General features: G+C 50.6%; 381 protein-coding genes and 2 non-coding genes across 394 annotated transcripts; 201 read left to right on the forward strand and 182 right to left on the reverse strand.

Moving 5' to 3' along the window:
- Nucleotides 1-4,604: 4,604 nt before the first annotated feature.
- LDX57_002049 (Mis12-Mtw1 family protein) lies at nt 4,605-6,693 on the reverse strand (the record flags this gene model as incomplete). The annotated part of the gene is made up of 5 exons (XM_046083691.1): nt 4,605-5,220; nt 5,282-5,450; nt 5,501-5,668; nt 5,721-6,353; nt 6,480-6,693. 5 exons carry the CDS (start codon nt 6,691-6,693, stop codon nt 4,605-4,607), a joined length of 1,800 nt encoding a protein of 599 aa, XP_045939654.1.
- A 736-nt stretch (nt 6,694-7,429) lies between these two features.
- On the reverse strand, nt 7,430-11,926 carry PSD2. Of its 2 annotated transcripts, XM_046083692.1 has the most exons (7): nt 11,164-11,926; nt 11,030-11,074; nt 10,743-10,958; nt 10,266-10,680; nt 8,699-10,192; nt 7,882-8,633; nt 7,430-7,812 (listed from the first exon to the last, which is right to left on the reverse strand). In XM_046083692.1, the coding sequence occupies exons 1-7, from the start codon at nt 11,308-11,310 to the stop codon at nt 7,651-7,653; spliced, it is 3,231 nt and encodes a 1,076-aa protein (XP_045939655.1). In that variant the 5' UTR covers nt 11,311-11,926; the 3' UTR covers nt 7,430-7,650. The 2 variants fall into 2 exon arrangements, with proteins under 2 accessions (XP_045939655.1, XP_045939656.1); XM_046083693.1 differs by having other exon boundaries at nt 11,030-11,926.
- A 3,355-nt stretch (nt 11,927-15,281) lies between these two features.
- On the forward strand, nt 15,282-16,820 carry ssn3 (cyclin-dependent serine/threonine protein kinase SSN3; the record flags this gene model as incomplete). Its single annotated transcript, XM_046083694.1, has 3 exons — nt 15,282-15,336; nt 15,536-15,689; nt 15,749-16,820. The coding sequence occupies 3 exons, from the start codon at nt 15,282-15,284 to the stop codon at nt 16,818-16,820; spliced, it is 1,281 nt and encodes a 426-aa protein (XP_045939657.1).
- Nucleotides 16,821-17,199: 379 nt separating this feature from the next.
- Nucleotides 17,200-19,009, reverse strand: LDX57_002052 (putative metaphase-anaphase transition protein (Mlo2); the record flags this gene model as incomplete). Its single annotated transcript, XM_046083695.1, has 4 exons — nt 17,200-17,207; nt 17,265-18,684; nt 18,745-18,799; nt 18,891-19,009. The coding sequence occupies 4 exons, from the start codon at nt 19,007-19,009 to the stop codon at nt 17,200-17,202; spliced, it is 1,602 nt and encodes a 533-aa protein (XP_045939658.1).
- A 711-nt stretch (nt 19,010-19,720) lies between these two features.
- MCM2 (MCM DNA helicase complex subunit MCM2) lies at nt 19,721-22,674 on the forward strand (the record flags this gene model as incomplete). The annotated part of the gene is made up of 5 exons (XM_046083696.1): nt 19,721-19,725; nt 19,815-19,930; nt 19,985-22,281; nt 22,333-22,502; nt 22,578-22,674. The coding sequence occupies 5 exons, from the start codon at nt 19,721-19,723 to the stop codon at nt 22,672-22,674; spliced, it is 2,685 nt and encodes an 894-aa protein (XP_045939659.1).
- Nucleotides 22,675-24,188: 1,514 nt separating this feature from the next.
- On the reverse strand, nt 24,189-26,001 carry LDX57_002054 (Pal1 family protein; the record flags this gene model as incomplete). Its single annotated transcript, XM_046083697.1, has 4 exons — nt 24,189-24,940; nt 25,001-25,439; nt 25,513-25,754; nt 25,932-26,001. The coding sequence occupies 4 exons, from the start codon at nt 25,999-26,001 to the stop codon at nt 24,189-24,191; spliced, it is 1,503 nt and encodes a 500-aa protein (XP_045939660.1).
- A 2,140-nt stretch (nt 26,002-28,141) lies between these two features.
- On the reverse strand, nt 28,142-29,833 carry LDX57_002055 (alkaline phosphatase; the record flags this gene model as incomplete). The annotated part of the gene is made up of 1 exon (XM_046083698.1): nt 28,142-29,833. One exon carries the CDS (start codon nt 29,831-29,833, stop codon nt 28,142-28,144), a length of 1,692 nt encoding a protein of 563 aa, XP_045939661.1.
- A 2,562-nt stretch (nt 29,834-32,395) lies between these two features.
- On the forward strand, nt 32,396-34,000 carry LDX57_002056 (MFS transporter; the record flags this gene model as incomplete). Its single annotated transcript, XM_046083699.1, has 4 exons — nt 32,396-32,444; nt 32,504-32,642; nt 32,717-33,838; nt 33,913-34,000. The coding sequence occupies 4 exons, from the start codon at nt 32,396-32,398 to the stop codon at nt 33,998-34,000; spliced, it is 1,398 nt and encodes a 465-aa protein (XP_045939662.1).
- Nucleotides 34,001-34,663: 663 nt separating this feature from the next.
- Nucleotides 34,664-35,305, forward strand: LDX57_002057 (uncharacterized protein; the record flags this gene model as incomplete). The annotated part of the gene is made up of 1 exon (XM_046083700.1): nt 34,664-35,305. One exon carries the CDS (start codon nt 34,664-34,666, stop codon nt 35,303-35,305), a length of 642 nt encoding a protein of 213 aa, XP_045939663.1.
- Nucleotides 35,306-36,924: 1,619 nt separating this feature from the next.
- LDX57_002058 (uncharacterized protein) lies at nt 36,925-37,392 on the forward strand (the record flags this gene model as incomplete). Its single annotated transcript, XM_046083701.1, has 1 exon — nt 36,925-37,392. The coding sequence occupies one exon, from the start codon at nt 36,925-36,927 to the stop codon at nt 37,390-37,392; it is 468 nt and encodes a 155-aa protein (XP_045939664.1).
- Nucleotides 37,393-37,911: 519 nt separating this feature from the next.
- LDX57_002059 (uncharacterized protein) lies at nt 37,912-38,773 on the forward strand (the record flags this gene model as incomplete). Its single annotated transcript, XM_046083702.1, has 2 exons — nt 37,912-38,359; nt 38,415-38,773. 2 exons carry the CDS (start codon nt 37,912-37,914, stop codon nt 38,771-38,773), a joined length of 807 nt encoding a protein of 268 aa, XP_045939665.1.
- Nucleotides 38,774-39,814: 1,041 nt separating this feature from the next.
- Nucleotides 39,815-41,014, reverse strand: LDX57_002060 (uncharacterized protein). 2 transcript variants are annotated; one of them, XM_046083704.1, is made up of 3 exons: nt 40,877-41,014; nt 40,093-40,733; nt 39,815-40,042 (listed from the first exon to the last, which is right to left on the reverse strand). In XM_046083704.1, the coding sequence occupies exon 2, from the start codon at nt 40,579-40,581 to the stop codon at nt 40,123-40,125; it is 459 nt and encodes a 152-aa protein (XP_045939667.1). In that variant the 5' UTR covers nt 40,582-40,733; nt 40,877-41,014; the 3' UTR covers nt 39,815-40,042; nt 40,093-40,122. The 2 variants fall into 2 exon arrangements, with proteins under 2 accessions (XP_045939667.1, XP_045939666.1); XM_046083703.1 differs by having other exon boundaries at nt 40,093-41,014.
- A 3,272-nt stretch (nt 41,015-44,286) lies between these two features.
- Nucleotides 44,287-45,705, reverse strand: fpaI (putative methionine aminopeptidase, type I; the record flags this gene model as incomplete). Its single annotated transcript, XM_046083705.1, has 4 exons — nt 44,287-44,399; nt 44,452-44,998; nt 45,080-45,493; nt 45,553-45,705. The coding sequence occupies 4 exons, from the start codon at nt 45,703-45,705 to the stop codon at nt 44,287-44,289; spliced, it is 1,227 nt and encodes a 408-aa protein (XP_045939668.1).
- Nucleotides 45,706-49,605: 3,900 nt separating this feature from the next.
- Nucleotides 49,606-50,103, forward strand: soh1 (mediator of RNA polymerase II transcription subunit 31; the record flags this gene model as incomplete). Its single annotated transcript, XM_046083706.1, has 1 exon — nt 49,606-50,103. One exon carries the CDS (start codon nt 49,606-49,608, stop codon nt 50,101-50,103), a length of 498 nt encoding a protein of 165 aa, XP_045939669.1.
- A 1,235-nt stretch (nt 50,104-51,338) lies between these two features.
- EFR3 (uncharacterized protein) lies at nt 51,339-54,954 on the forward strand (the record flags this gene model as incomplete). Its single annotated transcript, XM_046083707.1, has 2 exons — nt 51,339-51,553; nt 51,651-54,954. 2 exons carry the CDS (start codon nt 51,339-51,341, stop codon nt 54,952-54,954), a joined length of 3,519 nt encoding a protein of 1,172 aa, XP_045939670.1.
- A 547-nt stretch (nt 54,955-55,501) lies between these two features.
- Nucleotides 55,502-56,449, reverse strand: LDX57_002064 (palmitoyl-protein thioesterase family protein; the record flags this gene model as incomplete). The annotated part of the gene is made up of 1 exon (XM_046083708.1): nt 55,502-56,449. The coding sequence occupies one exon, from the start codon at nt 56,447-56,449 to the stop codon at nt 55,502-55,504; it is 948 nt and encodes a 315-aa protein (XP_045939671.1).
- Nucleotides 56,450-57,169: 720 nt separating this feature from the next.
- On the reverse strand, nt 57,170-59,422 carry LDX57_002065 (uncharacterized protein). The gene is made up of 2 exons (XM_046083709.1): nt 58,781-59,422; nt 57,170-58,728 (listed from the first exon to the last, which is right to left on the reverse strand). The coding sequence occupies exons 1-2, from the start codon at nt 58,991-58,993 to the stop codon at nt 57,187-57,189; spliced, it is 1,755 nt and encodes a 584-aa protein (XP_045939672.1). The 5' UTR covers nt 58,994-59,422; the 3' UTR covers nt 57,170-57,186.
- A 3,431-nt stretch (nt 59,423-62,853) lies between these two features.
- On the forward strand, nt 62,854-64,618 carry LDX57_002066 (putative C2H2 finger domain protein; the record flags this gene model as incomplete). The annotated part of the gene is made up of 3 exons (XM_046083710.1): nt 62,854-63,587; nt 63,651-63,920; nt 63,982-64,618. The coding sequence occupies 3 exons, from the start codon at nt 62,854-62,856 to the stop codon at nt 64,616-64,618; spliced, it is 1,641 nt and encodes a 546-aa protein (XP_045939673.1).
- Nucleotides 64,619-66,316: 1,698 nt separating this feature from the next.
- On the reverse strand, nt 66,317-66,916 carry KTI12_1 (putative RNA polymerase II Elongator complex associated protein Kti12; the record flags this gene model as incomplete). Its single annotated transcript, XM_046083711.1, has 2 exons — nt 66,317-66,820; nt 66,902-66,916. 2 exons carry the CDS (start codon nt 66,914-66,916, stop codon nt 66,317-66,319), a joined length of 519 nt encoding a protein of 172 aa, XP_045939674.1.
- Nucleotides 66,917-68,306: 1,390 nt separating this feature from the next.
- On the forward strand, nt 68,307-68,804 carry LDX57_002068 (uncharacterized protein; the record flags this gene model as incomplete). The annotated part of the gene is made up of 1 exon (XM_046083712.1): nt 68,307-68,804. The coding sequence occupies one exon, from the start codon at nt 68,307-68,309 to the stop codon at nt 68,802-68,804; it is 498 nt and encodes a 165-aa protein (XP_045939675.1).
- Nucleotides 68,805-71,413: 2,609 nt separating this feature from the next.
- On the reverse strand, nt 71,414-72,016 carry LDX57_002069 (uncharacterized protein; the record flags this gene model as incomplete). Its single annotated transcript, XM_046083713.1, has 1 exon — nt 71,414-72,016. One exon carries the CDS (start codon nt 72,014-72,016, stop codon nt 71,414-71,416), a length of 603 nt encoding a protein of 200 aa, XP_045939676.1.
- Nucleotides 72,017-72,482: 466 nt separating this feature from the next.
- Nucleotides 72,483-72,791, forward strand: LDX57_002070 (uncharacterized protein; the record flags this gene model as incomplete). Its single annotated transcript, XM_046083714.1, has 1 exon — nt 72,483-72,791. The coding sequence occupies one exon, from the start codon at nt 72,483-72,485 to the stop codon at nt 72,789-72,791; it is 309 nt and encodes a 102-aa protein (XP_045939677.1).
- Nucleotides 72,792-77,351: 4,560 nt separating this feature from the next.
- MCA1_2 (caspase family protein) lies at nt 77,352-78,983 on the reverse strand (the record flags this gene model as incomplete). The annotated part of the gene is made up of 8 exons (XM_046083715.1): nt 77,352-77,377; nt 77,431-77,600; nt 77,650-77,967; nt 78,017-78,092; nt 78,140-78,184; nt 78,237-78,596; nt 78,669-78,826; nt 78,883-78,983. 8 exons carry the CDS (start codon nt 78,981-78,983, stop codon nt 77,352-77,354), a joined length of 1,254 nt encoding a protein of 417 aa, XP_045939678.1.
- A 63-nt stretch (nt 78,984-79,046) lies between these two features.
- LDX57_002072 (uncharacterized protein) lies at nt 79,047-79,352 on the reverse strand (the record flags this gene model as incomplete). Its single annotated transcript, XM_046083716.1, has 1 exon — nt 79,047-79,352. One exon carries the CDS (start codon nt 79,350-79,352, stop codon nt 79,047-79,049), a length of 306 nt encoding a protein of 101 aa, XP_045939679.1.
- A 3,368-nt stretch (nt 79,353-82,720) lies between these two features.
- On the forward strand, nt 82,721-84,810 carry fbx15 (F-box domain protein; the record flags this gene model as incomplete). The annotated part of the gene is made up of 2 exons (XM_046083717.1): nt 82,721-82,879; nt 82,984-84,810. 2 exons carry the CDS (start codon nt 82,721-82,723, stop codon nt 84,808-84,810), a joined length of 1,986 nt encoding a protein of 661 aa, XP_045939680.1.
- Nucleotides 84,811-88,097: 3,287 nt separating this feature from the next.
- On the reverse strand, nt 88,098-88,895 carry LDX57_002074 (uncharacterized protein; the record flags this gene model as incomplete). The annotated part of the gene is made up of 1 exon (XM_046083718.1): nt 88,098-88,895. One exon carries the CDS (start codon nt 88,893-88,895, stop codon nt 88,098-88,100), a length of 798 nt encoding a protein of 265 aa, XP_045939681.1.
- A 2,451-nt stretch (nt 88,896-91,346) lies between these two features.
- On the forward strand, nt 91,347-91,717 carry CSH1 (CSG1/SUR1-like protein; the record flags this gene model as incomplete). Its single annotated transcript, XM_046083719.1, has 2 exons — nt 91,347-91,451; nt 91,505-91,717. 2 exons carry the CDS (start codon nt 91,347-91,349, stop codon nt 91,715-91,717), a joined length of 318 nt encoding a protein of 105 aa, XP_045939682.1.
- A 338-nt stretch (nt 91,718-92,055) lies between these two features.
- Nucleotides 92,056-93,140, reverse strand: LDX57_002076 (NAD(P)-dependent alcohol dehydrogenase; the record flags this gene model as incomplete). Its single annotated transcript, XM_046083720.1, has 2 exons — nt 92,056-92,830; nt 92,923-93,140. The coding sequence occupies 2 exons, from the start codon at nt 93,138-93,140 to the stop codon at nt 92,056-92,058; spliced, it is 993 nt and encodes a 330-aa protein (XP_045939683.1).
- A 500-nt stretch (nt 93,141-93,640) lies between these two features.
- LDX57_002077 (ester cyclase) lies at nt 93,641-94,206 on the forward strand (the record flags this gene model as incomplete). Its single annotated transcript, XM_046083721.1, has 2 exons — nt 93,641-93,823; nt 93,889-94,206. 2 exons carry the CDS (start codon nt 93,641-93,643, stop codon nt 94,204-94,206), a joined length of 501 nt encoding a protein of 166 aa, XP_045939684.1.
- Nucleotides 94,207-94,640: 434 nt separating this feature from the next.
- Nucleotides 94,641-96,096, forward strand: LDX57_002078 (uncharacterized protein). The gene is made up of 4 exons (XM_046083722.1): nt 94,641-94,925; nt 94,988-95,322; nt 95,392-95,937; nt 96,006-96,096. The coding sequence occupies exons 1-3, from the start codon at nt 94,681-94,683 to the stop codon at nt 95,706-95,708; spliced, it is 897 nt and encodes a 298-aa protein (XP_045939685.1). The 5' UTR covers nt 94,641-94,680; the 3' UTR covers nt 95,709-95,937; nt 96,006-96,096.
- Nucleotides 96,097-98,155: 2,059 nt separating this feature from the next.
- On the forward strand, nt 98,156-99,505 carry LDX57_002079 (tellurite-resistance/dicarboxylate transporter family protein; the record flags this gene model as incomplete). Its single annotated transcript, XM_046083723.1, has 1 exon — nt 98,156-99,505. The coding sequence occupies one exon, from the start codon at nt 98,156-98,158 to the stop codon at nt 99,329-99,331; it is 1,176 nt and encodes a 391-aa protein (XP_045939686.1). The 3' UTR covers nt 99,332-99,505.
- A 4,230-nt stretch (nt 99,506-103,735) lies between these two features.
- On the reverse strand, nt 103,736-105,286 carry LDX57_002080 (DUF3712 domain-containing protein; the record flags this gene model as incomplete). Its single annotated transcript, XM_046083724.1, has 4 exons — nt 103,736-104,341; nt 104,396-104,520; nt 104,573-104,994; nt 105,045-105,286. 4 exons carry the CDS (start codon nt 105,284-105,286, stop codon nt 103,793-103,795), a joined length of 1,338 nt encoding a protein of 445 aa, XP_045939687.1. The 3' UTR covers nt 103,736-103,792.
- A 918-nt stretch (nt 105,287-106,204) lies between these two features.
- On the forward strand, nt 106,205-107,110 carry LDX57_002081 (oxygenase MpaB family protein; the record flags this gene model as incomplete). Its single annotated transcript, XM_046083725.1, has 1 exon — nt 106,205-107,110. One exon carries the CDS (start codon nt 106,205-106,207, stop codon nt 107,093-107,095), a length of 891 nt encoding a protein of 296 aa, XP_045939688.1. The 3' UTR covers nt 107,096-107,110.
- Nucleotides 107,111-107,327: 217 nt separating this feature from the next.
- LDX57_002082 (uncharacterized protein) lies at nt 107,328-107,726 on the reverse strand (the record flags this gene model as incomplete). Its single annotated transcript, XM_046083726.1, has 1 exon — nt 107,328-107,726. The coding sequence occupies one exon, from the start codon at nt 107,724-107,726 to the stop codon at nt 107,328-107,330; it is 399 nt and encodes a 132-aa protein (XP_045939689.1).
- Nucleotides 107,727-109,190: 1,464 nt separating this feature from the next.
- On the reverse strand, nt 109,191-109,844 carry LDX57_002083 (uncharacterized protein; the record flags this gene model as incomplete). Its single annotated transcript, XM_046083727.1, has 2 exons — nt 109,191-109,640; nt 109,711-109,844. 2 exons carry the CDS (start codon nt 109,842-109,844, stop codon nt 109,199-109,201), a joined length of 576 nt encoding a protein of 191 aa, XP_045939690.1. The 3' UTR covers nt 109,191-109,198.
- Nucleotides 109,845-112,147: 2,303 nt separating this feature from the next.
- On the reverse strand, nt 112,148-112,756 carry BNA2_1 (tryptophan 2,3- dioxygenase; the record flags this gene model as incomplete). The annotated part of the gene is made up of 2 exons (XM_046083728.1): nt 112,148-112,576; nt 112,655-112,756. The coding sequence occupies 2 exons, from the start codon at nt 112,754-112,756 to the stop codon at nt 112,148-112,150; spliced, it is 531 nt and encodes a 176-aa protein (XP_045939691.1).
- A 463-nt stretch (nt 112,757-113,219) lies between these two features.
- On the reverse strand, nt 113,220-114,742 carry BNA2_2 (indoleamine 2,3-dioxygenase; the record flags this gene model as incomplete). The annotated part of the gene is made up of 2 exons (XM_046083729.1): nt 113,220-114,395; nt 114,452-114,742. The coding sequence occupies 2 exons, from the start codon at nt 114,740-114,742 to the stop codon at nt 113,220-113,222; spliced, it is 1,467 nt and encodes a 488-aa protein (XP_045939692.1).
- Nucleotides 114,743-116,149: 1,407 nt separating this feature from the next.
- NFS1 (IscS subfamily cysteine desulfurase) lies at nt 116,150-118,366 on the reverse strand. Its single transcript, XM_046083730.1, has 2 exons — nt 117,110-118,366; nt 116,150-116,880 (listed from the first exon to the last, which is right to left on the reverse strand). Exons 1-2 carry the CDS (start codon nt 118,223-118,225, stop codon nt 116,458-116,460), a joined length of 1,539 nt encoding a protein of 512 aa, XP_045939693.1. The 5' UTR covers nt 118,226-118,366; the 3' UTR covers nt 116,150-116,457.
- Nucleotides 118,367-119,446: 1,080 nt separating this feature from the next.
- Nucleotides 119,447-120,807, forward strand: hob1 (amphiphysin; the record flags this gene model as incomplete). Its single annotated transcript, XM_046083731.1, has 3 exons — nt 119,447-119,630; nt 119,706-120,731; nt 120,785-120,807. 3 exons carry the CDS (start codon nt 119,447-119,449, stop codon nt 120,805-120,807), a joined length of 1,233 nt encoding a protein of 410 aa, XP_045939694.1.
- Nucleotides 120,808-121,520: 713 nt separating this feature from the next.
- Nucleotides 121,521-123,458, reverse strand: LDX57_002088 (ATP-binding protein; the record flags this gene model as incomplete). The annotated part of the gene is made up of 2 exons (XM_046083732.1): nt 121,521-123,322; nt 123,374-123,458. The coding sequence occupies 2 exons, from the start codon at nt 123,456-123,458 to the stop codon at nt 121,521-121,523; spliced, it is 1,887 nt and encodes a 628-aa protein (XP_045939695.1).
- Nucleotides 123,459-125,014: 1,556 nt separating this feature from the next.
- Nucleotides 125,015-126,109, reverse strand: LDX57_002089 (uncharacterized protein; the record flags this gene model as incomplete). Its single annotated transcript, XM_046083733.1, has 2 exons — nt 125,015-125,463; nt 125,521-126,109. The coding sequence occupies 2 exons, from the start codon at nt 126,107-126,109 to the stop codon at nt 125,015-125,017; spliced, it is 1,038 nt and encodes a 345-aa protein (XP_045939696.1).
- A 1,247-nt stretch (nt 126,110-127,356) lies between these two features.
- On the forward strand, nt 127,357-128,190 carry LDX57_002090 (aldo/keto reductase family protein; the record flags this gene model as incomplete). Its single annotated transcript, XM_046083734.1, has 3 exons — nt 127,357-127,523; nt 127,609-127,978; nt 128,038-128,190. 3 exons carry the CDS (start codon nt 127,357-127,359, stop codon nt 128,188-128,190), a joined length of 690 nt encoding a protein of 229 aa, XP_045939697.1.
- Nucleotides 128,191-128,467: 277 nt separating this feature from the next.
- On the forward strand, nt 128,468-129,505 carry LDX57_002091 (putative gamma-cysteine synthetase regulatory subunit; the record flags this gene model as incomplete). Its single annotated transcript, XM_046083735.1, has 2 exons — nt 128,468-128,490; nt 128,584-129,505. 2 exons carry the CDS (start codon nt 128,468-128,470, stop codon nt 129,503-129,505), a joined length of 945 nt encoding a protein of 314 aa, XP_045939698.1.
- A 202-nt stretch (nt 129,506-129,707) lies between these two features.
- Nucleotides 129,708-130,541, reverse strand: bud32 (serine/threonine protein kinase BUD32; the record flags this gene model as incomplete). The annotated part of the gene is made up of 1 exon (XM_046083736.1): nt 129,708-130,541. One exon carries the CDS (start codon nt 130,539-130,541, stop codon nt 129,708-129,710), a length of 834 nt encoding a protein of 277 aa, XP_045939699.1.
- Nucleotides 130,542-131,874: 1,333 nt separating this feature from the next.
- On the reverse strand, nt 131,875-134,429 carry LDX57_002093 (putative HET domain protein; the record flags this gene model as incomplete). Its single annotated transcript, XM_046083737.1, has 2 exons — nt 131,875-134,068; nt 134,135-134,429. 2 exons carry the CDS (start codon nt 134,427-134,429, stop codon nt 132,423-132,425), a joined length of 1,941 nt encoding a protein of 646 aa, XP_045939700.1. The 3' UTR covers nt 131,875-132,422.
- A 704-nt stretch (nt 134,430-135,133) lies between these two features.
- LDX57_002094 (ankyrin repeat domain-containing protein) lies at nt 135,134-137,607 on the forward strand (the record flags this gene model as incomplete). Its single annotated transcript, XM_046083738.1, has 1 exon — nt 135,134-137,607. Exon 1 carries the CDS (start codon nt 135,436-135,438, stop codon nt 137,605-137,607), a length of 2,172 nt encoding a protein of 723 aa, XP_045939701.1. The 5' UTR covers nt 135,134-135,435.
- A 145-nt stretch (nt 137,608-137,752) lies between these two features.
- On the forward strand, nt 137,753-138,067 carry LDX57_002095 (uncharacterized protein; the record flags this gene model as incomplete). The annotated part of the gene is made up of 2 exons (XM_046083739.1): nt 137,753-137,833; nt 137,882-138,067. The coding sequence occupies 2 exons, from the start codon at nt 137,753-137,755 to the stop codon at nt 138,065-138,067; spliced, it is 267 nt and encodes an 88-aa protein (XP_045939702.1).
- Nucleotides 138,068-138,185: 118 nt separating this feature from the next.
- Nucleotides 138,186-139,387, forward strand: LDX57_002096 (uncharacterized protein; the record flags this gene model as incomplete). Its single annotated transcript, XM_046083740.1, has 4 exons — nt 138,186-138,229; nt 138,285-138,526; nt 138,583-138,863; nt 138,911-139,387. 4 exons carry the CDS (start codon nt 138,186-138,188, stop codon nt 139,385-139,387), a joined length of 1,044 nt encoding a protein of 347 aa, XP_045939703.1.
- Nucleotides 139,388-139,685: 298 nt separating this feature from the next.
- On the forward strand, nt 139,686-140,072 carry LDX57_002097 (uncharacterized protein; the record flags this gene model as incomplete). Its single annotated transcript, XM_046083741.1, has 2 exons — nt 139,686-139,692; nt 139,771-140,072. The coding sequence occupies 2 exons, from the start codon at nt 139,686-139,688 to the stop codon at nt 140,070-140,072; spliced, it is 309 nt and encodes a 102-aa protein (XP_045939704.1).
- Nucleotides 140,073-140,475: 403 nt separating this feature from the next.
- RPO31 (DNA-directed RNA polymerase III core subunit RPO31) lies at nt 140,476-144,912 on the reverse strand (the record flags this gene model as incomplete). The annotated part of the gene is made up of 2 exons (XM_046083742.1): nt 140,476-144,724; nt 144,818-144,912. 2 exons carry the CDS (start codon nt 144,910-144,912, stop codon nt 140,476-140,478), a joined length of 4,344 nt encoding a protein of 1,447 aa, XP_045939705.1.
- A 124-nt stretch (nt 144,913-145,036) lies between these two features.
- On the reverse strand, nt 145,037-147,484 carry GUF1 (GTPase GUF1). The gene is made up of 2 exons (XM_046083743.1): nt 146,671-147,484; nt 145,037-146,617 (listed from the first exon to the last, which is right to left on the reverse strand). Exons 1-2 carry the CDS (start codon nt 147,405-147,407, stop codon nt 145,354-145,356), a joined length of 2,001 nt encoding a protein of 666 aa, XP_045939706.1. The 5' UTR covers nt 147,408-147,484; the 3' UTR covers nt 145,037-145,353.
- A 187-nt stretch (nt 147,485-147,671) lies between these two features.
- MAD2 (spindle checkpoint protein MAD2) lies at nt 147,672-148,731 on the forward strand (the record flags this gene model as incomplete). Its single annotated transcript, XM_046083744.1, has 8 exons — nt 147,672-147,720; nt 147,773-147,798; nt 147,856-147,881; nt 147,938-147,976; nt 148,032-148,060; nt 148,113-148,258; nt 148,309-148,382; nt 148,440-148,731. The coding sequence occupies 8 exons, from the start codon at nt 147,672-147,674 to the stop codon at nt 148,729-148,731; spliced, it is 681 nt and encodes a 226-aa protein (XP_045939707.1).
- Nucleotides 148,732-148,928: 197 nt separating this feature from the next.
- LDX57_002101 (DUF218 domain protein) lies at nt 148,929-150,074 on the reverse strand (the record flags this gene model as incomplete). The annotated part of the gene is made up of 4 exons (XM_046083745.1): nt 148,929-149,516; nt 149,606-149,657; nt 149,744-149,851; nt 149,968-150,074. The coding sequence occupies 4 exons, from the start codon at nt 150,072-150,074 to the stop codon at nt 148,929-148,931; spliced, it is 855 nt and encodes a 284-aa protein (XP_045939708.1).
- Nucleotides 150,075-151,011: 937 nt separating this feature from the next.
- On the reverse strand, nt 151,012-155,324 carry LDX57_002102 (uncharacterized protein; the record flags this gene model as incomplete). The annotated part of the gene is made up of 10 exons (XM_046083746.1): nt 151,012-151,104; nt 151,159-151,788; nt 151,855-152,096; nt 152,148-152,542; nt 152,593-153,116; nt 153,171-153,273; nt 153,708-154,215; nt 154,272-154,384; nt 154,446-154,615; nt 154,674-155,324. The coding sequence occupies 10 exons, from the start codon at nt 155,322-155,324 to the stop codon at nt 151,012-151,014; spliced, it is 3,429 nt and encodes a 1,142-aa protein (XP_045939709.1).
- A 1,231-nt stretch (nt 155,325-156,555) lies between these two features.
- On the forward strand, nt 156,556-158,863 carry sly1 (syntaxin-binding protein; the record flags this gene model as incomplete). The annotated part of the gene is made up of 4 exons (XM_046083747.1): nt 156,556-156,595; nt 156,659-156,881; nt 156,938-157,320; nt 157,380-158,863. The coding sequence occupies 4 exons, from the start codon at nt 156,556-156,558 to the stop codon at nt 158,861-158,863; spliced, it is 2,130 nt and encodes a 709-aa protein (XP_045939710.1).
- Nucleotides 158,864-159,725: 862 nt separating this feature from the next.
- preB (alpha-factor pheromone receptor STE2) lies at nt 159,726-160,953 on the reverse strand (the record flags this gene model as incomplete). The annotated part of the gene is made up of 2 exons (XM_046083748.1): nt 159,726-160,111; nt 160,197-160,953. The coding sequence occupies 2 exons, from the start codon at nt 160,951-160,953 to the stop codon at nt 159,726-159,728; spliced, it is 1,143 nt and encodes a 380-aa protein (XP_045939711.1).
- Nucleotides 160,954-163,133: 2,180 nt separating this feature from the next.
- STP22 (putative endosomal sorting complex protein TSG101) lies at nt 163,134-164,579 on the forward strand (the record flags this gene model as incomplete). Its single annotated transcript, XM_046083749.1, has 1 exon — nt 163,134-164,579. The coding sequence occupies one exon, from the start codon at nt 163,134-163,136 to the stop codon at nt 164,577-164,579; it is 1,446 nt and encodes a 481-aa protein (XP_045939712.1).
- A 932-nt stretch (nt 164,580-165,511) lies between these two features.
- On the reverse strand, nt 165,512-166,893 carry OPY2 (uncharacterized protein; the record flags this gene model as incomplete). Its single annotated transcript, XM_046083750.1, has 2 exons — nt 165,512-166,794; nt 166,854-166,893. The coding sequence occupies 2 exons, from the start codon at nt 166,891-166,893 to the stop codon at nt 165,512-165,514; spliced, it is 1,323 nt and encodes a 440-aa protein (XP_045939713.1).
- A 5,843-nt stretch (nt 166,894-172,736) lies between these two features.
- Nucleotides 172,737-175,829, forward strand: chsG (chitin synthase class III; the record flags this gene model as incomplete). Its single annotated transcript, XM_046083751.1, has 5 exons — nt 172,737-172,829; nt 172,936-173,437; nt 173,522-173,883; nt 173,937-175,613; nt 175,692-175,829. The coding sequence occupies 5 exons, from the start codon at nt 172,737-172,739 to the stop codon at nt 175,827-175,829; spliced, it is 2,772 nt and encodes a 923-aa protein (XP_045939714.1).
- Nucleotides 175,830-177,134: 1,305 nt separating this feature from the next.
- UBC12 (NEDD8-conjugating protein UBC12) lies at nt 177,135-177,476 on the forward strand (the record flags this gene model as incomplete). Its single annotated transcript, XM_046083752.1, has 1 exon — nt 177,135-177,476. The coding sequence occupies one exon, from the start codon at nt 177,135-177,137 to the stop codon at nt 177,474-177,476; it is 342 nt and encodes a 113-aa protein (XP_045939715.1).
- Nucleotides 177,477-180,005: 2,529 nt separating this feature from the next.
- On the forward strand, nt 180,006-181,123 carry LDX57_002109 (TBP-associated factor 8 family protein; the record flags this gene model as incomplete). Its single annotated transcript, XM_046083753.1, has 2 exons — nt 180,006-180,276; nt 180,342-181,123. 2 exons carry the CDS (start codon nt 180,006-180,008, stop codon nt 181,121-181,123), a joined length of 1,053 nt encoding a protein of 350 aa, XP_045939716.1.
- Nucleotides 181,124-181,340: 217 nt separating this feature from the next.
- LDX57_002110 (uncharacterized protein) lies at nt 181,341-181,772 on the reverse strand (the record flags this gene model as incomplete). Its single annotated transcript, XM_046083754.1, has 2 exons — nt 181,341-181,449; nt 181,555-181,772. The coding sequence occupies 2 exons, from the start codon at nt 181,770-181,772 to the stop codon at nt 181,341-181,343; spliced, it is 327 nt and encodes a 108-aa protein (XP_045939717.1).
- A 294-nt stretch (nt 181,773-182,066) lies between these two features.
- LDX57_002111 (putative Rad51 family DNA repair protein) lies at nt 182,067-183,598 on the forward strand (the record flags this gene model as incomplete). Its single annotated transcript, XM_046083755.1, has 2 exons — nt 182,067-182,126; nt 182,231-183,598. The coding sequence occupies 2 exons, from the start codon at nt 182,067-182,069 to the stop codon at nt 183,596-183,598; spliced, it is 1,428 nt and encodes a 475-aa protein (XP_045939718.1).
- A 161-nt stretch (nt 183,599-183,759) lies between these two features.
- Nucleotides 183,760-184,500, reverse strand: LDX57_002112 (uncharacterized protein; the record flags this gene model as incomplete). Its single annotated transcript, XM_046083756.1, has 1 exon — nt 183,760-184,500. One exon carries the CDS (start codon nt 184,498-184,500, stop codon nt 183,760-183,762), a length of 741 nt encoding a protein of 246 aa, XP_045939719.1.
- A 93-nt stretch (nt 184,501-184,593) lies between these two features.
- LDX57_002113 (uncharacterized protein) lies at nt 184,594-185,001 on the reverse strand (the record flags this gene model as incomplete). The annotated part of the gene is made up of 1 exon (XM_046083757.1): nt 184,594-185,001. The coding sequence occupies one exon, from the start codon at nt 184,999-185,001 to the stop codon at nt 184,594-184,596; it is 408 nt and encodes a 135-aa protein (XP_045939720.1).
- A 152-nt stretch (nt 185,002-185,153) lies between these two features.
- ILV5 (Ketol-acid reductoisomerase) lies at nt 185,154-186,703 on the reverse strand. The gene is made up of 2 exons (XM_046083758.1): nt 185,384-186,703; nt 185,154-185,328 (listed from the first exon to the last, which is right to left on the reverse strand). The coding sequence occupies exons 1-2, from the start codon at nt 186,556-186,558 to the stop codon at nt 185,301-185,303; spliced, it is 1,203 nt and encodes a 400-aa protein (XP_045939721.1). The 5' UTR covers nt 186,559-186,703; the 3' UTR covers nt 185,154-185,300.
- A 1,016-nt stretch (nt 186,704-187,719) lies between these two features.
- On the reverse strand, nt 187,720-189,196 carry LDX57_002115 (TauD/TfdA dioxygenase family protein; the record flags this gene model as incomplete). The annotated part of the gene is made up of 6 exons (XM_046083759.1): nt 187,720-187,933; nt 187,996-188,261; nt 188,316-188,400; nt 188,449-188,586; nt 188,643-188,724; nt 188,788-189,196. 6 exons carry the CDS (start codon nt 189,194-189,196, stop codon nt 187,720-187,722), a joined length of 1,194 nt encoding a protein of 397 aa, XP_045939722.1.
- Nucleotides 189,197-189,718: 522 nt separating this feature from the next.
- LDX57_002116 (uncharacterized protein) lies at nt 189,719-191,368 on the forward strand (the record flags this gene model as incomplete). The annotated part of the gene is made up of 6 exons (XM_046083760.1): nt 189,719-190,143; nt 190,200-190,258; nt 190,308-190,409; nt 190,459-191,032; nt 191,081-191,254; nt 191,305-191,368. The coding sequence occupies 6 exons, from the start codon at nt 189,719-189,721 to the stop codon at nt 191,366-191,368; spliced, it is 1,398 nt and encodes a 465-aa protein (XP_045939723.1).
- Nucleotides 191,369-191,766: 398 nt separating this feature from the next.
- Nucleotides 191,767-192,309, reverse strand: LDX57_002117 (uncharacterized protein; the record flags this gene model as incomplete). The annotated part of the gene is made up of 2 exons (XM_046083761.1): nt 191,767-192,078; nt 192,304-192,309. The coding sequence occupies 2 exons, from the start codon at nt 192,307-192,309 to the stop codon at nt 191,767-191,769; spliced, it is 318 nt and encodes a 105-aa protein (XP_045939724.1).
- Nucleotides 192,310-193,997: 1,688 nt separating this feature from the next.
- On the forward strand, nt 193,998-194,366 carry LDX57_002118 (uncharacterized protein; the record flags this gene model as incomplete). The annotated part of the gene is made up of 1 exon (XM_046083762.1): nt 193,998-194,366. The coding sequence occupies one exon, from the start codon at nt 193,998-194,000 to the stop codon at nt 194,364-194,366; it is 369 nt and encodes a 122-aa protein (XP_045939725.1).
- A 365-nt stretch (nt 194,367-194,731) lies between these two features.
- LDX57_002119 (uncharacterized protein) lies at nt 194,732-195,244 on the forward strand (the record flags this gene model as incomplete). The annotated part of the gene is made up of 1 exon (XM_046083763.1): nt 194,732-195,244. The coding sequence occupies one exon, from the start codon at nt 194,732-194,734 to the stop codon at nt 195,242-195,244; it is 513 nt and encodes a 170-aa protein (XP_045939726.1).
- A 423-nt stretch (nt 195,245-195,667) lies between these two features.
- Nucleotides 195,668-196,883, reverse strand: LDX57_002120 (putative integral membrane protein; the record flags this gene model as incomplete). The annotated part of the gene is made up of 3 exons (XM_046083764.1): nt 195,668-196,106; nt 196,163-196,662; nt 196,719-196,883. The coding sequence occupies 3 exons, from the start codon at nt 196,881-196,883 to the stop codon at nt 195,668-195,670; spliced, it is 1,104 nt and encodes a 367-aa protein (XP_045939727.1).
- A 625-nt stretch (nt 196,884-197,508) lies between these two features.
- LDX57_002121 (cytochrome P450) lies at nt 197,509-199,140 on the forward strand (the record flags this gene model as incomplete). Its single annotated transcript, XM_046083765.1, has 1 exon — nt 197,509-199,140. The coding sequence occupies one exon, from the start codon at nt 197,509-197,511 to the stop codon at nt 199,138-199,140; it is 1,632 nt and encodes a 543-aa protein (XP_045939728.1).
- A 953-nt stretch (nt 199,141-200,093) lies between these two features.
- On the forward strand, nt 200,094-202,217 carry LDX57_002122 (dynamin family protein; the record flags this gene model as incomplete). The annotated part of the gene is made up of 1 exon (XM_046083766.1): nt 200,094-202,217. The coding sequence occupies one exon, from the start codon at nt 200,094-200,096 to the stop codon at nt 202,215-202,217; it is 2,124 nt and encodes a 707-aa protein (XP_045939729.1).
- An 805-nt stretch (nt 202,218-203,022) lies between these two features.
- Nucleotides 203,023-204,060, forward strand: LDX57_002123 (uncharacterized protein; the record flags this gene model as incomplete). Its single annotated transcript, XM_046083767.1, has 1 exon — nt 203,023-204,060. The coding sequence occupies one exon, from the start codon at nt 203,023-203,025 to the stop codon at nt 204,058-204,060; it is 1,038 nt and encodes a 345-aa protein (XP_045939730.1).
- Nucleotides 204,061-204,285: 225 nt separating this feature from the next.
- On the forward strand, nt 204,286-205,278 carry LDX57_002124 (uncharacterized protein). Its single transcript, XM_046083768.1, has one exon. The coding sequence runs from the start codon at nt 204,362-204,364 to the stop codon at nt 205,226-205,228; it is 867 nt and encodes a 288-aa protein (XP_045939731.1). The 5' UTR covers nt 204,286-204,361; the 3' UTR covers nt 205,229-205,278.
- Nucleotides 205,279-205,575: 297 nt separating this feature from the next.
- LDX57_002125 (isochorismatase family protein family) lies at nt 205,576-208,095 on the forward strand (the record flags this gene model as incomplete). The annotated part of the gene is made up of 1 exon (XM_046083769.1): nt 205,576-208,095. The coding sequence occupies one exon, from the start codon at nt 205,576-205,578 to the stop codon at nt 208,093-208,095; it is 2,520 nt and encodes an 839-aa protein (XP_045939732.1).
- Nucleotides 208,096-208,441: 346 nt separating this feature from the next.
- LDX57_002126 (rhamnogalacturonan acetylesterase RgaE) lies at nt 208,442-209,285 on the reverse strand (the record flags this gene model as incomplete). The annotated part of the gene is made up of 2 exons (XM_046083770.1): nt 208,442-209,079; nt 209,177-209,285. The coding sequence occupies 2 exons, from the start codon at nt 209,283-209,285 to the stop codon at nt 208,442-208,444; spliced, it is 747 nt and encodes a 248-aa protein (XP_045939733.1).
- A 1,389-nt stretch (nt 209,286-210,674) lies between these two features.
- Nucleotides 210,675-211,616, forward strand: LDX57_002127 (uncharacterized protein; the record flags this gene model as incomplete). The annotated part of the gene is made up of 1 exon (XM_046083771.1): nt 210,675-211,616. The coding sequence occupies one exon, from the start codon at nt 210,675-210,677 to the stop codon at nt 211,614-211,616; it is 942 nt and encodes a 313-aa protein (XP_045939734.1).
- A 2,424-nt stretch (nt 211,617-214,040) lies between these two features.
- On the reverse strand, nt 214,041-215,022 carry LDX57_002128 (enoyl-CoA hydratase/isomerase family protein; the record flags this gene model as incomplete). The annotated part of the gene is made up of 3 exons (XM_046083772.1): nt 214,041-214,150; nt 214,208-214,836; nt 214,910-215,022. 3 exons carry the CDS (start codon nt 215,020-215,022, stop codon nt 214,041-214,043), a joined length of 852 nt encoding a protein of 283 aa, XP_045939735.1.
- A 625-nt stretch (nt 215,023-215,647) lies between these two features.
- Nucleotides 215,648-216,362, reverse strand: HSP30 (Hsp20/alpha crystallin family protein). The gene has a single exon (XM_046083773.1). The coding sequence runs from the start codon at nt 216,343-216,345 to the stop codon at nt 215,821-215,823; it is 525 nt and encodes a 174-aa protein (XP_045939736.1). The 5' UTR covers nt 216,346-216,362; the 3' UTR covers nt 215,648-215,820.
- Nucleotides 216,363-217,615: 1,253 nt separating this feature from the next.
- Nucleotides 217,616-217,989, reverse strand: tfb5 (TFIIH complex subunit TFB5; the record flags this gene model as incomplete). The annotated part of the gene is made up of 3 exons (XM_046083774.1): nt 217,616-217,663; nt 217,756-217,907; nt 217,971-217,989. 3 exons carry the CDS (start codon nt 217,987-217,989, stop codon nt 217,616-217,618), a joined length of 219 nt encoding a protein of 72 aa, XP_045939737.1.
- Nucleotides 217,990-218,344: 355 nt separating this feature from the next.
- On the reverse strand, nt 218,345-220,272 carry LDX57_002131 (putative MFS multidrug transporter; the record flags this gene model as incomplete). The annotated part of the gene is made up of 6 exons (XM_046083775.1): nt 218,345-218,894; nt 218,957-219,318; nt 219,365-219,523; nt 219,572-219,895; nt 219,962-220,056; nt 220,116-220,272. The coding sequence occupies 6 exons, from the start codon at nt 220,270-220,272 to the stop codon at nt 218,345-218,347; spliced, it is 1,647 nt and encodes a 548-aa protein (XP_045939738.1).
- A 337-nt stretch (nt 220,273-220,609) lies between these two features.
- On the reverse strand, nt 220,610-222,073 carry LDX57_002132 (uncharacterized protein; the record flags this gene model as incomplete). Its single annotated transcript, XM_046083776.1, has 1 exon — nt 220,610-222,073. The coding sequence occupies one exon, from the start codon at nt 222,071-222,073 to the stop codon at nt 220,610-220,612; it is 1,464 nt and encodes a 487-aa protein (XP_045939739.1).
- Nucleotides 222,074-222,651: 578 nt separating this feature from the next.
- On the forward strand, nt 222,652-224,138 carry LDX57_002133 (class-II fumarase/aspartase family protein; the record flags this gene model as incomplete). The annotated part of the gene is made up of 3 exons (XM_046083777.1): nt 222,652-222,854; nt 222,916-223,155; nt 223,208-224,138. 3 exons carry the CDS (start codon nt 222,652-222,654, stop codon nt 224,136-224,138), a joined length of 1,374 nt encoding a protein of 457 aa, XP_045939740.1.
- A 486-nt stretch (nt 224,139-224,624) lies between these two features.
- LDX57_002134 (uncharacterized protein) lies at nt 224,625-225,902 on the forward strand (the record flags this gene model as incomplete). Its single annotated transcript, XM_046083778.1, has 1 exon — nt 224,625-225,902. The coding sequence occupies one exon, from the start codon at nt 224,625-224,627 to the stop codon at nt 225,900-225,902; it is 1,278 nt and encodes a 425-aa protein (XP_045939741.1).
- A 219-nt stretch (nt 225,903-226,121) lies between these two features.
- On the forward strand, nt 226,122-226,274 carry LDX57_002135 (uncharacterized protein; the record flags this gene model as incomplete). The annotated part of the gene is made up of 1 exon (XM_046083779.1): nt 226,122-226,274. One exon carries the CDS (start codon nt 226,122-226,124, stop codon nt 226,272-226,274), a length of 153 nt encoding a protein of 50 aa, XP_045939742.1.
- Nucleotides 226,275-226,647: 373 nt separating this feature from the next.
- Nucleotides 226,648-229,163, forward strand: LDX57_002136 (Zn(II)2Cys6 transcription factor; the record flags this gene model as incomplete). Its single annotated transcript, XM_046083780.1, has 6 exons — nt 226,648-226,686; nt 226,752-226,759; nt 226,818-226,851; nt 226,909-226,982; nt 227,035-228,033; nt 228,092-229,163. 6 exons carry the CDS (start codon nt 226,648-226,650, stop codon nt 229,161-229,163), a joined length of 2,226 nt encoding a protein of 741 aa, XP_045939743.1.
- A 312-nt stretch (nt 229,164-229,475) lies between these two features.
- LDX57_002137 (uncharacterized protein) lies at nt 229,476-230,483 on the forward strand (the record flags this gene model as incomplete). The annotated part of the gene is made up of 1 exon (XM_046083781.1): nt 229,476-230,483. One exon carries the CDS (start codon nt 229,476-229,478, stop codon nt 230,481-230,483), a length of 1,008 nt encoding a protein of 335 aa, XP_045939744.1.
- Nucleotides 230,484-230,733: 250 nt separating this feature from the next.
- On the forward strand, nt 230,734-231,358 carry LDX57_002138 (uncharacterized protein; the record flags this gene model as incomplete). Its single annotated transcript, XM_046083782.1, has 3 exons — nt 230,734-231,060; nt 231,115-231,238; nt 231,303-231,358. 3 exons carry the CDS (start codon nt 230,734-230,736, stop codon nt 231,356-231,358), a joined length of 507 nt encoding a protein of 168 aa, XP_045939745.1.
- Nucleotides 231,359-232,704: 1,346 nt separating this feature from the next.
- On the reverse strand, nt 232,705-232,935 carry LDX57_002139 (uncharacterized protein; the record flags this gene model as incomplete). Its single annotated transcript, XM_046083783.1, has 1 exon — nt 232,705-232,935. The coding sequence occupies one exon, from the start codon at nt 232,933-232,935 to the stop codon at nt 232,705-232,707; it is 231 nt and encodes a 76-aa protein (XP_045939746.1).
- Nucleotides 232,936-233,236: 301 nt separating this feature from the next.
- On the forward strand, nt 233,237-234,385 carry LDX57_002140 (MDR/zinc-dependent alcohol dehydrogenase-like family protein; the record flags this gene model as incomplete). The annotated part of the gene is made up of 2 exons (XM_046083784.1): nt 233,237-234,031; nt 234,092-234,385. The coding sequence occupies 2 exons, from the start codon at nt 233,237-233,239 to the stop codon at nt 234,383-234,385; spliced, it is 1,089 nt and encodes a 362-aa protein (XP_045939747.1).
- Nucleotides 234,386-234,962: 577 nt separating this feature from the next.
- On the forward strand, nt 234,963-235,391 carry LDX57_002141 (uncharacterized protein; the record flags this gene model as incomplete). Its single annotated transcript, XM_046083785.1, has 3 exons — nt 234,963-234,999; nt 235,121-235,321; nt 235,387-235,391. The coding sequence occupies 3 exons, from the start codon at nt 234,963-234,965 to the stop codon at nt 235,389-235,391; spliced, it is 243 nt and encodes an 80-aa protein (XP_045939748.1).
- A 1,182-nt stretch (nt 235,392-236,573) lies between these two features.
- On the reverse strand, nt 236,574-237,791 carry LDX57_002142 (class II aldolase/adducin domain protein; the record flags this gene model as incomplete). The annotated part of the gene is made up of 5 exons (XM_046083786.1): nt 236,574-236,648; nt 236,697-236,865; nt 236,938-237,070; nt 237,156-237,416; nt 237,527-237,791. 5 exons carry the CDS (start codon nt 237,789-237,791, stop codon nt 236,574-236,576), a joined length of 903 nt encoding a protein of 300 aa, XP_045939749.1.
- A 446-nt stretch (nt 237,792-238,237) lies between these two features.
- On the reverse strand, nt 238,238-240,932 carry LDX57_002143 (uncharacterized protein; the record flags this gene model as incomplete). Its single annotated transcript, XM_046083787.1, has 4 exons — nt 238,238-239,078; nt 239,127-240,242; nt 240,309-240,761; nt 240,820-240,932. 4 exons carry the CDS (start codon nt 240,930-240,932, stop codon nt 238,238-238,240), a joined length of 2,523 nt encoding a protein of 840 aa, XP_045939750.1.
- Nucleotides 240,933-241,310: 378 nt separating this feature from the next.
- LDX57_002144 (uncharacterized protein) lies at nt 241,311-242,286 on the reverse strand (the record flags this gene model as incomplete). The annotated part of the gene is made up of 4 exons (XM_046083788.1): nt 241,311-241,506; nt 241,564-241,641; nt 241,700-242,008; nt 242,060-242,286. The coding sequence occupies 4 exons, from the start codon at nt 242,284-242,286 to the stop codon at nt 241,311-241,313; spliced, it is 810 nt and encodes a 269-aa protein (XP_045939751.1).
- A 4,162-nt stretch (nt 242,287-246,448) lies between these two features.
- LDX57_002145 (type I polyketide synthase) lies at nt 246,449-252,748 on the forward strand. Its single transcript, XM_046083789.1, has 2 exons — nt 246,449-246,828; nt 246,885-252,748. The coding sequence occupies exons 1-2, from the start codon at nt 246,754-246,756 to the stop codon at nt 252,108-252,110; spliced, it is 5,301 nt and encodes a 1,766-aa protein (XP_045939752.1). The 5' UTR covers nt 246,449-246,753; the 3' UTR covers nt 252,111-252,748.
- An 862-nt stretch (nt 252,749-253,610) lies between these two features.
- On the forward strand, nt 253,611-254,193 carry LDX57_002146 (SDR family NAD(P)-dependent oxidoreductase; the record flags this gene model as incomplete). The annotated part of the gene is made up of 2 exons (XM_046083790.1): nt 253,611-253,860; nt 253,922-254,193. The coding sequence occupies 2 exons, from the start codon at nt 253,611-253,613 to the stop codon at nt 254,191-254,193; spliced, it is 522 nt and encodes a 173-aa protein (XP_045939753.1).
- Nucleotides 254,194-254,722: 529 nt separating this feature from the next.
- Nucleotides 254,723-256,093, reverse strand: LDX57_002147 (uncharacterized protein; the record flags this gene model as incomplete). The annotated part of the gene is made up of 4 exons (XM_046083791.1): nt 254,723-254,967; nt 255,019-255,607; nt 255,661-255,786; nt 255,848-256,093. 4 exons carry the CDS (start codon nt 256,091-256,093, stop codon nt 254,723-254,725), a joined length of 1,206 nt encoding a protein of 401 aa, XP_045939754.1.
- Nucleotides 256,094-256,535: 442 nt separating this feature from the next.
- Nucleotides 256,536-257,015, forward strand: LDX57_002148 (RidA family protein; the record flags this gene model as incomplete). The annotated part of the gene is made up of 3 exons (XM_046083792.1): nt 256,536-256,587; nt 256,654-256,727; nt 256,791-257,015. The coding sequence occupies 3 exons, from the start codon at nt 256,536-256,538 to the stop codon at nt 257,013-257,015; spliced, it is 351 nt and encodes a 116-aa protein (XP_045939755.1).
- Nucleotides 257,016-257,454: 439 nt separating this feature from the next.
- On the reverse strand, nt 257,455-258,270 carry LDX57_002149 (HpcH/HpaI aldolase family protein; the record flags this gene model as incomplete). The annotated part of the gene is made up of 1 exon (XM_046083793.1): nt 257,455-258,270. The coding sequence occupies one exon, from the start codon at nt 258,268-258,270 to the stop codon at nt 257,455-257,457; it is 816 nt and encodes a 271-aa protein (XP_045939756.1).
- Nucleotides 258,271-258,698: 428 nt separating this feature from the next.
- Nucleotides 258,699-260,213, forward strand: LDX57_002150 (uncharacterized protein; the record flags this gene model as incomplete). The annotated part of the gene is made up of 1 exon (XM_046083794.1): nt 258,699-260,213. One exon carries the CDS (start codon nt 258,699-258,701, stop codon nt 260,211-260,213), a length of 1,515 nt encoding a protein of 504 aa, XP_045939757.1.
- Nucleotides 260,214-260,222: 9 nt separating this feature from the next.
- On the reverse strand, nt 260,223-262,166 carry LDX57_002151 (uncharacterized protein). Its single transcript, XM_046083795.1, has one exon. It carries the CDS (start codon nt 262,106-262,108, stop codon nt 260,312-260,314), a length of 1,797 nt encoding a protein of 598 aa, XP_045939758.1. The 5' UTR covers nt 262,109-262,166; the 3' UTR covers nt 260,223-260,311.
- A 615-nt stretch (nt 262,167-262,781) lies between these two features.
- LDX57_002152 (histidine phosphatase family protein) lies at nt 262,782-263,656 on the reverse strand (the record flags this gene model as incomplete). Its single annotated transcript, XM_046083796.1, has 4 exons — nt 262,782-262,848; nt 262,901-263,110; nt 263,174-263,552; nt 263,608-263,656. 4 exons carry the CDS (start codon nt 263,654-263,656, stop codon nt 262,782-262,784), a joined length of 705 nt encoding a protein of 234 aa, XP_045939759.1.
- A 465-nt stretch (nt 263,657-264,121) lies between these two features.
- Nucleotides 264,122-265,427, reverse strand: LDX57_002153 (uncharacterized protein; the record flags this gene model as incomplete). The annotated part of the gene is made up of 2 exons (XM_046083797.1): nt 264,122-265,210; nt 265,266-265,427. The coding sequence occupies 2 exons, from the start codon at nt 265,425-265,427 to the stop codon at nt 264,122-264,124; spliced, it is 1,251 nt and encodes a 416-aa protein (XP_045939760.1).
- Nucleotides 265,428-265,950: 523 nt separating this feature from the next.
- LDX57_002154 (RraA family protein) lies at nt 265,951-267,356 on the forward strand (the record flags this gene model as incomplete). The annotated part of the gene is made up of 1 exon (XM_046083798.1): nt 265,951-267,356. The coding sequence occupies exon 1, from the start codon at nt 265,989-265,991 to the stop codon at nt 267,354-267,356; it is 1,368 nt and encodes a 455-aa protein (XP_045939761.1). The 5' UTR covers nt 265,951-265,988.
- Nucleotides 267,357-267,672: 316 nt separating this feature from the next.
- LDX57_002155 (HpcH/HpaI aldolase family protein) lies at nt 267,673-268,613 on the reverse strand (the record flags this gene model as incomplete). The annotated part of the gene is made up of 4 exons (XM_046083799.1): nt 267,673-267,935; nt 267,990-268,225; nt 268,278-268,429; nt 268,482-268,613. 4 exons carry the CDS (start codon nt 268,611-268,613, stop codon nt 267,673-267,675), a joined length of 783 nt encoding a protein of 260 aa, XP_045939762.1.
- A 534-nt stretch (nt 268,614-269,147) lies between these two features.
- LDX57_002156 (alpha/beta fold hydrolase) lies at nt 269,148-270,249 on the reverse strand. Its single transcript, XM_046083800.1, has one exon. The coding sequence runs from the start codon at nt 270,057-270,059 to the stop codon at nt 269,256-269,258; it is 804 nt and encodes a 267-aa protein (XP_045939763.1). The 5' UTR covers nt 270,060-270,249; the 3' UTR covers nt 269,148-269,255.
- A 3,130-nt stretch (nt 270,250-273,379) lies between these two features.
- Nucleotides 273,380-274,724, reverse strand: LDX57_002157 (fungal specific transcription factor domain-containing protein; the record flags this gene model as incomplete). The annotated part of the gene is made up of 3 exons (XM_046083801.1): nt 273,380-273,633; nt 273,707-274,200; nt 274,261-274,724. 3 exons carry the CDS (start codon nt 274,722-274,724, stop codon nt 273,380-273,382), a joined length of 1,212 nt encoding a protein of 403 aa, XP_045939764.1.
- A 2,201-nt stretch (nt 274,725-276,925) lies between these two features.
- On the forward strand, nt 276,926-278,188 carry LDX57_002158 (uncharacterized protein; the record flags this gene model as incomplete). Its single annotated transcript, XM_046083802.1, has 2 exons — nt 276,926-277,073; nt 277,281-278,188. 2 exons carry the CDS (start codon nt 276,926-276,928, stop codon nt 278,186-278,188), a joined length of 1,056 nt encoding a protein of 351 aa, XP_045939765.1.
- Nucleotides 278,189-278,425: 237 nt separating this feature from the next.
- LDX57_002159 (uncharacterized protein) lies at nt 278,426-279,222 on the forward strand (the record flags this gene model as incomplete). Its single annotated transcript, XM_046083803.1, has 3 exons — nt 278,426-278,941; nt 279,002-279,062; nt 279,115-279,222. The coding sequence occupies exons 1-3, from the start codon at nt 278,817-278,819 to the stop codon at nt 279,220-279,222; spliced, it is 294 nt and encodes a 97-aa protein (XP_045939766.1). The 5' UTR covers nt 278,426-278,816.
- Nucleotides 279,223-280,689: 1,467 nt separating this feature from the next.
- Nucleotides 280,690-281,745, forward strand: LDX57_002160 (uncharacterized protein; the record flags this gene model as incomplete). Its single annotated transcript, XM_046083804.1, has 2 exons — nt 280,690-281,027; nt 281,085-281,745. 2 exons carry the CDS (start codon nt 280,690-280,692, stop codon nt 281,743-281,745), a joined length of 999 nt encoding a protein of 332 aa, XP_045939767.1.
- Nucleotides 281,746-282,341: 596 nt separating this feature from the next.
- LDX57_002161 (sterol desaturase family protein) lies at nt 282,342-283,391 on the reverse strand (the record flags this gene model as incomplete). Its single annotated transcript, XM_046083805.1, has 3 exons — nt 282,342-282,541; nt 282,607-283,112; nt 283,168-283,391. 3 exons carry the CDS (start codon nt 283,389-283,391, stop codon nt 282,342-282,344), a joined length of 930 nt encoding a protein of 309 aa, XP_045939768.1.
- A 531-nt stretch (nt 283,392-283,922) lies between these two features.
- Nucleotides 283,923-284,522, reverse strand: LDX57_002162 (uncharacterized protein; the record flags this gene model as incomplete). The annotated part of the gene is made up of 1 exon (XM_046083806.1): nt 283,923-284,522. One exon carries the CDS (start codon nt 284,520-284,522, stop codon nt 283,923-283,925), a length of 600 nt encoding a protein of 199 aa, XP_045939769.1.
- A 460-nt stretch (nt 284,523-284,982) lies between these two features.
- LDX57_002163 (uncharacterized protein) lies at nt 284,983-285,576 on the reverse strand (the record flags this gene model as incomplete). Its single annotated transcript, XM_046083807.1, has 1 exon — nt 284,983-285,576. The coding sequence occupies one exon, from the start codon at nt 285,574-285,576 to the stop codon at nt 284,983-284,985; it is 594 nt and encodes a 197-aa protein (XP_045939770.1).
- A 530-nt stretch (nt 285,577-286,106) lies between these two features.
- LDX57_002164 (uncharacterized protein) lies at nt 286,107-287,644 on the reverse strand (the record flags this gene model as incomplete). Its single annotated transcript, XM_046083808.1, has 8 exons — nt 286,107-286,451; nt 286,508-286,764; nt 286,817-286,967; nt 287,018-287,117; nt 287,176-287,293; nt 287,345-287,350; nt 287,431-287,498; nt 287,553-287,644. 8 exons carry the CDS (start codon nt 287,642-287,644, stop codon nt 286,107-286,109), a joined length of 1,137 nt encoding a protein of 378 aa, XP_045939771.1.
- Nucleotides 287,645-289,292: 1,648 nt separating this feature from the next.
- LDX57_002165 (uncharacterized protein) lies at nt 289,293-290,749 on the reverse strand (the record flags this gene model as incomplete). Its single annotated transcript, XM_046083809.1, has 2 exons — nt 289,293-289,652; nt 289,706-290,749. The coding sequence occupies 2 exons, from the start codon at nt 290,747-290,749 to the stop codon at nt 289,293-289,295; spliced, it is 1,404 nt and encodes a 467-aa protein (XP_045939772.1).
- Nucleotides 290,750-292,481: 1,732 nt separating this feature from the next.
- On the reverse strand, nt 292,482-293,390 carry LDX57_002166 (flavin reductase family protein; the record flags this gene model as incomplete). The annotated part of the gene is made up of 1 exon (XM_046083810.1): nt 292,482-293,390. The coding sequence occupies one exon, from the start codon at nt 293,388-293,390 to the stop codon at nt 292,482-292,484; it is 909 nt and encodes a 302-aa protein (XP_045939773.1).
- A 734-nt stretch (nt 293,391-294,124) lies between these two features.
- LDX57_002167 (RidA family protein) lies at nt 294,125-294,432 on the forward strand (the record flags this gene model as incomplete). Its single annotated transcript, XM_046083811.1, has 2 exons — nt 294,125-294,214; nt 294,271-294,432. 2 exons carry the CDS (start codon nt 294,125-294,127, stop codon nt 294,430-294,432), a joined length of 252 nt encoding a protein of 83 aa, XP_045939774.1.
- Nucleotides 294,433-294,749: 317 nt separating this feature from the next.
- LDX57_002168 (YciI family protein) lies at nt 294,750-295,244 on the reverse strand (the record flags this gene model as incomplete). The annotated part of the gene is made up of 4 exons (XM_046083812.1): nt 294,750-294,782; nt 294,834-294,997; nt 295,054-295,109; nt 295,162-295,244. The coding sequence occupies 4 exons, from the start codon at nt 295,242-295,244 to the stop codon at nt 294,750-294,752; spliced, it is 336 nt and encodes a 111-aa protein (XP_045939775.1).
- A 907-nt stretch (nt 295,245-296,151) lies between these two features.
- On the forward strand, nt 296,152-297,149 carry LDX57_002169 (uncharacterized protein; the record flags this gene model as incomplete). The annotated part of the gene is made up of 2 exons (XM_046083813.1): nt 296,152-296,173; nt 296,224-297,149. 2 exons carry the CDS (start codon nt 296,152-296,154, stop codon nt 297,147-297,149), a joined length of 948 nt encoding a protein of 315 aa, XP_045939776.1.
- Nucleotides 297,150-297,239: 90 nt separating this feature from the next.
- Nucleotides 297,240-297,593, forward strand: LDX57_002170 (uncharacterized protein; the record flags this gene model as incomplete). Its single annotated transcript, XM_046083814.1, has 1 exon — nt 297,240-297,593. One exon carries the CDS (start codon nt 297,240-297,242, stop codon nt 297,591-297,593), a length of 354 nt encoding a protein of 117 aa, XP_045939777.1.
- Nucleotides 297,594-297,635: 42 nt separating this feature from the next.
- LDX57_002171 (uncharacterized protein) lies at nt 297,636-297,866 on the forward strand (the record flags this gene model as incomplete). The annotated part of the gene is made up of 1 exon (XM_046083815.1): nt 297,636-297,866. The coding sequence occupies one exon, from the start codon at nt 297,636-297,638 to the stop codon at nt 297,864-297,866; it is 231 nt and encodes a 76-aa protein (XP_045939778.1).
- Nucleotides 297,867-298,119: 253 nt separating this feature from the next.
- Nucleotides 298,120-299,638, forward strand: LDX57_002172 (histidine phosphatase family protein; the record flags this gene model as incomplete). Its single annotated transcript, XM_046083816.1, has 3 exons — nt 298,120-298,476; nt 298,529-299,424; nt 299,482-299,638. The coding sequence occupies 3 exons, from the start codon at nt 298,120-298,122 to the stop codon at nt 299,636-299,638; spliced, it is 1,410 nt and encodes a 469-aa protein (XP_045939779.1).
- Nucleotides 299,639-299,664: 26 nt separating this feature from the next.
- LDX57_002173 (uncharacterized protein) lies at nt 299,665-300,091 on the reverse strand (the record flags this gene model as incomplete). The annotated part of the gene is made up of 2 exons (XM_046083817.1): nt 299,665-299,945; nt 300,016-300,091. The coding sequence occupies 2 exons, from the start codon at nt 300,089-300,091 to the stop codon at nt 299,665-299,667; spliced, it is 357 nt and encodes a 118-aa protein (XP_045939780.1).
- A 1,967-nt stretch (nt 300,092-302,058) lies between these two features.
- On the forward strand, nt 302,059-305,741 carry LDX57_002174 (putative copper amine oxidase). The gene is made up of 4 exons (XM_046083818.1): nt 302,059-302,525; nt 302,579-303,155; nt 303,202-304,172; nt 304,234-305,741. Exons 1-4 carry the CDS (start codon nt 302,194-302,196, stop codon nt 304,367-304,369), a joined length of 2,016 nt encoding a protein of 671 aa, XP_045939781.1. The 5' UTR covers nt 302,059-302,193; the 3' UTR covers nt 304,370-305,741.
- Nucleotides 305,094-307,080, forward strand: LDX57_002175 (transcription factor domain-containing protein; the record flags this gene model as incomplete). Its single annotated transcript, XM_046083819.1, has 2 exons — nt 305,094-305,741; nt 305,797-307,080. The coding sequence occupies 2 exons, from the start codon at nt 305,094-305,096 to the stop codon at nt 307,078-307,080; spliced, it is 1,932 nt and encodes a 643-aa protein (XP_045939782.1).
- Nucleotides 307,081-307,227: 147 nt separating this feature from the next.
- Nucleotides 307,228-308,404, reverse strand: LDX57_002176 (arabinan endo-1,5-alpha-L-arabinosidase; the record flags this gene model as incomplete). The annotated part of the gene is made up of 4 exons (XM_046083820.1): nt 307,228-307,363; nt 307,422-307,507; nt 307,590-308,066; nt 308,141-308,404. The coding sequence occupies 4 exons, from the start codon at nt 308,402-308,404 to the stop codon at nt 307,228-307,230; spliced, it is 963 nt and encodes a 320-aa protein (XP_045939783.1).
- Nucleotides 308,405-309,318: 914 nt separating this feature from the next.
- Nucleotides 309,319-311,476, forward strand: LDX57_002177 (glycoside hydrolase family 43 protein). The gene is made up of 4 exons (XM_046083821.1): nt 309,319-310,449; nt 310,500-310,567; nt 310,620-311,049; nt 311,121-311,476. Exons 1-4 carry the CDS (start codon nt 310,157-310,159, stop codon nt 311,305-311,307), a joined length of 978 nt encoding a protein of 325 aa, XP_045939784.1. The 5' UTR covers nt 309,319-310,156; the 3' UTR covers nt 311,308-311,476.
- A 978-nt stretch (nt 311,477-312,454) lies between these two features.
- On the forward strand, nt 312,455-314,723 carry LDX57_002178 (uncharacterized protein). The gene is made up of 4 exons (XM_046083822.1): nt 312,455-312,574; nt 312,656-312,692; nt 312,768-314,394; nt 314,453-314,723. Exons 1-4 carry the CDS (start codon nt 312,489-312,491, stop codon nt 314,611-314,613), a joined length of 1,911 nt encoding a protein of 636 aa, XP_045939785.1. The 5' UTR covers nt 312,455-312,488; the 3' UTR covers nt 314,614-314,723.
- Nucleotides 314,724-315,216: 493 nt separating this feature from the next.
- On the forward strand, nt 315,217-316,232 carry LDX57_002179 (uncharacterized protein; the record flags this gene model as incomplete). The annotated part of the gene is made up of 4 exons (XM_046083823.1): nt 315,217-315,657; nt 315,710-315,820; nt 315,870-315,909; nt 315,964-316,232. The coding sequence occupies 4 exons, from the start codon at nt 315,217-315,219 to the stop codon at nt 316,230-316,232; spliced, it is 861 nt and encodes a 286-aa protein (XP_045939786.1).
- Nucleotides 316,233-316,381: 149 nt separating this feature from the next.
- Nucleotides 316,382-317,786, forward strand: LDX57_002180 (TDT family transporter; the record flags this gene model as incomplete). Its single annotated transcript, XM_046083824.1, has 5 exons — nt 316,382-316,479; nt 316,535-316,903; nt 316,954-317,250; nt 317,309-317,594; nt 317,640-317,786. 5 exons carry the CDS (start codon nt 316,382-316,384, stop codon nt 317,784-317,786), a joined length of 1,197 nt encoding a protein of 398 aa, XP_045939787.1.
- A 363-nt stretch (nt 317,787-318,149) lies between these two features.
- On the reverse strand, nt 318,150-318,364 carry LDX57_002181 (uncharacterized protein; the record flags this gene model as incomplete). Its single annotated transcript, XM_046083825.1, has 2 exons — nt 318,150-318,239; nt 318,293-318,364. 2 exons carry the CDS (start codon nt 318,362-318,364, stop codon nt 318,150-318,152), a joined length of 162 nt encoding a protein of 53 aa, XP_045939788.1.
- A 1,141-nt stretch (nt 318,365-319,505) lies between these two features.
- On the forward strand, nt 319,506-321,948 carry LDX57_002182 (LipA and NB-ARC domain protein; the record flags this gene model as incomplete). Its single annotated transcript, XM_046083826.1, has 6 exons — nt 319,506-319,508; nt 319,556-319,623; nt 319,670-319,913; nt 319,962-320,024; nt 320,075-320,386; nt 320,443-321,948. The coding sequence occupies 6 exons, from the start codon at nt 319,506-319,508 to the stop codon at nt 321,946-321,948; spliced, it is 2,196 nt and encodes a 731-aa protein (XP_045939789.1).
- Nucleotides 321,949-322,038: 90 nt separating this feature from the next.
- On the reverse strand, nt 322,039-322,413 carry LDX57_002183 (uncharacterized protein; the record flags this gene model as incomplete). Its single annotated transcript, XM_046083827.1, has 3 exons — nt 322,039-322,069; nt 322,128-322,242; nt 322,296-322,413. The coding sequence occupies 3 exons, from the start codon at nt 322,411-322,413 to the stop codon at nt 322,039-322,041; spliced, it is 264 nt and encodes an 87-aa protein (XP_045939790.1).
- Nucleotides 322,414-324,587: 2,174 nt separating this feature from the next.
- Nucleotides 324,588-327,158, forward strand: PLB1_1 (lysophospholipase family protein). The gene has a single exon (XM_046083828.1). It carries the CDS (start codon nt 324,700-324,702, stop codon nt 326,578-326,580), a length of 1,881 nt encoding a protein of 626 aa, XP_045939791.1. The 5' UTR covers nt 324,588-324,699; the 3' UTR covers nt 326,581-327,158.
- A 1,078-nt stretch (nt 327,159-328,236) lies between these two features.
- LDX57_002185 (cytochrome P450) lies at nt 328,237-329,921 on the forward strand (the record flags this gene model as incomplete). The annotated part of the gene is made up of 4 exons (XM_046083829.1): nt 328,237-328,314; nt 328,369-329,475; nt 329,528-329,694; nt 329,753-329,921. The coding sequence occupies 4 exons, from the start codon at nt 328,237-328,239 to the stop codon at nt 329,919-329,921; spliced, it is 1,521 nt and encodes a 506-aa protein (XP_045939792.1).
- A 413-nt stretch (nt 329,922-330,334) lies between these two features.
- On the reverse strand, nt 330,335-331,012 carry LDX57_002186 (cupin domain-containing protein; the record flags this gene model as incomplete). Its single annotated transcript, XM_046083830.1, has 1 exon — nt 330,335-331,012. One exon carries the CDS (start codon nt 331,010-331,012, stop codon nt 330,335-330,337), a length of 678 nt encoding a protein of 225 aa, XP_045939793.1.
- A 1,395-nt stretch (nt 331,013-332,407) lies between these two features.
- On the forward strand, nt 332,408-333,661 carry LDX57_002187 (uncharacterized protein; the record flags this gene model as incomplete). The annotated part of the gene is made up of 1 exon (XM_046083831.1): nt 332,408-333,661. The coding sequence occupies one exon, from the start codon at nt 332,408-332,410 to the stop codon at nt 333,659-333,661; it is 1,254 nt and encodes a 417-aa protein (XP_045939794.1).
- A 453-nt stretch (nt 333,662-334,114) lies between these two features.
- LDX57_002188 (isopenicillin N synthase family dioxygenase) lies at nt 334,115-335,342 on the forward strand (the record flags this gene model as incomplete). The annotated part of the gene is made up of 3 exons (XM_046083832.1): nt 334,115-334,429; nt 334,495-334,563; nt 334,620-335,342. The coding sequence occupies 3 exons, from the start codon at nt 334,115-334,117 to the stop codon at nt 335,340-335,342; spliced, it is 1,107 nt and encodes a 368-aa protein (XP_045939795.1).
- A 424-nt stretch (nt 335,343-335,766) lies between these two features.
- LDX57_002189 (putative pectate lyase) lies at nt 335,767-337,237 on the forward strand (the record flags this gene model as incomplete). The annotated part of the gene is made up of 5 exons (XM_046083833.1): nt 335,767-336,056; nt 336,127-336,308; nt 336,357-336,540; nt 336,611-336,670; nt 336,775-337,237. 5 exons carry the CDS (start codon nt 335,767-335,769, stop codon nt 337,235-337,237), a joined length of 1,179 nt encoding a protein of 392 aa, XP_045939796.1.
- A 776-nt stretch (nt 337,238-338,013) lies between these two features.
- On the forward strand, nt 338,014-338,693 carry LDX57_002190 (uncharacterized protein; the record flags this gene model as incomplete). The annotated part of the gene is made up of 1 exon (XM_046083834.1): nt 338,014-338,693. The coding sequence occupies one exon, from the start codon at nt 338,014-338,016 to the stop codon at nt 338,599-338,601; it is 588 nt and encodes a 195-aa protein (XP_045939797.1). The 3' UTR covers nt 338,602-338,693.
- Nucleotides 338,694-341,762: 3,069 nt separating this feature from the next.
- Nucleotides 341,763-342,866, forward strand: LDX57_002191 (uncharacterized protein; the record flags this gene model as incomplete). Its single annotated transcript, XM_046083835.1, has 3 exons — nt 341,763-342,007; nt 342,071-342,509; nt 342,579-342,866. The coding sequence occupies 3 exons, from the start codon at nt 341,763-341,765 to the stop codon at nt 342,864-342,866; spliced, it is 972 nt and encodes a 323-aa protein (XP_045939798.1).
- A 289-nt stretch (nt 342,867-343,155) lies between these two features.
- LDX57_002192 (cytochrome P450) lies at nt 343,156-344,646 on the reverse strand (the record flags this gene model as incomplete). The annotated part of the gene is made up of 4 exons (XM_046083836.1): nt 343,156-343,330; nt 343,376-343,542; nt 343,593-343,703; nt 343,768-344,646. 4 exons carry the CDS (start codon nt 344,644-344,646, stop codon nt 343,156-343,158), a joined length of 1,332 nt encoding a protein of 443 aa, XP_045939799.1.
- Nucleotides 344,647-346,689: 2,043 nt separating this feature from the next.
- LDX57_002193 (Zn(II)2Cys6 transcription factor) lies at nt 346,690-348,643 on the reverse strand (the record flags this gene model as incomplete). The annotated part of the gene is made up of 4 exons (XM_046083837.1): nt 346,690-347,368; nt 347,428-347,561; nt 347,626-347,939; nt 348,001-348,643. 4 exons carry the CDS (start codon nt 348,641-348,643, stop codon nt 346,690-346,692), a joined length of 1,770 nt encoding a protein of 589 aa, XP_045939800.1.
- Nucleotides 348,644-349,438: 795 nt separating this feature from the next.
- LDX57_002194 (uncharacterized protein) lies at nt 349,439-350,308 on the reverse strand (the record flags this gene model as incomplete). The annotated part of the gene is made up of 1 exon (XM_046083838.1): nt 349,439-350,308. One exon carries the CDS (start codon nt 350,306-350,308, stop codon nt 349,439-349,441), a length of 870 nt encoding a protein of 289 aa, XP_045939801.1.
- Nucleotides 350,309-351,708: 1,400 nt separating this feature from the next.
- On the forward strand, nt 351,709-352,266 carry LDX57_002195 (uncharacterized protein; the record flags this gene model as incomplete). The annotated part of the gene is made up of 1 exon (XM_046083839.1): nt 351,709-352,266. The coding sequence occupies one exon, from the start codon at nt 351,709-351,711 to the stop codon at nt 352,264-352,266; it is 558 nt and encodes a 185-aa protein (XP_045939802.1).
- A 578-nt stretch (nt 352,267-352,844) lies between these two features.
- Nucleotides 352,845-355,842, reverse strand: LDX57_002196 (uncharacterized protein; the record flags this gene model as incomplete). Its single annotated transcript, XM_046083840.1, has 2 exons — nt 352,845-354,044; nt 354,133-355,842. The coding sequence occupies 2 exons, from the start codon at nt 355,840-355,842 to the stop codon at nt 352,845-352,847; spliced, it is 2,910 nt and encodes a 969-aa protein (XP_045939803.1).
- Nucleotides 355,843-356,572: 730 nt separating this feature from the next.
- LDX57_002197 (uncharacterized protein) lies at nt 356,573-357,579 on the forward strand (the record flags this gene model as incomplete). The annotated part of the gene is made up of 2 exons (XM_046083841.1): nt 356,573-356,713; nt 356,779-357,579. 2 exons carry the CDS (start codon nt 356,573-356,575, stop codon nt 357,577-357,579), a joined length of 942 nt encoding a protein of 313 aa, XP_045939804.1.
- Nucleotides 357,580-358,913: 1,334 nt separating this feature from the next.
- Nucleotides 358,914-359,261, forward strand: LDX57_002198 (uncharacterized protein; the record flags this gene model as incomplete). The annotated part of the gene is made up of 2 exons (XM_046083842.1): nt 358,914-359,054; nt 359,121-359,261. 2 exons carry the CDS (start codon nt 358,914-358,916, stop codon nt 359,259-359,261), a joined length of 282 nt encoding a protein of 93 aa, XP_045939805.1.
- Nucleotides 359,262-359,480: 219 nt separating this feature from the next.
- LDX57_002199 (uncharacterized protein) lies at nt 359,481-359,822 on the forward strand (the record flags this gene model as incomplete). Its single annotated transcript, XM_046083843.1, has 1 exon — nt 359,481-359,822. One exon carries the CDS (start codon nt 359,481-359,483, stop codon nt 359,820-359,822), a length of 342 nt encoding a protein of 113 aa, XP_045939806.1.
- Nucleotides 359,823-360,907: 1,085 nt separating this feature from the next.
- LDX57_002200 (uncharacterized protein) lies at nt 360,908-361,135 on the reverse strand (the record flags this gene model as incomplete). The annotated part of the gene is made up of 1 exon (XM_046083844.1): nt 360,908-361,135. One exon carries the CDS (start codon nt 361,133-361,135, stop codon nt 360,908-360,910), a length of 228 nt encoding a protein of 75 aa, XP_045939807.1.
- Nucleotides 361,136-362,787: 1,652 nt separating this feature from the next.
- On the forward strand, nt 362,788-363,475 carry LDX57_002201 (uncharacterized protein; the record flags this gene model as incomplete). The annotated part of the gene is made up of 3 exons (XM_046083845.1): nt 362,788-362,807; nt 362,895-363,330; nt 363,392-363,475. 3 exons carry the CDS (start codon nt 362,788-362,790, stop codon nt 363,473-363,475), a joined length of 540 nt encoding a protein of 179 aa, XP_045939808.1.
- A 251-nt stretch (nt 363,476-363,726) lies between these two features.
- LDX57_002202 (uncharacterized protein) lies at nt 363,727-364,008 on the reverse strand (the record flags this gene model as incomplete). Its single annotated transcript, XM_046083846.1, has 1 exon — nt 363,727-364,008. One exon carries the CDS (start codon nt 364,006-364,008, stop codon nt 363,727-363,729), a length of 282 nt encoding a protein of 93 aa, XP_045939809.1.
- A 443-nt stretch (nt 364,009-364,451) lies between these two features.
- On the forward strand, nt 364,452-365,321 carry LDX57_002203 (SDR family NAD(P)-dependent oxidoreductase; the record flags this gene model as incomplete). Its single annotated transcript, XM_046083847.1, has 1 exon — nt 364,452-365,321. The coding sequence occupies one exon, from the start codon at nt 364,452-364,454 to the stop codon at nt 365,319-365,321; it is 870 nt and encodes a 289-aa protein (XP_045939810.1).
- A 125-nt stretch (nt 365,322-365,446) lies between these two features.
- On the reverse strand, nt 365,447-365,857 carry LDX57_002204 (uncharacterized protein; the record flags this gene model as incomplete). Its single annotated transcript, XM_046083848.1, has 1 exon — nt 365,447-365,857. One exon carries the CDS (start codon nt 365,855-365,857, stop codon nt 365,447-365,449), a length of 411 nt encoding a protein of 136 aa, XP_045939811.1.
- A 38-nt stretch (nt 365,858-365,895) lies between these two features.
- Nucleotides 365,896-366,375, reverse strand: LDX57_002205 (uncharacterized protein; the record flags this gene model as incomplete). The annotated part of the gene is made up of 1 exon (XM_046083849.1): nt 365,896-366,375. One exon carries the CDS (start codon nt 366,373-366,375, stop codon nt 365,896-365,898), a length of 480 nt encoding a protein of 159 aa, XP_045939812.1.
- A 60-nt stretch (nt 366,376-366,435) lies between these two features.
- Nucleotides 366,436-367,789, reverse strand: LDX57_002206 (uncharacterized protein; the record flags this gene model as incomplete). Its single annotated transcript, XM_046083850.1, has 7 exons — nt 366,436-366,599; nt 366,649-366,681; nt 366,734-366,810; nt 366,864-366,947; nt 366,993-367,491; nt 367,544-367,559; nt 367,613-367,789. 7 exons carry the CDS (start codon nt 367,787-367,789, stop codon nt 366,436-366,438), a joined length of 1,050 nt encoding a protein of 349 aa, XP_045939813.1.
- A 985-nt stretch (nt 367,790-368,774) lies between these two features.
- LDX57_002207 (uncharacterized protein) lies at nt 368,775-370,114 on the forward strand (the record flags this gene model as incomplete). Its single annotated transcript, XM_046083851.1, has 3 exons — nt 368,775-369,060; nt 369,131-369,532; nt 369,600-370,114. The coding sequence occupies 3 exons, from the start codon at nt 368,775-368,777 to the stop codon at nt 370,112-370,114; spliced, it is 1,203 nt and encodes a 400-aa protein (XP_045939814.1).
- A 578-nt stretch (nt 370,115-370,692) lies between these two features.
- On the forward strand, nt 370,693-372,655 carry LDX57_002208 (flavin-containing monooxygenase; the record flags this gene model as incomplete). The annotated part of the gene is made up of 3 exons (XM_046083852.1): nt 370,693-370,974; nt 371,031-371,291; nt 371,351-372,655. 3 exons carry the CDS (start codon nt 370,693-370,695, stop codon nt 372,653-372,655), a joined length of 1,848 nt encoding a protein of 615 aa, XP_045939815.1.
- An 86-nt stretch (nt 372,656-372,741) lies between these two features.
- On the reverse strand, nt 372,742-374,190 carry LDX57_002209 (LLM class flavin-dependent oxidoreductase; the record flags this gene model as incomplete). The annotated part of the gene is made up of 1 exon (XM_046083853.1): nt 372,742-374,190. One exon carries the CDS (start codon nt 374,188-374,190, stop codon nt 372,742-372,744), a length of 1,449 nt encoding a protein of 482 aa, XP_045939816.1.
- Nucleotides 374,191-374,851: 661 nt separating this feature from the next.
- LDX57_002210 (zinc-binding alcohol dehydrogenase family protein) lies at nt 374,852-376,307 on the reverse strand (the record flags this gene model as incomplete). The annotated part of the gene is made up of 4 exons (XM_046083854.1): nt 374,852-375,393; nt 375,447-375,889; nt 375,950-375,990; nt 376,041-376,307. The coding sequence occupies 4 exons, from the start codon at nt 376,305-376,307 to the stop codon at nt 374,852-374,854; spliced, it is 1,293 nt and encodes a 430-aa protein (XP_045939817.1).
- A 953-nt stretch (nt 376,308-377,260) lies between these two features.
- MUP3_1 (putative methionine permease) lies at nt 377,261-379,034 on the forward strand (the record flags this gene model as incomplete). The annotated part of the gene is made up of 4 exons (XM_046083855.1): nt 377,261-377,611; nt 377,677-378,402; nt 378,452-378,852; nt 378,899-379,034. 4 exons carry the CDS (start codon nt 377,261-377,263, stop codon nt 379,032-379,034), a joined length of 1,614 nt encoding a protein of 537 aa, XP_045939818.1.
- A 402-nt stretch (nt 379,035-379,436) lies between these two features.
- LDX57_002212 (uncharacterized protein) lies at nt 379,437-380,391 on the forward strand (the record flags this gene model as incomplete). The annotated part of the gene is made up of 2 exons (XM_046083856.1): nt 379,437-379,801; nt 379,854-380,391. The coding sequence occupies 2 exons, from the start codon at nt 379,437-379,439 to the stop codon at nt 380,389-380,391; spliced, it is 903 nt and encodes a 300-aa protein (XP_045939819.1).
- A 669-nt stretch (nt 380,392-381,060) lies between these two features.
- On the forward strand, nt 381,061-382,602 carry LDX57_002213 (DUF895 domain membrane protein; the record flags this gene model as incomplete). The annotated part of the gene is made up of 4 exons (XM_046083857.1): nt 381,061-381,139; nt 381,189-382,230; nt 382,284-382,380; nt 382,435-382,602. The coding sequence occupies 4 exons, from the start codon at nt 381,061-381,063 to the stop codon at nt 382,600-382,602; spliced, it is 1,386 nt and encodes a 461-aa protein (XP_045939820.1).
- A 1,969-nt stretch (nt 382,603-384,571) lies between these two features.
- On the forward strand, nt 384,572-384,766 carry LDX57_002214 (uncharacterized protein; the record flags this gene model as incomplete). The annotated part of the gene is made up of 1 exon (XM_046083858.1): nt 384,572-384,766. One exon carries the CDS (start codon nt 384,572-384,574, stop codon nt 384,764-384,766), a length of 195 nt encoding a protein of 64 aa, XP_045939821.1.
- Nucleotides 384,767-384,952: 186 nt separating this feature from the next.
- LDX57_002215 (aromatic ring-hydroxylating oxygenase subunit alpha) lies at nt 384,953-386,477 on the forward strand (the record flags this gene model as incomplete). Its single annotated transcript, XM_046083859.1, has 2 exons — nt 384,953-385,788; nt 385,862-386,477. 2 exons carry the CDS (start codon nt 384,953-384,955, stop codon nt 386,349-386,351), a joined length of 1,326 nt encoding a protein of 441 aa, XP_045939822.1. The 3' UTR covers nt 386,352-386,477.
- A 796-nt stretch (nt 386,478-387,273) lies between these two features.
- LDX57_002216 (putative C6 transcription factor) lies at nt 387,274-389,133 on the forward strand (the record flags this gene model as incomplete). Its single annotated transcript, XM_046083860.1, has 5 exons — nt 387,274-387,332; nt 387,397-387,508; nt 387,573-387,628; nt 387,686-388,113; nt 388,178-389,133. 5 exons carry the CDS (start codon nt 387,274-387,276, stop codon nt 389,131-389,133), a joined length of 1,611 nt encoding a protein of 536 aa, XP_045939823.1.
- A 93-nt stretch (nt 389,134-389,226) lies between these two features.
- Nucleotides 389,227-389,640, forward strand: LDX57_002217 (uncharacterized protein; the record flags this gene model as incomplete). Its single annotated transcript, XM_046083861.1, has 1 exon — nt 389,227-389,640. The coding sequence occupies one exon, from the start codon at nt 389,227-389,229 to the stop codon at nt 389,638-389,640; it is 414 nt and encodes a 137-aa protein (XP_045939824.1).
- An 887-nt stretch (nt 389,641-390,527) lies between these two features.
- Nucleotides 390,528-393,133, forward strand: LDX57_002218 (GcvT family protein; the record flags this gene model as incomplete). The annotated part of the gene is made up of 1 exon (XM_046083862.1): nt 390,528-393,133. The coding sequence occupies one exon, from the start codon at nt 390,528-390,530 to the stop codon at nt 393,048-393,050; it is 2,523 nt and encodes an 840-aa protein (XP_045939825.1). The 3' UTR covers nt 393,051-393,133.
- Nucleotides 393,134-393,761: 628 nt separating this feature from the next.
- LDX57_002219 (EGFR-like transmembrane domain-containing protein) lies at nt 393,762-394,562 on the reverse strand (the record flags this gene model as incomplete). Its single annotated transcript, XM_046083863.1, has 1 exon — nt 393,762-394,562. One exon carries the CDS (start codon nt 394,560-394,562, stop codon nt 393,762-393,764), a length of 801 nt encoding a protein of 266 aa, XP_045939826.1.
- Nucleotides 394,563-395,235: 673 nt separating this feature from the next.
- Nucleotides 395,236-397,260, reverse strand: LDX57_002220 (threonine/serine exporter family protein; the record flags this gene model as incomplete). The annotated part of the gene is made up of 1 exon (XM_046083864.1): nt 395,236-397,260. The coding sequence occupies one exon, from the start codon at nt 397,258-397,260 to the stop codon at nt 395,236-395,238; it is 2,025 nt and encodes a 674-aa protein (XP_045939827.1).
- Nucleotides 397,261-398,051: 791 nt separating this feature from the next.
- Nucleotides 398,052-399,763, reverse strand: LDX57_002221 (uncharacterized protein; the record flags this gene model as incomplete). Its single annotated transcript, XM_046083865.1, has 4 exons — nt 398,052-398,967; nt 399,016-399,419; nt 399,469-399,490; nt 399,552-399,763. The coding sequence occupies 4 exons, from the start codon at nt 399,761-399,763 to the stop codon at nt 398,052-398,054; spliced, it is 1,554 nt and encodes a 517-aa protein (XP_045939828.1).
- Nucleotides 399,764-401,797: 2,034 nt separating this feature from the next.
- On the forward strand, nt 401,798-403,930 carry SCT1_1 (Glycerol-3-phosphate/dihydroxyacetone phosphate acyltransferase; the record flags this gene model as incomplete). Its single annotated transcript, XM_046083866.1, has 1 exon — nt 401,798-403,930. The coding sequence occupies one exon, from the start codon at nt 401,798-401,800 to the stop codon at nt 403,928-403,930; it is 2,133 nt and encodes a 710-aa protein (XP_045939829.1).
- A 343-nt stretch (nt 403,931-404,273) lies between these two features.
- On the forward strand, nt 404,274-405,290 carry LDX57_002223 (uncharacterized protein; the record flags this gene model as incomplete). Its single annotated transcript, XM_046083867.1, has 2 exons — nt 404,274-404,314; nt 404,366-405,290. The coding sequence occupies 2 exons, from the start codon at nt 404,274-404,276 to the stop codon at nt 405,288-405,290; spliced, it is 966 nt and encodes a 321-aa protein (XP_045939830.1).
- A 468-nt stretch (nt 405,291-405,758) lies between these two features.
- On the reverse strand, nt 405,759-406,067 carry LDX57_002224 (uncharacterized protein; the record flags this gene model as incomplete). Its single annotated transcript, XM_046083868.1, has 1 exon — nt 405,759-406,067. One exon carries the CDS (start codon nt 406,065-406,067, stop codon nt 405,759-405,761), a length of 309 nt encoding a protein of 102 aa, XP_045939831.1.
- Nucleotides 406,068-406,148: 81 nt separating this feature from the next.
- On the reverse strand, nt 406,149-406,508 carry LDX57_002225 (uncharacterized protein; the record flags this gene model as incomplete). Its single annotated transcript, XM_046083869.1, has 2 exons — nt 406,149-406,175; nt 406,224-406,508. 2 exons carry the CDS (start codon nt 406,506-406,508, stop codon nt 406,149-406,151), a joined length of 312 nt encoding a protein of 103 aa, XP_045939832.1.
- Nucleotides 406,509-406,591: 83 nt separating this feature from the next.
- Nucleotides 406,592-407,569, reverse strand: LDX57_002226 (uncharacterized protein; the record flags this gene model as incomplete). The annotated part of the gene is made up of 1 exon (XM_046083870.1): nt 406,592-407,569. The coding sequence occupies one exon, from the start codon at nt 407,567-407,569 to the stop codon at nt 406,592-406,594; it is 978 nt and encodes a 325-aa protein (XP_045939833.1).
- Nucleotides 407,570-407,863: 294 nt separating this feature from the next.
- Nucleotides 407,864-409,041, reverse strand: LDX57_002227 (uncharacterized protein; the record flags this gene model as incomplete). Its single annotated transcript, XM_046083871.1, has 3 exons — nt 407,864-408,022; nt 408,072-408,498; nt 408,557-409,041. 3 exons carry the CDS (start codon nt 409,039-409,041, stop codon nt 407,864-407,866), a joined length of 1,071 nt encoding a protein of 356 aa, XP_045939834.1.
- Nucleotides 409,042-414,805: 5,764 nt separating this feature from the next.
- On the forward strand, nt 414,806-417,198 carry LDX57_002228 (Zn(II)2Cys6 transcription factor; the record flags this gene model as incomplete). The annotated part of the gene is made up of 8 exons (XM_046083872.1): nt 414,806-414,874; nt 414,947-414,970; nt 415,044-415,156; nt 415,205-415,569; nt 415,640-415,935; nt 415,994-416,428; nt 416,486-416,721; nt 416,775-417,198. The coding sequence occupies 8 exons, from the start codon at nt 414,806-414,808 to the stop codon at nt 417,196-417,198; spliced, it is 1,962 nt and encodes a 653-aa protein (XP_045939835.1).
- A 739-nt stretch (nt 417,199-417,937) lies between these two features.
- On the forward strand, nt 417,938-418,210 carry LDX57_002229 (uncharacterized protein; the record flags this gene model as incomplete). The annotated part of the gene is made up of 1 exon (XM_046083873.1): nt 417,938-418,210. The coding sequence occupies one exon, from the start codon at nt 417,938-417,940 to the stop codon at nt 418,208-418,210; it is 273 nt and encodes a 90-aa protein (XP_045939836.1).
- Nucleotides 418,211-418,338: 128 nt separating this feature from the next.
- Nucleotides 418,339-418,500, forward strand: LDX57_002230 (uncharacterized protein; the record flags this gene model as incomplete). The annotated part of the gene is made up of 1 exon (XM_046083874.1): nt 418,339-418,500. One exon carries the CDS (start codon nt 418,339-418,341, stop codon nt 418,498-418,500), a length of 162 nt encoding a protein of 53 aa, XP_045939837.1.
- Nucleotides 418,501-418,619: 119 nt separating this feature from the next.
- Nucleotides 418,620-420,132, reverse strand: LDX57_002231 (uncharacterized protein; the record flags this gene model as incomplete). Its single annotated transcript, XM_046083875.1, has 3 exons — nt 418,620-419,465; nt 419,524-419,831; nt 419,907-420,132. The coding sequence occupies 3 exons, from the start codon at nt 420,130-420,132 to the stop codon at nt 418,620-418,622; spliced, it is 1,380 nt and encodes a 459-aa protein (XP_045939838.1).
- Nucleotides 420,133-424,703: 4,571 nt separating this feature from the next.
- On the forward strand, nt 424,704-425,246 carry LDX57_002232 (2,4'-dihydroxyacetophenone dioxygenase family protein; the record flags this gene model as incomplete). The annotated part of the gene is made up of 1 exon (XM_046083876.1): nt 424,704-425,246. The coding sequence occupies one exon, from the start codon at nt 424,704-424,706 to the stop codon at nt 425,244-425,246; it is 543 nt and encodes a 180-aa protein (XP_045939839.1).
- Nucleotides 425,247-429,968: 4,722 nt separating this feature from the next.
- On the forward strand, nt 429,969-430,975 carry LDX57_002233 (uncharacterized protein; the record flags this gene model as incomplete). Its single annotated transcript, XM_046083877.1, has 2 exons — nt 429,969-430,232; nt 430,298-430,975. The coding sequence occupies 2 exons, from the start codon at nt 429,969-429,971 to the stop codon at nt 430,973-430,975; spliced, it is 942 nt and encodes a 313-aa protein (XP_045939840.1).
- Nucleotides 430,976-431,845: 870 nt separating this feature from the next.
- Nucleotides 431,846-433,412, reverse strand: OYE32_1 (NADH:flavin oxidoreductase/NADH oxidase; the record flags this gene model as incomplete). The annotated part of the gene is made up of 6 exons (XM_046083878.1): nt 431,846-432,430; nt 432,484-432,636; nt 432,688-432,720; nt 432,778-433,095; nt 433,151-433,282; nt 433,341-433,412. The coding sequence occupies 6 exons, from the start codon at nt 433,410-433,412 to the stop codon at nt 431,846-431,848; spliced, it is 1,293 nt and encodes a 430-aa protein (XP_045939841.1).
- A 2,236-nt stretch (nt 433,413-435,648) lies between these two features.
- On the forward strand, nt 435,649-436,438 carry LDX57_002235 (uncharacterized protein; the record flags this gene model as incomplete). The annotated part of the gene is made up of 2 exons (XM_046083879.1): nt 435,649-436,098; nt 436,172-436,438. 2 exons carry the CDS (start codon nt 435,649-435,651, stop codon nt 436,436-436,438), a joined length of 717 nt encoding a protein of 238 aa, XP_045939842.1.
- Nucleotides 436,439-436,599: 161 nt separating this feature from the next.
- On the forward strand, nt 436,600-436,983 carry LDX57_002236 (uncharacterized protein; the record flags this gene model as incomplete). The annotated part of the gene is made up of 1 exon (XM_046083880.1): nt 436,600-436,983. One exon carries the CDS (start codon nt 436,600-436,602, stop codon nt 436,981-436,983), a length of 384 nt encoding a protein of 127 aa, XP_045939843.1.
- A 171-nt stretch (nt 436,984-437,154) lies between these two features.
- Nucleotides 437,155-438,432, reverse strand: LDX57_002237 (Gfo/Idh/MocA family oxidoreductase; the record flags this gene model as incomplete). The annotated part of the gene is made up of 1 exon (XM_046083881.1): nt 437,155-438,432. One exon carries the CDS (start codon nt 438,430-438,432, stop codon nt 437,155-437,157), a length of 1,278 nt encoding a protein of 425 aa, XP_045939844.1.
- Nucleotides 438,433-438,833: 401 nt separating this feature from the next.
- On the forward strand, nt 438,834-440,714 carry LDX57_002238 (putative MFS transporter; the record flags this gene model as incomplete). The annotated part of the gene is made up of 7 exons (XM_046083882.1): nt 438,834-439,314; nt 439,360-439,457; nt 439,506-439,813; nt 439,860-440,121; nt 440,167-440,286; nt 440,340-440,440; nt 440,492-440,714. The coding sequence occupies 7 exons, from the start codon at nt 438,834-438,836 to the stop codon at nt 440,712-440,714; spliced, it is 1,593 nt and encodes a 530-aa protein (XP_045939845.1).
- Nucleotides 440,715-441,100: 386 nt separating this feature from the next.
- LDX57_002239 (uncharacterized protein) lies at nt 441,101-442,024 on the reverse strand (the record flags this gene model as incomplete). The annotated part of the gene is made up of 1 exon (XM_046083883.1): nt 441,101-442,024. One exon carries the CDS (start codon nt 442,022-442,024, stop codon nt 441,101-441,103), a length of 924 nt encoding a protein of 307 aa, XP_045939846.1.
- A 556-nt stretch (nt 442,025-442,580) lies between these two features.
- On the reverse strand, nt 442,581-443,435 carry LDX57_002240 (uncharacterized protein; the record flags this gene model as incomplete). The annotated part of the gene is made up of 1 exon (XM_046083884.1): nt 442,581-443,435. The coding sequence occupies one exon, from the start codon at nt 443,433-443,435 to the stop codon at nt 442,581-442,583; it is 855 nt and encodes a 284-aa protein (XP_045939847.1).
- A 324-nt stretch (nt 443,436-443,759) lies between these two features.
- LDX57_002241 (putative urea hydro-lyase/cyanamide hydratase) lies at nt 443,760-444,554 on the reverse strand (the record flags this gene model as incomplete). The annotated part of the gene is made up of 2 exons (XM_046083885.1): nt 443,760-443,968; nt 444,023-444,554. 2 exons carry the CDS (start codon nt 444,552-444,554, stop codon nt 443,760-443,762), a joined length of 741 nt encoding a protein of 246 aa, XP_045939848.1.
- Nucleotides 444,555-445,330: 776 nt separating this feature from the next.
- On the forward strand, nt 445,331-446,259 carry LDX57_002242 (glutathione S-transferase family protein; the record flags this gene model as incomplete). Its single annotated transcript, XM_046083886.1, has 3 exons — nt 445,331-445,696; nt 445,775-446,100; nt 446,157-446,259. 3 exons carry the CDS (start codon nt 445,331-445,333, stop codon nt 446,257-446,259), a joined length of 795 nt encoding a protein of 264 aa, XP_045939849.1.
- Nucleotides 446,260-446,671: 412 nt separating this feature from the next.
- On the reverse strand, nt 446,672-450,706 carry LDX57_002243 (putative flavin-containing amine oxidasedehydrogenase; the record flags this gene model as incomplete). Its single annotated transcript, XM_046083887.1, has 7 exons — nt 446,672-446,839; nt 446,888-448,237; nt 448,797-449,069; nt 449,134-449,171; nt 449,224-449,832; nt 449,895-450,195; nt 450,251-450,706. The coding sequence occupies 7 exons, from the start codon at nt 450,704-450,706 to the stop codon at nt 446,672-446,674; spliced, it is 3,195 nt and encodes a 1,064-aa protein (XP_045939850.1).
- A 758-nt stretch (nt 450,707-451,464) lies between these two features.
- On the reverse strand, nt 451,465-452,781 carry LDX57_002244 (uncharacterized protein; the record flags this gene model as incomplete). Its single annotated transcript, XM_046083888.1, has 1 exon — nt 451,465-452,781. One exon carries the CDS (start codon nt 452,779-452,781, stop codon nt 451,465-451,467), a length of 1,317 nt encoding a protein of 438 aa, XP_045939851.1.
- Nucleotides 452,782-455,185: 2,404 nt separating this feature from the next.
- On the reverse strand, nt 455,186-456,226 carry LDX57_002245 (uncharacterized protein; the record flags this gene model as incomplete). The annotated part of the gene is made up of 1 exon (XM_046083889.1): nt 455,186-456,226. One exon carries the CDS (start codon nt 456,224-456,226, stop codon nt 455,186-455,188), a length of 1,041 nt encoding a protein of 346 aa, XP_045939852.1.
- Nucleotides 456,227-456,643: 417 nt separating this feature from the next.
- On the forward strand, nt 456,644-457,826 carry LDX57_002246 (DUF3425 domain-containing protein; the record flags this gene model as incomplete). Its single annotated transcript, XM_046083890.1, has 2 exons — nt 456,644-456,755; nt 456,814-457,826. 2 exons carry the CDS (start codon nt 456,644-456,646, stop codon nt 457,824-457,826), a joined length of 1,125 nt encoding a protein of 374 aa, XP_045939853.1.
- Nucleotides 457,827-461,088: 3,262 nt separating this feature from the next.
- On the forward strand, nt 461,089-461,946 carry LDX57_002247 (uncharacterized protein; the record flags this gene model as incomplete). The annotated part of the gene is made up of 2 exons (XM_046083891.1): nt 461,089-461,111; nt 461,169-461,946. The coding sequence occupies 2 exons, from the start codon at nt 461,089-461,091 to the stop codon at nt 461,944-461,946; spliced, it is 801 nt and encodes a 266-aa protein (XP_045939854.1).
- A 284-nt stretch (nt 461,947-462,230) lies between these two features.
- On the reverse strand, nt 462,231-463,472 carry OYE32_2 (NADH:flavin oxidoreductase/NADH oxidase; the record flags this gene model as incomplete). The annotated part of the gene is made up of 1 exon (XM_046083892.1): nt 462,231-463,472. The coding sequence occupies one exon, from the start codon at nt 463,470-463,472 to the stop codon at nt 462,231-462,233; it is 1,242 nt and encodes a 413-aa protein (XP_045939855.1).
- A 1,153-nt stretch (nt 463,473-464,625) lies between these two features.
- On the reverse strand, nt 464,626-465,115 carry LDX57_002249 (uncharacterized protein; the record flags this gene model as incomplete). The annotated part of the gene is made up of 2 exons (XM_046083893.1): nt 464,626-464,885; nt 464,956-465,115. 2 exons carry the CDS (start codon nt 465,113-465,115, stop codon nt 464,626-464,628), a joined length of 420 nt encoding a protein of 139 aa, XP_045939856.1.
- Nucleotides 465,116-482,021: 16,906 nt separating this feature from the next.
- On the forward strand, nt 482,022-482,584 carry LDX57_002250 (uncharacterized protein; the record flags this gene model as incomplete). The annotated part of the gene is made up of 3 exons (XM_046083894.1): nt 482,022-482,105; nt 482,167-482,311; nt 482,400-482,584. 3 exons carry the CDS (start codon nt 482,022-482,024, stop codon nt 482,582-482,584), a joined length of 414 nt encoding a protein of 137 aa, XP_045939857.1.
- A 555-nt stretch (nt 482,585-483,139) lies between these two features.
- LDX57_002251 (uncharacterized protein) lies at nt 483,140-483,517 on the forward strand (the record flags this gene model as incomplete). Its single annotated transcript, XM_046083895.1, has 2 exons — nt 483,140-483,360; nt 483,421-483,517. The coding sequence occupies 2 exons, from the start codon at nt 483,140-483,142 to the stop codon at nt 483,515-483,517; spliced, it is 318 nt and encodes a 105-aa protein (XP_045939858.1).
- Nucleotides 483,518-499,254: 15,737 nt separating this feature from the next.
- Nucleotides 499,255-501,837, forward strand: LDX57_002252 (uncharacterized protein; the record flags this gene model as incomplete). The annotated part of the gene is made up of 2 exons (XM_046083896.1): nt 499,255-500,611; nt 500,672-501,837. The coding sequence occupies 2 exons, from the start codon at nt 499,255-499,257 to the stop codon at nt 501,835-501,837; spliced, it is 2,523 nt and encodes an 840-aa protein (XP_045939859.1).
- A 564-nt stretch (nt 501,838-502,401) lies between these two features.
- On the reverse strand, nt 502,402-503,517 carry GAR1_1 (putative glycerol dehydrogenase; the record flags this gene model as incomplete). The annotated part of the gene is made up of 4 exons (XM_046083897.1): nt 502,402-502,598; nt 502,657-503,037; nt 503,088-503,384; nt 503,451-503,517. The coding sequence occupies 4 exons, from the start codon at nt 503,515-503,517 to the stop codon at nt 502,402-502,404; spliced, it is 942 nt and encodes a 313-aa protein (XP_045939860.1).
- Nucleotides 503,518-504,773: 1,256 nt separating this feature from the next.
- Nucleotides 504,774-505,788, forward strand: LDX57_002254 (inositol oxygenase; the record flags this gene model as incomplete). Its single annotated transcript, XM_046083898.1, has 2 exons — nt 504,774-505,667; nt 505,732-505,788. 2 exons carry the CDS (start codon nt 504,774-504,776, stop codon nt 505,786-505,788), a joined length of 951 nt encoding a protein of 316 aa, XP_045939861.1.
- An 831-nt stretch (nt 505,789-506,619) lies between these two features.
- LDX57_002255 (putative NAD binding Rossmann fold oxidoreductase) lies at nt 506,620-507,751 on the reverse strand (the record flags this gene model as incomplete). The annotated part of the gene is made up of 2 exons (XM_046083899.1): nt 506,620-507,360; nt 507,425-507,751. The coding sequence occupies 2 exons, from the start codon at nt 507,749-507,751 to the stop codon at nt 506,620-506,622; spliced, it is 1,068 nt and encodes a 355-aa protein (XP_045939862.1).
- A 764-nt stretch (nt 507,752-508,515) lies between these two features.
- LDX57_002256 (uncharacterized protein) lies at nt 508,516-510,333 on the reverse strand (the record flags this gene model as incomplete). Its single annotated transcript, XM_046083900.1, has 4 exons — nt 508,516-509,251; nt 509,325-509,461; nt 509,533-509,968; nt 510,032-510,333. 4 exons carry the CDS (start codon nt 510,331-510,333, stop codon nt 508,516-508,518), a joined length of 1,611 nt encoding a protein of 536 aa, XP_045939863.1.
- A 262-nt stretch (nt 510,334-510,595) lies between these two features.
- On the reverse strand, nt 510,596-518,333 carry tor (putative TOR pathway phosphatidylinositol 3-kinase TorA). Its single transcript, XM_046083901.1, has 4 exons — nt 518,106-518,333; nt 517,094-518,045; nt 511,358-517,043; nt 510,596-511,301 (listed from the first exon to the last, which is right to left on the reverse strand). The coding sequence occupies exons 1-4, from the start codon at nt 518,230-518,232 to the stop codon at nt 510,912-510,914; spliced, it is 7,155 nt and encodes a 2,384-aa protein (XP_045939864.1). The 5' UTR covers nt 518,233-518,333; the 3' UTR covers nt 510,596-510,911.
- A 901-nt stretch (nt 518,334-519,234) lies between these two features.
- On the forward strand, nt 519,235-520,762 carry GRE2 (SDR family oxidoreductase). Its single transcript, XM_046083902.1, has 5 exons — nt 519,235-519,376; nt 519,433-519,484; nt 519,548-519,680; nt 519,737-520,027; nt 520,080-520,762. The coding sequence occupies exons 1-5, from the start codon at nt 519,355-519,357 to the stop codon at nt 520,584-520,586; spliced, it is 1,005 nt and encodes a 334-aa protein (XP_045939865.1). The 5' UTR covers nt 519,235-519,354; the 3' UTR covers nt 520,587-520,762.
- Nucleotides 520,763-520,917: 155 nt separating this feature from the next.
- On the forward strand, nt 520,918-522,306 carry LDX57_002259 (mitochondrial 37S ribosomal protein bS1m; the record flags this gene model as incomplete). The annotated part of the gene is made up of 1 exon (XM_046083903.1): nt 520,918-522,306. One exon carries the CDS (start codon nt 520,918-520,920, stop codon nt 522,304-522,306), a length of 1,389 nt encoding a protein of 462 aa, XP_045939866.1.
- A 471-nt stretch (nt 522,307-522,777) lies between these two features.
- LDX57_002260 (Rtr1/RPAP2 family protein phosphatase) lies at nt 522,778-523,758 on the reverse strand (the record flags this gene model as incomplete). Its single annotated transcript, XM_046083904.1, has 1 exon — nt 522,778-523,758. One exon carries the CDS (start codon nt 523,756-523,758, stop codon nt 522,778-522,780), a length of 981 nt encoding a protein of 326 aa, XP_045939867.1.
- Nucleotides 523,759-524,671: 913 nt separating this feature from the next.
- Nucleotides 524,672-528,542, forward strand: BBC1 (SH3 domain protein; the record flags this gene model as incomplete). The annotated part of the gene is made up of 3 exons (XM_046083905.1): nt 524,672-526,475; nt 526,551-526,649; nt 526,708-528,542. 3 exons carry the CDS (start codon nt 524,672-524,674, stop codon nt 528,540-528,542), a joined length of 3,738 nt encoding a protein of 1,245 aa, XP_045939868.1.
- A 697-nt stretch (nt 528,543-529,239) lies between these two features.
- On the forward strand, nt 529,240-530,629 carry cwc25 (U2-type spliceosomal complex subunit CWC25; the record flags this gene model as incomplete). Its single annotated transcript, XM_046083906.1, has 2 exons — nt 529,240-529,265; nt 529,336-530,629. The coding sequence occupies 2 exons, from the start codon at nt 529,240-529,242 to the stop codon at nt 530,627-530,629; spliced, it is 1,320 nt and encodes a 439-aa protein (XP_045939869.1).
- A 454-nt stretch (nt 530,630-531,083) lies between these two features.
- Nucleotides 531,084-533,819, reverse strand: LDX57_002263 (putative AP-2 adaptor complex subunit beta; the record flags this gene model as incomplete). The annotated part of the gene is made up of 6 exons (XM_046083907.1): nt 531,084-532,161; nt 532,212-532,640; nt 532,690-533,054; nt 533,110-533,185; nt 533,266-533,450; nt 533,781-533,819. 6 exons carry the CDS (start codon nt 533,817-533,819, stop codon nt 531,084-531,086), a joined length of 2,172 nt encoding a protein of 723 aa, XP_045939870.1.
- A 587-nt stretch (nt 533,820-534,406) lies between these two features.
- LDX57_002264 (ER membrane protein complex subunit 4) lies at nt 534,407-535,133 on the forward strand (the record flags this gene model as incomplete). The annotated part of the gene is made up of 3 exons (XM_046083908.1): nt 534,407-534,547; nt 534,631-534,983; nt 535,058-535,133. The coding sequence occupies 3 exons, from the start codon at nt 534,407-534,409 to the stop codon at nt 535,131-535,133; spliced, it is 570 nt and encodes a 189-aa protein (XP_045939871.1).
- Nucleotides 535,134-535,465: 332 nt separating this feature from the next.
- On the reverse strand, nt 535,466-537,116 carry bna5-1 (kynureninase; the record flags this gene model as incomplete). The annotated part of the gene is made up of 4 exons (XM_046083909.1): nt 535,466-535,908; nt 535,973-536,456; nt 536,520-536,866; nt 536,933-537,116. 4 exons carry the CDS (start codon nt 537,114-537,116, stop codon nt 535,466-535,468), a joined length of 1,458 nt encoding a protein of 485 aa, XP_045939872.1.
- Nucleotides 537,117-537,982: 866 nt separating this feature from the next.
- Nucleotides 537,983-539,156, forward strand: ISA2 (HesB/IscA family protein; the record flags this gene model as incomplete). The annotated part of the gene is made up of 2 exons (XM_046083910.1): nt 537,983-538,324; nt 538,785-539,156. 2 exons carry the CDS (start codon nt 537,983-537,985, stop codon nt 539,154-539,156), a joined length of 714 nt encoding a protein of 237 aa, XP_045939873.1.
- Nucleotides 539,157-540,008: 852 nt separating this feature from the next.
- Nucleotides 540,009-541,587, reverse strand: LDX57_002267 (putative eukaryotic translation initiation factor 3 subunit EifCl; the record flags this gene model as incomplete). The annotated part of the gene is made up of 2 exons (XM_046083911.1): nt 540,009-541,130; nt 541,279-541,587. The coding sequence occupies 2 exons, from the start codon at nt 541,585-541,587 to the stop codon at nt 540,009-540,011; spliced, it is 1,431 nt and encodes a 476-aa protein (XP_045939874.1).
- Nucleotides 541,588-543,145: 1,558 nt separating this feature from the next.
- LDX57_002268 (putative C6 transcription factor) lies at nt 543,146-545,276 on the reverse strand (the record flags this gene model as incomplete). Its single annotated transcript, XM_046083912.1, has 6 exons — nt 543,146-543,566; nt 543,623-543,976; nt 544,035-544,214; nt 544,264-544,415; nt 544,472-545,058; nt 545,246-545,276. 6 exons carry the CDS (start codon nt 545,274-545,276, stop codon nt 543,146-543,148), a joined length of 1,725 nt encoding a protein of 574 aa, XP_045939875.1.
- A 3,965-nt stretch (nt 545,277-549,241) lies between these two features.
- LDX57_002269 (branched-chain amino acid aminotransferase, cytosolic) lies at nt 549,242-550,574 on the forward strand (the record flags this gene model as incomplete). Its single annotated transcript, XM_046083913.1, has 3 exons — nt 549,242-549,653; nt 549,719-550,320; nt 550,389-550,574. 3 exons carry the CDS (start codon nt 549,242-549,244, stop codon nt 550,572-550,574), a joined length of 1,200 nt encoding a protein of 399 aa, XP_045939876.1.
- A 322-nt stretch (nt 550,575-550,896) lies between these two features.
- On the reverse strand, nt 550,897-552,654 carry LDX57_002270 (AAR2 splicing factor family protein). Its single transcript, XM_046083914.1, has 2 exons — nt 552,613-552,654; nt 550,897-552,520 (listed from the first exon to the last, which is right to left on the reverse strand). The coding sequence occupies exon 2, from the start codon at nt 552,380-552,382 to the stop codon at nt 550,958-550,960; it is 1,425 nt and encodes a 474-aa protein (XP_045939877.1). The 5' UTR covers nt 552,383-552,520; nt 552,613-552,654; the 3' UTR covers nt 550,897-550,957.
- A 178-nt stretch (nt 552,655-552,832) lies between these two features.
- Nucleotides 552,833-554,014, reverse strand: RPS14B (40S ribosomal protein uS11). The gene is made up of 4 exons (XM_046083915.1): nt 553,789-554,014; nt 553,650-553,722; nt 553,338-553,498; nt 552,833-553,275 (listed from the first exon to the last, which is right to left on the reverse strand). Exons 1-4 carry the CDS (start codon nt 553,853-553,855, stop codon nt 553,124-553,126), a joined length of 453 nt encoding a protein of 150 aa, XP_045939878.1. The 5' UTR covers nt 553,856-554,014; the 3' UTR covers nt 552,833-553,123.
- A 270-nt stretch (nt 554,015-554,284) lies between these two features.
- TYR1 (prephenate dehydrogenase (NADP(+))) lies at nt 554,285-556,324 on the forward strand (the record flags this gene model as incomplete). The annotated part of the gene is made up of 7 exons (XM_046083916.1): nt 554,285-554,379; nt 554,783-554,843; nt 554,896-555,007; nt 555,082-555,230; nt 555,297-555,896; nt 555,956-556,087; nt 556,166-556,324. The coding sequence occupies 7 exons, from the start codon at nt 554,285-554,287 to the stop codon at nt 556,322-556,324; spliced, it is 1,308 nt and encodes a 435-aa protein (XP_045939879.1).
- A 992-nt stretch (nt 556,325-557,316) lies between these two features.
- LDX57_002273 (uncharacterized protein) lies at nt 557,317-558,456 on the reverse strand (the record flags this gene model as incomplete). The annotated part of the gene is made up of 4 exons (XM_046083917.1): nt 557,317-557,736; nt 557,791-557,911; nt 557,967-558,300; nt 558,381-558,456. 4 exons carry the CDS (start codon nt 558,454-558,456, stop codon nt 557,317-557,319), a joined length of 951 nt encoding a protein of 316 aa, XP_045939880.1.
- Nucleotides 558,457-560,715: 2,259 nt separating this feature from the next.
- LDX57_002274 (putative cytosolic regulator Pianissimo) lies at nt 560,716-564,827 on the forward strand (the record flags this gene model as incomplete). The annotated part of the gene is made up of 4 exons (XM_046083918.1): nt 560,716-562,452; nt 562,500-564,341; nt 564,396-564,562; nt 564,626-564,827. 4 exons carry the CDS (start codon nt 560,716-560,718, stop codon nt 564,825-564,827), a joined length of 3,948 nt encoding a protein of 1,315 aa, XP_045939881.1.
- Nucleotides 564,828-565,509: 682 nt separating this feature from the next.
- Nucleotides 565,510-567,159, forward strand: LDX57_002275 (putative ATP-dependent protease (CrgA); the record flags this gene model as incomplete). The annotated part of the gene is made up of 1 exon (XM_046083919.1): nt 565,510-567,159. One exon carries the CDS (start codon nt 565,510-565,512, stop codon nt 567,157-567,159), a length of 1,650 nt encoding a protein of 549 aa, XP_045939882.1.
- Nucleotides 567,160-567,339: 180 nt separating this feature from the next.
- LDX57_002276 (uncharacterized protein) lies at nt 567,340-567,651 on the forward strand (the record flags this gene model as incomplete). Its single annotated transcript, XM_046083920.1, has 1 exon — nt 567,340-567,651. One exon carries the CDS (start codon nt 567,340-567,342, stop codon nt 567,649-567,651), a length of 312 nt encoding a protein of 103 aa, XP_045939883.1.
- Nucleotides 567,652-569,682: 2,031 nt separating this feature from the next.
- LDX57_002277 (RNA-binding protein) lies at nt 569,683-570,520 on the forward strand (the record flags this gene model as incomplete). Its single annotated transcript, XM_046083921.1, has 2 exons — nt 569,683-569,964; nt 570,023-570,520. The coding sequence occupies 2 exons, from the start codon at nt 569,683-569,685 to the stop codon at nt 570,518-570,520; spliced, it is 780 nt and encodes a 259-aa protein (XP_045939884.1).
- A 945-nt stretch (nt 570,521-571,465) lies between these two features.
- Nucleotides 571,466-572,462, reverse strand: RPS16 (40S ribosomal protein uS9; the record flags this gene model as incomplete). The annotated part of the gene is made up of 4 exons (XM_046083922.1): nt 571,466-571,756; nt 571,858-571,929; nt 572,272-572,294; nt 572,417-572,462. The coding sequence occupies 4 exons, from the start codon at nt 572,460-572,462 to the stop codon at nt 571,466-571,468; spliced, it is 432 nt and encodes a 143-aa protein (XP_045939885.1).
- A 126-nt stretch (nt 572,463-572,588) lies between these two features.
- On the forward strand, nt 572,589-573,817 carry LDX57_002279 (mitochondrial 54S ribosomal protein uL13m). The gene is made up of 3 exons (XM_046083923.1): nt 572,589-572,880; nt 572,949-573,309; nt 573,382-573,817. The coding sequence occupies exons 1-3, from the start codon at nt 572,860-572,862 to the stop codon at nt 573,498-573,500; spliced, it is 501 nt and encodes a 166-aa protein (XP_045939886.1). The 5' UTR covers nt 572,589-572,859; the 3' UTR covers nt 573,501-573,817.
- A 135-nt stretch (nt 573,818-573,952) lies between these two features.
- LDX57_002280 (urate oxidase) lies at nt 573,953-575,074 on the reverse strand (the record flags this gene model as incomplete). The annotated part of the gene is made up of 3 exons (XM_046083924.1): nt 573,953-574,077; nt 574,157-574,803; nt 574,938-575,074. 3 exons carry the CDS (start codon nt 575,072-575,074, stop codon nt 573,953-573,955), a joined length of 909 nt encoding a protein of 302 aa, XP_045939887.1.
- A 798-nt stretch (nt 575,075-575,872) lies between these two features.
- On the forward strand, nt 575,873-577,640 carry LDX57_002281 (uncharacterized protein; the record flags this gene model as incomplete). The annotated part of the gene is made up of 6 exons (XM_046083925.1): nt 575,873-575,977; nt 576,076-576,096; nt 576,161-576,218; nt 576,278-576,945; nt 577,005-577,107; nt 577,174-577,640. 6 exons carry the CDS (start codon nt 575,873-575,875, stop codon nt 577,638-577,640), a joined length of 1,422 nt encoding a protein of 473 aa, XP_045939888.1.
- Nucleotides 577,641-577,867: 227 nt separating this feature from the next.
- Nucleotides 577,868-579,439, forward strand: LDX57_002282 (agmatine deiminase family protein; the record flags this gene model as incomplete). Its single annotated transcript, XM_046083926.1, has 1 exon — nt 577,868-579,439. One exon carries the CDS (start codon nt 577,868-577,870, stop codon nt 579,437-579,439), a length of 1,572 nt encoding a protein of 523 aa, XP_045939889.1.
- Nucleotides 579,440-580,107: 668 nt separating this feature from the next.
- LDX57_002283 (uncharacterized protein) lies at nt 580,108-580,695 on the reverse strand (the record flags this gene model as incomplete). The annotated part of the gene is made up of 1 exon (XM_046083927.1): nt 580,108-580,695. One exon carries the CDS (start codon nt 580,693-580,695, stop codon nt 580,108-580,110), a length of 588 nt encoding a protein of 195 aa, XP_045939890.1.
- A 2,215-nt stretch (nt 580,696-582,910) lies between these two features.
- On the reverse strand, nt 582,911-584,646 carry LDX57_002284 (uncharacterized protein; the record flags this gene model as incomplete). The annotated part of the gene is made up of 3 exons (XM_046083928.1): nt 582,911-582,936; nt 582,995-583,759; nt 583,860-584,646. The coding sequence occupies 3 exons, from the start codon at nt 584,644-584,646 to the stop codon at nt 582,911-582,913; spliced, it is 1,578 nt and encodes a 525-aa protein (XP_045939891.1).
- A 12,312-nt stretch (nt 584,647-596,958) lies between these two features.
- LDX57_002285 (NUDIX hydrolase) lies at nt 596,959-597,456 on the forward strand (the record flags this gene model as incomplete). The annotated part of the gene is made up of 1 exon (XM_046083929.1): nt 596,959-597,456. One exon carries the CDS (start codon nt 596,959-596,961, stop codon nt 597,454-597,456), a length of 498 nt encoding a protein of 165 aa, XP_045939892.1.
- A 532-nt stretch (nt 597,457-597,988) lies between these two features.
- Nucleotides 597,989-599,265, forward strand: LDX57_002286 (uncharacterized protein; the record flags this gene model as incomplete). Its single annotated transcript, XM_046083930.1, has 2 exons — nt 597,989-598,549; nt 598,615-599,265. The coding sequence occupies 2 exons, from the start codon at nt 597,989-597,991 to the stop codon at nt 599,263-599,265; spliced, it is 1,212 nt and encodes a 403-aa protein (XP_045939893.1).
- A 297-nt stretch (nt 599,266-599,562) lies between these two features.
- Nucleotides 599,563-600,058, reverse strand: LDX57_002287 (GFA family protein; the record flags this gene model as incomplete). The annotated part of the gene is made up of 2 exons (XM_046083931.1): nt 599,563-599,907; nt 599,987-600,058. 2 exons carry the CDS (start codon nt 600,056-600,058, stop codon nt 599,563-599,565), a joined length of 417 nt encoding a protein of 138 aa, XP_045939894.1.
- Nucleotides 600,059-600,396: 338 nt separating this feature from the next.
- On the forward strand, nt 600,397-601,365 carry LDX57_002288 (uncharacterized protein; the record flags this gene model as incomplete). The annotated part of the gene is made up of 1 exon (XM_046083932.1): nt 600,397-601,365. The coding sequence occupies one exon, from the start codon at nt 600,397-600,399 to the stop codon at nt 601,363-601,365; it is 969 nt and encodes a 322-aa protein (XP_045939895.1).
- Nucleotides 601,366-601,572: 207 nt separating this feature from the next.
- On the reverse strand, nt 601,573-603,423 carry GPT1 (amino acid permease; the record flags this gene model as incomplete). The annotated part of the gene is made up of 3 exons (XM_046083933.1): nt 601,573-602,929; nt 603,000-603,111; nt 603,165-603,423. 3 exons carry the CDS (start codon nt 603,421-603,423, stop codon nt 601,573-601,575), a joined length of 1,728 nt encoding a protein of 575 aa, XP_045939896.1.
- A 689-nt stretch (nt 603,424-604,112) lies between these two features.
- On the reverse strand, nt 604,113-605,352 carry LDX57_002290 (cytochrome b-c1 complex subunit 10). Its single transcript, XM_046083934.1, has 5 exons — nt 605,216-605,352; nt 604,956-605,026; nt 604,636-604,689; nt 604,412-604,559; nt 604,113-604,351 (listed from the first exon to the last, which is right to left on the reverse strand). Exons 1-5 carry the CDS (start codon nt 605,216-605,218, stop codon nt 604,343-604,345), a joined length of 285 nt encoding a protein of 94 aa, XP_045939897.1. The 5' UTR covers nt 605,219-605,352; the 3' UTR covers nt 604,113-604,342.
- LDX57_002291 (putative disulfide isomerase) lies at nt 605,353-608,638 on the reverse strand. The gene is made up of 4 exons (XM_046083935.1): nt 607,966-608,638; nt 607,823-607,904; nt 606,227-607,759; nt 605,353-606,168 (listed from the first exon to the last, which is right to left on the reverse strand). Exons 1-4 carry the CDS (start codon nt 608,154-608,156, stop codon nt 605,815-605,817), a joined length of 2,160 nt encoding a protein of 719 aa, XP_045939898.1. The 5' UTR covers nt 608,157-608,638; the 3' UTR covers nt 605,353-605,814.
- Nucleotides 608,639-608,755: 117 nt separating this feature from the next.
- LDX57_002292 (complex I NDUFA5 subunit family protein) lies at nt 608,756-609,614 on the forward strand (the record flags this gene model as incomplete). The annotated part of the gene is made up of 3 exons (XM_046083936.1): nt 608,756-609,300; nt 609,377-609,481; nt 609,539-609,614. 3 exons carry the CDS (start codon nt 608,756-608,758, stop codon nt 609,612-609,614), a joined length of 726 nt encoding a protein of 241 aa, XP_045939899.1.
- A 684-nt stretch (nt 609,615-610,298) lies between these two features.
- SEC27 (coatomer subunit beta') lies at nt 610,299-613,220 on the forward strand (the record flags this gene model as incomplete). Its single annotated transcript, XM_046083937.1, has 6 exons — nt 610,299-610,316; nt 610,411-610,473; nt 610,524-610,545; nt 610,611-610,642; nt 610,707-611,975; nt 612,030-613,220. 6 exons carry the CDS (start codon nt 610,299-610,301, stop codon nt 613,218-613,220), a joined length of 2,595 nt encoding a protein of 864 aa, XP_045939900.1.
- Nucleotides 613,221-614,894: 1,674 nt separating this feature from the next.
- Nucleotides 614,895-616,789, reverse strand: YPK2 (serine/threonine-protein kinase; the record flags this gene model as incomplete). The annotated part of the gene is made up of 3 exons (XM_046083938.1): nt 614,895-615,092; nt 615,165-615,529; nt 615,601-616,789. The coding sequence occupies 3 exons, from the start codon at nt 616,787-616,789 to the stop codon at nt 614,895-614,897; spliced, it is 1,752 nt and encodes a 583-aa protein (XP_045939901.1).
- A 1,059-nt stretch (nt 616,790-617,848) lies between these two features.
- Nucleotides 617,849-620,306, forward strand: adaB. 3 transcript variants are annotated; one of them, XM_046083939.1, is made up of 3 exons: nt 617,849-618,290; nt 618,400-619,791; nt 619,862-620,306. In XM_046083939.1, exons 1-3 carry the CDS (start codon nt 618,198-618,200, stop codon nt 619,928-619,930), a joined length of 1,554 nt encoding a protein of 517 aa, XP_045939902.1. In that variant the 5' UTR covers nt 617,849-618,197; the 3' UTR covers nt 619,931-620,306. The 3 variants fall into 3 exon arrangements, with proteins under 3 accessions (XP_045939902.1, XP_045939904.1, XP_045939903.1); XM_046083940.1 differs by having other exon boundaries at nt 617,849-619,791; XM_046083941.1 differs by having other exon boundaries at nt 618,400-620,306.
- Nucleotides 620,307-621,469, forward strand: LDX57_002296 (enoyl-CoA hydratase/isomerase family protein). Its single transcript, XM_046083942.1, has 2 exons — nt 620,307-620,648; nt 620,793-621,469. The coding sequence occupies exons 1-2, from the start codon at nt 620,420-620,422 to the stop codon at nt 621,410-621,412; spliced, it is 849 nt and encodes a 282-aa protein (XP_045939905.1). The 5' UTR covers nt 620,307-620,419; the 3' UTR covers nt 621,413-621,469.
- A 220-nt stretch (nt 621,470-621,689) lies between these two features.
- LDX57_002297 (mannitol-1-phosphate 5-dehydrogenase) lies at nt 621,690-622,856 on the reverse strand (the record flags this gene model as incomplete). The annotated part of the gene is made up of 1 exon (XM_046083943.1): nt 621,690-622,856. The coding sequence occupies one exon, from the start codon at nt 622,854-622,856 to the stop codon at nt 621,690-621,692; it is 1,167 nt and encodes a 388-aa protein (XP_045939906.1).
- Nucleotides 622,857-624,069: 1,213 nt separating this feature from the next.
- On the reverse strand, nt 624,070-624,997 carry LDX57_002298 (SUR7/PalI family protein; the record flags this gene model as incomplete). Its single annotated transcript, XM_046083944.1, has 3 exons — nt 624,070-624,366; nt 624,445-624,819; nt 624,878-624,997. 3 exons carry the CDS (start codon nt 624,995-624,997, stop codon nt 624,070-624,072), a joined length of 792 nt encoding a protein of 263 aa, XP_045939907.1.
- Nucleotides 624,998-630,554: 5,557 nt separating this feature from the next.
- LDX57_002299 (putative MFS phosphate transporter) lies at nt 630,555-632,778 on the forward strand (the record flags this gene model as incomplete). Its single annotated transcript, XM_046083945.1, has 4 exons — nt 630,555-630,871; nt 630,959-631,126; nt 631,205-631,347; nt 631,409-632,778. The coding sequence occupies 4 exons, from the start codon at nt 630,555-630,557 to the stop codon at nt 632,776-632,778; spliced, it is 1,998 nt and encodes a 665-aa protein (XP_045939908.1).
- Nucleotides 632,779-633,484: 706 nt separating this feature from the next.
- ATS1 (RCC1 domain-containing protein) lies at nt 633,485-634,648 on the forward strand (the record flags this gene model as incomplete). The annotated part of the gene is made up of 1 exon (XM_046083946.1): nt 633,485-634,648. The coding sequence occupies one exon, from the start codon at nt 633,485-633,487 to the stop codon at nt 634,646-634,648; it is 1,164 nt and encodes a 387-aa protein (XP_045939909.1).
- A 91-nt stretch (nt 634,649-634,739) lies between these two features.
- Nucleotides 634,740-636,422, reverse strand: LDX57_002301 (putative DNA repair protein rad9; the record flags this gene model as incomplete). Its single annotated transcript, XM_046083947.1, has 7 exons — nt 634,740-634,766; nt 634,816-634,932; nt 634,985-635,571; nt 635,620-635,835; nt 635,892-636,027; nt 636,087-636,245; nt 636,309-636,422. 7 exons carry the CDS (start codon nt 636,420-636,422, stop codon nt 634,740-634,742), a joined length of 1,356 nt encoding a protein of 451 aa, XP_045939910.1.
- A 358-nt stretch (nt 636,423-636,780) lies between these two features.
- On the forward strand, nt 636,781-638,808 carry LDX57_002302 (uncharacterized protein; the record flags this gene model as incomplete). The annotated part of the gene is made up of 7 exons (XM_046083948.1): nt 636,781-636,917; nt 636,987-637,244; nt 637,301-637,425; nt 637,491-637,535; nt 637,589-637,736; nt 637,786-638,708; nt 638,765-638,808. 7 exons carry the CDS (start codon nt 636,781-636,783, stop codon nt 638,806-638,808), a joined length of 1,680 nt encoding a protein of 559 aa, XP_045939911.1.
- Nucleotides 638,809-639,123: 315 nt separating this feature from the next.
- POL1 (DNA-directed DNA polymerase alpha catalytic subunit POL1) lies at nt 639,124-644,072 on the forward strand. Its single transcript, XM_046083949.1, has 5 exons — nt 639,124-639,665; nt 639,738-641,474; nt 641,525-642,082; nt 642,153-642,893; nt 642,943-644,072. The coding sequence occupies exons 1-5, from the start codon at nt 639,273-639,275 to the stop codon at nt 643,927-643,929; spliced, it is 4,416 nt and encodes a 1,471-aa protein (XP_045939912.1). The 5' UTR covers nt 639,124-639,272; the 3' UTR covers nt 643,930-644,072.
- A 232-nt stretch (nt 644,073-644,304) lies between these two features.
- THI20 (putative thiamine biosynthesis protein (Thi-4)) lies at nt 644,305-646,328 on the forward strand (the record flags this gene model as incomplete). The annotated part of the gene is made up of 9 exons (XM_046083950.1): nt 644,305-644,357; nt 644,450-644,631; nt 644,686-644,768; nt 644,824-645,368; nt 645,424-645,574; nt 645,639-645,704; nt 645,765-645,873; nt 645,926-646,141; nt 646,201-646,328. The coding sequence occupies 9 exons, from the start codon at nt 644,305-644,307 to the stop codon at nt 646,326-646,328; spliced, it is 1,533 nt and encodes a 510-aa protein (XP_045939913.1).
- Nucleotides 646,329-646,825: 497 nt separating this feature from the next.
- DBP2 (DEAD-box ATP-dependent RNA helicase DBP2) lies at nt 646,826-649,448 on the forward strand (the record flags this gene model as incomplete). Its single annotated transcript, XM_046083951.1, has 6 exons — nt 646,826-646,863; nt 647,119-647,333; nt 647,394-648,362; nt 648,419-648,526; nt 649,046-649,174; nt 649,246-649,448. 6 exons carry the CDS (start codon nt 646,826-646,828, stop codon nt 649,446-649,448), a joined length of 1,662 nt encoding a protein of 553 aa, XP_045939914.1.
- A 1,429-nt stretch (nt 649,449-650,877) lies between these two features.
- On the reverse strand, nt 650,878-652,111 carry LDX57_002306 (SGNH/GDSL hydrolase family protein; the record flags this gene model as incomplete). The annotated part of the gene is made up of 4 exons (XM_046083952.1): nt 650,878-651,520; nt 651,585-651,724; nt 651,787-651,919; nt 651,993-652,111. 4 exons carry the CDS (start codon nt 652,109-652,111, stop codon nt 650,878-650,880), a joined length of 1,035 nt encoding a protein of 344 aa, XP_045939915.1.
- An 8,407-nt stretch (nt 652,112-660,518) lies between these two features.
- Nucleotides 660,519-663,882, forward strand: LDX57_002307. 3 transcript variants are annotated; one of them, XM_046083953.1, is made up of 5 exons: nt 660,519-661,353; nt 661,444-661,688; nt 661,909-662,089; nt 662,450-662,794; nt 662,995-663,882. In XM_046083953.1, the coding sequence occupies exons 1-5, from the start codon at nt 661,002-661,004 to the stop codon at nt 663,021-663,023; spliced, it is 1,152 nt and encodes a 383-aa protein (XP_045939916.1). In that variant the 5' UTR covers nt 660,519-661,001; the 3' UTR covers nt 663,024-663,882. The 3 variants fall into 3 exon arrangements, with proteins under 3 accessions (XP_045939916.1, XP_045939917.1, XP_045939918.1); XM_046083954.1 differs by having other exon boundaries at nt 662,450-663,882; XM_046083955.1 differs by lacking the exons at nt 661,909-662,089; nt 662,450-662,794; nt 662,995-663,882 and having other exon boundaries at nt 660,519-661,836.
- Nucleotides 663,883-664,898: 1,016 nt separating this feature from the next.
- Nucleotides 664,899-667,403, forward strand: LDX57_002308 (pentatricopeptide repeat-containing protein; the record flags this gene model as incomplete). Its single annotated transcript, XM_046083956.1, has 2 exons — nt 664,899-665,483; nt 665,571-667,403. 2 exons carry the CDS (start codon nt 664,899-664,901, stop codon nt 667,401-667,403), a joined length of 2,418 nt encoding a protein of 805 aa, XP_045939919.1.
- A 571-nt stretch (nt 667,404-667,974) lies between these two features.
- Nucleotides 667,975-669,112, forward strand: LDX57_002309 (Yip1 domain protein; the record flags this gene model as incomplete). The annotated part of the gene is made up of 4 exons (XM_046083957.1): nt 667,975-668,062; nt 668,169-668,577; nt 668,651-668,803; nt 668,863-669,112. 4 exons carry the CDS (start codon nt 667,975-667,977, stop codon nt 669,110-669,112), a joined length of 900 nt encoding a protein of 299 aa, XP_045939920.1.
- A 1,215-nt stretch (nt 669,113-670,327) lies between these two features.
- HRQ1_1 (ATP-dependent 3'-5' DNA helicase) lies at nt 670,328-671,158 on the forward strand (the record flags this gene model as incomplete). Its single annotated transcript, XM_046083958.1, has 1 exon — nt 670,328-671,158. One exon carries the CDS (start codon nt 670,328-670,330, stop codon nt 671,156-671,158), a length of 831 nt encoding a protein of 276 aa, XP_045939921.1.
- A 373-nt stretch (nt 671,159-671,531) lies between these two features.
- On the forward strand, nt 671,532-671,882 carry HRQ1_2 (ATP-dependent 3'-5' DNA helicase; the record flags this gene model as incomplete). The annotated part of the gene is made up of 1 exon (XM_046083959.1): nt 671,532-671,882. One exon carries the CDS (start codon nt 671,532-671,534, stop codon nt 671,880-671,882), a length of 351 nt encoding a protein of 116 aa, XP_045939922.1.
- A 1,207-nt stretch (nt 671,883-673,089) lies between these two features.
- On the forward strand, nt 673,090-676,722 carry HRQ1_3 (ATP-dependent 3'-5' DNA helicase; the record flags this gene model as incomplete). The annotated part of the gene is made up of 1 exon (XM_046083960.1): nt 673,090-676,722. One exon carries the CDS (start codon nt 673,090-673,092, stop codon nt 676,720-676,722), a length of 3,633 nt encoding a protein of 1,210 aa, XP_045939923.1.
- An 859-nt stretch (nt 676,723-677,581) lies between these two features.
- LDX57_002313 (uncharacterized protein) lies at nt 677,582-679,898 on the reverse strand (the record flags this gene model as incomplete). Its single annotated transcript, XM_046083961.1, has 3 exons — nt 677,582-677,843; nt 677,900-678,696; nt 678,771-679,898. 3 exons carry the CDS (start codon nt 679,896-679,898, stop codon nt 677,582-677,584), a joined length of 2,187 nt encoding a protein of 728 aa, XP_045939924.1.
- A 4,865-nt stretch (nt 679,899-684,763) lies between these two features.
- On the reverse strand, nt 684,764-686,149 carry ade5 (phosphoribosylglycinamide formyltransferase). Its single transcript, XM_046083962.1, has 3 exons — nt 685,507-686,149; nt 684,930-685,307; nt 684,764-684,849 (listed from the first exon to the last, which is right to left on the reverse strand). Exons 1-2 carry the CDS (start codon nt 685,915-685,917, stop codon nt 685,071-685,073), a joined length of 648 nt encoding a protein of 215 aa, XP_045939925.1. The 5' UTR covers nt 685,918-686,149; the 3' UTR covers nt 684,764-684,849; nt 684,930-685,070.
- Nucleotides 686,150-690,171, reverse strand: LDX57_002315 (RING-H2 finger protein). The gene is made up of 4 exons (XM_046083963.1): nt 689,701-690,171; nt 687,185-689,421; nt 686,849-687,124; nt 686,150-686,782 (listed from the first exon to the last, which is right to left on the reverse strand). Exons 2-4 carry the CDS (start codon nt 689,345-689,347, stop codon nt 686,675-686,677), a joined length of 2,547 nt encoding a protein of 848 aa, XP_045939926.1. The 5' UTR covers nt 689,348-689,421; nt 689,701-690,171; the 3' UTR covers nt 686,150-686,674.
- A 469-nt stretch (nt 690,172-690,640) lies between these two features.
- Nucleotides 690,641-692,365, forward strand: LDX57_002316 (uncharacterized protein). Its single transcript, XM_046083964.1, has one exon. It carries the CDS (start codon nt 690,860-690,862, stop codon nt 692,171-692,173), a length of 1,314 nt encoding a protein of 437 aa, XP_045939927.1. The 5' UTR covers nt 690,641-690,859; the 3' UTR covers nt 692,174-692,365.
- A 275-nt stretch (nt 692,366-692,640) lies between these two features.
- Nucleotides 692,641-694,140, forward strand: LDX57_002317 (uncharacterized protein; the record flags this gene model as incomplete). Its single annotated transcript, XM_046083965.1, has 1 exon — nt 692,641-694,140. The coding sequence occupies one exon, from the start codon at nt 692,641-692,643 to the stop codon at nt 694,138-694,140; it is 1,500 nt and encodes a 499-aa protein (XP_045939928.1).
- A 535-nt stretch (nt 694,141-694,675) lies between these two features.
- On the reverse strand, nt 694,676-696,857 carry LDX57_002318 (VPS9 domain-containing protein; the record flags this gene model as incomplete). Its single annotated transcript, XM_046083966.1, has 2 exons — nt 694,676-696,512; nt 696,586-696,857. The coding sequence occupies 2 exons, from the start codon at nt 696,855-696,857 to the stop codon at nt 694,676-694,678; spliced, it is 2,109 nt and encodes a 702-aa protein (XP_045939929.1).
- A 527-nt stretch (nt 696,858-697,384) lies between these two features.
- On the forward strand, nt 697,385-699,398 carry atg15 (triglyceride lipase ATG15; the record flags this gene model as incomplete). Its single annotated transcript, XM_046083967.1, has 2 exons — nt 697,385-697,588; nt 697,653-699,398. 2 exons carry the CDS (start codon nt 697,385-697,387, stop codon nt 699,396-699,398), a joined length of 1,950 nt encoding a protein of 649 aa, XP_045939930.1.
- A 615-nt stretch (nt 699,399-700,013) lies between these two features.
- Nucleotides 700,014-701,577, reverse strand: fgaCat (catalase easC; the record flags this gene model as incomplete). The annotated part of the gene is made up of 2 exons (XM_046083968.1): nt 700,014-701,497; nt 701,556-701,577. 2 exons carry the CDS (start codon nt 701,575-701,577, stop codon nt 700,014-700,016), a joined length of 1,506 nt encoding a protein of 501 aa, XP_045939931.1.
- Nucleotides 701,578-703,038: 1,461 nt separating this feature from the next.
- On the reverse strand, nt 703,039-703,367 carry LDX57_002321 (uncharacterized protein; the record flags this gene model as incomplete). The annotated part of the gene is made up of 2 exons (XM_046083969.1): nt 703,039-703,259; nt 703,343-703,367. 2 exons carry the CDS (start codon nt 703,365-703,367, stop codon nt 703,039-703,041), a joined length of 246 nt encoding a protein of 81 aa, XP_045939932.1.
- A 605-nt stretch (nt 703,368-703,972) lies between these two features.
- On the reverse strand, nt 703,973-705,153 carry HOM6_1 (Homoserine dehydrogenase; the record flags this gene model as incomplete). The annotated part of the gene is made up of 2 exons (XM_046083970.1): nt 703,973-705,042; nt 705,117-705,153. 2 exons carry the CDS (start codon nt 705,151-705,153, stop codon nt 703,973-703,975), a joined length of 1,107 nt encoding a protein of 368 aa, XP_045939933.1.
- A 405-nt stretch (nt 705,154-705,558) lies between these two features.
- LDX57_002323 (NAD-dependent succinate-semialdehyde dehydrogenase) lies at nt 705,559-707,223 on the forward strand (the record flags this gene model as incomplete). Its single annotated transcript, XM_046083971.1, has 4 exons — nt 705,559-705,579; nt 705,632-705,719; nt 705,786-707,030; nt 707,090-707,223. The coding sequence occupies 4 exons, from the start codon at nt 705,559-705,561 to the stop codon at nt 707,221-707,223; spliced, it is 1,488 nt and encodes a 495-aa protein (XP_045939934.1).
- A 2,139-nt stretch (nt 707,224-709,362) lies between these two features.
- On the forward strand, nt 709,363-710,981 carry LDX57_002324 (uncharacterized protein; the record flags this gene model as incomplete). Its single annotated transcript, XM_046083972.1, has 3 exons — nt 709,363-709,415; nt 709,466-710,170; nt 710,225-710,981. The coding sequence occupies 3 exons, from the start codon at nt 709,363-709,365 to the stop codon at nt 710,979-710,981; spliced, it is 1,515 nt and encodes a 504-aa protein (XP_045939935.1).
- Nucleotides 710,982-711,371: 390 nt separating this feature from the next.
- On the reverse strand, nt 711,372-712,361 carry LDX57_002325 (uncharacterized protein; the record flags this gene model as incomplete). Its single annotated transcript, XM_046083973.1, has 1 exon — nt 711,372-712,361. One exon carries the CDS (start codon nt 712,359-712,361, stop codon nt 711,372-711,374), a length of 990 nt encoding a protein of 329 aa, XP_045939936.1.
- A 2,264-nt stretch (nt 712,362-714,625) lies between these two features.
- On the forward strand, nt 714,626-715,543 carry LDX57_002326 (uncharacterized protein; the record flags this gene model as incomplete). Its single annotated transcript, XM_046083974.1, has 1 exon — nt 714,626-715,543. The coding sequence occupies one exon, from the start codon at nt 714,626-714,628 to the stop codon at nt 715,541-715,543; it is 918 nt and encodes a 305-aa protein (XP_045939937.1).
- A 679-nt stretch (nt 715,544-716,222) lies between these two features.
- LDX57_002327 (putative MFS alpha-glucoside transporter) lies at nt 716,223-718,003 on the forward strand (the record flags this gene model as incomplete). The annotated part of the gene is made up of 2 exons (XM_046083975.1): nt 716,223-716,531; nt 716,624-718,003. The coding sequence occupies 2 exons, from the start codon at nt 716,223-716,225 to the stop codon at nt 718,001-718,003; spliced, it is 1,689 nt and encodes a 562-aa protein (XP_045939938.1).
- A 231-nt stretch (nt 718,004-718,234) lies between these two features.
- echA (enoyl-CoA hydratase echA) lies at nt 718,235-719,379 on the reverse strand (the record flags this gene model as incomplete). Its single annotated transcript, XM_046083976.1, has 4 exons — nt 718,235-718,284; nt 718,351-718,896; nt 719,020-719,157; nt 719,232-719,379. The coding sequence occupies 4 exons, from the start codon at nt 719,377-719,379 to the stop codon at nt 718,235-718,237; spliced, it is 882 nt and encodes a 293-aa protein (XP_045939939.1).
- A 478-nt stretch (nt 719,380-719,857) lies between these two features.
- LDX57_002329 (Rer1 family protein) lies at nt 719,858-720,748 on the forward strand (the record flags this gene model as incomplete). Its single annotated transcript, XM_046083977.1, has 4 exons — nt 719,858-719,926; nt 720,019-720,136; nt 720,259-720,558; nt 720,669-720,748. The coding sequence occupies 4 exons, from the start codon at nt 719,858-719,860 to the stop codon at nt 720,746-720,748; spliced, it is 567 nt and encodes a 188-aa protein (XP_045939940.1).
- An 823-nt stretch (nt 720,749-721,571) lies between these two features.
- LDX57_002330 (class I SAM-dependent methyltransferase) lies at nt 721,572-723,975 on the reverse strand (the record flags this gene model as incomplete). The annotated part of the gene is made up of 6 exons (XM_046083978.1): nt 721,572-721,716; nt 721,787-721,989; nt 722,064-722,202; nt 722,260-723,541; nt 723,599-723,673; nt 723,726-723,975. The coding sequence occupies 6 exons, from the start codon at nt 723,973-723,975 to the stop codon at nt 721,572-721,574; spliced, it is 2,094 nt and encodes a 697-aa protein (XP_045939941.1).
- A 327-nt stretch (nt 723,976-724,302) lies between these two features.
- On the reverse strand, nt 724,303-724,569 carry LDX57_002331 (uncharacterized protein; the record flags this gene model as incomplete). The annotated part of the gene is made up of 1 exon (XM_046083979.1): nt 724,303-724,569. The coding sequence occupies one exon, from the start codon at nt 724,567-724,569 to the stop codon at nt 724,303-724,305; it is 267 nt and encodes an 88-aa protein (XP_045939942.1).
- Nucleotides 724,570-725,279: 710 nt separating this feature from the next.
- On the reverse strand, nt 725,280-726,798 carry LDX57_002332 (zinc-dependent alcohol dehydrogenase; the record flags this gene model as incomplete). The annotated part of the gene is made up of 9 exons (XM_046083980.1): nt 725,280-725,461; nt 725,522-725,778; nt 725,829-725,879; nt 725,929-726,022; nt 726,084-726,164; nt 726,218-726,239; nt 726,311-726,392; nt 726,454-726,505; nt 726,567-726,798. The coding sequence occupies 9 exons, from the start codon at nt 726,796-726,798 to the stop codon at nt 725,280-725,282; spliced, it is 1,053 nt and encodes a 350-aa protein (XP_045939943.1).
- Nucleotides 726,799-727,354: 556 nt separating this feature from the next.
- Nucleotides 727,355-728,208, reverse strand: ARL1 (ADP-ribosylation factor family protein; the record flags this gene model as incomplete). Its single annotated transcript, XM_046083981.1, has 5 exons — nt 727,355-727,381; nt 727,444-727,767; nt 727,847-727,930; nt 728,018-728,056; nt 728,134-728,208. 5 exons carry the CDS (start codon nt 728,206-728,208, stop codon nt 727,355-727,357), a joined length of 549 nt encoding a protein of 182 aa, XP_045939944.1.
- A 248-nt stretch (nt 728,209-728,456) lies between these two features.
- Nucleotides 728,457-731,333, forward strand: ARP8. Of its 2 annotated transcripts, XM_046083982.1 has the most exons (4): nt 728,457-728,818; nt 728,890-728,968; nt 729,070-729,478; nt 729,554-731,333. In XM_046083982.1, exons 1-4 carry the CDS (start codon nt 728,776-728,778, stop codon nt 731,183-731,185), a joined length of 2,163 nt encoding a protein of 720 aa, XP_045939945.1. In that variant the 5' UTR covers nt 728,457-728,775; the 3' UTR covers nt 731,186-731,333. The 2 variants fall into 2 exon arrangements, with proteins under 2 accessions (XP_045939945.1, XP_045939946.1); XM_046083983.1 differs by having other exon boundaries at nt 728,457-728,968.
- Nucleotides 731,334-731,872: 539 nt separating this feature from the next.
- Nucleotides 731,873-733,447, forward strand: LDX57_002335 (uncharacterized protein; the record flags this gene model as incomplete). Its single annotated transcript, XM_046083984.1, has 2 exons — nt 731,873-732,137; nt 732,204-733,447. 2 exons carry the CDS (start codon nt 731,873-731,875, stop codon nt 733,445-733,447), a joined length of 1,509 nt encoding a protein of 502 aa, XP_045939947.1.
- A 1,113-nt stretch (nt 733,448-734,560) lies between these two features.
- Nucleotides 734,561-736,260, forward strand: URA9 (dihydroorotate dehydrogenase 2; the record flags this gene model as incomplete). Its single annotated transcript, XM_046083985.1, has 2 exons — nt 734,561-735,040; nt 735,115-736,260. The coding sequence occupies 2 exons, from the start codon at nt 734,561-734,563 to the stop codon at nt 736,258-736,260; spliced, it is 1,626 nt and encodes a 541-aa protein (XP_045939948.1).
- A 580-nt stretch (nt 736,261-736,840) lies between these two features.
- Nucleotides 736,841-737,689, reverse strand: LDX57_002337 (triose-phosphate isomerase; the record flags this gene model as incomplete). The annotated part of the gene is made up of 1 exon (XM_046083986.1): nt 736,841-737,689. One exon carries the CDS (start codon nt 737,687-737,689, stop codon nt 736,841-736,843), a length of 849 nt encoding a protein of 282 aa, XP_045939949.1.
- Nucleotides 737,690-739,700: 2,011 nt separating this feature from the next.
- Nucleotides 739,701-740,189, forward strand: LDX57_002338 (RpiB/LacA/LacB family sugar-phosphate isomerase; the record flags this gene model as incomplete). Its single annotated transcript, XM_046083987.1, has 1 exon — nt 739,701-740,189. One exon carries the CDS (start codon nt 739,701-739,703, stop codon nt 740,187-740,189), a length of 489 nt encoding a protein of 162 aa, XP_045939950.1.
- Nucleotides 740,190-740,603: 414 nt separating this feature from the next.
- On the forward strand, nt 740,604-740,903 carry LDX57_002339 (uncharacterized protein; the record flags this gene model as incomplete). Its single annotated transcript, XM_046083988.1, has 1 exon — nt 740,604-740,903. The coding sequence occupies one exon, from the start codon at nt 740,604-740,606 to the stop codon at nt 740,901-740,903; it is 300 nt and encodes a 99-aa protein (XP_045939951.1).
- Nucleotides 740,904-741,220: 317 nt separating this feature from the next.
- Nucleotides 741,221-742,311, forward strand: LDX57_002340 (putative U-box domain protein; the record flags this gene model as incomplete). The annotated part of the gene is made up of 3 exons (XM_046083989.1): nt 741,221-741,303; nt 741,470-742,007; nt 742,078-742,311. 3 exons carry the CDS (start codon nt 741,221-741,223, stop codon nt 742,309-742,311), a joined length of 855 nt encoding a protein of 284 aa, XP_045939952.1.
- A 427-nt stretch (nt 742,312-742,738) lies between these two features.
- On the forward strand, nt 742,739-743,377 carry ACB1 (acyl-CoA-binding domain-containing protein; the record flags this gene model as incomplete). Its single annotated transcript, XM_046083990.1, has 3 exons — nt 742,739-742,990; nt 743,094-743,159; nt 743,258-743,377. 3 exons carry the CDS (start codon nt 742,739-742,741, stop codon nt 743,375-743,377), a joined length of 438 nt encoding a protein of 145 aa, XP_045939953.1.
- A 221-nt stretch (nt 743,378-743,598) lies between these two features.
- LDX57_002342 (tyrosyl-DNA phosphodiesterase 1) lies at nt 743,599-745,661 on the reverse strand (the record flags this gene model as incomplete). Its single annotated transcript, XM_046083991.1, has 4 exons — nt 743,599-744,333; nt 744,457-744,865; nt 744,968-745,080; nt 745,194-745,661. 4 exons carry the CDS (start codon nt 745,659-745,661, stop codon nt 743,599-743,601), a joined length of 1,725 nt encoding a protein of 574 aa, XP_045939954.1.
- A 360-nt stretch (nt 745,662-746,021) lies between these two features.
- alg10 (dolichyl-P-Glc:Glc(2)Man(9)GlcNAc(2)-PP-dolichol alpha-1,2- glucosyltransferase) lies at nt 746,022-747,942 on the reverse strand (the record flags this gene model as incomplete). The annotated part of the gene is made up of 3 exons (XM_046083992.1): nt 746,022-746,962; nt 747,021-747,158; nt 747,210-747,942. The coding sequence occupies 3 exons, from the start codon at nt 747,940-747,942 to the stop codon at nt 746,022-746,024; spliced, it is 1,812 nt and encodes a 603-aa protein (XP_045939955.1).
- Nucleotides 747,943-748,259: 317 nt separating this feature from the next.
- psf2 (DNA replication protein PSF2) lies at nt 748,260-749,199 on the forward strand (the record flags this gene model as incomplete). Its single annotated transcript, XM_046083993.1, has 3 exons — nt 748,260-748,373; nt 748,445-749,034; nt 749,091-749,199. 3 exons carry the CDS (start codon nt 748,260-748,262, stop codon nt 749,197-749,199), a joined length of 813 nt encoding a protein of 270 aa, XP_045939956.1.
- Nucleotides 749,200-749,677: 478 nt separating this feature from the next.
- Nucleotides 749,678-750,342, reverse strand: LDX57_002345 (CUE domain-containing protein; the record flags this gene model as incomplete). Its single annotated transcript, XM_046083994.1, has 2 exons — nt 749,678-749,959; nt 750,067-750,342. 2 exons carry the CDS (start codon nt 750,340-750,342, stop codon nt 749,678-749,680), a joined length of 558 nt encoding a protein of 185 aa, XP_045939957.1.
- On the reverse strand, nt 750,067-755,165 carry SMC2 (condensin subunit SMC2). Its single transcript, XM_046083995.1, has 5 exons — nt 754,906-755,165; nt 752,613-754,770; nt 752,181-752,555; nt 751,450-752,123; nt 750,067-751,393 (listed from the first exon to the last, which is right to left on the reverse strand). Exons 2-5 carry the CDS (start codon nt 754,677-754,679, stop codon nt 751,129-751,131), a joined length of 3,381 nt encoding a protein of 1,126 aa, XP_045939958.1. The 5' UTR covers nt 754,680-754,770; nt 754,906-755,165; the 3' UTR covers nt 750,067-751,128.
- Nucleotides 755,166-755,740: 575 nt separating this feature from the next.
- Nucleotides 755,741-756,801, reverse strand: gtmA (gliotoxin thiomethyltransferase; the record flags this gene model as incomplete). The annotated part of the gene is made up of 4 exons (XM_046083996.1): nt 755,741-756,138; nt 756,201-756,257; nt 756,318-756,356; nt 756,420-756,801. 4 exons carry the CDS (start codon nt 756,799-756,801, stop codon nt 755,741-755,743), a joined length of 876 nt encoding a protein of 291 aa, XP_045939959.1.
- Nucleotides 756,802-757,394: 593 nt separating this feature from the next.
- CDC36 (transcriptional regulator) lies at nt 757,395-759,983 on the reverse strand. 3 transcript variants are annotated; one of them, XM_046083997.1, is made up of 7 exons: nt 759,849-759,983; nt 759,413-759,520; nt 759,201-759,342; nt 758,566-759,089; nt 758,447-758,511; nt 758,138-758,391; nt 757,395-758,074 (listed from the first exon to the last, which is right to left on the reverse strand). In XM_046083997.1, exons 1-7 carry the CDS (start codon nt 759,859-759,861, stop codon nt 757,570-757,572), a joined length of 1,611 nt encoding a protein of 536 aa, XP_045939960.1. In that variant the 5' UTR covers nt 759,862-759,983; the 3' UTR covers nt 757,395-757,569. The 3 variants fall into 3 exon arrangements, with proteins under 3 accessions (XP_045939960.1, XP_045939961.1, XP_045939962.1); XM_046083999.1 differs by having other exon boundaries at nt 757,395-757,662; nt 757,720-758,074; nt 759,413-759,983; XM_046083998.1 differs by having other exon boundaries at nt 757,395-757,662; nt 757,720-758,074; nt 758,566-759,983.
- A 556-nt stretch (nt 759,984-760,539) lies between these two features.
- On the forward strand, nt 760,540-761,446 carry mrpl4 (mitochondrial 54S ribosomal protein uL29m; the record flags this gene model as incomplete). Its single annotated transcript, XM_046084000.1, has 3 exons — nt 760,540-760,900; nt 760,975-761,141; nt 761,336-761,446. 3 exons carry the CDS (start codon nt 760,540-760,542, stop codon nt 761,444-761,446), a joined length of 639 nt encoding a protein of 212 aa, XP_045939963.1.
- Nucleotides 761,447-761,972: 526 nt separating this feature from the next.
- On the forward strand, nt 761,973-764,371 carry GDI1 (secretory pathway gdp dissociation inhibitor). Its single transcript, XM_046084001.1, has 7 exons — nt 761,973-762,226; nt 762,299-762,323; nt 762,380-762,439; nt 762,516-762,543; nt 762,623-762,968; nt 763,034-763,588; nt 763,645-764,371. Exons 1-7 carry the CDS (start codon nt 762,181-762,183, stop codon nt 763,929-763,931), a joined length of 1,347 nt encoding a protein of 448 aa, XP_045939964.1. The 5' UTR covers nt 761,973-762,180; the 3' UTR covers nt 763,932-764,371.
- Nucleotides 764,372-764,433: 62 nt separating this feature from the next.
- LDX57_002351 (PaaI family thioesterase) lies at nt 764,434-765,007 on the reverse strand (the record flags this gene model as incomplete). Its single annotated transcript, XM_046084002.1, has 2 exons — nt 764,434-764,844; nt 764,906-765,007. 2 exons carry the CDS (start codon nt 765,005-765,007, stop codon nt 764,434-764,436), a joined length of 513 nt encoding a protein of 170 aa, XP_045939965.1.
- Nucleotides 765,008-765,938: 931 nt separating this feature from the next.
- On the forward strand, nt 765,939-768,219 carry CDC73 (CDC73 C-terminal domain-containing protein). Its single transcript, XM_046084003.1, has 2 exons — nt 765,939-766,724; nt 766,796-768,219. The coding sequence occupies exons 1-2, from the start codon at nt 766,044-766,046 to the stop codon at nt 767,525-767,527; spliced, it is 1,413 nt and encodes a 470-aa protein (XP_045939966.1). The 5' UTR covers nt 765,939-766,043; the 3' UTR covers nt 767,528-768,219.
- A 217-nt stretch (nt 768,220-768,436) lies between these two features.
- Nucleotides 768,437-768,790, forward strand: LDX57_002353 (uncharacterized protein; the record flags this gene model as incomplete). The annotated part of the gene is made up of 1 exon (XM_046084004.1): nt 768,437-768,790. One exon carries the CDS (start codon nt 768,437-768,439, stop codon nt 768,788-768,790), a length of 354 nt encoding a protein of 117 aa, XP_045939967.1.
- A 167-nt stretch (nt 768,791-768,957) lies between these two features.
- Nucleotides 768,958-771,261, forward strand: ORC4 (origin recognition complex subunit 4; the record flags this gene model as incomplete). Its single annotated transcript, XM_046084005.1, has 2 exons — nt 768,958-770,583; nt 770,635-771,261. The coding sequence occupies 2 exons, from the start codon at nt 768,958-768,960 to the stop codon at nt 771,259-771,261; spliced, it is 2,253 nt and encodes a 750-aa protein (XP_045939968.1).
- A 12,767-nt stretch (nt 771,262-784,028) lies between these two features.
- flbA (developmental regulator FlbA) lies at nt 784,029-786,415 on the forward strand (the record flags this gene model as incomplete). The annotated part of the gene is made up of 4 exons (XM_046084006.1): nt 784,029-784,724; nt 784,843-785,971; nt 786,029-786,216; nt 786,269-786,415. 4 exons carry the CDS (start codon nt 784,029-784,031, stop codon nt 786,413-786,415), a joined length of 2,160 nt encoding a protein of 719 aa, XP_045939969.1.
- A 2,115-nt stretch (nt 786,416-788,530) lies between these two features.
- LDX57_002356 (uncharacterized protein) lies at nt 788,531-789,463 on the reverse strand (the record flags this gene model as incomplete). The annotated part of the gene is made up of 1 exon (XM_046084007.1): nt 788,531-789,463. One exon carries the CDS (start codon nt 789,461-789,463, stop codon nt 788,531-788,533), a length of 933 nt encoding a protein of 310 aa, XP_045939970.1.
- Nucleotides 789,464-790,576: 1,113 nt separating this feature from the next.
- LDX57_002357 (uncharacterized protein) lies at nt 790,577-790,921 on the forward strand (the record flags this gene model as incomplete). Its single annotated transcript, XM_046084008.1, has 1 exon — nt 790,577-790,921. The coding sequence occupies one exon, from the start codon at nt 790,577-790,579 to the stop codon at nt 790,919-790,921; it is 345 nt and encodes a 114-aa protein (XP_045939971.1).
- A 364-nt stretch (nt 790,922-791,285) lies between these two features.
- On the forward strand, nt 791,286-792,098 carry LDX57_002358 (lytic polysaccharide monooxygenase auxiliary activity family 9 protein; the record flags this gene model as incomplete). Its single annotated transcript, XM_046084009.1, has 1 exon — nt 791,286-792,098. One exon carries the CDS (start codon nt 791,286-791,288, stop codon nt 792,096-792,098), a length of 813 nt encoding a protein of 270 aa, XP_045939972.1.
- A 698-nt stretch (nt 792,099-792,796) lies between these two features.
- Nucleotides 792,797-795,565, reverse strand: LDX57_002359 (putative PHD finger and SET domain protein; the record flags this gene model as incomplete). Its single annotated transcript, XM_046084010.1, has 1 exon — nt 792,797-795,565. The coding sequence occupies one exon, from the start codon at nt 795,563-795,565 to the stop codon at nt 792,797-792,799; it is 2,769 nt and encodes a 922-aa protein (XP_045939973.1).
- Nucleotides 795,566-798,499: 2,934 nt separating this feature from the next.
- LDX57_002360 (putative proline permease) lies at nt 798,500-799,951 on the reverse strand (the record flags this gene model as incomplete). Its single annotated transcript, XM_046084011.1, has 1 exon — nt 798,500-799,951. One exon carries the CDS (start codon nt 799,949-799,951, stop codon nt 798,500-798,502), a length of 1,452 nt encoding a protein of 483 aa, XP_045939974.1.
- A 542-nt stretch (nt 799,952-800,493) lies between these two features.
- Nucleotides 800,494-801,770, reverse strand: LDX57_002361 (putative nuclear pore protein (SEH1); the record flags this gene model as incomplete). The annotated part of the gene is made up of 3 exons (XM_046084012.1): nt 800,494-800,600; nt 800,677-801,514; nt 801,588-801,770. 3 exons carry the CDS (start codon nt 801,768-801,770, stop codon nt 800,494-800,496), a joined length of 1,128 nt encoding a protein of 375 aa, XP_045939975.1.
- On the forward strand, nt 801,492-803,840 carry ALG7 (UDP-N-acetylglucosamine--dolichyl-phosphate N-acetylglucosaminephosphotransferase). The gene is made up of 3 exons (XM_046084013.1): nt 801,492-802,421; nt 802,514-802,694; nt 802,766-803,840. The coding sequence occupies exons 1-3, from the start codon at nt 802,174-802,176 to the stop codon at nt 803,744-803,746; spliced, it is 1,410 nt and encodes a 469-aa protein (XP_045939976.1). The 5' UTR covers nt 801,492-802,173; the 3' UTR covers nt 803,747-803,840.
- A 1,986-nt stretch (nt 803,841-805,826) lies between these two features.
- Nucleotides 805,827-807,183, forward strand: LDX57_002363 (uncharacterized protein; the record flags this gene model as incomplete). Its single annotated transcript, XM_046084014.1, has 3 exons — nt 805,827-806,075; nt 806,527-807,075; nt 807,160-807,183. 3 exons carry the CDS (start codon nt 805,827-805,829, stop codon nt 807,181-807,183), a joined length of 822 nt encoding a protein of 273 aa, XP_045939977.1.
- Nucleotides 807,184-807,893: 710 nt separating this feature from the next.
- On the forward strand, nt 807,894-809,281 carry AAD14_1 (aldo/keto reductase). Its single transcript, XM_046084015.1, has one exon. The coding sequence runs from the start codon at nt 808,025-808,027 to the stop codon at nt 809,147-809,149; it is 1,125 nt and encodes a 374-aa protein (XP_045939978.1). The 5' UTR covers nt 807,894-808,024; the 3' UTR covers nt 809,150-809,281.
- Nucleotides 809,282-809,856: 575 nt separating this feature from the next.
- luA (3-isopropylmalate dehydratase LEU1) lies at nt 809,857-812,379 on the forward strand (the record flags this gene model as incomplete). The annotated part of the gene is made up of 4 exons (XM_046084016.1): nt 809,857-809,956; nt 810,019-810,050; nt 810,137-810,211; nt 810,274-812,379. 4 exons carry the CDS (start codon nt 809,857-809,859, stop codon nt 812,377-812,379), a joined length of 2,313 nt encoding a protein of 770 aa, XP_045939979.1.
- A 1,027-nt stretch (nt 812,380-813,406) lies between these two features.
- Nucleotides 813,407-820,972, reverse strand: ags2 (alpha-1,3-glucan synthase Ags2; the record flags this gene model as incomplete). Its single annotated transcript, XM_046084017.1, has 6 exons — nt 813,407-813,455; nt 813,518-814,031; nt 814,099-814,304; nt 814,364-820,327; nt 820,394-820,569; nt 820,619-820,972. The coding sequence occupies 6 exons, from the start codon at nt 820,970-820,972 to the stop codon at nt 813,407-813,409; spliced, it is 7,263 nt and encodes a 2,420-aa protein (XP_045939980.1).
- An 8,362-nt stretch (nt 820,973-829,334) lies between these two features.
- MET13 (methylenetetrahydrofolate reductase (NAD(P)H) MET13) lies at nt 829,335-831,309 on the forward strand (the record flags this gene model as incomplete). The annotated part of the gene is made up of 3 exons (XM_046084018.1): nt 829,335-830,158; nt 830,224-831,095; nt 831,158-831,309. 3 exons carry the CDS (start codon nt 829,335-829,337, stop codon nt 831,307-831,309), a joined length of 1,848 nt encoding a protein of 615 aa, XP_045939981.1.
- A 1,201-nt stretch (nt 831,310-832,510) lies between these two features.
- On the reverse strand, nt 832,511-835,279 carry LDX57_002368 (putative NTP binding protein; the record flags this gene model as incomplete). Its single annotated transcript, XM_046084019.1, has 1 exon — nt 832,511-835,279. The coding sequence occupies one exon, from the start codon at nt 835,277-835,279 to the stop codon at nt 832,511-832,513; it is 2,769 nt and encodes a 922-aa protein (XP_045939982.1).
- A 625-nt stretch (nt 835,280-835,904) lies between these two features.
- Nucleotides 835,905-837,692, reverse strand: LDX57_002369 (Nur1/Mug154 family protein). Its single transcript, XM_046084020.1, has 3 exons — nt 837,681-837,692; nt 837,314-837,610; nt 835,905-837,239 (listed from the first exon to the last, which is right to left on the reverse strand). The coding sequence occupies exons 2-3, from the start codon at nt 837,569-837,571 to the stop codon at nt 836,142-836,144; spliced, it is 1,356 nt and encodes a 451-aa protein (XP_045939983.1). The 5' UTR covers nt 837,572-837,610; nt 837,681-837,692; the 3' UTR covers nt 835,905-836,141.
- A 212-nt stretch (nt 837,693-837,904) lies between these two features.
- VMA7 (H(+)-transporting V1 sector ATPase subunit F) lies at nt 837,905-838,589 on the forward strand (the record flags this gene model as incomplete). The annotated part of the gene is made up of 5 exons (XM_046084021.1): nt 837,905-837,931; nt 838,021-838,055; nt 838,111-838,144; nt 838,211-838,348; nt 838,449-838,589. 5 exons carry the CDS (start codon nt 837,905-837,907, stop codon nt 838,587-838,589), a joined length of 375 nt encoding a protein of 124 aa, XP_045939984.1.
- Nucleotides 838,590-839,255: 666 nt separating this feature from the next.
- On the reverse strand, nt 839,256-839,906 carry NPC2 (ML domain-containing protein; the record flags this gene model as incomplete). The annotated part of the gene is made up of 3 exons (XM_046084022.1): nt 839,256-839,351; nt 839,420-839,636; nt 839,689-839,906. 3 exons carry the CDS (start codon nt 839,904-839,906, stop codon nt 839,256-839,258), a joined length of 531 nt encoding a protein of 176 aa, XP_045939985.1.
- A 539-nt stretch (nt 839,907-840,445) lies between these two features.
- Nucleotides 840,446-842,002, reverse strand: LDX57_002372 (putative peroxisomal 3-ketoacyl-coA thiolase (Kat1); the record flags this gene model as incomplete). The annotated part of the gene is made up of 6 exons (XM_046084023.1): nt 840,446-840,484; nt 840,542-840,653; nt 840,707-840,771; nt 840,838-841,686; nt 841,741-841,836; nt 841,904-842,002. The coding sequence occupies 6 exons, from the start codon at nt 842,000-842,002 to the stop codon at nt 840,446-840,448; spliced, it is 1,260 nt and encodes a 419-aa protein (XP_045939986.1).
- Nucleotides 842,003-843,280: 1,278 nt separating this feature from the next.
- Nucleotides 843,281-845,467, forward strand: LDX57_002373 (putative bifunctional fatty acid transporter/acyl-CoA synthetase (FAT1); the record flags this gene model as incomplete). Its single annotated transcript, XM_046084024.1, has 5 exons — nt 843,281-843,566; nt 843,635-843,790; nt 843,838-844,984; nt 845,063-845,206; nt 845,296-845,467. The coding sequence occupies 5 exons, from the start codon at nt 843,281-843,283 to the stop codon at nt 845,465-845,467; spliced, it is 1,905 nt and encodes a 634-aa protein (XP_045939987.1).
- A 253-nt stretch (nt 845,468-845,720) lies between these two features.
- On the reverse strand, nt 845,721-847,553 carry LDX57_002374 (MFS transporter; the record flags this gene model as incomplete). The annotated part of the gene is made up of 6 exons (XM_046084025.1): nt 845,721-846,056; nt 846,112-846,273; nt 846,326-846,450; nt 846,509-847,264; nt 847,321-847,355; nt 847,405-847,553. 6 exons carry the CDS (start codon nt 847,551-847,553, stop codon nt 845,721-845,723), a joined length of 1,563 nt encoding a protein of 520 aa, XP_045939988.1.
- Nucleotides 847,554-848,239: 686 nt separating this feature from the next.
- On the reverse strand, nt 848,240-849,461 carry KRR1 (KRR1 small subunit processome component; the record flags this gene model as incomplete). Its single annotated transcript, XM_046084026.1, has 3 exons — nt 848,240-848,986; nt 849,067-849,339; nt 849,402-849,461. The coding sequence occupies 3 exons, from the start codon at nt 849,459-849,461 to the stop codon at nt 848,240-848,242; spliced, it is 1,080 nt and encodes a 359-aa protein (XP_045939989.1).
- A 2,301-nt stretch (nt 849,462-851,762) lies between these two features.
- On the forward strand, nt 851,763-851,900 carry LDX57_002376. Its single transcript has one exon. It is a non-coding gene; the product is annotated as a tRNA-Cys (tRNA).
- Nucleotides 851,901-855,114: 3,214 nt separating this feature from the next.
- Nucleotides 855,115-856,219, reverse strand: LDX57_002377 (uncharacterized protein; the record flags this gene model as incomplete). The annotated part of the gene is made up of 4 exons (XM_046084027.1): nt 855,115-855,174; nt 855,228-855,422; nt 855,524-855,626; nt 856,182-856,219. 4 exons carry the CDS (start codon nt 856,217-856,219, stop codon nt 855,115-855,117), a joined length of 396 nt encoding a protein of 131 aa, XP_045939990.1.
- A 789-nt stretch (nt 856,220-857,008) lies between these two features.
- LDX57_002378 lies at nt 857,009-857,146 on the forward strand. Its single transcript has one exon. It is a non-coding gene; the product is annotated as a tRNA-Val (tRNA).
- Nucleotides 857,147-857,544: 398 nt separating this feature from the next.
- LDX57_002379 (uncharacterized protein) lies at nt 857,545-862,826 on the reverse strand. Its single transcript, XM_046084028.1, has one exon. The coding sequence runs from the start codon at nt 860,435-860,437 to the stop codon at nt 860,045-860,047; it is 393 nt and encodes a 130-aa protein (XP_045939991.1). The 5' UTR covers nt 860,438-862,826; the 3' UTR covers nt 857,545-860,044.
- LDX57_002380 (uncharacterized protein) lies at nt 862,827-864,232 on the reverse strand. Its single transcript, XM_046084029.1, has 3 exons — nt 863,613-864,232; nt 863,289-863,496; nt 862,827-863,188 (listed from the first exon to the last, which is right to left on the reverse strand). Exons 1-3 carry the CDS (start codon nt 864,018-864,020, stop codon nt 862,983-862,985), a joined length of 822 nt encoding a protein of 273 aa, XP_045939992.1. The 5' UTR covers nt 864,021-864,232; the 3' UTR covers nt 862,827-862,982.
- A 531-nt stretch (nt 864,233-864,763) lies between these two features.
- Nucleotides 864,764-867,611, reverse strand: alp4 (gamma-tubulin-complex subunit SPC97; the record flags this gene model as incomplete). The annotated part of the gene is made up of 4 exons (XM_046084030.1): nt 864,764-864,854; nt 864,912-865,126; nt 865,181-867,156; nt 867,230-867,611. 4 exons carry the CDS (start codon nt 867,609-867,611, stop codon nt 864,764-864,766), a joined length of 2,664 nt encoding a protein of 887 aa, XP_045939993.1.
- A 386-nt stretch (nt 867,612-867,997) lies between these two features.
- Nucleotides 867,998-869,110, forward strand: pup2 (proteasome core particle subunit alpha 5; the record flags this gene model as incomplete). Its single annotated transcript, XM_046084031.1, has 5 exons — nt 867,998-868,022; nt 868,088-868,100; nt 868,179-868,257; nt 868,374-868,717; nt 868,831-869,110. 5 exons carry the CDS (start codon nt 867,998-868,000, stop codon nt 869,108-869,110), a joined length of 741 nt encoding a protein of 246 aa, XP_045939994.1.
- Nucleotides 869,111-869,362: 252 nt separating this feature from the next.
- Nucleotides 869,363-870,880, reverse strand: RRP8 (25S rRNA (adenine645-N1)-methyltransferase; the record flags this gene model as incomplete). Its single annotated transcript, XM_046084032.1, has 1 exon — nt 869,363-870,880. The coding sequence occupies one exon, from the start codon at nt 870,878-870,880 to the stop codon at nt 869,363-869,365; it is 1,518 nt and encodes a 505-aa protein (XP_045939995.1).
- Nucleotides 870,881-871,813: 933 nt separating this feature from the next.
- On the forward strand, nt 871,814-875,154 carry LDX57_002384 (putative C6 finger domain protein; the record flags this gene model as incomplete). Its single annotated transcript, XM_046084033.1, has 4 exons — nt 871,814-871,976; nt 872,042-872,691; nt 872,755-873,851; nt 873,915-875,154. The coding sequence occupies 4 exons, from the start codon at nt 871,814-871,816 to the stop codon at nt 875,152-875,154; spliced, it is 3,150 nt and encodes a 1,049-aa protein (XP_045939996.1).
- A 1,451-nt stretch (nt 875,155-876,605) lies between these two features.
- On the forward strand, nt 876,606-877,426 carry LDX57_002385 (uncharacterized protein; the record flags this gene model as incomplete). Its single annotated transcript, XM_046084034.1, has 2 exons — nt 876,606-877,265; nt 877,328-877,426. The coding sequence occupies 2 exons, from the start codon at nt 876,606-876,608 to the stop codon at nt 877,424-877,426; spliced, it is 759 nt and encodes a 252-aa protein (XP_045939997.1).
- A 123-nt stretch (nt 877,427-877,549) lies between these two features.
- On the forward strand, nt 877,550-878,055 carry LDX57_002386 (uncharacterized protein; the record flags this gene model as incomplete). Its single annotated transcript, XM_046084035.1, has 2 exons — nt 877,550-877,952; nt 878,009-878,055. 2 exons carry the CDS (start codon nt 877,550-877,552, stop codon nt 878,053-878,055), a joined length of 450 nt encoding a protein of 149 aa, XP_045939998.1.
- A 644-nt stretch (nt 878,056-878,699) lies between these two features.
- GVP36 (BAR domain-containing protein) lies at nt 878,700-879,989 on the forward strand (the record flags this gene model as incomplete). Its single annotated transcript, XM_046084036.1, has 5 exons — nt 878,700-878,734; nt 878,890-879,045; nt 879,147-879,711; nt 879,771-879,902; nt 879,957-879,989. The coding sequence occupies 5 exons, from the start codon at nt 878,700-878,702 to the stop codon at nt 879,987-879,989; spliced, it is 921 nt and encodes a 306-aa protein (XP_045939999.1).
- Nucleotides 879,990-881,878: 1,889 nt separating this feature from the next.
- On the reverse strand, nt 881,879-883,307 carry LDX57_002388 (sterol homeostasis protein ARV1; the record flags this gene model as incomplete). The annotated part of the gene is made up of 3 exons (XM_046084037.1): nt 881,879-882,943; nt 883,005-883,058; nt 883,119-883,307. The coding sequence occupies 3 exons, from the start codon at nt 883,305-883,307 to the stop codon at nt 881,879-881,881; spliced, it is 1,308 nt and encodes a 435-aa protein (XP_045940000.1).
- A 242-nt stretch (nt 883,308-883,549) lies between these two features.
- arg2 (acetyl-CoA:L-glutamate N-acetyltransferase) lies at nt 883,550-885,800 on the reverse strand (the record flags this gene model as incomplete). Its single annotated transcript, XM_046084038.1, has 3 exons — nt 883,550-885,418; nt 885,499-885,684; nt 885,750-885,800. 3 exons carry the CDS (start codon nt 885,798-885,800, stop codon nt 883,550-883,552), a joined length of 2,106 nt encoding a protein of 701 aa, XP_045940001.1.
- An 11-nt stretch (nt 885,801-885,811) lies between these two features.
- ARV1 (NAD(P)/FAD-dependent oxidoreductase) lies at nt 885,812-888,046 on the reverse strand. 3 transcript variants are annotated; one of them, XM_046084039.1, is made up of 4 exons: nt 887,487-888,046; nt 887,127-887,416; nt 886,486-887,059; nt 885,812-886,412 (listed from the first exon to the last, which is right to left on the reverse strand). In XM_046084039.1, exons 1-4 carry the CDS (start codon nt 887,884-887,886, stop codon nt 886,168-886,170), a joined length of 1,509 nt encoding a protein of 502 aa, XP_045940002.1. In that variant the 5' UTR covers nt 887,887-888,046; the 3' UTR covers nt 885,812-886,167. The 3 variants fall into 3 exon arrangements, with proteins under 3 accessions (XP_045940002.1, XP_045940004.1, XP_045940003.1); XM_046084040.1 differs by having other exon boundaries at nt 885,812-887,059; XM_046084041.1 differs by having other exon boundaries at nt 887,127-888,046.
- A 553-nt stretch (nt 888,047-888,599) lies between these two features.
- On the forward strand, nt 888,600-890,192 carry LDX57_002391 (polyamine acetyltransferase). Its single transcript, XM_046084042.1, has 3 exons — nt 888,600-889,233; nt 889,296-889,748; nt 889,825-890,192. Exons 1-3 carry the CDS (start codon nt 888,853-888,855, stop codon nt 889,849-889,851), a joined length of 861 nt encoding a protein of 286 aa, XP_045940005.1. The 5' UTR covers nt 888,600-888,852; the 3' UTR covers nt 889,852-890,192.
- Nucleotides 890,193-890,349: 157 nt separating this feature from the next.
- Nucleotides 890,350-893,040, forward strand: NOG1 (putative GTPase NOG1). Its single transcript, XM_046084043.1, has 5 exons — nt 890,350-890,476; nt 890,560-890,668; nt 890,784-890,885; nt 890,945-892,635; nt 892,687-893,040. Exons 1-5 carry the CDS (start codon nt 890,456-890,458, stop codon nt 892,726-892,728), a joined length of 1,965 nt encoding a protein of 654 aa, XP_045940006.1. The 5' UTR covers nt 890,350-890,455; the 3' UTR covers nt 892,729-893,040.
- Nucleotides 893,041-893,086: 46 nt separating this feature from the next.
- LDX57_002393 (uncharacterized protein) lies at nt 893,087-894,034 on the reverse strand (the record flags this gene model as incomplete). Its single annotated transcript, XM_046084044.1, has 2 exons — nt 893,087-893,646; nt 893,821-894,034. 2 exons carry the CDS (start codon nt 894,032-894,034, stop codon nt 893,087-893,089), a joined length of 774 nt encoding a protein of 257 aa, XP_045940007.1.
- Nucleotides 894,035-894,933: 899 nt separating this feature from the next.
- Nucleotides 894,934-895,326, forward strand: LDX57_002394 (uncharacterized protein; the record flags this gene model as incomplete). Its single annotated transcript, XM_046084045.1, has 1 exon — nt 894,934-895,326. One exon carries the CDS (start codon nt 894,934-894,936, stop codon nt 895,324-895,326), a length of 393 nt encoding a protein of 130 aa, XP_045940008.1.
- Nucleotides 895,327-895,816: 490 nt separating this feature from the next.
- On the reverse strand, nt 895,817-897,181 carry LDX57_002395 (uncharacterized protein; the record flags this gene model as incomplete). Its single annotated transcript, XM_046084046.1, has 1 exon — nt 895,817-897,181. One exon carries the CDS (start codon nt 897,179-897,181, stop codon nt 895,916-895,918), a length of 1,266 nt encoding a protein of 421 aa, XP_045940009.1. The 3' UTR covers nt 895,817-895,915.
- Nucleotides 897,182-900,141: 2,960 nt separating this feature from the next.
- LDX57_002396 (FMN-binding negative transcriptional regulator) lies at nt 900,142-900,936 on the forward strand (the record flags this gene model as incomplete). Its single annotated transcript, XM_046084047.1, has 1 exon — nt 900,142-900,936. One exon carries the CDS (start codon nt 900,142-900,144, stop codon nt 900,934-900,936), a length of 795 nt encoding a protein of 264 aa, XP_045940010.1.
- Nucleotides 900,937-901,458: 522 nt separating this feature from the next.
- Nucleotides 901,459-901,767, forward strand: LDX57_002397 (uncharacterized protein; the record flags this gene model as incomplete). The annotated part of the gene is made up of 3 exons (XM_046084048.1): nt 901,459-901,550; nt 901,610-901,674; nt 901,736-901,767. The coding sequence occupies 3 exons, from the start codon at nt 901,459-901,461 to the stop codon at nt 901,765-901,767; spliced, it is 189 nt and encodes a 62-aa protein (XP_045940011.1).
- Nucleotides 901,768-901,993: 226 nt separating this feature from the next.
- Nucleotides 901,994-903,121, reverse strand: LDX57_002398 (fungal specific transcription factor domain-containing protein; the record flags this gene model as incomplete). Its single annotated transcript, XM_046084049.1, has 5 exons — nt 901,994-902,029; nt 902,077-902,191; nt 902,251-902,496; nt 902,620-903,041; nt 903,089-903,121. 5 exons carry the CDS (start codon nt 903,119-903,121, stop codon nt 901,994-901,996), a joined length of 852 nt encoding a protein of 283 aa, XP_045940012.1.
- A 1,191-nt stretch (nt 903,122-904,312) lies between these two features.
- LDX57_002399 (MFS transporter) lies at nt 904,313-906,096 on the forward strand (the record flags this gene model as incomplete). Its single annotated transcript, XM_046084050.1, has 4 exons — nt 904,313-904,428; nt 904,481-904,749; nt 904,835-905,709; nt 905,764-906,096. 4 exons carry the CDS (start codon nt 904,313-904,315, stop codon nt 906,094-906,096), a joined length of 1,593 nt encoding a protein of 530 aa, XP_045940013.1.
- Nucleotides 906,097-907,022: 926 nt separating this feature from the next.
- Nucleotides 907,023-908,962, reverse strand: HXT5_1 (sugar porter family MFS transporter; the record flags this gene model as incomplete). The annotated part of the gene is made up of 4 exons (XM_046084051.1): nt 907,023-907,425; nt 907,568-908,520; nt 908,586-908,698; nt 908,755-908,962. The coding sequence occupies 4 exons, from the start codon at nt 908,960-908,962 to the stop codon at nt 907,023-907,025; spliced, it is 1,677 nt and encodes a 558-aa protein (XP_045940014.1).
- Nucleotides 908,963-912,291: 3,329 nt separating this feature from the next.
- LDX57_002401 (ketoreductase) lies at nt 912,292-913,393 on the reverse strand (the record flags this gene model as incomplete). Its single annotated transcript, XM_046084052.1, has 2 exons — nt 912,292-913,155; nt 913,217-913,393. The coding sequence occupies 2 exons, from the start codon at nt 913,391-913,393 to the stop codon at nt 912,292-912,294; spliced, it is 1,041 nt and encodes a 346-aa protein (XP_045940015.1).
- Nucleotides 913,394-913,648: 255 nt separating this feature from the next.
- On the forward strand, nt 913,649-914,169 carry ERG28 (Erg28 family protein; the record flags this gene model as incomplete). Its single annotated transcript, XM_046084053.1, has 2 exons — nt 913,649-913,732; nt 913,807-914,169. The coding sequence occupies 2 exons, from the start codon at nt 913,649-913,651 to the stop codon at nt 914,167-914,169; spliced, it is 447 nt and encodes a 148-aa protein (XP_045940016.1).
- Nucleotides 914,170-914,348: 179 nt separating this feature from the next.
- GAL7 (UDP-glucose:hexose-1-phosphate uridylyltransferase) lies at nt 914,349-915,690 on the reverse strand (the record flags this gene model as incomplete). The annotated part of the gene is made up of 4 exons (XM_046084054.1): nt 914,349-914,454; nt 914,514-915,279; nt 915,339-915,523; nt 915,590-915,690. The coding sequence occupies 4 exons, from the start codon at nt 915,688-915,690 to the stop codon at nt 914,349-914,351; spliced, it is 1,158 nt and encodes a 385-aa protein (XP_045940017.1).
- Nucleotides 915,691-916,403: 713 nt separating this feature from the next.
- Nucleotides 916,404-917,664, forward strand: LDX57_002404 (F-box protein; the record flags this gene model as incomplete). Its single annotated transcript, XM_046084055.1, has 4 exons — nt 916,404-916,466; nt 916,540-916,903; nt 917,055-917,501; nt 917,561-917,664. 4 exons carry the CDS (start codon nt 916,404-916,406, stop codon nt 917,662-917,664), a joined length of 978 nt encoding a protein of 325 aa, XP_045940018.1.
- Nucleotides 917,665-917,810: 146 nt separating this feature from the next.
- Nucleotides 917,811-918,826, reverse strand: LDX57_002405 (NAD(P)-dependent oxidoreductase; the record flags this gene model as incomplete). The annotated part of the gene is made up of 2 exons (XM_046084056.1): nt 917,811-918,692; nt 918,779-918,826. 2 exons carry the CDS (start codon nt 918,824-918,826, stop codon nt 917,811-917,813), a joined length of 930 nt encoding a protein of 309 aa, XP_045940019.1.
- Nucleotides 918,827-920,710: 1,884 nt separating this feature from the next.
- LDX57_002406 (glycosyltransferase family 1 protein) lies at nt 920,711-922,335 on the reverse strand (the record flags this gene model as incomplete). The annotated part of the gene is made up of 3 exons (XM_046084057.1): nt 920,711-920,996; nt 921,078-921,701; nt 921,791-922,335. 3 exons carry the CDS (start codon nt 922,333-922,335, stop codon nt 920,711-920,713), a joined length of 1,455 nt encoding a protein of 484 aa, XP_045940020.1.
- Nucleotides 922,336-922,667: 332 nt separating this feature from the next.
- On the reverse strand, nt 922,668-925,041 carry LDX57_002407 (MFS transporter). Its single transcript, XM_046084058.1, has 2 exons — nt 924,766-925,041; nt 922,668-924,648 (listed from the first exon to the last, which is right to left on the reverse strand). The coding sequence occupies exon 2, from the start codon at nt 924,614-924,616 to the stop codon at nt 922,763-922,765; it is 1,854 nt and encodes a 617-aa protein (XP_045940021.1). The 5' UTR covers nt 924,617-924,648; nt 924,766-925,041; the 3' UTR covers nt 922,668-922,762.
- Nucleotides 925,042-927,479: 2,438 nt separating this feature from the next.
- Nucleotides 927,480-928,376, reverse strand: LDX57_002408 (uncharacterized protein; the record flags this gene model as incomplete). Its single annotated transcript, XM_046084059.1, has 2 exons — nt 927,480-927,964; nt 928,040-928,376. The coding sequence occupies 2 exons, from the start codon at nt 928,374-928,376 to the stop codon at nt 927,480-927,482; spliced, it is 822 nt and encodes a 273-aa protein (XP_045940022.1).
- Nucleotides 928,377-929,307: 931 nt separating this feature from the next.
- On the forward strand, nt 929,308-931,146 carry LDX57_002409 (uncharacterized protein; the record flags this gene model as incomplete). The annotated part of the gene is made up of 3 exons (XM_046084060.1): nt 929,308-930,132; nt 930,189-930,724; nt 930,780-931,146. 3 exons carry the CDS (start codon nt 929,308-929,310, stop codon nt 931,144-931,146), a joined length of 1,728 nt encoding a protein of 575 aa, XP_045940023.1.
- A 3,051-nt stretch (nt 931,147-934,197) lies between these two features.
- LDX57_002410 (MFS transporter) lies at nt 934,198-935,923 on the forward strand (the record flags this gene model as incomplete). The annotated part of the gene is made up of 4 exons (XM_046084061.1): nt 934,198-934,460; nt 934,525-934,910; nt 934,969-935,039; nt 935,096-935,923. The coding sequence occupies 4 exons, from the start codon at nt 934,198-934,200 to the stop codon at nt 935,921-935,923; spliced, it is 1,548 nt and encodes a 515-aa protein (XP_045940024.1).
- A 2,842-nt stretch (nt 935,924-938,765) lies between these two features.
- LDX57_002411 (uncharacterized protein) lies at nt 938,766-939,102 on the forward strand (the record flags this gene model as incomplete). The annotated part of the gene is made up of 2 exons (XM_046084062.1): nt 938,766-938,828; nt 938,950-939,102. 2 exons carry the CDS (start codon nt 938,766-938,768, stop codon nt 939,100-939,102), a joined length of 216 nt encoding a protein of 71 aa, XP_045940025.1.
- Nucleotides 939,103-939,620: 518 nt separating this feature from the next.
- LDX57_002412 (uncharacterized protein) lies at nt 939,621-940,712 on the reverse strand (the record flags this gene model as incomplete). Its single annotated transcript, XM_046084063.1, has 1 exon — nt 939,621-940,712. The coding sequence occupies one exon, from the start codon at nt 940,710-940,712 to the stop codon at nt 939,621-939,623; it is 1,092 nt and encodes a 363-aa protein (XP_045940026.1).
- A 674-nt stretch (nt 940,713-941,386) lies between these two features.
- On the reverse strand, nt 941,387-941,910 carry LDX57_002413 (CoA-binding protein; the record flags this gene model as incomplete). The annotated part of the gene is made up of 2 exons (XM_046084064.1): nt 941,387-941,766; nt 941,826-941,910. The coding sequence occupies 2 exons, from the start codon at nt 941,908-941,910 to the stop codon at nt 941,387-941,389; spliced, it is 465 nt and encodes a 154-aa protein (XP_045940027.1).
- Nucleotides 941,911-942,055: 145 nt separating this feature from the next.
- On the forward strand, nt 942,056-945,372 carry LDX57_002414 (Rad4 family protein). The gene has a single exon (XM_046084065.1). It carries the CDS (start codon nt 942,193-942,195, stop codon nt 945,046-945,048), a length of 2,856 nt encoding a protein of 951 aa, XP_045940028.1. The 5' UTR covers nt 942,056-942,192; the 3' UTR covers nt 945,049-945,372.
- On the reverse strand, nt 945,357-947,605 carry LDX57_002415 (uncharacterized protein). Its single transcript, XM_046084066.1, has 3 exons — nt 947,422-947,605; nt 947,110-947,366; nt 945,357-947,045 (listed from the first exon to the last, which is right to left on the reverse strand). Exons 2-3 carry the CDS (start codon nt 947,347-947,349, stop codon nt 945,459-945,461), a joined length of 1,827 nt encoding a protein of 608 aa, XP_045940029.1. The 5' UTR covers nt 947,350-947,366; nt 947,422-947,605; the 3' UTR covers nt 945,357-945,458.
- Nucleotides 947,606-947,659: 54 nt separating this feature from the next.
- Nucleotides 947,660-948,787, forward strand: LDX57_002416 (HD domain-containing protein). Its single transcript, XM_046084067.1, has 2 exons — nt 947,660-947,821; nt 947,896-948,787. The coding sequence occupies exons 1-2, from the start codon at nt 947,776-947,778 to the stop codon at nt 948,531-948,533; spliced, it is 684 nt and encodes a 227-aa protein (XP_045940030.1). The 5' UTR covers nt 947,660-947,775; the 3' UTR covers nt 948,534-948,787.
- Nucleotides 948,788-948,896: 109 nt separating this feature from the next.
- On the reverse strand, nt 948,897-949,528 carry HNT2 (HIT family protein; the record flags this gene model as incomplete). The annotated part of the gene is made up of 2 exons (XM_046084068.1): nt 948,897-949,403; nt 949,469-949,528. The coding sequence occupies 2 exons, from the start codon at nt 949,526-949,528 to the stop codon at nt 948,897-948,899; spliced, it is 567 nt and encodes a 188-aa protein (XP_045940031.1).
- A 222-nt stretch (nt 949,529-949,750) lies between these two features.
- On the reverse strand, nt 949,751-951,683 carry LDX57_002418 (Mob1 family protein). Its single transcript, XM_046084069.1, has 2 exons — nt 951,331-951,683; nt 949,751-951,252 (listed from the first exon to the last, which is right to left on the reverse strand). Exons 1-2 carry the CDS (start codon nt 951,562-951,564, stop codon nt 949,996-949,998), a joined length of 1,491 nt encoding a protein of 496 aa, XP_045940032.1. The 5' UTR covers nt 951,565-951,683; the 3' UTR covers nt 949,751-949,995.
- A 153-nt stretch (nt 951,684-951,836) lies between these two features.
- ATF1_1 (Alcohol acetyltransferase) lies at nt 951,837-953,225 on the reverse strand (the record flags this gene model as incomplete). Its single annotated transcript, XM_046084070.1, has 2 exons — nt 951,837-953,137; nt 953,186-953,225. The coding sequence occupies 2 exons, from the start codon at nt 953,223-953,225 to the stop codon at nt 951,837-951,839; spliced, it is 1,341 nt and encodes a 446-aa protein (XP_045940033.1).
- A 454-nt stretch (nt 953,226-953,679) lies between these two features.
- On the forward strand, nt 953,680-953,859 carry LDX57_002420 (uncharacterized protein; the record flags this gene model as incomplete). The annotated part of the gene is made up of 1 exon (XM_046084071.1): nt 953,680-953,859. The coding sequence occupies one exon, from the start codon at nt 953,680-953,682 to the stop codon at nt 953,857-953,859; it is 180 nt and encodes a 59-aa protein (XP_045940034.1).
- A 582-nt stretch (nt 953,860-954,441) lies between these two features.
- Nucleotides 954,442-955,431, forward strand: LDX57_002421 (uncharacterized protein; the record flags this gene model as incomplete). The annotated part of the gene is made up of 2 exons (XM_046084072.1): nt 954,442-954,975; nt 955,060-955,431. 2 exons carry the CDS (start codon nt 954,442-954,444, stop codon nt 955,429-955,431), a joined length of 906 nt encoding a protein of 301 aa, XP_045940035.1.
- Nucleotides 955,432-958,238: 2,807 nt separating this feature from the next.
- Nucleotides 958,239-960,968, reverse strand: LDX57_002422 (uncharacterized protein; the record flags this gene model as incomplete). Its single annotated transcript, XM_046084073.1, has 1 exon — nt 958,239-960,968. One exon carries the CDS (start codon nt 960,966-960,968, stop codon nt 958,239-958,241), a length of 2,730 nt encoding a protein of 909 aa, XP_045940036.1.
- Nucleotides 960,969-964,194: 3,226 nt separating this feature from the next.
- PIM1 (endopeptidase La) lies at nt 964,195-967,697 on the reverse strand (the record flags this gene model as incomplete). Its single annotated transcript, XM_046084074.1, has 3 exons — nt 964,195-964,362; nt 964,420-964,637; nt 964,730-967,697. The coding sequence occupies 3 exons, from the start codon at nt 967,695-967,697 to the stop codon at nt 964,195-964,197; spliced, it is 3,354 nt and encodes a 1,117-aa protein (XP_045940037.1).
- A 439-nt stretch (nt 967,698-968,136) lies between these two features.
- On the forward strand, nt 968,137-969,923 carry MDJ1 (putative mitochondrial DnaJ chaperone (Mdj1); the record flags this gene model as incomplete). Its single annotated transcript, XM_046084075.1, has 3 exons — nt 968,137-968,331; nt 968,435-969,684; nt 969,761-969,923. The coding sequence occupies 3 exons, from the start codon at nt 968,137-968,139 to the stop codon at nt 969,921-969,923; spliced, it is 1,608 nt and encodes a 535-aa protein (XP_045940038.1).
- A 767-nt stretch (nt 969,924-970,690) lies between these two features.
- On the forward strand, nt 970,691-973,833 carry bro1 (putative signal transduction protein BroA; the record flags this gene model as incomplete). The annotated part of the gene is made up of 3 exons (XM_046084076.1): nt 970,691-970,968; nt 971,046-972,639; nt 972,694-973,833. 3 exons carry the CDS (start codon nt 970,691-970,693, stop codon nt 973,831-973,833), a joined length of 3,012 nt encoding a protein of 1,003 aa, XP_045940039.1.
- A 1,605-nt stretch (nt 973,834-975,438) lies between these two features.
- Nucleotides 975,439-976,218, reverse strand: LDX57_002426 (histone deacetylase complex subunit SAP30 Sin3-binding domain-containing protein; the record flags this gene model as incomplete). The annotated part of the gene is made up of 2 exons (XM_046084077.1): nt 975,439-975,903; nt 976,006-976,218. 2 exons carry the CDS (start codon nt 976,216-976,218, stop codon nt 975,439-975,441), a joined length of 678 nt encoding a protein of 225 aa, XP_045940040.1.
- Nucleotides 976,219-988,865: 12,647 nt separating this feature from the next.
- On the forward strand, nt 988,866-990,149 carry LDX57_002427 (uncharacterized protein; the record flags this gene model as incomplete). Its single annotated transcript, XM_046084078.1, has 1 exon — nt 988,866-990,149. The coding sequence occupies one exon, from the start codon at nt 988,866-988,868 to the stop codon at nt 990,147-990,149; it is 1,284 nt and encodes a 427-aa protein (XP_045940041.1).
- A 1,642-nt stretch (nt 990,150-991,791) lies between these two features.
- LDX57_002428 (uncharacterized protein) lies at nt 991,792-992,433 on the forward strand (the record flags this gene model as incomplete). Its single annotated transcript, XM_046084079.1, has 1 exon — nt 991,792-992,433. The coding sequence occupies one exon, from the start codon at nt 991,792-991,794 to the stop codon at nt 992,431-992,433; it is 642 nt and encodes a 213-aa protein (XP_045940042.1).
- Nucleotides 992,434-993,512: 1,079 nt separating this feature from the next.
- On the forward strand, nt 993,513-994,300 carry LDX57_002429 (U6 snRNA-associated Sm-like protein LSm1; the record flags this gene model as incomplete). Its single annotated transcript, XM_046084080.1, has 4 exons — nt 993,513-993,705; nt 993,809-993,877; nt 993,936-994,051; nt 994,127-994,300. The coding sequence occupies 4 exons, from the start codon at nt 993,513-993,515 to the stop codon at nt 994,298-994,300; spliced, it is 552 nt and encodes a 183-aa protein (XP_045940043.1).
- An 853-nt stretch (nt 994,301-995,153) lies between these two features.
- On the forward strand, nt 995,154-999,246 carry RRP12 (mRNA-binding protein RRP12; the record flags this gene model as incomplete). Its single annotated transcript, XM_046084081.1, has 3 exons — nt 995,154-995,216; nt 995,313-997,223; nt 997,285-999,246. The coding sequence occupies 3 exons, from the start codon at nt 995,154-995,156 to the stop codon at nt 999,244-999,246; spliced, it is 3,936 nt and encodes a 1,311-aa protein (XP_045940044.1).
- Nucleotides 999,247-1,001,438: 2,192 nt separating this feature from the next.
- On the reverse strand, nt 1,001,439-1,002,604 carry LDX57_002431 (uncharacterized protein; the record flags this gene model as incomplete). Its single annotated transcript, XM_046084082.1, has 2 exons — nt 1,001,439-1,001,942; nt 1,002,023-1,002,604. 2 exons carry the CDS (start codon nt 1,002,602-1,002,604, stop codon nt 1,001,439-1,001,441), a joined length of 1,086 nt encoding a protein of 361 aa, XP_045940045.1.
- Between the last annotated feature and the right edge of the window lie 550 nt (nt 1,002,605-1,003,154).

A 1,003,154-nucleotide genomic window follows, 5' to 3' on the forward strand; every position in this document is an offset into this window, starting at 1 on the left:
GCTGATAGCTGCTAGCAGGGTCAGCGAAATGCATTACGAAGCTTCTGGCGGGCTCTGGAATCCCGGGATCGTCGTCACATGAGACGAATAAGTCATGCATGGACCAGAGAGGAGGAAAGTATTAGCCAGGCAGAACAATACATAGATAGAACAATGACAGATAAAGAAACAGAGGGAAGTGGGGAGCGGAAGAAAGGGAGGAGGGGCAAAAAGCGAAGAAAAAGAGGTGAAGGTGATGTTGGCAGTTGGTCTTGGACTGCTGCAACTGCAAGTCACGCCTACAGATTACGAATCCCTCCCTTTGGCTAGTCGCCCCTGGGTGCAGCGCGATGGTCCCTGATGATCAGCGCCAAATGACTGACTATAGCCTAAACTGTGAGGGATTGACCGTTGATCCGGTGGACTCCATGCAAGACGCACTGGGCACCCGAAGGTCTGTCCGTTTTGTTTTTCTCTTCTTTTTTTCGAGAACTGCATGTCCCCCCTTTAATTGGGCTGCATGGCAATTTTTGATATGAGCTCTGATAGCTGCCCAACTGTACACTAGCCTAGTATATTAATTCAATCAATTGTCTAGGCAACCTGTTTCATACTATCGACAAGTCCGTAGGTCCGCAGGTAGTCCGTAGTGAAACGGCCTGCCTCGTGGCTGGACTTTGTTTCAGAGCTCGGGATTATCAAGACATAACTGATAGGTATGAGAGCTTGGAATGCTTCTGGGGGTTTCAGGCAACAACTCCTTACATTTGTTTAGCATTGCTGTCGGTCATGTCAGATCCACTTTTACACAGCCCTGGGTCACTGATCCATACTCATTCCGTATTGTCCGGCTACCGGGAAATGACTAGAAAGACTATTGTGTGTGTATATGATTTTCATGATTGACACGAATAGTGCGACCGATCCACCGAGAAATATTCTTAGAAACCGACAGAACATCAACCGTCTTCTGAGCTTGATCTTCCACATACTCCATGATCCTCCTGGCTCAGTCACTGCGAAAGGTCATTTCGTCTCAAACATGTGCAATTTCCACCTCGTCGCCTGTACTCCGTATGTCTGACACCCTTCTCTCCATGATGTCAGTGCTCACTTGCTCCCAGATTTCCCAGATATCGCAAGCGGGGTGTTACACAGGCGCTTTTCTCGCCCCGTCATATCTCCCAGCCCATCTGCTGGGCTCGATCTGGATGCAATAGGGAAGGGGAGGTTCGAATTGAAACCCGGGGGGGTTCTGTACGATGCGAGCCAGTCAGACCTGGGACTCCGTCTCATATCCGGTGAGCGGAAGGGTCAATAATCACACACGCGGTCAACCCAGCCCTGTGTCATCATTCATCATCCCCATCATAACCCAATTTGCTAGCCGGGGTCCGTGTCACCCAACGGGATCCGATTCATTTCCCTGCGCGACTTCGAGAGGATGCTGGTACGACACCCAATGGTGCAGGGACCAATACCTAATTATCGATCCGAGAGCTGAGGCAGAGGCGCCTGCAAAGAACCTCCCGTCACACCGGGGAGAATGGCATGCCGAGCCGGGACGCGGATGTATGTGCCCTTCTCGGGTGTGATGGTCAGGAAGCGGATGAGAGATTCTGTCATGTTTTGACTGTGGGGTCTGGGGGATCACGGAGTATCTTGTGCCCCATTTCCTTTGTTGGTGAGGATGACTACGCCATCCTATAGTAGCTGTCAGGGTCAGATATTCAGCGTCCAGAGCCATGGAAAGAAGGAGCCTTAGTCATCGGCCGATCCGAGCTTCTGCTATTTCGGGAACGAGTGGGTCCGAGCTTATTTTCCTCGCCGGACGGCCTGAGGCAGGAGGGATGGCCGGTTGCGATCTTAGCAACGGGCGTTGAGCGAGGGCAGTCTGCCATACAACTTGCTATGCACACAAACTAAAGTAGAGTAGAACCAACCTTCTGGTCAAGTTTTGATTGGGGTAACATCGTCTCAACCCACCAACAACCCCAAAAGATGTTTCCTTCTTCATTCACATTTCGCGCATCATCAGTCAGAATCAGAGAAGCTGGCTCAATGACTCAATTGAAGCCAGCCAATCGTACTAATGGCCTTATCAGCACCCCGGCATCCGAAAGTAGGTCTTTCCTTTTTTTTTTTTTTTTTCTTTTAGAATAGTACTCCGTAGACTAGGCGCCATAAGGCCAAATTCTCGTTTAAACCACAGGTCAACCGGGCGCGGAACCCAGTTCCTCAAGGGGTCGATCCACTCTAACCGCACAACGACGCTGAATCCTTCGGAACTAGATAACCGTAGCCTCTGGCTCCCAAGCTTCTAGATCTGTTCTGCCCCAGTTATATTGTCGGTCATGTGGCTGGCAAAAGATATCTAGTTTTTTTTTTTTTTTTTTTTTTTTTTTTCTGTCTCTCTGGATTTTGCCCCTCCCCCCTCTTTCTAATTCTGGTTTCTCAACGGATTGCTCACTACGTTGATTAAAATTTGATAATGAGAATCAGGAGTGAAGCTCACTAGTTCTTAGCGCTGGCCAGCCACTCACTGATTTTTCTAGTCCAATATCAAGTGGTCCATGCAGCAGGTAGGTACGGACACCACATGCTCCGTATCTCAGCAATCACATGGCCTTGCAGGTTCTTCGACATGAATGATTGGGCGTGGCTCACTCATTCTCGATCCGGCCGGTCTGTCCAACCCTCCTTCTTCGTGCTTTTATGGTCTGTGTCCCCCTTGTTTGTGCTGATAACGCTAGCTGGTCCTGAGTCTCGTTCCCCAGTAGTTAGTTACAGTTCTAGGTGTTAGAAATCATGGAAAGAAATCAATCAGCTTCTGAAACCGGGGCTATCTTGCAGAGATTGCACCGACTGATCTTGGCCTATAGTACTTCTGACTATCGCTTGTTTTCTCCCTCTGGACTCTAAGTCGGTGGAACTTTTGGGTTGGAAAAAGAAATCCCCCGATCCACCACCCATCACCTACGGAGATTAATTTGAAAATAATGTATCCACGGGCAAATAAGACAGCAAAAAATGAAGAGCTGCAGCATGCAAAACTGCAGACTGAAGATCCGTGCACTGAACAATTCATGCAAGTCTATCGTGCTCCATCGTTAGGTGCCCAAGTCCGAGATACCTACTTACTACTGTAGTTACCCACCACCTAGGGACGTATGCTGCATGCTGGTATCCAATCCAATCGGGACAGGCGATACGCTTGAAATCATCCTGAACAAGCACCGACCTATCGTGCCCCTTATCCAGCAAGAAGCATTTCTTCTTTCCTTCACCGAACCGGCCATTTTATTCCCACGTGGTGCAGATGAACAGACTAGATGGTGCAATCTGCCAAAAACAGGTTTCTCCCCAATCGCCCAGCTAACAACTGCGAACCAATTCCCTTTGCAATGTACAATCATGGAATGAAGTCATGATCATCGCCGTTGATGCAATATCCAATTCAAATATTCCTACCCAATTGAGCTTGGTTGATACTGACGCTGACAAGTAATTACTACCTTGTTCGCGCCTTTCTTCGTATATTCATCCCGCGAGTTAAACACCACATCATATCAGTTCCGTTGCATCGCATCACATCGCATTATCGCATTGGATAGGATAAGCCTCGTCTTATCAGCCCTGAACACGCGGGACTTTCCGTTCCCTGTGGATCGATAAGCGTGCATGTCGACTAAACTGGTAGTAGATACATAGGTAGATACGACAATGTCTACCTCAGGTTAGGTACTGATTGGCACTGGAGTAGTCGAGAGTCGAGAGCCATAGCGCTTACATATTCCATTCGTTTGTCTGTCTGTCTCTTCCTATCTCCCGTCCTAGTTGCATATCTACCTACCTTCTAGCTACTTACCCTACATGCCTAAAGCAGTCGATCTCATGGATGGCCACTTCATCGGACAATTAGCAACGGAGTGGCTATTCATTGCATATCCTGGTTTACTTCTCTTGTCTCATGCCTCATGCCCGCCTATCTGTCCGTACGGAGTACTCCTCAGAACGGACATGCATGGCAGATGGCGGTCAAGATCCCATTCGCCACTGATGGTGATAGGCTGGGTTTACTATACCCTCAGAAATCGATCCACATATTTGTGACGTGGAAAGGTCACTTGGTTTTGGTTACGTTATAGTTATATATTATAGTGTGGAAAACTAAATTGCTGTAGTAGGAACAATCCTCTCAAAGAGCAGGCGGATCAATCCGAAGAGAGGGAAACAGTGCTTATGTCTGATAGACAAGTAGTCTGGGTGAAAGAAAGAAACAAGATCTACTAAAGAATGTCTGTCTGTCTAGCTGCTTTATCTGCCGCTGTAAAATTGAATTTGGAATCGGAATCAATCCCTAGCTATTGCATCGCAGTCCATAATACCGGTGGTGGTAGCGCAACAACAAACTGATCCAAGTCCCAGCCAGGAGAAACACCCCAACTCCATTGCTTGCATGCTGCCTGAATTGAACGAACAAACAAACCCAAAGCATTCCCGGGCCGACAACGAAAGGTCAGGCCCGAGAAAGTCGGAAATCAAAGACAAAAAAAAAAGTACATGATCAGTGAACGAGGTATTTACATGTTTCCCTTGTTCAACATATAAGCTCATAGCGTATCTTATCCTCGTCGTTCGACTCGGCTGAGGGCCCCGAGGATCACGCCGATGTCCTCTCGAGCGCGTGGCCGAAGGCTGAGGTCTTTTTGCTCTCCTTGCTCTTCCAAGGCAAGTCTTCCTAGTGATTTTCTGGCTTCGCGCTCGTCTAATCGCTCGGCGCATATGCGCAGGATCCGCGACGATACATTGTCGGACATAGCCCGATATAGCTCGATATCATGGATGCCAGCCGCGAACGAATCCAAGGTCGGTGCAAGACCAGACGTAATACGGGACAAACGCGTAGAGATGGTTGAGGGGTTGGTTGGAGGTAGAGTAGTGGCGTTCGAAGGTGACTCTGCTTCTTCGGACTGCGCGGTTGAATGTCGCTTTGTGGCATCGGGGTCTATCAAGGCATAGAGTTTGAGTTGAGAAGGCTCAAGGAGTGAAATATCGATCGAGTCGGGCTGAGGCGACTGCTTCTGGTGCCCAGGTTTATTGGAGTCAGATTCTGTTTGCGACGACGGCTGCTCGGTGTGCCCATTTGTTGCAGTATCCGGTTGGCTTGGGGGTTGCTTAATCGGTGGGATAGGCGACGGTCGAAGGAGTGCACTCAGAGAATGCTTCTGCTTTTGTAGCCTTTGATTATTGTTAGCAACCTAGCTTCACTATCATCAGTAATCAGCTCATCAATTCTTACTTCGAGATTTGCTCCTCCAATTCCTTGATCTTCTCTGTGTTCTGCACATTCTTTGGGTTCGGCTTCTTGACCACGACCGATGGAGGGTTGATGTCTTCCCGCGAGAACCAGTTCGATAGCTCGGAATTAGTGGAAAATTCCTTCAGAATCTCCTCCTGAATCACACGCGCTGCTAATTGTCAGTCACAGGAACCATCAAGTTTTATTGATGTAGCCTACCCGCCAAATGCACGCTAGCATCCTCAGCGCCCGACCCAGTAAGCTTCTCTCCCAACGCGCGAGTTGCACACCAAGTCAAAAGTTGACGCATCCTCCTCGGCTCTGGTAGACCATCACTGGCAATGTGCTTGTAGAAGTCTGCTGTGCCAACTTCCTTGTGCGGTAAAGCTATAAGCCGTTAGCATCGCGCGTTGAAATGCTTGATCCGGAAATTTCTCACCATTCGAAACCCCAGAATCGATAAGCGAACTAGCTCGTCGCCCTCTCATCCCTAAACTGCTTCGCCTGTTTCCTTTCCCTGCCTTTGTCTGCCCCCTCATTTCCTTATTCCGTTGAATAACCGGCGTGTCGGCCGCAGGGAGTGCAATTGTTGCCGTCCCAGCCTTCGGAGGCTCCGGGGACACGAATCCGTTTCGCCGCTCGGCCTCCTCATTCGATTTGCTCGGTCGTCCTCTCCGTTTCTTTTTCTCCTTCTCCTTGGGTGCTGGCTCAGTACGATCACGATTGCGCGTTGAGCGCGTATCATTTGCCGGCTGAGGCTGCTGTAGTGGTTGTGGTTGCGGTTGTGCGTGGGTTTGCGTTTGCGTTTGAGATTGAACTTCAGGCTCAGGCGCCGGGGCTTTCGCCTTCCCTCTCGTCGACCGCTTCGCTCGAGGTTCCGTCGTGTGATTCGTGTCGGCAGGAGCTTCAGGCTTCTCTGCAGGTCGCTTTTTCGGCGGGCGACCTCTCTTCGGTGACGGCTGCGGTGCAGATTCTTCAGTGACATGCTCTGGAATGGCGGCCACCGTGGGTTTTGATTTCTTGGGCGGTAGACGTGTGAATTGAAAATCATCGTCGTCCTCGCTGAAAGAATCTGCAGTAGCGACCGAATATAACCATTAGCGAGTACTCTTGACAGCGCATTCAAGGCGCAAGCCGAAGATTTCGAGTTCTAAACTCGTAGTACGGTTTAAAAATGGTAAAATCCCGGGAAACTCACTCTTTCTTTTCCCGCGCGTTGACGTTTCCTCGGCCTTCTCCTGACTGTTCAAACTCAGTCGCGCACTCGACCTCGTGCCTTTCCGACCCGCTTTGCCAGACGTGGCGGATGACGCAGGACGCGCCTGCGCCTGGGAAGTTGCCATGTCGATGGTTCTTAGGGGGTCGCGATATTTCGTTCTCGCTGTAGGGGTGGCCACAACAGTGACGGTCATGTCAAGACCAAGAGAAGGTGGGGCGAGGAGGGGCGTATATGGAAGTGAAAACGCGGACGAAGCTCGAGCAGATGCTTAAGCTGACTTAACAGCGCCTTATCACAGCGATGACCCTTTTGCTGGTCGAGAATAATGGCGGTGCTGCAGAGGGCGGTCTGTTGCGAACGATCCGGCTGGCTTTATCTTCTCGAGCTCTCTTCCCTCAGCAAGTCCACATTCGCGGCACGCTCAGCAATCGAGATATCCCAATATAATCAATCAATCCGCGCCGTTGCGAATTTTCTCAAATGTGCTTCTCATCCGACTGGCGCGGGTGGATGGATGTCGCGCGGTCGCAGTTGACTAGGGAAGCTCGGTTCCGCGAATTCGGTCAACGGAGATTGGGGGGGATTTTCAGGACGTGTAGTCGGTCTTCGGGGAGGCGCGTCCAACAACCAGACACAATTGGGAATTGAGGCGTGTGATAATTAGAATAGACACATAGGTCTTTGGCGGGATTAAGTGGACGCTCCTTGCGCAGCAGGGCTCTCAGACCGGCGTTGTCGGGGTCGATGGGGGGTTTACTCTTGCAAGTCGCCGCAGCACGCGGTTGTTTTGGTCGTGGCGCGTGGGGGGATGGCGCGCTAAGCCCTTTTGGGGGTGACACTCCTCCGCCTTCATCCTCGCGACGTATTGTCGGTATGGGATTATCACGATTAAGATATCAAGCATAAGGATGTGTGGTAGGTTATCATGTGTCAAAATTACATTTGGCCTTTGATTTGCCTCAATATGTCCAATGGCTATCTAACATGCACCTCTCCGCCCGCTGGCGCTCATGGTCCAGATTTATCACAAAAGTTACAACAATGATAGCTCAATCGCTAAGGATGAAAGGCTCCTGGCCTTCTTCAAATCAAATCAAATCACGAAACGCCCTAAAAATGACAAGTCACCCCGACCGGGAGCGAACTGTGTTTATGGAAACCCGTCGCCTTCGAATGGTGGAGCCAGACTACCTTCGATTCTGCGTTTAGCGGCTTGAATCTCTTCAGCGGTGAGATTCTCGCGCTTCTTAGGCATGTCAGGCTCGAACTGAGGGATGTCTGGACTGTGGCCCACAGACATACCCACTCGGATCTAGAAAACAAAGAAGCTTCTGTTAGCGAACCTTGTGCGTCTCGTTCAGCAAGGGGGTGCGGTGCTTACCAAAGTTTCCAAAGGTCCTTTCGAGTTGTCCACAAGGTCAGTATCGAATCTCATTGCCCCTTCCTCGAAAAGGACAAGGAGAGTACTTCCACCAAATTTGAAGTATCCAAGCTCTTCACCGCGAGAAACCTTGTCTCCAGCCTGTCGGGTAATCACAGTGCTACCAACCATCATGGCCCCAACGCAGACCACCATCACACGGCCATGTGCGACCGAATCAATCGGCACTAAGATCCGCACATTCTCGCCGTACACATCCAGTGCAGAACGGATGGCCATAGGGTTGACGGTGTAGTATTCACCTTCAATGGTCTTCGGTGTTCCCATGACACCATCAACTGGAATGTGGAAACGATGGTAGTCCTGAGGTGCAAGACGGAAAACGCCCAATGCTCCGTTCTTGTACCGATGGGCATCCTCGGGATAGGCATTTCCGAGGAGGCGCTCGATAGAGAACTCCCGCCCCTTGACCCAGATGCTAGTTGCATCACTCATGCGGTCAAAAACGACCGATCGGCAATCAGCCGGAGAGACCACAACCCTAGGCTCGTTGGGGGCCGAACAAGGGCGAGCCTCTGGCTTGAGTTGACGGTAGAAGAACTCGTTGAAATTCTTGAACTGATCTAAGGGTAGCAGAACCTCGGACAAATCCAGTTGATGGAAGTTGATGAAGTCTTGAATCTGGCTTGCCGAATCCGGGTCGTCGTATTTTTTGCCTTGCTTGATACTGAGAGACTTCAAGATCTTACGAACTGTTGTAAGTTGTTAGCTTTTTCTCTTCCTTTTTCAGCCGATTCGCATATCCAGAGGGCCATACTTCGCTTCTTCTCCATATCTCGGCTCTTCAGCCCCTTATACAGCAGACGAATACCAAGACGAACGTAGACACTCATCCGCTCCTCGTTGATCTGTCCTGTGATCCGATCTTGAACGAGAATATTTGCGGAATTGGCTCCTAGCTTATAACCTCCGTAGGAAATCTTTGTGATAACCTTGGTGTACCACTTGCGCTGTGCTTGACTTGAGGTCACAAAGCCGCCCATCACCAGGTTGTCGACCTGACGCCAGTCTCGACTCGCACAAGTGGCAATGTGGGTAATGATATCCGCGTCGGAGCGTTTCGAGAGTCGCGGCTGGTGGCACAGCGGACATTCGCGGATTTCAATCACATGCTCCTCACCTCGTTCATCGCCTAGATCATCTGGGTGAAGATCCTCTTCATTCAAGGCGAGCTGGTCTTCACTAGACAAGGTAGGTACGGACGTCGATTGAGGATCAGTGTTGGCAGGTAAGGCAGAAGCGGTTTCCAAATCATCGTCACCACTCGACGGGTCCTCGCTTTCCTGGCTGCCCGTGGAGGAGGTCGGCACGAGCTTCTTAATGTTAAGGCCTGAACGAGAGTTCTGCAGGGCCTGGAGGGTGTCCTCCAGACATATCACCACTTGATCAAACGTTAGGTCCATGGTCTCGGAACTCTCATTTTCCTCGCTGAAACGTTCGAAGAAGCTGTCAATGGTAGACTCTTTCAACGTTGAGCCGAGAGTGTCGAGCATTGTCGTAAGCTCGACTTTGTCGATGCGACCACTATCATCGGCGTCATACTGCCGAAGCATCAACCTCCAAAATTGTTGACGCAGAGCGCGATAAGGCATGTATTTAGCCTTCACAATGAGCTCCGGGGAATGTTTGTCCTCCCATCGCTCTTTGTTTTTCAGCGTCAGTGGGATGCGATACAATTGAAGCCCTTCTGACTCAAGGGGCGCGATTGCGCTATTATTTGTCGCGGTCGGGGCAGAGGAAATATTACTTCCCGAGCCCTCCTCGACGGCCAACGTAGGAAGAGACGTCGACAGCTCTTGGCTCGAGTGCACTGACTGACCCGACAGAGACGCAGTGCTACTCCGAGACCTCCCTTTATTGGACAGCTTCGACAAGCTATTAGTTGATGGGGACGGACTAATATCAATCTTAATTCCAGCCGTGTTTTCAGTTTCAGAGGTCTCAGACCCTGTTGGGTCAAGAGTAGGGTCCAAAAATTTGTAAAGACCCGTTTCCAAATCGGCCTCGGGGGCCGACTGGATCAACGTTTGAAGTGGAAAGCCAGCGGAAGCGACAAAGTCGTTGCCGGAGAACTTGTCCCTGTCCATCACAGTAAAGCTGATTGTATAAGACTGTTCGTGTTTCATGACTTGGAACACCATTTTCTCGTGGTATACTGGGTTTAGGTTGTGACGTATGACGGGTGTCCGGAGGGTCTTTCTTCCCAACGAGGTCACAACGAACGGGTCCATATCAAAGGAAGTACGGGTCACTGGTAGACATAATTCATAAGCTTGACTCTTGGGGATTGGGGTGATGAAGAAGCGGGGGCTGTAAACTCATACCATTTCGTTCCGGTGGAAGATCCGTTACTCTGACAATCTCCATGAATACAATTCCCTGGACCCCGTTTCCAGCGCCAGAAAACTGGTACGCTCGAGCTGCTAATGATTTGCGTTTGAGTCGTGCCAGCCGCAATCTTCTCCGCCGTTTCTCCACGACCTCGGGTTTCGCGGGATCGTCGGTCTCATCCGATGTTTCTTCATCTCTGTCGGCGTCGTCCAACACGATGGAAGGAATCTGCGGATAGTCTTCGTCGTCCTCGCTGGTACACACCACACTCTTGAATTTCTGGTAGATCTCATCGGGGGATGCGGAGGGGTTCGAGGGGTCGATAAGCGAGAATTGCAGAAGAATCTCTCCAGACACGGTGCTGTCCTTCTTCTTGACCCTTTTAGATTTCAGGGTATACCATTTCGGCTTCAGAGAAATGTCAGTCTGCGCAAGTCCCGTAATCTTCCAACCATGCAGTCAGGACCTACCAGCTGTTGTACCTCCCCGGGAGAAAAGATCTCTTCCAGGGGAATGTCAAACTCGCCCATGTAGTCCTTCCCAAATCTGTCATGATCCCAACAAATACATTCTAGCAGCGGCACCCCGACAACGGGCATTTCGAATACAACGTTCCATTCTGGGTTCAAGGTCTTTGGTATCGTGGGGGTTGATTGTCGCGCATCTCCGAGGGTAACGATGAGGTACTAAGCGGATAACGCCGGAAGTCAGTCACAGTTGTTGGAGGACGAGTTGAGGGGGTGCAGGTGTAACTCACCGGATCGCTAGTACCGTTTCTATCTTTTGCCGCGAGATTGCGCCCCTGTTGCAACGAGACGATTCGGGTCAGTTACAGGGAACAACCGGCAAAGCTTGACGTAATCTCGGCCGCAGAGGCAAAACATCACTCACCCGTAACACGTTAACCTTGAGAACGAGAGGGGGTTTTGAATCCGGGAACCTCATCGGACTTGTGCTCCGACTCTGACCGGGGGTCGAGGCATTGCTCCGAGTGCTCAGGTGAGAGGTCAGGCGTTGAGGAATCGGTAGCCGCACCATAATGGCCGTTCGGGAGGTGCGGGGGCTCAAACAGTGAGGCCGAAGACGGGACACGTCGCGTCAACACCGACGATTCGAGGCTCGAAAGGATAGAAAGGACAGAAGGATCGACAAGCGAGGGTTCGGCGGGTTAATTGGGCGGTTTGGATGGTATAAAGGACGGGGGAGGGCGTTGGGGATGCAGCTCTCCAACGACAGAGGTGTCGCGGTGAGGTTGTCGGTTTCCAGTGCCGGGTTGATCTACAATCCGCCCGGGTCGATCGAATTACGACACTCGGAGCCACAACAACGTACCGGACACGCTGCTCAGGATTTGAAACCCAGTGGCAACTGATGCGATCGGGACTGGGAGCGGAGAGGATGGAGAAGGAGAAATAACCACAAGGTGCAGGGTAAGAGAAAACAAGTACAGAATGGGAGGAAAACAAGTCGGGGGGGAAAAGGAGAGGCGACACGAACAACCGGGCGAGCGAAAGAAGAAAGGAAATAACAAGCTCACAATCCCGGGCGACGGACTGATGGGGCGGAGGGGGGAAGATTGGACCGATTACTAGTTTACGAGGTTCTTAACTCTCAAGAAGGTCAGCAATAATGGCAGCAAGAAGACTACTGTACTAATTTGGGGGGGGGAGGATTTAAATTAAATCCAGCCGGGAGGCTCCGCTATCACTATATTTATATCCTGGCATGTACAGTAAGTACCAAGATGCATGATGTGATTCTGATGACCCTCGTTCTTGATCCACGATCAATCCAAGTACATTAAATGAATACATAAACCTCCTAACGGCAATAAAATCCACGGAACCCTTCGGCTACGGGCCTTGGCGGTCATGGCCATGGCATTTCCCCAACAAGACGACGTCAGGCTAGAACTTGACAGAAAGGTGGTCTTGTCTTTGATCCACTGGCGACTCCACCGACTGACTTCTGGAGAGGGAAAAGTGGCTGCCTAGGCACTACTTGCCGATTTCTTTTCTCTTCTGGCCGTTTTGTACCACAGTCCCCGATGTGGCTCAGCAATGACCTTTGAGGATGAAGAAGAGGGGGAATTCCATTGACCATCATTGGTGCTCGGATGGATATCATCTGAACCACCCATGCATCCATGGATACAATGTCTCCGGTAGGGGATGGCATGGATGGAAGTATGGAGTAACTTCAATGGACTTTCACCGCCTCCCCCCTGACTGAACCAGAGCTTTTCTGAATTAAATCCCGCATTCCTCCTCAATAATCCGTGTTCCTGACTTCTTCTCTCATTTCTCAGTTGTTTGTTTCTTTTTTTTTTGTTTCTTTTTTATTCTCCGCGTTTCTGAAACCTGCCACTGTGGCACGGAGGAAGGGGGGCCATCTGCTTCTAATTCCATCATCCCTGGTGCTGCACTGCGAACTGCACCGTGCATATCATCCAAGTGGGCATTTAGCCTGCAGGAGTGCTGCATTGCTCCCAAACCAGTCACTCCCGCTAATTCAAACCATTAAATTCCAGGATGCTCCGTCGCGGTGGCTCCGAGCTAAATCGGAAATTTTGCCTTCTTATTGATGGACGATGTCTCAGCCTCCTCCGGTCTGCTTTCGTCCGCCGGGGGAATCAATTGACTGCTTACCACTAGACAGTAGTAGCAGGGAGTACCGAGGAGATACCACAAGATTCCTAGAGATTATCCCAACGTTTCCTGCTAGTATGCCGGTCTAGCTAAGTCTGCTAGTCATGCATACACCGTAGACTCGGGGTTATCATGCACGTTGGTTTTTAACTCCATGAATTGCGGCCGGTCGTGCCCCGCCATGAGCTTTGGGTGTTGGAAATCGGTTGGGAAGTTGACGCTATATTTTCGGTCCGAGACTTTCTCGCCCCTCCTCATCTTTCGCGTTCTTTTCGTCGGCGATGGTGGCAAGTGCAACGTCTCCAGAGTAGATGAGGGGAATTTAGGCCGAGATCAGGATTATTTACCCCGCCCTCGCCAGATGAATCCGCCATCCTGTTCCCATGGGCTTATGCCTATGGTAGTATCCATTCTACGGAGTAAGATTGGATCAATCAACCTCGGCCTTGTGCTCGTTGGCTATCGTTCCATTGCCTTCATTGGTCTACATATACGGTATCGGGCTATTCTGACGCAAAATTTATTCTGTTCTAACAGTCTTGAGGACTTGACGTTTGCCTTCTTCTCAATGAATGGTTTGCCGCAGAGCCCGCTCGATCTGGCGCTTTGAATGCCCCGTGTCAGATGTCTGTAAGCTAGTGACAGATGGATCATCTAGCTAAGATTAGTGGCTTGGTACCCTGGCTTTTCTAATCTCTGCTTATCGGAGGAGATGATCGATATTAATTAATTAGAACGGCCAACGCTCAGTCCTCGGTCCGCTTGGAGCCGGGATACAAGCGCTGCCAAGTTATCTATCCATTGCTGCGAGACCTTGCGTGGGGTGCACATAGTAGAGGGGATATGGTAAACAGGCCTGGGATCATTGAAACGGAATAATCGTCATTTTGTGTTAAGCAATAGATCTCCTACATTACAGAGGCTCTAAAGTTGACTTCATGTGTTGCTATTCTAGCTTGTTTATCCTTCTCCTTGTTTTTGTCCCTCACGCCAAGGTTCGTGAAATATATCTACGTGAGCGGGCGTTGATAGACACATGTACTCGGCCTGCTGAGACGGTGTAATACCGAAGAAGCTAGAGATATCAGGGCTCTTCGGAGGGAATCTAGGGCCCTTATTGACCACGCCCTGAAATAGTTTTCTTGCGTTGCTTTTGGTTATTCGTACTATGGTAGTGTCCCGTTCGTGTTTACGGAGCAGTAGAGATGCTATAAGGCGGTGAGTAATCGGAGTGCTACCCAGTACTGCCGTACTAAACCACACCGCCTCCTAGAGTTTGCTGTTAGAATCACGTGATATTAGTGATAGGAGTAAACGAGATGTGTCCCTCTCAACTCCATTGTGAGCTTCGGTCGGATTGCAGACTACTTAGTACACTGACACCTAATAGCTGAAGGCCGACAATCTAGTCGCAAGTTTCTTCTTAAATCTTCCGTCCCATGTTCAACTTATCACCTTCTCTCTTTTCTCACGTATACCCGTGTGGAGTATGGGGGACGACTAGCACACCTATCACCCTTTAACTCGGAGCGTTGCTTCAAACCCACCCCTTCGTAGACATGAAGAATCTCCTCACCTTCGAGTCACTACACCGTAGAAAACCCAGTCCCTACTCCGTACTTGACCCTTATTGTCGATCATCAGACCTAACCATACAGAGCCCGGCGGCAAGTCATGCCACCTGCTGACTAAACTGCCAATATTGGGGGGTTGCAGCAATCAGCTTGTAAAGTTCCTGATTGTCGCATCTCGTCGTGATCATTTGTCTCTTCAAACCATCCCCTCCCGCATTTTCACCTTGCCTTACTATTTGATTATTATTCCTGCTGCTGCGGGCTCGCTGTTCCAGTGGAGACCAGCCTTTCCGTGCATTGTCCACACCACCGCTGGTTCCATGGGCCCGATTGCTGCCTCTCTTTCCGATTGTTAAATATTAGATGAACTAGTAGCCCACCTCCACTCTTCGCCTCCTTCGCCGCGCTCTCCATGAGTCTGACAAACCCGCCATCGTCCGGTCCATTCACTGCATCGTCCAGGCCCGCAGCGGCCACCGTCAGCCAGAGTCTGTCTTTGAAAAAGAGCCTACAGACCGCTGTCGATGGTAATACCGATTAATATCATCATTATTCCCCCCACCCCATCACCTACCCAGTGACTGTCACTGTCTCTTTGCCACTTAAATTGATCTCTTACATTCTTTTCTTATTTTGTTAAACATTTTTGCCCTGTCTAGACCCGTCACTATGTGTTCTGGTGGATAAGGGGGTTTTATCCGCAGTCTATCTCAAATAATTCCGGAGGACACTTCCACGGTGACCGCCGGGTACTACGACGGCCCTTTCTATCTGTTTTTCTTTCATCATGTTTGGAAGGAATTTCCCGTTCTTTAATTCCATCGGCGGGTTTTATCCACGTGGTAATGGCTTTTCCCTCTGAATTGGCCGTGGGTCATTGGCTTGAATGGTTGTCATATTCGTTCTGTCTTCCTTCGGCTTTTCTTTCCCCTTCGTGCCTCTTCATTCCCCCTCTCCTATCACGGATGCGTTCTTACACTCAAATGCTTGGTCGGAAGAACGAGAATGGATCCGGTGGCTAACGTTATTCCGGTCTTGAAGACAATATAGATCCGAGAAAGTCGACCGGCTATACTAGCAAAGTCCGTGTGCGCGATAAATACCATATTGTGGGATTTATCAGTAGCGGTACCTATGGCCGTGTTTACAAGGCCGTTGGGAAAAATGGACAGAAAGGCGAATTTGCAATTAAAAAGTTGGTTGACATGGATTCTCACACTATCTCATTGGCTTCCGATGGCTGACCACTCATAGGTTCAAACCGGATAAAGAGGGCGAAATTATCCAGTACACGGGCCTCTCTCAGTCGGCAATCCGGGAGATGTCCCTGTGCTCTGAACTAGACCACCCTAATGTCGTGCAGCTAGAAGAGATCATCTTGGAAGACAAGTGCATCTTCATGGTCTTCGAATACACAGAACATGATCTGCTTCAGATTATCCATCACCACACCCAGCCTCAAAGGCATGCTATTCCGGCGCCGATGGTCAGGTCCATCCTGTTCCAATTGCTCAATGGCTTACTTTACCTTCATACGAATTGGGTCCTGCACCGAGACCTGAAACCAGCAAATATCTTGGTCACGTCAAAGGGTGCCATTCGTGTCGGAGATCTCGGACTTGCACGTCTGTTCTACAAACCCCTAAACTCTCTATTCTCCGGCGACAAAGTCGTTGTTACAATTTGGTATCGTGCTCCCGAACTGCTAATGGGCAGCCGACATTACACCCCTGCCGTCGACCTATGGGCTGTGGGATGCATATTTGCCGAGCTGCTCTCCCTCCGCCCTATTTTCAAGGGCGAGGAAGCAAAAATGGACAGCAAAAAGACGGTACCGTTTCAGCGGAACCAGATGATGAAGATCATCGAAATCATGGGCTTGCCCACAAAAGACGCCTGGCCGGGTATCGTATCGATGCCTGAATACTCCCAGCTGCAGTCCCTCGCAATGTCCCGCGCACCAGGCCATCTGCCTCGCTCGTCGAACTTGGAGGGCTGGTATCAGAACTGTTTGAAGAATGGCGGATACTCTTCCGCCTCGAATGCCGGGACCCCTGGCGCGGATGGATACGACCTGCTGTCGCGCCTGCTGGAGTATGATCCCACCAAGAGAATCACGGCCCGTGAGGCCCTTGAACATCCGTTTTTCCAGAACGGTGGGCCTATCCCGGCTAATTGCTTCGAGGGATTCGAGGGTAAATATCCCCACCGTCGTGTTACGCAGGACGACAATGATATCCGATCGGGCAGCTTGCCCGGTACGAAACGGAGTGGGCTACCGGATGATAGTCTGATGGGGAGAGCTGCGAAGCGGCTCAAAGAGTAGTAGGGGATTGTTCGCGTTGCATATTGTCCTTGTGTTACTTTTTTTCGGCAAGTATATATGTTTTGGGTGTTGATAGAGCTTAGCATTGCTTTTGCATTGGGTGATGGCGTTTCGAATCTACTCGAATCGGTGATGGTACCTCTTGTTATAAATAATCATTCAAAGAAATACACATATTGCAAGGCCATTGAGTTGATATACCTAACATGACCTTTGGTTCATAGATAAAGTAGTATGGCATGTGTGAAATATATCAATTTATATTAGTGCATATTGGAAGCCCGTGTCCTGATTCCCACCATACGCGCCCAGGTTAAAGCAGATTCCGTCCTTGTCGTGTTCCCTAATTCCCAACCCTTATCCAATGTACAAAAAAAAATCAATAGCCTAGGTAAAAGTTAGGCCAAACGATAGTTGGAAAGATTGGAGACTTCGTATACGTACCACTTTGCTCCCGTCTGTTGCCGTCATCTTCGTTATCGTTATTATCGTCCCCCTTGGACATAGAAGCCTGTCCAGCTGCATCCCGCATTGGCTGCTCATCCCCACGGAGCTTTTCGAAATAGGACTTGATATCGTCCGCGCCAACTGCAGTTCCTGACTCCGCGAACGGCTTCAGGAACTCCTTCACCTTGTCTCGCAGATGGTTGTAGACCATGGCGCCCTCGATGGCTCGAACACGATCGATGTTGTTGAGAGCAGCTTCGCCGCGATCATAAATGCTGCCGGTGCCGGTGCTGCCCCCGCCGTTGGCTTCGTCACCTATCTCCGAGAGAGGTGGCTCGTAGGTCTCTTCCTCCTCTCGGAGTTGAGGATGGTGGGCGAGGTTAGGGTAGCATTCGGGGCAGCGGCAGAAGTGGTCGCGGAAATCTTCCTTGAGAAAAAGGGAGAAGACGCCGGATGGGGTAGAGGATGGGAGGAGCTCGTGCTTGTGCTTGTCCTTTGCAGGTTCGGGTTGTGCAGGTTCGGCCTCTGGTTGTGGCTCTGCCTCTGGCTTTTCCTCCTGCTTTGGCTCGTCCTTCGTTTCTGCGGGTGTCTCATGGATGTCTTCTTTAGTGCGCTTTGACGTAGGCTCGCTTTCAACTACCTCGTCCTCCGCTTTCCGCTTCTTCGAGTTCGCAGATTGTTCCTCTTGATTTTCAGACGTGGTCGACGTCTCCGGAGCTGGCTCAGTATCTGCTTCTGCCTTGGTCAAACCACCCTCCTTGTAGACAGGCGGCAAGAACCCAGTTGTACTGGCATACTTCTTCAACCACGGATTCGACTCAACGCACTTGAAGCAAATAAACGTCTCAAAGTCATCCTCCAAAGGAAATCCCGGAGGCAACGGAATCTCATCCTCCTCGTTCTCCTCATCCGCCTGTTCACTGCCATCGCCTTTCTTCTTCAACTCCTCATACCATGTCCGCGGTAACCCGATCATACATTCTGGATGCCACCAGTCCTCACCACATCCGCCCGTCTCGGCGCTGCCGAGACCCAGGCACTGGAACATCGTGCCGCGCTCCTGATCCGCATTGTAGTCTTCGCCGCACCCGCAGAACTTGTTCTGGAAGTTATGGTTGTATTTGTTATCTGGATGCGCATTTTCCGAGTGAACGCCTTTCTTGCCGGTTTGGGGGTCTTCGCGCAACGTGCAGGGCGAGGTCGACGGGACGCGCGTGGTTCCGCAATCGCAGACGAAGTTTCGTTTGTTGAACAGCTCGACGAGCGTGTGTTCGCCGTGGCAGGAGATGGAGCAGGAATAGCAGACGCCTGCGGCGGTGTGTGGTGCGGAGGGGTCCGAGGGGGGAGGGTTGCAGGTGAGGCAGGCGAAGAGACTCTGTCGGAGGGGTCCTAGGGCTTGTGTGCAGGTGTCGAACGACTTGGAGAGTAGGTTGTGTTAGCTTTGGGGCTTGTGACTGATTGGCGTGTGGTTGCTCACATAAGGGAGGACCTCGCGGGCGTCGGCTTCTAGGCGCATTTGACTCTCGAGAAACCTGGGGGTAGAAACGGATTAGCTGACTGTAATGACATTTGCAAAGGTCGCTGTAGATGCGCCTTTCTATCGAATATGATTTCAATGCTCACTCTCGTGCGGTCTGCGAATTCTGCGAACCGAAGCTTTCGCGCCTTTGGCCGGCATCTTGTCCGTTCAGCGCCTGCGCGGCATTGGTGGGAGGACCGACGGAATCAGGGTTGGTCGTCATTGTAAATGATTTGTTAAGAGAGCGATTCTTTTACCAGGCGTTTATGAAAAGAAGATGAAATGGAAGCCTGGTCAATGGACGAATCCCCTGGCGACGTCAGGTAACGTTGCGCTCAGTTCCCCAGAGCTAACGCGGCGCGACGCACCTTAAGTGTTTGCTCTGTTTGCATCGAATAACCACGAACTGAAAGTTTAAGATGTTTCGTTCATGGCGAACAACACTGCGAGCGATCAAGGGAGAGGCTTAATTATTTTCCATCGTGAAATAAGGGGTCTTGTAGCGATGTCATTTTGGAGTGCCCTGAATCCCACATGATTCCCAACAGGAATTGTGGTGACTACGCGGAATGACGGGTCGACATGCTGAAGATGATTGCACATGTACTCCATACCACAGGAATGACTAGTAGTATATGAGGAAAATAGAGCTGAAGCCCTCGAAATCTAGTCATCTCTAGCACTCTGTGACTCTGAGCATGGAGCGTGGGTAAATTGACGCTTTCGCTAAACCACCTTTCCCAATCGGGGTTTAATTGAACCTCAACGCGTCGAACCGCGCGACGCGTATTTTACGCGCCTCAGCCCTTCGCCAAGAATCGAAGTCTCCCTCTCTCCCAGGAAACGAAAAAGACGCCCACACAGCAACACCCGTGGGATCAGTTTGGCCTGTCTATTCTCCCACCCCAGCTAATCACATTGAACCCTGCACACCATGAGGTATGTGCAAATATCTCGATGGCCTGGAATGCCTTTCAAGGCGTTTCTCTTGTCCTTTTTTCGCCTTCATACTAATTCTTTTTGCGCAGTTCACCACTCCGCCCCAGCAATTCCGCCGCAAACCGCGGGCTTGGAAGCCTGAATCGACGAAAGAGATCCAGAGAACCCGATGATGATGCTTCTTCAGTCGCTCCTCCCTCCAGTCGTAAGTTCATTGACCTGCGTTAGAAGATTGCTGGCTTTTGACTGACTCCTGTAGCTCCCCCTTCCTCCCCTCCTATGCTCCCCTTTGATGATGATGACGACCGAGACGAAGAAGCCGAGATGTTGGGAGACATTGACGACATTGAAGAGATGGCGGAAGACGAGGGAGGAATTGATCTGTTCGATGACAACTTCGAAAGAGATTACAGGAGTACTGCCGACGACCGCTACCGAGGACAGTACATCGATGACGATGATGTCGAACATGAAGAGCTTGACCTGGGTGCCCGTCGCGAGCTGGAATCTCGTATGAACCGCAGAGATCGCGAATTCGAGCGCCGCCGCCGTATGCCTGCAGCGTTCCTGCAGGACGATGATGGTGATATTGACCTCGCTCGCCAACCTCGTCGACGGAGGCACCAGTACGACGAGGACCGAGACGACATTGAGATGGGCGACACTGCCATGGAGGAACTCTCTCTGGACGAGATGATGGACGTCAAGGCCACTAATGTCACCGACTGGGTTCTTCAGCCTCAAGTGCTTCGCTCCATCTACACACAGTTCAAGGCTTTCCTGACCGAATACACCGATGCCACTGGTGGTTCCGTGTACGGAAACAAGATCAAGACTCTTGGTGAGGTTAACTCTGCATCTCTCGAGGTGTCATACACCCACCTGAGTACTTCCAAGGCGGCACTTTCATATTTCCTGGCGAACGAACCTACTGAGGTGCTCAAGGTTTTCGACCAAGTCGCTCTTGACGTTACCTTGTTCCACTACCCGCAGTACCACGATATTCATAACGAGATCCACGTCCGCATCACAGATCTTCCGGTCACTTACACGCTACGCCAACTGCGCCAGCAGCATCTTAACTGCCTCATTCGGGTCACCGGAGTCGTCACACGTCGCACCGGTGTGTTTCCTCAGCTGAAATATGTCATGTTCACCTGTGCCAAGTGTAACATGACACTGGGTCCCTTCCAGCAAGAAGCTAGCCAGGAAGTGAAGATCTCCTACTGCCAGAACTGTCAATCTAAGGGCCCGTTCTCTGTCAACTCGGAGAAGACCGTCTACCGTAACTACCAGAAGTTGACCTTGCAGGAGTCTCCTGGCTCTGTTCCTGCCGGTCGTCTGCCTCGTCAACGAGAAGTCGTACTCCTGGCTGATCTGATCGACTCGGCCAAGCCTGGAGACGAAGTTGAGGTGACGGGTATCTACCGCAACAGCTACGACGCCCAACTGAACAACAAGAACGGATTCCCTGTCTTTGCAACGATCATTGAGGCGAACCATGTTGTCAAGTCTCACGACCAGCTGGCTGGTTTCCACTTGACCGAGGAGGATGAGCGCGAGATCCGAGCCTTGTCAAGGGACCCTGAGATCGTCGACAAGATCGTGCGATCCATCGCCCCTAGTATCTATGGTCACTTGGATGTGAAGACTGCAGTCGCCCTGTCCCTCTTTGGTGGTGTTAGCAAGCAGGCGCAAGGCAAGATGAACATTCGTGGTGATATCAACGTCCTTTTGCTCGGTGACCCTGGTACGGCCAAGTCACAGGTCCTGAAGTACGTTGAGAAGACCGCCCACCGAGCTGTCTTCGCCACTGGTCAAGGTGCCAGTGCCGTCGGTCTCACAGCCAGCGTGCGTCGTGATCCTTTGACCAGCGAATGGACTCTCGAAGGCGGTGCTCTCGTGCTGGCGGACCGCGGTACCTGCCTCATTGATGAATTCGACAAAATGAACGACCAGGACCGTACCTCTATCCACGAAGCTATGGAACAGCAGACAATCTCCATCTCCAAGGCTGGTATCGTTACCACCCTGCAAGCCCGCTGCGCCGTTGTCGCCGCCGCAAACCCGATCGGTGGCCGCTACAACAGTACGGCGCCCTTCTCCGCTAACGTCGAGCTTACCGAGCCCATCTTGTCTCGTTTTGATATCCTCTGCGTTGTCCGCGACTTGGTCGAGCCCACCGAAGACGAACGCTTGGCCAACTTCGTCGTGGAATCCCACCACCGCGCAAACCCTGCTCGCCCTACCCGAGATGAGAAGGGCAACCTCATCAACGCCAAAGGACAGATGGTCGACGAAGAAGGCTACCGCATCAACGATAAGGGTGAACGCCTTCCTCCGACCCAAGAGGAAATCCAGGAGCGCGAAAACGTCAAGAGGAAGGAGGCAGAGGAGAAGGAGGGCGAGATTCCTCAGGAACTTCTTCGGAAATACATCCTCTATGCTCGCGAGCACTGCCACCCCAAGCTTTACCAAATCGACCAGGATAAGATTGCGCGTCTGTTCGCAGACATGAGGCGCGAGTCTTTGGCAACGGGTGCCTACCCTATCACCGTACGTTCTATACCGTCCCTTGCTCATGCGTTTGACTAATGAATAAACTAGGTCCGTCACCTGGAAGCCATCATGCGTATCGCCGAATCTTTCTGCAAGATGCGTCTATCGGAGTACTGTTCTTCGCAGGACATCGACCGCGCCATCGCCGTCACGGTGGACTCGTTCATCGGCAGCCAGAAAGTCAGCTGCAAGAAGGCTCTATCTCGGGCATTCGCCAAGTACGTTCCATTCCATTCCTTCTCCGCTCTATCAACACCTGTTGAAATGTGTACTAATAACTTCCCGAAAAATAGATACACACTCTCCCGCCCTAAACCCCAATCGCACCGCAAAGCCGGCATTGCCGCCCCCGATCCATTCAACTTTCGGACCACCTCTAGAGTGCGGTAGAAACGTTCTGCCGATCTTTGTTTTCTAGAGAGATGGCTATTCTTGTTTCTTTTTCTTTTCTTATCATGACATGATTTGTTTCGAAGTTATTCAAAGCAAAACAGGAATGAATCAACTTCAGTTCAGTTCTTGAACTCGAAAGTTGTTCGTTCAAGATTAATATCGTCGGGCTTTTATCTCATGGGGGTTTACGGGGTTCGGGGGCGTCGCATGAGTTTATTGAATTGTTTGTTCTGGATATACTCCGTCCGTCTGGATATGATACTGATACCTACCTACCTACCTTACCTTATCTATGGACATGATTGATTTGATTGATCGGTGTGTGGTGTGCCCTGCTTCGCTTTCGGTTCTTCTTCCTTGATTCAAGGTCTTTTTTTTTAATGAATAAGACGTGCAAAGATACATACATAAATACATTAACACATATCTCTATTTACCTATCTACCTAGCTAATTACTGCACCTGCTTCGTGTCCATATACCTTGTTATCTATATGTTTCCGTCTCTGCTAGATGCCCCACTAGAGACAACCGCAACCTGCGAATTGTCGTTGATTAGGTACTAAGCAGAAACACGGAATCTGAATGATGGGAGTAGAGAGGAGTGAACAGAACCTACCTTATATGCGTATGTATGCACGGCAATTGGGGACGTGCCTTCTACAAGTAGGCAGGTAGGTGTGCATATACTTAGGTGTAGTCTCCATATCCAGGATGCAGAGAAAGTTCAAGACCAAGACCACTGAATGTCAAGTAAGGTTAGGTGGGAATGTATCAATGTATCAAGGATAGTTAGTGTCCACCTGTGGAGAAGTTACAGGAAACCGATGAGCTAGATAGGTAACTAACCATTAGGTAGGTATGATCTGCTGCAGGTACAGGGGTACAAAGAGGGCAATCTCTGCGGAGTAAATACTAACCCACCCAAGTGATGACGAGGATTGTTACGGTATAATAAGATGTCAAAAGTACAAACAAGGCAATAATATGGATATTTCACTTAATATCTCGATAAGACTTGAACGACTAAGTAGAAACAGTAAAAGTCATGCATGCCCGACTAACTCTCATGTCCGATTCCCAGCCTCAAATGTAAAAGATAAAAAGACCATGGAACGCCTGCCTTTTTGCATCCTGCACTGCCTGCATGTAGGAGAAATCAAATCAAATAAAAGAGTCAAGGGAATCAAAGGCAAGAGGAGGGGAGAGAAAACAGTGTCGGCCAGTTGAGACCATAGGGCGGGTTTGTCTTCGACCGGCAATTATCTATCAATGCCAGTGAATGTAGTCAGCCATGCCAACCATCGAAGACGTAGACGGTATGGTGCTCCGCGTGTCATCCTGGAGATCATTAAAATAGCCTTGCCAGGATCTGGTTCAGATAACGTGCCCTCCGAGGACAAGTAAAGATTGTCTTGTTTTTCTCTCGTGTACGTATTCTTCTCTCCAGGAGTCGATTGTAAAGAGCCAAGAGTTGCAAGTTACAACAAACGCGACAAGAAATTGAATCATTCAATCGTCGCTGACCCGTCTCTCCGGGCGAGGCTTTCTCAAGCTCTTCATGCGATTGAGAAACCCACCGCCGTTGTTCTGCCGGTCATCGAAGCTGCCGTTATTCCGTTCATTGGTGTTCCACCGCTCGAGACCAGGGCTCTGCTTCGGGCTGCTGGATGAACGAGTGCGGCCGACCTCACGCGATTCCTCAATCCGAACACCCTTCTTGTCCCATGCGTCATCATAGTCCTGGAAAAACGGGTTCTTCTCATTGGCGCGGATCGTTCCCGAGTTGCCGGCCGGGGCAGTGTAGGTATCTTCGGGAGTTACGACGCGGCCGCTCGGAGCTCGGTTCATTCCACGAAGTCGCTGAGCCAGACTCTTCTTGCGCTGCAGTCCGCCACCGCCGCCCTGGTTCTCATTCTCGCTAGCTCGGCGTTGCATGGCGGACCGACTGGCGGGAGCTCCGTCGAGGAAAGTGCTGGTTCCTAGGCCCATGGATTGGGCTCCGTGGACCGGCTCGATGCGTGACTTGGGGTCAAAGCTGACACCTTCGGTTCTGCGGTCAGCACCGCTGGTGGCGAAATCATTGTACCCTTCTTCAGTCCGACCGTGGAAAAGGTTCAGATCGATGTTCTGGTTCAGGGGTCCGGCGCCTCCCAAGGCCATGTTCGTGGAGTCCTTCGGGAAAGCTTGCATGGGAGCGGTGCGCAGTCCCTTGCGGTTGCGGTTCGGGTTGCAAGCATCGAACGGCCCGTCATGATGGAACACTGCGAAAGGAGAATTACATTAGTGATGGTTCCAATCTACCGATTTCGGGACAAACTCACTTCCGGTGCCGTAGATGCTTGTCACATCCAGCTTGTCGATAATATCAAGCTGGTAGTTGTTCTTCTTGGAGCGAGACTTGGGATCCTTCTTGGAGTCGCCTCTCTCACTCCTTTCCTTTTCCCGTCGTCGTCGCTCCCGCCGTCTCTTTTCATCATCGACATCGATGAGTTTCGGTGTGCGATCCATCACGGACGATTCCGAGTTACGACGCGGGCGTCTCTCACGGTCGCGCGGCCTTGAGCTGGAGGAGCCAGAAGGCTTCGAAGGACGGACCGGGTCGGCAAAGATGTCCAAAGGATCCTTTTGACGGCGGTCGGGGCGTTCTCTCGAAGCTGGGGGAGGGCGAACACTGGCACCGTTCACCTGGGGCTTGGTCGGAGGGGGCGGAGCAGGTCGGTAACCAGTCGGCTGAGGAGCAGAGCCCAAGGAGAGGTTTTCCTGTAGCAATGAATCGCCATGGTTAGAGATTCCGATTCAATAAAATGTCAACTTGTAACAGAGCTAAACATACGAAGAGATCGCGAGTGTTTCCTGTGATGTCCTGTCTTTCGTTCGGGAACGTCATGCTACCCACGGGCGCAGACTGAGGCGACGAGGGATCAACGTCGTCCAAGAAAGGATTGGTCGAGGTCGGTCGCTCCGGACGGCCTCCTGATGTGATGGAGCTGGATGGCGACAACGCACGGTTGCGAAACGGATTATTGGAGCCCAAGTTGACTGGTAATTGCGGCGACACTTGACGGACCGGGGACACTATTCGAAATGACAGGCCAAATGTTAGAGATATTTGAGAAAGAAAAAACGACAGCTGGGGACGGCTGGCGAAGCACGGCCTCAAATACACGATGATAAGAGCATCATGCTCAAACCAAGGGGGCAAGAGGCCCCGCCGGACGTGAAACGCGCACGAGATAAGGGAAGGTGACGCACCTGGCGGGCCCAGCGACACGCCGGGTGGGTAAGGATATGAAAGAACTGGCGGACGTTGCGAAGTATTCATCTTGGAAGTCCACGCAATGCGGCAGGGAAGAGGATGAGAAGGAGGGCGATGATAGGGAGTTAGAAGAAGAGCATAAAACCGGGGCGGAGGCAGAATAGGAGCACGGAGATCCAAGAGCCAGTGCGAAACTCCTTAGCAGCGAGGGCCTAGGCTACCGCTGAAACAGCGATGGCGCGGAAACCGGTCAGGGGAGTGACGATTGGAGGGGTGGAATTGCAGGAGCTTGGAAATGGAGTATGCAGGATGGCTCGGGAGGTGCTGGTTGGCCGTTGGAACGGTTGATGCGACGATGTTTCGAGTTTATCTTTTGATCCTGGAGGTTAAAGAGAAAGCCAACGGGAGGATCAAAGAGGACAAAAGAAATGAGGAGGGGGAGAGAGAGAGAAAGCGGAAGGGAGAAAGAAGGAAGAATGGATTGATTGACAGGAAAGAGAGGGAAAGCGGAAGAGAAAGCGGCCCCTTGGAGGCGAGAGAGAGAAAGGATCGTCGGGGGGGAAAAGTAAAAGGGGGGGAAAGGAAAAGGAAAGAAGTGGGTGAGTCGGGTTCTTCTGATTGAACCGTTTAATTAGAGGGAGTGGAGATAGACAAGATGGCAAATATGGATGCTGGAGGATAATTAAACCACCGACTGGTCCGCGAGAATATTAATGCAGAGAGGAGAAGAAAGAGAAGAAAGGATGAACGGGATGAAAGAAAGAAGATGCAGGGAATTGATAATCAGGGGACGGAAGATAACTAAGTTGACTACGGAGTAAAAGGCGCAGGATCGGACATCCACGAGAGAGAGAAAGAAGAAAGCAAAGAAAGGGGCAGGTGTTAATAATCCCCCAATAATTAAAAATAACCAGTTAAGTTACATTAACTCAACCCGTTGCTTACGGAGACCAACCGTCGTGCATCCAAATGGATCATTTCCTTCCTCGGGGGTTTTCACTCGCGATCGACGTGCATCCACGCAAGATAGGGAGTGTATTGATCCTGATCTGGATAGGATAGGAATCGATCAATTATTGACTCGACTCGAAAGAACCTAGGTACTCCTAGGTATGCCGGTAGGGCACATGCAAGCAGGAACCATGACAGCCCGACCCAACTCCACCTCGACCGGTCCCTGCGACACTTTACCCCGGAATGGCCAACTCAAGCTTGTGCAGAATCTACCTGATTCTCCGTATGAGGAACATCGTGAGCAATGAGCACACACAAACCCTCGAACTAATACTCCGTACGTCATCTCACATCTACATAACTCCGGAAGAATCCCCAAGGTACTCTACTGCCACCCCGTGCCCTCCAGAGGTACTCAAATCTAGCCCGTGCTATTTAAGGAGACACGCCCTACCGAACTTGCCTTGCCTCCCCGGAAAATGTCTAGAGCACGAAGCACACAAGAAAAAGCAAAGAAAAAAAGAAAAATCCCCCCCAACGACGTCAGCTGCACATTCCACCTGTCGTGTACGTTGGATTTACCACCGTCAGGAATGCCGACCGGGCCTGTTAGCAACTTCACATCTTTTTGTCATCTCTAGAGTGCGGTGCATGTGCCGAGTATCCCGACCGCCCTGATCGACACTCTCCTTTTATCTCTGCTTCCCTTTCCTCAATGTCAATCCCAACGCAACCCCGTCGATCCCCCTCCAATGATCCCTCAGTTTGGTGTGGTCCCTGACCCTACGGAGTGCTACTCCGGTGTACTTGGTTCGGTCCCCTTCTTGGCAACTGGAGTTCCAAATGGACCCAAATCCGAAGCAAACCAACCCCTCGGTCCTTGCTTACGTACCTCGATGGCTCCTACCGGGGAATGTCGCACGCTGCGTGGCAGATACCTGCTTTGAGCGAGCCATTGATGTCCTTGCGTGCCGGCGTTGGTGATTTTGATCGCTTATCAGGGCTGCCTTGCCGGTGACATCATGTCTAACATTCCTGAGATCAGGGAATCGACGCCATTCACAAAGTGAGGAGGAAAGATAGGAAAGGAAACAGGTTCGATTGATTGATTTCGTCGTCATCCATTTCAACTATTAATAATACACAGCAGGTTATTCTTTTCGCATCACGCTCCCAACCACCCTGATAATGCAAGATTTTAAAGAGAGAAAAAAAAGAAGAAAATTTGTAATGGAACTGGAGATGCAGTTGATTAGTTTCCATGTCCCTTCTTACCATGTCCGCGCTTGGTTTCGGCCAGACCCAAGCACTCGGCCATGTTGAAGAAAATGTCAATCGAGTTGTACACGCCTCCAAACAATTCTTGGCATGGGCCCTGGGCAAACACGGGCACGTCGGTCAGCGAGTGCACCCCTTGGTTCGCGTCCACGGGCAACGTGCCGTTGACCAGGTATCCGGTCACCGCATCCTTATAGTTGGCAAAGTTGCCCTTGCTTCCGGGCTGCTCAACGGCGGGGAGTCGGGGCCCGTCCTTGTGCACCTCGTAGTTCTCCCGGTGATCGGGGAACGCGACCACTCCCGAATGCAAGGTGTATCGCGGATCCCACCGTGCCGGGAAATGCACTCCCTCCGAGTACCGCAGCGCGTTGGGTCCGCCCACCGTGTACTGCGACAGACCCGAGCTCTCGTAGTAGCCGATGGCTCTGCGCTTGGCCCGGTCGTCCTCCTGCGCGTTCATGTACTTGGTGTCCACGGCGCCCGTGACGTCGAATCCGTGTCCATGGTCGGCGGTCACGACGATCAAAGTGTCCTCGAGCTCGCCCAGAGCCTCGAGCTTCTGAATGGTGGCCTTGACGGTGTCATCCAGCTCCAGCAGTTCTCCCAGCGACCGGTCGTAGTCGAGAGTGTGCATCTGCTTGTCGATACTGGCGGCCTCGGACATGAGGAACCAGCCGTCATCCGAATGCCGGGCATTCAGCACGTCGATCGCCTTGAGGGTCATGTCCTTGAGGCCGGGAAGATCCTCCGCATCGCGGCTAGACCCGTCGGGGTAGTTGCTCTGGTTCTGGAGGTTGGACTGGTAGACGTTGCGGTCCAGCCAGGTGGGCAGGTTGTTGGTCGCGAAAACGCCCAGTGCCCGGGTGTCGTTGGGGGCTTTGTGCAGAGCCGTGTTGTTCCAGCTGACGCTGTATCCCTTCTCGGCGAACAAGTCGTAGTAGTCGCGAGCGGCTTCTTCGCTCTTCAGGAAAGCCTCTGCACCGGCGCCGAAGAGGACGTCAGGGCCGTTCCACTCCTCCCAGTCGAAATCGGTCAGTCCCTCGTAGAAGGAGCTGATAACGTGCTCATACTCTCCACGGTCGCTGGTGTGAGCGGATAGAGCGGCCGGCGTGGCATCGGCAAGGAAGGCAGTTGAGACGATACCAACGCCAGCATTGGGGTGTCGGCGACGGAAGATCTCGGTGATGATCTCAAACTTGGGGTCATCAAAGGGGTCCTCGGAAGAGTCCACATAGACGTTCAGGGCGTTGACAGTGGTCTTGTGACCAGAGTACAAGGCCGTTGCCGAGTTGGCGGAGTCGGTGATGAACGAATCCATGGAGTGAGTCATTTGGTGACCCAGCACGGGGAACTTGTCCAGCGCCATCTTGGTCATATACTTGCCGTTGATGCTCTTATGAGCGATCAGACGAGCGGCGGTGATCATGTTGGTGGTCATGCCGTCCCCAACGAAGAGAACGACGTTCTTGGCACGACGCTTCTTGGAGACGTCACGAACATGCCAGTTCGCGACGGTCTGCTCCTTGCCATAGTAGGTCAGAGTGGCCTCGTACTCGCCGGGCTCATACAGCGCAACTCTTCTGTAGGCCTTGGAGGTCACGTTGACGAGAGAGGCCTTGCCGGCATCCTCAGCGAAGAGGTCTATACGGGTCAGCGCGAACTGCATTGCAATGAACCTGACTTAATTCTCCGTGACTTACCCTCGTACCAGGTAAAGTTCCATCTCTCAAGCTTTGCCTCGTCGATGTCGAAGTATTCGTCCACTGGCACGGCCTTGTGGCCCTTCTTCGCGATGGTGAACTTGAAGTTGGGGTCGGGCTCACCCTTGCGGGCTTCGGAGCCATTGACGGGCGAGTGGACCTCCAGACGAATATCAAAGTGCTGTCCGGGAAGGAAGTCGGCCCTTTGAGAGAGTTGAATTGTTAGCCTTGTCCAATAGTCACATGCATCATGCTAACAAAGTAATGGACAAAACTCACTGATCAGGAGGGAAGACACATCCCAGAGAAGGACAACCACCCAGACGCTGATAGGTCTGCGCAACAGCGTAAGACGCGAACAGCGCCAAACCAGAGATCTTAAAAGACCTCATCTTGAACGAGCTCTGAGGTGTTCCAAAAGACCGGTACGGACTCCTAGGAAGGTATGAAACCGGGACCTGCAGCTGTGGGAAGATCAGTGCCAAACACGGTGCGAACGGCGCCTATTTATGGTCTTCTAGCATGCGGTGCCAGCCAAGACGAGAAAATAAGATGATCGCACAGGCAAGTTCCCCTCTTACTTGCTTTCCCCCCCAAAATGCTATCCTGGACACCGCGCAATGCAACTCTCCCCCTGTCCCGCGCTTCTTGGCGCATGCCACCACCGCAACCACAGCCTGATGAATCGGCTGCCGCACGGGCAAATCGGAGACTCGGTTTGGATACACGTGCGGAGGCTAGCCGTTCGCTGAGAAGCTTGGATCCCTGTCCCTGGTGCTTCGCCAAGCCTGGGCGTCTTGGCGTTGTCCGCCACGCCAAGGGCACGTGGTGGCCCTCGTGCGCGACAATGGGCACGTCAGATGATTGTGAGCGCAGATAGGTCGGACTCCGGAGATTTGCTGTCTGTATGTGGCATGGCGTGGTCTGGAGGATTCCTTGATCGAGTCAGGAACCATTATCGGGGTTGCATCACGTCGGAAGCGATTCCGGAACATGGTTGGGCTGGATGTCTTGTTGCCCCTACTGAGCTTGCACGAACATCTAGCGATCGAACCACCAGGAGGTGCGTAGTCTGTTGGTCTGATATCTCTCTAAAACTAGGCAGCCACACTGTAGACGGCCTCTAAACGTGGTCACTGAATTCCAGAAAGTACAACGACAAATTCCTTCCACCAAACCATGACAGATCCTACCAGAGTCAAGATACAAATGAACCCCAATCTAAAAAGCCTACTGTCTTAGATACACACGCTGTAAGCCAGATCGAACACCATGCGCGCAATTCTCAAATTACTCCGACGTCATTCCCTCAAAACGTTTCGTCTTGAGACCTAAATAAACCCAGCTAAGGCATTCATTCCCAGCCCTACGAGGACCAAAAGTCAAAATTGTCACCAAGAAAACGCCACGAGGTAGCCCAGGTCTAACCAATGACCTGCTGCTACACATGCATGCACGCAGATATAGCCTGGCAGATTAGAGGACGTTATTAGCTAGTGCAGAAATAGAAAACTCGCCGCGCTAATCGAAATGCTCGGGTCTTCTATTGGACTGTATAGTCACTTTTCCAGGAGTTTCCTTCATGTGGACAGGATCTTACTTCTGTACGGCGAATGAAACGCTGGACCTTGTCCTGTTTTGTAGAGTTCAAGCATGGAAGGAGGGAAAGTCTCACCGGGTGCAGTATATTTACCTGAATATTAAACTTTCCACTGTGCCTGAAAATATATGGAGCAAGCTTGTAACTGGGAACCTTGTACCAAAGCTTACATTCTAGTTGAACTTGCATGTCCAGTTTATCGTTGTGTGTTAGAGTTTCAGAGTTTTGTCACACATTTTGTTCGGTATCAATCAAGATCTTGTGAAAGGGAATCCTCGTGTCCCTGCGATAGACCGGAAGATGAGTTAATAGAGTGGGCATTGGAGCATAGATATTTATAGGTTTTCAGCTTTCGACTTGGCGCACTGTCGGGTAACTAGAAGATAATATCGGCTTCATTTGCTGCCATGCGAAAGAGAAATTGTTTCTAGCCTAAACGTTGCTATTGTGAGAGCCCAAGTTAGTGTGAGCTTCTCACCAGCCGCCTAGAATAGAAGTACTTATACTCTGAAAATTGGTCAAGATATCTCGGCGATTGCACCATATTTTATATCAGTCAACATAAATGGGATGTAACCAAAAATAATCACTAATCAATAATCTTTCGGGAGGCTGCCAAGTTCGAGAGGAATAGTGATCAAGCCCTACCTATCAGATGTCCCAACCCCGATGTATTAGTGATCATTCCTCCCACTGCCGAGGCCGTCAGACCGGTAGACAGTACTAATACTCAGGTATAGGGCATAGAATCTACGATTGCATAATTTTTGAGTGGGCCCCCTAGGGGGGCTGAGAATTCTTTGCTATCTTACTTTGCAGATTCGATAAGTGTATTTAAACCTATTCATGGTCGTGTAGCCAATATGAAAGACCAATTTTAGTGACGACAATCTTTTCAAAACGGTGTGCGCATAGCTACGTTCACACCATGGGGGATGCTAAGGAAAGCTCAGATTATTTAACGGCAGAAGCTGAAGGTAAGGTCTTCTTTTTTGGTCTTCACCTACGCGTTAAAGAGGAGCTGACAAGGGACTAGCCGATGAAGCTACTTTTCAGCAACCTTCATCGTCTGGTACCTCAACCAACGGCAACCTTTCCAAACCTTACTCGAACATCGTTCGCCTGGATGGACACGCCGATCCTCTTGATCCGCAGAACTGGCCAGTGATTAAGAAGTAAATAAGCCTCGACCTAGTCGCGGATAGGAGCCTGACATCCCAGCTAACCATGTCGCTTGAACCTAATGTAGGATCTACACTGCCGTCCTCCTCGGTCTGGCAACTATGATAGCTGCTCTCACTAGTAGCATCTTCTCCATGGCCATCCCGCCCCTAATGGTAATTTATGGCATCTCCCGCGAAGTAGGGACACTCGGGGTCTCATTATATGTCTTGGGTTTCGCGACAGGGCCTATTATCTGGGCCCCCTTCTCTGAGATCAAAGGCCGTCGGGCACCTTTCTTACTGGCTATGTTTGGATTCACTGTGTTTGCCTTCGCAACAGCCGTATCGAAGGACTTGCAATCAATCTTTATCTGCCGCTTCTTTACCGGCTTCTTTGGCGCTGGCCCTTTGACGCTCTCTGGAGCCGTCTATGGCGATATCCTCGCGCCCCAGATCCGTGGAGCCGGGATGGTTGGCTTCTGTCTGATGGTCTTCGTGGGCCCGCTTCTCGCCCCTACCATCGGCGGCTTCATCATAATGAACGACAGCCTAGGCTGGCGATGGACGCAATACATCCCCGGGATCCTCGGCGGCGCTTCTTTCATTTCGCTTCTCCTTTTCCACGACGAGTCATACGTCCCCGTTCTTCTCTCTCAAAAAGCAGCGCGTCTCCGCCACGAAACAAAAGACTGGTCTATCCACGCCGAGCACGACGAACTTGACATCAGCCTCAACAGCATCTTCCACAACTACCTCGCCCTCCCCTTGAAAATGCTCGCTCTCGACCCCATCATTCTCTGCATGTGCACCTTCGGCGCCTTCGTCTACGGCCTCCTCTACCTCTTCCTCACAGCCTACCCTATCATATTCCAGCAAATCCACGGCATGACACCCGGCGTCGGCGGCCTCCCTTTCATCGGCGTCGTCGTGGGCCAGCTCCTCGCGGGCGTCGTTATGTTCCTGGGCTCGCCTAGAATGGCCCGCCAGATCAAGGCGAATGGTGGACAAATGGTGCCGGAGTGGTTGTTGCCCATGGCTATACCAGGTTCTGTGGCTTTCTCGGCGGGACTGTTCTGGCTCGGTTGGACTGGGTATCGGAGTGATTTTCACTGGATCGTACCGACTGCTTCGGGACTGCTGACTGGGTTCGGGCTCTTGGGGATGTTTTTGCCGTCGATTGCTTATGTGTCTGAGGCGAGGAGGAAGAGGTGAGTTTATTCATATCCAAAACTCACGTAGGCCATGATAGGTTATTGGAGACTGACGGGTTGGATCTGGATAGGGCCGCGTCGGCTATTGCAGCACATACGTTCCTTCGGTCTCTGGCGGGTGCTGTATTTCCGCTTTTTGCGACTTACATGGTATGTTGAGGGTTGGTCTTGTATACGAGGCCTATGTGCTGATTTGAGTTGATTTAGTTTGACGGTCTCGGTGTCGAATGGGCTTGTACTCTGCTAGGATGCGTTGCGGCGCTGCTCATCCCTATGCCGATCATATTCTATGTTTACGGTGAGAGGATTAGGGCGCGGAGTAAGCTTTCGCTTTGATAGTCGTCTATGGGGAAGTTGGTATCCTGGGGAGTTCATGATAAGAGCAGAAACAATATAGAATAAGGGGTCTTCATTCAAGTGTTGGAATGTCGTGGTTGCAGAAGATGATCATAGATATAGATATTGTCAATTTAGAATTAAGACTATCAGTATATACTCGTTTTAGACTTCTGGATTTGGGGACGAATGATTTAGTGCGGGTAGCGTGTAGCCTAGAAAACACTTCCTGGGCTGCGCAGTAAGTTAAAATTTTCAATGAACATACCTAGCAAGATGCCGAGAAAAGGAATGAAAGAGAAAAACAAACCTGTGGCTACTGCCAAATGCTTTCTAGCATTAAACCAGATTCCAATCGAACTGCCGTAACGCACGACCCCGCTGCGGCTGAGCCAGCACACAACCAGCCTCGCTTCACAGCAAGCCTAAACAAAGCAGACATGGCCGCAAGACACCTCTAAAGAGATTTGCACCGCTTGGTACACAATGGGCCGCTCTAAGCTCGGTGAATTCCGTGCAAAGATTTCGCACCGATGGGATCGATTCCGCCATAGAGAGCCACGTTCCGATGATGGTTCCACAGCATCGAAACGCACGCGAAGCGAAACGAATGAGCTCGCAGGGCAAGATCCAAAGAAGAGTGATACAACGCCTATTGTCAGCGAAGACCACTGCAACGAAGCCACGCCTCAGGACCTCTCGACGAAGCGAAGGCCGATATCATCCAACAAAACCCCAAGCCAAGCCGATGATGCCAGAAGTGAGGGTACAACGCCAGAATCGGCTTTAATCCGACCGTCAACGGAGGAGCATCGGGATGAGAAAATAACTCACGATCTTTGGAAAGAAGCTTTTGAGTCGTTATTGCCGGCAACACAAGCCCAACTTCAGAAGCTAGGCTACGAACCGGATTATTCAAAGACGCCGCGTGCACAAGATCTGGACATCCTCGTCCAAGATCTCCAGGAAAAGCTGGATATCTGCGAACAAGAGGGCTGGAAATGCAAGACAGAACATCATGAATATATCGTGCGAGACTACGCGGCGAAATGCGCCACTTGGATACAGTTTATTGGGATCTTGTCGTTCCATTCGCGCCTTCGCAAGCTGCAGGCCCATGGGGTCTGATCAAGGCATTTTTGAAAGTAAGTTTGACTTCAGTTTCAAGCAGTCGCAGCTGTTGTAGACACATGCGTCCCACAAAGCTTCTCGAGGGGTGGTTCGAGCGACCTGTCGCCGATGAAGATTGCCTTTAAGAGACAAGGTCAACTTGCTGACTTAGTATATAGATCCCTGTCAAGTTCGCCGAGCAAATGCTCGCTTTACTAGGGACAGTAGAGCGAATTCTGCAGATCACACATAGTGGAAAAGTATACGAGTCTATCTATGCGACAGAAACCGGTGAAGTTGTAGAGGCGCTACGCCAAAACCTTGTCAAAGTATATCAGGCAGTCCTGGAATTGTGAAGTCACGCCATAGATATGTTTTCAAAGTCGACCTGGACAAGAACTCTGACAGGGGTATTTGACAAAACCTCAGAATTGTTCTCGGAATTGGCCGCGAAGGAAGAAGAGCTTGCTAGGACTGCCCACGCGTGCGAGAGTCAACGTGGCGCCCTGATTGATGGCGAGATGCTGAAACACTTACAGGCCATTCAAGGCTGTCTGCCTCGTATAGAGACCCAAGTCACAGCGTGCTTGGAGAGACTTTCTGAGGCCAAGGCTTTGGAAATCTTAGACTGGATCTCTCAGGTCAAACATGGGGCACATCATAGCACTGCACGAGGCAAGCGGACGCCGGGGACTGGGGAGTGGCTGCTACAACATCGCGCCTTAAGAGACTGGCAGGAGAGCAGTTCTACGGCAGTACTTTGGTCGCGAGGATCTCGTAAGTTCTCTCCTACGCAGTGTCGTTTCTTCTGCTACCTCTTCCTTCAATTCGCATTGTTTGCTTGACACTGACGCTGGCCAAGCGGGCGTGGGAAAAACCGTGCTTACTTCGAGAGTCATTGACCATATTCAAGACACTCTTGCAGCTACCTCCAACGACGAGGCATTTGCCTTTTTCTACTGCGACAAGAACGAGGATGCACGAACTCGTCCTCTAGTCGTGGCGCAAAGCTACGTTCGCCAACTGTCCTCTTCTGCGAAAAGCAGTTCAGGTTTTGTCCAGTCTAAGCTTCGGAAAAGTCATAATGAGCTACGTCTTCGTGGGGAAGTTTTCAATATTGAGCATTGCAGAACTTCCTTAATTGATTCTCTTAATCTCTACCCATGAACTACCTTAGTTTTGGATGCCTTTGATGAATGTGACCCTACATCGCGCGAAGATTTGATAGAGCTGTTTGAGGATTTGCTTTCCGCCAGCAAAAAACCTGTCAAGCTCTTCATTGCAAGTCGCCCTGACGGTGATATAAGGCGTGTATTCCGCTCGCGTCCAAACATAGAGATTCAGGCAACGGATAACCGCGACAACATCCATGCATACATTTGCCAAAGTTTGCCAAAGCTAGTTACAAAGAATAGTGCAATCGAGGGGCTCGAGCTGGAAATTACAGGAGCTCTCTTAGAGGGATGCCAGGGAATGTAAGCATATGCCTCAATTCGTGCATAAAGGTCCATGATGATGCTAATTGTGCGTGGTTAGGTTCCAATGGGTTTTCCTGCAGCTTCAGCAGCTCGGAACATGTATTAGCCGCGAGGCTATTACTGGACAGCCTGGGAAAACTTCCCAGAACACTCGATAAAATGTATGATCAGTTGTACGAGGAGATAAGCAACGGCATGCCCCATGATATGATTCTAGCACAACGGGCTGTCATGTGGGTTTTGGCCGCACGGGAACCCCTTCCACGAGAAGACCTCCCCGAGGCCATCCGTATCAATCCCGACCTTGATAGTGCGGAGATGTGTACCGTGATCACCGAAGACGCATTGCTTTCATTGTGCCGCAATCTGCTCGTCATTGATTCAGAACAAAACGTGTGGCGAGTGTCGCACCTGTCCGTCGCAGAATACTTCAAATCCCGTCACGGCTGGACTGATGGCGTGATCAATACGATGGTAAGCAAAGCTTGTCTGCTATTCCTGTTGAGTGAGACGCATTATCTCGAAGACCCCCAATTTCGTGAGAGCTCTGCCATCAAGCGTCGCCGTCGGAAACCCAATAGAACCAAATACAAGCGACCGCTCCTATACTATGTCACTTATCGTTGACCAGAGCATGTTCTGGCATCAGAGCAGAACAGCGCGTTAGAAGACGACCTATCGCCTGTCAGTGCGCCCTTAGAAAGATTTCTTGGTGCCCCACAGTCCAGCAACGCGCAATACCGGAAATGGGCTTGGGGGCGGCATTTGGACCCTGTTGAAAATTCTATTCTGGCTGTCTGTGAATACGGATTCAATAGGGTATTGAGCGAATGGTGGAAAAAGACCGAGCTGGACCATACCTTAATTAACTCTAACCATCAGACCTATATGACGGTTGCCGCAAGAGCGGGTAATGTCGCCATCCTACGGCTTCTCCTACAGAAAGGAGGCACCACCGGCATACAAGGCAGCCCATACATTTACTCCACCCCACTGATAGAAGCAGCTTCTAGAGGACACGTTGGTGCGGCCAGAACTTTGCTGGGGGAAGGGAACGCGGTTGAAAACTTACAGGTCAGAAAGAATGGGCCCGACTCGTGCGCTTTGGATTCAGCTTTGTCAAGACACAGTCCCAATGTGCTCAGTATGGTGCGTTTTATGGTCACTGAAGGCCAGGCGGACGTGAACATGCAGCTGAGACATAGTGGATATGGCAGTGTTTTGGCCAGATCCGCTGGGTTTGGGTTGCTGGAGGTCACGAGATACTTGCTAGAAGAGGGCGGTGCTGATGTAGATCTGATTCTGCAACATGGGAACTATGGTAGCGCTCTCGCATGCGCTGTATCGCATGGGCGCGATCATTTTCTCCGTGGAGAGTTGTTGGATTACCTGGTGAGGGTTCGACGAGCAAATGTGGACCTGCCCCTTCAGACCGGCCGTTATGGGAGTGCATTGGCCGCTGCCGCCAGTAAGGGTGAGATGGACTTTGTTGAGTATCTGATCGAGATCGGTGAAGCCGACGTCAACATGCCGCTTCAAGCAGGTTACTACGGGAGTGCATTGGCCGCTGCCGTCACTGAAGGACACTTGGATTGTGTTTGCTATCTGATCGAAACCGGAAAGGCTGATGTCAATATGCCACTCCCCAGATTTCCCTTGCGGCAGTGCGCTGGCCATCGCAGCGTACATGGCTAACGAAAGACCCAAGGACGGCTTTGCAAAGACTCACGTGCGGATTGACATTGTACGAGTCCTGCTTGAAGCGGGAGCTTTGGTTGCTCTTGATCTTGGAAACGGGGAAACTGCAGATGCTCTTGAGGCCTTCAACGAGGGTTTCAACGGGGCAACGATTTATGGCGAGGATATCAGTGACGGTAACGGAGATGATTTATATGATGAGGATCTTGAGGATCTCGAAAAATCACTTCCTCGTAGACTTGTTAGGCTACGTAAGAAGTTGAAGGAGCATAGTGTTCTACACCATGTGCAAGAGACCAGAGATTATTGAAGGTAGAGCTTCTTCTTTGAAAAGCCAAAGATTGAACAGAGAATAGTTAACTGGAGTCTTGAATAGTGACAAAGAGTTTACTGACGTTAATACCAAGCAGCTATTGTTCGGTATTAAACGATATGGACACATTCTCTTATTCCCCCTGTGTTTCTCTTTCTCTCTCTCTTTTCCCATACCAGGGCTAGCCACCATAAAAGGAATATAGAATTCTAAACATTTGCTACTGCCTAGTTGACTGATAGAGTATCTAGGGCTTATGGTGCTGCACAGGCCGTGCTCTCAGTGGGCACCACTAGCTGCTTATCATCTAATTATTACTATCCTGCTCCGTCGCATTGGCTCGAGCAGTATAGAACCTTTGTATCTGGCTATACCTCATAGCTTGCATGAAATTCCTATGTAGTAGTCCTTTAGAAATGATCGGTATACCTACTGGGTGTAGACTGTAGTGTGAAAGTAGGTAGCCATAGCCTTGTACTATCTGAAGCTGGGATAGCTTGTTTGAATGCGAAGGGTAGTTTAGCTTTCCCTTCACGGAGACATAGGCCTCGTGAAAGAAAACTGCCTAAATCGATTGATATACCCAATCATGGCATCATTCTCCTTTACCAATAGTGTCCCTCAGCTGGGCGTCGCCCTCGTTCGTGTGTCGCCACTTGTCATCTAGTCTGCGTTTTTCACGTTCAGTTGGGCGCAGGCCATCTCGCTCGGCGCCTTCCTGCATCCCTCGCTGCAGGAGGATCCTCCCCCTCCTTTGCCAGCGTTATTGTGCACTTTCGCGGTCACGGTGGCGACAATCACAAAGGGGTTGAAGTGATGATGTTACATCCCTTGTGAATTGCTGTTTGTCAATGTGTTGAAATTCACGTATCAGTTATACATAATTCTTTAGCGAAAAACATATATTGCTCCCTATATGTAAGCTAGCTAGCTAGATGCACTTTCTTTCGCCCGTTATTTGTCTACAGTAAAAGACTTTCGTTGTCAGCCATCGGTCAGTTGGAAAGGGGAAGCAGTGATTTGTTCCGTATGGCTCTACAGGATGACTGGTTAAAACCAAATTATCACCACACTTCCAAAATAAATCACAGTATATAGAATCCTTAATTCATGCCTATGCTGAATGTGCATCTTTCACTACTGATTCAAAGCTAAATACAGAAAGAGTCCACCAGGATTTCCCCCAACCACACCACCATCCGTCAAATATACTTCCATTCACCAATGCAACCGTGGAAAGGCACCCTGATAGGTGAGCAGCAAAGCCTGACGAGGTTAGTATAGCATTCATCTCAGGGCACATGTCAAAGGCATACCAGTAGAAGTATAGAAGCCCAAAGAGTAGCTTAGATATCGTTGTTGCCGCCGGAGATGCAATGATCAAAGTTCAAGTGGACACCACAGTAGGCATTTGCTTTGAAGCTGTTCTTGGGGCCGACCTTCAGCCATCCAGCATAGGTGCCACCATGCGTAATGCGCAAACATTCAGTATGACAGAGGCGTCCATTGTCAACCTTGTGGATGTATTTGTTGATCGCACCGGCAATGGTTTTCTGTTGGGAAGTCGTGTCGCAGTGGCGGCCTGTCGCATAAAACTCGTATCTGATATCCCGATAGGTACCATCAATAACACCACAGTTATGGCTATCCGAGAGGTCCTTGATTATCTGTCCCATTGACTTTGCCCAACCGACCGCATAGCTTGCAATGTTGAGACAGGCACTTGCCGTCATGATATAGGTACAGACATCTGCCGGACGACGCGTCTCAAGATCAACTTCGGTGATATTGCCAGTTGGGTCCATTAGGAGGGACTGAGCATACTCAGGATACTCGATACCATTCTCATCGGCAAGATTAATTTGGTGCCACCGGTCTGGTAGAGGCTGGCCTTTGATAGAAGAAAGCGATGGCGATCCAACAGCCAAGATTGGTAAAGATAAGGCGATTGCCGAGACTGCAGTCCTCATAAGCAACATAGTACTGGTAGGCGTTGAAAAAGATCAAACTGTATATGATAAATGAGGGAAAGTATCGAAAGATCAATTCAGGAAGCGTTTGTGTAGGCATTGGAGAGAATTGCTGTTTCTTGAGACCTACTCTCAGAATTTCGGGAATCCGCAACCTATTTATCCTTGAAGCACAAGCTTCTTTCTGTGGGAATTTGTATGGGCGGGGATAAGAATAAGTGGCATGAAAGATCAAGGGCAAAATCCGAAATGAGGCAAGTGGTAGACTAAGAAGGGACTTGACTAGGAAAAGAGAAGAAAAAAAAAGGAAATAGTACCCCTCTCGAAAAACTTTTTTGGTGGAGTGACAGGGATGTTGAACTAAATAAGTTCTCTATATCTGAGGGATTTTATGCTAGCTCACTGAAGCCATAATTGAGTCCCATAGTGCCGTTTGGACAATCTTCCCTGGACGTAGATGGTTGATTAATACGACCTACTGTAAGTTTATGCCGGCTGCAACTAGGGGTAATTACTACACCAGTGAATACATGTTTCCACAGGCATCCTATTCCGTAGAGCCATGTCCTCTCACGTACGACAGACAGGGGGATAGTTATTTGGTGGTAAATACTTGTACTCCGTATTTACCTAAATTAAATTAGCTGGGGAGTCCTTCAGATCCGTGCGGCTATCCATGTTGAAAGACTGATATAATGTGGCTAAAGTGACATTATCTGATTTCTACTGTCTTAAAACCGTGTATGGATATATTCTAACAAGCGGCAGTAATGACATTCTAAGAAATCGATCTTCAGTAGAAGCTACCCTGATTGAAATATTACTGAGAATAAACCACCTAGGTGACCTACCCTGATTCACCGCAGTAGTAGTTTATTAGTACACCGCTAAGGTGCTTTAGGCTAGTATAGGGGCCCACCGTGGCCGTCCGTTGATAGCTGGCAGAAGGCTCTCTAAGACTTGAGCTACGTAGTATAAAGCGCTTAATTAGTTAAACTTATTTAGGGTCGCAGCTCGGAGGGGCCAGGATTTAGTACGAAAGGGACAGAAATCCAGAGTTCTCTCTCTGATCTTCTCTGAGATCTCCTGATCCGTTCGCACTAAATTCTGCCCCCCTCCGAACTAGAAAGCCCACTTCAGGGTCCAGGGAGGACGTACAAACGAAGTCACCGCGGTCCACCGGATCAGCATGTGATGTGAAAGCATAATTGGTTGGATACCCAGTCAAACCAGTCCAGCAAGCTGCCTGCGTGCCTCAATTGTTTCGGAGATGTACACGGATGAGTTGAGACATGCAGTCAGGGCCCAAGACTAGAAGCAATGCGGGGACTGTTTTGCGAGGATGTACGGTACCATCTAAGATTAGGTAGGCTCTGCACTAATTCCCGTAACCTGGCAGGTTCGAGTTAAGACAACTGGGTCGCATTTCGGAGGGGTTTCAGAGAAACTTATAGAAGCTTGAAGAGGGCTAATATATCCTAGGCAAAGGCTAGAGCTTTATTGGTCTACATTCAATTTAACGCCAGGATGAGATTCCATGTTGCTGCCTGCATTAGTATGGGATTGGATTGTCTTGAATTCCTCTATTTTGCTACAGGCGACCATAAGAACACGAAATACGCAACAGTTATAGATTCAACATTAGTGATATATTGCGAAATTATGGAATAGAATAGACATCCAAAGAAAATAATGAAAGATCATAAAGAAAGTGTTTAAATGTTAATGATCTAGTCTGAAGGAGCTTCGGCCAATATATAGACTATATATAGGTAAAGTACTAAACTTGTTGCGGTCTTGGACAGGTGTTTGAGCCCCGGAAGGGCCAACAATTCCATTATAGTTTTTATAATTCTAACTAATTTGGTTGTACGAATGGATAGTATATAAATATCGAAGAACTCTATCAAATTTACTACAAAGAAACGAGAATTTATATCTAAATCCCCGCGGATCTCTAGGTACAGATCAAGCTTTAGAACCTGAAACCCGCTACAAATTTTGAAAATCTAAAATAAAACCTGTATCTATATGACGCATGGCAGGTTCGGGCTTTGGGTTCCACGTTGAATTGCCATGTCTACACAGAGTACTATCTGACAGATCTCACCCTTCTTCACATTCCTTTCGACTGGAAAACGGAAGAACAGAAAGGAGAATTGAAGGCTCACAGGCACCATGAGTTTGCTCGTTCATGATCTAGGGCTTTTGCGGAGGGCATGCGACCGCTGTCACGGCCAGAAGCTACGATACCGCCGGAAGAACAACAGTGAGCCTTGTGTCCGCTGTCAGAGAGCAGGCGTTGGGTGTACCCCAAGGCCTGTGAGATCTAGACATCTCCCACGGGCACACACAACGCAGCAGCCAGCAGGCATATCGAGTTCTGAACCGACATAATCCCCAGATAAACCCGAGCCTTCACGACCAGGTGTTGGACTTCCAAGAGCTAACACCTCAGCAAAGAAGATCCACCAGAGCAGACGAACAAAGACGTGTCAGATCATTTGCCTCTCTCCCCTAGACTTTTCCGCGGACTTGGACTTGGGATTGGACTTTGCGTCGCCGCAGTCGGAATTCAGCAATCCCCTGGATGCGCGCTATTTGCAATCCGGCATGGGTCTAGGGCTTATTCAGAATCATCCGCAGAGTCAGCCCTTCCTTTCGGAGCCACGGAGCTGTATGAGTGGGCAATTTGAACCGAAATATCAGAATGGACTTCACGCCGCATCACAAAGCTCGTATTTCCGACCCTCCTCCACATCCACATTACTGCCCTATTCCACACAACCGACCGCCTACTCTCAACATCGCTTGTTCCTAACCAGGACTGTGGCTCCCCAAATCATCAACGGCCTGCCACAGGAAGCGAGCGACCTTATGAACTTCGACCATGAGGACAGGACGAACAGCAGCAGTGAAGACACACCAGCGGACTCTTGGTACGGGCAATTTATCTCGAGTCGGCCACCATCCAACAGCAGTGGCACCCAGAGGCCATATTCGCAACAAACTTCCAAACCAACAGGAGACATGACCTCGTGGGTTCGTAAATTGTCGGACATAAATGTGGAGCTGCATCAGCACCAATTTAATCTCAGTTGTGAGTCGGGAACTCAAGGGGTCGGGATGACACAACCGGGGCAAATGAAACTACTAGCGGAAAAGGCTCATCTATATGCCTCGAAATTAGACCAAGGACCGAAAGGTACCCTAAAGCTTACCATAACGTTTAGGAGAATATGGAAAAGTGGAACTCAGTGTCGAGGTCGTGAGACTATTGGCTGCGTAGAGCGCGCAAATGATTCCCAAGGCCTCGGGAGAACGTGAAGAACGTTCAGCCATCTTACTCTCACATTCCCTGCAGTCACAATAGCATCGGTTCTACTTCCTGGGCATTTTCCTCTCATGATGTTGTCTGATCTAGCTTACGTGCTACCGTGCCTTCAAAATCGCCTGTTTCCCTTTATCCCCTTCATCTGACTAATCTTTCCATACCTACTATGTTATTTAATCCGTGATGCAGGAGGTGGACCATGCGGACTATGCGCTATTGCCCTTTTCGGTCGTGGGGATTGGAATCGGGCCTCCGGGTGAGTCTTCCAGTCTCGCAGTCAAGACCTCGACCCCAGTTTCGGTAACCAGCAAGGTGTGTTCTCCATGGATATTAGCATTGTGCCCTGTACGTAATATGTATGCTGTACTCACCAAATTGAGCCGTCCGTTTGCCATCCACCGTGACGTTAGTCCAGTCATCGGGCCAATAAATTTCCCGAGGTTTTCCCAGCGTCAGAATGGGCTCGATGGTGAAAGTCATTCCAGGTTTGCACACTCCGGGCACCTTACTCTTTCCATAATGAGGGATCCATGGCGGGGGGTGGAATTCGGTGTTGATACCATGTCCACCCCAGGTCGCTTGGACGCCACAGTTTCGAAAGTTTGCATGCTCCTCAATGACCTTGCCAAAATCTCGGAGGAGGGCGCCAGGCTTCACGAGTTCGATTGCCATATCCAAGCACTCTCGGGTCGTTTCCACCACCCGGACTGAGTCAGGATCGGCCTTAGCTCGATCGCCCACATAGTACGTTTCGTTCAGATCAGCGTGATATCCCCCGTGATATAAGGAGATGTCGAGATTCAGGATATCGCCATCAAGAAGGATCCGCTGATCTGGAATACCGTGACAAACCACCTCGTTCGGGGACGTACACAGCGATTTGGGGAAATGGTTATAGTTCAAGGGCGAGGGATAGGCCTGTCTGTGTTAGAAACATATAAATATATAATTTTATATGTATATGTATGTATTTATCATCGCGATGGGCGTAACACCTACATCCCGTTCGACGCAAGCCTTGTGGCAGACCTCGTCTAGGTAATCGGCCGTAATGCCCGGCCGGAGCTTTGCTGCGGTGATGTCTAATACCTCCCGAGCTAAACGGCACACCCTCCGCATGGCCCCCTGGCCCTCGGCATCGAGAATATCAATCTGCATCCGGTTCAAGCGCCGTTCCCCCTTCGGGATGCCAGTCTCAGACCAGTCAGGGCATCTGATAGACTTAGGAAGGGTACGCATCGGAGACAGCGGATAGACCGGTCGAACCGACCCGGTGAAGGAGAAGGTCGGGAAAGGATTGTAAAGTCCGGTAACTGGGTCAGGTTCAGATACGACCTTCGGCGGAATTATTGTGCGGAAGATACCATCCTGTGTCTTGCCTTGAGCCGTTTTGTGGACGGTCTTGTGTTCGGCCTATCTCACGAGCTCAGTCAGAAATCAGATTCCAGTCTCAAACAAATAAGGAGACCCACCCAATTCTTCTTAAAACAATCCTGGGAGCAGAAATAGCCATCTTTCATACCCAGCTTCAAACAGGTCGGACACTGCAAGGCTTCCGCATCATTGTCACAGTCGACTCCGAGACACTTTCTCTTCGAGGGCAGCTCGGGGGCGATGTCGCCCATGGTACTGGCTGGGCTTGGTTCCTGGAATATGGAATGCAATGATCTAACGGTGATTAGGAGGGACGAAGATATATGGCTCCGTTTAGTTTTCTCTAGTCAGGAGTCGGTCCACAAAGAAGGGTTCGATCGTCATAGAACCAGCCTCACTTGACTGGAGGAAATTCGTAATCAGCAAAAGGGGCATTTCATTCAATGAGGGAGGGGAGAGACGCCATAGTCAATTAGGCAACGCCGCCGAATGTAACGGAAGGGCACGTGGGGAAGGAAAGCTGGTTGATCATCCAAACCGTCACGCACGAAGATCCGGGCACAACACCCAGTGGAGTTCAGGTGGGCCCGGCCCGAATTACTTACTACATAGGGACGCAAAGCAATACTCCGTAGACGTCAAATACTGTCCACAAGCTGAACCATTTTCTTTTTCCGCAAAACTTCCTCCTCATTTATAATCAATATATCATCATAAAAAAAACATAAGCAATAAAATCTTAAAAAATAACTATATCAAAATCTTATTCATTCTATAACAATACAATCTCTCGTCCCAAAGAGGCCCAGTCAGAAACATTAAAAATAATAATCTAAATGTTGTTATTAGTGAGTGAAATTCTCTTAAACATTTTGAATAAATCATTAATATAAAAAAGTATTATAAAATTATTAACTATCAATAATTTTTAAATTCTTTTCTCTACATTTTGAAACATTTCTTCAAAAATAATAAAATTAATCGGCTGCTCCATGGCCCGTTCTGCAGTAGCCGCATGGTAGAGTACAGTTGTTGAACTGGGCTCTTTCAGCATGTCAGACTTTGTAGGATCTTACGGGGTAGAGACTACAGTCGTGACTGGCATGCATAGCTAATGAGTGTCTGCCCAACGTGGGGCAATCAAGTGATTTTTGTCAACTCTTGAAATCCCTTATCCAACTTGTCTCGGGATTTCTACCTATTCAACAGGTTCTTGTATGGCCCAGGCAGGATAAACACCCAAGAGTCTTATACCTATACGGTTACGCCTGGTGCCGCCGCTTATATATCAATGGTGAGTTGGTATTTCATATCTTGTATAGTCACTAATCTTGTAGGAAATCCAGACTTCCCAAGTAGAGGTATTAGATGAGGGCCCGAGGTTTTTCGGCGTTGTTCTTAATAACAAAGTAGAAGTTGTATACGGCACAGAAAAGACGCAAATGGTTTACTGGGAAAATAGCTATGTTACGGTTTCGGAAACTGACAACACCGGCAAAGAAAGAAAAACGCGTTTAACTGAGACCAATTCTGGCAAAGGAATGCTGAAGCCAGGCATTACTTTGTATCACTTCAGGGAAAGTCAAAGTCTTGGATACTTAAATATATAGCTCCTTGGCCAACTCGAAAGTGGAGCGAGAGAATGGAAAGAAATGAAATTCCGATCTTGGCACTAGTATGCTCAGCTTTCCCGTCCACATGACTCCTCGAGTCTGGGCATCCCTACAACAAGCTTTGGATTCTGGCACAGCTTTCGCGATACACTTAGCTGTCCTGAGCACATGAATACAGTTGTTATGGATGAAGAAGGCACCTGGGCACATCTATTCTTCTCTGGCAATCGCCCTGATCTACTCAAGAACAAAGGATCCAATGGCGAAGAAAAGTTCCGACCTTTCTGTACGGAAACTGAAGATTGGAAATTAGGAGAACTAGTTGACAAATCCAGGCCGACAGACGCGAGCAACATACAGGTGTTTTGGATTCGGATCAACGGGCGCAGAAAATATGTAGGCAAAGTTGTATGTCTACACAACCATTGTACGCTTTGTCTGAACTAATGGTATGTTGGTTTCCTGATTATACTGAGGAACAAGCCACGATGCAGCTTCATCGTCTCGGAGTATCAAGTCTTCGGATCCCAGAAGTGATAGACGATGCCGTGCGCGAATTTGATAGATTTTTTCGAGAGGCTCGGGCATATAACCATCTTGACCTATTCTGTGGCAGACGTGAGAGGATATATTTCCCGCAGTTCTTTGACGTGGTCACCGATCTGTCAAGGTCCAGGTTCTCTTCTGGATATGTGCACCGTCGAGCAGTTGTGCTGGAAGCTATTAAACCGGGCTTGTGCTCTCGACGTATTCTCGGTGAGGATGCCTGTCAGTTGCCTGAGAGCTTCTCTAGTATCCTTGATAAGCTACCACTAAGTTTATTTGAGCGCGAGTGGTATTATTCCTTGCTAAAGGACAGGCTTCGTCGCCTGAATGCCATACATTGGATTGGATTAACTCACGGAGATATTAAGAACTGCCATTTTCGACTTCCTGATGATATCTATGATACAATTTTGTATGACTTCTCTACATCGTACACGTTCTCTGAAAAACTTCCTTTCCGGGTAAACTCAGGCAAACCTCGACCTTTAAGACTTATTTCACAGGGTGAGCGTGAGCGTGTTGGCCTCCATATTCACCAACGGTAAGAGACATAACAAATATCTTACATAAAAACTAACATATATTCAGAACTGCTTCACGAGATCTTCGTTCCCATCTCATAAAAGCAGGTTCGGAAATATCTGTTGACAAGACCCTGTGTCAGTCTCTGGACGAAAAGAAGGAATTGCTAAAATTAATCATACTAAAAACTTGCAGTCGTCCAGATTGTCAATACCCATCAATCATTTCAAATATTTCAGAGCTACATAACTAACTACGCTAGATTTTTCAATGCCTACTTTGAATTCGGTTTTTCCTTTTCTGGAAAAGGTTTGTCCAAAGTCTGACCCATGTTGGAATATTCGTAGAGGCAGACTTTTGCATTATTATAAACCATTTTGGGCAGTCTCCCACAAGGAGGGAAACCGGCCTGCATCAATTACGTTTGATGGAGAAACTCTATTTGAAATGATGGAAATGAATGATAAATCCCACTTCATACTTTGCTTAGTGCCGAAGTCGTGGATTGTATCATTAAGGACGAATCATAATTCGATTTTGGATAACACAGGACTTTATGACAAGCTTCGACAGGTTTGCTCACTTCTGTCATTGACTGAAAGCCCTGGGTATGTTATTGGGCGTGGCGAATTTCTGGCAGCATGTGAAAGGGAAAGCATTAAGAAGAACGATACTGTATAATGAAAGATAGAACAGGCACCTATTAGCCAAGTGAGGGTTTCACTAAGCGCAAAATCGGCGATTCTCCAGAACAGTTAAAGATATGACCCCCAATCTCCCAACAGCTTCCTAGAAACTCATCAATAATCCAACTTGTCGCATCAGTCGCATCATCCAAAGCATAATTATATCCATAGTCGTATCCATAGTCTCGTTGGTATATATTCGAAGAGCGATAAACGAATAAAAGGTATTATCATCGGATAACACTAACACTTCGAATACATGAAGATGCGTGACGAGTCAATAGTACCACAAAGAAGTAAATAATAACAATTGAGACTAGTTCATAGTAATTAAGCGTGTGTAAAGCAAGAAAACTCGGATCTGTGTAGACTTGTGTTTTCCTTTTACCAGCTATATCTGAACGATTGGACGATTGTCCGCAATGATGACTCACTGTGATAAGAGAGGGTAGCGAAGTACAGAGTAAAGAAAGATCAGTCTAACAGTAAAAATACCTCAACGAGTTGGCAGTCGAACAACCATTGTAAAGCGGATAGGAAGGCAGCTTTATAGACCATGCACCTTGATGTGAAGGGTTATACGGAGTGTAAGACAGGTGGAGAGGAGGTGGGTCGTCATTGTACTATGGCATCGTGGTTCCTTGGCAACCTCCAACTCTTTAGCTCCGTCGCTTGAGCTTTGTTCCCCAACAACCTGAACGTTTGTCAGTCGCAGACTCACTTTCTGCTCTACCACCATCTCACAGCATCCCTATCTTGAACTCAAGCCTCGTATATCGTGAAGATGGATCAACAGCCACCCTCCGAGCAGCCCCAACAACCTCCTGCGACCCTAACGAATCCTCGCTTCACCCTAGAACTCGAATTCGTCTCCTCCCTCGCGAATCCGTACTACTTGTCGCATCTTGCAGTCAACTATCCTAACCTGCTGGGTATATCTAGAACCAGCGAGGAAAGCGATCTCAACAACGATACCGTCGATCCTGAAGCGCAGGCATTCGCAGCCTACCTTGCCTACCTCTACTCCTACTGGAAAACCCCGGAATATGCTCAATTCCTGACTCATCCGGGTGCAACCTTGCGTGCGCTACGACTTCTTCAGGAAGATACCTTCCGTCGAGATATTATCCGACCGGACGTGATTGAGGGTTTGGCGGGCGTTGGCCTCGGCATCAATCAGGATGGCGCGACCGCGGAGGCCGGGGACCAACAGGAGGGGGATCAAGCCCAAGAAACTCAGGAAAATCAAGGACAGGCAGGAGAAAAGACAGTGAAAACATGATGGAGGTGGCATATCTTTCAAAGCAGCCGATTTGACGGTGGTTGCCCTTGCGCCTTTAGTCCTCGGGCCTTTCTGTCTACGGAGTTCGCTATGGCTGGGCGCCTGCCAGAAAAGGAAATCGTTGCGGGCAGAATTTTGGGATCTACACTTTGGGGCAGTAGGGCTCTTCGGCTCAATTTTGTATCCTTGCTCGGGGAGAAAGTGAAGTTGAACGCGTCGATTCCGTTGGCTCGCCGCGATCTTCGGCGTCATGTGTCACCGAGGCTTCCTTTCTTCTGCGATCGTCCACGGCATCGGCTATGGGTGCTTGGGAACCACAAAGAGCATGACGGTTTAACCCCAAAACCATACGAATCTCACAGAGACCTACACGTACGCCCTTTCGAACTCGAGCCATCACGAGCCCTATCTCAACGCCTATTCGGAATGCGGGGGATGATCTATATCGATGGTTGAATTGGTGGAGATCGGCACATGAGAGACCAAGAGCATGGATACACACACCATTACTAGAGATAAAGCTGGGGATATGTTTGGCGATCGGTGTTCATGCAAGTGCTCTCGTTACTGGGCAGCGCATTGGACAGAGAGTCTAGTCACTTTTCACCGATGACGTCCTCGGTGGTTGGGATTGATGTGGCTTTTTCCTGTTCTTCCTACTCCTGTACTCCTGTAGGATATAGTTGATGCAAGGAAATGAAATTAATATGAATTGAGACATCTAGTGGTAGTAATAACCGTAGCAGCGATCCCAATAATGTCGCTCCACCGACCGAGATTTCGTGTCTTGTTGATCGCCAAGTCTGACGGGGGGCGGACAGGCTGATTTTCCCGACGGGAGACTTCGCCGGAACGTCCAGAGCACCGAAGTCCAGGTCTTCCCTCCTCCCTTATCCAGCCTCCGTCACTCCTTGTGCAGTCCACCCACTTTGCACAACTGGCAAACCGTGATTCCCATGGGTTGACCCCGCTCCCCGTGGCAATCCTAACTGACCGACTGACCCGGAGATTCTGTATTTTCGTTCTCTCCTTGTCTCTTCAGTCTTCACCCTCCACTCTGCCCGAATACGACTCGGTGACATCAGATCGCATTCCATGCCACGGAGTTAAGCCGATGATCGGGATCTTCTAAATTTACTCACACAGTCGCTCGCCCCTGCCTTGTTCCGGTAGTTGCGATTCAACCATCTTTCCCACATTACGAAGACTTGGAGCCTTCTCCGGCTATTTAGCCAATGGAGGGCGTACGCCAAAAATGCCGGCCGAAACACCAGGTCCTGATTCTCAAGTGCTACCCTCAGTATCAGAAAGGTGTACAGCATGTCAAACCGAACTCGAGCGAACTCTCGTACCTGCTCTACTATGCCAGCACTCGCCGAAGCAAGTTGACCAAGGTCGGTGCCTTTCTCGAGAAACGGGCCGCCCGGGATGTGTGGCGCCGTAAAATTGGGTAAGTGGAAGGAAGTCGATGTGAATTATCATTGAGTTCAAGTCGGGGTCGATCGGGTCTGTGTTGGATGAGGTAGCTGACACGATACGGTTTGCAGGAACGTGCAGGTTACGCTTCAAATCCTCAGCGCGCTGATCGAGAAAGTACCCCGCGATTTGCCCATCTACGCACGATCGGTCATGACGGTAATCGAAACGGTCCTACGCTCCAACGATATAACGATGGTTGAGGATTCCATCGAGACTTTTGAGATGTTTTGTTCCCACCAGGACATGGCCGCTTTATCCGCGGAACAGGACTTTGCCAGCCAATACCGAGAGGTTGTGCGCACGTACGCGAGTTTCGCAGACATCGAGACGACGTCCCAGGCGCGAGATGCCTCGAGCCCTCAATTAGCGATTCGATGGAGAAATGCCGGACTACGAGCAATTAAAGGCGTGATCAGCTCGGAAGCGGGACTAGCTGCAGATGGCGGAGACTCGTTGAAGATTATACTGCCGGTCATTTTGCAGAACCTCTACAATGGGGAGGATGATCTGCTCCTGACGTTGGAGAACAAGCTTCTTGAGTCGGAGAAGGCAGAAGCTGATCTTACGATGCGCCCACGCCGAGTTAGCACCGCAACTGTCGAAAACGTCGATGCTGTGGATGGGGATCCGACATTAGCGGCTCGGACCACGGCGGATATGGACAGACAAGCGGAGATGGACGTGCGGTTGCTTGCCCTTAGTTGCCTGGAACGCATAATCGTCACTGGAAGCGGCCGTGGTCAAATCCGAGTTACCACCCAGGTTGTGTTGGATTTCATTCTGCGCAAAGGGAAGACGGATAACCGTGGAATGTCGCTGAATACTAGGGATACCTGGGAAACATCTTTGATTGAGCTTGTCGCCAAATGGTGCCCAGTTCAGGTCCGGTTTATCATCTTGGCCGCTGCCATGGAACTTCTGCTGGGCCTCAAGCCGACTGAGGGCTCTCTAGATGGCCCTTTCACGATTATGTACATGATTGACCGATTATTGAAATCGCCGGTGAACATGATCGGTCTCAGTGTCATTGACGTTTTGCTCGGTCTCATGCAATACATGTCCTTCTTGCTCTCACCATCGAGGACCGAGAAGATGACTGATGAGACCTCTGATGAGAAACAGAACGGCCATTCTGAGAACATGGGTGAACCGTCGGACAAGAAACAAGAACTTCTCAGTTTGCTCCAGAATTGCATTGGCGACCTTACGACGCACATATACTATGGTGATCAGGTTGTCGATATGATAAGGGCCATTCTCACTCGTCTTCGGCCTGCCAGCTCCAACGAGCAAACTGCAAACTCGTCATTCCCAACCCAGCTCGATGGTTTTGGGCCAGGTGCTGGCTCTCCTGGATCCCCTGGAGAAGGCAAGCACATCATGTTCTTCTCGCCCAGCGCAAAGATCACCGCTCTCAAGGCCATCAAAAATGTTCTTCTGGTCGCAAATTCCAAGAAACCTGCGGAAGCAGCTGGTGTGGAATCGAGACATCGTGTCGGCAGCTACGTATGGGAAGGAACACAGTGGCTGCTGTGCGAGCCAAACAGGACCGTACGCTATGCCTACGTCGATGCGTTCCTGGCTTGGTTGCGAATGGAAACCAACCAGGACGATCTGAAGGTTAAGGAGAAGCCTGCCAAACACAGTCAATCCCCGAAGCGCGAGTTGACCGACATTGCCGAAAAGCCTGGAAAGCGAACTGTCAGCTCAAACACGGGTCAGAGAGAGAGAGCTCTAATAATGGCACAATCTAACTTCCTCCGTTTGCTTCACTTGACAATATACGACATTGCCCTTCAATGTCCACAGGAGAAATCTGAAATCATGCTTCTCCACCTTCTTCTGGTTAGCCTCGTTGATAAACTTGGCGTGAATGCTGCGAGATATGGGCTTCCAATGGTCCTAAAACTCCAGGATGACCTGACTACAGTGGATAGTCTAAGCTCCGGCATTGCCCAGGTCAATATCGCTAGCTTGGTGTATGGGTATCTGTGGGCGTTGACTGAGAAGTTCGACCTGGAGAATTGTCGCGTTGGAGGCGAAATCATGAATGAAATTGTCAAGAGACAGAAACATGGTGTTTGGGTGGAGCAGATCCGTCTTCCGCCAGCCAGTCTCAACGACATACTCCAAGACCGGACCTCTCAGCGGGCGAATATCGGCATGGAGCAGGTTAAGGAACTGACACCGTTCGGTTATGGTATTGAGGAACTCGTCAACCGCCTCGAGGAAGCTTATAACGAGTTCATTCTATCGGCGACTCATAGTCCACCCAGCTCCCCTGGACGGAACTTCACTACCCCTATACTGGCGCAGGTCTCCTCTGCTGGGCCTGCCCAAAAGGCCACCCTACTTCCATCAACCGTCAAGGAGCAGATGTTGTCAGCATGGTCAAGGGAGTCCTGTCTGGCAGCTGCCGAGAAAGAGAAAGCTGAAGCACTGTCCATCAGCGGCTCGAAGTCGGGGACCATGGCGATGCGCAGTCAAATCTACCACAATGGCCATGGCGACAGCTCTCCTTCTACGGCTTCGCCGGCATCCGCTCATCACGGTATCTCGGGCGCAGCAGCAGGTCTGCCAAACGTCCGACGAACCAGTGCACCCAACTCGTCAGGCTCCCAGCTCAACGGCTCAAACCGCGAGTCTCCAGTTCACGTGAACGAGCTCAGGCGGGTTCTTTCGGTTAACAACGAAGGCCAACGCAGACTTAGTCCGCTACGTGGCCGCTTGGATACCGCTAACAGCAGTGTTATCTCTTCAAGCAGTGAGAGCATGGTCAGCGGATTTTCTTTGTCTGAAATTGACGGCGAGGGATCCTCAGTGAGACCTCAGTCCATCAAGAACGGGCATTTGGGTCTAGAAGGCGATGGCATTGAAACACCTAAGGCCTCGGCTTTGACGTACGGCTCGGAGAATGGTCGGTCCCAGTATTCCTTCCATTCTTGCGAGACCGGCCCTGATGTCATTCCACCTGTGCCGCCGATTCCACCATCTCTTTCAATCCCCGGAATCCCCGGTGGTTTCCCCAATGAGTCTCAACGCTCTTTAGCATCGGCCGAGCGGCCATCAACGGCCCCTGGGCGGCCCCGCAGGAAGTCCAGTGCCAGCGCGAAAACGGGAGCCCATGCTACATCTGGCAGATCCCTCAGCAGACACAAAAGTCGATCTAGCACAGGTCTCGCGGCTGCTGCTGATGGCGTCGAAAACCCCAAAACCAATGGTCGGGATTATGCCGACACCACCAGAAACGATGTGCAAAAGCTGCTTGGCGGTTTCTTGTCCCCCATGGATGCTGAGAGTAGAAAGCCCGTGGGCAGATCACGAACTGGTCGACGCAGTGCCACCGGAGGAATCGGACGGCCTCCCTACTGATCAAGTTTGACTGCTTTTTCTTTTCGCTTCTTATTATCTCCCTCGGTAATGCCCGATGACCTTTATTATCATTTATTGATGCTTATGCACATATCTATTTATTCTGCCTCTTACTTTGATTTCAATCTTTCGGCTTTCCATTCCCTATATTGCCCCCATTTCCTATGTTTTAGAACTTATCTCCATCCTTTGCCACTTCACCGATCCTTCTCTTTGTTTCAATTGTTGATAGAGCTGTACTGCGTACACATTTATCTTTCTCAAGCTGTGCTTCTTTCACTGTTTCCTCAGCGCCTCGCCCGAGTGTGTTTTCATTCTACATGTTTTGAAATTCTACCATTGTTCAAATATTTATTCTTGTTTCTCAATGGCGATGACTACATGTATCTAGTGGTAGCAGTAATCCACAAGTTAACAATATATACCATTCTGTACGGAGTGTCCTTGCTTCCTTTTTACTCTAGTTATACCTACATTAAGATCATAGAAAGTACAGACTACTGAGACTCTCATCCCTAGAGCCCAATCTGCCGAACGGATCCCCAATCTAAAGATCCTCTCTCTCGACTGTAATAACATCACCGACTTCCACCGGTGCAAAGTACTCCGTAAACAACCTCGTCAGCACCTCCTCCGACAACTGCATATGTCCCCCAGGAACAGTCTTGAACTCCAACGCCCCCTTCTCATCCAACTCCCTCAACCCCAACCAATCCTGCTTGTAGATCTCCCGTTCCCGCAACGGCGTCACCTCCCCAGACGTGGCATTCACCTCCGCAAACCACGCACTCTCCTTCGGGTGCACCATCTGATCCTCCTCGAACAGGTACATCGCGAAGCGATTCAACCGCGCCAGATTCTCCTTATACGTCACATTTTTCAATTCCCGCTCATTGTTCACGTCCGCCAGGAAATTGCTATGTTCGAGATACGCCTCCAGCTCCTCGGGGTCGCGGAAGTATTGCGCCGGCACGAGCCGCTCCTGCACGAACTTCGACCACCGACCCCACCGGAGCAGCGCCTCGCCACCGCGGCAGAAATAGTCGCTTGCGCCGCAGGCCTGGAACTCGGCGATGCCGTTGTGTTGGCTGCCCAGCGTGACGAGGTTGTGGACGGGCGGGTCGTTGCAGCGTTCGACGTAGGCGCGCAGGAACTGGCCGCCTTGCGAGAACCCGAGCGCGTTGATCCCCGGTGCCGTGCGGAGGATGTTGTCGGCCTGCAGCTGGGCGCAGACCGTGTCGACTTGCAGGTTCACGTCCCCGATGAAGCTGGCTTGGCGGTCGCCGGCGCCGCTGTCGGCGAGGTGGATTAGGTGCACGTAGGTTCCGGGGTTGGTGGTGTCGGCGAGCGCCGCGACTTCTTTCATGCCGTCGCGCTGGAAGTCATCGCCGAGGCCGTGCCAGATGACGAGTGGGAGGGGGGCGAGCTCGCGGGTGGTTGGGAGGGAGGAGGTGAGGATGGGGAGGAGGGTGAGGGTTGGTAAGAGGTGACGCATTGGGATGAGTGGGTTGGGTGTATGGGGTTTGGAATGATGAGTTTGATTGCTGAGAGATGAGGTGATTATATGTTAACAGTGATGAGGGTTGTGGTGATGAGGAGAGATGATGATGGTTGTTGTTGTGATGTAGAGAGCTTGGGTGAGATCACGTTGTCTGGGCATGTGATCGTCGGGCGGCTGTTGTACCTGACGGGGGAGTTGTGCTACGGCTCGGCGATAAGATAGGAAGGTACGTGTAGGTAGTGTGGTCCTCCGGGGTAACTCAGGGGAAACGGTTGCACAAGCTTAAAATTTACCGATGTCAGGCGACTGTTTCTTGTAATGAAGACTATGATATAGTGACAGCAGAAAGATCCCTCGTTGAGCATGTTCAACTTAGGAAAGAAATTCGGGTCGGTTCCATACTACCAATACGGATTCCCACATTACGCAGAATATACTTATCCTTTGGTTTCAGCGAGTCCAATACCATGTGAGTACAATCCACCTCTATTGGCAGCTTTAAGAATGGATATTTCTTGAGTCCAGTACAAATAGCAAAGGCTTTTTACATTGTAGTGAATCAGGTGTCTGGAAAATATAATGTTATAGCCACCGATGAGCCTTATCCGACATTTTTGTATACTATTGCATGGAGAGATTGGTGACGGTGTTATATGACACCCAAGGTTCGAGAAAAAAAAGAAGTAGGATCAATGATTGTAAAGAACTAGGTAAAAGTAGAATCGAAATTCCTACTTCAATGAGAGCGTATCGGATGATGATGTCCGTTTGGTATAGAACCGCTCAATACTAGGCTGGTTGTCCCGATAACCTACGGTCGGTACCAACAATTCTGCCTGCTTGTCGCCTTGCCCGAAGGTATTTTGATCATATTGGAGGAAGCCTTCGAGCAGGGCAGCCGGCGAATGAAGCATGGTCCTTGGCTTTTGGATCAAGAAGGCATTACCATACCTGTAGTTTGGTCTTTGAGTTTGGAGCATGATTTGGTTTTGAGCGTCCGAATCTTGCGATAAGTCGATGTGAGTCATGAGAGAGGATTTGAACTGACTAGAGCCTATGTCCGCTGCATTTAGCTTTCTGGCTGAGCTGTTTGGAACTGATGTATTAGGATCCGTATTCCATGACGATCGCATTGCGTTATCGCCAAGCACAACTGGTTGTCCAAAAATCTTCGTCGGTGATGTGGGTGGGTCCAACTCTTCAGGAGAGGACAGAGTGATATTAGTTCCATGAGATTTAAGCAATATTGGGCTGTTGTTCTCCTCGCGATGAGTCGGTCCGTGTAGAGCTCGTATATCATGAAATGATCCGAGGGCTTGATCATTGCAACCAGCATTCGAAGGCACCTGATTCTCTTCCAGATGATGTGTTGTCCTACGTAGATAGCAATTCAACCCCTTCATTGTTTTCGGGGAGAATATGGAATCGTGGTAGGAACTTCCCTGTCGTTCCTGGTTAAACTCATTGGCGGATCTGTTCACCCTGTTGGTGGCATGCAGCCTCCGCTCATTCTCGGCAATCATCTGATCGACCTGATCATCAAGGGTGAATCTCCTTCTGTTAAACAATGATTGAAACCCACTAGCGGAGCTATCGTTCTGGTTACTGTGTGATGAGTTTTGCTCAACAGCTGACACTTCGTCGGCAGAAGTTTTCTTTACAACATCTGGGATTCCATTCTGCGGTCCAGAGCTTGTATCCATAACAGCTTTACGGCACAATGGCGATTGATCTGGGTTGCTGAGAACCTCGGAGCCCTGCCCAAGAATGCTTCCTTCGCCGTTTCGAACGCTGGATAAATACGCTGTTTCGGGCTTTCCCGCGCATGCTGATTCATGATCCAAAAGCATCGACTGAGATGATTTGTTTGCTTGAAGACTACTGCTTTCCGAAGGCAAGCTCTCCGCCGGCACTTTGCGCCCGTTAATTGTGATGTTGAGGTTTTTGATCGTTCTCAGTTCGGATGGTGTATCTCTCCCACCACCAGTCTTGTGGAACGGCGGTTCTGTCCAGGACACAATGTTCTCAGAATCCGCCAGTCTTTTCCGATCGGCCTCTGTAAGCTTTCTTCTTTTTCCAAATTTCTCAATCTCCTCAGCTCGTGTGAATGCGACCTCGAGAGGTTTGGTGACAGCGACCGCGGCCCAATCTTTCTCATTCAATAGCTGGTGCTTGATGCGGTCTAATCGGCTGACTGGCTGCGACTGTCGAGAGGATTCGAGGGGTGGATCTCCGTATTGATGGGATGGTAAATGCAAACGCCTAGCACTAGACTGAGACCTCTGATTAGCGGGAGCACAGCATCAATTGCTAGAGTACGCTCACTGCTTGAGTCGGGTCATCATTGCAAGTTATTTCCGCCTGTTCTTCGTCCACCTCCCTGGCAACTGTTGAGCTTGGCAAGCAGGAGAATGGGGACCAATTCGAATCTTTGGTTATCTTGGATCGGAACTGTTGAGTGTCTCTCCTTCGATTCTTAGAGTTTGCATTGCGACTATTGTTGGAATGTCTGTGAAGATGGCCTCCTGTCCAATTCATGACCGTTTCTAAATCAAAGAAGACTCAACGGGACAATTAGAAGAGGTTTCGGATGATCGGGATCCTCGAGAGGTTCTCTGCTCGTGACAATGGAAGTGTCATGTGATTGTCCTAATAAGGTACGACACCACGGCCTCCAAGAGTACTCAATATATGGCACCAATGTCGTAGCAAGAGCGACACAATGTTACTCGAAGCCTGAGAGAGACCTAATGGCGTATGTTATGGCGTTGCGTGACACTGGAAGAGTAAGATGCTGATACTATCCGACCAAAGTAAGCGATCGCTTATTCTCATAATGGCCTACAATCGGCAAACGTCGTTATCCAGGTGTCTAGAAGCCTGAAGGAAGCTACCTAGCTTTGGGGGCCCTAGGTCTTGGTTCCTGGCGATTGCCCAACGTAGATAATCATAAGATGGCATTGGGCGACATTGGCAGTTAGGCAAGCGATCAGAGTTGTATGTACTGTACATGAAACTCCCCAGTAGGGATCACATTGATGGATGAGAGAACATGCTTTCAACATCATGTTTCTTCCTGGTTTCGTCTATCGTTGATTCCTTCCAGCATCTCGACCTTCGACGCCGAATCTATAGGGCTTAGACTGCGCACCATGTAGTAGTTAACTACGGAGTACTAACTACGTAACCATGGGGCTTGCTATCGGCGTTGGTCGAGTACGGCTCGGGCCGGACAGTGGTCCAAGCTAAGGTGACTAATGTTTTCAGGTTCTGGTTCAACGCCTGCGGCCCGAGAATGCAAACAGTATAAACTGTGAAACCATCACGTGAGCCTCGCTTACACAAAAGCCTTTCGCACTGGACAAATCCCCTTTCTTCTTTTCTCTTCCCTCTCAGCAACACTTGGTCCCCTGACCACAGCCTGCCATCCCGGAGTTGCCGCGAGCCACTCATTGTGGCCAGTGACTGGGATCAAGTTGGATCTTGCCTTGATGCAGGCAGAGCCAAATTACGATTGGCAGAAGGCTGAAACCGGTGTTTGCTCCTTAATAATCATGGTAAGTCTATTTTTGATTTTCAGTTTATTTTCTTTTTTTCGACATCCCACGGGTCTTGGCATCTTTATGATGAACATAATACCAATAAGCATAGTTCACCTGAGGTCTTCGGATCGTTGAACGACAACTGTATACCATCTTTCACCTTTGTCTGATATATCACCTGCCTGTCTCGTGTACTTGTCACCTGTTTTCGCTTGATTGATCATCCGGAATTTTTACGCTGACATTTGCATTGAAGAATATATAGGTCGGGCAATTCGGCGAAAGAGAGAAAATTGAAAACCAAAAACCGGAAAAATTTAGATTGAACCCAAAAAATAATCAAAATGAAATGAATTAAAAACAAACCCCTCCAAACTCCCGATTAAACTCCAGCCCCTCGAGAAAATCCCGAGACGTTCGACGGAGACTGCCAAAATGCATTGCTGCCCAACTTGGGCTTCCCGTCATGGATCTTCTCATATCCACCCTGGTAAGACACGAACCATTCGTGCACATGTGTAGATAAATGCAGCCCCTTTTCCCTCCTGAAACTCGGACAGCGTGGTCCAGGGTACTTTTGCGCATTTTCCCCTCTCGCGACGCATCGCTGGACAACATGAGGCGCATGTAGATGAAGTATCATAATTCAAAACTCCCCCTCCATCCGACGCTTGCATGCAGAAGGGGATGAGGAGACATGTTCCCCGAGACGTAGGAGAATTGACGTGTTGCGCTCGTAGCCAAAGGATGGGACGGCGCCAAAAGGGTGCACTTCACGAGGGAAGCGGGGCAGGCCGCACTAGCGGGCGCTGATTGACGGGGCGGATCAACGGGGCTTCTCAGTGGTTGCCAGCCCCATCGGGGGGCTGCGGGTTTGCATCATCTGGGCCTGCCGGTGATGCAAGCCCGCAGCCCGCGCCCGGGACATCGCGACCAGTCAGGGGGCGCCGGGGGGTGGGCCGCGCCTCACCGCTAGATGTGTTTGCGAGTGATACATCCACTCGCTGCCACGTCAAGGCCAGCGGACGAGTATCGATTGGGGATTATTGGCCGAGAGACGCAAACAACACCACCTCCGGTCGCACCACCATCACCGCCATGTCTTGCAGGATCAAATCATCGTGCTAGATGCCAATCCCGGCTGCAGCAAAATGCAAGCCCGGCACACGCTTGGACTCCCCTCGGTCGGCCTTGCCCCCCCACGCCTCATCTCCGGCTTGATGCTGAGAAAAAAGACTCTAAAAGGGCGCCCTTTCCCCTCTGGATCTCATTCTTCTCGATCTCTTCAATTCATCTCATTCTCTTCAATTCATCTCATTCTCATCATCTCAATCCGAAACAAACCCCAGCCTCCATCATCCCAAGATACCCAGATCTGCCTCCACCCTTCCATTCCATTTCCTTCCATCATCCTTCTACTCTTGACTCTGCTCCACTTGTTGCTAGATTTGTCACAGTCAAATCTGCTGCTCCACTTGACTACTGCCCTATTTGCTACTACCTGCCGTCTTCCACTTACTACTACTTAAGGCTTCTCGTCTTCTCTCTTTTTTCTTCATTTTCTCCGAGTCCAACCCCGTGGATCGTGGAAAGATTTCATACTCCCTTGGCTTCAAAAGAAAAGAAAGACCTCGTTGCCCGTTGGAACTCAGTCCATATCCTGGATAGGATTTGCCTTGCTGTTTTCTTTTTCTCTTTATTCGACTTTTCGAATATCGATAGATCACAGGTAGTTCCCTTGCTTTTCTTTGCTTTCGCTCTGTGCCTTTCTTGCTTTTGTGCATGTTTCCTTTCATTGCTTTCTGCGTCTCGACACTCGACCTTTCCTGGATGAATTATTGCCGACTGCTTGCCGATTTGAACACCATGGAACCTTGGACAACCGGATTTTTTGATCTATTAATGGATTCACCGTTTCTTGACGGTTTCATTGCATGATACCCCTGGAGAAAAGCCGTCCACAGCAACCGCTGTGTGACTTCGGACACTTCTGAGTGTTGTTTAATGATGCACACTCATCGATATTCTTTGGACCACCTTCACCTGGACTCGTGTTGCTCCCTTTTACTTCCTCCAAGCCTGGAGTGCAAGTTGGATTTTGGCCTTTGAGAAACCTGGATACCATAGAACCATGCCGGACGGATTCCAAATGGATGCCTTTTTTTAATGATACCACTCTGGAGAACCAATGCTTTTGATACCCTGGACACAAATGATGATATGAACTAAGCCAAAATGTGATACCCGACGAACTCCTGGACTTACGAAAAAGAACTCCGTTGATCCTGACCCTTCTCGCCTCGACATCAATTCCTTGTAGTCTTCGGGACTAAACACCTGGATGAGAGATACCATTGGTATCTGAGGCCTTGTACGGATCCCCTTTCGGCGAGTAGCTTCTAGCTAAGCGTTGTGGACCTGATCTCGCTTGTATTGCTACCCCAATCTCCCCTGGCCAATTTTGCTTCTATTTCCCTGGACCTCGAACTTGCCTTAATGCACCTGGATTTGCAAGCCCTTGCGTTACCTCTCTTGGACGACTATTGTGGTTGGTACATTCTTTGAACCCTTGGGCGTTTTCCTCGTGAAGCTAACAGTCCTCAGGACCCTCCTTCCGGCCTTTGACGCATTGTTATTTTGTGTTTTATTGTGATGACAAAAATTTAAAAAAAAGTTTGCCTACTGACTTGTAAATCTTCTAGTGCTTTTTCTTCTTCCAGCCCAGCTGGCTTCAAGAATATAATGTCCCCAAAGATCAAGAACGACCCTGAAGTTTCTTTGTCTCAGTCCGCTCTTCACAACATGGATCAGATGTCTCAACCCAGGCACAACCAATTAGTCCAAGGAATCTCAAACATGGCCCCCAGAGTGATCCCGGATGATGAACTTTCGAGCCAGGATAACTTCTCCCTGTGTTCGAGCACACACCAGAGCCATGGAACTCCCGGACTCAAGTCGTGGTCCGTGAATGATGTTGATGGACTTGACGCTGGTGTCATGTCCTCAGTTAAACCAGAATCCCCGGAAGTACAAATGCTGTCTTTCTCATTGTCCCAGCAACTCATGCCTTCCACCGTGGGGCCAAGTGATGTGATGTATCACACTGGTCCCGAATTCCCAGGTCTCCAGGATTTGGGAGACCAGAGTGAACTGGATTTCTCACATGCCCAGGATTTCAACACCCACTACTCCTCACTAGTGGATTTCAGTGCGTTTGACAATGATGTCGGAGCCCAAACTGGTTCCCAGTCCTGCACTTCCGATGATGCCCACTCAGTTAGCCACAGCTCTCACACCGATGATGCATGGAACTCCCTCGTGGCAGATACCAGAAACTACCCCGGATCATCCATGGACCACTTCACTTCCAACATGTTCCACCCAGTCCCCGTTTCCCCTCCCTTGACGGAAGCAAGCAATGATGTTTCTGTTACCTCTTCCTGCTCCCACACCGGATACCCATCTTTCATGTCTCATGACGACGCCATCCTCAAGGATGTAACTTCAACCCCCGTTGGCAGCCAGGGAATTAACCTCGGAGATCCATTGTTCCCCCTCACCCCGCCTCTCAATGAGCAAGACCCTAACAGGTCAGTCCTCCTCAACTTGTCCGGTTTCGTTTCGCCAACTGAAACTGACACGATGTTCAACAGGACTATCCGACCTTCAAAGAGTGCGCGTAGGCCAGCTTTGCAAACTCCCCCGTCTCAGTCCCAGGTCAAACAGGATGCCGAGTTTTTCCCACCTCTTCCCGTCAAGGAACCCCTTCGTCAAAGATCCAAGGAAGGTGCCGAGTTGCGGAATCCCCGGGACCACTACTACTACTCTCTCCCAACCCACAGTGATGGAAAATACTACTGCCCATACGCCATTGGAGACAAGCCCTGCAACCACCCCCCTACCACCCAGAAATGCGCCTATCAGTAAGTTGGAACAACCCAAATGTATTTGCTTTCTGGATTTCAAACTAACCTTGATGACCAGTAAATACCTGGACTCCCACCTGAAGCCCTACCGCTGCAAGGTTCCCGCCTGTATGGATGCCCAGTTGCAGTTCTCTTCTAATGCCTGCCTGTTCCGTCACGAGCGTGAGGCCCACGGATTCCACGGCCATGGCGACAACCCCCACCTTTGCTTGTTTGAAGGATGTGACCGATCCGTTCCCGGATATGGATTCCCCCGCCGCTGGAACCTCTTTGACCACATGAGGCGTGTTCATGATTACGCTTCCTCGGAGCGCCCCAGCTCGCCGGATGCTTCCCCTACCACCGGGCAAGCCTCCAAGAAGAAGGAAGCCGCCGGACGCAAGAGAAGAGTTGCCGGTGTTTCTGGCGCTCAAACTATGAAGCGGACTCGCTCCACTCAGTCCCAGTCCAACCCCTTGAAGGCTGTCCAGCAGACCTCTGCCCACCACGGTCAGAGACTGCAGAACGCGGAGCGAAACTACTACAACTGCCGTTCCCGTCTTCTCGAAGAACTGAGCAACATCATACCCCAGGATTCTTCCATGCACGAGAAGGTCAATGCCAGCCTTCAGGAGCTGATCACCCTGGGCCTGAACTACCGCCACATTGAAGCTAGCCAGGCTGCTGCTCAGATGACCCACGGCCTTTCAGCGTAAATCACATGCCAGCAAGTTTCGGTTTTAGAGTCTTTCCAGACTTTCGACCGCTCGGATGGATCTTTTCTTTTAAATCGATTTTCATGATCACAGACGTGAGAATCTGATATCCTTTCTTGATGATGTGTGAAAGAGTCATGGAAACAGTCTATGAACTTTCTCAGGGCCACCACTGGATTAACTTTTCTATTTCAAGGACGTTTCATTCTTCCAGGGCTTACCAGGAACACCCATCACAAACAATCATGATGTGTCTTCGCGACCATCATCCCTCCGCGGACTACCTGAAGACGAATGGGGCAATGCATGGGCTATTGCGGACCATCGTTAATTCCAACAGACCCGGAGCCAAGCTTCTTGTTTGTTGACGCTTGTGAGGAGCAGCGGTTTATCCAAAACATCGTGCTGCGATAGATGGCTTTTTCAAGCTTTTCTTTTCTTCTTTTCTTTTGATTTCACGTTCATGTTAAAAGGTTGCTTTGTCTTTCTTGCTACAACCTCCTTTGATTTGTATAAACATTTTTGTATTTTGGAGATATTTTGTGTTTGTTTTTCGTCTTTCTTGTCTCACCAGATCTTCAACAAGACCACCTTCCAAGGACATGCTTACTGCACAGTCCAAGAACATTCGTGGCCCGAGACAAGAAATGACAATCAAAAACAGATGAAAAACGGATGGGAACAGGACACTCGTGTACATGGGTTAGGGGTTGGGAATATCAGGGCATTATCTAGAGGACTTTGGGGTTATTTTGGCTTTTGGTTTGGTTTGGTTTATTTCATGTTGATATCCTGTTTGCTTTTTTCTTGTGTACAGAAGTGGCTGTTTGGGCTGCCATTTTTTCTTCTTTTTGTTGATATCACCTTCCAGCCTTTTTATGATGGTTGGCTACCTTTTTCGGTTTTGGATATAGTCTTTTCTGTTGGAAAATATCTTGGCTTATGGACATTTTTATTTTTTATCATTATCTTTTGGTTCTTTTTGTGGGATCTAGGTTTAAGTGGGATCTTTTCTCTTTGATGAATATGCCTGTGTAGTATATACTTTAAAAGTTTGATGTGGTCTTTTCACTAAAGTCTTGTCTTCTCTCTTTTATTAGGTGAGGATTTGTAGGAGTCAATGGTTGTAGATCTGATATTGACGTGTTCTCGATTTGATGTTCGCCTGAGAACAGAGATAGCTCATCATTCGTAATTGTCTACCTGAGTACCTGGTAACTAGTTGGTTGATCTCCCGATCAACTGCCATGCAGACCTCTATATTTATATCTATAAATGTAGGCTCGTTACATGCACCCCTTCCTTTGCGCTAAACGATGCTGAAAATATCCACTAAATGCATACCAGAGATGGCACGGTAAGGTAGAAGAACCACAACTCTCAGCACCAGACTCCGCATTCAAAAGCCTCACAAACGCGTCCCCGCCCTGCCCCGACCCAATCCCCCCCGCTGCATTCGCCATATGCCCTGACGTTATAGCGCCCTATTCAACGAAATCCACTGTCTCCGCAATCTCTGCAATCGCGGCAATGCCGGTATCACGCCAGCGCCGACTAACTCATCCGTTGTGCACGAGGTCGCCGTATGCGCTGAGATGAATATCGGGGTTGAGACTTCCTGGACAGGGATTTTAATTCGTCTTGCGTCTTTTGCTAAGGCTATTTCTGCAGATGGCGGAGACTATTGATGATGTTTGTTTATCCATGTCGTAAAGGGCGGATGAGGATGTTGATATTGGTTGCTTGGTGCGGTTGAATTTTCACGCGTGGGGTTATCGTCCACGTTGATGTAGTGAGGGATCCGGCCTTGCTACCGGCTGCGGTGGAGGAGGTGGTGGAGGGGATGTGTGTTGCTGCGGATGAGGACGCCAGGGTCGAGGGCTTATTGTCTGTTTCGGAAACAGATGGATAAGGGATATAAGGGATATCGGTGAGAGCGCTCCAGATGTCGGCAACGGGAGGCTCTGCGTCGGCCCAGGAGACGATGAATAGAAGCTTGTCCCAGCGGCTGTGCGTGCTGGGTCCTTGATATTGGAAGATTAGGTTCTGGAGGATTTCGGGAGGGTAGTGTTCCGTGGTTTCTGTGGGGATGGTTGTCGCTGTCGACTCATTCGTCTCTGTTTTGTCGCCGTGTTCTTCCTGGCGATGAACACGCGCTTCGTTGTTCGCGACGCATTGCTCAACCGGTGTGCCGGCGAGAACCTATCCCCGAATCCAATCTGTCAGCTACCATCCCCGATCCTAGCCTCACCAGGGCTATATCCCCGACAGTTAGAAACATACCACACAGCGTGTCATCCATAGCGCTTTCGCCTCACACCACAGCTGATACCGATATCTCTTGATATAGTCCAATCCATCTAGAATCACGAAGCTGTCTTTACCGAGAAGTCATTTCGCCCGGGTGTACGCGACGCCGCGCGCCTCTTTTTCGGTGCGCGCGTGGTCGTATGCGGCTCTTGGGTGGGACGCACCGTACGTTGGGACGATGTTGATCTTGTATCGCGGTTTGGAGGCGGGGATGCTGGTTTGGATGGATTGGAGCGCGGAAGCGAGTTACTGGGCGCGATGGGCGAGGCCTGAGCAGGGGAAGCCGGTGAGGATTATGAGCTGGTTGGCTTAGGCTGAAGGTCAGTGAGGTTCAATGATTGAAGAGTAAGGGACAAGGGCGAGAGCGTACCGGCATGGTGTTGGAGCTGGTCGTAGAGGGGCATTGGCGATGATGATCACAATGGTGGGGGGTAGTTGATGTTCCCATCGGGTCTAGCGCCGGGCCCAGGCCGGGAGTCACATGAGATCACGTGGCGGGTCCTCAGCCTCGGCAGCCGGAGAGTTCCTTACCAGACTCTGTACGACGATACGGGCGGTGTACCTGCGTCAGGGCGCAATCCCCGCGTGGAGATGGTGGAGGTACGCCTGTGTTACAATATTACCGGACCGGGTAATTGTCGGCCTCGCGGGAGAAATTTCCTTCTGGAAGAAAGGAAAGAAAGGAAAAAAAATCGTTGATTGCATCTTTTTCTTTTCCCCTTCGGCAAGGAAAGATTGTGATTATTGATGTGATAGACCGACGGAAGGGGGAATTGTCGATCATCTACTTAGGATCTCCGGATTCATTACCCCCTGAGTTTAAAGGGACAAAAGTACGGCGATTGTCGGCTCTTGTGTCTTATTTACTTGCATCTGTTCGCCTGCAGTTTGCAGTTCGCTTCTCCTCAATCCTTCGCAAAGGTTAAATTAAATTGCATCGGCGTCATCCATTCGCTTTACTGGACGTCATCGGTTTGCATTCCACCCCACGTGTTGTCTACGATATCGTAGTCCTCTTTCCTATCTTTCTTCTCTCTCATTTTTTCCCTTCTCTCTCCTCCCACTTTCTCCACGCCGTCTCTCTCTCCATCACGCCATACTTTTTAAATTACCCGCCGTCGAAAACCGCGACTCCACCGGATTCCGATCAGACCATTCCTATCTATGAAGTTTTCTTCCGCACGGTCTCCGTCTTCGATATAGACCTTTTCTTTTTCTTCCTTTCCTCCGACATAGACCGATAGACAGCGACAGCGACAGCGACAGCAACAACAGACGAGGCTAATTTTACGATATCACGTATACCCACTCTATTCTACACTCCGCCACGCTACACTCCAACAGCGATAAGAAGAAAGAAAAAAAAATCCATCCCACCATGAACGTGAACATGAATCTCAACATGGACTCAAATCCTCATCCCTTCAACCAACCCGCCTCATCCACAGCACCATACGCAACGATACCCTCAGCGACAGCGCCAACGACCGCAACGCACCCTCCTTCAAACCCGCTCCTCTTCTCCTCATCCACCTCCGCCCGCACCACCACCGCCGTCAGCACCACAAACCCAACCCTAAACCCCAACCCGCATCACGCGCCCGCCGATCCCCTGCATCACCTGCAGCAGCAACCACACACAGCAGAGACTGGGTCTTCGGGCCTTGCGCCCGCTGCAGCAGCGGCGGTGGCAGAGTGCCAGACCTCGGCTCCTGCCTTGCAACACTCCACGAGTCATTATCCGCATCAGATCGAGGGAGCCGGCGGGCCGACCGCTACGGCGCCGTTCTTGAGGGACTTTAGTCTTGTTGCGGAGGCGGCGAAACGGGCGCAGATGTCGGTTGTTATGAGGGATTTGGAGAGCGTCACGCTATGATGTACTCGCTCGCTCTTTAGAGGGGAGGGGTGGTCGTGGAGGATACTGTGCTGTGCTGTCAGGGTGTGCTTTGCAGCGTTGCATGAGTATAAGTATGGGTATGGATGGGTAGATGGTTCCGGGTTAGGGAGATAAGGGGAAGAGAGAGAATGGACTGATGGATGACGCAAATTGAAACAAACGGATGGAAGGAAAGAAGGGAGGGAAAAGGGGTGGTGGTTATTGGATAGAAGAAGACGAAGAAGAAGAACCCCTGGATATGGGCACTTTTTGGGCTTTGATTTCTTGTTTGATACACGGGTTTTTTCTTTTTTTTTTTTAATTTCACCGTAGCGAGTGGGGTGGGAAACGGCGTTTAATTCTTAATCCAAGTTCCTTGTTTGAGATCACAGTTTCTTTTGGTTGGATGTGTTGCGTTGCTTTTGCTTCACACTTATTACCTAGATTATCTCCGCTCGGTTTGCTTGCTATGTTATACCTTGCTCGATGCAGACAATCAATTCTCTTGAACCAATAAGCGGACCAGGGGGATCGTTCGAATCGAGGAAGATCCTAATAATCAGATTGCCAGGTCTTTCTATCTGCCCTCATCCAGGATATGTACATCGTACTGAGTTATGGAGTATGTACTGTACATCATAGGCACTGTCCCTACAAAATAACCCACCAGCCAGTCAGGACCGTTTCAATATTCTACTACTACTGCGGACACACCCCAAAGCCTGTACAAAGTAATACAACTACTGTAAGTGGTACAAAGTAAACAGGAACTACTCGAGACCAACATGCGCAGTATATTAAAAATGACTTCATCTCGCCGCTTTCCTGTACTACAATAGTTAGTTCACGAGCCGGCTACCGGGCGGAAATTAAAAACTTCCCCCTCCCCTCCCCTCCACTCTTCAAATATCCGAGACAAAACGGACACTAACTACGCTGTACTATCCAAGTTTTCCAGTTTCTAGTTTCTACTCAGGAACTGCTACTGGCTAAGCACGTGCTAAGGTTAATTAATAGAGTAAGTGAGAGCGACGCACCCCGTAATTCATTTCTAGGCGTTAGCATAGCATCAAACAGGGAGATAATAGGAGAGGAAGATATGACCTCAGGTTTCCATATGTGTATGCCCAGGAAATGTAAGCAAGTAGGAAAGAGAAAAGGAAAGAAAGCAAGCACCGCCGCCCAGGGCGCTAAACGGGCCCCGAATCCACCTATTAAAATTGCCTTGACACGGACAAAACTCAAGAGGCAAAAACATACTGCACTAACCGCTAGACCCCTGCTCTAGAAGACACCCTAGACAGAGGGGGAGAAGGTGATCGATTGATTTTCCCACGAACCCCCAAGACAATAAGACATTTGCTAGTTAGTGGTTAGCAACGTGGCTATAACTACAAGTCCTACGGAGTTGGAGTACAGTGTACAGAAACTAAGGCTAGAGTATCTCGTGGCTAACGGCTAGCCAGAGACGATGCTCATGATGCTCAGATGCTGGCGATGCTGGTGCTGATGCTAAATTTATTCCCCCACGCCACCCTCAAGCAAGACATCTCCTCTGGCGCGTACCTGGAACGTGTCTCGTGAACTTGCCTGGGGACTCGTCAGGTGTGACCCTGTCACAGAAACGGACCCCTACTTTTGGGCTCGGATCCCCGTAGGAAAGTCAACGGCGCGAACTTGTCTTACATACTTCCTACCTTTTACCCCGTTGGGTTGGTGACGCTGCGCTTGGCCAAGACTAGTCCATTGGAATGAAGCTGTCTATGGCGGAATAGGACTAGCCGGGGAGGAATTGGTTGGTTGGCGATTATCTATCTGTCTTAGTGACGATGTTAGAGGGGGGTTTGATTGGTTGGGGATTTGATGGTTTACTATATAGGTACTGTAGTATCTATTTGGCTATTATTGACTACTTAATCTGGAGTCTGGAGGGGTATCAATATAGATCATGTCTTGGTTTCAGACGGCGCTTTTACGATGGGTTGAGGTGAGACATTCGACTCCGTATGTACGATGTATGTTTCAATTGCTCTATCTGACAGGTGCCATGTGACATGATAATCAGGGGTAAAAATGAAGATCCAAATAAAGACCAAGAAAAGACCACATGGGAGGATAGTAAGCTGACTAAGAAAGAGTAACAGCAACAGTAACTATGTAACAGAAACGCAAGTACAGGCGCAAAACAAATAGAACACATGCAGAATGTGGGTAAAATGTCGATCAAGCAGAACAAGAAAAAGAAAACCCCAAACACCCAAGCTAATGCGACAAATGACAGCGGGTCTAAGGAGGGAATCAAGTATGATGTAAGATACGCCGAAAGTTGGAACAAACAAGGAGGGACTTTTTGGCTGTGGTGGATATTAGACTGGAAGAAAGATAAAATCAAAATAAGGAATGGAAAAGGCCTCCGTGTGTATAGTGCAATGATGTCGAATAGAAACTCCGATGGCAAAATGCTGTTGTTTTCATGTCGAGATAGATAGTAGTTTTTGTTTGTTTGAATCTTTGTTCGGTCCCATGGTGTGGTGGAATATTATTGTGGTGTATTTTGAGCCCAGAATTTTCGTATGGGCGATGGTTCTTCGGTCCAATTCAAAAGCCATTTACATCTGGGTCGACGATCCGATCAAATTCGGCTGCGAAATGCTGGCTCCCTGGCCCGGTCGAAAGCGCTTCTTCTGCGAGAGACCCAACCGAGTCGACAGTCTTCGAGTGAGCGACCGCGACGGAGGCGTCCAATTGTCCACGGAAAAGGTCGACATGGGACGGGGGCGAGGCGGTTCCATCGCCATGGGGCTCTCGGCGCCGGACAGCGACGAGCCCGCGCTCGATCCCGGCCCCGAGCTGCCGCCAACGCTGGTATCCAGCATGAAGGTCGACTGGCGGTGCCGGCTCTTCAGCTTCTCGCGCGGCTCCAGCTGCAGCGAGAAGTCCTCCTTGATGTCATCCAGCGCGTGCGACATGCGGCGCAGCAGCTTGGGCTTTTCGGCGATCGACGGTTCGCGCTGCTCCAGGCCGTACACTTGTAGAGGGGTCGAGTCGGGCGTGTCTTTCAACGGGGTAGCATAGTATCGGGGTAGGCGGACCTTCTCTGCGCGGCGGCGAGGGATAGAGGGGAACCACGCCTTGGGGTGAGGGCTTTGGGCGATAGGGCTGCCGCTGGAGGAAGAGGAGGCGGATAGAGATTCGGTGGGTGAGGTCAACATCTTGGTTTTTAGGCTGTTCGTTCCGTTTCTGTTGTACAAGATATGGGTTGTGATTGATCGCTTTTTCCTTTCTTTTTTGCTTTTTTCGTCAAGAAAGGCTCAATTTGTCAGAGCGAATGTTGTATGCGTATATTTTGTACAAGGTGGATTAATCCGATATTATTAGAATCCCGCGCGATATGTATAAACGGAATATAAGGTATAGTATAGACACAGGTCAACGAGGGTCTGGTCTTGATCTTGGCCTTGATCTTGGATGTTCAGGCAAGGTAGCGAGCGATAGAGCGAAAAAGGAAATGAAAAAAATATTAGTAGGTTAGCAGCAGAAAGGATTTCTCAGTCCAAGTCCGACCGAGTCAGACAGTTCGTCCCATCTCGGTGTAGGATGGGGATGGGGGGTAAGAAATAATTATAGCACGGATGCCAAAAGAGACTAAAAGGAGACAAAGTGGAACTCCGGAGCATCATGGATTCAACTGGTCCAGTACTGGATCGGTATTACATCCACCTCAATTGGTATCCGAGCTGTCTCCATCCATCGGAACAACAGCCTCCTTTCCTCGTATTTCCAGAGTTCCACTGGACAAAGAACGGGGGGGAGGAGAAAGGGTGGCTCTCTCCCCTTTCATTTCCTCTCTTGATCTCTTACGGAGTGTTCTCCATCTCCAGCTCCATCGGTTCATCGGAATGGCCTCAGATCTCAGTTTTACAATTACGATTCCAAGTCATTGGATTTGATCTGCTCGAGAGAGTTTACTGGGGCGGCAAACACTGAGCAAACATTGGCACGGCCTACCCGGCGGTTGATAATGTCGTTACGGCAGAGTATATCGATCCCCATCTATAAATACATATCTACCTGAAACATGCATAGGCGCTGGGCGATGTCGGATGCTTTCCACGGTAGCGACCGAGTTGCGTCTATTGCGTGCGTATGACATTATGCCTTACTGCGTATGCCCACTGACTCGTCGGGATATTATGAAAGATGAATAAACGAGGCTGGGTGATAATAAGCTATGAGCACCAAAGCTGAGGAGAAAAAAAAGAAAAGCAAAAGTGGTCCAAGAGATCCATTCCACAAGGTCCACGGGCGGACTCATTGGCGTCGACGAAAACCCAAGGGAATGATGGAATGATGGGAATTCATTGTCTCATTTTACCCACGGAATGGGTCATTTTCCCGTGGTGTGATGCACCCCATACATCCGGCTTGTATGATGATACATCACGATACCACATCTTGGTACCACATTTGCCTTTGTGGTGGGGATGTGGGAATAACTTCCTTTATTCCTTTTACTTGCCCATAACTAGGTAACTAGATTCATAAAGAGTAATCAGCAATCCTAACAAATGAAATGAATGACCGCCAAGAACCCAACCTGTAAATCATGACACCACACACATCGGACGATCCGTCTCCTTGTCCCTGCATCTCCAATTGTTTCATTGCTTCTTTATTAATTCTCCCTCTTCCACTCTTCCAAGGCAGCTTTACTCACTCTGCCACCCCCTCCTCTTTCTCTTTCCGCCCGAACAAACTGGAAATAAAAACTGGGCTGATCCGAAATAAAACCAATCTGTGTGTAACCGACCTGCCGCGCACTAACGGCCCCCTAAGGACCTTAGCGCCCTCCTGCAGAACCAGCCACATTTGCGCTTGGCCTGCAAGGTGAAACAAAACCCTCGCGTTGGACTAATCAGATTGATTATTCTCTTTTCTAGCGCCCCTTAGGGAAGGGAAGGGAAGGGAAAGGAAAAAGGCCCCCCCCCCCAGCAATATGTTGTTTTTCTTTTCTTTTTCTTTCTGATCCGCACTGCCCCCCACAGCCTCAAGGGAACAACACTATCCCGATGTATAGCACTAGAACTAGCAACTAATACTATGGGACAGACGGGATCGAATTCCAATGCTACGGAGTACATGTGCGCGACCCGGCGCAGAGATTGGTTGGTTCGTTCTGATGGTGTCTAAGATGCGGCTGGCTTAAGGCTTTAAAGTTTACGGCTTGCTCTTCTTCCTTTTTTCCCCCTCTCTCTCTGCAGTCCACTCGGGACAAATAGTTCCAACAGCGGCTATTACGGAGTAGTTAGGATTGAGGATTGAGTCAGGGATCCCTAGATCACGGAATATGCCGATATGCTACACCGCATGCAGAGGAAGGGAAACTAGCAGGGCGTTGGCTGGGTGATTCTCCGATTTGCAGATATTTTCTGATCCTGTATCCGTCCCTACCTACCTACTGTTTAGTGTTTACACCGAGTACACCGTACGGACTACGGACTACGACTACGCCCAACAGGATGGACTAAAAAAAAAAAAACACCTGCCGTCTGGTCATGCATGGGCGGCAATGGGGATCCGCTGCGTTTGCCGATCCCGGCACCTTATGCTTATTGGCAGATATTAATACTCCGTGGCTTGCTGGGAGTATGGGGTAAGCGATCTGATTAGTACTTTTTGATTATTATTAGTGATAGCCTGGGGGCATCTGCATGTTGAATGTTGATGCCTGTTTTGTTCTGTTTTGTCTTGATCAGTTTTTGTTCCGATGGTTGGAAGATTTTTCTCCATCCATCCACAGGAGGCTGAGCTGTGGCCCGTGAGTGGTACTGCTCCATAGGTAAGGTAACTTGTCCGGCCGAGATCTAAACCAGTCCACACACCGCACGCAGCCTCGCGATCTTCTCTAACCATGGGTCGGAGCAACAAACGTACTGCCACACGCAATGCATCCGAGAAAACAAATCAACAAAACATGAACGAACATCCAGAGCGAATTGGCAATCCGATGCTTTTGAAATCTTCACCCCGCTGTGTGTGTGTGACGTTCATTCTAGAATATTCTCACCTCCTTCCTCGTCATCTGGGTTCGTCATCGGCGCTTGAGCCACAGGCTGCGATTCCCCACCTGATCGGCCTCGACGATTGACATGACAGCTGTCGATGGAACGACTCACGGACGGTCGGATTAGGTAGCAGCGTTAAGGTCAATTGATTACGACCTTGTCAATGATGGCCACGTCAAATTCCAGAGGTCAAACCATTCTGGTCGAGTGCTCTCCGGTCCTGATTGGGTCGTCTTGTCTGGTCGTTGGCGCCGGAAGAACCGATCGCAGAAACTCGTCGAATGATCTCATTCTATCCTTCGGTACTTGCTGCGTCGCCTTCCATGATTGAGCGGATCCTCGCCGTCAACCGGGGCGACACGTTCATTCCTTCCGAAATCAGACGCTCTATTCGAACGACAACCTGCACGCTAGTAGGTGGGTGGCCAATTTCTTCGCCGTCCGCGTGGCAGACGGGCAGCATCCGATGAACTACATTGCGTTCCGCTCGCTGTCTCGTCGGTTTCGGTGGGATGGTGGCGGACGTACAGCCCCATGGTTCGCATATTGTGTCTAGTTCGAAACGGTCGGAAGAGGTTCGCGTCTATCGATTGAGGCTGGTTGATCTTGCGTGCACCGTCGCTGAAGGAAATGAGGTGATGCATGTCTGGTGGCAAAGATACTAATTCCGCGCGTCTTGTTCGTTGGGGATTGTTCCCTCGGATTTGCGAAGTCTGGCACTTTGCTGGTGTCCTGGAATTCCCTGGTCTATGCGCTTGATTTCAAGTTGCCGAACCCGTGATGGCCGTGGAATCGCCTCACGAGACTTGTTTTTCGTTTGCGTAAGTTGAATGAGATGGAAAAAGGATTGACAGGACGGATAATTTGGGCTCGGTTCGAGTGATGCCCAGTAGCCCAGTATCTCGATCCAATATTGAACAGAATTATGACAAGACAGCCACTTATTTACCGGTAAGTGGCTTGACGGGAAGTTGTGAGGGTCACCGAACGCATCAAGATGAACTTTTTCAAGTTGATCAGCGACTTCATCTGGCTGATCAACATAAAGGATAAATCTCATCTAGTTAGCTCATCTCCATCACTCTATCGAGTCCTAGACTCCCAGAATACATCTTTTATAGTGTACTGCGATCAGCAACCTATCCAAAGCCCTCGCTATCGCAGACTCAACACTGCTGGTAACAGACACCCTCATACGCTGGGCAAAAAAGAACTCCACCATGTTAGGTAAACGGTTGCAAATAGATATATTGCGCTCAATTACTGGGGCGTTGGCACCCTGCGGTGTTGGAAATCTACACAGTACTCGTTGGGTTTTCAAGGATGGTGAGATTGACTTACGGGTGTTAAATACAGTACGGAGTAGATGCGAACTATATTAAAGGTTCATGCTTGCTAGCTCTCTCGCTTTTCGAGGCTCTGCGCTAAACCCTCATGTATCTCATCTTATTCCCATATGAAAAGCAAAGTAAACGAGGTTGAATATACGGATGTCGAAAAAGTTCTCCCCCTTTTGTCCCCCCGAAGATCGCAAACACACCCCGGCTCAAAAGATCAGAGAACCCCATCTCACCATACCTCGGTTTTGGCAACTGAATCAACATGACATATCCATCTACTCCGTATTCTACCTGTCACTGTGTGCCGCAAGGCTAGAACACAAAAACCAGGAAACCTACCTCAAGGTCCGTGATCCCTTGGCAAGTCTTATTCTGGGAAGTTTTCCAGGCATGATCCCTGTCGCTTGGCGTGGACTAGCTACTTACGGGGTACATCCACTCCGTATTTGTGGCGGAGTTGACTTCCCTTACCTATCCCGTACGGTCGAAGTGGATATGGGGATATGACGTAGGGAGTGTGGAGTAGAGTGCGGAGAAATATGGATGATTTATTCATTAGTTCGGGGTGAGTCTGCAAGGGGTGATGATTAGTTGGCTACGGTGTAGGCGTGTATTCTATAGTTGTCTGTATTTATGATCTGTCTGTTTGTTCGGGTGGATTATTGCTAACTAATGTTGACGAGGTTGATAGGTGGTTAGGGGTCAGGGGTCTCAGGGAGCTGTCTGTGGGTGTGAAGGAAGGGGTGCATAAATAGTTAGCTAGCTAGTCTAAGAGGATTTAAATCATTGTGGGATAGTTACATGTTGCATCTGGTTATCAGATATTGTGGGGATGCAGAGCCACGGAGTTCTCATCAGCGGAAGTTTAAATATCAAAGTCTACGGAGTACAGTCGGCTACTGTCATGGCCATGATGTATCAGATAGGATCTGTAAGACAAGCAGAAAATTCCGCACCATATGGCTGTATTATGCTCGAAATGATATTTGTAAAGACAACATTGACTCAAACTCTCAAACTCCGTAACATATGGTATATAGACACATAAATATCTGGTTCATATTCGTCCAGTACTGAAACATCAAACATCCAAATTCATTCAACGCGCGTGCTATGCATACATCGTAGCTCATCATATATGATCACATAAGGAATTGTAGGTTGACATCTGGGGAAATGTTAGTAAGGAATACATCTGACATGGTAGATGATAGTGCTTACCCAAGGGATGACTGCAGCTCAGCTGCGGCTTTTGCGTATATTTCCCTTCCAACTCCGATCGAATCGAGTTCAGCAGTTGCAGGTAGCTCTGGTTCGGCTGTTGCGTCCATGATTTGATGAACGCCCAACTCAGCGCTCCGCGAGCTTCTCCGTCCTGGAATGTATCCGCGCTGGTTTTTGTTAGTAGAGGGGCGCTTAGAATTAAGCAAGTAGACTTACGATGTCTGCGTGTCCTTTGACCCCGAAAACATGACCACATCCGCTGGAGAGGTCTTGGTCATCACCGTGCGCTGTCGGGCGGAGTCGCCAATGGCTGCCTTTTTGAAGAACCCAATAGCCGTCTGCGCCATGCTACCCAGATCGCCTTTGCCGTACGAGAGGAAAGCACTGAATAGGTCTTGCGCTGCCTCTTTGGCCAGGTTGGGCTCTTTCAGAATACCCTGTGTCGAGTACACATAGGGTAAATCGAGGGCAGTACCGGAGTGACACGAATCGAAGATGGCGGTTAATCGGACACCAGGTCTAAGAGGACGGACCCTAGGGAATCATAAGTAAATTGAAAGAGTGACAGAGGGGATTCTCGTACATGATAGCATGCATATCATCATCCACAATGTGTCCAGCAGTACGGTAATCCAGAGGATATATGACATCGTCGTAGCCTTGGTCGCGTTAGCACAATTTACATCTCATCGGGAGCGAAGCTTACCATCCTCCTCGTCTCCGTCGAGATCTGGGGTTCGTCCACCGTGACCTAGATGATACGATTAATTTTAAATTCCGACCGATCAATGCCGGGGACTTACCTGAGAAATGAATGAACAGCGAATCATTCGGCTGAGCATCCTTCACCAGCCACTGCATCGCGCGCAGGATATTGGCCTTGGTCGGCACACTCATGGCGTTTTTCTGATCATCGGTCAAAATGACCATGTCCTCCCTCCGGTAGCCGAATTTCTCGTGCAAGAAGTTCGACATGTTGGCGACATCGTTGATACAGCCGCGCAGCGCGTTCGGTTGCCCGAAATAGTTGATCCCGATCAGAAGCGCTTTCCGGCGCCCCGTACATGTGGAGTACTGGAATCGGTAGTTGGACGGAGCTCCCCGACCAAAGTGCTGCGCCTCCTGCGGCGGACGCGGAGGCATGTGCCATGATTGCGAGCGGCCTGTTTCGGGTATCGTCAGCGAGGACAATTGCGTAATTTTTCACCTGGAAATCAAGGAGAGAATGGGCTTACTGTGACCCTGGTATTGCCCATAAGGCGATGAGGATTGCGGAGGTGGGGTTGGCGTGTGGGTGGGACCGTATGGACCAGGCGAGGGATAATGTGAAGGGGGTGGATAGTGATTGTACTGTTGAGGAGGTGGCGGGCCTGACGGGGGGTATTGCGGGGGGCTTGAAGAAGTCAGTCAATGCCGCGCAGACAAGCGAAAAGGAATGGGTAAGCTGACTAGTATCCTTGGTGCGGGGGAGGCCAATATCCAGGCTGCTGGCGAGGGTAGTCCCCATGCCACCCCTGCGGAGGGGGAGGAGCGGAATGAGGGTAGTACATTAATCGATCGATCGAACAAGCGACGAGATTATAATTGAGGGGCTGTTGCGGGGTTCAATGAGATCAGACAGTTGCCAAGTCCTGTCTCCACGAGAGAGGATCAAGTAAGAAGAAGGGTGATCGAGATGGGGTGTGAGCAGAGCCAATAGATACCTCTCGATGACCTGCTACCGGTGCGGAGAGTAAGGTAGAAGAGGACAAGAGAAGGGGAAGGGAAGAAAAGGAAGATGGAAGGAAGACGGCGCAAAGAGAGATTTTAAAGAGATGAAGATCCCCAGGCACTGGGGCGACAGGGCTGGCTGATACGTGCGCTTCGGGAGGGGAGTCGGTGGGGCCGACACGAGGCTTAGGGCACCGGCGGTCAAGCATGAAGAACCGTTCTTTCCTGTGTATGTTGCAATTTCAATCTTGATTATGGTGATTCTCCATGGTCCATTGCTTGGCTCGGTGTCTATCTAAACTATGATTCCCTGCCGGTCTCCCTCTGTTTTTTTACCCATCACTGTCAACTTCTATCGTGAGTCTCCCAGCCCTACGGTCGCTGCCCCCAAGATTCCTGCCTATTAATGGGAGACGCTAAGCCCGTCCGTTCCGTTAGTTTCCCCTCGAAACCAGTTGGAGCCTTTAAGCATGACCGAGTCCACGAATCCCGTCGGCTGCCGCGAGCAAGGATATGCTGGATAACACATCATGGCCCATGGATCCGTCCGTCGCAATCCACCAGTAGGGCAGGCGCTTGCCCGGGATTGGCAAGTTTCTAGAAGGTTCCTCTAGGCACCAGCATATCTCATTGGACTCTTGGCGTGCAGGGGATCCATTGGGCTGAGTCGGCTGAGAATGGAACAATGACGATATCCTCATATCCGGGGCAAAAGTGGATGGAGTCCTCCCCTTCACGGATATTCGGCAGCTCTTTTGTCCACTCGTCGATCATGTGCCCGGTGCGCCCTGTTGTGCCGTGGGTTTTTCTGATCCAGTGATCGGGCAACGGTTATGGCATCTCCTTACTTACTCACTCTGGAGGCTGGAAATAGGTCTCCTGAGTCAGGTGATGTGGTTCTTGAGAGTAGCCGTTACACCGATGACTAACGAGTCATGCCATGGAGTGGCTGGGGGGAGGAAATCGCCGCTTATCACGCGTGTGGTCAAACACTCATGAGCAATAATAGCATGCCGAATCACCATCGGCAAATATGGAATCACCGGAATTGGGTCATTATAAATGCGCCGCACAGAAGGGATCATGTAAGGGAGAGACGGAGGAAGAAAAAGAAGAAAGTTGAGAGCGAAATAGTGGCAAGAGAATATGACTTGTCATGTTATATATCACTGCAGCCTGGCGACGGATGATTACTCCGTAGGCGGGTCTGAAATATGGAGCCTCATCTATCAAGGCACTTGTGAGAAATCTTTTCCAAGACATCGACTCTTTTCAACTCCGTACTCCGTAGGGGTCTCCTTGGTGAACCGAAGATACTAGACCAAACCCAACCGTCCCAACGTGACAGCCTCGTACCGCAATCAATGTGACGGACAGGGATTGCTGCATCACCCGCATCACCTCTACATGGAAACTAGGATCCAGACGCGCCCATTCTGTGGGTAGCTCATGCGGAGCCCGGTTTTAACGCGTTCCGATGATCGGCTAGGATTGTCGTTTATCTCGTCTCGTGGCAGAGGGCAGCCGTATAACGTCCGAGAGCGACATGAAGATGACCGATTATATTTGTCACCATGGAACCCCGCAGGACCGGGATACCCAAGTGCTTATTTCCATCCAGTTCGGACCATTTGTGATTGGCGTCAACCTTTCACAGAAAACGCAACTGGGAACCGGGATTCGAGCTGTTGTACCCAAATGCGGCTAATACCTTAGGCCGTCCATCACGCTCTTGTCATCATTAGTTGAGCTCCGTGTAGCTGTGAGCTACTCCAGATCGCGCGTGACGTATACAGCAACACCTTAAAATGTCAAGTACGGACAAAAAACGACTGGTATGCTGGGCATTCACGCATTCCTCGAGTGTTTTGCTTTCTGCAGCGCTTTGAGCTTGCGAGCCTTGTAAATGACCCCTGGTCCTGGTTCGGGGGCAGTGCAAGGCGGGGTTGATCATTAGTACCCAGAATGCCTATCACCATGCTTATCTTGTAGGTCACATTTGAGCACTGGCACTGGCATTCATCATTGGCCGGTTGCTGCTTTAGGTCAACCGAGTCATATAGGACTGATCGGAAATCCAAGGCAGGAATAGCACGCGAGTTGACGTGAGCCAATGTACGGTGTAAATGATCAGCGGTGCTCGGGGATAAAGTGACCAGTGACCACACCGACTCCAAAACAGTATGCAGCCGATCTCAGGATATACGGACAACAGTTGTGGCCGATAAGATCGCTCGAGCTATGGCATCGATCGCATCACGCCGTCAGCCTCATCGGAAGTTGGTGCCTGAGGCGCTGATAGGCTGCAAGATGGTACGCCACGGAACAAGAATTTGGAGTCATGACAGCAACTAGAGCCGCACGGTCTCAGTCCTGAGCCCACGGACTGTTAGTGCAAGATCTCGTACAATCGGATCGCCGTCGTCATCATGCGCGTCGCAATTTAAGCTTACGAGGGGGCATGTCCCTGCGTGGTTTTGACTATTGAGGGCCTAGAGTCTGAGAAAGACTGAGACACGAGGCTCAACAAGGGATATTACGCGACCGGTAACTGGAAAGATTTCCTAATAATGAATGCGACAAAGAGACTAAGAGAGTAAGATTAAGTCCTCGGCTGCGACCCCAAAATTAGTGGCCAAATTTGCGGCTTGGCCGGGGTCCTTTATGGCCGCCCGCCACGCCAAGAGCCTCATTTTACGGGCTTTGGCGTGTCGGTGAAGCGACTGCGAGTAAGCGACTGAAGCCTAGTCCGTGGGTTTTGCCTCTGGGGCTCGTTTATTTGATTTTATTCTTATCTTTATTTTTGTCTTTGGTTGACGAGTGCTGTCTTGGGCTGGTCTCAGCCGGATTGTGAATCACTGTAATTATTTTTAGGATCGCTAAATCTCCCGGTGGCACAAAATGTGTTGGTTGGCCGACAGCCTCGTGCTGAAGTGAATCAGTGGGAAATTCCAAGGGTCAAGCGTACTTACTTTGTTGGGGGGAGTTTTGAGGCTCTGAGGCTCTTGGGCTTGCCTTCCGCGCCGCCCGCGGACTCCCTCGAAACCCACTAAAAAGTTCCCAGTCACCACTAAGAAAGGGGGGCCAAAAACGATCATCATCAGCATCATCAGACTGCACGGCGTGCGGGCCCCTCGTGGCTTAGCTAGTTTTCCCTAGAATTCTGGATTAAACACGCGCCGATTTAGACCAATCGCATTACTTTTGTCGTGTGCTGCAATCCCGCAATCTAGGTTCTCATTCCTTGTCCGCTTCTTTTGTCTTTCTAAACATTCTCAGAAGAGCCGCACCCACCTAGGGGTACTAAAACATGCCTCCCTTTCCGGCCACATTCACCACTAGCCTCATGGATTCATTCAATTTCTGGTCCGGGTGTTTTCCCTTTGGGCACTAAATGTTTTTGTGTGGATCCATGTGTCTCCATCTTTTTACTGCTTTTTCCATTTTAGTCTTCCGGGAGGCAAAGACTGAGCGCAACCGCTTACTGTTTTGCCTGACCATATAACCTCTTTTCCGACTCCCAACTCAGGATTCCCTTCTCAGATGTTTTGGAGAATTACACAGCACTACCTCGGTCATGACGGTCGTGACCAAGAATCTGGATACTATCCCCTACGATGTTTTCTACCAGGTAGCTTCGACATTGGACTGTCATGATTTCATCCACCTGAGTCGCGTGAACCGATCGCTCAATGCTTTGATGCAAAGTGAATCAATTGCGCGAAAAACGATTGAGGTGAGTTCTCTTCCTAAGTTGGTCCATCACGTTCGCTCTTTTTTCTCTCTCTCTTTCCATTTCGTGTTTTGTTTCTGTGTCTGCCACATACTGACCAAATCTAGAACAACCTCCTCCAAACCAAAGAAGGCCAAGAAGCCAAACAAACCAAAAACTATCGCCGAGCAGTTGGGCGTTTGTTTGACATCAAAGAAGCGTTCGCCACGGCCCAACCGTACTCAGTCTCGGTGTTGGGTTACGGCAGCGCATTCCTGTACAGCGGCGGTTCCCTTTGTTACATCTACAACGACGAAATCCGCGCCTTGGATGTACACGGCGGCAGCCGGATCGAACAGGTGCTGAACCTCTACAGCGTTCTTTCCCGCGCCATCCCTGGATGCAATCCGACAGAGGACACGACGCAAATATCCCTGATGCAATACGGATACGGGGTGCTTGCTTTTCTTGTAGAAGTTGTAGAGCGACGCGAATCCTGGCTACTAGCCGTGGACATGCGGCGAAAGCGCGACTGCGGGAAAGGCGGGCGACTGCGGCTCCGGACACAGCTTCAATCCACACGGCGGCTCTTCGTTCGTCACGACGACGCCTATCTTTACTACGGCACTCACTCGGCGTTGGGTTACCACGGATATCCGCAATGGGCGGTCAGCTGCGTCGATCTGACAACCGGGCACCATGTCACCGAGAAACCGATCGAGTTGGACAATTTCGCCGGGTACGAGATTGGGCAAACGGTTTGCTTTGGAGTCCATGAGAAGCATCTCTACGCCGTATCGACGCAGGTGGACTTTGAGGAGGAAGAGGTCGACTGGACATCTTTCTACGTCTGGGTGTGTTTGTCGCCGAGCAGGAATACGGGCCCCGTGACTCTTAACCGAACTTGGCGGCGACAGCATCGCGAGGGTCCAATCAACGACACCTGGTCTGATCTCTCGCTGCGACATGACGAGTCGACGAATAAACTCATGGTTTTGGAGTGTCGGCGTGAGTGGCGTGACGGTGGCAGCGAAAACTGTCGCACGTATTACGTGCAGCCTCTCCCGTCGCCCGCTGAGATCCGCCAGAGTAAGCGGCAGGGAGGCAACGCAGGACAGCTTTCAGCCCCCGCCCCATTGCCCGACGAACCGTTGACCAAAACCCTGGATTCTTCCAACAAGCCCAATTACGAGCGGCCGCGAAAACGTCTACGCCGACATTTCCACCAGGAATACCAATTAGGGGCATCCGGCAGCGGCAGCGGTGCCAGCCCAACTCCACGTCAGGACTTCATCCTTGCAAAAACAAAGTTTCGCACATACAATATCTCAGCCTCGAGTTTTGTCGATCTAGTTAATGATCCGAGCCCTCCGTCGGGCGGTTGCTTCGTACCGCACGACCGACTGCGTTTGCGCGTGGCTTCGCGCAAACGGAAATGTCCTATTGACGAGGACGGAGACGAAGGCTCCAAGGGACTTTTGTACAAACCAGAACTAGCCTCGCCGGACGGTACTCCCCTGGAGAATAGCGAAGAGCGTTTTGCATCTCGCGGGATATCTCTATGGCCTCCGGATGATGCTCCACCGGAGCTTAACAAACTCCTATGCCCATCCAAAAGAGCAGGAAAGATACATGCGGTTTCAGATGAGCGGTCGATACTCTACTCCGTGGACCAAGAAGGCCTAGGCCCCGGTAATCAGGCAATCATTCTGATCAACTTCGATCCGGCCCTTCGGCTGTCGGGTCTGCAAAAGTTGGAGATGCCTGACCAGCTCAAAGCTCAGAAGACCCAAACAGGCGTTGACATTGAGCGACCTCAACTAGCCGATATCGGATGTGAACGTCTAATGCCTCATACAACATTCGCCGGGCAAAGGGCAAACCAGGCTTTGCCATCTGTCCGGGAGGAGCCGGCTATGTATCTCAGTATCCGACGTGGATATTGGCTTCGATGACATGGACCTCGTCAGCCTTGCTTTTACTTTCTATTTGATGACTTGTATTTGGAGGAAACATGAGATAAATGACCCAAATAGCCGATATAAAAATTCCAAAATTTCGGAACCTAACCTCTTTGCTTTTCTCACGGAGTAACTTAATTAGGTCTAACTTGACATGAGTCGTACCATGTGGTACACACGAAGGGTAGGACCGAAGCCCTGACTGAGATTCCGGCTGTCAAAACTAAACGGAATAGCACCAATGACAAAGGTCCGATTCCATAAGCAAGGAAGATCAATCGGTCTTCGGAATAATTCTGCGTCTCTTAGTCACGTCACACGCTTCTCCCTTGTTTGAGCCGTTCACACGACCAATTATTAGAAATTAGACTTGTCCTGCAGGTTGAGTCTCGTAAGCACTACTCTGTACGGAGTACATACGCTCGCCTTTCCCCAGCCTTGCCATTCCCACCCTCTTATTGAATCAAAGGAATCAATAAAACAAGAAAGTACCGGCGGAGTAAGTACTCCACAAGTTCCTATTCCTTCTTACCCCAGTGTCCTAATTACATCAACCAAATAATGACCAGCAATCTTCGACATTCTACGGAGTCTTCCCTCTTACATCCGCAAACCTACATATCACATCCAGATAAGCCAGACCTGCATCAGCCCACCTCATCTCATATCTCACTGCCATAAGTTGCAAGAACTCCGTACTTTTCCCAACCACCTACCTAATCGATGTATGTAGCCCAACTAAATAAGCCTAATCCTTACCTCATCCCTACCTCCGTCGGAGGAACTAACTATCCACCTTCCCCGATGTTTCCGTATGCATGGCCAACTCACCCGCCTCATCTCTCCTCCTCTTTTCTTGCGTATACTATACGCCAAACGCCCCAGCCTTCTTCACCGCGTCAGATCTGTGCGTAACCTGTATCCTGCAGCTTGAATTGACATATCAGCAAACTATCCTACTCGAGCGCAGTTTGTACTACGTATCTACGGTGTACGATCTGCTCACTCCCCTCCCAACAAACAACATCAAACGGTCAAACCAACCCCGCTCGTGTCTGTGTCCGTGTCCCCGACCGTGTATCCACAATTATACGAGCTGACACAGGCCACTACACTAATTCACTACCTACCTACCTAGTGATATGACTGACGTGACCTGACTAAGTTACGTAGCTAACTAATTAATTTGTTGGTTGGTTGGTTGGTTGGTTAGTTAGCTATCGGACCGACCAGCGACCTGACTGGGAAATGACTCCTTACCCGTCTTACGTACAGGCCAAGACCGTCGGGTCTACTATAGTGTTCGGAGTCGGTTTGCTCCTCATTCTTCCGGGTTATGGGTACAGTAGAGGTAGCTGGTTTGCTATCTGCTGACTGAGTGTAGAGTGGGCTGCAATTTGCCATTGCTGTGTTGGGATGTATGTATGTACATGTACAGTACTGCACAGTATGTTGAGCTAGACTTCTTTCTAGCAAATTTTTTCTGGCGTTGGAAGGGGCCATAGCTCCTTCTTTCTGCATTTCTTTTTCTCGATTTGGTCTTTGCTATTTGAAGAGTCGGGAAGGAGGGGAGGCGTGGAGGAGGGATTTGTTGAATGATCGATGGTCACGGGTGGATCTGGATTTTTCTTTTCTTTTCTTTTCTTTTCTTTTTCTTTTTCTTTTTCTTTTTCTTTTTCTTTTTCTTTTTTTTTTTTTTTTTGCTTTTAACTGGTATGGAATGGAATGGTGTGAGGGTAGAGCTTCTGCAATTGTTTCACCTTGCTATATATTGTAATCTCTGTGGCTTGGGGAGTACGCTGTGTCTTATTGTAGTCGTTCGCCGTCTATTCAGATGCTCTTTACAGTTTATGTATGTAGAGAGTCTCATATTGTCTTGGTATGTGTTGAGTATTTAGAAAATGTTGATTGATATAGCTAGAAATTCCAAGAATTCATTCAGACCGATCGATGGTAACTATCGGTTTTAGAATCCCGATTCTAGATTGACACTGGAAAACTCGAGAAGTGCCAGCTTCATGTAGGTACTATAAATAGAACTAGCCTTTCCATGCCTTGACTGGAACCATGTAAGAGGGTGATTTGCCCTACTAGTCAGGTAAATGACCGCTTACTATGCATACTAGGCTAGCACCTCCAGGGCCGCAGACAACCTTCCCTCAACTCGACCAGTGAGATGCACCGTCGACGTGCGTCCAAGCACGTGGTCCGTGCAAAATAACCTGTGTTTCTAAGAATTTTCTCAGTATAATGGCATGCAGCTACTCTATACGTAATGGACTTCCCTGACGAGCGGGGTTTCCATTTCATCTGGATTGGCACCTATCATGTGACTTCTGTCATCATTTCTCGCAAGGCTTCGCCCGGATTGAGAACGCAAACACTTCTGTCATTGGTATTCATGGTATTCATGATGGAGAATTTTCGCTCAACCCAGCAGAGCCTGAGCAATGACCTTGTCTCGTCTATATCGAATATTCTCGACTCAGAAGGCGTTCCAAACCTGCTTTGGGGCAACTATCTGCTCACTGTTTATGGAGTACCCACGGTAGTGGATGTCAGTCCTTTTTTTTCTTGGATTTTGGCGTTTATACTAATATCAAACATGGGGTTAGCTTTTGTTATACCAGATGATCTTATCCAGATCGCTTTCTCTTCACTCATGAGGGCTGGCTTTTCAACTTGTAGCCCAAACGAGGGTTGTCAGCATTCAGATAATCCACGTGTCCCGCCAGCTTCTAAACACCTGCATATTGATGATGAGCTTGCGACCTCGCTCTACCGGAAATCCGATGTGCTTTGGGAACAAGAAAGTCACATGTACTTGTCTGAGAACAATTCAGATGTCATGATTGCGTCGGACAATCGACTCCCGTTGGCGTCCCTCGGTCGTGGCCAAGGACGCTTTTTATCGCAGACTTGTACTGTGAAGATCCCTTGCGCTGTCAGATACTGCGAAGCTCTGGTCCTGCTGCTTTGTCGGGACTACGACACTGCCTATGAGACATACTGGATGGCTATTCTGAGCTATATGCTAGAGTTTGTTGATGGTACAGATCTCTTGGATGAAACTATGCTGCAAGAACGCTACAGAAAGTTTTATCATGTTCTTAAATTGGGAGATCCTGCGATGTTCTCAATATTTGATGAGTTTCGATTGAATTTGATTGAAGAGCGTCGTCTTCCGGTGAAAAATATTTGAAAAATGAATCGAATGTCGCTATTTCTTGCTACTAACGGACGCAATGAGACAAAGAGTAGGCCTCATTACCACGGGGTCACTACACTTCAAATGTCTTGTCACAATCAAACCCTTCCGACTGGGAGAAGTAATATCCTCTTTGATTCGAGGTTACTGCTTTCCCGGTCTTCGCGTCTTGAAAGTCACAATTGAAATGTGTATGCCCAAAAGCCCAAAGTTTGACAGCCCGATTTTCCCAACACGGCTCGGCCGAAAGGTCGCTCATGAATGCCGAGGAGATCTTGCTGTTAGCATGTCTGGGATCGGCAACCTTATCGTCGATTGATGGGCAGAAATGGGTAAACACGACCACTTTGCGCTCAGGCTCGGTGCGCGAGATGTGATCGATTTGCTGGTTTAGCCATGCTACATCGGCAGCGTGCGCTTCTTGATGGGCTTCGATTGTCCAGTCATCGATGAGGTAGAAGTCATTCAGACCGAAACTGACGCTTTCCTTTTGTGCTTGGGCCACCTGCGAGAACAAAGTACATCCAAGGATGGTGGTGGCTGGTGAGATGTCATAACGGGTTTGGTCCAGAATAACAAGTTCACCGAGCTCTTCGCCGCGTCCTCGAATGTGGTCCATTCTCTTTTTGAACCGGCTGATGGTGGACTTTGTCTCTGGCCAGCTGATGTTATACGCTTCGTGATTGCCCAGCACCAGAAAGACAATGCGGAAGGCTTTTAACTGTCTGCGGAGGAATTCGTACAGCCCCTCATCTTTGGCGTAGCCAATATCGCCCAGTAGCGCTAGATACGGCGCCTTGGGGTTGATTTCGAAGACATCGTATGCAGCAGGAGATTCTAAGTGAAGGTCTGAGATGATCTGGATCTTCATATTTGCTGGTAAGATGCAACGTGTGTGGGTCCTCTAGAGGTGGATCGTAGGATCCTTATATAGGCGTCGTCTACTGGAGGTCTCCGCCCGAGAGAGGGAGGATCCCGCCAGATTGGGCGCTAAGCTACATACAGTAATGTAAGCGAGCGGAGCTCGCTGCTACGGGCTTTCGGAGACTATAACGACCTGCAATTCTGTCTAAGACAGATCAATTTGGAAGATTAGGATAGACATTTAATTATAGTGGGAAGAAATAACCCTCAACAATTTGTCTTATCAGCAGACCTGATTCCACCTAATTATAGCCGGATATTAGTGTGGTGAACATGGAAAATTAAATTGCTGCGGTGATATCTGACACAATGTGGCTGCTGCAATTCGTTCTTCAAGACCTGACCACGACAGCTGCCAGATCACGCCAAATATCGTATTTCTTATCAAGTTGTTGCAAGAACGCCGTCAATGTCGTATCCGACGTAGGTTCCGGAATGTCACGGCGTAGAGAAGCATCCAAATGATTCCAAGCAAGCGACAGCTGAGTCGCCGAGTTGTCGATAGAGGCTGCTCGAGCGCTGCGAAGAAATTGTTGAACAAAGGCACGCGGGTTGCGACCCTGCTTGACGTCGCTTAGTCCATAGGTCATGTTCATCAGCTTCTTCAACCCTTCACGAGGACGCGGCTTGAAACGGTCAATCAGCGCTTGAAACCAGCCATCCTCAAGGGAGCGTTCGCGCAAATCATCCTTTTCCGTGGTAGTAAGCTCGATAGTAAACCAGTCATGCGCCGTGCCTCTCAAGCAACTGTAAATATTGGCCTTCACAGTGTCTTCGTCCATGGATCGAGTCACGTCACGCATTCGCTCAACGAAGATATACACATCTTTGTAGTATAGCTGGGGTTCTTGATTCTGAACATCTTTATCTGATGCCTCAGGAAGAAAAAATCCCATATCTTTGCTACTCCAAGCGACATGTTGAGCCGCGGGCTGGTTGGAATGAAGATGATGGGAATGGTGAGAAATACCACTTCTTGGTTCAGGTGAGGCAGGCGGGGTGGGCGAAGGATCTTGATCGCTAGCATCTCGATCTTGAAGAACCGCTTCTAAGTCCAGTAGTCGCTCATTAACCTGAGCTTGGTATTCTTGGAGCAATTTGATAACGTCATGCAAGTTCATTTGAGGGTTCTCTTGTGCTCCAGAATGTTGGGGGCCATTTACAGCTCGACCTGGAGCATGAGCGTGGCCAGATGGACTCTCTGGTGCGGCTTGAGCGAAACTTTGCGCGGGACTGACTGAGCCCATTGTTTTTACTTGTGTCTTCAAAAGAGACAGATTGAGGAAGACTGGAGCAAAAGCTGTTGGAGCTGTCGCATGTGTGGAGCGGCTTTCTCTGCACCGGATAGTCGCATATTAGTAGTTTGTTTTTTGACTGCCCGGTTAAAGTCTGAGGTGGCACGGTATGTTCTCGCCGATGGTTGTGATTGGTCTGGTATGATCTAAAGTCCTGCACACGCGTATCTATGAGGTTATTGTCGGAGCTTGATGCCGCGCTGTTCCTTGAAGCGTTATTGGCCCCCTGGTTCTTTTAGGCCCACTTGTATCGAATTAGTTTGTACGCAGTGATGATTAAAACGTGAATAAGAATGTCTTCAAATGACTTCAAACTTGATAAGTATCCTGACATGAAATGTATACTAATTGGAGTCATCATCCTTACGTTGAGTTTTGATTTTGCACTTGACACAGAAGTATAGTATACACTCCAGCCGTACATGAAAGGTCTCAGACCAAACTTGTGCCAGAGAGTGCCAAGCCCCCACGAAATAGATTCTGTTAGGTATTGACCTGGACCTTCAAGTAGAGCCAGACCTCGGCACAAGTATGAGACAGATCGCGGATTCGTTAGCTTTAACTCCGTTATAATTTGGAGCTGCCCTCGACTAACTCCGTTGCGGAACATGCAATTGGTAGTGTTGCTATGACGAAGGGAGCTAACAATGAGCTTAACTGGTAGATCAGGACTCTTTATTCGCCGCACGTGTGCAAATTGTTCGAGAGATCATTTAGCATGACTGGTCCTCCGGACTTAATAAGTTAACTCCGTCCTAGGCGTGTCAGGCTTGCAATCGGTAACACCAGGAGAAAGTAGTATGGGATAGTAATAAAGAGGTTTCTCGCTCCCTCCTTGAATCTGCAATTTTTTTTTTTCAATCACGTGTCTTATAGTCTTGAGGCTTTCTCAGTCAGTCACAAGTCTACTGGAATTCTCGTTGACCAGTACTAACTTTCCGGATAGATGGAATATGCATGGTAAGACTCTCCGCAAACACCTTGGCGGCATCGAGCCAACTGCCTTCCAAAAATTGCTCAACATTCAATTGCTGACCTGCGGTGAATTATGACACAGACCGGGGGATTCGGGCCTCAAGGTCTCAAAGGTGATACTGGGTACCATGGGATACGGCGCCCCAGAATGGCAGGGTTGGATGCTGAATGAAGAAGAATCTCTTCCACTTATTGAACACGCTTACAAGAAAGGCATCAGAACCTGGGATACTGTAAGAAGAGAAATTCGGGTGCAAACACGCGAGTTCTAACCGTTTTTGACTAGGCCGATATGTACTCCCATGGCAAATCCGAAGAGATCGTGGGAAAAGCTCTGAAGAAATACAACATCCCCCGTTCCCGGGTGGTCATCTTAACCAAATGTTTCTTTGGTGTGGACGATGAGGGAAACTTTCCACCCCCTCTCTCGACCGGGAGACAGAACGCGGGTGACTTCTTGCGTCGGTCTTTCTCGCAGACACGTCCTGGAGGCCGTTGATGCCAGTGTTGAGCGATTTGGAACTTATATTGACGCTCAAGGCTTTGATGCTTCCCTCGAATGGTGTATCGATATAGTCGGAGCACGGGCCAGAGGCCATTTCGGCACGCAGGCCTGAGTGTTCAAGATTTAGAAGATTGACCTTCTTCTAACTAGTAGTATTCCTGCCGCCATTCCGCTCAAACTCCCCTCGTGGTGCGCGACTTCAACCCTTTTTTCCCATTATCGATACAGAAACCCCTTGGAAAAGAATGCCCATATCAGATATTGGCCCGTCATAACTCAACAGCACCTGCACCACCTGCGTTATCTAGCGCTATAGCATCGCTGTCCCATATTCAGGTATCATGAACCAAAACCCCTCTGTATCTCATTTTTCCCTCCCGAAGAGTCTCCATCGCCTTCTCGATTCCATCCTGACTCAATGGGAATGTCATCACAATAGGTCTGATGCGGTGACGGGCAGCAAATTGTAACATCTCGTGCTGGCTACCTCGAGCTGCAGGTAGACTGCCTTGGATCCGCAAAGCCTTCATGACTAGGGGCAGATAGGGGAACTTCATCTCCTCCATATCTACCGTAAGAGCATAGATGGTTCCTCCCGGAGCCATGATCTGGAAAATAGATTCCCAATTTGGCTGCTTGGCTGACGTGACAAGGAGGTGATCCAGAGGTTCCATCGGGGGAGGGGAATCCGTGAAAGCATGGAACTCGCTGGCCCCGAGAGCCAGTGCTTCATCTCGTTTAGACTGTGTTCCTGACAACACCGCCACTTGACAGCCCATCTTTGCAGCGAATTGAATGGCAAGATGTCCTAATCCACCTACCCCAATCACACCCACACGCTCGGTCGGTGCAACTTGGAATTTATGCAGTGGCGAAAACACTGCACTTCCGGCACACATCAAGGGAGCTGCATCAGCATTGGATATTTCGTCCGGGATTTTGTAGAGAAAGTCTTCCGGCCAGATAGCCGCCCGAGCAAAGGATCCTTGGTCGGTACTGGATTCGCCATAGATCTTTCTTTGATCGCAGTATAGTTCTTCTCCACGCAGACAATACTTGCATTGACGGCAACTACCATGTCCATATCCCCAGCCCACACGGTCTCCTCTGTTTTCACAAAACTTAGTTAGAGCATTATCAATGCGCATAGGGAAAGCTCAATGGAATCAAGAAAAGGAGAAAGTCAAACGCAAGCCTACATCTTGATAGAGACAACTTTGGTGCCGATTGCTTCAACAAGACCAGCCCCTTCGTGCCCGAGGACAATATCAGCATGCCTGTAGTGCTCGTCGGTCCCACAAAGACCAGAGTGAGTAATTTTGACGAGAACCTCATTCTCAGTAGGCTCGAGACATTGAGTACGACGTTCCACAATCTCCCCATTCTCAGAGCCTTTGAAAACAGTGTATTCCAGCATTTTGAAGAAGGATTAATAAAGTGTTGTGCCACTTGAATATAACGATAGATGGCTAAGTATGCCAAATTCCTTAATGACCATGGGAGCGTAGGCATTGTGCTGTCATATTGAATGATAGTTATAATAGACAACGGTGGCGTAAGAATTCTAGATATTGTCCTAGAATTGGCCAATCACACCAAAGCTTCGCTGGGTGAATTTCTCGCTCTCTTGCCTCTTCGGTGGGCCGCTATGATCTCGGCCACATGAATCTTTTACAGCTAGTTTGCCTGATTTGCCAATTCTAAATCATGCTATGAAACATAACGTCACCTTGATCGGACTCGATTGGTCAATTCCGCAGCAAGATTTGCCGTCGGCAATCCAAAGGCCCAAACATCTCTATAAGACACTCCAGTAGCCATCTCATTGTGTTTATTCCTGTATTACTTTCTCACATTGTTATTATTCCGTCGCAAAGTATTCAGTCGCAGCACAGTCTACACATTCTTTATCTCAACATGTCCACTCTCCAGGAGAAGAACAAAGCCGTGGTGCAGAAGTACTTTGAGGAGTACTGGGGCAAAGGCAACGTCGACGTCGTGGACGAGGTTTGTGCTGACAATTTCGTCATCGATTATCCTATGCATGGCCCTCGTCGTGGTAAAGAAGCGGCCAAGAAAATGCTACTTGAGTTTCGAGAGGTAAGAGAACAGGAGGAACCCTCGGGAGACAGACCTGACCAGACTAATATTTTCATTGTCAATAGGCGTTCCCGGGTATTTCCTTCCACGCCTACAAGTTCCCCCTGATTGCTGAGGGTGACTACGTGGTAGGCCGCTGGATTGGGGGCGGCAAGCACACCGGCCGGGAATTTGATGACCTTGCAGTTGGCAAGCTCGACAAGCCAAATACCGGAAGAGAGGTTTATTTCTCGGGTACAACTATTTTCACTTTGGAAAATGGAAAGATTGTGGATGAAATTGGCGAAGAGCAAGCTCTAACAGCTCTGCAGCAGCTAGGGCTAGTTCCGCCTCCTAATCCAGGCAAAGAGATCAAGTATGATGCGGAGGGTAATCATATTTGAGGGTGAGAGGCCTTGAAGGCAAATGTGTCTTCGCAATGTCTTGTCATTAGTCTACTAGTTTGCTTCCTAGCTGTCTTGATGGAATGGCTTATAATCTATTGTTGATATTGTTGCTTCGTCCGAGCAACTTTGGCACTAGCTGTCCATCTGTAGCCCGTAACTTAATTCTCTAGTGTATCACTAACCACCATGCTTCTTTGAAATTGAGTTTATTGATCATCGTATATTTTCATGCCGTCCATTTGGCCATTAATCTCCTGAACAATGGACTTGTGTAGGACCTGAGAACGGCGTCCCGGAGTATCTGGGTTCCTGGGAAGCCCATCCTGGGATTTAGAGGTTCCCAGTTCCCGCGGAAACGGTACCGGTCGACATCATCCCTTGGCCACCTCCGATCAACATACAACGCGCTCAAGTCTACACCAGGTTCATTGCTCCATTTATCGGATCTGTAATTTGAAAGTTTCCCAAGTCATGTTCTCGTCGCTTTTGCGATATTTTCCCCAGCTCGGGAGGAGATGGAAACCCCTCAGTTTCTCTAACCCGAACTTCGTCCGCATACCTGAAGCGCAGAAAATTGAAGAAGAGACTCTGCCAGACTATGTCGTTTCGCACTCTTATCCAATCCGAATCGGGGAAGTTATCAAGGAGCGATATCAGGTCATTGGCAAACTAGGATTTGGATCTACCTCGACTGCATGGCTCGCACGGGATATGGAGTAAGCCCTCTCATGACTTTCAAAGACAGTTTTTCAGATATACTTATGTTCTAGAAATTCAGTCACCGCCGTTATGTCATGCTCAAAATATTCGTCCAGACCTCATTCATGGGTCAACAAGTGGATAACGAGCTCTCCATATATAGGCACATAGAGCAATCTCCAACCGCCCATGCCGGTCGCGATGTCATAAGAACGTTACTTGATGCATTCGATATCGACGGGCCTCAGGACAAGCATCGATGCCTTGTGCATCCCCCACTATGGGAAAGCGTTCTAGCCTTCTTACGCCGCAATCCAGTCGAAAGACTACCCTCCGCAGTTCTCGCAGTCGTTCTTCATCGTCTTTTCTTAGCCTTAGATTATCTTCATACAGAGTGCCAGGTCGCACACACTGGTTTGTAACCTAATATACCTACCACTTCTTTCTGTACACCTGCAATTTACTTACTATCCTCCCTATCAGATATCAAGGCCGATAACATCATGTTCGGTATCAAGGATGATTCAGTCTTCACTGATTTTGAGGAGAACGAACTTCAACGACCTGCTCCGCGGAAAGAATTGAACACAGACGGAAGGATAATCTACGCCTCCCAGGAACTCAAGATACCAAAAAAGGTTGCAGCCCCAGTCCTTTGTGATTTCGGCTCAGCCGTACATGGTAATGAACACCACTCGGTTTTCATCCAACCTAAGATCTACCGAGCACCTGAAGTGATTCTTGGGGTTCCTTGGACGTATAGTGCCGATATCTGGAATGTGGGTTGCATGGTAAGATGAACCGTCCTCGGAATTGGAATTTGTCAGTCTGAGAAGCGCAACGCGCTAATCGTCCAGTTTTAGATCTGGGATATTTACGAAGGCGGTTCCTTATTTACAGGCGAGGACCCCGAGTTTGAGAGATATCGGAGTCGAGCACATCTTGCGGAGATGATCAACCTTCTTGGTCCTCCACCTTCTAGTCTTCTTTCTCAAGGGCTGCTAACAGACAAATTCTTCTCAAAGGAAGGCAAGTTATTCTTGACTCAGATTACCCAGGAGCTTTGAGGTCCAAACCCACTAACTATATGGCTTTAGGTAGTTTCCTCGCTCCAGATTTATTGATTGATCGGGTCCCGTTTGAGGAGAGGGAGACCACCCTTGAGGGCAAAGGGGAGCGAGAGGCCTTTTTACGTTTCATGCGGAAAATGCTGCAGTGGGAGCCTGAGAAGCGTAGCTCCGCTAAGGAATTAGCGGAGGATGAATGGATCCATAGCCATATGTAGAGCAATTTTCCATGTTCAGCGGTCTTACTCTGTACGATAGAATGTGAAGATATAAACAACAATCTTATCAACCAGCATCCTTCTATTTAGCTGCAAATTTCAGGCTTGAGATATCCTCTCAGGTTATCAAGCAGGGGACGGTCGATACTCCTATTTAGATACGGTTGGCAAAACAATGTTTGTGTCTAGTTAGCACAAACAATTGACGGCATGCCTATCACTGGCCGATTTGAGACAGGGATAATACAAGGCATTTCTAAGTAGCGCCGCTAAGTCACCAGCAATCGAAAGTAATAGGTTGGAGGTGACTGAAAGGTTACAGGGCATCTGTTCCATCGGAGGAAGAGATTCACCTATTTTAGCTCTAATCCTTCTTACTAAATCCTGGCCCCCTCTTTGATAGTCTACTTGTGATTGACACGTCAGACATAGCTACGTCAATAAGATTGGAAGCCTACCAGTCGCAGGTACATCGAATCGTGATTAGATTATTGAAGTGCTAGATGATCAGGCCTCCCGATTTTGATTCTGACGCAATAAGTATTTCTCCGGGCATTGGAGCGTGACTTGGATACCCCGGTAAATCAGCCAGGGTGTAAGACCGGGGTTAAAGTTATAACTAATCGACTCCACCCCCTAACTACCCCAGGTTTTTCCGGACATTGAGAGTACCCCCCTTTTTGGTATTTCGGAAGTCAGAATTGCAGTCCCTGTAAAGTAATGAATATCATTCGACTGATTTGATACTTTTACCAAGCTCGCGTTCTCTCTGATACGTCCATTCAAACGAACTATGCTGATTTTCGCCCGTTCCCATCCTCATCTTCGACACGAAGCCTCGCTCACTCGGTTGCGTCTCAGGCTACCGAGTCGTACCCCAGTGACCTACCAACCCACTCAAACCAAAAATTTCCGAACAAAACAAGATGCTGCTCCTCGTGGTACAGCTCTGAGACCGATGGTCCGAAAACTCCAAAGACCCATTGCATCGCTGTTGAATTGGTTTTCACGCTCTCAAACCCGACGACCATACATCACCCAACTGTGCCTTACACCGCTGATATTCTGTCTGGGTGACTTTTCCGCACAAATGATAGGAGATGATGATTTCGACTATCATCGCTCGCTGCGGAGTGTCATCATCGGTCTTGTGATCGCGATTCCTAGTCACGAATGGTTCCTGTTCTTAGGGCGACGGTTCAATTACAGCTCACCCTCTCTGTCTCTGGGAGCAAAGGTAGCTGTCAATCAAACCGTTTACACTCCGCTGTTCAATGTTTATTTCTTTGCGTTTCATGGACTCCTCGCCGGGGAGGGGCTTTGGGGTGCAATTGAAAGAGTAAAAGAAAAAGCATCTATCAGTATTCCCAGGAGTTTTCTATTTTGGCCTTTGGTGACCGCATTCAACTTTTCATATATCAAACCCCAGTCTCGGTCGATTGTGACATCGATATTCTCTGTTTTTTGGCAGTCATACTTGAGTTGGCTGAATAGTTCTGCTAGAGATGGAAAAGGAAGCATAAGGGCAACTAGAGCTGTTTAGTGATACTAGCTAGAAAGAATATCTTGGTCAATATGGGGATAGAATAAGTCCGAATGCTTTGGCATTCTTGATATCCTATTCTGGCGTCCGATAGGTATTTGAAGACGTATTGAAAACCTGTGCTGGGCGTTCTCTTAAGAATTCGGGGCGTCCCTATAACCGACCCCTACATTTAAGTGTTATATCTGGATGCCTAAGCGCAGGGATCGGTTAGTGTTCCCCGCCATCAAATTCTCGCTTAGGTACGGAGTACCCCCTATATACGGTGTAGCTACGCCTCGCGAGCTTTTTCTACCCTTAGCCATCTACAACCTCGCAGCGCTTCATCTATTTTATTTTATTTTTCATGTTTTTCATTCTTCGGAAATCAGTCATTTCCGCTTAGTTGAGGTCCTGTATTCAGTCGCTACGGAGTCGCTATGCCAGACGAAGAGCAGCATGAAGCCTCGATGAGAAACGCTGCTCGACCCGACAATGCGGAACCCAAAGATCAAAGCACCGCCAAGGAGGTCCGACTGCTCGATCGCTTCACATGGGCTAATTTCACCTGCACCCAGTCTACCGGTGGCGTGGCCATTCTCTTGTCCGAAACCCCCCATCGATTTCGCGGGCTGCAGACCGCCGGTGTTGTAGTCTTCATCCTCAATCTAGTTCTGTTTGTCCTCTTCTCCACAGCCATGATCTGTCGGTTCGTGCAGAGACCTTCCAACATACGTAAATCTGTCACCAAGCCCCCCGAAGCCTACTTTACAGGTTCATTATGGCTCTCAATGGCGACCATCATCATGTGCATGCAGCGTTTCGCTATCCCTCACGCCGGTCCTTGGATCATCGTCGCCGTCCGGGTTCTCTTCTGGACCTATGCTGCTATCACTCTCACGTATAACATCATCATCTTCGTCGTCATGTTTATCATTTGCCCCCTCAAGCCTGGTAGCATGAGTCCGCCAATGTTTCTGATGATTTATAACGCCATGCTGACCGGCACTGTCGCGTCGGCTATTGCAGCAAATCAGCCCCCCTCACAACGAATGGCCATCATCGTTGCCGGCATTGCGTTTCAGGGTCTTGGGTGGATGCTGTGCCTTTTGTTTCTTCCGCTCTTCGTGAGCAATATGCTTATCAACGGCCTTGGGCCGGCAAACCAGAGACCCGGACTCTTCATATCCGTGGGTTCATCAGGATACACCATTGTGGCGCTCATTGGATGCGCCAGGGCGATTCCCGACGGATATGGATACTTTGCAAAGCACCCTACTGCTTCAGAAACCCTGGACATTATGGCATTGTGGATTGGTATCTTCCTGTGGCTTTTCACGTTCTGGCTTTTTGCGATTGCACTGGTCGCTCATTTGCCTATTTTGATTTCCAAACGCGGCAATGGTATGTCGCAGCAGATGAGCTTCACACTTCCTTGGTGGGCTATTGTTTTCCCGAATGTTGGCTTCACAATTGCTACGATTCATATTGGCGAGGAGCTGGAATCTAATGCCATAGCTTGGGTGGCAACTGTCATGACTGTGTTGGTCTTTGCGGCATGGCTCATGGACTTATACTTGCATCTAAAGTCTATATTTCAAAGGCGCATCATGTAATAGATTTTGGATGATAGACCAAATGTTTTGTGTTAGAGCACCTTCAATTTCTTGTGCTCATCATATATCATTTGCTATTACAGTGGCAATACGTGGGCATGTTCTACACGAGGTCGTACTGTAGAATAGAGCATCCTTGGCTGGGACGATAGAATAGTGGTGTTCCAATATATGGTAATATAGTAAAGAAAGAATGACGGGTCAGAAATCCTCGAATTAGGATAGGCGATCTTAACATCGAACATGAACCCAGTGAACAGATTTCGCTCAATGGACAACGGAAGGGCTCAATAGACGCAAGAAGGGAAGATTCGTTATACTATACAAAGAATTGAATCATGGGCTTCTGAGGTCGCAAGATATTTCAAGTAGTAATAGGCGAATACACTAGGGTTCCTTTCGTCAGAAGTCCATAGATATCCGGCATATCGCAAACAAGGATAATATATGAATACCGGAGACCAACATAAAATGGTACGTTACGGAATGCCAATCAAACGTCGCCGATATCTACTCTACATGGCTTTATGCTACTTAGAGACACTCCATGAGCAAGCCACTTTCGCCTTTTAGGTATGCGCAAGAAGGATAGTGTTGATTAGGAAATTACGGTACATTACCGAATATAACCTGATGGAACCAGATCGATAGCAATATTGCAGAGGAACCCAAACTCTGACACCAGGTTGGAAAAAGCCAAACAAAGCCGAAACCCTGGATCTATAGCTTATGCTATTTAGAAGCAGGCTGCGATGGAACCAGATCGATAGCATAGATTCCAAACCATAGGCGAGCCCCTGGGTTTAGAGGGTACTGCAGAAGAACCCAATCTGTCACACCAGATCGGCAGCATAGGTCCCCAAGAAAATAAGCAAAGTATCTCGAGACATTGACTCTCAAAGTATCCAATCTGATATCTCAAGATCGGCAACGGCGACATCATAGTTGATCTTTCCCGAGGGAGGCAGAGCCAAGCCCCAGATGTTCAGAACCTTAGGACCGAAAGGAATAGAATCATACGATGGATACCCATCAATATCGGCATCCCATGGTCTGAATTCCCCGTCGACATAGCTTTTTAAGATAACATTAGCCGAGAAAAGGATAGTAAGGTGGAGATTAGATTACAGCTCTTTTAGCTTTCGATCCCAGTATAGATTCTTGAGGCCGCTGGAAGCGACCCTGACTCCCGCGAAAAGTATTTCGCTATACAAAGAGTGAGTTAATGGGAATTCAAATTAGATCATAGAATGTTCGGATTGGGCAGTTACTTATATGCCTCTTCAAAAGCAGCTCGAATCTCCCGTCTTTCTTCCTGGCCAAGATCCCAAAAAAGTCCGTCTGGCTGATATCTCCCATGCTTACCGACGTGACAAAGTCCATTACCGAGACGGATTCCAGGAACTGCAGTGTAAGCCAGATACTGGATATTACCACGCGGAACAAAGAAAGAATCGCTGGCTTGTATTTCCTGTAGGGTTCCGATCAGTTTCGATGTATGCTTTGAAGCAATTTGGTAAAGGAGCTTATAGGCATCCGTTTCAAGTCTCATGCCGAGGGAGACCTGTTCCGATGCTTGCTCCTGTCGGTCAGATGGAGAAAGAAACTCGGTTCCCTGGTAGGGAATTTGCATTTCAACCTGCACGAATCCTCTCTCTCCCGGAGATTGGGCGTTGTGACATGCGAATATTGCTCCAGCTGTGGGTAATTCGAGATACTCTTTTGCCTCTGCTTCGTCGTAAGAGTCGCAATTTTCGTGTATTTTCTGCGTTAAGATCCACGTAGAAGTGGAGGGAGAAGTGAAATTGATAGGCTTAGAAAGCCAGAGTTTATCTGGAAAATAAATAGCGGGGGGCATTGTCGGATGTCGTCTTTTCCTGATAAGACGAGAAGAGAAAGACTGGAGGGGAGATGAAAAGGAGGGAAGAGACGGTGAGAAGAGAAGAAGGACAGGGTCACACCCCTATTAGACTCTCGCTTCGTCCATGGTTTCACTTCCTACTCCGAGGCCACCATCATCAGTTCATCATAACGAAAATTCAGAAGACTGGGCTACCTTAATTTCGAAGACATCGTCGAAAGCGAGTTTCAACCCCGCAAATGGACGAACTTCAGCGTACCATGCCTGTACGAGAAAATGCTGTCATGGAAGAGGAGATCAAAGTCCATGGGTCGTGGCCTCGAGAGGTAAGGTACCCAATGCTGTGATCAGGAAAGCTTTCTAGTAGAGCTCTTCTGAGATAGCAAACGTGAATTGAATTATTGATGTGCAGCACGCGCCTTGTGCGTTTATAGAGGCGAAACTGGGCCGATTGGGGAGGCAAGTGGGCTATATACTTCGCCTGGATGGCCCGGAGCCTTGGAGAGAGCCATATGGACTAGGCGGTGATGTTCCACAGGGACCAGTCTGCGTCAGATCAAATTGCAAGGGCTGGGTGTAAGAATGACGTGGAAGTTGTCGAGAAGAGTGAATGAATCCAAGGCTCACTTCAGGTCACCTGCTCCAACCTTCTATTCCCCCTCCCTCTTTCTTCCCTTCATTTCTTTCTCTCTCTCTCTCCTCCTCTCCCTTTTGCTTTCAACTGAAACACTCTCCGTAATTGTCGATTTCTCAAGCCTGTTGCCCAGATGATTGTCTGAATGAGCGATCAATCTACTTTAGATATCTTACTGAAAGTGAAAAACTCCATTCAAAAGAACAATGAGGATTGATATTTCACGTTCTCAAGAATAGTGAAAGAATTAATAATAGCTATACTACGTCTTCGAATCACCGAGGTCTATGCACTTAAAAACAAAAAAATAACGCGTGAAAGTGTTCTGTGAAGCAAATGTTGCTTGCTACGGCAAAGAATCGTACTATATCTGCTGGCGCGAGTAATTCTGCAGTTAGTCTTTTATCAAAAAAGACAGACTGAAGGACAAAAGCTTTCTAGAAGCTTATTTGAACAAGAAGACTAAGAAACACCATCAGAAACCAATTCACGGACGTTATTTATGTTGTACGTGTCTTTTTATTGAAGATGTTTACATTGGCTAACCCTAGAGAATGTCAATTAGGTAGCTAAAAAAGAAATCAAAAAAACAGATCATAATTGTTATCTTTTTATCGTGCACTCTCAATCTCGAACTGCGTCTTCTGAACATTTACGAGCAAAGCGACACTAATAATTCAGCTTTTCACTCTTAGCTAAAGTCTTATATAAATCATCCGGCCCATCTGAACCCGATCGATACTAAATATAGGATTTTTAACCTTACTATTATGGAAGATTGCATCGTAGGGATATATCGATCGCTGGTTAGACAGTCATTAAAAGAAAAAAGACACACGCGGTTGATTTCATGATAGATCTATATAAAATAAGTGAATATAAATATGGCCGAGCACAGATGGGCCCAATATCACAAGAAGCGCGAGGATAAGAAGAAGAGATTTCGCAAGTTGAAACGCTTGCACACTAAACAGTTTACGGACACAGATTATATGCAAACTTAGAATAAGGCCGTCAAGGTCTTGGAGAATATCAATCAGGCAGTCTGTGGATTGAAATTGAAAAGTGCTAAGCCAGAATTATATAGGTTTTTTTCTCTAGGCCCGCGATCAAATTATAGATTTTTATTTGAGGTAACTGATTGCCAAAGAGACGAGCAAGTCGGATCCGATTTTAATATAGGGTCTCAAATCTCTAGGAGTCAGGAATGCCCATGCAACAACGGCCATGAATCCTTTTTCTAAGTATGCATGCCTTGATATCCCTCTTGCTTGGGTCTAAACCTCAGCAGCCTCAAGGATCTCAATTGAAAAAGTGAAGGTAAACATTAGAGTTCCAGGGGCAAGCCATTAAAATGTTGAGAACCTCAGAACCGAGAATTTAAAGTTAGGGGTAGGCCCGCAGAACCCAGAATGAATCCACAACATACCAAGTTGGTATTTATAGAAAAGGCATACCTTGTAACAACACAAAATATAATTAAATAGAGAAATAGTTCGTAGATCAATTCATTCCCAAACTATTCTCTAGTCCCAACAAACTTAAGCCAAAACAGCGGAAGTTTGGAGATGGGGACGGTGATCGACCGACGGGAGTCGGGTCGGTCTAGATGGGTCGACTCATTTTTGGGTTCTTTGGAATTTTCTTTGGAGATCTCTTCGATCTTAAGATATGGATCAAAGGGTGTATTTGTTGCAGAAGAATGGCTGATACTGTTGCTAATTGGGCTGTTATTCTGTCTAATTAGGTGTCGTTTTATCATAGCTTGTGTTAGTTGTATGTAATAGATCAGTAAGTCAACGCCGCTCGATGTCATAGACATCTGGATATATGTAAGCATGTACTTGGTCCCAGGAAAGAGGGAGTGACAAATAGGAACAAAGAAAAAGAAATATAGACATCGTAAATCGCATCACTTCACATCAAATCCAATAACAGGAAGCTGAACAACCTCAATAACCACCATCTATAAGTTCAACCCCTCTATCACATTTAAAATGTTTTCCCGTTTCTCCGGATCATTGATCAGATCATCCCAGATCTGATCTTCGAATGACCGTGCCTTCAAGGATGATTCCGTACTGCTCTCGTCTCGAGCCTTACCCGCTATATTATCGAGCATCTCTTGTCCCTCCTCAGTCATGTTCATGTTATCGGCTGCTTCGGCGAAGATATTCGTGCCGTTGGGACGAAGCACGCCGCGGAGGGTGTTGGTTATGAGACCGGCGAGCGGCACTTGCGCTGTCATGGTGAGGTTCTTCATGACGTTCGTGTAGTACGGAACTTCCGTGCCCTCGTAGAATACCGTCTTGCCGACCGTGTCGAGGGTGAGGGTCCCATCCCGGATGGATTCGAGCTGGGTGGCGAGTACGCTGCGGAGATTTTTGATCAACACGCGAAGGTCAAGCATTCCGTGCACTGGGGTCGAGTGGTTGCCTGGTCGGAGGATGAGGTTGTCGAGGGTGGCGTTGCCGATGACGAGGTCACCAGATTTGACGTCAAGAGTTGTTGTGCCCTGGGGAATAATTAGTGGTGTATTTGGTGGTCGAGGGGAAAGGATGATACTTACAATTTCGAGCGTTAGGACGGAGGGGTTAGGTAGGGTTGCGTTGGCGATGAGATTAGTTCCGTCTTCTCGAGGAGGGAGCAGGAGCTGGGTGTCTTTAATAGCGAAGCCTTCGAAGGAATTCAGGGCTGCAGGCTGCGTTAGTATTGATATCCAGCATGATCTGACACGACGACTTACTATTTTGAGGGATATCCTTGTCCATCGTCACGTGGTTCTTGATCTGTCCTAGATAGGCGGTGGTCTTGCCCCATACCGATAGCGGACCATGCTTCATGAACACAACGTTGTGCACGTACTGCGTCCACTCGGCGACATTCAAAGGAGTGAACTGCTTGTCTACTCCCAGCGTCGTGTTGCCGCTGATCACGTAGTCTTTGAGATACAACTTTCCCCAGGTGCCATTTCCGGGCGAGTCACGGTTGAACAGATCCAAAGTCATCGGATCAATGCGCACTGGGACCCCCAGAGGAAGCTTCAGTGCCGACTCAATCGTGAGCTGTACTGATTCAGGTCGTGGGTGCATGACATCGGCCTTGACGAGGAGCAGCGTTGAATTATCCACGACTCGCTGCGCAATGGCGGGGATGATGACAAGGAAGCTATTGCTTGTTAGTTTTCGTACATGGCAATGGGAGGAAAAGGTCCATACAATATGGGTAGAAATATGATGAGAAAGATGATACTGAAGAAGGTATAGCAACACCAGAACCGAGCCCAGTGGCGTCGGAGATTCTGTGTGGGTGTCCTCTTGACCTTCTCTAAGGTGATCGTATCGGCTGTCTCGATATGCTCAAGGTCATACCCCTCACCATTCTCAGGTAGAGGCCCGCGATGGATTCCCACCGCGTTTTTGGCGTCTTTAGAATTCAGATAGGTCTTCTTCTCGTCCATGGCTGGTGAAATGCCCTGTTTCGGACCACAGGAGTTGATATTAACCAGCAATTCACTCAAGCGATGCAAGCGACCGACTTGGAGGTATATCGAATATTAATATTAGATATTAGCTCAAAGAGGTGTGAGCGCAGGTGCAGCTGCATATGCAATCAGGAGAATTGATAAGAGAGAGAGAAAAAGATTTGATCAATCGATCTCTCAACCGATCAATATTGAGATGCATGAAACAATTGATTAATTGGCATCATCCCGTCATTTTGCAGATAACCGAACACACACAACGTCCATGGCCTCTCGTGGGCACCATTTTCCGGGCCTCGGAGATTCCACCCCTTTGGGCTCAGACGATCTCACCCTCAGCGACCCTCGAGCCCGTCGCCAGACACTCCGCATAGATCGACGCAGCAACGCCGTCGATCCCTAGCGAGGGGGTGGGCCGGACCAATAACGGCGACTCATTGCCACTCGCAGGAGTTCACATGCGGAGGCAATAGGATGAGGATCGACAGCGACTATTGAGGAACCGCGGTTGTTTAGGGGGAGCGACTCAAGCTTCGCACCAGGAAAAAGGGTCCACTTGCCCTTTGGTCAGAAAAGTTGGGGCACGGAATCATTGCCTCATTGAGATGCGGGGGTGAACGGTAAATGACGAAGGATGACCACTGGGATTGTCTGGATTACGGCGACTTTTTGTCGTTCTTGTTTCGGCGTTGATCTTGGTTTTTTGGGATGTGAGATGATGAAGAAGCGAGGTTGATGGTTATGGGCAAGAGGTGCTGCAAGGGCGCGTGATTCACTCCAACCCTACTTTTCCCTCGACGATTGCCACCATCTATCAATAGTCTCTATCTGCTATTTTTGCTATAATACGTCACTCTTGGAAGAGAAACACAATTCAATCATCTCGTATACACCATGTCTTTCTACGACGAGAAAAAGTCCCCCGACGAAATCACCCAATCCCCCACCAACACCTCCACCAAATCTCCCCTCCCGGACGACTTCGAGAAGCTCGAGAAACTCGAAATCCTCCCTCAAATCCTCCAAGAGGGCATTTTATTCGCTGGATCAGGATCCGCGCTCCTCCTTCAAGCCGCCTACCCAGGTATCAAAAACCGCATCAGCGACAGCCAAAACAATGCCGGCGACAGCGGCTCTCTGGCCAAAGAACTCAGCGACGCCCTGCAAGCCACCCTCAGCTACATCGCCTGCCTCGTGTTAGGCACGGAGAAGGAGAAAAAGACCCTCCTCGACCTCTTGCAGCGCGGTCAGCCGCCCTTCCGTGCCAGCGAGACCTATACCTCGCACCCGCCCACCCAGCTCTGGGTCTCTGCCACGCTCTACGCCACTGCGACGGACTTTTACCAGCGTATCTACGGGCGCGTCAACTACCGCACCGCTGAGAAGGCCTACGCCGAGTTCACCCTGCTCATGCACGCATTGGGCATGCCGACGGGGACGTGGCCCGAGACTCGCCAGGCGTTTTGGAAGTACTGGGATGACCAGATTGAGCAGTTGACGGTGACTGCGGATGCACATCGTTTTGCGAAGGATTTGTTCGCTCGTTCGGACCTGCCTCGCTGGGTGACTATGTTGAAGCCGCTGATGCGCGTCGCGACTATCGAGATGCTCCCGCCGCGTCTCCGAGAGGCGTACGGGCTTAAATCGACGATGTCGACGAGGGGGTTGTATCGTACAGCGATGGGCTTCTCAGTAGCTATTTATCCCGCGCTGCCGAAGGGGACGAGGTCGTATGCGTTGCAGTATTATTTGGAGGACCTACGAAAGCATTTGAATGTTGTTTAGTTTGTTTTATCATAGTGTTTCTTTTTGGTTTGTTTTTCGGTTGTCTAGCTAGCGGCTGAATTGTGGTTTTTCCAATGTTCATATTCTCATTCGTATACATATGCAATGCCAGTCATGTCATTTCATCCATCTGCCTCTCTGCCTGTCTTCTTGTTTGATTCGATTGTAGAAAAAGAAATCACATCAGAGAACCCAACAATCCACCCAGAAGTTTCGAGATATTCGAGACGAGCTAGTTCGTTAGTTCCAAAAGCTGACCCTCAAACCAAAGAACAAAACTTACAGGAGTCGCATCTTCAATCAGCGTCGTAGTGTCATTCACAAAGCTCGGCGTCAACAGCGTGTCGGCATTGTCGACCAGACCCTGCAGCTTGTCGATGTTCTTGCTGGACAGCAACTTCTGCAGATTCTTGGGCGTGTCGCCGCCCAAGAGCACCGCACCGCCTTTGACGATGGTCTGCAGATCTTCCAGCGTGTCCTGGCTGAGTAATTCCTTCAACCCGTCGATCAGCTGCGGAAGTTCAGAGAGAAGGCCGCCGGTGGACTGAGGAGCCGGTGCGGCCACCGGGTTGGGGTTGGGGTTCGCGATGGCCAAGGGGGCAGCAAAAATGAGGTACTTGAAGAGACGCATTTTGAAAGCGGACTGACTGATACGCTGGTTGTCTGAGATGACTGAAGTTTGGCTGTTGGCCTTGAAACGTAGGCAATTATTTAGGCTGTAGAAGGTCTTGACAGCCAAGTTGGTCTTATAAGTAGGAGATAAGTCGGGTTCACGAAATTAAGATCCGTATTAAGGATGACCCCGCCTTGTCTCTGAATGATTGCTTTTATTTCTGCTATCAATTATAGTTTTTGCCATTTCTCTCGTCTTTCTCGGTCTAGTTGCTAGTGAGAGCACCCTAGCACGCAGGATCCCGCAAGGTCGAGGCCACATTCCAGTCCAACTGACCGCCGGCAGGGCAGTCCAGATCGCTCCATTCTCATTCGACAGGTGTTAGAGTGCCTCTGCTACAGTCTGGCCTCCGAGATCTTCGATTTCCTCCCTTGATTTGAACAATTCCGTCATTTTCTCCCCCGCTGCCGTTGTTCCAACGCTAGCCACGACTCCAGCAGCTCACCCGAGGCTTATGGGGCGCGTCCGTGTTGGTTTCCCCCATGAAAACGAGGAAGCGGGGGAGAGTGGAAGGATTCAATCCGGGGTAAGACAGAGATAAAAAAAAGCGACCATGTGAATCTGACCTCGTATCTCCCGTCCTCAGTATCTCCAGCTTTCTACTCCGTAGTCCGAACTAAACCCCTTCTCACCCGAGAGGTGGACTGCGGCTTCAGACCCCGCATGAACTAGGGCTCGCTAAGTCCCCTTCTCAGGTACTGCGGCTGTCGATCTTCTCCAGCGTCTTCACCTCGCGCCCAATCAGGCCGGGGTGGAGGGCCTTTGCACCTCGGAACAACCGTGTACATGTGAATCGCCTCCCGAGCTTGTTTTTTGGTCGTTCCTGTCCGCCCCTGGCATTGGTTTCTGGCGATCCACTTGCGATATAGAAGTCTGCGTTGGCCAATTGATGGGCATTGTAAAACAGGGCACGCAATGCATACCGGATCGGGTAATGTGTCAGTCTGATCCCTCTATCTCTCTCTCTCCGTGTCTGTCTGTAGTACGTTTTTCATCTTCATATGATCCCGACAAGGTAGGTTTTCACATCCCGGCCATGCTGACGTCCAACATCTTGATTAAATTATATTAATGTCTCACTTGTTACACCTCCACTCAAAGCTTGTCTGCTTTCCTTTGGCTGTTTTGTCCCCGAATTATGTAGCCATTTCCGTAATTCGACGGGGATGGGATTAGGACCCTGGCCAGGAAGCCGATGCCCGACTTTTCCCCTCAGTAAGACAGACAAATCGCTCCGATATTCGTCATAGGCATAGGCATGAACTTGGACGTAGACGTAACCGTAGACGTGATCCCATTCATTCAATCAGTAATTCATTTCCAAAGGAACAACCCCTCTCTCCTCCTCGTTAGCGTATCTGCAATCCCTCTCTGCCGATCCCCTTCAATGCACGTAAGATCGTATCTTTGTTCGGTGACAGTGTCCACCCTTACAACGCCAACGCCACGCCCAGCACACCCAACGCCCCCATCCCTCCCACGACGAGTCCCGTCGGCTTCGCTCCACCCACTGCAGCCCCCGAGGAAGTCGCCGACGCGGCACTCCCTCCGCCCGTGCTCGACGCATCCGCACTGGCCGGCTCTGTCTGCGCGGCTGCCTTCTTCGGCGGCGCCGTCAGCGCCCCCTCTGCGATTTGGCTCTTCACGACAGATAGGTAGCTCTTCACGTCGGTGGGGAGGGTGTTGTACCAGTCTGGCGTCTTGCCGGCTTTGAAGTCGCTGGCGAGAGAGGCGCGTTGGGCCGGTACGACTAGTGCGGCGAGCGCGGTTGGGGGCAGCGCCGATACGATCTGGGGGATTAGAGATCGGGGAGGAGGGTCGATGTTGTCGAGGTTGGCGGTTTGGGTTGGGATGTTGAGGGAGAGGGAGTGGCTGTTTTGTGGTTAGTATGTACTTCTGTGGGGTTTGTAGGTAGGACGTAGGGATGGATGGATGGATGTACATGGCATTTCCCAGCGAAGACCAGTTCACTTCGTCGCCGGTAGGATTGGCTCGTTTCTCGTGCTCGTGCTCGTTCTCAACGACAGCTGCCCAGGCCGTGGTAGAAAGGGCGGCGAGGATCCAGGCGAATTTCATGGTGATAGATGGTGGGAAGACGCTGGAAGATGGAATTGAAGGATAGAGAGAGAAATTAGATGGACAGCTGAAAAGTAAAAGTAGATGTAAGGATGTCTAGATTCTTAAGGGGAAAGTTTGTACCAGCAAGTACTAAGTCGCTATGCTCTTCCCGAGATCCGATGTGGAGAGTCCGTGAGCAGGAGTGGTGCTGATCGTCATGTCCCCCGGGAGTAACAGGCGCTGGGCCAAAAACTGGGTTGAATTGATTCCCATGTGCTTTATGATTGCTGATTACCGGTGACTTGTGTCGGACTTTGTGTCAGAATTATGATTATGTCGAGTTGCATTATTCGGTTGACAATGATGTCTTAGGGCTGGACGATCCTGCTGTCTACTTCTTCGGCATAACTGTTCAAATTCTCCTACATTAACGTTTTCTCGACTAATTATCATATCTGGCAATTGATAAATTATCTTTCTCTCGCGATACTAAGATCAATTCCTAGGTACACCCTCCCTTGCGACGGATCCTTACCCACGACTCTTCACATCTCCAAATCCACAGTAGACACAATTTGTGTCGGTCTTTAAATTATAATACTGCGTAAAGAAAAAAAATATCAAGAAAGGAAACAAAGAATAAATAGAAAGACAAGGGCGAGAGCGACCCCGAAGGGATAAGATAACATCCAGAAGAGGATTCAACTCTTAAGTCTTAACCACTCGACCACCTTGTCTAAATTTGTGGGCTACCTAAGATTTTGCATTCTTCATTTTGACGGAACATTACCACTTATAGGGTGGGTTAGTTTATGTCTTCAAACTATATAAGAGTGGTCATAAAAACAGGCGATTGTTGTACCCGGTATAATCAGACCCCTTCTGATGCTTCTGAAGTAATATTGTTTTTCCAACTTTCGCGCAAAATACTCATTCGACTCCAGCGTCCGCCGCCCTTCTATTATTCCAGTCCCTTTGCATAGACCTTCGACAAGTCTGGGCTTGGGGTGAGTCCATATGGCGCGTCAATGTAGAAGCGAGCTATTCAAGATTCCCAGACCCTGGTCTTAGGCACTGGACTGGACGCATTATCTACCACGACTCGCACCATCCTTTTTCTCTTGCCGTATCCCAATAAGCGGAATCAATAGGCAAAGATCAGAAAGCGACTGTCCTGTGCTCCATGATATGCTGCAGCTTCTTCTTCTCCTTCTTTCAACCCTTATGAAAACATTCAATAAAAGCGTCGTTGACAACTGTCGATGGTTAAGGCGAGACATCGACCAGAAATGATATTTCCTTTTTGCATGGTCGGACGTGGCCTTGGTTTTTGGATCATTCGGTCATATTACCATTCTGGGTTGGATTCTTCGAGGCCTGAAGTTCAAATAAGTGTCCGTTAGCGGTAAAGATGGGAGGAGAAGATGGTATAGATGTAGACGATAGTCTTGGAAGGGCCTTGCACTTCTCATCTGACGACGATGATCGGGCTCTCATATCATAGTGACAAAGGCAGGGGGTCTCTTCGTGTGTGTGCGTGTCTATTGCGCACGGTCAGTATTTGGCTTATCAGCAGAAGAAGATGACTTCGCGAATCCCGAGGACATGATACCTCGGAGCACTAGAGTTGGCGGTCGAGATGGAGCGCCTGATTTCCCTCTGTTACGCGAGTCGACCCTCGACCGTTATCCGTACACCCTGTTGAGATCTAGGGGGAAGTTTATTCTGCCATACTTGATACTCTTGGGTTGAAGCATGCTGGCAAGGATATCCGGAAAATGTGGCCATGACTAATGAGCAGTATCACCCTGAGGCATTTCGACGCGTAGCTAAGATGCAGCAAACATGTGGGTATGGTTTATAGAGATGCTGGTGGGTATCTGGAGATTGAATTCGGTTGCTGATTGAGGTATGCGATGAAGAATCGGCCGTGATGGAGGGATTGGATGGGAATAGCCCAGGGACTCGTAGCTAGAGCGACGTTGGAAGCTTTACGAAGAAGGCGCTGATCATCAAAGCAAAGTTCCCAGCGCTGAGTCGTAGACGGTGCCTGGTTGTCACCATGCAAGCAACAACGATACCAAGATATACTGTCAACTGTAGACCAGAAACCTACGATTGGCCTACAAGTAGAACAAAAGATCCGCAAGAAATCAAAATCAAATTTGGCGATTTGGATATCGATATTGTACAACGCCATAACAATCATAAATCATTCTCATCAAAGAAGACAGAATTCAACCCTCCAAGCACAGCTCAGCGAGTCCCGAAAAGAAACGAAACGAAACAAACCATCCAGGCCATCCAGCCGATGAATCAACTTAAGAAGCCCGTCTCTCCATATCAGCCTCCGCGCCTCGCTGCTGCACCTTGCCCTGGTCATGCATCGCCTCCCACTTCTGCTCCTCCGTACGATCGCCCTTCGCAGCAGCAGCAACCTTGCCGAGGCCGCCCTGCGCGCGATCCTTCATGCCCTCGCCCCAGTCCTTCAGCTGGCCCTCGGCTTCAGCGGCCTTGCCGCGCGAGTTCTGCTCCACGCCCTCGCGTCGCAGACCCTCGTAGCCGGTCAGGTTGCCGAGCGACTCCTTCGCCGACCCGACGGTCTGGTCCCAGGTGCCGTTGTTGCGCTTCGGGTTGTCCGTGGCAGTCGCACCAGTGTTGGGGTCGGCTGTCACGGAGCCTACTTTGGCGGTTGTGTGGCTGGCTTCGTGCTCCTGGGCGGCTTGGGCTTTGGTTTCTTCGCCTTCGGCCTGTGAGGAGAGTTGTGTTAGCTTTAGTTTGCTGGGTGAGGGGGTGGGAGGGTGTATTAGATGGGGATATGTATGTACCTTGGTGGAGGAGTTGCCGGTCACGGTGCCCACGGCGCGCTGGGCGAGGCCAGTGGCAGAGTCGACATAGGACTTGAGAGTGGAGGGGTTTTCGGAAGACATGGTGATGGTGTTTTGATAGAAGTTTGCTGTAGAAAAATAAAGTAGATGGATTCTTGTTTGTAGACTTGTTTGTAGATAATCAGATTGTTTGTTGATGGAGTCTGGGGAAGTTGAAGTCGTTGGGGTCTTTATATCCAACCCCTCGTGCCTGAGTGAACAGCCTATGACGTCATTCATGTGATAGCCGCCCCTGAGCCATGACGCACTTGCATGACGCAGGTTGAGTACGCAGTACGTCATGGCCACGATATCCGGGTTTGCTTGGACTTTTGGATGTCAATTAAATGAAGAAAGGTAGTGGAATCTTCCATTGTGGCGCTCTGGCGCTAAATCTGCGCTCTAGCTGAGTCTTAAATCATAGCGTGCTATATCGCTGAAACAAAGCAATCGATGAGCCGATAAACAAATGCAGTCAAATAAAATCAGAACGAATCGTCGATGTACTCGGTATAGTGTACGTCCATCACCAATGACATATGCCTCCTTCACTGTCGGCGGCCGTCCATGTCCCTGACAGTCCCACCACTTCTAAATTGCCGTCGTGGTTTTCGCCTACTTTGCTAAGCGAGGCGAAGGTCTCGGCCGGGCGATCGCTCAACAGACGCCGCGCCCACGCGTCAATGGCTGGCTCGCCCGTTTCGTCACGAGCTTGCTTCAAGAATGGAATGAGCGCGGTTCCTCCTGTGCCTCGGAGCTTCTTGCTATCGAGCTTGCCGTTGGCGTTCCGTGCGTTGGCCAGGTTCATAGCCGGTGCGTTTCGTCGCGGGCTGGACGCCCGCGGGGCTCGTGGCTTCGAGTCTCGCGAGGGAATGATGATATATCGTGATACCATCTGGATGTGCTTGTCGCGGAGGGTTCGCAGCATAGAGAGACATCCATCGTATGCGATGCACAGCGCCTTGTCAGACTCTCGATCTTCCACGTACTCTCTGATGTTGGCCACGGCGTTCACATGTTCCAGGAACCGACGGTGCGGTCCAGGCATGTATGACCGCATTTCCTGAATGAACCCGTGCCGAGGAGCGCCGGGAATTCCCTCTTTTTCGTCATCCGTCTTCTTTGGGCGACCCTCCCCGGTCGGACGGTGCTCGATTCCAAGAACAATATCGAAGAATTGGATGAGAGAGCTCTGTGCGTTGCTTCCACCACCGTACTGGCGATAATCAATCTTTCCCGTTCCATTGTCATACAAGAGGCCGTTGGGAAGACCAGCATCGGCCATGTTCTTACTCCCGGCGAGATAGGGCCGGATGCGATGGTAGAACACGTAAGGATCGCAGTGTTCGTACATCCGTTCCAGTAGGGTGCCGACCTCGTCAATAATCTCTGCAAGCCTTTGCAAGCACTCGGTCACAACCACGGTGTTTCCACCGCGGGCGGCGGTGATTGCTTGCAGCATCAACGGGATGGCTGGACCACCGCGAGCCTCAATAGCCACAGATATCAAGTAGAACCATTGTTCATCCAAGGAACCAGTAAATGAATTCACACAAGCCAGGTTGTGAAGGTCGTCCAGCGGCTCGTCCGGGAAGATGGGCTTGTAGTTCCAGAGGCATACCCCGGCATATGTTGCCACGGGAGGGAGTTCAAGGTGTTCGCATACTTCGAAGAGGGGCACTGTAAGCTGGGGCGGAATTTTCTAGGAACCATTAGTAAAAGGGTGTGATCAATTGAGTGGTTGAGCCAATCACGTACCTCGGCCGGCTTGTTGCCACCCCAGACATATCCATGCAGAATGAAGCCCAACACAACATACGCCCGCCTCCACTCGCTCTCCGAGGCTAGATAAGCAGTAGACAGCATCGGCATGCGGTCTACCACCTCACGAATTCTCCTACTTAGGAGCAGGGACTGCATGTTCAGCACCGTCCATTCCCATTTTGTGTAGTAAGGGTCTGGCAAGATATCCAGAGGGATCTCGGACGGAAGAAAGCCATGACTTGGAGAAATTCCATAGTCGGCTAGAGCTGGGACTGGGGGAAGCATTGTGACTGAACAGAAGACCTCAATATGCGATGTATATCCAAGATCCCAAGACCGACGACGTCCAAACCCGTCCCGTAAATAATGCTCAGCACCTCACGTGCCGCAAGATGATGTCGTTCAAAATCGTACGTCACTCAGGACAATGTCGCCGGCCACTGAGCCTAAATGGGATTGGCACCTGGCCCTGGAATGTACTCAACCGGGACAGAGCCTGATGAAAATGAACGTTCCTGCGTGCCGAAAGGCAATCGATCCCCTTGGCTCCGGTCGTATGACACAAGACAAAGGTGCCTATCGAATCAAATCTTCACAACCAAGCAGGCGACAGCCGGAGTAAAGTTGAATAGCAACGTGATTATAGTGTTTTCGGGGTATGACAAACAAGCCAGGGGCCTTGACAAACACGAGGTCTTGATCTGAGGACACTCAAGGCATAAGAAGAAGGCTCAGAGTTGCGGTGACGTGAAAACTTAATCTTATGCAAGGAATAAAGAGAGAATATCCCGGCTGATGGCCGAGGTTGGCAAATCCCAAAATTGATGTTGGTGAAAACGAAAGGAGAAAGAGACACGAAACGAGGACAGGGAAGAGGGAGGGAAAAAAGGAAGCGAAAACCACTCAGCCGATCAAACCGATTGTCGGTTTGTCCGGCACGAGAAGAATAGGGAGTCCTGCCAGAATGCGGCACAACCACGGAGATTAACCGGGTAAAAGAGTGAATTAATCAGCCAGGAAAGCAGTTTCTGGCATTCTGGGTGTCATCCGACAGTTGCTGGAACCGGGATTTTGCGACCAGGGGCAGCATTCTCCGTTATCGTCGTGGTCAATCACCGCAGGGAAAGAAGAGTTGACTAAGGACCGGTGGGCCAGCCAGTGACTATAGAGCACGGAATAGATGGCAAAGGCATCATATTTGGGTGGCAGCGACTAGGGCTGTCATTGGACTAATGTGACTGAGGCGCAATGGACAGGAAATGATGGTGGTGGTTGGGTTTGGAGTACATTTCCAAGAGATTCATGGCGAAGTGATATACGAATCCATGGATGGAGGTTCCAGAAGCCGTTACATACTTCGAGTTCGATCTCAAGCTTGATCTTGACAACTGCACCAGCGGCAACATTGGGTGCAGGCGAAAGGGGTGGTCAGGGAGGCAAACTAGCGTGAGTGCTAGACAATGAACCGGAACTCTGGCAGACTGAGCCTTGGGTGCGGTTTCGGGGGTTAAGCGAGCAGGAGACAAGCTAAAAGGGTCTTCTCGCTTCACTCGCGCCACCCCGTTACCCCGTTCGGGTCTGCGGTGAGTTGCAAGGGCCGTGGAGTTGCCGTCAGCTTATTTGGACCTGTCTTTTTATTTTTTTATCTTATCACCTTGGCCATGAACGGATGGGGTACTCCGGATTTCTAAAATTTCTGTACATGCGCACACTACAGTTACAATTATTACCTAGGTACTCCGTAGTAATCCAAGAGTTGAAAGAGAACAATAAACATTCAATCTATTCCTATGATCAATCACATTCTCTGTACAGACTAAGCACTTGTCCGCTTATTGTTACACATCCAACGCCATCCCGTGGTAGATATCTCCAAGTAAAATCGAAATGGAACAGACTGCGCCGTCAAACGATCGACTCCCATTACTTTTGGCAGTCTCTCGAAATTACAAAATATAGCCACAAAAAACAATACCAAGCCAGTCAAGAGGTTTACGAAATTAGTGCTGGCTCCATTCGATCGTGTTCAGATCGATTCCCTCTTGCACCAGTTCCCACAAGGGACTCAGCTCGCGCAGGAAGTGAACGCGGGCTTGCACCGCCTTGAGGACGTAGTCAATTTCACTGTCCGTGGTGAATCGGCCAATTCCGAATCGAATACTGCTGTGGGCACTCTCGTCGCTGCTGCCCAGCGCACGAAGAACGTAACTAGGCTCCAGAGAGGCGGACGTGCAGGCACTGCCGGACGACAGAGCAATGTCCTTCAGGGCCATCAGGAGAGATTCACCCTCAATGTAGGCAAAGGAGATGTTGACGCAACCGGGATAGTGGTGCTCGGGGTCTCCGTTAAGAGCGGTGTGCTCCATCGACAGAAGACCGTCCGACAGACGCTTAGACAGACGTTCGATGTGCTTGTTATCATACTGCAGACAATGGTTAGCGATCACAGTCTTCGATCCCATCTGATAAAACATGGTCCCGACAAAACCTCGACTCATTACCCCTGCTACGTACATCAGCAGTGAGGGGAACACGTCAAAGCGTGCAGCTACACCCAATCACCCTCAGAAAGTTGAGAAGAAATAAAGCGTTTAATCATCGCCGGGAACACGGAACCAAGACAAAACAAAAAAAAAGCGAGAATTAGCTTACCTCCATATCCTGGTAGGCGATCCGACAGGCCTCGCCGAAGCCGACGACGAGATGAGGCGCGATGGTGCCACTGCGCAGACCACGCTCCTGGCCACCTCCGGAGATGATGGGCTCGAGACGGACCCTAGGTCTGCGGCGCACGTAACAGGCACCAATTCCCTTGGGGCCGTAGATCTTGTGGCTGGAGATGGACATCAAATCCACGTTCAGCTTGTTGACGTCCAAGGGGATCTTGCCCACAGCCTGAGCACCATCGGTGTGGAAGAAGACCTTCTTGGAGCGGCAGAGCTTTCCGATTTCGGCCATGGGCTGGATGACACCAATCTCGTTGTTGACGGCCATGATACTGACCAGAGCCGTGTCGGGACGGATGGCCGCTTCGAGGTCCTCCATGCGAATCAATCCGTTGCTCTGTACAGGCAGATATGTGACGTCGAATCCCTCATCCTGAAGATGTCGGCAGCTGTCCAGCACACACTTGTGCTCCGTCTGAGTGGTGATGATGTGCTTCTTCTTGCCGGAGCGACCGAAGAACCGGGCCACACCCTTGATGCTCATGTTGTTACTCTCGGTCGCGCCGCTAGTGAAGATGATCTCCTTCGGATCAGCACCGATCAGCTTCGCGATATTCTCACGCGCTTGCTCGACCGCCTTCTCCGACTCCCAGCCGTATGCATGAGTTCTCGAGTGGGGATTGCCGTAAATTCCGGTGAGGTAGGGAAGCATGGCATCGAGGACACGCGGGTCCGTGGGTGTCGTAGCCTGCATATCGAGGTAGATGGGTCGCGTTCCTTGATCCATGACGGTGGCCTGCTTCAGGATGCCGGCCGTCGGGCTCATCGACGCATCGCCGGAGACTCCAGAACCGGGGAGTTCCACTTTCTGGGGTGCCACACCCGTCTGCTTCATGAACTCCTTCTGCTCCTGCTTGATGGCTGTATCGACGGAGACCTGGGCATTTCCAGCCTTGGTCTCGGAGACGTAGGTGCGTCGGGACGGGGTGGCGAGCGCTCGCCGCGGGAAAGTCGAGGAAAGGGAACCATGCTGCGTCAACGAGAGTCGACGAGCGTAGGCTCGGGATGCCTGTCTCAAGGCAGCGGGGGTCACACTAGACATAATGAAGATGCAACTGCAACTGAACCATACAAGATGAAAGGGACAGTTGATAAGCAGATGATGACAGCGAAGGGAGGGTAAGACGGGGCGAGTGGGAAAAAAGTTTGGATCCGGTTATATCATCATTGCCGAGCCCGCTAAACCCGATCGGATTTATCTGATAGTCCGCTCGGAGTTCGGCTTTTTCCTCATTCTTCCAGTAAACATTTCCTGGGGAATCATAATTCATTCGAAAGATTCCTTTTGATTTTGAGACACCGTTGTGTTCTTTGATGTTGAACACGAACATATGTTGAGATTGATCCATCTGTCCAGTCCAACATTCATGAATTCATCTACTCCATCGGTGGACCCCGTAATATATTTCCCCGATCGGCATCGAGCGCTCATTATTTCCAAGCACTCTGGCTTGTCAGATCTTGAGAAATCGAATATATCCTTGCCAGATCCAAACATGCAGTCCAGCATGCTCCCCATCTCGGCCAATATAAATACGGGGAAATAGGCTGTGTCTCCGGCTTCTGAATGCCTAGTGCCAGGCTAAGAAACGCCAGTCAGATTGACCCGATCGAGCATAGTTGAACCGGAAGGAAAGGAAAGGAAAAGCAAGGAAGCGACGGAAACGGTCAGCGTCAGACTGGACTATTGAACTAACAATTTAGTCTAGTGCTGGATACTCTGGTGCCTAACGACCGTCCATGGGAGAGATTCCGGGACTCCTCCCACTTGCCCTGCCTTACGCCACATCGACTACCTCTAGTTCCAGGTGATTCAATTCTACTTATTTCATCATATAAAGTATCAAACAGTATTGGAGTAGGAAAGTAGCATTCTCCATTCCCTTGTTTACCAAACTACTACGGAGCACTGGTGTTTACACACATTCCTTCCCGGCAACCAAACACGCTCAGCCACAGGCGTAGGGCGTCTTATGTCATAGCTGAGCCACGCCGAGCAAGACGAACTGCAGTCTAACCGTCACCGGTTGGTCCTCAAAACCCTTGGGCAGGCCCCGATCGAATCACTGTCGCAGCGAACAAAAGAGCGCTTTCCCCCCCCACCTCTGCTCGCGTTTGCCTCTTCGTTTCCTGTATCATTCTTCTTCTCTGCATTCTCTCCCCCCTCTAAGACCTCTAAATCACCTTTTCGTGCACTTCTGACCAAGTCGTTGCCAACCCCACTACTTCCGCATAACTTCCGGGCACCCGCAACGACTTCAAGATGAGTTTGAAGGGCTTTCAGAAGAGCCTGGTTCGGGCGCCACAGACCTTCAAGTCCCGCTTCAATATTGGTGAAAATACCAAGGACATGGTCTACAGTGACGCCGAGCGCCGATTTCAGGAACTTGAGACAGAGACGAAAAAGCTCCACGATGAATCGAAGAAATATTTTGACGCCATTAATGGTATGATCCGGCCTTCTGCGGGTTATTGCTAGATGCACGCTGTGTCGGCTAACTTTACCCCACCACTCTCTGTAGGCATGTTAAACCACCAGATCGAATTCTCCAAAGCAATGACCGAATTATACAAACCCATCTCCGGCCGTGCTTCCGACCCCAGCTCGTACACGATCGAAGGCAATCCGGAAGGTATCCAGGCCTGCGAGGAATACGAGGCAATCGTTCGCGATCTTCAGGAGTCACTAGCGCCCGAATTGGAAATGATCGAAAGCCGGATCATCAGCCCGGCAGATCAATTGCTCGAGGTGATTAAGGTTATTCGGAAGGTCGCGGTCAAGCGGGATCACAAGAAGTTGGACTACGACCGACATCGCAACTCCCTGAAGAAGCTCCAGGACAAGAAGGACAAATCGCTCAAGGACGAAAAGGCACTCTACAAGGCGGAAAACGACGTCGAGCAAGCCACGCAGGAATACAACTACTACAATGACTTGATGAAGGACGAGCTACCCAAGTTGTTCGCCCTCGAGGCCGAGTTCATTCGCCCGCTCTTCCAGTCCTTCTACTACATGCAACTGAATGTCTTCTACACGCTGCACGAGAAAATGCAAGGGATAAACATTGGATACTTCGATCTCACGCTGGATGTTGAGGAGGCATTCGAAAAGAAGCGAGGCGACGTGAAGGAGCGCGCCGAGGAGCTCACCATTGTTCATTTCAAGACCAAGGGCCTGGGTCGACAGAACTCGAAATTCGGCCCCAAAGACAAAATGGCGAACGAGAACAAGGAGCGCTTTGCTCCGCGACAGAAGGACCCCGAAGCTGGTGTCGACAACCCTCCGCCCCCCTACACCTCCGCCGCCAGCACCGGCAGCAGCTTCATCGCCGCCGCCAAGTCAAAGCCCGCTCCTCCCCCTCCCAAGCCCAAGCCAGCTCGGTTTGCCGCACAAGTCGAGACAGTCACAGCACTGTACGACTACGAAGCACAGGCGCATGGAGACCTCAGCTTCTCCGCGGGTGATGTCATTGAAATTGTCCAAAGGACGGACAACCAAAACGAATGGTGGAGTGGCCGTGTTGACGGCCGCGAGGGGCAATTTCCAGGTATGCTTAGTCCAAACTACAGCCATTTTTTACAGATACTAATTTCCATCTAGCAAACTACGTTCAACTCAATTAGTTTCTCAGTTGGTTCTACTTATATATCATTCTTAATGTCGTTCACGCGGATTTTGCCTCTGTTCTGTCGGGAGTCGTGGGAATATACCACAAATTCTTCCACATTGACATACCTCGCATGAGTTGTCAGTTTTGCGTCTTTTTTTTTTTTTTTTTACTGCTTTTCTATTCGCATCTTTCTGGTGTCATAGAGCTTTTTTGGCCTGCTCATTGTCTGTTCACTTATTCTCCTGTATATATTTTGCTCGATTCTTTTCTAATCCAATCCACGGGTTGAAAGCAGCATCTACTGTCTTTTGCGTAGTTGTCTCACCTAGTTGGGTATCACTCATGTCATTTGACTCTTTTGTCTTCGTACTCATTCACTAAATGTAGGTGCTTAGATGTCCGAGCTGCAAGTTGATGGGGAGACCGTTTGCCTATCCCTCTTTGACCATTTTATGCAATAATGGAAGGCCTTTTTCCCTTCCAAATACAGTCAAATTGACATCATGTGATCTCAAATTGGAACTCCTCACAAACTTTCTTATTGATCACCCGAATGAGAAATTTCGACTTTACATGAGTCGATCCTATCATGTCTAGCTGATCAAGTCGGATTTGGAAAAGAACATGCTACAATATAAGTTGTGGTTCAACGTTCAAAACGGATATATTATATGAGAACGAGCTAAGGCTTAAATCATTTCATAACAGGGTTCTGCCTCTGATCGCTCAACCATCCAACTTAGGCTTGGAGATTGTCCGAAGGTCCAGCACCGTTTTCACATGGTCATACTTGACCTCCGAACCCTGCACCCAAGCCAGAAGGTTCGCCGTCTTCAGTGCATTCTTGATCTGTCGACCGTTAAGCTCAATCTCTGCCATGCTGTCGAGCTGCTCGTCCGTGAACTCCACCGTGTTACGGCCCAGGAACTGCGTCCAGATGTGCCGTCTCGACGCCTGGTCGAGTTCCTTGTATACAAGCGAGACGTGAATCCGGGACTCGAAGGCAGCGTCGATGCGTTCGGCGCGGTTCGTGGTCAGGAAGAGGATTCCCTCGTAGTACTCGAGCATGCGCAGGAAAATCGACACTAGCTCGTTCCGCTCCAGATCAGTGGAGTTGCGCTCTTCCATGAACACGTCTGCCTCGTCGAGAAGGAGCACGGCGCCCCATTTGGGAATCATGCGGAGTATTTTCTTGAGTCGTCGCTCGACTGTGTCCGCGCTGGACCCGAGCTCGCCGGCGCTCATCACGTACAAAGGTACTTGCATCACTTCCGCCACGCTCTCGGCTGTCAGCGTCTTGCCGACTCCTGGGGGACCGCTGAGCTGCATGACGATTCCGCGACCTTTGCCTTGCACCACGTCGTCGAAGTTGTCGAGCTGTTTGGACTGGGCTTTGGCGAAGGCGAGGATCAGGTTTTTCAGGTTTGCTTGCTCCGAGGGGAGGACTAGGGATTCAAAGGCGTTCGAGTCCCATTTGATGTCGGAGGTCGAGTCGAGGTAGAAGCGGAGCCACTCCTTGTCCTTGAGGGAGTATCCGTGTACCATGGGTGTTGTGACTAGTAGCTGGTCGTCGGTGAGGTCGCCGTGGATCGTGCCATCGATAGTCACGGTCTCGGTGGGGTGGAAAACGTTGAATCCTTCGACGTCGATGATGATGCGACTCTTGACGTGGTACTTGGTCTCCTCGTCATCTCTGCCGACGGAGACTGCGGCTCCCTCGTAGTTCTTGTAGTGGTACCCCTTATGCTGCTCCCATCTCTTTCCGCGGGCCACCAACGACTCCCGGATTGTCGCCTTATCAGGGTGGTATCGCAGGGGGAACGTGGCCAAAGACGTGATGGGGGTCGTCCCTGTAAAGTAAGGGATATCGTTGTGACTGTCCTTCCATCCGAAGTTCTCGCCGTCAAACTCGATGTATTTCACCGACGCGTTGTAAATCCCCGACTCGCAATCTGTCGCGCCACTGACAAATCGACCTCCGCTCATGTGGCCGCCAACCGAGCTGATGACCACATCCTCAGGCTCAAAGATCGTCCAGAGGAGGTTATACGTGATGACTCCATGCTTGACGTGGTCCTGCTTTCGCGCGATCACATCCCGCAGCTCCTCCTCGAGGATCCCGTAGAACAGATCCGCGTGTTTCTTCGTCGTCTCGTCTTCCTCTTCCTGGCACCCCTTGCGGAAGTCCTCCCATCGGTGGATAAGTGGCGCGAAAGGCTTGACGAATTCCACCCGGTCCAGCGTCATCGTCACTCCGGGGTATCCGGCCAATACCTTGCCGAGGAACTTCTTCAGGGGCTGGCTCTGCACCACAACTGAGTGGATCGAGAGACTCTTCAGTCCGTCGTAGCATTTGGTCTTTCGGAGGACTAGTGCGAATTGGGCTGATTCTGCGTCTTCGACCGCTACGGGCAGATCGTCGGGCATTTCTTTGGACCATGATGTGCACTCGTTTTCGTCGGGCTTGGTCTGGTAGAGGTTTTGGACGTCGCAGATCGTGCCGACGGGAGCGTATTCTTTCTTTTCTTCTGGGAGGGAAATGTTAGCTTGCTTTGAATGAGGAGAAGGGGGGTACTCACCAGGCTTCTCGGTCTTCTGCGTCTCGTTCTCAGGAGGGTTCACGCCCTCCTCTTTCTTGATCACTTCCTCAGTAATCTGCGTCATGGTTGGGAGATGTTCGAATGAAGAGCCCTTCGAAAAATCGAAAAATATTGATGAATAAATCTCCGCGAATAGTCAAATTCGCAGAATTCGCAGAACACTGGAAGAGATTGTTTGTTTGATAGTTAACACCATCATGAACAGCGAAACCACCTCCCCATATATCCCTCCGTCTCCCAGGCATCAGACCTCCTCTCTGCCTGCATACTGCAAGACGTCACATATCAGGCCAGACCCGTTCTGCCTCGTCATAGCCTATAGATAGTCAACACGATCGACGTTGACTACAAGATGGTTTTTGGAGAATGACCGATGGCAAATGGCAGCCTGGGTTGTGGATCTGTAGGATCGACGACCCACTGGTGGCGGGTAACCTCGCCCCAATTAGGCTACGGAGCACGGAGGATGCATCACCCTCAGCCTCAGCCTCGGAGTCAGAGCCTCATGGGTCATGACTCACAGGGAGAATCCTTTGCTGATTTGTTGGATGTCGCAATCGGGATAATTTTGTTTGGTGAGGTTGTCCTGCCAAGAATAATTGGTGTTGTTACTAGTTGGGAAGATGATTGCTTTGCTGTACTACATAGATACATAGCTACAACCACAATATCTCGCCTACTCTATTTTCTCCAATCCCGTGTTTATACCGGATTATTTGATATGGTCGTAGTAGTTAGAAATATCCTCCTTTGCTTTAACTACCTACTGTGTATGGAGTCAACAATTGATACCAGGCGCTGCTATCAGCCACCCTAAACTCCACAATCCACAAGGCTGTGCTTTGCTTGACTAAGGCCTGGTTTAGCGTAGGCCATAGCTTTCCTTCGGACCGCTAACCTTGTTCATGGGGTCTTGCGAGCCCGCACTCTATAGCGTGGCGCTTTCCGTCGTCTTACGGCTGAGCCTCGAGTCCGATCCAATGGATGCTCAGCTCTGATGTAATCTGGGGTGACATGTTGGTTGGTTGGCATGGGCTAAGATTCTTAGTATAATCCTGAAGTGGATCGGCAGGGATAGCGGTACAGGGAGCAGACGTGAGTCACTCGCTTGATGCTTGACTGTTTGGCTGTCTGGTTTAGGTGTAATCATTTGATGGGACTTGGAAAGCTTGTGGATCCATGAAGGATTGTCTGGATTCTTACATCGGCTGGGGACTTTTCTATTTTGGGTGCCCGGGGGGTGTTGGCTTGTTCTTTTGTCGTCTTGGTATCGGTAAGGTATCTAGTATCTCGGTTTGTGGTTGGGTGTCTATCTTAGGCGATGTATCTGAGCTTTATTCTTGAATTGCACGTTTTCTTTCATAGAGAGATTTTTCGCTGAGATAAACTAATCTTATTCGGACAAAAGCATTCTCTGGGCGAGTGGGAAACACAAAGAAACCATCTTGAAAGGTGCTAGAAAATAAAGACTTTTGACAGAAGAATCATGAGAAACTAGATAAGGGGTGAATATCACAAACTTCCTTCCTGACCACGAAATGTTCAGTTATAAGAATTAAACCACTGAGAGTGAAATCCATGCAAAAGATTGTAAGAGACCCGTGGTAATGTTCAAGGCACTCAACGAAAGTCCGACAGCAACATGCCCTTATCCCCCAGCAGTATATTCTTACAAGCCAAAGAGCATTTTGCCATCTCCAGTTTCAACGGACAGTTCGACCCAGCCTGGCAATTGTGGGTTAGAGAACTAGCCATCGAATCGATCTTCCCAGAGAGCTCTGTAGCTGAATAAGCCCTAAGCTGCGATGGCTTGGAGGGTCGTAGGTCCGCCTTTTTCAATACTGCCATATATGTCAACACTCTGTGTCCACTGGTGCAGTAGCGCCGCACAAAGCGTTCTTGTCGACAGGTGCATTTCTGGTTGGCAGAGTTTTGTATAGATTCACAGAGAACACACCATTTCGATTCCATCGTATAGCCGCCTATTTGTCGCGTAAGTCTTCCTTCCACGTCGTGTAACATGTCGAATATCTTGTCCAATGTCGCTTCTATCTTCTCTTCCAGACGGACTGACGGATGTTAGGTGAGTTTTCATCGGGAGAACGCAAATAAGTCAGAGAACTCACATCCGATCTGCTGTGGAAACAGACCAGGCTGGAGCATACTAGATTGCTCCCACTCATTGAAATTGCCTGGGGCCATCAAATTCTGTGCTCGAGCTGAGATGGTGAGAAAGATGTGTGCGTCACCAAAAAGGTAAGCGGATAGGAGCAGGTGGCCGTAGTCGATTGCTATCCGACTAGGAGACACTTCCAGGCGGTGGTCGCACAGCCAATTTGTTATCCACGCTCTCAAAGCCCCAACGCAGTCGTACTTGTTGGCATGAACAATAAATTTAGCAATGAACTCTGGCTCTTTTGGCGCGACCTCTTTTGGCTCCTGGTAGTGGAGCATGTGAAAGATTGTTCCCATAACTTCGGGGTCATCCTCTGGAAGTGGGACCTCAGGGCATGTGCCTTTCATGATTTCGATTCCTTCTGAGAAGTTATGGGAGAAGAGCTTTGCAAAGACTGGTGACGCAAGACTCAATACTCTGGAGAAGACCAGGAACTTTCTCACTTTCTCCCCTGTGCCTTCTCCCACAGCGAGGACGACATCTCCGTAGGGGTCACATAATTCCGTTATATCGTTAGCCGGGATGTTCTCTTGGGACATCTTGGCAGGACGAGGACAGGTAAAGGGATGGACGGTGTTGAGTGGATGAACTGAAAGGTGAGGGGTTGAACGAGAGATGGGAGGTCTTGAGTGAGAAGTCTTGAGTGAGAGATGGTTGGGAACAAACGAGGGAGAGTGTTTGTCTTGGTGGGTTCTAAGTGAATCGACAAGTTACTTTCTCTGGGCTGTTTTTCTTCGCTAAAAAAAACCACTGCAGTCGCCTACTATGGGAGTCGTAAAAGTTGGTCTCGATTTTCTCCAGATGAATCCACTGGTGACCTACTGTTCAGTGAATATGACTCCCAACAAGCAATGGTTGGATCTTTTTGGAGTATTTGGGTAGCTTATCCTTTGCTGAATGATATGCAATTCTCTGGTTCATTATCGATGATATAGTAATTACTGTCATACGTCTAGATGCAAAAGTGAAAGTTCAATGTCGGGAATAGATATCATACTGACTCTAAGTGTGGTGTGTGGGTCTGCAATCATATATCTCATCTCTCCATTGCTGATATGAATATTTGGAGGTCAGAGCAATAACTGGTTTTATTCAAATACGGAAGAAGACAAACTTAGATAGACATCATAATCATCATCTTCTATCGTAACGATCAATAGAGAAAGTGACCAGACCAGGCATGTCTAATCTTCCGTGAGGTTCCCTCGTTGCCTCAGGCTTCTAAATAGCAAGAGGGCGCCTTCAAAGTGAGCAAATCCAAGACAACTTCAAACTGTATCGTTGCATCACTCTCATATTATCGAAGTAAAGCCTTGAATGAGACAATTGTTATAGTACATCTCGACATTGGTGGCTGAGATGCAGCCGGACCCGCCGATGATCTCATCGCCATCACAATCTGCCCTTCTCATCTTCTGATCTCTTCTTGTTACTCATTCTTTTTGCAACAACCTATTCAGTGCCTCAAGTACCAAAATGCCTCTTCAAGGTCCACGGTCCACGTACCTTATGAACTCGGGTTATAGAATCCCGATCCTTGGATACGGAGTAAGTCAATCTAATGCCATGAGCAGGGAAACAACGCTGATGATCCAAACAGGTCTACATGATGTTCGTGCATCTCTCCCTGGAAATTGATGTATTCCCAACTGACCATCTTCAGCCCTTCTTTCAAGACTGAGCAGAGTACGCTGGAAGCAATCAAAGTTGGCTATCGCCATGTACGTTGTCACCATCTATAATACCCTGCGAAAATACTCATCATGAACAGGTGGACTCCGCAATTATGTATGGCAACGAGCGCGCCTGCGGTCGCGCCATCCAGAACATCGTAACCCACCGCTCTCAGGTCTTCTTTACGACCAAGATTCCACCCGAATCGATGGGCTACGAGCGCACCAAACGAGCCATCGACACCAGTCTGAAGGAGGCCGAGCAGGAATATTTCGACCTGTATGTTGGCCGAATGCTACCCCGCATTGGAACCCCTCCCCTCCTCGCTGTCGATGCGTTGTACCTTGCTAATGCCGCTCATTAGGATTCTGATTCACGCCCCCTACGGCGGAAAAGAAGCCCGTCTTGGCTCGTGGCGTGCATTAGTCGAGGCCCAAGAGGCGGGAAAGACCAAATCGATCGGAGTTTCAAATTACGGGATCCATCATCTGGAGGAGCTGGAACAGTATATCAAGGAAGGCGGGGGCAGCGCTATCGATGTCGGACAGTATGAGTTGCACCCGTGGCTCGATCGGACAGAGATTACCGAGTGGTTGAAGAAGCGCAACATTGTCGTGGAGGCGTACTCTCCTCTAGCACATGGATATCGCCTCAATGAGCCGGTGTTGAAAACGATCGGGAAGAAGTATAACAAATCTCCCGCTCAGGTCATGATCCGCTGGAGTTTGCAGAAGGTGAGTTCCATGTTTATGCGTGCCTTGATATGAGACTATGGCTGATTGGGACCTGACAGGGCTTTGTTCCTCTCCCTAAATCTGCCACTCCCGGTCGCATCCAGGAGAATGCCGATGTGTTTGATTTCGAGTTGTCCGAGGAGGATATGAAGTCGCTCAACACGGGCGAGTATGACCCCACCGACTGGGATCCCACAGTTGATTATGATTAAACGTAGAACGCACAATCATGTGTGACACAAAATATATAGTTTTGAATTTAGAGTATGCAAGGTATTGAGAGGACTGGACACTTATCGAACTCATCCATCGTTATCGGGCGGGCTGAGCGGCCGAAAACAGTCGAACCGCGGGGCTGCTTAGCAATTCTCCTCCAGACACTTCTCTGACCATCAGTTTCACTCCCTCTAGCAACCCACGGAGATCGATCCTCTGCAGAAAATCCGTTCTTGCTGTTCCATTACTCTTTATCGATTACCAGCAGTGACCATGAAGTTGATTCTCTCCACCTCGTAAGTCAGTTTTCGCATTCTCTGCGACGGCCAATGAAACACCCCTCTTTTTCAGTGATCCTCGTCTCAACTAACGTGAACTTCTCTCTCCAGTAATCTTATGACAAGCGGTTCATCTGTCGTCAGACAGCCAGCCACTGCCAAATCCAATGTTGAACTGATTAACTCTCTGCGATCGAATTTCCAGACGGCGCAACACCTTTCGTCGACCTCCGCCGACGCCGCGACGGGCGGGGCACCGAAAGCTCAACAGTATCTTTCCTGGACGCAAGAAGCTGATAACGCGCTCTACATTCCTGCCGTCGATTTCTCGCAACGTGGTCTCGCAGAGGAACGATCCCAGTACGACATTACGGTGAAACTGTTCTACTTGCCCGGAATTCCGGCATCCCGACGATGCGCACATACCCGGGAGGCGATTGATCTAGTATTGAAGGAGCTTCATGCCGACTCGATCGACTTGTTGATCGTATCCTTCCCCGGGATCCTGTTTGATGCGGAGGACGACAGCGATGACGAGGTGTCTTCCGACAACGGCAGCGAGGAGCCAGATGATTTTGACAGTATGATCCAGACATGGAGGACTTTGGAAGGTCTTCAGGAAAAGGGCCTGATTTCTCAGCTGGGAGTTGCGGAATTCGGAAGCGAGAGACTGGCCCGATTCTTGCCGCATACCAAAGTCAAGCCCTCGGTCGACCAAATCAATCTGAAGGATTGCTGCGTCGTGCCGAAGTCTTTGATCCTCTACGCCAAACAGGAGAACATCCAACTCCTCACCCACAATGATTGCATGGATATTCTGCCTAGCGGTACCACTCGCGAGCTCCTCGGTCCGGGCGAAAAGGGCGCCGGGATTCTTGCGTCCGCCCCTAACGCTGAGGATGGCATTCAGGGTGATGTCGAGCCGCAGTGGGTGGTCAAGTACACGGCCGTGGTCAAGGACCGTGGGGTGGTTGAGAACAAGGGATACTTTGCACTTGCAGATGTCGGAAGCTGTGTGAAAGGCCGTGCATGATCGCCCAATATCATAACTCCCCCCTATCTCTTGCCTACTTCCTTATCCTTTTATGGCTCTCACACACAGTATATACTTTTGTGCATTTGAAAAAAGCGTGGCGTTTCTTGTCTTTATGATGAATGATGAATGCATGAGTTGGTGTCCCGATTCAACAAATATGCAATAGATAATGGAGACATCGTCATAATATAAAGTTCTCTCATCCGATCATAGTCCTCTTGCGACCTCTCAAGCGCACCTCTTCCAGCCTCTTCAGCGTCGCTCCAGCCCCCTTGTAGCTCTCCGCATATCCCACCAGGACCTCCTCGAAGAACGGCTCTGTCCGCGGATGCGTGCTCGCAAACGCCCTCTCCAACACGTACAAATCCACCGCCCGATCTTCCGGCTGCACACTCTGACTCGCCAGTCCGAAGTCAATAATCACCACCTCCCCATCCATACACGGATAACCATCCTCATCAACCTGCGACTCGGGCCCCGACCCCTTCGCCGTCGGCCTCAGCATCAGATTACTCGTCGTCAAATCCCCATGATTCACCGCCGCCTTATGCAACCCGCCCACGGCGCGCCCAATCCGCCTCATCAGATCGCCTACCCGTCGCGTCTCTTCCTCAATCCGCGCAGCCTCGAGAACCCCTTCGTTCTTCTTCATCCACGCCTCCCATTTCTCAAACACCACCCGCATCACTAACCCCTCCACCCACTCCATCATCAACCACGCCCCACCGGTCCCGTTCGCCCCCGACCCTTCACCTTCCCAGTCGAGCGCGAGCACGGCCGGCACGCTGGCCCCCTCGCGCACGAGCTTCGCGAGACATCGCGCTTCCTGGAGGATGCGTTGGCGGGTGAGTCGGCGGTCGAGGATCGGGTGGCGGTAGGGTTTCGAGGGGCGCACTTTCAGCGCGGCGTATGTGTTCGGCGTTAGGTAGGTTGTTTTGTAGAGGTGGCCTTCGGCGCCTTGTGTGAGGAGCGTCGGTGGTGGGGTTGTGTGTGTGAAGGGCGTGGGGAGGTCGGGTGGTTTGTATTCGGACATGGTAGTTTGGTTGGTCAGATCGAAGTCCGTATGGGTGGACTTTTGTCGGTAAAGTAAGGAAGATAGAGGTCTTGGGGCGTTGCGATTGATGTGGTGGTAGTCGTGGTGGTGGTTGCGGAGGAGAAAAAAGTTGTCCGGGTATGGCGGGGCAGTTGATAGGTAGGATGTGCTGCGATAACTACTACTTTCTATTTGAGATAAGGGGTTACATCTGCTTTGGGGGGATTTAAATGGTCCATATTAAAATGTCATTCTAAACGAGTAGTTTTCGTATGATTGAGTCTATTTACTGATTTATCTTTTTGTTGTACTTGACTGCTCCATTCTGCTATTTGCATGTAGAATGGAGCATCCCTATAGTACAAAACTACCCTATGGCAGATACCATGAGTCTGGCAAAACGAACAGTCATTTTCTCTTCGAAAAGGAATGCTCCGAATAGCAGGATGATATCATCCGTCACCAGCACCACCAACTGCCAACTCCTGAATCCTCCAGTAGTTGGTAGGTGAGTCACCCGAGAACAGGGCTAAACGAGGCTCGCTGAGTCAGACTCACCGCCCGCGTTGAGTGGAGGCAATACATTAATCCGGCCAACCCACGGTGGGTCGACCGCACAAACCCGTGACCGCACTCGCACAGCGAAAATTCGTCCAAAACCCTCCCGAGAACGACAACGCCATCGACAACCCTTCTCCCAAACAGCCTCCCTTGTTGCACCAGATTTCGCCGCCAATATGGGTAAAGTATGTTGTCCCTGGATCTGACGATGCATTTTTCGATGGAAACTGCGATCAAAATGATGAAAGAAGGACTTGTATGCTAACGTTTTGATTCTTTTAGGTCCACGGATCGGTAAGCTCGCCATCATCACCACCCCCCGCCACTTTTTCGTCCCTCGAGACGGTCCCCCCTTCGACAGATCAGAACTAGTGATATCTAACCGAATCGTTTGTACAGCTCGCTCGTGCCGGTAAGGTCAAGAGCGCCACTCCCAAGGTCGAGAAGCAGGAGAAGCCTAAGGTCCCCAAGGGCCGCGCCAAGAAGAGAATCGTCTACACTCGCCGTTTCGTCAACGTCACCATGACCGGCGGCAAGCGCAAGGTATGAAGGAACAAACCACGAAGAATGTGGAGAGATCTCGATGAGGATCGAAATCTCCAGCCGAGATGGACAGACGGAAAGCTTACACGAGATGAACTCTACAGATGAACGCCAACCCCAGCTCGTAAATTTGACGCATCCTCCGAAAGACCAAAAAAAATTTCGATGACTCGGCGACTATGATTCCCCCACCGGTTGGCCGCGCGCGAAAATCAAAACGGGAGGCTGACAAATTTGGTTGTGTAACGAATATTTTCTGCGAACTGGGGGTTGTCCTTAATTGATGGCATTTGAAACGGCTCTGCTCTCTATCTTTGTTGTAGAGATTCTTTTTTGAGACGATTTGATATTCGGTATCGGCTTTTTTCATTACATAGGGGCGAATACAATCACTTTGCTCGGTCTCTCGATATTCTTGGTTCCCGGGTGCTCGGTTCATTGCGTGAAGGGCTCTATAAAATGTGCGTTTGTCAGGAGTAGATCGGGCTCTGGGACGCGCTGGCGCGCGAATATGGTCCCTTTTTCCAGCTTCGGGGCTGTGAACTGGTTTCTATCACTTTCAATCAAGTTCTGGTTGAATGAGATAATAGGCGTCATGTTACGATCGACAGGCCTCTGAATGTAGACAAGTCTGGCCACACTTTATAGAGTGTACAGTTTCGGATATACCAGGCAGTAGTCATCTAGCGATATTGTCTTCAGCTAATATGGAAGTGCAGAGCGGTTACAAATACGTCAGCCGACTAGCTACATCGATCACAGCCCGGGATCAGCAGATCAGACCAATTTCAACTCCCGCCTTTCCCAATTCAATGCATCGAACGCTGCATTTGCAGGCTTGGAATCCTTGGAATCCTCACAGTTGATACGCATTGTCCCGACCCGTTTGAAAGTCATGTCGCCCAAAGCTGTCAGCATGAGAAGATCGCAGAAGCCGCGGTGTGGACTCCACTCCTCTTTTACTCTCCATGCATCCCCCTGCAATATCATGCAGATATGGTGTTCGATTTCGCCTTCTATCTTCTTTATTTCTGTCTGCTGGTCCTCATCCGATCGGCCAGCGCAGCATTGGCAGTCGAACGCTTGTGATTCATCCAAGAGTGGTATCACTTGGAAATGAGGACTGGGTCCAATCGCCTCCACAAGGCTCATGAATCCAATGCAGCACCCCTCGATGGTGATGGAGGAGCCTTCTAAAACCCGGCCGTAGGGGTTTGATGGGTCCTCGAGAATCATGTCATGTGAAAGCAGTTTAGGTTGGTACTTGTTGATCCAGGATGGGTCTTTGGAATGATCATCCATCAGATCTTCTGGCCATGCAAGCGCCGTCGAGCTTATTTTGCCGTCGACGCTGGCCCAGCTCCAGCTTGGTGCCCGGTAAATTGGCGATGGAGTAAGAAGGGCCCATGGCCGTCCCCAAGTTAGACCAACGGCGATGTTGTTGCTCCAGATTCCGGCCAAGTACGTCCCCATGGAGCCGTCATCTAGAAGATTGGCTAGCGGAGCCATGGCGGGCAGCTTGTCGGCTGGTCTTTTCAGTTTGCGGCCCGAAAATTCATCGACGCATTGGTGCCAGGCCTCATATCGATTGAGATCGTCGCTGCTCAAGGGTTCGGTGTTTCTGTGACCAAGGAGCGCCCCATTGATATAGGGCTGGACCACCTGTTTTCGATAGTGCATTCGAATCTGGCCACTGCCGATCGTGTTGTTCTTGTGCTTGGATGCCTCGTACTGGAGTCCTGCCGCACATTCCCACATCATCTGGTGATTGCCAAAATGCACAATCCGCGGTGCTAGAGCACGCTCCACGAAAGGCCATCCGCGTTTCTCCAGCGGAGAGTTTTCCAAATCTGATTTCCACCGCAGCAGCTCTTGTCGGAGATATCTGTTTTTCTCGGGGCCCAGTGCAGGGGAGTAGAGCACTTGTCTTTCATGTAGTAACCCTGAGTTTGCATTTTCTCCGTCCGTGGCTGAAAGCATCAGTTCGGCTTGGCTGTAGATGGAAACGAATGCCCGTATGTTTTCGTCCCAGTTGTGGCCGGTCATGCAGAGCGCGTCGACCCATAGGTAGCGATATCCTAACCGGCGGGTGACTTCTATAGCATCTGCTACGGTTTTCGGAAGCGAATTTACATCCAGTGAGATAGGGAGATTGGCAGTTTCTGAAGCTGGTAGAGCTGGAGTACTGTCGGAGCAATAGCTTAGAACAACGTAGTTGCCTGTTCTTCCTTCGGAAAGACAGACTTGGGGCGCTTCTTTCTCATCGCTGGGAATTTCAATGATCGCTTTAGGCAGGCTAACGGCCTCCGGTTTCGAGCAATCTGTATGCCCAGAACATTCTGAAACCCACAATCGGATCTGATCGAGGCCTTTCTCATCTAGGGGAGTTGTAGGCACAATCCGCACTGAGTCAAGCTCCTCATCTAACAAACCGTTAATAAAAGGCACTATATCGCATCTTAACTTTGAATATCAACATAAAAACATACGTTCTTCTCCCTCCGGTACACAAACATCGAAATTCAAATCATCCAAGGTGTAACTGGATCTACTCAGCTCGGTCGGTTTCTTGACCTGCAAGCGAAGGAGTTCCAAGAAGAGCACCCTCCCTGGTAATTCATCCAAGCGGCATTTCCAGTTAATAGAAGATTGCAGGATTGTGATGAAGAATCGACAACCGTCGCAGCCAGCGTCTGCTCTTGAAACAACCTCGTTATATTCTCCGAGCTTTGTTGTATCCTCCTCCTCAACAGGTAGCGAGTCGCAGGTCTTGCAAAGTGTCATTGCCGGAGTTATTCGTCGTTTGATGATGGTAGGATGTGATTGCGTGTATGTCAAGGCAACGTATGCAATTTATGGACGCTCGTAGCGAGGTGAAGAGTGGATCTTTCGGTATCAACCTATACACAGCCTTGGGCGCGGCTTGAAGTGAGATTTTAGGGCAGATCCTCCAATGGGGCTGAGATTCATCCTTCATAGCCACGCTGCGAGGGGGCTAAGCATGCTTTATGGGTCCGTTGGTAATTATCGCTTGGAGAATCATGAGAATCCCAAACTTTTAATATGAAAGCGTCTTCAGTACATTTTGTGTCTTTCTCGCCTTGGGAATTTATTAGCCCTGCAAGCTTAAATATATTTACGGGTACGTTTAGCAACCGGTGGATATGGCAGAAAATGGTTTAATTTAGACTAGGCATATGTATGCAGAATACCTGAATATAGAGTATTGGTCGTAGAAGATATTTGGAATCCAAATGCGAGAATGCGAGACGACCAAAGCTGGATGAGAAAGAAGAAATAGAAGATGGGAAATTCGGAAGACCACCCGTGACTACTACCTATTCTGTACACCCTCCCCTTCTTTTTTCCTTCATTCTCTTTACCTCGTCACATTTTCTTTCAACTAGGTTGGACCTATTATTGAACAGTTTCTCTTGAACAAGATGATGGGGTGTGATTGCTTGTATATACGAAGAGATTGCGGACTATCCCATGATCCTCAGTCTCACCGTGCGCTCGTTCCACGCCAATTAAACGTTCAGTTCCTCAGCCTATCTGCAGTCATCAACACTCGTACAGGAACTGAATACTGGGATCTAGCCATTGCCAGCCGTATGAATTTCAGCTCGGACCATGTCAGCCTGTCGCGCGACACGCTAGTTTGATGCAGCCGTCTCTCTTCTGGCCTTTATGAGCCAGAGCCTTCGGGGTTGATGATTGATTCGAAAAAGCCTCGCATTTTCATCAGTACCTTTCAGCAAACTGTCAGATCAAACGATTTGTCGTCGGCATGAGCGACCCAAAGCCAACCGGCGATGAAGATAGCACACAGAAACCTCAAACTATTGATCCTGTCATCACCCCCGCTAAGTCATCTCTAAGCAGCGATGACCGTCCCCCAGACGACTCCGACGGCGCTCATTCCGAAGGGGAAAGCGATACAGAAACGGAGAAGAAGTTTACACCCGATAAAAGGTTGCTAAATTACGCCGAAGATGGAAATCTCGAAGGCGTGGAAAAGGCGCTCGACGACAACGCGAACGTTGACGCAAAAACGAACATTGGCGAGACAGCACTTCACTTGGCAGCGAGGCACGGGTATTACCAGCTCGCAGAGCTGCTGATCAAACGAAGCGCCAAAATCGAAGCCCGAGATGATGATGGATGGGTGCCGCTTTATGGCGCTGCCATTGAGGGAAAAGCCGATGTCGTGAAACTTCTACTCGAATGGGATGCCGATCCTAATGCTAAGAGGCCTGACGGATGGACGCCGCTTCTTGCAGCGCTAAGGCACAATTTCCAGGAAATCATTGACTTGTTACTTGATTGCGACGAAATCAACGTCAGCACAGTCAATGACGAGGGCTGCTCACCGTTGATGATGGCATCTGAATATTCCAGCGTGGATGTCGTTCGGTCGCTTCTAGAAAAGAATGCCGACATCAATGTGCGGGATCAGGACGGATGGGCTCCTATACTTACAGCATTAAGGTATAGGAACGAGGATGTCATTACCACTTTGCTTGCCCAGGATCCCGACGTTCATTTTCAGAATTCCGACGAATACACTCCATTGTTGATGGCCTGTCGCCACTCGACTGCAAATGTTGTTCAACAGCTCATCGATCGTAAAGTAGATGTCAACAAGACGAACAACTCCAACGAATCAGAGCTGCATGTGCTGGCTTACAATGAGAACAGGACCGACATTGGGCAAATCACGGAAAAGCTCCTAGGATATGGAGCAAATGTCTGGGCAAAAGCAATGGACGACCAAATGCCCCTTCATTACGCTGGCAAGTTCGGATGCAAAGAAATGATTGAGCCGTTGCTTGATAACGGCCAACCAATAGATGTCCTGGACTGTGATGATTGGACCCCACTCCATCTAGCCTGTAACAATGGCTTCGGCGATGTGGTTGAATTGCTTTTGGAGAAAGGTGCAGACCGTGCCTTGAAAACAGGCGATACTGGTCGCGATGCATTGACGTTGGCAGTTCGGTGCTATGCGGACATCTTCAATGACGCTGAAATGGACAGTGAAAAGAAAGCGAGCGAGTTGAGCGCGGCCGAAAAGGCCGTGAAGGCCCTCGCCGAGCTGGCAAATGGAACCGAGAAAACAGCTGCATTCCGACAAGCTGAGTGTGAGGGCAATTTTGAAGACGTTGCGAAGGCCATGGGTATGAGCGATCCGGAAACCAAAGAAAGCATCCTTATTTGGACGGCTGCTAGACATGAAAAACATCATGAGATCCTCAACCGACTTGACAAACCGCGTCACAAACTCCACATTGAAGCGAATACCCCTCTGAAACTAGCTGCTTATCATGGGAGATATGTTGTTGTTTGGTGGCTTCTGAGGACAGCTCCTCCAAGCAGCAAAGCGACCCAGGATCGAAGGGAAGCCAAAGAAATAGCAGAGAAGATGAAGCTCAGGAACGCAAAAACTCCAAAACCCGCAAAGGAGAGAGATGGAGATAGAGGAGGAAATGACGGTCGAAACGATGGTCTTCGGAACCAAACCGACAAGGCCGGGTCAGGCACTGACGACCGATATTTCCTGACCTTGGATATGCTACGAGACCCTCCACCCGTGATAGAAGCATCAGATTCGCACAGGTTGAATGAGAAATTGAAACTTGATCCATCGACAAAAGAAGAAATTGAGAAGTATGACGCGACAATTGTTGATTTCTACAACTCCAACGGACGAGTGGATCTTCTTCGCCGGTCACGCAAAATGTGGAATGTCATCTACAAGGGCGCCAGCACGGAGAAGGGCAAGGAAAAAGATGGTGGTGCCGACCAGATCATGCAACAGGCAAGACAGACGCTGGGTAAAATCAGCGAAGAGGCTGCAAAAGAAAAAACATACTTGCCCGAGGATCTTCGCATGAGATGGATACACCTGCCGCTCAATAATGTAAGTGGTAATTGTCTCGATCTATACCTTGGCAGGTAACTAACGGATCTAGTTGAGGTTTATGGAGGTATTTTCCAAAGAAATGACAGCATTATGAATTTACAGTCTCGCTAAGTTCCTTAATTAGGATCTCGCCTTACGAGTGTACCAAGACAAAAAGAAAGGAGAGGATGATTATATACCGATGCGAGATTTTATGCGGAGCAGCTGGACGGAGATGCCAACTGGTGCCTTCGGGTCTAAGTTCATGAAGCCTGTCTGCATGGTGAGATCTTGCCCGAATATGAAGCACACAAAACTAATGATTTTCTAGAAAGAGGGTATCCCGAAGATCAAGAAACGCTCTATGCAGGACAAGACCACCCAAGCATTGCCCGATCCCCCTGATGGTGAAGCAAAGGAGGACAATGCAGGATCAGAGGGACCTAAACAGCCCGAGGAGGTTAAGGGAGTTATGAAGGAGCCAGAACAGGCTGAACTTGGAATCGGTTTGTTATAGCCCTTAATCCTACAAATCGACAGTGCTGAGGTGTAGTGACTAGTGGCGTATCAAAGGACTGCTCTATATGTGAGATTGATTCGACTAGACGGCATGCGAATGTCTACTAACTGTTCAGATGCCATACCTGGTATTCCTAAAACGTGACCGAATTGATAGCCAGTGAGTACTTCAGGATTACCAGGACATTTCATGGATCTAACTACGGTGGACACAGGATTGGCGTGGCTAAGGATGATTTTGAACAACAAGCGAGAACTGGACCTGGACATAGGACGAGGTCTCTAGATCAATTCTATTATCATTCTTTGAGTGGAAATGATATCAAAGGCCGCGACGAAAACCAGGTCGTGACCCGTTACTTGATCGGAGGCAAGAATGGTGACGGGGTCGATAGGAGCAGACCCTGGTGGCCAATCCTCGGCGTTGACCAGCTCTGGCTTTGGGTCATAGATGATGGTAAGCTCACCTCATAGTATGTGAGATGGCATTTTTTAACTCAAGTCACTACAAAGAGACCATCATTACCTCCTCTACTTGCAGACCGGATGGTTATGAAGATCCTGTGATCGAAGGGATTTTCAATCATCTAAGGGAGGTTAAGTCCAAGAAGAAGGGACGGCCTTTGCCATCATCAGTCAATCAGATGAGCAAGTTCATTGTCAGCTTTTGCATCGATTTCATTAATACTGCCACTTGGAAGGGCTCTAGTCCAGATGATCTCGCCAGACCTGAATATAGCCAGAAGTCTGTCAAGTCTGTACGTGAGATCTTCTCTGAGACAGTCAATAGCAAGGTTTGTTCTAAGGGAAATATCCTGATATCTCCTGCTAATGAAAACAGGCCGTTGAAGAGAAAGACTTGTTCGCCTCCTTCAAAAGGAAAATGGACAAGGCGAGAAGGAGGGATGAAAGGAGAAAGATAGTCAAGGCCAAGAAAACACAAATCAAACAGGGTGACACTAAACCAGAAAACGGACAGCGTGAAGTAGAGAAACCATCAGAGGAAGGAAACAAGCCGCACGAGGCTCCTGCGAAACTCCTACTGCACGGTGAACCCGACGAAAATGAAAACTGGGCGTCCATCAGCAAGGCCGCTGATCTGCTGGACGAGGTCAAGGATATCCGCGATGAGCTCACGATATTGAAGGCAATACTGACCCAACAGGATCATGTTCTGGCTGATATCCAGAGAAGTCCACTTCATCCGAATTCTGAAAGAAGGTCGCATTACATGCTTACTGAAATCAACGAGATGATTGAGATCACGGACACCATCAAGAGTTCAGTGTGTAGTTCTTACTGCTTTAGAAATGCATAGAGGCTAACTGTACTCGTTGCTTACAGGTAAACGAGATCCTGAATCTAGAGCAAAACGGTACCAGTCTCAGAGAAGCCTTCGAATCCGTTAAGCAGGGAAGAACTCTCATGGTCTTCACAGTCATAACCATCGTCTTTGTAAGGCTTGCCACCCACCCAGAATTGGCATTCATCCTAACTCGAGTGAATTCCCACAGACCCCCATGTCCTTCTTATCTTCTCTCTTCGCATTGAACGTCACTTCCTTCCAACACGACAGCAAGGGAGAGTTAGCTTATCAACCTAACTGGATCTTCCCAATGCTTTGTAAGTCTCACTTCCTCCTTTCCAAAAACTCCTATAGAGACTCTGTTTAGCAAATTCGATTAACTGTCCTTTTAATAGTCTGCATCACAATCGCCATCACTACTCCCCTCGCATACATCGCCTTCCATCTAGAGGATATCAAACGACTATGGAAATCGGCTACAAGACGGGCCTTTACCTCGATGTTTGAGTTCTCAAATGACCACGGCTATCATATGCCGTCCTTGGACAGGTCCGATTCAGTCAGATTTCAACAACTTGAGAAGTCTTACGAGGATGTGCTAGAAAAAGTGAAGAAGGTGTGGGAGACTTTATTGTCGAAAGCCCGACGTGGGAGTACGGATGAGCAGAAACCTCCTGTTGGTGAGGATAATGCTTGAAGTGCCTAGACTGAGTGTGAAGGTTTGAGGCAGGGGGAGGGGACTTTCAGTATATAATGAACATCTATCATCGTCGAATTCATTGTTAAAACTAACACATAATCAATAGTACAAGGATGATCTGTCATATAACCATCACCATCCACACTACCTTCAGTATCGCTAATGCGCGCAAAAAGCAGTTTAGTTCATGGGGGGACAAAAAAAAAGTAGTACAGAAAGATAGGGAACAAAAATCGTTCAAAGAAGCCAATCAAGTTTCCAACGCCAGGTGATGCGAACTTAGTTGCGCTTTTGACTGTGTGGGTAGATATGATAAAATCAAAGAGCCACCAAAATTGTAGATCTAGGATGTTGTTTTGTGTCCCAGAATTCTATTGGTATTGGTTTTGTTCTGTTATGTTCAAGCACGGCCCTTTCTCTTCCTGGTCTCAAGAGGAGCCTCGGTGCTAGACCAGGCATCTTCGAAGGTAGTCTTCTTAGCGCCTATTTGACCCTCGAAGAAGTTCATCTTGCGGACGACTTCCATGGCTCCGGTACCGATAGACATGGTCTTGCCCATGATGATACATTCGGAGACACCCTCGATGAGATCAGTGCGGCCGGCACCACCGGCGTCGAAGAGATGGTCGGCGGTCTTTTCGAACGAAGCGAGCTGGAGGACGGAGTCACGCATCTTGGCAAGACCGAATCGCGTAATACCCAGGACTTCACCCTTGTAGGTCATGACATCTGCGAGCAGCTGCATGTGACGAGGATCGATGTCCATGTCTTTCATGACCTCGCTGATTTCTTGCGTGATGGTTGATCGGGCGGCTTCGATACCGAGCACGTCGCGCATTTCCATGACGTTGTTGGTGGATGTGCGGAGGCCGTCAACACCAAGAGTCGTCATACAGTCCTTCAGACCGTAACCTTCCACAAGGAGGGTGTTCTTAGTGGAGGTTTCATCGGTTCGGATGATTGCACGGAAGGCCAGGGGGTGGCCGAGGACTTGGATCTCGGGAAGCATGCGCTTGAGATGCTTGAGACGAAGGAACGGATCAGCGCTGGTAGAAGCAATCTCCGTCTTGGAGAGGCTCGCTTTGCTGGCAGGGTCCAGGTCCATGTGGATGTGGATATGCGATCGCGAGCATCGGAACTTGAGATCATCGGCCTTGAAGCGCCGATGATTCTTGATGGCGGCGAGAATAGTTCTGATGTTCAATTCAAGCGCCAAGTCCTGAATGGTCTTCCAGTTGATCTTGACGGTAATATAGGCCTCCTTGCCAGTCCATGTCTCCCGGACATAGTGAATAATATCCCGAAGATAGGTCTTCTCAATACGACCCTTGACAATTCGAGCCGCAATGATGTTATCCTTAGTGACAAGCTCGCAAGCAACGACAGGCGTACTGATCTCCTTGGACGCGTTGATAATTTCCTTAATACGGGGAACACCCTGTGTGATACTCATACCGGCGACACCAGCAAAATGGAAAGTCTTTAGGGTCATCTGAGTACCGGGTTCACCAATGGACTGAGCACCCACTGCACCAACGGCATGACCAGACTCAACTTGAGCCTTCTTGTACTTCATCAAACAGGCAGAGATGAATGCACGGAGAGTCGTCTCGGTCAACTTTCCAGTATGGTTGAGACCCTTCTGACTCCTGTCATCATTAGGATCAAAGTCACCACCGCGAGAAATAAGCCTGTCTGCCTTTGTGGAAACATATTGCTGGATGGAGTCGAGGAAGTCACGGGCACTCTCAAACTGATCAATTCCATGGTCTGACCGATCCATGTAGCCGAGTTCAGTACCCATAAGGTCTTTCCGGACCAATTTAGCACGCTCCTTAGAGAGCATGTCTTCACAAACCTCCATGATCTCGGCAGGCAAGAGACTGCGCTCATCATTGTCGTACGTCGTAGATTCAGAATGGGTGAAAGTCCGGTCGAAATGAACAGGCTTGGCTTTACCTTCCATATCTACCGGGTCGAGTTTGTCATCTCCGTACTGGAACTGGACGATAGCCGCGGAGGAATTCCGGACAGTGTCATCGTACATGGTAGAGAGATCTTCCAACGACTTCATCAAACGTCGAGACATGTAACCGGTTTCAGCGGTCTTGACAGCGGTATCGACCAGACCTTCACGACCAGACATGGCGTGGAAAATAAATTCCGTAGGTGTCAGTCCTGAGAAGAAACTGTTGCGGACGAAACCCTTCGAAGGAGGCTGGCGGGCATTCTTGGGGAAATGGGGCAGGGTCCGGTCCTGGAAACCGTCCTGCACACGCTGACCACCAATAATCTGCTGACCGACCAGAGCAACCATCTGTGACACGTTGATACTAGAACCCTTGGATCCGGACGTGGCCATGATCAGTGGAGAATTGTACTTGCTGAGCTGCGCAATACATTCGTCTCCTGCCTGCTGACGGACCTTACTGAGAATACCCGAAAGCTGGTTTTCCATGGTCTGCAATTCGTCACAACCTGGATACTTCTCCAGAGTGCCTGCCTTGTATTTGGCGATGACTTCGTCACACTGCGCGTAGGCAGTTTCGACCAGATCCTGTTTCGATTGCACAAGCCTGTCACTGGGGTAAACGTCCGTGATACCAATGGAGAAACCCATGTTGGTAAACCAGCGTGCAGATAATCTCGACAGTCGGTTCATACCCTCAGCAGCCGCTGCAGGACCGAAATCTCGAAGCATGACATAAAAGATGTTGTCCTTCTTTCCGGATCCAACAGTCGACTTGTCCATCACACCGCACATGACTTCTGAGTTACGAACGATGAGCCAGCTGTCATTCAAGTCCAAATCCCGAGGACTACCATCCTTGGGGGCCTTAAACGTCTTGCATGCTGCGTCCAGGTTGACCAGAACGGGGTCATCCTTATTCGGGTGCATAAGAATGTTGAACACCTGCTTTCCGGTCCAAAGCATCTGTGGTTTCAGTACAGACGGAGGAGGAAGATCAAAGCGAGTTTCAGGTCCAAGCATGTAAAGACACAGCTGCGTGAAAGAGCGCCGATCAAAGAAATTATCCTTGCTACTCATAATATAAGCCGCACTGATGAAATCTTGAATGGCGGAAATAATCGGTTCTCCGTTCTTCGGGGTTGCCAAGTTATTCTTTACTCCCATCAGTTCCATTGCCTCGGCTCGAGCTTCTTCCGTCTGCGGAACGTGCAAGTTCATTTCATCACCATCGAAATCGGCGTTGTACGGGTTACAGGCACACTCGTTGAGTCGGAAGGTACGATGCGGGCGGATTTTCGCAAAATGAGAGAGAATACTCAGTTTGTGGAGAGAGGGTTGACGGTTGAAGAGGACGATATCACCGTCCTCAAGGTGACGTTCAATAACGTCTCCTTCCTGCAGTTGATCGGCGATCATATTGAGATTACCATACTTCAGGAAAAGCTTGAAAGTCGATCCCTTTTTCGTGATATAGTTTGCTCCAGGCCATTTCTTAGTGCCGTTCCGGACCACCTTTTGCAATTTCTCCTTGTTGTACCGCGTCACGACCTCAGGATAGGTCATGTTCTTTGCCACTAGGATAGGGACGGCGACTTCATCCACTCGGAGGTTAGGATCGGGCGAAATGACAGTTCGACCGGAAAAGTCGACACGCTTTCCAGACAGATTACCACGGAATCGTCCCTGTTTTCCCTTGAGTCGCTGCACAAAACCACGGATGGGTTTGCCCAAGTCCGCCTTGTTCAGGCCGGGAACGTCACTGTTGATGTAAACGGCGATCTGCAGCTGCATGTAATCCCAGCATTCCATGATAGTCTGCACCGGTGCACCCTTCAACAACGAGTTCTTCAGGTTGATGTTGCTCTGAATGATGTCGCCCAATTTGGCAGTCAAATCGTCTTCCGTGGATGCGGCGTCTTGGCCGACGGAAGGACGAATGCATACCGGAGGAGCCGGGATATACTGCCACAAAAACATTTCGGGCCTCGCCTCCTTGGGGTTCAATCCTAACAGTTCACAGTCCGAGTCCGAGATTTTCTTGAACAAGTTCAAAACTCGGAGCGCATTCAGATCATCCTGAGCCTTCTTGTAGTGCTTCTCAACCTCAGCATTATGGCCCCTAGCTTCCTCGAACGACCGATCAAACACAATCTTGCTGGGAGGCGGGATTTTCTTCACCGACGCAGAGGCATTGAAGGCTCGGAATTTGTCGTGCGAAATTTTCAGCGCGCTGTTTCCCGCCTTTTTCACCACACCGTTAATGGTGCCGCAGTGTTCGCAGGTTCGGGTCTTGCGGCAGCGCTCATTCACCCGTTTCGCGATCTGCAATCGCCGCAGATTATCCAGATTCGGCCGACGCATTTCTCGGAGGTAGGTCCGGCGCTCGCCTTCGGGCAGCAAAATATGCGAACATTCCTTGCAAATTTCCTGTAGGATCGTAATCACTCGTTTGAAATATCCGACGTGGAAGGCCGGCAAGACAAGCTTCACATGGCCGAAATGTCCGTTGCAGACTTGGAGCGCACCACCGCAGGTCTGACATGTTGCACTCTTGCTGGAAATACCCATACGCGAGTCGAGGGGTCCATGCGGAATCACCGATCTGTCTTGGTCGAGGTCGAAAAACTTCCGGTCCGAGACTTCCACCACACCTTGGCTGACAATGTCATCGTTGGATCTGGGTATGACACATCCGCGTTAGCCCGCCACCCACGCTCACAAACACGCAGAGATAGAAAATCTTCAAGAAGGCAAAGAGGCCAGCGCTTACAGCACACCGAATTTGAGCTCTTTGATAACTTTCGGAACACGATCGATGACCTGGGCCTTGCCCAGGTCCACCTGCACACCCTCCGGAGGTTGCATCGCCGCCGTCAAAGCTTGACCATGGCAGGGACAAACGGACTAGATGAGCAGATTGAGTCTCTTGTCGCGGTTCCGATACACGCGACCAGGCAACAAGGAGACTTGGATACCACAGAGGGAGGGTGACCGCAGGGCTTTTGTGGAAGAAGAAGAGGGTGAACGGCGGGGTCGGCGACGAACTTTTTTGCGGGCAAAAGCGACGGAGCGACGTGCCTACCCGAATAGGAATGGTCAGCTGCTGCTCCCGCCCCTCCGCCGTCCCATCCAATCAGCATTCCAGCCCGAGTCTGGACGGTGGACAGCCTCAGGCTGGCATTGGAATCTATACACTGTCTAGGATTCATGCGAATTCCAATAGATTCTGTTATGAAGTCAAGTCTAATTATACACCATAGTCCCCGCTAGAATATAATACACACTATACAACTGGCCCTCCTGCCTCTACTTGGCCAGGAAAGCCTGGAATGCTTTATGTTCAATCACCACGTTTCCGACCGCGCGGAGCTTCTTGCGTCCCTCTTTCTGCTTCTCCAGCAATTTCCTCCGTCGACTGACATCACTTGCATGGAGTTTGGCAAGAACATCCTTGCGGTACGGCTTGACCGTCTCACGCGCCACAACCTTGCGCCCAACGGCAGCTTGGATAATGACCTCGAACAGCTGTCGGTCGACGTGCTGCTTGAACTTGGTCACCCACTGTCTTCCAAGTCGTTCCACCTGACTGTAGTGGACGATACGTGCAACAGCATCCACGGGGGCCTTGTTGACCAGGAGCTGGAGTTTGACAATGTTGCTGGGTTGCCAAGCAGACTCCTCGTAGTCCAGTGAGGCATATCCCTTGGTACCTCCCTTCAGCTTTCCGAAGAAGTCATCGACCAGTTGCGCCAATGGCAGGTCGTACTTGAGAATGACCTGGGTTGCCGTGAAGTATTCGATGCTCTTCTGCACGCCCCGGTTGGATTCGCATAGTTCGATCACCTTCCCTAGGTATTCGTCCGGGAAGGTCAAAGTAGCAAGGACGTATGGCTCTTGTAGTTCCGCGATTTTCGTGCGCACGTCATCCTCATCGGGGAAACGAGCCGGGCTGGTAATGATCTCCTCCCTGCCGTCCTTCCAGAGCACTTTTACGGGCACGGAAGGTGGGGTGATGATGATGCTAGCACCATGTTCCTGACGAAGGCGGTCCTCGAACACCGAGCAATGCAGGGTTCCTAGGAAGCCCAATCGGAAACCTGCACCAAGGGCCTCGGAGGACTCCTTTTGCACCGTAATACTCCTATCATTGAGCATCAATTGGTTGATGCTGTCCTCCAGATGTTCGAAATGATCCGCATCAATAGGATACGCGGCCACGAAAACCATCGCCTTCGGTTCCTCGAAACCGGGAAGCGGTTCCACAGCCTTTTCGAACCCAACTTTGGTGTATGTGTCGCCGATCTTGGCTTCTTTGCTGCGCTTCATGCCGGGGTTGAAGAAGATGTATCCCACCTGGCCAGCACGAAGGACAGTCTGCGCGGTCTCGAGCGGATACATGATTCCCACCTCGCCCACGAAATATTTAATCCCAGTCGCATAGGACACGAGCTGATCTCCGGCTCGGATCTCGCCATCGAACACACGGACCAGGCAGATAACGCCTTTGTAAGAATCGTACCAGGAATCGACGAGGAGCATTCGGAGGGGTTTTTTGGAGTCACCAACGGGCCTAGGTCTTGTCAGTACTAGCATTAAAGCCAGCCCAAGTGCATAAAAACCTACGCTGGAATTTTCTCAACCACAGTTGGGAGCAGCTTTTCCACATTCAGACCGGTCTTGGCCGAAACCCCCACGGCGTTTTCGGTGTCAATTTCGAAGGATTGCCGCATTTGTTCGAGAGCCCGTTCCGGATCAGCAGACGGCAGGTCCACCTTGTTGATGACAGGGATCAATTCCAATCCCTGCGCAAAAGCCAGATAGAAGTTGGCCACAGTCTGCGCTTGGATACCCTGGCTCGCATCTACCAGCAGCAATGCGCCTCCGCAACTGGCGTAACTCCGTGAGACCTCCGCGCGGAAGTCGACGTGTCCCGGCGTATCGACAAGATGCAACAAGTAGTCCTCCCCATTGTGATTGTAGATCATGGTGCATGTCTGCGCCTTGACGGTGATTCCACGTTCCCGCTCGACGTCCAGCTTATCCAACACTTGCTTGTTAGTTCCCGGCTGGATGGTCCCCGTCAGTTCCAGCATTCGGTCGGACAACGTGCTCTTGCCATGGTCGACGTGAGCAACGATACAGAAATTGCGGTATCGGTCGATCGGGATGGCTGCGATTCTCTGCTCAAGGTCGGAAACGGGTTTGGCAGCGGCCGCTCTCGAACGAGCCGACTGGTAAACGGCGGCGCTGGTAAAGGAACGAAGGTAGTTAAATCGGGCGGATGGTGCCTTGAGAGGGCTTGCAGCTGGGCATTTCTGCACCGCGCTCAGCCATCTGGCTAACTGCAGGCATCCTCGCATCTGGAGTGCTGCAATGGCATGAGAAGGAGGAGAGTGTAAGTCAGGGTGGTCCTCTCGCGCTTGTCGATGACAACTGGATGGAGTCCGATTTGGCGGGCAAAAAAAAAGTGCGGCTCTGCGGAGAAAACGATTGGGCGGGCGGTCGATTGCTGCGGCGACTATCGGAGTAAACAAAGCGGCGCTCTTTTTTCCCTCCACACAACCTTTGCCAGGAGTCCAGACTCTCAACACCAACGGTATCGGCGGTCTTCAGCTCATTCCATCATGTCCTCGACAAAAGACAAGTCCAAGGTCCACAAGTTGTCGCTGAAAGGTAAGGCATACGGATCTCGGCGCTCGTCAGTGCGAAACTAATGTCCCCGCAGGGTCGGCGAAGCTTGTGGCTGAATTCGTGAGTAATCCTTCCAAGACAGGGATTCATATTCATGAATTATGCTGATCGTTCTAGTTTGAATACTCCATCAACTCGATCCTGTAAGCGGACGTCCATGCCAGCTCCGATTCAAATATACTCATCAATCCCGCCTTAGGTTCCAACGAGGAGTCTACCCCCCGGAAGACTTCACAACGTAAGTGTTCCATATCTCAACCAATGAACGAACATTGCGACTGACTGTTATTCAGGGTCAAGAAATATGGCCTCAACATGCTCGGTTGGTCAATATCGGTCCCTTCCACATGCCCTCTACTTACCGATCAATTCAGTCACCTCCGATGACCAGGTCAAAGCCTACATCAAGAAGATCATGTCGCAGTTGAACAAGTGGATGCTGGGAGGCAAAATCTCAAAACTCGTCGTGGTAATCACGGACAAGGAGACTGGTGAACATGTGGAGAGATGGCAGTTTGACGTATGGGACCCGGCCCGAGAAACTGCTGGCATAAACTGATAGGGATTCAGGTTCAAATACACACCAAGCACAGCAAGAGCTCCGCAGCCCGAAAAGCTGGTGATAAGGAAAACTCCGCTGCAGGGTAATTGCCATTCTACATCCAGCCATAGAAACGCAAGCTAACGCTTCTTGCCTATAGAGACGCCCCCGCCCCTGCTACCGAAGTTGTTGAAAAAACCGAAAAGGAGATCCAGGACGAAATTCAAGCCATTTTCCGACAGATTACCGCTTCCGTTACCTTCCTCCCCGTCCTCGATGGAGATTGCACCTTCAACGTGCTTGTGTATGCGGACGCAGACTCGGAAGTGCCGGTCGAATGGGGCGACAGCGACGCCAAGGAGATCAAAAACGCCGAAAAGGTGCAGCTCAGAAGTTTCAGTACGAATAACCACAGGGTGGAGACTCTCGTCAGCTACCGCCTTGCCGATTGAACTCGGCATTCTACAGTGGAATAGGGGGTGTTTTATACGGAGGCGTTAGGGATAAGACGGAGGGTTCTTTCATTTTCTTTCATTTCGGGGTTTCTGTACTATGAATTTCAAGATCTACGGCCGCAACGGCCAAACAGTTATCTATCATAACGACTAATGAATATGCATTACTTTCCTCGCTTCGTTATATTCCCTTACTATGTATACCACGGTAACTGGTCCATCTTAGGAAACCACTCATTCCCCCCCTCTCCCCCATCCCAACATGCCAACTCCTCAACCACCGGCTCCAGTCCCAGATCCCCAAAAACACTCCTCTCCATCCCCTTAGTCCACCCCCTCTTCGCTCTCTTCCCTGCCAGTTCCGCCTGAACACCATACCGATCCTCTTTCCAAAGCCCAATCCCCCTCTTCTCTTCGCCTGCTATCAACGACGCCTCCGACGTCACTTCCTCCGGCGGGTTTATCCCAATCACGTCCCCTTCGCATTGAGAACTAGACCTATGCCTATCTGCACCAGTGGGAATGGACGTGGAAGCGGAAGCAGAACAAGTGGAGACCGGAGCTAGCCCGACAGCAGGAAAATGATACTCCATGAACCTTTTCCGTTTGAATTCGTGCGTCACGATAGTAACCCGCGTCGGATAGTGCCCGGTATGTACTCGGAACTTGAGCAGCGAGAAGAGTACATTCTGGTATGAATCTGTGGCGTGTGTTTCGGTTGTTATTTGTAAGGTGTTGATCTTGTTGGAGTAGGTGAAGTAGGCGTTGTCTTTGGCGAGGTTCTACGTGCTCATGGTGAGTACGTGGTTTTGTTTCCTTTATTTTATCTGGGTATAGGTGTAAGATTGGGAATGGAAAGAGAAGGGCTTACAAGATATGAATCTCCCTCGGCGAGATCCGTCAAGGGTCTTTTTGTTGCGCCTCTATTGCGTAGATCAGTCAGCGTTAGTCATTCCATACCATATCATAAAACATAGTGTCAAAATGCAGATGATATATCCACGCATACCCGGAAAACACAAGCAGACTTTCCGGATCTTCCGCCGCAGCTTGAAGACCTGCCTTGACGTGGGCCGTGAAAGTGGGCGTTTCGCCCTTTTGGAAGGGCTCGATTAGCCTGTTTCGATTGGTTAGTCATGGGTAAATGCAGCAATGCAGTGGTGAGATCTGGGGTTTGTTTTGATCGTAGGGTTTCGAGGGTAGAGTTTTCTTTTTCTTGGTTTATGGTCATACCATTCATCCACTGAGACGCCCTTTGTTGGTCCTCCCAGGTAGATTGCATGACAGCAGACAATGATCAAGTGGGTGCATTTCTGTACGTCGAAGGTGGAAGGAAACATGGTTTTGTGGGATCCCACGGCTTCAGATTCAATATCTTACAGGTGAATCGATGTTCGAGAATAGAAAGAAATTTGTGAAATGTTTGTGGTCTGTTAGATGGTTGTGAAGCAGATGGTCCGACGAAGTATGAGTGAGCGGGAGGACTGGGCACGGATTGGAGGTGAGCGGCCCACCATATTCTAACCCTAGCTAATCCCACCAATGATAGATTATCTACTATCTTGTGTCGTCAGAGCACTACTTCATATTTGAAGTAGGGGACGTCGAGATTCAATGAGGTTTGCTTTCACTTTCACTTGAGACGGCCAAGGGTTTATGGGTAGCTAGTCTTTCTTATTGTTGCAAGGCCTAGGTCAAAACGATGACCTGGGTGCAAAGTTCTACAGGTGCACATCAGATCTACATAGGTAATATAATTTCTCGAACATTCTGAAAATAATGACTGCGTATTGCATGCATATCAAATGAGACAATCGTCCATCGCTGGATGCCACTCTAATGTAATGTACATATTTGGCTTGTCTTCTGGAGATGTCAATGTGCCTTGGCTGGGCGTCCGACCCAACCACGCGTAATTTAATCGTGAGAGGGAAAACAAAATGAGAGGAAGAGAAGCAGGAAACAAAAAAAATAATAGAGACATGACAGCTTTGCAAAATCACGAAACTCCTCCGTATTTACCCATGCACACGATGCTTTCAAGTCAGGCACAACGCTAGGTGAACAATGCCGAGTGGATGTATGTAAATCCGTGAGCACAACAAACGCCGGAATACCAGCCAGTCAAAAGCACTAACAAGGAGTGATGTCGAGTAGAGGCCTCGCATATGCAAGATTATGGTTATACATGAGTTCATAGGGGAAACTATGAGAATGAAAAGGTGAAAAAGTCACATGGGGTATCAGAAATGGGTGAATGAGAAGGAGAATAGAATGTTAGTTGAGAGGATCGTGGCGAAAGGTGCAGTCGTCTCCCTTGATGCATTTCCCTTCAGGCCAATATCGGCAGGGAACCAAACCTGCTTTAGGCTATTGTATAGTTAGCAATACGACCAGTGAATAAAGGGTTCATAGCAAACTTACGTGTCTTTTGCCGGGGCCAGGTCTACCTCTTTTAGGGTGACCATATCGATCGTCGTCGTGTCCATCATACCCATTGCCTTCACGCATACGCTTGCGATCGGGGTCCTCGTAGTTACTTTGCTGTTGAGAAAAGTTGGGGGTCGCTTGCTGATTAGGGTTGGCAATCTGAGAAATGATGGCGGCAAGGTTTGGCGCGATGTTAGGTTGCGATTGCTGAGGTTGAGGCTGCGGTGGGGGCTGGGGCATCACAGGTGGCTGTTGCATCTGTTTCTGGGCATTGATGACGGCCAGTATCTTTTGGAAATCAAGACCCTGTGTTGCGGGGGGTTGAGACACTGGAGGAAACTGGGGCATCTGCATCACTGGCGCTTGGGCGGGTTGGGCCTGCTGCTGACGGAACATGCTGATTGTTCGCTCCAGATCAGACATCGGCGCCTGTGGTGCGAGCTGAGGAGGTGGCGGTGGCGGAGTCGACTGCTGTTGTTGAGGTGCATTCTGGATGATCTTCAACAAATTCGAGATGTCGAATTGGCCGTTGTTGTTATTATTGTTGTTGTTGTTCTGCGCGCTCGGCTGGACCGGAGGCGCAGGTTTAGGGTTGATCATTGAATAATACCGCTCTTGTCGAGCCTGTAGAAAAACGAAGTCAGATGACGATAACGTAAGTTGAAAAGGTACCCTGATATGAAGACATACCTTAACCTTGTCCGGGAATTCCCCGAAATCAACCACATCCGTGACGATTTCCTCGTCGGCCGGTGCAGGTGGCTCCTTCGGTGATGGCGGGACGTCCGCTGCAGAAGTGTAAAACACCATGAGGGTTGTGGCTTCCCTATGATCCTGGGCCTCTTTTTCAGGGCTGATGGGCTGTTGGGCACCTCCGCGTTTCACAAAGTTACCGGAACGGTCTGGAGACGTGATGTTTTCATCATCGATTGCTACGGAAGTCAGTAGAATAAATATGAATCCGAGACTAAGAGATAACGTACCAGTCGGTTCATGATAGTCAAGCAGAGACTCCTCGCGGAGACCGCCATCATCATCCTCGTCCATCTCATCCATGTCTCTATGAAGTTTGAGTACGCTCCCTTCACCTTTCACATCACCCACCTCATGGTCACCGAGATGAAGTTCCTCGTCAGGATCATGCGTGAAAGTGCGAACTTGGACAAGCTGGCTATCCGGTTTCCAGGTAACCCGTAGCCTTCGCCGAGCCTCCTTCCGAAGTCTCTTCTTCCGCTCTTCTTCGGTCTCGGGCGCCTTATCCTCAGCAGGTTGAGCGGGTGCCGGATCCTTCTGTTTATTAAGGTCTGCCATTATGTCGCCGAAAGAGAATGCCGGCTTTGGAGCAGCCGGTTGAGGGTCTTTCTTTTCGGAAAGGGTGCTTCAAGGAGTTAGACACTGTAATTGACATGGCATGGGAAGACTTCTTACCTAGGCCTCGGGGCGGCGGCGGCGGCGGCGGCTCTCTCAGCATTGGAAGTACCCGGTCTTTTCGAAGCTGAGCTCAGACTTCCAAACAGATTGGTAGGTTTGGGTGCAACAATGTTGGCTTTCGGACGGGCAGCAATTGCCGCGGCGCCTTCTTGGGGTTTCTTGGCGGGACCGCTCGCGACCACGGGGTTACTGGGCTTGGAGGGATTCTTGATATTAGACGTAACCACCATCTTCTTGGTGGCAGGCAGTCCATTGTTGTCGTTCTCCCTCGCTCGTTTTGCCCCAGGGGCCTCGGTAGGTGCCATATCAGTAGAGGCGCCATTTCTGTTAGGCGACCCTTCCTTTGACCCCGGCTTCACTGTTTCTTGCTTCCGTTTGGTCGATGCGGCAGCGTTGTCCAGAATCTTTTGTGCCAAACCTCTAACCTTTGCGCCACCTTTCTTGACAAACCTGGGCAAAAGTTTGGCAACGTTGGTCTTCTGGAGGGCCTCGTCATCCATAGTGGTGAAGCGCGAAAGCAACTGTGTATTTGTTAGTTGTTTGATCAATTATTGTACATAATAATATGGGCTCACCTCAAGAAGGTGGACAGTAAAAGTTCCATCTATATCAGAAGCTTGATGACGATCCAAAAGAAATGAATACATAGCAGACACTGCGATTGGATGTTCTCCCAGCCTATAAGAGTCTGTGTCAGCATTGCGAAAAAGAATTCGAACAGACAACGCGAAATTGAGGGCAAATATGGAACATGGGTCGTCGTAATACAAGTACTCTCGGCGGCCAGTCGTTATCAGCTGGAGACTCAGTGAACCCACTAAAGCTTTTAATTATGTGGCCAAACAAGCGTCTCCGTAGCATACCGAGGCTTTCGCGCGAGTCTTGACGACGGTTCGTGTTTTTCTTTTCTTTTGTTTAAGGGACACAGCGGGACACGTATCGTCCTTGGGTGCAAAGCAGAAAAGCCACCCTTACTTATAAGCATTCCTTTAATGGAAATTACATGGGAGAGGCTTTCAATTCGTTTCTGACTTCTATGGCCATGACAACGATATGCCAGGTTCGTAGGGGGGCAGTAAAAGGAGCGGGGTGGGGAAAGAAAAAAGACATACTTCTCGAGAATCATCGGGTGGGCTCTTTCCAGAGTGGTCTTGACAACCATGTCCATTATGCGTCTTTGGGAGCCAGTCTCCTTCTTGAACTTGGCTGCTTTGTCGTTGTCGCCCTTGTTTTCCGCCATCTTCATGGCTTGCGTCTTGTCTTTCCAAGCATCCCTTACTTTTTTGACGACGTCTTTAAAGGCAACTAGAGCACTCTTGACTTTCTCGGCGTTAGGTCGTCTATTACGGGGGAACCACACAGCTCGTAACGTATCATAATTGGCAGCTGCTTCAGGCTCAGTAGGACGGGAGGGGGGTATGGGGGACTTTTCTGGGGGCTCATGCTCAATCTCGAGATCCGAGTCATCGGAGTCGCTTTCCGAGCCGGAGTATCCCGCCATTTTCCCATCAACCCTCTTACTATTCACTTTACCGGTAGCGTTCTTTGGTAGAATCTTGGTGATCTGTTTCCGTGCGTCGGCCGCTTTGATTGGCAATGGGACTGCCACGGGTTTTTGCCCTATAATCATAAATTAACTTCAGGCAGGAATATTGGAGGCTTAATATCGAACATACCGTTTGCTGGCATAAAACCTTCCACGCCCTGAGGGCGTACCGGGACGCCTTGGTTGCCAACAGCGGGCGGGACCGCCTGCAGTTGAATATCATTTCGATAAAAATCAAAGACCCTAGGTGAATAGCGGTCAGAAACGCACCCGAATTAGTTGCAGCTCGGGCCAGGTAACTTACTTCGGATCTTGGGAGCCCTGGAAGTCATTCGAGTTTACGTAAAGGTAGTTGGAAAAGGTTGGGTGTTGATTAGTGGCCTGCGGGGTGTCCAGAAATTGAGGGTTGATGGTCTGATGGCCCGGCACACTTGGGATGGGTTCGGGAAATTCATGAGAGAGTCCCAATGGGTGCTATTACGTATTAGATTAAGGCCCGGTCGGTCAATGGGGAAAAGCAGGGGAATCCTACCGCATTCTCGTCAGGAAAGGTTGTAGATAGAGGATACCCATTGATCGCATTTGAATGTGCAACCGGTTGATACTGCACTGATTGCGGTGGCGTCTGAGTCGCCTGCGGCGTGGGTGATTGAGAAAAGGTGTCTTGAACGGCCAGATGCTGGGGAGGATAATAATTGCGAGGGAATGGGAAGGTCTGGTATGCAGAATTATCCGAGGGAGTCAAGGGTCGCGAGTCAAAGGGCACCTGTCCCTGGGGAAATTGATGCAGCTGACGATATTGTCCGGGAACCCCAAATCCATGAGGACTTCCCGATGGCAGGATCGGCTGGTGATGCAGCGAATTGGCACGCCAGGACTGATTTGCAGCCGAAGGGTACATGCCATGACCATGCTCTTGCTGAGGCGGCAACGGCGTTGTTTGCTGCGGATGTTGTTGACTGAAGACCGGGTGGTCCCAGCTAATGCCCATCGGTTGCTGTTGCGGCGGTGGTTGTTGTGGCTGTGGGGGCTGCTGGAGCCGTTGCGGTGCGGGATGTGCATGTTGATCGGAGCTGGGAATACACAAGGCATCAAGGTTGTTCCAATAATCCGGTGCCGAGCCAGAGTTTACGGGAGCACGGGGCAAGTCGCGCAACATATTCTGCGGAGTGGACTGCTCCATCCTGCCGTGGTGAATGCCCCTCCAACTGGAGTGAACGAGGAATCAACGGAGAATAGAATGTATGGGCAGTACGTATTTTGAAGGAACCCGTCTGGGGAGTCACATGCACCCACGTGCTAGTGTCGCCCAAACAGGCAAAGATCGAGCAGCGTCCCTTTTGGGATAGATGTTCCAGGGGTGGGGTCGTCGGAAAGAGTGGTGATTGGTCAATTCCGATCGCTCCCACCGGCGTGGTTTGTCAGCCGTGGAAAAGACGCCGCTGAGGTGGGCGGTCAGGCGATTCCCGACAAGAGGGAGAGTTGTAGGACACCTGAGGGATACCTGAGGAGCTTCGGAGGGGGCAACAGGTTCGTCTTCTTAGGAGACCGTCAGAATTGGCACCGTTATTTTCTTTTTTTTTCTTGTTTTTGCTTTTCTCCTTAGGAGAAGAGACGTCCACGTTGTGTCGGGCCCAATTCGCACCCTTTCTTTTTAAGAAGAAAAAGAACCGTGCTTGAATGCAACAAGTTGGCCAAACTCCGCGAATACACCAGGTACTCCGTATAGTAGACGTAAGATAAATCCGGTCGCCTCTTCCTTTGGGCACCCCGGTTTCTGCTTCAATCTGCTTCTTGCCTGCACTGCTCACTTCTGGTCCGATTGTACCCTCTTAATCTTCTTGATGCCTTAAGAAATCCACCAGGTTCACGCTTTTCGCCAGGGCAGCTGTCTCTGCTTGTTCTTCACCTATGATCTGCCTTTTTGTTTTAAAAGAGATGGAAGGATGGGGTTCTCATACAAAGAACCACACTGTGCTGTAGTTAAGCAGCATAGTCATTCGCATTACGAGGAGAGGTGTTGGAAGGGAATGGGGGGAAGGGGCGTGGTTGGAGGTGGTGAGACTGAAAAAAAGCTCGGTTGGGCGCCTGCGGTCCCTTTACCGGCGGCCTGGGGACACGTGATGCTCACGCGGGCGGGATTATGTCAGCCCTCATCAAACGGGAAGCTCCTCAGGATGCCAGGTGGAGAGTGCGTGTAGTTGGTGGATCGTGCTAAAGACAGCAAGCCTACGTATGTCCCTGGCCCTGGATTCGCATGAATCCTCGACGGTCGTTTTGATTCAATTCACCTAGTTCCATTTATCGGGGACAACACTGGTGCATTCACTCCCGGATACATGTCATGAATTTGGTCCAATTCGGACAATCATCGTGAATACTGTTCTGGGGTGCAAGCTCAATTAACTACAACAATGGCGTCGCATCCTATGTCGCTGCGAGACCGTCAGGTCGGTAGGTTCCCTATACCTCTCCCAGTCCATGGCTGAGTTGTCGCCAATACTAACAGCTGTCCAGCCTCTATCCAGAAGATCCTCAACCTGAATCACGATACGAGTTCCGCGGAGGACGGCTCCCATGATCCCGCCGGTCAGGGTCTCATCTCACACTCGACCCCGATCTTGAACGAGGATGGAGATCCGATCTGGAAGGTGTTGGTGTTCGATAACATGGGCCGGGACGTCATCAGCAGCGTGCTTCGTGTCAATGATCTGAGGTCGTGGGGGGTGACGATCCATCTGTATGCTCTTCTCCCAACCCAGGACCCTAACAGCCGACTAACGAATCTCTTCATAGCAACATCAATTCCACTCGATACCCAATCCCCGACGTCCCCGTTGTCTACCTCCTCGAACCTACTCCGGCCAACATCCAGGCGATTACAAGAGATCTGTCCCACGGACTGTACACCCCCGCTTACGTGAACTTCCTATCCTCCGTGCCTCGGCCCCTTCTAGAAGACTTCGCCTCGGAGATCGTAACATCTGGTGCGTCGGAGCATATTGCACAGGTGTTTGATCAATACTTGAACTTCATCGTCGCCGAGCCCGACCTATTCAGTCTTGGTCTGGGCAAGGATGCCTATTGGAAGATCAACAGCGCGCAAACAAGCGATGAGGACCTAGATAACATTGTGGACAAGATCGTCAGTGGCTTGTTCAGTGTCAGCGTCACTATGGGTATGTTGCACAGCTCATGTATGAAAATCTCCAATGTTCTAACTAGAGGCAATGCGCAGGCGCAATCCCAATCATACGGTGTCCCAAAGGTGGTGCTGCGGAACTAATCGCAACCAAACTCGACCGGAAACTACGAGATCACATTCTGAATTCCAAGGATAACCTGTTCTCCAACAAGAAGTCCTCACCTGGCGTCCCTTCCTCTCGACCGGTTTTGATCATTGTCGACCGCAATGTGGATCTAGTCCCGATGTTGTCGCACTCCTGGACATACCAATCCTTGGTTCAAGATGTTCTTCAGATGCGTCTGAACCGGATCACGGTAGAAACCGCGGCGGACGAATCGAACCCAGCACGCGGCGCCACGAAAAAAGCATATGATCTCAACAGCAACGACTTCTTCTGGAAACGGAACGCCGGTGCTCCATTCCCTCAGGTGGCGGAAGACATCGATGCCGAACTCACGCGGTACAAGGAAGATGCAAACGAGATTACCAAGAAGACCGGCGCTTCTTCGATCGAGGATTTGCAGAACGACACGAGCGCATCGGCGCAGCACCTCAAGGCCGCCATCACCCTTCTGCCGGAGCTGCGAGAGCGCAAGGCCATTCTGGATATGCACATGAACATCGCCACGGCGCTCCTCAAGGGCATCAAGGACCGCCAACTCGATAACTTCTTCGAGCTGGAAGAGAACATCACCAAGCAGACCAAGGCCCAGATCTTGGAATTGATCAATGACCCCGCCAAGGGCAACGAGCCGTCGGACAAGCTCCGGCTTTTCCTCATCTGGTTCCTCAGCACCGAGACCGAGCTGTCCCGTGGTGACATGAGCCAATTTGAGGAAGCTCTCACACGCACGGGTGTCAAGGACGTCAGCTCCCTTGCCTACGTCAAACAGGTGCGAGAAATCACCCGCATGACGATGATGACCACGGCCGCCCCCCAACAACAATCGTCAGACATCTTCCGTGGCTTCTCATCGCTCTCCAACCGACTCACCGACCGCATCACCTCCGGTGCCTTAGGCGCCAACTTCGACTCGCTCATCTCCGGCGTCAAGAACTTCCTCCCCGCCAACAAGGACCTGACCCTCACCAAGATTACCGAATCCATCATGGACCCCACCGCCGCCTCTAGTTCCGCGATCGCCAAGACCGAAAACTACCTTTACTTCGACCCCCGCAGCGCCAACGCCCGTGGCGCCATGCCTCCTGCCTCCGCGTCCCGCAACGCCCCGTCTTCCGGATCGATGGGCGGCGCAGGTCCCGGCACCGGCGCCAGCTTCGGACAACGTCGTCAAGCCTTCAACGAAGCCATCGTCTTCACCGTCGGCGGCGGCAGCATGGACGAATACGGTAACCTACAGGGCTGGGTGGCTCAGGGCAGTGGACAACCGGGTGGCGACGGCGCAGCAGCCGGAAACCGGCCGGCCGGCCCAACCAGCGGCCCTAGGCGTAGAGTCGTTTACGGCAGTACGGACTTGATGAACGCCAACGAGTTCTTGGAAGAGTCTTTGGCTAAGCTGGGAAAGGAAAGCTAATGGTGTATGTAGTCTGTTTCACTTTCCATCTCTTCATGTCTTATCTGCCCTTCTTTCTTTCTTTTTTTTTTTTTTCTGCAATAATAAGGGGGTTCTTTACTTTTCTTTCTGCGTGGTTACGGTTACGCATACGAATCAAGCAAAATAGAATTTGTCGAGTGGATTTATAATTAATGAAGTCGATTCTCGAACTCCTTTTGCGTGTCTGTCTAATTAACTTTCCGGTTCTACCCCTTTTACTCCCTTAGTAACTACCCTAACAGAGGAAATGCTGGGTATATATGCCTCCCAGCTTCATCTCCTGGGACACTATCAGTTAGTAGATCGAATGGCAAAGTGCCAAACCGTCATCCTATTAGATTGTTTACAAAATGAACTAGTTACTGGGTGCAATCAAACCTCAAGGAGCCAGATAGATAGGTAAGTAGGTAAGTATTATTGTATCACTAATCTCCCGTAAGACAGGAAAGCCTCTCAAACCGTAATGCAAGACGAACAAAAGAAATTGATGCAGAGCGAAGAAAGGAAAGATGGAGTATTAGATGATGGAACGGAATAGAAGAGCCATGGAAAGGGCAAACGAAATAGAAAAAGGAAAATTGAGAAGATGCGATGGAAAGTGCAAGTTAGGTAGTGTGGGCATACCACGGTAAGAGAATGTCTAGAATGGAGGTCAAAATAAAACAGAAGGATTGAGAGAAACGAACGTCTCCAACGTCACATTACCACCAACCCCGAGCTTGTCTGAGGAGTATTCGACCGTTCGAATCAAGTTGTTCCCCTTTGTTCTTGTTCATCCCATCCCCTTTCCATCGATGAACCTAGTGCATGCACGAACACGACCATGATCTCACATGACCATCTAGACATCGCCCTTCTTCTCCTTCCGAACACTACGAACCGAGATATCATGCTCAATGGCTATGCCATAACCCTGTTCCGCCTCGTCCTCATTCTTCCTCAAGACCTGCTGCAAGGAGCTCGGCGCTTTGGGCGACACCTGATCAGAGTAGCAGACCGTGGTGCTTGGTTTCGTGCTAGACGAGGTAGACATGGACATTTGTTTGCCGCCGCTGAAGGTGAGTCCATTCCAGAGGTTTGCACGCGAGGTGGATGCTCCGGTGCTGGATTGCGAGAGGGTCGTGCTGGCCCAGATGTTGGAGAGAGGAAGGGAAAGGGTGACTAGGGTCAGGACGTTGGAGGATAGCTCGGGCACGTTCACGACGTATTGGAGGATGGAGAAGATGGCTGGATGTTGTTAGTCTTCCTGGTTTGTTTATGGGTTGGCCGGTAGGGTAGATGCGGTGGGTTGGATGAAGGAGAGGGAACGTACCTGGAATCACCAAAGTCTGACATCCCATGATGAAAATGACTTTCATAGGACCGAACTCCCTAACACCGAGCCTTTTGCGGAGATGGATGGCGAAGCCAAGTTTGACGACGAACACGGCACAGAAGATGCAGATGCTGATTGTCAGGGTGATGTTAGCTGCACTTTCCAGCCATTGAAGACTGTGAGGAACGGCAGCTTCCATGATGAGCATCGAGTTTAGGACCATGAGTGTGAAGCGGAAGCCCAGGGCCAGAAAGGCGATCACGCTCAACGCAACCACCAGGGAGCGGCGATAGCGACGACGGAGATTTGCGCATACGACCTCGACCTGGAGCAGCAAGGACGCTTCAAAGCAGATCAACTGCAGAGTAGGGAAGACGGTGCCCAGGACAGAACCGGCGTATGCAGATCTCGGCACTCTGGAATAGTCGCCTGAGAAATAAGGGTAGAGGCGCACGAAAGCCCCGGAGAAGAAGGTGACCTGGCAGACGGTACGACCGATGTTGCAGAGCAAGGCGGAAGCATTCAGGGCAAACACGGCCGAGCCACGCTTCTCGGGTCTGGTGAGCAGCAGCAGGATGACAAAAATGGCAATGGAGGCACCGAGCTGGGATGCGTAGTTGATGCAGCTGCGGATGCTGTACTGGATGAGGTTGGTGTCGACTTCGTCAACCGTGACCACAAACGGAGTGCCGTCCGCGTAGCGGAAGGTCAAAGGCTGGTTGAACGGGTCAAAATCCGAGTCGCTGTTTGCCATGATGGATTGATTGTCCACGCTCGAGCTGAGGGGAAAGGAGATGGCTTGTATGCGATATGCTGTACGACGTGGGAGCGAGTCGCGTGGTAGTCCGGGATGAAATTGTTTGCTTTCGATCAGAGAAACACGAAGGGAGAAGCGGGATAGAAGAGTTAGAAAGAAGATTGGATTTGTATAGAAAAGCCCTCCATGATAGACATTCGAGGCGAAGAAATTCCATGTGAATCTCAGCATTGTCGCCCCCGTCTGGCCGCTCAGGCACTTATTCTTGGAGGTTCATGGAGTGCAACACCTGAAACAAACAATGTATGTAGAGACCTTAAAGTCAGGTGTAACAATACTAACAGTGCAGGGGGCTTAAGACAATGGCATGACCAAGACTTTGTCTAGCTGGGTGACAAAGGTGACTGGGACTGCGATGTGGTAGCTAAGACCAACAATATGAAGCTGCAACAGAAGAACAATATCAAGACGGGACGCCCCGAACATGGCGCTTGCAGATGGAGTTTATTCACACCACATGCACCATCAGAGTCCGAGACTCCACACCCCTGAGGCGTAGGTGTCACTCTGGGACCGAGTCACTAATTAGACACGGGTGAATCATGGCCGTTTTTTGCTTCATGTGGCTCTAGTCGTCTCGTGTGAGTTGACACGGGAATCTTGGAGGGTACATCAGTCCCTACTCATTCCAAGATTGGACAGGCATCAAGGAAAAGGAGTCATCGTGGCGGCACAGGCAAATTAGAGGTATCACCCCAGTCTCCGCGATGAAATCGGTCGTTCTGTCGGTTTCCGTCTGGGCGCCACGCAGTACTTATGTTTGGTGTTCACATGGAAAGGTGGTCAGCAGACCAGACTGGCTCAGGCTCTTCTGGAAGCATTGTCAGGTCTGGCAAGCTGAACCACTGCATTCTGTGGGGGACAGCTGGGGTTAATGATAGGGGGCCGAGGAACTGGCCTATCAATCTCGCGTTGTGTTGCAGGAGCTATTGAAGACCACCAACTTCGCCTAAGATGGTTACATCAGCGTGTCAAATTGTGTTTTGTCATTTGAAAGATTGAGCGATTAGGCAGATTTGTCAATGTGCTTATAATGTATTATGGTAGCAAACAGCTCTTGACCGTATTGAGCACCTCGGCGCTAGCAATGGGGGCAATAGAGGTCATGGGGGAGACCCACCACCTCTGGATAGACTGCAGGGTTTGGAATGTAGTTGTATATCTATCTCTAATGGGCCGTCGCATCAATCGACCCGGGCCCAAAAGATGAAAGATGAGAGTTGCAGTTGAAGTCGAAGTCGAACGCGAATTGGAGATATAGATCGGCTGAGTCAGCCCCGCGTGACCAACCAAACCACCACCAATTCGTGTCCAAAGCTCCTTGAAGTTGCATGCTGCAGGTTCTGGATGCTTTCTTGCAAGGATTGATTATCTTGACTTCGCTCGATCATTTCCCTCGTCTTACATCTTTTCTTGCCGGCAGTCCGCAGCTCTCAGTCCGAATCTTGGCCCACCGGACGAAGCCAAGACCACTGCGGGGAGCCGATCGATGACCCTCGCGATCTCGTCACCTCCAAGCTCCCAGTCAATCATGCTCTCTGTCTTCGCACCTGCTCCGTCAACATGGCTGCGGTGCCGCAGAGGACGCTCAACTGGCTCTACAGTGTCCTGATTAGGGTATCTCACACCAGAAACTGTTCGGTTCCGTTCAATCCATGCTAACTCTCGCCAGGATCACTACGATTCCAGGCAGACTTATCAAGACCCCAACCGAACCTATTACGATGTCGCCAACGTGCTGGCCCAGTATCCATCCTTGTTTCCACGAACGGAGGTGTACAGTGAGTTCTCCAATGTGTCGCAATGCAGAATGAAACAGAAAAGACCCGATACTAACTACGCGTCTCGATCACTTCCAGCCTACGAGACCGGTTTCTCGGCCCTCCTACTCCAACTCTCGGGGACACTACCAGTGACATTTCGTGGCACCGTATACAAATTCCCGGTAGTACTATGGGTTCCCAATACCTATCCTCGCGAGCCACCCATTGTTTACGTCTCACCGACGAAGGATATGGCGGTTAGGGTTGGTCAGCATGTGACGTTGGAAGGGAGAGTCTATCATCATTATCTGGCACACTGGGCAGGGGCGTGGGAGGTGGGTGATAACTTCATGGATGGATCATACTGGGTGTGGCCAGACCACTGACGCATCATCGCAGAGATCATCGCTAGTCGACCTCGTCTCAATACTCCGAGAGGTGTTCGCCAAGGAGCCGCCCGTCCAGTATAAGCAGCAACAGCAGATACCCCAGCGACCTCAACAGCCACAACAAGTGCAAGCGCCGCCGCCTCGTCCTCCTCTTCCTCCAGAGCTTGGACCTCCAGCACATGCGTCTCCGACGACGCCGAGCGTACCTTCACCCCAGCCAGCAGCTCAGGCACCTCCTCCGCCTCCCCCGAAACCGGGCCAAGTAGTCAGTCCCGAGCAGCAGCAGCGAAGCACCCCCACATGGCAGAAAAACACCCCTCCCCCGATCCCTCCACTTCCACCAAAGGAGCAGGATCTCCGAAGAATATCGGTTCATCAGCATGCGGGTGTTGGCAGTCCCGGGAGTGGCCATCCGCAGTATGTTCCTGAGCGAGGTGGAGCACCAGAAGGACCGGCGAGTCCATATCATTATCATCCTCAACACCAGGCTCCCGTGACGCAGCCAATGCCGGCGCATACGCAAGGTCCAGCTCATCCTCCACTTGGCAATGGTATGGCCGCACATCCTCTATCTCAGAGTTTGCCACCTAGAGCGCATCCGCAACCGCCGCATATCCCACCTCAGCAGGCTTCGCCTCATCATGCGACATATCAACAGGCAGGCGCACAGTATCAGCATCCACTGCCGCATCCAGCTGCTGCGCATCCTTCCCCTCGCGCGCTCCACCATACCATCCCCGTTCCGCAACCTGCAGCGCAGCCGAAAAAAGAAACCCCCGACCTCCTTACTTCACCCTTCGAACTCGAACTCCCCTCGATTGCGCCCACCGGCCCGGCGCCCCCGATCCCTCCGAATCCCGAAAAAGACGCTCTCCTCCAAGCCGTGTCCAAGACTCTAGCCGAAACCCTCCAGACCAATGTCGCCCAGTCCGAAACCGCCGCTCACTCCCTTCTTTCGCAATCGCAATCCCTGCATGCCGCCGTCGCCACCCTGCAAGGCGAGATCTCCTCGCTGAACAAGTTCAACGCAACCTTGCAGTCCAACTCCTCCGTCCTGCAGCAGTCTCTCCACCGAGCCGACGCCGTCATCGCCGACGCCCAGACCCGTATCTCCTCGTCCACCGCGCCGGCGCAATCCAGCTCCGACCCCACCCCCTCCGGACTCCCTCCCATCGACGAAGTCCTCGTCGCCCCTACCGTCGTCGGCAAACAACTCTACGACCTCGTCGCCGAAGAGCGCGGCATCCAACAGGCCATCTACGCTCTCCAATCCGCCCTCGTAAAGGGCGTCATCGGCGTGGAGACTTGGTCGCGACATACGCGCGGTCTCGCGCGCGAAGCGTTCTTGAAACGCGCCTTGATTCGGAAAATCGGTAATGGTATGGGTCTGGAAGATCATCCTCACCCTTAGCTATCATTGTCAACTTCTCTTATATTGCGTCTTTCTCGGTTCGTCGATCTATCTATCTATCGATGCTATTGGTTCTGTTCTAGATATATTGCATCGTGATCTGGTCTGGTTGCTATCCGGCTCCTGCGCTTGTATATACCTCTCTGTCTATCTATCTCTCTATCCCCATGATTTCTCCATATGCAATTAGCTTCCTCCTTAATCTTCATCCTTCATCCTTTTCTCTGGTCCTGATTCTAGCCCCGTCCCGGTTCTAGTAGAATGCCATAAATGTCCGTTAAAGAACAAACAAATAAGATCTTATGCATAAATGGAGCTCACCGGCTAGAACGTAACATCATACACTTATGTGGTGGTGTACTCGCTATCTGTTCACTCAGTCGTATTGTCTTGACTACTATATATATGCGGAAGGCGAACGGCATATTTTACTATTACACTGCTATCTCATGTACTTACTGGGGTTTTCTTAGTAAGGTCCTTGTATGACTTATTCATTGAGAGACTCGGTGTGGTTGTGATAATGCCCATAGTCATGTGACATGGATGGATTCGCGACAGGGTGGGCAGCAGGGTTCAGGATAAATATACATGCACACCACATGGATACGATACATAGTTACAACGAAGCGGATACAAACGTCGAAAGGGCAGGCAAGAAACCCAACAGGCCGTCCTTTATTCCTAAGATAGATCAAATCAAAAAGCTCAATTGTTCATAGATACAAAGAAGTGGAGGACCAAAGAAAAATATCAAAAACATGGCTTCTATCAAGGCGGTCGGGATCCAACCCGACTAAGCAGCTTCCTGTTTGCGCCGATCACAAAGTATATAGAGAAAACGATCCGGGGAGGTATAAAAATGAAGGAATGAAAGGTATAGATAAGATATCAAAAATGAATGGGAATGGTATATTGCTTCTTTACTTTATTTATTTAACCTCGTTCGCGTCGGAAAATGGACTCTCGACACGAGCGGGAGGAGGACCTCTGCTGCTTCGGTTGGATCGAGTACCATCGTTGGTCTCCAGGTGAGACGACGTTCGTGACGTTCGTCGCGTATCGGCCTCTGTTGTGAGTTGGTCCGTGAAAGGACCTTGGTTGATAGCGGGCGAATCCTCGATCACGGTCGGTGCTCGCGACTGTGGTTCAGATTGGGCGGTCTCGCTAGGTTTGGCATCGCTGGGGGTGGGTCGAGAGGCGTCGGCTTCGTCTTCTGACGAGCTGGCGTCGAATCCAGAGGTGGACTGGTCGGCTGCTTTGTTGGGAGTAGAAGCGCTCGATTCTGACCGCTCGGAAATCGTCTGCACTGCGGGGGACTTGGTGTCGTTCTTGTTCACGTTCTTCTTCTTCGAAGATCCTCTGACCATGACCGGCTTGGCAACCATGGTCCGCGCCACGATCGAACTGTTGGCGTTAGGGTTGGCAACGCCCGCCTTGGCGAGTTGAGCCTGCGTGATTGCGGGAACAGCAGGTGCGTCGGGTGCCGCCTGAACCGTCTGAGGGGGATCGTTAGGTCCGTTGTGGATGCTGACGACGGCAGCTCGGGTACGCATGGCTTGCTGCGCAGGCATAGGGCTGACAATGGCGTTGTTGCGGTAGATCGTGGTGGCAACGCTGCTGCGCAGGCTGGGTGCAATGCTCTGGCGCTCCTGCGTCGTCATGTCGGACCAAGACGAGTCGCGCAAGTCACCGGGCATAAAGAAATGCTGATCCGGGTGAGCACCAGGAAGCGGGGGAACAGGAGGCACGAGCGGGGTTTCCGGGGGTGATCGGTTGGTAACACCAGGGATGTAGGCAATCTGGATGACGTTGGATGCGCGGGTGAGGACGGTAGAGGCGATAGAATGGGTCGATTTTCTGGAAGGGTTGGCAGATGGCGATGTGGACGATTTTTCGCCGTCGGCGGCGGCTTGCTGAGCGTACTCCTTACGCTTCTTGCGAATGAAGAACCACCATACTAGGAACGTAACGATTGCAACAAAGGCGACACCACCGATGACACCACCTGCAATGGCACCCGCATTGTTTCCACCCCCTGACGAGCTGCCCCCGGAGTTCGAGTCGCTGGGGGATGGGATACATTTCGTAGTGGCACACTGGTCGCAAGACTGACTGACCATGGTACAGGTGTAGCCGTCATCGCAAGTAGGGCATGAGGGCGCAGAGTCCGAGCATTTGACACATCGCTTAAAGATGGATCGTGAAGAGAGGACTTTGGGAAGGGATCCATTAGTAGAGCAACAAAAGATGGTTTTGGACGAACAAGCATACCGTTAGGAGAGGAAGACGGGTTGGTAGAATCGAAAGCCATGATGGATGGTGTAAAGGACTGAGGATGGGAAGTTGAGGAAGGAAAAGAGAGGTGGAAAGAGATCAAAGGTCGTGAGAGGAAAAGACAGGACGGTCAAAGAAAAAGAGAGCGACGGGCCGGTCAACGGCGGAAAGAGCGTGAAAGAAGACGGTTCAAAAGAGAGTGGGATGCTCGAGTAGACGTCCAGTCGTGAGCGTTATCGCTAGTTCATACAAAAAAGAGATATTCAAAAAGCAAACGTCTTTACTGAAGCGAGTGAACGAAAGTGTTGATAAAGATGTCGAGGTAAACGCAGGCAAGACCGGTCATAGTTCTTCGAGATGGCGAGGTACTGGGAATATCGAGAGAGTCGCTCTAGGGATTCTTCCAGTCAAGCGTGTTGGCGAGTCACCGCGATGGACGAGTCAAACCCGGAACATTGATAGGCTGCTTCACGGAAGTCGGGTAAGTCGACGTCGGGAGTACACGCGATGCGGCTGCCAGGTACCACCGCAGTGACAACGAGGCTCAGGGGAAAGTATCCGGTGGCTGGATAGACCTCCGCGGGGAAAGGGTGTATAAATGGAGGGGGTGTAGCAAGAGAGAGGGGGAAGGGGAAGGGAATGGAGGAAAGAAATCAAAAGAAAGGATGAAGGAGGAATGAGGAATGAGGAAATGAGGAATCAGACGGGACGGGAGAGAGCGAGAGAGAGAGAGAGAGGAAGAAGGAGGGTGGGTTGCGGGTGGAGTGCCCACTGCGAGCCAGACCTTTTGGCTTTCGCTTCGCAGCCACGTCGTTACGCCCACTTGAACCGTTCTTATCGCCACGGCATGCACGGTCGAGAGACGGGCAGTTATCCATTGTTGTTGATGATTCCTCTCAGTAAGCAATTCAACTACACGACCGGTGAAGACGTTGGTCGTTGACAGAGTTTGTTTATTCTTTTCTCTCTATCCGTGGTAAACATTCCTCCTTTTTTGGTACTTCCCAAACACTGGCCGGAGTATACTAGAAATAGTAAATTGTTCCGTGGTACCTGGAACGGGTACGAGTGCGACGCATGGAAGGACAGAACCCAAGTAGGATGTACGGAGTAAGGATGCCTTCAATCCAAGCAGGAACGAACAGTGGTACTTTAGACAGGGCAGTAATGTGCATCCCGCCCGTCATCCCGATGATGCCCCTGACATAGGAGGAATCCTTTCCTTACTGCGTACGGAGTACTCCGTGTATGCACTACAGAAGTGCGTGGGCATAGGCAGCCCCTGGTCCAGACCGGCCCACGTTCCTCCCGGGAGATTACGCCCTCCCCCGGCGTCCAATCAGCGGGTCAGCCACACCTCCTCGTTGGCCTCAGGAACGTAAGATTTATTCGTCTTCATTTTATTTCGCATGTAGACTGTAGTAGTCACCTATAATTATTTATTAACTAGTTAATTATTCCGTGGACCGTCATCGAGTCTCGATCTCGGGGTCGACTTGGATAAAGTCTGGCCCGATGGTGTACAAAGAAGTGGCATGTCTTTACTCCGTGAGCACTAGCCACCACGCTGCACAGGGCCATGCAATGCGCCATTTTCCTTGGAGGACCGCTTATTAGCACCGTAGATCCGGAAGGGAGAATGATGTCTGAACTGTCAATATAATTTGAAACGTCCAAGGAACTCAACCCCATGGATCATCTACGGTTCCTAGAATTGATCATGTTTCAACAGCCGATCAGGGCTTTTCCGCCCCGCATCGGCCATTTGAGAGTTGAACTTGGCGACCGCGCTGATTCATTATTTGTTGTGCCACTGGTGACAGGATTTATAGTTTGGTCTATGTTTATATATAGACTTTTTTTTCTTCTGTACCTTGCGAGTCGGTGGTTTGATAATTTGTTATACCGTCAGGAGCGAAGAACTAGAATATACATCACTTCATGTAGGAGTTGCTCCCAGGGTCGACATACTATATATATCTCATCCCCATGTGTTCGTAGTCGGATTCTCCAACACCAACGATCGGCAGGGATTGAGGAATATAGTTTGAATTGTACTATTGTAGTGTTCCCGATACTTTCTGTTTCGAAATTAGTTCTCTCTATTTTGAGTACATGTAGAACTTCGCACGGCCCATCTGTAGGCGTCTACGGCGTCGGTGCCTGAGGTGTAAACTGCCAAGCTTCGCGCCGTTTGCCCGGTCCTTCTATGAGCATTTCGCGTCCATCCAAGTCCTTTTTCTTCCTCCAACGACCAATCCGTTTTGGCTATTCAATTGACCATTTGGCCACAGTGGCGGGCACTTCACACCTAGAACTTCCATTCATCGATATACATACCATACACAAATGCATCGGTGCCACGGACTTGACTATGACTAAACTGATGCCAGTAACTAGAATCGTTCTCTACAAGCAAACATCAAGCTGCGATATGACGTCCATAGTGTGCACATTCCATACATGTAGATTGCATCATTGCATCATTGCCAATTTTCTTTTTCTTTTCCGCGGCGGCCAGATTCCGAACGGTAACCCTTGCCTCTCGCGTATTACAGGGAATAAAATATAGAAGTATGTACTGTACACCATGTGACTGGACAATTGAATGCTACTGTACAATGTAACAAGCCATGTAGAAGGGTTACATGCGTGGAAAAACACGGACAGGGATATGGATATGTGTGTGGACTGCCACGCGCTACCCGGCTAGAAAGTTCTGAGGTCGCGAGGAGGCGGGAGGGACAATGCGAGTATAGAGGCTTGGTCACAGTCACATTACTAGTTAAGCGAATTAACTATCTACGACTGAGGGATATTCATGCCTATAGTAAAGCCAACATAAATAGGGTTGGGGTATCATGTGAAAAACATCTCCATTTCATTTTATATATACTTCAAGCCAAGCATCGTGGATAAGGTTTATTTACAGTAGATGCACAGATTCTGTAGGCAGCGCGATGCGGAAATTTAAATCCTGCCAGGTACGCGATGGAGAAATCCACTCGGAAGGGGTGCAGAGGACAAGACTTGGGGGTATGCTTGTCAACGTGGATTACTCCTACTCCGTGTGCCGTTCGCGTTTATTTTATACTATTTTCAATTAAATTTGATTATTGTGTCCATCTTCATTTGCTTTGATTTGATCATTCGCTAGTGTCTTGTACTCTAGTCTGTACCACATTTCACTATGGGAAGAAAAAGGGATGAGGTGGTGCTCAGTAGATACCTTAGGCAACAGGCAGAAACGTAAATTGACACCGCAGACGACCGTTTCTGTTTCATCATTCCAGAATAGAACGCTCTGATATCCCCAACGCGCGACCAGGATTATTGCAGAAAATGCATTCTTTGTGGCGGTGGAATCTGGTTGCCGTTGTGATCCTCGACGATCAACGGATGATCCCAAACGCAGAGGGTAGGTAATTGATCCTTATTCTTGAGAAGGCGACGAGATGAGATCATTCACTGCACAGAATGTCTCCAGCAGTTATGTCTGTTCAACGGCCTCGTCTCGGTTCATATTATGTCATTCACAATCCCAACCTTCTACGTACGGCTGTCTGTCTTGACTCGACTCTTGACGGAAAGTCGTGACCGTGGTACACTACGGCACTACTCCGTACGGTGTACTCCGCATGGGCTCTGTTCTGGATAGCGGCGTCCAGAGGCTAAGAATAGCAATGGAAGACAACTAGAAAGACTAACTAGCCTTCGGTGGCAGTGATGATCATCAGCCTCGCCTTAAACTAGACTAAACTATTCCTTAGCTTGAGCTCCGTTCCAAACCTTCAGTAAATTTGGAACTGGAGAGACCTCGAAATTAGGGCCCGTTGGTAAGACGGGTGAGATGACTGATGTACACACCGCCGAAGTAGTTGGTGATGAGAGAGAAAGTGTGAAAGGAAAATGACCCAAACCAAACCGTCAAGACGAGGAGAACCTCATTGGCAGCCAAGGATGAAACGGCGGACTTGAGGGAGGGGAGCATGACAGCCTTCGTCCTTTGATTTCATTATTGACTCGGTTTGGCACACTTTTTAGCGCGCTCCGGTGGCGCCTCGACTGACCAACGGTCGTTAAACACGGTTTCCCGAGTGGGGAAGAGCGTTCCCCACAAGGCTATTTCGGGCTAGTGGGGTTTGCCCTTTCCAGCAATCGGGCGGCCCCCCCGCCCCCTGAAACTTTCGTATGTGTTTGGTGGCTGTTCTGCCTGGGCGCCTTACAGCCTCCGTACTTGTACTATACGGAGGAAGTATAGGTAGGTGGTAAGGCTATGGAGTATAGATGAGTTGAGGAGATGTATACACGGAGTAGATGCACGAATCAATCAGTCTGATTGGGTAGTTTAACCACAATAAACATCCGTCCAATGCACCGACCCTGGCAGTCATGCTGGCGAGGGATACTACGGAATGCTCGAGAGAAGATCGACTCCCGTTTGACCTCGAGAACAAAGAATGAGATGGCTTCCATGTATGAAGGAGCACTTCCTTACCGCTGCAGGCTGAGGTCACGGTCAAGTCATCATTCTCCCACCAAGACCCCGAGGACACATCGCCAGAGTGCTGAGTACGATAGCTGCATGTCATCCCGATACGGACGCTCCGTGCCTCTGCGGTCAGCCGGTCGGACATCATCATGAGCCAATGGTGCCGATCGAAGACACCATAGCTGGTCTCTACCGAGTGACTGGAGGGTGGAAGTCGATTGCCCCGGCTGAGGGAGTGTAGGTATTGAATCCGCCCCTTGTATTGGTTTTACTCCGTTTGGTACGAGATCAGGTATCTGTGGCAAGGGAGAAGCAGCAGTTGAACTTGAAGATCGTTAAGGGGGAGGAAAGCCCGGGGAAGTTTCGGCAGGATTGACCTGGACCATATCCTCTCCAGAGCGCCAGACGCTGGAAGTGAAATCACATCAGACGCAATGAGAAGGAGGTTGGACATTGTACTCAAGATACCCAGGAATTGTATATCGGATATTGTACGGCGTCAAGAATCAAAAGGCCAACCAAAAATACCGGCAGGAGGCTGATTGCTCTCCGTCGCGCTGGGATTCCTTTGCATCTCCACTCGCGCTTCTCACTATCTGACTCTAGTCGACCCTCGAAGCTGTTGGATCGCTTTTTATTCCTTTTATTTTTATTTCGCCCTTTTTATTGGACTTGATTTTTTTCCTTTTCTTTTTTTTTTCTGTCTCTTGAAATTTTGTCCTTTTAATTTTTTGATTTTTCTTTTCTTGCCCTGAGACTGTGAGACATCTGTCCGTATCGTTCCCTACCACTTTTTTTTTTTATTAGTAGTATTATCAAGTATCGTGTTTTTTTTCCTTCTTTTTTTTCCCTCTTGTATTCTACTCCCTCCCCCTTTCTATCTTCTGCCCCTCCCAGCTTCAACTTGGGAATTTTCTCTCGTCCTCTCTGTCGCTATACAGAGAACCATTCCTTTGAAGCGTAGCTGTCGTTCTTGAACCGGGGTTGCTCGCTCGTCTTTCTCTTTGAGTTTACGGGCTTCCATCTTAGCCCTGGCGGCTTCTTCCACGTTCCTGCTGTGCCCGCGCCCCCCTCCGCCAGCTTCGCCTTTCCATTATTCCTGGCTCCTTTGATTTTGGGGTCCCTTTTTTTTTTAGTCTCTTTTCTTTACTTGCCTCTTCCTTTTCTTTTCCCCATTCGCTTCGATCTTTCCCTCTTTTTCTTGCCTTCTTCAATTCTTCGAGGTCTTGTCGGCCTCGTTTATTGTTGACCGACCTTCACCTTTTTCCACGGTCGACTCCCTTACTCTCCCTCTTTTCCTGATACCCCCTTTCCGTTCTTCTACCCTTGCGTTCGAGCTCGTGTTGTCTTCACCGTGCGAGGTCGTCGCTTGAAATAATATTGTGAATATGGCCTACCAAGGCACTGGCGCTCAGTCGCCGAGTTACGAGGGAGGAAACACTGGTCATCAACTTCAGGATGTTCCTCATGGTGCTTCTCCGGTACGTTCTCCCGCGCTGATCGGCGAGGCTTGGTTTTGTTTTCTTTTTTCCCTCCCGCATCCCCCCATCCGCAACTGCAAAACTAAGGATTTGTTCCTCAATTTAGTACGGTGAAAACCATGAAGAAGAAGCCTCGAGAGGTTTGCTGTCCAACCAGCAGGGTCCCTTCTCCGGTCCCTTCGACGACCCTCACCAGCGTGGATTGTCCCCTGGACCGCGACCCACCTCTGGCTACAGCTTGACCGAAACTTATGCCCCCGACGCCGGTTTCCAGGATCCCTACAGTGGAAACGGCTCGGTTTACTCGGGCCATTCGGCGGAAAACCCTGCAACTGCTTTCGGTGTTCCCGGCCGTGTCGCTTCTCCTTATGCCCGGAGTGAAACTTCGTCTACGGAGGCATGGAGACAGCGCCAGGCTCCCGGAGGCAACGGCGGCACTGGTGGTGGCGGCGGTGGTTTGCGCCGTTATGCCACCAGAAAGGTTAAGCTGGTCCAGGGTTCCGTGCTGAGTGTCGATTACCCCGTGCCCAGCGCCATCCAAAACGCCATCCAGGCTAAGTATCGGAACGATCTCGAGGGTGGAAGCGAGGAATTTACACACATGCGATGTGAGTGGGCGATCTTACATGGAGGGAATAGGAATGTGGGGGACTTCGCGATCAAAAGCTAATGTGCCATGCTGCACCGTCCAGACACTGCCGCGACGTGTGATCCCAACGATTTCACTCTGCACAATGGTTACAACCTTCGACCTGCGATGTATAACCGTCACACCGAGCTCCTCATCGCCATTACATACTATAACGAAGACAAGACGCTTACAGCGCGTACATTGCACGGTGTCATGCAGAACATCCGTGACATCGTCAACTTGAAGAAGTCCGAGTTCTGGAACAAGGGTGGCCCCGCTTGGCAGAAGATTGTCGTGGCCTTGGTGTTCGACGGTATCGATCCTTGCGACAAGGATACCCTGGATGTCTTGGCTACCATCGGTATCTACCAGGATGGTGTCATGAAGCGTGATGTTGATGGCAAGGAAACCGTGGCCCACATTGTATGTGAAGAACTTTGCGGCCTGATGAGCGACAAAGAACTAACAGCTGCCAGTTCGAATACACGACGCAATTGTCCGTTACTCCCAACCAACAGCTCATCAGGCCCACTGATGACGGCCCTACTACCCTCCCTCCCGTGCAGATGATGTTCTGTTTGAAGCAGAAGAACACCAAGAAGATCAACTCTCACAGATGGCTCTTCAACGGTTTCGGCCGTATCCTCAACCCTGAAGTGTGTATTCTTCTCGATGCCGGTACCAAGCCCGGCCCCAAGTCGCTGCTCGCCCTGTGGGAGGGCTTCTACAACGACAAGGATCTCGGAGGTGCCTGCGGTGAAATTCACGCCATGTTGGGTAAGGGTTGGAAGAACCTGATTAATCCCTTGGTCGCGGCACAGAACTTCGAGTACAAGATCAGTAATATCCTCGACAAGCCCCTGGAAAGTTCGTTCGGATACGTCAGTGTGTTGCCCGGTGCTTTCTCCGCCTACCGATTCCGCGCTATCATGGGTCGTCCTCTCGAACAATATTTCCACGGTGACCACACTCTTTCCAAACAGCTCGGAAAGAAGGGTATTGAGGGTATGAACATTTTCAAGAAGAACATGTTCTTGGCCGAAGATCGTATTCTTTGTTTCGAGTTGGTCGCTAAGGCCGGCTCCAAGTGGCACTTGACCTATGTGAAGGCCTCCAAGGGTGAAACCGATGTGCCCGAAGGTGCCGCCGAATTCATCTCCCAGCGTCGTCGTTGGCTGAACGGTTCTTTTGCCGCCGGTATTTACTCGCTCATGCACTTCGGTCGTATGTATAAGAGTGGACACAACTTGGTCCGAATGTTCTTCCTGCACATTCAGATGTTGTACAACGTTTTCAACACTTTCCTTACGTGGTTCTCTTTGGCGTCTTACTGGCTCACGACTTCGGTTATCATGGACTTGGTCGGAACCCCCAGCAAGAACAACGACTTCACCAGTTTCCCCTTCGGCAAAACCGCCACTCCCATTGTGAACACCATTCTGAAATATATGTACCTCGCATTCTTGCTGTTGCAGTTCATTCTTGCGCTGGGTAACCGTCCGAAGGGTTCGAAGTACTCCTACCTTGCCTCCTTTATTGTCTTCGGTGTCATCCAGATCTACGTTGTCATTGATGCGCTGTACTTGGTCGTCCGTGCCTTCAGCGGCGGCTCTCCGATGGATTTCGATACCGACCACGGTCTCGGAGCGTTCTTGAACTCTTTCTTCGGATCTACCGGTGCCGGTATCATCATTATCGCCCTTGCTGCCACCTTCGGTCTCTACTTCGTTGCTTCGTTCATGTACCTGGACCCCTGGCACATGTTCACTTCGTTCCCCGCCTACATGGCCGTGCAGTCTTCCTTCATCAACATCCTCAACGTGTATGCCTTCAGCAACTGGCACGACGTCTCGTGGGGTACCAAGGGTTCCGACAAGGCCGATGCGCTGCCTTCCGCCAAGACCACCTCGGAGGAAGGCAAGGAAGCGGTGATAGAAGAAATCGACAAGCCGCAGGCCGATATCGATAGTCAGTTTGAAGCTACCGTGAAGCGCGCCCTGACCCCTTATGTGGCTCCCGTCGAGCACGAGGAGAAGTCTCTGGATGATTCGTACAAGAGTTTCCGTACGCGTCTGGTTACGCTTTGGATCTTCAGCAACGGCTTGATGGCTGTTTGCATTACCAGTGACGGTGTTGACAAGTTTGGTTTCACGGTAAGTTCCTCCTTTTCCACTGGTCTTTTCCTACTGGACTTTTGATCTCTAGAGCGTAAACTAACTTTTACTCTGCAGAATACCGCTACCGACCGGACACAGCGATTCTTCCAGGCCCTTCTATGGTCTACCGCCATCATGGCGCTCTTCCGTTTCATCGGTGCCTGTTGGTTCCTGGGTAAGACTGGTATCATGTGCTGCTTCGCCCGGCGGTAGAGAGCGAACAAGAAGCCTCCTTTTTTGTGATGAGAAAAAAAAAGGGTGTCTGCCTTGTCGAGAAGTGATTTCAGGCACATTTGTTGCAATTTTGTATTCTACATACGATGCCCATACCTTTGTCCTTGTTTTATTCCATCCTTTCTTTTCATTATTCTCTCTTTCTTTCTTCCTCTTTGTTTCATTTTAACTTCTTTCCTCTTTCTCTTTTTTCCTGTTGATCTGCTACACTGTCATTGTTGGATTTACACGGTTGACAGGGCCGCAGACACTTTGATGTTTAGTAGAGTCTTAGCGGTTAGAATCACTCGGATGCATTCATGGCGCAATGGCCGTGAAAGGAACAATTACTTGGTAGATTGATCGTAACAGCAGCCCCCGTAGGCGTAGTCGAAAGTAGGCATCCGGCGGAGTTGCCGCCTTGGGAGGCGGTGATGAGTGATGGCCCATGGCGTCAGGCTGCCCCGTCATGCTTTTTCAGCTGTCCATCATTAACTGGCCCGGTACTTTTTACCTTGTGCACAACACGCCTTTGACTCCCGACTTCCTCGAGCCTTCTTCTCCTTTCTCCTACCTGGCTCTTACTCTTCTCTCTGGAATCCCTTCGCTATCTTCGCCTATCCTCGCCCTGCGCCACTGGCCCTTTTTCTGCCGCCGTTCGAGTGGAGAAAACCCCTTCACTTTGCCGCTCCACTGCTCTTGGACCCCGCAGGTCTGACGCTGCTTGTTCTCTGTCATTCTTGACATCACCTGGCTCAGGAGGTTCTTGGTCTTCTCTATAGAATTTGATTGGCGGAGTGCTTGCTATAGTAACCTTTCCCGCTTGCTCTATTTCTTCTGTTCTTGTTCGTCCGAAGGATTAAGGATTGGGGTCGCGTGGCGGCGGTTTCTTGAGTTTGCAAGATGTTGAAGATATGGTCTATGGTATGTTTTATTCCTTGTGTTGGCTTGCTCTTGTCGGGGTTGAGTGTGCTTGTGGTGTGCGTGTTTGGGGATATGGGCTGACTTTCTCTCTCGCTGGTCTGCAGAAACAGAAACAGCAACAAGCTGAAAATGCCGAAGGCGCTGCTGGGAAGAAGAAGAAGAAGGTCACGGCTGCTCAGCTTCGCGTGCAACGAGGTACGATTCAATGTTCCTTATCCAAACCATTCCTTGCAAAGTCAGAGTCAGAGTCAAAGTCAGAACGAAGACAGAAGGCAGAAGGCAGAAAGGCAACACATTCCCCCAAAACGAACCTCACTAACCAACTACCCAATGGGCTTTCTATGACAAACAGACCTCAACGAACTCACCCTCGGCAGCACAATGAAAATGTCCTTCCCGAACCCAGACGACATCCTCAACTTCATCCTCACCATCGAGCCCGACGAGGGCATGTACAAGGGCGGCGCCTTCCACTTCAACTTTGCCGTGAACCAGAACTTCCCGCATGACCCGCCTAAGGTCAAGTGCTCGCAGAAGATCTACCATCCGAATATCGATCTGGAGGGGAACGTTTGCTTGAATATTCTCAGGGAGGATTGGAAGCCTGTGTTGAATTTGAATGCGGTTATTGTGGGCATGCAGGTTTGTTTCCCCCCACTTCTCTCATACCTGCTTTGTTTTGTGTGTGGTTTGGTTGTTGTTGCTGGGTGCAGGGGTGCATAACTTGATGTGTGCTAAACTGACTGACTGTGATATAGTTCCTGTTCCTCGAGCCCAACGCCTCCGATCCCCTCAATAAAGAAGCTGCCGATGACCTCCGCCAGAACCGCGATGCCTTTAAGCGGAACGTGCGCACGTCGATGGGCGGAGGGGCCGTGCGAGGCGTGCAGTATGAGCGCGTCATGAAATAAATATGACTCGGTTGGCCTATTTGCTCTCGTTCTCGGCGTGGATGGGACACGCGCAGGCAGATGGTATCGAGCCAGAAAGAGCCGTGACTGCTTGCTCCTGGACCTTGCGCTGAGAAGTCGGTTCAAGAGTCCTGGTCAGCGTCAGCCCGTCAGTCTGTCAAATTGGTCTGAGCGGAGCTGAAATGGCCTGGCCTGGCCTGGCCTAGACCAAGTTAAGAGAGCGATGAGATGAAATTACGGCGGAAATGAGTATCATTTACGGACGGCAAGAGGAGGAAATTAAAGGAAAGGTAGAAGGATCTCAGGATCCTGGGTTTGATCTCTGGTGCATCATCATCTTTTTTTATTTTTCTTTATAACTGAATTAATTAGCGACTGGATAGATTTTATTGTTCACGAACGCAATGAATATATGGTATGGTGATTCTTTTTTTATTATTAATCTTATATATTATCTAATGTTGTTTGAGATGCTGTTATCAAGTCTCTTGGATCGGGTTGTGTCAGTTTGGGGTTTTGTTTTGACCTTTCTGATTTCAAATTCGATTTCTTCTATAGAGAGAGAAAGAGTGTGTCCATTGCAGTATATCGACGTCCGGTTCTTTTTGGGCCGAGGAATCAGAGAGTTTGTCAGTACCCAAGGATACTTCAGTATAGCATAGCATTATACTACGAAGACGGATCCATCCACTACACTACGCCATGAACCGTCCGGACATGCCTAAGACGTACAATGCATTCCAGGGTCAGATCAGGATCACCGGAGAAGCATTACGAATAATGGAGATGATATAGCAACAACAAAGGAAACCAGTTGGAGTACCGTAGGGAACAAGAAAAACAGCTATATATACAGCCAATCAACTTAAGATAACTAACTAAACAATGGAGAGATAAAGAGAGAGAGAGTAATTGAACATGTTTTTGGCTTTCTTTCATTTCTCCCATACTTTGATGCGATTTCATTCACTCTTGTCTGTAGGTATGATCCGTCCGTCCGTTTGGGATACTAAACTCTTTAATTGAGTCGAGGGTATAACGCGATACATGTGGTCATGGCCAGCCGATATAGAGAACACAGAAACTTGACATTGACAAGGCTGGCTCGGCCGGTCCTTCTCCGAACAGATCAGGGTATACTGAAAAAGTTGATCGGATGCGGAATAGTGATTGATGGTACTTCGTTCGGCGGGATCCAGGAACGGAGGTAGCTTATTGTCGTGTATCGAGTGTTGTCAGGACGGACGGTGCAGATCCATCAAATGAACGAATCTAAGCGGCCTGGGCGGCGCGCTCCTGCTCGAGACGGGTGTAGTAGGTGTCACGGGCGCGGACGCGGGGGAGGTGGAAGCCTATTTGATTGTTAGGGTGTTTGTTGGGAGGAGAGGAGGATCTTGTCTGGGATGATATAACGTACCGTACCACCAGAGGTAGCCGAAAGTGGTACCGAAGCCTGGAGGTGAAAGATGGGGTTAGTTTTTGACGTGCGGAGGAGCATTGGTGGGAGGTGGTTTTGTATTCGTCAAGACAGCGAGATATTGGGACCTGGAGGGAAGGTTTCTGCTGTCGATCTGCCTGTCCATGACTGTCTTGATTTTCCGATCGTGTGCTCGCGACATGCTGAATGGGTGACGGATGGAGGATAATCGGTCAAGACTCACCGAAAGCAGTGCTCAGGTCAAGGACCAGGCTGCGGCGGAGCATCTATAACAACTAGTCAGCTCATCTGTCCAAGCAATATCTCTGTAATTGACAGCTGCAGTGTGGGCTGGAGTTGATTTCAAGCTCAACCCAGCCCTCCCGTCAAGCCGAGCGGAAACATTCGGGTGTGGGAATCACGTACGCCAGTGATAGGAGCGACACCGGCCATTGTGAAAGATGGAAGAGAGAATGCGACTCGAGAGGCGGATCCGAAGTGATTGCAGCAGAGAATGAGCTGCGTTGGGTGGGTGGTGGGGGAGTGGAGGTGGAGAGCAGAGAGGGGGAGAAAGTGATGATGTTCGAGAAAGTCGAGGTGAAGCTTTCCGGTCGCACGTAAGCGACGGCTGTGAGTGGCCTGATGGCCTGACGGATTCTGGATGCGGCAGGGTCCTGGTGGTGCAATGTTCACTCTCGTTTACCGTCTATTGATGAGCATGACTATTCTTGGTCATGATTTTACTATTCTCTCACTTAAAAATGTATCTTGTTGTTCAACTATTATGAATACTCTTTCCTGGCATTCGCTGCCTGGATACCTGACGCTGCCTGAGGTATATAGCTCACGTGACCTCCCGAAGACTTGTTTGGCTTCGTCACGCCGTCTCTTGTCTACGCTCACCCTCATCCCCGACTTGCCGCCATGCTCACCTCGGAGCCTACCCTCAAACGCTCCTCCTCGTCGCTCTCAGCCCAGAAAAATGGCCCAGATGCTAAGCGCCTAAAGCGCCCCTACCATCATCACCACCGTCTACAGAATCCCGTCAACCCAGCCATCCCGGAACCCGCGATCTCAGATGCCTCCTCGGTCGACCATTTGATGAAACGCTCTATCGGGCAGTCTCTACGACAATCTGGATTCGACCTGGCTGATCCGGTTGCGCTGGATGGATTCCACAATGCCGCGGAAGAATGTATGTTTGCGATAGAAGGAAGAAAGCAAAATGAATCATGATGCTGATGAGTGTTTCCCGCTCAGATCTTCTCAAGTTCGCCTCATATATCCGTCAGTCGATGCTATCGAGCCGTCGCATCCAGCCTATACCCCAAGACTTCGAACATGCGTTGAAAAGACATTCCCTGCGCCTGGACGACCTCATCCCGCACACTAAGCCTCCCCCGACCTCTGAGCCGATTCCTACACTCCTACCCAGTCCTCCGCCGGAAGACGACTCCTTCAAAACCCTGCCCTCTCTCGGACCCCAGCTGAGCGGCGAAGACGACCGAGTGCGAAGCGCACACATCCCGAAACATTTCCCGGAATTCCCGAGTAAACATACCTACCGGCACACGCCCGTCTTTACAGAAAGAGAACAAGATGCGCGGAAGATCCGCGAGCGCGCGACGGAGGACGGTCGGCACGGAGAAGAAGCCCTGCGCAAGCTGGCTCGCGCAGCGTTCAAGGACAATCAACTTGGAGCGGCCGGTCGCGACAAGAAAGCATGGGGCAAGAGAACGGAGAGCATGGATAGTATGTTTGAAAAGACGATCAAGGCCATGTTGAAGAAGACGCCCAAGGGCCTGCCCGCGCCGGGAGCCTCAGGGCCCATGGAAATCGACTCCGGGGCTGCCGCCGATGCAGATGTCAAATCGGCTCGGAACAAGACGGCTCTCAGCATCGAGCTGCCACCGATCATCAACTGCGAACGAGATCTTTGGCGCAAGTCGACGGGATCGCGGGATCGCAGACCAGAGGAGAAGACCCCCGGGTCGAAGGACAATCCGAATTTACCCCGAGTGGAGAACTGGGTGAGCACATAATTGGGGGCATGTTTCTCGGAAGGAGCGGATTGGTTTCACGGCGTTTGGACATTTTGTAATTGTAGCCATAACTCGTCAAGATACCCATGCAGTTGATTTGGAATGCTTAACTGGGCTGATAAAGATAGAAAAAAAGATGTGTAGTTGGTATCCAAAGCCAAAATGTAGAGAACGCCCGTCTTCCCAACTCCGTAGCAATGCAATACGATCAATCGTCCTATGTGCTCCCAGCTTTCGAATCTCCCTCTGCAGCTTTGCGCTTCGCCTCTTCGGCCTGTCGAATCGGTTCCCAAGCAGTCGTCTCAACGGTCAATCCATTCGCGCACCTAACAGAACCGGAGGAATTAGCTTAGCTTCTCCAAGTCCAGACAGACCTAATCCATCTGCAAAGCAGCAAGCAAGACAAAGACAGAAGACAGAAAGAAACATACCGTCTAAAGAGCCTGACGACCGGCTTACAAACCACCACGCCCGGCTTGGGAATCCCATCCTGTGGCGGATTGCACGAGTACTGGACCATTTCTAGGAGCTTGCATTTCTCCAGCTCGACGGGTCCGCCTTTGCGACGCCGCTCGACGAAGTTCTTGCGAATGATGCTGACATGGTCGGGGAGGGATTCGGCGTGAAAGACGGGGACGAGAGGCGCCATTTCTTTTGGTTGGGATGAGAGGACGCGAGGATGGTGGAAATAGAGGAGGATGTGAAGTGGGTTGGTTGGGAGGTCTGGTCTGATCGGATTTGATGCGATTGCGGTTTCTCTTGGCGGGTGGTTTTGTCTTCCGACAACTACTTCGCTATTTGCCCTTGGGGTGCATACTTCGGGCTGGGACTACGACAGAATCTTCTGGTTGATTGTTTTATTATGATTGGGTAAATTGTTGTGTCATCATGTCGGATTCTTTATGAATTTTGTCAATCTGCATAGGCAGGAGTGTCGTCAGCCATGGCCGCCGAGCTCGGGGAGAAATTGCTCGGCGAGGTGCACGAAGAACGATTAGACGAGGTATGTCTGCTGCGATGTTTATCTTTAGATTAATACATTTCTATGATCCCCTCTGGTTGTCAGCAGTCGAACTGTCATGCATGTCCACACGCTAACGACTCTAGCTCCTGCATGACCTGCGAACCATCTACGAGAATGTCGAGGATGGTGCTCTGAGACATCCACTGGGTGTTACGGAGATCGATGACTTGCTGGATGTGTTCATGCAGAGGACCCCTGTGCAACCGGTCCAGGGACATCCGGATCTGCCGCCATTGGAAGAGACCGACCCTGCTATGGACGATGGCGAAGGCGAAGACGAGGAATATGCTCATGATCAGGAACACGACCCTGCTCAAGATGATATCCCCATGAATGCGCCCTCGTGGGAGGATGTTCCCGCGCCAACTCACGTCCCTCGCGACACGGTTCTCGAAATATCAAGTACCTCGTCCGCGGCCGGGAAGTCTCAGTTACTATACTATCTCGCAGCCATGGCGGTCTTGCCGGCCATGTTCGCTGGACAGAGGTTAGGAGGGCATGAATCTGCCATTGTCTTCTTTGACACGGACGGTAGATTTGAAGCCGACAGACTACGAACTATCGCTCGCGGTATCGTGCACGATCGATTTCCACAATGCTTCGGACTCGAACCACACAGTGAGTCTGCACCATCACCGTCTAACCCAGACCTCGAATCCATACTCTCCTCATCCCTCCAACACGTCCACGTCTTCCGCCCTGAGACCTCATCAGCCCTTCTGGCCACCCTCCACCATCTTGAGACCTACCTCTTCGACCTCCCCCGCCACTTCTCATCGTCCCGTCCCCTCCATGCCATCTTCATCGACAGCGCCGGCGCCTTCTTCTGGCAGGACAAACTGCACGACGAGGTCGCTCGCACCGAGGAGATCGGTCGTCCGCATGCCGAGATCGAACGTGATCGTGCCCTCTTGCAGAGCTTCTATCTTGCTGATCTCTATGCTGAGATTGTTGCTAGGTTGAAGGAATTGCAGACGTTGTTTAGCTGCGCTGTTGTCTATACGAGTACTGCGTGGAACCGAGGGACTGTGCCAGGTACGGGTACTGGTGCCGGTGCCGGTGCCAGTGCAAGTGCAGGCGAGCGGTATGGATCTCATCGTCCCTCCGGCCCATTCGAGTTGTATAATCCGGTGGAAGAGATGGGGTCTTCAGGGCCTCCGGGTCCAGCGTTTCGGTCACCGCTTCCGCCGCCTTGGGGCGTTTTCCCGGATCTGAGGCTTGTGGTGCAGAGGGATCGCGTGAGGGCGTTTCCAGACTCGTTGACAGCGGTGGCGGCGCAGGGGGAGCAGGCGGCGTTGAGGAGAGAGGTCGTCCTGCAGGGGAGGTTCCTGGTCTGGGTCAATGGCTGGGGGAAAGAGAATTGGCCGAGAAGAGTGCGCGAGGGTCTTGAGAGGAGGAATGGTGGGATGTTTGGCTTTCGGGTTACGAGGGATGGTGTGTGGTTTACTTGAGTTGGGGGTTGGCATTGCTCGATCTGCGGTAACTACGGTGATTGTTGGACTACTTTGTTGTGGGTGATGTTATATGCTGTATGTGCAGTGTCCTCCTATCTGTACAAGATTGCGTCTAGGTACAGTATATGGCGTTCCTCTGGCCAACGCTGACATCCGTCTCAAGTGAATAGCTTGCCAATCGCCTCGACAGTGGTATTCCCACCACTAAACACAACGCCTACATCCCACCCCTCCGGCGCCTCCTTCTCAACCATGCGTCGAAAGTCCTCGTTGAACAAACAAACCGCCAAACCCACCACCGCACTCGGCTCTACCACCACCTTCATCCGCTCTAACACCAGCCTCATGGCCGCCTTGATCTGCGCCTCCGTCACGGCGTACACCCCGGCCACTTTGTTGCTGTCCGAAATCACCTCCCAGTTCAATACCCCCACCGGCGTGCGCAGCCCATCCGCTATCGTCAGCGTCTTGACAGCCTGCACCCTCTCCCCGGCCAACAGCCCGCGTCGACAATCATCCCCGCCTTCAAAGCTCGGCTCCGCACCAAACACCTTCGTCGACTTGTCGGAGAAAAACGTCGCCACGCCCGCATTCAACCCGCCCCCGCCGACGGGGGTGATCACCGCATCCAGTTGCCCTTCACTGCGGGGTCCATGGACACTCAGACCCGGCTTCTCCGCCACCAGCGCCGCATACTGTCCCTGCATCTCCAGTCCCGTGGTCCCCTGCCCGCAAATGATGTCGAAATGATCATACGGCGGGATCAAGAAGGCGTTGGTCTTGGCTTGCACCTCGGCCACTACGGCCTCGCGTTCCGTGCTCGTCGATCCGCTGAATATCACCTCCGCGCCGTACCCCTTCGTTCCGGAGATCTTGGAGACCGTGCTGATTCGCGGCATGACTACGTAGGCCGGGATGTTGAGCGTTTGGGCAGCGAGAGCGAGGGCTTGTGCGTGGTTTCCTATTACCACAGGGGATATATTAGCTTTGCGTTATACAAATGCATCCATCCATCCATCTTCAAAAAAACAGAGCAATTGAACAGATGAAAGAAAGGTGAAAGACCACAAACCAGAAGAATGCGTAACAACCCCCCTCCCCCGAACAACACTCTCCCCCTCGCTCTCAATCAACCTCAACAAAGCATGAAAAGCACCCCGGGCCTTGAACGCCCCCACGCGCTGATAATTCTCGCATTTGAAAAAGAACCGGATCGTCGGATTCGCGGGCGCTTGGCCTGCCCATTCGGTGCCTTGCAGTGACTCCGCGGATTGGGGTGTTGAGGCGAGGTTGTTCAGTGTGGTGTTTGTGAGGAGGGGTGTTTTGTGGATGTATGGATTTATGAGCGTGTGGGCGGTGGTTATGGCGGTTGGGGTGAGGGATTGGATTGTTTTGGTCATTTTGGGTGGTTCTTGGGTTGCTCTTTGGATGGTGGTATGGTCTATGGAGAGTATGGTGAAGATTGAGGATTGAGGATGAAGATGAGGAGGGGAAATGAGGGGATATGGAGACCCCAGACACGGAATGTGCCGAGGTGAGTCATCACGTCAGATAACTAGTCCAGAGTGTGTACTGTGGCTATGTAGATACTAGAAAGATAGGACGATGATGAACATGAAAGATAATGATTATTAACTAAACTCCTAAAACAATTCATGGTACAGTCATAACTTTTCCCATCCTTGGTATAGCATTACATTTATTTCTGGTTCTCAGGACGGAGGGAGCTGTTGATAGAATTAGCATTTTTTCTTTCTTCTTTTCGAATGAAATAAAACATACCGAACGGCCTTTCCGGCACGCCAGATCTCGAGATCACGGATCTCCTGCATCTCCTTCTCGTACTTCTCACGGTAGTCCTTCTGCGAGTTGTACTCGAGCGAACGCTTGGTCTCGGTGCCGTCACGCACGCTGTCGTAGAGCTCGTTGAACAGGGGCTTCAGGTTGTCCTTGAAGCGGCCGGACCAGTCGATGGCACCGCGACGGGCGGTGGTGGAGCAAGCGGCATACATCCAGTCCATACCGTTGCCTCCGATCAGAGGGTACAGGGACTGGGTGGCCTCCTCGACGGTCTCGTTGAAAGCCTCGGAGGGGGTGTGGCCGCGCTCACGCAGAACCTCGTACTGAGCGAGGAACATACCGTGGATACCGCCCATCAGGCAGCCACGCTCGCCGTACAGGTCGGAGTAGACCTCCTTCTCGAAGGTGGTCTCGTAGAGGTAGCCGGAACCGACGGCAACACCCATGGCGATGGCCTTCTCCTTGGCCTGGCCGGTGACGTCCTGGTAGACGGCGATGGAGGAGTTGATACCACGGCCCTCACGGAAGAGAGTGCGGACGGTACGGCCGGAACCCTTGGGGGCGACGAGGATCACGTCGACGTCGGTGGGGACCTCGACCTTGGTGAGGTCCTTGAAGACGGGGGAGAAACCGTGGGAGAAGTAGAGGGTCTTGCCCTTGGTGATGAGGGGCTTCAGGGTGGGCCAGGTCTCACTCTGGGCGGCGTCGGAGAGCAGGTTCATGATGACGGTACCCTTCTCGACGGCGGTGTTGACGTCGAACAGGTTCTTGCCGGGCACCCAGCCGTCCTGGACGGCCTCCTTCCACGAGGCACCATCCTTGCGGACACCGACGATGACGTTGAGACCCTGGTCACGCAGGTTCAGACCCTGACCGTGACCCTGGGAGCCGTAGCCGATGAGGGCAAGGGTGTCGTTCTTGAAGAACTCCTGCAGCTTCTCACGGGGCCAGTCCTCACGCTCGTAGACGGTCTCGGAGTGACCGGCGAAGGACATGTTCTTCACGCCACGGACGGCGGTGGTAGGGAGGGAGACGCGGGGGATGGCATTGGCAGCAGCCTTAGCCAGAGCGGGCCGGGGGAGGGCGGCGGAGACGACGGAGCGAGGAGCAGCGACACGGGTCAGGCGGAGGGCCCGGGGAAGTCCACGAGAAGCCATTGTGAAGGATGTGTGTGTGAAGAGAAGAAACGGAGGAAAGGAATTGATGAAGGAGAAAAGGAGGAAGATGGGGAGGGAGAGTGGAGAGGGGAGAGAGTTCAGATGAATTGACAATGGAGGAGAAAGAGAGAGGAAAAAAGGACGGACGTTGCGAGGTTATAAGCTTCGGTCTGCCGCTGGGGAGCTCGTTGCGTGGAGGGACACGTGACTCCGGAGTTGCGCAGTCCCTCCCCGGCCGATGTCGGATTGCGCGTGGTGTGATTGGCTGCGGGAGGTGGGCGTTTATGTAATATCGGCCCGTCCGCAGATCGGCTCTGTCTCTTTGAATTTGGCCGCAGACGATAAGATTGTCATGTCATCGCCTGAATTACCTATAGGATGTTTAGACCACTCACTCCGGAATCGGTGTTCTTGCGTTTTCAATTCTACACCAAGTTAATGCTTTAACAGATCCATTTACTGGCACATAATAATCAATCTAGTTCACACATTGTCACCACAATCCTGCAGCAAAGACTGGACCGGTCGAGGAGTCTGAGAAGTGGACCCAGGGTCACTGTGGAGTTCGGAGCGGAGCCGGATGCAGATGCAGAGTCACCCGGCTGACTCTGCATCTGGGGAAAGTCTGTCCAGTGGCAGTGACTCATTCTAATAGGGGCCTGGACTTAGCAATGCCCGACTTTGGGTTGGCTGAAACTTCAGATTAATTTGTAGTCATGGTTCTTCCAATCAGTTTGCCAATAATGGTATAGATTCCGTGGCCATTCGGAGTCATTCCGGATGTGTTGCGCATCGTGTATACTTGGAGATACCTGCATTGTAGCATTGGGATTTTTCTAACGTTGTAGAACACTTGTAGTTCCTGTAATTGTGCATGTGTCAAATAAGCCTTCTGCGCATTCAAGCTTTGACGGACTGAATTGATTTTACTGTAATCCTTTCCTTGATCTACTTCAATTTTTTTTTTATCTCCTGTATCTCTTTCTCAGATGTATTCGTTCATTTATCAATCGATTGGAACGAATTTTGGGCAAGGATTCTCGATACATACCATATGTGTTCTTCGTATCTACTTGCGGACTGTCTCTAGATCTATAAATGCTTGCATCTCAATTTTATAACTATAAGAAAAACTGTTCAATCAATATTAAGAAACTCGAACTATACTTTCGGGAACCCTCGTTCATGATAATTCCCCTTCCTCGTATTCTCATCATGAACCGCATAGACCTTCCCCTCCTTTAGCGCCTTCACAACCGCTTTCTTTCTACTCTCACTCTCCGGAACATGACGGGGGATCTGCCCCTTAATGGTCACACGCACTCCATGACGATGAAGAGGGGCGTAGTCATGCGTGGCACGGTGCGTGGTAGCACTGGATTCGGTCAGCACGCCTCTATAGTTTATTAAACGACCTTTGGATAGAAGAATACACACCGATTATCCCACAATGCCACCGAGTTCTTCTCCCAGCGGAAACGAACCGTATGATCCTGAGCCGTATGGATGTGAGTGAAAAGCAATTCGAGGATCTTATCCGACTCATAGCGCTTGAGACCGTCGATTCGTGTGACGAACCCGGAATTCAAGTTCAGGACTTTGTATCCGGTGACCGGGTGCGTGGTCACGACTGGGTGAAGGGTTTCGACTGGTCTTTCTTGAGGCGATCTGCCCCAGTGGTTGAGAACGGAGTCGTAGACGTGCTGGCGGGGTTAGCAGTGAATGGGAATGGATGTAGGTTTCGAGGGATGGGCTACCTCGGAACTGTGCCATGCTTTCAATCCATCTGCAAAATGTTGAAGTGGTCCTGAAAGGGTTTCGTACGTGCCGTATCCGGAGATCCTGTTGTTGTGAGCACTGAAGGTATACTGGAGGTGGGATATTGCTTACCATGCAGTGTCTCCGCCGGTGGGAGGCAGCTCGTCGACTCTCAGGAGCGAGAATGAAGGAGGATTCGCTTGGAAGCTACTATCCGCGTGAAAGTCGGCAAAGGGCCATTTAAAGTGAACGTAGACTCCACGGTAGTCCCTGAAACGTATGAGCATGGCTAGTAGTTCGCATCTAAAAGTTTTCTACAGGCTTACTCTTCCTGCTCTTGAATGCCATTGACAATGGGCTTTCCAGCAGCCTTCTCGTCTTCAGGGTCCGGAAGAAGCTCAGGAATACCTTTCCTTGTTTATCAGTCGAACATGTACCGGATACAAATTAAGGAGATGGATGCAACAATACCATAATAATCAAATAGTTCGCGTTGTTGCTCGGCCGTGATGTCCTGATCTCGGAAGAAGACAACGCCACGATGAGCCACCAACAGCGCTAACTCATCTTTCTGTTCATCTGTCAACGCCGAAAGCTGGATACCGATGAGAAGAGTGCCCAGCGACGGTGTCAGATCAATTCGTTCGGCATTGGCGAGCAGATGCGGGAGATTGGGGTCTGCGGAGAGACCACGATCCTGAGGAACGTTGACAGGCTCACGGATACCGCGAGGAGGTATGTGATCCCCTAGCGGCCGTGGAGGAAGCGCTCGTTGATGAACTGCAGGTAGCTCTGAAGTGGCATCGTACTGGATGGTGGTCGGCTTAGTGTCGCTGTAAGCCTCGACGGGCTGGCCATTGACGGTAAGAGTTGGAGCCATTTGGAATCCGGTTACCCTGGAAGATGTGGCTATTTTGTTTCTTTCGTACAGAACTGTTTAAGAATATATAGTAAAGAAGACGGAATATTTCCGGGGAATCGTTAGTACGAATGGCGTCATCGAATGGATAGGTTGCATAAAGGAAACCGTCTGTGATGCTAGTTGGTAGTCGACCACGGCGAGTCATGCCGCTATATACGTTGATTTGCTACCCTTGCTGCTTACCACCCCACGGAAAAGGAATAAGAGGAATAAGCCGACAGTCTGGCTGGATCCTGGTATCTTATATTATTAATCGCGTGTTTCCTAACGACCTTGTCCTATCGGGAGTTGCATACTTGCTGCATGGCACTACAATAGTTGGGTATGATGTGATCTTAGTCGCCATCAGGATTCATGGTATCATGAAGTTTGACTCGTATATAGTATGGATATTGCGTTCCTAGGTTTCGGAGCAATTTGACCGAATTGCAGGCATTATATCCCTGGTTGAAAGCAGACAAGCAAGTTTTCCAGAAAAGGATGGATGGTAAACAGGCGCAGAATGATGCTCAAGAGGTATCTGAGCCCTCTGAAATTGACTCACCACCCTTGCCACCATCCAGGATTCCTTTCTTTCGCTCAACGTTATTCCAAGCCCTGGTTATTGCGGGCGTGTTCTTCTGCGGCCCAGGAATGTACGGGGCGCTGAATGCTCTGGGCGCGGGAGGGTTGAAGAGCCCACTACTGGTGAACATCACGTCTGGGCTATCCTATGGTCTCAATGTCATCTTTGCGCTTCTCACTGGCGTCTTCGTGAACGTCTTGGGGGAGCGCATCGTATTGAGTCTCGGAGTCATAGGATTCAGCATCAATGGTGCCTCGCTGTATTGCAACAATATGTTTGGCAATACCTGGCTTATGTACTTTTCTTCTGCATTGCAGGGATTTACTACGGCGCTTCTTTGGTATATTCTCCACTTTGGCTGCTCAGAAACATACTGAATCTATTGGCTTCGGATAGGGTTGTTCAAGCTGCAATAATGCTGGCGTATCCAGAGCCAGACTTTAAGGGCAGATTTAGTAAGTGGTGATATGGGGAACGTCTGCGAGTGGATGTCTAACGAAACAGTCGCTATCTGGTACACCTCCATCGCGTTGGGTCAGTCAGTCGGAGGTGCTCTTGCTCTTGGTTTCAACGCGTCGAACAAAGAAGCCGGCGCTGTTACTCCGGGTAAGCTTGAAAAATGGCTTTCAGGCTCACGAGCTCACATTCCTCCTAGTCACATACATCCCTCTCATCGCAATTGCCGCTTGTGGACCCTTCATTGCTCTCTTGATATCTCGGCCGCATCAAGTCATTCGTCGCGACGGTGTGAAGGTTTTGTCGAAGAAGCAGCCAAACGCATGGCAAGAGGCGAAGAGAGTATTTAGTGCTGTGAAAAGACGAGAGGTACTGGCCACTGTCATCGATCGTTTATCAATTCTCAATCAAACTGACCAGATGCAAAAGATGCTCCTCCTCCTTCCCCTCTTCATCTACTCGCAATGGTTTCTCTCCTACAACAGCACCTTTACGGCAATTTATCATTCTGTCCGCGGAAGAGCCCTTACTTCTTTCACGAGTGCGTTCGCAGGGGTTGCCGGAACCTTCGCAGCGGGTGTCTTCCTCGACTACCAGAAACTCAGTCGATCGACCAAATTCCGCTGGTCGTATTTTGCCATCTATGCGCTGTACACTTTGACATGGGTGTGGGATACGGTTGTGCAGTGGTATTATTCCAAGACTAACCCGGTGGGCCTGGATTGGGCACAGTCTGAGTTCTATGCGAGCTTTCTCTTGATCCTTGTCAAGGGGTAAGTGTCGTCCAACCTGGAACCTGTAGTGACGCTAATCTAGGGCAGGTTTGTTGACCATGCTTTCCAAACGTGGATGTATGCGCTCATCGGCACTCTGACGGAGGATGTCGATGAGTTGACCCGGTATACCGGTTTCTTGAAGGCCGTGAATACGGGTGGTGCAGCATTGGGGTATGCCGTTCAGACGAAGTGGAGTATGATGGGGTCAGAGGCGCTGTTGTAAGTGGACTCTCTTCTGCCTTCGTTGCTTGAAGTTAATATCTTTCTAGGCTTGGTTTGTGGGTAGTTCAAATCGTTCCTACCTGGCTCATGGTGAAGGAAGTGAAGGATTAGTTTGCGCTTGGTGGGGATTGGGTGCCAAAAATATATACGATAGAGAAGCTTCAGATGTAGTATATAAACCAATGGTAGGCTGACTTATCCATATATGCTTGCGAAATGTGGCATGTTTTTGAGGATCACACCGAGTTGACGACCCTGGGGACCAAGACAATTGTATGGACCTACTTTTGAAGCAGAGTAAGAAGAAACAGTGGATGAATCGAGCTTCTACCTGGATTTGGGAATGAATTACGTTTGTTGAAGTAAAGGTGAGGACTATGAACGGGACGCAGGTTGGGCGACTTCCCACAAAACCAAGATTTTGCCTGGCTAGCTGCTGGACTGGAGGACTGAAAAAGATCAACGTGGTAAGAGGCAAGTACCTTGCCTGGCAGTTTAGTGAATGTTGTTTACTTTGTTTGCCTCAGGACGTGGTCTTCCCTCGTGACCTCTCCCCTCCCCCAAGCACTTTCTCTCTCTCTCCTCTCCCATCTCTCTTCATCCTCATCCTCATCCTCATCCTCATCCTCATCCTCATCCTCATCCTCATCCTCATCCTCATCCTCATCCTCATCCTCATCCTCATCCTCATCCTCATCCTCATCCTCATCCTCATCCTCATCCTCATCCTCATCCTCATCCTCATCCTCATCCTCATCCTCATCCTCATCCTCATCCTCATCCTCATCCTCATCCTCATCCTCATCTTCATTCTTACCTCCCTATTCGTCATATTCTTCTCACTCTCGTTTTCGTCTACTTGTGCTCTTCCTATTCTTGGATAGCCAGTCCATCTCCATTGGACCCCTGATATTCCTCTTGCTTTGATTAAAACTTTTATTTTTCTGTATCAGTTTGTATTTTTCACGCAAAAATTGTGTTTGACAGAAGAAGAAAGGACATCAATCTGTGCCATTCTGTTGTCAACAGTTTGACATTATCCTTACCTTCATTGATCCACCGTCGTGAAGCACCCCATTGAAACAAGCTCCATTACAGAGCTTCTATCAAGCCACTACTAGTCATGGCGTCTGCAGCACCCCAACGTATGACTTTATCAGCGAGCATGTACTTATTTCATCATGTATTCCTTCCTCCAAAGCTCCCACAGGCCGATGACTACCACGCAGAGTACGAAATGAGCCTCCTCGACAAAGTTTGTGATGCCCTGCGTGACTTTAGTTCCCATGTCCCGAGCCCAGATGCCGGTATCATTACAGCAGCGATTTCAATGACGAACCGTCTGAGAGCTATTTTTGACAGTAAAGGTGAAGTGAATGAGAGACAGCTGAAAGAGGCTCTGCATAATTTGGATACAGAAGGTATGTAGAGAAGGCCCCAATCTTCGTAAGCAGATTTAACGAGACCCCAGGTGGCTTTCTCCCTATTCATGTTCGAGACCAAAATGCAGCAATCTTGCTCACGGCGACCGAGAATGCAATCAATGTGGAATCCTTTGAACTATCTCCTCGCAACGGAGATGTCCTGTCGACAGTCGGTCGTCTCCAACGGGTTTTCCCAGGGCCTACCCTCGCATTCGACCGGAGCACTTTTAGTGATACCCGATTCCTTGAAGCTATCTCCCAAACTGTTGCCAGAATGAGCAACCAGGCTGCCCCGGACACAATGACGAAGGTGAAAAAAGCAGGTCAAATGCATAATGAGGATCGAGATACGACGCACCCAAAGATGGTGACAGAATTTCTTATGGCTATCCTTCGTCCCCGATCAACTGACGTTCATGCGCTGCAGATTCAGAAGAACACCCGTGAAGAGATTCTGTGGAGCAATTGTCGCTCGCCGTGGCGAAGAACTGCTCTATGGTTGCTGGTGCGAGTGGTACTTCAATTGATCTTTTACAGAGAAAGAGAGTCTGATGTTCTGTACAAAAGCTTTATGGTTTTCTTCATGACCTCTATCATCAAACTATCCCCATTGGAAATGACGAGTGAGAACCTGTATCTGATGAATGCGAAAGTCGCTCGACGATTGCTCAAGCTAGGGTTAACTGATGAGCCTTCATGGTTCGAATCCGTTCAACAGAGTTTAAGACAGACAAATGATACAATCAAGACCAGATGGAAAGAAACTATGCAACGAGAAAATCAGCCAGATATGCAGTCATTGAAGGAGTTAAATTTCACGCAGGATATCTATCATGAACTCCCAAATCTCGATAATCACGTTGAGAGCATTCGAGATCGACGCAATGCTAGAAATCCAGCTTTCTGAAAATACCAACCTCAGCTGAAGCTTTACTTGTACAAGCCTACAGAACTTCCGGTGCTGGACATGATTGATGCCGAGTATCGAATCTTCAATCTTGCTGCGATGGAGGATTGGGTCGCAGTAAACCTCGATCGCTGGTTAGGCGATCACGGAGGGAAAGAAGACACGTGCGGTCGGCTTGGTGAGCTGATGACTGCTTACCACAATTCTGCGTCTCCACTATAGCAGCTGTTACCCTGGGCCCTGGTATTACGAAAGACAAGCTGGTTCAAGGTGAGCAGTTCAGAATGTAAAAGTCGTCAATAATATGGAGGAAAGGCTAACTAGATCATTAGCTTGTATGAGAATGAGGAAACTAGGAAACGGGCATTCCGTTGTCTTTTGTGTCCCTCCGGAAATACGATTCAAGATCATGGAGCTTCGTGGCAAGGATAGCAGCTCGGAAATCCACGTATCGGATGTTCTCTGTTGGGCAGTTTCCGAGACTTGGATTGAAATCAGACGCAGCATACCTTTGTGGGCGGTCCAAGGTAGGCGCTTTGAGCGTCAACACAAGATATGGTGCGATGTTCACAACAGAAAGTCCGGAGCCTTGATCTCGTCCCATGCCAAAGAATTTCTAGAACCCGAATGCCAGAGCCTCGAGCAACGATATAGCCCTGGAGCTGGGGATAGCATGACCATCTGTGAAACATCGGATGTGAACGAGAATTTGGAGATGATTGAAAAAAGGTGCCGGGAATTCGATAACCCCAACCTGGCATCCGCAACGCTTCAGTAAGAACAAGAACGTGAGCTCGCGCCAGAGGTTGAACGCGAACGTGAAGTTCAACGGCCGCCAGAAGTAACTCCTCAAAAGCATCAAGTGCACTCCGATTTGTACGACTTTGTATCCACGGGCAAGATCAAACCCAACTCTAAGGCTTATATAGCCCTGCTTTCCAGACGTTGAGAAACACCTCTGCAGCATCATTTATGGACGTATCTCAGTTCCCCTGTGACTTGCTTGTGACAAAGGACTTCGCCATCACTGTTCAACCCTTCCGAGGCACAAAATTTACTGCAGACTCTTATCAGCGGCCGGTCCGGTGGATCTTGACAAGCAATAAGCGCGACGCTTCATCTGGAAAACGAGTGATAACCAACATGGGAATAATTAGTCCATTCGAGGCCCAGAATGTGATTGAACGCGTTACTCAATCAAAATGCGTCACGCTCCATGTCTATACACCGCGCCAGAACCGCAACTTTCCTTCCCTGGATAGACTGATGCTTTACAATGTTTCCAAAGAGCCATGCGAGATCGAAGTCCCCGAGACTCTCCGACTCCTGCTTAATCTGCTCGCCGGACAGCTTTATCTGAACTCTTATTCGGAATATCAGCGACTATGTGAGTTTTTGGGTGTAGCCTGGGAAAAAACGTCAGAAGGATTGGTTGTTGTTGCGGACGGTTTCATCCTCCAAGGGGGCAACAAATCCAAAACGCCCTTCCAGCAGAGCCCTCTGAAGTTTCTGAGGATCTTTCTGTCGGAGATACGCAAGGATTGTCGAGATATCCATAAGACACATCTGGGTCGGATCGTGAATGGTCGTCTTTTGCATCCTTCTGATTTCGAAGACAGTCCAGAAGAACTGGGGGTGATGGATGAACTACGCTGATCTTGTGCATTTATCTAATTTTGAAGAATGTCTGAAACAGTCCTAATTTGGATTTGATATGTGAACTCCCTTGATGGATTATTTGGAATGTTTTGGAACTTCTTGGAAAGTGTAACTAAATTGTGTGCAATGCACCAGAGGTGATCTATCGTCCCTCCGAGACGTTTTGTGCCTTACTATTAATAAATGCAATGGTCGCCAGCGATGAAGCCTTGATATCTCGGCAGTCATTCCCACGTGATAACGCTGTCCTTCTTAGAGTATCTCGGAAGATGCAACCTTCTAGATTTCTTTCTCTAATACCATGCTTCGCAACGAGCCACCCAAAGCTATCTCTCGTTTATTATTTAGCGATAAACTTTTGATAAGTATCCTAACTTCGTGCTAACTGACATATTCTATAGAATACACCGCTGCAAAGCTTCAGGAATGTACGGTCCATTCATGTCTCACCCTGATCCCGCCATTCTTATCTTGTTGCTGATCCAGCGTGTCTCTAGTGTCGAGTGACTCCTGGCTTCCACCACTCAAGCCACCCGTCGAAGCTGAATTCTGTACCGCTTTTCCTGCCATAGGCTGTAGACACAACTGGCTCGAGTTGTCCTGCAGCGGCTGGAATCCATCGCCGTCAGCGGGCTTGGGCCCTGATGGAGCCGAGCTTTTGGTTGGTCGTCGGGCCGTGACTTCGGGTGTGTATTTCGAGCGTCCTAGCAAGGGACGCATCAAGGGTATGGAGGCGAGGATAACAGCGAGGCAGGGCTCGACACCACTGAAGATGTTGGCTCGTGGCAGCGTGAAGGTGATATCGTTGAAGTCCATGGTCGACAGAACGGAGATACGAAGAGCGCTGATGATGCAGGTGCTGGCTCTAGGTTAGGTTGGGTTCGCTTTCGTTGATATGAGATGACAATGACTTACACTAGACCTAGTCCGAAGACCGTGATCAATGTCACCTTCTTATACGTTGCCATTTGCAATCGATATAGCAAAGGCATAGGAATCACCAACACCACCACGTCAGTGACAAGATTGATGACCCCTGTCGCGGTGAACGAAGTGACCTGATTCCCGCAAGATCCACCGGGGATGGTTTGATCCCAATTGAAGGCAAAGGGTCGGCAGATCAGACATCCTGCCAATATTGTGGCGATGGCCCATGCCACGATCACGCCGATGGTGGTCCATGCGACCCCCACAAGCCAAGTGACTGGGAAGATCCGGAGATAGAGCAGCAGGATCGAGATCTTGGTGCAACTGAGACTCAGCACCCACAGAAATTGCAGTGGTATGATCAACTGCAGCAGCTTCGTGATGGGCCCCAGGCCATATACGGCCGCGATTGACGTCACATGGTCATACCCAATGCCGGCCTGGTAGACGCCGGTGATGCTGATAGATTGGAGACCCACGGCAAATAACTGCATCGACACATTTCATCTTAGCATAGTTGACGCATTTTGGTCGGTAGGCTTACGCAGGCGGCTATAATGAAATGGTCACTGGGACTCCATTTCTTCTGCGCAAGATGGTGCGCTAGCAGACGCAAACACACTGCGATGACGGCCAAGATGGAAAAGGCGAGAGCCACGCCGAGCACCTCCCTCTGGGCGCGGGTTTCGATAGGGAAGATGACCGGCATTTCATGTCCTTGACTGATCCAGTAAGCATTCTGGAAAAGCAAAGTATTTAAATAATTTTTGCATGCCGCATTCTGGGGCAGGGTCAGGGGAAAGTCTGAAAACTAGTGAGGCCTGAAAAATGGATGCCATATGCCGGCAGCAGGGACTTGAATCCTTCGGGGTCTGACGGAAATGTCATGTCAAAATTAGCGCTGCTAAACTGGAATCAGCAGGGATAAGCAAGCCTCAAACTCGGTAACAATGGCATAGGCGGGTTAGTGTCTTGGTTTAGGGCTTGTCGCCTTGTCCTGTCCGGACGGTTGAATCCTTCGTGCCTTGATCAGCAGTTCTATTGGCGGGTGGACTTAGTCCTGCTTGGCCTTTGGCACTTAAACCGTTCGGCCGTTGGCATATCGAATCCTCCATTCAGGATTGGTGTTCTTTCGACGGCCTTGGAACTACTGGGCCCACAATGATACAACTATCATGCACGGTTGTTTCGCCCATCTGTTCACGGTACCTATTGGTTGACGTGCGACGTGGGCCACGAACTGCTTTCTCCTTTCCCCGACCAAAATAAAAATCGCATCCTTCGTTGTTTTGAATTACCTAGTGTTGCGAAACATTCCTCCCCGACTGCCACCCATGGCTTCCATGTCTGCTGTTATAGCTGTCCTCGCCGTAGGCGTGTTGACAATATTCTATTTGGGCATCAGAAGGATTGAGAATAGTGGAGAACACGGGAAAGAGGACCGTAAAGCGCTCCTCAAGCTTCCCCTCATCGGCGATCTCCATAGCTCCCCTATCGAGAGGCCGCTGGCGAACTGGGATTCATGGGCCAAACAGAATGGTCCTATTGCCGTACCCAAACTGTTTGGGATCATCCCCATCGTTGTGCTGAATTCGTATGAAGCTGTGACCGAGCTTTTCAGTCGCCGCAGCCAATGGTACAGCAATCGCCCTGCCTCGGTGAGCATGGAGATGATCACTGGCGCCGATCCAGGGCAGTCCCGATTCACTCTGATGCACGACTACGATGATCACCTTAAGCTGCATCACCGCATTCTCTCTCCCAGTCTCGGTGCCCCCGCTGCTTCAAAGTACCAGCCCCTGATGGAGTTAGAAGCCAAACAGCTGCTCTTCGATCTGTCCAACGCCATTCGGAAGACCCCGGTCATCAGCACTGATGCTATCTATCCTCTGTTGGAACGCACGCAGTCAAGCGTCATCCTGGCTCTGCATTATGGCATGCGCATTCCGCGCTTCGAGGAACCAATTCTGCACGAGGTCATTGACGCTCAAACGCAGGTGACCCATCTCGCCGCCAACCCGGGCCTGCCAGATATCATCCCCCCGCTGCGCCATCTTCCGGCCTTCCTGTCCCCATGGAAGCGTGCTGCCGACAAACTCTTCGCTGCCCAAGTCGACCTCTACATGCGTCTATTCCGCTACGGCAGAGACTCGGCGGGCTGGAACGCCACGAAGCAGGCCATCTCGACTGCCGAGAAACACGCCCCCGCTGGCTCGCCGGTCCAGGATCTTGACCTCGCCTTCACTCTCGCGACTTCAATCCAGGGTGGAATGGAGACCTCCCCACGCCAGCTGCTGTGGCTATTCGTCGCCGGACTGCACCAACCGTCCTTCATGGCCCGGGCCCATGCAGTTCTCGATGAAGTCGTCGGCCGGGACCGCCTTCCTCGCTTCTCCGATCGCTCTCAACTCACATACATCGATGCCGTGGCGCACGAGCTGTTCCGCTGGCGACCGATTTCTCCGGGCTCGATTCCTCGACGTGCCGAACAGGCCGACGAATTCAAGGGAGTCAAGATCGGCAAGGGTGTTACTGTGATGGCCAACGCGTGGGCTATCGGTCGCGACGAAAAAGTCTTTGATCCGTCGCTCGGTGATCTGCAGGACTTCACGCCCGAGCGGTGGCTGCGACAGGACAACGCCGACGCAGAGGTCAAGTTACGGACGGACCTCCCGCTGCCGGTCTTCGGACAGGGCCGACGGATCTGCCAGGGCAAGAGGGTCGCTACGGACGGAACCTTCATGCAGATTGCTAACTTGCTGTGGGCGTTTGATGTGGAGTTGGTTGAGGGAGAAGCGGTGGATCCGTGGGAGATGGTGGTGGTTGGTTTCATGACTATGCCTAAGGAGCTGAAATTCAAGCTGAAGCCACGAGGGGACTGGGTGTTGGATGTTATTCAAAGGGAGTGGGAATCGGCTGAGAAGAGCTTGGATAAGGTAATGGGCACAACTCAGGATGTTGAGTAGACGCGTGCCGCTGGTTCACTGTGCTCAGGTTGCATTGCTCAAATGTGACGGTATATAGGTATACGCTAATGGATTTACTGAGGTTGAATTTACATGGTTTACTTGATGGATGTATGAACGAAGCCAACTATCATGCGTTTTTGTCACTACCACATAGCACTAGAGAGACTTGATACTTAGAGTATTCCCTGTACACTGCAGCATCCGGGGACTGTCTGGCGACGGGGTGAATATGTGGGAGCCATGATCAATCTTAGGATCCAATAACCTGCACACAGGCCTATGGCACGCTTCAATCGCCCCAGAATTGGATGCGGATTGTTCAAGGCCAAGCGTTTAGGTAAGATTTACGACTTATCAACGAACAGTTCGCTGGTAAATGTTTCTATAACACAGGAAGTGAGACAGGGTTGAAGTGCAACGACACGCTGATTGCCGCCATTGGAAAGTGGAGGTCTGCGCTGGCACTCGCAGACGCTCGAGGCTCCGATTTGCTCATCCGATATACCATCCCATACTATAGACGCTTTGCAGGGATATTTGGATGTTGGGGGGCAAAATGGTTCGCCAGTACGAGCCGCCGAGGCACGAAGGACATGTTGTTTGTGAGCCTTGCACCAAGCCATCGGTAACCAATTGCTTCGACGAGCTAATATTGGCGCTGACCATTCCCCCTCAAATGCAAGAATAGCTCGGCGGTTAAGTTGATTGCAAGTGGTATCACCACCGTTCGGCTGAACGGGGAGCTGAGCGTACCTATGTACCCAGGAGAGCGACAAGCATCGTTCAGCATAAATACCCCCTCGTCCCTCCCTCATTTCTCTGCGTAGCCAAACTTCTATCAGTTGACAATCATCCCAGACACGCGCATATATTTCCACTTTCTGACTCATTTTTTCTCTTTCGACACACCTCTTAGCATAATATCGGGACCATCAGCCACCGGCTCCATTATGCACCAAGCATATAGTAGCACAGATGGGCCGGCGGGCAGCGGTTTTCAGTCGTTGTTAGACCAGATCGATCAACTCCGGGATCTAAACCTTGAGAAACATGTCAAACTCCCTGAGCTTGTGGTGATAGGCGATCAGAGCAGCGGCAAGAGCTCTGTCTTAGAAGCTCTCTCAGGTTTCCCACTGCCCATCGATGCTAAACTCTGTACTCGGTTTCCAATTAGGCTGTCGCTTCGACGATCTGAGTCCACCTCTTATCGCATGAAGGCCGGAGATTGGAGCGAGAGTAACTTCAAATTTCACCAAATTCCAGCCCTCATCGAAAAGGCAAGCGCTTCGATGGGCATCACACCCGACAAGGAAGGCTCCGATGTCAAACAGTTCAGCGACTGTGTCCTGAATATCGAAGTTCATGGTCCTGACCAGCCGAACTTCACACTTCTGGACCTTCCAGGACTCTATCCTTACTCAACCAGCGATCAGAATGACCTCGGTCGAGAGCTGGTGGAGAAACTAGTGGAAACTCATATCGAAGACGGGAAAAACATCCTCCTCCTGGTTGTTTCGGCTGCTTCAGCAATCAACAGTTACGTGACACCCCGGAAGGTTCAGGAATTCATACCGACTTTGGAACGAACGCTAGGAGTCATCACACATCCAGACCAGGCATACGACAATGATAAAACTTTCAAATTGGTGAGAAACGAGAACATGAAATTGAAACTCGGGTGGTGCGCGCTGCGGAACCGGTCAAGCGATAAGCATGAGAAAAACGTGGATCTGCCAACAAGAACGAGAACAGAGGCAGAGTTCTTTAACCAGGGAAGATGGAGAGACATCCCTGAAGAGAATAAGGGCATCGCAGCGCTACGAACTAGGCTGGAGCGGGCAGTATTCCAACACATCAGGTCACATCTTCCGAACTTGATGACCGAATTACGTCAAATTCAAGCCAGGGTCAAGCAGTCTCTGGATGCAATGCCCCCTCACTTTGGAACTATTGAGGAACAGCGAGACTATCTCAAAGGCATGGCCAGGAAATTTGAGATCCTTGTCCGCAATGCAGCGAACGGCACATACACGGATAAGAACTTCTTGAGGTTTTTTGGCCTCTCCGACAAGGACCACGCGGCAAGGCAGATAAGCCGATTACGCTCAAACATTAGAGAGTTAACGAGAATTTTCACTGTCACAATGGAGCTGTGCGGGAGAACGAGCGACATTGTCGAAGAGAATAAAACAGTCTCTTGCACGAACGGAACACTCTCCGAACTTTATGAAGTCGAGTCACCTGAAGACATAGCAGGCTGCGAAGAAGAGAGGGATTATGAAGTTGAGAAATCTGATTTGACTGAAGCGAGAAAGCCCGACCTTTTGAAGAGTTCATTCTTGCCCAAGAACACTGTGAAGAAGTACTGGGATCATGGCCTGCCAGATCCAATGATTAGGAAAAGGTTTGAAGAAAAAGCGGCTCACACTATGAGATGTTTTCGGGGGAAGGAAGCTCCTAGCGAATTCGCAGAAGGACCTATGTCCGTGACCTTCATTCAAGAAACGGTTAAGTGGAGCAAAATCACCGACACGCATTTTGAGGAGGTTTGGAGGGTGACCGAGGAACTGATCGAGGAAGCCCTCAGTCATTGTGTCGATGAGTATGTTTTGATGTCTTTGAGAGTGACAATCGTGCAGAAAAACCTAGAAAGCCTCCGAGAACGCGTGCGAGCAAAAATCGACGACCTGTTGCTTTGCCATCAAGGTGGAAACCCGGGCTTTCTTAACACGTTCTCAGATTTCATGCGCGAAGAGGAGAGTGAGACCACCAATACTACCGTCAATGAGAAGATATCCCAAGGTGCCATGATCGACACCGCGGAGGATATATTTCAGGTCGTTGGCATGCCTTTCATGAACGGGCTCGTGAAAGTTCTACGAACAAAGTACGTAGGAGACACGCTGAAAGATGTGGTGGATTCACTTTCCGGTCTTCCAAAAGAATGCGAAGAACAGGTCGTTCAAAGCATCCGAAACTATTTGCACAAGCAATATTTTTCACGGGAAGAGGAAGCTGCTGCTGCCCGTATGGTAGACCAGTTCCAGCGATATTACAAGGTAAAGCTCGCTTGACCTCTAAGGGAGCATCCAAATCAAAGGCTCACTCTATTAGATGAATCTATTTTCCTTCGTTGGATACGTCAACTCAATGGTGATTGAAGATTGCCTTTTGAGACCGTTATCGGAAGCGGTATTCTCTGAAAGGGTTGTCCAGGATCAAGACATAGAGACCATCAGTCAAATTATGGGACCCACCGAAGCGGAGAAAGGAAGGAGGCAAGATTATGAGAGTACAATCCGGGGTATAGAATCTGCTCTTGACAGGCTAGTACCCTTTTTGAAAGATGGCAGTTGAAAGTCGGCTTTTGAAATCGAAAGCTTAGGACTGTAAGGATGGCGCGATCAAAAACCATCAACCGAAGTGTTGCCAAATGCTTGTCAATTGTTTAGATATGATATAATAGCCTATCGAGTATCTAGACTGCACAAGAGCTGCAACCGGTCTTTTTGGGTTGAATCTGTTATGCATTGTGAATTCAAGTGATTTTACCAACCTATGCTTTAACCTTTCTTTCACCTCTCATAGATCTCTGGAATTTCCATTCACCATAGAAATTGCCGGAATTCCTCTGCGAAATGTACACCTCATGGAATGTGATCCTGTATATATATAAAGGGCTATTGTTCCCCTTGTCCTTTGATTATCTCACAGTCCTTTCACAACAGCTCATACAACTTCAGTCAGACTTTTGCCGGTTTCAAAATGCCTAGAAACCAAACTGAAGATAACAGGCCTTCTAGACCGGGTTTATACCAATATCTAAACGATGCTCGAGTCAAAGAAGCGGTGCTAATGGCTCGTGGGCAACTGAATCAAATGTTCATCGAGGCTCTCAATTCAGCGGCAGCCGTTCCTCACGTGGACTTGACTAACATACTGAAGCGACATTCTCTGTTCTATCCGGTACTGCGCAAGCTATTCTTCGACTCAGCTATTAGAGCTGCGGTGGTATCCATCGGTGAATCATCGGACGTCAGGGATGAATTCCTGATTCCAGAACACGAGGTATCCAGAATCGGCATGAGCGAAAGCATGTCCCTATGGGAAAGACAGGAATTGCTCTATCTTGGTGCCGACACCGGTTATTATCTGGATTATCGCAAATGGGATGTCATGGTCAAGCTTCTCAATAGAGCTATAGCATCGAGCGAGGTCATTTCGCGCCGAGGTTCGAGCGCTGTCCTAGGCTTGGGCCCTGATCTTGTCATAAAAGTTTTCGAAATCTCCAGCATTGAGGAAATGAAGAAAATTAAGACCATGCGGCTCATCAAGAATCGTCTTCCGGGGTTTCCAATTCCAGAATTACGCGGCTGTTTTCGCAAGCAATGCAGTGATCGCATCTTTCTTCTCATGTCCCGCGTTTCCGGCCGACCTTTGGACTCTGTATGGGAATCCCTGAACGAGACACAGAAAGCTTCAATTCACAACCAGTTGATCTCTATCCTGCATGATATCAGATCCATTCCCCACCCGGAACACGGTAGGCATCATGCAGTGCTTTGCAGAGGCGACCCTTGTCGCTGCGAAAATGCGAGAGGCAGTATGCATTATCTTCTTCCTTTCCTCGCGGCGGCTCCTCCGAATCGTGATCTTGTCAAGGTCTATATGCTGATGAAATTCGCCTTGACACAGACTACGGGCAACCTTGATCCTCGAAAAGTCATGATTGACCTGTCAGGCCCCGAGGTGACAGTTACAGCCATCCTGGACTGGGACATGTACGAATTGTTGGTCACATACTGGGAATACGTAGATGTCATAAAGACTCGTTTCCCAGAAGCCGATTGCGGTGACTGTCGACTGTACCTGCTGCGAGGTATCGATGATCCTGGAGAAGAGATGATGCTGACCTAGGGAGCTGATGGCCTCGCTGCCCACAACGGATTAGGTGGATAGATTGTTTTCTGAATGCTATGGTGATCTAAGTATCCTGAACAAATGTCAGTAAATATGAATCGGTATAAAAAGTCAAAAAGCACGAGAATAGTAGAGTAAAGTAGAACAAGCGATTAGCAGAAACCCACAGACCTTCTTTAGCCGCAGTGCAACCCTGTCGTCGTCTGTCAGCGACCTTCCGACGTTCCCCAAGACCGCAGCTTGATTTTTGATTCCCGTATTTGCAAAAACAGGGATAGAAACGCAAAGCCTAGAGAGTATGGAATTTCCTAAACTTCACATTGAACCTGCCAAGGGACCTCACACCCATACGGCAATATTGCTGCATGGTCGCGGTAGTAATGGCCCGGAATTCGCCGAAGAGCTTTTCTCATCTGCCACCTCCAGCAACAAGAACCTGGCCGACTCTCTCCCAAATTGGCGCTGGGTATTTCCGACTTCTCGCGAACGATGGGATTCCAGATTTCAGGAAGATTTGTCCGCCTGGTTCGAGGCCTATTCCTTGACCGACATTCAGGTACGACAGGAGTTGCAAGTCGACGGCTTGAGAGAGTCGGTCGCATATATCCTGGATGTCTTGGAAAATGAGATCCACCTACTCGATGGCAAGACGAGCCACGTCTATCTCGGAGGCATGAGCCAGGGAATGGCGACCGCCTTGTGGACATTATTTTGTGCGACAGGGCGTGTTCGAGGGCGGCTGGGAGGGTTCCTGGGCTTCTGCGGCTGGCTGCCTTTTGCCCACCAGCTGGAAGACCTGCTTGGACAACCAGACACGGTCGAGTCGCCCAGTTGTCATCCCAAGGGGACGCGGATCCAGTCACTCGTGTCTCGTTTGTTCCCCGACAGCATCGGCAAACCCGAGGTGTCACGGAGAAACGAGTCCGGTGACACCTTCTTGCTGTCAACTCCCGTGTTTCTGAGTCACGGCACGGACGACGCGTGGGTGTCTGTGCAACTGGGTCGGCAGGCAGCTCGCATCTTACGGCAGATCTCGGTTGAGGTGGAATGGGATGAGTTTGAGGGCGCCGAGAACGATGGCCATTGGGTTAAGGAGCCGGAGGGATTCGACAAGCTGGTGGGATTTCTGGAGAGAACCATGCAGGAGAGGTCAGGAAGGGGGTGATATGTGCACGTAGAATGGAAGAGTAACCAATGATTCACAAGAAAGTTGAAGAAATTGGAGTGTTCAGTGCTTATTGTATGAATATGTGTACAGACGGTCTGCTGCCTGAGGTGTCGACCTGCATGAACTCCGCCCAAAAAAAGCAGCGGCGATTCTTCGCATCTCAACGTCTTCTTCACCTCTCGTCCTTCTCCTTCCCATGCTCGACCACGTCTGCCTCTCCGACCCGTCCCACTCCCTCGTCTTCCTTCCTTGCGCCGTTGACTGACAGCCCGTAATCCGCCCTCTCGAGCTCATCCCCTCGTCCTCGCCCTCGCCGTCGCCCTGACCCTTACCATGTGCATACAATGAATTTCTTTTCCCAATTCGGTGATCTGCCCACCATTCAGACCCGAAAGGCCCTTCTTCTGCTTGATTTTGAGAATGATTTCGTGCGAGAGTCCGGTGCTCTTTACGTCCCCAACACCTCCGATTTCCTCGAGACCCTGCCCCAGCTAGTCAGTGCCTTCCGTCGCAATGGCGAGGTCGTTTGGGTGCGTTCCCACTACGAGTCGCGCCGACCGCTGGTCGGGATGGATTTGCAGGACCTGGTGGTGCTAGGTCGGGCGGAGGATGCGTCGAGGAAGGGATCGGTCTCGAGCGAGTCGTTGGACAATGAGAGCTTGGAACCGAAGGGTCCCGTCGACGAGGAGGCCTTTCTCTCCACAGAAACCCCTCAATGCTGTCTCCCGCAGTCGGCGGGGGCGCAGTTCCCGGCTCCCATTCTCGCCGCCATCGAGTCCGACGACACGCTGATTGAGAAGTCAGACTACTCCGCCTTGCAGGACCAGGGCCTTATCCTGTCCCTGCGCACGCGCTTCGTCACCGAGTTGTACCTGTGCGGTTCCTTGTCCAACATCTCCGTCTATGCCACCGCCCTTGACGCCGTGCGACACGGCTTCTCCGTCAACCTGATCGAGGACTGTCTGGGTTTCCGGAACTTCCCCCGCCACGAGGAAGCCATGCGACGCATGGCGGATATTTTCGGTGCCAATGGTATTACTTCGCAGGAGCTTATTGAAGAGCTGGATTGGCAGGAGACCGATGCGATCGCTCGCAAAGGTGAGCCCCGACCGGCACGGTCGGCAATTCCGTCCGGGATCGAGGGAGTTATGGACAGCCTCGACTTTCGCCGAACTCGCAAATTGGGCCCTCCGGAAGGGACCCCAACGTCGTCAGGCAAGGCCAATTCGCGTCGTAACTTGGAGGACATTCTAGCAGAGTATTCTGATGACGAAGATGGAGATGTGCTGGAGCTGGTTAAACTGACCCGCGACAGTTCTCGCTACGCGCGAGCCGGATCCCAAGCAAGCCCGCCACAATCGACAGACAAGAGTTCACGCCCACGTGTGCGCCGTTCGAGACGTTCAGACCCGAAAACCGAGTCTGGTCCGCGGCCGGAGGCTCGACGAAGCGCCAAACAATCGAAGAGGTCACCGGGTTTCCTCAAACCGGGTGATCGGATCGGCGAGGGTGATTCTCGCATCATCCACGACCTCGACCTCGCGCCCGATGCTTTCGAACAGATCCGCAATGAGGTAGCCTGGCAAAAGATGTACCACATGTCTGGACAGGTCCCGCGCCTTGTCGCCGTCCAAGGCCGTCCTCTAGACGACGGATCGATACCCATATATCGTCATCCTGCGGACGAATCGCCCCCGCTGCATACTTTCACGCCCGCCGTGGATCGCGTACGTGCCATTGTAGAGCGGATACTTGGGCATCCCCTGAATCACGTTCTCATTCAACTGTATCGAGACGGGCAGGACCGTATTTCGGAGCATTCGGACAAGACTTTAGATATTGTCCGAGGGTCCTCTATTTGCAACGTCAGCCTCGGCGCTCAGCGGGTCATGGTTCTCCGGAACAAGTCACAGACCAATGAAGAAGACTCAAGCCGGCTTTGCCAACGCGTACCATTGCCGCATGAATCACTGTTTATCCTGGGTGAAAAGACCAACATGCGATGGCTTCATGGTATCCGACCCGATAAGCGTCCAGACACGGAGAGATCGATGGAAGAGCGTGCATATGGCGGAGAGCGAATCTCGCTGACCTTCCGACACATCGGCACCTTTTTGAAACCCTCGGGCGACACCATTTGGGGCCAGGGTGCTATCTCGAAGGATCAAGGGCAGGCCAATCCTGTCATCCACGGTGATTCCGCCGAGACGGAACGGCTGATTCGCGCGTTTGGAGCTGAGAATCATTCCACCGAGTTCGACTGGCACGCCGTCTACGGAAGGGGGTTCGACGTCGTCAATTTTGTCACTACCTCGACGGTCAAACTTGTTCTGGGCTCGGACCTGGTGGCTAATCTCCGCGTTCTGATCTACCTCGGGGAGCACGGCATTCGCTATGATATAGATGAAGCGCAGGTGGCGAAACAGAGCAACAAGGAAGTCGCCGAACAACCGTTATACATTGGCCCCGATGGTACCAGTATCACCGGCGATGTTCAAATCATGACCGACCTCTCGCAGCGCGCTTCCGAGCTGACTCGTCCCGGAGTCGAGATCCTGCGCGGCGGCAGCCATCTGCCTGCGATCCACAAGCTTCTCACAACTTGGCGTGCGTACCGAGCCCAAGACCAACCGGACGTGCTCAAGGCGCTGGACACATTGGAAGATGTCCTAGAGGAACAGGCCTATCTCAGTGGCGCCACGTTCGGAATCGACGACTGCGCTTTCTGGCCCGTTCTGAGGGAGATCATGCACGGCAGCGAGCCGCTGTCTAACAAAGTCCATCCCAGCTTGACCCTTTACTACAACAGACTGGAGAAACGGGGCGTTGTCCGAAAGACACTAGACGAATTGAAATTGAAATGATGATTCTTGTTACTTTGAAACCGACTATGTTGCTCGCTTATACCCACTAACTATTACTTTTTCTCGTCTCAGCGCACGCGATGATGATTGCATTCTGGTTCTTTCATTTTCTGTCTCTTAGATTGATTGATTATAAGCATCGGATTATTTGCCTCTGTGCCCTTTTTCTGTGCGTTGATATCCTTTTCGGGGCGGATTTCTGTCTTTCCTTTTCTCTCTTATTACTTTTTATACATAACTCTGATGAATTAGATAGTATGACCTTGACTACTGTCCGTATCATTGGAATGCTCTTATATCAATATGATCAATTAACTACATAAGCCCAGTCAATGAACACCTGTCTCTACAAACACTCGCCCTCGAAGTCCTCCGACGACAAGACATCTTTCAGTGCAACGTCACTGCACACCACTGCCTTCAAAAACGCCTCCGCTACCACGGCCGCTCCTTCAGGGCTCGTGTGCGTATGATCACTGGGATAGAACCCATTCACGGTGTCCAATCCCAGACTCTCATACCGAGCCGCCACGTAGGCTCCATGGTCCACGTAGTCCACGCCCGCGTTCTCCGCCGCCAGCTCCGCGTACCCGACGAACCGCGACGGCGAGTAGGCATACTCTCCCGTCTCCCAGACATTGTTGGGCGTTTGGCTCGAGATGAGCACCTTAGCGCCGATGTCGGTGTACGTCTTCGCAGCGTTCTGAATGTACGCCGGGAACGTGAGCACGGTCTCTTGCTGGCCGTCGTATGTCGTCTCGCATGTCTCTGTGCCTGAGCCGGGGCAGTCTGTTCGTCCGTTGTCGTTCGACAGAGAGCCGCCGTCGTTGTGTCCGAATTCGATCACCACGTAGTCGCCGGATTGGACCACGGAGGCGATCTCGTCGAATCGGCCTTCGCGGGTGTATGAGCGTGCGCTGCGTCCGCCGATGGCTTTGTTGGTCACCGTGCCGGAAATGTAGTCGGTGATGTAGTCGCCCCAGCCTGGGTATGTTAGTTTGGTTTGGGGGTAGACAAGACAATTTGCGATGGAGAGGATTGGTGAGGGGCGATTGGAAGAAAGGAGGGGGGATGGACATACCATCAGTGGTGCCACCATTGGTCGACGCCATGGTAGAGTCTCCGGCCAGGTAGACCGTAGCGGCGAGAGCGCCGGGCAGGAGAGAAAGAGGGAGGATGAACGACCGCATGATGTTATCAGATCGTGTGTAATGCGGCTAGGCAGATAACTTTAGTGGTTTGAGAAGTCGCAAGTGATGTATAGAAAGGTTGCAAGAACATGCTTCTTCACGCTCATATTTATACCCTGCCCCCTGCCTTCTGCACCCCAAGGTCAAATAACTTGGAAGGTACGTAGAAGATGCATCTACTCCCCCACAGGAGAACAGTTAGCAGATGAAAATAAATTAAAGCTCCAGAGACCTGAGCACGAACACGGGGTACACACATACAAGCTAGGCTAAGCCTGGGTAGAACACTGCCATGAGCACCACCCTCTGCCAGTCAGCATACGTGGGATAATTCCCCGTCTCGGGCGATCGAGCGCCGAGCGCGTCGAAACAAGCTGGTGTAGGGCCTCTTGGGACCTCGGACAAGCGGAGTTTCAGGCTTCAGCCACTTTGTCACAGCAGCTTCTCCGGACGGGGGAGACCCGCCATGGTGACACCGGCATTGACATTGACGTTGACACTGACAAGTGCCGCTAAAAATGGAATCAGAGGTAACAATTAACCTAGCCAAGTAATCTGGGTGAATACTCCGTCAGGAGAGAAGAGAATCTCCGACGGATCTGGGACGGAGGAAAGGAGCCCAGTGGACGATCAAAGCCTTCATGAGGTAATGTTCAGGACTATCAATTTCGGTCAATGTGACTGCGACGTGATGGGCTTTTTTCTTCCCCGCATGGCGTGCGTCAGGAATCTTGGGTTTTTCCACCTCTTGGGGCCGCCATGGCGGAGGTATTCCCTTCCTGGTCCCGCGGAATGGGAGTGAGCGAGAGGGAGGGAGATGCAGGCGGAAATGGATGTTGACGAGGATGATGAGGATGATGATGGGACTGCGTTCTGTTTGCTCGATTGCCAGTCACATGGCCATCCACGGCACGGCGCCTGATTCAGGCATCCACCATCGGATCTGCCGTTGTCTCCTTCTTACTCTCCTGGATCAACTATCGCGTTCCATCTACCTGTACCTACTTCGTATTCTAACCTCAAACTGTCTTGAATCCACCACGGGACACGAGTCATGGCCATTCATGCCAAGCACCACTGCTGAAACAGCCTTGTCCACGTCCGGAATTCTCGAAAGCAATCCACCTTCCAGAGCATTGCAACAACGACTTGACCATATGCCAATTCGCAAGTTGAGTTACAGTCATACACTGACGATGCTGCATCATTTGCTTTACTAACGTGGTAGTTCGTGTTATACACGTCACATGAAGATAACTAGCAGGGATTGGCATTAACTAGTCAGAAACCTAGTCCCCCTCCTTACGGTAGTTACAATCCTTGTCTCTCTCACCGCGATCCACATCTCTTCTTCGTCTTCAATTTCCAATCTAGCAAGGTGCCGACGCCATGCCCGGCCCCGCAGCAGACACGGCTCTATCGATTCCAGAGCTGTTGGAGGCAATTTCGCTCCACCTGGACATGTCGACCGTCCTGTTGTCGGCTCAGCGCGTAAACAAGCACTGGTTGGCAACCATCAATGATTCTATCCGGCTCCAACAGCTCCTTTATTTCAAGCCGATCCCATCCCCTAGACTACCTGCGTGGGCCTACTCAACCCCCGACAATCCCTGGTATCCCAGCACCACGAAATCAAGAGACGTTATGGCCTTTCTAAATCCATTGCTTTTCAAACATTTTGGAACCGTTTTCTTCGATTTAAGTCGTTGGGATTCTTTTCACCGCGCCTATGCCTTTACAACCCATATGCCCTGGTGGGCGGATGATCATAGCATTGCCGATTGGAGTGAAATGCCTGAAGATGTGGAATTGTCATTGTCGGTCGAGCCTTTACCCCGTCAAAAAGCCTTTACTCGCGCGGGCGCCAGCTGGCGCCGAATGCCGGTGTCTCAGCCCGCTCCCCTAGCGCTAGGTCATACCTGGCAAGAGTACCCGGACAGAGATATCACCGTTTCGAAAGGTATTATCACCGAGACTCCAACTCCTTCAATGTTGCTTCCAATCTCTCGGACTGGTCTTTACATGGGTTTACTTTATGATCTGATTCAGTACCACGCTGGACATCATGAGCAAAGCTCGCTCTATTTCCGGATTTTGTGGGGTCATCAGTGGCGTGATTATAATGTTATCAAGGCACATGCCCGCACATCCAACGAGCTACTCAAAGAAGTAGGAGTCGTTGTTCAATTTGTCCATAAATGCGATAGTAGATCCAGGCAGCCTGCGGATGTGAGAGCCTGGGACTCTGCGTTTAAGAGCGAGGACTTCCAGCTTCCAGAACACGAGACTGTGGAGGTTTGGAGGGGAAGCTGGGACGATCCCGATAATTGACAAGAGTTACCTCAACATAGTATCTTGATACACACACCCCGAACTAGAGATTCGAAATTCGACACCATTATCTTCATTCATTCTCCCCTATGGTCGTCCGATACTACACGCGGATCTCCTCAGAAGTATCCCAGAAAGGCCAAGTACTTAACACAACCACGGTCTCTGGGTGCACTCAAATAACTCTTGAACAGTTTTTCAGTACTCCGACACCCTGTCCTGCTTGGCTCGTTCAACACTCAGTATCATCCTCCGGGCCTTTTTCGGAAGCCAGCCAAGCACCCCGTCTTTTGCCTTCGAACCAAACTAGTATACTCTCTCCGTGAGATGCATCTCTAACCAAGCAAGATGATTCCAGACCCTGGACCGCACAATACTGCAGCCTCTCCGGTTTACGAGCGTAGTCAGTCTCAAAGGGTGCGGTAGTTAACCACCCAATCTCTGGCGGTGAAGACAGTTCACAAATCTTTTGCACTTTCTCGGGCGTCATGAAATCGTTAACAATTATAGGAAACCAAGGCTCTGGCGGTCCCTTTCCAGCTCGAGCAGCTGTGCAAGCTGCGCGTGCTGCGTCCCAAGCTCCAAGAGGCCACGGACAGCATGCGTTTTTGTCCTTCTCCTTTCGTGCTCTGTCTTCTTCAAACTTCTGTCGTCTTGCTTCTGAAAGTTTGAAAGCTGTCTCTGCCTGGAGTTTACTCATTCTCTGCTTTCCTGTTGCGATCCACGCAGATGTCTTCTCGCCCTCAAACCATACGAATAAACTATCTCCAGGGAATGCCTCTCCGATCATGGCCCTTGATCTTCGGTCAGGAAGCTCGCAATACTGTAGTGTCTCCGATTGGAAACTATCGTCGGAACACCAAGACGTAGTTGTAAACCATCCAACCGTCGGTACCTCAGGCAAATCGCAGATGTCTTGAATAACCCGGGGCGTTAAGAACTCGTTGATAATCATGGGTATCCTTTGTGCGGTTTCGACAACACCTGCTCGTAGTGCAATGAATGATTCGAAGCGAACTTCTGAGAGCTGTGCATGGTATTGGTTCTCTTCGTCGGGAGTCTCAGGCATGGTTCCTGGAGGGCTGAGGATTGGTAGGATGGAGTCAGAAAAGCATGCAAAAGGTTGTGCTCGCGGGGAACAATGGCCTTGGACGATTCGTCGAAAGGACAGTTAATTGCTGGAATCGTGGAAGTTGATGCGAGCCATGGGGATGTTGAAGGCCGAAGAGCCGCCGAGGCGGGGTCAGCGCCAGTGATGGGACTCTGATTCTGTGTGTTTATTTACTTTTCTTTTGTTATCAATCCTTCAGAACTTCCTCCAACACCCCTTTTGGCTCTGCGTGCTTCATATCAACTCCCGCTCTCAATCGTACTCAAATATATCCATCCTTCCTCTACCATCAGCTCATGCTTTTTTTTTTCTGGTTTTCTCCTCCAATTCCAAGCATTGCTCACTTACACCGCGATCTTTCTTTCAGACCACCTTCTTAAACTATGCCTGAAACTCATGAAGGCAACGATCCGCAATATCCACAGCCTCCAAAAGTTAGGTTCGACGAAGAGGTCGTACAGCGGTCGGAAGAGGAAAGACGGAGAAAGGTCGAGGAAGAGAAAGCACGAAAGGACAAAGCCCGTTCACCCTGGCCACCTGGGGCTTGGGCAGCAGCTCGCGAAGCTCGCGCGCTTGCTCTAGCCGGGAAGGGGCCACCACCGCTGCGGTTCCCTATTATAGTGAACGACTTCATGACGCCTGAGAAAATCCAAAAGATTTGTGGTTTGCCATCACCGCCGGACGTTGAGTGGTTAACCACTGCGCCTTATGAACCTGACTGTGAACCGGAGAGGCTGCAGTACTGTGCTGTTCAGGGCAGGAAAGCATATCATCAGATCATGGAAGCTACTCAAGGAGAAGATATAGTAGTTTTGTTTCAAGACAAAGAAAGGGCCGCTTGGTTGGCATTCGAAAGGGACCCAGAAGATAAACTTGGGAGTGTTGAACGGGGCGAGCAGAACGAGAGATCGGAATGTTGAAAGCAATTGTTAGTTTTCATTTTTCGAGTATTGGAATGCCGTGAGCTTGACTGCTGACATTATTCGAGAAATAGGCATCCTAGTATTGTCTGGCTCCACGAGTAGTCAGAAACTGCGAAACAAATATGACTCCGGTGATGGTCTTCAAACTTTTTGAGAAGGTTCGTCCAGTCCTGCAAGGGAAGCCAGCAACCATCGTTGATAATGGAATTTCTGCTCCAATTATGCAAACGGTGTTTCTTATGTTTTGATGGATCACATGTGTTTTCTCTGCTCTGATCTGACCTTACCAAATTCTGTTATGTTTTGTTTATTTATATAAACTCTTTTCTGTAAGTGAATGGAGTGATATAGTAGGCATACATGTACAGCGAATCAACCCATTTTACGCATTCATAGTTTCTCGAACGTAGGCTTCCTCTTCTGAATCCCCGAAAGCAATGCATCAGAGACATCCTTCGTCTGCAGTGCAGCACTGTTCCAGACAGTCGTATACCGAAGTCCTATCATCATCAATTAGCTCCCATCGACCCCGCACAAACGCAAAGGAATAAACCTACCATCCTGAACCGAATGATCCCTCGACCAATTCAAAATCTCCTTCGTCCCCTGCACCGCAATGGGACTCTTCTCCGCCATCAACCGCGCCAACGCCAATCCCGCCTCCACCGTCTTTTGCTTATCCTCATAGACAGAATTCACGAAACCGACCTTCTCGGCCTCCTCGGCCCCAAACACCCGCGCCGTCAATGCCACCTCCTTCACCCACCCGTTATTTCCCACTACCTTGGGCAACCGACTCAGCGTCCCGATATCAGCTGCGATTCCGATGTCCACTTCCTTGACGGCAAACTTCGTGTTGCGCGCACAGATCCGAACGTCTGTCGCCGTGCTGAGATCGATGGCTAATCCCAGCGCGAAGCCGTGCATGGCGCTGATCACGGGTTTCTCGCATCGTTCGACGGCGGTGATACAGTCTTGGAAAGAACTGATGTGACGACGCATGTGTGCTGCTTTACGGGCGGAATCAACTTCGTTACTCGAGTCGGAGGAGAGGAGACCTTGTGAGGCGGCGTGGACGTCTAGTCCGGCTGTGAAGGCTTTCTCGCCGGCGCCGGTGAGGAGGATCGCGCGGACGGATGGGTCGTGGGAGAGTTGGTTGAAGAGTTGAGCTAGTTCGAGCCACATGCTGCTTTTCGTTAGCTTGTTCGGTGTCTAAATCCTTAGGAGGGAGAAGCTCAGAAAGCTGGGTTGGTGCGTACGCTTCGAAAAAAGAATTCAGCTTGTCCGGGCGGTTGATTTCCACGTGCGCGACGTAGGCATGGTCGGCCGGGAAGTGGACTTGGAAGTACTTGTAGGAGTAGTTGTTCGCCATGGTGTCCGGTTTTGCGTGAGATTATACGGGTTTAGGTGGACGTAGGTAGATGAAGGGAGATGAAGTTGGGGTGAAGTTGTCTCTTTAATTATCCAACGGCCGACGGACCTCGGCAATTGATAAGATTGGGTTTATCAGTCCTGCTGTGTTTGGAAGGTGGGGTCTGGGGTTTCGATTCAGGATTAAAGGGTCGGACGGGTTGATGTTGATGTGCAGTTCAGGTTTATAGATCAGAGGATCGTAAAGTATTAGGAAATACTGAGCAAAGCAAAGATCCCAAAACGTTGTGAAGCAACATGGTCATTCACGTGCCTCGGCTCGGTTACTTGTAGCTACAGGATTGAAGATTAGTTATATAGTTGAAGGTATTCTGCTAGCCATGTGTCGTGAAGCTATTCTTGTTTGCTGGGCTACATCTCGGTTTACGGTGTAGACGAGATCTTAATAGCCAAAGATACTTGCCCAGCGAAGATATCATGTTCAAAGGAGAGGTCAGAGTACATAAATAGCAATGACGTCACTCTTACACCTCAGGCGAGAAGCTTCTTTTGGGATCGGAGCTCGGTCTAGATGCTTATGTGCTACGTACTCTCAAGTTTCTACGGGATATAAGTGAATCAAAATGAAAGTAGCAGTTGATTGATTAATTAGATTATTGTACAAAGGAATGTAAGCTCAATTTGAAGTGCAACTCAGCCAGCTCAGTCAACTCAACAATCAAAACAGCTCAAGGAAAACAGCAAAGGATCGTATTCTCATTCTCGTAATCGTCAACCGACGGTCAAGTGGTCAAGTCATTTACTCGACGGTGATCTTCTTCGAAGACGGGGCCGCAGCCTTGGGAACGATCACAGACAAGATGCCGTTCTTCAGGCTGGCCTTGACCCTCTCCTGGTCAACGTGACTGGGGAAGGAGAACGTGCGGTGGAATTCGCCGACAGAGCGCTCGCTGACCCAGAAGCGTGGCTTGTTCTCGGACTTAGAGACCTGCTTCTGGCCAGTCTGTGCGACCTCGGTGCTTTCGCCCTGGGCGGGCTCGTTGTCGCCCTCGCCGGCTTCGGGGGTGTGGTATTCGCGCTCGGAGCGGCCCTTGATCACGAGGGTCTGGGGGTCGGAGAATTCAATGTCGACGTCCTTCTGGGCGATGCCGGGCAGTTCGCCGTCAAGGTGGTAGGCATCGGAGGATTCGCGGACGTCGAAGCGAGGCGCGAAGGAGCGCACGGAGGTTTGGCCACGAGAGGAGCGGTGGACGTCATAGTCGTCCAAGAGGCGGAAGAGAGGACCGAAGTCGCTGGCGGTAGGGATGGTTCGGAAGAGAGACATTTTGGATGTGGTAGGAAAGAGTTTGTTCAAGTGAGATAGAAAGGTTGTGATTGTGTGTTTGTTGTAGAGGATTGCTTGTTATCCTGAGACTTGTAGATGCTTTGTTGATGATGATGAGAACTCGTTGGACGGACCTCGAGGCCCTCTATATACCTGCGCGCCATGATTCCAGAATGTCCCAGCGGATTGAAGATGATGCCAGATTGCATTGGATATCCAGGGTTTCCTTGTTCTTGAAGGTGCTCGAATGATCAGGCAATGGACGTTGACTGCTTGGGAGAGCCTTCCGGGGAGGACGGGAAAGTTCTCGGCCCTTCGACGCGATCAATGGTGGCGCGGATGACTCAGCCGCCGTTGCTGTCACATGCAACTAGTGTCTTGGCGCTGTTGATCCCGGGCAAACCAGGCAAACACGCAGTGATTTACAGGTTTAACTTGGATATAGTTGTGGATGCGACGGCAACAAAAGTACGCGTGGGCATTTGTGAGAAGCTACTGGCTCTGTCTGAATATCTCTCCTACACGGATATACAACGGTTATTTGAGTTGCGAAGAAGGCTTCGAATATGGCAATCCCGTTGCCGCACTGACAAATATATATATCCTCCAACAACAGTTTGTAGTTACTCAGAAAATCCCCATTTGATACTTGATAATGTATTCCATTTCTATCATCTTAATTATAACTGTTTCTCAAATAGCTCACGCCTAGTATTCGGTATTTCATTCGCCGGTAGTTGACAGTCCCCACACCTGGTCACTGGCATCGCAAACGTACATTTGTGTAGTGATGGGTTCGATAGTAAGAAGTACATAATCGACTTTAGGTCTCCACGGGAATTGTTGGCCCAATACAGGAGCGACAGGCCATCACATAAGTTGGCATCCAAGCAAATGACCCCGGTTCTGACGTACGACCGAGCCGTGACCCAGTGTCCATCTACCTTCCTTGGACCGGGAATGTTTTATTGATGCACCAAAGCCCAGAATGTTCTCGGTCATGTTGTATCTGGCGCAATAGTATGATAGTATGATGTCTTGCGATTTCGAGTAAGCGCGACGCTGCATGATGCGGTTTGGTGCTCGAGGCACTATCACACTGGCCAGATGTCGGATACCACTCAGTCGTTGATAGATTTCGTCATTTCGAGTCCACCAAGTATCCAAGTCTCAATGTTTTCATCAGGAGAAGCGGAGAACTGCGCGGGAGGTGAAGAGGGAGGCGAAGGAGGAGGAGCGTATACGACGCGCGCGGCTTGCGACCGATAAATTATTCAGATTCCGATTCATCCGGCTGCATGACCTTATCATCGAGCTCCTATTACGCGAAAGATTAGCATACTCGAGTCCGAAGTAGGCGAACGACGAGGGAGCGTGTCCATGGCGTCGCGCTGTGCTGTGTTCTGTTACCTTTCCAAGCCGATATTTCAAGTTCTCGAGCTGGCTTTCCTTGATGACAAGGTGTCTGTCATCGTCTAGATCTTCGACAATGTAGTCGTGTCTTTCTTCGTCGTACTTCAGGATGATGGCTTTGACGGAAGGGTCGCATTCGATGAGAACTCCTGTGGTTGGTTGGATCCGTTGTTAGTCGATTGAAGGTGGGTGAACGTTGGGGTAATGCGTACCTCTGACTGCGCGGGGCATAATTAATACCTAGAAAAACGAGTGTGTGGAGGTGAAAGGAAGATGAATGCAAGACAAGGATTACAGAGGGCTCGTGTGTGCAGCGATAATTTTGGTGTTATCCAGCTGGAAGTTGAAAGGCGCCGAGATGAAGTTAATCGGCGACGACGAATGCCAAGGCCGGTAAGGCAACAAGGCATTAAGGCAGGCATTGATTTGGCTTGACGGAAGCAAGGAGATTTTTTATATAACACCAAAAGAAAAGATAAGAGGTGTTTGCTGATAAAGCCTTTCATGACATGTACAATCAAAACAAACTTTGCTGATAGTGCTATATATGTATGAACATGAACCTCGACAGTCTCCATCCATCGGTCTAGTCATCTCGGTCTACACTCTCCAGATCTTCCCTCCTCTTCTCCTTATCATGAAAAGGCGTCCAGCCTGTCCCGGCCTGAGCAGCCACCGCCACAAGCGTGATCACAAAACTCCCCAGGAGCAAGGTCTTCACAGACTGCTCATAACTCTGTATGGCAACCGCGCGCTCAACACCAGTCAAGCTGCCCACCAACGCAGGGCTCCCTAGAAGCTTTCGGATGAGCTCATCGTTCCTCCCCAACCCATGGTCGGCAAAGCCGGTTTCTAAGCCTCGTTTCAGTTCCCGTTGGAAGAAACCTCCGCCAATTGCCGATCCAAAACTCCCCGCAAATCCTCTCGACATGCCGAGTAGGGCGGTTACGATGTAATGCACGTCCGGGCGGGTGAGGTGAAGGAGGTGTGATAGGCTGTAGTTCATCATTGCGCCGATGGAGAGACCGTTGAGGAAAGTGAAGAATATATAAGCAGCAGTGGGTGAGTCGGGCGTGGAAAGCGCTGCTAACGAAAGCTCTGACAGTCCGAAAAGAAAGAATGTGACAAGACAGGAACTAGCTCAGTCAGTAAAGAGTGTTTGATCGGTGAGCATAACAGGATACAAGACCAAACTCACATGTAGTAGCTTCCAGCTTTACGGATATGGATCCATCCAACTAGGACGCCACCCAGCCCAAAACCTGCATTCGTTGGCACCAGGATCAACCCGGCCGACGCCGGAGACCAGTTACGGACCACCAATGCATACGTGGGCGAGAAGAAGAGAACAGACCAACGAGCCATCATTGATAGAAGGCCTGCTAGACATGTCAACAGAACACTTCTCATTTTGAGCAATTCCACCGGAATGATTGGCTCCGAAGCGAAATTCGACTCTATCAGTAAGAAGCCGGAAAAGACTATAGGGAACAGAATTATAGGTGTGACAGCGATTTCGGGCGACGCAAGGCTATACAGTAGTAGGAAGACGGATGATGCCTGTATTATGTTAGTTTGAACCAGCTATTTCCGGAGTTGGACATACCAAAGCCAGGGCCCCAAGATAGTCCACCTTGGCCAGCTTTTGTAGCAGCGTCCGATCCTGAGATTGTGAATTTCCTTCGCCAAGTTCATTTGGAATAGCAAAAAACTGGACCGGACCTAGAATCAAGGCAAGAGGGGCTTGGATCCAGAATATAACACGCTAACCTGTCAGTCAAGCCGATGGATGACAATGGTCTGTTTGACTTACCCATCCGTAAGTCGGCGTCAGTATACCTGCAAGTACTGCACCGGTCGCAATACCTGTTGTCATTCCAACATTAATTAACCCAATGAAGAGACCTCTTCGCTTTTTGCTTGCCAGGTCCAGGGTCAATATGATAGCCGTAATCATAAGACCGCCACCTCCACATCCAGACACTGCACGCCCGAGGAGAAACACTGTAAGGCTTTGCGCAGCCGCGGTGATGAAGAGGCCAGAAGCCAGAAGCACACAGGAGAAGAGAATGTATAACCGGGGCCTGAAGATCTGAGAGAGTCGGCCCGCAACGGGAGTGACACTGGACACGGCAATCTAGGCCAGGTCAAAGAAATCAGCGTCCAGGCCTCAGGCTGAGCTGTGAGATGAAGAAGGGTATACCAGATAAGCCGAATTGAACCAGGTTGTCTCCGAAAAAGCATCTAGGTCGGCCGCAATATCTGACTGTGCCGTAGTCATCATCGACATGTTGGTAGCTATGAGGGTGTTTAGTACCGAGTCCATAGCTCCATTCTAGATATTCATCGAAGCGTACTCTGAATAAACAACAGCAGCCCCATAGATAGAACAATGATTGACCCTCTGACGTAGGAGACATGAATGCGACTTTCTTCTATCGCCGGAGACGCACGCGTGATGAGCGGCGTCTCCTCCGAGGGCGATTGTTCTCCAGATAGTTGGTCTTCAGCCATGATAGCGATACGTATCCAAGATTTGTCGGATCAAAAGAATCGGACCCCTTGGATCCATTGAGTAGACGAGTGGTGATGATGTGCGAGGAGGGGAATCCGGCGTGCTTGTTGTTCGGAGGAAGTGGAAGCGGATGCCGGAATTAAGGGAAATAAACACGGCGCATTTATAATCAGGGTTAAGATAAGGTAATCGACGCCAACCGGATCCACTTGGGTGCTGTTGGATAGCATTATTGACCTGTCAAATTATCATTGGGTTTGGATTCTATTCGCAGTAATTCGCCACTCGTATCCATTCATAAATCGTGTAAGGTATGCCATGAAAAATGTACGCTAATTAGTTCGAACTTTCTGTTGCCCTTGAATTCTGCCTCTCCAGAGTATGGCCTTCCACACCACACGATGCACCATAAGCAGAACATTCAACGCAGAAATCATAATCAGTGTCATTGCACTGCGCGCAGTTGAAGCTATAATCATAGGTGGGTATTTCAATGCCACAGCTATCGCAGCAGGTTTGGAAGTCTGAAACAACCACAGAGGGTGTCATTTCTGTTTCTTCCACTTCCACATGAGTACCCGAGGCGTCAGCTAGGAGTTTCAAAATATTTCCTAGCTTGTATTCACGGGAAATGGATAACGGAGTACGTCCGGCACAGGTTGGGGTCTCCATTGCAGTACTGCCGTGCTCGAGAAGGGCCTGTACTATGTCTTCTCGCGCCAATAATGTGGCAACAAACAGAGGCGTCCGCTGGTACTGGTCCTGCGTGTCTACAAAGGCACCGTACTTCAACCAGAGCCGGACCGTAGACACGGGCTCCTCTTGTGCTGCCGATGCTAAGGCCGTTTGGCCATTAAGCCCCTTACCGTCTATGTGAGCCCCGTATCCTCGCAGGATCTCAACGGTTGAGATGTGCCCTCTCTCTGCTGCCCAGGACAACGGAGTGTTTCCTTCATAATTTGCGGAGTTCGGGTTTGCTCCCCGCTCTAAAAGAAGTCTAACGGCGGCATCATGGGCAAACATAGTTGCCCACGATAAAGGGGTTCGACCACGGTTCGTTGCGGCGTCCACGTCGGCACCACGATCTAGGAGAAACCGAATGACTGACTCCTGACCACTCTGTGCTGCAAAAGACAATGGCGTTCGCCCGTGTATATCTGTGGGATCTAAGTCCGCACCCTTCTCTAGAAGAAGCTTGACCACAGACAAAGTCCCCCGTTCGGCGGCGTAGAACAGTGGGGTGCGCTGAAAGCCGGCATTCTTCAGGTTCGGTCGAGCGCCTTTCTCGAGCAGAAGTTTGGCGATTAGTTCGTGACCACGCTCTACTGTGAAGAAAAGAGGCGTTTGGTTGTCTTCATCTTCCGAGTCCATATCGACGCCTTTCGATAATAGAAACTTGACAATATCCATGTGGCCATTTTGCGCAGCCCACGAGAGGGGTGTCCGGCCAGTCTCATTTCGAGCGTCGGGGTCGTAGTTTTGCTCCACTAGGAAGTTGGTTATGGATAAGTGGCCACACATTGCCGACAGGAATAATGGCGAGTTGGACTTGTTATGGGTTTCGATCACCTTGTCAGCTCCCTCAAGTAGTAGTTTCCGGATCGTCTCTTCCCGCCCCCGGATCGTAGCCCATGTTAGGGCCACGGCTCGGAAGTGATTCACATGGTGTCGATAGAGGAAGCTATTGAAATTTTGATAAAGATGGCGGTTGGTCTGAACGAACGCGTTGATGTCTCGCTCTAGATTCAGTTCCGCCAAGATGGCCTGCAGCAGTTCATTGGGGAGCTTGAGGAGCGCCATCGTAGGAAGCCGAGAGAAATAAAAGTAGAACCTGCTATTCTAGATCAGTTCAATGACATGTTGATCACGGAAGGGATAGGCGACGCAGCTTTGCTTTGTAGCTGCCGAAGTGACAGCCAGTGAGTCAGTCAGCTTTGCCCAGACACGTGTTGGGGGCGAGGCATCAACGCCTTGTTGTTTGGACCTGCGCCAGCGAGACCGGTGGATGGCCTGAGGCATCTACTGCATGGTGTGTTTCCACCATGTCAGAAAGTATCAGGATGAACCAGATTTGTGCTTCAAGGATTGACACTCGGAGGGGTCTCAACCAGTAAAATCCATATTCAGTCTCTCAATGCAATTGGCAGTGGGCACTCATCACTAGTACCTACTCAGATCCCCCATCGGGATGCTCGGAATAGCGTCTTATTCCGGCCTGCCTCACTCTGGGTCAAACCAGTGAATCCACCCACGAGTTTCTCTCTGATGCGCGCATATCTCCATAAATATAGCTTTGCGCCCGACTTATTTTCTTTTCTCCAGCCGGAGACATATTTCTAATCTCTCCTTCTTAATATCACACCCACAACTTAGCCATCATGTCGATCTCGGCCCTGGACTCACGCATCTTTCGAAACCTCTTCGGCACCGAAGAGATTCGCGACATCTTCACCGACGAAGCATATGTGAAGTTCCTCGTCCAAACTGAGGCCGCTTTGGCTCGCGCGGAGTCGGAAGTTGGTGCTATCCCCGCGGACGTCGGAGATGCGATCACGAAGGTGCTGGGAAATGTCAAGCTCGAGTATGTCGTGAAACGTGAACGCTCGGTCGGTTTATAACCCAAATGCTGACGAATGGAACAGTTTCGATAGACTTGCGCGAGAAACGGAAATCGTTGGGTACCCTGTTCTCCCGTTGGTGATGCAATTGGTGGAGAACACGCCCGAGGAGATCGCGAAGTATATCCACTGGGGTGCCACGACTCAGGATATCATGGACGACGCGAGTATTCTTCAGATCAAGAAGGGTGTGCAGTTAGTGAAGCGGGACCTTGACACATTGATTGGCATCTTGCAGACATTGTCTGAAAAGCATCGTGATACGTAAGTTGTCTGCTCTTTTGTTTCTCAACCACTCTAATTCCACGGTATCAAGCCCCATGGCTGGTCGTACCCACTTGCAACATGCTCTTCCCTGTACGTTCGGGTACAAGTGCGCCGTATATCTCTCCAGCATCATCAGACATCGTGAACGGCTATCCGAGATCGAGCAAAGGTGCTTCTTGGTGCAATTCGGCGGCGCGGCAGGAACTCTCGCTTCCTTGGGTAGCGACGACACTGGTATTCGCGTGCGCGCACAGTTAGCGAGGGAGCTGGACCTGCAGGATCCGATGATAACGTGGCATGTGGCGCGCGATAACATCGCGGAGATTCTCAACTTTCTTGCACTCATTGGTGGCACACTCGGCAAGATTGCTCTGGATATTATTGTCATGTCGTCGAACGAACTAGATGAGGTGTCGGAGCCTTTCGTACCTCATCGCGGTGCATCATCGACCATGCCACAGAAGCGAAACCCGATTTCAAGTGAGGTCATTTTGGCGGCTTCTAAGCTGCTGCGGGCTAATGCGTCCTTGGGACTGGATTCGATGGTTGTCGATTTTGAGCGTGCGTCGGGACCGTGGCATCTGGAGTGGGTTGCCATTCCCGAGTCATTCACGTACGTGGTGGGAGCTTTGCATCAGACGAACTTCGCCTTGCAAGGGCTCTGTGTGAAGGAGGGCTCCATGAAAAGGAACCTTCATTCGACTGGAGGTTTGATTGTTGGTGAGGCTGTCATGATGGGCCTGGCACCGTTTGTTGGCCGACAGCGGGCACATGATGTGGTGTATGAGGCTTGCAAGTCGGCTATTGAACACAACAAGATCCTGCTGGATGTCCTGAAGGAAAACGCAGAGGTTACAGTGCATTTGGATGAACAGAGATTGGCGCAGCTGTGTGATCCCTTGAACTATCTGGGTTCGGGTCAGTTGATGGTGGATGATGTTCTGAAAAGGGCCACGGGGCTCAAGGCATCTTTGAATTAGACCACGAACGGACAAGTTTAGATACATAATGGCATGAATTTCCAATGTTCACTTAGAATCTTCTTCCAGAGTTATTCGAGATTGGAGCTCGCATAATTAAATGGAAAGTGAATGGGCAAACCACACTTAAGAGGAGCACACCATAGACTTCGGTCAACTACTTTGGTAAAGCGATAGAGGTCACCACTTTAACCAACTATCAGCTTGAGTCATTGACAAAGTCTTGTCAGAACCGTCTCGCTTGGAATAAGACAACTCACGGCTAGATTATAGGAATAACACACTATCCCCCACACTGGTATCCCACTCCCCGGGTTAAGCTCTAATTCCGATCCCCAGAGATTTTGTACCCCGGATCAGCTAATGCGTCTGTACCCCGGACACCGACATGTGTCAAATGCAGTATAAAAATCTAGGCGCCCATCTGGGGAACTGTCACCTGAAATCATTCTCCCATTTTTGGTTTTTTGACCTTCTCTTGTCGGAATGGCATCATCACCAACGTTCATGGGGCTCCGGGGAAGTGCCCTGACTCTAGCACAGTTGATCGTGGTTGTCTGTCCTGCCTTTATTTTGTTTGGATACAATCAGTCCAACTTAGGTGGGCTTATGTCGGTGTCAGACTTTGTTCAACATTTCCCTAGGATCGACACTAAGACGACGGAGGGAGACCAGAAGAGCTCAAACGCTACAATTCAAGGAGTCGTCGTTGCGACTTTCACTCTCGGAGCTCTCATCGGATGCTTGTCGTGCTCCTACACGGCCGACAAGTTTGGCCGTCGTTTGGTCATTCTTGCTGGTGCTATACTTACGGTCGTTGGAGAAGTCTTGGAGGCATCGGCTTTTCAGCTGGCCCAGCTGATTGTTGGTCGAACGATCCTGGGTGCCGGTGTGGGTATGCTAAGTGGCACAGTACCAACCTGGCAGAGTGAATGTTCCAGCTCGAAGAACCGCGGAAAGCATGTCGTTCTGGATGGACTCTTCATCTCGCTCGGTTATGTCCTACAAGCTTGGATAAACCTGGGATTCTACCAAATCAAGACCGGTCCGGCGTCATGGCGAGCTCCCATCGCAATTCCTATCTTCTTTTCTCTTGTCCTCGGCATTGCTATCCTCTTCATGCCCGAGTCTCCCCGATGGCTCATCCAACAAGGCCGCATACACGAAGCACAAAATACCCTCGCCGCGTTGAAAGACCTTCCCGAAAACGACCCCACGATCCATACAGAAGTGTCAACCATGGAGATCTCCTTGGAGCAGACCGGCAAGAAAGCATCCTTGGGAGACCTGCTGAAAATGGGAGAGGATAGACTGCTTTACCGTTTTGGCCTTTGCATCCTCTTGCAATTCTACCAGCAAATGTCCGGCGGAAACCTGATCTCGGTATACTCAACGGTTATATTCGAAGACGGGCTGGACATGGGGTCTCAAACATCTCGGATTCTGTCGGGAGGAACGTTGACGTGGAAGTTTCTGTCCTGCTTTGTCGCCTTCTTCACCATTGATCGATTCGGTCGCCGATTTGTCTTGATGGTTAGTGGTACTGGTATGGCAACTTGCATGATGGGGCTGGCTATTGCGACCTCCTTCCCGCATTCCAACTATGCGGCCTCGGTTGTCAGTGTGTTGTTTGTGTTTCTGTTCAACTTTTTCATTCCTATCGGATTTCTTGGTGCGAACTTCTTGTATTGCACCGAAGTCTCACCGACACGTCTGAGGGTTGCTATGGCTAGTATCTCGACTGCGAATCATTGGCTGTGGTGAGTGCATATCAATCTCCCGTTACCTGAATAAATACTGAACATTGCAGGAATTTTGCCGTGACTATGATTACCCCTGTGGCGATCGACACTATCGGATATCAGTACTACATTGTCTTCACGTGCATTGGGTTCTGCATTCCCCTTTCTGTGTACTTCTTCTACCCAGAGGTGAATTCTGTTCCTTTTCCGTCCTTCAAATTCCCGCTAACTGAAGCAGACAATGGGTCGAAGTCTCGAAGAAATCGATTTGGTCTTTCGTAAAAGCCCGTCAGTATTTTCAACAGTACAATATGCGAAGAAGAACCCTCACCTTACGGTCGAAGAAAGCTTTGTCGAGGAAAAGGCGGACATGAAGCACGAGGAGAACGTGTAGGGGATATATATATGGGCGTGTGAGGACGAGAAGAAAGGACGCAATGGTCTGATTAGAGCAATTGAATGGGCATACGTGCTATACAGGAATATCAGATTTCAGATAAAATGAGTTCTCAGTGAGGCCTTGCTAAGGTAGAGATGAGGAATGTGTGAGATGGTTGTTGTGATGTCAACACCCCAGGAATCATGCCACGGCCTGAGGCCAGCCGGAATAGTCGGCTATTCCGGACTCCACATACCTGTGGCCCATAGCCCAACTGGGACTAGCGCATTCCCCGTCCTCCACAGAGCCGAACGACGATCTATTCTCGTCGGAGACACAACTTGTTCCGTCTACACTGCAGCATCCATGTCAATCAGCGCCGTCATCCATGGCCGACAATGACAGAGAGGCGGTCAGCTCAAGTTTGGTGAGTGGAGCATCTGCATGATAGTGGAATGATGATGAAACTAACTCCGACTGTGCATACTACAGCGATCGTTGTCGGGTGTAAGAGCAATGCTTCTTCTGGTCATCGCACTTTAATTCTAACGAGACTAGCAAAAGGATCAAGTGCGACGGACGTCGGCCTAAGGTAGTTAAATGGCCCCCTTTCTCGCCAGTCAAGCTGCCTACCTTGCTAATTGCTCAGTGTGGAAAATGCGACAGAGCTGGGAGCGAGTGTTCTGTGTCCGTTCAGCTGAGAAGAAGGACTACTCCTCGGGGGTATGATGAGTCCTTTGCCATCAAGGTGTTGCAGTTACTGACAAGTGCATAGCTACGTAGAGCCAATCCATGAGGTCATTCAAGAGCTTCACCGGGAGCTAGAGACAGCTCGAAACCAGCTGCAAGTAGCCTCTACCCGCGAGCGTGAGCTCGATGCCACCATCGCTTCCCAGGCTGAAGAAATTGAACGGCTCAAAGACGTGAATGGGCTGTCTCGCAGCAATGGTGGGCTAGCTGAACAAGGAGAAGACCGCAACCCAGTTTCATCCACCGGACCCGTGGTGGGACATCTTGGACGACTAGTTTTAGGCGATGACAATGCCGAATTCTTTGCGGGCTCGACCACCGGTGTTCATTTCATCCTGTCAGCACAACAGCAGTACCAAGCTGCATTTACGTCCCGTGAGCACTTTCCAGAATGCTTGTTTCGACTTCATGTGCTTCAGCCCACCCATATACGCGGTACCTCAACCGGAAACGTGTTCGTGGATCGAAGAGCTGGTGGTACATTTGGTTCTGTGACCAGCTACCAGGCTCAATGTGACTACATTCGCAATGTAGGGGTGCCTGCGATTCAGGGCATATTTGAGAGGTATCTACAGAATTGGGGGTCTTTGTACCCTGTCCTGTTATCAAAGCAATTCTTCCAAACCCTGGAAAATATCATGACAGATTCGTCTCTCTTCTTGGTTGATCGAGGGCGAGTCGTGCCATTTCTACTCCAAGTATATGCTTTGATGGCAATTGAGTCTGGGAAGAGCAATAATTCATCCTCGGGCCCCGCTCACCCATTGGACTACAACGACATTACGAGCAGCTTGTATGGCCGCATGCCATGTCGCGGAGACCTTTCAAGTCTACAAGCTCTGATTATCTATATACTTTACCTACAAACAACTTCGCAACACTCGTTGGCGATCAGAGTCTCTGGCACAGCGGTCAGATTGGCCCAATCACTGGGATTACATCGCCACTCGAGGCGATTTAAACACCCCCCTGGTGAAGCTGAGCTGCGGAAGCGCCTATGGTGGGCCGTGTTTGCTCTTGACGTGTACGAATCCGCCTTGTTTGTGTGTTTGGAATCTTGCGAATACTAACTGTTATGGTAGACATTCGAGTACCATTTATGGACTTCCCAGGACTGTCCAGCTAGCAGACACTGATACTGATCTTCCAATCAACACGGATTACGACGACCTATACTGTGACCAGCTTTCTTATCCCTTACCAGGCGAAACCACCAATGTTGAGCCCTTTCTTCATCACGTCCTTTTGACACAAATTCTCTCCCGGTGCCTCGAGCAGATGTACACAACTACAAACCGTCGTGGTGGAGTAGCAAAGATCCATAGACTTCAACGGGAAATTGAGGTGTGGAAGCAAAATGTCCAGTCGGCCTTACCTGGGCTGGCGCTCATTCAGCAGGAAGTCCACGCCAAACGCGATAATATCCACAACAGCAGCACCGCAATTCTTTCATCGCAACAACTTGATTTCAGCTCACTTTGGCTTTACATATTGGGGGAACTCACCGTCATGCTAATACACCGTCCCGCATTGACATTTGGACCCCAGGAGCCGCAGTTTGTTGACAGCCTGCAATCATGCGTGGAATCGGCAACGAACTTAGTATTGGCGTTCGAATATGCACAGTCGGAATACCTGATTACACGCTTGTGGCCGCTGGGATATCATTTCATCTTCCAAAGTGGGCTGATGCTCTTGTACGATCGGTGGTTCGAGGACCTGGCCCGACCGCCTCGAGCTGCAACAAATATGTCTAATTTGGCACCTCTCATCTGCACCACTGTTAACGTTTTAACAAAACATGCAGCATCACTAGACGAAGCAATGGTTTCGGGGGCCACGAACGTATTATCTGCAACGGAATCTACGCGAACACTCCGCCAAACAGCCTCGTACCTCCACCGTCTGTTCATCCAAACGATGGACAGGGAGTCCCCGTCTATCGGTCATAACCAGAATCCAGCAATCCCGACAGAAGCACCACCTGCCGCGCTTAGCTCGGCTCTTTCAGACCTTGGTGCACTTCAAAGCTTGGAAGCCTCGGCCCTTCCCGAATACGCCGCGTCGATGTGGCCACCGCTGTCTATCGACGAGATAAACCAAATGGAAGTCTTTGAATTTACCGACTCTTTCTTAATACCATGGGATAGCTAGGTTGGGATCCGAGGTCAAAAGACGTCTATAAGACAAACGTGTGGTGCTAGGCCGATTGTAACGCACATCCTATAGAACTTTCAGCTCCTGGGAATAGATGGGTAGCATTGACGAGAAGGGGATACACAGGGAAGAAGCACGAGCACGGATGTTTCTTAGTGCGGCCAGCCGCTGCGGGGTATCAGGACTGAGTGTTGTCGCCAGGCTGAGTCTTTCAATCCCTGCGTCAGCGATTACATATCACTGCAATAACATTTCTACTGCAGGGTCATGCAGCTTCTACAATCCAAGGTCTAACTCACTCTCCAAACCATGCCGTTAAACATCCTCGATCTCCCCAGTGAGCTGCTTGACCGCATCGTTGAGCTTGTAATAACGCACCAGGACTCGCCAGTTTCAACTAGCGATCGCGTCGCATGGCCACGGGAGCTTGAGACCTTGACAAGTTCAACGCCAGATGGTCGCGACAATGTCATGTACTGCAAAAATCAGGAAGCGCCCTACCATAACTGGAAATCCGCTTCTCCAACCCTCCTCCTTGTCAATCGACAGTTGGCCGAACTCACGCGACGGAGACTGGCACAATTCTCGAATTCAAGCCATTACGCCCTGGACGTCATGCTCGTCAACGAAACAGAACTTTGGCCGACATGGACCTTTCTCACACCTCCGTGTCAGCACGTCAATAAACTGACCGTGACCCTTCGCATCACTGGTACCAGCCCAACGCTAGATGGGAGGAAGTACCGTTTTACTCCCTTCGATGGCGCGCCGCCAATTGTCTGGTGTTTCTTCTATCTCCTCTCCCGATTTCTCGAATGTGGCCCCCTTGCGGAAGATCCGGAAATTAACCCCCCAGCCCACGATAGGCACCCGTTTACCATCAACGAATTGACGCTGAATGTCGAGACACCGAGTGGTCTGATAGCACCCCGGAGCATCAGTTATGAGAATTGGTTGCAAGGTCGCGATAACAAGGATCCTCGCACGTCGTATACATGGCCGTACAACACAGTCGAAACACTCATGATTTGGCCTGAATGGTTGGTCAAGTTGATCAGCGATTATATCGGGTATGCACTGGACATGCAAGGCCTTTTCCTGAGGGGGTTTGGGCATACCTTGCACAAGTGCATTGGGACTATCCGGATTTGTTTGGACGGGTCTGTGGTCAAAGTGCATGCTGTCGACCGTCGCCTGAAGGAGTATGTCGATAGACAACGACAGCAATTGACTGGGTTTGCCGCAAAGTTGGTTCTTACAAGTATTGATGAACTGTATGAAGAAAGGAAGAGAGCTGGATTGCCGGTGGTTTATTGAACTGCTATTGATTCCACTCCCAGTTGGGTAAGGTAAGGTAAGGTACCGTACCTACCGTACACCTCTCTCCTGATCCTGACTTGTGATTTGCCAATAGCCGACGTATTGTGGTATGTAACAATACACCCAGCCGCCATTAGGCTTACCCAAGCAGCAAACAACCGACTATAGAAACTTGTATGGCGTCCTGTTATAACTTGGCTTCAGCCTGTGTAGGCCTTGGGATCAAACAGATCAAATACCCACTGTAATGGAAGGTGATCTGGCGCCCCTCGAAAGAATGAATATTTCTGCCTTCCCACGACAGTCCCCCCCATCTCTTCCTCCTTCTCTCCCTCGTCCACCATCTCATCACAACAACAGCAGCAGCAACAACAACAACAACAACAACAACAACAACAACAACAACAACAACAACAACAACAACAACAACAACAACAACAACAACAACAACAACAACAACAACAACAACAACAACAACAACAACAACAACAACAACCACCACCACCACCTCACCATGGCCGTCTCCTCCGAAGAAGTTTTACAGGCTCAGGTTGCCGAACTCCGTCAGCTTATTGTAAGTGTCTACCTCTCCAAGATGACTGTATTTTCTAACTAGTTGCAAATTTAGGAAGCCGAGATCGCCGCGCTCGAGGAGGCCAACGAGGCCTCCAAGAAGGACATCGAGGAGAACAACGCCAGGATTGCTGCGCTCGAAGCGCGCGATGCGGAGTTGGCGCTTCACCCGGAGTTGCGTAAGTCAGCTCCTTGACCCTGAGTAACTATAATACTTGAGTAGATTCTGATCGGTTTTCCCAGAGGCCCCTATGGACATTGAGAAGCTGTACGAGGAGGATTTGGCCAAAGGCCAGTAGGGCTTTCGTTGTTCGGTTTTATTTTCTTTTTTTTCAAAAAAAAAAGTTTAGTCTAGGGTTCGTTTTTTTTTTCTTTTTTTACAATGGACATGGTTTTCAAGTGAACAATCCGTATTCTTCGGTGTAAATTGATGTAGTCCCTACTGTAGCAATTCCCCTTTGGTCAGATGAGCGAGTATGGACTTTAGATGGCGGCTGGCTTACCACCACCAGTGACGCACGCAGTGGCTAGACATGGAACGGAGCGAAAGGAGTGTACAGCGCTTGGTATAGCCCGGTAAACAAGCAGTGGACGTATGGCAGCTACGGGTTTAAATGTGCATATTTTTGTAGTGCACTTGATTTATCTAATGCAACTCTGGGTATGGATATGGCCTACAGGCCTCTCGCGGAGATGAATACTCTGCAGGCAACTGAAGTGGCCAAGCAGGTCGTGTACCCGATCAGGAAGCCTTGTTGCTACGAGTTGCTGAGCGTCAGCCTAATCGTTTGCTAGATTTGTGGATGTTCTCCTTCCTTCGGGCGAAGAGCCTGCATAATTCAGTGTGTAAATAGATGGGTATCATCCGGGCAAGAGAATCTCGATTGAGTGGCAGCAAACACATCACCACCCTCATCATCTCCAACTCTTCATTGTCAATAAATCTTCCTCTGTTGGGACCCTGGTGAGACCAGGTGGCTTCTTCACAAAACGCCAGGCGCACCATTGAATGTCGTTCCAGTCTCCATCTTCATCATAATCTCGTTTGAGACCAGAGCAAAAGTCGTAGAAGGAGCTAAGGCGGTTAGCTTGCCAGCGGATGTAAAAATGACCTTAGTAGTAGTAAAGGGACATACATTCTGCTAGTCCTTTCGTCCCAGAACAATTTTGTCATTGTTGGAATAAAACCGTATTCCGTGATCTGAGAACATTCGCTAAGGGCAGGTCAGCTCGATGGTCAACGCAAGAGTTCCATGAATGTAAGATTTAGGTGACTGACATCCAGGCGTTCTTAAAACAGGCTCTTATTCTGTCCCGCGTGCCACGATCTAGGTCCCAGAACCAAGGACCTAATTGTTGGCCCGGCAGATTTTCAAGCAGCAGGCACATAAAGAATCTACGGGGCACAGACACAAGATTCTCGTCAAGGTGGGTTGGGTGTGCGACGCCTAGGAGTCGTGGGCCCGATCCAGAGTTACGCTGCCTGAGCAAATCAAGCGCATCCAGCATGTCCTGGGCCTGCCTGGGGAGGGCTTGGACACCTTGCCTGGCTCTATCCTGGGGTCCTGCGTACTCGGAGCCTGCGAACGGAATTCTAGACAGGCATTGGTTAGATTAATATTATCATAGGAGCCAGAGGGTGTAGTTACTGCATCACAATGCGCATGACGGCCTCGTGGCTCGCGTCATCGCAGTTCGTGCACAGGAATGTGCCATAAGCTTCACCAGGCTTGTTTGGCCATATAAGAGTGTCGTTGTATGTGAGCTGGCTATACTTCTCGCGCAGCTTGCAGGTGAGTCTCCAGCGGGAGTCAGGGTCCGAGAAAGAAATGATTTGGCCGATGAAACTGGGAAGAAAGAATTCTCTCTCAGCCATTTTGATGAAAGTCAGCGACAAGAAAGAAATAATACAGGAAAAGAAATCAAGAAAAGCTCAGGCGTGCTGAGGAAGAATGCAGTTCCTGAAGCCCCTGTCCACCGTGAACCTAATATTCGCTCATTATGACTATGTGAATTTTAAGCTCATGAATACGCCTTTCTGAACCGACTGCCTTTGCTCGATCCATGGTGAATACTGTTTTGGTTCCGCGCTCTCAATCTTCACTCCAAACCCCCCACTTCCACTAAATGAACACACTCATTCTGTGGAAGACTCGAAAAAGAAATAGTAAATCCCAATGACAACCAAATACGTAACAATTTCCCAGACACCCGGCCTGCCAGGCAAGGTGTACTACCCACTTGTCCTGCGCAGTGCCCCGATTCCGCCTCTCCACGGAAATTCCCTGCTGATCAAGATCTCCGCCGCAGCCCTAAACCACCGCGATCACTTCTTACGCCAGCACCTCTATCCTGGCACCACGTTCGGGGTGCCCCTTCTTGCCGACGGCGCCGGAATCGTCGTCGACATCGGAACCGATGTCTCGCCGGACTGGCTGAACCGACGCGTCATCATATACCCTTCCATGGGGTGGTCCTCGTCTCCATACGGTCCGGAGGAAGGCGGATACGTCCGGGTCATGGGCGGAACGAGGTATAATGCTCGAGGAACGTTGACCGAGTACATGGTCATTGAGCAGGATGGGGTGGAGCTCGTTCCGCCGCATCTATCGGATGTCGAGGCTGCTGCGCTCCCTGTGACCGGACTGACGGCGTGGAGGGCGCTGATGACCAAGGCTGGGGAGGGAATGTGTGGACCCGGAAGCCAGATTCTAATCACGGGGATTGGGGGAGGTGTTGCGTTGATGGCATTGTTGTTTGCTGTGCACATGGGAGCGGATGTTTGGGTTACGAGTTCGAGTAGAGAGAAGTTGGATATGACGATGCGGTTGGGGGCAAAAGGGGGAGTTAATTACACGAAGGAGCATTGGGAAGACCGATTGCTGGATTTGCTGCCGGAGAGAAGGGAATTTGATGCGGTGATCGATGGTGCTGGGGGAGATATTGTTCATAGGGCGGTCACATTGCTCAAGGTGAATACCGAGGCACAGCTATGATGGCTTATAGATTCGCAGCTGCTAACATATTCCCAGGCTGGAGGGAGAGTAGTCACTTACGGCATGACTAGAGCGCCGTCACTATCCGTGCCGATGCGCGTCATATTGAAAAATCTCGACATCTGCGGCAAGGCGCTGGGATCTCGCCGAGAGTTTGCTCAGATGGTAGACTTCGTTAGGAAGAAGCGAATCGTGCCGGTCATCTCCCGAGTGGTAAATGGAATCGAGAACCTTCATGAAATTGAGGAACTGTTCGATATGCTGAGATCTGGTAGCCAGCTTGGAAAGTTGGTCATCAAACTGAATTCCGAGGAGCAGTGCAGGCTGTAGGTACCATGTCCCTACGCGCAATGCTTAGGGTTGTATGAAACTTCCTTTAATTGCTTCGGCAGCTGAAAGGGATGTGAATACTGTTTGAACTCGGATTCATAGAATCCTGTCCCTGTGTTGTGTAAGCGGTGACTGAGATACTGTCAAGGGAAACAGGGAATATCAGTGACTTGGAGTTACAGCGAACGTGAAGTAATCGTATATACAATTCACCTCCTGGCGAGCTGGCTTTCATCTAGCTTGATGGTGAATCCATGGCCAGCTATTAGTAGTAAAGATCCCTCTTCCGTAGCTGTACACTCTCCCACATCATCCATCTTCTTCCTACTTCGAAATGGAGCCACAAAATCGTTCATAAAGATCTTTATCTGAGGCAGTCGGTTGCCAAAGAGGTAATCAAGTTGAGCACGAGCTCAACATAGGCTCCTATCATACAACATCCAATGCCATCCACAGGATGGACCATGTGGCTGGACTCTCGGCATAGGAGAATTTCGAAGTGCTCGCCAGGGCCAACACCGTCGCGACCCCGTGGGTCGATCATCGATATGTCGTGGCCAATGAGCCACGGGGGCTCATGCGGCATCACATAAGCCGCGAGCAGGGCCTTCAGTGTAAATATTCTGTTGCAAGTCTTCATTGATCAAATATGTCAAATTGCAGCGGTACTAACTGTTTACTTCTATTAGCACAATGTCCAAAAGCTTGTTGTCGTGGCTAGATGGAGTCCTTAAGATTGGAAGAAGGACACTGAGGACGAGGACAGCGAGGAGGATGACAAGGCCAAGAAAGACAAGGCCAAGAAAGACAAGGCCAAGAAAGACAAAGCCAAGAAGGACAAGACTCCTGAGGAGATGGCTGTCATCGAGGCAAAGAAACGCGAGAAAGATATCAAGCGAATCCCCGAGGCAGACTTCACGCAGAGATCGGGTCATTGTAAGTGTCTACCTGTTCAAGATGCCTGTGCTCCGAATTTACCAACTATATACTTACAAATCTAGGCTGAAGCAATTGCCCCCTTGTTGAGGCCAACGCGGCTTCGCAGAGGGACATTATAGATGCTCTGAAGGAGGTAGTTCTGGTTAATTAGCTCAGAAGCGGAAATGGACATCGAGACGGAGTTCACAAAGGCGCTGGCCAAGGGCCACTCGATGGTTGTTGATTTCTCCCTTGCGATCTTTTGCAGGCTTTTCTTTAGCAAGTGTGCCTGATAGCATTCAATTCATAATTACTTCCAATGGCAGTTGGATCCAGGATGACCAAAGAAGGCTCAAAATCCCTTTGGACCGTACAGCAGAGATTCCTTGAATGATATAGCAAGAACTCGTTCTGCAGAAGCCTGGTTAGTTTAACGTATCTAGTAAGCAGACATATCACTTCTCAGAAAGGTTTAATTAACCAAAGCCAGTAGCTAAATGCCTAACGCTTTCTGATAAACGTAGTACCTCGGCCTTCTTTCTGTACCCTTGCAAGTAGTCGTCTCCGCCGAATCTGGTGCGCATCATCATATCCAGTTCTTCATGACAGATGAATTTTCCTCGGTCGGGATCCAGCTGTGGCTAGGTGGCATTTTGACAAGACCCCATGCAAACCAGTTCAATTCTTTCCAACTTCTATCTTCATCCTTACGATATTGACAGCCAGACATAAAGTCGTAAAACGAGCTATCGCGGTTAGTCTAGGACCAGAAATGAACACGGCTATAGTATTTATAATAAGATAGATATATACCCTATCTCTTGATGCGTCTTATATTCGCTAGAAGCAAGTTAGTTTCCTGATCAATATCAGCGATTCCAGACAGACAGATATTAATATTTATGCCCGTTTGAAGTTGGCTCTAATGACAATTCCAGAACGAAAGTCTTAGTTTTTTTTTGCAAAGACCTCTTCAAAAGTTTAGACTCGGAGAAATATTAATGTTCAAATTCTTTGGTCCGTTCTAGACAGTCTGATTCTAGGAACGAACTGAGTAACTTCCACTGGTCCCATGGTACGACTCCCTATTCAGAAGCAGCCATCATCAGTTCGTCACCTCGGAGAGTAAGAAAGTGGGTTGCCGAATTGCAAAAGGGTTTGAAATGTATCAATCAAGTCTCCAACCATGCAAGAAACACGGCGTCAAAAAAGTCAAGATCAAAGTTCGTCAAACCCCGGCGATTGTTCCCATGAAACTCTCAATATGTGACTACAGGAGAACCTTGCCTCCAGAATCCTCCACAACAAGCTCAAATTCGGGCTGAAACTCAAGATAAAAGTTATGCTGCAACACATTAACATCCTCCCACAGACTAGGAAGAGACAATCATACCGGATCCTGCACAGAGTCAGCCGTGAACTGAGCTACCTTGTCTGTGATGATCTTCTTCGGGACTCCGTTCGCGGCCGCAGCTTCGGCCATCAACTGTGAGTGACACGCCTTGTCGAGGCTGTAGAATAGGAAGGCTGCTTCGTCAACTGTGGAGCCGACGGTGATCAATCTGCCATATCGGTTAGTAAAAGCGACGCAATAACTGGCCAAGGAATGCGTATCCGCAAGAGAGGTGACAAACCCATGGTTCTGCAAGATACATGCAATGTTATCCTTCCCCAGCGCATTTGCAATCGCTATACCCTCGTCCTGTGCAAGAGCAATGCCACCATGCTCTTCATATACGCTCAACTTGCCGTAGAAGTTGCATGCATCTACACCAATCAGCGTCTTTTCTTCACCAACACCTACTCCGTTTCCGAAAGCCCAAGACACTGGACCAAGACGAGAACAACCCACCCTGCGTAATCATCTCCACTGGCTTTCCAAACGAACTCCACGTCTTCCCATACACGCCATGCGTATGCGCCACAGCCATAACATCCGGCCGAGCGCGATGCACCTCAGAATGAATCATGAATCCGGCCTCGTTGATAACAGCCTGGTTTCCGCCCTCAACCACGAATCCGTTCGCATCGACGAGGACAAGATCAGACGCTTTCATAAGCGAGAAATGTTTGGCAAACGGGTTCATCCAGAAATGTTCGGGGAGGACGGGATCTAGACCGAGAAATGGAGTTCATCAGCATTCAATGACTAACAAGTATCAAACCACCCAGTGATGATCCACAAATCAACAAGTCAATGAAATGAGGGAGGATAAGTCGAACCTCGCACAGAAATATGCCCCGAAACACCCTCCCCGTAGCCCTGTTTTCCAAAGAACCGAAACGCAGCGGCCATGTGTTCGCGTACCCATTGCCGCTTGGCCAGGGGGTCAGTGAACGAGGGAATCCCTCGGAGCTTCAGCTTGCCATTTTTGTCGCCGCGAGCAAGGGCCTGGAAAACAGCGCTGTTTTCTGCGGGCGGGATGAAATCTTGAGGGACGATGGTGCGGTTCGGGAGCTGTTGAGTGGTGGTTGTAGTGGTGGACATGTTGAGTTCGTTTTCGTTTTCTGGTCGTACGGTTCGAGGGACACTGTTCGTAGGAAAATTCAAGGAAGGAACGATGAGTTGTGGGAACCCTTGTCTTTATGCAAGTGGATATTTGCTCCCAAGGCACTGTGGTGAAATGATGAAAATGATGAATCTCGACGAAATGTCCACCGGGTACAGCTACCCGGCCATCTTTATCGGCTTGTTGTCCGGGTCGTTGTACCCCGCAGATGTTATCGGAAGGCGTCGATAAGGCTTAGATAACGATCAGATAATCAGACCAGTTAGTTGGCCAGTCACAGCGTGTCTAATGGTCATGGCATTATAGGTGGAGGAAGTAGTGTTTTTTTATGAGTGAGTATTAATCGTGTGCAGGGTAGGCGATCATGACGTCATGGGTGTTTGGCGATCATCTTTGTACATAGTCGACATTAATGGCAGAACTATTATACATAAACCTTTTGTACAGATGGGATCTTGACCTCCTGCGATGTGAATGAACAGTGAGCTGTCTTCTCTTCCGCCCCCCTCCCAAACCCAGTGTCTGGGATCGAAGATCCAATAACCTCGCCCCATACGATATTCCTGAGGGCAGCGTCTGAATCCCCCGGTGGAGGATGACAAGCCGCACTAATCGCAGCACTACAGCTTGCTGCCAGAGGAATCCGTGATCGAAACCGTCTCATCCCCAAAGCCAACAAGATTAAAACCATCAATCCACCGACCGCGATTGCAAATATAATCGCCATGGGTGACCACCCGCAGGCATTGATGTCCGCCGACTCGACATACCTGCCATGAACGTCGTAGAACAGGACACGGATGTAAAACAGACTCTGCGAAATGAGCCAGTGAAGCAGAGCATAGGTAGCCATCAACGGTAAGCTGTAACGGGCTGGAAGGCCCAGGAAATAGGAAACGCGCTGAACGCCTTGCGCCCGGCCAGAGACTCGAAGCCCTTTATTTGGCCGCGTTGTGGGATTGCCGACGATGTCAGATGTTGGTGTGCCCATCGCATAGCGGTCGTATTCATTAGACACTATCATGGATGTCATCAGGGCGTTGTAGAAGTAATAAGAAATTGAAACCAAAAGCTGTGGAACGTTGGCCAGAAGAACGCTGGCCATCATACTGCTCTTGATGCGCGCGATTGTGGTGGCAAAGCTCATGGTCCCTAACCCGAGATTCCACAGCAATTTGATGCCAGAACCGCCGAGCATTTGCAACCGGTTGTCATGCAGGCCTTGATCGAGGAGATAACCTGCTGCACCGAGAGTTGCCGAAGACCTGATAAAGGGTTAGTCTACACCTCTTTGGATCGAGAGTGTTACTTACAGGGAGATGGTCAGAATCCATAACTGTATGCTACCTGCCTGCCACCACCATTTGGACTTGGTCGACAGCTTTTGCGACCCGGTGGAGACCTGAAGGCGACGTTTTTGTCCCTTCCAGATCGGAGACCCCACCTTCCAGTCGCTTTTCGACGTCAGGCACCGTCCTGCCGTATGGGGATCCGGGTGGGTAAGGAATGAGGCAATGGCATCCCCGACGGTAAGGAGCTTCTTGGTCGATGCACGATGAGCTATTAAAACAACACAAACCAGCTTAATGACGCCGCAACCGATTACCACGATTGCAAAAGACGGAACAAAGAGCAACTGACAGCGTTCAGCTACATGCATACTCAAACAGCCATCCACCGTGTAGCTATCGCCCATGTCATACACGCGCGTGGAAGTATATGTAGGCCGACAGGTTGCCTCGGCTTGTTCAAAACGCACCTCGGCTGCCCAGCTAGGATTGTTCCAGGCGTAGACGGGATCGTGCAAGTTTGAATTGAATCTACGAGCGGAGGAACCCCCGTATTCCCATGCCATATAGGCAACGTAGTCGAGGTCATCGCAGTATGTCATATTGGCCCAGTGAGGGCAACCAGTATAGTTGCTCTTCGAATAAGTAAGGGTCTGGCCGTGCTCAGCCGGCACAGTCACTCTCCAGTTAGATTCCAACCATGGAACAGCAGAGACCGACCAATTGTCGATATTCTCTTCCATTTCTGCCAAGGGGCATCCATCGGGTGTTGTTCCCGCGCACATCCACTGATAGGACGGCCAATCCGTCGACAGATCATGGATCGCGTTGCCCAGACCAGCCAATGCGAGCGGGTCTTCGTCGTCTGATGTGAGATTGCCAGAGAGGACCACGACAGTTCCTTGACCGGAGGGCAAATTGACAGCCAGTTTCTTCATGCATTGCTCTCTGGTCAGGATTTGGAAGTTCCCTGATTCCATCTCGGCGTTGAACTGGCTGTATGACTGGCCCAGTTTATTGGGAAAGCAAGAGGCCACTTCGCCGCTCACATTCAGTGGCTTCGACCCGTCGTAATCACGAGGCGCAACCATAACAGTATATTCGTTGGTGGATCTTGCGTTCAGGATCACCGAGTTGTATCTATTCCAGGTCAATTGGGCCGGCCACACGCCATTTAACAGGAAATTACCCAGGATAATAACTCACATCAAATGATTTGGCAATGAGGTGACCATGAGGACAATCCAAAGGACTTTATTCTGCCACTTCATTTTCCGAATACTCCTCAGACTAGGAATACCAATGTCCATCCAGGATCCCTGCGAATGCGCCTGATCAACATCCTCCCTCGTCGGCGCGGCGAGATACTGCGCGCAATAGTTGCTAGCGGCCAACATGACCGTCCCCAGCATGTTGATCACCACATGTAATCCGATCGACCAGTTCTTCGTCAGGGTGCAGCTTCCTATGTACAACGGCACGGTCACGAAACCGCTCGGGCTATATTTCGAGTATCCGATGCTGAATGCGATGATCGTGAGGATGATATTGATGCCGATGACGATAGACGTGCTGGTTATACAGATTTTCGGAGGGCCCACGGGCTTCGGCCGGCCGGTGGCCCAGGTAAATCGTTTGGGGAGGAAGACATCGTCGATTCTGTTTAAGATGCATCAGTTAGCGAGATGTTCTGGTTGCCTTTTCGGATTTCACGCACCTCGTCGCAAGGAACGGTTTGGCCTCTGCCTTGTGGTCCAGCATATATTGACCACTTTCACCAGCATCGGATTTGCGATAGAATTGGAAAGTGCCCAGCCATTTCCCACGCATTGTGTCGTTACCAGCCTTTCCCCGGCCCTACCAGTCTGAGACGCGTCGAAGGAACTCAATGCCAGCAGGCGAGACTTCTCACACGACAGATTGATGTTGAGGCGAACGGTCGGCGTTGGCTGGCGCAACATGGAGCGAGGAAAGGCGAAAGCCCCGTGGCCAGGCGGTTGCTTGCAACGGAGATCCGGGAGATTGTCCAAAGCCTCATTTCTCGCGCAGCTTGGGGGCCAAAAATTTTCGCGTCCTTAATTGGGGAGATGGAGAGATGTGGATTCTGGTGGCCGTTTAGCGTCGGCAAAGAACACCCGACTTTCGCAGGTGGTGTGTATTCCTCATAACTACCTAGCAAAGACCAACAACACAACAAGCGCACCCTCATCAACCCCAGTCATCCGTCTTCAGACGAGCCTCCGCTGGCGCAGAAGACTGCTCCCCTAGGCGACCCTCCCTCGGCGGAAAAGAACCATAGCGAATAGGTTTTTGGGCCAGACCCCAGTAGATCCAGTTGAGATCTTTCCAGACTCTTTCTTCACCGTGATCGAGTATACTGCCAGTCAAAAAGTCGTAGAAGGAGCTACGATGATTAGCTTGCAAGCGAATGGAAGGTCTATGCTGGTAGTGGAGGACATACAGGCTATTCGTCGCCTCGTCCCAGAAGATTTTGCGCAACCCGGAAGTGGGATAGTATCGAGTAACACGAAGACACTCGCTGAAGGCCAGTCAGCTCTATCATCGACACCCGCGATTCCAGGGACTAAGGTACTGACATCCAGGCGCTTTTGAAGCTGGCTCTGATCTGGTTACGCTTGGCGCACTCAAAGTCCCAGAACGAACGGTCCAATTGCTTGCCGGGCAACTTTTCAACAAGCAGACACATAAAGAACCCACCGGGCACAAAGTCATCCCGAGATTGAGTCTGCTGATTCACAGCCAAGAGGCGCGGGCCCGACCGACAGGTATGCTGCCTGAGCAGCTCAAGTGCCTTCAACATGTCCCGGGCTTCTCTGGGGAGGGCTTCGGTGGCTTGTTTGGCTTTTTCTTGTACGCTCTCGAACTCCGACCCTGCAAACGGAATCCTAGACAGACACTGGTTAGCCGTACATGATGAGATTGGACGGTTTATTTACTGCATGACAATGCGCATGACGGCCTCGTGGCTCGCGTCATCGCAGTTGGTGCACAAAAATGTGCCATAGAGCGCACTAGCTTTTCCTGGCCATCTGCGAGCCTCGCTGTGACTGAGTTGAGAATTTTTTTCCCGCAATTTGCGGGTGAGACGCCACCGGGAGTCGGGGCTTTTGAAAGAGATGGTTCTGTCGACGAAGCTGGGAGGAAAGAAGTCCCTCTCGGCCATTTTGAACGGAGTGACCGAGAAATCCCAAGGTTGGAACGAGAAGAATGAAGAGACGAAGTCCACGAAATATCGAGACAGAATGAACTCGAGTAGCAACGTGTGCTTTGGGATAGCAGACCCGTTAGCGAACTAGAGAGAAAGATGGTCAAGGTGGGGGGAAGAAGGAGGAGGACTTGAAGTGAAATCTTGGATCTATTCACCAATCTCGAAAATCCCGATGTCATTCTTACACCCAGCCTCCGCTTTTCGGTTTCGGTGGCTTTGGCCCAATAATCCATAAGAAGTTTCAGCCAGCTAACCAGGGCTTGAAAATTCGGGTCCGACACATTTTCCGTAACAAACTTGACATAGAGAAGAGAAAGCTGCTAGACTAGGTTTCTAAAGCTCGTCGGCTGATGTAGATCTAGCCTACTGAGCCCTAACACCACGTCGAGGTGCCTATCGCTGGAGGGATGAATCCAGACCGTAAGCATAAGAATCCATCTATAAGCAGAAACCCGCCCTTGTATCTTTCCAGTGACGCTCAAAGGAACCAACCCTCTGACTCCAGATTGTCAATGGCGACATCATAATCGATTTTATCCTTGGGAGGCAAAGCCAATCCCCACATGTCCAGCACCTTCGGGCCGAAAGGAATTGGCTTAGAAGATAAATGTCTATCAGAGTCAAATTCCCGTGGTTCAAATTCTCCGTAGATATCACTTTTTCCAGCAGAAGTTAGACAAGAAAAGTAAAGTAGCTTCTGTAGGATAGAGGAAAACTTGCACTCTTTTTGCCTCTCGATTCCAGTAGAGGTCCTTGAGGCCGCCGAAAGGGATAAAAACTCCCGCGTAAATTAAGCAGCTAATCGACCAATGAGAGAATTATTGGAAGCTCAAAGTAGTGCAAGGCCTTTCATATTGGATTCGTACGTATACGCATCTTCAAAAGAAGTGCGGATGTCCTGCCTTTCTTGCTTATCAAGACGCCAAAATTCTCCGTCTGTCCGGGGTCTTCCGTCCTTATCGTGGTGCCAGAGAAAAGTACCCAGACGGATGCCAGTCATTGAAGTGTAAGCCAGGTACTGGATATAACCTTCTGGAACAGGAAAAGTACTGTCTTGTTTTGCTTGCAGCGTCCCGATCAGCTGCGGAACATGTTTGCGAACGGCACGGTGAAAGAGATTATAAGCTTCGATTGTAAGTCTCATGCTGAGAGAACTCTCTTCTGATGCTTGCTCTTGCCGGCGAGATGGAGAACAAAACTCGGTTCCTTGGTAGGGAATCTGCATTTCCACCTGCATAACTCCTTTCTCTCCAGACTGCAAGTTAGAGCATTCGAAAACTGCCCCAGCCGCAGGTGGTTCGAGGTACTTCTTTGCGGTTTCTTCGTCGTAAGCGTAGCAAACTTCGTCCAACTTGCGGATTAATTTCCAGGTAGAGGAAGAGGGATACGTGAGTTCGATGGTCTTCTCGAGCCAGATCTCATCTGGAAAATAGGTAGGGCTAGACATCCTGGGAAGAAGAGATGGGAAGAGATGTAGAAAGGTACGAAGTGAGAAGGAGAAAGTGGGTGGTGGGTGGGTCACATGCACCAGGTAAACACCCCCTCCCCCTTAAAGGTAACTCTCACCTCTACCATGGTTACATCATCTTCTTCACTGTATAAGGAGCTACGGCGATTAGCTTTCCAACAGATGGAAGAACGATCTTGGTAATGATGAACATACAGTCTCTTGGTTGCTTCCCCGAAGTGGGATAGTATCTGGTGAAACGAAGGCCCCCACCAAAGGCCAGTCAGCTCCATTATCAACGCAAGCGTTTCATACATCCGGATGACAAGAGTTGGAGGTCACCCATGGAGAAAGGTCGCGACAAATTCCTTCCTGGAAGGGCCCTTTTTCCAGATCGGGGACGGCAGCCGCGATGGCCTCTCTCGCAGTGAGAGGGCTTGCTGGCGCCATTCTCGTGGATTGGCAAAATGGAATGAATCAAAGGATTTGGAGAGGGTTGACGCAGGTTGGGAATTCTTCAACTACGCGACCTCTACGTGTACTGCTTTCTGGGAGCTGCAGATTCACCATTGAGTTGGACTATACCTGTTGTACAGGGTCTCTGCTGACGAAAGAAAAAAAAAGAAAAGTAAAAAGAAGGAAAGAAAGACGACACTTATCATCCTATGTGCACCCCCTTGAAGTAACTCTCACTTCTTCCATGGTACGACTCCCACTTCCGAAGTGGCCATCATCAGTCCATCATCACTAAAAGCTAGAGTCTCGGAGACAGCGTCGCAAGCGAGGACTACCCCCGCTAGTGGAACGGGTTTCAGGGCCATAAAAAGTACGCTGTCATAGAAGATGGAATCAAAGTCGAGAGGCCGTGCCTCAAAGACCTGGTGAGGTAATGTTCTCCGTACATCCTGATCTGGGAAGCTTTCTGATAGAGCGCTTGTGCGAGACCAGACGTGGCCTGCATTTCTGCTGTGCAGCATGCACCTTGTGAGCTTGTAGAGGCGGAGTCGAGGCGCTTCGAAGGCAAGTGAGCTTTATGCTTCGCTTGGAAGGCCTGACGCCTTGGAAATAGGCATTCGGACTAGGATGTGGCTATTGTGGCTTTCTACAGGGCCCCGTGCAATATTCTAAGTGTCAATATTTATCCTTTCTGTCAGTTCAATCTCCTTGACATGTTTATATGCTCACTATCCAAAGTGATTAACTGCAGATACGTGCCATCACACCGTAATGAAGACCATTCAGCCTTAGTCTACCAGAGAAAGTTGGTCTAGGGACAGACCTTAAGGTATGAATGAGCACCACGAGACATTCTTCCTACTATCTCGTTCAAGCTATTTCGCACGGCTGATCACCTAGGAATCCAACTCAGCATGATCAAAGTCAATAAGCATCAGCTTGAATATCTGCCAGTTCAACAGAATGTTGTCGCAATGCGCGTCGTTGTGATATACGCCGAGAGCACGGGCCTTTTGCAAATGAGCTCTTCCTTCAGAGACCATCCGTTCAATAAAGGACAATCCTGTGTCCTTGCCCGCCCAACTCATGACGATCATGTGTTGGATCCGTCCGATTTTATGTACAAGGTCTTTCCTATCCAAGTTCATCTTGACGAGGAATCCAGGCACTAGTCCGTGTGCTTGTCAAAGTACGCCATCGTGTGGAATTGAAACGGCCGAAGATGCATCCGTCAATCGGCAGTCTGCTGTGCTATGGTTCCTATTATCGGAGCTCGGAGACATTATTGCATCGATTCGGCCAAGAGAACGTCTTCATCACGGTTTGTAATCCAAAGCTAAACGCCCGCATGGCATGGTATCTGATCCTTTGATATGAAAATCTCACGAATTTGTAGCGATAATTCACTTCGAGCTCGGACCTCCGACTGCGGGCCGAGCCAGGCCTTAGTGTGGTTGGAGATAATCATTAGATTTTAAGAGAGACCGATCAGACCGTTGCAACGTTTCAAGAGCCAGGCACATGTGAGTGATTGAGGTCTAGATCACGTCTTGACAACCCGAGGGCCAAGCAGCCAAGGATATCGAGCCTTCTGACGGGTTATGCCGGACTAAACTCGGACATTTTCCCTAACAGGATGAGCTGAGGGGACGAAAGAAATTGGTTGAGGCAATGGTGATAACAGATGGGCGGCTGGCGACAAGTTGTAGTAAAGGGATTATAGGCGAGATTCGCCGGTCATAGAAGGCCGGGATGTACAATGCAGGGGAAGCCTGCTAGCGCCGTATGAGTCTCGGGGTGGGGCCGAGCGGATCGGTTCGCTAGTCCCGGCTGGGCATGCCGTGCAGACGTTTATTGATCGACAGCCGAATCTATTCATGTGGGTTGAGGTAACGGCTGACATGGTCGATAGTCTGATATACAGTATCCGGAGCACTGCAGTCCCTCTACGTATTAGGGGTCTTGCCACAGCGTTTATGGCGCCATCTGAGCGACTCTGACCCCGTAGATAGAGTTCAGTTCTGCAGTGTGGGAGTAAAAGACTTCGAATCCAGACACGTCAGCTGTCAGAAGGATTCCAGTGCCTGTGAGACGGGTTTGGTGACTTTCGGCAGCTGTGAGCCGACGGATAAGAGTGCTGAGCCAATGAACTAATCTATGTATAGCACGGACAGCGGCGTCCACACATAGATGCGAGACCAAATTCCCTAAGGGGGATGATGCCATCATGTTCTAGCTTGCCGGAGGGATTCAAATGTCCGAAACGACGCCATAGTGTGTGATAACGGCATGAGCTCTCTGTTGAGTCCAGTTGCACCGAGGATGGGGCCAGCTTCCAGCTTTGACGATACATTGAGTTTGGCCGATCGACATTTTAGTGGCAAGATCACAGAGTATGTTATCATGCTGAGGGCATTTGTTGTCTATATAATACTTGACGATGCCCATTAAGTCTGGATCCAGCAGAATTCTTGCCTTCATGAGATCGAGCAATCAAAAAGCAAATCACAATCATTATCATGCCTTTCTTGGATCCTTCCGCGTCAAGCTCCGAGCGGGATAAGAGCACCTCGGGCACAGAATACAGCACACGAGTGAGTTTCCTGATGATCCACCATCTTGCCACCTCTTCTGTATTGACTGGCTTCAGGATGAATCGAGAGGCGTTGCCGTAGTGGGCATGGCCTGCCGCGCCCCGGGTGGAATAAATGACCCGGACCAGCTTTGGAAGTCCTTGTTAGACAAGCTGGACGCCAGCGGGGAAGTTCCTTCTTCTCGATGGGAGTCGTATCGCAACAGGAACCCTCGCTTCGAGAGTGCACTCGACGGAACCACAAACCGCGGCTATTTCGTCGAGAACATTGAGGACTTTGACTGCCAATTCTTTGGAATCTCCCCCAAGGAGGCAGAGCAAATGGATCCCCAACAACGGATCTCTCTCGAAGTGGCATGGCAGGCGATCGAAAATGCCGGCATTTCCGCGCAAAAGCTCAATGGTACTGACGCGGGAGTCTTCTGGGGCATCAATACCGATGATTACTCACGACTCATCCTGGAGGATCTCGCTGATGTCGAGGCGTGGATGGGCCTTGGGACTGGATTCACCGGGGTTCCCAATCGCATTTCTTACCACTTGAACATAAATGGCCCGAGTGTCTCGGTTGACGCCGCATGCGCCTCTTCTCTTGTGGCTGTACACAACGGTGTTCAAGCTATCCTCGAGGGTGAGTCAACCGTTGTGATTGCCGGTGGTGTGCATGCCATGTGTGGCCCTGCTCTCACACGAGTAATGGACAAGGCGGGAGTCTTGTCACCCGACGGACGTTGTCGCTCCTTCGACGACAGTGCTTGTGGATACGGGCGTGGGGAGGGTGCAGGGGCGGTTGTCCTGAAATCTCTCCCGGAGGCCATCAACGATGGAGACCACATTCTTGCGGTGATCAAGGGAAGCGCCGTCGCACACAATGGTCGATCAAACGGCATCATGGCCCCCGATTCTAAATCTCAGCAACGAGTAGCTTTGAAAGCTCTGCGGGCCGCTGGCGTTGACCCGATGACCGTTCAATTCGTTGAAGCCCATGCCACATCGACCTCACTCGGAGACCCAACAGAGATTTCTGCGATCGCGGAGGTGTATGGAAAACTAAGACCGACCAATGATCCATGCTACGTTGGCTCAATCAAGCCAAATATTGGTCATCTGGAGGCAGGTGCAGGTGTTATGGGATTCATCAAAGCAGTTTTGGCCCTTCAGCACGGGGTTATACCTCCTCAAACGAACCTACAAACTTTGAACAGTAAAATCGACTGGAAGAATGCCGGCCTGCGTGTCGTGAAAGAGAAGACGAAGTGGCCGGCAACGGAGGGAAGGCGACGGGCGGCAGTTTGTTCTTATGGTTACGGAGGAGCTGTCACTCATGCCATTCTTGAGGAGGCTCCCCCACTCCCGCAATTGGTCCAGCCTGAGATTCCTGTTGTCAATGAGACTGGCCCACGAGTGTTGCTGGTGTCTGCCCTCCAAGAACAGCGATTGCCGGCAGCAGCGGGGTCATTGAGAGACTGGCTCAGCCAACACCCCCAGCCTCCTAGCTTGGATTCTATCTCCAAGACCCTAGCTGCGAGACGTACCCACCATGACATTCGAGCGGCTGCGATAGTGGACGACACTGCCAGCGCCGTGGTTGGTTTGGATAACCTGGCCAAAAAGGAAAATTCTGTTTGGACCGTTCAAGGCCGTGTGCTTAAGTCAGCTCCGACAAGAGACGTTGTCTGGGTCTTCTCCGGGCACGGAGCGCAGTGGCAAAGCATGGGAAAGGAGGTCCTGAAAAACGAGGTTTTTCTAAACGCAATCAAGCCCCTGGATGCTATTGTACGCAATGAAATCGGCTCATCCCCGATTGAATGGCTCCAGTTGGGCGATTTTGCGTCGTCCGATCGTGTTCAAATCTTGACCTTCCTGATGCAAATCGGCATCAGTGCAATCTTGCAGAGCCAAGGGATCGTCCCAAACGCTGTTATTGGTCACTCTGTTGGAGAAATTGCAGCTTCCGTTGTGGCAGGGGCACTCTCTCCGGAAGAGGGTACACTTCTCGTCACGCGCAGATCTGTCCTGTATCGACAGGTCATTGGCCAAGGCGCGATGGCCCTGGTACGCCGGCCTTTCGAGCAGGTCTCTCGAGAGCTTGAAGGTAACGACAAGGTGACAGTTGCTATCGATTCATCGCCTTCCTCATGTGTCATCGCCGGAACCAAAGATGCTGTCAAGGAGATTCAGGAGTCCTACAACAAGCAGGAAATCGAGAACTTCACCGTCAAGACCGATATTGCGTTTCATTCACCGATGCTAGACCAGCTTGCAAACCCTCTGTCGGTCGCTCTTCGAGATGTTATTTGGCCCAAACAGCCGTCCATCAAGCTCTATTCCACAACGTTGTCGGACGCACGAAGTCAAAATCCCCGAGGCGTCAAGTACTGGATTGATAACATGATTAGTCCAGTTCGATTGACATCTGCCGTGCAGGCCGCCAAAGAGGATGGCTTTAGAATCTTCTTGGAGGTCTCAAGTCATCCACTTGTCGCGCATTCTATCGAAGAAACGCTTGTGGACAGTGACGCTGGGGAGCATGTGGTGATACCCACCCTTCGCCGCGACCAGCCTGCCGAGAAAAGCATTCTTCGTGCCATAGGCCGTCTGCATTGTAGCGGCGTTGAAATCGACTGGGAGAACCAAATATCCGGACCTTGGGTGCATGGTGTGCCAACTGCACCATGGGTGCATCGCCCTTTCTGGCGCAAACCTTCCGCCGCAGCTCTCGCCCTGCACAACGTACGTGGGCACAGTTTACTAGGCCAGAAGGTTTCAGTGGCAGGTAGCGAGACCGTTCTCTACACAACAACTTTGAGCAAGGATGCAAAACCTTTCCCCGGAAGTCATCCTGTCATGGGAACTGAGATCATACCCGCGGCGGTTCTTCTCAACAGCTTTCTTCAAGCCACCAGCGGCTTTGCATTGCAGAATGTCAACTTGATTGCACCTCTGGAGACTGAGTCTCAACGACTTGTGCAAGTGGTGATTCAAGGCGACGACGTGAAAATTTTGTCGCAAATCGTACACAAAGAGCAGCTACTTGATAACCCCTGGACGACCCATACAACCGCGAAGATTGTCCCCCGATCAGAAGCCACGGAAGCAGCCGTCGATGAAACAATCAAATCACACCGCCCAGGAAAGGAGCTTAGCAAATCATTCACCATGGACTACTTGACAGGAACAGGGGTTGACGGCATGGGATTCCCTTGGGCCGTGCTAGAGCACTGGGGTGACACTCAAGAAATGATGGTGCGTGTTGAAGTCGACCCAGATAATGAGCGTCTTCAATGGGAAACCTCTTCATGGGCGCCGTTCCTGGATGCAGCAACCTCTATTGCCGCCACCATATTCCACGATCGGGCCAAACTACGCATGACGGCCGGCCTAGGCGCGATTGAGATATTGAAGGAGCAGGACCCACCAAGGGTTGGCTGGATTCGCGTGCAGAGAAATGACGGCAACGACTGCACCTGCAACGTCGATATCCTGGATGAAGAGGGCGAACACTTTGTACGAATCAACACTATGCGCTTCGCAGAGCTCGAGAGCGGCTCCGATCAGAATGACGGCGTCTCGAAGCTTGTGCACCGAGTGGCCTGGCCGCCGGCAAGACTCACCGAGGAACCTCTTCACATTCAAGAGATTGTTCTAGTCACAAGCGACGAGGATGCTAAAACTGTTTACACCAAGGAGGTCCCTCGCCACGTGGGCCTAACTCACATTTCGACTCCAGATGAGCTGGTCCAGCGTGGAGCGGATATCGCATACCGTAAAGAGCTTGTTGTTGTCTACGTCCCTGGTCAGGTCTCGTCATTCCAGGACATCCCCGACTCAGTCGAACATTTCTTGGCGGAGCTTCTTGCGGTCGCAAAACATTTGATCCAGTCAGGCTCACCAAGCAAGCTCTTCGTTCACACGACGAATGCATTCCAGGGTAAGACGCCAACGGCGCTGGCTCACGGACCGCTTCTCGGCACAAGTCGCCTTATTTTCAGCGAGCACCCGGACATCTGGGGCGCTCACATTGATGACGAGTATAGATCGGTGCCTCTCTCGACTATGAAATACATTCAAGGAAGCGACGTCATTCGGGTCCTAGACGGAGTCGCCCGAACGGCAAAACTCCGGGATCTTCCACTGGATCGCCGCACACAATCTGTATCTCAGATGCTGCCTCGTCCCGAAGGAACCTACTTGATCACTGGAGGACTTGGGGATCTTGGACTCGCAACAGCTGAATTCTTCGCAGACCACGGAGCGCGGCGGATAGTCCTGCTATCTCGGCGTCAACTACCACCTCGCAGACTGTGGGGCAGTCTCACGGGTGCCGGTCAAGCAGTCGCTGCGCGGATAAACGAGTTGGAAAAGCGCGGCCTTTGCGTCTTCGTGCTTTCCATTGACATCGGGTCTAGCACCGCTGCCGAGACACTCATCCAATCGCTAGACCAGCTAGGCCTTCCACCAGTTCAGGGCGTCGTCCACGCAGCCGGGGTGTTGGAAGACCAGCTTATCCTTAACACCACCGAGGAAGCATTCCATCGTGTTCTCTCGCCCAAAGTCACCGGTACATTGGCTCTTCACCAGGCATTCCCTCCCGGTACTCTTGACTTTTTTGTCCTATTTGGTTCGTGTGGTCATCTGGTTGGCTTCCCTGGACAGGGCGCCTACGCGCCTGCTAACGCTTTCCTTGACTCTATTGCTACTCATCGTCGCAATCTTGGAGATAACGCGGTATCATTCCTGTGGAGTTCTTGGACCGACATGGGTCTGGGTAATGGTAACGACTTGCTGGTTTCGGAGATCGAGAACAAGGGTATCACAGAGATCAGCCGCCAAGAAGCGTTTGAGGCCTGGCTGCATCTTGCCAGATATGACATTGATCACGGCGTAGTGGTCCGAGCCCTGCCGATCGAGGAGGGACAAGGCATTGTGAACCCTCTGCTGACCGACATTGCCGTTTATCGTCGCTCGACAAATTCGGCCCCGAAGTCCGGAGAGCCCGCTGCTGCGACCCGTACGTCGACTATACCGTCGTCTGGACCCGAATTGAAGGCCTACTTAGATGAGAACATTCGCGCGACTGTCGGAGAAGTTCTTCATCTTCCTCCATCTGATGTTGACCCTATGGTCGCACTTGCAGACATGGGTATGGATTCGGTGATGACCACCGTTTTACGACGACAGCTCCAGAAGGCGTTCAATATCAACGTACCGCCAACCTTGATATGGAATCACCCAACAGTTGGTCACATGGTCGGGTGGTTTGCGGAGAAACTAGCTGCCTAGATTGGGTTCGACTAGACAAAAGACCCAAACAAGTTGGTTCCTTTTGTGTGATGTTTTATGGAAGCTCGAGGAAAGAAGTCGGGGTGGTGGTGGAGATGAGGGAGAATTGAAACGCGACGCGAAAACGACGGTCGCTTGGCACATCCCGCCGCGGTCACGTGTTTAGTGCCTCAGGCAAAAAGAGGTGGTTTTCGTCGACCTTGTTGATAGATGTGATTGTTATGCTACCTGAATTTTGCAATTATGTTTCAGATAGTGCGTTCAAACAGAGTCATTTCCTTATCAGTTGTCGAAACGTGCCATGGACTTCAATTGTCTCTACAGAAACCTTCGTATCAACCGTTGTGCCAGGAAAATATATTGTCACGAGCTATATCCAAAATTCTTGATTCATTCATTAGCACAGACTTGTAATTCTGTTCACCAGAAAATCACAAGTCAAGTCTACCTCTATAACAGATTTTGAATTTAGTATCTTCTACTGAAGTACTGGTATTCGGTGAGTGAACTCTATCACTAGCAGGCTTCAATTGTCTCTATGGACAGACCGACAGCAATCCCGCGCAAATTAGGAGAGATAGTAGATAGCTATCGGGGTGGGTGGCTTCTTATTCATCGTACGTAACACAAGATAGAGCTATTAACTATCACGGTAGACTGATAGGTTCCCAAAACTTGGTAGTTGTTGCCTCAACACGGGGAACCTGAGTGACTTCAATAGCCGACGCTAATTGAAGTTGTTGAGGATCGATAAGGGGGTTAATATGGCAGACCTATTATTCTGGAGCTATCATGCAGGGAGTGGAGAAAAGCCTAGTTTGTCTTACATTTCTGAATCCGGGGTTATCTACGGAGGAGTAACCTGGGAGGAGCTCCGCCGGTAGATCAGACCCCGATAGTTTACTAGAGTGAGATGCCATGCGCTCCTATCGTGAGAGCACGATTGGCCTATGATAGACATCTTCATTTGGAGTTGTCATTACCGACGGGAGCTCTCAATGTCGGCTATGGAAGTCCTATCGTATTCAGTTGAACTCCAGCAAAGGCCGCTACTCCGCGGCGGAGCTCACTACCGCAGCATTGAGTATATTCATTGACTAGTGCCAGGGTCAACGCCCGTACCCAATTTCCTCTATTCATTCTTATAACTCTTTCAATTACAAGCCTCGGGAAAATGACATACAACGAGATCCGAGGCCGTCTAGCCCTAGTCACGGGCGCATCAGGAGGGTAAGGGGAGCCCCAGACTCGGGCGCTCGGTAGAGGGTCAGCTCGCAAGTATTGAGATAACCGCTGACAAGTACTCCGTATACTTGTAGGATTGGAGCGGCATGCTGTCGCCAACTCGCTCAGCGTGGGGTGCACCTCGCACTGACCTATTCGACAAACCTGGGATCGATCCATGAGCTCGTTGCAGAACTTCAGTCAAAGTATGCCGAGCATCAGCTACGCATATCCATTCATAAGGTAGATGTCGGATCGGCCGATCAGATTGAGGCTATGTTCCAGGAGATAGATCAGGAGCACGGCCAAAGACCAGACATCCTGATCTCGAATGCTGGATTTGGTAAACGGATAACGAACGTGTGGGACATTGAGCTCGAAGATTTTGATTACATGCTTAATGTAAACCTGCGCGCATCATTCATTCTGGTGAAGGGTGTGGTAGAGCACATGAAAGCTCAGCAATGGGGACGGATTGTGTTCATGTCCTCCATCGCTGCGTCGGGAGGTGGAATAAATGGATGTCGTGAGTTAAACCCCTACCCATTCATCCGAGGACAGGATTTAACAGACGATGCTTTCGGCAGACTATGCGGCTTCCAAGGGTGGACTGAGCGGTATGATGAAGAACCTGTCCAGTCGTTTGGCCCAGTATAACATCAGCGTCAATGACGTCGCTCCAGCTATGATCGGCGACACAGGCATGGTGCCAAATGCTGCCGCAATCGCAGACACGGTGGCAACTATCCCTCTAGGCAGGCTGGGAACACCGGAGGAGACGGCGAACGTAGTAACTATGCTGCTGACTACCGGGTATATGACCGGTCAGAGCTTACTGCTAGCCGGTGGCCTGAAATAGAACTTACCATGAGATAATAGCACCAACAAAATGATGAATGAATTCAAAGGCCGCTTCAGAAGCTTCAGATGTACCTATGTTTTGCTCCTCCGTGGAAATAGAAGTAACAACTCAATAACCACATCGACGTCCATCCTAAGTCAACATTATAATTGTTAGGCTCTCACGAAGAACCAGCAAAAAACCAGAAATTTCGGTAAACAAGGTCATAAGGTTATTTAATACTTGAGAACCATCCATTCATCGAGGGTATGATCAAGCCATCTGCAAACAATGCTCAATTATATTGGAGTCTAGAGATTATGATACCCTGTGGGGTCTACTCACGGTATTCAGAAGGCAAGCTTGCGGGTATATTCAAAGACCAGGCTACAAATGTTTCGGTCATTTCTAATAGTTTGTTCTTCATGGTAGAACTGATAAACAAGACATTGAAAATCTCATATTGAAAACACTCCGTACTTCACACATATGATAAATGAAACAACTCATGAATAATCAAGGTACTTACTTCTATGACACACACGCCTCATACCGGTAGAACAACCTTGACCCCCATATACTCCCGTTGATGCATGATCTTGCCATCGATGAGCACCTGGTGAGCACCAACTCTGTTGTTGACAGTATCAGTTGGGTCAGTGCAAGTACTGATCTGGATCTCGCGCCATTGGCGATTGGTAGGCACGACATTGCCCTGAGATGTAAGCTTCTTAAACTCCTTGTAGACTCCTTGCTCCTCAATGCAACCCTCGCGTTGGATCAGTTTTGATTCTGCAAAGCTGTGAGCATGTATTATTCATCTAGGTTGAACCGTGAGCTTACCTTGTGCAGGTGCCATGCGTAAATCTCCAATGGAGCTGTTAAAGAGAACCAGCGAAAGACGCTCTTCGTTCAATTGGTCGACAGGGGGCTTGAAGACACGATGACGAGTGGCCTTGAAGTGGCCGCCCGAGACAATTTCGAGGGTATCTCCGATGTTGATGACGAGGGCCCCGGGCTTGTAGGGAACATAGTGCCATTGTTCATCGCGGCCCCAGATCTGCAGGCATGAGATAGGAACAGAAAAAAGCAGTGTAGTCAGACCGAAGTCAGTGTGACCGTGCATGCGAAGACCCTTGGATGCCTCCTGTGTTTGTTTCTGTACCGGGCGGAAGAGGGCATGGCGGAAATACCCCTCTCCAGTTGGGCTGCCATGGGATTGTACGTTGTTCCACAGGTAGTCATCCGGTAGCTCCAACACGCGCGAGAGGACGGTCAGAAGCCGGTAGTTGACAGATTTGGTGAGGTAGTTGCTGAAGGCCTCAATCTCGTCCATGAAAGGGTGCAGGCATTTCGGTACGCGATCGAGAGACTCCCAGTCGTCCTTGTACCAGTTGAATTGTTCGATGCCATCTGCGGGGCCACGGTGGCGCTGAAAGACAGTCAGTACACGTTTCAATCTCGGACAGAGTTTGTATTCCCTACCTTGAATCCATACGGATGCTTGTAGCCTGACCACTTGCCGCTGTCGGGGTTGAAAAGCAGACGCTCCTTGTCCTCCTCGCTTATGTTGTTATATAGATATTGAGCAAGAGCGAACTGGCGGTGCAACTGTTCGAACCATGGAAATTAGCCATCTATATTTATTCTTTCTATTGTCGGTGTATCTTACCTGCTCAAGGGAAACTCCATAGTTCTCGAGGAACAAGAAGCCATCGTCGCGGATAGCAACCTTGACCTGCTGGACAAGGTTGTCAACGACAGCTGGATCATCCGAGTCAAGAAGTGACAGATCAATTGACTTGAGCTCAGCAAAGTTGTGCTTTTCTTGGGTGACAGGAGGCGGAACCCATTCTGGGACGAAAGGCTTGCCAGGGAGGTCGGCTGAAGGGGGGTTGAACGGAGCTGTGGGTGCCATGGCTAGATGTATGCAGTGAAAGCTAGTTGGTAGCGATTGATAGTGATTATAGCTCCGACATAGGGGTCTATCGTGAGCCTCTTATATCTTGCCGGTGTTGTACTGAAGCATATGAATGTGCACCGCGAGCTCCCGGCCGGTCCATAACGCGAGAAGGATCGCATCTGGCGTCCTCTCAACCGGTATGATTGAGAGAACCCAAACTCTCAATCTACTTCCTGTCCATATGACAGAGCTCCTCTCATGTTATCTTTGACTAACCCGAAGCGAGCTTGCTAGGCGGCATGTCTGGTGGAGCGGGAGGAGCTCCTCCCAACTAGGGCCGGAGGAGGCTATCTACACTTATTTATACGCATGAATTGCAATCCATCCTGTAGGCTAAGATCAAAGCTGAATTAATCCTGAACACACTCGATCCTCCTTCGCACCATTCTCAGTCAAGATGTCTCGCCAACTCATCTCCAGCGAAAAGTTCCCTACCAAGCCTCACAATTGTAAGTGGTTTCGCGACCTCGGGACCTGTCTCAGTGAATTAACAAAGCTAACATCGTGCCTCGCAGGTCCTGCTACCAAGGTCCCTGGTCTTGTTTTCTGCGCCGGGCAAACGGCCACCGGAGAGATCAAGCAAGCGACGGTAAGTCCTCTGCAAGCGTTCAGCATTGTTTGGAGCAATGGCTGACTCTCTTGTCTCATCCAGAGAACCGTTCTTCAGAACCTCAAAGAAGTCCTCGAGCTATCGGGGTCGTCGCTGGATCAAGTTGTCAAGTACAATGTGTATCTTGCGGATATGAAGGATTTTGCTGCTATGAATGAGGTCTACATTGATTTCCTGCCCCAGCCGATGCCATCGCGCTCTTGCCTGCAGGCAGTTCCTCCGGGCAATGGAACTGTCATTGAGATTGAATGTATTGCGCAGGTTTAATAATAGAAAAACTAGACGAATTTACTATAGATATAGTTTTCACAGAATGCGACCGTAATTTATTGTCTAAGCTTATCATTCATGCTATTCGATGCCTTCGGTTGATGGTTGATAAAACTAGACGCAACAAAACACAAAGTCTCATAGAATCAAAAACTGTATTACCATTAACTGAAGTGATCATGAAAGCAAACTGACTTTTGTGTGAACTCGCCCTGCTTATGATGTGTAGAGTGCTCGCATAAGAAATCCGCACTTCATCACTTCTCGGGAATAATTCCTCTACAACCATCTGGATAAGCATACCAGTAACCTAGTGAGCCATAGAAATCATTAGTGCACTCACAAAGTCAGACGGAGCTACGAGTGATTGACATAATGGAAGCACAGGAAACTAGAAAAAAGAAAAAGTCTATTTGGCATTATAATATCTTAGATTTCACGACCGAGCAATCTCAAACTCCGCCATATACCAGTTCTGAATAGCCTTCGTATCACCCGTGATAGCGACCATATCATAACGCTCCCTCGCCTCCTTCGCCATCGTTCCATTATTCACCATTCTTCCAGCCCATTTTCCATGCTTGCGCGCCGCCGCAATGATCTTGTCCACGGCCGCCACAAACTCTGGTTCATCGCCGCGCGCAGGCACATACCCAAGCAGCGATTGCGCCAGGTCATTGGGTCCAATGAAGACAAGATCAACACCCGGCACGGAGCATATGGCATCCACATTCTCGACTCCATCGCGGGTCTCGATCTGGATCATTGTGATGATCGTCTCGTTGGCAGAGAGCATGTACTCGGGTGTTGTTAGGCCATGCGCGATGGCGGGAAAGGCCGATCCTTGACCGCGCACTCCCTGGGGTGGAAACTTCGCTGACGCAACGATTTGTCGCGCCTCTTCGGCGTTGTTGATCTGCGGGACCATGATCCCATGGGCGCCGGTGTCGAGAGCTCGTTTGATGATGTCGTGGGCTGGGCCACGGATTCGAATGACGGGTGAGACGCCGAGTGCTGAAATCGCAGAGACGGAATTGTGCATTGAGTCGTCGCCGATGTGGCCATGCTCACAGTCAATGATGATGCCGTCGACACCTGTTAAGGCGACTATTTGAGCCATGCGCACGGAGGGAAGCGCCATGAAGGTCAAGAGTGGGTATTCTCCGGCTTTGATCTTGTTCAACAGCCTCAGACGGGAGTTGGAGATCTCCGTCGTCTGAGGAGTGAGGTAGGAGGTCGTTGGGGCAGGCATGTTGTGTGTGTAGGATCGAAGAGAGGAGAATGATTGATGGGAATACATTTCAAACCAGAAGTTTTCTCACTTATGTATGCCGCGTGAGGGTCTAGTATAGCCTCGGGGTTCATCCACGGGAGGAGCTCCTCCGACGCCCTGTCACTCCTCCGAGTCCTCCCAGATCCCAAGACACCAGACCCACTCGCTGTACCCCAGGTTTGAACCGAATCTAGTTGTCTAGGCGGCATTGCCAATTGGCCTGCTATCTATGGAGCCGTTCCCCTCGTTTCTTTATCTCAAGACCCACTATCAATAGCCGGGTTGGTCTTCTCTAGATAACGCGCTGTTTATTATGGCTGGAGAGGAGCCCTCAACCTGCTCCTCTGCCAGTCCAGAGCTCAGTCATTTTCTTCTGCCTGAATTTTGTCACCTCGATGTCTCCCAATATGGACCCTGACAAGGACACCAAGAAGCGTCCGCTTTCAGGACACAGCGACAAGGTCTCTGCTGCTGAAGGGCAAGTCGACATCGCATCTCGTCGTATGCCTGACAGTCTTCGCGATCTTAGCGATGAAGAGATCAAGAAGCTCAACAAGAAAGTGGTTCGGAAGGTGGACTTGCTCGTCCTCCCTACCATCGGCATTCTCTACATCCTGAACTACATCGACCGCCAGAACCTCGCTGCAGCCAAGCTCCAGGGCATCATGGAAGACCTCAACATGGACACCCAGCAATTTGCCACCGCCGTTTCCATTCTCTTCGTCGGATACCTCCCGTTCCAAATCCCGAGCAACCTCATCATGACCAAGATCTCCCGCCCTGGCATGTACATCTGTGTTGCCGTCGTCATCTGGGGTGCTATCTCTGCCTCTACCGCCGCCGTCAAGACATACGGCCAGTTGCTCGCCGTCCGAGCTGTCTTGGGAGTTGCTGAGGCGGTCTTTTTCCCAGGTGCCATCTACTATCTGTCTGCCTGGTACACAAAGACGGAGTTAGGGAAGCGCATTGCCGGGCTATACATCGCTCAACAAGTGGGCAACGCCTTCGGAGGCTTGTTCGCTGCCGCCATCCTCCAGCTAGATGGAGCCCACGGCATCGCTGGTTGGGAATGGCTCTTCATCATCGAAGGCAGCGCAACTGTTGGCATCGGCGTTGTCTGTGCCTGCATCATGCCCGAATTCCCGCACAACAGCCGCATCCTATCGCAGATCGAACGAGACCTAGCCGTGTGGCGGATCGAGTCTGAGTCCGGTGCAGCCGAAGGTACAGAGAAGGAGAGTGTATTGAAAGGATTTGCCAAAGCTCTTTCAGACCCGAAACTCTTGCTCCTTATCTTCGCCAACATGTTGTCCCAAACCCAGGGCTCTATCGCAAATTACTTCCCCACCCTCGTGGCGTCGCTCAACTTCAGCGAGACCATCAGTTTGTTGCTCACCGCACCACCATACATTCTCGCCGGCGCGGTCTACTATGTCCTCATGTTCTACTCCGACCGCAAGAACACCGTCTACCCGATCATCATGCTCTGCGTGGCCATTTCCATCGTCATGTATATCATCCCCATGACCACTCTGAACGTGGGTGCGCGTTATTTCTCAATGGTCATTCTACCCTTTGCCTCTGTCGGGCCTCAGCTTCTTCTTTACAAGACGATCAATCTGCATCTGGCTCGACCGGTGGCCAAGCGTGCTGCTGCATCGGCCTTGGTTAATGCCATCGGGGGAACGTCTAATATTTGGGCGTCGTATCTCTACTACGCCCCGCCGCAGTTCTTTGCCGCGTTTGGAACTTTGATGGGGAGTGCTGTGTTGTTGGCCCTCACGATGACTGTGTATCGGGGTTTGGTGAGACGGGAGAATAAGCGTCTTGACTCTGGAGATCCAGCAGAGATTGCAAAGGTAATGAAAGGGGGCGTGACGGAGGAGATGGTGCAGTTGAATTGGCGGTATGAGATGTATTGATTGATACTGGGGGAATCATCATGTGGATTCGTCGATGCCATCGACGTATATGTAGTAGAGGGTTGAAATATACATAGTGCATACATAGTATGGTTGAATCAAGATTCCAGCTGCTGCAGACTAGAAAGAATCAACTTCCCAATTTGCCATTGCTCTCGTCTCCGAAATACATTCCGCGCCCATTCCAAAGCACCCTGTTCATCGCCATCCTGGATCCCAGCCACCTCCATCGCGCCCGGAATGCCACCTCGCACAAGCTGCCAGGCGATCAGGAACGCCTTGTACGCGTATACCGCGGCCCATGGCGCCTCGTGGCTCGGGTCTAGTGTTGTATCGAGATAGCGGAGAAACCAGTCAACGTGTGGTTGAATGGCTTTGGCCGTCTCGACGTCCCACAGAAACTCGTACGATGGTGCCAGGGCGGTCGACTGGCTTAGTACTGCGTCTAGGCTGGAGGCAACAACGCCACCGGTATGTGCTGGGGACCAGAGATGCAGCTCGATCATGGCCGTCTCCCACGTTGCGGCTGTGTGCATGACCTTTCCGGTCTCGGGCTGCGGTCGGATGAACGGGCCCAGGGCAATCAGAGACGATCGCAGGGCGTCGAGGCGGTCCATACTGAGCATTCCGGTCATTGTGGACCAGCCGGATGCCTCTCGAGCGCTTGAAATGAGAAACTGTGCCACGTTGACGGCGCCGTAGGGGTCGAATGTCGGGATGGAGCTCGTCTCGGATGATAGGAATCGTCGAACAGCTTCGGGGTACGGGACTGAGGGTCCTGGATGTCTTGCGACGAGCTGGCGATGGGCCCAGTCTGCGGCTGACGATGCGGTCCACTGGTCTTCGGGACAGGGTAGGTCGTGTTTGACTTCCAAATGGGAGATGCAGCGCGGGATCGAGAGGAACTGGTACCAGAGCGCGTCGATCTGGTGCACGGCGAAGGATGTGCGCTTGTGTGACTCGGTTTTGATGAAGTCCCGCCAAAGGCCTTCCAGATCCTCGGCAGCAGAAGACTCGGGAGGCGTGGGCTGCATCAACCCTCCTGCTCGAGCTAGCGAGATCATGTCTGAATGCATTTTCAGTCCGATGGCTGAGTCGTCTCCGCAGAGGTACATCATGGCGCAGATTTGTAGAAGTAAATAGGACTGAATAAGGGGGGTATTGGGCCCTGTCAATCCCCCTTCGTCGGCAGTCGTAAGGGTATGCGCTCGGCGAAAACACCGCGTCGATAAACTCGCCCCTGATCCTGGCTGATCGTCGCACTCGGGGTCTTCGCCGTGTTGGTAGCCCAGGCAAATGATAGCAAGAACCAAGTGAACAGGGAGCATTGTTGCATCGAATGTTGGTCGGTGTAGAAACGGGACATAGTGAGAAACATGTGAGAAGAACAGGTCACATCCCCGTGCGATCTGTAACGGTGAGCAATCGCTCCCAGGAATGAGTTGGTCAAAGGTGCAGGGGACAGGGCTCGCTAGTTCGTAGGTTGGCTTGAGAAGGGCTGTTCCTAGTGCATCTTGCACCATGCGATCAATGGTTTCTGACTGAAGCATGGAAATTCCGCGTGGTTCGTCGTGATCGTGGAGTAGATCCAGGTTCATTTCATCCCCGGAATGATGAGGTTGAAATCCATCATGGCTATCGGGTGACGACCCCGAATACTCTTCGCGTGCTCGGCGCCGTTGTCTCTGAACAGCTCGTCCCGATTCATGCTCCGGGTGCTTTCTTTTCATATGTCGGTTGCGAAGATCGGGTCGTGAGAAGGTCGTCTGACAAAAGCCACAACGAAGAGAGGCTTGATGTGACGCAGAGTGGAGTTTAGCATGGCGTTTGAGGTTCTCATGGCGGGTGAAGCGACTCTGACAGACGAGGCACTGATAGGGCTGGTACGTGGACATTCTCGAGATATATGGAGGGCAACATGCTGTTGTGCAAAAGAATCCGGGGCTTCTCAGATGGGATCTCCTACTCGGCGCTTCCCCGCACAGCCAAGATTCGGCTAATGACTGCTTATCTGCGCTTGGAGTAGACGATAGGAGCCCTGGAGATATGCCGATGGAACACCTGACGTTACTGCTTCGAGTCTAGCGATGTTTAGTGCTTCCTTCTTATCAACAGTTCCGATTAGCGCCGGAGAAGATCCGCGGAAGACGTGTCATTCATGGTCAGATTGGAGAACAGTCTGACAGGTTCTAGTTATGTGTTATCTTTTCGGCGCGTTCATGAAGTCACGCATGTGCGCTAATTGGTATTCGTTGTGGGCATGCTCTCCTTCTTATGAAAGCTAGAGATCTCAGACATCCCATTGATTTAGCTGGTTTTCCACTGACCATTCTACCGACACAAAATGGCACTACAAATATATAATCTTCTCTAGAAGGCGTGAGCCACTTTTATATACCGGTATGATCTAACTCCAACTATCCATAAGCATCATCGAAGATAGTAAGGGTGGCGTACGAAGTATTCGAAGTGCCAACCCCGTAGGATAAATCCCAGACTATCTCCCCTTTGGTTTGGTGCATGAGCCACAACCTATGTTGAGATCGACAACGAAATACTAGTTACCAATCATTCCTGCAGTGGGAATCCATATCCGACCAGCAGAGCAGGCTCGTCGATGCTGTGATGCTGGTAACTAAAGGGGAACGTTAGTTTTGGTGGCAAACTACAGAACAAGAATCTCCTACCTCAAGACACCCACGGCGCCAGGCTCGAGCATCAGGGAAAGATTGAATTCCATGGGATATCCAAGCCAGCGCTTGGTAAAGGCACGAAGCAAATGGCCATGTGCAACGAGCAAAACGTCCGAAGGATTCTCTCCGTGCATGTTGTCCTTTTGCATGGCACGGATCTCTTCGATTAGACTGTCGATGCGAGCCGTGACCTCCTCCGGGGACCTGTATTGATTTGGTCAACTGTGCTCGGAAATGTCGATGAAATAGATGGTGAAGACAGCTTACTCTCCGTCTTCGCAGCCGTCGCGCCAAATATCCCACGGCCTCTCCGCGTCCAGACCATGGTCCTTTCTCAAAGCCCGGATTTCCCGGGTCAGGAGCCCCTCGTACTGGCCGTAGTTCCATTCAGATAACCGATCGGTCTCGGAAACCTTGTGCGCATCGTTCAGCGCCTGCCTGTCGGCTTCGTCGAACGCAATCTCAAAGGTTTGCATCGCTCGCCGGCGAGGGCTGATGTACACGTGGGCAAGGTTGGCCGGGTCGATGAGTTTCCCCGAGCCCACGATCATCTTGCCGGATGCCAGAACCTGCTGCTCGCCATCGGTGGTGAGGTCCAGCTCGCTGACGCCAGTGTAGCGTCCGCTCTTGGACCACTCGGTCTGGCCTGGACAGGGTCAGGGTCAGACTCTCACGGTAGGAGCCAATTTACTGGGACATACCGTGTCGGTAGAGGAAGACACGGGGCGTGCCGGCGTCTTTGTCGGGCATTGTGGATTTCTAGTTTCTATGTGTGGCTGAAATTCTCTGGAATAATGGTTGTTGCAACGGAATGCGGGTTTGTGGGGTGGAAAAATTGGGAGAAAAAAGGTTTCCGCGGCCCGCAGAAATTCGGGCTTCACCGGGTGGGCGATGAGGTTTAGCTTCATTGCGTCACTTGTCATGCATCTTATCGCGGGTGTCAGATCTATGGTAGGGGGATACGAATGAAAGTATGAATATGGAAATTATTGTGAAGTTCAATATGGCCTATTCTTTGCCTAGTAGTACTTGGCGCTAGTATATATTTTCCCGTTACCAGGCTACAGAATCGGTTCTTACTATGCGGTGTTTGATAGACTTTCCCCAGTTAGATGATAACTAGCCGGAAAAAAAAGGGTCAAATGTGGAAAAGATATATGGAGTGACTGCGACGACATAGTAAAGCATGGTGTGCGGGAGACATAGTAAGCGTACCTATATCTCTAATGCATACCCACTGTCAGTCATGCCGGACTTCTTCACAACCTCCCCAATAGCATGCGCGACGTAATCGATGTTTTGCTCATTCAGCCCACACACGCTCATTCGACCCGACGGCAACAGATAGATCTGGTGGTCTTCCTGGAGCTGAGACACTTGCTCTTTCGTTAATCCTGTATAGCTAAACATCCCAATCTGCTTCTCAACATGGGACCAATCCAGTCCCGTCTCCTCCTCCAGTCTTCGCCGTAGCAGAGACCTCATATGGTGGATACGCGAGCTCATCGTATCCAGGTCTATCTTCCACTGAGCCCGTAGTTGCTCATCCCCAAGCACCGTCTCGACGATACTCGCCCCGAACCGCGGTGGATTGGAATACTCCGCACGCGCAATAGCCATTAACTCAGAACGCGCGCCTTGCGTCGAAAGGCCCCGCGGCACAACTAAGTGCAACGCGCCGACACGTTCCCCGTACAGTCCGAAGTTCTTGGAGAAGGATTGCGCTACAAATAGACCAGGGTGTGTGGAGTGCGCGAGCACATTCTCCACGAAATGACGGACCGCCCACGCGTCACCGTCGACGTCGCCAGTGGCGAAACCTTGGTATGCACTGTCGAAGACAACGAATAGCTTCTTTCGTCGCACGAGGTCGGCGACCTGCACCCACTGGGACGTTTCCAGGTCTACCCCGGTGGGGTTGTGTGCGCAGGCTTGTAGGATGACGATGTCGTTGGGCTCCGCGTGGTCCAGGGTGTTAAGCATCCCTAGCAGATCTACTCCTTTCGTGGCAGGAGAGTAGTATGGGTATTCTGCCACCGGTACCCCGGCCATTTCCCAGATTGTCTTGTGGTTGATCCACGTAGGGGAGGGGATGAAGACGCGGCTTGGGCGCAGGCGCCGGGCTAGAAACGTGGCGGCGATGTGGTTCGCGCCTGTGCCAGAAACGGTTTGAATCGATGCCGTGTTATCTTGGAGGCTCGATGCCAGGGGGCCAAATATGAGGTCCTTTGACAGGTTGATGAAGTTTGGCGAGCCTGCTATTCCGAGGTATTCATGCGTGGTTTGGCTGAGGCGTTTCTTAGCCTATAGTATTCATTTAACGATGTACTCGGTGATGCAATGGTTTAAATTGACCTACCTCCTTTACACTCGGTAAAACCCAGGGGCGTCCATTCTTATCGCGATATGCTCCGGCGATCAGAGAGACTTTCTTTGGGTGAGGACTGTCATCAAAGTCAGCCATCAAACCGAAAGCGATGTCGGCGGGAGCGATTTGGAGGTCAAGATATTGTTTTGCCATTTTGTAACCAGGTAGATGGCTTTTAGTTTCTGAAGAGGATGCCTTTTGTAAATTTGCCCATATCAAGCAGGTGAGCTGGGATTTTAGTATACATCGGTCTCGCACGGTACAATCACCAGTTGCCGAGTGCTGAGGTCCAACTGAGTTCTTGACCGAGGCTAGAGACCATTTTCCGCGAGCATCCACAAGCTACGATTGCGTTGACTTGCTATGCATGAAGGTAATCTGGTTGGTATGCTATGAGCCCCTCAGAACCCCACGCTGAGAGTCCAATCGCGTCATAATCGGGGTGGTGGCATCCTGCCGAAACTCGCCACGGAAAGGTCTCTCACGCAGAGTCGGCGACATAATCAGGTCGCCGATGCTGGCTGGAGAAGCCCTGGGAATAGGTATAGAACAGAATCCCCGACTTCCGACCCTGTTATGTGAGTCGCGCAGCTCGATGGACGGACGGATCGTCCGATAGTCAATCGTACATATAGCAGTAACGTGCTCGGAATCTTCTTCAATTTCACTCCATCTACTTTCTTCCTGATCAACTATCTCCCAAAGCTCAACACCATGAGTGGTCAAAGCGTTTTGGACCGACTTGCGGCCCTCGACACCAACACAGTCTCCGATGCCTTGGACTTCCTCGGCCTCAAAGGAGCCACATACGGGCTACAACCACTCTGGGACTGTCCCAAAATCGTCGGACGCGCCAGCACAGTGAAGCTACTCCCTAAGACGGACGCTGCTCCCACGACCCATCTCCTCACTCCGGTCATAGATGCAGTTACGACGGACGATCGGATTCTCGTCATTTCCGGCGGTACCGACGGGATCTCATGCTGGGGCGATATCATTGCCAACGCCTCCAAAGTGAAGCAGATCCGTGGTACCGTCATCGATGGCATGAGCCGTGATATTGACGGCAGTCGTGACGTGGGATATCCTGTCTACGGCCGTGGTGTTACTATGATTAGTGCGCGCAATCGCATTGTCCAACTCGACTCTGGCATACCGATTCAGATGCAAGGTGTGACAGTCAACCAGGATGATTATGTGATTGCCGACCGATGCGGGACAGTGTTTGTCCCTGCGCGCCGGATCGAGGAGGTCGTGGAATTGGGCGAGCGTATAGATCGCCGTCAAGCACTCATGGTCCGGGACGTGCGAGCCGGGAGACCTGTGTCGGAGGTCATGCACGACACGCAATTTGCAGCGATTCAACAGAGCAAAGCGTCCCCTGAAGCCGCGCCATCCTCGCCTCACAATCCCAAGGAAGCCACTGCTGAGGACAAGGAGCTGGTGGCATTGTTCGCCGATTCCGACACCCCCGGCGTCTCTGACGCTCTCGATAAACTTGGAATTCCCGGGCAAGCGTTTAACATCATGCCTTTGACGGACTACAAACAGGTCACCGTCGGCCCGGCCTACACTGTGCGTTACGAGCCCGCCAGCAATCCGCCGGGGAGCGTTGGCGATTTCATCGATGACGTTGCCGTCGGTGATATGGTAGTCATTGATAACAACGGACGCACCGATTGCACTGTTTGGGGTGATATCATGACACAGTACGCTGGTCTGCGAGGCATTGCGGGATCTGTTATAGACGGCGTGTGTCGCGATGTGAATAGAGCTCTTAGTGATGACTACCCGCTTTTCACAGCTGGACGGTGGATGCGGACTGGCAAGGATCGGGTTCAGGTGGCCGGTGTCAACGAGACGGTCAGTGTGGGCAAAGTTCGTGTCGAACCTCGCGACATTGTCGTTGCGGATGCAAACGGCGTCGTTATTGTTCCGCGACATCGAGCTCGGGAGGTGGCCGAAGTCACGCAAAGGATCGAAAGGACCGAGGCTGGCATACGAGAAATGATTGCTGGCGGGGCCACAATCGCGGAGGCGAGAGAGAAACTTGGGTATCACACATTGCAGCGTAAGGAGTAAGGAGAAGTCGCTCTAGATGAGATGATCATTTTATACAAATGTCCCTGCTCTGAGGTCCCTGAACCTTTTTTTTCTTTCTTTCTTTGATTTCATAGTCGGAGCATGGTCTACGTGCATCATAATCACCTTGTGTTCATTCAGGATGAGTGAACTAGAGGTGTTCCCTCTAACGATGCAATTTCACAACATTATCTGCTTAAAAGTACAACCACAAGGAACAATTAGTGTAACACTGCGCATCCGTAGATGTGCGCGAATCGGCGTCTACTGTGTTATGAAAGTAGGCATTATGAACGAATCATTTCTTCCTAGAATCCTAACACCGCGCAGCTTGCAACTCAGCCATGTACCAGTTCTGCAACGCCCGAATATCATAGCTCATCGCCACTGTGTCAAACACCTTCAAATGCTCCTTTGACGCAGTCCCATCATTTGACAATCGACCGACCCATTTGCCATGTTTTCGAGCTGCCGCCACGATCTTCTCGATAGCGTCGACGAAAGCAGGCTCATCACCCTTCGCTGGGACATAGCCCAGGATCGAGAGTGCCAGGTCATTTGGACCGATGAAAAGCATGTCTAGACTGAGATTAGCGAAGCGACCTTGGAGATAAGGTGGAGTAAAATGCTAACCAACACCAGGAACCGCACAGATAGCGTCTACATTGTCCACTCCTGCTTTGGATTCAATTTGGAGACAGGTAATCAGCGTCTCATTTGCCGTTTCCAAGTACGTCGGAAGGTCGATGCCATGCGTAATGGCCGGAAATGCCGAGCCTTGCCCACGAAGGCCGCGAGGGGGAAATTTAGCGTAGGAGACCACGGCCTTGGCCTCTTCGGCTGTATTGATTTGGGGAACAACAATGCCACTGACACGAATTTCAATACTGCAATGCCAGGGTTAGGGGTTGTGTCACTTACTGTGCCCCCGCATCCAAAGCTCTTTTAATCAAATCCGAGTGGGTCATTCGGAGACGGACGAGTGGTGATACCCCTAACGCAGCGATTGCGGCTGTTGAGCTGTGCATCGAGTCGTCGCTGATGTGGCCATGTTCACAGTCGATGATAATGCCCTCGATGGCTATCAGTGAGATGGTACAGTACAGCAGGGTGGGAACTACTCACGTCGACACCGGTTTGAGCTACAATTTGCGCTGTCCGAAAGGATGGGAGGCCCAGAAAGGTCATAATGGGTTTAGCATTGGCCCTGAGAGCATTGAGTAGGCGTAGCTGCGGGTTGTGGACTGACGCTGCCATGGCTGATGAATGTAGTTTCCAATAAGCCAACCGGATAAAGCGTCGAGCTAGCTCAGAGCTGGACTTCGAGAGAGTAAGGAATGCGAAATTGAGAAGAAGCGTGTCAATGTATAAAGAGACATGTAATTCTCTCCGTGATTCACATTGAAAAGCTACATAAAACAATGGAAGATTAGATATCGGGGAAAGTCTCTTTCACCGAGGGGGCCTTAACACTGACCGATTGAGCACGGAAGTAGCCACGCCGCCACTACAAGAACTGGCGAGCTGCATCAGGTATGACAATCTTGCCACTGCAATAAGATATCTTCTCAAAAGTATGTGATTGAACTTCTTTCTGTGTCTCTTTTGATTCCACCCAGCCATTTTAATGTTAATGGGGCGAGAAACATCGATTACCAGCTCTTGCTATAATATAAATGGCATACTATAAGACGGAGGCTAGATCTTCAAACATACCAAGAGTCTCGATGAGACTTTCGTTATCATGATACATGATAGCTAATTAAAAACGTACTACTTACTCGGTAGGATCGACGGATTGGCCTAGAGAGAAGCAGACCGACAGTATGTGCATTTTACTGTAAATATCTATTCATGTCTATTCCATCTAACCTGTAAACTTTATTATAACAAGCCGCTTTAAGAGATCCTATCCAAGAAACCCGCTAGTCGACGATACATCTCCGGCGGGTTCGAATACATAGGAAAATGCCCGCTATGCGGGATCTGCGCCAACTCCACGCCCTCTTTCTCCAACCGTCCCAGGTACGACAGCCCGCGGTTCTCTTCCCCGAACATAAACATTTTGGGACACGGGAGACCGAGGAACATTCCGAGGAGATCCTCATCATCTGATAGCCGCACCATGGATTCGAAGATCGCGCGAACAGCGCCCGCGCGGACCCGCGCGCGTAAGGTGCTTGCGTACAGAGGGCTAGAGAAGGATTTAGCTTCCCGGGTGCGAGCGATGAAGGCGTCTAAGAAGGCTTCCGGGTCGTCGGATGGGAAGCTGAATATTTGTCGGCTCAGGAAGCAGTCCTCTGGTGCGAGGTTGCCTTTGATGTCCATGAAGCTTAGGATTCGGGATGGGTGGCGGTGGGCCAGAAGAAGCGCGGTCAAACCGCCCATGGAGTGGCCGATAAGGTGGAATTGGGTGATTTGAAAATGAGAGAGAACCGCTTCTGCAGTGGCAACGAGGAATGGGATATCTGTGGCGGAGAGGTTGTCGCTGGATGATTGCCCACAACCCGGAGCGTCGAAGGCAAGAAACCCATAGTTGCTTAGCGATGGGTGCGCGATCAGAATGTCGGCCAGGTCTTCTTTGCAGGAGCCGAATCCATGGAGAAAGAATATTGTAAGATTGGAGTTCAGGCTGTGAACAGTGGAAAGATTCAGGTTTACTCCCTGAACTTGAAGAGGGATTTCAGTAAATGTGAGCGACATGGCGAGTGGTGTGATAGAGGTTGGATGGACAGGGATTTTGGAGTAATTTGTATGTACGGATTCAAAATGCCGAGTCCAGAGATCGGTCGATCGGCTCGGGGAAAAGTCTTTTGGCCGTTATCTGGGGCAATTAGAATGCCCCACGCTGACCCATGGATTATAGAATAGCAGTTTTATCAATAATGTTATACAAGCTATTCTGAATTACGCATAAACAAGACCTTGCTAGCTATTTTCCTTTCGCCCGGCACAATGTTGAACAATTTTCATGCCTCTAACTGTAGTAATGCCTCTGCGGCAGAACCCCTGTTCAATCAGTGTTCTGCGACCCCGAGATATAACACCATTCAACGCAGGAATCCGGATTGTCTTGCAACAAATCCTAAGACACCGAAGGAAGCCGTCGCTCCAGTGAAGACGATCAGCCCACCGAAGCTTGTCCCATATCCCATTCCACCAGGGGTGTCGGTCCAAGGCCACTTAGCACTGATCAGGGCTTCGCTGATAGGACCGCATGCTATAGAACCAACGCCTCGGCCAGCTGTTAGAAGGCCTAATACAAGTCCGACCGGGGCAGTGCTATCAGCATTCCTAACTGCCTTGACGATCCCAGGCCAAGTAGCACTAGCACTTCCGGCGACAATGCCATATAAAAGAGAAAAAACACATAGCGGCGGTAAAGAAACGGATAGGCCCCATATCACAAACACCCCGACGATCGTAGAAACAGTACAGACGAGGATGACATTGGCAGCGTGCCAGTGGTCAATGAAATAGCCAATGAGTATGAATCCAATCACGGTGCCCGCGTTCAAGGATGTCACTGGAGCGGTAACACCGAAGCCGCTTTCGTGGGCCACTGTACGCGCATATGTCGGTAGATAAAGGGAGGGTGCAAAATAGCCGATACTTTGGAGAACACTCCCAAGTTGGAAAATAATGAAGGGACGTGATCGAATAAACTTGAAGCTTATTTCATGTGGCCTCGGCACTTGAGCGACGCCAACTCTTATCCGCGGCTTCACAAACGGCAGAAACGGACATACAAGAATAGTGAGGCCCACAGACCAAGCCCACATCGTGATCTTGAACGAAAATTTTGAGAGCGCCCATCGGATGAGGAATGGGAATACTGTGCCCGCGACACCACTCCCAGCCTTAGGTATTTCGATGCGTTAGGAAAATCATATTCTCAAGTGCATGCATGGGAAAGAGGACGAACTTACCCAGCACACTCCAAATGCAAGCCCTTTCCTCCGGACAAACCATTCATCAATGAACAGCAAGACCGGATAGTATAGCATGCATGCGCCGAGTGGGTATATAACACCTTGCGTGATAATGAGCTGCCAGATCTTGGTCGCAAACGAGGATGAGACAAGCCCGACAACAGCCACAGCTAGACCGACTAGACTGCTCATCCGGCAATACTGGGGCCAGCGTTGAAGAAGGAAGAAACTGATAGGCGAGGCGAGATACAGAATACCCTTACGAGGCGTAAGTATTTGGTATATAAAAGAAAAGCAAATCGTTTCCACGGACCATACAACACGACCCGATGACAGACACACTAGCAGTATTCCGGGAGAAAGGCTCGGTCGAGGTGTAATAGTCCTGTAGAACTCCATACGAGAAGGCAAACCCTGCGGAGAATCAGTTTAGCCCACCAGCGTTGGTCTAGAACATACCCCAAACAACCATTTCTAGGACAAAGGCCCCCATCAGACAGAGCCATGCATCTTTCCCTTTATCTACGGGCGGCAGGGAAAACTCTCGAGGCCCAGGAATCCCATCATCAGAGGCTTCATCGCACCGGCCGTCTCCGGCCGGAATACCATGTAGCTCTATACCAGAGGCTGTGACCAGGTGGGCACCTGATCCTGTTGACCGAGGATAAGGCACCGAGTTAGCCACTGGATCGGCGAGACCCTTATGCATCGTGGTGTCGTCTCTTGCAACTTTGGAGACAGTAGAGACTAGAGGCATAGCTAACAACTAGGGAGGGCGGTGGGGTTTTCAAGGATGAGAACACCCGGTCACGCAGCGCCTCGCTTGTCAAGCCCATCGGGTCCAGAGCCGAAGCTCAACCGGTCGGGAATCCGAGGGGAGCGACCAGGGCGCTTACAGATAATATAATAGATACGCATAGAAAGCAATCTGATGGAGAAATGCGCGAAGTTAATCGACCGGTTTCACTTGGCCACCAGCTCCCAGCAACCCCCCCGGAGTGACTCAGAGTTATTAGGGACGACTTTCTAATTGACCGGAGACCCAAGATGGGATATTCCCTTGGCGGTCTTTGGCTCTATTCTGGTTGGATTGGTGTACTCATTATCTTGCCCTAGAACGGCAAGTCTTTGAGCACGCCGCGGCAGTGGCCCACTCCTCCTCAAGAACAGTTGCGATAAGCAGTCGAAACCTGATTCAGGCGCAATGGAGGTATCCCCGCACAATGCGAGAAACAGGATCCGACCATTGCGGATTCGAGCGGCATAGATCTGAGCGGCCTCGAGTCGCCCATTCACCTATCCATAAAGAGTGTCTGAACTGTTCCTCTCCTCTCATTCATTCCATCCAAGTCCTACGCTCCCATTCGGGATGCATGACGAGCAGGGAGAGTGCCAGCTGCGACGAAGCGAGTAAGATGCAACACGGTGATCGGCGCCGTAAGCCGTACATCCGCTAGAGTAAATTCGTGTCTCGGCAGCGGCCGTTCTACTGCGAGAGCAATTACCGAGCGTTGAACACGTCATGATACCCGGCGGGCCGGACCTTTTCTCGATCAAAACATCGACAGAGGAGATTAAACTAACCAGGATGTACACCAGAAAGTAAAGCGTACCGTACTTGAAGGATTATGTATACCGCTAAAATGCATATAATCCAGTCCATAACCAGCGGGGAGCATCCAAGCTTACCTCAAATAATGGGGACGCATCAGACCGCTTAATCTCTCTTTATCACCTTAATTACGGAGGTATCAGCTTCCGTCAAGGAAGGGGGGCTTTTCGAATCCATTTGGGGGTATTATTGGGTTATGCTTTCACGAAGGGATTGGAGCAGGTCAGTTTGAAGGGGATCTTCAAGCATTTCTCCGTCCCCCAGACAACCAAGCGGAGGATTTTCCGAACTGGTCAGCTCCTCAAACTATGCTATATCTTGCTTGAGAGTCGATCACTATAATTCGTATTTTCTCTGAAATACTTACATACATATTCCTGATTATGAGACACTGATCACTTGAGTAGCGAAGAACGAACAGGCAAGTGTCAGTCAGTAGGAGATGCGCGTACCCCGCTTTGGGGAATCACTAACAGCAATCATTGCCCAGCCATATTGACTGACTCTTTAACATGTTTAGGCAGGTAGTAGCTTCTGTCTAGCCCTTTCCAGTGCGGACCATCCAGTCTTACAAGAGCCAGCTTCATCCATTCATTTCCCTGACACTGCCTTCGGATAGTCTGTCGCCACATATGTAGTAGTTTATGGGCACGGGTCGCGTGGTCTGCAGAAGGCGCTTGGACAAGCAATAGCAACATGAAGTTCGACGTTGTGGCGAAACCAATACGAGTCCCTGTTTGATTCCTGGTTAGCTTCCACCGTTCGAGTCGATTCTCGACCGATTGTGGCAAGAGGGAGAAGCATACAGGAGTACCAAAACTCAACACCCCCTTCACTACACGGCATACGCATAACAAACCGAATCATACGTGCCGCACAGTTCTCTGCAGCTGTGAGTGTTGCATGTACACTGCTGCCGCCGTTGCACATGTCAATTGCCGGTGTTGGCTCAACTTCATCACAATCTACAATCTGCGCAATGTAATCATCTACCTGATCGGTAAAGGCATTCTGGAGGTCTGTCTCTTCGAATAAACGCGGTGGGGCGGCAGATCGAACCATGGGGCGGAGGAGCGATCTGAAAACGAAGACCTCAAGAAGGATGTAGGCAAAGTGCAGGGGGTTAGTGTGTTGGTGCGGACGATGATCTGTGGAATCGGGGGCTGGAAACGTCCGGTTTCGGAGTTTGAGGGTCGGCGGAAGGTTTGAGTACCATTCTTTAAGATGTCGCAGAAGCACCTGAGCCTTCTGTAGTGTTTCTTTGAAGTTGGTGGAAAGGCGCTGAGCAGCGCGGAGGGAGCTGCGAACTTAGGGTTAGCGAGGAGCAGGCGATATCGGCCCGCGTAAACAGTGAACGTACAATAAGGAGTGTTGCAGTTCTTCGGCAATTTTCGCTAGATCAACAAAGTTCCTGAACACTTGTGCATGTAAGGTGTTCCGTTGATATTCGTTTTCCGTTGTCGCGGAAAGTAATAACTCTACAGGCATGCCATCGAGTCTAAAATCGTCATCATCAAGATCTTCTACATCCCACTCATCGTTCCTAATGTACGGTGGTCTCCCCATTAACAGGCTGCGCCATTTGTCCTCTGCATAGAGTGCCCACCAGAGCCGACGTCGAAGACGCTTTTCCCAGGCAGGGAGACCCATCAGTCGACATTCCAGTTGCAGGCCGAGGCATGTGGCGATACCCACCAACAGGCCTAGAAATGACCAAATAAAAGGACTGTCTGCAATGGCATTTTCAGGGCCTTGTAAGCCCCGGTGGAGATATAGGAGGCCTGCTTGTAGAGTGGAGAGATGCGACGTGTGAATGTCAGACATAATGAGTTCGATCACCATACGCCAAAGCTCTGAGGTTGGTGGGTTAGTGTACGCATTTAAGACACTTAGATAGTCGTCGAATTTGATGAATTGGTAGGCGGTTGCATATATAGCTGCAAGAAGCTGGACGGGAATGGACTCGAGAACTTGTTCGTCTGGAACCGTTCTAGAGGCGGAGAGACCGAGTAGAGATCGAGATATTATAGGCAAAGTTGGGAAGACAAACTTGATGAACCTAGAGAGTTCTGCTATCAGTGGTTTGTTGAAAATGCACTGGTAAAAGGACAGCATACAAAGAGACCAGTCTCTGACCACATTCGAGTGGTACCAAACTATTTAATTCCTCCCGTCTATCTTCTTTCCCGTACCTGGTCGTGTCTTTCGCAGACTCGTATACTGCATTGGCACTGATCAAGAAATGCGCTGGGATCTTTTTCTCGACTGGAACTCCGCCTGCATTGCGAAAATGCACTTGATGAAATAGCATATATCCGCGGTCGTCGAACTTTCCATGCCGAAGCAACCATGGGTCGGATTCCCCAGAAGAACCGATCAGTTGAGAAGAGAACCCATTCAAGAGGTCCAGTGACTGAATTGCCTGGGCCGGTGATCTTTCAGGGAGCCGATATATAAGAGGGGCTAGATGGTCTTCCACCGACGCCTCCCCAGATGGGGGATTTGGCCATAATTCAGCTGCAATATTTGGCTCTATGTGGTGAGCGAAATCTGTTTCGGTATTCACTGTGATGTCGCCTTGCTCTTGGGTAGGCATCGGACTGATCCCATCCGAGGATCGATTGGGTAACTGGTCTGTTCCCCTAGATCTACCAATTGCCAGGAAGGAGCAATGACTAGAAGTAGTTCGACACCGCTCGCACCCTTCATCTCCGGGTCCCTGACAGCGCAACTTCCTACGTCGGCATTGATCACATGGAGGGTGTCGTTTGGATCGGTAGGGGCGGCTGACATTGCTTGCCCGTGGCCTTTGTCCTGTCGTGGCCATTATTGCTAAGCAACTTGGTGAGACTCTTCGTTCGCCGGTGCGTGGCGGCGGATTCTCAGAAGATGGATTCAAACTGCACGGACTTCTTATATCTGGGACGGCTCCGTCGGCGAAGTAACAGCCTGATTCGCCATCGATGACGGTTCGCCGATGTTAGCAGAAGGCGCTCTCGGAAAGACCCACATTTCAATCAGCCGTGGTCTAGGAGGTGGGTTCGATTTCTAATCGAGCACAATTTCTTCCAAGATCAGAACGATCGACGAGCAGAAAGACAGATCTAAAATACGTTCATTGTTCATTCGTTGTCGGACCAGGGCAAATCCTGGGCGGCTGGCGTCGTTTGAGGTTCTGGCTTCTCCATTATACAATTTCGTCGATATAGGCAACTTCACTATTGACAGGACTTCAATAGTTTAATAGGAGTCTGCCTCGGACGTATAGAATTTGGACTGAGACCTTTCATTCCTAAGCATGAAAGCCTGCCCGCTGTCCAGACATGTTGCGATTCCTATCTGCGATTTGAAGTATTGAGCCAAGATGTAACGAACAACTTGACGCCATTCCCTGGTCGCCCATCTGTCACTACTCAAGACGCAGAACTCTTGGGCAAATAGGCAGGTACGCTTATTGAGCATCTCACATCCGACATGGCCTGTTGTCTGTCCGCCGAACTTCAACTACCGTTTCAAGTGGGTCAACATTGTTCACCCAATGACCGCTGGAGATGGCCGAATGATCTCTTCAGGCCCACAACAACATTCAGTCAACCTTAGCTATACCTTCAGCAACAGAGTGAGTTGGCAAATTATTCAATTGGATCGCCGAGTTGTTCCTGGCCTGGACCATGTTCGCCACCGTCAGAGAGCCCATTTCTGCTCCATTCACTGCCCTGGCCGGCCCACGGCTTCTTTCCGACTGTTTCTACACTGTTTTTCAATGTCTTTAAAGGATGAAGATATCGTTGATAAACTTACAATTCATCCTCTTGCGATAATTGTCCCCTCATCCACCCAAGAACTCCGATTGTTTTGATACCCTTTCATCCGTGTTCCGAAAGACTGTTTTAACAATATCGACCAAGAGCGAGATGGAAGCAAAAGAAGTCCATCACAGCCCTCAGGATGTACGATCAGGAGAGAGCGACTATCCTGAAGGAGGACTACGAGCATGGCTAGTTGTATTAGGCTCATGGTGCGCCATGATTCCGTCCATGGGGCTTCTCAATTCCCTGGGTATTCTTCATGCCTGGACAAGCTCCCACCAACTCAATGATTATTCCGAGTCTAGCATTGGATGGATCTACGGTGCCTACGGGTTCTTTCTTTATTTTGCCGGTGCTCAAACTGGTAGGTCATTCCGCCTTCCGGACTTATCATGTCTCGAGGCTTATAGGTCGTTTACAGGCCCGATATTTGACGCATATGGGCCAGTTTACGTGGTCGTCCCCGGATCTATTGGAATGGTTGCTTCCTTGATCTGTTTGAGCTTCAGTCAAGGCATGTTTCTAATTTCTCCAGATACACGAAGACGTTTCTAGTCCTGACAGAATGCAGAATATTACCAGATCTTCCTTTCCTTCAGTGTTCTAGGCGGCCTCTCAGCCTGCACGCTTTTTACGCCCGCCGTTTCATGCGTAGGGCACTGGTTCAACGTTCGTCGAGGTCTTGCAACGGGAATAGCTTGCACAGCTGGCGGCCTGGGAGGCATTATATTTCCGCTGATCATAGTATTCGCCGCGCCTAAAATAGGATTCCCATGGGCAGTCCGCATCATTGCCATTCTCTCTGCTATTCTTCTCGGTTTAGCCTGTCTGCTCTTGCAAACAAGACTTCCACCTAATAAGAAGGCTGGAGCTTTTATCGACTTCAAAGCGCTCAAAGAGATCAAATTTGCCTCGACCGTGGTCGCCATCTTCCTGGTTGAATTTGCAGTATTCATCCCCATTACATACATTGCCTCCTACGCCGTCCATGTTGGTGTCGCGGATACTCTTGCCTATTCTCAAATCATATTCCTCAATATCGGCGCCATTCCCGGTCGATTTCTGCCGGGTTTGATTGCCGATAAATTTGGCCGGTTCAACATTATGATCCTCACGTCGCTGATCTGTTCCACCCTCACTTTGGCATTATGGCTGGCTGCGGGAAGGAACTTGGCAGCAATTATTTGCTACGCGGTATTCTTCGGTTTCTGGAGCGGAGCAGCCATCAGTCTGACTCCTGTCTGTATTTCTCAGGTCTGCGCGACAGAGGACTATGGGAAAAGGACCGGGACGACATTTACGATTGTCAGTGTTGGGACTCTCACCGGGATACCGATTGCCGGGGCTGTCCAGGAGGCGGATAATGGTGGTTATCAGGGTCTAATCATTTTCGGGGGTGTTTTGTACTTTACAGCCACTGTTGCCTTTGTGGTCGCTAGGATTATCTGCGCGGGATGGGGTCTGAGGACCAAGTTCTAAGAGTCCAGATATATTGAGAATATAGAGTAGAGTTTCCGACAAAATAGATGCTAGAGTCTGTTCGCCATCAGTGCTTGACATCCATTTTGTGAACTTGGGTCCTATTTCCAGCAGATGCTACTTTACAATCTAATCTAATCCAATAGTCACTCGTTGGCGATTACTCATAAAACGAAATATACCTACCAACATGTATCGACAAACATGCTTAGGTTAACAATACGGAAACTCCGAATATGGGCCCTGGCCAAGCGGGCAGAGCCTTGAATCAAGCGAATGCCGTATGACTCTAAAGGAAAATTTCGGCGATCAGCCAGTAGCCTGATCACACACCGACCTGCAGGGCTGGCTAACTGGCACGTAATCCTTCGCTTACTGACCTCAGATCAGCAAGGGCCGTTCGGCGAGCATTCCAACCGGAGTCTTCATTCCAACGGCGTTGGCCAATTATATCGGTACTTCGCCGGGATGTTCTAGGATGGTATGTAGACCTGCGCTAAGGCTCGACTGGTGACATACCTTTCATGATATCATCCGTTGGCCTTGTACACTCATGGCGGTATATGTACTTGTAAACCCCTGAGAACGACACTCGACATTCATCACCTTCCTACGTTTCCTGGTCATCATGACAGGCAAAGATCTGAAGAACAACGTTCGCTCAAAGCTTCACACGCTGTTTCGTAAAGGCGACCAGAAACACAACAAGCTATCAGACAATGATTCGGAGGTAACATTGTTTCCGCTATCCGAGTAAGTTTATCACCACTGGATCGATGAATCTATCTCATACTGACATGACATAGGGCACAGTCAAAACCTCCTCAACAGACGAAATGTGTTTCTTGCAGCCGTCTTGAGCAGCCATATAATGGTAAGCAGATCGATGCTAGTCTTTGAGAAATGCATAGCTGATAAAGATGTAGGGGACCAGTGCTTCGGGTCGTGCTGTCGAGGGCAAGGATATCCTCGTTAAACGGCCGGGAAATCTCCTACTTGTTCCAATGTTGCTTAATGTCGAATTCAATACTTAGCACAGGATCAGGGCAAGTAATCAGATGGTCCGGTGTTCTATGGTCATACAAGCGACGGGATTCGGAATATATATTGGGTCAGGACATCGTAAAATTAGACAACAATACCCAAGTACTTGTAAGAAAATTAGGGAACATTGGCCAATTACCGATTCATAATGAGGAAGAAATAACAAAATTACCACAGAGACCAAACGATCTCATTGTTGCAGTGGGAGCCGAAAATCGCCGACAGGGAGCTGGCATTTATGCATGCACTAATAAGTAATCAAGCATAGCTGGTTATGCAACAACTCTCCGATGCGACCGGCTTAGTCACATTAAGGGGAGAAATGCGGCGCTACTCGGCGGAATTCTACACTTCTTCAACGCTCGCCATCATGCGATAATGTCTCTTTGGAGCCCGCAGCATCATGTTTGAATGTCCAGAGTGTAGGAAATCCTATCAGAGAAGGTCGCATCTCTTGCGCCACCAAGAAACACGTAAAGCCCGAGAGGATCCCCTATGTTGATGAATGCTGACAGGGCACTTCCAGATACGCGTGAGCTCTCTTTCACTTGTCCAATCTGCAGCAAAGCCTTTTCAAAGTCGTAAGTACGGCAGATGCTAGATACTGGGACTATTGTAACATTCTGGTGTATAGGGAGGTTGCGCGAAGGCACAGCAAAGCATGTGCAAAGAAATACAACCAGCCTTTACCGGCGGCGAGTAAGCCCGGTAGGAAACGGCTGTCTTGTGATGCCTGTTCGGCTGCCAAGACAGCTTGTGATAGGAAAAACCCATGTTCTCGCTGTCAATCTCTGAAACGGGGATGTACCTACGCAGGCCAGGAGACAGCTTCTTTGGCAGGAGTGGACTGCTCGACAGATATTTCTTCGCCATCATCTACTCTCAGAACGGCAACTGCGTCGCCCGCGCCATCATCATTATCCTTATCTACCTCCATTTCCTACTCCTCGAGGAGAGATGATCCGTTCTCGTTCCTTCGGTACTTCACGGATCCATCTGCAGGTATGGACAGGCTTGCCATTGGGAAAACCGCCGAGTATTCGGTCCGGAGGAACCTGGAAGGGCTTTATTCCCACCTCGAACACGAGCTGGTGCCTGTCCATCCTCCAACCATTATTGGGGACATTCCCTTTCCTAGTGACTTTCTACCTATTGGTTTACTATCTGACGACTCCTTCTCGCCGAAACTGCTGAAACAACTTAACAATGTCCTGAGAGAGCTGGTCGAAATCTCCAAGTCAATGGGTCCTGTCAACGGAGAACAGCAGCGGCCTTTAGACATGTTGGAACTAACATCACTTTTCACGGCCACGAATCTTTTTGCTTTCATCTCAGCTTTCTTTCATTCACTTCATTGGCATCTACCCGTTGTTCATTTCCCAACCTTTGATCCAGGGAATGTTTCTAGTTTCTTGCTACTCTCGATCTGTCTGGCCGGCGCAGCATACACCTCCCCAATGGGCGGAACAGCTCTACCACCTCGGCTCTTGGATGCGGCCGAAGAACTCATTTTCCGACAGATCACGAATCTTTCAACATTGCCACCGGTGTCGTTGACGAATCCAACGAAGCTGCTGCCCACAGTCCAATTGATTCAAAGCGCTTTGATCATGGAGATGCTCCAATTCGGACAAGACCAGATAGACACGAGACGACGCATCCGCATCATCCGACATCCATGCCTCGTCTCCGTTCTGCGATCGCTGGGATTTTTCCAGCTGAGGCGAAGCATGACTCCGAGTGTCTGTGATGATACTACGTGGAGAGAGATGGTTGCAGAGGAAGCTTGTATACGGTAATTTCGCACCAACCTGCGTTGCGCACGTTTTGTCACCCTCTAACAATTTCTTAGGGTCGCATCTTGGGTCTTTCTAGCAGATGGATTCCTTACAGTCTGTTTCAAGAACCATCCCTCCCTGTCGAGCTTCGAGCTGAACTGCGACTTTCCCTGGCCTACTGAACTATGGGAGGCAGACGGAGCAGCTGCTTTCAGTACCAGTGCTGCCTCGCATGCTGACGCGCCGCCAATACCACCGCTACGCGAGGCACTAGGACAACTGCTCAGTCATTCTAACCCAGGTGATCCGATAGCTTGGCATCGGTCGCCGTCAGTCGAGCACCTCTTGATCTTGATATACGGTATGTTCCCGTGGAGTTCGGCACTTGACCGTCTGATCTTGGATCAAAACCGACTGACCGTGAACATAGCGATGAACACCCTGGCATTCCAAGCCAGAGCCGGGTTTCTCGGCTACCTCCCAGCCAAAAGCATCGAAAACGCAGCTCGCGACTGGAAAGGTATCTGGGATTCTACCATCGCTCGACTGGGCAAAGAACGGTACCTGCTGCTAGGGTATCCGCAGCATGCGGAAGAGCTTTGGTGTCTATTGACCGCTACGTTGAATGCCTCTAATAAACAGCAAGCGTCAATTCGATACCTCGATAGTGCGGCAACGGATGATTTGGAAGACTTGCATGAATTTATCGAGCGGTGTGGTCCTGCTGATGGGTGATTTTAGGACTATCTACTGTTCCTTGGGGTACTTGACCTGGATGAACACAAGATTGACCAGCGTTGAAGAGTTGAACCGATCCTACGCGTGTCTTCAATCAAAATGAGGACGAGACATAGTATGACACGACAGGATCGCTACCAAGCGCCGTATTTCAAGGCTGCTGAGATCTGCTTAGTTGATGACTATCCCCAAAGGCTGACTAGTCAGCGATACTCCGGCACTGGAACAAACACAACTAGTCGACGGTCGCAATAATTCTATTCGCCACGACTAGGCGTCCATCTGCCGCCTAGATTCATATAGGAGGTTCGATTCGCAGACCAACACCACTATCTGGATCGATTGAACAGTGACCATCGAATCAGCCCTCATCCACTTGGTCAAATCTATATGCACCCGGCTCATTTGTCAAAACAGCAGTGTTATAGTTCTGTGTGTTCGCATCGAACGGCCTACACGAGACTACAACCGAACCATACGTTTTTCACGGGTTTTCGTGGTTGGAAGTCCACGAACCGCTGCCTCAATGATGACACGATTATACATTAAGTAATACATACTATTTACACACTTCATCATACATTCCCAACGCCTCAGCTGCTCTTGCCAAGGGCGTTCTTGGCACAATATTGCTTCTCGCCGAAGCCATCGCGTTTGGGCTCGCGGTACGTGCCGGTAAACCGATCCCAGAATGTCGTGTACTGACCATAGTTATAGTTGAAGTACAGGTGGTGCATGGTATGGCAAGCGGCGCCGTTCACGACTTTCGAGTTGGACAGATACTCGGCATCATCTGGAAATCATTAGCACGGATTCTGCAACCATATGTTACCGCCGATGAAACCCAAGAAAACTTACGAATCAATAACGTCCACATCGTCACGAAGACAAACAGCCCGATATAAGCACACTTCTGCAGCGGGAAGATGAACGGGAAGATATGATACGGGAGACTCTGACCCCATCCATCGAGCGGGTGGAACGCGTAGCTGGCAAACGGCGTCGGCATGATCCATTTATGGTGCGGTTTGTGCAGCCAGCTGTATACCGAGGGGTGGTGTTCTCCGCGATGAATCCAGTAGATGCCGCAGTCGGTGAAGCAGATGAAAAGCGGATACTGCAGCCACTGGTATAACGGGAATGGAGCGCCGTCGCTAAAGTCGTATAGTTTCGAGTATCCGCGGATCTCGGCCAGGAAGAACGGGACGGTGAGAATGGCCATGGTCGGCATGGTCGTTAGAGCATGACGGATCTCTTGTTGGATTTGGTTGGGGAGACAGCGCGGATGGTTCAGCATGTTCTTGTCGAAGAGGGTGTGGTAGATGATGGTGCTGCCGATGAGGTACATGGCTATGCCGAAGAACCTGTGGAATTGTTAGGTCTGCCATGGCATGAGCAGTAAAGGAGTGACAAACTCACCATGTGATGAGAAATAGCGAAACGGCCTGTCTGGCCATATCATCCCGCTTCCAGGAGCTTGCCTCCACCCATTGCGACGGTTCCAAGGGGTAGTAGAGGTTGATATGCTGATTGTAGAGCGCACCCGTGGGTAGCGTTCCATTGTCTATATTGGTCGCAGGGAGGATCGACGCATAGAACTTGTCGAAGACGAAAGTATCCAGAACGTCCAGAAAGACATCCATGATTCCGGGCAATGGAATCACAAATTATAGAACAATGAAAGTGAAAATTTCCTGGGTCTTTGTTTCTCTTGGATCCCGATAGAGGCGGAGAGTAGCTGCCTTTTATGCATGGGAAATACCCACATGGGGAATCCCTACATGGCGAATCCCTACCTGCACAACGGCTACGAAACGCAGTGGTGAGCACGGGGATTCCCTACATGGAACAACCCACACGGAATCGTCTCTTCCCGGCGGCAATTCCCTACACGGAGTTCACCTACTCGCAATTACCCATTTCTCCTCAACCTGCAACCGACATGTTATTTTCACATTTAGCTTTTAAGATGAATGAAGAATCGAAATAAAAACAGAAATCACATTCACTTTTCATACAAAACTTTTGCTACCCAGAGTTTGACCCCGCAATCTCCCTTAACCAAAAAATCATAATCCAAACAGACAAACGATAAATTAAGTACAATGACAATCTGAACATCAGAGCAGGAACGAAACACCAGAAACCAAACGACTCTGGCAGGTGAGAACCCTTCAAAGGAAGACCCACCCATCAATCTCACCCTCATCACTCAAAGCGTCCACGAACTCAGTCTCCCCCACTGACTCTAGGTCAGCATCGATAGCAGGGTCTCGAGGATAGAAATACACACAATCCTTCACTCCCTCAGGGACCACCTTCACGCGGAGCACCACGATATCCTGGCCGCGACACTTGCCCCGCTTCTCGTACGCATTATTCACGAGCTCCAGATCCCGACTCGAGCCCAGATGCCAGATAATCGCCGTGGTGATGACCTGGGCATCGTCGGGCTCGGGCTTCGGGCTGAGCGGGGCGGTCGCGATGTTGAAGGTCACTTTGACGCGGTAATACGTGTCTTTGTTGCGACGGGCGAGAGAGGTCTTCGAGGGACGGGGCTCCATGCACGCGACGAAGAGCTGGCGGGATAGTTCCTTGCGGATGTGCTCGATGCCGGAACAGATAGTCGCCTCGTTGATGTAGCCGTATAGGTTGATGGTGAAGGGGCAGCCGCCTTCGAACTCGAACCCCTGGGCCTCGAGCTTCATCTGACGGTCGAGGTCATTGAGGGTCACCTTGAAGGGCATGAACATGGAGTGGATAGAAGACGACATGGTGGTTGGAGGAGGTTTGAGGCTCTGTAGATTGTAGATGGCTCAGAGGGAGGGAGGATGGAGTTGCTGGTGTCGTGAAGGATGACAGTCATACAGGATTATATAGACGCCTCCTGAGCTGGACAGGAACCTTCCGGCTGAGTGTCCGGGACGAGAGATGACGTTGATTGATTGGGATAGCGTCGTTTGAGAAGGGAAGTACCGGTTGTTGGGGATTGTACGTCAGGCTCCCTTCTAAGCGATTCTAGGCGTAGGTTGCTAGGCAGTGTCCAGTTACTAGTCTTCACTTGATGCTTTTCAAACATAGAAGTCACGGGCTTTGCAACTGGGTAATACCTACCCATGCTTCAGTAAAAGCACGGCGCATTTCAACAGAGCACGGGCAGGGTAGGATCACACCAAACATGGAATGACACCAATCTATGATTACTGTTCGTGCACCCTCCAGGTTGTTCCATAATCAACTCCATGACTCCTCCTGGCGCAGAATCGTCGAATCTTGCGAAGAGACACTCCTTTCCCCAATATAGATCACAAAAAGGTACATCACCACAGAAACACCCCCTTCCTGGTCGACGGATCGAGCCTGTAAACCCTCACAGCCCGGATCCTCGGAGGCTGCGGCCACCAAGGCATTTTTCATGTGCGTTTCATATGTGATTTTTGATCGCAGAATGTGCGCGATTCTTTCCAGCACCAGCACGGCTGTCTGGTTTTCTCTGAAAGAGACGCGGTCAAGGTCCCAGAGAGAGTACGTGACGAGAAAAAACACTGTGCGCTTGTCTCGCTCGGTCGAGGGCTTGTGTGGCTTGCCGCGACGAACAGCGCGAACGAGTCGGTTGAGCAGGAACGTTAAAATGTCGGAGCGGTTGCTGTAGGCGACGTAGGTCGGTACGTCGAATTCGAGGGTGATGCGGTAGGGCGATTCGCGGTCTTGGAATTCAAGTCCTTGATGTTCCAATAGATCGCGACGGGCTTGGTCTTCGATGGTATCTGGGTATGGTGTGGACACAGGGCGAGGCAGCAAACTGGCGAATGGAGACATTGATGCCATAGCGGAGAGGATGTAGAAGATCGGCTTTCGAGGCCTCTTCTTGTGAAGGTTTGTCAGGTAGGTGAAGCAAATGTCTCTATGTACCCGTCCATCTCTTTTATAAGATCAGAAGATTTGCATAACAAACGGATATTGCCGATAGATGAAGTATGAATGAAGCCGTGAACTTCCACTATCCTGATCATTCTGAAACCTTGTATTTCTAACCTGTCCATGTAAGGGTTTAGTAAAGTGAATGAAGATAGGACGTAATACTTACACAATCCGCACTAATAGAAGAAACTTCGTCCTGTCTATAATCAAACCAGCCCAAACTCCAGTTCTAGCCTAATCCCACATCCAGATATATGGTACACAGTAACCAAACATATACACACAGCGAAGGTATCCAAACCCATCCTGCCCAAAGCATCCCATCTTATGTCATCCTTCCATCCTATCGTCGGCAAACCCTCAATCCAAACTTCCAGAAACCATCATAGCCCATCATACACTGCATTAAAATCTCAACATCACATCCGTCAGAACCTCTACGTCGCGGGAACCCCCGACGCGACTCCGGCGGCAGCTTGCGACGGCCTGCCCGCATACAGCACGAACAGGACGACGGCAACGACGGCACCGAGGACAAGTCCCTTGACCTTGGCCGGGTTGTCGCGACGGTACTCGCCCACCTGGAGACGCACGTCCGTGGTGAGCGAGCGCATCTTCTCCGCGCCGAGCTTGTAGTAGACCAGCCCGCCCAGGGCGATCGAGTATCCGAAGAACTGCTGCAGGGTGACGGGGTCCAGGAAGATGACCATCGATGCGACGACCAGGAGGATGTCCTTGAGGATACCGGCCATGGTGAGGACGACGGCGGATGTTTTGCCGATCTAGAAGGAGTTAGCTCATATGCTGTCATACGGGCGAGGGAATAGGAGGGACTCACCAGAAGGACGACAGAGACGTTGAGCAGGAATGCGACCAGGGCGTTCGCGACGAGGGTCGAGATTCCGAGGTTGTTGATATCGCCCATCGTCAGACGGGGCAGTTCATAGAAGTAGGTGACGATACCGTTGGTCACGGCGCAGGCTGGCGCGAAGTAGTAGAGAGAAACCAGAGGGTCCATTTTGAATTCGGAGGAGCTGAGAAGGCGCTGGACCATGACCAGACGGAGCGCCTCGAAGATGATACCACCAATTTGAACTATATTGTGTTAGTCCTGTCTGATTGGAGGGTTATAATGGTGCAGACGTACTCAGGAATCCCACCGTGTCGAATTTGATCTCGCCGAAGGAAGCGATCACAACACCCACGACGATAAACATGACATTGCCGAGAGTGCGCATGTTGGCTGGCGCGATTCCGAAAGCCCAGGTCGCGAGGAGAGTAGCGACCGCGTTGGTAGCCTGGAGAGTTAGTTCGTATCCTTTTCTTGCTCTGGTTGTGACAAACTCACCTTGAGCATCTGGATAAAAGACACACTCAGGTAGAGGTAGGCCAGGTTACCACAGATCAGACTCAAACTGAACATGATACCAATGGGCACGATCGCCTTGCTATTCACCACGCAAGTCAGCTCCTGACCCAATCCAATCCACTATCCTTATCACTCACGTATATGTCACCGGCGTCATGGGAACCTTGTGTCGCGAGTCCAGCTTGTCGGTGAAATGGGCCAGGATCTGGGTCATGACGGTCGCGAAAGTCATGTGCCATGATGTAAGGAACAGCGCTGGAAGGTATTAATTCATCGATCGCGCAGCCACAATGATCAGGGACTTACGGAAATCTAAAGAAAAAAAAGCGAGAGTCAGCGATCGAGGTCAAAACATACGCGATGACAAAACGCGAGGGTCAATTGGAGCTCACCGAATTTGGCAGAGAACAGAACCCATTTGTTAAACAGAATAACACTGGAGCTCAATCCGATCCACAGCCTAACAGTTCCAGTTCAGTATACCGACTTCCCAACCCAGATAGACGATACGCACACAATGTAGACCGCGGGGTGCAGGCCGGTGCCAGTGGGCGGCGCAGCGGCCGTTCCGCTCTCGAGTTTCCGATCATCCTTGGACGAGGACATGATGGCGCGATTCAGGGTTTGCACAAGGCGGGGGATGAACAGCGATTGGGGGTGGAAAAAAAAACCAAGTCGAGAGGAAAAGCGCGCGGGCGTTTATTATTATAAAGAAAAAAAAAAATGACGATGGAGAAGAGAACCACGGGCAGGGCGATCGGCAGCGGTACACGTCAACCCGCGAGGTTTGGTTTATTGGGAGGCTTGTTTCATCTCCGAAACTCGCACCATTCGACACCTTCGAGTACGTCACCGCCTCCCCTGTCGGGTCCCTGACGGTGGGTCGCCTGCCCCTTTTTTTTTCGGCTCTCTTTCGTCACGTCGTTGAGGGATCAGATTAACAATTTAGAGTTAAACTGCTGCCACGAGAGGCCTTGGTTGGTTCAGGGTTCATCGGTCGTGGCCGTAGTCGCATTCGGTGGGTCAGAATGCAGCGTCTCACGGTCCTCATGATTGCAGGACAGTCGCTGGTTGACCGTTTAGGATTAATTGGTCATAATTCAGGACTCTACAGAAGTCCTTGAGTCGCGACGGGTGGAAGTAGGGTTGTCCTGGTCAGCTGCCTCATCGTTGCCTGTGGCTGCCTTATCCCGACTCCTCAGAAGTGATGGGTCCATTCCTCACATTACTGAAAAAGGCATGCAGATAGAGGAGTCCTTGGAATGGATCTATTTTTTCCAGTACTTTAACCGAGAACGCACGCCCCAAACATTCGACTTCTGCCATAGAATCTCCACTGCTGCCGAACCTCTGGGAGCATTGCAGGGCTAACAAATATGGGGAATTTATTTCAAGGCAAGACCGATTGACGCCGATGTCAATAGTCAGACACGCTACTCCGTAGGGCGATGATCGGAGAAACTGGCGGTAAAAAGAGGTACGGAGCTTCAGGCAGTCTGTAGCGACTTCGATAGCTATTATGAGAACGTTCAGCGTGGTTGCTTCTATTCCCTGTCATCAATAGTTTTCAAAGACAGACGATGCCAGTGGTCGTTGAGAAGCCGCGGACTTCCTATAATCACTGTTGATGTTCGCATTCAGATGCGCCGTCATTGGCCAGTGAATCATTATTTCATCCATTATTTGCAGACCAAATCTCCCCTTTGTCACACTATAAGACAGATATTGGTTGTGTTGTATTACATTTCGATGCCTGAATGCTTCGTACCAGGATATATATAGACCAGGAGAGCCAACTAGGAACACATAATCAGGGCCTCGAACATCGTAGAAAGAGTAAATGCCAACAGTCCTCGCCCTTGTGGAAGATCGAATAAGGCATCTTCTAGAAATTCTTCAGGGATTTGAGTTTTTCTAGACCAAATCGCTGGTAATGAAGATCAGCGCCCCCTACTCATCAACCCGATGCAAGCCCGGGCCCGTCCGGCGTCACTAAACTCCGGTAGCTGTCAGTGCAAGGTTTTGAGTCTTGACAGTTGATTTTGTGAAGACCATGCAAAGCTTGGTCTTTCTCTATCCAAGGCAGATTTGTAGTATTACTCATGTTGGCCAAGTTTATGGTGATCTATCGTTCCAATCATATCATGTCTATGTACAGCAACCGTCATTAACCTGTAGATAAGGGTGAATACTATCCAAAATCTCAAACGCCTGCAAGATCCCAATTGATAGTGAAATGTAAGAGTAAAATGATCTAGAATATCCGCGTGGTGCTCGGTTTCATCCACAGCGGTTTCTCGCATTGATGGTTGGCCCGCCAATTCTTGATCTTCTGCACGTCCCAGCCAGCTGATAGTTTTACTTCCGGGGTATGAGGCTTCCTGGAGCCAAGGCGCATCGTTCGGACGAATACGCAATGTCCCGCGAAATCATAGGTGTAGGAGAGACATTCGGCGTGTTCGTGGCATGCTTCTCGACAGTCGTCGAATGACCGATGCGCGGAAGATTCGGGAGGTTCTTGGAAGCCGCCCCAGTCGCCGTTGTCCCATTCGGATTTTTGTTCGAGGACGCCGAGTTTGAGATGCGCGAAGAGGTCGGTGTAGAGGAGGGGTGTCTGTTCTCTGGGGTTCAGTATTGCGTGGTAACTCTGTGGGGCTGAGAGCTTACCAATCGATCCCGTCGGTTCTCCCATTTGACCAAATCTTCCATGTCGTGCAGAAACGTTTTATGCATGCTGATTACTGGCTGGCACCAGTAGGCATTTTCGAACGGGATCCCATGTAGCGGATGAGGGTTAAACATCGGCCACATCCCGGATAGTTTCACGCCGTGGTCGTACAGCGCCCATCCGAGTACCGAGTCCCCGCAACAGTCGCCCTTGACCACCTCCTCGTATCGCACACTCAACGACGGCTCGATATATTCTCCTCGCGAGCCAGTCCCCCGCGAGACTAATCGCTCCACCGCCCCAGCGGAGAGCACGAATCCCGCTCCTCCGTATGCGAAAAAGGTTCTCTGGTCCCCTGCCCATCGTCCTGGCGTTGGAGATCCGAAATATAGCGGTACCGATGGGTTGAATTGATCCAAGAGACGGAACAGGTTATCCCAGACATAGTAGGTGTCTGATTCGAGGAAAACAAACCACTGGGCCGTCGGGTTCATTCCGTATGCGCTCTCCACCATGGGTAGGAATTTGAAGCGATCGAGTCGCCACCCTTCCGCCGAGTCGACCGTCTTTCCTTGCTGGATGGCATCGTAGGCGTCGAAATCTGGGGTGTTGTTGCGGAACGACGCTGGTAGGGTTCCGAGAATGTCGTATACGTGGTGACCATTCAGCTCGGACTCGCGGTCCGAAACGATGAGAAGGTTAGAGATGCAGCGGGTCACGGTGGCTAGCTGTGTCTCGAGGCGGTCTTTGGCTTCGGAGGAGCCGATTTTCAAGACAACCTGGACGCGCGAGAGGAGGTGGGTAGGGAAGGAGTCGCAGATGGCGTCGTCGCTGATGGTGAATTTGGAGCGTGTATCGGGCTGTTTGAAGCGCGTGGTTGTTTCCCATGTCCAGTAGTCGGGTTCATATTCATGCTTGGGGCGCCGGTGGTATAGAGCGGCTGAGTCGAGAGAATCGGTTCCTAGTTGGAGGTCTAGAACGGAGGCGGCGATGACGAGGAGTAGGACGACAAAGAGAATACTTGTTGGTTTGCGCGACAGCATGGTCCCCAGTCTTTGAGAAGAAAAATGTGAGAAGGCGTGAAGTTTCAAGCAACAGTCCGAATAGTTGCTGTGATGGTGAAGACAGAATCACGACATCGCCACTTGTAATGCAGTTCAGTTACAACCAAAGTCACAAGCTGAAAGAAGTCATGATCTCATGAGGAGCAAAATGGGAAAGAACGAAGTTGAGTTGAAGAGGACAGGCACCGGGGAGAAAGAGACCAGAGTTTGTTCAAGAGCTGACGAGTCGTGTGAGGATTGGCAGAGGGGAAAATAAGGATGCTGCCATCCACGCCATCGACAACCAAACAGGGTCACTAGCGCCTTGGGTCTGGGTCCAGGGCCACCTGAACCATGGCACCGTCCATGATAGAATTGAAGAATATGTCCCGTTTCTTTTGATCTTCTCCGGGTTGCTCCACATCCACATTGTTGATGAGAAGGATTTGACGGTATGCTCCGATATTGAACACATGTCTTGAGAATGGCTTCAGATCTGTTCCCTCTGACTGCAGCCAGATGGCCTTCTCGTCGATCGACGCCAGGCAGCAGGAGGGATCGCCATGCATACTTCCCTTCCTCCTGCCGGCCCCACTCGCCACGGCAAGCCAAGCCAATTGCCGTCTCTTCCTGAGGCGCCCACGGCTGGGCTGCCCAAGGCCATTTCGTCATTAGCACCGCGCAACCAACAAATGCAAATCAGACGGGGTTCTGGGAGTTATTCTTGGTGTTTGTTATTGTCTTGGCCCGTCCAGCCATGTTGTACAGCGATCAAACCGTGTACCCTGGCTGTTTCGTGCTGGTCGCCTGAGGCTACCCTGGCGCCGATCCCAATTGACGGCATCCGCGGTTGGGCCGCTGCCGTTGCTCGGCATGACGTTGGCCGGTCCAGACCCTTTCTTTCTATTCCAAATGTTTTCGACCGATCGAGAAAATTACCCGTTCGGGTTCATTTTGAGGTTTCTCATTCCTACCTCCTCTTGGTCTATACTGGACAGCTCAAGTAAGTCATGACTCCATCCAGTGCGGTATTTAGGAGACAAGCGGTCTGTAACCCTCACCGAATATTAATGTTAAGGGAAGATCGGACGCTGTCTTGATCTAGTCCGGGGTCATAGCAAAGGAGCTGTCGAAGTGGGGATGCTCATGGCGTCATATCTCGAACACGGAACCGGTTTCCTAGCGATTCTTCTCCAGTATGGTGTACTACTGTGTACGGTGTACGAGTTATGCATTAATGTCGCAGATGATCTTCATTTCTGCTGCAACTCTTATAACAATGGGAACAGTAAGTTTTCGGTGTAGACAGCATCGTTGGTTCGTTTGAACGGCGCTGTACCGGTGGATTCTGAGTCAAAGCCTTCGGTCGGAATATCTCCTTTGATTTCTTTCATCCTGACGCCTATTCATGCGATTTTACGTTACCGACCATTTTCTAAGTAGTACCGACTGTCATTCAGCCTGCGGGGCATCAGCCCCCACTGGCCTAGCAATCGGATAGGGTGCTTATGTCTCAACCTAAATCAAAACAAACTCTTGCCCTATGCTTTCTCCTTTCTCTTGGTCATTCAATTTGATATACTAGGACTTTGCATTCGCACTTCTTAAAAAGAGACACGAAGAAATCAGAGCAAGACTGACGTGATTATATGCTAACAAACAGACGCCGCCCATCAATGCTAAATCTAAATGCTCTGTTAATTACAGAGCGTTCTACAAAGCAGATCTCTATCTATTCCGGTTTGGATTGCTCCAATTTAGTTAATACCTCGCTATTCGGCTGCTCATCCTGCCACCGCTTCCGTGGTAGCTCAAACGTCGACGAGACGCGCCCATACGACATGCCTCCTAACTGGCCCAGCGGACGAAGTTTCTCCAAATCGATATGACTACCCTCCGCATTGACGGCGTCTTCCTGAACCCAGAACATAGTCGCCTTGACCAAAACCAACGAAGCGATGCTCATGCCTGGCTGGACGTGGTCCTCAAACTCCTTGATATCGACCACCTTGCCCTCGACTGAGAAGACCGATTCCTGGACCCGCGACGCCTTGACCGTCGTCGTGGGAGCTTCGTGAAGACCTGATACGTCCCATTCAGACACCCCGTAGGGCGCGTCGATGGATGACGCGTTCACGGCCTCGATCATGTTTTCTGATACTGTGTTGATCACGCACTCTCCGGTCTCTTTCAGATTGCGGTACGTGTCCTTGACGCGGCCCGGTCGTGATGAGAATCCAACGATGAACATCGGCGGATCATGTTCAATGACCTGGAAGTAGCTGAAGGGGGAAAGATTCTTGGTCTTGCCGTCCCCCGACACTGTGCTCAAGAATCCGATCGGTCGCGGCGCTACCCCCGAGATGAGGAGACGGTAGTTGTTCACCGTCGCCCGGTCCGTGGCGTAGGGATCGATCTCGCGGTATGGTTTGCTGAGACTCGCGCCATTGTCGTTCACGCCGTCACCGTACTGCCAGTTGGGATCGGGCGATTTGGTCACCTCGATCGGCGCGTTGGAGTGGTCGAAGTCCGGTCGGTTGGCTTGCGTTTTTTCGAAGTTTTCCACTTTTTCGACAATCTTGTAATTCAATTGTGAGTGGTGTGGTGTTTTTGTTGCTGCTGCCGCTGCAGTGGAACCCATCCTTGGATTTGTTGGTGCTTTGCGCAGTGTAAGAAGGGATGATGATGCGATTGGTCTGGGCGTTCACGTTAGCAACTGCTCGTAGAGGAGGTTTGGAGACCTACTGCCTGGATAGGCGATGGACTATTTGAGGGGAGAGGCTTAGTGAGCGCAACATTGCAAATGACTTGTGGTTTTATCGATAGATAGTTGGACAGTCAACAACGCCTTCTATGCGGCAGGATCTTTTCGTGCTTTCGGGATCGCCACCCGAGGCTCGGTGCCACCAGCCGAGCGTTGCAAGCCTTGGATCCAAGTGTACATTTCACTGTTGGGGTCGGTCGCATGTAAACAAACCTTCCACTTTCAAAAGCAAAATGTTTCAACGTGGTATTTGTGCTCTCGCTGTTAGTAGGCCACATCTTCAATCCTTTCGTCGGCGTCCACAGTCCCTCCTAGCTGCCGTTACTATGTCTTCGCCAACCGCGAGATCCAAGACGAGTGTGACTTCGGTGCATACAGACAAAGCCTACAAACGTTCGTGAATCCTCTGGGCTTTTGAATCACTCACAGTCACTACGCTGACCAATACCCATTTCAAACCAGCTTTTGCCCATTACGCAAGTCCTTATTTCCCATTCCTCTCTGCCTAGCTAACATTGCGTCCCAAGTCGCAAGCGATAAAATCGCCCGGCCATGTCTGGCTCTCCGGTCAAATCCCAGCCGATGCAAATGGAAACCTCATACAAGGATCGATGACCGAACATGTCCAAGCAATCATTAGGAATACGGAAGCCATTTTACTTGAAGCCGGGTCGTCGCTGGAGAACGTGGTCAAGGTCGTGGTAAGTTCGACGGCGTTTCGTCTGACTTGCATACAATAGTTGATGTTCCCATTAAGGTGTATATGAAAGACGCAAAAGCCATGCCTGAATTTGCCGCAGTCTATGATCCTGCATTGCCGCATAAGCCGGCGCGGTCGATGGTCGAGGTATCGCATTTACCGGCGGGCGTTGATATTCAGGTTGATTTCATCGCGGTGACCACATCGCCTAGCCTCTGAGCAGTGTTGCTTTGACAATTTGTCGCGAGAATCAAGGGTGGTGGTGTGATGCTTGCGGATAATCGAGCAATGATATTGGATGGATAGTATAATCAACTAGATACGGAAGAATGGTACGGATAGACATGTGTCATCGTTGTATTCGCTTGCTGTCATGAAGATAAACGGCAACCGTCGACACGGTAAACGTAGAGCTGTAAAAGTATGCTTCGGAAACAATCGCTGGCCCTTTTGCATTGAGTCTGATCTTTATTCTACAACAACAGTGACGAGGAGTGACTCGTCGCAGGCTCGGTTCTTCTCATATCCAAAGAATTTCAAGGCATTGGTTCACGCACAGCGGAGACGTACTGCCACTAATCAGCATAATCGAAAAGAAGTAGATATGTTCTGAATTATACCGGAATGATGTGTGCCTTTTCGACATCCCAGACGCCACTTGAGGCGTAGACATCACTCTTGATAATCTCCTTGACCTCCTCGAGATCGGAAGCGGCGTACACAAGCATACTGCCCTTGAAGGGCGGCGTTTCGCCCTCCACGGGATGGGACTCAAACATTGCTCCTAGGTATGGTTAGATGCATATCGCCGAGTTCCGTTGTGTTTCAGAGAAAGCATACCGCCAGCTAGTAGTTTGCCCGATGAGACAAAGCCCTTGACACCCTCGTAATGCTTTCTATGGAGTGTCATTCGGTGGGCCGGACACAAATAACCGTCGATAAACTTACGGTCGAACCTCCAATCGACGTTCCAAAGCGTTTGGCTTGTCAGGGATAATGCAGAGCCATTCTTTCTTTGCCTTGGAGGCCATACTGCGGCGACTTGTAGTCAGGGTTGGTAGCAACGATTGAGATACGGGTTTCCTGCAGAGGAAGACAGGACAAAATAGAGAACGAGAAAGCATTTGGGCAGTCATTGTTGGAGACTGAGAATGAGGGCGGTTGTGACTCAAAGTATCCCCAATCTGTATCAACTACTGTCTACTCGAGAACGTTCGGGCGGAGAATCCGAAGTGGACACGGTAGTTAGTAGCTGCCTCAGGCAATAATATTGACTAAGCACTGTCTTGGCATGGCTTTTCTTGTCTCGAGCCTTTAAACTTGCGTCGATTCATCCATGAACTCTGCCGTGGGTTTGAAACAAAGAATGAACGAACGAAAAATCTGTCGATGGCCGCGAGACTCCTGTTGGATATCATCATGAAACCAGTCAATTCGCCCGAAAGCGGACTCCATCGAGCCAGAAATAGCATGCCGATCAAGCGATAAAGCAACCATCATTGGCCGCCGGCAGCTTCGTTCACATTGAGAGGGTCCAACATGTCACAGAACGATTGCTTTGGCCATGCTCTAAACATCCTGCGGCCCAGGGCTGACGAATTTATGCGTGCATTATGGGCTATGGCCTAGTCAGGTCCACAGATAATGAAGCTGGGCGAATCCGACCCCCCTTATTGCTCAAAACATATACTCTGCCGTCCTAGCGAACTTGCGCAGACCGTGGCCACCGGCGCTCAATTTGTACGACAAAAACACGGATCATGATTGCGAATTGATCACCTTGAACGAGGCTCGACATAGTTTAGAGGTTCTCCCGGACGCTGACGATGACATCTTCCGAGTCAGCCTCAAGCACCAGATGGCATTCCTTCTTGATTTCATGACTCTCCATATTCGTCTGTCTATCCGTCTTCCGATTGCTCACGCCCGATACGCTCCATGGACGGCCTTCGGGGGATGAGTACCTGGGAACCTCGGGATATCATCACTACCACCCGATTGATCGTTTAGTATTCGCCGCCCAGAACCGACTGCATTACCTGCTCAACCGACAGAGCCACAATGTCACCAGTACGGCCGATCGCTATCGCCTCCGCCGCGGCCGTCATCCACCGCCTGGTTTTGACCAGTGGTTCGAGTTTGCGCAAGCTAGGAATGCTGTCGTTGTGGAGGAGTTCTTCGACCAAATCTACAGCGATTTGAGTCCATACTGGGGAGTCGAACCGGCCGACTTGCGTCGCCAGGCGAGTGGCTTTGCACAGCGTATCACGGTGCGGGACCATGTTTCCAGAGCTATCGTAGACCTTGAAAATAGCGACCGACTAGCTGCATGGCATAACCTGATTTCCACCATTCAGGAGTATCTCCCGGACATGGATATCCCAGTGAATACTATGGATCAGCCTCGGATTGTCATGCCATGGGAAGCCAAGTCACATTACGTGCTCAAAGACTATTCCTGCCAGCGAGTCTGGAGCCCCGGGGATGTGGTTTCGGAGTACATGCCGTTGCCCAATCCAGGCATAGTGCAGCCCCGACCGTATCAGCCTCCGGTCATTGACATAGCGCCTTCGAGCTTCTGGGACGTGGTGCGGGATGGGTGCCCATCCGACACTTCACCGCGGAGCACCTCTCTTCCCCAGATTGACTTCTCCAGTCCTCCCCCAGAACTCGACAATTACCGTCACATGCTACAAGATGGCTATGTCAGTAACTGGCCTCAGTCCAAAGACCCATGCGCCCGACCGGAGCTACAGGTTCTGCATGGTACATTTATCGAGCCTACCGCCGTCTCTGTCGCCCACGAACTGTTTCCCGTATTTGGTGACTCAAAACTATCCGTGAACAATGACATTTTACTTCCTTCGGCCAATGACTGGACGAGCGAAGATGATTCCCGTTCTGAAGATAGAAACAATGAAGATTGGATTCTGTAGAAGGATATGGTATTCTGGCGCGGTCCGGCGACGGGAGGCCACAATCGCGAAGAGAATTGGACTGGGTTTCACCGTCATCGTTTCGTCGCTATGATGAACGCAACGACAGTCGAACGGGCAGATATTGGTCGATCCTATCTGAATTTCCGGCTTCCAAGCTACCAACATTACCGACTCGCCGCTGGCATCGAAGGCGAGCTTCCCAAGTTCCTCGCAAACTACACTGATGTCGGCTTTACACATCTCGACTGCGACGGTTTCGAACCCTCTAACCCGCATTGTCCATATACGGAAGACTATTTTCGCCTGAAGGAAGAGACTCTGTCAACCGAACAGTACAACTACAAATATGCGCCCGATCTGGACGGTGGCTCAAGCAGTGGCCGATTCCGCCGACTCCTCCTCTCAACGTCCCTTCCCCTTAAGTCGACCGTGTACACCTAATGGCACGATTCGCGCCTTGTTCCCTGGGCGCATTTCATTCCCATGGACTCTACTTTCATGGATGTTTACGGTATCATGGAGTATCTCCTTGGGTTTGGCGACGACGAAGGTCATGATTTGACGGCAGAGAGGATTGCGTTGGATGGTAAACGCTGGGCCGAGAAAGTCCTGCGAAAAGAAGACATGCAGATCTACGTGTATCGTCTGCTGTTGGAGTATGCACGTGTCTGTGATGATCGGCGCGAGTTCCTCGGATTCGTAGCCGATCTCTGACGGGCGTCTAGATAGCTTCATGTCGCCAATTCCTCCGGTCGGATGTTGCGAAACTATTAATATCAATGGCTTTAATACGAAGATTTCACCTCGCTTAAAGGAAATTGTTAATTCGCATTCCAAATGACCGAGCGGCTGCAACCCACGTGGGCCGGGTTACGATGTCTAGTGGCAGCGATCTGGTTATCGCTAGTTTCTCTTCCTCTATCTTCAAGACCCTCTTTCTTCCTCATTTAAACCAGGCAGGCTCACCATGGCCTCAATCTACCAAGGCCTAACAGACATGTTTTCTCTTTTTCTCGCCGTTCTGTCCTCCGGGACTCCGTCTCTCGCTCGCGATTCCTTTTATCCCTCCCTGAACCACACGACGTACATCACCGATGCCGTGCTGGGTCCGTACGGGGGCATCTACGCCGCACCTGCCGATCAACCCAGTCCTCCCTCGCACAACGATGTCTACAATTACTGTTCGATGCCTCACCCTCGCGCAGAGACCTACGCGCTGCCGCCTCCGATCGCGAACAATTCTGTCTCGGCGCGGTTAGTCTACTTGGAGTACATGCAGCGTCATCAACGCCGCACGCCGTACAACATTCTTCCGGGTGGCGAAGTATGTCCTGTCTTATCGCTGGTCGCATATTGAGCGGCTCTAACTTTTGCAGAATGAACCCTTCAATTGCGACAATATTCGCCCTCATCTATACGCCGCACCAGAGCAAGGCGCATCGCCCGCCCATGTCTACGGCCAGGCCTACTCGGACCCGGCCAACCCCTTCCTGGCCTCGTATGTCAACGGATCATGCCAATACCCCCAGCTCACTATTGGCGGTCTCCTCGACGGCTACCAGCACGGTCGGGACCTCCATGCTGTCTACAGCGACAAGCTTGACTTGATCCCGTCCTCTCCGGATCGCAAGAAGGTCTGGCTGCGCTCTACTTCCTCCGTGCTCACGCAGAGCTCGGCTGGTGGAGTCCTCCGCGGCATCTGGCCCGACCACGAGGGACCTATCGCTCTCCATCAGCAGGCCTCGGGCATCGACACGCTCGACCGTGGCTTCCCCTGCTCGGCGCGCGATTATCTTCTCTCATCTATCCAGTCGACGTCTGTCTGGAACGAGCATCTAAGTGTGACTGCCTCGCTCCGCGACCGTCTGGCTACGGTCTTCGATGCCAACGAGTCCAGTTGGATGTCCACGTTTGATCATTTCGCGGATAACTTCCAAGCGCGGTTATGCAATGGTTACGATCTCCCTTGTCAGAAAGACGGGTCGAATTGCGTGACCACTGCCGAAGCGCACGAGGTGTTCCGCGCGGGTGACTGGGAATGGAATTACTGGTGGCGGTACAATGATGACGCGACGCTATATATCCAGCTCGTTCAGGGCCTTTTCATCGGCGATGTCGTGAGAAAGCTCGAAGCCGTGCAAAACGGCCGGTCGGACGTGGTGTACAGTCATACTTTCCTTCACGACGGCGATATTGGCCCGGTGTTGGGCGCTCTGGGAATCAAGGCGCTCAGGTGGCCTGGGATGGCGGCTAATATCGCTATCGAGGTTTGGTATGTTCTCTGCTCTTGTCTAGAGTTCTTTTTGATCATTTCTCTAACCGTTGATAGGGAAACATCGTCATCCGACCTCTACGTCCGGGTCCTGTATAGCGGGCACGCCGTGAAAACGATCCACGGAGCATTGGATTGGATTCCGCTTTCCAAGCTGCTGGATATTCTGCGACCGTTTGTGCCGGAGGATATCATATCCATGTGTAACGCATAGCAATCTGTACATTTTCTATGTACACTTCACCCACCAGAATCAAACAAAACATTAAGTTCAATCCGCGCAACAATAACAATACACCCCGTCAGAGCAACACTGCGGATAGTCTCCATGGCAGCAGACCGCTCGCGAACAGGGCGACGAGCATGTATAGCAACCTGAAGTAGCGGGGTTAGGTGGACGTGTTCTGTGAGACCGTCGGAGGAAAAGGAGAATGACGCACGGTTGTCATCAGCTCCGAGAATATTCTGGTCCATGTTCAGTGTATGCACGGCGGGGTCCTTTCGAGGCGTTGTCGCTCTCGCTGCGCTCGTCAGCCATCTCTTTCTGCTCGCCTGTAGCTATCGAATCTAGGATATGAGAGAGAACCATACGGGTAGTTTTTCGATGGTCTTGCATGAGGCCCGAGATGAACGGTAAGGACAGGGCTATCAAGTAAATTGGTTTCATGATGGATGTGATATCTCGTATGCTTTATGAATAGCTAGCTCAGACCCGGAATTGTGTTGAGACAGCTCCCTGGTTATATAGGCTCAGTGTTGGGTAGGGCTGTCCAGTCATCTGCGCCTGTCATCCGCGTTACGAGGTCAGATGGTGTGGCTCCCAGCAGATGATCGGGATCGCCGTCCAGGTCTCATATCCCGGAGACTTTAGCGGAGGGGATCCTAGTCTTGAAGATTATGACAGCATGTATATTTCCTGAGAGGGAGTGGTTCAGGGTGATCGGGGTATGTACTCTTAACTTTAGCTGCTTTTAGGAGTTAGGCCAATGGTCCTGGAAATTCCTCTTCATTCGTGATTTGTACTCTGGTCAGCCATGGATAAGTTATCTGTACGACTTTGACACAGAAGTCTGGGTAATACGAGCGAAGTCAAGAATTAATGCACAACACAATTTTCTTTTTGGATTTTAGAAATGTGCTCTTGCTCGGACAACGATCTAGGAGATTCATTAATCCCGCGGGTTTTCTCATCGGCGCACCTACATGATGTATAGCTGCCAATACCGACTATCAATGACCCCGTCAGTGATTACTCTCCCTCTATCTGTTCTTAGATAGCTTACAAGATCTCACCTGTTTACGTTAGGGGATGAGGCCAACATGAGAGGATATCACTTCCAAATTTTCTAAATTCATTAACTGCGAGGATTCAAAGGGAAGTATGGAGGAACCTGGTGCATAACCAGAAACCTAAGACCATAGCTTTCATAGCCACATTTGATCTATAATTATCTACGCCTGTCTTCGTTTAAGCGGACTGTCCGACACTATTTGCCCAAGTTCGTTTGAAGTAGACTCAAGTAGTCGTTGCGGCAACCATGATATACAATCGTCTGAATGATTCCAACGGCGAGCTTTAAGTTATCGCACCGTACTCAAGAGGTCGTCCGCTATAGAGAAAAGAATATGGACTAGCGATAGACCGTTTATGAAACTACGTTTATTTTCGCGTCAACAACTGAAGGCCAAAGCCGATGCAAACCAGGTAAACAGAGAGAAACACGTGGGGATGTTCTCCCGACGCGTTGCACTCTCTCAATCCCCACCACCTCGCGTTGCTAAGATGTTTCGAAGGCTGAGGTCCCTTTCCAGCAGGTCCACTGCATCGATGGCTTTCCAGATAATCTCAGACTTACATCTGGAGATTAATAAATAGTATTCTTCATTCAAGATCCCTGCGCGCGCCAAATACGTACCTTATCCTCGCCGTTGACGTCGGGCGCTTAACGGACTACCACGCGTATCGAGACTTTATCCGACAGCTGACCACGCGGTTTGAGTTGGTCTTTCTGGTCCTGGGAAACCATGAGTTCTACAATGGTACCTTTGCAGCGGGGCTTGAAAAAGCCAAGCAACTCGAACGCAACCCCTCGATGGATGGTCGGCTTGTGATCCTTCATCGGAAACGATACGATATTCCGGGAGCTCGTGTCTCGATACTAGGATGTACCTTGTGGTCCGCAGTCCCAGATCAATCGAAGGATATCGTGCAGGCAAAGGTCAAGGACTTTAAGAGGATGGGAGGCTGGACGGTGGATGACCATAATGCTCACCATAGATCCGATCATGCGTGGCTGGTGAAAGAAGTGGAAGTTGTACAACGGCAGAATGAAGAGGCATCTCAGAGCGAGAGAAGGAAGGTCCTTGTCGCAACACATCATGCACAGCGAATTCCCAACATGAAGGCAGTGCCTGGAGTTCTGCCTTTGGGACGGACGTTCTCTCGCCACTATCGGCTGGGGTTGATACGTGGGTGTTTGGACACACGCATTATGCCACCGAGTTCCAACACAACAAGACAAGGGTCGTCAGCAATCAGCGGGGATATGTGCTGCCTGGGATCAACGATCCTTCCAAGCACCGTGATGAAGGTGTAAGACTTGCAGCAACGGAAGACATTCCGCTGCCGGATGATTCCGACCTTCCGAGCGCTTCCCGTCGCTTGGACTCTCCTAATGCGGAAGGGTTATCGCCCGCGCCCGCATACAAAAGACGTACCTGAGTCCCCCTTGCTGGCGGAGAAGAAGCTTCTTCCCACCTAAACTCACCATGGCTCCTCATCCACTTGCTATCCTCTCAGAGGAGGAGACTAACATCGCCCGCGATGTGGTTGTTGCCTCTCACCCCGACACTGTCATCGATTTCCGCGAGATCTACCTGTTAGAACCCCCAAAGGATCAGCTGCGCGACTTCCTCGCATTGGAACATGCTGGACGGCTGAGTCCGACCACGCCTCGCCCACCTCGTATGGCCCTATGCCAGTACGATGTCATCGGCTCCGATCGAATTCCTTCCTACCAGGAGTCTGCCGTGGATGTAGGATCGCGCAAGCGTGTCAAGCATCACGTCGTTGGAAAGCAACATCATGCAGCGCTGACAGTGTATGTTAATGTGACCCTTTTGAGCCCAGTATGGCCTGCTAATATCGTCATAGGAGCGAATTCGATGTCCTTGTCGACCGTTGCTTTGCCTCCCCCCTGTTCAAGCAAGCTCTTGCTGAATTCGACCTCCCCGAAGGCTTCGAAGTGGTGATCGAGCCATGGCCATACGGTGGACTTGACTACGTCGATGAGAACCGCCGATTCTTCCAGGGTCTCTGCTTTGCGCGCGACAAAACCAAGAACAATGCCGATGCCAACTTTTACTCCTACCCATTGCCTCTCATTCCCGTCATGGATGCTCACACCCAGCAAATCATTCGAGTGGATCGTCCTGCTACCGGAGGTAAAGGAGACGGTCTCCGTGATCAAACCTTCAAGCGCGATATTATCGGTCATTGCAAGGGCTCGGATTACGTACCGGAACTGCTGCCTGAGGGCACGCGCAAGGATCTGAAGCCATTGAACCTGGTGCAGCCCGAAGGGCCATCCTTCCGCATCACCAATGAGTCCCTGGTCGAATGGCAGAAGTGGCGTTTCCGCGTTGCATTCAACCCTCGCGAGGGAGCCACTATCCATGATGTCTGGTACGATGGGCGCAGCGTTATGTATCGACTGGCGATTAGTGAAATGGTGAGTGTCCCACGCGCATCGTTGTACCGCTCACTAACAGCCCCAGACCGTTCCCTATGCCGATCCTCGTCCTCCGTTCCACCGCAAGCAAGCGTTCGATTTCGGTGATGGTGGTGGCGGAAACATGGCCAACAATCTGTCCATTGGCTGTGATTGCCTGGGTGTGATTAAATACTTCGACGCTGTACTTACCGAGCCGGATGGATCCGCCAAGAAACTGCCCAATGCTATCTGCCTGCACGAACAGGACGGTGGCATTGGCTGGAAACACTCCAATTGGCGCACTGGACGAGCCGTGGTGACTCGCAACCGGGAGCTGGTGGTGCAATTTATCATCACCTTGGCGAACTATGAATATATCTTTGCCTACAAGTTTGACCAGGCGGGTGGCATTACGGTAGAGTCGCGTGCAACGGGCATTCTGAACGTGGTCAACATCGACGCCGGCAAGACCAGCGAATATGGCAACGTCGTCAGCGGAGGTGTCCTGGCTCAGAACCATCAGCATATCTTTTGCGTTCGAATGGACCCTGCCGTCGACGGAGCGGACAACTCGGTTGTCGTGGAGGAGTCGCACCCGGTGCCCATGAACGAGGTTACAAATCCTAACGGCAACTTCTACCAGGTGACGAACCAGACCATCGAGCGCGCTGGCTGGTTCGACGCTGCTCCGGATCTGAACCGAACTGTCAAAATCATCAACCCTCACCGCACGAACCCTATCAGCGGGAAGCCTGTCGCATACAAATTCATCCCCTTGGCGACCCAGAAGTTGCTGGCCGATCCTAACTCGATCCAGGCGAAGCGCGCCCAATTCGCACAGCACCATGTCTGGGTGACGAAGTACCGCGATGGCGAGCTTTATGCCGGCGGACGGTATACCTTGCAGAGTCAAGAGGAGGTGGACGGGGTTGCTGACGCGGTGCGACGTGGCGACTCTGTCGCCGATACCGACGTGGTGGTATGGAGTTGCTTCGGGATTACGCATAATCCTCGAGTAGAGGACTGGCCGGTGATGTAAGACCCCTTCCTATGGCTCTTTGGTCTCTTTGATTCCCCATGTACTAATAATTCTTAGGCCCGTCGAGACATTCCAGCTGATGATTCGACCATCCGACTTCTTCACGGCCAACCCAGCGCTAGACGTTCCCTCGGACAAGAACGGGGCCTCGGTTGTCGTGGGTGGAGATTGCTGCCGGAATGCGCATATCTAAGTACTGACCTGGCTAAGTATATGGTGTGCCGGCTATGATTTACGATCCTATGTACATTGTTTTTGATTTTGGACATGATGTAAATGAAAGAATCGATGATTATCTGTCGAGATAAGATAGAAAATGATAAGATAAAGGATGATAAGATAAGCAACGGTGAAATTCCGCATTGCGCTCGGAGCCTCGGAAAGCAGGATTTGCTTCCTCAGCTTTCTCACTTTCCGGTCTGCCTGCCTAGCTTGCTCGGAACGCACACCAGACAGAACCTAATCAACTCTACTGTTCCTCCCATTTCCGAACTGATTGCGCAACGGCCTGTTCGGCATGGACATCCTGTCTCCTAAACGCAGTGGCGATGATACCCCGGAACCGCCTCGGAGTAAGAAACGGGCTAAATATACCCAAGTAGCATGGTGGGTTCTGTTGCCTGTTTGATCATAGCGCTGTGACATGCTAATCCGAGTATAGTAATGAATGCAAGCGACGAAAACTTAAGTGTAGTGGCGACGCAGTTTGTACTCGCTGTGCTCGTGATGACGTCGAGTGCATTTATACGGGGAATGCGCACGCGGCAAACCATGTTGCCTATCCGGTGGAGGAGAAAAATGAGGGGTATGTTCACTGCTCGGGCCTGATTTCTCTACTTGGTCGGTAATGTTTGTCTATTAGTTTGAGTACTCTTGTCCGCGCGGTCGATTCTCAAGTCCAGTTGTTGCGACGGGAAATGCGCGTCATGGCGGCCCGGGTGAGGCAGATCGAATCGTCTTCTGTCACTGGGAGTACTGCCCCCAGCATCATTCCGGCCTCCGGGTCAACTGTCTCCTCCTCGTCGAATAATGCGGGTTTACAGCGCATTATGAATCGCCCTCAGTCACCTTCTTACGTGGGGCCGACCAGCGCGGAGTTCGGGCTCACGGCCCGTCAGAAATCAGTAGATGATAGCGATGGGGATGACCTGGCGTCTACGGCTGCGGCGAGCCCTGCTCCGCCGTCTGATACGGAAGCCATGTCTGCTGATCCTTTGGGGTGTTTGGGGCTAGCGGAGGCCTTGCGTCTGGTAACGGTGTACGAGAATACAGTTGGTTTGATGTATCCGTGCGTCGATCTCGACAGCGTACGGGCCTATGTCGCCGAGTACTATCGAACCGAGGGACGTCCAGGGCCGACCTCTCCGGTAACGATGGATCAGGATTGGTTCTTCGCGCGCGATGTCGAGGTGCTGAAGATTATTCTGGCGACGGCGTTGCTGGCGGAGTCGCATGGACGCAGCGAGAGGGCGGCGTTCCTGGCTGATAGCGTGGAGGATCGGTTTGCGACCCGAGTGAAGATTGCAGAGGTCGATATGAAGGAGTTGTTGATCTTGACGTTACTGGTAGGTTGGATGAGTTACATAGTTCACGTGTATGGCTGTGCTGACCTTGATTTAGTCTATCTTCCACTCCTATCGCGATGACGAGGTTATCTCCTGGCGTCTCATCGGCATGGCTGTCCGCGGCTCTATGCAGCTCGGTCTACACTGCCAAGAAACCTGGTTGCAAACCGGAGGCGTGTTCCCCGGGGAGCTGCAATGGACCTGGGCGAGTCGGCTGTTCTGGTGTATTTACGTACTCGACCGCAAATGGTCGTTCGGTACGGGTTTGCCGTTTGCCATTCAGGACTCGGACATGGATACTAACCTGCCGGAACCGGGCACCTCGACCCCCTATCTCACATGCATGATCACCTACGCTCGATTGAGCACGAAGATTTGGGGCTTGGTAGTTGGCTGGCGCAGTCGGCCTCGTTCCGCGACCTCGGATTACTGCTCCTACCTTGACTTCCAAGTCCAACAATGGATTCAATCCATTCCGCGGGAGTTGCGATTCGATCCATCCCAGCGCAAGTCAGATACCGATCCGCAGGCGGATAATATGATGATGCTTCAAGTCTTGCTGGCGCTGCAGGCCAATCAGCTGCGTATCCTTGTCTATCGACAGAATCTTCTCACGAACGAGAGCATCGAAACGAACGTCTCCGGCGCCACCACTGCTGTTGAGACAGCCAAAAGCTCTATTCACATGCTCGATTTCTTTTCCCGCGTCTCGGACATCTATTTCCAGCGTCCGGAGCCGTTCAACTATTTCCTGATCTCTGCATTAGCTGCGCTCTTTCTGGCCGTTTTGCATTCTCCCTCGAGATTCAGTCAAATCTGTCGGCCGGAGTTCTATGCCGCGGTCGATATGGTGAGGAAGTCGTCGACGAGAGCGCGAACCTCACGACGTCTACAGAAGATTATTCGCAGCTTGAAATTGATCCGGTTGAATTTGCCGGGACAGTCCGCGAGAGGCACCCAGAATCATGTAAATCGACGAGAGTCTCACATGAGTCAGAGGAAAGTTGAGTCTACATCTTCGACGGTGGCGTCTCCGTTTGACACGCCTACGTCGCTGCCTAATCACCGCCAGCCTCCAGTTTCTGGGACATCTACGCCGCAATTTTCCTTATCTATGTGGTCTTTCTCGCCTCCACCGACAGCCCCAGATGGCTCGACCCGACAGGATAGTACTACCTGCGAGGACCTGACTAGCTTCTTCGAAATGGCCGGCGGTTTGTACTTTGATCCTAGGACTGGAGGACACGAGGATATAGTCGCTGAGACAGGCGGCGAAGGACTCGACGCGTTTCATGCGGAGGATGAGGCGTTGACGAGGGTCATGGCTGGATTACTTTAATAAACAACCATATCTTGAGAGACGCTTGAATATAACATTATACCTGTTCGTTCATAGTAACTGAGGAAATATCTGCATGAATCGAGACCTAAATAATGCCCTTCAAAATTTATATACTGGAACCAAAACGAAAGTACGATACAGAAATTACACAACAGGCCATCCGCTGGAGAAGTCGATCTTGTTCCAGCCGAACAGCTTCTGACCGTCTCCGTAGCCAATGGTGGTGTCGACGTAGTGGTAGTAGAGGACAGGGCCGTGCGTGGAGTCAGTAAAGACACCCCTAGATGGACAGGTTAGAAAACATGTTTGGATGAATAAAGTAAGGAGGGAGAACATACTGTCCGCCAGGTCCGTACACGTTTCCATGACTTTCTAGGACCACGGTTCCGCCGCCGTTGGTGCATGCTACACCGTTGGCATCGACCTGGTACCGATTAGCTATGATTCATCCAATGCAGCACACCAGACAAGGCATGCGCTGATCAAATAACAGAGGGAAAACTCACAAAGTTGCCCGTCGCACTGCTCGACCGACACACCTTGATCTTGTACTCGGCGCCCGCAGCCGGTCGGTCGGTATCGTATCCACAGCACTTCCCAGTCGAGAAGAACAGGTAGTAGTAGTTCCCGTTCTTGTACAGATAGGCGGCCTCGACCTCGTGGCTGCCGGCCGGGTCGTAGGCGATGTTGTACGACGAGGAGGACACCTTCGTCGCGGCGGAATTGAACGGTGCCTGGTATAGATTGCCCCAGAAGGAACCGAAGTTCATGTAGTAGGTGCCGCCGTCGTTGAAGAGGTTGGCGTCGATGGCGTTGTAGTTCTTGGATGAGTCGGAGCGGACTCCCGTGGCGCCGAGGTCGGTCCAGTCTCCTTCGTTCATGGTCGGGGAGGTTGCGAGACCGATGGCGGAGTTCTGGGAGCCAAAGGTGGAGACGGAGTAGTAGAGGTGGTAGGCGTTGCCGACCTTTTGAATGTCGGGGGCCTGTTGGAGAGGAAGATGTTAGGGTTGGGTTGGATCCTGTGACTTGACGGGAGCCAGTATAGGAGGAAACACACCCAGAGGTCATCTTTTCCTTCCAGGTCGATGGAAGAACCACCAGGGAGGACAGAGCCGATTGCCTCCCATGGTCCCTCGATCGACGACGCAGAGGCATACGAGATCTTGTTTCCGGTGGAAAAACGGAAGTATTTCCCGTCTGACTCTCGTTGGATCAAGCCCGGGTCATGGATATTGCAGGCTCCGGAACAGGCGCCGGGGTTGGCGTAGCCATGGACCAGAGCAGAGAGCAAAGGGATGGAGAGAAGCGACAAAGAGTACATGGTGAGAAAAGAAGATGAGACAGATCTGGTTTCAACAGGAAACTCTTGTTTCTTTCGATCTTCCCCTCGGGCTACTTATACATGTCATTCGGTCTACCTCGGAGGGACGTGCTTCAGCCTTCAAAATGCCATTTGTGGAATACGCTACCCCTGTCCGGCAGTTTATGGTGGCTGACGAAAGGGAAATTGGCATTCCTGGAATTTGTACCTGGCGTTTCCGGTGGAGATACTTTTTCTCATCTGCATACGATCCATGCGAGGTTACATAGTCTGGACGGGTTGGCACTAACCATGGGTTCGGCGGCCTGAATAGTGGAGGAGATTATAGCGCCCTGAAAATAGGACTGGAGTCTAAACGAGGTATTTACGAGAGTATTATTTCTCGTCCGTTGTAGGGAGGGCCACTCTGGTGCAATTCAGAGCACGTCTGAGGTGCTGTCGAGCTGCATGGTGCCTGCTATCACATCTACCTACACTGCACATAAGTGGGCTCCTTATCTATTATGGGTCTTTCCTCCCTTCGGTGTGTCGCAAAGCAGCTCCTGTGACAGTTATTGTGGGTATGTCTCTCTCTTTGACAAGGCCTGCCGCTGTTTCAAGTGTTCCGACGAGCCACCTGGCCGTGACTCGGTTCTACTGTCTTCGGAAGCGAAAAAAATGATTTGGACAAGGAAAAGGAGAATTCCTATACAATGTCATAGTCATATGGGGGAAAATTGCAGAGACGGAGCACCGTCCGAGACCCGAGAATAAAAATGCAGGTGCTCTTCTGATCAACTCCATGAAGCGGCCTAAGTCGCCGGAACTCCACTTGGGATCTGCGATGATTCGCGAGAATACCGTTGATCGCATTTTATTTCATGACGACATTGTTAAATGCAGTGTGTTGCTCTCGAAAATATTCGCCTATAGATCCTCGAAGTTTGTGGTTATTTAATGAGGCTGGATAAGGGTGATACTGGCTTGGTGTGGCTGAGACAAGGCCCTGTCAGCAGCAGCCAAATCCGACACGGAGATAAAAAGGCGATGGGGTGAGATAATTTCAAACTTCAGGCGGTGCGCTGGGCGCGCTAGAAGGTCAGTTTGGCTGGTGGATCGTTGGCGGAATCCAAAGCGTGAAACCGCTGCTAATAGCGTGGTGACAGAGTTGGCTAGTGCGTGTGTTTCACCCATTTCTTAAAATAGGTGGCTGTCTTCGAAGTGTGTGCCCTTGGCTTCCAACAACTGTCTACTTGGTAGAGGGCTTGGAGAGGTAAGTGGCATCGCTCACTTCTCAATTTCGAGTTGCATCTTCCATGGCCTCATCCTCGGCACCGAATACGGCAATATCCCGGCTGCAGCGAGACTGCCGACGTTCGTCCCCCACATCCAACTCACTCGAACTTGCAGGACTCGCCGAAAATGCGGAGAAAATGCGGGGGTTCCTTGTTTTTGTCTTTGCCTTTTGCCTTTTGGGCATCGACGTGTGGTCCACTTGAACTCTTCACGGTCGGTTAATACCCTGTCGCTGCAATTTTAACCGAGTAGGTCTCGAAGTGCCTCCTCCACGGGCTTGGCTCGTACGATATCCCTCATTTTCCCCCACAGGGACAAGCATCGCGGCGGTTTAGCTCACGATGGGCTTTTCCACCAATTGCGGTTGACGATCGACGTCATCGTCAGGAACAGAACGCAAGTATATTTACATCTCCGTGTCTCCCTGGCGAATAGGATGGTATCACATGAACGTGTGTGTGCGCAATAACCGATCTCATGTTGTCTTTGCGAACCTTGTTGCAGTTCTTCCTGTCGGTCTTGTTGGTACAGTCCGCCCTGGCCGACACCTTCACCAACCCCTTGAAGGATCCCAATGGCAGCGATCCGTTCATTGTTTACGTCGACGGCTACTACTACCTAATCACGACCACGTGGACCGATCTTCAGCTTACCCGGTCTCCCACTCTGGAGGGCTTGAAGGCCGGTGAGAACAAGGTTGTCTGGAAGGACGATAACCCGAACCGCTGCTGCAGTGTGTGGGCACCGGAGATTCATGAGATTGACGGAACGTGAGTAGTCCTGCCCATGTCAATTCCCGCGGTGGCCCTAACCTATGCAGATGGTATCTGTACTACACGGCCGGAAGCTCCGACACCCTCGACAACCAGCGCGCACACGTCCTGAAGGGTATGATCTGCCCTCCACTTACTCAGGTTGATTGACTGCTGACATTGACAAGGTGGCTCTAACCCCTGGGACGCATACGATTACCTCGGCCAGCTCACTCCCGAATGGGGCATTGACGGAACCGTTCTAGTCGTCGACTCGCAGAACTACTTTATCTGGTCTTGCATGGAGGACGGCATCCAGTCGAACTGCATCGCCACTCTCGAGACTCCCTCGACCATCGGCGAGAAGCACATTCTCTCGCAGCCGCTCGAGGACTGGGAAAGAGTCGAAGCCCCGGTCAACGAGGGTGCCGCTCCCCTATACCATGACGGGAAGGTCTGGGTCGCTTACTCGGCCTCCTACTGCTGGACTGCCAACTACTCGCTGGCCCTCCTGACTTATGACGGTTCCGGCGATCCTTTGGACAGCGGCTCGTGGACCAAGTCGGCTGGTCCTTTGTTCACGTCTGCCAACGGAAACTACGGAACCGGACACAATGCGTATGCTCTTCCATTTTCTCATCTTCTGTTGTTCTTTGGACGCGTGTATCCAATACTAATGTGTCGCACAGGTTCTTCACCAGCCCGGATGGCACTGAGGTTTGGAACGTCTTCCATGCCACTTCGGCTAGCGAGGGTGCTTGCGATAGCAACCGCTACACTATGGCCTTGCAGGTGCAGTGGAACGAGGATGGAACTCCGAGCTTGGGAGAGGCCCCAGAACTGTCAGCCGTTCTGGAGGGCCCTTCAGGAGAATAGAGTTCCCGTTTATGGAGTGTCCCGACGAAGCGAAGGAGACCCCTACATAACGATGAAAATACAAGCAGCCAAAGTGGCCTATACCAGAAAAGGCATGGCTACGCGGAATGGTAGTTCTTGCATAGATGATGAGCATTAGCATATGAGGCAATAGAAGTGAACATGTGAACATTTAAAGCTGATACTATGGATGTAGTCAGGTGCGGTAGATGTCAAGGTCAAACCTTCGAAGGTCCATGTCCGGATGTTCCCATCGCGAGATAGGATGCAATGACTTAGAATATTGTCACGCATTACACTCCCAGTGCCATTCCTAGGAGAATGCGTGAACTTGCGAGTAGTTTGGGTTTTACATATTTGAATTTTCAGCTTGTATTGCCTTTAGGTCTCCTATGGAGGAACCCTCATGAGTAGCGGGGCCCATTTTGACTTTTAATTTGGTTATAAGCCCAGGTCTTACTGACGATTGTCGCCATGCAGATAGACCAAGGTTAACACGTCCAAGTACCATGGGGCTTAGATCAATTTATTCTCAGGAGGTGGAGATGGCAAAAGAGATTGAATAAAGAAACGGGCATCGAACCAATATACTGCATCACAGCCCTGAGCTTTGTTGACGTGTAGGCATACTGCTGGGGTCGCCTTTGCCTGTTGTAGGTTTTTGGTCGAGTTAGCGGAATCCGAACGGTCCTTAAACTTTCTGTCAAAAGAACAATGGGGACATAGAAGGTCTGTAGTTCCGAGAATATGCAGTAAAACCGAGGTGGGGGGAGAGACAATTATATGTATTTGTTCGGCTGTGTCCGAAATAGGCAAGTCATACAGCACCAGCCCTAATTTTTGACCATGAGAATGAGCAGATCTGTTTTTCTAGAATCGTACAGACAATCTAATCAAGACAGATTGTTAATCATGTATGACATTCAATAACCAGCCCTCCGGTGTATATTCAATCCTTCGAAGGCATTCCAGCCGATGGCGAACCCCACCACAGGCAGATCTCCTCAATGAGAGACACGAGGGTGACTCGAGACGAGGTAAGAAGCGAGAGAAAACCCCCACCGACGTAGTGGCTCCACTAGCAACCTCGACGCGATCCTCCGACCGTCCGAACGCTTCTAATTTTCATTCTTTTCTTGGTGGATGTCACCTCGACTCGGTATTTCGCGAAGGGATGCGCCATGCCCGATGTTACAGCAGCACCATCACGTGGCATCCGTAAGCCGAGGAAATCGCGTGGGCGAGGATTGCGCGCCACAACTGGCTGGTCAGTCTTTGAGTCTCCGAGGAGATTAATTGCTTGCATGCCCCATGTTGCCCCTGATTGCTCTGGCTAACGCGGTCGCAGTTTGATCTGCAAACGGCGGCATGTGAAATGCGACGAGGCAAGTCGACTCCTTGGGCTGAGACATAACCCGCCAGGAGTGGCAATCAATATTAATATAATCTGATCTCTCCAGGTTCATCCTCAGTGTGGTCCCTGCGCCAAAGGCCAACGCGCCTGTGTCTATGGTGACACGGACTCGGGGGGTGGAAGCAGTCGTTCGCTGGATGCTGCTGCGACGCCGTCAACGCCTCGAGAGAATCCCCCAAGAACCACGCCGCAGCTTCGGGTTCACGAGCCCCTACAGATCCTGGTGGATGCCTGCCAGCAGGAACGGCCTGTGTCGCAAGAACGACCCCTTGGTCGCTCGTCGCTTGCGCCCGATTCAGCTCCTATACACGAGAATGTGCCCTCGCCGGCCACCGAGTCAACGGTCTCCAACCGCACAGCTGCCCCGAGAAGCTGGTTCGAGTTATTGGCAACCGATGCTGTCAATGCAGATGAGAACTTTTACCTTTCGCCCCAGTTACGTACCCCGTCGACCCCAGCGCTCTCTTCGTCCCCGTTATTCCCGGACCATAATCCCGGCTTTCATCCTCGCACGCCCCGGGAGCACCAGAGCTTCAAGGCGGCTTCTTTCGGAACTGATCCGGAGATTCAGCGAGGCTTGATGCCAGCACAGGCCGGTGATGTGCCTAACATGGTGGTAGATGATCCTTCGTGCTGGACGACGGCATCCCCGATACAACTATCACCAAAGGAGTACCGCATATTCAACCACTTCGTCAAAACCCTCAGCTCGTGGCTCGACTTCTTTGACCCATCTCTACAGTTTTCCACCGTCGTTCCGCACCTCGCACTGCGAAATGTTGGCCTAATGAAGGCGCTCTTGGCTCTGTCCGCCCGACATCTCTCGCTGTGGAATGCCAACTACCCCTCCAGTATGCCCCGAGACGCGATCCTCTTGACCAGTGACGTCAAGGAGGCCTGGAACCTCTCTGAAATTGACCGCAATCTGGCTGTCCAGTATTATTACGAAACCCTTACCTATCTAAACAAGGCCATGAAGTACTCTAGCTACGCGTCGAGCCCCGAGCTCATCTCTACCGCCCTGCTTATCAGCACGTATGAAATGGTAGACGGCTCCAACCGAGACTGGGAGCGACATCTAAAAGGCGTCTTCTGGATCCAGCGATACCAGAACAACAACGGCGAGTGCGGCGGCATCCGACAAGCTGTCTGGTGGGCCTGGTTGCGACAGGATGCCTGGGTGGCCATGCGAGAACGCCGTCGGGTCTTCACTTTCTGGAAGCCAGAAAAGCATTACTCAATGTTGACTCCGGCGGAAATGGCCTGCCACTCGCATTACCTCCTCGCGCAATGCATCAACTACGCGTCGAAAGAAGAGTCAGAGTCGAAGGATCTGCAACAGCGGCTGGAGCGAGGCAGCGAGTTACTCGCCATGCTGCAGGAATGGCTCGATTATCTTCCCAGTGCATTTCGACCGCTGCCTACCGCGCCTACTGAAGAACTCTTCCCTCCCATTTGGGTGCATCCTCCATCATACGGAGCTGCACTGCAATTGCATAGTTTGGCACGTATCCTTGTCCTGTTGCATCGGCCCTCTGTAGGGGGATTGCACGACTATCGTGCGGGTCAGCGCCTTCTGACGGCATCAGTCAGTACGATCTGCGGGATCGCGAAGACGGTGGATGAAAATGATAATGCGGCGTGTCTGGTGTCGCTTAATTCTTTATACGGAGGTGGGTTTTCATTCCACCGGACATAGTCGTCGCTCTCGCTAAGCTGCTTGCAATCTAGCTGGAATGTGCGTCCACACGCCCCACGAACGATCGATTCTGCTCGAGCTCATGGACACGTTCCAACAGAGGGTCCGGTGGCCTAGTAATTCTCTTCGGCGAGATTTGGAGCTGGACTTTCAGAGGGACGATCTGCCGGGGCCTATTGATAACAGACAATGACCTTAAGGCTGTAACACCTGTAAATAGCTGCTCAGATAATATACGGATACCCCTTTGCTTTGGAAATTCTCATATCCACCAATCCCGTCTATAGTGACATTGCATACTCCGTAATCACTGGGTTACATGCAGCCGGGCCTATAAGCGACCCTGCAATTAAGACTAGACTAAGGGAAAGTAGCCCCATGAGCCTAAATGCGCTTCCCTGACCCCTGGGCCCTTGCACAGTGCACAGTGCACGCCCCCATTCCTGTTAGTCTGTTACCCACTAGATCGGCATCTCCGCCTTGATCGGTATCCGACTGCCTCGACTCGAGGCACTTCCACTCGGAAACGCGATCGTATGTCTTTTGATGCGGGGACAGACTGCGAATGGGAATTGTTTATGGGGCTATGTCACCACGATTTTCTGGGTCTTCTTACTGGTGACAGCTGTCGTCAAGTATAAGAAGCCTGCGTTGTCCGCAGTCCAGGTTTGGTGTCCGGTCTATCTATCATCTACATCTGCTTCTCTAGATTCATACCTCGTGTCCATCTTACTCTTCTTATTACCACCTGAGCAGTTCTATCTTTTCCTATTTACGAACTATATTCACAGTCGCCATGCCTCCCTCCGCAGACGAAACGCCGGCCACGCCGGCCGCCAAAGCCAACGGCGCCACGCAACCTCCTCTCAGCACGATGCCTTCGTCCGACTTCACCTGGCAGATCACGCTAGCAAACAAGGTGATCGCAATCACGGGAGCCAATCGCGGCATTGGCCTTGGGATCGCAGAAGTCTGTCTTGCCAACTCGGCAAATATCATCTACTCGCTTGACCTCATGGAACCCGGAGAAGATTTCTTTGCCCTGCGGAAGCGTCGCCCCAATATCCGATACATTCAGACCGATGTGACATCGGAAGAGAGCGTTGAGAAAGCGATAAACCAGATCGTCGAGGAGACGGGGAGGATTGATGGTCTGGTGGCGAATGCTGGAATGACGAAGCATCAGCCTGCGCTGGATTTTGATCGCGCTGAGCTTGATAAGTTGTTTAATTTGAATGTGAGTCGGTGTATAGATTGAGTTCGATTGGAGTCTCGTTAATATGATCTAGGTATTTGGTGCTTATTTCTGTGCGCAAATCGTCGCCCGCAAGTTCATCGAGCTGGGCATCAAAGGGTCGATTGTTATGACCTCGAGCATGACTTCGTATCGACCGAATCGAGTATGTATTCCCTATGATATTTTCAAATACATCGATATTGACTATGCAGGCCGCCCCATCCGCCCCCTACGGTGCCACCAAGGCAGCTGGTAAGTCTCCCCTTTCCTTTCGGGGATCTGGATAGTGTCTTAACAAGAGCATAGTTCGAAATATGTGCCACACGCTCGCCATGGAATGGAGCAAACACGGCATTCGTGTCAACAGCGTCTCTCCAGGTTTTGTCCGCACCGCCATGACCTACTATGTCGAGCATTCGCCCGACTGGGACCTCAAGATGCAGTATTACGGGGGAATGCCGCGACTGGCGGATCCTCGCGAGCTGGGAGGCGCATATGTGTATTTGCTGAGCGACGGGAGTTCATATACAACGGGGATTGACATTCCTGTGGCTGGGATTGTGGGCGCATGGTAGATAAAAGGGAAACTGGTTTTATGGTTCTTTGTAGCGGAGATCGCCGACTTCCTCTCGGCCGAGCAAATAACGGAGATTTCTATGAGAATATGACTTCACCTTCGTTCTCCTCTCCGCACACTCTGTCTGCTTGTAGATAATATTGCAAAATGCGTGCGAGCAAGGCATCTTCACCAGAGCAGAAAGCAAGAATACCCCCCAAATATACTGCAGGATGGCGACGAGTTATCAGCAATTTCAGCCCATCGTAAGTGACTCCCACCGCGTTGCCATCGTGTCTAACACTTAACTCTCTCGAATAGATGGTTCTCAACCACAATGGGCACGGGGATCGTTGGCATTTTGTTCCATCTGGTACCATTTGATACTCCAGCATTCCGCTATATCGCTATCGCTTTCTTCAGCCTGAACACAATTCTCTTCGCGACCGTCTTCACCATGTCCGCTCTGCGATATGCCCTCTTTCCGGAGATATGGGCAGTGATGATCCAAGATCCGGTTAACTCGCTGTTCCTCGCGACTTGTCCCATGGGCTTTGCGACGTTGATTGAACTGTGGGTTTTCATCTGTGTGCCTATATGGGGTGATTGGGCGCGCACCGTGGCATGGGCCTTTTGGATTGTAGATGCCGCTGCTGCTGCGTCGGTGACGGCTTCGCTTTCGTTTATTCTGTTTGTTGTCTGTTCTCCAAACCCTTCACTTCGTGCTAATAGGGGACCAGGATATCCCAAAGCTACGTTACGTCACTCGAGCGCATCACGGCCCTGCAGCTTCTTCCTATCGCCGCCACGATCGTTGCTGCCGGGGTGGGTGCAGAAATCGCCGATATTCTCCCCAATCCCAGCCATGCGACCGGGACTTTACTTGTCTCGTATATTCTCTGGGGTATGGGCACTCCTATGGCGATGATGATTTTGGTTATTTATTACCAGCGTCTCGCTGTTCATAAGCTGCCGTCGCGCGCGACGATCGTGAGTTGCTTTTTACCTCTTGGGCCTTTGGGGTTTGGTGGATTTGGGTGCGTGATTTCCTTCTTGCTCTAAACTATCATCATATGAATGCTAATTAAGGCAAAGAATCCTTTATCTTGGAAAAGTAGCCCGCAATTTGCTCGGAGAATCGAATACTTTGGACCCGATCCTCGGATACATGGCATATGTTTTCGGACTCCTCACATCCTTGCTCATGTGGTCGTTCGGACTGATCTGGCTGGTCTTTGCCCTTGCTACTATCTACTATACCTCGCCTTTTCCTTTCAATATGGGCTGGTGGGGATTCACCTTCCCGTTGGGCGTGTATGCGGCGAATACGATTCTGCTTGGAACAGAAACAGACCTCATGTTTTTCCAAGTTTGTGGAACGGTGTGTATTCTTTCATAATGACTGAGTTCTCACTGATGTGTATAGATCCTAAGTGCGGCTGTGGGACTCTTGTGGGTTGTGGTAGCATGCAGAACGGCAAAGGGGGCATGGCAGAAGTCCCTATTCCATGCTCCATGCTTGCAAAAGCTGAAGTCCAAGCCCGAGGACGATGCGGCGGGCCAGGGCCCTTGACTTCCACTGATGTGCTTGTAGATATAGATAGGGAAACATTTGGACTCCAGGTACCTAATATTTTACGAAAGGACTGGAGTGATGTGATGACCCCCCTTTACCATGTTCAATACCTCCAACAAGCAACCGACATGGCCTTCACAGTGGGTGAGAACTTCCCAGTGCCCGTCATTGGCTGTGGATTGGGCTCACCCTCGCAAAGGTTGGTCCTGGAATGTCTTAGGTTCATTGCGCGGTTCTATCAAGCGGAGTACTTACGGCCAGCTGTAGCAGTAGAAGCTAGACGATCGCACTTCGTATCCTCTCGCAGCTCTCGAGATATTTAAAAGTCATTCCCCTTGCTTTCACGTAGAGAGGCCACACTCACCCTGTCCGGCTTACGCCCTGGTGCGAGCAATATCCGTCGCGAATGTTGTGGGTCCAGTCCGGAGCGTCGATGAGGTCGAGTTTGACCTGCTCTTTGTGATTAGCAGCTGAGAGACAGAAAAGAACGGCGGTGGCTTTACCGTGACACTATCCGCGGCCGCGTGAGTAGCCTTAAAGGCCAAGAGCACAAATAGGATGTTCAACATATGCATGATGGCCGATCCCGGGTTCTAGATTGACGTCCAGGATTATGATTCGTGCGAGTTTTGACAAGATGAAACCCAAGTGAGATTGGAATACATGAAGCATGCGCCTGAGCCTTTGAATTATGGTTGAGCTGACAGTGGACATGTCCCTGACTCGCATATGATATAAAGACGGAACCTTGTGCCCGCCAGTCCCAGTGATGCGGTGCATGGTATAAGGCTCGCATATTCCATGGTTGTCAACTGATGGGAAAACGGGCTAAGAAAGAGAACTTCAATAATCTTCAATCACTTTACCGGCGCTGCTCAGGAAGTTGTGCTATGGTAAAGCATAAGCACCTTGATTACAGCCTGCTACCGCTAAGCAGAGGTTTAGTTCTTTGACAAGTTGAAAGAAATGCTGACAGGCTTTGCCAAAAGAGCCCTATCCCGACCGGCTCTATGGCTTGGGAGGCGTTTATTTTATAGTTTTTCTCGTCTTCACCGTCAAGAGAGCTAGCCTTGATACAATTAGGCATAGTATCTGCTGGGCTTCTCCATAAAGATCGAGTCGGAAAGGATATATTATGCGAATAATGGCACGCTTGGGGCCTATGGGGCTCAGAAAAGATCGCGTCGGAAATCAATACTGTAAGATGCACATAGCAAATAAGTATACTTGAAAAGTAAGCTCACTAGGGGCGAATCCGGAATTTGCCTATCAAGTTCGGGCTGGTTGGACACACGCATCTCCCCTGTCTTGCCTACATATTCCCGAATCCTTGATCATGACATACCTGATAATCCAATCACCTTTTACCTTCCAGCACATACTAAGCCAGGGGCTAATCGGGCACACGATGAACAGGAAGCACTACGTCCTGCAGCGTCGCGTCTACAGCCAATCCAGAGAGTACGACTAAGCCATCGGCCTCGTATTGACGCCTCGCCCCGTCGCGTGTCTATCATGATCTCTCAATACGAACTCGACAGGACATCAGAGCCGATTGGAAATGGTGCTGTTTCACGTTATCACATTACTTGATCACATGATTTGTACGAGGGTCGAAGGCCATGCGGCTGATGGCGTTGTTGGTGTTCTTATCTTCACCCAGAGCGCTGATGTTTCTTTGCCCTCGTCATCGTCGCGATACTCTAAGCATCAGTTATGGTATGTCTCCATCGAATTTCATCAGCTTCATAAGCTAAGTGCGTTAGGATGCCGGAGAGCATGAGTTTCCCTTCTTAGAGGAGGTTTATACCCCTGCCGAACAGCCCAAAATCGAGTCAGTGTCTTCCTTCCTGCACCCGACTCCCTGTTGACCTGAGTAGCTTTGTGTTTGTTCATGGACTCAATCCTCGCGGTCGGAACGATCACCCCTTCGAAACATGGACGCATCAGAATGGAACCTTCTGGCCTAGGGACCTCCTTCCTCGTGACATTCCCCAGGCGCGGGTCTTTGTCTATGGCTACAATTCCAACATCGCGAACCCCCAGGCTATGTCCACGGCGAGTGTGAGGGACCATGCGAACACTTTACTGAATCTGTTGGATATGGAGAGGAGCCCGCAGTTGGTATGGACAATGTCTTTGGTTTTTCGGAGACAACGCTGACTGATGTAGAATGCTCGACTTCCTAAAATCATCTTTGTCGGGCATAGTTTGGGTGGTTTGGTGATCAAACAGGTTAGTTTCGACACCTTTCATCACGATGAGAAACTAAGAAGATGAAAAAGGCACTACTCAACGCCCAAGAAGACCCCAAGTACACCTCCATTCGAACCGGCACCTCCGGCCTCGTCTTCTTCGGCTGTCCTCATCATGGAACCAAGGGAGTCGAACTGGGTAAGATCGCAGCCAAGGTCGCACAGTTCGTCTCCAAGGGCCATGCCAGCAATGACCTACTGGACTGTTTGCAGCATAATTCCCTGTTTACGAGACAGATGAGCGCGCGCTTTTCGCACCAGCTGGAGGATTACAAGGTCGTCAGCTTTATCGAGGGAAAGGAGGTCATCCTTGGAGGTGCTGGGCCCGCGTCTCTCAGTCACGTTAGTCTCTAGCCTCTCTCTATGTTTTGCATCATGGTAACACTGACACATGCCAGCTGGTTGTCGATGAAGAGTCTGCCGTACTCGGCCTACCTGGGCAGCGCGAGACTCGCCTCAAGCTTGACGCAGACCACTCGCAGATGTGCAAAGTCGGAACAGCCGGACCAATGTACAAGCTCATCAAAGGAAACATCAAGCAAATCGCCGACCAGGTCCTCGTCGCCGAGCAGGGATATATTCCTCAACCGTCGGCAGCGTCGCGTCGGCCTCCCCCCGTTCCACCACGAATGCATCTCAACAGCAGTGCGCCTTATCCACCCAGTCGCTCGCCTGCTCCGGCCCAACGAGTCGTGGGTACGCTATTTGCGCCCTTGGACAATGATCCCCGGTCTGTGCAGGCTGCCGAGCATAAGAACAATTGGCAGTGGGATAAGGCGCGAGATCTTGAGTATGCCGTTTTTCAGGACCATCTGCGCACACTGGGTCCAGATCATCACAGCACACTTCAAGTTGGGTACAACCTGGCGGAGATTGATCTGCGTTCCGAGTACTTGAGCAAGGCGGCCGAATGGTGCGAGTGGGTGTCGAACAACAGTGCGCGCATATTCGACAGGCGACACCCGCTCACGATGAAGGCTGAAAGTCTCATGGGCGAGATTCTCTGCCATCAGGGAAAGAACCAAGAAGGCGAGTCTGTCTGTGCCAACGTCCTGGCTAAGCAACAAATGACCATTGGCGAGGAGGACCTCGACACCCTAGAGACCCGTCGTCGACTGGCAGTCGCCTATGCCTGTCTCGGTCGCAAAGAAGAGGGTGTGTCCGCGGCTGAAAAGCGAACCGCCAGCCTGCAGAGTCTCCTGGGCGAGAACCATATCCAAGTCTTTGCATCAGTGCTCTGCACGGCCGAGCTGGTTGTCTCAAACTACGCCCAGAGCGACAGGGAGAGACTCGCCGCTCGATTCAACCCGCAGACGCAGGAGACAGTCAAGGGCATTGCGAAGATCTTTCGCGAGATAAATAGCATTCTCGGGCCTCGCCACCCGCTGACTATCTGGGGACTACGGATTCTTGGGGCCAGCCAGATGAACGCGAATAACAGCATCACCGAGCCATCGGAAACCCTCCGCCGCGCTCTGGCCAGCGCGGAGGAGTATCTTGGGCATGACCACCCCGAGACCCTCAATATTGTTGCGCTCATGGGAACTATGTATGTGATGCAGGGAAGTCTCGGTATGTTTTCGTACAGTTCCAATGGCAGCAATGTAGATATGGCGGTCCCCTGGCTCCGGCGATATCTTGACTGGGCCGAGCACCGCCTTGGTCCGAGCAACCCGGATATACATGCGACTCTCGGCCTGCTAGGGAACATGTACTTCTCCAGCCAGCGGTATCTTGAGGCACAGCAGTATTATGACAAGCTGGTAAGTGTGTGTGAGCAAACAAACACCGAGCTGCCGCAGGATGTCCTCAACAACATTCAGTTATGCCAGTTGAACACACAGTATTTGATGCCAAAAAGAGGCGCAGGACTGCAGGGTTTGTTGAAGTCATTTCAGCGATGAGCAACCGATATACATCGATGGATTTATACAGCCTTTATTACATTATGCTATCTGAGTTATGAACCATAATACTCCTATTTGCGCAGCGAACTAATTGGAAAACTTCTCTGGTACTTTCTTTCTGCGCCAATGGATCAGCCTCATATTTCTTCATGGCCAGTAATATACTAGCAGCATACCCTGTAGCACCCTCGAACCTCTCGCGTGCGGTGTCCGTGATCTTTTCGTTGGTATCGCGCATCTTATCAGGGTCGATCTTGCCGCCACCAAACTTTCTCTCGGCAGAATCCACGGCTACTCATGTTAGTTTTCGAATGCCATTTCGATTCAGGGACAGGAAGACCAACCGTTATCAAGATAGTCCTTCTGGTTGTTGCTACCGCTGCCTCCGGACTCGCCACCACCTGTTGACTCGTCCTTGTGTTTGCCGGTGAGTTTGGAGGCTAGACCGGAAAGCTTGTCCATTTTTGTGGTGGTGAAGAGATACTAGTCAAAGGAGATGGTATGGTGATTGTATCCGGGCGGAATCAGGAGATGAGCAATGCTATATATACGTTCAGAGTCGTGATGTAACTTGTCCAGATTGAGTTCAAGTTCGGATTTGCACTAGTCTAGATCTCAGACCTCTTTTCCCGTTCACTTCTTTTCTGATGAACAATCATTGAGTCCAGGAGGGCTTGGAGGAACATCGATCGACGACGATAATCACTTGTATAGCACATGATTCGCAACTTTGTTGAGATCAATTCCCTTTTCTGTGCTCTTCAAACGACTGCACTTCACAATTGTATAGAATGTGGTGATGTCATAGACTCTCCCCCCGAGGTTGGCACCTAAGGCCAATGCTCAGAACACGACATCAGCAAACAAAGTCTTCCCCATCTGTTCAGGAGCCAGTAGACTCGATGTACACGCCCGATATAACAATCTACTCAAGGTCGCCACCTTACGTACATTCCTTGAGGATGCTTTCAAAACTGGGACCTCGGGACAAATAATGGTGCCAGGGAATCCTGATATATAAACAAAGTATTTGATCTCTACGCAGTTTTGGGGGAGACAAGTTTACACTAATAGTGAACTTTGTCGCGCCAGGAAATGAAATGGGCGATTGACATATCAGGTCACTGCAAGGACTGACCATCAGCCAGCTGAGCTTTTTAGTCTAGTCGGAAGCAATACCTGATACCTGGAATCACTACAGAATTTAGATCCCTTCTGCGATCAATCACTCGTACCTCTTGTAACAACTCGGCCATTGCCTCAGCAACTAATCCACCATGTCCAATTGTATCTGGACATAACAAGGCTGAGAGCACGCTCAAAGAAATTCAAGACTAGAGGTGGCATCCGGCTCACCGCATGGTTGATCCTTCGGGCTATGAAAGAAACCGTTGGCAGGAGTAGTCTGTAATCAAGAGGAGCGTTTATTAGGCGAACCCAGAGGCCAAGCTTTGGGCGGATTTATCAATTACCAACAATGATATATTAATATTTAATACCAAACCCAAACATAACCCACAATCGGCCGCTAATTCACCAGAGATACAAGCCTCATTCCCAACTAGAGCCTCACCAGGCTATGTGATGAGATTAATAAATATTATGATGTCATGACATTCCGCAGCGCCACACCGGATCGCGCGGAGAACCAAACTTCAACGCCCATCAGGGTTCATGGCGCCTTATGGGATGCTCTGTACACCGTACACAGTTAGAAGGAGGATTCAAGCCAGGACTGACAGAGCCAAGCGGACTCCGCGGGAAGCGAACGGCTCCTCCCTCGGCCATCATGTTCGAGTCTTATTTGTTGGCTGACTCTTCGTTTTGTTCGCTGGTCCAGCTAGGCGAAAAGATATTACGGTCAGGAAATTCAAAATTGGACCTTGTGGATCCACCTTCGGTTCTGGCGGAATTCTGAGTTTTATGCAAAGGATGGTTTCTAGTAAAATAGGAACAATGAGATTGTGCTCGTATTCCGACCTCGTGGGTTGGCTACATACATAGAACGCCCTGCCATTTGATGTGCACAATTGCCAGTGCATAATCGAAAATCCCGATGCATAACTGACTCAGCTCAAGTTGTGTATGCCATTCCAGCCTGAGAACGGGCTAAAAAGGGCCAAGGAATGAATGTGTCGAGGATCCACAGACCAAACTTCTAATTTGGGGGCCTTGGGGCGGAATCTGGGCCTGTGAATTGTCAGACTCGAGAGGTTTCAGCTGCAGCCACCCTGTCTGACTCTGACCATAACATAACAAACGAAGCAGATGCAAGGGGGCGTAGATGGCTGCCTAGACAGTACTAAGTGGTTAGCCCTAATCCCTCTCTCATTCTCTGTCAAACTCAGCCACTCCCTTGTTCCACGGACCTCAGATTTCCAATACGACTACGAGAGCGAACTTCCTCTTTCCCCTTAAACTTCTTAAAATAATGCTGCCTGGCTAGCCCTATGCCACTGCCGAACTCCGACTCCGTTCATGATTGGGGTTCTTCGCTCTCTTGCTCCCCACCGGGCTGTGACTCCACGATCCCTTTCCTTCCGGTTGGTCCACGCGATCCGACACTATTGACCGTTAGTCTGACGAGGCTCATGATTCCAGCCTTCGATCGTCCTGGGCTGAATCCTAATGACAAGAAAAAAAATTAAATAAAAAATAAAGCCAAAAAATAGTACATATATTCACGATGCCTAAAAGGGGGGTGTTCGTCCCTTGTCCCTTTCCCCGTAACATCCACCTCCCGCCATAATGAAGATCCCCCTTCTCACCCTAGCGGCTGGCCTGGCTGACGCCGCCTCTATCTCTCTGGTACCGCGCGCCTTTGCGAACGCCCCTGATGGCTACGCCCCCGATAACGTTACGTGCCCGTCTACCCGGCCGACTATTCGATCCGCCGGCGAACTCTCCGCCAACGAGACCGACTGGCTGAAGATTCGTCGCGAAGAAACCCTCAAGCCCATGAAAGACCTGCTGGGTCGTCTAAACCTTACTTCCTTCGACGCCAAATCGTACATCGACCGTCATTCGAAGAACATCTCCAACATCCCCAATATCGGTATCGCCGTCTCCGGTGGTGGTTATCGCGCCCTGACCAACGGTGCTGGCGCCATTAAAGCTTTCGATAGCCGAACGAACAATGCCACAGCAGAGGGTCAGCTAGGAGGACTGCTGCAGTCGGCCACCTACGTTTCTGGTCTCAGTGGTGGCTCGTGGTTGCTGGGATCGATCGTCATCAACAACTTCACCACGGTCACCGCGCTGCAGGAGGACGAGCGCGTTTGGGATTTCTCTAAGAACATCCTCGAGGGTCCTAACTCCAAGGGTCTCCAAATTTTGAGTACCCCGAGCTACTGGAAAGACCTGTTCAAGGCCGTCGACAAGAAGCAGGATGCCGGCTACAACACCTCGCTGACGGACTACTGGGGTCGTGCTCTCTCCTACCAGTTCATCAACTCGTCTTCCAATGACGGCGGCATCGACTACACTTGGTCCTCTATCGCCCTGACAGACACCTTCAAGAAGGGTCAGATGCCCATGCCTATTGTCGTCGCCGACGGCCGAAACCCCGGCGAGCTCGTTGTCGGCAGTAACTCGACCGTGTACGAGTTCAACCCCTGGGAATTCGGCACCTTCGATCCCTCCATCTACGGATTCGCGCCCCTGGAGTTCCTTGGATCGCGCTTCGAGAACGGCGAGCTGCCCAAGGACGAGAAGTGTGTGCGCGGGTTCGACAACGCCGGCTTCGTTATGGGAACCTCTTCCTCTCTTTTCAACCAGGGTCTCCTGCGACTCAACAACACTGATGCTCCCGACTTTGTCAAGGAGACGGTCATGAAGATCCTCAAGAAGCTCGACAGGAACGACGAGGATATTGCGGTCTACTCGCCTAACCCCTTCTATCGTTACCGCAACGCTACCCATGCCTACTCGAAGAGCCGCGACCTCGACGTCGTCGACGGTGGTGAGGATGGCCAGAACGTTCCCCTGCACCCCTTGATTCAGCCCAACCGCCATGTGGATGTCATCTTCGCTGTCGACTCGTCCGCCGATACCAACAGCTGGCCCGACGGCTCGTCGCTGGGCCACACCTACGAGCGTAGCTTGAACAGCACTGGTATCGGCAATGGTACCGTCTTTCCCGCCGTGCCCGACAAGAACACCTTCATCAACCTCGGCTTGAACAAGCGCCCGACCTTCTTCGGTTGCGACTCCAAGAACCTGACCGGTCCTGCGCCCCTCGTCGTCTACCTGCCCAACTCCCCCTACAACTACGCCTCCAACGCCTCCACCTACAAGATGGAGTACAGCGACGAGGAGCGCGACAACATCATCCTGAACGGTTACAACGTCGTCACGCGCGGTAACTCTAGTGTCGACGCCGACTGGCCCTCGTGTGTGGGCTGTGCCATCCTCTCGCGCTCCGCTGAGCGCACCAACACCAAGTTGCCCGACATCTGCAACACCTGCTTCAAGAGCTACTGCTGGAACGGCACCGTCGACAGCTCGACTCCTTCCGACTATAAGCCCGAGTTGCAGATCGATTCTTCCGAGTCTGCGGCTACTCGCGGGCAGATGAACCGTACCGCTGCGGTGATTGCCCTGGCAATGCTGTTTTTTATGACTATGTAGGGGATGTGTTTGGATGATTGGTTGGTTGGCTGGTCCCTTTATCTTCTCACTGTACTTCAAGTTACCTTTTCCTTTTTACATAGACATGACTTTCTTCTGTACATACAGTAAATTAACTTAACCATGTTCAGTTATCATGTTATAAGCTGGTATAAGAGTAGATGGTGTTCCTTGTAAGGGTCCGCCGAGTGTAAAGCCAACTATACGATAGTTGTCCCTTTACATCACAATATTAAGGTGGACTAGAGTATGACTATTTATGAAGTCTAGTTCCTTTCGACTGATCTACAAGGCCTATCTTGCTCCATAATTACTTGTTAAGAAAGGGATGCGCCGTTGCAGGGTCTGTGGCCATTGTTCGATTCTCTGCAATCATTAGGAGTTGATCTCGACTGGCTTTGTTAAGATACCTACGAAATAACAATTTGGAAAGAAGAAAGAAAGAAAGAAAAAACAAACAAACAAACAAAAGAACTCTGCCACGGATTCTACATTCTTAAGAAGTGTGCAATCTAAGAACAATTGATTTGGGTGTGTTAACAAATCTCAGTGCAAGAAATATATTCCGCCCGGTTTCACAGCATGAACACAAGACTTCTCCGCGAGAGGGTAAGCTAAAGGATAATGTGACAAAGCATGGCGTTGCACAGGAATGAAAGAAGACGGAAAGAAGAAAAAAATAATACAACATAAAAAGAGATGGGCAAAGCAGCAGCATTATCGCCCGAAATAACCACTTTTTGTTTACGCGACGAGTCTGCTTTCCTCTGAGCTTAGTTGCCGAGAAAGCAATGAACGTGTCATATTCGACTGAAGAAACGCCACAGCCTCGGTTTGATCACTTGTATCTCTTAAGACCGAGTTGGCCCTTGGATGTCTCATATTCTAGGTCTGTGACAAACGCAACATTTATATACAGGATTGAACATAAATCAAAAGCCGACGTGAATAGAATAGGCTCATTCGTTCACCAATCAATGAACATACTAAAAAGCCAAGCTTTGGAGGATGCTCAGAAGATGACCGGATAACGGTCCGGAGGATTCAACCTCAGCTGTATTGGCTGGAGTGGTGTTATTGCTAAGGCTAGATACTTGGTCGAATTCCTGCCAAATGCTTCATTTGTCTCCTTGGCTGTCGGCTAGAACTTCCCCAGTGAATTTTGCAGAGGGGTGCATAGCTCGGAGGCATCGAGGCACTGCACCGTCGGTCTCCGATTAATTAACCACCGCTTTGAACTGCGCAAGAAGTCCCCGACATGTGTTATGAAGATTTATGCAGTCAAACTGTTCACAAGGCCTTGACCTGCACCCGGGAAAAGCGGCATCAGTGCGCATACGCCTTGCCTCCTTGCCTGCTGTGATGCATCAATTATCTCCTAATGGTCGTCACACCCACCGATCGTCACGGATGCGATACGCCGACTGGATATGACGACCTAGTATGCGGGGTAACGCCAGAGGTGTTGATCACGATCCACTCGGCTCAAATGGCTTATGTTCTAGCGATCTGGCATTGGCGCATTGTGCAGCTTTGGTGCAGCTCTCTTCACGGAGGGGTATAAGTAGCCGACTAAGAGGAGAACCGGCTTGAAGGTCGCCTACATGCTAAGTTCGTCTCGTTTTCTGTCCACAGCCAGACTGGTGGCATATCAGTATGGGCAATATTCTTCATGATTTCTTTGCGGGAGGATGGCACGCTGCAGTGATGGTGCCCGGGGTGGCTATAGCGTTGGTAAGACCATGTTCAATACCTTGACAGATACAGCTGACCGGGAGTTTCGACTAGGGAATCTTCTATGTGTTCGCACTGACAGTATATAACCTCTATTTCCACCCTCTCGCGCCATTCCCGGGTCCCAAGCACTTCGCTGCATCTCGTGTCCCGTACCTGCGAGCCGTAGTAGACGGTCGATTAGCCCAAACACTCAAAGCCCTGCATGAAGAGTATGGCGAAGTGGTTCGCATAGCGCCCGACGAGCTGGCCTTCACCAACGGCGATGCGTGGAAGGCCATCTACGGCACCCGGACTGGACACGGCCAAAAGCAAAAGGACCTGCGGGTTTTTACACCTCCTCCGAACGGTCTTCCGACCATTATCCAGTCCAACGATGCGGATCATTCTCGTTTCCGAAGACTTCTGTCGCATGCGTTCTCCGAGGCTTCGCTTCGCGGACAAGAGCCCATCATAAAGGGCTACATCGATCTGCTGATCCAGCGACTCCACGAGCAGTCGAATGGCGCTCAACCGGTCGACATGGTGTCGTGGTATAACTTCACTACATTCGATATCATCGGTGACCTGACCTTCGGAAAGCCGTTCGGCTGTCTGCAAAATTCACAGTATCATCAGTGGGTCGCTGCTATCGTCGGTCACGTCAAATATGGTGCCTATGCCAATGTGTTTCGGCGCTTCCCCTCGCTCAAGGTTCTGCTGCAAATGTTCATCCCGAAGAAGGTTGCTGAGGGCAGGGAGTGGCATCTGGCTACCACTAAGAAGAAGGTGGAGGATCGATTGAAGAGCTCAAATGAGAGGCCTGATTTCTTTAGTCACATTCTGAAACATCATAACACCGAGAAGGGCATGAGCTTTGGTGAACTGCAGTCGAACGCCAGTACTCTGGTCGTGGCTGGTTCAGAGACTACTGCGACATTACTGTCGGGGGCTACCTATTACCTTCTGAAGACGCCCCGGGTGCTGGAGAAATTGCAGGATGAAGTGCGCAGCGCATTTGATTCCGACAGCGAGATTGCACTTGCGTCTTGCAACAAGCTGATCTATCTTAATGCCGTTATTAACGAGGCTTTGCGCATGTATCCTCCGGTCAGCGTCGGATTGCCCCGGATTGTAGATGCACAGGGCGATACGGTCGCCGGGGAGTGGGTGCCTCCAGGAGTAAGTGTTGTCTATTTATGGCGATGCCTAATCACAGCTAACACAGAAGAAGACAATTGTATCGGTCTCCCAAATGGCCGCATATCATTCCTCCGCCAATTTCACCGACCCTGGAAGTTTCATTCCGGAGCGATTCCTCGATGATCCTCGATTTACGAACGATAGCAAGACGGTTCTTCAACCGTTCAGCTTTGGGCCTCGGAACTGTATTGGGCGCAAGTATGGTTGATCCTATGATATCTTTAGTGCCAGAGATCTGTTGTTAATGCCACCATAGTCTGGCGTACGTTGAAATGCGTAGCATCCTGGCTCGCATGGTGTTCAACTTTGACATGCAGTTGCACGACCCCAGTGTGGCCTGGGAAGACCAGGCGAACTTTGTTCTGTGGAATAAGCCAGCTCTTCCGGTAATTCTCAAGTCAAGGTTTCCGCGGAAACAGGGGTGATGGAACGTTGGAGAGGTCAACAAATGAGAATATTCCTCCGTGAGTGCTTATTCTATGAACATGAGCTTGACTAGCTGTCTCTCGAGAGAGTTATTTTACACCCAGGACAAGAGAAGTAGAAGGATGATGGAATATTTGGTTCGAGCATTAAGTGCGGAATGGCGATCTGGTGTCATATATGAGATTGAAATTGGTTAAAATAAACGAGAACGATCATATTACTGTAGCTCCTCTAGGACTATACTATTGCGGACGTACCAAATTTCATGAGATGCGATAAGAGCTAGTACTTTAACGGTCCTTTTGCATGGAGGCATAGGTGATTCCTCTGACACGGCGCACAGAGTAAGCTTCATCAACCAATCCCCCTTACACTATGTCCTGTACAACAGTATATATATCACTTTGCTCGCCTAGAGATGGGACCTGGGCATAGAGTCGCTTCCCCGCCAAGTTTTGCAAAGCCCTTGCTCTGAACTCCCAAGGACAGGATCAAACTTTGGTTTAGGAACAGACCACACCTTTTCGAAATCCCCCCCAGTCGCAACAAAGTCCCAGTCACCTCCGCTATAAGCCCCCATCATAGTAAAACCATCCAGTCTGACCTCCGACAGGGCTTTCTTGGGATCTTCGGCTTCGATTCCGTGCCCAGTTCCCGGTGACAATAGCGCAAACTCGGCCTCGGGCTTAGTGTTGTGCGTCTTGTGTGCCACGCCGGCTGGGATGATGAACACGTCACCAGCCTCGGCTTCTAGCAGGACACCACCCTTTTCCCAGGCAGACCCGTGCGTGTTCTCGTTCAGATCGGGCGACGTGTCACCGACACCAAATCGGATGGTCGCGGTGCCGGAAAGGACGGCCATGCACTCGTGTGCTTTAGAATGATAGTGCGATACTTGTGTGTGGCTGTAGCGGAAGATCCAGTGCACATTCCATTCATTCCTCGTGAACATGTCCCAGACTTCGGCTGGATCACAGTGCGAGTTGTTGGGCCTTTTGGCTAGAACATTCTTGTAGTGCAGAAGAGGTCGGGGCGAATTCGGGATGAGATCCGTGGGTGAAAGATTGTATTGTCTTACTTCAAGAGCCATGTTGGGTTTTCCTTGTATTCAGAAGTGATTAGAATCTGGTAATGAAGACGGTCTCGGTGTTATGAAAATGCCACGATGTCGATGACAGAAGCACGTTGGCTTTTCATATTGCTTATTCTTATCAGGATCGGCAACGAAGACCGTCTATCGATCCGAGTCGGAATCTTTAGCCGACTAATGCGGGGATTTGTGATCGTGAACAGATTAGTGTGACTTCTTACTCTAGTATGACGAAGTTCGCACACAAGACAGTATATCTCTAGCAAAAGAGGCCAAGTGATTTCGTGATGCATAACCAGATTTCGGTGAGTTGCTGTTATGAGAATTGTCTGCTCGACTCTGTCGATATGTTTGGGTCTACTTTGTGAGTACCAGCGCAGTTATCGGTACACGTCTCTTTGTACAGGCGAGGTCCAGCGGCGCAACTGACAATGTAACTTGATGAACATGCTGTTGAAATTTTCGAGTGTCCGGAATGTCAAGGATCCTTACATGGCCGGCAGCAACACTCTACGTGCCTGTCATACCTTGGAGTAATTCGAAGTCATCACATCGTAGCCCATGAATCGAATCGAATCGAAGGCTTATATGATTCTCAATTCTGAACGCAAAGAAGTCCAAAAGGCTGTAGAATTCATGAGGAGTAGAGAAGGCAGTCATTGTTTTGTTGGGTCTTGATGCAGTCCAGCTAGTTATTTCACCTCGACTATCCGAATAAGATACCAGGCCATCGGCAGCAGGGCCCGATCTACGTGCTTGCTGGCTGCCAAGGTTGGCTTTCGGAAGGATATAAAAGGCGCCCTCCGATCTACTGGACTTCAGTCAGGACACTCGCTTCCTTCTTCTTCCGCATTCTTTCTGCGAGATGGCAACTTTACGAACTCCGAAAACCCCCAGGGCTGAGAATGTGATTCTTGTCTATGTTGTCCTCACTTGCAACGTTGTATCGGTGTTTCATTCCAAATTTCTTTCTTTTTACTCTTCTCCTTCCCTATGGTGTTAACTCTGGGGCTTGTCTTGACCAACCTTTCGAACAGGTATAGAAATGACATATATGGTCACAAAACAACAGATATCGGTCACCCAGTCTTAACAGAATATAGTACTCCTGTGCAAATCAGACTCATCCCAACCAGATAGTAGTCCATGAGCCGTTAGAATAAAATTCCAGATATTTCCCACCCTCCCGACCGACGTTGCTATATAGGCCATTGATCACGTGCCTCCCGGCAGACATTCCGCACTCGGGGATTTCCGGTCCTGATTCACCTTCCTCATTCTCTTCCTCTTCCTCTTTGTGCAACAACAACAACAACAACAACAACAACAAGGCTATCTCCCTGTGTCTAGAGAGTGAATAATAGTTGTTGATTTTTGTCGTGAAAGCTGACTGTCATGGCCTCTGCACTCGCCAATGACCCCGAGCGCGTCGCCAAGACCTTGCTGTCGCGACACTCGCTGGCGCTCGTCTCTTGCACTACCCTGCAGAGGCTGTGGGCGGGATACGGTCAGATTTGTGCCATCACCGCGCGCGCCACCACCGACCAGGCGGCGGATGATCTCGATAAGCTATGCGGATTGAAATCCAGTGGGATCGCTGGGACTATGTATCCGCTCATCCTAAAGCTCATCTCACCGCCGACCAAAAGTGGCGGTCATGAGGACGAAGGCCACCTGCGGAAAATCCTAAGTTACGAGGTGGAGCAGCATTTCTACTGCGAAATAGCTCCGCTGCTTGGCGACAAGACTGCCGTTGCCCAGTGCCTCGTTTCGACGCGGGATGTGCATGACGAGGAACTGGGTGGTCTGATGGCCATGATCATGGCGGATCTGCGACCCATGTTCCCGGTTGCCGGAGAGAAGAGAAGCGTGCTAAGTCGCACGCAAGTATACGGTGCTCTAGAGTGGTTGGCTGGGTTTCATGGCCGGTCATGGAGCCTACCACCCAAGGACCTCGACCGATTTGTCCTACCGCCCCTTGAAGAATCCAGGAGACGGCAATGTGCAGGCAAACAGGGCGGTAGCGCACTGTGGCTGAATGGAGGTTACACGTACCTTGCGACGCGACGGGAAGAGTATGCGTCGCTCATTGAAGATACCGACTCGGAGTGGTCGGACGCCCTGTGCACCACTCCAGAAGGGTCGTCACTGTCTATTGCCGAAATGGTTGCCCTCTTCTTGACCCCGTGTGGCAGATCGGTCGAGTCGTACATCCATGGCGATGTCAAATCGGAGAACCTCTTCACGACCACGGATGGAGAGAAGGTGGCGTTCTTTGATTTCCAATACGTCGGCCTAGGCCTGGGAGTCTGCGATCTCGCCAAACTGTTTACGTGCTCTGTCCCTCTGCATATGCTGGTTGGTGATGCAGATTCACCCGAGCAGCTGGAGATGCAGGAGAGGGAGAAGACACTCCTCCAGCGGTATCACTCGAGTCTTCTCCAGAACGAGAAGGCACCACGATATGAATGGGCAACATTCAAGCGTCACTGGGAGACTGCCCTGGTCGACTGGTGTAGGTTCCAGGCATCCTGGGGATTCTGGGGGAACACGGAGTGGCTCGAGGCTCGGGTCAGATCTATCCTGAGCGACCAGGCGTGGAGAGACTGGCTGCGTGAGAGTATCAGCAGCCGGAACTCGGCTCCCTAGGTGGATTGCCTTAATAGATTGTAGAGGAACTATACACGGACAGAATAGATATTTATTCAACGATCCAGAGAGTTGACCGAAGGCATGCAGACTTGATAGGAATGGATACCCTGTTCAAGTGCCGTCTATTTACTACTAATAACCTGGATTACATGAAGTATAGCGTCATAGCAACACTGGGTGGCTTAGAGACTAGGGCGGGCATATCGAGGCGATCGCGTCAGAGGACGAAGAAACATGAGACCCCCATCGCAGGTGAATCATCCAGGAATACAGATCGAAACCCAATCCTCCGAAAGCCTTCAGAATTGCCGTGCTGCAGAAAGATCCACCAACGACTGATGGCGCCAGAGCCACTAACGAGGCCAACCCCACCGGAATCAAGGGCCTTGTCGTCGCCTCCATTTCTCATTTCTCCGTCTGAAATCACCATCCTATCCCATCGCACCCGTCATGGCTTCCTCGACCGACACATTTACCGCCATCCCAGTGCTAGACTATAGACTGTCGACTTCGCCCGAGAGCAGGGCCACCTTCCTGGCGGAACTGCGCGATGCGCTCATCAACGTGGGGTTCTTCTATCTTATCAACACGCCGATCGCGCCCGAGGTGCGAGACGCACTGGTAGATCAAACGTTCAAGATTTTCGATCTGCCTCTGGAGAAGAAACTAGAAATTGAGATGGTCAATAATAAGCATTTTTTGGGGTATTCGCGACTGGGCGCAGAGCTCACGGCGAGGACGCCGGATTATCGCGAACAGTTCGACGTGCGTATGCATCTTATGCAGAACAATCGCACTTATGGATAGAGCGTAGCATTGACAAAGGACAGTTCGCCACCGAGTTACCTCCCCCTGGCCCAGACGAGCCTCTGTATCACAACATTCGAGGCCCTAACCAGGTATGCATTCGGCTATTTCCAAGCGACTCCATGTCTCCTTAACACTAACGGAACAGTGGCCCGACGAAGCCGCCATCCCTGGATTCCGTCACGCCGTCGAGGCGTACCTGGCAGAGGTGGCCCCAGTAGCGGATGAATTCCAGGTCTTCATCGCAGAGGCACTCGATCTTCCTCCGACGGCTTTGCACCGGTACTTCGAAACCCCGTCGCAGCAGAAAATGAAGCTGATCAAGTATCCGCCTCCGCCCGACTCGACGACCGAGTCAGAAACCCAAGGCGTGGGCGCCCACAAGGACTCGGAGTTCCTCACGTTCCTCCTGCAAGCCACGCCTCACGCCGGCCTGGAAGTCCAGAATAAAGCCGGCGAATGGATCCCCGCGCCGCCGATCGCTGACTCCCTGGTCGTCAATATCGGTCGCGCCCTGGAAGCTTTGACGGGCGGCGTTTGCACTGCCACCACGCACCGCGTAAGTCTAGCGTCCAGGAACTTTGTGAATGCGCAGGGAGAGTCGCTCGGGCCGCGGTTCTCCATCCCGGTATTCCGGGGCATGGGCTTGGATCTGTCCGCCGATAACGTCTCGCTGAAGATCCCCGCGCACGTCAAGGAGTTGATTAAAGACGAAAAGGTTCGGTCCGATGCGGAGGCCACGTTCAACGTCATGTTTCGGGGCAGGTTTGGCGAGGGTACCTTCATTCATCGGATCATGAGCCACCAGGACGTGGGGAGGAAATGGTATCCGGAGGTGCTGGCGAAGGCCTTGGGCGAGTACGAGAAATAGTACCTACAGGATACTGCATAGTCTAGTCTTGAAACCAGAGAGCTACCAGGATAGGAAGGCTTACTCCGTATGGAACGGACTAATCTCTATGCAGATTGCACTATGATAGCGATCTTCATGAATCAATTTCTTCTCGCCTGTCAGTGCCCTTGGCAGGTCGCGGTCTCTGAAACGCCGGCGGCACCTTGGGGATTCTGCACTCCTCTTCCCTGCATACCTCTCATCTAAAAGCCTTGGCTGGGGGGAAATACTCCGTCTGCAGAAAATTCTCCGGTACAAGCGAGTCTTGGAGAATACTGAGCATGCGTTGGGTGTATTGTATCTAAACAACTATTTAACCTGAAGGATCTCACTCGGGGACCAAGAGTAGAGCAGAGCCGTCCATATCCTACGTAGTCAGCCCACGCATCCAAGCTCCTTCATAATGCGATACCTCCTCTACAGTCTTCTCCTGGTGGCCCCGGGCCTCGCCGCAGACCTGTATGTCTCGCCATCTGGCTCTGACAGCGCATCAGGTGGAATCAATTCGCCGCTGAAGTCGATTCAAGCCGCCGTCGACGCGGCCACCGCTGGCACCACAATCTACCTGCGCAAGGGCACCTATTCGCCCTCGAGTAACATTCAGATCAAAAAGAAGGGTTCACCCGGAGCGGCGTATGTCGTGCGCGCTTACGAGGGTGAGAAGGTTATCATCGACGGGGAAGATCTACCGGGGTTAGTTTCCAGCTTTCGCTGCGGTTCTACATCTGACAAGATTTCTGACACGGTGGTATATTTCTAATAGCACCCCTGCTGAGGTCGGTGGCTCGCTGGCCAACAAGGATCGAGGTATCTTCCACATTCAGGACGCCGAGTACTGGGAGTTCTACGACCTCGAGTTCATCAACGGGCCGTACGGCGTGTACGCCAGGGATGCTTCGAACAATCACTACGAGCGGATAACTACCCGCGAGAACTACGAGACTGGTAGGTCCACTTCGGCACAATACGCCGATGACTGCTGACACCTTCTAGGCTTCCAGCTCGAGGGAGCCTCAGCCAACAACACGGTTCTCTATCTCGATTCGTACGGCAATCGGGATCCTCGCAAGAACGGCGAGAGTGCCGATGGATTCGCCTGCAAGGAGGGTGAGGGTGAGGGCAATGTGCTGCGAGGTGCCCGACTTTGGAACAATGTCGACGACGGACTGGACCTCTGGTATTATATCCTGCTGTTTCCCCTGCGGCCGACCGCGCTGGATCACACTGGACCGAGCTAATGGTGTCAGGGAATTCAAATCCGGCGTGACCATCGAAAACACTCTGTCTTGGGGCAATGGATATAACAGGTAAGACATGCGTCCGCCCCTGCATCCTGCAAGCTGCACAGTCCGTACCGAGTGAGACATGATCCCATAAATAGCATATAACTAACCGACATCCACCGTGGTAGATGGGGTTTCGAGCCCTTCGAAGGTGACGGCAACGGCTTCAAACTGGGCGGCGGCGACGAAGCCGACAAAGGACCGGCTAACCACGTCCTCACCAACTGCATCGCCTTCGGAAACTCGCATGACGGATTTACCGACAACTCGCAGCCTGGCGATTTCACCCTCAAGCGCAACACGGCCTGGAATAACGCTGCCATCGGCTTCCGTTCCCAGACGGCCGTATCCACGCTGACGGGCAACATTGCGGCGGCCAACGGGGAGAAGCCGACCTCTTTAAGTGACAAACAGGTTTCGAAAGGGAACTCGTGGGACGGCAGTGGCAGCTGGAGCAACAGCAGCTTTGTCAGTATCGACGTGAGTCTGGTGCAAGGGGATCGTAAGGCCGACGGAAGTATCGAGGCCAGTGATTTTTTGTTGCCAAAGTCGGGAGAAGCCCTGGGCGCCACGACGGATTGGTCTGCTTGATTAGCTTTTCCCGATTTTTCTCTTGATCTTGGCCTGATTTCTGCTGATTGACGGAGGAATTCATGGTGAATAATGACGAAGGCTGAGTTAGGGTTGCTGATGACGACGACCGCACAAGAGGGAGGGGGGAATAAGCGTTAAGTCCGTGATGACAGACAGCTCAGACAGCATAAGACCAACGTATTTCTGCCTGAATGGCCCTGAATTCTGAAAAGAGGCCAAAACCAAGGCCAGGCTTGCGCAATGCCCTAATGCAATGATGTAATGAGGTCGAATGGCACGACGAGCCAGGAAAAAGGCGCGGCGCTTTCTCCCGACCAGCGACAGGGGGGAAACGAAATGCATCAGCCTACGAAGGACATCAAACAGGCCGCTGGATCTGGCCAGAGGATTGCAGATCCACTCGGCTGTCTCTCGGCCACCGCCGGTCGTTCCATCGTGGCCAATGGAGCCCGCCGATCCAAGACGACGATGCGACTTGGCGACGCAGCGGAGAATCAGCCTTGCCCCGCTTTGCGTTGGTCCTTTTGGCGTTTCCCCGGACAAAGCGCCTATTCTTTGGGTGGCTTTGTCCGTGTCTGACGGAGGGCGACGGATGTTTGTTGTGGTCCTTGGAAGGTGGCGGTGGAGTTGCTCTCTTGCTATAAAAAGCTGTCTTTCCTCCGGAGCTCCCTTTTGCTCTCCCTCTCTCTTTCTGTCCATATATACCCTTCAACTATAATCAAAAAATACCCTCCTTGGTGTGATCATACCACCGAATCTATACCAAATACAAAATGCAGCTTCAATTCAAGTCTACGGCCCTCCTGGCCGCTGCCCTGGCCACCGTTGCCTACGCCCAGAACACCGAGGCCACCGATGTGGCCGCTCCCACTGAGAATGGCGAGCCCAACTTCAGCTTGCCCTACTTCACCGACTCTGCTACTCCCCCCGGCGGTGTTACTCTGACCGAAATCTCCGCTCCTCCCTCTGAAACCGCCACTGCGACTGCGACTGCCACCGAGTCCGGCGAGACTGCCAGCGTAACTGCCACCCAGACCTCCTCCGTGGCCACCGGCTCGACGGCCGTCAGCACCTCCACCGACGTTGTCTCTACCTCGACCGCCGTCTCGGGCTCGCAGACTGGCAGCAACTCTGCTAGCGCCACGGCTAGCGAGTCTGGCAGCGCGTCTGCCACCAACTCCGACTCATCCGCCTCTCCCACAGGCGAGGCCTCGTCCACCAGCGGCGAAGAGTCTGGCTCGGGCACTGCCTCGGCTTCTGCCTCTGCTACCGAGACTGACTCTGGCGCGGCCGGTTTCGCCGACAAGAACTGGGCTCCTTGGATGCTCGCCTGGGTTGCTGGTGTTGGTTTGGCGCTGTAAATACGTTAGGTTGTGATTTTGATGTGAATACTACTCCTACTACTGGTCGCCTTGTCATGGTGGCTGTGAAATGATTGATGGATTTAATTGGTAATGGCTGTTTTCTGCTTTGAATGTAACACCGACCGATCGCTCTTGACTTTTAGCATATGATCTCACATGAAATAGCTCCTTCGTTTGTGTCTTTACCCTTTGTCTGGACCTATTACTATGACCCAGTGAAGTAAAAGTAGCATATACTCCGTAATTGAACGGATCATCGGCCCCATTGATCTGCATTCCGTTGAAGCCTTCATATGAACGGGTTCGGCTATTGTGGACTCAACAGTACGAGACCCGAGGACGACAGTGTAGATCTCACATGGACTCGCAAACCGTGAAAATGCGTCATGATATTTCTTCCATCATCAGAGAGGGGCGACAGAATTTGGGAAATTCCCTATTATGGTGGCATCACGCCATGACGGTATAACGCCATTCTACAGCCTCTCTTGCACTCGGTATCATGTCCCTAGAAAGCAAAGCCATTCTCTCAGCCTTATTCCAGTGCCACCGTGATACAGACGAATCCCAATGGTTCCACTGTCAGCTTGTTGCATGGCTTACAAACTTTAATCGAACCCATCAGCCGTTCATAAGTCCTGATGTCCTCTCATGTTGCACGGTCAGACAACTCCAAAGTCACCTGCAATGCGGAAATTTGTTACGAGCGATCGTCCTGTCCTTTGCCTGCCTCGGTAAATCTCCGCTCTGGAGCTGCGAGCCACTGTAATGTTAGGAGAGTCCACGATAGATTAATACCAGGGACTCGTTAATTCCTACCTCTCCTGACTATATTTGGAGGGAAGGGATTCTTTCACAGACCAAAAATATCCCCTCCAGACCCATACGGAGTAACCGACCAACCGTTGCGCCGTGGAAATGAATCCCTTGATCGATGCGAACTCCGTAAGAATGGATCCGCCGTCGCAGCGATGGAGCCGTGGAATCCTCGGTTAATCTCCACGACGATCGGGCTGTTCCAGTCTTTCCAGAAGGCATCTCGCCCCTTGCAGCGTCGCAGCGCATATGAAATCATTTGTCCGACCCGAAGCTGTGTTGGAAAATGTGTTTATAGCATCTCAGTAGTCTGATTGCGGCCATTTTCACGTTCGGTTTCTCGCAGCTTCTAAATCTTACAGGCAAATTCCCTGTTCGCGACCGGTCTGATCACATTATTGCATCGTCACTTGCGACCGTGACGCCAGCCAAGAAAATAGGGTGTCTCAGGATCAGATGCTGTGCACAGGGGCTGCTTTTTGAGTCAGGGGACAGTCCCCAGCTCCGTGTCGCCAGTCGCCACAGGAGGGTAGCATTTTGGGTGAGTTTGAATATTTGGTTCTGGCTATGACTTTATCGGTCGCATTTTTTGTCAAATTTTCGGGTCTTTTAACTGATGAATTCGAGGGTTTTATTGTAATGCCCCTGGCTGGGTGGCGGTATCAAATCAAGTGCTTCTTATTCGCCTTCATTTCGTTCGGTTTTCACAATCGAAATAAATGTAGAGAGGTATTCATCACTTAGTACGGAGTAGTACACTTCCATCCAGCAATCACAATATGTCAATGTACATTTGTCTGAAGTGTAGAAATATATTTTAGCCTGGCGGTGCTTTCCCCCGAGACCCACCGATGTGTGCGGATGGCAGCAAGGGGCTTGTTGAGCCACTCGAGGTGATGACGGATGTCTGGTAGTTGGCATTCAACCTGGAGTAGTTAGGTCTTTCTCATCTGGCGTGATCATACGGAGTATAGCCGTGGAAAAGATGCCATGACCCTTGGTTGCGCTTTGCGTGTTACCGAAACTCCCCCGTTGCCCTGACAGGAGTCTGGCCAGAATTTCAAACTACTGGATAGGCACCAATACCGGCCGAATGACAATGAGTAGGCCAGAAATAAAAACCTGCGAATTTGGAGTTGTCCAGCGCAACAAACGGTGGAGCAACGAGGAGAGTGTTGGAGCTGCTAGGTAGTACATAGATTACTCTCTTTTCCAAGAACAATCGCGCTCGAAGGCCTTTCCGATGGCACCTACGCTGTTTCTGCTTAAAATCAAATTCCCCTCAAAACGTGCTACAGGCATCATCATACCAGGTACGAATGCAAGGTCGGGCTGCAGAATACGAGCCAAAAACATCCTTCGAAGCATTCGGTACTGAAAACCTCACCGACATTTACAAGCCCTATACGGGGTGCCTCTAGCTGTGTGTCTGGCAGGTCGGAAATACTGCATCGAGCAAACTGACGTACAAAAGAAGCGGTGCATTCGAGCTCCTGTCTAAAAAGCCATACATGCAACTGATATACCCGCTCTTTGCCTACCTAGTACTACCCAGTACTCAACGATGATGCTAGCTCAGTGTTTATTCCAGATGTAGTACCCACAGTGTGATGCACATCAGGATGGATACGCCTAAAAATAGGGGTGTAGTTACCGGTAGCGCGCCGCTAATCCTGTTGAAAGAAAAACACCACAGACAGTTAGAAACATAAATCCTGAACATAACGGAATCGCTATATAGTGAAGCATCTTGTTCCTGGAAACATCTGTCAGCAATCTGTAGGGTCATGCCCTGGATCAGTAGAACTCCAGCCCAGGCTGATTCTGCCTTGAGATTTGGCACTGCAACAGAGCAGCCGACAGAGTCACGCCCACAACCTTTCTGGTCACCACCTGGCTTCATACCTACTAACCCGATCAGCAGGTGATTCGCGATAGTCAAATAGCACCAGACCCAAAGAACACGATCCCCAAACGGACCCTCGAGTTAGGAGGTCTTCATCTCTTGGCTTCGGATTGATCAAACCAAGTTGACTGGCCAGCCTTGCCCTGAATGGCCCCCCTTCACCAAAATAACTCGTATTCCGGTCCCTGAGCCTCAGCCCGCTTCCCCAAGCGACCAACAAGATTCCTCCATTATGCATACTCGGATTAAGGCTATGACTCTTCAAGTTGCCCACAGTCTGGGCGTGATTTGGTTTCCCCAGGTCATAGTCGCCAGCGCAGCGGCGGAATCGCCTACATAATGAGGCAACTCCCCAAGTCGAAACGTCGGCTCTTTCGCGGTCTGCCGATATCAAGTGCGTGGGGTATACATACTAGCGCATTCATTCCAACCCATAATGGCTCCTCGACGCGGCGGCAGTTCCTCTGGTGGCTATTCGTCCGGGTCTAGCAGCCAATGTTCGGACTACGGGGCCTTTGCAACGACTATAAGCCGAATCTATATCGCCTTTCACGCGCTGTTCTTCCTCGTGTTTATCGCAGTCTTCTTCGTTACCGTTGCAAAGCACAAGCGCACCAAGAGGATCGCCAAGGCCCCATTACTTTGGTTACAGCTATTCTTCTCGATCGTTTTCGCCATTCTGTATGCTTAACCCATTCCCTTGTACCAAAATTAGAAGATGCTGTTGCTGACCATCTTGAACAGCGCGACTACCCTGAATATCATCTTCAATACGCTATCGGAGTGCGGTATCTTGATAGGAAATGAACCATACCGCGCCAACATCGCCATCACGTGGCTCGACACTCTGGCCACTTTTCTGGTCATCGTGGCAATCATGGTTCCTATCTCTCGGCGTCTGCACCACGGCAACAAAGGCATGGGAGGGTTGGTTCTCATGGTGCACTCAGCAACCCTGGGCCTGTTTGCCGTCCTTCTCATCGTCTCGCTCAGTATCAGCACACGGGTCATGGATGCGTATTCGTCCAGAACCCGATACGGCTTGTCCTATGATATTGCGGACTTGGCCGTGCATCAGCGCAGAATCTGGGTCGCTTACCATGTCTTCGGTGTCATCTGCATGCTTGTGGCCGCTGGCACAATGCTGTTTGCGTTGGTTCGGAACCCGAATTTTGGGAGGGGCGTAAGTGTTTTCACCTTTGTGATGCTCTTTGCATTTTAATCCATAGGCCAAATGTGCTGATAGGTCTAGTCACTCCGCATCAAAATCATACTGCTCATCCTCTCTTCCCTCGCCATGACTCTGCTGGGCCTGGCGGGATACGTCCACAACTCCTACGGCGCTTATTCTACCTACGGGTCGATCAAATATCTTGAGCGGTCGTACGAGGCGCAGCTTTTCTTGAAATACTTCTTCTACACCTGTGCATTTCTCAGTACCGTGATGGTGGGCAGCACGGCGGATCTGTATGGCAACCATGCGCCGCGGTTTGATAGGCAACCACCAGTTCAGCAGATGTATCAGGCGCGTGTGAACTAATCTTTGATTTGAAATACCGATGAAGTGGTCATGGTGGCTTGGGGAAAGTGGAGTGGCTATTTTGAATGTGTTACCTGAGCTTGTAGATAAGGCGACCTTTTTTGGTTCTTATATACCCAACTGTGATTTTAATTAGTGTGCAAAGGTCGTGAACTATATGAATGAATTTACGTGATCAAATAACTGTTTAAGGGCCCATGAGAATCCAACGATTTGCACAGTCCGAAAAAGGAGACATCTCCAAAGCAACACCACCCATTGGTATCTCGCGACACATCACGAAGCCACATTACTCATGCACCATCCCAACCACTTTCGCGCTCACCTTGAACTCGTATTTGTCAGTGAACCCCACCCCCATGTCGCGCGTGATGCGTAAATTCTCCGGCGGCGTGTCATGTAATTCGAGATCGAATCGTCGCACCAAGTAGGCTATCGCCAGGTAGAGTTCCGAATACGCCAAGCTGCTCGATTAGCGAGGTTTAGAGAGACAGAAAAGGAATGCATACTTAATACCGAGACATTGCCTACTGCCTTTGGTGAACGAGGTGATGTACCGTGTGAGATGTCGGTCAATTTCTCCGTTGGAGATCCATCGCTCTGGCTTGAATTCTTCGGGCTCGGGAAAGATGCTAGGGCTTCGGTGTATGAAGTATGACGAGGTGCTGACGGGGGTCTATGGTCCTTTAGTATAGGGCTTCCCGCGATTGTGAGAAAGGGACTTACCCCCGGCGGAATTGAATACTGCTCATACTGGATCACCTCTGTTGGTGCCACGCGAGGCAGTCGAATCGTGAGACCAAACGCGAGACGGAGCGCTTCGTTGACGACGCCAGTCTATTAGACTTCTTAGCATCTATTGCACGGTCTTGGAATGGATTATACCAGAGGCAGTACATACCAGGTAAGGAAGCTTCTCCAACTCGGTCCAGGTCGCTCGGCTAGTAATTGATGGGAGCGCCATCTTCAGCTCCGAGCGCAACCGTCGAGCAATCCCCTTCTCGCGATATAAATGATAAGCGGCTACTGTAATTGCTCGACTGGTGGTCTCTGTGCCGGCCGTCAGCAGCGTCATGCCCTCATCCTGCAGTCGCGGCAGGGTACGCTCCTCGGCTGGAACGCTCGGGTCATTCAAACGATCGAACATATTGCCCTGGTGCAGCTTTTCTGTATCCTTTAGAGCCTCGGTTCCAGTCTCTAGGGAATGCTTGTAGATGGCCTTCTGTATGTCAAACACCACCGCCTTTCCCGGCTGGACAAAACACATCAATTGTGCCGGAATTAGGCGCAGAATATTCGGAAACCACGAGAAGAATCGGTTGACATGAACATAAGTGGCAGCATCGTTTACCACGTCGCGGATGTGACTATCGAAGTTCTTGTCCGTCAGATAACCCCAGCTGCGCCCGTAGCAGTAATGCGTGATTATGTCCGAGGTTAACGCGGCGAAAGCATCGTCCAGGCGGATGACGGTCTGGTCTCGGTGAAATTCCTCGAGGCGATGCATGAGCTTCTGCACATGATAATCGATTATTGGAGAGAGTTCTAGCACAGACCGTTTGGAGAAGAAGTTGTTGAGGATGCTGCGCCGGAACCGGTGATGATCGTGGCCTACTGTTGCAACCATGGACAAGGGCAGACCAAAGGCCGGGACGAATTTCGGATCCTTGTCTCGTTTATGGGCGCCGCCGGAGTAGATATTGTCGTAGAACTCTGGGTCGATAATGTGCACTTCGCGATAATTGATGCGGACGATGGGACCTGTGGTGGTCAGTGGCATCCAAGAGTTTCTCTTTTGAGGCGCGTTTACCGTATTGCTTGTGCCATTTTTCTATTTGGAAGAGGAACTTCCCGCCGAGGACTATATCATAGTAGAACTCGTAGAGCTCTGTCAAGACGGACAGCCTGGGCCCGGGGATGTGGCTCAGAGGATGGAAATAGAAACGATAGATACTCCTGACAGCGAGGTACACGGCCAGAAGGCCGACAAAGGTCCAAAGAGATGACATGGACCCCAGCATAATGAGAAGTGGGCCTGGCAGACCCGAACAACTGTTTAATTTCTAAAGCTTCCTCGCAGCATTCCTTCAGAGTGGACTTTATAATGTTCCATCCCTTGCTGAAGTGGACTTCGATAGGTTGTTGTGATACGTCGGAGCATTCATGTGAGCTACATTAATCGGGCTCGTGCTCGCCTAGAAGCTCCACGTTGCGATAATCAACGCTTGGAAGTGGTTCGGCTATTTCACGTCCACCGAGAGTGTGGCTACTGTAGGCTACTGTAGGACCTATCGATTGACGATTGATACGAAGGAGAGTTAAGCCCCTCCACCATGCCATTTTACCATCCAACCACAATATTTGGCACACATGTGAGCAAGTCGCTACAATTTGCCCGGCTCCGGGATTGCAGCATAGGTAGCACACTAGCGCATGCAAGTACTGTGGTTTCTCCGCACTCTAGCATTGTTGCATCGTCGATTGGAGCAAGACAGCGTCAATGATATCATCATTAACAGCGTTTACGATGACACCACGGCCGACGATGCCTCTTCCCCTCCCTCCTCAGACAACGGATGTGCGATGCTATTGGGCCTTGGAATGTGCGATGAATCTTCAGGGCTTTCATTTGTTCGGGGCGAAAGCAGGTGCTTCCGTGCCGTGCGTCAACATGACTTAGGAGGCTTGTTAATCTATAGACCTCGGAAGGGTAACCCGTCCCGAAGAGAGTATGAGCTGGTGTCCGATAGGTGCAGTAATGGCTTGTATTGACCTCGAACTCCTTGATCCTACAAACAAACTCAATTCTCTCATAGACCGTTGGGCTATAGCGCGGATAACTACACAGAAACATCACGATTGACCGAATCAGCGGTTGCTCTCGCTTTAGCTCCTGACCTGCCACAAGACCGCAAAATGGCCCATTCCCCGGAATTGATATCTGTGTACGGGTTTAAGTTAACATGTTAGGCTGAACATATTTCTAGCCGATTAGTTGTCTGGCTAGAGGGCCGACACGCATGAGGTAAGGCCTGGCGCGTGTTTGCAGCTTGTCTGTACCGAACAGCTGCAAGATATCACGTTCCAATGTGATATAGACACAGGTGCCCTGGGTTCATTGCGCACAGACCCCTTTTAAACAAGGGATCATGTATCAGTCGTGGATGAGTAGCTGTCTTGCCACTATAACAGATCCGCTCAGAGGCAACCGTCGATGCGAACAAATTCCTCTACATGCTTCCATGCTTTCTGCGCTTACCCTCACAAAGTTAGTCTTTGTTTTCAATGATCCCGGGATTGCTGCATGAAGGTGCCTTTGACATTGAAGGCAGAAGACTGGCGATTACCATATGACTACCATAGGGTAGTATAGACCTTCCGTTCTGCTAAGGATTATCGATCATTAATCCCATCGCTCCTCTCAGAGAAGAGAACTACCGACGGGATGTTCAGCGATTGAGCGACATTGGTCTAGCCAAAACGGCCAGAAAGAATCTCATAACGGCCCTCTTGCTCTGTCCCAACTCAATCCCCCGACACTGCTAGCCGAGTGGGCGCCACCTCCTGCTTCCAACATCACCACTGACAAAGAGTAACAACCTATCGGAAACGCTCGCACCAGCATCGTAAAGTTGTGAAAGTCCTTGATGTGAGATTTAACCAGAAGCAGGTGTCTTTAATACTATATATGCCAAAGTCCAAAAAGCCGGCCGTTGCCTTCCCGACGCCATAAACTCCGGCCATTAATCTAGATGGCGGCCTCGATACAAAGAACCGTGGCGCTGTTTAAGTCAGACCCAACGAACCAGAAAGATATTCCCTGTTATGATAGAAACGCATATGGCTGGTTGAAACACGCATCCCAATCGTCACTTCCGGACTCCCAGAACGCCTCAAGAATGTCCCGGGCAGCCCCAGGGATCGGTGTTGCGAGGTCACGACCTATCTCGGTCAAAGAAGTCTCCACGAAGGTACGCATATCGGGGCTGCTGCTTTTCGCTTGTACACCGGCAACTAAAAGTGGCCAAGTTATGCATTTCCGCGCCATTTGGGAGGACAGGGTCTTCCGCAGCAGAAGGCAGAGACGACTGCCGTGGGCGGCGCGCATGGAGACAAGATCGGCGGCGTAGGGCAACACTCCCACGCTTTGTAGCGAGGAGATACAATAAATTAGGATGGCGGATTGGTAGATGCGACCGAGCAGACTCCATTCCTCGCGTGGAAATTTGCTAGTGACCACCCATTGCTCAGGCGAGAAGGCCTGGATCTGTTCGAGGAGGGTGGTGGCGCTGAGATGGATGAATTCGTCGGCGGGGTTGGAGGAGCCTTCGAGCCGCAGGTGATTGATGCGAATGATATCAAGCATCAGAGTAGGCGGGCAGCAAAGCGAGGGTGATAGACCTTCGCCGTAGGACTCGGCCATTAGATCGATGAGATCAAGGCTGGACGTGGCGGGGATTTGATTAGTTGCGGGACTGGTAGTGTTGCCCATAACTCCGATGCTAAAGGGTGTCAGCGTCCAAGAGATGACGACGGGAGGGGCGTGGAGGGAGCGGCATACATCATGAAATAAAGCAGCGAGGGTCGAAGGGCCATTGACGACCGCATGAGCTTTCGCAGGCCGCCTCGTAGAAGGATTAGCTGCGTGGCACCGGTGAGATGATACCGCCAGTATGGAGCTGCGAACTGGCGCACCTATGGTCCAAGCGTCAGCAGGGATAAATCGAGATACGCCCCTGACCAAGGGCTTTATACTGACATCTGCGAATAAGAACATCAATACGCTGAGAATGGTGGCGTCGTTGCACTGCGTCGTGGCGCTGGCGATATCCTCGCTGAGGCATCGCATAGCTTCGCCGCGATGATGATAGAGTCGTGAACGCTCCCGAGTCAGGACATCGTCTGCGTCGCTTGAGCCACACCGTTGCAGCCGGTGGCCCAGGACCAAATAGGCGATGGTGTGGCAGACGGACAATGGCATTTGGTGGAGCGCCACCATCGGGAACTGATCGAGATACGGGTTGGGCGGCAGGTCATGCATCGCCGCCACGTCGGGGTACACGCAGGTATTGACTGCCAGGGCCGCTCGTAAGTAAAAGAAGCATTCTCGGTGGCGGAGGGTATGTAAACCTACAATACAGAACAATATTGACGAAGGCGCGGGCTTCCGCTCCCAGGTCTTTGATAAAGAGCATCGGGTCCACAAGATTACCCGTTTGCGCCTGCTGGAAGATCCCCGTGCTTGGACCTCCAAATAACAAGTCAGTCGGACTCCCGATTGGCTCATCCAGACTGTCGGTTCTCGGACTCCACGTCGTACCGGAGCCGCTGCTATCAAAGCTGGCCCGACTAGCGGCCGCCGCAGCTGGTCCCGTAGGCTCGGCCATGACAGGGGCGGCCGGACCGGAGACGGGGACGTTGTTATTATCATGAAAATGGGAATTGGTATTAGGATTGTACTGCGCCGTCAGAACGGTAGCAGACGATGAACGAGAGGAACAGCTAGAGGACGAAGGAGAAGGAGCCGCATCTGGCGCCGCAACACGAGCCTTAGCCGTGCTCGACGGTGTTCCCCGATTTCGGGATTTAACCTTGCCCGGAGTAATCCACTTGAGCGGTTTGTTCCCACTGTATCCAGGACATTCGGTCCCGGCTGCACGGCACTTGTTGCAGGCCGGTCGTGCAGAGTCGCAGACAAGGCGGCGGCGTCGACACTCCCAGCATTGCCGCCGCTCCCCAGCCGGTGTCGCAGTCGTAGTCGCAGTGGCGGGCGCCATGCAGTCGGTAATAACTATTGCAAGCGTACTATATCCACTCAAGAGACAAATGACAGCGGGGGGATGATATTTAGATAGCGACCACAAGGCGGACTTGGGATGCCGTGACACCCTGCATACTCCGTTCCGTACCAACGGAGCCTGATCGAAAAGATCGCTGTCCAGTGCAGACCTGTGCAGATTGTAAGGAAGTACTAAGAACGCCAGGTCAGGGCTTGGCCAACGTTTTGCCCTCATCGAGTTAGGAGTTGTCGACGCCGAGCATTGAGGTGCAGGGCGGCGAGCCCAACGGCACGGTCATCGGCCCTTTTAAGGGGGTAGGGGTGAAAGCCTGACCTCAGCGACGGTGGCCACGATCGACTTCCCTGCGGATGCGTTCCTGGACCCAAAACAACGTTTTGCTGGAAATTCGTCGTTCCTGCGACTAAATTCTGACGCCGTCGCGCGTGGGGGGCCTGAGGAATCCACTCGCCGGTGGGGACAGCGCCGCGTATGCCCCGATCGGGCCTAGCGCGGGTCTGTCGATCGCTCTAATAATATTCAGGGTCATAAGGATACTGTGAATTTGTGTATTTCCTTCTTGGCGGTGGACGATTCCCGAGTTCATGGTTGAGCTGGACATCATGATCGGGTTGTTTCATCTGTCAGGCGGCGGCGGACATCCAAAGACACGCTGATCGCCCATCTCCCCTTCGCCGTGTTTCACCAATCTCTTAATTCCCCATACAAGGACCTCGTAACCAACAGTCGGAATAAATAGAAACAACGCTCGAGTGAATCACGCCCCCTCATGCATCAGGTTGACACCGCCGCCGCCGTGGTTGTCGTGGCCATCGTAGCGCTCAGCGTGTCGTAGTACCACAGCTGCAAGGCTGTCATGATCGCCATGATCTCCCAAGTCTCTCCCATGCTGCCATCCAGCCCGCTGCCCAGAAACTGAAACTCCAAGGCTTTCGTCATACTGGCCGACACGTTGCGCGCCAAAACCGCCACCACCTCCCGCCCGTCGCTAGCGCATCCCAGCGCGCGCTGTCGTCGATTATCGCTACCAGGACCCACGGTTCGCGATAGGCGCACCAACTTCCACCCGCATGCGGAGTGACCCGTCAGCTCCCGGGTCTCGTTGCCGCGACTGGTGCGCCATTCGAACTGCTCGCGCTGCGAGCGCTTCTGGGGGCCAGGGACGTCAACGGCGAAGGTGGGCGGCGTGCGCGTGTACGGCGTCGCGTGGTGGAGCGCCTCGACCACCGGCGGCTGCTGGGCGCGGGGGATGGTGATCGGAGACGGTCGATCGCGCATGGACTGGTCTCCCTCGATGGAGGCCAGCGTCGGGTCCTTGTCCGAGGGGCCAGCATGGAGGATCATGATCTGCTTGCTGCGCAGAAAGGTGGTGTGCGTAGAGACGGCAAACCGCTTGTCGTCGCCACTGGGGCCCAGGTGGAAGGTGTAGATGAACTTCCACTGAAAGTAGCCGTTGAGCGTTGGGGGGAAGCGGATGAGTGCGGTTTGCGTCGGGTCGGACGAGCTAGAGAAGCAAGGAGTATCGGAAAAGGGATCCTGGTCGTAACCATTGGATGCAGTATACGGGGGAGGTGCTTGGCTGAGTGTCGACCTGTCGTGCTGATCGGTCAGTGGTGGGAATCCATGCTCTGACAGGTGAGCCATTGTTAGACAAGGCGTGTGATTTGTTATCGAGAACCAAAGTGGTGAGTATCAGTACGAGGGAGTTGTGCCTATCAGAATTCTCAGCAACGCGGCGAGCAGCATTTCTCGCGGATCGCATTCGGGCCAGGAAAAGCCGGGGTTATATTCCAGCATGGGCCCCACGTCAGATAGTGGCGGATAGGGAGTCAGTATGGCAGTGCTGACCTCTAGAGTCCAAGCCACTTCTACTGGTGAGTCTTAACTGTCAATTGCTCGTGAGGCGAAGGCATCGTTCATGACCCGAACTGTTAGACTGTACGCCGTCTTCCATGCTAACCCTGTCCGGATGCATCGAGCGACACGGCTTCTAGAACGAAGGGGAAGAACGGCGACGCAGAAGATGATTTGCCCCTTTTCTCTCTGGCAGCACTCGTGGGGCAGGCCTCAGCCTTGTCTGACGGCGCTGCATCACTACTGATTTGGGAATCGGGCAGGACCCATTCACCGTGCTTGACTGGGACGGTGGGACTCTCTCACCACTCATCTCAAGAGGATGGCCAGAGGTGTGGAAGATGGAAGATGGATGGATAATCCGCCTCAAAGTCGGCCGCGCTAAAGATTTGGCGCGTCGCTTGGCCCACGCTTGGCCCGCGCTTGGCCCGTTCGGGTTGGGTGCCTGAGGCTACAAAGTGCCCGATCAGGCAGTAACCCTACAGAGGGTCGGCGGATGGCATCATCCATCAATCCACAGCACGGGCATCGTGATGGGTCAGAACGGTAGGCAGTGTCTGGCCTCATGCTCCTCCTAAAATGGGGTCATGTCGCTGCATTCACCTCTATCTTAGAGTAGCCTCTGGAACCCTAAAATGGTTCCTGGTGGACTATATAATGTGTCGTTGGTCTCTAGTCTTCCTACGGTCATTGTCCTGAACATAACCCTTAGTCAAAATGGCAAACGGAGAACCAGGTACTCGCCCCGGGTCTGTGCCAATGAAGAAAGTACTCACATCCGTCTGCAAAAGGAAGTCTATACATCTACGCCCCGAACAAATGGGCCCCGGTAAGATATGCCGTGGGCTTTGCGGCCTCGGGGCTTTTCCACACATGGCAATGTCGGTAAGTGTCGATAGGAAGATGTAGGGGGTGCAGTTGAAAGATAAATCTGACGGTCGGCGTGGTCGTTACAAGTGTTTCTAGACCACGTGGCTGCACCTGGTCTGCTGTTTCATGTTTACTGCCGGGTTTGCCCTGCGTGAATACGGCTCCTTCAACTACGTAGGCTCGGAGGACAAGACCAACCTCTACGTCTAGATTGGCAGCACATGCTTGATCTACATGGCTCCATGAGTCTTCCTCGTTTCTACGTACTTCTAAGAGTGACTAACGCCCGGAGTCCACTCCTCGAACTAGCCAACTGCCACATGCTCGGTCGCGTTCTCACCACCATCGGTATGCTCTCGGCCGTCGTCGAAGTCAGGAATGCCCTGGGAGTGTCCAACCTTGCCAACAACCGGCTCCCCGAGGACCGCCAGAAGCTTGGCCACACCCTGATGAAGACGTCACTGATCGTGCAGGTAGTCGTGCTTTTGCTTTTCTGTATCCTCGCAGGTCTGTTCCAGCATCGCTGCGCCAAAGGGAATATGAAGTCACAGCGCGTCTCCGCTCCGCTCTGGACCCTCTACGCCAGCACACTTCTAATCCTGGTCCGATGCATCTATCGCATCATTGAGCACTTTTGCATCTCATCGATTGACCGAGCGTATGCCAAGGCAGACGACCTGAGCCCGATCCTGCGATATCAGTGGTTATTCTATGTTTTCGAGGCGACCCTAATGCTCACCAATACCTTGCTGTGGAACGGGAGGCGCCCAAGACACTACCTGCCCCAGCACCGCAACATCTACCTTGCCCAGGATGGAGTAACCGAGCTCGAGGGCCCCGGATGGAAGGATAACCGAACGTTTCTAGTCATGCTTTAGCATCCATTTGGATGGCTAGATACAAAGAAGGACCAGCTTCCGTTCTGGGAGAAGAATGATTATACCAAGGTCCAGGATGATCATATTTGAACGTTCGGGCTACAGAAAGACGGAGATTATTGCGGCGTGATAAATTCGGGTGTGGGGCTTTCTTGCTTTTGTATCATATTCTCACAGACTTGATATTCGAATTCTGCGATGGTGTGTTTGGGTAGACCTGAGCGATCGAGGAACATATCGATTTCTTCCAAGTATGCATCTATGCTGTGATAATGATGGACTATGTATCTATAAGCATCCGGGTGTGAAAACGGCACTATTGCATAGCTGGTTGTGACGAGTTGCTCTACTCAGATCAAACCCTTGCCAGATATTGACATTTCATGGCTAATGAGCTGCCGTTAACTCTTTATCATGCAAAAAGCCGGTCCAAAAAAGAAAACAAAATCAAAAGAAAGAGAAGGACAAGATAAACCTTTTGCAGAGCCCAACATTACCAAACAAACGAAGAAACCATTCAATTCTAAGAAGGGGGCTTCTAAAGAAACCATAAAGGCGCCGTTAAAAAGGGATAAATTCTAAACCACTTCATCCCCGTCCCAGCGTCTAACGAGATGCGATTCGCCCAATGATCCCTTCAACACTAGGACCATCTCATCTATCGCGGCTAAGAACTTGAGATAAGCGCTTACCCCGACGCAGTACCTACGATAGTTCTCGTCTCGGACAAGCTCGGTACTCAACTGCGCTTCTCGGTGCTGCTCGTGCCATGACTCGTAGCAGCGTTTAAGCAACGGCGTGGGGAGTCGTTCCGGGAGAGGAAGCCCCAGTCGCAATCCCTGTTCAATGATACTGAGGACGCCCATGATGTCACCGATATGATAATCATCAAGGATTCCGACGGCGTGGGATAATCGACTCTGAAAGTGACCAGGGAGGGTATCTGAGAGTAACAGTAGTCGCCCTAAGGCTTGGTTCATGTCCTGACATAGACGGACCGCTTGCGAGAGGGTCTGTGAATCGAATGGACCCAGTGTCATCTCGAACCGGAGCAGCGCTATGCTCTGCTGCGCCGAGAGAAGGGTCTCAGCAACCTCCAACGAGATCTTCTCCGCAACGGCACCGACAGGCCTGGTTTTGCCCTCCCTAGCGTCAGGGTGTGCGCGTCCCCAGTGCGACAGGAGAAGAGCATAATGATCTGACAAGGTGCGTACCGTGTTAGACAGCGTCTTGCATGTGTGTCGGGTTGCTGACGGCGGACGAGGGCAGATTTGCACGACGAAAGCTGCCACAAATCCCAGCAGCACGGTGACAAGTCGCTTGTAGAAGGCTGTATATCCGTGCCCGGGCAGCCCGTACTGCGGCATGTGCGTGTCATCGTAGCTAAAGCCGAGGACAAGCATGAACGTCGCACCGCTCATGATGGCCGCCATCGTGAACACCGGTGGCAAGAAGAGACGCCACCACATAAGAACCAGCGTCATGACCGCTGTGATGGCGGCCAATCCGTACGGATTACCCGGCCCGTTTCCCGACCCGATATACCAGGCCGCCATGCCCAGGACACCGCCGACCACGGTACCCACCGTGCGGCCGACCAGGGAGACGGTAAAGTCGGCCATATAGACTAGTAGCGTGGTTTGCGCCGTGATGAGACCCCATATGCCCTTTTCGCGGTAATAGAAGCCCGCCGTGTGCGGAAGGGACCCGGGGATTGCAGTCGCGATGGTCACCACCACCATGCGCAGGGCGTACATCCCGCCAGCGTTGGTCAGCCACTGATAGATTGCGACGATGACCCGCGTGAGAAGGCTGTGTCGGATTGGTCTTCCGTGGCCCCGGCTGATACGTAGGTCGGCGATGTACTTCTTCCGTCTGCTCCGCCACGAGGTCTGGATCGCTTCCTCCGTTGGCCGGTAGATCGGGTGCCGGGGCTGGGTGACGCCGATTCACCAGCCAGGAGAAGGCATGCCGGAGACGTGACGGCAGCCAGAGTCGGAGTTTGGTGCGATCTTGCAGCAAGCGCGTGACATGCAGCAGCAAATCCTCGATGGCTTCTGCGGCACCGAGGATGCGCTCTTCGACGACCATCCCGAGAACAAGACCTCGAAGAGAATGAGGGCCTAGTTGATCACGACTCTTGAGCTGCCCAGTGGCGTCAAACATCTCTGCATGGCTTTCCAGTAGGCGCGCTGTGGTTTCTGTCCGGGACCTTTCTCGTGATGATTCAAGGCTGCTCCGAAGACTCTGGCCCCGAGTGATCAGGTGAGTGATTCGATCTAAAGACGTGCGACGAAGCCAACGTTCCGAGTTCACGGTGTGGATAATCTGGCCCACCCAGCTGAGCGACTCCGAGGAAAGATGTAACATCTCGGCGGTCGAGGCCTGTAAGGCGTCGCGAGTATGTGCGCGAATATCTGCCTCCTCCGGGCTCCGCAGTGCTTGCATGAGATAGGCGCTTTCCTGTAGTTGATGGCGACCGACGCGCGGTGGCTTTTCCCCGGGAGCGATGTTAGGACCTTCGACCGAGGGTCGAGGCATCTTCTCTAGCTGTTTGTCGGTTCTGATATGTGATATGTGGAAATCTAGCAGCGAGAGGCCGGCAACCATGGCGCGCCGCAAGGGCTGGTATAATGACTTGACATCCTCGGGACTCCATCGGCCCCAGGATACATCTACCGGAAGGAACGCGAGCGCTGGCTCGGTGGCTTTGAAGAGTGCTATAGTGCTCGCTTTGGATGCCTCGAGCTCGCCCAGGTCAACCGCTCTCCCCGAGAAACGCGAGCGAGTGCATTGCAGTGGCTTCTCGCTCATGCTCACCAGTTGCTGCGTCTTCGCCAAGACGGCACTCGATGCCGACTGCGCGAAGAAGACGACATTGCAGGCGACACCCACACCAATGCCAATGGCTCCTGGCTCGACCAGGACCCTGGGCAGAAGCGCCGAGAATGATGGAAGGATGGGCCCAAACACTAGGAATAAATCCACGATAATGACGCCGAATATCTGGGCCAGCGCGAACTTTTGGTTGGCGACGCGGAGTCGTGAGACGGTGTACACGAATAGACAGATCATGACGTAAAATACTACGGTCACTCGCGCATCCAGCATGAACCCATCGTACACAGCCCTCTGGGTCAAGAATGACGCCGGCAGGCCGGATTGTTGAGCGTCCGCGGCAACCTGCTGTTGCAGCGCTTGCAGACGAGCCTGTGTCTGCTCATTTGGTCGCGCCGCAAGAGCACCTTTCATGGTTAAAAGGCCCCATGCCCAGGCGAGGCACATGCCAAATAGGAGGGATAGGGAGGCTAGCAGGTACACGAATAAGATGCCGCCCGGGGGTACGATGTACAGCACCAGACCGGCGAAGAAGGTGGCGATTCCGATCCTATGCAAGGCAGGGCCGATGACAATCAACAGCGATGCGACCCATGCGGCGGCCCAGCAGCGGAAGAGCACTTTGAGGTCGCGCGCATTGAAATGATCCAGCCATGCCGGTAGTGCAATCCGGCGACGTGCGATCTCTTTGTTCGTCGAGTCTTCCAACGGCTCGGCCGAAAACCGGGGGGTTGACATGGCGATACGACGAACGGTGGGAAGCTTCCGAAATACTAGGCGAGGGATGTCGCTTTGGGCAATTGACGATCATTGATCTGATCCGTGGAATGGAATGCTCGGTCCAGCGTTGATCCTCGGCCCGAGTCGGCGTCAGGGTCGCCTACTATCGACCATCTCCAGCTGGAGCAACTGGAGGACGGACCTCACTTCCAATCGCCGCTTGTTAGGAACTTGCTATCGCATCCTGGAGCACCTCTTAACGCTTAAAGAGTGCTGGTTCGATGTCATTTCGAGTCTGAACGGGACCTTCCTCATCCCCGTATCATGGCGGGTTTATCTATCCCTTGTTGGACCCAGCACCAGAAAGCCACCCGCTAGTCCAAAGACCATCGCACACAATGGCAAGAAAGGGAGACCGAGTCTCTCCAACCGGAGCGCGAGGACAAAGAGACTAGATGAAAGGGGAGTTTGCAGTCATCCGCGGTGGCAAGGTGACTGACCATTCACGGGATCGTCTGTATTTGCGCTCCTGGGATAGGGTACAAAGCAAAAAAGTTTATGCGCCATGCAATGAAGGAGCGAGGAAAAGGAACCTTCATGGGGTTGGGGTGTCTTTGATGGAAGCTACAGGCTCAGACGGGTCGAGGTTTTTAGCTATATAAAGGCCGTTGCCTCCCTCCCTATTCTCTCTCTCCGCTGAGCAAGCATCCACCCACATCATCCCGTGCACTCATATTCCATAACCAATATGCCTGAAGTTAGCTTTCCGTGCGAGGTGGGATCCGAGTTGGAGGCCTACGTGGCACGTCTTCTCGACGAGGCCGGAGTGCCGAATTTCATATGGGCCGAGCCGGCTCTCTCCATTTTAGGGGTCGACACCGTCTCTTTTGTAAGTAACTAACTATCCATGATAAGATTTGGCTATGCAGCCAGTCTAGCTAACGCAATCTGTAGTTCAGCGGATGGGTCGTCCCCGACGAATGTATTGAAAAGGCGGCGCAAGCTCTCGACGCAGCGAACTTCCCGCCCTGCAGGCAGGGCCGCGATGGATGCAGCGTCTTCTGGGAGCGACGAGCTCATCCCTATCCCGATCATCACTGGCACACCGATCTATTCTATCCACCGAGGCTATCTCCTCCTGGGGGTGCCGCGATGACCTGCGGGGTCTTCCTCTATCGCAAGTCGAGGCTGTTTTGGTCGTTCCCCGACCCCCCAATCGGTCGCCCTGCCCCGGACGATCCCTATTATATGCTCACAGATGATTCCCGCATCGAGATGGGGGCCAGAAGCTCTAGGGGTCCCCAGTATAATATCTGGTATCCCGTGAAGATGCCCACCCCCGGCCGTTACATAGAAGCCATGTTCCGACTGGCGCTCCGAGACTTCGAGGGCGTGATTCTGTACTGCCATTGGCTCGATGAGATCGATTACCTGGCGGGGTATCTGATTGAACCAGGTAGGACGCTGAAACTGGAGGATATCGTCGAGCCGTTCCGGGAATGGGCCCGACGACTGGCATTTGGCCGGTATGCCGAACGAAAGGGCGATCTGAACGCCAAGAAGATCCAAAGCGAGATCTTTGTTGAGATGGCGAGAAACAAGCAGATCCCCCCAGTGGATGATGTGCGTTTCGACTCCTGGGCGTCTTTGGACGACCTCCTGGGGCAGTACAGCCTCCCCTGTGATCCGGAATGGTCAACTCCGGAAGAGAAGAAGGTATACTGGAACCGACCACAGGATCGGCGACGGCGTTGATTGTTTTTGATTGCACTGTTGATAATGCGACAGAAAATGCAATAACCGGTTTGAAGATTCTATAGAGAATAATTAGCTGTCTGTTGTGCTATTGGCGTTACTCTTAGTAGAGGTAATGTAAGAAATTTTTCTAGGAAGGTTTGGATGCAGAGTATTTCATCCCATGTTGTTATCGTCATACTCCCCAGCGTAATTACTTTGACCACCCTTTACTTCCTTCCAGAGCTAGGGATGAGTAAGACGTTAGATTAGATGTATTGTCCAGATGTACAGAGATTTACCTTGCCTCATTACTAGTAAGATGGCAATAAGAGAGGGAATGTTAATCCTGCGAACAATAAAATCTAAAGAATACGAAGGCAAGCACTGCTTAACACGGTAGACTGCAGACCCCTTTTGCGCACTTTTCCTGGTTACGGTATGCTGTTATAGCCGATAGTGTAGGTTTCCTGCGTTAATCGGTAGAGACCTTTATATATGAAGGGATTCTATAGTAGTCGTCTTAACTTATATAGGAGAGTTAACTATCTTGATACAGGGATAAAACTGATGAAGTCCTAGCTCTAATAATCTATAAAGATAAATATAATAGTAGAAAACGTTTAAAAAACGATACCTTAATATAGAAAAGAGTACACTATCTTATCTCTTATTCTACTATACTTTAATAACCTCTTTATGAAGCTCTAACATAGTCAGCATACTATTTGTTCAAATAAGGTACTCCCACCGCGCCGAAGGCGCGGTCTACACGTCTTGTATGACTACGTATCCCTTGTGTGACGCCAGTATAAGGCCTTTTACCTACCAAGGCAAGGCATGTATCAAAACCAAGACGCTACAAGGCCGTAAGGTCAGTCTAACGGAACGTTTCCGTGACTTCATCAATGCCCTAGAATGGGAAGTACTGATTGTCAACGACTGGCCCCTCATTCCTTTGTTGCACGTACACGGCAAGTTCAGAGGCCTGCGTTGAGTCCAATGAAGACTTCGGACGAATAAAGAGCGAATAGGCAGGACTCCCGAGAGAACTAGATGAATGTAAAGCTTTGTTCTAACCATGGTCAAACCACGGCTAAGGAGCCACATGAAAGGATCTGGGCTGCCTTGTCCGTCAGCTGTTCTTGGAGGAATAAGGTATTGTCTACACTGGGAGTTGATTCGTTCTATGAGCTGAATGAGAGGGGAACTTTCAAGTTGTCACTGGTCGTTTTGACAGAAGCCCACAGCGTCTCATGATAGACAGGCGTCGGCATCAACTATAAAAGGGGGTTGGCCCCCGCAGTTCGTCTTGACATCTGACACACACATCCGTATCAACCCGAACTTCCAGCATGACTGAGATAGCATTTCCCATTTCGATCGGCCCAGAACTGGAGTCTTATGTCGCTAAGCTTCTTGATCAGGCCGGCATCCCGAATTTTATCTGGGGAGACCCAGTTCTGGACATTCTGGGCACTCCCTCTCTACCCCCTGTACGACCTTCCACCACCCTCCCCTTTATTCCGTGCATCAACGAACTCAGCTAACTGGTGAGCAAGTATTCTGGATGGGCGATCCCCGACCACTGCATCGAAGCCGCAGCTAAGACGCTCGACGAGGCCAACTTCCCACCCTGTACGCAGGGTCGCGATTGTACGGTCTTCCAGATGATCAGCAATCCATACCCGGACTACCATTAGCATACTGACCATTTCTACCCTACCGAGCCACAGTACTGGACATGCGGCGTTTTCCTCTACCGGAAGTCAAGGCTCTTCTGGAAGTTCCCCGACCCTCCCATTGGTCCTCCTGGCTCCGACAATCCTTACTATATGCTGACGTCCAGCCCGCGTATCAGAAACCTCAATCCCGCTGCCAGAGGACGGCAGTCGGACGACCCAGCCTTTTATCCGGTGAAAATGCCAACTCCGGCTCGGTACCTGGAGGCTATGTTCTTACTCGACCTTCGTGATTTGGAGGGAACGAGAACGTCCGTTCATTGGCAAATCGAGCAGAATTACATCATAAACGACCATGAATCGAATGTCGACTTCAACGAGCTCGTGGAGCCGTTCCGACAATGGGCGGAGATAGGGTGGGACGAGAAAGCAGACGACCCGGCAGGACATAGGTTAAAACACGAGATCTATGTCGAGATGAAAAGAAAAAATCAGCTACCACCCGCAGAAGAGCCGGGGTCTGACTGGGGCTGCAGGCCTCTGGAAGAACGCCTCCGGGAATGCAATGTTTCGAGGGACTAGACTGGAAGCCGGTTTACCTCTCCGGTACCTTTGCTCTGCGTTTCCTGTGTCTGTATCTGCTGGTCTTGTGGCTCTTCTATCGGGCCCATGTTAGGTTCCTCACTTGCCTTGACTCTACCTCACTGAATACATTAGAGACTGGCCAAAATATGATGTAGATGTACGAGACTCACGTTGTGGGTTGACACGAGCTCACAATGAGTAATACCGTAGGCAGCCTGAAGACCATCTGTCGGGGGCATTTGAAGAGGCAGTAGAGTACGAATGGCAGAGAAAGGCCAAAACAGAGGCAGAATGAGGGGCTATCTGGGGGTGGGAGCTGTCAGATGTGGGCAAAGGTTGAAAATCTATGGTAGAGTAGAGAGTCAGGAAGATAGGCGATGAGTGACTACAGAGCACAGAGAATGGAACAATCCGAGGTCCCACTAAAACCGTCATACATTTCTATAAACATCAAACATATTGAACAGCCGAGAGTTACTGAAAGACGAAAAATCAAAAAGGAACAGAAAACAAACATGAGGAACCAATGCAAACCTTCGACCTTTGAATATGGTAGCGCACTTGCCCACATCTGTCCGGTTACAAGCTCGGGTCCGTATTCGATCAGATATGGTCTGGCATGTCGGAGGCAGTCTGCTTGACACTGCATGAGGAGGGGTCCGGTTGTAAATGATCGAAGTAGGCACCAAACATCACGCGAATCTTTCCTTCTCTTGTCCACCTGCGCACGGAAAGGGCAGTAAAAGGCCTTGAGGCCCATGAGGTCCAAAGGGTTTGCAACGGGGATTGCACTGGGGCTGGCTCTGGTAATTGGCCGCATTCCCTCTGGGCGGTACGGGAGCTGGATTCATTCTGGGGTCAGCCAAGAGGCCTTGCAAGAGCATGGCAAAGTGGTGTCAGGCAAACCTACGATGCTGATGGGGAGCAGGTCCACTTGAATGCTCCGTCTTCCAGGAACTCGGAAGAGTAGCGCCTCCGTGTCCCTTTCAAAAACGTCGGCGCGGTGGTTTTTCAATTCGAGGGTGATCTTTTCCGCCATGTCGGGTGGGGACACCGCGAAATCAATGTCCTGCATGGGTTGGTTAGCTGAGGATGGTTGGAAAGGTGGAATGAGTCGTTCGTACGTCGGTAGTCCGGTGGTTGGTGTGAGACGTGACCGCTAGGCCACCGATGAGGATGATCTCGGCGTCCTCAAAGCCATCGAGCTCTCTCAGGGCCTGCGTCCGTTTGAGTACGGTGATGAACCGACTCGCCGCAGCTCGTAGTTGGGCATTGTGCACGTTGATGTTGACGACGGTGTTGCTGTACATGGTGTGATGGGGAGGTTTGGTTCAAATGGTGAAAACTGGACGGACTGACCGCTGGTTGGAATGAACAATCAAAGACAAAAGACAGGAGGGGCAATTGAAGGGCGGGGTAAGTGTAGGAGACGATTAGAAACGAACAAGGAAGTTTTGGAGATGATGGAAAATGGATGAAGCTGGGTGCTCCTCCGGCATTCTTATGTACCTGCTCAGAGGACGGATTACATACCATCCAACCTCCACAATTTGTCTCGTTTCCTTGTGGACGTAGGCCGCCAATGGGACCGTCGATTCCCATAGAGCGCCCATTTGCTGCATTGTACATTCTGGATAGCCAATCGAATGGTCACCGGCCCTTCTAGAAAGACGCAATCGTGGCATGGAACAAGGAGAAAGCAAGACAGGGTGGGCCACAGGCTTCATCCTCAAACCGGCCAGCATTTCTCTCCGGGGAATTCGTTTGTCTGCAATCGGAGGAGGTAGGCGGAGACGGAGGGGGTTCCAATCGCGAAGGCAGTCCAGGCGCAGGGGACCAGGGCGTAACCCAAATTGCAATTCTAGATCATTCGGCCAACGGACGACAAACAATGGGAGGGCGATGCGGATCAGGGTGCGAAGGGGGAAGGGCGCAAGAGAGTTTATTGCGAACGAAACAGTAAGCGATCCGAGCTAGAGGGTTCTAGATACGGGCAGTTAGGAACAAGGCCGTTAAACGGACGGGACCTGACAGACATACCATCAAGATAGACATGACGTGGCTCTCAACGGGGGTCATTTCAGAGACTGGTTGAGGCTCTCCAGTTGGAACAGTGAGTCCAGCAATGCTCCCATGAACGAACGAGTTCCCATATGCCGCAACATACTTGTCGTCCAGGTCTTGAAACCAATATCTTGACTTGGTTGCCAGACAAGACTGCTTGGTCCACTCGCCTGAACAGCTCGCAAGATTCAGTCCAACAACAGAGGACGGGGCAAAATCATGGAAGATAGCTACTCCGTCTGGTCAGCTGGTGGACCCTGAGACACAAAGCGCCATCAATCGATGGACCCCGATGGCGCCGGCCCGACGTGCCCAATCTTGCTGGCGATGATCCCTACTGTGCCTACTCCGTATTCTGAGACCCAGTAAGATCTAGTAGCGAGCATCCCGGCTAGGAACTACTCCAGGAGGACCGGTGGATCGGCAACGGACGTGGAGGGACGACAGATGATGCTCTACGACATGAAGGCGCAATTCCCGTCTCTCTGTCAAAGTCGTCTCACTGTCTCTCCCTGTGTCTCTCTTCCCCTATTCTCGTCCAACATGGCCAAATCTCGTGTTCTCCTTGTGGGAAGTGGAGACATCGGGACCGTTGCGGCGCTCAATCTTGAGGCAGGGAACGGCGCAAATGTGACCTGTGTCCTGCGATCTAATCATGCTGCTGTCCCACAGAAGGGGTTCGCCGTTTAGTCGTGCGACCATGGTACCGTCACCAATTGGCGGCCTACGCAGAGTATCCCGGATTCCCTCAGTCTGCATCTCACAGATCCTGCGCTAACTGCAGCCAGTTCTCCATGCAGTGCCCCGTCATCCGTCACCACCGTTCGATTATAATGTCTGTTGCACCAGGAACATCCCCGACGCGCCCCCTTCGCTGTGCGACCTAATCGCTCCGGCCATGACCCCCAGGGGCAGACGGTGATCGTGCTGATCCAGGACGGAATCAACATCGAACCAACCGCTGACGACACAATTCCCGAACAACCTCGTGCTCTCTGGCGTCAGTCGAGCTGACGCCCACGAGATCGCCCCCGGCGTCATTCAGCATAAGCAGCCGGACTCTCTGGACGTCGGAGCGTTTCCTCGCCCTTCGATACCGGTTGCTGAGCAGGAACACGTCGCGAGGAATCTCGTTCGCATCTATTCCGCCAGCGGCAAGACCTACCACCGATACGACGCGAGTGTTGCGCTCAACCGATGGCGAAAGCTCGTCTGCAATACCTGTCTGGATCCCATCTCCACCTTGGCTGGCCTGGACACCGGGACGCTACAGCTCGATCACCGGAGTATGGAGACTCTGGTGAAGCCAGACATGCTCGAGGTCAGCCAGGTGGCTGCGACCTTAGGCCATCACTTTCCGGGCAATATCATCGACACGATGATCGCCAGCAATTATGTGGAGCGCCGAATCTCGCTGGGTATGTTGCTGGAATTGCGCAAGGTAAGGCTGCCGGCTGGCTTGTTCTGCGCACAACGGATCGCATGCTCACCCCATTCACCAGGGCAATTCCATCGAGCACGAAAACCTTCCAGGCGAAGTGGTGCGCGAAGCCAACTATACACTGTCTGCTCCACGTTGCCCGTGATGACTCCCGGTCGCACGATCCACACCGACTTGATGCCGGTTTCTTTGGGTTGCACGCTGTTCGTAGCACTTGGACAGGCATGTCATTACATTCTCGTCGCACGGCCAATACCATGTAGTCGCCGTTGCAGATGTCAGGTTCTAAGAGCCAATATCCTGCACCCTCAGCACCAGGTCGAGCGACACCTCGGTAAACTGGCCGTGCTTGTCTTGGTACCTGATCTCCGCTCAAGATTGGCACGGACGACGGGCTCATAAAGCATCAAGATTAGGCTTCATGCGTCCACGATATTGAGGCAATTGGCTGGTGCCCTGGGGTTTGCCGACCTTTTTTCCTTCGCTTGCCGTGGACGCCGGCAGACACGGCGTTGTCCCGGGAATAGGTTGCACAACGTTGAGAAGGTCCAAGGGAGGAGCGAGCCCGGGCGTTATATTCTGCTGTTCACGTTCTTGTTGGTGGAAGATATGCAGGATGTGCCTGTCCGAGCAGGCGGCCTGGCGTTGGGTCAGGACGTGCTGAAGGGCGATCAGCATGACCTCTTCCCAGGATGCCGTACAGGTCGAAGGTGAGCAGCCGGTGGTTGCCGAGTCGAGCCAGGATCGATATAACCGGATCGACCCCTTTGGCTGGAAGGCGAATGCTGTCCCCGCGAGGGAAGGGTGGGGGTTCTGGCCTGGTACATACACTAAGGCGCTGATCGACTTGGCCTGATCGGTTCCCCACGCTTGGCCAGTGAGAGAGAGTGAGAGAGAGAGACAGAGTCACCGCCTATTGTCTGCCCAGTGAGACCCTCCAGCCATGCTCGGTAAACCTGATTGGGAGGTTGTGTCGTTATTCCCGTAGTGGCAGCGCAGTCCTTGATGCCGACAACCGACTAGGTCGATGCCTCGGCTGTGCCATGCGGAGAATCTTAAATGTGCCATTCATTCGGCCACGATGGAGATCAGGAGACAAGTTCTAAGCACACCTGCCACCCATGTCCGAACAAACACCCTCCAGTCCGGCCATCCTCCGTCCTCAACGTTCACTTACGGGCCGCGTCGCCATCGTCACGGGCGCCGGCGCTGCAGGCGATGGTATTGGCAATGGCCGCGCAGCCGCCATTCTGCTGGCCGAAGACGGATGCACCGTGGTCTGTGTTGACCTTCAACTCCCCCTAGCGGACCACACCGTCCAGATGATCGCACGCGAAGGCAAGGGCCTGGGAATCGCCGTTCAGGCCGATGTTACCGTTGTGGCCGACTGCCAGAGAGTGGTGCAAACAGCGATCGACCAATTTGGCCGCGTGGACATCCTCTTCAATTGTGTCGGCGTCGGCGGGGCGACCGGGACGGCCGAGACAGTCGATATGGAGGCTTGGGCACAGGGGTTACATCTGAACGTCTCCAGCATGGTGATGATGGTCAAGTACGTGGTGCCCGAGATGCGCAAGAACGACGCCGCGATCGGGTATCGAGGAAGTATTGTGAACATGGGCAGCGTGGCCGGCCTCCAGGGTGGTACGCCTCGTTTGCTCTATCCTACGAGCAAAGGGGCCATCGTCAACATGACCAGGGCCATGGCGGCGCATCATGCAAGAGACGGGATCCGCGTGAACTGCGTGTGTCCCGGCATGGTGTATACGCCCATGATGTATGCCAAGGGCATGAGTGAGGAAGCCCGACAGGCGCGCAGGAATCGCAGTCTGCTCAAAACCGAAGGCAACGGATGGGATATCGGCGCCGCCGTGCGCTTCCTGGCCGGGGATCAGGCTCGATGGATGACGGGTGTTGTCCTGCCTGTGGATGGAGGAACTACGGCGGCCGTTGGGACGGACCTTCCAGCGTCTGCGAGCGTGAATGGATGATAGATTGATTTACAAGCGCTTCAATATCATTGGCTTCGACGAGGCCTCGAGTGTTGAAAGGAGTCTAGCAAGTTACATGTGCCGTTCCACTGCGTGCGTTCCCCAGAGCAAAAGACGAAGAGGCGCTACCATACGGCCAACACAGCGACTCCCCAGGCCGCCATTTCTATCGTGTAATTTCCCGTCTGGCTCGACAGGTTGTGGACCCGGGGCTGAATTGTCACATTGTGCGGCAGATTGCTGGCGTCGCGAGGGCCCGTCAGCGTCTCCAGTCTCCCCGATCCAGTGTCCGGCACGCTGACATGGACCGTCTGATCGTCCTCGCCGTAGTTGGCCAACTTCACGTAGTACGTGCCGTTCGCCCTCGAAGAAGCCCAGTATAAAGGCCCGAAGTCCGCCGTGGAGTTGACGGGCAGTACGGTCGTTCCCCGGTTGGTGGAGAACATCTTCTGCACGTAGTACGACGTCGACGGCGTGATGGATCCGGGGCTGGAGTCAAATCCGTACAACGTTGGCTGGACTCGGTCAATATCCATGAAGGACGTGAATCCTGCATCCCACTCTTTCTTCGGGTCTAACTCACCGACCACTGGGTAAAGCCGAAATGCTGCAGCAGAGGCGTGTAGGCCGACATCTTGATCACGTCGGCGTTGCGCTCCATTCCAATCATATGCACGGCCTCGCTGCAGCTACATTGCACGAAGGACCAGTACACTCCGCGCTCCTCGGTGGTATTCCGACATCCCCATTCTCCCACAATGATGGGCTCAGATCGCGGCCAGTTATCCCACTCGTTAAACGTATCCACCAGCTCGTCCGGCTTGCGATAGTAGTGATGGTCGTACATGATGCCCGGCGGCGGCGTCAGCGGCAGGCAGGTCTTGTCAATGGTCGACGCGATGATGGCGATGTGTGGATACTCACGGATGATTGCATCGTAGATCTGTGTGAAGCGATCGGGGTAGGACTCGCATCCCCCGGTGTAATCATCCTCGTTTCCAATCTCGATATACCGCACCGGCCAGGGCTCCTCTCGTCCATTCGCGGCGCGCATCCTGCCGTACGTGCTGTTGGAAGGGCCGAGCAGATACTGGGCGAGTGAGCGGACCACTCTTTATGACAGCTGTGCGACACCTACCTCGAGTTCGTTCATGATGTCGTCCACGTACGGTTGAAGGTCAGATCCAACCAAGATGCCCCCGTACGATTTGCCGTCCCAGACAGCCAGCACCGGCTCCATGCCCATGTCTTCACACCACCAGAGATAGTCATCCAGTCCTGGGTTATTAGCGTAGGTCTGACAATCCGGCGTGCAGGCGCAACTTACCTAACGCGTCGGTGTTGGGGTAGAACCAGTCACCTTGAGATCTTAGTGACATCTGATCCCTCCAAGGGAATGCAGTCTCACTTACTGTCTCTTCCTGGTCGATCGACTGCCGGACCGATCGTACGATTCCAGGCCCATCGGCTGTCAATCTCCAGTCCCTCGCTGCGAACGTTAGCCCGTATTCACCAGTCGCCGTGACAGAATATGGTCCTTACAGATTATTACCTCCGGGAAACCTCAAAAACGACGGTTTGATCGCCTCCAGCACTGTCGCCAGGTCGTTTCGCAAGCCATTGGCTCTGCAATGGTCAACGAAAAGCCCGACGAGAACCTCAAGACCTTACCTGTCATGATACGTCGGCGGGAACAGCTGCACCAGGCCAAAATTCAGGGACATCCCTGGGACCTTCGAGCCGTCAAACAAGAGTCGAAACTCGTTGTCGCCGTCGGGGGAAGCGGTGGCATTGAAGGCTGCCTCGTACCAGGTGAATCGTCGCCAGGTGCTGTTCGTCGTGATGCCATGCGACGCAAAGACAGTTCCGCTGGATGTTCCCACCAGCTGCAGCGTGACGCGGCCGGAGTATTCGCCCTTCATCCAGAATTCACATCGGTAGGTCGCGTTCATCACTGGCACGCCCTGGTAGCCTCCGTTGGCAAAACCGACGAGCTCGGTCTCTTCCGGCGATACCTGCACCTGCAGAGTCGAGAGGATGGCGCTGCTGAGAGGATTGGCCTCGTCTTGCAAAATATCCACGTCGCCGATAGCCCAGTAGGCCGTCAGTCCCGGGTTGGAGCCCTGGAAGCCGTTGTTTTGCAGCAATTGTCCGTGAATTCCGCCGTCGCCTGTCGTCCTTCAGCTGTCAGCTGGCATTTCCTATTCTGCGAGGAAGCATACCGGAGTGATCCATTTCCTTTTGAGTCCAACAGTCAGCGCCGGTCTTGGAGTAGCAGGCGGATCTCTCACCTCAAACATGATGCCGTACAGCAGCGGACTCGTGTGATTGCCGCCATCCTTCTGCACGTTCAGCACAACTGAGGCAGGAGACTGGGAGTCGCTATCGTCCGGCGCGCAAAGAGCTGTCTGAAGCAACTGCAGCCCGGACAGAGCCACGGCGCGGTTCCATATCTGCGAGAGCTTCATCTTAAGTCAGGAGTGTGAGCAAGTGCAGAATCATGGTCGTGCCAATCTCTGTCGGTTACCAGTTCTCTCGCACTGGTGGTAGCTTGCGTCATCCTCTGTCGAGTGAATATTGTTGCCAACTCCGAGGGCCGATCAGGAATGATCTCTTCACTACTCAGTAAGTCAAGTGCTGCCATACGGTGGAACTGGTCCTGATGAATGACATCATGACCCAGGAATAGCTGGGTGAAGCCCACAGGAGATGGCTCGTCCTTCCCTTCTTCTGTCATATACTTGGATATTTGCTGCGAATTGAAATGGATTGCTCGGATCGTTGCTCAGTACCAGCGAGCGAAGTGGTCATTGTTCAAAATGCTGGATTTCCCGTAGGAAGTATATACTTACGACAGGCCTCACTTCTCCACCACCACCACCACAACTCCCCTCCAACCTACTCACACACTCCCAGAGCCTCGCATGTTTGTAAGTTTACCACCCCACCCTGCTCGCTGCTCGGAATTTGTCATCCCAACGACAATCGCGTTCAACGACGGATGCCTGAGGCCGCGGGTATACTTCCCCGGTGCCAAAAAGCTTCACCATCACTCTGCGCGGTCGCATCTGCCCAATTTCACTCTGATAACGTTTTACTTGTTTCGATGATCTCAATTATCGCTCTGGAATATCAGATTTCACGCTCATGTCAAACATCCTAATCACCAGACACGCCCACCAAGACAAATCGTCGGACTCGAGCCGACACCGTCAGGCCATGTCTCGACGCGCGCAAATTACTGCCTGCCAGGCAATGCACTCCTCCAATTTGGCCGAGCTGCGAATCTCATTTGTCGCGGGAAAAACCTGCCTTGGATCTTGTATTTATCAGCAGCAGCAGCGACGACAGGGCTGTCATTTCGTTGATTTCTAAGCACCGCCCTAGCCAGGGGAAGGATTACTTCATCTATGGCTCGCTACTGCGCGAGCCTACTGCGTATATAGGGGGTCAATGACCCCTAGACTCTACCAGTTTCCTGCAATGACGCCACTATCGATCCGACTCCTTTCACGAACGAGAATGGCGCCAATTCGCGTGGGTTTGATCGGACTGCCTGGCTCCCCGACCGACAAGTACGAGGGTGCCAACTGGACTGCCATTGCACATCTGCCCTACCTGACCAAGACACCGCATTATGAGATTGTCGCCCTGCTGAACAGCTCGACGGAGAGTGCTCGCGCCGCGGTGCAGAAATATCATCTCCCCGACAAGACGAGGACTTATGGGGACCCGGCTGGTGAGATGAACTGGCCGACCCCCTAGGCTGATGACGATGACGACGACTCAGGCTGACTCCAAACCTCTAGATCTGGCCAACGACCCGGAGGTCGACTTGGTCGTCTGCAGCGTCCGCGTCGATCGCCATTTCCAGACCGTCAAGCCCAGTTTGATCGCCGGCAAAACCGTGTTCGTCGAGTGGCCGCTCGATCGCAACGCCCAGGTTGCGCGCGAGATGACGGCGCTGGCCGCGCAACACCAGGCGAGGACGATCGTAGGACTGCAGAGTGGCATGGCGCCCATTCTGCGCAAGGTGCGCGAGGTGCTGAAGAGCGATGCGATCGGTCGAGTGGTGTCCAGCTGGTTTGTGGGCTCCGCCGGCAACGATCTCGACAGGGGGAGCCGCGCCATGCGATACTTCCTGGACCGCGAGGTGGGCGGCAGCATGATGAGCATTCACGTCGGCCATGGCATTGAGACGGTGACTACGGGTGAGTTCCTCATTTGCGACCGTGGCAAAGTGCCGTGGCTGATAGGATCCCTTTCGCGTTTACCTAGTACTGGGACAGTTCAACTCCTTGAACAGCTCGATCGCCATCACCCGACCGACATTGGACATTGTGGACACGCGCCCCGATACTGACGGGAAGGTGCTTGAAAAGAACGCCCCCAACACCGTGCCAGATAATATCCTGATCTACGGCACGGCTGGCGAGTCCAACGCCCCCGTGCAGCTCACCATCCACGCGGGCAAGGAGTTCCCCGGTACGCCGCGGCTGGACTGGCGCATCCAGGGCGAGAGAGGCTGGATTCGAGTGACGTCGCCCTACTTGTTCTTAAACGTGGGTCATCCCGAGACGAAGGTGCAGATCTACCGCAACGAGACCGACCAGACGGAGGAAATCGTGGCGGACGGAGATGAATGGGATGCTCTGCCCACGACGGCGCAGAATATCGCCCGACTGTACGAGGCCTACCGCAAGGATGAGTGGTATCCATCCTTCGAATGGGCGCTCAAGCGTCACGAGGCGATCGAGGGCATGTGGAAGAGATTTGACGCCGAGCAGAAGTAGATAGATACGATACATAGCTAGGGCCCCTGCCGCGGTCATCAAGCGCTCCCCTGTTCAATGCACTGCCTGAATATACTTGAAACCAGATCCCACAGCCAATGATCATACTGCGATACGAGATGTGCATCCTGCTCTGCAACTGGACCGAAGAACAAGGCCAGCAGCTGTCGGCAGCCGACATCGCATGGATCGACGGACATCCAGCAGGCCGCAGATGTCGGCCGAGTGTCGTTGGAGACATCCACAGAAGCGACGTAGATGTAGACTGAAAAATACCAGCTCCTTCCAAGGAATTGCAAAAGATCCCCCGCCGCTGACACAATCGGGCTGCGTGATGGTGTGACGCCGATTATCCGGCAGCTCCAAACGCCCCAACTTTGGGGTCTCGGCGAAGACCTCAGATGGTCGCTCGATGGCGTGCAGAGACGATCGCTCTGACAAGCCAGATCCCCGCATTGGCGAGCGATAGGCCGTGGACGACGCCATCTGGTTTGGGAATCGGGATATTAATATGAGGAGTCGCAGGTGTGCTGTGAAACTGCGTGGAATGCATACTATATCAAGTAGAGCGCATCGATATGGCTGCTGTTAAAGGTCCCGTCGTTGCGACAACGACATTGCCTCTGTCTCATGGAAATACCGCGGTGTATAGTCCTCGAATCGTCGAGCCGAGTCCCACGTCGAAACCAACACCCCGGAGCCGACCAGCCTTTGAGATTGAAGAGCATCCCATTGACCAAGTGCGACCGATCAAAGTTGGTGTCATCGGCGCCGGTCTGGCCGGGGTGAACGCCGGGATTCTACTTCCTGCGAAGCTGCCTGGACTGGACCTGAGGATCTATGATAAGAATGCAGACGTGGTATGCCATGTCGCTAACTCCAAACGACACCTGGAACCGTTGATTGACGAGAATAGGGTGGCACTTGGTTTGAAAACACCTACCCCGGCGTGCGATGCGACATTCCAGCCCACGTATACCAGTCAGGCTTTTCGCCCAACACGCAATGGACCGAGGAGTTTGCTCAAGGCGCGGAGATCCGCAACTATTGGCAGAGCGTGGCGCGCAAGTACGACGTCTACAAGTATCTCCGATTTCAGCAACGGGTCGAGAAGGCCGAGTGGATTCCCCAGCTGGGCAAATGGCGTGTTACTCTGCGGGATCTGAAGGAGGACAAGGTACGTTACGTCCTTGCTTGAGGGATAACCGTCGCTAATATTGATCTGCAATACTGTAGACTTACATAGAGGAGTTGGACGTGGTCATCAATGCGATCGGCCACTTTAACGCCTGGCAACTGCCGAACTACGAGGGAATCGACCAGTTCCAAGGACCTTTATTCCATTCCTCCAACTGGCAACACGACGTGGAATTGAACGGCAAACGCATTGCCCTGATCGGCAACGGGGCCTCCGGTCTGCAGGTGCTGCCATCCATCCAACCCATCGCCGAGCATGTCGATCACTACGCGCGCAATCGCACCTGGGTGGCCGACTCCTTCGGTACTACCGGTGTGCGCCGTCTGGAACCCAATCTGTTCACACCGGAGCAGCTCGAGTCGTTCAAGGACTCGAGAAAATACAATGAGTATCGCAAGTCAATCGAGCAGGGCTACTTCTCCCGCTTCGGCGCCGTGTTCAAGAACTCGGCGGAGAACCAGGAACTGCGCGACAAATGGACGCAGCTGATGCTGGGACGCATTGGGGAGAAGCCCGAGCTGGGAGATAAGCTTATTCCTGAATTCCCGCCGAACTGTCGTCGTCCGACGCCGGGCCCGGGTTATCTCGAGGCTCTGACCAAGCCTAACGTGAGCTACATCCAGGCCCATATCCAAAGGTTTACACCCACGGGTATCGTGACTGCCGACGGTGAAGAACGCCCAGTGGATGTGGTGATATGCGCTACCGGTGCGAATGTCGACCATGCGCCCCCATTCTCCATCATCGCCGATGGCATCGACTTGAAGACGGCATGGAAGCATGACGGGCTCTGGGGATTCCCTTACAACTACCTCGGCGTCGCTACCCCCGGCTTTCCCAATCTGCTCTGGATTGGAGGTCCCCACTCTACAGGCCACGGGGGCAGCGTGCCCAACAGCCTCGAAAACCAAATCACATATATCGCCAAGGTCCTGCGCAAACTGCGCAACCAGGGGATCAAAACCATTGCCCCCTCGAAAGCCGCAACTGACGATTTCGTGGAATACTGCGATACCTTCTATCCTCGCACCGTATGGACAGGTAACGACGACTCGACTCCTGGTCAGAAGAACTGTCGCTCGTGGTATAACGGTGGTCGCCCCGGAGGCCGAATCCACGGATTGTTCCCCGGAAGCGCTGCCAGTCTGAACTATCTCCGCCGAGACCCGCGCTGGGAAGACTGGGAGTACGAGTATACCAACCCCAGCGGCAACCGCTTTGCGTATTTTGGAAATGGATGGCGGACGCGAGAGAAGACGGAGGGCGCGGATTTGACGCCGCATGTGGTCCGGCCGGAGGAGATTGATCTGAGGACGTATATGGAGGGCTGGTGGGATGTGTAGATACTCTGTCGCAGGACAATTCCATTAAGTTGAAACGTTATTAGACCGCTGGATGTTATATAAATGTCATGATGATTCCTTATTTCCTACTTCTCTTCCTCGTCGGCATACTTTGGCCGTTCCTCGCCTTGTTTCCAGAAATACTTCGCTCCAGGATGCGACTCAGGCAGTCTCGTATGACCCTTGGTCTCGTACATGTTCTCCCGGAAGGTCCCTCCGGGCACCGAGTAATCGGTGTGGAAGATTCCGCGTTTTTGCAGCTCTGGAATGAGATACTTGATGATATCGTCAAATGTATCCGGTAGGCTGGCATAGCTCAGGTTGAAACCATCTACATCTCCCACTTCCACCCAGCGTTCCAGTTCATCCGCCACCGTCTTGACGCTGCCGATGATCTTGGCCCCGTTGCCTCCCATGATGAGATACTCCGCGATGGTCTTCTTATCCCATTTCTTCCCCTCCGTGCCCGGCACCGTGCTGGCCCAGTGGTTGACCATGCTGCGCACCGCGGGCTGCTCGACGAAACGGAAGTCCTGATCGTCATCCCACTTCGAGAGATCGTACCCTGACCAGCCGCCGAAGAGAGCCAGTGCTCCCTCGCGATCGCCGTATTTCGCCAGCTCCGCGAACTTGGCGTAGGCCGCTTCGTCCGTCTCGGCTACGAGCACCAACAGTCCAGCGACCACCTTGATGGCGGATGGATCACGACCCAGCTCCTTGGCCTGCTGTCGCACATTGTCCACCGACGGCCGTACCAGCTCCGGCTTCTGTCCGTGGAGGAAGATTGCCTCCGCATGCTTCGCGGCAAATGCCTTACCCGCCGTCGAGGTGCCCGCCTGCAGCAAGAATGGGGTGCGCTGAGGACTGGGCTCGCAAAGATGCGGGCCCGGTACCTCGAAGTATTTTCCCTTGTGGTTGATTTGGCGAACGGCGTTGGGGTCGGCGTATCCGGCCACGCCGTCTCGGACATTCACGGCATCGTCGCGCCAGGATGCTTCCCACAGCTTGTAGGTGACGTCGAGGTATTCGTCGGCGATGCGATACCGCTCGTCATGTTCCACCTGCGTGTTCAGCCCGAAATTCCGCGCCGCCGAGTCCAAGTACGAGGTGACGATGTTCCAACCCACGCGACCGTTGCTCAGATGGTCGACCGTCGAGAAACGTCGCGCCAACGCGTACGGCGCGTCATAGGTCGTCGACGCCGTCACCCCGAACCCAATACTCTGTGTGGCGGCGGCCATGGCTGGGATACTGTACAGCGGATCGTTGATAGGAAACTGCGCGCCCGCGGGAATTGTAGGGTCCAGATTTGCAGGCCCCTTGTAGACGTCGTATCCGCCCAGGACGTCGGCAAAGAAGATGGCGTGGAATTTGGCGGCCTCGAGCTTCTGCGCGAGGCTGATCCAGTTCTGCAGTGACTTGTAGTTGTGGCCTTGGTCGCCGGGATAGCGGTGCAAGCCTGGATTCAGATGGGAGGGCGATTGCATGGCGAAGGCATTGAGAATGAGCTGCTTCTTGGGCGCGTCGGAACCCATTTTGCGCGGTATTTGTGATGTGACGAACGAGAACAAGAATACTCAACTCCGTAAAGAACTTTATCAAGATAGAGGACAGTCTTGCTGAGGGTTAAATAGGAGTCAGATGGATGCGACGGATCGTACTCGGTGGAGCAGATCTGGATACTCGTGTTCACATAAAAGGCATAACGAGACCGATAGCGACCGACTGCCCCATTGCCCCTCGTAACCCCTCATCGGCATGTTTCCACCGGTAGCACGAGCTGCACAAGCAGCAGAGTAGAGCCAGTGCCCCTCCTGGCGCAAGGCGATTCAGCGAGACCGAAGGCGTGCGCGCCCAGATTGATTGCGCGAGACCACCCCGCGATGGTGACACCGTTGGGGTACTCCAACTCGTCGATACAGCCCAAATGAGTCTTCTTGTGATTATCACTCTCGGCGACATACGTTATCAATTAGATGTTCTCGTGCACGCGCATCGGGAAAGACTTCGACATCGGACCTCTTAGGGCAAGGCCAGCCCCGTGCCGCTCTCTGCGGTCAGGAAGTATGCAAGTTGGCTCCGTTCATTCATGTAGTTTTATCTTCCAACTATCACGTAAATCCTAAAGTGTTCTATCTACATATTCATAGTACTAACGTATCAACATGAATCAAGCAGAAAAAATCGCCCTCAAATCTACTGCGTCCCTAGATCTACGACGATGCGTTTTCCGGACGCCGTGCCCTGGCGAAGAATCTCCAACGAGTCGTTGATCCCTGCCAGACCACCCTCTGCTCGAACAATCTCCGGCAGCTGTAGAGAACCGGAATCTAGTAGTCGTTCTAACCAGGATACCATGGCTTCGCCTACGGCCGGCGACGAATGGAATAACTTGATGGGAACGGTGTGATGCGTAATGTTCTCGCCTTTTTCCTTGGGCAGCCCCGTCAGTCCGAGCAGGTGCGCATGAGATCCATCGTCCCGCGGCGAGTCATCCAGTGCTTGTTGCAGGATGTTTGCAGTGTCTTTGCCGACAATGTCGATCGCGTACCGTAGCTTTCCCTTGGAGATGCCGCGAATGATCTCCACGGCACGTTGTGAATCGTGGCGGTCGACGAGGGCATCGGCGCCCAGTTCAATGAGTTTGGCACCGTGTCGGGCAATATCAGCGACGCAGATGACTTTGAGACCGGCCATTCGGGCTAGTTGAAGTGTGATGTATCCCGTCGTAGTAGAGGCTAGACTGGTCAGTGCTGTGTTGAAGAGGGTGAATGGCCTTAAGGTGACTCACCTCCCCAAATGGCAATCCAGTCGCCCTTCTGCGGTTGCTCAGCTTTACTCGAAGACTTGAAGCACTCTTCGTGAATATCCACCGGGACTTCCTCTCTGTTGATCTGATTCACCAATTCCACCAAGTTCGGGCCAGGAGACGACAAGGCCTGCGAGAGGTCAAGACCTAGGGACACGCCCAATGCCAATACGGAGGCCACGAAGGCGACGCCGAGTGAAGCCGAGGCGTGGACACATCCCGTGGAAGGGATCCGCGCTGCATTGAAATGAGTGGCCACGGCATACTCCTGGAAGGCGGCCTTGCGGATGTCGCGATAATCGGTGGACGGAACCAGGACCAGGTCGCCTTGCTTCACGCGAGCTGATTCGTCTGCCTCGACAACGATGCCGGCAAGGTCTCGCCCGTTGACCCAAGGCAGACTAGGAATCCCGAAGTTGAACGCCCTACATACCACATGTGTCAGCCAAGCATGGACCATAGTCAAGACCGGATAGACTTCTTACGGGCCCTTCCAGTCGATCGGATTCAGGCCGATCGCTAGAACCTGCAAGCTATCAGCGATGTTTCGGTTTAATGAAAGCATAACAAACAGACCTTGACTAGAATCTCATCCTTGGTCCGGGTGGATGGGATAGTATGATCGGTGACCAGCGTATATCGCTCGCGCGCGGCTTTAAGTAGCAGGGCGCTCTGAGTGGTTCGGTGCTGCGGTGGTCTGATGGTCTCGACTGGACGAGAATGTATAAACGGTTGGTTATAAGTATACTTGGGTGCTTGTTCGATCACCAGTTCGTGGTGGAAGACGGCATGGTGCTTTTCGTCCAGCGATGCCGGAGCATACGTGGTAGATATCGTGGTCATGGTGGCTGTCTATAGTGGACGATTCTAGCCCAGAGACTTTGAAGTACCACGGCGATTGTTGATAGAGTCAAGTCCCTCTAGCTGGGAATCAAGTATATTTCTGTCGAGGTGCTTGCATGGCCCATGGATGCATACGCCCTCCGCTTAACCGCCACCAGAACGATTACAAATCGCTACTGAACGATAAGGACGTTTTTGCGTGTAATTTGCAAATTGTAATTTGCGATTCCGTCTCTAGTTGGAAATCGCCTTCATTGCGAATGACGGGGCTGGAATGACGTGACGGGGGATTGACGCCGTTCCAAAGAACGTCCCTTGCGTTTTTCGTATCGTTAGGAAGGGAGGATCAGCCTCGGATATGGGAATGCACAACTTTGTGATTCACGGGCCGTGGGTACGATGGGGTATTACACAAAGACGCGAGCAAAATAGGCTCAACGGATAAGATGATGTGATATTGGTTATCAGGCACTCAATCCCTCCTGTGTCCGTGGACTATGTCCTTCTCCTTGTTTCCCGTTGTTTTGCTTGGCCTGGAAGCAGAAGAACAGATCCGAATGGACGACCTATTATTCTAGACAAAGTTGATCAAGCTCCCTGTGTTCAATCAGGGGCCACCTACTGTACACTCACATCCTAAGCTATGAATATGACCCGGATCCTCCAGGCCACCACAGGAACGTGAACAGCTCATCTGACCCTTCCAATCGGATTGCATTCGCCGTGCCAATGGTTATCTTCCATTCATAAGTACTGGGATGCACGCATAACTTCAGGCCGGGATGACGTGCCTGGCATCCACGGGGATTACTGAGCTGACCTGTCTCTTGCTACCTTGCTTGGTAATTGCCATCTTCGTCTCGATTTCACAATGACCAGGAACGCTATATCATCCGGTACACGCAGTCGGTTGGCTGCTCTTGTTTATCATTTGGGACCATCGCACGCGCAAAATGGCCGACACCGAACACCAGCCACTTCTCGAAGCCGCGTCGATACAGTATGACTCGCTGCGCGACCCCTATCTCAACCTCCCTCCCGACGAATTAGGCCTCAGCATCCAGAGCACGCTTCCCGGAACGGCACCGGAAGGCAAGACCCTCACCTGGTCCAGCGCGTATATTCTCGTCGTGTCGCGGGTTATCGGTAGCGGCGTCTTCGCAACGCCCGGGTCAATCGTCAAGTCAGTCGGTAGCGTCGGATTGACTCTGTTGGTATGGCTGGTCGGCACGATTCTGGCGGCCTGCGGACTAGCCGTGTCCATGGAATACGGATGCATGTTGCCTCGGTCGGGCGGAGAAAAGGTAGATAGATATCCATGAGCATCTTTCGAGTGGCATGGAACCCGCAGAATTGATGTTCTCCGCAGGTGTATCTCGAATATACCTATCCTCGGCCACGATTTCTTGCCTCGACTCTCATCGCCGTGCAGGCCGTGGTGCTGGGGTTTACGGCGAGCAACTGCATCATTTTCGCCAAATACACCCTGTTCGCCTTCGATATCGAGCCCACCGAAGCGCAACATAAGGCTCTGGCGGTGGGATTGCTCACGGCGATTACCATCGTGCACGGCTGTTTCCTCAAAACGGGCATTTGGATCCAGAACGTGCTCGGGTGGGTGAAGATTTTCTTGATCGCGGCCATGTCCTTGACAGGGTTATGGGTGATTCTCTTCCGACCATACGGAGACTCGATCGGAGCGTCGCAATTTAGACCTGATCATCCTTTCGCGTGGGACACGGTGTGGGAGGGTTCGAATTGGAGCTGGAGCTTGCTGTCCACCTCGCTATTCAAGGTACTCTACTCGTACGCGGGTTTGAACAATGTCAACAATGTCCTCAACGAGGTTCAAAACCCCGTACGTACCTTGAAGACCGTGTGCCCTGCGGCGTTGTTTACCGCCTGTGGTCTGTATCTGGTGGCCAACGTGTCTTATTTCCTGGTTGTACCGCTGGAGGAGATCAAGAACAGCGGCGAGCTTGTGGGTGCTCTTTTATTTGAGCGTCTTTTCGGCGATCACATCGGAAGGACGCTATTTCCTTTAGCCATCGCTATATCTGCTGCGGGAAATGTCATGGTGGTGACTTTTGCTTTGGTATGTTCGTCTCGCGGACCGGAAGACTAGTATGTCCTAACCTCACTAGGCACGAGTGAACCAAGAGATCGCTCGACAGGGATTTCTGCCCTGGTCAAAGGTGCTCTCTTCATCTCGGCCATTCCAGACTCCTCTGGGCGGTCTGATCGTTCACTACGTGCCCTCGCTTCTGGTTATCTCTCTTCCGCCACAGGGCGATGTGTACAACTTCATCCTCGACGTCGAGGGCTATCCCGGTCAGATCTTTGCCCTCGCGGTCACGGTCGGATTGCTCCTCGTTCGACGCCGCGAGCCCTTTCGTCTGCGTCCGTTCAAAGCCTGGATACCGGCCGTGTGGCTTCGTATTGTGGTCTGTCTGGCTTTGCTGGTCGCCCCCTTCATTCCTCCGCCAGATCGGAAGGGTGATGTGCACTTCTTCTACGCGACGTATGCGATTGTAGGGACTTCGGTGTATGTACAGCATCTCCCTATTCCGAGACAAGGCTAATTGTGGCAGGGTTCTTTTTGGCATTCTCTACTGGTACGTATGGACAAGGCTGCTCCCTCGCTGGGGGGGCTACAAGTTGGAAGAGGAGGTCGACGTATTGGATGATGGCACCAGCATTACCAAGCTGGTTCGATCGAATGAATGAGACAATCAAGGCACCCTGAGAGTAATTCCAGATATTAGCAATAGAACGCATTAGGAATCAACATTATTCAGCTAATCTTCCATAACTGCCGCCATTATTAATGTTAGTACCTCGTATGATTCGCTCCTGGCTCGCTCCCATGACAGCCACGCATGTGCATGACCGTTGCCAATCCATGCATCCAATGATGCTGGTTTGGATTTATCAGCGTTGCCTGAGTTTGTGATTGACTGTACACCCTGGAAGATGGCGTGCTAGCCTGACAAATGCATTGCTGTTCCCCCGCTCTTGGATATAAAGTCAAGCTTGGACAGCGGCATGAGGTAGGAATGTCAGAATCATCAAGCCCGTCAGGATTTTCAACACACCACCATCTTTGTATTCGTCAAAAGTCGCGTCACAATGGCCTCTGCTGCAGTCCAGCTTCCCACCGGTCCCGATTCATCTCTCCTCACGCAAAAGTCCCAGGCGCCCATCCAGACCTCCGATAAGCCGCACCACGTTCAGACGACCCTGCATTTCATCAAGGAGGTGCCGGACGGTTCGCATCTCGCCCCGAGCTACGTCGGGAAGCCAGAGACCTATGAACGCCCGTCGGTGGAAGTCCCGGTGACAGTTCACGATGTCAGCGGCCGTGAGCTGGACTATACGCTGGACGGTAATGGGTTCCAGTTCTACTACCACGAGAGCAAGGAGAAGGACTTTGTCGACGACGAGAAGATCAAAAGGGAGTACTATCCCGAGGTAGAGCAGCTTTTGAAGGATGCGTAAGCTTCACTCGATGTCTTCGTCTTTGGCCTCCCTTTCTGATGTCCCCAGCACCGGCGCCTCGAAGGTCTTCATCTTTGACCACACCATCCGTCGTCCGGCCGAGAACCCCGATACCCCCGCGGAACAGCTGCGAGGACCTGTGCAGCGTGTGCATATCGATCAATCCTACAGCGCGTCGCGGAACCGTGTCACGTATCATCTTCCCGAGGAGGCCCCCGAGCTCCTCAAGGGACGGTTCCAGATCATCAACGTCTGGCGTCCCATCAAGACCATCTTGAAGGATCCCCTGGCCGTGGCCGATGCGCACTCGGTACCCGACAGCGACATCATTCCCGTCAAGTTGATCTATCCTAACCGGGAGGGCGAGACTTGTTCCGTCCGGCCGAATCCCGACATCAAATGGTACTACCGCTACGGGCAAACCCCCGACCTCGTCACTTTGATCAAGTGTGCGGACTCGAAGACCGACGGTCGGGCGAGACGAGTTCCTCACACGGCGTTTGTGAACCCGGATACAGTGAACGAGGATCCGAGGCAGAGTATCGAGGTGCGCACGCTGGTCTTCCATCCAGATGATCGCGACTGAAGGATAGATGACCGGTGACGAGGTATGAGACATGCCAGGAGACATAAAATGGCCCACAAATAGTCTTTCTTGACAAAGTATTATTAGTTGATTGGTAACCAAATTGCGATTATCTTGATTAGTTGGAATAGAGTGTACTCCTGCATTCCTTCATAGGAGCGATCCATGTTTCATCACGTCAAACGGGATGGAGAAGGTCCACGAGCCGTGCAGGAACCCACCGTTAACGACTCCAACATTCGTAGAGTCGGGGTAATTTTCATTTCAGATGCGAGATCGGGTTTCCCTAGTTGACAGGCTTATCTGAACACTAAAAAGCCGCCGACGTGCCGCGCGATTGACAATTCCTACTAAAATGCCGTGCGAGCACGTAATCGCGCGCTCCAACGGCAACATCGCAGCCTCGGCCTTGGTCTGCTGCGTTGTTGTCTACGCGATATTCGATGTCAGCATCTTGCACGGCAGATGTGGATACGAAATGGTCATCGGTTTCTCCCATGCGTCGGTCTAGCCGGTTTGATATACGATGTGCAAGGGGATTACATCGTGTAGCTCCGTCGGCGAGGAACGCCATATAAATATACACCTTGCCAGGTTCGCCAGCATGCGCGACTCCTTAGACAGCCTCAACCCTTACCTTAGCGCCGATACGGTAGATCTGCTACTATCATGGCCACGGAAAAGGAATTCCAGCCCAGCGACGAGGAGGTGGCCGACCAGTCGCTGGCGCAGCCGGGCAAGCATCAGGGTAAGACCTTCCATGCTCCTCTCCTCATGGACATGCCTAACAAACCCAGTCAAATGGTATCGATCGAGCTTCTATAATGCCCTTATTCTCGGGCTCTGCAATTTCCTGGCTCCCGGTATCTGGGGCGCCATGAACTCGCTCGGCGGCGGCGGTGCGCAGGAACCGTACCTGGTAAACACGGCCAACGCGCTGACGTTCTGTCTGATGGTCGTGTCGTGCTTCTTCGGCAGCGTCGTCGTTCGCTTCATCGGCATCAAATGGACCCTGATCGTCGGCACCATGGGCTACGCGCCCTACGCGGCGGGTCTCTACACCAACAACCGCTTCCAGAGCGAGTGGCTGACCATCTTCGGCGCTGCTCTCTGCGGTCTCTCGGCGGGCATCTTCTGGATGGCGGAAAGCGCCATCGCCCTCTCCTACCCGGAGCCCTACAACCAGGGGCGATTCCTCGGGTTCTGGCTGAGTTTCCGCGTGGGCGGACAGATCCTCGGCGGTGCCATCAACCTGGGCATCAACGCCAATCGCAACGAGGCCGGAAGCGTCTCGTTCACCGTGTTCATCATTTTTATTGCGCTGCAAGCGCTGGGGCCCTTTGCCGGCCTGCTACTCAACTCGCCGGAGCGCGTGCAACGCAGCGACGGGCTGCCGGTTCGCCTCCGCGTGGCGCAAAGTCCCTGGTTCGAGATCAAAGCGACGGCCAAACTGTTCGCGACACGCAAGTTCCTGCTGCTGGTGCCGCTGATCGCGCAGGCGGCGTACAGCGAAGCGGTCATGTTCACGTATCTGTCGCTGTGGTTCTCGGTGCGCGCGCGGGCGCTCGGCTCGTTTCTCTCCGGGGTCACGGCGCTGACGGTCGGGAATCTGCTGGGCGCGTTTCTTGACCGCACTCGCATTTCGCTGAAGATCCGCAGTCGCGGCGCATTCACGGTAATCTTGGCCTTGCAAGGCGCATGGTGGATCTGGGGAACAATCGTCGCGACAGAGTATCGTCGCACGGGGCCGACGTATGACTGGGTGGACGAGGGGTTCGGACGAGGGTTCGCGGTGTATCTGTTCTGGGTGATGGGGTTCCAGCTGAACTACATGTTCCTGTCAGTGATTTCGGTTGGATTTGCGCTGAGAGACGAGGCTAACCTGAAGTCAGGTACTTTATCATCGGCAATCTGGCGGACGACGAGGAGGAAATCATTCGCGTGGCGGGTCTGCTGCGTGGCACCGAGTCGGCGGTGCAGGCCGTGTCGGTAAGTTCAGTGTCTCGCTCTCTCTGCCAGTGTGATCCAAGCTAATCGACGCAGTACGGGCTCAGCAGCGTGGCGGTCATGGCGTCGGTGGGAGGCATCTATCTCAACTTCGGGCTGTGGGCGCTGTCGGTCGTGCCGGCATGGATTGTCGTGCGGGAGTTTGGGGTGTCTGGCGAGGACAAGAAGATCGAGCGCGAGCGACGCTTGGCCGGGTGCGAGTGATATACTACTGAAATGACTGGCATTTAGGCAGAAATGAACGAGGGGTTGGTCCGAACGACGTGTGCGTACTTGACGGAGGATGCTTCTTCAACCGCCAAGAGTAAACAAATCCCCGGCAAAATGGGAGACACCGCCTTCCCGCGATTGCTATACTACACTCTGGAACACTACGTGTGATTCCCCCAGTTACACTCTAATTCAAGGAAAGACAGTATCAGTCAATGAGTTTGTTGATTCGTACGCTTTCTCGATGGTCCCTGTGTTGAACAACGGATGACTTTTTTGTACCTCCATTATATATTTTGGAACGCATAGCATAGGGAGTATAGTATACTGGTCGCAGAGAGGACCAAACAGCGTTATGGATTTTGTTTGAACCTCTGCTTGAGTTTCATCTGAGTTACAGATCTCGCTTGAATCCCAGACAGTCTGAGAATATCTGAAGCCTATCATCTCTGGGGTGGTGCACGGGTGATGCTATTCTTAGTACGGGGTCGCATTACTCTTTTGGGAAGGCCAATTCCCCGGACTCGACGGACCTAGAGTAGGCCTATAGTCTATTGTCTATAGTCTATACGCTATACCACGTGTAGCAGCGCGGAAAGCGCGGGGAGCCGGGGAGGGAATTCACGGTCCGGTCGGCCTCAAAGGTAACTACTCCGTAGAGACTCGAGACTCGAGACTCGAGACTACTAGAGAGTAGAGAGTAGAGAGTAGGGATCAGATCTTATCTGAGGGATCGCCTTGCCTGTTCCGGCCAACGCCGTTGCCGGGCCGGTTCCGCCCACGTGATCGGCCTCCCAGATAACGAACGAAGGAACAAAGAGGAATCTACAATCTACAATCTACACACATCAACAACCACACGGAATACAATATGTCTATTTGCTTTTGTTCGCCCCCCCTTGCATACGTTGCACGCTGAAATGTTACCCCTAGACCTTTCTTCGACCCCCGCCGGAACAGATCGACAATCTTCCCTCAAATCCCAGACGCGCTTCTCTGAGACCGGCTTTCGGCTCGTAGGCCGTGATGCCCGGCGTCTCCTTGGGGTGCAGGGCCCGCGTTTGCTGGAGAAGCATCCAACTGGTGAATGTCACAAACCTGAATACGGTCGTGGTATCGAAAGAAGTCGACTACGCTGCATGGCCTGCAGCTGGTATACCTACCCATAACAAAGCCCAACGCAAGACATGAAGACGAGTCCCGCCCCTGCTGGACCACGGTAGGAACTGCGTGCAATAAGGCAGCGTGGCGGGATCTAGTCCTTGTCGGCAGCCTTCATAGGACGCTATGTAGGTGCCGCATATCACGATGTAGTTGATTAGGCGGGTCGACGAGCCATTCTAGAATCTGTGCCGGAATGCTCGGCATATCAATACGGACAAAGAACCAAGATGGGAACCCGCGTAGAGTACAATACAAGCCATGCAGACGGCTGTGTGGGGCTTAACGGTACGCTAGAACGAGAGCTGCAGGTGGATATCCGTGTTTTCCAAAGAGATCGGAGAATTCGTAGATGACAATGTCCTAGCCCGTAGCCCTCCGTGCATCCTATCTGAAGGAGCCGCTTTGGAAGATTTGCCGGGCGTCGCTGTAAAGTGAACAGGGGTCATTTGGTGGCCGCAGTGTCTTGAAGGAGACATGGTCGGCATCCAATGTAGGCTCGCATGAAAGGAATGGACAGCCGAGTAACAGGGATGAAACAGAAAGAGAAATGAACGCTAGGACGTCGCAGAGCCCCATGCGCAACCATCCTCATCCGGTTTCTACTATACAGCCTGAATGCTGCCCAACTGCCCGTGAGATATGAGAGTTGGCAGGATTCTGCACACCCAAAATCGGCAAAACTGAAGCTGAAATCCCTGTAATTCGAATCACAAGTCATGCCATTGGTGCGGGCGTTCCCCCTGCAGCGCCGCCCTGGCAGGTCGATGATGGAAATCTTGCCTTTTTCGGGTCAAAAACGATGGCCATCGCCACTATCGGCTCGGTGGAGATCATCCGGACTGTTAGACACGGTCGTCAGACCGAAAATGCCGTGATAAGCATTCAGTTCGACTTGAACGATGTAATCATGACTCTGACCCGTCGGCAACCACACGGTTGGGTCCGCGCAGCCGATCCCATGATCGGACCCAACCCTACCTCCTGCTCGTGTTGAGTATGTCTTTGAAGCGTTCAAGGTGGTGCCATCGCTGATAAGCCTCGAGTATATAGGGTGTCTGCCATCTCGCGACAATGTCAGATAGAACAACAAGCAAGTCAGTCAATCAATCCATCTCTTCTCATCCCCAGAACTCTGCGTTCCTTCGACAAAGACTTGTCTTTCGTCTTGATAACCGTCATCATGACATCTGTGCTCAAGAATTACTTCGGCCTGGGCAAGGTCACCGCCACCGAAGTCTCGCCCAATGACGACAGCAACGCGATCCGCGCCCTGCCTGCCTCGTGGTACACCTCTCAGGAGATGTACGAGCTCGAGCGTCGCGCCATCTTCTCGAAGAAGTGGCTGCTCACCACCCACAAGCTGCGCCTGCCCAACACCGGTGACTGGCTCAAGTACAACATTGCCAATTACGCCTTCATCCTGGTGCGCGATCGCGATGGCAACATCAACGCCTTCCACAACGTTTGCCGCCACCGGGCCTTCCCCGTCGTGACCGAGGAGGGCGGCACGGCGCGCATCTTCTCCTGCAAGTACCACGGCTGGTCGTACGGCCTCAACGGCAAGCTGGCCAAGGCGCCCGGCTACCAAGAGCTGGAGGGCTTCGATAAGAGCCAGAACGGCCTGCTGCCCATCCATGTGCACGTCGACACCAACGGATTCATCTGGGTAAACCTGGACGGCGGCGACAAGCCCGAGATCTCGTGGGAAGAGGACTTCCAGGGCATCGATCTGCAGCCCCGGCTGAAGGAGTTCAACTTTGAGGACTACGAGTTCGACCACCACTGGGAGATGGAGGGCGCCTACAACTGGAAGATCCTGGCCGACAACTACAACGAATGCTACCACTGCGCCACGACGCACCCCGACATCCCCTCCATCGCCGATCTCAGCACCTACGCGGTCGACACCAAGGACAACAGCATCGTGCACTATGCCAACTCCAAGCCGGAGCAGATCGCCGCCGGGCTGAAGATTGCAAGCACATACTACTTCCCCAACGCCTCCATGACCGTCTCGTAAGTGTTGACTGTCCCCTCTCCCCCCTTCGTTGCTTCATACAGACCAGACCAGTACTTACTCGAAGAATAGCCCTCACTTCTTCTTCATGCAGCGCTTCGTGCCCAGCAGCCCCACTACCTGCGAGATGCGATATGAGGTCTACCGCAACAAGAGCTCCAGCGACGAGGACTTCGACCGTATCAACCAGATCTACAAGCGGGTGATGTCCGAGGACAAGTACCTCTGCATCGAGGCTCAGAAGAACATCAACACCGGCGTCTTCATCAACGGCGAGCTGCACCCCCGGTTGGAGAAGGGGCCTCTCTTCTTCCAGGCAGCGGTGCGCGAGATCGTGCAGGCTCACCACAAGCGCGAGGAACTGCTGGGACAGGAGATCTGGCCAGCTCGTCAAACGCTACCCGGAAAGGCGCAGGTCAGTCGCGAGGACGAGGATTTCGCCGCAAAGGTGGCTCGCACGAGTCAGGCCAACAAGGAGAGCTGCGACTCGATGGCGCGCGAGGCCGACGGCTGCTGCGGTGGAGTTTGCAGTCAGACGCCGAACGCAGCACTGGCCTACTAATGTTGTTTCCTTCCTTTTTTCTCCCTCCTTCACGAATAATGATCTACTATTACCTCCACCCTGCATGTTCCCTTGATCCACTTTTCATCCCGTGTTTGCGATAAGATTGCCTGTCTTTTTTAGTGCCATGGTTTCAAATGTATCTAGACGCAGTCCCTAATCTTTACCAATCACACTGAACTAATTGATATCAACAACGGCACCCATGGATTGAACGAAGTCTAACCGCCAGCACATGACACGGTGGTCTGTAGTCCAACCACCCGTATTTTGCTCACAACCAGATTTGAGGGTTGCATGGAACCCAATAGGATGGCAGCCGAAGGAAAAGCCTAACCGGGCAGCACGCATGTCCCATGATCAGGCAAATGAGCTTTAGTTTGACTCGGTTTGGCTTTGTTAGACGCTGTATGTACGACGGTCAACGGGCAGAGGGGCCTCGACGTTTCTTTGTCCGACAAGCCTTTAGCGTCGCGGCGCGCATAACTAGCAGAATTAGCTGGATTAGCAGGATTAGGGCCAGGCACTATCGAATCACGCCCCCCTCCCCTGGAACTGTTAACCCGAAGGGGCAACGGGTCTCTGTCTCTTCTCTGGGGGGCTGACAGTCTGGAATCTGCATCTGCATCCCTCCGGCGACTCTCAATCATTATGACCTGCAGCGGCCAGAACTCGACCCTGGTTCGACCTACTAGTTACTAGTAGATTGCCTGGTCATAACTTGCCGCTCATCTCAATTCCCCCTCCCTTTGTTCCCCTCTAACGTCATCTGTTATGGCATTTCCACCGGGTCTGGCATGCTGGCCGCCGAGACAACTTCTCGGGCGAAGCTGTTATTGTTAAATTAGACTTCTACATTCCCGGGAAACAATCGTCCGTTTATCTTTGATTTTGGTGTTATTTTCCCCGTGCAAACAAGAGAATGCCGCGCGAAGGCAGTCGCGGGCGACTACGTACCCACGAAGCTTGTCTGAACTGCCGGTGAGTGTCTTCGCCACTCGTTTCCGTCGCTTCTCGCCCTATACTGACCCAAATGGCATGGCAGGAGGAAGAAAAGCCGGTGTCCCGCCGAGAAGCCGTCGTGTTCCAGCTGCGTGCGCCTTAATCAGCCGTGTCTCTACGCGTCCGCCCGGAGAGCGTCTCGGGGAGACTATTCGGTAGGCGATTGTTCACAGCCACCTCCAGGTGAGATGAGCAAGAGTTGACGACTAATTCTCACAGGACGATAGGCTAGCGTTCCTCGAAGAGAAGGTAAATCTCCTCTTGAGCGGCTCCAGGTAGAGAGCATCTTATTCTTATTCCTATCCCGGTCTGTGGCTGACCCCGGTTCCTAGACCCATCCAGGAGGAACCCGATGAACCGAGTGATATCTCTCCCCAGTCGTCGACGACCACGCAGGCACCACCGACTGAGTTGAACCATGCCATCAACGAGTCAATTTCTCCGGGGTTCAACTTCGAGAATTTGAACTTGCACCCCAGTTCGTCGGCCATTGTCAAGGCGGTCGATCTGTACTTTGATTATTGCCACCGACAGCCCATCTGGTGCTTCGGGCGCGAGGATCTCGAGGACCTGAGTTGCATGTCGGAGGAACTAGTCTGTAGTATCATTGCGTTGACCTCTCGCTTCTCGCGAGAGCGCGATCAGCTACAGCGTTATGGTGACTATGCCCGACATCTGGTGATGCTGCGCGTGGCTAGCGGAACGGTGGAGTTGGAGACTCTGGAGAGCCTCTGTCTATTGTCGTACTGTGCTTTTATGGGTATGTCTGTTTAATTGGGACTGGGTCTGACAATTATACCTGATTGCTAATGTTCAATTCGCAGACGGAAACCTGCAGCTCGCTCGATTCCATCTCGGCATGGCTTTCCAGCTCTGTCGCTCCGCCCGGTTGGATCTAAAAACCACGTACAACATGGGCACGCCGTCTCCCGATCGCAAAAAACGGCTATTTTGGACGCTTCAGACCCTCGAGCAGTCCTACGGTCAGCAGAATGGCATTCTTAGCCCGTCGGGAGAAAGCCTGCGACCGTTCTATGTGTCCGCGGTCGGCGACCAGGGAGACTCCCGGCTCCCCTCTCTACCTCGCGACGAGATTGGCTGTTCTAGATCGGACGACATGGGCATCTGGAACCTGACGGCGCACTTTGGCTGGGTCTGGAGTCGAGTGCGAACATACGTGTCGGACGTGGCACAGAACCGGCTGAAGGAGCCGTGGCGACACGACTCGATGTACGCGATGATTCAGTCCGACCTGACAGAAATGGAGAACAAGCATTCCCACTGCCATCGATACGAGTCGGTCAAATTCTACGAGCGCCGACCTGACGAGTTGAGAGTCAATCGCGACTATTGGGTCCCGTGGCTGAAGCTACAATTCACATACCATTCCATTCTCACCGTGTTAAACCACCCCTTCCTCTACATCGCCGCATCCCAATACAACAACAACCTCACAATCCCCAACACCTTCTGGCGCCGATCCTCCGAGCTTGTCCTGCTGCATGCAACCTGGGTTGTCCGGCTGATCGACATGGTCACCGACAAGAAGCTGCAGCTCGTGGATCCGTTCTTTGGACAAGCAGCGCTGATCGCCGCCACCGTGCACCTCTACTACTGCTGCGCCGCGGACCCTCGACTGAAACAAAAGTCGAAAGTAGATCTGGCCAAGTGCCGGCGCTTCTTACAGCGCTTTGTCTGGTTTTCACCGGCCTGCAACGCTTTGGTAGGTATCCATGCCATAGCCATCACGTCTCCAAATGGAGGACTGACCTCGGTATAGAATCAAATTCTGCGTCGAATCACACGGATCGCGGGGGCCGAATCAATCGATTCCGACTGGGCGCCTTCCAAGATTCATCTCAGCATCCCCTTTATGTGGGCAGTATTGCAAGTGGACGGATGCATCCCCCGGGACCTCTCCACGGATGGCGTCCTTCATCCCTCGCTGGCCCCCTCTCGCGATAACATTGACGAAGACTCCACCCCCACGCTGGAGGTCATCGTGGCCATGTCGCCCGAGGTGACGGTGAACACGGCGGACGGAGGACAAGCGGCCCATATGGCACCGCACATGGTGTATATCTCGTCCGCACCGACATCACGCCAGGATATCCCTTTTACCGATCGACTGGTTGCTCCGGCCGACAGCCTCATGTTCAACACGCCCTGGCTGTGGACAGACCCGGGCCAGCTGGTAGACATGGACGGTATTGGTTATCAGGAGTCGGAACCGGCAATGGGTGATATCGAGGGCTTCTCTACGTGGTGGGATTTTGGAAACTTGTAGAAAGATTAAAGGTCTAGACAGAGAAAAAAAGGAGTCTGGATAGTGGATACTGGGAGTCATCTTTTCCAATCTGGCTAATGTTTATCCTGGTTGATTCTGCTCTTTTCCCCTAGGAGTTGAGATAGGATGAAGCAAATGGCCAAGTCAAATATTTTAATCATAGCGCTGGTTACTTCTCTGCTCAAGCGATGCATCGATGTTTGCTCATTCACAAATGAACCATCCCTTGAGTTGATTGAGAGGGGCAAAAAAAGAAAAAAAAAACTAGACAAAAAAAAATCGAGAAAACAAAGAGCGTACAATCTCGCGTGTATTTTGAATGATAACACCGAGCCTGTGTTCGATAGACGCCAGTGTGTGAATCCGCGGTAAATGTGCCAGCCAGATAGAGATAAGAAGATCCAAAAGCGCACATTGGGGCTATTTTTAGCGTGGGTTAGCGGCGATTATAGCATCATCCTGACGATAACGACCAGCCGAAGCACCCAGAAAAGTCTCAGACGTAATCCGCGGCCAATGAACCGACGGAATGCACAGAATTTACCAAGATAAGATTATTGCAGTCCAGTAACAGGCCGGAGCCAACACCCCGTGGGGTAATGGAATCCATGCCCCGAAACGGATATGCCATCCCCCGTCCGTGTCGACTCCACCGGTCTGTTGATCTACCAGGCAGAATAAAGTAAAAATAAGAACCGAAATACAAAACTAGAACATCAGTTGATGTGGAGATATCGGTGAGGGGGACCGGACCCGGACCGTGTTCCGGATCGCTGGTTCTTTGTCCCTCTTATCTATGACGGTAAAATGTCGCTCTGCCGGTATACTTATAGTTGTTGTCGTCGACGTTGTTGGACGAACGAATCAACTCATTCTTTCACAAAACTATGCCTCCTCGAGTTGTCATCATCGGCGCCGGAATAGTCGGCACCAACTTGGCCGACGAGCTGATCTCGCGCGGATGGAGTGATATCACCGTCGTCGAGCAGGGGCCCCTGCACATGCCCGGGGGCTCGACTTCGCACGCCCCGGGGAACGTGTTTCAGACCAATGCCTCCAAGACGATGACGAGGCTGGCCCATTACACGGTGCAGAAGCTGTTGTCCCTCGACTGTTTCAACTCAGTAGGCAGTCTCGAAGTGGCCACCACGCCGGCTCGTCTCGAAGATTTGAAACGCAAACATGGATATGCCTCGTCCTGGGGCATCGAGTCCCGTCTGCTCAACAAAGACGAATGTATCGCTCAGTACCCTCTCCTAAATCCTGACCTCGTGCTCGGTGGATTCCATGTCACCAGTGACGGTATCGCCCTCGCCGCTCGCGCCACCCAGCTCCTCATTGAACGCACACAAAAGGCGGGCGTACGCTATCTAGAATCCACCCCCGTTACCGGAATTGAGCAGACGAATCGTCGGGTCACCGGCGTCAGGATCCCCGGCGGAATCGTCCCTGCTGATCTCGTCGTCTCCTGTGCCGGGTTCTGGGGGGTTCATGTGGGCGCCATGGCCGGTGTCTCGATCCCTCTGCTGCCCATCGCCCATCAGTATGTCAAGACGACGGCTGTCCCGGCTCTTGCAGGTCGCGAGGTGAATGATAAACCAAACGGTCGCAACGCTAGCATGCCTATTCTACGCCACCAGGATCAGAACCTATACTATCGGGAACACGGCCAGCAATGTGGTATCGGCTTCTATGGGCACAGGCCGATGCCGGTCGATGCGGCCTCCCTGGGTTTAACTCCGAAGGACGTCGACGAAAAGCATATGCCGTCGCGCTTGGATTTCACATCAGAGGACTTCGTGCCGGCTTGGAACCGATCTCTGGAACTGTTACCCGCCCTCCGTGAGAGCCAGATCGAGGACGGCTTCAACGGCATCTTTTCATTCACCCCCGACGGTGGGCCGGTGATCGGAGAAGCGCCTGGTCTGGACGGCTTCTACGTGGCCGAAGCTGTGTGGGTGACGCATTCGGCCGGCGTGGCTCGCGCAGTGGCCGAATTGCTCACAAAGGGCCATTCCCAGATCGACATGACCGAGTGCCAACTGTCGCGCTTTGAAAAGGTCCAATTGACCCCCGAGTACGTCAGCGAGACCTCTCAGCAGAACTTCGTCGAAGTGTACGACATTCTTCACCCGCTGCAGCCGCGGGAATCTCCACGAAACCTCCGAGTCAGTCCCTTTTATCACCGACAGCGCGAGCTGGGCGCATTCTTCCTCGAGGCTGCCGCATGGGAACGCCCTTACTGGTATGAAGCCAATGCTGCTCTGGTCAACTATCTCCCACCCAAATGGCGACCCGTCGAGCGAGACGCCTGGTCGGCCCGATTCTATTCACCTATCGCCGCGGTCGAAGCCTGGAAGACGCGCAACGCGGTGGCCATGTATGATATGACGGCCTTCCACCGCTTCGAGGTGTCTGGACCGGGCGCAGTGTCTCTTCTCCAACGATTAACCACAGCCGACGTGAGGCAGAGCCTTGACACCATCACCTACGCCCTGCTGCTTGATGAGCAAGCCGGCATCCGCAGTGACCTCTTTATCTCTCGGCTCGAGGAGAACGTCTTCCAAGTGGGCGCCAACACGGCCATTGATCTCGACAGCTTGGAACGCGAAGCCCGTCGCCAGGCACCGGGTCAATGGGTACAAGTTCGCGACATCACCGGCGGCACCTGTTGCATCGGCCTTTGGGGTCCCCGGGCCCGCGACGTGATTCGGTCTGTGAGTTCCGACGATTTCTCCAACAAAGGACTGCCCTATTTCGGTGTCAAGAAGGCCCTCATTGCCGGTATCCCCGTCACCGCATTCCGCAAGTCGTATGTCGGAGAGCTGGGTTGGGAGATCCAGACGAGCGCCGAGTACGGAGCCCGACTTTGGGACGCCATCTTCCAGGCCGGAAAGCCGCACGGACTGGTCGCTGCAGGTCGTAGCGCTCTTAATGCTTTACGCCTCGAAAAGGGATACCGCACTTACGGCACGGACATGACGACGGAACACGATCCCTTCGAAGCGGGTGTGACCGACGCCGTTGCGGTCAACAAGAGAGACGACTATGTCGGCAAGGCCGCATTGGCTCGCCGCTCTGCGCAGTCGCCCACTCGTCGACTGCGGTGTCTCACTGTTGACGACGGTCGTTCCGTTGTCCTAGGGAAGGAACCCGTGTTTCGCAATGGCAAGGCCGTCGGATACGTGACCACTGCCGCATTTGCCTATTCGGTTCAGAAGCCGGCTGTATATGCCTGGCTCCCCGGCGATGCTTCCGAGGGGGAGAAGATTGAAATCGAGTACTTTGGGCGGCGTATCAAGGCCACCGTTACGCGGGAGCCGTTGTATGATCCGCAAGGAAGCCGGATGCGAGGGGATAGACCGTCGGTCATCCCGGAGCTTCAAAAGCCCTTGAAGCATCTCCTGTAACGACAGCAATGTGCTTTTATTATGATGTCAATGTGAATCTTTAGATAGCGTTCTCTCAATCTCAGGTCTTGGGTCCCTCCAAGAACAGTACTTCCAAGTGATTCATTTTGTCTTATGCCAGCAAACCGTATCCTCGAAGACCAATTTCAGAAACATCTCGTGCACAAGTAGCAATCCAATATGGTCCAATTTCACCGGTAGAACTCTTAACCTCTCAGTAGTAGAATGATCCTAACAGGACTTTCGGGGTACACCACGATAACCGATATCTCACACCCTGCAATCGTCCTCGGCTTCGAAACAACCCGAGAAGTGAAGAAGAGCGCGATGCTAGGCTCATTACTGACAAATCAATCATGCTTCCCATTCGTCCCAGCCCTCCTGTTCGGATGACGCGGTAGATACCCATTACCAGGACCAGTAGGGTAATGACTCTGGACCTAGCGGCGCTTGGCAACGTTTGGAAAGTCTACGGAGTAGCTTCCTGCTAGATGGCCAAACGAATGGTTCAGAGTTAGCAGAATTGACAATTCGAGGTAACGAGATATCATACAGACGCGCCAGTTGCGCTACCTGTTTGAACGACTAGAAATACATTACTTCAACATTGAGATCGAACTGGCCCAATCCCATGTACAATCGGCAGGAACGATCGACTTCCACAACCACCCATTGCAATCCCATAGATAGATTCTTATACCCCAATACCCGTCAATGATACAGACCTTTGATTGTCCCTGGTGTCTCCAACTCCACCACACGGTGACTGTCGCTCATCTCCATCGGTGCCGAGTCCCCTTGCAGTTCTGCCGTCGGCTGTGTGCTGGGAATGGCTGGGCTTGTCCTCGGGCTTGTCCTCGAGCTTGTCGGATCAACATACGGCTCGGGCACTTGGCTAGTAACGCTTGGTGCTTTAAGGCGAGGCTTTATGGGTTCTCCCTCGGTAGGTGATACTTTTCGCCGTTTTACCAAGAAACATATCAACACTGCAACAATCGCCACGCCGAACAACACTCCAATAACCACCCCGGCAATAGCTCCACCTGACAGCGGTTTCGATGACTCTGCAGCTTTCTTGGTAGTGCTTGACGTAGCAAGACTATTTGATGTGATTGATGACCTTCCACTCGTTGGCGTAGTAGCAGTCGACAGGGTAGACGTTGCTAGTGCCGAGGTCGCAGTTACCGAAGAATCTCTGGGATACACCGAAAAGGCGGCAAAATCGTCGCTTGCATTCTTGGATAGCATGTGGCAGGCATGTCCTCCGCTGTCCTTGCAGTTCACGTCGCGGTATATTTGCCAGCATATTGGCTGCTCCTCTGAGTCCCAGTCGAACAATTTGCCTTTGGCTTGGTGGATTCGTGTGCAGGATCGATACTCTGTCTCCGTGCCGGACTCAAATTGCGTGTTGCCAGAGGAGTTGGTCCATCCAAAAGCCCAGCCCGACACTGGAGAGAGAATGGAGAACAAGGTATAGATCAGGGTAGGCGACCGGTGGAAGTTCAACTCCATGGTTATTGTTCACATGCCACATAACTTGATAAAAACACATTAAGTCAACATCGTTTTGTGGCCTGGCACCTCAAAGGGTGCAGTAATCGCTGACGACTAAGCGGATGCTTAATAGGGTCGAGTGCCTCCTTTGGCCCCAATGATCGCTACAATGCAAGACGGGGGATTGTACTCTCACCAACCTGACAGGATGTTCAGTAGAGATACGAGGTGTAACTACTCAAGGACCGAAGGATGACGTGATAACTGGGAAGATTCCCGAAAATACCCACTTCGCATTCACAAACAACTCTGGGATTTTCTTTAGTTGCATGCATGCACACTCTGACTTCGTGTGGCCATCATCTCGATCCTGTTACTACCTTGTTTTCTACCATAGTTGGCATTTGAAAGGTGCGTGAGAATGATGTTCTAGGCCCGGTGGCAATGACACAAGTACGAGGTTCATATGCAGGGTTGTCTTGGCCAGAAGGTTTTGGCCCTCTTATCGTGTCAGACTGCTGAGATACGACCTTTTAGGAACTTTGATTGGAATAGAATATGCAGGTTGTGTCGATCATCATAATCTTGTGGGCTCAATTATCTGGCTCCCCTGTTTCCCCTGAACACGTACAAAAATTCATGATACACAAGATAGCCAATGCTTCAGACCACGACATGATCCCCGTTAACATCACAGGTTGAATAATCCACTCCTTCTTTTACCGTATGGATAAACGACCAAAGCTGACAGGAACAGTCCGACGGTGATACCTAGTGCGGTCTGCACCATGCTATACCCCAATCCAGATAAAGAGTCATGCAACGAGTCACTGGAGGGACTATCGTCGGCGGCCGTATTGTTCTTCACAGCGGCAGCATAAGCCAATCCAGACATAATTGATCCGCTGGTCGCCAAACCTGATGAGACTAATGTGAACATCCCCGGCACAATCACGGCAGCTGCATGGCCGTGCCACACTCGTGAATACAGATTAGCAAGCAGTCCAATCGTAAAAGCTCCGATCGTACTGGCTAATCTCCCGTCCAGCGCCTTGTTGGCGAAATAGTTAGTCACGTACCCGCTCAAGCCGAGGAAGACCATCATGGGGATTTGTTTCCACTTGGCTTGGTTGATGACGCCGGCTATGGCACAGTATATTGCCACAAAGACGAAACGCTGAATGTAGTCGCTTCCATACACGAGCAGACTATCCGCCGGACAGGCGGACTCTGTCGTTGCGTTGCTGTCAATGAGGCCGTATATTGTGATTCCAACCGTGACTCCGTAACCCAAGAATAAACAGTAGATAATTGTGTACACCAGTCGGATGGACCCGGCCACAATCTGATGAGACTGCAATTCCAGGCTACTGCACAGAACTGAGTATCCCGGAAGAATCAATGCAATTGAAGCTTGCGCCATAGCAGGAAAGCAAAATACCGCCTCCCCGTCTACCCGAATGCTCCCAAATGCGCGGGCCAAGAAAGAAACCAGGATCGCCACGCTGACTTCGAACACATTTGAGTACATCGCTGATGCCGGGGCAAGTACATGCTGCAGGATACCCAGCAGACAGCCGAGCAAAAAGATGATGGGCATGTCGATCGGACGAGCGTTGAAACCCCAAGGCCCTACGGCCACGCTGGCCAGGCCGGACAAAATTACCATAACCCAGGGTTCGTGATAGCGATTCTTGCGCTTCATCAGTTCATCCAGGTCTGAGATCGCCTGGTCCACCTCCAATTTGCCGTGCATCACTTTCTTATAGACGTTGTGCGTCATGGCCAGCCGCCCCAAATCCAGGCCCGGTGCCACGCTGACCACTTTTACCTCGGCTGTATGCGTCAAGGGGTCATCAAAAGACATGATCATGCAACCCGGAAGATACATGAACTGGCCCTGGACACTCAAGACGTTGGCAGTCATCTGCATGTATTCCTCAAGTCGATGCGTTGGGGCGCCGTACTTCATCAACGCACGGCAGAGTCGGATCATATATTGCTGGCGGGCCAAAATAGCGCCGACTCTCTCGGTCAGTTGGACCTGGCGCTTCTTTCCTTTCCCTTTGTTCTTGCCCTTGCCCTTGCCTTTCCCGTTGCTGCGAGGCTCGTTCTCGTCCTCATCGTACCATTTCTGCTTTCGCGGCTTTTTCTTCTTGCCAGTCTGCGACTCTTGGGAAGCGGTCGACTCTACAGAGGTAACGGACAGGGTACTTTCGCTGAAATGGCGTCGATGGCCGGTATAACTCTGCATGAGGTGCGACAGCACTCCGCCATTAACGTCCGCACCATTCTCCACAGCCTGTCCTTTGGGATGCATATTTCGCAGTCCCAGTCCTCTGGCCAGAGCATGCGCCTCGGAATCCAGCGCATTTCGCAGCTTCAAACGAAACGCGTCATCATGGAGGTCTGCCTCCATTAGGTCTGCCAGCTGCATATCGTCGATAGCGCCGTACCCGTCAGGGTGAAGACTGGCATCCAACGCGTCCCCGTCGTCTGGATCACGTCCCAGTCGTTCTCCCAGTCTCGAAGCAGCCTGTCGGAATCGTGTCGCGAAGCCATCTTGGGGGTTCGTCTCGGGCTGGGTGGGAGGAGTGTCGGGGATCAGGCCATCAGCCTCGTTTGCAACATCTCGTTCCGACCAGGTCCGTCTGTGATACGTGGCGGCACTATTCTCACGGCGGTGACGGTTTTCCAGGGGAATCTCTTCTGCCATGTTGTCTTGAGGCGGGCTTGTCCATTCCCATTCCCTGGCTGGCTATGAACGAGAGACGGAAATGCAGTCCGAAGCGTCAGACCTGCAGACCGATCCCTCCGCACAATTATAAGACAAGCTTTTTGTCGGATTTAGCCTCGGTTGTCTCTGGTCGGACCAACTGATTTCCCCATCCAGTGGAGTTCAGGTTTGGTCAAGACGCTAATTGACCCAAGTGGAACCATCGTGACCGCGTCTTTCGTCACCTGTGATACCAAAGAAGAGATTTGACGCGACAGCATGCACCAGACGTGTCAAGTACGGCCAATTTCATGACGACTGCACCTATAAATGGCACTTGGGGGGGTGAATCTGCCGGTAAAGGAATGGGATATTTCTCCATGGTCGACCATCGCTGCATCGGATGTCCCTGGCAAGTGGGTCGGTGGCTGGCAACGATTGGCGTAGAATTCAATATTCCAGTGGCATCGGCCGGCTAATTGGATTCGCTAAATCTATTTTTGACTAAGATCGTCGTCCCACTGACAGGTTCGTTTGTTGACGCCACCCGAGTCCCGATGGTTTCGCGTCAGGACTTGCAACGGTGGATGGGTCATGGAACGTATGAACTTTTGATCAATCTATCCTGGTCCTAAATCATACAAATGTCTGTCCTGGTCGATGGTTCTTCGTCCGGGCCTCAATCCCTGTCTAGTTATCTGACTCCAAATGTTTGTTTTGGTCTCGGTCGCCAGCCCACTATTTCATTTTGCCGTCATTAACATTATAATTCAAACAGCGCTCGACCATGACTAGGTACCGTCTTGAATAAACTCATCCGCATGAATGCAATTCTCCTTGTAGGTCTGCAGGCTATACCTAGCAAACCGGCTCTTGGCTCGGATCTGCGTCCCATATCGCACAAACAACGGCGGAATAAAGCAAAACACCGTCGCCAGGACGGCCAAAATCGACGCGGCGACGTTCGCCCCAAGTGACGAGAACATCTGGGCTGTAAACAGCGGGAAGGTGGCCGAGAGGACCGCTCGAATGCAGGTTACCACGGCCACGGCGCTGGCCGAGAAGCTCAGATAACTGTCGGCCAGGTATCCTAAACACACCGTGGGGTATTCGTTCAGGGCGTATCCGATCAGCACCAATGGCACAGTGGGAACGATCCAGGGTAGGTCAGAGGCATGAGGAGGGATCGTCCAGGCGAACCACCACAATCCGATGGCCATAGCAGGCGCGCCGATACATATGCCTGCCAACTTGTGCTCGGGCAGAAGAGGCAATCCAGCACGCAGCCTCATTTCGAAGATGTGGTCGTCTAGGAGCCGTGTCAAGGGACTGAGAAGAATCCCAATTCCAATAGCCACGAAGGAAAGAGAGGCTAGCTCCTGTGAAAATCCGAGGGACTCATAAATCGGCTGCAGAGCTTCAGTGAAGAGATAGATGAGCCCGAATGCGCCTCCGGCCATCATACCCACCGACATCACGATGGGCTCGGCAAAGAGTTGCATAGGCCTGATGAGCACGACCTGCACAAATGTCTGCATATCGGGCACATGGTCCGGATTCAACGCCGGGGGTGTATTTATGCCCGTCACCTTCCTCAAGCTGGCGACCTGGCGACCCAGCAGGAGAGACGGTCGAGATTCGCGCATGAAAACGGTCAATCCGGTCACTGCAGCGACGATGATTGCATAAACGTAGAACACCCATCGCCTACATGAGTTAGTTGCAGCTTCGATCACAAATTGCACGACAGCTTACCAGCCAAGGGCACTCGTGATATAGACACTCATGATGGGGCCCAGGGACAAGCCGAGTCCCGATGCCGCGGACCAGATGCAGATCCACCAGGCCTGTTTCCGACTGCTGTACAAGTCTTCTATACTACCTCCGAGAATGTTGGCTGGAATAGCCGACAAAAAGCCGGTGATAGCACGCCCAAACACCACCCCAACCAGGGACTCCACCGAGGCAATCAACACGCATCCCAGACTGAATAGGACTCCGCTGCCGATGTATAGCTTCTTCCGGCCAAAGGTCTCGGAGTATGGGGCAAACACAAGAGAACCCAGAAGCTGTCCGAATAGTGACACTGATACGAACAGGAATATCGAAAGGGTTTGGCTGATTTGGTATTCATCGTCGGCTGCTTTGGCTGCGGCCGTCTAGGGAGCCGTTAGTTCGTTTCGTTCATACAAACAAAGAGACACTCACACCAGCCGTGCTCACTGCAGTCCTTCAAACGCCACAAAACTGTCAGCTTCATAGGGTAACTCGTCCGGATTCACAACACATACACGAAGAGGTCCATCAATGTAATGACTGTCAAGTCATAGACTTTCCGGGCGGTTCCCCAATTGCGCGGATGATGGGGGTTTTTGGATCCCCATCGTATATGCTGCCCATCGCGAGTTAGTTCCAGATCATACTGCGTCAGGCAAGCCTCCAGCGAGACATCGTGGACGGTAGTGGATGGCTTTTCCTCGCTCTTAATGTCGCTGTGGTCCATCTTGGCAACGGTTGGTTTCCATCTATTCGAGAATTAAAGCCTGAGACGTAAGTTTCAAAATTCCTTCCATCTTTTGCCATGCGGCGCATTATATGTTACCACGAGATACTGCTCCGTGGGCCTTCTGGGGATCATCGATGATTATACGTTCGGGTGCTCCCCCTTGCGGTCGATCGGCGAACCCTGCTTTGAGTGGACACCCGTAGGTGCCATTCATAGTATCAAGTTTGCCAGGCTTCATCTTCCAGGGCTGAGAACCAGCGCCTAATCCGGACACTATTCGGAACCATAGTCAGGAATGGATCACAGGGTCTCTCGGTCCCTTGCAGATGAGCAAGCGAGTCGCATTCCGTGCCAATCCTGCTGGCTGCCCTGATACGCCGAACCTTCGGTCTGAGGAATCATCCGAAGTGTCCACATTTTTGCTGGCTATCTAACGGGCTGGTTCGATGGTTGGTTTCCCTGCTCAACAACAGGGGTCGCTAACACGAGGCGCGACAGTTTCTGTATGACGACATGGTGTTCTCTGTTACCTCTACCTGGTCGTCAGGCCCTCAGGCGATCGACACATGGCAGCAAGCTTGTCGCCGTCACAGAGACTGGAAACTGGCGATCAGTTCTTCTTTGGTTGTCTGATGCATGGTAGTGTGAAAGTCGGACCAGTCGAAAGCCTCGATATGCTCGATGCCTGTGCCTCGAGCTCTGATGTCAGAGACCCGGAGGTAAAATGTTACCGAGAAAGAGGCCCTCGATAACTTGGCAGGTTGCACGAGCTCAAGCTCCGCTGTCTTGGTGCTGATGAAGCTAAGTGGAGGTATTCCTCGACCAGATAACTAGACCAACCAGTACCGTTTATAATTGAGGTACACCGTAAACCACCCCTTCCTTACAGACAACACGGAGAATCCCTCCAAACCGGTTGGTCCAGGGCGGAGGGAGTTAAGATCCCTTCTCTCCATCACCTGTCTGGGCAGCGCATACATTCTCCGAACATTTGATCTAACCGGGCAGGGAAACCATTTGTCATCGATCGTACTCCATCGGGTTCGACTGGTGACTAGCAGGCGTTCCTGATGGACGCAAGGATAATGGTTGGTGGGACCAAGGGAGGCCTGGAATGCCCGCCGTGGTAGTGAGAAGCATAAATTCTCATGACGCGTCATTCATGAGAGGTTTGAGGCCACAGAAGTCGGAGATGCTGTGACCTTCTCAAAATTTGAAATATGTTGTCGTCTATTTCTTCGTCATCTACGGATGAAGAGTATGGCGTGGCTATGAGCACGGGTCTGGCAGGTCAGGCCTGCAGTTGGTCTCATCGGCTCACTGGTTTCAAGTTGAATACTCTTGTAGTCCAAATTCATCTCGTGTTTCGCGAGCGAGTAGTCCACCAACAAGCTGCGACTATAAAGTAGTGGTGCTCTGATGTCGATAACTATTCAGGCCAATTTCCCATGGTATAGCAGTACATTGATAATAGATATGAGGCCAGAATATAATCCACCCACTATGGGGCTAAATCTGAGTCCGTAAGAGGTCGAAGATATATGTTAGTTGAATTAACTATATGGTTTATATCTAGCAAGGTTGCGGTGTCTTGTACCTGGAGACAGAACGGAATATATATATCTAGTGGGCGGAAGCATAAATCTTTCTACCTGCAACGAGGCTGAGCTGAAAGTGACATGACTGGAAGCTGCACTCCTAGCAGAAGTATCAAGTTCATCTAAGGTCACAATATCCGTGGTTCTGCTGTTGTCTCGTATAGTTGTTCTGGTCCAGAGTCGATAAGCAAAGTGACTGCCTCAGGTGTCTATATACCGTACTGCCATACCGGAAAATGCTCCCTCCGGGCGGCGAGCGACGCGCAGAAAGACCGTACCGATACCGGAGATAGGATCCCCCGACACGCGTCCCGATCGGGCCGGAAGCGACCGCATCCGGCGACAATTTGACTTCATTTTTTCCCGATTGGGATTTTCGAGGGAGCCTGTTTGTCCTTCTTCCAACTCCCCCGTTCACCACGCATCGCCCACCATGGCCCAGCGGTACATGATCCCCTGGCTCTATGACCTGGGTATTTGGATCTTTACGCTATGCCTGGATATTTTCTTTCGCGAGGTTTACTCGCGCGGTGCCTGGCGCATCCCTAAGCGAGGCCCCGTTATAATTGTCGCCGCTCCTCATGCTAACCAATTCGTCGACTCCATCTTGTTGATGCGCATCCTGAAGCATCATGCCGATCGTCGTACGTCGTTTCTCATCGCGGAGAAGTCCATGCGCGAGCCTTATATCGGCACCATGGCGGGCTGCATGGGTGCTTTGCCCGTCGTGCGCGCCATGGACAACGTGAAGCCCGGGTCCGGGACCGTCTACTTGCCCGACCCGGAGGGTGATCCTACCTTGCTGCGTGGTCGCGACACCGATTTCACCACTGATCAGTTCATGGAGGGCGGCGGGATCATCTTGCCTCGCGTTGGCAAGACCAGCCCGGAGCAGCAGGCTATTGCCGAGATCTTGGGCCCTCATGAGTTGCGGTTGCGCAAGCCTTTCAAAGAATTTGCACCGGACCATCCCTTGTACAAGGGGCTGCGGGAGGGCACCTCCTTCAAGGTGGCGCCCCACATCGACCAGAGCAAGATGTTCGACGCCGTCTACAAGGAACTCTGCGCCGGAGGCTGTATCGGCATCTTCCCCGAGGGTGGCAGTCACGATCGCCCCAATTTGCTCCCCTTGAAAGCCGGCGCGGCGATTATCGCGCTGGGGGCGCTGGCTCGAGAACCCGACTGTGGCCTGTCGATCATTCCCTGCGGCATGAATTATTTCCATCCTAACAAGTTCCGCTCTCGCGCCGTCGTCGAATTTGGCAACCCCGTACAGGTGCACCCCGACCAGATTGAGGCGTTCAAGGCCGGTGGCAACTCCAAGCGCAATGCCGTGGGATCGCTGCTGGAGACCATCCAGGAAGCCCTGACGGCCGTGACGCAACAGGCCCCCGACCACGAGACTCTCGCCCTGATCCAAGCCACTCGACGACTATATAAGCCGCTGCGCATGAAGCTCCCTTTGCCTTTGGTCATCGAATTGAACCGGCGGCTCCTCAAGGGCTACACGCAGTTCAAGGACGAACGCAAGGTGGTCCAGCTGAAAAAGGCCGTCACCGACTACAACCGACGACTGCGCGCGCTGGGCATCCGGGACCACCAGGTCGAATGGGGTGATGTGCAGCACCGGCCCTGGTGGTTGGTCCTGGGCACACTGCTGTATCGCATCGGCGAACTGTTGACCGTCGCCGTGGGCACGTTGCCGTCCGTCGCGCTCTTCTGGCCCGTGTTTGTGACGACAAAAATCATCTCCGTCAAGAAGCAACGGAAGGCCTTGGCCGGTTCCGTTGTTAAACTCGAGGGCCGCGACGTGGTTGGCACATGGAAGATCCTCGTCGCCATGGGATTGGCGCCCACCCTGTACACCTGGTATACCGCGCTGGGGACGATCTGGCTGTCGTACTGCCGCAAAGGCGGATATTACGCGACGACCGCGCCCTGGTGGGTCAATGCTGTCACCTATGTGCCTGACTGGATCCCCTTGTCGGTTTTCGCCGTCTTCTTCTTTGGCCTGATGATCTCGGTCTCCTTCGCCGGTCTGCGAATCGGCGAGATCGGTATCGACGTGCTGAAATCCCTGCCGCCGCTCTTGGTGGCCCTGAGTCCACGGTCCCATAACTCTCTGGCCCAGTTACGCGCCCAGCGTCAGGAACTGTCTGCGCGCGTGGTGGACACGATCGATACCTTCGCCCCCGAAATCTTCCCCGACTTCGAGGCGGAGAAGCTGGTCCCACACGGCCACCCTCAAGACGACGGCGCGTACCGGTCCCATCTGAAGAGTATGCCGCCCAGCGAACCCGAAAGTCGCAGCCGCAGTCGTCCCGGCAGCGGTCACAGCCGATCCCAAAGTGGCAGCTACCACCTCCAGGAGACCCTCCTCAAGCCCTTGACAATTGGGTCCAAAGAGGACCTGGGCGAGGTCAATCGTCGCATCCGCGATTCCATGCAAGAGCGTGGTCGTGCCCGCGTCAAGGCCGAGTACGACCCGGATGAGGATGCGGTAGTGGTGGACGGCGCGTCCAGCGGAGGAAACACGACCGATGGCGAGGAGAAGAAAACACGGTAATGAAGATGCGATGCCGAATGCGACGATGGATAGAGGAAGAGAGAGAGAGAGAGAGAGAGAGAGAGAGAGAGAGGGAGAGAGAGAGAGAGAGAGAGAGAGAGAGCCAGTGAACTTATGGTGTTCGCGTGTTGCACGGTGTCTGTATATAGAAAACGATGAGCCTCGATAGATGACGTCAGACGATAGCATCAGCCGGAGTTATTCCGTTGCACAAAATTTATTCTGTTTATGCCATTCTCTTATGCTGACTGGCGTGACATTAGTAGTTCAACAAGTCGAGTGGATCTCTAATGCGCAGCGGCAAGTTGGCTTGTTGATCCCTTCGCAACACCTGCCGACCACCATGTCGCGATCCTATCTTGACCTCGTCCGACAATGCGACAAGCAAGTTCCCTTTCTCCATGGCGGTGACCCTTGAGACTGACAAGCTGTTAGTTTCCCCTACTACACAGACAGTCCCAAACTGTACCATGATGCCAAAAAACATTTCTATGAATTCCGCATCAGTGATTGTGACCGACTCTTGGGCCATATTCCCGCCACCGTCATACAAAAGGTCCAATGGCCCGATGGTTGGACCATAGAGCATGGCAGAAAAACCGCCACTTTGGGATCAGGATACTCCAGAACAGCTCCCGTGCGGTCTGATCTACTGGCTAGAACCATGCACAAGATGGCGCAAATGGACGAGTTCTCCATCCTCAAAGGCTGGCGAAACGAGACCTTCCCTGTCTACGGACCAAGGGGGGAAATTCTGCTGGAAATAGAACGGTCCGGCAGTGCTCTCTTTGGCATAGTCACCTACGGAGTCCAATTGACGTGCTACGTGGAAGACGAGCATGGCCTTCGTATCTGGATCGGGAGACGGTCGAGGTCCAAGCAGACGTACCCTGGCATGCTCGATAGCACGGCCGCTGGCGGACTCCAGACTGGTCGATTTCCCGGTCGCGCAGTCGTGCAAGAGGCAGTGGAGGAAGCCTCTTTGCCAGAGTCTGTTCTGGCAGACGGTCTGCGGTCAGCAGGCTGTCTGTCGTATTATTACGTTCAAGGGCCTCATTCCGGCGGCGCAGATGGACTACTGCAGCCCGAGGTGGAGTATGTCTATGAGTTGAAGCTGGATGCCAATACTATCCCAAAGCCTGGGGATTCAGAAGTGGAAGAGTTTCACCTATGGACTGTTGATGAGGTTGCACAGGCGTTGAAAAGAGGCCAATTCAAACCCAACAGTGCAATTGTTTTGGTGGACTTTTTCATTCGACATGGGATTTTGACCCCCGAGAATGATCCAGACTTTCTAGAAATCGTGTCACGACTTCATCGTCGACTGGAGTTTCCAATTGCTACCGCTCCATTGACATAATAGATGTGGATACTCTGCGAGTTGGCTAGATCTCAGACGGCAAGAATTGGCTGGGACTAATACATTGTCACATTTCCCTTTTTCTTTTGTGTTACTCCTTGGAGTTTGGTTTGTAGCTAAATCTAGTGAGTTGGCGATAGAAAGGCAATGCAAACCATCCCAAGAATGATGCCCATCGCGTACGTATATACGCGCGAACTTGAAAGTTACAACAACTATTATACATTTCTGTATAGAGATTGCGCCATACACAGCTGATGGTAGGTCACCCCACGTCGCTGCAACTCCTCGTGGCTCCCCACCTCAACGATCTGTCCATTGGAGAAGACAAAAATGACATGCGCGTGGCGTATAGTGGACAGACGATGCGCTACGACTATGGTCGTCCGACTACTGCTTTGGTCCGCCCGGTCCAAAGCTTCCTGTATCAATCGTTCAGACTCGTTATCCAGGGCCGACGTTGCCTCGTCAAGCAAGAGAATTCTTGGTTTCCGAATGAGGGCACGAGCGATGGTAATGCGCTGCTTCTGGCCCGGAGAAGGACGACCCCTGTGACCCACAGGGCGTCTCAAACCCGTCCGGCAACGACATGATAAAGTCAAGTAGATTGGCCTGCCTCGTGGCGCTCACGAGGTCTTCGTAGGACGTGTCCGGACCCATCCCTAGAAGAATGTCCTCTTTCACGCTTCCCGGATATAGCCTGGGCTCCTGTTGGACTAGGGACAGGTGGGCTCGATAGAGCTTCGGGGAAAAGTGCTTGATATCGTGGTTGCCCATCTGGATTAAACCTACCGTGGGATCGTAATACCTTTCCAGTAGAGATATCAAGGTGCTTTTCCCACTACCGCTATGGCCCACTCAGGCAACAAAGCTGCCGGGTGAAACCTGAAAGTCTTAGCATCCAATCATCAAGAAAGGATCGTGATAACTCACGGTCAGAGAAATACCCTTGAGCACGGAGGCCACGCGGCCTGGATAGCTGAAGCGAACATCGCTTAACGATAGTGAGTTATCACCAGACGGCCCTTCGTCATGGTTCTGCGCGGTCTCTTGAATAATCGCTTCTTGATCTCGCAAATTGAGAAGATAATTGATTGCACCCTTTGCGCGTGTGAAGCTCCCGGCTGCACCGATAAATTGGGAAGCGGCTTGGCCGGCAAAAGGTACGCTCATGAATATGATGAAGAATTGATACGTGTCGTACTCGCCCGAGTCCATGAGCCGTGAACCATACCAGAACCCCAAAGCCATGACAAGAAACTCAATCGACTGAGATAGTCCGTACGGGATCATGGCAACAGCTAGGAACCGATTGACTGCCAGATGATGCCGCGAAGGATCATGGAATATTGTTGCAGGATTTCGGTCTCGAGACCGAGTGACGCGACGGTTCTTAGCGAGTTGACAGCTTCGACGGCATGACCGGCACTTTCTGAAAAGCGCAAATCAGCTCTTTCGTTCAAATCCAATTCCAGACGAATCCGGGCGTATCCCGACCCAACTAAGGGAGGCAGCCCGCCGAATACCATGACCAGTGCCAACTTCCAATCATATCCGAGCGCAAGACAACTGCTGGCAACGATGCTGATTACCATAATCAACAAAATAAAGATATTTACGGAGATCAACTCCTGTATGCCGCTCGGAACCGTAGTCAACTTGGAGACTAGTGCACCGGATGTGTTTGAGGGCTGGTCGAAGAACTCGATATCCATATTGAGGAGGCGCTCAAAGAGCTCCAAGCGGTATCTGTGGGTGACAGTCTGGGAGATGATATTGGCAACGCATCTAATGACAAAGTAGGACACCAAGTTGGCCAGGGCCAAGACGAAGAACATCAGGACATAGAAGTTGGTGCTGCCAAAGCCCGAGGCGGCACCATGGGCGAAGAGGTCGATCAGCTTCGAGAAGAGGAAGGACTGCACAGGCCAAGTGCCCGCTGCAACTAAAGAGAATAGAATTTCAAGAGTGATCAAGGGATAAAGGCGCTTTTGCTCTCGAACGACAGTAAACAACACAGACAAGAATGACCTGGACTTAAGTCCCTTGCTGGGTGCGCTGTCCCCCATGTTGTTGGTACCGGCAGAACGTTTCGTCGTAACCGTTGTAAGGCCAATGTCAAAGTCATCCTTTGCTTCGCCCTCCGACCTTTCATCGCCCTCTGCTGAAGATGTCGTGTTCAGGTCCTGGGCTCGGATTAAGCGCGCGTAGATGCCACCCTGCACAATCAATTGCTCATGGAAGCCCTGTTCGACGACCTGGCCATTGGAAACGACCATGATATTGTCAGCATTTTTGATAGTAGAAAGACGATGTGCTACCACAAGGGTTGTTCGGGACTTGGAAGCGCGATCCAAGGCCTTCTGCACAATTCGTTCGGCTCCAGGGTCTAGGGCACTTGTCGTCTCATCGAGTAGCAGTATTCGAGGGTTGGAAACGATGCTCCTTGCAATGGCAATACGTTGTCTCTGGCCACCACTTAATATCCCTCCGCGCTCACCAAGGTAGGAGTCATAACCCTAAAAGGCTGTAGCCATGACGCTGCCTAGTGCTTCTACCATGAAACCTATGTTTCATACCCCAGGAAGATTCCGGATGAACTCGTCAGCGTAAGCGTCGCAGCAAGCTTTTCGCACAAGCGCGAATTGTTTCGCATGGCCCAACAGTTTCTGGGATTCAACGAAGCCTTTGGCGACATTTTCAAATATTGTTTCCTGGAATAAGATGGGTTCCTAGTCGAAGTCAGTTGAATGAACCTAGCCTGGACAGTGGCGAACCTACCTGCTGAACCAAAGCGATCTGACTTCGAAGCCACCTCGTGTTTAGTTCAGCAATATCGATCCCGTCGAGAGTGATGTACCCGCTGCTTGGACTATACCAACGCTCCAATAGCCCGACAACAGTGCTCTTGCCCGACCCACTGGCCCCGACCAAAGCCGTAGACTGGCCGGCCGGAATAGACAAGGTAAGGCTTCGCAAAACTTGGGCCGTCGGACGTGAAGGGTAGGAGAAATCGACTCCATGGAAGACAATGTTCCCCTGGCAAGAGGTTAGTTGTACCCCATCCTCGGACAGCGGATCGAGTTCTGAAGGCTTGTCCATGATCTGAAAGAGCTCCGACGCGGCGGCTGCGGCGTGGTTGATGGATTCTAACTGTGGGAAGATAAGGCCCATAGCGGACGAGGCCATGAGAATGGTGAGGACAACACTGGACGATGATCAGTCTTTTCCTCTGACATCTGTCGGTGCTAAGCCCTCTCTCTTACGTTATAACCTTGCCAGCGGTTTCGATCTCGCCATTCAGTGACATTCGATTGCCCTGCAAGAAGGCCAGGGCGGTGCCCGAATGGACACAGAAGTAAGTGGTCGATGCGAAGATCCCCGTGACCACTGTTTTACTCCTTCCGTATCTGTGAGCGAGGGTGAGGTATTCATCGTACCTTGATAGCATTCGGGATTGGGCCCAGAAAGCGTGAATCGTCCGAACAGAAGAGAGTACCTCTTGAGCCAGGGCCGCTCCCTCCGAATAGGTTTGAGCTATCTTGGCCTCGACCCGAGCACTGGATCCCATACAGATGGCAAACACCAGGAACATTAGGGGAATGACACTCATCACAATCAACGCCAGTTTCCATTGCACGGAAATCGCAACAATGAAGGCCGAGAAGAACCTCGCGAGCCCCTGCACTAGGAGCGTTAGTTTCTCGGCGATGCCTTGATTTATACGAGTCGCATTGGTAGTGATCTGCATAGTATTGTGTCCAACTAGATCACTACTATGCTCTAGATACTGTAGCTCCAGGCTGGTCTTCGACAACTACGCCGGCATGCCGGAAATGGCCGATTACACTTTGTTCCCGGCATCCTACAGCCTCGACACATCCATCAAGGAAATTATCGAATCCTTACTCCGGGCTCTGTTCATACCTTCGCCAGTGACGCCTAATGAACGCCTTCAGCTCGGAGAAAAAACTCCTCGATAGGATTCAAACCAGGCGGTTAAGGTAGCAAATACATCAGTTTACTCCAGTATCGACATATATCTTTTTTATTTGGTCAGAATGGTGGAAGGATGCATTGTCCATGATGATCACGGATTTCGGTTCTGGCCACCTTCCACAGTGCTGGAGGAGCTGCTCGATGAAATCTTCAAACACAGTTGAATCAGTTGAGCCCTGAAACACACGAGAAAGCACAACGCCGTCTTGTGCGTATGCAGGCAGGATCTGGTATCGCTGGTCGCGATGAAATATAGAGATCTGGAATGGTGTCTGGCCTAGCGGATACCACCCAGTGCATCTGCAACCAATCCGTTTATAACGTCCCGACTCATCCACATAGACCAGATAGTATGACTTGAAGTCCGATAGATTGTGAAGATAGAAATCGCGCAAGTCAGCAGTCTGTTCCTTTGCTCTCTATCAAGCTACCTTCTTCGACCAGCCGACCGAAGCAAGAGCCCGCTTGAGACTCGAGCTAGTCAACCAAGTATGAAACTCATCCCATAAAAAGAGAACCATCTCATCCACATATAATCCGGGCTTCTCGAGAAGATGGTCACAGAGAATCTGTATCATTGGCAGTGTGAAACTTCGTGGAAGGGTTTACAAACCGTGTGTCTGTGCGAGGCTGACTTCAAGCTGAGTTGACGCTTTGAGACACTGGCTTATTTCGCGCCAAGCCTTGCTATCATTGGTCGAGTACTTCGAAATACACGTGGTTTGTACTATTCCCAGTTTTTTTTTATCGTTTCAGGGCATACTGCGTGGTTGAATAAACACCGGGGGGGGGGGGGGGGGGGGGGCGCTGGGGTATTTGGAAATGCACGTGACTGAGGGGCACTGCAGCTCCTGGGAAGCTATTTTGTCTTGGCGATCCGAAAGCTGCGGGTGTTGATCAGTGCTAGGGGTAGATATTTTTGAATTTTTAATCTTTGGAACCGTGAGACTAAACTTCAAGGATTTCCATCCCTAACCACAGCCTCAATTTTTGACACCTGACCAAAGCCTTACAGTGTAAGCAATCGACCTAGCCCGCTATTCGCCGAAACTTCACGAGTCGTGAAATAATGCATCACGACGCGGCACATGGAACCAATAACGATTGGAAACGATGTCGGTAAAAGTGGATATCGGGAACAACCTTGACCTCCAGTTCGAGGGCACCCGCCCGGGTTATATTTATCAGATTCTTAACACAGAATGGAGCTCTCGGTGCTCCACTGCACAGAATTGGGCATCAGAAGATGACAGTAGAGGTGTTTTGCACCACGAGTTGCAGCCCATGACCCGTGAATTCAAAGAGGTCTGGCGGGCCCGCCCCTAGTATTCAAAAATGAAGCAATTGAAAAACAGTTTCTGATTATTTAATTAATATTGAATCGGCTTACAAGAACTAATTGTTTCGAAGATTTAACGAACTCCGTATCCTCAGATAGATATATATATATATATATATACGATCGATCTTAATCAATATAGACGTTCAGCCTACACAATCTTGCAATTGAGCGTTTACAAAGACCTAAAATAGTATAATTATACTTACTATAGCTACTATTATAATAGCTATTATAATTATATAGCATTGGCCTACGTATCAAGTTACTATACTGTGATATACATACATAAATCTTCATAATATCTACAGAATAACACTCTAGAGTAGCAAACCATACCTTTTTTGATTATATTTCCTATTTGGAACGGGTCATGGGCTTCAATCTGTACATGACTCGTACAGACGATCATTTCGGCGATAGAGCTCGATTTGGCGATAGTGCGGCCCTAAAGAATGGGCCTTTCCTATCTGGGACGGGTCATGGCAGGTGCGTTTCTACCACCTTCCGCCTTTGGTTTACAATTACGCCTACGGAGTAGAATGGAACGTTTAACCATTAGACTACCAAAAGACTAGAATACCAAGTCAACAGACTTGGTACGTGCATCGCTCTATATAGTGGTTCTTCGTGGTCGTCAGTCAGTTCGTCACAGTGGGACCCTCCCTTCATCTCGATTCATTTCTTCTCTACGGAGTACTACTCCCTGATGTATCTATTTTTGGGGTGTTTGCTTTTTCCAGCTGAACACATACAAGGGGTCTTCTTGATCCTTGCCAAAATCTTTCCATTAGCATTGGCTTCGGTGCACTTTGGCCCCCATCCGCATTGCAGGAGACTTCTGCGACTCGGTCACTAAGTTGGTATCTTTTGGAGGCTAGACAGCTTAAATGCACAATTCCCAGTGCACGAGGATAATGTCTCCCGATTCACTTCCACGATTCATCAGAATATCACGATACTCAATCTTGGACATTTGTTTGATGTTAATATGCCCTTATTGGAACCCTCAACACTTAGTATCAATACCGAAACCGAAATGACTTCGTTGAACGATCCACACCAAAATGATCCACGCGACTCATCATTAAAGAAACGAACACTTGACCCTACGAAAAGTTGGAAACGCTTTTGGTTTGATACATGGCGATTTGAAATTTTGGCATGGGCATTTAGCATGGTTTGCTTCGTCGCTATCTGCATTCTACTTAAAGTATACGAGAACAAAGTGCGACCTCAGCTGGCATACAAACTGACACTCAACGCAATAATCTCAGTCCTCGCCACTGGCTGCAAGTCCGCCTTAGTTCTGGTGGTCGGAGAAGCTGTGTGTCAGTTGAAATGGCTCTATTTTCGAGGTCCGAGCCAACAAAGACTATCTAGCCTGCAAGATTTCGACAATGCTAGCAGAGGGCCGCTAGGAGCGATTTCTATTATCTTTTCCCATCGAGCACAGTCGCTCGTCAGCGTTGGCGCGCTGGTCATTGTTATTCTTCTCGCATTCGAGCCATTCATACAACAAGTCATCAGCTATCCTGTATTGCCGGTCAATATTACTGATGGCCTAGCGGCTGCAAAACAGCTTCATGGAGCCTTGGTTTCCCCTGCAGATTTGGTCAACTTTACACTCGCTGAGGCCAGTGAATCTCATTGGGGCCTGTCAGATGACTTCGCAGCTGCCTGGGGACAGGGCCTTTGGTCGAATGATGGGTTTGAAGTTGCACCAGTATGTTCATCGGGTAATTGTACGTGGGAGGAATTCACCTCAGCCGGAATTTGCAGTCGATGCTCTGATATGACGGCTTCCGCTGTGGTAGACTGCGACCTGCCAAACCTAAGTTTTTCATCCAACACAACTTGTCAAATCAAGATACCTGATGGTGATGCTTACACTTTCTCCGCCACCCCCGAAACCTGGTTCCTAAATGACCTTCCCTCTGTCAGCTTTCAACTCCCCTACTCGATTCTCTGGACCGTCTATGACAATGAGAATGCGAATAGGAATACATCTCTTACCTTTGGTGGAATGCGCTCTCCATTAGCAGCATACGGTTATGCCAAGGTCAATGTCTCTGAACCAGCCCACCTTTCAATGGTGAATTCCAGCGTCATTTATGTCGCAAAATTGACTGTTTGTGGCCTCGGAGATTGTTTGCGCAACTACAATATCTCTGTGAGTAATGGCCAGGCTTCTATAACGACCGGAGATCCAGAGTTTGGCATGAGATATAACAAACAACCTCATAATTTTACTGAATCATCTTCGGAGTTCATCTACGTACCAACATCCTTTGATTTCACGTCATGCTGGTCCCCTGATAATAAATCAAAAGCTGCTTTCGCATATTGCATACCCTGGTTCAATTCCTCCGTGCCCTTAATCTCACTTGGCAGCTATGAATTTCTTCCGGCTTCAGATATTCAATACCATGTTTATCACAATGGATCGGATCCGTATAGGGGTCGCATGTTAATACCTTTCCTCAATCGCATCGACAATCTTGGCTTCGAAAATATCATGTCTAACGTTGCCGCTTCATTGACAAAGCTACAACTGCATAAGACAGAAGGAACTTTCACTGGCATCGCCCGCAGGAGCGAAGTTTTTGTGAAGGTCAGATGGGAATGGATGATCCTACCCGGCTGCCTTGTCCTCGCTGGGTCTTGTTTCTTCATAGCAACCATCGTTGTGAATCGAAAAGCCAGAATGCCTCTATGGAAGTCATCGGCCTTGGCGACCTTGTACCATGGATTGGAAAAACAAGAGGGGGATAAGTTGGCCACTGCTATTAGTATGCAAGTGCAAGCGGAGAGTTCTAAGGTTCGATTGATGAGTTCTGATGGGGATGGACGCTTGGTTCTACGCCGGAAAAGCCTCAAATTTGATCATCAGCCTAATCTTCCGGGTCCGGATCTGACTCCTCGATTTGGATCGTCGGATGCGCATGGGTATACTCGGATTTGACCAAAATATCATTCAGTACTGTTCATTCTTTGGACGAGATAGGGAAGAACATCTCCATACCCAGATGCTGGAAGCGTCGACTGACACGAAGAAGGACTTCGATCGGAGTACCAAGTCCATATTTGTTACCTGAGCTACCTCACTGTCCGTACATAGTTGCCTGTAATAGATTGATTTTTTTTGTTTTACAAAACGGATAAAGCCGCGCCAAATGTATGTCATTTTCACAAAACTAGATTTGATCTCGGGGAGGTGTCGGATCCTCCCTGTAAACCACTCCAAAGTCCCATTCTCCAAATGCGGGAAGTTCCTTCGCATAGAATCTTAGTCTATCCAGCTTCATTTTGCCGCCGTCTTGTGTCCTCATTATATAGCAAAAGACTCTCCTTATTCACCCTTCACTTTTACTTCCGAGCCAACAAGACTAGCCAAAGCAATGATAGATCCAACATCAAAAGAGCGCAACCTGATAGAAGTATCTTGTTTCCACAGTATAAAATGAATTGATAGAACGAAGCTATCCAAAACACACAAATCTAAATTACACAGCGTAACCTCTTGTGCTTCAGATCAGCACAATATTCTACCGCCTTGCTGGCCCAAAACACAGCTTCATCCATATTGCAGTCGCGCACGCAGATTCTATATTGTTTACCCATTGCACAAGGTCAAAATCCATAGATATCAATAATTTCATCATCAGTGTATAACCCCGGATCCGCGACCGAAGGCGTACCCAGTAGTCTGCAAAAACAGCGCCATCCCGGGCGTTCTCCCCCTGGACGCCATCCTTTTCGCCAGCAAGCGGCTTCTGTTCTGCCATTAATTCGTAGACCGACTCAGATACTCTAATTTGGCCGAATCGCGAATTGAGACCTATCATTGGAATATCAGATACCATGGCCAAGGTGCAGATTGCCGGAGGTATTTGAGGCTACAACAGGCGGAGCCCGAGCCGGAAGAGGGACATCCAGGGGGATAGACCTCCCGAGAGCCCATTCCATCTGCCATGAACATTCCCGGGGTCCCGAGAACTGCGAAGAGAAGTAGGGAGTGCTGTGTAAGAAGAAGAAAGAAAAGCCCGGCGACGCGGAAGACGCGGGCCCGCGGAACCGAGGGCCCGTGGGTCCGCGTGACTTTTCCCATCGCTGAACAGCCGGCGACACTTCGGATCTTCACCCTTTCCCAACTGGCTTGCATTTGCCTTCTGTCATGGCCGATTCGGATCAAGAAGAAACTATTCATGCCAGGAAACAGCGATTGTCATTGGTTCCTCGAGCAGTAAGCCCCTCCTCCCTTGGTAGGATGATTGCGTCTTCCGTTGGCTAACGGGTGGCGATACCTACGGTGTAGTGTGAAGGATGTAGACTCCGCAAGGTAACGGGATATCGTCCAGTTGCAAAGAGCAATGGGAGCCCACACCGTAGTCAGCCGTGACTAACGGATATAGATTCGCTGCGACAGATCGAATCCCTGTTCCAACTGCCGCTCGCTGAAAATCGCATGCCAGAGGCCCGGTGATCGCGCGGCATGTCGCCCCAAGTCGGACCGAGTGCCACAACTGTGAGTATCGCTTTCAGCTTGGCCGAGTTAGAGCTGACCTAGTGCTAGACAAGAGCATGTACAGCGACTGGAGGAGCGCCTTCGTGTAGTCGAGGATGAGTTACTTAGCCGTAAAACTCCTGGAGCGGCCCCGGAACCTCGCCCTCAACCAGACTTTCGCACAGACACAGTCGCGGTGTATGAGGGACCTTCTTCTTTTGCAACTCAGTCTATACAAGCAACCGAGGCCTTCCACAAAACAACCTACTCGGACGGCAATGTCGATGCGTCTTTCCGTCGTCTTCAAGACCTTCTCCGACCATCCACCACCTCTAATGACTACCGGTTCTCTCGCAATGTCGGCCCCCAACCAGCAGAGCAGATGACACTGCTACCAGTCGAGCTCATCCTGACTGTTCTGCGAAAGGTTAAAGGTAAGACCCTTTGCTTAAGAACGAGAAAGCGCGGAAACGACCCACCCTGTGTGATTGACGCCCTCGGCAGTGCAACCCCCTGTTTTCCTCTCGTCATATCTCTTGAATGATGCAGACTGGGTAGAGCGGATCTGTCAAAAGATTTACTTCCCCACAGAGGCTGTCTCTCTGGGTGAACTTTCTAGTATGCACGGGGTACTTTACATTTTCCTGCGAGAATTCATCCTCCTAAGAGACCCGCTGTGTGACGCATTTGATCTCAAAAAGCACGCGGAAACGTGCCGGAAGAATTTCAACTTAGGAATCGAGTCATATGAGCTTCTGGTCGTGCCAAGGTTTGAAAATATTTTTGCATTAGCCCTAGGGGTCGGTGCTGCTCCTGGTCTTCTGGAGGTGTCGAGATCGTGCCACTGACTTTGCGCAGGGAATCATATCCCAAGATGAGGGCAATCCTTTTCTATCCTCTACAATGTTTGGGGCAGCAGCAAGAAGCCTACAACTACTGGGGTACCACCGCGAGATAATGTATCTGAACAGGCATGCAGCCAACGCCAGAAACATGCGCCGGCTGTTCTGGACAGTTTACACGTTTGATCGGAACGTTTCCTTGCTCATGGGGCGCGCCTCGTGCCTGCAAGATATTGAAATCGACACCAGCCACCCGGAACTATCTGCGGACCCCGCTGCTAGACCGTGGGATGAGTCCTTCATCATGGGCATCAAGATGGCTCGGCTCCAAGGCCAGATATACAGTCGGCTCTATTCTACAGCGGCGCTGGCAGGAGATCCAGCCGAGCGAGCGCAGCACATTAGAGAGTTGGCGACCGAATTACACCAATGGTTTTCCGAGTTAAAGGAGGTATGTATCTACTTTCCTAGTCTTCGAAGGGCGTCCGGGAAATAACGCCCCGTCTAGATCGACGGAAGCCAAGTCAATCACCCACAGATCTATCAGCTGTCGCGAAAGAACTGGGACATTCTCTACTATTCTAGTCTGACCTCCACGCTGCGAGCGTCATCCGCATCTGGATCTGAATCGGAGATCAATTCGGATTGTTTCAAGGCAGCTCGTCTGGCTCTGCATGGGCATCTTGATTGCATGCCTGCTTACGATGAAACGGGATACCTTTCGAGCGTCGAGTATGCGAATTGGTGAGATATGAATAGCCCTCCATAGGATATAGGTCGTTTCCTAATACCAACAGGATGCTGGCATCGTCATCTTTCACTCCCTTTCTCGTCATTTTCCTGCACGCTACTTCCGCGACCAGCTGGTCGGATTTAGAGCTTCTGGATCAAGTGGTATCCTCGATGGAGCGCATTCGTTCAGCGTCCCGGGCATGCGAGCGCCTCTACCAAATATGTGCCACCTTTGCGCGGCTGGCCCGAGGTCTTATGCAGACCCACAGCTCTCGTTTTGGGATATACACCGACGAAGATGATACTCTACGGTTCTTCAACGGCGTCGGACAAACGTCGATCTTTCATCCCGAGTCAATCCAGGGAATCCTTGACTCGGAAACGGTCGATTATTTGACAGCCGCAGAGGCCGACGACATGACTTCCATCCTGGGAAATTGGGCGAGCGGACAGCCATTAGGAATGGATCTCTTTGGCTTCAGCGAATAGGTACTCAACACAAAATGAATTTGCACGTATATCCGAAGTCCCCATACTGGCCCAGTGTCGGCTCCGTACAAGATAGAGACCTGTATCCTGCAAGCCACCAAATTATTTTCACGTATATACACTATTCATCATAGGGCTCATAAGCTAATAGCCACCAAACTACGTAGTTCAACCCAAAATAAGGGGTCTAAGGTAGGCGCCAGCCGGTCAATGGTTTGAACAGGAAGGCCCATAAGAGATAAATGTGGATCTCAAGGCACGAGCCCTCGGTTGGTTTTATCGCGCTGCGCGGGCCCGCGGACCCGAGGGTGAAAAAAAAGCGTCGGCCTAAGACAAGATGTGATGATCGAGAAGTATGGAACGGTTGACTGACCAGTATGACGTGGCCTTATTGCCCCACCGTGTAGTAGTGAAGCTTTCTCTTGCAAACATCATTCCATTCTGCCCTGTCGGACTCCTTAACGAAAACATAGCTGCCTTGCCCAGAGCCCGCCTTATTATCCTCGCCGACCCAACGTGCCACAGGCAAGCATCAGAAAGAGCCCTCTCTCCCTAACCCAACTTCCGGCATTATTTACAGAACCTTCCTTGAATAACCTTTCGAAGCAAAGATATGTCTGTAGGTTGCTCATATCCCCAGGTTTGAATAAGACGCAACGCGGACTAATGATGTGTGTTCAACCAAGATCCCTTCAGGGTACGTCCAAAGATCCCCCGTGCCTGGAGTTATCGTGAGAGGATGTTAATCGTAGACAGCGTGACAATCACCGACGAATGCCTTGACGCATTCCGGGCCCTACACAGTGGACGTGGCCGCAATAAACTTCGATATGTGATCTTCAAAATCGCCGATGACGAATCTTCCGTGGTGGTGGAAGACTCTTCGCCCGAGCATGATTACGAGGGCTTTCGCCGAAAGCTATCATCGGCTGTAGATAGCCAAGGACGACCCATGCCGAGATATGGGGTATACGACGTGGAGTATGATCTTGGTGAAGATGGGAAAAGGTAAGGGCTCGCCCGGGAAACAAACTGCATGTGGATTAACTAAAGAATACACAGGGCAAAGACGGTATTCTTCACATGGGTTCCCCAGAACACCCCATTGAAGGTATTTGTTGTCTCGATTGTTAGGATTCCATGATTAGGAAGCTAACCTTCAATCAGCTGTGCATGATGTACGCCAGCACCAACGAACAGTTGAAAAACGCGCTGAACCTGAAGATTTTTATCCACGCGGATAGCACCGACGAGTTGGAATGGAAAAGTGTATTGAGCGAGGCAAGCGGAGGGAGGGTATAAACATGACGTATGGCAAGGAATATTGACGATGGATCACGTTTGAGGAGCTGCTGTAGATGCTTTTGTTCTGGTGCAACTGGGTAAAGAATACATAGAACATGAACTTCCTGGACGTCGGTTTATTTATCCCAGACTGTAGCTGCTTCTTTCACACCCACTCCTACTCTTCGACCACGCCGCATTGATTTCTCATGTAACATGATATCTTCAGGGTCGGGTTCATCGCCCTGGCGATCTCGCTGTCCGTTGCGCAGAATCTGCGCCAGAGTTAAAGACTGAGATATGCCCAAGCAATAACCGATTTGATCCAGGCACTGGACAATCCACGTCCGTGTCTCGGCGCCGCAGACCACCGAATTGGCCGCAATGAACAACGGCCACATGAGACGGTACATGCCCGCAGCCCGGGGGCTGCTTTCATGATTGCTAGTGCCCGTAGCCCAAGGCACACTGGCACAGATATCCGCGACCAAGCTCCGCGAGATGACAATGCTTTGCGTGCATGCTGATGCGTGTTCAGGGTGTAATGTGCCCAAATGAACCTGCAGTTGCTGACAGAACTTGATGATCAACTCGTGTAGCACGATACGCGCAATCCGGTAGGTGTTCCACAGATGATGAGCGGAAATGTCGGAGTAGACATGACACTGGGTTACGTTTGGGGGCAGACCGAGACCCAACTCGCGGGCGCCGGACACGCTATATCGTGTAAATCTACAGCTCGGATGCACCGTTCGCGTCCACTCAACTAGCTCTGCGTCAATCTCCCGTGCTGTTTGCAATATTGTGCCCGGGCCTCGAATCGAGCCATCGCGCAAGGCGGCACAAAGGTTTGCTACGCGCACAAAAAGACCGAAGAAAACGTCTTGCGCACGATCCACCAAAGTGCGATGGGATATAGCTTCATGTGAGATACTGAGAAGCCACCCCGGCGTGTACCGCCGGCGATAGAGGTTACTCAAGACCTGTTGACAGCATTATCAGCATTAGTTCCTCCCAGAATCAAGGCGTCATGTCACGAACAATTTGAAGGCGGAGCTGACTGAACATGTCCAGGCCAACCGGGCCGTCCACCTGCGATGATCCACGCAGCTCCAGCAGCTTCGTGGCGCCGTTAACGTGATCCAACCAACGATTGATGATCGACGTGCTCTGACACGTCACTACACCATACATGGCCAGCAGAATGACTGTGGCGACGGCGGCGTCCGTTCGGCGGCGTCGCGGGTCCTGCAGCGCCGCGTTCGTCGCCGCCAGGGCAACGCTATACTCTGCCCTTGCAGCGAGCACCAGTCGGGGCGACCGATGAATGTTTGCCAGAGACGCCAATCCTAAGGCATGAAAGGCCGGCGTTAACAAGCAGCCACTGTCTATGGGTAGTAAGTGATTCAAAAAGGCCAAACTACCTGTCGGCAGGCCAGAACCTCCGCGCACATAGTGCGTGAAGATAAAGCTAGCAGCACGCTCATGAAGAGATATGCTGATAGATTTGATGTGGTCGGTCGGCGGCGACATGAGGATCGCATCGTCGTCCTCGCGCTGACGAGCTCTTTCTGTGATCCGCTGGCTCTCATCATGGAAGCGAATCGCTTCCGGATCACGATAACCGACACATTGACTGCCAGCACGCATACACTGGGAGCAAGAGGGACGTTTTAGGTCACACTCGATTTACAGTTAGCATTTGTAACGCTGGTGGGCGATTAGGGAAGAAACCACACCTTTAATCGGCGACTTCGGCACCGTCCGCAACCAGCGCTGGGCCGGCCGCGATAGACCATCACACAGCGCCGAGGCTACCTTGTTAGGATAATTCCGAGGCTTGGCTTAGATCTTGCATAAAATCTCAACAAGTTAGGCATTGCCAAACGAGGGAAATGAAGGCATGTTGGTGTCTCTGGTCACACCGAACTGCTCCTTTCATAAGGAAAAGCGTCTCGATTTGGCCCCAACGCCTAATCGGTGGAGTCGGTCAGGATCAGCCCCCTGCCTGAACAGGTCTAGAAACCCCCAAGTGGATCTTGTCTCGGTCCTTATGTGCTGACCGTGCCAGGATCTCTGCTGTTCAGATTTCAGCGTCGAATTGGGCTGTGCTCATTCGCCGGTGCAGTAGTCCTGTTCAAATGCTTTACCTATACTCAGCGTAGAAGTGCAGATTGTATATCTCAAATCGTGATAGATGGATTCTCCGGGTATAATCCTCCGAATCACGGTCTTTATCGCGCATTTCCAGGTTGAGAAGAATGCGACGGCATCAAGATGGCGATGCCGGCCAGTGTGTATAGGGCAGGCCTGAGACAGGGCGATTGGAAGCCCAGGGCCAGGAGGAAGCATCGCAAGGCTTGACGATGATCTACATGTCTTTTAAGTCCACAGTCAAGTAGTCCTTCAAACATGAAACCGCCACCCATCGGCCCATTTCTATACTTACCCCTACCCTACACTCTGTCCAGCCTCAGGCAGGAGTCAGCGTCTTTGTTTCGGCTTCATTTTCGTTCTCCAGTCTAGACGGAATTGACCGACCTTGGTCCTGCCTTTTCTTGACTGCACGCGAGGTCAATTGACGTGTAGCAAACAGCATGCCTCCTGTTGGCTCCATAGCAAGAATGCGATCGAAGTCCGGTTGTCGAACATGCAGGTGAACGTCTATCTTTCCCACTATGTACAAGCCCCTGACTGACCACCACGAACCGTAAGAACTCGGCGCGTCAAATGTGGGGAAGAACGACCCGAATGCCGTCGATGCTCGAGCACCGGCCGCAAGTGCGACTATGTCGTCCTGATGGCACTGCATCCAGCACCTCGAGCGTACTCCGTGGAGACCTCTCCCGTGCAGCGGGAACGACGGGCATTCGAGTATTACTACTATCGTGTCGCCCCCACTCTCTCGGATGCTTTGGACCTGGCATTTTGGCCAGTACCCTCAAATAATATATATAGGAATTTGCAAAGGCATGAGATAGTGTTTTTGACTGAAGGAGCTCCCCAATATTGACCAGCTGTCTCTTAGTTGGATAGCTGGAGCAGTTTGAGTGTAATTACTTGATTAGCTTAGACCTAGGCAAACACGTCTATGGGTCATGAGGTCCTGCAATGCGCACCTTGGACTTGGACTTTGCCCAGCACCTCCACATTCTATATACATTGGCTCAAAATAAATAGTGAAATGGGGATGGCACGATGGCATAGCAGACGAGTCGGTATCAACGAAGAGGATGCACAACCAATCACTCCCACGCAGGCAAATGCATAGAGGCTGGTCTCTGAAGGTGTAGATCGTACTGGTCCTGATGGTATATCATGAATCAAGAAGTGAATAACTGTAGTCATATTGAGGGTGTTCGATCATGCTGCGTTCTCCCCTGCAAGAGAAGACTGCATGTCTGCGGAAGGCATTTATGATACCTCAGGCCACTGATATACTACTGCCACTGGATTCACCACTACAATAGATAAATTCATAGGCTCTAGGGCTATATACTTATAGGTGATTTATTGAAGAAGTATTGGATATTATGCCCAAAAGTCCTGTATCATTTCAACATTTCTACCTCACCCTACTTCGAACCAACCATGATTATGTCAGACAGCGAGCATTCCACCGTCCACTATCAGGCTTGAACCGGTGACGAAGTTACTAGCCCCGCTGGAAAGAAAGATGACAGCCCCCCTCAGATCTTCAGGGGTTCCCCAACGACCAGCCGGTGTTCCCTTCACAATGAAATGATTATAAACTGAGTCATTCTCTAGCTGTGTCGTCAAAGGGGTACTGATATATCTATTTCAAATTTAGTCCTTACTTCGAAGAAGAGTCGAAAAGAGGTTGCAAAAGAATCGCGAAGGTCATTTTCTTACCCTGGGCAGATGCAGTTGACTTGTATGTTGTGAGGAGCAAGTTCATTGCTGAAAGACTTTGTCATTTGGACGACTCCTCCCTTAGAGCTTGCATAGGCAGAAACATTGTACATTCCACGATATGAAGTAACTGAACCAATGTTGATAATTTTACCAGGAAGCTTAAGCTGCAGCAACTTCTTTGCAAACTCCTGCGCGGCTACGTACGTAGCCTTGAGATTGATAGATAGAATCTGAAGTAATTGTCAGCGCTTTCCCTTAGAAAAATGAAGCCCATTCGTTCTTCATACAAGATCGAGATTGCCATCAGTGACTTCTGTGATTGGGCATCTTCTATTGACGCCAGCACAGTTTAAAAGAATGGAAGGCGTGATTCCGGCTAGCCAAATATCTTGGAAGGTTGCACGAATTGAAGATGGATCGGTCAGGTTGCATTCAAAAGTCCAAAACTTTCGACCAAGCTCTGAGATAGATCTTGACAAGCTTTCGGCATGGACATCATTTGGAATTTGAATGGAGACAATGTCGGCTCCTGCAATTGCAAGGGACGTACACAATGTTTGACCAATGCCACCTGTAGCTCCCGTGCAGATGACTGTCTTTCCTTGCAACGAGAACAGTTTGTCAGTGGGCAAGTGATGCATGTTGTGAGAAAAGGACCGGTAAGATACGCCGAGGATCGAATAAAAGTGTAAATAGGTTGCAATAAACGAAGAGCAGTCGAGAAATCCTGAATGTTGTAGTAATGCTCACTCCCCCTTATTTATTGTTGAATACAGTCCACATGTCTACAACCCAAGACCGACAGATGTAGTAATTAGGAGCGTCCGCAGAACTCTTGTCTTCCTTGCTTTGCGCTATCGACTACCGCTGAATAGGGCAGCGATTCATGATGGGGGAACTAGGCTTCTCCGGTGGGTATCCACCGGAAGGTTCTCTTGGGGGGAGATCAACCTCCGCACCGGGGGAACCTAGCTAGAGATGTAGATCTTGACCGAAACTATTGAAGACTGAGAACCAATTCAGCAGGTACCTTGAACTAGTGCTCATCATCTACTGGAATGAGGATGAAAGATGCGGGGATATGTGGAAAACCTAGACACCCGGCGGATATGCTCGATGCCTCTAGGCCAACCGAGGGAGCTGTCTGCAATTGCAGCCTTTTCCGTGCTGGAGACTTCGGAACGTATTGTCTACAATTGTAGTAATTATAGAAGTCTCATAATTTACGATGTTGTTTCGGATAAGTCCTTCGACTCACCAGCATTATACAGCCGGCCAGAAATCGGCGTACGGTATTTGAACAGAACTTGCAAGGGTCAACATGATTCTGTCGATAATGACTAGTGTTTGTATGGTTTTATCGGATTGGTACACGTATTTTTGAACGGTTTATTCTAGGGTTTCTTACACTTCATGTTGTGTTGATTAGACATCATACATGCCAAAGGCGAAAAAGGTGGATGTGTCTAGAACTGAAAAGCTGATTGGTACCTTTCAATTCAAATGGCCTTGTCGGATAGACGGATTCTATCTGCATATCACAATCTGTCGACATGTAGGGCGGTTTTGGGGTTTGCAACGCACTTAATCAAGATACACTTGACAACATAGCCTGACCTTTGTAGAACCGCAATAAATAGGAAGGTTTTTAGTATAGTGTATTATAAAGACAGGTTTACAACCTATGTTTTCATTTTCTAGTAACCTTTGCATTGTACTCACTCTGTTCCAATGCAGTATTACTAAAAATACATGTTATTTCCAGCTTAATTTGTGTCACCTGGCCGCCTGGACATTTCAACAACCTGAGCATTTATTTTGTATTATGGATACATACTATAATGTGTAATTGAAATCTCAATCCAAGTAGGTAAAGCCTTGTTATAGAGATGTTGCGCCGAGGGGGGAGGCAGGGGATACCTCGGATATCAGGCATCAACGGACGGATATTCTCCGGAGAATGCGAAGTTTCTTGGAGATATCATGGGCTTGTAAGTTCGGCAGCTAGGAAGCGACGATGAAGGAATGAACTACCTGGGCTATGGTTCTGCCTCTGAATACGGAAGGAGACCGGACATCCGCCGGACTCGGAGTAGAAAAAAGTGGAACACCAAACTTCCACCGGACTGTAAGTCCAAGAAGTAGTCTTGTGCCTCCAATTACCACAACTCTTTTGGTTTGCAAATACCTTTTGCCTGGTAGGTGTAACTGGTCCGAAACAATTTGCTGAGTATATAAGGAATCATTTTGACAGGTAGGCAATCATTTTCACGCTCTCAAATCCAATAATTTGCAAGATACTGGTCACTACTTCGTCGGCTTCAACTTCCGGTATAAATTTCACTATGACTTCTGCCTCCGCCGACCATCGACCCAAGCCAGAGGCTATCCCTTACCAGGGGGAGCCTCTACCCAACGTTCCTCAGGACCTTGTAGTCCCCAACGTTGTGAATCTTGACTTCGACGAGAGACTCTGGGTCCCCCAAGGCCAGGATGTCTGGTTCCGTCCCATCCTCTTCAATGTCACGCAGGGCTATTTCGTCAACCTCATCCGCGTGTGTCGTTCCGGTATTTTGTCCCGCCACCGTCACTGTGGACCTGTGCACGCCACAGTTCTCCGCGGTAAGTGGCATTATCTTGAGCACGACTGGTGGGCAACTGAGGGGAGCCATGCTTTTGAGCCCCCAGGTGATATTCACACCCTCGAGGTGCCAGACGGCGTGGAAGAAATGATCACGTTGTTCCACGTCACTGGAGCGTACATCTATGTCGACCCTATGGGTGTTCCTTTGGGAGTGGAGGATGTTTTCTCAAAGCTAGCCAGCGCGAAGGCTCATTATGAAAAGGTTGGGCTTGGCGCTGACTATGTGGACCAGTTCATTCGTTGAACCTGTGTCCACTAGGGCTTTCTTTACTGCCTTGAACACCAAGGTGATATTCGTTTTCGCCGTAGTCAGATCTTCTCCTCGGCATCCCTGAATATAATTGACTTGTGTTGGATTTCATTCGATTTTGTATATATTATATTCATTGAGTTTCCGCAAAATGTATGACCCAACTACCAAAACACCAAATAGTTTTTATTTTCTTCTAGTATATATTTTAGAGAAACTAGAATAAAAATATAATAATTATATTTATAATAAATATAACTTACTTACTTTAATCTAATCGGAGCAATTACTCTATCTCTATTAGATAGTATTAAATTTCTTTTTATAGTAACTTATATCTTATATTTCAGATAAAAGCAGTAAAATAAAGATCTACATTATGAATATACTTTTCGTCTTTTTTTCTATAATAATCTTACTTTTTTCTTGTTTTTTAATTAAACGCTAACAAGGTTACTTTGTCAACCTGCTCTCGGTACGCCGCTCGGGCATTCTTTCTCGCTACCGTCTCTCTGGTCCAGTTTCCGAAGATCGCATTATCTCGGACACGATTAGTGGGCCACGGAGCGAAGCCACGCTTTCAAGCCCCTCGGTGACATTCACGTCCTCGAAGTACCAGACAATGCCGAGGAGATGGTTACACTATTCCACGTGACGGGGTGTACATATGTTCTGATACGTAGGAAAAACCGTTTGGTGTGGAAGATGTCTTCTCCAAATTGGCTAGCACAAAGGTGCATTATGGAAAGGTTGGACTGGGCTCCAATTATGTCGACCAGTTTATTCTTTGAATGGTTCCTGTTATCCGCCTCGTGTCACATTATCCCAAGTGAACCGGGCTCAGTTCGTAGTAAAGTATTTCAAACCGCCTTGCAAATACGGTCTTCGTCGTAGCTCGACTTTTATTAGGAAAGGGTGAGCATAAGGCTTGAGTGTGCAAGTCATGTCAGGGCGTATTGGTCCAATTCCACATCCAGCTCTGGCCTGGAAATGATGAATTCAAATCATTTAGGCCCTCGGAAATAGGTTCCAGTGACGGAATCTGCGAGTTGAAAGGCACCTCATGATTGGAACGCGGTAGATTTCCAGGTCTTTGGTCTCTCCAGCTTTCGTCATCTGCAGGTCTATCGTTGCCGAATTTCATCATAGGATCCGAACACTCACAAAGAACTGAGATCAAAAACAGTTAATTAAGTCAACCTCTGGTGTTTGCAATGCCTGCAATTGCCAAGGGAGTGAATGGGAGGATATAACGTACCCTGTTGTACCGAGTCAAGCGCTTGATCGACACCAGCATAGAGCGGCAACGAAGAATCCGGGTAGGCACCAACCTCCGGCCCTGTTGTAGTCTCCATTTCGGCGGCAACTTGTGGTCTACCTCCAGCGCTCAGATGTTCCGGAGAATAATCTGTATTATCTCGACTTTGAGGCAACTGCGCTAAGCCAAATCTTTCATTCTCCAGACGACCGACCATATCAGAGACATGACCCTCTTGTGCGATGCTAGCTGCCAAGTCCCCTTCGGGGTTGGGGCTGTACACAGTGGTCATATCGAAAGGCGGGTGGTCTAGAAATGCTTCCATTTCTCGCTGAAAAATAAGACGCAGAAGTCCCTCGAGAACCTTTACTGTCTGTGATGGAACGATAGATGACGCAGCAAGATTTTTCTGTAGCGAGATGGAATTTGCAACCCCTTTCTTTGCATCTTGCAATTGTGCAGAACCTAGATCCGACAATGCCACCATACAAAGAGTCACCCCAGCAGTGAAGTTTTGCATTGCAATGTATGCTACTGCGTGAGTATTTTTGGCGGCAAGGAGAACTGGTGCATATCGTGGCAAGATGCTGCACGTGCGGCGAGCACAATGTCTGCATTGATCAAAACTAGTTGGTCGATTCTCTGGGCTGCGAGGGTTGGATCCCATAGTCAACTGACCAGTGTACCGTAGGAAAGGGCGATGCAGGACGATTTGAGCGTTGTCATATGCCAACTGAAGTACTAATGCCTGTAACTCGAAAAGCCGGTACACTTCAAGCTCGGTGCTAGACAAGTTGTCGATGTGCACTTCAGAACTTCTTTTCAGCCTCAGCTCCTCTGGGAGCCTTTCAAACCAATCGACAAGCTTGGTGTTGATAACTGCAGCTTGGAGTCTCACATCTGTTGATTTTGGGAGATCGAGGTTATATATGCTACCAATTATTGAAGAAGAAATGGTGTACAGCTCAAATTTGTAGCGTTGATATGTGCCCAATGTCACGCGTGCTGGGTGATTTGTTGCCGTGTACTTTAATGAGTTCAGTAACGGATGAACGGCCTGCGTATCCTCCATATCTCGTGGCATGCTGACTGAGCAATGAGCATCAACTATAGATGACGGTCGTCCATAAGTTAACGAGGCGAATCTGGTAAATGGTAAGCATTATTTTCAATTAGAGAATACCCTTTCATCGGGCCGAGGTAGAGACCTATCAAGCACATATAACGCCCACCAAGTTCGTTTGCGATCTTCAAGAACAGCCTCCGGTACATGGCCCCATAGGGACTCTTTGTGTAAGCCTTGTGCCTGCGCGCTGCCAATTCCTGCGCCAATAATGGGCAACGCTAGATTGGGTTTGCCATTGTAAAGGTCAAATGTGCTCAACAAAATGCAACATTGAACACACTCTAACCCTCCCAAGTCCAGAATCTCGAAAAAGTGTGCACGAACTTGAGCCAGCATATTGTCTTGTAAAAAGGATCTTCCTTGTTCAGTGAGGCCAATCTGTGATCCCTGTTCTTCCGAAGTATACCTTGCACCTAGGGCAAGTACCATCAAAAGCAGCACTGCCATACCTTTTTGTCGAGGAGTGGCTTCTTGTTTGCCTATGATATCCTCGTATTGCTTTTCCAAAGAAGATCGATGAAAAATCATCATGAACCAGTGCACTGATTTCCAATATGATTGCAGTAGGAAGTCACATATTTGTCGGGAAGGAAGAACCAATCCGTTGAAGTGGGAAGTAAGAGGAGTGCCTCTCTCATTTACTTGATCATGGATATCTCGAGTAGGGCGAGGTCCACCCCCAGGGAGAGCAGAGGTATTGCTGGTTTCTGTCGGTGACACTATAGATGCCGTGTTATGCATTCGAAAAAGCTATTGATCGGTTCAACTTCATGTCCGTGATAAGCCTTTCGGAGGATTTAGATTACCTCATCTGTCAGCTCGACTGCTGATACTTGCGAGTATCTATGCGGCCGGGGAAGGGATTCAGGATTGCCATCTCGGCAACTGCCCGCGCTGTGAGAAGCCTCCGGGCTATTGGCGGGTCGCTCGGGTCGCTCAGAAAGGTGAGGACTTGTCGTCGATGGGGCAGGTAGATGAGACCGTGGTTGGTTGGTGCTGCGGCGCCTTTCGGTCATGATTTTCTTTGCTTGTTTTGACTTCCTAACCAGATAGACATACGATATCAGCTCCCTGCAATGTCTCACAACCGGAGAACCCCTACCGTAATGGTGCTGACGTTGTCAGGCAATCAAAGCCAGAGCGCACGCACAGTGAGCACGGCTTAGTATATCAGACTGGATGTGAACTTGTTAGAGGGTGGATGCCGGCAACGTTTGAGAATTTTGCTACCTTCAACTTCTGTCTACGGCATCGATCGCAGGCATGTCGGCGGGTCCCCTGTTGCTTAGGGTGCGCCTGCGTGGCACCTGGGGACGCCGATCCCTGCATCCCCCGGAAATTTCCAGAGCTCTATATTAAAAAGATATCTGCGTGTCACAGCACTCACTAGTAGCACTGGTCAATGGTTTGCTTCACGAAGGGGAAGAGCGCTTGAGTCCACCGGAACATGGGCCAGTCCACTAGTTAGTGGTGGCGTCTGTATTAGTAACTGTTGAATATTGCCACTGCACTAAAAAGGGTCAACCCTTACTTAGTAAGGGCTTATTCTAGTGCATATCTCCCGCGGCCACAAAAGAGTACCACCCCCTGTGATAGACTAGTTGTCTGTTATGTGCCCTGTTCGAGGTAATTTTCGAAGTGGCTACAACTGTAAAAATAGGTGACATGGATACTAGGGATATTTCAAAGTGTCCCGCACAGCCTATTTAATTTGAGGAGAGGAACCAGGTCTGAAGATTAAATTAATTTCTGCTGGAGACGTTATCAGAATCAGCGAGGCCCTGAAGGTACTCAGGTTCTCGGGAATATGTCCAGGTAAACAGAGGTCTCTTCTCTTCAACGGGAAGAAAAAACAACAGATAAATTAAAACAAAACGTTATGTGCGAAAAAAGGCTTCCGAGGTTACTACCATATCTTCCTGAGCTGATAATGCGCGGCAAGAAATATATTCATATTGCACCCAAGTACGGCGGAAACTTGTCATGGTTACCACAACGGTCTCACGGCTCTACGTATTAATTCTTAGAAGGTCCTTTGGGACAGGTACAGATGGGTGTCTTTCTGCGGGAAATTCAGCGTTGAGGGTACAATCAGAAGCAAGAAGGAAAGAGCTGAGATGGATCACTAATTGATATGAGGCGAATCTCTCCTGGGCAATTTCAAACCGATCCCTAGTCCGAGTGGGGCCGCAGTCCATAAGTTCCCAAGGTTGTGCCCGGGTTGACAAATTGGCCTCTACAAAACGTTCCGATCAATTACAAATCACGCCGAGTGGGTTTATAAAACCGTATTGCTTTGAAGGGATAAAGAGCACAATTCACTTCATTGAGAATGTCTTTCAAGAAAGTGGCCGTTTTTCCTGCCTCTGGCGGTATCGGAGGCAGCACTGTCAAGCATCTGCTACCACGACTTCCGTCGAAAGATCTTACCTTTATCGCTCGGCGGCCTGAGAGATTGAGTGAAGCTTCGTCTTCCGGTGCGGCTATTCGGCGGGCAGACTATGACGATGACAACAGCCTCTTAAATGCTTTTGATGGTGTGGATACTCTTTTCCTGATCTCATATGCTTCGGTTGAGCATGAACACAGATCCGAAGTAAGTTCTAGGAGCAAATCCCATGTTACACCTTTTGAGACTGTGCTAAAGTTTGATGTGTGTAGCGTCATCGATTTGCCATTGATGCGGCAATTCGTAGCGGAGTGAAGCATATCTTCTACGGCTCTCTAGGTTATGGCGGCATGCCCGAGAACAAAGAATCTGTGGCCCATGTCATGCAAGCTCATCTAGATACAGAGAAGTATCTGGAGCAGTTGTCTGACAAAATCCCGGGTTTCGGATACACGGTAGTCCGAGAAGGCCTGTACTCCGAGTCTTACCCACTATATACAGCGTTCTTTGACCCGAAGAATCCTGTGGGTGAGATTAAGATTCCGCACGATGGATCAGGGCTCGGTATTGCTTGGGTCAAGCGTGAAGAGCTGGGCGAGGGCACAGCTGAGCTACTGAAAAGATTTGTCAATGACCCGAAGGGCTTCCCGTATCGTCAGAGGACTGTTTTGCTCTCCGGAAGAAGGGTGGTGTCTCTGAAGGAGTCAGTGGATATTTTAGGCAAAGTGGCCAGCTTGCCTGTCAAGATCCACCGGGTTTCTGAAGATGAATTTGCTGCACAGCCTCAGGTCAAGCCAAATTTCATCTATCATGGAGTAGATCACTCCAAGGTGTGGACTACCACCTTTGAAGCCTTCCGTCGAGGCGAGGCAGCATACGTATCACCCCTCCTTGGAGAGCTACTGGGACGTGAGCCAGAAGAGTTTGAGACAACGGTGAATAATTCATAGTTAATTTTGTCAAGTACCCTGTTGTCGGTCCATTGGAGCAAATTATGGAGGAAATTCTGAAACAGCTTTGCTTTAAATGGATCTCTGCTCAAATACTCTTGATCATAAACGCTACGTCATTATGTAGGGAGAATATTCTCCACTTCCTCTGTGTCTACATTAGTGATTCTCATAAAAGGTATCAATGATTTTTAAGCAATACAAAGTTTCGATTTCTACTTTCCAATGGCAAATTCGTCTGTTCGTCGTACAGCCAGCACCGGATCGACCATATCCGTTCTCTCGGCAATAAGCATGTTCAAATTTCCCAACTGCCATCATCAAAAGCTGGCCAAGGTAATCCTTTGCCTGTACTTTTTATGGAGACTTTCTGATAAATTTGCGGCGAGAACGTTGAGTACTCCATTTTCCACATCTACGTAGCGGGAAATACCAGTTAATGGTTGGTGGTCCAAGTTTCAAATGCAATTTCTTCCAAATGAGCCGCGAGTATTGAACTCTCTTCCTTCTTCCTGGGTGTAAAAGAACGTTTGCAACAGTTAACCGGGTGAATAACAGCAAATGACCTCGGTGTACTTGCTTCCGTCCAGAATCGACCAAGTTTTCCCTGGGAACATTAGCTTTCGTGCAGAAGCATGGTAGATAATGATTTAATCGATTGATTTCTACCTTCGCAATAATTGACTGACCACTTGATTAATGTAAGTAATTTTGGAAATACTGAGGTAGTTCGCTACGTTGATTCCTAACACTTTTAAAGATATACTACTACCGTGCTTCAACTCCTAATACAACCCTCAGACAACAAGGCGCTCTTGGTTTTTTTTTTGGTTCTAGAATTCTATCCTCGTACATTCGAAGTTCTTAGCTTCACTTGCGACGATGCCCACCAAAGCCCCACTGAATCTGGTTGGCCAACTTGAGATGAATGTCCAGCTCCTCGGCAAATGTCCAGACCAGGTTAGGATCTTTCTGGAAATATCTCCCCACAAGCACCATGTCAAGGCCTGCTTCCAAAATTTCATTAGCTTGCTTCCCCGATGTGATTGCGCCAACTGTAGCAACCAAAAGCTTGTCGCCGACAGCCTTCTTGACTTGATGAGCGAAGGGAGCCTGATAAGCAGGTCCACCTGTTATCTTCTGCCTGGGATCATTACCGCCACTAGAAATATCAAGGACATCCACCCCCTGAGATGACAATATCTGAGCAAGTTTGATGGTCTCCTGGATATCCCAGCTGGGCTCCGGGTGCATATGCTCGAGCCACTCCGTTCCGCTAACACGGAAGAATAGTGGCATCCCCTCTGGGATGATCTTTCTAGTGATTTCCACGATCTCCAGGGCGAGTCGAGTTCTGTTCTCGAAGCTTCCACCATACTCATCAGTCCTTCTATTAGTGACCGGTGAAAGGAACTCATGAATGAGATAACCATGAGCCCCGTGGATTTCGATAGCCTATTGGTGTTAGGTCTTGAGTAATTGAAGAACTTAGGATTTTGTTCACTCACGTCAAATCCACACTGCACAGCCCGCTTGGTAGCTTCACCCCATTCCTCTACCAGCGAATGAATCTCATCCCGCGACATCTCATGTGGGATGACATTCTTGTCCTTGTATGCAACAGCACTAGGGGCAACAACATTGTCCGGCCATCCACCAGCCTGAGGTTTCTAATTAGCTCAGAAATGAACAGAACTGTTCGTTGTCCTTACCGGTGCAAAGCCTTCATTCTCATACCCATTCACCTGAAGAAAGCGTAATTAGTATCGGGCTCGTGTGGCTCTTGTGGCAGCCAAACGTACAGTTTTCGGAGCAGCAGCTGGTCCGCGCGCCATACTCAGCCATGGGGCAACAGTGCTAGCTTTTCGTCCTGCATGGGCGAGTTGGATTCCGATCATCTGACCCTGGCTATGGGCAAAATCCACAATTCTGCGCAGAGGGGCTATTTGAGACTCCTTCCACAATCCACAATCTTCAGGCGTGATCCGGCCTTCGGGAACCACTGAAGTAGCCTCCACAAATGAGAGTCCCGGTCCACGAGAAATGATACCGCCAAGGTGCGCAAAATGCCAATCAGTTTGGTGACCATCTTCCGCTGAATACTGGCAAAGTGGTGACAGCTAAGAACCGACATCAGCTGGCATTTTATAATGGACTAGGCATGTTAGGACTAACAAGAACTCGATTGCGTATATTTATGCTGCGCAGTCGCAGGGGTGCGAACAACTTAGGGAGGCTGGCATCGTCCGAAGCCGGGGCTAGGGGGGTTCCAGCGGGAGGATGTTGCTTCGGCGTGAAGTACGGCGCCTATTTTTATGTTAGCCCACATGAATCAAGTATCACTTCTGCAAATAACGATACTGACACTTTCAGCTGGTTCGTTCACAACTTCAACAATCGATGCCTCGTCGATATTGGCGTATCGAGATTGGACCATTGTATGGGTAAAGATGGTATAAAGTGAATTTTCAGTCAAGTCCCTAGTTGCCGCTCTTTAAATATTCACTTTCTGGTGGTTCAATCCCAACAAACAACTTCTATGGCTCTGCCAAATTTATGGGGGACCGGTGGATAGTGGCGAAATGGTCAATTACTGTGTAGTGAGACATCCGTGGGGAAGATCCAAAACCTATCGGTGACATTTCGGCTAGATTTAATTCCGGTCGTCTCCGTAGAACATAGAATAATCCATAATGTACACATAATTGGTTGATCAGAGTATGGGCCTATAGTTCGTTGCAAAGCTTCTTACATTCCGGTCCGTTCCCAGTCCGTGCACCGGACCTGAGACCAAAGGACGAACCGAGTGGACTCAAGGTGGTGGAGAAGTTGAAAACTCTTGGTTTCAAATTCTTGACAGTCTACACAGTGAATTCCGGCAATTTTCAAAAAGATTGTTTTCATAAGAATATAATACTACGCTTCGGACACCGGGGGCTACGCTCAGTTACCTTTCGTGTTTATGGGCTTGATACAAAGTAGTTCAATCCGCTTTCCACCATACAGCCCGGCAATTCTACCAGATTATGATCTCGACAGTTACCTACACTGAAGGTGCTCTGAATAGCTGTTGCTGGCAATGCTTTTCTTGGGGTTCCTTCTGTACATGTGAGGGCGACCCATCAACCAACGGGCACAGGATCAGAGGCAATCTGAGACTGAGATTCTGATGGCTTGATCAGGTGCTACAAATATTCTAAATTGGCTTAAGGCGAACTGCAAAATGGGTTTTCAAGAAAGTTCGCCTGGTTGATGCAGCAAAGTGCTCAAATGATAAAGGCCATAATGAGAGCAGAGATCAAGTAACTAGCATGCCACCATCTACGATTAAGGTCGAGCCTGTAACGAAATCGCTTGCGCTACTAGACAGGAAAATGGCGGCTCCCTGAAATCTCCAGGTGTTCCCAGCGACCTGCGGGTGTAAAACGTATCGTTCTGTAGCTGCTTCATCAGAGGGGTGCGTATCCGCTTCAGTTAGAAATTTTTATCTGCTAGTTGCCAAATAGAGATGTCGAAGATACTTACCCTGGACAAATGCAGTGTACTTTAATATCGTGAGGAGCTAACTCATTGTTAAATGGCTTGGTCATCTGGATCACTCCTCCGTTAGAGTTTGCATAAGCGGGAATATTGTACATTCCACGGAATGAAGTAAGTGATCCGATGTTGATTATGTTTCCGGGGATTCTCAATTTAACTAATGTTTTACTAAACACTTGGGCTACTACGTAAGTGCCCTTGAGGTTGATGGACAGGATCTAAGCTTATGTCAGTCTTGAATTTGACCCCCCGAGACTGAAGGGAAGAAATTCGCTGGCCTATACCAGACCAAGGTCATCATCGGCCATTTCTTTTACTGAGGTTCTTCAGTTAACACCGGCGCAATTGAGAACAGACGGGTTGATACCGGCATTCCAGATAGCTTGAAATGTAGCGCAAATGGCAGAGGTTTCCGCAAGGTCGCACTCAATACCCAGATACTGCGTCCAATTCTTTTCAACTGATCTGACAAGGATGCTGCATTTGGGACATTTGGCAGTTGAATCGAAACAATATCAGCGCCGGCTTCTCCGAGAGATTTAGACATCTCTAGACCAATCCCACCCGTTGCATCTGTGCAGGTTACGATTTTGTCCTGTAGGGAAAAGACATTCATTGGTACTTCATTGGTAGGGAGATGTTTGGCCTTTGTTGCCGTAAATGGTGACTGGTTTGTTTCTGAGGGAGTGAAGGAGCTTATGGAAGTCAAAATAGTCTGTATTCTTTTAGTGTACAGTATGTGCTGAATATACCTGTTGAATTTTGACTGCAAAAGGTCACTAGACTTTCTATACGCCCTGCCGCTAATGACATGACAGCCTTAGGATTCTATGATTCTTTTAGGATATTCTGTATCCGGTGGATGTCCACCGGAGCGTCTCACAAACTCCGGAAATCCTCACGTCGGAAATGCGGAACTCGGAGAATTGACGACAGCCCCCTAAAGTGCGATCAAAGAGTAGAATTGTTTCCAATATTAAATGCGACCCTTCTCAACAATGTACCTATTGATCCAACAAGTCTGAACCCCCCACTAAGGCGCCCGATATTCATTGATAATGACAGGCCACTTGATCACGCAAGTTACCTCTCAGAGGCTACGGGGCAAGATGGCTCTAGTTAGAGGCGGCGCCATGGGATTCGGCAAAGCAATCGTGTCCAAGTTCGCTGCTGAATGTGCCCAGGCTATAGTACTAGTACTAGATATTATGGAGCCGAGCCGGGCGGAGGCCCAAGATGACTCCTCAAAAAGTATAACTTATCTTCGGGGAGACGTGACCTCTCCGGGCGATTGGCAAGAAGCTCTTGGGTGGGTTTTGTCTGCCTATGGCCACTTGGGTATTGTTGTCAACAACGCTGGTGTATTGCACAAGGCCCAACCGTCCATTGGGCTCAGTGACGAGGACTGGGAGCGAGTCTTCCGCGTGAACGTGAAGCAAATCGACCTTAGCACCAAAACGATAATTCCCTACTTTCTGAAAGAAAGGAGGCCTGGGCTTTTCATCAATACCTTCAGCATGAGTGGTAGCCGTCCTCGACCAAATCTTGTGTGGTACGGGGCAAGCAAAGGCGCAGTCGATACCGTAAGCATCGCCTAGCATCTACGGAAATGCTCCTTGTCAAAGATAAAATATGGCTAATATGGTCCGGTTCAAGGCATCCAAGGGTCTTGCAGTTGAATGGGCGCCACATAACATCCGAGTGAATGCCGTCTGCCCTTCGGTTGGAGATACAGCAATGATGCCACTGTTCCTAGGTCAAGACTCGAGTGCTGAGGCTCATGCGAAAATGCTCAGCAGCATACCACTGGGGCGTGTGTGCCAACCCGCCGACGTGGCCAACTCAATAGTCTTCTTGGCAAGTGATGAGGCGAGCTATCTTACTGGAGTGTGTCTGGAGGTTGATGGCGGCCTTGGGATTTAGATAATCGCCGTTTGCCCTTATGCTCATACGGCCATCTGGATAAGTGGGCTAAATCGCCACTCCCGCCCTCTTGATGGCTGTGACGTCCGGATGGTCGCAGGCGATCTGTTGATGGGAAGAGGTTGAGGTTTCTCGGCGATCAACCCCCGTTCGTTTTTGACATGGGCGTTGCGATGCCGCTTTTTGTCACAGTGCTGAAATGTCGGATTCCGTCGCTGCGTCGGCGAGCTCTGGAGTTGCAGCTCCGCGGACCTCCACGACAAAGCCTATATGTGGGTGCTTCGGCCGCTCAGCTGCTTGCTGCTCTCATCGTGCTGGAGGAAACCGGGAATTTGACGAGTGAGATCCGGCCGACAGAATTATGGTCTCGCCCAGGATGTGTTCCGGCGGAGGACAATCGCGTCGTTGACTTTTCTCTTGTACCAGCGGAGGCCCTTACGCAGAGCCATATTCAATGCTCTCGCTGGTGTGGCACTGGAGAAGAAAGACAGCTAGTCCACCAAGTGGTGGCGTTGTGCTCGGAGGGCCTGACGCCTCCAACCTGACTTCCAAGTTTGCTGTGATGCTGGTAAGAGGCTCAATTTTATACAGAACCTCGATGGTATGAGTAACGAATCTATGGAAGCTATTTACGAAATTCAACTCATAATGTCCGATTGCGACGGAATCGGGATGGTGGCCCACTGATCTATCCTAGATGGTCGGCGGTATACGATTTAAATCTTGAGAATATCGTCTACTCGAACAATTTCCCCTCTCTGCATCGAGAGGTTCGCAGCTATACCCGTCAAGATCGAACGTGCCCCGTCAATATGTGTGGCAGCTCGGCGCCACTGATCCACCGGTGCATCGCCAAATAAATCATTCAACAGCTGCGGATCCCCCCCGCCATGGCCCCCGGATCCGTGCGGTACTTCGATCTCGACAGGCTTTCCAAACATTGGACGAAGCAGGATAGAGCGGCTCTCTAGAGCGCCCTCCAGAGACTGCTCGCCACCTGAGTTGACATACGACTGCTCCACCACCTCCACTTCCAGTCGTCCTTGGCTGCCGTTGAAGCAGACCCGGAAGCCCTCCCAAGGAGCATATGCGGTTAGGCTGTAGGTTAGCACGGCACCAGACCGATACCGTACCATCACACCCATCGTGTCTTCGATGCTGATCCCGTCACCAAAAACGCTCTGGTCCCGGTAGTATTCATCCTCCTTCTCCGCGTCCAAATACATTGCCTTCAGCTGTTCATTCTGATCCAAGTGCAAAGCGAACGGATCCTCGCGGGCGTTTTCGCTCCCATGAGCGCGCGAGTAGAACTTGGTGACCCCACGTTTCTCTGCGTTCTCCTTCCCATAGAACCGCAAATCACCCATAGCGACGACCGCCTCAGGGTGGCTCTGCAGCCAGAAATTGATTAGGTCGAAGTGGTGGGTGGACTTGTGTACCAGGAGGCCGCCGCTGTTCCGTTTGTCCCGGTGCCAGCGCCGGAAGTAATCGGCTCCATGCGACGTGTTGAGCATCCACTCGAAGTGCACTGAGTTAACCTGACCAATAGCCCCGGATGAGAGAAGCTCGTAGACCTTGGTGTTGTGCGGCGCGTAGCGATAGTTGAAGGTGACACGCACGCGCCCTCCGGTCCGGTCAACGCCGTCGAGAATCTGTCGGCATCGCGGGACGTCGATGGTCATCGGCTTCTCGGTAATGACACTACAGCCCAGTTCCAGAGCCCGCACGATGTATTCGTTGTGCGTGCGATCGATAGTCGTGACAATAATCTCGTCCGGTTTGGTCTCTCGGATCATGCGGTCGAAATCGCTCGGGACGTACGTGGGGATGGCGGAATGACCCAGTGCCTCCAGGCGCGAGTTTGCATATGCCATGCGAGTGGCATTGCTGTCGCAGAAGGCCACCAGCTGGGCCGTGGAAGAGAAGTCAGTGACGAGGGCTGAATAGAAGAATATCGCACGACCGCCGGTGCCCACGATAGCGTATTTCTTCATTTTGGCGGGTAGTTGGATACCGATCAGCGCGGCCAACGATTACGGCAATGCCAGGAATGACAAGCTCTGTGGCGCGTATATAAGAGGCGTCGGGCTGCTTTGGCCCGAAGTGCAGATCGCAGCCCTGACTGATGACAGCCAAGTCTCCTTATTTTTCCGTCAATCATAACGAAGGCTGTCAATGCGGGGGAATCTGGGGACGTGGGGGTGAACCCCAGCGATATGCGCCGATCAGAGTCTGGTACCACTTGACATTTACCCCACAGCCTATTCTGAATCATGCTGGTGGTCGGGACATTCCTGTCCGGTGGCCTGTATATAACCGGGGGTGGACCGGCAGTGATGGTGGTGGTAAGGGACAACGCAAGTGCACCTCCTTCATCCCTGTCCCTCAGCCTAGCATGGCCCATCCCACCTCTCAGGACACCATCACGGTAGAACCCGTCGAAAATGGCCGGGATCTAACTGCGGAAAAGGCCGCTCAGTTTCTCGCCAGCGTCGGGGAGCATCATACGTTCACTGTGGAGGAAGAAAAAGCCGTGTTGAAACGCATCGATCGACGCATTCTCCCTTTAATCCTCGGTGCGTATTTCTTCCAACAGCTCGATAAATCTTCTCTCTCCTACGTCTCGATCTTCGGTATCGTGGAGGATGCCAACCTCCAGGGTCAGGAGTATTCCTGGTTGGGGTCCATCCTTTACTTGGCTCAGCTGGTGATGCAGCCCCTGGCGGCGTTTCTGCTCGTCAAAGCACCCACGGGCAAACTGATCGGGTCCGCCATCTTCCTCTGGGGAAGCTCCTTGGCGATCATGGCTGCTTGCACCGATTTCAAAAGTCTTCTGGGCCTTCGATTCGCCTTGGGGTCCTTCGAGGCAATGATCGGTATGTTCGCACCCACCAATGCTGTGACATTCGGCTGACCGTCAGCTCCGTCATGCGTTGCCGTCACCCAGATGTGGTGGCGCCGAAGTGAGCAGACAATGCGAACGGCCTGGTGGAACATGATGAACGGCGTGACCTTCATTGTACGTACAAGCCCCCGGCCTTGAATCCGAGCGATAGTAACATCCTAGTTGCAGGTGGGGAGTCTCTTCACATACGGGCTCGGGCACATTCACAGCGACGTTCTCTTCTCGTATCAGATTATCTTTATGTTCTGCGGGCTGCTAACCGTGGCCTACGCCTTCGTTGTGCTGTTTCTTATGCCCGACTCGCCCATGGAAGCGAAGTGCCTCAACGAACGCGAGAAGGTCATCGCGGTCGAGCGCCTGCGAGCCAATCAGATGGGGATCATCTCGCGGAAATGGCGCTGGGACCATGCCTGGGAGACGCTGTATGATGTGAAGACGTGGTGTTGGTTTTTCTTGATCGTTGCGATCTCGTAGGTCCTCCGTTCGACCCCGCGAATTTGCGCTGACGGCGCTTAGGATTCCCAGCGGCGGAATTAGCACTTTCGGCAACCTCATTATCAAGTCTTTCGGGTACGATGCCTTCCAAACTATTCTCTTCAACATCCCCTTTGGTGTCATTCAGGTGGTGGCCATCCTGGGCGGCGGCTGGTTGGCGACACGATTCCAACGCAAAGGGCTAGTGATCGTCGGCTTTGCTCTAATCGCCGCCGTCGGCACCTTGCTGATGATTGTCGTGCCGCGAGAGCAGAAAGGGGTGCTGCTGTTTGGCTATTATCTGGTACGTGGCCTGCTCTTCGAGAACCAAATCCTTCTAACAAAGCAGGTCTCGTGCCTGGCGGCCGTCACGCCCTTGGTCTATGCATGGGAGGCGCAGAACACCGCCGGCGACACGAAGCGGAAATGCACCTCTGCGGTGGTGCTGATCGGCATGTGCACAGGCAATGTAAGGATCGGAGTGAGCTATGGGCTGTGATGATGCGAAGCTAACGAACGCAGGTCATCGGTCCTCAACTGTATTCCACCTCGCAGGCTCCCTTGTACCGGCCGGGGCTGATCTCGAATCTGATTCTGTTCGTGGTCGTCGCCGGGATCGCCATGTAAGCGCTGTTCGTCGTGCCGGGGAAACGCTCGCTCACTTACCGTCATAGAATCACGAACTTGTATCTTGTCTTTCTGAACAAGCAACACGCCAAGACGCGCGAGGCGCTGGGCAAATCGGCCCAGATCGTCGACGAGTCCATGATGACGCAAGACAAACGGGAGGCTGGCAAGGCCGTGGAGTTGGAGGACGTGACGCCGCCGCCCACCGAGGACAAGGGGTTCCTGGATACTACGGACTTGAAGAACGAGGACTTCATTTTTGTTTACTAAACCAGGCTAGCAAAGGAAAGCGGGCATTACGGTCGATGCGGTCGGCGTTGGAATTAGTCTATTATCGTAGAAGCTCTATGAATATCGTGAACATCATGAAGTGCGTCTCGTCAGTTGGTGGGACCCTCCACGCCATGCCTTGCGCAGACGTTCCCTCGGGAGCTCATGCCCAAGGGGAAGGGGGCAACCGCCGTGCCAACCCGGATCGACTGGACTTGGCATCCAATCCGTTGGCTGTAAGGGGCGATGCTTGGCGATCGGACAATCGAGCGGACGGTGTGATACGTTCCATCCGCACGGTCGTTGCCTCGCTCGGCCTTCCGTGCTCGACGGGCGGAGGTTGGGGCAAAGCAAAGGATCATCAGTCCGAAGGGGGCAATCCGGCCTCATCGCGCATCGATGTGCAGATCGTCGAGCTCTGCCGGACCGGACTTCGGCGAAGGGGTGGGATGATGCAGATCGGAGGCGACGCGGGCGGCGTCAACGAAAGAAGGCGTGCGGCCGGTTCCGGCGGGAAAAGGAGAGCGCCAGACGTGCTGATGGGCCATGAAAACCAGTTTTCCCAGGACGGCGATCTCCAGTTTCAGCTTGATGCTGTAGATGGTGGCTTTCAGGGTGGTTTGGTAGATGTAGAAGTTGCGGAATTCGATGATCATCAGAGCGATATCCATCAGGATACAAACCAGGTTGACGGCGAACAGCTGCAGGATGGTCTTCTGGGTGGCGCGGTCGGGATTCAACTGCAGCATGCGGTTGGTCTCCCACATGTACAGGCCGGACAGGATGACCTCCTGGACGCAGAAGCCGGTCAGCTGGACCTTCTCCATGATGTCGTAGCCGCGCACGGTGGTGGGCGAGGTGTTGAAGTTGGCCATGTAGGTCAGGACGGTGGTGGGGACGTGCAGGAAGAAGACGTTCAGGATGATCATGGTGCGCACGACGCGCAGCAGGCGCAGGTCGCGCAGGACCAGATGCAGGCGCGAGTACAGCACGAAGGACTGGCCGGTGACCATCATCCACCAGCCGACGGTCAGCAAGGTGATGGGCAACCAAGTGGCCGGGGTCAGGGCGAAGAACTTCATGAGGTAGCCGACGGAGTAGGGCAGGACACCGATGGCGGAGACCAGCATACTCCAGAAGTAGGGCCCCTGGTAGCGCTTGAAGGTCAAGAAGATCAGGTTGATCAGCTCGATGACGTTGTACCAGGCGACGGCCACGAAGGTGGCGATGGCGATGCGCACCCCATCGCTGTCGCCGGTGTAGCTACCGGTGATCCAATGTCCAGGACTGGCGGAGCTGTTCGAGGACATAGGGAACAGCGACGGGGAGGGAGGGGGAGGAGGGGAGAGGGAAGAGAGAGAATACGAAGAAGAAGCCAGGGCAAAAATGGCAAGACAAGAGTCAATGTGATAGATATTGGAAAGCGAAGAATGTCTATCGGGGGACTTGTGGGATGGGATGGGATGACGGATGGACTCTGCGGGGGAGTGGAAATGAGAAAAACAGAGGGCGAGTGGAGCCCCGACGATCGCTTATTGGCGATGCGCGCCAGCGGTGAACATCCTTTCTACATCGAAGTGGAGCGAGGGTCGAGATGGATAGTTGGCGATACTCCAGATGTATATGGAAGCTGACGATGGTGAAGATGTAGATGTTGGAAAGAGATGCAAAGAGAACAAAGAAACAAAGGAAACAAACAAAGCAAAAAGGCAAAAAGCAAGCAAACCACGGGATGCCCCAGGCTGCGGCTGAGTCACCCGCGCTCGGCCCACCTGCCCTGACCAGGTGGCCATACCCTTCCTCTCTCCCTTCCTCTTCGTCTTCCTCCTTTTCATCTCCCTTCCTTCCATCTCTTCATCTCTCGATCTACCCATCAGTTCTCTGCCACACCCTCGCATGATTGATCTCCGCTCCCTCCAACGCCTCCTTAATCCGTCCGAATTCCTGGAATCCCGCCGACTCCCCAAAATCCTCATGCTGCCGCACGTCCGTCCAGCCGCTGAATAGCACGAATTCCTCCTTGGTCGCTCCCCCCGCCGTTGTCTCCTGAGGCTCGATGCGCCATCCGCCGCGTACTGCTTGCGGCGCCGCGAACTGCTGCAGGTGACTTTTCGTCGCCTGAAATGTGCGGCCAAAATCCTCCTTCCGACCGTCCGCGATAAAGTAGCGGCCGATGGCCAGCACCGGGGCGTCCAGCGGCACTCGCTCGTCGGGCTCGCGTGCGTCCGGGCGACTCGCACCCGCCGAGGGGGGAAGTCGTTTCCAGTCGACCGGGTCAATGTCCACATGAATCATCCAGCACACCTCGACCCGGTCCTGTAGCGCCGTCAACAGCCTTTGGTTGGCCTCGCTGGCGATCCAGTCCTGCATGTGTGTCGCCGTCGACGCCCATCCGCCCACGATGTAGACGTAGGACGGGTCTTCGATCTGGGTCAGGAGATAAACGGGGAAGGTGGAGTAGGCGGCCTGCGCTTCGATGGCGGCCAGTATTCCCGACCGCGTGCTGGAGTCGTCGGGCGACTTGAGACGCACGAGCGCCAATTCCGTAATAGCCATGGTCAAGACAAGATCAAGATACAGCGATGGTTGTCGCGATGGACGAGATCTATTCGGATTGTAGCTCGTATTTGTAGCCGGCGGTGGCAGCAGGCATCGCAGACTGACGCGGCTCCGGTAGGCCTCCAACGTGATGACGCCGCGCCCATCTGCCAAGTCGGCCATGGGCCCGATCATTCCGAGTCTCGCAGAGTAGGCGAGGTCCGAATTATGGACCGATGATTACTTTAATTTACGGTGGGAGACAAAAGAATCCTCCATGGGGTCCTCGTGGTATTTGCGGTTCGTTGTTCCCGAAGGTTGGAAATATATAAACAGCCCTACACGGACACTCATTCCCCCATCAAGCCCAGCCACGACAGGCCAATATTCAAACGCAGAGAGACTAAGACCTGAATAGATACGGACAAACACATATTCGTTTTAACACTGACAATTTCGCCGAACAGAGGGCATGCGACCACTACACATCGACACCGGATACCAGACCTACTCAAACTCAGCAGCTAAAGGGTTGCCCAAGATCTTGGCCGGAAAGTCGTCTTCGCCCAGAGTGGTCGTATGGGCCCAGGGCTTCAATTGCATCTCCTGGCGCACCGTGTCGGCAAAGCAGCCGCTCCAGCGCAACCGGGGGAACTGCTGGTTGACGTCGCGCACCGTGTCCGCATGTACCAGCTGCGAATGCATGCCGGTGTTGTCTGCTGCACGTTAGCCGGCCCCGAATGAACGGAAAGAGAGGACAGTCCACCTACCAAAGATGGTGGCCAGTTGAATCAACTGTCCGACGGCCGTGATTGAACCGACCTGGCAAAGATCCTGATGGCGAATGATTGCCTCCGCGACACTCTCGGCCTGAGCTTTGGGGCTGACGGCCGATGTCTCGGACCCGTCATCCGACCGCTGCAACACGTCCAGGGCCAGGAAGCCGCCGTAGAATTCGAAGCTGAGATGCGTGGCACCAAGGCTCTCCGCACTCGTGCCGATATCGTGCAGCATGCAGGCGAGGAAGTAGGTCTCGTCGGAGAACCGCCATTCGGGGAAGAAATGCGACTTGATGGCCAGACCGAGGTGATAGACGCGCATGCTGTGATGAAAGGTGGGCTGCGGCAAATGCGTTCGGGCGTAGGTCTGGATGCGCCGCGCCAGAGGAGTGTCGGGAATGGGCGTCGCCGACACGAGGGCCGCCGGGGGACTGCCGCGATGCCGCACGGCTTGCTCGATCAGCTTCTCCGCCGAGGACGGCACGGGGGTGAAGCCATATTCTTGGAGGGGATCTGCGGACATGGTGGAGGATCGCGAGGTGATAGATGATGAAGGTAAGGTCAATTGGCGCTGGCTTTATTGGCTTTATATGCTTCTCCAATGGTTCCATGGATGACGACATTGTTACATCGACGAGACTGTTCGGAGTCTAGAGCGAAGGGCATGGATTCGCATGATCTGGAGCAAGGCACTCGGTGATGTCCATCGATGATGCAGGGAATTAGTCACCGTCCGGTCCCGATTAGGCAGTTGATGCAGGTGGGGCGGCCTTGGCGCCGGCAGCCAATCAACACGGGCCGCTGATTACCCTCTCTTCGGTCCTGTTTTGGACTTCCTCCTTCCTCTCTGCACACTTCTGGCCCAGTGCTGGGACCGAGACCCCACGAGGAAAGATCAGGTACCTACATGGTCCCTGTGGAGCGCAGGAGTTGAATGGGCTGTGCTGTGTTGACACCGACGCGCCCTTGGACGCGTTCCCCAAAGCGGAAAGATGAAGCTATTCCCGTTGCACTGCTGCCTAGGTAGTCACATTTACCACCAACCGGTGATTATTAGGTTACCACTAGACACTCATCATTTCCCCTAGCGTGTACTGCGTGCGATACGAGATTGACAACGCCCCCAAATCCTACTCGCGCTCGGTCGGCACCCGATCGGCCACAGAACGCCCGAAGGCCGACGATATACTCCGTACAAGATGTACATAATGCAGCTCCGACGACCCGTCCTCGGAACGCAGCCATTGTTTGCTATTATCTTCACGGCGAGAAACTGTCACCGAGCTGCATCTACACGTCATGGAATCCTCCAACGTCCCTTCCGTGACGCTCTTTCGCGGTTTCCCCGAGACCGGGTGTTACACCTGGTCTCCTTTTGTCACCAAGTTAGAAGCTCGTCTGCGCTTCTCCGGCTTGCCATACTCGGTTGAACAGGGCTCTGTGCGCGTTGGTCCCCGAGGGAAGATCCCCTACGTGGCAGTCGCGGATGCCGACGACGCCTCGGAAGGCAGCACGCCGCGGATTATCGGCGACTCGACCCTGATCACCAAGACGCTGATGTACGATGGTGTGCTGGCCGACCTGGATGCCAACCTTGCGCCGACGGAGAAACTCAATGACCTGGCGCTGAAGGCCTTGTTGGAGGACAAGCTGTATTTCTACCAGGTGGGTTACATTAAACCCTAATGTTCTCGCTGGACAATGCGCATCGGCCATCTCAGGTGCTGACCTTCGATCATCTAGTCCCACGAAAAGTGGATCCGGAACTTCTACATCATGCGCGGCAAGATCCTGGCCGACCTGCCCTGGCCCCTGCAGGTCCTCGTGGGCCATCTGATCTACCGCAAAAACACGCGCACCCTGCAGGGTCAAGGGACTCTGACCTTCTCGGACGAAGAGATCGCCGCCTTTCGACAGGACATTTGGGAAAATCTCCACGCCGCCGCGGTGGCCGCCCGGTCGAAAAACAGCCATACAGACGCGCCGTTTTGGATCTGGGCCGGCGAGGCGCCCACCGAGGCCGACGCCGTCCTTTTCGGATTTATCGCCTCGGGCCTGGTTTGCTACGCGTACGTTATTTCCCCCCTGATTGAGACTGTATTCTAACATGGCCTCGCCGCCGAAGAGCTCCAGAGACTCAACGGACCATCCGGAGCTTTCCAGCCTTAGTGGACTACGCACGAAGAATTCATGACCAGTACTTTCCCGATTACGCGCTATGGGAATAGCATTGGAGCACGGGCCCAAATCGGAATTGACTCCTGCATGGTGCATGGCTGGAGGGCGTTGCATTGAAATATCACGAAGCATTGTTAGAATAATGATTATCACCACCGGCGCTATGCTCTCAGACCTGTCTCAATCCGGAATGAGTCCTGTCGCGGGCCTCATCCGCCCGCGTTTCTGCCTGACTCAGAGTTCGTAGGGTAGGTCATGGGTCCCCGGTAGACGTGGTCCACATTTGCGCAAATGGCGTACATGCACGCATGTACATTGATTGTCCTACTAGCGGGAGAGGTATCGGGTATTTCCCGTGGTCTTCCTCAGTTTCAGGCCTCTGATGACGTGGCCGTCCACTGGGTCGTTATCGATGTTGGATGGAAAAGTGGACTAAGTTAGGCTGTTGAGGAGGTCCCAATCTCAACTAGACTCAGCGTTCCCACAGCGGGCTCGCTTGTACCGGACGCCATGACATACCAGCAGATATTTGGCGAAGCAGTCCTCGGCAAAATCGTCGAAGGCCTCGTACGTGGCGCCCAGTCGATACGCGGCCGCAATTCCGGAGATGCACGCGATTTCGTGCATGTTCTATCCACAATGAGACTCTATCCACGCGCGTCATCTGGGGTGACTTACCACCATCGTCCAGCTTCCGGCGTACAACGTGTGGTTCTTCCCGTTGATGAACATCATACCTGGCACTACGCGCAGGTAATGTTGCCAGCGGTGGCCGAATTGATGCCACTCCTTGCGTGCGATGATCTTTCCCTTCTCAATCCCCTCCCAGGTCCACAGATGCTTGTGTCGATCGTCGAGGAAAATGGTCTGGTAGACGTGTCGGTCGGGCTCCGGAGCGGGGGCGTCCTGACCGAAGGCCTCGCGGAATTGGTGCTGATAATGCGTGCAATTGAACCCCATTTCGATCTTCGCTGGATCGGAGACATACGAATGCGTGTAGTACATCGGCGCAAATCCCTCCCACCCATCGCTGCGGGTTCGCGGCGTTTGTCGGGCAAACTCGATCTGACTCTTTCGGGACTCGGTGCTGGCCGACGCGCAAACATCGGACGCATACCGCGTTTGAAAAATGCTAGAGAAGTACTGCGAATCGGAATGAGTGATGGTCAAATCATTGTAGAATTTGACACCGCCCAGGACGAAATTCTCGCGCCAGGTGGCACTGTTCCCCAGCATTGACTTGGCCTCGTCGGCAGGCACGCAGAGCACCAGCTCGTCGAATTCCTCTGGAGACCCTGTTCCCGAGCCCGGTTGGGAGTCGGCGGGTCGCGATCGCAGTGAAACACCGCGCTTGTCGCGCCGCAAGATGTCGACCGTGGTGCTGAGACGCAGATCGACGCCGCGCGCGGCCACGTCGGCCACCCAGTCACGATAGAAATCGCTTAGATTGGGGAAGGTAGACATTCCGGGTTGGTTGGGCAGCAGCGTGTCTGGATCATAATCCCAGAGTCGCATCTGCGGGTCGTCAAACAATCGTTCCAACAGCACGCTCGATACATTGGGCGTCTGATTGCCCGTCCCCAGGAACAGGGCCATTAGCGGCAACACCATCTTATTAGAGAAATCGCGGCTGAACCGGAACAGTCGCAGCATCACTTTGACAGGCGTGACGCCGAGAACGGGCATCAAACGTTTGATCCATTTCAGCGCGCGGCCCAGCTTCCGGATCTCGTCGGAGTAGCGATCCACTAGTGGACTGGGAAAGACGTTGGTCCAAAAGCTGTCCGTGCCTTTGCCGAATGAGACTTGCAGCTTGACAGGCTGGGGCTCGTAGCCGTATCGACGAAAGAAATTGAAGGTATGTCGAAAAATGGGCGAGCCGCCCTGCACCCCGTCGTTCAGCCACTCGGCGCCATAGCGAGAACTGTCCAAGGGAATTGAGGTCGCCTGGCCACCGGTATAGTCCGCAATGTCAAACAGGGAAACCTTAAAACGATCAGGGTGCTTGGCCAAGGTGGAGGCACAGGACTGCGCTTTGCGTTAGTGATCGACGTACTTGTACTCGGACTAGAGCGTATTTGGAGAGTCTCTGCTTGCCATTCCTGCAGCCCCGGCACCAATTATGGCCACTTTCTTTCTGCCACCATGCTCCTCTGGCATCTCGATTGGAATGAAGCTGTTCGATGTGCGGAGAGAGAATCCTAGGGGTCGAGAATGAACCTCGATGCATTATAAAGAAGATCGATCGGGGGCGATTCAGGGTTGACGTCATCTCCGACGTCACGGTCGCCGGACTAGGAGAAATGATGTCGATGCAGTTTGCCAAAGAATGCTCGGGCAAATCTAAGAATCGGTTTGACTCTCAGAGGACAATGTCGGTAACTGTCCTCTGTTACTTTTCATACGGGAGTAGTGGGCTCTGGGTGCTGTTCACCGTCGCCGTATATACGCTGCGATTACACTCACCGGCCGTCTTCTACATTCATTCATAGGTGGACGCGAAACAATATGCATAAATTGCTATGAGGCTATTTACACTACTAACAATGAAGCCTTAGCGACCACCGCAGATTTCAGTCTCACCCACCGTTAATGCGCCCGTGAGAACGCAGTCCGGATCAACCTTTCTCTTGAGCGACAGGAGGGTCTTGTAATTGCTGCCCCAAAACCGCGCCTGGTAGTCGGATTCCAGCCGGTTGCCCTCGTTGTAATAAGCATCGCGACCGAAGATTTGGTCCGCTTGGGACATGAGAGATTGCGCGGTGGATTGCTGCACGGAGGTCGTTCCGCTGGTGGATGAGGCGAAGACGGGGATGTCTACATACGCCGCCGAGCTGCGGAAGGCCGGGTTGACGGAGGTCTGTCGAGAGGCAGGTTAGTAAAGCAGTACCTATCTTCCTGGTCGACTTAATGGGAGGTCTTACCGCGTCGGCTGCTGGCTCGTTCACCGCACCACCACCCACTTCATAATGAGTCAGTCTCGTTGTGCTGTTTGCGTCACTGTCTTTACTTACCTCTTTGGAATATGAAGGGTTGGGTTTGGGGTAGGCCCGTCACGAAGTCCGCAATAGACTGTCGGCCTTCCTTCGAACGCCACAGATCGTTCGGCACCACGCGACTGATGTCCATGATATTGACACCAACTGCACTGCCCTCCTCCATGATGGGACCGACTACATTTTCGAACGCCTCGTTCCAGGTCTCAAACTGCAACCCTTGCAAATTTACCGTCACCCCGTCAATAGAGTTGAGGAAGTCAAATGCGCTTAGCGATCTCTCGGCAGAAACGACGGTTTCGTTCGATTGGAAGCCCTTTTGGAAGGCAATAGTAAGGTTCGGATAGGTTGTCTCCCAAAGGCCCGAACTGAAGCCCGAGGCATACTCCGGGTCGCGCTGCACAAACTCGGAGATCATGTTTTGGTATGACTTCTTGTCGGCGGCTGAGACCTGCCCCACGACGACGTTGACGGCCTCAAAGGCTGGATGCGCCTTCACGTAGGTTGCCGTGCTGACGGCAAAGACGCCGCCACCACCACGCATTGCCCAGAAAAGATCCTTATTCTCGCACTCATTGGCGACAGTAATGGTACCGTCGACGGTCACTATGTCATATTGAACCACATCTGCGTCGCGGCGATGATTAGCCTGACATGCCGGCTAGCCCAACGCGAAAGAAGTCACCTACTATCGGCGCCCATGCCAATAACGGGCTGAAAGGGCCCCGCAGCGCCTCCGCCTAGGGCAAACCCTCCAGCAATGCCTACGGTGGGACAGAATCCGCCGGTGGTGACAACGCCCAGCTTGGCCGCTTCGGCATAAAGGTCTTGAGCCACAACGCCGGCACCTAGGCGAAGGGCATTCTGCGACGCTGAGGAGCTGCATCCTAGAGGAACAAAGCTCGGCTTGAGCTCAACCTCTTGAAATGCATGAGTGAGGATGACAAAGGAACCAGCATCGGTGCTGCGTCCCGTGTAGTCATGGCCAGTCTGAGCCGCATGTTAGAACACAATACTGGGATCGTCCATTCCAGGGGTGACTCACATTCTTCACTCGGAGCCGCAAATTGTGTTTGGCTGCAAACTTCACAGCCTGGCTGACGTCCTCTGCACTCGTCGCTTGCACGAAATAGGAGCCCAAGGCGCCTAATTCGCACGACCCGTCTATTCCTGTCCCCGGCGCGGCCGTAGGGACCGGACAGCCGGTGCCATTAGACGTGAACTCAGTGTTGGTATACATCATCGCAGCCGGGATAGCCTCACGATAGGTGCCGTTTCTCTTATTGGCCACGAGTTCCGCACACGCCGGCGCATCAAAATGACCGGCATAGCACACTCGGCCGTAAGGAGGGGGGGCTAGCAATTTCCCATCCACGGAGCTATTAAACCGCGAGAGCTCGTCGGTAGACGGAAAGCAGGCATCGCCAGGAAGACAGTACGGTGCCTTCGCCAAGGAAGGAGCTGTCAACGCGAGGACCAGTAGTGTTGTGAGACTTGCCATCTTATAGTACACAGTCGAACAGACTGGCAGATCGATTGTCCACTCGGATGGGAATGGATCTTTACTACCCCTACGGCTCTTTCTTGCCTCTTTATAATCTCTCTACCCCCAATCATTCGCCCCCCTTTGGGCTATTCTCCACACCGGGAGGAAGACGGAATTCCTCACGAAAGAGTAGGACTCCTCGGCCATTTCGATTCCAGCTTGATCCTCCAACAATCTAGTTATTCCAAAGTCCTGAAGCATCCGCCATCCTTTGTTGGCTTTTTAGTACACCGGTGTAGTAATGACTGACAACCGGACTAGGATAGGGAGTCTGTTGGCAAGACAAAGGCGGCAAATCAGGAACGCCCTTCGTTTACCAACTAACTCGACGAGAACAACTTTGACACATGTTGGTTCGTTAGTCCGTTAGTAGGACGTTAGGGCAGGTTCCACTTATTCCGTAAATTAACAGAAGGCTTGATTTTGGCCCCAACCAGGATGTTCGGCTGGCTCCATGGCAAGCCTTGTGGGTCTTCACTTGATGACCCCACTGCGTACTATCAGGCTACAGGCTAAGTATATTACATGAGCGTGCCGTGAGGCACGAGTTGGTTCGTTCCTCTCTCGGACCTCAACCGAGTCAACTTGATTGAAACATGATTGTTGGAACTAAGCAGCGAGTACAACGATACATAGAGGAGGGTAACATAGTGTGGCCTGTTGTCTTACCCACCTCCTCCACCCTTCTACTCAGTTTCCACCAGGGCAGTCTTTCACTCTGCGACGACAAATGGGGCAACACTGGCCAACTTCTCGCGGGTTTCAGTGAGTTCTCGGTCAGGTCTGGACTGCGCGATGACTCCGGCCCCAGCTTGAACCCACGAGCGATGGTGGTCTTGGAATACGGTGCGCAGAACGAGCGAAGCCTCGAAGGAATCGGGTCCGTCCAACATTAAGACAGCGCCAGAATACAGCTCGCGGGGTTCGCGTTCCAGACGCTGGATCCCTTCCAACGCTGCCTGTTTCGGAATTCCAGACGCTGTGATTGAGGGAAAAATGACCGCTAAGGCATCCCATGGGTCCTTATCTGCTGCCAGTGTACCAGAGACCCGAGATCCCAGATGCTGCACGCTACCGCGGGCACGAACAGACATCAGGTCATTTGTGGCTGCCGTGCCAGATACACATATTTGATCTAGTTCCTGCATTGCTTCCTTGACAGACATAACATGCTCTACAATCTCTTTCGTATCGTGTGTCAATTCATGCGCCAGGCTTTCAACCTCCGCCGAAGTGCCGAGGCGCGATCGTGTTCCAGCGAGCGGTTCTGTAGCCACGATGCCATCCTGGACGGACATTACCAGTTCCGGACTAAAGCCTGTTGCCTGGAATCCGGCCTGGCTAAATGAAAAAGTACGGGCCGGATCGTTGGCCCGACGACCGCACAAAAGCGTTGCTGCCATGTTCACGCGACCCTCAAGACGGACGGCGCGCGAGGGGATGACCTTGGTATAACTTCCTTCTTCAATTTCCTCCTGCGCTCGCTGAACACGAGTGATATACTCTCCCGCGGAATCCGTTGTATCAATCCTCAATTTTGGACCCGGTTCTAGACAGGTGTCGCCGATGATCAGTGCCGACAGCTCCTTTAATTCCGTGTCGTTGGACCCAGTCAGAGTGACTTGATCATGGTGGAATGTGATCTCTGTGCGTGGAACCAAGAGACTTAGCAGTGGCCAAAGGCCCGACTGAAACGGTATTCCTCGGACGTGTGCGGCGTAGTTATACCCAACATGCCCGAACGCTTTATGGCCGGGTCGAGCGTGTTGGGAAAGAAAGTCGCGCGCCGCCTGAGCAAGGGAATTTCGAACCGGATGTTCTTCACGCCGCGCTCCGGCAGTGACCGTAGCGATCTCTCCTTTAGCGTCGACCAGCAATGAAGCCTGGGTTCCGAGGCCCAAATACCATGCACCGTGTTGCTCATAGGCGTAATAATCTTCGCCCTTGAACTTGGCTAAAACCACAGACACTCGTTCCACAAAACCCTTTTGTTTAGGATTGAGGGGAAAGGAAACCTGAGAGAAGGCCATCTCGTAAGACTGAAATGGGCGGCTTTGTGTGTTGTGAATTTTTCGACTCATGGGAGTACTTTCCTAGGCATTGGTGTTGGATAGGCCTGCTAGGCTTCTTAGGATCGAATGGAAGGGTGCAATTTATACGTGAACCGAAACCCTCGCCAATGCTTCCCTCTGTTTGCCACCTTCGCAATAGAACTACACTCCTACTAAGTGACGACGTCGTGGTGTATCTTGTCTGTACAGTAACTACTTGATGTCAGTGGCTTCATAAACTGCATCATCCCCCAATCTACCTTGATAGAAAGCTCTACGGGCAGGAGAATTGGGAAATACGCTGCTCTAAGACGTATCCAAATTTCTACTTACGTGCGCACGCAGAGCCCCGATCCTGCATGAAACCTGATATCGATTAGAGACACCACCGCGGGTAATTCCTGATTGTCATCACTATGATGTCGGCTAGCTGGTTAAGGTTTCTACCTGCGTCGGAGCACATATTGCGTTTCCCTGAAATATGCAAGGGAAACAGCATTCTAGTTCCACGTACTATCAGAATGTGGTTTCATGCGTAACTCCTTTCTCATCATCTTTGGAAAATGAAATCATCGAACAGGATGTGAATTGATTTTGAAGAGGAATTTATGTCTTTGTACACAGCCAGCCAATAGTAAAATTTCCAATCACGTTATCTGTCAGTCGAGACATCAGGATAAACCCCTTGCATCGGGAGATTTGCACCCGCTGTGCTGGGCTTATTATGACACTCGCACCGCTACCCTTGGCTTCCCAGGGTATAAAATGATGTTCACTCTAACATTCGACCCGTTAGTCTCTGGGCAGACAAGCCTTACAGGTAAATGTGTGAATTAATTTGGATCAGGCCATGTCCACTGTACCCGTGAATAGCTGATGTGGATGAAGATATGAATAAGACATGGTCGACGGAGCATTTCAAATTTATTGCGAAGACCCAAGCAGTTTTGCCCATATTTCAATTTTGCAGAGAATTGCTATGGCTCAATCTGACGATTATGTATTGGGTCGAGGCTTGGTGGATTCGGTCCGGTGAGTCTCATACTGTTACCTGCTCCATGCGCTCCCAAAAAATAGTTCACCATTGACCCTGGGCAGACTGGACGCCCAGCATCTGCTATGGAAGTTGCATCAGGGCTTCGAACTGCACCCGGGGATTCCAATCACAAACCATATGAAAATCGCCGAAATCGGAACCGGAACTGGGTTAGTGTTTCTCTGCGCCGCACGGCTGTTATATAGTTCCGCTTTCCCAAAAGCTCTAACGATCGTCAGTGTTTGGGTGTTCGATGTTGCTAAACACGTTCCATTCGGCGTGCGAGTGGATGGTTATGATATCTCAGATGAGCAGCTCCCACCCAGAGATCTGTGGCCGTCGAATGTATCACTTGGAGTGATGGATTCCCTGGTAGATCCTCCGCCATCTCTCAGGGGCCAATATGATGGCGTGCATCTTCGCATGTGGGCAAGTAATGTCCGAGAGAGTGACATTGGACCCGTGATCCGTCAAGCGAAATCCCTCCTGAGTAGGTCCGGTTCGCCACCTTCCGATGAGCAACGGTAACAAGACTTTGCGTAGAACCGGGTGGATATATCCAGTGGGAAGACGCCGACTTGGTCAACCCCGTCGTGCAAGGGGAGATAGCAGAAAGGTTCGACGCGAGGCTTCGTACCTTATTCCGTCAGGTCCACCTTGACTACAGGTAAGTTAGTGATGTACCGAAAATCGTACGGATGCAACAAGTCCGGAATCGCTGAGCTCAATGAATAGTTGGGTATCAGACCCTCCCAATCGCCTGCGTCAGGAGGGCTTGGAGGTTGTTGAATTACATCATGGTAGATTCGACTCTGACGCGGTCCAACTATGTACGAGAACCTACTTGATGGCCCTTCAGTAAATCCTCAATGGCATCAAAAAGTCCTCCTCTTTCGATATAACTTGCTCCGTGACGGAACTTGAGGCGGTGCTCCAGAAAATGCTTGGGCAAGCTACAAGTGGGATGATCTACAATTGGACACCAGTTAGCGTACTCGCACGTATGAACTGACAAAGCTCTTTGGACGTTGGCACTTCAGAGCGCCAGAAATGTTAGCACTTTCAACGGAATGAGGCATGGTTACAACTATGATCTAGAATCCCTGCAGTAACAGATGATATCACTGGAACCTGAGACCTTATGACAGGCCTATCCATCTAAGCTATCATATGCATACGAGTGTATAGCTCTCTGGCAGAATCTTTAACAACACGTGAAGTATATAGATTGAGAAAGCAAGCGACATGTTCCCCTTGTGTCATTACGTAGGCGAACCGAGCAGGTGATCAAATACGAAACAGACTCCATAAGCAGCCAGCTCCCAGGAGCGCTAAGAGACAACATCACTAAACTTTCTCAGATTCTACACATTCACTCGCATCCTCCAGTACCGAGGTTAGCTCTGCCTTTCCCCCGTCAAGGACCTGCTGCCAGTCTTGTGCATTGAGCCAGCTCGTAAAAGAAGGGGTCTGGACCGGGACGGCCAGGTCCCGCGGGTAGAGGACGTTGTCCAGACCTCCCATGTATCCAAACTCGGCGATGTAGGGGGGTGCATCTAGCACTTCCAAAGGAATTCCTAGCTCTCGATGCATATAATCTACACTAACTTCGACCAGCTCGGCTAGTCTACCGGTGGCGTGATTCCAGGCTTTCACGATGGCTTCAACGGTCAGGGAGGTGTCATAGGCGAGAAGCTTGACGCCAGGTCGCTCGTTCTCCACGAGAGCGCGGACGAAGGGACCGGTCGATTCGGAGGGGTTGATGATTGGGATCTCCAGATCTTTAGGTAGCGGCAGCACAAACTGGTACCGACCAGTCGAGGCATTCAGGGATGGCATGAAGAGCGGGTTTGTCGCGTATACGGCCGGGTAGATAAAGGAAGTCTTTCGGGCCAAGGAGGGCTGATCCCGCTCAATGTACTCCACAATCGTCGCTTTCGAGTCCCAATGATAAGAACAGGAGTATTTCCCACGGGAATGCTTCTTCATAGGGCCCAGTGCCGAATAGACAAAGCGCTCCAGGGTCGGGATCTCAGCCGCGGCAATGGCAGCGTTCTGCCCATGCAGGACCTCCTCTTGAAAAGCCTCATCGCTGGACTTGGACTGGCCTCCTGTGACCGTTGAGCTTCGGTAAGGGCCCCAGAAATCCGTATTAACAAAGATCGCATTGGCATTTGCGAAAGCACGATGCAGCGATGCAAGGTCGGCGAGATTAGCCTCTACCACGCCGGCCCCGAGCGACGCCAGGTTTTTGGCCGCCACAGAAGACACGTTGCGTGTGACGCAGCGGACATCCCAGTGATTGAGCTGCAAGAAGGTTCGGGCCACAGAAGAGCCTTGATTTCCCGTGGCACCGACAACGACGATTAGCTTGCATGGGGAAGACATGGTCTGGTCAAGGTCAAGACCTATATATATGAATTGCGGCGGAGGGTTATGAGAAGGGAGAAGAGAAGGGGATCTCAAGAGTAAATGACGCCGAAGAGAATATAAACAATAAGGAAGCATGATTCAACTTGACAGCAGGGGACTCAGGGCTTTTATAACCTTCGACGGCGCATGAAGGGGAACGGCCATCCTCATGCATCGGGGCAGCGGATGCCACAAATCTCAGGTGTCGAGGGGAGTAAGCCAGGCGATGAGTCATCCTGGCTGACTCGCCAAGCCCGACGGTGATTGGCCGTCACAGCGTAAGCCACGTGCCAAGAGGAGCTGACAAGACGACAAACTGCGCCTACCTGACTCCGTACTCTCGACAGCCTCATAGAAGTCAGGATGTAAGCCATCGATCGCCCGCTCTTCAGCATGGAGAGCTCTTCCGAATTGTTGACACGCAACGGCCGCCCTCCCGTTCGGCGAAAGCGGGTGGTGACGGAAGCTCGGAAAGAGCAGAACCGCGTCGCCCAGCGGGCCTACCGTATGTGATCCACAGATTGACCTTGCATCAATCCAACTGACTGGACGACCTACTGTAGGCCGACGACAGAGAGAGGAGCGGCTGAAGCAGCCACGGCCGCAGACAGCCCACCGTTTCCCCGTTCTCCAACCCCTGCCAACGGCACAGGTCCCCCCTTCGCACGATCGTATTCCACCGGCCTCCGCATCCTCGCTATCTTCGCGCGACCCTGCCTCGAGCTTTGCTTCCGATCTTGACCTGGACAATCTAGAATTCCTCGACCGAATCCAAGATACGGCACCGGAGTCAGTAAGCCCGTCGAGCCTTGCCGACCTCCACGTGCAGCCGAGTGGTGACCCGTTAAACATCGTGGGCATTGACCCTCTCGTTTCAAGTGACTTTGTCTTGGAGGGCGAGAATAGTCTTTCTGACCAGTGGCTCCAATTTTCTGACCAGCCACTACCGACAGAGGGCATCGCGGGATCGGACATTGACTTAAACCATCCAGCGGAGGATGACGGTGGGCATGGAGTAACTCAGCCGGCGTTTGCAGATCTCTATCTGAATCGTCTTCAGTTCTCCCAAATGGCTCTTCTACATGCGTGCTTCTTCAACGCACGCTGCCTGGGCATCGGCGCTAAGGAATTCTCCAGCTACTCCTGCTTGTCCTTATGCTCGCCCTTTTACCGTCCAGTCACGATGAGCGAGGACCCGAAAGCCTTGTTGGCGGCCGTCTCGCGGCCTTCGATCCCTCCTCATCTGCAGCCCACATTGCCCCAGGTGCTGTTTCCCCATCATCCGATTCTTGATCTCCTACCGTTGCCAGGGCTGCGGGCTCGTGCCATCATGCTGGCGGCCACGGCGCCTTTTCTGCTGGATGCGTTTGACTTCAAAAAGGACGTCGTCGAAGGGGGTCTGATCTGTTGGGCGGCCCAGCAAGGCGGAAGTAGTCAACCGTGGGATCGACGCAGCTGGGAGGCTGTGCCGTGGTTTCTTCAAAAATGGCGGCTGTTAGTTGACGGCCCGCAGAGCGACCTGTGGCAGCAAAGCGCCTGGTGGCAGGGCATGAGAGGCGAAGTGCCCGCCCGGTGAATGGACAGGGAGGTTCACTTGCGTCAACAGTCTCCCCTAGGTTGTCCCATGCTACTATGCTTGGTAGATCTTTGCCAGCGGCTTTCATGTGTAGGCCCCGCACCCGCTAACAGTGTCCATCCGCGTTGCATCGGTGCGGAACACAGCACCCCACGGGTGGTGAATGGAAAGACAGACGGCTCTTCCTTCGCGATTGGGTGGCTGCATGAGAGCGCGACTCTTTGGACCATCAGTTCTCAGTCTTTGTCTGATCCCGACCCCTTTCGAAGTGAGCAGGGTGCGGGAACCGGGACAAACCCGACATCTAGCCCTAGAATGATGCGTGGAGAAAGGGAAAGATGAGGGAACTACAGCTAATCTGGCCGTTCACCGCGGTAACATTTACGGCTCCAACGAATATCCATAATATCTATATCAAGTATATCAACACTTTCGGAAGCACAGGAGGAAAGGTATACAAATTCAACCCGAGATCAAGATTGTTTCGTCGGAAGACAGCTTGTATATTGTCTAAGGAGTAGCTTCTGGCTGTACCCAATATTATAGAGAGGTTTGAAGCTATACCCGAGCTATCGGGGACTTTTGGGCAAGAAGTGCAACCGCATCTGATTATGTACAAGCGACGTGTTTCACACAACCAATGAAAGGGATGACTTACGCCCGATGCAATACGGAGTATACATGCCTGAGTTATCATAGGGGCTGCATACCTTTGGGAGTTTGAACTGCTCGCAACCAAGGAGCTCTGGGTTTGTAACACCCGTCGTAGCGAAGCGAGCTGCAGCCTTTGCGGGATAGGCAATAGGGTGTAACCACTGTCTCAAAGAAAGGCGCAAGGACAATCAAGGAGATGCGAAAGACGGAGCATGGAAAAGCAAGGAAAACGCAAGTAACTGGGTTAACTGGGTTAACTGGGTCGAAGAAGCAGACGTAGACCGTAATCTGGGCTCTTCTAGGAATAGACCTGGCCTCTTGTCTGAGCTCTTTATGTGTTCAATTGGATCCTTTTGTTTACTTTAATCGTTTTTTCTGGGACGTATATCAAGCACCGCTGGATGCTTGAGCGTCGTAGGTGTTTAAGTTGGTCGAATTTGTACGAGGCCTAGTCACCCCCATCCACCTTTGTTCCTTCTGGTTCGGCCTTGACGAGTCACCTCTTGGTTGTACAGGGCAGTGACTGTGTTCAAGGCTGTTTTCCGACAAAAATTCCACTCCTTCCCTGACTCAACCATGCCTTTCACTACCACAAGAACACCTTCGTCAGGGTTGACGTGGGGTCTATGGTAAAGAATCTGGAACATCCCACCCTGCATGTTATCCAAGGCAAGAGTATATTTCTCGAGGCAACTTGCGAATTTGGCATGGCAGCCAATCCAGACCCAAGCCTCGAGTCTTCGCCAAACAGCATTCCTATTCATCGTGGCTAGTGTCTGGGGCCGGGGCTGAGAGGCCCGGCAGCCAAACAAAGCCGAGTAAATACGTTGCATTGAGTAGGATATGATCATGGATGGACGGTTAGTCAAATCCCGTCCACCCAAAGAGTGCTTTATATAGCCAACTGGGCGTTTTAGAGCATCTTTCGAGAACCAATGGCTCATGCGCATCGACTGTGCTGTTGATGGAAAACTCCGCTCTGGGGCGAAGACTGATGAAAAGTTCAGTATAGCACAACGACACGAGTACAAAGTGAATCTTCCGTGGACCGATTCCAGCTAGATCTAAAAGTATCGGAATGGAACCCATGCCCGCTTGAAAGTGGAATGATCATGCTCAAAGTCAGGTGCTTATGAATCGGTTCTATTTGAAGCGCGATAAAAACCACCCCGGTCAGTCATCCGGTAGGTAATGTTGAACAGAAGCATTGCGACACTAGAAGTGACTGGCCAGGACTCTTAGATCGTATTTGCGTCGTAACGCCTCGGTCCACCAAGCGAGTCAAGCTTCAACCTGGGAGGCTTATTTCTAGAGCTGCCCGAAACCCGATCATGAGACATCCAACCTGTGCGACCGAAGGCAATGGGATTTCCTTAGCGTGCTATATTGAGCTCCGACGTATTCTCAAAACCTTGTAGTAATAAATTGGTCTGGGCTGGTTCCGGTTTGGGTCATGGGCGTCTTTCACAGACCCAGCTAGCCTGTATAAAGTAAACCTCGATGCGAGAACCTGAGGCATGGCATCGTGTGGGCAAAAGAACGAACGATAGACGAATCCCATAGTTCCGAGCTCAATGTCGGCATGCGGAGTGACGAGCCGGACCTCTGTAGAACTTGAAATTCAGTGCTGTCATAGCTGAATCAGTTGAATAGATGAAACTCCAGACTCGTGGCACCAACGCAAGGTAACCAGCAGGCCTGCCAGAGCACATTCTCCTTTCAATCAGCTAGGACAAATGGTGTTACAGGAATACGGGCTTGTTCCACCAACCGCTCGCTAGAATCATCGCGCGAGTGGCCCTGGCACTGTCACTGGCCAGAGGAAGGGTGGGTGCACAGCGAGACACGTAAATAACTTGTGCTAGACAAACATAGGTTGTCGGGAGTAAGCCTCCCTAAAAAAGGGAGCCACAATTCATCCAACGCAACGAGGCCGTCACTCCGAAAGTCAATCAGAGACAATTCATACGATCGCTCCACATCGAATAACAGCGAGGATCGTTTGCTAGGAGATAAATTAAGCTGTCCCCGCAGTTTGGCCTGCTAGTTATCGGTTCCCACGCCAGCAGCTCCTCGCCAACCGAGTCGCAGTGTTTCCTTTCTCGTCATTTAAGAAAATGCAGTCAATCCTCCAGCAGATAAAAGACCTCTATGCTGGATCAGATGCCAAGGGTCGCGCAGCAATCCACCGTGACATATACCGCCTACAAGGGTCAATGTTATCAGAAATGGAATTTATGATTCATTTGGCAGCCAATGGTGTGAGTGGCATCGCCCGAACTTTGAGAAGTCCTTTTCCAGCTGATGTAATAGCAGCCGGTCAAGTATGCGATGGCCAAAATCGGAGTCGATCTCCATATATTCGAGCTTCTGACGGAGAAAGATCGGCCTCTCACGGCTTCGCAGATAGCAGATTGAGTGGCTGGGGCCCCAGGACTTCTGAGTGAGACAAAGAAGATATCCTGGTGGGAAACAATAGGCAGTCGATCGGCGCTAATGGAGACCAGAGAGAATCCTCCGGACGCAGGCAGCGTTGCACCTGATCGACCAGACCGGTGCTGATACATTTCGATCAAATCGAGTAACTGGACTTCTCTCCAATCCGGACATGAACTCGCTGCTGCGGTTTCAGTAAGTCAGGATATCCGCCCCGAAGCCAATCTATAGCAGCGACTCACGCGATTATAGACAGCCAGTATTTGGGCCTGCATACCAAGCCCTGCCAGACTTTCTGCGAGCTAGGGAATATCAGGATCCCATGTCCAACGACGTCACGGCGTTTCAGGTAGCTTTTAAAACGGAGCTGACGTTCCCGGAATTTGTGAAACAGCATCCCGAGCACCTTGAAAATCTACACAAGTCTATGCAACAGTCCTACGGCAATCAATGGACCGACGAGTTTCCAGTGGAAAGTGAGCTGGGTCAGTGGGGTCAAACTGGAAACGAAAGGCCGCTGCTTGTTGACATTGGCGGCGGACGAGGGCAGCAGGCCAGCGCATTCAAGAAGAGATTTCCCGGTCTCCCAGGCCGTGTGATTGTGCAAGATCGGGCGGAAGTAATTGACGGTGCGGCTCAGATTGATGGAGTTGAGTTTATGGTGCACGACTTCTTTGTGACTCAGCCGATCCTAGGAGCCAAGTTCTACTATCTCCGGTTTGTACTTCACGACTGGCAGGACGATCTCTGCGTCCAGATCCTGCGGAGTATTGTTCCTGCCATGGGCCCACACTCGTGTATCGTTCTGGACGAAATGATTCCTCCTGATATAGGCATGTCTTTCTGGGCTGCCTTCATGGACACTGCTATGCTTGCGACATGTGGCGGATCAGAGCGCAGCGCAGAGGACTGGGTTAGGCTCCTTGACCGTGCAGGACTGCGGATGCTGAAGCTGCTGGAATACGATCCGCAGAATCTATCCGTAATCATGGCCGTTCCCAAGCCAGAAGAAAATGCAAGTTGTATATAATTACCAAACCCGCGATGGCGACCGTGGACTGAGGATGGCAGTGTTTATTGCACCATGGCTGGGCATAGGAAGGATGTCACCCCACCACTACTGGTGAACTAAGTAGAGCGGCCAATGGTCCATTCTGGGAATAGCAAATACGATTGAATTATTTCTGGCTCCCCTCGAGGTTCGAAAGGGTACCTAAATGCGTTTCCGATGGGACTCGGGCAAAGATATTTATGCAACGTTGAATCCGTAGATATATTCCCGTGGGGGGCATCTGCAGTGTAGAGGTCTTATAGTTAAAGCGAACTCGGCTTCGCCTTCTTGCCACGGCCTTCAAAGGCCCAGTCAATCTGCGTTGCCATCCGGACTTTGACCCCCAGTTCGTTGGCAAATGCGCGGACCAGGCCTGGATTTTGCTGGAACCACCTTCCGGACTGAACAACATCAATTCCCGACTGCAACACCTCCTCCGCCAGGGAGCCTGTCTTGATGCCACCTACGGCGGACACCAGAAGTTTGTCGCCTACTGCACTTTTGATATCCCGGGCAAAATGCGCCTGATAAGCCGGACCGGAACGAATGGCAATGGCGGATTTGGCATGAATACCCCCTGAGCTGACATCCACCAGGTCGATGCCATGATCTGCCAGGAGAGGAGCCAGCCGTACTGACTGAGCCAGCGTCCATGACTCAGAGAATTCTTGCCTCAGACTTTCGTCGAACTCGAACCAATCGGTGGCACTGATGCGCACGAAGACGGGCATGGATGTCGGAACCGTAGCCCGAACGACATCGCACACCTCCAACAGTAGCCTGACCCTGTTCTCAAAGCTGCCCCCATAATGATCCGTTCTCCGATTGCTGACCGGACTCAGGAACTGATGCAGGAGATACCCATGGGCGGCGTGGATTTCGATTGCGTCGAAGTTTGCCCGTAGAGCTCTTTGAGCAGCCGCTGCGTAGGCATTCTTCAAAGTCTCAATCTCCTCCAAAGATAGAGCTGAGGGCACAGTGTTGATGCCCTCCTCATGGGGGATAGCCGACGGAGCGACAAGGTCGTCTGGCCATCCCCCAACTTCCGTGACCGCCATGGCGTTGCCGCTCAACCAAGGGGCCACGGCGCTGCCCTTCCGACCGGCGTGGGCCAATTGGACGGCGATCTTCTGATTCTGGCCGTGGGCGAATTCCGTGATGCGCTTCAGCGGCTCGATATGAGCGTCTTCGTACAGTCCGAGATCCTGCGGTGTGATGCGGCCGATTTCCTGCACTGCGGTCGCTTCGATGATTGCCAGGCCCGGTCCGCGCTGGATGATTCCGCCGAGGTGTGTCAAATGCCAGTCGTTCGCATAACCGTCCTTTGAGGAATATTGACAGAGGGGAGCCAGGAAAAGGCGATTAGGGAGCGTTAAACTGCGGATGGAAATAGGGCTGAACAGCTTGGTTGACCCCTCGAGTTGCGTGCCAGCCGGGGGCTCTTGGACTGGCGTATAGTATGAGATGCCGGAGGCAGCGCGATTGTCAATCTTGGTCTGCATCATGATAATGATTCTCACACAGCTCAGCTGGGGTCTGATGGATGTGTCGAGATGCAAAGGACTTGTTTACAGCTCATATATAGCTTGAGGGCATTATTAATATAACATTGGATTAGTAATGGTACAAGAGCTAACACTACATCTCGTCATCGCGTGCCGCCATGATTGGCTCACGATGTGGACTCTAACCAGACTATCTAATGCTAGACTGGCTCGTTCTACCAATATTGAATGAACCTTGGCGATCGACAAGATCTGAGCATCCACTTGGACTAATAGACTGGTTTAATTCTCTTTGTTGCCGCTGGCTTGATTGGCCCGAGGGTGATGCAAGGAACATAAGCCGTTAAACATACGCAATTGCTGAAGCCGTTCCGTGCAGTAACCATGGGTAGAACCCATAGGTACGGCGATTCTCCTTGATTAACCGAATAGTACCGTGGTAGTAGAGGTGGATATAGGGCCTTAAGTATTTATAGATATCTAAGATAGAGCTCTTATATCTAGATATTGGTCCAGTAATAATAGCCCCTCTCTTTCTCTTTTCTCGGGCACTATGAGTATCTCCTTTTTATATATATAAATAAGTTATTCGTACATACTAATAAATATAGGTGTCACGCTCTTCGCTCTTTTTGATCGCTGACGGCGCAGGTTCTGCGGCAGCATACATCCAGCTACCTAATACTAGGTTCTACCATACCCCCCCCCCCCCCCCCCCCCAGGTATCTATATTTATTTTTATATTTAGATTATAGTGTTTTCAAGATCGTCTCAATATATCTAGTACCTTTAGTTCAGGGAGTCAAGTGCCGGAATAAGAACCTACCCCCTGCAGGGCTTCCCCTTACATTCTAGCCACATTATCGATACACCATTCTAGGGAAGCATTAAATCTTTAGTCAGGGTTACCAGCGTTAGGCTTGCCAACGACATTTGATCCTATTCTGTTTATTGTCCTCACAACGTAGGTCGTCTAGAAGTGGTAGACTAGTTAAAGCTTTTCTTGGAAATTGAATTTAAAAAGAGTTAATATGACATAAAGAGAATTATCACTATACCCCCACCATACCTTAATTTTTTATCAATACGAAGTTTTTTTTTATCAACATTGCTAAAAGGAAAGGGTAAGGAAAATAACTGTTTCAGAACTATTTTATCTCCACTCATCACCACCACTCTCGGACCACCATGGGACATTTTCGTATTGCATAGTGCAGCGCGAGCAGTAAATAACAAGCGCAGGGCTCTCGCTCTTGTTGCCGTTCTGAAGAACCTCAAGCATAAAAGACGAGCTATGAACACTACCGTATTTGGCATTGTGCACCATATCATCAAGGCCCATATACTTTCCACAGCCACAACATTCTTCTCGCTCATGACTCATGATATTTCTCTCTATAGTTACTTGGGAAGCTGGACGGTAATATTATAAGTATATTATGCGTTTAGAGAAGCTTCAGCTAACTAGGAATAATGCACTTACCATCGACATCAAGAATTTCCGCGATATGGGCACGTTCGGTAGAAGTAAGCTTCCAGGCGTATCCCTTCTCGCCAGATGGGGAAGTAATTACTTCCGACTGGGAAAACTTTTCAAAGAAAATATCATGGCGAGGAAGATCTCCGACTGCTGCGGCTGCCATTATGAATGTGGTTGGTTGAAATTGCACCGAAAGGTTCACAATGAACTGAAAGATGTGATAGTTTTAATTGACTGATAATACTGTGTTAATCGGGGAAATTGATGAGACTTTTATATTCAACAAGATCAAGAATGATTTGTCATGAATGTGGATTTAGACACACTCGACGTGTCATAATCTCTAGATTTGTTGCTAAGAACCATGAATAACTACAGAGTAATGATGACATTTAGTTGTTTTCCAATGTAACACTGTCTTTATATCCCGTTTGCGTATTATAGATCAAGATAATTCTTTAACGTAACCGGACAACGAAGCGGCGTGACAATGGGCTGGCGCGGCGTCTTACTGCTTATTTTTAACATCAACCATTTTATTCATTTGAAATCATTCAAAGTCATTTAATATTATAAAATTGTTATAGAGCAAGATAAGTGATTAAAATATATAATTGAGATCTTTAATAAAGATCTTTTTGAAATAAAAAAGATCTATGTAAAGGTCTTTGACATTAAGATAAGTATTTTAAGAAATTAATTGAATAAAGTCTTTCGATAATGAGAAATTGGTATTAAAGCAGAAGTTTTTAAATATAGATTTTTATAAATATTCTTTTATTATTGCAAAAATCTATTATCTCACTAAATGTTTTTTTATATAAAATTAAAGCTATTGTAAAATGATTCTGGTGTATGCCCGGTCATGGAGCCACGTTGTTCCGAGCCGTCCCTTCCCCGAATGCCTCATGCATTTAGCTCAGCTAGTTCCGCACCTATCTTAGGGAAATCATACTGTTCATTTTCTTCATCTCTGTTCCCTACGTTTAGGCTGCGGCAATATCCAACAGTATGTTGGATATCCGCATATCGTATCCGCAATTTGCGGACTTGGATGTCAACTTGATATCCAACTATCCGCAAATTGCGGACTTGGATATCGAAATTAAAGCGTTGAATATCCAACGAATATTTGTTGAATAACAAATATAACAAATACCGTACTTGATCACCTGACGCACGCCCCCACCTGACGCACGAATTTTACCTCAGCACCTATATAGAAATGAAGCTCTACAACCACACACATTCAGTATTATACAGAGATTTTTAGAAGGATGAATCAATGCATTATACTGAAACTATTTACAACATTTTTTACTGCCGAAAGCGCTCAAGCAGGCGGATCTGCCTACCGCGGCAATTGAGCGTTGGGGAGACCTCATCAACAATCTCAGGTTCTATAGCAGCTTTACCACTCGATTTCTTTGCCTTTAGAATTATAGAGACCTTATTCTCGTCTGTTTGAACAACATTGAAGTCATTTTGAAGCTGTATATCAGCTTGCTTAGCGAGCTAATCATCTCGCTTTTTTTGCTTTCTTGTCTCTGTCTCACGAACCCGCGTTTCTCGATTTGAAACACGGATTCGTTTACATTCTTCAATTAAAAGTTTTTAATCTTGCTTCTCTCGCTACTTATAAAGTCTTTTTTCTTCTTTTGAAGCCTTAGCGAACTATACAGCCTCATCTTTTTTTGTTTGAAAATCACGAGCTTGCTGAATCTTCTTAGGAAAATAAAACACCGTGTAGCCGTCCTCAAAGGCCCGTAATTCAGATAAAAGAGGTTTGCCTCGCTGACATTTCTTTTTCTTTTAAAAAAGGGCCTCTTCAAGACTCTGGCAGTGTAGTTTTAAGATGACATTCTCTGTAAAAAAATGATGCATCGTCGAATTTAACTATTTTGCCTTTTGATCATATAAATCAACAATTGTATACTTAAAAAGTCTCTTAATCTTTCTCCAATCCTTTGCATCAAACACTGAGCAAGATGATTCACTAAAAAATGGTCGATTATTATCATTTCTATTGAATCGCGATAAGACAATATCAAAATTCAACGGCCAAACGCCTATCGATTTCCACGAAAAAACGATATTCTCATTAGATAAAGCGCTCTTTCATGACGGTCAAAAGAGACAAAAGAAATCTTTTTTTGTAATATGACAAAGATCTTAAGATTCATAAAAAAATCATTCTAATCTCTTACTATACATTGTAAAAAGAGGTTCGAAGATTCCAACGTCAAGTGATTAGAATAAATGTATAAAATAAGACAGATAAGTTATTAAAAGAATCTTATTTGTTTTGCAGTATTCGAAAAATTTCATATTAACATGAGATCCATGACTGTTAAGAATAAGAAGTCTTCAATGCCGTTTCGTTTTCGCTTTTATTTTTCGATCGAATATATCTCGTAATCATACATATCCTAACTCGTCATTCGTTCATCCTGAAAGTGAAAATGTAAAAAAGCAAGAATGAAAAAAAAGATTAAAATCTTGCAGCCAGAAATCTTGAAGCTTTGAAGAAATTGTTTGATATATAAAACCTGAAAATAGCGAAATCTCATTCGCGCAAATATAGGCGAATGTTGTAATCCATTTTCGATTTCCATCCTGAAGCCGTTATTTCATTTCATTTTTTTTATATAATGATTTAAAGAAGATTCTCTTCGTTTTATTAAGCATTTCGATCAAAAAGTCTTTTTCGTTCATATTATAGATATCTTTCTGCTGTATATCGTATTCCGAAATCTTACAAATCAAAAGTTCAAAATATAATGCGTAATTCAACGCAGAATCAATCTTTTTTCGAGAGAAATCGATCCCAGTTGTATAGCGAGAAATAAGATTATTATTATATCATTTTATAAAATAGCTCGATTATTGTTTTTCGGGACAATTATCAAAGATAGACCTCGGCATGGAACTTCCACGGGTAGGCATTTTGGTTCCAGACCCGTGGAACAGGTAGACGAGTCCTACCCATTACCCATGACCCCCCTACCCATTACCCACCATGGGTACCCCGCGGAGTACCCGTGAACTACCCAAAAATGCATAACTAACCCTTTTTGAACGTGCCAAACCGTATAAAACTGTCTACTCTTTTGATTAAAATACTGATTTTAATATCTGTTCTGATCATCCTTCAGTGCATCACGCGATATAACCACAATATCTACATAAATTAAATATCGAAGTTCGAAAACATTATCAGAAACTCCAATAATAATGGAAGATGTTTATTTTCAATTGATTATATACTAAAGTAGAGGTGATTCTAGATGGTATTATGGGAAATGCCTTGTTGAGTGTCTAAAATATATTTTGATATTTGAAAGAAGTAAGTGTATTCTCTTATAAAGACTATCTTTATTCTCTTATGTAATCTTATATTAGTTAATTATATCAAAACATTGATAAATTGAATTGTATATTTTATTTTTATCTCTAAATTATCCTTCTATTGACCTTATATGTCTATAATATGCATGAAAGAGACTAAAACTATTAGATCTCGTCGAGAATTGATGGGACTGAAATATAAAAAAATTGTTAAAGTGAGACGGATATCCCGTGGATTACCCGCGGAATATCCATTTACCCGCGGGTAATCCACAAGATACCCGCGAGTAACCCGTAAAACTCATCAATTAGAATAGCTTATCACTGATATAATAAATCATTTATTTGTATGTTATTATAACTCAAAATATCTAGAGTTTCCAAATCTAAAGTTATCAGTCGCAAAATTTACTGTAATAAGTACTTGCTTTATTATATGACTCTATATTACCGGTCTGGCCTTATTTCTTTTACTATAATGTCTCAACTCTTCCAGTTTTCTGACGCGTACGCATCATCTTTATATGATGCTGACAATTCAGATAGTATTTAGATTATTTAACTAGACAATCTCATTTTCAATCTTTTGCTTAGCCAGCAAGCGTCACAATTAATCACTAATTCAGATTTCATTCATTTATCTATTTCCACTTTTATATCTTTCTCCCTCAAACATATCTACCCTGATCGAATTTCAATATACCTTGTTTACTCTGACATGACAAAGAACAATTTTGTGAATTAATGACTCTAGACTGATTTCGAACAAAAAAAACGAATACATTGAAATGCTTAATAGCAGTTTGATGTTTGAAAACACTTTAATCAAATGATTAAAATCAACAATGAAATGCCGAAGATCATATGTAAACGATATAAGAAAATGTTTGATCATCCATAGTAATATGAAAATGACACTATAACAATGATCAAACATTTAAAAGGGATTAAATGTTGTAGTCAAAATAGATCTAATATTAGACAATTTTTCCAAAAGATAGTATTCTCCTATGTTATAAAAAATCATTTAACTAATATCTTTCTTTCTACTAAGTCACATCTTTTTTAGATAGCCTTAATTTCATTCAAGAAGTCTGAAAAGCAAGTTTGTTCCGTTTTATCACTGATTCTCGACTATCATTCCAAATTCTTGAACATCTCGACTTTCATCATTTAATTTATATGATCTTTTGTGCCTCAAAGTGTCCACAAATCCCATCTTCAAAAACAATTCGATATCAATTTCAAAACACTATCATCGAATATCAGAATAATGTTCTTTAGAAATTATCAAAAGATGAAAAACTATCAGTGATTTTAAATTACTGAATGTTTCTCTTCCAACAAATATTTATAACAATTATTGGCTACTTTTTCAACAAAAATTGAAATTATCAGAAAATATTTCTTGATTTTGAACTGCTACATGAAACACATTCAAGGATCAATCTTAGCGTTATTTTTCTTAAATTATTTCAAAAATATCAGATCACAGATAAAATATTTGCAATTATTATCGACAATGCATCAAACAATAATATTATATTATCGAATATTTAAAATTCTATTCAGTCTTTTAAAATCGGCAATCGTATTACAATTATCAAGATTTCCTGTCTCGTTCATGTTATTCAATTCAATCTTAAACAGTTTCTCGGACAAATAAAAGCAAATCTAAAAAATGACATAACTGAAATGCAATGATTTGAAACATAAAATCAATTGATCCGTTCAAAACAACAAAAATGAAAGATCATTGATACATTTAATAAGATCAATCTATAATTTTGATATAATGAAAGCCTATTCATTTATTTAATTATATATAGATACAAAATTTAATTATTTTCATCAACACAAACTTTCAACATCTAAAACTATTCTGCAAACTTCAAATTATATCAACACCTCTTGTGTCAATTCAAGACATTAGAACACACTGAAACTCGATCTTTTTTATATTTTAATGTGCAAAATATTTATAATCTATATTCGATGAGTTCTGCACTAAATATGGACATTTGCATTTGAAACTTGATCAAAAGCAATAACATCAGATCAACTATCTTCTTTATATCATTCAATCTTTCTTTCAATTCACAAATACGCTTTCAAAGACAAAGAATGTCACAGTACATCTTATTTTTAATATCTATAACAAGCTTTTTAGCCACCTTGAAAGATCTATTAATCAGCTTAAATATAAAAAGATAACTTGGAAAAAAATGATGCTAAACGCGTTTCATGCAACGAAGACAAAATTTTTTCAATATTACAACAAGACAAATGACATTTCTAACAATCTCTTTGTTATTGAAACAATGTTTGCGCTGTAAAATAAATTTCAGTTTTTTTCAAAAAAAGATTAAGACAACGAATGACATAATCGATATCGTCAAAATTTTATGAATTATTTTGAACCTTATAAACAACGTTTATTATAAAATCAGATATTATCAGAGACTCATATATCCACGACGCAAATTTCAAAATTTGATCTTGAACAGATGTTCAGAAAGTCTGAATCTCAGCAAGCAAGTCTAGCTGAACAAGACAAGTTTACAAAATATCTTGACTCTGATCAGTATTACTCTAGCTATTTATATGCTTTATTAATAAATATTTAGATACTATTAACAAAATAACCATTCAAATCTTCTGAAAAGATTATTAACGTGAATTTCTTGCACTCGCAAGTCTCGCACGCGATATTCTCACAATTTCTGTTACAGATGCAAGCGTTAAACGTCTCTTTAATTTTGCTCAAAATGTCTGTCATTATCGTCGAAGCTCACTAAAGTCCGAAACGATCCAAAAATTCATAATGTATAGATTCACAATACAATTCGAGATTAAAAATGAAAATTTTGTTTTCAAAAAGAATTATTTCACAAGCGGAAAAATCGAGACAAAAAAAAAAAAATCTTCAATTATTACAGGATATTGATTCTATTAATGACAATAAAAAAGAAAACACAAAGATCACGCAAAAATAGGATATTATTTAAAATCCTTTTTATAAAACTTCATTATTCGACAATGAAGCTACAAATCTTTTTTCAGAGACTCAACAGCGGATTTCGAATAAAAATTGGAAATAAAGACAGAATAATAATCAGTTTATTAAATATTAACTATAAAATTAATTCTGTTTTAATTCATTTAATATCCAAGAAATCTTGAATCTTGACTAATTAGTAGTTGTATATGAAATATTTAAAATTACAATTCAAATATGCACAAAATATGCAAATCACGGGTTTCCACCTGTTTGCATTGTTTAACTACCCGCGGGTACCCAAAAACTACCCACGGGTATTACCCAGCTACCCACTACCCACACGCGGGTAGACGAACCCTACCCATTACCCGCCAAGAAACGGGTAATGGGTACCCCGTTTGGGTAGACCCGCGGGTCGTGGCGAGGTCTAATCAAAGATCTCGTGAGCTAGATTTTGCAGCATTTCAAATGATATATAAAGGTCTTTTTCGCTCAATCAATTAATATTAAAAATAAACACTTTTGCTTGTCGATCTTTAAGCAATCGTTGATCTTGATATTGCTCATCTTTGGAATGCTGAACACCGCGGAATCTTCTTAATAGCGTTGATCTATGAATTCCATACTTTTTCGCAATAAAAGTAAGAATAGATCTATCTTCAAGCTTCAGGGAATTTAATTCTGCAATCGTCTCGTCAATAGGAGCCATATTGATGATGATATTGAGGTTTAAAGATATTCAAAATATCGGTGTAGAATCGATTTTCGTGCGTCAGGTGGGGGCGTGCGTCAGGTGATCAAGTACGGTATGTCAAGTCCCGTGACATCCGCGGGACTGTATAAATTATGCAGTTTTTTTGATTTTTTGGAGTATACACACGTAATTTTTTACACAAATTCTTAGAAGGACAGGTATTTCTCTATCTCAATTATAATAGTCTTTTTTTATCTAAAAAACTAATATTATAGCTTGTCAATCTCAAATCCATCTGATAATCTTGATTTCTTTCGAATTTGTCCTGACCATATTTGTGTATTTTTTTCAATTAATAATTTTGTATTATCTAGAACTTCAGAAGACCTTGATTGAAAGCATTTTCATTCAATTTGTTTGCTTTAAGTTAGAACATATGTCGGAGAAAATATATCTTTTACATTATTTTTTGTATCATTTTCCGTATTATTATTAGATTCATTTTTTTGATCGCAATCTTCTTTTTTATTATCATTGATTGAATCGAGATTCTGTAGAAGCAGAAAAAATATCTTTGTTTGATCAAATATAGCAGTTTTTTCAATAAAAAAATATTCTTTTATTATTTCAAATTGATTGTGTTTTAGCTCGAATTTTGAAAAGAAGAAATGAAGCATTAGATCTTTGATTATATCTGGTTTAAAATGTTCGCGGCAATAGTGGCAGATATCATAAGTATAGTTAAAAAATCGTTCGACATTAGCATCGCTAGCAAAAATAAAAAAAATATCTTTCACTATTTTTGCCAGAATTAGGAACTCATGTTCATATTTTTTTCAATATAATCGAGGGTTGTCTTTCGCGGATTTTATAATGTAAGTTAGTGTATAAATAATTTTAGAAAAATATAAAGAAATTAGTAAACTAATTCTTTGCAAGATATCGCGTGATTTTATTATCTAATTAGTCCACATCAGATAGTAGAAAAGTCTGTAAGTCATATAATATTGCAAATTCTTTTTTTTCAACTGTTTTTTTAGACGTCTGCATATCTGTAAATTTTATTAATTTTAAAATGTTTTATTGATATCGCTTGAACTTCTTTTGTAGAACATTTCGATAAATTTTCATAAAATCAATCTTTTTTTTTTATTTTTTTTTTTTTTCAATCTTTATTGTTAAAGTAACGTAGCTTCTTTGACAGACAAAAGATAATTGTAATTAGACCTCGCCACGACCTGCGGGTCTACCCAAACGGGGTACCCATTACCCGTTTCTTGACAGGTAATGGGTAGGGTTCGCCTACCCGCGTGTGGGTAGTGGGTAGCTGGGTAATACCTGTGGGTAGTTTTTGGGTATCCACGGGTAATTAAACAATGCAAACAGGTAGAAACCCGTGACTTGCATATTTTGTGCATATTCGAACTGTAATTTTAAGTATTTTATATACAATTATTAACTAATCAAGACTCAAGATTTCTCGAGTATTAAATGAATTAAAACAGGATTAATTCTATAACTAATATTCAATAAATTGATTATCATCCTGTCTTTGTTTTCGATCTTTATCCGAAATCCGTTATTGAATTTCTGAAAAGGGATTTGTAATTTCATTATCGAATAATGAAATTTTATAAAAAAAATCTTGAAGATATTCTGTTTTTGTATAATTTTTGTGTTTTTTTTTTCATTATCATTAATAAAATCAATATTTTGTAATAATTGAAAATTTTTTTTTTTTTGTTTTAATTTTTTCACTTGTGAAATAATCCTTTTTGAGAGCGGGATTTTCATTTTCGATCTTGAATTGTGTTGTGAATCTATCCATCATGAATTTTTGGATTGTTTCGGATCTTGATAAATTTTGACAATAATAATAGATATTCTGAACAAAATTAAAAAAACATTCAATGTTTGCACCTGTAGCAGAAATTGTGAAAATATCGCGTGCGAGACTTGCGAGTGCAAAAAATTTATATTGATAATCTTTTTAGAATGTTTGAATGATTATTTCGCTAATAATATCTAAATATTTATTAATAAAGTATATAAATAATTAAAATAATATTGATTAGAATCAAGATATTTCGTAAATTTATTTCATTTAGTTAGATTTGCTTGCTGAGATTCAGACTCTCTAAGCATTCATTTAAAATCAAATTTTGAAATTTGTATTGTGGATATATGAATCTCTGATAATATCTAATTTTATAATAAACGTTGTTTATAAGATTCGAAATAATTCATAAAATTCTGACAATATCGATTATATCATTCGTTATTTCAATCTTTTTTTGAAAAAAATTGGAACTTGTTTTGCAATACAAGTATTGTTTCAATAACAAAGAAGTCATCAAAAACGTTATCTGTCTTGCTATAATATTGAAAAAGTTTTGTCTTTGTTGCATGAAATGCATTTAATATCATCTTCTTTTAAGTTACTTTTTTATATTTAAGCTGATTAATAGATCTTTCAAGGTGGCTAAAAAGCTTGTTATAGATACTAAAGATAAGATGTATTATGACATTCTTTGTCTTTGAAAACACATTCGTGAATTGAAAAAAAGATTAAATGATATAAAAAAAATAATCGATTTGATATTATTGTTTTTGATCAAACTTCAAATGCGAATGTCCATATTTAATGCAGAACTCATTAAACATAGATTGTAAACGTTTCGCACGTTAAAATATAAAAAAGATCGAGTTTCAGCGTGTTCTAATGTCTTGAATTGGCACAAGAAATGTTGATATAATTTGAAGCTTGCAGAATAATTTTAGACATTAAAAGCTCGTGTTAATAAAAATAATTAAGTTCTGTATCTATATATAATTGAATAAATGAATAGGCTTTCATTATATCAAAGCTATAGATTAATCTTATTAAATGTATCAATGATCTTTCGTTTTTGCTGTTTTGAGCGGATTAATTGATTTTGTGTTTCAAATCATTGCATTTCAGTTATGTCATTTTTTGGATTTGCTTTTATTTGTCCGAGAAACTGCTTAAGACTGAGTTGAATAACATGGACGAGACAGAAAATCTTGATAATTATAATACGATTGTCGATTTTAAAGGACTGAATAAAATCTTGAATATTTGATAATATAATATTATTGTTTGATGCATTGTTGATAATAATTGCAAATATTTTATCTGTGATCTAATATTTTTGAAATAATTTAAAAAAAATAGCGCTAAGATTGATCTCTGAGTGTGTTCCATGTAGCGGTTCAAAATCAAAAAATATTTTTCGATAGTTTCAATTCTTGTCGAAAAAGTAGCCAGTAACTGTCATAAATGTTTGCTGAAAAAAAGACATTCAACAATTTAAAATCACTGATAGTTTTTCATCTTTTAATAGCTTCTGAAAAACATTATTTTAACGTTCGATAATAGTGCTTTGAAATCGATGTCGAATTGTCTTTGAAAATGAGATTTGTAAACACTTTGAAACACAAGAAGCCATATAAATCAAATGATGAAAGTCGAAATATTCAAAGATTTGAAATAATAATCGAGAATCAGTGATAAAACGGAACAAATTTGCTTTCCAGGCTTCTTGAGTGAAACTAAGGCTATCTAAAAAAGATGTGGCTTAGTAGAAAGAAAGGTATTAGTTAAATGATTTTTTATAACATAAGAGAATACTACCTTTTGGAGAAATTGCCTAATATTAAATCTATTTTAATTACGACATTTAATCTCTTTTAAATATTTGATCATTGCTGTAATGTCATTTTCATATTGTTATAGATAATCAAACACTTTCTTGTATCGTTTACATATGATCTTTAGCATTTCATTATTGACTTTGGTCACTTGATCAAAGTGCTTCCAAATGTCAGATTGCTGTCAAACATTTTAATGTATTCATTTTTTTTGTCCGAAATCAGTCTGGAGTCATCAATTCACAAAATCGTTCTTTGTTATGTTAGAATAAACAAGATACGTTAAAATTCGGTCAGGGCAAATACGTTCGAGAGAAGGAGATATAGAAACAGGAATAAATAAACGAATGAAATCTGAATTAATAATTAATTGTGACGCTTGCTGATTAAACAAAAGATTGAAGGTGAGATCGTCTAGTTGAATAATCTGAAGACTATCTGAATTGTCAGCATCATATAAAAATGATGCGTACGCGTCAGAAAACTGAAAGAGTTGAAACATTATAATAAAAAAAATGAGACCAGGCTGGTAATATAGAATCATATAATAAAACAAGTATTTATCGCAGTAAATTTTGCGACTGATAGTTTTAGATTTGAAGACTCTAGATACTTTAAGCTATAATGATATATAAATAAATGATTCATTATATCAGTGATAAGCTATTCTAATTGATGAATTCTACGGATTACTCGCGGGTATCCCGTGGATTATCCGCGGATAAATGAATACCCCGCGGGTAGTCCACGGGATATCCGTCTCACTTTAACAATTTTTTTATATTTCAGTCCCATCAATTCTCGACAAGATCTAATAGTTTTAGTCTCTTCCACGCATATTATAGACATATAAAGTCAATAGAAAGATAATTTAAAGATAGAAATAAAATATACAATTCAATTTATCAATGTTTTGATATAATTAACTAATATAAGATTACATAAAAGAATAAAGATAGTCTTTATAAAAGAATACACTTACTTCTTTTAAATATCAAAATATATTTTAGACACTCAACAAGGCATTTCCCATAATACCATCTAGAACCACCTCTACTTTAGTATATAATCAATTGAAAATAAACACCTTCCATTATTACTGGAGCTTCTGATAATGTTTTCGAACTTCAATATTTAATTTACATAGATATTGTGGTTATATCGCGTGATGCACTGAAGGGTGACCAGAACAGGTATTAAAACCAGTCTTTTAATCAGGAGAATAAGCAGTTTTATGCGGTTTGACACGTCCAAAAAGGGTTAGTTATGCATTTTTGGGTAGTTCACGGGTACTCCGCGGGGTACCCATGGTGGGTAATGGGTAGGGGGGTCATGGGTAATGGGTAGGACTCGTCTACCTGTTCCACGGGTCTGGAACCAAAATGCCTACCCGTGGAAGTTCCATGCCGAGGTCTAACCCGGACCCAACCCGGGCTGGGTTGGGTTTTGGGTCAAAGACTCCGACCCAGCGTTGGGTCCGGGTTAAAGTTGGGTGACCCAGTCTAGGTTTGGGGCCCCAACTTGGGTTATAAACATCACATATATGTCAAGGCTCGTGATTACATAAATTATGCATTTTTTGTCGGTAATATTAAGTATTTTTTTTACAACTAAATCGGCAGGAAGCAAGAATGAGAAAGATTATGATATATCAAAAAATCAAAAAACAAAGTATAATATATTTCAATTTGCATCTGAAATCTAACTAATGATATTCAAAAATATTATTATCACAGCTCTTGCGCTTCCGTTTTGAGATCCGTATTTGGATGTTGTTTCTAAGCAGTGGTATTTGGGCTTTATTTATTTCACATATCTTGTTTATCTCATCTAATCCTATCTCGTCATTAATTATAGTATTCTGTTTTTCAATATCATTAATTAGATCTATCTCAACTTTGTCAGACTTTTCATTCTTTTCTTTTTTCGCAGATTCCATTTTTTTATGAAAGAAGAACTTCTCAAGAAATTTCGTCTTTTATTTTTCCATATCAAATCTTGATATGCAAAGAAACATTATTAATTTTTCAATTGTTTACAATTTCATTTTTCTTCAACGATAATAACAGATATCTCGAACAATATTAAAGAATTGTTCAACTCCTGTGTCTATTGCAGGAAAAAAAAATACATTTCACGCAAAAGCAGCGATTACTAAAAAGCGAGCTTGATGCTTTCTCCAAAACGCAAGAGGCGCAATAAGAATAGAATCTATTAACTAATTAGCATATTTTAGCAAAGACTTAATATAAACGCATCACTATCAAGATATTGAATCATTTTGTCAATTATTGCATTTGGCTATATTTCACTCTCATTTAACATCTTATCAAGCTTTGAACTTAACCGAATTGTTGAATGAGACCCGTTTAAAAATTAATTAAGAATTGAAAGTTGTTCTTAATATAGAATAAAAGCCTGTTAAAAGGACTTGCAATAAATATTGCGCCATTTCTGATCTCAATCCTTTGTAAAGAAGAATTTAAACTTGTTCATTGGTGTCAACATCGTATTAATTATATAAATATGCTCTTGGATATGATCAATTTGAAAATAATACTCATCAAGCTTCGTCCGACCAGTCTCTAATGCATAAAGCATTTGTTGCTTCCACGAAGCGCGCTTTTGTTGTAGCTGCTTTATTAATTGTTCAAGGTGTTCGAAAAGTTTGTTGTAAATTTTAAACACATAATGCGCTGTAACGTCTCGGGTCTTTAATAGCTGAATTGTATAGTCAAAAAATGACTCAATAATACAAAAAAGATAATCAATCTAATGCCATTTTTCATCCTGAAATAATATCTCTTCGCAGTCATATTCCGCATAAAATGATGCAAAAATACTACGTAGACGCTTTGTCCGACGAAACATTAAAAAGATTGAATTTCATTGAGTTTTTACATCTTGAATAAACATTAGCTTCACGTTTGACATCTGAAAATTATAAAATGTCTCCCGACATTGAAGATTTGCGTTCACATAAATTGCGAGATAGCGGACCTTATTTAAGATATAAGATATTTTTTGTTTTTGATGCTGCGTGTTTGTTTGAGTTAGTCTTGATTGCTTTTTTATCCATTTTGTCACAGCAAAATCATTAAATGGAATTGTCTTAATGCGATCAAGAAGCTGGTTGAGACTAAGCTAAATAACATGAACAAGGCATGAAATCCAAATAATAATAACATCATCTGATAAAATTTGTTGAAGAAAATCTATCAAGATTTTGTTATTAGATACATTATCTGTTGTTAATCTAAATACTCACAATTCAAAATTATGCTCCATAAGCATTTGAAGAACGATATTATTTAAATTCACATCAATATATGCTTTGTACAGAGGCTTGAATCCAAGTAAAATCTTATGATAAATCTAATCAGCATCAATAAAATAATCTATAATTGCTATAAAGATCTGCAAGAATGAAAATGTCTAGCAATCCAGTGTGATCGATATCTTTGAACTGATGAATAATGTTTGAAAGATACATTCTTGCCGATCTTGAACAAGACTTTTTAGTTAACAGCGGATTGTATCGGCAGAAAAAGTTATTGGCAATAATGAAACGCAACGAATCTAAATGATAAGTCGCTAAAACGTTGGATGCTCGATAAAATGAAATGAAAGTCGATTAAATATAAAAAACTGTAAAATATCTTTTTTCCAAACTTTTTGCGAGAAAGATATATCGGCAGATAGCTCTTCCTGATATTAATATATAAAGTAAATTAACAAAATAAATATAATCAGAAATAGATTTTTATAAAAAAATCCGCAAATATAAAGAAACATACATCATTTTTTAAAAATCCAGTTATCTCTGCTTTCTTCTCTCGCTCATTTTTCAAACATCCAACTGTTTTCAGATACTTTTGCATTGTTAATATGCCATGATATTGTATTCTGTTCTTTGCCTTTAGATTGACAGTATACAAATATTTAAAAATAGCTTTACAACGTTGACACATGACCTTTGGCGCATCATCTACACTATGAGCAATTTGATAATAATGATTCCAAATCTCTACATGTCGCGTTGATTCTCAATTAATCTTATTCTTTCTTTCGAAATCAGTCTGGAGCCATTAGTCTATCTAGTCGTTGTGCGCCATTTTATCATAAAAAAGAAAAACCTTTTTTCGGTCGGATCCAACGCGTATAAAAAAAAAAGAAACCGCTAAAGAAATATTCGATCGAAAAAAGTCTTAATTGAAGATAATAAATGCGTGTTGATTGATAGATGAAATAATTAAATAATTTGATAATATTAGATAACTAAGATTGTCTATCTCACCATCATAAAAAAAAATGCAAAATCAAAATACTAACTTTGCGACATGATCAATCAGTCTGATAAACAACTGAGAAGATAAAAAAGAAGATAGATATCTATCAAGTAATAATTTTTAGAAATAAATCGACCTTAAAAATAAAAAGTAAATTAAAGCAAAAGCGATATATTAATTTTAAAAAGATAGTGTATAAATGTAATAAGATTTGATTGATTTATAAGATCCATCTTTCTGTGGGTCTAACCCAAAAAACCCAAAAAACCCAATAATAACCCAATAATAACCCAATAATAATCCAAAAAACCCAGCAATAATCCAGCAATAACCCAAAAAACCCAATTCCCATCCCAACTTCCCTTTCAGGTCCCCAAAAAATTTCAATCTACCTCTAAATCTCGGCAGAGTCCACGCATAAACTATTTAAAACCGCTTATCAACATTAATAGTCAGCAATAGCCAGCAATAAAAGATTATAATAAAAGAAGAATAAATAATTTTAGTTAGATAAAGCATTATTGTCAGGATCCTGACCGCTGATAAAATCGCTGACCAGAAGTTTACTATATAATATATTGACTGAATGATCTGTCGATCATTCATTGTACCTTTTTGGCCTTTAATGCAGTGGTAAAGTCAACCAACCAATATCTAACAATTATAAACTGAAGTTGTTTTCATCTAACTAGAATTATATAAGTGTGAGTTTTTAAAAAAATATAATATATTTATTTGTTGAAATCCGTACGTAATTTTTAAGATAAAATATATATTTTTATAATTGCTAGTTAGAATATCAAGCTTTAACGTTCAACTTTCTTAATTTACTTAACTATAATATTTAATAAGTAATTAACTATAAACTCAGTCTAGTCTAAAAGAATATAAAGTTGTTTTATGAATTTTTAAAAGATTTATACTATAACATATAGTAATAATTGGTATAATCTAAACAGATATAAAAAACAGTAATATATTTTGATGACTGAGCAGTTTTATGATCAAAATTATGTAAAAGTTGGGTCAAGTTGGGTCAAGTTGGGTTTTATTGAGGCCCCAGTGTTGGATCCGGGTTGGGTTTTGGGTCGAGATCTTCGACCCAAGTTGGGTTATGCGGAAGTCTAGCCCAGATGTACGCTCAAAAAAAGTATTTTCAAATCGAGAATCTGAAAACAAAAAAAAAACAATATTTTCAAAATCTTTTATAAAATCTCCTATTCAAAAGTCGTTTGCATCTACTATCATTGAAATATACAACTTAACGAGAAATAATGATTGCGGATTTAGGAACCTTGTTGTCCAATTAACAAAAAAAAAAACTTACTAAAATTGAGGATTAAGGATAATCTTACATTAAATAACACTCTTTTTGAAACTGTTCTTGCCTTCATGTTAAAGACCTGTCTTTCGGTCTTGAACAAATGTGCTAAATGTAATAATATATATGAATATTTTTAAGATTCTTACTAATTTACATTTTGATAGACTATCTTTCATTGTTAAAGTTCATATTTGATCGCTATTACGAAAAGCGTCCACAGCTTATCTACATCATGCCTTCACATGATTGTTGAAAACACATAACTGTTCTGTTTGTTGCCATCCCAATACAGGTAGCTTTTTGATCTCGTATTAGAGCGTAAACCGCGCAAGCACATGGAATTGATAATACATAATAAATTGGGATTGACTCAAATATTCTGTTGCCGGTATCCTGACGTTTGGTTACGCAGTTCGACTTCTCGTGAGCAGCCTCGATCTTAAGAACAAAGCTGTTCTGGGGAGCAAGCGGGGCATTCAGGTGCAGCCTCGACGCTGCTGCGATTTCATTGGATACTCGCAAGAAACGAAGGCCCACTTCCGAACATGCCATCCGAAACGAAGGTCCCAAATCTAGAATCTCCCCACATCCCCAGCTTCACTTGATTCTTCTCTGCTAATCATTGATACCTACACATGACGGCTTCGTCTAGTCTTATTGAACACCAGACTGACTAAACGCTGCATTATGTCTGCCCAAAGTTTCTTTACTGAGGGTGTGGTCGCTGGGGGCTTTAGAATCATGCGAGCGGGATTGGAAGGCGAGAGGCTTGCCAAAGCTTACGGCAATCCTGCCTTTGAAAAGTCTGCAAAGCTGACAGCTCAGGTTGGTACACATCTTTGACGTGCAACGAGGCAGTTCTGACCATCATCGCAATAACTGGCAGGCAGCTAGCTGGGGTGTTGAAAACCCGACTCTAGCCACCTGTGCAGTTGCCGGCCTTACTGGCGTTGCTCTTCTGGCTGCCCCCGGCTGCGCAACAGCCCCAGCACTGTCGGCTATAGGGTTCACGGCGGAAGGTATACAAGCAGGTATGCCCAGTATCTCAGGGGAGCCAATAAGATAGGCTCTGGCTCTTGAACTTCTGGGAGTTAGTAACTTTATGCGTACGAAATACAGGGTCTTCAGCTGCAGCCTTCCATAGTTCAATCGGGAATATTGTACCCGGGAGTGCGATTGCTCTGGCGCAGAGCGCTGGCACAGGGGGATATGGCCTAGCGGTTGTGAACGGGGTTACGCAGTTGGGAGGTGCTGCAATGATTGCGGGAAGTGCTGGCATAGCATGGGTCAAGGCTAAGTTATGAGCCTATGTGTTGATGCGCTAGGGCTTTTCTCAGAAATACTATACTAACTCTTGAAAGAGTACCATTGGTAGAGCTGCCTTACGCAGTGGCGACAGTTCTTCGCCATTTAGATCAGTAGACTTTGTCCAAGCATGGCTACTCCGTAAAACACTCACCCCGACGATACTATAGAGCCCAGGGCCAGTTCTTTCCATCTCGAAGGCCTTTATCTGATTGCTATGAACCTCTTTGATCTTATTCTCCTTTCACAATGGTCTTATTGACAACAGTTTGATTGAAAAGTGGCTCTTCCCAGCGTGGCATCTTAACAACTTTCTAATATAGAAAAGCACAAAGCTGTTGTCATCGTCGAACCATGCTGAACCCAAGAAAATCGAGCGTGCGTATGATGATGATTACGATTGGTAGAAGTACAGTCAACACGTCACACCTGCAGATAACCCCGCTTTGACGAACCGCCTCGATTAATCATAAAAGGCTCCGAGCAGATGTTCCATCTCAATCGCAGACTGATTTGTGTATTGCTCGCTTCATTCTCAGCCTGGAAACGGAACCATGAAGAAAGGTAAAAAGGGCAAGTCAAATAAGATAAAAACGAACAAGATTTACAAAAATCAGGGAGAGGCCGAAGTGGCACCAGCGGAAGACGAAATGGTGGCAACTGCACCTTTGGATGAGTATGAAACAGCCGCAACTGCGCCGGCAGACGATGCAATTGTCGAACCTACATCTATGACCGACTCTGATATCAAGGAATACTCCCAATCTGAATACTGGTAGGTATCCTTATCACTTTAATGTAAACTGCATTGGGACTAATTGTCTGGCACTATAAGTCCGTACGAGGGCCTGCCGGTAACAGTTATGATCGGTCTCACCAAGAAGCGTTATACTATCCCCAGGCCTCTTATCGATAAATTCCCGGCTCTATGAACTCGATTATAGACTACCTCACGGTCGTACTATCATGATTTCAGCATGCGGGAAGAGGTCGATCTTACAATTATTACGCTTTTGGATGTGAATGAAGATATCGGGCACACTTTTATGCATTTCTTTTATATTGGGAACTTTCAGACCGTAAAGATACCGTCTGACCATGATCAACCTAAACGAACGAGGGAATACACCAGGAGCGTTCTTACTTATTGTGCAGCCGTAACATATCGACTGAGTGGACTGGAGGATCTTGCAAAACAATACATAGCACCATTTGATCGAAACATCACTATATTTGAGATCATTTCACTGGCCCGAAAAACTTTACCAATGGCTACAAAAAACGATTGATATTCTGATTATCTCACCGCAAACATTTTGGCAGCCTTTGATGCAGACGATGAAATATTTCAACAGGAGGAGTTTTTCAAGGGATTCGACAACACCTCAGAGTTTGATAAATTCCTTGCGAAAACCATGGTGCTGGCCTACTCTCGAAATTATCTGTCTTACGGTGCGAGCTGCCAGCAATCAGTGCCTCGACTGCAAGTTCTGTGCCAGAAAACGAAGTTGAAGACAATCTTGTCTATGATGAAATTAAAACTACAGATAAATTTGACGATGATAATCGCGATGGCAAGATCGACATGGTAACCCATGAAGATGTGAACTATCTTGGAAAGCAAATGGTCCTGGAAATTGGACAGAATGATGACGAATTACACATAACGACAGAAGCTGAATCCGTTGAATCCCCCCCCTTCTCAGTTTAGCGTGATAACACTGGCCTCGGGCATCAGTAGGAGAATCCTTCAAGCACAAATAAACTCCTACTCGAGACCGAAGCTCGGAAGCCACGCTTGTCCAAACTGGGAACACATTCACTTGACGAGTGACTTTGTCGGATGTTTGTTGAGTTAGTTGAATAATTACCACAGATCCAAAGAAAGTTGTTTTATCAAACGGAATCATATGTAGCAATCAGGGGGTAGATACAGTTAAAATAACTCATATTTGGTGATACAAGATGCTCGGTGAGCTCTCAGCACTGATACAAAATTCAAATCCTCGCAACGACAATCTGAAAATACATGAAAATTGGCAGTACCAAAGATCAAAAGATAAGTTTGTACTCCTTCAATTGTCCCTTGAGACCCAGCAGAAAATTATTAATTTAATAGCCTCCGTGATAGCCTGCACGGTATGATTGGGCTTTGTTGATTGATGAAAAGTTTTTTTTGCAGTCTATGCACCAATGATAATAGTTAGTATCATGTTGTTAAAGACCTATCCCATTCATGAACAATCTATTATAGTTATTGTAGTAGAAATCGCAATTTTGTGGAATTCTTTTCAAATGTAAATTTAATTAGACCTCGCCACGACCCGCGGGTCTACCCAAACGGGGTACCCATTATCCGTTTCTTGGCGGGTAATGGGTAGAGTTCGTCTACCCGCGTGTGGATAGTGGGTAACTGGATAATACCCGTGGATAATTTTTGGATATCCACGGATAATTAAACAATGCAAACAGATGAAAATCTATGATTTGCATATTTTGTGTATATTTGAATTGTAATTTTAAATATTTCATATATAATTATTAATTAATTAAGATTCAAGATTTTTCGGATATTAAATAAATTAAAATAAAAATTAATTTTATAATTAATATTTAATAAATTAATCATTATCTCATTTTTGCTTTTGATTTTTATTTAAAATTTATTATTAAATTTTTAAAAAAAATTTGTAGCTTTATCGTCAAATAATAAAATTTTAAAAAAAAAATTTTAAATAATATTTTATTTTTATGTGATTTTTATGTTTTTTTTGTTGTCATTAATAGAATCAATATCTTATAGTAATTGAAAATTTTTTTTTGTTTCGATTTCTTCACTTATAAAATAATCTTTTTTAAAAACAAGATTTTCATTTTCGATTTTAAATTATGTTATAAATCTATATATCATAAATTTTTAAATCATTTTGAATTTTAATGAATCTTAACAATAATGATAAACATTTTAAATAAAATTAGAAAAACGTTCAATGTCTGCATTTGTAGTAAAAATTATGAAAATATTGTCACGGTGCAGATCTTGATGCCTGAGGCACCTTCTAACTATGGCCCGGAAGGCCATATTATCCGTTCCGGGATCTGCATATCTTCCCGCTTGCTTGAAGATCCTGTTCTAGCTCTTCGAGCTACATCTTGTCTATTAGCCTATATATAGCTTGATCCTGTAGCAATTCAGAGATACCGTGAACTATTAGCTTACCTGCCTGCCTGCCATCAGCTCTACCACCCCCGCCAGCCCGCACCTTGACATTACGTAGCTCCCATCCTTAGAGCTGATGTCCGCCCGAAAATGACAGCTATCCCGAATCCCCCGTCTTTCCCGAACAACCCAGAAGAATTAGCCCAGCATATTGCTGAACATGCTTCAGAATGGTATAACTACTGCAAAAAGATTCACTCTTATGCAATAGATGCCAGCCAGAACCTCAGTAAAAAGGAATTATTGCTAGCTTTTCAGACTGAACAATTCTAGCAAAAAGAAATGAAGATAACCCATCAGCTGATTGAAGCCATAAGTGCTCGTAATATGGCTTTTAAAGAAAGAGATCAAGCTATAAAGGAACAAAACCAGACTACCCAAATAATTACACCGATAATTAGCATTCTGATTCAAACCCTTGAACCATTCGTTGAAAAATCCCCGATCACTTTAACGAAAACGTTTACATCAATCAATTTCAGATTTTCTGTCTCTGCTTATCTTTCCGAACGCCTGCCCAATCCCGATAAATTTGAAAATACCCGATTAGATCTCCGTCATTTTATCTTCCAGATTAAAAAAAAAATGACTGTTAACCACGACCGTTTCCCGACACCCCAAACCCGCATAGCTTACGTTTTCAATCGTTTGAAAAAACTATTCTATGCCCAGATCTTACCGTACATCAAAGACAGGATCTGCCAATTGAATGACTATATCAATATCTTAAAGATACTGGATCGAGCCTATAATGATCCAAATCGCGTTCATAATGCTCGAACTGCTCTCTATAGCTTACAGCAAAAGAATCAAGAATTTTTTGTTTTCTTTGTTGAATTTCAACGCCTTGTTATGAAGAAAAAAATTGCTAAAGATAGTCTCTCTACACTTTTTGAGAAAGCTGTAAATCAAGAATTGAAAAACATAATAATGCATCAAGAACTTTTTACTGGCAACTATATCGATCTTGTTATTTTTTTACAGAAGCTCGAAAACCGCCGCAAACAATATATCTAAAATCAACCTTGAAGACCGACCCCCGATATTCAAAGCTCCTCGTGTCATCTTATCACCAAAAATCCCAGAAGTTTACTCTGGAATGCCGTTATTGAAACATTTAAACCTGTTTTAGCTATCTCTGATCCTGATGCTATGGACCTCTCTTCCACACATTGCTTGTTTTTTAGATCCCGTGATTCAACCCGCAAAAAACAGAATGAATGCTTTTGTTGCGGTTTTAGCCAACACCTTATTAAGGATTGTTCCGAGCCCGATAATCGCACTTATTAGATCAACTATACTGCCCGTTTTGTCTCGCCTTCTAGGACTGCTTCGCCCTCTAAAAAATGATCACCTGTCTCTGTATTGTATTCTATGTCTCAAAACCTGTCTATATCTTTTTCAATCCAGGCCCCCCAATCCCGCGCTATGCTCCAGCCGGAACGACTATACTTTCCAGACCCGAGCGAACAGTTAAAAAGAATTAACCTGGTTTAAGCCACAGCCAGACGGACTCTCTTGCACAAATATATCGAATATCTGAAACTGTTATTAAAAGACTTTTAATCGAGAAAGAACTCCAAAAAACTGATTTATTGATTATTCTTATTACTCTGAATCCTAAATAAAACGAAATTGCTATCTACGCTATATTTGATATTGACTATTCTATATCCCGTATTATAAATAAGAACTAGACCGAAGTCCATCATCTGATTCTGTACCCCTTAAACAAATTTAAGCCTATAGTGGGTTTTGATGACCGTGAAAATGAAGCTGGCGTTATTATCTATTATATCCGCATGATTTTGAAGATTCATGATCATGTCGAAAAGGATGTCCCATTTTTAATTACTCAGCTAGCACATTTTCCTATTATTATTGATTTACCATGACTAAAGATTCATAATCTCCGCATGAACTTTGCAAAACATATTCTTCAATTTCCAGCTCATATTGCCAGAAACATTGTAATATTCCAGCCCAATCTGCTAAGATCCAAATCCTGCATGATATTTCTGCTCGAGCCAAACCCACGAATCTGAAGGCTCCCAAATCTCTAAGAAACTAAGACTTTCAAATAGTCTCATTAATTGCCTGCGCTGCGTACGCCCGCAGAGAAAATAAAGTCTATACTTTAACAGTTGAACAAATTGATGAAGCAGTTCAAATTACTCCTGAACTATCTGAATCTAAATTCCCAAATGAATTTAAAGACTTTGCAGATATCTTTTCTCCAAAAGAAGCGGAAAAACTTTCCTCACATCAAGATTACAATCATACAATTATCCTTGAATCAGAAAAAAGATTTCCGTTTGGATCATTCTACAATATGTTTCGAAAGAAACTCTCAGTGCTTCGAGAATGACTGTTAAAGAACCTAAAAAAGAAATTTATTCATTCAAGTTCTTCACCTGCTGCATTTCCAATCCTGTTCGTGAAAAAACCAGACGGAGATTTGCGCTTCTATATCGATTATCGAACTCTAAATGCAATTACTATCAAAGATCGATATCCACTATCCCTTGTAAAAGAGACCCTAAACAACCTCAAAAGCATGTGTTACTTTACCAAGATCGATATTATTAGCGCGTTTAACAATTTCCGTGTTAAAAATGGACAGGAATGGTTGACTGTTTTTCGAATCTGTTTAAATCTATATGAGTCTTTAGTGATGTTTTTTGGACTAACAAAGATCCCCGGAACATTCCAGCGATATATAAACGATATCTTGCGAGATTACCTTAATGTTTTTTGTACTGCTTACTTGAACAATATTCTGATCTATAGCCGCATCCATTCCGAACATATAAAACATGTCCGTCTAATTCTTCAGAAGTTACGGGACGTTGACTTGTATGCAAAGCTTTTTAAATGCGAATTCGCAGTTTCCGAAACTAAGTTCTTGAATCTGATTATCGGCCGGAAAGGCATCCGAATGGACCCTGTAAAAATTGACACAGTTGTTAATTGACCCATCTTTATTTGTGTAACAGATGTACAAGCATTTTTGAGATTTGACAATTTCTATTGCCGGTTTATTAAAGATTTTTCAAAACTTACTGTCCCGCTTATTACCCTGACTCAAAAAAATACTCCGTGAGAATGGACATCTATCTGTCAAAAAGCTTTAAATGATCTAAAGAGAACTTTCACTGATGTCCCAATCTTGCAACCATTTGACTAAACCCATAACGTTATTTTGAAAACTGATGCCTCTGACTACATGTTTGCTAGAATCTTATCTCAATACAAAAATGACAAAATATTACATTTTATTGCGTTCTTTTCAAAGAAACATTCTTCGGCTGAATGCAATTATGAAATTTATAACAAAAAATTATTCGTTATTGTTCAATATTTTGAAGAATGGCGCCTCGAGTTCGAAAAGACTTTTTCATTCATTCAAATTATTTCTGATTATCGCAATCTGGAATATTTTATGTCGATAAAGCTCTTAAACCGCCGTCAAGCCCGTTGATCTAAATTTTTGTCTCATTTTAACTTTAAAATTGTTTATCGACCTGAGAAATACAGAATAAAATCTGATAGCCTGATCAAAAGATCAGAAGATCTCCTCAAAGAGAGAGATGAGCGTTTACTACATCAAAGCCAAACTGTTCTAAAACGTGAAAATCTTGATTTGCCTAACCTGATTAAACAAACCAGCCCGCCCGAATCAATCAACTCGCCTGAATCAACCAACCAGCCTGAATCAACCAACCAGCCTAAATCAACTAGCCTGTCTAAATCAACAAACCCGCCTGAACCAGTTAACTCATCTGAGAACCTCGAAATCTCGCACGCAGGTGAGATTTTTGATCGATTAACCTCTATTACTAGAACCCGAACTCGAAGAACTGTTACTTTTGAAGATGAACAAAGTTTGCAACTACTTTCTGAAATACAATCCCGCCTATGTGAAGCCTATGAAAAAGATAAAGAGATTCAAAATGTCTTAAAGATTTTGACTACAAATAAAGATCATCATTCAAAAGTCACTCTGACTGCCTACAAACGAAAAGATAGTTTTCTATTCTATGAGAACTGTTTATGGATCTCTAACAATGATCAAATAAAAACAGATTTAATTCGCTTGGTCCATAACAAATCTGCGTCCGGATATCCAAGAAGAACTCAAATATACGAACTTTTGTCTCGAGATTACTACTGGCCCAACATGTATAAATACATGATTTAATGAACAATAAACTGTCACATCTGTTATCGCATAATCTTATCCCGTAAAGCGAAACAAGGTATTCTGAAGCCTTTACCTGTATTTAAACGTGTTTAGAAAGATATTTCTATGGATTTTATCACGCACCTGCCTGAAAACAAGAATTACGACGCAATTCTAGTTATTATAGATCGTCTGACTAAGATGAAACATCTAATTTCATGCAATTCAACTGTCAATGTCCCAGCTGTAGCCGCGATGTACATGCAGCATGTATGAAAATTACATGGATTACTTCAATCGATCCTGTCCGATAGAGATTCTCAATTTATTGTTTAATTCTGGAAACATCTGATCAAATATCTGGATATTATCAACAAATTATTAACTGTCTATCATCCTGAGACCGACAGACTGAGCGTGTGAATGTCATATTAGAATAATATTTGCGAACTTATGTGAATTATCTGCAAGAAGATTGGAGTACCTGGCTTTTCTTAACTGAATTTGTTCTAAATGCCACGCATTCTGAGTCTATCAAAACAACCCTCTTTTTTGCGAATTATGGATTCCACTCTCGTATAAGATTTGAATCAATATTTATCAAGAATCATTATAATCGCAATCAACCTACTGTTTGAGATATAGAACAATTTGTTATCCGAATGCAAATTATTACAGAATTTGTTTATGCAGAAATGTTATCAACTCAGATCCATTACATTGAACAAACTAATAAACGACGCCGTCCCGCTCGAAGATTCAAGAAAAATCAATTAATATAACTAGATGTTCGCCATATCAAAACTTTACAATCTAACAAAAAGCTGGATTGGAATACCTTAGGCCCATACCGTATTGAAAAAGTTATTAACTCGCATGTTTATCGCCTGAAACTCCCGTCCAACATGAAAATACATCCTATATTTAATATTAGTCTACTTATTTTTGTCTGCTCAAAACCTCTATCTAGTCAACATCATCCCCCGCCATCACACGTGGAAGTCAATGGACTGAAGAAATGGGAAGTCGAAAATATCTTTGATTCGTTTTAGGACTACCGCGGCCGCGACCGCCGCCTGATCTATGTTGTCAAATGGATCGGATATATGGATCTTATTGCTGAGTCTGCTGAATATCTTGAACACACAGAACAAATTGTTCAAAATTATCATTGCCGGTATCCTGATAAGTCTGGTTTCTTTCGGCCTCACGGAACTCGGCCATAAAAAGGAGGCGTACTGTCATGATGCAGATTTTGATACCTGAGACACCTTCTAACTATGGCCCGAAAGACCATATTATCCGTTCCGGGATCTGCATATCTTCCCGTTTATTTGAAGATCCTGTTCTAGCTCTTTGAGCTACGTCTTGTTTATTAGCCTGTATATAGCTTGACCCTGTAGCAATTCAGAGATACCGTGAGCTATTAGCCTACCTGCCTGCCTGGCATCAGCTCTACCACCCCCGCCAGCCCGCACCTTGACAAATATTATATGCGAAATTTACGAATGCAAAAAATTTATATTAATATTTTTTTTGAAAAGTTCAAATAATTACTTTGTTAATAATATATAAATAATTAAAATAATATTGATCAGAATCAAAGTATCTTGTAAATTTGTTTTGTTTAATTAGATTTATTTATTAAAATTCAGATTTTTTAAACATTTGTTCAAAATCAAATTTTAAAATTTGTATTGTGAATATATAAGTTTCTAATAATATCTGATTTTATAATAAATATTATTTATAAGATTTGAAATAAGTTATAAAGTTTTAACAATATCGATTATATCATTTGTTGTTTCAATCTTTTTTTAAAAAAAAAATTGAAGTTTGTTTTACAATATAAATATTGTTTTAATAATAAAAAGTCGTTAAAAATGTTATTTATTTTGTTATGATATTAAGAAAACTTTGTTTTTGTTACATGAAGTGTGTTTAATATCGTTTTTTTTCAAACTATCTTTTTATGTTTAAATTAATTAATAGATCTTTCAAAATGATCAAAAAATTTGTTATAAATATTAAAAATAAAATATATTGTAATATTCTTTATCTTTAAATATATATTCATAAATTGAAAAAAAGATTAAATAATATAAAAAAAATAATCGATCTAATATCATTGTTTTTGATTAAGTTTTAAATGCGAATGTTCATATTTAATATAAAACTTATTAAACATAAATTATAAATGTTTTGTATGTTAAAATATAAAAAAGATCAAATTTCAGTGTATTTTAACGTTTTAAATTGACATAAAGAATGTTGATGTAGTTTGAACTTTGCAAAATAATTTTAGACGTTAAAAACTTGCGTTGATAAAAATAATTAAATTTTGTATTTATATATAATTAAATAAATAAATAAACTTTTATTATATGAGAATTATAAATTGATTTTATTAAATATATTAATGATCTTTCGTTTTTGTTGTTTTGAGCGAATTAATTAATTTTATATTTTAAATCATTACGTTTCAGCTATGTCATTTTTCGAATTTGTTTTTATTTGTCTGAAAAATTGTTTAAAATTAAGTTGAATAACATGAACGAGACAAGAAATCTTGATAATTATAATATAATTGTCAATTTTAAAAGATTAAATAAAATCTTAAATATTTGATAATATAATATTATTGTTTGATGCATTATCAATAATAATTGCAAATATTTTATTTGTGATTTGATGTTTTTAAAATGATTTAAAAAAATGATGCTACAATTGATTCTTGAATATGTCTCATGTAACAGTTCAAAATCAAAAAATATTTTTTAATAATTTTAATTTTTGTTAAAAAAATAGTCAATAATTGTTATAAATATTTATTAAAAAAAATGTCCAGCAGTTTAAGGCTATTGATAATTTTTCATTTTTTGATAATTTTTGAAAAATATTATTTTAATGTTTGATAATGTCTTGAAATTAATGTCGAATTGTTTTTGAAAATGAGATTTATGAATATCTTGAAATATAAAAAATCATATAAATTAAATAATAAAAATCAAAATATTCAAAAATTTAAAATGATAGTCGAGAATCAATAATAAAATGAAATAAATTTGTTTTTCAGGTTTTTTGAATGAAATTAAAATTATTTAAAAAAGATATGATTAAATAAAAAAAAGATATTAATGAAATGATTTTTAGTAACATAAAAGAATATTATTTTTTGAAAAAATTGTTTAATATTAGATCTATTTTGACTATGATATCCAATCTCTTTTAAATGTTTGATTATTATTATAATGTCATTTTCATGTTATTATAAATAATTAAACACTTTCTTACATTATTTATACATAATTTTCGGCGCTTCATCGTTGACTTTAATTATTTAATCAAAATGCTTTCAAATGTCAAATTTCTCATGATAATTTTGACGGAACTTTAAACATTTTGTAGATTTTATTTTGGATTTTTACGTTCGTTATTTTGATAAATTGTCGTTATTATCATATGTTTTTGGTTTTTTTATTTTTACGGTCTTTTTAACTGGCTAGTTTTTTTATTTATTTTAAACATTTTTTTATTGTTTTGTGTTCGCGTTTAAGAAATCTTACATTTCCAATTAAAAAAAATAATGTCAAAAATTTTTTGATATATTTTTATGAACTTGTCGATAAAATCTTTTCATATGAAACTTTTCGTTAAAAATCTCTCGATTTCTGGCAATTATGTTGATAGTAGACAATATTATAAATAAAGGCTTCTGCCCATATCCAGCTACTACATCCCATGCAGCTTATTCTTTGCTAATACATACCTACGTTCAATGGTTTATGTTCCTTACACATTCATTCAAAGAAATGATCGTTTAAACATTTAAAAATGATTTTGATCAAATATTTTTTCTATATTAAATTTTATCATGAGAATTTCAAAATATTATTTTAATTTTATGTGATTCATTCAATAAATAAAATCAATATTATATCTTTTTATTTTGTGTTGTTTGTATATCAAATTTGGTTTGTATTTAAAATGAAATTTTTTATTAATTTTATCACAAATATCAATGTTTTTATCAAAAAATTATTAATTTAAATGAGCAAGTCCGTCATACATTTAAAACATGTTTTTTTCTTTTTATTTGTTGTAACAATAGTTAATTGTGAATTAATTTTTATTAATAATTATAAATGATTTATTAATTTCAAATTTATCATATTTAATTTGAATCTTATATTTAATAATGTTTTCATTTTGAATCTTTTAAATATAACGATTGTTTTGAACATTTTTTTGTGTAAATAAATATTACTTGTTTCATTAATATAGATTGAAGATTTGCAATGTTTGAAAATGTAATTTTAATAATGTTTTTATAATTATTAAAAGAATCTAAAAATTTATATATTTAAAAGAATGTTTTATGCAATTATAATGTTATATTAATGAATTTTTCAATTATAATATTTTTGATTTTTTGATTAAATATTTTTTTTATAATATTTTTTCATTAATTGAATTTTTAATATTTTAAATTGATTTCTTTGTCAATATTTTAAAAATTTTGTTTTCATTATTCATTTATCAACATTCATTTTTTTCATAATAATGTTGTTTTTATTTTCATTAAATGTTGTTGAAAAATCATATTTTTTATATTGAAAAATGTAAATGATAAATAATTTATTTTTTATAATTTTTTTGTTAACTCGTTGTTTAATTACAAACATGTTGATTTTGTGTTCATTATTTATATTTTTGTTGATGTTGTTAATAATCATATTTTTATAATTTGATAATTGAAAAATTATCAATTTAATGATTTTTTCATGTCATTTTAAAAATTTTTGGTTTTTTTAAATCATTTTTTATGATCGTTTTCGTGATAAAATCTTTATAATAAAGATTTTTTTTATTTTTTTTATATTAAACATGTTTTTAATTTATAATTTGAAATATCATCATAAAACCATATATTATTATAAATCACATTGTTGATATTTGTTTATTTTATTGTATTTGCATTTACAGTTAATAAATTGATATTATCAAATTATCAATAATTGTTTTGATTTATAATTATTTTCAATGATAAAATCATTGTTTTAAAAATTTCAATAAATTTTTTTATTTTATTATAAATTTTGTCAATATTCATTTTTTTAGTCATTTTGTATTTCATAAAATTAAAAAAATCAAATGTTTTATAATTTTATGTTAGATTGTCGATTATTAAAATATTATAAATGATATTTAATAATTTGTTATTTTGTTTTTTATTTTGAACAATTATTAACATTGTTTTTGTGAATTCTTCAAATATGTATATGTCAAATTTTTTAAATGGATTTTTGATGATTTTTTTGTTCAATTTCTTTTATAAATAAAAATAAAAATCTTACAAAAAATCATTTGTTTTATGTTCAAAGATTCAATGTTTTTTTTTATTTGAATCATGATCGTTACATATTTTTGAATATATCGTTTAATTTAATTGTTTCATTTTTTAATTGTTTGATATATATTTTAAAATATTCATATAAATGTATATGTTGTTTCATATTTTTTTAAAACTCATTTTAATTTTTGTTTTTATAATTATTCAATAATTTTATTTATTTTTTAATTCAAATTTTTATATATTTATAAATTTGTTCAATGATTTTTGTAGAAGAATCAGGTGCTTCGAGCAATCCGCCAAACCCTCGCTAAAGGCAAGTTCCGAAAACCTTTATATGAAGCGGAAGGTTCCATGAAAATAAGCGGTATTTGCCATGAAATCGGCCATGAAGACCACGTGATATTGAAGATATAAAGGGCCTTTCTATCCCCTAGTTAGCATTCAAGCAAGCTTCAATAATTCATTCATTTTTCTTCCACTTCGGTAGCCTACCCCTGGCACCCCAAATTCCTACAATTTTTCCGATGTTTGTGATCTTGTGATTTATATATATTTGTTTAAATTGTTTGAGAAATTAAATAACATTTTTATTACTAAAAATGAATGCATTTGATATATTAAGTATAAATATGAATATTAAAATAATTAATTTTTTATTTGTTATAATGTTATCAATATATTTAATAATTTCTATAAATTCTTTTTTATTTTTTGATAATTATTACATTTTTTATACAAATATAGCAATAATTCTGACGATATAATTTGATCAATAATTTATAATTAAAAATGTGATATTTTATTGTATTATTTTTTAAATTAACAAATGTTGTTAAAAATTATATGTTCAATTTGTGTAAATGATTGATTATTTATATAATTTTGTATTGTTTTTTTTGATCAAATATATTACATTTTTGAATTCGATCTTTCTATATCTTTTTTATTGCATTCATTTTAATGAAATTGTTCATTTTCATAATTTTAATAAAAAAATGAAAGCTTTTCTGTGTTAATTATTAATGTAAAAAAAATCGAATTAAACATTGTATTATAATAATAGAAAAAATACAATACAAAATGAAGATTATATCAATATAATATCATTATATAAAAGATTTGTCAAGGATCTTACGGTCAACATAGTGAATAAAAAGAAAGAAAAAGAAGTGTATAATTCATTTACGATAGGTGCGGAACTAGCTGAACTAAATACATGAAATATTCGGAAAAGGAACGACTCGGAACAATGTGGCTCCATGACCAGGCATGCACCAGAATCATTTTACAATATTTATATTCAAAAAATTTTAACAAGTAATTAACTTTTTATTTATAATTAATTAGTTTTAAAATTTTCAATTACTAATCGAACTTCAAAAAGAATTTAAATAAATAATTAAAAAAAATTTATTTTATAATTATATAATAAAAAACTATATTATTACATTTAATAAGAGATTATTTACTAAATTTTATATAATATTTTGTTTTTAATTTTTACAATATGTTATTTAAATTACAAAAATTTTATAATTAATATTCAAATAAACTAAAATTATTATAACAATTAGACAACTGACTTATTACAATAATTAATAATAAATTTTTAAATAAATATAATAATAATAATTTATTAGTTTAATAAATTATAAAATTATAAAACTAATTTTTTTTAAAAAAGAGATATTATTACAATTTATTTATATTATAAGTAATTATCTATTTAAAAGGGTTTTAAAGAAGTTTTTAATTAAATAAAAAATTACTTTAGTATGCATAGACTTGGCCAAAATCCCCATTCCCCATTCCCCGAACCCGCACCGCACCGCAGCGGGGCGGGTTCGGGGCGAGGGTTCAGAACCCGCAGCGGGTTGCGGGGATATTTTTTGGACTTGTGAGTATCCGCGGGTAATCGTTTGCTGCGGGCCAGCGGATTACTCGCAGCGATTAAATCTGCAAAATTCGCAATTTAGTTTTTCGCTTAAATAAATTAGTAAAAAATATATAAAAATAATATATATATTCTTTATATATTTATATATATTTTAAATTTAATTTAAATTTAATAATTATTTATTTAAGCAAAAAATTGCATTTTAAACTTTCATCAAACCATGATTAGAAAGTAGTATTGCAAATATATATAAAATTATCCGCATTTAATAAATTTGATTGCAAAAAAATGAAAATTTCAATTTTTTGTTTAAATAAATTATTAAAAAATATGGAAAAATAATATATATATATACATAAATACATAGAGAATATATATATATATAATTTCTATATATTTTTTATTAATTTATTTAAGCGAAAAGTCGAAAATTTCATTTTTTGAAATACCAAAACATTAAAATAAAGTTTAATATTCTGTCTCAAATCGCCCCGAAACCGCCTTGAAACTAGTCTATTTCGGCCTAGGGCTAGGACTTAACTCTAAGCTAGAACAAAATAGACTAGCGTGTGGGTTTTTTGGCAAAATCCGCACCGAACCCGCACCGAACCCTCTGCGGTGCGGGTTTCAATTTTTATACCCGAAATCCGCTGCGGGCGGGCCCTAAATAGGCAATCCCCGCCCGAACCCGCACCGAACCCAACTCTAGTCTAGGCTCCTTTGTAGACTATCACATATAACTTGTAATTGAAAAAAAATTTTATAAAGAAAAAAAGAACCATTTAATAAAAAAATTTTTAAATCTTTATATATTAACAAGATCTAATCGTCATGATCTGGCACATAATCTGACTGACTGCCTGTCTAGAAGAGCCTCAGAGAAAGTCCCGATCAAGCAAGAGATTGTTCTGGTAACTCTAGAAGAAGGCCTCAACGTTCTTTGTAAACAATTTTAAGCAAAAACTAAAAGATTTCTGTATCCAGTTGGGTCTCATTAGCATATAAGGATCCTAGAATCCCTTGTTAGATAGTCTCTTTCCTCTTTATAGAAAAATTGCTTGACTACAAGTCATAAACAAACTTGTCTTTTACTAGGCTCCTTTGTAGACTGTCACACTAATTAGATATAAAAATCTTTTATTTTTTATTTAGAATTATTTTCAAAAATACTAAAAAAAAATTTAAGCATACTAAAACATTCTTTGTTTAATTGAAAACTTTTCTAAGGCTTTTCTAGATAGGCAATCAGTCATGTCATGTGCTGGGTCGTGACATTTAATTAGATCCTATTAATATATAAAAGCTTTAAAATCTTTTATCAAATAATTTCTTTTCTTTTTATAAGAAAATTGCTTGATTACAAGTCATAAACAAACTTATCTTTTACTAAGCTCCTTTGTAGACCGTCACATCTATGGAGGGGTGGGAGGTTTCTGTCTGCCTACTTCTCTCTCTGTTTTTTCTTGTGTACATACATTCATTCATTCATCCGTCTGTCTCTCCCTCTGTCAGTCTCTTTTCTTCGCTTCCTGTCCATATTCATTTCCATTTCCATTTTATTAGATCTGTCCATACAGATATCAAACATTCCTTCTGTGAAGCTTGCTTCGCTTTAAGGTTTCTTTGGAAGTTCTTCTGTGCGCTGTTTGCTTCTGGTTCTGTATGTCAGTCGACCATCCTGGGAAGATTCACTTTGCCTTGCTTTCGTTCCATCCGTCTTCAACTCTCTTGTGAGTGAGCTTTGCTTCTAATCTTCATAAAGGCATCGGCTCGGTTTGAGAGTCCGATTCAGTCTTCAGTGTCGAGTCTCGAGTTCGAGATCAGTTTCTTCCCTCCTGATTATCCGCGTCAAGTCAGTTTTCGTGGTAAGTCGACTGAACTCTCTTAACTGGGCCGTCGTTTCGACGAGTTATCCGGTTTCAGAATAACCACTGTCTTTCTTTCTTTCGTTCTTTCTTTCTGACTAGTCACAACAGATTCAAATCGTCCAGATCATCAGCCCTCCAACAGAGCATGGGCAGAGGCAGAAGAGATACCTTCTGCACCGCCGAACTACCCCGCTCCGTTGACTCATTTGACTCATACTTCAATATCTCGCGCGTGTCTTACTTCCCAGGCGAAATGGCGCACTTGCGAAGGGCCTGCTCTCCTGACTCGCTGGTCATGACGCCCCTGCCTCAGCCCCTGCCTCCGCAGTATGATGGCACTGCTGAGCGGCGCAAGGCGAAGAAGAACAAGAAGTCGAATAAGAAGAAAAATAATAAGAAGACTACCGGGACAGCCTCGTCGCAGCAGACCGGTGGCGTCGATGATGAGAAGGTCGACGGGCTTCGGGTTGAATCTCTTTCTTCAAACGATGTTGCTGATAAGGGGGACGTTTTGGAAGATAATGATGCCGTGGCATCTCCGTTTATCGTTCATGGTGAAACGCCTGTCGATCGCGTGGTTATTGATTTGAGTCAGGGTCTGGGATCGGGTTCGCAGTTGGGTTATGGATCTGAATCGATCGGGGATGTCGAGAAAGAGATCGGTGCCTCATCTGAAAGTACCACGATCCGTGAAATGAGCGTTCGTCGTGATGAGGAGAGGGTGAAGAATGAACCATCGTCTGTCGCAAACAATGGTTCCGATCCGTTTGTATGCCACACACATAGACGTGTGGCGTGTAAGTTTGACCCCCGATGCTGTGTGCATAGAGATCCAAAGAATTGTTCGTGTCCCCCTCGTTGGTCGTGCTGTTGCCTGCATCATCTGGGAGATTGCTGTCATTGCGTGTCTATCCCTGATCTCACCACCTATGACGATGACGACGTGAACAACAACCAGGACAAGCCTTCAAGCGACCAAGGCCAAGACCCGAGCACGGAGGACAAAGGCTCAGGAGCAAACAACGGGAAAGAGTCGAGCAATCTCAATCCCCATACTCAAGTTGACAACCATGGCTCAAAAGGTGTTTCGAATAACAGCAAAGACGAAACATTGGAAAAGCCTGATTCTGGTTTTGAGGAGTTGAGTCAAGTGACTGAGGGCGACACGGAGAAAGTCTCAAGTGATGATGATCAAAAGCCCAAGAAAGGCAGCAAGTGTGACAAGATAAGTGATGAAATGGGTGAAAAGATAATCGACGACGAGAATATGGATGATCTCGATGTTGAAGAAAAGCCTGGGGACAAGGCTAAAGAAATGCCCGAGATCATGGCTGTGGACGCGGCCAAGCATGAGCCCAGCCACGAGAGCGAAGGCCAGGCCGAGGATAAGCCCGAGGCCAAGACAGTGGAGAGCATCGAGCACAAGAATAGAGACAAGGCTGAGAAGAAATGTGGTGATGAAGAAGGCGAGGAAAGGGACAAGACTGATGATAGGAAGGAAGGTGAGTTACGTTTCCCTGTGAGCTCGGAGTTCTTCGTGATGGCTAATAGGATTGAGATAGCCTCTGCAGAAAAACCGATGCCTCTGGCCAGCAGGCCTGCCCGGCCAACCGACCTTATGGGGCCCCTTGCTTCTCATCTGTTCGCCAAATTGTTGCGCAATGAATACTGCGACTCCATTATTGTGCTCCGGTCAGTGACGGATAACTTCCTGCCAATGGAATTTGCCGTACACAAGGTCGTGGCCACTCAAAGTCCGCTGGCTGCTGCCTGCTTTCATTCCAGTAACCGAATCTTTGCCGTCGTGCGAGAGAATTTTGCGATGATCAAAGCATTTGAATTGGCGTTGTGGAATCTCTATGGCCATCCTCTCGTGACGCGCCACCAACTCAGGGCTTCAACGCTTTCAGCATACGGTTATACCCAAGACGCCAGGGGCCAGTTAAACTTCCACGTCAACGGAGCCATGGCCGATTTCGCCATATGCTATGCCACTTCGGGCGTCTTCTTTCAGCTGCACAATGTTGCCGAAGCGGGCTTCACCATGATAGCGGAGCTTGTCGATTGGGATACGGTCGAGCTTATTCTCTGCATCGGCCTTGAGATCCTCAAATTTACCGTCAATCTGGAAGCGGGCGCCGGACCTGGCCACGAGCAAGTACACAACCAGAACATCGCTCGCGAGCTGCAGGAGATGTGGGCGCCGATGGTGATCAATGCAGTGTTGGAGTTTGTTTGTAAGTATGTGAAGGAGACTGAGGGGTTTTCGTTGGTCGCCGGAGCACAGAGCACAGGGATGCCAGATCGAATCCCCGAGTCTCTGAGAACCTTTCCCAGCGCCGTGACGGCCAGGCCCAAGTTGTCCGACGTCAAGTTTGGATCATTCTCAACAGTCCACGAACAGAAGCCAGCCAAGGAAGCTGTCATCTCGTCCGCTATTTTGATCAACCTGCCGTATGAACAACTTGGTTTGACCTTCACAATTATGACAGCACGAAACGTGCTGTCGGTGGAGCTAGCCCAGGCGGTGATCAGCGCAAGGGAGGCACGACGGCTGCAGGCTCTCCTTCTGCTCTCCCAGCAGGGCGGTCCCGGACGCTCTGCTGGAAATGGAGAGCTGGGGTACCGGGAATACCTCGCAGGCACCGCGCCAGGGCCACAGACGTTGACCACAGAGGTCGAGCTGTGTCGGGAGTGGGTCGGGTTGGGCGCTGTCTCCGAGCCCTGAGATCTCGGAGACGGCAGTCTACCCCGCCCACCCCCTGGGTTGCGCGAGAGTAGGGGCCTCTGGAAAGAGAGATGAGGGTAGAGGGGAAGGGGGCAAGGGGGGAACGAAACACAAGCGGAGGAGGCGGGACACTGAGAGAAAGGAAGAGAGAGAGAGAGAGAGAGAGGAAGTGAGTTGGAGAAGCTCAAGAGAAGAAATGCGGGGGAATTCAGGCAGAAAGTTGGGCGGTGACTGTTGGCGGTGAGAAGTGCCTGTTTTGTTTTGTTTTGTTCTCTTTCTCTTTTCGTGATGTGCATCCTTTCACGTCTTTCCTCACACTCAAACACCTTTCACGGAGGATCACACGGATCACCGGAAACTACGGTAATCTTTACATTGGCTTGGGCAATCACAATAAGTAGGAGATATCATTTCAAAGTGTCATGCAGATCATACAGAATCAAGTCATTTACATGTCGTCATTGCTCTTGGTCCCCTTTTCAAACTGTACAAATGCCTCTATATCATGATCATAGCACATTCTATGGCACCACTGATGTGGCAAACATAACAGGACAAGGAGCTCTAAGACTTGTCCGGGAAGCCAAAGTCAATGCCAAAGGGCGGGTAGACGAATCGCTGGAATGCTTTCTTCGCAGCCAGCTCGTCGGTGTACTTGGCAATAGTAGCCAGATCCGAATCATCCAGCTTGACCAGGTTGCGGTTGTCTTCAATGCGAGAAGGCGTGACTGATTTGGCGAGCACGGAGGATCCACGGGCAACTTTGAGAGAAGAAAACGTCAGCAAAATACCTTCCTGAGAAGCATACCGGGTACTTACTGTGCCAGCTCAGAAGAACGGTGGCGGGAGTGACGCCCTTATCCTTTGCAACCTTCACAATAGGCTCGGCCGTGAAGAGCGGGCTGCCAGTGCTGCCCAGCGGGCTGTAGGCAGTGATGTGAATACCCTTCTCCTTGCAGAAGTCGACAATCTCCTGCTGAGGAAGAGAAGGGTGGTTCTCGATCTGGTTGACGGCGGGAATCACCGTGGCGTGGGGAAGCAGCTCTTCAAGGTAGCGCTTGCTGTAGTTGGAGACACCAATTGCCTTGACCTTACCGGTCGCCAGCAGCTTCTCCATGCTCTTCCAGGTGTCAATGTGCGAGTGTGAGTGGATGATATCCCGGGAACCGTCGGGGTGCTTGGGGAAGAGAGGGTGGTTTCCTAAGAACCCGTTAGAAATGAACGCCTCGGAGAAACAGATGGCAACTCACCTTCGGGGTTCATGAGCAGAGGCCAGTGGACGAGGTACAAATCGAGGTAGTCCAGGCCCAGGTTCTTCAAGCTCAGGTTCAGAGCCTCCTCGACCCGGGTTTGGTAGGTGCACCATAGCTTTGTGGTGACAAAGAGATCCTCCCGCTTGACCTTGCCCGAAGCGAGGGCCTCTTTGATGCCTTTGCCGACTTCCTCTTCGTTCTGGTAGCAGAACGCACCGTCGATGTGCCTGTATCCCACGGAAATGGCGTGGCTCACGGCCTTTTCGACCTCACCGGGGGCGGATTGCCAGGTGCCTACGAGCTGGTTAGTCTGACTGGACTAATTGGCAGATAGATTTAGAGTAAATAGCAAGTACATACCGAGACCCAAGGCGGGGATCTCCGCGCCGGTGTTTAGTTTGAAGCGGGTGTCCGAGACGGCGGCCATGATGGATTGGTATCGGGGGAATAGGGCGGAGAGACGGGAATACAGGATGAAGGGAGAGGAGGGAGGAGAGACTTTGGAGAATAGAAAGAGAAAAGAAGAGAGACGAAGGGGAAGAGGAGCCAGAGCTCATACTAATAATCCAACAGAAAAAAGCACCCCGCGCCGCCCCTCCATCGACCTGCGCCGGAGCAACTCCGCCCGAAGCTCCATCAATCATAACCGTTGCTCGGACTATTTCAGCGCGAAGTGTGAAGATCGTCTCTCCTTTGGCTGGGCATTTCACTCTACTTGAATCCATTGCCCTCCGTTTCTTCTCTTTCTTTTGCATGAGTCCTAAATCAATCGTGATGCGAATGGATGCAGTCGACAACGAAGTCAGCCAGTTCGACGTTCGCTACTGTCCGCATCATTCATGGTCGATAACCGAATGCCGACATGATGAACCCCTCGTCTCCGTCTTTCTCCGCATGCCCAGAATCCGACCTGGACTATGGATACTCCGACGGGAAATGGTGGGGGCACCTGGGGTCATTTCGCACAAGGTGAACGCCTAGACGGGGAACGACAACAGGATGGATCAACAGTCCCCCAGGGGATTCCAGCCCGATTTAGAAGAATTCGAGGGGAGCCGCATGCCGATAAAAATAAACAAAATAAGAAACAGAAAAAGAAACAGACTCAGCAAACCATCTGCCAGAGAATCTCGAATGGAAGGGTCTGCATGGAATCAGCCGTGGGTGATTCGACCGTCGGAAACCAGAATCCTTAAGCGTTGCACATCCCACGGCCAACGCCCGCGGATTGACATCACAATCCCCACCGAGATCCAGATCTGTCCCCTGGCAAGATCCTCCCACGTTCTGCACCGGTGGAGATCATCCCCAGCCCTTGCGCTTCCAGAACTGATACCCCCGGAACCCGGAATCCGACCGATGAGCAGGCCATGATCGTGCCCTGGTGTCACCGCCATGGCCATGCAGATCATCGGTTTTCGATTCTCTGGGGTATTGGAATCGACTGTAGGAAATCATACGGCTTTCGGGGAATGTTTCCACAATCGCCCTTCCTACTACGCTGCTGCTCCATATTTATGCCGCCATCTCCCACAGCGTTTTGTCTCTCCAACAGCAATCCTTTGACAGAGACTTGAATTCCCTTTAACGAAGCCATTTTACCAAGTTTGAACCATACAAACGGTCAAATCAGACGATCAAAAAGATTCTATACATAAAACCACATCTTCATAACTCTTCACAATGGCACCAGTCGCTGTGTCACCCGAGATTCCCGTCTTCAACACCAAGCGGGATGGACAGGCCCTTGAGGATCTGTCCGACGCCATCGACGACGTCAACGTCTTGAAGGCCAACATGAAGGAGAAGGAGAAGGGCCTGTACGAGGCCTCCGAGTTCGACAAAAACAAGGACAAGACCCAGTTCCGTCAGTACGAGGACGCCTGCGATCGCGTCAAGAACTTCTACAAGGAGCAGCACACCAAGCAGACGGTCGCCTACAACCTCAAGGCCCGCAACGACTTCCACTCCAAGACCCGTGCCGAGATGACCGTCTGGGAAGCCATGGAGAAGCTCAACACCCTCATCGACGAGTCCGACCCGGACACCAGCCTCTCCCAGATCGAGCACCTCCTGCAGTCCGCCGAGGCCATCCGCCGCGACGGCAAGCCGCGCTGGATGCAGCTGACCGGCCTCATCCACGACCTGGGCAAGCTGCTGTACTTTTTCGACGCCCAGGGCCAGTGGGACGTCGTCGGGGACACCTTCCCCGTGGGTCTGGCTTTCGACGACCGCATCATCTACGGCACCGAGTCCTTCAAGGATAACGAGGACTTTGGCCACCCCATCTACGGCAGCAAGTTCGGCATCTACAGCCCCGGCTGCGGCCTGGACAACGTGATGCTCTCGTGGGGACACGACGAGTACCTCTACCACGTCGTCAAGGAGCAGTCGACCCTGCCCGACGAGGCCCTCGCCATGATCCGCTACCACTCGTTCTACCCCTGGCACAACGCCGGCGCTTACCACGAGCTCATGAACGACCACGACAAGGAGATGCTGAAGGCTGTCAAGGCCTTTAACCCTTACGACTTGTACAGCAAGAGTGATGACGTCCCCACGGTCGAGGAGCTGAAGGTGAGAAACCCCCTCCTCCACAGCCCCAATCAGAACATAATACTAACTTCCCATCCCCATCTAGCCTTACTACTTCGACCTGATCAACGAATACTTCCCCACCAGGGTGATCAAGTGGTAAATCGGTGAAAAATGATGATATCCGTACCATGATTGTTCGACACGATAGAGACTGTATTGATCGATCTGTTGTTCTTGTTGCTGATGTACTTTCTTTTGTCTCCTCTTGCTTTACCCTTTCAATTCTTGTTTATTCCTGCATGATGATAGCGATGATTTACGAACCGATTCAAAACCAACCCAATTACCCAAATACATTGAATCAAAAGACCACAAATAAAACAAGGTCTTGTTTATTTACTTGATACACATTCTTTTCAAATTTATGTTTGATGTAGAAGTAGTTTTGTTTCAACTATGGGAAATGAACGTTCAAGATTATGGTGCATTTTGATTACGAAGTTACAAACATAGTAGGTACTCGAATACCCCTTCTTTCGATTATTCTCCAACGTATCAGCCACATAATTCATTGTAAAAGGAAGAGCCTGCCCTATGCGACTCGGAAACGGAATCCCGAGACGGTGGGTCGAACGGGTATTCCGAGAGAGAATCTGTTTCACGTCGATCCATGGGGAGAAGTGCGAAAATAGATAGTAACTGGTAGCGAGTAGAAAACGTTACATATGTAAGAGAGCCAAGATATTCAGATGGTCTTCGTTAGTTATCTCGGGAGCAGTAGCTTATTTGGCTGGTATCAAGTTCGATCAAAGATCAGGTGCAAGGGTTTGCTTTACCGGACAGAGGACGGGCATTGCAATTGGTCTATTTGAATCTATTTCCGACACCAACACTAAGGACTAACAAAGCAATCATCGTAAAACATGTCTCAGGTTGCCAGAACAGGAAGGAAATGGTGAAGAACATCAGGAGTCATCAAACAACTATGAGTCTATAGTCGGGACTTTTGCTCACGGTTACCCGCCTGATCGAAGAAGATCTTCTCGCCAGTGATGAGCGCCTCCTGGAGCGCAGCTCCAATGCGCACAGCCTGTACGGCACCCTCGAGCTTCAACGGCACGGCGGTGTTCTCCAGACACGATGCCGTGAACTCGTTGGCCTCGGTGACGAACGCATACTCGAACCGGTCGTAGTAGTGCTGGGGCACCTCGCGACGGATACCAGCGCTGTCATAAATGTTGACCAGGTTCAACGCCGGCTGCGTGTTCACGGCCAGTTTGCCCTGCGTGCCGACGATCTCGGTGGTGTCTTCCTGGCCGGCGGCCATCATGCGCGAGGCGTAGAAGTAGGCGATCTTGCCGTTATAGAACTCGACGAGTCCGACCGCGTTGTCACGGTCGTTGTGCTTGCGGAGGTCGGGCTCCACGGCCGTGATACCCACAGCCGACACAGACTTGACCTTGCTGTCTTGGCCAAAAAACCAGAGAGCGAGGTCGATGTCGTGGATGGAGCAGTCGACGAAGATTCCGCCGGAGAACTCGGCGTAGGCGACGAAGAAGCCGGTCGGGTCAAGCTTATCGCATGTCTGACTGCGCATGACGGAGGGCGAGCCAATGGTGCCGGCAGACATCTTGGAGAAGGCATCTCGGTAGGAGGCATCGAAGCGACGGGAGAAGCCACACATCACCTTGAGGTGAGGCTTCTTGGCAGCGGCGTCCAGGACGGATTGGGACTATTAGAACGACTGTATCAGCTGACCGGACTTTCTGATCGGACTTTCCTGAAAGAGCACATACAATGTCAACACTTGTGGACAGCGGCTTCTCACACAAGACGTTCTTGTCGGCCGCGATAGCCTTGATGGCTTGCTCAGCATGCACGGCGGTAGCAGAAGCAACGACGACAGCTTCCAGGCCCTCGTGCTTGAGCATGTCATCGTAGTTCTTGTATAGCTTCACTCCGTAAGGAGCGAGGTGAACTTTGGCCCATTCTAGCTCCGTGTCGTCCGGCGTGCTAGCCGCGACGAGGTCTGCACGGGGGGTCCGTTGAAGGAAGTTCAGGGCATGGCGCTTGCCCATGCGGCCGAGACCAGCGCAGCCAACTTTCAACTTGGTAGCAGACATGGTGATATTGGAAGGGAGAAAGGGAAAAAAAACCGGAGGGAAGACGTGACAGAGAGAAGAGAAAATCGAAGGAGATGAGAGGAGATGAAGAGATGAATTGAATTGAAGGACCAGGCAAAGAAGAAATCAATCGAGGAGAACCGGCCGGGAATTTATTCGGTCGGGGACCATCCCTCGAGAGACCGCAAAGTCGGTCAAGTTTCCCTTCGGACTTGGCGTCGAATTGAGGAAAGAAGGACCTTGCCTAAGCAGGACCAGCCAGATCAGCTAGTGTTGCCGGTCCAGGTCCGTCAGTCATGTCGGGACTCTTACTAAACGGCTCTTGCTGGAGCTTGGAGATGTTGAGTGGAGACCTGGTTCCTACCCCGGAATCCATTTGCTGCAGTCCGAGTGGTCGGAAACTGCTTTCCTGCGCAAACGAGATGCATTCCCGGCTTGGGACATGAGGATCTCGGGGCGCATCCGATTGCTATTCGCAGACAGGCGTAAGAGTAAAGATCCGCTCCTGCTAGCTGCGAGTTCAAGTTAGAGGACGAAGGAGGAAGGCAGCTTCGTTGGGGGTGATTTTCCCCGCACGGGGAGCTTTGCTGCCTTGGGAAAAGCGGCAGGTGCGCCCGGTCGCTGCCCGGTCGCTCCTTCTGCTTTGGTCCATGCGGAAGGCTGGCCCGGTCACGTGGAACAGAACACACTCGACTAATTGCAGTATTTTCCCCAGAGGGGGAAAAAAGACTAGTTACATTCACGGGTCGCTTTCCTCTCCCCGCTCAAGATTCATCCTCATTCTTCTGTGCAGCCGTCTTCTTGTGCTTCCGTTTGGCAGCAGCATCCGCCGGGTCTACGTATCCATCCCCTCTCATCCAGGCCAATGCTTTCCGCACTCCCTTTCCTTGCACCGCAGAGGGTCGAGCTTCCAAGATCGACCCCATGAGAGCCCAGGTGATCACCAGGACGGATATATCCCCGCCATTCCACCCCTTCCAGAGCCCGCGCTTGACCCCCGACTTCCACGCCGAGTCCACGGCCGCGCGGAAAAAGTACAGGAAGATGTTACGGCTGCTGCTAAGGAACGCAAATGGTACACCGGCCACTGCTCCGCTCAGGAAGAATCGTTGCGTCGGAAGAACGGACCGTGGGAGGATGGAGTTCCAGAGGCAGATGCTTCCCCACGCAGAGCCGACCGAGGCAGAAAGAATGGTCGTCAATGCAATGATCCGCTTCGAGAGATTGTTAATTGAGGTAATGGGCTGGGTGACGAAACTCTTAAGCTTCAGTGCCGACAGCGCCAAGGTCACCGTGGTTATAAATCGGGCTAGAGGTGGAACGGAAAGAAGAAGGTGGTGCAGAAACGTCGTGCCGCAGCTCGGGCAGCCGGGATGAAGCAGAGCGCATGACAGACTGGAAATGGACGGATGCGCAGGTCCAGTAATGGGGGATATGGTTTTGACCGTAGATGGTAACGTGTAGGGATCCGCTGGATGAAGAATAGGCGAGATGAATGCTCTATTAAAAAGTTAGAGTTTGTTCGATTTGGTGTTGCTCAAAGCGGGCACGAGAAAGTAAATCAAGGACTTACGGCCATCGCAGCTTCGCAACAGTGGCGAGCGAGTCCACTATGGCTTCCTTCTCAGGCCAAGGGACATTGGCAGGCAGAGTCTCCGGTCGACCATGGATGTAGGCGGGAGAGAGCCTCATGATAACGTTTCCGAGCCACTATTTGCGGTCAGTTTGTTGAACATTGTACAATGGCTTTGACAAGACTGTGATTCTGTAGTCCAGCTTACCTTGGGCGTGGTTTCTCGGTCGAAAACAAACGCGTGGAACAGCTGAGCGCAAGACAGAGGCATTAACAGCCAGCTTCCAAACCACCAGGGCCGATTCTCGATCCAGCCTTTCTCATTAACCACATTGAAAAGGAACTCCAAACTCCGGGTCGTTGTGTAGATGGCGGCCGTCATCCGGAGCTGCTTTTGGGGGCAGATGCCCAGCGCAAACCCCGCCAAACTGGCGCCGACGGCGGGCGCATATCGTGAAGTCAGAGCACTGGAAATGCGCGGGTTCCTTTTGCGGAACGGCTCGGCCTCCTCGGTGCGGAGGTTTGCGCGTAGGCGAACAAAGAAGCGATGGAGGAGCCGGTGCAGGAGGAGCACTAGAGAAAGAGCGAGGGAGAGTCGGAAGTTAGGGGAGCGAAAAAGCGAGACACGAGGTTCCTTTTTAGAGCTACCGATCAAAGTCACGAATGGGTTAGTCAGGGAAATATGATCGGTCAGCATAGCATCGTACCTCGAGAGCTCTCCCCGGATTCTGCGAGCAACCAGGTCCACAAGCTTCAACGATGCTCCCGAGAGTAGGAAGACGCGCACAGACGTGCGAAAGGCCGCCACATTGTGTTTGTTTTTAGATCGGACGATGGTTTCGTAGTGCGATGGTGATGGCAGTTTAGACTGGAATGAAGGAGCGCGTTGGGCCACAAGTTGGTGCAGCGTCTTGTATTCCTTGGCGCTCAGAGAAATGCGGAGAGCGTTGCGAACAACCGGGTGGACGTGAGGCTGGATGTCCGCATCGCCGGTGGAGCCGGATGCCATGATGCGGGCGATAAATCTAGGGTCAGATGGAAGATCTTCGAGATATGGCTGAGTCCTGGGGCTCACATCCTGCGATGTGTGGAGGAAAGAGGCCAGGGGGAAACAGGGAAGAATGGATGGATGAGCGCATCGCTCGTGACCTCGGCTATTTGGGTCGGCGGCATGTTCAGCCTCATGTGCTCCAGACATACTAAGGTATATTCTCATAAAGAATAGAAGAACTTATATATATATATATACACAAAATACGCATTAGCTCTGAAATGCCCAGATGATGGAAATTCAATCTCTATATTAGATTACCTGCTGTACGCGTCCCATATGATCAAGATAAGGGTCGTGAAAACAGGTTCAACATGCCAAAAGAACATAGCAGCGGGAATCAATAAAGAAAAATAAACAAAAAAAGATAATTCTACACAATTAAAACGAGAATAAACAGAATGAAAATGAGAAAAGAAAGTGCGACGAAGAGAATTATCCCATGCCATGTTAAGAAAATAGAACCCCACCGTCAGATCACAGTTTGCGCCATCTTCAGACTCCAAAAAGTCAAAACCCACAACTGAGTTCAGTGATTACCAGAAGCTGCACCATCCGATCCAGTGCTGGCAGATGTTCTCAACGCTGGTTGCTTGAGCAAGAAGCTTATCAACCTGGTCGCTAATATTAAGCTCTTCGTTGGGCTTAAAGTCCCGTCCGGTCAGCTTCTCCTTGACACGCGCAAGGACCTGCAATGCCCGTGCATTCTGTGCTTCGCGGGCTTCATTCGGGATTCCTTCTTGAGCGTCGAGTATGCCGCCTTCGAGTATCGAAGGTCGACGGTGGCGGGAGAAGTTGCTAGGCTGGACGCCATTATCAACATTGATGTTGGAGATGATTGACTGTCGGCGTTCCGATGAGAATGGCATCCGGTCGGGGGACTCGCGCACCCCCAGTCGCCAGTTGATCAAAGGATCGTGAATGAACTGGAATATATTAGCATCGTTCAGATTGTTAGTTCGGAAGTGGCCTAAAAACTTACCGCCTCCAAAACGGCCATCAGTGAGTCCTTGTTTTCTCTCAAAACACGCATGACAGCCTCGCAGGTGATCCGGTAGCTTCCCTCGATATTGCTGACTTCCATTGCAAAGGTCAACATACGGGTCAGTCGGAATGGCACTCGTTCCGGATACTTCTCCCGATGCATTGCAACTTCAAAGCAGTCACCGAAATCAATGTGAACCACCCTTCCAGTGACTCGGTCCAGCAGAAGATTGGAAGGATGGCGATCTCCCAGACCAAGAATGTAGCCCACCATCGACATAACACCGAGAGAACGAGTGTAATTCGTCCGTCGCTCGAGCCAGGCCTCGGAACTCTTGCTCTTAAGCCACAAAACCCGATACAGATCTTTTCCGGTGGTGTTGTCCATGGCGTACCCGAATACCTCAACCTTTTGCATGAGAGTGAGGTTGTCATAATCGGGCGCCATCTGGAGCATGATACGGTGCTCAATGTTTAGCAGGATGCGACGACTCTCTCGGTATTCCTTAATCAGCGCATGGAGAGTATCACTGTTCGAGACCCAGCCCAAGAGACCAGAACTCTGGGACAATGGAATGGCGGGGAATCGCTGGACAGACAGATGGCGTTTGAAACTTTCCCCGTCGTTGTCGAGAAGCGTGTTGACCAGGCCGAATAGTTGCATGACTCGCTCATCTTGTCTTATGTCCTCATGTCCCTTGAGGGCATACATGTAAGAATTGCCATCACTGCCCTTAAGTGTCATTCTTCGCGGTCGTTTCTTGGTCTGGAGGACGTGTAGTATCGGATCGAAGCTAACAATTCGAATGATAGGCCGGCCGCTTTGGTATGTACCAGGAACAGCCAAATCAAGATCCATACAGTCCTTGAGTCTGGGGGAGACGTATTTCAAATCCAGAGTGGACAATTGCGGAAGCTGCCGGCTGATCTTCCTGAAGACAGTGTAATAGAGGTCCCATGCCTGATTCAAGTCCCCGATTTCCTCGGTTTCGCGATACAGCATACAATAATGCTTCGCTTCTGCAAGGTCACGCCCGAAAGCTTGGGCAAAAGACACTTCACGCAATGTTTCAGCCCCCTTATCAAGCATTTCATGCAGAGGCGCAAGAGTTGCAAACATGCCTTCGACATTGTGGTCCCCAAAGTAAAGCCGGGAGGCTTCTTCGAGGCCTTCATGCCAAAGTTCGTGCCAAAGGACTGCGACACGGATCAACTCATGACTCACGAGATCAGCCTGTTCGACCAATCTCGCACTATGCTGGCGCATGTTGTCCATAATATTGCTTGCTGATTGCGACCGTCGAGTAACATTGGATTTCATCGCAACGGTCAAGGGATACACCAGAGCTTGTGGGTGGGTTTTACCGACCTCGGCCAGTAATCGATGAACAGCGCTCCGAACCCTGATATTCGGCTGATTGATCCGTGCGATCAGCTGGGGAGTAACGGCAAGCCACGTATCGATGTTCACTGCGGTGAATCCTTCTGTGACGACAGCGTTGACTTCTTGGTCGCCTCCGTGGGTAAACCAGAGGGTGAGGAGTCGCAAGGTATCCTGCAATGAGGACGTCGATGACAGAGAGATTGACCTCAGGAAGCCGCGGATTGCGGGAATTACATGCTCGGTGACAATGTGGCCCGGTACCAAGGCCGGTGCGGTGCCATCACGGCTAGCTTGGCCGGCAATTGTCGTGACGACTTCAAAATTTGCCAACGCCCAAGAGTGCCAGGCTTTGTATGAATCGCGATTGTATTTGGTAGCCGCAGAGTAGGCGTTGAGCACCTCACGAACATGCTCTGGCTTCCAGTCGCCTCGCTGTAGTGAGGTTTGCCATTCACCTAATCGAAGGTAGCTCTTCGCCAGTAGCCTCCTAACTTTCGCCACGTCTTGAATCCGGTCACGAAGACCCATGATGTCGGTGTGGTTTGCATCAGTAATACCGTTGACGCCGTTCATTCCGTTGTGCTCGGCTTGAGAGATCATGAGTGTGTTGAAGCGCGTAAAGTCTTCAGTGAGTTCAGCGGTGAACTCTTTCAGCATTTGGAGAGCCTCGCGCTGTCGTCCAGTAGCCCAGCTAAACTTCAATCGAGCATAAGTTACCTCTGAAGGAATCACAGCTCGTGTGCCACTGCCATCAGAGACGACAGTCTCCAAGGACGCGAGCGACCGCTCCGCTAGACCCATCCGGTTTGACTTGCGGCAAAGGTTGGCAAATTTGATCCACATGTCGAGATTTTCCCGAGGAGAGGTGACGAGAGCTCTGACCTTGAGCATACGTTGCCAAACCTCGACATTTTGCTGACAGCCGAGCAATCGCTTGTTCCATGTCTGACGCATAGAAATCTGCTTTTCGGGATCGCCGACATTCTGCTTGTATGTAATGATCTCCTCGAGTTCCGCAAGCATTTGAACACGAACCACAACGTTGTACGCACGGTTGTATGACTCTCCAAGAAGGGCGGACAACTCGGTGTCAAGGCCATTTCGCGCCTTCTCAATGTACATCGTTGCCTCGTCAAACTGATTTCGGTGAATCGAGAGAATAGCCCCGAAGAATGATCGATCCGGCGACTGCTCCTTCATGACCCCAAGATAAGAGTCCATAAGCTCCCACTGACCCCTGCCCCAGGCCGCTGCCGCTGCTAGAGGAGCAATTGCTCTCCGGTGTTCCAGTGACGCTTGGTTCCATTTTTCTTGAGCAAGATCAGATAGAACCTTCCACTCGCCCAGTGCGTGTAGACATCGCATTTTACCCATGGTGACTCCAAAGGAGTCGGGGTCAATCTTCTCGCGTCGCTTGTACGCAGCGAGAGCTTCCTCCCAGCGCTGAAGTTTTTCGAACCAAGTCTCTTTCAGTTCCACGTCCCGATAAGCCTGGGCCTTTCGAAGGATACCGATGGCCGCGTCCGATTGTTGGAGCTGGTTGTTGATGGTAATCAGAGCCTCCACTGCCCCCGAGTTTTGATCCTGTTCAAACTCGAGCTCCTTGTAATGAAGGGCCTTGGCAAATGCATGACACTTCGCAGCGTATTTGCCAAGTGTACGAATGTCAATGGGAAGAGCCTTGTCATCATGCTCCATGAATTCTGCGAGATTTAGAAGAACTTGCAGGATCTCTGGGGGGATATTTGGCGACGTGAGAGCTTTTTCGATGGAACGAACAAGCTCCTCCTGGTACTGATCATACAGCTCCGTCCAGCAGGAAACAAAGGCGGCATTGAAGAGATCTCGTGCAAGAGGTTGATAGATACCTGCCAGACTGGCACAAGCACGCAGCGCCGGAGAGGGCGACTCCTTCAGCAGCTCCACACTAAAACGACGTATCCATTCCTGCCAATCCTCCCGCGTCGACTTTTGGGAGGCGTCCCATGCATTCTTTAGGTGTTGTTGATTGACAACCATTTTCTTCTGACCGATCTCTGCATAATTCGTGTCATCTGCCAGAGCTGCATAGTTTTCGTCGGGGTTGAGATCTTGCGGGAGGGGATCTCCCTTTTGCAACTTTGTGACCAGGATCTGGTAGTTGATATGGGAGACTGAATGCTGCTTCAGAACCTTGTTCAAGAGGTTTATGTAGTGGCTGAAATCTTGGCCCAATTGAAAAATGAGGGCACAGATGCAATCCATGGCGGCCTGTCGTAGAATGCGGTCATTGCCTGCAACAATTCGGGACAAGGAATGGACCATTAGAGATGCAAAGTCAGAAACGTTGACCTGTCTCGAGAGTTTGGTGAGACTTTCGATGGCCGATTTTCGAATACTCTGCGGGTTTTGAGTCCTGTCAAAGAGCTGGACAATCGAGGGGACTATCAAATGCATGTATTCTTCCCCACTAGTGCCAAATATCAAAAACGTGTGGAGAATCCTCTCTGATGGTTGTCGGCGAGGAGTGCTGTCGTTATCAAGCGTGTCTAGCATCGGTGGAATGAGACCCGCAAGATATTTCTTGAATTCACCTTCTAAAGACTTGGCGATGGCTTCCACGAGTGACAGGATGGTAGCCTGGACTTGGTATGATGCATCCCAGAAATCACGAATGACTTCAATAATCTCGGGCAAGAAGGCTCGAATATGCTGCCTAACGATATTAACCAGAATTGCCATTTGATTGAAGTACGACTCAAGGCGGCTAGGAGGCGACCCTCTGATGACCGATATAAACCCGGGGATGATCTGTCCAAGGAATGGCACGCATTTCAGCCCCAATGTTTTGAATATCGTAACGATTGCATCGATAACTGCGGAATGGTATTGGGCAAGAGAGTTCTCGCGCAAGATACTTTGCATCAGAGTATTGATGACAACAGTTGGGTAGTATTCCTCATTGGAAGGCGTAAGGCCCTGCATGATCAGAGCAACATCTGAAACGGTTTGGACCTCATTGATGTGGTGAACGTCGGGTGCACTCTCGCTTATCTGCTGGTACTTGTACGGATCCAACGCACCGACAATTCCTAGTAATTTGATGGTTTCTTTGCGCAGGGAACCCGTCTGCTCCGTCTTGATGATATTGATCAGCACTGCGAGAAGATGAGGGTATTCAAGGTACGGGTCAATGACGTATCCCGAGTTGCTGGCCAATTGGCCTAGTGTCCGCAAAGCAGCCTCGCGTTTGGCGTGTGAAGAAAGGTCCTGTAAAGAATCCAGGATAATTGGCATAAGTTGTGGTAGATAGACTCTCATTTCGTTTCCGCCCACGTTTGCAAGCTCTCCAACGGCTTTAAGTGTAGTAGAGGCAACTCCAGGATTGGCATCAGTTGCCTTTGGAAGCAACGTCGTCACCATCGGATCGACGTAGGATCGAATGAGTTTAGTCGCATTTGAAACAAACAGACTGATGAGCTGAGCGCTTTCTTCCTTTTGCCGAGCTGTACTTGCGAAACCCAGGCCAGTCAGAAGGTTGACGAGGAGTTTCCGTAGTGGTGGGAAGACATATGCCGGATTGACACTAGAGAGGCGGCCAATAATGCAGATTGCAGCTTCCCTGACGGAGAAGACTTCATCGTTCACAGCCAAAAACAGACAGCGAATATTTTCTGGCCTGGCGAGGTGACGGTCAAATTTGCGGTCCAAAGACCACAGCACCGTACGCCGGATTTCGGGGTCCGGGTCACCAACGCCCACGGTCAGCAGTTTGTCAATGACCTCACTAACGACTTGTATCGAATGGCTACTTGTTTGGTTGATGATCGGGTCGTGAACAAAAAGTTGACAACATGTAAGTGCCGAGGCTTTCCGGATTTCAGGGTTGTCGTTTTCGACATAGTTTATCGCGACATCACGGACAAACTCGTTGAGAATGTGCCCAGAGAAGTCGAAACTACCCAAAGTGTGAAGGGCTAAAGCAATTTCCGCATCAGTGTGCGATTCCTGCGGGGCAAAGTCCTTTGCAAAGGAAGGCATAGGAGGTAGCCTGGTTTCCGGACATCCCAGAGGCCGGAATGGGGCCCCGTATAGAATCAAACTCAGCATATCCAAGAGCTTCTCCTGTATCGTAGGTTTGATGGGAGGGATGTAGTGTGCCATGTCGACAAGTGCCTGTGTCAGAGATTCGCTCAGTCCGCAGGCAAAAATGGGATCAAGCAACGTCTCCATGTACTTGTTGAGCGCTTGTCCCACGGCCAGTGACAACATGCTGATACACTCGAACATCGGGGCTTCCTTGACAGCAGCTCGATTACGCCTAGAAATGTTAGCTGAAGCGGACATTATAGGGTTCTGGAGGCGGCTCACGCTTTCAGGGCGAGTCCCTCCCGTATGTAAACGATGATACCGTCGAGATATTGCGCGATGGCACCTCCTACGGCATTGGCAATCTTTCCAATCGCGATGAAAGCTGAATCTCGCTCCTTCTCTCGCTTGAGCTGTGCTTGGAGGTAGATCATGAATCGGTGAAGGTAGGTTTCGGTGAAGTCAACAGGGGCGTACGAGGCGAGAATCGGTATCGTCAGGACAACCTGCGTGCGAATCTTCGAGTCCCGGTGGTCCTTTAGGCGGAGAACAATTTCACAGGCGTTCCTGTAGTGCTCATTCATGAACATGGCGCCCTTGAGAAGAAGTTCCTTGAGAACCAGAAGTGATCCGTGTATCCAATCCACGTTGTTAGATTTCAGGCCGAGAAGCGCCTCCTCGTGTATTCTGGCAAACCATAGCTGCCGTACTTGCATGTCCCTGGCAGCAATTATCTCAAAGCATTCACTGACCGCCTGAGCGGCAGTCTCTCGGATAGACACCTTGGGGTCCCTGAGAGCCACCCAGATGAGCTCGAAAATTTGGGGGACAAATCCATAAAGAAGCGTTGGAGAACCTTTAGCAAGTTCGCGAATGACGAGTACCGCGGCAAAGCGTCTATTTTCCTGTCTTTCAGATTGAAGGCCCTCGAGGGCGGATTGTATTTCACTTTCGACCAGCTCCGCGGTGAGAGCTCCGCCCGGTTTAGCCAGGCGGCCCAGCGCCTTAGCTGCATATACCAGCACCGCATTGTCATTGCTGCGAAGAGCGCTGCGCAGGTAACTAGCAAATCGAGTCGTCTTCTGAGCTGCATCGACCCCGTCGAAATCTATCAGGCGATTCAGAGCCAGCAGGCCACCGATGCGTTCGTTTGCGTCACTGCCCGTAACGACGAGCTGCGCGATCCGTTGACTGACGGCATTATAGAATTCGAGGAACTTCTCCGGGGCCCAATCTATAAGAAAGGCAGAGTAAGCACCATGACGGGGAAGCGGTCAGGGTTTGTGGGGTCTACCTCGTGAGATGGCGAGGACATTGTCGTAGAGCTCATAAGCAGCTCGTGCCCGCGTCTCCTCGTTCTTGGACTTCAACTCGATGAAGAGTCGCTGAGTGACGTCCGTGAAAGGACCTGGTTGCGCCATTTTTGCGTAGCACACCCCAGGGTGGACATTTGAAGTCAACCTCTAGGGCATGTACGTCGACACGAAATGAGCATAAGAAAGAGTGGAGAGCGGTTGATGAGCAGACGAGGATGATGGATGCGGGAAACGGTGTTGTGCAAGTCGAAGGCCTGACGGGATCGTGCACGGGCCAGATTGGTTCACGGCCTGAGGCATGCTCTGCTTCTCCGCCTTGCTTCCTGAGGCCGCCATATCCATACTACATACCATTCAATCATTCACTCGGGCAATATCCAGCGTGATTGAGGGTTATTTTGTCCGCTATTCATCTGATGATCCGGGAAGTCTAAGATCTATCTGATGTTATGTACCAGTAGTCATTACTGGGCTCAGATATCTTGAACACATCACATAGTGTGCATGGCGTTGAACCCAATCTCTTATTGTATAGTCAACATTTCTTTGCATTACAATTTAGGCGCAACTAAAAGGTAAATTCTCATATAATTGTCAGCTAAATGGGGTTTCAAGCTTTCAGGCGGCTCTACAAGCTAAGTATGCCGACAGTGTGAAGTATATAACTGGCAAGGCTGCAAGAACTGCGGTTTTCATGAACCAAACAAATAATCCTAAACATGTCTTCTATGCAGTACTGTGTAGTTACTCGAAGTATTCAATATTTCTACGTTAGTTTACTGGTAAAACCTACAATTCAAGAGCCCCCACCTATTTAAAGCCGGTAAATGCCACGCCGTCAAGAGCATGGGCCCTGATAGACAATTCCCACTAAAACCGGCCTCTGCGGGTTTCGGGGATATGGCCACGCATCCCTGGTAGGCTTAAGCGCAATCCTTCCCCCGGGTACCGGGCTTAATCCTAATTCCACCAAGTAATTCCGTCATCAATTGACGCAAATATTGCCAATTTGTAATCATGCCGACAATATCCTATCACATCCGAATGATAGCTGCGATGGTGGACCATGGTGGGGTCGTAAGGAGGGGTATAGATACATGTTGGGAGAGCTATAAGAAGGTTGCTCACCTTGTCGCTCGAGGCTAATAACCATTCTAACGTCCAACTGACCGAGACCCTGATTCGTTATAAACACTGTTATTCGCAAATTCATCGCTCATCGCAAATATGGTCAAAGTTCTTCTTACGGGTAGGCAGGCGTCTATCAAACAATCAGATCCAAGTGGCCCTAACATTTATCTTCAGGAGGTAGCGGCTTCATCGCTGCTCACATTGTCGATTACCTATTGCAGCGGGGGTGAGCTCGCTTGACCATGAACAGCCTACCGTCGTTGGAGTGCTAATCAAATCTTTATAATAGCTTCGACACCGTGGTAACTGTGAGATCGGAGGAAAAGGGCCAAAAGATCCTTGAAGCGCACCCCGAGGCTCCCAAGGAAAAGCTGTCCTATGTCATCGTCAAAGATGTTGCGGCAGATGGAGCATTCGACGAAGTAAGTACTAGGAGATGCCCTTGTATGGTTCGTACACTAACGTCTTACTCTACCAGGCCGTAAAATCAAACCCTCCCTTTGACTATGTCCTTCATACCGCATCCCCCTTCCACTACAACGTCCAGGATCCCGTGAAGGACTTCCTAGACCCCGCCATCAAGGGTACCACTGGTATCTTGAAGGCTGTCAAGGCCTACGCACCCACAGTGAAAAGAGTCGTCATCACATCTTCCTTTGCAGCTATTACCAACGTCAAGAGCCACGCGAAGGTGTACAGCGAGAAGGTTTGGAACCCGGTGACCTGGGAAGAGGCTCTGGACCCTGCGCAAACATACCGAGCCAGCAAGGTAAGAGAGATCTGGTCATGTCGTATCAGCCAATACTAATACTTTAATAAAGACCTTTGCAGAAAAGGCCGCCTGGGACTTTGTCGAGAATGAGAAGCCAAACTTCGATATTGCAACGATCAACCCTCCTCTAGTATTGGGACCCGTTGTCCATTACCTGAACTCACTGGACGCCATCAACACCTCGAACTCGCGGATCAGCAACCTGATCCGCGGCAACGACAGGGACAAACTACCCCCAACAGGCACATTCCTCTGGGTGGATGTCCACGACGTTGCGTTGGCTCATGTGAGAGCCATTGAGGTTCCGGAAGCAGGGGGTCAGCGATTCTTCCTGACTGCCGGCTTGTATTCCAACAAGCAGGTTGTGGATATCATCCGAGAATCACACCCCGAATTGGAGGACAAACTCCCGCCAAAGGATTCTGCCGACGATACGCCGGCCGATGTTTACGGATATGACAATACGAGATCTATCGAGGTCTTGGGGATCAAGTACCGGTCGTTGAAGCAGTCTGTCGAGGAGACTGTTGACTCGCTTCTGGCGGTGGGTGCTTAATGAATTGAAATAGATACCTAGATAGTTAGTACATAAGAGCTCGCAGTTCAATGTGAATGAATATATGCAAATTGAGATGAAATAGGTTGAGGGAGCCCGAAACATCCTCGATAATCAATTAGAAAGAAAAGAAACACAAGCAAGAAGACTAAGGGTATACTCAGTAGACAACGCTGGAGCACAAGAGCTTCGCGTAAGGTGGTTGTGGTCCCCCGTACCGAAAAGTCTTGGCAAGCACTTAGTTATTCCGACGTCTTCTTCCAACTTTTCTCCAGCGTTCTCCGGAGGAAGAACTCAGCTTCCCGACCCTGCAATTGCCAATCGAGTCGCCATGGCCACCACCAGGCTATCGCCGACAGCAAACTTGCTACGGAAGTCTCGCCTTTTTGCACTTCCGCAAGCCTTGACGCCTCCTCAAGAACATCCATCCTCGAAGGGTCACCGTGATTCCGACACCGCGACTCTGCCTTATCCCATCCGGGCGTCCATTGTCACTCCGGCCTCGTCGCTGGCAAGGGGAGATTGGGGTTTGAAGCGACCGCTTCCTCAGAAGTCGACCTCTCAGAAATCTTCTCGGCCGGTTGTCCGAGTGAACGAACTCGACACATTCGAACATGTTACCGACTTCGAATCCGCGGCGGATCACACCGTGACTCTGGAGAAGTTCCAGGAACTCCATATGCCTATTTCGCTGCCGTCCAAGGTCAACTACGCTACCAGCATCGTACCTCGACATCAGAGTCCATTTGAAACTCAGGTCGATAACACAAACACCAGCAAGAACCTCGATGAACCTGGGGCCAAACAATTTAGACACTCTGGGCCTTGGCTTGCAGGTCAGTCGCAAGCGCAATTCGATGCCTACTTGAAGAAAGTCCGCGGAAACCGGCCGGAGCTTCTACAAAAATTGCGCGAGCGATTCACCGAGAAGCGAACTGCCGAACGAAGGAAGCAGGCTCAGGACAACGGAGAGGATCTCGAGAAGCTCGCGCCCGTTCAGGTAAGCGAGGAGGAGTTCCAAGCGTACCTGAAGTCTCTGCGAGCGGACCCATTCGCCCTCGGACCTGTCGTTTTCGAGCTCCTAGACCTCCCTTCTCCTCCCGCCGTGCCGAGCGACCGAATTGGGCAGCGATACTACCAATCCCCCGGCACCAAACTCTCGTCGGGCGAATACGCCGTGTCGGGACCTCCGAAGACGCATCCCTCCGCCGGTCTGTCATACTCGCGTTCGCATGCTTTGGTTTACAACCATCCTTCGTACGGTGCTCAGGTCTTCCAGCGCCCCGTCCAAGCACGTATCCTGCGGCCCAAGGGCAAGTTTAAGAACAAGACTGCCAAGGCCATTGCTGGTGTTGGTGGTATCGCTGTGGAGGACTTGAATGCCATGACCTTCATGGAGCAGGGCTCGCCTCCAGGCCTGTCTCATTACGACTCTACTATCCCTGGGGGTGCTAAGTACTGGGTCACTCCCATCCGAGCCTCGGTTGACTCTGACGGCAGGATTGGGTTGGCATCGTACCGTGCCAGCGCTACTGCAAAGGCCCCCTACCGCATCGAGGACTACAAGAAGCCAGGCGCTGTTTCCGAATTTGCCCGTGGCTATCAGCGTTTTGTCCCCAGGTTGGACTCAAACCGTCCCAAGACCGCTCGGCCACGGGAGTCGGCCACGGGATCCACCGAAGACATTGCGAGAAACCTCATGAAAACGCTCAGGTCTTAATGGAAATTGCGTGATTTCCAGATGTTTATTACCCTTTCTTGATGTTGATTGCATTGTTTTCGAGCAGAGTTCAACTGGTTGTATGATTAGATTCTTGGATAAATGTAAAGCTATTCCTTGTTCGCTTCCCTATCTTTTCTGTGATATGATGCACATCACCTGATTTTCCTTGTGTAAACTGAAAGTGAAGCGATGTGTTTACAATAAGTAGTAGCCCTCTGCAAAGCCTCGGGGAGTATTTCGATTTTCTTATAACACTCCGTACTATCAGTGTCTGCAACATTAGGATATCAACCTGAAACATCCCATCAGAATGGCCATTGTTTTTGTGAACTATCAATCTATGTGCTGTAGAAACTGGGTATCAATCAATTTGCCAACGCCTCAAATAAGAACAAACATCCTAACACCTGCGGCTAATCAATCTTTTTTGAGAAGAGAGGGGAAGTTCCAAGATTATCTAGGCGCATCTCAATGGTCCTTGGGCATATACCCTTCAATGGAACCTCCCTTATCATCCCCAGGGCGCATTTCTGGAGCCGTGACATTCCCATGGGAGCCCGTTTCCTTTTCTCGAATGTGAACCTCAACCCGACCCGCCTGTGATAACGAGGCCGAATCACCACGCTCCATGGCGAGTTCGCGAGACCGGGCGTCGTCGCGAATGGAGAGTTGTGCAATGTCTTCGGCCACATCATTTCCACTTTGCTCCGGGTCCATGTGGAGGTTATCAAGCTGGCCTGCGACCTCGTTGACGGTAGCTTTCGCTTTTCCTTTCCCTCGCTGTGCGGCTCTTCCTTCCTCCAGCAGAGCGAAATTCTTACCACGAGCATCATCGGCTCTTCTCTCCCAAACCGGCTCCTCGGCCAGCTGGACCCGTATATACATGGCTCTCTCGGCACACTCGTCCGAACACCACATTTCCATCTTTTCCCGCGGCACGATGTTCATGTCTCGTCCATGCCCGCCCGGTCCGCTGCCTTTGGCACCCCACTTGATGCGGAACGTCCCTTTGAAGTCGTCCTTTCGGTGTTCGCGAGGACATAGCGTATAGCCACAAAGACCCTCGATATTGCGCTCCAGAATCAAATTGTCATAATCGGCCGGCTGGAAAGGAACGAGAGCGGACTTGAATGTCTGGACATCTTCGGCCGATGGCGACGCAGGGTCTGCGGATGGCGACGGGGGAAAGGTGGCTAGTTCGAGAATGCGATCGAGGATGAGGGCTTCCGTATCTTTCTGCGCTTGAATCCGGTGTGCATGCTGCAGGGCAATGGCTAAATGACGAGGATCGGTGCCTGGTTTACCCTGCGACTGGGTTTTGGCTTGGTGCGACGCTTTGGGTTTCGATGGCGCACGGCGAGTGGTGGATTGGGCTGGTGGTGTCTTGGGGGCGGCCGCACGATGAGCGGAAGGAAGAGATGTTTTGAGTATTGACTGGTCGGAGGGCATGATCAAAGGATAGAGAGTTTGATGAGAAATGGTGGTGTCGGACAGAGGCGATGATATAATGAAGAAGGATGACGAAGTTTGGGTCAGACAAGGTTGCTCCTCTGTCTCTCTTTTTTTTCCGGGTCGGCCAAGAGACTTGGGAGCCCCGGATTGAATCCAGGTAGATGCAGTTTAGCTAGAAAGAAAAGGTACGCCAACTGGTCTGTCGGGGTAGATAATGACTATAAAAATATGATATGATATAATATCTCTTAATTGCTTCATGCACCTACTCAGGACTTTAGTGTACTGTAGTCTCTGTACCGCCACCGCAAAGGACTGTAATTGCGCTTCCTGTTCAATAATATTAGCCGCCGATCGCCCCCGTGGTGGAGCAGGTTGTCCCGCCAGAAGGTGACGACCTCACGACGGTTCCTTACGCCTCCGTGTCTCTTCCCTTCCTCTTCCCCCCTTCCCTTTCCTTCCCTTCCCTCTCTCTCACACACTTCTGTCCATCCTTGGCATTCGTCGTATTTTCCGCAACTGCTTCCTTCCATCATTTTCTGCGCCTGAATTTGGTAAGTGCCACAACTGTCCTTCTTTGCTGTCTCCACGAGGGGAAGCTTGCGGTGCCTTCCTTCTCATGCAGCGCACTCTCCCTCTGACGTACCCAACCCGACCACCAGGCTGACATATTCCACTTCCGACTGTTGATTCCTAGTGTCTAGCGTCCCTCTTCCAAATCCACACTTTCTCCGAAAACCACCTTTCGCGCATGTTTTTGTCCGTCGGAACCCACGTTATCTGGTGCTTCCCTGCGTGCAACTGCTACATTCTGGATTAATTGATTGCAACCTCGCCCCCTCCCGTCGGTCCCGCCCTCGGTCGCTGTCTTACAACAATCCCACGTTCGTGACAGGGCCCGGCTTGCCAGATGTCCAGCCCGCCGTTCACGGTCAGAGCGGTCTTCGAGTATTCGTCGAACCACGATGACGACCTAAATTTCGCAATCGGCCAGGTTATTACAGTCACCGAAGAAGAAGATGCTGATTGGTATTATGGTGAATATACGGACAGCTCGGGGTCAAAGGCGGAAGGCATCTTCCCCAAGAATTTCGTAGAGAAATATGAACCCCCGGCTCCTCCACGACCTACACGTCCGAGCAGGCCCAAGAAGGAATCCGAACCTGCCCCTGCTCCTGCCCTTGCTCCTCCGCCCGAGCCCAAGGCTCAGCCGGAGCCGGAGCCTGAGCCTGAGCCGGTACCGCAACCTGTCGCTATCGAGCCCCCTGCCCCCGAACCTCAATATCTCTCGGAACCTGAGACAGAGCCCGCTCCTCCGGCTGCGTCGGTAAATGCACCTGAACCGCCGCGGTCGCCGCCTGTTCCCGTGGAAACTCCGGTCAGTGAAGTTCCATCTCCACCTCGTCCGGTGCAAGCTTCGGTTCCGCAGCCGCCTCCGCAACCGCTTGTCACTGAAGCTAGCGAGCCGCCCGCTCCGAAGACATCGACGAAACCCCCACCCCCCGCCGTTGCAGAGAAGCCGACCGGCTCTTCCTTTAGGGATCGCATTGCCGCATTCAACAAGCCCGCGGCGCCGCCAATTGCGCCAGTCAAGCCTGGAGGATGGAGCTCCAACAGTTCGACCTCGTTCATCAAGAAACCCTTTGTTGCTCCGCCACCCAGCAAGAATGCTTACGTTCCCCCGCCGAGAGAAGCTCCTCAAAAGATTTACCGGAGGGAGGAGGATCTCGATGCTCAGGAGCCCGTGGCAAGGGAACCCCCCGTGTCTGAAAGCCGACCCGCCCCAACCGAGAATGCCGAAGAAGGGGCAGAGGACCAGCCCAAGCCAACAAGTCTGAAGGAACGGATTGCCCTTTTGCAAAAGCAGCAAATGGAGCAGGCTGCTCGTCATGCCGACGCGGCTCAGAAGAAGGAAAAGCCCAAGCGCCCTTCGCCGCAGACCCGCACAGAGTCCCAAGAAGAAACCGCGCCTGCCGAGGACCTCAGCGCCGAAAGGGTAGAGCCTCCCGATGCCGTCCGTGACCACAGCGTCGAAACTGTGAAACCCGGTGCACTTCCTGTGCCACAGCCAACAAGCCCTCCTGCCCCGGCACCGGAACTGGCGAGCGATACCAACGACGCTGACGACTCTGCTGCTGCTGATATTGAGGACGCAGAGGAAACGTCAACGAGTAAGGAGGATTATGATGATCGTGCGCGCGGTGAAACCCAGCGTGTCGCCCAGTCTCCTGGCGAGACAAAGGCGCCGGAACCTGTCAAACACCAAAAGCAGGAGGAGCAGCAAGAGCAGCAGCCGGATGAAGACGAGGAGGAAGAGGAGGAAGAACTGGACCCGGAAGTGAAGCGCAAGATGGAGCTCCGCGAGCGAATGGCAAAAATGAGCGGTGGAATGGGGATGATGGGTTTCTTTGGCCCTCCGGGTGGTATGCCTGCCCCTGGCGCAGCTCGTAAACCAAAACCGCCAGTGGAGCCCGAAAGGAAGACCGCGGAACCTGAAAGCCCCGGTCCATCTGCAGCACCACCGGTCCCTATCATGGCTCTACCAGGGATGAACACGGGCAAACCGGCAGCCGCTCCATCTGTCGAGAAAGACGAAGAAGCTCCTGCCACGCCTTTGACCGAGCAGCATCCGGCGCATGAGGTGCCTGACGTCGAAGAAGTTGTTCCGGAAGCATCTCCTCGACGCACCTCGTCTGACAGATTCCCCACTCAAGGTATGGATGGCTTGTTAATCCTCGAATATGTGAAGCCCGGCAACCTCAGAGCTGACGATATATCATCATATCCAGAACGACCAGTACCTCCCCCTCCCCCGATGGAAACACGACCTGTCCCGCCGCCTCATGCTCCTCAGGGTGCACCTGCATCCCCTCCGCCCGTGCCAGCTCGTAAGTTAGAGGATGATCTCCATGCCCAGTGCCAGTTTAACTGATCCCTCGGTTATAGCCCGCCCCGTTCCTCCTCCTGCTAAGAGCACCACATCCGCGGATCCTGGTGAGGACTCGGACGATGAGCTTTCTGTCCATGCACAGAACTTGTCTTTGAACGCAGTGGCGTCAGACCAGTTTGCGCCTCCGCCTGTGTCGGCGCCCCCAATTCCTGACCATATTGATGCCCGCCGCCCGTCGACATACGAAGTTTCGTCTCCAAAATCCCCCACCCTCCCTTCGGAGAAGAGACTTAGCCGCCCCCCGCCTCCGCCAGTGCCAACAAGTCCGCCCATGTCGCCGCAGAATAGACCTGCTCCTCCGCCGCCTCCAGGCGATATCCGACGTCGATCAACCGCAGATAGCCGGATCAGTATCCTTTCGCAGCCCCGCCAAGCGGGCGATGACGCCGAGGGCGAAGTGACGGAATATGACGGGGATTATGATACGGATATAGCATCTGGTGCAAAATTCAAGGATGCACTGAAGGCCCATGGGCGGGATTCGAGCGTCGACGAAGGCACTATAACTGACGATCACTCCCTGCAATCGCCCCGGAGCCCTCAGGAAACGCGCCTCCCACCGCCGCCTCCTCCGTCCGCCCCTCGTGCAGTCCCACCGCCGCCGCCTGTCCAGCCACCCAAGAGTGCCGGTAGTGCCGGTAGAGCCTCGCTGGAATCACCCAGGGGCCCTCCACCTCCCCCGCCTCACATGGACTCATTCCACGGGGACGACGATGAATACGATCCTTATCGCTACACCGCCCCCCAGCCTGGACTGCCGCCACCTCCAAGGGCACCCCCTGTACCCGTCGGCCGACCAGAAGTTCCGCCTAGCATTCAACCGGAGCACGTCGCAGATGACTCGGATGATTTGTACGATGCGTCTCCTGTTCATGCTCCTCCGGAAGTGCCGCCGCCTGCTGCACCGACTGAGAAACGTACTTCTATGGCACCCCCACCTCCCAGTTTCTTCCCTCCTGCCCAACCACCTACCCCACGGAGCAACCGTGCATCCTTGGATATCCCTAGGGGAGCGCCCCCTCTCCGGAGATCTATGGATGTTGCCCGGCCTTCTATAGACCAAGGTTTCATTGCCATGGATGTTGATTTGGCTGAAGGCACACTGTGGTGGAGCCAGCCATCGACGCCTCCACCCGCTCTGCAGAATCGCAAGGACCTCTTCTTCGAGGTTGAGGAGTCGACCTCTTCGAAGCGGGGAGGCAAGGCCACAATCACGAAAGATGTCTATGTCTTGTTCTTGGATTACTCGCAGACAGTAATCACAGTGACCTACGATGCTCGCAACCCCAGCGATGCATCTTTGGAACAACGTCATGAGGGTCCTCCCCTTCAACCCCGTCAAGATCAGCTGGAAAACGCTCATGTCCAGATTGGAACTCGCATCTCCAATGCTATCAACGGAATTCAAAATACCACGGTTGCGGACGGCACCCCGTTCGGCCTGGTTCAGCATTTGCTTAACCCTATCAAGGACGCTTTGCGCCCTGTTGGAACCCGAGCTTACGGTGCTTTGGTCTATTCTAACCTGGCCAACGCCTCAGTGCAGCAGAATGACGAAATCCGAGCGGGCGACATTGTCAGTTTCCGTAATGCACGCTTCCAGGGCCACCGTGGTACGATGCATCAAAAGTACAGTTCTGAAGTGGGCAAGCCGGATCATGTCGGCGTTGTTGTCGACTGGGACGGAACCAAGAAGAAGATCCGAGCGTGGGAGCAGGGCAGAGAAAGCAAGAAGGTCAAAGTGGAAAGCTTCAAACTCAATGACCTTCGCAGCGGTGAATGTAAGGTTTGGCGAGTAATGCCTCGCAGCTGGGTTGGATGGGAAAGTTAAGGACGAAACCTTTAATGCATAATGAGCTTGCGACGGTCTTCCTGCGCAGATGCGGTTGACCCGCTGACGAAGAATCCTTTGTGGACCAACTATGGTCTATAATTTTCTTTCCATTTTCGCTCACCTCTGTCTCTCTCTCTCCCTCTTGACATTTGTCCTTCCCCCTTACCCTTGAACCATGTTTATGACAACGCAGACGGCTGAACCGAAGATGAGTAAATGATTCGACTCTGGTATATTTTAATTTCGCATGGTACATGATCTGCAATCGGGCTTACGAGATTCGCTGCGTGTGCACGCCTTGCCTTCTCTGTGTTTTGTTATCTGCTTTTCAAATAATTACTTTTCTCGTATGTATCTACTGATGCCTTTTTTTTTAACTTGTTTCGTTTATTCCCTGTAACGGTGACTGTCTCTCGTTTCCCTTTCTGTCTTACCTGGCGGCTTTCAGATATACAATTATCTTCATTTCCACGAGATTTCGAGGTAGTATAAACCGTAGACGTACTTACTCGGTTGTGGGTGCCTCAGGCATAAATGGCAACAACGTCGGCCCGGTGGCGCTTTCCATTTCGGGAATTATTCACTGTACCCATCGGGCAGGTGCAACCAACCTCCACCTCTCTTTCTTTGCCAAGTACCAACTTACCCTCACATTCTCCCGGTCGCAGCTTGCCTGCAATAAACCAAAGTCAAGATGGGTGGCGATCTCAACTTGAAGAAGTAAGCTCCCCCGTCTCCCTCGACATCTATTCAAAATCTCACATACTGACCCGCATCTCGCAACCCATAGGTCATGGCACCCCTCGCTCCTGCGCAACCAAGAGCGCGTGTGGCAAGAGGAGAAGCGCGCCTTGGAAGAGCGCAAACGCATCGACCAGCTCCGCCGTGAACGAGACGAGGAGCGCCAAATCCAGGAACTGCAGCGTCTGCAGGAAGACTCGGGGAAGGCGCGCCAGCAGAACCGCGTCGACTGGATGTACCAGGCGCCGTCGAGCGCGACGGGTCACTATTCCGAAGAGATGGAGGGGTATTTGCTGGGCAAGCGTCGGATTGACGGCATCTTGTTGAAGAATGATGATAGCAAGAAGTTGGAGAAGGGTGCTGAGGTGGGCTCCGGGCAGGTACCCGCTGCGCCGCCGGTTCAGAATGCCCGGGATACGATGTCGAAGGTCATGGCGGATCCGTTGTTGGAAATCAAGAAGAGGGAACAGGCGGCTTATGAGAACTTGGTGAAGGAGTCGGCGAGGAGGGGTGCTGCGGTTGCGGAGGGGTCTGCTGCTTCCCGGGGCGGAGGGAGGGAGAGGGATGGGGATCGGGAGCGCAGTCATAAGCGCAGAAGGTATAGTGATGAGGAGGACTCACATCGGCGTCATCGTCATAGATCGCATCGGCATCGCTCGAGATCTCCGGAACGGTCGCATCGGAGACACAGAGATGATCGCGACGACCGGGACCGCAGAGACCGTGATCGCAGAAGTGATCGAGATCGGAGGGAGGAACGTGATGGTCGAGACCGCCGGGACCGTGATGATAGAGACCGCAGGGAGGATAGAGAGAGGAGGGATCATCGCTCGGACAGACATAGGGACCGCGAGGGAAAGTCCGACCGTGCTCCGCGACGTGGCTCCTTCCATGATCGATCTCCCTCACCTCAGCCTGATTACCGTCACCCAGACCGCCGCCACGCAGAGGAGAGGGATTCCAAACCTCGCAGGGATTACCGCGGGGAGGACCGAAGGGACAGCAGGCCTTACCGCGACAATGGCAGAAACAACCGTGGCCCCAGAGACTCGCACCCTCGAGACCAAGATTCCAGACCCGGACCCGATGCAGCGGAGCAAGAAGAGATTCGGAAAAAGAAGCTCGCCGAGATGATGGACAACGCGAACGATATGGAACAGACTCGTCGCCAGCGCATTGCCGAAGTTACGGCCGAGGAGGAGAAGCAGCAGGAGCGAGACGACAAGCAGCGATCGGAACGGGGTCGTTTCGTCTCTTCGATGCATCGACAACTGCAGGAGGACAACCTGGATGAGCGGATTCGCCGCAACCGTGGTGGATTGTCTCGGATGGATGATGATTGAGCTTTCTCCTTTCGAGCTACCTTTGTCCCATTCTGCAGTCTGCAGAGGTCTCGCTCTTTCTTTCCTTTCTGTTTTCGTCTTACCTGCTTTTTGCGTCATACCTCTAGCGTTTAACAGGACAATATCCAACCATTAAAGCACATACTGCATCAAATGGAAAACTTGTGTTTTGCTGTCTACTCAACAAAGACAATTTGTGTTCTCTGTAATGTATATTCCATTATACTACTGCTTTACGAAACATAAACCTATGCATTAAATACAATACAGTAAAAACACAATGACCAAATAGAATGATTCAAATATAGAAGAAAAATGAGGTATCACAAATTCCTGCGATGAAAGGGGAGTATCGCTCGAGTGAATCAACCAAAAGGATACCCCTCCTCCGTCTGCAGAGCTGAGAGAGAAAATGGACAAAAAAAAAGTCTATACAATAACAAGGAAAGTATAATCACAGTAACAACAGCTCTCCCGTAGCTGCCCCGCCGGCCAATTGAGGTTGATACACTGACTGCTGATTCTGATTCACGATGTACTGCATCTGCGAGGCGCCACCGCCGCCGGCACCGCCGTCGCCTCGACCGCCTAGATCTAGCGCCGCCATCTGCTGCGTGCCCATGTTGTTGAAGTAGTTGTCGGCCGCGTTGACCGCCGCGTTCATGTCGCCCGGTGGGCCCAGGTCGGAGCCGTTGGTCGGCGACGTCGGCGTTCCCGAGGCAGCGGCAGTGGCAGAGATCGCGGCGCCGGCAGGGGCGCCTCCTTGCGGAGTCGGCGCTGGGAACTGGAAGACGGTGCTGCCGCTGTCCTCGCGCGGTTTCTGCAGCGCGGGACTGTACTGGAGGCGGCGGGTGCGGGCGGAGCGGAAGACCTGCTGCACGGGCTTCAGGTAGACGGTGGCGAGGGTGCCGACGTTCAGGCAGAGTTCCTCTAGGGTGCGCGAGTCGAGTTTCTCGCTCTCGGCGCTGATGGGCGGCTTCTGGCCCATGACGACCTGGCGCGCGGTGGCCGGGTCGCTGGACAGCAGCCGCCAGTACATGTAGCCGCGATCGCGGAGGTCCGGGTCGTCGGTCTCCTCAGTGCACCATTTCAGGACCTGCGGCACGAGCTGCTGGCCCTTGGTGGGGCGCTGGATGAAGAATTTCACCGTGGCGGTCAGCAGCGCCAGCTGCACCTCGATGGTCTCGTCGTGGAAGGTGGCCAGGTAGTCCTGCAGCAGGCCGTCCGAGTTCTCGATGCGGTCGGCGTACTGGCCGATGATCCAGATGATGGCGGCCTTGGCCTCGGGCTCGTCCAGCTCGTCGATGTTCTGGATCACCTGGCCGATGATGCTCTCGTACTGGTTAGGGTACTTGCGGAAGATGTTGCGGATGACCACCGTGGCTTCCTGCACGATGTAGGGGATTTTGGCGTTAACCAGGTCAAGCAGAGTGTCGATGCATTGCCGTGCCGCGGACTCGATCTTGATGGCGAGTTTTCCAATGGCGCGGACGGCCTTGCGCACGAAATGTACGTCAATTTCGGTGGCGTATCTAGTCTCAGTTAGTACCAAAATGCTCGAGAGGGTGGGGGTACTACATACTCTCGCAGTTCTGCCAGAACGACAGAGATGTTCTCCTTCGTGGTCAACATGAATATAAGTTCCAGCTTGGTGACCTTGACGTAAATAGGATCGTTGTAGTTGCAGAAAAACACCCGAATATCGTTCCGTAAGACCTCAGGTCTCTTCTGAAGGATGAGAATGGCATTTCGGAGCGCCAGATACTGGACTTCTGGGGGTTTCGACAAGAGAGTGACGAGTGGGGGCGAGAGCTTTTTCGATAGTGAGGTAACATGTCTTTCGTCGGCGATGTAGTTCATAAGGTAAAGGATGACACGGATTGAAGTGAGGACGACGGCGGAGTTGGAGTGGGAAAGACGGGGAGCGATTCGTTCTGCGAGCAAAAGGGCCTCTGCCGAATCTTGCGGGACGTAGGACATTAGAGCCTCGAGAATGTAGGACTGACCCCATCTATGCAGAGTTAGCCTGGCTCAGATATCATAAAGAGCTGGGAGCATACTCAGAGCAATCCGGTAAGATCGAAACCAATTTCGAGGCACTCGTGTAATCGATCGTCAGAGAAATGGTTTCACTCCGGCCCCAGATATCCACCAGGGAAGCAAGGACGCTGGAGACAACCGTCGGATTCTCATCCTTCAGCATCTGATTCAACCGATCGATCAAATCGGAGGCCTCGATCATCTTCTTGTCATGTTCATAAAGCTTGGCGACGCAGAACGCGGCGGTTTTGCGAACGTAGGGATCCATATCTCCCATTAACCGCTTGACAGGCTGGATTGTCGCCTCGACATACTCGCGGACGTGCACGTATGAGATAGTCCGCAGCGCGAGAGCACGTACTAGAGGGTTCGAGTCCTCCATGTCCTATTTAGCCCGGGCGTTAGCCAGTTCCACATCAGATGTGTAACCGTTCTCTTACATTGACCAAAATGGGCAGCGCCTTCAGTGCAATTTCCGGTTTCATTCTCGAATAGTTCACCAAGAACAAGAAGCACCTGTTATCCTCCGAAAATATAACATCAGCGGCCATTCCTTCATTGCGGGTGTAGCGGACGGCAGATCTTCTGCGACGTACATCTTCTTGATTTCCAAGCTCGGTAGGTTCATACATCCGATCACATCTGGAAACAGGCCGACCATATCGTTGTTGCTCATAGTCATGTTCGCGACAATCTTCTTCAGAGCGATCTTCTTGGCGGAGAAGTTCTTGTCCTTCTTGCCGCCGCTGTTGAGTTCCTGTCGCAACTCGGCGACTTTGCCCTGTCGAGATCGAGAGAATTGTAAGCCATGAGTCGCATAAGGGGCGATACTGATGAACATGGAGAAAAAGAGCGTTTGAAGATGGAGAGGGATGTAGGGGAGTTGAATGGAGACCTTAGATGAGAACAAACGATAAAAGGCACAAAATGGGGTAGGGTATCACAAGACGCAAGGAGAGATGGGTATGAGATCCTTTCGGTGGAAGCACTAGATCCATGACCAAGAATGGGACGATCGGTATGAGGGGAAGGATGGGGGGGAGGAGAGGAGGGGAAGGAAAGGGACCAAGCTAGATAAGAGCGGCGCGACAAGGCCTGGACAAGAACGTACCCTGGCGAACAGCTTCGCATCTCCCCCGCTGGAACTCATGGTGGGTGGTGCTCGGACGACGGACGACAAAGGATCGGCTTGGTGCTCGTTTTCCTCTCCGAGTCTAATGTCTTAATTTCTTCCCCAATGCAGGCTGGTGTTGGTTCTTCTGGTATTGTATCCGATCCCCGGTCACATGGAAGGGCAGGTCTGGCGCAAGGACGAATAAGAACAGAGTCGCGGCGAAGAGCTTCGAAGGAACGATTCTCTTAGCTGGCACGCTCCATGCAGGCCCTGGTTCCGCCGGGGTTGGTTAACGACATTTGGGGAATGCAAGGGTCTAAGGGGCCATGCGGACGTACCTGGACTCGAGTGTAGACGCCGGACTTAATCTCCAGAGCTGAAGCACGACGTTGAACTGAGCAAGAGGCGAGAATCGAAAAAGGAGAAAGTCTTGGGTGAGAATCAGGAGTGGATCGGGGTTACCGCCGCCTCCGCGCGCTTGTGGAGAAATTATTCCCTATCGTCATTCATGTTTGCATCCGTCCTTCTTCTCTTCCTCTTGACTTCCCCCCTCGTTCTAGCTTATTTTCCGCCAAAACTCGTTCGGTTCTTGGTTCTGTCTCTTATCTCAACTTCATCTCATCATGACCTCCCAGCCCTTGCCCCCAGTTCCTCCCCCGCAATGGGTCGTGGACCTGAATTCCCCCAAGCCACGTTCCCCCAAGTCCGCATCCAGCATCCCCGACCCTCCAGGGTTCTCCAGTCGCAAGGAAGGAGGCAAGAACGTACGTGACCGACTTATTCTCATCAATATCTCCCAAACTGTTCAGTTTCCTCCGATCTCTCACTAACACCCCTGTCCGATCAGCGCTCGCAGCAACAATCAACATCCTCCTCCGCCCCATCCAAACCCGTCGAAACCGACACCCTCAAGCTGAAAAAAGCCTGGGAGATCGCCCTCGCACCCTCCAAGCAGATCCCCATGAACGCGATCATGATGTACATGTCCGGCAACAGCCTCCAGATCTTCAGTATCATGATGGTGTTCATGCTCTTCAAGGGCCCCATCCAGGGTCTGATCAACACCAACAGCGTCTTTGCCAAGTTCGAGACGGACGGCACAAAGGGGAAACTGCTCGGCGTGAAGGCGATGTATGTGCTCATGCAGTTGGTTTTGCTGGCGCTGGGCGTGTGGAAGGTTAATGCGATGGGTCTGCTACCGTATGTTTACACTTGGTCTCTCTTCTGTTGGATTGTTGTTGCGGATCGGTTTGCTAATTTGGGTTCTTGGGCAGGACTACGAGGTCGGATTGGTTGGCTTGGGAATCGGAACGACAACCGGTGGAGAGGGCGTATTTTGCGTTAGGTTGATGGGTTACATGCAAGGAGAGGAGTAGGGCACACCGGTTGATATACCAACAGAAACATGAATACGGAATGGAATGCCCGTTGGGCAATATGTTGGTTCTCAGTAGTTCATTGGATTTAATAGCGTGTGTACTTGTATATTGACAGATATATGATACGAAGGTTCATACCGATCAGCTTCTCGTGATATCGCACTCATCGCTGCATCTATTTCATTTACAGATCCATGGTCATTCTTGCAATGTTATGTATACAGCCAAAGCGTCGCGTCTGGGTAACCCTCACAATCGAACCCCTCGAGAAAAAGGGAACACCATCAAAGCATGCCTCGCAGCTTATTTCCGCGCGTTCACAGCCTTCCGGCAGGCATCATAAAACACCTGGCAGAACTGCCACACGTCCACATAAGTGTTATATAGAGGTGCTGGTGCAACCCTAATCACGTCTGGTTTCCTCTCGTCAATGACGACCGCATGTTCTTCCAGGACCTCCAGGACGTGGTCCAAAAGGCCGGGCTGCAGCCGCAGACTAAGCTGCGCACCGCGCTCTTCCGGGTTTGACGGAGTGATGATAATGAACGGCTTCTCCTCGGGCGGTGCATCAAGAGGGTAGGTCAGAAGCAGATGCTCCAGATACCCCGTGAGGTCTAGGGACTTTTGGCGAATCTCGGCCATGGATGTGCGGTTGAACAGCTCAAGTGAAGCAGCTACTGCGTTGATATCCAGCACGGATGGGTTGGATACCTGGTATCCTGCTGCGCCTGGCTGGGGCAAGAAGTCTACACAGATTAGATTCGGACTCGTTCATTTATCACAGTTCAAGGAACGGGCAGCATCGCTTACTATTGTTCATAAGAAACCGGGTCTTCTTGTCTCCTCCCCACCAGCCCGACAATCGGGGTCGAAAGGGTTCGCCGTCCCCATCAGCGCGGTCCATATCCACTTGACCATGTCTCTCGTGGACAAAGATACCGGCCATGCCACCGGGTCCGCTGTTGAGGTATTTGTAGTTGCACCACGCCGCAAAGTCTACATTCCAATCGTGCAGGCGCAAGTCGACATTGCCTGCTGCGTGAGCGCAGTCCCAGCCCACAATGATGCCCTTGGACTGCGCGTGCGCGGTGATCTTCTCGACGTCAAAGTACTGGCCGGTGTAAAACTGTACTGCGGAGAGAAGGAGGACAGCAGTACTCGAGGCATTCTCATCAATAACTTGGAGGATTTGCTCCGTCGTTAAAATCGGCCGATCAGTGTCCTTGGGCTCGATGAGAACCAAGGCATCCTTGGGGTTCAAGTTGTGATGCTTGATTTGAGATTCAACGGCATACTATACTCTATATATTAGCCGTCTAATTATCTTTTACGGTTATAAGCCAAACTCAAAACCTACATGATCACTCGGGAAAGCCTTGCCCTCGATAATGATCTTGTATCGGTCCCGGGTCGGCTGATAGAAGCTTGCCATGAGAAGATGCAGATTAGCCGTCAGGGTGCCCATGAGCGCCACTTCGCTCTGGAGGGCCCCCACGACCGGGGCCATGAGCTTTGCGCCGGCAACGTCGACGTCGACAAACGGCGGCAGGAGCTGGTCATCATGGGGTGTAAAATGACCGGTGACGCCTTTCAAGGCCCAGGTCCGCAGATAATGCTCAATGTACTTCCGCGTGTTGCGAGGCTGCACTCCAAGAGAGTTTCCGCACAGGTAAATACATCTGGAATCGGCAGCGTCGTCAAGGGCTATATTTTGGTGAAGGTTAGCGGGGTAATACACAACACCGCTTTACGAGTTCTAGATGAACGTACGCTCGTCAACGGCTAGGGTGTTTCTCTTCAGATCGGATTTTGAAGGAATAATGAATTCATTTCGGAAATGATGGAGCGGGTCTCGGGCGTCGAGAGACTCGGCATATTCCTTGGTGAAAGCCCTGATATCGTCCTTGTAGGGAAGTGGGGGTCGGTTTTTGATGTCTCGGACCTGGAAGGCCATACTGAGTCTGACCTGCGGGGATATAAGAATAGATGTGATCACTCGTAATATGGAGTAAGGGAGAGTGATGGTGCTGGGATGAAGACCGGATGTGATTGCCGCGGTGGCGGAAGTTTCTACGTTGCGAGAAGACAGCGGTTGTTGCCGGGAGGAACTGTTGGTCAAAGCCGTGATGGGCTTGGTGGTTTAAACCCCGTAATTTGTATAGGATCAAGGAAATCCCCCAATTTGACTACCTCCAGAGAAGAATAAGACATGGTTTGTTCTACGGCGGGGTTGTTCTACATAATTATCCGCTGTAGGCTGCCCGGCTACCGCACGTCATAGGTATCTACAACATTTGTAGGAAACATGGAAGACACTGCCTTCTGAGCGATATCCTATGCGAATAGCAGCCGATGACTCCAAATGTCCAGATACTCCCCGATCCACTGCATATAGATGGGAAACAAGGTTATGGCGTCGTGGCGTTTCTGCGTGACCACTCGGGCAATTTAAACTCGAACTGGATGAGTTTACTTGGTCTGGTTGTTATTTCCCATGTTTGTGCTCTACCCGTGCAAGTGTTGGGCAGCCTGCAGCAGAGGGAGGGAAGACAAAAAGCACATGAGTAACTGTAGGATAGAAATATAGAAGTATCGAAGGACAAGAGTAGAAGAGAAAAGCCAAAGAGAAAAACCCCCGCGATGATCGGCGTTGATTCTGCCGTCTCTTTCCGAGGCCCGTCGGCCAATAACGTCATGCGCAACCCTCTGACTAACTTGATATATAATCAGTTCCTCCATTGCCCGGAAGTTCCAAGGTGCCTCCAGGACTTTGCTTCGGACAACTATTCTTGAATCCTAAAAGCGGTCCCGGTCGCAGTGATGTCTTGTCCGATAGTATCATCTGCCGCCCGCCGGCTAACACGAACACCGTCTCGCCCGGTAATCTCTGCCCTCTCGCCGTCGAGACCGGCTTGGAGCACCTTCTCCGCACGCTTTTGCGACTCGGCCTCCCCCCGGCCACTTCTGCCTCAGATCGTATCACAGAAGACCCAGATCTCTCGAAATGTCTCCTTGCGGAATGCTACTCCCTTCCTCACGCCCCGTCACCGTCGCGCTTTTTCCGCCTCGACTGTCCACCGAGCGACCCAGGCGACGCTTAACCCGAGAACCGGCGAAGATGGCAATACATTGATGGTGGAAATCTCGCCTCGTGCTGCAGAGGTACGTTCATTGCCTGGTTGATTTTCGTTTTGTTCAAACACAATGCGCACAAATGACCGTGATGGCTATAATCTGCTGGTATGGACGAGGAGGCAGTTTGTTGCACTACCCTGTGGCAAGGACTCCGGACAACCATCTCCGAATGATCGGGAAACTGCAAAAGTTGTCCGCGATAAGAGCCCCGACATGGTTGAAACAAGCACATACGACCACAGGGTGTGGAAAACAGGGCTTCCCGTCCGCTCAGCCGTACTTAAGCCACACGCCGGCCGGTTAGTAGTTGGGTGGGTGACCACCAGCGAATCCCGGCTGTTGTATGTTTTTCTTTTTCTTTTTCTTTTCTTTTCTTTTTTTTCTTACTTTTTGATTATTTTGCTGTCTTATGTTTCATTCATTGTTCTAAACACACCCCCCAACAATATACCTGTTACTAAAACCCAGCTAATCATCTCCATCACAGCGCCTCCGCGAAATCACCGACCCGTCCTCCTCCCCATCCGCCACCAAAGAGGAGAACCCGTACCACCATCTCCGAATCACCGTGACGAGCGGCGGCTGCCACGGCTTCCAATACATGATGTCGCTCGAGGCGGCCTCGAAGATCGACCCCGAGGAAGACACCGTCTTCGAGGCCGAGTACACGCCCGAGGAGGGATCGCCTCAAGGACCCGGCGACGCCAAGGTCGTTATGGACGAGCCCTCGCTGGAACTGCTGTCCGGGAGTAAGGTCGACTATACGATGGAGTTGATCGGTAGCCAGTTCAAGATTGTGGATAATCCTCGCGCGACGAGTAACTGTGGTTGTGGGACGAGTTTTGATGTTAGTGATTAAATTGGATCGGTCGAATCTGCGGGAGAAGAAAGTGATTCCTCTTTTGATATTGTACCATATTTATCCTTTTGCATCGAGTATAGATAGAGTAATGCCTACTGTGTATACCCCCCTCATGTTATTACTACTTCTGACTTCCTACGTCCTACGTACAAACTGATGGATCGGTGTATTTAAAATGATAAATAAGTCATCATCTATTTCATCATGCGAACAACAAATTCTACCATATCATCCGTCCTTTTTTCAGGCAAACCCTCTCATGCTCACATGGAGCATCGATCAGATATGCCGGAACAGAAACAGTAAAACAAACCAAGCACAAGCATTGAATACGCCCCAAACAAGCCTCGAGATTCAATTCGAATTTTGTATGCTCTCCCAGACCTGTAAACCAGAGCAGGTCCAGGCTCGCACAGCCCTGAGAGTAAAGAGGAGAAAAATATAAAGGGAAAAGGGAGAAAAAAGCATGGACAATGAAAACCATAGATAAGATTAAAACAGAAAGAAAGCAAAAAAAATTCATAATTTTGATGCTGTGAAGGTAGGAGAAAGGATGAGAGGTGGAGAGAGATTGTGCTTGTGCGATCTAGCACCATGACTCTCTGTTTTTGTCCTTGACACCGGTCATTGTGGCTCTTCCCCACTAGTGATCTCCAACCTGCAACGTCCAAGACTCCCCGAGCTTTTGAGCAGATGATGGGACAAACCAGACTGGTGTGCCCGACGGCTTCCCCCGCTTGGGAAGTCTTACTTTCGAAAATGGTCCGTTTATAAACATGACGCGTCTCTCATTTTTTGGCCACTCGCGCACGATCTCCGAAAAAAAATGGTATTTGGGAGGGGACCGGTTTAGTACACACGGGCGAGGTTGCGCAGGTACCAGTCAACCAGGCGACGTCCGGCCTTGGTCTCGCTGACGTGGATCAGGTCGTTCTCGAGAGCGTAGTCCAGGTCGTTGGCGCTCACCGGCTCACCCTCCAGGAGGCCACCCTCGACCCAGCGAACCTGGCGGCTACGCTGCTTGTTGACCAACAGCCAAGAGCGGAGCTTCTCGGGCTCGACCTCGAGGAAGCCGGCCAGCTTCTTCAGATCCATGGTCGTATAGAGCTTCAGGTACGAGCGGATCGTGGGGTTGAAGATGGTGTTCTTGACCTCATCCATGAAGATGGCGGTGTGGTGGTCGACGGGGTCGACGTTGACCGACGGGTTGTCGAAGTCGGGGGGAGTGGGGCTGATGAACTTGGGGCAGGCGGAACGGAAGAGCTCCTCGAAGAGAGGAAGGGCGTCGGGACCGCCGTGCTGGAGACGGATGAGCTGCTCGCCGTACTTCTCACGCAGAGCGGAGTGGATGGTGTCGTCGAGACGGGTGGGGTGGAGAGCAACGCAGATGGCGATCAGGGCGTACATCTGGTCGTTCTTCTTGGCGATGGCGTCGTAGCTGTTACCACCCTTCTGGAAGTTCTTGGTCCGGGAAACGTAGACCAGGATGTGGCTGAACATGCGGATGGCGTCGCCGTAACGGCGCATCATCATGTACGAGAATCCCACGTAGTAGTAGGTGGTGAAGTGGGCAGCCATGACACGGGCGAACATGGCCTTCTTGTTCATCTCGATGTCATCGAGGGTCTTGAGAGCCAGGCTGAAGTCTCCCAGCAAGCAGTGAACCCGCAGCAGACCGATGATCGAGAAGTATCCGAGCATCTTGTACAGGGGCCGCGAGCCGTATTCTCCGGCAAAAGCCAGGGGGTCCTCACCACGCTTCATGGCAGCCAATTGCTCGTTGATCTGCGAACGCTGGATGAGAGAGTAGAGGACGTTGAGTACGGAGTAGCAGCCCCAGGTGTTCGGGTTCTCGCGCAGAAGCTGGGCCTCCTCCTCGTTGGAGCCGCTGCGGGCGACGCGGTTACGGTAGCGGCAGAAGGACTCGAACTGGTAGATGAACTCGTCGATCACATCCCAGGCCCAGTAGTACTATTCGTAGACAAGGAGCCAATTAGCATAATCCGATTCAAACCAGCCCACCGCACACATCGACAGCGGGTAGACCGAGCACACACGCCGGGATCCAAGCCAACTGCCGTAATTCATAGGAAACCTCGGGGGATACAAAAAAACATACAGAAGGAACCTCCAATTCCACAGGGCCATCCGAGTTGAGGATGTAGTGGAACAGACTGCAGTAGTTGTCGTAGCTTGCGAACTTGGTCTCCAGCGTAGCCTGGTATTCCAGCGGGGTGGCAGCAGCAGCGAGTTGAGCCTGGAGATCCTGGGTCTGAGAGCCACCTCCCAGCGACGTCGTGCGGTCCAGCTCACTCATGCCATCGTCGAAGTTGACCTGCTCGCGGTAGTCGTTGACGAGCGCTTCCTCCTCCACATCGGACTCGTCGTTCAGGTTGGGGTGCGCGTTGGCGCGCTCTTCGTAGGACATATTGGCAAGAGAAAAAAAGGGGTCTGCCGGGAATCAAGAACTATATCCAGGAGTCGGTCAACTGGGAAGGTCGGGGTGGGACAGAGCGCGTCGTTCGGCGTGGCTCTTCGGCGTCGGGGGTGTGGGATTTCAATTGTTTCCGCATCGAATTTTGAGGGTTTTCGCTTGGACGGTTTGTGCTTATCTTATCTGTGCATAAACGGGTGGGCTGAGTCATCTATGCAGGGATAAGTGCGGTAAGCCGATTTGGCGGAAGTTTTAGTGAGCGCCGCTTTCTTCTTCTTCTATACCAGCACGTTGATTGGAATTGGCTCCAATAAAAGAAGACAGGATTTTACATCGAGGTGCTATACGTCCCGTCCATAAGTCAAGTAACTGCAGGCTAGTCCACCGAGGCATCATTGGTGCCGCTCTACCGGAATCGTTGCATTGCAAAACCCTTAGCCATAGCTACTACTTACGACTACAGCAACGAAGAGCAATTACTATCTTGCATGGAAATGTGCACATGGATCATGCAGTGTCAATTTCGCGTGATATCGAGAAGAAAGCCTGTAGTAGAGAACCAAGAGCCAAGCCCAAGTAGAACATGATCATCGGGCTGGCTATTTCGCAGACACTAGACAGCTTCATCGTCTACCTAATTGGTCACCTCGCCTTGTAGTTTGGGGCTAATGTTGCCACTGGGAGAGAAAATCGTCTCAGGCGGGATATTGGACAGGAGAAGACCGGCAAATCGTTGCCCTCCCCCATTTCAAAGACAGGAATGCTCGCGGACTCGAGTGAACCGAGCAGCATACCAGAGACCATCCAGATGTGTTGTCCTGGCCAGCAGCACGAGAGTGTGGCCAGTCTCAGTAAAACCCAGTAAACACGCCATGGTGAATCAGTTGCCCGTCACCGTCTAGCGGTGGCAAACGGTAGATCGGGGCATGACGCTGGCAAGGAATCAGGATTCTTCGGTACGGCCTCTTAAGGCAGGCAGACCGGAACTGCCCATCATTCCTGACGGGCCATTGGCAGTCAGCCCCCGGAGAAAGTATCCATGCCACGCTGGACATATTACTGGTCACTGGGACCCAAATTCGCTCCAACCCCCTCCCCCCAGCGCCTGCCTGAAAGAGTCGTTAGTAGCCGCACCGGATCTTTGGGGGGAAATTGCCCGGTCCCTTTCATCTCTCCATTGCATACCTTACGCTTCAAGCAGACAGCCATTGTCCCGTTTCTTTTTTTCTCCTTTCCCTTTTCTCTTTTCTTCGGATCAGAATGAATCGACTGACATTCAATTCAAGTTCTAACTGTGTATCGTCTAATCCACAAACTGAAACAGTCATGCTCTGATCAGAGACCTTCGAGCTTCGAAGATCATTAATCTGCGACTGTTGGCGCCCGGAACTCTTCTCCGTTTTTTCATCCTACTACGCCCTATTCCTTCTCCCGCGGCCCTTGAGAGTCGGCATCCTGATCCTCGGGCGCGTTATACCTCTTCCCTCCCCCCTTAAACAAATCAGCAAAGTCGACCGAAAGGCAAGGGGTTAAGGGGCATGTTACCGTCAAGTTACAGCCATTGAGATGTCTCCAGCTCTTTGTGATCGAGCACGGCAATAGCCTCCGGGGGCAGTGCAATTTTCATCTGTCGGGCGGTTTTTTCGATCATGTGGATCATGGCTTGAGCCTGCGAGAACCTCTTGCTGAAGGCGACCAAAAACCGACACAACTCGATGAAGGATTCCTTGAGCTCTTCGTCCTCTAGAGCGGCCAGCAAGGCCAGGGCGCTTCTGTTGGTGGGCCCAAGCATCATTCGAGGCACATGCCGGAGCCCGTAAGACTCGTGATAAATTCGAAGGCAATGTGCGATCTGGTTCGCCGACTGCAGCTGGGCCAATCTGGCCTGCTCGATTTGGGCCGGCTGTAATGTTCTCTCTTCGTGGTCGAGGAAAAACCCGGACAGGTAGATGGTGGTATAATGGTAGTTGATACTGCAGTCCGCGTCAGGCCTATTGATTGACAAGCCAAGACAGGGGTCCGTCCTTACTGCATATACAGTATTTGCGGGATTTGTTCCTCGTCCACTTGCAAAGTTTCAGGCAGTCCTTCCAACCACGTCCCTAAACGAGTGTATAGATTGTTTGCCGCTGCCCACGTATCCTCCATTCGCCAGTCGAGCGCCTTGTCATATAATAAATCCTGGATCTCCACTACAATTTCCGTCAGGTCCGTCGAGTGAAACATGATTGACGCGAGCAAAGCCGGCTTTGCGTCGTAATCTATCTGGTTCGAACGAGGATAGGGTACCCATGCAACATCGTCATCGAGCCTGTTTCGGTTAAACGGCTTGAATCTGGGGCGTGCAAGGTTTGCGACTTTTCCGGATTCCAGGGAGACTTGACTGGTCGAAAGTTAGTCGGTGGATAAGCTGGACGTGTTGGACCAGACCATATGCTCACGAATTCAGGGCGAATAATCCCCAAGCAGTTACAACCCCGGCATACTGCACATCAATGCGTGTCTTCTTCCACTCTTTATGGCTCGACCGGGGGGATTGGAACATTCCAATGTCTTGCGCAAGCTGCACGGCTTGCCTCAGCATTAGCCAACTTGCTTTTCTCTTCATCTGGAAGCTCAACCTTTGGTTCATCAGTACAACCATATGTGCAAACGCTCGGGTACACATACACGCAGCTCATAAGAGCGACAGCCTGGATATTGGTCAACGACGCATGCCCGTCTTCGGCCATCCACAGTCTCTCTGCTTCCGCATAAAATTGTTTGCCTTTCGAGGTCAAATCGCCGGGAGAGGAGAAGACTTCGGGGAAATCGGAGTATGCCTTCGATCAAATTAGAGATGTCACGCGGATAGGTGGAGGCCGTGGGGACACCTTACACTTGCCATTGCGAGGACACTGTTTACGAGAAGCGGACTGCAGAACTCTGAGTTCGTGTCACCTTTGTTCATGTGCTTGATGAACATCCTTTGATCAATGAGTTGGGACAGTGGGTGGTCCCACGTGAAATACAAAGAGATCAAATGCGAGACGAGCTGCTCGTCTTCGGTGACTCTCGTCCAAGGTTTGGCAGGTACTCGGAGCACGGGAACATCACAAAGCTTCTCTAAGGTTATCCTCGAGTGAACATCTACAAGCAAACGTTCATGCTGAGCAATGGCGTCCTCTGTGGAGTTTCCTCCCTTGAAATTATCCGATGTCGCATCACTCATATCCATAGTCGGCGCATCTACAGCGGAGGCAACGTCCTTCAGAGAAGGAGTCTGTCGGATAGTACTCAGTATGTACTGGATCTTGTCGTCTTCCGGAGATCTGAGTGACTCCAGCAAAGAGTTCAGCAGTCCTCGATAATATTCTAGCTCTCCGAGAGTGCGTTTAGCGGCGACTTTGCGTCTGAGGTCGAGGGTCTCGTCAAAGACACATTCGGCATCGGTGTTCTGGCATGCTTTGCAAGGCGGCGGGCGTCCTGTACACTGTGATCCAAAGAAGCAACAATTAGCGCCTGCGTGTAACGAGAAGATTATGAGAACCGTTCTTCAATGCTTGCGTCCCTCCGTGGTGCTTTCTCTTTCACCCATCTCCCACCTGGTTGCGGCAAATTCCGGTGCCTCCTTTTTTTCCCCTCTCGAGGCGAAAATCAAGAGATTGTTTACCTTTCTCTTCGCTTGCTTGCAGGGTAGGCATGCGGTGGAGTTTTTTCTCGACTTTGTTATGGGTACCCCTGAGTGCACCACGGGGCCTCGTGGACCCGGGGCGAGTGTTGGAAGGTGCCTGTTCTGATCGTCCTGATTCATCTTAAGGGATCGTGTCTATTTCTGACGACGAAGGCGAGAAATCCGCGCTTGTTCAGCAGAATCTTAGTGTTGCCTTTATATTCTAAATTCGCGAAAGAGTACGAAAGGACCACCGACGTGGCGATACGATCGTGGAGAGAGAAGATTTGGAAAACCGGCGCCTGCAGTCAATCGAGCTTGCTGGCAACGCCACCCTCTTGCACTCCTCTTGTTTTTATGCAACACACTCTCGGTCCTTGTCTTGCGAATCGCGGATATTTTTTTAACATCTATCAGAGCGTCGACCGGCTTCATGGGAGGGGCGAACAGCCATGTCCTATGTCAGCGACACGTAACGGGATGTTGATTGTTGAGTTCTGCCGGGGGAAGTCGGGTTGGTAGTGGAATTTGACGATGGATGTTGCAGCAACGAGGGAGCTCAATCGCCAAGAAACAATTATTATACGGAGAGGGGAGGAGAAAGAAATGGATGGGGATCCTACCAGCACAAAAAAAAAAAAAAAAAATCACCAACCAGAAAAGGGAAAAGTCGAAAAGAAACAAGAAACCAGAGAGGGAGAGCAAGGGGGAAAAGGGAAACATCCAATAAGGAACAGATTACATCTTCAAGAAAAGAAAAAGAACGGTCGGTGGAAATGGATGCATCCATCGACAGGCTGTCTGGAGCCGCCATTTGCGTCCATGACAGCACTCTGAATGGTGAAGCTAAGGAGAGCAGACAAGCATCAGGTCCGGTTCTCTGGAGGCTGGCCCGATTGATTAGTGGGTGGGGTTATGGCAAGACACGATACAATATCCAGCCATTATGGACTTGAACGGCTCGGGTCCTGATTCACGGATCAATCTTCCCCCCCAAGGCACATTGGGCTTCGATCTTAGGTCCCTCCTGCCCACCTGCCTATTCAGCACAAGACATGGCGGGCTGGATCCTTCGCTTTGGTCCGGCAGCCCAAGGCCTGCATCGTTGGTTTTGTTGGTTTACATCCCCAGGGCCCTTGCACCGTCGTTACCCTATAGCACGGTCTACATATGTTTGTCTGCGACGTGTTGATGCCAGGAATCCAACAGCCGTCGTTCCCACCGATTGGGCTGGGAGCGGATCAGCATGCGGCATCCTCTCCCGGTACGATGTTCTATGACGGAGTTTGGCGACGACGGTAGGTTATCACGCGGCAAAAGTTTTCGCATTTTTTTTGCAAATTGGATGGCGAATCTCGGCATAAAAATCCAGCAAACAACAATGTCAGGGAACTACACCGTAAGCTATCAGACCCGCCAGGCGCGAAGGCGGGAAGGGGTGGGAAGACACAAAGGGCGACAAAGCTGGCTGTCCCAGCCGGGTCTAAAAGCCATATGAAATGTCACTGGCGGAAATGAGCACCGACCGGCGATCCGCTTGGGATAGTTGAGCTCGAGGCACCGGGGGTTGCTGCCTCTATGTTGGTTCGACCACTCTGTTCCCGGGTCTAGCTCCCATCAAGGCCCACCATCCCATTGCTTTAGAATTACATCAAGCTCGTAATGACTAGTGGTAGGCGTACTCTGGGCGTCCATACTAATCTGTCTTTGTGCTCTGGAAGCGGATCCAATTTGAAACGGTACCCTTTGTGAGCTGTGGGGAAGGTCCATGCGGATACCGAGTCAGGACGGACCAGTGAGTCCACCATAGATGGAAAACTGCAGCGATAAATATGGCACCGTCTTCTCTCTCTCTCTGCGTCGTGCCTATGCTAGGACATGCAACGATTGCCATGAACAAAAAGGTCGCACGATGACCGGATGGCCGCATCATGAGAAAATGAGAAGATGGACTACTGGGTGGCGACGTCGATGATGCATCCGAGGTTGTAACGGCCAATCAGAAGACACGATGACTACAGTACGGTTCATCATCGGGGATTCTTAGCACGAACAATTCTCGGTGCGATGATGTTTGGTGGCCTCTCAGCGCGGTACTGGGAGTGTCGATCATCGAAGGTATCCTTGGGAAGTGGAAGCCATCCGGGAAGAAGGGGGGGGAGTGACACACCCATCACGTTTGTGTGGCCATCACATGATCCCCGCATCATTACATCAACGTCCCAACCCAAAATTCACTCCGTAGATTGCTTCAAATATCCGCCGGCGGGTGACTGGTTGCTGCTCAGGGACCGGGGGATTTGGATTTCAGATTCGGATTCAGATTTCGGTCAGACATCTCCCTTCATGCTTCCCCATGCGGCTGTCAGGCGGAGTCTTTCCCCCAGCCTATAAGATGGGTTCATCGTGTTACGGTGTACTCCCGTGCAAGGATTTTCGAGTCGAGTCTAGATTGTAATTGCCCGAGTCACCTGCCAAGCCTCGTTTCTTGATTTCCTTGGGCTTTCGTTAGCCACTTCCCCGACAGGACTGGTTCACAGCGAAGTCTACGGAGTAGATCAAGCGGGCTGCGGCAACGAGACTGGGATTCACAAATGAAATCTTCGTAACTAGAAAAAAAAAGGAAGAAGGAGAAAAAGAAGAAGAAGAAGAAGAACAAAGAAAGTAAAATGAAACCCTCCCACGAGACCCCAAATCCTCATGCTAGCCCAGAACGCAACTGGATGGGCAGTCGAGCAAGATGGTACACAGTAATTAGGGCTTCCCATCAAACCATCCCGGACCCTGCAGTACTACATAATCTCCAGCTCGGATCAGCCATGCTAATCCCGCCCGGGTGTTTCTTCCTAGCTAGCCCTGTGTCACCCCGTGGTCGATTGCCGGGCCCTAAGACGGAAACTGGAAACGCTGGAAGGAGCAGATCCTGCATCTACCCGACACTAACGCTGGATATATTTCGACGTTACTCCGTATATACTTCTGTCACCTTGTCGGTTTCCATGGAACTGTCGGATCTGGGTGTGATGGCCTTGGCCTGGGACGAACTTTACCCCAGTTCGTGTGGAATTGTGTATATGTATATGGCGGGGTGGAGGTGATCCCCTTGTCTTTTGCATGTGGCTTGCTCGCAGATCATCCACTGCTCTTACCTTGGTGACGATGCAGCGTGCATGGTATTTATACGGCAAGGAGCTGTCGAGCATGAACTCTAAACCGGAACCTGGCGATGAATGACAGGATGAGAGAAGCAGGGGATGTCATCGGACTGTCATCGGTCAGCGTGGAATTAACTTGTATACAACAGTAGGATAAGCTTATGACATGACAAACGGTCTCCGATCTCGGGCCCCATAAAGGCCGCAAGTAGCCGGGGACCCTGGTCGGTTAGACTCGGCACCTCCACCGATAGGAGGGGCCGAGTAGGCGGTGAAGGCGATAGATAGGGACATCTGCACGTCGCGGCAGAAAAGTATTGTCACTCAAAGGGCGTCAAAGGGCGTCGTTAGTTGTCCCCTCGAGCCTATCACAATCCCCAATTGGACTGTCAAGACTCCATGACAAGCCCTGAAAGTTCGTTCGCGGGTCACGGCAGATAATGGTCTGGCTGTGATCTGGGAGGCTCGGATATCGATGGCGAAACGTCCCAGACAAATCAACTCGGCCCCGAGAAAAGTTTTCTCTTTTGCCCCCCCGCTTGGAGGGCCCCGTAGACAAGGCCGTACTGTAGTCATAAAGCGGGCAGTATCCGATTGCGCTGACCTTTTTTTGTATCACTCCTTCTTATTCCTGGTCTTGTTCTTATTCTTCCTTCTTTGTCGGAGGTTCCTGTCATCAACTTGTCACCGCTGTTTATAGGGTCCTCGCCAATTCCTTGGTCGCATTTGGTAGTAGTATCTCCGCAGTGACTCACTCCTGCCTCTTCTCCTCGACTATATAAAACCATATACCCACTTCCGTTCTCCCGAAGATCTTACTCCCTCTATAACAACGCTCATCATGGGTTCCGTCGCACGTTTGGCCGAGTTGGATGCCTCGGTGGTCAACATCACCCGCACGACTAACCTTCGACCTGTCCCCGCGCCTGGCTCGCCGGAGGAATTGAGCCATTCCCACTGCACGGATCATATGGTCACCGTCCGGTGGACCGATGTCCATGGTTGGGAGACCCCCGAGATCAAGCCGTATGCGAACCTGAGCATCCCGCCCACGGCCTCGTGCCTGCACTATGCCACCGAGTGTTTCGAGGGAATGAAGGTCTACCGCGGATACGATGGCAAGCTGCGTCTGTTCCGCCCCGACCTCAATGGCGAGAGACTGGTCAACAGTGGTCAGAGAACGTCTCTGCCCGGCTTCAAGTTCGAGGAGCTGAAGCGTTTGATCGCCAAATTGCTCCAGATTGATGGTCCCCGTATGTTCGCCCTCCCCGTGTTTAGTTGTATGTGTGACTTCGGACTGACAAGGCATTTGCTCTAGGCTGGCTTCCCAAGGATAAACCCGAGAACTTCCTGTACCTTCGTCCCACGTTGATTGGCAGCGGCCCGCACCTCGGCATCCAGACCCCCAAGGAGGCCCTCCTTTTCATCATCGCCGTGCCCTGGCCCGACCCCGCCAAGAAGAAGCTCGAGCCTGGCGTCCAGCCGGGGTTGAAGCTCCTTGCGTCGCAACCGGACACCATTCGTGCCTGGCCCGGTGGATTCGGTTACGCGAAGCTGGGTGCCAACTATGGGCCCTCGCTTTCTGCACACGGCAAGGCTCAGGCCCTGGGCTTTGACCAGGTGCTGTGGTTGTTTGGCGAGGACCGTCAAGTGACCGAGGCCGGCGCTAGCAACTTCTTCATCGTCTGGGATAACAAGGAGACTGGGAAACTGGAGCTTGTCACCGCTCCTCTGGAGAACCAGCTCATTCTCCCCGGTGTTACTCGTCGCAGTGTGCTCCAGCTGGCTCGCGAGCACTTGACCAAGGCTTATGGATCTCTTGCGCCGGTGGAGGTTGTTGAGAAGACGTTCACGATCGGTGATGTCGAACAGGCGTGGAAGGAGGGACGTATCGTTGAGGCATTCGTCTGCGGCACGGCTGTAAGTGAACTTCTATCTTTAGAAAGTCGTATGTCATGGTTTGGATTGGTGTGCTAATTCGATCCTAGTACTTCGTGACCCCCGTCAAGCTCATCGGCAACGGTGACGTTCAAATGAGCATGGTGGAGGCCAATGCCAACCGCGCCGGATACGCCGCTCAGATCAAGTCCTGGCTGGAGTCTATCATGTACGGCAAGGATGGCCAGGAGAACCACGAATGGGCCTATGTCATTGAAGAAGAGAGTCAGAAATAAACAGGCATACCCCTGAAATGACGGATCGGATCGAAATGTTGATGAAATACCTGCATTGTATATATTTGGATAGGAGCCGGTTTTATGTTAGCAGTCAATGACCATAGAGATTTGTTTTCTTTCAAATCAGATGACTATAACTTGAAGAATTCAGATGCCTTGTTGAAAACAGAGATGTCTAGGGGAAGAAAAGAAACGAGAGACAAGTACCGGGGTCAGCTGAGGGGATGGAACCCTGTAAGCCCTGGCTTAACCTAGTTTCATCTAGACTTAATACTAGATATTAATAGAATACCACATGAACAACAGTCCATTTGAACTATGCATGTAATATAGAAAGGTTCGGATCTTAACTAGGAACGAAATGGCAATCGCTCCCACAGCTAATACTTGCTAACCTCAGTATCACCATCTCCAAGATCCACAATGACCGGTGCATATTCCCCCATTTCCTGATCCTCGTCGCCCTCGTTCGTATCCATCTCGACCTCTTCGCCGTCCTCCAATTGCAGCATGCCGTGTCGAACAACCACCCCACGGTCCAGCTCCCAGTCGTATTCTTCCTTAACCCACTGCTCGAGTCGCTCATATTCGTCTTTCACGGGAGACGCAGCGCCATCCACCACGTCATATAGCGACTTTCGGAACTTGACCAGTAACTTCCGCAGGAAGTCTCCGCCTTCTTCCCCGTCGAGATCAAATAGTCCGCCCTCGACATCGTCGCATCTCTTGAGCTGTAGTAAAAGCAAGCGCAGTACGTCGCTCATGAAACCTTCCCGGTTCTTGATCGCACTTCGGCAGGTGAGGATCAACCCGAGCAGTCTTTTCCACTGCTGGAGACACGAGTAATTCATCAAGGTCAAGATCATGAGGAAGGTGAATTGCAACTCGCCCAGCACCTGCTCTTCCCCGAGCCTTTCATCAACTTCCGTATTGCCCTTGGTGGTACCAGCCGCCTGGTGTATGAGGTCCCCCAGCGCCCAGGATCGATCCTGAGCTGCTTCGGTTCGTTCGCGTCCAATAGCCCCCTCTCTCCACGTTCTTTTCAAATCAATAGGCAAGAACGAAAGCTCGCTCTCCGGCTCCACCGCCACGCCTTCGCCTCCTGCTGGATTCCCCTCCCCTTCCGACAGCTTCTCAATACCAGGTATATCATCGTCATCTCTCCTCGCCGTGCTCGCAGACGTAACCGTCCACCGCGGCCGATCATCCACATCCACCTCATGCGCCCCGAAGATCCGCGACAGAAGTGCCGGCGAAACCCGATCCGTCAGACCCTGCCAATCCCTCCTCCCCTCCTCCTCATTCACATCATCCACCTCATCCGGCACCGACGCCTGACCCCCCACCTTCGAACGTCCCTGCGACATAGAAGACGGCGGGACCCGACTCCGATACCGAAAGAGACTCCCGCGCTGCCACACAGCAGCCAAATTTGCCTTGTACCGCATAGCCTCCTGCTTATCTGCATCGCTACTGCCCAGCAACGGCACGAGAGTCTCGTTGTCAGAACTCCATTTCCAGATGTAGATTTCGGATCCGGTGTCATTGCGGCGTGTGGTGATCGCGTTCTTTGCGTTGATGGTCGTCCCGGCGGCGTTGATGTCGCCGACGTAGAACCAGGCGCCGCTTCGGAGTGAGAGGCTCTCTGTTGTCCCGGTGTAGAGGAAGTGCCAGCCGGGAGGGAGGTCGCGGATTCCGTGGAAATTGGGCGTCGAGGTGAAGGTGATCAGGTCGATGCCGACGAGGGTCTTCGGGGGGAGGTGGGGCACCAGGATGGTGGGGGATGGCGAGACGGAGGTTTGCATGGTTGTCGAGTATGGTATGTGATTGTATTGTTTGATGTAATAGAGAGTGCTATCACTGTGGAAGAGATGCGTTGATTGGGGGGGTGTTGGGTTCAGTTCAGTAATGTCGCATATCGAGGCCGCAAGGATTCGGATGCCCTGACGTCAACCCAAGATGTTATTTTGTCAGATGGCGCTATTATGAGATAAATGATGAGGTTGAATGATAGAGGAATGAGAGAAATTATTACCCTGGATCTGATTACGTGCCAGTCTAAAGGCGCGAGGCAAACTTGTCAGGATTTGTAGATGGAACAAACTGCGGCGCGGATCAGACTTGAAAGCACCCGCGGCTGACCTTATCTTAGCTCCGATAAAAGCCTGATAAAAAGAACCCCTCTGCCAACAACCGGTGATAAGAAGGCTCTCACTGCTTGGTCCTCTACTGTTTATGACTACAAATCTAACAGCTTAACCGCATGTTTTAATCACATACACTACCGTTCCTACGAATTGACAAGAATGCATCATTCCAGTTTTGAGTTATATTGACCTGAGCAGTTGCCACGATTGCCACAAACTACTAACCCCAAAGCCGAAAACAACCAATTGGGACATGAAAAAATTGAAGACCAGGCTTGTATGCCGTTCTCCGCGTTTATTCCATCCACATACACAGGCCAAGAGCCCTGCTGGTAGCCTCCATTCCAGCGTTGCAGAAGAGTCGTACAACTTGGAAGAGAAAGACAGACCCGCACATATCTACAGACGACGACCACGGCGACCACCCTTGCGACGGGTAGAGTCGGAGGGAGTGGGGGTAACGTCCTCGATTCTGCCGATTCTCATGCCGGAACGGGCAAGAGCACGGAGAGCAGACTGAGCACCAGGACCGGGGGTCTTGGTGCCGTTACCTATGAAAAGAATCGCGTTAGCCATGAACCGATAGAATCGGGTAGAGTATTCAAGAACATACCACCAGTGGCACGGATCTTGATGTGCAGAGCGTTGATGCCGAGCTCCTTGCAGCGGGCAGCAACGTCCTGAGCAGCCAACATGGCAGCGTAGGGGGAGGACTCGTCACGGTCAGCCTTGACCTTCATACCACCGGTGACACGGCAGATGGTTTCGCGACCGCTGTTGTCAAATCGTTAGCAATCCTGCACTTGTCGTTGTTCTCTCAGGCTCCGATCTTCAATCCATGTCGAATTTTTCCCGAGACCAAATCCCCATGAACCGAACAATCGAAGCCTGTCGCAAATGTCGCGCAAAATAGAGGGAGACTAACGAAAGATCGGTAACGTGAACGAAGGTATCGTTGAAAGAGGCGAAGATACGGGCAACGCCGAAGACGAGCTTGCCTATAAACCCACCATGTTAGTCCATGCGCAAACGCAAACAACTTCGAGAAAATTTCAAATTCTTACCATCACCGGCCAGAGGGCCGAGAGTGACGTTCTCCTTGGCGGCAGCGGGAGCTTTCTTGGGAGGCATTTTGATGTGCTGTGGTGGAATGGAATATGGGAAGGAGAAGAGAAGATCAAACGGGCGTGCAAAAGATCGAGGATACAGAAAAATGATGGTGTGTGCCCTACCGGCAGTTTGGGGGTTCGTGATTGGTCCAGCATCAATGTGAGCGGGCCCAAGCGAGTGGGTGCCTGAGGCCACCAGAATGAGCCCGTCGGGGTAAGTCGGTCCGAGAGGCGGTGAGTTGTACTTTTTCAACGGCTATTTAAATTTTCCTGCAACTCACCCTTTTGCTTGGTTCTTGTGTTTACCTCAAGAAGAGACGGAGTGTCAATCTCAGTGTGTCCTGCGTCGGATCCTGTCTTTGATTCCGCTTGACTGTCACTTGTTCTGGATTGTACTCTTGAATCTAGTGATTAGTCCTCTCTCAACTGTCGCAGAGCTTTCCTACCCAGTATGGGTTTCACCAAGGAAAATGCCATGATTGGCATCATTGGCATGGGTGACATGGGCAAGATGTATGCCCAGTTACTCAGTCAAGCAGGGTGGAGGTAATCTCTCAATCTTTCTGTTGATTCTGCGACACTTTCCCCGTCTCCTCGACTTCTCCCATAATAGGTATGACTCGCCCCCTCTCTCCCTTGCTTCCCACACTGCCCCTCATTTGGATGATGACTTGAGTGCATTTGGCTCGAGTATGACTCGGGGATAGCTTGGGTACCATTCTGGTGCCTTGGTGACACCCGAGTTGTCAATGATGTAAATATCTCGCTACCTTACTTTTCTTTGTCTGAACTACCAAATGATCTTCCTTTTGGATCACAAGACTTGCTATTCATTGATCGTCGACTGACTCTGCAATGGATTTAGGCTCTTATATCGTATTCCTAAACAATTTCACGTTCGATAGACTACGGTCCTAGCTATATACTAACTTATAATTTACGAATGAAGGATTAATGCTTGTGACAAGCCCGATAGCTTTGAAGATCTGAAAAAAGAATTTGATTCTTCTGTACGTCTCTTATGGCCGCAGCTCATGCTGTTCCTCGACTTATCGTACATAGCAAGGTGTTACAATCTATCCGAATGGACACCTGGTTTCAAGGATTAGCGATTTCATTATATACAGTGTAGAGGCTGGTGTTATTGACAAGGTAGTGGCAGAATATGGCCCATGTATGTCTTCGTCAAAGCCAAAGCTACCATACCTTCCCTTCGAACGGTGTCTGACTCGTGGAATATCCATAAAGCTACCAAGGTCGGCGCCATCGTTGGCGGCCAAACGTCCTGCAAAGCTCCCGAGCTGTCCGCCTTCGACAAGCATCTTCCCCCGGATGTAGAAATTGTATCGTGCCATTCGCTGCATGGACCCAAAGTCAACCCCAAGGGTCAGCCTCTGGTATGCCGCTGTATACCGAGTGACATTGGCGTTGCGCGCATAATAACACCGTTGCTTTCCCTTTAGGTCCTCATCCAGCACCGTGCGTCGGACGAGAGTCTCCGGGTCGTGAAGAACGTCCTGTCGTGTTTCGGATCCGAATATGTCTACCTGACTGGTGAAAAGCACGATCGCATTACTGCAGACACCCAGGCGGTTACCCATGCTGCTTTTCTGAGCATGGGAACTGCATGGCAAGCAAACAAGCAGTTCCCCTGGGAGATTTCCCGTTGGGTGGGTGGAATCGAGAACGTCAAGATCAACATCACCCTGCGCATCTACGCAAACAAGTGGCACGTCTACGCCGGTCTAGCCATTCTGAACCCGGCGGCCAAGACCCAAATCCGCCAGTATGCGGAATCAGTGACAGACCTTTACAAACTTATGATTGAGGGACGCCGAGACGAACTCAAGCGCAGAGTTAAAGATGCCGGGGCGGCTGTTTTCAAGGCAGGCACCGAAGGCCAAGATCTTCTGCTGAAGGATGAGGTTTTGGATCGCTTCTCTCTCTCAAACCGTCCACGTGAAGACACGCCTCCGAACAACCACTTGAGTCTGTTGGCCATTGTTGATTGTTGGTCTAAGTTGGGCATCGTCCCTTACGACCACATGATTTGCTCCACACCCGTGAGTGGCCTTGACTTGATTCTGCGGCCACGACATCTTGCTTACAATCTCTCCGTTAGCTCTTCCGTTTGTGGCTGGGCGTTACAGAATATCTGTTCCGGAACCCCGATCTCCTTGATGAGGCGATCAATACTGCCATTGATGACAAGACGTTCCGTTCCGATGACCTGGAATTCACCTTTGCTGCCAGGGTAGGTCCAGCGTCCCAGACACCGAGGGCGATAGCCATTTCTCCACCCACATACTGACATAAATTGTCTAACCCCCAGGCTTGGTCCGACTGCGTCTCATTTGGTGATTTCGAATCCTACCGCGATCGATTCGAGCGAATCCAGAAATACTTCGCTCCTCGTTTCCCCGAAGCCAGCAAGCTCGGCAACGAGATGATGAAGACCATCCTTGAGAAGACTAGCACCGGACAATCATGAGTCCCTGAAGAATGACAGGAGCAATTCATGATCGGATGATATGATGCACGTTGTTCGTTCTTTCCTTCCTTCTATCTTCGATAAAAAGAGGCAAAAACGCATTGAAAAAGCGCGAAAGTTCAAAACAGAAAGCAGTCATTCAAAAGTTAGCGAGGCGCTGTGGTCACTACTGATGCATTTGAGATTTCGCTCATCTCAACTCCGTTTAGATCGGGGAAAGGGCGTTATTAAGTCGACTCGGCCAGCGGGCTTTTTCGGGTTTTTTATTTGTGCACACTGAGCATACTTCATTCCTATGGCCTCTTCCTTATCGGCCATCCATGTTCTTTCGGGTTAACTAGAAGCAATTACAGCGGGGAACAATTTACTCAAGTACTACTATGATCATGCATGATTAGGTCCTTGTTTTGCCAGTTATACGTACTTTCGTTTCTCCAACCATGTAGCAAACAATAGTGCAGCATGCTAATGCAAGCCTCATCACCCCATGCTGGGTTCTGGTTGGGGGTTTTAGTGTTGGCAGAGATACCGATTGAGAATATTGAAACTGGTTATCAGGCCATTGAATCCAAATCTCAAATTGAACCGGTAAACAGATCTCCATGATCTATAGCAGCATTGGGTGCTCCTAGTTATATAGTGTAAAGATTGGCCACAAGTATGAGGTCTATGTACATACGTACTACAGTTGCACGCCTAATGGATCGAGCATACCTGCTCGAAGAAAGGACCTCACAATGTAAAACAAAAAACAAAGTCAACAGAGTTGTCTATTCTGAGTTTATTCCTAACAAGAGGTAAACAAATAACGCAAAATCAGCGAGAAACAGAAACATAACGAAAAACGAAATCTATGTGTATCTTGTAAGGTGACCCCAAACTCCTGGCAGATGTATGTATATATAAGATAAGAGAGAGAGAAGAAAAAAGGAGGGGGGAATGAGGAGATTGGAGAGGGAAAAAAGAAAAAGAAAAAGAAAGCGCCAGCATGTCTATATCTGAGCCTCACTTCTCGCTGCAGCGGCGGCGGCTGCTGCTGCCTTCCTCGTTTGCAGATAGGCCTGTATGGCACCAACTTTGGCGTTGCCACTAAAGAGGTACCTGAACAGCCGGGCTAGAGCACGCATGGCTTCCAGCCAGTCCTTCTTCAGGGTTAGATCGTAGCCTCGAGTAAATTTCAAGGCGAAAACTTCATCCGTAGAGCAGCCCTCTGAATGCACTCTCATGATCGTATCAGCCAGGAAAAGCCCATGGGCGATGTGAACATAGCGCCCGTGAAAGCCTACCACAAAAACCTCTTGGTCATGAGGCCCGGCGTGGACATGGTGTAGGGCGATGTTCTTGGCCAATTGTCCGAGCATGATGCTGAGGGTTTCCACCAGAAATTGGTCCCAGGTCTGTCCTTCGTACCACTTCACGGTTGATTAGAAATCGCGGTGGAGTCGCGTGGTACTGAGCTGACTTACCCCGGTGAAAGAAACGATTGGAATGTGACCTTCTTGAAGCTTCACGGTGGCAGCACCCTCTGATTTAGAAGCGAACTTTTTACCACCCATCACATATTTCTGCATCACTTCGGAATCGAACCTTTGATCGAGAATTAGAACCTTAAGCGACCTAAGAACCGAGGTCGAGGACTCACTTGACTCGGGGAATGGGTTCACCGGCATATTCAAGGTTAAAGTAGATAGTTCTCACCAGCGCCTTCAAAATTAAGCCCTGTGATCGGATGAAGGCTCTATGAGCTTCTCGCCCTGGGACTTCCCAGCTGGTCTTGGGGAGAGTAATCGTCTCCAGGGCTTTTAGGTAATCTATGACCCCTACGTTAGGGCCCTGCAGCCCCTTAAAATAGGAACCAAGGTCGTAGAAGAAAGCTCGAAAGCTCAGTTCGTCTTGCGGCCACTCTACGGTGTGCTCCTCTGTCGCGACATCGCTTTTCCGAAATATCCAAGGGATCAACCCCGCCACATCCAGGTCTATCAGCAGTTAGCGACGCGGATCAAAAAGACCAGAAAGACGCATGTAAGTTACGCAGATGAGACACAATATCCCATACCTTCACATTCTTTGTTCACAGCTCTGGGGATCAGCCCATCAAGATCCACGATCTCGGAACGAATGGTCACCGACATGCCGAGGTAATGAATAAACGAATGTATGGACTACTAGGTGAAATAGGAAACGACAGTGACTCTGGGGATGTGCGCTGGTAAAGTCTCCATTGGGCTGTCCAACTTCAGCGAGCAATTAGACAGCAGGAGCCGTGGAGTGTCATTCAGGTACAAGTGTTTGGATGAGAGAGAGGTAAATACGTTGGAAAGCAGCATGGCCGTGGAGTAGTTACTGCGTATAATCGTTCTTCCGCCCCGATTGTCGCCCTCCTGGCCGTCGGGTACCATGAATTGCATTAATCCTAAATTAACTTAAATCTCCTGAGGGGCTCGCATCGTGGGACTAATTCCCTCATCAACGTGGTTCGATCCAGTCCCTGGCGTGAAACATGTCTTGAACAAAGGTTTCCTGGCCACTTGACACTGGCCTCTCCACGAAAAGTCGAATATATTGTGACACCTGGCCCAATCCAATATGCTTTGGAGCATCCACGGATCGCTTGCATTGGACTAAAAATGAATAGAGGGGATCTTCATTGTCTATTCGGGGCCTAATGATAGTGTCATTCGCTCGCCACGACTGACCCCCATGCGACTTTGAACGGTGAAACTGATCAGACCTTCCGCCCCGAGGACTCTGGTGAACAGCACGGGCTCATGACGACGAACATTCTCGTGAAGGATGTTGGAAACTGACGATCAAAGGATCCTGGGAGACTCTAGCTCTTGCATATGGACCGTGCATCGTGGAGAAGACTTGAGATCTCGCAACCTCTCATCATTCACATCCGCCGATCGATATGAGATTGACCAACGCTGTCGGCAACTCTCCCGACCTGTTTCTCCGCCACAATCACATATTGCTAGGCTCCTACTTTCTGTATAGAAACATGTTAGTTAAGGATTCCATGCGGCACCATGGATCCGGATGTTTCTGATTCCGCCCCCGATTTAATAATTGTGCTGTTGGTATATCGTACCATCTCGCGAACGAGTGCCCTGCCCTCATGCTGCCCCTTTGTAGATATGTGCCATCACTGTAGCTCTGGCTGGGCCTAGTAACGGAAATTCCGCGGCAGACCTTCAAGGTGTCTAGTAGAGCCCAAGCATTCCGTTTTCGCCCCAGATCCTATGGCATGAATATCGAATGCATAGGAATCAAATGTATATTTGTTTTGTGTTGAGGCCATGGTAGTTCGAATGATTTTCTTGGTTTCAATTTCATCGACTTGGAGAGCAACATAACCTGCATAATACCCGATGTTGATGGAATCTTCAAAGGAGAAGACGTTGCCAGGAATGTTACACAGGTCAACGTCATCAGGAATTTCAACAGTTATTTTTATTCCTACCAACTTTCATCATTCGTCTGCTTTTTCTGCAGAAGAAAAAGATTCATTGTCGGTTGTTCTCCTGCTGCGCTCACTTCATGCCTACCTTGAGGCGCATTCCCATGTGACGTACTATTTCCATGCGTGTGCTCATAGACCATGGCCATAATTCCAGGTATTCTGAGTGAGACAACCCTTTTGCTAGCAATATTTGCGATCGATCTGAGTTATGGCGATCTATTTGAGTCGTATGCGAAACTTTCTTCCCCCTTGTATCTGGGGTTGAGTGACACAAGCCAAGCAAAATAATCCCTGCGCAAGATCAATCCGAGCTAGCCTGAAGACAGTAGGGTGTAGGGTGTAGAGTGTAGAGGAGGGGGTATACGGGGTGTATAGCATAAAAGAAGCAATCCGTTGAGGCATTAAATGTGAATCTAAACCATGGAGAAGCCGATCTCCACATGGATCCATGAGGCGCAGGTGCAGCCTTAGGCGATGGGCCCTGTTAGTCAGCCAACAATGGGCGGCCAAGACATGCATTGCAGCCAGCCTGAAACCACCCAGCCGTGGGATGGATAAGCTCGTCTTCATTGTTGCCCGCGAGCTCATCTGTTGCCCTCTGTCGTTACTTCTGTTCTTGTTTCCACTCCCCCCCAATTCCTCGCCCATCTTCGATCGCCCGACCCCCCTGTCGATAGCCAGCCCGCTCCCCTCTCTTCCTCTCCCCTCTCCCCTCTCTCCCCTCCGGAACAGCAGACACTTCCCTTCGAAACGTGCCCGCCGCCTTGTCCGATCCCTCTGAACGCGCTCGATCGACAATCGTCAACGCCACCGGGGCTGCCTCGGTGATCCTCGACGGTCTTCTTCTCGTCGCTCAATGTGGTCCCCCCATAACCTACCCTCCCCGCGATAGGTGATAAAACACTCGATTGGAGCTAGATGGAGATCTATGGCGTCCGGACATAACTCAGGGTTCTCGGCGACGTCGGTCCAGCACCGTCCTGGTGCTGATGGCCGGTCCTTTTCCAGCCAGGATGATGGCTCCGGGGATGGCAGCTGGCCGGGGGTGCCTCCCAGGTCCGTGAGGAACGCTCGCTCGGAGTCTGGAGGCAGTGGGACGATCGGTCCTCGGGGAGGCTCGTTGGCCCCTTCTTTTGGATCTGGAGGACCGGGCAGCTTCAGTTCTGAACTCAAAAGCATGAAGACCTCCCGCAGCACGACCCCGCGACCAGATGACACCTTCAGGCGAAGAGGGAGCAGCAACGTTGATTACAACGATCTGTCCAGCACGGAGGAGCGCCAGGCTGTCATCCGGAACAAGATCGCGAAGGAAATGAAGATCAAAACTGGAACCGAAAACATGCTGGAGGCTTTGCTGGCGAAGAATCCGAAGCACACGAAAGACCAGCGATTAAAAGTGGAATCGGAGTTGAGCACGTCAAATCGCAAACTTGCGGAGCTACACCATGAACTTGAAGAGGAGATTATACGTGCGCAGGAGCCCTCCACCCCTCCTCGGAGCCGTCTTTCCAGCCTGTTCCAAGGCAGCTCGATACGGTCGCCCACTCGCACCAATCTGGACGTGGACGATGAGCAGATAGAATACGGAGAGGCGGAAATGGAATCCCCGACATACGTTCTGGCGGAAACATTACAGGCGTTGGAGATTGAGGGCATGTCGCCCGACTACTACGTCGAACGGGCCAATAGTCTTGTGGAGCTGTTCAAACGGCATCCCACTTTGAAATACGACCTGGCATGGCCGGACTTCGGATTGCGTGTCCAGATCATGCTGCTAAGTGACAACAAAGAGGTAGTGGCGGCAGGATACCGGCTCACGCGCTATGCGATAGCAGATCGAAAATCCCTCCAGATAATTCGCTCTCTACATACCGACGAGCTTGTCATACTATCTCTGGTCAAGGAAAGTAAAGCCAGCATCGAGCGGGAGCAGGCTCTTAAATTCGTTCGGGGCTTTTTGGATGTCAAGGACGGCGTGCACGAGATCTCGCGTGCCGTGGTGCGGACAATTGTCGCTGTTGCCGAGCACCACGAGGATCGATTGCGGAATATTTCAATCATGACCCTCGCCGAGATTTTAGTGAAAGAACCAGCGTTGGTCTCCCATGCGGGTGGCTTTGCGATCTTGCATGATGCCCTAGCAGAAGGGACATTCGGTGCATCGGAGAGTCTGATAGGCAGCTTCTTACACGTGCTTGACACCCCAAGCAGCAGGAAACACCTGCAAGGAGGGTGTGAGCTTGAGGCCGTTCTTGCACCGTTTACCGATTCTTTATCCGACACTGTCCGCAACGGGCGCTTAAAGTCTTCTGCGAAAGCCATTTCAGCCATGCTCAAAACTTGGCCCGGTTTGGTGGTTCTCGCAAGGAATGGTGCTAAACCTCTCCAGTCACTTTTGAATTCACTGCATTACCCCGACGCCCAAGCAAGGGATTTGATCATGGAGCTTTTGTTCGATGCCCTACGGATAAAGCCACCGTCATGGTCGTCATCGTTCCTCGCCGGTCGAAGGCTGACAACTTATGGGAGAGTTGCAAACTTGAGGTCCGATTCTGACGCGAAATTGACCCGGGGGTACTATGATGACCGCGATAACCAATTCGATCTAACCGCCCATTTTTCGACCCTGATCCTTGCGACCCTGGTGGATGCTGGGCTATCACAGGTTCGTTCTCTTATCATCCTACTTGGAACACTACTGACTGAAAGAAGGCACTCTCCGATCTAATTGAGGATGAAGAAGACCTTTCCCTTAGGCGCAAAGCCACACTACTTTTGACTGAAGTCTTGAAGCTGGCGCACCACTCGTTGCCTCATAACATTAGTGCGAAACTCCAGGTTCTTCCGCACTTATTGCCCGCTGCCATCAAATTCGACGTTGAGAATCACGACGTTTCTACTTCCACTATCTATCAGATCGAGAGCATCAACAGGACGCTGGCACGCTCCATAGGAAACGTCCCGAACGGAGCGGGCCGATACAACGTGGAAGTAGACATATCTGCCTCTCTCCTAACGGGAGATCAGGGCAAGGACAAACTGAGCCCTGCGATGGATGAGACGCAATTTCGCAATGCGATTCTCGAAACACACGTATTGAACACGGTGAACTATATCAAGTGGAAATGGGATTTGATTCACCGCATCGTCGAAGGCCCGTTGACGAACCCCAAGAGGCTGGATGAGGCCATCAAGGGATCAAAATTCATCAAGCGACTGGTGGGTTTCTATCGGCCTTTCAAGTACAGGTTCTCTATGCTCCCGAACACCAAACCGAACCAGCGCTATGTTCGGACAGGATGTGCATTAATGCGTACCCTAGTCCAAGTGCCAGAGGGCATAAAATACTTGGCTGAAAATAAATTTTTGAGACAAGTGGCCGAGTGTCTTGCCCAGGTGGACCGCATGAGCGGGCTTACTTCAGCGTCGCCTCTCTTTTCCCGAGAGCAGATGAGCAGTACACTCAGCGGCGGCTACTTTGCCCTGCTGGGGACACTGAGTGGTGATGCGAACGGTCTCATTATGATGGAGCGGTGGCACATGCTCAACATGTTTTACCATATTATCGAGCTCCGAGATCGGGATGACCTGATACAAACGCTTCTGGGGAACATGGACTACACCAAAGACAGCCATCTCCGAGTCATTCTATCCAAGGCTCTCACTACCGGATCTAAGGAGATTCGAATATTTTCCACTAAACTCCTTCGCAAGTATGCCGTTGGGAACATCTCTCTTGCTCCACAGACGGCTATTGGCAACGCAGACTGGGTGGTTAAGCTTCTCGTGACTCAGCTCTACGATCCCGATGTTTCCGTATGCCAGATGGCTGTGAAGATTCTGGAAGAGGCATGCAATCACCGCGATTATCTTGAATATGTCGTGAAGTGTCGACCGTCTCTTGACCACCTGGGAGAGATCGGCGCCCCTCTTCTGCTGCGGTTCTTATCCACATCGGTCGGCTACCACTATCTGGATGGCTTAGACTACATCACGCAGGAGATGGACGACTGGTTCCTGGGCCGTAACGACACATATGTTGGGTTTGTCGAAGCTGCTCTCACCAGAGCGTACGTTGATCAACCACGTAGGGGTAGTCTTGTTCCCGACGATCTTGTGGATATGCAGGATATCGGGCTGGTGCCGCCTCATTTCTACAGAGAACTGGCCCGAACCGCCGAGGGTTGTAAACTTCTTGAGCAGTCAGGTCATTTCAACGAGTTTGCTTGGACCATCCGTGATTTTCAACTGCATGAGGAAGACACCGAGGTCCTCCTCAAAGTTAAAGGGTGTTTGTGGGCCGTCGGCAACGTTGGGTCCATGGAGCTGGGCGCGCCATTTCTCGAGCCAGATATTGTCGAAAAAATCGTGAGAATGGCTGAAAGTGCAGAGGTTTTGACCATGAGGGGCACAGCTTTCTTTGTCCTGGGGTTGATTTCACGTAGTCGGCATGGCCTCAGGGCACTCTGGGATTTGGGCTGGGACTCTGCTGTTGACCAGAAAGGAAATTCTCTGGGATTGAGTCTTCCAACTGATTTCAACAAGCTCTTCCTGGTATGTTCAGAGCTGCCTGGCATCGCTTCATACGAGTCTAATCTTCATCACTAGGTGGATTTCCCCTCTCATTCTCGGCATCCCGGGTCGAAACGCGCGTCTCAAGAGAAATTCAAGGAGGCTACTCTCGATTCCGATCCGGTCAACCAGAAGATTCTCAAGCTCATTGTTGACATGGGAAACACCGTCCTTTCAAAGCGAGCGGCGGCGGATCTTCACAGGTAAGCGAGCCTGCATTTCTTTCTCGAGCCGTATGGCGACTAATATATGAGTTCAATCTGTAGTATCAAGTCGAAGCAACCCGAACGATTCCACCAACCACACCTTTTCCGCAAAACTCTTAGCATTCTAGAAAGCCATCACTACCGACTCCCCGCCCGTCGCTTTGCCCTTGATCTGTTTGACAAGAGTGTCATGCGACGGATTGTATTAGAGGATGAGTCTGACTCCGAGTCCGAGGCCACTTCATCTCAAGAATCGAGCTGATTGTCTAGCTGTCCTCAATTATTTGCATCCTGTGTTTGATCTTTGTTTTCGTTATTCATTATTTCTTTGAGCCTTATACCCTGTAACCCTGTGGAACGACTTGTGGTTTTTGTTTGGAGGGTTTCTGGACGATTCTTTTTATTTCCCGTCATTTCACTCATCTCTTTTCCATGTCCCATTATTCTTCGGTCCTCTGGTTCTGGGACGGTGTTTGGAACGGCTTTGGTTACGAGCAATGAAAGGATATCAACGTGTCACGGTCTGCTCAGTTATACTGAGCCGAGCAGGTTCTCATGTGAAGGAACAGGAGACGGAGAGAGAATTAAAGTCTCATCGAACATAGTTCCGCCGTGTTCATATACCGCGTATTTGATTTGAATAGCGAACCCGCATGCCTGTCTGGAAAGAAGTGTACATACGATGGATGATATGATCAATATACAAATGAAGCCGAGGCCGACAGGTTTCGGACTTCGGATGGTCAAACTCCCCGTCTTTCCCATCGCCAAGTAACTCCAGTAATCAAGTCATCTCTCTCCGCTTTCCCCCCTTAACCGTTCTCCAGATTTGGGTTATTATGTGATGCGCTTCTGAGCGGAAACACGGCCGTTCTAGTGATTTGTTTTCTTGATCTTTACTTTTCTAGGATATTGCCCGATCATCCGACATCCCGTTGTCCCTCATGGATGCGCCATCTCCGTACTCTCCACAGGCCAACCACCACTCGGTCCCCGACCCTACGACCCCTGCATCCTCAACATCGTCCCTCCGGTCGATCTGCAACGATGAGCAGTCCGCGCTATCCCCCGACGCAATCATCCACTTGATACAATGTTCGCGCTGCTCGCGACCTTTACGCGCGCCTCTCCGACTGCCGTGCGGCAACGCCGTCTGTCGAGCCTGTCTGCCGCCGATCCGTACACGCACGGGCATCACCTACCCTGGGAATGAGGAGCGCAAGCAAGGATTTACCTGCTACTGGGAACAATACGATAGGGATTGCGTGGGAGAACACTGCATCGGGGACTGCGGGGGGGACATCCTGTTGACTCGTCTGGTGGATGTGTTCGACGAGGTTCTAGGAGCTGGCTCCAGCACGTCGCAGGGTGCAGGGTTCCGGGTGACATGGCAAGGGCCTCGCAGAGACGGGTCGGGAATATTTGAGGAACAGAGCGCAACGTTGGAAGGTAGCCTGCTGGAGGGTACTTACCATCTGGTCAAAAGCGGCCGGCTCGATTACGACGCGTTCGGGGTCAGATATGAGGCGTTTGGGCAAGGGGAACGGGACGACGGCGCACTGGTCAGGCTCAGAGAGGCTATACGGAACGAGCTGGATTGTCATGTCTGCTACTCGCCCATCCTGGACCCGTTGACGACGTCCTGCGGCCATACGTTCTGTCGCGGGTGTGTCATAATGACCACGAATCATTCCGATCTCTGCCCTGTCTGTCGGCGAAAGCTCGTCGTGGACTCGACGGTACGGGCGGAGCCAACAAATAAGACAATCGCCGATCTCATAGCGACACTCTTCCCGGAGGAAGACGCCCTGCGACGCGAGGGTTCGACTCGAGACACAGCCGGCACTGATGATGAGACTACCCTCCCGTTGTTTGTGAACACGCTTGCTCTCCCGACGGTGCCAACCTTCCTTCATATTTTTGAGCCCCGGTACCGCCTCATGATCCGGAGGGTCATGCGGAATAGAAAACGTAAGTTTGGTATGGTCATGCTGAACGTCATGGGCAGGATCCAAGGGGAGCTAGGAAGATCTCGATTCATGCAGTACGGCACGGTCATGGTGGTTGATCGCTATGAGCCGCTTCCCGACGGACGAAGTCTTGTGATTGCCACAGGACAGTCTCGATTCAAGGTGCTCGGCTCGGACATTGTGGATGGGTATTATGTCGGTAGAATACGACTGGTGAATGACATCTCAATTACGCAGGAGGAGAGACGAGAAGCACTGGAGACGTCAGTCCCGCTATCACCGTCCATCGCAGATTCTCCAAAACCCTCGAGTAGAGAGAGGTTGCTGGAGACAATGCCGACGCAAGATCTTCTGAAGCTTTCTCAGGCGTTCGTCCGGAAGCAGCAGAGTCAAGAAGTGCACTGGCTTAACCCGCGTGTCTTGCTGGCATACGGGGGCATCCCCGACGATGCTGCTCGATTTCCTTGGTGGTTTGCCACCGTGCTACCTATCAAGGAACACGAAAAATATGAGCTTTTACCGACCACCAGCGTTCGACAGCGACTCAAAGTCAGCGCGCGATGGGCGCAAAAGTTAGAGTCTGGGGAATGGTCTGTCGATACTAGATGTATTGTCGATGTCTAACATATTACTGACCAACTATTCTTCTTTAGGATGATTCGACCCCGACCCCCGGTGTCGTCTGTCTTATGACTAGCCGTCCCTCTCCTGGTCTTCGCAGTCCTCGTGTTGATAGTAGGACAATCTCCATCGCTCCTGCCGGTATCAAACCCGGGCGTCTTCACGACCTTTTCACCGTTTTTCATGTCGGTCTCAGTTTCCTTTGGACCCACCCACCCCTTCTCTCTCGATAGGCAGCAGCAGCAGCAGCAGCGACAGCTCATGCGGGGCCAGAATTCCGAAACGTACGTCTCGCAGACCATCGTTGTGGGTGTATTCCTAGTCATTTTCATGGTACAAGTGGCCGCCAATGCCGGTCAAATTTATCGATCAAGACGACAGGAACGAGACCTCCGACGGAGGACTGAAACCGAGCAAGTATCACCTCAGCCCGTGGGGGAGCAACCGCAGGAGATGGAGCGACCAGATGTGGAGGCGGATCGCAATACCGGTTGAGTGCATTCCTCTCGAACTGCCAGTCGACTGCAGGCGATCGTCATTCGGGCGGCGCACAACAATGTCACCAATCGGCTCCAGTGCCATCGGATGCCGAGAAGGAACCAACGAGGGGCAAACTGGCGTAGAGATGATACCTGCGCTGCTTCCTTGCTGGTAGTGGGCCCGTTTTGAATCCCTGGTCTCAAGGGGTTTCTGCACAGGCGGTCAACCAAGAACGAAATGGAGATGATGATTCAATTTCTCTCCAAGTTCGCAGTGGATGGGATGGAAAAGACACCCATCAACCACGGGGCTACTCCCGTACAGCTGGCCGGAATGTGCGCATCTTCGACTTTCTCCGGCCGTTCTCCGGCCCTGGATTCATTCTGATGTATCTTCGGAGATTTTAAGACCGATCAGCCGACCGTAGGCTGATGATGGTCGAACACCTGTTCATGTACGGACGTTAAGTAGGCTCAAGGCTATTAGATTGCTGAGACGTTAGGACGTTAGGCGTAGTTTCTTAAGGCACATGTTCCGAGTACCTCCCATCGCAGTCGCCCGAATTAATAATAGATACTAGCGACGCGCCTTGCGTCGAGGTCGATGATTTGCCTGCTCAAGCAGGAGGAGGGGAATTAATGAAGTTTGTGTTGTGACTTGTCCAACGCCACCGTCAAGCATCGCTGCAGAAGGTGCAGCGATTCGTCGAGAGGCCGTTGAAAAGCGCCTGGCGGGTTCGATGGAGATCAGGAGATTGGGAGAGCGACTCTCTACACATCAATTGGCGCCTGTGGTTACTGATCGTCTTGCCTCTGCAGCCGCCCATCCACAATGGTCTCTGGCGCCGTTGACTGGTCAAGACGTCAGATCTCTGTCTCAAGTGAACAACGTGGGGTGACGTTGGGATATTTCTTTTTCTATTCTTTGGGAGTCTGGGAAGGCACGAGACCCTTTCCCTGGTCCCTTATCTTTCTCTCTTCCTTCCCTCTTTTCTTCTTTCTTTTCTACTCTTCCCTCCCCTCCTATCTTTGCTTTTCCTCTTCCCTGCACTTTTGTCCTTCTCCAATTCGACTGTCGGGGTTCCCCTGTCGGTCTCATCGAAGGATACTGGCATTCACGGTTCGTCTTCCCCGTCATCCCATCTGCCTTCAGACAGTCCGTGGGGAACGAATTGGTCAGGCACCGAATACTGAACATCGTTCTAGATTTCACCACACAATGTCTTCATTTATTACAGTTGAGAAACGTCATCTGGAACATCTGCTAGAACAGTAAGTGTGCTGTATTCGCCCGCTTGTCTTCCTGGTAATGCTATGGCTTGGCTTGTGTTGTGTTTGGGTGTGCTATACTTCGTATACACCGGCCCATAGAAGACCCACCCGCTAACGAGGGAATGTGGATAGAGCGGAAGCTGTAAGTCGCACGAGCTAGCGATCTATGGTTTACTTTTTGTCCGTTTGATTTTGCCCGTTAAACTCAGGCGAGGTCGTTCAATAGCGCGTATCGCCGGAAAACAATGCTTCCAACCTCGACTCAGTGACGATCCCCAATTCCGAATATAAGCAATTGGTTAGTCGTGATCATGATCCGATGACCTAGGTGGTCGTCAGTGCTGACCAACACCCGTGGAATGACAGCTTCAAGAATCCGAACAATTCAGTATGTGAGCCATCAGACAACGGACCAAACATTTATTTTCAGCCCGGGATTGCACCGTCTAATTGCACGTCCTGACCTAATCCATAGATAGATTGAAAGATTCTCTCCTCAAGGGCGGATTGTCGACGGAGAGTCTCGATGTCAGTGCTTGATGGAACAAGGTTATAAAGACCCAGCGCGACGGGCGAGAAGGCTGACCATCTTCAGGTATTGATCTGTGGTTCAGAACCACACGAAACGCCACCAAAGCAAGACTTTATCCCGGGACATCCTGGTGGTCGTCGTGAAGTTTCCTCTAGTGTTGACTACTATGAGCATTCCAAAAACTATAAGCTCTCGACAAATTTCGATGGAGACGATGACGACGAGGAGGAGGAAGATGGCCTGATGGACCCTCAGGACAGTGACGAAAAGGACGATTGCGAGGAATCCTCGAGGACCACGGGATCGTGTGCTGGCATAACCGATCGACGAACCATTTTGATTCGTGGCCTACCCGATCGAGTCACCCATAAAGATCTCGTCGAAAACATGCGAGGCGGCGCCCTGCTACATATTTACCTTCGAGCCCGTGAACGCACCGCCAGCATCTCGTTCGTTGAAGAGGCCGACGCCCAAGGTTTTTATCAACATGTGAAAGATTACGGTTTTTATGTAGCCGGCAAACGAGTGAGTTGATCGGTTGTCAAGCAATATGTCCCATTCTAACCAACTCATGTCATTCTAGGTGGAGGTCCTGTGGAATGACCGCCAGTTCTATATGCCTCCCTTTGTTAGGGCCAAAATCAACAACGGAGCGTCGAGAAACATCATGCTCTTCAACGTGAACCCCAATATCACTGAGGGGCTCATTCGCAAGGATCTCGACCATATCCATAACCTTATTGTGGTGGCGGTTAAGTTCAAGAATGGGAACGCCTATATCTCCACCAACTCCGTTCACAACGCCCTGTTTGCCCGGTCCTGCATGATGTCACGTCTCACTTACAAGGGCATGAGGATCGGATTTTATCCCGACGAATGCAACCAGCCACTGGTCAAGATTCCTACAGCACCAAAAAAGGACGCACAAGCCGGGGTCAAGAAGCCGGCCTCGATTCCCAACCGATTCCAGCTCCTGTCCCTCGATGGGGGTGATGAGGAGGATAGTGATGGCAGTGAAGGACTGAACGGTACTCCCTTGGGCAGTGGTATCCGCTGGGCAGACAACAGAGTATTGGCTTAGCCTAGGGCTGTTGAAAGGAGAGCGTTTCTTTTCCTTTCGCTGCAATCGTTCGAGGGAAGTGGGAATGAAAGTGGGTAAGGGGGACTTCATAATCAATTTTTCTTAGGAATTGGGAGTGGAAGTGGATGAGGAGGATTCATAATTGTTGCAAGATTGGTCGAATGAGAGCCGGCACTTTCACCTTCCCGACATCTAGACTGGGAATCATGGACCCCACATGTAGGGCATGAGAGCATGGCACAAGAGTTTTGGCTACGAAATAGGAAAGTTGACGCATGATCTACATGAGGCGACACAATACTCTAGGCCCAGATGCAAGACACAGACCCCACAGGGCAGCACAGTACATATCAGAAGGCAGGGTCATGATGTTCATTTCCTTTTTTCCCTTGGCTGGAAGACATTCTTGAATTCGTAACATTTGAGCGTTTGTAATCCAGCGGACAAAAAAACCGATAACCATTAAACAAGGAAACCCCCCACGGACAGGACAACGCAGGATGAATATCAGGAACGACGTCTCGCTTCTTCCCATCAGAAGACACGCACCGGCACATCGAGGAACAGGAAAAGAAAATTGGGTGATATTTGAGATAGCTGGCCTATACTAAATCCAGCCGAGGCCAGGCCTAGTATCGCACCATTAAACAACAACATTCCACAGCGGCAACCAGAATCGAACCAAAACCCGATTGTCCCATGGATTCCTTTTCTCCCTTTTGATTTCCTCCCCGGTACACCGTAGACACCATTCTGCGTTTCTGCACAAACATCTTTTTTTCCATTTTTTCTTCGTTTCCTCTCTCTCTCTTGCTCCCTTTCCTCGCTTCCGACTGACGAAAAGAAGAGAGTAAAGAGAAGAGAGAGGGTGGGGGTTCGAGAAAACAAAGATGGCGGGATGTATAAGCCCCCCGTCCGTCTTTCTCTCTCTTTTTGATCCCCCGTTTAACGGTAGGATTTCTGGTACCTGGCGCGGGCACCACGTCCACCGAACTTCTTGGGCTCCGTGCGACGGTTGTCGGCAACGAGCAATGTGCGGTCGTACTGGGCAAGAGCCTGCTTCAGCTGGTTCTTGGAGTGCTCATCGACGTACTTCTGGTAGTAGGCGACGATGGACTTGGCGATGGCCTGACGGATGGCGTAGACCTGCGAGGTGTGACCACCACCGGAGACGCGGACACGGATGTCGACACCGGCGAACTTGTCGGCACCGACGATGAGGAGGGGCTCGTAGACCTATTATTTCAGGGTATATTAGGCTATGGGGTTCTTTTTTTTTTCATATCCTTCCTGGCGACAGAATCTCCCTAGACTGGATGGAGAGTGTTGTGGCGTACCTTGAAGCGGAGGACCTCAGGCTGGACCAGAGAGAGGGGCTGGCCGTTGACCTTGACAAGGCCCTTGCCTTGCTGTAAAGAGAAAAAGTCTCAGTTATCTTGTTCCTTGTATTTGTGCGAGTGGGTTTGAAATTCGAATTGTGGGTGATGGTGGATGGAGAGTCGATGGAATAAAAAAGATCATGGGTGTTTCTGTTTCGCGCATGCTGATCGTCCCTCTCTTCCGCCTGTTTTTTTTTCTTTCTTCTTTCGACATTCGTTTCTCTTTTCTTTCGTATTGTTGCGATTATTTCCTTTCTTCCCTCTCTTTCTTCCAAACATTGTAGGGTGTATTCATTCCATTTCCGATCTCAAAATCCAAGGGCACGGTGTAGACAATCACCGGGATTCAAACAAAAGACGGTTCTCTCATACCTTGCAGTGGGCGACAGCGGTAGCTAGATAGACACACTCGTTAGCCTTTCAGTCCCCTTTGACGATATCCCATGTCTCCATCCAAGTCGCGCACACAAATCATCCCCAATCCCACAATCTCAATCGCAAAAATCAGCAAACTCACCCGTCTTCTTCTTGCCGAAGCATTGCACACTCGGAACGGAAGCCATGGTGATCGAATGGCCCTGATCGGTGTCGGAGAGGGAGTGTGGTGGAAGTTGTCGTCGTCTCGGGCTACTTTCGATTAATTTTTCGGACGGGCTGCTTCGACTGGAGCGACTCCGTGCGGGAGGCCTTCGCTTAGTGTTGGCGCTAGTGCCGCTTCTAGGGTTTCGGTTTGCTCCGTTTGTTTCTCGCCCCGGGTCACGTGGGGCGGTCAGTTCGAGTTTGTTCTGTCGGACTTCGGAGAACGACGGACTTGCTTGCTGAGAGAGCTCAGATCGTCTGCTTGGGCTGGTCTCGTTCTTGCCTTTCGTTCTTTTGGGTTTGTCTTTTGTTCATTGACGTGATTTGACTTCATCCATCTGACTTTGTCCTCTCCGAGTCATCCAGTCCTGATCCTCCATCATGTCGCAAACCATTGGAAAGGTACAACTCGACAACCCCAACTGCCAAACAAACTCATCCGACTAACATACACCCTCCCAATTGAATAGACCCGTCTCGCCTACTCGCGCACATGGCATCACGTTGACGTGGGCACCGACGGCCGCTCCCTCGGCCGCGTCGCCTCCGCCATCGCCCTCCACCTCATGGGCAAGCATAAGCCCATCTACGACCCCTCGACCGACTGCGGTGACTACGTCGTGGCCGTGGGCTGCCACGACCTGCGCACCACCGGCAAGAAGCGCTTCCAGAAGAAGTACTACACCCACAACACCCGCCCCGGTAGCCTGCGCAGCATGACCATGGACAAGATGTTTGAGAAATGGGGCGGCGGCGAGGTCCTGCGCCGTGCGGTGCGAGGCATGTTGCCTAAGAACCGTCTGCGGGACAAGAGATTGGCGCGGTTGAAGAGTATGTTTCCTTCCAACTTAGTGGCTGATGTTGTCGGTCGAGAAAGGACTATGGGCTAACTACGATTCACAGCTTTCGAGGGTCTCGCTCACCCCTACAAGGCCAACATCGTCAAATTCGGGAATCAGTCGGTCATTGGAAACATGCCCGAGGTGCAGCAGGCGTTCAAGGAGACCAAGGCCTCTGCTTAAGGGATGACAAAATCCCCTAAGTACTGTATTATGTCAACTCCTGCTCTGCCTCTGGAGTGTTTCGATGGTGTAATTGTATACATACTTGTACCGTGCTGTTTGATTATCTTCCTGTCTTGTCGTTTTTGATGATTTGCTAGCGCATGGGTGGGAGTTTCTTTCTCTTTTCTTTTCATATTTTCACACCTTTTTTGGTTACCTCGTCTTCCCCATCTAGGTATTCGAGTTCTACCTACATTTAACTTGCATCTTTTCCGACAGATTTGAATTGGTGTCTTTGTATTATACCATACGGACCAGTGAGGGAATTCAAAACAATAAAGAAAAAGAACAGAATAAGGATGCTCGTCATGTATGCCTTTATACCCCAGACTATATACAGTTGACCGTCGAAAACTCCCAAAAACACAGAGCACAGGTATTCTTTATCCGTCATGCATGTCTAATGCGGTCTACAGCTTAGGTTTCACCGATGATCGTCCCACGGTGCACTTGATCAGACCGTTGGGGTCGGTCTGGGGGGCAAACACCTCGGCGTTCTTGCCGGTGTTTTGCAGTCCCTTGTGCCATTCCAGATCTGGGACAAAAAAGTCAGTATGACAAGAAAAACAAACATCGCGAAGGATGCAGGAGGTAAAAGAGGCAAAGCGACGTACTGATCTCAAAGTAATGCTTATTGGGCAAGGAATAATCCACCGTCTCCACCAGCGGCTGATAGGCCAGGATCTGCTCGGCCATCTTATACATAGTGTTCTGCACACTGGCACTGTTATCCTCGGCGAAGATCTTCAGAGTGACCTCGCGGGCGCGCTCCCAGGTGGCGTCGAACTTGGGGACCACGGCGCGGACCTCGTCCAGCGAGGCGAAGTTCTTCCAGGCCCAGCTGGCATCGACGTCGGTGCTGAGGATGCGGTCCCAGGTCTCCTTGAGGGTGGTGTACTCGTCGCGCAGGAAGCCCCAGAACTGCGACGCGGTGCTCTTCAGCACGGTCAGCTTGGACAAGCCCGACGTGATGGCGATGCCGCGGCCCTCGGTCACGTCGACCTGCACGGTGCGCTTCTCCTCGCTGTCGCGCACGAACGAGTGCGGGTGCGGCTTGCCGTCCAGGGTCAATCGCGTCCAGCGGTGCGTGACGATGTGGGCGTGCGCCACGTGGATGTGCTTGTACTTGGTGACGAAGTGGGTGCCCAGGATGGAGCCGAACAGCTCCGGAGGAGTGACGGGGTTTTGCTTGGCGAGGATGTAGATGCTGTTCTTGATGGAGTCGGTGGTTACGATGACGCTGTTATCGGCTTTGGTGTAGCTGGTTTGAGTGTTACTTTATTGTGCTTTTCTTTCTTTCTCTTGGTACGGAGTTGAGATCCTCCATGTTGATATCTAACAAGGGAGAGAGCCCTATATATACCAGAGGAACAAAGGGCTTGCAAGGGCACTTACGACGTCTCGATCTCACCCTCCAACAACACGCAGACGGTCATCTCGACCACGGTCTGCACGCCAGTCTTCTCGTCCTTGTGCACCTTGTAGACGCGGACATTGTCCTTGCCGTAGCGAGCTGCGGATACTTCAGCCATGGTGAGATGAGAGAGAGAGAGCTCGTGTTGAGATAAGATAGAGGATTAGATAGGGATGGGAATGTAGATGTAGATCGGCGCGGAGAAGAGGTTCAAGCAAGGGGCAACCCGGACGAAAAGGAAATCGCAACTAATTTGTAGGACCGACAGGACGAACGAGAGAACCCCCGTGAGGTTAAATAGTCGGCAAATCGACGATGAGCGGCGTAGGACGACGGCGAGAGTCGAAGCGATGGTCTGATGGCAAACGTCGGCCACCTCCGATGGCCGCCTTATCTTATCGCCTTGTTCTCCCTCCCTCCCTCCCTTCTCTCCCTCTCTCTTTCTTTCGTAATTCCTTACGTTCTCTTCCAGGATCATTTCATCGGTGATGTTAATTTCCAGACTCACTCGGGAATCAATTGGTCTCGTTGGATCAGCAGTGACAGATCAAAACAATATGATGCCAACACTGACAGTAAAGTCGCAACTTGCGGTCCAACCAACGGCACCGGAAGTGGGATGCGCCGCGACAGCAAATGCTCTCGTCAGTGATCAACACGTTCGATTCTAGAGTGCTTCAATAAGCTATATTCAAGATCTGGATGCTTGGTACATCCAATGACCCCCTGAACACCGACACCGCCCATTCCATGCCATCATGGCGGCCCCCCAGCTGTCAGGCTCCCAGTCTGGGCCGCTTCTCAATCCTTTCCCCACACCAATCGCCGGCCTTAGCTTCCTTTTTCCCTTCTGCAACTTCAGCTGAAAATCACAAGCTCGCTCGTTGCGTTGTGACACCCGCCAACACTCGCTCCCATGTGGTCGTCTTTGCTGGGAGGGCAGAAACGCCCGCCGTGGCTATTACGGCTGCGCTCCTCTGCTGGTTTTATCGTCGCGACGGTCTGGATTTCCTTTTTCACGGTATGTCGCAGCTTGCGGAGAATTGCGAAGAGTCTCCAATCACGGCCATCATCGCCCCGGCCAATACCGAAACCCAGTACTAATGTCAATTTCAAAAGGATTATTTTCTCTATGCCATGGTAAGCCGCGGCCTGCAATTTGGCAAATGCGCCGTCCCCTCGCTGAACCCTCCGCTCCGAATAGATCGTCCCCGTCATGCCGACTGCCCTGGTCGACCGAGCCGGAGTACCGTATGAAGAGCGTATGTTCTCAATTTACTTTGGTCTGGAGGAAGTTTAACTGAGCGTGCCTTGACAACAGGGGAATACTGGGTTAGCGTGCTCCTCGTGTGCGAAGCCGCCGTCGCCTTCGTCTGCTGTCCTCTTTTCGGCTACATGGTCGACGTCACTCCCACCCGCCAATTCCCCTACCTCTTGGGCCTGATCCTGTTGGGTGCCTCCATGGTGATCCTGTCCGTGGCTCATACTGTGGGTCTATTTGTTCTCGCACGATTGATCCAAGGTGGTGCGACCGCCATGGTCTCGGTGGCAGGTCTGTCCCTGCTGACCGACACGGTTTCGTTTGACAATCTCGGCCAGACCATCGGATACCTGGGGTCGGCCATCGCGCTGGGCTTTCTTTTAGGTCCCCTGCTGGGAGGCATGGTATATGACGTAGCGGGGTATCAGGCGGTCTTCGGAATGGCCTTTGCCATTGTGGCCATTGATGTCATTATGCGAGTTGCGGTGATTGAGAAGAAGGTCGCGCGTCGCTGGACGGCCGACATGCCTGAGGAAGACCGTGAACCGGCGTCTCGTGAACCAGCCGATCGGGGATATGACACCTTTGCAGATCCCGGACTCGTGTCAGACGCAGGTCCTGTAGGGCCACAAAAGCCAGCGCTTCTGCTTATCGCGCGACAACCCCGGGTGATAATCTCGTCGTGGGCGCTTCTCGTCCAGGGCGTGCTATATTCAGCCTTTGATTCAGTAAGCCATTCTTAGATCGTACTACCGGGTGGATGTAGGCGTTGATGCTAACTCTGTAGACCATCCCGGTCTTTGTTGAATCACGATTCCACTGGGGACCTTTCGGAGCCGGCATGGCTTTCCTGCCCTCCGCCATCACTGCGCTCTTCGAGCCTTATTTCGGTCAGTATATGCCGATCCGACACTCCGCATATTTTGACCCTCGCTAATGCAAGGGGCGTGGAACAGGTACCCTGTCGGACCATTACGGCGCGCGTCTCATTACCTTCCTGGGGTTCTTGCTGCTGGCTCCACCGCTCATCTGCCTGCGGTTTGTGGAGCAGAACACCACATCTCACGTCGTGCTCCTGCTGGTCCTTCTCGGCCTGATCGGACTGCTGATTAACTTGTGTATCCCGGCTCTGTTTGTCGAAACGCAGCAGGTTCTCGAGGATATGGAGCGTAGTCGACCGGGGGTCTTCGGCGAGCAGGGAGCCGTGGCGCAGGCATTTGGCATCCAGACGATGGCCCAGTTCATGGGACTGACCCTGGGACCGCTGTGGGGTGGATTCTCGGAGTATCAGTATGGATGGAAGACCATGTCGTTGACGCTGGGGGTGCTGGCAGGCGGGACAGCGATTCCCATGCTGTGGCTCAGTAATGGGCAGAAGGCGGAGGCGGAGGATGAGGAGAGAGAGCGCCTGATTGGAACATGATATCGCTCGTAGTCCTACTTCGTATAGAGAAAAAGCACTGCCTAGACTCGTGGGTCAAGTGTGACATGTCCGACTCTAAAAGATAAACATCGGCCAATACGAAAACATGTGACTCCCTCTGGGCATTCCGCGGACCCCGATCAACTTCTTAAAAGTCTCCATAAAGTCTCCTTCCATCCGTGTTACTCTGCACGTTAACTGCATCCCATCAACATGGCGTCTCGATTATGCAATGCCTCGAAGATAGGGAGACTATCCAGAACAACAGTAAGCCCACCTGTCCACCCTTAATCAAGCATTCAACTCACCCAACCCAGCTCCCTGGATCAAAATCCACCCTCCACACCTCATCCCTTCATCACCAACAACAGCAACAAACAGCTCAATTCTACCTCCCCCATGAATCCGTCCCCCACGCCGCCGCAATCCTCGGCTTCCCTTCGCGACAATCCGTCTCCAGGGCCTTCCATCCCGGCACCTGTCGCGAGATCGTCGATCTAGCAGTGACGATCGCCGAGTTCGAGCCCGTCCGGCTGTATACCCGTCCGGAGGATATCGTCTCGGCGCAGGGACTGATCAAGCAGCGAATCCATCGCCACCCGGCCAGCACGAGTCAGTCCTTGTGTCTTGACCATGACAGCCAGGACAACCAAGAGAATGGGAACAGCACCCCCGTCCCTGATCTCCAATCCCGAATCCAGATTATCCCTTGTCCGACGAACCATTGCTGGGTACGGGATACAGGACCAGTGTTCGTCCGTCCGGTAGATACAGATCCAGACCTAAATCCTACTACTTCCACGACAACACAACAGCAGCAGCAGGAGCACCATTTCGCAGTCGACTTCTCCTTCTGCGAATGGGGCAACAAACATCTCGACCCTATCTTCACACCCCTCCCCGAAGATACCGACGACCCCAACACTGTCTGGCCCATCCCCTCTCCCACCACCCTCGCCGAAAACACCGATTTCGCAGCCCGCGTCATCGCCTCTTTCTCCCCTTCCTCATCTTCCTCCATCCCCATCACCACCGCCAGAGTAACCACCCCCCTCCGCCTCGAAGGCGGCGGGATCGAAGTCGACGGCCAAGGAACCTTCTTCGCCACGGAGAGCAGTATCTTCTGCCCGCAGCGCAACCCGGACCTAACGCGCGCGACGGCCGAGGAAGAACTAACTCGTCTCCTTGGCGTGCGCAAGTTCATCTGGTTTCCGGGCCGCAAGGGGCTAGATATCACGGATGCGCATGTCGATGCGTTGGTTCGGGTCGTCAGGCCGGGGGTTGTGGTTGTTTCGAGACCGCGGGGTTATGGTCATGAATCTCTTGGAGATGGGAATGAGGAGACGACTTCTACTTCAACTGCTACTGCTGCTACGTCTACTAGTGGTGAGCTTAGTAGGGTCAGAACACGACGCGAATGGAAACGCAACTACACCGAAATCCTCGCAATCCTATCCCGCGAAACCGACGCCCTCGGTCGACGATTCGAAGTGCATGAGATCGAGGAACCGGACCCGAAGTATCTGACAACACAACAACAGGATACTAGCGCTGCTCCTGATGCTGTTCCTATTGCGGAGGAAGAGGAGGAAGATCCCGCAGCATCATATGTCAACTTCTACTTGGCCAACGGGGCCGTCGTGATGCCGGTGTTTGGGGACCCCGATGCGGACGAACGGGCCGTGCGGACCATGCGACGGTTATTGCCGGAGCGGGAGGTGCGGACGGTGCGCGTGAACTGTCTGCCCCGGATGGGCGGCGTGGTGCATTGCGTTACGCAGCAAGTTCCTGCTCTCTAGTTCTTTAGGCTCTCTGGGGTTTATGGTTTGGGGGTATACGGATATGGAGAGATAGTATAGCAGAGTGCAGTGTAGTGTAGGATTAATTTTCAGGATCTCCACTCATACAGACAGACATAATATAATGGATCAAAGAAACGATGGTTGAAGAATCAATCCCAAATCTAAATTTATCTCCTTTTCAACATACAGCCCAAATCACACTCCACTGGGGCCCTCATATCTTCTTGGTTTTGTCTTCATGTCTGGCCTGGCCCACAAGCACATGATATACATCCAAACCACCCATATGATGTACAAGATCAGAGTAGAGTAGAGAAAAGAAGAGAAGAGAAGGTTAAGAACATCCCGAGGGAAAAAAGCAAAGCAAAGAAAGAAAAGCAACAAAGACATCGTCTTTTTGAGAATTTGACTGCTTCAAATACCAAATCCAAGAGAGCAAACGGAAGATAAAAAGAACCCAACCAGCCAACAACGCCATCCTATGCTTGAATTCAGTTTCAAACGCCCAGTATCATATCCCTCGAGGATTTTTAAAAAGTGGTAAAAAGTGAAAAAGAAAAGAAATATCTCGCAGAAGTCGTAAGTTCCAAGAACCCTCAAAATCAAGACAAAAGCTCAACCGGAAAAACGCAAAGGGATAGTATGTAGAGGGTAAGAGATGGTTTTCACAAACTCAGTTGATCAATACTTCCGACTCGTGTGCTTCCACCCAACCGGCCACCCCCCTTGGTCACCATGCCTAATCGATAGAACCGCTCGTCCCCGCCGGGCGTCCTCCCCCCGATGTACCATTTCTCCGGCCCCAGGGCATCCCGGAACCCGCCAGAGCCGTTGGAACTATCGCTGCCGCGACGTTGACGGTTATGGCCGCTGGCTATGGGGATAGGAGTCGAGGATGAGGCTGGAGTGGCTGGTGGGGAGGACGGAGCTGCAGGGGAGTCTGCGGCGGCAGAGGTCTGATTGAGGGGTGTTCGGGGGTGGGAGTTTGGTCGAGAGTGAGCGGATGAGGAAGTCGAAGCGGAAGGGTGGTGGTGGTGATGATGATGATGATGATAGTGATGAGTTGTCGTGGAGCCGGGCTCCGGAGAAGAAGCGCCGGAGCTGCCCGCCTTTGTGGCTATCGCTCGAGCATTCTGTGCTATTTGAGAGGACGGTCCCGTTGCGGACTGCGTGCCCGCCGTAGAGGCCTTATAGGTAGACTGGGCGCGAAAGGCCGCGAGGAAGTTGGCCAGGAAAGGCCTGTTGGTAGACATGGCAGATGGGCGGTGGCGGTGGTCTTGGTAATCAGAATCCGGCCTTCTGGTGGACATATAAACGCACGCGGCACCCCGTCGGGTTAGGATTTTACACTCTGGTTGGTTTGATATTGAGCAGGTTCGAAAGAAGAATCAACGAGGGCGGGTTAGTGAGATGAGGGATGGAGGAGGGGGGATGGCTCCTTTGCGTCACTGGTGGATGTTGGCGAGACGATGTAGAGACAACAAATCCGCAGTGAGTGATCAGTCTTCTAGATATAGACAGGTGTAACCCCTAGGGCGATGAAGGCAAACGCGACCTCGACTGGAAGGACCTTGGAGGAGCGAGGAGACAAGAATTTAAGGAAACGGAGGTCGAGGGCCGGGAAGTCGTTATTCTCCGAGGCGTCCCGTTGCCGCTGAGGCGGAACCACCAATCATCAGAGTCGGATATCGGGCGGCGCCAAAGCAAAGTCGGAAGTGACGTCTTTGGCTGTGGAGAGGAAGAATCCAAGAACAGCCCCGCACCAGCGAGAAGAAATTAGTCCAAGATCAAAGAACGGAGCGTCTGGTCTGATCCGGGGAGAACGCGGGGTTGACGAGGAGAGGAGGGGAAAGAAGAGAAGAGAAAAGACAAGAGACAAGACAAGAGAGAAGAGCAGCTCCTTTGCTCCGGTTTGCGGCATTTCCCGGAGCCTCCCCCGAGATCACATGCCGTCATTCCGTTTGGATGCCTTCAACTCACTCGTCGGACAAAAGGGTGCCAGTCACTACTAGACGTCTATCCGCCGGTCTTGGATCGTAATCTTTCCCTCATTATGGCTCTTGGATCTAATCACATAAGTCTATATTCTAGCTTTTGATCCCCTGTCTGGTCCCCATAGGATCGTCCCCTAGTCCAGGCCGAGTGCGAATACAAAAATGAACACATGAAACATCTCAGGCCCCGATAGAGTCCGATCCCTCTGCAAGGGAAGACAGGAATGTAAAATGCAAGCTGACACAAATGGAGAGACAATCAGACAACCGACGTATGGAACATCATTTGGGCTGACCAGGGGCAATGCATCGAAGTCGATGGACACACAAAGAAGCCCTCGCTGGAGGGGGGCGTCACATCGTCCAGGAGCAACCCAGCCACAGAAAACGTTTGGAATAAAACAACACGTTGCGAATTCTTCGCAATCAACGCGCAACGGGAAGAGAACGAGGTGAGAAATATGAAGATAAAAGATAACCAGTTGAAAAAGTTACCACAGAAAGGAAAAGATAGGAAATGAAAACAAGCATACATCTCCCCATGGCCCCCGTCTCCTCCAGAACCAGAAATGGAACAAAAAAAAGAAAGAAAAGAGAAAAGAGCACTCATATGTCCGGAGGGAAGATGCATAAGCTACTTACACGGGTGGACTGAGCAACGAACATGCGGATCGAGACGGCCGTGACGTTTGAACAAACGATCCCAAGCACAGTCGATGTTCATGCGACTCGGGATTCAACAGCAGGGAAAAGAAAAAACGACGGGGAACGAGGTGTTGACAGAAGCCCTCCCGTAAGATCTTTTGACACTGACAAAGCAGCAGAGACGAGGAGAAATCGAAGGAAAACGCAAGGCACAAAATCAAGAAACCACATGCCCAAAGTCTATGATTGGACGCCGGAGAAAAACCACACACACCAAACCATCGGCCCACTCATAATGGATGGAAGCAAATCAAAACAAATCCTGGACCGCCGCAAAGTTGCACTCGCCGTAGTGAATCAAGATCAATGATGCTGGCACGGTTTTTTCGAGAGAAATAGCAAAATATCAAAGAACAAGCCGAACAAGAAACCCGCAATGGATGAAGAAAAGAAAATGGCCTTTTTTCGTAATAGAATCGAGGATGGGATGCCGCGATTTGAAATGAGCTAACACCGAAAGCTCACTGCACCAGGCCTATGCGAAATGATAGAAACTTTCTCCCACTTTCTTGTGTTTTTTGGCGCGAGACGCAGGCGATTCTTTCGGAACTCCCTAGATCCTGAGGAAGACGAATCGGATCGCTAATCGTTCGTAAAGAACGCCGGTTCCACACACAACCTGTAGACAAAAAAGATGATTGAGCTGCTTTCATTTTTCAAGGGTTGAAGAGAGAGAGCAAATAAGAAAAAGCCCCGATTCGTTTAACGTGCACATCGTTATATTGAGCTTCGACTCAATCGGCCATCACGCATCCACTTTATTTCGCCACTATTGACGCGCGGGCTGAACGGTGCCTGAATGTCGTTCGTCAGTCACCAAAAACTACAAATGGAGAGACGAGATTTTACATACCGTCGCCGCCCAAAGTGGTCGATGCCAGATAAAGACCATTCATTCCGCCCTCCTGGGGACCAGCGGTGGTGGTGGGGTAGTACTTCCGCTCGGCGTCGACGTGAGCGTGGATCGGCTCCTGGCCAGATGCCATGGACTGGGGGAAAACGGGGTTTATGTACCCATCGGAAGCTCCGGGCTGAAACATCGAAGTCCAGTCAATTTCGCCAGTGTGATGGGGAGTGGGCCCAGACATAACTGGGCGTTTGGGATCTTGCACGACCGGGGGTTTTACCTGCTCAAGTGAAGGACGGTCCACGTTCAGATGCTGGCCCGACGCATCGGTACCAGGCTGAACGAGGTAGGGGTTCTGCTTGGGAGCAGCCAACCAGGGGCCCCGCTGAGGCGCCTGTCCCGGGGGGAAGGCGTCCTCGGGCTGTCCACGGCTCATCCCGTTGACAGACGACATCGAAAAGCCCAAAGGCTGCTGGTCCGGATACCCAGGTCGGCCGTGAGCCAGGCCGTTTCCGTTCACGGCTCCGTCAGCGTAAGGCGCACCCGGCATCCCATTGGGAGGGGGAACGGCAGCGTTGACTTCATCCTGAACCGGCTTGGCATTGGCCGCAGCTTGGGATCTCTTCAAGTGTGCCTGGGGATGAGACAAGTGAGTCGCACCGGTGGGGTTGCCGCGACGTAACGAGCACTTCTGGAAATGGCGCTTCAAGATATCACTTCGGGAGAAAGTGTCTTTGCAAAGCACACACATGTAAGGGCGATCACCAGTGTCTGTAGGAGGGAAAAAAAAATATGTTAGTGACGATGAATTTCGAGACGATCCGGAGCGCGCGTGGCTTCCGATCAATCAAAATCATATGGAATAACTTACGTCTAAGCAAATGACGCTTCAGGTGCTTGGCGTGAAGATATGTTTTGTTGCAATGCGGACAAGGGAATTTTCCGTCAGCATCCTTGGCCGGAATCGTGGTGTTCTTCGCGCTGCCATTGACGCCATTCGCGACGGGGGCGGCGCGTCCGGGAACGCTCGGGAGGATACCGCGACGGCCCTGAGATCCCACCACCTGGGTGCGGGGAGGTTCCTTTGCACCATAGGGACTAGCACCGTTTGCGCCCGCGACGGGATCGGGGTTCATCCAAGGGGATCCCTTGCCATCGGAGTAGCTGAAGGCGCCCGAAGGGAGTCCGGAGTAGTCAGGACGGCGGTCCCGCGGGGGTGCCGGAGCAATCGGCTGCGGGTAGGTCTGAGCACTCGACGCGGGAGGCAACACGCTGTGAGGCGGAGGATAGGGTTGCGACGGCTGAGGCTGCCCTTGCGGATTGGGGTGGGAGAGGAAAGACGACGGAGGCAGGCTGCCCACACTGGTATGAGGCATTATGGGAGCGGTGGAGGACGCGTAAACATCGTGAGTAGTGGTGGGATACCTCGACAGATCCGGCCTGTACGGCGGCTGGCCCATGTAGGAATGAGGGGCAGGGGATTGACTGTGATGAGGCTGCAGCGGGGGGAGGGTATGCGGCTGGGACACCGGATACTGAGGCTGCATGCTGTATTGAGGAGGCATTGGCATACTCGAGATAGGTGTCGAGGAAAGAGGCGTGGAACCCTGGGGGAGACTGGTGGATGGGGGCCGTGATGGATGAGATCTAGGATCCATCGTGAAGCGGAGAGAGAGGGGTGACGCGTGAGAAAGAGAAATAGGGCTGGACTGGCAAGCAAGAATTCACGGTATCCCGATCATCGATTTCCAAGCGAGAAATCCTTTTTTTCACTGGAAGGTTTGTCTTCTGACGAGAGGCTGCGCGAGATGTGTAACAAGCGTGCCAATGCCGAAAATTTTTTTCGCGATCGAATTCCTGATCACTGCCTTGATTTCTCTTCGAAGTCCTTGTCTTCCCGATATCCTTCCTTTCTTTTGTCTTTCTTTTCTTTCCTTCGTCGAGAAGTTTGGTCTTCTGGGATCTTTCTTCCTTTCTTTTCCGTGGACAGAATCAATGGTCTGAACCCGACGCGGAGATAGGACGGAGCGGAAAGGACGTGGTCAGGATAGCAAATTCCAACGGGCGATCAATTCCTCAGCCAGCCGACAGTGAAGAATCCTTGCAGTCGAGGACAAAAGGGCGTTCAGGATCAAAAGCGACTCCACTGCAGAAAAGAGATGAGGATGAGGTCGAGATGCTTAATCGTGAATTCCCCACGGTCACCCACCAGGAAAATCGAGTTGTGTGGGAACTTCTTTTTATCCGCACGTTGTCAAAACAGTCAATGGTTCTGATCCACCAGGGAGGCGGCGTGTAGGTGGGTCTAACAACAACTGCTAGAAGGGAAAAAAATTGCTAGCCAAATCTTGCTTCGCGTCAACAATGCGCGGGATTGACCAGGGATATTTCTCCAAATGGATGAAAGGGAACAGTATAAAATACGAACTCTGCCAGGAACGACACGTATAAGGTCCGGAGGTTAGAGAAGCAGAAGAGAGAGAAGAGAAGGTGAAGAAAAGGAAAAGGGAAGAGGGAATCGAAAAAAAAAAAAAAAGAAAAGCGAGAAATAAAATGTTCCAAATAAAAAAAAAAAAATAAAAAAAAAGGGAAAGTGAAAAATAAAAAATGAAATAAAATAAAATAGAAAAAAAAAAGGTAAATGAAATTTCCAAAAAGACAGCACCCAAGGTAGCCGTCTAGTCACGGAGAATGGAGGGAGGAGGGGGGCGAACGGCGGCGTAAAGTTAAGAGCGATGAGTAGTAAGAGAAAATGTCAAATTTTGGAGCAGAATTTCTAACACGCTCTGCTCCTCTTCTTCTTTTCCCTTTCTCTCTTTTTTGCTCAGAAAAATCTTGATAATTTCTGTGCAGGATAGGAGAAGCAAAAATACCGAAATAAAGAAAAGAAAAAAAAAAAGATAATTAATTGAAGAAGGTTGAGACTTGTGAGAGGGACGGGCGGTGACGATCGTAACTCGAGGAGGCAAAAGACCACGCAAAAAATAATAAATGCAATATTTTATTTTTATTTTATTAGGATTATTATTACTGTGATTCCGTCAGCAACACCCAACGTTTGGGACGGCTGCTGGTGCCGTTGACCTGATTCGTGCCTCACCCGGTTTCCGAGAATAAGACAAGAGCCGAGCAGTCCAAAACTTTTTAATCTGTGTATTTCATTCGTAGAAGTATGTAAGTTTACCGTTAGCAGCAACAGTTGAGAGAGGTTCTACGGTTGGCCTTGCTACACTTTCTCTGGCTCATACAGAATGGCGATTGATGATCCAATGATCAAAAGAAAACGGCGGCATCGGCTTAAACGACGAGAGTTAATTCCGAAATGTCGACCGGGAAAGCAGGGAAGAGAGAATGAAAAGTACCACTGAATTTGGTTGGCAGCAGCGGCAAGCAGGGGAAAGTTGAAATCGCCGTTCCGGGAGGTGCGGTTGGCTGTGCTGCCTTTTTTTTTTTACTCCGTATTTCATTTTTATTTTCGTTCGGGGAATGACGAGGTGGTTGGTTGGCAATAATGAAAGAATCGGACGTGTGCCGAAGACAGCCATCGGGGGGTACCTCGGCGGTACCCTGGCCGCATACAGCTACGTAAAAGATACTTGGCATTGACTTCTCGTTACCGGCTTACAGGAACAACGCAAGCGGATTAGTATACTCTTCTAGCCCAATGGACTATTCTAGAAAGGAATGATATACGGTGTATGGCGTGTAATCCGGTGAGTTCATACATAAGAGCAGACATAAGAGTCATAAGTCGCAAATATACTCCGAGGATCAGACTTCAGAGGCAAGATGAGGGGATAGGTGATTGCGAATATCAAAGAAAGAGGGGTGATAAGCTGATGGAGGGGCGGGTGGCCCTACCCAGGTTATTACACCGTACATCCTCCCCGAGAGGAAGCGCTACTCCGTAGTAGGGAGGAGGGAGGGGGGAGGTGAGAGGTTCGTGAGAACCGGTTGCCTTCAGAGGCTACTGTACAGTACTTACCACAGTCATACGTACGGGCTTGATACTTCCCGACTCTCTCTTCCGATCGCATTGTCCTTCCGCTCTTCATCCCTTTTCTACTTTCTATTCTGTTTCCAACTGAAACATCCCAGCTGAGCTGGCCTGTTGGGGTGCGTCAGGGGGAAAGAAACTCAGGGGTTAATCTGGCAGATGATTCCTCTTGGTTGATATTGTTTCCCTTCCATTCATTCCCCTGGATGCTTCATGACGGCTCCAAAAATCCAACGCATACTCCGTAAGGCGGATGGATGGATAGACTCCTGCATCACATTCTCCGCAATTTGACAGTCCCGCTGGCCCAATATTGGCTCCCTGGGCGCTCAGTCCTCATGGCACATCCACAATCCCACATGAGCAGGGACAGAACCTTATCAAGGTTATCTTTGTGTGAGTGGAGAGTGACAGCCTTGTTCCTTGAAGATTCGAACAATGGTAACTTGCCCACTTGCTCCGCCCGAGGTGGAAATACCCATCTAGATACAGTTAAGGTATGTAGATTGGAAGATGGATCTGGAGTTGATGGGGCTTCATCTTCTGCCGCTGTCACTCCTTCAGGGCCACCTTTTCTTCGTACTTTTTCATTCGTAGCCAAACCCTCTCTCTCTCTCTCTCTCATATGCGGGCATCTATCGGCGCCTATCCCTCCACTACTCGTCACCTTCCCACCACTTCATCCAGCTTAGTGTACGAGGGGCTGCATATGATATACCTGCGGTGTTACAGTCGACTTAACGGTCGATATGCATCGTGATGCTATTTTATGCTGGACTTGTCGAGTGAAAACGCCCTCGGGAAATGCACTGACGTCATCAAATGCTTGAGTATGTACTCTGTACCTCCAAACCGGCTCACCCGTTTCCATCGAAGGTCCGTGATCGGGACTATATATATCTCTACGGTGTACACTGACAATCCGTCACGAGAAAGGGGATTTTCCATCCACACACACATCCAGCAATGACGTTGTTCCCGACAATCCGTAGGTGTTTGGGCCCTTTCCACTCAGCAGAAATCGCGCCGGGTGACTGAATATCAAACCACTCAAGCACAGTTGCTTCTGCATAAAGACACCGTCTAGACCTTAATTCGTACTTTTGCCCCCCCGCGCGTGGCAGCAACCGGTTCAATTGACAAATTCTGGCATCGCCACGCACTTGGTTTCATCTTGCAGGTAGACACTAGCATTGGCTCACTTTTTTTACTGAAGCCAGCGTTGAAAAAAAAAAAACTCGCTCGAGGCCCTTTCCGTGGTTCCAATAAGTCGTATCAAATCCTTGCCACTTTCAAATCGTAATAATAAAAAGTCAAAGTGTGATCAGTCACATTGCCTGATTTTTCTGGTCAAGGCCAGTGCTTAGCTTAGTAGCGACGAGCATACGGAGTAGAGCAACAGCAAGTGTAGTTCTTTTTGATGAGTATTCAAACCATTCTGCAACATCCGCAAGTACCTGACCAGATGGGTCCCTCCCTTTGTTTTTACTTTTTAGGCTTCAGAAAAAAAAAAAAAAGATTCGGCGGCTAGATATTCTCCACCAGAAGATTTTCGCTGGGAGCTTCTCCCGCTTCGATTGTGGACCTTCAACCAGTTAGGTGAGGAGAAGAAGTGGGATCGATGGATTGCAGGTTGATTTATTTCCGATTACTTCTCTATCTGATCTTACTTTTGGCTTTTTTGTGCGAAGCGGCGGACAGGGAAGCGTCATTTTGCAGGCTTTCGAGACAGCCAATGTAGAGGTAAATTATTTGGGATTCCATTTCAGTAGTACTGTACATAATGGAAATAGAAATCCAAATTCTTGGGGACATTGGTGGTACCGGCCACCGGTATTTCCGGATAAAGCATTCCGTAATAACGCTGGATGGTCGCGGAGAGATTACCAGGAAACATACACTGTACATTTGTGTACTCCAACTGTGTACTCCGGAGTACGCATTTATTGTCATTTATTATTTTTTTTTTTCGGTCGCGGAGAACTTCGGGTGCTTGGATGGCCGATGCGGTCATAGTATCTGGCAGCGAACCAAGGTGGGAGCAACAGTAGCAAGCTGAGACCTGCCTGCGTAGCGGCGGACATGAGCGTTTCATTTGATTCGGTTAATAGACTAAACCCAATCCCCCAAAGTCAGTTAATTAGGAAAATTATACGCTTTCCCATACTCCGGTACGAATCCTTTTATGCTTTTCTCTTTTTTCTGTTTAATTTTCTGATTGAGTAATAGATTAACTCATACTTTTGATGTTGTTCTTATTTTTATTTTTCATTCGAGCGTGCCACCATCCGTGTTCACTTTTTCCAGCGTTACCCTGTCTGTGACTCTGTATGATTGACTACTGACGGAGTATGCGACGTGCATTGCCGCTGGGCTCGCCCGAGTTGCCACTTTGTGTGAAATTCCAAGGAACAATCCACCCTTAGCCTCCTGGCAGGCTTCCGGCAACCCTGCACCTCGCCCAATGTGGCGGTCCGATCACGGCAATGGGCTCCACCAGAGGAGCCGATGGCCCGCTCATGGAAACTTCCACGGAGACCATCCACCTTGGACTTAACTCAACTATCCTGGCGGTGTGGAGTGATCGTACTATGCAGCTTGCAGAGGAGAGGATACCCATTTATTATCGTCTATGGACTAGAGTACTAACTTATCTAATAGTCTCTCGGTCGAGAGAAGTAGACACTATCATGCCGTAGATAGAGTAGTAGACTCAGGTACTAAAGGTAGCTAGAGTGTCTTTTACGGAGTCCTCGCTACGGGTCGCGGTGACCTAGAAGGGGAATGGGACAGGAAGAGATACCTACTACGACGCACTACTCAGCGCATACGAGAAATGTCCGAGTTTGATCGTCAAGGGGTCCATTATCATAAAGCTTGGCATTCGCTTGCTGAGGTGTTTTAACAACATTAACAGAGGGCATTATCATATTATGATCACGATCGGAAGCATATGATGGTAATGTTTTATTGATTATGTCTTACTTGCGGCTTTATTCTAGGGCAGCTTTCCCGAGACCGTCTACGGTGTAGACCGTAGAGTACATTTGATACCAGAAGGTGGCCGGAATACCTCCCAGTCCTTCCGGATACGGATACTGCTCGTCGACGGGTTAGCAAGCAGTGTGTCCTGGTTATCAAATCCTTCGAACTTCCACTGAGGAATTTCCATATTCGGGAGAAAGAGAGGGAGAGCAAAAAAAAAAAGCAGGGCTATACTGAAGTGTAGAGTAGCAACGACTACTGAGGCTACTTCGAGTGCCTATCCATGGATAAGGAATATGGTAGCCAAGGGACCGATATCCTGCGCGTGCAGATAAAAAAGGGTTAAACCCTGTATGCAATTCGGCGGCCAACACCAATCAAAACGTAAGGCTACGTGGCAAGGATCAATAGTCCTGGATTGCAGCCAAACCGTGACGGCGTCACCAGGCCCAAAAATTCAGAAGAATAATAGGAAGAATAATTATCAGTGATCAATATGGCATGTAGCCGCCGCCGCTCTTCCCCCCCTTCCCTGTCATTTTTACCACATAGCATTCGCGAGTGAAAAGGCGACTAATGTCCATGCTAACCATCATCTCAAGGACCTCCAACCCTAGGAGTTGACGCTACTGCACGACCTGCGTGCAGATCGCCTCTCTCTTTTCTTTTTATTTAATTTTGTATTTTGTAAATTAATTTGGCAACCCCTCTGCATCTGCATTTTCTTGCCGCCCGAATCCGGGAGCGACTCATGGGCATCCTAACTTGCCGCAGCGAGACCGTCAAGCGAAGGAAATTTCTCTCATCCTCGGTCGGCACTTTTACCCTGGGAGGCTGGTTTTTCCGGAGCAGGCCGGAGTAAAGCCGAAGCCAAATCTGGACCGCCCCCATTTTATGCCGGACGGGGCCAATCACAGGCGCGGCGCTGCAGTACCGAACGCCACCCACTTCATGCCAAGGGATCTTGACTTCGTTAGGGGGTGGTCTGAGGTGGTCATGGATCTGGACTGCATGAGATGATATAATCAGTTTATTTGGGATTTTTGTTCAATTGAGTTCGTTCGTTGGGCGGTTTTTATTTTGTGTTGTTGTTTTTTTCACGGAATAGTCTGCACAAGATTGTCGAACTAGTTCCGTTGCTAGTACCGCTCCCTATACGCATTACGCATACGGTGTACACTGTACAGTACATGCTCCGTCTCGGACTTAGGGCTAGCAAATTTGAAAACCAAATGAACAGTATTTGTAAAATGTAGGCGGAGGAAAGGAAGAAGGAGGATTTACCTCCTCCGACTAATAGTAACGAAATCCTCGAAGTCTAAGACTCTGAGACTCTTGAGTCTTGACTCGGCCTCGCTACTTGCTGCTATTGACTGGCTGACCGCATCATGCACCCTGCACCTTGGGGGGGCCCTGCAACGCTACCTACAGCCAACCCATGTTCCTTTTCCCGGCGATTCTGGTCGTGCCGAATCCGACCAGATGCCCGAAGTTGCCGACACCCCTCTTTCTTGCACTTCTTTTCGCGAGAAGTTCGCACCCACCAATCGTGTCATGGCTCGACTTCGGACGAACAGGGTGTCTGTTTACGGGCGGCTGCGAACACTCAACTCGGTAAACTAAGTTAAGTACCTTATGCGACGTGCGTCCGCGACTGTGCACTCTTCACTTTAACAGGCAGATATACACATTCATACTGTATGTATGTACATTACATCCATCACTTCCTACAATAGTAGGTACTGTAGTCCTGCGTATAAGCGGCAGGGACAAGGTTCGCCTAAGGCCGCGCGTCATAAAAGAATATATACTCTGTAATCTTATTTGTGTCTGAAACTGAATCCTGAGAGTAATCAAAACAAATACTCCAAATAATCGGCAGGGAAAATGAGACATCGCAGGATGGAATGTTGTGGCTGATGGAGGCGTGATTGAGGCGGCAGGGATGAATTCCCACTCTCCACGGGGGTTGACCTTCCGTATGCAGGTGTAGCACATGAGATGGATTGGAAATACTACGGGATAAACCATCAAGAGCCCTGGTTTGCTTGACAGTTGTTCATATCTTGGTCTAACAATATCGCCGGAATCATGGCCATGATCCTCGTTTAGTCGAGGTACAGGACCTACACCATACAGAAAACGTCGCATTGCTGGAAACGGTCTAGCGCATCACCCCCCTGGTCAAAGGAACACGGGGAGGTCGACGCTATACTCCGTCTTCATGTCCACGAATGTACGATGTTTCTTGGGTTGCAAGCCCGCAAAGTCACAAGACAGGCCTGATAGCAAGGAGTAAGGCAGCAGCGTATTGAGGCTAAACTAGCCAGAAGTTTAATGGTTGGAGGCTTTATCCGCGACCGCCGTTCTGTCCGAACAACAAACGACTTCCGAATAATGCCCAGCCTCTTAGATGGAACACTGGCTCACTTGTCGTCAGGTTTGGGAGGGATTGTTTTACAGTTGGAATTGAAGATGACATGCTGGTCTCTCCCCTATGTCGGATAGGGGATAGAGTGTTAACTGTTCAGACTACGTGCATACTGACCGCAATATCAGGCTTTGATTAAAGCTTGATTGTCAAGATAGTAGTAGGTGTATCTTGATCTGCAATTGCATGTTAATCTCCAACTCCGGCCTGCTATGTGGATATGAACTACCTAATTGGCAATTATGGATAGGCTCAAGTCCCACGGCTTATACATAAACAACAAACAATCACCATGCAGGCGTATGGAGTGCATTGTACTTTGTTCTACCTTACTCCGTAAATGATGCTTTACCTCGTAGTTGCACAAGGATATATTTTGACAACGCTCCAGCCCACATAACGTAGCTCCACTTCCCCCTCACTCTCTAGCTCGCCAACCCTATCAAGTACTTACCAACTTCTACACTATCAGCGTGCAGCCACTCCAACATGCCTAACATTGGGCATTTGCCAATTCCTCACATTATCAGGCAGGGAGCCGGAGCATTTCCAGATGAGGAATGAGGCGTGAATCCAACAGTCACGATGTAAAACTAGGTCGACATCACCGGCGATAATTTACGTCAGCCCAAACAAACCCCCCCTGTTAACGAACTAACGTAACTAGTTAGCTAAATGCTAACTAACTAACCCGTCACCGACACCATTAGAAATCATCGGGCAAAACCCGTCCCTCCGATCTCTCCGTGGTTAGGAGACAAAGGATTCGGATTAACATAGCCCTCTCCGACAGGATTGATTGCGTGTTCGTATTTTTACTTGTCCTTGGGTGAGGAATGGGAAAAAGGGGGAGAAATCGAAACACATGTATGGAACAAATCTTCGTCCTTACAGACATGATACATTATTACCTACATACAGAATTACCCCTGGTCGACTCTTCGTTATGTGTACTCTTCTTCCCTGCCCCTGTCAATCGCCGAAGTCGCCATCCCACAGCCTCCCCCGGCGCCCTGACTGGTCATGGGATCGGAGTCTAGACAAAAGCTTAAGATAGAGCAGGCTGTGCTTTCTTATTTTTTATTTTTTATTATTATTTTTTTTTTTTTTTGCACCCGCTTTCGATAAGAATAGTAATCTCTACGAGAGCATAACCCATGTACATACGTCAGTGCGATCGTGCACGATCTGATCACATGTATCTTCTCCAACGGTAAGTAGCAACACAAGGCAAATCGAAGGCTATCAATTGGATAGTTCATGAATATCGACACGCTAGATGGTAGATATACACCGTTCGTGCCTTGGTAAGGCGCTCAATCGTGACGTCGAAGAGATTCCCCCTTAACCCTGGTCAACCAGTCGATCAGAATCAAATACGAGATGGATGCCGACTTGATCCGGGAGATTTGATGTCTTGCTTTGATGGTCGACCGTACCTTAAACACCACGCGCTTCCAGTCGGTAACTTTATATATAGCGTGTAGACTTACATAGAGTTACGAACAGACTCAGAGTCATTGACTAATAATCACCCGCTTCTTACCTCATACTCCGAACCTAAGTAGTAATGCTATCCTGCACCTGTAGTAACCCGAGGATCGCAATATTAAACCCCAATCATCCAATTTCACAATGCAGCGGGCAAGTCCTCGCGCAGAAAATGTACGGAGGACCTGCAGGAACAGAATCCATCAATGGCAATTCGCAAGGCCGGCGCTTTGGCTTTCTTATTTGTCCAGATTCCGGTGGGGGAGGTGGATCGAGAGAGAGGGGAAAGTCAGTAGCCACAGGGGAGTTCCCTGTCGGCGGGAAGTGGTTTCATCGTGTCTAGACTCTAGGCTCTCTCTAGCTTCTTGTTTGCTTTTGTTTAATGTTAGATTGGAAACTTTGCTCTGCGATAGATACCAGAGACATGTTATCTCTTTCTTTCTATATTTATTTCTAATTTGTTCTAGATTGTCTCGCGTGACGACTGTATATTTCTACAGTAGCGTTCTGGTAGACAGCGTTATGGAGGTCTAATGCAGGCCCACTTGATCTAAATGAATTGATCCTCCCAGCATCCACATATAGGGTCGGATCTGGACTCTATCACAACATCCCTGCAGGTAGATGGAGCACGAACATAAATAGCAGCAACACTTGACAATTGATATATCTACCGAAAACATATATGACGAAAAACACATCCTTTTCCAGTTAATATAACTACTATGCGTATATTAATTCATGAACATCTATCATATCTACTCGAAAGACCACCCCAACCGATCCATTCAGGAAATCAAGAAAACCCACTCTCTGAAACATGTGATATGCAGGGGCTCTCAGGACACACCTACATCCTACCTGGCCAAGTACCTCATACATATGGTGCACAGTACATACATAAGAATACATATAAGTGGACAACTCCCTACACCGTACAGTCCCGTACCAGCCAGTTAACCCGAGAAAAGCCCATACCCACATACATACATAATACATAACACCTACATGCATGCATCATCGAGCACAGACGCATCCATGCTGCATCCCAGGCAGAGACTAGACACCCACCGCAAGGATACCTGCATGTGAGCTGGAGGTTCTGATAGGTCCGAACGCGCCCTGCCCTGCATGCATTCAAATTGTTATTTATTTTCTCTCCCGTTTCCTTGGGTCCTGATTGATGCGCCCGCCGCGTTGCGCTTTGTGATACCTCGCGAGTCAGCTTCCCGGCCACTTACCTGCCTGCCTGCTCTGCCTATGCGAGTAGATAAGTTGGGGTTGGTTGTTGGGAGAGCTGAGTAGGGATGAGGACGCGGGTTTCATGATGCAGCGTTGGGAGCTCTTTGTGGAGAGGACATGGAAGTATATACTGAGCTGGCGGATACTTACTCCGCACTGGGGCGCTTTGGTCTCTTGTTCGAGGCTTTTATTCGTGTTACGCTCATGCCCCTCTCTCCTTACCTCCAAGTCACGATGTTATTACTATATAAGTACTCTAAAACGATACTGAACGGCTTTCACCAGCTAAGATGCACACGGACAGAACCAACATGGAGGCGATGAATTACTGGATGCCCGTGATTCAGCGTCAAACCAAGATAAACACTCGCTCACTAGAAGAGCAGTAAGCCGGCAACAGGCAAAACAATCGAAAAATTTTGTCTTTTATCGGTGGCTCAGAAGGTCATACCAGTTTTATATGGACTCAGGCACTATTACCAATCTGCATAATCGTCTATATTACCTTGTGTGGGCCAGACAATGTATTGGGGGAAAGCAAAAGCCGAGGGCGATGAGAGATACTGTTGACCTTCCAAAACAGAAACAACGCTATAAGCATCTTTACATCCAATTTACCAGTCTGTGCTTGACATTGGATACTATCCTTTCGATCTTCTGGGCCAGACGAGAAGTTCTAAGTAGTGAGTGCTGGGGTCGAGTATGAGGCGTGAGGTGAGTTCTCTTCTTGCATCTCCCTCCTCGATGGGCGCGAAAGCTCGCTACCAATGCTGAACAGGACCGTCTCGGATGTCTCGATCTTCAAGGTCGATGTCCCTTTTATAACATGACTCCGATGGATCTTCGTCCCCAGCATGATCATCTCCCCGTCGATATCCCCTTCATCGTAGTCCTGCTGGGTTTCCCGAAGGGCACAATCCCGACGTCTTGCCCAGCGAGGTCCTCATCTTCTTCCCGCACCCAAATCCGATGACGTCCGGGTTTAAGCAGGACCAACAGGCCCTTTTCCGCCACTAGAAAGACTTGCCCACGGTCATAGCCCGGGCCCCGGCAGGAATAGATATAGGTAATGAACCAGACGAAGTCCATGATCAACACGACCACCGAGATCTCCAACAATCACCATGTCGATATTGTCCGCGTAGCTTTTCCGGATCCAGTAGACTGCTTTATCGGGGTCATAGAGATCCTGGTTACGGTATTCAATCACTTCAGTAGGGTTGGGGAAGCGGTGAAGTATTCTCGAACATTAGGCCGGAGCGAATCTAGGTCGCCGACGATTGCGTCTAGGCTTTTCTATCGCGGGTTAGGTACAGGTTGTCGGTTGATATCAGCACTGGGCTGCTTTTACATACATCCGGAACGAATGAGCTCGGGACACATTGGAGAAGATCGTATATGCGATTTGCCCCGCGATCAGCTGCTACGCGTACACGAGCTAAGGGCAATCAGTTCACTTAACGTCCAAATAGGATGAACCTTTATGCCTTAATGAATCTAGTTTTGGGCCCAGTGTGAGGGGGCAATTAAGGAGAGTTGGGGCAAAGTCGGTACGCTGCACTCGTTGAAATTGAGTATAGTGGATGAGGTTGAGAATGTGCCACTGTAAATGACGGCCATAGTCGAGGGGTTGAATCTGCGGTGGAGTAGAAGAGCGGGCGATGAACCTTTACATAGTGAGTAGGCGTGCCTATAGGGAAGATCAATGACTACTAAGTGGTGGAGAAGGCGCGGATCGAGCAAGGTTACAAAGAACTAGATATATTCCAACCTGTCTGCACTTTGTGTCGTTTTTGGATCTACTTAATTCCAGTCCGGTTTACGATGACGCCCCCGACAACTCCCTCTATCTATATTGATCCGGCGCTCGACGCCTACCGAACCTCCGCAAGCACATATATCTCGCACCGGCCTTCCGAGCAACTCGTCGGCATCCTCTGCGCAGCTGTCATCCTCCACAAGGGTCGAGTATTGCTCATCCAACGGGCAGCCGACGACGATTACCCCAATGTCTGGGAGGAGACCGGTCTACGGGCGTCAGCTGGTACGAATGTGCTTGGAGAGTTCAAATATGACAATGGCTTGCTCCCACCGAGTGACTCCTCTAGAAGAGGGAAGTGGACAATATTCATCTTCCGGGCAATTGTCGACGATGAAAGCTCGGAATTAGAGATCAAACTCGACCCCAACGAACACAGAGTGCACCTGTGGGCCACAAGAGAAGAGATTCAGGATGATTCTTGTGGGGACGTCAAGCTGGATTGGATTTCGGTGAATCAGAAGAGGGCAATTTTGGAAGCATTCGACGAGGTCGAACGTTAGACTGGATCGGAATGGAATGAAATGTCTTTCTGTAACTAAGATGTTATTGTTGAGCCACTAGCTTGGGTAGATCTCACGCTCTTGTTGAATTCCTCACTGCTTCAAGGTTGTTTCTCGCCATACAGAGTACTCTACATGGTGGAGTCTTCTAGAGATGATGTCGGGACCCTCAGCGGCTCGCTCGCAAAGCTAACCCGAAGCAGAAGGGGCCCCATCGGCTTTTTAATCGTCTGCAGACAAGTCACTCACTTCATCTTTGTCTCATCCTCTCATCCTCTCTTCTGCACATCCTCAGTCCACTCAAGACCATGAGGCAATGCCACTCGTCATCTTCACAGTCTTATGGTCCGCTCAGTGAGCCGAAGCAGGGGCTGTGCCCTGTGTCTACGACGCAAGATCAAGGTTGCTTCGAACTCCCTCTAGTCCGCTTGGCCTCCACTAATTGCCTATCAAGTGTGACGAGCGTCGTCCGGAATGTTCGCAATGTAGACGAGTCGGGAAGCCCTGTCCTGGTGTCTACGGCGGCCTATTCATGGTCAACGCTGCCGCTCTGCCTGACCATCCCTCCTTTCAGAGAGCCGCTCTAGACCTTCCAGTCGAGCCGACTTGCGGGCCCTTGTTTGAACAGGCCCTCATATCCACCTTTATCGCTTCATTTTCTCTATCAGGCTTTCATTCGGTTCAATCCGACTCCTGGACTCGATACCTTTCCGAATGGGCATCCTCTCCCAAAGCGCTGGGGTGGTCCATTAGAGCAGCGACGCTTGCCTTTTACGCACAGGTATCCCAGGAGACGGCTCTGTACCAAGAAGCTAGCCGATGCTATGCACATGCTCTTCGAGGCCAGAGTGTCTCCGTGAGCCAGTGCCTCGAGGGGCTCAGTGGCCAGAGCAATGGCCACTCGAAAGTACCCACCGAGGAGGACATTTACGCATCGCTGATGTTGATGTACTACGAACTGATCAGCCCGGCTTCTATAGGTAGCTGGACTACACACCTGCGAGGAACTGCCCAGCTTCTACTCTTGAGAGGGCCGCAGAACTGCCGGACCGGCGCTGTTCATCTTGTCTTCCGTTCAGTACGGTTGTTGCTAGTGAGTTTTTCATTCTTCTGTCGTTCAGCAATAGGCCAAGGCCCTGGACTAAGACCCTGCTACAGGCTCAAGCATCCATTACAATCCAAGAGCAGTCATGTTTCGCCTCTCCAGCCTGGTACAATATGCCTTTCGCTCTATCCAAGAAGACCGCATTAGATATTCTCCTCGACGCGATGCACGAGGTGGCTAAATTGCTTCGCTTCGACCAGAGTGAAGAGCACGGAGATGAGGAAAGGCTACATCCCTTAATCTGCCGGCTAGAAAGCCTCGCGGAGACGGTTGCCCACAGCGAAAGTGTATACCTCCACGAACTTCGTTCATCCTACTCGACCCAGACCATCGCTTCCAACTGCCTCGCGTTCCAATTGATAGAAGTCGAAAGACTGGATGACGAGATATGGCTCGGCGGTGGTGACTTCCGCTCCGCCATTCCAGCCGTGATGTTTCACACCATTCACATCTTGGTTGATTATCTCCGGCTTCGGGCAAGGGCCGAAGACTATGTCTCGGAGGAGCGCACGACTAGGTGCTCCGTTTTGCTGCAGTTCACACACGCTCTCTTCCAACGTGACCTACTAGGCAGACTGAACGAGGGATCGTGCATGCAGCTGGTTTTTCCGTTGGAGGTAGTACGGCGGTATAGTCCGTGTGAAACGCAAAAGGCGCAAGCCAGGATTTACCTTGATCGATTAGGCTGGAAAAAGGAGTCTTGATACCGTGATACTACATCTCAATCTCTATCACCCTGTGTATGATATAGCGGTGGTTATGGTGCTTTTGGAGTGTTGAGCGTGTCAGAACGGAAAGGAAGCTGAATTGACTGGGGCTTCAATGCACTTGTACTGTCCAATGTCTTCTCCGAGAAAAGGGTCTCCTCTTGTGGGTCAGAAGGAAAACAGTTCAATGGTACGCTCGCCCTCCCTTCTTGCATCCCAAACGCTGACTCCCCAAAGAAAAGCTGGCAATACGCAAATCGAACCATCCATAACAACAGCAACAGCTGCCTCAACCTAAAACTGTGCCCGCTGTTCAACCCCACCCAAAGGAAGAGTCCACGACACCCTAGTGGACGTATAAAACTCCGCATCGCCACTTTCATCCAACGACGACGGCTCGGTCAACGTGCCCGCCTGAACTAGTTTCAACCCTTGCAATTGCTCGGCCGTGGCCTCCTTCCAAGGTGTAGTGCCAAACTCGGGACAGAAGAAGACCGTCAACACCATGCCGTACTCATGGTCCTTGGAGAATGACCGGGGGTTGCCCTTCGTTAGGCGGAAGGCCTGCTCGGGGACGGCGTAGTTGATGGTGTTGCTGCCGCCGGATATTTTGCGGCAGGAGATGCAATGGCATAGGGCCTATTTAGAGGAGACTTATTTTGAGTTTGTGTCTTCTTATGGGGAGGATGGTAGTGGAGAGGAGAAGGGATGTTCTTACTTTGAGGGCTGGCGAGTCGGTGTAGGCGTAGGCGCAGGCGTTGCATAAACAACTTCCGGTAGTGGTGGTCATTGTGAATCACAGAATAGTCAATACTGAATAGTAGTGGACTGTAGACTGTAGACTGTAGACTGTGGAGGGTGGAATGGAGGTCTACTTCGAATTATGATATCTTATTTATAGCAACTCATGAAGCCGAAATCCACTGCATTCGATTGCCAATCTGGGCTAGTTTTCCGAGTTGCTTCTCCTCCTCCATCCATGGAAGGATAGCATCGGACAAGCCCCCCCGAGATCGAATCCATTTGTCTACATATAAAAGAGAACCTCCATCCCAGCATCCCTGCCCCCTCACATCTACTCCCCCATCACCATACATACCCATCCCCACCAACCACCACAAGGAAAAGATGCTCCTCCTCATCGCCGGAATCACCGGCTCCTTAGGCCAACGTCTCGCCGAACAAGCCCTATCCCGCGGCCTCTCCGTCCGGGGCCTCGGGCGCCATCCCTCCAAACTCCCCCCTCGACTCACCCAAGCCCTCGAATCCTTCATCCCCTGCACCTCACACTCTGACCTCCCCGCCCTCCGCACCACCGTCACAGGCGTCGACGCCATCGCATGCGCCTACACCACAGACCCGGTGCTCTACCTCGAAGGCGGCCTGTGGCTCCTCCGCGCCGCCGAAGCCGCCAACGCCAACGTCCAGATCTTCATCGCTGCGTCGTGGACCCAGGACTGGACGAATATCCAACACGGAGATTTCGAGCTGTATGATTCGATTCTGGCGTTTGTGGACCACGTCGCTGCTACGAGTGTGATTCGGCCCGTGTATTTGGTTAATGGCACGTTTGCGGAGTGGTTGATGCGGGCTGCTACTCCTGGTCTCGGTTCTGAGGGGAATGGCAAACCCTCGGGCTCCGTGCGTTGTGAATACTGGGGCACCGGCGATACGAAACGGATCTCGTGGACGACGATGGATGATGCAGCGGCGTACACGATCGAGCTTTTATGCAGCAACCCCGCGATCCGGGAGGGACAGGGAGGGGTCTTCCGATTCCGGTCTGGGGAGCTGACACTGCGTGAGATGGCGGCTATTTATGAGAAGGTGACGGGTCAGGAGGTTGAGGTTGTTTGTAGGGGGAGTTTGGAGGATGGGGAGAGGGAGTTGGATGCGAAGAAGAGGGAGACGGGGCGTGCTGGGGTTTGGGATCGACTGCGTTTGTCGTCGAGTGTGGTTGCGGCTAGAGGGTCGTGGGAGTTTAAGGAGCCGGTTTTGGATTTGTCGTATGTGAAGGAGCCGACGAGTTTTGAGGAGCATCTTAGAGAGAGGATGGAGGGGGGTTTGAGGTGTGGTGGGATTGGTAGGGAAGCGTAGGATAGGTTAAGGTGGTAGGTGAGAGGGTATTGTTTTGATGAGAAACCTGTTTAGAATCGTATATAGGAGTTCCGGACTGAGATGTAGAATGTGACTTCTAATATATGCCCGTGATTGAGATATATCTGGTTCAAAATGTCAGGTATAAGAATGTACGTATGAATGTGAATGCAAGACAAGATTTTCAAACAAGCACACCCGTTCTATCTACTTCTTGGACGACTTCCTCGACCCTTGCCTCGGACTCGGTTGATCACCGTCAGACTCTGGATTTTCAACCTCGACCCCTACATCCACGATCGCGGACCCATCCTCCTCCACGGGGTGAATGGCATGCTCCACATTAACCTTGGGCCCCTTGAACCATTTGTGCGCATCCACCACCCACCAGATGCTGACCGCCAGCATTGGCGCGCCGTACACGAGGCACGTCCAGTTCATCAGGTCCGGCGTCAGATTCCCTCCTGTGACGCTAGGCAGACACAGAATCGGGACCATCAGCAGCACGAAAGACACGCCAAGGCCTTCAATGACGCGCCCAAAGGGCCCCAGATGCCAGGGTCCGCGACGAAAGCGGTTTCCAACAAAGAAGACCCGGATCGCGATGGGGATGGAAAACGCAACGAATTGGGCGATGGCGCCGATAGAGAACAGGGCACCGATCGCCACGTCGCCGGCCAGGATCAGCAGACACATGAGGATCCCAATGACGGCATTCATGATCACGGCGTTCACCGGCGTGTGCGTGCGAGGGTCGACTTTCTTCCAGTATCGGGACCAGGGAAAGCAGTCGTCTCGTGCATACGCGTACGTCACCCGAGATGCGGCCACCATGCAGCCCTGGCCCATGGAAAACCCGCAGATGATCGTCAGGGCAAGGATGCCCATGGCGGTCTTCCGCGGCATCACCTGCAGCAAGTAGGAAGCCCAGGGCTGGCCAAGGTCGGAGTCAATCACCGCTTCGATGTCCAGCACGGTGTAGGCGACGACTAGCTGCAGGAACCAGCCCATCAGACCGCCCACCCCGGACGTCATGACAATCGCGCGAGGCGAAGCAATATTTGCGTTGGAGCATTCCTCGCTCAGGTGGAACGGGGAGTCGTAACCCGACATGGTCCAGATGACGCCGACAAAAGTCATGAGAACAGCCACTCCGTCTGGAAAATCAGTTAGGTTGGTGATGGTTCCCCAGACCTGCTTGGATGGTTGGAACTTGGGCTCGTTCTTGGTGCCCGCCGGAATGGCAATGATGACGGCGACCAAAGCCAGCATGTTGAATGTTGACCCGTACGAATTGAACTGCGCCACCCGCTTGGTGGGCATACTGCTAACGGCGGCATGGATGATCATGATCAGCGTGGTCAAGAGGAAAGTCTGCCAGGTCGTGGGTACATATTCCGGATTCGCGATGGAGCCTGCGGCTAGGATCATCGCAGCCAGGGAATAGTCCACGGATGGTGCTGCCGTGATTTGACCAATCCAATTGGACCAGCCCGTGATCCATGCTGCAAAGGGGCCGTACTTTGGAGGAGCGAGTACTGCTGCTGCATAGTAGAGTCCGCCGCTGGAGAGGAGTCAATTAACCGTTTGCCAAACAAGTCCTGCCCTATACCTCGACGACGACGTGTACATACCTGGTAGGCATGGCGGAGCATAGCTCGGCCATCGACATTGCAACGCATTGGATGAAAAGCATAGCAATAATCCAGCCCCAGACCATACCCGCCGTGCCAGCATAGCCCATTCCTTACTCCGAGTCAGCGTTGGATAGCACGTTCATGGATCACAGGGCCAAGTACCATAGTAGATCGTACTGGCGAACGAAGGCAACAGGCCCAGAACCGCAAAACTGACGCAGAACGTAGTCCATAACGAGAACTCGCGCTTGAACTCCTGCTTGTACCCTAACGCCGTGATCACCCTCTCGTCCGCATCCATCGCATGGTCCGTGTACGGGACGTCGCCATTCGGCAGAACCGAAGTGACCGGGGCATGGTCGATGTTGGTGTATACCGAGCCTTTGGTCGGAGGTCCACTCGACGACCGACTTCGGTCCATGATGAAGTTTATAGGCGGGGCAACACCCTCATTCGTCCTGACCACGAAAAAGTGCCGATATAGAAGAGAATCGCACGAAGGAAGACCAGCCAGCCGACAGGAGAGCAGAAAAAGGACCGAGCACGGCGTTTCCGTCGGGAGTTTCAAAGTTTATGGCGATTCTGTGTCGCTTTTGGGGTATGTTAGGGTTTGACAAGTGGTACCTGGGGATCGCAGTCTTGCAAAAACCGGTTTAGGTAGGACCAGTACTTATATAGAAAGAGTCATGTCTCAGCCGTACGGGAAAAGCATCCCTTCGGGGACAGGCTCGTATCCTGGACACATGGTATCCCGGCAGATCGACGGAGAGATAAGGAGAAGAATGACAATGCTCTCCTTGCCTTGCAGCCACCAGGGTGAGGGGTTCATACGCTGGTTCGCTTGGCGCCAGGTCACGCTGCATCCAGGTGACGCTGTCGATGCGATCTCCGGAATGCAGGACCATCTGGATTGGACCAGAGTTGGCCTGACCAAGGGCTGCTCCGCATCAATCTGGCCAGGTGTGTTCAGACAAAGCTTGGCGAACAGTCCATACTCCAAGGGGAAACTCCAGGCGCGCAGAGAGAAGAGAGAGATGAAGCTTATCAGCGCCGCGTGGATGATAGGATGATAAGCCTGAGAGATAAGGCAGGATCCGCTGTCTGGACTGGCCTCGATTATCTCACGTGGGGGCGAGTAAAGTAACAAAAGGCACTTAATTAAGGCAGGACGGGTTTAAGTGCTATCAAACACTCAATCTTTATTCTACACAGTACATCTCCATCGCCTAATCCTCGAGAATCTAGTCAATAGGAACAGAATACCGGCAAATGTTGTATAAGGTCTTGTATATGAATAATGGCTGAAGAAATGTACTTTGGAGGATCAAACAAAAACACGTTTAGAAGGGCTGGTCAAATGTCAGTACGATAGCCGTCCACACAGTCCAAACTAAGGCTAGAAAACATACGTTGTCCTCAGGAGCGACCGTCCGGTCGAAGTACTTGTCGAAGAAAGGGAACTGCTGCAGGATATCCTTGCGCACACGAGGGACCTCGCCGAAGAAGAAGAGGGCGAAGACACCGGCGCTGACGCCGAAAGTGGCGGCGATCTGACCACTGTACCGTCCCGGTGCATTAGCATTTCGTCTTCTTGAAGAGGTCATCGCGGGAGATCAAGCGGGGAGAAACTCACTACTTGGTAGCATCGCCCACGGTCAGACCGTGGAAGTGAGGGTTGGTGTTGTACCTAAGATAATTGCAAGTCACGGTCAGCTGGAATTCTCAAATATTCTTCGCTTTCGCATGTGGTTGTAGCTTCCAATGGCTCGTCGACACAAGAACATTGAAGTCTTGTCCAGGACATATTGCGGTGATGCGGATGCCTCAATGCCAATGGCCACGCCAGAGGAGCATGAACAAGTAATACGACCAACACAGCATCGTACACCTCATAGAAGCATCTGCCACACAGTGCTCGGCACATTGAGAGGATCAAATCTCAGGGAGTCTCACTTGGGAGCGAAGGGAGAGCGGTAGGCACCGGCGGACTGGGCCGCAGCGCGACGGAGGGTCTGAGAGAAAACCTAGAGTCGAAGAAAAGAATTGAATTAGCAACCCATGCATTTAGTTCCAGAACATCATTGCCGTGGGATCAAAGCGCATTGCATGATGTGACCGGACGTCATCAGCGCTGAGGATCTGGCTGCTCTAACCAGTTCGAGAGCCGGTCACGACGCCAGATAGAGAGAACAATTGGAAGAAAAAGTACGTACCATCTTTGCGAAGACTCGAGGATCACACGAGGAGACAAGAACGACCGGGCAGGAAGAGCGAAAGGACGACGGACAACAGACAAACTTACGGGTTCGACATCGACGAAAACCGGCGACCTTCGGGAGGGTCGCCGCTGAGGTAAGCAGACACCGCCGACGGTGCAGCCACGTGATCCAACAAACCCAATCAGAGGCCGTCCATTTGCACTCTTCAGGCCACCAGGCATCAAGACATCACATCTACTTCGACACTATAGCACAAGCACGACAGTATTAACATATTATGGAACATCAGATCACCATTATTATCTGCGGTATTGTATTTCATGTGCACCCATTTGAACCAACTCGGACACCGATGCGGCAGTAAGAGAGATAATGAACAATAAAATAGATATAGGGAAACATGGAAACATGTCAAAAGTCTAAGGACACACCATGGCTTTTCATCAACCAAGGATGAAAGAAGCTCAAGTGAAACCTGGTGATCCAGGAAAGAGTGGGTTAAGGGAGAAAATGCAAATCACAAACAATTTAGAAGAAAGAAAAAGAGTAAACACAAAAAGACCCTAACTGTACAATAAGTCATAGAACTCCGTTCAATCTACTTTGCCCGTGGAGCCGCCGTTCAAAAGACCTTCCTTTCCGTCGAGGTGGAAGAACCCGTTGCCATTCGTCACACCAAGGATACCACCGCGGCCTCCACGTCGGGCTCTGCCGCGCGCAATGACGGTGGCTGCCACAACGGAGATGATGAGAAGGATGACAAAGAGGATGGGGTGGCTGACAATGAAGCTCCGGGTGAAGAAGAAGATGGACTCGAAGGTGCCCACCGTCGACTTGGGGGACAGCTTGGGCGGGTTGGCCACCACGAGAGGAATCGTTTCGAGGATGGAGGTACGCGAAGCCATGATGGAAGCTCCGCTGGAAGAAGAGTCCCAATAGCGTCGGTTCTATTCAAAATTAGTTCCCGCGCATAATGCCGCTCCAAATTTGCACGACAGCACTTACATCTTGATCGTTGATTACAACGCGCTCCCCGTTCGCCACGTCAATACCGTAGGTGTTTCTCAGCCAGCGCTCCCAGAAGTCACCATCGACCCAGGCAAAGCCCACCTGCTTCTTGTCGTCTTCACGGATGGTGATCCGCATGTTCTTGGCAGCCCGCAAGGCCCGCTGGTCGTTGCGGTCGTCGGCTTCTTCGATGCGGAGTTGCTTAGCATCTCGCAGCTCTTGTCGCTCCAACTGGAACAGTTGCGTTTGCTTCTCCATCCATTCCAGTGCGGCGTTTTTCAGCTCTCTCTTCGACTGCAAGAATTCGTCGGAGCGCGCACGGCTGAGGATGCCGAGGACGACGTACTTGCCATCCATGATCTCGCGCGCATTGGAAGCCGTAAGCTCCGGGACGATAGGCAGCCACACGGTTTGCATCCAGGCCAGGATCTGTCGGAAGTCACGCATGTCCTTCGGGGCAATCGGGGTGTAGTAGTTGGCGCGGCCATCCCGCGAGACAAGGAGACGCGGCCAAGTGTTGATCTTGAATCTTTCGGCGAGAGCGCCGCTGTTCGTCTTGACAATTCGAGCATGACCAACCAAGCTCAAGGTCAGGCGTTCCAGAGCCTCGAAGTCCTCCGAGGTCGTAGCGTGATCGTAAAAGTACAAGAAAAGAACCTCTTCTTTCTCTTCCAGCTCCTTGAAGGTCTCCGCATCGACATCCTGCACACCTAGTCCCACGCTGACCGACTTCTTGGCGTAGCTGACAAGATCACCCAGACCACGCAGACCGGTGTATTCAACCCTCTCCCCGCCGCGGAAGAAATACATGGTCGGGAACGCGCTAACGTGGGCATCGCTGCACAACCTCTTCTCCACGTCACAGTCGACTTCTCCGACGTTGAGAACGTTTTGCATTTCTTTGGCCATTTGCCGCCAGGTAGGGGCCAGCGACTGGCAGTGCGGGCACCAAGGAGCGTAGAACTTGATGAACCAAGGATCCTTGCTGGTCGTCACAAGTTTCTGGAAGCTTTCGGCGGTGAGAGGAACGGACATTCCCTGCGGATTGGCTGGTGCTGCCGGCGGGGTAGATTTGGGCTTGGGAGTCGCATCTTTCTCGGCGGACGAGTCTTTGTCGGATAGCGCGGCAGCTTTCTCGTTGTGCTCTTCCCCAGCCTTCGCACCAGCCTCGGGGTCTTTGTCCTTGGCGGCAGGAACCTCTGGCTGAGCCTTCGGGTCAATCTCCTTATCACCCGCTTTAGGCAGTTTAAGGCCGTTCGGAGGACGAGATCCAGGCTTGATCGTTTCCAGTTTCCCTTCGATGAAGTCGCTGAGGCCCTTCATCGATTTTTCGCCGTCGAAGTGTTCAACGAGTTCACCATTGTGATAGAACGAGAAAGTCGGGAAAAATTTGACGCCTAATTCCTTGCACAGATCCCCGTATGCCATACAGTTCAGCGAGGCGAAGTGGAAGTTGTAAAAGGGTTGGAACGAATTCAGCGACTTGGTGTCGGGAGATTTGGACGACGAAGAAGATAGCGGATCGGACGTCTAGGGGATTTGTTGATTAGGAAAAAGCGAAAGACAGGTATCCGCGTCGAGGACGAGACTCACCTGGTAAAACTCGTAGAGGGTTTGCCATGTTGGGGCGATCTGCTTGCAGTGCGGGCAAACAGGAGAATAGTGTTTAACAAACCTAGTAATGATTAGAACAAGGGAGGAACACCCTAAGAGCCATGGCTGCGGAGGGTCCTCACCAGTAACCATCCTTAATTGTGTCCTTGAAGGTATCGGGCGACAGTTCCTTCATTTGAGGCACTTCAATGCCATTGAAGGTGGTAGCCTTCACCTCTTCCGCATCAACTTTTACATCTTGATCGGAGGGTGCGGCAAAAGAGGCAACGGAGAATAGCCAAAGGAGTGACCACGCCAGCAATGAAGCCCTCATCCTGGCTGTAGGTCAAGGTCGAAGACCCGAATGCGACACTGGAAAGGGGAAATAAACGAGGGTAAGAAGGTCGGGGAGTCTGTCGGACGAAAGGCGAAAAGAGATTGGAATAGATAGGTGACGAGAATCAATATCGGCAGCACATTCGAAAAAGAACAAGATAACGAACGTCTTAATGCGGCGCGCGAACAGTGAAGACAGAGAGGCCGGATCAGCCACTGCCCGATAAAAGAGGATCTACAGTAGTGGATCGATAGATATGTTCAAAGGTCGAAGAACACGAAATTTCCGCAAGTTCCTCAAGAAAAGAAAAAAAAGGAAAAGGAGAGTAGACCGAAGAGTAAACGAAGCCCCTAAGGCGCCCTGTGGTCTGATAAGAGGGTCAGCGCTGAGGGAGGAAATGAGCGAGGAGAGATCGAAAGTGGCTGCACGGGGCTGTTGGCCTGGAATCTCGGTTTCTCCGCCTTCCGACGGCACTTCATCCTTCATTCGGCTCCCGATCCGCCTCGAGATTCACGAAGTATCGCCAGCCATTGGGGTCAATTCCTCCTTCTTTTCCCTCTTTTCTCTCTTCTACCTGGCTCATTCTCTCCGCCATAATGAGGTCTACCCTCCGTCTGTTGGCGAACGTCAAGTCGCCCCGGTACTTGGAGCCTTTTGCTCCCACCGGATTGGCCGGCCTGGTCACCCATCCCAGTCCCCGCCCGACCTTGATCTATCTCTACACCACCACTCTGCAGAAATTGAAGGCCTTCCCCGAATCTTCCGTCTACCGCCAGTCTACCGAGGCCCTCACCCGCCACCGCCTGGAGATCGTCGAGTCGACGAAACCGCCCGGATTCGACGCTTGGTTGGAACGGGTGAAGAAGACCGTGGGCGCCGAACCCGCTCGATTCGCCTCCCTCCGTCGCCCGGATGGTTCGTATGCCGCTTTCCAGAAGGATGACGGAAGCGACAACCCCCGCGGTGAGGAGTGGGATGGCGAATCCATTGAAGCGACTACCGAAGGTCCTACCCGTACTGCGGAGCAGGAGGCGCGATGGGAAAAGGTCATTGAGGAGTCTACGAAGCCCGAGGACAAGGAGACGGATTTCTTCCCCGAGGCCATGAAGTGGGAGAACGAGCCTGCTCTGGAAGCACAGCAGTACGTTAAGGGGACTTTTGCTCAACAACAGTGAGGCTCGAGACGCTGATCGTTTTTTTTTTTTTTTTTTGTCTAGAATCTCCGAGATTGAGAACAAGATTGCCGCCGGTCTTATCGAAGAAGTCATCCAGGTCGCTGAGGGTGAGATGAAGCTTGTGGATGAGATGTACCAGGCCCAGGTGTAAGTATCCGAGAGAACCACTCCGTTGTATATGAGACCAATCTAATTGATCACTAGCTGGGAGGAACTCGAGGAGAAGCCCAAGCCCGGCCAGTGGACCTACTTTGAGCGCAACACGTCCGGCTCGTCATAAGGGCTTAGATCTCAGAGATTTCGGACAACTTGTATTTATTAGCCGACGTGTGTTAAAAATCGAGGGGGACATTGTTTTGCCATACTTATATCCATTATGACAAAATCGATTTGTCTTTGATGACCTAATTTAGTGAACTACGCTGTTTGCCCAGGGGTACACGGGGGAATGATGTAGGGACTGTGGCCACAGTAGAACGACAGTGGGGGCCGTACAGACCAGCCAGGGGAACGAAGGGGAACCAGAGATCATCAATTGCTACGTGGAAGAGAAATGATCACCGGAGCAATTCAATCTGTCCGTAGAATCCTCCAGACCCTATACATCAATAATAACTATCAACCAAAGACTTGCATACTCCATAGGAAGTGATGCAGGGGAAACGCCCGGAAGCGCAGGCGGTGAAGACGAACCGTCGCTAGCCAGTTCCAGATAGCTGGCGGATCTCCTTGTGGACACATCGCTGCCAGTCCAGTCCCTGAGTCGCTTCGACATTATTCTTGCTGCCCGTTCTGGCCGGGGGCCTCCTCTTTGCTTGCACTACCGATACACTCTTCCTTAGGAAGCCTTACTTACACCTCCGGGCTGGGCTGTCTGATCGGCTCGAGGCCTGGTTCCCCCCCTCCTTCTCATAAGCCGTCTCCCGAACCCGCACACCGTCGCGATTCTCCTTTCTACCACACCATGAAATTGGACGTTAAGGTATGCGACCCTGCCAGAGGCGGACAATTGGATGGAATTTGGCTGGAATTGGCCGGTCGGAGTCCTGTGGCTAACTAGAATTGCGATCTTACAGAGGCAACTCTTTGCCCGCTCCGAGCGGGTAAAGGGCATCGACTTCCACCCCACGGAGCCATGGGTAAGTGACTGTATCGTCATGGAATTCCCTGCTTGCTAACTGGAGATTAGATCCTGACCACACTGTATAGCGGTGCGTAGAGCAACGCATCGTCCAAAACCTGCCCCATTGAATGCGCTAATTCGGAATATAAACAGGTCACGTTTACATCTGGTCTTACGAGTCCCAGGTGAGTTCAATAAGCATCATTCCTAAAGAGAACGTGCGACTGATGAACTTCCCCTATATTATAGTCCATAATCAAAACATTCGAGCTCACCGATGTCCCCGTACGAGCTGGTCGCTTTATTGCCCGCAAAAACTGGATTGTTTGCGGTTCGGATGACTTCCAGTTACGCATCTACAACTACAACACTTCCGAGAAGATCGCTTCCTTCGAGGCCCATCCCGACTACATTCGCTCAATCGCAGTCCACCCTACTCAGCCCTTCGTTCTTACCGCCTCCGATGACATGACAATCAAATTGTGGGACTGGGAGAAGAACTGGAAATGCGTCCAGGTATTCGAGGGACACAGCCACTACGTGATGGGACTGTCCATCAACCCCAAGGATACCAACACATTCGCTTCGGCTTGTCTGGATCGAACCGTCAAGATCTGGAGTCTGGGCTCCCCGCACCCCAACTCTACCCTCGAAGCCCACGAGACCAAGGGCGTCAACCATGTCGACTACTACCCGCAGGCCGATAAACCATACCTCCTTACAACATCCGATGATCGCACGGTTAAAGTCTGGGACTATACGACGAAAGCGTTGATTGCGACCTTGGAGGGCCACACCAGCAACGTTTCATTCGCTTGCTACCACCCGGAGTTGCCGGTCATCATTTCAGGATCCGAGGATGGAACCATTAAGATCTGGCATGCCAACACATACCGACTGGAACAGTCGCTAAGCTATGGCCTCGAGAGAGCCTGGTGTATTTCTTACCAGCGTGGTAAGCAGGGTATCGCGATGGGTTTCGACGACGGTGCAGTGGTTGTGAAGATGGGTCGAGAGGAGCCTGCGGTGTCCATGGACGGCTCAGGAAAGGTTATCTGGGCGAGACACAACGAGGTTGTCTCCACAGTTATCAAGGGAGGCGATGCTAGCATCAAGGATGGGGCACCCATCTCGCTACCGACTAAGGACTTGGGCTCCTGCGAGGTCTACCCACAGACCCTGTCACACTCTCCTAACGGACGGTTTGTTTCGGTTTGTGGCGATGGCGAGTACATCATCTACACTGCCCTCGCATGGAGAAACAAGGCCTTCGGACAAGCCCTGGACTTTGCGTGGGGATCGAAGGACAACAGCAACGACTACGCTATCCGCGAGTCATCCACTAGTGTCAAAATCTTCAAGAACTTCAAGGAGGTCAGCGGTGGCCTTGATGTCGGCTTCCAGGCCGAAGGCCTTACCGACGGTGTCCTTCTCGGTGTTAAGGGACAAGGGGGTATTGGCATGTTTGATTGGGAAACCGGAAACCTGGTCCGACGTATCGAGGTTGAGCCGAAAGCTGTAAGCACTTTCTCACTGGTGATCGCCCGTGAATACTACTGACAAATTGACTAGGTTTACTGGTCGGAGTCTGGTGAATTGGTCACCCTTGCTTGTGAGGACAGCTTCTACGTCCTCCGGTTCTCGAGAGAGAACTACGTCAATGGCCTGAACGAAGGCGAGGCCGATGAGGACGGTGTCGAGTCAGCTTTCGAAGTCGTGACTGATGTCAACGAGTCCGTCAGAACCGGTCAATGGGTCGGGGATTGCTTCATCTACACTAACTCGACGAACCGCCTGAACTACCTTGTTGGTGACCAGACCTACACAATTTCTCACTTCGACCAAGGGATGTACGTCCTTGGCTACTTGCCTCGGGATGGCCGGGTTTACCTTGCCGACAAGGATGTCAACGTTGTTTCGTTCGGTCTCTCTCTCAGCATGGTTGAATACCAGACGGTGGTGCTGCGTGGCGACATGGACCTGGCCGCGGAGCTGCTGCAGGACGTGCCCCAGGACCAGATGAACAAGGTTGCCCGTTTCCTTGAGGGGCAAGGGTACAAGGAGATGGCCCTGGAGGTCGCCACGGACCAAGAGCACCGCTTTGACCTCTCCCTCGCCCTCAACAACTTGGACATTGCCCTCGAGATCGCGCGGGAGGCCAACGTCGAGCACAAGTGGAAGATCGTCGGTGACACCGCCATGTCGGGCTGGAACCTCGCTCTGGCTCAGGAATGCTTCACCAACGCCAAGGACTTTGGCTCCCTTCTTCTCCTACACACCGCCAGCGGCAACAAGGATGGTCTCCGTAAGCTGGCCGAGCAGGCCTCCGAGGCGGGCCTGCACAACGTTTCCTTCTCCACCCTCTGGTCCCTCGGCGACGTCGACGGCTGCATCGACCTTCTTGTGCGCACCAGCCGGATCGCCGAAGCCGTTCTCTTTGCCCAGACCTACAAGCCCTCGCGGGCTCCCCAGCTCGTCGCCCAGTGGAAGGAGTCGCTCGAACAGACCGGCAAGACCAAGATCGCCCGCCTTATCGGTGTTCCCCCCGGTGCCCCTGACGCCACGACAGACGACGATCTCTTCCCCGAGTGGGACGAATACATCCGTCTAGAAAAAGAGGGCGTTGCTCCCGAGCCCCCGTCGTCGGAATCCTTGATCGACGTTGACGGACCCGAGGAGGAACAGTCCAAGACCGCCGAGAATGGTGCACCCGAGGTTGCTGCCGAGACGGAACCCAAGGCTGAGGCCGAGGCCGAAGCATGAGCATGAACATGAGCGAACGACAGACGTGGGCCATGGAGAGAAAGGAGGACAGGCAATCAATCCACCGAACTTGAGACGAACGCCGAGAGCGAAAGGGGAGGATGAAACGAATCAAAAGAAAGCTATGTAACTTGACACAGTTTTGTTTTTTCCCGATGGCCTGGGGCAGAGATATCTTTTTATTTTTCTTACCTTTTAACGTAACTACTATTTTTTAGAGTTGTTTTTATGTCTATTTATCATACTACCTTTTCCTATTTTCCATTTCATTCACGTTCGCAACGAGTATATACACGTGTTTTCTTACTCTCAAATTCCCCTTTCGTCTGTCGCGAGTATGTATCGCATCTACCTGGCTCTCGGCGACGGACCCAAGGAGACAATTCTTTACACCTAACCATGCTCTAATAGAACCCTCGAAGAAGGGAACATGTTTCAATTGCTAAACCTTGCTAGACCACCGGAGTGCGGCATTCCAAATCTGAACCTCATAACGATACTAAGTAAGAACTGCCATGGCCTTTGGTGGCGTTTGTTACCCTGCCCGTTTTATGTATGATCCTCCTGCGTCGTAACTTATCACATCTTGGTTTTCCCTTGCATGCACATGTTAGCTGGCTGGCTAGTTGATAGGTTAGTAACGTTGAGGACGCTCTTGATAAGAAACTCAAGGTCCGGGTTAACCACGATAGCATGGCATGGCATAGCATATAGTCACGCTATAGCCTACAGGGTGTGCAGCTACGTATGACTGTCGTTAGATGGCTCAGGTCAAGTGAATCATTGCGTCCGGAAGAATGATGCTAGAAGATAGAAGATTGAAGATTGGAGGTGAGTCTAATTCTACAGGACATAAAAAGGGCCAGGCACGTGGACCACTGACGAGAATGGTTCCCTCGGGTCATCTAGGGCCTGAAACAAAAAGAATAGAATGAAGGAGGAATTCCCCGTTCTGACTGAGGATAAGTATAAGATTTTCTGTTGTCTATGAACCAGTCACGACGACCAACATCGCCATCAGAGACGGATTTCTGGAAGAATATCACTCGGAATATCACCCGGAAGAACATATCAACGAAATTTAGAAAGAAAAGGCCCCGTTGTATAGAGAAGCTCGATGCTAAATCAATCTATGTTCAAATGCTCGCCAGGCGAAAAGGGCCATACACGTGAGCGGATGGGGGGTGAAAGATCGGACCAGCTGATCAATGTACGAAAGTCGCAAGAGGGAAAAGATGGGCCGGCTCTCCAGGTATGACACAAACTAAAGTGCAGAAAGGGATGAAGGGCAGAAATGGGCTTCATGGGTGCCTTTTCAGGGGATACTTTCACTGGAGAATCGAGTAACAAAACCCGAAAATGATAACCGGATCGGTTTGGACCTGCCTTGATTGTACCTGAAATGCAACAGACAAAGGTAGAACTGACATAAAGCGCTCAGTTGAGATCACTGCCGCACAGCAAATAAGGGATTCCAACAATGATACCCGTGGACTCCTTGCGCTAGGAAAGGAGGAAACAGGAGGGAAACAAATGGTTCGGGCTACGCAGCAGGACATGCAAGAGCAAAGGCTAACTCGAAGAAAAATCGTTGCAAACAATTTCTGTGTATTTCGAAACCATTGCGTTTCTGGTAGAAGGAAATTGGCCAACGCGATGCAAGAAGTCGCCGCTCTACTCGGGAATGCTGCCAAAGGACGGATCCTTGACACTGCCACCGGCATCTCCCAGACCCGCAACCGGCCGGTTGTAAGACCAGCCCTCGAATTGTTGCTGCATAGTCTGAGACAAGACCGGTCCGTCCACGTAGGAGTCCTGGGGAGCCTCTTGCGTGAATTCGCGATCAAAGTTTGCCGTGTCACGAGCGTCCAGCTGAAGAAAAACCGGTTAGGACCAAGAGCACCGCAATACAGGGATTGAGAAGGGCATAGGCTTTGGACATACCACATTCGGCCGGAAGCTTGGCTCATACTTTCTCTGGAGCAGCTTGCGCCAATCAATGTTTGCAAAGAAATGATGCGACTTGATTTCTGCGGCACCGTTGGCACCCAGCCGACGCTGCGGGTCACGGTCAAGAAGTCTGGTCAGAAGATCCCGAGCGGCTGGCGGAACGACATCGCTGCTAGGGAAGGTCAGAGGCTCCTGCAGAATCTTTCGGTACATGTCATTCGTGTTTTCGTCGTAGAATGGCGGAAGACCCGTCAGCATCTCGTAAAGGAGGACACCCAGCGTCCACCAGTCGACGGTTTTCGTGTAGCCATTGCCAAGCAACAATTCAGGAGCAAGGTACTCAGGGGTTCCACAGAACGCTGCAAGGAAGGGTTAGCAGATGCGTCGTGACAAATCTCCTTAAGGCCAATGATGGGGCAGGTTAGCTTACTGTTCGTTCTATCCTCATCCTTCATGTCTAACTTGCACAGACCGAAATCGCAAAGGGCGATGTGTCCGGTGTAATCGAGAAGGATGTTTTCGGGTTTGAGATCACGGTAAATGACCTTGAAGCCGTGCAAACACTCCAGTGCACATAGAAGTTCGGCGGTGTAGAAACGAGCGCGGTTGATGTCGAATCGTTGCTCCCGCTGGAGATGATGGAACAGTTCACCGCCGTTGACAAAGGCCAGAACCAGGTAGAGTTTCTCGGGGGATTGGAAGGAGAATTTCAATGGGACGATAAAAGGGTTGTTGATCTGAGCAAGCACCGACCTCTCGGCAAGAGTGTGCGTGACTTCGGATCGCGAGATGATGTGAGCCTTGCGGATGGTTTTGAGGGCGTAGATACGACCCGTGTCCTTCTTCATGACCTGCATGACTTTGCCGAAGCTACCTTTACCCACGACCTTCAGCAAATCGAAGTCCTCCAGCTTCAGACTGCGTTGCTTGTTCTCCACGAAGGAGACGCCGACCCTGATCGAGCCGGTTCCGAACTGGAGGTCCAGCCATTCGGCCCCGAGCTGACCCAGATGGCGTTCCTGCTCCGTATGGGCTGCGGCCGCTTTCTGGTTATCTTTCTTGCTGAGCTTGGGGTCCTCCACAAAGGGCTGAGCTTCCTCGAATCGAGGGTGCACCTTGACCGCTCCGAGGAAGATATCCTCACTCCGACCGGCGCCAGGCCGAGCGGCGGGGTTTCGCAGATACAGCTGCACATTCAATTCCGTCTTACGTGACACATCGAACTTGAAAGCTGTGTTGTCTCCGGCCCAGAGGGGGTTTTCCGGGGTCCCCGAGACGGCATCCACGAAAACCTGATTCTTTTCGAAATCGAGCAGGGCGTACGGAAGATATTTGGTGGAGTATCGGCCGTGGATCGTGGGAGCGGCATTGATACCTCCGCTGGTGGACTGCGGACGGGCGCTTTGTACGAACGACGCGGCCTGCCCCTGAGTGGAGTGGGAAGAGGAAGAGCTTGGGCGCATGCCATAGCCATTGCTGTTCTGAAAATGCGAGTTGAAGATCTGCTGGTAGTGCGGTGATAAGGCGAAACCCTGGCCTTCATGCAAGGTGACAATCAAGATACCGGGCTTGACGGGGGCCACCGGAGGGGATACGAGGGATTCCGAGGCACCTTGCATCACATGTTAGAACAGGACCGGCTGTCATTTCCGACGACGGGGAAAGGAAAATGAGGAAAATAAAGTAGAGAAGATCGGATCCATCAAAGACATACTTATTCCATTGGAGCTGGCGGGTGAGGCATTTGTGGGTTGAGGGGTCACCGGAGTTTCCTCACCCGATTCACCCTTGATGGTTGATGTGGAGGAGGATCGCGCGAAAGTTTGGGTCAAAGGGGCCAGGTGAGTTTCCTTCAATTCTGCAAAGCGCCGAACGTGTTAGTATTCCACACAACCGAAGGACGTAACGCCCATCGTAACGGTATTGTGGGAGGAAGGGAAGACCAACTGAACATACTTTTGGTGAGTTTCCACGACATGACGGCGGCGGGTTTTGGGGTAGTTAGGGGGCGGGCGGAAGTATCAACGGGCTTCACCTGAACAGGCTAGGAATATCAAGTGAAAGGAAGATAGATAGGAAAAAGGGAGGTTGAAAGAGAAAGTGAAAGAGATGAAATGATAGAAAACGAAACGACAAGGAATAAGTTGTTTAACCCCAGAGGGTAAGGTGGAAATCACCAAGTGCCGTTACAGAAATGCAGGACCGCCACAGCCACAGCGGTCAGCAACACACAGAGGAGGAAATCCGAGGGACGGACACAAGGGGAGGACAACCAGGGTCAAAGCAGAAACCCAGGCTGGTGAAGGGGAAAGCGAGAGAAATAGGGAGAGAGAGAGGGGCAAAAGCCAGACCAAGTAAGAGAGAGAACGGAAGAGAGAGAGCGAGAGAGAGAGAAAGAGGGAGATAAGACGAACAAACAGAGGCTGAAGAGGGGAAAAGAAGGCGGCCGAAGAGGGGGCCGAACCCGCCCTCGTGATTGGGTCAGGAACGTCGCTGCCTGTGTGCCTGGATGCCTCAACACCTGAATGCCTGATTGCTCGGGCCGCCATTCCCCCTGGGGCGGTGCACGGCCGCTTAGGTCAGCACCTCCCCGACCGCTCAGCCACCGCCGGGTCTCTGCCCCAGGCCGCACTTCTCCCCGTCGGGAACTGGCGATACCGCTATCTACCGAAGTTAACTGCGACTTCATCATTCAATCTCTCAACAACAATACTCAACCTCCCCTCCACCCCCCCCCAACAGCGCCACTCTTGTCGTGACACTTTCGGCTTACTCCTTTTCATCGCGTTTTCTCGCCTCCCCTGATTTGCTGCCGATCGATCGACCTGTCATTCTCTTGGCAAATCCCCAGCCGATTGCGGAGACTGCATCCCCTTGTTTTCGCTCTCTCACACACCTCACCCTTTCCCGCGCATAACCCCTTTCGGTCCGATCCCTCTATAGATAGCCCTCTGCCTTTTCTGGAGGGCTTCACGTGTGTTCGAAACGGCTCAGGATCTAGTGGAGGATGAAAGGGCTCCGCGACCGATGGGTGTAATTCGAAAGAAGACCGCCTCGCGCGGCACAGAGGCAGGGACGAAATACCATTGCGATATCTGCTCGGTGGATGTGACTTCGACGGTAAGTGAACTGAACTTCCTTTCTTTTCTACCGGATGCCGCGTCGCTTCGCGGATGGCTGCGTCCGGAACGTCTCGAAGTCAGACATGTCTGACCGTCTGTCCCATCAGGTGCGCGTTTCCTGTGCCGACCCCGCCTGCCATGAATACGACCTTTGCGTTCCCTGTTTCTCTGCCGGAGAGAAGTCGAAGAATCATGACCCGTCGACACATCGGTACCAGGTGATCGAACAGAACTCGGTGCCCATCTTTGACGAGGATTGGGGTGCTGATGAGGAGCTGTTGCTCTTGGAAGGCGCCGATATCTACGGGCTAGGGTCCTGGGCGGATATCGCGGACCACATCGGCGGATATCGGACGAAGGAGGAGGTCCGGGATCACTATCTCGGCACCTACGTGGACAGCCCCAATTTCCCGCTCCCCGTACGCGCCGACCCGGAGGATACACGACTGTCCGACTCGATCCCCAAGGAGGAGTTCCAAGCGCGGAAGAAGCGCCGCATTGAGGAGCGCAAGGACGCGGCCAAGGCGGCGCCTCCCACCACGCCGAAGCAGAAACCGACGGCCAGTGTACCGGCCTGCCACGAAGTGCAAGGTTACATGCCGGGACGATTGGAATTCGAAACGGAGTTCTTGAACGACGCCGAAGAGGCGGTGCAACACATGGCGTTTGAGCCGGGGGCGGGAGAAACGGCCAACGGGGAACTCGATGCCGAGATGGAGCTGAAGATGACGGTGGTGGATATCTACAACTCCCGACTGACCGCGCGCACGGAGCGCAAGAAGATTCTCTTTGAACATACCCTCCTCGAGTACCGAAAGAACACGGCGTTGGAGAAGAAACGCACGAAAGAAGAGCGGGATCTTCTGAACAAGGGGAAACCGTTTGCGCGGATGATGAACCACGATGATTTTGAGGAATTCAACAAGGGTCTAGAATACGAACATAACCTACGACTGGCCATCGCGCAGCTACAGGAATGGCGACAGATGGGTATCGGCGACCTCAAGGGCGGAGAGAAGTACGAACAAGAAAAGCAGTCCCGCCAGCAGAAAATGGCGCCTCAGGGATCGTTCGATCGGTTTGCCAGCAACCGCCCGAAACAGTCACAAATCACCGAGCAGCCCTCGGCCGCTAGCCAGCTGACCACGCCCGAACTCCCGCTGCGCCTACAAAAGGCCTCCGGCGCACCCAAGCCGCCCGAGCCGGTCAACCAACCGCTCAATGACTTTGATCGGGCCTTTGCTAGCGGGGGAGAGCTCCCAACGATGCAGCCCGCCAAGACCAAGTTTGTCGTGCAGCCGCTGAACGGAATAATCCCCTGGAAGCTGGAGAATGACGGCGCGCCCGATCTCCACTTGCTGACCAAGGAAGAGGTCGAGGTGTGCAACGTGCTTCACATCCAGCCGAAGCCGTACCTTGTGATCAAGGAGACTCTATTAAAGGAGTCCATGAAACAGGGGGGCAGCTTAAAGAAGAAAGACGCGCGAACTATTTGCAAGGTAAGTGGGCTCTCTTGGCTCTCTCTCTCTGGGATTGGTGACAAGAAAACTCACTAACAACCATCTGTAGATTGACGGAACGAAAACGAGTCGAATTTACGATTTTATGGTGCACAGTGGCTGGATCAACAAGGCGTAGAAGCGAGATGAACTGAACAGGACGAACCTTTATATTCACGGATCGAAATCCATATCAAACTTTCAAGAAGGAAGGAGTTGGGGCGTTGAGCGGGCATGGGGTGGTTATGAGGATAGATACATAGCCACTTTGCACCAGCGAGGTTATTTGATTCAATTGATTCCATCTTTATTATCTGTCACCCTTTGAATGTCACTGTATATTTCACCCAGTATCTGCTCAGTGTCTCATGCCATGTAGTTCCATGAAAGTAGTCCATGACATGCACCTAAGCGTTAGAACCAGGCCCGGCCAAATCCCCACATAACTAATCCCAAGTTCTCCGCACTCGGGCCTCGGCATGTCCAACCTACACTTCTTATAACCATCTCTCCTCCCAGATCAATCGATCCAAACTACCCCCCTCAGCTTTAAAAGAAAACAATTCCAACCTCCTAACTAACAAACAAACCATACCCAGTTTCCAAAATTATATATAACTAAAATAAAATGACATTCCAAATCCCCCCTCCCGACCTCCAATACTCCCGTCTCAGCTTCCCCGCCCCGCACGTCCTCCTCGTCACGCTAGCCCGGCCACGCGACCTGAACTGCATCAACGGCATCGGCCACGAGGAACTCCACGCCGTGTGGGAATGGATGGACGAAGAGCCGAGTATCCGAGTGGGTGTGTTGACCGGTGAAGGGAGGGCGTTTTGCGCTGGTGCGGATTTAAAGGGTATGTAGCTTATCCCCTCTCCTCCTCTCCATCAATCTCTCTCTCTCTCTCTCTCTCTCTCTCTCTATGAAAAATAAATACCAAACAAAATGGGAAAATAAAAAAACACCTAAACTAACTAAAACTAACTAACGAACTACACAGAATGGAACTCCAACCAATCCTCCTCCGACACCCAGTCTACACCCAAAAAACGCACCCCCCACCAACCCGCAACAGGCTTCGGCGGCCTCTCGCGCCGCTCGGGCAAAAAGCCCATCCTCTGCGCCGTCAACGGCCTCTGCCTCGGCGGCGGATGCGAAATGATCATAAACGCCGACCTGGTGATTGCCAGCAACGCAGCGTTCTTCGGGTTCCCCGAGGTGCAGCGCGGGGTTGTCGCGATTGCGGGGGCGTTGCCGAGACTGGTCAGGACGGTTGGACGGCAGAGGGCGATGGAGATGGTGTTGACCGGGCGACGGGTTTCGGCGGAGGAGGCGGAGCGGTGGGGGTTTGTGAATGAGGTGGTGGATGTCAAGGGAGGAGGGGATGTGGTAGGGAGGACGCTGGAGGTGGCGCGGCAGATTGCTGGGAATAGTCCGGACGCGGTGATTGTGAGTCGGGAGGGGGTGAAGTTGGGATGGGAAGGGGTGGGCGCGGAGGAAGGCAGTCGGTTGTTGGTGGAGGGGTGGTCGAAGAAGCTGAATGAAGGGGAGAATATCAAGGAGGGATTGAGGGCGTTTGTGGAGAAGAGGAAGCCCGTCTGGCTGGATAGTAAGCTGTGATGAGATGTTTGATATCTACGGTCTGTCTATGAAAGATCTAGGCACCTACGCGGGACGTATCAGGTATTGCATACTCGTTTATTCATTAGACTCAGCTGTCCTGCATCTAAGTCGACATTACACATAAAAAATGCTATTCCGAGATCCCATATGCTCCGTCCAGCCCGATTTTCGCCGTTTCCCATGCGGTGTGAGTTCCGTCCTGCGGTTCAACCCGTTCAACGTCGCCTCCATTGTCGCCGATCATGCGAGGAGGCTGGCCAAACATGCGTCTCGCTTATTTGGCCTCCTGCTGAACTTGGCTCACCCGTTTGAGCACAGGGGCGTACAGAGGATGATCTTCTTCCAAGCCGGTAAGCTGGGTGGTGGCGCCGTCGGCCTTGTTTTCCGCGAGAATGTGAGCCAGTTCGACACTTTCCTGGTCGCCGGGGACGTTCTGGAAGCGAAGCGCCATCTGGGCAGCATCCAACAAGTTCTCGTACTGCATGCCACGCTCGGCGAGTTGCGACGCAGGGCCGATGAAGCGTTCCTTGCGGGAAAGCTTGCGTACGGGAGCACGGCCGACACGCTCCACCTGGTCTTCGAGGTAAGGGTTGCTGATGCGGCTGACGATCTTGTTGACGTATTCCTTCTGCTCTTGTTCGGAGATGCCATGCTTGGCCACGATCAACGATGCGGTCTCGTCCAGGACCTTGTGCACGATGTCGCGGATCTCCTCGTCGCTCAAGGCCTCAGCGATGGTCTTCTTTCCGCGGGCGTAGCCGTAGTAGGCAGTGGTGGCGTGACCGGTGTTGACGGTAAAGAGCTTGCGTTCGATGTAAGGCTCCAGGTTGTCTACCCAGTGGATGGCCTGGATGTCGGGGTGACCAGTCTCGCCGAAGGGAGTCTTCTCGACGACCCATTCGTAGAACTTCTCGATGCGCACGTTCAGGCCACTGTCGGCAGGCTGGTTGGGAACAATGCGGTCGATGGCCGAGTTGGCGAACTGAGCGCGTTCGTAGAGAGAGGAGAGACGGTCCGGGTTGGTCTTCTCCTTGATGAAGCCGTGCAGAGTATCCGTGGCACCGATGGCATTCTCGCAGGCGATGACGGCCAAGGGCTTGGACTCGGTGCGAGCATCGATACCCTTGGCGATGACGGGAGCGATGAACTTGAGGATGTTAGGGCCAACGGCGCAAGTAACCACGTCGGCGGTAGCAATCTCCTGCACGACGTCACTCTCGTTGGTCTTGGAGTTGATGGCGCGGTAGTTGGTGATGGTCTTGGTGACTTCACCCTCTTCGCTGATCTCCGTCACATTGTAGGAGTCGGACTCGTTCAAGGCGTTGATGACGCTGTCAACGACATCAACAAAGACCACTTCGTAGCCGGCAGTGTGAAGGAATTCGGCGACGAAGCCACGGCCGATGTTACCGCCGCCAAACTGAACAGCCTTCTTCGCCATGGTGGATGTGATGATGGTAGTGTAGTAGAGTCAAGTAGATAGGAGGGGAGGGTGAGTAGTAAGAAGAGGCAAGAGGCAAGAGAGGGGTTGGGAGTAGATGAATGGATTGATGGATGGATGATGGATGGATGATGGAAGTTGAAGAAGAAAGAGGAAAGAAAAGAGCGAGAGGAAGGGAAGAAGAGGGGGTTTATATGAAGGTGACACAAAGAGAGGGGGAAAGGAAAGGAAGGCAGAAACCGGAAGGGACGACGATGAGGGCCAAGTGGGGGAGGGGCTTCGGCCACCAAAACTATCGTGACTTTCCCTTTACTTTCCCTGCTGGAACTACGTCGGATTGTCGCTGATTGGGCATGCACAACACGGTCTGGGGATTCTACTGGCGTCCATCAGGCATCCAATGATCGAACATTCTCGGGGATACGAGTGGACCGGCCATCTGTCGTCCGGGAAAAGCGAACGAGCCAGAATCACAAGATGTTGGCCCATGATTGAATGGAAACAAGCCACTGCACAATCCGGTTCGTTCCGCGCCTCAAGTTATCCTGATGCAGTCGGAAACTCGGCCGCGTCTGCCGATTGTGCAGCTTGTCAGTTACTGTTGCAGTGGCAGACATGGCGATTGTTGTTTTGCGTGCTACGACTCTACACATCTACTCCGTTCGGATCTCATCGTCATCATCATTATGATAACATGGTCGTCTCCACCCGACGGACTCTAGCAGTGTAGTCGCGATCTTTATGTGCGACCGACGGGCAATGCGGTTTCGTCATTTGATGACCGCCTCGCCTGAACTCCACTCCTGACGTCGACTTCCCGGTTGACCCAGTTTTTGTCCCCTTCGTTCTTGACGACGTTATTCCTTCCCCGGCTCTTCTTACTTGGGTTCAGGGTTGGTGACTTGATCGCTTAACCGTATGAAGTCAGAATAACGGGGGCGAGAGTTCGGAAAAAGGCGAGAGGGAGACGATATCGTCGACTACGCAATGCCATCATTCATTACAATCTCGGTGGGTCTATCATTCCATTACCCATTGACTATTGACTATTTACACGTTGGCTTCTTCCTATTTGCATCCAATAATTCCGCCGGTCTTGGTTCCCCCCTGGTCTCGGCTCTTCGGAACATTTCTACCCTCTTCTCTGCACTTCCGCAGGGGCATTTTCGGTCCCCTTCTGTTTCATTCCGAGATGTTCTCGCCGGTCTTGTCCTTACCCCTTCGACTTGACCGACTCCGTGTCACCGCCCATCTCTGATTTGGGCGTGTCCGGCCGTGAAGGTGACGGGGGCTCCTCTTCGGCTCGGCCTCGATCGACCAGAACCATGGCCAAACTCGCAACGCTCCCGACCAACAACAATCCGGCCGCGGCCCAGCTCATGGCCAAAAATTTTCGGCCGTACTGGGCGGTCACATCCGAGGTCTCCCCGTGGTAATTGACGAGGTTCACAAATTGGAACATGATCACGGTCGCGACTATGGAGGCGATGCTAATCATGATAAAGCCGGTCTGCGTGAATTAAGAAAGAAGAGAAGAAGAAGAAAGGCATCAGTTTTGCCTCTTAATCGTTGACGTCATAGAACTTACCAACAGCGATGCCAACTCTATCGCCGACTGTCGCGTCTTTCGGGAAAGCATAAAAATTAGTCTTGCCAGAATCGCGGACCCTGCCAGTCCCACTCCCATGCAGTATAACACCCCCAGACTTTGGTAGGTGACCCTAAACGCTCGAAAATCTTCGCTGATGGCGTCCGGCCATCCTAGCCCCTGAAGCGACGTGGAATTCCCGGTCTCTTCCAGTAGTACGTCCGACGGATCGAAGGAGAACAGCATCGAGCGCTTGGAACATCCCATCAGATTCTTCTCCCCCCTCGAGTCCAGGGACCCCTCGCAGTAAGACATCACATGTATTGAATAGAAGTCGTGGGCTCCGGCCCCATTTCCAACGGTGGGTGTATACAGCTATCCTCCGGTCAGCTGTCTTCTAAAGCACTGTACCTTTTTTAAAAGGTCCACGAACCGTCAGTATATCGGACGACGCCAGCAAATTCGTCTGCGACCCGGCAAAGAGGCATAGTATGCTCAGAATAAATGCCGCAAATGCAGTTATCGTAGGTAGCAACCCGATCAAACGGCCCATTTTGCAATCGCTGATCTGTCCAAACTTGTTAGAGGGGAAGGCCACCGCAAATCTAGTCGTTACACATCAGAGCGAAATCTTCTACGAGAATCTTGTTAGAAATCCCGCTCTACGTATACTTTCTCTCCAGAGCAAATCCCCGCATTCCGCAAGATGGCTGGGAGGGAAATTCAAGTGGCAGAGAATATCGACATCACAGGGCTCTAGGCTCACGTGGAGGAGAGACCGCAATGGGAGTTACATTCACGGCGACAGAATGCTTATAAGGAATTCCGTATTACCCCATTGGTCGTTTCTCGAAGAGTGGAGAGGTAGGAATGTTGCTGTTCCTTGGATAGAATGTTGCTTTACGTCCGGCCGGGTTGAGGAATGTCTGGACCAGCCTCTGGTATGCTTGCGCTGTGTCTCATTGGGGCCTGATGCTTGGGACTTGGCCACGTCGAGGTCTTTGAACTTTGCTATTTGAGTTTGATGTTGGTTTGATTAGATAGTGTCGGTCGAAGTTTGCTCGGATGTCCTTGCATCATACTTTGGTCCATGCACGCTGGGGAGATGTGTAGTCATTCTACATGCTCTTCAAGGCGAGTTTGTTTGTGTGTTTCGAACTCCGCCGATCTACGAAGTAGACTTACAGACGATGACCTCAATTGAGGCCCTTCAATCTCGATATCATAGCAAAGTATGTGCCGGAAATATCATCCGCATGTCGGGACTCGAAGTCCGGTCTATCTTTTGGATTTAGCCCACTCGGTGGATTGCGTTCAATTATGGGACTTTCTATATTCCAGGTTACTGTTCTACCCTATTGTATATGAATGATACAGTTAACTGGTGTGAGCGATTCGATTTGAGGTGTTTTGAGTGCCTGAGGTTGCAATCTCCATGGCCAAGCATATCGCCGTCTGCTCCCTCATAGGAAGATCCCTTATTTCTAACGAACAGTGACCCTTTTTATGATCTCGTTTCCTAAGATCGATTCATGCTCATCATCTACAGTATTCCCTAAATGACTCATCATGGAATTGGTTAGTAAAGTAGATTCCCCTCAGTGCGTGTTATCTACGTTTCGGGATGCACATTATATATAGCCAGTCCCTTATCTGCATGACTGAAACTAGAGGAGTGACAATTATCAGCGTCTGCGGCAAATATCAGGCTTTCAGGCATCTTATCAGTAATTGAATTCAGAAGAGCAAAATTTCCTGTCACTTAGGTTCTTCATCTTCCATCGTTCCCTAGACTGTGAGGTTTGAAACAGTGAACTCAATCAATGAATTTTCTGGCCCGAGTGAAAGAGATTATTGTTACTTGAGACCATGGCGCTTGCTCTGTGTAATGTCTAGTATATAAACTCAGAAAAAAAAGAAATGGTCCCCATAGACTATGCGCCTGATATACAAGTCTATACTAGCATTTACTTGTCTAAAAAGACCCATCTATCCATCGTAAGATCATCAAAAGTCCATGGACAGAAGCAGGATCAAGGACATATCAATGAAAATGGAATCAATTACCCCAATTTACGAGCAAGGATTTGACACTACTCTATTCCACATCAAAGACACATGTAGTAATGTTTGCTTTATTGTTTGTTGAGCCTGACTCTCGTTGATGCCGCTGTCAATGCTGACAGTCAATCATTTGCCTTTGCCTTACGGAGTACATGAATGGGTTGGATGTACACATGAACGGCAGTGGTGAGGTGACTTGGGCAGCTTAGTTTCGTTAACTATGGCACCGTATAACTATTCCAACAAACATGGCAACATAGTGCTTTGATTAGTCTGCTTGTTATCGAATAGGGGCACAAGAGTTAGGTCTTCATCGAAGTATATTTTCTCATATAGGCCAACAAGCGAAATTCGACCGCCCTGGGTTTGCAAGGACGGCCGGGAAAAGATTTCCGAGTGTAGTGTCAAGATGAGTTGCTAATTTGTTTTTAGGCTGCCGCATCAATCGATAATCACGATGCTATCTTTAGAAGTATGTTGCTTGGAGGTTTCGCATAGGAGAAGGATGGTGTATAGATCTCAACTGACAGCTTGAAGATCAAGACATATGTTCGACAATCGCGATGCTATCTTTAGAAGAACATCTTGTTTGGAGTATTAGCATATGAAGGATGATGAAGATACTTCGAACAGGCTGAAAGACCAAGACATATAGTCGTAAGTGCTGCGCCTCGAATGTGATGCAAAGATAGTATATTATGCTGTTGTTGGTGAAAGAACTCACCTGCGTGGGTATAGGACCACTGGTGTGGTATAAATCGAAAAGACCATTAACAACTTGTGCCGGGAGGACACCGACCTCGCGGAGTTGCCATGGAAGTCGTACCTAGGCATCCTCATTCTCAGATTAGAACCAGTCAATTCCGGTCCATCACAAGAAACCTTATCCACGGAAAACCTTCTGCCTTCGGGTGGCTGGATTCGATCATGCGGTCACATCATGCTGATGTCTCAACATAAACCCATGCAGACAATTGTCTGGATAGGTAGCCTGCATGTAACACAGTGTGCATTCCGCAGCGAGAAGCTTTGACAACTCATGCTGTGTTGTTCCCGTCTTTATACCGATGCGGGTTGGACAAGGCAGATTTCCCGAAAATAGCGATCCGACGACTGCGGCTTTCAGCCCTGCGATTCCGCTGAAGATCTTGCTTCATACCTGTCATACTTGGACCGGGATAAATGCAGCTGCAGTGTGAGATCATATATGATATCACATTTCCGGATGACCGATTGGCTTCCAGGAAGTTACTGAATGTGAATGTTCTGGGGTCGTACGGGCTAACAGATTCGACAAGTACACTTCATGTGTATGCACAACGCAAGGGGTATGCCACCTCATGGCATGGCATGGCGATCTCTGAGCAGTTGGTTGACTTGATCAAGTCTCCGGCTGACAGGGTGTGATCATATTGTTGTTATTTCGAGGTAAGGGGCCATGGAAATGTTGGCGCCTGGAATCAGCCATGAATTGGCCAGCTTTACTCGTTGATATCGCAAAGGAGGGCAGCCAAGATCACGATACAGAGTTCAGAGGCGGTCAAAAAGGGGCTGGAAAATGGATGATAATATCTCGTCGGTTATCACGGATCATGAGGTACGGATGCATAGGTACTCAGTGGGCCACATGTAGCGACCGTCCGATGGACGCGCTGCATCCCGATCCCATGCAGGGAACTTGCATGTTCATCCACCGTAGACCTGGACTCTCCCAGGTGACCGAGTTACGAGTCAGGGACTATGATTAATACCTCAGCAAATTGACCAATGCCTGGCGCTCGTTCGACCTTGTGGCCTCCCCGGAGCGCCCTTTTGTTGTTAGTCTTCCTCCGGTAGCCAGCTAAGGAGTCTTGAATACTATCAAGCATCGCTAAGCATTGTACACAGGTCTGTGGATACCAAGGGGCCAAAGTCAGTTTAGATTAATGACAAGGGGTCCTGGACCTCAGATGTTGTGCTATCATCCGGTTTACCCGAGGAATGACGCCGTGAGATGTCCTAGATGCAGGCCGAATGAGGCCATCCGACGACCTACTCCGTGAATTGAGGATCGGGGATTTCCGAGGTGTGGATCAGGACACACTGACATGCTGATACTGCCACCGGGACCGGCTGGAATAGGAAGAGAAACCGGTGCGGTTATTTGGATCAACAGTGATATCGAAGCAAGAGAGGCCCTAACGTCAGGCTATAGGCTGGCGGCTCTATGCTGTTCTGACTCCAGGGTTGCACGGTAGCCATCATCGTGGACCCAGCCCTTGGTATTGGTTCGAGCGAGTGTAACTAGACGAGATGCCGACCAGAATCAGTAAGAGGAAGTCCACAGGCAGCGACATTGATAGCAAGCGATGGAGCATGAGGCGGACCATCCGATGACCTATCTGCCTCCTTGCTTTCGCCCATGTGCCCATGTGGCATGGGGGAGTGGATACACCGTGGAGGGCAAGTCTGGAACACTAAAAGCAAAGAGGCCTCCTCGATCCTCCGTCAGCAAATTCTAATCTTACTCCGCAAGTAGGCAGGCGGTAACGAACTCCGCAGTTACGACGACCCTGGGAGGAACGTGATCGCAGGGCGACCGCTGACTGGCTGCGGGCGGAGATTGACAACGCCAAGATGCCACGCCGCCGGTCGGACTGCACCACGAGTTACGGCCCGTCAGCGAGGGAGAAACAGAATAAAAAAGAATAGAATAAAAAAAAAAAAAGGAAAAAAAAAATTGTTGTTCCTGGAAGTCCACGGAATACGGATATTCGAGGTGAACTGTAAAGTCAATCCTGACCGCTCCGTGGCATATCTGCTTAGGTAGGTACTGTACAGCGGCAGACGAGCAGGCACACGCGCAGTTACTCTCTTAGGACATGCAACTAGATTCCCTGTTCTTGACGTCGTACCAGGCCGGCCGGCAGGTGGTACGGAGGACGGGACTAATGCGGAGTCGAGATCTCATCCATCCCACCCTCTATGCATTGGACTCGTTCCCCCCCTCCGTCTGGAGATTCGGAGATCCATAAATAACCCCGGGAAGTTGAATTGTTGTTCATCCGTGTGACGGTGTCTCCAACAGACTTACGAAGTTCTCATGCAAGTTGAATCTCCGTGGCTGAGAGCGAGCGGGTTTTCTCGCCGCTCGTGCTGCGACGGAGAATTGGATTGGATGAATTGGGAAATGGGTGGGGGAAGAACCTTTTTATTCTAGAAGGCGGTCGTGGCGATCGTGTTCGGATTCTGCCACCACGTGCACCTTTGATTGGCCGGTAGCGGAAGTTGAGCGACGGCGAGACTCGTCCCGCCTTCCGCACTGGTAACGAGGCGGTTCCGCCGCGCCCGCACTAACCTGCTTTTGCAGCACGTCACGATGGCAAAATGGAAGGAACAGAATTAAAATTGGAAAATAAAATAAATGAAAAATGAAATTGAAAATGAAAAAGAAAAAGAAAAGCGAAAACAAAAAGTAAAATCAAAGAGCCAGAAAATACGTGAATAAAATCAATAAAATCAATTGATTTTTTTTGATATCCTCTCTGATCAATTCCGGTCTGAATATCCTCACCCACTTTCGACTCCGTTCCAAATTGGAGTCCCTGGAGTCCTTGACAAATGGGAGCCACTTCGATCCCACCCGACTAGCACCGGTCGGTCACTTCTGGCTCCGGTTCCCTGGTCTGGGCAATGGAGTTGCTCGCCCGCCAACCACCACTGACATGATCGCTTCGCCCGTGGATCCTGGCCCTACTCTGGATCTAACCACACCTGCGTCGACTTATCATAAAGCGGCATTTCGGCATGTGCCTGGAGCCTGTAGGCCCGCTGGCTCTCGTCCGCCTCCGCCCAGAGATTTTTCTTCCACCTTCGCCCTCTTTCATATAAGTTGATACCAACCTGGTCCGACTTGGCTGCCATTGTGTGTGACGCCTTCCACTTCCCTCTTGACGAACGGTCATCCTCCTGGCCTACCAAGCCCGCCTCTACTCCTCTTGTCTCGCAGGCCAAGAGGTAATCAATCTGATCGTCGGTGCGCCAGAGCATCACCTCTCGACCACACAATGACCGACTTTGGCCCTCGTGCGCCTCACGGGCCCGACATGTCGGGGACCCATCAGCCGCTCGAGAACATGGACATCAACGAGAAGGGCGCCTTCGACGCCCTGATTCGTCCCGACGACAGCTATACCCCGGACGGCACGTATTGGGCCGACTTGTCCTTCTTCCGCAGGATCAAGTTTGTGGGCTCCTACGACGCCGGGGAAGCCAAGCGCGAACTGAAGTCGATATGGGAGATGACCAAACAGGATCCCCTGTCTCCCGTCTCGTACTACTTCCGGAATATGGTGCTTCCTGGCGCGGGATTAGGTCTGGAAGGGTAAGTGCTCGGATGTCCTCGGTCCACCCGGCGGAGAGAGAGAGAGAGAGAGAGAGAATCGGGAAGCTAATTGGTCGTTTACTCTAGTTACGTGCTCTTCTCGATCGGAAATCTGAAACCTCTCTTCCAGGCTGTCTTCAAATCGTGCTGGGATGACAAGGAGATCTGCAACTCCAATTGGTTGGACGCCATCGACTATCTTGAAATCTGCGGTATCATTGTGGGACAAATCTTGGTTGGAATCCTGGGTGATTGGTACGAGCACCCCTCTCGACGGACTGGTTGAGAAGCCTAAGCTTTTCCCGCGAACTCTATGGCTAATCCTATTATCAGGCTTGGCCGACGATGGGGTCTCATTCAAGATGCGGCAATCATGTTTATCGGTCTGCTGATGCTGACCGCGGCCTGGGGTGTTACCCAGAATGGTTGGATTATCTGTTACGCCTGGTCGTTGTTCTTTTACGGTATCGGTGTTGGTAAGTTCACATGGATCAATCATCGACAATCTCCAGTTCGTGTCTGACAAAGATTTTATAGGTGGTGAATATCCAATGACCGCTACAAGTGGTATGGAGAACGCCGTTGGCTCCGGGAAAGTCTCGACCAAGGAAGATCGTCTGCACCGTGGCCGAAAGGTCACTAGCGCCTTTTTGATGCAGGGTTGGGGTCAATTCTTCAACCAGGTTATCCTCATCATTCTGCTGCTCTGTTTCCACCACGGCAGCGGTAACCCGCCCTATTCCACCGTGTCCGCTCAATGGACTTACCGCATCTCCTTCGCCATTCCGGCCGTTGGCACGTTGTGGCTGGTCTACTACCGTGCCTACCACATGAAGGCCGCCAGTAAGCAGCTGGCCGCGGCGAAGAAGAAGTCGTCCGTGACCGGGTACGACTTCAACTCGCTTCGCTTGACATTCCATCACTTCGGATTCCGTATCTTGGCTACTGCCGGTGGCTGGTTTGCCAACGATGTTTTCTTCTACGGCAACAAGCTGTTCCAGTCCGAGTTTATCAAGGTGATCAGTCCTGCTTCCACTTCCATCATGCCCACCTGGCTCTGGAACTTGGTCAACGTAGGCGTGTCGCTGGTCGGCTACTACTGTGCCTCGTTCCTCATCGACAACAAATTGTACGGCCGCAAGTGGATGCAGATGATCGGATTTATGATGGATTTCATCCTCTTCATCGTTCCCGCTTTCAACTTCGAGTACTATACTTCGCCGGAGCACGTCCACGCTTTCCAAGCCATGTACTTCCTGAGTTCCTTCTTCAACCAGTTCGGCCCCAACTCGGTAACTTTCTTGGTTGCCGCCGAGGTCTTCCCGACTCCCATCCGCGCCACTGCCCACGGTCTCTCTGCGGCTGCTGGTAAGTGCGGAGCGCTTTTGGCATCCGTCCTCTACAACTATATCGACACGCAAACCAAGTTCTACGTCGTTCCCTGGTTCGGTCTCGCCGGAATGATCCTGACTCTGGTCTTCCTCCCCGATACCACTGGCCTTGACCTGAAGGAACAGGAGCGTCGCTGGTCGTACATTCGCGACGGTCGTGAGCATGAGTACCACGGCCCCGCTGTTCACCCTAAGCACCTGTCTCTCTGGGAGCGAATCACCGGCAAGGGCAAGTACTACGACGCCGAGGCTGATTACAAGAGCAAGGTGGAAGAGTACCGTGCCGAGTGGGAGACCGCCATGTCTCGCAAGGTCGCCGAGCAGAGCAAGGGCGAAGAGCTCGACATGGACACTGATGACAGCCTTCTGGAAGGCCATGTCCACGCCTACTTCCATCGAACCAGCCCGATGTTCCGACCTATGGAGCAAACCGGCAAGTCAGATAACTTCGCTCTTCCCCCGGCCGCACAGGACGGGGATTCGTCCGATTCTTTCAACGAAAAGTCAGAAAAATGAGCGCCACGATACCCTTCTCACAGTATAATATTGTTTAGTCCCTTTTTTCCCCCTCCGTCTTCTTTTTCATGAGACGAGCTTGCATGATGTTCTTGCGTGTTGTACATGCATATATACTTTAGCCTTTTTGTTATCTTTATTGCGGAGATGTTCTGTACACAGGCTATGAATACCCACCGAAGTACATATAGAATCTTGATTAATGTCACATACTCCAAGGAGCTCTTTTCCATTTTCAGTAAGGATCCATTAGTATCTAATAGTTACACGTAGTAAGATCCACTGATGGAGGGTCCAGCAAGTTAGCAACACAGGGCGGTCGCTACGGTGAAATCATGAATCATGATTGTAACCGGGATTTGCAGCCGGACCGGTTGTGCCGACTTATTTCCGTGGGGCAAGCGATAACGGTCGAGTTCCGCAGGGCTAAGAACTTACACCGTACACCGGTGTACTCCGTCAGTAGGACTAACTCCGGAGTAGGGCTAAGGCTAAAGAGTCCGTTTTCAGACCGAGGCAAGTGGGCACAGCCCAGTTCAGATCCGGTAGGCGGTGTAAGCCCTAATTTCTCGAAGGCTGGAAAGGCTTGGCGTTCTCTTCCCGCTACGAACGAACCAACAATTACAACAAAAGTCCGGTGGGATAAAGAATAACAAGAAGATACTACGAAATCAATTGACTTGATCTTCGATTCGATTCCTTTCAAATGACTATTTTCTCATTCGGCTCCAACGGATCCGGCCAATTAGGTATCGGTCACGTTGAAGATGTCTCGGTTCCTACACGATGTCTATTCGACGAAGAACAGGGGTCGTCATCACCCAGCTGCTCATCATCACCTATACAGGACCAGAACCGAGCCGAGACTGGTATCTCGCGCATCGTCGCAGGTGGAAATCACACTTTGATCCTGTTCGCCGATGGAGCGGTCTACGCGGCTGGGTGCAACGAGGACGGGCGATGTGGCCTGCGTCCCTCATCGGCCGACCCACTGCTCAAGTTTCGGCGGGTGATTGTGGACGATGCATCCACAGGGCGGTCGTATGATACGTTCAAGGGCGTCTCGGCGACGTGGGAAGCCAGTTGTCTCGTCTCGTCGTTGCCAGGCGGCGTAGATGAAGATGTCGTCTTCGTGTTGGGATCCGGCGCGAAAGGGGAATTGGGACTCGGGGAGGGATGTGCACGGGTTGAGGCGGCGACGAGGATCCCGGATTTCCCGCCTAGGGGAACGCGAATCACCGCGATTGCGAGTGGCATGGGTCATACGGTTACTGTGCTGTCGAGTGGAGAGGTGTATGGGTGGGGAGGGGCGAGGAAGGGTCAACTTGGGGAGGCGGCTGTCGCGTCGAAGATCGCCTGGAAGCCGGTCAAGATCGATAATTTGAGGTTCTCGGCGAGTGCGGCGGCCTGTGGTCGTGAATTTACAGTGGTGACGGGGGACCGCGCCGCGGGGCAATTTGCCGTGCTCGGGTCGTCCGGGGATAAGTGGAATATTCTATCTGGGGTTCCCGCGTCGGCCGCTGTGGAAGGGTATCGTGGGATTTATGCTAGTTGGCATGGGATCTATGTACATCGGAATGACTCTTCGGTTGTTTGCTGGGGCCGGAATGATCGCGGCCAGCTTCCGCCGGGGGATTTACCCGCATCGAAGGACATCGCTGTTGGGAGTGAACATGCGCTGGCGCTTCTTGAGGATCAGAGCGTGGTGGCATTTGGGTGGGGGGAGCATGGCAACTGCGGCCCCGATACCGATGCACAGGGAAATGTCAAGGGGGAGTACAAACGAATCCCTCTGTCGGTTGAGGGGGGTTCCGCGATTGTTGGGATTGGTGCGGGTTGTGCCACTAGCTGGGTCATTACTAGCAGGTGATGTCTTCGATCTAGGGGAAGTTGTTCCCCGTGTCGTTCCACCGTTGTTGGGTGACTTAGCACCACCAACTTCAAACGCCGGGCAAGTTTGCTCAGTCAAAAAGACCAAGTCCATGAAGCTATGGAGAGTCAGTTTGGCCAGTATACTAACGGGAGCTACTGCCTTACCTGTGACATGCGCTGTGTGGGAGGGATACCCATCTCTTCTTCCTCATGTGTCGCTTGATCGCCTCGCCGCATACTGGGTTCGGTATCCCGTAAGCGCTGACCGAGGCTATCAATATGCTATTGTTTCCGTTAGCGGATAGTTCACAGGGGCTGCCCTTGAGATACAAACCTGGTCGCCCGTTGCGTCCCAACCCAGAACATCTTCTGCTTCTTCCTCCTCGTTCGGGACATCCCACTGCCCATCGTCATCGGCGGGTACAAAGAGACTTTCGAAGTTGATCGATGCGGGTGGCGGCTGGCTCTCTGTCTGTGTTTGCGTTTGCGTGTTGCGGGCAGAAGTACCTGTGAGAGGCCGAATGGACCGACTGCGAGAAGGCGGAGGAGGCATCTGTCTCACGTCCGCGGATCTATTGCTTGGACGCGGCTGGGATGTGTTGTATTGTATAGGAGCAGGTGTTTGCCTCGCCGACAACTCCGGCGGGCGAGAAGAAACAGGACCATCGTCTGCGCCCGGGTCACCCGTTGTCATCAGGGTGAATTCAGACCTCAAGCCCTCAAGATCGTACGCGAGCTGCATTGGTCGCGATGGCCGAGTATACCGGGCAGTGATGATTGCACCTGCTGTCTCAGCATGGGCAATCACAGCTTTGAAATCTTTCAGGCTAATGGCAAGATGTATACCATCTTGGGCCAAGAATTGCTCGAAATCTTTCTTCTCAATAGCCACCGCGGTATGCACTGGTTGCTTGAGAACCTCTACCCAGTGTTAGCCCGGCTCTTTCCCCAAGTTTGAGTTCAGCATACCTTTCCCCTCTGCTATTTTTGTCGTGAAACTTGTAAAGATAGCCTTCCCAGCTTCGGAATAGATATCTAGTTGTTCCGCCGACGGACTGAAATGATCAGTGATTTCTCTTAGAAACTTAGGCTCGATGCTCCATTGATTAGTCGTCTTAGACCTGTCAAAAATAGCATGCTGCGCAGTAGTCGGTTCATATGTGAGTTTGTAGGATTTTATCACTCCTATCATGGATGGTCAGCGCTCGAAAGCCATAAACAAGAACGTTGTAGACACGTACCCAATCCACATATCATCTTAATAACAAGTCGGCATTCAGCCGTATCAAAATCCTCGTATAAATCGACCTCACAGCGCTCCACCGCCGTGTCTTTATTCCGCCCACTTGTCCTGCCCTTGAAGACAGAGAGCAAAGCCTATGGTCAAAGTTAGCAAAACATTCACCACCGTGGGACTAAATTCAAATGGTCTTTACTTTCAAATACACCTGACAGCAGAACTTCCTCGACTGTCCCGTCCTAGCTGAATTGGCATCTCGCAGGACACCAAACGAGTAATCCTGGAAAAAGCTGTCTGCTTCTAGCGCAAATGCCGAATAGCTTGTTTTTGTGGGGTTGAGCACGCTCAGACGAAGCTTGAGGTACCCGTTAGCTCTGGGATATGATGTGATGTTTTGCAATGGATGGGGAATACTGACTAGGTCATATTCAGCCTCCAGTACTACCGTTTCGTCGAACTTGGATAGACATATCAGTGCATCGTGCAGCTGGATTAACGCCTGCGGCGCAAGTGCAAAAGACAGGGTTGTCATGTCTCTTCTACCCGATATCTTATCCCCGACTTCTCCGAAGACAACGCTAGCCTGTAAAATCGAAATCCCACTCCAGAAAAAGAGGTATAATTGCCGATGTTGGGTTACCTTGAAAGCATTGATCGGTTCCTGGTTCACGTCAGCGGCCAAACACGACGCGTGCTTATGTAATCGAGCCTGGAGGTAAGGCGGTCCCCCCCAGACAGAGCATCAGCACCTCCCAGGAACACCGCGGGGGAGAGAAAAATTCATCTCATAAGAACCTCTCGAAATTGAAATAGCTCTTTATAAATGACCCTTTGCAGCCAAGCAGGGATTCTGTTCTGGGGCGGGTAAAAAACACGATCTGCCAGCCACAATGACGTTCGCCCTGGCCGGTGATGTTCTCTACATGATCCTGGATATTCTCGGCGATGAGAAGGACTACAACAGTCTGTTTCAATGTGCTCTTTCGTCGAAATGTTTTACCGAGTTTGCGTTGACGTCTTTGTACAAGTGAGGACTTTAAGCTCTTATCTTATGCGTTCTTGGGTTTTATCCCTGCTGATATCTGACTATCGCTAGATTGTATAACACCTCGCCAGTGAGAAGCGGAGGGACAGATAACGAGCAGTTCAGAACGCGGAGGGCCGTGCCGACGCTGGCGGTTCTCCGGAGTCAGCAGGAGGCTATTACTCGGAAATGGGCGCTTATGTGGCGATCAATCGTGCTGTCTACGTTCGGTCAGACTTATCTGCCGTACTATAGTTATATCCGGTACTTGGATCTCGATGATTTGATTGATCTGCTGAAAGATACTGGGTTCTCTGGGAAGATCAAAGAGTAAGAAGGTTCCTGGCTTGGGTGAAAGTATTATCTGAGTGGCTAACTGTATCTAGTGACTTCTTTACACCAGAGGTCCTGGATTTCGTGTCCCGCGACTATGCATCCAAAGGGAATAAGCGACTTCGTTCGTCGAGGGTCTTTCCAGACAATGAATGGATTATGGCTAAGCTTGGTGGAGGTAAGTTTGCTTGCAGAGTTAAAGAGTCACGTCGTTAGTAATGTGTGTTAACTTGGCTACTACAGCAATTATTGAGAGGGCGACATCAATCCGAGGAATGCGTTGCAGCAGTAAGTCAGAGCTCGTATACTTTAGGGAGACTCGTTCTAATCTAGCGCTTCAGTTCCATCATCTGTATTAGCCGAATGGCTCGAACGTCTACCGATGTTGCAAACCCTGTCCGTCTGGTCTGGGGCCTCCCTGACAGAGCATGCGGGCGATAAACTCCGTTCCCACTGTCCTGACTTCAAGCAACTCACAATCTACGGATGGTATGCTAATATGGAACCCTTTAACAAATGACATTCTGACCGTGACCAGGTCGTCCAAGACCGCCGAGACCGACTGCGAGGAGTTCCTGAATGAACTGAACCCCAACACTCTGCAGTATTTCGAGGTATTTAGTTACTCGCATTTAGGCCCACGCTCGATCAAGGCTCTGGGCTCGCATCTAGACTCTTTGAGAGAGCTGAAGCTCACAAGCTTATCCATCGAGGCGATCGCGGAACTTCCTTCGTTGGCAGCGCTTCCAGTGCTAGAGGTCTTGGTCCTAACGGACTCAATCCCGACGGCCAGGAACGACGAGTTCTATTCCATCATCACGCGCGTTGCTGAGTGGATACGCAGTTGCCAAGCCTTGAAGCGCCTTGACCTCAGGAAATTCGTTGACGACGCGAATCTCCTATCGCAGGTCCTAAGAGAAGACGGGCTTCGACTGTCCAGTCTCTCCCTGGAGGGCTATATAATGTCTCAAAGTCGTGCTTTCCACGAAGCTCTCGGCTCGCAACAGTCCCTGCAGAGCCTCTATCTCCGCGGAGAATCAACGGAAAACTACATCGAAAACGATGTGTTTCTGCAAGCCCTCCTCCAGCTGAATAACCTGCAAGAGCTTGAACTCAAGGACATCTCCGATGGGTTCTCGCTCAATCACATAGCCGTACTGACTCCTTTTCTCCCCCACCTGAACCGCTTATGGATCGGCGGTGACTACCTGAACGACGAGGTGTGGAAGGCGTTCTTATGCCTCCCGAATCTGCAAAGCCTTGTTATCCACGCACTGAGTGAATTCACGTCTCGCGGGATCCTCGACTTCATCTCACGCCTGGGACCTGGGAATCACGGGTTCAGCTTGTCTATCCTGAATGCCACCACCGACGCAAATATCACGGAAGAAGCGCAAAATGTCATTCGCGATACTCTGAAGACTAAGCTGGATGGGTCGTTTGACTTTGGTCTCGCTCAAGGTTGGTTGCGTGTTCTCTTGAAATCCTCGGGATCATTGCTGATAACGGATTACCAGAGGAATACAGTGACATGGACTCAGATGCTGAATTGTCGGATTAGTCGGTCAGTAATAGTCATGAAGCCTGCGGAGGACCTGTTCATTTTTTCCTATTTCGGTAATATAAGTAGTCCGTTGGAAATTGGATTGTATCCCCAAGTGAGGAGCGAAGAAAAAGCAGCAACTATCAGATAATCAAAGCGAACGAGACTTCCAGGCGTGGTCCATCTAAAAGCCTATGTAACTAGTTGAATAGCTAAGTTAGTTGGTCTGTAGATGCTGACGCAGCGGGCAAAACCACTTAACGAGGATTGGCGGAGAGCGCGTCCCTCTCGCGTTTCCGCAACGCGTCGTTCCCGCCGATTCTCCGCGTCCCGCCCACTCTCCCTTCCCAATTCCCTTCCCGATTCAATTCAATCGCCCTTTTCCCGAAGCCTCCACGGGTCTCGACCACCGCGAAAGCCCTTCACTTTCCTAGGTGATTGATTAATGGACGCCAGTTGTCTGCGATAACTCCCTACGCGCCATGGCTTCTCACCGGGCGAAATTGGCCGAGCTGCGTGCCCTGCGTGCCGCAGGAAAGAAACGTCTTTCGACTTACGAAATCGAGGAACAGGGCGACATTTATGAAGAGGTCGACGATGACGGATATAAGAAGATCATCCGGAATCGGCTGGATGAGGATGACTTCGTTGTTGACGATAATGGTGAGGGGTATGCGGACGACGGTCGCGAGGTCTGGAATGAGCAGTCTGCCGGTTACTACGATAGTGAGAGCGACGATGATGAACTGCCGGCGAATAGCAAGGCGGCGAAACGGAAACGAGAGGAAGAGAAGCAGCGACAAGAGAAGATGAATAACGGTATCTCGAAATACTTCAACAAGGGGGCTGCTGCTGCTGCTGCGCCGAAACCGAAGGTGAGAATGCAGTGTATAGAAATTTGCGTAGTACATGTTGGAGGTGACTGACTTGTTCTTTCCTTTTCGCAGCCAGTGGCTACCGCGGAAGACGACGCTTTCATGGCCGATCTTCTCGGAGAGGTCGACACCAATGTCGTTTCGAATCATGTGCCTCCGCCGCAGAATGTGATCAAGTCAGAGACGCGGCGCAAAGTTCGCATCCTTTCACCACCGCTAGCCCAGAGAACACGCCCCGAAAGGAAACCCCAACCCCCAAAGGACGAGAATAGCGACCCCGTTTTGCCGGGCGAGGAAACATCGACACTTGATCTAGACAACGATGACGGCCCCCTTCCCGCCGCCGATGACGACGACGACGTGCCGATGAGCGATCCGATGCCCTCTTCGCCCACGAGCAAGGCTGTGGAGAGGAAGGCCGCCGTTCCCGTGAAGGCCGAGGAGTTTGATGACGACGATAATGATTTGATGGAAGTGGCTCAAGCTACTGGGGACCATGAAGCTAAAGCAGCAAGCGTGAACATGGCTGGAAGTCGGCCTCCCCCTAAGCTGAAGAAGGAAATTCTGCCTACGCCGGCCAGCTCCTCGCCAATGAAAGCAGCGCCGGATGTTGTCGATGCGTCGTGGAATGATGTGCGTAGCAAGTTGAATGTCCTCAACAGCCCGGCATCGGAGACGCGAACAGCACCCGGTAAGCTGCGAGCGCAAGACGTTGTTGAGGCAGATGGAAGCGTGCGCATGTTCTGGCTGGATTTTACCGAAGTCAATGGCAGCCTGTGCTTATTTGGAAAAGTCAAGAACAAGCAGACGGGTGCTTTTGCTAGTGCTTTCGTGAAAGTTGACAACATCCTGCGAAAGCTCTACTTCCTTCCCCGAGAACACAGGCACAAGCATGGCCGTTCCACCGGGGAAGAGGTCGACATGGAAGATGTTTACCAAGAAGTCGACGATATGATGTCGCGACTGAAAGTAGGCATGCACAAGATCAAGCCGTGTACTCGCAAATACGCGTTTGAAATGCCCGGTATCCCGAAAGAGGCCGACTACCTCAAGCTGCTATACCCTTATGATAAACCGGCCCTGCCGATGGACGCCAAGGGGGAAACATTCTCCAACGTTTTCGGAACCAACACTTCCTTGTTCGAACAATTCGTCCTATGGAAGAACATCATGGGTCCCTGTTGGCTCGAAATCAAGGAGGCCGATCTCTCCGCCGTCAATAACGCTTCCTGGTGTAAATTCGAATGCCAGGCCTCCAAGCCTGCGCTCATTTCCCCCGTGCCCGATTCGGAGAATCTAGACGCCCCGCCTCTTACGTTGATGAGTCTATCGTTCCGGACACAACTCAATGTGAAGGAAAACAAGCAGGAGATCCTGGTTGCAAGTGCTCGCGTGTACGAGAATGTTTCGCTCACGGAGACGACGCCCCCCGAGAGACTCCCTTGCAAGACGTTCACAGTTATGCGTCCTGTGGGCTCTTCCTACCCCATGCATTTCGAAGCGGAGACCCGAAAGCAACGAGGAACGTATATGCTAGAGAAGAGCGAGCAGTTCTTGCTCAGCAAATTCCTCGCGTTATTCGAGAAAATGGATCCCGATGTCTTGATGGGGCATCAGCTGCAGGAGGTGGATCTCAGCATTCTACTCAGCAGACTGAAAGAAAAGAAAACTCCGGGTTGGCATCGATTGGGTCGACTTAAGCGTGGAGACTGGCCCAAGAACTTCAATAGAGGAGGGGGCGGCTTTTTCGCTGAGAGACATCTGGTTGCGGGTCGGTTGATGTGTGACGTTGCTAACGATATGGGCAAGGTAGGCTTATTGACCTCTCGAACGTGATTTTGTTGCTAACGAGCTGCTAGTCTCTCATGATGAAATGTCAGTCGTGGAGTTTGACGGAGATGTGCGAACTGTACCTTGGCCAGGGCAACACGCGGCAGGATTTGGACACCGAGGCAGCATTGAAATCATGGGCCAATTCGAAAGAGGGTCTGATGAATTTCGTGAACCATTGCGATGCCGACACCTACTTCATCGCCGCATTGGTTCTGCGGCTGCAGATGTTGCCTCTAACCAAGGTTCTCACGAATATCGCCGGTAACTCGTGGGCGCGAACACTCAGCGGTACGCGTGCTGAGCGGAACGAGTACATTCTCCTACATGAATTCCATCGCAACAAGTACATTTGCCCCGATAAATACTCCTCCAAGTTGCAGAAGGCCGAAGAAAAGTTGCAAGAGGCCGATGATGACGATACGACGGACAAGAAAAAGAAGGACAAATACAAGGGTGGTCTTGTTTTTGAACCCGAGAAAGGCCTCTATGATAAGTTCGTTCTGGTCATGGATTTCAACAGTTTGTATCCCAGCATTATCCAGGAGTACAACATCTGTTTTACAACGGTGGAACGGACCGCGACTGTGAGTACCCTACCAAATTGCAGCCCTCACAAAGCTATATCGGCACTCACTGACGGCATCATCTATCTAGGCCGAGAATGAGAACGAGGAGAAGGTGCCCGAAATCCCTTCTTCAGACCAGGATCAAGGTATCTTGCCTCGACTAATTTCAACTCTGGTCGGTCGTCGGCGAGAAGTGAAAAAGTTGATGAAAGACAAACGAGCGACCCCTGAGCAACTTGCGCTGTGGGACACCAAGCAGCTGGCCTTTAAGCTGACAGCCAATTCCATGTACGGGTGTCTGGGATACACGCAAAGTCGCTTCTACGCTCGTCCGTTGGCAATGCTCACCACATTCAAAGGTCGTGAGATTCTAAGGAGCACCAAGGAACTGGCCGAGTCCAAACAACTGAGAGTCATCTATGGTGATACTGACTCCGTCATGATCAACACCAACATGGATACCATCAGTGATGCGTTCAAGGTCGGGGAGGAATTCAAGAAGGAGGTGAACGAGCGGTACCGTCTCTTGGAGATTGATATTGATAACATCTTCCGCCGTCTCCTCCTGCATGCAAAGAAGAAATATGCTGCCGTGAACATGACCGAAGTGGACGGCAAATATGTAGACAAGCTGGAAGTTAAGGGTCTCGATATGAAGCGCCGTGAATACTGTGCGCTGTCCAAGGAAGTCTCCCAAAGGCTTTTGAACGAGGTTCTCTCTGGTGATGATCAAGAGGTAGTCCTTAACCGAGTACACGACTACTTGCGAGAGCTGGCGGGCAAGATGCGGGAATTTACGATTCCTGTCCAGAAATATGTGATCTACACGGTATGAACGCCTGTTCCCATGCTTTCGTACCACATACTGACTTGCATAGAAACTTTCCAAACGGCCCGAAGAATATCCTAATAAAGAAACGATGCCGCCAGCACAGGTTGCTCTTCGTGAGCTTGCCCGTGGCAAATCAGTCAGGCCCAACGACGTTATCTCTTACATTGTGACCAATGGAGATTCAGAAACGGCCTCTCTTCCCCCCGCCAAGCGGTCCTACACACTTCAAGATGTGATGAAGAGCGGCTCGGAGCTCAAACCCGACATTGAGTTCTATCTTCTCAAACAGATCTTCCCCCCTATTGAACGTCTGTGTGCCCCAATTCCTGGCACCGATGCTGTTCGGCTGGCCGAATGCTTGGGTCTGGATGTTCGCAAATACCAAATCAATAGCTCCTCCAGTGGAGGCACTCAGCAGAACGCGGAGATCACCCCATTGGAATCTCAGATTCCAGACTCCGTTCGTTTCGAGAATGCTGCCCGGCTGACGCTCACCTGTCGATTCTGCAAGGAAAAATCGGTTTTCGAAGGATTGGTAGACTCTTCTCACATGTGCAATGCTCACGGCGTCATTTGCCCGAACCCCTCCTGTCAGAAACAATTCTCGGTCTTGACGATCGTTGCGCAACTGGAAAGCCAAATCCGGGCTCAGACCTCCAAGTACTACGAGGGTTGGCTTGTCTGTGATGATACAGCCTGCGGCAACCGGACCCGACAGATGAGCGTATACGGACGACGATGTCTTGGGCCCCGGGGCCACGCCGAAGGCTGCCTTGGCCGAATGACTTACGAGTACTCCGAGAAGCGGATCTACAATCAGCTCCTCTATTTCGCAGGCCTCTGGGATGTGGAAAAGGCTCGCCGCGCCATGGAGAAGGAGGCCGGTGGGGAGAAGAAAGACAGCGTTGTGGCGCTGGTTGAGTTCAACCGTGATAGATTTGGAACCGTCAAGGGCGTGGTGGAAGCCTATTTGAAAAAGTGCGGTCGCCAATGGGTGGAAATGGACAGTCTGTTTCGCTTTATGCTCCCTTGAGCCTTTGGTGGCTGGGGTTTCTGGGTTTTGTATATACTAGTTAAGCTCTCCATATTTTCGTTATTGTGTGTGGACCCGGCAATTCGGTTTGGATGATGGGATGAACGAACTTTAGGCATGAAATAATCTATTACATTGCATCTATTTCTCTGTCTCTCTGAAAGATAATATCATAAATGTAAACAGTTGTACAAATGACTTCATCTTATCACAAGTTTGACCCAAAGACCGTGGCGGGCCCACACCCCACCAAGTCTGCGTAGTTCCGCAATTTCCCCAATGCCCATATGCATACTTCTTCCCGACTCGATCCTTATCGCCCACCCCTTCTAAAGAAACTCTCAAGGGTGAATTTCTGCTCTCCGACTTTCCATAATGTCGGTAAAGCGAGTTCTAGTCATCGCCGGGTCCGACAGCTCGGGTGGCGCGTATGTTCATCTTTGCCTCCCCTCTCCCCTCTCCCCTCCAAATTTCAGCTCTTCCTCCGGCAGTCAGACTAATGCACTCCCTCTGCATCCAGCGGTCTAGAAGCAGATCAGAGGGTTCTAGCCGCACATGGCGTTTATGCCCTGACTGCGACTACGGGCCTCACGGCACAGAACACCCTCGGGGTGCAGGACATCTTCGTGGTCCCGGCTGAATTTGTCAAAAAGCAAATCAACGCCGGTCTGGAAGATGTCGGAGCGGACGTGGTCAAGTTTGGTAGGTTTTTCTCTCCCTGATCATTACGGTAGTTCCTTGGTTGACCTGGAGCAGGAATGCTTTCGTCCGCCGAGACGATTGACGTCGTCGCTGAGGCACTCGTGTCCCACCGAGTCCCTTCGGTGGTGTTGGATCCCGTACGGTGTCTTTTCTTCGGTCTTCTCAATTGATGAAAACTAAAGCATGTCATAGGTTATGGTATCTACGAGCGGCTCACAGCTGCTACCCGAAGCTGCCGTGCAAGGCCTTCGGACGAAGCTATTGCCCCTAACGACAATTCTCACGCCGAACATCCCCGAAGCACAGCTTCTGCTCAAGGATGCCGGACTGGATGTGCCCGAGCCGAAAGACATTACGGAGCTCATCGATCTAGCCAAGAAAATCTGCACCTTGGGTCCCAAGGCCGTTCTTCTCAAAGGAGGACATCTGCCGCTTACCAAGACACATCAGACCGCTAGCAACCCGCAAGACGCGACGACAGTCATCGATGTGCTTTTTGACGGCGAGAATGCCACCTTGTTTGAAACCGATTTCTTGGTCTCGAAGAACACTCACGGGACTGGCTGTTCCCTTGCCTCTGCCATCGCGGCCAACCTGGCCTTGGGGAAGGATTTGCAACGCGCTGTGCAGGCGGCCGTGAGATTCGTTGAGGTTGGTATCAAGACTAGCTTTGATCTTGGAAAGGGGAGTGGTCCAATCAATCATTTCCATTCTGTGTATACGATGCCGTTTGCCCCGTGAGTTCTTTCGCTGGTTTAGTTAGGTTATAAGATTACTGACAATCCTGGACAGGGGACGTTTTGTGGAGTATGTCCTGGATCATCCCGATGTTCGACCGGTGTGGAAGAAGTTCACGGAGCATGATTTCGTTTTGGGCATGGGTTCAGGAAAACTTCCCGTGGACCGATTCAAGGAGTACCTGGTGCAGGATTATCTCTATCTCGTAGGTGTTCTTCTCGATTTTGTCCTACATCTACAACAAGAGCTAACTGGTTTTGCGTGCCCAGGTTCATTTCGCCCGGAGCAACGCACTCGCCGCGTATAAGGGGAAGAACATGGAGTCGATTGCCGCAGTGAGTAATCCATTTATTGTTCCTTTGCTTGGACTTTGAGGAAGCTGACTAGGAACTCAGTCCGCTCAAATTGTCCTGCACATCCAACGTGAAACGGCGCTGCACTTGGACTACTGTGCCTCTTTCGGCCTATCCAAAGAGCAGATGGAAAAACACCCGGAAACCATTGGTAGGCTTTTTATTGTTCTTCTTGTCCTTCCCATGGCTGATTGAGTCATTAGCATGCACCGCCTACAGTCGGTATATCCTCGACGTCGGTCAATCGGAGGATTGGCTCGCACTTCAAATGGCCCTGGCGCCTTGTTTGATCGGATACGGCGCCATTGCCCAAAGATTGCACAGCGAGAAAGACACGGTCCGGGAAGGCAACCGGTACTGGAAATGGATTGAGAACTACGTCGCGGACGACTACACGGAAGCCGTTCGCCTAGGATCGGGTAAGAGGCCCTGCTCATGCATACACCGCCAGAATTCCCGATAATTAACCGGTCTACAGAATTACTAGAAAGACACATGCGCGAGGTGTCTCCGAGTCGAGTGGAGGAGTTGATTAAGATCTTTATTCGGGCGACGGAATTGGAGATCAGTTTCTGGGACATGGGACTGAGCGAGACGAAGGTGTGAGTGTGAGGTGAATGCGAAGTAAATGAATACGAAGTGAATATCAGATGGGACTCCCTACGGAGTAGTAAAGAGAGAAAAGTCCAGAACAAGCAGGAACCGGCACCGGAGGAACTATCCGGATCAGGCGGAGTCCGCTCCGGAGGCGGTGAAAAACCCGGGTGGCAACAGACGACGTTCATTGGTTATACTGGGCTGGCCTAACCCAAGCAGGCAAGTGTCGCCTCTTCGCCTTCTTTTTTTTTCATTTCCCTTTTTTTTCTTTCTTCCTTCCCGCCCGAGCAACTTTTTTTCTCTTAATCTCCTTTCTCTCCCTCCCATCCTTCTTCTTTCTCTTCATCCCCTTGTCCCTTCTTTCCATCTCTTTCCGCCTTGATATCCTTCTCTCTCTCTTTTTCTTTTGGAGATTGTGTTGTCTCCGCATACAGTTGCTTGTTCAACTCCTCGATCTTTTGTTTCTTGTTTTTCTCTATTCGATAACAACAAAAACTCAGACAACCATGTCTTACGGTGGCGGATACCAGCGCGACTCCTACCGGTATGTCTTTCTATCTCTTTCTTCTTCAAATTTCAAACAGGGTGTTGCAGCGTCGCATCGCATTTTCTGCGCTCGAACAGTCAGATCGGTGGACTGAAGGGTGGTTTCGGCTGGACTCGTTCGTTCCAGTGCTGCCCGGTCTTAGCCTCGGTCGTCAGTGCAGGATTTAGCGCGCAGTGCAAACAACGCCCACCCCTGAAACCTATCTCAACCTTGCGACTAAAATGTCTCATTCTAACATCTTCTCTTCCCTAGCTCTAGAAACGGCGGTGGTGGCGGTTACTCCAACGGCGGCTACTCCAACGGAGGCGGCTACGGAGGTGGTGGCTACAGTGGAGGTGGTAGCGGTGGTTATGGTGGCGGCTACGGTGGCGGCTACGGTGGCGGCTACGGTGGACGAGGCGGCGGTGGTGCTGGTGCCGGAGATCGCATGTCGAACCTCGGCTCTGGCCTGAAGAAGCAGGACTGGGGTATGTTCCATCTGACATTGCTGTCCCTTCCTGACAAGATACTAACGTTCCCTTCTATAGATCTCGACTCTCTTCCCAAGTTCGAAAAGTCTTTCTACAAGGAACACCCCGATGTCGCCAACCGCACCCAGCGTGAGGTTGATGAGTTCCGCAAGAAGAGCGAGATGGCCGTGCAGGGTCGCAACGTTCCTCGTCCCGTCGAGACTTTCGATGAGGCTGGATTCCCCCAGTACGTCCTGAGCGAAGTCAAGTCTCAGGGCTTCGAGCGTCCCACCTCCATTCAGTCTCAGGGTTGGCCTATGGCTCTTTCTGGTCGCGACGTCGTCGGTATTGCCGAGACCGGTTCCGGAAAGACCCTGACCTACTGTCTCCCCGCTATCGTCCACATCAACGCTCAGCCCCTTCTCGCCCCTGGCGATGGTCCTATCGTCCTTGTCCTTGCCCCTACTCGTGAGCTGGCGGTTCAGATTCAAGCCGAAATCACCAAGTTCGGAAAGTCCTCTCGCATTCGCAACACCTGTGTGTACGGTGGTGTCCCCAAGGGTCCCCAGATCCGTGACCTGAGCCGTGGTGTTGAGGTCTGCATTGCCACCCCCGGTCGTTTGATCGACATGCTGGAGGCCGGACGTACCAACCTTCGCCGTGTCACCTACCTGGTTCTTGACGAGGCCGATCGCATGCTGGACATGGGTTTCGAGCCCCAGATCCGCAAGATTATCGGCCAGATCCGTCCCGACCGTCAGACCTGCATGTGGTCCGCTACGTGGCCCAAGGAGGTCCGTCAGCTTGCCTCTGACTTCCTCAACGACTACATCCAGGTCAACATTGGTTCCATGGACCTTTCCGCCAACCACCGTATCACCCAGATCGTCGAGGTCGTGTCGGACATGGAAAAGCGCGACAGAATGATTAAGCACCTCGAGAAGATCATGGAGGACCGTGGCAACAAGTGCCTTATCTTCACCGGCACCAAGCGTATCGCCGACGAAATCACTCGTTTCCTTCGTCAAGACGGATGGCCCGCCCTTTGTAAGTTGCTCTGGCAGACCTTTACCTCATGAGTTCATGTTACTAATTATCTCTAGCGATTCACGGTGACAAGCAGCAACAGGAGAGAGATTGGGTCTTGAACGAATTCAAGACGGGCAAGAGCCCGGTCATGGTGGCCACTGATGTGGCTTCCCGTGGTATTGGTATGATATGATTGCGATTCCAACCCCCTTCCCTCCCCCTCCCCCTTCTCCTTTTTCTCTTCTTCCTCAAGAAGGACTTTCACCCGTCTTGAGGTTGTGTGACAATGGCACGATGCTCGACTCTCTTTGAAACCCATGTTGGTGTGCATGACTCGTCCAGGCTTTCGTCGAGTCTTCTGAAATGGTTCCTCATACCAGGAGGACCTTGGACTCACAGTGCAGTATAGCAGACGTATTTTGACATTCTCTGTCGGAGTTCTCCATCTCTATCCGTTAACCTAGGTAGAGAGGTGGAGAGTCTTGTTTCTTGCTGTTCCGACGACTTTGAAACTGCATTCCAAGGTTGCTCCAGGACCGTGGTTTCTGCCAGCCCATGGATTCATCCCCACCGGATCTTGATATCATAAAGACCGAGAGAAAGAGAGAGATGCATCAAGTCTCACACGACTGAGAAAGGGCTCCTCGGCCACGTTGCTCTTACAACTAATGCTCCGTTTGCTAACATGAAATTGTTTGAAGATGTTCGCGACATTACTCATGTGCTGAACTATGACTACCCCAACAACTCGGAGGACTACGTTCACCGTATCGGTCGAACTGGTCGTGCCGGTGCCAAGGGTACCGCCATTACCTTTTTCACCACTGACAGTAAGTTCTCTACAAATATTCCCGTGCAACTCTTTGCATATGGTATGATACTAACGTGGTTCCTCGTGCAGACTCTAAGCAGGCTCGTGACTTGATCACTATTCTCACTGAGGCCAAGCAGCAGATTGATCCCCGTCTCGCCGAGATGGTCCGCTACAGCGGAGGCGGTGGTCACCACGGCGGTTACGGCCGTTGGGGTGGCCGCGGCCGCGGCCGTGGAGGCAACTTCACCGCTTCCAACGCGGCGCCTCTTGGAAACAACCGCCGCTGGTAAAAAAACCAACACCAAAACAGATCATGATGCCCAGTCTCAGTCAATGAGCTTGTAATTGTCACCGGTAGACCTTGCTTTTTCGTTTTTGTCACAGGTTCAGCTTTCTTTCCTTCGTAACTCGGTACGGGCGGCGTTCGTCGAAAGTCACGATAGACAGTTTTTATGTGTGTTTTTCTCGCTTCATAGGGGTTCATCCTTCCCAACAAGGATTTCAAGGCTTCAGTTTGCTCCGGGCCTACGGAAAATATGTTAATCTTCATCTTTTTTCATGTCCTTTATGTCTCCAAAAAGTTACGGTATCTGGTTCCTGGGGCTGGATACAATTAGATCGCAGTAGTTGCTGTCTTGCATGCCAATATTGGGGAGAATTGTACTTATTTTCTTACATCCATATTCTTGTGCATCTGGTTCTTCCTATCTACTTCTAGAGTGCCATACAGTAGCGTATAGCCAGGGTTTCTCTTAGTCCTCGGGCTAACCAAATGCCCAGCTTTGACTAGTAGTCCTCTGCATAATGTCAGAAAGACGGAGGAAATTAGGCGTCCACTCGATTAATTTCGAATCGTCCAGGAATCCAATCCCTCTTCCCCGGCTTCGGATTCCGGCCATCCAGGCAGGATTCATGCAATGCAACCATCCCCCCCTTTTCCTCGGTGCTCATTACCTAGAAGAGCAGTGCTGCAGTGGTTAGATGGATGGATGGATCTAGCCCCTGTATACTAGGTAGTTCTCCTTTCAATTCACTATTTCGCTTAGTTGGGTTTTCTGGTATTATTTAAATGAACTTGTTCGTTTTTTTTTTTTTTTTTTTTTTTTTATTCTAAGGTTAACTAGTTCCTTGTTTTGGTGTTGGTTGCTCACTACCTACTGGGTCCCCTTGGTGCGGTTGATATATATTCATAAATACGTACGGTATATCTTGACCCTGTGACTTTTTTAGTTTTCTAGCTCATTTTCCATAGAGAAGTTGATCGGCTACTTGTAGTTATTTGAATTCGATTTGTTCTTGGGGGTTTTTTTTCTGTGGAAACGATTGGTTGGGTTGGGTTGGGTTGGGTTCTGTTCGTAGAATATATCCGATATCTACTCTATCTTTTGTACCGTCGGTAGTTACCTATGTAGACCCTCTTGGTTTTAGTTTTTCTGGATGTGATGATTGGGGCGAGGGGTTGGGTTTGTTTATTGATTTGGGGGAAGGTTATGTATATGTTCTTGATGAGTTTGTTAATATATCTTTGTATATCCAGACAAGGAGCGGGATACAAGGAAATTGGGTCTGGAATTGACATTATATGGCTTGTTTGTTTTTACGCTTCGACGCATCTAGTACTCTCATCCTTCATGCAATTGTATTTCATATCTGACTGGCAATGAGCCTGTTGGGTTTGTTCGCCATGCTCAGCCCACAATCATGACCGATTTAAAAGATTCATCCAGTCCATTCCTCCAACTGCTGTTCCAGAACCTCCGTTAGTTTCCTATGCGCATGACTCGTCAAATGGCCCGAATTGAACCAGAAATATGTATCCAGTGGCGTGGGACACCCATACGCCTGATAGTTCCAGTCGATGTCGGGCTGGTTATACCCAGCGCAGAAATTGGTCGTGTTCACGATGCCGTACTGCGCCGGATGGTCCATCATGTCGCTGAGGGTGCCGTGGGCGTCAAACACCAGGACGTTCGTGTCGGGGTGTCTGGTCTCAAACGCGTCGGCGTGCTGTTCTAGTGCCTCGTTGAACCACGACACTTGGGTTGCGTTGGGGCTGGGGTTGGCTCGCGCCTGGTTGCTGGGCGTGCGGTCCAGAGGGGGCAGGTTGAGGAAGAGATAGGAGCGATAGCCGAGGGCGTAGAGGTCCTGCACGGAGTCGAATAGCGTGCCCATGAGTTGAGCGTAAAAGTCGGGGAAGTTCACGCTGTATTTGGCGCTGTCGTTGATGTCGTTTATGCCAATCCAGATGGCGACCAGTGTCTGGGATGGGTTGACTACGTGCTTGAGAACGGGGTATCCGAATTGCTTGTACTGGGAGACCTGGTTGACGAGGGAGACGGTGAAGTTGTGATGAAGGGGCAGACTGTACAGGTTGGCAGGTTAGGCAAACTGCCATAGCCAACACCGAGGCGATGTCTTGTGCTTACTGTTCAACGGAGATATCTGCGCCCGCGAACGCGAAATCCCAAAGTTGTTTTCTACAGCTGAACGGCGAGGTTAATCCCTTGCGTACTCCGCAATCGGTAAGAAATTCGACCCAGTTTGGGCCACCTTCTGCCGTCGCGGTCTATGAGGCTATTGTGTCAGTTACGACAACCGGGCTCTTGCCAGCTCATTGGATATGCGAACCTGGTTCTGAACGATCTTGTTCGTTAGCAGGATTTTCGCATCATATTCGAAATTCAGCTGATCGCCGATGAAGCTGTAGTTCTGATGGCCATAGATGCCTTGCACGTATGTATACGAGTCGCCAAAAGCAATTCTGGCAACGATAGTGGTTAGTACAAGAGGTCGTTTGTAACTGCGGAGATGAGAAGAGGTCTCGTGGCACACACAAGTGTCGTGTAGCATCCCAATCAAATGATCTCTTGCCTGTCGGCTTGGAGGGAAAAGCCGCAATCGTAGGAATGATAGTAGCCACGGCAATGGCCAGTAGCTGCCGGAGAACCAGCATGATTTCGAATATTAGACTAAGGCGAGATGAACGACGCGACAACCACGCGTCAAACGGATATGCACATCAATTCAAGCATTCTCTCATCAGTCAAAGCCCTCTTCATATAGATGGATCCCGCCATGGCAGCATTCTCCGCCGACACGGAGAAATTATCGCAGAATGAGCGTCTGCAGCTGGACGGAGCATAATTCTCCGTATGCAAAGGATGGACTCGAGCCAGTACCGTTCCATGTGAATGGCCGCCAATGGGGTCAGCAAGCCCTACAGACACAGTACCTTGTCCGGTGAGCCCAAAAAGCCGGAGCGAAGCTCTCCTGGAGCGATCATCCTCAGATCACGGTCGAGACTTTCTTTTTCTTCTTTTTATTATGATTCATAATTGGGAACGATTGATTCGATGGACTAGCCGCGGCTCCCTTTTCTCTCCTCTCCCCTTTCTCCTACCGAGTACACCGAGCAGGGCTTGCTCGGGGATAGGCGGGGCCGTGAGCATTGCGGGTGGAGAGAACGGCCAGTCGGCCAGTCAAGTCTCAAGACTCGATGGCTCACTCCGACAGGAGATAATAGAGTGCCAGGTCAAGATTCAATAATAAGCGAGCAGCAAGCCTGGTCTAGGAAAAGGTAGCCGCAAATCCATATTTAATGAGCCAGGAAACTGCCGATCCTGGCAGGAAAAAGGAGGCCAGCATTCCGGGGATGGAGGCTCAATTGCGGGGAGGGAACGATGGACTCCGTAGGAGTACGGTGTATTTACTAGTTAGGCTGTAGCCGAGATCAGGTGCGCTGGCGAGGTTACTGTGATTGTGGAGAATGCCAACAATGAATTTCGGAGGAAGGAAGATGAAAGTGAAAAAGGGGGAAAGGACGAAAAGGATTACTCAGTGTACAGAAGGAAATGGGGGAGGATGCTGTTCCCTGTGTCTACAGTACAAAGGAAGGCATGCAATATGCCTGTCCGGTTTGCCTTTTTGGCATCCCACTTTGCTGCCTTTCTTTTGTTTGTCTTTTCCACTCGTATACTCCGTATGAGAATAATAATAATATCGAATACTTTATCGGACCGACCCCCCTGAACCCAAGACACCATCCACGGACCATATCAACGAGAGTTACATAGCGCGTCGGGAAACCCAGATCTGACTATCCGTGGGCGAGCAAAGTGTATCTTACATTCTTACTGTAAGATATCGCGTGTAACAAAGCCGCCGAAAGCCCGTGGTTCTCGAGTGGGTCAGCATTACAGTCTAGTAAGTGTCATTTGTTCTGTACTTACCTGGAAGACGTCTGCGCGATTGAGGCCCGGAAAATTCGAGGAAGAGACCTGCCACTGCGCATTCTTTGGACAGTTCTGCACTGATAGGCATGTGCATTGAAGGGAGATGATATCTGTATGAGTCAGTCATAAGCACTCTCTCCGTTCGAGTACAAGTGTACACATCCACGGAAGAATACATGGACGTACTCCGTAAGTGACGACCCACACCAGATTACAAGCGCCAAAGCATATGCAGGTTTAGGCATACGCGACCATCCCCCAACGAGCTAGAGGCCATTCGACGCCGACCAGCCATGGTTCGGGTAAGGGGGGGCCACAACTGGGGCTTCGTTAGGGGGGGTTGGCCGGCTAGTCCAATGCGCGCGGAAGTCGGGATTTCCGCTGATAATATCACGAGGCCATCGGATTGGCCGTCCAAGAGGCACCGGGCCTAGCACTAACGTAATAAGAATTGGCGCGAGCCAGCGCCGGCTCTCGGGTGGTAGGACGAGGTGAGCAGGAGAGGTGGAGGGGAGAGAGAGAAAAAAAAGACAAAGGGAGACCCATGTCAGGATTTGACACCTGAGGCACACTAGCCTAACGGATCTTTAGTTGGCCGTGGAATATGCATGGAACATGTAACTCTTGATGAAAAGCGCACATTCGGGTGTTTGCAGTTCATGCGGTTTTTCCTACTGTATTGATTGATCTGAGTGTCCGTCTATACTACGACATATGGACTGTACATCGTAGGCATATGTAGGTACACCGTAAGGGAAAAATCGATATCCACCACCCGCCTAATTGGGTTCTCCGCGGACCTACCCATCAGACCGAGTAGCGGTAGCCAGCCTTGTTGAGAACTCGATGGTGACACTCTGTTGATACTCTGAGGCCGAGGTTCTCCGTCCTGAGATATTAACATTTCACCTTTCACAGATAACTACGGATCCGTAGAGGTGGCTCTTTGCCGAGTATATCCTGGGCTGACCAATCCCTGACACATATCGGTTACCTAATGACCGAAGCCCCGAGTGGAGGAGCGCAGGGTAACATTCTGCCTACCATCCGGGAATATTCGTTATGAGCAGGAGAAATGAGATGATATGATCTGATTTCCTCAGGTCTACGTAGTACGGTGTATGGCGCATCTGTTATCGCGACCAACAAAGTACGGACTACGGAATACCTGCCAGAGGTACCTTGTCCTCTCTCCCACTCTACCTAGTTGGGTAAATTAGTACGGAGTATCCATACTCTACGGAGTCCAGTACTAACTAGCGGTCCATGAGGGGGGGGGGATATTGATCAGGTCACGGGTGAGACAGTCTCGAGGTTCCCACCTGTGGGCCAAAACTATTCGACGGTGTCCTCCATAGAGCCTTTTTTTTTCCTCTTCGGTGCGAGAACGGAGCACGGAGGACTCCGTATCTAGCTAAATTAATCGGGACTCTTTTCATCCTAGCCCGCCCCGCCGCAAAGGCTCAAATCCATGGATTATCTAGCACGGTTTATCTCCCGTGCTCTGGTGCTTCTGGGTGGATTGAGCTCCGAGGAGGCTGGCCGCTGGCCACGGGGGGAGGTTGCGAGCTTGTACGGTGTACGGATATAATAATTGATTATTATGCGACCATGTCGTCCCAGACAAGCCAGACTTCCCACTTTATTATATCCCACGCACCTATCATATCATCCGCAAGTTCATCGACCTTCCTGCCCCCCTGGCTCTCGGGCCATCTCGACGGAGTACGGCGTGCACCTTTTGGTATAATAATGAAAATTGATAAATTGACTTTTGGGTTTGGAAACGGGGTCGATACCGCCTTTTCTTTAAAACTGATCATAACAAATCATGGCCCCATTCGCCGACTCCACACACCAGAAGGGGAACGGACGAGGGAACCGCGAAGCTATCCTGAACGAGCAGTGGCAGGTTCATCTAAGCCGTATTGGTCCTGCGACCCATCAGACCCGAGTCAAGATGCTGGACCTAGACGTTAAGAGGCCAGAGTATGAATGCACGGGGCAGGGTATCAAGCATCTACAATAATACTCTGTCAATAATGTACTCCGTACGGAGATGCAACCCAACCCAACCCTGCGCTCGGCAAAATCCGGGACATTACAAGGATGCCACAGGGAATCCGAGTATCGCGATTCGGCGTACTCTCGTCGACAGGATTTTTGTTCGACCTATGACAGTCCGCCGCTGGGTGCATGTCTCCCTGTGAGAGATAAAAGATTCTTTCGTGCCGTCGGCCAATTGCGGTGACCGCCACCCCCCGCCTTATTGATCAATGCCAAGGGCGAAAAACCAGTTAGAAGAGGCAGATGAAAACTTTACTGGACAGAAATGCGGGAGGGAAAGGGTGTAGAGATGGCAATTGGAGGGGGAAAACATGCTTTCCCTTCGTTGCTTTATGACAGCCTCGAACCCTAACAGCCATGGCAATTGGAATCCGGAGGGTGCATTGATATATACAGAGTATTTCTGTTGATCTGGGCAAGTATAGCTATTCCGATGTCAGTAGTTGAGCTCCTAGACTCCTTGTAGTCAATTATGCCCACGTGGAGCAAGTGAGATCATAACTGAGCACCAAATTAGCCTGCACACGGACATAAAACCATCGACTCAGCATAGTCTTAGTCTATCCGCCTGCACTACTCAAATACGCAGTACGGATAGACTAAAAGGATCTAAAAACATCGCATGTTCCGGGACCATCATGCATATAAAAGGGGCAGAAATATGTAGAAGGAGACTGAAACCGACCGAATGCTGCCGTACACCGTAAGTGTTATTATTTTTTTTTTTCTTTCATCAGTTTAACTTTTGACTCTGGACCTCATTATTCGGAACCGAGCGATTACCCCTTTCATGTGCATATAGGTGGCCCATTGAAAAATCATAACAGTGTTCAGTAATATCGGACAGTCGAGTCATACAGCCTTTCTGCGTTGGCAAGGTGGGCCCCGTTGTGTTTGGTAAGGCCATACGATATGGATACATCAATGGATACCTGCGCAATACCACGGGTTGTATTCGTATCAAGTATCAACACACTCTTGACTTGATCGTGGCAAGATGAACACTTACTCCGTTGACTGCTCAATGATACTATTGACAGTGTACACCGAGGAAACCCTGATGGCCATTGTGACATTGTCCGAAGTCGCTACTCCGTCCATTTCTATGAGTAAGTAAAAGACATTGTTCAGCGTCCAGCCTCCCTAGTTGGTGGACTGTGGAGTAGTGTGCCGAAAAGGGGGAGTTTAAACCCGATCGACGGTTGTCCATGGATCATGGGTAATCGGCCAGCATCCGAAACGCGCCGTACGAGGATGTATATACAGTACTGACACTGTACTCCGTAGTTAGGCCCTCGCAGCATCTTGGTACACTACCTGTAGTCCTAGTAGTAGTGAGGCACTAAAACCCCATACAATATCCGGGGATGGCATTCTTGATTCCGTCCCATCGGTCACCATTTTGGCATTATTGCTCATCCCGATCATTCTGCCCGGTACTGTGATCATGGTACGAGGATTTCGCGATTGATCGAGACCGGAGGACAGTCTACTTTCAGTCGGAATGCTGCGAGATAGGTTAGATCCCAGATCTTGGCTGGCCACTGAGTATGGGAATATGGAACAGTCTCGCCGTAATACCTACCTTGTTAGACACATTCTTGTTCCATCTTTATATTGGCCAAGGGAACGGAGTACCTGCCTTCTTCATGTCGCGATCCAGTAGATATCAGGAGCGTCTATTATTATCGATTGCCTCGATCCACCGGCTAGACCCCAGGGGTATTGCATGATCATGATAATAATGATGATAATGATATGCATTGATTGTTCTTTGATGTCTCATACTGTAGGATGACCGCAGAATGACATAAGACAGAGATGTACAGAGTAGGATGGATAGTTGACTGCCAGCTCTTCTGCTTCACCGGCACTGTCTGTTTGGGTTCCGCCGGCGCGGGGTACGACCCGGGCAGGACGCCAATCACACGCCCAGTGCCCAGAATGGAGCCTTGCGTTTCGTCCCTTTTGGATCCTATCAAATCACAGCCCACTCTCCCCCTTTTTGTCACGTCGGAATTGATAATCCTCTCAATACTCGATAGTCATCATCAACTGATACAATTGATCGTGCTTCGGGTCGTTGGCCCTAAATTTCCCGGAGTACTGCCGGTATCAACGGATTGAATTGCGGTTAATATCATTGACACGTCCGTTCTTTTTTATTTTTATTTTTATTTTTTTTTCTGACACTGAGGTAGCATCTGCACCTACCATGCTGCGATGCCATGGGGAGGATATTAATTCGAACAAGCGCGATTTTAATCCAACCCCGGTCTCTCCTTTTTTTTCCACTAGCAGCCTATCGGACATTTGTAATCGACCAAAGATTGACAGCCGTCTCTTGCCAAAACTCATCCTGTCCAGTCGTTCGGCTTTTTTTTTCTTCCCCCAAATTCCTATGCAAATAGATGACAGCTGACATGGTATTGGTTCTTATCAAGACGCAGGTATCTCTCAAAACAGTACCGAGTATACACATCTGGTATAACTCTTCCAGCGCAGCACTCTATTTTTCCTCTGACCCCTGATAAACCCGGCAACTGAAGCCTAACCCTCGAATAGTATATTACTTCTCCTTTCTCATATACAGTCTGACCAAGGACAACCAGTCCTCGTTAACGTGCTGTTGTAGGAAGAATATTTGGCACATGAAATACATATTCACTAGTGTGCAACTGTGGTTGAAAATGGACCTAATGTCCGACGGCGTGATTTTTGCATGACGTCCATTGGGCTGCTCACCCTCGTGTTCTCCACCGACGCGTTCCTGACTTGCGCAGTGGAAGGCGCTAGCAGATAAGTCTCTTTACCGAGTTACGCCAGTCATACTTGTGGAATTTACAGTATCTTTCCTCATCCTCCTTTTCCCACCCCCTCTCTCTCTCCCTCTCCACATCATATCACATCCATCGCTTTCCGCATCAACCGCTATTTCTGGGCTTGTTGCTCTCAATGCGACTCTATCTCCTGGTTTGGATTCAATTTGTTGTGACCCGGTCCTCTGAACGTATTGATTGATTGATTCATGTACCCCCATTACTTTTCTGGGATTTTCCTCCGTCGCCTCCACCACGGACCCTGCACGCGGTCATCGCTTCCCCCCGACTTGCGCTACACCCTCTTTTACCTAGTCTCGCACCATCCACCCAGAACCGTTGCTCAAGTCGTTCCTCGGGCACGCCATCTCCTAGCCCTTCTTCGTTCAACCACGGCGTCAAGCCCTTTATTCCCTACCCACGCCGCCAGAAACGTTGGCCAGCGATCGTGGATTGGTACCCACGGGCGCAAATTACGCTAGGTTCACGACAGTCTCCCTGCGGCCAAACTCGCGACGCGCACCGTCCGTCCCGAATCGCGGGTAGACTATTCCAAGCTCTAAATTTCCCCCTAGCCACCGCTGGCATATCAAAATACTTCTGTTTTGACTTCAACTTTCAACACCTTCCTCTTCCTCGGATTAAAAGGTGGGGTGAGAATTTTTCGAAGAACAAAGAATTTGCGGGTAAGAAAAAGAAAGGAAAAGGGGGCGTTGAAAGATTTTTTCTTTTTTTTTTTATTTGCCACTTTCCCTCTTTCCCCCCCTCCTCAAATCGGAGTGTTCCGCCTATAAGAAGTGAAAGAGGTAGAGACAGGAGAGCGGAGGTAGGAGAAGAAGCAGCTGGAAAGGAAAAAAAAAAAAAAAAAAACACCATTCCGACGAGGAAAGCTTAGCCGGGTTACGAGAGATACACAGAAACAGTCCAACTCCAACAGCAACAACTGAGGGGAAGGGGGCCAAAAGGGAAAAAAAAAAGAGTATTAACTTTTCTGTTCTTGGGCCAGTATAATTCCATCGAGAAGAGGTGGGTCGAATTACTGGCAACTATCAACGGACCCGTCACCACAAAGCGACAGCGCTCCGATCCAAGGGTGGTAAAAAGAGGAATAATCCGAAATAATCATAATAATAAAGAGAAAGAGAGACGACAGAACTGAGCGAGAGAACAAATAATAATTAATCCTCCGGGGTGGCCCCCATAACAATTTCCTTACCAAAACCGCCCCCCCTCTCGTTCTTGTTCGTCATTACCAAGTGTTACCTTTTTACGGAGTACCAGGTTCCATTACCACCTTTTTTTTTTTTTTTTTTTTTTTGGTCTCCTCCCTCTCCCTTTACCTGTCTCTTTGAAATTGCCTCTGCTCAGTGCTCTCTCCCTTTCTCACCCCCGATAAACAGGGAGGTAAAAAAAGGAAGAAAGAAAAATTACGGGCCCACGCGCTCCACCATCTTCTCGGATCCCACGAGGTGCTCTAACCTGCGTTTTTCCTCCTGCCGAAAAGCCTCCTGGTCGACCGTCCGAAGCCTTTTAGGCCGCCTCCTCTGCCCAGGTTTTTCTTTTCCGGGTCGAAGTCGAACCATTTTCCCCCTCCGTCTCGAATTTAGGGTGCCTGTGCTACTGTACTGACCCCCCTTGGATCAAGACATCGTCTCTCGCGCTATCACCCTTTGAGCCGTGTGGATTTGATACCTATTTATTATTCCCTCCTATTATCTTATTTTTATTTTGGTTTTATTTTTGATTTCCATTTCCATTTCCCTGTCTTTTATCTTTATTTTTCCCGTGCTAGGCCTTACCTAGTGAGTGACTGGCTTTGCCCTGGCTGCTTTCTAAACCTTCACCTCCCAAGCTTGCCCGGGCGCAGACAGCACCGTCCCTTTTCACTCCCGCTGGTTCCTCGTGCTGTTGTGCCTACCGCCACCCTGCAAGGCATTCTCCGTCACCCTAAGAGGCGACTAAAGCAATTAAGCATCGTGATCCAGCACCACTGTCTCTTAAAGGAAAAACATCACCGCCTTGTATTTCCTTACCCTTTCTTATTTTCCCGAAGAAAAAAAAAGGGTAAAAAAAAAAAAGAAAAGGAGAGATTGAAAAAAAAGAGAAAAAAGAATTAAGAGAGAGAGAAAAAAAAAAGGCACAATTATCAAAACCTAATCTGGTGCTTTTTTTTTCTCTCTTCCTTTTTATTACACCCTTTTTTATTACCCTATTTTTTTTATTACTTCTCTTATCGGTGCGTTGAAAAAGCGTTACAAGTTCTCGTGACTGAATTTCACGCGTCGATCTTTTTCCTTTTTCCCTTTTTCTTAATTCTCTCCTCTCTTCTCCATTCACTAAAGCCACCGCAATACGCAGCAGCTTCAGTGTGATCGCTTTTTCCCTTTGACTTTTCTGCCATCCAATTCCATCTCTCCTCCCCCCCCCCCAAAAGACCAAAACAGTACGTCTCAAATCAACGAGGGAAGAAAACGGAAGAAAAGAATCTTGAGAAAGCAGAATTGCCCACGAGATTCTTATTCGGATCTCTTCAAAGCCACACCTCTCTCACACCTCTCCTCCCCTGCTTGCATACTTCCATCGTTTCGGCACCTCCAAAATCTTACAACCACAAAGCTCATTGTGTGTCACTCGACGCGTCTTTAGACAGGCACGCGGGTATTTTTTATTTTAGTTTGGAGGATTGTCAGGGATATTTACCCGGTAGCGGCGAAACTTGTATTATATGGACAACAGACCTGCCTCGGAGTACGCGCAGTCAGGTTCGCACTTTCCATATCCACCGTCTGCCGCGACGCATTCTGAACTCTCAGCTGCAGACCAAGCTTCTGCTGCTGCCACTGCTCAATACACTCCCCAACCCGAGGTTCGCCCCAACCCTCAGTACACTCCTCAGCCTGAGGTGCGCCCCGCCGCCAACATTTCGTCCTCCAACACGCCGCAGTCGGACTACGGTCTGAACGCTCCTCCCGCCGCGCGCTCTCCAGCTTATCCAGAGTACCTCGCCCGCCCGCACCAGTACCACCACGCCCCCAACACCCAAGCCGGCGGCGCGGCAGGTATGGCTCAAGCAACAAGTCCGTCCATCACCACCCTCCATGATGGGCAGCACCATGACCATCGAAATCATCACACGAACGTGAAGTCTGACGCGGACGTTCCTATAGATCCTTCAATCGCGGCCTCCAGCCCCACCTATCCTCCTCCCTACTCGCCTTACCAGCCTCAGGGCCATGACATGGCTCAATACCAAGGTCACCCCCCTCCGCCGCCTCCTCAGATGTATACGCGTCCGGAATGGTCGCATGGGTATGGACAACATCAACATGGTCTGCCTGGACCTTATACCACTCCTGCCACAACGGTTGGTCCCGCCTCCCCTGCTGCGACCGCAGGGCCGCGCCCTGGCCAGGTATGTTTTTGATGATTTCGGCATCTGTTTCCATAAGGGCTGCGCTTCTGCGTTTAGTTTTGTCTGGGACGCCCCCGGATTCGGGAGCCGCTATCAGGCTACCTCCAGGGACGGGGAATGCGGCGCACTCCTTTTTCATCATGTTTCACTGTTGTTTTTTTTTTGTTTTTCTTTTTTTGACCCATGTCTTGGATTCCTCGGCTCACATGCGTCAATCTAGGTTTACTCGTTCGTTCCAATTCCCGGTGCGCAACAGCACAAGAGACCGCGTCGCCGGTACGAGGAAATTGAGCGTATGTACAAGTGCGGGTGGAATGGATGCGAGAAGGCCTACGGGACTCTCAACCATTTGAATGCCCACGTGACAATGCAGTCTCACGGAAACAAGCGCACTCCCGAAGGTATGTTCTCAATTGAGTCCGCCTCAGTTTGACGTGTAATATTTTTTTTACCCATTATTATCTCATCATATCTCCGATGGCATGTGTGTCTACGCTACGGGAGGGGTTGATAGATGCCTGGGCTGGGACTAGTGCGGGTGCCACCCACTAGTCTAGTTACACGGCCTTAGTGCGGGCGGATCGCAGTAGTGTGAGAAGCCGGCGCTGAGGTTAAGCTGTCTTCGACCTCCCGTCCTTAGGATATGCCTTGTTTCACCCTTCACTTTTCCCCCTCCTGTCACATTCTGATTTTATTTTCTTGCTGTCAAACTGGGGTTTTCATTCGATTTGGGAAGACCTAGACTAACTCGACATGCTCAGAATTCAAGGAAATTCGCAAGGAGTGGAAGGCTCGTAAGAAGGAGGAAGAAGCTCAGCGCAAGGCTGCTGAGGAGCGTGAGCGCGCCGCTGCCGCTCAGGCTGCCCAAGCCAACCAGGTCGACGCCCCCAACCCCGCGGATCCCCAGGGCGCTCAACCTCCCGCTTACCCCGGTGGTGTCCGGCCTCAGCTGCCTCCGATTGGATACCAACCTGCCGATGGCCAGGTGCCCGGCCAGTACGGTGCCCCGGGTGGTGGCATGGTCTATCAGAGCAACGGGCAGATGGCCTACCCTCCCAACTACCCTCACTCTCCTTATGGGCAGAGCGGCCAAGTGTATCAGCAACGTAAGTAGTCAAGCCCTTGTTGTGTTTGCATTGTTGGTTAGGACCGGGCCATGAAAAATACCAAAAAAGAAAGAATACGATTCTACGCCACCCAGACGAAAGGAGAAAGATACACAAAACTACTCCGGGATTTCATGGAGAACACGGTCCTCGGATCTATTGCAGAAGGGCTTGTAGCTGATCGACGTTGGCTTTTGCAGAAAACCAATCGGCCAGCTACCCGCAATAGATATCCCTGCTTCCTTGTTTGAGGTTGCATACTCTAATAACAAAATCTCCTAATCCCACATCGCCACCCCGGATCTAATTCTCTAAAGTCTTGCGCACATGATACCATTTTCTGGCCTTGATTGCTCCAGTCAAAAAGAGTGGCCTTGCGACTTACACTTTTGTTCCCAGTTATGTTTTTTTGAATTAGATCGCATGAGCCAAAGAATATCCCCGAGTAATGGGAGGGGGAAGTTGTATTGTTTTCCCTGTGTGGATAACTGGCTATCGGATTGTGAATTGGGACGTCTGGCGGGGCTTTCTGCATTTAGCTGAGCTTTTTTTTTTTTATGTTTATCTCCTATGTGTTACTTTCTCTTATTCCCATTTGCCTTCATTGGATGGCTCTTTCCCCCTTTCTCTCTCCACTTGACTGTGGATTATGTCGACCTTGTCTCTACTAAACTTTTCCGATGTTGTATGTGAACTGTCTGCAATTGTTTCTCTTCTTTTGCCATGCCTTGTGTGTTGTGGCCAAATTTATGTTACCCTGGGTTTTGGTCCCCGAATTTGCGCAATATCCCATTGTGATCTCTTGCACCGGTGACCTGTTTGAGTGCCGGTTTGGTGGCTCGATTCTTTTTGCTTCTCTTATTTCCTTTTGTTCTTTTCTGTCTCTCCCATCTCTGTCCTCGAGAGTTTAAAATGCCTACATCTAGGTATTACATGTCGATAGTGAGGATGCTATGGCACAGATGGCACATTTTCAACTGTGATTAATACACCGCTTGTACGTTGATGGATTGAATTTGGTAGATAGATGGGTCTTGGTGATCTGTCACGCCGACGAATTGAAAGTATGATAGGATGACCCCCTTACATTATTCTGAGTAGAAAGCGCAGAACGCTGTACGAAGTGTCCAGTAGGTAAGTAGACACTCGATAGTAGGACGAGCCTACTATGTACATGTACATGTACATGTACATGTTAGTGCTATGCTGCATATGCGTTGATTGTGCGCGGGACGGCCTGACTCGAGCATCATGCGGTATGCATAGCGGAAAAAACGTCAAGAGAAAACCCCAAGACCACAAGCAGAACTTTAAAAACCGTCGAACAAAGGGCAACTAAGGGGCCCTTAGCGCGGCGAGGTGACGCTAGTCGGTCATACAGAAATACAGGATGTAAGGTCCGTTGACCAAGACGGAGCTAAAATCGCAGCTAGTACAAGGGTAAAGTACTGTAGTGTACCTTTCTTTGTAGGGATGGAACCTTACTTTTAGCATAACTCTCGAGCCACGAGGGAAGGGCTTGGTCAATTTTAAAGTTATCTATGGTTTGGCGGGTTCCTTAGGTCCCGAGGGGGTCAGCGAGATGCTGGTTGAACTAGCGGCTGCTACCTTAGCCATGGCGAGCTAAAAACAGACCTGGTATGGACTAAACTCCCTCTGGTCATCGACTCATGGATGTTCCCCGGGCGATGTTTTGCCTGTTACTTTGTTAGCGCGCCGTGGCCGCTGACTACTGACTCAGCCCGCTGGCTTTGCTCGGATTTACGTTTTGCAGGGCCCCGATCTGCGCTAGACCGTATCCTGCCTAGACCTGATTCGAAGCTGCGCCGATACCAGAACGGGTTGGTTATCTTTTCTCTGCTGTCCTCCAGTTTTTTTTTTATTCCTGGCTTCATTTGTCGCGTTGTCGCTGGTGTCTTTCCGGTGTTGCGTCGTTGCAGTCGTTTTGGGAATTCTATTCTTCTTTCATTGGTTTCTTAGCTTTTGGATTGCCTGCCTCATCTTCCGCGCGTGCTCAACTCCCGTTTAATTCTCGAACACACTTCCGGATTCGCCGTCGCCATAGTTGGTCGATACTCCAGGATACCACCGGATCCAGACTCAAATGCTTCGTTGTCACCATGTCAATGCTCTACGGACGAGCGTTGGCAACGCCATTGCGACGAGGGCTACGCTGAGCCCGCAGTGCACAAGAACGCTTCACTCACTCGCTCGCGCCACTTCGTTGCGTCCGCGGCCGGCGCAAGCCCTCCCACGACCGGGCCTTTGGAGGCCCCTCGGGGACGTGAAGACCTATGCCACCGGACATAAACACCACTCGGATGTCAATGCGCAATATACCTCGACCAAACTGATCCCCCCCAAAAGCCAGCCCCCCAAGGAGAAAAAATATGACGATGACGGCCTATATGCGATTGCGGTGGGAAACCGATCGGTTGAATACTTCAACGTCAATGAACATAAGGTTTCGCGGAAAGCGATTGACCTGGAGCTAGATTGGCTGTCGGATCGCATGTCGTTGGCGAACCGGGTTAAGAGGATTCTGTCGCAGGGTAAGGTGGCTTTTGCGGCGGAGATGGTGCGCATGGCGACGCGTAGGGGGTTGGAGAGCACAGCGGCGTGGAATCATCTATTTGAATATTGCTTCAGGAGGAACTCGGCTAGGTCTGCTTTTAGGTTCTACAATGATGTACGTCGTCACCCGTTCCCTCTCTCCCCTCCCCCCTCTGGCAGACACAGGACGTTCACTAACCCGTCTATCTCTCTCTGTCTATAGATGAAAAAGCGCGGAGTCAGACCTAGTGAAGTTACGTATACTACCATGTTGAGCGGACTGAGCAACTCGAAATCGACACCGGAGATCGATCCCGTGAAGACCGCCCTGAATATCTACCGATCCATATCAAGCGATAAATCGGGTGTTGAGCTTAGTATCATCCACAGCAATGCAATGCTCACGGTCTGTGCGCGTCATGGGGACATGGACACTTTGTGGGGGGTTGCTAGCGAGTTACCCGAAACTGGACCGGCCTCTCCTGGACCAGTGACATATTCAATCGTTCTCCGGGCCATTCTGAATGCGATGGTCTGGGACGTGGAAAAGATGCCACCGAAGAATGTCAATTCGATTTCGGCAAGGAAAGCACAAGGGGTTACGGAGGCCAAACGAGTCTGGGCCGATATCATTTACAGATGGAAGAAGGGAGATCTGCAAATCGATAGTCAAATGGTGAATTCTATGACTAGAGTGCTTATGGAAGGTCCTGGGGAATATTCAAGCTACGAGGTCCTCTTGTTGCTAAACCAGACCACTGGCCTTCCCATTCTCGCCAAGGCGCCCCAAAAGGTCGCCTACAAAAAGTCTCAGGGCGTGCAAAAGCATGCGAACCGGGAAGAGCAGGAACTGGAAGACGTCCCTTTTGTGGACGAGGGTGAACTGTACAGGCCACCGCAAGAGACGTTAGAAGAGGAAGAAACCGGAGAAGGCGAAGTCGAGGAGGAGAACCTCGATGATGTCTTCAAACCATTCCCCTTCGCATCCACAGGCGTGTCGCCACTCCCCGTGGGAAACCGGGAACTTTATAGGGCCCTGGAAGCCTCCGCCGCCCTGACTCAAGGATTGGGTGCCGCAAAGGCGTATTGGAAGCACATTACGAAGGACATGGGACTGAAGCCCGAATCAACTCCCATCCATGCATACCTCCAGATCTTGCAAGGGGCCCGTTCCAGTCGCGCCGCCGTCGACCTTATGCGCGACGAGGTCTTACCCTCCGGCCTGGTGGAGTCGGACATGTTTGTCACCGCTATGAAGAGCTGTCGCCGGGACATCAACAACATGAACGTGGTGACGCATGCCAATGAGCTCCTGGGTCTCATGGACCAAGCATTCCCGATTCCCAACACCGTGGCCATAGATGTCTACATGAGCTTGGTCACCAACATCCTGGAAAAACCTCTGCTCCTCATGTCGCTGAACGGGTTCTCAGTCACACAACAACGATCCGGCTCGCTTGAATCTCTCGGCCACGAACTGCGACTCAAGCTACAAACCATGGCCGTGGAGAACCTGCGTCCGCACGTGGCTAAACTGGAAGAGGCCATTGAACATGGTCAAACCAAATTTACGAAATTCAAATCCAAAGCCGAATCCCGACAAGATGGTCATGTGGTCCCGGGCAATTCCATTGTCACCACATTGGCGCGGTTGAGATATTGGATGAATCCCATTCTGAAGGGTAACACGAAATTGATTCCTAAACCGGCTTTGGAGGATTACAAAGTGCTGTCGCAGAGGCTGCAGAAATATAGCAACGTCAAAGTTCAGGGTCATTTCAAAAGCAGGATTGTGTTTGCACCTACCGAGCAGCAGTCCCAGGGTGAACAGCAGCCTCAGGGCGAATCGCAATCTCAGGGTGAATCACAGTTCCAGGGCGAACAGCAACCCCAGGGTGAACAACAGTCCCAGAACGAGCTGCAGTCCCAGGGCGAACAGAAACCCCAGGGTGAACAAGAGTCCCAGAGCGAACCGAAGTCTCAGCACGAACAGCAGCTCCAGGGTGAGCAGCAGCCCCAGGGTGAACAACAGTCCAAAGGCGAACAGCAATCATAGGGAATTCAAATTCATGATAAAGCAGACGGCTTGGACAGTTAGATTGAGCAGAGGCTCAATTGAATTGTTCCGGTCTATGCGTATAAAGATACTTTGGACCGCTCTTTCTGGCGTTATTTGTGAGCAGGTTTGCTGATACATTTGTCTATATATTGGGGAAGGAGGCGTTAATACTGTAAAATAGAAAGGATGTACATAGATGTGTGTATAACATAAACAATCCCCGATCGGTTTGAAGAATTGAGAACTTATAGTGATAATCTGATAATTCCTGCCTGAGGCGTGTCACATCCCGTCACGTTGTCGTCTCCTTCCGCCTGCCTCTTTCAGCCCGTGCGGCGTACGTAATGCCACTCTAGCCTCTCTCAGTGTCTCGCTGTCTCGCCCTCTCCCTCTCCCTCTTCCTGTCGGGTTCTCTGACTTTGGTCTCTGGCTTCATATTAATTGATCGTTTGCTTGGAAAACCTGCCCTGTTACAGTAGCTCCCACTGCACTTGCTTTAGCAGCTCTGCTACCGTCGGCGTATCACGGAACCTCCGCGCGCGAGTACCTGAATTGAGCTCCGCCTACCATGGCCAGCGCATCCACACACTATCCCCATAGGGATTCTCACGACGACGAGTCAATCCTCGATGATGATGTGATCGATGCCGATGACGGTGAGTGCTTTCATTGAGAAAACAACACCTCCCACCACTTGAGAACAATCCGCGACAGGTGGGTTCCACTGACGCTGGGGGGAAATTCTCCGACTCTTTTGTTTAGCCATCGAAGCCGATGACCCATTACACGATACCTCGGACACGGCGCCGCTACGGGGCAACATCCAGGCCGAATCCTCGAGCTCCGCCGGCCGCAACCTCTCCGGCAATTACCTGACGTCGTCGATCCCCGGCGAGGACCGTCGCGCGACCCTTAATACCATCGACGAGAGTGTCTGGGACACCCTTTCCCGTGACCTGCTGGCAGTCTGGGAGAAGTTGCGCCAGGTGCTGTGGCCGAAGTATCTGATGGGTGGCATGCTGCAGCGCGGAGGCGGCGGGATCGGGGCCGCTGAACGTGGAGAGGCTACTGGGTTCGGGGGCGGCTTGAGGAACATCGCGGGACGCTGGCCGGACGCTGATATGGTCCTTCAAGGGGGTATGAGTGAGGGATTGCGCGATTGGGATCTCTGGTAAGTGGAGAAGCTAAGATCAATGGGCTGGGTGGTTTGGAGTTGTGGTGGTGGGTATGCTGACTGGATCCAGGGGCCCGCTCATCTTCTGTTTACTGTTGAGTATGTTTTTGGCTGTCCGCGCTAGTGACGATCAGTCAGACTTGGTCTTTTCGGGAGTCTTTTCGATCGTCTGGATTGGTGAAGCTGTTGTGACTTTGCAGATTAAGCTGCTGGGTGGAAATATGTATGTGTACCGCTCTGTCCTTTCGATGGTAGGGTCTAATGGTGCTGACTCGTTTATAGCTCGTTCTTCCAGTCCGTGTGCATCATCGGTTACACCCTGTTCCCTCTCGTGATCGCTGCCCTTCTGAGTGCCTTGGGTCTCCCGACTATCGCCCGGATACCGGTCTATCTCGTTCTCATCGCGTGGTCTTTGGCAGCTGGAGTGAGCATTCTGGGCGGCTCTGGCGTGCTGCGGAACCGGGTCGGAATTGCGGTATACCCACTATTTGTGTTCTATGTTGCCATTGGGTGTCTCTGCTTCATCAGTTAGGAGGGAAAATGGCGTGAGTTGAGCTTTGGTGAAAGGGATTGAGCCTTGAGGGAACCGTGAGCGGCGATTAGGATGCAGAACTGGGAGCCGGACGGAGGTTCTCTTTGCATGATGTGAATTACCAGATGATTCTTTGTTGTTGGAACAAGGGCTGTTTTACTATTCCATTTTTCTTATTTATTTAAGCCGTGTATCTACTTAGAATTCCCATCTACATGTCTTCCCAAGTCTATAGACAGAGCAAATTGCCGAGCCGCAAAGCTGCGGGGCCGAGCGGTGACGGAGCCGAGCAACTCGCCGTCCGACGACAACAAAGCAGCTTGTCGTCACCTCGTTTTGCTGGTTCGCCTCGCTGCCACCTGCTATCCTTGCCTGATCTTCTGCCGTTGCTGGCTACCTGTCAGGGCTTTGCTCTTGACTCTTTTTCCCCTTCGCAGCGCCCTCGGTTGCTCTATACCCTCCTCACCCTGAGAAATCGACCGACCAACCCGCCCATCCCTCACAGCGTCGCCTGGTCAACACCACACAGTTTCTGCGTGCTCTTGAGGGGAAACCCAACTTCCCAGAGATCCGATCCGTCTGGAGACCTCCTCCTCTGCGAGACTCGTCTAGACCACCGACAAGACCTGGTGGGTAAGATTAAGCTACTGTTTGCATTGCATATCATATCCCCACCTGCGGGCAGAAGTTGCTTCATCCACTCTGGCTGTGTGGACCTCATTTTATTTTTTTTTCTCTTTCCTCTTTCTTCCTTCCTTCCTACTTATATTGCTTCTGTCCGGTGCCTTAACTACTTTCCCGCTTGGCTCAAGCTCAATGCTCTAACATCTTACTCTATCTTGCTTAGTCCCCTGTCCCTGCCGTCTCTGGACTCGATTACGTTACGACTCCGGCTGCGATCTCAATTTTGGTATTTGGACGGTTTTCCATATTATTGTCGCCACGTTTAGATTTTGGAACTGGTCGCACTTGATCTCAACGTTCGGCGATAGACATGGCGTCTGAGTTACGTAAAGATCCTGGCCTGGAAGGTACGTATCGCCGTGGAATTCGATTCTCGGAACCATACTAACATGGACGTTTGTGGTTGCAGGTGATATCCATAAGGAATCCACAGACCCTCAAGGTACGTCTTGCTTAGCTGCATTCTGGCTCTTTCCCAATAGAAAATCTCTGCGAATATGCCTCGGGCGTAAGAACGTGGTCTGATCTGACATGTTTCAACCGGCAGCGATTACCGCCGAAGACTCCCAAGCATCCGATAACGAAGGCGGCGAGCGTCCCGTGCGCAACAAACTCAAGGAAACGTCTATCACGTCCGTCCCTGTCCCCGAATCCTCCTCGACCGAACAACCACAGCCGCAAGCAGGCGGTACCCTCAGCCGAGATAGCAGTCGAGGCCGCAAGCGATCGTTCGACGACGACGAGTCGGGAAAAAGCGACGGCGAGAACGGCGACGACGACGAGATGGACGACGCTGGTCATAGACGGAAGAGGTCGCGGGACTCGAGCTACGAGGAAGCGAACGCGAACGCGGCGTTGTCGAAAACTGAAGATGGTCAACAGCTGGGAGAGTTGAAGGATGCGGAGGCCCTCTCGCGCAAGATCTTGAGTCCTAAGAAGAAGAGGAGTAGGGATCAGTTGGATAAGGATGAGACGAAGATTGAAGACAGCGCTAAGGAGTCGGAGAGTAAGACTGCTGTTGCTGCTGCGGAGAACGGTGCACCGACGGAGACATCTGCGACTGAAGGTGAGCCGGAGAAGAAGAGACATCGTGATGCTTCGCAGGAAAGAGAGAAGGTAGGTCGTTCATTCGTACCGGGATGGGAACCGCTTTATTTCGGTATTGACTCCGCTCTTGCTAGGCCCCCGTCACAAGCGCATTCGCCAACACCTCCACCGTCTCTCCCTTCGGGTCGCTGGGTGCTTCATCAGCAAAGAAGGAAGAAGAACCGAAGCCCGCAGCCACCACATCCTCGTCTGCCTTTGCCTCGTCAACCCTGGCCGCCTTCTCCGGCTCAGAGCAATCTCCTTTCGGCTCGCTAGGAAGCTCGACGCCGTCTGTCTTCAAGTCGTCGGAAACTGCGGCATCAAAACCCGCCGGCACTGGATTCGCCGCCGCCGCCGGCTCTTCGGGCTTCTCTGCTCTGGGGTCTGGGTTTTCTGGATTTAGCGGAGGCTTTGGGGCAACCCAGCCCAAGGCAGGTCTCACCAGTTTCGCATCGCCGTCGGTCCCGACTGCGCTCAGTGGTTCCAGCAAGGACAAGCCGTTTGGGGCTCCCGCCGACGATGAAGAAGAGGAGGAGAACAAAGAAGAGAATGTCGACAGTGGTCCGGGTGAATTCGAGCAAGATAAGACCGACGAGCGATTCTTTGAACGGCCGAGTATGTCCTTCCAAACTTTATTTACCTGTCGTAAATGCTAATATTCCCATTAGTCGAGACCGGCGAAGAAGAGGAGAAGACGTACTTCTCCTGCAAAGCCAAACTCTTCCAGTTCTCCGATAAGGAGTGGCGCGAGCGCGGAATCGGCACATTCAAGGTCAACGTCAAGGTCACGGACGGCAAGGAGGACAAGAAATCCACTCGACTGATTATGCGCGCCGACGGTGTCGGACGGGTGATGCTGAACACTCCCATCTTCAAGGGCATGACGGTTGGCGACGCCGCGGGCAACGAACCGAACTCGAAACATATTCATCTGGCCAGTCTGGAGAGTGGTCGCTCTGTCCCCATTCTGCTGCGGGTAAGTCCTTCATTCCTTGAGTGAACATGGTTCTCTTGTCCGGACAAAAGTCACCATCCAGTCAGTAGCTAATCGACGAAATCTCTCACCTTTTAGACCGGGCACGAAGACCACGCCAAGGAGCTTTATCAGGTCGTTTGCGACCTCCTCAATGAACAATGATCAGCGAACATATCCATTCTTTTTCTCTTCTATTTATACACATTGCCATTGCATCCAGAACCGCAAATGATTCGAGTTCACACCGGAGCCAGATACTTCCCTTTCTATATCCCAGTAGAACAATTTCCCAAGCCCTATTTCTCCCTTCATTTCATCGGACCGGGGCAACAGATCGCCTCCCCTTCCCCTGCCCCTCGGATCGGGGGTTATTGATTAATACTATACACAAAACACACTTAAACGCACGCATACTCACGCCTCCGGTCACTCGATCCTAGCTTGGGCCCATGCATCTAATCTTGTCACAATTGAAAAGAAAGAGGGAGTTGGATTTAACAAAACGTCTGCATTTCAGGGACTTGATTTGGGTAGGCATTCTGCATTTGGGTACGAGGAGTCTGGTCGAGTTAAGTTTGGATCGGAGTCTTATTGGAGATGGAGCTGGGACTCAACTCGACGGGACTTGTGTAGGTAGTTGGTTCAGTTGGTTGGGTTTGGTGGGTTGTATTGATCTTGGGGGTCTGGACTTTTCTCTTCTTCTTCTCTCTCTTTCTTTTCTTTTTGTTCTATCTTTATGCCATTACCCTCTTTTTTCTTTTTCTTTCTCTTTTTCCTCTGGGTTCTCCTTTTCTTGGGGATTTTGAATATATCTCATTTCATTCTTTTTTTTCCATTCTCTTCTTCCCTCTATCCTTCTCTCTCTCTACTTCTGTCATTCCTATTTCCCTATGTCGAAGATGATTTCCCCTCGTTCAATACCTCGTTCCTTTGTCTCTCTCTTTCTCTAGATCCCACCACCTATCTAAGACCGGTGCCTGAGGCAGCAAAACAAGCAAGGCACCTAAACTAGACCGAATCAAGTAATATTAGATAACCCAACGGGAACAGATCACGTGATCGCGCGTCGTTTTCGCCCCGTTCGTCGCCTTCCTTGTTTTTTGCATCGCTCTCTTCTGGGAACGAAAAGACCCTTCTTTCCCTGTAAATAAATAATCTGTCACCTCGGCGGAGTTACATCACGAGATACAGATAGGAGGAAAGGAGAACACACGATGGATGGGACGTCGTGATGTCGACACGCTCCCAATCGCAATCGCAATCGCAATGTTCTTCAGAATCGGATCGCGCTGGCCCTCCTGCGGTGTCGACGACGAAGCGGAAAAGAACGTCTCTCGAGACGCTAGAATCTGGGAATCTGTATCCGTCGGTGGGGAATATCGAGAATCCGGATTCGAATGCAGACGCGCAGGGATGTGGTGAAGAGGTGAAGGCGAAACGACGTCGCGAGGATCCGGTGGAATTTCGTGCGCAAACTACGAGTCTTGAGGACGACTACTCCTCGAGGACATCTTCGGAGCAACCGACGGCGGACCCAGAAACTTCTACGAGGCTAACTCTACCGAACAATGGAAAAGGGAGCGGCAGAGGCAAAGGAAAAGGTAAAGGCCAGCCTAAGAGCTCGGACAAAAAGACACCTCCGAACCGAAGGACTCCGTCAGGCCCCTGGCCGGATCCGTTCAAGAAGCTATCGCGGACCCATCGCGCGTTGAACCTGGTGTATACGTTCTGCTGTACGCGGAAGCATTTCGCGACGACTTTTGAGAATATCAAAAAGGCCGTGCAGGGGCAGATGGGTGGCGATGCGCTGACGGTGGAGGATGTTGCGCGTGTGAAGACCCTTGTGCCGCGCGCTGTACGGTTCGAGTATGTGGATGAAGCGAAGTTGGAGGTGATGACCGTCGGAGAGAGGGAGATGCTTCAGTCGTATGGACGTGACGAGGCTGGTGATGACTCTGACTTGGCGAAGACGTTGCTATTCGAGCTCGTGGATGGGGATCTGAAGAGGGAAATACAACATTCCAAGACCGGAGAAGCAACGAAGCCAGTCCGGAAAATGAAGGACGAGGATTTGAAAATGCCCGTTTACAGCCAGAAACAAATGCTGGGGTTGATTGAGAAACGAAACAAGAAGTTCACCGATGCGATCGAGGCGTTCCTGGTGCAATGCGAGGACGATGGGACAGACCCAGTCGAAAAACTGGAACGGGAGAAGGACTCATGGATTCCGGTGCCCCCCGACGACGTGGTTGAACACCATGCATTGAAGTCCAAAGCACCAAAGGAGATACCCAAAGAACGCAAAGCCATGTCAGAAATCATCGGCGAGATCCGTGAGATGGACTGGTACACAGCGCAAATCGTACCGGAGGGACATCGAGTGTTTGAGGCCCAGCCTGCTATATACGGTGACTTGACGTTTCCGTTGTCCCAGAATCTAGTCAATGCCTTGTATAACACCAAAGGCATTACTCAGCTTTATTCTCATCAGGCGGAGGCGATCAACCACCTTTATGAAGGTCACCACGTCATTGTCTCTACGTCAACCAGCTCAGGAAAGTCGTTGATCTACCAGGTGCCGATGCTCCATGAGCTTGAAAAAGATCATGCGAGTCGAGGTTTGTACATATTTCCGACCAAGGCACTTGCGCAAGACCAGAGGCGGAGTATGAAGGAGCTCTTGCAGTTCATGGACGGCCTGGAGGACGCCATAGTCGAGACCTTCGACGGCGATACTCCCATGGAAAACCGGAACCTCATTCGTGACGAGGCTCGCATCATCTTCACCAACCCTGATATGCTGCATATCACAATTCTTCCGCAGGAAAGCTCTTGGCGCTCGTTCCTGAAGAATCTGAAACTTGTCGTGGTGGACGAACTGCACGTTTACAACGGCCTCTTTGGATCCCATGTCGCTTTCATCATGCGACGACTGCGTCGAGTTTGTGCTGCCGTAGGAAACCGACATGTCCGATTTATCTCCTGCTCGGCTACCGTGGCGAACCCTGAAGACCATATGAAGGCGGTCTTCGGGATCGACGATGTCAAATTGATAGATTTTGATGGTTCCCCATCAGGTCGGAAGGAATTCATTTGTTGGAACACACCGTTCAAAGACCCCGACGACCCAACTTCCGGACGTGGCGACGCCGTCGCTGAAACGGCACGGCTGTTCTGTCAACTGATTCTCAGGGGCACGAGAGTAATTGCTTTCTGCCGGGTTCGGCGACTGTGCGAGGTACTCCTGCAAGCCGTGCGGGCCGAATTCCACACTCTCGAAAGACAGGAAGTTGGCCAGCTGGTGATGGGTTATCGAGGCGGATACAGTCCGCAAGACCGTCGGCGCATTGAGAAAGAGATGTTCGAAGGCCAACTAATGGGCATTGTGGCCACCAACGCTCTGGAACTGGGCGTTGATATTGGCTCCCTGGACGCTGTTATCACACTGGGTTTCCCGTATTCCATTTCCAACCTGCGCCAGCAAAGCGGACGTGCCGGACGCCGCAATAAGGATTCCCTCTCCGTTCTGGTAGGCGATAGATTCCCCACGGACCAGCACTATATGAAAAACCCGGAGGAGCTCTTCACTCGGCCCAATTGCGAGCTGCAGGTGGATCTGACCAACGAACTCATCTTCGAGGGACATGTGCAATGTGCCGCGTTCGAGATGCCCATCCGCCCGGAAGAAGACCGCGTCTACTTCGGTGAACAACTCCCCGAGGTTGCAGCGACACGCCTCATGCGTGATGGACTGGGCTTCTATCACTGTCACGAAAGGTTTCGTCCCCAGCCCTCGCGCTGCGTCTCAATCCGCGACACCGAAGACCAGCACTTCGCCGTTATTGACGTCACCAACGCTCGGAACATGGTTCTGGAGGAAGTCGAGGCCTCGCGGGCGTTCTTCTCCATCTATGAAGGTGGAATCTTCCTCCACCAGGGACAGACGTACCTGGTCAAAGAACTCAATCCGGACCAGCGATTCGCGCGTGTCGTTCGCGTGCACGTAGACTGGGGCACTATGCAACGTGATTATACGGACGTTGATCCCATTGAGACGGAGACGATGCGCTTCATCCCTAGTACGTCGTCTTCACCGTCGCGCGCCTTCTATGGATCTGTCCGCATCCACGCCGTTGTCTACGGGTTCTTCAAGGTCGATAAGCGCGGCCGTGTGCTCGATGCCGTGATGGTGGATAACCCGCCCATCGATATCCTTACCAAGGGCATGTGGCTGGACGTGCCCAAGACCGCGCTCGAAATTCTCAAATCCCGATATCTGAACATCGCCGCCGCCATCCACGCCGCCGAGCACGCCGTCCTGTCCTTGCTCCCGAGCTTCGTCATCTCCTCCCCCGGCGACGTCCGCACCGAATGCAAGGTTGCCAAGAAAGAACTAGGCAAGAACTTGAAAATGGCCGTCGATGCCCGGAATCAGACTGCAGCCGAGAAGGAGAATATCCGAAAACTGCTGCAGCCGCCTGCGCGGCAACGGCCAGCTCGGTTGACTTTCTATGACGCTAAGGGGGGATCGTGCGGCTCGGGGATCGCAAGCAAAGCGTTTGAGTTTATCGACGTGCTCCTCCGTCGGGCGGTATCACGCGTCGAGGCCTGTCAGTGTTTGACCCCGCAGGGGTGTCTTGAATGTGTTTGCGATGAGCGGTGTAAGGAGATGAATTCGGTGATGAGCAAGGCCGGAGCCGGGGTTGTGCTGCGGTGCCTGCTTGGATGGGAGGTTGATGTAGATTCTTTGCCGTGGGGAGAGAACGTGGATGGAGACGACGGACTTGGTGAATTAGCAGGGGGATTGGAGACGGTGATTCCAGCTCGAGAAGTGCCTTTTCGAGATATTGAGAGTAGACGGTAGTAATGGGGTGCGCGTAGACAGATTTCTGCGACCAAACATGCAATGAATATCACGTCATACAAAAAGACCTGGCTGACACGACATGCTACTCCAAATGACAAAGAATCGAAGAGAGAGGAGGGCACTAGAAAGCGAAGATGACGGTGTTAATTGCATGTCCAATAGCATTGGGTATATGTATCACTATGTATCACGTAGACATGACAACGATGTAAGTGATATGTATATGAGTGGCACAAGGCCCTCCAGACCAAGGATAGACAGTATTTCCAGGATCTCGCAAGCAAAAGAAATCAAGAAATCAGAATCGATCCAAAATTCAGTGCATCAAAGGGTATAATACCAAAAGATCCAAGTGCGCCCATGCCAGAGACACAAGTCTACGCCATGCACAACGCCGCTAAGACCCCAATAGAAGAGAAAAATCTAAACCAGAATTTGCGATGCAGATCCTTCCAAAAACAAAAGCAAGCCGGTCGAGTGGGGAGAAGGAATGGGAATGAGAGACCAGAAGTCTAAGCTCCAGAAGATCCAGTAGAAGCGCCAGACCCGGCCCGTCCCGATGAAGACGGGATATCCTTTCCTGTTGTGATTTTGTTCTCCTTTTTCTATTGATCGAGGGACAATTGAATAAAATCATTTAAGCTCCTGGGGACAGACGCTAACCAACGGTTTGACGTCGCGCCGGTCTCGGAGAGGGTTACCCTAACGGGACTTGTCCAGTACCATCGGATCCACCGCGATCGATCGAGCTTCGACTTCGCCACTTTTGGGCTGTCACGGAGTGATTCTGGAAATGGCAAGCCCCGAGGGATTTGAAACAGGTGGAGTCTTCGTCATCCGCAGGATTCCCATCTGATCAACGTCCTTCCGGCCCAGTGGACACCGGGCTATTTTCACTCTCGGTGTCGTCCAGGCTGATATTCCAGAACAACGTCTTCAAGTCTCGCACGCTCTCACGAAAATTATCTCGCGGGTTGTTTGTTCGTTCTTCCGTCATTGCGCGAACCTCGCGCAGAATGCTAGGATAACCCTCGTCGTGCGGAAGCCACCAGTGATTGAGCTCGGGCAATTCCCACACGGCGGCCAGGGCCTGCCGGAATTTTGGCGGAGTCACGTATCTGAAAAAGATCGAGGTCAGTTTTGAAGTAAAAATTGCGCCCTAAGGCGAACATACCCATTTTGCTCCATGAGGGCGAACTTCCTCCGACTCCACATGACGTGTTTGTCATCCTTGGGGGAAAACAGACTGGCCATTCCCAAACTGTTTTTGAAAGCAAAGATATATCCGCTCTCCTTGTCCGGCCATCGTTCGATCGCCTCGATTAACCGGCACTGTTCCATTGCGAGATTGCCCAGCTCCTCCCATGACGACTTCTTTACCGACAAGAGTGACTGGTATTTGAACATGGCCTTGGTGGAGTAATAGTCAATCCACGCGATATTGATGTCCCACAACGGACCCTGATGCAAGCCTCCCGGAACGTATGGATCCACGATATCCTCATCGGTAAGAGGCCTCTTGTTTGGGTAGTCCCAGACCGCAAACTCCGAATTATTGTATTGATCCAAGATCTGTTTGATGCGATCCAGATTCTGCTCCAGTTGATCATTTTGAGCGACAAATTGATCGAACGGGATCATCCCGCGGGACAGTTTTGCATATAACGAGGCCATTTCTAGCCCGAACCGACGATTGATTGATGCTGCCAACGCCAATTGTTTCTCCGCATCGTCGGGATGCATGGCGGCTTGTTCAGCATCGTATTCTTCCTTCGCAATGTACCAATCACGGCCCAGAACCGTCTCGTTGCCGGCCAGGATTCCGGCCACGACATCAAATCGAGCATACCATAGGAAGATATGACTATGCAGCGGGTTTATGCATGCCGACTCGGGCGTTAGTAGCTCTCGCATCAAAGCATGAGCAGCTTGGTGGTGGTCGATTAAGTTCACCCAGTCCCCTATGAATTCCTGAGAAAAGTCAGCCATCTGTCTGGTTCGATGCACGAAATGTGCGATTACCTTATCAATAGCAGAGAACGTACCTCGAAAGTGGTGAGCACTAGTACAGTGATCAAAGTTGCCTCGCAATGCGGCTCACCGGAGCCCAAGGATTTTCGCAACAACGTCAACGCTTTATTATAATATTTGAGGAAGGTGTAGAGCTTGCCACTGCTGGTGTGGATGCAATGGTGGTACGCAGCGAATCCCACGACGGCATACAGCAGAGGTTCATAGCGCAGCGCGTATTCCACGATGTTCTGATGGACAAACCGATTACTGGGCGGGCGCAAGAAATAATGTCGGTAGGACATATACTCTTGATGGAAAGAGAGATAGAACCGCAGATCCTCGGGGAGATGACCCAGACTAGGCAGCACCAGAGGTTCATGGGCGGCAAAGCCGATACTCGCCGAGCGCGCGCTGGTCGAGTCGAACCTAAACGATGCCTCTGTCGACGGCGAGCTGCTAACGTCTTTGCTGAAGCCCGACCCCTCCGTGGCGGTGGCGACGCGCTGTTTTGCCGGGCGCCTCCCCAGAGATTGGGTGCTCTGCTTCTTGGGCAACCCCTGCTTCGGCCGAGCAGAACCTGGCGGCGGCCCCGTCGTCGGCGACAGTCGCACGCTCGATCCCACGCTCCCTTCCTCCTCCTCCTCGTCTTCTTCCTCCTCGTCCAAGATAGGCTCTAATGCGCGCACCTCCTCATGTTCGAGCAAACCGGACGAGTCGCTGCCACGCGAATGGGGCCGCGGAGCTTTAGGTTTCACACCGGAGCGGGATCCGGCTTTGGAGGCGGAACCGGCGGAGGCGGATGGGTAGACGCAGTCGCGATTGCCCTTTCGACATCTGTCACAGACGGGTCGGGCCTCGTCACACTTAATGCGACGAGATCGGCAGGTGAAGCAGCCGCTTCTGGTGCGTTTGTGTTTTTTTTGGTCCGGGAGTGGTTGCAGGAGGGATTGCGGCTTCGGAGCCGGCGGGTACGAAGTGGCGATGGGCAAGCCCGGCTGGGGAGGTTGCGCGGGTGGATTGTGCCACAACGCGACGCTCTCCGGATATTGCCCGCCCCCCAGCACGGAGTAGGCCGAGAGCGGTGGTTCCTGCATGGGTTGCATCGGACCCGACAGATAGCCGGTCAGGGAGGCTTGGGGCGGGGTGTACGGATGCGCCATGGTGATGGGAATGGCACGAATTGCATTCAAGGAGCCAGGCGGGTTGCCGGCGAAAAGACCGTTATATACTGGCACGGCGATGGTGGCGGTGGTGACGATCGTTAGATGGCAGCGGCTGTCAGGAGGAATCGCAGGGCAGGAGACCCGACCATTGGCATGCCCCCGAGCGGTAAGGCGGGGAGATAGAGAGGACGAAGGATTGCGGTGGGAACAAAGACGGAAATTGGGAGAGGAAGAGAGAGGAAGGGAAGGGAGGAGGGGGAAGGAGGTTCAATGAAACGAGGGAATGAAAAGGGTAACGAGCGTGGGGAGAAGAGAAAGAGAAAGATAGAGGAAGAAGGAGGGAGGATGGAGGATGGAGGATGGAGAAGTAAAAGAAGAGGAAGACGGCGATGAAGAAGAAAAGGGAAAGAAAGAAAGAAAGAAAGAAAGAAAGAAAGAAAGAAAGAAAGAAAGAAAGAAAGAAAGAAAGAAAGAGAAGTACAGAATGAGCCCAAAAGGGAATAAACTACCTCGAACTACTCCCAAAACCTCCAAAAGGCAAATTCCTCACCTGCGGCATGGCAAGCAGAATAATGCTGATAATTATTATAATAATATTAATCCTAATCTTTCTAATCCTATTATTCCATCACATTATTAAATATGGCTCGGCATTGCATAGTCCCGAACATTCTCTCTGGATGGAAATCGTCATGATTCGGAGCGTGGAAATGACCTCACCACCTCCAATTTTCTACTACTACGAGTCTACGACCGTATGGCGGTTCATCTTCCCAGAGACACGCTCTCTCCCCTGGACCAAGTCCCCGTCACGACGTCCGGGGCATAGGAAGTCAAGTAGCCTCCGACATGGGCAGATGGAGCCCACTAGTTGACACTAGCGTTGGTATGTGCGGATTTCACGTTAATAGCATCTGGCACTAGGGATCCCAGAAACCCGTCCGAACGGAAAAGAAGAATCAAGGAGCCAGCCAAGGCGATGCTCTCCACTACTTGTTTCAAGCATATCTGCCTGCAGAAGTTGCTTCTTGGGACCTGGAAGAAACGGAACGCGACAGAAAGGCTATCTGGTGGTCCGGACAGATCCATCCGGAATCATACTCTGGACGGAGTAATAATCTCTGGTGGACCCCGAGCAGAGAAGGTCCCCGGGGCTGGTCCAAGCCCTGGAATGACCTATCACGGGAGGACTCTCTCCATGGAGTAGTAGGGAGTAGGAAGAAGGTCGTAAAGGATGGATATGCACACAGAATTTCAGCAAGATCCCTGTGTCAATCTCATCCAGAGGTCAGACAGAATGCTTGAGCCATGACCACAGGAACCACGGCGATGAAAGTAAAGAAAAATAAAGACATAACGAGAAAAACAAAAACACAACGGAAGAACGGACAGACAGAACGAAAGAGATCCGACTATGTACCTAATGAAAACGACCCTCGTGGCACCCTCCACTTGATCCAAAGTTTATATCTCGAGTTGCCCCTTTCAAGGGAAGGTCCATGCCTCCCTCCCTGGTAGTTCTGGCACAGACAGTGCCGTGAGGGCATTAAGGAAAATCTGGAACACAAAGATTATTCATAAATTCATTTCCCTGTCGGCAAATCTGAAACGGACAGTCCAGGACCAGCTGGGTAAAATTTGCCGAAACGTTCGTCCGGAGTGGATCCGGAAAAGGACTTGCGGTGGAGTGATAATAATCGAATGCTATAGGCGCCAGCGTTATTGACAGCGGGCCACTAGAGGAGCTCCTTTCGGTCGTGGCCATCAGTCATCGTTGCTTGATGGTGCATGGTTGATGGTTTGATGGTTTGGTGGTTTGATCTCCGTTCTCCGTTCCCTTGTGCGCCCTCCCCTTTCCCTTCGCGCGTCCTAGACTTACTATACTATGCCGAATGGACTGACTCGTGGCGATCATCTTGACGATAAGGTCTTGGTCGTTATTGCACATCATCCTATTTTCGGATACTCACCAGAGAAGAGAAAAAAAAATTTTTTTCCCTGGAACTGGGATGGACTTTTTCCCTTGGCCGAAAGTATATCGGCACAATCGGATGTTCCTGATCGACGAAGATATTGACAGCCGCGTGTTTTTTCATGGAAATTTGAAAATTCTGTGTTCACTGTCCAGGTTAGTGAAAGGTCTTCGGTGTGTAAAACCGCAGTGCCCACAACCGCAGAGGAAACTTCGTATTTTGCCCCCTTCTTCTCCGGGTCCTTTTTCACCGGGTCCCACGGGGATGAACTGCCAAGAGGGTCTTTCTGGTATGTGCGCCATTGTGTGTGGTTTGGGTGGTACTCGGAGAGTCTGGTACTCTCTACAAGTTTTTTTCTTTTTCCCGGTCTCTCCATTCTGCTGCGGTCTTGTCCTCTTTGGGGGGAAGAATCTTGGTCCCCAGGCATGGAAAAACCCCCTGGAGTCTCCCAATCAGGTATTCTCCGCGGCCAAGTGTTGTTTGCTCCATGAATCATTCACCCCCTCCTTGTCCTCTTCTTCCCTCGGAATTGTCTACGGAAGTACCGGTGTACCTAGGGAAGTGGGACAACCCTGGCATGTGGGCAATGAACCAGACAAGACCAGACCAGCGACATCCGTCACAGCAATAGTCAGTTCTGGACTAAACCGGTGTTGGCTAGCAAATGTGCACTGCGTACACCGTAGTGCATTCACATTCGACAATGGAGCTCAGTCCCCATGCCCAGTCTAGTAAAAGGTGAGGAACGGGGGTCGAAATCAGGTTAATAACCGTGGCCAATACCAATCAGTGCCATTTCAGCCGGCATAATCCAATGAAGGCCGGTGTGAGCATCCTCGGTGGGTAGAGGTGCCGACGGATTGGCCCGTCATATCAACGGATTGGCCCTGGTGGGAAATGAGCCCTCATGAGTCTTGACTAGACTGGCTTGGATTGTCCGGTTTCTCGGCCTATCGTCTGTCATGAGGATGATCCCTACCGCGTTCCCTTCTCTTATTATTTTTCCTTTTTGTCCTTTGCTTCCCTATAGGACCAGGAGTGGGCGCCTGCATGGAGGGGGGGTGGGAAGAAAAGCATGGTTGGTCGGAGATCCATTCCATTTTCTCTTTCTTTCCCTTGTCCTTTCGCCCTCCAGGCCTCCAGGCCTCTCCACAGGGTTGTGGGTATGAGTGACTCCGGATCCATTCTCTCTAGCCTGGCTGGAATTTTCCCATATCATACGAGAGAGAAAGAAATAGACTGACAGTCGGAGTTCTTATCCCACCCCCACTCATTGTACGGAGTATGATGAGCGTCCCATCGCCATGTAAACAGTTTTCCGTGGATGCTCAACGGTGGTCGGTGGCAAGTCTCCTTTTTCTGCGTTAGTTCCTGCCCGTCTGAGCCTATCTTAATCCTAATCCCATCGGGGACCTCGGACATAAAGAGCTTGGGAGCAAATCTGATTGTCCTGTTCAACCAGACCAGCCCCATCTGGATTGGTCTTGTGTCTGTACCAAGCTCAAGAAGGAAAAAAGGCCCCAGTCACGGATGCATAGTTGCATTCTACGTTCCGAGTGGTCTCCCTTGTCCCCATTCCACGGTTGAGTGATTCATGAATCATGACACGGAAGGCAGGATGGAACAGCCACACGGTATCCATCATCGGAGTTAAGCCAGGCCATCAACAGCAAAAGAGAAAGTTCTAGGCAGGAGGTCTGTCAGGCAACGACCAATTCAACCTACCGTTTCACCGACGCCAGATGAAGATCAGATCAACAGAGGCTTGAACACGTTTCACCAAACGGGCCGGGGGCGACCAGGAAATGAAAGGTTGGTTGGTTTTGCTCGAAGGATGATGCTGCATGAGTAGTCGCAGTAGTGTCTCTGTCTGTCTACCTTACGGGATACCCTACATTCTCTGTCAACCTATTGGCCACGGGAAAATTGACACCGGAAGGCAAACCTTTTCTGGGGTTCCTGATCTGTACTCCGTAGTGTGAGCTTGCATCGTTGTACTTTTGGCAGAAAGCAGAAAAAGAACCCTTTCCACATTCTCACCTTGAACATCGCCATCTAACCCAACCGGCCCGGGTGGTCAACGGACCATGACTCTTACTTCATCTCCGTGGCGTTGTCCACCGGCAGAGCATGAGACAAATGCCACCGAACCTGTTGTTAATTAATAAACACTAATTGCCTCCGTCCTGTATTAATTTAGAGACCTTTCTGGCCGGTTGCCACCTTCCTTGTTGAGGACCACGATGGGAAAAGTTGTATATTATTGAGCATTGACTGGGTCTGACGATGCAGGGTGATGCAAAGTTCCCCATCCCTTCCATTTCCCTCAAGTTTGACTCTGAACTCTGAACCCTGTCTTTTGTTTAGATGAGAGGCAATGGTTGGTTTATCAGATCCAGACAGGCTCCATAGTCGGCGTTTGTGCCTCCGTGATCCGTCCTAGATGCTAGTGTTGTGGATACGGGACAGTACTATGCTGTCCAGTGACCAGTGACCAGTGAACAGTATGTGGTATCCAGTTCTCAGTCCGGCGTTGAAACTATATGTTTGGTACGCTGCATTTAGGCGTTGATCATTAGTACGTCGTGGATCATATGGGCCATCGTACTCGTAATACGTAGGCCATTGATTAGCCTTTAACTTCCCAACAGTATCATCATGGCTTGGCTGATGGTCATGAGTCAAAAGATGAGGACCCATTCTTTCAGTCTGCCCACATAACAGAAACACTGGGGCCACTATCACCGATGCCAACCGGCAGTAGTGTTCTCTCACAGCCCCATAGGATGAAGCCGGTGCATGCAGATACTTCCGCAGAAGGGTACTATTGATTAAGGTATCGTGGAGCGAGTAGAATTGTAGAATGGGAAAAGAGAGATCAATTTACGAGTGTGGCGCCGCGTGAGCTCATCCCCTCATCCCCCCTTTTCTCTATAATGGAATTTGTTTTGTTTTCTGCATCATATCATGACTTCCTGCTCTCTGATTAGTTCTAGCGCCACACAGAAACATCCTTATTTTTGAGTGGACAGTAAGATCAACGAACTGAGCCTACCTTTCCTTTTCAATTTTCACAACCCCCTAAAGTAGATTTCCTGTGTATCATTGAAATCATGAAATCATCGCCTGATTTTTCATGCAAAATTTTGGTTCTTGTTGGCAAAGCCCCTGTGGTATTATAGTAGACTTAATGATTTCACCCTCTGATCTCCTTGATCGTGAGCTGCACGCCCTCAATCACAACGCCCCATTCGATACGATGAACCTTCTCTTCGAATTTTTCTAGGTCTTCGTCCTCTCCCTTGACGAAGGGAATTTCCCGCACCAGAATCGGCTTGCCCATGTCGACCTCTGAAATCACGTTGTGGATCATCACACCGGTCTTGTCGATTTTGCCTTCTAGCCAAGCAGCGTGAGCCCGCTCGATAGCATTCTATCAACGAGGAAGAAGGTTAGTGAGGGTTCTTCGGTGACCGAAACGCCCAATCAGAAGCCGTCGTATGATTGAGACAAGAAAAGCACCGTCTTCTCTTTCCTCACGCCCGATCATTCATGACAGTTATTGATTTTTCGGGTATACACTCCCATCTGCCCGAGAAATGACACGAAGGGAAATACGGAAGTCAACTTACGGCCCCATTGAACGCCCCCGGTAAGGCAGGATGAAGGTTAATGATCCGGAGTTTCGCCTCCTCCAACGGTATCAAGAACTTCGGCGAAAGCACATGCATGAAGCCGAGACAGCAGACCAGCTCTGGACTATCGGCGAGCACCAATCGCGCCAATTCTGCATCGTAGGCTTCCCGCGCCTGCTGAACGCCCTCGGGGGTCGAGGGGTATTGTTTCTTGTATTTGACGAGATTGTGGTATTCCGTGGGGATGTTGGCCTTGCGGGCGCGCTCGAGGCCGTAGGCGTCCTTGCGATTCGAGATGACGCGGACAATGGTCGCCGGGAGTTCACCCGCGCTTGCCTTGTCAATAACCGCTTGTAGGTTGGAACCGTTTCCGGATATCAGGACGGTGATGCGGACGGGAGTTGCCATTGTAGGTGAATCCCTTTTTCGTCAGAGATCGAGGGGTATAGAATACGTGGAGGGGTATGATGTCGCAACGGAGACGGGGGAGAGGTGCGCGGAGAGGTTCTTTTGGAAGCGGTCGTCTAATTAACACTGGTCGCAAATATTGCGCGAGGTAAGAAGTTCCTGAAGAGTTGAAGACTTGAAGCCCAAGCAGATCGAATGAACCGCAGAAATCGCCGGAGCAAGCACGGCGGGACGATACCGGAGGGGTCGACGCGGGTGGGATGAGTCAGCGTGGAGGGGCGGAGATGGCGGGGCGTTGTCCTACGATCTATACTCTATATGCTAGATTCGAGGAGCCAGAAGACTGATAGATTATACAGCCACGCGCAGGAGCAGGGAGGCAAATTTCAATATCCAATAAGGTATGTCACATAGAAAAATGAAGTACAAGAACCCCGTGTGGGTAGTATCATGGTGAAGACATCCAGGCCACCGGAACATAGCGAACTGGGTACGCCGCACAATTTGAATGCCATTGATGCCCGAAGCCCAAGAACCAAAACAGGGGCGTTCTGTGAAAGAGAAAAAAGAAAGATCAAAGATCAAAGATGCACTGGATATCCGTTATGAGAAAGGAAGAAGGTGGAAGGAAACAAGTTCGTGAGACTGCTAAATAGACGCTTCATGCTAATAATCCTCAGATGGTTCGGGGCTATTAAAAAGAGATAGTTCGGAATCCTGGAAGGGTAGAGAAATCCAAGGCGAAAGGTGGACTTGCTCACACTGCAGCAGGGCTCGGTCCAGTCGTCGCGCCATCCGAGTTGGCTGAATCGACAACGCCCTGGCCTCGACACAGGGGGCAAGAGTTGCGACCGGTTGTTAACCACTAGTTGATAGAAAGTTAGCTGATACGGCTATTGTAGATTTGACCATCGGGGTTAATCGGACGAACCTGATCTATGCAATCTCGGTGAAAGACATGCTTGCATTTGTTCAGTTGGCGAAGTTCCTCGGCTGCCTCGTAGTCGCTGAGACAGATCAGACAGCGGTCTCCGTCGGGAATATGGATGGTGCCAGCACCATCCAAAGCCTCCGCGGTGAGCGATCCGCCGTACTCCACGAGACGGAACAGACCGCCGGCGGAGCTGAGTTCTTCCTGGGTGGCAACGGGTGGTTTCACGGGACCCAAGAGAGATGAAAGCAGTATCATATCCTCGTAAGTCGGGTTCTGGCGAGTAAAGTCAGTAAGAACGAAACCAAGAGCAAGTGGGGACGGTGTCAATCTCACGTCGGTGAACAGGCTTGGAGTTGCAAAGGCAGGGTGGTTCTCGGAAAGGTTTGTGCCAACCACGTAGATCAGCCAACTTCTGCCGGCAGGTGGTGGCGCATGGTCGGGTTCGACAACTCCATTGCGCCGGACCGCACCGGAGCCCAGATCACGATGCCGAGCATACTCAGAATCACTTCGACGTCGCTGGTGCGATGCCGTAAAAGGTGGATTTTCGTCAACTTCAACCGTAGGCTGCATAGTCCGGTTCTCGTCAGGCTGCAGCAGAACGCTTGGGGGCATCATCGACGCAGCGGATGGCCTGCGGCTGGGGGTTGAAGCCCCTGATGAAACCGCCGAAAGGCCTGGCTCGGCGGGTGTGGATGGAGGAGGATGAGGGCCCGGAGGACTTTCCGAGGGCACAGAAGGGACAGAGGACAGAGGCACCCGGCCTCCAGTGTCAGACAGCCGCCGCGACGGGCTTTGGTGGCCCTGCAATTGCGGGGTGTCACCATTGATGTTCAGGGTACTAGGACTTCCCACCGAATTTCGATTAGTTATGGGGAACCTTGGACGTCCTTCGGCACGCGGTGAAAGAGTAGAACCATTTTCCGGGCCACGGGCAAGGTTTCCTGGAGACAAGAACGGCAGACGGAGTAAGGCATCTAAGCCGGGACCACCGTTGGCCTGTTGGTCGCTCCTCGGGCCGTTGCCTGATGGTACCGATCGAACTCCCACGACAACCAGGGTGACAGTCCGTCCCTCGGGTCCGTCCATTGGATTCTCTAAATCCATCCCATCCGCACTTCTGCCAAGGTTATCGGACTCACCCGCAGAGCGGTTCGACATGCCAAGTGGGCCAGCGTTCTCCGAGTTGGCAAATCTGAATACTCGCAAGAAATTGACAGGTGTCGCTGGCCCAGTCCCTGTGTCCCCAGCAGAGGGCCCGGGTGAATCATTTGGCGTTGTCTGTGTTGACGTCGCGTGCTGCAAGCTTTGAATGAAGTTTTCCAGAGAGCCGTCCAAACCGTCATTACCGAGCGCTTGGATATTAGGCATTACTGGACCGGTAGTACCGGAAAGCTGGGCGGCGATGGCAGCAGCGGCTAGCTGAAGGACGCGCGACAGAGGCGTCTGCTCCTCCCGCCGCATAGCCCTAGATGATCTGGCTCGCAATAGGCCTGGGAGTTGTCGTAAGCCCGTCGATCCCTGTGCAGACTGCGACAACATCGGGGAAGTAGGACGAGTGCTTCCTACAGCAGGCTCAACGGAGTCCAGTTCGTGAGGCTCGTCGAAGTCCATACGAGAGTCCATGGGTCCTGGATGCGGAAGGAAGGTATGTGGTGGCTCGTTGGACAATGAGCCCAAAGGATGTTGTTGCCCATTGGTCGTGATGGGATCTGTCATATTCGAGGACGACTGACCGAACATATGCGTGATAGGGCTTGACAGGGAGTGTCGAACACGATGCAATCGAGCACTTCGACGCCAAGATCCTCTCGTGCTTTCTGGCGTATGGTCTGCGGTGGGATCGAAGAATGTAGAAGGATGAGTGGTGTCCGGAATCAGGCCCGGGTCACTGCGCGGAATAAAATAAGGCCCACGAATCGAACGTCGTCGGCTGATACCTCTTGAGCCAAAGGAGCTGAAGGGGCTGAAGCGACTGCTACTGTGAGAAACTTCAGAGCGTGGGAGGGTTCGCGAAACGACTCCATGCCGATGAGCGTGGCCCTCGGCAGGCGTTTCTTCTTCGCTGCTGAGAAGCCCACGGATAACCGAATTTGGCAAGATCCTTGACCCTAACCGCGACATAGTGGACTGTCTTCTAGCAGCCATGCGAGCGAAGATAGCCGACCGGTATTCTCGCTGACTCGATTCATATTGTGACCCATTCTCCTCCTGGATGCTTGCCATGTGTCTCGAGGTTCCTGGTTGTTCTCCGGAAATCATCGGGTGCCAGGACTCCGCGGACCGGCTCTGCTGACCGGAAGGGGAAGTCTGAATGCCACTGTCGGTTATTTCGGGTCTTGACTGGGGCTCATAGTCCCCGGTCCTCTCAATGCCGCGCCCGTCGTTCATGTCCGCATCACTATTAACCCGACCACGGGCTGCCTGAAGAGATAAGATGTGTTCTAGGTGATTATCGTGACGGTGGTCTCTTTGCGTCGAAGAAGACTGTCCCATAGTAACAAGAGTGCAAGATCGGGACGTGGGGATGGGTATTTAAAAACCGCCTATTGCCATCGACAACTAGATGACTAAAACAAAATGTCGCATTAGTAAGACGAGCGAAGACAGTAGGCACTTGCGAAAGGAACTCAACGGAGGGATAAAATACAAAATTGAGAAGAAAGGATCGTAATGAGAAATTTAGATATGGCAAACGGAATGGATAGAGATGGGGCAGGACCCAGGAGTGAAAGCGACAAGATTGGCGTTGATGAACTTCCGCGGCAGCGCTTCTCGAAGCCGATTGCCAGCAGCTTTCCCCAGGACGCCTAGAAGAGCGAATGAAATATATCACGAGGAGTACATACCATTGGACAATTCAGGTGAAAGCTGACCCCCAAGATAACGGATCTGAATATCCCAAAAGACCTAGATGCCTGCGTCGGAGAGCAAGCAGTCCCCGTTGTCGACTTTCCCAATAGATCGATTATCTAAGTAGGATTAACGCAGTTGAGTCGCTAAAGATCGCGAAAAGAGTGACGCTAGAAAAGAGGCGAAGGTTTCGAAAGACCAACGAATCGAGCTGCCTATTATCGAGAAGGGACTGGATTGTGGGAGTCGGAGCGGCAGGTGCCAACGGTCTCAGTTACCGTGACGAGGAGTCGGAAGATAAAAAGAAAGGGTTCGACCGGCTTCTGGAGAGAACCCCACGACAACCAGGTCGGGAGGCCAGTCAATAGTAGGGGACGGGCGGATATTGACGGCTTGGTCCGCGGGGATGAGGGAAGAGGTGGGAGGGATGAAGGGGTTGTAGGAGAGAAGGGAAGCGGCGATGACGACGACGGGAGGTGAACGATAACGGGGGGTCTTTTGGCCATATTATTTGGGCGGTTTGGACGGTTTGGCGGGTTTGCTGACCTTTAGGCGCCGTTCGGGACTAGCCTTGGCCCGATTAGGCAAGTCTTCACCCTGCCGCCCCGTGACTTTCGGAGTAAATCTTCAGATTGATTATTAATGATTCTCTCTGATTTGCAATAGGTAGTGAATTACTCCGTAGGAGGTACTGGTCCTAGCAACGGACATGCAAGAATCCCGTTTACCCCGGGGTATGGAGTACTTGTTGTTTCTTAGTTACAGCAGAACTCGCGTACGTTTTCCGTCGGAACCGGCTGGGTGGGGCCTGAGGCCATGTAGGTGAGCCTTAACGGGAGCCACTGAGGATGCCTGGCTTCCTCTCGGATCTGATCTATCGGTCTTGGCTGGTGATCTTCCCTTTGCTTTTCATTTTTCCATTCTTCGCTTTCATTCCCTCTGTTCAACACGTCGCATTTGCTTCCCCACTATAGCTCTCGATTGATTCTTGACGTCAATCAAAGACAGAAAATCAATCTTATTCGTCAACTAGTCGGATTCATTCTACCAAAGCCTGGCGTATGCAACTACCCTAACCGCCAGCCTCCATGGTCGTTAGCTTATCATCCCTCGAGGGATAAGGAGACCACCTGCGTTTTGACGACAGAGGACTTCATGGCGTTTACTCCTTCGGTGTCAGCCTTTTCTCTTCCACTGCATTCATGGCGACAACCCGTTAGTCTGCGTGCGGCTCAGTATGAAACGAAGAAACGTAAAAAAAGCCTGGATGATTCGGGCAATGCCCATGCAGATACCGAGGGCGAAACAACGGATGCTGCATCAGACAGAGCGCCCTCTGGCCCCTCTCTGACATTGTCGCCGGATGAAGCACATCAATACCGTATTGCCGGACTTCCTTTTAATCAAGAACTACCGGGCGGGGATTTCCCACACGGCCCTGCCAAAGATGCGAAAGCACCTCGACAGACTAAGGGCGAGATTCTGAAAGAACTGTCGTCCTTATCATCTCCTATCTATCCCCCGCAGTCTGCTGCTCATCAGGGTAATCTTCGACACCAGCATTTTGCCGTCCTCTCCTCTATCCTGCACCGCTGCCTTCTCCAAAGAGATTACATTCGGGCTGGAAGGGCATGGGGACTGCTTCTTCGCGAAGAGTATAACGGGACTCCTCTTGATGTGCGAGTCGAGGAAAGATGGGGCATCGGGGCTGAGATATTGCTCCGGCGCGGCCGTCAGATATCCGACAATGCGTGTCAAGCAGCCAATGGAGTCGCTCAAGCGACGGGGCCATCTAAGCTGCTCTTCACTCGGGAAGGATTCGAAGATGCTAAAAACTATTACGAAACGTTAATCATGCAATATCCCTTTCGAAAGGTAGATCCGGATGCTATAAGCTCCTTGCACTTTTATGCGGCCATGTTCGGTCTTTGGGTTTATGTCACTCAGGAAGAAAATCGGATGACTTCTCAAAAGATCCTGGAGGATCAAGAGAACTCGTCAGACTTTTCGGAAGAGGAAGATGCAACGTCCGATTTTGATGGCCATGGCGGCTCCCGAAATAGAACCCGGACCCTCCTCGCAGAAGTTAAGAAGAACGAACTTAGCCAGGCTCAAAAGATTGCGGCTAGAATGGACGAAGTTATGGTGTCTCCTCCATACTCCGACTCCTCCGACCTACTCGAACTCAGGGGCATGATTGCGCTGTGGATCGGCGATATGTTCGTGTCGTCCTTGCCTTACCCGGAGGATGAGAACGATGAGTACGATGATCACAGGACGGCGCTGGTAGACGACCTACAGGATGAATCGATCCAGGTCAGACGAGAACAGAGACGGGCGGCGGAAATGAGGGAAAATGAGATCGAAAGATCGCAAGCGCTTTTTGAGAAAGCTAGAAGGCGTGGCAAAGGGATGACTTCTACACTCGAGGATTTTCATATTGATGATGATAATTTTGCTTCAAATTGAAGAGGGGATTCATGTATATAATGTTGCCGCATACTATTGCGAAAGAAGGATTTCGGAGATGGCTACACTACCATTTCGCTTAGCCCTTGTTTGGAGGAGGATATGATGCGAATTTTGGGTCTGTGATATGGTTTTTACATAAACACTAGACAGTACTGTAGACTATCGAGAATTAGTTTGAACATCGCAACCATCGGCTGGCGGTCTGTCGCACGTGACCTCGTGGCAGCCTCGCGTGCCTTGAAAGTTCCCGCGCGTGTCGATAAGTTGGGCAACTCCGACCAAGACTCATTTATCGTCTCTCCAACCACCATGAATGGCCCCGCCCCTTAGATCATCCCAGGAGGCCAAGCGTCCTCACTTATAGAACATCGCGCACTGATATTTCTCTTCAGTTGTCTCTTCTTGTATGATTTGATCTGCCGTCCAATTCCTCTCCCCACCCTCACCGCTTTATTTAATTCACAATGGGCGTTGGAGACTATGTACACTCCAAGGAAGCAACCCAGCTTCGGAATCCTATGAATGATGCTGCTCCCAATCACCAATTGCGGCAGAATCTGGCCGACCAAGCCAGAGTGGATGTTCCAGCAACGAATTTGGGGCCGTCGTTGCTGCCACAAGCCAATAGGCAGCCGGAGTCTCAAGGACCACCATTTCCGCCGGCCGAAAATGCGGTGCAAAGGGACATGTTCGACACCGATGTCGAAGGCGTCGATGATTCTACCGTCGCTGCGACTAGTGTCATGGGCGGCGATGATGTCCCATACCAATTCCCACGCGTCACGCAGCCCCAGCACTACAGTACAGATGGGAACGTGAATGCAAGATCTCTGCATCAATTCCGCCAGACCCGTCGCCCCTACGACCCTAAATGGTATGATAATCTCGGGGACAGAGCCTTGAAAACGGCGGGCTTTGACTCAGACGATATCGACAATGAAAGCCAGTTAACCTCGGTGGTGGGTGACGATGAAGATTCCGATGAGACGAAGTCCAACCATTCCCAAAAACGACGTGGCATGGAGGCACCACTGAGCAAGCGCCTGCAGAATTTCTGGAGTGCAAGCCGCAAGCCTTATCCAAAGAACACCAGCCCGGTGCAGGAAGAGCCTCTGAAGACCACTGTTTACGGCCAATCGACCTCTGAAACCAGAGCTCCGAACCAAGCGTTACCCATCACCGCACCTAGAAAGATCACACTTCCTCATAACATGAGCACGACCCCAAGGACAAGGTTTAGCCCGCCAAAGCCTTCCCTTCTCGACAAGCTAGAATTGACTCCCACTCGACGTGCGTCTGGTCCCCGACCGCAGCCGGCCAGGAAGACAGGCGTGTCAATAGTCAGCCCGGAGCCGCCTGGAGACGACGAAGGTCTATTTGACCTAGATTATGGAAGACCCGGTAGCGTGCAGTCGTTCAATCGGTTTGATATCACGAATCTCGATGCTCTTGATGACGAGGATCCGATCAATGATCCCTTTGCGAGACGTAATTCGGTTGTCCGAAGGATGAGCCCGGAACCAGCCCAGCCAAAGAAAAGACACCTCGATCTCGACTACCCGCCAGAGGTCTTACGCCAGAAGTCTTTCTCCGAACTTCAAGCCGAGCCCTTTGACCGCATCCCATCCACTACTCCACCACCCACCGCCCCGCAAACGCAGGTCCCGTCTGAAGACAAGATCTCATACTTGATGGAGATTCCCGACGCAGAACGTCGAGATTACTTTTCTAATCTGAACATGGAAGAGTGGGAAGACTGTGGTGATCAATTAATCGAGGAATTCAGCAAGATGCTGAACCAGATGAAGGATCTACGTCGCGCGCGGCGCAAAACGGCCGCCACCTACGAGGCTGAGATCAAAAGAAGGCATGACACTGTCGAAGAACAGTCTTCCGATCTCACTAAGAAATTAGAAGAAATGAGAACAGGCGGGGCCGAGGTGCTACGTGGTCGTACTCCGTGAACTGCCTTTCCTTGCAACACTTCTCAGCTTGCATTTTCTGCAATGCCTCTCAATCCTGGTGATCTGCGAGGCGTCGTTGCGCGTCGTTGCGTTCGTCGACTTACATACGGAGTACTTCATGTGCTATATCTATTATCCCAAGTGTTTCTGACTTCGCAATGGTCAGCACTAAGGCTAGTTTAGAATTTTATGTGTGATGATTTGAGTTTGCGTGCATCCTGTCTCTCATGAGTTACCTACGAAGACAATATGTCTTTATAATGTAATCGATTTACTCTACGTGTCGTCGCCCATGTCCATGATTACATCTTGTGATAAGTCATGTATTAACTCCAAACCGATGCTAATTAATACCATGACTTGGGTATGTTTGACGCAGAAAGTGTGATAAAACGCCAGAGATATGAGTGATCTATAAGAGCCGTTATTTGCAACGCTGTTACAACCGACACAAACAAAAGAAGAAAAGAAGAAAAAGAAGGTATGAAGGACGAGAACAGTCCGGTATAACGGGGGAGGAAGAAGAGGTCGCTGCTTATTTGTAATTGGAGTCCTGCTTCAACAACAATGCAGAAATTCTCTTGTAGTCTTCCAGTAAGGCGGCAACATCTTTTATTGTGAGATCGTCGACGTTCTGGGTCTGAAGAAATCGCTGAATGGGAGGGTCGATTTTCGCGGAGGAGGAGGGTGCAGCACTTCCTGAGGAAACCTCGCGTGAGCCGGGCGTTGGTCGAGCCTTCTCTGGAGGCGTTGCGATCCCTCCAGAACCGTCGGGGACCGGACGCCCGAAGCTTCGGATCATGCCCGGGATATGATTGAGAGGGTTGAGAGTATTTCCGAAGTTCCGCATGGATTCTAAAGGTGTAGGGGGCTGGGAGCCAGCTGAACCTTGCGAGAAGCCCCCGGTTGAGGGCTCATCTTTGATAGAACTTCCGGGAGTAGCCTTCCTGCCGCTGCCCTGTGTTCGGACACTATCCACACTCCGGTCACGGGGAGTTCGTTGACCCGTGACTAGTCCTAGGAATGCATCCTCAGCCTTTGAACCGATGCGCCTTAGAGGAGGTCGGTCATTAGAAGCGGTCGACTGCGCCGGACTGTCGTCTTTGCCCGAGTTCTGGTCGCCAGAAACCGGAGCCGCGACCAGACGCCGGGCTTCGGCTAAAGTTTTGGGCAGGACAGGATTGCCCCCTTCTTTACCGGCCGGCTGGCTTGACTGCAGTTCTTTCAGACGGCCAAAGAGGAAGTTGAAGCTACTGTCAAGTGATGCACCAATGTTCTTCAAGCCCTGGTCCGCAGTATTGCGCACAACATCATTTGCGGCCCCAAGCACTTTTGAAGGAGGTTGGAATATGTTGTTAAGACGTTGCTGGGTTGAAGCAGGGTTATGACGCCGGGGCAAAGTGTTGGAGGCACCCTCCTTGCCGGTGGGTTTCGAGAATTCACCGGATGCCTCAGCTGGAACAGAGGAGACGGGCGTTTCATGGCTGATGGGAAGAGGATCAACCGCTTCAAGGGCAACTTTCGTCTGCCCTTCCGGTAGATCTGAGCGAAGTTCGGAAAGATCCACATTCTCTAGGAAGCTGATTGCGGCCTCGAGATTCGTCAAGCAATATGCCGTTTCGCCATCAATTTTGCCCGACGACCTGAATCTTTGGATGAAATAGAGATTGCTTATGATGTTAATGCCCTCCGGCGGGCAGGTGATAAGTGAGTAGATCAAAGTAGGTAAAATCTCATCGGCAGAAGAGGAGGAAGGTAGTAATTTCGTCAAGGCGTCCACAATGGCCTTGTGGGCAGCTGCAAGATGCTGGAGCTTTCCCAGAGGATACTTCTCCTCATTCATCTTCGCAAGACAATCACGGGCAAGAGAAAGACCCTCATCCACTTCCTTCTGCCTTTCCGGGCTGATACTGGTCATATCAACGTCCACCCCCAAGTCTTTGAGATTGATTCCAACTAGGAGCAATGCCGCCGTCTTCGAGCGCAATTTCTCATCTCGTACTTCGTCGAGCGTGCTTTTGTGTCTCCATATTTTGTCATAAATCGTCTCACAAGCTCGTCGTTCCACGGCTTCTTCCAGACCGAGGCGCTTGGAAGCGAGTAGCTTTCGTGCTTGTCTTTTCTCCGTAACTTCTGAGGCGGTCAACATCTGTCGACCGGGAGTGACATTTTCGAAGTCCTTATTCTTAGTTTTCGACGGGGTGCCACCGAGTGTCGCTTGGCTGGGGTCGCGATTTATTCGAGAAGCCAGAGCAGATATATGTGTGGCGATATGGGAGTCTGCTTTGACGTAGAAATCCTGGTAGAGACTAGATATCCTGTCTATCGTGGGAGGGGAGGAATGGACTTTGGCGGTCAATGAGTTCACGAAGCTAGCGAGGAGTGGGTTAGCTGTTATAATCTTTGCGAGAGCCAAAGAAGTTAAGAGATGACGGGGACCAGTACCGGTCAGTTAAGCTGGCCAACTCAACTGGCAGCTCTTCCGGTTGTCCCTGAACACTCCGCGATAGCACCGAGCCCTCCTCTTCGGGCTGGCCGTCGTCACCCATTGCTGTCTCGGGCGATGCCGCTTTCTCAAAAACGTCCGGGCCAGAATTCTCGTCCTCTTCGTGTGCCGACAAAGGAAGCGCATCGGCAGCGACCGACTCCGTTATAGCGACCGACTGTACGGTTTTAGCTCTCGAGCGAGCTAGAGGGCTCACGTCTGCGTTATCCATCCTGGGAAATGAACGAGCTGAGTGCAAGCGAGGCTTATCGGAGCCGTTTTCAGGGGTGCCAGAAGACATGACCTGTTTGACTGGGCAAACTTGCGCCTGATCGGATTGCAATCCGGTTTGCGGCACCGGCGTTGGGATTCAGGTGATCGGCCAATGCAGATCACGGAACGTATGAGGCAATAGGGGCTATCGGAATGTATTCTGGAGCCCCCGCGGTGTACAAGGATGGGGATGCCAGGGAACAGAGTGTTTCGGCTGATGTTATTTGTCAACGTCGAACATGCCGGTCTTGAAACCCCCCGGAGCGAAGTTGTACGCGGGCGTAGCATCGACCGTTTCCCGTGATGACTGATGACTGATCGCCCGTCACGCGTCCTGAAGATCACGTGCCCCGCCCTCCGCATTGTGTCACCGCCCGATAAGTCAGTCGTCCCCAACTGATAACCCGCCCTGGGCCAGACTCTCTCCTTCTCTCCTCCGACCTCTCACTTGTCATCCCCAACATCCCTGATCGTCTTTATATCATTATGGAACGCTCTCAGAAGCAGAACAAAAAGCGTCTTCTACTAGGAATGGGCCCACTTAGTCTTCTTTTATGTGTGACTTTCCTTTCAAGCCTCACCACCGCCTCTCGGCCTGTATACTTCGGGTCCCGAGACTCGTCCCCCTTCCTAGGTCCCCAGATTCCGCTAGTAGGGAAGCAACCTCCTCCGTCCGAAACACATGAATTTGTACGTCTGATCTGACCTCGTTGTCCTTCACTGATCCCGATCATCTAACATCCATGAAATATAGACTCTTCGCCACCTCTTCCACCGCGGCACGTATGAACAGCCTGATCTTCACATGCGGCTGGACGTCCAGCCGGATACTCGCCTTTGGTCCGTTTCGGAGGATGGACTCGAGAAAGAGCCGGTTGACATCAAGTCCCCGTTACTTGCTACGTCCCAGCCGGTTACAATCCAGCGCCTTGCTGATCGTCGACCAATGATAATCGAGGAACATTTGATGGCGGCGCGATCTAGCGGATCGGCAAGCGTCTTATCCCCGTCGGCATGGGTCATGGATACGCTAGCCGGCCCCGACGTCTCCAAGAAAAAGACCGTTCTTACCTTCGCGCAGATGACTGCAAATGATTATATTGAGGAACCCGGTAGTGAGGATTGGCAGGACGTTAATGGCAGATTCAATTACTCTTCAAGCTTCGGCTGGGCCAACGACGGCCTTAGGGGCCATATCTATGCGGATGAGACAAACGGCACTATTGTCATCTCCTTGAAAGGAACCTCGCCGGCCCTTTTTGATGGCGCAGGCACGACCACGAATGACAAAGTAAACGACAATCTGTTCTTCAGTTGCTGTTGCGGACAGGGTGGATCGTACCTGTGGCGCCAAGTCTGTGACTGCCAGAAATCTGCCTTTACGGCCAACCTGACTTGCATCGTTGAAGCTATGCATGACGAAAATCGCTACTACCGTGCGGCGCTGGACCTGTACGCCAACGTCACCGAAATATACCCCGAAGCCAACGTTTGGCTCACTGGTCACTCGCTGGGCGGTGCGATGACCAGCTTGCTTGGTCTAACCTACGGACTGCCTGTGGTTACTTTTGAAGCCGTGCCCGAAGCTCTACCAGCAGCTCGTCTCGGTCTCCCAAGCCCTCCTGATCATGATCCGAGACTCCCTCAATCGCGACAGTTCACCGGAGCCTATCATTTTGGACACACCGCAGACCCAATATATATGGGAACGTGTAACGGAGTAAGCTCTGTCTGCACGTGGGGCGGTTATGCCATGGAGTCCGCGTGCCACACGGGCCAGATGTGTGTCTACGATACCGTAGGAGACAAAGGCTGGCGCGTTGGACTCGGAACTCATCGAATTAAAGCTGTCATCTCCGATGTGATCAAAGTCTATGATGACGTTCCTCCTTGCGCGGCGGAAGAAGAATGCTACGATTGCGAGCTGTGGAAGTATTTCCGTAGTAACGGCTCGGAGACGACGACGAGCTCAACGACCTCCGCCACGAGCACTTCAACCACTTCGAGTACCTCGACGTGCAAAACCCCTGGATGGTGGGGCTGCTTGGACGAAAGTACTACTACGACAGCGCCCAGCACCACCACCACGACTAGCTCGACTTCCACATCAACCTGTAAGACTCCTGGCTGGTTTGGATGCAAGGACAAGACTAGCGCCGCCCCCGGTACTTCCTCTACTATCACTACCACCGAAGCATCGGCGTCAACATCGACATCAACGTCGACGTGCAAAACCCCCGGATGGTTCGGGTGCAAGGATCAAGAAAGCACTACAGCTGCCGCACCTGCTCCCACACTCACGTCTACCATGCCAACTAAGACTCCGTCTAGTGACTGCCATACCCCCGGATGGTTCGGCTGCCGGGACGCCACCAGCTCGACGACCGCTCATCAGACTTCTCCTCCTAGTCTCACGTCCACATGCGAAAACCCGGGACTCTTTTGGGGCTGCTGGGACACATCAGCAATCAGCGAGCATCCCATCACCACGCCTCCATGATCCATAGACAGCACGACCAGACTTCTACATCTGGCAACTCAGCACCTACAGTTGGATTTCGCCCTCCCAGACCGAGACCGAAGACCAAAGATCACCACCCGCATCCGAGAAGAGATCCACCTTCTCAACCACATAGGTATATAACACAGCCATGTCTCGCTGTTTTTGTATTAGAATCGACATGACCGTCTACGAACATCACCAACCTTCCGTCATCTCACTGCATTGTTCCAAGCTTAAGCGGGCGTGACTCTGACTTTCTTTCTTTTTTTTTTTTTTTGCCTCTACTTTCCTCCTTTTCGGGCGTTATGGTCACATCTAGGGAACTCATTTTGGAAAGCTTCTTCTTTGGTTACATTCTCTTGTCCCTGCCTAGAGCAGGTATTTTTACAATTATCAGCAATACTACTGATTTAACTGATCATGATCCGAATCATCAATTGAATTGGTTTCCGTCGTGAGACTTTTGGTATTGTGGACATTGTCAGCCCACCAGATTATCATGGTTCGTTGAAAGAATGTAAGGTATTATTTTGAGATTCATTATGTCGTACTAGAATATACAACCCACGATTGGGCTCCTTTACTTGTTGTTTCCACTGACAAAGCAGGAGATTACAACCGAGCCGACTTGGCATCAGTAGCCAAAGCCTCGGTGGCCTTCTCGAGACGCGCACCCAGGTCAGCGTTCACCCGGCGGAACATCTCGTAGGTGGCCTTGCGGACTCGCTCGTGGGCACCGGACAGATGGCCAGAGACGTTGTGCACGAAGGCCTCCTGCTGGCCGGGCTGGCGACCCAGGACCTGCCAGAGTCCGTTGGCCTGGACGTAGTCGTCAGCGGTGACGGGGAACTGCTCCGCGACGACGCTGCCGGCCCAGCGCTCGTGCTCCTGGCTGGCCTTCACGGGCTCGTAGCGCAGCGGGCGGAAGGTGGACGGGTAGTTGGGGTTGGCGCCGTAGTTGCCATGGACGTTCATGGCGCCGTCGCGGTGCCAGGGGCTGAAGGCGCGCATGGGGCAGTTGACGGGGATCTGCTCGTAGTTGCCGCCCAGGCGATGGCGGTGGGTGTCCGGGTAGGAGAAGAGGCGGGACTGGAGGACGGGGTCGGCGGAGGGTTCGACGCCGGGGACCATGTGTGAGGGGGAGAAGGCGGCCTGCTCGACCTCGGCGAAGTAGTTCTCCGGGTTGCGGTTGAGGGTGAAGCGGCCGAAGCGGCGCAGGGGCACCTCGCTCTGGGGCCAGACCTTGGTCAGGTCGAAGACGTTCCAGCGGAACTTCTCGGCCTGCTCCGGGCTGAGCACCTGCACGTAGCAGGTCCACGAGGGGTTCTCGCCGCGCTGGATGGCGGCGAACAGGTCCTGGGTGTGCCAGTCCGGGTTTTCGGCGGCCAGGCGGCCGGCCTCCTCGTTGTTGAAGGTCTTGTTGCCCTGGTCGGTCTTGCAGTGGATCTGCACATAGTTGAATGTGCCGTCGGGCTTGACCCACTTGTAGGTGTGGCCGGAGTAGCCGTTCATGTGGCGGTAGGAGTAGGGGGTGCCGCGGTCACTGAACAGGTGCATGAGCTGGTGGACGGACTCGTGGTGGGTGGACAGGTAGTCCCAGAACATGGTGGCGTCCTTCAGGTTGGTCTGGGGGTTGCGCTTCTGGGTGTGAATGAAGATAGGGAACTTGGAGGGGTCACGGAGGAAGAAGACAGGTGTGTTGTTGAAAACCCAGTCCCAGTTGCCTTGCTCGGTGTAGAACTTGATGGCGAATCCGCGGGGGTCGCGTGCACTGTCCGGGGAGCCCTTCTCGCCGCCCACGGTGGAGAAGCGGGTGAAGAGCTTAGTCTTCTTGCCGACGCCCTTGAGCATGTCGACGACGGTGATGTCGCTGATGTCGTCGGTGACCTCGAACTCGCCGTAGGCGCCGGCGCCCTTGGCGTGGACCACTCGCTCGGGGATTCTCTCGCGGTCAAAGTGGGCCAGCAGGTCAATCAGGTGGAAGTCTTGCAGCAAGAGAGGGCCGTTAGGGCCGACGCGCTGGGCAGCCTGGGGGTCCATCACGGGACAACCATTGGATGCGGTGTAGACCGGAGTCTCATTGTACCGGTAGTTCTCTGCAACATGGTTGATACAAATTAACATGTGGACACCGATTGGAAGGAGGAGACATACTCGGCTCGTCGTCTTGGCCCATGATGACGTGTGGGAGGAGGGTGAGTGGTTTGAGGAGAGGTAAGAGAGATGAAAGAATCTACTCCGGACTGCGAGGAGAGGGAGGAAGAGGAGAGAGAGTGCGGGGAGTTATAGAGTCTTATAGTAGCCCGGGGAGTGGGGTGGGAAGGATTGAATCTTGAAAAATAATGGATACACAGTCGGAGTAGCTGTGTTTAATGTTGATAAAAAAAGGATGCAAATTCACGAAAGTAGAAAAGTCCAAAGAATTAATTCCAGGCAGCTTCTCGCAGCTTTGGCCAATGACAGGCGGGATATTAGGCGATGACGTCGGCAGGCATCCAGGCACTCAGGCAGATTCAGGCAAGTCACCACGCGGAGTCACCTGCTTCCGCTGAGATAAGCAGATAGACCGGTATCATTGGTTGGCATAGGGCAGCCGAGTGGATCCGCATCCCGCAGTTTCGCATGCCTCAGGCCAATAATCGACCGGGCATTGTCAAGACTCAGGCACCAAACTTAGAATCTTGAAGAATTACATTGTGATTCCATTGTAGAATGGATGGGACTATTACGGTCTCCATTGGCAACAGAGAATCTGTCTGATCCTTTCCACCCGGTGTCAACCAGCCATCTCAAGAAACCACGCACCATCCGATCCTGCGCTCGGCTGCGTTGCCGGTGGAGAGTGGAGACCCGTGCAGGAACTAATTAATGTTAGTTATTTAGGATCTTAGTCAATGGACTCGGCCAGCCATCCGGTCAATCAGCAATCATAACATGCTTATTCAATTTGTCCTGTCTAGACCGTTGGGACAGGGTTGATCATTCCTCCTCAGATCTGTCCGTGCAACTGAATATGGCAGTGGATACGTTTCCTCTGTTTGGTTTTGTTTCACGAGATTTCTCCGTGGGTTCCCAGCCTCTTGAACTGATATATACGCATTAGGTCATTATCAAATGGTCCAGACATGTGGAACGAGACAACAGATACGACGCTTAGGAATATTCCTCATATTGGTCTCCATGTAAGATACAGATCTAGCCGGACCATGTCAGGTGATGTCGGCCATGCTCGCCCACAGGCGGATTCAAGATTTGACCCCCCAAAAGATCTCCAGTCTGGTCTCCCAACTCCAAAGTCTGAAATCCCACTACTGAAACCCCGATTTGCTGGTCAATTAGGGACATGAAATGATGAACCATGTCTCACCTAAATCCATCGGCGGGAACCTCCACCTTCCGAAGCGGCAGGCTTTCCCGCGGCCGCCTCCGCCCTGCCAGAGCGGCTCTAGTTATCCTTCGTCTATCGGCACACATGAAAGCAATAGACACGAGAATGAATTACCATTGATTGCCTCGCACAACAAACTCATTCCAAATGACCATCCAACCCAACGCACAAAGGGAATCAATATAGACAGCATGAAAACAGAAAGCACATCATCATATAGTACAGCGCCACCTTCATCCCGACAAGCCCTTATTTCTTGTTGCTATCACTCTTGAAGGTGTTTCCGGCCGATTCGCCCACGTTCTTGGTCGTGCCCTCGAGGCTTTCGCCGGCTCCGCTGACCGTCCGTCCGAGCCCTTCGGTGACTCCGCCGACGGTTCTTCCTAGGCCGCCGACAGCGCTGCCTAGGGTGCCAGTCACGCCGCCAATAGTCTTGCCGAGGCCGTTTCCTAGGCCGCCCAGGAGGCCAGCTAGATGAAATACCGGTTAGCGGTTGATAATTCAAGCAAGGGGTAGTGGAGACATGATGAGGCGTTGGGTTGTCTGGACTCACGGTTGTTGTTCTTGTCACTCGACATTGTGGTAGTTGGGAGGGTTTTCTTTTTGGGAGAGACTTGTTTGACCTCGATGGAAAATGGGTGCCAAATTCGGAAGATGGATGTAAGTTGAAGAGACGATCCACGATCAACCTGCCTCACCCTGAATTATAAGGCTGCTGGGGCGGTGTTTAACGAGCTACGTCATCGCTGACTAACAATAGTCCTGCATCATCGGCCATGGGATGTTACCACGTGGAGTAAATCGAAGAATGCGCAAGATCCAGTAGATGACGCCGTGGCTGCGTCGGAGAATATTCCATTGCAGAGATGCATCCAATTGTCAGACAGCATCGGTGATCGGATGAGCCACATACTCAACGTCGAGTCTCTGTTCAGCCCGCAGAGATTAGCCCTCACCCTTGGGAATCCCAATCAACAAGAAAATGATCACATCTATTGAGGAATACGAAGTACTGAGCTAGGAGCAAGAGGTATAAGAAGAATGTAGTAGAGAGCCCTGTGCAAGTGCCTGCTCTTGGCCTCTCCATAGTGGATATTGGCTCATATGTGAGCATATACTAGCACCAGGCATATTGTGAACGAACGTTCAAAGTATCAAAGTATGATTTCTTCAACGGATCATCCTAGCGAAGTTGGGCAATAGCCTTCAGCAGATCCCCGGTCACTCCCATCGCCGTGACATCGCCCCCAGCTCCGGCACCCCGAATGGTCAGCGGCAAGGCCCCGTACCGCTTCGTATAGAAGCTGATGATATTATCGCTCCCCTTAAGCGTCGCCATTGGATGCATGGTGTCAAAGGACTCGAGACCAACCTTCAGCGTCTGACTCTCCACATCAATACTGCCCACGAAGCGCACGACCTTCCCTTCCTTCTCGGCGGCAACCTTGTGGCTCTTCATCTGATCATCAAATTGATCGAGCTGCTGAAGGAATGTCTGGCCATCGGCCGTTCCCTCAAGCTCCTTGGGTATCAAGCTCTGCACGGGGAACGCAGTAGGCGACTCCACGCGCAGACCGGCCAGTCGACCCAGAATGGTCAGTTTGCGCGCAACGTCCAGACCGTTGAGATCGTCACGAGGATCCGGCTCCGTATACCCGAGCTCCCTGGCCTTCTTGACAATCGACGACCATGACTCGCCACTCGTGCCGGAGCCCAATGCCGGCGCGAATGTGTTGAACAGGTACGACATGGTGCCGCTGAAAATGCCCTCGATGCGGGTGATCTGGTCACCCGTGGCGACGAGCTCTTTGGCCGTCGAGATGATGGGCATGCCTGCTCCGACGGACGACTCGTGGAAGACCACGGCGTTACCCGCCCGGGCCGAGCTGGAGATATCCTCCCAGAGCTGGTAACTTCCGGAGAAGGCTTTCTTGTTGGGTGTGATGACGCTGATCCCGCGTCTGAGGAAGGCCGGGTAGGCTTCGGCGAGGCTCGTGGCGCTGGTGTTGTCGACGAGGATCACGCGGTGCGGGGCGTTGGCGAGATACTCGATGATCTCGGGGATGGATGGTGGCGCGGTCCCCTTTGCCTCGAGGGTTGTGACTGCAGTATCGATGTCAATGGCTGAATGGTCCTGGTGGTACAGGGCCTTGTCGATCATCGCGATGTAGCAGAGGCTCAGTTCGGTCGTGGTTAACGTTTTCGCGAGCCATGCCAGCTGAGAAACGAAGACTGAGCCCACTCCACCGGTGCCTGTATACGTAAATGGGTATATGTTAGTTTGATGAATAGGAAGAGGGAATGGTCTCATAGTAAGTAGGACTGACCGATCACGGCAATATTGATATTTTGAAGAGGAGGCATTGTAGAACGATTTCGGATGATGAGGGTGGGAATGCTTTGAGATGTGCACGGGGAAATTCTGCTTCACAAGACCATAGCTATAGTTATTTAACCACAATTAATTACCTGTATCCAATCCCACTCGTTGTAAGCGCTGACTCGGATGACTTCCGTGAAGTAATCGATCGCTTACGGGTATGGCAAGCCAAACCATGGCCAAATCCACGTCTCCGCAGACGTGGCCCACCAGATGTAATTGTTCGATTACTGGAATGAAGTGGAAAAGGCAATGCCGACGTAATCTGCTCATGCAGTGGGATTTCTCCAAGCTGGACTTCCGGACGAGGGATACAAGAGTTGGATCTATAAATTGTCGGTTTGACCGACTGCATCGATTGTCTCACACACGAATCCCTAACAATCACAATGAAGACAAGCCTTTTGAAGGTAAAGGATTATTGATACATTGAATTGTCACGTAGATGCTGATGCAATTTAGCTGAATGATCCATCCCTCCTCCATGAAGCCTCGTTGCTTCACGGTGAATGGGTACAGGCTGGATCTGGCAAAACGTTCGATGTCGAAGGTATCACCATTCCCTATGGCATTTTACCTCTCCAACGTCTACTTTTACTAAAAGCAAGTCCAACAGATCCTGGCTCCAACCGCATCTTTGCCTCCTGCCCGAACAACGAAGTCACCGACGTCGACCAATACGTCGAGTCTTCCCAAAAAGCTTTCGAAGACTATCGCCATGTCAACCCGCGAGTCCGAGCTAAAATCCTGCTCAAATGGCACGAGCTGATCACCAACGCCCGCGAAGATATCGCCCAGATTATGGTCTACGAGACCGGCAAGCCGATGACCGAAGCATTGGGGGAGGTCGACTACGCGCTGGGCTTCGCCTGGTGGTTCGCCGGCGAGGCCGAGCGGATTCGAGGCTCGGTGGCCCAGCCCTCTATCTCAGAGCGTCGCACATTCGTGATCAAGCAGCCGATCGGTGTAAGCGTCGCGCTGGTTCCCTGGAACTTCCCGGTCGCCATGATTATTCGCAAGGTCGCTGCTGCGCTGGCGGCCGGATGCTCGATGATCGTTAAGCCGTCGCCGGAAACACCGCTGAGCGTCAACGCGTTGGCCGATCTGGCCATCCGTGCTGGCTTGCCGGCTGGTGTTCTGAATGTCATTTCGACGGATAACGAGAACACCCCTGCCGTGAGCGAGCGACTCTGCAAGCATCCTCTGGTTCGCAAGGTCACCTTTACCGGCAGCACGCGGGTGGGCAGTATTGTTGCAAGACACTGCAGCGAAGGCTTGAAGAAGGTGACTATGGAGCTGGGCGGCAACTGTCCGTTTATCGTCTTCGACGACGGCAATCTCGAGCAGGCTGTTGCGGCACTGATGATTCTGAAGTGGCGTACGGCCGGTCAGGCCTGTACACATGCCAACCGGGTCTACGTGCAAAGCGGCGTCTATGACCAGTTCGCCCGTATGATTGTGGAAGCAACCTCGAAGATCCGCGTGGGCCACGGCGCGGAGACTTCAACCACCATGGGACCGCTCACCACCAGCCGGGGCATTGAGAAGCTCGAGAGACACGTTGAGGACGCAATCAAGCGCGGAGGAAAGATTCTGTGCGGTGGCAAGAGGCCCGCGAATCTACCCGGTTACTTCTTTGAGCCCACGATTATCTCGGACATGACCCCCAAGATGCTAACGACACAGGAGGAGATCTTTGGCCCTCTTCTGGGTCTGTATAGATTTGAAACAGAACAGGAAGTGGTGAAGTTGGCTAATGACACCTCTATGGGCCTGGCTTCCTATTTCTTTACCAGGGATGTCAACCGCACCTGGCGCATGCTCGAGAATCTGGAGGCTGGCATGGTTGGCATGAATACCGGTAAGACAATCATACTCTTGCAATGTGAGAATCAATTTGATACTGATCATCCACATCAGGTAACTCGTCCTGCGCCGAGTCGCCGTTTGGCGGTCTCAAGCAGTCGGGCTACGGCAAAGAAGCCGGCAAGGATGTTGCCATCGAGGAATATCTGATCTCCAAGACCGGAACACTGACTGTCGAGCCTGCCTGAGATAGAATGGATATTTCAGTAAATGGAGGTGTAAATAAGAGAAACTAGATTCATATAATTTCATGTTCGAAGACTGCCGAAAGTCTCTAACCGCGTATTCCAGACAATGCTCAGAAGACAGCGGCAGGGTTAAGTGCGACCGCCTACAAAAGGGCCACAGTTTTCTCTTTCTCTCCTTACTCTCTCCATCGTAAATCGTTGATTATGGACGACGTCAACCAACAAGTGTCCGAAGTACTCAAGGACACGAAAACAATTCGTATCGTTGCCGATATACCTACGAAGCTTCTGGCCTCTGACAATTATTTTGCTTCAGCAGCTAGTTTGATCGAGCCTTTCAAAAAGCAATTGGAAACACAACATCTCGTGCGATTACTTGTTGTTGATGTATATCCTCGACATGCATACGTCATTCTTGACATCAACAACGACCGCTACCACTTTGAAACCGCTCATAAACAGACCTTTTCTGTTCCGGTCTACATTCTCCGCTTCAAGAGCAACAGGTGGATTTTCTTCCGACAACAAACTGAGGATCAACGAGTCGCTAGGGACGTTGCAGAATTGCACCGACACGAAGGACAAAATGCACCACCCTTCTTTGCGGATCATATTAAGGGACCTGTTTATCTATCGCCCCGTACAGACTGAACCATCCGCCGAGTTCTTCCAGAGTACTATTGATGAACGCTTCGGATTGCTCGAGGGCCAAGAAGTTAACAAATCAAACTGTCACCAAGATGATTGAATTGGACCGATCCCAACACCGCATACACGGACCGTCAAAATGTATGTACCACGGCAGGCACAAGAGCCTGATAGCAATAAACTGCAGGAATATTGCTAGGCCTCAATTTAGCAACACGGACAATTATAAATCCTTCTGCCGACTACCACCATTCCTTGATTGCATGTAAATCCCTTCTTTCATCTAGGTATCTCTCTGTCATTTTCACCCCCATCATGGACGATTCAACCAGACAGATCCGCGAACACATTCTTCACCAAATCCAAGTGGTTCTTTCTGGATTTCCGCGAGACATCGGCTCAAGTACGATACGAATACTTGGTGATACTCCAAATAGCATTCTTGACCCCGAAGATTATTTAGAATCTATACGTCCATTTGTTTCGGAGATCGAGCAGAGTTTTCAGAAATACGATCCGGATAATAAGACTCGTTTTGTCGCCGTTAAAATTTGCCGCGGGAATCACTCCTATTTTATACTCGACCTCAACAATACCGATTATAACTATGAAACTGCTCATGAATGCAAGACATTGATTCCTGTCTATGTCTTTCGCCTATCGAAAAGACAACCTACACACTTTCGAAAACGGGAGCTAGACAAAACCCTTGCTAAAGTTCTTAGGAACATGCACAATTGCCATGGTCAGGACCCTCTACCTTTATTTGACAACCATTATGACGAGAATCTTCAATACCGCAACCCACGCAACCCGCATATTGAGATTTGAGTATCATCCACATGAAACAGTCTCATCCTCGAAAAGACCCTTCACTGCTCAATGGTGTCGGTTGATGAGTGTGGATGTCGCATCGCCCTGTGTTGGTGTCGATAGTGGTATTTGCCCAGGTGGGGGTTCTAGTTCCCTGCCAGGTTACTGAATCCTTCCTTCAACAACCATCTGATGCCCGGGGGTTTTCTGTTTTGAATCTCTACTTATGTCGAACTATAAGCCCGTGATCGGTTAAGCAAAGCGATGAAATAATCGTTTAATCGGTTCCTGCGGCCACTGTAGCAATAGACGACGATCCGGCGTTGTCCTCCAGTCAGTGATTCCAATAAGGAACTAGAACTAATTGGTTAGTTAGTTAGAGTTATTTAGTTACTTCTTTATTGTTATTGTTAAGTAACTAAAATTTTCGAGTCATTTATTTCCGTTCATTCCCGTCCCCGATTTCCGCCATTCCCGAGATATCGGGTTTGCTGCTTGCAAGTTGAGAAATCTGGATGTTTCCTTCAATTCTCAAGGGAACAACAACCCACTATCCGTGCCTCTATAGACTGTTCTGGTGAAATCTCTATTCTTGCCGTTCAAACCAAATGGGTCCCTGCGTCGCATAGGTATGATACCATCCACTCGACACTCCAACGGACCCCCACAGTTCAGAACATGCAACCCGCCACCGCATCAACCAAGGGAAAAGGTGAAGATGCCGATAAGAAGTACGCGGTTAGCTCATGTGTGCACTTCCGTGTATCTAACCCCGACTTAGGAGACTTCGCAATCGTCTGGCGCAACGAGCATTTCGTCGGCGGCAGGCAGATCACTTGAGAGCAAAGCAATCTCACGCCAATTCGAAAGACCAGCCTCACGATGTGACGATTCGGAATCTGCGGGCGGAGAACAGCGCCCTGCGCAAAACCCTTATCGAAGTAGAGACAAAACTCGCGCGGTTTACAGCCAATATCCAATCTTTGTCTGCAACGGTGTCGGGCGCTCTTGCTGATCCTTCTCCAGAGGGATTTTTGGAGGATTCGACGCATTCTCATCATGATCTCGCGGACGAGCCGCCTATCTCCAAGGAGTCTTTGTCGAGCACAAGCCAAGTCCTGTCATCTGGTATCGATTCAGCGACAGATCATTCTTTAATAGATCTAGATCTCACCGCCATGCCGGGGACAGATCTTGCTCGGAAACCATCTATTCAACCAATCGACGATTGCAGCCCTGACCTCAATCTTGTTGAAACCTTTGACAATCTTGCGCAGCAAATTCCGAGTCTCTGGTCTTTCGAGTACCAAATGGGTCCTGATTCATATGCCAACGCGTTGACGAGAAGTCAAGATTCAAGTATCGCCCTGGGTCGAGGATGGACAGATTCCAACTCCCCTTTCTCTGATCACATTCAAGTTCTCCAACGCCTCATGAATCAAAAGATGAGATATATGATGCCGCTCTCCGGGATAAAACTGAATCTGTAAGTTGCCCGATGGACATACCAACTGAGTGTACCGCTAACACACGTATACAGCTTCTATCAAGAAGTCTTGATGATACTCGCCCTATTCAACAGCATGACCCGTCCGGACGTAATGCGATGGTATGCGAAGACGCGGTTCTACCACATTGTCAATTTGACGGCCTGGCAGGTGTACCCCTGCCCCCAAACGTTCGATTCAATCCATCCCCAGTACAAATCCACGGAACTTCAACTCCAGCGTCACTATCCCACCGTGATCGACTGGATCCCGTTCCCGTCTATCCGCAACCGCCTGATCCGACTCCACGCCGCCAATCCCAAGATCGATCAAATATTCTGTGACGTCGTGAGCAGCTATGTCGTGGAAACGTCAATGTCCGAATTGATTTCCGGAGCCCCGAGTATAAAAGCCTACATTCGAGTGACCGATCTCGCCGCAAAGATCGACGTCTCAGCATCTTCATCTTCATCTCATGTTGACTGCGACGCAGCATTCAGCGTCAGCCTCCCCGCCCCTGATCTGGCCACTTTATTCGCGTCCCCGGAATACTGCCAGGTGGCGTTCAACTATCTCAACATGAACCGGGGTGTTTCGCATTACAAAATCGATCCTGCGTTATTCGCAACGTACCCCGAGCTTTACGATCCCGATGCAAATGTCTCCGCGGAAGGCATTCCACTTCGCCCGGACGTGCAGGCGTCGCTCACTTACCCTGTTCCCCTCGATGCTCAAACCTTCCAGACCTATCGGAACTTCATTGATTATTCCCACGATTGGTCGTTTGTCATATCCGGGGATTTGGGCTGATTCTGCTGAATTGTTCGTGCTTGACTCGTAGTAGGCGTGGGGCTGAGGGATCGCATACTATATTCTGGGGGCTTCTTTCATGTGGATGATGTGTAATTATGTCGGAACGATTGCTTTCTGGTTTGTACTTTCGAAATATATTCGGACTGTCAAAATTGTGGAAATTACTCTGGTTCTACATTCTATATCTACGGGAGGTTAATACCAGGAGCATAAAGGGAAAGAATAAAGCGCAACTAATAAGGGCAAAGAGAGAAAGAAAAGTCTTGAAACAGTATCAAGAGATCGGGGTATAGAGAATCAGCGCTTTGGACCTCATTCGCAAGGGATTGGAGAAAGTTTGAAACCACTATCACCAAAGGTCAAACCCTTCCTAACATATTGGGATGCTCAATTATTACCAGTAAAAGCGGCAGTCGAATCATCCGAGCGTTCCGAGGGCGTAAGGGACACAATAATCGGCTCAAAATAGCGGACGTGCTGGGGCGGGAAGTCCAACGAGCTTAGAAGATTTTCGTCGACTTTACTATTCTCCGCAGCGAAACCGAAGACCTCCCCCGCGGGCTCTGTCGTGGAGTGTGGCGAGCATATTTGAAGCGGGAGTCTCAGCGAAGTGGATGCGCTCAACAGATGCGTATTCGGAGCGTGATATGAGACCTTGAGATCCAGCGAGTAGATGCGCGAGATCAGGCAGGAATGGAATGTCGGGACGTAGGTCTTATACCGGGGCAGGACTATAGGTGCTGTGATTGAGGCGGTATAATAGGTGTTCGTGGTGGCAGGCATTGACTCTGTCGACGAGTCCGACGTTCTCGAGTCTTGGGACGATGTTCTCTCGCCAGATACTGGGGTCCATTGAACGGATGAGATGGAACTGGATAGGACGGGTACGGTTTTGGTATACACAGCTTCGTCTCTCGGGGGGAAGACCAACCCGTGGGGGTTTGTCGGAGTATTGGACCAATAGTTCGCAGCGAAGAACGTACACGCCTTGAGTTTGATGGAGAGGCTTTCGAGCTGAGGAGGCATTTCGTTCCCTTCTGGAGTGAACCGAAGAGCCACTGTTGTCTTTGTACTGAGTTCGGCATCAGACGAGGACCCTGGACTAGGTAGTTTAAGAGCACAGGGTTGAGATGCAGTCACTTCCAGACGGCCAACCTTTTCTCTCAGTAACCCCCTTTTCACGTCAGACACTGTGCTGAAGCGATAATATTCGTCGTCTTCGGCAATGTTCAAGGGAGGCTGCTCGTCAAAGGCCGGCACGATGCGTAGTTTCTTCCCGACGTCGGCCAACGTTTTGGGAGGATCCGTTGGTATGTCGCTTTTGTCGGTCACGGAGACTCGAATGAGGTATGAGATCTGGCATGCATCGGGACACATATTATCTGGCAATGGTCGACCTTCACTGACGAACATTGCATCCCCCAATGTGGGTGGGAGCAACAGGTGAGATCTTTGCACGAGTGGGCTGGCCGTAGGATGAACACATGATTGAGGAACAAGAAACCCCGGGACAGAGAAAGTGAACGGAAAGAGATATGAACAACCCGCCTGAAAGATTCGCGGAGAAAGGAAGTTGGCGTTGTCAATAGTTTGGTCAAGCTGGAGAAAGTTATGATGGGCGCGTTTTACGCCTCGTATGGATGATACTCGTTCCATAGTCGTTTTGGAAGATCCTAGCAATATTTTACGTGTCAGTCGCGCATATGCAGTGGAATTTATTATTATGAGGGGCCTACCATGCAAGGAGATGCTGATATGTTCGAACGGAATATCATTTTCCGCCGTGATGGTGACAGTCCCCTGAATCCGATCGCCAGTTGTATATGTACTGACACATCCTGGAGTCTCGTTCGACAGGTGGACTTCCACCCTTGGACGATTGGGTCTTTGAAGCAAAGGCATAGTAGGTAGAGAAGCGGATGATCGGCAGAGAAGGGTCAGTAGAAGCGGCTTCTACGGAGTGCCTTGTGTGGACATGCCTTCAGCCCTGGATAGTGGCGGTTTGTAACGGATCAAAGGTCAGGGCTCTTCAGACCAACTTCGATGCTCAGTACTCCGATCATATGCTGAATACTACATGTTGAATATAATAGAGTCGTAGTACTCCGATCAAGGCCCGTCGGGGTGCCTGTCTTGCAGCCCCACTCCCATCAACTTCCCAAAACGGCCGAGCCCTAACTTACGGTCCCTGCGTGTTTGCCTGCCATTCCCTATCGGAGCTGCAGATAGGCTTTGGGCCTACGTGTTTCTTTGTTATTCCCGATCAGCTCTTCGGCCATGACTGGGGGATTCAAGTGGCGACAAATCACGCCATCGGGTTTATCACCAAGTACCACGGTCTGGTTAGTACTATAGGCACCGAGCCCGGCTGGGTGCTCCCGGCATCGCTTTTCCCTATAGCCCCTACGACTGCGAGCAATGAGCTTTGGATGGGAAAATAGCAGCAACTGCATTATGAGGAAAAGACGCTCGGATTAAAGAGAAAACAATTTATCTAAGTTGTCTCTATTTTAGAGACATATGCAGATGTATATCTCTGCTGGAATCCTTTGCTAAACTTGAGTCTAGCCAACTCAATCGCTTCCATATTATGTATTGTCGCTTTGAACACTCAAATTCCGTAGAGGGATATATTTCAAGTGACATTTGCTCCATCGGAGCTCAGTCAATCGATTACAATGCCATGACCTCAAATTGCACACCAGATGGCTGAAATAGCCACGAAACCAACAAAAAACACCGAAATGTAGTTTATGCTTTCAGCCATGGCCATGCTGTACGACGGCATACAAGACAGAGGATTATTGAACGTGGATCGCAATTGGAGCCGAAAATCATGGTCTAGACTGCCATCTGCAACCAAATGGTGGCGTTGATGTCAATCAACCAGATCTGATAGGAGCCCGCAAGGGTCGGGATGCCGACTGGGGCTGAAATGGCAGCAGTGAGACCAGCCACCGTACCAAAGCAGCGTACAGATCATCTCTGCTTCAGTATAGGTCCCTACTTTCACAGCGAAGCTTTCAGCATGATACGTCGAGGATCGGAGTTCCCGTCCGTCAGGTCAGTTACGGCATCGAGGAATAAGAGATGAGAGACCACATTTGACAGAGCTCATAACAATCAACCAGGCAACACTGTTGGGCCAGTCTGAGCTGTTGTACTCACTGCTGGGCGCTCTATCGGATGATGGGACTAACATGCAGGCGAACAGGACAGTAGCGGAGCTCATGCTGATTCCCGAGAGGGGCTTGTTGAGTGATGCTAGAATGCGTTTAAAGCAGTTAAAGTCGGAAATAACACTATTGGTCGATTAACATTCCGAGCAGCCCATGCTAAATATCAATTAACTCACTTTTCTGCTCAGAAGACTTTTGCCTTAACTCCGGCACTATGCCAGTAGCTTGCTTGATGGTGTTTACTCTTCAGCCCCGGCTTTCGAATCCTTCTCCAATGTCCCGGGTTCAACGGAGTTTAAGTAACGATGGGTTTAAGTCCGTCTCGATTCGATCGAGTTACGTGACTATCGTCAACGCATATAACAATTGCTAGAGGCCCCTCTCCAGTCACGGACTACAAACACAGTGAGTAACTAAATCGCTGACATCTCATTTCCTACGATAACCCTCATCCCTCCCACCATGGCCAAGCAAAGAATCTTCATGACCGGCGCCAGCGGATACATTGGCTCCGTGGTCGTCCAACTGGCCCTCGCCCGAGACTACGAAGTATACGGCATCTCGCGCACCGAAGCCACCGACGTCAAATTGACCGGCCTGGGCGTAGTACCCGTCCGCGGGGGCCTCGAATCGCTGGATGTTCTGCGCGAACAGAGTGCAAGAGCCGACATCGTCCTGCACCTGGCAGATGCCTTCGCGGGACTACAAACCGACTATGCCGAGGTTTTGCGCCTTGATGCCGTTGCCATCAGCGCCTTCGAAGCCGGGATGGAGGGCAGCGACAAGCCGCTCGTCACCACGTCCGGCACGCTAGTGGTAGAGGCCACCGGGGCCGAAACGACCGAGGTGTCGCCGCTGTGTGAGAAACCACTGAATGATCGTATCAAGTCGGAACAGAATGCTCTGAGGCTAAGCGAGAAGGGAATCAAGGTCTCTGCCATCCGACTGGCGCCGTTCGTCTACGGCCGAGGCGGCAGTGGCGTGCGATTGTTTACGCAGATGTTTGCGGGTGCCGGAGAGGTCGTGTATGTTGGTGAAGGCGCGGCCGTGACTTCGGCGGTGCATGTGGACGAGGCTGCCGAACTGTATCTTCTTGCAGCGGAGAAGGCACAGGCCGGGGAGGTCTTCAATGGCGTGTCGAACACCGTGACATTCCGCGAATTGACGGAGGCGATTGGGGAGACGGCCGGTCTACCTGTCCGTTCGGCGCCTGCAGACGAGGTGGCTGGGAAATGGGGCGAGTTTGTGATGAAGTTCCTGTCGACAGAGAATCAAGCATCGGGGGCCAAGGCGAAGAGGGTTCTGGGTTGGGAACCGAAGGCTGCGAGGATCGTGGACGATGTGAAACATGGATCGTATGCCCGCTCAGAGTCAAGATAGAGATAGAGAGAGAAATCCAAATAGAAATAGAGTGAATCCTGCCTGAGGCCTGTCTGGAATCATGTGATGGCGGGATCCCTAAACAGTCTTCCTGGTGACAACTTCAAGTTTCTTCCTTCTTCCTTCCCCGCGGACTCGACCCAGCCAGTCAACTTCCAGTCTTTCATCTCGGGACGCACTGCTAGCGGAAATTAGACGGCCTTGGCTGATCTGCTTCTCGGTGCGTCCACTCGTCCACCCAGAATTTTCCGTTTCCCCGCAATACAACCCGCAGGTCTCGTGGCGATTCTCTGTAGTCTGTTCATCTGACTTTTTTAGTCGTCTTCCTTAACCCTTTCTCCGTTAGCCTTGCAATCCTTTCACGGTCCGGACCATTTGGGCCATGTTCCTGGCCTCGCGAGCAGGGGAACCGGCATTGTGGGGGGCCTGTTAAAAAGACCTCCGGCGGCCCCGCTACGGCCATAAATTTCTATCGCTCTCCGTCCCACTTCCTACCAATCGCCGGGTGCGGAAACGTCGTGAGTTGTGACAACTCTCTTGGTTCCCCTCTTGTTCTCAATCTTCTCGTTGCTTTCGTTTCTACTTGGAGGGGGATTTGTTTTTTTCTTTTCCTTTTTTTCTTTTTTTCTTTCTTTCTTGTTCTTCATCCTTCCCTTCGGGGTCTGCAATTGCTTTCAGCATGGCTGCCTCCAAGGCTCAGGATGCCATTGCCTCCGTGGATCGCTCGTCAGACGATCATCGGGACTCGTCGTCCGTGGCCAAGATTGTAGAAAATGCAAAGGCAGCCACGGATAAGGAACAGAACATGACCCTGCTGCAGGGTATCAAGCTCTATCCCAAGGCCGTGGCTTGGAGTATCCTCATCTCCACCGTTATTGTGATGGAAGGGTACGACATCAGTCTGATCAACAATTTCTATGCTTTCCCGCAATTCAGCAAAAAGTACGGCGAGCAGCTGGCCAACGGAGACTACGAAGTTCCTGCAAGGGTATTTATCACCTTTTCTTTCTTCCTTCCTTCCCCTTTGGCGGCAATGCCGCCTCGGCGAGCGTGCAATGGTAGCTAACAGACTTTTAACAGTGGCAAGCAGGTTTGAGCAACGGTGCTTATGTCGGTGAAATTATCGGTCTTTTTATTAATGGCTGGGCTTCGGAACGTTTCGGATATCGTTATACCATCATCGCCTGCCTCATCTTGATCACTGCATGGACAGCCATTTTCTTTACGGCCCCGAACGTCCAGGCCTTGCTCGCCGCCGAAATCCTCGCCGGTATCCCCTGGGGCGTGTTTCAAACTCTGGCCGTCACTTATGCCTCCGAAGTTTGCCCCGTTGCGCTCCGAGGATACCTTACGACCTATGTTAACTTTTGCTGGGGCCTGGGTCAGCTGATTGGCGTCGGTGTGATTTCGTCCATGATCAACCGGGACGACGAATGGTCATATCGGATTCCTTACGGTCTTCAATGGATGTGGCCGCTTCCCCTCCTCATCGGTATCTTTTGCGCCCCGGAGTCGCCATGGTGGCTTGTTCGCAACGGCAAGACGCAGGAAGCAAAGAAGTCCCTATTACGATTAACCAGTGTGCGGGAGGACAACGACTTCGACGCGGACGAAACCGTCGCCATGATGGTCCACACTACGGCATTGGAAGCGAAGATCACGCGGGGTGCCAGTTACTTGGACTGTTTCAGGGGTACCGATTTACGGCGGACGGAAATCGTGTGTATGGTCTGGGCTATTCAGAACCTAAGCGGAAACTCTTTCTCCAACTACTCCACCTATTTCCTCAAACAGGCCGGACTGGACACGTCAAAAGCCTACGCCTTTGCCATGGGTCAATACGGTATCAACATGGCTGGCGTGTTTGGCGCGTGGTTCCTCATGACAGTGGGATGCGGCCGTCGGGCCCTCTATTTATACGGTCTATGCGGCCTCTGCGTCATGTTGATTGTCATGGGATTTCTCGGCTTGGTCCCTGATGAGCACCGAACACAGGCATCGCTTGCCACCGGGTCCATGATGGTTGTCTGGGCCTTGTTCTACCAGCTCACCGTCGGTACGGTTGCCTATTCCCTCGTGGCGGAGCTGTCCACCCGACGGCTTCAGATCAAGACAGTGGTCCTCGGACGCAACCTGTACAATATTGTCGCCATCATCTGTGGCGTGTTGACGCCGTACATGCTGAACCCCGGGGCATGGGATTGGGGCAACTACGCCGGTTTCTTCTGGGGAGGCCTCTGCTTCTGCTGCATCATTTATACTTATTTCCGAGTCCCCGAGCCGAAAGGTCGCTCTTTCGCCGAGCTGGACGTTCTCTTCGAACGGGGAATCAGTGCCCGCAAATTCGCCAGCACCCGGGTCGACGTCTTCGACGAAACCATCGAGGGCCGCGTGGTCGACGATTACCGGACCCAGAAGACAGTTCAGACGGACGCCGCTGGGTTGGAGAAGCAAGCTTGACGTCGGCGGGACATTTGATCTCCTTATATCTTTGTAATATTGACATGTATACTTACACACATACCTAATACTGTACATACTTTAATAATGAATACGATGGCCGCTTACGATGACAGAACGGATGACTTGCTCCTTGGCTGTGCGGAGTGTTTTGCACTCACGAATTCAATTGCTGATTGGCATTCGCTAATATATTCAATGATTTTCCTGGGACTGTAAACAACAAGCCATCTACTCATTCGACCACTCCGGCTTTTTCTTCTCGGCGAACGCAGTCATTCCTGTCCACCAGTCAGCAACGAATACCCCTTTTTAATACCGCAGAAAGGGGAAACTAAAAAACTCACCAATCTTCTGATCCTTGCTCCCGAAAAGTCCATGGAACAGCCTCCTTTCATACTCCACCCCCTCCCTCAACGACAGCTCCTGGCTCTTATTCACGACCTCCTTGCCAGCCAGCACGGCAACCCGACTATACCCCGCGATCGTCTCAGCCGTCTTGATGGCCTCCTCCAACAATTCATCCTTGCCCCCATCCACTACCTTCGCGGCGACTCCCCACTCACCGGCCTCCTTGCCGCTGAAGTTCTTGCCGGTGAGGATCAGCTCCATCGCCTTGCTCTTACCCACGGCGCGCGTCAGGCGCTGCGATCCCCCGGCGCCGGGGATTACGCCGAGCTTGATCTCGGGCTGGCCGAAGGTGGCACCGCTGGTGCAGTAGATGATGTCGCACATGAGGGCCAGTTCGCAGCCGCCGCCTAGCGCGTAGCCCGAGACGGCGGCGATGACGGGTTTGCGGATGGCGTTGGCGAGGTGCGACCAGGGGGCGATGAAGTTGTTGGTGTAGGCGGAGGCGAAGGTCAGGGGGGCCATTTCTTTGATGTCGGCGCCGGCTGTAGGTGAAGAAGGGTGTTGGTTAGCATTGCTGATCTTGGTCTTGTGGATGGGTGGAACTCAGAAGGGAGAGGGAGGAGGAGCAGCAGTGAGAAGGGAAGGGGTTTCAATGGGAATTATACCGGCGAAGGCCTTCTCGCTGCCCGTGATGATAATGGCCCCGATGTCCTTGTCCTCATCGTATTTAGTTAGGGCGTCGTTGATCTCTTTGAAGAGAGGGCTGGATAATGCATTGAGGGCCTTGGGTCGGTTTAATGTGACTGGTCAAGAGTGTCATGGTTAATATGGATTGAACCTTGGAATTGAATTGATTGTCTTGTCTGGTGGTACTCACTCAAACCAACACCCGCCTTGGGGCTCGATGTGAGGATGTGCTCGTAGGCCGGGGCCGCGGAGGAGTAGGGTCTCACGCGTGCCAGATAGGACGTCAAGGGAACGGCGGTTCGAGAGGAGACGAGACGGGAGCACTGTCGAGCGAACATGACGAGAGATAGGGTCTGGGGTATTAGAATATTAGAACAATTGTTAAGAATGCGTATGGGAGGAGAAGATGAAAGTCCGGGGAAGGGGGAGGACGCAGCGAGGTATACCAAGCAAAGCGGATGATGACATGATCCCCGCAAAATGCCGAAGCGAGCCGTTCCCCCGAGGCAAGGCGCGCACGTGAACGGATGCGGGCTGACGGCTTAGTCAGTTCTCCAGGAACGGGTTAGCGCGGACGCATCAGCCTCCTCTGTGGCTTAGCACCGAAAACGGACTAGCGCCAGCAGTGGACACTTTTCCAGCGGTTGTTGTCGTCCGCCCAACGCCCTCTTCTCTCATTCTGTACTCTCTCTCTTATCGCCGAGTTGATTGTGCGCTGCTGAGTGTAAGAACGATCTCGACGAGTTTCCTTTCTCTCCTTTTTTCCCCTCTTCGTCTTCTCCCTGTTAAATCCCGTTGTGCTCTTTCTCCGACGCCATGGACGTTCCTGAGCCCGAGCAGTCTCCGTTCACGGCCGTCACGGCGCAGACTTCGAAACTTGCCAGAGTGAGTCAATCGCGGGTCTAGTAGGGTCCAGACATGGCACCGGCTTTTCTGGGGTCATTGCGAAGGTGGCGGTCGATGCTAATGGCTTCCAGCAATACCAAACCTACCTCGATGCCTCGACGCCTTTCACGGTCTATCGCTGGATCGGCACGGCGGTCCTGCTCGTCATTTTCTTTTTGAGAATTGTCCTGGCCCAGGGCTGGTATATCGGTATGCGCCCAGCATGAATAAACTCCACGACCGCATTAGAAACCTCCAGTCGGGGAATTTGAAGAGTTAGTCGGGGGGAGACATCATCGCGCAGCCAGCTAACACGTACTTCCTCGCCACAGTCGCATACACCCTAGGCATCTACCTGCTCAACCTCTTCCTGCTTTTCCTACAACCCAAGTTCGACCCGTCGCTCACGCAAGACGAGGGCCTGGAGGACGGTGACGCCGCCGCCAGCCTGCCCACGAAGCAAGACGACGAGTTCCGGCCTTTCATCCGCCGCCTTCCCGAGTTCAAGTTCTGGCACTCGGCCACCCGCGCCATCGCCATTGGTTTTCTGTGCTCGTGGTTCAGCGTCTTTGACATCCCCGTCTTCTGGCCCGTTCTGGTGGTCTACTGGATCATCCTGTTTGTCCTGACGAGTGCGTATCCTCCACCCATTCTTCCAAATCTATCAAGAACGGGCGGTCCAATCTGTTCCGCTGTGTATACATCTTGAATTTGGCTTGCTGACTTGATCGCTTGGATACAGTGCGACGCCAGATCCAGCACATGATCAAGTACCGTTACGTGCCTTTCTCCTTCGGAAAGACGCGGTACGGCCGTTCATAAATGGATCTCGATTTCCTCCTATGACGACTTTCCCCCTATTATCCTCCTTTTCACATTGCCCTCTGGGTATTTCGATTCAGGGGCCCTTTAAAAACTTCGATCAATGTTTCTTACTACTCTTTTTATCGCTTCCGATCTACTCAGGTTTCATTTTCGACGGACTGTCCCCTCTCTTATTCCATGATTGAGTCTGTCCGCCAAAGGGAACCCGTGTAACGAGCGTGGCAAACTAAACAAAAGGAGGAGTGGCATGCATAATCTAATATCTTTCTCTTATTTGATGACCGTTCGTGTGACCTGACTTCATGAGCTGAAATACTATTGATACACTTGTACAGAGCCCTTTATCATGAGTCTGATGGTTTTTCCCCTATTACTTCTACTTCATGTTTCCATTTTTTTTTATGTGGGCGATGCCCGGTCATGTACGTGGTTCAGAGTTGTATTGGTAGTCTTTCTCCCCCCATTACTTCCTTCGTCTTTAGTGCTAGCTGAAATAGACTTGCTGTTGTATGATTCTATGCTTTGGTTCTTGTGTCTTTTTGGAGGTGATAATTGAGGTTTGATGAGATACTGGTGCGAATGATAGTTGGTGCGCTGAAATCATAGTTCTATTAAATGTATAAACAAAGATCCTGCCTTTTGTCTGCCAGGGGAAGGGGGGAAGGTAATATGAACACGCCAAACACTATAAAAGGAAGCCTAATTCCAACAGGACGATATATATGTACTGTTCAACGGGGCAAGGGGAGAAAAGAAAAGACGCAGAGAAACAAAGATAGCGAAATCCGTTTTGAACCACATCGTATCGTCTCGTCTCGTCTCATATCTCCAGATGTTCCACGCTATTCGACCGCTTCCCCGTACTATCGCCCAGCGATAGCACGGACATCGATCGATCCGGCAGGGATGGCCGTTCCAGTTCCTTCGTCTTGGTGCAGATCCAAGTAGAGGCGTACATGTTGACTCTGTTTCATCCCGTTAGTGTTATGGTCTAGAGGCACTGGAGCTGGAGAGAAGGGCGCAATATAAACGTACCGGTCAATACATGTTCCTGGGAATCGAGCACCGACTCGTCGAGCCGTGAAGCCATTCTCTTCGAAGTTCCGGATATACCAGGGTTCGATGCTCGCAGAGCGGAGAAGAATGCGGCCGTTGAGTTTCAAGGCGTGGTTGAGTTTCTGGGCTTGGATGGAAGCGTCGCTGCCGGAGGGGTCGAACCAGTCCATTGAGTCCATGATCTGTGGAGGTAGGAAGTTAGGATGGAGTTCCTATATGTTCGCAGATTGGGGCTGGGTTAAGCGGAACAACTCACAACGGCAATAGTGAGGCTTCGCGGGGTGATGCGCTTGATCACTTCGTTGATCTCGTCGGTGTGGATGCGGAGTCCGTCAAATGCCCCTGGTGAGGACAATCTCACATGTGCTTTGGGTGACAGATAGGCAGGATGGCATCTACATAGCTGTCAGAGAGATGATGCGATGGGTCGATTAGTGATCGGGGGTTCTCACCTTCGAGAGAACTGGCCTCGTAGACACAAGAAATAAAAGTAATTGTCGGAGCTAATCAGAGTGTCCTTGACCACCGGGTCGAGTGTGTCGACGACGTATTCCCAAATAGACTGGCCGCTGATGTCCTTGGCTTGCTTCATATCCGCATTCAAGCCGTTTCGCTTGAAGAAGTCATCGATGATCATGTTACGTTGGTTGCGAGGCACGCCCGCGGCCTTCCATGCGAACCACTCCGTTCCGACGACCGCCCAGTGAAGAGGCTTGCTCATCAGGACCGATCGGATCCGAGGCCAGATCTGGCGCTGTTCGGCGAGGGTTTGGGCATCGCATAACTGGCGCACCTGGCTCTCGAGGCCGAATACCTTGAATAGATAACGGACCATTTTGATTGCATGCCGGGATCCACCGGTCTCGTAAAGACCCTTTCCAGATGTCGATGTAAAGACGTGCGTGTGCTCCAACCAATATTGGAACGCCTGACTAGACAGGTGCGGACTTAGACGAGAGATGAGAAGTTGGCGGAATTCAGGGTGCTTTCCTTCTCCGAAGATCTTCCAAACATCGCGATGGCCGAGAGCAATGAAACTAGCCACTTTGAGTTCGAGGAGATGGTTTTGGTTTGGGTTCAGGTCCACTGCGTGTACTCGTCGTGGGCTCTTCTGCAGGTAATCCAGAATGTTGTCACCAGCGCTGGTAATAGCCAGGATCACATCATCGCGTTGAATATCCAGAAGGCGGTGGTCAACCCGAGGATCCTCCCAGTTGAAGGCGTAGATATATTCGTTCTGAAACTGGGTGTGTTTCGGAAGCAGGTCGTTGTAAAAGATGCGGTAATGATGGTTTTGGTAAAAGGACGAAGGCAGAGGCAGGTTCGAGCCAAGGTTGACGACTGCTGACTCGTATGCCTTGGACCGAACCTCTTGTGCGCTGGCTTCCGCAGCCTTCTCCATCTCCTTTTGGTGGTTGGCAGGCGACAAGTAGGGCGACTCGGTGAAAGAAGCATCGAGCTTCTCGATGGTATCTTTACCTGTCTGGCTGGACGTAATGTCTTTCTGACACCCGAGAAATATATAATAGGGGATACCTCCGAGAAGGTAGTTTCTCTCGCTGGCAGAAACGACTGTCCCAAACCGATACTCCAAGTAGTCCCGACGAGCGGCCTCAAGACTCACCCGGTCTGCATCAAACCAGGCACGCCAGAAGACCCGACCAAGCCAATTGACATGGCGATTGAAAGCGCCACCGATGTAGTTACGTGACGAGACGTCGACGATACTCTGAACTGTGCAGATAGTCAGTTGTCAACCATGCCCTCATGCCCACGATGGGTAACACCTACCATAGAAATCACAAACACCGAGTAGGCCGGATGGTTTTAGCAAGTCCGTCAATGAATCGACCACACTGTAGTAATCTATATTATGTTAATATTTCGCCTTCATGAAAGATTAGGGAGAACTGCTGACCTGGGATCATGGATAGACTGTAACTCATGGTAATCACGTCCGCACCCGTGTCGGCAGTAGTAGTCTTTTCCCGGGGGTCGACATCTTCGACCCCTGGCAAGCGAAACGACCGTGCATCCTGGCATACCACGCTGACATTCTTCCATCCTAAACGCCGGAACCGTTCTCGGGCGACTTCGCAGAGAGATGGAGAGAGATCCACCAGATATACATGGGAGAAGAAGGTATGGACGGGCAGAAACGCGGACATTGCCTCGATGTTGTATCTAGATATACAGTTAGAGGAATTCATTCAATGCACGTTTGATCCGGGCAATGCTCACCCAGTTCCTCCACCAATCTGAAAAATCAGCAAGAGCATCCTAAACAATGGCAAAGAGCACGACTCAGACACTCACATCAACCCAGACGGCTTTTCCGTTCTTTAGCTGCTTGTTGTCCGCTTTGAATCTCAGCTGCGCCGCCACGAGACCCAGCATGTCTTCTCGGCCGCGCAGAAGGCGTTTGCGAGTGGCATCGTACACTCCAGCCTAGAGTTTGTGAGTTCCCACTTGACAAACGTCCCCCAGCCAGAGTCTCATACCTGGGTCTTGTAGAAACTCTCCAAGGCACCCTGCTGACCCTCCCCGCTCTCCTGATGAGGCTTGAGAAAATTTGCGTAGACGAATTTCACGTAGGGGAAGATACCGCTGTTGTAGTCGATCTTGCCCCGGCGGGAGGAAAGGAAGAGAACGACGGCGACGAGCGCGACGACCAGTACGGCCGTGCCTGCGATGTACACATGATGCCAACCCATGCGACTCACCAGCTCGGCCAGTGGACTACTACCCTCGGGGGTGTCCATAGCGAAAGAGAAAGGATCACAAAAGGCCGTAAATGCGGCGAATGACGATGCAATTGGAAGTCGAGAAGAACTTGACGGACAGGAATCAGGGTCGCGAAAGGGAACGGTCCCTTCTTGACTATAAAGCCGGCCCCCCACCACCACCACCCCAGTATTCAAGCACGAGCATGAATATCTTCACTCGTCCCCACCATTGACCACTCTACAGAGGGCACAAAGGCGATAATCTTCAAACATGAGGCCCCATACTGCCTAGCCAATGGGCAGAAGGGGTTAGCGAAGAACCTTGGGACGATGCCTCCATTGCGAGGAACCGTAGCTGACACCCTATCAGCGACACACATGTCCAGACGGTGGCGGAGGAGCGGAGGGTAGGAAAGAGAAAGGAAGGACGAGAGACGGAGATGGACGAGACGGACAAGTGAGAGCGTCGCCTGGCCACATGTGACCGCCCTCTATACTTGGGGCCGCCCGCCAATCAGCGGCCCTGCATTCGGCACACCCCCGGAAGATCTTTGGAATTCACGCATAGAATTATGGATCCATTTGGGGATCAACGAGGGTTCCATTCGAGGTTTTTGCAATAATATGGATAAATGGGCAACTACAACGGATTCCCTTTCCCCAAACGGCATCGACCTGCATGGGGGTCATCCTTGGTTCGATGCGTGATGCGTCCTAGCCCTAACTCCCAGGTAGCATGAGGTACTCTAGGGGATCTTCACCACCGCTCGACCCTCAATCTCAGAGCGCCCCAGGCGCTGCAATACCTCGTCGATTTTGTCGAATTCGAAACATTCAATATGCGCGGTCACGTCCCCGGCTACAGCCATTTCCATCAATTCGTCCATTTCTTTCGCTGTACCCGCGGAGTTTCCAATGATCGTCAGACCTGCCATGAAAACAGTTTAGTCATTTTCTAATTTACAGATGTATGCCTTGATGCGCCTACCCTTGACAATCATATCAAATGGCGTTGCAGGGAGTCGGAATGGCACGCTGGGTATACCGACGCAGACAAGAACCCCCAGACGACGAAGCAGCCGCATACTCTGGATATAGGCCGGTTCGCTGTTTGCGGTACAAATGACAGCATGGGCACCCAAGCCCGAGGTGAGCTTCTTCACCTCCGCCTCGATATCGTCCACTTTGTAGTCCAGAAAGCTCGCTGCCCCTAACGAAAGACAGAGTTGCTTCTTTTTCTCTCCGCTGCAGAATGGAGTCAGCGTTTGATGAGCTATCGCTAGTGCTGACTGTACCTGTCCACTGCAATCACTTTGAGTCCTTTCTTGGCGGCAATCTGGATTCCCCTGTAGGTTCTTAGCTCGCATCCAACGTTGTCAGCGAGCCAACACTTACATATGCCCTAGGCCTCCTCCAGCTCCGGGAAGAACGAGCCAGTCACCCGGGCGAGTTTTGGTCTTCATGATTGATGAGTACATGGCAATACCCGCTATAATTCAGAGCATCGAGGAGTCAAAACGGTAACCATAAAGGTAAAGCTGGCCACTTACCGCATAGAAGCGGAGCAGCCACATCTGGTTCCAGCTGGGAGGGAATCTTTGTCACATGAACTGCCGGACTAACGAGATATTCTGGTTATTGGTGAGTACGTGTAGAATTCTGAAAGGACTGAGAGAGTCTATACGCTGGAAAGTGCCGGGCACATTCTATGGTGTGTTAGCACGGTTATTGACCTCGACGTAGGTAGTATGGTGAGAACGATCTGAATAGAACATACAGCCCCGGCATTCTTCTGATACGGACATGCCGTATTGTTGATGGCGCAAATCTCGCAGTTCAAACAAGAGCTGTAAAGCCATCTGATGCCTATCCATCAATCTACTGGGACAATTCAATAGCAGGACCGAGTGAAAGACCGACCTGATGCCAACTCTCTTACCAATCCAGTCCTGTTTGTTGAGACCGGACCCAACTGCGACGATTTCGATGCATCAGATCGATTGACTATCAAGTAGGAAAGATGAATGTCTCACCTTCGACCACTTTCCCCACCCCCTCATGCCCCGCCACGTCGGTCAACATTGGCGTTTCCCCGCGAACGCTGTGCACATCCGAGTGACACAATCCCGAGTATTCCAACTTGACAAGCAGTTCTCCTTCTGCGGGCGAAGGTACGGGGTGGTCATGTCTGATTTGTAGGCTTGCACTTGCCGTTGCACCGGCCGGAGGAAGCACCGCGGCTGTCTGGGTGGAGGGAATGGCCATGGTGGAAAATGGTGAATGCGGAGATAGAACGAGGTAAGGACCCAGAATCAAAGGTAGATAATAGACATGGACATAGATTGAGGGGAAGGTTTTATAGTCGAGTAGATGTGGGGGTTAAGAGTTCCTAGTCGCCTCTACCCCGACTGTATCAGACCAATCGATAGGCAGACGGTGATAACAGCGCAACGCGCCGATTTCCGTGACGCAATCAATCGCTGCTATCGGCGATACGAAGAGAAGATTGTGGTTTGTTCTTTATCAGAAGGAGAATACAGTATCTAATCCAAAGGACAAACCGCGAAGTTCACCATCATTCAATCAATTAGGATATTATGCTAAGTCTTCAAAACTTCCGGTCAAAAAGAGGTATACAATATAAACGACATGAAACCCTGTCTTCCAAAACAGAGCCTTGAAAGAGAAAAAAATAAATAAAAGAGATATAATGAAAGCAAGGCATCCCAAGCGGGTAGACCCCAGCATGTCCGAATCCGTCATAACAGAGGTGAAGAATATGTCGAGTAAAATCTATCGCACCACACAATGACGCCAGCGCTTATGCGTTTTCCGATTGAAGAGTTTGCTGCGGTAAAACCAGGGTTAGTGGCTGGATGAATCTCCAAGCGAGGCACGCAGAGTACTTACCACCAACCAGTCCATTCCCTCGTTCAGGCCTTTCCCGTCGATAGCAGAGCAAGCCACGATACTCCAGTTCCTGTCGCGCAGCTCTCCCAGCTTCAACGCCTCCGAGATCTCTCCAGCACCCTTGGCACCCGGCTGATCTTGCTTGTTGGCAAAGACCAACAGAGCCGCGTCGCGAAGCTCCTCTTCGTTCAACATGGCTGCAAGTTCGTCTGCCGCCGTACCTAGTCGTTCAATATCCGTAGAGTCGATTACGAAGACGACGGCGGCGGTGTTGGCATAGTAGCATCGCCAGTAGGGACGGATGGACGTTTGGCCTCCCAGATCCTAAAATAGAAACAGTGATCAGCAACGAGTATTCCCCCTTCCACACCGAGCCCAAAGATGCCCACGGATATGTCCATACCCAAACATTGAAATTCAGATTTCTATACGTCACCGACTCGACGTTGAAACCAATCGTGGGTATCGTAGTGACGACTTCGCCGATCTAGCAGAAAAAAGAAAAGGTCCTTGATCAGTATACTATCACAACCATAGAGCGATGAGACAAGGAAAGAGGGGTTTCTGTGGTTACCTTCAGTCGGTAAAGAAGCGTCGTTTTTCCAGCGTTATCCTATATACAAGGCAGTTGGATTAGTCCCGAATTCCGCAACCAGGCAAACATTTTGTGGATGATCATAGAAGACGAACCAAACCAAGAATCAGAATGCGGATTTCCTTCTTGGACCAGAAAAAGGACCAGAGACGCGATAATGAGCCGCCCATGATTGTGTTTGAAACAAAGAAAGGGAAACAGGAGGGGAGAGAAGGTCAGTAGTGGGCGACGGAAGGAGGCGATGACGATGACGGAGGTGCGATTTCAGGCAAACAGAGAGCGGTGAAGGGCCGTTTGACTGCGGAGGAACAGGAACAGAGATAGAGGCGAACAACTTGGACTTGGAGGGTTCTTGAATGGAAAATCATCCATCGCTCGAGACGACACGAGAGAAAGCAGAGCAGAGCAAGAGCTGACTAAATCCCCTGGTGGCAACCATTGGCCCGCAGTGCCGATCAGTCTGGCCCAAGCTTGACCGTCCGAGTTGACGGGGAATTGATTGATCCTCACTAGTCGAGTCGGTGATTGATGAGGCTTTTCGCTTTGCGACCTCTTCCTTCCCTGCTCCTCTTTCCTTGCGGCCCTCCTGTCCCTCCACTCCTTCCACCGGATTGTCATCTTGCACTCTCAGTACCCGATCTGAAGTCGTACCGCTCCACTCCTTGCGACTCTCTTTTGCCTCCCTAGGCCGCTACGCAGGGCCCGTTCAATCCCATTCCTGGCCGTCGCTGCCCATCATGGTTGGCAAAAAGTCTGGAAAGGCTCTCCTCCGGGATGAAGGTATGTTGGTCGTCTATTCAGGTTTCTGCGACCGTCGTGTTGTCAATGATTTAACTCCGGGTTGCATATAGGCCTCGAAAGGACGGATAACAATATGGAACTGTCGAACTGGCCGCAGATTCCCCCGATCAACCAAAAGAACTATTATACGTATGTGACAGGACTGGTTCTCGTCTTCGGTCGGCCATTGTTGATGGGTATCTACTCTTGAAATCATCCTCCGCTAACACAATCACTTCTCCTGCCTACAGAGACTATCTCAAGCGCGATGATCAATATCTGGCTTTCAGACTCCAAAATGAAGAGACGCGAAATCGAATGGCCAAAAATGCCAAAGACCGGGACCGTGCCCTTGCCATGGCAAAAGCGAACGATCTAGGTCTGCCCGAGACGGAAGCGGATGTGGATGGCGATGCGAACATGGAAGACTCGGACGAGTCTAGCTCCGAAGCGATTGGCTCGAAGGTGATTGTGATACACGTCGGCAGTCAGAATTTGCGAATTGGCCTCTCCAGCGACGCTTTGCCGAAAACCGTCCCTATGGTGATTGCGCGGAAAGCCGCCACGAGTGAATCGGAAGATCGGGATGAGCCTTATCCCAAACGGCTGAAGCTAGATGATGGTTCTGAAATGGAGCCAGAGAAAATGTTTGGCCCGGAGGTTTGTCGCCTAGCACTGAGAGTACTCTGTGCGCCATCTCAAAGACCCAATCGCTGACGTGGTTCTTGGATACAGTTTGCTTCGCAGTACACTACAATGTCCGCAGAGCTCAAGGCGCATATGCGCCAGAACAAGCGCCGAACTCTTCCGAACTCTAAAGAAATGGTGATCAACTACAATCGAAGAACGGTCCCGGAGACCATCTCGGAACACAACGATCCCTCGCGCATTGAGTGGACGGAGATCCCCGATCCGGCGCCGGAATACATCGCGGGCCAAGACGCCTTGAGGATACCGGATGCCTCCAAGCCTCGCTACAAGCTGTGCTGGCCGATGAGATACGGGTGGTGCAACGAGAGAGACTACGAAAGCAAACGACTCATGTTCCTGGACATCTCGTTAATACTGGAGGAGGCCATCAAAACCCAACTTGGCCTCACGAGTAAGAAGGAATGGCCCCAGTACTCGTGTGTATTTGTCATTCCGGACCTATACGAGAAGTCATACGTGTCTCAGGCGCTGGAGATGCTTATGAGAGAGTTCGCGTTTGCGCGCACATGTTTCATCCAAGAGAGTCTGGCAGCTACCTTCGGTGGCGGGTTCACGTCTGCCTGCGTGGTCGATATCGGTGCTCAGAAGACCTCGATCTGTTGCGTAGAAGAAGGCATGTGCATTGAAAACTCCCGGGTGAATCTGAAATACGGCGGATCCGATGTCACCGAGACGTTCGTCAAGATGATGCTCTACGATCATTTCCCCTACGCCGAAATCAATCTATGGCGCCGATATGATTTCCTCCTAGCGGAGGAGCTGAAAAAGAACATCTGCACCATGAATGAGGCCAGTGTCTCCGTGCAGGTCTATGATTTCCATCTTCGCGTATCCGGTCAAGACACCAGCAAATACACGTTCAAGGCATATGATGAGGTGCATCTGGCCCCGATGGGCTTCTTCCAACCGACTATCTTCGACAATACTCTGAAGCTCAAGGGACGAAGAAATTTGATTTCCCGCTCGGTAGACATCTACGATGGTCAACCGAACGATCCGACATCTGCAGCTCAGTCCGAAATCCTGGCCGCCCTTGCTCCTCCATCGCCCAGCCAGATCAACGGCGAGAGTCAGCAGAACCCTCTGGATGTGCAATCTACGCCAAGCCGCTCGCAACAACTCAATGCCCTCAGTCGTGTACAGGAACTAGACGCCACTCCTCGATCCTCCGTGGCCGGCTCCCCCGTCCCCGAGGCTGTCGGCACGCCTCAAGCTGGAGGAACTGGCACCCCCGGTGCCGGCGGGCAAACCCAGAACGTGTCGCACCCGCGAGCGCCGGCGGTTGAAGAACGCGACGACATTCTCCCCGTCTATCCGCTTGACAATGCGATTCTCACTTCTATCGCCCATGCGGCTCGGTCGGATGAACGTAAAATGCGCGACTTCCTCGGTGGCATCATGGTCGTGGGAGGAGGCAGTCAAATCAACGGCTTTCATTCATTCCTGGAGGAGCGGCTTCAGGCTCTTCGGCCAGGGTTTGCCAAAGAGATCATGATTGGGTCTCCGCCACGAGACCTTGACCCGCAAGTAGTTGTTTGGAAAGGTGCCAGTATCTTTGGCAAACTGAGCGGCACGAATGACAGTTGGATCGGGCAGCTGGAGTACGATCGGCTGGGCCATAGGTTGATGGCCTATAAATGCATGTGGGCCTACTGAAACAGGGCTAGTGCACTTCCTTCTGGTTTGTGGCCACTTCTTTGCCCCTTTGTTCTTTATATGATAATACTTGACGTTATGAGATCCCTTATTGAAACGCATTGTACTCCTAGATGAATGATTGGCCAATTTGGAACTTGTGAAATGTACTAGACACCTCCATCTCAATTAGTAGAAACATTTTTGTAGGATAGCTGGCCCAGGCAGCGATGCCTTCAAGGTGAATGCCTACTCTGTAGAATAACAGGGCAATTCCGGCTCATTCACTGTGCCGTGCAAGTATAAACCCGGCAGCATCACCCAGATCACGTTCTTGTGGATCATCACCTGATAGTGCTAAGCTCTAAGTTCCAGGCGGTGAGGTTGTGCAGAATGAGCCCGCAAACCCCAAGTTTGTCTTCCAATCGTTTCCCAGATGCTGTTCTTCAACATCTTTCTAACTTTCTTTCTTGCTTTTCTTAAGGACTCGCACCGGTCGTTTCCATATTCCCGGACTCGACCGGATCTCTTATACCTGATTTTGAAATACTTCCTTTGTTCCTTACCAGTCCATGTAAGTTCTACGAGCAATCATCGCAACGCGACGTCAAGAGCTATCGCTAACATCGATCTGCTTCGCTAATAGTGAACACTCCGCCGGCGACTGATCCTCCTAAGCTCGATCGATTCGGAACCCTTGCGACCAGAATGTCGAAATCTAAGGATAGTGGCTCCTCCGGGGGTTTTCACCAGGAGTACATCGCCTCAACGCGCTATCGCAATGATCTACCTCCTCCGGACATGCCCCCCAAGTTTCTGGATATTCCTCATGAGGGCTTAGACCGATTCCTCACCCCGGGATTCGCTTCCAGTCTGGCGAGACGCGAGGAGCCAAACATTGATGTGGACGCGGAGGGTGGTATGCCGATTGATCTCGTCGGTATCCCGGGGCTTCATCTGGGCGATGAAAGTGGTACGTAGCTCCGCGTTGACAGTGATTTCGTGAAGAGTTTGTGCTGATACAAATCCAATTCAATAGCTATCATGGCCCCGGAAAACCCCGACCCAATTGACCCCGCCGACCTACCTCTTCTGATGACTCTGGACCAGCTGAGAAACCCGGCGCCCAAGAACACAAATGTCAGCTTTCTCCGTCGCACGCAATACATCTCCGCAGGAATTCGTGCCCCTGAGGGGCCCAAGGTCACACCTATCAGATCGAAGTCTCGTCAAGACGAGAAGACGAAAATGTCCCAAGATGATCCCATTTACGTCAAGAAGTACATCCAGAAGGGTTTCGACATTGCATACCCGGATAGTAAGCATTCTGGAGAGGATACGCCAAGCAGAATCAAGGGTCACAACCCGACAAAACTTGAGCACGATGCATGGGCTCATCCAGTACATCCCGATAACCCCAAGCTGAAGCCTGTTGGGTTCTTCCCGCTGCTTCCCGACCTAGCAGGGTTCCCCGATCCCGGAGGTTTCGTTCAATTTAAATTTGACAAGGCGCCCGTTCAAGACATTTCTGGAAAGCGAGATAAGCGAATGGATGCAGCTGTTCTGCTGCCGTCTGCGCCCGAGGAGCGCGTTTGCCAGGAACACACAACGAAAGCAACTCTGCACAAGACAAACCCCAATCTATACCCCGATCCCGGCCCTGTTCCTTGGGATTACGACCTTTTCCTCCCTGGGAAGGAAAACGCTAAAAACGTCCTTGCAAGCTTGCGCATGACCAACCCTGAGCGGGACAACGAAGGTCTCTACGCTCACGAGGGCGCCGACAACACCAGATTCCACCGGTTTGATCGGGTGCGTACCTACGCTACCAGCGCCCAGACCCTTGGCAATGACCAGAAGCAAAGAGATGTCGCCTTGACTATCTTCGACCCGTCGAATGCCAATGAAGAGCAGCAGGGCAAGCAGAAGGCGGCCTATTATTACCCCATCCTTGGAAAGACACGTCTCAAGCCGGAGCGAGCCCGTACTATTGCGCAGGCCGGTCTGGCCCCTACGCGCCCGAAGACCAAAGAGGACCAGGTTGATCAAATTCAAGTGGTCGTTCGCGATCCAGACGAGGCGGAGGTGTACAAGCGAGCATTACACAGGGCCGCTATCGATCCCAAGTTCGCGAAAACCATGCCGCCGGCACCGGAGGGCGCAGATGAACCACAGTCGCCCCAGGAATATGCCGAGGCAGAAGATCGCGAGCCCAGTGTTGATCGGCAATCAATAGATCAGGATGCACCCGGTGAGGCAGACAGGATGAGTGACGACGAGTGAATGCATTGGCCTCTGAATTTTAGCTCTCTTCCGTGACAATGATTTTGGATTCTTACGATCATCAACTTGTATACTTCCGACTTTATAATCATCATAATCTGCACATCTTCATACCGTCTCTTGTGACAATGCTGGGAGATACTGGAACCCAGTTCCTCTCACCTATCTTTCTTTGCCCGGTGCGGTTTCCTGGGCATATGCTGCATGCAGTTGGGATTGGGCCAGTCCGCCTAAGTCGAGACTGCTAGCAACACAGCAGGCGTTGAGTGGCATGAATTAAAATGGAGTTCGATCTAGCGAGACTTTCTGGTTGGGTTTTTTTGTTGTCTTTTCTTTCTTTTTTCTTCTTTTCTCCTTCTCTTGTATGCAATACCTATTAGGCAATTGGCCGTGTTGGCGGTAGTCTAAGAATAGACCAGCCCTTGAACTAACGACACTTGGACAATGCAAATTTGTAAACAAAAGAACAGTGGGCCACTGGGCCATATGACAGTGAGCATTATCTATCGACGTAATTGACGCCAGCAACAGTAGCAATCCTCTCTTCCTCGAGGGTCATGAAGATGCCCTACTACACCGCCCGTAGTACCAACTCCATTCTGCCGAAGAAATTGCCGACCGCCCGCCGCATGCGTTGACGCAAGAAACAAACCGGCGGACGGTCTTCGACGACTCGGATCCATCCTCGTGCGGCATCCCTGTGAGGATTGACTAGTCGATATACTTGGGGATGTTTGTGGCGCAAATATCAATTGCTCAGAAGTAATTGACTCTTTAACTCCTGTGGGTAAGTTGCGCCTGCGTTCACTTTGTCTTGCTTCTTCGCGACGTCGTCATCGGACATCAGTTACCCTAGGTCCTTTACCGAGAGCAGCCGATTGTCGGACAACATCTGGGGTCGATAGAGCGTCTACTCAGCAATCGATGGGTGCATGTTTCATGCTTGGGGCGTCTTCTCGGTCTTCATCACGACATGACTGCCAATTGAAGTTTAACGCGGGTACAATTGAGCCAAATAGCTAACGACGACCCATAGGGCCAATTGCGGAAAGAATCGCCGTATGTTCCATTGATTGACATCCGTTGAAAACGAACCCACCTACACCAGAAACCATGGTCGCAAACTCAGTCGCGCTGGCCTGGAGGGCCGCAGGTCCCCGAGCCCGCTCATTGCCGTCTTTCCGCTGCGCGCAGCGTCCGTCGATCTTCCGCAACCACGCCGTTGCTCCTCGGCACGGAGCCATTAGATTTGCCTCTGAAACGACGACCACCAAGGCCGCCGATGCCGCCTCCGCCACTACCGAGGCTGCCGCGGAGACGGTGAAGGAGGCGCCCAAGAAAGCCGGCCGTGGAGCTCGGAGGATCGTGCTCGGCACGTCTGTGGCTCTGGCGCTTTTGGTCGGCTATGTGTATGGCACGGATACGAGAGCCAGCGTGCACCGGTACGGCGTGGTTCCGTTGATCCGACTCCTATACCCTGATGCGGAGGATGCGCATCATCTCGGCGTGGATACTTTGAAGACGCTGTACCAGTATGGACTGCACCCTCGGGAACGCGGGAACCCGGATGGAGACGGTGCTTTGACGACTGAGGTTGGTCCTATCTCTACTATCCTGGCTTTTGTCTGAGGGGGGGGAATGAGGCCGGCTAATGATCTCTCATTCAGGTCTTCGGATACACGCTCGCCAACCCAATCGGTATCTCCGGCGGACTGGACAAACACGCCGAAGTCCCCGATCCGCTGTTCGAGATCGGACCTGCCATCGTCGAAGTTGGTGGTACCACGCCACTGCCGCAGGATGGCAACCCTCGCCCACGCGTGTTCCGTCTGCCATCGCAGAAAGCTATGATTAACCGGTACGGGCTCAACTCCAAGGGAGCCGACCACATGGCCGCCATCCTGGAGCAGCGGGTGCGTGACTTCGCTTACGCCCAGGGCTTCGGGCTCCATGAGCAGGCCGTGGAGCGGGTCTTGAACGGCGAGGCCAGCGTTCCCCCCGGTAGTCTTGTCCCTGGCAAGCTGTTGGCCGTACAGGTGGCCAAGAACAAGGCCACGCCGGACTCGGACATCGAAGCCGTCAAGCGCGACTACGTCTACTGCGTCGACCGCCTGGCCAAGTACGCCGATATCCTGGTGGTCAACGTGTCGAGCCCCAACACCCCCGGTCTACGTGACCTCCAAGCCACCGCACCTCTGACGGCGATCCTGAAGGCCGTCGTGGGCGCCGCCAAGGGCGTCGACCGCGCAACCAAGCCCTTTGTCATGGTCAAGGTCAGCCCTGATGAGGACGCCGACGAGCAAGTCTCGGGCATCTGCGAGGCCGTCTGGGGATCCGGTGTCGACGGGGTCATCGTGGGTAACACGACCAACCGTCGTCCGGAGCCCTTGCCTCAGGGCTTCACCCTGCCCCAGAAGGAGCAGACCACACTCCAGGAGACGGGCGGATACTCAGGTCCGCAGCTCTTCGACCGCACGGTGGCCCTCGTCGCGCGGTACCGCGCCCTGCTAGACGAGACGCCCGTGACGCCGGACCTGGCCGGAGAAGCGCAGGCCGAGACCGCGCGCGTGGTCCACGCCGAGCCCGACGCCGAGAACGTGCCCCCCGTGGACCCGCCCAGCGTGGCGGCGCAGTTCCCTCGCAAGGTTCTCTTCGCGTCTGGAGGCATCACGACCGGCGCCCAGGCCCAGGCGGCTCTGAACGCGGGTGCCTCGGTGGCCATGATGTATACCGGTGTCGTGTATGGCGGCGTGGGCACCGTGACTCGCGTCAAGCAGGAGATGCGCGAGGAGAGACAGCTGAAGAAGGATTAGACAGCTGTCTGTATGTATCACCGGACCAATTTGGGACAAAAGCAAAAAGAAAAGATAAAGGGTTATCTGTAAATAACGTTTCCAATGATATTCTATCACACGTCAAGTTACTGTCTACACCTACGGAAGTATATCAAATGCATGACAGTCCTACAGGTATTGGTTGACTATACCCTAATTGGTCAAGCCGATGCCAATTCTCACCATTCCAAAACAAGACAACATCATCGACATGATAAGGGTTGGAAAGGAAAGCCATCTGTGTAGGTGGCGGTGACTAGTCCGCAGGGCTTGCAGATTCGAATCTAGCTAAATGCTAAATGAAGCCTCGAAACGCCTCATGAAATCATCATGCATAGTCGTCAGTGATAGTTTGATGCATTATAAACCAAAGATCCCGAAAATCAGTCATTGATAGACCATTACAGAGCCCGTGTCCGCGACAGGGTCTGGGTGTTCGTATCCCTTGCGTCTTGTCATTCGCTCCTCATGTGTTGTTTGACAGCCCGCATACATGTCAATACTGCAGGCTGTCTGTGCATTAGCATGACAGCAGCGACATGAACACTACAGGTAGGGTTCAAAGAGTCTCCTCGACCTCTCGCACCACCTTCCGCACACCCTCGACCTCGTGCGCGAATCGACCCAAAAACATGCCGTCAACGGCCTTTCCCAGACCTCCCGGACCCCATAGTCCAGGCCCCGCACTGCCGCCGTACAGAATGCGCACCTCACCCTTGCGGCTGCCAATGACCGTCTTGATGCCCTGCACCACGGCGGCGATGTGGTCGACTCCGGCGGGGACGGGCTTCCCAATGGCCCAGACGGGCTCGTAGGCGAAGATGACGGGAGCTTCGGGCGGGATGGCGGCCAAAACGGCGCGCACCTGGACCTCGCACTCCCTTACGGCCAGACCAACCGCCTCCGACGCCACGGCGCCCGGGGCCGTGATCTCACCAATGCAGACGAGGGGCACCATGGCGTGCGCACAGGCCGCGGCGGCCTTACGAGCAGTCTGCTCGTCCGTCTCGCCGAAGATGGAGCGACGTTCGGCGTGGCCCAGCTCCACGATGGAGACACCCATGCTGTTCAGCGCTTGCGGGGACACTTCGCCCGTATAGGCGCCCAGAGGCTCCCAGAAGCAGTCTTGGGCGCCAAGCAAGAAGGGAGGGGGCAGCGAGGCGGAGGATGCGGGGGTGGTCGAAGAGGATTCGTAGTTCTTGATAATTTCATTGCAGGGGTAGATGGTCAGAAAGTCGGGAATTAGGGCGAGGAGCAGCTTGGATCGGTTCTGGGGTCGGACGATATCGTTCTCGGGGGCCAGCAGGGCGCGGAGATACTCGAGGGTGCGGGACGGGGTGAAATACATCTTCAGTGAGATGATGAGTAAGTTCTTGGGTAGAACGGGGTAGGATTGCTGGGACGCCATGGTTGCCGATTTGATTGGATCAGGCCAATGCCCGTTCTTCTTTTCTCACGGTGTGTGTTTCTGGATTGGTTTGGATATGGAGGAGAGTGAGACGATAGCAATTGTAACCTCGGGACAGGAACCAGAACCAGTGTACGGCGCGGTAGCGTACACAGTTAGGCAGTTATGGCGGGGGAGACTGCCCGTACACCGTACTCCAAACCACTAGACCGACTCGGTCGAGATTATGAGACGGTGTAACTACAGCCAAGAGCTGACGGACTGGTCGCAACGCTAGTACTGCGACCCTCCACTTTCAGACGACGGACACGAGGAAAGACTCGGTCGAGATTTTGGACGGGGAAGGTGGAGAGAAGAAAAGGACCAGAAGGCAGATCGGCCCACGCGAAATGCATCCCCAGAGCATGATGTCAGTGATTGGATGGAATAAGTGGAGCGACGGTCAGAAAACCTGGAGAAAACTAGTGGACGTCTCCATGACATGCGATTGACGGAGTCCAGAATGGCCAAGCGATGAAAGAGGGGTTCCTCGAGGTGGCATTGACAGTTGAAGCGGAAGAAAGAGGAGGGCGAGGAAGAGACAAGGAAGAGAAAGCAAAGACAGATCGAATTGAGCAACTGAAGCGAGGAAACTCGAATGCCTGAGAAACAAGTCAGCCATTCCGGACTTGTCACCTGCGGGCGGATCCCTCCTCTCCGCCAATCATCAGCGAGTCCGCGGTGGGTCGGATTGCTGGATCTGTCCAGATTCGGGTTAGCGCAGGCCGTCAGGAGTATAGCACTCGGAAGGCCCAATCGGGAGATGCCAGGCTGCCGGGTTATTCGGGAAGTCGGTTTTCTTGTATGGGAAAACAGAGGGGAGAAGGAGGGGGGAGAGGAGACTCGAAATGGGCATAATCCATAACAGGTTCAGACTACCAGGATGTTGGGAAGGAATGCCGTCAATTGGGTTTACACAAAACCTGGCAGATCACCTGATCCCGTCTTGCGTCTTTTCTCTCTGCGTCTCTTCAACCCTTCGTCCTTCTGCATCTGCCTTCATCCGCGCATCGGATAGGACAGGGAAAAGCCTCATGCAGAACACGTACCTCCCTTCTCCCGCTGTCTGTTGCCCTTTCCCACGCCATGAATGTGAAAGAAGATCGGCATCCACTTTATCCAGTCAATCAGACACAGCTCCAAACCGGTTTGATACCAGCCAGCCAGATATAGTCTCCGACGCTAGACGCTCTCCAAGCCCGAACCCCGTTGGCCCCTCACAAACAAGCTCCACTTCCAGGAATCATATTCCTTGACCACATCTTCGTTATCGCCAGGAGAATCAAATGGAACGAGGCTATACGGAATTGGTTTCAACCAGTGGCGTCATTCCCCCGTCGCGCCATGGACGGTAGCCTCCTAAATGATCCGACTAGTATCTTACCAGAGACAGGCTCATGCAGAACCGTCAAGCCATTATCGGTTCCCTTGTTTCCGTCCCTCCTCGACGAGGAGGTTTGGCACTAGTTTCTCTGCCTATGATTGTAAAACACTACTCAGTATTCCCTAGGATACAGGCAGACATCCCGGTCGACTATGACGCCATGCGTGGGGCAGTCGCAACCAGGTCTCGGTTTGCTCGGGCGTTTGGAACTCTTACGGTGTACATCCAGACCGTGTTGCTCTTGAAAGTTGCGACTTGGGACAATCGTCGGTGGGGCCCGTCGCATCGAGATGTTGTGCATTAATTAGTGGATTGCGACAATGCAATTCGCTGTCTAGCGGTCTCCATCCATTGAACCTTGGGGCGCAGGAGGCACGGCTCGGTCTCCGCAAATACGACGGAGGGGAAGGGAACTCATCCGGAGAAGGGAAGCGCTGAATGAATTGGATATAAAAGGTTACTGGGTTCCCCTTCCGCTGATAGATTTCTTTCTACAACTTTCAATCATCCTCTCACCTTTACAAACACTTCATTCTCTCTGCACCGCTACAAAGTCTTTTGACTTAAACAAATCACCAACACCTCACAATGTCTGCCGATCCTAAGCCCCTCCGCATCGTCTTCGCCTGTGACGAGGCCGGTCAACCGTACAAGGAGACTCTCAAGGCCACGCTGGAGAAGAACCCCCTCGTCGAGTCCATCCAGGACGTCGGTGTCAACTCCACCTCTGACAAGACGGCTTACCCTCACCCTGCCGTGGCGGGCGCCAAACTGATCAAGGAGGGCAAGGCGGACCGTGGTCTTTTCATCTGTGGTACCGGTCTGGGCGTTGCCATCTCCGCCAACAAGGTTCCCGGTATTCGGGCCGTGACTGCGCACGACTCCTTCTCCGTCGAGCGCTCCATCCTTAGCAACGACGCTCAGGTGCTCTGCTTCGGTCAGCGCGTCATCGGCATCGAGCTGGCGAAGAAGCTGGCCAACGAGTGGGTGACCTACCGCTTCGACCCCAAGAGCGCCTCGGCCGCCAAGGTCCAGGCCATCTCCGACTACGAGACCCAGCTGGCCGCCGCTCAGTAAATGTGCTCTTAACGAGCGGATTCCTGCCTCGTCAGACGCAATTCCGATGATACCAATACCTGTCTGTCGGGACTATGCTCGCCTGATCCCAACCGCTGGCACTCTGACCGCGACCTTTCGTCTGTGAACACCTAGCGGAGGGGATTGTATACTACAGCCCTCCACACCCGCCGTGTTTTTATATGCTAAGCCTAAGCACCCAATCCGAATTGATGATCGTCTCTACGCGACTATATTTTCCTTGAACATCATATCAAATGCAACCCATCCCATCCCAAACGACTCGATGATACCACGAAGTGAACGGCATGAAATCTGGCGGGCCAATTGATTGTTATTCAGTTCTACTTCTTAGGGTTAGGAATTTAGATTGAATGAAATCTTTGCCTGGACTCTTTTCCTTGGAACCTCCAAATGGTCAACCGTAGTTCCCTAGTAAAGTCGAGAGTAGAAGTGGCCGTCGAGGGCCGATGGCGGCTGAGTCATCTGGGGATTCTGCGGGCATCGACGGCCTTCGATTCACTTTCATCCTCCTTTATCAATCATCCAACACTCGTCTCTGGACACAACATGACTCTCAACTCCCTCCAATCGGGCAGGTCCCTTCGTGCTCCATCGTTGCGTGTCTCATCAAAGTCCAATCGAGGCCGGCCGCATCTCCGTAGGCCGCACGCTCCTGCCAAACGCCGACTTGGTGGCCGTTTGCCTGCCTGACGGTCTGTAGTCCATCCAACACTTTGACCTTAAACAGCTGCTTTCCTCGTCTCCTCCTCTTTTCAAGTCCGCCTCTTCCACCCCCTTCCGTCGTCTTCTGGCCATAGTTCTAGTTCCCAGGAACGCAGTCGACTGCTCCGCAATTCAGTGGATCAAACGTGCTTCCGGCCCCACCATCTACCGAACCCTCCGTCAAGTTACCCTCGGAGGTCCAGAAAAAAAAGCAAAGACAGAAAAGAAATAGGGGGCGCCGAACAAGAAAAGTTCGAGGTAATAATTTATACTACCGTGCCAACAGCAACAGCGCACAGACCGCCATGTCCTTCGAATTGAAAGAAAAGGGTAATCAGCTCTTCAAAGAGGGCGATTACAGCGGAGCCGAGGAACTGTATTCTCAAGCGTGAGTGGCCTGAAACTCTGTTGCGTGAGGGGGTACATTGCTAGGGGAAGTCCAGGCCCTTGTTCAGCCAGGCCTAATTACCTTCCCCCTCTCTTGGATTGTTACGATTTCAAGGAAAATCCGGTTTTGATTATTGACCATACCTCTGACTTCCTTGATCCTAAAGCATCCTAAAGAATCCCCGCGAACCTACCTTCTTCACGAACCGCGCCCTCACGCGCATCCGACTCGAAAAATGGGCCGGAGTGGAACACGATGCGCGCGCCGCGGTCGAACTCTACGGTGCGAAGAATCCCACTAGCCTGAAGAGCTGTTGGTACCTGGCGCAGGCCCTGCTGGGCTTGCAGCGGCCGCAGGAGGCCTACGAGGTGGCGATTGATGCCTACCGGGCCAGTCTCGCGGTCAAGAGCGTGCAGACGGAGAATCTGTCCAAGACGGTGCTGCGCGCCAAGCAGCAAATTTGGGCGGCGAAGGAGACGAGTCGGTTGCGCGAGATGAACGAGACCTTGGGCCATGTGGAGCAACTAATGGAGGCGGAGCTGAACCGGGCATTGGAGGGGTTGCAAGGCAAATTGGACCGCGAGGAGATCGGACACATTGGCTTCGTGGAGGATCAGAAAGCGCTTCGCGAGGATACGGAGAAGAAGGTCAATACATTGCGGGAAACGTTCCAGATCGCGTCCAAGGGCGAGGTTAAGGAGAGGGTAAGTTTTGAGACCGTCACATCGCATGCGAAACGGACTGAGTACTGACGGGTGTCCTCGCGATTTCTAGGTCGTACCCGACCATCTGGTTGACGGCATCACGTTCGAGATCATGCACGACCCGGTCATCACGCCATCGGGCACCAGTTTTGACCGTATTGGCATCGTCAAGTATGTCGAGCAGTCCGGAGTCGATCCCATCACACGCGTGGCCATGACGACCAACGACCTGCGACCGAACTACGCGCTGAAGGCGGCGTGCGAGGAGTTCTTGACACATAATGGATGGGCGGTGGATTGGTGATTCAGTTTGATACAGACTACGGAGTATCATTCAAGCAATATCCCTGGTATGATGTAAATGCATTGGAGGCGTTGGAATAGACTTGACTTGACTTGGCTTGACTGGGCGGGACTGGATTTTGATCCAAAGATGAAGTGTATATATATTAGTCAAGCAACATTTTCACTACCATCACATGTATTCTTTATTCAGAGAAGCTACAAGACATATAATATAAGATATAAGATAGACCTGAAGGACCGAGCCATCCCATGATCCCAACCGCCGAGCACCAACAAAACCCCACCATCAACAACGCGCAACCCCACTTTCCCTCTTTCCCACCAACTTCAACTTCCCCTCTGCCTCACTTCTCTCTCTTCTTTTCTATCTACCCATCTCCAAATAAATCACGCACCCCAAACCCCAGAAAATCAATTCAGCAACCATGTCCCTCGACAGCTACTTCACCGCCCTCTCCTCCGCCCAGTCCGGCGCCCAGTTCACCTCCGAGGTGCAGTCCGCCGCCGCCGGCATCAACGCCGACCTGCTCAAGGTCGCCGTCGAGATCGTCCTGGCCGGCGACGACTCCGCTTCCGTTGAGGGCGAGCAGGCCACGGCCCTGAAGGCCGGATTCGAGTTCGCTACCAAGGTCGTTAAGATGTTGGAGAAGGAGCCGGGTCAGCAGGAGATGTTGACGGTTTGTTCTCCCCCCCCCCCCCCCCCCAGGACATGGTCTTCTCGAGTGGTACATAGGCCATGGTTAGATGAATGAATGCTAATACGCTGGTGATACGATATAGCTCTACAAGTACTTCAAGCAGGCCCGTGGCGAGAAGCCCGCTGAGCCCTCGTTTTACCAGATCGAGGTGAGCCTTCCTCTCCCTCTCCGTCTCTCCGTTTCTCTTCTACCTATGATCAGACCAAACCAGACCAACAGAGGCTAATATAATGTGATACCCAATAGTCCAAGTACAAGTACAACGCGTGGAAGGAAATCAGCCACATCTCCGCCGCCAAGGCCCAGGCCTCGTACATCAAGGAGGTTGCGGCCCTGATCGAGAAGATCGGCACTCGCTCTGCTTAGAGGATACACCTTTGAGGATCCTGTGTTGTTAGGTGGTTGGAAGAAGACAAGGTTGTGGGGGATCACATATCCTATATTATAGCATCTATTTCGATGAGTTACGAATGCTGAGATGACTCTATTATCTCTATTTTTGTTGTTATGGCTTTTGTGGTCTGGCTGGTTTGGATTGTAGTGAGGGATTCGATACTATTTTTGCGATGAGTGAAAGCCGGGAAACTCTACTGAGGATCATCCATCCACGTCTGGCCCATCCAGTCCGGCTCACTATGACTGGCTGTCGCACACCAGGGTTTCTCGTCGGCTGCGTAGTCGACCAGAGGCAGACCGTATGGCATCCGAAGTCCTACTCTGACCGATGCCTTCCCTCCCTCGTCCTCCTCTCTGCTCTCGGGGACATCTGTCTTGAAGCACGGTACCATCACCGATCCGTTTGCTCGGTCCGCATCCTCGGCAAACAAGTCTGGCCAGACAACCACCCCAATCTCCCAGCTACATATACGTACTTCGTCGTTGGCATTGACACCGGCGCCCCATGCCTGCGTCGAGAGATTCGCTGAGGTCAACATCGCCCAATCAATCGAGTTCATCTCTTGATTCGAGAACCGAATGTAAGTCTTAATGTGTGGCGCTGCGCGACGACGGCCTGCATCTCGTTCTCGTTCTCGTGCAGCAGCCGAGCCTGAGGCAGCATCTCCGGCCCAATGGCGTAGGTACGGCCGCATGTATTGCAGCTGCTTCTGCTGCGCGACACTCTGGATCTTCATGTGGATAGAGCCACCGGATCCGTAGCCGTTCAGGGAGCGACGGATCTCGTCAGCGGTGGGGAAGATGATGGAGTATTTGGGTGCGTTGCTCTTCCGTCCTGTTCCGTTGCTTTTGATTAGAGACAGGGATCGGAAGAAGACGTCTTTTAGCCATTTGTCTGTTTGTCCGAGCGATGCGATGGAAGACATCTATGTTTTCCTTGTTAGTTGAGACGGTGCATGTCGGGGGTCGGGGGTATATCGATAGCAACGTCTTGAAGAAGGAAGAAAGCAAAAAGAATATCAGGGCAAGAGGGCGCTGTATAGACGAACCTGACAAACAACATGTGGTGTCTTATCCTGATTTATTTCCGTCTGAATCGGCACACTCCCCAATACATCTCTCAAAGCCGGCCATCCCCAAACGGTTTTCCTACTAGAATCCAGTCCCCCAAATTTCTGCTTCGACGGAACACTCGCCACCAACGCTGCTCGCACAGAGCCGAAATCAAACTTGCGCAGCTGGTCCACCAGACGACCTGTCTTCTTCGGCCCGTACTCACTCAAATAGGCGAGAAGGTCGCGCTTAAAGCGCGATCCAGTGCCAAGGGTCGTCGATGCTTCTTCGGCTCCGTTTTGCGTCTGCGTCTGCGTCTGCAGCGGAAGAAGAGGAGAGCTCCAGACGGCCTGACACATGTTTTCCCAGTCTCCGGGGATCATGTTGGCCGTATGGATGATTACTCTGTAGCAATGGGTCAGTGTTTAGTGTTTCTAGACTTGGTCCTATTGCCACTATAGGCTCGGGGTTTGATAATCCATAAATAAAAGATCGGGGGAGCCATACTGAGCAAGATCATCGTGTCTCAACAAGATCATCATCTTGGAATGATGCGTCCCGAACGCCTCAGGCATATACGCCACGATAGGCTCGACGTTAGGATATCGCGAGCATGCTTCCTAGCATTGTCATCAGTTAATCAATCAATTGACAAACAACACTCCCGATAAAACTCCGCACGCGACACAAAACACATTGGATTGATAGGGAAACAAGAAAGGGGGTCACATACATCAACGCGCACTCGATTCGGCGCCTCCCTCTTCCACGAGCCATGCACGACCTTCACATCCACCAAGGCCCTAACATCCTCGTCAAACTGCTGCATCAGGAAATCGACATCGAAGAGGTAATTGAACTGCCAGCATTCGCGGATCATAGGATCCCCGAGAAGATCACGCAACCGGACAGTGTCGACATTGTTGGCGGAGGATGACCCCAAATCACGGATATGGGTGAGTTGGAAAGGCGATGAGAGTAACTTTGGTTTGGATGTAGTTGGGAGTGAATTGAGCGGTTGGTTGGGGTTTGGCGTTTGGGATGACGATGACGTTGAAGACGGCAAGGGCGGACTGATGGGTCGGTGGAGAGATGCCAAGAGCGATGCTGAAGGGGCAGTTGATGTATGTCCCGCCTGGGCTGTGTCCGTGGACGATAGTTTTATTCTTTTGGCGGGCTGGTTGGCGTCTTCATGCGCCATGGTTGGATAGATGAATGGGGGAAGAGAAGAGAAAGGAAGACGGGATGCGGTTTCACGCGAAGACAACCTGCCCGAGAAGGGGACCCGGGTCAGCCTCATGGATGGTTTTGATTTATACGCTATCAGGCACAATGTTGGACTTTAGCTTTGCGATGCCCTTCAAGTGGAAGAATGAAGGGATGAGAACGGGAAATCAAAGTTTAGACAGACGACGTTGGTCTTACTAACAACTACAAGGCGATAATATCATACAACCACCTGCCGGGTTCCCGACAGCCTCGCTCTATATACATACATGAACCTCTTCCTCCCAATTTTATTATACTAACACACAGCAAGAAAGGTGATGATTAAAAATAATTACCACATGAACCGTTGGATGTTGCCAGGTTCCTGGGGCCATTCGAACCCTTTGTACAGGAACACATACCCCGTCACCGCATTGATGACCAGGAACCACAGCGTCTCCAAGAAGAGAGGGAAATTAGTTGCGATCTCTTTGTGCAGCGCCTCCTTCTCATTCTGAGGGCGCTGTTGCCGGTACGCTTGCGGCGTAGGCTGCGGCGGCAAATGGAGCCTCCACATAACCCATGGAATAATCGCGTACCGCGGCTCGACGAGAGGAGCCACAATCAGAGAAACAGTGGTCGCGGCAAGCCAGACGAGTACAAAACTCACTCGCGGTCCCTGGTTTTCTTGTCTTTGACGCTGGATGATATGTTGTTGCAGCTGAGCATAGGCCTCGGGACTGATGGGTGGTGCCCGAGCGGGTGCAGGCGCAGCGGTCTTTTTAGAAGGCTTCTGTTTGCGCTCCGCTCTCGGCTTCGAGCCGGATTCCTTAGCCCCCTGCTTCTTCGACTGTGGAGATGCTGAAGCGGGCACTCGAATGAACTGGGGAGGCGCTGGATATATCACGAACCCAAACGCGGAAATGACAGCCCAGCCACAAAGAAAGTAGGCGACGGTGGCGGCATATCTAGCGGCAGGATGGCTTCCGAGGAGCACGCGAAATACATAGAACATATAATGGCGATTGTCGGCAAGGGTGAACGGATGAACGATGGTGTTGAAATGCACAACGGCAAGCATGGCCGGGATAAGTACCAAAGCTGTCCAGAATCGGGGCAGCTTCCTCTGCTTCTCGGGAAATCCATAGTTCAAGACCTTGGGCAACCACGACTGCGGCAGCAGCAAGTTGAGAATTGGCGTAACGAGAATTGGCCACGAAAAGAACGCGATATACGGCCAAATGTACAGCATTTGCGCCAGGTGTACTCCTACAGAGTGGAATTCTTTATGGCCTGGACTGTTGTTAGCTCTCGGTTTCCCTAACTGTTCCGTCTCGGACTCTAGACTTACCCAAAGCAACGCCATCATTCCACACCACGAACCCACCAAAGGCAGCGAGCACTATGGCATAGGGAATGGCCGCCACGATAATGCGACCCAGGTTGCGCAGAACGGCGATACCCAGGGAAAAGGCCGTTTGGAAGTAGTCTTAGCTCAGTTAGCAGTGTTATTGAATTCGCACTTACACAAGTAGCTCACCTCCAATCGCAGCCTCCGACACCAAAGGGTCATGTAAGCCGTTTTTCGCCTCTGGGCCAGTATTGTTGGAATATTTCTTCACTGTTCGCACCGCCTGCAGCCCGCCCAAGAAAAGTGTGACCCAGAAGATGTTGGTCTGTCTGAAGGCCAACGACAGCAGCGCGAATACAATGAACACGAGATGTCGATAAGGAACAGTCGTAATCGTCGAAGTCCGCTTCAGGTCCCAATTGTAAGCTTCGATCACCACCAGCAGCGAGAGAATATCGGTGTAGTAGAGGCCGGAGAAAAAGAAGATCGGCGGGAAGAGACAGATGTTCAAGACGGTATGGCTCAGCCAGGCCCCCGCGGGACGAGTGTTACGCTGCTTGCGCAAAGTATCCAGCAATGTCTGCAATCTTAAGGGCAAGAACACAGTTCCGGCCGCCATGTTGGTTGCGCGCAGAGCTTCCGGGTCGAGTTCGGTCGGAGTGCCGCGGAGGGCCCGAATACCGGCACAAATGACATAGGACCACAGATACAGGCCCGGAGGCGTCGTGATCTTAGGATCCCAATGCGTCCATTTATGGTGCCAATATGCCTGAGCTTGCGGGACATGGAACACTTCGTCCAAATAGGGTTCTGGAATGACGGTGTTGACTTTCGTCATCCAAATGGGGATCAGCAGCAGCACGAAGGGAACAGCGTAGCGGGCGGCGCGAGCCAGGCCCGAGTCGGGTTTGAGAGAATTCATGGTATAGACGGGGGGTCCATTGACCAAGAGAGTCGGCAGGAAGCAAACAAATCCGAGGCGAAACGGAAGAAGAGAAGAAGAGGAAGCAGAAGAAGAAAGAGAGAAAGAGGAGGAAAGAAAGTCGATGCACGCCTGCCCGAAACGGCAAGTCTGCAAACAGGCCAAACAAGGCCGGTGGGATGCCTTCGCGATCCGGCATTCTTTCGCCCTGCTCTTCGCCTGTGCCTCCCTCTGTCGGTCCTCCATTGCTCTTCTCCGCGACTTCCAGGCCCAAGGCGAACATTCCTGACCCTCGATCCCGCTCGCATTGACGGTCAATGGCCTTCCCCCTCCCGCGGGGCATCACGCCCCCGGAGATCTCGTTTCTGGCCGAGATGGAGATGGTCACGATCCTTCCGCGTCAACGTCTAGAGGGCCTGGAGCTGCTCGGCGTAAGTACTTCAGGTTCCCTTACCCATATCTCCCTATTCATCATTGACCGCGTCATAACTCTTTTTCCCAGGGCCCCGTTGAACCACTCCTCCCACCCCGCCGAGCCACCCTCCCCCTCTGGCTCGCGCTGCTCCTCAAACGCCAACGGCGCGCAAACATTCTCCCCCCGCCCTGGCTTCATCCCGAGTCCCTTTCGCTCATTCTGGACATCGAGGCCCAACACCAGGACTACCAGAACGCGTTCTCCCCTCCGCCCCCTCTCCCCGGGCAGCCGAGTCTCAGCGAGCGCGGGCACCAAAGACCCGTAGCTACCCCTCGATATACCCCCGACGGTCAACGATACTACCCCTCCTCGCCGTTTCTGCCCCAGAATGTCGCGCAAGACCATGTCCCTGCTGGGGAGCCGCCCGCGCTGCCGTTCCACTGGTTGGAGATGGGCACGATGTTGCTAGACGTCGCGAGCGATGATCTGGTGGAGCCAAATACGGTGCGGCGGCTGCTGAAGGAGCTGCGTGAAGTGCGGACGGCGAAGATCCGATCCGGGACCGACGTGCTGGATGCGGCTGCAACGGGCGGAGGTGGTGTGGCCCTGACCGGCGTCGGGGCAATGGAGATCGCCGAGGGGAGAGGATTCATTGCGGGTGTTGTGGATGGACTAAGGTATGTCACTTCATTCTGGACATCTTGGAATGGGAGGGAATCTCACCTACCAACAGGCGTATTGGCGCGTCCAAGGAACAAGCCCGAAGAGAGCAGATGGCGGAGGACATGGCCAACGGCGCATATGACGCGACGCAAGACGACGAGGATGACATGGAATTCTAAAGCATATCGTCTTTTTTTGACCCTCACGAGCTGGAGTTATTGGTGTACAAAGAAACAGTCTCATTTTTGGATTTGATTTATGTGTATATATACCCTTCATTTCCTATAATCGCAGGTACCCTGATTTCAACCCTACAACACCATAAACATGCGACGCTGTGGCAACCAAGACTCCGGTAAGTGTCAAATGAGGAGAAGGACAAGATAGAGGACAAACTGGTCCGGAAAAAGGCAGCTGCGTATCGACTTGAGGACAAAGTAACGAACTTTCCTAGGTGTGAATCCCTGCTTTAATCTTACAGCGCCGGCCCAACCGACAGGGCACCATTCTCGTAGGAAACAAAACAAAGATGCGTCCTGAATGATTAGAAAAGGTAAGAAAAGGGGAGGCGGTTGCGTTCATTCTGTCGAGTTCGAAAGCGATAGCGAAATCAAAACTCCCATCCTCAAACAATTCACGTCGAAGAATTTCCCAGTCTTACTGAGCGGTGCCCTGCTGCTTCTGCATCATCTTCTTCCGCGCGGCCAGGATCATGTCATCCCTCCGCTTCTGTAATAGACGCTGTCGCTCTTCCTTGTTTTGCGACCATCCACTAGATCCCGTTTGCGCGCTCACTGTATCCTCGCCATTGGCCTTCTCCTGAAGGTTGTATCGCGAGATCAAATCCTGGCCTTCTACCTTCGCCGTCGCCGTCGAAGCCGCGGACGGCTGCGCAGTCGGTCTTGGGATGGCGACTTGGGGCTGGAATGAGGGCGGTGGCTAAATAATATCGATATCAGTAAACGATGACACACGACCGATCCCCGAGCAGGGCAGCCCGGCGCAAAGGCCACGGCCAAAATGTACAAGAGGAAGAAAGAACGTACCGTTTCCAACCCCCGTCCAGTCAAGATTCTCTCCGTTGTTGCCGCAACGTTGCCTCCGTTGCGTTGCAAATCCCACATGATATCGCGCGTGCTCAACTGAGGGAACATCTGGGATATTTGTTCGACTTGGGCTGGATCAACGACGCCACGGGCACGACTCCGACCGCCACCTGTGCCAGCCGACCCATCCCGGTTCATAAACCAGCGGATAACAAAGTAAGACACAACCGCGAGGGTGAGGAGCGAGGGAATGTTCAGGGAAGGTTCCTCATCCATTGTGTCGGGTGTGGGTGGAGTGGAGAGAGAGGTGAGGTACGGGGTATGGACACGGGGATGTGGACGATCGGTCGGAATCAATCCAGCGGAGGTGTCGGAATGATTGACGGTTGAGGTGAAGGTATCGAAATACTGCACTCTTTTGTCTAGAGGCTATTTTCCGGTAACCCGTCGAAGAAATCGCCCGGACGCTTGGTAGTAAGTGGATCGGCGTAATAGAGATGCCGCGGCGAATGGACAATGTAATTATGTGGCGGTGAATTCGGGAACGCCAATGTCTCGCACTAACCGGCGAAGTGGGGATTGTAAGTACAGATGCGGAATACGTCACAGAGGCGCTGAATAAGAAACAACAATGATGCCTCCAGGGGTCGGTGACAGCGACAAGAGATGTGGGGGGTGAAGAGAGGAAGAAGGTGGGGAGTGAGAAGAAGAAAGGAGAGGACGAGCACCCGTTGGATTAGTCGGTTGGGGCTCGGGTGTTTGCCTACTTTGCCGATGCCTCAGGTTCTCTGGTTCCATAACATGGATTCATTATCAAGCGTGTATCATCACAGGTAAAAATAGCCAAAATCACACAAAATATTCTCCATATACACGATCCGAGAAACACCTTCATAAAAAGTCCTTCATGACCTGTCCCGCAATGCCAACCCAGAAATGACCAAACTGTCGGAGAAATCAATCACCAAATACCAACAACGTAAGAATATGGACAGCAAGAAAAGAAAGATGCAGACACTATAATTAGGCACGAAAAGAGCAGAGCCCTCCACCTCAGCACGATCATTTCATGTCCGCAGGAGTGAGAGCCTGGACAATACTGGTTCCCTCACTGAACCTCGTTCGGAAGATCCGGTTGGCATTCTGGAACATGCCATCCTTCAAGGAAACGATGATGAACTGAGACCCCTTGAACCGGGTCTTGATCAGACGACCGATGTTCTGCGTGTGCGACAAGTCCAGTGCCGCATCGACCTCGTCCAGAATATACATCGGTGCCGGTTTGAATTGCAGGAGAGCCATAATGAGCGAAAGAGCGATGAGAGATCTAGACGGATGTCAGTCTGTGTGAATTTCGACAGTATCCAAAACAACTTCACGTACCGTTGACCACCACTCAGTTCTGTCAGACTCTGTTTCCAAACCTTACCCAGAGATACCTTGACTTCCAGACCGTCGGTGATATCCTTGCCTTCGGGAGGATCCAACTTCGCAAAACTACCGGGGAGCAGTTCGGAGAAGATCTGTCCGAAATCGGCGTTGACCTTGGTCCATGTCTTGTGGAGAGCCTCCTTCTTGTACTCGTTGAGATTGATGATGGTCTCCTCGATCTTGCGCTTATCTCGAATGACCGTCTTCATCATGTTCTTCAACGCAGCCTCCTTCTTTTCCACGCTATCGATCATGTTCATCACCTTAGGGTTGATCTTCTTCTTCATTCCCTGGAATCGTTCTGTCAAGTTGCGTAATGTCGATTTGCACTCGGCGATGTTCTGGTTCTTGAAGTCGTACGCAGTGTTGGGCCGTCCGAAGTTGTCCTTTTCATCTGCGATCCACTCATGCTCGTCTTCCATGTGAGCGACGGCCTGGGCAGCAGCTTGTTGGTCCTTCTGCAGTTTCTCCAGTTGATGACCAAGCTTCTGCATCTCGAGACCCTCTTCGGTAATCTGAGAGTTCTTCGCCTTCATCGTCGCGTCCAAGTCCCGCAGCTCGTCGTCAAAACCAGTCAGCTTGGCCCGTTCATCGTCAAGCTGTGCTTGAGCCATATCATGGGCGTCCTGTTGACGTTAAGTCAGCATCTTTGCTAGTATTCATAAGCATAGACTGCTCTTTACCTTGATACGAGCTTGGTCCCTCTTCATCGACTCGATCTCTTCCATCTGTGATTGGAGAGTATTCTCGGCCTCGGCACTTTGCTCCTCGGCCGCTGAAAGATCTCCACCAACTTGTTCCGATTCCAATCGTGAATCTTGAAGCTCCTTCTGCAGTGTCTTGACGGAGTTTGAGTTCTTCGCGAGACTCTTTTTAAGAGAATCCAGCGACTCTTGCAGCTCTGCGAGCTTGCTATCCTTGTTGTTGTTGAACTCACTCATGTCCTTCTCAATTCGCTTAATATCCTTGGATGCTTCACTCTGACGAGTCTTCGCGTCGGCAATGTCGTTCTTCAACTGCTGGATGTTTGCCTTCATCTCCTCGACCGCTTGGATAATCTAAAAACGTGTTAGCTTCGGCATTAAACCATTCAGTCCCGTTTCGAGATCACTTACCGATGAGGAAGAGTTGTTGCTGATCTGCTCTTCCGTGAGCGTAATCTCGTGGTTCTTCAGGTCCAATTCCTGCTTGATCGAGCGAGCAGCATCAAGCTTCTTTTTCTCTTTTCTCATGGTATCTTCCAAAGTAGCCAACAGACGCTCCTTGCTCCTGATCTCTCTCGTGATCTCATTGAGCTTTCCCAGGGTAACAAGCACCCCGCTTGAGTTCGGAGAGCTACCACCAGAGAGAGTACCAGAAGGATCGTAGACATCGCCGTCGAATGTAACGCTTTTCACCCGCACCGCCGGATCAAAAGTGACCCTCTTCGCCGTATCGGCATCATTGCAAATCAGAGTATTGCCAAAAACATAGTTCATGGCCGCCGTGACTTCTTCGTCATATCCAATGAGTGACAAGGCCAGGTCTACCTTCCCGGGAGCAATGTTCTGGGCTGCCCCGATCTTCTCGGCAGATGCCTTGAACGATGAGATTTTGTTCAACGGGATAATCGTCACTCGCTTGCGGAGTCTTCCCTTCTGGAGCAGTTGGGTACCCGTTTCTGCGGAGTCGACAACGACGTTGTACAAACGACCTCCAGCACAGATCTCCAGCGCAGTGGCAGCCTGAAGCTTCTCCTTGTTCAGTGCGAACAGCTGGGCCACTAATCCTTTGACCTTGGACCGATCGAAGTTGGGGTGAGGATCGGCATATTGAAAGTCGATGTTTGCGACCCTGCGTTGGAGGCCGTCCGCGCTTTGACGCAACTCGCGGATTTCTTTTTGTAGAGTCGTTTGCTCCCGGTAGAGCTGCTCCTCTCTGCCTGGTTCAAAACCAAGTTTAGCCAGCTCCGCATCGAGCTTCTTGGCTTGCGATTTGAGACCTTCGAGGTCCTTCAAAAGGCCTGAATTCTGCTCCTTGGCCTTCTTCGCTCTTGGTTCCTCTTCCTTGATTCTTTTTTCCAAGTTCGCAATCTTCAGCTTGGCTTGTTCTTGCTCCGTGGCAGCGGTACTGGCACGGTTACGGGCATCTTGTAGTTGACCTTGGTATCCACTTTCCTGGCCTTCTTTCGATGCCACACCGGTCTGCAATGTCTGGAGCAATTCCTCCTTTTGTTCCGCCTCGGCGGTTTGAGCGTCCAGTTCGGCTTTAGCGGAGTCGTATTGGGCCTGCAGTTTGTCGTAGATCTTCTTCTTTTCCTTCAGAAGTTTCTCCAGGTCTTTCACGGTTTTGTGGACCTCCTTTTGCTTCTCCTGTTCCTCAGAAATACTAGCGTTCTTCAAGTCGAACACCGTGGTCAGCCGAACGAGTTCATGCGAATGCGATTTGACTTCATCCTCGAGAGCCTGGAACTTGCCCCCCTTTCGTAATTCCTTGTCGCGAGCGGTTCGCACTCGCTTCACGTCTTCTTCCAGATGGTTTATCTCACTCTTAAGCCTCGTCGCATTATCTTCGAGCGTTTGAACCTTGCGTCTTTTCGCTTCGCACTCCTCGCCGGTAACCCGCAATCGCTCACCCCCACGAAGGTAGTCATGAGCCACAACCAAGCGAGTCAACCGCTCGAGATCGTTCTGAGTCTGTTGGAAATCCAAGAACGCTCGCTTCTCAGATCTCAGTTTTTCCAGCTTAGGCTCGATCTCTTCCTTCAGCAGGCCCTCGATTTCGCGCAACTTCAATTCCTTCTTGCCCATTGTCTTCACGGCCTTCTCGCGCCTATCCTCGAACATCCGCGTACCAGCCGCTTCCTCGATCATCGACAGAATCTCAACTGCCTTCATATTCAGAACCTTCGTAATCCGGCCCTGCATAATCAGAAAATTGGGGTTGTTGATGTTGAGTTGCACGCTCTGGAACAGATTCTGCACCGTCTGTTGCTGCGCACGATGGCCATTGATCAAGTATTTGCTCGTGCCGCCGAGAACGATCTGTCTGGTCACGGAGATGTTGGCATATTCTTCGAAACCGATGGGCGATTTTGCGGTGTCGCGGTTGTCAAAAACGATTGTCACACTGGCTTTGGTCACGCCAGCTTGACCACGCTTGTAAATAAGATCTTGCAGGTTCTGCGCGCGAACGGTGGTCATATTCGTAATACCAAGGACGAAACAAATGGCATCCAAGATGTTGGATTTACCACTGCCGTTAAGGCCCGTGATCGAGTTGAATGATTCATCCCTATAGGAGAGGTGAACTCGTTAGCAACACCGTTTGCGACCGAAGAAAGCCGCAGACCTCAAAGAAAGGCCATCGGTCTTTCATTTGCACCCGTAGCAACATAAATTCAGAGTATGAAATTGGAACAGCGCATACCATCCTGAAATCACTGTACGCACGGCGTACGATTTGAAACCCTATCGCCTCGATTGTTAGCAATCACCGCTCTTTCTGCCCTCCCCTCTCTTTTGACTGCGCAAGAAGCGGCACGAAAAACTCACGTCAATAACGATCTCCGTAATCCTCATGGTTGCAACTCCAAGCCAGCCCCATCAACTAGAAACTCAAGCGCATGGGAGGGCGTTAGGGAATCGATGGGGGGCGCGGGGGGAGTTCGCAGAGGGACTGGGCGGACTTGAATGGACTTGAGAGGATTATTGTTTTGGCGGGCGCCGCTTCAAGAATCATCGGGTGTTTATGCTTTGCTGCTTTGGGTTTGGCGCCGGCGGGCATGAGGTAAGCATGAGGGGCAGGCACGTGACGGGCCTGGACAAAGAAGTCCCATGGAATCCGGCGACATTTCCTTGTCTCACTCCGTCTAACCTACGTTGTATGTTTCATGCTTGCGTCGTACGAGGACTTGCGTCGAGGCTGGGTCTCGACGAAATCATCCAAGCCTTTTCTCAACCTTCAACTCGACCTCGAGTCACTCGGATCCGTTCATAGTACATCCAGATTCGCTTACATATACTGAATATGAAGATTGGCGCTACGGCACCATAAAGAACAATGAACTATCATCAGATGTTTCAAGTGACTTGTCCAATTTACTTCTCAGATAAAGGTCAAGGATACAACTTTCATGACAACAATAGAACTGACACCCACTGTTTAACCCTTTGAAGTCACGATTTGACTTAGCTTTCTCCCTTACAACAACAAATGCACGCCAATCTCAAGAAACCAGCCAATGCTTGTAATGATGGCCACCTCAGACCCACAAAGGCTTACGAGCCGTCGCAAGAACTGCTCTAGGCTCCAAAGGAACCAGCCCATCTGCACCATACGTCTCCTCCAGATACTGCCTAATCGCCGGGAGAACATCCTTCTCGTGCTTGTCCCGCTGTGCCTGGGTCCAGAATTTACCAATCCCCGCGCCAACTATCGGCTCAACAAGCTGCATGAACTCCGGTACAGTGACTGACATGTACTTAATGACCGTGGTGGTATTGATATCCTGGAATCCTTCTTGCTCGAACTGGGAGCGTACATAGGACTCGGAGTCCCAGCCTTCATTGAAGATGGCGAGGAATTCTTTCGGCGATGGGAAGGCAAGAGATCCGGGTGGTATTCTTTCGATAGCAGCTTTCGTTATTCCGATCCAGTTTGCTGGTTCGTGGGTCAGTCAAGCATTTTTGCATTGATGTTAAGGCTATTAGCCAATGGCTTACTTGAACTCCAAGTCGAGCTGCCGACAATACCACCTGGCTGAAGGACTCGGAAACATTCTTTTTCCTTCGTCAGCTCATCATTCTATCATTTGCTTCACTTGAAGCAGGCGAACTTACCCTTCACAGCAGCTTTGGGATCGGGAAACGTCGTAAACGCTAAAGACAATCCGCATCAGACCCTCATCCACATCCGAAAACCAGACCTAATCGATCACTTACCGAAGCCCGCAAAGACGTGGGTAAACTCTTCACTAGGAAGTCCAGTATCCTGAGCATTCACCAATTTAGCCTCAGCATTGACCCAGCCCTCAGTTTCGATCGTGTTCTTCGTGACTTCGATCATCATCTCGCTGAAATCGCCACAGGTGAGTCGCCAGCTCTTCTGGGCCTCAGCATCCACTTTCTGACGGAGGAATCTCGCAACGATGCCCGTGCCACAGGCATTGTCGAGAATAACCAGCGGTTTCTTAGTTGACTCAGTCACGCCAGACATGTCAATCAGCGCCTCGGCGAACGGGCCGGTGACCTTTTCGGCGATCTTGTACCGAACAGCAAAGTCTTGCTGCTTGTACATCGCCATTATCTCAGGTTTCATGGCCATGATGGAAGATGGAAGTGGAACTTAGGGTACTGTATGACGTAGTTGTATATATATATATATATATATAGATCGGTATGGCCTGACTACCTCGGAGTCAAGCAACCAGAGAAAACCAAAGCTCAGAAACAATGGTCGATGAGTAGAAACAAGAACCTAAGTTGACAACCTCCATCCCTCGACACAGAAGAGGTATTTATACCTTTGCTTGTAGTATATATACCTCAGTGAAGTTGACCCTGCGCGGACAAGTGTCGTACGAAAAAGTGTCCGAGAATCTCTCCGGAGCACCTTAGGGACGGGCCCGGCTACCATTGGACGGGAGGTGGCCACCATCTGACAGGGGAATAGTTCCTACAGGATACGAGGTAACCTCAATCAGTTACCTACTTTCTGTTTAGTAGGTAATGCTGCTTAGCCACTCTTGGTTATTGGTCGAATCCTTGCTGGCTGGTGGTGTCGAACATGAGTTGGACCGTGGCTGAAGTTGGTTATTGGCTCATTATGATGCACGGTAGACTTCCGTTCATTTGATAGACATTTGGGGGTGACGAAGTGGCTGTTGCAGAGAAGTTCTACTGGCATAATATAGAGAGCACTGGCAAGATCATACAAGTCATCTGATTTCAAATAGTATCCTACGTTCCCATAGCGACCCCTAAAGTTGAGAAAACACCTTGGTGCGCGGCCACACCTGAAAACCCATAGGAAACTGGCAGAGAACCCAACGCCGGTGCTGATCCCATCATTCATGCTCCCCTCTCAGATAATTCATGACCCCGGGGGCGGGACTCCCATACGCGCCAGATTGCGCTGCGGATCCATCCGGTTGTCCAGGTCTTCGTATCGGAGGATGAACTCGCGCTGAGACAAGATCGTTAGCAATGAGGGACCGGAAGCATCACAGATTGATTTACATACCCTGATCTTCTTCCAGCTGGCAGGATCCCAGAGGAGGTAGACACCCCGTTCGCTGACACCTCTGTCGACATCAACAGGACCAGGATAGGTTTCATCCCGAGTAAGCCAGCATCTCTCAATCTTGTGATATCTCCACTTGCGACCCATCAACTCTTCAGCAACTAGTTCCTGCATGATATCGCGGGGCATGCTGTAGAAAATGAAGAATAACGTCTCGTCGCTGAAACTAGGAATGCGCGACTGGAGTGGCTGGATGTTGGCAACGTTGTAACACGAAGGCAGAGCGAAATCTTGCTCCAGAGGCACGCCTGTCATGGAAGCAACGAATGGCGAAGCGAACGACGTATGTAGCGGCCTGATAGGGCCCACGTTAGCAAAATCGATAGACGCTATTGTTAATACAGGCAGCGAAACCTACTCCGGCTGATTCAAGTCAAGGCCCAGTGTCATCAGGTCTTGACCAACTGCAAGACTAGCTACATCCGGGCTATCGCTGTGGATCATGCGAAGAAGACCTGCGAGTCCGAATTTGTCCAGTTCACTCATCTCAGCGAGCGGTGGTTGTTCGGCACTTTGCGTAGTTTCGGATTGCTCCTGTCCATGAGCCGAGAGCTGTAATGATTGCTGTTCTGCAAAAGCGCGCTGGTTTGACATGATGGCACTGGTAGATTCCTGTATCTATATTCTTAGTAGGTGGTCGAATGCTTTGGGTAGTTAAGAAACAAACCTCCTTTTCTTGTCCTGGAACCCCATTCGCTGCTTGGTTGACAGGTGATCGAGAGGTTCCGATACCTAAACAGATGGTCAATACTTGTTCTGGTTCCCTGGCGCTTGGATGGAATTTACCTCCTGCTCCTGGCGTGGCTGGCGACATCATGCGTTCCGGACCGTTTACCGATGAGATCATACTGCGATTCTGTGCCGACTGGGCCTGGTTCGTGCCAGCAAAGGACATGCCTGATCCGTAACTGCCAAAACCTGCACTTTGCATCAAGGAGCCCCGGCGATCTTGGCCCAGCTCGGCAGGCACATTCCGCCCCAGCGGTGGGAACTCCTCGATGTTGCCTGTTTGTGGCTGAGTTCCGGCTCCTAGCTGACCGCTGATACCCTGCCCGCCATTTCGAAAATCATCTAATCGGTTCGCAAACTGAGCTCCGGAGGGAAAGACATCATCGTGGGAGGGTTGTGATTGCTGCTGAGGGAGATGGGTTTGCGTTTGAGGTGCTCGTGACGGTGCTTGGGACGTGGGGTGCTGCTGCCTCTGGACGGGTGTTTGTTGCATAGCTCGTTGACTGGCATTCGCCCATACCAAGTGCCCTGGATTCTGAGCTTGAGATTGCGGAGGCGCGCCGGATAGCGAAGGGAAGTCACTAGTCATAAGGCTAACTGTCAGTGCGATTTGCGCATCGGAGATCACATGGATCCCAAATAGACTTATAGGCGGTCTGAAGGTGAGTGATCAGCGGTGATGGCACACTCACGAAAGATCAAGCGGAGTGGCAGGCTGTGATCCGCTGAGACTTTGGGCAAAAGTTCCCATGTTTGCCATGGTGCGCTGCTGATTGCTTTGGATTCCTGGCGTTCCGCTCACGGGCAAGTTGAAGTTCCAATTCGCCCCAGTTCCTACCCCATGTGTCCCCCGTTAGTTTCCCACGTCCTTTATAACACAAATTTTTATTTTGGGCAATCGCACCGAGTTTTCCATTTGGCAAACGTGCAGATGCCAATGTCGCATTTCGAGCCTGTACTTGTTGCTGTGCGGGGAATCCGGACATGCCCCGGAGAGGTTGTGGGCCCGGGCCTAATGTATCAAAAACACACATTAACATCGTTTAACATCACAGGCGACTGTATAAAAACACTCGGGGGCCCCTTGATCAAGGTGTGGAGGGTTTCTTGGCATGGTGTTGCGAGGCATCCCGGTCGCAGAGACAAGGGTCACCGATAGGTTTGCATTTTGGGTACGGAAGGAAGACGCAAGAACAAAAGCTTTCTTATAGCCCAAAATCGAGCAAAAAATCCAGTCTGTAGCCAAGAGCCACACATGCCACGAGAACACCGACCAGAAGGGCCATCGGGTTATAGCAACCCCGAGCCACGGACAGCACAAAAGCAAGAAGATGACACACCTGGCCTATTCATAATGAGAACCTAGTCTCTAGAAGTTCTGCTGATAGAATAAGGGTTCAATGATCTAAAGGACAAAGTTTCCAGCACACAAAAGCGGAGGAGGTCGAGAACGAGGACTGGTACTTCAAGGAACTGTGCCCACATTCATGCGACGGATACTGGAGGTGGAGTGGCTGCAAACGCGCGCTTCCTTGGTGTGCACGGGCCATGATAGCCGCCCGCGATTAACCTGCAGCTTCAGCGTAACCCCAATCATGGCGATGGGAATACAGGCCGTGAAGTATATTCACGCTGATCTGATGGAGTAAGTAAGTGTGAACTAGGTTTCAAATTCTCGGGTTTTGTCTGGCTGTTCAAGTAAGAAGAATAAAGCTGCTATAGATATGCATGGATCTTCCACATCCTCATTTCTTACTTAGTAAACATCACGTTTCTTCCTTTGGTGCACGAGGTCTATACATAGGTATACAATCAAGCCAACCATCACACAACCTGCTGTCTTCAATTGTAAGTCAAGGATGTCTTGCTACATGGAGCGGCTGAATGCTGGCGGACTTGGGGTGACACAGGCGCCGTGGTACACGTGACCTAGGCGCCGAAAAGTCCACTCCGCCAACTTCTGCTCCGGCGCCCGCAGGACGGACCTCTCGCGAGTCTTCCAGTCGTTCGAGTCTACCCAATCCGTTCGAGATGCATCGTCAATCCATTGCGCGGTTCGCCCGCCAGTGCAATGGTTTTCCGCTGGCCGAGTTGCCTCCCGCATACCTGGCGCCATCTCTCCATTTCTCCCTGACCCGGTCCGCCGTCCAGACCTCGAACTTTTCGTCCACCCCCGTCGCCGCCGGCCGCGATCTCAGCAAATCTCGCGGCGTGTCCGCAATCCACCGCAGCGGCCCCAGATTCAAATTGGGCGTGTCGAAGTACCCATTGCCCAAGCCCGTCTCGCCGGAGGCCCTTGACAAGCGTCACCCGACCCCGGACCATGGACTCTGGGGTTTCTTCCCTAAGGACCGTCTGCCTTTGAGTACCCCGGAATACGACAACGCGCATGGTTAGTCCGCCTATATACATTGGATTGGAGGTTGTCGTTAGTGGTCGCAACGGTGCTAATCTTACGTTGTTCAGGCCGTTCGTGGTCCATCCAGGAGCTCCGCGAGAAGTCTTGGGATGACCTACATGCCCTCTGGTGGGTGTGTGCCAAGGAGCGCAACCGTATAGCCACTTCGAACTTGGAACGAGAGCGATTGAAGGCGGGATACGGCGAATATGAAGCTAATGAGCGGGACCGGGTGGTGAGTGCTTCCTCTCTCAATCCCTCAAAAATCCCCAACCTGCTTTTCGGCCAAATTTCAGTATCGCGACGCACGGATATTTTTGTTCATTTCGGATGTATCTGGTGGTTCCGGCTTTTGCGGTCGATTCGTATTAAGGGGCTGGAATAGGGACCTCACTAAGAAGTATTTACTAACGACCATGCTCTGAACAGATTCGCGTCACGCAGAAGAGCATCAAGCACGTCCTTCGGGAGCGGTGGTATGCCTGGGAAGAGGCCCAGCGACTGTACAAAGAGGGATACCGACCTCAGGAGGACGAGTAAATGGGGAGTGGGGAGCCCACCATATGACCGGTCTTTTCCAATAGTCCAGGACTATTGGCACTGTATGTAGGATTATTATTTATTATCTGTATTAGTTCCCAATTCATCGAAGGTGTTTTATTGACATTTGACGGACTCGTGGAGACTTGAGGAGACTCGAGGACGAATAACCTAATATAATGGAATTATGGAATCGTCTACGGGCCCGATGGGGAGAAGGTAAAATTAGACCGAGTCAATAGCGTCCGTCGTGACGTGACCGGAGGGGATGGAAAGGGGATGGAAAGGAAATATGGAGAAGGTGTACTCCGTTGAATAAATTAGACAGATATTGACCTGGTTCCATGGATCCAGACTATGGAAAAAAAGGGGGTAGAAAAAGGAGAGCGAGTCGACAGTTGGAATCGCTCAGTCCAGTTACTAGTTAGTTAGTAGGACTACTCAGTGAAGAAGCTCCTGGTTTCAAGGTTATTTGAGGCGGTGGACCCCCCGTTGATGCCTGAGCCAAACAATCCGGTCGATGATCCGCGGGGGTTCCAGAGCAGCGACAGCTACGGACTAATTAGCATTACTAGTCTCTCCCTCTCTCTCCCTCGCCCTCCAACTCACCGCACCTCTCCCGTCTCCGCATCTTCCCACTTCCCACCTCCCACCTGCATTTTCTGCATCTCTTACTGTTGTTTGATTTTTGACTTCCTTCTCAACTGTACTCCCTTACTTTATCACTGCCCGTCATGGAAGATATTGCCCCCGAATACGATGTTGTCGTGCTCGGCACTGGTATGACCCTGTTACTCTACCCCGCCGCTCCATTCCCGCCGTGCTAACAATTTTCCCCCTCCTTACTCGCAGGTTTGACGGAGTGTGTCCTTTCTGGGTATGAATGCTCTTGTCTCCCCTTCTAGAAGCCAGTGACTTATCGTTTGCATATAGTGTCCTCAGTGTCAAGGGAAACAAGGTCCTCCACATCGACCGTAATGATCACTACGGAGGGTGAGTTGGCAGTCTTGCCCCCCTCCCTCTCATCTTGCCAAAACCCCCTCACTGACAAAGAAACTCATCCAAATAGAGAGGCTGCCTCGGTGAACATTGAGACTGTAAGTCAAAACCACTATATCTCTTTCCAGCCTATGACGTCGTCTTTCGTTCATGACTGACTCGATCGCTCTCGAATAGTTGTTCAAGAAGTACGGCAATGTCCGCCCCGGTGAAGAGCCCTGGAAGAAGTATGGACGGGTCAACGACTGGAACATTGACCTGGTCCCCAAGTTGCTGATGGCGAACGGCGAGTTGACCAACATTTTGGTCTCCACCGACGTGACGAGATACTTGGAGTTCAAGCAGATTGCTGGTAGCTACGTCCAGCAAGGAAAGGGCCCTAAGGCTACCGTGGCCAAGGTGCCCTCGGACTCTGCTGAAGCTCTGCGCTCGTCTCTTATGGGCATGTTCGAGAAGCGGAGGGCTAAGAAGTTCTTGGAGTGGGTTGGTGAATTCAAGGAGGATGACCCCGCCTCTCACCAAGGTTTGTCGGTCCTAATCTCCCCTCATGTGCTGGCAATGCTCTTGGCTGCTAACACCATCATCCAGGCTTGAGCATCAACCAGTGCACCATGAAGGATGTCTATGACAAGTTCGGCCTGGAAGACAACACCCGTGACTTCGTCGGACATTCCATGGCCCTGTACCAGTCCGATGAGTACATCAACAAGTCGGGAATGGCCCCCGAAACCATCAACCGCATCCGCTTGTACGTCAACTCCATGGCCCGGTACGGCAAGTCGCCCTACATCTACCCCCTCTACGGCCTGGGTGAGCTTCCTCAGGGCTTCGCCCGTCTCTCTGCCATCTACGGAGGCACCTACATGCTCAACACCAACATCGACGAGGTGCTCTACGACGAGAGCGGCAAGGTTTCGGGCATTAAGGCCACGATGAAGGACCGGGAGGACAGCAACGCGACCATGAACTTCACCACCAAGACCAAGAAGATCCTGGCCGATCCCTCCTACTTCCCTAGCAAGGCCAAGGTTACCGGTTACTTGCTGAAGGCCATCTGCATTCTGAAGCACCCCATCGACAAGACCGACGGCAGCGACTCTCTGCAGCTGATCATTCCTCAGTCCCAGGTTGGCCGGAAGCACGGTAAGTTTTTGAAATGGAAGGTGGCAAGCGACATCGTTTTTACTAAGAACTTTTAGATATCTACATTGCCATGGTCTCGTCCGCGCACAACGTTTGCCCCAAGGGCTACTACATCGCCATCGTCTCGACCATTGCCGAGAGCGAGGCTAACCACCACATCGAGCTTGAGCCTGGTTTCGAGCGTCTGGGTGAGATCGAGGAGAAGTTCTTCGGACCCCCCATTCCCCTTTACGAGCCCCTGGAGAGCGGCGAGAAGGAGAACATCTTCCTCTCCAAGAGCTACGATGCTACGTCTCACTTTGAGACTACGACCGGTAAGTTTCACTCTGAAAGTTATTCTTGAAGACTCGACAGCGTGGTACTAACTTTGATTAGATGATGTGCGGGACATCTACCGCCGGGCGACGGGTGAAGAGCTTGTCGTCGAGGGCCTTCGGGAAGACCAGCGTCTTGCGCAGGAATAGATGTGCTTCCCTGATGCCCCTGAAGACTGAATAATAATATATCATTGCTTTGGATGCTTTGAGTTGAGCCATAAATATTGAAAGTTTTCTTTTTTGTTTCCTTATTACTCATCTCGCTTTTCTTTGTTCCTCTCTCTATATCCATTCCTCATCAATCACAACAAACCCGAACAAATCTTGGAATCAGCGTGTTTGCTTTCCGATCTCTCAATCAATCGAGTAGAAGTAACTGGATATCAGGACAGGGACGATCTTGGTACAGTCTGGTGCTTCTCATGTCAATACTTTCATAGTCAATAAGATTCGAGTTCATCATATGTTCTTGGCATTAACCATCTAACACCATATCTGCGTATGTATGTAGTATGTACAGAATCTAAACTAGACCTTCCCCCCAGCCTCAGGATCCGTATTCGCCTTCTCATGCTCCCCCACGATACACAGCGCCCCGGTATCAGCCCTCGAGATCTCCGCCTTCATCAACGCCAACCTCCTACCCACATGCACGATCTCGCAGACCAACCGCGCCTCCGTCCCCTGCGGCACCGGCCGCAGATACGTAACCTTCAGGTGCCGACTGACGCCGCCCAGCCCGAAATGGCCCGGACTCGACACCCCCAGCAAGATGCAGGTCGAGAGAACATCGATCAGGGTGGCCGCGCATCCGCCGTGCAGGTTGCCTAACATATTGCAGAGTTTGGGCGATACGGTGAACAGGAATGAAACGCGCGCTGGGGGCCCGCGGGTTGCGGACTCGAATCGGATGTTGCTGGAGGAGTCGAGGTCCCAGTGCTAGATTTTTGGAGTTCGTGTTTAGTAAGAGGCTTTCTGTGGGTGGGAGAGAGTGGCGCACTTCTTGGTTGTCGTCCAAGCCCATTCGGTTGGAGTATTCGTATACTAACTCCTCGAAGTCATTTAGTTGTCTGGCGGGGGCACGGGTCCGCGGGGAAGACATTGTGGGGGTGAGATGGGCTGGATGAAGGGCGGGGGGATGTAAGATGTATGAAGAGAGGATTGCAGGTGAGATACGAAATCTAAAATAGAATAGAGATAAGATTAAGAGAGAGAAGAATGGGAATAGGAGAAGGAAATGATAAGTTGCGCTACTTGCCTGTTCTGGATGCGGAGGGAATTAGCCGAGGTTGGATCTCTGTCTCTCGGCTTACCAGGTCTCGATGGCCATTCTTTACTTACTGCTTCACCATTCATCACTCATCGTTGAGAGGTCGTCAGTCACACTGAGATCCTTTTCTATCAAGGCTTGAGGATTTCCCAACTAGACACCCTGATCGCTCGATTTGGTCTATCTTACTGTTTCTGGTTTACTTTTCGTTACCGACATTATCTAGGTATTGATAGCTGGCATTGTTTATGAGGCAGCGTCTATTCGAGATGAATTCCAAGCATCTATATCGGTCCTTTGATCCTAATCTCAAGCGCATAGGGAATTACTCTGTCGGATCGGTGAAGAGACCTGGCTCACTAGGCCAGGGCGCAACCATGAAGCGACATAGCGACAATCTGCTTGTCCAGATGGGTCAATGGACTACTAGACCTGTATGAACTATACAAGGAAGCCATTGTCCGACTGCATTTCTTCGTACTATCGCAGACCCTCTCTAGCCTAGAGACTACTGCAGATACCGAGTGAGACGAAGTTGGAGGGTTGACGTGCGTTGCAGGGTTATGCTGTAGAGAAGACATGCCAAATGAGGATATCCATGTATAAATAGAGGAAATTGGAGTATACAGCAGTACCAATTGTCTCTTTGAGAGTGAACTGTGGTTGTGGTTGTGAGAGGAATAGAAGTTGGATGGCCGACAAATGATCGCGGCGGATCACGTGCCCGCCGCCTCGCTTTCTCTTCTTCTCGACCTCGACCATCAGCTCCTTCACCGACCCTCCCCTCCTGTTCGCCCCCGTCTGGCTCCTGTTAAGCAATTTCCGGGTGTGGCGATCGTCCCTGCTCTTTCGACCGTATCATATCACCATGGCCAGCGACCCCTCTCTACAGGACCCCCTGGTGGCCCTTCGCCGGGCCATCGCAGCTGGCAGTCTTCCCACGCCGACCACCTCCGATGAGCTCTCAGATCAGAATGCCACCGACGACCTGGCCAAGGCCACACATCTTTACTTCACAACCCCACAGCTACAGACCATTCCCCTTACGGCGCCAACCCGTTTCGTGTCGAGTTCCTCAGACTCCGCCGTCGACTTGCGCAGTATATTATTCGCGTGGCAGAAGAAGGATGTCGCAATCCCCGAATACATCGCCTCGGCGCAAGAATTGAACGAGTCGTTGAAGCAGAAGGAGCGCAAGGAAGGCGAGGGGGAAGAGAAGGTGCAGAATCTGATCTTTGTCGAACGGTTGGATCTCATCACCTGGCTGGAAGGTGCCTCCGACGAGAGTGAATACATCAAGCCCTTGGAGGGTGCCGCAGCGGCGGCCGCTTCGGCAGCAGCTCAGGCCCAGGCCTCTGCCAATATCGCTTCTGGTGCTACTGGTGGAGTCTCTACTGTTGCCAGCGGTGCACCCGGAGCCGGCGCGCCTGCCGCGGGGGCTCAGCAAGCGAAGGCCACCAAGGTCATCGATCCCAGATTGCAGGAGATTTACAACGGGGAGCGAAAGCTGGGAGATCGCAACAGTGTTTTGCGAGGGATAAAGCCTACGGTAGGTTAATGCGCGTCTATGTTTCCTTCAATCGGGGCCATGATACTGATCAGTTTTGCCCCTCCATGCAGGATTTCTCGCATGTCCGCAAAACCGCAGAGACATTCCTCGGTCGTAACCGCTCGCGAGCTGGGCAATATCCTCCTGGCACCAAACCTGGAAGCAAGCCGCAGGCCATGATACCCGCACCATCGGCCGGTCTCTCTCAGCCCCGAAAAGGCAGCTCCAAGACGCAAGACCCCATCATCCTTCTCTCCCCGTCAGCATCGTCGCTCATCCGCATGTCCAATGTCCGGTCATTCCTTCAGGACGGTGTCTTTGTGCCGCCTGACCATCCAACCCTCTCCATGCCTAGCTCCAATATCCTGTACATCTCACGCCCACTGCGCATGAACGCCGATGCGTCTAGCTCCTCTTCTCGTGCTGTGAGCTCACAGGGCTCGTCGAGAAAGCCCACACGCTTCATTCTTGTCGACAGCACGGCTAACTTCCGACCGGACTACTGGAACCGACTGGTGGCGGTTTTCACGACCGGCCAGACTTGGCAATTCAAGTCGTACAAGTGGTCGTCCCCTCCAGAGCTATTCAAGCATGCTACCGGTGTCTACGTCGGATGGCGCGGCGAGGGCGTCCCGCGGGATGTCCGCGGCTGGGGACGTGGCGTCCAAAGTTTTTCGGTCGAGCGATGGGATGATAAGGGCGGCGTGCACGGAGCCGGGCGTTGGCGGGATCGGGAGGTTGTGGAGGGTATATGGACTGCGATTGAAGAAGGGATGAAGCTACGTGGATGGGGATCTAAATGATCTTTTTCTCCTCCTCTTCCTCTATTCTGTCCTCACCCCGTCGGTCTTTTGTTGCAACACCTCCGGAACGTCTCCAAGGGCATCGATCAAGATACCGAATACAAGGCCGTGTCGTGTCGACAAGTTCAAAGTCCAACATCAGATACCATCTACTCTCTCGCCCATCTTTCGTCCTCATATTCTCAATCCAACTTCTCGGTTTTAATGTTGGCAGGACCGCCTTTCCAACACGACTCCCGCGCCAATTCTTATGACCAAATGGGATAATCCATTTTCGATCCAAGCGGTCAAGTTCCCCTAAATCATGTTAGCCTCACAATGATCCGTTAGACCCTCGGATCTCCCCAAACAAATCAACTATCTGCTTGGTTATATGCATGCTGTCACCTATTATATCTTACTATTACTTCTCTATCTTTTGGCTTGTGAACGCAGGGCGGCGCAATGGTGTTTTGTCCCTTTTTTGCCTTCTTTTCTTTGTCTACAGGCGGATGAAGCACCATGGGGCCTGTTTCAAACTATGTAACCTAGAATCTACCTTATACTTCCTCGAATGATATGAAATGCATACCTATGGACATGATGCCGAATCCAAAGGGGGATTACTTGAGATCTATCCAAGTATAGACTTACACATGTTTTGACTTAATAATTGCATGTCCCCATATATATATAATCAGGATCAGGATCGCAAATAGTCTACAATTGGTTCTACTTTGTTGAATTTGAAAATACTGGCAGAGCGGCCATTTGACGCGGTAAAAATATACAACCACGATTCAGGCTTATTAGCCACCTACTACAACAAAGATCATGTCTAACAACTCATATCACTCCGGAACCAATAAAGAAAAGATGAATGTAAATTTGCCGTACGGACTAAGTAACAAAACTTCACTATAAATCGATATGCAAGCTGCAACGACCGAATCACCTGACTTGGCGTCACTCAGTATGCCTCAGGCGACAAGATCCGCATGCCTAGGTTTCTCCCCGAACGGGACTTTGCCTTCCGACAAACAACGGCCCTTTGCTATCGCCCTACCCTATCGTCGCTTCGGCTATGAGTTCGTGGGATTCAACCCATTGAACCGATCGGGATATATCATTAAAGGGCGTTACATTGTCTGCAATTGCCGAGGCGATTCCCTTTTATCGTCCAGTCTTCACCTTCAATCGACATATCCCGAGCTAAGCTTGAAGATCGGAAGCCGAGAGCTGAGCAAGTTTCCGGAGGAGAAACTCCCAGATTCGCTTTCTTGACGATAGATGCAGTGGAAACGCTGATTTTCGAACTCTTGTTCTACCCTACGACGCACGAAGACCGAGCTCGATTCGGCATCCATGATCTCGAGGACCGCACTTGAACGAACACCTCCTTGACCTACCTCAACCGAATACCCATACACACGCACAGCCAAGAAACCAAAATGAAAGACCCACGCTCCGCCAAGCGACGCAGGGTATCCGATCATGGCCAGCCCGTGGATTCAGACGGCGACACCGCGATGCGCGATGAGCAGGAGACGACGCCTACGCCGCGCAAACAGACAACCGGAAACGAGCCGCTAGGGGATCCAGCGGAAGCAACAGAAGAGGAAGATGGGTCACCGAGTACATCGAGGTCGGCGCGACGTCGTCGATTGTCGAAAGCAGGGCAGACGCCGGGCCAGGAAGGGATAACGATAACGCAAACGGGCGCGCAGGATGTGGCGCAACAGGGGGGTGAGAACCAGGCGGATACTACACCCTCGAGGACGGGGCTGCGGTCTAGTGGAAGGCAGCGCAAAGCGCCGCAGAGATTCGAAGATGAGGTCAATAATCAGACACCGGTGAGGAGGTCGACGACCGCTTCTGGGCAAACGGGGACTACGCCGAGGAGTACGCGGAGGACGAGGCAGGTGTCGCAGACTGAAGGGGATGCTGGGGAGTCGCCGCGAGAACCAGAGGAGGAGGAAGAAGACGAGGGGAAACGGCCGGCTCGGGTGACGAGGACACGGTCCAAGAGGAATACAGTGAGATTTGATGATGCGAAGGAAGATACAAGCGGAGCTGTACCTACGGGTCACGGGTCGCAGCAATCCCCGTCTGTCGATGATTACCAGGACGGGCTGGATGACCTGGTGTCGATGCAGTTGCAGCAAGACTTGACTCACCAAGAAGGTCACGGTCCGGATGAGGTCCCAGCGACCACCTTGCTGCCTACATACGCCGAAACATTCCGTACTCTATCCCAAGCAGGGTTGACGGACGAACTGCGGACGTTAACCTCAATTGTCTTGGAGAAGCTGAACGGCAAGCGACGGATTCCTTTGAAGGGCGTGGAGAATGAATACCGAAAAGTGGAACAACTGCTGGAGCAGACGGTCAGCGTTGGAGAGGGGAATTCGATGCTGCTTCTGGGATCGAGAGGGTCCGGGAAGACGGCGATGGTCGAGACCATCATCGCGTCGTTGAGAAAAGAACACCAGAACGATTTCCACGTGGTTCGCCTCAACGGATTCCTGCATACCGACGATCGATTGGCGCTGCGCGAGATGTGGCGCCAGCTTGGCCGGGAGACCAACACGGAAGAGGAAGCCGGAAAAGTGGGCAGCTACGCCGACACGATGGCGACTCTTCTCGCTCTGTTGTCGCATCCCGAGGAGCTGTTTGGCTCGCCGGAGAATGCGGAGACCGTGACGGCGGCTAAGTCCATCGTCATCATCCTGGACGAGTTCGATCTCTTCGTGACCCACCCGCGCCAAACCCTGCTGTATAACTTGTTTGATATTGCGCAAGCGCGGAAGGCACCGGTGGCGGTGCTAGGGCTGACGACCAAGGTGGACGTCACCGAGATGCTGGAAAAACGAGTGAAAAGTCGGTTTAGTCACCGATACGTCTACATTCCCCTTCCCCGGACATTCGACACGTTCTCCGACATCTGTTTTGCTGGGTTGAACCTGGAGGAGAGCGAAGTACTGGAGTATGTGGAGGGGACCGATGCGGAGAAGCATGCGCTAGTCAGGTCGGAAGGATGGAGTAGACTACTAGAGGGGTGGAAAGACTATCTACAAGTAAGTTTCTTCTTCTGTTCATTACAGAAAGCCCACTAACCTCGGACTAAGGGTCTTTGGCGCGACGAGGCGTTCCAAGCTCACCTCCAACGAATCTATCACCAATCAAAGTCCGTCAAAGAGTTCTTGACCAGCGCCCTGATCGGACTGGGAGAGCTGCACTACAGCACGTATCCCGACAACAACAACACACCATCCCTCCAGATCCCCACCGCCATCACCTTCAGCAGCCAGAGCCTCTCCTGTCCGGATCCCGCACCGCTCCCCTTCTCGGCCTCCGCAACCGCCAGCTCATCCTCGCTGCTCCTCTCGCTCCTCCTCGCCGCCACCCGGCTGGCCGCGCTCTTCGACCCAGGCCTCGAGGCCGGCTCTTCGTTCCCAGCCGGACCCCTCGCGCTGTCCTTCCCCGCCGCGTACGCCGAATACGTGCGCCTCCTGACGGCGGCGAAGACGTCGGCGTCCGTGTCCGGCGCGGCCGCCACCCCAGGCCGAGTCTGGGGTCGGGACGTGGCGCGCGAGGCGTGGGAGAAGCTCGTGAGCTGGGGTTTGATCAGCCCTGTCGGCGCTGGCAGCGGGACCGCTGACGGCCGGATGTTCCGAGTCGAGATCAGTTTCGAAGAGGTGGTCGCTATGGCGGGTTCGGGTGGTTCGTTGGGCAAATGGTGGCGGGATGGTTGATCAGTAGGACTTCTGGGGAAATGGATGGATCTTGGTCTTCGTTTAAGCAAGAAACATACCATTGACAACAATCTGACCTGTCAGTTTGCGCATTCGCAATTGTAATACTACATATGATCTATACATTGTATAGAGACATCTCGATCCTACGTCCATCGATATAGCCACTCCGTAGGTATCAGAACTAGAGTCTAGAATAGAGAGAGAGACCTTAATAAATGAGTCCACCCAGCACCCAGTCAGTAGAGTACGTATCTACAACCACTGTACGCCGTATACCCAGCTGGCAACCCCAAAACAAATTGACACCGGGGAAGAGAAGACGAGAACCCGTGACTTGTCTATCTCCAGAAAAACTAAACCAAACCACCCACCTAACCCCAACCAGTAAACAAACAATAGCAAACAACCAAGTCCTCAACACTAACTAACCAACTAACTACCGCATCCTACCTAGCCAACGACGCACGGTGTTAACCGTACCCCTTAAACCCTCCACCCAAAAACCCCAGAAAGGAAACCACATCTCCCCATGTCTTACAGTCTTACTCAGTTGACTAGTAACCATCCATTCACGGTGTATATTTTTTTTTCTTCCGCCGAGCGTCGGAATAAAATGTAGCTAGCTAGCTAGTTCTAGCCCAGCTACCTAACTAACTAACTCACCTACAGGCTACAGTAGGTAACCAGTTAGTTAGTTCAGCCTACTAACGAAGAAAAAAAAAAAAACCTAATGTTGGAAACAGGGCCTCCCAGCGTTGGACGAATACCACGATCTCATTGGAAGGGAAAACCCGAGATTCCGCATTGAATTAATCTACTAAAAAAAAGTTGGGATGAAAATGATGTGATTGTGAGGGGGGCGTTTCAATGGTGTTCTAGTGACGCAACTAGGGTTTTAGTTCGAGGACACTTAGCCCTCTGTGGGTGGTTAGGTAGAGAGACCTAAGAAGTCTAGGACGGAGTTAGGACTGTTAGTGGTACTGTTGAGGGACTGATTGATTGTGGGAGGGAAAATAAACAAAAGAAAAAAAAGATGACGAATGCCATGGTTGGGTTTGGCTACTCTCTCTCTCTTTCTCTCTGGCTCTAATCATGCCCAGCGCTAACTTGACTACTCCGTAGTTAATAATAATGCTATCGACAAGGTTGGTCTGGACTTAGTTCTTGTTCGGTAGGAAAGAGTCGATCAACTACCGGATCGGGTAATTGGAGAGAGAAGGAGAATATGAGGGAAGTTGATAGATAGATAGATAGGATAGAAGTTGTTGGACCTGGGGTTTGTCGTTTTCGATGTATGGAATATTTCCTCTCGTTGTTGGCTTTGTGAGAGTCCTTTCCCTTACCTCTTCGTTTTTCTTTTCTTTTGTACCTCCTGCCCGTTCGATTCCAGCGAAGTATCCATTCTCGCAAGTGCAAATCCATTCTCATCCTGTTTTTTCAAACAGCATGAGAAGAGGGGAAGGGGATAGAGATACTCCGTCAAGGCATGCAACCGGCGGCAAAGATGAAAAGAAAAATTCTGCACGTACAGGTATGTAGCGTGGCACCATAACCCATGTCGTCCACATATGTACTGTAACCTCACGCCTCGCCGATCGAACCATCGAGGTCAAAAAAGCATGGGAGCATGGAACGTGGAACATGGTCTGCGGGTGCGTGGGAGGTATTGGCATGTGGCATGTGCTATGCACAGGATCCCAGTCGTTCCCCTCACTTACGGAGGACCTATCTTCTTCCCTTGCATGGCACACATGTAAGAATGCAACATGCAGCAAAACCCTTTGGGGAGGGCACCTCTTATGCCCATTCTCGCGGTGCATAAGGTGTGGACCGTGGTCTCGGACTGCCGAGGACTGGGGGACCGCGTTGTGGAGTCGCAGCAATCCTTCGTTCGGGGGTTAAACGATTTAGTTCTTCATTCTTTGCTCTTTCCATCGTAGACTGGACTGGACTGGCTGGACCGAACTGGACCGGACCAAACCGGCTGGGTTAGGATGTAGCCGAGTCTAGTTCACGTCTGGGGACGAGAAGGTAGACCGGACACGACAGGCAAGACAAGGACCAGGGCCGAAAGGAAGAGGAGAATGATCGCCACACTAAGACAAGAGGAGATTACGGAGTAGCCAGGAATGATATGATCTGATATGATGGGAATAAACCAACAAGGATGCCAGAACTGATCCGAATCCAGACCGGGTTGTGCAACCGTCGTATGAAATGAGGGAGATGCAAGGGGGGGGGGGGGGGTGGGAAGCAGATGATCCTCGTTTGATCCAGCACTAATTGCGTTAGTGAGCATCATTTGGGTATCGTGGGCTGAACGGTTTCCAAGTCCGGCGAGCGCATTCCCCTCCAGCCGGGGTTGAGTTAGGAATAGGCGGATGTATCTGGGAGATCCTTATCTTGCGGACAGCGGAGTTCGGAATGAACGTGACAACCCCGGCAACTGCGACGCTGGGGGAAGAAATAGCTTTAATTTCTGACCACAGTAGTCGACGCTCAACAGTTTGGAAAGCGTGCCTCAGCATGTCTATCGGGAATGCGACGAATCAGCACCGCGACAGGAGAAGCGACTACTGCATGAAATGTGCATGCTAGGGTGTTCTAGCCAGGCCATAATTGGGTACCTACGAGGGGGGGTTTCCTGAACGGAGTAGTGCGCATGTCGCTGACCGGGAGCGGTCCAGTCGGGGTTGGGGGCGAAAGTCCATGCGGTACTTTGGAGCCGGTGATCTTCATGCCGGAGGCCTGACAAACAGGTCTCTGGCTGACCGATGGCCATGAAATGCACTGCAGTCAATCGGGCTGCTTTCAGCATCCCCGTCTGCACGATGGCGGTGTTCAGGGGGCATTGGGGGGAATTGGGAGAAATGGAGGAACTGGGGGACAAGAGAAGCGCAATCCTTCATGCCCAGACAGACGATTTCTCTAGCCCGGGGGTGAGGGACCCCGGGCCCCGAAGGAATCAGATAAATTTCTAAAATTAACACCCCAGGATATCTTTGATATCAGCATGGAGAGATGAACATGACCAACAACGCGGACGATCCCAGGGGAATGGATGAGCCGAATCCTTCGCCCGGAGAGAGCGAAGACAGGGGCTGATACGGGGGGGAAAGGAAGGAAGGAGTAATCAATGCAGCAACACAAGACAAAGCGAGTGACAAACAAGTTGACGACGTACAGCCCGGCTCTTTTCCTATTGGCATGCGGGCCTTGGGCATCAACCACATGGAGTCAGCTGATCCGCCTGACCGCCTTCCCGGAAGATCCTCCACGTGTTGATTACTTACGGTGTCACGGTCGGTATTGGTATGAGTATTGTAACTCTGTACTTTAGACCTATACCTAAGTCTAGGTAGGAGCCTACACGGTGTAGGAGGTAGAGTAAACACTCCTGGCGGCTTTCAGTCGGACCTCGGAGCACCGATCTGCAATCCTCCGGCGACTAGGCTCGGAGGGCTTGACCACCTCAAAATTCAGTCAACATGGGGGGATGAGGATCATCGCAAGTACTCCGTACTCCGTGTGAGGTCGATTACATCATACGTTTTCCAGGTGAATCCACCGGAGGATTTCTCCCTTCTTTTCGCCTCCCCAGAAGAACCACGGAAGATTTTTTTTCTTTCTTCTTCGGGCTTCTCGAAAACGACTAAAATAGATGGCCCTGGAAGGATTCTATTTTCCCGACCCAAGGATCGCATGGAGGGGACCCCCCCCTAAAGGGGAATGAAAGAGGAAGAAACTAGCGATCCCCACCCTTCTAGCGGATTTCCAGAATCCTTCTGGAAGCCTTCTAGCGCCTCCCCCTGAACCGTACATGAGTGTTGAACTTGTGCCGGTGAAACCTGGCAGACCGGAGTCGGAGACCGCCGTCTTCCTCCCAAATAGATTAACTCATTAATCCTACCATGGGATGAGCACCTCACTAATGGGTTCGTCGGCGGAGTGCAACATATGATATAATTTTGAGGATGATCCAGGTTACAGTTGTACTCTACGGGCAGGATTCAACCGACGACCGACGACCGATCCAATCCTTTCTCTCTCTCTCTCCGACAATATGATCTATCACATGGTCACAATTGTGCGCAAGAGAGTTTTGACGACTGCAAACTAACCCCACGGACGTATGGAGAAAATACAGGCGGCTGGGACCGACTGAGTTCAAACTTGGTCGGCTTAACCGATGGGCGAAATGGGGCCCCATTTGGAATCCTAAATTCTATTTTTCTTTTTTTGGGATCGGGCTGACCCTGCTATGGACCGATGGGAGAGCCTCAGGGTGCATTTTCCGGTGATGTCGCCGTCACCCTGTTGACGAACGGAGTGCATACTACACAGTCATACTCCTGTGTTGTGTACATTAGTCTTACGTGTTAGTTGTATCTCCTTGTAAGCTGCCAGGATTCTCGGTCGGTCCGGTCGAAGGATGAGGTTCTCTGGCAAACCACTCCCACTAGTGAGTTCTATATAGCTTCCATAGAAAACCATGACTTCGTAGGTTTGTATTTTGTACTCCGTTCAGTGGAGGATATATCGTGTCTATTATTATTGTCAAGGGGCGGGTAATGGATAAGCTGATTCTCGTTAATAGAAATGTACCTACTTTAGGTATTGATATGCAAATAGATCTCTGAACATTACAATTGAACCCGTCTGTACTCAGTATAGTAGAAATTTTGCGTAGATTCAACTCCATTTGAGTCCATTACTACATGACTACATGACTACTCTGTAGCACATCCCAGCGGAGATCATCATCAGAGAAACACTCTACCGAACTTCCATAACCGAGAAAAAACCGAGTTCCGACAAGATCAAAATTCCAACTTACGAGACACAAACACCCGCCGGGAGAGACCAACACGAACCCCGTTCCATATGGATCCTACCTACTCATACTCCTATGGATAATGGAATGGAAAATCAAAAAGGGGAGCGCCTCAATATAGAGTTCCAAACTATCTAACCTTGAGCCACCACGTGGCATCCGCATCATCTCCCTTTTGCCCTTTTTTTTTTTTTTTTTTTTTTCTTGTTGCTCTCCGTATTCCGTTCCTTCTTCCAAGTTCCTCTCTTTTCCGCACTAGTCAGCTTTTTAGTCCGGCGTGTGAAGTGGAGCCCCTGGATCATACCTTTGGAGTTGAACTCCGTAAGCCTAGTCCCAGTGCAGTCCTTTTTCTCCAATCTCCACAATCCACACAACATGTGTCCAGACGACCCCACAAGCCTTGACCGCTCTTAGAGAGATGGGTCTTGGTAGGAAACTAAGTCAAAACTCCTTAAAACTAGCCTAAAAGCGACTAGACCCGACCGAACTATGCCGAACACCGTAGAGAATAATACGTTGTTACTTCCCTCGCTGGTGACTCGTACTAGTATTGTTTCAGGATGGGGGTATCGTCTCCACTCGCGGTGGTTGTTGTTGGAGATTAGTTAGTCTTTTTTTCTTTTTTAGTCTCTGGTTTTTTTTTTGGGGGGATACCTTGCGATAACTACGGAGAGTGTCTCTTACTCCGTAAAGGTAGACTTGTAGGTAAACAAGGCTAGCTTGCTCGGTAGAAAATATCTAGACCCGACTAGACTCCATTAGTATCTACTCCGTTTGATAATGACAATGATAACTGATAGGGTAGTTTATCGCTAGTCAGAGCCTAATGGGCAACAGACATGCCTATCGGGGAGGCCCACTCATGCAGCGACCTGGAACAGGTAAGACTGGGAGGTGGGGGACGGGATATGATGATTGAGGATGGCCGATGGCGTAGTACTACGTATGGAAAGGGAATATGGATTCAGGATCGGGTATGAGATGGCGGTGATGGTACGGAATACGGATGCCTGGTTCAACAGCAACGCTAACTAGAGGATATCGGGTGGAAGGGTTTTAGAAGCCGTGGAATCACTTCGTCAAATGAAAGTAGACTTGCGGTGGGAAATGACAAGAGACCAAGACAACGGACTGGCTTAGCCGACTGGGTCTCTGATGAGGTGTACCGTACGGAGAACAAGGCTACAAAACAAACAAACAAACAAATGATATTGAAATCATTATTCACTCTTCAGGATGTCCACGCCGCAGGTTTCGGCATCCTGCATTGACATGGCGGAGACCTTCCCATGGATGCCTGAAAGCACCCGTTTCCTGGTGTTTTGGATGCCGGTTTCATCATTGTCACTTCCGTTTGTCGCGTGTTACTTGTCATTTCTCGGGGAGGATGGCTTCATGCATCCCGACCAGCCCCGTCCAGGTGTCTGAGTCCGACTGGCGACAACACTGACAACGCAAGAGACAACGGTGAAACCGAGACGGAAGTTAGAATCCACAATCCACCAGGCAGAGTCTAGAAGGTGAACTTGTTCGGGTGTCAGGTAGTCCCTGACATTCGGATCTATACATATCCCAAACCATGATCCATTCTGATCCTGCAGACATCCGATCCTAATCCAATCCGGTCAAACTGAGTCAACTTACGTTAGTTGTTAAGCCACCAGAACCTTACCAGTCAACTGTGGCTGAACCATCGACAGAGTCTTAAGAGAGATCTAGGCCGGAATACGAAATGACTCGGTCGCAAGCCACATGGCCCGACTACTGACTCTTGGTCCATCCAGTCCCGACGGAACGGCCATCTGCCTGAACTAGTAACAGTGTCAGACCCCGAGACTTTGTTTGACTTTTCTTTGTATTTTTAGTTTCGATTGATTGATTTATGGATTTTTATTTTTTTTTTTCTTTGACATTTCCAAGTTCTCTCTACCTTTGCCCGTAAAGAGCAATCCGGTGACCCAATTACCGACGGAAGGAATTCTAGAACTGCTCAGCCTTGTTTGGCTGGCGAGGCTGGTCCTTGGGATTATCCCTGTCATATGTTTCGCCTTCTCGCGTGGCGGTCAGGGATCATCGTTATACTTTCGCATGTTATAGGGGGGGAGCTATCAGCTCACTAAATTGTAAAGTTAGAGTAGGTTGGAAAGGGAGGGGCAACCGATATGCTGGAACCTTGCATTTGCAGCATGTACTCTAAACAGTGGGGATTTCGATGACGATATCTTTCTCTATCTGATTCCTGCTGTCCAGCTACACACGGTGTACAGAGTAGAAAATATGAATACGTAGCGTTAATATGATTGATGAAACGAGCAAATCCACATCCATCAAATACCTCAGTCGACCTCGCCTTCCTTTTTCCTTGATTTTCTCTACCCTTCCCTTCAAAACTCACCGCACCCGGCTCTAAGACCTCATCTGGCGACGGGGACACGGTTTCAAGGGCCCATAGCGCACAACGACCGAGAGTAAGTGGAATCCTTCCGCGTCGTTCTTTGACATCTGTGCGGCATACTGGAACCCGTGATCAACAGAATTTGACAGGAAGGACTCCGTTCGGGTGTCCTAACGGGCGAATACATGACGCCAACGGGAGAGACATGGAATTTAGAATAGAGAGGCTACTGGCGGGGCATCAGAAATTCAGAATCCAACGCCTTTTTTTTTTTTTTTTTCTTTCTGTTTCTCCACCCGACCGCCCTGTTCCACGTCAACGGACCACAAGCGAATGAATTCTCTTACCGCAAGTCTGGAAAAATTCTCCCGCGAAGAGGGAATCAAGGAAAACCAACTAAATCGCGTACAGGCCACTTTCCAAACACGCTAAATAGTAAATATAAGTTACTCCGTATCAGTTCCCAAGTCGATTGCGCCATCAAGGGCCCTCTGGCCTCACCGCTTCGTGTTTTGCTTTTTTTTTTTTTTTTTTTCCCGGAGTGGATACCCTTGTTCGCCGATGATAGGGCCTTTCGGTATTGAATTGATCGACTTTGCTACATTCCTAGTTTCTGGACGGGTGTGAGTGATCTGATCGTGAAATAAGTGTAAATATTTTACGCGCCCTCACGGTTATCTACTTTGTAGGTTGGTTAGACTTTAGGTAAATGGGTCGGTTAGACGTGGAGTATACGGATACTATACAGGTATTACGGTCTCTACCTAGTCTTCGCTATCCGCTTCCAAGTTACAGTCACAGTTACGGTTACATATTTGATTGATGCCTTCCCTTTCCCAACCGCTTAAGTACGGAGTATATAGGGTATGTGTAATAGTAATAGAATGAGGCGGTTGCCTAGCCTACATACAATCCTACACACGGTGTACCAAATACGGATACAGAGAGGGGAATGGAGTAGAACAATGGAAATCCCATCCTGCCCACTCGCTTATCCGCCATTTTGAGCCTCGTATAGATTATCATTCTATCATTCTAAACCATGGCAACTTTGGATTGTAGGTAGGCTAGTGTTACGTGGTAGGCTGTTCCTTTGATGGCTCCTTCGAGCCTAGTGGCTATCTGATCCTTGAGACCAGGAAACCCTATTTTTCCAATTGGGAGCTTTAGTTAGTTCCTAGGCTGATAGAGGTAGCAAGGGGCTCATGTCAGATTCAGCGATCAGACCTCTCTGTTTTGGCGCGTCATGCCTCATGGAGGGGAGGATCAGGGGTGGAGGGATAGCTAACTTAATCTTATTGGGACTGGTAAACTTCCGCGCATACTCCATCCATTGAAGTACGGACTACGGAGTTCGGATTCCTGCATTTGGAAATGATGTTTGATGATGCGTTTCTGGATGCTTGGCCCCCCCTTGTTCCAACCCCGGAGAAGGATTCAATATGATGCTCATCCTTCGAAGCCTGGAGAACCGAGCGACAAGGTTTGGCCAGGGACATTGGTTCCCGTGAATCCCGACATGGGATGAGATGACGGGTCGGAAAGGATGGAAGGATGGATGGAAGGAATGGATCTTTCCCCCCCCTCGTCACCATCCATGTTCCATACTGGTTGTTGGTGATACGTCAATTTGGGGGGGAGTGATACACCGTCAAACAAAGGCGGATAGGTAGCGGCGAGTACACCGTACCTTACGGAGCACAGGATTCTGTGTTAGCCGCGGTCCACGCGGCAAAAAGTCGTGCTCCATAGCTATCTTGCAGATAGCTTTTTTACTCCGTAATTTAGCTTGGAAGCAAGCGTAGGGTTTCTTTGTGCGGCCGAAACTAAAAAGTCGATGGAGACTGGAGACTGGAGAGGTCTATTTTCTTTTTTTTTCTTTTTATTTTTTCTTTTTCACTCATCCGTACCCGGTCTCCAGTTTTCTCTGAATGGGCAGTGGGCACAATCAACAGGGATGTCTAGAATTTTGAAACCGCCTGATGGGGTTTGTTTGTTTGTTTGTTTGCCTTTTATTGACACCGTCAAGGTTGAGATGCCATGTGTAAACTGTAAATAAGCTAGGGTATTGGACAAGGATGATAGCCACAGCCTACAGGTTGAGGTATGGTAGGTAGGTACCCATAGCTCCGTAGTGGTTAGTGCCCCTACCTGTTTCCTGCCCGTTTATCATGTATGTCATATTATTATCCTTCATTGCCTACTTTGGGGAAGGCGTACGTAGTACGTACCTCTCCCCTCGCTGGCCTACGTGTGTATTGGTTGAGCGTCTTAGCGAAGGGGTCCTAGAGCCCGGACGGAATGGCGAAAATCATACCAAGCAGGGACTGTAGGTTTGCAAAACACGCAATTCTCTAGACATGATCTCATTTGTAGAGAGGTGGGATGGAATTCCTTCGGACCCCAAACTCTGAGGACATCGCGAGACATTTACTCCTACCAACGACCGACAGGCTACAGGCTACAGCTAAGCTGTCCCGAGCGACCGCCATCGCTTCTCCACGTGTGTCCACGTGGAACCGCATGGATCTCGGCTAGGGAAGGAAGGAAGGACGAAAGAAAAAAAAAAGAAGGCACTTGGAAGAGTCATGGAAGGGAGCGGCATATTGGGGGGTCTTCTTTCCCCTCCGTCACCATTCAATCATCGTGATTTAATTCTCTTTGAGACTCCATAATGGGAAGAATACGATCCGTATTCTCGCTCAGCCACACGGCAAAGGATCTGGTCTCGTTCCACTTCCGGTGTTCTGGTGGTGTTCTGTTTGATGTATCCGTATTTTTTTTTATTTTTTATTTATTTTTATTTAACTTTTTGTTCCTTTTTGCGTCAGTCCTTTGTGTGAGAGAACCTAGTTGATTTACTTGATTTATTTTTTTTTTCTCTCCCTACATCGAGTAGTCGGTGGCAAAATGGTTGAGAATGAGATAATCCATGGCAGGCTCGATCGATCAGATGGCGAAGACCGAATTGAATTTCACCTCATCTGCAAGATAGCTGATAGTCTCCCAGCCGACGGAGGAACTAGCAGAAACTTTGCGCCATGTGGTGAGTTGATGTATCATTAATCGTCCCAAAGTTTGACAAGCTGGAAGGCCTGAGGCTCCAGTCAGAGTCGCCGATCTGCACCTGGGAAATGCTTGATTCCATTTCTTGGCCCGGATCAGAACTTCAGAAGTCCGAAGCAAACCCCGTCCCACGCTTTCACCTGGGAAAGTACACGCGGGAAAAAGGAGGGGTTGGGCAAGGGAGGTCGGTGATTACGGTAATGATTCACCACGTGGCCCGGGAAGCGTTTTCTTTACCCAGCATCACATCATGATTTTCCCGCTGAAATAAAACGGTTTGAGAGAGGGGGGAGGAACGGGAATTGGATCAACCAAGAACCGAGAACATTGCCAGGGACCCAAAACCTTTCGCAGCAACATGCCTTTCATGGGAGAAAAGATGGGTCACCCCCTCCCCGTCCTTGTCCTGGTCACTGACTGAGGTGGTGTTCGGCGGTTCGCAACTTCTACCTCAGAGAGAGGGGGGCAAAGAGTGGACCGACAAACAGCGCTAGTATTGACGCTAAACCCGTTGCAGTAAGAGCCTTACCGCAAAGGTTCGTGACGAGGCAAGCTGACTGGTCGACCTGCAGTTGGGGGTTTCCCGGCAATGAGTCAATGACCGGTGATCGTTACTGGATCGAGTGGACCTGGAGGTTTATGGCTTTCCCCAAAACAGAAGGTAATTCTGTAACGCGACGGGCTTGGCAGTGGCCTCAGAGGATTTTCCTTTTTCCTAGTTCCTTTGGCCTGCCAATTTGCCTTTCGGACTCGCCGTGAGGGAAGAGCCAAAAAAGTTGTTTGTGTCCCTCCGAGAGCCACGTTTTCTGTTGTCTTCAGCAGCGGTTCCAGGGGACTGGAACCCGATAACGTTTTTATGTTCAACCTACCAACTACGGAGTCTTGCCCATCGACGGAATCTTGTCTTGTCGTCATATGATAAGAGTCGCCGGGTGGGAAACTCTAAGAGACCCCCGAATTAGGCAAAGCGAGAGAGGTGAGAATGCATAAGACCCAATGATTTTTCCAAATCAGAATGCCTCTTCTGCAGCTGCCATTTTAGTGTGAATAATAATCCTTGGCTCTCAGTACACCGTACACACATTATTCCAATTCCAATTCCCTCCTCGCCTTGCCTTGCGCTGGCCCCCTCTTTCGAACAGTAATCAATCACTTGGTCCCATCCTTCTCCATGTTCAGTTTCAACTGTCAATGGAGATTTTGGAATACGTCGCATCTTTCTTTTACCTTGTCTTTCCCTATCCTTTCATATGCGGAAAGAATTGGAAAATAATAATAATAATAATAATAACAATTAAAAAAAAGGGCTGGGCGATCTGGCCGAAACTCAGTCCCCAGGCGTAGATTCCGCTGATCATCCGACGCTGGGAGGGTTGGAAACAGTTCCACTTTTGGCTGAAAGTTGGAAGTTGGAACGGAACATCCAGTAAGTCTCGGTGTAATGACCATCCCGGTACAGTCAGAGTAGCCGCTCAGGGGTATCCTTGTTGGTCGCGTTGGAGGCAAATTGAGGCGGACAAAGAAACAAGACCGAACAAGTCCTTTGGATGGATGCATTGGATAGGATAGAATAGAATAGAATAATCAGAGGAAGAATACAGAACGAAAGTACTACGATTGACAATCGACAACCCTACCAGGCCGCCAGTGGACGGAGTATCAGCCGTACCATACCGAACTCAGACATCCCACCCTAGTCGCAACTCTTTGCACTCTGCAGGGAAGGAAGGCATTTTCTGATCGCCCCAAAGGACGCTGGCCCACGTTGTCTGGTGCATGAAACCGTCCGCGTGCTCTGCGGGTCCAGAATGACAGGCCGAATTTCTTCACACCCCTGGAGACCCTCTCAGCGCTCACCTTTCTACTCTCTCTCTTTCTGTTTCTTCTTTTTTTCTTTTCTTTTTTTCTTTTTTTCCCCTCCCCCCTTCATCTTCCCGCCTTACTTGACTCTGCTCCTTGATGTACACTTGACTCTTGTACACTCGTTTCTTTCCCCTTCCACCTTTTTGTACCCAGCACTGGCGATTGCCCGTAAGACTGGGCAAGCTACCTACCTACTTACTGCCTACAGAGGTGGTAGTTAGTGGTGGCTGTTACTCAGCCTACGTACTAAATTACTTGATCAACTCTCCAAAAAACCCCGCCCTTTTTTTTTTTTTTTTTCCCCTTCTTCCCCCTTCTTGTTGAGTTTATTTGAATATTCTTCTATTTTATTTTATTTTTTATTTTCCTTTTTTTTTTCACAGAAAAAAAAGAATTCCAATTTCCCTTATCCATAACACCCACATCCTCCACATCTACCCTTCCTTTTTGATTTTATTTATTTTATTTTATTTTATCTTTTTTTTTTTTAAACCCTCTTCCCATTCTTCTTTTTTTTTTCACTTTTTTTTTTTTTTATTTTACATACAAACTTACATACTTACAAACCCCCCTCTTGCTCTCCCACTCTCCGGTTCGCACTATTCAATGCCAACCATATCCTCTACTTCCATCGACCAAGGATCTCCTCCCTCTTCTCACCTTCACCATCCCTATCTTCACAATCAATCTTCCCTTCCTCCAACAACCACTGCATCTGTACCGGTCTCTAACCCCCCGGTCGACTCTCGTCACCCTACTTCCGCAACCCCCGCCGTTGTCGCTCCCTCGTCCACTCAATCAGCCATTACAAGCGCCGCTCCTTCGTTCATCCCAAGCACGTCCGGTTTCACTGGTTCTGTAATTGGCTCGATCTCACGCCGCAGTCGCCGCTCTTTTGCTGCTCTAGCTCGAGAAAAGACCTCCAGCGCCATCGCAAACCTGTCGTCAATTGGAGGCACCACCGCTTATCCCCTTCGTCCGTCAGCCTCCTCCGGCAGCTTGTCCAAGCACTCGCGCAAGCCTTCCCAGGTCAGCATCAGCGAAGCCGCTGGCATCTCTGCCTTAACACCGCCACCTTCCGACGGTAGCGCTGGTAGTGACTCAAGTCCGGCGCCAATTGAACCGTTAACGAATCCTTTTACCGCCGCCGAACATTTGGACAGGCGTCGCCAGACTCTTCCGCACGCCCCATCCTCAGTGCCACAGCTGTCGCAGTCCGGGCCTGCTGTACCCCCGTCCAAAATGCATCAAACCTCTTCGAGGCTGTTGCGTATGACCGAAGATGATCGTCCTTTTACGAAGGTAAGTTCGTCGCAACAAAAAGAAATTGCGGAACCCCCAGGCGTTTTGCCGTTCTTTCCCTTTCTGCAATCGAAGACCGAAAGGTGGACTGTTATTAACCCCTCGGTCACTTTTGCAGGATTTCATGGATCTCTTTTCGACCCTGATGGTTAGCTTGAAGTTGGACTCGCATCGCGTACGATTTACGAAATATGACCATTCGTTCACGTCAGAAGAAGCCATCAACAACCTTGGATCCCTGAAGTTTTCCCAGTCTAACCGGATGCCGGACCCCAAGGACCCCTCCCGGATCGTTACCACTACAACCACCACGACTTTCTCCATGGCCAAGGAAATGGCACGTTCGGTGTGCCAACGCTTCGTCGATGCTCGCTTCATCGAGTCCGTAGATGGAAAGGCAGCCCATATCTTCCCGCTCAAGGGCGCATTGTATCAGCTCACCCCCAAGGGTATCAACATCCTGCAAAGGTTCTGCCAGCGAAATGGAATTACTGCACGCCATGTGATCGATGTGCTGGAATCGCCCCGGAATACCATGCAGCTGGTCAACCTGGAGCGTGATTCCGATACGGACAAACTGTCGCACGACCGGGCCACCATTGAAGTTATTTTCCGTCGATTCGCGGGCCAGGACGGGCCCAATGTGAAAAGCAGCATTTCCACCTCCGATTCCGATTCGCTAAGTGACTATTCTAACGGATTAGTGGGGGTCAAAATGGCCAAGGAACGCAAGGTCAATGAAAAGATTGTTCTGAATACCTTCACCGGAAAGGCCGCCGTTGACTGGTTGATGGACTGCTCGACTACGATAGAGCGCCGTGAAACGGTCCTCATCGCAGAGCTTTTCGTCAAGTATGGATTGATCACGATGCTTCAGGAGGACCGCATGGTTCCGCTGCCGGACAACTCGATTGTCGGCTTCCAGCCCTCCAAGAATGCGATTTACGGAATCACGGATCACGGACAGCGCGTTTGTGGGTGGATCGCACGGGACAAGGCTCGCGACACTACGACCTACGATAATAGGGGCATCCCGAGAGATTCGAACAACGCTCGCCTGAACCACATCCTTCGGGACCCTGCTCTGCGGCTACTCTTCCGGGAGTTCCTGCGCTTTTCGCTCTGCGAAGAAAACCTGTCGTTCTACCTCGACGTCTCCGAATTCACGGCCACCTACCACAAGGCCGAGAAGGTCGGCACTTTCAAGAAGCCCGACGCTGTTCGCGAGACGCTTGCTGCCGCTTATGGTGGGTTGCATCCCTGATTTTGCGTTTGATTTGCACCGAATGCTAATGATCTGATAGGTCTTTACAACGCTTTCTTGGCTCCTGGATCGCCTTGCGAACTCAACATTGACCATGCTCTGCGCAACAGCTTGGCCAGCCGTATGACTAAAGCAGTTGGCGACGACGAATCCATGTTCAAAAGCCTTCAGGAGGTGGTGCATCTGTTTGAGATGGCGCAGACTTCTGTCTTCAAGCTTATGTCAAGTGTGAGTCGCTTCACTTGGATCCGCCCTTCGCTTCTGTTCTAACATCCCACAGGATTCGATACCGAAGTTTTTGCGTGATCCCAAGTACGCCGTCGTTCTCCAGGAACATGAAGTCGACTTGATTGGCGCCACGAGATCTTATTCCCCTACGCCCGCCCCAGTTCCTGAGCGCTCCATGAGCCGCTCGGCGCGATCGTGACGTTAGCTAGACCGGGTGTATATCCGGGGAATTTCTCAACTGTACAACCGTTGCCTATACCACAATTCTGCTTCTTTCTACCTTCCAGGATTTGGGTGACGTGGACTATGCTTCCTGGTGTGACAATCACACGGCATGGGGTTGGATGCGCTGATTTTGTGGGACTTGGCATTGCACAACCGTCCGCGAACAACTCCCATCGTTACTTCGATCCCGACAATCCTTCCGAGAGTGTATCGGCAACTGCGCGACCAAAAATTTGCCGATGTGATTTCGTTCCGACGATTCGGTGTTTATTCAATTTCATGATCGCCAGTTACGTTTGCCACGAACGCCTTTTCCGGATTCGTCAGTTACGTTTCTTCCTCGGGCACTTGATACATCCCAGTGCCGCATGGCACCCGGCGGTTTGCTATCCTTATTTTTCTTTTGTAATCAGGTTATCATGACAGATGAAAGGTGTTACGATCTATGGATCATGCGATAGAGATGGCCCATACTTGTGGATTTTATTCCCCCCTTTTCCTTTTTATTTCCTTTCATTTCCTTTGTGAATCTTTCGACGAATCGGCGAGTGAAGGCTGAGAGTCACGCACATTTGCCAGCATTAGAGAGGCGTTTTATTTTCCTTTTCTCATTTCCCCCTCGATTCTTTTCGCATACGTGCATGATTCTAAAGACCCCTTTCTCTTTTCCCTTGGTTTTCCTGATCCCCATGCATTTTGTCTACCACGCTTCAAGAGTTCATGTATATGCTGTCATACGCCACTGCATTGAGCAATTTCTTCGCTTCTCAACTTTCTACTATTTCTCTTACATAATCCGATTGGTTTCATTGCATTTCCAGGATTTCCAGCGAATGGTTCATTCGTCAATTACCCTTTTTGATTTCTCTTTCTATTTTGTGTTCGATTTCCTTTGTCATTGATATACATCCTCGGGTGATCATCGGGCTTGCAACCCGTCTGACACGAGGCAGACAGACAAGAACAAAGATTATAAATCTTCAGAATCATGAACCGGCCCATCCTAGACTATCGTAGATCTTAGCTCAGACCCCGACTTTCCTTTATGTACGGCGTAAGCATGGATGACATTATGTCAGATAGTAAGTAAGAATAGGTAGGTAGTTACGGTGGGGACCAAAAGTAATCGGACTGCCACTAGTAATATTCACGGCTAAGCAGAAAGAGTTGGTAAAGAGTGTTATATATATGATGCCTCATATAAAGATACTCTTTCCGGGGATATTAATGTCTTTGATTATAACATAATATTTACCTAAAATGATCGAATTTACTACCCAAATAAGGCGTTTTTGGCTTAATGAAGGCTTTAAATAGCTTTATAATATGATCAATTACTCAAGTAGGTATAGAGAATAATATGATATCTCACATAAAGGTTATATTACTTTACAAGATCTTTCTAACTACTTGGCTGTGAATATTACTAACTCGTGGCAGTCCGATTAACATTACTTTTTGGTCCCCACCTCCGTAGAGTGTCATGGATTGACTAGTTAGTTAGATTCCTCACGATGACATAAAAACAAAGACCGAAAACACATGGCGTCCACGTTGCGTGTTGCTTGGCCTTGGCTCGAGGCCAGATCATGTCTGTCGTTTCTTTGGCTTATGCATGGTACAAAGTACAAGTACGTGTCTTCGGGGGTTCTAAGGTCACTTGGCGCATTGTCTTATGTACTGTATGTAATTATGTATGTACGCCATAATCAACATTGCATGATTGCATTGGGGGGAGTTGATCGCTGTGAATTTGACTTTGGGGACATGTAAAGGCGAATTTGGCCGGGGGGTTAGATCCTTTCTTCGGAGTTGGTTGCTTTTTTTTCTTTCTTTCTCCCTAGCTCTCTTTCCTTCTTTCGTCCTTCCGTCCTTCTCTCTCTTTTTTTTTTTTTTTTTCTCTTTGGATTTGCGTTGAATTGTCTTCGACGAATTAGACTATACCTATGTCTGTGAACTATATGAGGTTATACTAGACTGAACTATATCATCTCCATGAACGGTTCCCTATCACTGTCAACCATACACATACTCTCTCTCCTCTTCTTCTTCCCTTTCATTCACTCCATTCATCAGCAACCCAAATCACCTAGATCCTATCCCCTCTACTCCACCACCCCCTCAAACAAAACCACATCCAACTCCACCCCCCCAAAACAGCCGTAACGCCCGTAAACAAGATCAACGCTCCATACTCACTCTCATACCCAAATGCCCCGCCATCCTGCCCACTGCTCCCCCCAACCACAGACCCCTTCCTGATAAGCGCCGAGCTGAGCGGCCCACTGATCACGTTCCCGATGCCTCGGCCGCCGGCGAGTAGGCCGAAGACGAGCCCGGTTTCGAGGGCTGGGCTTTCGCGCTTCATTTGCGTGAGTACCCCGGACCAGGTGGAGCTGAAGCCGCCGGCGAAGAAGCCGTAGGTTGTTGAGAAGAGGGTTAACAGGGCGAGGGCGGTTTGGGGGGAGGAGGTACAGAGACCCCAGAAGATGAGGACGGAGAGGGCGGATCCGACGGATGATAGGAGCGTGATGTTCGTGACGGCGAACCGGTCGCAGAGCGTGCCGAGGACGATTCCGCCGACGACGGAGGTGGCGTTGACGAGTGCGATTAGGAGAGTGCCGGTTGTGTCGGAGAGGCCGGCGGTCGTGGTCGTGTAGGTTGGGAGGTAGGTTGTTGGAAGGAAGTAGCCGAATCCTTGGATGATGTTGCCGAGCTGGAGCATCCAGAAGGTGACGAGCTTGAGGAAGGCCAGGTCTAGGGGTCGAGCAGCTGTTGATGGGGCTGGGGGGATACGCGGTTTGACGAAAGGTAGGGTTATTAGGGTGGAGAGGAGCTGGAAGTAGTCAGCGTTACGGATCTTATGTTTGAAGAAACAGGCGTTTTGTGGAGTATATGAGGAGGTTAAACGCACCGTCACCACAGTCCATGCCCTCAGCGTAGTCCTTGCCCCAAACTGTTCCAGACAAGCCCTTGCGGCAAACGGTAGCGCCACGCCACAGATGCTCTTCGCTGCCCACATGATGCCATATGCGAGGCCCTTTCTCCGAATGAACCACTGATCCAGATACAAGGTCGACGGACTAAAGATCAGCCCGTTGCCTATGGCGGCGACAACCCCCTGCGTAACGATCAAATGCCACACGGTCAACGAGAAGGACGAAGCCAAAGACCCGCCGACGCTCAGTAGAAGACCGACAGAGGCACAATGCTTCTGTAGATGAGGATACCGCGTGAGCAGGGTGAACGAGATGGGGGAAAGAAGGTATAGAACGCCCTATGTGCCAGAATGCCCGGTTCAGTATTTACGGGTTAATATTTGCTAGATAGAGAGGACGTAATACCGTAGACGTGGTTCCTATTATTGCTAGATCGCCTTTACTTCCCTGCAAGGTGTTGTGCGAGGAGAAGTATTCCTGGAAGATACCAAATACGAGCGAGAACCCTAAGCATGGACAGTCGGTGGGATATCTCCAGCATTATTGGGTTGGAGTCTCACCCCACACTGGCAATTGAATTATACATGATGATACCAGCATCAACCAAGCCGACTTGCCTTGATCAGCTGGTGCTAAAGGCACTTGTTGGAGCTCGGGGGAGTCGGTGTGGCCCTGGAAGGACCGAGGACGGGTTTCGGTCAATTCATGTGAAGCCATGAGGATGGACTGAGAATATAGCTCAAGTACGAGGAGGATTGAAAGCTGTAGTCGAGATGAAGAGATGCAAAAAGAGAAAATAGATCGGAGCGACCCCGCAGGATTGTCACGAGTTTACTCAAAGGAGGAGGTCACGTTTCCTCCTCTCCTCTCCTCTTCCTCTTTCCATCCCCCAACTTGTCCTGTTTCTTCGACTCCTTAACACCTTCATCTTCTCTGACATCCTCTCTGGAAAAGAAACTCATGGCTGCACTTTCCAATGATTGGTTGCATTATCGAGAGGCAGGGCACGTTATTGACGAGCTCCCTTCCCCGCAGAATCTAGCCATTGGCTAGGCTAGATACCGCTTCAGCCCCAGGTTCGTCCGGATGAATTATACACTCATTCCTTGATACACAATGTCCCTTCATAAGCAAGGTACATGTGACTGACTTATGCTTAGGGTCTGGCCCAACGGCATCAAGAGCATTCATCTGCGATGACGCCATCCAGTTTCATTCCATCCACATATGTACAACTACATGCACACAACTACACCCCCAACTCGGCATCTCCATCCGTCCACCCGGAGTCCCTCCGAGCCAAAACAATGCAAAACCCATATGATATATACACAAAGCACGCTCATGCATCTGCATCTGCACCAACGGAGCAACTCAATCCCACCCAGCTACGGCCCCCTCTGAAGCCGTGCGTTTCTTCCCGATTAGGCCCGGACCAAGTGCCGTTCCAACTGCAACCCGGGACAACAACATCAATGCCGAAGCCATTAATTTATTTCCGTCGTTGCTCGCGCGCCGTGACCCACCGTTTTTGCTGCTGATGTTGGATGGCGTCCAGTCGGAAGATTGGTCGTGGAGGGTGGTTATTACGCTCACGCGGGAAGGCTGACGCCTTGTTTGGTGCAGTCTGGGCGGTTTCAATGCGGCGTCAAGGGCAGGGAGTATACAATCTTGCTATGAGCGGGGTTGGAAAGAAAGATTGAGGGGCTGTTTGGCCTGGGGGGAATTCGCATGGGAAAACAGGCATATATGGCCAGACAGGCCGTATATAAAGGTGGTCATTTTCCCGTAAAAGTCGAGGTTCTTTCTATACTTCAGCGGACTTTTTCTTCTTCTAGGCCAATTGGTCAATAGCACCACCTACCTACACTTACTTGCTTGTCTGTGCTTGAATAGCCCAACATCATGGAATCCAAACGATCCACGACCATGCTGGCCCTCCTGCTCGCAGCCACTCGCGTCGCAGGCCACGGCCACGTCACCAACATCGTCATCAACGGCATCTCCTACGAAGGCTGGGACATCAACTCCTTCCCCTACATGGACGACCCCCCCGTCGTCGCAGCATGGGGGACCCCCAACACGGCGAACGGCTTCATCTCGCCGCCCGACTACACCTCCTCCGACATAATCTGCCACCGGAACGCCACGAACGCCAAAGGCCACGCCACCGTCGCCGCCGGCGACCGCATCAACCTACAGTGGACCGACTGGCCCGAGACACACCACGGGCCGGTCCTAGACTACCTGGCGGACTGCGGCTCCTCCTGCGAAACCGTCGACAAGACGAGCCTGCAGTTCTTCAAGATCTCGGAGGTCGGGCTCGTCGACGACTCCTCGGTGCCGGGCGTCTGGGGCGACGACCTCCTCATCGAGAACAGCAATTCCTGGCTCGTGGAGATCCCCGAGGACATTGCGCCGGGGAACTACGTGCTCCGACATGAGTTGATCGCGTTGCATAGCGCCGGCACGGTGAACGAGGCCCAGAATTACGTGCAGTGTTTCAATCTCGAGATCACCGGGGATGGGTCGGCGAGTCCCGAGGGCGTGTCTGCGACGGAGTTTTATACTCCGACGGATCCTGGCTTGCTGGTTAATATTTATGATACGTTGGACTATGAGATTCCCGGTCCGAGCTTGATTGCGGGCGCCACGCCCATTCTTGATCAGACGACTTCTGCTATCACGGCGACGGGCACGGCGACTGCTGGGGTTTGAAAGGGGTGTGTTTTAACCATGCGAAAGTCAAAGGCTCGCTGCGTGTAGTTAGTTATATGCTATGTAAAGTCGGTTATTCTAGCCAGGACAGAGTAGTCAATTACCAAGTGCCAATACTGAGTTCCCAAATCCCTATCGCGAAATGGTTCCTACAAAAAGCTTACAAGACATTAGCTGGAGATAAAAAAATTCTTGTCATCATTTGATCGACTTTAGTTCCATAGAAAAGGGCCGTAAGTCCCAGAAGCCAGGGAACGTCGTCAGAAATAACTAAATTATAAAGAGACAATGTAAAGAATAAAGACGAAAAAAAGGGGGGTAGTAAAGACAAATCGTGAAGCAGATGCTGCACATAAATCACCGATAGAAAGGCCCAATTCAAGCCAGATTCCTTTAGCCATACACGTCCCAGAGTATATCCGTAACCCGCTTTCCATTCCACACGCCCGGTACGCCTTTTGCAATCCAAGGGAAAATAGAAAACAAGGGAAGAAAGAAGAAGAACAAAAGAATCCGTATCCACGAAAAACGCCATCCCCCATCATTTACACACTTGGTATTGGAAAAGAAGAATAAAAAAAAAGAAGAGAAAAGAAGAAGTAACAGAAAGAGTAGAATCGTTTCTCAGAAGAAAAAGAAGTGACAAAGAACTTCGTCAAATGAGCCTCCCCAGGAGGAATCCTGAAAACCCCAAACTATTATGAAAGAGGTGGAAGTTGTGACGGACGTGTCAACTCCGGAACATCCTTCATGGTGACATCCGCGGAACTAGCGTTAGGTTTGGCCGCACCTCCATCACTCGTCGTCTGATCTTTAGGACGTGGATTGTCCTTAGGGGTCGTTGCTGCGTCGTGATTCGCCGCAGGATGACTTGGTGGCGACTTCGGCGGGGGCATTGCGGTGACCGGGGTAGGAGGCTTCTCAGAGGTCGGCGTTGTCAGGGTTCCTCTTCGGATCAAATAGTCGCCTAGGCTGAGCTTCTTCTTCGCGGGGCTGGGTGCCGTTACTCCAGAGCCAGGAGGGGCCGCGTTGTGCTGAGGAGGATCTAAGGTAGGCGGAGATGAGAGGACTGAAGGGGCGGCGGATTTTGGACTCGTGGACGGCACGGCTGCAGAGGAAAGAGGGCCCTGAGCATCAGGCTGACCACCGACCCTACTGCTTCCAGGTATTCGCGCATTGTGGGCTGCTGTTGAGGGCCATGGAGGCGGCAATGGAGGTTTGACAGAGCTTCGGCTTGATAATGGCGAAGATTCTAGATCTCGAGGTGATTGCTGCGCTGGAGACAGTCCCAGTGGTGAATCCACGTCTTTCATATCCACGTCTTCCTTTGCACCAGACACACTAGGGGTCGTGGCGGTGGGAGGTGCTCCATGGGGGCTCGAGGAAGGCGAGGCAAGATGTGGGATGAGATTCTGTTGAGACGGCGATATGGGTGATTGCTGTCTTTGTTCCAGCCGTACACGATCCGAATAGCACCGCTTCAGCAGTCGCTGAGTGAGCGACACGAAGCTGGGCCGTCGAGGAGATGGTTGGGAAGGCAGAGACTGTCCATCGCTAATATCCGGCTCGGTCTGGATGGCAGAGTCCACATACGGTTGACGACCACGGGGCGAGCGCACTGGCGGATTGCTTTGTCCAGATGTTTTCCGTGGCGATCCGTGACGCGCCAGGGACGTCGACCCGGTTGAAATGGTCAGCGGAGGCGAGTGGGATTGTCGGTCATGAGGCCCCGGTGTCGTCTGGGTGGTTGGGCCGCTGGCACGCTTCTTCCTTTTGTGCGACGTTTGTTGATCATGCTCCAATTGCTGGAACTTTTTCTCTGCAGCTGCGATCTTCCGTTTCTCCCGTGCAGACAGCTCGGTGTCCCCAAAGCCATTCCCTTCCGTAGGGGTCTGCAAAGTTGGCGTCAGATCGCGACTCCGGGTGTGGCCTCGTGCAGAGCCGGACGCCGAGCGGCTTTCGGTCGGATCCTCTTCTTCCACGTTCTTTGTGGTCTCACTGCCAGCACGGCTGTTCGTGGCCGGCGGAGAGATGTTGGACTTGCTTTTCGTTTTCTTGCGCCTGGCAGCGGCGGCTTGTTTGGCGCTGGGATCCAAAGGTTTGGGGTACCGTCGGCGATCTACGCTGGACAACAGGCAGGGCATCGATGGGTTACAGGCGCATCCACCAAAATGAGCTAGCACATTACTAATGCAGATGGCGGCCAGGTCTTGCGCATTGTCGCTGGACTCCTGTTTGACAACACCATTCGTGGACTCGAAGAGTTGAGGGTCCAAATACCACATGGCGGTAATCTCCGAATCGGCAGCAATGTCCTCCTTGGCGACAAAACAGAAATGATACTCCACCTCATTGGTGATGTAGGTTTTCATGGTCACATTAGGTCGACAGGAGCGCCGAACGTAACGCAGAATGCTTCCCTCATGCCGACTGTCGATGTAGATGGGGAGTTGAGGATGGAAGAAGACGAACGGCTCCGGGTGTCGGAGTTCCTGCCAACGATTACTCGGATCTAGGCAATAATCCCGAAGCATCCCTATCTTTCCTGTAATCTCTCCGACGATCTCGTCCTTGCACACGCGATTTTCTGTCTTGAGGATCTTCCAGGTTGGGTGTTTGCCATCCACCTCAACAAGGGAATCGGTAATGGATTCTGTGGACAGCGACGGCCATCGAGACCGGTCAATGGCAGCCCCCGACCAGGTGAAGATGTCCTGCGCCGACCGACCGTTCGCGACACGAGCCAACGCGCTGGGCTCCGTCACCCACGACGCCAAGTCGGCAGCAAGGGGTAGGTTGACAAAGAGATTGCTGTCCATGTTGGCATGCCCCTGGTCACGTTCGTACAATTGGAGAAACTCGTTCGAATAGAGGGGGATTGAAGGCCCGGGCGGTTTGGTAGGGCTCATCGAGGCGGCAGAGCGCTTCCGGGCGTCTGGCTGAAGGGAGGGAAGGCCGGACATGGAGCTGATCGAGCCGGAAGCGCGATGGCTAGTTTTGGTCTTTTTGGCTGGATGATGGTCTCGGGCACCAGACTCGGATCGGTGGTGAAAGCCGTTCACCTGGTCGCCATGCTCCTTCGGCTTCTTCTTCTGAGACTTTGCGCCAGAACGTTTGGCTTTACGGTCACCGCCATCACTCTGCTCTCTAAGGCGTCGTTGCCGCTCCGTAGCGCGCCGGCCGTCCAGCGAACGGGGTTCACAATCTGCGCAGTTGTGGACCTCTGGCACGTCCTGACCGTGGTAGTAGCATTCAATATGCTGCCAGGTCTCGCATCCCTCGCAGAAGACCGTGTTCCCATCATCATCTTCAAAAGAGCAGATGCATTTGATGGTATACGGCTCCTCCTCCTCAGGAGCGGCGGAGTCGGAAACGGCGCCGTTGACGACCGGCGAGTTCAGGGGGACGGTGACCGGATATGGCTCCGTGATTGGTTGCGTGGTGGCGACTGGGGAGGTATCTGTCATAATCTGACAGAATACCCCCTCTCAGGCAAGCACAAAGGGAAAGCGCGCGGGTGAGTGATGTTTTTCTGCCTCGGGCGGACGAACGGCTTACGGGGAACCCGTCAAAGCCCAGCACGCATGTCACTTTTGTCACTGCAGGCGATAATCTTCCGTCGATGGAAACGCTAAGCCCCGCAGCAAGACAGCAATGAACACGACCAGTGTAGTGTATGATTCACCAGAGGGCTTGTTCAATCCTCCAAAGGGTCAAGGGTCTGTCCCCAAACAGCTGACGAGAAGAACAAGAGTCTGAGGGTGAGTGCAGTCAACCGCACAAGGACCTAGGACCACAGGAATCGTCGGCGGATCGAAGAATATCGTTTCTCAAGGGGTCTGAATCGTATCTTGGAGGCGTAAGGAAGACGGACGAGGATCGAGTCGTTAATCGAGTCGTCGAGCTCTGTGGCGCGTGCGACCGTGGGTGAGTAGGAGGGTGTCGAGAATCGGGAACCGATGAACGCAAAGAGGCGGACGGGCCACGAATCGCATGGAGGGAAGATCAAATAAGCGACGAGGCGACAGTAATGGTCAGTTGAGAGCTCGGGCGAATTCCAAGTCGAGGAGAGGAACGTGGTTAGAGAGAAGACGGGATGGAAGTAACGGATGAAGACAAAGGGGAAGTAAACGGGGAGAAGACGAAGAAGAGCAAGAGAGAAGACTCGAGGAAAGTGTGGTCAAAAGAGAAGAACCGGAGGGGAGGATGGCTCGGAAAAAGAGGAAGGCTGTCGATCAGGGAAGAAGAGAACAAAGGTCGAGAGCAAGCGAAAAGAGGGAGAGGGAGAGAGGGCGAGGGAGAGGGCGAAGGAGAGAGGAGGGAGGGAGAGCCGTGAGAGAGGCTAAAAGCCACGGATGGGCCATTCAAGCGGCGCGTCCAAGACCCAGAATGAAAGAGGAAAAGCGTCGAATTTTTTTTCCCACCCGCTCTTGCTTTGGCTCCGGGGGGAAGGCAGCTTGGGGTGACTCGGCGATGGGTTTATGAATTTAAGGGGATGGAGAGGGGAGGGATGGAAGGACTAAAAGTCGTGGAAAGTCGAGCTGGATGTCTCTGCAAGATGCCGATAAAAAAAAAAAACCCCCCCATATATTGCAACAGGAAGAGTCCATGAAATCGCCAGACGGCAAAGATGACGAAGCAAAGCATCGACCGGTTTCGAGGGGCCTGAGAAGTCAGGCTGGTCTGCCGGGTGCTGCCTGGGGCTGCCTGGGCACGGGGTTTCATGGGCCGCTTGTCCGTTTTCAGTAACTGGGAGGGCCGCTAATCCACATGGAGTATTCCAGGCCCCAAGATCCTGTTCGGGTTTAGCGGGAGGTGCCTCCTTGGCGGCTGCGAGGCGTGAGCGACCATGCTGCTGTAAACAAGTCCCATGTCTCCTGGTGAGAGAGGGTGAGGAGTCCCTGAGGTCAGTGGTTCACCATGGCAACAGCCTGTTGACTGGTGGTTGTTGAGAAGAGAGTGAAAGGGGGAAAAAAAAAGCAAAGAAAGGAAAAGAAAAGAAATCGTGGTCTGGCCACCAAACAAGATCATGCATGTCTTCCCCGGAGACTAGTCCGTTAGGTAGTAAGTAGTCCCTGTCAGGTGAAATCCACAGTCTCCCAACGGGAAGAAAATTTTCCACAAGAGAAGAGGGAAAAGGTGAGGAAGGGGGAAGAAGTAGAAAGTGTTAGCTAGTTAGTGCCGTTGGTTGTGGTTAGTCATGGAGAGCAAAGACACAGATGAGCAAAAGAAAAAGATCAAGCCAGGGCCAGCCCTGCGGCTGGTCGATGAGTCGTGACATGCTTCTTATAGCAAAGCCACACGGAGGGGGGGCGACAAACGCTCGTCCCCGTCCATGTTTGAAACCGTGATGACCAGGAAGGATGGCTCAGACAGGATGAGATCCCGACCGGGGAACAAGATTCCAAATCAACTGGCCTGCAACGAGAGGAAGTAAGGAGGCCAAGGTCCTCACGATATACATGACAGCACAGGCGATAAACGAGAAATGAGGAGCGACGGATGGAACCAGACATTCAGGACGCAACCAGAGAGGGAAGAATGGTAAACCTGAAAAGTAGAAATGAAGGAGGGAAAAGAAGAGAAAGAAAGAGGGATAAGTTGGGATCCATTCTGGTTCTCCATAGTTTAGTGGGTTGATCAGTCGCTGTCGGGCGACGTTTAGAGGAGGAAGAGGGGAGAAACCGGAGCGTGGAAAAGTCATCTGGACTAGTAATTTAGTACTAGTTACTTCGTAGTAGTATGATCTTCCCGAGACATCGTCCGGGGAAAATGATTAGAATGAAGGAAATAGGAAGAGAGGATGAAATCGAAGAAAATCAGAATCAGAATCAAATCCAGATGCAAATCCAAGTCGCGAAGGCCCGAGGGGGGAGGACGGGGGCCTAATTAATTAAATCATTCGTTCCTTACTAGTCGACGATGGTCCAACCCAAAGCGGTCGACGATGGCAACAATAATTACCGGCGGGATATCGCCCTGATGGCCATTATTTGTTCGGGTGACACTGCCAATACCCATTTAAATACCTCCGGCTCATGTTAGGGACGCCTAGGGGCCTTTTAGGGGACTTTTAGGGGCTGCCCAGTGGCAAAAAAACTGGAGGCCCCGTCGTTGCCTGGATGCCTGGGTCCTTCTGCCTTAAGGCTGAGCGGGAAGCCTCGACATTATTTACTCCTTCGAATCCCGACCGATATAATCTAATCTATACTACGGGAGGCAAACTGTTCTTGGTCCGAAACCAAAAGCAACACTCGCTGGTTCTGTCTGTCGACACGATGTATTGATCACGGGTCTATCTGTAAGTATACTACTCGGTTGGTGGCTCGATTCCTCGGAACGACACTCGCCTCGATCGCACGCCTTGAAGCCACCCAATAAACCCGCACGGGCACTCAGTATCAAAGAGATGGTATGCTGGGATGTGGGTTCTCGGTCGGGTGTCGACAATGCTCCATGGTGACGGTTTCGCTGGCGGCAACCTGTGCCATCGAAGCCTTCGCGTAGTGTCCAATATAGAGCAAGAGGAACGTGATGGCTCCCAAATACACAGCCACGGGGTTCCGGATAGTTAACCGGGCCGGGACCACGGTCATGAGGATGTTGGCGAGGGACAGCGAAGCGCAGACCAACATGGCAAAGTACGTGCCGAACGGCTGGATGAAGGTCTGGTGTACGCAGACAAACCCCTGCGTTTTGGTCGCCCGTCGAAAGCGCAGGTAAACAATACACAGGCACAGCCACGAGATATAGCCTGAAGTCGTGATGAAATAGAGCAGGAAATTGAAGACGACTGATACGGATAACCTCAGGGACAGAAAAGCGAAGCTCGCGAACATGGCTGATGCCATTACCGATGCATACGGGACTCCCCAGCCGTTGCGGTTCTTGAAGAGCGCCGGCGCGTGTCCCGCTTCGGCCAAAGAACACAGGGTACGCGATGACATAAAAAGGAAAGAGCGAGCAGAGGCCACGGACGAAAAGAATATCAGCGTGGTGGCGACAACGGGGAGCGTAGGAACTTGGGATCTGCGAACACCCACAACGTACGGCGACATGCCGGCGCCAGCACCGTAATTCGTCAGTAACGGCTCGTTTGAAGGGCTCATCACGCCGACAGCCAATGCACTGAGGATATAGAGCACGCAAAGGTGTATGTTGTCGATCTGTGCCACCCTCAAGATATTGAACCCTGTCTCCATGTCGGCCGTTTCCGCTCTCCCCACGGTCAATTCGGGACTGAAGATGAACATGATGGTGCTGTAGAGGACGCATTGTACCAGACCCAAAATCTGTCCCAGATAGCCCGGCATCAGGTACCGATTTATCGCACCGGGGTGTCGCCAGTAATAGAAACCCCGGATGGAGGTACCAGGGATCCCGCGAGCCGCCAGAAAAATGGAAAGAAGTATCAGTCCGATTGTTGTCAGAAGTTTCACTCCCGTAAAGAAGGCCTCGGTTCGTTTAAACACCCTCTCTGGCAACATATTAAACAAAAAGATTACCCCGGCGACAATGGCAATTCGTATTGTCACGCGGGTGCCGGGCTCCCATAAGGTCAGGTTGACCATCGCGTTGATGATTTCAAAGGAGGCGAGAAGAGCTAAGGTGTACCAGCGAAGGTACCCGAGAGCGAAGCCCAGGTGAATCGAGCCATACCGATACGTGTGCGAGAGCATTGTGCCATCGCGAACGGGCATATGAGCTGCGATTTCCGCAGCCGCAGTGGTCAGACAGTATACCAAGAGGGATATGAATACATAAGCAGCAAGCAACGTGGCGGGACCTCCCACGGCGAGAGCTTGACCAGAACCGATGAACAACCCGGTTCCGAGGGTGGGACCGACCGCCATAACACAATAAGGATGGGAAAGGTTGATGGTATCAAGTAGGTCTTTGCGTGGTAAGGAATGAGGTGCATGGTCAATAAAAGACAGTCCTGCCAAAGTCCCGCGACTAACTTAATACTTGCTCGAAAATCGCGTGTCCGGCCGGAAGAACTGCGGATTGCGACTGCCTGATCGAATAAGGATAGCCACGACATGTGAGACAAATTAGGAAGGACCTAAGGTGTGGCTGCTTAAGCGTCCAGATGCCAATTGAATCGGGAATTAGGTGGAATTAAAGAACAACAAACTAGGATACAAAATATTAGAAGCTTGTAGCCCCGAGAGTGTATGGGTATCACTGTCTACTAAACATGACAATCACACGGAGAGTACTCCCATGCAACAACCGTGTGTACAAGAACGCCCGTCAATGTAAGATTCGAGCCCACCCTTCTCCTGAATAGTCGAATTGTCCAAAATGTCGAAAGATCTTATCAAAAAAGAAATCAACGAAGGAAATGTGAAGATAAAGTAGAATAACGGGAGCCAAATGAGAATATGATCACTCATTGGTACGTCATGTCCGTTTCTGCATATTCGAGCCATTCACCGGACAAAGATTTCTTCCAAAATCGTACGATGCCGTCATCGCCGGATGAAATTAGACAGTCACCTATACCTAGAGTAAGAGAGCTATCCAAATGAAAAAGCGAAGAGCGTGAACTTAGTGAAGTAAGTGTAGTACTCACCGGCATAGGAAAACCCCACTTGCCACACGTCAAGGTGTTTGCTGTCGAGACACGCAATTTCTTTGTACGAATGTTTGAACGGGTTATCATCGGTAGCGGCGCGACTGGACAACGACGCAGGTGCGCGATTCGCAAGAGCAGAGCCAATTCCTGATTGTGATGTTGCCCGGGTCGATGATTGGTTATTAATGGAATCGACATGGCTCCCATTGGAGTTCTGGCTCCCCTGGTTGGATGACGTAGTATACACTTCGAAGATCCGAATGAACCCGTCCTTGCAGCCACTTGCAATTAGGTCGTAACCTCGAACTGATCCATTGGCCCAGGCGATATCTCGAACCAGCCCTCCATGGCCTGACAATTCGATGGCATGATAGAAGCGACGATTCGCGTCCGTGCGATATACTTTGACGCTATCCATAGCCGCAACCACCAGTGAAAGACTCTTGCGATCCCAAGAAGGTAGTACGGAATGCGTGATGTCCGTGGGATCCTGATGGAATTGTACTCTGAAGCTGGTTTCTTCTCCTCGCTCGGGTGCAGTACACACGCGAAACTGGTCCAGAGGTTGCCAGTCCGTAAGTGTGTCTGGAGTGACTGGTTCCATGATCATCAAATAGCCATCACGTGTAATCACGGCAAAATATGACTCCAGGTCAATGTTGCGGAAGTCAATTGAGACAAATGGATGTCGCTGCGGCGCCGTCATCCGAAAGACAGCCCTGAAGCGGCGGCCAGAGTTGGGCGGCTGGGTAACATCTTCCTGCCAGATCTTGCATTTCATGTCTTCACCTACACTGCCAATATGCTGGCCAGTGAACGGACCGTTCCACGTTGCCTTTGCAGGGGTTAGTACCTCTCCGTAGCAGCGTGCAGGGAACAGGGGGTGGACGGCTGGTGGTGTTGCTTACATCCCGGATCTCGGCGTCATGAGCACGCCAGGTGTCGGTGAGCTGCCACTCGCCATCCTTCTGATCCCAAACTTTCATGCGGTGGTCGGACGATGCTGTTACGATGCGGTTGCCATAGAAGTTGAACTTGGTGACCGATACCAAGTCACGATGACCGGCGTCGAAATCGGCGAATCCAGACATGTCGGGCCGAGGGGTAGTCGGTGTCACCAACCCAAAATAAAGCCTGGCAAGCAGCCTCAGCCACCACGGTGAGGCATACAGACACGTACTAAATTGAGAGCGGCCGGTTGGCGACGAATCTCCATGTATGGAATCCAGCGGGACGTGCATGTGAAGCCGGCGAAACAATCCCGTCGAATGGCTGGGAGGGAGCAGTTATGTAAGCCGTCGAAGCCTGGGGAGCCACGTACACCGCCTGACGTGGCGGTCGCAATCATCCGGCAGAATTTACATACTGTCTAGTGTCTTTGCTTTAAATGCCACATTGCATTGCGCGTCCTCGGCGTCGTCTGCTTTCTCTCGACAGGAGAGTTATATTTTGGACAGGAGCCAGTGAGACAGGCATGCTGGCATCGGTCCGTTCATGATGAGTTCCGCAACTTCCAGTTCTCTCTCCTCGCGGGAGACTTGGCGTCTGTTGATCCTTGTGGGGGTCTGCCTGGGTATTATCTTCAATTCATTCCAAGGTGAAGGCGCGCCCTTGGTGGCGTCAATTGCCTTCAGTGGGATCGTATTTGCGATCACCTTCAGTCTGATCCGATGGCTTGGACCCGTGTTTGTGAAAGCTGGCCTGAAGGGCAGGGATATGGCGAAACCTCGAAGACCGGAGATGTACGTTACAGATATCTCCTTCCTTCCTTGATCCGTGTAGATAGGCTGCAAAAATCGACGAGATACGTTCTCGCTAACTTTTCGACAACTAGTCCCGAGACCATGGGCGCAGTATGCGCTATTGTCTATCTTCTAGGCCTCATTTTCTTTATTCCTTTTGCCTTCTACAAGGATATTGTGGCCGCTACTTCGGGTGGAGGTAATCGCGATGTTGTTCTGGAAGTCGAGCATGTTGAAAATGGACGGATGCTACATCGGTTTCCTCATGGAAAAGTGAGTGATTTATCTTATGACCATTGTTTCACATCTTGCCTTCACCGCATTATTGACTTGGGGACTTCTAGCTTGCATCCTATCTCTCTGGACTGCTCTCTCTTCAATGTATCGTCATACTGGGTATTGGTGATGACCTACTTGACATTAGATGGAGACACAAAGTTCTCATACCAGCATTCGGGGCAATTCCAATGCTCATAGTGTACTTTGTGGACTTTGGTGTCACCCATGTGGTAGTCCCGGTGCCATTGCAGCCCTACCTAGGATCCTTTGTCGATCTTGGTTGGCTTTATTATGCGTACATGGCTGCGGTTTCTATATTCTGTCCTAACTCTATTAACATGTTAGCCGGTATCAACGGCGTGGAGGTCGCTCAATCTCTCGTGATTGCGGTCCTGCTCATTGCGAATGATTTGCTGTACCTCGCGCCCATTACGCCATTCCCACATCCCGCTACCGACTCGCACCTCTTCTCTCTATACCTTCTTCTTCCATTTGTCGGTGTATCGCTGGCCTTGCTGTTCCATAACTGGTACCCGTCCAAGGTCTTTGTTGGGGACACTTACTGCTATTTTGCTGGCATGGTGTTTGCCGTCGTTAGCATTCTAGGACACTTCAGCAAGACCCTCCTGCTTCTCTTCATTCCGCAGATCTTCAACTTTCTGTATTCGACTCCTCAGCTTTTCAAGTTGATTCCATGCCCCCGACACAGGCTGCCACGGTTCAACGGCATCAGCGGTCTGCTGGATGCTTCCGTGACGGAATGGACTGTGCCACCTTCGCCGCTCGTTGCGACTGCCTTGGATCTTCTGCACAGCCTGCGACTAGTACGCGTCACGAAAAACGACAAGGGCCAGATCGTGGAGTCCACGAATCTCACTATTCTCAATCTCTGGTTAGTCTGGTGGGGACCGATGAGAGAAGACCGGCTGGCCCTAAGCATGGTCATTGTTCAGTTTGTTTGTGGTCTGTTTGGTCTCTTTGTGCGACATTGTCTTGCATTGCTGGTCTTTCGCGAGGACAACCGAGCGTTTCGATATGCAGTATAGAATAGAACGATTGGTTCGAAACATGATCATTCTATGGAGCTTGAGCGGGTATTATGTGTATTAGTTTTTATTAGATAGAATAGGTTGCAATGGCATTCAATTGCATTCTAGCCACAGTACATCGTGAGCCAGTACCTTCCAATCAAGTACTTTGCGAATGTAGGCCGAGGTCTGCAGGACTGGCGACGCATGCGACATGATGACATTCGGCTATCATGCCATGTTAGTTTATAGTTTATCTCGTTTATCTGTACATTGCTAACGGATGACAGACCCAAATGGGATACGAGACCTGTAATTGAGTAGATGCCAAAAAAAGGTTAAGCAAGTGCCATGATTTGACCAGTAGTTACCCGGGAGGTCAGGATAACTGACTATTTGCAGCAATCATAATTTGTTGCCTCGGTAACATCCCCGGATTACTCGCTTCCGCCACTTCTATGGAACATACGGAGTATCAAGTCGACTCGAGTATATATACCAGCTGTCAGTGCTCTTGTACCAGCAAAAAGTACTTCTCTCTGTGCCTTATTTCTTTGTTTATACCGTTAGCTGAGCCGCAAGGCAACTTGGTCTACTGTTGTCAACCGCCTGCAAACCTACGATGGGAGTCAACGAAAAATTTCAGAAGACTCGAGCGGCTGTTCTTAGCCGTGTGGCGAGAACAAATATCATATGCCGTTCCCTGACACGAATTCTGGAGACAGCAAAGAATTCAAAATGTTTGGAACTGACTGATCATAATTTGGACAACCTTGGTATCAAAATATCATCCTTTGACCTTCTGAGAGAAGCTTTTGGGGAGGAACCTGTTTTCTTCAGGCCGTTTCCAAAGAACAAGCTACCAGTCATCGAATGGGAGAGGGTGCAGTTCTCCGAGTGGACCGAGGGATATAGTGAAGAATCACGCCGTGTCGACATCACGATGCAGAGTCTTTTAAATCAACTCTGGGGTGCAGGGCTTCGGAATGAAATCGAACGGCCTTGGATCCAGCAAAAGTGAGCAATCTTTTATCACTATGACACAAGTCTATAATGAGTAATACTGATTATAAATCCGACTGTGAAGATGCTACAAAGAGACGCCGAGCATTGGAACAGGTGAACACACGCCCGATGTTCTGTTTGAATGGCAAACACGAGGAGATATCCAAGCAACAACACTCGAAAAACCTCACTGCAGTTTCAGGGTAATTCATTACACGGAAGCCGAGGAAGATCTTCGTCGCAGTGAGTTGCTACCTATTGTAGCGTATATGAGATGGAGAATGATTCAATTCGGTTATATACAGCACTATACTTTTCCAGTGAGATTTCCTCTCGTTCACATTAATCCTAGTTCTAAGCCTGGAACTTATTGGACCTGTAACAATTCCCCCGCTAATCATCGTTCTCATATAGATTTTGGTGATTTCCGTTTTCAGATCCAAAGCGCGAATCTTGCAGGCATACCATGATGGAGAACATCTTCACATTTCGAAAAGCAGATTCTACGATTTTACTGAGAATCTGAAAGATAATTACGAGCTGTTTGTGCGGTGGATTCATAGTATACCTTGTGGTGATACCGAAGCCCCTGTTAACATCAAGGGGGAGAACTTGAGTGACTATACAATTGAAAAGGTCGACCGGATTCTAAAGGGGGTTTTTCAGCATGCCCAATAACATATCATTTTCAGTCACTATTGCTAGCAGATCCTTCAAACTTCAACTTAATATCAGCTTTTTGGCGAATGTCCATTCAATTCTCATTTTCTATGTTCTTTCCTTCTCTGACATTTCCATGCTCTTTCCTTCTGAGAATTAGTCAAGGTTATATCTCTTAATTTCGACTAATACTGAATTGTCCAAAACATCTACGGTAATGTAAGCTCATAGAGGGCTTGCGCTCATGAGCTTCAACATGCGTCGTTTTGTGAAGTTAATGCCTGCAGGCGACTAGAACCGTATTTACCGATTGCACGGCCTGTAAAAGGCTTTATAGACCTGTATGCTTGTTATTATGTTTTTCTGCAGGTTCTTCGTCACTTTATTTTGATCGCTGAATAGTAAGGCTTTTCCCCTCGAATCCTAATACACAATGGCTCCGAAAACTACGATTCGAGGTGTCGTCTTCGATGGTACCCCTTTTCAGGTATCTGTTGTCGATCTACCTCGTCCAAACATTATCGAACACACCGATGCAGTCGTCCGCATCACCACCTCCGCTATTTGTGGCTCGGACCTGCACATGTACCATGGGGTCCAAGGTGGCACTCCTCCTTGGGGAATGGGCCAGCAGGCCATTGGGTACATTTCTGAGATCGGAAACGCAGTATCGTCCCTAGAAGTAGGTGATTATGTCGTGATCCCTGATAATGTGGGCTCGGGCCACTTGGAGATGGAGCCGGAAAGTCTTCAGTCTTATGGAGGGGGTTCTGGTCTGGATGGTCTGCAAGGTAGAGAAATATAGGTCCAGCTCTCCTGTGGCTTACGTATTGTCAGCTAACGGGCGAATTCTCTCACTGGCGGAATACGCTCGTGTCCCGTTCGCCGACGATAGTCTTATTCCGGTGCCTTTGACTCACAACTCTACGAACTCGTCTATCTAGAGAGATTACCTGACGGTTTCGGATATCTTCGCCACGGGATGGAGTGCGGTGGACTGCTCCGGATTTGAACCTGGCGACACAGTAGCTGTCTTCGGGGCCGGCCCTGTCGGTCTACTTGCTGCATACTCTGCCCTCCTTCGCGGTGCGTCGCGCGTCTACTCAGTCGACCACGTTCCGATGCGATTATAGCGGGCTGCCTCGATCGGAGCCATTCCAATCAACTTCAACGAGTCGGACCCAGTGCAGCAGATCCTGGAGCGCGAACCATTGGGCGTCACCCGCGCATTGGACTGCGTGGGCATGGAAGCGATCAACACCAAAGGAGACCTACAAGAGGGCATTGTCCTACAAAACATGGTCGGCGTGGCAGCTCAAAATGGCGGTCTTGGGAAGGTCGGTGTGTATATGGCTCAGAGCAGCTGTGCTGGAGCACCCTTGGGAGATTCCATCGCTCAGAACATCACCTTCCCTGTGACCGAGTTTTTCGGCAAGCATCTGCGGTACGAAGCGGGCGTTGTCGATCTCAAGGTTATGGCACCGCAGCTGATGGAGGAATTGCGGCGGGTCGGGCCCACCCTAGTTTTATTTCCACTGCGACCATTCGTCTGGAAGAGGCACCGAGATATCATGAGCGGTTCGATCGACATGAGGAGATCAAAGTGTATATTCTATTCCTTAGTTGCGTGGCTGCCGGTGGGTATATTGTTTGGTATAATCATGGAGCCAGAGCAGGCAGAGGTGAGGAGGGGGGTGCATGAATTAAGAGTGTGTTGCTGTCAGAATTGGTGTCCGTGTAGAAACTTCCATCATGACCAATTCCAGATTCCCGATTCAACCGACGGTTGATGCTGAGTAGCTTATCTTTAGAACAGGGTCTCTGGACGATATTTTGCCAAATATGGGTGTTTCCTCTTGAAGGTAGCCCCAGTAGTTGATGGATGATTCTTGATTATATTTTCGAGAACCCTGGCCGCCAAAGTCGACCAGTGTTGTAACTGTTAGTTGGAACCCGGTTGACGGGAGGTATATTTGGGATAGTTCTTGGGAGATTGACATCCACCTGTGTCATTGATTCATCCTGCTACTCCTAGGCTGGCAATACACCAAGGCGTGTGTGTGACGGCGATAGAGACATAACATGGCGTTTTGTCTGCTAATCGGCCACTATCGAAATCCGTGAAGAAAGAAAGTGAAGGATCAATTGAGAATCGCCTGCAAGAGACCAGCGGGGTTACCTAAGCAAGGTCCCGTGTCATCCCGGCTTAACTCCCGGGGTCTGGAGGCCTTAACTCCATCGGCTCCTTGCTGGGATTCACGTCAGCCTTGGATTATTAACTTAGTTCCCTCATGCAATCGCCTATTTCCGGTGTCATCGATGTTCAACCTAGCGCCATGCATGTCCCTCAGTTACGGGGAGAGTGGAGCCTTGAGGACAACCCATCCCTCACTGGTCAAAGAATTCCATTATGAAGTCAGCTTTGTGGCATCCCTTCGGAGATATGGGTAGGTTGATGATACCTAACTTTGTAAGTAAGGACCTTCTCCAACGCAATGGCGCCTATATAAAGTTAGAGATACCAGGTATGAAACTGGACTTTCAATTCCATCGCCTTAACGCTTCACAACGTTTCACTTCCAACAACTGGCGAAATATTCTCTGTTACAGTCTAATTCTGCATCCACCACCATGACGAGTCTCTTCGCTCCTGCGCCCGAACCAGCCACCGAGCTTGGTCGCTACCGCATTCTTTCCTCCACTGCAGGCCTCCGGGTGTCGCCTCTTCAGCTAGGTGCGATGTCCATTGGAGATGCATGGACCGATGTCATGGGATCCATGGATAAAGAGGCCTCTTTTAAACTCCTAGACGGATTCGTGGAGGCCGGCGGAAACTTCATCGACAGCGCCAACAACTATCAAAACGAGCAGTCTGAGACGTGGCTGGGAGAATGGATGACATCCCGGAAGAACCGTGATCAATTGGTTATCGCAACCAAGTTTACGACCGACTACAAGAGCTACGCACTCGGCAAGGGCCACGCCCCTAACCACTGCGGAAACCACCGCCGCAGTTTGCACATGAGCGTGCGTGACTCTTTGCGCAAGCTGCAAACTGATTGGATCGATATCCTGTACCTCCACTGGTGGGACCACACGACCTCTATTGAAGAGATCATGGACAGCCTTCACATTTTGGTGCAGCAAGGAAAAGTCCTCTACTTGGGCATCTCCGATTCTCCCGCCTGGGTTGTGAGCGCGGCCAACACCTACGCTCGAGACCACGGCAAGACGCCTTTCAGCATCTACCAGGGACGCTGGAATGTGATGCTGCGTGACTTTGAGAGGGAAATTATCCCCATGGCGCGACACTTCGGCATGGCTCTAGCCCCCTGGGATGTCCTTGGGAGCGGCAAGTTCAAGACCAAGAAGGCTGTCGAGGAGCGGAAGCAGACAGGCGAAGGACTGCGACGCATGCTAGGCAACGGCGATCAGACCGAAGACGAAATCCGAATGAGCGAAGCCCTGGCTAAGGTGGCCTCGGAGCACGGTATCGAATCCGTGACGGCCATCGCGGTGGCCTATGTTATGGCCAAGGCACCCAACGTGTTCCCCTTGGTGGGTGGTAGAAAGGTCGAGTATCTCCACGACAACATCCAGGCGTTGAAGATCAAATTGACTCCGAAACAAATCGAATACCTCGAGAGTGTGCGACCTTTAGATGTGGGCTTCCCCAACAACTTCATTGGACCTGATCCTAAGGTGACAGGCCAGGCGAGTGGATTGCTGGCGGCGAATGCAGCGTTTGCCTTTTGAAACCGTCAACAGCCGAAAGTCCATCAGTTTGCTCATAGAATCGTTCTTGTTCCACTCATATTCCACATTTTGTACCTAATTGAGCCCACTTTGAGTATTCTGGTTACTAATATAAAATTACGTCATAGAATGCTTCTTTCCACCTCCGTAGAGAGTTCTCATTTTTGCTGGAAGTCTCGTCCATACCCCGTCAATGTGTAAGTCTGAGTGTTGAGAGCAAAATACCTGTTGAAGAGCTCATGCGCGGATATGAGGCTCCGGAGTCGCACCGTCAATGATATAGATCAGAGCATCCCTGCAATCCCTGCAGATGGCGTAAATCCTTCGACGGATTGGTCAATCACGGGCCGAGTGTTTGTCAGGTCCCGTGATCCCGGCGCCGAGCCTAAGCGCACGCCGCGCCGGTGTCGGTCGCCCGAGTCACGGTGGGTCCCGCGTGTGGCCAATGGCCGACCAGACATTGGGCGCTGACCAGCCGAGATCGGGAAGGCCCCTCGTCGGGTGTCGAGCGACATCGCGGTCTCGTCGGGGCTTTAAAGCATTGCATCCACGCCTCTCTCTCCCTCCGCCTTCTCCAGATTATACCCTCTTGACTCTCTTGACTTCTGGAGACACTGCTAGCTTCTTGCCAGTGACTCGCTTTTTTTTATCCTTTTCTCTCCTCCCTCTTTTCCCTACAATCCATTCGATTTCCCCATTTGCCCCTCATGCCTTCCGCCGACAAGAAGCCCAAGACCTTGTACGATAAGGTCTTGGACCATCACATTGTCAACGAGCAGGAAGATGGCACTCTTCTCATCTATATCGGTAAGTCTTTATCACTTCGCGACGCTATTTCAGGGCTCAGAAGATCTAATTTCTTTTTGCAGACAGACATTTGGTTCACGAAGTGACTTCACCGGTTAGTAGAGCCGATCCGTGCGATTTCTACCAGCACTTCAACTTCTTCACTTTTGGGGTGCAATATAAAATCTAACGATCATATAGCAAGCCTTTGAGGGACTCAAGAATGCCAGCCGAAAAGTCCGCCGGCCGGACTGCACTTTGGTCACTGTCGATCACGTACGTGATTCTCTTCTTTTCTTCGTCTTTCTTCGAAGGCAACGACACTGACTCAATCGCAGAACATCCCGACCTCCTCCCGAAAATCCTTCAAGAACGTCGACGACTTCATCCAAGAAAACGACTCTCGCCTTCAATGCAGCACCCTCGAACAGAACGTGAAGGACTTCGGTCTTACATACTTTGGAATGGACGACAAGCGTCAGGGCATTGTTCACATCATCGGACCCGAGCAAGGATTTACTCTGCCCGGAACGACGGTCGTCTGCGGTGACAGTCACACCTCGACACACGGTGCTTTCGGTTCCCTCGCGTTCGGTATCGGTACCAGTGAAGTCGAACACGTTCTCGCCACCCAGACCCTTATTACTCGTCGAAGCAAGAACATGCGCATCCAGGTTGATGGCGAGCTGCACCCCGGCGTTACTAGCAAGGACGTTGTCCTCCATATCATCGGTGTTATCGGAACCGCTGGAGGTACCGGTGCCGTCATTGAGTTCTGTGGATCCGTCATCCGCGGATTGAGTATGGAGGCCCGTATGTCCGTGTGCAACATGTCTATCGAGGCCGGTGCGCGTGCTGGCATGATCGCACCCGACGAGACCACCTTTGAATACCTCAAGGGCCGCCCTCTCGCCCCCAAGTACGATAGTGCTGAATGGAAGAAGGCCGTCAACTACTGGTCGGGCCTGGCCTCCGATGACGGAGCCGCTTACGACAAGACCGTTTTGCTGGATGCCAAGGACATCATTCCTACCATCTCCTGGGGAACCTCTCCTCAGGATGTCATTCCCATTAACGGCGTCGTTCCCTCGCCCGACGACTTCGAGGACGAGAGCCGAAAACTTGCCTGCAAGCGCGCTTTGGAGTACATGGGCCTCACATCTGGCACTCCTATGAAAGAAATCCCTATCGACAAGGTCTTCATCGGTTCTTGCACGAACGCTCGTATCGAGGACTTGCGGGCGGCTTCTAAGGTCGTGAAGGGCAAGAAGATCGCCCCGAATGTCAAGCGTGCGATGGTTGTTCCCGGATCTGGTTTGGTTAAGCAGCAGGCGGAATCCGAAGGCCTCGACAAGATCTTCGAGGAGGCTGGATTCGAGTGGCGAGAAGCTGGTTGCTCCATGTGCCTGGGTATGAACCCTGATATTCTGTCTCCCCAGGAACGTTGCGCCAGTACCTCCAACCGTAACTTCGAAGGACGTCAGGGTGCCGGTGGTCGTACCCACCTCATGTCTCCTGCCATGGCCGCGACGGCCGGTATCGTCGGCAAGCTTGCAGACGTCCGTGAGCACCTCGTTGCCAGCCCCGTTCTGGCCAAAGTGCAGCCGAAGGTTGATGTCCAGCCGGAAGCGGAGGAGCCGGAGACCGAGGACGAGCTCGACCGCATCCTGGATCTGCCTGCGGACAACGAGCCTCACACCAACACCTCCGGCGGCGGCTCCAGCACCGGTCTCCCCAAGTTCACCACCCTCAAGGGTATTGCTGCCCCGATGGACCGCTCCAACGTCGACACCGATGCCATCATCCCCAAGCAGTTCTTGAAGACCATCAAGCGAACCGGTCTCGGAAGCGCGCTGTTCTACGAACTCCGCTACAAGGACGGTCAGGAAATCCCCGACTTCATCCTTAACCAAGGCATCTACCGCGACTCCAAGATCCTGGTCGTCACCGGCCCCAACTTCGGCTGCGGTAGCTCCCGTGAGCACGCCCCCTGGGCCCTCCTCGACTTCGGCATCAAGTGTATCATCGCCCCCTCGTTCGCCGACATCTTCTTCAACAACACCTTCAAGAACGGCATGCTCCCCGTCGTGATCTCCGACGAGGCCGCTCTGCAGAAAATCGCCGCCGAGGCCACCGCCGGCCGCGAGATCGAGATCGACCTCGTCAACCAGCAAGTCAAGGACGCCCAGGGCAACTCGCTCGCCAGCTTTGACGTCGACGCCTTCCGCAAGCACTGCCTGGTCAACGGCCTGGATGACATCGGTCTGACCCTGCAGATGGAGGACAAGATCCGCTCGTTCGAGGGCAAGCGCACGCTCGACACCCCCTGGCTCGACGGCAGCGGCTACCTCAAGCGTGGCAAGCGCGGAGCCACCCGCATCGAGGCGGCGCCGGTCCCCAAGACCAACCGGGGCGATGTCAAGAACGAGCCTTTGGAGTGGTAGATTCTTTCTACGACATCCAGGATACGACGTTTATGCAGCTGCAGTGCCATTTTTTTCGGTTTAACTATTTGATTTGGAATTTTTTTACGAGCTTGGGATTGGCTTAATAAAGGGAAACCAGCTACCTTACACATTGAATTGGAATTGGAAACGCATTGGGAATGTGTGTTATGTTTTCGGGATCAAAAGATTGTTCTGCTTTTTATATAATGGATATCAACTTCTACTTAGAAGAACGCTTACAAAGGAACAAACAAATACTTAATCTTGACCAATTTTCCACTGTATTTGATGATATCGTAGTATGAACTATGACAACTACCCCGATAAACATTAGAGAGATGATTATGTGAGAAGTAGAGAGAAGCGAAAAGGAGAAGACAACCCCCAAAGATCATGCAGGAAGATATCCAAAGTTAATCAACCAAAAGCAAGTTAAATATAGAAACGAAGAAAGAAAAAAGACATTAAGTACAAAATATTCCACCCATTATGTACCCCCATGATAGATAGGGAGGTTGAACATCCAAACAAACAAAACAAAAACATAAATCAAATCCAAAGAACACGCAAAAACAAATCAAATCAGACAATCAAATCAGAACAGAACAATGAATCACAAAAAAAGGAACGTAACGACATCCGAGTTCATAAATCCAAGAAAGAAAAAAAAAAATATGTATGTATATCCCATGAAAAAAAAATGCACATCCACATCCGTGACCACATGAATATGTCATTAGCTGACTTCTTCTTCTTTGCATTCGTTCATGTCGAGAAAGGGCAATGAGAAAATAACAATCACCACGAGAATGGTATCGGACGTCGAAATGTCAATTAAATGTACAGAAACGCTTGCTTAGTTGATGGGGTTGCTTTTTGTATGTAGGTTTTGGGGTCGTGTGTTACCCCGAGGGGATTTCCGGGTGTTGTTCCTTTTTGTATGGGCTTTCGATAACAATTCGTATGTCATCGTGTGTAGGACTGGGCTTGTACATAGTCCGTGCAGGATGTTGGCGACATGGGATCAGGGCTTGGTTAGCTGTTCTTTCCGGAAGAACAGCAGGAAACCGGCACTGTAGGACATAAGTTAGACGTCATGCGTTCATCTTGAGGAGAAGGGTGACTTAAGTCTTACCATATCAACAATTGGAAGAACAAAGCAATCCAGAACCATGCATTTGCAACAGCACTAGCACCAACCGTGACATCCGGCGAGATTGGTCCAGGACCGATCCGATTCGGACCGAATGCCCTCGCACAGATAGTGGCGATGGATCCCAGCACCTGAGATGCAAGAAGAGTGAAGCAGATGTGCATTCTCGTCAAGGTCTGGAGCAGAATCATACCGAAGCCGAGGCCCTGTAGGGCGTCGAGGATACCGAGCCAGAGCCAGAGACTTCGAGATACTAATGCTCCGCCAGCAGCGCCTCCAGCAGACCATGGGAGGAATGATCCCATGCCCGAGACACCCCACCAGATTTGGGCCCAGCGTGGTGCGCCCAATCCGCATGCGAAAACGGGGAGGATCCAACTGTGTGTTTTCGAGAGGCGGCCGAAGAGTAAGAGGACCAATGCCCAAACCGCGCCGAAGAAGACAGCGCACAGAATACCGACCTGCCAGTCTTTTGCGTGCTTGGAGTCCCAGAGGACTAGAAAAAGGAGAAGTTAGTTTTTCGTAAATTAAACGTCAGGGGTGGGAGGTAATCGTCTACTTACAGGCCCAGTTTCGACCGTAAGGAGCACTGAGGAAGAAGTTCTGCAAGATGACCACGATGAAGTTCCACAACACGATCTTCCGCCGGAAGACAGATGTATAGAATGACGGAACCTTTCCAGGAGTCTGGCGGTAGTAGTTGGGTAGACCAAAGAAGATGATCAAGCCAATTGCCCAAAGGAAAACAGCGATTGGTACACAGATAGCCCTGAAATGAGATTGTTAGCCACAAGTGCGTGATTAGAGTCAGAGGAAGATGGAACGTACGTCATTCTCCAGGTGTTCGTGATATTGCCTTGGACGTTGGTGACTCCGTCCGCGACGGCCTGGGAGATGGTGGTGCCCCAATACCACAAACCAATGATGTATGCTTGTTGCGATCCTTGAATGATACAGGCACGGAATACCCATTCCTTTACCTGGGCACCACTCTCATCACCGAAGTTGAGCGCGAAGAACAAGGAACCACTTGATGATGCAGCTGCGTACACACCCGCTCCAACGTTCTGGATCCAGCCTCGAGAGAACCCATCGCTCTCAAAATGAGCGAGACCGATGATCAGAAAAGAGAGACCATACAGAAGCCACGGGATGGAGAGAACAACGACCGATTTGAAGAAACGGAATACAAACCACCAGATGATAGATGTGACCAAGTAAACTGTGGCAATTCCATACAGCTTCTCAGGCGTTTGACCGACTTCTCCGGTAAGCAGCGTAATCTGGTACGAGTTGGCGGCGATAATTTGCCCTAGTCCAAGAAAGAACGAGTAGACAGGCCAGCCACCAATTCGAACTTGCATCCATTTTCGCAGACCAGACGGGGGCACGTAATCGTTTCCAAGGAGGAACTCGTCCTTTTCATTGTGAGCATCGCTGCCACTCTCGCGCGAACCCATATCATCATTGGAAACAGAACCGTTGGGTGAAGGTGTCTCGAGTTTGCTCTGGAACACTGACGAGGCAGGGGACTGGTTTCGGCCTAGCCTGGCATCTCTGAACTTGTCAAACCATTTGCGTTCACTCTTGATGAGATATTCCTCGATACAGAGCTGCGATTCGGAGTTGCCGCCATTCAAGTTCTCGAGCCTCTTGTCGAAGACTCTATAGTACTCGCCGTTGCTATCAGTGAAGAAGGGATCGACCTTTTGTAGCTTATAGTCTTTCTTTTCCCCAACGATGGAGTTCACTGACAGGACGGATGCGCTGCTGAGTCGGTTACCAGGCTCGGCAAAGGGTGGCCGGGCAATCGGTAGCGCGCCTTCATCGACCTCAGAACCAGCCGGCGATAAGAGCGGCCGAGGTGGAAGCGAGGCTTGGCTTGGGTTCCTAGGACCGAAGAAATCTCTCGCCTGACCTTGTGAATCCTGTGGTTGCGTGGACCCGTGTCGACGTTCCGCTTCCACCTGCTCGGGGGTAAGGGTGTATTCGTCCTCACCATAGTAGCTCGGGATGAAGTCATCGTCGCTGCTTTCCTCTGTCATAGAGGCAGTGTTATTGTCTTCGTTGCCTCTCCTCATGCGACGACGACCACGGCGAATCAAATGACCTGGTCCAGCACGGACACCCAAAGACAACTGTCGGCTGAGCCCAGATTTGGGCTGTTGGGGCTCGCCAGGGCTCGGGTCGCGGCTGTACACAATGGTGTTTCGTTGCTGCGGTCCGTAAGCACTCAAACGATTGACATTCGAGTAGCTTCCCTCTCTTGAATGGGCAATTGGGGGCGTCTGCATTCCGGTCGGTGTAGCGGTTCCGGTTGAGGCGATGGGTGGTGTCATCATGCCGTTCGGGGTCATCATTCCATTAGGCGTAGTGTATCCAGAAGGTGTCATAGCTTGGCCGTTTGACTTTGCCTGTCGAGTGCTGTGAATCCGGACAGCAGTGGTCTGCAAGATCTCCAAATCCTCGACCCACTGAGCAACGGGGAAACGCTGCTTAGCAGATCGTGCTCGCATCTTTGCTCGGACCTGGGACTTGGAGTTGAGGGCACTTCCAATAGCAAGCTTGAATTGATGCAACAGATGGGAAGTCGTCGTGGATTCGATATTGTACCACCACCCAGGCATTTGACCGAGACCACCAACACGAGCACCGATACCGAGAGCACCCTTGCGACCGAACTCGACGGCAACAAGTCCGAAAGGTTCGTCACGAGAGGGGATCAGGGCAAACTCGGCTCCAGAGAAGATGAACGGTGGAAGTGCAGTAAACTCCGGCTTGGAGTATACACGTCCGGGGTAGATCTTCATCATATGGTCAAGCTTGAGAGCAGCAAACTTCCCGTAAAGGTCAATGACGGGACCAACGCAGATCAGCTGAACGTTGGGACGGGCTTCGAGAACAGCAGGCATCACGTCAGCAATAAGATCAACACCCTTCTGCATCGACCATCTTCCAACAAAGACAAGAAGGTCAGCGTCAGGGTTCTGGTCAAGGCCTGCCCATTCCTGTGCCTGGCGTTTGAGCTCTCCTCGACTGGCTTCGTACTGCTGGTCAACCTGGATCTCGCTTTCCTTGGGCAACTCCTTGTTCCATTCACCAGTGTCGGAAGGATCAGGATTGGGCAGGTTGCCGACCTTCTTTAGACCCCAGAAGATAGGGTAACGAGCATAGGAGCGCTTGCCGTATTTTCGAGACACGCCAACGGCACCAAAACCTTGCTGATGAACACGAAGATAGCTCGCTCCGGCGTGAAGCATGTTGAAGACCTCACCGAATTGGACATATCTCCTTGCAGTGTCAAGGTCGAGGTTGAAGACAGAACAAACCTCATCCCTTTCTTTCTGTGTACGCATTGGCCACAGTCCCTGGAATTCCGCATTGTGGAGAGAAAGACAGACAGGAATAGTCTGAGGGCGAAGGTAAAGCGGTGCAATGGAGCCGTGGTAGTCGTTGATATGGTACAGGTCAATGGGGAAACGTCGAATTGTCTGTGCGATGCACTGGTTCCAGGCAGAGTAATAGATGGCACTGTCCAGGTCATCCATACGAGCTGGATACGGCTCAGCCTTTGATTGCTGGCGGAAAACTGGAGCATCCAACAGCACGTATGTAATGTTGTGAAGCACATGATACTGGACTCTAACTTCGTAAGAGTTTCCGAGGACAGTCACAAACATCGACTCGGCCGGTTGGTCCTGTGGGTAGTCAACTCCTCCAACGCACGGAACGACCCAGATAAGATCCTGGTGTCCGAGATGCTTGCCCATCAATTGAGCCATGACGCCCAAGCCACCAATCTTGATCTTGATAGCCCAGTCCTCGATGTCGTATTCCATGGTAGCTATCAAAATTGTTCGTCTCCGCGAAGTTGCTGCGCCAAAAGCAGATGTGCTTTGGAGGAATCCCGATTTGTTTGCGAGCCGCAACAGCGGATTGCTCGACTCTCCGCTTCCAGCGAACTTCCTTCGAAGGGCCAATGGAAGGATTGACTTCTTCTCGCTGACTCCGACCTGGTTGAATTTGACCTGGTAGAAACTCTTCATGAATGCGTAGACGCAGGCTGCGGCTGTCATGATAGGTACCAGCCAGAGCAAGATGTAGATAACCAGCTGAATGATTCGCGATCCATGCGGTTGAAGTTGGACCTCCATGGTTCCATCGTTAAGACGAAGATTCCAGGCCAGGTATGGGGAGGGCGGGATATCGGAGATATTGATGGCAACCTCACTGAGGGAAGAAGGAGGCATACGTTCCAAAGTACCGTCACCATCGGCATCACCAAAAACGAAACTCTGATCAGGCTGACCGTCTGGGTTCATACCCCACACGTTGAATTGACCTTGTGCAGGGAACTCTGCCAGGAACTTGAAGTTCCAAAATCCCTCGCTGTCTTGCTTGACCTCATTGTCCAACCCTTTATCGAATCCGTACTGATTGAAGGGACCGTTGAAGAAGAGATGAGGAAAACGTCGCGGATTATCCCAGCCATTATCACCCTCCTGGACATAATCACTGCTTCCGGTCAACTTGCTCCAGTACTCGACTCGCACATGGTCTCCTTGCCACTTTTGCTTGTCTGTTCCCGACCAAGGTAGGTTCTCAATGGAATCATTCCCTCCATGGTAATCCATCCAGTCGGAGAAAGTGGTTCCCCAATTGGTGGAATAACGGTATTTGTCGGCTCCGGCAGCGCGGTGCTGGATAAAGAGGGAGCCGTTATCATGCTTGTGCACCAGCGAGGAGGAGTAATTCGCAGAGCTGAAAATCATCGGATTGTCCTGTTGACCAACACGAAAGAGGAAGTGATCCGTGGCTTGCGTGGACTTCCCCTTGTTGGAACTCGTGGCGTTTTTGACTGTCATTCGATGAACACCATTGTAGACTCCTGTCAATTTTGCTGTCCAGACCCAAGCATTCGGAATTTGGCCAGTCCACTTGATCTCGCCAGCGTCGACATCTTTGCAGTTGACATTTTTCTTGTCGAGCGATGGCTTCTTTCCGGCTTCCGTAGTCGAGTCAAAGCTGATCGCCTTGGTGACAGAGTCGCAATCCATTTTCGTCGAGAAGTAGATGCTGACATCGATATCTTCAGAATCATTCGGTCCAACCTTCGAGACCTGTGGCACATCGTGACCTGGTTCAAACTGTGTGATCATGGGCCGGGGTTCCTTGAAATTCGTTTTGGGTACGTAAGCCCTGAATTCGAACGGTTTCAGCTTCAAGCTGTCTAGGCAGCCATTGGTGGTGTTGGAGCCATTCAGATGCAACGCTTTGGGACCCTCTTTGAGTTTGTGTTCATCATGAGGATAGAACAGATTGACCACAGTAGTATCTTTGAGGAATGGAGAAATGAGTGCCGAGTCGTTACTGCCACAATCGAATTGATAGTCCACGGTCTTGTTCTCGTTTTGATAAACCAACCAAATCGGTTGATTATCAGCATCAGAGCCCAGGTCTTGGATGCCTGCCACACTATCTCGCAGAACCGACCACATGCCTGTCTCAGTTGCGGTGCCATTTGACCCGGGATACTGGATCTCGCGCGTTTGCTTCGACAGCTTGACCACAGAGTAGCCATCGTTCAGGACCGGGTAGTCGTCTCGCATCTGGAACATGTGTTTGATGATGTTTCTCACGGGGTGCGAAGGATCTCGATGATCGTAGGCCACTGCGTCGTCGTGGCAGCCCTCCCTTCCGGCCTTGATGGGCCAATTGTAGTATTGCGTAGCATCGAGAGCAAAGCATCCATGTGTTTTCCAGGCAGTGGCAGGAGACATGGCTTGACGTCCATAGACGTAGTTGTCCGCCGTAGCATCTAGAATGTAGAATGCCTGCTCTTCTCCCCACAACAGAATCGGGATGCCGGGAAGGTGCAAAGTCGTGATGAAATGACCCAGAAGCTGTCTCTCGACTCCGTATTCAATTGCAGGCCAGCGGAAAACATCCTGGTTGGTGGCACCGTACATGTGGCGAGGATCAAACTTTCCGGTGTTTGCATTGATCATATCGTTGGTCATGACCATCACGTTCCAAGAGTCCGTCCAGTCTAAAGGAGTGTCGTAACCTGCGGCCAGGTTTCCATCCAGGCCCACAAACCTGGTGAGAGTACGATAAACCGAGTAATGGAATGCAGCGGAGTCGAGGGCCTGTAAATTATGCTCGCGCAGGAAATATTGGTGATCGGACGTGTTGGTCATGTTCATCGAATCCAGAGAAGAGTCGGGGTATTGGTTTGGTTGTCTTCCACGGCCCAGGTAGATCGCACCGAAGTTATTACCACCAGTGATTTCACCAGGCAGGAAAAAGTTGTCTTTCCCAACGCTGCGAGCACACTCTCTGTAGGCATGTGACATGTCACTGAGGGCATCCACCGTGGCCTGTGTAGCCTTGTCGTATCGGAATCCGTCAATATCGAGTGCTTTGATGATCATGCAGGAATGTTGAATCAATCTTTCCTTGACGCTTGGATTCCATTCACGCAAACGATCCTGAACGGAGGCGAATTTTGCCAGCTGACGCTCCCAGTCCGGGTAGACACCGAATGCCTCTCTGTCACCGTACTGGTCAAAGTCACTGTCGTAACACCCAACAAGCTCATCTCGGACGTCGCTATCAACTGGCCAGCCAGTTTCGTTCCAGAAGCGTGGATAATCGCAGGTCTTGTTGTACTCGTTGCCGATTCGAAAGTCCACATACTGTCGCTCGGTTTTCCACAATGATTTGTGTTCATCCACTGAGAAGGGAGTCGTTTCATTCAGATGTCCTTCAAAACCGATCAAGTCACCCATGCTGATTGACATTTTAGTACCCGGAATGGGCATATAATCATTGGGGCCATTGGACAGAATAACTCACGTTGCAATAGTATTGTCAAACAGAACATACATCCCCCGCTTGTGTATCTCGTCGATGGCATCTCTCCATGTTTTGATGTTTCCAAAGTGTTGGTCCAGAAGCGTGGTGTCGAGAATTGAATAGCCATCCGAGCCCCAAGGTTGATTCATCAGAATTGTTCCTGCTAGGTAAATACCCTAGCCCAATTAGCACTTGAAGAGGCAATGAAGGACATTGTACACTTACCTTGATACCCATCCCCTCCAAGTAATCTAAAGTGTCCACTAACCCAACAGCATCACCTCCATGGCGCATCTGGTTTGAACTCAAGTCATGTTCAAAGACAGACCCGTTGATATTGTCGTTTGTCGGGTCGCCGTTGACAAATCGATCGAGGAAAAGGGTATAGAAAGGAAATCGCCAGCTTTTCGGAGAAGGATGGTACTTATGGCCCGGCCATGCTGGATGAGAATATTTTGCCGGATCGGTGGCTTCTTTGTTTGCGTTCAGGTTATAGTCGACTAGGGACTCTTCGTAAGGCCAACATGTTGCTGTCGAGGCAAGAAGAGCAAGCAGCGAGCCTGCGAACCCCCACTTCATCGTCGACGGTCACTGAAATGAACCGTTTCCCTCTGTTCTTCTTTATACACTGGACATGTGTATTCTAAGAAGCTGGAGAGGAGCAAGATGGCTGTAGGCTAAAAGCCCAATAGCGGGAAGGATTTGGCAGAGGGTGTAAAATGATAATCCCCCGAGATGAGTACCGTAGCCTTGATCCCACTTGATGGCTCTTGTCCGTCAGAGAAGTCCTGTCGAGGAAATCCGATGGTTGACAGACAGCCGGGGTGTAAGAAGGAGAAAGGGGAACTAAAAAGCAATGGTGAAAAGTGGCATTGAGAGAATAAAAGAGAAAGGCAATGGAAGAAAGAAAGCAATATGCCCGAATATTTGTCCGAAAACTTGCAGGAGGGATATCAGACTCGGCGATTGGTACAAGTACTATCAATAGTGATATACAGACAAGCAGGAGGGCCAGCGAGGGATTGATATTGCCTTGAACAAGAAAAAGAAAGGACGATCTTATCCAGGCTGTCAATGTCGCTCGGACAAGTAAAAGCCAGTCCATCGGGCTGCGAGATAGATGTACGGACAGGCATATGGAGCCCATCCTGCATGTTGAGTGGTCCTGTGGAGTTCGCATCCTCCCTTCAAGGCCAGCCACCAATTCAATCATGGCAGTCTGAATCACATCATTCGCCGTCCGAAAGGAAATCGGAGCCCAGAATAGACATGGGCACTGGGGCGAGAGAGGGGGGGGGGGGGGGGGGGTAAGAGAGAGGGAAAACTGGGAGAGGAAGGGAGGAGACCGAAGGGAGACACGAAGCGAGGACCGCCTGCCTGTACGCTGTATGTACGGATGGACGTATGGATGTATAGTCGATACTATTTCCGGTACCGACGGGAAGCCCTTTTTGGGTGGGTCGCCATGGTTTTTTTCGTTACGTGAGAGATCGGTTACCATCGAGGCCGTCCGTGGGTTGGATATATCAGAAGTTTATGCTGGCAAAAATAAAATAAAATAAAATAAGTACATTTAGAGTTCCACTGTTATCGTCCTCGTTCCCCATGTCGGATAGCTAGTCAACTGCGCGATGCATGTGCGGCCCATCTTCGTCATCCGATCCTCGAGACCAATGCACGATAGACTGCGTAATTTGCTAGTGTCATCAATAGCATACGCTGCTTGGTGTTCGTGTGCGAACTGCGCAAGTCGTATGACGCGCTACAATGGAGTAAGTCAAATATCTAAACCATTGAGATGGTTTATTCTAATTGGATATTTATTAATGTCCAAGGTAGCGGTGGGATTTCCGCGGTTTCATGGCATGCATAATACTTGTCGGACAAGTACGATTTCTTTGGATTTGTTCAACAGTCAACCTCAGTCCTTTCTATCTAGCTTATTGATCAAGTTGGTCCTCTTAGAAGATGTTTTCTTCTGGGCAAATAGCACAATCTTTCCTCGTTCCGAGGCCAAGATTTGCAATTTGGTTGACAGCATAATACTAATGCTCCACGAGGACACAGAAAGAAAAGAAAAGAAACAAAAAGAAAGGAAAACATCAGCTTGCACGATTCTATTATATCCGATCTCATTCATGCTATCTACAAGAAAAAAATTTACGGGCGCATTGTTCTATTGCCAATGGTATCCTTGTTCATGCACCACGCGTTGCATCTATGCACTGCGTCGGAATCAAGGCAAATGTGCAGCCAGCATCAGTAAGCCGTTCACGGTGAAAAAAGGGAAAAGTAGTCGCAGCAATTTCTACTCTCGACTCGATTTCTTGAGCGGCCTTGGAGGAATTGATATCAAACTGTCTAGTCTAAAGCAGTCTCTCTCTCTGCGTGTATTATTAGGCATTGGGTTCGTCGTTTGCCACCGGGGTCTGGTTGAGCTTACTGAGTGCTAAGGTTAACTCTTCTAGATACCAGTCCATTGGTATCATGATGCTGCTCTACTGCTTAGATCCAGGCAGCAACAACTACTAATCCTTCAACCATCGTGCGACTCCACAGGTTTGCTGTCATGGGGAAGATGTAGCGCGTTTTAGCTATGAATGGCTGAAAATATCTCCTTCTGTCTCGGACCAATCTGGTTATCTTCATCCCGCACGTTATTTCCTTGGTCAGTCCCAGAAACCTGGTAGGTAAGCATGCCTCGGCGTCATCCAACGGAGCACTGGGGATGTACTCCGTACAGTATGTAAGACCAGGGTATGGAGGATGTGTCCGGCACTGATCGGCTGCCGAAAGTTAAAATCCTAGCGGTAAAATAAACTTTGCCGGGATCAGGAATATTACATACAGATAAGAGATAACTGCCGGACCTGGAGATGTCGAGCTCTGTCTTGCCTCCCCTTGCCTCAATGATGCTTCAATGACTCGGTAATAAAGGGATCTTAGATTTAATAATGGGTGACCTTCGAGGGTGTCTCATCATGGTTCATCATGAGGTCAAGTCTGTCCTATCATTGAGGCTTAGACGCTACGGAGGGGTATCGGCCTTTCCAGGGTTGCAGGGAGGGCTATGCAAGGAGGCCGGATAAACATCCCAAGAGCTACCCGGCTACAGGCGTGAGCCGACTATTTTATCTGAAAGTTGCAGAGGACAATGGGTTGTAGACATGGCGAGAGTAAGAATTTTTAGTCCAATGAATCAATCTTTGAGGATATACACGGTACTTTGAATTCTTGTGTTCGGAGTATCGACCCAAATTTCACCGGTTTGCCAGATTCAATACGAACAGGGGGATTTTAAGTAGTTGGTTAGGCAATTTGCAAGAACGCTCATATCATATCCTCAACAAACCAGAGAGGACGGCGGTTCATATTCTTTTTATAAATCAGCCTCTTTTTTCTCCATTGCTCTTTTGCCCGTAAAATCAAATTGTTTCGTTTACGGAGTAGTTACAGATAGAACGGCGGGCCTTATTCTGAAAGCCTCCTTCCTAGTCGATAGGGTGGGGCTGCTCCCTTGCTGCTGATATCTAATAAATTAGTGGAGTACCTGTACTGTGGCGTTAGACAACTGTCAAGCCATTATTGACAGGTATAACGCATAAACTATACTGTCGTAAGGGTACAGAGTGAAAAAAGCCCCGGAGAGGACTATGATGTTTGTGTTCCGGCTGAATATACGTGTAGCGTGAACGTTGCAACGCCTACTCGGACCGATGACTCTACACTCGTACGGAGTAAGTCAACTGGAAACAAACAACAATACCAGACCACCGCGGCACCGCCAAGGAGGAGAATCGAACCGCCCCACAGCAACGGACAAGTAGCGCCCGATTAGCGCCGCTTAGGCTGGTCAATGCGCCCTACCATGCAAGGTGTGGGGCCACTCAGACCGCTAGGTGGTTCCTGGCTGCCGAGCCAAACCCTTCCTTGGTTTTACTCTTTACACCCTTTCGCCGAGTGATCGCTGCCAGGCTTTCTAAAGCGCCATGGAGCATGAACGATGATCAGCAACACATCGCTGCTATCCCGTTGTGGTCCACTTTATGCCATCCGGGCTCTCCCTGAAAGCTGCGCAACTGTGCGTGTAACGCGTATGTCGGTTTGCAAAGCCTATGGAAAGGGTTAGATTAATCTAGAGTCCAAACCATAGTCGTATCTGGCAAACTCAGCTGGATCCAACCCAGTCATGCAACAAATTCAAGCTATCGGAAAGATTGACCGTCGGCATGAAGCCCGATCTATCCTTTCGTACCAGCATAAGAGTATATTGACCTGATTTGGTTTCCCAACAACTAGGATAGTCTTATTTGGATTCCGGGAACATCCAACGCGAGCCGCATCAGAGCACAGATATCGTTCGGGCTATGCGGCGGAATATGGACGCACAATGCTACGAGTCCTCGATAAGCCAGCATCTAGGCAGTAGCATTAGCACATTGTGATTAAGTGGGTTCGTACTCGCAATCAAGGTAAGCCATGATATCAGACCATTCTTGGTTCTCGGTACTTCTTGGTACACATAGACCTGCGATGCGGTGTGGCCGTCTCTTCGTCTCTTTCCTACTCCGTAGCGGTATCAATACCTGGATATCATCGAGCAGACGCAGCTTGAATGCAATAGAGCGAAAGTAACAGGCAGCTACGGAGCCCTTGGGTGCGTGGACAATGCACGATATTTACTAATTTCACGATTTTTAAAGGATTTGCAACTACCAGATCTGTCCTTAGCTAACTTCATCCCCACTTTTCTGTCTTTCAAAAGAAACTATATTACCCAATGTGTAGGTGCCGATAGGTTCTATAGGCACATGGTTGGCAAAAGAAGAGTGGGCCTCAATATATCATATGCATCTTGCATTGCATGCCTGGGCGCACTAGCCTCGTTCAACTCAACGCGGCCGGAATAGTACATATCTTGAATCATCTTTTGCGGGTAACCTGGGAAAACTTGGCTTTTATGGCGGTGCAAGCTATACGCGAACCTCTTCTCGGTCCTCGGCAAAGCCAAAGGCGCTGGCTTGGGTAGAGAACCGAATGGACGGAATCGGAAACGTCCTATGTCGTATCCACTTCCAAGCAAAGTAGCTAGTAGATTATTGGTTTTCTCGGTTGTTCACCGACATAACTTGACAGATAGTGAATTGTTCAAACTGGGTCTCCCATGTAGGCCGAAAACGCTCAGGTTTGCTGATCTCCAGCTTGCCACCATAGGTCGTTCGCAAACAAATGGCTAAAGTCACTTAATCGGTCCTTATGTCAATTTGACATTTTTGACTTTGTGCCACAATCCGGACACACATAGATAAGGATACACGGAGCCAACCTCAATAGGCTGACTGACTTTCTTATCTCATCGCCTGCTATGAACTCCTTATCCAAACCATGACCAAGTCAGAAGACTATCCGTAGAGAATAGACACTTGCAGACACTTGCAGATGGCCAAATCTGTCGGTTCGTCCGAGAAAGTGGTCTACGCGATGCCTAGAGGGCGATTCACTATAAGCATTTGCAAAAATGTAAGGGTTTTACAAGGAGCACCGGCATCCTACATACCATTTACCTGATTTTTGAAATAAATCCAAGTTTTCAATACCGCTTCCAAGGACTTAATGCGGTGTTTTGGATCGGTCTCCTTCGGTGTCCGAGAAGTCCCGTTCATTGACCAAAGTGGCGGCGTGGAGGTTAACGGGGGCTGAATATGCCAGGCTGGACATACCTAGCCGCTGATACCGCTGATTGTACTAGAAACGCCATATCATTGTCAACACAGATTTTTACAAGGTGGTCCAATGGTAGCTAAACATTAAGCAGCTATCGGCTTCAGCTCCGTGGGATTTTATTCAGTTGACTTCAAGGCATATACTCATGGCTAGTTCTACCACTGCCAGTTATGAACCCTCCTCATACTTTACATCAACTTGTCTCTACTTACTTCCTTTCTAAAGCATTGATAATGGGATAAGAAGGTAGAATAGATTCTAGTTTCACTGAGTCTCAATTTCATATTAGGCTTTAGGCTTCAAACCGTGCAAGTACGACTCGTTGATGTACAGCTCTACAGCGTTATTAATTCTCCAGAAATAGCATCAATTCAATAATAGCATAGAGAAGACACATGGGGGTGTTCAAAAAGACTCTGAAGGATTAACTAGATCGCCACGAGATTCAGGTTATAGAAACTACATCATGTACAGAAGGGAGCTTCAACATGCAAGTATATTTATCAACCAAGAAACATCTGACTGGTAATCAAATTCACATTGGAAGCGCATATATTAAGCGCAACGCATCCCACCAAACAGATGAATCTAGTAAGACAGAAAATGCATTCTGATGCTGATCTCTCATTGGATGTACTTCAAGATAGTCACTCTAAATGAAGTCCGCTTAGTTTATATAAGATTCCTTGATTCGATGAGAGTCTTCACAGTAGTATTGAATGCTAAGAATATTAATGCGTCTCGTTTTCAGTCAATTACGGCGAGTCTTCTCGAAATATATCTTGTCCTCCAGGGTTGACAAATACATCTGGTCCAGAGACTGGAGTCTATCTGGCCAGATTTGCCGAGCTCACAATTCTTTTGCATAAGTCACATGGCGTTTCAAACGAGCTTTCCCCTACGACGCAAATATGGATTTAAATTTGCCCGGGCTGGAAGCGCTCGTGGCCGAGGTAGCCTGCGAATGCTATTTAATAATCCTTATAAATCCATCAAAAGACCAAATCAACAATGGACACAAGCTCATCTTTGAGCAATCATTGCTGTTACACGCTTGGGATCTAGCTGCTTTGCATGGATATCCTGGGGAAGACATGGCTTTGTTAGCTCACCACAATGTCATAAGAACTTTCGACGATCAGACTTGACTTACAGAGTCCAGCTGAGGAAAGGCTTAGTTTCTTTGAGTACGGATTTCTTTGCACGTGCGTTCAAATACTCACCCTCTGAATGGATCAAGGTCTAACCGAAGACAATGTGTGTTTTGAACGGAGCCCCAGGCTCCCAACGCCTGTTGGCACAGCAAAAAAGTGCTTAGTGTCTATGAGTCATTTGAGAATGCCTTTGCACGCTTATAATGGGAATGTGTTCATGGGCATATCCAGGTTTGTCAATTTAGGAAATGCTTCCTAATCTCCTACTTTGACCCAAACAAAGAACAAAGAAAGTTTGCAGCATTGTTTGAACAAGCTCATAGAGAAAAGTATTATTGTATGAACAGGAATTTCCATTCCAACTAAAAAGTCATATAATGAAGATATTAAAATCAGGCAATACAAGGGCAGGTTGGAATACACAAGTATATTAATCACGAAGCATACCACCTTCTCCATACCGACACAGGGGCATTGTGTGCTATAGCCCAGCCTAGAACTATGAACGAAATTAATGGCTGTCCTTTGGCAGCTTCTGTGGCTTGTATTTTGGACCAGTCGCGAATTCCTAGTCTTCTCTGGGGGGAACTAGCAGTAGGGTTGGTTGGCGACAATTTGGGGACAAGTGTAAGTGTGTAGTCCCAATTCTTTTGGTTTTCATTTCTCACAAGCTTTGCCAATGTTTAGGAAATTGAGTTTATCGTACCAGATAGCCTGATTCTGTCAGCCACCAGAGCCCTAAAGGAATCAGGATTTCCTCCGTGCAATAACTCTAACTGCTCGGAACAGCAGCTGCGTCAGCATCGGCCTAATGCAGATGTACACTTTCACCTTGAAGGAGTGAACAAAGATTGGACATCATTGTCTTTGTTCAAAAAGTCGAAAACTGTCTGGTGGCTCCCCGATTTCAAGTTAGAAGCACCGGCTCAGAATGATTTCCATCTTACACTATCGAACGACCATCGATTGCCACCTTGCTTCCCAAGAAGCTCCGGCCCCTGGAAAACCCTATATCCCATCAAGATCTTGCACCCAAGTTCGCTCGTTGAAGCTGTGATTCTGCTCATGTGTCGGGATATTGACCAGTCTAATAACTACTTTCAACAATGGAAACGTTGGATGGACTGTTTACTGGATAATCCGGGTGATAAACTGGATCCTGAATATCAGATCTCAAAGTCTGTTCAGCCGGATTTCCAGAGATGTTGGCAGATGATGAATTCACGCCGGTCAACCTTGAATCCATGGTTGTCATTGTATGAGCTGCGGTACAAGTTGTGTCAAAAGAACGAACTTCCGCCTCCGCTACCAATTGGTGGGTAGTGGCTTCAGGAAGACAGCACGAGGCAAGTTTGCTGGTTAGACTAATTGTGTGTCTTTTCTATTCGTTTGTTCATAGAAATGCAATGCTTGTGATATAAATTGACTACTCCTTCCACCAGATGGTGTCGTGTAGAGGAAGCTAGACTAGCGTGATGATAAGCTGATAGTTAGAAGATTGTATTCGTCATCCCACGCTTTGTGGAAGAGGACCGGCAAAGTCACGTGTCGATAGCCCGATGCCGCCCCGCGAAGGCACGTGACGGTAAAGCGGCGTGGGCCCCGCCGGAGGGCCCTGTTCCTAATCCAGAAGGTACGCAGCGTGCACGTGCCACTCGGCCTCCGAAAGCCGGTCCTCCTCTCTCTCTCCTCCCTCATTCTTTTCGCCCTAAGAGATGACAACCACTTTCTTCTTTCATCCGCGGTGCCTCGAATCAAGTCAATCTCTCGGTGGCCCTCCCCTTAACCTAATCACTCTTTTTTTGTGGAGTGCTTTCTTTCTCTTATCTCCCATATTCCTTTTGTTTGCGGGCTTCACAGTCGCTGGCGGGACCGGTGAGCTGAGTAACGTACCCCTCCAGCAGAAACGCTAGGCAAGGAGTAGGCTCGAGTGACTGGTTGTCTCCCTTTTTAAAGCTCCCTGACAATCTTTGTAAGTCACTTCACTTTCAGTGGCCTGGTGTTTAAATCCGCCCATGCATGCTTACTGATTTATCGCCTCGCCTATAGCCTAACGTACCACGATGCACGTCAAAGATAAGCTCGCCCAAAATGAAGCCGCGGGGAGGACCGGTATTTCCTTCGAGTTCTTCCCCCCGAAGACTGCTCAAGGTGTGCAGAACCTTTACGACAGAATGGATCGTATGCACGCCCTTGGTCCCTCCTTCATTGACATTACCTGGGGTGCCGGTGGTCGATTGTCTGATCTTACCTGCGAGATGGTGAACGTAGCGCAGTCGGTATATGGTCTTGAAACTTGCATGCATTTGACTTGCACGGACATGCCGACCGAGAAGGTGGATTCTGCTCTCCAGGCCGCCTACAAGGCCGGCTGCACAAACATTCTGGCTCTCCGTGGTGACCCACCTCGTGAGAAGGAGACGTGGGAAGCCACAGAGGGAGGATTCCGTTACGCCAAGCATCTAGTCAAGTATATTCGGGACAAGTACGGGAACCATTTCGACATTGGCGTGGGAGGTTATCCAGAGGGAGCAGATGACAACTCAGATGTTGATCTTTTGATCGACCACTTGAAAGAGAAGGTCGATGCCGGAGCTTCATTCGTGATCACGCAGATGTTTTACGACACGGACAACTTCATCGAGTGGGTAAAAAAGTGTCGGGCAAAGGGCGTTAACGTACCGATCATCCCCGGTATCATGCCCATCCAAACCTATGCGGCATTTATTCGACGTGCCAATTGGACGAAATCCCGAATCCCACCCGAGTGGCTCGAAATCCTCGAGCCTGTCAAGAATGATGATGCTGCTGTGAAAGACATTGGAAAGGGCCTGGTGGCAGATATGTGCAGAAGGCTTATCGCATCCGGCATCAACCATCTGCACTTGTGAGTCTTACCTCTTCTTTCGATTGCCCAAACCCATAGGCCCTGAAACTGATGGTCAATTTTAGCTACACTATGAACCTTGCTCAAGCTGTGCAGCTGGTGCTTGAGGAATTGAATCTTATGCCATCTGAGGAGACTCCCATCCAGAGACCTTTGCCCTGGCGGCCATCTTTGGGTCTCAACCGCAGAGCCGAGGACGTACGACCTATCTTCTGGCGAAACCGAAACTCCTCTTACATCGCACGTACACAGACATGGGATGAGTTCCCCAACGGCCGATGGACCGACTCCCGCTCTCCTGCCTTTGGTGAACTTGACTCTTACGGCATCGGTCTCAAGGGCACCAACGAACAGAACATCAAGCTTTGGGGAGAGCCCAAGTCTGTTCGCGATCTCGCTCACATCTTTGTTCGTTACTTGGAAGGGAAGCTGGAACGACTTCCCTGGAGCGACACACAGCTCAGTTCTGAGGCCAACGTTATCAAGGATAAACTGATTGAACTCAACAACCGGGGTCTTCTCACCATCAACTCACAGCCCGCTGTCAATGGTGCCAGGTCGTCCCACCCTGTCTACGGATGGGGTCCTAAGAACGGATTTGTGTACCAGAAGGCATACCTCGAACTCCTGGTGCCTCCCTACTTGCTCGACGAACTCATTTCGCGCATTGAAAAGAACGGAGACCTCACGTACCACGCCGTCTCGAAGACTGGCGAGCTGCGAACCAACACTCAGGATAGCCCCAATGCTCTGACTTGGGGTATCTTCGCCGGAAGAGAGGTTGTCCAGCCTACAATTGTGGAAACAATCAGTTTCTTGGCCTGGAAGGACGAAGCCTACCGTCTGGGTGAGGACTGGGCCAAATGCCACGAGGCCACTAGCCCGAGCAGGAAGTTGATCCAGGGTGTTGTGGATGAATGGTACCTGGTCAACATTGGTAAGTTTCGAATAGAAAAAAATCTCCCTTCCTATACTGTTAACTAACGATTGTCTTCCTAGTCAACAACGACTTCCACAACACTTTCAGTCTCTTTGAGCTATTCGATGGCTTGGACCTGAAGGATCTTGATACGGAGGTTTCTGCAGACAGCACAGAGTCTAATCAACCCCCTGTCAAGGAAGCAGCTCCAGAAGTTGCCGTGAAAAACTAATCAACATACCCATTTTCAGGCCCGCATCAACAAACTCGGCCTACCTTAAAATTCTACTGTGCCTCTTCAACGACTATTATACTTATTAATTCAACATCTCTCTCAACGATACCTGCCTGGGGATCCACACCTTCCCCTAGGCATTGAAATGTTTTATGGCGACACGAAACGAAGACCTCTCAACGATTTCTTCTTTGAGCGTTATCTATCTTCAACATGACTTTTAACATTCAACCATTATACCCCTGGAATTTTTTTCTTTTATGTCTTTTCCTTTCCTCTCATTATTCTCCTCTGTCAAGGATGGAGGAGAATCCAAAATTCAACATGGTAATATATCCGATAGAACCAGGGAAAAAGAGAACCTTTTCTTTTTCATTCCGTTCGCTCTTTTCCTTTTTCTTCGGAACACAACAAGATTCAAGAACGGGGCTATCATGCCTCTTACGATAATTCAACACTACGGATGATGACGGAGTTGGTTTCATGAGAATAAGTTCAAAAAAAAAAAAAAAGTGATCCTCTTCAACAACCGGGATATGGAGTCTTCTTCTTGGATTTTCTTTTTCCTTTGATGCATTCAATTTTGGATATCCATCCAATCTCAATACTTCTTTTGTGTTTCTGTCGTGGCCTCCAAGCCACTCTTTTCTCTTTGCATTGGGATCATGGCACCGCAGGCATCTACTTGACTTTCATGTTCAGAGTACGATAGAAATTGTCCATGACATACATGCCTGCCCCTTCAGATTGAGAGGCAAAATAGAGTGTCATTGTCATTCATACCTAGAAAAATTCAAAATAAGTCTTGTCTTATACTTGTAGTCTGGTGTTCTCACGTGCCGTTTCCTAATGTTCGACTGAGACTTGTTCTTAGGTTGATAAGTTGTCCATTACTAGCATAAACTCAACTTACTATCTCGACCGATTCAAGCAAGTGGAACGACTAAGGATATACATCGATTGGACAGTTGGGAGCCAAAAATAATTAAACCAATTCCGAGACGGTACACCACGCTAGACAAACATAGGAAGGGTCATAAAGATAAGTAAACCACAGAAAAAAAAAGTTTCCTTGCCAAGAAGTAATCCCTATTCCATTTACTGAGGGAAGGAGGCAAAGAGAGAATCACGCAGCATAATCGCCCAAGGGTATCTACCTAGTCATCATTCACAACACGCCAGGCCAGGTCAGGCCACATCACGTTAGCAGAGCTCTTCCCAACGTTCCCAGAACCCATCCAAAGGGTTTCGTCACCCAGACAATCCAGCTTCCAATGAGCACGATGTACCCGGCCGCTCGACCGACGACCATCATTATGAAACCCAAGGCGACGAGATAGATGACAGCTTGGCCGAGTTCGGTCAGCGAACGGGCAATGTCTTTGTCGTTTGATTTTGGCCAGGACCCTGTGGAGTTGTAGACGGAACAGGCCGTGAGAAAATTTCGGAGTACGTAGAGACAGTGGCCGATCATGTTGAGGATGCAGTTGAGAGCAATTTTCGCCAGAACCGCTCGGGAGTTCCAGTTGGCCATGATGTCCTTGTAGAGGTCTTGCGCTTGGGCGATGGACAGGAAAAAAATGTCGATGATGAGGCCGAAAGTTACGGAACTCATAAGGTCCTTGTCGTTATCGTCCTCCTGTGGAGACTTGTTGCTGCTCATGTTAAAACCGAGATCATCCGTGGTAGTAGGTGTTTTAGGAGCTGCATCCCGGTCTTTATGCTCCTCTTTTGCATGATCATCAACCTGATGTCCATCCAACTCGGCTACCGCGAAGATCCGCGCACTGGGCAATGGGAAGCGAGGTTCTGAGTGAACGTTGGTGTTTAACTCTGGCGGCGGCATTGGCTTCTGAGCCGAGACGGACTTGGGAAACTGAGCTGGATCAGTGGCGCTCCTCACAGGGGGCGCGTTTTCGCTACTACGCGGCGTCTCGTACGCATGAGAGTGCCGCTTAATGCGCGCGCGAGGATTGGCGTTTCCGGCGGAGGACTTCATGCCTGTGATATGGATGTACCCACGGATAGCGCGCGGCCTCTCCACTTTGGTCTGAGATAAATCCTCTTGTTCTTTCACCGGGGGCCCGGTGGGAGCGAGTCCAGGTTTTGACGATGCTGTGGATGGCATGTTTGACTTTTCCCACGAGTTTTGCGTCGCCCGACGTAAGCCCGACGGTGTAGAGTGCGTGGGAGGCTTTGCCCTGATGTCGGTGATGATTTCGCCGGCTGCGCGAGAGGCGGGCTCTTTCGTGCGAGAAGATTTCTGGGCGACGCCTCTCATGTCCGCCATGGTCATCATAGTGCGCGTGATAGTGGGTGTGATAATGAACACATCGTCGTCTCCTTGGGGGCGTTTCCCTCGCTCCGGGTTCTTGGGCGGGATCCCTATCTGGGTTGAGTTTTCTTTTCCTGATGCTTGGGGGACAGGCATCGGGGCCTCTTCCGACGGTCGGCAGGGCATCTCGCGGCACATCGTACGTTGGAACTGCTTCGAGCATTGGGCATTCTTCAAATTCTGAGAAATTGGTTTCCACTCTTCTTGAACCACGGTCTTTTCTTCCAAGGCTACAGTCGCTTGAGGAGCGACTGCGTTCCGTTCTCTGGAATTCTTGGACACCGGGGTTGACACATCCACAACCCTCGGACGCTCGTCTGTCGTCGAGAAAAGTAATATCTCGTCCGGATTCTTGTCGTTTGGGCCATTTATCTCCTTGCATCCTAAAAAAGACCCGTCGATGTTGACCGCAGTCTTAGCTTTGTGTCGCGATGCTCCTTCTTCCCAGATGGTGCTGAACCGCTGCTTTCCAATTTCATCTGGCGAGTAGTATCGACCATGGCTGGGCTGTGGTTCTGACGTATCTTCCTCTGACCCTGTGCGAGCTGCTGTTCCCGAGTCTTGACCATCAAGGTTACCCGGTTGTTTTCCCTGCGTTTCCGTAGCTTCAGACGAATCTTCCGGAGTTCTAGTGCGCGGGCTCGGTAGAGTGTCTGGATCCAGCATTGTTCCTCCCTGATTGTGAACTTTATCGATACTTTTCTGAAATTCGGTGATTTGTCGCGCAGTCATGACGGGTGGATTAGGCTCCTTGGCAGACGGCATGTTTACCACAAACCGGTCCTCCCAATCGGTCATTGAGCTGCTGGGGCCCGACAGAGGTGAGATCGAAGGACGGGAGATGATTGACGAGTCGGTCGTGCTATTTTGCTTGTCCGAAGTTTGCCGATTGATGGTGTCGCGGGTATCAATCACGTTAGATGGGCGTTGCTTAGATCCCGATTTCTTCGCTTCGGGAGATACAGCTGGCTCAGAAGAGTGTCCGTCTTTGGATCTAGGGCTTCCAGCGGTGGTTCTAGGGATGGCACTTTGCCTTGGTGTTTTGTCATCATCGCTCGTCTTTGCACCAGACTTCGGCATGTGTTGTTTGGGATCTTGTTTCGGGGGACTGGCGAACGACTTGATCTTCTGGTACGCCTCGTGATAATACTCCTTGTGCTTGTCTCGAGTCCGTGACGAAGTAGGCGACTCCTTTTCAAATTTCTCTTTAACCTTTCGCCAGTACTGTTCCCGATCTTTATCCGTTGACTTGGCAGGTCGACGCCCTAATGATATAGGGGAGACCTTGGGCTGAGCTCGCCGGCCTAACGTATGGTGTCGATGTTCTTTACGATCGGCCACGGGGGAGTGATCTGGCGAATCATCCTTGGTTTTGTCCGAGAACTTCTTGGGCATCGGGAGCCTGGTAGGAGTAACCTTCCGCGCTGATGGCTCGGGGCTGGACTTGGAATCCTTGACCTCCGGCGGGGGTTTATCTGGAAGGGGTTTATAAGCAGTGTACCGTGCCACGGGTTCTTTGCGTCGCTCGCATGCTGGCTCCTCCTCAGCACCGGATTTCACGTGCTTGGGGTTTCGAGCCCGGGGCTTCAGGTTGAGTAAATGTCCATTTGGCAAAGAGATGCGTTCCTCCATATTAATGATAACGAGCGGCTGCTAGCACATAGAACACTCGGGCCGAATTCGCAGTTGAATCGACCCATTACCTCCTAGGAGGACAGCTCGGTCCCTTGTTGTATGTCCTGTTGCGCGCGTGGTTTGCACTCGGAGTTGACTTCCATATGACGAAGCTCAGGTGGTCAAGACATGGTACTTTGCTTGAGAAAGGGGGCACGAAGGAGTGTTATTTTCTCTTCCAGCGACTGTTGCAGCGAGAAAGGGATAACGGAATAATGATATGATTGGAATGTTATCGTGCTCGCGGAGGAATGTATGGATCAACAAACGGAGTGCCCGATCTGGAATGTATGACCCCGTTCAAAGTTGCTTGGTATGGCAGCTGCCCGCAACAGGTTTTGACCAGGCTTTTGCCGTTACTTCGCCAGCAAGGGAGGTATGAGTAGAGTTCGCAGCTGCCATTTGAGCCGCTCTTTCACAAGCTGTTATACGATGAAGATTTCGGTCCAGAAGACACAAGAAAATGCCAGGAAAACTAAACTCAAGAGAGCCAATGTTCCAGCCGAACGGTCGCAGTAGAATTTCAAACATATAGTACAGTGGCTGGTCATGCTTCCATGCATTCCCGAGCTCATGGAGGGGTCAATTATTCACCAAAACCGGAATCCAGGTCCAAGTCTTCGGGACAACCCGAGCTCATAGTAAAAGGTTGGGGTAGGGGGAAAAAAAAGGAAAAAGAAGTAAAAACGCCGTGCGCCGATGCTAAGACGAGCCATAGTCTCAAGTCATATATGCGCTTGGGAAAAAGTGATACTGCTTTTGCGCCCGAGGGCAATCCTGGCAGAGTGAATCAAAGATTGGCAATTGGTCTAATTGAGGACTAGAAATATCCTGTGTCGCGACGAGAATCAAGCTGACTCCGTCTCGGTGTTGGCGCAAGTGGGCTCCCACCCGGCACGTTGCTCCTCTTGAGCGGACTGGATTGCCGCTTAATCGGACTAGCACCTCGGTCCTTGTAGAAGAAATCGCCGGTTTTTGGAGGTCGACGATCGAAACTCGTTGATGTGGAAGTGGATTTCCTTAGAGGCGAATTGGCATGTGAATAGATACCAAGGCTACCACCATCCCCGGTCGCCGAGGGAGTTTTGCGAAACTGTGGTTGGCGAATTGCGGATATAGGCTTTCGGACAACCGGGGAGGCGTCTCGTAGGTGACTGGGGGTTTGGAACGAGGCTTGGTAATTTGAAGATGCGGAGGGTGTGGCGGCCATCGACTGACGCCCCGAGGACCGTCCTTCGGGGTCGACATGGCTGACATAGTTGGGGTTGGGACTGGTTTTGAATCCCCGCTGGATGATGAAGGTTGGGGTAAATGTATCGACTTTGTTGCTTTTGGCGTCCGAGCCGGACTTGGTCGCATCTGCCTCCGAGAACTGCGTGGCGACATCTCGCATCAAAGGTTGAGTTCGAGGGTGCACGTATTTAACATCATACTCTTTAAGCACCTCCTTGTGTACCAGCGCGGAGTCCTTCGCTTGTTGGGTGAACGAAGATGACAGGAAGCTCATTTGCAGCGAGAGCAAGGTGGTGAGGAGGATGGTCGTCACGATAGTCACGCTCGGTCGAGGATCGGATAGTTGGGTAGGTAGGAAAAGCCAGTATACCAGGACGTGCGCTGGGCTGAAGAAACAAAACAGGCGCACACAGATCGGTAGGGGGTCCCAGACCGCAAGTTCCCAGACATCGCGCTGCGCATTCGGGTGCGCTCTCGACTGCGCGGAACCGGTTATGGCCTGGGCAAAGAATCGTAGCGGCGAAGCGGACACGGGTGTGGAATCGACGCGCACACGATGAGCGGACGGTGTCGCAGGAGCTTGGTCGATTGAGGCTTCGAACATGCGATAGTGTCGCTTGCGGTAGAAAGTGTAGAAAGTGTTGAAGCCGACGAAGCAAACGAGCAAATGAACAACGAAGGAAGCCTGCGATTGAATGGTTCGTTAGCAACACCGTCAAAACTTTGATCTCTATGCATGGGATGTCAAATGAAACATACCAGCCAGCTCATCCAAGGCGCACCCTCGTCATCACCAAAGACATCGTCGACAGTGCGACTGCCACTCGATTGACTGTTGGCTCTAGCGATCAGGAACACAATGTTCAATGTCACACCCAGGGTGATCGACCAGTTCTTCTCAAACTGGTCCCAATCGTTCGCATCGATTTCTTCCGACAGCCACAGCAAAAAGTCCAGCGGATTCAGATAAGATTTGATACGCTCCGCCAACGGTCGGCGGCGTACAAGCCGGGGCATGATGAAGACGGGGAGAGGTGAGGGGTGTACTGTTGAATTCTGCAAATGAATGAATGGTCAGTCATGCTCGATCTGCGAGGGAAGAGGCGAGAGTGAGACTTCGACTTACCTCAAGTTGCTATCGTCAATGACAGAGGCGAAAGTTTTTGGTCCCGCTTGTAAACAAAAGACAGCCAGTTCGAAGACCCGCTTATCTAAGCCGATCGGGCCCCCCCGTCAGTTATGACGACTCCCGATCAACGTATCGTCGCAGGTGCTTCGAGTGAATCCTCTGGACTTCCTGCGTGTCTGTGGAGGACCCTTTCTGGACCTTCCCTATTACTTCCTGTCATTATGGCGGCTTCCGCCGTGTCATTCAAGGTACCTACACATCGACGCTCTATCCTCAGGCGCTCTCCGCGGAGCGGTCCACGACGCAGTAGCTGATTGTGTTTATTACGACGATATAGGAGCGACAGTTCCTTGCTGTTATTGGAGATGAAGAGTAAGGGTCTATACTACTTCACCCCGGGACCAGTCTATACTAATACTTCCTCCAGCTCGGTAACCGGTCTTCTTCTCGCCGGCATCGGTGTAAGTCCCATCCCCGGTGCAGCGGGGGACAGATCTTCCCTCTGCAGATGCTAACAGACTACGCAGCACGTCACAGATGGTCCGGATGCCGAACGGAATTTTCTGGTGGTCGACGCTAAGACTGAAACCTCTGCGATCGAAAAGGCGTTCCAGAACTTTACTCAGGAGAGGAAGGACATTGCCGTTGTCCTCATCAACCAACATGTACGTCTTGATACATTTCCGGGGTTGATCGCAAGATTATACCCCTAACAAGCGACTCTCACACTATACTCTCGGGACATTTACTGACACTTCAATCCAGGTCGCAGAGCGCATCCGACACAGCGTCGATACCTTCGCCGAGCCTTTCCCCGCCGTTCTCGAAATCCCCAGCAAAGACCACCCGTACGACCCCGAGAAAGACAGTGTGCTGAAGCGGGTGCGCCGGTTGTTTGGAGAATAAATGATAAGCGTTGTATTGTATTTTGCGTTGTCGATTTTACATGAAGGCATTAGCGTGTCCAGTCGGGTACGGTGTACGTTGAGGGACAACTGTCACCCTGTTGCAAGTTGCTGTCAAACGTAGTTGGTGTACCCGTTGGAGATCAAGGGAAGATACCCAGTTTAGCGAAGTATACGCTATAGAACTCCTATACTTTGCCCAACTACGAGCCTATTCCAGTGGCAACCTGAAACTGAACACTCCAGTAGCTACTATAAGCTGCATTACATCCTGGCCATGAGAAGAATGAGTAAATTAGGGCTCGTGGTTTATGGATAATACACCAATGCAACGGGGTACTAATGTGAAAGTATGTAATGAGTACAGGGAGCATAATAAGGTAGCAGTGTCTTGGACAGATGCCGTAAACGCCGTCCAGAAGAAAGCATAGTCAGTCATCGCAGGAAACCATTACGGAAGCATGCAAGTTGGTGGGCGTATGTAGAACAGATCACAATTCAACAAAGAATATTCGCTGGGAAAAAAGAACAGAAGATCTCGTATAAATTTGACATGAAGAGGTCGTAATGTGGACAAAGCCCACGGCATTTCGAACTAGGAGTTCTATTGGAACTTGGCCATCGGTCGGCTTCATGTAGGTATAGCTTGACGCGCCAGTCGAAGTGCCTAGTTTCCAATCTTGAATTCGATGTTATTGGCGTCGAGGCAGGTGATGCGCTTGTCGTCCTTGGTAAACACATCGGCGTGCACGGAGTATTTTCCCTATTGGCGGCTGTGTTAGTTGTCGATACTGATAGCAGCAAAAATGAAGTGAGAAGGGCGTAACATACAGGAGGAATATGCGCAGGCAGGTCAACATCTTTGGTGAAAGACATCTCGCCTTCCTCCAGTGGGCACTTGAGGTCCACATTGACGATTTGTTCGCAAAGATCAGCCTGCTGCTTGATGAGAGTGATCAGGCCATATTTGACCTGCAAAAGGACGTAGGCGCCCTCTTCAATCTTCTGGCGGAAAGTGCCCCTGGCCTTGATGGTAAGGGTCTTGCCACTGCCAGCCGTCAGTCACCAAACTTCTTATCAGATCGCATATGGTTTCATACGGAAGAGGAGGGTTGGGAGCCAAATCGACAGACTCAATCTGTGCGAGGTAATCAGACGGATCGTTGCAGAACTCAAGAGGGTTTTCGCCTGGCACAGAGAGAGCCGAGTCGACCTGGATAGGAGCCTGCGATGATCCGAAGAGGGCGATCGACCGACCCGATACGGTGAGAGGAGCGAAGCAGACCAGCAAGGTAGCGGCGGTTGATAAGAGCTTCATGATGAGAATGACTAGGGTCGAAGTACTAAGGATATTGTAAGACAGGAGAGTACAGAGACTGGATAAACACGCCCTGCAGGAACGGGTCGTGAATGAGAGAGGTTAATGATGATGGAAGAGCGATAACCAACGTTGCGTTGAATGGAGAGAAAGGCAAGTGGAGGAGAGGCGGTCGGGTCCAGCGAGTCATGGGACGCTTTCTTTGCTTTGGCGGCGATGACGAACGGGGCTGGGCGCACGTGACCGCTGATCGATCCATGTCCCCTGCACACAGGGGGTATGCACTTTCCCCTGTCCATGACTGCCAGGTACGCTCGTGTCCTCCAGAACAATTGTACACCTTGTATAGTACAATGCTAATGTTGAAATTAGAGTTATGGGGTTGCACTCCATCAGCGTGGAGATGAGACCCACCCTCCGTCTGTGGAATAAGGAATTACCCTACGCTTGCCATGGCAAAGTGGTGATTACTGGTAGTATTCAGCTGGAATAGTGCTAGAAAATATTTACACATGAGATACTCGTCGAATCATATATACTTAGTGCTCCGAAACAAAGATTCCGGCCATACCCATTCCCTGAGAAAAATGTCAGTACGTGGACAAAACAGGGTCATCGATAAGGAGCAACTTTACCGTTCCAACGCACATGGAGGTGACGGCCACTCTCTTGTTCTGTCGTCGCAACTCGGAAAGAGCAGTAACCGCCTGGCGAGCTCCAGTACATCCCAGCGGATGACCGATGGCACTGCGGGAGTCAGCACATACATGCGCAGGAGTTCAATGTCAATCGCAACTTACATGGCACCACCTCGGGGGTTCACTTTGGCCTCGTCAAGACCAAGCTTTTGCACGCAGTATGTGCCCTAGACGATGTGTTAGAAAGTTGTGTACACACACACACACACACACGAGGGAAGATGAGGGCGTACCATAGAGGCAAACGCCTCGTTAATCTCAAAGATATCGATATCGTCCTTGGACAAGCCAAACTTGCCGAGGATCTTGGGGATAGCGATGGACGGGCCGATACCCATGATTCTGGGCTCCAGACCGGCAACGGTAGCTCCGCAGAACTTGGCCAGAATGGGTTGTCCCAGCTCCTGAGCACGCGATCTCTTCATGAGAATGAGACCCGCAGCGCCGTCGGTGATCTGACTGGCGTTTCCACCAGTAGTGGCACTGGGCTTCCACTGGGGGAAGGCCGAGCGAATCTTGCCGAGCGACTCGGCAGTGGTGCCGTAGCGAATGCCGTCGTCCCGGTCCACGACCACATTCTTCACTTCACCAGTCTTGGGGTCCTTGATCTGGGTGTGGACGGGAACGATCTCGTCGTCCAACCAGCCGGCCTTCTGGGCGCGCTCCGCCTTTTGGTAGCTGTTCGCAGCGAATCGATCGTGCTGCTCCCGAGAGATGTTGAACTGGCCCGCAACATTCTCAGAGGTTTGACCCATGGGCTGCTTGTTCTGGGACGCCAAGGGGTGCGACATGATCTTCTCGGACATATCCGGGGCGCCACCGTCGGCATTGGTGCTCATGCTTTCGGCTCCCACGGCGATACCGACGTTAATTGAGCCGGAGATGATCTGGTTGGCAATGTTCTGGATGGCCAGCAAGCCGGACGAGCAGAATCGGTTGGCGATGGACGCGGCGGCTGTCGCGGGGAACCCGGCCGCCAGCACGGCAGAGCGAGCGACGTAGGCGTTGCCGGGGCACAGCACGTTTCCGACGCAGACATCCTCGACAAGGTTGGGGTCCAGGTTCGATCGTTCGCGGACAGACTAATCGGGGTTAGAAATGCTCACAGTGAAATCCCCAGCAGAGGGTATACGTACCGTCAGTAGCGACACGAGCAGATCATCCAAGTTGGTATCTTTCAAGCCACCTTTCCGGGCTTTCGTCAGGGGAGTGCGAACGGCCAGCGTGATGACCTGTTGTCCGAGCTTCAATCAGCGACCATTGCGTGTGGAGTGTAAACGCCAGTGGATCAATACATACCACATCATCGGGGTTCTTGGCCAGGATCTTCTGCTTTGCTGCTCCGGGAGCGGAGAGCTGGCTGGCAATAGAAGACAAACGTTGCTGTGCTGAAGACATGGTGTCGGGATGTTTGTGTAGGACCTATGGATTGTACCGAGATACAAGTTTATTCGTCGACTCGTAGTAGAGCTTTCCTTTCTGATATATATAGTCAGGTAGCTCTCCCCGCACTGAAGCACCGGTTGTGAGATATATATGCAGGAAGCTCGAAGGGCAAACAAAGACACGAAGATGCCGCGGTAAGTTTTTCTCAGGGTGAAGGAGAACCAAAAAAATAATAGACAGGAAAAAAAGAACAACCGAGAGAAGGTCACGGGCTGAGGAGACTGAGCCGAAGAATCGAACCCCCTTAAACCAATGAGGGACCCGGCGAGGCCCCGATCGGATGCACATCAGTGGGACTTGCGGCCGTCTGAGGATTCCTTAGATTCATTCAGATTCAGGGAGATTCGGCATCGCTCAGAGCCGGTCGCCGCTGTATCCTGCGGTAAGATACCGTCATACTGCTCGGCCTCGGCTGTCGGACCTCCTCAAACTCGGTGAAACGATGTATGGTACGGTAACGGAATACTCGTCCGGGTGGCTGCTTAGACTTTGTGGGGGACCCACCATTAGAAGAGTATGCTCAGTATGCTCATGCCCACGCTCTCTCGATGGATGCAGTTTGACACGCTGCATGGCTGGTTTCTTCCGAGGCACAGCTACTAACAATACAGTGGTAGGCTAGTCTACTCCGTCTCGCATCAACGTTCCAATTCCGGTCACTACTACCCACTGTGGCCCATGGCTCGCCACTTCTCTTCGTCATCACTGCGGTGCCTGAATGGGGAGTCAAGATTGTACGACAGAGCAGTGGATCTTGAGGAGCTGGGAATGTCATACAAATCGAGGTGAATGTATTACAATACCTTAATGCCTCAAGATCATGTCTTACGGCAGGGAGCTCGGACCGCCACGCGGAGAATAGAATGGCCATGCTTAGCGCCGTTCCCCCCGGTCTGGCAAACCCCCCGTCGGATCCTCCCCCGGCATCGTAACCGTTGCGCCTGTCGATTCCTTAGGGATTCAATCGGTCTGCGTCATGGCCGGCAGATCGTGGCCTTGTCAGCTCCCGTTTTCAGGTCCCGATTCCCTCGACCTGGCTGACGTCCCCGTATCGACTTCATTCTTCAGATCTGCCCTGCTAAGGGCACTATTGGCAATTAGCGGATCCTGAGGATTGCGGAGTCTTATTAAACCAATTCCTCCGCATACAATAGGAGTCACTCCGTATGGTTTTTAAAACCTTTGCCTGCGTAGCTTGTCCTCGTTTTTCCTACGCTGTACAGTCGCACAATGGATATTCTATCGCAGATCAGTGGCTCGTCCGTGGCCGTCGCATCCGCCCTCTCCGTTGCTGCGGGCGCTTATCTGAATGCCAAATGGTCCATTTCGACCGACCTGTCCGCAATTCAACATGATCGCTCCTTTGGCAAGCGATTGGGTCAGCGCATCGCCCAGCTCGGCGACACGGCTACCGTATACAAGATGCTGGAACGGGTGGTGGACGTGGACGGGCAGGGCTCGTCGGAGGCGCTCTGGTTCGAGCACAAGACCTGGACCTACAGTCAATTGAAAGAGCGTGTGTACTCACTTGTGACCTCGAAGTCAATTAAACCCACCATTTTCGTATGTGCTAACTGTGTTCAGTTGTGGATCGATTTGCTGCGCTTCTTCATGGACGAGATATCAAACCCGGGGATTTTGTCGGGGTCTTCACCACCAATTCCCCCGAGATGGTCGTCACGATCTATGCGCTCTCGAAGCTTGGGGCCGTGGCTGCCCTCATCAATACCAATCTGCGCGGTACGGCCCAAACTTGGAATGTCTGAGAGTATACTAATAGTTCGCAGACGACACTTTCGTCCACTGTCTTAATGTGTCGGGCTCTAAATTCATCATCTCAACTCCAGACTTGTCGCAGTTCGTGTCTACCGATCTACCTCATATCACCATGAACATATCGTCCTTCGACGACGTTTCTCCAGGCACGACAGAACTTGTAACTGCCGCAGACCTACAGCAGTTCTCGCCCGTCGGTCTTGCTGCTGCACGGAGATCCCCCAGCGATCTCAACGTGCTGATCTACACATCCGGCACGACAGGCAAGCCCAAAGCCTGCGCCATCCGCAACATGCAAGCCATCGTAACATCCAACCCTCTCACCGTCGACATCAACAACCCCTCGAAATACTACCCCCTGCGCACCTACTCCTCTCTCCCCCTCTTCCACGGCACCGCCTACTTCACCGGCATCTGCTACGCCGTCGGCAACGCCGGCACACTATGCCTGCGCCGCAAATTCTCCGCGTCCCAATTCTGGAAAGACGTCCACGACTCGCGCGCCACACGTATCCTCTACATCGGCGAACTCTGCCGCTACCTCCTCTCGACGCCCCCGTCCCCCTACGACCGCAACCACGCCTGCATCGTCGCCAACGGCAACGGTCTCCGCGAAGAGATCTGGGACCGATTCCGCCAGCGCTTCAACGTGCCTGAGATCCGTGAATTCTACCGCTCCACGGAGGGGGTGGCCAAGTTCGACAACTTCGGCGACGGCGCCTGGGGTGTCGGGAAGATCGGGTTCTCGGGCCCCCTGCGCCGCTTCCTCGACGACGACGTCTTCATCGTTAAATACGATCCCGATACAGAGCTGCCCTACCGGGATCCAGGCACGGGGTTCTGTGTCCGCGCTGCGCTGGGCGAGGAAGGCGAGGCGATTGGTCGTGTGCGGAACCGTGGCCTCCTCACCGAGTATCTGCATAATCAGGACGCGACGGAGGGGAAGCTCCTGCGTGACGTGTTCCGGAAAGGCGATCTCTTCCAGCGCACGGGGGATCTCGTCGTTCGGGATTCGTCCGGCTGGGTTAAGTTCCAGGATCGCGTGGGGGATACGTTTCGCTGGAAGGGCGAGAATGTGAGTGCGGGGGAGGTGAGAGATCATATCTGTCGGATTCCCGGGGTGCATGATGCTGTGGTCTATGGTGTGAAGCTTAACGGGTATGCAGCTCTCCCTTTACTTCCCCCTCTTGTGTTTGTTTCAACCCTAACCGTGGTGTGTATGTGTATGTGTATTAGCTATGACGGCCAAGCCGGTGCAGCAGGCATCACACTTGAGGACGCCTCCTCCGAGGGCAAATTCATGACGAACCTCTACCGCGAGCTCAAGAAGAAGGGCGTTCCATCGTATGCGCTTCCGCGACTGGTTCGCATTACCGAGAAGTGAGTCTCCCTCCACGTTCTACCCTAATCAGGCCTGCTCTTTCCACCAAGGGCCTCCAGTCACCATGTTTCGATCTAACATGACATAGAGTCGCCACCGGCGTCACCTTCAAACAAGCCAAAGGCGATCTTGCGAAGAAGGGATGGGATCCGAGCAAGGACTGGAACGGCGATAAGCTGTATTGGTTGAATGGGTCGCACTATGAGGGACTGGATCCGTCGAGTTGGTTGTCGATAGAGTCGGGGCGGGCGAAGCTGTGATTTATCGGTTGGGTGGTTGGTATATAGGCAGGCTTGAGGAGTTTTGCACATACATATGTGTGTTGGAGATAGATGATATAGTTACTAGATTAGTAAGTAGATTCTATAGAGAAGAATGTGGATATAAAATGAATTTGTTGCCCTGTGCATGGTATAAACACTACGGTATCTGAAGCTCCTCCATCTGAAGTATGTACCTCACTCCACTTAACACCCCCCACCACCATCCAATATGCACACTCATGACCCAATATCAATCATCACCCACCACCTCCCGATTCTTCTGGTCCCTCAAAAACCTCTCCTGTTCCTTCCGACTTTCCTCCAAATCCAACCAAACAACCAAAACCGCAAAACTGGTAACACTCAACCCAAACAAAAAGTAAAACGGCGTCGAATTATTCCTCGACGGCGACGCATCGATAATCGCGCTGGAGACAAGCGGGCCGATAAATGACGATGTCTTCCCGATGATGCTGAATAGGCTGAAGAAGAGGAAGTCGTGGCCGCGGGGTGTCACTTCGGAGATCATCACTTGAGAGTAGCTGTACCAGGGGCAGACGAAGAGGCCGTAGAAGACTTGGTAGAGCTGTTTTTTTGAGACTGTTAGTGAGTTACTTGGGGAAAGATGGTTTGAGGCTTACCCAGAATTCCCAGACGTGGTGGAATCCGAATCGTTGCGTCCATATACCAATCATGCCCCAGCCGTCTAGGAGGATTATTGCCATGGCGATGGCGTTGAACATTGTTTTTGTGCTGAGTTGGAAGCGCTTTTGGCAGTACCAGAAGGAATAGATGCCGACGGCCTGGATCGGTTATTGGGTGTGGAAGAAGTAGGTTTGAAAGCATGGTACTTACCTGGGCTGCTATGCCGACGATGAGCAGATAGGTCAGATTCAGTGTGTTGTAAGACGACACACTGTTTTGTAAGGTCGATATCACGGTCACCGTAGTGTTGAGGGAGTCGCCAAGAAGGAAGTATCCTTTGGAAATGTTAGCTTGCCTGATTTCTGAAGTAGGAAATCAATTGAGGCATCTCACCTAGAAGATACAGTAAGCTTTGCTTCAGCTTCCACACCTGCGTCAAAGCATGACGGAGCTGCTTCAATCCCGCCATCAGGATGTTATCATCGCCCGGATCCTGTCCTGGCCGACGTTTCTCGAGGAAGAACCAAGGTAGAGACACCAACAGCCACACCCCTGTAGCAAAGGCAACAAGAACACTCAACCCCCAATTATTATTCTGCTCGCTGTCATCCACCCGCAAACCGAACATGATGCCAACAATGATCGCAAGAATGAATATCTCCGCGACCGACTGGATGTAGAAGGAAATGTTGGCCAACCGACTGCGCTCCAAGCTATCGGCGTAGTCGTATTCGTCGCGCGAGATGTGTCCGGCAACGTACTCCTCAGATTTGGCATACATCGCCGGAGTATTGCGCGCCAATCCGGGAAACGCGGCCATCCAGAACGTGAGGGTCGTTTGGTAGGCGATCAATCCGACAATGTACAGACCCACCCCAATGTGCCATTTATCCGCCGTGTGAACGCCCAGCCAGCCAAATCCGATTCCGTAGGCGACGATTGACAACCCGATGAGGATATTCGGTCGCCATTTGCCGAAATCTGCGAAACTTCCGATGACGAGGAAGACAACGACTTGGATTGCAAATGAAATGCCGTTGCTGAGGAGGACTATACTGTTGATGGAGCGTTGCCGGCCGGCGAAAAGTAGAGTTTCTTCCTCTCCGGCAGCTTGATAGAGGAGGTTCTGGAAAGCTGTTGGGCCAAAGTCTGAAGAAACAATCATCAGTGAAATTTTCCCAGGTAGTCAGGACATTCAACCATACTAAACAGCGATAGCCCATTGTTTCCAATATAATAGCTGAATGGAGTGTTTAGTAGACATTCAGGCGACTCGGTAATGGACGCACGCATAATATGCCCATATCTCCCATCTGGTGGTGCGATATTCCTGGTCAAATTGGTCGGGGGCTATTCGTGGCTCGATATCCTTGTGCTGGATGACTTCTTCCGTGCTTTGACCCCGAGGTTTCGCATTCTCGGAGCTCTCTGGAGACATTCTGGATTCTCGAGACATTACCGATCGATATGAGCTTACAACAACCCGACAATTCGCAAAACGAGCCCAATTGCGACTGCACACCTAACCGGTAACCCTCACGCTGGGGGGACCAGCGAATAAATAACCCCGCGCACACCGGCCTGAGAGGCTAACCCATGGCAAATTCGGATAATAAGATAACGGCGGGGGGTTATGCGACTAGTTGATCGCAGATGCATGCAATAGGCCCGATTCTCTGGCGTCCAACCAAGCTTGTCGATCGAGATGCTGACGCGATTGTACCGGCGTTGCAATTCGTCGGAGCGGCAGAAACGAAAGCAGCCATGTTCGGCAGGTGGCCGCTGGGAACAAATCGCTGGAATGTGCGAGTCCCGCCGGATTTAATATGGAAATTTTAGTTTATTCTGTTTTGCTGGCTTTTTTCTTGGTGATAAATAATACAATCATTGATTGGGTTGAGGTTCGTTTCAACGCAAGTTTTTGCTTTTACCCTTTCCACGTCGTCAAAAAGTTAAGAAAGGGGCACTAGAAAACTCCAGCCCATGCTATGCCTAAGCGCCTGATCTTGAAAAGACCTGAAGATATAAAACACAGAAACGGAATTCGAAACAGAGAAGAACAGAAGGGGGAAGTAACCGAAGAATAACAGAAGAAAAGATGGGCAAGAGGGCCAATCGCTGAGATTAGGCTTCTCCGTCCGAGGCGCTCTCTTTCGACTTGCTCTTCTTCTTCTTCTTTTCCTTCTTCTCGGATGCCTCGGCGGAGTCCGCCTCTGCCTCCGCCTCGCGCTTGCGCTTCTTCTTCTCTTTCTTCTCCTTCTTCTTTTCGGCAGCCTCGAGTTCCTCGGGCGGCACGAACGCCTTCTCCCGCTCCTTCATCTTCGCCTCGCGCTTCTCGCGCTGCTTCTCCATAACCTCCTCCTTCTGCTTGCGGTCCTTGGCCTCCTTGGACAAGAAGTACTCGCCCGACTCGATCTGCAGATCCACCTTGCTCTTCTCCGGCGCCGGAGGGAAAGGAGTATACACCTTCTTGGTCTTGTCGGTGACCTTGAACGGGGTGTGACGCTTGGACAGGGTGCGCTTCTTGAAGTTGGGCAGGAATCGGTCCCAGGATTCGTTGGCCAGCGTCGGGTCCTTGGCCAGCTCGCGCTTGATCATAAGCTCTTTGATGTGGTAGATCGGATGGATGTTGGCCATGCAGTCGTTCACAACCTTGCGAACCTCCTTCAAGCCCTTGAAGGGACCCATCGCCGCGACGGTGTTTCCTTGTACCAGAATGTAGGTGCCGGTCAAGAGCTCCAGAGCCTTCAACGTGGAACCTTGGGGGCCGAGAATACGTTGACGACGCTTAACGAATCGTTCCTTGTTGCGCACTTGGTTTCGGATCTTGATGACATCGCATGCCATGTCATCTTGGAGGATTTTGAGGGCCTAGTAATAGAAACAATTATCAGCGAGTGTTCTTTTCCTGTGGATATCTTGATGGTTGGGATCGTTTGCAGTAGACTCACCTGCTGCACAGGCACACTTCGGGACAGCAACTTGATCAAATCGCGGGCCTTCAGGATGGAGGCCGGATCAAAAGTTTTCCTCGTCGTCTTGACGGTCATGCTACCCTCCACCAAATCCAGCGTGCAAGCGATTCCTTGTTTCTCCAGCGCTCTCGTAATAACAGGCCATGCCTCCTTCAGGTACTGTTCTCGGTATTTGGGGAAAAGGGTCGCGAATGAGGATTCTTCAGCGAAGTTGCCGGCAACGTTATCATCGGGTTTGAAGGGTTCGATCTAATCGCAGGTTAGTGCAGGTTTTTTTTTTTTTTTGGCTTTGCCTGTCATCAAAGACATACCGCCCATTTATCGATATCATCCGTATCCCACGGTTTCTCTCTCTTGTAGGTGGACGGCATATTGACTGCTGTCTCGCTGAGATGCGATGTTTGCCAAAGTCCGAACGGGCGCCAACTTTTTTTCTTTGAGAACCGCGGGCACTTACTGCTTCGGGTAGCGTCGCAGCCCGTTTTATCAGGCATGAGTCAGGCACCAAGGCAATAAGGCAATAAGGCATAAGTCTATCCTCGATCTATATATACATCATGATGGATCAAATCGACGATAATGGAAAACTCTTTTCTTCTGTGCAGGATTCTGGTCGATGTGTGAGTCTGTGAGTCTACATACAGGAAGGTCTCGCCTCATTTACTCATGGGATATTCTGGCAATCCAGTCACCCGATCATACAACTACTATTAGAACCTTCTGGTGTCTTAGCCTAGTTCACAATATTTCTTGAGTCTTGTATATCAACTTACCCACTACAAGCCGCTTCTTCCCCATTCTCACACTCCACTGGCATCGCTGCGTAGAGGGGACTTCAGTCATCTTCATATCGATAGCTGGTCCCAATAGTGATGATTTGATGTTAGTAATCTCTGAGATATATATCTTTTTTACCGGCTGTCATAGTGAAGAGTCATAACCCATTACTATTGACTTAATTGGCTATCAAGCCCTCATCATTACCGGTCATACTATTGGGCCCTTCCATATACACCTCGCAGCAGGCTGAATCACACACATCCTTCGTCGATGCCCGAGCTTTCCAAAGTGCAGCAGCTGCAATGACGGGGACACAATCAACGCTCTTTCTTGGCTCTCTGAAGGATGAAACCTTGTCGCATTTGAGTCGGCACATAATCTCACTTTTTTAATTATTTGGGAGCTGTATCATCATGTTTAGAGGCGTTTCCATGCTATTGCCATGAATACTCCGCATAACATACAGGGGGAGATTCAATTCTGGGAGGGATACGATCTGTTGGAGGGGTTATTCTCAAGTCCATCAACCCGGCAATCGTAATCATGCAAGCAATGTTGCCATTTTCCCCGGTATGCAAGGCATCAGCGCCAATCTCAGAAAACTGAAGCAGTTGGTTTACTCCCAAACTCCAAAATGGTCCAGTGATATCTGGGCATAACAAACGACTGGAACCCTGAATATTTCCGCTGTTAAGTAATCAGTCCTGCTCATCCATCCCAGGAAATGCATTTCGCAATACACGAAGAAAAGCTTGAAAGGAGGCAATGGTGCCATTTTATTTTATTAGTTCGTGGGAAGGGCAGGGATACAATCTTGTAAGGCTCGATTCTCCCGCTGATGCCGTTAAGGTTGGCCATGCCGTCAAGACAGTCAGTCTTCAGCAACATCCAAGAGATTTAGATGACTTGATCAATAATCCGAAAGGATTGGTTTAATTGCGGAGCACATGTTGGATTAGGGCTCAAAGTCGCACAGCCCTTGTTTCCGAGAATCTTCCTTCCTCCAGCCATTCGCCAGAGATTTAGACGTCAACTAGAGGGATCACCGGACGGTGATTTTAATTCCTGGATAGAATACAAAGATGCTCGGTGCTCGACTGCGGCTGACTATCGCGCTCTTCCACGGATGGAAATTCGGAATGTCAGGAGATACGGTATAAGACCTTTTACAGCAACAGCAACAACAAACATCTGACCAGTGTCAGTATCAAACAACTTTGATAATATACGAAATCTACCTCCCCTTAGAGGTTTATGAAGCCTGGCATAAAGATTAAAGAGGGAAAGACCCCAAAGCTTATCGTTCCATTCAGAATAGCAGATACGTTATCCACTTCAGATAATTACTTTTTGGCAACAACGTGCCCTTAAAGATCATGAGGGGAAAAGCGCTTGGCCTGTCGCAGACCATAGTATATAGCGGGCTTAGAGAACCTAATATAGACGTTTAGCCATGAGGAATTTGGCAAAACTTCGTTGATCTAGAGTCAAATACATCGACGCAGAAATCCGTAGTAAAATTTCTATAAAACCCCAAGATGGATGCTGCCAATTTCTATAGCCTATAAAACTGCTATAACTCTTTTGATATTACTATTTAATTAATAGTAATATTATTTTAAGTTATTAAACGTTGCAATCTGCCGCTCTACATCTGAGCTACAACTCCCAATTGATATAGTTAGAGAAATCATGTTTTTTTGTCATTCACAGCATAGTCTACTAAGAGATTTGATGTTTGTACACTAGCAATACCTTGGGCAGTGTCATTTAGTAGCGTTAATATACCACAAAGGTCATGAAAAAAAATTTTATATCAAGTTCATAGTTCATTCTCAGCTTCAATATCTCGACAACTTCACCAAACTTTTTCCTGATTTTTATATCAATTAGGAGCTGTAGCTCAGTGGTAGAGCGGCAGATTGCAACGTTTAATAACTTAAAATAATATTACTATTAATTAAATAGTAATATCAAAAGAGTTATAGCAGTTTATCTGTAGGCCGCGAGTTCGATCCTCGCCAACTCCTATTTTTGGTCTTTTTGACCCTTCTAGAGCTATTAGAGAGAAGGGAGAGTGTGTCTGGACGAATACCGTCACTAATGAATAGATTTAGCTGTCTGGAATGACCATATTTGTGAGTGGTTGCTGAGGGAAAAAAGTTGGTAGTCTATGTATAAAATTTCAAATCGGTCCACCCCAGCCACGGGGGAGAGACAGGAGGCAAGCGGTAATGCTTGGCAGATTGTACCGCTGTTAATGAGCAATTTTATCGAATAATATAGTTGTATCATCATGCCGTCAAGTCTAAACTTATATGCCTTCCCTGATCATCTCTCTCTGCCTCACTTCTTCTTTCCCTCTTCCCCTCAGCTATCTTCAAATATCATAAATCCCCTCGCTTGGTCGGTCTATGAATGATTGTTGTTCGTATCAATCGCTTTTAACGTACCCAACTATTTATACTTGACTGGATTATCGCAAAAGCATATAGAGGTTTACTACTGTTGTAGTAACCATCAATTATCTTTCCTACCTAATGGACTGTACTTTACTTTCTTTCGTCTTTAATTCCACTATTTTCTCTGCGGACTACTTTCCGGTCTCGCGACACCTGGCCATCTACGGAGTATTTTGGTCGCGGCAGAACCTTCTCGGTACTTCTCTTCCGCTGTGCGCCGGAACGGGTTCGGCTAGCCACTGCCGCATGTTTAATCAACTAACCGAAACTCTATTCAACTTGATGGAGTCGAGGTGGTCACTGTTGGCTATGCAACGACAATGCGATAAAGAAGTCGTACGAATTACTCTCCACCACCCCCGACTTCTCCGATCCTAGAGTGTTGTCATTCGAAATGATATCTGCTAAGAGGACACAAGCCCAAAAGGTCTTCTACCCGGTCCTTCTATACTACCCAACTTACAGGGTCCATTATGATTTGGAGGTTTTCGCAGAATTCATTGCGCTAGGGCTATCTCCCGGACTCCGTCACGCTAAATTATGTTTTGGTAGTGCTCAGAGGAGGTGATTTAGCGTTTGGGGTCATACTTTGATAGATTATCTGTGGGGTTTATCCATGTTCGCGCCATGGTTCGAACAGTTATAGTTCGTTCGTGGCAGAGGGAACAACCTAACCCAATAATTCTGCTGTAGCTGCAATTCGTCCGAGGGAATATACGCTTCGATTGCAAATTAGTGTAGCAATTGCTGTGGTTTCTGCCTTGCAATACGGTAGTGTTGACTTGTGTTTGGGAGGAGGTTTACGAGATGGCTCGAGGTGTTCTAGTCGGGATTGCGTGGTAACCTATTGGAGATGAGTAGGAGACTGTGTCTACCCTGAGAAGGCAATTCGTATGGCTATCCAAGTTACAGAGAATGTAGGCGGGCTCAGTAGGTACAAGGCCCACCATTTAGACAGGTGAAGGCGGAGCTGTTTCTGCTGGAGCCATACGGTGTTAGTTGCTAAAGACTTCCATTGAGGGAAAGGTTCGAGCATCCATTGAGCCTTAGCCAGCTTGAAAGTTCAACTCAACTAAAGAAATGTCATCCCCTACAATTGTCGTCACAAATCGAGCAACGAGCATGGTCCTTTTTTTTTTCTATAGGTTCATTTCATATGAGCAGAACAAACCGTACAGCGCGTGGGCACGATTTATAGACAGAGAGACGCCGTTTCTTGAAAACACACGGAAGACCACTGGTCAGTTGGAGTCAAAGCAAGCAAAAACAACTCTTCTTGTCATTGATACCTCAGGTCGCCAACCATTTGGTTTTTGAAATCAAAGAGGCAACCGGACTAGTCCAAAAGTGGAAGGGGGGATGGAGAGCACATGACAGAGCAGGGAACGGTCGAGAGACCGCCCCCAGTCTCTCTTTTCTTCCCCTCTTTCCTTTACATCCCCATCGAACAAAGTCGTCGAGATGCAAGGCTTTGATCAATTGCACTCTTTTTGATCGAAAGGCTACTTCTCGATGACTGCCTTCGATCATGGAAGTGAGCGCAACAAAATCGTTCGTTGCTCGGGTGTCGGTTACTCGGGTGAAGGGTACAAAAGAGCGTCTACAGAGGAGCCTACTATGGACGCGTAGAAGATACGTCGATACATATGGGACTCTTTCTGAAGACTCTCTGGACCTCCTCTTCCTGCCCTTCACTCGGGGGTCAAATCAGAAACTTGATGCCGATCCCTGATGGGCTCTGACAGGCGCCTTTGAGCGCGCGTGGAAATTTAGATGTCCTCTGGTACTCGCTGTCAATGGGTGGGATGGGCTTTTCACCAACAAGGTGGCATTGGCCCCACTCTTTGAGAACGTAGTAGAGAACATAGAGATTGTGATCAGGATCTTTGTGGGCTTTCTACGAAGATCCTATTAGGTCTCGGTGACATTGTCAGAGACTTCAATGGAGAGATGTGTGAAGAGAAAGATCCCCTGTCATTCCTCACTAGTGAGTTTATCTACAAAGTGCGGGAGATATCTCTTCTCGAGTCGGATATAGCTCTTGGCCTTCAAGAGTTGAGAGATTAATCAGACACCTCAAAGTCCACGTACACCATAAGCATGGGGACAATGAGGATAGGGACAAGTCCCAGTACTGCGAGATGTGATTTGCTGAAAGGATCAAATTCAGGGAGTTTTGCGTTCGGGTTAATTAAATACCTTGTTTTGGGTATAAAGCTCCCCGGGCCTTGCGAAAGGTTCAGCGGATTGTCTCAGGCATACAGATCCTTTACAACTTCGCTGGGAATATATCCTTTAATGGCAGGCTTTGCTGGTCTGAATCTTTACGCTCCACGATTTCACTTACCCAGCTCAGCTTAATCTGAAGTTCTACATCTGTAGAGGACCCCGCCTTGCTGTTCCTCGACGTTAAGAATCTGATCGCTGGTAGGGATATCGGTGTTTTCAAATTCTTTACGTTGCGAGTAATCGCTTGTTCTGCCTCGGGATGCCTTCCAGTCATTCGAGTTCGAGCGGCATTCCTCCTCCTAGGTGGAAGTGGTAGGATTTACCTCAACGGTACAGCTTGGTAAAACCACTCGATTCCGTGATGAGCGAGAGGGAGGGATGCGCCTAGACAGTGAGCTGACTGAATGTTTGAGTGGCTGAATGGCTCTATATTTACGTATAAAGGGAAGTGCCTATCATCTAACTGTGACAACGCCAATACTGACTAGAATTTTACACTATTATGATTAGCCCTGCTCAATCATGTTGATTTTGGTTAGGTACACTCTTCTAACTAATCGATCAAATCGTAATCATTCTCCTCCTTGACCTTGGCCTCCCTACGCTTCTCGGCCTATCATACTATACATTAGCCATGTATACATCATTGAACTTCATGAAAAGTACCTTCTTAGCACGGCGCTCGCGGTTCTTCAGGGTCTTCTTGGAGACTTCATTGCCAGCAGCGGTGGCAGCAGCGGGGCCGGGGGCAGAGTCGAGCGCGGAGAGAATGGCTCCAAGGGCCGCAGTAACGGCAGCAGGGACAGCCTCGGCGTTGGGGGAGGGGTGGAGGAGGTTCGATATATTAGTACACGATTTGCACTAAATCGAGCTATTAGTATCTTCATATACATAGTACCCCGGATTTAAACGTTTATAGTTTGGAAGAATTGACTTGAATCAGGAGAAGGAAGCAGACATACCATGATGATAGACTGAGAAGCACGAAGCTTGGCCACAGCGGTGGCCTTCTTGAGGAAGTCGACGGTGGTGGTCTTGCTGACGGGAATGATCTTGTGATTCTCGCTAAGACTGATATTAATATGAAGGTAACGTTCGTAACAATGAAAGACTATATAAAGGAGGACAAGGAATGGAAAACAAATGAAGCACGAGACTGGGACAAGTCGACCCAGTCCTACGCCGACTCACTTGCCAGCGGGACTACGACCACAAAATCAATTGTAACAAGAGAATCTGATGGGAATAGTGATAAAAAAGCATTGAATAATCGAAGATGATCCAAACGATAGATGGAAGCTGATGAAAAGGAATGTATACGTACATGGTGAAAAGAGCTTGTGGAGAATCGGCGCTTCTCAAGTTTTGCCTTTCAACATGATAAAGCGTAAGAAAATGCTGCAAAAGCCACGGGCAGGCAGTAACATGTGTATTGTCCTTGACGCTACTCACAATTTGTATGTTTGATTTCCTTCGGTAAAAGAGCCATTGGAAACTTTTCTTTCTTTCATCTTGTTTGTAATTTGTGCCATAGAAGGTCGAGGCGAAGCGATAGTTTCGATCTCTAACCAAGAGATAAGCGTATCCCGTGAGAATGAGGAGTCATTAGAGGTTACAAACAGGACAGCCTGTAAAACCTCTATAATCAAGAAGGCCATGTTGAAGATGTATGTAGGAGGAGGAAATGAAGAGACTAAGATACCGGGTGAAGAAGTCTACCTACGGCAGCTTGCTTTTGCTTGAGTGAAAGATATTTAAAGAAACATCAAGAGTTGAGAGAGTGAATTGGCAAAGAGATCCCTGTGGAAATTCATACTAGCCCGTTCTTTTTTGCAAGGGAATGGTTCCTAGGGAATGCTCTTCTAGACTTGTAATGATAAATTCACTCAGGTCTCCTGCTCGGCGACTTAGGGCTAGGTACGCTGATAGATAGTACCGCTGAACTACAAAAGATGCCATGGTACTTATCCTTTCCTCAGATCATGGCTGTGTTGATATGTGCAGTAGAGTCCACCAAGGCCAGTCTAGAGCGGTTTGGTGTCGTCTACATTAGTTTAAATAAAACCGTATCTTTCCCTTGCCAACCACGGGAAGTGCCTAGGTAGGAGAACTCCATGGTTCATACCGAACGCACTTTAGTTGACGGGTCTCTGCAGGTGAGCTTGAGCTTAAATCTATAAACCGAGAACCGCATTGGGAGTATAGGCGGGAACTTCAGACATCTGTAGGAGCTGTATAGTAAGTCAGTGGGCTCCTGTTTGACTGCCTAAGGCAAGAACTCTGCCAAGAATTTGCAACACCCACACCGGAATAAAGAAGAGCCCATCTTCTCCATCTACAACCGTCATCTTCTGTAGGATGAAGGATGAAATGGAAAAAAGGAGCTGACGGGACCTACACTGCAGGGTACCCCTGGGATAAAAGAAAGATGAAGAAGGCGTTTGAATGGAGCTGTGGCTCAGGGGTAGAGCGGTTGATGCACGTGACCCGTCCCTGGCTCGTTGATTGGCTGAAATAACTAACCTTTTCTACAGTGCAAATTTGCGATGATCAATAGGTCCCGTGTTCGATCCACGGCAGTTCCTCTTTTTCTTTTTGCTTTTCCTCCATCCTCCCTTTGAGAGACATATCATATAGGTTAGTTCCTCTGGCAGAGAGTAAAGACCATCTTCTCTCTCGGTGGATTGGTCTAGTTCTGGCTATCGTGATGGTTAATTAACTCACGGATCAGTTACAATGAAGACATTCATAGTTGGAGGAAATGATCTCCACGAGTTGTATGTCATGTCCAGCAAGCGGCAAAATGTTTGGGAGATTGTAGTAACCTCAGTTGGAATCTCCACAGTCGGTAGCCATGCTCTACACCGTACAGAAATGGCATCTATGACTGATCTTAATTTGGACAATCGCAACTACCTTACCTCTCCGTAGAATGATAGCCTAATACGGATTGTAAATGTAAACGCAATCTTTACTATCTAATCAACTTGCTATCCCAGCCTCGTCGCCGAATTCGGCATTACTCGGGGACCGTCCAATTCTGTCTCGAGGTAAACGAGCTTCAGAGGGAGAGAGGACGATCGATGGATCTAGACCATTGATTAACGCTTTAGACCGCTGTTGATCGGAGAAATGAATTGTGACCCTGGGCCAGCTTGTCGCCTGGACGCTTCCCCTAGCAGGGGTTTGGCGAGGCCAGCGGCTCACTAGACCCACTGGACGGTTAGGTTATATCATGGACGTTCCCCCATTCGCACGGCCCCAGTGTAGATGATGGCGTAACCCAAGGAAATTAGGAGGATCGATTGGGGTCAATTGGTGGCCACTGCAGCATGCAAATTAACCCAACATTTGCTTGACCGAAATCGATGTATCTCATTTCGATCCAAGACTCTGTAGACGGTCAATTGTCTGTCGTGGTGAGATGGGTGTCGATAATTTTGCTGACAGACATTTGTGAAGATGAACGATGGAAAAGTACCTGGTAGTCCCCCAATATAGGCTTATATACTGCGTTGGGGCCGGTCCCCAGTCGTGGGAGGAGGTTGTTGGTGGGAGTTGGTCCGGACGACGGGGGGAGTTTGGGTTGTTTATTGCTCGAGTCAGTCATGTCCCGTGAGTTTGGGTCCGTCCCGAGAAACGTTTCCCTTCTCGCTACCCCTTCACTCCTCTTTCTTCTCCCTCACTTGCCTCGCCCTTTCCCCTTCGTCTGCCCCTCTTGACTAGGTCGTCAACTTCGGCGGGCTGTCATCTCGTACGGGTATTCTTCTGGACCTGGCAGGCTCGTTAGCAGAACGGTCCACGAGCTAGATGTCTTGTTTCACAATCCATCCACCCACTTCTCGCACTTATTGAAAGAATAGTACTAGCCTGTCGCAGTGACCCTCCATACCCTTGATTGTTCCTGGCGCCGGTGCCATTACAGCTTGAACCGATGTTGAACCGCGAGTCTGCGAATGTCCGTGTGAACTATAATCGAAAGACGATCCATGCATTAGCGCGACTCCACGTGCTGCCGGTCTAAACAGATCCGACTGCCCTGCCTTCGATTCCATCGTGCATTTGGGACACCAGTATGCGAGTCCCGGAACACAACAGTGACTCACAAGTTTGTGGATCTACTGGAAGGAGTATAAGCAGTTCGGCTCAGGTTTTTGTGCTCGATTAGTCTCCGATGAAGGACACCCTCCGCCCACAATAGTCATTGTGACCCGGCCTGTGACACCATCATCGGGATGACTTATCTGCAAGCATAGAAGGCCCGTGGATCATAAGACTCATGCTGGAAGCCAAAAGAAATTTCTTTGCAACTGACGATAATTGAACTGGTTGGGGAACTCAGGTTTCCAAATCCGTGTTATCTAAACTGAGAATGGGAAACATCGTGGCTCAACTAGCCTAGTCAGATCAATGATCGCCTAGACCCCGGACATCGAACAAAATGCCGGCATTTCAACCCGCTCGCTCACTTCAGCTATTCTCTCAGCGGGCCTTTCGTCCGATGCAAACATACCTAGGACATGAGCATGTTGCGAGGAGCGTTGCGTTTGGGACACTCACAATGGAAAGTACGCTTTCAGACCAACGGTATCAGCCTCTCCTCGTGCCCGTGCGATGAAATCCTCGAATTGGTCCAAAGACATATCCAGCTTCTGAGTAAAGGGGTAAAGTGCCAATGTCGAGAGCAGTCTCTGGGTATTTCCACGATTCATTTCGCCGATATTCTGCATCCGTGGATCTGTTCGGCTGTCAATGGATCATATTACGAGGTTGTATCCTTGCCATTGAGGCTTACCAGTGGACCATGCACATAAAGGAAGTGGGATCATCCTCGCATCGACCTCCTGTAACCCCTCGGCAGCCAGAAGGGTTCTCAGCCGTGTACCTACGCGAAGGTCTTTTGTCTCTTCGAGAGACCCCATGAGCTGAGAACTCCACTGCCTCAACGCGTTCCGCTCTGTGATCGAGCCGTTATCGGATTGGACGTTGAAATATATCTCGATTAACTGTACCCAGCCTCCCGGTTTAAGGACTCTGTACGAGTCTGAGGTCAGTCCACGATGGCGAGACACGAACCCAATCGAACACTAGACCTTTTAATATCCCTAATATAAGATGGCCACCGATCTTTGTTGATTCCTGTCGCAAGCATTCTCGATTGCACAAGGTCGAAATGGTTAGAGGGGAAGGTAAACGGGCGGTTCAAGTCATCGACCTATGTGATGATAAGTTAGCGATATCATCTTACATCTGTCTTTCCCATCGCTCTTTCAGGGACAAATGAGGCATATCATAAGCAAGAAGACATGCTTATTGGCAAACCATGTGGCCGCCACACCCCCGAAGGCACAAGTGAAAATTGTCTCGACTTACCTGTAACCACAGGTTCTCCGGGATATCGTCTGAGTTGGCATGAGGGAATATGTCCAGACCGATGACCTGTTGGGTTGTGCCGATGAGCAAATCTGCGTCTCTTCATATTGTCACAGTTTGGGTTTTTTTACATCGCAGTCTGGGTACTGCTCCGCAACTTCGATGGCCCATGATCCGGTGCCGTAACCACAGTCGAGAATCTGTTGAGGCTGAGGGATCGGCGGAAAAATCAAGCGGTTGTCAAAAACCCGGTTGAAAATCCGGTGTTGAAGATCGAGGCGTTCCGCTTCCTCCTGGTGGACACAGTCATCAGTTAGGGGCTGGCTGGGTTGCCCGTCTGAACTTACTTCATCCACCGGCTGAAAGGATATCTGGTGGTCGATGGAGTATTTTTGATATTCACGTCGATGGATGGTCACCGTATCGCGGTATATGTCGTCTAATTCCTCCGTTTGCGAATCAGGGCTCCTTGACATCAAAGAAAAGCAGTCAGTTTGTATCATCTGCCTATGGTTGAATGCCAGGCTTGGTACGTCATTTTATTTCTGAGTCGGACGTGTGTCTTTGACAAATGTGATGTCGGTACGAATCAATAACAACGTTCAGAGGCCACATAGAGGACTCATCGCCGAGTGTTTCTTTGTATGGTTGACAATGGACAGGGGATTAATTATAATGTGGGCACGGAGATCGGTTTCTTCGAAGCGATCGATCGATGCGGCACAGGAATTTTGGCGACGGTAAAAGTACCGCCGGGCACGAGCAGGGTGCGAATACAATGCCCTCCATAGAAGACTGGAGTAATTTCTATGCGGGCCTCAACGTTCGTACTAAAATGTGCGGACGGTAGAAAAATCCGCTCAGCCCAGGTTTTGTCTGGCTTCTGAAGGGAGCAAACAAATCATTGGCAGAGAAAGGGCTCTGAAACACCCCTCCAGAAACCCAAGCAGCAACAAGAATGGCCAAACTGGAGCGAGGAAAGTCTGTCTTCTGCACTACGCTGCGTCCCACGGGCCACTAGGGCAATGGTCATGTCCACTGACCAAAAGGAAATACGCGTTCACCCTCTGGAAATCCCATGATTACATCGAAGCAGTTTGCAGGGGAGGAGGGGTCACTTGGTGGTGCCTTCCGGAGGGGCCCCGATACCGACGGATTTCGACATAGAACTAGCCTTTACCAGGGGGACTGGGCTTCGCCCGCTAAGTCTGTCAGGACGAGACGGTGTCAAGAATTGGACGACACGCCCTTCTTCCCCTCTCCTTTTCCCTCTCAGCCTGAGTCGGCTCCTTGGGACGCCAAATGTATGCTTGTTGGCTGGCTCATTTGTGTGGACCGAGAGGGAAGGCTTTGGTGTTAGCACTAGACTCAGCTCGTGTCTACAGAAATTTCTGGATCCCTGCGTCTCACAAACCAAGCCCGAGAACTGCAGCAACCCGGAATTCTCCTAAGCCCTAGGCGTATGCATAACCATATTGCATATCTAGAACGAGGATGTGCAAGCCTCCTATTGGATTTCTGGTTGGCTTGCGCTGATGCAACGGTACTCTTGGATGTGCACGCCCACACGAGCGAAAGGCCTAGGGAACGGGGAAGAAAGGGCCTACAAAGTTGGGCGTTGGCGCAAAATTCAATCCCTCATCAAGAGGCGGAAAATCTCGACCAACTAAGGAGTCGGTCGAAATTAGAGCCAATGCGTTCCCCGCCGTCATACAGTGTACACTGTGCAACCTCTGTTGCCCTTAGAACGGACTTGAATGACATCGTCAGTCTATACTAACCTGGTCCCACCGCCGTTGTTTGAGTGAGAATAGTTACCGTCGAGTTCTCCGATTCTCTCTCGATCGCAAGAACGGACCCCTCAGATACTGCAGTCAATGACGGCATTGAATGGCCGGTGGGGGCGCTGATGGCCGGTGGCTTGGATTGCAAAGAGGTAAGAAAGGGATCAACAGGGCAATACGGAGTATATCGGCCTGGCTAAATTTCTAGTGGCTCCTTCAAAATTGCGGCGTGCTTGGTCCTCGATTTTCATTCCTTTTCCCTTTTCCTTTTCCCTTTTTCATCATTTTTTGTTCCTTCTTAATGGGCTTCTCTCTGCCTATCAGCTTGCGCCCACCTCCCTTCTCACCGCTCCTTTCATTGTCGTTCGTCGCTCTACGGAGTAAGCTAAGAGCCCCTGGAATGGGTCATGGTCCCAATCAAGAATAGCAGACGCGTTTGGTATATGACTGTTATTAGCGGCCGACCAATAATCTCATGCTATCATGGCGGGCTCATTTGATCCAGGCAATATGCACGAGTGACGCTCGGGAAGCCTGAACAATCGTGGAGCCTTGGATGGAGCCCGAATTTGTGCGAGCGGATCCTGTCAACCGCTCGACGTCATCAGACCGGCAAACAGTCGCGAGAAGACGAAGACTGTAGTCGCAGGTGACCACGGAGTACAGCAAGCCAAGCTGAAAGGGATGAAGAGCGGGCTATCTAATGTACCTCGCCGCATTCATCCAGCCCCCTCGAGAGTGGAGATGCATCCTTGTTTCGCATCCATGCGCTAAGGAGCATAAGCGAGATTTTCGCGGCGTCTTGCCCTCGAACATCACGCATGCATGCTGACAGGGAAGTCATGCATGTCTACCACGTCAGACGCCGGACCTGATTATCAGCATCCAAACTACCGGGTCTCAGGTGGAAAGCAAAGCATGGACACGGGGCAGATTGGCAGCGAACCCAGAGCCATGGTTCACCTTCGGCAAGAGAGTTGACGCCGGAGACTACGGCGGTTAGGCCCGCTAGTGTGGCTATAGCCCGAACCCACCTGCAGCAAACACGAGGTACGCTTGACGATGTCGAGAGTTTTTCTCGTTCAGTCAAAATTGAGAGACTCTTTATCTACGTCGTCGCTACTGCTGATGTCTCTGCCAACCGCATGCGGCTCGTTGAGGGGTGATTGTATTCATACTATACAAACTCGCAGGTTGGCCTCATGGTCTCCTGTCGATTTTTCTCTACGTTGTCTTTCATTTGTTTCCATCGTTAGGACCAAACTCACCGTAGGTCCTCCGATCCCGTCATGTACTCCACACTGGCCTTGACAACCTCCATGACGATAGACACCTCAGCCTCGGTGCGAGGTGCATAAATCAGAACATACTCCGATGGTAGCTCGAAAGTCCGGCCTGTTATAGCCTTGGGAACCGAGGCCCCAGACAAGGAATGACGCTGACCCCAGCCAGCGTCAAAGATTTTTTTGCCTGATAACGGAAAGAAAAGAGAAAGAGGGATCAGCTGGGTTAGGCTGTGGCGACAGGTGTTCCTAGAACACCCTCCTAGCAAATGAGGGAGCAAACTTACAATCTGCTGGTGCTAGTGTCACATGAAGCGAACCATCCTTCAAACGGTGAATATGAGCAATCTCACGCTTGGTCTTCTCCGCCGGCAGAGTACTCGCAAGTCCATCGGCAACGAATAATGCATCTGCGTGGAGTTCCAGCCCTGACGGTGCCAGTTTCACGAGATGCGAGTTTCGAACCGCGAAAGACTCGAACTCCTCAACGAGTTTCTGACCATTTTTTGCGTTAGTATGCCTGATCAAGATCTCTTTTGTGGCCGTTTACAGAATGTCTTGGACTCGTGCGTTTCTCCTCAGGCCGAGCAACAGACATGATATATATATACCTTCTGCATTTCCTTGGACGCAAACTCATCCAGTTGTCTCTGCGGCACCATATGCGGTCCAACCTTTGGTCTTCCGCCCTCTCTGTGGCTTAGTTCCTTCTCTCCGGGCAGATAACTCGTGCTCTCCCCGTCTTTGATTTTCCGTGTATAGACATCCGTCGAAAACATCTCTCGTTTGAAGGGGCGCAACACCACGCGCACGCCAAACCATCCGATCGCATTGTGTGGGCTGCCACCGGGGCCATAGGACATGTAAGTTCGGTAGTCGCGATAGGCCAGGACGATCAGGGTGGCCGAGAGGGCGGAGAGGAGAATCTTCGGGGCGGATGTGGTTGTTAGATTGGACGTAGCGGGCAGAGAAGGAAGATGTGAGGCTATTGACGAGAGGGATTGAGGGAGAGAGGGCATTTTGATCGTATGGCAAGAATATATCAGAGAAGGTAGGTACTGTAAGAACGCATAAGAAGGCTGAGGGGTAGGGAGGTGAGAAAGATCGTCAGATGGAACGATAAAACGACGTAAGCAAGGTAGAGCCAGCCTTAAATATTAACGCGAACACCGTTAAGTAAGAAAATAATCACCGACCGGGGCAATCGGGAATAAGCAAGGACAAATAGAACAACTCCAACGCTGTTGGTCGATTCCGAATGTACTTTGGGATTTTATCGTACGACATGACTCATTGTTCTTCCGAGAATCCTTGCACCTATAGGTACAGTACGATCTCTACCTCGTAGTGCATTGATTTTGAATGTGAATTTCCATTCCATATTCCACGCCAGGGTATTATCCTATACCTTATAACTCTGCCTGTGCCTGTGCCTATACCGGATAACTATCGCATAACAAATTCAAAAGCAAGCATTCAATCAATCAATCAATCAACCTCCGGTTTTTTCGATAATGCCATGCTATAATGGGATGAAGAAATACAAGAACCTGCCTGCCTGCCTGCCATGCTCCGTGCGCTGTCCGAGACTCCGAGGGTAGAAAATGAAATTGTTAAGATAGGGAAGGGCCAGATGGATATATTGACGGTTTATGTGAGGGGGAAATAGTGTGAGTGGTGTCCTAGTTCCGATTCCATAGGACGAAATCGAAACTCGGCAATAAGGGGATGGCCGATTTCACTAGTCGACACGCAGGGGCTTTCAGACAGGACCGTCTTCTTTGGTGATTGAGTTCAAGACGTGTGCCAGCTTGAGCAGGACGACACTTTCTGTCGCCGCATAGTAGTTGAGACTAGATAAAATCGCTATTTAGCATGGCTCTGGTGTGGTGAAAATGGGGGCAAATTACCTGTCCATCAAGATCCGCAGGTGGCGGGTGAAATGATCCTCGTATCGCTTAAGACTTTCTTCAAGTTTTGCTATACGTGTTGGATCATATCCGCGCGGATCAGAGCTGGGGGCCTTACCGGCGAGATCGGGGTCAGCCAAGTATAGTCCTCGTCCGACTGCCGACGCAGCCCAGCTTGTATACATGTTGCAGCACATTAGGATTTTGGAGTGGATCTATAACACATGGTCAGGGGCCTGCGGAATCTCTTCGAAGTCTGCGTGACATACCTTCAATAACTTCGCCTGTGTGAGCATGCATTCTTTCAGACAGGTATCTAGAAAGTCGACGTGGTCCTGCATCAGCTCATCCACGGTCCGGTTAGCTTGTTTGATACCGTTCACGGTCACTTCTGACCCCTGCGCATCGGCCCCGTTCACTCGGTCCATCAGATTCTGCCAGTTGGGTTCGATCACCTCTGCCGTGCAGAAGTACAGCAGCTGTTGCACAAAGATAAGCATTTTTGAGCGCAGACTCCACGCCCGGCGCTTCCACACCTCAACCCTTCGGTCTGAGGATTTATGCCGCCAGCAAGTGGACTTGCTCTGGTCGAGCCAGCAACCAACAAGTAGATTTTCATGGTGGCGGAGAGATAGGAGATGTCGGAAAACGAGTTGGTATCGGAGCACGGTCTTGCGACTGATAACAAGAGATAGAGGGAAGGGCACCGAGTAGTCCAGTTCAAGAGCCTCAAACCCGTTGATGTTCTTGTCATCTTCGACATGCGACTGGGCAACCTGCATCCCTGCTTCGGGGTTGTCCTGATCAATACCTGAGACGCTCACTACTTGCATCAGCCATTTCGTAAGTCCGACTTTATTCATCCGAACTTTGACATCTTCTTTGAACGGGTCCTGGGCCGCGATACTGCCCGGTTGCCGAAGCACCAGGTCGAGAAGGGATTGCAGTTTAGATACGTTGACCGCTTGGGCGGGCCGGCGTAATTCGGGCCCGCCAATCTCGAGGAAGAAGGAAAAGTAGTCGGAGCGGTCGAGGAAGAAATAGTGCTTGAGAGAGCGGAAGCGGGTAGTGAGCGAGTTTTTGGTGAGAAGGAGGTTTAACAACGATGCGTTGGCGTAGGTATAGGCGGCGTTAACGTTGTCCAGGAATCTGGGATCGTCGAGTGTTTGGGGTACATCCTTGACCTCTTTGCTCACGTCGACACCACCGCATTCTCGGACGACATTCAGGTATTTACCAGCCAGGAGGACTTTGTCCCGCACACTGTCCAGTTGAGGAGGAACCTCATTATCGCGAATCGTGTACCGCTTTTCCCAGTATTCGTCCGTGTAATCTTCCTCGAGCTTCTCTCGCTTGATCCACTTCTGCTCCTTGACAAGGAACTCGGCGTGAGGGTCTTTGATCCCACCATGATGTAACCACTCGTTGAGCATCGTCATATATGGCCGACTCGCATCACGAAGCAGCCGCTCTAAAAGAGCCTTGCTGGTTGGGTCCCCAGAATACGTAGCCAATCGCTCCGTAAGGAGCCGTAGCACATTACCACCCTTGCATATCTTCTTGCTAGACATGGCACCGGGAACCAAGTCTCCACCTTCTTTCAGCTGCTCCAGGATATTATCCACGTCGTCAAAGTCATCGATCGACTCGTCAAGGTCTTGGTCTAAAAGTCCATTCCGGCGGAGCAACTCCTGGCCCATGGAATGGAGTTGAGCGAGGCATTGGCTAGTTGGCATGGTGTGTAGGTGAAGGAGCTGCAGAGTGAAACTGGGATTGTTAAGAAGCTGGCTTTCGAGCTGCGCAATGAGAATCAGGTAATCCTTCAGGATCTTGCGAATCGTGGCACACAAAGCATGGCTGACTGCTCCAAATTCTGCACGACTTTGGACCTCCACAAATGCTTCCAGCGCACTATAATGCGTCGCCATCTTCAACATCGATAAGGTCAGGTCTCTCAAGGTTGGATCCAATCCCGAAGGTAGCTGAAAAACGGGCCCAGTTAACCGGTCCTTTTCAACAGCAGGGTCGTAGTTGCTGTGATAGTGGATGTACTGGCCCTCAAATCCCATAAACACGAATAACAGATCGTCTAGTAAGGCCTTCTCTTGCGTATCCACGGAAAGTTCTCGGAGCGGCGTGGGTTGAAGTGATTGAGGCAGCGTGGAGGCTAACGGCGCAACCGATACTCGTGTCGCCAAAGGCGCGGTTGAATGAGGCATCAGGGAGGCATGAGGGTTCCAGGGTACTATACGATAGCACAGTCAGTCAGTGTTTGCGAATCTGGTGGTATTGTTAGTAGTAGAGGGAGGATTACGGACCTTCCTCCGGTTCCTTCTCCTGATTTCTAGCTTGAGAAGCCGCAATATCCCCCTGCACGCCTCGTTTTGACCGTGATCTCTCCCATTCCCCCCTGTTCCCAGCACTAGAAGACTCCTTAACCGGATTTCGAGTCCGAGTCTGCGACCGTTCCTTCGAGTGGATCGTCATTCGTTCGGAGCGTTTCTCGCTGGCCATGTTCTGTTGTTCGCGAGGCATTCTATTCTTCTGGCTGGACGTGCTGCCCCGGTGGCCTGCATTATCCGACTGCAATGGGGAGGCGCCGCTGCGCAGAGCGTGTCGCTCGGCATCGCCGACGCGATTGGACGCAACGCGGGGTCGTGGAGCGTTCATGTGGCTGGCGCGACGGTCATTGACGGACATGGTCCCGCGAGGTAAAGAGGAGAAGTCCGATCATGCAACATGGACCGAAATTGGCGGAGTTGGGTAACGAGGGTCGAGGGAGAAAGAGGAATCTGGGAAGGTAAAGTATACAATCGACTGCGGGCGTCACGTCGCGGAGTAGCGAAGGTCGGCGGGTAAGGCACGTTGATGCCTGACGGCCTGAGGCGGCGTCTCCGCCAGGCACTCAGCGGACTTGCGTAGACTGACGACGGGAGCTTCGCCCGAGCTGCACCAAGAACAAGCTCACACCTCCTTCGTCCTCTCCAATTCAAGTCGCTTCTATCCCCCCTCGCTGTCACCCGGACCCCCTCTTCTTTCTTTCAGAATTACCTGTGAATTGTCATCGTATCCCATAGCCCGCCAACATGTTCATCGCGCGATCGGAATATGGTAAGCTCCATGACGACCTCTCCCCTCTAATGCGGTCTATCCTATCTAACAACGATGCTCAACAGACCGTGGAATCAAGTACGAACCCTGGACTCCCCCTTATAATTACCGCAATACTCTTCGCTCCTCGGTTCCCTGACAATGAATTTCTTGCAGCACCTTCTCCCCGGAGGGGCGTTTGTTCCAAGTCGAATACTCTCTGGAAGCTATCAAACTGGGCTCAACAGCGATCGGTGTATGTGCATCCATCCGTTCCAGCATCCAGGGTTGAGCCTGTGGTCCTCCCAACATGCTTCTTTTGGATATTTTCCCGGACTTCCCGCCAGATCTTCTTCTAATCCCCAAGAATAGGTCGCAACATCAGAAGGTGTCATCCTAGGTGTTGAGAAGCGTGTCACATCCACCCTCCTCGAGGCTTCTTCTGTCGAAAAGATTGTCGAGATCGACCAGCACATCGGCTGTGCCATGTCTGGCCTGCAGGCCGATGCCCGCAACCTTGTCGAGCACGCCCGTGTCGAATGCCAGAACCACGCCTTCCACTACGCCGAGCCGCTGAGAGTCGAGAGCTGCACCCAGGCCATCTGTGACCTGGCCCTGCGATTCGGAGAGACCGGTGATGACGAGGAAAGTGTCATGAGTCGACCTTTCGGTGTTGCCTTGTTAATTGCGGGCTTTGACGAGGATGGCCCTCAACTGTATGTTCCCTTTAGTCATTTGGACTGCCATTTTCTATCTTTGCGCTCATCCACACCCCCTCGCCCCGCACATGCACACATTGTATCATTTACTAACTTATCTCTACCCGTAGATATCACGCCGAGCCGTCCGGTACGTTCTACCGATACGATGCGAAGGCCATTGGATCTGGAAGCGAGGGTGCGCAGGCCGAGTTGCAGAATGAATACCACCGCTCTTTGACGCTCAACGAGGCGGAAACCCTGGTCCTGAAGACGCTGAAGCAGGTCATGGAGGAGAAGCTCGATGCGAAGAATGTGCAGCTGGCCAGTGTGACCAAGGAGAAGGGCTTCCGCATCTACAACGACGAAGAAATGGGCAGCGCTGTTGCGCGGTTGGGCGAAAACCAATAAACGAGCGCTGGAATTAATGCGCAAGACTTCTGACGGGCTGATGTGGGATGTTTAGGACTCGTTTGTCCTGTTTTCAAGGTCGTGTATCTGTTTTGGAATCGAATAGAAAATTACAATGGCCTCATTTAATGATCTGATATTCATGATTGAACTTTTGGTGCTGAGGAACTAACAAATTTTCCTGCGGGCGAGATACAGCTAATATGGCTTCTATATACAACAGGTTATATGTGATTAAACAACTCCGGTGGTCTACCGGATCTTGTACACGCAGGGCTTAAGAGCCGCGGCCTCTTCCTCAGGCGACATGCTGGCAGTTTGCGAAGGTTTCTCGATGAACCTCTTCTTGCCCGGACCGGGTTTGGTTCCACCGATAGAGGCATACTTGCCCTTGGTAGGCGCACCGCCCTGCTTGATGAATTCCATCTTCACAAACATCTTATTCGACTTGTCCACGGTCTCGGACTTGAGAATGAAGCCGCGACTCCGGAATACCTCGACAAACGTCGAAATGTCGGTCTCGTCGTCTTGCTTGGGCTGAGCGTCCTCGGCAAAGACGTCGGCGTCATCCACATCCGATCCGTCGTCGTCGCCATCTTGCTTCTTCTTCAGCTTCTTCTTCTCCGACTTGCTGAGCGGCTTCCGGGCGCCGATTTGCGCCTTCTTCCGCGTCACTTTGCCGAATCGACTCTTCACCTCACTGACCCAGCACTCACCCTTGCCGTCACTGCGCAGCACCCGCCAGGCTTCTTCCACGAACGAAACCCAGTTGGTTCCCATCAGACTGAGACAGAAGATGGCCACGTCGACGGAGCCATCATCAACGGGTAGGTTGGAGATATCAGCCTTCGTGATGGGCGATCCCTCGGGAGCGTGGAGATCGTAGCTAGAAAGCTTCAAGTTCAACTTCTTTGCCGAAGGAATCAAGGCGCGCGCGAGCTGAGCGTCACCGCAGCCAAGATCAGCGATCGTGCAAGCTCCATTGGGTCGCCGAGGCAAAGGCTGGGGTCCTCTGCTCTTGTTGTCTGGCTTGTTTCCCCTCTTGGGAGGGGATCCTTTCCCTCTGCTGCGAATAGCCGCAATGTAACCGTCGACCGGGTTGGAGGGCCAGGATTCCTTCACCTGGCGCGAGAAGCCCGCGTGGTATTCGTCAAAGAGTTCGGGGTTGGAGGTAAAGAGTTCCAGAGCTTGCGTGGAGGGGGTGGTATAGAGGGTTTCGTTCAGGTGACGGAAACGAGACGAGATCAGTTTCTGGCGCATGGCTTGCTGCAGAGGCGTGAGGATAGCTTCGGTCTTGGGAGGAGCCACAGGAAGAGAGTTCGTGGGTGCAGAGGCATCCTTGGAGACGGTCTGATCCTCTTCTCCATTGGCCTTCCGCTCGTCCTTGTTCTTGTTCTTCTTCTGCTTCTTGTTTGCTCTCTTTCCTTCGTTCGCGCCAGCCTCGTTCTCCGGGTCTTGCTTGGGTTCCTTCTTATCTTGCTGCTTCACTGGGCTCTGTGGCTTTTCTCCCTGCGATCTCTGGTCCTTCTGCTGCTGCTGCTGCTTCTTCTTCTCGGCCTTAGCGGCCCATGGTGTAGGTTTCTGGCCTTCGATGTGCCGACGGTACATCTGATCGACATTTCCCTTAGTCACATGGTCCTCTCTCTTGCGTTTGTTGGATTTATCATTAGGTTTGTTCGATCCATTGGCCTGCTGAGCCTTCTGACTGGGTTGTTCGGATTGCTGCGCGAGGCCGGAGCTGGAAACCGACCAACCTGGAACGGCGAACATGATGCCGAATTGCTAAGAAGTTCGACGCGCGGCTTGCGATGCTATTTTTAAGCGGTCTAGAAGATAACTGGTAGAAACAGGAAAAGCTTAAAAGGAATAAATTTTGCAAGGCACTCCCACCAGGTCGAAAATCTCGGGTTGGCGCCAGCGAGAAAAAATCAGGCAAAGGCGGGTTTCCATGGGAAATTTCAGCCCGTGGTGGCTTTCTGCCGGACTTTTCCATGGGCGGTCAGGCGGTGCTTATGGCGGGTCTTCCTCGTTGGTTGGGAGTTGCTTACCGACTTCTGCTCGTCGGTCGATGGCTGCGATTTACATTAGCTTATTGCAGTGGCTACACTAGCTCGTTTGATGAAACAGATCGTCTATTTTACTCCTTAGGTCTGTGATCCATGAACACCATAAAGGGGAAAACAAGAAAAATGGGTGCAGATCCCCTTCCCTGAAGAAAATGTGGCAAACGTCAGACTGACGGAGGAGCTAAAGTATTCCAATCCTTGGCCCCCAAGATGGAGTCGCATGGTCAGAAGACGGCTTCATCTTCTATCGACGTCGAACTCTAAAGTTCTTGAAACAAAAAAGAGAGTCTAGGCCAGCAAACTCAGATGGCAAACTTACCTCGTCCCAAAGACCTACACCGGTGTAGGACGGACTGTCGAGTCGGAGCCGATTGACAAAGGACAAGAACCGTGGGGAAAAATGGGGACTTCTGGCTGCCGACTGTAGGCCAATCAAGGATCATCCCCGGGTGAGTCTGGGCCTAAAATCAATGTATTTTTGGTGCGACGAACACACCATCGTTCCCAATCTGCCCCCGCCTGCTAAGCCGCGCAATGAAGGCTTTTTTATTAAAGTCTCCATCATTGCCACGCCATGCTCGGTTGATTTGGTTCAAACGATGAAATTCTTGTCTCGCCTGGTTCCTGATCTGCTGTGATGGGAAACCCAAATCTTATCAGGGGCCCTGGGGAGGATCTGGGTCCCGACGCTGATGTCTCGGCCCCGGACCGTCAACAAGAGGAGACCACTACAGACCCGGCAGCAAAGAGTGCCGAGGCGCAGAGAATTCCTAAGAAACGCACCAAAACGGGATGTCTAAGTACGTTTACTGATAGTTTTGAATTGGATTTCGCCGAACCAAATCATCCGTTAATCAAACTACAGCCTGTCGGCAGCGACGCATCAAGTGCGGGGAGGAGAAGCCTATATGTAACAACTGTGTTAAATCTAAGCGAGAATGTAAGGGATATGCTCAGCGCTTGGTCTTTATGAACCCACTTGGAGTTTCCAATCCCTCGAACACACAGGTGGCACACACCCAACTGCCGCCAGCACCTGCCAACCTACCACTCCCGAGCGGCTACGATGCTCCCGTATTCTCTCAACAGAGACCAGCCGGCTCACACCGTCCTGTATTGGCTCCGAGGCCAATTCCACTCCCTACATTAGAGCAGGCGCATTTACCTGCAGCTACTCCATCGCAATACGGAGAATACCAGGAGGCTGACGCTCTGCCCTTGTATTATCATCCTATTCATGGCCAGGGTCCATCCGTATCTGACTCTTCGACTGTGCAACGAGCACCGATCCCTGCGGCAGATTATCACAAACCACCGCAAGAGTTAACAACCACCTTCGATGGAACTTACCAACAGCACCCAACGGGGGCTAATATACAGAATCATTCTGCACAGCATCACCTTAGGGGAAGTCAAAGCACCAGTGGCTGGGTTGCTTCCTATGGTACTAATAACCCGTATGATGAGTATCTCAGAAACCATGTCGCGGCACCAAGTGCTCCTGAGTTTTCACAGGTACAGGGAAAACCACCCTTTCAGGAAGTTCTTGCTCTCATGGAAATGCTAATTAAATCGTAGATCCCAGGTGTCGCATCACAACTAGGCTTTCCACACTCGGGGACAAGTCGACCCCAACAACAACCACATAGTTACCAATCAGCATCTACACCACTTTCACCGTCCCAGTATGATGACGAAGGTGATGATTACTACGACGTCGGGTCTGATGAAGAACTGGAAGATCCAACTACTGCTGAAAACTTCAACCAGCTTAGCCTGATCATGGCCTCTGCGAACCGGGATCAAAGACAGCTCCGTTCGTTTACGACCTATTTGAACGAGCCCAATCTCCTCGCTTCGTATCATCCCACTCTTGGCTCTTCGCCTTTGAATAACCCCAAAACCGCGCGAATATTTCTGCATTTTATCCACTCTACGGGGCCTACTTTGTCAGTCTTTGAGAGGCACCCGGTCGATCCTTCCACTATGTTTGGCGCACCCGTGTCGCCGGCGCAGCAAGGTTTGTGGACATACACTTTACCTTTCAAAGCATTGGAGCATCAAGCCTTGCTGCAAACCATCCTTGCCGTCAGTAGCTTGCACATCGCGTACCTACAACAAGCTCCGCCGACGCTCTCTTTAAGACACTATCATTTTGCACTCAAAAGGGTTGGTGTGGCCGTGGGATTACCCACGCGTCGTAAGCAAGTTGGAACTCTGGCCGCCGCACTGCTCCTAGCATACTATGAGGTCATGAATGCGGAACATTACCGGTGGAATAGCCACATCGCTGGCTCCGCCCAGTTGATACGCGAGATTGATTTCGCCGGCCTAACACGGGACCTTCGTGCGCATCGACGCAGGGTAAAGGCACAACGAAAGCTAAGGGGCCCGGGGTTATCGTTTCAGCAAGCGTATTTGTTCGGAAGCGCCGCAAACGACGACGACCCATTCTGCGAGAAAGAGAGTAGCATCAATGAGGACCTAATAGGATCGTTTGTCGGTCGAGCTGTCAATTACGATGAATTCGGGCAAGTCGAAGAGGGCCCAGGAAAATCTCGTCAGAAACACTTCACTCGGAAAGATATCGAAGCCTTTCGGATTCAATGTGATCTCTATTGGTGGTATTGTAAGCAAGATATGCTGCAGAGCCTTATCAGTGGCAGTGGACTGTTGTAAGTGTTGCACACATACGTGGTGGTCCCTCTATGAGGGTTCATCGACTGACAGCAAGCTAGTCTGCCGTTTTCTCAATGGAATCAATGTCCACCTCGTGCAGGTATCGGTCGCTTGGATGCTGTTTATGGCTCGGCAGATCACTTGTGGCTTCTGCTGGGTCGATTGACCGACTTCGGGCGTCGCGATAGGAAGAGAAAGTTGAAAGCCACTAGGGCTACTGGGACTGACTGGAAACCTGATGCCGGGCTCTTCAACTTCATGGCTAGATTTGCTGCGGCACCCCCTGGTATGCAAAGGGGACCTCCCCCAAATGCTCCATCGGGCACTCCTGCCGCTGGTGCTCCTCCTCGTGCTCCTCCCGGTTCGTGTGAATCTCGTGCCCAACCCGCCAACATCACCACCGCCCGGCCTGGCCAGCACCGTGGAGGAAGCCCGGAAAGCGGAGGTCCTCCCATGTACGGCATGGTCCCATCTAGCGGGCCGAGACACATTCCTGCTGCTTTCGCCGACACGGCAGCTCGACCTGACCACCCCACTCAAGGGGTGGAGGATGACGAGTCTGGGTCGTATGGCGAGGCCGAATCCGAGTGGGAGAGCATTCTGGCCGCGTTCGACACCTTTGCGAAAGCGATAGGCCCCCATTTCATGCCGCTACCGTCCGACAGTGCTCCACCGATCTCCACCCCGTTCGGTCCAGCCCTTCAGTACCGCACGCAAACGATTGCGGTAGTGTGGGGATTCTACTATACGGGCCTCATGCTTCTGTATCGACTGCACCCATGCATGCCGCCTGCAATGATGGTTGCAGCGGGCGTAGCGGCGCCTGCAACTGCCAAGTACGCGCAGATCGTCGGACAGGTCGCGGCCGGCATTTACTATCCACAGATTCTCAATAGCGAAGTAGGTCGTCTGAGTCCTACTCTCGGTTCCTGCCTGATCGAGATGACCGTGCCTCTCTTCTTCGCCGGCGTACAATACATGGAGGCCGCCCATCGGCAGTGGATCGTCACTACGCTCCACAAGGTTTCCCGTCTAACCGGGTGGAAGTCGTCCGACGCCGTGGCCAACGGATGTGAACACGCATGGACGATGGCCGCGAAACAGGGACGAGGTCCCCCGTACCAGCGCCGAGACCAGAGCTCCTACGAGCCTTCCCCAATCTGGACGCACGAGCAAGCAAACGACAACCCGGAGAGGCGATTTGTCACGCTCCCGGAACCCGTTCGGTCTAATTGGGCGATGGGGATTCTAAGTCTAGAAGACGATCTGCTAAATTTGGAGATAGCAGATCGAATGTAAATAGACCGACAACGACAACACCGACGTTGCTCGGCAGGACTCCGTTGGCAAGAGGGGCCCGTGGCAATCGAGCTCTCTGTAAGAATCAGATAGAGACCTTCTGATCGCTCGCAGAAGAAAAAGAAAAAGAAAAAGAAAAAGAAAAAGAAAAAGTTTTCACTGATGTCCAAAATCATATGGACACGCTCAAATTCGCTATCACCTGATGCAAGTATTATGGACAGGGATTCTAGACCGTAGGTGACTCCCTTAGGGGTCCCAGTTGTGGGCGCCGATCATCATGCAGGAATTCCAAGACAATCAGACCAGTTGTGGCTTTGCTTTTTCTGCTGCTGACCTGGCTTGCTGCTTCACATCTGTAACAGACTTCCATCAGACTTACCAGTACAACATCTCCCATCCGCGGCGGCGTCCCCTGGTCCGGACGATGTGGGGATTCTCGGGGTTTGGCAACCAGTGGGCAGCAGTGACTCGGCCGTAGGGTACACATGGAGGCGTCTGAGTACGAACACATGGCACCGCAGATCAACGGTCCCCTTGCAGAGCGGAACCCGCCTTCCTGAAGCGTCCTTTCACCTTGGACTTGTAAACTCTCCAGGTCGACGGTGACCTGTAGGCTGCGGTAGCCTCCTCGCCAGCGTCGTTTGGGACCACTTGGTCCGAATTCAATGCTCGAGCTGCATTCCTTAGCGTTTGTCTAGCACCGACCAGTCGCGCGTATGGCCACGGCCTTTTCGCAATCGCATACGGCGCATCGGTCTCTTATGTCTCAAACACCAATGCCCAACCGCGCGCGCGGCCGTGGGGCTGGGGTGGAGATCTTGGTTGACAGGCGAGCATATGCATGGGATTGGGTAGCAGCATCTAGACTGCCAGATCCGCGATGGCAGCGACTGGACCAGATGGGCCAGACAAGGCCAGGTCGATGAGCTGATGCGAGCTGAAGGGACCAGACGCCCGGGGACAGACGAAACGAAGCGAGACAGATCGGATCGACGCACACACAAGCAGCATTTCGAGGGTTGACGAAGCCAAAGCCAAGCGCCGATCCGTGGCGAAAGGATGAATGAATTGGTGCAACGAGGCGTTTGCTTCACCACTTTCCCTTCGTTACGCCCGCCGGCGGTGGCGCCCCGGCCTGAGGCAGGCATTCTTACCATCGTTACCGTAAGGCTTTCGTCCCGCCGACGTCATTTTGTCTCCTTCAGGCTTCCTTTTTCTTTTTTCGACTTCTTCCTCTTATATCTCCCCTTCGCGACGGTCGTTCAGTCGGATTGTCCTCTGTACCCTTCTCTTTCCTCCTATTCCACTCTATATCTCTGTCCCCTCTTAGCCACAGTTCGACTGTACCAGTGGTACTGTTCACATCTCCCCCACCACCAACGGCCCGCCCACAACCAAAGTCACCCGCTGTCGTCATCCACGGTTCGCTCCAAAAGTCACCCGGGCACATGTCTCGATACGACGACTATCGCCGTTCTACCGGCCACCTGGAGCATGACTCCGACCGTTGGGACGCCGACCGTTTCTCTCGTGAGCGCCGCGAACGTCTGCACTCGCGCGGTCCCCCCGTGCTCGACCGACCCCGCCGCGTGGAAGATGACCGCTTCGAATACCGCATGCAAGAAAATGACCGATATGGTCCTCCTGCCCGCCGGTCGGACAGATTCTACGAAGATGACCATCTCGTTCATACTTCGGGCCCTCTCGTAACCTACGATCGTCGACGAGATAGTCCTCCGCCTCGACCCCGTCTTCTGCGACGCCAATCGTCCTTGGACACCTTCGATCGCATCCCCTCGCGCAAGCTCGATGAGTATTACTACCACGACCCCCCCGCTCGCGCTCCGGTCCGTCCTCCCCGCGAACCGGATTACTACGAGGAGATTCGTGTCGCGGACCCCGATCACTACGGCGATGAAGAATACCATGAGCGTGAGCGCGATCGCTTCCGGGACCGTCCCCGCCGCTCCACCAGCCGATTCCCAACGCGGGTCGTTGAGGAAGTTGAGATTGAGAAGCCATACCCTCGAAAGGGCAAGACTCGGATGCCTCGAAAGCTGGTCCACCCCGCGGCCGTTCGTGAGTTTGGTTACCCATACGAGGATGAGGTATGTCCTACATCGCGCCAGATCTTACCGGGAATTTGGAAGCTGACCGGCCATTAAAACAGGGTGATATGGTCATTATCCAGGTCGCACTCTCCAAGGAGCAAATCGACGATGTCATCAGCCGCAGTCGCCAGATGAAGCACCGGACCGGTGGTAAGTGACCACGTGCCCCCCTTCACGGAGGAAATCGCCCTTGTTAACAGTTCTTCTTAGCACGTATAATAGAGTCCTCGCCGTCCCCTGTTCGCGAGCGGCGCCGGGACCGACCTGTGGAGAAAATCGCCATGGAGCCCTATACCCCCAAGAACCACCATCACACTATGCTCATCGAGCCCGCGTCGTCGTCTTCCTCTAGACACCGATCGCACTCTCGCCATCCCCGCAACTATGACCTTTCCGAGAAGCGGCTGACCAGGACCGTCTCCCGCACCCGATCCATCTCGGTGCACGGTCGTCATCGTCGTCGGTCGTCGCCGGTGCGCATTCGCCATGATATGGAATCCGATCACGTTAACGCCGGGCCGCTCGCCATTATGATCCGGCCTTGCGACAGCGACGAGGATCTTCGCGAATACATGCCTCTGGAGCGACGGAGTCGGAGTCGGGGAGAAGTTATCCGAGACACGGAATTCATCAATGGCGACGGCGACCGCGAGGAGATCACCGAGGTGAAGAGGGACCGCAAGGGTAAGACATACCATTCGGTTGATTATAAGTCGCAAATGCTAACTGACAACATTTAGGCCCCAACTCCCGTATCGTCCGTGCCATGATGGCTACTCTGACTTAGACAACCCCTTCTGTTCGTTCTTTTGAATTCTGACGCGTTAGGAATGATTCACGGGTAATTTGATCTGATGTCTATTATTTCGGTTATGATTTCGTCTCATCTGGTTACTGGTTATCTACATGTAATATATCGGATCAGCAGGCCTGTGATTGTGTCTTTTCTTTCCTTCCGATTGACCTTTGCTTTTGATTTATCTACCGAGTACAATGCTCTTAATCGGTACTTAGTACGAGAATGTCTAGTCTAGAATATACCCTTGATGTTTTTACTAGAGCCTGTGTCGCGCGGACTAAATCTATCATAATTCATATTTGAGATCGACTATTATAGTCGAAGGATTTAATGTGAACATGTTTAGTTAATAACATATCAATCCTAACAGGACTTTGCATTCACTTTCTCTGTGATAAGATGTGATTTCTTGCACAAAGAAGACAAAGATATTCATTATTGAAGTATGAAAGGGACGTCACCATCTGTGGCGGTGCAGAACGTGTGCACCGCCACTGAAGAACGGGGCCTTGATGAGGCGGTGCGTGGCCTCGACTCCCTAAACAATAATCACTCCGACTGACAGATTGCCGTTTGGATCCCTTCCTTTTCTCCGCATCTTACAGAAACCGCCGACTGCGTTGCTCGTCACCATGGATAAGTTTCAGGCGTTCGGAAAGAACCTGAGGTGAGTTCTCCCCTGATAGTTAATTGCACTGCCTGTTTTCTACTACGTATTCCTGTCTCATCTCAACCCTCCCCTCCTTTCGCTTGCTCGAACACCCTCCCGATCGCCCACCCTCCTGCTGACATGTTTTAACCTCTTATTGCTCTGCGAGACAGTGCGAACTTTTCGCCCTTCGCTGCGCGCACGCAGCAGATGATTAAAGAGCAGCTGGGCCAGGCCGAAGACCGCACCCAACTCCCCGATGAGTACATCGAGCTCGAGAAGCGCGTGGATGCGCTGAAGCTGGTCCACCAGAAGCTTCTCCAGGTGACGTGAGTTTTTGAGTCCCTTGTCGAGGGGGTTTTCCCTCGCACTTGAATTGAAGATCTGCGGAACCAATCCCACTTACCTTTTCTGCTTTATCCCTCAATAGCTCCCAGTACTCCAACGAAGCTTACGACTACCCCCCCAACATCCGTGAATCCTTCAACGACCTCGGCCGCACCATCAGCGAGAAGGTCCAACTTCTCTCCCAGGCCGCCTCCCCCGCCGAGGCGCAGGCTGCGCTGTCCGCTCCCCCCGTCGACAAGCCGCAGCCCAAGACCTTCAACCACGCCATTGCCCGCGCCTCGCTGTCGGGGTCCCAGACGCTGGCGCAGAACTCCACCACCGGCGAAGATCCCCTGGCCTCGGCGCTGGAGAAGTATGCCCTCGCGTCGGAGAAGGTCGGCGAGGCCCGTCTGTCGCAGGACGCCCAGATCCAGTCGCGCTTCTTGGCCGGATGGAACACCACGCTGAACACGAACCTGATGTTCGCGGCTAAGGCCCGACGCAACGTCGAGAATGCCCGTCTCATGCTGGACTCGGTTAAGGCGAGCAAGAAGGCCCAGGCCAGAGGTGATCTGGACAACCTGAGCGAGGAGGCCCGTGCCGAGATCGAGCAGGCCGAGGATGAGTTCGTCGGTCAGACTGAGGAGGCTGTCAGCGTGATGAAGAATGTAAGTCTGCGCGGGATGATCTTTTGGAACGGAGTTTTGCTGACTGTCTCGCGTCAAAGGTCCTCGATACCCCCGAGCCCTTGAGAAACCTGGCGGATTTGATCGCCGCGCAGCTGGAGTTCCACAAGCGGGCATATGAGATTCTCAGTGAGCTGGCTCCTGTGGTCGATGGCTTGCAGGTTGAGCAAGAGGTATGATCTATATATGGCGAGGAACTGAAACAACGCTAACGTGACACTATCTAGGCCAGCTACCGCAAGAGCCGTGAGGGAGCTTAAGTTTCCTGACTCCGGTCTCCCCTGTTTCCTTTATGTCCTGCTTTATTTTTTGATGTGTTGTCTGTCTATCTGTGTCTGTCTGTCTCCCAGCTAGTCTTCCTACGATTTCCCCTGTTGCACTTGTGAAACAGATGTTTTTATATCCCGGTGGAGGATGTGTAATGCCTTATCGATGCGTAGTCAATTCGTCTTCTTCCCTCCAGTCCACGTGAGCCAATCTGTACCGTATCGTAAAGTCCACCCGCACCGCCACAGCGGCAGAATGACACCTCGCGGCCTGAGGCAGCCAGCCACCTAAGCCCACTCCGCCCGAAGCTCCGCGACCTTATCATCCCGGCGACCTTCCTGCTCGCGGTGGCACATTCGCAACGACGGAACTTGCATTCGCTCAGTCGATCCTCGCTTCTTTTACTACACTTGTCCTGGAACCGGATCCGCGTCGAAACCCGGCCTGCACCTCAACTTGACACTGTTCGTTCCACCGTGACCCTCCCAATCGATTGCGACTGGCATTACCTAGCTAGCTTGCGTTACTCCGCTGGGCTTGAATCTCGTTGACGGAGGCTAATCTAATCAGGTCGAGACACGGCACACTTAGCCAGCGAAGAACAAGCCACACGCACACGTACAGAGAGAGCACAGCAGGCTGGACCTACAACTGTGTCGTTTCCAGAATCGAAGCTTCATCATCCCCGAATCGGCCATAGCATACGCATACACGACGGAGCCCTGATATCGGGTGACGGGATAATCTATCTACCGCGGACGAAGAAAATCCAACGCAGAAAGACAGAAGGGTAAATCAATATGGCTAACGGGTGCGTTCCTCTCACGCTCCTGCGTCCCTCATCGAAGTCTTGTCCCCGGTTCGTCGGACTCGGTTCATGTTCAGTTCAATGCGGTTTTAAGTCGTCCATATTAAGGATGAACTACATCCTTCATATACCGAGATCCAGGACGGAGACATGAACCGGCCTGACACAAACCTGGAGATCCAATGCTAATTGATTTCCTTCTTTTCATATTTCAGGTGGAGTCTCATCATCGGCCTTGTCATCATCGTGATCGCATCCGTCCTGGCCTGGGTGTTCAGTCCTAAGGGGGAGAATCAGACGTGCGTGTCCTCCCTTCACCTTCCCCGTCTTATTCGGAAATGATACCCGGAGAATGAAGCGAAAGATACAGACGGAGAGAGATGAAGGGAAGAAAACAATACTAACACGAGTTCTTGAATCTAGTGTCTTCCGAAGCACGCTGATCCTATCGTTCGTTTCGTGTTATCTTATGTGGGGTACGTTGTTCATCCATCTATTTCTCTTCCCCTCTTTCCCTCCGATATATACGTCTGGTTTTACACCTGCCTGGTTGATTGACTGGTCGGCTAACATATTGTTTTAATTTATCTAGCAATCGTATTCCTAGCCCAATGGCATCCTCTCATCACGCCGAAGAGATCGAATATTAGACCCGAGCGGGTACCGCAGTGATTGATTCTTTGTTCTTGTTTGTTCGATTCGTTTGGACTTTGTGACTGTGAAGGATAGAGATGAGGGGCGGTATTATATTGCTTATTAGCTAGGTGGAGGGCCAAGAATTTGGGAGAGGGTGAGACCAGAGATTTGTTTGGCTTGATTTGGACTGAGTGAGTGGTACTGTCATATCTAGCATACCTGTTGGGCGGTTCTATTCTATACCTTTTCTTTTCTTTTGGCAGTTCCGCTATTCATGTATAATCTTCCAAATCTAGGGGTTGTCTTTCGTCTTTGCTTCTGATATCTCTCAACTCTTTAGTGTAGATTGCGTGGTAGATGTACCTATTTGATCAAACCGATCCTGTATTATCAATTAAATATACTTCATATAAGACACAAGTAGATATACCTATGTAGTTAGCCAACCCCCACAACCCCCAAAATAACCTTCTGCACCGTCCACCTCGCCAGCAGCCCCGTGACAGCCAACGCCATCGCGCGAAGATACCCACACCCCAACAAGATATACAGTGCCTCGATATTACTCAGCAGCACGAGATGCGTATCCGCTGCGCCCAGCGACAGCAACGATCCGGCCAGCTCGATCACATTGGCTAGGTAGTTCGTAGGTACGGAGGCCGGCATCAAATGGATCAGACTCTCCAAGAGGGTCGGCGACTCTGATGTCCCGGACAAGGCGGTTGTCGCGGAGGGTGTTAGGCTGTTTAGTGCTTGGGTGGGGAGGTCCGAGGAGGAGATGGATTGGCTGGTCTCGAGCGCGAGGGCGTGAGATGACTCTGATATGTTATTGTTGTTGTTGTTGCTGCCGCCACCATCTGGTCCCCAGATGACGAGTAGAATAGGGAAGAGTTTCACGCAGCTGCTGACGAGCAGGGCGGTGCTGATGGCGGTGGGACTTGCGGGTGATGGGGGCGGTAGGGGCTGGATGTTTTGCGTGGGAGCCGTGGAAGCACGACGCAGGGGTGGTGGTGGAGGAGGATGGGCGTAATGCGCTGGCGGTGGAGGATTGGTATTAAGGGTCGGGTTGTTGTCATTGCCTGTGCCGGCAGCACCATTTGTCGACGAACCATCCACAGCCGACGATTGCGAGTGCAGGCGAGGCGGGCTCAGGGCCGACGTCGACGTGGGCGATAACTGCGGTTGAGCGCCCGCCTGCGCAGGAAAAGAGGGAAAGACAGGTGTCGACGGGTGGGATGGTGTGTCGGTCGTGCTGTTGCCGCTGCTCTGGCCATTCTGCTCTAGCCCTCTAGGGACCGGGGCGAGAATCGAGGCCAGCAACCGGATCGTCAGATGGTGAGCGAGCGTGGCGAGGGCGTTCAGGCCCAGGAAGAAGAAGTATTGGATGACGATGGGCGCGCGCGCGAGGAACGTCGTGGATAGGGTCTGGGTTTTCTCGATGCGTGCCCACGTCAGGTAGACGTCGAATAGGAGGAGGAGAATGCCGAGACGAACGATCGAGCGCTGCGTGGTCATGGATAGGTCAGTTCCTGCGCGACAGATGTCCTGTAGAGCTTCGACTTACGTCGAATTGGTTATCGTCGCCTCCGAGTCGGTTGAATAGGAGGTGTCGGTATACCTGGAATTGTCAGACATTTGTTCAGTTTGGAACCAATCCACCTCTAATATTCCGGCATACCTGAGGCTTGATCAGGACAAGGTCTATGAAGATGACAACAAAGTCATATTCGACGTATTTGTCGGCGAATCGCTGGCAGCGCGGGCATTGCGTCAGGCGCACGCCTTTGCCCAACGACCGGTCATCTGCGCGACTGTAGGTGCTGTACAGATGCGAGACAGGGTAGGAGCATTCGATGCAGATGGGCATCGCGTCATGGACCGATTTTCATAGCAGGCTCCATGCTTCTAATGAATGGAGATAAGTAGTTGGAAGACGATTGGCGATGGACGGAGAAGGCGAGAATGCCGAAGGCGGTGAGAGACTCGATGGTCTAGAAATTCTATTGATAGATAGATCGCTTCGCTATATACAGATATGCCCGAACTATTTAGAAGCACTTGTTTTTGAAATCCATCCAAGAATAAACAGGAGAACTTTTTTTTTCCCCGTCAATCAATCACTCCGGTGTCATCAGCCCAGCTGGGCTCGATGCCGCGACACACGCCCTCGTAATCGCGGAAGAGTTGCGAATTCTCCGGCAATCCAGGGGTTGTCCAAAACATGGTCCAGTTCGTGTCGGCCAACTTCCACGTTCCCTCGGAACGCTCAAAATACCATTTGTTCACCGGGTTGTCCTTGCGGCTGCGCCAGCACACCCCCTGAGGGAAACAGGTCCGGACCATCGCATTGAACACGATGTCCGCCACGCCTCCTGCCCCTTGGCTGCGTTTCAGTACCGCAAACTTGTCCAAGTATGGAACCATACGAGCCTGACTCGCTTCACTTCCGTCATCCTCCACACCCGGAGGAAGCTCCCAGGTCAAGATAGCGCCCCCTTCATATTCTCCGGCGATGATCAGCCCGGCAAGCCGGTCGTTGACTCGGTTCAAGTAGTCCTGGACATCGAGCTTGCGGTTGAACGAATCTTCGATCAGACGTACCAAACGTGGCAGGTCAATGCTGGGGTCGTCCAGGCTCAATCGAGGGCGATTCTGCGCAGTCCACACCTCCACTCGCGGATCAGGGATCATAGTGAGTGGCATACCCCGCTTGACAAAGGTCGTGTGTAAGCTGGGTGTAAAAATGTTTCCCCGTCCGCCACTGATCGCTTCACGTCTGCTCATAGGCAGAGAAGACGACAATAAAGGCTTGTCGGTAAGCAAATTATGGATCAACGGGTTTCGTTGTCGTCGAGTGCCCACGGCGGACAGTGCCGGTGCAGCCTGCGGCGATCGGGCTGAGTTGGCGACTTCAGCCGGCGAAGTAATGATCCCGGACGATGCCGAGGGTAGCATAGCGAGAGCCTTCTGGGATAGGCGCAGGTTGTGTAGGTGATCGTCCACAAGGCTACCTTGTGCTGGAGTACGCTGCTTGACTCCACCAGTGGGCTCTGCCTGTGTTGAGCCAGGCCCTGTCGCTGCCGACTGCTGGGCTTGAAGTAACTGGGTTTCAATATCGTCGAATTCCTGCTCCATATTGATGAATACATGTGAGGTTTGCGGGCCACTGAATGCAGGGATGCCTCCAAGAGGGTCCAGTAGAATCACTCGATCTAGCGAGACTTCTTGCTGCAATCTTTTGATATTTTGGGCCGTAAGCCACGGGTCTTCATCGGGATGCGGGACGCTTGCAAGACCGGCCAGCTCTTTTGTAAGGGCGAGGAGAGCATCCTCGCCCGATAAAGTCACCGCTCGAGGGACATCTTCCGTGTAGGCGATCGGGGCGATAATGACCGTGTGCCCATCGCGGAGAGGGTTCAAAAGAGCCTTCCGCGATAGAACCGTCGGGGTATCCGGAGTTTTCGAGGGCAGAGTCAAAACCGAATCCAGGTGGGTGGATTTGGAATCGGGTTGGGCATCAACGGCAGCAGCGATGCGGTCTGCTTGGTCGGCGGCGATCTTTCGCGACGCATTCGCATCGTCCATGGGTCCCGGATCGACCACAACGCAGCAGCCCATGCCCAGGCGATTCAATTGCGCAAATGTCTTAGCTACTCCATGAACGACCGAGTCTTCTAGTTGCTGAGGGGCCTTGAGTTTGATCAAGGCCAGGTGTAGTCGCATCTCCGGTATCTCCTGCGGGGGAGGGGTAGGAGTTGAGTCATGCCTGAAGACCGGACTGTCGTAAACCGAGCGCGAGGCACCATAGAATGATCCCAGATTGACACCCGACGGCGACGAAAGAGCCACGGCCTCCTTACTTTGTTCAATGCTCGGTTTCGGAGGTGGGGTTGGGGAGTGTTGAGCTTTGAGACGGGCCAGATACGATTTGGCTTCACGCTTGGTAGATGCCGAGTTCAGTAGACTGAGGAAGAATTCCTATTGCCACAACAAAGCCATCGAGATCGATTAGTGATACACGCGCTATTGCGAAAAATGGGGTTGCACGGTTATCGTACGCGGTCCAGCAGCTTCTCCTTCGCCCGACGACCTAAACGATCATAGCTCTGGCTGGTGGAAGAGAAGTCGGCGCTCTGATTGATCGGTCGATCGGCGGAGGACGAAAAAAGACGACGAGTGTGGTAATCGAGTTTTGTGGTCGGCTGTCCATTGCAGATGGAAGCTTGATGTTGCTGCTGTTGCTGCTAGAGGAGCGACAAGAACGAGGTCAGAGCGAAATCCACACACAATCTTCCCAAACCAAACCCACCTTCAGCAGCGCGGACTTGGTCCGCGGCCAGTTCAGCACCCTAGAGCTCATGTTTCATTCTTGACAAAAACCAAGGAAACCGGGATCGAAAAGAGATACATAGGATGATTCAACGGGAAGAGAAGAAGAAAAAGAAGAAGAAAACAGGTTCGAAGAAAGGAATCGAGGAGACAGGGGAAGTTCACGAGGAAACTTGGGCAGCAGCAGCAACGGCGAGCGCGGGTCGGGGAAAGAAAAACGGACGAAAATGAGTCGCGGCGGAGAATGACGCATCTCGGGCGGCGCTCTGATTCGGTGCCGATAACGCTGATCGATAGCTGGGCCTCCACTTGCTTCTCCCCTTCTCCTCCTAGACTCTTAGATTATCTGCTAGCTAGTGTCACCACTGTCCATGCACAAGCTCCTTCTCCGTGCGCCTCTAGCCCTGCGCAGGTGCCAGGATGTTATTCTCGGTCCTCGTCAGTCGCTCGGAGCTGGTTCGAAACAGCCGCGGTAATCCCGTCTCTTCGTATGAAGCTTCGTCGACAGTCATCTTCGCAATCCCTTGCGCAGAGAGGAAAATCTGCGGCATCCCATGACCATTGAACCCGGCGATGATGAGCTGTCCGGGCTTGTGGGGAACATGTCCGAGGTGAGGCAGAGTGTCGGGGGTATCTCCCATAACTGGTTAAAGTCGGTTAATAAGAGAAACTGGGAGACGGGAAATCACAAATCATTGCAGGTAGATAGCACATACTTCCTGTCCAAACCCGGTCGGTGTAAGCTCCCGAATTCTCCCATCCATGAAAGCGCCGTTGCATGTAATTGTCAAAGTACCGCACAGCCGAGTCAATCACCCTACTATCGTCCGTGTTGTTGTACCAGTCCGTGGCATTGTGATAGAATGTCGATTTGGCTCCTCCCACGACGATGCTTCCATCCGGCCGGTGGATCAGGTAGTCATAATCCCAGGCGTTGGACCGAAAGGTGTACGAGCAGTTCTTTGCGTTCTCGGGCGGATTGGGCACCACAATTCGGCTACAGACTCCTCGCACTGGGACGATATGATTCTTGTACTGGGGTGCCAGGGCGGCGGTATAGGCGTTGCTGGCGAAAACCACCTTCTTGGCTCGGATGGATCCCCGACTTGTCTCAACCGTCCACTTTCCATCCACGCCGGGTGAATCCGAAACTCGGTGCACGGGGGTATATGTCTGGAGATTGGCTCCACCGAGCACCGCTCTTTTCAAAAGGTGCATCACGAGTTTGTACGGCCAAACGCGCCCCGTGCGATAACTAAAACATCCTCGCGCCCCTTTCACCCCGGAAACCTAGTGCCATTCAAGCGTCTGTCAGGCGTGGTCGGTACGAAGGAAAGGGGAGTCTTTTGATTCTTACGGCTTCTGCCGACGCTGACGGACTGAATTCCACATCTTTCACCCTCGTAGCACCTCGCGACAGGAGCAAATCGTACGCGGCCTTGGTTTTGGCGCAATGCTCATCGTCAAACTGCACGTCGAAAACTCGGTTCACATCTAGGTCGCATTCGATCTTCTCCCGCTCGATGAACGACTGCAGCTCTAAGAGGTGTTTCATTTCGAACTCCGCCACCTCCTCGGCTGCCTCGACTCCGTATTCAGCGGCCATGATACCAATCTGGTAGTACGGGTCAGGCTTGAGATGGCCCCCTATGTCGAAGCCATGGAATTAGCTCTTCTGTCACCATTTCATTTCCTGTTCTCTTGTTTCGTAGATTACCATTGCGACCCGTAGCCCCAGAACACGCCTGGCGTGCTTCCAGGATGACGACGGAGGGGCTCTGGGAGGACGACTTGCTCCGCTCGAGGCAGTGATAGGCAGTGGCAGCTCCCGCGAACCCAGCGCCGATGATCACGATGTCGGATTCATCAGGTAGAGCATCCGTCGAGCGGTGATTATCCAAGGGATGGGGCTCGGAGCGCCAGAAGGACGTCATGCCATGATCGACGGGAAATGGCTGGGACATCTTGGCGGATGGAAAGTTTGGATGAGTTGGACAGCGAGGACAGAGAAGAACGAAAGTACTTATGAAACGCGCCGTCGACGATAAGACCCCGAGGGGCTGCCACATCATCCAAGTCAGATGCGGAGAAGGTGGGATGGACGGCGCCCAATACATGTTCAGAGCAGGGGGTTTGGATCTAGATCCTGCCGTAAGACAATTATCAAATGGCCGCTCTTTTCTGCTTTTGTCATTCTGGTCGATTTGTCTGAATATAAATTATGTCACCGTGCATGCTGCACCATGCGAGTTATGACCCTCTTCAGCGTCGGACAGGTCATTTTTGTGCACGATCTATAGGCAGAGTAGCCATAACAGATCGATTTGAAATTGAGCCCACATGCTTGTGCTGATTTATCTTTTGCCAAAAACATTCTCTTCTACATATGTCCATGTTGTACTATACGAATCCGATATCGCCGTCTTATCGCCGCCCCGAAGAGGCACTAGTATCGCTCTAACCATACCATTTCTCTAACAGATTCACCCTCAATAGAATAATTCCAGCATAGTTCTCTACTTAGTAGAGCCATGGTTGAATAAGACAAAAGAACAAGGACCTTCCTTGCCCGTGCCCGCTCTTTCCCTTTTGCGACAGACTTCGTAGGTATAGTACTGCATGTACATCCTAGCAAAGTATTGCATCTGCGAGACAAGGTGCCTGGCAGTCATCTACTGCCCATCTACTTCTCTATAGTGTACTCCGAATACCGTGCGGTCACTCAGTCAACTCTGGGTCCAGCAAAGCTTCTGGAAGAGAATCCCGCGTTGTTCGAGTCTTATCGTCCGCATCAAGCTAAATCGACCCCCACCCTCTTCTAGCCTTTCCGAAGATTCGGACCCCTCGATTTATCGACTCTTTTTCATCCTTCAGCCAATCCCTTCGTCTATAATTTGTGTCCCCCTGCAACCTATCGTTATTCTCCCTTAAATTCGCCGCTTCAATAAATCTGTGTGAACTTGAACCTCCTCTAAATTCTCGAATTTTTTGGTCTTCCGTGCTCTTTTGTGGAGAAACTAAATAAACCATTTCACCTCTTCGCGACACTGCCGTAACCCTTGAAAGGAGATCCCACCCAGGAGATGTCTTCCGACTCCGCCGACAAACAATATCAAGAGGCGATCAACGGCCTGAAGCCGTTGTCGAATGTTGATTATACCTTGCCCGCGACGGGTTCCGACCTCTCGCGCTTGAGTGGCCGAGCGGACGTGGCCATAGCGAACGGTCTGTCCTTGGACGAAGTGGAAGACGACGACGAGGAAGAGGTCGACGAAGACTACGTCGCGGTGGATCATGACGACGTCAATGAATTCCCCTACTGGTTTCGTCGCCCGCCGGTGCACCACCGCACCAAGTTGGATGAGCTTCATCCCTTCGTTCAGGTCCTGACCGTGTCGAATAAGGAAGACTGCGTGGAGGTGGAACAAGCATTCCCGGAACAGGAGCGCTGCTCCCGAGACAAAGTATGGACCCAGACAGCGTTGATCGCAAAACATCGGCGACTAACTTGATACCTTCTTTCCAGTTCATTTACCGTCTCAACCGATGCCCCGAACTGTGCCTGGGTCTTTTCACCCTGCCCATCGTGAAGGACGGCGAGCCGAAGCCTCGTCCGATCCTGGTCGGACATATCGTTGCGACTCGAACCTCGACAGAGCTGGTCACCGATAAGTCCATGCAGCTGCCGGCGAACTGGAAGACCGACCGGTTCGCGGTCGAAGATGGCGAGACCGTTGGCCACGACGAATACGGCAGCACGATTGCGATTCACTCCCTGGCCGTTCGGCCTGAGCATCAAGGCAAGAAGGTCGCCAGCACCTTGATGAAGTCGTACGTCCAGAGAATTAAGGAGGCGCAAATCGCGGACCGTCTGTCCATCATCACGCACGACCACCTGGTATCGTTCTACGAGTCGTTCGGGTTCGAGAACCGCGGGCCTAGCAAGTGCCAGTTCGGCGGAGGAGGCTGGGTAGACTTGGTGAGTGTTGCCTTGTCCCGACAGAACATTTCAACCTTTCTCCTTATCTTTGATTCATTATGCTGACAGTACCCAGGTTCTCGAGTTCTCCCACCAAGAATAAGATCCCAATGGACTGATTCACCTTTATTTCTCCCCACCTCGGTTACCCTTCACCTTCCCCCCTTTATCACACTATATGATTTTTCTTACCGTTCTCTCACGCACAATTCCCATTCAATGGCTTATGCATGGATGTTTTTTTATGTTAATGTTATTACCCCTCCCCGGATTTGGTTTTACGTGGGTTAAGAGAGAAAAAGCAACGGAGTTCTGTTTGGCTACGACGATTCCGGAATGGATATTGACGATGATGAATCCCACGGCTGACGGTCTGGTTCGGTCAAGGTAAGGAGTCTTTGTATCATAGTCCATAGTCCTGCGGTAGTCAATGTATATGACATTGCCTGATCAACGAGAGCATTCAGAAAGTAGTTGTAGGAGGGAAGTCTGGCTCTCGGTTACTAAAAACGTTCCCCACATTTGCTCTCACCGCCCGCCAAAACTCTTGCCTCCGACCGCCCGGACTTAATATTTTTTTTTTTTTTTTTATCTCGAGATCTCTCGGTCGCTGAGAGAACGAGTCTTTTTCTCCCCCTCCCATCACTTCCACCTTTACCTTGGGGATTTTCTTGAGAGTCAATAATTGTGCTTCTCAGGTACCCATCATGAAGACCACCTGGAAAGATGTAAGTCCTTCTTGTTGTCCCCCCTCCCCTGATACACCAAACAACCCAGACTGACGATATGCTTTTTTTTCGTCACCGCTCAGATCGCTCCTGTGCCCACGAGCCAGGAGTTTTTGGATATCGTCCTCAGCCGTACTCAGAGACAGCTGCCCACTCAAATCCGTGCTGGTTTCAAGATCAGTCGTATCAGAGGTATTTTGCGATCTTTCGAAAGAAACAGTCCGTCGACATGGTGGATGTCGATGCCGCCGGCGGACGATAAAGGAATTTCGTCGCTAATACAAAAATTTTCGTTTCTGCCCGTTAGGCTTCTATACTCGAAAGGTCAAATACACCCAGGAAACCTTTTGCGAAAAATTCCAGGCCATTCTCGATGGATTCCCCCGCCTCCAGGATATTCACCCTTTCCGTAAGTTTTTTCTTCGATCGGATTTATTATATTCAGTTCATCCTTCTAATGTCCACCAGACAAGGATTTGATGAACACCCTTTACGATGCCGACCATTTCCGTATCGCTCTCGGTCAAGTTTCCACGGCCAAACATCTGATCGAAACCGTGTCTCGCGACTACGTCCGTCTTATTAAATATGCGCAGTCTCTTTTCCAGTGCAAGCAGCTTAAGCGCGCCGGTCTGGGTCGTATGGCTACCATCTGTCGACGTCTCAAAGACCCTCTCGTCTACCTGGAGCAGGTCCGCCAGCATCTGGGCCGTTTGCCCTCCATCGATCCCAACACCCGTACCCTCCTGATCTGCGGGTACCCCAACGTCGGAAAGTCCAGTTTCCTGCGCAGCATCACCCGCGCCGATGTCGACGTCCAGCCCTACGCTTTCACCACGAAGAGTTTGTTCGTCGGTCACTTCGACTACAAATACCTGCGATTCCAGGCCATCGACACGCCGGGTATCCTGGACCACCCTCTGGAGGAGATGAACACGATTGAAATGCAGTCGATCACCGCCATTGCCCATCTTCGGTCCGCCGTCATGTACTTCATGGATCTCTCTGAGCAGTGTGGCTACTCCGTGGGCGACCAGATCAAGCTGTTCCAGAGCATCAAGCCTCTGTTCGCCAACAAGATCGTGTTCCTCGTGATCAACAAGATTGACGTCCGCCGCCCCGAGGACCTGGAGCCCGAGTACCAAGAGCAGCTTCAGGCGATCCTCAAGGCCGACGACGTCGAGCTGCTGCAACTGTCCTGCACCACCACCGAGGGTGTGACGAACGTGAAGAACGCCGCTTGCGACAAGCTACTCGCCGATCGAGTTGCCCAGAAGCTGAAGTCCGGATCCAACAGCTCCGGCACCCCTGGTGGACGTCTGGGCGATGTCCTGGCTCGTATCCACGTCGCTAAGCCCATGGGTGGCGTGCAGCGCGAGACTTTCATTCCCGAGGCCGTGCATTCGCTCAAGAAGTACGACAAGGAAGATCCCAACCGCAAGATGCTGGAGCGGGATATCGAGGAGGAGAACGGCGGTGCCGGTGTTTACAACATCGACCTCAAGAAGACCTACTTGCTGGAGAACGACGAGTGGAAGCACGACAAGATCCCCGAAGTGTGGAACGGCAAGAACGTTTACGACTTTGTGGATCCCGACATCGAGGCGAAGTTGGCCTCCCTGGAGGAGGAGGAAGAGAAGCTGCAGGCCGACGGGTTCTACGAGTCCGACGACGAGGTGGAGGAGGCCGAAGACGCCGAACTGCGCATGAAGGCCGACCTGATCCGCGAGAAACACGCCCTGATGCGCAACGAGGCCAAGATGCGCAAGTCGCTCAAGAACCGCGCGGCCATCCCCCGAAGCGCCAAGGCCAAGAGACTGTCGCAGATGGAGGAGGCGCTGGAGGAGGCCGGTTACGACGTCGATGCCGCCTCTGCGCGGGCCCGCTCCCAGAGCCAGGCTCGCGGACGCCCTATCACGCGCGAATCCAACGACGACGCCATGGACATCGACATGTCGGACCCTCGCCAGGCCATCGCCAAGGCCAAGGGTCGTGCTCGCAGCCAGGCTGCTACGGATCGTCTCCACGATGGTGTGACGGACGAGACGGCGCGTACCAAGGCGGACCGTCTGGCCAAGTTGGGCCAGAAGAAGATGAACCGGATGGCAAGAGCTGGAGAGGCCGATCGACACACGACCGCATCTCTGCCCAAGCATTTGGTATGTTTCCTCCTTTCACTTTCACGAAACATGATATACTGACCAGTCTAGTTCGCCGGAAAACGATCCATCGGCAAGACCCAACGTCGGTAAAGGGTCTATGGCCCATGATGAGACGAAGTCTGCCTTCTATAATATCTATCATCATCGTATACAGTTATCGGTCATGAACTGGGTGTCTTACAAAAAAAGGCGTCGGGTGTTGTTGTTTCTTTTGTTTTCTCACGGTCTCTGGATGACACAATTCCGCGTAAATACCTGGCAGAGGATAGATGACCTTTTGCTACTTTTTATTTAGCTATTCTGACGTTCTGCTTGATGTTGATATGTCTGTCTCTGCAATGAAAACGGAGGTCGATGAAGATGATTTGCAAGCCTATTGTAGGGATGATCCAAGACAATAGTATTATAGAGAATGCCGCATTAGCTATTAAGTATGGTAGAGATTGAATTACTTCCTCAGCTCCGTCACCGTCTTCATGAACCTTGCCTTGATCCGCGTGATTAGGATCCTAGCCTTCGACTTTGCCTTCGTCTCTGGCACCTCCTTCGTCTTCACATCTACCTTGGTCGTTGTCTCAGTCTTCGATTCCAGATCCTCCGCTAGATCTATCGGCGTTCTTGTCTCCGTTATCTCATCTTCCAGTCTCTGGCGTTTTGCCGCTTCTTCCTGCCGTCTCTGTAGACCTGCCTTATCTTTCTCTTTCTTCTCTTTCCTCTCCTGTTGAACTTCGTTGTCGGCACCGTGTTCTTCCTCTTTCGTTTTGATATTCTGATCCGTCTTGTCATTTCCGTTCTGCTCAACTTCATTGTTCACGACTTCATCGGTTTCAAGCCCTCGCACGTATTCCTGACTCTCCTTGCTGTCCTTACTCTCCTGGTTCTTGGTTCCTTTTCCTTCCACTTTGTCTGTGATGGTAAAGTCCATGGTCTTCGTCAGGCCATTTGTCATCTGTTTATCCTGAGCGTGCTTTTTCTCCTTGCTGTTTTGAGAACCGTCGATTATGGGAACTGCACAAATATAGTACCCGGTCATTATTAGCAGGACTTTTCTTAACCTAGAACCCAGCATCCGCCCCTCATATCTTCTCCCAATAGTATAAGAGAAGAAAGACCACAACCATCGAACTCGCCTGCTCGAGACATAGACACAGAGGCAGAGGTAAAGAGAGGAACGGTACTTACACAAAGTATCCGCCGGCCCTAGCACAATATCATGTACGAGTTCCGCCTGCTCCTCCTCCTTCTTCCCATGGGGGTCAACGCGATGGACTTTGTGACTACGATGGCGGCGATGATCAGTTCCGCGGACGTTAAAGTCATAGGTGAAATCGCTACCGGCGCTGGGGTCAGGCGGATTGAACAGAGTGGTGTGGTGGTGGGGATGGGTGAAGTCCATTTTGCTTTTTCTTTTGCTTTTGTTTTCTTCTTTGTTTTTGCGTCTGCCTTTTGGTTGACTGCTTGGTGTTTGTTGTTTGTTGATGGCAGGATTAGTGAATGGATGGGGAAGTTGGCAGGCTCTATGGAGCATTGGTAGATGGGTCATGAAATGAGAAAGGGCGAGACTTATTAGAAAAAAGATTAGCATCTAGATTTATATGGAATGGGAGCTGTGCCATGGTTTTCAGAGGTGATGGGATCAGTATTACATAGGGGGGTGCGAATGTTGGCGGAATTGATAGGAAGATGCGTCATTATTATGATTATGTATGTTTATGGAAGCGCAGTAGAAATTTGGTTTTTATGATTGCACAGAAATTTTTGGATGAACTGATAGTATTCATAGTCTTTGGTGAATGAGAAAGAAAGAAAAGACAGACAGGATGCAGCGCGCAGATCGCTGGAAAGTGGCTTCTTCTGTCAACAACAAACATTCACCTCCATCGCATCGTCTCCCAAACTGAAACTGGACTGGTGAGTTCTTCCATCTTCACCTCTCCCACATTGCTCATCTTCCCTCTCATCTCTTATCCTCTCCGCTGAATTCGAGGACACAGATACACCACCCTCAAGTCAGTGCCCCTCTCTATTCTACCAGCTACATACCTCCATGCCGTGCTAACGAGGTTCTAGACCTGGCTAGGACTGCCACGCCTACAAGAAGACACAAATCCCTAGATACTTCAACGGCGACAAAGCAAGCACGCGGACTGTTAAGCCCATTCAAGGTTTGTATAAGCCCCAGGCTATTTTTCAATGACTGAGATTCCTAACATCCATCCCCATACAACTGAAAAGAACCAAAACAAATCTCAAACACCAATCTTCCCAACCCTCCACACCCAACCCAGAACAACAATGCCACTCCCAAAACGCTCTTCTAGCCCCCCTTCCACCTCTACCACCACCACCACCTCCTCCTCCCCCGCCTCCAAGAAGTCTTGCACGCGAGCCGACGACCCCGACTGGACCAAGTCCGCGCTCGAGGCCATCCGCGTCGGCAAACAGCTCAAAAACAAACAAATCGACAAGCTACGCGACATGAAGGCGCGGATCGAGCAAGCGGAGAGGGAGCTGGCGATGCTCAACGACATGCGAGATCAGATCTTGTTGCAGGATCCGGTGGCGCAGATCCGCGAGCTGGTGGTGGATCTGTGTAGGGTGTATTCTCGCGATAGGAAGAGACCGATGGTGGAGGATAAGATGTCAGAGGCAATTGAGGAGATGAAGGCGTTGGAGAGGGAGGGTTAGGATTCTGGGATGGTGGGGTTGTGGTGTGTTCGTGGTGATGATGGTGACTGTTGATGTTGGAAATGGTGATTTGGTCTTTGCATTGGGGTCAAATGTTGCCTTTCTTTTTTTGCCTTCTCTCCCGTCTGACTTGACATTCCATTGTCAACCTCAATCACATGGCGTATGGACGGAACGAAAGTCTGAATTCATGTGGGTTGGTGTTTGAGCACGTTATGCATTGCATCTACAAAGTCTTGCGATCTTAGACTCTCTACATGGTATTTGTTGGTCTGCTAGCTTGGTACTCTAATAGCTTGGCCATAACAAATTACTAAACTCTGATTGATAAAATTACTCTGTTCACGAGATTTGCAGGCTTCATTCATGTAAGGCCCTCTAACACTAACCCACAGTCATAATCATCGGGGTACGTAGAAAGGGATCTCACGCAGATGTAAGGGAATAAAGTAATGATAGATTAATTCCAAAAAAGAACAAATATAGACTATTAAATAGAGGTTTAATAACGTACAGTACTTCATACTTCCTTGCAAAAGTAAACAAGAAGAATGCCATCAATATAAAACTGGAGACAGAAACCAGGTCTTCACCTCATCAAAGCAGTGCGCACACTCTGCAGAATGTCCATCAACACTCGCATTTGGTCTGCTACAGCACTATGTTCCTTCCCTGACTGCTCGCCGTAGTCTGTCAAGATGTCCCGAATCCTGAAGTAGGTTTGCTGCATAGTATCCGTGTTCACCAACACGTCTTCTAACTGATGTATGAAGAGCTTGAAAAGTTCGGCTTCAGCTGGCGTCTGGAGTATTTTAGCTGCGTCTTCGCTGCTGGTCTGCACATTCTTCGTGACATCTATCGCTTTTGAGAGTTCGCCCAAGACCATATCTTTGACAAAGCGCGGTGTCTTTCCAGGACCGAGTTTTCGGATCTTATCAATTGTATCCAGAAAACCGACGACCAGCTCGCCCAAGTTAGGGCTATCCAAGGGTGATTCGCAGCCGAGTGCCAGGAATCCATAAGCCCTGCTCCACCCAATTTTAGACTTCGATTCGACGATCCCACGTCGCAGGCGCACTAGTTTCTCGCCTGTGACGTTGTGACGTTGAAGGGTCGGCCACCGTTTCAGAATCTCGACGGCCAGCTGCTCAGCGTTCTTCGGGGAGAGTTCAATCCCCGACGTTGGGTTGAGGAACTGTTCCCAAATAAACTTGATTGAATTATCACGAGGTTTTCCATCCGGGGATACGGGAGGATGTCTCTCAGCCACGCGTTGTGAGCCGTTCAACCAGCGGTAGGAACGTCGCGGCTCGGCTGAAGGCATCACAGCTGCGACTCGAACCTTCTCGGTCCATTGAGTCCGTCGATCTCTAACGGACTTCACATCGGTTCGGTACTCTAAGAAGTAGAATATGTCTTCGGGACTGACCGGGAAAGCACCGTATCGCGGAGTGGTTGGCTCAACCTCCAACAAAACGTAAAACTTTGGTTTGTGGCGTTTAACATCACGTCGAACGGGCGTGACAGCCTCCAAGGCGAAATGCTCGTCGGACATGGTATGAACACCGGGTTCCTTGACATCGAGCGAGCTAGGATGAGGAATAATGCCCACCACAAGATATCGCTCTTTGTTGATGGCAGAATCTGCCTGCTCGGCGTTGGAGGAAGAGCCCTGGGAGTATTCTGGAAGGTCAGAGTCCGGATCCTCGAGCTTTTTCAAAGCATCCTTCCAACGGAGCGAAGAGGGCCGATTCGCCGTAGTTAAATATGGAATCGTACGATCTTTGTGGAAGACATCGAGCTCATGGACAAGTCCACTGAAGGTCGCCGCGAAATAGTGCCTCTTCTGGGCCATTTTCGGTGCTGAAACCCTTCCTTCGTCTCAGATGTAGACCAGAGCTGCTTTCAGCTATATGCAATGACAAATAAACCAGCATTCAGAATCAGGCATACAAGAATATTGGAACAGGTGGGAAGTTTGGACTTCGATCGACGTGCTGCTATCACCTGGCAGGCTTCGAGAATCTGTTTCAGCATTCAATTAGTAGAGTTTGCCTTGATGGGATCAGCTGATTGCAACAAGGTGTGCGAGACATGGACAAAGAAGAAACTTCAGCATAGAGCATAAAATGGAGAAAGACGAAATTGGAGAAGGGAGGATGGGGAGGACACTAATATATCTGCAGATCCAGATTGGAAAGTGCCGGTATGACGACGTAAATCTGAGGAAACGGATTGTTCCTGCTTCTTTCCTTTAAAAAGGATTATGTGACATTTTGCAATTTGTCAGCCCAGGATATCTCCTATTTATTATTACATTAGACAATCTAGGTTGGCTCTGAGCCTCTGTTTACTGTACGTTGCGTGATCCTGCATCATTCAACATGAAGATATAGGGGGGACTATAGGCGAGGTTGCTCTTGTTTTCCGGTAAAATGCGTGTCTAAAGCCTCCTCAGGACCTGTTCTATCTCCCTGAAGATTCAAGACAAGGCAGATGTAGAGATGGTTGGAGGAATTGTTGGGGCGCCTTGCGGATCTGTTTTGGCGGTTACACTTTCTCAACAAGCGCTACAATAATTGCTTGGAGCTTATTCTGCCAGCATACGAAACCAAGACTTCCATTTTGGAATGCTGGGCCTCGTCTCTAATAAGCTTATATTTTATAGATCCTCAAAAAAAGTCCGATCGAAGAAATACATAATATACGGCAGATAATATAATATAAAATAGAGATCTTTGTAACTACTCTAGTAGACAATATATACAATATGGCCAAACTAGACAAGCAAAGGGAATGAGGGAAAAAAACTCACAAGATCATCTTAGTTCAATTAATCTCTGGAACTGCTGGTGCATGCGGACTGGGAGCCAATTCCTTATCATTTCAGGAGTGATGTTTTCCTTGTCCGACAGATAAGTTCCGAGTAGCCACTCGTTCCAATCCCAATTCATCCAATCCTGGAAGTTACAAACAGGTTCTCTACCCCGAGCCTTAAACCACCTAAGTAGTGGACTGATATATACCCCCGGGAGGAATCTCCTTTCCTGCTCCTTGTTTTGCGGGTTAGGAGACCGACCGATAACTGCATACCCAAAGTCAATGAACTTAACGCGTGGTTCGGACTTTTCGATATTGTGATCTTGGATAATGACATTCCGCGGATGCGTATCGCCGTGTCTCAAATTGATCTTGTAGAGTTGCGACTCGACGTCAACGATTTGCTTCATCACGGCTTTCCAAAAGCAGTCAGGGAAGTCGTTTGGATGAATAGTAACCATAGGAGACCCCTTGACGTGTTCCAGCAGTATTAATCGTACCGTGCGAATTTGGTGATCAGAATGGCTGAGATCCATGGAGTAAGAGCCATAGTAGCGAGGAATACATTTCTGTCCTTGGCCATGTAGGTACCTGTAGGCAGCACTCTCCCGGGTGTATTCAACGTCAACGAAAAGGAAGGGACCCACATCATCATTCGAATGATCATAATATAGAGGATCGTACAGTTTCGCAACAATGCGGGTACTGGAAAGTTGACCTGATATAACATCCACCAAAACTATTTGCGAAGTCTTTTCATCGCCGACTCGAATCGCCTCGCGTATCTTGAGACGTAGGCATCGAGAGCCCTGCTGACCAGATATAGGCTTATGTGTAAGGCAGCGCGTTAAGACATCTAAATTGGCTCTCTTGGCAGCTTCATCCAAAGTAAGCATGAAGCTCTTGATCCGCGGTTCAGGAGGAAAATATTCGATGACTGAGAATTCGAAGCCATCGACGTATGGAAGATCCGGTTTTGATATGTCATTTAGTGTGTTGTAATCTAAAGAAAATGTCATTTTCCTTCCTGGAACGCGAGAATATGCGTTCTAAAGAGATTTGGCAAGCGCGTAGTCCTCCAAGAGGTTGACACCGTAGTAATATAGCAAAGTTGTACACAGTTGTACGCTGCGTACACGATTGTACGCAGTAGTGCGCCCGTGTATGTTGGTATATGTAAATGTACGAGCTTCTACAAGATTATATATAAATCAACCCAAGGATACAGACCGCTAGCAGCTTCGGGAATGCTCTGCGCGATTCGAGCCCATCGGAGCATGCCAGGTGTCTTATGGGGATAGGTTGAAGGAATGGTTGATTCTGGACTGTTGACAGTCATGGCAGCAAGCTATCGGTCGGTTTATAACCTTTCCTTCATTCCATCATCCTTTCTCTGAGTGAAAGAATCATTCACTAACAAGCTTAAATATGAAATAGATCCGGAAACGAAACGGGTTCTGAGGCTGGTCCTTCTGTCTTCCGTTCAGGCTCTCACCTTATCTATACTCCTACTGTAGACTTGAGTCAACAGCTGTTTGTTGTCAACCAGATAGATTTTCAAGGAGCAGAGGTAACAGGAAAACAAGGCAATCTGGGGATATCTAACGAGCGAACCAATTCATCAATTCATCATGTTCCGTGATAGCCAAAGTACAAGGGAGAAGAAGCACTGCATACTGAGTCCTGATCGCTCTAAATCGGTCACTCGATCCCAAATAACTCGGACAGAGAGAGAAACAAATGAATCAGATCTTGCGATCACATCTCCCAGCTAAACCTGCGACGCATGATCAATAGAGAACTATGGGGGGACCACTCGATTCTCCGAGTCGAGATCGATCGGATGTCCGTTCCCACTTGAATGGAACGGAACTCCGACGATGTCCTCCGTCGATAACTCCGAGGGCTAAATAGTTCCTCAATTTGTGATGATCAATCATTCAACTTCTCTCGATTGCCCACCAACTCTTCTCTGTTTGATAATTCCTCTCCGTCATGTATCTCCGGTCAATTCACGCAGAATGCCACATCCCTACTCTCCGCCAATTCATCAAAGACAATCCCCTCGGAACCTTCACCACGGCCATCCCATCACCGGAATACCCTTTCCTTCAAACAAGCCACATTCCCTGGTTACTAGATGTGAGCGATGAGTCCAGCGAGTCCGAACTCGGCGTCCTACGAGGCCACATGGCGCGACAGAACCCTCAAGCCAAAGCCATGATAGCGTCGGCCACCGCGACTGCTATCTCCGATGGAACATCAGAACCAACAGCAACCGGCGGCATCCAACTCGAAAACGAAGTCCTTGTTCTCTTCACAGCACCTGTGCATCACTACGTCACGCCTAAGTTCTACACCGACACGAAGCCCGCAACGGGCAAGGTGGTCCCGACGTGGAATTATGCGGCCGTGCAAGCGTACGGAAAAGCAACGGTGTATTTCGACAATAGCACCCACTCAACGGAGTACCTGTCTCGACAGATTGCAGATCTCTCTCAGCATGCCGAGACTGATGTGATGGGGTACACTGGGGAGGGAGGGAAGAAGGGGCCCTGGAAGGTGTCGGATGCGCCTGATCGCTATATTGCGATTCTGCAGAAGAATATCATTGGGGTGGAAGTGGAGATTACTCGGCTCGGGGGCAAGTTCAAAATGAGTCAGGAATCGGGAGAGAAGGATCGTGAGGGCGTTATTGCGGGCTTTGAGAGCTTGGGGACGGAGGCGGGATTGGAGATGGCTCGGACTGTGGCTGAGAGACAGGATCTGATGCAAAGACGTAAGGCTTGAGAATTGCTATCCATGGGTTGAGGGTTTGAGGCCCTGTATCTGTGGAAGAACCCAGACTTGTCGAATCGAGGCATTGAAATCTATTGGACTCTGAATAGATCAAGGACGCATACAATAACCCATAAAGCCCGCAAAATGCCGCCCCCTTGTAGCTCTAACAAACCTTCAATCCTAATTCAACGTACCACGGAATATTTCTAATCCTATGATGCGGATCCGAGGGCGGAGATAGCTGCAACGTGCATGCGCGGACATGTCTCGGAGAAGAATGATGTATCGCCATGGGTGTAATCCCATTTACCCCTGTCACGCAGGATGTCCGCATTCAGCCCGGCTTATAAGACATCGGCCTTAGAGTCTAGGGCATCAGCGACACGTGATTGTCTTGATTGATACAAAAGCCATATATAAGCCCCATATAGAGCAGCTCTGACGGAGACAGACAAACCAGAGAGTTATTATTATAGTTACTTTGTTATAACACTAGTCGCTAGTTTATCAAACCTCAAAACCCCATCAGCCATGACTCTACCCCGATGCTTATCACTTCCATGGCTACGAAGCCCTAAACAGCGCTCCAGTGAGTGCATTGAAGCTCATGATGCCAAAAGCAGGTGAGTATACTATAACAACAAGCCTTAGAATCTACGTATCGTTAATCTAACATTGACAGTCAAATACTCATAGAGATTCATGGCATCTGTGTCGGCGAGAAAGAGGGCCGCGTGGCTCACAATGGTACGTGTATCGTTCTGGATGTGGTTCGTTCAAGGTGCTAATCTTACTTATAGCAGATCAGTGTTTTGGGACTTGCTGTCGGCGTTCAAATAACAGTATTAGTGATCAGTGCTGGGGTTCTTGCTGCCGAGGACCAAACTGAGCCACGTCTGGATACACTGATTCTGGCAGAACTGCATTCTGAGGCATGTACGGATTTTGTTATATAATCCCCGGCTAGAAGCTCGATGTGTACATATTTGGATATAATATTATGCAAATTACTCACAACCACTCACTCCATAATCCTCAGTTCGGAGTGATCTCGCGTGAAACTTGATCAAGGCGCAAAGATGTTGAAAGCACCGTCCAGGTTCTGGACACATTAGCCGAGAGCATGAAACTCCGATAAGCCATACGTACCGAATTTATCAGATCTGGATCCATCCACTCCCGTATATCAATCAAGTTCTCGAATAGATTTTCAAATTCCGTCTCGGGGCCTTCTGTTAGGAGACTTTCCGTGCTAGCTTGGACCCTAGAGAAAGCGTTCAGTTAGCTGGAACCGGCTACGGTATATACAAAGGCGTGGCCTACTGTAAATGATGAAGTATCCGATACGCCCTGAGACAGATATGACTTCTCCCGGAGAGATCTTTCATATGAACAATCAGGGTCTCAATTTCCTGCCGAAAAGAGTTCAAGTCATATCCCGGATCCACTGCCGATGAAATGTCTTGGAGACATGAATTGAGGGCCACGGCTGCATGTAAAGCTTTCAGACTGGTGACGCCGCTGAGGAGCCAGAAATAATTTCGAAGCAACGGAGCTTCGTAAAGCTGTCTGTGAATGGATACCAAGGCTGAGCCAGAATTGATACATCTTTCTCTAGAGGCTGGGAGAAAACAAGGCGCTTTGGAATGGTGGAACGGCCGGTGGAGAAGGAGATAGAGATGATGTGCATACGTCTGTAAGACGCACCAATACGCGTAGCTATTAGCATCCAAGATATTGGGAGACCCATCAATTAGGTAGGTCGTGTCCCATTGCTTTTGTTCCTCGGCTATCGCTGCGTCGAATTCATGTAGTAGATGCTGATCTAACCGGGATGGACCCGATATATGACGACAGATTTGGATGGAAAGTCGGAACAGGCGAAGCTTGGCCATCATGACTGACATCTGTGTAATCTCGCCGCGGCTAGATGGCTGTGAAATAGCTTTATCCGTAATATCGGAGTCATTGACATCCGCTGGTTCGGTGGACTTGATACTCAGGAGATATGACATATCAACGTCCCGGAAGATCATGCCCTGATATGTATGTAACGTCAAGAGACCAGCCCAACAGCGGCGTCGTCTTTCGGCCTCGATGGGGCTGCCTAGGTTCTGATCCACATTGCACCGTAATGCAATGCCAATATTCAACGCCATACCCAACAAGGCCCATGCTTGGTCGACGGACTCATTGTGGGAAAGGTTGTAAATTACCATTAATAAGGCCTCAAATGTACTGAATTTATGCCGGATAAAGAGTTCATCCTGTAAAAGGCAGGTCATTGCCGTACGGAGAAGACGGCGAGACAGAGAAGCCGTGGCAGGAACTTGCGTCGGACTTGAAGGAAGCTGGGACCATAAGTATGCCAGTCGGGGATCAGTTTCATCCATAGTGTTCAGAGCCAGAGAGCATATAGAGAAAAGTAGCGCTAGCCATGGCAAGTCAACGTCTTGGGGTTGTTGCATAAACGCTGTATATTGCTTTTGGAATGTAGGTCCATGAAGAATCGGGAATAGAGCCGAGATGTATTTGAAAAAGTGTGAGATTAGATAGTCGCAACAGGACTTGGGGGGAAGAGAGTCGATGATCTCTTGACGCGAGATGCGCGGACTGATGGAAAGAGGCGGAGAATCATGTTCCGGGGCTGGTCTTTCAAGAACAGTTTCCCATTGTGCGCTTACAGGCACTTGGTTCGTTTCTGATACGGGCAATTCAGGATGTAGAACCGAAGTACTGGCAAGGAATGGTCTTGACGGAGTGGACGGAGATCCGGCACTGCCCAGCGCAGTTGACGCTGGAGCAGTAACGGGCGCCCGGTCTTTTCTGGTGGATACTGGGGCACCAGAGGGGGCATCGTATGAGCAGCTGGCCTCGCGCCTGCGACGCTTGCAGGCGCCACAGGGGTGCTGACGATCGCATCGCAACTTGGAGCGTCGGCATTGCTCGCAATTGACAGCTTTGCGCTTTCGGCGGTGAGGATCAGGAAGTTGCTCCACAGACCTGTTAGAGCGGATATCACCATTGCCCTCCATTGAAAGAAAAAGAAACCAAGAATATTTGCACGGACAATTTCAAATTAAAAGTCCGACAGGGAAGTTGAAGGTCGGAGACGCGAGGATGAAGTCATGAAGAGCGGAACGGCAATTGGCGGAAGCCGATCTCCGCGATTAGGGCTCACGGGACCCACTTAACTCCGACGCATCGGAGATGCTGCTTTACAGGTGGAGCCGTGGATGTCCGATGTCTTCAGATGAACTGAGGAGTTCAATTTACTTCGGACTTTTTCTTTTATAATTAGCTTAGCTTAAATCATGTTCAGTCTATGTCCTCAGATCCCTCTTTACCTACATCTGCCTTCATTGTCTTGCACTGATCGGCGGCCATGGAGACATACTTCCAGTACCAAAGAGTCCGGAAAGCAGTCCAACAGTATCTGGCAGAGTTAAGAACTGACTGTAACTGCTCGAGCTACACTGTCGGGTCTTCTCACAATGCAGAGTAAGTTTTGCAAAATCCTGTCGGGCCCCGTTTGTCTAACACATCTGCGTAGCTGTACATTGAGCATCCATCACGGCACTCTGGAGAAACCGCGCCCTACTGATTCGACAAGTTTAAATGACCCGATCTTTGTGGGCTGGGAAGGGCCAAATGATCCTTTGAACCCTGCTAATCAAAGCATCGCGCGCAAAATCTGCATGACCCTGCTGGTCTCTTTGATCGCATTTGCAGTCACTGCCGCATCGGCGATTGATGCCTGCGGTGTGAGGGAGTATAGCGAGTACTTCCATGTATCTGAAGTCGTCGGGTCTCTCGCAACAGGTAAAACGGTGTCTTTCTACCTTCTGCTATTAGTTCAACTTCCTCCTTATTTCAGAAAAACTCAAGCTGATATGTTTTTTCAAAGGTCTCTTTCTCATCGGGTTTGCATTCGGCTCCCTCCTCTCCGGCCCCTTCTCAGAAACATTTGGCCGTAATGCGATATATTCATCGACGATGCTTCTATTTTTGATCTTTATCATGGCATCGGGCCTTGCCCCAGATCTCCACAGCCATCTGATCTTTCGCTTCATCGCCGGGTTTTTCGCCTCTACTCCGCTAAGCTGCGCCGGCGGCACGATTGCAGATCTATGGAATCCGGTCGAGAAGGCCTATGCTTTTCCTATATATGCTATTCCCGCATTTGCAGGGCCGATGGCCGGACAGATAATTGGAAGCTATATCCCAACCACGATTGGCTGGCGTTGGTTAGAGTGGACAATGCTGATCATGGGCGGCGCAGTCCTGGTCCTGGTGCTCCTATTCCAACCTGAGACCTATGGCAATCTGATCCTCCATTGGAAGGCCTCGGTCCTTCGACAGGAAACCGGTGATGAGAGATACAGGGCGCCGATGGAGATGAAACGGGAGAGTCTGGGCCAGCGCCTGAAGCTCTCGGTGTACCGGCCATTTGCGATGTTCTACTCGGAACTGATCATCATTCTCGTCTCGCTCTATTTGACTATCATCTATATCGTCATCTTTACTTTCCTAGAGGGCTATACATATGTCTTCGGTGAAGCATACGGTATCTCAGAGGGCCTGACGAGCATTTGCTGGGCGGGTATGCTTGTCGGGGTCTTGCTTGTTGGCTGCGTGGTGCCGGTGGTTTACAGCTGGACTGCAAAGGCTTATGCTCGAGAGAAATCGACCATTGCCCCTGAGATGAGACTCTGGTATACAATGCTTGGAGGTGCACCAGCCGTGCCGATCAGTTTGTTCTGGATGGGGTGGACCAGCAATGTAAGTTTTGAGATATGTCCCTGAAGCGAATAAAAAAATCTAATCATCTTCTAGCCAACAATTTCGATTTGGTCGCCCCTCATCGGATCTGTCCTCTTCGGTTTCGGCATCACCACTATCTTTATTGTTTCATACATGTACCTCATCGATTCTTACGATACATATTCGGCTTCTGCACTAGGTTTCCTTGTTTTCACGCGATATGTGGTTGCAGGAGGCGTGACTGTTGCAGGAGGTCCGATTTATCGGGCTCTGGGGGTGCAGTATACACTCACGATCCTGGGGGCTGTTAGTGGAGTGATGGCTTTTGTGCCTTACCTACTATACATCTACGGACCGAGAATCCGCAAGAACAGCAAGTTTGCGGTGAATATCGACACAAACTGACATACCTTAAGTACTTTGTTGAGAGACAGTGGCAGGACTTGGGGAATATTTGGACAATAATCATTAGATAATAGACTAGGGTTACGATCTGTTTATACTTAACACAATCCTTCGCTTTGCCACACCCAATGGTCTTGTTGGAAGTCTACATCGAGGAAGTAGTAAGTACTGAGGTCGTTTGACAGTTCTCATGGGATCGAGAGATCAGCAGCTTCCAGTAAGCTGACAATACAGGATGGAGGAATTGGTATTGAGCATTACAAAGTGGAGGATGCACGCGGTCGATTGACAGCAAGCATCGTAAGATGGGCTTGAGCATACACTAGGGATTGCAGGATGAAAGGAACGTCCCGGAATGATAGGCGATGACGACAAATACTTACTATACCATGACGACCATACGGGATCAAGATACCTGAACCTAGTATTGAGTTCGCAACCCCACTAGAAAAGGTTCATAAATTCGGAGAGACATCGGAGTAATGAGCCCAAAAAACTCAGTCTGAGACATAGACGCGCCAACCCCTACAAGTAAAAACCAACACCAATCCATTATACGATAGAATCGATTGCTTGAGCTAGCTATCTACAATTAATAAAGAACAAGACCCGATATGCATATGCCCAACCCTTGAGAAAAACGCCGCGGAAAAGAAAACTATCGTAGACCCGTAGCTTTTGCGTGTCCTGACATCAAAGCGTCGACGCATGCAAAAGAGTGAAAGGATCAAATATAGACATAAAGATGATAGTTGAGTTATTCCAATCCAATCACACCGAGGAAAAATGCATGGATATCAATAAGAGAAGAGAAGAGAAGAGGAAAAAGAAATGACATGCTACAACACCTCCTCCATCAAAAGCCCAGCCTCCGTTGGAGAGAGGGGGAATAAGACACAGCCCTAGGCTTGTTGTCTTCTATTCCTTTACTCCCGGATCTCAGTGGGCTCGCTGTGCTCGGTCTGGCCGCCGTGCTCCTGCTTGGGAGTTCCAGGGGGGCCGTGCATGTCCTCGACAACACCCTCGGGAGGAGTCCAGTTGGCGCTCTTCCAGGGAGTGACGTGCAGGACGTACATGGTGTCGACTTCCTCGAGGGTGCGGCCTTGGGTCTCGTTGACGAAGAAGAACACAATGAAGACACCAGCAAGACAGCATCCGGCGAACACGTAACCGTAGGCGAAGTCGATCGCACCGGAGATGAAGGGGGTGAAGAAGGAGATGAGGAAGTTCCAGGTCCAGTTGGCGGCAGTGGCAATTCCAATGCTGGTGGCACGGTAGCGGGAGGGGTACATCTCAGAGCAGACCGACCAGACGATAGGTCCCCAGGTACTGTAACGCGATACTGTTAGCTATTTGGACATCTCAAAGGGGTTTGTGAGGCCATTTAAAGTATATTGCCGGGCGGTGGGGAAATTGGGAAGCCAAGGCGTGGATTATATAATCAGGAGCGGGATGGGGCAAGAAGACTTACGTAGAGAAGCCGACAATGAAGAAGCAGGTGAAGACAATCATGGCAGTACCGGCCTGGGGAGTGTTCTGGGGCTCGGCAACGTCCAGGGCGAAGTGACCGACGGAAGCCCAGATCATGAAGCAGATGAACATCCATCCGGCACCGACCATCAGACTGTTACGACGACCGAAGTGCTCGACGACGTACAGACCAGGCAGGGTCATACCGAAGTTGACAGCACCCAGAATGATCTGAGTGACGTAGCTGTTGTCAAGACCGGTGGAGGTAAAGAGACTGTTTCCGTAGTAGAAGATGAAGTTGGCACCGGTAAGCTGCTGGAGAGACTGCAGGGCGATTCCGAGCAAGGTACGGTAGAGCATACGAGGGCCAGTGAAGACCTCGTACCAGGCAGCAACTCCGGCAGCGCGCTCCTCGTCGAGCTTGTCCTTCATATCCTTCATCTCCTGGACGACGCAGCGGTGGTTGGGACCGACACCGTAGAGCTTGCACATGACCTCACGAGCCTCATCGATACGGCCGTTGCGGTAGGCATAACGGGGGGACTCGGGCAGGAACATACTTCCGACACCGAGGATCAGGGGCCAGGCGAAACCGATGCCCATGGTGATACGCCAAGAGGCAGTCGACTGGATGGACTCGGTACCGAAGTTGATCAGGTAGGAGATGAAGATACCGAAGGCGACGAAGAGCTGGAAGGCACTGACCATGGCACCACGGACCTGGCGAGGAGCAGACTCACTCTGGTACATGGGAACCACGCTGGAAAGAGCACCGACACCGAGACCGGCCACCAGACGGCCGACGGCGACCTGGTACCACTTGGAGTCGGTGGCCATCTGGACGATGATGCCGACCATGTGGATGATGGACCAGAGAGTCATGGAGTACTTGCGACCGAAACGATCGGCGATAGGGGCAGCAACTAGAGCACCAATCATGGTACCAATACACAGCTTTTCGGAGGGTTAGTTGGATCACTTCAAAGGCTCGTGAGATATATCCAGGGGAATAAACCTACCAGACCGACAATCAGACCGTTACGGACGTTGTCAAAGACATACTCGCCGTTGGCCTGCTGCTCAGCAAAACGCATCTTGAAATCGGCCATGGTAGTGAAACCAGAGATTTGACCTGTGGCATGTCAGACTTGATCCTGATCTCCCATAAGCTCCAGCGCTATAACCTACCAGTAGAGTAACCGAAGATGAAACCACCCATAGAGACGACAATACCCAGCATGAACGAGCGCCATGTCAGGTACTTGACAGGAGAGTCATCGATGGTGATGTTGTCCTTCTCGATGGTGGAATCGGTTCTGGCAGGAGTGGGAGTCTCCGAATGTTCGTGCTCAACGGCCTGGGGCTTGAGCCGGCCCATAAGATTAGAGACACCCATGTTGTCGATTGGATTCCCGAACAATTGAATCCTGAAAGATGGGGTAGGTGAAAGGTGTCAAGGGAGGTAAAGGGGGAGAGAGAAGAATGGAGAGGAAAGAAAAATTCCGGAGAGACCGGAGGGACCGGGGGAGAGATATATAGACAGCCGCAGTGAATTTGGGCCTAGGACGATGTCATAGTGCGGGATCAGGAAATTCACCTCGAATAACTAAAACCAGGCTAAGAATAATATGAGCGAAATGAAGAAATTGACGCTCCATCGGTCGGCAATTGACCTCCATGCCACAGCCCAGGGATTGGAGGGCCGGAGGAACCCCATTCTCGGGGTAGGACCATGGCAAGAAAAACGGGGGCCCAGATCTCAAGGGCCCGATGGCAGACCAACGAGGGACGATAGTCCGGAGCTAGAGGCCGGAGTGCTTCTTGGACGTTCGACAGAGAAGTTTGGGGTGGGGAGACAGTGGAGTAATGGCCTGGAGAGAGACCGGGTGCGAGAAAGCGATGGGGGGCGAACGTCGTCGCCGTGTCGTAGCGACTTCGTGCATGTTGACTAGTCAGGCAATCGATCACTGTGACGGATGGATGATAGTTTTCCCATTTGTGACGCTCTTGGCGAAGGAGCAACGAACGATTGGTATGGAAGTTTTTCGGCGAGTTTTCTAGGTTACATGGAAAGATCACGGAATTGTTCAAGTATGACAGGTGCTACCATTTAGTTCTGCAAAACTGCTTATATTGACTGTTCTATCACTAACTTTTCTATATCCATGACAGGACTGCATCTCACCACCCACAGAATACCAAGTGACGTCCATCAACACCCTCTCTAGGTGTCAGCGTACAGAGTAGGATTTGCCACTCCAAATGTGTCTGCAGTTCGCAGATTCTCAACAACGGAGAATTAGCGGCGCTGAAACAGGCGATCCACTGCAACAGTTGATGATTTTTCCTAAACAGAGAGCTCTTAACGAGGTCCACTCATTTGTGCTGTCCGTTAGATTTTTTTTCTTCTTTCCCTTTTTTGTTTTTAGCTCTCAGGGGACGAAGTGAACTCGGCTGAGAAAAAAAAAAAAAGAAAAGAAAAAAAATCCTGCCTGACGGACTCGTTACTCGTAGCTAGGTTTCCGGCGCCGAGAGGCGCGGCAGATCATTCCGAGTGGATCCGACCAGAGAACGATTTGGTTGGCGATCTCAGGCACGGGCAAAGTGCGACAAGCCCAAGAAAAATCCAAGAAAGTGTAACCCTCGGCAGGCCAGGGTGTTGGGAGAACACTGGATGAGGCGAAAACCCAAGAAAGAGGCAAGGGGGAAATGGCGACTGCGAACATGATCTTTTATAAAACTCTTTCGGAGGCATCTAGTCCGCAGGAAAAGATAAGGAGAACCGAAATATCGGCACACCGAGTCGGAATCGGGATCGTCTGGTCATCGGTATACCGATTCGGCCAGCAACCGGTCGTCTCGCGGTGAACGGGAAACTCTACCATCCCGTTTGGAGCTCACCGAGAGGTGGATCGCTGGTTCCGTTATCTCTAGTGTGTCTAGGGGACCCACACGCAGAGTTTTTCATTTGGATTGACTCTTATCTCGCTATGTAAGAGAAATCGTTAGTGCAGTTGACGTAGGCACGGTCGAGATCCTCTCGCTCATCCAACCATGTCTCACCATTCCCCTGCGACCTGATCCAGCTCGGAACTTCACCGGTCAACTTCTGGTCGGCCCAGCTATTCCAAACCATTTCGGGTCCCGGTGAATTTGATTTTCATCTCCTTTGGTCGGCATGCCGTCGAGATGAGACGGGATCAGCAGCCAGTCTAGTGAAAATTTCTTCACCGGGCCATGGCTTGGTCGGGTCGATCGGCACTGCAGCTGCTCACTTTCGGATGGCCACCGTGGTATGATACTCGCGTTGCCGGTCGCTGGTCATGCAACAGACACAGCAACAACAGGCAATAAAGATGCCGTTCCTTGCGTTCAAGCTTCTACAAGGTACTATAGCGAACAGAATTAATCTCTAGATCTCATGAGTATCTCAGCAGGAGATATCTCGGTCATGTTTATTGCAGAGAATTTCTGAGAAAGACCGACATTGTGCCGAGCAAAAACTGTACCTGGCAATTGGATCCAGAATCCGGTACTACTGTGTAGTTCTCATTTACCACAGTCAATCAGCGAGCAAATAAAATCGAAATAAAAACTTGGTCACGGAAAAGCCGATGTCTCACCATCGGACTCGATTTCATAATAGAAACCAGACATCTGCTTTTCTACGGAGCACGCCGATGTAATCATAGTTTCATACAAAGGCCACAATCCTTGCACCGTCGCAATAGCTGGCACCACGTGACAGACAGTATCATCCATACGGAGTCGAGGCCTCTTCATGATGGTTACAATTATTTTGATCATCATGGTAACGTAACATCATTGCATAACAACACCGATGCAAGATCGTTGCATCCATGAAGCACAAGACTTATTCAAGCTTCTCACCATCAGAATTTCAAATGTGGCATCATCCTTGCCGCTCATCCCGGCCGGACCAAGTCAACATGCATCATGGAATCATTTGACAAGGTCATTGAATAGACTAGTCTTGGATAATGCACACCGACAGCCATGGCAGAAAATGTGATGCCACCATTACTCCCCATGTTCATTCATTATTCTCATGGACGATAACATGCTGCTCAGAGGTTAGAACTAGGAGACAAAAGTACAGATAGTCTTCCGAGTAAAGAGGCGAGCTTTTCATTCACTACTGCATGCGATGCGTCGAGCGAATTGCTCATAGCACGCCAATTAATTATTGAGTCCCGGCCCACAGTGTTCTTATCAGCACTCAGTAGACTGTGTTTTGGACTACTACTGTCTTGCATTCGGTTCCGTCAACGGGCAATGGCATTGGCATTGGGAGACCGAGGTGCAACCAGTCTACTTCAATTGCCCTGGGTATCGCTGCATTGAGATGGAATAAACTACCTGGGAACCTTGCTAATGAAGTCAAGGATTATAAAATGTTCACATTATTTGGCCGCATTAATTTTCATAAACTCTTGCTGACATCAATCATGATGAAGCTAGCACCATTGTAGTAAGTAGAATTACACCAATAATTTGGCTCAAAGTTAAGACTCGCGTCGCAAGGAATATCAACACCCCAAAAGTCAACTCCACACCGTTTTTGCCATCCACAGCATTCTTTCTCGCAAATCGTCGGTGGTCTAGACTTGGCATGTGTCCAGATGACCACGCGACCCCCCATACCTGCACGTCACTCCTCATTTTGCTAAAGATAGATCATAGCAGTCGATCATACGGGGTAGATCAGGTGCTCTTCTTGCCCTTCTCCCGCTCAGCCTTACGCAAGGCCCGCTTCCGGATCGACTCGTGCATTCCCCGGTTCTGACCCAAAACCAATTTGCCCATAGTGCCAGTGACGCAGGTCAGGAACCAGGCCATGAGTCCGTGGCTCCAGTAGGGAGACGAGCTGTACGCATATGTGGGGGATCCGCCGTTGCGGCCAATCTTAGACAGCACCGCCTTCACAAAAGTCCGGGGGTTAGGAATCGTAGCGCTGGCCCGGCGGATCTTCGACATAGCCGAGGTGATCAGGTACGCCTGCACAAGTTCTACCGTGATGCCATGCTGCTCGAGCTCCGAGCCAAGCGCCGAGGACCACTGCTGCAGGAAGGCCTTGCTACCCGAGTAGGTCGCAAGAAGGGGCGTAGGAAGCAAACCACCGAAGGAGCCCATCGTTAGGATCAATCCCCGCTTGCGCTGAACCATGCCGGGGACGACCAGCTGAGTAGTCCGCAGAGTGCCGAGGCAGTTGATCGTCACTATGTCCGTCAATTCATCCTCCGGGGTCAGAGCGAAGGGAGTGGGGATGTCGTGGCTCTTTCCGACGTTGTTCACAAGCACGGCCACATCCAGCTCATCCACCAAGGCCTTGAGCTTCTCGAAGTCGCTGTCCTGGTTGCGGGCGTAATCCATCGCCAGCGTCTTGGTCTGCACGGACGGGTATTTGGACGTGATCTCATCACCGAGGGTGGTCAATTTCGAAGCAGTGCGGGAAACAAGAAGGATATTGAAGCCATCACGGGCAAGCTGAAGAGCAAACTCCTTGCCCAATCCATCGGAGGCACCTGTGATCACGGCCCAGCTGCCTTTGGGTCCAAAGGAGCGGAGCTGAATGCATCATGGTCAATGCTTAAATTTTGGCAGGAGATATTCCTGTTGGATCACTTACCGGCTTCCCAGGAAGCACGAACAAACTCAGAAGAACCCTGGCGAAAAGGAGAGCTCTAGAGACGATGAACAAACTCCCCGCTGCCAGGAGCACCGAGGCGCCCACAGTCTGCCAGCCGGGGGCCACGCTGAGCTGCCATTTAGACAAGCAGGATGTGTATTTCGCGACGAGATCCATTGTGAATTATGTATCCCGTCAATCTGATCGCTTGAGCTGGGGATTGGGGATTTGACGGGGTGTGAAAGGGACAAACGGCGACGCGGAGAGATTCGGCGGGAAGTTTGGTTGGTGTTGTGCCAAGAACGGACCTCGGTCCATCAGCAAACATTCAACCCTTTCCCCAAGGTTCCCAACCATCACATCGGATCAATTCCACCAACTTCAACCTAACTCGGTCATCCCCGGTCCAAGTACATCAACCTTACAAACACAATGTCCGCTATTCAGGCTTGCTTTGCTGCTCCGATGAGTTGCCTCCCTCCGTTTGACGGTTACCTGCCCAAATGGCTCGCCTTCGTACGTGACGCGCCGGAGCATCTTTATCCCTGAACGCGGAAGGCAGGCTTTCTAATAGTCCTCTCATCTCTCAGATTTCGGTCGTCTCCGCCCTCAACAGTCTACAAGCCTACAAATCCCATGAATACTCCGCACAGCTCTACAATGGCAAAACTCAGTCAGGTCAGAGCCACGCCAACCCTCTGTCGTCGCGCACCTTCGCTACCTGGACATTCCTGTCCGCCGTGATTCGCATGTACGCCGCCTACAACATCACCAATCCCGTTGCGTACGATATTGCGGTTTGGACATACGGTATCGCCTTGCTGCACTTTGTCGGCGAGTGGTTGGGCTTTGGAACGGCCGAGCTCAAGGGTCGCTTCGTCAGTCCCCTCATCGTCGCCTCGTCCACTCTGGCGTGGATGTTGACCCAGCGGGAGAGCTATCTCTCTCTTTGAGGTGGTGCAGCACTCTTCTGGTTTCTCTTGGGGAAGGTGGTGGCTTATACATGTGAATTGGACCCTTAATAATTAATCGCCAGGGACTTCCGGGATACGGCGCTACTCCTTGGAATAATTGTCGATCTGCTCATTATGCAAAAGTTATTCTACTACTACATATTACACTCCGATCGGACTCAAGCGTCCATCTTCTTTCTATACAACTCTCCTCCACAACCCCGTAGTCTGGCAGCGGCTTGTTCCGGGGTGATGTCACGCTGAGGTTCGCCCATCAATTCAAATCTACCGTCGAATCAGCAACCTGCGAGGCAGGATCATAAGAGAAAATGAGCGAGACTTACCCAACCAAGAACTTGCGCACCGTGGCGCTGCGCAGCAGAGGGGGGTAAAAGTGCAGATGCAGGTACGACGACTCGACCTCTTCTTCCGTGCCGTCGAGCGGCGCCTGGTGGATACCCATGCTGTAGGGGAAGTGAGTCTCGAACAGGTTGTCATATCGTCGGGTGATCTCAGCAATGGCTTCAGCCAGCAGGCCCTTCTCTTCGGCGTTCAAGTCGACCAGGGCGCGCTTGTGCTTCTTGCTGACAATCATGGTCTCGAAAGGCCAGATGGCCCACCAGGGGCAGACAACCAAGAACGCGTCGTTCTCGAATACCACGCGCTCCTTCTTCTCGCTCTCCAAGGCCGCATAATCCTCCAGCATGTGCTTGCCTCCGCGCTCTTTGCGGTACTTCTTCAACTGCTCCAATTCCATGGCGGGCTCCTCGGGCAACGTGCTGGTGGTCCAAACCTGGCCGTGCGGATGAGGGTTCGAGCATCCCATGGCCGCTCCCTTGTTCTCGAAGATCTGCATATACCGGTACTGCTCCTTGGGCTTGGCCAGATCGGCGGTAGGGGAGTTAGGCGGCAAGGTCGTGGGAGGTGCGATGGCAGCCAACGGCGACTTGGGCGACAGGTGGGCCGTATAGATCTCGGTCCAGGCGTCAATGACTGGGGTGATTTCAGCGGCCGACAGATCCGCCAGGGTGAGGTTATGGGCCGCCGAAAAGGTGAGCACATAGCACTTTCCGGTCACCGGCTCAGCCTGCAGGAAGAACGACTCCCGATCTGTATTCACATTAGGACCGCGCCTCATTGTCTTCGTTCGGGGGGATGGAAAAACACACCATCGCCCTTCTCGGCGGTATAGGACGCCTGTTCCTCCTTGACCGCGCTGTAATCGTTCACAAAGACGAAGGTTTTCTCATACTTGGGGTTGGAATCTCCCTGCGCACGCTTGTTCCCGGGACACAGGTAGCAGGCGGGATCATAATTGGGCAGTGTAGTCTTGGAAGGACTCTCCTGGGCTCCTCTGTTGACGAAGGATTTCAGTCTTCTTGCAACGACGGGTCATGAGAAGATTTCGGGGCCAGCTTACTGCCAGGGACGCTTGGTGCGGTGGGGAGAGACCAAGACAGAAGAACCCCGGAGAGGATTGAATCTCCGATGGGAGATGTCGTCGAGGATGCTTTCAACCATTGCGAGAAATCAGAACCGTAGGCTTTGCAACCAGACTGGCGGGCAAGAAAGAGAAAGTAAGATAAGAAAAAATGTGCAAAGAACAGCGAACAGAAAAAAAAAGAAAGCAGGGAAAAGTCGACGGGCGGAGAGACGGCGCAATGGCGGGGCAGACGCCAAACAGTCAAAGGGAGTCGCGGGGTCTCCGGACTGCCACGCGAGTCCCGTGATTGGACAAGTCCCTTTCGGGGCATTTCGGTACCGAAACCACGGGGAAGCGAACTCGGATAATTTCGGCCGATGCCGAACTGCGATGTGCAGGTGGCATGAGCTGATTAGCATGTTCTTTACGGAGTATAGCTATCTCTACTGCCAACATTCTCCGGAGTATATTCTAGCAGGCTGTACACCGTAGTGTCAATTCTATCAACAATCCATAGACTTTGGTCCCTTTCTCTGCCCTGAATCGGGTAAAAAGGCAATTGGCGTCAGTCAGGATTTTGCCGCGTCTCACCGGCTACCCGAGTCATCCCCGGCCCGACACTGACGTCATGTTAGCCTGATTCCTAAGGTGTCTATCAGGGCCCTATCAGTTAACATCCGGGGAATTCTTGTCAAGGGTCTATCTCCAGTCCCATGGCACCAACATCCACCAGATGGGATGTCTTCTCTACATACTCCCAACTTCTTGTATATACTTTAACATAAGATAACGTTATCCTCGGATCCATAACATGAGCACCACCACCTCTCCAGACCCCTCCTCCGCGCTCCACCTCTACTCCCTCCCCAACGAGGTATATATATATATCCCCTACACCTCGCCAGTCCCCTAATATTCCACCCCCCTCTCACCACCCGACTACCTAGGTCTTCGTCCAAATCCTCACCCCATTCTCCACGCGCGCCCTCCTCCCTCTCACGACCATCTCGCACCGCTTCCACGCCCTCGTCCTCCGCATCCTCCACTACCGCCTCCTCATATCCGCCTCGCTGCACGAATACAAACTCATCCTCGAGTGTTTTCATCCCAGCTCCAAGCTCATCGAACCGCATGTCTTCTGCCAGTATCTCGGCACCGACGGGCTCAGCGATCGACACAAGGGCGCGGGCTCGTTGTATGAGAATGTTGATCCCGCGCAATGCCTGGGACGGCTGACGGCGCTGTATTCAAGGTTTCGGCCTGAGAGGGCTGCTGAAGAGAGGTTGAGTGGGATGGGGTTGGTTATTTCGGGTAGGTTTGGTCAACTTGGTGTTTTTTTTATTCTAGGGTTGTGTAGTGGTTGTGTAGTGGTTGTGTAGTGGTTGTGTAGTGATATATATTCTGGGTTATATGGGGTCTGGGATGAATATAATCTGGTGACGAGCTAACTGACAATACCTAGACTTCGAGAGTCAAGCAAACCAAGACCATTTGACCGTCACGCGACCCGTCAATCTCGAAGCATTCGAGGAGTTCTCGCAGCTCTGCGTTGTCGTGAACGTCGTCAAGGTCATGCCGGGGACGCATCTGCTCTTGAGCGCCAATACGGTCGAGGACGGAGTTGTCCGGCTGTTTCGGGAGTGGTTGAAAGAGCAGGAACGGACTTGCAGTTCCTCTCGTAACGCGGATGATGATGATGATGATAATGAAGAAGAGGGCGAGTCCGAACCCAATGCCGCTGGCGCTAGCGACCAGTCTCAGTCCCGATCGCCCATGTTGTGGGTTGATCAGGGCAAGAACGTCGGGTTAAAGGTGCGGGTGCGGAAGAAGCAGTATCTGAATGCTGGGTTTCCATTGCTGGTTCATCGGGATGAGGAGGTGTTGACGAGTTATGAGGTGGATATTGAAGGTAGGTTCTGTTTATTTTATCGAGGATTTGTAAGTCTGAAGCTAATTCTGTGGGGTTAGAATTGCATATTCGCACGACGCGGTTACTACTGACTATGGAGCAGTCGTTGGAAGAGCAGCAGAACTACAGTAAAGCGGTGATTTTTACCAGAGGGATCGGATGATCTGCCAGATAGATCAAGCATGTATTGCGATGCATTGTGCTAGAAATACCTCATATACCTTATCATTAGAACTTGACATATATCGTAAACGTATGGATCAGTTAACATTCAACCCACTCATTAAAACCCACTTCAACATCAGATCATTAATTCTCATACGCCAGCCCCGACTCCTTCCTAATCGCCCCATACACCCCAGCCAAATCCCCCTTCACGCCCTTCTCCGCCTTAACCCCCTTCAAATACTCATCCGTGACCTCCACACTCCTCAACCGCACACCAGCCTTCCCCGCCACATCCGCCGCATGGCCTAGATCCTTGCGCGCCAAATCAACCGCAAATAACGGCTCATCGCGCTTCCAATACTCCCCATCGACCATGCGATCCGCATACTTGGCAAACGGGCCAGGCAAGAACGTATGCACCCACTTACGATACGCCTCGACGCCCAACCCAGACTTCTCGGCCGCCACGAGCCCCTCGGCTACCGACTCCACCGTGTTCAGGATGAATGTGTTTCCGAGGATCTTGAGCGTCGTGGCTGCGCCGACGTCTTCGCCGGGCATGTCGAGCGTTGCTTTGGATGTGACGCCGTCGAAGAAAGGTGTCAGGCGCGCGAGTGACTCCGCTGACCCTGCGGGGACGACGATCATCTGCCCCGCGTCTGCGGCGTTCGGGGCCCCGAAGACCGGGCATGCGACGAAGGAGGCATTGCGTTGGGCGAGGGAGGTGTGGATCCGTCGCGAGGTGTCTGGGTGGACGGTGGAGCAGTCGACGAGGAGCTTCGATGCGAGGTCAAGGGTGGTGTCAGAGAGGAGGGTGCTGATGATCTGGTCGAGGGCGGCGTCGTCGCCGACGCAGATGAAGGTGATGGTGGAGGCGCGGACCGCGTCGGAGATGGTCTCCGCGACAGTGGCTTTCTCGGAGCCTAGCGATTCGGCGAAGGTGGTTGCTTTCAAGACGGTGCGGTTATACACGATCACGGGGGAGGTTTGGGGGCCTTTGTGGGCGATGTTGCGGCTCATGCCCTGTGGTTTGTTTCGTTAGTTACTGGTGCGGGGGAGATAGTGGGATAACTAGATTGGGGAGATGAGTGGATGGGTGGGCAACTAACACGGCCAATGTTACCAAGGCCAATCCAGGCAATGCGTTCGGAAGACATGATGAGAGTATATTTGTGATGGTGTATTTTGAACTTCTTGAGAGATGATGGATTAAAGGGAAAGAGCGGAAGTTGTACTCCGGTTAAGATGATCGGGAAGATGAGGGACAAAGAGGTGGATCTCGGCCTTGGTGGATCCGACCCTCGGCATTTCCGCTCGATCTCTCTCCCGGACTGGTCCTGTAGTATATGATTTTGGTCATGCAATTCTATAAAATTGTCACTGCATTCTTTCTCATCCCCTATCACCTATCTTACAGACTGCTTTGTAATTGCGGTGCTTCACTCAGTAGATCATAGTGATTAGCTACCATATGCTTGATTCACCATCAAGATAGCAAGAATCCTAATTCCCTTCTATATTCCCTTCTATATTCACCTGGAAACCAGAGAAACCTCAAGATACTAAGTACCCCGCCTCTCTATCCCCTAAGCAAACAAAGAACAGTATAACTAAGTCTTTCTAGAAAACAAAAAAGTCAGGAAGGGAGTTCCCCAAGCACTACCAAGACGGAATCCGTCCAAGACGATACCATTCTTCTCTGAAAGGCTTCAAACATGAAAAATCGATCGAAGAATTAAACACTTCAAACACACTGCATTACTACTATCTTAGCTGTCAGGAAACTGCGGAATGCTGAGAACGAGTTGACACCTTGTCACTTGAAGATACAAGACTCAGCGCCGCTTCTGGTTATATTCCACTTGACAGGAACATACAACAAATGATAGTATACAAAGGGGCAGCAAAGAAGAAGTTCCCTGGATAAAATGGTATGTTGTTCTCTGACTACACTTGACAGATCTCTGGCGCTGAAGTCAAAAGCAGGCTAAAAGAGAGAAGCACATGCGCTTCTATGATACTATCGTATCTTGTTCCCTGTTGATATAAGTCATCGAGACACATACATTGAATCAATTGCACTTATCTTGTCATAATGGCTACTGCTCAAATGACTACGTTCGATCTTCAAAGTGAGCGCAACAACCTCGTTTTGTTCGTGGCGCGGACTGGTGTTCAGCCCACAAAGCTTGGAATGCCGACAGCATATCCAAGACAAGAAACGCAAGAAAAACAGAGATTTACTCGCAAAGCGTTTGAATGATATTACCACTGTTTCCATGTAGGAGAAATTGCCGCAAAATGGATGAGGGTTCTCTCCCATAAGGGACACTGCTGGCCATATTGCACGTTTGCGGTCGAGCAGAAAAGGACACGCAAACACAATGAAGCCTTGAGATTTTGCTATTTTTTCCGCAATGAAGGCACCAGAAATGATCACTAGATTGCATACACCTGGCGTGATGAATGGCTATTGACATGGGACACACGGAAGGGTCCGTTCCGGGGATAGTCAACAAGGCGACAGCAACTCCACGTATCTTACAACTGGACAAAACACGAATATAGAGTGATCTCCCACAAGTGAACGTTTATCGACTACGGATAGACTCTAAGGCTGAATACTACGTCCCTTTCAAGTCAACCTATACCATGGTTTAGTCAAACCCGAAAGAAGCTTTGGCTGTAGACTCCCCTGATAGGTTGTACAGAGATCTGGTTGTTATGTTGCCTTCTGTTATGCTTACTCCGAATGAGGCGGAAGTACCACTGCGAATGGTTCAGGGTCGTCCATCGGCTAGATTATTTTGATCATCTCTTTGACTTCTCTGACTATCGTTTCCTAAATAGCATGGCTATTTAAAATGAAACTACCATCTCGGTAACGGAGATAATGGTGGAAGTAATGAGCCAACAACATGTATTGCAAGATATCAGGAGTAAACCGAGTAAGAACTGCCAATTGATGCCATCTGTGAAAATTCCCAAAAAGTTCAACCTCCATTTTCTATCACGCTCCCTGATACAATCAGACAGACAGGCTACTTGCAGCCATCCTTCTGGCCCTGAATCAGACCAATGATCTTCTCGCAGGCAATCACGCGGCCCTCGCCCTCCAACTGCGCAGCCACTTTCTTCGCACGATCCGACATACCGATAGATTCCTCGCTGGCCAGCACGCGGATCAAGGCTTGCCCTAAGTCGACGCCTCGGACAGCTGGAGCGCTATTGCGACTGCCCCAGACTCCAATACCGCAGTACTCTGCCCGATGCGCAAAGTCGTAGGTGTCGAACCAGGTGGGCAGGACGACCTGGGGAACTCCGGCCCTAATTAATCGTCAGTGCAAAGAACCTTGAGAGGATGGAATATCAGGATATGGACAGGTTATAGAAAGTAGATCAACTCACCTCACCGCCTCATGATAGGAATTCGAACCCCCATGATGAACCATACACTCCACCTGTCCACTCATCAGCACACAGATCGGATCCACACTCAACCACGACTCAATCCGAGCACGATCCCTCTCGATCGCCTCCCTCAGACAGACCAAAGCAGACTCGTCACGCTCGCCCCGCCGCTGAAGCTTCCACAGAATCTGCACATCCCTTCGCTTCTCCAACAACATGCGGAAACCCTCTGCGAACTCACGCTCCTGTGCCGCACTGCACGCCACATGAGACCCCATGTTTACGAGTACCGTAGGACGCAGGGACAGCCACGCCGCAAGCTGAGAATTCTCGCGGGCGATCGGAGCGCAGGGCCGCACGATCGGTCCGCAGAGGGTGAAGTTGTCGGGCACGAAGCAGGGGAAGTCTGCGCTTGGTGTGGTCACGAGGAGGTAGGGGGTTTTGTCGCCTGCGGGGCTGGTGAAAAAGGGATTTGGGCCTGGGATGCCGTGCTTGTTTCGGTACTCTCGGAGCTCCTTGATGCGCTTGTTGCCGAGGAGTATCAGGAAGATCTTGAGTGTAAGGAAGATGTTGAGGGGGGCTAGATACCACGGGACTGGGTAGGGGTATCCTGTGCAGAGACTGGTTCGTGGTGAGCTTCTTTGCATATTATGGGCAACAGAGGTGCAGAAACGAGTGATTCTGGGAAAAAGGAGGAAGAGGATTCTCACGCTGGATATTTCCACAGATTCGCCAACCGAGGCTGGGGAACCAGATCCTTCGTGGTATTCGGACTCAGCAGGACATGCGGCCACCTCAAGACCCGACAAGCATCCAAACCAATAGTGAACAGAGGATCCACGACCACAATGACAGGCCGAACCTTCTTGATGGTATCGACGCAATCACGATAGATAGCGACAAACTGGGGCCCATCCCACGGGTTCATCAGCATCGGGATAAAGTTGTTGAAGGCCTGATTGGCACCCCGGAACCCGATCTGGTGATAGTCGAAATGATCAACGAAATGGGGCGTGTTGTTGTACACATCTACCATGGATGGACCGTTGATTGGGTGAAAGGTGGCACTGGTGGTGGTCGGCGCGAGCTCTTTGGCTCGCTCGTTGAGGGTATCGATGGATGAGGCGAGACTGGGGAAGGAGGCGATGTGGACTGTGTAGGATGGGCGAAGGAGGAACTCGTGGGCCACGGCGAGTATGATACTTGCTTGGCCAAATTCACTGTTTGTGAAGAAGAGAACGGGGTGGCTCTCCATTTTGCTCATGATCTGGGTTGAGATTCGGGGGACGGGGGTATTGAGGGAATAGGAAGCCACGATGCGAACGTACGAAAAGAAAACGAGTAAGACAATGAGGATCTTAGACTCTCTGTACTATGAACAAGATAAGGACAGCAGAAGAGGGGCAAAGGACGTGGTAAGTGAAAAGGGATGACCTACAGGCGAGTCACACAGGAAAGTTCCCTTAAAGAGAGTGGCATGCTTTGATCTTGTTGGACAGGAGTAACTTGAGAGCACGTTTAGACATCGGTGATTACCATTATGAACTTCTTTATGCTCTATTTGTGAGCCTCTATACAAATTCTATACGCTATATGCAATGCCGGTGATTGGTTCACCTCTATACAGTACTTTTCTGTCGTTCCACCTTGATCCTATCAATCATGCCTTGCAGAAATCTTATCTATTTCTTTCTGCGTCCACTGATCGCCGAGTTCCGCGTATTTACCCGGTCAATATCATACGGATTCTCTTCATACTGCGTAGCCGTTCGAGCCAAAGACCGCCCCGAACGAGCCGACTGTCTACTCGCTCGAGATGCGCGAGACGCCCGTCGACCAATGACACCTTCCGACTCGATCGTCGAGAGACTATCCATATCACTATCGCTGCTATCGTCACTCTCTTCCTGACCGGCCTGCTCTCCAGGGCCCGTTGTAACCTTCTCCTCGGCAGGCTGCGCCGCACGCACCGGCTTGTTCTGCATCTCAGCGAGACGATTCATGAATGCTTCAGACTCGGCGGCGTAAACGCACTTCTTGCGGATCCCCGCCCCATACCAATAGAATAGAAGCGGGAAAGGCGCGCAAGCGAGAGCAAGGAATGCAGGGATCGACGAGGCCCAGTGAATGCCGAGGTTCTCATACATGTAGGTAGTGAAAAGAGGGAAGGCCATGCCGAAGAGAGACCGCAGGGAAGAGTTGGCGGCCAACACAGAGGCCGCAAAGATAGTATACGAGTCGATCAAGTAGTTGAAGACGCTGAGGAAGACGAGAACCTCTCCAAATCCGAAGGGGACACCGGCGGCGACCGAGGCCATCCAGTGGATGGAGGGTGAGTTGGTCCAGGCGAACCAAAATAGTCCGATCGGGAGAGCGATGCCCCCGACGATACTGGGTGGAAGTCGAACCTCCGGAGCCAGACGCCCTGTGGTTTGTCGGCACAGTTTGGCGTAGTGCAGATTGTCAGGAATGGTGTAGAGAACGGCGAGGACCATTCCTACCAAAACGCCCATGAAAGCCAAGCCGCCTACACCCTCGCTCCAGCCGCGGCCCTGCTGGTAAACGATCGGGAAGGCGGCGAACAGCATATACAGTGTGCCGTATATAATAGCCATGTAGATACAGAACAAGAGGACGATCGGCTCTCGAAACAGGAGCTGCCAGGGCCGTGAGAGAGCTGTGGAGAGCGTCTTGGTCAACGGGACCCTGCCGCGCTCGATATCAAGCTTGCTGCGATAAACTCCGCCATTCAGCTCACACAATTTGGCGGCCCTTCGACGCAGAAGAACAGGGGCATATGTCTCGGGTAGAAAGAAGGTGACCGCAAGCCACACGACGCCAGAAAACGCAGCCATAAAGCCTTCAACCCAGCGCCATCCCGCACCGCTGCCCAGGAATCCGCCGATGACCGGTCCAACAGTCGGACCACACAGCGGCGCCGCAGCAAACAAACTGATGGCAATGCCTCGTTGAGCTGCAGGGAAGAGATCACTGATACTCCCGCCACCATTGCCAAAGGCCGACGAGCCAGAGAAGCCCGCCAGGAAGCGGAGGATGATGAGGGTCTGAATGTTCTGGGCGCCCGCCGCGCCCGCATTGAACGCCGTCATGAGGAAATACGTGATGGTGAAGATATGCCGACGACCAAAGGTTTCACTCATTGGGGCCCAAATTAGGGGACCGAAGGCAAACCCCAACACGAACAGGGAAATACCCAGGATGGCGACTTCTTGCTCGCAGCCGAAATCCTCGACGATCTGGGCCATGCCGCCCGAGTAGGCGGACGAGACCAAAGCGGTAGTGAGCGTAATAAACGAGACTAGGAACGTGTACGACCATTTCCGCACAGTGCCAAAGTTCATCGGGTTGCGAGGATCGTTGGGGATCCAGATGACCACGTACGGGTCTTCCTCGGTGCCGGAGCCATCGTAGGGGTAGCTCGCGATTTCCTGCGTAACCACCTTCTGGTCGAACACCAGACGGAAGCAGTTGATGCGGGTTGGCAAAATTGCCTCACCAGCGGCTGAACCTGTCATGCCTGCTGGATTATATGATATGACCCTGATCACTGTTCATCCAAAGTTAGCTTAGGGCTTGTTGAGAATGACTGAGGGCGCGATGTCTCGATGTCAACCTGGCTCGGGGATCGTCGTGTTGGTGACACAATTGTGATGGAATGACCCACCTGACAGCGATTCTAATGGAACAAATAAACAGTAGAGATTATAGCATTAAGTCCGTGTTTGGCTTGTGCACCCTAACAAGAGGTCGTTGGCCTCGGAGAAGCCGTAGATCGCGGGATATTCCTCTGTTAGCGAGATCCCGGGCTAATGTTACATGGATGACCAAGGGTGGAAGAATTAATATGGCAATAATAATGAACGAGCGTGATATTATTACAAGTATTAATATGGGCAAAGAAATTTTAACGCGACCCCAACCGAGCTGGAAAGAGAGCAGGAAATCGGCATTGACAACCGAGTGCTGCCTCGGTTAGAGTGGCAGTGATCAAAGTCTTAAACCACCAGGGGCAAAAAAACTTGAACCCGACCCGACTTGACTATTACCAGCTGGGCTTCTCATTCGTGAACGCCGGTCGGCCCGGAGTTAGTATTCCTTAGTGCCCAGACAAGCAAATGGCCCTTTGCTCCACTTCGGCTTGGCCTGCAAATCTTGACAAATCGTGTTTCCGGCTTCTCGGTCGATGACGGTGCACCTGGGGATGAGAATGGTTAGAATGGCAGGGTCCCAGTATAAGATCCAGTATTTTGGGGGTAATTGTAATGTTCAATCTATATCCATAACACCTCAATCGTTGTGGCTTGACAATTCTTCAACCCTGGTACGGCATACCGACTAGTGGCTACAAGCATTCTTAGCAGACAAAAACCGAAGTGGTACTGTGGTACATGAAATCCAGCCTATTTATACGCACTTCGACGCGAAGGTGACACATTTCCATCATTGCATCTCCAATTTGGATTACACGCGGTGTTGCCTGGACGAAACCCCATGCAAGCAAGATAGGGCATGCATACGTCACGGGGCCGGCACGAGGATGCCGAAGTGGAGCCTGGAGACTCCCCATAACTCAGGGTCATAACATTTACATTTTATGTACATTATCAGTCCGGGCTGCCAAGCGATATGAGACATCGGAAAGAAGGTGCCGAGCAAGCTTACATAGTAGACTGAGGCCTTTAGTTTTGTGGTACTCAGAGGTCATTCACAGTTTTTTTATAAACCGCTCTCTAGTAAACACACTAAGTCATTCCTTGATTACGCATGAAAGATCCGTGATTAGTGTAGATTAAAGACGGGCTGAATGGAAGAAGTATATGCTCTCCTGTAGACCTTACTTAATTTTAATACAATAGCTGTTTTCTGATTAATTTAACCTAAAAAAATAGAGCAACAACTACGTTGTATCCATAACTCGGATCTAGTATACAAATGTGGTGTCAAGCATATCCCAAAAAAAAGGTAGAGATTAATTAACCCTACGTTACGTTTAAAAATTACGCAGGAGCCTAGGGGTATGCGGAAACTATTAGGCGGTCTTTAATGAGTTGCAAAAAAGCTATTCTTGAGGTATATTGTTTTAGGGTCTTATTGACACAAGTAATACGGTGAGATACCTCACTAACATAGAAATTTGATATGCTCAGTCGGCCACCTTGTCATCTGTAAAACTATATATTGATCTCGCTAGCTAGTCCTCACTACACTGAGACTTACAAACAGACTATCGCACTATTTCAGCCGTTAAATACATAGTTATATGTACATACTTGGAGATGAACAAACCAAAGATCGCAAGAACTACATACTCATTATAAATGACCCAGCGTCTTCAAAACTTGAAATAATGCAATATAACCTAGATATACTATCGCTTATATATTCCAAAATTCCATCTCTGGAGATTAGAGTTCGTACCAGGGTACAGTAGCAGTTGCATTTAAACAACGCTAGGAACTATATAACATGAATCCATCAACTACATCCATCGCCTCGGGAGAACCATTTCTGTGGTAAGGTCCAGAACCACACAAAAGCATCTTGTTTTCGCATCTCCATCAATCGTAATCTGTCCAAGACAGCGAGAACGGCGACGCTCGACGCGTTTCCCGAGCTCTGTAAATCTCGTAGCTCGCTGTCAATGCCTCATTAGGCAGTTTCACTGCCATTTGAGCCCCTTTGATAACAGACAAGCCACCAGAATGACCGGCCCAGTCGAAATCCATCCAATAAAGCTCTTTCCGTTAACCTTGAGTAAGTTTTGAAACAGTTTTTGAAGAAAGGCAGCAGTGGACTTAGAAGCCTGCTTCGACAGCGAGAGAAGGAATTCGCTGGACATGTGTTGATGTGTTTTGCCACTTTACATCTTCCAACTGCGTTCAGCCTAGTTTACCACCCACTCACCAAGTACCCCTTCACTCGGCGTATCAATCCCGAGAAACCAGCCAGCAATGTCCGACCCAAATATCCCTCTCGCGTGTCAAAACCACAGTTGGGCAACTTGCATAGATACAGAATCCTGGGCTCCTACCGGCCATGGGGCTAACACAATGGACTTTGCCCAGGTTGATGGAGAGTGGAAGATCGCAGCGCTGAAGGTTGAAGTTCTCTAGATCGAGGGTGTTTTCGCGGCCATCTTTCCGTCTAAACTATGATTTATCCTGTTGGAACTAAAAGTACTGTTGGTGGCAAAGCAGGCGCTGCTATGTAAACAATCCAGCCATATCTAAGGAACACTGACAAATGCAAACAGTGCAAAGTCTAAATCGCTACTTGATGCCTGAGAAGTCAGGTTTTTAAAATCACCGAAAGGGGCCTAGCGCAGCACCACTTTCGGGAAAGCAGAGATGAAGTCAATTCATATTCCCTTCCTGCCAACTACCATATCCCCTCTTCATCAGAGGTATCATACCACACCAGCTCCGGGGCCGGACAGCGCCTTCCACGGGAATCATCTAGCAACATGTCTTTGTAATTGCCATAGTATGAATCCCAGATGGTGATGCTTCCCCTGAGTCCCTCCGAATAAGGCCAGTTCCACGAGCTGAGGTATTCATCGTAATAGTCACTCACAAGCTGTTCTAAACGTGGGTAGAGATCCGCACATATCACCTCAAGCGCGGCCATAGGGTCTCCATCTCCCATGGCCTGGACAGTCGGGTCCGGGATATGCACCACATTACCCAGGGCTAGATCGCGAACGATCAGCAGATCCTTGAGCTTCATGGACTGAACGCGCTGCTGTCTTGGTTCTGGGCCTAGGAGTGCTAAACCCCACAGCTGGTAAACGCCCCGAATGTATCGAACACGCTCGGTACGCGTCAGATGGGGTAGGCGAGTCTTTAATTTGAAGGGCGAATATTCTATGTGACTGTTAGCAAAGCCGTGGATGATTGATTTTAGCCTCGGGGCTGGGGATCAGAGAGGGTTGTCTTTACCTACGACGCGACTGATGTGATTCTTTTCGAATTCCGCCACAGATTGCTCCAAGGCCGCGGCGTTCCGGATCAATTGGAGGACCTCCTGGAAGGATAAGTGTGTATCGCTGACCGGGGGACCCCCCTGATCGGCCAGAAGCACCCGCGCATGCTTGCTACAGGGAATCGTCCGAGGGGCCACCTGTTGATAGATGGTATAGGCATTGTCAACCCACACCTGGCGATGGCGACGGCTGGTGGCCGCAAACCAGGCCACGTCTGAGAACGAGGGAAGGGCACCAAAGATCGACACGATCAGTTCGGACGGAAGACGCGCCAAAAGGAGGTCAGATGACATGATGAGAAATCACTGTCCGGGAACTATAGGGACGAAGGAACAAGTTGCATCGATGCATCTTAAGAAGCTAGGAACAACGTGGTGGGGGGCTCTGGAAAACGCCTGTCAGATGCGCTGCAATCCTTTGGTCCATGCGTCGGGGCGATCTTGGTTCCCGCAGGGGTCTCAACCAACCACTGCCCTTCCAAGTCCAACTTCGTTTCAGGGTCAAATCCTCCCCCATACCCAACAAAATTACTATTGCGTTGCTTACGGCTGACTGTTTCTCGCATTGCTTCGTCGTTGAGTTACATTGCTCCCAGAGCGCTTGAGGGGCGGAAATTATGGACCCTTCTTGAAAATCACTCGACGACCTTGGCGGATCATCTACGTGCCTGTAACGTAGTCGGGCTTGGCGAGTAATTTCAAGAGGGGGCAGCAAGCCATCAGTTGCCTCGCTCAGGACCAACAAGCATAAGCCAACGCGTGCCCAGAAAGCACTGCCATGATCCGAGTTTCACCTTCTCTTATGAAAACCTCCTTCCCATTCCAGAAAGTATCGGATATTCTGCGAATTGACATTCAAAATGGGTAAGCGTTGACACATTGCCTCCCCTCGAGGTATGTATAACACCAATCAGACCTGTTAGATCCGAGGAAAGGGCCGAGATGCCTTGCTCGCCTGAACCTGCCTACCTCATTGCACGGCAATTGATTGCAGGCAAAGTCGGCTTGATCCATCGCCCCCAACATGTCTCATCTCTCGTTCTGAACCCCTCAGAGCGATGTGAAAGTAAAGGTAGATATGCTAGACAAGGAGGACTATGTATAAATAGGCTGGTAGGGCTTGCCTTGATCTTGAGCTTTTCGACTCAGAACAAACAACTTTCCTTGTTTTTTTGTCACTCTTTTATTCTGTCGCTCATTATCTGTCACTCGTTATTCTATTACAATGCATCTGTCACGCCTGGTGACTAACCAGGTGGCACTATGCCTGCTTTGTCTGTTCCTTCTGTCGGCGTTTATGCCTACCTCTGCTCTGCCGGGACGTGGTAAAGGTATCGGCAGCCATCGTTCCTCCAGCGGCAGTAGGGGAAGCAGCCACCATTCCGACGACAAGAAGCATGGTTCGGGTCTCGGCAGTCTCTTCTCTAGCGATGACAAAAAGTCTTCTGATGACGACAAGAAGCACGGACTTAGCGGCCTCTTCTCCGGTGGCGATAAGAAAGACGACAAGAAAGATGACAAGAAGGAGGATAAAAAGGGCAAGTCTACCACCGGAAAAGATGGAAAACACGGCTCTTCCTCGGGCCGCCAGGGAACCGATGATAGCAGGGGTCGTGGCTCTTCTCGGGGCTCTTCTCGGGGTTCTTCCCGTGGGTCCAACCGAGGATCTTCTCGCGGCTCAGATCGAAGCAACCCTTTCTCTGACAAGTTCGACCTTGACAATCCCTTCTCCGATGCCCACAAAGTTGAAGACATTTATGCTGTCGAAGACGGCCCGACCCCGGATAAGAAGCCTGGAATTGGTATAGAGTTTGAGGCCAGTGGCGTTCAGTTCATAAACAAAAAGTGCAACGACCAGAACACCTTTGCGCTGAAAGGCAAGGAAGTCAAGAACCGAGCAAGCAAGCGGAGAAAGGACTGGGCCTTGACCGTGGACACCACTGATGGAAAAGGAGGCCAGCTCTCGGGAGAATATATCCTTAATGGCAAGAAGATCAAACTCGGCTCTGGTCGCGCTGGAAAGGCCGCGGACGAGGTGGCAAATGACTTTGTATGCTCCCTTCTCGCAAGACCCTGTCAAATTATGAAGCACTAATACCTCAACAGACGAAAAAGTGGAAACCACACAAAGGAAAGAAAGGCAGTGGTCCTGTGACTATCCGCCATGCCACACCCAAGCAATGCCACAAGTGGGACTTGGTGAAGCCGGTAAACGAAGCCATGATCCCTATGGTTGAGTGGCAATACCAGGTCACCGTCCCGATGCCATTAGGTGCTATCCATGACGTGTTCCGCAAGGCTCACCTCAATGAGAAGAGCCCCCTGTTGTCGGACTTTAAGCCGGCTTCCAAGAAGCGAATGATCTGGGTCAATAAGAATTTCTTCCAGGCAAACCCTGAAGGCAACAGCCCGGATAAGATCACTGCGGATGCAATGGGCTTTTTGTCCTTGGTTGTTTCCTACGCCAAGAACGCACAGTCCAGAAGCAACCCGGAAATTAGCCCCAAGATGCTCACGACGATCATGCCGCGCACTGATTTCGCCAGCATCTACAAGGACGTCAAGTCTGATATCAAAGGGGATCTATATAACCTAGTCTCAGTCCTGCTCTGTTACAAGAACGGCGCTGACGACGAAGTTGAGTGAGTTTTGCGCTCGTTGCTGTGATAGAGGAATGCTAATGGTGGACTCCGATAGATTCGACGACTCGATGTGCGACGGCGATGCGAAGAACCCCAAGCCCAAGAAAAACATCAATGAAATGACCGAACTTCACATGAAAGGCGAGAACCCTAAGACTAAGAAGAAGGACGAACCCCGCGTGAGACTCAAGGAATGGATGGAGAAGTTGCCCAAGGGCCAGGACCTCCTGGCTGAGGGAGATGCCGTTATCGACAAACAGGTTGGCGGCTTGAAGTCGGCTCGCGAGGAGGTCTACGGCAACCCCAAACGGCTGGTGCCCTTGTTCGAATTCCGCGATATTGGAGCCGCCAAACCCGCACAGTTTAAGAAGGTGGTTGACGCTATCGAGGATGCAGTCTTGGCCTACCACAAGCGATTCTAGATGTCACTTCTCGGGGTCAGGACGACTAGCTTGGCCTTTCTTTTTCTCTTCCGCCTTTGAACAGGTTGATCCTGTCCAGCGACGTAGCAGCAACATTTTTTTTCGGGCAGATGTTTCTTTTTTTCTTCTTTCTAGCCGCCCTTCAGATCTGGGTAGCATATTGTATTGACTGCAATGTTGATAATGGTTCTGTGAACATTAGAAATTGAATTCAAGTGGTTTGATTCGCAGCGTAAGGTGTCAAATTGATCATCATATAACTTTTAATGGTGATGGTAATAGGGACCATGCTCTATGCTCACCCACAGGGACTGTTTATCTTCTTCTGGAAAGTGTTTCCCCAGAAAGTGGACACCAAAGCGCCAAGGATGTCACCATAATATAGTAGAGTATTGCTTTTCTTCAGGCATTATCGCGACAACCGATTGATCTGTCACTTAGCACGAAAATCCCTCGTTCTCCATAATTCGAAACTCGGTCTCTTTTCAGGCGGATATCGCGCTCTAGAAGCACGACCTGCACCGACCATGGTCTGGCCACAAGGTTGTAACTGGAAGAAGGGAAATGGAAAGGCGAAGGAAGAAGGAAGAAGGCGGCTCAGGCACCAGGGCTGTCGAACCTTCGCGCACGTGGGCCAGCACGAGACCGCGTTGGCCTTTTGACGGTCTTCGCGCCACTTACTCCATGGAGTTCCTTCGACAAAATCTATCGGAGTTTTCGCTCCAACGGGATCCCACCTGCTTCATTGGTCTAGAGAGGTGCTATTTCTCGCATCCATCAAACTGCCGATCTAGTAGTTTATCCAGCATCGCAATGGAGACACTGCGTTGGTCCAGTCGACAAGCTACACATCGTTGGCGAACATTACTGGGTGTGCCGTGCCGACTTGAAGATTCAGACGAAGCGCGCGCTTCGGAGTTCAGGACTTGGTAGGCGGGGATGTTTTTGCCTCCATGTGGGCTTTGCCAATGCTAACTAACTTTATATACTACTGAAACCACACATATCGTGGGTGGGCCTTGTCGCACGTCTCTCGGTCACTCAAAACTCCAGACAGATCGAAGGAAAAGTAAGAGGTGTGGAGGGAGCCACATGTTGTCAAAAGTCCCGAGAAGAAACCGTCGTGGCCGTTTTACAGATCGATGAAGGAGCCATGGGATAGACTCCCAATTTCCAGTTGATCAAAAATATGAAACCGAGCACGAACCTTGGGAGGCCCCGAGCTTATCCGTTTATTTCCAACTGGGCGAAGGAGGGATCTGTCAGTGTCTCAGACGGGGGCAAAAACTTAAACTACTGTTTTTCGCCATCTGAGAGACCTGTTCCTAATTGTGGCAAGGGAAGTTTGCCGGGAGTGGCTGGCTGCTTTGAAGCTTGTGTGCATCTCCAGAAAGCCCTCCTGCCGACTTTTTCGTTTCTTTTTTTAAATTTTTGCAAGAACTCTCCACAATTCGTTGTTCGGCCAAGATGGCTCGAAGGTTCTCTGTATCCACTACGGCTCAGCCGTTGGACAGAGCTTCCTTCACGCGACTATTTCCCGGGAGGGTTCCCTGCCGATCTGGCTAAGATATTGGCTGAACTGTTAGTAATAGTTCTGAAGATCAACCCGGGGAGGTCACGGAGAACCTATTCTAGACCGTGTCCGGGACCATGAAAAGTGAAAAGGATGGGCCATTCGGTGGAGCATGGAGATGAATCACCCTCGCCCCTCCCACCATGAAGTTCATGAGCTCCATCAAGTCGAAGCTTGCGACCGTGATTGACATCCGATAGTCCGTCCCGAGGGGAGGATCACCCGCACCCGCCATCCAATCGATTGGCCGCGAAGCTCGCGGGTCAAGCATTACTGGATCGGAGCTTGGGTTGCCCTGTCGGGCATCCGGATCTACATATCTCAACCATCAACGCTGTGTGGCAGGTTTCATTATGTCACGGATCGCGGATCAACATTCGACGTTGTTTCGAATTTCCCATTGTTGATTGTGGAATTCTCGCCATCCCACTACCCATCTCTCTGTTCCATCCCTCAAGGTGGGTGGGTGGCTAAGATGGCGTGACGGTGATGACAACGCATCTAGAATAAACTACCAAATGTACTACCACCCCAACTATCTCCATCATGGCTTGGTGGTTCTCCACAACGCCCATGGCGGTGACAGCAGGAACCATGAAACATCTTCTAGACCCCTAACAGACGGACAAAAATTGGCTTCTGGATCCACCAACTAGTGGTGGTTTCCCTTCCTTCAGGGGACGATTCCCCTTCCGGCCATCTTTATCTGACCTCGGCTACGAAAATGGGAGTATCGCAAGCTTCCATTCTTCGATTGCTCAAGGCCACGTCAACGTTGGCAAAATCATTCCAAGGGGGGTAGGGCTTTCCACGCCCCTCATATCGTCATCCATCACTATTTGGGAGACAATCTTCATGCCACTTGAAGATGGCTGACCAGCCTTAACACAAGGGGAGAAAATTTCAAAGGCCTTGGACACCGGGCAGATCATGTGGGGATAATTATGATGCGTTACCCTTCGAATAGAGGACTTTGTAGATCGGGACGACGATAAGCTGAGCTTATTGGCATTGTGTGGTAACGGACATGGAATAAAGCTCGGCCATGCAAGGGGGTGTCGAAGGGCATCGTCATCCCTATAGCTTGGTTCGGAGCCCGTGCTGCCCAGCGGATGCCCTTGGCTGTATCCACCAATGCGCGATGACCCATCTGATTCAGGGCCCTTTTTGCCGTTGGAGATCAGAAAAATAAGGAGCTTGGGTGAAAAATCATTTTTCTAAGGAAAAAAAGCAAGGGCCAACATACCAGAAATATCCATCTGTATGGACGCGCGTTGTCTGCCAAAATCAGGGCAAATTATCATCATGATCAACTACGACGGTGATTTTTTTTTTTGGAGGAACAATTATTTTTTCTTCTTGCCTACTGTCCGTTTACTTATTTCTACGACCATGGCTGCCTTCTTTTGGTCTCTATCTTCTCATGCTTTTCCTTTGAACCTTCATCTCAATAGCCTTTTCCCCTTTGTGTGATCACCATGTCACCACAGACCACCCATGATTCGGCGGTTTCTTTGCCTACCTCTGATGCGAGCTTCACGGAGAAAAAGGACGTCCATGTTGAAACAGCATCTATCAGACCAACTGATAGCAGTGATGCCGAATTGGGAGAGTCGTCTCAGGATGAGGATGACAACCTCGTTCATTGGGATGGTCCCAATGATCCCGAAAACCCGATGAATTGGACGAATTTCCGAAAATGGTTGACCATTGCCTTGATTTCCATAAGCAGTTACAATGTGTAGGCAGACCTGTCACCCTCCTGATCTTCTTTGTGGCGGACATGTCATGCTGACTCTTCCCAGCTCTCTGGTGTCTACAATTTTCTCACCGGCTGTGCCGGCTGTCCAGGATGAATTCAACAACCATGATGACTCTATCTCTTCGCTTATGATCTCTGTATACGTTATGGGGGCTGCTATTGGCCCTCTCGTCCTGACACCTATCACCGAAATGAGCGGGAGGTTGCCTATGACCCACGCGGCAAACTTTCTTTTCTTAGTTGCCGACATTGTGTGTGCTGCCAGCGTCAACATACCGATGCTGATCGTCTCCCGACTTTTCATGGGTGTGGCTAGCTCCGTCCCAGTAACTGTGGGAGGTGGCTTCGTTAGCGATATGATGAAAATGGATGAGCGAGGAACGGCCATGACAATCTGGACCGTGGGGCCTCTTTTGGGTTTTGTGACTGGTAAGCATTGTGATGTTATGAATTTGAATCTCTTGCACATACTCACACTCCAATTCAGGTCCTATCTTCGGTGGCTATATGGTTCAAAACGTTGGATGGAGATGGACTGTCTGGCTCGAGGCCATTGTCGTAAGTCATCTCAGACCCTGCGGAATCTATAACACAAAGCTAATCAGTTTGATCAGGGTGCAATCGTTGCTATTGCGTCTTTGTTTCTGCTCCGCGAGACATACGCACCAACCATTCTCCAGAAGAAGGCGATGAGGCTACAGAAGCAGACGGGTCGCCACTACCGTACCAAGTTCGAAACGGGCCAAACTGCCTGCCAGATGCTGCGGGTTTCACTGACCCGTCCGATCAAATTCCTGGTCCTCTCGCCCATCGTCTTGATTGTGTCTCTGTACAGTGCTGTCACATACAGCTACATGTACATCCTCTTCACAACCTTCACCGAGCTTTTTGAGTCGATGTACAACTTCTCGCCGGGCGAGGCTGGTCTCGGCTACCTGGGCATCGGTCTAGGATTCACTTTCGGTCAAATCACGGTTGGTTACTTCTCAGACCGCTATGTGCGACGACAAGAGAAGATCCACGGCAAGATGAGGCCCGAGGACCGTCTGCCGCCTCTCGTCGTGGGATGTTGTCTCGTGCCCATCGGCCTTCTCTGGTACGGCTGGTCAGCTGAGTACCACACGCACTGGATCGTTCCCATCATCGGTACCTTCTTCCTAGGCGCCGGTATCTACTACGTGCACTTGGTGACGCAGGTGTACTTGGTGGACGCATACACGACGTACGCCGCCAGCGCCGTCTCGGCGGAACTTTGTCTTCGGTCGATTTTCGGCGCCACCATCCCCCTTGCCGGCACCCATCTGTACAACAAGCTTGGAATGGGCTGGGGCAACAGTCTTTTGGCTTTCATTGCGGCCGCATTTGCGCCCACTACCCTTTTCCTCCTGAAGTACGGAGAGAGCATCCGGACCAACCCGAAATTCCGTCCTAACATGAACTAATTCGACCTAACCTTCACTTCTCTTGGACCACCTTTTTTCTTCGTCTCCGTTCAACTTCTTTTTTCACCTTTCTCGTTACGGCATCTACAAAAGATCACTGCATTACCAGCGTTTGGGTTGGCGTTTCGGAACCGACATGATTATCATCGAGCGTTTCTTTTCTCACCTTACATTTTATCTTCGAAAACAAGCACTTATAGATGCGGGGTACACGCCAAGTTAATGTTTCTGTTCAACTGATCGGATAATATTTTGGGGCTTTCGTTTCTCTTTCATGTATATAGATTTCTTTACTGGGTAAACTGGATTTACGCAGCGTTGATGTGGCGATTCTATTAGACAAGCGAGCACGAATATGAGACTTGCAAGAACATTTTTTTTACTACTACTTTGTTTTCCACTGAAGTTCAATTTTACAAGAATAAAGCAAAGCAAAACATACAAAAAAGCCACGTCTCAACATTGACACATACATAGTCACAATTTCACATAGTAACTACCAGTATTCAAGGGATAAACCCCGAGATGAACAACCCCGCAGATCCCAATCCCAGACTCATACTTCATAGACTGCGTCATCAAAGCCCGGAATCCAGGACTCTTAAGTCTAACATGGCGGATCGACAGAAAGCACAGATCCCAAGAATGCGAAACTGTGTCCTTCCCCGGAACCTTGGCTGAAAGCTAGGAAGCCAAGAAGCTAAGAAAAAGGGATCACCCTGTAGGTACAGTACATACATCCATTCACAGGTAGATAGTCGGGTAGGTAAGAGGGGCAAAAAGAAAGAGAGAGGGCGGATGAAAGCGGAAAACACCGAGTCGGAGAAAGAAAGAAAGGGGTTCAGCGCGGGTAGCTTAGATACTACTACAGTATGGAGCAGGTTCATGCAACACAACGCAACGCACTGCATAAGATAATTACATAGAATGGCTGCAGAAGTGCCGCAGGAAGGACCCGCCGCATGTATGAAACCGGGTCTTTTATTTTGCAGGTTGTGCAACGGCGTGCGTCAGCCTCTCTCCACCCGGCATTCCAGCCTTGTCTGGGGAGTATGGTTTTGGACCCTGAAATTCATGCGTGATGAGATCGGCGGCGCTGGGAGGGGCGGCAGTTTTCTGTAGGGCTAGGGCTTGCTTTTATTGTCCTGGCTTGATTTTGGGGCGGGGAGGATCTGAGGAGGATGACGTGTAGTTCTTTCTCTTATCAGTTGGGCTGAAGTTTGGGTGTACTTTGATTGTACATGAAAAGATGTACAATAGGTGTAAGTACTCCACTATAATGCCTAGTAGTGTACTCTCGCAGCCAGCTAGTCACTACTGTACGTTGTTAATTCCCGGTGGCAATTACATGACTGACAAAGTCTAGAATTTATCCCGACTCCTATTCCAGCATAACAGGCACAGGTCTAGACTCAGCTTCTAGCTCACAAATTCCGGAACAATATGCACAGTAATATTGAATATATTATCCGTGAGTACAGTTGTCTGGGTCCAGTTGCTGTGTAGTTTCTAAAGGGGAATATATCATCCAGCCATTTACGACATGTGTCGACGCGGTTTACGTTTACTATTTTTGTCACCGTGTGTACTGTATATGGACATCCTCCCCACCAAAGTAAGGATATGTATCGAGCGAGGAAACTATTGGAATAACTCCACTGGATCTACTGTATGGCAGTCTGTGTTCAATATGTGATTTACCAAGTTGATAGTGGGTGGGTCGGCGCTATCACCTAGTGTGGGCCAAGCTTTGTGGCTTGGCTTTACTTGAGACTAAAGTGTAGTATACAACACAGGACAACATCCACAATAAAAAGCACCACCTGGGGACTAGGGCAAAGGGTGACTAGCATGATATCCCTGAGTGAGCGGTCTTGTGCTATTTTTGGGCCCATGTTCTCTTACCTTGTCTTGGGGAGATCCACGTTCACGGGACTCTGTCAGCCCTAGATTGTTATACATCAACTTAGTTCACACGAGTATATAAGGTAAGGTGTGTTCTCCTATACTTTCCCTTCTATGAAGAGGCGAGAAAGTCTTGAGAGCTACCTGGAAATGAGACGATTGACTCAGTCGATCTAGGTCCTAATCCGGCCTTCAGCATTCTAGCTAAATTATCGTCTTCAATACTACAACTACATGTCCCGAATCTAATCCAGGGTACGTATTCACCCTTATAGATAGTACGACCACGATACTTCGTATCGCTTTGGTGCTTCCATTGACTGAGTTCAACTCCCTCCTAAGACGAGACACAAGCCCAACCACCCAGTCACCCCTTGCATTCCTCAACGCTGGGCTTGTCTCGTGCACCACCCTCACGACACTCACCACCACGTACTTGTCTGCATAGCGATGACGGGGGCCCCTAATTAGATGACAGAATCAATGCATATACTGTTCTTGCAACACGTCATTTCGTCTTCACAATATCCGTAGGTAGTAACTTAAGACTCACCCGCAAAGAAAGCACTCATACCAACAGGTCAATCAACCAACCCCCTTCCTAGGAATGAAGGGGCAACAACCAGGGAGCCAGGGAGAAAGCCACGTCTTGACTCAAATCTAAAGGAAATTAATCGATTAGTCAGTCGTATATCCATCCCCTCCCATCAATTCCTCTCCATCGCATCTCATCCCTTCCTACTTCGTCCTCAACCAAATTCCTCTTCAACAATTCCTCGTGGTCTCGGTATGTCCTGTCTGTCCTATCTTGTCCTTCCTTCGAGGCTCAAGAGCGCAATGAACTAATCAGAAATATCGATGTATAGGCATCAGACCCAGTCGTTCTTTATCAGTCCTCGCTGTCTTTTAGATAAATAGAAGTAAAAAACTCGACACGATGAAGTTCACCACGGCTCTTCTTGCGCTCTTCGTTTCGGTCGCTGTGGCTGCTCCGGTTCCTGTATGATCTCTCCCCTCTCTTCCCTTTCGCCTCGTCTCTATCTATCATTGTCGGTTATCCGAGAGATAGATTTGTCAAGGGTCCATAGTGAGCACCTTAATTAACAAACCATCTACCGCAGTCCACCTCCACAGAAACCAACCAGCCCGAACGCCGCTTCGAATCCGACAGTCTGCTATCGGCGCTGGTGAACCCGAAGGCGTTTACCAAGGATATTGACTTTTCTTTGTTGGGCCTCAATAAGGAGGACTTCCCGAGTACGCTGTCAAAGTAGAATTGATATTGGATGGAGGAGGTTGAGGGTCGGAAGGGATGATGAGAGCTTGGTTATATGATATCAAGATGGATGTTTGGGGAATGATAAGATGGAGATTTAATTTGGCTGTTATTTTATGTTCTTATACTTGATGTCTTCATGTTTATGAATCGGAGGGTTAGTTGGAATCAGTACATGCGAGAACTGGCTTGGTACAGTGATTTTGAGTTTCTCGTTGATGATCGACTAACTATCTCAATAGCTGCAAGTAGGCTGTTGCTAGTAATATTTCGTTCTCGTAATGCGTTGCGCTTCGTCAAAAAGTAAATAAGACCTCATCTGATCCGATCGCCATAAACCCTATTCCTTAAACAGTAGTACTTCATCGTCATCATCGGAAAGAAAGGCTGAAAACAAAACAATATCAAAAGAATGGCTGAGTGGGTATCCGTAATTATTCGTAGCCGATGGGCATAATCGTTCAACATAAAAAGCAGTGCAGTGCAGTAAAAAAAAAAACAAAGCTGACAAGGATATCAATCTTCCATGTAATCGTCAACCTCCACGCGGGTTCCCAGGGCCTGTTGTCCCTCTTTAATCATGGCTTGAAGCTGGCGGTTCAAGCGACGTAGACTAGCATCTTCCTCGCGCTCGATCCGACAGCGCTGAGCCATGTATCGCTGCGTTTCCACCGAAACAGGAGTCTCACGGGGTTTAGCGGGCGAAGAAAAGTGCGCTGTGGGTAGCCCCGAAGACGAAGGAGCCGACAGGAGGGTCCGATTTCCCGACTGTCGGTGACGCATGAGTGCGGAGCCAGCTCGACGATGATGAGACTGAACTCGGCGTTTGCGAGACGACGATGCGGCATCGTCGCCGTTATCTCGCGAGGGCACCATCACCCAGTTCTGCCGGATTTCATCATCTGGATACTCCCCGGGGACCGGCGTCGCATCTCGTTCGCGACGCATGGGCGAGGCAGAGGCAAGCACGGTATCCTGCTTCTCCGAGGGACCCTGCTCGACCGTCATGGCATATCCTTGACCTCCGCCGGCGTAGAATCCCCGAAACGCGCCCGACCAGCAAAATCCCCAGACTTTGCCTACCACGCCCAGCACCGCGCGTGTCCAGCGGACCGGGGCGGCGGGGGCCAACAGCCCCGGGTTGTAGTCATCGTGGTGGCCGTAGTCGTCGGGGAAAGTGATCTTCTCGTTCGCAGCGGGCGGGGCCGCCAGCGAGGTATGGGGATCCCGACGGCTGCGTTTGCGACGGACCTCGCTAGCCTCGGTCAGAGACTCGATGCTGCCGTCGAAATGGTGTGGGTGGTAGTCCTTATAGCGGTTTGGGCGATAGTAGTCGCTCTCGGAGGGGAGATCGTCGGACCCCAGATGGGACAAGGAAGGGTGATAACTGTCCGGGGAACTGAGCGGAGTGGCACTGATGAGGTCGGTGGAGGGATCCGTCCAGGCACGAGCCCCGGACTCGTAGTGGCGACATCGTTTGCGCGAGGATATGGAAATGGAGCGATACAGGGCCGACGAGGCGGACGACCTCGTGGGAGCAAAAATTTGCGAAGGAGGACCGGTGAGATCGAGTTGAGGGGGAATGGGAGATTCGACAAACAAGGGCATTTGGGGAAAATGCAGGGGGGTGGCTTTGGATTTATTTTTTGTATTTCAAGATGCTTAAATTTCTGGCCTGCAAAAAGAAAGAAACAAACGATGTGGAAGGTAAAATAGCAGAATGGAAAAAAAGACAGAAGGAAAAAGATTGAAGGAAAGAAATAAAGAGGAGGTTGGAGAAAAAGACGGCAGGTGATCTCATCTTTTCGGTCTGCCCTCCCCTCCAGAGACCTTCCACTATTCTCCCTCCACATTCGCTTCTGGGCCAAATCAGTCTATCTCGGTATTCCGAGTATATTCAATGCAAGAAATAGCATCAGTCAATAAGATTTGGTCATGTTCTCCTGCCAAGAGACCTCCGTCGCTCATCTGCAGACCCTCTCCAATGCATCGAGCAGCATCTCTAGCTCCTCCTATGGGTCACTTCATGCAAAGACTTGTACAGAGTACCTTCTGCCTTGACTAGCCGATCGGACTTCACGCCACTCTAGTTCATTCCTTAATGTTCAGACGGCATGGCAAAATTGGTGATATCCGGGTGAAGATGCTAATCAAAACCAGAACCACGGGGATTTGCTATTGGAGTATAGAGTGATCACACCCATACATACATCGGTTGATATTGACAGCGACATTTATGACTTTGGCACCCCACACTCCAGTTGGACTTTCAGATGAATTGCCTACAACTTCTGGCTTCTCCACTGCACTCCAGCTGCATCCAGTCCCTCCTCGCCGTCCACCAGCACGCACCAGCCTTCGTATCCGCGGCCGCCGTCGCCCGCAATGACCGCCTCGAAGTGACCGCGCGCAAAGTTCAGCACTGCGTCGTCAAAAGTGCCCGGCTGTAGCCAGACAGCCGGAATGCCAACCGAGTGAGCCTCCTGGAGGAGAGGCAGCGTTACCCCGGGGGGTGTTACCACCGAGAGCGACGTCTGCGACGGAGCCGGCAGCGCACCCGGCGATGCGACCGTGGCGTAGGCCTGCGAGGGCAGTTGGATGGAGGCGGCGCGAGGGTTCAGCGGAGTAACGGGCAGCGAGTGCTGATGATACCAGGCCAGTACTGATAGCAGATACAGTGAGTGATACGGGTTTGGGCCATTTTATGCGACGGAGACCTACTTTTGTAGCCGAACTTGTTGGCGTCATTGCTGGCTCCGGCGACCGCAAACCGCGGAGACGAGAAGAAGCGCTTGACGGCGTCCATTCTAGATTCCGTAGAGATTTGATGTTTCAGAGAGATCAAACTTAAAACAGCACCTTAGTGAATCAGGTTTATTATCAATCAGATATTTGAGACTGAAGGTGAGAAAGGGCGAAAGAGGAGGAAAGATGAACGAGTAAATCTACTGCCGAGGAAGCGGGGAGTCGTCGTCGGTCTCCATCTTCTCCATCTTCCCCAATCAACTTTCTCTCGTTCACTCATCCACGCTCTCGTTCATTTCCTCTATTTCCATCATCCAAACACATTGACCTCTATCGCTCTCGCATGCCCCCCTACGTCCCTCGTAAGCGTGTCTCCTCCGAGGATCCGCCCAGTGCCAAACGTCAAAATGCCACCCCCAATGTCGAGATCGGCCTACTCGATGACGACAGCTCCGATTCGTCTTTAAGTGATGCTCCCAGCGATACTCCCAAGCCTCCGCAGCCCGAAGATGACGACTCCGACGACTCCGACTCCGACGATGAAGAAGTCGACTGGGAAGATGCTATCGACTCCAACCCTACCGCCACCCCGGCAGCTTCGAACACGCCCGCCCACCTTCAAGACCTCGAGTTAACCCTAGACCAGAACGAGGTCCATCTGACAGACATTGCCGATGGGAAGAAGGGTCCTTCAAAGATCGAACGTCAGATTCGCATCCAAACCCATTGTCTCCACGTCCAGTTCCTTCTATACCATAATGCCCTGCGCAATGCCTGGGCAAACGATTCCGAGGTACACGAGATACTGCGGCGCAAACTACCTCCCGCGCTCCATAAAGAAGTCAAGAAATGGCGCGTCGCATCTGGTCTGGAGCTCCCGGAAAAGCCGCCGGAAGACAAGTCCAACAAGAAAATGAAGAAAAAGGGAAAGCAACGGCAGGAGTCGGAGCGCGACTGGGGCGAAGGGTCCACACGATTGGAACCAGGACAGCCGGATATGAGTCGCGGTGATCCAATCATCCCTTTACTCAAGGTGCTGGCCGCCTACTGGAAGAAGCAATTCAAAATCACCGCCCCCGGGTTACGAAAACATGGCTACCAACCCATGTCCCATCTTCAGGCGGAGATATCTTCTTTGCAGAATGATGATCACGACGCGGAGAGACATGGGGAGCGGGTGAAGGATGTTGCGGAGTTTCGACAGGCGGCCGAACACATGCAGGGATCGCGAGACCTCGGAGCTCAGCTCTTTACAGCCCTGCTGCGCGCCCTGGACATCGAGGCGCGGCTCGTCGCCAGCCTACAGCCTCTAGGATTTGGATGGACCAAATCGGAGGCCTACACGCCAAAGCCTAAAGCAGAGACGGCTCCAACAACGGAGACCGAGGGAACTGAGACTGCCGTGGACCCTGAATCCGATAGCAGCGATTCGATTCCGAAACCCTCCCGCAACGGCCAGGGGCCTCAAAAATATGACAAAGATCTGCCCTTCCCGGTTAATTGGACGGAGGTGGCCTCGCCAGTTACGCACGAGATCATTTCGGTCGATCCGCTCGTGCTCCAAAATGCCGTGGCCTCGACCCCGGAGTTGCAGGCGGCCTTCGAGCCTCGCGGAGGCAAAGCCGACAAAGCTAAGCAGGTGATTTGCTACGTCATAGCCTACTCGTCGGACAAGACGGCCAAGGACGTTACTACGCGGTATCTGCGTCGTCGTACTTGGCCGGGGAAAACTAAAGGGTACCGGCTTCCCGTAGAGAAGATTCCCATACCCGGTCGTAAAGGGAAGTACTACGAGTACGATTGGTTCCGCCTGACTCTGCGCGTATACGAGCGTGCTCCCAACAAACGGACTGAAGTCGACGATGTCGAGGACGCAAAGGATCTGGCTCCTAATCAGCCTGAGAAAAAGCCCGCCAAAGAAGGCGACACCCTCCAGAGCCTGCGTGCGTCGGCCGAATTTGTCCTCGAGCGATTCCTTCGTCGCGAAGAAGCCTTGAAACCCGGCGCCCAGCACGTCCGCACATTCACCACGGGGCGCGGCGTCAAAGCCAAAGAAGAGAACGTCTACCGACGGAAAGACGTTGTCAAATGCCTCTCAGCGGAGAGTTGGCACAAAGAAGGCCGACAGATCAAGAAAGGCGAGATCCCACTGAAACGGGTGCCCATTCGCGCCGTCACTCTTCTCCGCAAACGCGAGGTGGACGAACTTGAGCGCGAAACAGGCGAAAAGCCCAAACAGGGTCTCTACGCCAAATACCAAACCGAGTACATCATACCGCCCCCTATCCGCGACGGTGTCATCCCCAAGAACGACTATGGCAACATTGACTGCTTCGTGCCCAGCATGGTGCCGCGCGGTGCCGCACACGTCCCCTTCCCAGGGACCGTGCGTCTCTGCAAGAAACTAGGCATCGACTATGCCGAGGCTGTGACGGGCTTCGAGTTCGGATCTAAAATGGCCGTTCCTGTCATTCAAGGCGTTGTAGTGGCTGCTGAGAATGAGGATCTCCTCAAAGACGCCTGGCGCGCCGATGCCGCCGAAAAACGAGAGAAGGAGCGCCGGAAAACAGAGGCCCGCATCCTGCAAACCTGGCGCAAGTTCCTCTTCGGCCTACGCATCGCCGAGCGCGTCCGTGAGGAATACGGGCAGTCTTCTCGCGACTACGAGCAGGACGATTATAATCCGTTCACGAACCGACGGGCCGGACGGCCTCCTTCTCCCTCTCCGGCTAGAGACTTCCATTCACACCCGCAAGAAGAGGACGGGGCTGACGAGGACCACGCTGATCGGGGCGGTGGCTTCCTCTTACCCGGTGAAGACGACGGAGATGACGGCGGTTTAATCGTCGAAAAACACCACGAGCAGCCGAAATCTGCTCAACCTAATAGTCGTCTAGGGTCGGAGTCGGAGCCAGAACCTGCTCCGGAAGAAATGGACGTAGACGCGGATGATGATGAGAATGACGATCAAGAAGGCGGTTTTGAAAAAACTGAGATCCCAGACAGCGATGGTCCCTCTGTCGAAGAGCTGTCTTCTCCGCCTCAGACGTCATCAGACGACGATGACGATCCCGAATCAGACCCGGAGGTTCAATTCACTGGCTCGAGATCAAGGACACAGAAGCAAGCACAACAAGCTAAGGCGCAGGAACCGCCTACAACACGCCGACGGACTCGAAATATGACAAGACGGGGGTAACTGGTCAGTGAGCAAGTGCTGTCGAGGCTCATTCTGGGTACATTTCATTATCCATGGAGCTACTTCCTTTTCTTTTCTCGGCTCTTTCATACGTACAAATTCAAGGTATGGGCGTTCGCTTGCATGTGTCTATGGTATATCTAGGTTTAAATGAGGGGTGGCGTTTCGGTTTCGGCTTCAACATTGAGGGAAAAGCTTCAGCGTTCCGGAGGGATATGGGCATCAGGGCATGAAATAGAAGAGAAGGTTAAACAAAAAACGCACAGCACATGTCATACACTTCCATAAACGAATAGGATTTAATTAAAGCCCATTAATCTAATCAATCATCTCAACATTTTCATCTATACCAATAGCATCTCCTTTTTCCAAGAGACAGAATCTATAGCCACAAACCCCTATTCCCCTGACTACCTCCTCCTGAACGAAGGCGACCCAATCCCCACATCCCCAAAATCCTCATCGTCCTCCTCATCAATCATCCCGCTCTCGCCCTCATCACCACTTATCAGCTCAAAGTCATCAATAGCCCCAAAATGCACCGCCGGCGAGGTCACCGGACTAGTCGCCACGCGTGGCCGTGACTTGAACACGCTCGCGTAGTCCGCTTCTTCCTTGAAGAGGTCATCCTGGGGCGTCGAAGCGCGGCTGATGTCCGGGACGCGAGCGGATGGCTTCTGTGGCGTTTCGAACTGGTTGACGGGGAAGGACATGCGGGCGTGTCGGGGACGCAAGCTGTCGCGCGGCCGACGGGGAGGAGGCTTGTTGGAGGATGGAGGCAGCAGGGACATGGATTTGCGGGTTCGTTCGACGAGTCCGGTGAAGTTTATTCGGGGTTCTGGGTCTGGGTCTGTGTTGAGTGGCGGGGAAGGCGAGGGTGAGATTTGGACGGCGGGGGATGCAGAGGGAATGGGGACTTCCTCGAGGTGAGGATGAGTTTGAGCAGGTTGTTCTGGAGATGTCGGGTCTTGCGAGGATAGTGGAGGAGAAGGTGTCTTTTCCGTTGGTTCACGTCCAGCAGGAAGATGCGAGCTGGGTCCGCGCCAGGAAGCCGTCCGTCCGGATGTGGCTGCATATGAGGATGTCCCGTTTATTCGAGCCAACGCTTCAGTCATGGAGAAGAGAAGAGACCGGTCTTCTGCTTTGAGGGAGACACGCTCCACGGGCTGGCGAACGGCCTTGGAGATACTCGCGACGGTGAGTGGCTGGTGATCCCGAAACGCCAGGGAAGATCCATTCGCCGAACTGGTCGAATTTATGCGCTCGTGCTTCTGGATGGAACTGCCATATTGGCGCCATCGCTGTAGACGCGCTCGCTGCAACGAGACACGAGACTCCAGGTCAATCAGAAGGTCTGGGGTTGCGCTGGTAGTGAGATCTTCCACGGTGGACTCGTTGGCTTTGGACCATGCGGTGCCGAACGGGAGTTCCAAAAACGTATCATTGCTGCTGCGAGCGCCGCCGTAGAGCAGTGTGTCGGCCCATTCTTCGCTACCGAACCAATTGGCTTTAGTCTCCCGTGCTATTCTGTCAAACTCGATCTGGGTGTCCTCAAGCATCGACGGGCTTTCTTCGACTCGAGCGTTTAACTGGCCCTTCTTGCGGTCCAGGAGCTCGGAGAATTTCTCGTGGGTGTGCTGGATGCGATTGCGATGGGCCCCCATCGATCTCAGAGACGCACGATGTGCAATGATGAGAGGCAGCATCTGCTGATATTCCTGACGAGACAGCCCCGGAGCCATCGCCATCTTCATGGCCGGGCTCCGCAGGTCATCATCTTCCGACTCGGCCAGGGCCTTGCGCAAGACTGTCGTCGAGAACACCGCCAGGATCTCATCAAATTTTTCCCCTTTGCAATCATCCATCATGGATTTCCGCAGGATCGTCTCGCGGCCTAGTTCCCCATTCTTCTTCAATTCAGACAACACCCGAAACAGCGCAGCGCGCAGGTTGACCGACTGGAGCGGTTCCAGCGGCGGAAAAAAGGGACGAAGTTTCTGGCGTGCTGGTCAGTTCCGACGATCCAATACATGCACAAAAATCCATATCCCGGTAGCATACGTCTCGGGCTGTTTCCGGGTCCCAGATAGCCACCAGCTGATAGAGGGCCCATTCGACGGCCTTGATGCGCTGACGTTGTTGCGTTTGCGATGTGGGCGATAAGGAGCGGACGGTGATTTCGGGCCAATCATCACGCTGATCGAGTTGTAGGAGCTGCAAGTTGCGAACAAAGACGGCCAGATGCGACTGGAGAGGCCAATTTGGCGCCCTGGGTCGGAGGGGAGCTCTGGACGACTGCATTGTCGGTGGACCCTGATCTATCTCCGAGTTGGTATCCGCTGGCGTTGAAATAGAGAGGAGGGAATTAGTTACCAGTTGAGATCAGAGTACAGTTCGTGGCTGATCATGAATATGAGCCCGGTCGATTGGAACAGGAGTCAAACGGCAAAGAAGCAGAGAGAAGAGCAGCGCATGGCGATTGTCGACCAACAAACAGTCTTCCTAATCAGGTGTCGATCAGGCCCCGAAACAAAGGCGGCGATCGCCCTTCACCGCCTTCCACTTTCTTTTTCCCCGCAGAACTACTTTCTTTCTCTTTTTGTCTTGTTTCTCTCAGTCTCTCCATCTCCCCTCCTCCGTCTCTCGTTCGCCCATTGGGGATTTCATCCTGCTCCTTTGCCTCTTCAGTCTTCTCCTTACCGTCTCGCTGACTTCTTCACCGCCATCATGGGCTCCGAAAACCCCTCCAACCCCCTCTGGACCACTCAGTCCGGTAAAGACCCCTCAGGGTTTTCCCCTCCAATAAGCCAAGATTGCAAATATGCTAACAAAACCCCCCTAATCCAGTGCTTTCCACCCTCCCTCACCCTCCAGAGGAGAACTCTGCCTCTCCCGTCCCCTTCTTCCATCTGCTTGAACGCCTGAAGACCACCAAGCGCGAAGGCTGGCGCCGGTTCGGCATCACGTCCGGCGAATCCATCTCCGACCACATGTACCGCATGTCCGTCATGACCATGCTCGCCCCGCCAGCGCTGGCCCCCCAACTCAACCTGCCGCACTGCATGAAGATGGCTCTGATCCACGACATGGCGGAGTCGTTGGTCGGCGACATCACTCCCGTCGATAAGGTGGATAAGTCGGAGAAGGCCCGTCGCGAGGCCGACGTGATGGACTACATCTCGAAGAATCTGCTGGGCGGCGTCCCCGGCGGCATGTTGACGGGCGCGGACATCCTGAAGGTGTTCCAGGAGTATGAGGAGAATGTGACGCTGGAGGCGAAGTTCGTGCACGATATCGACAAGATGGAGCTCCTGCTGCAGATGGTGGAGTATGAGCGCACGCATGACTTGGATCTCTCTGAGTTCTGCCACGTCGCGAGCAAGGTCCAGTTGCCCGAGATCAAGGAGTGGGCGGCCACGGTGCTGCAGGAGCGCGAGGCGTTCTGGAAGAGCAAGGTGGCGAAGGCTGAACAGGCATCTGCATAGACGGAGTTTGGTTTCAGGGGGGCATATGCTTGTTTGCATGAGACTCATGTGTTGATGGCGTTGACGTTGCATTGTCGTTACGAGTTTTCTTATGTGTTCTTTCACATTGTTATCTGTTTCCATACCACCAAAATCGGTGGCGGCGTTGGTGAGCCATTCTAGATTAGATACCATCGTGATGTGATTCCGATGAATTGGGCTGGTTGATACATAGATAAGTGTCCATAGAGTTCAATCAGTGGTTATTTGCAAGTATCAGTGTCATTATCACATGAATATCTGTGTAGTATAGTCATCACAAGGTATCTATCTCTAGCCCACTTTCACCTTGTAAACCCGGTCTATTCAACCCACTCTAATCAATCAATCCAACGCCTCCCTCTCCATCTCCCTCTCCAGCATTCTCGCCTCCTCCTCCATCTCCTCCATACTCCTGGGCCTCCTCTCCTCATTATCCACGACCGGAAACCTCCTCCCCCTCTTCCCCTCCTCCTCCTGTCTCTGATTCTGATTCTGCCTCAAAGCAGCACCCACATCCCCCTCCTCTCCATCCAACATATCATACACGGCGTCCGTCCCGCCCTTATGATCCAAATCCGCCCTCTTCCTAGGGATCACATGCGTGTGCACATGCGGCACGCTCTGGCCCGCATCCACCCCGTCCTGGACCGCGATGTTGAGACTACTCGCGCCGTAGACGCGCTCGATCATGCGGCCTACGCGCCGCACTGTTAGGAAGAGGTCGCTTGTTTCGGAGGGCGTGAGGTCTGCGACGCGGGGGACGACGCGGCGTGGTGAGATCAGGACGTGCCCTGGGAGGATGGGTTTGAGGTTCACGAGGGCGATTGTGAGCGGGGTTTGGTGGAAGACCTGGTTTAGGGGTTGTTTCGTTAGTGGATGAGTGCGTGGGTGGGTTTGGGGTCAGGGTAAGGTACCTGCGAGGTTACGAGGAAGGGACCGAAGTGGATCGGGGCGCCTTTTAATGCGGCGGACATGTTGGTGGTGTCGGGGTTGGAGGAATTGGTGGACATGTATGTATGTATGTAGGCAGGTATTGAGCTTGGGTGTCTGGGGAACTGTAGGATGGCGGAGGATTGCGGGCGGAGCTCTTCCGCGGAGAAGTTGGCGGTGCGGATTTACGTCGCTGCAAGCAGTCAGGCAGAAACTATGTTTCTCCAAATTAATCTCCACATCAAACTACTACACACTACACCGGTGTAGGTAACAGATCAAGGCCAGATTAAAGGTATGGGTATCATTAATCACTGAAATCAGGACTCAAATCATATATTACATATCAGTACCCTTTTCCTCATCCCAGTCCGTGAATGGATCAACGTCATCAAAATCAACATCACGAATGCAAAACACGCATCATTATTAAAAGCATAGTACAGGCACATCATATGACATCAGAAGCGAAAAGAAGAAGGTGAAAGTGTTGTCAGGGGTGGATGACGTCTCAGGTCTCTTTGGCTGCGGCCTCGGTTTCGGTTTTGTTCTCCTCCGGCGCAGTGGTCGGTTTCTCTGGGTCCGACTCTGGCTCTGATTTCGAGGTTTCGACAGGTGCAGCAGTCGCACCTTGGACCTCCTCCGTCTTCGGTTCCTCGGGACTAGGCTCGGTTGTCTCCTGTTCCTTGCTCTCGGGCTTTTCTTCGGGTGCCTTGGGGGCGTCTTCATCCTCCGGGACCTCAGCGACGGTGACCTGGGACCCATCGGCATCCACTGACGTGTCCTCACTAGGTCCCGGCTGTTCCTCGCTGGCCTCCTGTGCAGGGACCTCCGACTGGGATTCGGACTTCTCGGGTTCCGCTTCAGGCTCTAGTTTCTCCTCCGGCTCTGGTTCTTCCGGCTCCTTCTGAGCAGCTTCGGTCGCCGCCTGCGGGGACTCTTTCGGATGCTGCTCGTCGTCCTCAGCGCTTTCGCTGATGGTCGTTACCCGCGAGCTGGTCGAGGGACTGTTCTTATGACGTCGAGTGGTTGCGCCCGTGCTGATGGATGACGGCTCCATAGCTTCCAGCGATGTGTTCGAGGATCCGCCGCTGTCCTTCCGCAGTATGGTCAATCGGCGCCCATCTGCCTGCTCGGCCGGCTGGTGCGCATCAACCCCCTCCGCCTCCGCAGGAACGGTATAGTTGTCCTCCGGAATCAGGCTGTACATGTCAGAGACGGTTTTGAAGAAGATGTAAAGCCCCTCGTGACCCTCGACCTGCCAGAACACCTCACGATGCTGGAACCACGCGTGTGCAAAGATCCGGTAGAGCCGACGGAAGATGTTGGTCAGATGCCGCATGCTGGCTTGCGGTCCGCCGCCCGCCTCCGATCCCAAGGTCAACCGGCTGGGAAAGTATTTTGGCGACGTAAGAACGGTGGTCGCCCAGTCGAGGGTGTGGCAGCAGTAATCGATGGCGCAGCAGGACTTGGGCGGATCGTGGACGGCGCAGAGGTATTGCCACTCGGACGCTCGCATCTCCGGACAGGTTTGGGCAGAACAGGGAGGGTTCTCGGCAAAGAAGGCGATGATCAGGTTGTTGACCTTCATGGTCAGGAAACGGCAGAGCTCGTACAGCCAAAGCGACCGGTCGATGCCCTCGGGGGGTTCGGCAAGCTGAATCGCAACATCCCGGCTGATCGGAACGACAATGTCGGTTCCCTCGGGTCTCGTGTAATGGTTGTAAAGCGCCTTGAGATGTTCCTGGAGTTGAAAGGGGGAGTCAAGCTGCGCGTGCGGAGAAAAGACCAGGTCAGCGGGAAATGCGCACTCGGACTTTGTTTTTGTTTACAACGATGAACTGACCTGCGAGAGAGGGATCAATGGAGGGCCCACTGCCATATCCACAGCCTTGGTTCCCGGTCGAATTCTCCGAGTCGAGCCGTCGTCGGCACCGTGAGATGCACCTAGGTAATGCTCTGCATCCTTGCCAATGGACTCGCCGACCGAAGGCGACTTAGGGCCGATCTGCACCTCAGTAAACGGAGGAGGACTGGGGAGGCGCGGGGAGCTGGGATGGGTAACTCCCGCAGCAGCCATTGTGAAGTTACAAAAACAAAAGCTTAAACAAAAAGGATGAACGAGTGAAGAAGAAGGGATGAGAAGTTGAAAAGACTGACGGGGACGGAGGTAGCAACAATAATAAAGGAGAGACGAGCCGCTGATGATGGAGCCAAAGCGGAGCTGGGAAGACGCCGGCGGACCTTGGCCCATGACCGCCGGTGCCCTATGCCCTAGTCGCCCGCTTTGGACGTCACTCCGCATTCTTCAGTTACTATAAACATGTATCTTCTTCCTTCTTCCCTTACTCCCTAATCCTTCCTCGACGCCATCTCCTCCACCAGTCTCTCCAACGTCTGCATCACCTCGTTCACCGCGTTATCTGCCACAATACCCTCTTGCCACGAAAATGCCACCCCCATCCTACCATCCCGTCCCGTCACCGCACTAATCTTGACGGCGGCTGAACAAGCACCGGCACTTTGACTGAATAGCAAGCTTTGGATGCCATATCGATGACAACTCCTTTCACTCTGCAGGAATCCCACATTACTCAGTTCGAACCCCGCGGCTCGCGGTTTTCCGATCTTGTCAAGAAACCATTGAGCTATGTTCGGAACATGACCTAGATACCCAAGGGGCATATCGGCACCCTGTGTCCCAACGGCCCGGTCGATAGTCATCTTTGTCCGTCTCGCATCCTGCCATACTGATTCCGATGTTCTTCTGTATTGCTCACTGAACGTTCCGACGTAGCAGCCCATGGACTGACTGGTGATCGGAAAGGGTAAGAAGTGGCGCAGGGACATGGCAGAATCCCCTTGTATACTGGTATACTCTGCTGGTAGGACATGAAAGAACGACCTTGCGATCAACGACATGAGCAAAGCCGTTACAGTGGTTTTTTGGTCTTTGCAATGTTGCTTTACTTCCGCTAATGTCGCCGAGGGGATCCACATGGAGGCGACCCTCGTGCGAACTGGCAGTTTCTGCGGAGCCCCACTCCAATTCTCCGGGATACGGAGGCTATCCTGCTGCTGGCTGGCAAGGTATTCTGGCGAGACTGGCAGGTTGTGGATGGCTTCTATATTGGGCAATAGCGGTGCTTGGGATGCCGCGACGATGGTAACGAACGCGCCGTCTCCAGGTTTGGATAATTCGTGTTCCAGATCTTCGTGAAAGACAAGAGCACTCTTTGTGTCCGCTAACGCATGATGAAAACAGAAACAGAGAATGAACCGAGCACGATCGGTCGGGTTTTCCAACACGCGCACCCTCCAGAATGGGGTCCGCGGGCGATGCTGAAAAGGGCGGTTGTGCTGGTCTTCCAGCATCTGATCCAGGGCGAAATTGCTGTCCGTACATCCTTGGACCTCAGAAAAGCTGGCCACTTGGTCTAGATCGATCTGATCTAAACGGGCGAATCGAGGTCCCGTTGAGATATCCACTGGAACAGCCGAGAGGATCGGATGCTTTCCAATTACTGCCGCAAGGGCACGAAACAATGCTGGCTTTAGGGGTTTCTCGTCTTCCCTCTGGTAGATGGCCGTGACGCAGACATTGAGATAAATGCCCAGATGGCTGCGAAAGGCAGAGTACTGCTCTATAGGACCTGTACTTGTTCAGTTTACTATAGCGAGGTTGCTGAGAGCCCACTCACCTAAAGGTCGACAACGACGCAAATTCCCCGAGTACTCCATATTCAGCATATGAATGCAATAGTAGATCTCCTCTTGATACTAACTTTTGTCTGTCCCTGATCCCTCTGGTCAATCCCAACAGTTATATACCATGAACACTCGGCCCGGGCACCCGTCCGGGTCAGGGAGCCGAGTCACTAACAAGAGCGGGGTGACGTGCATCGCGCGGGGAGCAAGGACCGGAGATTTCATCGACGCATTTGGTAGACAGAACCAACAGGCAAGGTCCAACGTAACTCCGAGATATACTCCGTGTAGTTACCAGTCACATACCCCACGCGAACCAACAAAGTTAAAGCCGACACTACCCGAACAGGAAACCGGAGAAGACAAGCAGAAAACCCACTTTCTCCCCCTCCTCCATCGCCTCCATATTTCCTTTCCTTTACCCTTCTCTCTTATACTTCTCTTTCCGTGTAATCTTTTCCACACCTCCCCATCTATCCAACTCACTATGATCGATCTAGAAGACGAAGATGCTCCCCCCGAGCTCATCGACGTTTCCGAACTCCCAGAGAACGAGAAGCCCCAACCCGAACCGACGTCATCGGATCTCCCCCGCGTGCCGATCACGCTCGTCACCGGTACGCGTTCCATCCCTCTTTATCCATCTCCGTTATATGTATACGCGTGATTTGGTTCTAGGGATACGGAAGGAGAGGACTAGGCTGTAAGGAACCTGGCTAATGAAGGAATGGTATCAATTCCCATCTAAAGGGTATCTCGGAGCCGGCAAAACGACACTACTGAATTATATCCTAACGGAGAAACATGGCAAGAAGATTGCTGTTATCATGAATGGTTGGTTTGATTCTCGCCTTTCTTTATCTTATCTCTGTAGAAATGCTACGTTGCGGTTCTTGTTGGTCCATGTACTAAATCCTTTGTAGAGTTTGGAGATTGTAAGCTCTCCTCTTCCATCCCCGTCTCCACGTACGAGACAGATTCGTTTCGCATTTGTAGTCGGTTGAGAAGTCCTAGGCTAAACCAGTCCCTTTGTGTCTTGCGCCAACAGCATCCGATATCGAAAAGCCTTTGACTGTCAACCAGGACGGCCAGGAAGTGACCGAGTGGATGGAGGTCGGGAACGGATGTATCTGCTGCTCGGTGAAGTGAGCTCCCCCCTCTGGTTTCTTGTTACGGACATCTACATACATACATAAACGCTGCACGCAAGTAAGAGTGATCTAACAATAAGGACAGAGACTCCGGCGTCATGGCCATCGAATCGTTAATGGAGCGTCGCGGCCAATTCGACTACATCCTACTTGAGACGACCGGCCTCGCAGACCCGGGCAACATCGCGCCAGTGTTCTGGGTCGACGATAACCTCGGCAGCTCGATCTACCTCGACGGCATCGTGACTCTCGTCGACGCTAAGAACATTCTTAGACTATTAGATGAGCCGGCACCGGAAGAGAAGGTGTCGAGTCACGAAGACGGACAGCTTCAGAAGACACCACAGCCTGATGGGGAGCATGACCACGAGCACAACGGTCCCGTTCTATCGATGGCTCATATGCAGATCTCGCATGCCGATGTCATTATCCTGAACAAGGCGGACCTAGTCACGCAGGAGGAGCTGGATGCCGTGCGGGAGAGGATCCTGGGCATCAACGCCGTCGCGAAGATCCATGTGACAGATCATAGCAAGACGCCGCAGATCGAGGGTGTTGTACTAGATCTGCATGCGTATGATCATCTGGCTAGTATAGATTTCGGGGAGAAGGGACATAGTCATATCGACCCGGTAAGATTCGCGTTCTTTCCTTTCCAAGCTATAGTCATTTGTCATGTCTTCTATCATGCTAACCTCTCATTTATTCATGAAAAGGCAATCTCAACAATTGCAATCACCACACCTCCCATTTCCCCCTCTCAAGTCCCCAAAGTCGACGCCTGGCTGCAATCCATCCTCTGGGACTCCACCCTCCCCTCGTCCTCATTAACCTTTCAACCCCACCCCACAGATTTTGACATCCACCGTCTAAAAGGCATCCTCGTTCTCAACGACGGAACACATAAGATCATCCAAGCCGTGCGCGCGATCTTTGAGATCCAGGATGCCGGTCTAATTTCGGCCTCGGGCGACGGCGAGGCCGAGAATAAGAAAACGCAGTGTAAGATCGTGCTGATTGGACTGAGACTTGGTAAGGATGCACAAGCGTGGCAGCGGAGTTTCGAGGAGTTTTTGACGAGGGATTAAGCTCCTCATTTGGTTGGCTGGGTGAGTGAGTGAGTGGTGCAGCAGGATATAGAGAGCATAGAGGTTCCATATCCACATACCAGATGAATATATCATGGAGCGAGAGCTCAAGATGTAAACACAGGGTCTAGGCCCTCAGTTGCCATATTTTCTTGTCCCCATGACGCGTAGCCTATCCATGTCCCAACGCCACTCGTCGTCTTCATTCCGGCCGGGGAATCCTGGCTGGCTGGCTGGGCTGCCACCAGAGCACCTGAGCTATGTATCCGATCCCCGAACATGTAGAGGTGATCTACCACTTCACAAGTGAGCACCCCGATAAACCGGGAGCAGTAGTCAACCACAATAACAATATACTATCGTGGGATAAGTCTCTGAAACCCCCACCACCTCGACCTCTATGGCTGACCACGCAAGGCCCGTCAGTCCATGTCATCGACGTGTATAAAGGCCTGAGTCTGGCTCTTTTGTAACAGCCAGTATATAGTTATGGGGATCTCACACCAACTAAACGGCTACCTTGCAATTGCGGTTTTGCCTTGTAGGATCTCGTAGAAGACAGTGTCTAGCAGGTATGTATGTATATACAAGGTGTCAAATCCTATGAACATCTTGTCTTGGAAAGTTTCCTTTATTCACTTCTGCTTTCTTGAACTTTCTCTCTCCTCTATTAACTACGATCCCTCTTTCATCCACTTCATCTTCACTTCCAGCAGCTAATATGTCTTCACTTGAATCGAAGCGTGAAGCCATGACCCAGTCTAGATGCCTGCTTAGAAGTAAATCCCGGCAGCCGCAAACACCACCAGAAAACAGTCCACCATATCAAGCAAAGGACCGGGGAGTCCAGTCTTGAATTTTCCCAACCATTCCCGCTGAATCAGGCGCATTAGTGGCCCGAAGCTTGACTGAAGACGGCGAAGTCGAAGCCAAAACACCCTGCTATCTCATCCCAGGCCTCTGTTGGAACTCTATATGTCAAGTTGGCATGAGTCCGGCTCGGCGTGGGCGGCAAAGCAGATGCTGAATGCAGATCGTAGAGGGTTCCTTTCTCATGGAGAGGTTGACAATATCAAATACCAGGTCAGTATATTGATATCCTATCCTATCCTATTCAACGGAACTGTATACTAACAAGATGTGACATATAGCATTCGACTCATTCAAGACGCCACATACTGGCTGCTATAAAGAGCCAGACTTAGCCTTCATACACACCGATAACACGGACCGGCCTTGCGTAGTCATCGAAATCGGGATCTGAGAAACCGATCCAAAACTCCTATACGACAGGAAGATATGGCTAGAGAACAAAACAGTCACTGGAAAAGCTCAGATTTTCCGTTCTGGGAGACACAAATCCCCCCGAAGAGGTACATTACATACTTTATAGACTCAAGCACCAATCTTCAAGAACTACTATGCTATCAAGGTGAATTTTCTATGTATCATAGGTCATTTTCCCGGGTCCGCCTCCTATATGGCCTCAGACCATTATCTTCTACAGAAGAGACTTTTACCCGTATGGCCAGGGTCAGGTGCCCCCGGGACAGAATGGAAACGCCGATTTGCGCTGGGATATGGATCAGTCACGCATCGTGGTTACCCGGAATATGGCAACTGAGGGTGGCCCTGCGCTGGGTTCTTGAGCTCTCGCTCCATACAAGCCCTCTGGTGTTTTAAGATGGTTCTTGCCTCGCTCAGCTGAGCGGGGAGGACGAGGACGAGGCTCCGGAGCCCAGCACCCTGCTTGAAGGGCTTGGTCTAGGCGAGGAAGACGATGGTTACGAGGAGCTCTGAGCGGCCGATCAGGGCCTTGATCCGGCCGCAGGGACGCGTGCAGAAGCAACATCTACATAGAACGGGGCAGAAGGGGTGTGCAGCGTCTACAGAGAGGCGCGGTAGACACGCGGCGGGCGTGACAAGCTGCTTTGGTTGTGTTTTGCTTCTTGGTTTGTATACTGCATTTGTGGGTTTATAGGGCGTACGGAGCACAGGATACTAGTTCGATCGGCGAAAGGACTGCATAGCCTATAGCCTGTCGTTTGACCAGGTAGGCTTCACAGGTTAGTAGCATTCTGATTGATTGATTGTTAAGATGGCTCCTCTATTGTTATCTATATATCTTGAAACTTTCCAACCCAATCGAACAAGAAAAACACGAAAACCACACAATGAATATATCCAATTAATACAGCTAAGCTATGAAGAAAATATTATCAACATGAATTCAATATACATGAAGTTTCCAAACAATTCGACACTTAACAAGAAAACAAATAAGAACCACAATCCAAAAACAGACACAAGATCAACGACAAGAATAAACAAGGCCACCAATTCATAAGTCGTAAAGTTTAGGCAAAAGAGCAAATAAGTACTCATGTCGCTATATCTCAAATAGACAGCAAATAAATCATCTGCTTCCGGAGTCTTAATTGCAAGTGGATCGAGAGGAGTGGGTTCGAACCCATGTTTCTTTTCAAAGTCAAATTGATAGAGGAAAACGAAAAAGGGAAGAAAAAATCAAATCCGAGAGTCGCAAGTTTTAACTCCAGTTTCGCCGTTACTCGTGCGGATGCTCGTTTTCGCAAACTGTGAAGCAACGTCAAAGGTACCTGTACAGCGCAGAATTGTCAAAGGGTATCGCGCAGATGGGCCCCCATTTGAAGGACCGTAAAAAAGAAAAAATAAATAATCATGATGAACAAGACAATGAGATGGTTGTCCGAGTCAAAGGCAAAATCACTTTTGGTTTTTGGTAGTTTCGGCTGATGTCATTATATAATTCTGAGGCACATCTCGGGTCATACAGATGCCTCGAATGCTGGGTTGATCGGGAGATGTGAATCGCTAAGGTTAGAGGTATGTTCTTGCAGTATTTGTCGAGAGTATCCCAAGGCTGATCGGATGTTCAATGGTGAGAATCGATCCGCATGAGTTTCGAGCAATTTTTGTTCGGATATGCTGAAGGCAGGGTTGATCGGGAGCATCGAATGCAGTAGGGAAGATACTGAACGTGATGGGCCCGCCCAATCCTGGTCTCGAATCAATGCATGGCTATAGTCCGCCCCGGGCGCGGAATACGGATCGGTCGACTGGGTGGCTGCAGAAGACAGCGGCGGCGAGTGATTCGGGGACCTAGGCCCCAGGGAGCATTTCGGGTGGCTGCCCACGCCGGCAAGTTCTTCGGACAGAGGATCGACGGGGAACGGTAACAGGTCAGCCGACCGATCCATAGAGGGTCTATGGTAGAGCGGATTCATTTCAACATCAAAGTCGACGTCAATTTCGTCCGACACAAGGTCCGGGAGCCTTTGGCCGTCTTCATAGTCCGTAAGGGGTGGAGCCGAGTCGACGAACCGTGCTAAACGGGTGGACTCAAGAGAAGACGATCGCTCGTCTCCATCGATGCCAACGACGGACATCAAGCCCTCCTTGCTATCGAGTCGATTTTCTGCACCCCTCACACCCATTTCGTCAATCGCGCTGTCCCGGCGTTCCTCGTCACCGGGCCGGTAGCCCTCAGAGGGCAGCGGTCCCAATCCATGAAAATCTTCGTCGGTTTGCGGAGTGTATCCGTATCCACCCCCTGAAAGAGCCTGGGGCTCCGTGAATTCGTTGGGGGCCGGTCGGGGCTGCAAGAATGCCGAAGGAGCCGCCATGGCGCGGGGGTTGTACCACGGGAAAGCGCCGTTGTGCAGCCCGAAGCCAACTCCCATGTGTCGGGGCTGCACCATGGGAGCCGGCTGCCCGGTGCTCATCATCGAGTCGCGGGGAAAGAAATGCAAAAGCTCCTTGGCCGAGAGGCGGTGGCGGGGCGTCGGGCTCAAGCAGATAGATACGACTCGTCGATAGTAATCCGGGATGTTTCGGTCTTCGTCCAGAATCAGGGGTCGGGGCTGGCGCTCGGGCTCGTCCTCCTCCATTGCCAAAGCCCACAGGGTCATGCCTAATTGGTAAAGATCCGTCTTGACTCCGATGTACATCGAAATGCGCTGGTTACTCTCGATCTTTGCCGCAATCTCCGGGGGCTCCCATCCCACCGGACAACCCCGGCGATTGATGTCGATGATTTTGGCGTCGTCATTGCCGTCAACCACGATGTTCGACAGCGTGAAGTCTCCCTGGACGTAACCCGCCTCATGGATCTCACATAAACCCTGCACAATCTGCCGGGCCCAGCGCTCGCGTCGTTCCCATGAGATCAGCCCCCGGTTCTCGTACAGGATGTCCACCAGGGCTCCCTTTTCGGCGAAGCTGATGAGCAAGCCTTTGACCATCTCTTCATATTCGTCGACCACGATCCCTTCCACCTGAACAACATTCGGAGTGCCCTGCAATGCGTGGAGCGCGTTAATCTCATACAGGAATTCATCCACCGTGTCCGGTCCGGGAATCTCCTTCTTGATGAAGGACCTGCCATCCAAGCGCACATTGTAGACAAACCCCGACAGATGCGCTTCGAAATGCAAGCGCTGTTCAGGGACCAGTCGAGCCTCCGGCAAGTGGCCGATGCACGAGGCCGGCGGATAAGGGATTATTTCGTTGACGTCCTCGGTGACGTGCACGTGTAAGCGTCCGTCGCGAGTCTCCAGCTTCAGATTGGTGACGGTGTCGTAGAACTGGATATCGGGCAGCGACTCGCGGATGGACTCGTAGATGCGGGCACATTTATCCCGCTGGTAGCGCAGTTCCTTCAGATCCTGCTCGAGGGAATCGGGAGGGGCGCCGCGGTAGTCGCAGGAGATGGTGACGCGACGCCATCGGTTGGGGGCTTCGGCGTAGGTGACGAAGAATTTTTCACGCTCGGAGCGGTCGCGGAAGTGCATGCTCAGGTTCAGAATCCAGCGTTTCTCCAGCTCCATCTCGATGATATCGTCGGGTGGCTCTTCGGGAACATCCGTCACGTCGGGGCAAGGGTTCCATTCCGAATGGAGATCGCCGTCCTCATTCGTCTCGGGCAGCTCCTCAACCGTGGTCTCGTCCGCGTGGTCGCCGCGCCAGGCAACCTCGGGTGCGGATAATCTGGGGTCCACGGCGGGCTGTGGAGACCTGGACCTGCTCCTCTGGGAGTGGGAACTTAGCGTGCGCCGGCGGTCGGCGGACACAGCACGACGGGGCTCCGGATCGAGGGGGGCTAGATTATCTCGACGCTCGGAGTTCTGCCTCTTGAACGTGGTCGCTCGAGGCAGGCCGACTCCCACCTTCCGCGACAGTCGACGGGTAAGCGTGTCGTGCGGTTTGGGGGGAGGGTTAACGTTGGAGTTAGTGTTGAGGGGGGCGTTGTTGGCGTGAGGATTGGGAGGATTGTGTCGATGTCGAGGCGATTGTTGCTGACTGTTGTTGGCCGAAGGGGCAGAGCCGGCAGGCGGCTGGGAGGAAAAATCGCGATCATCACGGCCCAGCCATCTGCGCAGGCCCAAGCGATGCCACATGCTCTGTTTGGGACGAGGGGGTTCAACCTGATCCGGATCCAGCAACAATCCCAGGGACCGGTTCGGGCTACAAGAACTGTCTGCGATGGAGACGGCCATACGGCATGACACGGATGGCAGTTAGTAGTGACGGTGTTGTTGTTGTCGTTGTTAGTGGTCGTGCGAGGAATGAGTAGGACGCCCCGGCGGCCGAAGCAGCGATGTCCATAAGAATTGAGGCGAAATGGACTTGTAGGATAAATTTTTTAGGCCCCTGAGATCAGCAGTGTGGGATTCTGTTTCGCCGGGACTAAAAGGTCTGGGGCCCTTTGACTAGGAAGAAGGGGGGCGGGGGAGTCACAATGACAGTCAGAAAGGGGAGTGAACAGAGACGAGGGCGAGAGAGATAGACAGGAAGAGAAGAGAACCCAAAGAAATGAGATAAAATCAACGAGATCAGGAAACAATAGTGGAAAATTAAACTTTTCTTTGCTTTGCTTTTTTTTAGACAAATCAACGGGGGGATTGGACACAGCAAAATCCCGTCAATATCGGAGAAGTCGGTGAGTGTTTGAGTTGTTCTTCAGGCTTTTTTTTTCTATTAATATTTAAGGGAATTCTGGCATCGATCAGCCCAGTCCGGGTTGCACAAGGCAGACAAGCGCAACGAGGACATGGAGCGAGTGCGATCAATTGGATGGCATTGCCCAAGAGTCAGAGTGGTAAGGAGTCAAGGAGTCCCAAAGGAAGGGGGGCAGGAGGGAAGAGGGAGGAAGAGGCTGGTTGAAGTCAAGGGACAACACTCCATTGAAGAAGGCAGACGAAGAAGAGGTCTGAATGGACGAATTCACCGCCCCGAACAGTGGACAAGAGTCATGGACAGAGCAAAGAGACGAGAAGGAAGAGAAAGTCTGGAAGAATCGTCGATTTGGAGACGCGCCGGCGGCTGCACGGCGGCCTGACAGTGCCTGAAGGGGTATACAATTTACTTCCTTATTCACGAAACTGACCAGTTTGGATAGGAACAATAGCTAACTATTAGTTTAACAAGATCAATTGAGTCACACTCCGCCATGACGTATCGACTCCATATAACAATTCAAAAAAAAAACCCCCAGCCATCTTTTTCTCTCCAGTCACTCGTCTCGCTAGTGTCGGACAAAGCGATCCCAGGAAAAGGAAACGATAAAACGAATATAAATAAATTAAATTAAAACCCAATCCAATCCCGAAATCTCCACTCCTGCAGACGCACAGCCCAATTCCTTCTCGAAGCCCTCCCTTTTCCCTTTCTCTTCCCATGAGGTGGCGCCAGCAGTCCTACCGTAACCAAATGATATAATAACATCAGCCATTCCCCGGTCTGTCGTTATCAGGGTTGTCCCCTTCAGTGATTGATTGATTGATATACCATGAAGTATTAACGCTCGGGATCTTCCACCTATGGATTACTCCTCTGCCCGAGCGTATCGCTTCACCCGCCAAACCAGTCCAGGAAGACGGCCAGTTGTCACTTCGACTATCATCCTACAATCTGACAAAGAGTGTTTATCTATCCCCGTCCACTTCATCTATCGGATGAACATGAACATGACGTACCAAAGAAAGAAAGAAGAAGAAGAAGAAAATAAATTCAACCCAAAAAAAACACATGGGGACAAAGGCAAAGGGAACTAAAAGCTGACGGACGACTCACGGATAAACTTTCAAAGTGATGCTTCCATAGAACAACTCAACGGTCTGCAATGCGTCCAATCATCGATTTCCTCAACGACCAGGCCAGTTGATCTCCCTCCTTGCCCTACTGGATGGTAGGTAAGTAGATACTTGACTCTACGGAGAACTAGCAGTGAGTAGTATGTAGGTTTGTTTGTTTGTATGTGTACATGGACCTTGGTAGTAGGTTTGGACACTTTGCCTACTCGTACTGGATGCTGGAATCTGTTGATCTCCAATATCTCCTCACAGCCTTCTTTACCTTTCTTTGTTAGATTTGAATTTACTTACCCTTTCTTTTAGCTTCCCTATCGTGGAGCAAGCTGTGCCCCGATCATCCAGCCTTGATCCCTGTATACTTCGTGGAGAAGGGAGGGGAACCACCACCGGATAAACTTCAAACCACTCACGCCTGAGTATCAACTACTCGAGACGTGGACATTGCGGAGAAAGACGGGCATTACCTAGTCCGAAATGAAATAAAGTATGGAGGGTGCTTTGCGCTTATCGATGTCACGACGGAGCACTACGGAGTATGTTGGCAGGTACCGGTTCGAGACTCGTGCAGACGGAATGGCATCATCGTAGTTCACTCTATACTATACGGTTGACTGACTAACAACTCAGGTTTCTCTTGTAGTTGGACAACCGAGGTCTGAACCCTTTCTGCATCTCTTCTCTGCCATCCCATGGCATGCGTTTCTGCAGAGAACAATGCACATACCCCTCCCTCCTCTCTCCTCTCATCTATGGACTTAATCCTTAGGCTATTACCTAGACATCCCTCCAACTCATGGTTCTCGAGCCCCCCCACGCCCCCTGCTTCTGGCCGATGCTACCCATGCAGTGAGATATGCAGTGCGCTTCATATCGGGTGGAATTCATGCATACATTCTCTCGTCCCCCCCGTATCTGGAATATGGTCGACACCGTTCTCGATCTCTATTCGGCCAACGAGGGCCAAATCACTCCACTCTCCCTCCTCTGCCAGATGCCATAACAAGAGGCAACGAAAGAGTGATCATCCAGGTTGAATCAATCATGTCTGATATACATATTGACATACACAAGATAAAGAAACTGATGGAGGGGCGGAGGAGGGGACAAAAGTATGTAGGTAGTAGGGGTAGGTGTATCCATTATCCATCAATCAAGGGCAGCCCAAGCCAACTCATTTCCCTTCGCTTGGTTTTATCTAGATTTTCCTTTTCTTTTTCTCGTAGAGCGGAGTGGTTGCTGTCTTCTATTCCTTCGTCTTCTTGCTTCTATCGTCCCCCTCTTTCTTCTTTCTTGCAAAGCACCGGGTCTCAAGGCCGAGGCCCTTCGTTTACTCTCCCATTCGCATTCACACATCCCGAATGACAAGACACAGGCATTAAATCCCAAGTTAGAAAAGGAAAAGTTCCAACCCATTTGAGATGTACAGATTAAACCAGACAAGAGATAGTAATATAAAATTCAAAAAAGAGAAAACTCCGCCCATGCTTGCCGCAAAAACAATAGAAAGACATAAACGCCCTGTACGTGACCAAAAAGAAAAATACAAATGAAGAAGGTACAAGGTTAGGGTGTAAAATTATATACCAAATCAAATCAAAAGGTTGATCGATATCGACGAGGCCAGCGCAGCTCAGTCGAGCTCGTCCTCGCTGGTTTCATTGGACTTCGCCTTGGGGGGCTTCGCGAGTTGCTTCTGCCACAACTGCTGGGCCACCTCCTTGTCCAGATCGGCGAAAAGGATATCGAACACATCCGAGTACCAGCTTGCCGCATGGCCTTCAATGCCCTTCTTGATATTCTGCGGTGGTCAAGTTAGTCACGAGAGATAACATGAAACAGAAGTGGTATCACTCACCTCAGGCAGTTCCAGCCAGTCAGACATGTTGTCCGCTGGGAAGATGATCTTCTTTGCGCCAGCACGACGGGCAGCAACGGTCTTCTCCCGTAGTCCTCCAATGCGCAGCACCTTGCCGGTCACTGTCAATTCACCAGTCATGGCAATGGTCGGGTCGAGAGGGTAGTCCATTGCCAAGGAAAGTAGAGATGTCGCCATCGTAATGCCAGCAGAGGGGCCTAGTCCCGTCAGTCACGATCGCCAGCACCAGGTAGTATGGGGGAAGGCAGAAATCAAGGCAAGGAAAGGATTAAAAAATTTTTCTACTTACCATCCTTGGGTACAGCACCCTCCGGGCAGTGCATGTGGATTCTGGCCTTCTCGAAGAACTTGTTCTCGGGGAATTGCTTCGCCATGATCGACTTCGCGAACGAATACGCAATCTGGGTGGATTCTTTCATCACATTTTGCAGATTGCCCGTAATTTCGATACCTGGTCGCGATTCGGGCGACAAAGCATTCTCCAGGATGGATTCCACGTACAACGCGGCACCTCCCATGCTGGTCCAAGCAAGGCCCATCGTCACACCGGGCGGGAAAGTGTCGTACAGGCGGTCGGCGGTAAAGATCGGGGGCCCAACGTAGTCCGTCAGGCTGTCTTTGCCAATGCTGAGCTTGACGGTGTCCGGCACTTTCAGGGCCACTCGGGGCGTTTCGGTCGTCGACTTCTCCGGGTCGGCAGGGGCATTGACCGAGTCGGGGTACTCGGTCTCTTTCTGCGATTCCTCATGCACGGCCTTGCCCTCGTCGGTGAGGGCCTTTTCTTCGGCGAGCACTTCCTCTCCAAGCTCCTTGACGATGTTGAACGCCGCCTTTCGGTAAACCTTTTCGATCTGCTTCTTCAAGTTCCGGACACCACTCTCGCGGCAGTAAGACTTGATCAGCTCCTCCACGGCTTCCTCCGTCAGGTTAACATCGACTTCCTTGAGGCCTGTCAGTTCCCGAGCAGCGGGGCCAAGGTATCGCTGGGCGATGGCCATCTTCTCGTCCGCGACGTAGCCCGAAAGTTCAATGATCTCCATTCGATCCAAAAGAGGTCGCGGGATCGTATCGGTAACGTTAGCCGTACACACGAAAAGGACCTTGGACAAATCCACAGGGACATCCATGTAGTGGTCCAAGAACGAGGAGTTTTGCTCAGGGTCGAGAAGTTCCAGCAGCGCAGAAGAGGGATCTCCCTGATGACCGCGTCCGATCTTGTCGATCTCGTCAATGAGGACCAATGGGTTTTCGGTCTGGCATTTCTTCAGGGCCTGGATGATACGGCCCGGAAGGGCGCCAACATAGGTCCGACGATGACCCTTGATCTCCGCCACATCCGTTAGGCCACCGACGGAGAATCGGTAGTACTGTCTGTTCAGAGCCCGGGCGATCGACTTTCCGATACTGGTCTTTCCAACACCAGGAGGGCCGACCAGACAGATAATTTTTCCCTCCACGGTTCCACGGAGCTTACCGACGGCGATAAACTCGAGGATCCGATCCTTGACGTCCTTAAGACCGTAGTGATCCTCGTCCAAGACGGTAGTCGCATGCTGAATTCCGAAGTTCTCCACGCTCTTCTGGCCCCAGGGGATCTGAGTGAGCCAGTCGAGGTAGTTGCGGGTGACGTTGAACTCGGAGGCAGCCGGCTCCAGGTGTGCCAGCTTGTTGATCTCCTCGTCAAAAACCTTCTTAACCGCCTCCGGCATGGCCAACTTCTCCGCCTTCTCCTTGAATTTCTCGACGAGCTTGTCTTTACCGTCGGACTCGATGCCCAGTTCCCTCTTGATGCCCTTCATCTGCTCCATCAACCAGTACTCGCGCTGGCGCTTTTGAATCTTGGCTTCTACGTCCTTCGAAATCTTGGATTGAAGCTGCGCGTTCATAAGCTCCTTCTTCAGGACAACCAAGGCCTTCGGAAGTCGCTCTTCAATGTTCATGATCTCCAGGACCTCCTGCATTTCATGCAGCTCGCCTGCGGAGACAGCGGCAGCAAAGTCGGCCAATTTAGCGGGCTCGTCGCTAAGGTTTCCCGGGAATTGGTCGGTGTAGAAAGCCGAGATCTGGTCGCGGAACAGAGGGTTCAGGCTGGCAATCTCCTTGCACACGTTGACAATTTCGCTGGTGACAGCACGGATGATGGCGCTCTTCTTGTCGTACGGCTCTTCGCCCATGTTCTCCACATTCACCAAGCTGACCGGGTATTTGCGGAGGAAGGACGTAGGCTCGTAGTGGTCTTTCGGGGCGAGTTCCGCAGTTCCCTCCTCGAAGCTGGCCACAACATCGCCCCGTTTTTCCGTCGTCTTCTCCTCGGAAGCGGGGGCCTTCGAAGGTTCATTGGGAGGCAACAAGGACGAAACCTTGATGCGGCGGTGCGGGTAGAGTACAGCGGTGACACCGCTGGCTTCCCCGCGCAGAGGATAAGCAGCAGTGATCTGTGCGAAAACACCGACATCGTAAACCTCGTCAAGGTTGTGAATCACATCGCCATCCGCGTTCTCATCCTTGAAAAGGAAGGCACCCACGTACGGCTGGCCCCGCTTCATCATGTCTTGGATGGCCGAGGCGACGTTCGGGTCTCGGATGGTAATCGCCTTGTAGAAGCCCGGGAACAGCGGTCGCTTGGCAATTGGGATGGCCATGACCTGCGGATAAACCTCAGGGACCGACGGCTTCTGTAGGGCTTTCTCGCCGGAGCCCTTCTTGCCCTTCTTGCCACCGTCGTCGTTACCGCCATTGTTCGCGCCACTGGGTCTGGAGTCGGGCGAGCTGCCACTGGAGGGGATTGGCGAAGGGGAGTCATTCGAGTTTCCTTTTCCTTCTACCGAGTTGTTCTCCTGCTTGGCATCTTCCTCCACTCCTCGCTGCTCCTTGTCGCCAGCCGACTTCTCTTTCCTCCGCGCAAATGCCGATGTCGGAGCTCCGGGTTCTGACGAGCCGTGCTTGCCTGACTGATCAACCGTCTTCCGTCGGGAGTCGGGGGCCCGCTCGATGTCCTTGTCTTCGTCACCGTCCTTGTGTTCTTTTTGGTCCGGATCTTCCTTCTCGTCTCCAGGTGGGGGTTTTTCTCGCCGCCGGATAGAGCTTGAGGAAAAGGTGCGAGGGGAGGGAGGGAGCGATCGGAAGAGGTGCGACGAAGCTAGTATCGACCGAGCACCGGCATTCTGTCTGGAAGAAGTGAGTAGAGGCCGGAGAATTAATGGACGCGATGCTTTGTGGAGCGCGGCTCTCCAGGGAAGGGTCTGGCCGCGGAGCATGCTACTGTATGTCGGAGGGAGACGGGGGACAGGAATTCGAGAGGTGGAGGGGGGAAGAAGAGGGGGGAAGAGATGAGAAATAAAGAGAAAGAGGAGGATTAAAGAAGTATTAAGAAGCGTCACCAAGAAGACACAATGGAAAGAGAGAAAGCACGAGGGGAGGAAGGAAGACGGACGATGAGGTCCCGGACAGACTGATTAGTGATTACCGAAGCAGCCTTTCATCATCGTCTCGGTTCATCGTTTCTCCGGTCGGCAAACTTCTTCGTGCCGAAAGACTCGAAGCTTCTAAGCTTCTCTCAGTCCCGAATAGTTATGGGCGGTGTCCGGCCAATTCATCCTCCCCGATTTCCAAGCATCTTCTTCCGCTGACTGTCCCTTTGGTGTTTTGCGTGTGGCTGGCTTGGTTGCCCGTCTTACCTCTCTGCATTCCTTCACAATGAACGCTACTTCTGCCGCAATGCCCAAGGCTGCGGCTCTCCCCGCTCGTTTACTCCGGACTTCGCAACGATACTCCAAGCAGAACCCGACGATAGGGCAGACTCGTGTCTACCATGCCTCAACACTCTCGTCGACCGACAAACGCCCGCAGGATGTCTGCAATAAGAAACACTCCGGCTTCGCTTCTTCGAGAGTAGGTCGACCTTTCTTCTTTTTTTTTCCGTTTGCCCTTTTGCGGTCCTACCACGGTCAACCCCCTGCCAGTGACCCATCTTGGTCTGCTAACACATGCATAGATCTTCCACACGACCGCTCCCCGCGCAGCAATTCCCGATCCTTACAAGACCCTCGGAGTAGAGAAGGGCGCATCGGCGTCCGATATCAAGAAGGCTTACTATGGAATGGCCAAGAAATACCATCCGGATACCAACAAGGAGCCTAACGCCAAGGAGAAATTCGCAGAGGCTCAGACGGCTTACGAACTACTTTCCGATGCCAAAAAGCGAGAGAACTACGATCGGTTTGGCTCTGCAGCATTCGACCAGAACGGCGGCTTCGATCCTAATGCCGCTGGCGGCAACCCATTCTCTGGTGCGGGCGGTTTCGGTGGCTTCGGTGGCGGCTTCGGAGGAGGATTCCCCGGCGGTTTTGCGGCTGATATCAACTTTGAGGATCTTTTCGGCGCTTTCGCGGGAGGCGCTCGTCGCTCCGGTCGGGGCAGACGAAGCCCGTTCCAGGAGATTCTGGTCGGTGAGGACGTCGAGGTCCAGACCAGCATTTCCTTCATGGAAGCCGCGAAGGGCACAACGAAGGACATTGTCATCAACCCCCTCACGGAATGTGGCACTTGCAAAGGCGACGGACTGAAGGCGGGTGCCAAGCGCTCCAAGTGCCCTCAGTGTAACGGCTCTGGTACCAGAGTGCACTTCATGCAGGGAGGCTTCCAGGTGGCGGCCACCTGCGATGCCTGCGGTGGTGCAGGCATGACGGTGCCTCGAGGATCTGAGTGCAGACCCTGCAGTGGCAACGGCGTGGTCAGAGACCGCAAGACCATTCAGGTGGATATTCCGGGTGGTGTCGAAGATGGTATGCGATTGCGAGTGGCTGGCGAGGGTGATGCTCCGCCCACGGGAGCCTCTGCCGCGCCTGGCTCTCGGACGCAACGGGGTGACCTCTTCGTTTCTATTCGGGTCTCCCCCGATCATCGTTTCAGCCGCTCCGGCTCCGACATTCTCTACACTGCTTCCATCCCTCTCACCACCGCTCTCCTGGGTGGTGAGGCAACCGTGCCGACCTTAGATGGCGAGGTCAAGGTGAAGGTTGCCACCGGTACGGGTACCGGTGACCGCATCACGCTCTCTGGAATGGGAATGAAGAAACTCAGTGGCCGAGCCCGCAGCTTCACCCCCACGGGTGACCTGAGGGTTGAATTCAAGGTGGCTATGCCGAAATACTTGACCGGCAACCAACGAACTATCCTGGAGGTGCTAGCGGACGAAATGGGCGACAAGACTGCCAAGCGTATCATGAATGTTGGGCAACAGAGGTGAGTTTTGGTCCTCCCTTGGTAGAGATGCAGAGCCACGTGCGAGGAAAGCTAATCATAACATTCGCAATTGCAGTTCATCAGAAGCCACCTCTGAAGACTCGTCGAAGGGCGAGGGCTTCATTAAGTCGGCGTGGCACAAGCTCATGAACCACAAGAACGAATCTCAATCCGAGAGCTCGACGGGCAAATCGGACAAGGAGTCGAACGGCTCCGACAAGAAAGACGACAAGAAATAGGGTTCGGGCTGAAGGGATCCATCAGCCAGTGGAACAAAGTCGGAACAACCTGACTCTGAGTCGGGGTCCTGGATTGTACACAATGTAATTATTCATGGAGATTTTTTGGAGATATCATAGCGCCGGCGACAATAGGGGGTTCTTCTCTGTACGATTTCTGCTTCTGGGAGGGTGTCAATAGAGACTGGGGATATCCTGTATGTACAGTAACCATGTACCATTAGAAAATTAGACTCTCTACTTCTCAGCATTCGGTGTTTCGTCTGTAGTTTGTCAGCTCTTGTCTACTGGCCAGGCGGTGCTGAATTGTTGGCGCCAGGAAAAGAAGGCCCATCGACCGCCCTACCTTCTCCTTCCTCTCTTCCTCTCAGGAACAACTTCTTCCCCCTCCCATCTTCACACCTTCACTTCTTCACGCCATCACACACCTCTCGGTCGGGAATCCTTCAGCCTCGAGATTGTTGTTTCATCTCACTAAAAGAGCGTCTCCACTCTCGGTCGTCATCGCCCGGAACTCATCCGCCTATCGACTGGCGCCTTTTTCCCTGCGAATCCGCCCAACTTACTTACCCCACAGCTCTCCGTCCCCGATCATCCCTCTCACTTCCCCTCCGTTCTCACGCCGCATAGCCATACACCCTGTCGGTCTGAGACTCCGATTTGGATTATTGAGATACCCGCTCACTCGCTATCCTGTCGATCTCCGTTCTTTCCCGCCTCTGTGGATGGGAGCTTCCCGCTCCTGGTAACCCCCCACGACCTACAAGATGGTTCAGTCGCCTATGATCTCGTGTCCGCTCAAGCAGACCAACGAAATCGATTGGATCCGCCCACTTAAGGATTACATCCGTCAGAGTTACGGTGAAGATCCCGAACGCTATGCTCAGGAATGCGCGACTCTCAACCGTTTGCGCCAGGACATGAGAGGGGCGGGGAAGGATAGCGCGACGGGGCGCGACCTGCTCTATCGGTATTACGGACAGCTGGAGCTCTTGGATCTAAGGTTTCCCGTGGACGAGAACCACATCAAAATTTCGTTCACCTGGTGGGTGCCTTTCTCTTCCAGTCTAGACTTCTTCGCGTTGGGGATACGGTTCGCTGATGTGTGGCTTTGGTGATTAGGTACGATGCCTTCACTCACAAGTCGACCTCGCAATACTCGCTTGCCTTTGAGAAAGCCTCGATCATTTTCAACATCTCCGCCGTGCTCTCCTGCCATGCCGCCAACCAGAATCGCGCGGAGGATACCGGTCTGAAGACCGCATATCACTCCTTCCAAGCAGCCGCCGGAATGTTTACCTACATCAACGAGAACTTCCTTCATGCCCCGTCCACCGACCTGAATCGAGAAACCGTCAAGACCCTGATCAATATCTCGCTCGCCCAGGGACAAGAGGTATTCCTCGAGAAGCAAGTGGCAGATCTCAAGAAGGCCGGTTTCCTGGCCAAGCTGGCCGGGCAGGCGGCGTACTTATACTCCCAGGCGGCCGAAGGCATACAGGAACATGCTAAAGGCGTTTTTGAAAAGGTCTGGTTGATTGTTACTCAGGCGAAGGCGACGCACATGGCCTCGGTCGCTTCCTACTATCAGGCTATCGCGGACAGCGAGGCCAATTCTCACGGAGTAGCCATCGCACGACTTCAGTTGGCAGAGAAGAACTCGACAGCGGCTGTGGGATGGGCCAAGTCTTTCCCCTCGTCCGTTCCTCCGACTTCCAACTTGAGCTCCGAGACCGGTCCAACCCTGATGGACATCATCAAGCATCAGCTGGCTAATGTGCAGGCGACTCTCAATACGTTTATCAAAGACAACGATTTCATCTACCACCAGCCAGTTCCGAATGAGGCGGGGTTGTCCGCCGTTGCCAAGTTGCCCGCGGCTAAAGCTATTCCGGTCAGTGAACTCTATCAAGGTCAAGACATTCAGCGCATCATCGGACCGGATATCTTCCAAAAGCTCGTCCCAATGTCTGTCACCGAGACGGCTAGTCTCTACGACGAGGAGAAGGCGAAATTGATCCGAGCGGAGACGGAACGAGTCGAGACTGCTAATGGAGAAATGGCCGCCAGTCTGGACTACTTGAAACTACCCGGCAGCTTGAACATTCTGAAGGGTGGGATGGACCAGGAAATGACCGTCGACGAGGAGTTTCGGCAGTGGTGCTCAGAGCTCGCCGGCCATTCGTCGTTCACCAAAGCGTTCGACAATTTGCAGGATCGCAAGACGGATGTTCTCGCGCAGTTGGATCAGTGCTCGAAGCAGCTCGACTTGGAAGAAAGCGTATGTGAAAAGATGCGCTCTAAATACGGAGCGGACTGGAGTCAGCAGCCTAGTGCCCGTCTCAACACCACCCTTCGAGGGGACGTTCGTTCCTACCGTGATACCGTCAATGAAGCCAGTGCGAGTGACGCTCAGCTTCTGTCCACCTTGCGGCAGTACGAGTCGGACTTCGACGAAATGCGGTCTGCCGGAGAAACCGACGAGGCCGACGTGCTCTTCCAGCGGGCGATGATCAAGGCGGGCTCCAAGCATGGCAAGAAGAACGGACACGGGAGCCCGTACTCTGCGACCGCCGAGGGAAGCCTGTTAGATGATGTCTACGATGAGAGTAGCCTGTCGGTGGCAGACCAGATTGCCCGAGTGGAATCCATTCTGAAGAAGCTGAATCTCGTCAAACGAGAAAGGTCTCAGGTTCTGAAGGACCTGAAGGATAAGGTAAGTGCTTCTTGCAGAGGTTATACACTTGCATGAAGGCTAACCGCATGTCAGGTTCACAACGATGACATCTCCAATGTTTTGATTTTGAACAAAAAGTCCATTACCGGACAAGAGAGCCAGCTTTTCGAGGCCGAGTTGGAGAAGTTCCGCCCTCACCAAAACCGGCTGCTCCAGGCCAACCACAAGCAGTCCTCACTTATGAAGGAACTCACCAAGATTTACGGCGATCTGCTACAGGATAAACGAGTTCGGGCCGAGCAGTCGAAGTACGAGAGCATCACGCGCCAACGGAACACCGTCATGGCGCGATACAAGAAAGTATACGATGCCTTCAACGGCCTGCGGTCGGGAGTTGTTCAAGCGCAAACCTTCTATACAGAGATGGCCGAGACCGTGGACAGTCTCAAGAAGAACGTCGAGACCTTTATCAACAACCGGCGCTCAGAAGGCGCTCAGCTTCTGGGACAGATTGAGCGTGACAAGGCGAGCGGTGTATCTGAACAGGAGGACCGCGAGCGCGAGAAGCTGCGACAGCTGATGGAGCGCCTTTCCACCGAACCCAAACCATCGTCCGCTTCCTCCGGCTCATCAACCGCGCCGTCCAAGGTTCCATCCAAGGTGAAATCCCCTCCGCCGCCCGTTCAAACCCCTGGATATCCAGGCCCCGGCATTTCGTCCCCGAAGATGTCGCCGCATTATCCGCCCACTGGAAAGCCACACGGAGCACCTCTCTCCCATTCGCCGGCGCCTTACGGGCAATACATGACCTCGTCCGGCGGCATGCCCTACGTGCCGGGACAGTCATTCCAGCAGGGAGCGGCTGCACCCCTCTCGGAAGGCTACAACCCGATGGCATACCCTTTCCCTCCGTCGGCCTCGCCTCCGCCCAATCAACAAGTCTACTCGTCGACGCCCGTCCCGTTCGGTAGTTTCAACGGCCCTACGCCCTCGACGACCCCGTCGCAGTTTGTGCCTCAGGGGTACGTTCCGCCTCCACCGCCTCCACGTCCCCAGCAGACCTCGTACCCGCCATCGTCCGGTCCATTTCCTTCCGGTCCGGGTGGATACGCCCAAAGCAGAGCCTACAGTTCGAGTCAGCATCACAAAGCCCAGTCGCAGTCCTCGCAGACTCAAGGCCAACCGGGAACCGGATCCGGTGATCCCTGGGCTGGTCTGAACGCATGGAAATAATTCCTCTTATCATTATCATGAACCAATGTAAAAGCGGGCGGTTGTGAAAATGAAGTATGATAGACTTTACGCTTATGGATCTGAGGGGTTCTTTGCATTCCGGCGTTGACTCGTTATTACCTTTCTTCAACTCTATTTATTATCTCCTGCTGTTGCCTGTTCTCGGTCCTCTGGATTTCTGATTATCTGGTTAATCGTTGGCCTATCTTTGTTGGTTCGTCGTGCTTTAGCTTTATGATCTTTCTTTATCCCGTTTTTGGTCTTGCAGAGTATACGTTAAGGTTTTTATCGAGTTTTTATTACTATCGCTATTTACCTTTATCTTTACGTTTCCTTCCGCATCCTGTTCATCTCTATATGTATCTACCATCTATACCAAGCGAATCTTCGATCTAGCACCGCTTTCATCTTCCACTCTTTCTCTTCCTAGTCAGAGAACCCCTGTTGTGACTTCACAGACAATCCCACCACCAATCAATATGAACGATGTCTTCACGCATACGCATCGATCAATCAACAACGTTCCAGTTACATCCAATCCAGTCCAGTCCAGAATCAAATTTGAACCCAGACTAACTGAACGAAGTGAATACTCCGGATACGAACAACAAGTAATATTGAATCAAAAACTGGTTATAATATCCTTCCTTCATGCTGAAAACGAAAGAAGATATAATAATAGCTAGATACAATCGTTTTGGTCATCCCTTTCGGATGGTTTCAATTCCACTCACTTCTTATGAAGTCGTTGAGCGGTGGAAAAGACACCCGGAGTGCGGTTACGTCATACCTATAGATGTAAGTGAGGAGTGCAAGTACAAGTATGTACATCATGACGGTGTGTAGCAGATATAGGATTGAGCAAACAAGGTCAATATCAACTAAATCTAGGTTGAATTGTATGTATGTATGTATATACACAAGGGCAGGAGAAACAGTATGAAAATAAAAAAGCAAAGAATCTAGTTATGGAATTAGTAGCAGGAAACGTATCCGTCATAGTAGAGGCAGTGTTATAGGACTGGCAAGACGCTCCGGGTTCCAATGTGTATAGTACAAATGGGGAAAAAAGAGATAGAAATAGAGATAGGAAAATCGCCCGTCCATTGTTTATAAGTCTTCAACATCATTTTTAACTTCAACGCTCAAGACATGGTTGTATAAAGGAAGCATAAGTAGCTAGGAGGTCTTCCGGGGGCGCGAGATTATTTCGAGTAGGTACGTAGGTCGCCAAACAATGATGTCTGGATATGGTGACATGCGAACTTATCCGGATGAGAATACAGGAAATAAGAAACAAGGAGATAGACAGAAGCAGCAAGGTAAATCAAACCAACACCAATGGGTATCATGACAAAGGGGAGAGTGCTTGAATGAAGGAAAGAAAAGAAGAGAGAGTGCGTGTGTGAAGCAACCAAGACAAGGTCACTGGCAAAAGTGGTTGAGTCGCGCATCCATCAAGTACCAAAAAGTCACCTATGCAAATGCATGAAACTCCGTTAGAAATAAGCGAATGCACTTGGTCATCCAGCAGATGTCTCTTGCGAAATAAAGATCCCAGAAGCAAGGACAGCGAGAAGGAGAGAAAGTGTAAAAATATAAATGTCAAGGCTGAAACCTCAGACGGAAATGTCGACCTCGGCCCTCCTCGCGGACTTTGTACAAGAACCGAGCGATTGCCTCTTGCTCCGCTAGCCCGGCACTGTTGAAATGTTTGCGAACAGTCACCGCAAGCTGATTCTTGCTCACGCGATCCTGACTGCAGATCTGGTTCAACGCGTTCTTTCTATCGAGTCGGTGACCAGTCAACGGTTTCGCGGAGGTGCCATTGGGGCCGTCGGTGCCGGGCTGCAGAGTCTTCTTGGTACCGTGGGACCCGTTCGTTTTCGGATCCTTGTCGGAATTAGACGAATGGGCACGCTGGGCAGCAATAGATGTCGGCGATCGGAGGCCAATGCCTTTGGAAAGTAGAAGGCGGGAGTATTCGCTGTTGAAAGCGCTCGGGGAGGAGAGTTTGTAAGCATGCCGGTAGGAATGAAGGATCTCGAGGGGCATCTCGGGCCAATGCATCTGAATGACCAAGGCCAAGAGGTCAGCAACCCGGTCATCGTAATCTCGCGAAAGAAGAAGACAGCGAATTCAAAGGCGTGTAGATCTCACATTGGCACTTACTTTGGGCTGACTGTCGTGTTGGTCACCATTAGCGGGGGCGCTGGTGACATTCACAGTGGTCTTAGTCTCGCGCACCGAAACGGAGGTCGCTGCTAACGAGGTATTGCCTTTGCGGCCTTTCGCCGTCGTCGTCTTGTGCTCTCGAGTCGTACTGGAGCCTTCAGAGCGAGAGTCATCCTGAATGGCAGTCGTGCGCTGCCGCGGGGGAGCCATGATGTGCTATAGCGAAACGAATGATGACAAAAAGAGGGGAGAGTATATTGACCGGGCCTCGGAGTGGCCCGAACAAGTAAAAGAATGTCAACTTGAAAATCCGAAGGCAATTGTCAATGGAGAGCAGGTATCAGCGGTGCGTTTCATGGTAGACAATGAAAAAAAAGCATGAAAATGAAGAAGTTGGGGCGCCGTCATGAGGCGGGCAGACGCGGCAGAAATATCGGAGGCGCGCGACATCATTTGCCGCGTTAGGTAATATTGCCGAGTGACGATAGAAGTAGACATGGCAACATTCATCTCCTGATTCTGTATCTGATGAGATTGGTCTATGGTAGACTCTCTATATATCATTGGGGTAATTTAGAGGGTCTTCTAGTCTTAGGTTAAACGATGTGAACCATTGTAATCTACCAACTCAATGGCTGGTTCAAACTATATACCTGCGCCATGCAGGAGTGCTGATCGAGCAATGGCCGACAAGATAATTGGCCCTATTCATGCGACCTGGGACTCAAATTGCCCGTCGCATTGACACAAGCAAGACCATAGCCAAGTGCCGTATCAATTATCCTATGAGAACTATAGAGCCGGACATCCCACCAGACGTTGACACAATGTAGGCAGAACCCACCGTATAATGATGAATGTCTCATAAGTCTGCAATATCATGCATACACCGCAAGTCTTTCCCTCATATCAAGCGATATGCAATATAATGCAACCTTGGTCCTCGAGTCACCTCGAAATAGAATATCAGACAACGCCTGTCACATCTAGACAACAAACGGGGATGAAACCCCAACTCAACCACAACGCCTCCAATACCAAGCAGCCAGATCACGAAACACACCCCAAACACGTAAACGCCCAGGAAAGCAACCATAACATCCCAGGATACATCTAGAACTCGCCCTGTCTCCTGCCTGAAGACTCAGCACCAGCCCAACCCGCTTACGTCAGCTGTCAAACATGTCACTCGAGACATACGGGTTAGGGCTAGAATCGAGTCTCCGTATTCCGGAGCAAACGATCGGAAACAGCGTTTGTTTGTGGGGAACAATAATAGGGCGGGCCAAGACAGAAAAAAAAAGCCACCTGACGTTGGACGGATAGAGGATGTCTACTATTAATATTTGTTGGGGAGAGAGACCCTCTTCAGGGCGCCTCGCTTATGAATTCTGATGCAGTAACAAACAGGCCCAGACAGGGTACAGATGGCTTACGACGATTGTCTCAAAATCAATGCATGGATGGGGTATGTGGCTGATTGCCTCTTCTGACAGATAACTCTTCCTGACTGTACGGGGTATCTGCCTGTCTGGCGGTATACAAGCCCAACTCATATTCAGTATGTGTAAGCCCGCCCCAAGAGGTACAGGCCCCCAGATGAGGCTGCCGTAGACACTAGACAGAGAGAAGGGAAATTGTTTCAACTGGGGCATTGGGCACACAATACTCTTGGACTGGATTTGTTGGAAAAATTCTTCTCCCCTTTCTGTTCTGGTGACTCAGAATGGATACGATTCGCTCACCGCTATCTTCGTTGTTGGGGGCAATTGGTGAACGTCGAGGCTACGGAAGTTGAACGAAGGCGAGTCAGAAGAGATAGAGAAGGAAAAAAACACAAGCCGTGCAGCCCTGCAGGGAAACTTTAATCTCCAACAGGCAGGGCAGGGCCAGGATGGCTGGCTTATTCGTACAACTACAGACAGTAGTTACATGAAGACTAGGCTATAGTCCGTAAGGCGTAAAGGTCGAAAAGAATTTGCACGGGTCTACCAATCCTACCCCGTTGAAAAAGGAAAAGGGACTGGACGGGGTACAAACCATGAATGGCCTAATCGGTCACGACGATGGACAAATAGTTACATGATTACCTAAAACAGTAAGCCAGTGGAATCTCTCGTCCGTGCATGTGCCTCCTCCGTACGCTCTGGTCCAGTCACGGCGGCCTCAGACCACCACGGGATTCGGGACACACTCGGCAGAGGGGGAAATGGAGAGAACTCGGGTCGGAGATGCCGAGGGTCGAGGGTCAAGGGAAAGAAATTGCCTCAGCCCGCGGACTACGGTCTACGAGTACGGAGTAAGGCTACGGACGGAGGACGGGACTCCTATGGTTAGCGCGAGAAAAACCTGAGCAGGAGAAATCAGGTAATGAAGGGTTTGAAGCACCCAACAAAAACCATCCAAACCAGTATGAAAGACCTGAGAAAGAGGGAAAAATCTTCACCGAGGAACCCTTTGGGGGAGGGGGGACGGTTTCTACGGGGGAAGCCCGTGAAGTGTTAGCTAAGAAATTTCTTTTCTGAGCCTATCCTTTCTCCGCAATCCGCCCTGATAGACTAAGACACTAGTCAGAAAGGGGGGGGAATGAATGTCCGGCTTTCTCCCGAAATCATCCGACCACCGCATCACTCCTGCAGACGGTTCCCCTCCGGCTTTTGTTCGTCGAGTTCTGGACCGACGGATTTTTTTTTTTTTTTTTGTTTCCCTCTTGGGCGACGCCGTTTTGACACCCCCGGAATCATGCGCCAAAATTCAATGCTTATCTACCGACCAGATTTATAATCACGGGGAACGCTACACTTTCGATCACTCCATCCATGGTACTTTGTCCGCCTTTCTTTCCTTCAGAAATATTTCCACCCTGTATTAACTATAGGTATCTATATAGAGTAAAAATTTATACCTTTCACCCACCCCCTCCAACAGATCCAGTAATCACCTCCGCGACGCGGGAGATTGTCATCTAGAAACACGGCAGTGCGCGCCACTAAGGCAGGCCCATGTCTCGACTCCTGGATTAGCTGCAAATCATTACCATGACGCAATCCGGCCATCTTCCGCACATGTATGATTACGGGTCCTTGCTAATTTTTTTTTTTCGCCCTCTCTCTCTGTCTCTGTCTCTCACTGCGCCGCCCCCCTCTCTCTCTGCCGGTCTGCCCTCCAAGGCTCCAACCCCATCCCCATCTTGGAGGTCCGACACGTCCACTTGGCATTATTACTTTTTTTTCTCTCCCCTTAGCCCCGCCTTTTCATTTGGCGGGTTCGTTATTTATTAGTATTATTGTCGTCGGTGGCGGTCAGGGGCGACAAGTGATGATGGCATATTCGTACCCCGTACTCCATAAAAGTACTCTGTACGGAGTATTATGTACTGAAAAATAAATACACAGAATGCTAACCTACAATAGACATTAGACACCCCCCAAAAAAGTGATAATAAAACTACCTCGGTATCTTGCTCAACGGAATATCAAAATTCGGAACATGAAGATAACCATCGGAGTCCGTTCCATGAAATAGAATAAAACAAAGGAAAATAAACAGTCTGGTTGCTCGGTGTCGATCTTAACTTTCTCGGGTCTCGGGGGGTGGTGATCGGGGCATGTGAAGGGGTATATGTACGGTGGTTATCACGATCACAAGCTGCGGAGTATGCATGATTATGGACATCGTGACTACGGAGTACGGATAACATTGTGGTTAGTTGGAAAAACTCTCCTTGTAAGGAGTACTCTACCAGGTCCAGCATACTATGTAGGTAAGAAATACTACCCCAGTTGACGATAGACCATGGCCATTGGACATACTCCGGATAGTCGGATACCTAGGTACTTATCATACTACAAACTATTCGTACTCGTTCGTCCAAACCAACTAACAACTAGTCTCCGTCCAAGTTCAACAGGGGAAAGAATCAAGAAAGCAGAAAACCAGGGGAAACGACAACGGACAATCAAAAAAGGGAGGGGTAAATTAAATCCAAAAAGGGGAGCTGAAGAGGAAGGGTCAGCTACTAGCTAATGATAAATTAATTGCGACAGTCCAACTAACTATCCGTACTCCGTACACTATCTGAAGTTACTGCTTGACTTTACCTCTAACAGCACAGTCCGACAACCACACGGTGAAGCCCGTGGTAGGTGCGATATCAAACTATCTATGTATAGGCCTTTAGTGTAGACCCGTTCTGCTTTGCTCCGTACTTACGTATCTACTATCTAGTATCAACCACCCGAGTTAGCTAGCTCAGGGGGTTAAAAACATACCCCCCCCATCCATCCATCTCCATATTCTATTTCCCCAAGACCCCCCCCCCCATAGAGCTCCTCTAACAAAGCACTAGTACCTCACTAGACGCCCAGTTGCATACAGCACACATAACCCTTGTCCACAACCCCAAGCTTACAATGTTGCTAATGTACGTGAAAAGGAACGGTGTGTTGGGAATTGACGATAGAGAGGACAGAATCGTCCATAATGGATTCAATTCGAGGGGACCTACCGGGGATTGGGGGGAGGGGCGTCTTCCCGAGTCGACCGATCCAAGGTTGTTAAACTTTAATATGGTGAAAATCTTCAGTGATGATCGTGATAGGCGTGAGATAGCTACCTACCTATCGTCGGGGTAGTAGGCAGCGAGGGTTAAGAGCAGACCGCGGGGAGAGAAGCTCAGAGAATGAATAGGAAAAAGAGAGAGGAGGGGTGGTATTTTCGCCGAACCTTCCCCCTAGGAAAAAAAAAAAAAAAATCAGAAAATCCGTAAAAATAAAAATACTATAAACAAGACTAAAGGCGACGTGTCATCGGCCAGCACAAAGGAAGGCAGCCAGCGACCGTGGCGCCAAGCCCCTCACGTCTGGTTCTTTTCTCCAGTTCCCCCCTCCCCCCAGATGGAAAATCGAATATTTTTTTTTGTTTATCTCTGGACGGAAATGCGGATAGGGTGCTCCGCTTCGAGCTGAGTTTGTTACTCCGGAGTACAGACTCGACCGGGCCGGTGGTATCTGGTATCTTATTCTTTGGGATTGTTCAATGGCAATCATAGATAAACAGCCTATACTACCTTACCACTCGGTACTCTGTACTCTGTACGCATTCTAGACGAGTCCGCATATTACATAGGATAATATGATATGATCTGGTAACCCCGGATAGTCCCTTTAGACCCAGGCATAAGATGATATGATATAACATATGGCATGAGGGTCAAGGAAGAACTTCGGGGCCATTACTCCGGATCGGTCGCACAGTCCCGTGGTTTCATGTTAGAGTCACCTCATGCCATAATCCGGATTTACCTGCGAGGTAATATTCAACGCTGCCTCTAGCACCTACCGAGTAAGGTACCGAAGGACCTTTGGGGTGACCTTCAGACTTACACCGTAACTCCTAACTAGTCATGTACAATCCGTTCTCCCCTGAATTACTCCGGGTTTGTCCACCCCTCCTCCCCAGATAGAGGGTTATCATCTATCTCCATCTTAGCCTGAACAGCTCGAATCGAGAAAAAGTCCGTAGCTGATAGGAAGCCAATCCTCCCGAATTCCACCAATAACGAGTCACCCGCTTGGCCGGACTGGGCGCTCCCAGGAATTCAAATCGCAAAGTGAGCTCATCAGGCTATCAGCTAATTAAAGCGTCCGGATTCCGGAAGCGCGGCCCCGCATAACCTGGGGGCGGCGGCTGTGAAGCCTGTGAATCAGTGATATCAGCGTGGTACGGTTCCTGGTATATTATTGGTCCAGACGGCCTGTTCCAGAAGTTTGTGGATCCTCCGATCGCTGGCCTTGGCGCCTTGTGGGGAGTCGCCCGAGTGCGTGTCGTTAACACCGACCGAGTCGTGGTCGGATGCGATACCGAGTTCGACGTATTGTCATCGGTAAGCATACCGCTTCCCCGTACCCGTGACGGGGCAACACGAGGTTACTCCGTGGGATGACCCCTGCCCAATGGATAAGCATTCCCCGGTGCATTTTACTCCAAAAACCCTTTCCTCGGTCCCCTGTCCTAGTAGCTCGTGCTTCGAGAGCTCTTGAACGAGGGGGGGTCTCCTCTGACTGGATATGAAAAGTCGATTATGGAGAATTGCCTCTTATCATGAGCTCCGACGAAAAACCTTCCCCAGATTCCGTCCCCGCATAGACCTGCCAAGCGTCAGGAATGTTGATATTTCTTGAACGGCCAATTTGGTCCATCCACCAAGACTCTTGGGTGTCCAATTCCCAGCTGAGGCGCAGGTGAAGATCGTATTGATGCGTCGTGGTTAGGTCAGCAAGGCAACGCAATTGACGACGGATTTGGCGTTCGATGGGGGCCTCGAGACGGAAACAGGCTCTCAGTGGCCGCGTCGCATTGTCAACATTCCTTCCCCGAGCACGTCATGACACCGTACACTGGAAGTTTGGGGTACAACTGTTCCCCCAGAAAATAGTTGTAACGCACTGTTGCTTCAGCCCCAGGATGTGTGGTACAAGGCCCATCCTTAGTAACAGTCTGCACTGCACCGTCGCGGACCCGGCGGTTCTTCCATGACTGGCTTCTGGAGACCTGTGTAACCGCATTACCCTGGCTACCACCGACACGGTTGCAGCGAGATGGGACGGGGGGACAAGGAGTGAATATAAAGAGACGGACAGGCAAGAGCAACTTCACCCTGGGAAAAGATTACCAATACCACGTTATGACATGGTTACAAACTCTGTCGCAAGAGTGCACATCAACTTGGTCATCCATGCTCATGCGCTGAGATCACACCTCTGTAGTTACCTCGAGGTGGAAAAATCGAAACGCACTATCTTCACAAGGAAACGTAAAAGAAAATCGAAATAAGAAAAAAAGAAGAAACGGGCAGGAGCGCATGCGTACGGTGTCAATTGTCTGACACCATCCGCCTGGCATTACCCCACACTGGAGAAATCAGACAACACCATCACTCATGATCGCTCTTCTCCTCTTCGATGCATGACCTAGATGCTTGTCGATTGGTCTCGACATGATCAGCCTCTGCGTACAGATAGCCCTATCTTGGATGCGAAGCCGTGTCATTGGATGATTATTTTCTTCTTTTCTTTTTTATCTCTCGATCCGCATTGGACTGAAGCACCGGCGATGTCGGACCCTGGAGCCTGGTCGTATTGCAAGGTCTCTATTTACCGGAGTGGGGAAATCCCTAGAAAACAAGAAAAAGAAGAAAAGAGGCAGAGGAAGGCGCTAAAATGATGTGCGCGAGTCCTCCGTATCGAAATGGGAAATATTTCTGCCATGGGTGTGCGCAACAGAATTTTCCATGGACTGATCCCGGGGGTTGACTGGATCGATAAATCATGAAATATGATATTAGTCAAAGCTGGGGATTTCATTATCTCAAGGTGGGGTTGATTCGGCAGGGAGAAGAACACATCCATGACTTTCGTGATCAACGAGATAACTACGGATAAACGGCTTCCAGAGGGGCTTGGCGGGTGGGCGATCATCGACCGGGAAAGCAACCAAGTTACCAAAAAGTTTACTGCGTTGCGCCCTCAATCCCCATTCTTCAGCTTCCCTACTCTTCGGCGGCTAGCAGCGCACAGAAGAGGGACGTTGCGATGTTGTCGCCCGAGAAACGTACGGTGTAGTAACGGGGTGATCTCCGACAGAATGGGAATAGCAGACTTGCCTGCAACCGGAGACGAGACCGGGTTAGGATGCAAATTGAAGATGCGCCTGCCTGGTGGACTTGCTAAATCGGAGTGTAGATCACTGTGATCATCGTGGGGAAGATCTTCGGTCATCAACCCCCCAATCTACCCCGTACCGCCCTTCTTTCTGACAGTCGCAGGCTTGGAGGGGGCTGGCGGGAAAGAAGGGGGACAAGATGAAGGGACTAGAATTGACCAGGAAGAAGAAAAAAAAATGAAATCAAAAATAGATACCAGCGATGCCCATCATGAGTCCAATCCTCTTCTAACCATCTACAGTCCATCAATGTTGGCAACGGTTAATGCCGCAAAAGAAATCCCGCTCTTCACGTAATAGAAGTAAGATGAGAGAAATTTTTCTCAAGGCATTTGATAATGAGTATTCCGGGACGATTCCTATGACTATTAGGATTGTGTTATGTCTAATGTTATAACTAATGCCAATAGGTGAGTCGATCCCCTCGGGTTGGATTCTTCCGTCCCTCTAGGGGGGGCGTGACAGGATTTGCCCTGACGATGCGTGCTCGCAGGAATCTTGTTACTTCAAGTAATTATCACAGTTAATCGTGACAACTGACAACTGATCACTGACCCCCTGCACTTTAGTCAGGAGCAAAGCCCTCCGTCGGCGCCTAATGAAGACCTGCCACGGTGGTAACTACGGTGTGTCTAGCTGGCAGCGGGCATGTTTTAGCCTGAAACCCCAGGGCAGAGCGCAGTACATACTTCATACGGCGTAGACTCGGTCTTATTCTGGGAAGCAGGTCGTACCGCTTACGTACTTGGGCACTGGTACCTGCGTGCCAACTCCAGACTTGTGTTCCCCATTTTTCCCGCTAACTCCAGTCTTGGGGGTTCGACTAGTGAGGAAGTCATGGCGATATCTCGGCAATCGGTACCGGCACCAGCTGCCAGTAACTCCATACAATACGGATTGGAATCTTTTTTTACTTTGCATACTTGGAGAGATGGTGATCATATGTTCACTGCTCACAGTGCAACCCTCAGCCATCATTACCCTACTGGGTAAGATGGAATGACACAAAAAGCTGCGTCCGCATGTACCTCTGGACAGAGTAGGCAGGCTGTACAGTACTTTTGAATGTCTTATCTGGCGGATCTCATTAGCTGCTCTTCCCTGTTTCCACCCCTCCTTCAATTTTCCTGGGACCCCTTCATCCTACGCCATCATCGCCCTCATTCACGCCGACGGGGCTAGAAGGGGGGTCGCGCGAACTACTAACCGCCCAAAGGCCAAGGTCACAATGCGACATCTGCTGATCGCAGCGACCGGACAGGTGAATTTATCCTATCAGGGCAGGGCGAGCCGCCACGATATCACGTACTCGGTCCGCGAAGTGGGGACGCCTCCATCCCCCTGGGGTTTTATCATGTTATGAGATAACGTCAACCAAGTCTGATTTATTTTTATTGTTTCTTTTTTTTTTTTCAAGAGGCGTTTGGAGGTGGACACAGGACTGGAGTCACTCCCCCCGGTCTATCCGTTACACACCTGGCCCTGGAAAATGAGCCATGCACATTGGCAAAAGGCACGGCCAAATTAAAATCGTGATCGTAGGAATCTGCTATCAGCAGCCCCCTCCGTCCGATGACGGGCTTCCTGCTTATACGAGGCTGTTCACCAATGACTACGGATTTTACGGACTCCCCCACCCAGCGCGGTCTCTCGGGGTTATCTGGGATCTACCACTAAAAAGTCAGTCAAGACGGCAGTGTGCATATGTTTTCCATCTACCTGAATCCGTGACACGCAGTCTAGTCTCTTTCTCTCTTTCATTTGTCCCACAATATCATTCAATTTTTATTATATTTAGAAAATACGTGATCCCAATTGCGTTCACTTCTGGGGATAACCATCGACTATTCAACCCTTGCATACCGCCGGCCAACCAGGAAGTTTAAAACTCCCTTCAGAACCGGCTAGATTCGTCATTACCGCGATCCATGACACCTGATAGCTAATAGCTAACCGCTAATATTAATAGCAAAGCGAAGGTGCAGTGCCATCACGTAACATATGGGGAAATGTCACCCTGGATGAGGATTCGTGGCGGCCCTCCATACAAATCAATAATATGACATATTTCCTTGGGGCTGGCTGGCTGGGCTTTGCCGAGCCCTGTATCTCCGTCCGTATCTTTCGTTATCCTCCTCTCCCCCCCGAGTTTATCAGGAATTCGATCAAGTTACTCCGGACTTCCCCAAGAAGAAGAAAAAAAAGAAAATAGAAAACCAAAAAAAGACACGGTCTATCACGATTCTCGACTGGGGATCCTCTACTCGCTGGTCTTTTGGAATGCAGCACAATTACGCAAAACCAGCGAGCTCATGTATTTTCTGGGGGTAAATCATTCCGGGTAATGCATTAGTAGGGATGTGGATCTGGGGATTTGCGGAGTTCGTTTCCTGATTTTCCCCCTTGATAACACGATTTTGTTTGATTTTATTTATTCAATTCTGTCGACGGCGTACCATGAATTGGCATCGCTTGCGATTATTATGGCCATTTCGGAGTAGTCTGCAGTGATAATCTTTGTCCTCTCCAGGTGCCTGGTCCAGATGAAACAATGCAGGGCGTTCTTGGAGGGGGTGCACCAACGCCAGGGTTTGTCGGCGGCAGGGTCCTTGGTTCCTTCGGTTGAGGACCTTTAGTAACGGTTATTAGCAGTGGATCGATATTTGTCACATCGAAGGTAAAAATTGACTTGGCCGGTTAATTAGAGCTGACTGCCTTAAGACTGGCCAGTTGCCACAGGAATCAATCATCAGTCAGACTAACTGACTGAAATCATCGTGAGCTGGGGTCCGGAAGGAAAAGGAATGTCTTTCCGTTCTGTTCTGCCGGCATGAACATTGCCCGATGCGGGATGCCTCGGCACGAACAAAGGAAGAGCGAATTCTGAAGAAGTTGATGCAGTACCTTGGATCTTCATAAAGCCTGTTTGATACTATCTCGGGAGCTACGAGAAACAAAAAGTGTGTGACTCATTATTGATTCACCGTCAGGGCTGATTCTAGTATCTACATACTGTTATTCAAAGGCTTAAAATTGTAGACTCTGGGTCCCATCCCGGGTTATTTTCGTGGACTCCAGGCCAGCCAGTGGTTTGCGGCAACAGCCTCATCGGACATTCTCGACCGATGATGAATGATGAAGTATTGGATCTCGCCCATCGTATGACTTTCGTCGCAACTGCGCTGCTTTGCTTTGCCCTGCGTCGACTCACCCTATGATCGACGCAATCCGTGTCACACCGGGGGACTCGTCTTCGTTCATTCGATAACCAGTTCCTTGTCCTGGGCTCTCGCAGTGTACAACCATCGACTGATGACCGGTCGATCAACTGGTCGAGACCGACGGTCTTTGAAGTCCTTGATGTTCTGTCGAACAATCTGCCTTTCCCCGGCTCCTTGCCCCAGACAATTCCGGAGTTATGTTGGATGTTGGGGAAAAGCAAAAAAATAAATAAAACTAAAATAAGATAAATTAAACCCGCAAATTACAAACAAAGGGTAAGGGGGTCGTCATCATCTCATTTCATCATCATCACTGCCGAAGATGTTATCATCATTCATTCAACCCCCGTTCTCCGGGGCCACCCTCCTTTATTTTCCCTCGTCGCTTTCCTGGAATTCTTTACACTGTCGTCGTCACATGGATGGGACGTCTTCTTTCTTTTCTTTCATTTTTGGCTTCCCCCAAAATCAAAAACACCCATCATCACGTAATCCATCCGGCGTCGTACTTCTCCATGTTTGCCTGGTCGCCTATCGAGGCGCATTCTCCAGATCATCCGCGATAGCCGGTTCGGAGCTTTAGAACGGGAGCTTCGTTAGGTATGGTTATTACCACTTACCAGTCCGGAGTCCTTGACACACGCCATACTCCGGAGTATCGTACCAGAACGTCGAACGGGACACGCACTTCTCCAGACCACACAGCCACTTCTGCAGTTCCAGTTTCTACTCCGTAATCCCTATCGATTTTAGTCTGCCCCACATTTCTTTTTCGTTTTTTTTTTTTTCTTTCTTTTTTATCCCTCCCGGTCAGTCAGGACTCAGTAGTTGCTCCGTAGTGGCTCTATTTTTTTTTTCTTTTTTTTTTTACCCTTGTGTCGCCGTACTCCGTAAACACCCTGCGTGTCCCAAAAAGAACGAACGACCGAAGCCCTTCCCCCCCAAGAGTACTCCGTAGGCAGCAAATAAGGAGGATTTCACTCTGACTTGCTTCACTAGGAAGATAAAAATAAAAAGATACATATCAACCTCTTAGAAGAGTACAAAGAAGTTCCAAGGCAGAAAAGAAAGGGAATTTCTCTCCACTGAAAATCGGCCTGGGAGAATCTCCAGCCGATCTGAGTTGAGCACGTTCTTTTTTCTTTTTCTTTGCCTTTCTTTTCTTTTTTCTTTTTTTCTCTTTTCTTTTTGCCCCCCCGATATTCCTCCCCACACATCGTACTTAGGTTTTTTTTTCCCCCTTCCATTTTCATTTTTCAATTTTCGTTTTTTTTTTTTTTTTTTTTTTTCTTTCAATTTTTTTTTTTCCATTTCCTTTTTTCCTTCCCTCCCTTCTCTTCGCCGATTCCGATAAACCCCCCTCCCCTAGCACTCTTTCTTCTTCCTCCCCTCTCCCGAGCTCCGTTTCTTTTATTCCCCTCCATTCCTCATTCCACTTCTTCCCGACTCTCCTTTCTTATTTCTCCTTCTCCCCCAGATCGTCTTCTCCAGATTTCATCTCTCATCCCATCTCAAGTTCCTTTGTTCAACTTCGCCCTTCTTGGCTCGCCATACCTATCATTCCGGCTTTCTTCCCGCCATCGGCTGCTGTACACCCTACTACATCCCACACCTTTCCTGCGTTGGAAAGACCCCCTTGTCGCTTCCAGCTCCATTAGCTTGCGTGCAATCCGCTATCGCAACCTCGCTTTCGATCTCATTGCGAAGTCTCCGACCATCCCTGCGGTGACACCCTATCATCCTGCCAAGCATTCAAGCTTAGGGCGTTGATCGACTTTGCCGATTTAGCTCCCTGTCGCGACGAATCCTACTTCGCCTCGGCCTTGCATTCGTTCTGAACGTGCAATTCCTTCAACTCCCGACTCTGTCCCACTTTGGCCTACCCCCACGGAGTTGATTTAGGAGGAGCTTCACATGCCGCCCCCGGCCGCTTCAGTGGATTTTTCTAATCTACTGAACCCTCAGAACAACACAACTGTCTCCGCCCCTTCCACCCCTGTAGACAGTTCTAAAGCCCCCTCTACTCCCTCGAGTACCCAGTCCAATCCAGCCATGGCCTCGTCTGTGAGCCTATTACCTCCTCTCATGAAGGGCGCTCGTCCCGCCACGGAGGAAGTGCGCCAGGATCTCCCCCGACCCTACAAGTGTCCCCTCTGCGATCGTGCTTTCCACCGTCTGGAGCATCAGACCCGACACATTCGAACCCACACGGGTGAGAAACCGCACGCGTGCCAGTTCCCTGGCTGCACCAAGCGCTTCAGTCGTTCCGACGAGCTCACTCGCCACTCGCGAATCCACAACAACCCCAACTCCCGACGGAGTAACAAGGCCCAGCACTTGGCCGCTGCTGCCGCCGCCGCCGCCGGACAGGACAATGCCATGGTCACCAATGCGGGCTCAATGATGCCCCCTCCGAGTAAACCCATGACTCGATCTGCCCCTGTTTCGCAGGTCGGCTCTCCTGACATCTCCCCCCCTCACTCTTTCTCCAACTATGCCGTTCACATGCGCTCGAATCTGGGACCTTACTCTCGCAATACCGACCGGGCCTCGTCTGGAATGGACATCAACCTTCTGGCCACGGCCGCGTCCCAGGTCGAGCGCGACGAGACGTTCAACTTTCAAGCCGGACCGCGCACCCCTATTTTCGGCTCTCGCCATCACGGCGGCAGTGGCCGATTGCCTTCGCTTTCTGCCTACGCAATCTCGCACAGCATGAGCCGTTCGCATTCGCACGAGGAAGACGATGGCTACTCGCATCGCGTTAAACGCTCGAGACCCAACTCTCCCAACTCGACTGCCCCCTCTTCGCCTACTTTCTCTCATGACTCTCTTTCTCCTACTCCCGATCACACCCCCCTGGCAACTCCCGCGCATTCTCCGCGGTTGAGGCCTCTTGGCACCAGCGAGCTACACTTGCCGTCGATTCGCCATCTGTCGCTCCACCACACTCCTGCGTTGGCTCCTATGGAGCCGCAGCCGGAAGGTCCCAACTACTACAGCCCCGGTCAGGGTCACAACGGTCCGAGCATCAGCGATATCATGTCGAAACCTGATGGAACGCAGCGCAAACTTCCCGTGCCCCAGGTTCCCAAAGTGGCCGTTCAGGACATGCTGAACGCCCCAACCGGGTTCTCTTCCGTTTCCTCGTCGACCAACAATTCCGTGTCCGGAGGAGATCTGACGGATCGCTTCTAGTTGGATTCCTCTATTCCAGCTTTTTCCAGTGTAAAAAAAAAGTGGATTCCAAAACAACAAAATTATACGCGCTACGAAACGAATAGACTTGTGCATTTACAGTGTGGTTTATGGGCATCCTTGGTGTCGGGTGATTGGTTTTATTTTCAAGTTCATACATTTTTGCGCGGCGTCTTTACCGATAGACGGATGGGATTTCGTTGGTTTTCATACTTCTATACTCATACTCTGCCTTCACTTCGCCTTTTTCTTTATTTATATCACTACATTCTCCCATCACTTGTTCCTTCTTGAAACATTTACCTTCTTGACTGTACCGTTTTCAATCAGAACCTGCTATTCAGCCTTTTTCTTTTCTTACTCTGTTCTCCTCTCTACGGCTGCGGCCTCAATAATACGATTCGCATCGTGTCTCCCAACACTTTCTATTCTATTCATGTCCCATAGTTTCTTTAGATTCGGACCTTTAACAGGACAGGCGGGCCTATACAAAAATAAAGACGAGTTTTGATTATCAATTTCTGATATCGGACCTAGTAGTATCTCGTGACTTGTACGGAGTAGATGACGTTGGAATGCCCAGTGATCCTGTGCATATCTACATCTATCAGGTGTAGTCAGTCGTTCACGCGGATGAGAATCCGGTTCCCGAGGTCGCATGACACGGTCACGGACTCGGAATGATCTACAGTGTGGTCACTCTCGAGGGAAGAATGCACGAAGATGGTAGCTTTGTTATCTCGATCGCCAGGCAAGTAGAATCCCCGTGTCTCCGATCAGAGGACGGGAAATGGGTGCCTGAAAGATCTGGCAGCACTGGATGGCTCGAAGCGGTATGCCGCCCGTATGGTACGGTACGGTAAGAAGATACCTTATGAAGCAGGCTACCTAAATCAACACACAAACAGAACAGGAATTACTCGAAACCCGAAATTATTAAAAGAAAAAAAAAAAATTAAGAAAAGAAACGAAAAGAAACAACCAGTGTTTGCTTCCCAGATGCCTCACCTTTAGGCCGACTGGTTCTTGTTCGCTCGGAGGGCTTTTAATTTAATCGGCCATCTTCCCATCTTTGTTGGCCGCCAAAACTTCCCCCTTTCCCCTCTTTCCAGCTCAGCTCAGCTCAGCTCCTCCTCAAGCAAGCCATGATGCTTCAGATGCTTCCTCTCGTCCTGCCTTAGCCGGGCATCCTGACGGTGTCTGTATATTCGTATATCTGACGCTGTTTGTTTATTCTGATCAATAACGATCATCATTATCAAGGTAAAGAGATGAGATGCCTTTCTTTCCTTGGTGTTTTCCAACTTGGCGCTACTTTTCCCCGCCATTGGGGAAATAGTGACTTGGTAGGAAACCCATGGCCCCAGGCTTGTCCTCCTTACTCGCCGCTCCCTGGCTAAGTATCTGGGCACAGGATTCGTACGGAACTTTTTTGCTTTATACGGATCGATTAGCAGACAGGTTGCTTCTCCGTGCTTCTAGCTCGTCCCCCGCGGAACGGAGGTCTTTCTAACTCCTCTTGTCATTCGTTTGGGACACCCGGTGTACCTTGACCCGGGGGGGCCGCGAGAGAAAGGTACGCGAAATTATCGTAGTCGGGGATTCAAGAAAGCAAACAAAAAAAGTAATGCCAGAAACAACCATGCCGCCCTCGCTGATTGTCCCGTCGCTATCGAGCGACAACGCATCGGAAGCCTCCTCATCGACCAGTCTGTCCCTAGACACGAGATGGGCATCCGGGATCGCAGGTCACGACATCCTCGAGGACGACGGCACAGGAGCCCTCGTGGTGCCTGCCCACCGGGCCCGCCTCCACCAGCACATATACATCTGCCTCTTCCACATCCTGGACTGCCATCACACGTTCGATGACCCCGAGCAATGGCGGACTCACGTATATAGCCATTTCCGGACCCACGAGCCCCCGCGCACGGCGCGCTGTCCGCTGTGCCCGACGCTACGGTTCAACGATACGCCCACCGACAAGGGCTGGGATCTTATGCTGGAGCATGTGGTCGGGGCGCATTATCACCAGGGCCAGAATCTTGCTGGCAGTCGTCCGGATTTCGAGTTGATGCAGTACCTCTATCGGTTGCGGATTATTAGCGTGGATCAGTTCAAGGTCATGCAGATGCCGCCCCCGCCGTCGAGTCCTGCATATCATCGATCGCAGGAACCCGTTCGCGCGAGTATCGGTTCGTCCGATGAGCCGTATTGTGCTCCGTATAGTCGGCGACGGGAGGAAAGAGTGCGGGGCCAGCGGAGGGGGGTGAGCGTTGCGTAGAGATTGAAGATGGCGATGTTCACTATCCGATCCCCCTTGCAGCCTTGCAGGGAGAATAGCGATGCTGGTTGGGGGGGTTGTCATCCGTCAATCATCAATTACCCGTTCGTATATTGAACGGGCTTCTTTATATGTCCATTTTCTTTAGCGATTTCTTCCTTTCTCGTCTTCTGTCTTCTCTATGATGATTGACCTGCAAAATTTCTTATGGCATATTGCTTCTCTTCTTTCGGCGATTTTATTAGTCACCTTTGTTTCTGGAAACGTGGTGGGAGACTAGGGATTTGGTCAGATTGATGCGGACGGCGGCGGGGCATGCTCTTTACTAGCAGCTATGGCTTTTGATGAATCATGATGGCTTTGAGATATCATGTGTTAACGATGGACATCTTGTTGGCTTTGAGTGCACCTAACATGGATTGATTTATAGAGCACTCCAGAGACGAGATATTGACTTGCACTCGGGCTTGGCATTGAGGGTATTCAGGAATGGGAATCGGCTCCTTTTGAGCACTTCTTCACGTTTTCCCGAAGATCTGCATTGGGAATCTTCGGTGAGGCATCGTTTTCGATAGATCGCATTTCCCCGCATAGTCTGTATCCAGATGGATGTTGGGCGAGAGGGTTATTACATACGTTAGAGGTGACTGGGGTGTCAATGCAAGTCAGTAGTAATGAAATAGGGCAGTAGATCTATCTAGTATTGTTGTTCATCCCTTGGAACCATGATGTTCAAGATCCGACATGTTCGTGTCTATACTTGATATTCCCCGGCCGAGGAGACAAACAGGACAAACACCCCCAAAGTCCCGATCCCGAAGCATCGCTTTGTTCACACCACCATTTCTCGCTTTTTGCTGTTTCTAGTGCAACTTCCCGTGAATTCCAAGCTTTCCGATCGTCATACTCGCAGAATGAGAGCATCGCTAGCTCTATCTATCCCCTGAATATTATCCGATCCCCCCGAGTTTCCGATCCCGAGCCCCCTCGTCCTAGAATTGACGCCGCAATCTGCCCACCAACCCCTCCTCGACTACGCAATCACCACCCTCGAGTCCACGACATAGAAACTAATCAAAATGGAGCGCCTTTCGATCAATGACCCTCCCGCCGGTCCTCAACATGGCAACGCACCCCCCGGGTTTCCTCCGCAGCAGCAACAGCAACAGCAGGGGCAGAATAACAACACGCTGGGCCCGATGTCGCATGGCCCGCCGCAATTACCTCCGCAGATGTTCACCACTGCGGCTCAGCTGCTAGATCTCACAGATAGTATGTTCTGGTCTCTTTGCTGCGCTCGCGCGCCTCGGTCTATCGCCTTGTCCTCAAGTTGGATTGGCCTGGTCTTTTGCTCCCTGGCTAACCGGTACCCCAGAGAAACTCGTCCTAGTGTTGCGCGATGGAAGGAAATTGATTGGCGTGTTGAGAAGTTGGGATCAATTCGGTAGGGATCTGTGATTCTATCGGGTTTCGTCTCGTCTAATTGTGATTCCCGCCGGCAGCGAACCTTGTTCTTCAGGATACCATCGAACGAATGTATGCGGGCAACCTGTACGCCGACATCCCGCGGGGTATTTTCCTAGTCCGAGGAGAGAATGTGTTGCTATTGGGTGAAATTGTATGTCATACGCTTAGAACGGCTGCTTCCCTTCCCTTTTATCTTTAACGTGCTAACAATGTATGATCGGCGCAGGACCTTGACAAGGAAGACGAATTGCCCACGACAGTCCAAAGAGCGCCCTTCCAGGAAGTGTTCGAGTTGAAGAAGCAAGAGGATGCGCAGCGGAAAACGGGCGACAAGAAGCGCCAGGGCAAACTCCAGTGTCTTGGATTCGAGCCTGAACACAGCGGAGAGATCCTGTTTTAGGCGTTCTGTACGAACCATTTTGTTTGCTTGTGCTGCGTCTCTTGTCTGCGTCGCTACATCCGACAATTGCACGAAGGCCAGCCGATCGGCTTGTCTTGTCACTTTGAGAGCGGTTATACCTCTCGAGATGATTGATGGTCCGAGATTTCAAATGAGAACGAGAACGCTCCCCGGTCCGTCGGTGCTGTCGGGCCCTGTTCCCCGATCAATTGTACGTTGACGGTATAAGATAGGGGACTGTGGGAATGATTCTAGGCCCACGGGCTGTCGTCGACTCAGTGTGTGATGATAGGGACCCTTCGGGCGACGAAAGGGTTGATTGATAGATGAGCAGGAGGATCGCGATCTTTTGTGAACCTGGCCGGCGAGTGGAAAGGCTGGTGGCTATGCTTGATGATCATTATGTCTTATTATTATGCCTTTTCTTCACATTTTGTGCCCTTGGTGTTCTTTTCTGTCGTATTCAAACAAAACCGTCGATGTGGACTGGCTGGTCGTTGGAAAGGCGTAAGTGCTATACTCTAGAAGTCCTGGAATACGAGTTTATTAATGATCAGGATTCAATGGTTTAATGACTAGCATAATTCTAAATCATTCATAGATCGAGTGCAATAGTAAATAGTGAATACGTAGAATTGACAATTGACTATCAGTTGCTATCGATAGCGATGCCAAGACTTGCCGTACCTTTTTTTTTTTCTCTACTGATTAAAATTCCATTCGGATCTCTTCAGAAAAAAAAACTCTCTCCGCAATCCACCAGGAGAATCACTTCTTTTCTCTTTTTTTCTCCCCTCCTCACACCCCCTTCTGCTTACGACTTCTCAACTGCCTGTTGGTCGATCTGCCCGTCATGGCGACCCTGGCGGAGAAGCTCGAGAAGATCAAGTCTCCCAAACTGCAGAACCAGCACCATGTAAGTCCCGCTTTGCCTGCCCAATGTTCAATTTCCAGTCGGTTTGCTCTGTCGCGATATGAAACCCCATTGCTAATATCTCTTCTCCTTCCTAAGACCGCCGTGGTTCTTTCTGCAGTGGAAGACACTCTCCGTGATCAAAAAGCAGACTTTTCTGCCACAGCCTACTTCGCCGCGCTACTCGCCCTGCTATCTCAGTCGCTATCCACTACCCAAGGCATTGTGAACAAGGATTTGGCTACCTCCGTCGTCTATCTGCTCGACATCACCACGGCCTACGTCCCCGCGTCGATCCTCCGCTCCAAATTCTCTCAGATCCTCACCAGTCTTGCGCCTGCTCTTTCCCTGCCCGAAGTTGAAGCCCCGCTGCTCCGACCCTCAATCGGCTGCCTCGAATCGCTACTCATCGCTCAGGATGCGGCCGCTTGGAACCTCCCACACACCCAGATCAGTCCGCGTCGGGCCATCGCCGGACTGCTGAGTCTGGCCGTTGACCACCGTCCGAAGGTGCGCAAGAGGGCCCAGGATGCCCTGATTCAGGTCCTCAAGTCGCCTCCCCCCAGCCCGTCGCTCGACCACCCCGCCGCCGATATGTGTGCGGAAACCGGCATGCGGACATTGGGCGACAGCATCACCGCCGCATCCAAGCAGCGCCGCGGCCGCAACGACCCCCACAGCCGAGAGAACCACGATCCCTTGGTCATCCATTCCTTGCAGCTGGTGAAGACCGTCGCGACCGCATCGGGCGGATGGCCCAGCAAGAAGATCGAGCCGCTCTGCGAGCTGTTGATGAACGCCTCCCGATCGACGAACGAGTACATCACGATGGGCGCGTTCGAGGTCTTCGAGGTCATCTTTTCCAGCATGGCCAATGAATTCTCGTCGTCCAAGCTCCCTCGCCTGTTGGACGCCATTTCCGAGCTGAAGCCCGCGCAGAACGACTCCCAGCTGCTGCCGCCCTGGATCGCCGTCTTGTCTCGCGGTTACGACGTTTCCGCTCAGATCAGCCCCGAGGATACGTTCGAGAAGCTGCCCGACTTGTTCAATATGATTTCTAGCTACCTGGCCTCCCCGTCCAGCAACATCCGCGTGTCGGCGTCCGAGTGCTTGGTCTCGTTCTTGGCCAACTGCATTCCCAACTCCGTGATTATCGAGCCGTCGGTGTACGATGAGAAGACCCTGGAGAAGCTGGCGAAGGCGGCGACCGACCTGCTCTCGGTCAAGTATCAGGCCGCGTGGGCCGAAGTATTCAACGTGTGCTCGGCGATGTTCGACAGCTTCAAGTGGCGCTCGAGCCCGTTCCTGGACAGCATTGTGAAGACGGTGGGCGAGCTCCGCAGCAACGAATCGTTCCACGGCAAGAAGGAGGCGGATCAGGTTCTCGGCAGCGCCGTTGAAGCTATGGGCCCCGAAGCCGTCCTGGAGATCCTGCCCTTGAACATCATCGAACAGAAGGCTGGCCAACCAGGCCGTGTCTGGTTCCTTCCTGTTCTCCGCGACCATGTCACCAACACGAACCTCGCCCACTTCCGCGCTGACCTCGTCCCTCTGAGTGAGGCGCTCTACCAGAAGAAGATGGACTTCAGCTCCGCCGAGAAGGCGGTGGAGACCAAGATCTTCGAGACGCTGGTCCAGCAGACCTGGGCAGTCCTCCCCGGCTACTGCGAGCTTCCTTTGGATCTGGTGGAGTCTTTCGATCAGGGCTTTGCCGAGCTTCTTTCCAATGTTCTCTACAAGCAGACCGATCTGCGAGTGGATATCTGCCGGGCGCTCCAGAACTTGGTCGAGTCCAACCAGGCTATCCTGTCCGTCGAGACGGAGGGCGATGATTTGATTCTTCAGCGACGTATCACGAAGGAGGCCGCCGCGAAGAACATTGCCCACCTGGCTGGGTTCGCTAGCAACCTGCTGGCCGTGTTATTCAACGTGTACAGCCAGACCCTCCCGCACTACAGAGGTTACATCCTTCAGTGCATCAATGCCTATCTGAGCATTACTCCTGAGAAGGTTGGTTGACAGTTGTTGCTGTTCCATAGTATGACATTGCTAATCTGTTTACGCTATATAGGAGCTGAACGAGACGTTTGCCCGTGTCACCACCATGCTCGAATCGTCGATTGCCTCGGAGCAGGAAGCCTCGAAGCAGGGCAACCAGCAGGGCGGTTCTGGCGACAAGATGCCACCCACCTCCCACACCTTGATCGACCTGGTCATCGCCATGTCGATCTACCTGCCTCGCGAGAGCTTCGCCAGCCTGTTTGCCCTTGCCTCGGCCGTCCTGAACGGGTACACCGGTGATCAGCAGCTGATCAAGAAGGCCTACAAGCTGATTCCCCGCCTGGCATCGACGGAAACTGGATGTGATGCCCTTCGCGAGCGCAGTGGCGAGCTGCAGGCCCTGATTCTCTCGACCGCCGACAAGACGCCCGCGTCGGCTCGTCGTGACCGTATGCTCGCCATCCACGAGCTCATCACCTACCTGCCGACCTCCGATCTGCACTTCATTCCCTCCGTCCTCTCCGAAGTGGTCTTGGGCTGCAAGGAAAGCAACGAGAAGGCCCGAACTGCCTCCTTCGACCTGCTCATCCACCTCGCGAAGAGAACCGCCGATTCTGAACGCAACCCCCCTGGCACCAAGATCCGCAACGGACTGGTTCCCCACATGCCCAACGACGCCCCGGATGCCCCCGCCACGATCGAGGAGTTCTTCACCATGGTGTCTGCCGGTCTGGCCGGTAGCTCACCTCACATGGTGGCGGCGTCGGTCACGGCGCTGTCCCGCCTGTTTTTCGACTTCCACACCGAGGTCCAGCCGGCTATGTGCAACGACCTCGTGCAGACCGTGGAGCTCTTCCTCACCAGCAACAACCGCGAGATCGTCCGATCGGTGCTGGGCTTCGTCAAGGTGGCCGTCGTCGTGCTCTCCGACGAGGGCCTGCGCGCGCGTCTGAACACCCTGGTTCCCAACCTGATGGTCTGGAGCAAGGAGCACAAGGGCCGTCTCCGCAGCAAGGTCAAGGGCATCCTGGACCGACTGATCCGACGCTTCGGCGCTGCCCCCATCGAGGAGCTGGTCGGTGAAGCCGACCGCAAGCTGGTGGTCAACATCCGGAAACAGCGCGAGCGATCCAAGAAGAAGAAGAAGGAAGGCGCTCTGGCCGGTGAAGACGATGAGGACGAGGACGGCGACAACGCCGCCGAGACCAACGCCAACACGGCCGCCAACGCCAAGGGCGGCCGCACGTATAGCAACGCCTTCGACAAGGCCGTCTACGACTCCGACTTCTCGGACTCCGACGACGACGCCAGCGAGATCGACTTCGACGAAGAAGGCGGTGCCCACAAGTCCGGTCGTCGCGCCAACAACCGCAAATCCAAGCAGAGCGAGCAATACATCCGCGAGATGTCGCCCGAAGACAACCCGCTCGATCTGCTGGCGCCCGACGCTCTGGCCAACATCTCCACCACCAAGCCGAGCGTCCGCTTCCTCAACACAGGCCCTGGATCCCGCCGCAAGCACTCCGCCAAGGTCGACTCCGACGGCCGTCTCATCCTGGGTGACGGCGACGCCGCCGACCCCGACACCATGGATCTCTCCGGCGAAGGCGCCGGCGGGGAGAGCGGTGTCAACGCCTACGTCGCGGCCGTCAGCGGGCCCGATGCCGTGCGCCGCGGCCAGCGCGGCAAGGTCAAGATGGGCCAGACCCAGCAGAAGAAGAAGTTCCAGGGTAGTGCCGACGATATGGATATGGATGAGGACGACGCCGCCGCGATCGCTGCCAAGACGTCTGGTCCCCCCGGTCGTCGTGGTCTTGGTATGCCCAAGGAGCACGGCGCCAGTGGCGGACGCATCCAGAAGCGCTTCAGCGGTAACGGACGAGGCGGTGGCCGAGGTGGTGGTTTCCGTGGTGGTGGTGGAGGCCGAGGTGGCGGTGGTCGTGGAGGAGGTGGATTCCGGGGAGGTGGTGGACGAGGCGGTGGTGGTGGAGGTGGTCGAGGAGGACCCCGATTTGGTGGAAGAAGAGGTTAAAAAACTGACAGGGAGGGAAAGGAAAAGTGGATGCAATTATCACTCGGATTGGATTATTGGAACTGAAACGACGTTGATGAAACTGAAATCAAATCAAAAAAAGCCAACGCCACGTTAAAATGTTGAAGAAAAGCAGGACAGGGAAATCTATAGATACCTTTGCTTGGAATTGTTTATTTTTTTTTTTTTTTGTTCTATAATTGATTATACATATTTTTTTCCTTTCATCTCTTTTCTTTCTTTTCTTTCTGTTTTTAACATGCCGTTTGCTGTCGGATCATACTTACTTAGTAACTTAGTATGCACATGACCATGCCATCAAACAGCCATGATATATGGACAAAACAAAGAAGAATGATTTCCAAGATCGATAGATTAGATTGAGCAAGGTAAACCGATCCCCCAACTCCCTTCAATATCTGTACGTATAGTATACTCTTGAGGTTCAAAGCTAAATAGCTAACTACCAGCAAGAAGTGACAAAGCAAACAAAGAAAGTCATAATTAGATAGTTTGACCTACCATTATGTAGGTACTTTGTACATACTACAAGTAGGACATAGGGAGTGCAGACTTCAGAACTACACATGATAACTAAATGATATGCCCGAACTTAGTCATGAAAGTGATGGGATAGATAGGAAGTAGTAGATCGGGGTTGACCGTTGATCGGTTCTTCCATATCAGATCTCAACGCTTGTGGGGTTAACTAACTAACTAGCTAGGTGACTAATTTACTGTTTACTAAATTAGATCATCCCAGTAACTACGGAGTACTTACTACAGAATCATTGAAATAACTCGCTCATCTTACATTGTAATTGATTAGTTAGTAGATACTAGTTAGTTAGTTAGTTGGTTAGTTTAACCATCTCTTGGTTGTAGTGTTACTTAAGCTTAGTGTTGTCGGTCGGTCAGCTAGCTGATTCTCTCTCGCCTACTCTGGATTCATTAGATCTCTCACTCCCACTCTAGTTACTACTTAGGTACAACAGTACATACTCCATACAATCATACCCAAGCTACACCGTAATCTGGTCTCCTCGACACTAGACCCAAACCTCCCTGTCTTACTAGCCGAACTACAAGTCACAAATCCATCCGACTCGACGTTCGACATCGATGAAGTCACTCCGCATATCCAAAGCCCGATGATATGATAGATCAGATTATAAGAGTCAGAGTCAGAGTCAGAGACCAGGCTAAGCTACATCCTCGAGTCACTAATCTAAATTAAATTTTCCCCAGGCCCCTCCTCCCTTCCTCGTACAGTGAACCAGGGTCTTGGGGATGTCTTTCTTTCCCTTCATCGTCTTGCCTGATCCCGCTCGCTTGTTTTTCTTCTCTGTCGCTTCTATCTCCAGTTTCTTTTTCTTTTTCACCTTCTTCTTCCATATCATTCATCTCATATCCTCATCTGCTCTGCTCTGACTGACCTGTGGTCCTCGGAGAAAGAACCGCAACCTGGAACCCGAAACAAAGTGCGGAACCCGAAATCAAACAAAGAAAAGCAAACAAAGAAGAATCAACGAGAAAAGGGGCAAAAGAGGGGAAAGAGGGGAAAGAAAGATAAATTTAAATCCAAGGCCGAGGCCAGAATAGCAGAAAGAAAAATTAAAAAGACCAGCCTGGGTATCAATTCTTCAAGTGATAGAAGTACAGTACACGGAAATTTCCCACTCTGTTGATTTCGATGACGTTTCCTTATTTGGCCGTGCATGCAAATCATGCCAATTCTCGCCCTCGTGGGTAGGTATTTTGATTGTCGTTCTGCTCTTCCTTTGGTTCTGATGGAAGTCGTGCTAAAGGCCGCGTCTCGTTCCTCTCGCGAAGGGTCGATAAGAAACGGGCAGATAAGCAGAAGAAAAACCGAATCAACCAAATACAGGCAAGCGGCTCAGGAGCAGGCAACAGATCAACGCCCGGCGCCGGTACAACCATTTCCAACTCCTGTACATTCACGCATGAGGCAATTTCAAAGATATAAAAAAGACAAAAGGCTTCAAAAGATCATTCCACATATCCCAAACATTGGTATCATGCCAACGTCAAAACAAAAAAAAGTGAATCAGAATAAACCAGGATGAAAATCACGCTGGATAACAAAAGATGAAAAATATGAGGGGATATCCAAAAAGAGATGAAAATGAAAATGAAAAACAAGAGACAAAAGTTCAACGGGTGGTTGATCATTAGCGAGGCGATTTTCGAGCCTTGCCTAACCATATATGCCACCATCTAGCGACCCCGAGAACGGCCGCTCGACCGTCATCTTTCCGCTCGGTACCATCCGGGTTGCCGAGAACCATGGCAAATACCCAGAAAAAGGCCGCAGTCCAAACTAGAAGAAAGAAGGCCAGGGAGAGGAGAGAGGATACGAGCAGAACCGCCACGAGGCCGCCGACGGAATAAGGCTCGCACGGTTTGGAAGCCGAGGGCCGATCCGGATCGTTATTGTATATTGATTGTGTCGACGCCGATCGAAAGGAGGATTTGCGCAGACAGGCCAGTCGCTCATGGAGATGCAACTGCGGGACGAGAAGATCGCATAGTTGCGCGCGAAAGGAGGTGGATCGAAGATAAGGAATGCAGGAGCAGAGACGAAATGGGGCGGTGAAGAGGACGAAGAACAAGCCGAAGACGGTGTATAGAGATGCACATAGAGAGAAGATCGGTACCGGCAGGGAGAGTCGGAACTGGAAACGTTCGCAGATGGTCAGCAACCTGACGTTTTATCTTCCTCGGAGGACGCACATGATACCAAGGAAGTACTTACCAGCATCAACAATGCATCTTGACTATCGTCCGCCAAAGGTTCTTCATCATGAATCGGTCGTTTGTGAATGCGGGGGGCATTATGGTGATGATTGTCGCCGGACATGGAGGAAGAGTGATCGGTCCAACTCCCACGAGTCCTGTCTTCCTTTCGTGACGCCCCGTTGCTATACGACGCCGGAGTCGACGCCGAACCATTTTCTCTGCGAGATGGAGGGACGGATACCGGAGCCACGACAGGAGGCTCGGGATCTGGATATATCGACTCCCCCGGAGCCTGTTGCTGTTGATAGTGACGCGGCAGCTGATGCGGCTCCTGCGGATATTGGTGAAGATAGGACGCATCCCACGAATCGGAAGGGAAGGCGTTGGGAGAGGCATCTTCAACGGAATTGAGTTCAGACGGAGGGTAGACGGCCGCCCCCTGCTTGGAACGAGGAGGATCCGACGGGGAGGAGACCGAGGGATGATGCGCTGCAGGAGGAACGGCGGGAGTCGTTGAAGGATCGTGAAGGGATGTCGTCATGAGGTGGCCATGCTCTTGGTAGTAGGCAGGCGAATGGGTCATCTCCGGCTGCCTCATGGTGGGCGGAGACCAGGCAAAAAGAGGAAGGGAGAGTCGGTGGAGCTAAAAAACCAAGATCTTCTCGCTCTCTCGATCTCTCGCGGTCTCTCTCTCTCCCCCTTCAAAGATCGTTTACGGCGGGAGAAGCACAAGGTGGTACAAAGGCGCACACAGAGCGACAGGGACAAGCTCACCGCATGGCTTCACGCGCAAGGGGCATTACTCTGTTCGGTCCTTAGGGCAAGGGTTTCTGACGGTCGATCCCTCCAAAAAAGCAAAAGTAAGGCGGGGGAGAGAAGAGTGCAATCAGAGTGCCAGTATGGGCAGATAGGAGATAGGAGGGAGGGGGGGGCAAACGCAGACCGGAGGACGGACGATAGGGAGGGAGGAGAGGAGGAGCGGAGGGAGGAAACCAGGAGACTTATAGGACATCCATGAGGGAGGACCAAGAGATAAAAGGATGCAGAGCGGAAACCCAAGAAAAGGACAAGAACCAAGAGAAAAAAAGCCAGTCTTGTCGAGGGAACAACAGCGGAAGGGGGAAGTTCTTTCTTCTGGCTTTTTTGTT

Source organism: Aspergillus melleus, assembly GCF_016097325.1.
Source record: "Aspergillus melleus strain CBS 546.65 chromosome Unknown contig1, whole genome shotgun sequence".
In the NCBI taxonomy this organism is placed as follows: Eukaryota; Fungi; Ascomycota; class Eurotiomycetes; order Eurotiales; family Aspergillaceae; genus Aspergillus; species Aspergillus melleus.

What these genes read in the sequence shown, in the direction of transcription:
- LDX57_002178 (XM_046083822.1), top strand. Translation starts at nt 312,489, where the DNA reads ATGCCCGATGTTACAGCAGCACCATCACGTGGCATCCGTAAGCCGAGG. An exon ending in TTGCGCGCCACAACTGGCTG is followed by an intron (nt 312,575 to 312,655) that starts GTCAGTCTTTGA and finishes ACGCGGTCGCAG; the next exon opens with TTTGATCTGCAAACGGCGGC. An exon ending in GGCATGTGAAATGCGACGAG is followed by an intron (nt 312,693 to 312,767) that starts GCAAGTCGACTC and finishes TGATCTCTCCAG; the next exon opens with GTTCATCCTCAGTGTGGTCC.
- NFS1 (XM_046083730.1), bottom strand. Translation starts at nt 118,225, where the DNA reads ATGTCTAGTGTGACCCCCGCTGCCTTGAGACAGGCATCCCGAGCCTAC. An exon ending in TCGCCTACCAGGATATGGAG is followed by an intron (nt 116,881 to 117,109) that starts GTAAGCTAATTC and finishes CATTGTCTGCAG; the next exon opens with TATGATAACAAGCACATCGA.
- LDX57_002416 (XM_046084067.1), top strand. Translation starts at nt 947,776, where the DNA reads ATGGGCTCCGAAAACCCCTCCAACCCCCTCTGGACCACTCAGTCCG. An exon ending in CCTCTGGACCACTCAGTCCG is followed by an intron (nt 947,822 to 947,895) that starts GTAAAGACCCCT and finishes CCCCTAATCCAG; the next exon opens with TGCTTTCCACCCTCCCTCAC.
- GRE2 (XM_046083902.1), top strand. Translation starts at nt 519,355, where the DNA reads ATGGTCAAAGTTCTTCTTACGG. An exon ending in GGTCAAAGTTCTTCTTACGG is followed by an intron (nt 519,377 to 519,432) that starts GTAGGCAGGCGT and finishes ATTTATCTTCAG; the next exon opens with GAGGTAGCGGCTTCATCGCT. An exon ending in GATTACCTATTGCAGCGGGG is followed by an intron (nt 519,485 to 519,547) that starts GTGAGCTCGCTT and finishes TCTTTATAATAG; the next exon opens with CTTCGACACCGTGGTAACTG.
- LDX57_002291 (XM_046083935.1), bottom strand. Translation starts at nt 608,156, where the DNA reads ATGAGGGCTTCATTGCTGGCGTGGTCACTCCTTTGGCTATTCTCCGTT. An exon ending in ACAATTAAGGATGGTTACTG is followed by an intron (nt 607,905 to 607,965) that starts GTGAGGACCCTC and finishes AATCATTACTAG; the next exon opens with GTTTGTTAAACACTATTCTC. An exon ending in TTGTAATCAACGATCAAGAT is followed by an intron (nt 606,169 to 606,226) that starts GTAAGTGCTGTC and finishes AATTTTGAATAG; the next exon opens with AACCGACGCTATTGGGACTC.
- LDX57_002174 (XM_046083818.1), top strand. Translation starts at nt 302,194, where the DNA reads ATGGCTCCTCATCCACTTGCTATCCTCTCAGAGGAGGAGACTAACATC. An exon ending in GACTGGCGATTAGTGAAATG is followed by an intron (nt 303,156 to 303,201) that starts GTGAGTGTCCCA and finishes TAACAGCCCCAG; the next exon opens with ACCGTTCCCTATGCCGATCC. An exon ending in GTAGAGGACTGGCCGGTGAT is followed by an intron (nt 304,173 to 304,233) that starts GTAAGACCCCTT and finishes AATAATTCTTAG; the next exon opens with GCCCGTCGAGACATTCCAGC.
- LDX57_002124 (XM_046083768.1), top strand. Translation starts at nt 204,362, where the DNA reads ATGGAATTTCCTAAACTTCACATTGAACCTGCCAAGGGACCTCACACC.
- LDX57_002078 (XM_046083722.1), top strand. Translation starts at nt 94,681, where the DNA reads ATGTTCTCGTCGCTTTTGCGATATTTTCCCCAGCTCGGGAGGAGATGG. An exon ending in TGGCTCGCACGGGATATGGA is followed by an intron (nt 94,926 to 94,987) that starts GTAAGCCCTCTC and finishes CTAGAAATTCAG; the next exon opens with TCACCGCCGTTATGTCATGC. An exon ending in GTGCCAGGTCGCACACACTG is followed by an intron (nt 95,323 to 95,391) that starts GTTTGTAACCTA and finishes CCTCCCTATCAG; the next exon opens with ATATCAAGGCCGATAACATC.
- LDX57_002415 (XM_046084066.1), bottom strand. Translation starts at nt 947,349, where the DNA reads ATGCAGTCGTCCAGAGCTCCCCTCCGACCCAGGGCGCCAAATTGGCCT. An exon ending in ACCCGGAAACAGCCCGAGAC is followed by an intron (nt 947,046 to 947,109) that starts GTATGCTACCGG and finishes CCAGCACGCCAG; the next exon opens with AAACTTCGTCCCTTTTTTCC.
- tor (XM_046083901.1), bottom strand. Translation starts at nt 518,232, where the DNA reads ATGGCGCAACCAGGTCCTTTCACGGACGTCACTCAGCGACTCTTCATC. An exon ending in TGTCCTCGCCATCTCACGAG is followed by an intron (nt 518,046 to 518,105) that starts GTAGACCCCACA and finishes CCTTTCTTATAG; the next exon opens with ATTGGGCCCCGGAGAAGTTC. An exon ending in TGATGGCCGTTTTGGAGGCG is followed by an intron (nt 511,302 to 511,357) that starts GTAAGTTTTTAG and finishes AATATATTCCAG; the next exon opens with TTCATTCACGATCCTTTGAT.
- ALG7 (XM_046084013.1), top strand. Translation starts at nt 802,174, where the DNA reads ATGATGAGTTCCGCAACTTCCAGTTCTCTCTCCTCGCGGGAGACTTGG. An exon ending in AAACCTCGAAGACCGGAGAT is followed by an intron (nt 802,422 to 802,513) that starts GTACGTTACAGA and finishes TTCGACAACTAG; the next exon opens with TCCCGAGACCATGGGCGCAG. An exon ending in ATCGGTTTCCTCATGGAAAA is followed by an intron (nt 802,695 to 802,765) that starts GTGAGTGATTTA and finishes GGGGACTTCTAG; the next exon opens with CTTGCATCCTATCTCTCTGG.
- LDX57_002316 (XM_046083964.1), top strand. Translation starts at nt 690,860, where the DNA reads ATGGCGTTTACTCCTTCGGTGTCAGCCTTTTCTCTTCCACTGCATTCA.
- RPS14B (XM_046083915.1), bottom strand. Translation starts at nt 553,855, where the DNA reads ATGCCTCCCAAGAAAGCTCCCGCTGCCGCCAAGGAGAACGTCACTCTC. An exon ending in CGGCCCTCTGGCCGGTGATG is followed by an intron (nt 553,723 to 553,788) that starts GTAAGAATTTGA and finishes GTGGGTTTATAG; the next exon opens with GCAAGCTCGTCTTCGGCGTT. An exon ending in CAAGATCCGTGCCACTGGTG is followed by an intron (nt 553,276 to 553,337) that starts GTATGTTCTTGA and finishes TTCTTTTCATAG; the next exon opens with GTAACGGCACCAAGACCCCC.
- LDX57_002065 (XM_046083709.1), bottom strand. Translation starts at nt 58,993, where the DNA reads ATGAATTGGACAGGAGGCCATCTTCACAGACATTCCAACAATAGTCGC. An exon ending in ATGATGACCCGACTCAAGCA is followed by an intron (nt 58,729 to 58,780) that starts GTGAGCGTACTC and finishes CAGAGGTCTCAG; the next exon opens with TCTAGTGCTAGGCGTTTGCA.
- LDX57_002315 (XM_046083963.1), bottom strand. Translation starts at nt 689,347, where the DNA reads ATGGGACAGTCTTCTTCGACGCAAAGAGACCACCGTCACGATAATCAC. An exon ending in CTCCAAGCCTGTTCACCGAC is followed by an intron (nt 687,125 to 687,184) that starts GTGAGATTGACA and finishes TTTACTCGCCAG; the next exon opens with AACCCGACTTACGAGGATAT. An exon ending in ACCGAGATTGCATAGATCAG is followed by an intron (nt 686,783 to 686,848) that starts GTTCGTCCGATT and finishes TCTATCAACTAG; the next exon opens with TGGTTAACAACCGGTCGCAA.
- GUF1 (XM_046083743.1), bottom strand. Translation starts at nt 147,407, where the DNA reads ATGCGAGGATGCCTGCAGTTAGCCAGATGGCTGAGCGCGGTGCAGAAA. An exon ending in GTGGTTGAGAAAATTCCAGC is followed by an intron (nt 146,618 to 146,670) that starts GTAGGTTTTTAT and finishes GACAAGACCTAG; the next exon opens with GCCCGTTGGTGACTCCAAAA.
- PSD2 (XM_046083692.1), bottom strand. Translation starts at nt 11,310, where the DNA reads ATGGTGCGGCTACCGATTCCTCAACGCCTGACCTCTCACCTGAGCACT. An exon ending in TCTTCCACCGGAACGAAATG is followed by an intron (nt 10,193 to 10,265) that starts GTATGAGTTTAC and finishes TATGTCTACCAG; the next exon opens with TGACCCGTACTTCCTTTGAT. An exon ending in AAGGACCTTTGGAAACTTTG is followed by an intron (nt 7,813 to 7,881) that starts GTAAGCACCGCA and finishes TTTGTTTTCTAG; the next exon opens with ATCCGAGTGGGTATGTCTGT.
- LDX57_002380 (XM_046084029.1), bottom strand. Translation starts at nt 864,020, where the DNA reads ATGCCCTCTCTCCCTCAATCCCTCTCGTCAATAGCCTCACATCTTCCT. An exon ending in CGTCCAAGGAAATGCAGAAG is followed by an intron (nt 863,497 to 863,612) that starts GTATATATATAT and finishes AAAAATGGTCAG; the next exon opens with AAACTCGTTGAGGAGTTCGA. An exon ending in GACACTAGCACCAGCAGATT is followed by an intron (nt 863,189 to 863,288) that starts GTAAGTTTGCTC and finishes TTCCGTTATCAG; the next exon opens with GCAAAAAAATCTTTGACGCT.
- ade5 (XM_046083962.1), bottom strand. Translation starts at nt 685,917, where the DNA reads ATGGCAACTCCCGTCCGCATCACCGTCCTGATATCCGGAAACGGTTCC. An exon ending in CGGGGGCGTTCAATGGGGCC is followed by an intron (nt 685,308 to 685,506) that starts GTAAGTTGACTT and finishes CCTCGTTGATAG; the next exon opens with AATGCTATCGAGCGGGCTCA.
- LDX57_002290 (XM_046083934.1), bottom strand. An exon ending in CGCTCTCCCTTCGCTCCCAA is followed by an intron (nt 604,690 to 604,955) that starts GTGAGACTCCCT and finishes CAATTATCTTAG; the next exon opens with GTACAACACCAACCCTCACT. An exon ending in GTGGGCGATGCTACCAAGTA is followed by an intron (nt 604,560 to 604,635) that starts GTGAGTTTCTCC and finishes GGGACGGTACAG; the next exon opens with TGGTCAGATCGCCGCCACTT.
- LDX57_002151 (XM_046083795.1), bottom strand. Translation starts at nt 262,108, where the DNA reads ATGTCCACGTACCAGCCCTATCAGTGCCTCGTCTGTCAGAGTCGCTTC.
- adaB (XM_046083939.1), top strand. Translation starts at nt 618,198, where the DNA reads ATGGGTGTAATTCGAAAGAAGACCGCCTCGCGCGGCACAGAGGCAGGG. An exon ending in CGGTGGATGTGACTTCGACG is followed by an intron (nt 618,291 to 618,399) that starts GTAAGTGAACTG and finishes CTGTCCCATCAG; the next exon opens with GTGCGCGTTTCCTGTGCCGA. An exon ending in ACGCGCGAACTATTTGCAAG is followed by an intron (nt 619,792 to 619,861) that starts GTAAGTGGGCTC and finishes AACCATCTGTAG; the next exon opens with ATTGACGGAACGAAAACGAG.
- ARV1 (XM_046084039.1), bottom strand. Translation starts at nt 887,886, where the DNA reads ATGTATTGGGCGCCGTCCATCCCACCTTCTCCGCATCTGACTTGGATG. An exon ending in CGTCAGCGTCGGCAGAAGCC is followed by an intron (nt 887,060 to 887,126) that starts GTAAGAATCAAA and finishes GAATGGCACTAG; the next exon opens with GTTTCCGGGGTGAAAGGGGC. An exon ending in CGACCGGGTTTGGACAGGAA is followed by an intron (nt 886,413 to 886,485) that starts GTATGTGCTATC and finishes GACTTTAACCAG; the next exon opens with TTATGGGAGATACCCCCGAC.
- LDX57_002414 (XM_046084065.1), top strand. Translation starts at nt 942,193, where the DNA reads ATGCCCCCCTACGTCCCTCGTAAGCGTGTCTCCTCCGAGGATCCGCCC.
- GDI1 (XM_046084001.1), top strand. Translation starts at nt 762,181, where the DNA reads ATGGAAGATATTGCCCCCGAATACGATGTTGTCGTGCTCGGCACTG. An exon ending in ACGGAGTGTGTCCTTTCTGG is followed by an intron (nt 762,324 to 762,379) that starts GTATGAATGCTC and finishes GTTTGCATATAG; the next exon opens with TGTCCTCAGTGTCAAGGGAA. An exon ending in CCAGGTTGGCCGGAAGCACG is followed by an intron (nt 763,589 to 763,644) that starts GTAAGTTTTTGA and finishes AAGAACTTTTAG; the next exon opens with ATATCTACATTGCCATGGTC.
- LDX57_002391 (XM_046084042.1), top strand. Translation starts at nt 888,853, where the DNA reads ATGTCTTCCGACTCCGCCGACAAACAATATCAAGAGGCGATCAACGGC. An exon ending in AGCGCTGCTCCCGAGACAAA is followed by an intron (nt 889,234 to 889,295) that starts GTATGGACCCAG and finishes CCTTCTTTCCAG; the next exon opens with TTCATTTACCGTCTCAACCG. An exon ending in GAGGAGGCTGGGTAGACTTG is followed by an intron (nt 889,749 to 889,824) that starts GTGAGTGTTGCC and finishes GACAGTACCCAG; the next exon opens with GTTCTCGAGTTCTCCCACCA.
- ILV5 (XM_046083758.1), bottom strand. Translation starts at nt 186,558, where the DNA reads ATGGCTTCTCGTGGACTTCCCCGGGCCCTCCGCCTGACCCGTGTCGCT. An exon ending in CGTGCCGGAAAGGCCGTTCG is followed by an intron (nt 185,329 to 185,383) that starts GTATGTTTTATT and finishes TTCTATCAACAG; the next exon opens with CTCCCTCCGTCCTGAGAACC.
- LDX57_002279 (XM_046083923.1), top strand. Translation starts at nt 572,860, where the DNA reads ATGTCGCAAACCATTGGAAAG. An exon ending in TGTCGCAAACCATTGGAAAG is followed by an intron (nt 572,881 to 572,948) that starts GTACAACTCGAC and finishes CCAATTGAATAG; the next exon opens with ACCCGTCTCGCCTACTCGCG. An exon ending in GAGATTGGCGCGGTTGAAGA is followed by an intron (nt 573,310 to 573,381) that starts GTATGTTTCCTT and finishes TACGATTCACAG; the next exon opens with CTTTCGAGGGTCTCGCTCAC.
- LDX57_002407 (XM_046084058.1), bottom strand. Translation starts at nt 924,616, where the DNA reads ATGACAGGTTCAGCCGCTGGTGAGGCAATTTTGCCAACCCGCATCAAC.
- LDX57_002307 (XM_046083953.1), top strand. Translation starts at nt 661,002, where the DNA reads ATGGACAACAGACCTGCCTCGGAGTACGCGCAGTCAGGTTCGCACTTT. An exon ending in AGGTATGGCTCAAGCAACAA is followed by an intron (nt 661,354 to 661,443) that starts GTCCGTCCATCA and finishes ACGTTCCTATAG; the next exon opens with ATCCTTCAATCGCGGCCTCC. An exon ending in CAGGGCCGCGCCCTGGCCAG is followed by an intron (nt 661,689 to 661,908) that starts GTATGTTTTTGA and finishes GCGTCAATCTAG; the next exon opens with GTTTACTCGTTCGTTCCAAT.
- AAD14_1 (XM_046084015.1), top strand. Translation starts at nt 808,025, where the DNA reads ATGACGAGTCTCTTCGCTCCTGCGCCCGAACCAGCCACCGAGCTTGGT.
- ARP8 (XM_046083982.1), top strand. Translation starts at nt 728,776, where the DNA reads ATGGTTGGCAAAAAGTCTGGAAAGGCTCTCCTCCGGGATGAAG. An exon ending in AACCAAAAGAACTATTATAC is followed by an intron (nt 728,969 to 729,069) that starts GTATGTGACAGG and finishes TCCTGCCTACAG; the next exon opens with AGACTATCTCAAGCGCGATG. An exon ending in AGAAAATGTTTGGCCCGGAG is followed by an intron (nt 729,479 to 729,553) that starts GTTTGTCGCCTA and finishes TCTTGGATACAG; the next exon opens with TTTGCTTCGCAGTACACTAC.
- CDC73 (XM_046084003.1), top strand. Translation starts at nt 766,044, where the DNA reads ATGGCCAGCGACCCCTCTCTACAGGACCCCCTGGTGGCCCTTCGCCGG. An exon ending in TGCGAGGGATAAAGCCTACG is followed by an intron (nt 766,725 to 766,795) that starts GTAGGTTAATGC and finishes CCCTCCATGCAG; the next exon opens with GATTTCTCGCATGTCCGCAA.
- LDX57_002060 (XM_046083703.1), bottom strand. Translation starts at nt 40,755, where the DNA reads ATGTTGCTTATGAGGACTGCAGTCTCGGCAATCGCCTTATCTTTACCA.
- CDC36 (XM_046083997.1), bottom strand. An exon ending in TTTGCCAAATGGAAAACTCG is followed by an intron (nt 759,343 to 759,412) that starts GTGCGATTGCCC and finishes CACATGGGGTAG; the next exon opens with GAACTGGGGCGAATTGGAAC. An exon ending in GCCACTCCGCTTGATCTTTC is followed by an intron (nt 759,090 to 759,200) that starts GTGAGTGTGCCA and finishes CCTTATGACTAG; the next exon opens with TGACTTCCCTTCGCTATCCG.
- LDX57_002270 (XM_046083914.1), bottom strand. Translation starts at nt 552,382, where the DNA reads ATGCAAACCTCCGTCTCGCCATCCCCCACCATCCTGGTGCCCCACCTC.
- LDX57_002177 (XM_046083821.1), top strand. Translation starts at nt 310,157, where the DNA reads ATGTTGTCTTTGCGAACCTTGTTGCAGTTCTTCCTGTCGGTCTTGTTG. An exon ending in ATTCATGAGATTGACGGAAC is followed by an intron (nt 310,450 to 310,499) that starts GTGAGTAGTCCT and finishes TAACCTATGCAG; the next exon opens with ATGGTATCTGTACTACACGG. An exon ending in GCGCGCACACGTCCTGAAGG is followed by an intron (nt 310,568 to 310,619) that starts GTATGATCTGCC and finishes GACATTGACAAG; the next exon opens with GTGGCTCTAACCCCTGGGAC.
- POL1 (XM_046083949.1), top strand. Translation starts at nt 639,273, where the DNA reads ATGGCTTCTCACCGGGCGAAATTGGCCGAGCTGCGTGCCCTGCGTGCC. An exon ending in CGGTGGAACGGACCGCGACT is followed by an intron (nt 642,083 to 642,152) that starts GTGAGTACCCTA and finishes TCATCTATCTAG; the next exon opens with GCCGAGAATGAGAACGAGGA. An exon ending in AGAAATATGTGATCTACACG is followed by an intron (nt 642,894 to 642,942) that starts GTATGAACGCCT and finishes TGACTTGCATAG; the next exon opens with AAACTTTCCAAACGGCCCGA.
- LDX57_002369 (XM_046084020.1), bottom strand. Translation starts at nt 837,571, where the DNA reads ATGCCCCGGCTTGTACGCCGCCGACCGTTGGCGGAGCGTATCAAATCT. An exon ending in CGCCTTGGATGAGCTGGCTG is followed by an intron (nt 837,240 to 837,313) that starts GTATGTTTCATT and finishes ATTCAATCGCAG; the next exon opens with GCTTCCTTCGTTGTTCATTT.
- LDX57_002145 (XM_046083789.1), top strand. Translation starts at nt 246,754, where the DNA reads ATGCCTTTCTTGGATCCTTCCGCGTCAAGCTCCGAGCGGGATAAGAGC. An exon ending in GCACAGAATACAGCACACGA is followed by an intron (nt 246,829 to 246,884) that starts GTGAGTTTCCTG and finishes GACTGGCTTCAG; the next exon opens with GATGAATCGAGAGGCGTTGC.
- SMC2 (XM_046083995.1), bottom strand. Translation starts at nt 754,679, where the DNA reads ATGACCACCGTTCGCGCGCAGAACCTGCAAGATCTTATTTACAAGCGT. An exon ending in GCAACAACTCTTCCTCATCG is followed by an intron (nt 752,556 to 752,612) that starts GTAAGTGATCTC and finishes ACACGTTTTTAG; the next exon opens with ATTATCCAAGCGGTCGAGGA. An exon ending in GGGACCAAGCTCGTATCAAG is followed by an intron (nt 752,124 to 752,180) that starts GTAAAGAGCAGT and finishes TAACGTCAACAG; the next exon opens with GACGCCCATGATATGGCTCA.
- PLB1_1 (XM_046083828.1), top strand. Translation starts at nt 324,700, where the DNA reads ATGAAGATCCCCCTTCTCACCCTAGCGGCTGGCCTGGCTGACGCCGCC.
- LDX57_002379 (XM_046084028.1), bottom strand. Translation starts at nt 860,437, where the DNA reads ATGATACAAACTGACTGCTTTTCTTTGATGTCAAGGAGCCCTGATTCG.
- HSP30 (XM_046083773.1), bottom strand. Translation starts at nt 216,345, where the DNA reads ATGTCTCTCTTCCGAACCATCCCTACCGCCAGCGACTTCGGTCCTCTC.
- LDX57_002418 (XM_046084069.1), bottom strand. Translation starts at nt 951,564, where the DNA reads ATGGCTGCTGCGGGAGTTACCCATCCCAGCTCCCCGCGCCTCCCCAGT. An exon ending in CATTGATCCCTCTCTCGCAG is followed by an intron (nt 951,253 to 951,330) that starts GTCAGTTCATCG and finishes CCGCACGCGCAG; the next exon opens with CTTGACTCCCCCTTTCAACT.
- LDX57_002296 (XM_046083942.1), top strand. Translation starts at nt 620,420, where the DNA reads ATGACATTCCAAATCCCCCCTCCCGACCTCCAATACTCCCGTCTCAGC. An exon ending in CGCTGGTGCGGATTTAAAGG is followed by an intron (nt 620,649 to 620,792) that starts GTATGTAGCTTA and finishes CGAACTACACAG; the next exon opens with AATGGAACTCCAACCAATCC.
- NOG1 (XM_046084043.1), top strand. Translation starts at nt 890,456, where the DNA reads ATGAAGACCACCTGGAAAGAT. An exon ending in TGAAGACCACCTGGAAAGAT is followed by an intron (nt 890,477 to 890,559) that starts GTAAGTCCTTCT and finishes GTCACCGCTCAG; the next exon opens with ATCGCTCCTGTGCCCACGAG. An exon ending in CCAGGATATTCACCCTTTCC is followed by an intron (nt 890,886 to 890,944) that starts GTAAGTTTTTTC and finishes AATGTCCACCAG; the next exon opens with ACAAGGATTTGATGAACACC.
- LDX57_002156 (XM_046083800.1), bottom strand. Translation starts at nt 270,059, where the DNA reads ATGTCGCTCACATTTACTGAAATCCCTCTTCAAGTTCAGGGAGTAAAC.